The 1120905-nt window shown below is 39.3% G+C and overlaps 8 protein-coding genes and 1 pseudogene across 8 annotated transcripts; 5 read left to right on the forward strand and 4 right to left on the reverse strand.

Annotated features, from left to right (window-relative positions):
* The first annotated feature begins 46277 nt into the window (after positions 1 to 46277).
* On the forward strand, positions 46278 to 106599 carry SLF1 (SMC5-SMC6 complex localization factor 1). Its single transcript, XM_052644084.1, has 20 exons — positions 46278 to 46391; positions 46548 to 46623; positions 47737 to 47977; positions 52919 to 53081; positions 58549 to 58692; positions 61402 to 61548; positions 62395 to 62532; positions 63948 to 64070; positions 65674 to 65727; positions 67537 to 67695; positions 68548 to 68711; positions 75653 to 75784; positions 76402 to 76567; positions 91976 to 92123; positions 98739 to 98884; positions 99792 to 99955; positions 100742 to 100875; positions 102794 to 102886; positions 103290 to 103472; positions 106118 to 106599. The coding sequence occupies exons 1-20, from the start codon at positions 46278 to 46280 to the stop codon at positions 106597 to 106599; spliced, it is 3171 nt and encodes a 1056-aa protein (XP_052500044.1).
* An 11916-nt stretch (positions 106600 to 118515) lies between these two features.
* On the reverse strand, positions 118516 to 675597 carry MCTP1 (multiple C2 and transmembrane domain containing 1). The gene is made up of 23 exons (XM_052642765.1): positions 674872 to 675597; positions 419838 to 419952; positions 373620 to 373762; positions 365679 to 365758; positions 360776 to 360881; positions 352267 to 352305; positions 342997 to 343056; positions 337339 to 337416; positions 331035 to 331205; positions 328390 to 328520; positions 310288 to 310474; positions 305078 to 305171; positions 283038 to 283140; positions 281186 to 281288; positions 280747 to 280935; positions 280291 to 280365; positions 277962 to 278081; positions 216156 to 216275; positions 195617 to 195670; positions 134006 to 134115; positions 130465 to 130574; positions 120095 to 120192; positions 118516 to 118587 (listed from the first exon to the last, which is right to left on the reverse strand). The coding sequence occupies exons 1-23, from the start codon at positions 675595 to 675597 to the stop codon at positions 118516 to 118518; spliced, it is 3084 nt and encodes a 1027-aa protein (XP_052498725.1).
* Positions 675598 to 761273: 85676 nt separating this feature from the next.
* Positions 761274 to 761828, reverse strand: LOC128051073 (mitochondrial import inner membrane translocase subunit Tim17-A-like; annotated as a pseudogene).
* A 16847-nt stretch (positions 761829 to 778675) lies between these two features.
* Positions 778676 to 830311, forward strand: FAM81B (family with sequence similarity 81 member B). The gene is made up of 10 exons (XM_052644357.1): positions 778676 to 778706; positions 779131 to 779234; positions 782128 to 782192; positions 796528 to 796771; positions 803303 to 803421; positions 812186 to 812315; positions 817236 to 817342; positions 826862 to 826997; positions 828508 to 828703; positions 830178 to 830311. Exons 1-10 carry the CDS (start codon positions 778697 to 778699, stop codon positions 830309 to 830311), a joined length of 1245 nt encoding a protein of 414 aa, XP_052500317.1. The 5' UTR covers positions 778676 to 778696.
* A 19695-nt stretch (positions 830312 to 850006) lies between these two features.
* Positions 850007 to 951764, reverse strand: SKIC3 (SKI3 subunit of superkiller complex). Its single transcript, XM_052643318.1, has 42 exons — positions 951725 to 951764; positions 944801 to 944871; positions 939621 to 939711; positions 936238 to 936381; positions 933985 to 934076; positions 933523 to 933598; positions 932858 to 932998; positions 929328 to 929426; positions 929110 to 929218; positions 920101 to 920241; positions 919196 to 919297; positions 918224 to 918363; positions 916190 to 916276; positions 916003 to 916106; positions 915116 to 915242; positions 914440 to 914619; positions 914008 to 914132; positions 912851 to 913104; positions 911404 to 911506; positions 909055 to 909231; positions 908827 to 908971; positions 908579 to 908657; positions 908435 to 908496; positions 908271 to 908327; positions 906107 to 906175; positions 901513 to 901587; positions 900759 to 900900; positions 898960 to 899053; positions 895416 to 895493; positions 893206 to 893330; positions 891981 to 892104; positions 886480 to 886698; positions 885507 to 885579; positions 882360 to 882413; positions 882067 to 882178; positions 878175 to 878303; positions 873416 to 873537; positions 871230 to 871388; positions 863242 to 863394; positions 854108 to 854238; positions 851937 to 852060; positions 850007 to 850279 (listed from the first exon to the last, which is right to left on the reverse strand). Exons 3-42 carry the CDS (start codon positions 939708 to 939710, stop codon positions 850205 to 850207), a joined length of 4692 nt encoding a protein of 1563 aa, XP_052499278.1. The 5' UTR covers position 939711; positions 944801 to 944871; positions 951725 to 951764; the 3' UTR covers positions 850007 to 850204.
* A 274-nt stretch (positions 951765 to 952038) lies between these two features.
* On the forward strand, positions 952039 to 1006816 carry ARSK (arylsulfatase family member K). The gene is made up of 8 exons (XM_052644025.1): positions 952039 to 952176; positions 960105 to 960234; positions 963770 to 963929; positions 984430 to 984712; positions 990256 to 990427; positions 994487 to 994711; positions 1004049 to 1004273; positions 1006509 to 1006816. Exons 1-8 carry the CDS (start codon positions 952039 to 952041, stop codon positions 1006796 to 1006798), a joined length of 1623 nt encoding a protein of 540 aa, XP_052499985.1. The 3' UTR covers positions 1006799 to 1006816.
* Positions 1006817 to 1024498: 17682 nt separating this feature from the next.
* GPR150 (G protein-coupled receptor 150) lies at positions 1024499 to 1025833 on the forward strand. Its single transcript, XM_052644400.1, has one exon. The coding sequence runs from the start codon at positions 1024499 to 1024501 to the stop codon at positions 1025831 to 1025833; it is 1335 nt and encodes a 444-aa protein (XP_052500360.1).
* Positions 1025834 to 1052735: 26902 nt separating this feature from the next.
* On the forward strand, positions 1052736 to 1063455 carry RFESD (Rieske Fe-S domain containing). Its single transcript, XM_052643865.1, has 4 exons — positions 1052736 to 1052850; positions 1060788 to 1060966; positions 1061072 to 1061106; positions 1063061 to 1063455. Exons 2-4 carry the CDS (start codon positions 1060789 to 1060791, stop codon positions 1063322 to 1063324), a joined length of 477 nt encoding a protein of 158 aa, XP_052499825.1. The 5' UTR covers positions 1052736 to 1052850; position 1060788; the 3' UTR covers positions 1063325 to 1063455.
* Positions 1063456 to 1065552: 2097 nt separating this feature from the next.
* On the reverse strand, positions 1065553 to 1092445 carry SPATA9 (spermatogenesis associated 9). Its single transcript, XM_052643864.1, has 5 exons — positions 1092385 to 1092445; positions 1092146 to 1092234; positions 1081020 to 1081247; positions 1070511 to 1070606; positions 1065553 to 1065840 (listed from the first exon to the last, which is right to left on the reverse strand). The coding sequence occupies exons 1-5, from the start codon at positions 1092443 to 1092445 to the stop codon at positions 1065553 to 1065555; spliced, it is 762 nt and encodes a 253-aa protein (XP_052499824.1).
* Between the last annotated feature and the right edge of the window lie 28460 nt (positions 1092446 to 1120905).

Genomic DNA, 1120905 nt, shown 5'->3' on the forward strand with positions numbered 1-1120905 from the left:
TCAAGAAACTGTCAACATTGGTAATATTGCTTACCTGAAAAAATCTAAGTGTGCACAGGTAAAAGAAAATGTAAACCCAAAGGGAAATGTGGGGTACAGAATCAGGTAAAGAAAGAGAAAGAGGCAGTAACTAAAATAATAATAACCACTACAATTCAGTTCAGTTCAGTCGCTCAGCCGTGTCCGACTCTTTGCGACCCCATGAATCGCAGCACGCCAGGCCTCCCTGTTCATCGCCATCTCCCGGAGTTCACTCAGACTCATGTCCATCGAGTCCGTGATGCCATCCAGCCATCTCATCCTCTGTCGTCCCCTTCTCCTCCTGCCCCCAATCCCTCCCAGCATCAGAGTCTTTTCCAATGAGTCAACTCTTCGCATGAGGTGGCCAAGGTACAACAAATTGTTCTTGAAAAATGGGTTTATAATCTACTAAAAAAATAACTATGAAGAAACATGGCAATGCAGAATGGCATCGCCAGTTCAATGGACATGAGTCTGAGCAAACTCTAGGAGATTGTGAAGGACAGGGAAGCTTGGCGTGCTGCAGTCCATGGGGTCACAAAAGGTCGGAAACGACTGAGTAACTGAACACAGAAAATCCTGAAAAGAACAGACGAGAGCAGGACCCAAGAAGATGTGGTATGTATATACAATGGAATGTTACTCAGCCATAAACAGAATGAAATAATGCCATTTTCAGGAACATGGATGGACCTAGAGATTCTCATATTAAGTCAAAGAAAAATAATCAAATCGGTTACACGTGGAATCTAAAAAAATGATACAAATGAAGTTCTGCACAAAAACAAAAATAGATTAACAGAATTTGAAAACAAATTTACAGCTACCAAAGGGGAAAGGTCGAGGTAAGGGAGGAACAAATTAGCAGTTTGGGATTAACATATACACACTACTACTATATATAAAACAGAGTACTAGGAAAGGTAGCATGGGTGCCCCATAGAAAAATCTGCCTCATTCTGGCTTCAGCAGACTTCCAGCATAATCATAGTTACCCACCTATTCACTCTAAAGCAAACTGTACCATTAAATTGGTGCCATCCAAATGTAGTTTCTAGGCAGCTTTTGGATTTGCTTCTTTGTAATATGAATGCACAGCCAAGGACTATCAGGCATTTGAAGAAAATTGTTTTGCTTTGTGTTCATATCTGAAACCAATATAAAACAAAAATGTGCCCCAAAAGAAGATGGAGGTGAGTCAAACCTTAGAGCTAGACAAAATTGAAAGACACAACCATTTTAGTCACCCAGTCACCCATAAATAGACCAAAGGAAGATAACAATTTGAGGAGTATTGATATCTGGTAAGAAAACTAGGACCCTGTTGTATTCTAGCCGAGAGGTGCTCTTATCGATATCAACCACAATTCAATGAGTACAGAGGTTCTTCCAGAGTGGAGGAGATTACCAGAACTTTGCAGAGGTCAGAGGGGGCTCAGTGGTCCTTGAGTGGTGAGTAATGCCAGCCTTCTGCAGTGTTTCACTGGAAGTGATGGCCTTACAACAGGGAGCAAGCACAGAGAGTCAACAGCTCTATTAATCCAAGTTATGTTCACCTTTGGGGCAAGCACATTCTTGACTATGACTAACAGTATGTCCAATGGAGGCCTGAGAGGAACAAAGCTACCCGCACATTGCTGAGGCTGAACAATCACAGCACAGAGGAAATGTGAAAGAGTTCAGTAGAAACCAAAGTGGGGAGCACTTGAAAACAATATAAATTTTAAATGTGTTCCTCTATCAATACAGAGATTCATGAGCAGATGACAGATAACTTACTGACTTAAAGTGTTTGTGCACGTTCACTGTCTGGCCATCAGCTTATCATTTAAGCTTCACAGAGATAGACAGGCAAGTCCCAGAAATCCAAATGTAAAACTAATTACAAGAATCTCAAAAAGAAATAAAGAAAAAGTACATAAGTGGCTACCTATCACAAGGGAAATAGATGTCACTGATTTAATTTAGCCAAATTACTAAACAAAAAAACAAGCAAATAAAGCAGTAACAGGGAGAAAAAAAAACCAAAACTCAAGAATCCAGAGTTGCCACAATATATGATCTAAAATACCTACTCTTCAACAAGATATTGCGAGATATGTAAGGAGGGAAAAAGTGGCCAATAGAAATTGGGTATCTCTAGATATTGAATTTAAACAGTCTTTAAAGCAGAATTATAAACACAGTCAATGAACTTCAAAGGTGACCACACTTAAAAAAAACAAAACGAAAGTAAAGCAATGATGAACAAAAAAATGAAATTCTCAATAATGAGAAAAAATGTTGGAAAACAACTAAGTGGAAATTGTAGACTTGAAAAGTATATTAAGTGAAAATTCACTTTAGGAACTTGACAACACATTCAAGATGACCTAAAGGATTAGTGAATTTAAGAGTGCTGTGCTTAGTGGCTCAGTCACATTCGACTCTGCGAACAAATGGGCTGTAGTCTTCCAGGCTCCTCTGTCCATGGGGGACTCTCCAGGCAAGAATACTGGAGTGGGTTGACATGCCCTCTCCAGGGGATCTCCTGAATACAGGGATCAAACCCAGGTCCCCTGCGCTGCAGGAGGATTCTTTACTGTCTGAGCCACCAGGGAAGCCCAAGAATACTGGAGTGGATAGCCTATCCCTTCGCCAGGGGATCTTTCTAAGCCAGCAATCAAACCTGGGCCTCCTGAATTTCAAGCGGATTCTTTACCAGCTGAGCTACCAAGGAAGACAAGTGGATTTAAAATCAGTTCAGCCAGTTGCTCAGTTGTGTCTGACTCTTTGCGACCCCATGGACTGTAGCACGCCAAGCCTCCCTGTCCATCACCAAATCCCAGAGCTTGCTCAAACTCATGATAGAGTCGGTGATGCCATCCAACCATCTCATCCTCTGTCATCTACTTCTCCTCCTAACTTCAATCTTTCCCAGTGAGTAAGTTCTTCACATCAGGTGGCCAAAGTATTGGAATTTCAGCTTCAGTATCAGTCCTTCCAATGAACACTCAGGACTGATCTCCTTTAGGAGGAACTGGTTGGATCTCCTTGCAGTTCAAGGGACTCTCAAGAGTCTTCTCCAAAACCACAGTTCAAAAGCATCAATTCTTGGGCGCTCAGCTTTCTTTATGGTCAAATTCTCACATCCATACGTGACTACTGGAAAAACCATAGGTTTGACCAGACACACTTTTGACAGCAAAGTAATGTCTCTGCTTTTAAATATGCTGTCTAGGTTGGTCATAGCTTTTCTTCTAAGGAGCAAGAGTCTTTTAATTTTATGGCTGCAGTCACCATCTTCAGTGATTTTGGAGCCCAATAAAATAAAGTCTCTCACTGTTTCCACTGTTTCCCCATCTATTTACCATGAAGCAATAGGACTGGATCCCATGATCTTCATTTTTTGAATGCTGAATCTTAAGCCAACGTCTTCACTCTCCTCTTTCACTTTCTTCAAGAGGTTCTTTAGATCTTCTTCACTTTCTGCCATAAGGGTGGTATCATTTCCGTATCTGAGGTTATTGATGTTTCTCCCAGCAATATTGATTCCAGCTTGTGCTTCATCCAGCCCAGTGTTTCTCATGATGTACTCTGCATATAAGTTAAATAAGCAGGGTGACAATATACAGCCTTGACGTACTCCTTTCCTGATTTGGAACCAGTCTGTTATTCCATGTCCGGTTCTAACTGTTGCTTCTTGACCTGCATACCAATTTCTCAGGAGGCAGGTCAGGTAGTCTGGTATTCCCACCTCTTTAAGAATTTTCCACAGTTTGTTGTGATCCACACAGTCAAAGGCTTTGGCGACGTCAATAAAACAGAAGTAGATGTTTTTCTGGAACTCGCTTGCTTTCTCGATGATCCAACGGATGTTGGCAGTTTGATCTCTGGTTCCTTTGCCTTGTCTAAATCCAACTTGAACATCTGAAAGTTCACAGTTCACGTACTGTTGAAGCCTGGCTTGGAGAATTTTGAGCATTACTTTGCTAGCGTGTGAGATGAGTGCAATTGTTTGGTAGTTTGAACATTCTTTGGCATTGCCTTTCTTAGAGATTGGAATGAAAGCTGACCTTTTCCAGTCCTGTGGCCAGTGCTGAGCTTTCCAAATTTGCTGGTATATTGAATGCAGCACTTTGACAGCATCATTGTTTAGGATTTGAAACAGCTCAGCTAGAATTCCATCACCTCCACTAGCTTTGTTTATAGTGATGCTTCCTCTGGCCAACTTGACTTCGCATTTCAATATGAATTTAAAATAGATGCATATAAATAGAACAAAGAGAAAAAATAGTTTTTAAAGAATGAGCAAAGACTCAGACATTTTGGATAATCATAACCATATTAAAAAGCATGTAATGAGTATCTCAGAAAAAAATAGAGACACAAAAAGAAAAAATATATATGAAAAAATAAAGGATAAAAAACATACCAAATTTGTAAAAACATTCATGTACTTACTCATCAAAAGCTCAACAGATCCCACGCAGGACAAATGTAAAGAGATGGATATTCAGACATAATCAAACCACTGATGAACAAACAGAAAATCTAAAAGCAGCAAGGGAAAAGTAAATGCTCACATATATGTGAACATTCATGAAACAATGGAGGCCAGAAGTCAGTGAAATGAGAAATTCAAAACGCTGAAAGAAAAAACTGTCCACTAAGTATCCTATATTGAGAATAACTACCTTTAAATTGAAGGCAAAATTGAGCCATCACTTTAAAACTGAAGATAAAATAAAGATTGAGAATTTGTTGCTAACAGACCTGTACAAGAAAATATTAAGGGAAATCCTTCAAATTGAAAGGAAATGACATCAGATGGTAACCTAAATCCAGAGTAATAAACAGAGTTCCAGAAATGGCAAAATGTGGGCTAATAGACTCTCTAAAACGTTACCTCATTTCTTTTAACTGAACTCTTTAAAAGACATAAATTGCATAAAGCAATAACTATAATAATGCACTGTATATTTTAAAACATGTAGAGATGTAATACACAGGATAATAATAGAAATGGGAAAAAGGAATAAAACTATGCTGAAACAAAATTTCTCTATTTTATGAAAATACAGTTGATATTAAATGCTTAAGCTTGTTCTGGTAAATTAAGATGTAGGTTATTTTTCTCTAGTGCAAACATTAAGAAAATAACTTTTTTAAAGGTAAAGTTTCACTAGAAATTAAAATATGACTATATTAAAAATATGAATCTAATATAAAAGAAGGCAACAAAGGTAGAGGAAAGAAATAAGAAAGATGAGTCATATAAAAACAAAGTAATATGGAAAATGCAAACTGATCACATCCACAAATACATTAAATGTTAAAGGTCTAAACACCTCAATTAAAAGGCAGACATTGTTAGACTAGGTAAAAAAGGAAGATGCAACCACGTGTCATCTGTAACAGACATATTTTTTACTCAAAGAGAATAAATAAATTAAAAGTTAAGAGATGGAAAAGATAAGCCATGCAAACAGTAAACATTAGAATTGGAGCTACTAAAATTAGACAAAACAAGCTTCAAGAAATAGTATCTGAGAAAAATGGATATAAAAGGGTCAATACATTAGAAAGATACTATATTTACAAATATATATGCATCCAAAGGGCTTTCCTGGTGGCTCAGCAGTAAAGAATCAGCCTGCACTACAGGAGCCGCAGGAGCCGTAGGTTCTATCCCTGGGTAGGGAAGAGCCCCTGGAGGAGAGCATGGCAATCCACTGCAGTACTCTTGCCTGGAGGATCCCATGGACAGAGGAGTCTGGAAGGCAACAGTCCACATGGTTGCAAGGAATCAGACACGACTGAAGTGACTTAGCATGCATGCACCTAAAACAGCACCTCAAAATCAATGGAGCAAAACATGAGAGAATTCAAAGAAAAAATTTGAGACTATTTGAGAATTATAATTATATACCTAAATCCTCTGCACTAAGTAATTGATGGAATTAAACAGAATATCAGCAAAAGTACAGAAGATCTGAATACTATCAATCTATGTAATCTAATTTCTACATATAGACTACTCCACTTAATCATGGCAGGATACACATTTTTTCCCAAAGGTCAATTTTTTTTCCCAAAATAGATCATATTCCAGGTCATAAAAAGTACGAATAAATTTCATAGTAACAAGATCATAAAATGTTGTTCTATAAGTGCAACAGAATTAAATCAGAAATCAATAGCATTAAAAAAAATCTTAGAAAACTCCTAATATTTGAAAATTAAAGAACATTTAAATAACAAGTCAAAAGGGAATCACAGAAGATCTTAGAAAGTATTGTTCTCTAAATTATAGTGGAAACATAATGTATCACATTTTATGAGACACACAAAAAGCTGTAGAAGGAATCTATAGCTTTAAACACATATCAAAAAAGAAGGGACTTCCCTAGTGGTAAAAGGGTTAAAATCTACCTGCCAATGCAGGGGACATGGGTCTGATCCCTGGTGCAAGAAGACTCCACATGTCAAAGGGCAACAAAGGCTGCAAGCCACAACTATTGACCCCTGCATGCCCTAGAGCCTGTGCTCAGCAACAAAAGAGGCCACCGTAATGAGAAGCCTGCAGGGCAACTAGAGAGTAGCCCCACTTGCCACAATTAGCCAAAAATAAACAAATAAACAAACACAAAGAAAGGTCTCCACCAAGCAGCTTCAGATTCAGTTTCAGGGGACTTCCCTGGTGGTCCAGTGGCTAAGATTCTGCGCTACAAATGCCGGGGGGCGGGGGTAGGGGGTGGCGCCCAGGTTCGATCCTTGATCAGGGAACTAGATCCCCACATGCTGCAGCTAAAGCACCTGCATACCACAAAGAAGATTCAGTGCAGTCAAAAAAAAAAAAAAAAGATTCAGTCTTAGAACACTAGAAGAAGAAGAACAAATCACATGCAAAGTAGGAAGAAGGGCAACATAAAGATTACAGCAGAAATAAGTGATACAGAAAAGAGAAAAGCAATAGCCAACAAAAGTCAAAATTGATTTTTTAAAATGTTAACAAAACTGCAAATACTTAGCTAGATTGAGCAAGAAAAAAAGAAAAGCAGCACAAATCACCAAAATAATGAATGAAAAAGATAGCACTACTGGTCACACAGAAACGGAAAAGGTTATAAAACAACACAATGAACAACCTTATGCCAAAAAAGTAGACATACAGATGAAAGGGACACATATTTAGAAAGACATAAATGACCAAAACCGAATTAAGAAATGTAGAAATTGAGCAGATCTAAAACAAGTAGAGACTGAATCAGTAATTTAAAATCTTCCCACAAGGAAAAGCAAAGATCCGAGGTCTTCACTGGTGAATTCTACGAAATAAAAAAATAAAATAATACCAACATTTCACAAACTCATTTAAAAAACAGAGGAAACAAACTTTTCTCATTCTATGATGATAGTGTTACCATAAAAACAAAGTCAAACAAACACATCAGAAGAAAATGAAACTGCAGACTAAATAATTATATTAAAAAAGAAATCTAAAATCAATATCATAACTTTCAACTGTAAGAATCCAGAAAAAGAAGAGAAAGCTAAACCTAAAGCAAGGAGAAGGAAGAAAATAACAGAGGTTAAATTAGAAATAAATAAAAAGAGAACAGAAAAAATACAGAAAATCAATGAAACTAAAGATTATTTGAAAAGATGAACAGAACTGATGAAGCGTTAGCTAGACTCACAGACAAATACACACATACTGTACAAATAGACAAAAAACAGAGGCAAGATTGAAATTACTAATATTAGGAATGAAAGGAGGAACACTACTTCTAAAGTTATAGAAATAAAGAGATTATAAGGGGATATAATAAACAGTGTTCATTATTACATTTTATAACCTAGTTGAAATAGACAAATCCTAAAAAGACATGAAGCTCTGAAATGACTGGGGACTAAAAAATATGAAAAGGTCTGTAAGAAGAAAGCAGATTGAATTAATAATCAAAATACTTTCTCACAAAGATAAGCACACATCAGATGGTTTAACTGGTGAATCTTCCAAATATTAATATTTCCTGGTAGCTCAGCTGGTAAAGAATCTGCCTTCAATGCAAGAGACCCCAGTAAAATTCCTGCGTTAGGAAGATTCCCTGGAGAAGGCAACGGGTACCCACTCCATTATTGTGGCCTAGAGAATTCCATGGACAGTGGAGGCTGGTGGGCTACAGTCCATGGGATCCCAAAGAGCTGGACAGGACAGAGTGACTTTCACTCACTTCACAAATCCTCCCAAAAACAGAAGAGAAGGGAGCACTTTCAACTCATGCTCTACGGCCAGCATTACCTTGATACTAAAACCAGACAAACCCACTACAAGAATACAAAACTATAGACCAATATTCCTTATGAATATATAGATTAAAATAGTTGGCAAAATATTAACAAATTCAATGCAGTAACATATAAAAGTACTTTATACCGTGGCTAAGCACTATAAGCGCGACGGCTGCGAGGGACCGTGCAGAAGCATGGCCGAGAGGAGCTACCCCTCGCCCAAGCCCAGGGGCAGCGGGCGGGAGGAGCTATCCCACGCCCGAGCTCAGGGGCGGCGGCCAAGAGAAGCAACCCCACATCAAAGGAGCAGTGGCTGCGCGGGCGCAGGAGGCCCGAGAGGAGCTACTCCACGTTCAAGGTCAGGAGGGGTGGCCATGAGAAGATACCCCTCGTCCAAAGAAAGAAGCAGTGGCTACACTTTGCTGGAGCAGCCGTGAAGAGATACCCCACATCCCAGGTAAGAGAAACCCAAATAAGACAGTAGGTGTTGCGAGAGGGCATCAGAAGACAGACACACTGAAACCATAATCACAGAAAACTAGCCAGTCTAACCACAAGGACCACAGCCTTGTCTAACACAATGAAACTAAGCCATGCCATGTGCAGCCACCCAAGACTGGCAGGTCATGGTGGAGAGGTCTGACAGAATGTGGTCCACTGGCAAACCACTTCAGTATTCTTGCCTTGAGAACCCCATGAACTGTATGAAAAGGCAAAATGATAGGACACTGAAAGAGGAACTCCCCAGGTCAGTAGGTGCCCAATATGCTACTGGAGATCACTGGAGAAATAACTCCAGAAATAATGAAGGGATGGAGCCAAAGCAAAAACAATACCCAGCTGTCGATGTGACTGGTGATAGAAGCAAGGTATTGCATAGGAACCTGGAATGTTAGGTCCATGAATCAAGGCAAATTTGAAGTGGTCAAACAGGAGATGGCAAGGGTGAACGTCGACATTCTAGGAATCAGCGAACTAAAATGGACTGGAATGGGTGAATTTAACTCAGATGACCATTATATCTACTACTGTGGGCAGGAATCCCTCATAAGAAATGGAGTAGCCATCATGGTCAACAAAAGAGTCTGAAATGCAGTACTTGGATGCAATCTCAAAAACGACAGAATGATCTCTGCTCGTTTCCAAGGCAAACCATTCAATATCACAGTTATCCAAGTCTATGCCCCAACCAGAAATGCTGAAGAAGCTGACGGTGAACGGTTCTATGAAGACCTACAAGACCTTTTAGAACTAACAACCAAAAAAGATGTCCTTTTCATTTTAGGGGACTGGGATGCAAAAGTAGAAGTCAAGAAACACCTCGAGTAACAGGCAAATTTGGCCTTGGAATACAGAATGAAGCAGGGCAAAGGCTAATAGAGTTTTGCCATGAGAACACACTGGTCATAGCAAACACCCTCTTCCAACAACACAAGAGAAGACTCTACACATGGACATCACCAGACGGTCAACACCAAAATCAGATTGATTATATTCTTTGCAGCCCAAGATGGAGAAGCTCTATACAGTTAGCAAAAACAAGACCAGGAGCTGACTGTGGCTCAGATTATCAACTCCTTATTGCCATATTCAGACTTAAATTGAAGAAAGCAGGGAAAACCACTAGACCATTCAGGTATGACCAAATCAAATCCCTTATGATTATATAGTGGAAGTAAGAAATAGATTTAAGGGACTAGATCTAATAGATAGAGTGACTGATGAACTATGGAATGAGGTTCATGACATTGTACAGGAGAGAGAGATCAAGACCATCCCCATGAAAAGAAATACAAAAAAGCAAAATGGCTGTCTGAGGAGGCCTTACAAATAGCTGTGAAAAGAAGAGAACTGAAAAGCAAAGGAGAAAAGGAAAGATATAAGCATCTGAATGCAGAGTTTCAAAGAATAGGAAGAAGAGATAAGAAAGCCTTCCTCAGCGATCAATGCAAAGAAATAGAGGATAACAACAGAATGGGAAAGACTAGAGATCTCTTCAAGAAAATTAGAGATACCAAGGGAACATTTCATGCAAAGATGGGCTTGAGAGAAATGGTATGGACCTAACAGAAGCAGAAGATGTTAAGAAAAGGTGGCAAGAATACACAGAAGAACTGTACAAAAAAGATCTTCAAGACCAAGATAATCATGATGGTGTGATCACTCACCTAGAGCCAGACATCCTGGAATGTGAAGTCAAGTGGGCCTTAGAAAGCATCACTACAAACAAAGCTAGTGGAGGTGATGGAATTCCAGTTGAGCTATCTCAAATCCTGAAAGATGACGCTGTGAAAGTGCTGCACTCAATATGCCAGCAAATTTGGAAAACTCAGCAGTGGCCTCAGGACTGGAAAAGGTCAGTTTTCATTCTAATCCCAAAGAAAGGCAATGCCAAAGAATGCTCAAACTACCGCACAATTGCACTCATCTCACACGCTAGCAAAGTTATGCTCAAAATTCTCCACACCAGGCTTCAAAAGTACATGAACAGTGAACTTCCAGATGTTCAAGTTGGTTTTAGAAAAGGCAGAGGAACCAGAGCTCAAACTGCCAACATCCGTCGGATCATCGAGAAAGCAAGCGAGTTCCAGAAAAACATCTACTTCTGCTTTAATGACGATGTCAAAGCCTTTGACTGTGTGGATCACAACAAACTGTGGGAAATTCTGAAAGAGATGGGAATACCAGGCCACCCACCCTGCCTCCTGAGAAATCTGTATTCAGGTCAAGAAGCAAAGTTAGAACTAGACATGGAATGACAGACTGGTTCCAAATCAGGAAAGCAGTACGTCAAGGCTATACATTGTCACCCTGCTTATTTAACTTATATGCAGAGTACATCATGAGAAATGCTGAACTGGATGAAGCACAAGCTGGAATCAAAATTGCTGGGAGAAATATCAATAACCTGAGATATGTAGATGGCACCACTCTTACGGTAGAAAATGTAGAACTAAAGAGCCTCTTGATGAACGTTTCAAAAGAGAGAGTGAAAACGTTGGCTTAAAACTCAACATTCAGAAAACGAAGATCATGGCATCCAGTCATCACTTCATAGCAAATAGATGTGGAAACAATGGAAATAGTGACACACTTTACTTTGGGGGGGCTCCAAAATCACTGCAGATGGTGACTGCAGCCATGAAATTAAAAGATGCTTGCTCCTTGGAAGAAAAGTTACAATCAACCTAGACAGCATATTGAAAAGCAGAGACATTACTTTGCCAACAAAATTCCATCCAGTTAAAGTTATAGTTTTTCCAGTAGTCATGTATGGTTGCAAGAGTTGGACTATAAAGAAAGCTGTGCGCCAAAGAATTGATGCTTTCGAACTGTGGTGTTGGAGAAGAGTCTTGAGAGTCCCTTGGACTGCAAGGAGTTCCAACCAGTCCATCCTAAAGGAAATCAGTCCTGAATATTCTTTGAAAGGACTGATGCTGAAACTCCAATACTTTGGCCATCTGATGAGAAGAACTGACTCATTGAAAAGACTCTGATGCTGGGAAAGATTGAAGGCCGGAGGAGATGGGGACGACAAGAGGATGAGATGGTTGGATGGCATCACCAACTCAATGGACATGAGTTGGAGTAAGCTCTGGGAGTTGGTGATGAACAGGGAATTCTGGCATACTGAAGTCCATGAGGTCAGTAAGAGTCGGACACGACTGAGCGAATGAACATAATTGAACTGAAGTGGCATTTATCCCAAGAACGTAAGGCTGAATTAACACACTGGAAAAGAACCAATGTAATATACCTCATTAACAGAACATAGGACAAAAACTACATTATGACCTAAAATAGATACAGAGAGGAATGTGTTAAAATCCAACACTCGGGGGGGTTCAGGATTGGGAACTCATGTACACCCGTGGCGGATTCATGTCAATGTATGGCAAAACCAATACAGTATTGTAAAACAAAATAAAGTAAAAATAAAAATTTTAAATAGAAAAAAAAAATCCAACACTCTTTGATGATAAAAACACTCAACAAATTAGGAGTAGAAGGGAATTTCATGAACTTGATAAAAGACATCAACAAAAACCCCACAGCTGACTTTGTACTTAATGGGGAAAAACTGAAAGCTCTTCCCTGAAGATCAGCAATAAGACAAGTGTGCCCATTTTTTACCACTTCTATTTAACACTGATTGGGCTAGAGGTTCTAACCAGTATTATTAGGCAAGAAAAGTAAATAAAAGGCATCCAGACTGGAAAGAAGGAGAACTATCTCTACTTATAGATGACATGATCTTGTATGTAGGAAATTGTAAGAAATTCTAAAATAAACCAAAGGTACTTCCCTGTCGGTCCAGTGGTTAAGAATCCACCTGTCCATGCAGGGGACATGGATTCAAAACCTGGTCCAAGAAGATTCCGCACGCCTTGGTACAACTAAGCCTGTCAGCTACAACTAATGAAGCCCACACGCACCAGAGGTGGTGCTCTGCAACAAGAGAGCCACCACAAGGAGCAGCCCATGCTCTGCAACCAGAGAACAGTCCCTGCTTGGTGCAACTACAGAAAGCCCTCACACAGCAACGAAAACTCAGTACCGCCAAAAATAAAATAAAATAAAACCTTTAAAGAAAACTCCAAAACTACTGGAGCTAATAAAGGTATTCAACAAAGGTTGCACAAGATTAACAAACAGAAACAAATTATATTTTTCTGGGCTAGCACTTAATTTTAAAATTAGGAAACAAATTCCACTTACAATGACATCAAATAGAAAAAAAAAAATTAGGAAAACAGTTAACTAAAGAAGTGCAAGACCTATCCACTGAAAAATGCAAAACATCACTGGAAGAGACTGGATTAGATTTAAATACATGAAAGGTCCATCGTTTATGGATTGAAAATTTTAATATTATTAAATTGGCAATACTTCCCAAATTACTCTACAGATTCAGTACAATCTCTATCAAAATGCCAGCTGTCTATTTTGCAGATACTAACAAACAGATCATAAAATTCATGCTGGATATACAAGGGACAGCCAAAAAATCTTGAAAAAGAAGAATATTGTTAGAGAACTCACGTTTCTGACTTTCTAAACTTACTACAGAGCTACAGTAATCAAGATTGTGTGATAGGATAAGCATAAAGAGAGATGTAATCAATGGAATAGAACCAAGAGTCCAAAAATAAATCCATAGAATGTTCAATTGATTTTTGATGAGGATTTCAAGAAAATTCAATAGAAAAAGATTAGTCTTTTCAAGAAAAGTTGCTGAGACAACTGAATACCAGCATGTAAAAGAGTGAAGTCAAATTCATCAAAAGATATACAAAAATTAACTCAAAATCAAAGACCTAAACACCTGTACAATTTTTAGAGGAAATCATGGGTATAAAATCAAAAATATCTGTGCTTCAAATGACAAGATCAATAAAGTGAAAAGACAACCTACAAAGAGTGGGAGAAAATATTAGCAAATCAAATATCTGATAAAGAGATTAGTATCCCATAATCTATAAAGCACTACTATAGCTTAAGAATAAAATGACAAGCATTTCCCTTCAAAAATGACAAAGGATTTGAATAGCCATGTCCAGAAGAGATAGACATATGTCCAGTAAGTACAAAGAATGATGCTGAGCGCGACCCAGATAATCATGATGGTGTGGTCACTCATCTAGAGCCAGACATCCTGGAATGTGAAGTCAAGTGAGCCTTAGAAAGCACCACTAATAGAAAGCATCACTACGAACAAAGCTAGTGGAGGTGATGGAATTCCAGTGGAGCTGTTTCAAATCCTGGAAGATGATGCTGTGAAAGTGCTGAACTCAATATGCCAGCAAATTTGGAAAACTCAGCAGTGGCCACAAGACTGGAAAAGGTCAGTTTTCACTCCAATCCCAAAGAAAGGCAATGCCAAAGAATGCTCAAACTACCGCACAATTGCACTCATCTCACACGCTAGGAAAGTAATGCTCAAAATTCTCCAAGCCAGGCTTCAGCAATACGTGAACCGTGAGCTCCCTGATGTTCAAGCTGGTTTTAGAAAAGGCAGAGGAACCAGAGATCAAATTGACAACATCCACTGGATCATGGAAAAAGCAAGAGAGTTCCAGAAAAAAATCTATTTCTGCTTTATTGACTATGCCAAAGCCTTTGACTGTGTGGATCACAATGAACTGTGGAAAATTCTGACAGAGATGGGAATACCAGACCACCTAACCTGCCTCTTGAGAAATCTGTATGCAGGTCAAGAAGCAACAGTTAGAACCCAACATGGAACAACAGACTGGTTCCAAATAGAAAAGGAGTATGTCAAGGCTGTATATTGTCACCCTGCTTAATTAACTTCTATGCAGAGTACATCATGAGAAACGCTGGACTGGAAGAAACACAAGCTGGAATCAAGATTGCCAGGAGAAATATCAATAACCTCAGATATGCAGATGACACCACCCTTATGGCAGAAAGTGAAGAGGAGCTAAAAAGCCTCTTGATGAAAGTGAAAGAGGAGAGTGAAAAAGTTGGCTTAAAGCTCAACATTCAGAAAACGAAGATCATGGCATCTGGTCCCATCACTTCATGGGAAATAGATGGGGAAACAGTGGAAACAGTGTCAGACTTTATTTTTGGGGGCTCCAAAATCACTGCAGATGGTGACTGCAGCCATGAAATTAAAAGACGCTTACTCCTTGGAAGAAAAGTTATGACCAACCTAGATAGCATAGCATATTCAAAAGCAGAGACATTACTTTGCCGACTAAGGTCGGTCTAGTCAAGGCTATGGTTTTTCCTTTGGTCATGTATGGATGTGAGAGTTGGACTACGAAGAAGGCTGAGCGCCAAAGAATTGATGCTTTTGAACTGTGGTGTTGGAGAAGACTCTTGAGAGTCCGTTGGACTGCAAGGAGATCCAACCAGTCCATTCTGAAGGAGATCAGCCCTGGGATTTCTTTGGAAGGAATGACGCTAAAGCTGAAACTCCAGTACTTTGGCCACCTCATGTGAAGAGTTGACTCATTGGAAAAGACTTTGATGCTGGAGGGATTTGGGGCAGGAGAAGGGGACGACAGAGGATGAGATGGCTGGATGGCATCACGGACTCGATGGACATGAGTCTGAGTGAACTCCAGGAGTTGGTGATGGAGAGGGAGGCCTGGTGTGCTGCGATTCATGGGGTCGCAAAGAGTCGGACACAACTGAGCAACTGAACTGAACTGAACTGAAGCATCATTAATTATTAGATAAACATAAATTGGGACCACAAGAGGTAACACTTCGTAGCTCAGTAGAACAGCTAAAATCAAGACAGACAGTTAACATGAGTTGGAGAGAACGTGGAAAAACTGAAACCATCATATACTGCCAATGAGATTGTAAAGGTCCCTCCTCCACCCTTCTCAATGGGGTATTTTCCCTTGCATTTTGCAATTACTTTTGTGATCTCTCTCACTAGACAGAGGCATCTGAAGACTAGAATTAGGTCTCTTTTCCTCACTTGAGTATATCAGTTGTAGGGCAGCTGTCATTCTGTGCTATCTGCAGTCATTGATTTCTTTACCTCTCTCAACCACTGGGGGCTTCCCTGGTGGCACAGTGGTAAAGAATCTGCCTGCCAATGCAGGTGATGCAGATTTGATCCCTGTGTTAGGAAGATCCCCTGGAGAAGGAAATGGCAACCTGCTCCAGTATTCTTGCCTGGTAAATCCCACAGACAGAGAAGTCTGGAGGGCAACAATCCATGGGTTGCAAAGGAGTTGGACATGACTTAGACTAAACAACAACTCAACCACTCAACTAGAATCGTCTCAAGACAGAGACTGTGCTTTCTTTATTTTTGAGTCCTAGCACCCAGCCTGGGCTTCCCAAGTGTCTCAGCAATAAAGAATCTGCCTGCCATGCAGGAGACGAAGGAGACACAGGTTCAGTCTCTAGGTCAGGAAGATCCTTCAGAGGAGGAAATGGCAACCGACTCCAGTCTTCAATGCCTGGAGAATCCCATGGACAGAGGTAGCATGGTGGGTTACAGTCCATTGGGTTGCAGAGTTGGACACAACTGAGCAACTAAGCAACAACAAAGTACCTAGCACAGCAGTTGATACACAGAAAGTACAAGAGAAAACGTTAAATAAGAGATTACTAAGCATTGATGCTTTTGAACTGTGGTGTTGGAGAAGACTCTTGAGAGTCCCTTGGACTGCATGGAGATCCAACCAGTCTATTCTGAAGGAGATCAGCCCTGGGTGTTCTGTGGAAGGAATGATGCTAAAGCTGAAACTCCAGTAGCTTGGCCACCTCATGCAAAGAGTTGACTCATTGGAAAAGACTCTGATGCTGGGAGGGACTGGGGGCAGGAGGAGAAGGGGACAACAGAGGATGAGATGGCTGGATGGCATCACGGACTCGATGGACATGAGTCTGAGTGAACTCCAGGAGTTGGTGATGGAGAGGGAGGCCTGGTGTGCTGCGATTCATGGGGTTGCAGAGTCGGACACGACTGAGTGACTCAACTGAACTGAACTGAACTGAAGCATGGTATACAGATCCCTGGTGGGGCCCAATATTCTTCCAGAGGGTTTACAAGACAAAAACTATTTTCATAGTAATAAGACATTATAAACCATTTCACTATGTTGACATTTGTACTAAATGCAAAAGCAAGCATGCCTAAACACAAATTATAATCCCCAAGTTGTATTAGTTGTACTCATTTTCTGTTGCTACTGTAGTAAGTTGTCACAAATTTATTGTTTTAAAACCCCACAAAGTTACTTTCTTACAACTTTTCCAGGTTAAAGACCATTTGAGTTTATCACTAGACTAAAACCATATGGTCAGCAAAGCTGCATTCCTTTCTTGGGGCTCTGACGACTCCCGTTTCCTTGCATTTTCTTAGCTTCTAAAGGCTGCTCTCATTCCTCGGCTGGTGGCCCACTTTCCCCATTTTCTAGTAGATATGTGAGTACTTTTCATATTTCATCACTTGGAATCACTCTTCACCTCCTTCTTTTAGGGCTTCCCTGGTTGCTCAGACAGTAAAGAATTCGCCTGCAATGCAAGAGACCGAGGTTCAACCCCTGGATTGGGAAGATTCCCTAGAGAAGGGAATGGCCACCCACTCCAGTATTCTTGCCAGGAGAATCCTATGGACAGAGGAGTCTGGTGGGCTACAGTCCATGGGTTGCAAAGAGTCAGACACGACTGAAGTGACTAGGACTTTCACTTTTGCTGTTCTTTCACTTTTGAGAACAGTTGTGATTACACTGTACCCATTTGCTACTGATTTGATAATCTTGCTATTTTAAAGTAAACTGATCAGCAACTTAAAGTCCCCTCTGCTATTCACAAGTTCTAGGGATTATAATCGGAGAAGGCAATGGCACTCCACTCCAGTACTCTTGCCTGGAAAATCCATGGACGGAGGAGCCTGGTGGGCTGCAGTCCATGGGGTAGCTAAGAGTTAGACATGACTGAGCGACTTCACTTTCACTTTTTACTTTCATGCATTGGAGAAGGAAATGGCAACCCACTCCACTGTTCTTGCCTGGAGAATCCGAGGGACGGGAAAGCCTGGTGGGCTGCTGTCTATGGGGTTGCACAGGGTCGCACACGACTGAAGCGACTTAGCAGCAGCAGCAGCAGGGATTATAATATAGGCATTTCTAGAGGGTCAACACTATAGTCAAATTTTTCACCATCACAGAGTAAAAAATAACAGTAGGTTCACTTAATAATGTCCTTGATGAGGTACTAAAAATTAGTAAAATTGTGTGAATACACCACACAACTTCTCAAAATTAATCAAATTGACTGTCATTTCAAGAAAAGTATTAGACGGTATTTGTTAACGTTGAATTCCAAGGACAGAGGAGCCTGGCAGGCTACAGTCCATGGGGTTGCAAAGAGTCAGACATGACTGAGAGATTAACACACTGACATTTGTTGCCAAGGAAACAATAAGAACTTTCAAAGCAAAAACAAAATCCTGGAAAATTTTAAACTCTCAGTTGGACAGTTTTGCAATATTGTACGATTTTCCTGAGGAGATTGCTGGTGATTTGTTGATATTGTATAGCTCAGTTCAGTCACTCAGTCATGTCTGTTTTTGACCCCATGGAGTGCAGCACGTTGATACTGAAAGCTCAGCTTCTCTGGACACTGGAGCTGAATAAAATCTCAGAGACAGAGTTTTGGGTAAGGTAAAAAAGGATAGCTTTATTACTTTGCTGGGCAATGGAGGTCACAGTGGGCTAATGCCAAGATAGTGAGAAGTTTTACAGCAACTGTTCAAAGAGGGAGTGATCAGCTCCCTGCACATTCTCATCATAGGTAGTGTTGAGGTAAATAGGAATCCACATCATCAAACTTCAGGTCCAAATGGATGGTAGTCTATATGCTGTGGGAGGCATAGCACCATTTATCGTTAACTTCTCCCACTGGAGGGGGTTTCAGTATCTGTAAAACATCTCAAAGATATTGCTGTGTGTATCCACTGATGGGGAAACAGGAACTTGCCCCACGGCTGCTCTTGACCATTTCTTTCTCCCTGGTCTCACATCCCTCCTTTCCCTAATTAACACTGCTTGAATCTGCCCACTGGAACTCAGGGTAGGTCATGGAGGCTGAAGGAAGGCTGTTTCCTATAATCAAAGAAATGGTGGACACAAAAGGGCTTTTGCCTAGAAGCCCTACAGGGCCCTGCTCAGTATCATCATATGAGTATATAACGATTTGGAAGTCAAGCATACCTCAGTGAATCAGTACTTTCCACGTGGCCCATGCATTATGGAACAAAAGCCTGTGTTTGTAAAAGATTCATTCAAAGTGCAAGATAGACTAAGGGATTTTAAAGTAAGAGTATAAAAGTTTCACTGACATGACTTCAGATTCTACATTGCAATTAAACTTTAAGAAACTACTGATAGACAAAGAATAGGATAGTTAACACAGGTAGTTGTAGAAGTCTCAGTAGAGGATTATAGATAGTGAGGGAAACTTAGGGAACTTTGGGAGACCACTGTAAGTTAATGACTGCTCCGAAAAGCTATCAAAGGTCATGGAACAAAGCAGGCTTGCTTAACTGTGAAGCCATAAATAAAAGCATGTGATAGGACCCAGGTAATTAGGTGCAAGAAACATGTTACCACCTTTTTACTGATTTAAACAAGTACTTTGACAGTCCTAGGGTCAAACACTTTCCTGCAGGATACAAAGGAGGAGCTAGTGGTATAAGCCTGACATCTACTCAAGAATAAGGCAGATGATCTTTCCCCCTCCCCCACTTTCCTTTGATTACAAAAATGTATCCCGGTTAATCCTCGGGCCAGAGCCCCCTGCCTGCTTGCACAAGCATCCAAATTAATAAATCTATTTCTTGCTTATCAGTTTGCCTCTCACATAATTCCTTCTGCACTAAGACACACAACTCTGGGAGATAATGATGAACAGGGAAGCCAGGGGTGCTGCAGTCATGGGGTCACAAAGAATCAGACAGGACTGAGCAACTGAACAACAGACACAAAGAATCTGACCTTCAAGAAGTCCAGACACCAGGTAAGTGATTCTAATTAAAAAACTGTTGGTTCAAGTCCCAATCTGAGCTACAGGGTTTCGCTACCACTTGTTAAGTTTTGGTGTAAGATCAAAGAAAAATATTCACAGTTATCTCAAAAGATCATTAAATACTCCTCTTTTTGCAACTGTATCTATATAAGGTTACATTTTGTTTACTCACTTCAACCAAATCAACATATCACAAGAGAACAAAGAAGCAGATCTGAGATTTCAGTACCATTCTATGAAGTCAGATATTAAAGAGACTGCCACAGTTCCACTATAATTTTTGTTTTGAAAAATAGTTATTTTAAATGCCATTTACATTAACATGTACTGACTTTATTATTGAAATAATCATTTCTTAAAATACTCAATCTTAACTTATAATAAATATTAAAATATAATGACATACATACAAACTCTTTGAAGTCATCAGAAATTTTTAACAGTGTAAAGGACTCTTGAAACCGAAAGTGTGAGAACTGCTGAGTCAGAATAAATGAGAAAGCCGCAGAAAGATCATGCCAGGTAAAGTTAATCAAAAGAATAAGCATACATACGACCCAGCAATCCCACTGCTGGGCATACACACCAAGGAAACCAGAATTGAAAGAGATATGTACCCCACCGTTCATTGCAGCACTGTTTACAATAGCTAGGACATGGAGGCAACCTAGATATCCATCAGCAGATGAATAGATAAGGAAGTTGTGGTACATATCCACAATGGAATATTACTCAGCTATAAAAAGGAACACATTTGAGCCAGTTCTAACACATTTGAGGTGGATGAAACTGGAGCCTATTATACAGAGTGAAATAAATCAGAAAGAGAAACACCAATACAGTGTATTAACACATATATATGGAATTTATAAAGACGGTAACGATATCCTATATGCAAGGCAGCAAAAGAGACACAAGTATAAAGAACAGACTTTTGGACTATGTGGGAGAAGGCAAGGGTGGGGTGATTTGAGGGAATAACACTGAAACATGTATATTACCATATGTGAAATAGATGACTAGTGCAAGTTCAAGGCATGAAGCAGGGTACTCAAAGCCAGTGCTCTGGGACAACCCAGGAGGATGGGGTCGGGAGGGAGGTGGGTGGGGGGACACATGTGCACCCATGGCTGATTCATGTAGATGGATGGCAAAAGCCACCACAATATTGTAAAGTAACTTATCCTCCAATTAGAAACAGAATGAGCATAGACAGCCTCAACAATAACAGGGTACATAAGGCAACAGAGAAACAGAGCCTAGGAGGAGGACTCCATTCACAAACTCTTTCCCAGTCAAATCTCCAAAGAGCAGAGGACTAAACTATCCACAGGGGGAAGCTAAATCGCCCACAGACATTCTTGCGGGCAGATACTGCAGGGGTAAAAAACTTTTCCCTTCTTCTGTTTAGGTTTTTTTTGGCTGGTCTAATAATTAAATTGAAGCCCGATTAACGAGAGAAAATTTTAATTCTGTATGTTGCACAAGAACTCCATAAAAATATGAGTCCAAGGGCAGGTCAAGAAGTTGAAGTTTATATGCCATACTGAGCTAAGGGCCTGGAGCTTCAAAGGGGAGGAGGTAATTCATAAGCTGATAAGAGTATCTGCATTGCCACACAGATAGATCATTCACATAAAAGTTATCTGTGGTAGTAGCTCCCTTTCTGGAACTGGTTCTGGATCTAAATACTTTTAGGAAGTTAAGGGAGGAGGTAAAAGTTTCTCCTGAGTCTGTTGATTCTTAATTACCTTCAGCTCAAAACGATTCACATGCCACAGTGGTACATTTTGGGTCAGCCTATTCTGTTCCCTTTCAGAATGAGTATTTTCTAGAAAGGGAAAGAATGATATATTTTTAAAAAAATTATACAGGCATAAATTATCACATGATTATGGACAAAACTTATATTTTTAAAATGACAGTATTTGGTGAGCTGAAATCTAAAAAGCTAAGAAAATGGGTAAACGATGTCATGACAATGAAGTAAGAAAAATATTCACTAGTTATTAGCAAAAATTCAGGCTTTGCCGATATAATACCCCTCAAAAGGAACTCCTTTCACTCTTCAGTTTCAATTAGGGAAACTCTACATATAAACTGTTAAAATTAGCTGTTTCCCATAGGGAAAATAAACAGTAAATTCAGGGGATGAGGCATGGGGGCTGACTGCTAAAAAACAACTGCAGCTATTCATCCTCCCTGACACTCAATGGCCACAGTCAGAGAAAAGCTCTTCTCAGTAAATCTTAGCAAAGAAATAATGAGAGTAACAGAAAAAGACAATCATATCAACCAACTGGAAAACAGAGTAACCATGTGGCCTAAGTAGTGTAATCAAGAAGTCTTTTCTTGGATTCGTGATACAAAAGAACCCTAAATTTAGATTCTTAAGACCTAGCTTCCAGTTCAAGTCACATGTTTCCTGAGTTATCTGGGCAGGCTAAATCACCTCTTTAATCCTCATTTCCTCCTATAAAGATAAGAAAATTAGACTAAGCCCCTTGCTTTTAAAATTTAAATCCTTTGGTTCACAGTAACAAACACACTTAATACCTAAATCCTAAAGCCACACATAAAAGATACAAAACTGTAGACTGCTGCTGCTGCTGCTAAGTCGCTTCAGTCGTGTCTCTCTGTGCGACCCCATAGACGGCAGCCCACCAGGCTTCCTCATCCCTGGGATTCTCCAGGCAAGAACACTGGAGTGGGTTGCCATTTCCTTCTCCAACGCATGAAAGTGAAAAGTGAAAGTGAAGTCGCTCAGTCGTGTCCGACTCTCAGCGACCCCATGGACTGCAGCCTCCAGGCTCCTCCGCCCATGGATTTTCCAGGCAAGAGTACTGGAGTGGGGTGCCATTGACTAGTATTCACCAATTGATGGGTCATGACCTGCCACGTACAGAGTGCTGAATCGATTGATGGCTACGTTTCCTCAGTAAAAACAACGAAAGAGGAAAGAGGTAAGGGGATGGAGACAGACAAAAATATAATACTTTGATCTGTTTGACCAAAGAGATACATTTGGTGATATGTATGCCTATGTGTGTGCGTGTGTGCACTCAGTCATGCCCAACTCTTTGACCGCATGGACTGTAGCCTGCCAGACTCCTCTGTCCACGGAATTTTTCAAGCAAGAATATGGGGGTAGGTTGCCATTTCTTCCTCCAGTGGAACTTCCTGACCCAGGAGTCAAAACCAAGTCTCTTGTGTCTCCTGCACGGACAGGTGGATTCTTTACCACTGTGCCACCTGGGGAGTGGAAGTAAACATTTTTCCTCTATCTTCTAGATTCTTTTGGCAGATGCAGTCATCAAATCAACATATGGCTGATTTATATGGACTGTAGCCCACCAGGCTCCTTTGTCCATAGAATTCTTCAGGCAAGAATACAGGAGTGGGTAGCCATTCCCTTCTCCAGGGGATCTTCCCAACTCAGAGATCAAACAACAGAGGAAGTAAGAATACATAAAAAACTATTAAAAAAAAAAAAAGGTTTTAACGACCTGGATAACCATGATGGTGTGGTCACTCACCTAGAGCCAAACATTCTGGAGTGTGAAGTCAAGAGGGCCTTAGGAAGCATTACTACAAATAAAGCTAGTGGAGGTAATGGAATTCCAACTGAACTATTTCAAATTCCAAATGATGATGTGGTTAAAGTGCTGCACTCAATATGTCACTCAAATTTGTAAAACCAGCAGTGATCACAGGACTGGAAAAGGTCAGTTTTCATTCCAATCTCAATGGGCAATGCCAAACAATGTTCAAACACCATACAATTTCACTTATTTCACATGCTAAGCATAATATTCAAAATCCTTTAAAGCTGCAGCAGTACATGAACCAAGAACCTCCAGAGAAACAAGCTAGATTTAGAAAAAGTAGAGGAATCAGAAATCAAATTGCCAACATTTGTAGGATCATAGAAAAAGCAAGGGAATTTCAGAAAAGCAGCTGCTTCATTAACTACACAAATGCCTTTGTGTAGATCACAACAAACTGTGGAAAATTCTTAAAAGAGATGGGGATATCAGACCACCTTACCTGTCTCCTCAGAAACCTGTATGCAAATCAAGAAGGAACATTCAGGACTGGACGTGGGACAATGAACTGGTTCAAAACTGGGGAAGGAGTATGTCAAGGCTGTATATTGTCACCCTGCTTATTTAACTTATATGCAGAGTACATCATGTAAAATGCCAGGCTAGATTAATCACAAGCTGGAATCAAGATTGCCAGAAGAAGTATCAACAACATCAGATATGCAGGTGATACCACTCTCAGGGCAGAAAGTGAAGAGGAACTAAAGAGCCTCATGATAAGGTGAAAGAAAAGAGTGAAAAAGCTGGCTTAAAGTTCAACATTCAAAAAATGAAGATCATGGCATCCTGTCCCATCACTTCATGGCAAACAGAAGAGGAAAAAATGCAAACAGTGACAGATTTTATCTTCTTGGACTCCAAAATTGCTGCTGACAGTGACTGCAGCCACGAAATTCAAAGACATTTGGCCCTTGGAAGGAAAGAGAGCATATTAAAAAGCAGAAACATCACTTTGCCAACAAAGGTCCATGTAGTCAAAGCTACAGTTTTTCCTATAGTCATGTAAAGATGTGAGAGCTGGTCCATAAAGAAGGCTGAGCATGGAAGAATTTATGCTTTTGAACTGTGGTACTGGAGAACTCAAGAATTCCTTGGACAGCAAGGGGATCAAGCCAGTCAGTCCTAAAGAAAACTAAGCCTGAATATTCATTAGAAGGTCTGATGCTGAAGCTGAACCTCCGATACCCTGGCCACCTGATGTGAAGAGCCGTCTTTGGAAAAGATGCTGATGCTGGGAAAGATTGAGGGCAAGAGGAAAAGAGGGCAACAGAGGATGAGATGGTCGGATAGCATCACCAGTTCAATAGACATGAGCTTGAGCAAACTCTAGGACAGTGAAGCCTGGTGTGCTGCAGTCCATGGGGTCACAAAGAGTCAGACACGACTGGGAGACTAAAGGACAACAAAGCAGATTAGCTTCCCAGGTGGTGCGGTGGTAAAGAGTCCACTTGCCAATGCAGGAGACGGGTTTGATCCCTGGGTTGGGAAGATCCCCTGGAGGAGGAAATGGCAACCCACCCCAATATTCTTGCCTGAAAAATTCTATGGACAGAGGAGCCTGGCAGGTTACAGTCCATGGGGTCACAGAGTCGGACACGACTGAGCAACTGAGCACATACACACAAGGCAGATTACCAGGAGGAAAACAAATTTCACCGCATACACACAGGAGCGCCATAAGACTATGAGACCCAAAGGCAAGCCAGACAGCTGAAGTTTATATGCCACTCTTAGCCGAGAAGGATTGGGGCCTGGAGTATCCTGTGAGGAGGTTTAATCACAGGACACTAAGAGCAGATATTTAGTAACCTGTCATTTGCCCTGCCATACATATCAGTCATTCAGGTAAAAATTATCTCTAGTAATAATAGCTTGTTTCCTGGTACTAATCTTGGATGTCCTCGGCCAGTTGCTTGAAGCAGGACTTCGGTTCTCAGCCGGAGACCGATGTTAGATCACAGCAGTGAGAGCACCAAATCCACACCCGTAGGCCAGAAGTCAGTGACAAGGCCTTGGCCCTTTTGCTTTGCTGAAGAAGAATTCCCACAAAGTAGGGAAACGAGTATTTATTAGGTGGAAAAAAAGAGCACAGGATGTGTGGATAGACACATGTGAATAGAGTTGCTGAGTGACGCCCGCAGGGCAGTTTGAATTACTTTTGTTTTTTCGGCTGTGCTGAGTCTTTGTTGCTGCTTTCTCCGGTTGCAGTGAGCAGGTGCTCCTCTCTAGGTGCAACGTGTGTGGGTTTCTCATTGTGGTGGCTTCTTTTGCTGAGAAGCACTGGTTCCATGCGTGGGCTTCAGTAGCTGCAGTGCACGGTGATGGACAGGGAGGCCTGGCGTGCTGCAGTCCATGGGGTTGCAAAGAGTCGGACACGGCTGAGTGACTGAACTGATGGGCTCAGTAGTTGTGGCTCCTGGGCTCTGGAGCACAGGCTCAATAGCTGCAGAGCATGGGCTTAGCTGCTCTGTGGCATGTGTGATCTTCCCGGACCAAAGATCAAACCTGTGTACCGTACATTTCTAGGAGGATTCTTGGATTACTTTTATTGGGCATTTCTTCTGGTTTTGTTTGGCCAATCATTTTGATTTGCCTGGTTCTGAACTGTACTTACTACATCTCAGGATCCTCCCATCTGTGCATACACATCTCTTAATCAAGACAGACTCTACTGAAAGAGCCCATAGATAGTGGCATTACTTAGCATCACTCCCCTTTCGACCTACACGCAGCCTTTCTGCATGAGTGTAGCTGGGGAGGTCTCCTCACTTCCAGAATGAGGAATATGTGGTGCAGGCAGGGTTCAGCCTCCTCTCTCAACTGTCCTGCTAGTCTCATCTTGAAGTATCAGTCCACAGTGGACAAATCTCCAATTGCTTGACCCTGGGAAGCCCGTCTACCTCCTGGCTCAGTATAGGCTCCCTAGTGAAATTCTTTTAGGTAGTTAAGGGAAAGGTAAAAGTTTTTCTTGAGTCTGCTGGATCTCGATTGCCTTTGGCTCAAAACACTCCAAATGCCAAAGGGGCCTTTTTTGGGGTCACATATTTTTTGCTTCCCTTCACTAAGAAAGGAGATGAACATTCAAGTTTAGGTCGATATCACACTATGGGTAGTAACATTAATCAGCCCTTGAAGATTGTTACATTTATTGGCTATCTGAGTTTAGAAATTTAGACAGTTTGTGTTTAATCACCTGATGTCAAAAAATCAGTTGCTTAGCTAATGTTAACTCTTTCCAGCTGTAATTTGGAACAGATCTATTGATTCCTCAATGGTTCTCTGGTGAACAAAACTAGATATAAGGAGTCGTTAGTCTAAGAACATGTGCCTCAAATGTTAATGTCAATGTTTGGCAGCAGGGACTGTATTTCTCAAGGGAGGTGTGGACAGGCAGTAAAATTTAAAGAGTTGAGATTTAAACACACTAGTCAGTTACAGCATGTGACTATGATCAATTATTTTTGCTAATAACTAAAACAGCAGACACAGGGGCGACACAGGAGTCCTCTAAGGGATGACTTTGGCTCTTGGATTCCCCATGACCTGGTGAAGCTTTTTTAGGACAGTGCGAGCTCTGAGATTCTTCTCACCCTCCTTTCTTCTCTCCCCGTCTCTGGCACAGGTTGTCAGACCTCTACTGAAGCCTGAAGGTTCTTCCCTCCTCCTCTTGCTCCCTCTCCTTTATCCTTCACAGGCAGTTTCCCCCACACGTCTCTTGCACATCTATTCCCTTCTTTGTATCTGCTTCTCTGGGAATCTGAGCAAACAAAGCACCTGTCTTGTCACCATGTTAAACTCTAGGCATCATTATTTCATTTAGTCTTCACAAAAGCCCTTAAAAGACACTATTACTGTTCCCATTTTATAAATAAAGAAACAGAGTAGAAAAGTAACTCCCAGCATGATGCAACTAGTGACAGAGCTGGGATTTGAACTCAAACGTGTTTAATTTCACGGAGCTGCAGACCTTATTTTAAAGCAATTAGATTTTATTAAATAATGCCAAAAAGTAGGCAGATTCCTAAAAAAAATTTTCTGATGGCTCTATGTGCTTTCACACATGACCACATTTAATCCTAATAAATCCATGAAGTTGAAACTACCATTTTACAGATGAAATTGGGGACCCAAGAATTTAAGTAACTCTTTCAAGATCATCTTGTGTAAGTTCATAAGTTTGAGCCCACACAGGTCTTCTCTGAATTCAGCTGTTTCACATTATACTGATCTGCTGAACTAATCAAATGATAATTGTGTCCTTTTTTAGTTTTAGACAACTTGCCTTGAGAACTTTATTCAGCAAAGAATCCCCCAAATGATTTAAACAGCTATATATGTTCATTCTCTCTTTACGAGTGTTTGTGTGTAAGTGTAATATATGTTATAGATTAAATACTAGCAATTAAGGATATTTCTTGAGCTGCCTCTAATCTATTTGTATTTTAACCAAAATTTACAGGGAAATAGCTGAAGCACTGTTTCAAAAACCTGCCTCCAATAACACATTAGCAGCTGAGGCTGGAAAGCAGCATTCTCTGCCTATTTTCTGAGGCTTTTTAATATAATTTAATCAAATTATGCTGATTTTTGCTTTCGCTTCCTGACTCAGCTGCAGCCTTTTAGTTTACCACGCAAAAAGTTCCCTTAACTAGAGTCACCTGATCATGTGAGTCAGCAGTCTGCAGACTCACCACTTCTAATGACCAAACGCTGGTGTTTTACCCTCCTTTGAAAGGATACAGCCTAGCAGTAGTGCCCTGACTCGGATGTTGAGCAGCCAGGCAGCGACTCAGCCATATTCAGACCCTGTAAGGGAGATGGTTGGTTTTGTCTGCTTTGTTTTTTGTCCTCTGTTTCTATAGAGAAGGCATTGTGGAAGGACATGGAGCAGAGAGGAGTGATTTTGGGGAACCCAGGCTCAGGCAGGTCCGGAATGCTAGGCAAATCCAAATATGACCACACCATGGGTGGTAGTCAGCTGGGAGCGGGGGAAGGGTGAGGGGTTCTGGAGCTCCTCCTGGGCAGAGGAAAGCCCAGGGTCCCCCTACTCAGTCCACCCTGTGACTTTAGATGGGGAAACCCAGGCTCAAAGTTGGGTAAGGGGTTGGGCTTCATTCATAGCTCAGTAGGTAAAGAATCTACCTGCCATGCAGGAGACCAAGGTTCGATTCCTGGGCCGGGAAGATCCCCTGGAGAAGGAAATGGCAACCCACTCCAGTACTCTTGCCTGGAGAGTTCCATGGACAGAATGGCCTGGCAGGCTATAATCCATGGGGTCGCAATAGTTGGACATGACTTAGCGACTAAACCACCTGACTAAACCACCACCACAGACATTAGGAAGGGACAGGAGGCAGGGAGGATACAGGAAAGTGGGGTGGGAAAACCTCCTAGCTCTAGATGGTACCCCTCTCCTCCACTCCCAGAAGCCTGCTGCCATCACACCTGAGTGCCAGTGCCAGCATCCATACCGTTAAAAGCAATACCCCTGTAGAGAGACCCTCACCCAGTCAGAACTGTGTGTCTGTGGACCAGTCCCCATTTGAGCCCCTTAAGGTGGAGGCCCAGAACTGGGACACGTGACTCCTCAGAGCCCTTTCCTACCTCTGAGCCAACCTGAGTGGCCAGTCACAGCTCACTGTTCACTAGGATGGAGAGAGGTACTCTCAAGTCAGGAGGGGATTTGGCTGAAGTTGGCGTTCAGTAAGTAGGTGCTTGGCTGGGTCTGGAATGGGATTATTGTGCAATTTTTCTTTCGTGTGTGTGTGTGGGGGGGCTTATTTGTATACTCTTACATTTCTATAACAAATGGGTATAATTTCCATAAAAATCAAATGCTAACCCCATGCTCCACCCCACCCTGGTTATGCACAAAAACCATTGCTCATGGTGGAAAGTCTAACATCTTTAATAGGACCACAGTTACCCACAGCTTGCGCTGAACTCAGCTTTTTCACCTTTTATTATTAGCCTTCAATCCATCCCACAGATCTAATACGTACCCATTAATCTTTTCTGGTACCTTTGCATCCTCCAATGCCAAAATCGCCATCCTTTAAGGCCCAAACTCAGCATTACCTTTTTCAATAAAATCTTTCCTCATCTTTCCTACTGAAAGCAAAACTTCCTTTCTGTGTTCCCAATTGTTTTGCTGTTCAATAATTGTATGTAAATTGTTGGTCATATAATAGATATTTGTAGGTATAACCTGCTCTTTCTTAGTGGACTGCAACTGAAGATTCTTCATCTATGGCTAACCTATAAAGTATTTTTACATCCACCCATCTTTTACCCTTAAAAGACTGGGGGGAAGGGAAGAGAATCAATATATATTTAATGCCAACTGTCTGTCAGGTAGGGCTTCCCTGGTGGTTCAGTGGTAAAGAATCCACCTGCCAATGCAGGAGACACAAGTTTGTTGCCTGGGTCAGGAAGATCCAGTGGAGAAGGAAACGGTAACCCACTCCAGTATTCTTGCCTGGGAAATCCCACGGACAGAGGAGCCTGGCGGGCTACAGTCCAAGGGGTCACAAAGAGTCAGACATGACTTAGTGACTGAACAGTGGCATGTGTCAGGCTCAGGCAGGGTGTTTGAAGATACCTCAACCCAGAAAGCATTCTTCTATGTCCATTTTATGTTAGATTAAAAAAAAAACTGAGCTCACAAAGAATCAGTAACTTATCAGGGTCATGAACGAGCAAATGCATGCCTGAGATTGTTAACTCTAGTCTTATTCTTTCCATTACAAAAGCATAATTATACATCTACCAAAATACAAAGGGTTGGATTAAATGATGTAATTTACATCATTTACATATAAAATATAATAAATTTACATTCATTATATGTAAAACTCCACTCAAGAAAATTTCCTAGCATGTTAGAATAATACTCGGGAGGATTTTTGAGCCGGAAAAGACTTTAAACACCATTTAATCCAACCGTTATAGATGAGAGATATGCTCAGAGGAATAAATTTCCCTGTGTTTAGACCTAGTTAGTAGATGAACGAGGACTAAAATCAGTTGGAGGCAGTATAGCGAAGTGGTTAATACTATGGTCCTTGGAATCAGCATTGGTTTAAATCACAGCTCTGGCACTTAATGACTGTGTGTAACCTACGAAGATTTACAAAGCTTATCTTTGTTTTCTCAATCCTAAAAGAATGATAAAGCCCTACAGTGCTGTGAGAATTATATGTAACACTGCACAGCAGAAAGTAAGCAATAACAAATACTAGGTGTTTTCTCTTCTCCTGTCTCACTGTCCACTCTTCTTTGCAGGATAGATATTGCCTTTCGTGGATGGGTTGTGGAGTGGACATTACATTCCAGGGTCAAAGTGAGTAACGATTAAATGTGCATTTATTTATCTGGTAAGAGTCCCTTTAAAAAAATACATGTACAAATACTTCTCTGTGGATAAATAACTTTTAAAAAGTTCATTCAATAAACATCTATTGAGCCCATAGTACATGCCAGATGCTAAGTATGAAATGAACAAAACAGATAAAATCTCAACCTTCATAAGCACTGAAATTTGGTGGGGAAAAAAATCACTGAGATCTACCTGTGGGATGCGCAAAGCAAATAACATTCACAGAGAAGTCAATATGATGTAATGGGCATTAGCGTTTGAAATGAGCTGTACACATATACTTGTGTCTTTTTGTAAAACCAGTTATTCTTTAGAATTAAGTTCTAGGTCATTTCTAGTACTGGTCATTTCAACTAGATTTTGGTAAATTCCTTGAAAATTAAGCTATTCTATTTCTTTACATACAGTAGACTATTGGAAAGGGCAGGTTTAGTTAAGCACACTTGAAAACATATGCTAATCACCATCTGTTTCAGGGTTACCTGAGTGGAAAAGAATAGTTTCCTAAGAGCCAGTAAATAGTAATTCCTTTCTGGGCATCACAAAGTTCAGTTTTATGAATCTGTGCTCATTTATTCATTTTCTCTCCTTCTACATATACACACAAATAGAAGCTGATACTCTGGTCTTAGAGTCACTAATAATACACTGATGGTCTCTAGATTGCTTGTATTTGAGTAAGGACAATAAAACTGGCTAAGGATAAATACAAAAAAAGAACATGGATTACTCATATGTCAAAATTATTTGTAGGGATTCTTTAAATCCCTAACACGTTCCTTAATCCTTAACACATTAAGGAATTGATTCCTTAACTCCTTAAATCTCTTATATTCAAGTTTTGCTATCCATTTGACTTTGGAATGTGATATACTATCCAATTTTACTGGAGAGTGAAAAGAATTATTTTGTTATTTATGAAAGGAAGTAGAGAGCATAGCAAAAAGAGCCCAAGCTTGGAGTTTCCCTGAAACTGGGTTCAAATCTTAACTGCCATTTAATTGTATAACTTCTAATAACATCTGAATCTCAGTATAAAATGTTTGCAAAATGGAGATAATACAATTCTCCTTGTAGAACTGTAGAAAGTTTAAATAAAATGATAAATGTAAAGTACCTGGCAGATAGCAGCTATTTGTGGCTAATGTTAGTGGCTGGCTATATTAATTTGAAAAGAGGTCACAAATCAAGAGCAATGATTTAAAAAAACAAAACACTGCCTATCTGACAACTAGTTCTTATATAAAAACAAGGTACCTTTCTTAAATTATTTATAATCCTTGCAACTGAAGAAACAAGGAAAAACCACAAGATTCAATAAAAATGAAAAAATTGGGACTAAATGAGGTTACAAAAGTTCGAATTGTTGGTCAACTAGGAGATAACATGCTTCCATTACTCTCAAAAGATAACAAAACATTTGCCTGATGCATCAGGGTCCTTGAATTGAACATAGTGCATTTTTCTTTATGGTAATTATCACTAGAACTCCATGTAGAAGTGACTGGGTGTAAAAAAAAAAAAAAAAGCAGGTGCTTATGGAACACGTGATTGTTTCAGTGAAAGGTGGTAAGTGAAAACTACTTAAAACCTGAACAAACTGCAGGACTCAAGAAAGCGAAGTCACCAAAAAGAGCTTCTCTCATCACATTTTTAAAATCTCCAACTACATGGGCATATTTCCTCACATTATCTTTTCATCGGAAGCAAATTCTGCTCAACATCCATCTAAAATTCTCCTGAAGGTTTCATTAGGAAGCCTGGAAGAATGCAGAGGCACTCCTTTCTGAAAGAACATCTATTCCTGACTACTCCTTTCCAAAAGGTAAAAATGTGTATCTAGAACCCACGCATGAAATTTTGAGCTTGTTCTCCTATCTCAATTAGCTCATGGAACAAAGACCATTCTCACCCAATTCAAACCGCGGCGGAATCACTGAGTTCTCAATCAGGAACGATCCCCAACCCGACCCCCTCATCTCACTTCCAGAAATAGAAAAGGTGAGCTCTTCAGCCAGCTGCTTGTCTCCGGCATTGCACCCCAAAATGACAGAAACCATACTCGGGAAAAAGATGGTAAAGCAGCTCTCGAAAATCAAAGGTGACCAACACCCTGCCTGTGGGAGAGTGTGGACACTCCTTGACCACCTCTACAGAGACTCTCCTAAACGAGGTCGCAGTAGACGATGTCTTCGGTCTTACCCAGGGGTACCTGGGGACCCGAGGTCGAGTTCCGAGCTGGAGACAGAAACTGTGAACTGCGAAGATGGTAAAGTCGGAATCTCAAGGCCTTGTCCTGCAGCACAGAGGGTCAAGAGCTAACGGGTTTGGATGGGGATTCCGAGTTCAACCCTTTCCCGCTTAACTTCTCGGTCAGATCAAGATGCTGCACGGAGTCTCGGGTGGACGGAAATGCCAGGTCCAGGAGGCAACCAGAAAAAAAAATAAAATAACTCACAGTCTCCCAGCCTTCGGCGCGAAGCTAGCAGGAGCTTGGCCCGCGAGTCCGGATCCAGCCGGGGAACCTGCTTGGAAGACCCTGACGACAGCTCATGAGCGTCACTAACAACCACCCGGAAGTGACACAATCGCTTCCGGGGCCGCGGAGCGCGCGGCGGGAAATTATTTCCCAGAGCCCGGATTCGTGAAGCCACTGGTGCCGCAGCGGTAGTCTTCGTCCCGCCTGTCAGGGGCCGCCCCGCGGAGGCAGCAGCCCCAGAAATCCCGGCCGGGAAGGTAAAGGACTTCAGCCCCGAAGACGCTGTATTCACCCTGACTGTGTGAGGGTGTTTCCTCCTCAAGTCTCGGCGGCGTCCGGGCTGTGAGGCTGTGGGAAGGCGCCGGGGCGAGGGAGCGGCGACCGCGCTTGCCTCTGGCGCTTCCCGCGGCCGCGGCTTGTCCGCGTCGGCTGGTTTGTGCGGCGGCGGGCAACGGGCCCCCCGGCGCCTCTGCTTGTGCGGGGGGCTGAAGCGGCTTCCCTTGCCTTCCGTTTGCGCAGCTAGTTCTCCTGCCGGGAAGGCGCTAGGCCACTCGGCGTCTCTCGTTTCCATAGAACCGCCTGGGACGCGTCTCCCCGAGTCCCGGCTTCTTGGCTGCTTTTCCATAACTTAGCGCCAGTGCAGGTGGTTGGGAATTCCCTCAGGCGCACCTTCCTATGAAGAGGCAAATGCCGTCATTTATTTATTGTTTTTTCCTTCTTCCTGGTAGAATTTTAAACAAATCCCAAATGGTTCAAGAACGTCTCTCTGCGGCTTCTGTAGGCCTTGAAATACGCACATACACACTCACACGTTTCCCTAAAGAAGGGGGGGTTAGGGCGGGCTGTTTCTGGGGATTATGGTATCTCTGCTGTTTGAAGGCAGGGACCAAGGCAAAGGGATTATCCTGGGATTCCCCCCCCACCCCCCCAAAGCCTCTCTGATTAAATATTGACAGAAAACTTGTTATGTTTTGAGTACTTCCTCTCAAGATTTGACCCGGAAATCAGATGAAACTTGACTTTGGAAGCGTCAAGCTCTTTTGTACGAATGAATATCCTATACCAGAAAAGAACAGAACAGTTATCGTTGAGACACAGGAATGAAAATTTAAACCTGATTTCCAGTGTAGGTGTGACAGGCTTTTGTGTCTTGTAAACTGTTGGGGGTTTCTATTATTACATTATGCCTCATTTCCTAGAAGTACCTATTGATGTGCAAGGTATTTGACTAACCCGTCCTGCAGGTGTTTGCTGCTGCTGCTGCTAAGTCGCTTCAGTCGTGTCCGACTCTGCGACCCCATAGACGGCAGCCCACCAGGCTCCCCCATCCCTGGGATTCTCCAGGCTAGAACACTGGAGTGGGTTGCCATGTCCTTCTCCAATGCATGAAAGTGAAAAGTGAAAGTGAAGTCGCTCAGTCGTGTCCGACTCAGCGACCCCATGAACTGCAGCCCACCAGGCTCCTCCATCTACGGGATTTTTCCAGGCAAGAGTACTGGAGTGGGGTGCCATGTTTAGGTGGATTTTTATAAGGGAATTACCTTGATTATGTCTAAGTTAAGTCCGTGTTAATTTAAATGAACTGGGATATTTTAAGTACTTAAATATATAAATTTTTATTGTGAAGATAGCCTTCAGTAGTGCAAAATATGCTACTTCTGTTTTCTAAGTAGATTTTTGCATTATTGACTGAGGTTTAATTATATCATTTAACATTTTCTTGCTTCCTTAAAGCAGAAAGCATAAATCATGTAAAACGGTCTTTGAAAAGGTGGTCAGATGTGAGTTTTTTCATAGTCAAGATTCAGAACTCTGAAGATTTCCACTAATGGCCAAAAACGTTTTTAAGAAAACCAATAGTATAACTAACTAGACAGTGTTTGCCTGGTTTTACTCGAAATACACTATTTCAGGGAAACATTTTAAAAATAAAATCAATAATTCCATATAGGCTCTGAAAAAACAACACTTTATCAAAAATGTAAAGTAGAACAGTATGTTATTATTTGACTCTCCTTAAATATGCTAATAGGAAATAATGTGCTCTAAAATTTACTATGTACTATTTCTTACCTTTTAAAGCCCCTTACTGCTTAAAAGTAAAATGCTCCTGAGACTTTTAAATTCACTTACTTCTTACTTTCTTGATACCAGAATTACTTTGAAATAAACTGTTTTGTTTTTGATGGAGGAGAAAAGCCCGTATGAATTAGTCTAGTGAATCATTAATACCAAATCCACTTTGAGAGGAAAATAATGAAAACTTTTCATAAGAAAAAACTGGCACTCTTTGGATTGTTCCTAAAAATGCTTTGAAATTTTAGACACTGATACTATTTTTCTGAAATTAAATTGTAATTAGTTTAGATATTTTCAGTGATAACAACTAAATGTCTCCTCACCCTCACAGTAGATTCCTTATCTTGTGAGGTTTCTCTTTTCCTCTCTGAACGTAGGTTGCTTTGTAAAATTATAATGTTAAAAGTATCCAACCAGATTCTGAAATTAAAGTCAAAGTGTATTGTAGAAAAGGCATATAGTTTTTGCAGACGCAGACTTAGATTTTGAATCTTGTTTTCTCCATTTTCTAGCGTGTACCCTTGAGCTACTTTTTAGTCTGTCAGGTTCCCCATTCTCATCTGTACAAGAACTATAAATAGCACTTTAATTTTTAAGAAGGAAATGAATATTTATGAAGTAAACAAACACCAGAATCCTGCTACGTCAATCTTAAACTGTTTATTCCTATTAAGTAATACAAAGTTCCTAGAATACTAAAGCAGGTGTGACTTCATACCCCATGGCTAACCAATGTCTTCTGTCCATCTTTTATCCCTCAGCATCTCTTTCATTCACCTGGCTTCCCTTAAGGCCCCTTTATCCCTAAAATTAGCATCTCTAGTCCAACCTATGCCTTATATAGTGCCCAAATAGATTGGATATCTCCCCTGAGTCCTCATTTCGTCCTCGCCACAGTCACTTGGCTGCTACTTCATTTCTTCCTTGTACTGCTAGATCAGTCATCAAAGAGACTATATGACTGCTTCTCTCCCAAACAGTGTCATTGCGGTAAGGATATCCTTGAAGTCTCACCATTGGTGACCTTAGTCAAATAATTAATTTACTCACTCACTCACGGCCCTAATCTTTGAAGGATGGGACAGGAAAAGATACTGTAGCTTTAAAAGAAAAAAAAATTGTAATGCTCAGGTGAATTAGATTAAGCCAAAAAGCCTAATATGGCTCCTAGGCCAAGAGGCTGCAGAATTCCTAAACTCCATTTGATGTTATAGCATTCAGCCAAACGGGATTTTACTCTCACAGTATGAGTTCTGTTATTTGGGTATTCCTTTTGTAGTGTTGGTTAAACTGAGATCCAGCACTTTGACTTTTCTTAACTTGAGTATTATTTACTTTGCCAGTTAAATGCTTTGGATCCCTGATCTTTGAAGGATGGAACAGGAAAAGATACTGTAGCTTTTTTAAAAAAAAATATTTTTCTTTCTAAAGCCTAGCTGACTTATATTAAGCCAAAGGCCTGATTTGGGTTCTAGGCCAAGCGTGCATGTACATGTGTGCTCAATTGTGTCCCAACTCTTTGTGACCTGATAAACTATAGCCTGCCAGACTTCTCTGTCCATGGAATTTTCCAGGCAGGAATACTGGAGTGGGATGCCATTTTTTCCTCCAAATCTTCCCGACCCAGGGATCAAACCTGTATCTCCTGCATTGGTAGGCAGATTCTTTACCACTGAGCCACCTTTGAAACCTCAGAGGGGAAGAGGGTGCAGAATTCCTAAATGTCTCTTGACTTTAATAGCATTTGGAGCCAAACAGGATCTTACTCAAACAAAGTGAGTTCTGTGATTTGTGTATTCCTTTTGTAGTGTTGATTAAATTGACTTCAGTTTTAGTAGTATTTACTTTCCCAATTAAATGCTTTTAGATAAGAGAAGTCATGAAAATCTTTTAAAACTCTTTAATTCAAAGCAGCAATATGGATTGGGTTTAAGGCTTAGTATGTCCATCAAAAGAAGGAAATTTTAATGGTGATTTTCCTTAGGTTTAAAATCAAAATAGTTCACTGAAGTAGCAAACATTAAGAAACTACTAGTTTTCAACCATTGCCTTAAAACGGCAAAATATTCAGTAGTGTAGAAAGAGACCATCATATAAAAGATACAGACTATATAAACTTTCGTTTTTTAATATTTTTTTACACACATCCATAAAACCTTCAAGTCAGATCCCTCCCCTGTCCCCAAATATTAACAGTGGTATTACAGAGTGAAGGAAATTAAAGATTTTAACCTTCCTATATACTTTGTAGTATTTTTAAAATGTTCTATCACCATGTGTTAATTAAATTAAAACATAAATCAGTAAGTTATTTTGAGGGAAATATTCTTAAATACAAACGTAAACTTTTTAATAAATACTTTATTTATCTTAGTTAATAGCATACAGTTTTTAAGATGCATTATGTTCTCATAGTTCTATAATAATCTGTGTCTGATCATAAAAGAAATTGTAATGCAGAGTAGAGAAGGTTTATCCTTATTTTCCAATCCCAGACCTCTTTAAGCAATCTTGCACTTCGTTTTGGCATACTTTTCTCTTTCACCTAATGGTTACACCCCCGCTCTTACATACTCTTTCCCATACGATACCTTTCTATTCATATCGCTATTCTTGCCTCTGTTTCTTTGAGTTCTCTTAACATGTTCTATTTCGTATTCTTCAAAGGTGTTCTAGCTATGTATCATATTGTAAAGAATTCATAGACCTAAAAAGTTAGTATACTGTCCTTAATTATGATGAGTGCGATAGGTTAATTTGCATTTTTAACTGGCACCAACTGCAGAGGAATGTCAGGCATCAAGGATAGGCCCATGTGGGAGATATTTTGGGAAAGTCCACACCACAGGGACAGTTGCTTGTTCTTTGTAAATGCCAGCTCTGTTTGAATTCATTATTTCCTTAGTTGTGTGTATTATATGATTCAGGGTAAGCAACTAGATTGCTTTTTCATTATTGCAAAAGTTAAGAGCATCTTCTTTAACTGAAAATCTCATGTATATTTTTAAACTTTTTGATGGTAAAGATAATGCATGTAACTTAAAAATGAATGCTGTGGGGTTTTTTGTTTGTTTTTCTTTTCCTGTTATTGTGTTAGGGTAGTATCTTTTGTGTGAATACATCAAAGATTACCCCCTACAAGTTCTAGAAAAATATCTAATTTCTGGAAATACTACTGGAACAATTATATCGCAGTTTATTTACCTTATTTCCTGAGGGAAGACTTCTAGCAGTTAGCTCTTCATTCTCTGTATCCCAGAACCTATTACCAGCGCAAAACTTCACTTTGAATTATCTGGGTAATTGATAGGTATTAACACCAGTTTTGTATAGTACTTTCTTTGGGTTCACTGGTATATCAGGCTATTATTTATTGTTTTTTTTTTTTTTTTTACTCCTGTAGGGTCATAGGAAGAGACATTAAGCCACTGATTTTTTAAGTATAAACAAATATATAATATCTGTGTATGTCTATGTCTATTCCTGCAAATATAGATAACTATCTTCCCTTGTAACTATATGACTTAGACCTGTGGTTATTAGTTTGTCATATGATGTGGTAAGAAGGATTGCTAAATGTATTGTAAATTCTGTTCAAGTAGATCATTTTATTATAGGACTTGATTAGATTAGATTAATGGAATTTGTTCTTTTAAAAAAAAAACTGCTAGTTATTGTGTGCCATCACTGCGATTTGAGATTCTTTGGAAGTTTAGCTAATAGCCCAGTTTTTCTGATAAACTTGTTAATTTCCTATGTTCTGATTTGTTTTTTAACACTTATATTTTCGTGCACTTTGAATCAAGAAGTCTAACTTCTTCACCTGTGTTTTTTATTCACTTTTCCTCTTTGCTTGTTTAATATCAGTTTCATTTTCATTGTTTTTCAAAGGAAAGAAGTTGCTTTAAAAAGGTTTTCTTGATTTCTACCACTGAGCACAGTTGGTCCTGTTTTCCTTTTACTGTGGACTCTTGCTTTGATAGAAAATGCTGTTAAATATCCAAGGCAGCTGTATTTATTTCATCATAAGGACAGTATGATTTAGGATGAAAACTTTGCATTATATACAACTCTAATAAGTCCAAATCATAATTTGTACATCAATCTAAGATATGTTAAAATGGCATGTTGTTAATAATAAACATTCAAATTGTGAAATAGCTGTTCCTAACTTGATATAAAAGAGGAACATAATGATAGATTTTTTTTTCCTTATATTTCTTCATAACGTATTTAGTTCTCAGGAAGCAGAAAAATACAATTTAAGATACTATTTATTGAAAACAGTTTTTTTTCTGTTCTGTTTTTTGACAGCACTGGGTCTTCATTTCTGTGTGCAGGCTTTCTCTAGTTGCAGAGACTGGGGGCGACTCTCTAGTTGCAGTGCATAGGGTTCTCACTGCAGTGGCTCCTCTTGTTGTGGAGTACCGGCCCTGGGCGCATGGGCTTAGTTGCCCTGCAGCATGTGGGATCTTTCAGGATCAGGGATCAAACCAGCGTTCCTGCATTGCAAGGCAGACGCTTAGCCCCTGGACAACCAGGGAAGCCCCTAAAATAACCTTTAAATCAGACTTCTTGGGAGCATACAGTGATGTTGTTGTTTTCTGTGTTTTCCTGTTACTTAATAGTAGTTTCTCTATATGGGCATTTTATTTTCTTAATTTTCTTTTTTCTTCTTCCAAGTTATTGGTTCGTTGGTAGGTTGGTTGCACTGGCTTTTCACTGCATGGGCTTTCTCTAGTTGCAGCGAGCAGGGGCTATCCCCTCGTGGTGCCTGCGCTTCTCACTGCGGTGGCTTCTCTTGTGGGGCACAGATTCTAGGGGACAGGGGCTTTGGTAGATGTGACACATGGACTTAGTTGCCCAACAGCATGTGGAATCTTCTTGAACAAGGGAATGAACCCACGTTGCCTGCATGGGCAGGCAGATTCTCAGCCACTGGACCACCAGGGAAGTCCAAGCACTTAAAAATAGCCAGACAGGAAAGGTTTTAAAGGCTACTCAAACTTCCCTTCTTTGGCAGCATTTTTCTTGAAATACCTACTAAATTGTTTTTCAGACTCTTAAATACGTAAATAAAATACAAGTAGTAGCTGAAATGAATATGGTTAAAACACTTGTATTCCTCTGATGAAAATGACTTTCAGGAACTATAAAAACAATTAGATTGCCTTTTCCGTTAGAATACGAAGGTGGTATTCACAGATGCGTTTCCGTGTTTCTGAAAAGACCTATTATTTTCTCTAGGAAATTTTCTTAAAGGCTTTGTCATTCTCTGAAATTAGTGATAGTGGTTTTTCTCCCGGGTTTTGGTTGTATGCCTTATAATTCCCATGTGGCTTTGTATGTTACTATGTGTTCTGCATTAGACTAAATCATGATTTCTAGCAGCAGCATGTTTTTGTAAAGTTTTTGAATACCATTGATACTTCAGTTCAGTCGCTCGGTCGTGTCCAACTCTTTGCAACCCCATGAACCGCAGCACGCCAGGCCTCCCTGTCCATCAGCGACTCCCGGAGTTTACCCAAACTCATGTCCAAGTTGTTGAAGACACTTTGTGTATGTTCTTTATCTTGGCTTTTAGGATTTTCAGGGATTAATACCTAATATCCCTTTCCCTCCTTTGGAGCCAAAAGGGGAATACAAATCAGATAGGTTTAGGCCAAAGAATCGCCCTTTTTATGGAACAAAAATTAGTTTAGAGAAGTTGGATTTGATGTGCAACTCCAGTGTGTTTCTTATTACATAACCTCTGAATTGATTTACACACTGCATATAAATATGCATAATGTATCAGGCAAAGTGTATTTAGTCAACACTCTCAAGTAACTTTCCTCCTAAAGTAAGGAGTGATGAGGGGTAGAGAGAAACAAGCAGTGCTATTTCCCTACCAGAAGTTTTACTCTTATTTAACCCCGATTAATTCTTTAAATTCTTTATAGTGAGACTTTATTTCAGTTTCTACTCTAAAATGAATCTCAACCTATAAGTGAATACATATTTGTGCATAGTTCACACATATTTAATATAAATATATATATATATATATATAAAACATTTAACCTTTGAAAACAGAATTCCTATAAGGAACATTTTTTATTTCATCAGTTGTCTATTACTAGTCTTGGTAAAAATTGTTACTAAAATATTTAAACTTCAGTTGTCTTGAAAGAAGTTAACTGCTGCTGCCCAACCTGTGATTGCCCAACCTGTGGTGTTAAGTGAATATTAATCCAGGCTAATGGTGACAAAATTGTTAGAGAAATGAAAAATCACCCTCATTTCTCTAATCCCTGCTTTCCTCATTTGTAATGAGAAACTGGGTTTTGTCCAAGTTGATCTAAATCTAAAATACTAACCTCATGTAAACAAATTCAGTTCAGTCACTCAGTCATGTCCGACTCTGTGACCCCATGAATCGCAGCATGCCAGGCCTCCCTGTCCATCACCAACTCCCGGAGTTCACTCAGACTCAGTCCATCAGGTCAGTGATGCCATCCAGCCATCTCATCCTCTGTCGTCCCCTTCTCCTCCTGCCCCCAATCCCTCCCAGCATCAGAGTCTTTTCCAATGAGTCAGCTCTTTGCATGAGGTGGCCAAAGTACTGGAGTTTCAGCTTTAGCATCATTCCTTCCAAAGAAATCCCAGGGCTGATCTCCTTCAGAATGGACTGGTTGGATCTCCTTGCAGTCCAAGGGACTCTCAAGAGTCTTCTCCAACACCACAGTTCAAAAGCATCAATTCTTCGGTGCTCAGCCTTCTTCACAGTCCAACTTTCACATCCATACCTGACCACAGGAAAAACCATAGCCTTGACTAGATGGACCTTAGTTGGCAAAGTAATGTCTCTGCTTTTGAATATGCTGTCTAGGTTGGTCATAACTTTTCTTCCAAGGAGTAAGCATCTTTTAATTTCATGGCTGCAGTCATCTGCAGTGATTTTGGAGCCCAAAAAAATAAAGTCTGACACTGTTTCCCCATCTATTTGCCATGAAGTGATGGGACCAGATGCCATGATCTTTGTTTTCTGAATGTTGAGCTTTAAGTCAACTTTTTCACTCTCCTCTTTCACTTTCATCAAGAGGCTTTTTAGTTCCTCTTCACTTTCTGCCATAAGGGTGGTGTCATCTGCATATCTGAGGTTATTGATATTTCTTCTGGCAATCTTGATTCCAGCTTGGGTTTCTTCCAGTCCAGCGTTTCTCATGATGTACTCTGCATATAAGTTAAATAAGCAGGGTTCCAGTATACAGCCTTGACATACTTCTTTTCCTATTTGGAACTGGTCTGTTGTTCCATGTCCAGTTCTCACTGTCGGTTCCTGATCTGCATACAGATTTCTCAAGAGGCAGGTCAGGTGTTCTAGTATGCCCATCTCTCTCAGAATTTTCCACAGTTTGTTGTGATCCACACAGTCAAAGGCTTTGGCATAGTCAATAAAGCAGAAATGGATGTTTTTCTGAAACTCTTGTTTTTTCGATGATCCAGCAGATGTTGGCAATTTGATCTCTGGTTCCTCTGCCTTTTCTAAAACCAGCTTGAACATCTGGAAGTTCACAGTTCACATATTGCTAAAGCCTGGCTTGGAGAATTTTGACCATTACTTCACTAGCGTGTGAGATGAGTGCAATTGTGCGGTAGTTTGACATTCGTTGGCATTACCTTTCTTTGGGATTGGAATGAAAACTGACCTTTTCCAGTCCTGTGGCCACTGCTGAGTTTTCCAAATTTGCTGGGATATTGAGTGCAGCACTTTCACAGCATCATCTTTCAGGATTTGAAACAGCTCGACTGGAATTCCATCACCTCCACTAGCTTTGTTTGTAGTGATGCTTTCTAAGGCCCACTTGACTTCCCATTCCAGGATGTCTGGCTCTAGATTAGTGATCACACCATCGTGATTATCTTGGTCGTGAAACTCTTTTTTGTACAGTTCTTCCGTGTATTCTTGCCACCTCTTCTTAATATCTTCTGCTTCTCTTAGTTCCCTACCATTTCTGTCCTTTATTGAGCCCATCTTTGCATGAAATGTTCCCTTGGTATCTCTAATTTTCTTGAAGTGATCTCTAGTCTTTCCCATTCTGTTGTTTTCCTCTATTTAACAACTATTACTCTAACTAGGAATGTTGTAAATTTTCTTTTTCTTGACCAACAAACATGCCACCTCAAATACAAAGTACATTTTGCTGCTGCTGCTGCTGCTAAGTCGCTTCAGTCATGTCCGACTCTGTGCGACCTCATAGACGGCAGCCCACCAGGCTGCCCCGTCCCTGGGATTCTCCAGGCAAGAACACTGGAGTGGGTTGCCATTTCCTTCTCCAGTGCATGAAAGTGAAAAGTGAAAGTGAAGTTGCTCACTCGTGTCCGACTGTTCGTGACCCCATGGACTGTAGCCTACCAGGCTCCTCCGTCAGTGAGATTTTCCAGCAAGAGTACTGGAGTGGGGTGCCATCACCTTCATTTAAATATAAATTAATGACTGCATCAAAATAAATTTGAAACTATATAATTTTGTTCAGTCTACTTTGTAGGTGATGAAAGTAACATGTACACAGGTAAGAAATCTAGTTAGGAATACTTTAGTATGTGTGTATGTGCTCAGTGGCTCAGTCATGTCCGACTCTTTGCATGGACTGTAGCCCCTGGGACTCCGCTGTCCATGGAATCTTCCAGGCAAGAATACTGGAGTGGGTTGCCATTTCCTCCTCCTGGGGATCTTCTTGACCCAGGGATTAAACCCATGTCTCTTGCATCAGCAGGTGGTTTCTTTAACCGCTGTGCCACTTGGGAAGCCCACGTTCCCATATACCTACTATAACGTTTGATGTAAATACTGTGGTACCGTAAGTTTAAGTTCTCCATTGACTTATTTATACATACTGTTCAGTATCTGTCCACAAACACTGAAAATTGGTATGAGATCTGTGTGTCATTGTCCACAAGTGTCCAGTCATTCTTCAGTTGCTCAGTCTTGTCTAGTTAGTGACGCCATGGACGGCAGCATGCCAGGCTTCTCCTCAGTATCTCCTGGAGTTTGCTAAACTCATGTCCATTGAATAAGTGATGCCATCCAGCCATCCCATCCACTGTCATCCCCTTCTCGTCCTGCCCTCAGTCTTTCCCAGCATCAAGGTCTTTTCCAATGAATCAGCTCTTCACATCAGGTGACCAAAGTATTGCAGCTTCAGCATCAGTCTTTCCAATGAATATTCAGGACTGATCTCCTTCAGAATGGACTGGTTGGATCTCATTGCAGTCCAAGGGACTCTCAAGAGTCTTCAACACCACACAGTTCAAAAGCTTTAATTCTTTGGCACTCAGCCTTTTTATGGTCCAACTCTCAAAGCCGTACATGACTACTGAAAAAGCCATAGGTTTGACTGTATGGGCCTTTGTCTGCCAAATGATGTGTCTGCTCTTTAATATGCTAAGTTTTCTGATAGCTTTTCTTCCAAGGAGCAAGTGTCTTTAATTTCATGGCTGTAGTCACTGTCCACAGTAAGTTTGGAGTCTAAGAAAATAAAGTCTGTCACTGTTTCCTATTTTTCACTTTCTATTTACCATGACGTGATGGGACCAGATGCCATGATCTTCGTTTTTTGAAGGTTGAGTTTTAAGCCAGCATTTTTACTCTCTGCTTTTACCTTCATCAAGAGGCTCTTTAGTTTTTCTCTGCTATCTGCCATTCGGATGGTGTCATTTGCATATCTAAGGTTATTGATATTTCTCCCAGCAATCTTCATTCTAGTTCTGTTTCATCCAGCGCGGTATGGGCTGGATCATTTTGAATGATGTACCCTGCATATAAGTTAAATAAGCAGGGTGACAACACATAGCCTTGATACACTCCTTTCCCAGTTTTGAACCAGTTCCATGTCTGGTTCTAACTGTTGGTTCTTGACCTGCATACAGGTTTCTCAGGAGCCAGATAAGGTGATCTGATATTCCCATCTCTTTAAGAATTTTCCACAGTTTGTTGTGGTCCACACGGTCAAAGGCTTTGGCACAGTCAGTAAAGCAGAAATAGATGGTAGATGTTTTTCTGGAATTCTGCTTTTTCTATGATCCAGTGGTGTTTGCGATTTGATCTCTGGTTCGTCTGCCTTTTCTAAATCCAGCTTGTACATCTGGCAACTCTCCGTTTACATATTGTTGAAGCCTAGCTTGAAGGATTTTGAGCATAACCTTGCTAGCATGTGAAATGAGTACAGTTGTGTGGCAGTTGGAGCATTCTTTGACATTGCTCTTCTTTGGGATTGGAATGAAAACTGACCTTTTCCAGTCCTGTGGCCACTGCTGAGTTTTCCAGATTTGCTGGCAAATTGAGTGTAGCACTTTCACAGCATCATCTTTTAGGATTTGAAATAGCTTAGCTGGAATTCCATCACCTCTACCAGCTTTGTTGTAATGCTTCCGAAGGCCCACTTGACTTCACTCTGTAAGATGTCTGGCTTTAGGTGAGTGATCACACCATCGTGGTTATCCAGGTCATTAAGACCTTTTTTGTACAGTTCTTCTGCATATTCTTGCCACCTCTTCTTAATATCTTCTGCTTCTGTTAGGTCCATACCTTTTCTATCTTAGCAAAAACAATAGTTTAAAATGAAGCTACTATTATGATGAAATTTTAAAAGTATTTGTCTTTTTCTGAAGAATTATGCTCATCAGTGTGTTGTAGTGGCAGGTAAATCTTTCAGTGTGCAGACCATAAAACAAATCATTTTATTTACAGCCACATTTTGATAAGGTCATGTTTAAAACTAATTTCTATTGCACATTAGCATTTGAACATTGGTATTTACAGTTAAGCCTTATATCTTAAGTAGTTTTTATTTTTATCACTCATAGTTAAAAAATAATGTCAACTGTATGAATAACATGTTTAACATATGTTGTCTTCTTTATATATTAGATGGAAGATGGTGCCCCAAAGCATATTATCCAGATGACAGGATTTAAGGTAGAAGAAAAAGAAGCTTTAGGCAAATTGCTTTTAAAACTGGATTGCACTTTTATCAAGAGTGAGGTGAGTACAGTTCAAGGTATAGTTGAAGAATAACTAAAATTAAAGTACTGGCCTAAAAATGATAAAATGCCCCCTTGAATTGTAAGGATAGACAAAATATGTTAAAAAGGAAATCTTACCTTAATAGCATTTTTTTGTGTGGATTTTTCTTTGCAGAAATACAAAAATTGTACACATCTAATAGCTGAACGCTTATGTAAGAGTGAGAAATTTTTAGCGGCTTGTGCAGCGGGTGAGTTAACTACCTTCCCCTCACTTTTGAAATAAAAAATCCTCCTGGAGAAGAAAAAATGCTTTAATCTCTGGAAAGATAGTTGGTTTACTGTATCAAATATAAATGTGGTTCTTTCTGATATTTTTCTGAAAATATTTGATGTATTAGGTTTGCTTTGATTTTCTGAATAACACTTGAAAAGGTATTGAAGAGGCAGAAATATTTACTTCACCTAGTGTAAGTGCTTTATATAAGAAAAAAATATTTTTTAACAGAAAGGTTTGGTACAAAATACCTTTTAAAAAAAAGCTTTTGTTGAAGCCTCAGCTATTCTCAGTCAAGTTTCTTTCCTTTGGTCTATCATGGAAGAGTTTCTGTTTTTGTTCTCTTGCTCTGCTTCCCCTCCCATCCATCCTGTGAAGCATCGATCATTCTGTTTTACTAAGATTTTAAATTTTCTGAACCTTTATTAGGGCTTAATCTCCTCTCTGCTTGTTACCATTGATGTTCCTTTTATAGTTTGCTCTACTGTGATTGATTTGGTGTATCATTAGTCCACTTGCTTTTTTTTTTCCTCCCTTCAATATTTGACTCAGGTGAATTTACTGGGTTTTTTTTAGTAATTTACCAGAAAAACATTTGGATTCATTATTATCTCCACAGATGAAAACATATATTTTATCTGCTATTTAAAAAGATCATTGATGCCTAGATAAAGAAACTACAGAATATTATTAAATATCCTTGAAAATTCATTGTTTTATAAAGTATAATAATGCTGTAAACATTATTGTAAAAACTTTTAGCATGGGAGAAAGAATATAAACCTCATTCAAATTGATAAGCAATAATAGTCATAATTCAATATATTTTATTAATCCTTCACTTTATATTTTACACAGTAACAGAATTACAATTATTTATCATAAGAAAGATTACATACAATGTTCAGTGATGTTGTAGGTCTTTCATTATCAGAAAATGTAGGAAAACATAATTCAAAGATAACATTGGCAGTGCAGAAAAAGGCGTGTTGAAACAGGGCAAATTTTATTTGTTATTTGGTCTTTATTTTTTCCCATTTATCAGAACCAAAATTTTTTTGTGACTAACAGTTCATTTGCTTTCTAGGAAAGTGGGTACTAACTAAGGACTACATAATTCATAGTGCCCAAAGTGGCAGATGGCTTGATGAAACAACTTACGAATGGGGATATAAAATTGAAAAAGACTCCCATTATTCACCTCAAATGCAATCTGCACCTAAAAGATGGAGAGAAGAACTGAAACGCACTGGTGCTCCTGGAGCCTTCCATAGATGGAAAGTTGTCCTCCTTGTTAGAGCTGATAAGCGAAGTGACTCACTTGTAAGGTGAGATCTCATAAAAGCTGAAGCAGTGAATGTGAAAACAATTTTGGTTTTTTAAAATTATTGCTGTTCAGTTGCTCAATTGTGTCTGACTCTGCGACCACATGGACTACAGCAGGCCAGGCTTCCTTGTCCTAGAGTTTGCTCTTCAAACTCATCTGCATTAAGTCGGTAATGCCATCCAACCATCTCAGCCTCTGTCATCCCCTTCTCCTGCCCTCAGTCTTTTCCAGTGAGTTGGCTCTTCACATCAGGTGGCCAAAGTATTGGAGCTTCAGAATCAGTCCTTCTAATGAATATTCAGGATTGATTTCCTATAGGATTGACTGGTTTGATCTCCCTGCAGTCCAAGGGACTCTCAAGAGTCTTCTCCAACACCACAGTTGGAAAGCATCATTTCTTTGGCACTCAGCCTTGTTTATGATTCACCTCTCAAATCCATACGTGGCTACTGGAAAAAACAGTAGATAGACTTTGTCAGCAAAGTGATGTCTCTGCTTTTTGATATGCTATCTAGGTTTCTCATAGCTTTTCTTCCAAGGAGCAAGCGTCTTTTAATTTCATGGCTATAATCACTGTCTGCAGTGATTTTGCAGCCCAAGTAAATAGTCTATTATTGTTTCCATTCTCCCTGTTTATTTGCCATGAAGTGATGGGACCACATCCCATGATCTTCATTTTTTGAATGCTGAGTTTTAAGCCAGCTTTTTCACTCTCCTTTTTCATCAGGAGACTGTTTAGTTCCTCTTTTTACTTTCTGCGATTAGGGTGGTGTCATCTGCATATCTGAGGTTATAGATACTTCTCCCAGCAATCTTGATTCCAGCTTGAGTTTCATCCAGCCCGGCATTACTCATGATGTACTCTGCATATAAGTTAAATAAGCAGGGTGACAATATATAGCCTTGACCTACTCTCTTCCCAGTTTTGAACCAATCTGTTGTTCCATGTCTGGTTCTAACTCCTGCTTCTTACCTGAATACAGGTTTCTCAGGAGGCTGGTAAGGTGGACTGGTATTCCCATCTCTTTAAGAATTTTCCACAGTTTGTTGTGATCTATACAGTCAAAGGCTTTAGCATAGTCAATGAATCAAAGATAGATGTTTTCCTGGAATTCTCTTTTTCTATGATTCAACTGATGTTCGTAGTTTTTTCTCTGATTCCTCTGTCTTTTCTAAATCCAGCTTGTACATCTGGTAGTTCAAGTACTCGGTTCAAGTACTACTAAAGCCTAGCTTGGAGAATTTTGAGCATAACTTTGCTAGCATGTGAAATGAGTACAACTGTGTGGCAGTTTGAACATTCTTTGTAGTTGGAATGAAAACCTTTTCTGGTCCTGTGGCCACTGCTGAGTTTTCCAAATTTGCTGCCATATTGAGCACTTTCACAGCATCATCTTTTAGGATTTGAAATAGCTTAGCTCGAATTCCATCACCTCTGCTAGCTTTGTTCATAGTAATGTTTCCTAAGGCCCACTTGACTTTACACTGTAGGATGTTTGGCTCTAGGTGAGTAATCACAGCTTCATGATTATCTGGGTCATTAAGACCATTTTTTGTATAGTTTCTGTGTATTCCTGCCAGCTCTTCTTAATATCTTCTGCTTCTGTTAGGTCTGTATACCTTTTGCATTTCTTTGTAGTAATTTTTTTGTATTTCTTTGCAGTTACTCATTAATTCCAAAAAGAACCATGGTGATTTACTTGTTGATTGCCTGGTTAAGCCATTCTGCTCATTTAAGTTAAGCCATTCTGCTCATTTAAGTATTATGTGTCTAATGGAACAGAATCTACTTTATAGCATTGCATTATTCTCAGGATCTCTGTTTTATTTCTGTGTTATTTCTAGGCCAACTCAAATAAAAAATTGTTTTTAATTAGGAGATATTTGTTTTCAGTTGTGAAGCACTTAACAGATTTTTGTAAGTGAAGTATTACATTACACAAAGGGTTTTTTCTAAGTTTATGTACTGTCTTCATGGTTTATACTGTTTCTCTCATCATTTCGTTTCTTTTTATATTTTGTATCATATTTTAAGACTTCTTATTTAGTAGAGTGTGTTTCAAGACTGCTGTGACTTTTTTGCAGGAAGGGGTAGTCTGAGGGCTTTTTGTTATTTTTACTGAAGTGTAATGTATAGACTGTAAAATGCAAAATTTTTTAGTGTACATTTGATGAGTTTGGACAAATTTATGCTCCTATGTTACCATACTACAATCAAGATCTCTAAATTTTACATCATCCAAAAATATTCGCTTGTCCTTTTATACATTTAATTATATGTATCCTTCCCCTGTTGCTTCTTACTCATTTCTTGGCTGGAGGATAAGGGATGGTGTGTTTTTGTCCATTGGATAAGCTTTAGTCTTAAGCATTCTTCTTGGTCTCAGGTTGAGATAACACCTATTGTTTCTGTCTCAATGAAGCCATGACAGCCAAATTCTCCCTTATATGGTAGGCAGTAAAAGAAAAATTCCACATCTCCCACAGCTTTAGGTGTCTGCTTTGTATAAGTGCAGGGACCTAGGCCCAAGTGGCATTCCTGCCCCCTCTCCAGGGACAGGTGGCTTTTGCTTCTGTCCTTTATCCAGTCTATTCTGGGCTGCACAGCAGGAGGCTTTCCTACCCCTTTCCCAAAGGCAGATGCGTTTTAACTTCCACTCTTCCAAAAACCAGTGCATCTTTTCCTGGGTTCTGAAGTCAAAAAACTTTATCTTACCCAGATGGCTTCAGGCTTCTGCTTCATAAGAGATGGAGCCAGGGAAGTGGTTCTGGTTTTATGTCTATTTCTTATTGTCAAGCAGTCCCCACTGGCCCACCTTCACTACCATCGGGGATTCCCGCTATTACTTGCTCCTGATCTTTTTCAGGAATCCTTAATAGAGGCTGGGGGCAAAGAGCTTGCAACTGAGGGGACATCCTTTCATGTGTCAGGGATTCTCAGTTATTCTAAACTGTCGTACTACCTACACTTGGCTTTAAATTTATTTAAATATTACCAGACTCTTACTTGCATTTATGGTGGCTACTTCTGTCCTATGCTCTGGCAAAAGTAAAATAGTTTGGGCATCCAGTCTTTTCACAAAGGTGCTGAGTGCTCCTTTGGAAATTAAGTTTCTTAATTGGCTTATTATCTCAGTTCTCTGAGTTCATGAAAAGTTATACTTTTGTAGATTATTTGACTTTTTGTTATTGTAAGGTCGTAGCAGTATTCTTTTGTAGCTTTCTAAATCCTCAGCAGTAATGAACTTTAATGAAACTTTTGGGTATGTGTCTGTGTCTTTTGAGCCTAAATGTAAAATGTATTTCTTAATATAGATCAAAGTTAAACTTTTTCAAAAGGTAAATTTTTAGAAGAAGGTTGGCAACTTTAGCTCCATTTTTTGTGGTTCAGAATGGTTTTTTTGGAGGTATGTTGCTTTTTGAGGTGAAATACTCTCTTAGACTTCTTCCTTTTCTGGCTTATAGAGGTGACTTTTACTTAGGAAATAAACTTAGTATTCTTGATTCTTAAAAATTTCCCCATATCAAAAATGGATAAATAGAGAAAATAGCATGATTTCTTTTTTTTTTTTTTTTTTTTTTTTTTTTTTTAATTTTAAAATCTTTAATTCTTACATGTGTTCCCAAACATGAACCCCCCTCCCACCTCCCTCCCCATAACATCTCTGTGGGTCATCCCCATGCACCAGCCCCAAGCATGCTGTATCCTGCGTCAGACATAGACTAGCGATTCAATTCTTACATGATAGTATACATGATAGAATGCCACTCTCCCATATCATCCCACCCTCTCCCTCTCCCTCTGAGTCCAAAAGTCCGTTATAGACAGCTGCGTCTTTTTCCTGTCTTGCATACAGGGTCGTCATTGCCATCTTTCTAAATTCCGTATATATGTGTTAGTATACTGTATTGGTGTTTTTCTTTCTGGCTTACTTCACTCTGTATAATCGGCTCCAGTTTCGTCCATCTCATCAGAACTGATTCAAATGAATTCTTTTTAACGGCTGAGTAATACTCCATTGTGTATATGTACCACAGCTTTCTTATCCATTCATCTGCTGATGGACATCTAGGTTGTTTCCATGTCCTGGCTATTATAAACAGTGCTGCGATGAACATTGGGGTACATGTGTCTCTTTCAATTCTGGTTTCCTCGGTGTGTATGCCCAGCAGTGGGATTGCTGGGTCATAAGGGAGTTCTATTTGCAATTTTTTAAGGAATCTCCACACTGTTCTCCATAGTGGCTGTACTAGTTTGCATTCCCACCAACAGTGTAGGAGGGTTCCCTTTTCTCCACACCCTCTCCAGCATTTATTGCTTGCAGATTTTTGGATCGCAGCCATTCTGACTGGTGTGAAGTGGTACCTCATTGTGGTTTTGATTTGCATTTCTCTGATAATGAGTGATGTTGAGCATCTTTTCATGTGTTTGTTAGCCATCCGTATGTCTTCTTTGGAGATGTGTCTATTTAGTTCTTTGGCCCATAGGCAAAACACTCTCAGACATAAATCACAGCAGGATCCTCTATGATCCACCCCCCAGAATTCTGGAAATAAAAGCAAAAATAAACAAATGGGATCTAATTAAAATTAAAAGCTTCTGCACAACAAAGGAAAATATCAGCAAGGTGAAAAGACAGCCTTCTGAATGGGAGAAAATAATAGCAAATGAAGCAACTGACAAACAACTAATCTCAAAAATATACAAGCAACTTATGCAGCTCAATTCCAGAAAAATAGCATGATTTCTTAAGCATCTGTTCTGAAAAACTTAACAGTTTAGGGAGTCATTGCAATAATTATTCTTCATGGTACTCAAATAGACCAAATAAGTTAATTCCTTTCCGAAAGTTCTGCACCTACTCCTGGGAAGTAATTGATTTAGATAATTTGGCTAAATGTTTTATTTTTAATACACTTTTCTATACTGTTTACATTTTAGAGTTTTGGAGGCTGGAAAAGCAAATGTTTTTTTACCAAAAAATTCACCAACAGGAATAACTCATGTGATTGCCAGTAATGCAAGAATCAAGGCTGAACAAGAAAAAGATGACTTTAAGGCTCCGTTCTATCCAATTCAGTATCTAGAAGATTTTCTTTTAGAGGTAAGTTTTTTTTTTTTTTTTAAGCATTTTTAAATGTTTATTTTATGAAATTGATACAGTGTATATATAAAATCAAATTATGTTCTGAGTTTTGAAAATATGATTAGAATTAAAATGATATTTTTAAGGCAATTACTCTGAATTTTTTAAATATTTGAAAATACTTCTGATAAAGCTAAAGGGAGCTTGCTTACTACATTTAAAATTTGTCTTATCCAGAGTCTCTATTTTTGTTTTCAGTGCTTTGGTGATGTTTATTATAAAATAATATTAAGCATTTTGAATCAGTATAAGTAAAACATCAGTGGGCTATAGTATCATGTGAGAATTCTTCATGTATTCTCCCACTGGAAAAGAGAAAGCTGTTTCTAAGAATTCAGAAATATTTTCCTATCCTCTTCCTCCACCAGCATCTCCCCACTTGCTACACATACTACTCCTTAAGTTGTCTGAATGGAAATAACCCTAGAAGAATTGCTGTGAAAGTAAGCACAGAAAAAAATTTTAGAAGGTTCACTCAGGATGGAAGAGAACCTGCAGTATGTCTAAAAATTGAATCTTGGTCTTCTAGGGAAAATTAGCTCCTTCAGTGTTTCCTATTTCAATAGATAGTATACAACCTTTTATTTAATAATTTATATTAGAAACTTGGGAATCACTCTTGGAACCTTCCTTTCCTTTTTTCCCCATGTCTTGTCAGCTACCAAACCCTATTGATTTTATTCTGAATACGTCTTGAATAAACTGCTTCTCTGCTGTGCTAACATCATGTTCGGTTCATCCTCCTGTCCCTGTGCTGGAATCAACTCCTTTTTACTCTCCCTGTTCTGCTGCTTTGCTGCTACTCTTGCTAATTTCCTAATAACTCTCACCTTTTCTTGCTCTAGTCCACTCAGCTTCATTCAGAGGGAACAGCTAAAATGCTCTTTCTAAAATAGTTCTGATGCTGTCACTTTCCCACTTAAACTTCTCCACTGGCTTCCTGTTGCCATAGGATAAAGTTGTAAACCTCTAACATGGCTTTAAGTTCCCACAGGGTTCCTGTCACTCCTGCCTTTGCAACTATAACCTGCTCTACTTTTTCCTATGCTTGCTATACTGTAACTGCCTTCTCCCAATGTCTTAAACAGGTTAAGCTACTTCCTACCTCAGTATCTTCTGCAAAGCTGTTTTCTCTTCCTAAAAAGCTCCTTTCCACTCACTCCTCTCTCAGTCCCTGTGCTTGCCTACTTTCTGCTCATCATCCAATTTGCAGTTATAATGTTGCCTCTTCAAGAAAGCCTCCCTGGCCTTCTTATTAAGATAGCTAGGTCCACCTATAATGTGTTCTAACATCATTAATTTGCTTTATAGTACTCATCACAATTGGAATTAATTAATTGGCTGGTTACCTGGTTAATGTCTTTTCCCCCATCTGTTAGTAAACCAAAAGCACTGTGTCCTCAAAGATAATGTCTGTCTTTTCCATAGTTATATCTGAATCATTTTTGCATAAGCCTGGCACATGAATTCTCATTTTATATCTATATTTGTTGGATTAATAGAGAAATTATGAATGACCCTGAGTATTCCAAGAGTAGATGTAATATATCATTCTGTAATTACCTTTCCCTACTGAGTAGCAGCAGTGTGGATTGGAAATTTAACCTTAGTTCAGAGGATGGATCTGCTTGGACTGTGGATAATCTCATTGTCCTTGACAGTGCTTGGTCTAGGAATGGGCATGTCAACCAGTTCTAATTCATGGGACATACAGAGAGGTATGTAAGAGCTTCTGGGAAGTTTCTTTTTCATTCTGAAAAAAGCCTCTGGCAGCCTGGCGTCTACTAGATGTGAAGTGGAAAAATTGCTATTCTTTGACCATGAGAAGTAGCCTTAGGATGAAATCAATCCTGTAGACAGCAGAGTTTAGAGACAGAATGTAGACTCCCTTAGAGATACTTGAGGTGCTGGATTAGTCAGCCCTGAAGCCTGACTTAGCACTGGACCATATTGCCATTCTGTGAGGTTGGAATTTCCATGCTGTTTACGTTACTTTGAATTGGTTTTCTGTTAATGGTAGCTAAAAGCATCCTATCTGATGTATCTACACAGTTTAAAGGTAGTGTTAACTGTCAACAGAATGAGAACCATTCTTAACTAAATTAGAAAAAGTGTCTAAATTCCCCTTTTTCTATAGAAAGAAATGAATTAAATGTAATAACGTGCTTTTTCTATCATCTTATTTTGCAGTAGTCCGACTACAGTCACATTCAACTGCTGAAGTACTAGAGGGCAGCAATAGTGTATCAAGCAAACTTAAAGACAGTCTCTAACTTATATTTGTTTTAGCATACATTTTTTTTATAAACTCTGAAATAGACAGCTGGGAGTTAGTTCATAACCATTCATAACCTCTTTGGCATAGAATGTAATACAGTCCTCATTAGATGGATTCTGAAGTGCCCTCTAAGAAGGGTTGCCGTATAAAATGACTGAGCTAAAAGTAACAATTAAGCAGTTGTTTAAAAGAAATAGTTTTGTTTAATCTCCTTAACTTTCTGTAAAGTCACTTAGTAACAGAATCAGGAGTTATTTAGTCCAAGTTTATAGATACCTATTAAAGACTTTTGCTTACCAGGCTCTCTTCTGTGCACTGTGGAAAATGAAAAAGACCACCTGCCAGACTGTGAAAACAGAACATTGCAAAAACAGAATGTGGAAACTGTTAATTACAGTTTAGTGTGTATTGTGCATTGGGAAAATCACATGCAAGGTGTAGAGATACAGAAAAGTCAGTGACTAATGAATCTCAGTTGTTTGGCCCAAGGAAGATTCACAAAAAGGAGAGGATCCTTAGGAATAGTCAAAATTTCTTTTGATTTTCAGCCTAAGAAATAAGATGAACTACAGAAAGCTCTTATGGAAATACAGTAGTAATAATTGAAAAAAATACACACTTTTTGTTCCAGATCAACTAATTGTTGGCCTAGATTTGTAACTTATTAATTCTTTAACAATAGTAAAGTCATTTATTCTGTGATGGCATTTCTTCCTTTATATGTAAAAGCCGATACTTACCTTACTTTGGCTGTTACGAAAATTATTATAACTGTTACTCTAGGCCATTGATTACTATGTGCCAGGCACTATACTAAGCACTTTTTACACTTAGTCTTATTTTAAACCATATGTTCCTATGTGGTATGTATTATGGCCCCATTTTATGGTTAGTGAAGTATAATTGAGTTGAATAATTTTCCCATGATCTTACAACTATCATATCAGACCAAAAATGTAAGAGCAAGCACTTAAAAAATTTTAAGACTGCTCTCCTTAAGTCTCCCCTTTTCTTATTTTGAGTATTAATAGCGTTCCTTGATACTTACCTGGTCTCTTTCTGGGTAGTTAAAAATAGTTAATGTTTTAAAGATTACTATACACTAGTAGTCATTCTTGGGTTATGAGATCCAGCTTAAGAATCTGAGGATACATACTAGTTAAAAACCATGTAGAACACTGGGAATTCCCTGGTGGTCTAGTGGTTAGGACTCAGCACTTCCAGGGGCCCTGGGTTCAATCCCTGGCCAGGGAACTAAGATCCCACAAGCCACAGGATGTGGCAAAAAAATAAATAAATAAAAAACAAAAAAGAAACATGTAGAGCACAGGGCACTTAAAAGGTGCTTGTTCTGATTACTTGACCTCTCTGGCTCTCCATCCAGTCTTGTGAATTCATTGAAGTTGTATGAGAACTTATATGGCTTAATCAAAGAAAAGCCTTATCTATTGGAGATCAAATCATAGCCATACCTGCTTTAAAATAGAAAACAAAGCTAAGTATGCGAATCAGAACCCAAGGCAGCTATCATTGCCACACTGTTTTGCCCTGTTTTAGATAGTAAAATAATTTACTGAATTGGTAAGCTTTTGCTCGTCTGTTTGGGAAATACATTATACTATATGAATAAAATTAGACATGGCCGTCTTTTCCCAGATCATATAGGAGACAGATACCTAACACAGTGCCTGGTGTATAGTTGGCACTAAAATATTCATAAAATAAAGAATAAGGAATATTTGCAGATAAATAATGCCCATATTTTTCACAAGAGTAGCCCTTTGGAGAACATATTAGTGGCTTGGAGATAATTATATGTTGATGTTTAGCACTGTAGAAAATAAATTATTTTCTAAAATTTCACATTTGGTGTTATTTAAAATGTCATAGTTTATCAGGTTCTGATTTTTAACGATTTAACTTAAATAGGATACTTTACTTATACATTTTAATACACAGATCAGTATATAGCATTTGAAACGGATGTTTAAATATACTTTGAAAACAGTATGTTCTTCCCTAGTTGCTAACGATAATGGTATGTTCTTCTGCATATGTGTTCTAGATAACTGGAATCTAATTGTGATCAGTGCATCCTATATTTTAGACATTCTTTGATGATCTAAGCCTGAGGATCTGTCCTTGTTATCAACAGTGTGAAATTTGAAGCCAGAAACTCAGTTTATACCCATTACAGTTGTCCTTAATGGAAATTATACATTCAGACTAATACCTTGATTCTAGGAGCAGGAAAGAAGGAAAGTCTTCATTTTTCTTAGTTTTCCGTTTCACTTTCCTGAGTAACTGAAGAAATGTAATTAGCTACTCTTAGGGATTGTTCTCTGGTGGCAGGAGTGCAGGCTGCCAAAGTACCCTCACATCCATATAGGAAGCCCAGAACAAGTGAAAGGGAACCAGATATCACACCACAGGCCTTAGCACATTTTGGCTATTTCATAATTGCTCCCTAGGAGGACAGTGATTCTCCAGTCTCTGTGTAAAGATAGTCAGTCTCTGAATATCCTTGCATAAGTACTTGAATTCATCTTTATTCTCAATTCTTCATGTTACTAAACTTCTAGAATTATATGTATAAGTACACATGCAACTTTTAAAAAAATTATTATTAGGTAGTTATAATATCAGTTTATATTTCTTAGCAAGAGAAATACATTTGAGATAGAGTTTGGTGAAGATAATTGCTTATTAATATTCAAGTAAATAAGAGCTGTGAGTTCAGCTATTCTGTTTTCTTTGTGTGATAGATTTGCAAATAAGTCTTATTAGTAAAAAGCTGAAAAATACTGTAGATTATTTCTCTGATTCAGAAAATTTTGAAATAGATTGTAACTTGGTACGGGATTACATAAAATATTTTTGTGATTATTTATAAAAAGAGTTGCCTGTTACTAGACTAACAAAACATTAGCTTTTCTTGAGATACATTTTAACTGCTACTTTATTCAGGACCTTTGTCGTAATTATTTTTTTTCCCTTCAAGGAATTTATTAGTGTTTAATAAACTTTGATTTAGGTGCATTTTTTCTACTGACCTCTAAAATATTTTGCAATCAAAAAATTGGATATCACATATAATGTTGAAATTATACTTCATTGGTTGCCCAAACCATTTTTACATCCATACAGAAAGAAATTCATAATGATGAAGATTCCCAAACTAATTCTACTTGGAAGAACCATAGCAGTCAAGAAAAAAGCAATGATTTCCGGGAAAATATGGGATTTCTTGAAATGAAAGGTACCTTAAAAGAGACCATGTGCAGAACACAGGTAACATTTTGTCATCCAAAAGAACAAAAATTTTCTATATTTCTGATTTTTCTTTCAAAATTGTAGGAGAGGTGTTATTTGGTGGAAAAACACTGATTTTGGCATCACAGAGCTGGTATCGGAACCCAAATCTGATTTTCAGTCTATAATTTGAACATACTAAGTCTATAATTTGAACATAGATACTGTCCTATGTCTGTTTTGAAGCTCTTATTGAAGTAATACATATGTACATACAGAAATTCAGTTTCTAATACATAGCATGTTCTCAACACATGATAATTACGTAAAACAACTCTATATGTTGAATGTAATGTGTGTCTTACGAAGGAGTCAGCAATATATGTATTGGTCTAAAATTATGGTCTAAATTCAGGTATTTTACTGCATATAGATCAGGTTTTCTTCAGTGGCATAAGGGACTTCTACTTTAATTAAATATGGAAAACAAAAACATGAAGGATTCTGAACTTGAAGCAATAAAAAGTACCTTCAGAAAGTGTATATGTGGCTCTCAACTAAAACTTTTCAGATAGCAGAAGCAACTAAAACAGTCTAAACTATTTTGTAATGTGATTAGAAAGAAATTAAAATTTGTTTTTACTGCATCTGTCAAGTTTTTTCCTTGAGAATTATAGGAACAATTTGGAACTTCCGCAACTAAATAGTACCTTACCAAATCGTATGTGGAGAGAGTAAATAAAATACTCCAAGAGCTTAAAATATTTTTGCAATTGTTTTTGGCTTTTTCAAAATACAGTTGTTGGGAGGAATATAAATTGGTACACCCACTGTAGAAAATAGTATGGCAGTTTCTCAGAAAAACTAAAACTGGAACTACCATTTGACTAAGCAGTTTCATTCCTGGGTACATATTAGGGAAAAAAAGAAACTGCCGTGATGTGAAAGCAACCTAAGTGTTCATTAACAAATGAATGGATTAAGAAGATGAGATATATATATATATATATATATAAATATATGTGTGTGTATTTATACACATATATAGTGAAATACTACTTAGTTAAAAAAAATGAAAGTTTGCCATTTGCAACAACATTGATGGAGTTGGATTCCCAGGTGGTGCTAGTGGTAATGAACCCACCTGCCAAAGCAGGAGATACAAGAGTTGTGGGTTTGATCCCTGGGTTGAGAAGGTCCCCTGGAGGAAGACATGGCAACCCATTCCAGTATTCTTGCCTGGAGAATCCCAGGGACAGAAGAGCCTGGCAGGCTACGGCCCATAAGGTGGCAGAGAGTCAGCCACAACTGAAGTGACTTAGCACACACAGATGGACTTGGAGGGTGTTACACTAGTAAAGTAAGTCAGAGAAAGACAAATGCAGTATAATTTATATTTGGAATCTAAAAGATAAAGCAAACTAGTGAATAATACAAAAACAAAATGGACTCACGGATATGGAGAACAAACTAGAGGTTACCAGCACAGAGAGGGAATGGTGATGGCAGGAGAGTGCAGTATAGGGGTAGGGGAGTGAGAGGTACACACCATTACACGTGAAGTAAGCTGCAAGGATATATTGTACAACACAGGGAATATAGCCAGCATTTTATAATAAGTATAAGTCGAGTATAACCTTTGAAAATTGTGACTCACAGTGTTGTACACCTATAACTTATATAATATTGTACATCAGCTATATCTCAATTTTAAAAAGTAAAAAGAATATATCTGTAAATATCTTGTTCTTTTTAGAACTCAGAAGAATGTATTATCAAATTCAGGTAGCAATTTCTATTTTTTTGAATAAGTTTCTTTGTATAAAGAATAAATAATATAGTTTGCAGTACTTTTTATCTTGTTTAATGGTTGAGAAAATCTCCTACAGAAGGGAATGGCTACCCACTTCTTGCCTGGAGGATTCCATGGACATAGATAAGAGTCTGGTGGGCTACAGTCCATGGGATCACAGGGTTGAACTCTACTGAGCAACTAACACACACACACACACACACACACAGACACACACACACAGACACACAGACACACACACACAGACACACACACACACACACACGATATAATAATACTGATTTTTATAGGGTTTCCCAGGTGGCGCTAGTGGTAAAGAACCTGCCTGCCAATGCAAAAGACGTAAGTTTGTGGGTTCAGTCCCTGAGGGAAGAAGATCCCCTGAAGAAGGGAGTGGCAACCCAACCCAGTATTTTTGCCTAGAGAATCTCCGTGGATAAAGGAGCCTGTGGGCTACAGTCCACAGGGTCGCAGAGTCAGACACCACCAAAGTGATTGAGCACAATGTTATCATCTCTATTTCCTATACAGAGGTTTTCTGAGATGTTTAATTTGATATGCCTAAATAATGGGAAAACTCTATTCGATATCCAGCGTATTTCACAAATATTTGGAAATTAATGAAGATAACCAAATCTGCTTTGATTAAGCATATGGCAACTTTTTTAAAAAGCAGAGATTCCAAGAAAGATAAAGTTAACAAAATACCTAAATTAAATATATGTGCAAACACTTTGAGAACTAAATATCTGTATTTTTCTGCTTCATCATAGTATAGCTAAAATGTAACATAATGCATAATACTCTGTTTAATCTTATGTATATGTTTTATAAAACCTGTTTTTCTGAGTGAGATTTTTGTTTTGACTTGCATTGGTTGTATTGAGGCTTTACTTAATCTATGCTGTAACTAAAGTATTTTTATGAACATGCAGAAAGAAATGAAAAATCATGATGAAGATGTTACTATTAGTTCTATTTTGACTGAACATCAGAGCAAAGAAAAATTCAGAGATTCTAGGAAAAATTTGAAATTTGTGAAAATGAGAAATGCCTTAGGAAGGCATATTTACGGAAATCAGGTAAGACCTTCCCAGTTAAAAGTTATCTATATTTTATACTCTTTTCTAATATTGTCATTTATGAAGTTGTTTCTTCTGAACTGTGTGTATATGTGTTGATAAAGGATTTGTGTACAGTTTTTGAAAGAGTAAAATGGTGCATATATGTTAAGAAATAGAGCATTCCCAACTTTTGAACATCGTGCTGTGTGTCATTTCCAAACCATGTCCGTTTTTCTTCCTCTTACCCATGATGGGTAACGTCTGTGTTGGAATTTGTTTTAATTATTTTCTTGTTTTTCATTATAGTTTTACTACCTACCAATATGTTATTTTCCCTCCCAATAAGTTTGCCTGTTAATGAACTTTTTGTAGTTCATGGTATTTGGAATCTTCTGTGACTTGCTTTTTTGCTGGTGCATATATTTCACTGTTTCACAATTATACTTTTTATCCATTTAACTATTGATAGGTATTTGGGTTTGTTTTTGTTTGTTTTTGATGGATTGTTTGGTTTTTTAATTATGAGCATTTCTGTTATGAGCACTATGAACATTTTCTTATTGATTCTTGGTGTACATGTTCAAGAGTTCCTCTAGCCTAGGATATATGCCTGAGAGAATTCTAGGTCATAAGAACTGTACGTGTTGAACTCTACTAAGTAATGACAACTAAGTAATGATCTACTAAGCTTTCCAAAATACTTTACTAATGTATACCCACTCCAACAGTAGTTGAAGTTTCCTATTGTATTTAACTATTTTTTAATGTGTTTTAAGTCCGACTCATCTTGAATTTATTTGGATTTAGTAATGTACATCATTCATGTTGAGATTTGTTTAATTTTGATCTAAATATATGTGGAAGGAAATTAAGAAAAAAGATGAAGATATTCAAAGGATTTATACTTTGAGGAAAAAACGCAAAAAAGAGAAAGAAAGAGATTCCAGGAAGGACATTGAACATGACAGGAGTACCTTAAGAAAGCACATTTATAGAGATCAGGTAAAATTTTGTAAGCTAAGCTAAAAAAAGAAGTTTTAATTTTCTCTGGTTCTTCCTTAATATCACCTTTACATGTAATCTGACATTTGTGATTGCTTGCTGTGTCAAATGTAACCTGTACATCTTACAGAAAGAATTTTCTCATTTTTTTCTAGTATAATATTCATAATTTTATAATTAGCTTTGGTTCACAATGAAAGTATTTTTACGTGTGTACAGAAATCATTTGAATTAATGATCAAGATGCTCAAATATGTTTTATTTTTCCTGACAAAAAGGAAAAGAAAGGTTCTGGGAAAAGAGGGTAAAATTTTTAAAATGGAAAACACATGGTATGTAGTTGGAGTAATACATTCTAATCTAAATTTTAGTTTATCTTGTTCATCCCTGGTATGGTATAGACCATTATTAATAAGATAGCTTGTCTTTCTAAAAATGTTTATTTTATTCATTCATTTACTTTTGGCTGTGCTGGATCTTTGTTGCTGCGTGGGCTCTTCTCTAGTTGCAGCAAGCAAGGGCTGTTCTCTAGTTGCGGTGTGTGGGTTTCTCATTACAGTGGCTTCTCTTGTTGCAGAGCACTGGCTCTAGGGTGTGCAGGCGTCAGTTAGTTGTGGCACATGGACTCAGGAGTTGCGGCTCCTGGCCTCTGGACAGGCTCAGTATTTGTGGTGCAGGGGCTTCCTTGCTCTGTGACATGCGGAATCTCCCCAGATCAGAGATAGAATCATTGTCTCCTGCAGGTGGATTCTTTACCACTGAGCTACCAGGGAAGCCCCGCTATCTTTTCTTTTAAATGAGATCCTTCTTGAGCTAATTTTTCTAGAGTATAACTTTGTTTTACCATATAAACCATAGCATGTTTACATGTATTCAGAAGGATCTTCAGAAAAATGATAAAAGTAAATAAACAATCATGTTCTGTGGTTTGAATGCTCGGTCATGTCTGACTTTTGCGACCCTGTGAACTGTAGCCTGCCCGGCTCCTCTGTCCATGGTATTCTCCAGGCAAGAATACTGGAGTGGGTTGCCATTTCCTACTCCAGGGATCAAACCCACATCTCCTGCATTGGCAGGCGGATTCTTCACCACTGTGCCACCTGGGAAGCCCCATTTTTGTGGGAACATGACAACAAAAATATGAGAGGTTTCAGAAAAGATTTGGAATAGGTTAAAAGGAAAATGCGTAAGGAAGGGAACATGTAAATATCAGGTAAAACTTTCCAATTAAAACATACTGTTTTTAATTTTTTTTAATTTTGTTGTGTAATCTTTTTCTAATATGGTTGTAAGGATCTTTGCTGTGATTAACACTGCGTGAATGTGTTCTGGTGTTATGTTGTCCATTGTGATACTTAGCATTTGTGTTAGCACTCTTTGGTACATTGTCTAAAGTAGTTCTTATATGTATACAGAAAGAAAGGAAGAATTCCATTTTTGCTTGTCATGCCAAAGAATCAAAAACCAAGGATATCAGGACAGATGTGGATATTGTTGACCTAAAGAATGCCTTAAGGAAACACATATATAGAGCTCAGGTAGAATTTGGCTTTGTGTAGTTTTCTTGTCATTCTGCAGTGTTACCAATATGTAATAATAATAATAATAACAATAATGAGTCATTTTATTATATTTAATATGTCTTAACATAATTTTCTTAGTTCATTAATTTTTGTAAATAGTAATTATTGTGTTTGAACAATGAGTAAGAAAATGTAAATTGATGAATTCTCTGCTGTTTATAACTCAGTGATGTCATGGATAAATTAGGAGTTTTCTAAACCTATGTTGTTGGTGTTTCTCAGTTTAGCCTCAGTTTGAGGAAAACTTTGAGGCACCCTGGGTTTGGGAGAAGGGCTTTTTCAGGGTCCTTGCCATGCCCCAAGTAATGGGGTATCCCTAATGATGTGGGATCACCATCTCTTCTCCCCATCTTCAGAGTAAAGGACTTTTTTCCCCCTGCCTTTATTCAGCAGGTTATTGGTTTTCATCGGTGTCCTGAGGGTATATAACGGCATGTGCTGCCTTGACCACAGCAGCCACTCTCTTTCACATTTCAGCCTTCACCACCTGGGAGACTGACTTCAGTCTCCCATCCTGTCCCCTTTTCTTTCCCTGAGTACACAGTGAGGTCCATGGAGGAGATCATGCCATTGAGTGCAAATGCCCCTCGTTTTATTGATTCCCAAGGGTTTTGTTCTCTCACTCTGTCCCACACTTGGCCATTAGCAAGTGGCAACAAATTTAAGCTGAAATTTTCTTACCTACTGTATTGTAGTCCTCCTCTTCCTACTCACTGTCTCAGATAAATCAGTACTCATGTCCTTGGAGGCTCCTGTCTTTCTTCATATTTCTGTTTAGTTGGTTGCACTAAGACCTCTGCTGTCAGAAGGGTTCAGGTAAAATTAGGATTTCATAAATTTTCCAGCTTTTTATTGTTTGTAATGTGGGAACGCCTCTCCTTCCAGCTTTCTATACCCTAAGTGGAAGCCAGATGTCTATCATTGTTTTCATTTGTATTCCTTGTATTAGTAGCAAGATGGAGCATATTCTATGCCTTCACTTGCCACTTGTGTATTTTTTCCTCTGCCAGTTGCTTGTTGGTATTCTTTTCTGTATTTTTCCAGTAGGTGGTTTTATACCGTTGCTTCTAGAACTCTTGATGTAATCAGGGTGTTCTCTCTTTTCATGTTTGTTGCAAGTATTTTTCCAGTATAATTTTTTAAACAAATACAAACTTAGTGATATTTGACAACAATAGAGGAAGATTTTACCTGTGATTATGTATCAAACACGACTACATTTTTTTCCTATGTATTGTACAAAATGCTCTCTCCGTTTATATTTCTAATAATTCAAATACTAAGGACAGTGGACCTCTTCAGGTCTTGCAAGTGAATATGACCTTATTTTTTAATCTCTTTTATATTAGAAAGGGGGAAAAAAGAAACTGTTCATACTCAAGAGAGTGGCATGTCCCTAAAATGGTAGAGGTCACTAGTAAACATGAGAATCAGATCAGTTACATCTATTAATGTCTTCCTGAATCTGTTTTGTACGTTTGGCCAAGGTTTTAAACTTTGTAAGTTGAAGTGTATTTTTCAACCTAAAAATGTTTAATTAACGATCTCTGTTTTGTAGGCTGTAAGATACCGCGGCATTAGAATAGATAAACAACCAGCCTACAATGTTGAGGTAAGAGATTTGGTGTAAGATGGTAATGGGGACAAAAAGAAGCTTTGCTAAGTCACTTCAGTTGTGTCCTACTCTGTGCGACCCCATAGACGGCAGCCCACCAGGCTCCCGCATTCCTGGGATTCTCCAGGCAAGAACACTGGAGTGGGTTGCCATTTCCTTCTCCAATGCATAAAAATGAAAGTGAAGTCGCTCAGTCGTGTCCGACTCTTAGAGACCCCCTGGACTGCAGCCTACCAGGCTCCTCCACCCATGGGATTTTCCAGGCAAGAGTACTGGAGTGGGGTGCCATTGCCTTCTCCGAAAGAAGCTTTACATTTTATTATTCTTAGTGTTTTTTGTTTGTTTGTTTTGGCTGTGCTGGGTCTTCATCGCTACACAGGCTTTTCTCCACTGTTGGTGAGCCAGGGCTCCTCTTGCTGCAGTGCTCAGCTTGCTCCTTGCTGTGCCTTCTCTTGTTACGGAGCTCGGGCTCTAGGGCCCGGGCTCAGTGGTTAACGGCACATGGGCCACATGTCACCCGCAGCATGTGGAATCTTCCCAGATTAAGGAAGATCTTTACTGTGTCTCCTGTATTGGCAGGTGGATTCTTTACCTCTGAGCCATCAGGGAATCCCCTATTTTTAGGGTTTTGTTTTTTTTTTTATGTAAAGAAATGTGCTGTCAGCAAGACAAAGATTCCTATCAGATTTGAAATGTAGTTTCTCTTCATCAGATATGAAAAAAAAGTAGTATTCTATCAAAGCTCAAAAATAATTCTATACAATAATAAAAATTGATAAGAATTAAAAACTTGTGCACATCACAGGTGAGTTGTGTATCTCTATTCATACATTTCGTAGCTTTCATAATTACTACTTAGATTAAATTTTCAGTATAATATTTATGAGTATATTATTTTCTTTGTATTCTTCATTCCTTCAAAATTGACTTCTTTATTCTATTTAGTCTTTCACAGTATTCTTGATTCTCAGCTAGTTCAAAGTAGTCACTTTTATTGTTAAAAATATTTGATCAAGGAGGATGTATTTTGTGGAACTCTTAGAGTTATGTTAATGTGCCTCTTTAGAGTGATTTTATGTTACAGCAATTGTTACTTTTTGCAACTATTGATTGTACTTGATGACGTCTTAATATTCAGTATATGTTAATAGACACAGTTTGCTTATAAGTTTAAAAGAACACCAAAAAGTAATTTTGCACCTAAATTAGAGCTGTGTATATATGCACTAACGTGTGTAAATAGACAGCCAATGGGAATTTGCTGTATGACTCTGGGAACTCAAACTGAAGCTCTGTAATAACTTAGAGGGGTGGAAATGGGAGGAAGGTGGGAGGGAAATTCAAGAGAAAAGGGACATATGTAAACATATGGTTAATTCATGTTGATGTGTGACAGAAATCAAACCAGTATTGTAAAGCAGTCATCAATCAATTAAAAATAAATATTTTTTAATTAAAAAAAAGAACTATGTTTAGTTGTACTTCTAACTGAAGTCTCATTATCAGCCAGACTTTGCAAATGCGTTTTGAAGTTTTCTTTAGAGGTAATGTTTCCCCATACTATTCAATGTGACAAAGTCTAGTAAATAGAACAATTAACAATGTATATATTTTGCAGTACAATTTTATTGTTGTAAAACACATTCATATAAATCATTCTTTTTGAACCACATAACAACCTAGTGAGGTAGTGAGACCAGAGATTGTTCATTGTACAGATGAGGAAATTCAGGCTCCTTACTAATTCAAAATTTCATGTCAGGATTTTCCTCTTCCTTTTGAGTCATAGCATCTTTCCTTATGTAGGTTAAAAATGCTGAATTTCCACGAGGAATATTAAATTTAATTGAAAGCCTCATAGAAGGACAGTTTTTTAAAGAAGCAATTGAGGAACTTTCCTCTTTGCAAGCACATTATATCCCTCCTGTTTACCTTCTCCATGCTCTTCTAGAAAACATTCTACAGGTAAGAGCAGTCTTATGTATTTATGGTCTTTCAAAGAATGTTAAAATGCAAATTTTCTCCTTTTTTGCATATTTATAGTTATTTTTGTATGTTTATATTATTATGTATATATTATTTTTTCTTCCTTATTTGTTTCCCTCATTTTAATGAGAAATGAGATACCCATTTATTACTATTTCTTTTGCTTTTAAAGTCTATACTTCTGTTTTAATATTTTTCTCAGAATTTTTTTCTGTGGCAGTAATGTAAAAATCAAATTTCAGAGATCTAGAAGGTCATTTAGTAAGTTACTCAGTACATTGGTAATCACTTTTATTCATAGTATATGTAGATACTGAATTTACTCTTTAAACTGTGAAAACCAATGAAAACACCTTTTCAAAGGTAGATTTCTAGTTATATTCTTTATCAAGGTACCAATTTGAAGAAAAAACAGGTTTAAGCTGTGTCAGACTAACGTTGGTGATAAGTCAGAATGTTGCATGTAAAGTTTCTTTAGTTGATTTCAAGTCACATTTGGGGACTCAATCTCAGTATAATCATGAGAAGTAAAATGGGCTTTCATACAAATCCATTTCATATAAGTTTCAAGAAGGTTCACTAACTCTCATATAAATTAGTCCCAAGAGCTGAGATTATCTAATATGTAGATGCATGTTTAGAGTATGCCTCTCTCTCAGTTGCAGTATTCAGTTAGCTAAACATAATACTTCCACCTGTTCTCCTTTGTCCAAACACATATTTTTGCCAAGAAAGTTAGATCTGGGTTATTAGAGTTTTAAACTAAGTTAGCTGGAAAAACTGTACTTTTAGCCATCTTGTTTTCTTTCTTTCTTTGTTTTTAAATAATAGGATAACATAGATACGTTTTCTGGTCGATACTTTCATATATGGTCAGCTCTTCTTCACCTTCACCCTCCTTGGAAGTCCCCAGCCATGTCAACATATTACTTAGAGTTGTTTCAGTGTCCAACCTGTATGAAAGGGACATGGTCTCTAATAGAAGTGCTTATCAGGTAAGGAATTTCACATGCAAGGGTGCTGAATTTCATATAGTCAGCTTCTCCTATGTATTTTTTAGATACTGATAAAATAAATATGTTTCTTTTTAGAAAAAGTTATTTTTGTGTGTGTGATGTTTGTGTGTTGTGTTTAACACAAAGGCTAAATTGGTCATGTTTGTCAATCATTTTATTTTTAAAAATGTTTAATAAATATATGAAATGGACTTACAGGAATGCTAAATCATTCTTTGTTTTCTTTTTAACAAAATAAATTTGAACTTTGTTGTAAAAAGTAAGAAAATTAATTTATTGGATATGAACATTATCAAATTTTGGTCATTATCAGTATAAACATTTGTAACTGTGTACAGTATCTGTTTTAGTGTTTCTCTTATATTTTTTCAGCTAGGAGTTTGAATTTTGAAACTGAACTTAATGTTTCCTAAATATGTCATCTTTTCCATGCCTCTGCACATGCTGTCATCTGCCTGAATCCTTCCTTTGTCTTACATATGTTAATCTTTTCAGAAATCGATCTATTTCTGCTGGTTTCTCTCAGAGCTAATCGATTTTTCCATTTTTTCTGATAGCTGTCTGTATCTGATAGCCCTCCTTTGTCTGGGAAGTACTTTGTTTTTATCCAAATGTTTGATTTTAGCAGGAGTTCATAGTAGTAAGAGAAAGGTTACTTGACTAGCCAGGCAAAGGCTAGATGCTTGGTTACTTCTTTGAGATCATAAGGATTTACCTACCCTCTTGGTTGTATTATATTTAACGCAAGCTAATTGGCTAGCTAGCATGCATTTATTTATTCTTTAAAAAAAAAAAAGTTATTGAGTAGTTACTGGAAACCAGGCACTGTGCTATGTTTCAAGGCGTAAAAAGATAAAATCATAATTCCTGTACCTTTTTTCTTAGCTTCTGCACTTTTGAAGATATGAGCACAATTCTAACAAAGTACTGTCTCAGCACAGGTGTAGGAAGTGAGGATATATGGTTTACTTATTTGCCATTCTTCCTAATTTTCAACTCTGTTTCTTCCTTCGTTGTCATCACATTTATTTAAAAGCCTTCATTGCTTTTATGTAAACTGTTGCACTGCCAACCTTGTTGATCTTGATTCTACTTTTTTCCTTTTATCTTCCAAAGTACCCCAGTATAGTCTTTCCATAGTGGTTTTATCATTTCCCAGATAAAAGTCCTTCATTAAGACATACATCACCTATAGAAAACATTTAAAATTCCTTCGCAAAACATGTAAGACCCTCCATAATTTAGCCCTGTGTGTGTCTTCATTCTTACCTTCATCTTTTTCCCAAGTGTACCCAGTGACTGAACACTTTTTCATTTCTTTTTTAAAAATTTTATATATGTATGTATTTTTGACCATGCTGGGTCTTTGTTGCTGCCTGGGCTTTTCTCGAGTTGCACCAAGCAGGGGCTCCTCTTGTCGTGGAGCATGGACTTCGGGGCATGCAGGCTTTGGTAGTTGTGGCTCCTGGACTCTTCTAGATCACAGGCTCTCTAGTTGTGGCTCACATGCTTAGTTGCTCCATGGCATGCCGGATCGTCCCCAAATAAGGGATTGAACCCATGTCTCCTGCATTGGCAGGCGGATTCTTTATCACCACACCACCAGGGAAGCCCCTTTTTCATTTCTTGACCTTTTGCTCTTAGATTTTCTCTGCCTTCTATAAACCTATATTCCTGCCACCCAGTAAATACCTGACCAGTCCTAATTATCCTTAGAGTGCAGATCAAATGCCACTTCCTATTGCTTGCCCTTATCTGAAGTTTCTTATTTAAATCAGCCTCTGGCTTTTTTTTTTGTTTTTAATTCTATATTGTTGTAATATTAGTTTGTAACATTATGTAAGTTGCATCAGTTCAGTTCAGTCGCTCAGTCGTGTCCGACTCTTTGTGACCCCGTGAATCGCAGCACGCCAGGCCTCCCTGTCCATCACCAGCTCCCGGAGTTCACCCAGACCGACGTCCATCGAGTCAGTGATGCCATCCAGCCATCTCATCCTCTGTCGTCCCCTTCTCCTCCTGCCCCCAATCCCTCCCAGCATCAGAGCCTTTTCCAATGAGTCAACTCTTCACATGAGGTGGCCAAAGTACTGGAGTTTCAGCTTTAGCATCATTCCTTCCAAAGAAATCCCAGGGCTGATCTCCTTCAGAATGGACTGGCTGGATCTCCTTGCAGTCCAAGGGACTCTCAAGAGTCTTCTCCATCACCACAGTTCAAAAGCATCAATTCTTCGGCTCTCAGCTTTCTTCACAGTCCAACTCTCACATCCATACATGACCACAGGAAAAACCATAGCCTTGACGAGACGGACCTTAGTTGACAAAGTAATGTCTCTGCTTTTGAATATGCTATCTAGGTTGGTCATAACTTTTCTTCCAAGGAGTAAGTGTCTTTTAATTTCATGGCTGCAGTGATTTTGGAGCCCCCAAAAATAAAGTCTGACACTGTTTCCACTGTTTCCCCATCTATTTGCCATGAAGTGATGGGACCGGATGGCATGATCTTTGTTTTCTGAATGTTGAGCTTTAAGCCAGCTTTTTCACTCTCCTCTTTCACTTTCATCAGGAGGCTTTTTAGTTCCTCTTCACTTTCTGCCATAAGGGTGGTGTCATCTGCCTATCTGAGGTTATTGATACTTCTCCCGGCAACCTTGATTCCAGCTTGTGTAAGTTGCATATGAACATTATATTTCTGCTTTTGTGTACCTGCAGTATCCTCACCACAAAAACTGAGTTTTCTTCTGTTACTGTACAGTTGATCTCCTTCTCTCCACCCACCCCCAACCCTTTCCCCTCTGGTAACCGCTACTCTGTTTCTATCTGTGTGCCTGTTTAGGTTTGGTCTAATTTGCTCATTTATTTTGATCATTTGTTTTTTATATTCCACAATCATAGGGTATATGTCTTTCTCTGACTTGTTTCACTTAATAGCTCAAAGGCTATCCATGTTGTCACAAATGGCAAGATTTTTCTTTTCTGAGTAGTAGTCTATTATGTGTGTGTGTGTGTTAATGTGTGTTATCTCGTTATTCATTTGTTGATGGGCTCTTAAGGTTATTTCCATATTTTGGCTAGTGTAAAATATTGTTGCAATAAACAAAGGGTGTGTATATCTTTTCGAATTAGTGTTTTCATATTCTTTGTATAAATGCCCAGAAGTCAGATGAAAGAAAGTGAAGTTGCTCAGTCGTGTCTGACTCTTTGCAACCCCATGGACTGTAGCCTACCAGGCTCCTCCCTCTATGGGATTCTCCAGGCAAAAGTACTGGAGTGGGTTGCCATTTCCTTCTCCAGGGGATCTTCCTGACCCAGGGATCGAACCTGGGTCTCCTGAATTCCAGGCAGACGCTTTAACCTCTGAGTCACTAGGGAAGCCCCAGAAGTGGGATAGCTGGATCTTAATGGTAGTTCTATTCTTAATTTTCTTCTTAATATATATATTATATTCAAGTACAGGTGACTTGCAGTGTCTCAGGTGCACAGCAAGGTACTTCACTTACACATAGTGGTGGTGGTGTTCCATCACTCAGTCGTGTCCAACTCTTTGCGACCCCATGGACTGCAGCACAGCAGGCTGCCCTGTCCATCACCATCTCCTGGAATTTGCACAAACTCATGTCCATTGAGTTGATGATGCTTTCCAACCATCTCATCCTCTGTCGTCCCTTTCTCCTCCTGCCTTCAATCTTTCCCAGCATCAGGGTCTTTTCCAGTGAGTTGGCTCTTCACATCAGGTAGCCAAAGTATTGGAGCTTTAGCTTCAACAACAGTCCCTCCAATGAATATTCAGGGTTGATTTCCCTTAGGATTGACTGGTTTGATTTCCTTGCTGTCCAAGGGACTCTCAAGAATCTTCTCCAACACCACAGTTCAAAACCATCAATTCTTTGGCGCTTAGCCTTCTTTATGGTCTAGCTCTAACATCCATACATGGCTGTTGGAAAAACATAGCTTTGACTAGGTAGACCTTTGTTGGCAAACTGATGTGTTGGCTGTTTAATACTCTGTCTAGCTTTTCATAGCTTTTCTTCCAGGGAGCAAGTGTCTTTTAATTGCATGGTTGTGGTTACTATCCACAGTGATTTTGAGCCCAAGAAAATAAAGTCTGTCACTGTTTCTTTTTCTGTCACTTTTCCCATCTATTTGCCATGAAGTAATGGGACTGGATACCATGATCTTAGTTTTTGAATGTTGAGTTTTAAGCCAGCTTTGTCACTCTCTTCTTTCACCTTCATCAAGAGGCTCCTTAATTCCTCTTCACTTTCTGCCATAAGGGTGGTGTTATCTGCATATCTGAGGTTATTGGTATTTCTCCTAGCAATCTTGATTCCAGCTTGTGCTTCATCCAGCCCGGCATTTCACATGATGTACTCTTCATATAAGTTAAATAAACAGGGTGAATATACAGCTTTGATGTACTCCTTTTCCAATTTGGAACCAGTCTGTTGTTCCATGTCCAGTTCTAACTGTTGCTTCTTGACCTGCATACAGATTTCTTAGGAGGCAGGTAAGGTTGTCTGGTATTCCCGTCTCTTGTTAAGAATTTTCCACAGTTTGTTGTGATCCACGGAGTCAAAGGCTTTAGCATAGTCAATGAAGCAGAAATAGCTGTTTTTCAGGAATTCCCTTGCTTTTTCTGTGATGCAGCAGATGTTAGCAATTTGATCTCTGGTTCCTCTCCCTTTTTTAAGTCCATGTTGTATATTTGGAATTTCTCAGTTTATGTACTACTGAAGCCTAGATTGAAGGATTTTTGAGCATTAACTTGCTAACATGTGAAATGAGTGCAGTTATTTGGTAGTTCAAACATTCTTTGGCATTCCGCATCTAAAAGAAGTTATCCATATACACATACATTATTTTTGAGATTATTTTCCATTATAGTTTATTATAAGATGTTGATTATAGTTCCCTGGGCTATCTAGTAAACCTTCGTTGCTTATTGCATATCTATTTTTTATTAGAAATATAGTATTCCTACTAAGTCAAACAAGTGAAATCAAAATTTCAAATTTTTTAGCCAGGGAAAAATTCAGAAGTTTGCTAAAATATATATATATTATATTATACATACTTTATATATATATATGTATACAGAGACTTTTCTACTACACTTGATAAATTCTTGAGAAAGTGTCAAAAAAGAAGAGACAGACAAATTGGAAAACATAAACTAAATGAAATGGAAGCCCTGGATATGAAATAGAAGTGAAACAAACTAGATGAAAGTAAACAATCCTCATATAATCCAGTTGTTTTTAAACATGGCTGCTCATTAGAAACATATCTGGAGCTCTGGAGGAAAAAAGCAATACCTGGGGATTTGTACTTTTCAAAAAATTCCAAGATTATTCTGATATGGATCTGGATTTTAAAAAGTGATTACAGGTTTTTCTATTAAATGATAGTTTTGGTGATATAGAATTCTATTATTTTCTGTTGACCAATCATAAATACAGTAGTATTAAGTCAGTGTAATAGTTATGTAATCACAGTAGTAAATGATGTTTATCAGTTTTCACAATCAATAGGCAAAAAATAAGATAGTTACAGCTGCATGCCATAATAGAAACATGATTAGCCTTGAGGGATCTCCATACTGATTTACATTCCCTCCAACAGTGTATGTAAGCAACCTCTGAATTTCAGAAGAGTAGATGCTCAGTGTTAAAACATCTCTCTCCTCAGTGCTTATATCTGGAACATAATAAATGCTTAATAAGATTTGAATGAATTAATTGATGCTACTGAAAATGGATTTCAGACAGCTTAAAAGTAGACTTTTTAATAAACAGATACCAGATCTAATTACGAAATAATTGAGTCTGTTGGGAGTCTAGCGGAAGGTGCCTAGGAAAGTGGTGGGAATGTAAATGAGCTGGATGATATTAGTCTACTTCTGAGTGTATTTTTGAAATATTTCATAATATATGTTTATATAAGAAGAAAAAAGATAATATTGTATCTGTCTCTGGCAGTTTTCAGGTAGAGTTAAATAACTATGGTCAAGGAGGACCTTTTAGACTAGATTGGAGTATCAAATGGTTTATTAAATTTAATAGCTGTTAAGGGCCCACCTACTCTGTTAGTGTGGTATTCTAAAGGAGATGGAAAGAATGGAGACAGAGGTACAGAGGTGCAAGTACACTGTTGGTATAATAATGAAGTTGGAAGAAAATTGTAATAAATATTGTTGCCTGAACTCTTAGTCCTAGAGTTCTGGTTTATCTTGGTTCTCTTTTTAAAAATACTGTAGAACTGTGCTTCCAACTCTGAAGCCACTAGCCACATGTGACTATATTTAAATTTAATTAAGATTAAATAAAATTTCAACACCTCAGTTCTACACAAGCCACATTTCAAATGTTCAGTGGAACATATCCATCATCACAGAAAGTTCTGTTGGGTAGAACTGCTGCAGAAGATGGAAAGAAAATAAATACTGAATTTTTAAAACTAAACAAATAGCTCTAAATAACCTTCATTTTACTAAATAATGAATAAGAAAATAATCCTGAGTAAGAGGAGGATTATGGAGAATATTATAAATTGAGTGTAGCTAATTGAGAATGTGGCTGATCGTCTGAATCAATGAATTAATGAAATTCACAGCTCTTTTGTTTTTCAGTGAAATAAAGAATACAAAGGGAGACTGCCAGCTGGTGGTTAAACATTACAGTCATTGTAAAATAGGGAAATTAGATCTCTGCTGTTGAAAAATTAACTGCATGGGATATTTGACAGGGTCTAATATTTAAAGGAAGAAAATATATTATTAATAAAATTTTGCTTAATTTGCTTTACATTTTGTGGGAGCAAACTTTATTAAAATTTCAATGATTTTCTGAAAAGCGAAATAATTTGCTCACAAATTACTCAGTGAGTTGTTACATGTTATAGATTGTTGGGTTCATGTTTTCCAGGTCTTGCCTTTTCAATGAAAGTTTTTGTCATCAAATTTCAGAAAATATTATTGGCTCTAAGGTACTCCACCTAACACTGCTTAAATTTTTCTTTAATTTGATTGAAAGTGAGGTCCAACATCTGAGTCAAAAGTAAGTTTTAATCACCAAAAATATATATCTTTTCTATATGTTGTTTTATGTGCCATTTTTCTAATTATTTACATATACATTTCTTTAAAAACCACCTTGTTTTCTAGTTTAAAGCAGATTTATGTTTAAAATATACGTCTAGATTCAGTCCTTCAGTAGCGGTAAAGGTTTATATTTTATGTTTCCTTAGTTCACATTTTTATTTTTCACTGACTTACACATTTGGATAAAGATTGTTTTTATTTTTCAGAATCTGTATACTTTTGAATTCTTTAGTAATTGAAAGCCTAAGTAAAAAGCTATACCAGGTTTTAACACTGGCTATAATATCTGTAAGCTTTGCACATGCTCTAAAACCTGCAGTTACATTAATGTGTACTCATTGGAGATTATGTTGAAATGGGGCCATTTAAAAAATTTTCTCCTGAATTTTAACTCGATATTATGATCCTTATATATGATGATTTTTCTATATTTAGAAATTGCTAGAATTTTTTGTTTTATGGCAAGATATTATGCCTAATAACTGTGATGATCAATTTAGCAGCTCTTACACCTAGTAACTGTAATAGTTAAATTGGCATAAAGATAATGCTTTTCATTTGTCTTTTTATTAGGTTGTATGACTGGTCAGATTCTCAGAGTCTGAAAATAAAAGGAAAGGCAGTTCCTCTTGAAATCTTTTGGTCAGGAAATGAGACCTCTGGGCTTTTGACCAAACCTGTAAATATGCTTTTGGAGTGGACTGTATATTCTCACAAGGAAAAATGCAAGTCTAATGATGTAAGTAGGATTAATTTACAAATGAACATTGGCCTTTGGAAAAAAGTACTTCTTTGACATATGCATCTTTTTTCTTCCCTTTATATTTTGACTTACTTGGAAAAAAATAATATGTACCCAAATATATCATTGTTTTCTATTTTGTTTATCTAATTTTAAAGTAAAAGATTCTTGGTGGCTGGTTTCATCATTCCTAATTTGGTGGTAGTGCCATATTCACATTTGAAGAATTACTTGGATATTACTGCTAAGAAATCTACAGTTATTATCATTCTAGATTTTAGATTTTTAGATATTTCAATTTTTAAGGAACTTTTGATTTTAAAAATTGAGCAAATCCATACAACTTTTTCATGAGCTACTAATAAGAAGTTCTGATTGTTTTTAAAACCAGCTTTCTGGATGTTAAGAGTTATTTTGTGAACCATTTCTTCATAAATAGGTTTTGCTTATCATTTGAAATTTAGCATAAAGTGCTGTTAGTACATTTATCTGAAGGGTAACTGGGAAAATTGAATGCAGAAAATACGTAAAGTGCATAGCAACATTCTGCTCCATGTTTTAGGTGCATAATGTTAGTCATTTTTCTTTTCAAAATGATCTTTTGGGGACTTCATTGTAAACTTTTCTGTATTATATCATTATTTCAATTCATTTTTTAAAATCCCTTTCTTTTACTTTCTCTTCTGTCTTCTTGAATGTTTACATCTTACGTTTTTTAGTCTTTATTTCTAGTAGGTATACTTAATATAAATGTCCTTTTGAGTACAACTTGAGATTGCTCCTTCAAGTTTTGATCCTTTAATGTAGGGTGCTCTTACTGATTATTTCAAAGTGTTTTTTATTGTCAATTATGAATTCCCCTTTGATCAAAGAAATATTTCTAAAGAGTGTTTTAAAACTTCTAAATGGATGGCTTTTTGTTGTTAGTGCGTTTTGTCTGTGCTTTCATTATTAATATCTAATAGTAACTTAAAGCTTAAAAATAAGCTCTATATGATTTCTGCTTTCTGAAATTAACCCAACTTTCATTTTGACATCATATAAGATTCAGTTCAGTTCAGTTCAATCACTCAGTTGTGTCCGACCCTTTGTGACCCCATGAATTGCAGCACACCAGGCCTCCCTGTCCATCACCAACCCCTGGAGTTCACTCAGACTCCTGTGCATCGAGTTGGTGATGCCATCCAGCCATCTCATCCTTGGTCGTCCCCTTCTCCTCCTGCCCCCAGTGCCTCCCAGCATCAGGGTCTTCTCCAGTGAGTCAACTCTTTGCATGAGGTGGCCAAAGTATTGGAGTTTCAGCTTTAGCATCATTCCTTCCAAAGAAATCCCAGGGCTGATCTCCTTCAGAATGGACTGGTTGGATCTCCTTGCAGTCCAAGGGACTCTCAAGAGTCTTCTCCAATACCACAGTTCAAAAGCATCAATTCTTCGGTGCTCAGCTTTCTTCACAGTCCAGCTCTCACATCCATACATGACCACAGGAAAAACCATAGCCTTGACGAGACGGACCTTAGTCGACAAAGTAATGTCTCTGCTTTTGAATATGCTATCTAGGTTGGTCATAACTTTCCTTCCAAGGAGTAAGCGTCTTTTAGTTTCATGGCTGCAATCACAATCTGCAGTGATTTTTGGTACCCCAAAAAATAAAGCCTGACACAGTTTCCTCTCTTTCCCCACTGATTTCCCATGAAGTGATGGGACCAGATGCCATGATCTTAGTTTTCTAAATGTTAATTAGAGGCCAAAATGTGTCTTCTCCGTTATTCTACATCTTTCCCTAACACCCGTTAGCTCAAGCTTAAATGTTTTAATCAACTTTTAAGACTCCCTCAGGAGTTTGTTCTTTTTTTCTTTTTTTAATAGTTCATGCTTTATATATAGTAATGCCTTCTTGTTACTCATGAATGATATATAATCATAGCTGATGGTTAGGTAGTAGTTTCTTTGGGGATAGTAAACCAGGTAGATGGAGTGGAGATCTCTGGTATTTAAGTTCAGTTTAGTTCAGTCACTCAGTCGTGTCCAACTCCTTGCGACCCCATGGACTACAGCATGCCCGGCCTCCCTGTCCATCACCAACTCCAAGAGTTTACTCATACTCATGTCCATCATGTCAGAGATGCCATCCAGACATTTCATCCTCTTGTCATCTGTCCCCTTCTCCTTCCACCTTCAATCTCTCCCAGCATCAAGGTCTTTTCCAAGGAGTCAGTTCTTTGCATCAGATGGCCAAAGTATTGGAGCTTCAGCATCAGTCCTTCCAGTGAATATTCAGGACTGATTTTCTTTAGGATGGACTGGTTGGATCTCCTTGCTATCCAAGGGACTCTCAAGAGTCTTCTTCAACACAACAGTTCAAAAGCATCAATTCTTCGGCACTCAGCTTTCTTTATAATTCACTTCTCACATCCATACATGACTACTGGAAAAACCATAGCCTTGACTAGATGGACCTTTGTTGGTAAAGTAATGTCTCTGCTTTTAAATATGCTGTCTAGATTGGTCACGGCTTTTCTTCCAAGGAGCAAGCATCTTTTAATTTCATGGCTGCAATCACCATCTGCAGTGATTTTGGAGCCCGAAAAAATAAAGTCTCTTACTTTATTGTTTCCCCATCTATTTCCCATGAAGTGATGGGACTGGATGCCATAATTTTAGTTTTCTGATTGTTAAGTTTAAGCCAACTTTTTCACTCTCCTCTTTCACTTTCATCAAGAGGCTTTTTAGTTCCTCTTCATTTTCTTCCAGAAGGATGGTGTCATCTGCGTATCTGAGGTTATTGATATTTATTCCAGCAATCTTGATTCCAGCTTGTTTTTCATCCAGCCTGGCATTTTACATGATGTACACTGCGTATGACTTAAATAAACAGGGTGACAATATACAGCCTTGACATACTCCTTTCCCGATTTGGAACCAGTCCTTTTTTCCATGTCTGATTCTAATTGTTGCTTCTTGACCTGCATACAGATTTCTCAGGAGGCAGGTGAGGTGGTCTGATATTCCCATCTCTTTAAGAATTTTCCACAGTTTGTTGGGATCCACAGAGTCAAAGGCTTTGCAGCCATAAATAAAGTCTCTTCTAGCTTAAGAAAAATTCTTATATAGTTCCTCTTCTAATTAATTTTTCCTGATCCATTTTCTCTCTTTTGCTTTTTAAGTTCCAGTTGAACACATGTTACACCTCTTCTTTGTATCCTCTGTGTTTTTACCCTCTTGTATATATTTTCCATTTTTTTCTACACTCAGTGTGTTTTGGATAGCATTTTCATCCAATTTCTAGTACACTAGTCTGGAAGAAGCACAAGCTGGAATCAGCATTGCCGGGACAAATATCAATAACCTCAGATATGCAGATGACACCACCCTTATGGCAGAAAGAGAGGAAAACTAAAGAGCCTTTTGATGAAAGTGAAAGAGGACAGTGAAAAGTTGGCTTAAAGTTCAACATTCAGAAAACATAGATCATGGCATCTGGTGCCATCACTTCATGGGAAATAGATGGGGAAACAGTGGAAACTGTTTCAGACTTTATTTTTTTGGGCTCCTAAATCACTGCAGATGGTGACTGCAGCCATGAAATTAAAAAGACGCTTTCTCCTTGGAAGGAAAGTTATGACCAACCTAGATAGCATATTCAAAAGCAGTGACATTACTTTGCCAACAAAGGTCTGTCTAGTCAAGGCTATGGTTTTTCCTATGGTCATGTATGTATGTGAGAGTTGGACTGTGAAGAAAGCTGAACACTGAAGACTTGATGCTTTTGAGCTGTGGTGTTGGAGAAGACTCTTGAGAGTCCCTTGGACTGCAAGATTGCCGGGAGAAATATCAATAATGTCAGATATGCAGATGACACCCCCCTTACGGCAGAAAGTGATGGGGAACTAAAAAGCCTTTTGATGAAAGTGAAAGGGGAGAGTGAAAAAGTTGACTTCAAGCTCAACATTCAGAAAACGAAGATCATGGCATCTGGTCCCATCACCTCATGGGAAATAGATGGGGAAACAGTGGAAACAGTGTCAGACTATTTTTGGTGGCTCCAAAATCACTGCAGCCATGAAATTAAAAGACACTTACTCCTTTTAAGAAAAGTTATGACCAACCTAGATAGCATATTCAAAAGCAGAAACATTACTTTGCCGACTAAGGTCCGTCTAGTCAAGGCTATGGTTTTTCCTGTGGTCATGTATGGATGTGAGAGTTGGATTGTGAAGAAGGCTGAGCGCCGAAGAATTGATGCTTTTGAAATGTGGTATTGGAGAAGACTCTTGAGAGTCCCTTGGACTACAAGGAAATCCAACCAGTCCATTATGAAGATTAGTTCTGGGTGTTCATTTGAAGGACTGATGCTAAAGCTGAAACTCCAGTACTTTGGCCACCTCATGTGAAGAGTTGACTCATTGGAAAAGGCTCTGATGCTGGGAGGGATTGGGGGCAGGAGGAGAAGGGGACGACAGAGAATGAGATGGCTGGATGCCATCACCGAGTGGATGGACATGAGTTTGAGTGAACTCTGGGAGTTGGTGATGGACAGGGAGGCCTGGCGTGCTGCGACTCATGGCGTCCCAAAGAGTCGAACACGCCTCAGCGACTGAACTGAACTGAACAAGATAAACATGGCAATTGCATTTTTAAGTTTTGTACTTTTTCCAATTTTAGACTTTTTAACTTCCAAATTACTATGGTATATGTTTATGGTTTCTGGTTCCCTACAAAGTTTTCAAGGTTTTCTTTTTTCTTTGAACATGGTTATAATAGTTATTTCACAGTCTATGTCTGATTATTCCATATTTGACATTTTTGTGAGTCTGTTTCTATTTCTTGTTTCTGCTGTTTTATTGTCTTTTATATTCTCTTGCAAACTAGGTATGCTTGACGGTTTGATGTAAATGGCATGTAAAAAATTACTTTGTAGAAACAGTTCATGGCAAAGACACTGACTATTTTCTTGTAGGGAGAATTTTTGTTGCTGGTTTTAAGGGTTCCTGCATAGTCTGTGTGAAGCACAAGGCTACAGATAAAGGTAGTTTTGCTTCTGCTTCGTGCTTACTTTCAGATTGCAGCCCTGCAGGGTGCCAGCATATTGGGCATTAGGCCTTGGGCCATGACTTTTATACTCTCTTCTCTCCTAGGCTCCAAAACCATACTTCTGTGTGTCAGCTCTTTCTCTGGGGTCAGCAGATGGCCTTAGGGCAAAGTCAGCTAGCTTTGAGGCATCACTTGGTTTTTACCTTCTCCTGGATCCTGGCTGAGCAGTTTCTCTTAACTTTACAGAAGATGTTTTACATATTCAACATTTTAAGTTTTCTTTTGTAAGACAGTTTATCTGAATTATGGTAGGCCTCCATTATCAGAAACAGAAGCCCTTATTGATTTTTAAAGATTCTAATTAGGGAGTTTCTGATGCATTCTTTAAAGAAAAAATTCTTTTCATGGTTTTTGTTTGCTTTTCCAATTTGAATTAAAAAGGGAGGATTGTTTCTGGGTATAACTACACTTCTAAGCTGAAAATGATAAAATCCTGATTAATTATCATTGCCTTTGTTTTCTACTGATTAGACAATAGAATCATTAAGTATAGAAAATATTTTCTTATTTATGCAGAAATGCATAAATAAGAAAAAAACATTTCCCTTTTATCCATTATATAAATGAAAATTTCATTTATAATTGAAAACAATAATAAAAGTGATGTTTCCACAATTTTCCTAAATCACCAAAGGACTCCCACAGTTAAGAATTTACTCAGCAAATACTAATGTAAATAGTAACGAATTTATACATATTTAACCTGAAGATTTTTGTTCAGATTTATAAGTAAATTAAATATATCTGCAAAGCAGTGTACAAGAAATTGTAGCATCAGTTGTAGTATGAGAACTGGTTTTGAGCTTTGCAAATTAATATTTAACATTTGTATTGCTTAACTTCATATAAGCTGGGTTTTTTTTATTGTGGTACTTTATGTGTTAGAATTCATTATTGTACTTAATTAAATCTTTTTGGCAGTTTCCAATTTCATGAATTCCATGCATGTTCACAGGCATCATTTTCTGTACTGTAAAGCATTTGTATCTTGATTTGCTTAGTTGAAGCATTCAATTTAAGTCATTAGCTAAACAGAAGTCCTCAGTTTATGCTAATATTGTTTTGTCATAATGTCAGTCAGAAAGTATTGCAGAGTGACACAGTGGCAATGGATTTCATTGTCATAATCTCAGAAAGCTTGGGCTTTCCTTGGCAGAGCAGAGGTGGGATGTGTCAAGGTTATAGAGGAGGTACACATTTTACTAAGCTTAGTGGTTAGTCCTGCTTCTCTTTGTGATGTCCTTAAATGCTGTTTAATTATAACCATATAGTTACTGGTAGAAATGGAAACTAGTTTGTATTTAAAAATAAAGAAATTGAGGTTGAAGAGTATAAATAACTTATTCAAGATGTCACTGCTTCTTAGGGCAAAACCTTGACTAGCAGCCAATACTTTCTCTCATTTCACTTGCCACTGTTCAAAATAGGAAGAGGCACAGTATATAGTTAATATTTGCCTCTTTCTGCCAGAGGTACTAGAGGAGCAGTTTGTCATCTGTTGCTGTGGGATATTGTAGAAAGCCCTAATCCGGGAGTCAGAAGGCCAACATTCAGATTTGTTCTGCATATTATACACTGGTCAATTTTGGGGAGATTGCCAAGTTTATAACCTGGAGATCACTTGCACTGGTAGATAATAGAGAACTGTATTGACAGAATGTCTTCTAAAAGACTTGGACGTATTAGAAGGGAGTACCAAGGTAAATCTGTCACATCTGTGAGTTAAATTTTTGATTTCTTTAAATCTTAGGTTATTTGTGCTGTACTCTTTCAGCTTTAGTAAACATTTCAGTATTCCAAGAAAGCTTTTCTTGTTTTATGAATTTTTTTTTTTGCCTTTCTCCCTCTAACCTACCCCAAAGCGTATCTATTCTCTGTGCTAGAAATAGCATTGTTCGCTTACAGTGAGCATAATCCATAGCACAGTGGCCTATGGTTATAGTGAGCGTCATGGTTAAGAAAATAGTGTAAAAGGATCCAAGAACCTGATTTGAAAGTATATTTTTCTATGAAAATTTTCTGTGATGGATATGTGATAGCTGTTTTAGCCATTGATACACAAATAGAATAACTTTGGCACGAATTTTTCCCACCATGGTAAAGGAACCACAGTCTTTCCTTGAAAATACTGCAAGATGGGCCGATCTCGATTTTTTTTTTTTTAATTTTTCTTTTTAAGATTTATTTTGTTTTTGGAAGCGCTGAATCTTTGTCGTGAGGGCTTTCTCTAGTTGAGGCTAGCGGGGGCTACTCTGTAGTTTCGGTACGTGGGCTTCTCATTGCAGTGGCTTCTCTTGTTTCTGAGCAGGAACTCGAGGGCGTGTAAGCTTCAATAGTTGTGGCTCCTGGCACTAGAGCACAGGCTCTACATTTGTGATGCATGGGCTTAGTTGCTCCGAGGCATGTGGTGTCCTTCTGGACCAGGGATCCGACTGGTGTCCCCTGCACTGCAAGGAGGACTCTTCATCACTGGACCCCCAGGGGAGCCCTGTCTCTGTTGAATAACAATAATTTGAAGGTGAATTGAATAGTAAGCAATACTGATACTCATCTGTGGTGTCAGGCACACGTGTACATTTATTTGCATAAGGAAAGTCTCAGCTGGTTGGTTTTGTGTTATTTTCACGTGACGGAGTGCTGGATTATGGTGGTGTTGTTGTTCAGTTGCTAAGACATGTCTGACTCTTTGCAACCCCATGGAATGTAGTATGCCACGTTTCCCTGTCCTTCATTATCTCCCAGGGTTTGCTCAGACTCATGTCAATTGAGTTGATGATGCCATCCAACCCTCCCATCCTCTGTTGCCCCCGTTTTCTCCAACCCTCAATCTTCTCCAGCATCAGAGACTTTTCCAATGAGTCGACTCTTCCCATCAGGTGATCAAAGTATTGGAGCTTCAGCTTCTGCATCAGTTCTTCCAGTGAATATTTAGGGTTGATTTCCTTCAGGATTGATGGGTTTGATATCCTTGCTGACTAAGGGACTCGCAAGAGTCTTCTCCAGCACCACAGTTCAAAAGCATCAATTCTTCAGTGCTCATCCTTCTTTATGGTCCAACTCTCACATCCATACATAACTACTAGAAAAGCCAGAGTTTTAACTATATGGACCTTTGTCACCAAAGTGAGTCTGCTTTTCAGTATGCTGTCTAGGTTTCTCATAGCTTTTCTTCCAAAGAGCAAGCATCTTTTAATGTCATCGCTGTAGTCACCATCTGCAATGATTTTGGAGCCCAAGAAAATAAAGTTTCCATTTTATCCCCATCTATTTGACAGGAAAAAGCAAGAGAGTTCCGGAAAAACATCTGTTTCTGCTTTTTTGACTATGTATAATGAATTTATACATATTTAACCTGAAGATTTTTGTTCAGATTTATAAGTAAATTAAATATATCTGCAAAGCAGTGTACAAGAAATTGTTGACTGTGTGGATCACAATAAACTGTGGAAAATTCTCAAAGAGATAGGAATACCAGACCACCTGACCTGCCTCTTGAGAAACCTATATGCAGGTCAGGAAGCAACAGTTAGAACTGAACATGGAACAACAGACTGTTTCCAAATAGGAAAAGGAGTCCGGCAAGGCTGTATATTGTCACCCTGCTTATTTAACTTCCATGCAGAGTACATCATGAGAAATGCTGGGCTGGAAGAAGCACAAGCTGGAATCAAGATTGCCCGGAGAAATATCAATAACCTTAGATATGCAGATGACACCACCCTTGTGGCAGAAAGAGAAGAGGAGCTAAAAAGCCTCTTGATGAAAGTGAAAGAGGAGAGTGAATGAGTTGGCTTAAAGTTCAACATTCAGAAAACGAAGATCATGGCATCCGGTTCCATCACTTCATGGGAAATAGATGGGGAAACAGTGGAAATAGTGTCAGACTTTATTTTTTTGGGCCCCAAAATCACTGCAGATGGTGACTGCAGCCATGAAATTAAAAGACACTCCTTGGAAGGAAAGTTATAACCAAACTACATAGCATATTCAAAAGCAGAGACATTACTTTCCTGACTAAGGTCTGTCTAGTCAAGGCTATGGTTTTTCCAGTAGTCATGTATGGATGTGAGAGTTGGACTGTGAAGAAAGCTGAGTGCCGAAGAATTGCTGCTTTTGAACTGTGGTATTGGAGAAGACTCTTGAGAGCCCCTTGGACTGCAAGGAGATCCAACCAGTCCATTCTGAAGGAGATCAGCCCTGGGATTTCTTTGGAAGGAATGATGCTAAAGCTGAAACTCCAGTACTTTGGCCACCTCATGCAAAGAGCTGACTCATTGGAAAAGACTCTGGTGCTGGGAGGGATTGGGGGCAGGAGAAGAAGGGGACAACAGAGGATGAGATGGCTGGATGGCATCACTGACTCGATGGACGTGGGTCTGGGTGAACTCTGGGAGTTGGTGATGGACAGGGAGGCCTGGTGTGCTGCGATTCATGGGGTCGCAAAGAGTTGGACACGACTGAGTGACTGAACTGAACCGATTTGTCAGGAAGTGATGGGACCACATGCCATGATGTTCGTCTTTTGAATGCCGAGTTTTAAGCCAGCTTTGTCACTCTCCTCTTTCACATTCTTCAAGAGGCTCTTTAGTTCCTCTTTGCTTTTTTCTACCAAGGTGATGTCATCTCATTTTTGAGGTCATTGATATTTCTCCTGGCAATCTTGATTACAGCTTGAGCTTCAAGCTTCATCTAGTCCAGCATTTCTCATGATGTACTCTGCATATAAGTTAAATGAGCAAGGTGACAATGTATAGCTTTGATATACTCCTTTCCTAATTTTCAACCAGTCTGTGTTCCATGTCTGGTTCTAACTGTTGCTTTTTGACCTGCATACAGATTTCTCAGGAGGCATGTAAGGTAGTTTGATATTCCCATCTCTATTAGAATTTTTCACAGTTTGTTGTGAATTTCCCTTGCTTTTTCTGTGATCCAACAGGTGTTGGAAATTTGATCTCTGCTTCCTCTGCCTTTTCTATATCCAGCTTGTACATCTGTAAGTTCTCAGTTTATGTACTGCTAAAGCCTGGCTTGGAGAATTTTGAACATTACCTTACTAGCATATGAAATGACAGAAATTGTGCGTTAATTTGAACATTCTTTGCCATTGCCCTTCTTTGGGATTGGAATAAAACTGACCTTTTCTAGTCCTGCGGCCACTGATGAGTTTTCCAAATTTGCTGGCATATTAAGTGTAACACTTTAACAGCATCATCTTTCAGGATTTGAAATAGCTCAACTGGAATTCCATCACCTCCACTAACTTTGTTCGTAGTAATGCTTCCTAAGGCCCACTTCACTGCACATTCCAGGATGTCTGACTGTAGGTAAGTGACCACACCATTGTGGTTGTCCAGGTCATTAAAATCCTTTTTATATAGTTCTTCTATGTATTCTTACCACCTCTTCTTAACATCTTTGGCTTCTCTTAGGTCCATATCATTTCTGTCCTTTATTGAGCCCATCGTTGCATGAAATGTTCCCTTGGTATTTCTAATTTTCTTGAAGAGATCTCTAGTCTTTCCCATTCTATTCTTTTCCTCTATTACTTTGCACTGATCACTGTGGAAGGCTTTCTTATCTCTCCTTGCTGTTCTTTGGAACTCTGCATTCAAATGGGTATATCTTTCCTTTTCTCCTTTGCCTTTTCCTTCTCTTCTTTTCTTAGCTATTTGTAAGGCCTCCTCAGACAACCATTTTGCTTTTTTGCATTTCTTTTTCTTGGGTATGGTCTTCATCACTGCCTCCTGTACAGTGTCACGAACCTCTGTCCACAGTTCTTCAAGCACTCTTTCTTTCAGATCTAATACCCTGAATCTGTTTGTCACTTCCACTGTATAATCATAAGGGGTTTGATTTAGTTCATACCATAATGGTCTGGTGGTTTTCCCTACTTTATTCAATTTCAGTCTGAATTTGGCAATAAGGAGTTATGGTCTGAGCCACAGTCAGCTCCCATTCTTGTTTTTGCTGACTGCTTAGAGCTTCTCCCATCTTTACCTGCAGAGAATATAATCAGTCTGGTTTTGGTATTGACCATCTGGTGGTGTCCATGTGTAGAGTCATCCCTTGTGTTGTTGGAAGAGGGTGTTTACTATAACCAGTGCATTCTCTTAGCAAAACTCTGTTAGCCTTTGCCCTGCTTCATTTTGTACTCCAAGGCCAAACTTGCCGGTTTCTCCAGGTATCTCTTGATTTCCTACTTTTGCATTCCAGTCACCTATAATGGAACGGACATCGTTTTTTGGTGTTAGTTCTAGAAGGTCTTGTAGGTCATCATAGAACTAACTGTTCAGCTTCTTTGGCATTAGTAGTTGGGGCATAGACTTGGATTACTATGATGTTGAATGGATTACCTTGAAAACCAACAGAGATCATTCTGTCAGTTTGAGATTGCACCCAAGTACTGCATTTCAGACTCTTGTTGACTCTGAGGGCTACCTCATTTCTTCAAAGGGCTTCTTGCCCATGGTAGTAGATAAAATGGTAATCTTAGTTAAATTCGCCCATTTCAGTCCATTTTAGTTCAATTGCTAAAATGTCGATGTTCACTCTTGCCATCTCCTATTTGACCACTTCCAATTAACCTTGATTCATCGATCTAACATTCCAGGTTCCTATGCGATATTGCTCTTTACAGCATCAGATTTTACTTTGACCACCAGACACATCCACAACCAAGCATTGTTTCCTCTTTGGCTCAAGAGTCTTCATTCCTTCTGGAGCTGTTTCTCTGCTTTTCTCCAGTAGCATATTGGACACCTGCCGACCAGGGGCTTCATCTTTCAGTGTTAGGATTTTGGTTTATATGAAGCTTAATTCTTTGGGCTGACCTCGTCTTTCACATCTGGAGTCTGAGGACCAGGGAGCTGAAGTAACCCTGATTGAAATAGGGGAATACTTTGAAAAATCAAATGGAACAGTCTCATGCTTTCTTCCTGAGTAGTCTCATTGCTAAAAGTCAGATATACGCATATGTTGGAAGGAATATTCTGTGGTATGAATCTAGGCATGATCAGTTTGCTAGTTTAAATAGAGATTTTCATTGTCCCATTTTATGTTCTCTTCATAAATTGAACCATGAGACGTAACATTGCTCAGTGATCATCTACATTTGGGCTTTGCACAGAACAGAGTTGGCTTCCTGCAAAACTCACTGAAGACTGTCTAAGACCCAGTACTTACAAGAGCCATTTAGAGTCAGCTTCAAGGCTTATCACAGTTAGAGTCTGAGGGAGGTGTGGGCACGTCCACGGCCTGGTGGGAACGGCCAGTCCTACTGCTCACTCCCCATGTCACACAACCACAGCTGCAGGGTTTAAACCCAGCTCTCTAATGAAGCAGAAGAAGGAGCCCTGCTCTTGCCCACTCGTGAATCCTGACCTTGCAGAATCAGGGTATGGTCACGGTTCTGTATTTTGGCCCCTGATCATGTCAGAAGAAGGGCAGTGCTTCCCTAATCATGCAGCTTAGAATTCCTTTGGTCTCAATCTTCAGAGTTTGTCCCTCACCTTCTGATGTCCAGCCCTGCCTGAATACCATGTGCTGCCCAACAGCATCATGGTAGGGCAGAAGGGGACCTATGTACCTGCTAAGGATCCTATCTGTGGATTTTCCCTCAATAAACACTTTTTTTTTAGTGGGTCTGATGTATGTGCTGCTTGACCATTTGTCCTTGTTTGTACAGCAACCCCAAAATAGCACTTCAATTCTGAAATCATTTAACTAAAAACTTCTTATGATAGGAATGATGTGGTATATACTCATAAGAACCTTGTCTTTGAGGGCAGGAAAAATAAATCCTGTAGTCACTGAGGGTTCAAAGTCCTAAGTGCTGGATATTTCTGACACTAATCTTATATCAGGTATAATATGGTGGCAGAACATAGCAGTTATAGTCTATTTGGGTATCATAACATTTATTAAAACCTTTTCACATGCTTTCTACCCAACTGTTAATTTAGTGATTTTTTTCATGCATCCAACATGCCTAGACAGCAAATACCAAAACTACAGGAATTTTAACTAGTTTAATGTCATTGTGAAAAAGTGTGTCTGTTTAAATCAGAGGTGTTTAAAAATATCATTTTCACACCTCTTCATCTTCATAGTTTATGGATTAGAAAGATGTTTTTAAACACTAGTGTAAAACATTATTATAAGTAAATTTTGTATGCCTTGTTATATTTCTTATAGTAGTTCAATAATGTTAATATAGAAATGGTAATATAAAGCAATGTTTAAACTTGATATCTGTAAGTTAGATATGGTATTTGATATAAGCTAGTGGAGGTGATGGAATTCCAGTTGAGCTGTTTCAAATCCTGGAAGATGATGCTGTGAAAGTGCTGCACTCAATATGCCAGCAAATTTGGAAAACTCAGCAGTGGCCACAGGACTGGAAAAGGTCAGTTTTCATTCCAATTCCAAAGAAAGGCAATGCCAAAGAATGCTCAAACAACCACATAATTGCACTCATCTCACACGCTAGTAAAGTAATGCTCAAGATTCTCCAAGCCAGGCTTCAGCAATACGTGAACCGTGAACTTCCAGATGTTCAAGCTGGTTTTATAAAAGGCAGAGGAGACTGAGATCAAATTGCCAACATCTGCTGGATCATGGAAAAAGCAAGAGAGTTCCAGAAAAACATCTATTTCTACTTTATTGACTATACCAAAGCCTTTGACTATGTGGATCACAATAAACTGTGGAAAATTCTGAAAGAGATGGGAATACCAGAACACCTGACCTACCTCTTGAGAAACCTATATGCAGGTCAGGAAGCAACAGTTAGAACTGAACATGGAACAACAGACTGGTTCCAAATAGGGAAAGGAGTCCGGCAAGGCTGTATATTGTCACCCTGCTTATTTAACTTCTATGCAGAGTACATCATGAGAAATGCTGGGCTGGAAGAAGCACAAGCTGGAATCAAGATTGCCGGGAGAAATAACAATAACCTCAGATATGCAGATGACACCACCCTTATGGCAGAAAGGAGAAGAGAAGCTAAAAAGCCTGTTGATGAAAGTGAAAGAGGAGAGTGAATGAGTTGGCTTAAAGCTCAACATTCAGAAAATGAAGATCATGGCATCCGGTCCCGTCACTTCATGGGAAATAGATGGGGAAACAGTGGAAACAGTGTCAGACTTTGTTTTGGGAGGCTCCAAAATCACTGCAGATGGTGACTGCAGCCATGCAATTAAAAGACACTTGCTCCTTGGAAGAAGGAAAGTTATGACCAACCTAGATGGCATATTGAGAAGCAGAGATGTTACTTTGCCAACAAAGGTCTATCTAGTCAAGGCAATGGTTTTTCCCATAGTCATGTATGGATGTGAGAGTTGGACTGTGAAGAAAGCTGAGCACTGAAGAATTGATGCTTTTGAACTGTGGTATTGGAGAGGACTCTTGAGAGTCCCTTGGACTGCAAGAAAATCCAACCAGTCCATTCTAAAGGAGATCAGTCCTGGGTGTTCTTTGGAAGGAATGATGCTAAAGCTGAAACTCCAGTATTTTGGCCACCTCATGCGAAGTGTTGACTCATTGGAAAAGACTGATGCTGGGAGGAATTGAGGGCAGGAGGAGAAGGGGACTACAGAGGATGATATGGCGGGATGGCATCACTGACTTGATGGATGTGAGTTTGAGTGAACTCTGGGAGTTGGTGATGGACAGGGAGGACTGGCGTGCTGTGATTCATGGGGTCTCAGAGTCAGACACGACTGAGCGACTGAACTGAATAACTTATATTTAATCAGCCAATTTTTTTTTTTTTTAATAACAAAGTACACTCTTACTGTAGCTTGTATTCATTGTGTTTTTGAAGTCTTTTCCTTTGAAAGGCCATTTAGGGAAATGTAAAGGTTGATTTTATATATAAACAGTAGAGGTGACTAAATTTCTCTCTTTTTTATAGTCATATGTTCTTGTTAACAGAAATCCACAGAAGCCTAATACTTCTTCATTGTTTTAATAGAATTATTGCCCGTCTAAAGCACTGGTTACAATTGGATGAAGTTATTTTAAAAGTTTGTTTCAAGCTATCCATATATGAGAGCTGTAAATGTTATTAACTATTTTGTTGTATAGATATAGATTTAGATGTAAATATAGATCAGGGGAGGAAGGAAGGAAAAAAGGAGATGGAAAGAATGAAAAGAGGGAGTTAATTTGCTTGAGTTCTTGAGAATAACTTTTTAGCATTAGCATGCCCCATTTTTTAAAATAGCAATATTTTGCCTCAGCAAGTATTCAAAATAATAGAAATGATACCTTTCAGTATGTTTTAGTAATATTTTCCTATCTTCATGTTAGGTCTTCAGACATGAACTAGCTTACTTATTGACTGGAATTCTTGGAGCAGCAGCAGATTATTGGATTGTCCTTGGTCTTAGCATGGGCAGAAACGTGGTGCGACACATGTCTGATGACTTCGGAAGCTATGTCTCCCTTTCGTGTGATGGTGAGTATGTCTGTGTTGCATGAGTCTTACTCAAACACATCGTGATTTTATAAAACTTGATATTACAGAATGGAAAATAGTACCTGGAAATAAAGTATTATATATTTGTAGATAATATGAATCATTTTTTCTTAATTCTACAACTAAAAATTTAAACTACCTCATAAAAGTAAATATTTAAACAGATTTAAAATCAATTTATTTTAGATTTACCTTTTTTTTGTTGTTTGGTGTTTTAGAATCTCATGTGGTAAAAACTATTTTTAATACATTTAATACTTCTAATCATTCAACTGGGAAGCATTATCTCTCTGTGATGTTATCTGTGCCATATGAACAGTTTCCTGGTCTCATCCTGCATGAATACTTAACATTATTAAAAATGAAAATCATTAGGTCAGAATACTTCCTGTGGTATAGAAAGCCAGTTGTATTAACTTGAGCTTATATTACTGGTTAAAACATTTCCCCCATGTACATGATACTGTATAGTTTTTCTTATTATAACAAAAAGCTGCCACTGCTTCTTTTCCATTGAGTCTGATGATCTAACGAATTAGCATGGATGAAACAAATAAAAGTAATATGTATGTATAATTTTGTCACTCTTCCTCCTCCCTGTATTATCTGATTTTAAAGTTCCCCCTAAAGTAATAGGAATATTATTTAAGCAATATGATGACAGAACTCATTTTCACGTGCTTACTTTATGTTTTGTATGTATGTGTATTAGTAGGTCAATCATGTGTGACTCTTTACGACACCAGGGACTGTAGCCCACCCTTCTCTGTTCATGGAATTCTCCAGGCAAGAATACTGGAGTGGGTAGCCATTCCCTTTAAAGGGGATCTTCCCAACCCAGGGATTGAACTCTGGACTCGGGCATTGCAGATGAATTCTTTACTGTCTGAGGCACCAGAGAAGCCCATGAAGGTTGTTCCTAGCTCTTTTGGGTCTCCAGAGTTAAGCCAGGCTTCTGTAAGACTTTTTTACATTCTTTTTTATTATTCTTTTTTTTTTTCATATAGTTGACATATAGCATTACCTTAGTTTCAGGTATACTACATTGTTGGACGTTTGTATATGTTAAGAAATGATCACCACTACTATAAATCTAGTAACCATCTGCCCCCATACAAAGCTAGTATAATGTTATCCACACTAGATATGTTCTTACTCTTCAAAGCCAGAGGAGTGCCTTATGATCCGTTTCCTTCCTCTCTCCCTTTCTCTCTTCTTTCCTAAATTTCTAAAATGAACATTTTAAACCAAGTGAACTGTTATAGCTTTCAAATATAAAAGGTGATTTTGATATACGTAAAAATATTTTAGACTGCTAAGTAAGTATTCTCTTTTGTTGCACATGTGTTTCATTGCATCTTAGTTTTATATAAAAGAAAAAGTTCTTGAATATGCTGTCAATCACTTTAATACTTCGAACAGAGATTCTAGAATAGGAATCCAGGCTGTAACTGGGTTCAGGATTTATTCAATGATGCCCTCTGCAAAGAGAGGTCTCTCTTTATACCACTGAAGTTAGAAGATTTTTATCTAAAGCATTTTATCTTCTTTTTTTCTTTCTTTTTCATTGAGCTGAGGGGTGATTACTGTTCCTTTTGTGAAGTAGCTGTCCTTTGTTCCATGACTTTTTAACATTTCTTAGCTCAAATTCAATCTTCCTTCAGAATCCTCTCTTATCATTTCTTTCCCACCATTCCTACTAGGTAGTGTGTGGGGGGGGGGGGGTTGGTTTTTTTTCTTCTTTCCATTTTAGAAACAGAATTCTGGCATTATTTGCTAGCATGGGAACTAAACATTCAGCTAAAAGGATTCTCTGTTTTCATTCCATAATGAAACTTGTTTGAGTTGGAGGATTAGCAGTGCCTTTACAGATTATCAGTATATTTATATGCATTGTTTCCAGTGTGTATTGGTTACCTCTAGGGAGATACAACTTATCTTACAGTTTAACCAAATGCATGAAATAATGAACCTTGTATTAACAGAATTCTGCTGCGTGTTATGAATCAACTTTAATGCTTTCCATACTCATAATCAAATGTCCCTTAACTTTAAAGCAAGCATTGTTACCCACTGTTACTACCAGTTTTCACAAGACAAATTTAAACCTAACATATCTGAGCCAGTAACTGACTTCAGCTGAAATTAAACTTTAATGTTACCATTGTAATCCTGTGAACAGACTGATTACTTTGCTCTCAGTTATGTTTGATCACTAATATTTAAAACTACAAGAGATTAAATTGTATTCCTGTTTGAAGTGTGTGTTTAAGCCTTTCCTTCCCCTTCTCAAAGCACACCCAGTTGGTTTCTTAGGCTTCCAATTAAGCCATAGATAGGCAGTTTTAAAAACATATATATCTAAAAATGGTTTAAATTAATATCTCCTAAATTTTTGTTACTACATGTTGATTTTAAGCCTTTGTCAGGAGAGAAAAGTAAATGATTGATCCTTAAGAGCAGTAGCTTTTCTACAACTAATACGTGAAACTAAATTGTTTATTATAGAGCTTGTAGAATAATACACTTAATCCCTACAAGTGAATCTGGGTATTCTAATAATGTCCTTTTGGTCAATATTTTGATGGAGAATCATTTCCTTGTTCAGTTGCTAAGTCATGTCTAACTCTTTGCCACTCCATAGACTGCAGCACGCCAGGCTTCCCTGTCCTCCGCTATCTCCCGGTGTTTGCTCAAATTCATGTCCATTGAGTCAGTGGTGCTATATAGCCATCTCATCCTCTGCCTCCCCCTTCTTTTGCCTTCAGTCTTTCCCAGCATCAGGGTCTTTTCCAATGAGTCAACTCTGCCCACCAGGTGGCCAAAGTATTGGAGCTTCAGGATTAGTCCTTCTAGTCAATGTTCATGGTTGATCTTTAGAATTGACTGGTTTGATCTCCTTGGTATCCAGGAGACTCTCAAGAGCCTTTTCTAGCACCACAACTCAAAAGCATCAGTTCTTCAGTACTCTGCCTCATTTATGGTCCAACACTCACATCTCTACATGATTACTGGAGAAACCATCGCTTTGACTATATGGGCCTTTTTTGGCAAAATGATGTCTTTGCTTTTTAATACACAATCTAGGTTTGTCACAGCTTTCCTTTCAAGGAGCAAACATGTTTTAATTTCATGATACAGTCAGCATCCACAATGATTTTGGAACCCAAGAAAATAAAGTCTGTCACTGTTTACATTGTTGTACCATCTATTTGCCATGAAGTGATGAGACTGGATGCCATGATCTTAGTTTTCTGAATGTTGAGTTTTAAGCCAACTTTTTACTCTCCTTTTTCACTTTCATCAAGAGGCTCTTTAGTTCTTCACTTTCTGCCATAAGGGTGGTGTCATCTGCATATCTGAGGTTATTGATATTTCTCCCGGCAATCTTGATTCCAGCTTTTGATTACATAGCCTGACATTTCCCTTGATGTACTCTGCATTCAAGTTAAATAAGCAGAGCAGCAATATGCAGCCTTGTCATACTCCTTCTCGGTCTTGAACCAGTCAGTTGTTCCATGTCCAGTTCAAACTGTTGCTTCTTGACCTGTATACAGGCTTCTCAGGAGACAGGTAAGGTGGTCTCGTATTGCCATCTTTTTAAGAATTTTCCACAGTTTGCTATGATCCATACAGTCAAAGGCCTTCCGCATAGTCAGTGAAGCAGACATTTTTTCCTGGAACTCCATTGCTTTCTCCATGATTCAGTCAATGTTGTCAATTTGATCTCTGGTTCCTCTGCCTTTTCTAAATCCAGTTTGTACATTTGGAAGTTCTCAGTTCACGTATTTTGAAGCCTAGTTTGAAGGATTTAGAGCATTACCTTGCTAGCATGTGAAGTGAGTGCGATTGTGCAGTGGTTTGAACATTCTTTGGCATTGCCCTTCTTTGGGATTGGAATGAAAATTGACCTTTTCCAGTCTTGTGGCCACTGCTGAGTTTTCCAAATTTGCTGACACATTGAGTATGGCACAGCATCATCTTTTAGAATTTAAAATAGCTCAGCTAGAATTCTGTCACCTCAACTAGCTTTGTTCATAGTAATGCTTCCTAAGACCCACTTGACTTCACACTCCAGGATGTCCAGCTCTGGGTGAGTGACCACACCATCGTGGCTGTCTGGGTCATTAAGACATTTTTTGTATAGTTCTTCTGTGTATTCTTGCTACCTCTTCTTAATTTTTTTGCTTCTGTTAGGTCCTTTCCATTTCTGCCCTTTATACCTGCCCATCCTTGCATGAAATGTTCCCTTGATATCTCCAGTTTTCTTGAAGAGATCTATAGTCTTTCCCATTCTATTGTTCTCCTCTGTTGCCGCCTTATCTCTCCTTCCTGTCATCTTGAATTGTTTTTCCCTTCTGTTGTTTCCTCAGCTATTTTGTAATGCCTCTTCAGACAAGCACTTTGTCTTTTTGCATTTCTTTTTCTCTGGGATGGTTTTGGTTACTGACTCCTGTACAGTGTTGCAAACCTCCATACTTCAGGCACTCTGTCTACCATATCTAATCCCTTGAATCTACTTGTCACCTCCACTGTAATATCTTAAGGGATCTGATTGAGGACATAACTGAAAGGCTAGTGGTTTTCCCCACTTTCTTCAATTTAAGCCTGAATTTTGTGATAAGGAACTCATGATCTGAGTCACAGTCAGCTCTAGGTCTTTTCATGTTTTGTTGTTGTTTTTTTTTTCCCTAACTTGCCCCACTTGAGGTCTCCTTTCCCCATGTCTTAGGGTTGTATTCCTTCTTCCTTTTTGTTTTCGCCTTTGGAGGGAAAGGTTGGTGAGTGGTTTGTATTGATTTCTTGTTAGGGGTGACTTGTGCCTGCATTCTCATTTCAGGGAGCTTAGCCTGTCCCCCTGGAGCCCTGGGGTCTTCTGCTATCGTCTAGAGGTTGCTTTGTAGGAGTTGTTCCATATCTTCGTGAGTTTTTGATGTATTTGTACGGAAGCTGGCGATCTCCCATCTTACTCCTCCACTGTCTTCTTCCATGTCCACAGTCAGCCCTAGGTCTTGTTTTTGCTACTGTATAGAGTTTCCCCATCTTCAGCTGCAAAGGACCTAATCAATCTGATTTCCGTATTGACTATCTGTTGATGTCCATGGGTAGAGTTGTCTCTTGGGTTGTTGGAAAAGGGTGTTTACTATGACCCTGTGTTCTCTTGACAAAACTCTTACCCTTTGCCCTGCTTCATTTTGTACTCCAAGGCCAAAGTTGCCTATCACTCGAGTTATCTCTTGATTTCCTACTTTTGCATTCTAGTTGCCTGTGATGAAAAGGACATCTCTTTTTGACGTAAGTTCTAGAAAATGTTGTAGGTCTTCATAGAACCTACAGCTTCCGCTTCTTCAGCATCAGTGGTTGGGGCATAGACTTGGATTAATTACTGTGATGTTGGATGGTTTGTCCCAGAAATGGGATTAGTACTTTGTTCTATCGTTTTTGAGGTTTCACCCATGTACTGCTTTTCAGATTCTTTTGTTGACTATGAGGGCTACTCCATTTTTTTCTAATGGATTCTTGCCCATAGTCGTAGATATAATGGTCATCTGAATTAAATTTGCCTGTTCCCATCCATTTTAGTTCATGGATGCCTAAGATGTCGATTTTCAATCTTGCTATCTCCTGCTTGGCCATGTCCAATTTACATTGATTCATGGACGTAATATTCCAGGTTCCTATCCAATATTGTTTTTTATTGCATCGGATTTTACTTCCACCACCAGACACATCTATAACTGACCATTGTTTCTGCTTTGGCCCAGTCACTTCATTCTTTTTGGAGCTATTAGTAATTGCCCTCTGCTCTTCTTTAGTAGCATATTGGACCCCTTCCCACCTGCGGGGCTCATCTTCTGGTGTCATGTCTTTTTGACTTTTCATACTGTTCATGGGGTTCTCATAGCAAGAGTACTGGAGTGGTTGCTATTTCCTCCTCCATTGGACCATGTTTCTCACTCTTCGCTGTGACCTATCCATCTTGGGTGACCCTGCATGGCATGGCCCATGGCCTCATTTAGTTAAGCCCCTTCTCCAGGACCAGGCTGTGATCCATGAAAGGGTGTCTTACATTGCTTCTCTTCTTTATCTTTCATCCTTCTCTGCAGTGATAGGATTTGTGGATGTGGTTGGAGGAAAAAATGTCATCCTATCAGCTCAAGACTAATCAATGCAAATTAAATGTGCCTACTTAAAAACCAAGTTCTGGTTTTCTATACACAGCCTAGTTGTGCGAATAGATCTTTAACATTAATTGGAAAGTATACTGATAAAAACCCATGTCTAACTGTCTATTCATATATCATCTCTCCATTCATGTGTATATACATAAAATTTATAGCCTTTTATTTAAAATAGTAAAAAGTAATGGTTGTTTCAAATGTGAGAACATATGCCATTAAAAAAAAAAAATTTCTCTTGAAGACCAAGGAATAGGAATATTATCTATTTTTCATGGTTTAAAATTTTGTGGGTGAATCTTACTGGTGTAGAAATCATCATTTGAATGAATAAAGTCCATGGAGGAAATAGTCTATAGAAAGAAATTATATAGTGTATAGCAATAACTATATTTACTTCTTTTGTTTTCTATAGACTTTTCTTCACAGGACTTAGAGATTTTTATTTCTTCCTTTTCCTCCTCCTGGCTTCAAATGTTTGTTGCAGAGGCAGTCTTTAAAAAGTTGTGTTTACAGAATTCCATTAGTATTTCTTCTGAGCCACTTTCTCTTCAGAAAATGGTAAGCACCACTCTATTTTAGTTCTTTTAATTTTTAAGAAGTAAATTTATACATTCGTTTTTAAATATTCTTAGTTATTCTGATAATTGTACAGAGCATATTAATCATCTTTCAAATATATATAAAAGCAGGTAGTTTTCTACCTCAAAATCTAATAAAATTTTAATTACTTGAGAATAATTAAGAATTGATAACAGAAAATTTATATAAGAATCTTTGTATCACTTGCCACAGTACCTAATATTGTTATTTTGGAAAGACTGTGATCCAAAAAAAATTCTACATAGTATTTAATGGTATTTAAAAAGTAAAGTTTGCAAATGACTCCAAAGTTACACACATATAAAGAGTTTTATCTCGGCTATCTTTAGCTATTATTGATATTTATTATTTCCAGCAGTTTCTTCAACAAATGAGAAATATACTTGTTAATAATTGGTCAGGTTGGGGAAATACTGTTTGCAACAATCCTTGTCTTTAATGACTTTTGCACTCCTTATTCCGTTTATTCCAGATTTCTTTTCTGTTAAAGGAAGGCATTACCAAGATGGAAATGACAAAATGCCAGTTGTATGTAAACCATAAATACTAAAAATTGGCAAATTAATTGTAAAAAGTTGGGCATGAAACTCATCTAAAGAGCTTTCCTAAATGAACATCAAATTTGAGTTTGAAAAAAATTATTTTTAAGAAAGTAATTTTCTTCTTGTGTATGTCATATTGACATAATAACATGGAACTAGCAGCTTTCTTAATATTTTAGCATGTTCAAATGACATAGGGAGGCAACCATATTGATGAAATGAAAATACAACTACATTTAATGGTGAAATGAATCAGGTAATTTCTGTTAACTGTTTCCAGGTTTTTGTAGTTGAGAAAGCAATATAGTATTATTTTGCAACAGGTATATTCCTACTTGCCAGCTTTGGGGAAAACTGGTGTGCGTGGGACTAGAAAGATGCAGAAACCAAAGCAAATTGGACCACGGCCTTGCTTTGAATCTCAGAGGGCCTTAATAATGCTGAATGGTGCTAAACAGAAGCAAGGTGAAGGGCTGCCAGAGATACCGTAAGTGATGCTGTATACCAGCCCGGCTTTGTTTTCAAGTACAGCTCTTCTTAGGCATTTCTTGAACCGTGTGGTTGTCTGAGATGTCTGAATTATGCTGAGAAGCAGAAAACTCAGTTTTAGACCTATGAGTGCACATGATCAACATTTTCGCTTTCTTTAATTCAAATGTTCATGCTTTCTTTCTATTAAAAAAATAAATTCTTTTCTAAAAGAAGTAAAACTCTTCATCAAAATATTGTTCCACACAATTTTTTTCCCTGTAATTTAAATTACTACTTATGTATAGTAAAGACAGGAGTTCAGAATGCATGGTCATGTGAGATACTCTGAATTGTTTTAATAGCCTTCCCAAATGAGAAACCTCTCAAAGTATGCCATGCAAAATTCAGAAAACCTGAAATCTTTGGGAAGAAGAGGATAGGATTAGAATATGAAAATAAGAATGGGAAGTAGGGGCCTGAATTTTGATCTTATTAGCATTTTGCTTTAGTCTCTCTGCCAAATATGGTTTACTTGGTCTCAACTTCTTTATGACATTCAGTATTCATAAACTTTTTGGTGGTCAGTTGGAGGTGCAAAGTTAATACAATGAAAATTAATGCATTAAAATCTGTTCCTATACAGTTGAAATAAATATAAAAATAGAAAGCAGTAAATATTTGAATGAATAATGGTTTTTAAACTAAAAGAATGCTAGATTTTTTTTTTTTAACTCACCATATAATTTGTGCTGCCATGCTTTGGTGAGAAACAAGCTTTCCTTATGTCTTTCTTTCTTTTCAGAGAACTGAATCTTGCTAAATGTTCCTCATCATTAAAAAGATTGAAAAAGAAGTCAGAAGGAGAATCGTCGTGTTCCAAGGAGAATTGCCCCTCTTTAGTTACAAAGATAAATTTTCACAAGACTAATTTAAAAGGTATTCCAAATATTTAAATTAATTTATGCTAGGAACTTTGTGTGGTTGTAGTCAGCATTTGCAAGTTTTATACACTGGCCTTGATGAATACTTCACCTTAAATATTGGACAAGGTCCAAGAAAATACCTTCTTGGAGAGCATATTATTTTTTGAACTGCCATTTATACAAAAAAATGTTTAATACCTGGTGTAATAGAGTATTCCTCCGTTTTCTCCACCTGCCTTTTCAAATATTAAACACTGTGTAGCTCATGTTGAGCTCATTCCAGACTTGCCTGCCTTACTTTTCTATTCCACCTCAACCTGTGCTGCTTAAGATCAGTGTCTTGTGATTTGAAAGTATAATTCAGTCTTCATCTCTTTCAGTTCTAGACATTTTGTGAACAAAGAATGAGAAGTAGGCTATGTTACATAGCTGTGTTAAGCATATGGACTCTTTTCTTCCAGGCATTGAGCCCAGACTATGAAATGTGCTTGGCTTTTGGTTCTAACTATACTGGAACCTCAGTACCTAAAGGGATGGAGTAACAAGAATAGCGTTGTAATAATTCACTCCAGCACTTCTTTAACTTAGGTGCCCTTTTAACTCAAAATTATGATACCTTCCAAGAGTCTATATCCAACCAAAGTAAATTGCTAAGTCTCTTGTCTATGACCTATATTATGTTTTTAATACAAATGTTATCATTATGGTATCAAGCTTTCATAATATTTCTACATGGCATAAGTTCATAATAGCATATCACAAATGTAAAACAACTGCCCGTTTGCCTCAAAATATGAAAAATGTATTAAATGTGAACTTAGATATTAACTTCACAAAGGTGTCCTTTTTCTTTGTTTATTGTGTCAGAAAATAAAATGAATATGAATGACTTTAGGCTGAACAGCAGAAGGAACTGGGAGGGAGGAAGAGAACTGAGAAATAGTAGAGGAAAACTTCAAAAGCTTTTCCCTGCCTTTAAAAGAAATGTTTTAGTAGAAGTTGTAGAAATAATCTGTAAAAACTGAACGCTGGGAAAATGTGCTGCTTAGTATCTTATAGCAAGAAAGAGTTTGATTCAGTATGTATTTCATTTTCAAAGCAATCAGTTAATATTTTTTTAATCCCCCTTACATCAAATCATTACTTGTATCTTATTAATCTTGTTTACAACAGAGAGGAATATAGACAGTTTTAAGCCGCAGACACTAATTGCACACCACCACCACCACCCTGAGAAAGACTTTATCATTCTATTTTTCATTCTTGTTCAGCTTTAAATGGTACCAAGGATTTTTTTTTTGCATGTGTGTGCGTGCATGCATGTGTGTGTGTGTGTGTTTATATTAAGATTCCCCCATTTCTCCGTCTCTGTGCTGCTGTAGCCAAGCCAGACAGCCTATTGAGAAGCAGCAAACCATCTGTTAATGGATTTGAAGTTCTGAATTACACTTGAGTGTGTAGAGGCACTCGTGCTTAGCCAGAAACATTCATTTGAATTAAGCTATCAATGCTATATAAAAAAGAGCCATACATTTAACGTAGGTTCATGAATAAATTTAAGAGAGGGCAATTGCACTCTAAACTTTTATTGCTGTAAAACCCAGTATTTTTGGTGTTCTCTGATCATTTGGGGGTTTTATAGCAGGATTGAAGCCTTAAACCTTGAACTACGAGGAGACAATGCCTGTGTTAAACCTTTTGCAGAATTTCATTGCTGAATTGCTGACAGAGAGGCTCTATAAAGAGGGTGGGGTTCCCTCCCCCATCTTTTTTTTTTTTCCCTAATGTGAAAGATGTTTAAACCAGTCAAAAGGAAACTCAATAAATAATTTTCTGGCATGGGGCCAGATCTCCTAGTTCATGCCCTTTGATTATTTTCTTTAGTTGATATCTTGTCTTCTCTGGAATAATCTATTAATTTTTTATGGCAGGAGAAACAGCCCTCCATAGAGCTTGCATAAATAACCAAGTGGAGAGATTGATTCTTCTTCTCTCTACGCCAGGAATAGACATCAATGTTAAAGGTAAGTTCTAAATCTTTGTTGTTTAATTCAGTGTTTTATATTTGTGATATTAAATAGTTTAATTTCATCATTACTAAAAATCACTTAAGTATATTTACCTAACATCTTCAAAGTATTGTTGTTAGCAAAACCAGGAAATTCATCACATACTGATGTAGAAGAGTACACAGTCATTTTTGGCATCTATATTGTGACATACCCCACCATCAACATTTTAAAATAGTTTGTCTTTTATTTTTTACAAATAGAAATATTATAGCCCTAGGCATTTATATCAAAGCATTCTGTTTGTATATAAGGCACTTTTATGAAGTCACACTGATAAGGGAAGTAGAATTTCAGTACTTCACTACCGAAAGTCGTACTTTTGCCGTTTAAAAATTTGCCTTGATTTCTAATTTAGACAATGCTGGCTGGACGCCTTTGCATGAAGCTTGTAACTATGGCAACACAGTGTGTGTCCAGGAAATTTTGCAACGTTGTCCAGAGGTAGATCTGCTCACTCAAGTGGACGGGGTGACTCCTTTGCATGATGCGCTGTCAAACGGACATGTAGAAATTGGCAAGCTGCTGCTCCAGCATGGGGGTGAGTGCATTTATGCTAAGCCGGTTATGATAAATTATCCAGTTTTTTTGATGAATCCCTCAGAGGTAGAAAGCATTTTATATTTTAAGATCTATAAGGAAAGATGCCTTTATTACATTTTAATGAAAAGTAAACATGAAAAATCTGCTAGCATATAAGCACCTTTTATTTAGTAAGGATAAAAGCCTTTTGATAAAACAATTTATTTCTTGTGTCATAAAATTAAACCTGTTTACCTTTGTTTTGAGAATATATTTTGAATTGGGTATGTTGGTTTTTACTGTTAATCCTTTTACTTAAAAGTATGTACTGTCTATAAACCAGCTATTTCTGAAAGCTTATTAATAAGTATATGTAAATCTTCATTTGTGAGTACTTGGATATTTCATTCTTACTTCACTTCCTGTATATAACTGCTAATGTGATTCTTCTTTTTCTTTAATGAGTCATTTCTTTACATACTACAAAAAAAGATATCCTAGAATACCTTTTCTTCATTCACATTTTATAGTCAATTAAGTAGGAGAATTGCCAAATGGTGATAACTGTTGTGTAGGGGTTTGTGATGGAAGTAACTTGAGCTCAGTATTCATCTACTGCTTTTTCTGCTGATTTCTTTTCTGATCTCTGCTTTCCAAACCCTTCCCGAGCCCCCCAGTTCAGTGATATTCTTCTTATATCTGAACTGAATAATATAAATTTTATATCAAAATATTCAAAACTGATTTGGAAAAACTGTTTTAAAAGGAAAAACAAAGGAAAAGTGATTATAAGCTTATAATGCAGATTTGTATAAATTTCCTGTTACTTTTATTTGCATTAAAAATACTATTGTACTATTTGTCCAGTAACTAAAGCTGTTTGATTCTGGATGAAAATAAATAGTATATTTTATTTAGATATCTCTTTACTATAAGCTATATCTAGCTCTCATTTGTCTAAGGAAGGCTCTATCTATATCATGGTAGTTTGGTGTATTTGGTTATTTATAGTCTTCTCCTGCCCCCTAAAGGCCTTTGTGTGTCTCTTTTACTTATACCATTTCATAATCAATATATTTTTCAGTTCTTAACACTTTTTTTAGTATTATATGGTTACAGAACCATACTGTTCTATCTTTGAAGTGTTTTATTTTTCTGCTTAACCATGAATGTGGCATACCAAGCCAGTATTTGGCTTTGCTTCACATGGTCTAAGTGATATAAAACCTTTGTCGCATTAAGTCCAGTTTTTCAGAAGAAGAAGGCATTATATCAACCATTGTGAATTGTTTTAGGACCTTTGGTGAAGAATAGTACACAAATGAGTTCTTTATCCTAAGAGAGGGATATCTACTTGTACTTGGATTGGCAATCATATAGACTTGTCTTTGCCTTAGTTATAATCTGAGTTTGGACCTATTGAATGGTTTGATATGATCACTATAGAAACTATGTTATCTCTTTGTTGTGAGTTGCTTAGTCTTTCTTGAGAGCAATAATTTTAAAAATTTATTTATGTTTTTAAAAACTTTGTTTACTTGTGGTATCTTGGGGTCGAGTCAGATTCATCATGAAGAGATTAAGCAGCTGTGATCTGATGAGATCTGTGTTGTAAGATAGAATCTTCTGATTAGGTCTGCTAGTACTCAAACCTTTACATTCCTTGTAACATTTGTATGGCAAGTAAAGTAAAGTCACTCAGTCGTGTCCGACTCTTTGCGACCCCGTGGAGTACAGCCCACCAGGCTCCTCAGTCCATGGTAATCTCCAGGCAAGAATACTGGAGTGGGTTGCCATTTCCTTCTCCAGAGGATCTTCCCTACCCAGGGATCAAACCCGGGTCTCCCGCATTGGAGGCAGATGCTTTAATTACAGAACTTGATTGGCAGAGGTACAAAGTACTCCTGTTCTTTACAGTGTGACCAAATACTGAGTCACTGTTATTTTGCCCCTCCCATATCATCTTTTACTACCCAGGGGATAAATTCTGTCTTCAGTACTTTGTAAGTTGAGCCACCAGGGAAGTCTTAAGTAGATGGTTAGATGGGTTTAACTAGCATAGGTAAAATGAAATCTGAGTTTGTCCCAGAGCATTTAATATTTACTTTTTGTGAATCAGTTACCTTTACTAAAAATTGAACATAAGCAAGGGTAATGGAAAATGTGTTCTGTCTCTGGGCAAAGTTTTGCAGTCTGCGCTGCTGCTATCACCAATTAGCAATGGAAGGGGGCGGCAGTACTTTTTCCTCTTGGTGGTATTAGGAAATATCTTTAAGACTCTCATACAGAATTTAAGATAAATGTATTTTGTTAATTTCCCCAGGAACACTGATATTGTTATTTCAAGATGACAATTTATAAAGTTTTATCAAAGTTTTATATATATGTGTGTATATATAAAAAACACCATATATGTTATTTATTGAACTAAGGCATATACTTTTAGGCAAACCTTGTTAGGCAATTGGCTAGGTGTTTTTTTTCCCCCTAAAGCACCTTTATTAGGCAGTTAGTATATATAGCTAGGTAATTACATCAATATGAATTACTGCAAAATATGACTGTAAACTGAGCCCTGGGTGGCTTTGGGAAAAAAAGAGAAAATACGGCTGTTAAGCTGCCAAAATGTTTTACACTTAACATTTTGCATTTTCTTTTTCACAGGCCCAGTGCTTCTACAGCAGAGGAACTCTAAGGGGGAATTGCCCTTGGATTATGTGGTATCATCTCAAATCAAGGAAGAACTATTTGCTATCACAAAAATAGAAGATACAGTGGAGAACTTTCATGCACAAGCAGAAAAACATTTTTACCACCAGCAGCTTGAATTTGGCTCATTTTTACTTAGTAGGATGTTACTAAATTTTTGTTCAATTTTTGGTTTGTCTTCAGAGTCCTTCTTAGCTTTCAAAGGATTAACTCATCTAAGTGAGCTGCTTATAGCTTGTCAGAATTATAAGGAAACCACTAGTGCTCATACTGACTGGTTATTGGATCTTTATGCTAGAAATATAAAGACATTGCAGAAGCTCCCAAATACTCTGAAGGAACTGCCTGAGAATGTAAAAGTGTGTCCTGGAGTACACACTGAGGCCTTATTGGTGACATTGGAAGTAATGTGTAGGTCGGTCACAGAGATTTCATGATGATGCCAAAAAATAGGGGTCAGCTTTCTAAACCTGCTCAGCTTGCTTTGTCATCTATTAGAGACTTCGTCGCTTATTAACCCATGTTAATTGCATTTATTTATTGACAGAATTTGCAACCTTGCTAATTTTAAAAGCACTTAAAGAACTTATGCAAAGTTGTAGTATAGGCTTCTTTTTCCAGTGTGTAGAATTTAACTCTAAAAAATACTTTTGTTTGGAATACATTGCTTTTATTAATCTTTATTATTTTTTGGTTTAAAAGTTATTTATTTACATTGTACATGTAAAAAATTTTAATTTAAATATTTTTTTAAATCAAAATGTAATGTTCTCTATTTTAGGTGTTTGGGGTCTTAGAATCATGATGAGACTATTTATGCAAATATGCACCTATAAACATGTAGCTTCCTGTTTCTTCTCTGTAGGCTGTTGGAATAAAATACTCATTTTAGTTTTACGTGTTTCTAAAATAAACATTTCAGAGCTCACAATAATATATTCTTTTGGTTTTTAAATGTAATAAACGTGCAAATTTGATAATTTGATCCCTTGATCTATTTTATTTTAGCATTTCCTATACAAAGTGTATTTCTACTCCATGTAACCACTCTTCTCTAAGTAAAATAATCTGTTTTATAATGTTTTAATTATTAAGATCATAAATGGCAACAAAGTAATGGATTTGAGATTATCTAAAATCTTAACGGTCCAGTATGAATTTACAGAGTAGTAACGTTTCATTTTGCAGTTTTTCCTAACACTGATTTATAGTAAAACTAAAAAAGAGTATGGATAATAATTACTTTTGAAATTGGAGTTGCTTCACTAGTGGGAATAAGTTACATTGTGATACAGCTGGAAAAAAACCATTAGAACTTCTATTTAGATTTTATGTAACTAAAGTGATGATCTCACAACAGTTATTATAATCTGTTAAAGAAGCACTCTTTAGTTTTATTTTGGAAATAGATATTTTAGCAGGATACAAATGCTGAGAGTTTTATTACTAGGTTTATAGTCTTAAGCTGAAAATTGCTACATTAGTATATCACCTCTGAATAAAAATCAAGTTTTTTTTCTACATTTTAAAATCAGTAATTTCTTACACCTACTGAAAAAAATAGTTTTTAGTTAGCCTTCAGATGTGACACAGAACTGCCAAAATATCAGAGAAAACATGATGTAGCAGAGACTAAGGCACATTATAATGCTTTTAGAGTGAAGTGCTTCCCCAGATGATGCGAAAGAAGTTTCTGACTCTGAAGAACAGTGACTTTGCATCACTTACTTGTGAAGGCATGTGGAATAACATTTGCTTGATAAATGAATATAAACTTAAAAATATAGACTTTGACATCAGACAGACATAGTTTCAAGTTCTTGTGTAATTTCTTATTAATTAAGCAAGTTCCTTTCTGAATTTTGGTTGTTAAACCTGTCATATGGAAATAACACCAGGTATCTTGGTCATGATAGAATTACTAGCCTATCACCTTATATGGTACTTAATGTTACTTTGTATTTTATTATTTTAACTCCTCTTTTTAGCTACAACAAATCATTTAGATAGTAATTTATTAAGTTGCTAATAATTCTAAGTTAATGAGATAATCACCATCATGAGTTAGGGTTTTGTGCTGCTAAGAAAAAGTAGTTTTCTAAATTAAATGTTCACAAGAAATATTCATTTAGTTGCAGTTAGTATTAATATTTCATAACTGTTCTGTCTGCCAATTTCTACAAGTCATGTTGACATGAAATATTTAACACTAAACTGCCAGGTCTCTGCCTCAAGAAGGTATCATTGCACTTTGTACTTCTTTAGAAGTATAACTTGGCAAATAGATTACAGTGTTTTGTGGCCTAGTTAATAATACTGGTAAATATATATGAATTTAAGCCTGCAGTAATAAACTGTATTTTCCATATTACCTCTTAAATGTTTTGTTTTAGAAAACATAATTGCCTCAAATTTATTTTAGATATAAAGAAAGTGGAAATTTTAATAGAAAAAATTTATAGACTTTCTGACCCCTGACTTTTCACTTTTAGGTATTTCAAAGTTGCAGCAGCCGAATAGAAAGCTGAGTAACATTATTCTTCATTGTACTCTGCCGGATTTCATATCATAGTTCAATGGAGTTGTTTTAAAAAAAAAAAAAAAAAAGCCTATGAAAGCCTTTATTACAATATAAATAAAGCTTGGAAGGAGATTTCTGAGCTGTTAAGATTCAGCTTTCTCAATGCATAATCCCCACAGGTATTTGGAATATAACAGATTTTAGAATATTCACCGTCAGCTTTTTAGGAAGGGACTATGAAGTTATCTAGCTTATTCTTAATTTTCCTATGCATAATAAATTGTCCAAGTATATACCTTTTTCTGTCATTTCATCAACTCCAAAATAACCAGAAAGACACTTGTCCTCATTAAATCAAATGCTAAATTAATCAGTATTTTGAATTCATAGTTTCTTAAACACCTACTGTGTACCAGGTGGTATGCTTGACAGGGGCCGACTACAATACCAGAGGGAAAGCTTACATTCTAGGAAGGTAAGTCCAGTTTACTGTCTTCTGTATAGCCTGTTGAAGAAAATTAACTTCTTAAATTTGCAGTAATTGGTATTCTCTTTTCATTTTTAAATGTGAACATTACAAGGGTCTGATCGCTTAATCCTTTAATGAGTATTACGACTTTACCAATTTTAGAGCGAATAGAATGTGGTGTTTGCTTTTGCAATATTAGTGAAACCCAGTACTCATTCCCCTAGGTAAACGCAAATGCATTAATGCTAGGATACTTAATTTAAACACTAAGAAATGTTTGCCACTTTTGTTTATTCTTTTATAGAAAGTTAAATTAATACCTTTGCATGAAGAAATTATTGGGGAATGTGTAATCCATATGCATTTACACACCTTTCCAGTTAAGTGATGAACTTGATGAGAGCCTGTCACTGTTGCTCCTTAATCAGTAGGAAGGGGTCATCTTTGAGTGACGTGAGGCACTCTCTCCCTCAGGCGCTTATCAAGTAGCCTCCACACGAGTCGCACCTCTTGCTGACGTGGAGCTTGCAAACTTCAGAATGATAATTGTTTTTATAGCAAATGTGGATTGAGTCAGTGGTGGCATTATTGGAATTAAACACTGTGCCTGGTGATATCAAAACTGAAGACATTGAATAGTTAACTCTTTCTTGGAAATCAAATTATGCTGTCAAAAAATTCACTTTGTAGGTTAAAAGGAATTGTGGTAGGATGATACACTTTGATATTTCCTCTGATTCAGAGGACTATTAGACTATAAATTAGAAAAGACTGTGGTATTGTTAGGTTTTAAGCATATATCTTTTAGGGTACTACAAATCCCAATAAATGAAGACCTTTTAAAGGAAACAAGATAGTTTTAACACTGTTGATTGTTAGATGTTCAAAAAAGTTCTCTTAAGTAAATCCTAATCTTTGAGAATATCCAAAATATATTTAATTCATGTTTCCCAGTTTGTAAAAGTACCAAGCAGCTTTTTCTCCAAGACACATGAATTTATGTGAATTTCTCATGGGAGGGGAAACATTCTATCAAATTATTTTTAAAAGAGGATATTTTCCAATCAATCAATGGTCAGTTATTATAAAACCAATATCCTAATAAGTATTTACTATTTTTATATATTGGTAATGTGTAATATTGCTGTGAACATAGGCTAAAAAAATTAAGTTCCTTATTCAAATGTCTATAAAGAGCTGTCTTCAATTAGAAATGAAACATTTTCTCCAGATTTTGGCTTTCTTTTTACCATGGTCCCCAAGTCTTTTCAGACTATTGAACCCAGATTTGGTAAATCTAATCTCCTTCCTTTCAGAAGTATCTAAATTAGATCAAGTGAACATTAATGCATAATGGGCATTAAACATTAATAGAGAATGACTATGTTGGAACATATGATTTAGTTTTACCAAAGAATGGAAGTTTTTATGTTAAGGGCTTAGGACTTCCAGCAGGTAAGCTGCATTGAGCTGAAAGTCTGGAACCCAGCTTTGAATTTACACCTATTATACTATCATTTATCTTAATAGCAGATGAACTAAAATTTTCAATGACTTTACATTCTTCTGTCCTCAAATGAAATAGTCATGTTGAAAAAAAATCATTAATCTTAAAGTGGTGACAGATAAAAAGAATTTAGTTTGTTGTCAATACTTCTCAACTTAAAGGTTAGGTCAGCCATGGCTTTTGTCATGACACTGATAAATTTTTCTAATGACCAGAATGGTTTGATCTGTAATAGCTTTTTGTTTTTGTTTTAAGGAATATATGCCTTGGTTATCTGACTTCATCCTAAAAATGGATTTTTTTCCTCCTGTTTTGAATTGTTTCTATTTTTACAACACAAAGATAGAATTATACAGCAGTGGGTAAAATTTGATGATAATAAAATATGCATTTTAAAGATCTTTATTGAAAACTTAGAAGAATTGTAAAGATGAAAAGTTGGCAAAGGGATAAGTAGGGAAATGTTTGGGAATCATTGTGGTTTAAAGAGGGTAAAGATTTCTAGATGATGTTTAATATATTGAGAATGTAGTGAAGGTATAAAGTCAGAAAAAAGGGCAGACAGATCTCCTAATCTCAGGAATAAACTGTAAATTTTGAATAATGTTCAGAAAACCAAGGATCAAGAGTGTGATGAGTCTTTTAGTTAAAAATTCAGTCAAAAATAAATAATAAAAATACTAATTTAAGTTCATACAGAGGATATAAACTTGAGAGGTTAAAACCATTTATAAAAAGTGGTTTAACTTGTTCCTGATAACTCCTTTTTCTGAACTAATTTTAGTCCTTTTAAAAAAAAAAATAGAAACTACTTAAATGTTGTTTTTAAATTATTTCCTCTAAGTAAAATCACAGAGGGGAAAAGATTGTAAGCAAGTCATCATTGCTAATAGTGGTTATATTTATTGAGAGAATTTTGAATATTTCTTTTTCACTTCTCCAAGTTTCCCTGTAACATGATTTATATTTGTCTGTAATACTAGTAGCCAGTGTATTTTTTTAAGTAATGCTCCTAATATAAATAAGAATCAGTCTTGAAATTTTTCTAAAGTGGTCTTATTTAAATTAGCATCTACTGAATTTTTTTAATATAAAGTGCATTTTTTAAATATGCCACTTTTCTTCAAGGTAAGGATATAATTAAGCTTCGTATCACCTAACGTAGATCTCAGTACTCTCGGACTATATGCCCTTCCTTTGAAAGTAAATCTGTCTTATTTTACTGATATGCTGCTTCTGTCTTCTATTGAGCGTCTTCAAAGCAGTAGCCTTACCATGTTGAGTGGAGTCTTTACTGTTGAGAAGGATTCCTGAATTGCTAAAGATTAAACATCATTTAATAATACCTTGTGGAGTCATGTTACCATATCTTCTTTATTAGCCTTTTCTGATTTTAGTTACTTGTTCTGATTTTTTTTTTCCAGATTCTACACCAAAAAGCAGGGAAAAGCTGTAAGATTAAATGATGGCTAAATTTATCAAAGGTTGTACCTTTAATTGGGCTTCCCAAGTGGCTCAGATGGTAAAAGAATTCACCTACAATGCAGAAGATGCAGGAGACGCAGGTTCCATTCCTGGGTCGGGAAGATTCCCTGGTGGAGGAGATGGCAACCCGCTCCAGTATTCTTGCCTGGGTAATCCATGGACAGAGGAGCCTGGCGGGCTCCAGTCTGGGGTCGCAAAGACTTGGACACAACTGAGCACGTATGCACAAATCTTTAGTTTCTTTAAAGGGAATTCAGTACTGTGTGATTAAATTGATAATTGTTGTCTTTTACTATCATAGATCTGGAAGAAGTTCCCTTCTAAATACATACTATTTACAACATAAATTCAGATGTAAGCAGTCAGTTGTCTACTGAGAGATTTCTGAAAATGTCTTGCCACAAAAGCATGTTATTTTTCATCTCTTCTGTGAGGGTGAGGAAAATGACTTCTCGTAAGCTACTGTTTTAAGCAGTGCAATTCAAAATACAGTATTTTAACTACATTGTATACCTACATCATAATTATAGTACACTGGGGAGTATCACATCACTGTCTTTTTGGGTACATTTCTCGCCTGCTTGTGTTGTCGTCACAGTCATTGGGAGATCCAAGGACATGTGTGTTCTCTGTACTAGCATCATAGTGCCGCAGGAATGGTATGTACATGGTAATTCACACTATAAAAGTTAGTATGCTTGATTCCTGGTTAAATTGTCAAGTGCTGGACGTTCTGTGATATCCTCCCAAAATTTTTTCTCTATTATATCTGAAAATGCTTTTTTTTCATCCTATAGGGAAATTTTAAAAGTAATGTTCAGTAATTTCAAACAAAATGGAATACCACATTGATTGATTGATTTTTAATAAAACTATTAATACTACTTTACACGTACATAGTATTTTACTTTTCTGGGTGGGTTACCATGTGCTTCAGAGACCTTCCTGTGGTTTACCCAGTCTCTGTATTAGTGAAATCTGAAGTTTGCAAGAGTTCCAGGACAAAGCTAAGGGGTAGGTATACTATTGTGTAAGGTTGGAGAGTTTATTAGTTCTTGACATCAATAAATTGTTTTCCATGGTTTCACTATGACATGTTACACACAGATTTTGACTTTAAAAGTGTCATAATCAGTACCAGAAGAAGAATGTTTTGAGAAAAAGATACAGAGTTTAGTTAGAAGCTTTCCAGGTTTCTGAGTGACTTTACCTAAGAAGATCCCTGAACTTGGAACAAATCTTGGCATCTCCTCTGCCTCACCTCTCTGCTAAGGTCCAGCTGTCTCTATAGTTAGTCTTGACTGTTGTCTCAAATGTGTTTCTAGTAGGCAGGAGTGGTTGGGGCCACGGCTGCACCTTTCTCTATGCATTTAGCATTTCCCCTAAATTTACCATTTGAACTCCCGGCAAAATAAAATGCCTCAAGTTGACTTGTGTCATTTGAAGTTTGCTTTGTCCAAAACAAGCTTCCCTCATGGCTCAGATGGTAAAGAATCTGCCTGCAAGCTTGAAGCCTGGGTTCGATCCCTTTGTTGGGAAGATCCCCTGGAGGAGGGCATGGCAACCCACTCCAGTATTCTTGCTTGGAGAAAAGAGGCAAGCTAGCTAGAATACTAGCTGAGCCTAGTATGACCATCTTGCCTCACTAGTAGCAGGAACAACCTCACTTAGCCAGGTCTCCTCAGATCCATTTATTTATTTCTGAAAAAATAAGAGGTGGTTGGTGTTTAAGAATAAGCAGTGGCTCAGACAGTAAGGCGTCTGTCTACAATGCACGAGACCTGGGTTTGAGCCCTGGGTCAGGAAGATTCCCTGGAGAAGGAAATGGCAACCGACTCCAGTACTCTTGCCTGGAAAATCCCATGGATGGAGGAGCTTGGTGCAGGCTACTGTCCATGGGGTCGCAAAGAGTCAGGCATGACTGAGCGACTTCACTTTCACTTTCATCGATTCTCAGGTTGGTCATTCTTTTTCACTTTTGAAAGACCATTGAAGAATCTATAGCAGGGGACAGTTATGTTGCAATTTTATTTTTGCTACAAACTGAAAACACTTTGGCACAGCTACTTAACCTATTTCTGTTTTCCTTAATACAAATAGAGCTTTCGACTTAATCTAGTAACATTGAATAGAGGAAAGCAAAAGAGCAGTGCCATTTTGTTAACTTTTTTTAAGTGGAGTCATATAATTTTTCAGTGATATTTGGAGACACAACTATCATATACATAAAAAAAAGAAAAAATCTGTCTACAAAAATACTGCTTATACATGCGATAGAACACTTTTTGTTGTTGCAAATTCAGCATATGAAGAAATAGCCCAATAAATGGAAACTTGAAACTAATAACATATTTGATTCTTCTCCACCCACCTTTGTGGGAGAGTGATACTTAACCCTTGATCCCTTTGGAAAAGCACAGATAGAATTATTAAATTCCATCAAACCTTTCATAGTATTGTTAGTTTATAGAGCATATGACCACTTTGGACATTTAACAGTTTTTATCTGCACAGTATTCTTACATGATGAGAAATTTTCCTTGATATTTCTTAATTCTCAGAGATTCAACTGGGATGAGTCTTATGACATGACTGCCGCTGTACAAATGTAGAAAGAAACTTAGGCAGAAGAGGAACAGTTTCAACAAAAAAATACAGGATGTTTTATATTTTTTCTTTCAGTGAGTTATACCAGTCATCCTGGAAGGAGAATTATAATCCAAAGGAGTGACAGTACTGTAAGTATTCATTTCATTATTTTTTATGTTGCTTTAATTCATACTTGACCAAGCAGTTAGAAAAGGCTGATTCTAGATACATTGATGAAACACATAAATAGGTATCTGTACACAAATACACAGTCATAGTTTAAAGCCCCAAATTTAACCCTTAATTTGATAATACCTGAGGCTTTTGCAAGAAATATGATGATGGCTCTCGTATATTTCTGGAGCAGTAACTGTCTTTTATATTTTGGTTTATTTTTAATGCTAATTACAAAACTCAAAAATAAACATTTAAATATATTTAACAAGTATATATGGAGAAGGCAATGGCACCCCACTCCAGTACTCTTGCCTGGAAAATCCCATGAACGGAGGAGCCTGGTAGGCTGCAGTCCATGAGGTCGCTAAGAGTCGGACACGACTGAGTGACTTCACTTTCACTTCTCACTTTCATGCCTTGGAGAAGGAAATGGAAACCCACTCCAGTGTTCTTGCCTGGAGAATCCCAGAGATGGGGGCGCCTGGTGGGCTGCCGTCTACAGGGTCGCACAGAGTCAGACACGACTGAAGTGCCTTAGCAGCAGCAGCAGCAACAGCAACAAGTATATAAACTGAAATTAAAGCCTTTGAATAAGACCTGTTAACATAGAAGTAGACAGCTTTCAGCATTGTAGATATTTGGATATTGAGATCAAAATGGGAACCTGGTCCCTGGATAACAGAACTTACTACTAAATTTTTCACTTTTGAATAACACAGTAAGGTTCCATAAAAGATACTTTCAGAAACTAATACAATGAGATTCTCTAAGAGATACTTTCAGAATAATCACTTGGGTTAAAATTTGTTCTCACTGTATTTTAGCTCTGGATTTGATTTTAATATTTTCACTGGTTTGACCATTGCCTATGACAGAGGAAGTTGTATAGTTGGTACTGAATAAAAATAACACAGAGCAGAGTCACTTAAAGAATCTTTCATTTCAGATTATCCTAGTGCATAGGTTCACAATTAATTTGGAATCCCGACAGCATCTAGCAGTTTGAATGTGTGGAACAGTACCAAAATGAACAAGTACCACATTCTTTGTATAAATGGAAAAATCTTATGTATTTCTTATAAATTACCACAGTTAGTGGTGATAATAGTAGTTTGGATAATGAATGACTTTCAATAAATTTACTCACTAAAAGATCCTGAGGAATATATAGTTTTATATATATATATATATATATATATATAATAGTTCATGTGACTACTGTATATCGCAGTCCAAATAGGTGTTAGAATGACATCCAGGCTCTTAAGATATCTTAAAATATTTACATGTTTACAAATCTCTCAAAACCAAATCAGGTTAAGCAGCTTTAAAAAGGCAGAATTGGGGAGAAGGGGAAAGAAGTGGTTAAAATTCTATTAGTCACAGCCTCTTGCTTCCAGTCTGTGAGTGTGGTAGTTTCTGAAAGCAGTGACGATTCCTCCGAATATCACTTTCATGCCTCAAGATAGTTCTTAATTCCTCCAACAGCATCACTGGATACTTACCCCTCCAGAAGTATTGGGTTTTATTTAACAACAGTCGAGGTTTCAGGAAAACCGTGTTTTTTTGTTTTTCCTTCCCCAAGCCAAACCAGAGTTTCTTTAAGTATCATTTATATGAGAACAAACACATAATCTTCCATCATTCCTCTCTCAACACCAAAAAGAAGTACTGATTATTCTTAGAAAAGATTATTTTTTATTTAATGCAGTGAATAGTCAACATTACCAGTGAACCAAACATCTGAAATTTGATAGAATAAAACAGAGAAATCAGTCATCTGTTAATGGTTACTATCCACAGCTGAGGTGGTAGAATATCAGGGTTGTACACTTTGAGTAGACAATGTCAGCACACAAAGTATAATCAAAAGTTACTTCAAACAGATTATACTATCAGTAAACTTTCTATAATAACAGCTTCATGGAGAATAATGTCTTAGCAACAAATAATGATGGTATGCGGACGTAAACATGTCATTATAAACATGATGCACTAAATAGCACATACTGAGGTCAAGGCCTTTCTGTAGAAAGGGAATTTAACATTCTTTTAAGCATAGTGTAATAAACAGATCAAAATAGTTCTATCATAAGAAACAGTATTTAACAACATAGCTTTAAAATAAAAATGCTTTAAAAATCAACTTTGGGATTAAATTTATTTTTAAAGTATCTTCTTTTAGAATGAAATATATATTTCTTGCTCTAGCTTTTCTGCATTTTTCCAGCATAACCCTCACCTTCACCCTATCCCAGTCCATTATTAATAAAGTAGTACAAAACACCTGTCTGCAGCAATTTCAACCAAGCTTAGTCCCCTACCAAGTCAGGGAAGTAAGACATCCTCACCAAGTTTTCTCTCTAGAGGTATACTCCCTTGATAGATCAGGAAGTTAGGTATAAAAACTACATGAGAGTCTTGGGAATGCAGTTTTTAAGTATAGATTCTATGGTAATAGTGAAACATTTTTAAAGGCAAACTTTCCCCTCCCCATAAGCAGTTTATTTTACAAAATAGGTTTTCATGCATTCTCATTGTCAAGAATGATTATTTTTTTCTAAAAATGAATGTAATGAGACACTGGCATATCACTTAGTACACTGCATTCTCCTCTACATTAAAATTCACACTAATAACAAAAATCATAAATGCATTAAAACATTTCAATAACCTAATGAGAAAGTACATACATTTTTTTTTCTGTGAAATACTTGAGTATTAAATATTTTTAAATGCACAGAGGCATAATCTGACATCAAAGCAATGTGAATTTAATTTGCTAGATTTTTGACAACTGAACTGGGTTGCTAATTTGTTGACTTCGTACAAATTAATAGTGGTTGGTATAAAAATCCTTATAGGCAATCATTTATAAACATGGCAGTATTTTTTGTATCGTCTTGTAGACATTTTAAAGTTTTAGATGGAATGATAGAAGATTTGGAAATTTTCTTTGTAGGATATCAGTGTATGGAAAATTCTCTTGTTGAGGTGACTATACTTTCATTCACTAGCTTGAAATCAGCCTAGTCATAGCTAAATAATGTGCACAGGAATGAATATCAGGATCTGAACCTATGAAAGTTGAAATGCATCTGTTCCATTATTTAAGTTCTGGGATTCCCTCCCTCCCTTTTGAAATGTATAAAACATAGAAAACTGTAATGGATTATTTTTCAGATAAAAAATAGTCACATTAAAAAAAAAACTTTAAATTCAAATTGACATTTACATTTTATGTAGATTTAATCAGAGCACAGCTGAGCATTTAATCTAATATTCTAGTTTTTCCACTTGTAATTAGAGAAGTATGTATCTCCCAGTGTTAACCATTCTTACATTTGTTGTTCCAGTGTTATATTATTATCCACAGCTAGCAAGGCTTTCAGGCAGCAATAGCTAAACCTTTATCAAATTGTTTCTGTACAATGGAAGTATATTTTCAAAGACATACGCCTTTGTACACTATTTACAAATTCTCTCAATCATGATAAAAAGGCAAAATAAATAAAAAACAGAAAGAAAGGAAGTGCTGCTGAGGCTGAAGTCTTTTTCTTTTATCCTCCCACACAGATGCTGGTCTCCCCAGTGCTGGGAGCTGGCTAGCCAAGATTGTTTTTCTTCCTTTTACATGGGCTATGAGAAGGATCTGGTTTCAGTTCTTGGTATTGCACCTGTTTAAACAGAGTTCAGAGAAAGGCTGGTCAGGTGGCCACTTTCTGGCAAAGGAAGGAAAAGCAAAGGAATTGAGAGACTGTGCTTGGGGGAAAAGTGCTCACTCTGGAAGCTGTACGAGACCTGCAGCTGGGATGCAGAAAACAACGGAAGGACAGGGCAAGAGTCAAGGGAAATCTTGCCAGAAACTAGACGAGAGCCCTGATAGGAACTTTGCTGACAGGCCAGGATCTCCACTACCCATACACATATGAACCATCTCCATCTATTTGCAGGGCCGAATAATGGTTCTTTGCAATTTATTATGTGCTTGTTTAATATAAGCTTCATCTCCATCCAGCCCACCTTCGGGTCAGATACCAAATCAAAGACTCAGCAGAAGCAAAGGAAAAAGGTACTGTTGCAACCCAGCTTCAAGTTTGAATAAAAACATTTCTCATTTTACTCTGAAAATATTTAATGATTAACGGGCACTAGTTAACCTCAAAGGATTAAGATATGCCCCCATTTTAAAAAATCAGTTACTTTTGTATGGCTGAGTCAATCTGCTGTGCACCAGAAACTATCACAACGTTGTTAATTGTCTGTATTCCAATATAAAATAAAAAGTTTTAGAAAAAAATCAGTTACTGTCCCCCCCACCCCTTTATTTATCTCTAAAATAGCCATCTTTAAAACTCACCTAATTCATGCAGTTTATTTAGGGAAGTGTTTTTCTCAGTGTCTGCTGGCACACTTTGCTTTCATCATCTAATATTCCTAATTCCTCCTTCAGGTAATGGTGACTTCCCTTCACAAACTCCAGCTGAATCTTCCTTGGAGGACTGCTCTCCCTCCCTGACACCCGGTAGGCTCTGTATGCAGTGCTCTCTCTATAAGCTTCTTGTTGGATAACACCTCAACTGGACTAATCCCTGGGTGGCAAAATCTTCTACAGGCTTTATTAACTTTACCTGGCTCTTCTAAGACCTTCAAAATTAAATGGATATGAACGTGAAAACCCAGTGCCATACTACATTAAAAATGATAAAGGATTAAGAAATATTGGAGGTTTATCTCCAGACCATTGCAGTAAAATCACGTGAATATTTTGGTTTCCCAGTGCATATAAAAGTTCTGTTTATGATGTATGGAAGTCTATTAAGTATGCAACAGCATTACATCTATAAAAGCAATACCTTAATTTAAAAGTGTTTCATTGCTGAAAAAAAAAAAATGCTAAGGATCATCTGAACCTTCAGTAAGCATTAATCTTTTTACAACAGTAACATCAATGATTACAGGCCACCATAACAAATACAATAATGAAAAAGTTTGAAACATTTCAAGAATTACCAAAATGTGACACACAGACCCACAGTGAGCAAATACTGTTGGAAAAATGGTACCAATGGACTTGCTCAATACAGGGTGGCCACAGACCTTCAATTAGTAAAAAAGCAAATATTTTCTGAAGCCCAATAAAATGAATTATGCCTACAGTAATAGTTAATAAAATCTACATACCACTTGCACATCTGAAGGGACTCTGGAAAGGAAATCGAGTAGTTCATTGTTATCAATTGCATACGGATTCCGAAGCTTTTTTGTGAATTTATTGATTCCTGAAAAAGTGACAGATCAAATATTACTGAAACCTATACAGTTTGGAGTCTGAAGGTACATTTCTGGCAAAAAAGTATTGTTGGTGATTTGAAGATCTAGGTTAAGCTGCCTTGATTTTCAGCCTTGACTGACTGAACCAGAAAACCCAGTCTTCTCCCTCCCTTTTCTCCCTTCCTTCCACCTTCCAACTCAGTGGCTGCTCTGTTTTTCTCTTTGTGCTTCAGTGGCTTCTTCCCAGCAGGAAAGGCTTTCTGTTTGGGAAACAAAGGGCACAAGCAGTGACCTATCTTGTCTTTCCCCTCAAATACTTAGAAGCTTTGTTGTAGTTTTTCATCTATGATAAAACTTATCTACCCTACATTTTGGATTGGGATTAAGGAGAGAAATCTGACTTACTGGTTCCCCATTTTCAACAGAGACGCTTTTGGTGGGGTTTTTTTTTTCCCCCAGTGGTGGGGAAGTGTTCCTGTTACGCAAATAAATGTTCAAAAATGCATGACCTGGTATTTTGTTTTTTTAATTTTAAACTGACCTGGAATTAGAAAAGGTTTACCAACCAGCTTTTTAAAAAAAAAACATAAAAAGCTTTGAAGATGGCGACGCATAAGCATCGTAAACCCACCAACGCGGGATTTCTAGCTGCATATGGAGCTGCCTCTGAGAATAACCTGAAAACTGGCTGAGTGCTGTCTACACACCAACAAGAGAAGGCCCGCACTGAAGCAGGTAGGAGAGGCAGGGGCACAGTCTCACCATAAACTCCACTCCTAGCCTGACAACCCATGGTCAGGAGGGAGCTCTCTCTGAGGAGTGAGGGTTTGAACCTCCACATCAGGCTTCCTTGACTCTTAAGAATTGTACCTAGAGGGAGAAGCCCCCAAAACATCAAGCTTTTTTTCCTTCTAGTTTTGAGAAATAATTGACATATATCACTGTATAAGTTTTAAGGTGTACAACATGATGGTCTCATGTACACATAGAGTGAAATGATTATCCCAATAGGTTTAGTTCATATCCATCATCTCATATGTTGATAGATAACAGAATTTTTGTCTTTTTCTATAAGTTGGGGGGAGTGGTCTTTTGCTTTTTTCCCTCCCAATTTCACATATAAATGAAATCATATAGTTGTTTTTCTCTGACTTATTTCATTCAGCATAATGCCTTCAAATCCATTCATGTTGTCACAGATGGTAGGATTTCCTCGTCTTTTTATGGCTGAATAATATTTCATCATATACCGCTTCTTCATTCATCCGCCAGTAGATACTTAAGTTGTTTCCATGAATCAGTTATTGTAAATAATGCTTCTGTGAACATGGGGGTGCAGATATCTTTTGGGGTTGGTCTTTGTGTTGCCCTTGGATAAATTCCCAGAAGTGTAATTCCTGGATCATATGGTAGTTCTATGTTTTTATTTTTAAGGCATCTCCATACTGTTTTCTGTAGTAGCTGTACCACCTTACATTCCCACCAACAGTGTATAAGGGTTCCCTTTTCTCTTCTTTTTAATAATGGCCATTCTAACAGCTATGAGATGCTATCTCATTGTGGTTTTAATTTGCATTTCCCTAGTGGCTAGGGTTATTGAGCATCTTTTCATGGACCTGCTGGCCATTCATACATATCTTTGGGAATATGTTTGTTCAGGTCCTTTGTCCATTTTTATGATGATTATTTTGCTCTTGGGTTATATGGGGCCTTTATTGGATATTAGCCCCTTATTATACATACGGTTTGCTAGTATTTTTTTTCCCATTCTGTAGATAGTCTTTTCACTTTGTTGATGGTTTCTTTTGCAATGCAGAGGCTTTTTGGCTTTATAGAGTCCCACTTGTTTGTTTTTAATTTTGTTGATTGTACTTTAGATGTGATTTGCAAAAACTGTTACCAAGATCCATGTCAGGGAACTTCTTAAAAAATGTTTTCTGCCAGAAGTTTCATTGTTTTAGGTCTTACAGTCCATTTCAAGTTATTATTTTTGATTAGTGTAACATAGGAGTCAAGTTTAATTTTTTACATGTGATTGTCCAGTTTTCCCAGCCCCATCTATTGAAAGGACTGTCTTTTCTCATTGAGTATTCTTGGCTCCCTGGTTAGATATATGCTTGGGATTTTTCTGGGCTCTCAATTTTTGTCTCAAAACACATAGCTTTGAAAACCAACTTGCGTGTTCAGGCTTACCCACTCCAGGACCCAGCATGGAAATAGCTGATCCAGGGGCAACCAGACCTTTTGTGGGAAAGGATCATTTGCTTGCCTCCAAGGTCTGAATGGAAGTCATTCAGGGAAGACATCTGATGTGAAACGTTCAGGAGCCTGCCTACTTGGGGGACAGAGACTGGCAGCCATCTTTTTTCTTTTCTTTCCTGGCAGGAACCATCTTTCCCCAGCTACCTCACTCCAGCCAGTTGGTACCGTCTTCATGCCCACCCTCTGCCATGCTCCAGAGCACCAGCATCTCCTTGAGGGGAGCTGTTACACATCTGGTGCCCGAGGTTTTATGTCTATGAGGCAGTTCAAGATGGCAGCCTAGGACAATCATGAATTCACCTCTTGGAGAGAATCTTACCATAACCCCAGGCCCAGTGCAGCTACCCACCATCAGGAGGAAGCTCACAAACCCAGAGCTTCTCTCAGAGTAGCCAAGAGAGAAGTAGCTTTTGTATACCATGTAAGGCACCTCAGCTTTTAAGACCTTCACCTGAGAGATGAGCCCTCAAGGCACCTGGCTTTCAAAACGAACAGGCTTGCAGCCATGGGACCCAGAAGCCTGTAGTGAAAGGAAAATGGCTCCTAAAGAGCTCATGAGTACTCACTCATCGCAGGACCCAGCACAGAAGCGCAACTCTCTGAAAGATGCCCAGGTTCAGTGTGAAGAAAGTCCATCAACTAATCTTCAGGTGTTGGCCAGAGAGGCAGGGACCTGCTGGGATACTCTCTGGGGATGGAAGCTGGTGAGTCCCATCTCTGAGCTCTGCCTGCACTGCACTTCAGAACACCAGTATCTCCTGGAGGGGAACTTTTACATCTGTCTTGTGTCCTGGGTTTTGTGGCTGCCACCCAGGGGGATACCCCTTGAGTGTTTGTTTGGCTCTGGAGGCTATGGGACTTGTATTCCTGGGTCTGTGGAACTGTGACATTTGGAGAGACAGTTCTTGGCAGACGACCATTCCCAGGGAACCAGACAGCAGACTGAGACACACTCCCAGTCTAAGAATGGGGCTATTTGCTTGTCCGGGAGCTTTGGCCTGAGTGGCAGGATTACTGTCTGGCTTGCTTAGAGGAGCCTATGGAAGGGCTGTCAGGAAACAGTGGAGGCTGGAGGATGCAGTCGTTGCCTTCTCCAGCCGGCCAGCAGCTCCCAGAGCCTTGTCTGGTGCCCCAGTGTTTGCAACTGCTCTCAGGAGGCACCCCTACATTGCCTAGTTCTGGTGGCCAGAGGGCCTGATGTTTGCAGGTTCTAAAGGACTATGACCAATGGAGAAAAGAGTTCTGACACCCTCAGGGCACAGCAAAAAGTATAGACAAAGGAGCTTAGTCTCTCTGTGAAACAGGTCTGTAAGCTTATGGCTGCAGCCTGAGGGGCAGGCTTCTAATTAAACACACATCTAAGAGCTGACTGTGAACCCTTCCAGACACCTCAGAGGGGCATTCTTACACATGTCTGGTGCCCCAGTTTTTGCAGCTGCCACCCAGGGGATACCCCTCAACCACCTGACTCTGGAGGTCAGGGGAGCTGGTGTGCATGGGTCCGCTAGAACTGTAACACTCAAGAGACAGGTCTCAGCAAGCTGCCCCCACCAGGGCACTGCACAAACGGGAGACTGAAACGCACCCGCAGTGTTTCTATGAAAGAATCCTACGTGCTTGTTCTGGAGCTTTGGCCTGAGGCACCACTTTCAGCTTTGGTACACATCTGAAGGCCTGTGGAGGGACTCTCAGGGAGCAGAGGCCAGGGGGTGCTGTCATTGCCACTCTCCCTCACCACAGCTCATCAGTTATCTCCCAGAAAGGAGCTTACAAACTCACCCAAAGCCCCAATTTTTGTGACTGTCACCCAGGGGACACCTCCAGATCCTCTGGCAGCCAGCTGGGCCTACATTTGCAGCCCCACTGTATGTATTTGCTTTAAAAGCTGCAGCCCAAAGGGCTGACTTTCAGTGAGCCTGAGTCTAGGTGCTGACTGAGCACCTCCTGTTCGAGACACCCACAGGTCTTGGCACATCCTCAACTACTGAGAGCTAAGGTAAAGTTGGATAATAAGGTTCATCTTCTACACAAGACCACTACTTCCAGGCTGGGAGAGGTGGCTCTTTCATCTAATGCATAGGACCCTACATAGAGCTTCAAGCAAAATGAGGGACATGTTTCAAATGGAAGAACAGGATAAACCTCAGGGGGAAAAGTCCTTAATGAAACAGATGTTATTTACCTGATAAGGAGTTCAAAGTCATGCTCATAAATATGCTCACCAAATTCAGAATAGTATGGATGAACACAGTGAGAACGTCAATGAAGAAATAACAGATGAAGTACCAAATAGAAGACACAGAGCTGAAGCATAAAATAATACACTAGAGGGATTCAACAGCAAGCTAGATGAAAAAGAATACAAAGGATCAGTGAAACATACTAACGTTTGCACTATAGGGAGTCATAGACAAGGAGAGAAAAGAGGGCAGGAAATGTGTTTTAAGAAATAGTGGCTGACAACTTCCCTAATCTGGGGAAGGAAACACGTACAGATCCAGGAAGCCTGGGGAGTTCCAAATAAGAGAAACCCAAAGAGATCCCCATCAAGCCATATAATTAAAATATGAAAAGTTAAAGACAGGTATAATAAAAGCATCAAGAGACTTAACAACTTGTCATATACAAGAGAATCTCCAGAAGACTGGCAGATTTTTGAGGAGAAACTTCACAGACCTGAAAGGAAAAGAAAAAAACTTCCAAACAAGAATACTCTACTAAGTTAAGCTATCCTTCAGAACTGAAAAATTGTTTTCCAGACAAGCAAAAGCCAAGAGTTTATCATCACTAAACTGGCCTTATGACAGATGTCAAAGAGATTTCTTTAAGCCAAAAATCTGCTATAAGTAGCAAGAAAACACATGAACGTGCAAATGTCACTAATAAAGGTAAATACATAATAAAATGTAGTGGATTAATCATTTATAAAACTATTATGACGATTAAACAATATAGTAAAATTATAATAGTTAAGTTACACACAGCATACTAATTTAAAGAAGGTAAAATGTAACATATGAAACATGGGAAACAGTAAAAAATCTAGAACTTTCAAATGCATTCAAACTTGTTTTTATAAGTAAGCCTCACAGTAATCATATAGCAAAAGATATACAGAGCAATAATTACTTTAAATGAACTAAATTTTCCAATCCAAATACATAGAGTGGCTGAGTGAATTAAAAAAACAAGCCTCTTCTATATGCTGCCTTTGAGAGATGAAGTCAGATGTGAGGACACATGAGACTAAACGTCAAGGGATGAAAAAAAAATATTCCATGCAAATGGAAATCCAAAGAAAGCAAGGGAAGCTATCACTTACATAAGACAGACTTTAAAACAATCCAAATTGGAAAGGAAGAAGTAAAACTGTCGCTGTTTGCAGATGACATGGCTTTATATATAGAAAATCCAAAACACTCCATCAAAAAACTGTAAGAACTAATAAATGAATTCAGTAAAGTTTCAGGATACAAAAGCAATGTATAAAATGCTATTGCATTTCTATATACTACAGTGTACTACCAGAGAAATAAATAACAAATTTAATCAAGAAAGTGAAAGACCTATACACTGAAAATTGCAGGACACTGATGAAAGAGACTGAAGACCAAACAAATAAATGAGAAAGTATTCCCTGCTCAACGATTATAAGAGTTAATATTGTTAAATGTTCATACTACCCATAGCCATCTACAACTTCAGTACAATTCCTTTCAAAATTCCAGTGGCATATTTTAATAGAAACAATCCCACAATTTGTATGGAACCACAAAAGTCCCCCAAATGGCCAAAGCAATACTAAAAAAGAATAAATCTGGAGCTCTCACACTCCCTGCTTTCAAACTATATTACAATCCTCTCATAACTAAACAGTATGGTATTGGCATAAAAACATGACATGGATCAGTGGAACAAGATAGCCCAGAAATAAACCCATGCATATATGGTCAATTGTTTACAACAAAGGAGCCAAGGATATACAATGGGGACAGTCTCCTCAATAAATTGATGTTGGGAAAATTGGATTGGCACAGCAAAAGAATGAAGCTGGACTATTATATCATTTATAAAAATTATTCAAAATGGACTGAAACCTGAATGAGAGACCTGAAACCATGAAACTCCTAGGAGAAAACATAGGTGGTAACAGAGTAAACAAGTGGGACTGCATCAAGTTAAAAAGCCCAGCAAAGGAAGCCAACAAAATGAAAAGGAACCTACAGAATGGGAGAAAATATTTGCAAATCCTATATCTGATAAGGGGGTAATAGGTAAAATACATTAAAAACATACACAGCTGAATAGTCAAAAACTACAAACCAATTAAAAACTAGGCAAAGGATATGAATAGATGTTTTTCCAAAGAAGACAGATAGCCAACAGGTACATGAGATGCTCAATATTACCAATCATTAGGAAAAGCAAAATACAAACCACAATGAGATCCCACTTCACACCTATCAGAATGACTGTATCATCAAAAAGACAATAAATAACAATTGTTGGTGAAAATCTAGAGAAAAGGGAACCCTTGTGCACTGTTGGAAGAAATGTAAACTGGTGCAACCACTATGGAAAATACTTTGGCCACCTGATACAAAGAGCTGACTAACTGGAAAAGACCCTGATGCTGGGAAACATTGAAGGTAGGTAGGAGGAGAAGGGGATGATAAAGGACTAGATGGTTGGATGGCATCATGGACTCAGTGGACATGAGTTTGAGCAAACTCGGGGAGATGGTGAAGGACAGGGAGGCCTGGTGTGCTGCTGTCCATGGGGTCCCTAGAGTTGGACAGGACTGAGCGACTGAACAACAGCTGTGGAATAAAGTATGGAGGTTCCTCGAAAAATCAAAAATAGAACTACTACTATAATCCTATAATCTTACTTCTGGGTATCTATCTGAAGAAAACAAAAACACTAATTTAAAAATACATGTGCACCCCCATGTTCATTCAGCATATTTATAATAGCCAAGACATGAGAACAATCTAAGTGTCTGTTCATGGGTGAACAGATAAAGCTGTGGTGTACATATGCACAATGGAAGATTATTGAGCCATTAAAAAAAATAATAAATGGCAATTAGAAATCTTGCCATTTGTGATAACAAGGATTGACCTCAAGGGCATTCATTATGCTAAGTGAAATAAGTCAGACAAAGACAAATACTGTAAGATTCCACTTACATGTGGAATCCTTAAAATACAAACAGAAACAAAGCTCATAGATACAGGAAACAGATTTATGGTTACAGAGGTGGGCAAGTGGGAAGTGGGTGAGGGAGTCAATAGGTACAAACTTCCCGTTATAAAACGTCCCGGGAGGCTTCCCTGGTGGTCTAGTGGTAAAGAGTCCACCTGCCAATGCAGGAGACGTGGGTTCGATCCCTGATCCAGGAAGGTCTCATATGCTGCAGAGCAGCTAAGCCCAAGCACCACAACTATTGAGCCTGTTCTCTAGAGCCCGCGCTCCGCAACTAGAGATTGGCCCCCACCTGCCACAACTCGAGAAAAGCCCGCACAGCCCCAAAGTTCCAGCACAGCACAAAAAAGAATTTTTAAACGTCAAGGGAATATAACATCCAGCATGGCGACTATAGTTAATAATGCTGCAATACACATTTGAAGGTTGCTAGGAGAGTAGATCTTCATCACACGGAAAAAAAGTGTTTCCATTTCTCTATCTCTGGCATTGAAATTTTTAGAAGCCAATTTTCCTTTTAAATTACAAGGAATTTAAATTTAATGCTTGCAAAAGATGCTTCTGTGATTGACTGACTTGGATCACTTCTTGGATTAGAACGGCCAAGACCCATTAAAATGAGGCATATCTACCCAAGCTAAATTATCCAACAGTGAACCCTTTGCACTACCTGAAGAGCAAATATGGATGAGGAGCAGATACAGGTGAATTTGGAGCTAGTATACAAAAAAAAAACCTTGATGAGGTAGAAATGTCAAAATAATGTATAAAACTAGAGTTATCTGTTCTTCATATTCTATGGTATAATGCAGAATTTCAATTGGATCAGTCTACTGTGTTAAATTTATATGGGACTTAATAAATTACCAAGCATATTCACATAAATGTAAACAAAGAGCTTTTTGTGAAATCAACAGACTGGGTCACAAACCAGAGCATCTGGGCTCTTCTTCAGGGATTTCGGCAGAATAAGCTAATGCAATTATGATTTGGTCTCTGTCTCCCCATGTGAGACCCATGTCTTAAATTTTTGTTTAATATTTCAGCAATCACCTACCACTAAAGGAATACTGTTCTTTGTTTTATTTTATTTGATGAAACAAGAGACCCAAACACATTCTCTGAAAATTACGTTTAAGACAGCTTGCCAGTGAGGCCACCCCAGGTTATACAACCAGATGTCTGCCGTGGGCTCCACTTTCTGACAGCCTGGGGAAGAGAAACCAGAAGTTCCCCACCTATCACAACTGAGATGGCAGGTCTGACCTGGGTAGGTTAGAGGTAATAAACTGCCACACCTAATGCCCTACCCTAATGCCTTCAATAAAACAACATCTGTTTTAAATATCAGAGGAAGGAATGAAAGAACATACAATCCGATCCCAAGAACATAGGGAAATACCTCTTCCCTTGGATAATGAAAGCACTCTTCTGTTTCTTTAGATTATAGGAATTAAGACAAGAAAACCTAATCACCCTTCCCTTCACCCTCCACTCCCTACCCAAGATGTAAAGGTAATGATGGTGATAAAAAGGGCAAGCGGCTTGCTCAAGATATGACAAGACAGCCAAAAAGAAGAGTGAGATTCAAGGATTTTAAGACAGGGGGGCCTGGAGACATCAGACCCTTTTCCATTTTATTCCAGCATATTTCTTTAAAAGCCTTGATAGGAAAAAACCAAAACTTTCCTTTTCATCTTTATGCTTTCAGTAAGTCCCATGTTTTCTGAAGTTAAAACCCATTTGGCTCTCTGCATTTTGTATAAGTTTAGTAATCTCGGGTGTATACAGGCCAGGGGCAAGTAGAGCATTCTACTCCTACCCAGTCTCATTTATATATATATATATCTCATTAATGTAGTTTTATACGTTCATCAGTCTCAGAGACTGAAAATTGAGTTTTCCAATCAAAAGAATTTTGTTGGCTGAGGAAAACAAACTCCAAACTATGAAGAGTGCTCTAAGTACCACCTTAAATAGAGTCTAAAGTGAAGTCGCTCAGTTGTGTCTGACTCTTTGCAACCCCATGGACTGTAGCCCACCAGGATGCTCCGTCATGGGATTCTCCAGGCAAGAATACTGGAGTGGGTTGCCATTTCCTTCTCCAGGGGATCTTCCCGCCCCAGGGATCAAACCCAGGTCTCCCGCATTGCAGGCAGACACTTTACCATCTGAGCCACCAGGGAAGCCATGAATAGAGTCTAGGTACATAGGAACTGTCAGCATGCAGCATAATTGCAGTAAAAATTAGGACAGCCCCTCCCCAGATAGCACCTTGAAAGTGGGTTTTTACAGAAGCATTCTTGTTGGGTACACACAGAGCAGAAGTTTTTGTTCCCGAGCAGCCTTCCGATGCCAAAGACCCTCTTCCTGTTTCCTAGGGGTGACCTCTTAAACATGCAGCCGTATATAGGACCATGTTTACGGACACCTCCACAAGATAAAGTACCACAGCACAGAAGCATATTGTCCTAAGTGCACCATATAGATCGCAATGCCTGTGTTTACGTGTAAGTGGTGAAAATAAATCAGTGCTATCTAGACAAAGCTACACTTTGATGTATGGAGAATCTGCACCACTACATGTTTATAGTATGATGGAGCCTATGGTGCCAGATAAGAGAAATGCATTTTGCAGGTAGACCTAAATCTTCAGACTGTTGTGATTTTAAACTGACCTGTCTCTTTTCATCATAGAATAGCTTCATGACCATAAATACAGGGAGCTACTGACAGTATAACTCATCCCTTAAAAATAGTTTGTTCTTAACAGCTATGACAGTTTTTTTTTTTAAAGAGGCTTTACTTACCCCAGACAAGGACAATGTATCTCAGCGGAATGAAGTACAGGATGACTGTGAACGCACAGAGGGCTACAATGGCCAGCCAGCTTAAGAATGGGACGGTCCAGTTGAAAGTACTGAATGAGAAATCAACACATCAGCAATCTGAGCACTTCACACGTTTCTCAAAGATGAAAACGAAGGTGATTCAAACTCTGGACTGCAGATCTAGTAAAGACTTATTTCTTTGGGGAAGAGATGCCAATGGTCATGGGCTTTCCTGAATACAGGACCCAGGTAAGGGTTGTTGACACCAACCCCCTCCACATTGGCTGAGGTGACTTCAGGGTGTAGTCGTCGTACTACTTGGGCGACTTCTAAGGGTTTAAAAATCTTTTTCTACTTCTAAAACTAGTACTCAATCTTGTTTTCTCCAACTTCTGATAGAGGAGAATGCCCCTACCATTCTTTATTCTGTGAACTCTCACATAGGATTACCCACAGTGGAAATAAAATATTGCCAGCAGTTGTCTGTAGACCTAAATCTTAACACTGTTGTGGAAATCCTCAGAACTTCAGAAACCCTTAGAAAAATACTTTCCACTTCAGCTATGTTTCAGATGGAACTAGAAGTCAGCAAGGGGAAATTTTGTAAAAACTTGGTTCCCATCATTGCCCTCCTCCCAGCAGTACATAGATAATTAGAAAGTAAAGTCAACACATTATCTGCTGTTCTCCCTGCATTGTTTCAGCAAAGGAGAACATGGCACATTTGAAGACTAGAAAGGAAGTTTAAGCTGGAAAAGGGTGGGCTTTTGATAATGTAGAGGGTTAGAGCCAGAGATGGAAGCAAGACTTGAGTATTGACAGGGATAAAACATCAGAACAAAGAACAAAAGTGGGATCAACGAACAGAAGGAGAAGTTACAAAATAGTACCAAGAAGATGGGAAAGACTTCAGTGGGACAAAAAGAAAGGAAAAATCATGACAGAAGGCAAACAGAACACGGAAAGAACAGATATTTTCAGGCTTTTTGTGTAGAACATCCATAGTAAGTCTCTGATAGTTTTTAAGAGAGAGTGACAAAATTATAAACAGACTCACTGTGTGGAGCCTTCGAGGTCAGGTATATGAACCGTGTCTCCATTTACAGGCATACTACTGCCTCAGTGCTCGGCCTCCAAGGAGGAACTAATGTATGTTTGAGTGACTCTTTAGCATAATTTAATGAAAACAACCAAAATAAGTAGCAAATCTGTGTTCAAAGCCTAGATTCTGTTATGTGACTTCAGGTGGTCGACCTCTTTGAGCATCAGCTTTCCTGGTATAAAAATGAGGACAGCTTTTCTTGTATCCAGAAAGACTGGTAGTGATGGCAGTATGTTTACGTGAATCAAGGTGATGTTATTTAGAGCCATTAAGCTCTAGAAGTACTGTTCAGCACTTCTTAGCAGTGAGAAGGGCTCCAAAGACACTTGGAGAAAATATTGAAATTGTACATGATATGGATAACTGTCAGTGTTCATTTCTTCTAATTTCCTAGTAATGGATGCTCCGTTCACTTGGACTGGGTTTTTCCAGAGAAGTCTGTAGTCCAATAAAGGATGTTTGTCACGAGATTTTCTCATGTACTACCCTTCAGCCTAATACGTATTCCTAATACAGAGTTATTCCTTAACTCTGTGGCATATGACTTGCTTTTTGTCTTTCTCTAGGTCACATCTCCTAATTTTTTTTCCCCCCAATAAAAAAGCCACAGTTGGATCCAACCAGGTTGTCTTATTTTTAGTAACTCTTGGGGTCTGGCTTTTCTGTTGCGTTTTTTTATGTCCTATGGCCAGAGTGAGCGTCCTGTAATTGCCACCAGGTAAAGGAGCATGCCTTCCTTCCTCACTGACACCTGTAGTCCCCTTGCTTCTGCCCGCTGTGGAGAGAACAGAAGGCTGAGGGTCTGTGCGCTCTCCCGTGGTTGAGCTCAGAGCCATCCGTCACACCATCCTCACGCGGAAAACCCTCCTCCTGGGCAGCCTCACTAAAGTGCTCCCTGTGTTCTTATTCCTCTTGGAAGGATAAATGGCAATGAACACCAGTGTAGCTAATGTCAGAGGAAAAAAAGACCACCCTTTTTATTTCCACAGTGTATCATGGAATCTAAATCTAGAATGTGATCCTATACCATTCCCCCCCAACCTCCCCCCCCAAGAGATGCTATTGAAGAAAGTTCTGGGAGGATTATTTCATAACAAGATGTAATTATGGAGACTTCCATTTTGTACTTAAAGATTGCATCTAAATCTGGTTTCTAGATAGATCCATTTTATCCAATGTGACTCCAGGGGAGTTTGTCTCATTTTAGTAGTCCAAAGATGATTATGCATAAGAGAGGGTTCCTACAAGACTCACTAAATACTATGCTATGTTCTTGTACCTCAGCCTATACCTCTATTTCTGTCTACCCCTTAGAAAGTTCGACCAAATCCAGTTTTCCCCAAGGAAGTCTGATACTGAATGTTGCTTAAAAGTCCCATTTGGGAGTCAGAGGGAGGCTGTTGTGTCTAATGTGAGAAAGTGGAAACTCAGCACCTATGCATATGTGGAAATGTATTAAAAATTATACAAAATAAAATGCATTATGCCTTGAAACATGAAAGGCACCAGATGAACGACCCACACCTTTAGTTTAAATAATTTACTCCTTTCAATTTCTGTGTATGCCCAAGCATCCAAGTCTGCTGCACACTTTTGGTTATGAATAATAAACGATGAATAGAGATATGAAACTAGAAACATACAGGCTTATCCAGGTATAAAGCACCCCTTCTTGAACAGACCATTTAGAAATCAATATGCAGGCCAATTTTCATGTAGTTTAGTGGCATGAGCCCTTAGTATACTTTTTACTGATTATTAATTATAAATCTGCCTTACCATTTTTATAATTAGTTGTTTTAAAATATAAGTATATAAGATAAAGTAAAATGCAAATTATGTTTCTTAATTTTTTGTTCTCCGTGAATCTCTGATTCTTAACTTTTAAATTATAAAAATTGTTTATTTTCTAAATGACAAAGTATTAGTTTATTTCATCTATAATTATGATCTCAGCTAGTTAGAATTGAAAGACTATTTTCCAGGGTGCTATTTATAATATTTTTTTAATTTAACTTTATTGATGAAACTAACTTGACCAATAATAAAATGCAGGTGTGTCTTGATTACCTGAAATCCTCATTTAACTCGTTTTTTTTTTTTTTCCTATTGCAATTTCATATTCTAAGAACAAAGTCTCGCTGTGAAAATGTGCTAAAATTTAGGACGGTGTTATTTTTTTCAAAGCTACAAGTATGACTTCTTTCCAACCAGTATGTTCTAAATTTCAAGGAGGAAATTGACAGAACTTTCATAAAACCAAAGACTGGCAGAAACAAAGTAAATAATGATGAAACTGAGCAATAGATCACCCAGACGGAGTGTCCCCTGCCAGAAAGAATGTGGCATTTCACCCTCTGAGAAACAAATGGACACTGTCCCCCAGAAAGCCAGGGCTCGCATGTCAGCATCACTCACTTCTTTATCCTTTCGCCAAAGGAAGCCACTTCATCTAGGATGTTCTGGACACTGATACATACCTCCTGGATGGCATAAATTTTATTTATAAATCCCTTTTTTTCACTGTCCTAAAACAATAAAAAAGAGAGATTCTATGTGAGTAAAGGTATCTATATCCTTCAGGGCTTGGATTCTTTTCATTGTCAACACGTACATTCTTAAATGAACTTCATTTTTCCATGGATATAAGTGGATGCGTGCAGCCCATGAAAATTTTAGATAAGAAGGGAGGTGGACCAGGAAGAGCACTCAGCATTGTAGACCTGTGTCAGGGTACAGGTGGCTGCAAAGCACAAGACTCAGATTCTGTGGCTCTTGCCCTGATGAACAGAAACATTTCAGCAGGCGGACAGGAAGCGTGAAGTGGTAAGAGGGAGATCAGGTCTCAGAATGACCAAATCTGGAATCTCTGCTGACCCTGGGCCCACCATGACACAATACTTAGCAGACCCAGTTTTCTGGCCTGCCACCCACAGACCTAACTTTGGTCTTGGCTCCAGATTATTTTAATAGCAGGGAATGCCGGGTGTAAATAAGAAAACCTGTGAGCAATGAAAATTGCACACACAAAAATGTTTTTTTTAATTAAAAATAATAAAATCAACTGAAATCCAGTAAGTGGACACTTCTAGACAGCGCCTTAGGGACAGCAAAATACATAGCCTGGTCCCTGTCTTAAGAATAGAGCTTCCACTTCATGCTCTATTAGTCAGGGTTCTAACTAAACATTTTCCCCCTATTTGTATTTAATTCTTCCTTTTAAAACTTGTGTTGGCCCTAAGCTGTGTGCTCCAGCGAATGGGTGATTAGTCAGGGTTTTAACTAAACATTTTCCCTCTATTTGTATTTAATTCCTCATCTTAAAACTTGTGCTGGACGTAGGCAAAGCTGGTGTGTGCTCCAGCAAATGGGTGCGGATTCAGCATAAAGCACCCAAAGAGTGGTGTGAACCTAGGGGGTAATGTGCACGTTTTGTAATTTCAGACCCAGCGGAAGAAATAATGGTGGCCTTTCATGATAGAAAATTCTGCTTAGTAGCCTGGCACCAAAGGCACTTGCCTAGGCTGTTTGGTGGAGACCATCCAACCCATGACTCCATTTCTCCATGCCAGCTTGAATCTCTGTGGAAATGTAGATCCAATTTCATTACTTTTAACTTCTTCTGAACACTTGCACACTGCCAGAACACTTGAGACCTCATGTGGCAGTCAGTGCTTGCTGGAAGCAGCCAGGAAACCAGAATAATAATGTCGTCATGTTGCACATTTACATACTGACTTTCATTTTAGCAGAGTCTAAAGCACTTTGCACTGTGAACACTTGGCTGGGGCTGGCATCCTGCCACCTTGGAAAGTGAGGGCAAGTGAATGACAGGTGTGTGGGCAGCCTCCGAGGACAACAGGGTACAGTGGGACTGGGGATGTGGATGCCAGTTTTATAACATGATCTTTAGATACCAGTTACTTAGAGCCTTCACTTTAAATTTAATTCCCACAGGAGATACTGCCTACATGATTCATCTCACTTATGCCAAACGGACTGTCAGGCAATGAGGTAGATGAAATGCTTGAGGCTCAAAGTTTAGAGAACAATGACACACTCTTGGAGTCCCCACTGTCTTCAAAAGTTGCCCTTCACTTGTCATTACAAACACGGGTGCATCAATTTTTGGTCTTTTTTCCCCCTCCCCAGGAATAAAACAAAATGCATTCATTTCACCTATGCAGTTGTACATTTTAGAATAAAATGGACAATCAGTGGCTCCTTGTTCCTTTTATAATTGCAGAATTGGTCTGCTCTAATAATCTCCACGGCCTTCAGTGTTCTCCATCAAGCACCAGCTAAGTTCATTTACATCTATGAAGTAATGTGTTCTTACAAAATATTTTTCTATATCCAGAATAAATCAAGTTGAAGATGAAGCATGCTGGTTATACAATGAAAGTTTACTGAGAATAAACTCTAACCAGTCTGAAATTATGAGGTGAAGAATATTTCTTTCACAATAGCAATAAAATGTATAAGGTACTTAGCCATACCTTAACAAGAAATGCACAGAATCTTTATTAAGAAATCAGAGATAATAAATTTCTGCAATGGAAGACTAAATATTAAAAGAATGTATTCTTTTAGTTGAACATAAAGGTTTAATTTTGCAATTTCAACCAAATCCTAATGTGTTTGGTGTAAAGTAAAATGGGGAGAATTTGATGAAGTATTTTTAAAATTTGTTTGGAAGAGTACCTATAGCTAAGCAATGTTTGCAGAAGAGAAATAATGAGAAAGCATTTATTGTACCAGATATTTAAGTAATTAAAATATGAAAGATAAGCATTAAAAGAGGAATTGTATGATAAAGCACCATCATAAATCTATCATAAAGAAGAAAATATTATGTTACTGGGTAATTGCTTTAACTATTTGGGGAAAATTATATTAAATCATGCCTTAATAGATTCTCAAACATATTTGAGATAGCTCAAATCTACCTCAGCATCTGTCTCAAACTAAAGTATCCCAAATATACATTAAATTAATTTAAAAGAAAATAACTAAAAAAGAATTATAAAAGCAGAAGAAAAGATAGGTAAGTTATTTACTGACCTTGGAATAGGAAAGAACTTTCTAAACATACAAGCAGTAAAGAAAATCACAAAGAAAAATAATTAGTAGCAAAAGTTACATAAAATCTTATATCAAAAGTTATAAATTTAAAAGGCTAAGTGGGAAAAAAATTTGAAAAATATGACAAATGAAGGGATGGGATTTCCAGTATATTCAACAAACATCTGAAGCAGTTTTCATGGCAGTTTTTTTTTTTTATAGTAACAAAAACAAAAATCATTAACATGTTGGGTATATAATTATGTTAATACAAATGATAGACTATTAGGAAATCAAAAAGTACTGCTTAAAAGAGTGAAAATACTTATGATCTACTAGAAATTTAAAAGAATGGGAAGTAAATGTGATATACAGCATAATCCTAACATTTTTGAAATGGGTAGGATGGAAAACTGATGAAGGGAATATGTCAGAATATTAAAGGTAAAATGGATATTTGCCTTCCTCATGCCTTCCTATAATATTCAAATTCTTTGCAATCAATATACTTTTATAACCAGAATAGTTCCCAGATTTTCTATAACATCACTATAAAAGTAATAGGGATAGAAGACATAAATGAATCAGCACTCACTGGACATGATTTTATACGGTTTATGTGTTTTTTCCTTAATTTATTTTTTTGTATTCTAAATTATTTTTAGAAAGAAGTAGAATGTAAACAGACACTCATTAAGCACCATAAAGTGCTCTTCACGTAGCTCATTTAGTCCTCACCACCACCCTACAATGTATTTTTCCCTACTTTACAGAAGAGAAAACAGGCTCACGGAAAATGACAGCACTTGGAATTAGGACTACAACTAGCCAACTCAGAGTCTATTCTCTGCATGATATACTGTGACCTTCTCATTCTACCCAAGAAGATTTCAGTTCCCACACAGGATCCCTGTGAGGATAAACAAGAAGAAAAGACTTGCAAAGATTTGGAAACTTATTATTGTAAACACCATGATCAGCAAGAAAATGAAATCTAGAATCTTGATTCAAAAATGGAAATTGGAAGGTTGTTAGAAACCACCAGATTTAACATTAATAATGTAGTGTGCAAATATAAAATATGAGCCCTTCATTAATAAGATGTGTCATTTTAGGCATCTACAAAGACTATTTTTAGTAGATACTTTAAATCCAAGTACTAATGTTGAGTATTGGCTAAAGAGTTTTAAAAAACCTCATTTAAAATTTCTTTCTTCTGCATACCCATCCTTGTCACCCCTCACCACCAAAATTCAAAGTAAAAAAGTCTGGAGTGTTGGCAAATTTTGAAAAGGAAATGCTTTGGGATAAAATTTTTTATTTTAAAATCTTTCATCAAATTCTATATTCCTCCACTGAGGTCTCCAACCAATGAAGTAATTACTCTTTATATACAGTATATGACCCAAAACTGCAATGGGTAATGGAATTGCTCTGTGTTGCTTTCCAATATTTCACACTTTTTTCATTAATGTTCAGTACTTTATTAGTAGAGAATAAATTGATACATTACTTTTATTGTCATTTTTACTTTCCTTTATAAACCAGCCTGAATGGAAAAAAATATCATAGGGTACTGAATCATTGAAAAGCTTGGAAATGACACTATTGTTTCCTTTTTTTTAAATGCATTATTAAGGTTTCTTTTCAAGATGTAAAAAGAAACTTACCTGTAAAATAGAACTATAACTGTAAATCTGAAAACATGTGAGATGTATATTATCCAGTTTTTTTTCTAAATTCCATATGATTTTTAAAATTTAGTTATTTTCAGTAGTCCACAAAATATCAATAACTGCACACCTGAAATATAGTGACTCTTTCATATTCACCTATTTTACTATCACGTATCCCATTAGAAAATGAACTGGATTTTTCCAAATAACTCTCTGGTCCCTAGCTGTGAGATATTGAGGAAACTCAAGACCTAAGGAATCAGTATGTGCTGCCAGTCACAGATTCTGTTCCAAAAGAGAACAGGAAGCCAAGGTGATGGGTGTCAGGGGTTGTGTGTTCTGTGGGGGTGGGTTCCTTGTGCACCCAGCTGCATCTTGCCACAGTCAGTCACACCAAAGAGGTCACTGTCAGTCCTGTTCATGTCAGAGAAAATGAATCTGTTGGACACCTGTGCTGTGTTCAACATAGCAGGCATGTAGAATGTGTTGCTCAAAATATTGATGTTATAAAATTCAACTTATTTCACTTTCTAGGGTGAGAGCTTGTCTGAAGAGTGTAAGAGGGGAGTGCTATAAAGTGTCATATCAGGATGAGCACAAAACAGAACTGTCGTAGGAAACCAGAGCATATGTTCACTTTATGATCTTCTGGAGGAGGCATGCAGATTTTGGTTTTCCTTTGAAGTCCTGCTAGGTAACCTCGCAAAAGGTGAGCAGTAAGACTTATATTTTCTATGATACATAATCGTGATAGTTTACTGTTGACTACAGCTCTTCTGTGAGCAAACATAGCACCAAGTATACAACTGTGTTTGGAATATGTTTATGTTTTATGTGATTTATTTTTTATGCTAAAGATGGTTTTAGTGTACAGCTTTTTTAGTTCACTCAGTAAAATGCCCTGCAAAACTGACTTCCTCTCAGATCTATACTTCTAACCTAAGGAAATGTTAGACATGACGTATAGGTTGAATAAAGGCACATAAAGTGGCAAAATGTTTTCTTTGTGGCAATATTCCTTCTTTTTTTCAGGCATAGAAACCTACCTTGCAGCCTTAAATCTAGAATACTGAAATTCTTATCGAAATCAACAACTCAGGGACTCTTGACTACTGAATCTCACCTCAGTGTCTTATTCAGTTTTTATGATATCAAATCTTACCCAGGTTACTGGGTGCTGTGGCTCTTTTTCCAATATTCGCCTTGAAAATAGGAACCCTCCACTGAAATATTAAAAGTGTCCCAGGTATGGTTAAGGTCAAGAAGACAGATGGGGGGGCCTTCCCTGGTAAAGAATCCTGCCAGTGCAGGAGAAACGGGTTTGATCCCTGATCCGAGAAGATCCCACATGTTGTGGAGCAACTAAGCCGACACACCACAGCTGCTGAGAGTGTGCTCTAGAGCCCAGGAGCCACAAATACTGAAGCCCAGGGCCTGGAGACCGTGCTCTGCAGCAAGAGAAGCCACCACGATGAGCAGCCTGCACACCACACTAGAGAGCAGCCCCCACTCGCCGCAACCAGAGAGAAGTCTGCAGCAACGAAGACCCAGCACAGCCGAAAATAATACAGAATTAAAAGGAAAATAAAGTCTGTTTTGTCTGAAGTAAGTATTGCTACCCCAGTGTTTTTTTTTAAAAAAAAGACAGATGGACACCATTTAAGACAGTATATTTTCTTTTAAAAAGTAAGAAGTATTGTTACCCCATTGTTTAAAAAAAAAAAAAAGATGGACACCATTTAAGACAGAATATTTTCTTTTATAAAAGTAAAACAGTTCTCAAAAATATTTATGTTTCATGGTCATAAAGAGGACTAAGTTAAATAAGCCACATAGAGCTCTTAGTACAATATCTGGTGCAAATAACTGTCCCGTAGCAGTAGTATAGCAGTAAAACTTGGCATACAGTTCCTTATCAAGACAATTCAAATTATTTTTATCTATTTTTGTTCCTCTGAAACAAAATTTTGAAATATTAGAACTCCTCAATATATCTAGAGGAAGGCAGGGCAACCCACTCCAATGTTCTTGCCTGGAGAATCCCATGGACAGAGGAGCCTGGTGGGTGACAGTCCACAGGGTCGCAAAGAGTTGGACACGACCGAAGCGACTTGAGTATGCCTCAACTAGTGAAACTTCTTATGCATGTTTAGTCGTGCCCCAGATGACTTCGTGTCAGCTTGTCAGATTCCATTTTAGAGAGTGATATTGGTTTCTTTATAATGTCACATTGAGGTTTTTTCCCCCCTCCTTCTGCTGACTTTACATGTTTTCTTTTTTTTCCCCCCAGAATGAACATTTACCTGGTCTTAATTTTTTTTGCTTCCTCTATTTAGTATACTTCGCTTTTCAGTACTCATTTTCTACAGTACAATTTTTAATCACATTTAGTTGTTCCTCACCCCATTAACATTTTGCATGTAACTTTAAAGGTGATTGCAAAATAACAAAAATTTGGAAAGCGCTATCCCTTGGGCCAAGCAATGAAAATGGGCATTTAAAAATGGCAGCTGGCACTCTTAAAGGTTGTGATGAAAGCCAGGAAAGAAGGAACAGAAGAAAACAAGGGCAAAGAAAGGGAGGGAGAAAAAAAGAGGGAAGGCAAGAAGGAAGAAGAGAAAAGGAAAAGGACGAAACAGCAGAAAGAGGAGACTGAAGGAAAGAGAAAGGAAATAGGGGAGAGGAAAACTTGAAGAAGGGACACCCCACGGGACAGGAGGATGAGGAGCAGATAAAGAGCCTGGGGGTGAATATGAGGAAGTGAAGGTGAATATTCTTGAAGATGACTTGAAGTCAGGCAAAAACGAAATCGTTGACTACCCACCTTAAGTTCTAATTTTTTATTATTTGTAAAAAGGCTATACATAAAATGTTATATTTCCATTAAATATAAATGTAGATAAACCTTATAGAAAGTCCCCAGGGGGCACAGATGAATCTGCTCTTGGGAGGGAGAGTTCCCTGGAGCCCAGTTTCTTGCTACTCAAAACCCTCATCATGTAGACCTCAAGGGATTTGCCAGTCTCCCTCTAACCATTTAAGAAAATTCCTTGTAACTGTCCAGTTAGTTCATGTAATCGCTTGAAAGATTACGGCTATATATCAATGTCAAAACCTTTGACTAATCTCCTTGCCAGCAGGCAGGAAGTACACTTTCCAGGGGGCGGTCCTATAGATGATGCCATCTCAGGGCGCTCTGTCCCAGGAGAAGCTCTGCTTTCAGATGGACTCTCGAGGGAAAGGGCCACAAGGCCTGGCTCCAGGCTGACCTTGATAGAAGCCACAGCAGAAGCCCCAAGGCTGCTGTTCCCAAGCAACCAGACAGGAAAATCAGTGACAAAGGAAACCTTCACCCAGGACAGTCCAAGTGCTGAGATAAGAATTCTGCAAAGTCAAAATGCACGCATTGTAGAAAGGTCTAGAAAATGTGAAAGCACACTCAGGATTATGGTAGCCTAAGACAAGTCACTGCCTGTCCTTAGGACCCTTTGAAAAAAAAAAAAGTTAGGTATGTCCTAAAAAAGTCCCTTCTGGTGATGATTAGCCAGTTTACAGAGGAGATAGCAAGGGTGTAAACTAGCCTCTGCCCCCCGGGGCTATTTGGCTGATTCATTTGAGGACAACTTTTATTTGAGGACATGGCCAGGAATAGAGTTTCTCCTGCACTTTCTGTGGGTCCAGTACTGTCAGCCTGAGTAGGGAGCAGAAGCCTGGGCTTGCTTCTGAATCTGAACAGCAATGCCAGGAGAGTTCTTCTTTATCCCAGTTTCTAATGAAAAAGTTGTGTGTACATGTGTGTTTAAAAGCCTCTTTCGAAATCATTTGTTTCATTTCCAGATGTGTTTTAAAATCTGACTGGAGTCCAAATCCACAGCTTTGGGGGGCAACTGAGTTTAGGGAAGGTTGTAAACCTTCTAGACAGCCACAGTCTTCAGTCGCTCAGCCACATCTGACTCTTTGCGACCCCATGGACTGCAGCACACCAGGCCTCCCGTCCATCACCAACTCCTCGAATTTACTCAAACTCATGTCCATTGACTCGGTGATGCCATCCAGCCATCTCATCCTCTGTTGTCCCTACTCTAGATTTCTGACTAACTGGCTCTTTGGTTAACCCTAGTTCAGGTTGTGCTTCCATTATGGCCTTAACTGTGTGATTTTGAGCAATTTACTTATCTTCATCTGTAAAATGGGGATAATTATGGAGCCTCCCTCCTTGATGGTTATAAAATTGAGTTTAAACTATTTAAAGCATTTACCGCAAATGTCTAGAACACAGAAAGTGCTCAGTACATACTAGCCATTAATGTTACTTAACAGTTTGAAGAGACTGAAAAGGAAGCACTGACAAACTTTTAAATGATAAATTTTATTAAATATTCATAAAGATGAGAATTTTCTCCTCCTAATTTGTGATACTATGTTTATACAATTTCATTGTCATTAAATACAATCAGGTTATCTCTGATTGTATCATTTTACATAAGCATGTATTGATTTACATGATCTTTGCAACAGTCACACAAGGGTGAAGGGTGGTATTATTCTCATTCCCTACATGAGCAAACCAAAGACCAGATGCCTTTCATCCAACTCAAACTTCTACCCCCATCTGTGCTCACTCTCGTTTGGTGCCCCCAGCCATATCTGTCCTCGTCTGAGATACGAGATTTGAAAAATGAGGAGTTAATTCATCTCTTTCCAGTATTCCCTGCCTGCTGAAAGCTGCACACTCTCTAAGGCTGAAGTCAGTCATACTCAGCAAAGCATACACCTTTTTCTCATGTGATTTTTATCTGTCAGCACTTATGCAGGTAACACTTCCCATTAGAATCAGTGGTTTTTTTCTTCAGCGAGCCTCATGGAGGAATCAGAGCCAGGATTTATTATTTTATCTTAAACAGCACAAGCTTTGCTGCCAATCTACTTACTAAAAAAGTAGTTTTTAAAAAAGATTCCTTTTACTAACTATACAAAAAAAAAAGCATATACATGAAGGTATGGGACCCTGGAAGATGTTTTCTTGAATAGGTTTGTTGGAAATTGTTCACCTTGTATAGGACTTTATTAAGCATTTTTAACTTATCTTCTCACTTGGATGGCAGGGGCAGGTGGTTTCCCCATTTTATGGATAAGGAAAGGGAGGCTTGGAGAAGTTAGGGTCTCATTACTCTAGTTAGAGTTCCTGGGATTCCAGGTCTCATGACTGAAACTGGACTCCTTTCAGGTCACTGTCAAAAAGCCACCAAGTAACATATGGTATTTCTTCACTACATTGTTTTAGATATTTAAACTTGGCTCTTCCCAAAAACTAATCTTGAGTTTAATCAAATTGTGTGAGCAAAGAATCATATTAGTGTTATGAAAGCAACACTCTCTGTGACATCTCCAAGACCAAGTAAGGATTACTTTGTGAAATCCGGAGGCTATTTTTCATTACAAATATTTTACAAGACAAACTTGTACCTTTCTAAAAAAAAAAAAACACATCTGTTGTAAATTACTCCCTTAGTGAAAGAGAGAGAATCGCCCTCCTTTCTTCCCATCAGAGCTTAAAAGAGATTTGTTGACATATTCTAAGGCCGGCATAGACGAAACAGCACAGGAAAGAGGAGGCGGTCAGCAGGACCAGGGCTTGGCTTTGCCTAAACTAATTCCACATGCCCCATGAACCATTAGCTGTTTTTTATTTCCTGCTCTAAAGATCTGTAGTGAAAATAATCTGGGGTAGGGAAAAGCTGCATTTATTTTTTTTTCCCCCAACAAGATGCTGTGTTAGCAAATAGAACATATGAGCCACCTTCAGCAAAGCAAGGTCTTTAATAATCCATTTTTCAAACACTACTGGTATTTCCTTTCCAAACAGAGATGGACTGCGACTGGAATCAATTTCATCATTTGTACGGTTACAATTGCCAAGTTTCTGGAAATAATTGCCATTTAAATACTGGATAATATTTTTTTATATGAAGCCAACAACAGTTTTATTGCTATTTAATTTCTGTGATTTGTTTATTTGCTGTAAGTTTTCAGGGTTCTGAGAACACGATGTTTGGGGATAGAGAAAGGTCTTAAGAACAATGGGAAAACGCAATGTTAAAATCATGTTGATGGCCTGACCTGACTTGAATCCGCCAGACGAGGAAGATCAGCATTAGGAAAAAATAATTTGTTCCACCATTTGGGGCTTTTCTTCCCAAGTTTCCCTATAAACTGGATAATCTAATATGTGTGCTCAGTCATTCCGTCGTGTCCGACTCTTTGCGACCCCTTGGACTGTAGCCCACCAGGCTCCTCTGTCCATGGGGATTCCCCAGGCAAGAGGACTGGAGTGTGTTGCCATGCCTTCCTCCAGGGGATCTTCCCGACCCACAGATTGAACCCAGGTCTCTCCCACATTTCAGGCAGATTCTTTACTAGCTGAGCCACCAGCGAAGCTTATAATCTAATATAATCCACCATTTCAGACCTGGCCATAATGTAGCAGTTGAGAACAAAATTGAGAACTTAATTGTGCACATTAAGAAGATAATAGGGCTCTTCAATGAAATTCAACAAAACAGAGGCAACGTAGGTACAAATAAAGGGCCTGCTGAATTTGAAGGGAACTGGCCCATCTTTCTTTATCGATGCCATATGTAGCACGTCCCTGAAAAACAACTTTGTGCTTTGACGGGATGCTGCTGATATATGAGGTGGGCCTACCCCCTAAACCCCTTTCTTACTGCAGACTAAATCACAAAAACAGGCTCATCCTGAAATCAACCTGGAAGAAAACAACAAAGGCCCACTCTATCACACTGATAGCAGCTCCTGGGCCTGTCCTAATCAGCAGATGGCCACTGTGGGCTTGAATCCTGCTGTGCGTTTTACAGCCATGCAAACTTGTACAATTTACTCAGCCTCTCAGGTACTCAGTTTCCCCACCAGTAAGAGATAATGTCTACCTGAACATTGATATGGGAACAGAAAGAAATCATGTACATAAAGCCACTGGTGCATTAGTAGATATTATATATGGATTAGTTTCCTTCTCCTCACTAATTTTCCTTCTTCCCAAGGGGAAACATTTTCTTCTTCTTCTTTTTTTTTTTTTTTTTTGCCTAATTTCCCTTTCTCTTATTGTCTTTTTTCTTTTCTGAGTTTTAGAAGCCGGCTGATCATTATTAACTTCATTCCCAGGGGCACTAGTGGTAAACAACTCTCCGTCAATGCAGGAGACAGGAGAGACTTAGGTTCAATCCCTGGGTCAGGAAGATCCCCTGGAGAAGGGCCTGGCAACCCACTCCAGTATTCTTGCCTGGAAAATCCCAAGGACAGAGTCCCCCGGGCAGGCTACAATCCATAGTGTCACAAAGAATCAGACACGACTGAAGCAACTTACACACACACATTTGAGCAGTATTCTGTTTAGCCAAATCTCAGTCCATTTCCTCTATGCATTCATTCAGTAAATACTTACTGAATACCAACTACATGTAAGACACTATTCAAAACTCTGGGCAAATGGTAATAAGCAAGATAGCAACAAACAAACGTAGGTGAATGAAGAAAAAAATTGCAGAAAGTGAAAAAGGTAATGAACAGAGTCAAAACAGGTGCTTGGGCTGGAGAGTGACTCAGAGGTCTGAGAGGGCTGCTTTGGGGACAGACTTCATCCCTGAGACCCACTTAGGTCGGGAAGATAGAAACTCCTCCGGGCATTTCAGACACAGAATTTCACTCAGAGAAGCAGCTGCACTGAGAATAAGAATGTGACAGACATCAGTGAAGCAGGAAGCCACTCCCAGAGCGAGGGGGCGTCATGGGGCCAGATGCCAGACCACGTGGATGGACCAGGCCAAGAGCTGGAGCCGTGGTCTCCACTGCTTGGCGGTACTCGGGATTATGGAGGAGAGGATGGCTCTGGAAGATGTCTCCAAAGGTGGTGTTGGGGACAGTGGGGAGGAACAAAGAGGAAAACACAGAAAGAAGGAAATTCTCCCGTTTTCTTCCTTCTCCCCTCCTTTCAGGACCTCCCATCAGCCAAGTCCCCCCAAGCCATTGTCAAGAGAGCTGGAAAAGCTGGTGTGTGGGAGAAGGGGTAGGGGGAGACTGATCTGGAAGCCAAAGGCTGACCACTAGAACACGCCGGGAACTCACCAGGGAAAGAGCGGGGGAACCAGGACAGACAATGCACAAGTGCTAAGGAGAAACAAAGTGAATTCCTCTGAGGAAACAAAGGATGCCCACCGCAGGGAGCCAGGTGGAGAGCGGAGCGGAGCAAGAAGGTATCAGAGAAGCAGGCCAGGCCACACATGGCAAATAAAGCAAAGTGAGCAGCGGTGATTTTATTCCAGGCCTGATGGGAAGCCATGGGAGAGTTTCAGGCAAAAAAAAAAAAAAAAAAAAAGATCTAATTTACATTTTAAAAAGACCATTCAGGCACGATGGAGACCAAGAGACCATCCCCTTCGGTCCACCAGGGGATGAAAGCTTAGACCCAGGTAGGCATATTCAGGATGTTTTGCAAATAAAGTCGTCATAGACATGATACTAGATTGGATCTGCGAGATAAGAAAAAGAGAAAGAATTGCCTATATTCTTGGTTGAGGGACATGGTAAATGAGGCTGTTTTTGTTTTGTTTTGTTTATTGAACTAGAGAAGAGTAGAGGAATAGCAAAAACTTAGGGGAGAAAGGAGATGTAGGGATGCATTTGGGCTGCAAAAAATATGCCTGTTAGATATTCAGGAGGTGACAGCAACAGCCGGATGGAGGTATGAGCCAGAGCTGGAGACACAGATTTGGAAGTCCGTGGCATGTGGAAGGCCCACAGAGTCCTGGGAATAAGAATCACCCAGGGACAAGACGGAGTCCCAGGCACAACAAAATGTGGCTGTCAGGCAGACCAGGAGGAGCCAGCAAAAGAGGCGGAAAAAGACTGAAGTAGAAGAAAAATGAGGAAGAGGCATCTCAGAAGGTAATGGCAGGTGTGTCGAGGAGGAGGGAGGGGTAATCTCTCTGAAACTCTGCTTCAGCAAGGTCAAGGAGCCCCTGTCCGTGGGTTTTTCACCAAATGGAGTTTACTGACAAAAGCAATTTCGGTTCAGCGGTGGGGACAGAAGCTTGGGGTGGACGGACTGGGCAACGAGTGAAAAGCAGACACGTTGCAAACAACTCTCTCAGAAAGTCTGGTTGTAAAGGGGTGCTAAAAAATGGGGACAGGACTAGCAAGTATATGCATGGGGTCAAAGAGGGATTTTGGTTTTTTTAAGATGGGAAATGCAGGCTTACTCAAACGGTGATCTGCATTTTAGCAAGATCCCTGGGTGATGCACACGCAAGGTAAAGTCTGAGAAGTGCTCTGCTACCCTGTGGGCTGCCCTGGTGGCTCAGCTGGTAAAGAATCTGCCTGCGATGTGGGAGACCTGGGTTCGATCCCTGGGTTGGGAAGGTCCCCTGGAGAAGGGAAAGGCTACCCACTGCAGTATTCTGGCCTGGAGAATTCCATGGACTGTATAGTCCATGGGGTTGCAAAGAGTCAGACACGACTGAGCGACTTTCACTTCACTTCACTGCTACCATGCATTACTTGCTCTAGGAATGATACAGTGCAGAGGCGAAAGGGATGCTGCAGAAAAGGGGGTACCTACTGCAGGGGTGACGTGTGGGAAGGGACAGGACAAAGCCCCTATGGAGGGAAGGGCAGAGATACCTCCCCACCTGTGATGGGAGGGAAGGTAAGACTGTCGTACACAGGAGGCAGGTCTGAGATTCTGGCCTGAGACTTTGGTGGAAGAAAGACATGACGATGCGGGGGTTCCTAATTGCTTCTGTTTTCTCAACCGTGTGTGTGCGGGTGTGCTAAGTTGCTTCAGTCATGTCTGACTGTGTGACCCCGTGGACTGTAGCCCGCCAGGCTCCTCTGTCCATGGGATTCTCCAGGCAAGAATACTGGAGTGGGTTGCCATGCCCTGCTCCAGGGGATCTTCCCGACCCAGGGATTGAACCCACGTCTCTTACATCTACCTGCACTGGCAAGCAGGTTCCTTACCACTGTGGCCACTTGGGAAGCCCTTTCTCAACAATACAAGTAGAAAAGTCATTCGCTCAGAGTGAGCTGGAGCAGGGCCTTGGTAGAGGAAGCTGGTGGCAAGGCAGTGGGTGTGAAAGTGTCTTTTCACCAGGAAATACACTATCTTTCTCAGGTCTGTTCACAGGCCCTGTTGGGTGATTTATTTGAGCTCTGCATCGTTCTCCTTGCTATTGATTTTGCACTTCTGTCTCTTTCACTGCCTTCATAAAATAAGAATTTTATCCATCTAGCCTAGCCAGTCTTTCATTTAACCCCTTTTCATGAACCTTGAAATGACGTCATGTTACTGTTAAAACGTCTCAACTCGAATTTTGTTTAATAGCCACAATTTGCTCCTCTAAGGAAAATAACAGTCTTTTCTTTGCGATCGACTCCCCAGCAGAATTGGCGATTGAGCCTGTGCTTGAGCTAACCTGGTGCAGAAGAACAGAAAGACAGGGCTCTGTTTTTTTCTTTCTTTCCCATCAATTCCTGCTCTTTATTCCTGGCTCTCTTGATTTCTTAGGAGACCAAAGACAGATCTTGACTAAGTAACTAAACAAAACAATCTAGAATTTGGCCAGATCACAGGTAATGAAGGTATGTTTCATTATTCTGGTGGCTCAGCTGGTAAAGAATCTGCCTGCAAAGCGAGAGACCTGGGTTCGATCCATGGGTTGGGAAGATCCCCTGGCGAAGGGAAAGGCTACCCACTCCAGTATTCTGGCCTGGAGAACTCTATGGGGTCGCAAAGAGTCAGACATGACTAAGCAACTTTCACTTTCACTTTCATTATTCTGGTGGGAAGGCAGGAGCTCAGGCTCTAATGTGAATACCCCCATCAGATTTATATTTGCTGCTCCAAGGAGGAGAACTGGTTGATTTTCAGATGCATTTGCTGATCACAGTAAAGGGGAAAAAAAGATTACCATTGTCCCACCCTGTTCTAGTTTTAGTAAAGTGCATTGTACTTGGTCTGACTCTTGAAGTAAACATCTCTCAAGTCTATATTCTGATTGGGCCTTCTACCGCCAATCCTCTTTGTGCCAGAGAGTGAGTGAAAGTTGCTCAGTCACGCCTGACTCTTTGCCACCCATGGCCTGTAGCCCACCAAACTTCTCTGTCCACGGAATTCTCCAGGCCAGAATACTGGAGTGGGTAGGAGCGTTTCCTTCTCCAGGGGATCTTCCTCACCCAGGGATCGAACCCAAGTCTCCCACCTTGCAGGCGGATTCTTTACCATCTGAACCACCAGGGAAGCCCTGGTGTCAGAGATGCCAACATCAAGAAGGATGAGGAGGGGGGTGCTCCCTGCTTGGCCAGTAGCTAAGACTTCATGCTCCCAATGCAGAGGGCCCAGGTTCAATCCCTGGTCAGGGAACTAAATCCCACATGCTACAACTAAGAGCCGGTGCAGCCAGTACATAAATATTTTAAAAAAAGAAGAAGAGTGAGGAATTGTTTTCCATAGAAGCTGAAAGAATTGGGGATGGCACAGGCCCTGCACGCAGGTGGTGACCCAGAGGCCAGTTTTAAAGCCATACCTGCTAGAAGGAAGGACTCACTGCACATCTCACGAAGGTGCCCCTGCTTGCTGTCTGTGAGTTACACGCCTCCCATCCTCGAGCTCCATCCTTTCCTGCTAGCCCCCTGTTCCCATGTGTTTCAGAAGGGAGTTAGAAATACATATTTACCACCATTCAGGAACCTCTATAATAAAATCATAAACACTTTGAGTTCTGGATCACAGCTAATATTAGCAACTCAAGCCAAATACCACACACACACAAATTGCATGAGAACTTGACCAACATAAAACCAAACACCTATTTTAAAAACGTATCAAGAAAACCCCAGTAGCAAGGAGGCAGGATACAGTGCAGCTGCAAGAGGGTGTGATCTACTTCTAGAACTTTTCTCTGCGTACTTTTCCCAGGAGGACAAAGAAGACTATTTCAGGGATACCTTCTCTCAGGTGACTAAATCACCACGCTTAGAGGGATTTAAGATTGTTCTTAAATCTAATATAGCAAAGTCTTACAGTAAATATAGTAAAGACTTACATATATATAGTAAAAGTAGATATATAGTATATATATATATAGTAAATATAGTAAAGACATATAAATTAGTAAATATAGTGAATATATATAGTAAATATATATTTTTTATATAGTATATATATTTTTTGTATATAGTAAATACATATGTGGATGTAAAATTATACCCCACTCCAGTACTCTTGCCTGGAGAATCCCATGGGCGGAAGAGCCTGGTAGGCTGCAGTCCATGGGGTCGCTAAGAGTCGAACATGACTGAGTGACTTCACTTTCACTTTTCACTTTCATGCATTGGAGAAGGAAATGGCAACCCGCTCCAGTGTTCTTGCCTGGAGAATCCCAGGGATGGGGGAGCCTGGTGGGCTGCCGTCTATGGGGTCGCACAGAGTCAGACACGACTGAAGTGACTTAGTAGTAGTAGTAGTAAATACAGTAAAGATTTACATATATGTCTAATATAATAAATTAACTCTGAATTTGTAAAATATTTCACCTCCTCTCGGTATACAGTAAGTTCTCAAAAATACTATCACTATTATTTTTATTACTATCATTGAATGTTAGAAGATAGATTACAATAAATGTTGCTTCTCCTACCCAGCTTTTGGTGTTTCTACGATATCAGGTACACTGTTGATGTTGTTCAGTTGCTCAGTCATGTCCTACTCTTTGCCACCCCATGGATTGCAACATGCCAGGCTTCCCTGCCCTCCACTATGTCCCGGATATCAGATATGTATAAATGTTTAAATTCCCATGTTTATGAATGCACTCTGATTGTAAGCATGAAAGTTACAACAATCTGCTCTTCCTCAAACACACTGTGCAGAGTTGATAGAAATTATTTTTAACCTTCTGGTTTGTGTGGCTTTTTGGCACATCTACCAGTATTAAGAATTAGATATTTCATCTGAGCCAGACTGCTGCTATGCTGAAATACAAATAGAAGTATCACTCTCCAGGCAGATTGTTAGCTGGGGCAAAGACATTATAAATTGACATTTTAAAAGAAGAATTTCTATTATTCACTTTATTAGTTCAAATCCAAAGTTTTCCTTCTAATTTCTGCATTGTTTTTCTGTTTCTAAGGATCATTTAAATACTTTTCTTTAGGAAATGGGCATTTATTTATTTCCTCTAGCTTAGCAAAGATAATGGGAAATATCAATTAAAAATATAAGGCAGTGATGCCAGGAATCAAGGTAAGGTCATTTTGTGCAAGAGAAAACCAGTGGCACACATCCTGTGAGTTTCATCAGTATGAGGGTGAAGTAAGTCCTCAGTGACTGCCTTTAAGAAACATGGTTTAAGAAAACTGTTTTTAATAGTGCTTATTGCTATGGTTTTTTTCCTGCCAGGATAAAATATTCATCCATCTAAATGGTTTGTGTATTTCTCCTTAGTAGCTTATTAGCTTAATTGAGAAAGTTAATCAACATTTTAGTCATTTAAAGAACTTGGCAGGCAGGACACGTAAGAGATGCAGGTTCAATCCCTGGTTCAGGAAAATCTCCTGGAGAAGGGCATGACAACCCACCCCAGTATTCTTGCCTGGAGAATCCCATGGACAGATGAGCCTGGTGGGCTACAATCCATAGGGTTGCAATGAGTCAGACACATCTGAAGCGACTTAGCACACAAAAATTTAGTCATATCATTCAGATAGGATATTGTCTTTATATATTGAAGTCTTTTACTGTTGAAATTTAAGGTTTAATTTTACATAATTAATTATAGACTAATTTTACCTATTCCAAATATAGGAATTTGGTTTCACAAATCAATCATGCTCACCAGTTTTGTTATTTAAATATGCTTATTGTGTTTAGATGTATTTAACATTAAGTAGGGGCTTCCCTGGTGACTGAGTGGAAAAGAATCTGCCTGCTAATGCAGGAGATACTGTTTGATCCCTGATCAGGGAAGATCCCACATGCCGGGGAGCAACCAAGCTTATGTGCCACAGTACTGTGCTCTGGAGCCTGGGAGCCACAGCTACTGAGCCCATGTGATACAAGGGCTGAAGCCCACACGCCCTAGAGCCCGCATCCACAGCAAGAGAAGCCGCTGCAGTGAGAAGCCTCTGCACCGCAACTGCAGAGTCACCCCCGCTCGCTGCAACCGGAGGAAAGTCCACGCAGCAACGACGATCCAGCACAGCCAAAACTAAGTAAAAACTAATTGGAAAACATACTGGAAAACCATTCTGTGAAATTAGTATCCAAAAAAATATGTTTTTTTAAACAGTTGAAATCAGACAGCAAGGAGGAACAATGTTTCATTAAAAGTCCTGTTTTATCTTATATGCAGGGATTACATGAATGATGAGGAGTTTCTCAGGACTAGAAGGTGGACATCAAAAGGTGGGTGGCTTTAGGCAAACATCCAGAACCCATACTAATGTAATAAGTTCTCCAGGGTCCTCAGGCACAGCAATACAATCAATAGAGGATTTCCATCTTCTTCCCTTAGAACAAAATCCTGGAGGCCACAGAGAGGGTCTGTGTGTTTGGTATCAGCACGTGCTAGGGGTTAGCCACTGTGGTCTTAGGATGGTCACAGCTCCTCAGGCGGCACTCCCTCTCCATATTAATAAAACGGGATGATCTGCATCTTAAAGGATCATAAGTATGATTAAGTAAAATGTTTGCTTAAAAAATTAGTCACTAGGCTCGATCCCTGGGTTGGGAAGATCTGGAGAAGGAAATGGCAACCCACTCCAATATTCTTGCCTGGGAAATCCTATGGACAGAGGAGCCTGGAGGGCTACAGTCCATGGGATCACAAAAAAGTCGGACACCACTTGGTGACTAAAGAAGAAAAACCAACTTTTAGTCCTTCATTCACACCCAGTTCACAGGCATGGATGTGGGAGAAGCAGAGAGGGAGGGAAGCGCCCCTGAGGGTCTTCTACATGCCAGGTCCTGGGCTAAACTCTCCACTTGCATTAGAAATACACTCTGCAAACAACCCTGCAAAGACCATACTATTAGCCTCATTTTGCAGATGGAGAAATATAATCTTAGAAAGATCACAGAATATGCAAGGTACTGCTTGGGGACCAGAACCTAGAGCTGTCTGTAGTCAAAAACAAGGAAAACACAAAAATCAGGTTTAATGTTACAGAAAAGATCTCAGTGTAAACATAACTCTGTTTCATCAAATAACTCTAATCCTTGTTCTGTGGTCCCTCCTAAGTGCAGAGTGATATTGCAATTAGCATTCAAATTATCCCCTCATGTACCTCCAATACTCACTAAATGTACCAGCTGCCACCTACATACCACCACCATCCTTTCCAGAATTTCTGTAAGCACTGCTGATCAAATGCAAACACTCACTAGTACTCATTAAAATAGCTATTCATTCTATACATAGGCATGACATGAAAAACATGAATTTTTTTTTTAGGATGCAGTCTTACAACACTTAATGTCCCTCTTTCCAATCATAAAAACAGTACATGTTCATTATGTAAAATTTGGAAAATAAAAACACGTACAAAAGAAAGCAAACACCTATGGTAAACATTAACATTTTAGAGAATATTCTTCTAGTCTCTTTTCTGTTTATTAATCTTTTCATGATTATTAATCATGTGTTTATTATGTGTCAAACATTTGTGTCAGATGCTAAGGATTCAATGAACAAGACAGACGATCCGAAACCCTGATATTTAACAAATAAATTTGTTGCATTTTACAAAGATGTATCGTGTGAACACTTATGCACATATTTCATGCTTTTAATGTCTAAATGCTGAACATTTCATTGATTAATCTCTCTATATTTTATAAATAATGATATAAAAAACATCTTTGTATGTAAGTGTTTCGTATATCTTTTATGATTTCCTTAAGCTAAAGTCCTAGAACTTGAAATGCAGGAATGAAGGATATACATGTATCTAAAAGTTTTTAAACTAAAAAATGAATTTTTTTAAAAATAGATAATATATGTTTAAGTGCATGGAAAAGCCTCTCTTTTGCTCCCTGGCTCCCAGTCAATTTGCTTCCTTTTCTGTAAGGAACTAATGTTATCAATTTCTTATACACTTTCCCAGATATTATTCTAAGTAAATATATATAGTCATGAGTATATGTGTATATGTGTTCTTTCCTTTTCTTTTCTTAAGGCACAAATAGTGCCATATTTTAAACTTTGCGATGCCCTTGTTTCTTACTTAACTATAGATTATACCTATGTCTAATTATATAGATATATGGTTGTTCCCTATCAGTGCTAAAAAAAAAATCCCCATACTTACAGCTGAAATAATAGTCCATTATATTGATGCACTACAACTTTTAAAAATCAGCTTTCCCTTAATGGATATTTAGGTTCTTTACCAATATTTTGGTATTACAAAAAAGTAGAAGCAAAGAATGTTGCTGTTGACTCGCTAAGTCATGTCCAACCCTTTTGTGACCCCATGAGCTGTGGTCTGCTGGGCTCCTCTGTCCACAGTATTTCCCAGGCAAGAATACTGGAGAGGGTTGCCATCCCCTTCTCCAGGGGATCATCCTGAACCAAGGCTTGAACCCGTGCCTCCTGCACTGCAGGCGGATTCTTTACCACTGAGCCACCGGGGAAGCCCCAGAGAATACCTTGTGTATAGGATAATTTCACACATAGATACATATATCCGTAGGATAAACTTCTGGAAGCACAATTGTTTTGGCCACAGGATTTGTGTTTTTGTAATGCTGATAGCTACTGCCAAATTGCCTTCCAAAAGAGACTGCACTGTTCCCACTCCCACCAGGAAGACATGCAGGTGCCCGGGTCCTTGCCAGGCTGCACCAGACACATGCCTCTGCTCTCCCCTGTATTTTCAAGAGTATTTGGAGGCCCAGACTGCTTGCTGTGGCAGCTCCAGGGGGTCAGTTTGTACACTTTTAATCAAGTATTTGTCTACATTTTGTATTAAACATGAAGTGATACTCAAACTTCAGTTTGTATTAAATGATGATCATTGTGAATTATAAGATGATTGAGCACGTAATACATGCTAGACAAGAGGATAGTTTTCCTCTGGCTATAGAAATGGCCAAATCCATAGACTATTTTATAATATCGAAGGGTCATGAATAATTTCTAAACCCCTAGTAGATGAAGTAGAATTTTTCTTGTTAAATGGCAATTTCCACCAAAATGGCTATTCTGAAAGAGATTTTAATAGTATTTATACATTACGTCCAAGGTATCTAACAGGTAGGCTTCCCTGTAGCACAGATGTTAAAGAATCTGCCTGCAATACAGGAGACCTGAGTTCGATCCCTGGGTTGGAAGGGTCCCTGGGAGGAGGGCATGGCAACCCACTCCAGTATTCTTACCTGGAGAATCCTGTGGACAGAGGAGCCTGGGAGCCTACAGTCGATGGGGTCTCAAAGAGCTGGACACGACTGAGCAACTCACTGCTATTACGTCCAAGGTATCTAACATTGGAAGTATGTTCAGATAAATGTCTCTCTTTTACTACTTTGGATAGGTATTCAAGCAGAAAAATTCAGCATGGTAGTACAGACAGGAAACACAGCATCAGGAGAAATAACAGGCTATTTACCCAGACAGCCCTCGGTTTGGACCATCGTTGGGTAACTGTTTGTCCTTGTGTACCTGACTTATCCCATCTGGGCTTCAGCTTTTTAAAATCTATACTATATTATCGATAATACTTGATTACTGGAAATATTAATGCCAAATACAAATTACTGAACACGACGACTACCACTACACTTACGATATTGCTAGGGAAGCACTGCCCCAAATCCAAATATTCTATCCCATTGTAAGATGTGTTCCCACGTTTATTTAGATTGCTGCTGCTGCGTCGCTTCTGTGTGACCCCATAGACGGCAGCCCACCCGGCTCCCCCATCCCTGGGATTCTCCAGGCAAGAACACTGGAGTGGGTTGCCATTTCCTTCTCCAATGAATGAAAATGAAAAGTGAAAGTGAAGTCACTCAGTCGTGTCCGACTCTTCGCAACCCCATGGACTGCAGCCCACCAGGCTCCACCATCCATGGGATTTTCCAGGCAAAAGTACTGGAGTGGGGTGCCATCACCTTCTCCTTATATAGATTAAATATAAGCAATATAAATATAGGCTAATTCTGAGAATTTAGCCTAACCCAAATCATAATATTGCTGAGTTAATCTAGAAAGATTAATACCAAAGTGCCAGGCCTCTTATACACACACACATGAAAATTCTGCATGAATTTCTGAATCATTTTTGTACGATAAGAGAGGTAAGCTCTGATTGCCAAAAATACACTATACGGTTGTACCTGATTTACTGAGATCAGGTGGGAAAGACACTATATTATTTTTTTGACTAGCAGAAAAAGTTCATTAACTCACTGAAGGTCTGCTATGTTCGGCACCATACCAGGCACTGGAATAGAATGCAAAGCCCAGCAAACGTGGGTCTTACCTTCCTGGTGCTTACAGTCAGAGAAGACACTGTGAGGAAGACAGTGGAGTTAAGACAGCACATTCAGGGAGCTTCCTGGTGCTCGCAGAAGCATTGGCAGATACGAGTATTACCTAACACATCACTGCAAACAGCCAAGTAGAAGAAACAGGCTCTCACCTGGATCAGTCAGCTCCAATATTAGAATGTAGCACAATTTCCAATCTCTAAGCACCCAAACGGTTTGATGTCATTTATTACCAAAGATACGTGTCACTACTTGAAGACTAAATAAGGAAGCTTCTGGAGTGGGTACTAAATAGGAAAAATTAAAATAAAATAGGGAATCCTATAGGAGTTTTACTCGGATAGCTCTAATTTTTGCAACACAGGTTCTGATGTGTTTGAAATAATTACCACTGAGTAATATTTCAGTTTCCTGTACCTATTAATAACTAGCTCCATAAGTTATTAAGTCATATTTCACAAAAAGAAAATCTAACTTAATAAGAGCTGGAATTTTCAAAACGCACTAAACCCCTTTCACCAGAAGAGAAGCAAAGAGCTAATCTAAAGCCACAAATAAGGCACGTTCCCCACCTAGCGGCACCTTCAGGAAACAGCAGGTACGTTACACTTGGTGTGTTCTAATTTAACTCATGGAACACATCAGAGGTGTTAGAGATAACTCCTATTTTCTAGATAATTTCTCTTGTTTTAGCCCCTAGCAATTCAACAGAATAACCTCTCTTTTTATTCCTCCTCAAATCTCTACTTCAATGTCTACACTCAATTGCCCTTACTTCTGCTGGCATTGGGGTACTAGACAACCCTGACTGGACTGTCCAGTGCCTCTCAAACACTGCCATTTAGATCATTCCTTCACTTAGGGAACAGAATATATATATATATATATATATTTTTTTTTTTTTTTTTTGCAACATATCCTGTTGAAGCACTTGGGGCTGTTAGGAAGTGCTTTTTTCTGAATTTGCTCGGCAAGCTGAATTCAGCTATGACCACTCTGGGTGTGCGTCACCCTTCCCAGTCTGTCCCCAGACTGAACTCCCCACCTGGAACTCCCCTCACCCCAAATCCACCTAGGGAACGGCTACCCACTCCCTGAGACGCACGCAGTTCAAAGCCCACTGCTTGTAAGAAGACTTCCCTGACAACTGCAGTTCATTTATGTCTTTCTGTGATGAATCTTAAGAATAATGATGGTCTGCAGCCCGAGATTCACCCTTGACTTGTTTTTTTCTGCCCTTTCATCAGGGTCCATTGTGTCTGTAGACTCATAGATGGTTTCTCTGCTAATGAGGGCAACACCCTACTGGCAGCAATTCTTCGTGCATGTTTTTAAATATTCCCTCTCCACTGGACCCAGCCAAGTGAAAAACAGACTCAATAAATATTGAAGGGCTCTTTGCTCCAATCCTTAATAGTATTTCATTAGTCTGATCTTTGAGCCTACAGGTGACTCCGAGGTGTGGCTTCTGACCACCCCATCATCTTTCTCTAGTTAAAACACAGATGGTCTTCTCAGCAGCATCAGGAGCCTTCATGTCAATACATTTGCATATTCACTTGGGAAGACAACTGGCATGATGTTTCCTGGTAATTTAAGCCAAGAGAAGAGTTCTTCTTGGATAACCTGGGCATTTAAGGTGAAAGTTAGGGTTAATATTGGCAAGGATCTGTCTCATCTATTCATTTCACTTTGTATTAGCAGGTCAGCTGTAAATGATTTATGAAAACCTTTCAAAGGTCACTATCCATCCTTAAAATACATCAATCTTTAGCAGCAACCTTCTCCTTTAAGGAAAGAAACTTACCGTTTCACAAACCCGTTAGACAAGAATGTGGTTGATCAACAGGAAAGAGGATTCATGAAATCAACGTTTATTCCCCTGATATCACCTGAAGCAAGTCAGCAGGCTTCTGGTTCTGATTAAAACTACTGCAACAACTGATGGCTCTACAGGAACACTTTGTCCTTAAATTAATTTAAATATATCCTGGAATAACAAAAGGTATTGAACTTTGCCACCTGTGCCTTCAAGGGCACCACATTCTAATAGGGAGATGGGTTGGTCTTAATAAAATGGATAATCCAGGGAGTAGATATCCAGCCCACGCAAACCTCCATTTTAACCCCGTGGTTATAAGCATATAACAAGATCTTAATGCTCTTTAATTTGGAATAAGGTTTAAGACAGTTTTAAATACATTTTTATAAGGCTCAAATCTCTTCATTACATGAAGTGCTACAGCAATTACTTGCCAGACACAATATTTTCTTGAATCATACACATATTGAATATATATATATATACATTGCAAAAATAAAATTCATGTTGACTTATCATTCCTAAAATAACTTTCTCTACTCATATCCATTTATCTCTAGACAAACAGTCATTGCAAATACGATTTGCCAAGGATGTGAATTTGTGTATCTACAGCCTGCATATTCTGACAATAAAAAAGTAGAAAAATCGACTTACACGCCTTCAGTTATCTTTTTGAATTTGATTTTTTAGATATAAATAACCAAACTCTCTCAGTGTAAGCCTGACACTGATAATGAATATGTTTCAGATGGCAACAGGAAAACAGACTAGTGCTGCAATTAAATGCAAATGTTTGGAGTGCATGCAGTATTAAAGTCGAGTTTAAGACACTGAATGAGAAAATTCAGAAGTTAAGTGACTCAAAAGAAATAACTTAAACCGGCTGAGTCAGGTTTTCCCAGTAAACTAGCTGCCCCTTGGGATTAAATCTGCCGCAGTTTCAAGTGGCAGAAAATCTGTCTGTAGGATTTCATAATTTTAATACAAATGGAGACGTTTACTCCTGATGCCTTAGCCATTCTTATGTAAAATACGCAGGGCTTCCGTGAGAGGCCCAGCCTTTGTTTATCTTGTCAGTCAGTCCTTATTTCCTGAGTACCCACTGTGTGCAGGGTGTCCTGAATCAGGCATTTGAAGGTACAGTGGACTTTTGTACCCTTGAGGAGCTAAAGAGTCCCTACAAGAAAATGCTTCCAAAACACTAGAGAATCCTCAGTGTACTCATTCTGGGGGGAGTGATTCTGAAGAAGGTTGGATGAATCTAAGAAGACTTCCCAGAGAAGGTGGGGACACAGGATGCAGAAACATACAAGTTGCTGTTGGAGGATGAGACAATGTGAAGATTAAAGCTGAGGATCTATATCAAGGAGAACTGAGGTTACTGGAAGCTGGTGGGAAGTTGCCGGGAGCTTCAGCAACCAGGGGCTCCTGTTCAGCCATCTTGGTACCATCTCTTTCCCCCTGAAGTATAACATAGTAACTACTCATTTTCAGCCTACGCATAGAGTGGCAGAACTCTGAGAAGCAAATTAATTAGTCTTACACGACTCTGTTGCCAAAACTTATGATTTCAGGTATTCACAGAAAATACTCGGCTTCCATTATGTACTCCCAGGAGTGATTCTTGTAAATCAAAATCTTAAAAATAAAAGATCCCTTCACCATAGAAATATAAGGTGAAATGCTGGTTTATGTATTTCTAATTGTACTTTGCTTCCTAAACCAAAGTATGAGAGAAAACATAAAGAGACACTCTGGTTTTAAACATTCAAATATTTGTATCTGCTTTTGGTAAAAAGAAAAGAAAGAAAACGACTGTATTTCTGTGAGAGTTGGACTATAAAGAAAGTTGAGTGCCAAAGAATTGATGCTTTTGAACTGTGGTGTTAGAGAAGACTCTTGAGAGTCCCTTGGACTTCAAGGAGATCCAACCAGTCCATCCTAAAGGAGATCAGCCCTGAATATTCACTGGAAGGACTGATGTTGAAGCTGAAACTACAATACTTTGACCACCTGATGTGAAGAACCGGCTCCTTAGAAAAGACCCTGATGCTGGGAAAGATTGAGGGCAGGAGGAGAAGGGGATGACAGAGGATGAGATGGTTGGATGGCATCACTGACTCGATGGACATGAGTTTGAGTAAATTCCAGGAGTTGGTGATGGACAGGGAGGCCTGGCGTGCTGCAGTCCATGGGGTCGCAAAGAGTTGGACACGACGGAACGACTGAACTGCAATGAACTGAATGATGGTGTTAAATTCAAGACAGTGTCTGATATGAAAACAATGCTGCTGTTGCTGCTGCTAAGTCGCTTCAGTCATGTCCGACACTGTGCGACCCCATAGATGGCAGCCCATCCAGCTCCACCGTCCCTGGGATTCTCCAGGCAAGAACACTGGAGCGTGTTGCCATTACCTTCTCCAATGCATGAAAGTGAAAAGTGAAAGTGAAGTCACTCAGTCGTGTCCGACTTTTCGCGACCCCATGGACTGCAGCCTACCAGGTTCCTCCGTCCATGGGATTTTCCAGGCAAGAGTACTGGAGTGGGATGCCACTGCCTTCTCTGAAAACAATGCTAATTAAAGAAAAATAATGCAAGCTCCAGACTCAGATCTGGACGGCTACTTTGGAGGCTGTGCTAATGCCACTATGGGGCTGTCGGTAGGGCGGGGGTATCCTACCTACCCTATGACAGCAGAGGGGCAAATGCTTGCCTAGCTGGTAGAATTCCACTCTGTGATTTATTACCTGTGACCCTGCATGAATTTCTTAACCTCTCTCAGCCTCAGTTTCCTCTTATGTAAAACCTGGGTTAATAGCAGTATTCATTGTTACAGTTGTTATAAATATCACATACAAAAATCCAAAAAAATGTTTATCCCACGGCTCAGTCTGCAGCCACATTCCATAAATGTTAGATGTTAGTTAGCTTATTTTACTTCCAGAATGTTTAAATGGCATCACATAAGCTGCATAGTTTAAGAACAAAATCTAGAGTGTCATCAAGGTGATAAAATATTAGGGTGCAACTCCTAAAAAGTGGGAAACCAAGAAGAAATGACTCTATCACGCTTTTACTATTGCCCAACAACAGAAGACAGAAGGAAGGACATGTCTTTGTTGTTGTTATTAACTTTAAGTCCTTCTACTGGTTCTTGAGAGTCCCTTGGACTGCAAGAAGATCCAACCAGTCCATTCTAAAGGAGATCAGTCCTGGGTGTTCATTGGAAGGACTGATGCTGAAGCTGAAACTCCAATACTTTGGCCACCTCATGCGAAGAGTTGACTCACTGGAAAAGACTCTGATGCTGGGAGGGATTGTGGGCAGGAGGAGAAGGGGACAACAGAGGATGAGATTGGCTGGATGGCATCACCAACTCGATGGACATGAGTTTGGGTAGACTCCGGGAGTTGGTGATGGACAGGGAGGCCTGGCATGCTGCGATTCGGGGGCGAAGAGTCAGACACGACTGAACGACTGAACTGAACTGAACTGGTTTTTAATTTCCTGGGTTTGGTGATACCAAGAAAACGGAGCACCCTGGTTTGTTTTGGTCAGTGCAGTCAGAGTTGAGTCCTGAACTGTGGCTGCTGACAGATCAAACACGCAAGCCCAGCACAGGGTCTCCTGGTGGCCTACAGAGGCAAAGAGACGCACGGGCTAATGATCTCAATTACTGCCTCTTAAAATCACTTCTGAAGAAGAAAGAAGGAACTGCTGAAGCTTCTTGGTTCTGCCCCAAACGCAACAACAAGATCTCCCCTTTGAAGAACTGCAATGTTAAATTTTTAACTGCAAGGAAATATCAAGAAAAATGCTGTATTAACCTATCAATACCACTGATTAACCTTGAGGAAGTAGTGTCTATGTCCCTTCATGTCAGACTAAAGCTTCAGTTTAGATCGTCTTTATAGCTACTGTGTATGTGCTTCAGGCAAATAATTCTGAAAATGTATTGAACATGTATTATCCACCAGACTTTCTGCTGAGTGTGAGCTATACAAAGATGAATAATACCTAGTCCCCGCTCACAAGAGAAGAGGCTAGTAAACAAATTCTTTGGATCCTATCTGATCAATTCTACATTGGAGGAGTAGAGAGGTGGGGAGATGGCCGACTAAAGGAAGCAGAGAAGACTTCATAGAGAAACAAAATGATTTATCATCTATGATTGAGAACAATCAGCAACAAACACCTAATGAAAATCTAATGAAAACATCAGTGTAATCCAATTTTTTAAAAAAATCTGCTTTGTCACTTCAATTTTTTTTTTATTTACAAATAGAATTGACTATACTCAAATTAACTCCAAATCTCTAGTTGGGGAAATATTAAGTATTGGGCTTATTAGGAAACTTGCAAACTTACTTATATTCAATTCAGTAAAAAGATAATTGAGGGCCTACAATATGCCACGTACTGATTTCATGCTAGGAAGACAGAGAGAAATAAAGGACAGAGCTTGCAGTCTCAGGAAGATGAAATGAGATAAGGGAGAATTTGAAAAATGCTTTATAACAGGTGCCAATGAGTTGCTCTCAGGGACACAAACTCAAATGCCTCACAGACCAGGCGGGGTGAGAATACAGGCCTTATGCAGAGGAGTGCCCAGCTCCCTGGGATCATGGCCACATGGAACCCTGACTCAGTATTGCAGAACTTTCTGTTTTTCAAGAAGAGCTCAGATTCACATTGTTCCTATGAGATCTCCAGATTTCCGAAGAATGCTTTTATAATACTGTCCACAGCTGAATTTGTAGCCTCTGTGCCTCCTAGCCATGCCAGGAACAATTACGGTGGATGATGAGATCACAGAGGCTAGGGGCTTCAGCAATGTATTCAAGGAAGCAAGATGAGAGCTGTTTCCTAAGAGATACATAGGCTTTAGAATTTGGACCAGCAGAGATGGCCTGGAGGGCCCTCCAGCCATCCTAGGAAGAGAGAGCAAAGGTTTGGATGCTGGAAGGAGGCAAAAAGGTAATGCCGTCTGGTTTAGGTGGAACAGAGTACATGCCAGAGGGAAGAGAGAATGAACTCCAGAATGGTAGACAGTGGCCCAGGCTCTGGAGCTCTATGAATGCCACCCTAGGGAGGGCTAGACTTTACATCAGGGGAAATGAGGAGACAATAAAGTTTTGAGCAAGGGATCCAAATCAAATGAGAGTGGTCCTATATGATGTGTCCATCTAATTAGAATTTACTTTGAACTTGCTACGTGCCATGCACTCCGTTCGGTTCTGAGGATGCAGTAATGAATGAAGCCATTCATTCATTCAAAACAAACAAAGTCACTGTTCCATGACCCTAAATGCTAGAGGCAATAGGAAACAGACATGAAGTGAAATGCAAGTTTCTCAGTTGTGTCGGACTCTTTGCGACCCCATGGACTATACAGTCCATGGAATTCTCCAGGCCAGAATACTGGAGTGGGTAGCCGTTCCCTTCTCAGGGGATCTTCCTAACCCAGTGATCGAACCCAGGTCTCCTGCATTGCAGATGGATTCTTTACCAGCTGAGCCAAAAGGGAAGCAGACATGGGTTACATTACAGAAGTCTGGGGTTGAGGGGACTAGTTGTTGGGCCACTGCTAGTTCCAATGATAGGTTAATGAGGGCCTGATTTAAGGCAGTGCTAGCAAGGTGATTGAGGAGCTCAATCAAGAGACGGTAAGGAGAGAGAAGCAATGGAAGCGGCTGGTGGGATGGCATTAGCAGAAACAAAGATGCTAAGAGGAGACACCAGTTTGTTGGCAAAAATGGTGAGCTGACTCCATCCTAGTAGTTTTGGTAAATGGCGCACTGGTCTGTTAACAGCTCCATCACTGGAGCATCTTGGCCAAGTGATCATTTCTGAAGCAGTTAGGGTTTCTGACCAAAAGGTAATTTTTAATTGGATTACATCCAGAGATTTGATGCCAAGACTAAACCTATGTTCAGCTCATTTCCCAAAACACACTAGCAAAGACAGAACCTGAACACAAAGCATTTCCTATTAGATAACCAGTTGGCTATAAGATGATGGAAAACAAGAAAAGACTCCAGAGCAATTCCTATGATACATTCCCAGCTACATGGAATAAAAATGCTCTCCAGCTGCGTCTCATCCTTGTGGGTTTCCTTCTGCTGTAGCCTGGGTACAGCAAGGTCCAAGAGGGAGTAGAGTCGTGGAACCCTCATCTAGTATGTTATAACAGACCTATTTGGGAAAAAGGTTAGCTCCTTTATGGGTGAATTGCTCCTAAACAGGAAGGTGGTCAGTAAGTAAGGCCTTGTGTTAATTTACGTCACTTACTTCCCCCCTTCCCAGACTGAAGGCAGAACCCATATTCTACTCATTTTCCTATATCCTTTACACAGTAGGCCCTTAATAAGTGTTGTTAAATAAATGGAAAATATTATAAATGTTCTTTTGGAGTGCATATAAAACGAAGCTTTTTAAGTAGCTATAAAAAGAAAAAAGCAAACTCATTTCACATTTGTGCATTCACTACCATTCCACTTTAAACACACTAAGTAAAGCAGGCTTAAGTGAAGTTCCAGAAAGAGATATAAGAACAAATATAAACAACAAACATAAAACATTCTTATAATTGTAACAACAATGCAGACAAAACTGAAATTCATCTCTAAATGAAGTTAATTTCCTATTTCTTTATCCTCTAATGCATTCTGTACCATAAAGATAGACAAATTATTCTAGAAAAACTCATTCTCTCAGGTTCAGAAATCTTCAGTGGATCACAAGGCACAGAAAAACTTTCCACACTCCTCACTCCAGGGCTTAACATGCTATATAACCTGGCCCTAACCAATCCTCCTAGCTCTGTCCCTCATAACTCTTCTATCAGAATATTTCACTCCAGCCAACTTTTTCTACTCACTGCCTCTCCATGGCTCCTAAGCAGTCTGTTCCCCTTGACCTTGAATACATTCAAATCCTCTCTTGGCTTGTCTGAATCAGACGTAGCCTATGAAGGTTGGCTCAAGTATCGAGTTGCTATTTAGATAACATGAGTTTCCAGTATTCTGTAGGTTGGAAATACAGTTTGTCTACAGAATATCTTCTGCCCATGTTGGGTTCTGTTACTCCAGGCTTCCGAGAATCACTTGAATAACTGATCACATTTCCTTCCATGCAACATCTTACTCAGCAGAGCACTATAATAGCAATGATTCCTTCCATAATAAGAAACTGATTTCTCAAATTCTGACAGTGATTAGACTGACCATGCAATTAATGATTTCAGTAGATTACATTTCCTAAATAGGAACTGTATTAAAAACTATCATTTGATCCTTAACAATCTTATGAGGTACTATTTTTATGCCCATTTTGCTGATGAGGAAACAGAGGAAATAAATAGTTCCTAATCCAGGAATCAATAAATATATATTTTTTTGTAAAAAGCTAAAGAGTAAAATATTTTTGATTTTAGAGGACACCCAGTTTCTGCTGCAACTGCTTAACTCTGCCACTGTCATATGAAAGCAGCTGTTGACACTAAGTAAACAAATGGATGCAGCTATGTTCCAATAAAACTTTATTTATATTAAAAAAAAAAAAAGACAATGGGCTGGGTTTGGCCCTTCAACTTTCGTTGGCTAACTTCTGCTATAGTCTGAATAGCCCATTTATATATTAGTCCAGGAGAGGTAAAGCCATCGTTTCAGACTGCACCAGAGGTGGGCCTGGAATCCAGATCTTCTGATCAGTTCTTCAGTGGTCTTTAATACTAACTGAATTGGGACCATTATTCCATGATAAACTGAGCTTTAGAAACTAAGGCAGATCTGATACTATCGACAAATTAGATAATTTTGACCTAGATTATTAGACCCAAGGTGGATTTTATTCCATCTTCTGGATCTTCCAAAGGTAAATGGACTTTTAAATTTAGTTACTTGCTTATCATGCAGAGAAAAGCATTTCCCACACCAAACACACCACAACTGTATAGTTAAGACTTTTAGTGCTTGTTAAAAAGTAGGATTTGGTGGTTTTGGAACTACAGAAACATTGTCAGGACAGTAGTCCCTTGACAAGACTTTCTGGCGTGGTTCTGAGTACACATAGCTTCTTGCCAAGGCTGAAACCTGGCCACCTATTTTACCAGGGGACACTCTGACATGGTTAGAAGGGGTCAGGATACCCTTTGTGGCTACGAGACCAAACCACGATTGCTTGACCTCCTTAGCCCCATGCTGGCTCTAAAATATTTAGTTCTGCATTGTTGATTCAAATCTTTGACAGGAAATAAAATTTCTGTGTGGAAAGCTGTTATTCTGTGACCTTTGTTCCTTCTATTAATAGCCTGGGAATGTCATGGAAAATACATTTAACATTCCCTTGCACATCCACTTCATGAGCACTGTTTGCAGTAAAGTTTATCAATCATTGTCTTAGGACACCTTGATGATACAAACAGGAGAATCTCTCAAGGAGAATTTCCTGGAGCCAGAAGTATGGTAACATGATATTTTAAGCTCACTGTTGGGCCCACAAACTAATCAGAAAATGAGAGAAATAAACTGTATCTAATACACTTTACTCTTCTGAGTAAAGACAAGATGCTGTTACCTTGACTGTTCATAGTAGACTAACCACTGGAATACTGGCCAGCCTCTTTAGGAGCACTCAACACAACCAGAGGCTGGAAGAGGAGCTGACTCTAGAAGGTCAAGAAATACAGCTCTTTCATGCCTCTCCTCTAATTGTGGTTCCAGAGCGCTCTTGTCCTTGACTTATGCCATGACCTGGGGTGGTATTTTGATTCTGAGCATCCATGTCTTATTAGGTTATGCACATCATATTTAAATATTTAGATCAACTACGGAAGAAGTTCAGAATCCTCACCAGTCTATATAACTTTTGCCTGCCCAATCTATTGTTAATGAGACTAAGGGAAAAAAATTTTCTTTGAAATACATAGAAGTATTTGCTGGGGATGATTGAGCACAAGATACCTGCAGTAGTATCTTACTAGTTGGCACTACCTAGAACTTAAGATATATGCAGCCTTGTGCCCTGAAGCCAGCTCTTGAAGAATGGAAGACATTTAAAACACATTATCAAAGCAGTGGAAAAAGAGTTCGTTTCCTCAAATTTCAGAATCTATAACTATTGTGTCAAAGTAAATAAGAAAATGGTAAGTGATCTTCTGCCATGTATCCTGGGGCCAAGAACTATAAATATATCTTATCAATGCTGTGCAGTAAACACCATTATTATATCCATTATACAGAAGAGGAAACTGAGGCTATAGAGAAGTTAAACAATTTAGTCAAGGTGGTGTAAATGAGGAAGATGGGATCTAAACTGGAGAGGTCTGACTCTACCCAGAACCTGAATGAACTTTTACTCTAAACGTGTATTATCAGCTTGTAAAATCTATATCCTTCAGTAGAGAACTTGCTGAGTGAGAGACAGAGAGACTTGCTGAATGAGAGATGGTATGTTTCAGTCCCACTGTCCCTGGATCACTGCTTACCTATTATAGAGCACAACCCACCTTGTGTTACTGTCCACAAATGTGCTCTGTGCAGTCACAAAGGGAGATACCAACAGGAACCCGTGATCAGATGTTAACATTACTATTTCCTAACAGTTACCAAAGTCTGCACCTTGCTTTCAGAATGTTACTGAAGTGCTGCTGCTGCTAAGTCGCTTCAGTTGTGTCCGACTCTGTGCAACCCCATAGACGGCAGCCCACCAGGCTCCCCTGTCCCTGGGATTCTCCAGGCAAGAACACTGGAGTGGGGTGCCATTTCCTTCTCCAATGCATGAAAGTGAAAAGTGAAAGTGAAGTCACTCTGTTGTGTCTGACTCTAGCAACCCCATGGACTGCAGGCTACCAGGCTCCTCCGTCGGAAGTAATAAGTTCCTAATGGTTCAAGGCATATATTTTGGGAATAGAAAAACACTTGATTTTTATAGTCATTCTCTCCCTTCATTATTTTAGACTCATGAACCTCCTGGACCTTTGTCACAATCATTAAGGCCATGCATAAATATTCTGGCTCTCTTTCTTTTAGGACTGCCCTTCTCCAGCGTCTGGAAGTGACTTGCTTTGTCCAGTGAAAGATATGCAGAAGTGATCTCTGTTGCCTCTATGAAGAAGCTTGAAGAGCCAGGGAATGCTTTGCCATCTTTATCCTTCAGATTTGGTAACAGGAAATATTCCAAACAGTGGCTACCCAAGGTGAGGACACAGTGGAAGTAGGGAGCAAAGCTCCCTGGATGCATTTGATATGAAAGAAAGAAAGCATTATAAGCAAGAAATTATCCAGCAAGACTTGGAATCATTACCGCAGCAAAACCTATCCTATCCTGACTGGCCTACTCTTACAGAAAATACTCACGCCTAATCTAAAGCCGTGACACAGTGACTATGGCAGAAGAAGGAGACTGGACTTCTGACTATAGTGAAGGTCATCAAGGCTGCCAGCTAACAGGAAACATCCAGGCCCTTCCAAAAGGACTAAAGACAGCAGAACAGAAAGAAAAAGTCCTCATGCCCAGGACTGAAACCCAGTCAGGATTTCTCTGGAAGCAGAAATGTGAAATTTCCAATTCCTACAATTGACCCAAGCGGTCAGTAGCACCACAGAAGCCTCATATATTCCCATATGCCCTTGGACCTCAGTGAGCACACCATAAAAGCACTGAGGAGTTTTTAAACTAAAAATCAGCCAGTTTCTGTGGTGGTTCTGAAGCAGCCACTCGGAAGCACACTATTTTAACTTTCCTGACAGACATGATCCGTCAGTAGACCAACCAGTGGCTTTTCTCTCTCCCTTTTCTCCTTTTCAGTAATCATCAAAAAGAGCTAGGGGTTAGGGGTTAGGGGTTGTGAGTTAGGGGTTTAAACAGAAAGAAATTGAAATCCATGACAGTGATGACTTAATAATATTGCAAATTATAGTTTTTAGTTCAGGTAATTTAGCATACCAAATCACAGCTTAATTTCCTTCTGCAGAGCCCAGGCGTGTAAGATAGTGTACCAGAGAAAGGGGCACAGTGGTGTGGAAGAAGAGGGTGAAGATGAGAGTGAGGGAAAAAAAATGTTTAAGACCCTCCAATACAGGTGCCCTTGAAAGACTAATAAAAACATGTGTGAGAGGCCCATGGCCCTCATCTCTGGGAGGCCAGGGGGCGTCCTGGCTTCCTTTTATTCAGGTGCCAGCTTCTCCTGCCTGGTGGAACGTGGAGTGCCCAGAAGGAATGCAAAAGGGTGCAGAGCCCTGCTGGCTGTGAAAGGAAAGAACGACTTTGAATGTGTCAGCCGAGCCAGCCGCCATCGAATGGCGTGTGTCCTTGAGCACGCTCCACACAAATCCTCCTGAAGGAACCTGCGGGTGGGGGCTGCATCACTCAATGATTTGTCTTAGGTTCTAGGACCAACCTTCTAGAAATACACCGCTCTTCAGTCTGCACTCACCACACAAAAAATTCAAAACAGCTTTCTCAGGTATGTCGATTCATTCACCCGGCTGAAGCAGTGTCTGTGTGTTTGGCCAGAGAACTGGGGAAGAATTCTTCTGACTGAATTTTATCCCCAAATGACAACCTGAGTTCCAGTCTTGACAGGGTAGTGAGGGTAAGCCCTGGGAGCTAGCCTGGGAAATTTTAGTTGTTCAAGCCTGTCAGTGTCACCAAGCCAGACTGCAGCCCATCAGCTGGACCAAATGTTCACCGGAGGATCTTGAAGTCGTTACGTCCCTTTGCATGGAGCTGAGTTCAGAGTTCAGGGGTCAGATAACTAGGCTGGGTTTGTGTGTGTTGAAACGAAAGTTCTCAAACTCTAGGATGCCAAAGAATCACCTCAGTAAAAAAAATTCCTATGTCCCACCATATCCTCTCTGAATTAAAACCTCTTGAAATCGGGCGAAGCAATTGATTTTAACATGGTTCCTAGATTACTTCAAGAAAGACTAGAGTCTTTTTTTTTCTAATCTTCTCACATTTACCTGAGTAGAAAAAAGAAAGTGTAACCCTTCGTAAACATAAACGTCACAAACACAAACATACCTGAGAAAACAAAGCTCAATCCAAAGAACTCATGTGAGTGAGAAATCATATTCTATCATTCAAACCAAGACACTTCTGAAACTGAAATTAGGGACTATCAATAATTATAGCAGGATAACAGGTGTAAACTGGGACTCTGCTAGGCAAACCAGGACTCATGCTTACCTGAGTTGTAAGACTAATCTAGGCAGAAAAAAATTGATTAAGATTTAGGTCACTAACCCAACAGAAGCTCTCATCCAAGCCTCAAAGCTTAGCAGTCTCTGCAAATATTTTAATAGGGCCCTAAAGCCAGAGAATCCGGTTCAGAGGCTCACACTGGTTTAGGCAAGCAGGATGAACTCTTAGATCCCAATACCCTGGCTGGGAAGAGACCGGCAGAAACCGTGACCTGCCAGTGGAAGGATGCTCTCAGCAGTGACATGCATCCCCAGCAACAGTCTCATGACATGAAAAGGATTGGTTCTCAAAGGCAGAGAAGAGAAGAAACAAACCAGGCATTACTCTATACCAATATCCATCTGACACTTTTAGGAAACACCTTTCCCCGGTTTTTAGTTCTGTTCTCATACAGTCTCTACAAACCACCTAACAATTACTGTCATGTGACTTTTCTACTGGTTTCTTCCTAGAGGAACTACTGCAATATACTTGTAAGATAAAGGAAGAGTGGGCCGTGCATTTTCATTAAACAATATAGATAAAGCAATCAGTGTACAGAGGATGCTTTAGAAGTGCAAAATAGTGAAATGAGAAAGTACGTTTTCCTAGGAAATTTCATTTATTTCTCTGGCTTTAATAATGATCGTGGCCTACAGCTGCCTTTTGCAAATAATTACAACGAATCTGAAAATAAATACAATGGAAGTAGAAATTGCAATACTTACTTCCAGATATTACTTTCATTTTTAAACTCAAAATACTGTATTCATTCAACTATGCATGTCTTCGTGAACAAAACTCTACTCAAAGCCTAGCAATCACTGCAAATACTGTAATAGTGCCCTAAAAACTCTACTCTTGGCTCTGTGAGTAAACTCCCTAATATTGGAACTTCCTTCTTAAAATGTGAAGACCAAAGAAAGTATATATGCAGAAGAATCTGAATCTTCATAAAATAACTTTTCTTCTAGAAAGTACACTAAGGGTAACTCTGCCTCTTCTGTGTATGGTTGCCTGTACCTGGAATGGAAGGAAAGCATAATTGGTGTGCTGACCCCGGGCAGTATCTGAGGAAACACTGAAATAATTACTAAATATTTGTATTAAGGAGGTATGGTGATAGTTACAGGAGAAGGAAAAGGGAAGGAAAGGAAAAGAGAACTCTTTCTTGGATGATTATAAAATACATCTTATCTACCTGAGAGAGTTAAAGTGCATTGGCTATGATTTTCAAAAACTGGTCTTAATTACCCTTGAGATCAGAATTCCATAGGAGGTAAATATGTTTTTAGATAGTTTTCTAAAATATGTATAATTTACTCAAGGAAAAAAGGACTGTGTCCTCTGGAGCCAATCTAGCCTCACAGGTAAATACAAATTTAAGTAGATTTCTAAGAAGTATATTATGTACAGTGGCTGACAGCGTGGAACGTCCATGAAGAAGCTGGGAAGGTCTGTCAGTTAAGTACATAATAAAAATGTATTGGAAAAATAGTCCATTTTCTCAGTGGACTATAATTGGCTATGCATAGTAAAAAAGTCTTATTTTTAAAAATGTATTCTGCATCCACAGACTTTTAAATCTCAATACTGTGTTATTTTTAAAACTCAGAATGGTAAGCAATATTAGTCAGAGTGACAGAAGAACTGCCTGGTGGATGTCGTTCTATAATTTACAACTCTCTCTGACATCTTTTTCTTCTTCTTTTTCTTTTAAAACAGACTCCATCTGAAGCCATAGGTGAAGAGTTAAAGAAGATGGAGAACAAAATTCAGCTGTCCTTACTCAACTGATTGACGCTTTCAGGAGTGTCAACGTCCATTTAACTTTAAATATATATCCTCTTTTATTATCTAGGAAGAGTCTTCTATTATAAACAGAGACAGAAACAGAGAAAGGGAGAGAGGGAGAAAGGAGAGAAAGAAAGGGAGGCAGGGAGAGAGGAAGGGCGGGAAGGAGATAGTGGAGAGGGAGAGAATTTTTCAGTATCTAGAGTAGAAACATTTATCTTGTTCTGTCATTTATTCCTTCGTCTGTGAGGGACACCTTCTCTAGCCTACTCATTAACAGACTTCACCCTTCTGGCTCTTCACCATTCTACCAGCTCATCCGCTTGGTTTAACTTCGCTTGTCTCCTCTCCCTGCAGCCTAGATGGACTTCAGTGTCCTTGTGCCCTTTTTGTGTTTTCCTGTTTCTGTACAGATCATTCTGGGCTGTTGAGCTGCAATCTCTTTTGCTTTGGCTGCTGTAGACTCTCCCGTTCTGCAGGTAGCCCTGGCTGAGCCTTCAGTTACTGGACCATCTCTTCACTTTGTGTTGACCGGCCATCACATTCCTCCCAAGTGTCCTTTCAGTCTTTTTCCTTTTTCCAGAACCTTCCATCCCAACTCTCAACTTGTAATAGCTGACTATTTCTCCCACTTTCTTGAGAGAACCAATTTCACATGTGCTTCCCCAGTCCTCACCCTTTCACTCAGGAACTCCCCCATGGAACTTCATCCCTTCTTCCCTGCATCCATATCCATCACCTCTTGGCCCTTTTGTCTTCTATCTCTGGAATCCCACCTTCTCCAGTGATTCCTTCTAAAATATGGAGGGCTTCCCTGGTGACTCAGAGGTTACAGCATCTGCCTGGAATGCAGGAGACCCGGGTTCACTCCCTGGGTCGGGAAGATCCCCTGGAGAGGGAAATGGCACCCCACTCCAGTACTCTTGCCTGGAGAATCCCATGGACAGAGGAGCCTGGTAGGCTACAGTCCATGGGGTCGCAAAAAGTCGGACATGACTGAGCAACTTCACTTTCTTTCTTTCTCCACTACTCAAGCAAACCCCAAGTTCTCACCCACTTTGTTAAGTTCCTGTCCTATCTCCTGTTATCCTTTCAGAGTCAAACTATTCTGAAGGGCGGTTCATACAAGCTGCTGCCAATATGCCCTCAGCTTTCTGCTCCCACCACTCTAGGGAGACTATGAGCACCAAGGTCATGACTAACATAATCACCAATGTGCATGACTTTTTTTTTCCTAGTTCTCGTCTTCCATTAGCATCTGCCATATTTAATTCAAGTAGCTTGTTTCTCACAACTCTTGGCTTCCATGACAAGGATCCTTCGGCTCCCCTCCTACCACTCATTGTTTCCACACACGCACACAGAATGGAAGGGGGAAAAAAGATGAGTGTCAAAGGAGGAGAACAAGTGCATTAGTATATTTTCCAAAGTGGAGCTCAATATTGGCTCAAGAGTCAACTGGCTAGGGTGGGAAGAGAAGATTCCAGCTGGGACTTAAACGATGGGCAGGTCCTGAACAAGCAGGAAGGGCATTTCATGTAGATAGCAAGGCAGGGCATGTCAAGAGAATCCAAGCAGAAGGAACAAAATCAAGAGTAGTACAACCACAGAATCTACAGAAAATTTATTACAGATTAGACACAGAAAACCACCAAAGATAACTCGAGTTTTTGGGTCTTCATGGGCAAAATAATTATGCTACTGGTAGAAATCCACAGACTCCAAAAGGAAGCTATTTTTAGAGGAAGAACACAAGTTCAGATTGAAATACCCTGCGTTTGGGGTTAAAATGGAACAACTTTCAATGTCTTAGAAAGAGGCAGCAGACTTGGGACAAAAGGCAAAACCAGAGATTTTTAGCTCCTTGAGGGAGTTAGGTCTCATTTCTCTTTTTATCCCTCAGAGCACCTAGCATGGTGCTTTCAACATTCCAAGAACATAATACTTGTTACATGGACAAATGAGTAAGTGAATGGAAGTAAAAATTGTGTCATTATCTTCCCTGTTGTTGTTTAGTCACTGAGTCATGTCCGACTCCTTGTGATCCCTGGCCTGCAGCCTGTGAGGCTCCTCTGTCCATGGGATTTCCCAGGCATGAATATGGGAGCGGGTTGCCATTTCCTTCTCCTATCTTCCCTGGGGTGACAGTTAACATTGTGGGCATAGATCAGTTCTCTAAGGAAGAACAAGTTTAGGAGTATCCCAAACTGGAGACAAAAGACAAAAATTGAAGAGTTTGAGTAAACAAAAAACCACACGTGCGTGGGGAAATAGAAGGGGGATCCTAAATGGTGGTTCAAAGGGCACTGGGATAAATGCACCCAAAAAGTGGAAGCTCAAGTGAGGTTAGCGATGTCTTCAGGGAACTAGTTTAGTCAAGAGTTACACATGGAAGCCACAAAGGAAAGAAAAAAGACCGAACAAAAGACGGGAGTAAATGGAGGCCTGAGATGAAAGGTGAATGAAGGGGTGGATGTTTTCCTTACAATGTGCAAGGATGGGCTGCACAGAGTAAACCTTTGTCATAGGTATGCAAATAATGAAGCGCACTCATACATGAATATGTGGATGAATGAACTGAACGAATCATTCATATTAAATGTGAAAAATACGTCTGGATTGCTTTTTCTTTGTCAGAAAAATTTCACCTTCATTTCTGTGCTGTGAGTGTGTAAACAGATGCGAATGGACTCACAGGTGACAAAGGTGGTCAAAACTTGTAGGATAAAAAACTTATCTCTTTCTAACATCTTCCTCTTTTTCCTGTTGTTATGGGGAGAAGACTCGCACAGAAAGTTGGATCACTGTGCATGAGGCTGTGGGAAGGGGATTATTTATGAGTAAATATAAGGAATTTTGATTTCCATATCAGTTGTTTTAGTATAAACTATAACCTCTCCAAGTGGCTCCCATCTGGATAGTTTCTTTTATTAAAACTAATTGTTCTGTATGTTTGGAAAATGCACAATTTTATCTTCATGTAGAAAGGCCTGTATAATGTCTTTATACCATAAAAAGCAAACATGACTTACAGAAACAGAAAAAAAACACCTGAAGTCAATAAGCATCTATTTACTTTTCCCCATCTAAATGAGAAACAGATATCAAGAAAATATTTTAGCTCTGGGTTTGCCTTTTTTAACACTATGAAATTCATGCTGAGTGGAGAAAACTCATGCCTGATACGTTCAACTTATAGTACATTTCAAGGTGAATTACTAAATCCTCAAAACCTGACCTTCTAATGAAGGCACTGATGCAAGCAGAGTTGGTGAAGAAAACTACAAAGATATAAAAATGCATAGATATATGACCAGCTAGGGACAAATTTTGATGGAATTATCACCAGATCTCTCCAGACAAGGCATATCTATCAAACATGCCTACCCTAAGCTTTGATTCCATTAATTCCCCGAGAAAAGACATCAGGTAGAGTTCTGGATACCAGGTGTGTAAACACTAAGAGATTCTGATATTACGATATCTTTCACATAGAAACCCGAACACAACCCAACCAGATGCAGAAGCGAGTTTCCGCTGGGAATGCTACCTACCCTTTTACTACTGGTATCATTATTTAAACGTTTAATGTAGGAGAAACTGAAGGCCAAAAAAGAACACGCCTGCACTTAATTTCAAGTGACAGCTAATACAGTGCATTAAAGGTGTAATACTATACACATGGTAGTTATATATAAATAGTAACGTTAAAAGGGGTTACAACATCCCTAAGACATCCTAAGTCTAAAACACTTAAAAAGCACATTTGCAGTACAACTTATCTTAAATTATTTTAATTGGTTTCAAGAAGACTTCAGATTAGTAATGGGCTTTGACTTTTCCTGATTATAAAAGAGAAACACAGATGAATGCTTTTTAGGCAGCCTAATATCATTTCCAGGTAGACTACCACATAACCTGTCTTACTTAAATGCCATTAACTAGCAACAAATGTAATTTTCACGTAAGTGTTTTATGTAAATTTTGTTTGCCTAAAGTTTTTAGTTCTCTTAATAAATATAGCTTAGGCAAAATGTCTTTTTTTTTTTGGTTCTTTCCTTGCATTCATTATACAGGAACTTTTTCGAAGAGAAAGGGGGAGAAAAAGGCAGATTGACAGAGCTTGAATACTTAGGAAACATTTTACCATAGAGCGTCTTTTTTTTTTTTAATAGTATGAAAAATAATCCAGTTACAGTCTTTAGCTCGATTACTTACAAATAAATTATCTGAAAAAAAAAATCAAGTAAATCTGTCAGTTGTGGAAGTTTATTTTTCCATGTGTTATCTAGAGATAAGCCAGCCTGTACTATTAGATTTCCACTGACATAATTGTGCATGAATTCTGATCTGATTTGGTATTACATGGTGCAAAAGGTGACACATTTTCTCTAATATACCCCATTAGAAAGGAAAGAAATTGCCAAAGTATGAAATCTGAGGACCTTGATTCAGAAACTATGTGACTTTGAGGTCAACTCAGTGGAAGAAAAGAACTTGTTCAACTATCCCAGGCACTGAAGGTTGTGACAAGCAAATCTAATACCCACGGTAGTTACTCTTGTTGGATAATCCATAAAATCTTACATTATCAGACTGCAACAGCTGTATATTAGTTTATCTTGTTGCCTTGTATGTCTTCAAAATATTCAAGTGTGGAATCACAGAGAATACAGATGCTGTTCCCATTTCTAAATCATTGTTGATCAGAAGACTCAGCTAAGACACCAGAACTGAGAAATAGCATGCGTGTGTATAACGTGCTGAATATATATTTTACATAAGGCTACCTTACTACGACAGAGAAATATTAGCTCCAAGGATCTTGGAAAAGAGTTCTGACCGAGTTACTCAGAGTTCTTACAACACAAGTTTGAGAGATATAAGCGATCTTTGAAATCCTATGAGAAATGACCTTGAACAAATTAGTAAAATACCAGATGTGATCTGTTGGCAATTTCAAATTACATTTTCTAAAAAGTAGAAACCCTTATGTTTTAAGAAGGAAATGTTGTGCAACCTCTTTTCCTCACTTGACTTTTTCTTTTTGGCAGCCAGTCAGAGTAAGTAAAGCCTGACTTCCAGAACACAGGACTGGCATTCTGTCTTCCTTTGGTAGAGGACAATGAATGTCCATTACAACTTAAATAGGAATTTTAAAAGGATTCTTTACAACTTCCTTCCTACTCGGCAGCCCCCGCGCCCCCCACAAATTAGTTTCAAAGGAGAGCTTAGGTAGAAGATGAAATTTTTGGACTGCATTATCTCTGGGCAGAGCAAAAGAAGAGATATTTAGCGAGCCCTTTGAGATTTCAGTGGAGAAGTCAAGAATGACAATTTAGTCAGTTCTTTGTTGCTTCTCATTTCATAAATCGAACACAAAAAGTGAAATAAAAATAAATATTAATAGCGTGATAAAATTTAGATATACCTGGCACATGGAAAGTGCTAGTTTGTTTAATTTTTGAGATAACCTAATCCAGCACTATGTCTGGATAAGACTTAAACAGTCTCTTCATATTCCTGAAGCCTACAGGACACCTCTTAGAAGCTCCTGCTCTTTGGAAACTGTGGCTGATTTATTTTTGAAAGATAGCCACACAACACATCTTATCCCTTAGCTTCTTATCCAATAACCTTGACGCTCCTGTTGAAGAGGTGGAATCAAATTCACCTTCTTCTTGAATCTGGGCTGGCTTTACAGACTAGCTTGATGCGTATGGCAGAAGTGACATTCTTGTACTTCCAACACCTGGATCTCTTGAAACGATCAATTTTGAATTTTCTCAGAACCAAGCTGCCACGTTAAGAGAAACCTGCAAGAACCTCTAATCACCTGACCGAGCCGCCTTGAAGGTGACCACAGGCATGTGGCTGGAACCACATGAGAAATTCAGGCAAGAACAGCCCAGGTGAGCCCAGTTAGGCCACTGCATGGTGAAGACATGGACAATCATTGCTTTAGGGCACTACTTTTTTTTTTTTTTTTTGAGGGGGAGGGTGTGCGGTAAGACTGTTATGCAGAAAAGGGGAGGCTTTGAGGCAACAGACTAGAGTTTGAAGTTTGGTTGTTTCCCTTCTTTTGTGACCTTCAGTGAGTTACTTTATGTCTCAGAGGTTTTGGTTTTCATCGAAAAATACTGACGACAGTAGCTGCTTCTCAACTGACCCATATTCTTCCAGCATCATACTCTCTTAGTGACTCTTAGAGCAAGGCCAGAATAAACATGGTTGCTCTATACATTTTTGCTCTGAACCAACTTTTGAGGCGTTAAAAATCTTTGGTTTCCCTTCACATTCATGTTCTTTGCTTCCACATTGGATCTGGGCGTCCCGATTGGAAGGACACCGAATGAGTAAAAGACACTGTTGCCATCATTTGTCCAAAGCTCGGTCTACTTTCTCAAGACCTAGCATGCCGAAGAGGGCTGGACAGGCCCACAGGACACCTTCCCTGTGTATACTGGAGCCAACAGGCTCTGGCTGTGCAGAATCACATTCCAAGTGGGCTGTGCAGAATCGCATTCCAAGTCGTCTCTAGGCGGGTCAGCAGGTTTAGACACAACAGGAAAACGAATGAGAGAATTTGTTTTCTCATCTCTGTTTCTTCACCATCCGGCAAGCTACCTAATTCCTAGTCTTAGCTTCCTCTCTATTAGACAAGTAAACTGGTTTTTAGGCTCAACTACTTTTCTAATTTAGTCACATTATCTGGTTTCTAATCTTAGCTGTTTCCTCATCATGATAATGGTACTTGCTCAGCCAATACACAATCATAGAGAAATTAACTAACGTAAGGAAGGGGAGGTTCTCTGAAACACTGAAGTGTTCCACAGATGTAAGGATGCTGCAGGTAGGCAGCTCCCAGTTATCTAAAACCCCCAATATTCCCTTACTCTGTTGTTGTTCCGTCGCTAAGCTGTGTCCGACTCTGCGACCCATGGGCTGCAGCATGCCAGGCTTCCCTGTCCTTCACTGTCTCCCGGAGTTTGCTAAAACTCAGGTTCATTGAGTAGGCAATGCCATCCAACCATCTCATCCCCTGTCGCCCCCTTCTCTCCTCTTGGCCTCAATCTTTCCCAACCTCAGGGTCTTTTCCAAAGAGCTGGCTCTTTGCATCAGATCTTACTCTAGCCACATAAATTTTTTCAATAATCATATTACAGAGATAGATAAATATATCTCTCAAATTTCTTTCTATTGTCACTATTACCATGTAGGTACAAGATTGCCATTATTTTACTGCTGGGGCTACTGTGGAACCTTCCAGCCCACCTCCCTTCAAGGTTCATCTCCTTCTTATGCCATCCTCTTCCCTGTTGCCAAAGTTTCCTTCATAAAGCACAAATTTCAAGACGACAGTTTCTTATTTTAGAACTGCCTTTGATTCTTCATTGCTTGGAGAATAGACTTCAAATTCCTTAGATGATGGCAAAAAACAGAGAGTGAAAAAGTTGGCATAAAACAACATTCATAAAACTAAGATCGCGGCATCCAGTCTCATCACTTCATGGCAAGCAGAAAGGGAAAAAGTGGAAAGAGTGACAGATTTTATTTTCTTGGGTTCCAAAATCACTGTGGATGGTGACTGCAGTCATGAAATTAAAAGACTCTTGCTCCTTGGAAGGAAATCCATGACAAATCTAGACAGCATATAAAAAAGCAGAGACATCACTTGGCCAACAAAAGTCCGTATAGTCAAAGCTCTGGTTTTTCCAGTAGTCATGTACGGGTGTGAGAGTTGGACCATAAAGAAGGCTGCGCACCAAAGAACTGATGCTTTCGAACAGTGGTGTTGGAGAAGACTCTTGAGAGTTCCTTGGACTGCAAAGAGATCAACCCAGTCAATCCTAAAGGAAATTAACCCTGAAAATTCATCGGAAGGACTGATGCTGAAGCTCCAATACTTTGGTCGCCTGATGCAAAGAGCTGACACATTGGAAAATACCCTGAAACTGGGAAAGATTGAGAGCGGGAGGAGAAGGGGGCGACAGGGGATGAGATGGTTGGATGGCATCACCGACTCAATGGACATGAGTTTGAGAAAACTCTGGTAGGCAGGGAAGGACAGGGAAGCCTGGAGTCCTGTGGTCCAGGGGGTTGCAAAGAGTCGGACACAATTCAAAACTGAATAACACAAGCCTTCGCAACCCTAAATTTCCTTGACCAGGACACTTTCCTCCACTTTGCTCCTGTGGCTTCATACATTACTTGACTTTCACACCACATATCCTCGTGTATCCTTCAAGACCCAAACCCAATGCCATTTCTTCTGTGCAACATTTGCCGACAGTCCTATGAATATGGTCATCCTCCTGTTTTGCCCACCCAGATTCTGTTCACTACTTTGCTATGACATTTTTCTCACTGTATTACAGTTATTAGCTTACATCACCAAGGGTCCCATCAGACAACGACTCCTGAAAGGCCTGAACTGTGTCATATTTATCTTTGTCTACCTAGTGGCTTGTCCTTCAATATATGTTTATGGTAAATAAAAAAGTATCAGTTTTCAATATGAGAGACACAAGAGCAAATTAGTTCATCCTATATCTGAGACTGGACTTCAAAGGGTGGGGCTAGGTTTCTGGATTTGGGAAGAAAATAACATTTTAATACTTCCTTTCTAAGACTTTGCTCTTCAGATAATATGAAGACACTGATTCACATAGAGGATATGGCATGGAATGCTGTACCTATCAGCCTAGACTAAATCATGTGTTTGCAGTGAAAAAAGGACCTCAAAATCACAGATACCTATAAAAACAAAGGCTTATTTTTTGCTCAAAATTCATGATCATATGGGCTGGCTCCATGTCATCTTTACTCCAGAATTCAGGCTAAAGGGGCTTCCCTGATGGCTCAGAGGGTAAAGAATCTGCCTGTAAGGCCAGAGACCCAGGTTTGATCCCTGGGTCAAGAAGATCCCCTGGAGGAGGGCATGGCAACCCAATCTAGTATTCTTGCCTGGAGAATCCCATGGACAGAGGAGCCCGGTGGGCCACAGCCCATGGGGTCGCAAAGAGTCAGACACGACTGAGCAACTAATACACACACACCATGTCATCTCTACTCCAGAATTCAGGCTGAAGGAAGTCCTTCTACATGGAAAGTTCCAGTTGCATTTCAGAAGGATAGAGAGAGGGCAGAGCCAAAGGACAGCTCTTGAGCCTTCTTGTTGGGAAGTGGCATGGGTCAGCCAAAGAGAGGTCCATGGCCCAGCCTAAGATCAGTCGGCAGGAAAGGGCAGCACAGAAGGCATTTTGCCATCGATGCTACAGGAGGTGAAGAGACAGCTGGCATCGTCACTACTGTGTTAAGGCCTCTAGAACATTTCCTATTGACAGGAATCTAAGGAGACTCACCCTGCTAACGTGATTATAGCCATAGGCATATACCTTTGTTTACTTTGAGTTTGGCTACAGCTGGAAAACTACAAAGAAAAAAAAGTACCACGTAACTTTTATATCTATTAATTTTATATTAATTATGGAGTGCAGGGTAACACAAAAGGGGCAGTATTTCTTGTGTGACAAGACTCCGGCCCATGGAATCACTGAACCAACAAAACTGAAGAAGTACCTAAAGCTGCCTGCTCTAAAAATCTATATGACATTGTGGATCTTTCTCTTTATATGAAAATATCTTGATTTTTACAAACTGGAACTTTACCTGGCTTTGGATATCCCCCAAGACAAAAAGACTCACGTTCAAACATTTTTTTGAGTTCATCATAAGACCAAGAAAAATAACCCACTCCCTGGCCACTGAAATATTTTGGTTAAGCAACATGTTTCCTGAGGTTGTGTTCTCATCAAATGCTGTTGCCACAGCAGATTTTCTGACCTCTCTTTAATATTTCCTCTTTTGCATATATTAATAACTTAATGACAATATATACCTCTATTTCCATAGCCAACTTCTGTGGGCAAGTTATCACAATCAAGGAAGAATTCCTACATTGTGAACTCCTTATAGAACCTGTGTCTTTAATATGGTGAAGGATTTCTTTGCCAAACAAACTTTCAGGCGGAATAAAGATCTTGGCACCCTGCACTCAGATGGAGCATCTGTGATGCTAGGCAACACATCTGGTTCTGCTGCTTTGGTGAAGAAACAGACTCCTCATCTCAACATGCAGTGGTGTCAGCCCATGTCAACGACTCTGCCAGTGATCATGAAAAAACTGTGTCTATTTCTATGAACGTTATCAACCTCCTGAGAGCCAGGGCTGACACACTGCTATTTCAAGAAGTCTTGTCAAGAAATGAGAGTAGAAGAGTCAATTCAGGGCTGCAAAACAAAGTTAACTAGCTTTCCAGAGGACCTGTCTTCAAATGTTTGGTTGACCTTCAAATGCAAATTCCACTTTTTTTTTGAGGCCAAAGAAATCCAACTATTAGAGTAACGCAACAGGGAAGAGTCCAGGCAGTTCACTTTCGGTTCAGTCGCTCAGTCGTGTCTGACTCTTTGTGACCCCGTGGACTGCAGCACGCCAGACTTCCCTGTCCATCACCAACTCCCAGTTTACTCAAACTCCACTGAGTCCAGTGGACAAACTCCAAATGTCCATTGAGTCAGTGATGCCATCTAACTATCTCATCCTCTGTTGTACTTGATGGATATTCTTGCCAAGTTACCTAGGTCAATCTTTTCATTTAAATTTTTGTCAGCTCACCTGCCACTCTGGAAGAGCACGTGGGAGGCAATATGTGTGTGTCTACTTGCTAGGTCGCTCAATTGAGTCTGACTCTGCAACCCCACAGACTGTAGCCCTGCCAAGCTCCTCTGTCCATGGGATTTCCTAGGCAAGGATACTTGAGTGGGTTCCCATTTCCTTCTCCTGAGGATCTTTCCATCCCAGGGATCGAACCTGTGTCTCTTGCGTCTCCTGCATTGGCAAGTGGATTCTTTAACACTGCACCGTGGAAGGCAGACAGCTACCTAAGGAGTTCAAGGCTGGAGAAGGGCTTCCGCAAGCTAGAATGCGTAACAAAGCTTTCCAATTTGTTTACAGGTAGGAACCGATAGGCAGCTGGAGTCCTTAGATAACCCTTTCAAAGCTAATCCTGCCTCGGATGACCTTAACATGCAACCATGAATATTTGATCCTTTAAAAAAAAATGACAAAGCATTAACGATGCAGACTTTTCAAAACATGAACTCAACAAGAATTTTGGAGAACTCTAGGAATCTCACTATGTCTAACCCTCATCTAATAAAGCCACAGCAGCTCCCATTTTATTTGTTACTGTTTTGTTCTGCCAAGTGAGTATTTCAAGAACTTATTGCCATGAAACTGAAAAGTCATAGTCAAACAGATGTCAAAAATAACAAGCCTATTGCTGTGTCAAAAAAACCACTCCATAATTTCAATATCAAAGCCAAACATCAGCATTCTAGTAGAATCTTACTTTTGAGCTGAATTAAACTTTATTTTTACTTGAAAAATTTGCATATATCTCAGGTGTTTGAGGAAAATAGGCATTAATGTCAAGAGAAATGTGGTGAGAGCAACAGAGATAAGACTTTAGAAAGATACTTTATAGTCTCTGGAAAATAATTCCATTTCTGTTGCAAAAAGAAAATGGCACAAAAAGTTATTTACATATGTGTTTCTGTGTTTTCTTCTGGGGAGAAAATCCACAGCTGTCTTCAGATTCTGAAAGGGTCTGTGACCTAAATAAAGCTAGTATCCTGTGTCCCCCTGCTTTGTGGAATGAAACATTTTAAGAAATAGAATGAATGTTGTGAGGAAGTGGATTTCCTTTGTTGAAAAATGAAGTTAACCATGGTTTGGTGCTCCACTCACCAATGAAGAATAATAATAATACTTTCCTAAATAGGAAAGTAACCCACTGTACTAGAGATGTGTTCTAACTCACTCTCGATTTGGACAAGCTTTCTGAAATAAAAATTAAGGCAATCTGAATAAAAACATTTGTTTTGTTAGATTCTGCTTTTAGTTTCCACATTAAATGAAAAATCATATAGCCATATTTATATAGCACAGTAGGACTAAGACAATAAGGAAAACTTAGGAGCTCAGATTTAGGGCTTTTTGAGAAGTATAGAAAATGAAGTTTGAAGTGTTAGCTCCTATTGCTGCTGTAACAAATTATCTTAAACCTAGTGGCTTAAACAATGTAAGCTTATTACCTTACAATTCTGCAGTCCAGACGTTGAAAATGGGTCTCACTGGGCTAAAATCAGGATGTGGGCAAGGCCACATTTCTTTCTGGAGTGTCTAGGGGCCTTTCTAGTTTCTAAACGCTGCCCACATTCCTTGGGTTATGGCCCCTTCCTCCACCTTCAAAGCCAGTATAGCTGCTTACCTCCCTGCCCCGCCCACCCCTCTGCACTCCCGCTCGGTGTATGCTTGATTCCAGCCGGTGCTCCAGCCGTGCCTGTGTGTCTCCACGGCGGCGTGTCTTCTGTGGCTGCTGCTTCACCATGGTCTTTGAACTTCCTGTGCTTGTTGAGCCTGGGGTTCAGGGCACGTACTTTCTTGGGCAGCAGATCCTGGGGCTTATGGAACTTCCTGAGGTTTTCTTCCTGAGTCTGGTTAATGACGGTGAGAATAAGGGCAGTGAACTCGTGGACAGTGCAGATCTTGGAGAGCTCGAATCACGTGTCGCCTGTCACTTTGGCGATGTACAGCTGGGAGAGCTCCCGCTTCAGGTGGTCCAGATGATTCAGCAGCTCTTCCTTCTCGCTGGGAAGGTTCTGAGCATTGCTTCTGGCCATAGTTGCACAGAGGCTGCCAGCTGCTACCCACCCTGAGGGTCTCTGCCACTTTTTAGGACACTTGTTATGTTGGGCCCACTCAGATAATCCAGGATTAGCTCCCTATTGCAAAGTGAGCTGATTAGCAACCTTCATTCCATCTGCCACTTAATGCCTCTTTACAATGTAGTGTAACATATTCTCAGGTTTTAGGGATTAGCAGGGACCTCTTAGGGGGCTATTATTCTGTCTACCACATCGCCCCTCAGCTGGTATGATGGGAAAGAGCTGAAAGTGAAAGAGAAGAGTGAGAAGAAAAGGAGACAGAGGTGTAAATAGCCCCTTGCTAGCTGGGATGGTATGTTTCCTGATTGTGCTACTACAGACCATCCCTGAGATCATTCGCATCTATACTCTGATTCTTTCCCCCCCTGGAAAACATTAAGGAAGAGTAAAGATGCGATATTGGAAACCTGAGTGTTTAGCCCTGGCTCTACCACTGACTGTCTACATCACCTTTGGCGATTCACTGAAGTTTGTATTAGAAGCATAGCTTCCTCTTTAAAACTAGGAGAGGCAGGGAGGGGATGCACTGGGATGTGCTGAGTGTCAGGGGCTCAAAGGAAGGGAGCTCTCATGAAACTGCAGGGGTTCCAGCGGCCTGCAAGGGAGTCCTGGGATGAGAAACACCTGGGTGCCCCTGGTGCTAGAGGGCCCTAATCCCAGACTCCTGCTAAGGACTCTGGTCCATGCCCTCTATCAAACAAAGCTCAGGCATCATGAACACCTCCCCTGATGCCCTGGCCAGGGTCACCTTGGCATGGAGCCTGGCTCCAGGGGCCAGCTGGATGTGCTGGATGGACTCTGACCCAAGGGCTGTGCAAAGAGGCAGCCCCTGAGAAGGCCCACGGGGTGGGGGGTGTTGGTGAACCACAAGTGCATAGCCAGAAAGCCTCCGACCTTCCAGGAGACGGAGGCCCAGGGCAACAAGGCAGCCTTCTTTCACCTGTCTTGGGTATCCTCCAGTTTCAATCTTGCTATGATTCTAGTTGGAAGGAGAGCCTGTTCCTACTGACTCGAGGTCACGTGTCTATCTGCTCAGTGGGTCCAGGCACCAAAAGGAAGAATGGGTCCTTTCTCACTTATTGCTGATTTTATTCTTATTTGCTCTTCTCCCCAGGAGGAAGCAACAAGGGTAAAGAGCTCATTGGGCTCTCTGCATTCTTAACCATTCCTCATAGCAGAGGTGAATCAGATAATAAGCAACTGGAGCATACTGTGTGTGTGAGAGTGTGTGTGTGTGCACGCACACATGTGCATGTGTGCACTCAGTCATGTCCGACTCTTTGCGACCCCATGGACCATAGCCTGCCAGGCTCCTCTGTCCATGGAATTCTCCAGGCAAGAATACTGGAGTGGGTTGCCATTTCCTCCTTCAGGGGATCTTCCTGACCCAAGGATTGAACCTGAACATATTGTATTAAGACTATAAAATATATCTCAGTTTATACTCTGGTCTAAGATGTTTCCTATCATCTTTGAAAGGCTATGTCCAGGCAGGCAGGATTTCCTAATTTGTTTGCTGCAAGGTAGTTATATCAGGTTGTAGCAAAGCAAGGAATGCAGAAACTGCTCCCTTTCTGCTTTAGAGCATGGGTGGGACTAGATGGTTGTATTAGGCAGAATTCTAAGATGGCTGTCCAGATTCCTACCTCCTGATGTATATGTCCTATATAATCCCCTGCCTTTGTTTGTGAGAGGGATTTGGGAATATGATGGGATAGTCATTGTCATGATTAGGTTACGTTACAGTTGACTTTTAAAAGGGAGAGTATCTTTGGTGGGCCTGACGTTATCAGGCGACCCCTTAAAGCAACAGGGCTCTTGAAGAAACGTACTTGAAGTACGAAGGAGACTTGACATAGGGAGATTCTCCACTGACGGATATCAAGATGGGTGGGGCCACGGCAAGTAGACACTAGGAGCAGAGAGCCAGCAAGAAAGCAAGGCTTCAGTCCCCTCACTGCCAAGAACTGAATTCTACCAACAAATTAAATGAGCTTGAAAGTGGATTTTTCTGCAGAGCCTCTAAGCAAGAATTCAGCTTGACTGAAACTTTGAATGTGAGACTGGGCAGAGAACCCAGTTGAGCCATACCTGGACTTCTGATCTACTGAACTGAGAGCTAATAAATGGTTGTAGCCAGAAATAAACTCACACACCTATGGTCAATTAACCGACAACAATAGAGGCAAGAACATACAATAGAGAATAGATAATCTCTTCAATAAGTGCTGGGGAAACTGGACAGCTACTGCAAAAGAATGGAATGAGAACAGTCTCTAACACCATACACAAAACTACATTCGAAATAGATCAAAGACCTAAATGTAAGGCCAGACACTATAAAACTATTAGAAGAAAACACAGGCAGAAAACTCTTTGACATAAATTGCAACAATATCATTTTTGAGCCACTTCCTAGAATAATGAAAATAAAAACAAAATAAACAAGTAAGAGCTAATTAAATCTAAAAGCTTCTGCACAGCAAAGGAAACCATTAACAAAATGAAAAGACAACACACAAAATGGGAGAAAATATTTGCAAACGAAGCAACTGACAATGGATTAATCTCCAAAATATAGAAACAGCTCATGTAGCTCTATGTCAAAAAACCAAACAGTTCAATAAAACAAATAGGCAGAAGATCTAAATAGACACTCCTCCAAAGAAGACATACAGATGGCCAAAAAGCACACGAAAAGACACTCAGCATCACTAAGCACCAGAGAAATGCAGATCAAAACTACAGTGAAGTATTCCCTCACTCTGGTTAGAATGGTCATCATCAAAAAGTCTAAAAACAGTAAATGCTGGAGAGCGTGTGGAGAAAAGGGAACCCTCCTACACTGCCGGTGGGAATGTAAACTGGCACAACCGCTATGGACAACAGTATGGAAGTTTCTTAAAAAAACTTAAAATAGAACTATTATATGATCCAGCAGGCTTACTTCTGGGCATACATCCAGAGAAAACCATAATCTGAAAGGATGTTCACTGCAGTACTATTTACAACAGCCAAGACATGGAAGCAACCTAAACGTCCATTGACAGAGGAGTGGATAAGGGAGATGTTTCCATGTATATAATGTAATATTGCTCATCCATTAAAAAAATGAAATCTGCCATTTGCAGCAACATGGATGGACCTGGAGATTGTCATACTAAGTGAAGGAAATCAAAAACAAGTATCATATGAAAGCACTCATATGTGGAATCTAATTTTAAAAGATACAAATGAACATATTTATAAAATAGAAACAGACTTACAGATATCCAAAACAAACTTGCCAAAGGGGAAACAAGGAGGACAGGGATAAATCAGGAGCTTGGGATGAATACACACACACACACACACACACACACACACACACACAATCTGTGTATAAAGTAGATAACTCACATGTTATCTACCTCATACACATGTGATGTGATGAGTTGGACCATAAAGAAAGCTGAGCACTGAATAATTGATGCTTTTGAACTGTGGTGTTGGAGAAGACTCTTGAGTCCCTTGGACTGCAAGGAGATCCAACCAGTTAATCCTAAAGGAAATTAGTCCCAAATATTCATTGGAAGGACTGATGCTGAAGCTGAAACTCAAATACTTTGGTCACCTGATGCAAACTGACTCATTGGAAAAGACTCTGGTGCTGGGAGGGATTGGGGGCAGGAAGAGAAGGGGATGATAGAGGATGAGATGGTTGGATGGCATCACCGACTCGATGGACATGGGTTTGAACAAGTTCTGGGAGTTGGTGACGGACAGGGAGTCCTGGTGTGCCACAGTCCATGGGGTCGCAAAGAATTGGACACAACTGAGCAACTGAACTGAACTAACTCACAAGGACCTACTTTTAGCACAGGGAACTATACTCAATATTCTGTGATAATCTATATGAGAAAAGAATCTAAAAAGGAATGAATATATGTTTATGTATAACTGAACCATTCTGCTCTACACCTGAAACTAACACATTATAAATTAACTATACTCCAATACAAGGCTGTATATTGTCACCCTGCTTATTTAACTTATATGCAGAGTACATCATGAGAAACGCTGGGCTGGAGGAAGCACAAGCTGGAATCAGGATTGCTGGGAGGAATATCAATAACCTCAGATATGCAGATGACACCACCCTTATGGCAGAAAGTGAAGAAGATCTAAAGAGGCTCTTGATGCAAGTGAAAGGGGAGACTGAAAAAGTTGGCTTAAAACTCAACATTCAGAAAACGAAGATCATGGCATCTGGTCCCATCACTTCATGGGAAATAGATGGGGAAACAGTGGAGACAGTGGCTGACTTCAATATTCTGGGCTCCAAAGTCACTGCAGATGGTGATTGCAGCCATGAAATTAAAAGACGCTTGCTTACTCCCTGGAAGGAAAGTTATGACCAACCTAGATAGCATATTAAAAAGCAGAGACATTACTTTGCCAACAAAGGTCCATCTAGTCAAGGCTATGGTTTTTCCAGTGGTCATGTATGGATGTGAGAGTTGGTTTAGAAAGAAAGCTGAGTGCCAAAGAATTGATGCTTTTGAACTGTGGTGTTGGAGAAGACTCTTGAGAGTCCCTTGGACTGCAAGGAGATCCAACCAGTCCATCCTAAAGGAGATCAGTCCTGGGTGTTCATTGGACGGACTGATGTTGAGGCTGAAACTCCAATACTTTGGCCCCCTCATGCAAAGAGTTGACTCATTGGAAAAGACTCTGATGCTGGGAGGGATTAGGGGCAGGAGGAGAAGGGGACGACAGAGGATGAGATGGTTGGATGGTATCATTGACTCGATGGACATGGGTTTGGGTAAACTCCAGGAGTTGGTGATGGACAGAGAGGCCTGGTGTGCTGAGGTTCATGGGGTCGCAAAGACACGACTGAGAGACTGAACTGAACTGATACTCCAATAAAATTCAGTTCAGTTCAGTTCAGTAGCTCAGTCGTGTCCGACTCTTTGTGACCCCATGATCACAGCACGCCAGGCCTCCCTGTCCATCACCATCTCCCGGAGTTCACTCAGACTCACGTCCATCAAGTCCATCATGCCATCCAGCCATCTCATCCTCTGTCGTCCCCTTCTCCTCCTGCCCCCAATCTCTCCCAGCATCAGGGTCTTTTCCAATGAGTCAACTCTTCGCATGAAGTGGCCAAAGTACTGGAGTTTCAGCTTTAGCATCATTCCTTCCAAAGAAATCCCAGGGCTGATCTCCTTCAGAATGGACTGGTTGGATCTCCTTGCAGTCCAAGGGACCCTCAAGAGTCTTCTCCAACACCACAGTTCAAACGCATCAATTCTTCGGTGCTCAGCCTTCTTCACAGTCCAACTCTCACATCCATACATGACCACAGGAAAAACCATAGCCTTGACTAGACGGACCTTAGTCGGCAAAGTAATGTCTCTGCTTTTGAATATACTATCTAGGTTGGTCATAACTTTTCTTCCAAGGAGTAAGTGTCTTTTAATTTCATGGCTACAGTCACCATCTGCAGTGATTTTGGACCCCCCAAAAATAAAGTCTGACACTGTTTCTACTGTTTCCCCATCTATTTCCCATTAAAATATTAAAAAAACCAGAAATCTTATTTTAATATTTTACAATGGACTATTGCTAGCCTTAGTAAATAAATATTTTAAAATGTTTAAAAAGCCTCTAAGTTTGTGATAATTTGGTATGAAGCAATAATACTAACAATACTAATAATACCACTAATAACATACTACTAATAAATTTTAAAAATAGTAAATAAAATTAACAATACATACACATAAAATACTAATAATACCAATAAGCTAATACAATGGTATTTCAGTTAAACATAAAATAGGATTTTTTTTTTGTCTCCTGTTTTCCTGCCTTTCTCCAAAGCTTTGATCTGTTTTCCTACCATGAAGTTATTTCACTGACTATAACTAGAAAATGCCGTTTTGTCTGATTACAATCTTGTCTCATACCACCTATCAGAGTTATCTCTTCCCTTCCCCCTCACGGTTGATTTGAGATGCAGAGATGTAGTCATCTTGGGTATGTTATATACATGTAGGGCTGCAGAATCAAGCCAGAAAACACAGATTTTGAGAATTAAAGCAAACAATCTGTGTTTTGAAGTAACTCAGATATGTTTCCTTCATACATCTAGTTATCTTGAAACACAGTAACCTTGACATCATGGCTGAAGAAAAAAAGAGAAGCAATGTAAGCACACACGTCTGAACATTTAAATATCTTTTATCGATAAACATTTTTAGAATGCCATGCATTTGGTTGGATCTGTGCATTTCCTGAGGAAAACCTGCAGTCTATCTTCTGCTTCCTGATACTGCAGGTGGATCCCATTACAAGGGTAGGAGACACCACAGAAACCATGCCTAAACTTTTAAAGCTACAAAACAGAAAGCTGGTCTTCATTAATTAGATGTCAGGACTATGCAGACCGACCACTGTATTACTATGCATAACATGGTGAAAAGCCCGATTATATAGTTTGTTGATAGTTCCATGTAGGTAATTTATCTAAGCCTTATTTGCTAAGATATTCTATTAACCACAAAGGCAGGATTTGGTATCAGGTAAGAAAATCACACTGTGACTTTGTGGCTGATGGCTGAAAGAATGCCTTACCACAGAGGGAACTAGGAATGCAATATGGTGTCTTTCTAACTTTCAATTCAAGAAAATTTCCACCCCCCAGTATAGCTTAATCTGGTGCTACCACACAAGGCAGATATAAGTGGAAATATTACCAAGTCAGTGGTTCATAACTGAGACTCACCATTGCAAACCCATATTCACTGCCTCTGTGAAAACCATGGAATTGGATTAAGAGAGAGGCCATGTAATTTTAGATTTAAGCAAATGTGGACAATGGATTCTAGAATGAAGGATAAATCTGAGCATCACAAACCCTCATCTGAATAATGATTAGCTGCTTTAATAAAAAGGAAGAGCTCACACACAAAAAACCTCAAAGTCCATAATGTGGAAAAATCTCAGGATCTGGGAATCTAGGTAAATCATGATTTTTTGCCTTTACCAATTTTACCCAAAGTCTTCCCAGGTGCTCAAGGCAGCACTAAAGAAAAGCTATCACGAAACTATTATGTTAGGCCATTATCATCTTTGCCTCAATCTCTTATACCTGTGTCTATGCCAGCTATATAATTATGATGAGGGAAAACACTCCAAGCTCAAAAGAAGTGAACAACTTTGGTTTCTGCTCACACGGACCTTGTCAAGTAGCCAGTGACTTGTCCTTTCATTGTGAGTGACTAATATCAATGCTGGCTCTAAAGAAAGACACTTTTCATAATCGTCCAACAATCTGCTAAGTGAAAACATATGGATGGGCTTAGGCGAAGCCTGCCAGGGGTCTTTGTTGAATGGAAAACAGGTGCTTTCATTCTGTGCCACGTAATACCCCATTTACCCCCAAGTCCAAAGGTTACAGGACTAATAGCTGCCTTGTGGTAATCAACGAAAGCCAACACACTAGCCCCGGTGAAACATCTGGGACATATTTTACATACTTGCAACATATGCTTCAGGTTCAATTAAAGTGAGGCTTTGGCACATTTATTAATCTTTTTTACTTTTATCCTATAAGAGGACCCACTGACCTGACCCCACTATTATACCATATGAAAAAACAGAGAAATAATGAGAGTTAGAGGTCAGTACCTGCTCATATGGCAAAAAAACACATTTGTTTTCTCATGAAACTCCATTACGCGTGACTCTATACACAAACTTTAAATAGAGGAACCAATGAATTTTTCAAAGTAGGAAATTACCCTTCTCCCACTCAGACACTCTGATAGCCAAGACTTACAACATTTACCACTGCGAGAATCAGCCGAGATATAGAAGCTGGTAAATAGAAACTTGAAGTATCCTTTCATATTTTCATTTATCATAGTAAAAACTTTATATTTTCAGAATACACTCTAAGATTCTTCCCTCTATTATTCAAGTCCCTAAAAGTCTATTGTAAATTATTACATTTGAGATTTTCTTTTTGTTCAGATATGGTTTTTATATTATCAATTGTGTTATGAGTGAATAAAAGCAAAACCCTCTTATATATCACTCAAATAAAGGGGCGGATTTATGAAAATCAGCTCACAATCCTTTCATATGGAAAACACCACTGTTTTTTGGCATCCTATGCAGAATAGAGGTGAATTCATAGAGTTATTTAAGCACTCACTTTAGTAAACATTAGTAAACTTCAGTCAACTTTAGCAAACCAGATCTGAAAATGTGTTAGAACCAAGGTGTCAATTCCAGACAATCAAACACCGCATAACAACAGATGCCACTCCTGCGATTTGAGTTGTCTTCCACCATGACACCTTCTACTTGATATCTGTTTTGGTAAGCTGGTAACCAGGTACGCTACTGGTTTTCCACAAACATCTTCTCTATTAAAAAAATGACCACAAAGGGAGATTAGTGTATAGGATATCGACAAAGCGGCTACAAAAATATAGGTTGACTTCAAGCAGGGGCATTGAAGTACCAGACTTCACTAAGGGTTTCCATTTATGAACATTTCTTGGGAGACACTTGCTGCTAGGATGGATCTTTATGGTGGCTTTAATAATAAAGCAGCAACAAGCAAGGGAAAAATGGCCATAAATGGATGGCAGCTCAGTGTTTATCAGCAGAGGAATGATGATTCAGAGCTGGCGTGCTGAGTTAAAATACAAGCTCTCTACAGCTCCACAACTGACCTTAACAATAAATCATATCATTTATTGCTGGGAGTGTATGCTCATGTTATTCAACATTAGAAACAAGCACATATGTGTTTTTGCAGAAAGGAGATTTTTGTTAATGCTTGAGGATGTTGCTAATGACTAAATGATATCCAAAAGAAACATTTTACATAAAAGCGCTATCAGTTTTAAAATGTTTGAAATAGCAGAAGGGAGAAAGAATGTACTTGGAGAAAGAAGGTACATGTGTGTGCTTCTGTATGCATGTCTATTTTCCTTCTAGCATTGATTGAATATTAGGGAAAAAATCATTCAGGAAGTTCACTAATCACTGCGATTATTTTTTTTTGACATTTCCAATGCTTGCTTCCAGTACACAGATTCTTACACTGGGATATAAGTGTACATCTCTAGTGGAATCAAAGGTCAAGGGCATAAATTAAGATACACTGTTTTTCTCCTTCCTTCAAAAAATTTCAGTGCTTTACTAGAACAGAAGTCAGACAGAGTCAGTGTAGGTCAAAAATCAGGCTTTATACGCCGAACAATGTGGTCAAAACGAATGCTCATTCTCACCCCTCCTCCCAATCTCACCCTAAGACTTTTTAGGTTTTAGATGAAGAAATGCCCAAAGATGACGCTATAAACCATCATCAGTAGTCTCCGCAACATAGAAAGCTGTCCTCCTGACTCCAGGCACTGCTGCAGCAGGGCAAAGTCATTCTGGTTTCTCTCTCTACTTGTCCCCTCTCCCCAGGGGACAACCAATTCAAGCTGTCCCAGAAACCAGCTGTTATTTACTGTGGTCACCATCCGCAAGCCAACCAGCAATTGACACATGAGCCTCTCTGCACATACTTTTCAGACCAAGGAACCGTAGGGCTGTTTCCAAGCCTAGACCAGGGGCAGTGAGCATTGGGATTATTTAAATGCCCTCCAGAGCCCTGTGTACACGTGTTCATTTGCTGAGCAATTCTTGGAAAATTACAGATGACGATATCCATGTTTAACACACAGAGGCTGCTACTTTTTCACTTCTCTCTTCCCCCAAAGTATAGCCTGATTTGTAATACTCGAGATAGGACAAATTTTTGCCCTTCAAAAACAGTTGTCACTGCCGTTATCTTCGTGAGAGCTATCAAGTTCCAGACAAGCTGAATTATTATTATTATTATTATTATTTTTTGTTCCTGGCAGAAAAATATTTGACCCAGCTCTGGACAAAAGCGAAGACGATTTATAGCCCTCTCTGCCTCTTTGCAACACGCAGTGGCATTGTTAGGATGATAAACAGCACTGTCCAATTTTCTGGACTCAAAACACTTCAACTCCTTTTTTAACTGTCTGTGAAAACAGCGTCATGTCTAAATTTCCCCGTCCCCAGGTACCCGAGTGCTGGGAAAGATAATTACCTTGTCATCTTTGTCATCATCTTCTTCCTCGTCCTCCAACATGTCCTCCACGACCTGCAGACAGAAACAGAAGTCGTTTTCCTGCTTTTTAAGAGAGACCATTTTGTTCTGTCATTTTGAACCTTTTGGAAATGAAAACTTTATTAACATTTGAAACAGAGGCACTGAGAGGGAATCTTTGATCTGGAGGCAGGGATTAGGAAAATGCTATGCATTTAATTGATGAGCGCCAGGGACCTGAGTCCCCAGTCAGGGGAACCCTATTCGTGTGAAATGTTCTGTGATGACTTAAAGAATTGGAACTATGCATAAGGTACACCAACACTAATTTGAAGGATGCTTTAAATCAGGAGATTTCTTTTCTTTTTTTTTTTTTTCCACCTATTCCACTGTCTGTATTAATTAGGCACTTTAAATTTGGAGCTAGATAACCAAGCAGACTACAGCTCTGCTGTTTCTAATTTACTTGTCACCAAACCCTAAGATAAAAAATTGTCAGTTCATTGATTCATGCTAGTGATCTATGGCATAAAACTAACAATATCTTTCATGGCTCCAATCTGAATTCTGATGTATAAATGTCAACTCTTGACTATCTCTGAATTACCTGTTCCTTTTGTGGACTACTTGAAACTCTAATGTTTATTCTCTGCGATTTTACATGTGGATTATGTTATGAGAATGGACATTACTATTGAAAGAAAATAAGAAATTCATTCAATAACCAAGCGTGTATAATATGTATATATCGCCCATAAGGACAGACATGCATACATATATTTTTTAATGGCTCCTGGTTTATCTTCTTCAGCAGAATGAAATAGTCATTTTGGATTTGCTAAATAATTTCCTTTGCCTGGATCAATATATAACTGCAGGCATTACAAATGAGACTTCACCTCATTTCAGGTGTTTTAGTATGTTTTTATATACACACACTTCATGGAAACCAAAAATTTTCCAACTTTGAAGGGAGTTATTGTTCAGCTATGTGCCAACTTATGACTGTATTTATGCCATTTAATATAACTTTTAATTCTTGTGGTGCTTTTATGTTTTTATCCAGTATCTTTATCTCTGAATAAATTCAATAAAATCATGGTCATCAAATATTCTTAAACCTTTCTCCAAAGCTCATAACTTTAGAAGACAGAGGTAGCTAACTCTTCTTTCACGTGGCTTTATGATAGACACAGGAATATGCTATGAATGAAAATTTCAATAATGAAGAATATTAAACAGAGAGTTACATAGACTGAAGTAACATATCAGGACCCTCAGGTAGTCCAATAATTTTTCTCAAATATTTTAAAAGCATCCACTTATTTAAAATAAGAGCCCAAACACAAACTTCTAGTTCTCATGAACTAAAATATAATGAAAAGCATTTGACAAACTGAGAAATTGTTCCTAATTTACTATCATACTTTATATTTTCTATTAAATGGCCTTTCATTTGGACACTCAGCGTTTCAAAAGAACCAGAGTAACACAATGTGCTGTTTCCAGTATCGGGGAAGAGTTTACACTTATTTTGGCAACATCTAAAGCAATTCAACCTCAGCAAGAATGAAGGACTCTTGACATTCTAACTATACTCAGTCACTCCTTAAGCATTTATTACAAATGCTCTTGTCCAAGGCATATGGTACTAGTGATTGTGGAAATACAAAGATGGATAACACAGATACTTCATTTCAGCCCTCAAGAGGCTTATAATCCAATAGAATTTAAATGGGGGATATGACATAGCCTTTCATGTTTCCTTTTAATTTCCTGAAAATTTGAAGCATGAATATTGTACACACATCAGCAACAACAGTGACAATGTGTAACTGAGGTGCTGTATCCCAGGCTATTCCAAACTGGGTCCTTTGTGAGGGAGGTTGATACAGGAAAAGCAGTCACAGTATTTCAGTACATTATGTTGCATCAAAAGAATCCACCAAACACCAAGTAGCTAAACTAGAATTCAAACTCAGGTTGTGGGATAGCAGAGCCAGCTCTTAAACTCTGCCCAGTTCAAAAACCAAAAAAATTTAAAAAAAAAAAGGGTGGGGATGAAAAGGAAAACAAGAGAAGGACTGATCTAACCCTTACATGACCTTTTTAATGATCATAATTTTGTAGCTCTAATAAAATGATGTTTCAAATGTTAGGTTTATATTAAGTAATTTTTAAAGGTTGGTCATTACCTATTTTTTAAAAAACTATGTATATTGAGGTATATAATATGATTATTTGATGTATATCAGATTAAGTAATTTTCCCCTAAAATTACCCATATAGTCATATATGAAATATGAAATTAATATACTTTTATTCTTGTACATAAAAAATCAAACAATATTTTAGATAGTTATTGTTAAGACTGTATTATATGTCTCTCCTCTTCAGTAATGATCATATCACACTACAGATGCAAGCAAGGCAAAATGGTGTCAGATTGGGCCTGCTGCTGCTGCTGCTAAGTTGCTTCAGTCGTGTCCGACTCTGTGTGACCCCACAGACAGCAGCCCACAAGGCTCCCCCATCCCTGGGATTCTCCAGGAAAGAACACTGGAGTGGGTTGCCATTTCCTCTCCAATGCATGAAAGTGAAAAGTGAAAGGGAAGTCGCTCAGTCATGTCCGACTCTTCGCGACCCCAGGGACTGCAGCCCACCAGGCTCCTCCATCCATAAGATTTTCCAGGCAAGAGTACTGGAATGGGGTGCCATTGCCTTCTCCACAGATTGGGCCTAGCAGTTTGTAATAAGTGTTCAAGAAATATTTGCTGATAGACTGAACAGAGAAATACATAATCTATGCTTCATATCTTTGAACAACTGGTAGAAGGCCTGTCATTAATTTCATAGAACTCAACCAGCTCACCTGCAAAGACATCGAATCAATGATGCAGATTAATAAAAGCAAATATTCAAAGTGTATTCAAAGATTTGCCAGGCAAGAGAAAGCATGGGTATTTAACTATTATTTCAAGATTTGGAGTTCTCCAATATCTTCAAGTTAATTTTCCAAAATTAAAAATATTATTGAACCAGGAAACAAACCAAGAACTTAATTTACACATTTCACAAGTCAGCTGCAGACCTTATGTTCAAGAACACCTCAAAAGAGGTCTACAGAATCAGACCCTTCATTTGCAAAACCCAAACAGTTCCCACCCTGCACAAGTGGGTAATTGGCTACGCACAATTGCTCCACAAATGTGCAGCCAGAACCACCCAACACAACCATTTGCTTTTACATTTGGCAGCAAAGTGCTGTGTTCAAGAGAGCCCGTTGTGTTGTGTTGCAGCCCCCAAGTGACGGCTTTTCCCCTCCTCCAGTGATATTTTAATGTTACAACATAAACATCTACAAGTGAGGATGTATAATACAGATGGTTCCTAGGGATGCCTTTTAAGTGGCTTCAGAATGTATACCACTATTATACTTTGCTCAGATGATGCTTACTTAAGGTGCCTTGGAAAATGAAGATGATCATAGTACCTACCCCACAGCATTGATTAGGTATCCAGTGAGATAATGTATTAATATTTAAAGTGCTCAGCACAATACCTATACCAAAGTACTTAAAAAATGTGTATGACTAATAAAAATAGAAAAGACATCCAGTTAGTAATACTTTAACATTAATTTTTGGAAATTAAATGATGCATTTATTTTCCTGGACAAAAACATTCAGGGTTGTGAATGACACATATAATTCTGATTCATATTTCACTGACACTAAGAAATGCATAAAGGGGCACAGGTAGAGCTGTGGATAAAGATTCCCGATTAAATGATAATGGTTTCACAACTCACTTTCAGGCTTTAACAGTCCAACGAAACGGATGACTTTGACGGCAAGTATCTCAGAAGCTAGACTGTGCTCTAAGACAAGAGCCTTGGCCAAATGTAATGAATACAGAAACTGCAAACTGAGCTTTTAAAAACAAACTGTATATATCACTGAAGTGCATTTAATGATTGCACAAAACTGCAAAGTTTCCCAGAGAACTCAAGTAACACCTACTATTTAGAAAGAGAGGGCTGGAGTTTAACACTTAACTAAGGAAAACAAATAAAGAAGTCCGGTCTCAAATTCCAGTTCTTTCCTCTGCAAATAAAACCACGTAAGGACTACATAGTTTTGTTTTCATGTATACAAAGTCCAGTTGCCCAAAGAGTTGTCAGCAATAATTTAATAGCAACACATCTGTAGGATTTCCTTGAGAAAAAAAAAGAAGAGTGACAAAAAAGGCATGTGTTAGAAAAGATACATTTTTGCAAAGTTGGGGTTTTTTCCTCTTTTCTTGAGGGAGGCTACCTCAGATTGGCTCTAGAATTCTTTTTTCCAAATTATACTTTCTGATACCTTGCTTGAAAGCAAGTAGTATTAATCAAACAAAGGAAGGGCACTAGGGAAATCAGAAAGATGTAATGCAAGCAGTTAAAAGTGACATGACCTTCTGTAATGTCGCTCGTCACAGACTTATATGCCACACAGTGGAGGAAGGTCTTGAAAGAAACTGATTCTTGGTACTATTCCTTGAACGTAATACTAATAAAGATGACATTTTAAAAAACACATGTAGACAGGCCCAAATGCAGCATTCTAGCTACCTGACAGCCAAAGGATAAGCAGATCACACTATTTTTAAAAGCATAATATTTCTTCTTTCATAGTCCATATTTGCTGAACATTTGTCATTAACATATAACACATAACATGTGGCTGTTTATTGTAAAAAAGCCATTTTCAAAATGGAGCAACACAGTATCTGTGGAACCTATATATTTTATACAGCTGTATAGATGCTCTATTAATATTATGACTTTTAATGATAATTTGATACAACTAAATACTTTATAATTTGCAAGGAAATAAAATTTTATTTGGCTGAAGATGTTAAAAATGATGCTGGTAATCTGAATAAAGGTGGGATAACTATGTTTAGAATTATTCCACTAGACAAAGACATATAAGTTGGGGGGGACCAGCAAGAAAAAAAAAAGATAACGAAACAGTGGAAGGATGAGGGAAAGTAGATTCAGGTAAACTTCATTATTAAAATCATCACAAGACAGTGGATCCTAAGCACTGCTTTTAAATATTAATTCAGGTTGCATGGTATAAAGCTAAAATGATTTTTAAAAGAAGGCGATAAAATGTCCACCAACAATTCTTAAAACACGTTGTACTATAATTTTGTCTAGGCTAAAGTCTGCCACTGATTTATATCTCTTTAAACAACAGCAACGAATCTTGGTTATATTACCTTTGTAAGATAAGTATTGAGTACCACAGAGTCAAAAACCCTGGAATGCCAAAGCTGACACAAACCAGTTTCTTTTGTATGTTTACTTTTCCCCTCAGAAGTAATCCTTGAATTAAATGGATGTTTTGCTATGTTCAGAATGAAGAGTTGCACAATTCAAATTGCCTTACTCTAAACGGTCTATAAAAAAGCAACACATTTAAATTAAAGAAGAAATCACTGCTGCCCAGATGTGCAACTGTGATGTTAAAAAATTAAACAAATTGTCACAAAAGAAAGACATTTCCTATTTAATTTCATAGTCATAGAACATCCAAATGTGTACAGATGCTTATATTTGGGTACATTACAAACTAAATGCTTATTTCCACCCTAGAGATATGGAGGAATTTGGGTAGAGCAGTTTGTTTCAACATGGTCTAGAGTTCATTTACATCATTTCACGGGTACATAAACCAAGCAGAACATGCATTTGTGTGCCAATGGATGTATTACATGTGCAAATATCACATGAAATTATTGAAAGTCTATGAGTTGAGAAGATGCATATAACCGCTCAGATTATTTCAGATCACTTAAAAGCACCGGAGGTTGGGCTGAAGACGTTCTTGGTCAATAAGATCATTACAGGTGCGTTTGCACTCCCATTTTCACCACAAGACACCTGTACCTCTCAAGATTTCTGAGAAGGAACTTTTGCAAAATGAATGGCGCAATTAAACTGTACGTATAATTTACTCCACATCTGAAGGAATAATACAACCCATAAACAGGTCTGGAATATACTGTTTCATCCAGCCTATCTCAAAAGCAACTGCATGTGTGATGGCTGCTTAGTTTGATTCACGCTATTAAGGATTTGACCTTGGAGTATTTCAGCTACAGTAGTCATCAAGATAACTGAATCACTAGATGTAATAATAATTAGTGTGATAGGCTTGCCAGTGAAGCTGAATATATTGCGATACAAAAGAAGGCAGACTAAAAAGAAAAGCATTATTACTTACTGCTAAAAGACTTCCTGATTTTTACAGAGACACTCAAATACAATTATTTCTTCTTGCAGAATGCATTTCCCTGGCTCATTCTGGGAAGTGCCATGCTGTAATTTAGTCTGATTCTTAATAGGAAATGTGGCTTTAATGTGGCTATCAGATGACTTTTGATGCATGCCACTGATTACATACAGCCTGTATTCTGCATCATCAACAACAGCATTCTTATTTGCAGTATAATATGCTTTGCTGTAGGGTGCAAGGACAGTAAATTTACTTTACTGGCCAGCAGTATGTAATCTTTTAGTTTTTAAGTGTCAGCTTAATATGCAGAAAAACCCTTCCATTCAGAAATGCTAAATACAGTATAAATTCTATAATCAGTATAAGCATCTTAAATGAATTTCTTTTCATATTTCCTTCTTGGTATTCTTAAATGTTCATTCTTATGCTTACACAAAGCACTGTGAACAGATTTCTAGTGTTTATTTGAACTATGTCTCCATCTAAAGGCTTCACAATGTAATGTATTTTTGCTTGCAGGGAAAATTCTAATCTCAGCATCTTTAGGATATTGCATATTAATTTGATTGAGTAGGGAAAAATAGGTCAACTATTAACCTGCAATGTGCTTTTTAAAAATTAATGCTTTCCTGAAGCAAAATTTTTCAGGTTAAAAATTATACAAAAAAAAAAAAAAAAACTGAATTGTTTAACCTGTTTTCTTCAAATGAAATGAAAAACTAGCTAGTCTTATTAGTAATCTATTTTATGAAAATTTAATATTTTCAAAGCAAAACATTTTTGTTTATTAATAATAGATGGATTGGAAATCAAAAAGAAAATTATGTGCTTTAGCATCTCTCTATAAAACCAAATTTCCATTCCAGAAACCCAGATTTGTAACCAAAAAAGGCACAATTGTACATTTTTCAGATTTTAGAAGCAACCTTAGGAATTTTTAAATACACTTAATAAAGAGACCACATAATCTATTTAAAACATTTTCTGCAAAGCAGAAAGATGGAGCTGCTATGATGTCCAATCTTTTCAGGTATATGCAGGAGCATTAGAGATGCAATTGGCAAGAAGTTCTTTACAGGTAAGTGTATAGTTTAGCAGATATAAGGGGAATGCTACACTTTGGGAAGATTAGGTTCCTTTAAAGAATAGAATTTGAAAACAAAACAAAAAATTTATCTTGGCGATTAATATGAGCAAACTTTGGAACCATACTGCTCTGTTAGGTTTGATTAACTTAAAAAATTCACTGCTACTGCCTATTTTAAGCACTATAATTGGGAGTAGTAGAGGAGGTGAGGAGAAAAGGTGGACATTTGAAGAGAAAAACATTCTGATGCTAATTTGATTTTTCTTTTTCTGTTTTTCCCCTCTTTGTGCCTAGAATATTTTGAGGCCTGAAGACATTACGTCAGAAAGTCTAACTTTTAAAATGGAGCATATTGTGAATGTCAAAAAAATCAGTCAGAAAACTTCAGCGTTTTCCTTGTATCTCTTTTCTACAAATAATAGTGATAAAATATTTTTTATCTTTTTGTAAAGAGTAATCACTTCACAAAAGACAGCCCATGTGGGTTTAGACCTGCATTGGAACTGGAAAGAATGTCTGTGGTGAATTGTAGCACAAAAGCCTGAATGAAAAGAATGTTCGTGAAACCTCACACCAAACCTCCGTAACCGTTTTATCATGAGCTTCCCACAATATAATACAAGAGCTCTATATTCTAGGAAAACCTTGCCTGGTCCACTTATCATTTCGGCTTTATGTAGTGTACTGTGAGATTGCTAAATTAGTGCATAATGTATTTATAATATTTATAGTACCAACATTTAGTTAAATAACCTTTATGTAAGATTTATGTTGATTTTTTTTATTTCTCATTTAATGGCGAATTATGAAGAGCATGTTTCATAAAGATAATTCTCCATTTAAATTCATCAGTCCATTAAATATTAAAATTATGTTTCTGATGCAATCGAGAACAAATTTGTCCAGCTTCAGTGATTATTTGCACTCATAAAAATTAGGCTTGATTAATAAAATTTAAATGCTTGATTAAGTTGACATTTTCATGTTCTGTTCTGATTTATTAAAATTAGTCCCTGTGCCTAGGCCTGGTATGCTAGTGGGCTTACCTTTCTCCTTCTCTTAGTCGACATCCAGAGTGAGGCTGTTAGGAAAGAATATTTTGCTTTTGGACTCAGTGATGATTTCAGGGAAATGCCCTGTTCTTTGCTCACAGTGCAGCTGGCCTTTGTCTTTATGCACTGTGTGTGGTGGAGATTTGGATTACAATAATCAAAGATAATGTTCCTTTCAAAAATCTATGGATAGGATCTGTAAAATGACATGCATTTTTGGTATTTTTGTAAAATTCCATTTTAAAGAAACTTTTATCTACAGGAGATCATTTATATTTCCTCATTAGCCTTTTTGGTTGATAAAAATACAGTTTTTATTTTTGTGGGCCTTGCATATACATAGCAGGGGGATTATAAACAAATCTTTCTGCGGCAATGTCACTGTCTTTGTCCACAAGTTCAGAATCAGGAAGGAGAACGGCCATGGGAAACCGTTCTCGTCAAAAGGCCTTACTAGGGAACTCTTGAAGAAATGGGTTACCTCCACTATATTTATGTTCAGTCGCTCAGTCGTGTCCAGCTCTTTGCAACCCCATGAACTGTAGCCCGCCAGGCTCCTCTGTCCCTGGGATTTTCCAGGCAAGAATACTGGAGTGGGTTGCCATTTCCATCTCCAGGGGATCTGCCGGACGTAGAGACTAAACCTACATCTCCTACACTGCCGAGTGGGTTCTTTAACATTGAGCCACCCAGGAAGCCCTCCCTTAGGTTACTCACTTCTATACCCGCACCAGCTTGCGCTATCTTAAATATAGTCAGGTGTCTAATTATCATTTATTGAGCACTCACTATATACTTAACACAGTGGACTGTCTCTTTAATCCTCACAAGATCTCAACAAAGGTAAGTATTATTTCCATTTCACTGGTGAGGAAACTGAGACGTAGGGAAAGGAATAAATTCATACAGCTAACAGATGGAAGGTCTGAAATGTAATACCCTCTCTTCATAATTTCTAAGTTTGGACCCTTAACCTCTACCAGCTATAAAGGGGCAGTGGCAACATTCTATTTTAAGATGTTTCTGCTGTTGCCCATGGGAGTGTAACCTATCTGGAAACTATGTTTAGGTGAACTGTCTTTCATTTAAGCATGTTGCCAGAATATCATTATTTTAAAAAATAAGTGATATGGTATTTTCTTTTTCTTGTATGATGAAATAAATTCAATAACAACATGACAGAAAATGCCCTTGAACGTGTCTTTCGGTTTGGTTACCTACAGGTGTTATTCCAATTCTATGAACATAAAGGTTTTAAAATTACATGCTCTTAATAAGCTTATCTCATGCAATACTAAAAAAATAATGAATACAAAACTCTCAGGGTTATTGGGCTCCTAATAATTGTTCTGCCTTATAAACATTTTCCACAAGCAGATAAAAAGACATGTCATTGGTTTCTACTTTTAGTTTGATAATTTAACAAACTTGTCATTTCTTGTCACCTTTCTGAACTAGGAACAATTATTCTCTGCAAATATCACATGAAACCTTCTGCCAACACCACCCCACCCCACAGGGCATGATACAAACAGTCATGGGGTTATGAGTCAGCCAGAAGGTGCTTCTGTGAATCCTATATCTTATCTCCCTCACCATACTGTGTCAAGGAGTTTTGGCTACCTACAAAGATGAGTGTATAGAATAATTTAGAAAGAACCCACAGGATATCACAAGAAATAGATGGGAAAAACATATCCATCCTGAGAAGTGACACCCAAACTGTGGATTTTCTTTCTTGTCCTCTCCTAAGTCCCATTCTTCAATTACAGAAATGACAAAATTGTAGGGGCAAACCTTTGGGAAAGGGAACAGAAATAATAAAACCATTTGGTTGACAAAGGGGTTGATGCTTGGCCTGGACACTTTGAAAAACCATTTAGATGGTAATTCTTTGGATCCATAGGAGACTTTGGGGTGACTTTAGGAAGTTGATTTTCTAATGAGTTCCTGGGAATCCAGGAATCAGCTGAGCTTCAAATAACAGAAATCCAGCCATTTATAAGGGTGAGATCTTCAGGTTTTCTTTGGGGTCACTGAGACAATTCATTTGGTGGAAAAAGAGCTGGGTTTTAGGGCAGAAATCCTTGATAGGAATGAAGAGAAGTATCTTTTTATCTTGTTACATTCTTATATGCATCTCTGGGGAGTCCGAGCAAGGTGGGAGTGATTCAAGAAATGAGGGGGGGCTACAGTATGAGAGTTGACTGCCAGTGTCCTCCAAGGTAGCTACCGCTAACTTTAAATTCTAAGCATCTCTCTTGAGTCCTAACAGAACTAAAACAAAAGAAGTCTGCCTTCTAGAGAGGAGACTCTTTAGTAAATTGATTTTTAAGAATAGAACTGTTTTCCTTTACATCTCTTGCTATGTGAACTGACACATCACGGTCAGGTAGCCCTCACCTTCTACCATTCTAGAGTTTTACCTTTCCACTTTGAAGGTGAGCTGCAGTTTGAGAATAGAGTAAAAAAGACAGACAATACACTGAATAATTAAAAGCAAACATGGAGCTACTGAGTAAAAAGGACAGACTAAAGGTCCGTCTAGTCAAGGCTATGGTTTTTCCTGTGGTCATGTATGGATGTGAGAGTTGGACTGTGAAGAAGGCTGAGCACCGAAGAATTGATGCTTTTGAACGGTGTTGTTGGAGAAGACTCTTGAGAGTCCCTTGGACTGCATGGAGATCCAACCAGTCCATTCTGAAGGAGATCAGTCCTGGGATTTCTTTGGAAGGAATGATGCTAAAGCTGAAACTCCAGTACTTTGGCCACCTCATGCGAAGAGTTGACCCATTGGAAAAGACTCTGATGCTCCGAGGGAATGGGGGCAGGAGGAAAAGGGGACGACAGAGGATGAGATGGCTGGATGGCATCACTGACTCAATGGATGTGAGTCTGAGTGAACTCTGGGAGTTGGTAATGGACAGGGAGGCCTGGCGTGCTGCGATTCATGGGGTCGCAAAGAGTTGGACACGACTGAGTGGCTGAACTGAACTGAACTGAAAGGTGGAATAAGAGCTGTGGCCACAAATGTATAGACCTTTTCTTTATCTATGCAGGACATACACACAGATCTGGGATAATCTAAATGTCTCTTGGCTGCACGCATCTGCATTTCATATACAGACCTCCATTACTGCAACGGTCATAGCCACGGATTCCATTTAGTTGTTTGTTTCCCTCACTAGACCACAAAATGGGCAAGGACCAGGTCTTTTTTTTCTTCTCTCTCTCCCCCTTTCTTTTATTTTTATTGAAGTATAATTGATATCCTAGGACTGGCTGTTAATCACCTTTGAACAACCTGCTAGCACAGTGTCTGCAAAAGTTCAGTGCATTTTTGTTGAATGAAAATTATGAAAATTAGACAAGTTTTGATGTGGAAAAAAGACTGAACTAAAATACATAGTATTCATTCACTAGATCTTTTTTGAGCAACGACTGTGCTGCTGTGACTTGCTCTGTGCTGGGATTAGATGCACAAATGGAAGATACCATTAGAACAATCTGGAGCAGGTGAAGAAGACCCCAAGTGAGGTTTTATTATTATTATTATTATTATTATAGAGTGAGAGGAAAACAGGAAATCAGAGTGTTTGGTGGTAGGGATGGGTTGATGGGGGCCAGGGGTGTGCAAGAATGGGTAGGAAGGCAGAGATGGCTCTCACGGGGAAATGATGAAGATAATTGGTGGTTATCCAGGCACATACATATAAAAATATTAAAAGCTTAGTGAGTGGCACGTTAGTATTAACTCCCCCAAATATTCAAAATATGTATACTCTGACCCAGAAATTCTCCTTCGAGGACTTTTCCAAAGGACATGCTCAGAGATCTGTTTAGGATTTTTATTCACAGCATTCTTTGAGATGGCAGAAACACTGGAAATAAACATTTCCAAAATGAGTGCCTAATTGAGAAAAAAATAAAGTATTCATGGCAAAAACTATTTAGTTATTAAAAATCCTGTTATTTTCCAGCAATTTGAGGGAATCTCAAAGTAGGTGTGCTAACAGTGTCTTTAATGTGATCCAATTTTTGTAAAAAACAAAATATATATGACAAGCAAGAAATACATCTTATATTCATAAACCTATTTTTTAAAGAAAAGAGTAGAAGCTATAGAGAGAGTATGTCAACTATTTGGAAAGTATTGATACAAATATACTCGGTTCCAGATACTGCTGTTGTGGGCCACGGCCACCCAGCCACACTGGGTCGTTCTCTCTCAAGACCATGGACCCCATTTCCATCCTTCCATGCTGCCCTCCCCACATGGCCGAAGAGCCCTCCTTGAACCTGCTCCTCCGCTGTGCTCTGGGGCCTGGACCTGAACATACCTAGGCTGCCATCGGCTCATCAGCACCAACAGGGTCCCCTCTAAGCTCATGGAGGAGCTGGAGAGCAGCCCTGGAGTGAGTTGATCCCCAGAGAGCCAGGCCCTTGCGAGGGAGTGCTCCCATCTCTCTGCAGGCCTTCTGAGCTCAACTCCTTCAATGTCTGGCTCCCGAAGGAAGGACTTCAAAGGTTCCAGCCACCTGTCCTGGCATGGTGCCCCAGGTCACGCCAGTTTTGGCCCACTGCACATCGGCTCTGGTGCCCACGGGGCTCCCAGGCACAGCGGGAGCACCTCCACTAAGTCTGAGTGAACACGCCTCCCTGGGCCATGACGTCTGTCCCACCCACAAACACTCACTGCCTGTGCAGAAGCCAGTGCCTTACCTTAGGCCCCTATACAAAGAGAGACGCATCCTTCCTTCCTTCTTCAACTTCTGTTGTGTTATCTGGACCAAGCCCTTGCCCTCCCCAGGCCTGAGGAATGGGTGTGTTGCAGGAGAGACTGAGAACACAATTGGGTTCCCGCCCTGCTGTGCTGTGTGAGTGTTTGCCCATGGTACAGACTCTCTGAGCCTCGTTCTCCTGCTCTCCCAAGTGGTGAATGGTTCCTTTTTAGATGAGAGATGAGAAAAGAGCATTCCCCACTTGTGCCCACTACATCTATCTTTTTGCTCATGAAGCACTCTATTCTCAAAAACAAACACACACACACAAATGATCCTGATGGAATATAGGGGAGATAAAACTGCAGCTATGGTTTGGGTGCTACTCTGGTGTTGCCAAGGGGACGACAGAAGATGAGATGGTTGGATGGCATCAACGACATGATGGACATGAGTCTGAGTGGACTCTGGGAGTTGGTGATGGACAGGGAGGCCTGGCGTGCTGCAGTCCATGGGGTCACAAAAAGTCAGACACAACTGAGCGACTGAACTGAACTGGTGGCTCAGAAGTAAAGAATCCACCTGCAATGCAGGAGACACTGGTTTGATCGCTGGGTCAGGAAGATCCCCCTGCAGGAGGAAATGGCAATTCACTCCAGTATTCTTGCCTGGAAAATTCCACGGACAGAAGAGACTGGCAGATTGTAGTCCACGGTGTTGCGAAAGAGTCGGACACAACTTAGCAACTAAACCGCCACAACAAATGGTTTGGGCGGGGTGTACACGTGAGGAATCTTTCTTTGACAGCCTTGAAGATATTATGGAAAGATAAAAGTAGCAGAGGGAGAAAAATCAGCGTTTTGTTTTAGAATTATCACCTTCCTACAAGTCTTGAGGTAAGAAAACAAGCTGTGATTTTGGGGAAAGTTGCCAGAAAAATACAAGTCATCCAGTGAAATTGGAATTTCAGATAAATAATGAATATTATTTTTGTATAAATATCTCCTGTTGTTTATCTGCAATCCCGATTTAACTGGGCATCTGTATTTTTATTGGCTCAATCTGGCAACCCTAAATTGGGAACAATTTCAGAGGCCTTCAGAGGTTGGAGTTTTGAGGAAACTTTGCAAAGTAGAAGGGCGTGGTCATCTACTGGGAGGGAGGAGATACAGAGTCGGGGGAGCATTTGAGAAGAGTGGGAAAAATGTGCAGATCCTGCTGGGGGTGTGTCCAGAGCCTGTGAGGTGATGGTCATCAGGGTACAGGGCACCAGTCTGGACAGTGAGTGATCATCTGGCATATCTAAGTGGTTGTGCTTAGGGGTCATAAGCGATGACATTTTTTACTGACACGCGATTGGTGGTTGGTTTCTTTCTGCTTGTGATTGTGCTGGAAAACTAGAGGTCTGATACTTTGCACAATCCTCCTCACGTTTTTGCAAGCTGGTGACCTTCTTAAAAATTTGAGAAAATTGTTGAACTAAGTAGGAAAAAGAAAAGAGTGATCATCTATTTTTAGATGTGTTTACAGGCTGCATGACTCAGTGCTGCTTCTGTTAAGAGCAAGTACACGGTCTTTCTGGTACTGAGATGCAAACGCAGGAGGCTCTGATCCACACTACTTTCTGTCAATGATAAAGTCCTCATTTAAGTACCAAGGGTCTGACCACACACCCCGGTGCTTTTTCTATGGAGTGCGCTCCTCTTAGCTCAGCTCTGGCCAGTCTGTTTAGATCCTGTTCGGAATATTTCTCATATTCAATGGTCTGCTTCTTCAAATATTCCACCCTGGACTTCTTTGGAGCTGAGAGTACTGGCTGAGAAAATAATAAATGAGTTTGATTTATAGGAAGCCAGGTCAAACAGTCAGACGTCTCTTTGGTGGTTTGTATCTGGTGGATGATTCCCAGTTGTCCAATCAACAGCACTTATGGTAGCAAAGAAAATGCTCTCCTTACAAGCTTTATTTCTAGACATCAATGTTCTGGGCCTAATTGGAATAGACCCAACAACAACAAATATATTCAGTGCTCTTCTAAAGAGGAAAAGAAGCGTGGAGGGCTTTGCCATGTGGTGGAACTAACAAAACATTTCAGTATTTACTGAAGTATTTTAGTAGACGGGCTGGGGCTCAACTTGTATCACAGTGAGACCATCAGTTAGAGAATGATTTCATTGATCTAGCCTACTCTTCAGTCTTTTAAAGTCTCCATTGATTAGGCAACTGAGGTTGTTCTGTGGGAGGCCTATCTTGACAGTCAAAGTGAATGCTCTCTTAGAATGTAATTAAAACATACTGCTTGAAGAATGTTTGAATATCACAGACATTCAGAGACTTTCTTCACGAATGTGAAGGATTATTATCTCTGATTTACTCTCCCCATACTCATCTGGGTGGAGGAAGGTACTCCTCCAGGTCATGAAGTTGTTTGTTTTTTTTTAAACGAATGAGGTCACCTGGAGTCAAATATGTGACCAGTACCCATTGTTGAGAGGTCACCAGGTACCTCACAGGAAGGAATTTGGGGATGCCTAGGAGTCTCTGTAAGGCTCCAGACGCTTCGAAAGTGATGGCTTGGTTAAAGGCATGCCCGAACGTGCACCACAGAGATAACCTGAGTTTTCAGGACAGGGCAGAGCTGGGCTCAAGTCCCATTTACTCTATGGAGATCCTCTTTGAGTTTGAATTTCCCCATTCATAAAATGAAGATACAATCATTTAGAATCATCTACATGACATTGTTATTATAAAGAATTCAAAGAGACCAGGCTTCTAAAAGGGTTTAACAGGATATTTGATAAATCCAAAGGCTGAATAGGTACCTGCTCCTCTCCTGAATGAGAGGTGAGGAGGAGATGGGGGTGGAGGGGGGGAAATGAGGGTTTTCAAACAATCTGTCTGCTCAAAGGTAGAGTTCCTCCTACTGACTGTTCTGAAATGCAATGGAGAAATGTGCTTAAAAGGTACTCAGGAAGACCTAGAATAGACCAAACAATAGCTCTAAGAGGAAATTTAATGGACTGGAGGTAAGGAGTGCAAACTTCAGAAAGACTGGCAGATCCTAATTCCCTCTCTGGCACTTTCGGGTTAACCATGTGCCTTTGGAACTGTTTAATCTCTCTACCCTGTTTCCCTGTATGTAAGGTAGTAATAATAATATTTGTCTCTGCGTGAGTATAACAGAGCTCTGGTTTGCTTGGCCAACCCATTTCTTATATCTTGAGATTTGATTTCCTCTCTCTCAAGGAAGGGTTCTTGTAGCCATGCTTGAAAGAAACTGCTTAACACAGTGCCCAGGGTGTGATGAAGAACTGGTAATTTTTAAATCCAAAGTAAAGACCACTTCTTGGCATGTACTTCTACAAAATCTCAGTTTATAGTAACTGTAATACGGACAGTTGGTACCAGCCTAATGGGCAGTGCAGGGGCGATTTCCCCTGGTTCTGGAGTGATGGCTCAAACCAAGAGAAGTATGATAGCCCTATCTTTATATCCCGTTCATGCCAGAGACATCTCTGAATGAAGTGTATATTAAACAGTTTCCTCTGGAAAAGTCTAGCAATTCTTATGCTAGAAAGTTTAATGTCATGGTCTGAGTATAGATAGATTTAGATACAGAATTGCTTATTTTTAATAAGTCTGACTGAGAGACAATGGAGGCAAAAGACCATTGCTAACCATAGCTCTTTCTCGAGTGCAACTCTAAGTCTATATCATTGGAATGGCTGTTTCTTTATCCTTTCCTCAACAAGTACTGCTCATTAAATGCCACAAAACTTACTTGGCAAGGATTAGATCTCATTTTTTTCATTAAAGTAAAACAGACACCATGGTGAGGAAAAAGTAGGGGATTTAAGTTCCTGTGATCCTAAGTCTCCAAAATGGAAGTGGTCTCCCTAATAAAACAATAGACAAAGAAATCCTTTCCTATTTTAGTATTAATCTCAACTCTCCATTAATATTTTGAAGACAGAATTTTTACCCATCTATATACTTTTTAATCTTTTACACTATTCATTTCCTTTTCTCTCTCTCATGTCATGGAAATATTATCTCCTTTTTGCTCTTTGCCACACAAACTTGAGGTTCATTTTGCTTTGTTTTTCTTCTATAATTTTCATCCTAGTTGGATTTTCTCAGGTGAATAACGTGCAGAAGATTTTTTTTGTGTGCCTGACAGAATATTCCCCTCCACCCCTACATCCCCTTCTCCTAAAACAGAAAGTTTCCTGGTTTAGAATCAGCCAACAGTATGATTTATGCACTTTAGAGATTCCCTCAAGTTTTCACACATGCTGAAAAATTCTGCATTGTTTTGGGGAAAGCAATAGGGATTTAGGACAAAGTACCATTCTTTCAATGCTTTCCACTATGCAGTAGATAAGTAGTCTTTAGGCACAGCATGGCCACCCCTACGAACACTTTCCCTTAATTTACATACATATGAATGTGAATATAGACATATGTGTACATATATGTGTATGAATATATATGTACATACACGTGTGTATGTAATCTATAACCACCAAAGTATAATCCAGGTTTCTTTTCAAAAGGAGCAACCAGTTCAAATGCACAGCTGGGTATGGCAGAAAACACATAATTAGACAAATTGGATTGAAGAGTTACGTAAGGTCTCAACTGAGCCAGTGAATGAGAAGCTGAATGAAACGTTGTGATTGCTGCTCCGGTGCCTAGAAAGAACAGAATATGTGGATATGTGTGTTTTGGGCAAATAAAAGGCAATTACTGGGAGTTATGGAGCGCAGTTGGCATTCCATGCAAAGTTAGACTAAAGAACGTTTCACAGTGGGCTGTGCTGGGGAAGAAAATGTTGTCCATGGCTAAAAGGGAGATACTGTCAGAGATGTGCCAACAAGGAAAGACGTGTAATTACCATATTGGAGTTATATTTTGGGGGGGAAAGAGCAGCAGAAAAATTTGCATGATACATAACTTTTCAATAGGCTTATAAAAATTCTCAGAGAATTTGAAGTAAAAGGGGTTACTTTATATATCTTTACTTTCCCTCTAAAAGTAGACCTTTCCAGCCAAGACTGGTATATTTTGAAGAAAACAGCAAGCAAAGTCTACAGTTTCAGAATTTTTTTTTAAAACTGAGAATAGTCAAACCAATGACTAAATATTGAAGATAAGCCCCCTCATAGGATTAAGAAGCTGAAATGAAATCACCACTTTTTCTTATTTACAAACATTATTATTTGCAAATTTGTCTCAAGGCAACTGAATGAAAAGTAGATTTTCTTCTCTCTCAACAATTTCCCAGAAATAAATGGAACAAAAAAGCAATTGCCTAAAAGAGTACTATGTTCTTAAAGAAAACATTCTGGATTAATTGACAAAAGTACCTATTAGTCCCCATGACACCATGTGGGACTTGTCTCTCAGTGTGCAAGTTAAATATATATATCTACAAAATCCTTGCCAATAATAATAATAACTTCTTGTCTGTTGACGCTGTCTAACCATTAAAATCTCTCAGAGAAATCTCATGTTTGGTTTGATAAACTTTACAAAAAAAGTTTGAACATTTCTAACTTACAAAACACACGCTAGAGATGGAAGCAAGTACAAAGATGAATAGTTCGCCACTTCAAATTTATAACCTCATGAGAGAGACAGAAATATATACAAATAGTATAGGGAAATAAACGTGGTTGTTGTTGGCAACTCTGCCATCTATTTGGTAGTTGTGTATCTGGATTTTTCTTTTACTTTGATGTTAAAGAAAATTATTTCAAAAACTATATATTTTTCTTTTGTAACCATTTAAAGTATACCGTGCTTGAGTTATTTAAAAGGAAAATTCTTTTATGTCATAAGTATGTCTGTGCAAACATTATGATGCTAACTATACTATGTACTACTTTATAATAAAGTAATATTAGTTCAGCTCAGTCGCTCAGTCATGTCTGACTCTGTGACCCCATGAATCGCAGCACGCCAGGCCTCCCTGTCCATCACCAGCTCCCGGAGTTCACTCAGACTCACGTCCATCGAGTCGGTGATGCCATCCAGCCATCTCATCCTCTGTCATCCCCTTCTCCTCCTGCCCTCAATCCCTCCCAGCATCAGAGTCTTTTCCAATGAGTCAACTCTTCGCATGAGGTGGCCAAAGTACTGGAGTTCAGCTTGAGCATCATTCCTTCCAAAAAACACCCAGGGCTGATCTCCTTTAGAATGGACGGGTTGGATCTCCTTGCAGTCCAAGGGACTCTCAAGAGTCTTCTCCAACACCACAGTTCAAAAGCATCAATTCTTTTGGTGCTCAGCTTTCTTCACAGGGTCAGAACTTTCCTTCCAAGGAGGAAGCGTCTTTTAATTTCATGGCTGCAGTCACCATCTACTAAATTTATGATCAAATAGGTCTGTTTCTTGCATCATTATGGGCACAATAGTTGGCAAAAGTCTTGATTAGAAGTCAAATAGAGGCTTTTAATGGCAAATAAGAAAAGAATCGATGCAATCTGATGTGGACTAATAGCTACCAAATAGATTCTCATGTTTGAAAAACCCTTAAATTACTCTCAACAGCTGTACATTATTATAAAACTTTAAATGTTCTAGATGGATAAGACACTTGTGTTTGTTTATTTATGAGGAGGTTTTGGAAGCTGTTCAGTTTGGTTGGGGTGTAGTGACTGAGATAATCTAAGGAAATGAAGGCTGGTGGGAGAATTACAAACATGATTATAACATGGCTAGCTTCTGCTTCTCAATCTAAAACACTTTGAGAGATAAAAAGTCATCTCACACATTCTAAAAATTTTCAAAAATGTCAAAGAGCACAGGTGAGTTCAGTATAACTTTCCCTAGGTTAAACAAAAGGTCTTGATCCATAAACCAGTATCCTAATATACCCCTGACACAGATATTTGCTGTTGTTCAATGAATGAACATTGAATTAAGGTACTTTTTGCACTTATCTAGGCCAACAACCATCAAGTTTTCCTTCCCTCCAATGGCGGACCACAGAGAAATGTCTTGTATGAAATACATTCACTTGGTCTGACCAAATAGATAATTTTGCAATATTGTATCTTAACTCAGGATTCATTGAGACATAAACACAACTAAGGAGAATAAAAAGAAATAATCACTTGGAATAAACAATTTATACTTACAAATCATAACTCATTCTTCAGCATATTCTCAACTTTAGTTCCTACCAAAATGAGTAATGTTAAAAATAGGCAAATACTTTACATTGTGTTAGAACCAAAGAGTTGTTAGTTTAGAACTGGGAAAACTTTCTGTCAAACTTGAGTATTTATAGACAGAATTTCTGGTGTGCAAAACCAAATGCACTGTTGATCTTGCCAGGGAGACTGAGAACAAAAACACGTACAAATAAGAAAGTAAGAGGCTTACTGTATCGCGTTGCCTGTTATCTTTCCCTGATATTATCAAGAAGTAGTTCCATGTCAGCAGTAACAACAAAACCAGTGGTATCATGTAGAGCTCAAAGTTCCAGACGACAAAGAGAAAGAGCTGGAGGAGAGAGAAGGGCAAAGAAAAGGATGAGTCAACTTTGAATTTCATTAAATGGACTCGCTTATCCATACTGCATTTCCAAAACAAAAACACGCAACTAAATTTGCAGAACAGAAAGATTTATTTATCTTGAAAACAAAGCCTTGAGAACTTGTTAGGCATTTTTCCTAAAAGGACAACTGACCCCTGGAAAATCATGAAGACTTTCACTTTGTCGAATTTCTCTGAAGGAAAACTGATATTATCACATTGTCAGTGGGGCAATTTTAATTTTTCTCCTCCAGTGAAATTATTGTTAGACTGGATGAAATCAAGTTTGAAAAAAAAAGTCAGCAAAATGAGCTTCACTACATTGTCAGAAATAAACGGTAAATCTGCCTTAATGATAAAGGATGAATCACCGTTTAATATCAGGGGTTTTAAAAAAAATTCTCACTTGGATAATACAACTTAACAAGCATAATAGGCAGATGAAAATACCACATCTACACCAAGAGAGTCCTCAAGATTTCACATGATGAATAGAAGCACTGCTCCCAGCAAGTGTAAAAACATTCAGCCTTACCATAGAAATCAAACGGCTATTTTAAAAACGGAGTAATTTTGTCAAAGAGAAATTTTAAATGTCTACTTTAATTATCTTTTAAAACTACCTACTTGTCTAAGTATGTAAATTGTTTTTTAAACAGTAAGAAGGATGCAAGATTAGAGACTCACTTGGGCTGGCAGAAGAAACCACTTTAAGAGCAATTGTCTGGTGAAATAACCAGCAATGGATATAAAGTGTGACTCACTCTCATTCCCCACCAGACTCTTATAACCCTGCACAGACCATCTAAATTCTCTGGGTCTGTGGCCCCTGCTGCCAAATTAAGGTAGTTGAAGTCAGAAGGTATTTGAGAGCTACATTCCACCCCTAAAGGTAACTAGTCCTCTAACCTCTGGCATGGTACGTCTCTTCCTTTTGGTTTCGTCTGTAAAATGGGAATCCTGAGTGTCCCCCTGAAAGGTTGTGAGAATTAACAGTTGAAATGTGTTTCAGGTTTAACACACTGGGTGCTCAGTAAGTGCTCAAAAAAATGACTGTGTAAACGATATCAATATTTTACAAAACTGATGAAATTAACTGTTTATCAACTGAGGCCCTTAGGAAATACATATTCTAATAGTGAAAGCTAGAAAGTATCTGTCTGCTAAGATTTAGCTGAACCAGAGTATAACTGGGAATTTGAGCCGGCTGGTGGGGGTCATGCTGATATCTTGCATTTGACAGATCAGAAGAGCAAGGAGCAGTGCCCTAAGAACCTTCACATCAAGTACAGCAGCACGGGCTGTTCACAGCTTTCTTAACAAACCTCAGAGAAGCCCACAGCCTATTCAAACTGCAGAGAAAAGAAACCTGTATAGAGTGGCAGAGGGACCCCTGGCCCATGGGCCAGAAGGCAGATTCTGGGCCTTAGAAAGTCACCCTGCTCAGTGTGTTCAGTTCTCAACAGAACTCTGCAGACCTGATCACCACTAACATCCCTTCTTTAATATTTTAAATGACATTACTGTACCATCAGGGTTTGTTGTTTTTTTTTAATGTGACATTAAAGTTTGAAGACTGTATGTTTTATTGGATTCTTTTATATTCATAACCCACATGGACACCAAAAAGCATAAATAATGGTTTAGTAACCCAAGAAATGAATTTTGGACAGAATTACATGGTAACTATAGATTCAAGTTCCTGAATAAGAAAAATCTCAAATATGTTAATGCATGAAACATGAGCCATATCTTCTCTTTCACCAGGGAAGTATAAAGATTTCCAGAAAAGGAAAATATTTCCATTTAATTTTTGAAATATATGTAATATATTTAAAGATGACACAAATTATAACTGATGGCTATGATTATTCTATTAAAATGTATCTTAAAAATGTACTTTATTCAGGAAGTGATTTAAGGCAAATTTGACAGACATCAACACATATAAAAGAGAGAGTTATTTTTGGCTAGGATTCGTATTAATTCTTTGCATATTTATTAGTAAAATTTAGACAATCACTAAAATATAAGCTCTTTAAAGATAGGGACTTTTCCTTTTAGCTCACATTTTATCCCCAGAGCCTAGAATGGTGCTTTCCATTTATTTGCATTTCAATTTCTTTCATCAGTATCTTGTAGTTTTTAGTGATAGGTATTTTACCTTAATTAAACTTATTACTAAATATTTTATTCTTTTTGATGCAGCTGTAATGGGATTGTTTTCTTAATTCCTGGCTCTGATAGTACATAGTGCATTGAACTGCAATACATTTTTATGTGTTGACTTTGTGTCATGCAATTTTACTGAATTCATTTATTGTAACAATTTTTTTTGAGGAGTCTTTAGGGTTTTCTATATATAAAACCATGTCATCCACAAATAGTGACAGTTCTACTTATTTCTTCCAATATGGATGACTTTTCTTTTTCTTGCTTAATTACTCTTGGTAGGACTTGTAACACTTTGTAAAATAAACCCAGCAAAGTAGGCATCCTAGTCTTGTTCCTGATCCTAGAGGAAAAAGATTTCAGCTTTTCACTGTTGAGTATGTTAGCTGTGGGCCTATCTTATGTGGCCTTTATCATGTTGAGGCATGTTGCATCTATACTCACTTTGTTGAGAGTTCTTTTTATCATATATGGATACTGAATTTTGTCAGATGCTTTTTTTTGCATCTATTGAGATGATCATATGCATTTTAGCCTTTATTTTATTAATGTTTTATATCCTGTTGGTTGATGATTTATGGATACCGAAGCAGCCTTGCACCCCTGGAATAAACCCCACTTAATCATAGTACATGATCTTTTTAATGTATTGCTGGATTCAGTTTGCTAATATTTTGTTGAGAATTTTTGCATCTGTGTTCATCAAGGAAACTGGCCTTGTAATTGTCTCTTCTTTTGGGAAAGGAAAGTTCCTTCAATAAATGTTGTTGGGAAAGCTGAACAGTCACAGGCGAAAGAATAAAACCAGACTATCTTACACCATATGCAAAAATCAACTCAAATCAAATTAAAAACTTGAATGTTAAGATCTATAACCATAAAACTCCTAGAAGAAAACATAGGCAGTAAGCTCCTTGACACTGATCTTCGGTATGATTTTTTTGGATCTGACTTCTAAAACAAAGGCAACAAAAGCAAAAATAAACAGGTAGGACTACATCAAACTAAGAAGCCCAGCAAAGGAGACAACAAATCGTCAACAAAATGAACAGCCAATCGGCTGACTGCAGAAAATATTTGTAAATTATTAACACACATTTGATAAGGGGTTAATGTTCAAAAATTCATATAACTCAACAGACCAAAACCAAGCAAACTGATTAAAAAATGGGCAGAGGATCTGAATGGACATTTTTCCAAAAGAGACATACAGAGGGTCAACAGGCACACGAAAAGATGCTAATCATCAGGGAAATGCACATCAAACCCATACTGAGATATCACCTCACATCTGTTAGAATGGCTATTATAAAAAACACAAGAAATAGGAAGTGTTGGTAAGAATGTGAAGAAAAGGGATCCTTTATGCTCTATTAGTGGGAATGCAAACTGGTACAGCCACTGGGGAAAACAGTATGGAAGTTCCTCAAAAAATTAAAACACGTCTACCATATGATCTAGTAATTCACTTCTGGGTATTTATGTGAAGAAAATGAAAATACTAACTCAAGAAGATATATGCACCCTCATGTTTATTGCAGCATTATTTACAACAGCCAAGACATGGAAATAACCTAAGTGTTCATCAATGGATGAATGGATACAGATGTTATGTAAACAATAGAATACTATTCGACCAATAAAAGAATGGAATTCTGCCATTTGCAACAACCAAGATGGACCCAGAGGGTGTTATGCTAAGTGAATCATGTTAGTGAAATGAAACAGATAAAGAAAAACACCCTATGATCTCACATTTATGTGGCATCTAAAGACAAAACAGATTAAAAAACAGGGACTTTGCTGGCAGTTCAGTGGTTAAGAGTCCATGCTTTTACCGCAGGAAGCACAAGTCCAATCTCTGGTTGAAATACTAAAATTCTACATGCCCTATGGTGCAGCCAAAAAAAAAAAAAATCAGGGGGGAAACAAAGAAACCAGATGAACAAAAAAGTAACAAAAAAAAACCCAGATCAGTAGTTGCCAAAAGTGAGGGAGCTGGGTGAAATGGGTTAAGGATGTCAGAAGGTACAAAATTCCAGTTATAAAATGACAGGCCATGGGAATATTGTGGATAGCATGGTGACTATAGTCAATAATACTGTAGTGCATATTTGAAAGTCACTACAAGAATAAATCTTATAAGTCCTCATCATAAAAAACAAACTTATAACTATGTATGGTGAAGGATGGTAACTAGATTTACTGTGGGGATCATTTCACAATATATACAAATATTGAATCATTATGTCGAATCCTTGACAATAATATAACATTATAGGTCAATCAAACATCAATTTTAAAAAAGAGCATGAACACAGATTAACAATAAAAGGTATTTATTGAACGTCTAGGTGCTATATAATACTAGGTGTTCAAAATTAGGATAAGACACAGTCTCTGGATTCATATTGCTAAGAATCAGTAAGAAAAAAGCAATTATTCTCTATAGTACTAGTGACGATACCAGTTCTTGTTAATGGTGATGATCCTCTAAGAAAGAGAACCCTCAAAGCAAGAAAGGGCCTTTTAGCATATTCTCTCCACACTGAAGCTATTTAATTTTTTTCTCCATGGAGCCCACCTGCACTAAGATGGGATCCTTTCCTTTTTCCTATAAAAAACCCAACCACTCCTGAATGGGTCTTCAATGTCTCATGAGGGCAGCAGAAAAAGAAAGCAGCTCAGCGAAACATGGAGGCTAAGACAATGCAGGATCTGTCCTTGGTCCTGACCACACTTTTTCATAGATTTGGGTAAAAAGAGAGAGAGAGAGAATGTACTAAAATGACACACACACACACAAATCACTGACACATCCACAGAGCATAAATATAAACCAAAAATGCCTAGAATTTTCCCAACCCATATATCCAGAAACACTTCACGCCTGCATGGGACATGGAAAGAGGATCTGATGATTATAGAATTTCTCCAGGTTAAAAACTAGGGCTTCCCTGATAGCTCAGTTGGTAAAGAATCCACCTGCAAGGCAGGGAACCCTGGCTCAATCCCTGGGTTGGGAAGATCCCGAGAAGGGAACGGCTACCCACTCCAGTATTCTGGCCTGGAGAATTCCATGGGCTGTATAGTCCATGGGGTCACAAAGAGTTTGACAGGACTGAACAACTTTCACTTTCCAGGTTAAACTAGGTTATAAGGACTTCTACACATTTGTGCAGTGTTTAATTTCCCTTGATTTCATCACCGTGTATGACATCTTTTCCTAATTTTTCCTCTCTGTCACAGTCTCCTTGACTTTTCTCCTCTCTCCTTCCAACACTTTTAATAAGGAAACTTGGGCGATCTATATATGACTTTCATAAAATCCATGACTCCATTCAAAATAAAACATTTCAGTCCTACATTTGTTTGCCTTGTTCATTAGAAATGAAAACTGCTCCAAGAACTTGCTGGTTTTCTTTCTCAAGTAACTAGATGGCTGTGATTTACAATTAAAATTCTATATCACAAAATCTCCACGGGACATTAGTCAAATGGTACTAAGTACATACAACCTTTTTCATTAGAAAAAGGATATTGTGAGTTTTGCACATTATTTTGGATAGTAGAAGCTCTTTGTTAATCTTCCTTGGACTGTTAGCCATGACCGTGGGAATCCCTCAAAAAACTGCTGTAGTGTGGTGCCCAAGAAAGAGCACGGGTGTGTGAACTAGGCCCACGTTTGTATCAAAGTTCACTAGTCCTTAACTAAGTGACTTTAGGTTAGTCACTAGAATATTCCTAGTTTTATCTTCTGAAAAATGGAAACTACACTGTTTACAGATTTGAGATGGAATTAGCCTAGTGCTTAGACCTACAAGATGCCCAGTAAGCATTAGTTATTATTACAAGCAGGAATATATTTGGCTCATACTACACGTAACATTTTTGATGCTCTTGTAGCTCATCACTGTTCCTATACCACTTTAGCATCCATAGAATGAATTCAAGCAAAAGAGCTATGTTTAGAAAGCTAAGTCATCTACCATAGAAGAGATGATGAAGTGAGTGCGATTTTCAGTATTTTTATAGTTAACTTATAGTGATTTGATGCAGTAATGACCCCAATTTGTTGAAGTCTCCCTGTATTCAGGCCTTTTGAAATACTCTCCCACGATGACACTGAGCTTAGACATAGGACTTGTTTTGGCCAAGGGAAGAGTTGCAAAAATGCTGAACAGAGGCTTAAAAAGTACTTGCTCCCTGGGTTTCCCCCTCTGCTGTCTTCAAACCCTGAGCCACCATGTCAAGAAGCATAGGCTAGTCTGCTGAATGAGAGACATGTGACGCAGTTGTCTCCATTGCCCCAGGATCCAGAAGTATCCAGAGGCAGAGGTGCCTAACTGCTCAGAAGCTGACCACAGATACATAACTGAGCCTGGAGGAGAACAAAATAAATATTCAGCTGAACTGATCTGGCTTGTTCATCTACAGAATCATCACTAAACGAATGGCCGTTCCTTCACACCACCAATGGAGTGGTTATACAGCAAATGTCAGCTGATGTATGTTCTCTCCATGGAGATAATGTGATATAATAAAACATGGTCTGAACCAGGAGCCTGGAGAAGTGGTCTTAGATCTAGTTCTGCTATTTGATCATCATAAGACCCTGGGCAGGTCAGTTTTTCTTTTATTTTAGTCTATCACCTACAAAATGAAGATGGTAATACCTACTTCACAAGTTGCCTGTGGGCAACAAGTGATGTAATACATGTAAAAATGCTTATTACAAAGTAGTGTATTAATGTATGTACTATCAATTTATGCTTTCCATATTTAAAATTATTTCTGAAAAATTAAAGAGACTTTATAAAATAATACTCCAAGGTAAGTCAAGATGATAATTGTTCTCTGAGCAGTTATAGAAGGTGGGTGGTGTTTCTAAGAGGGATTTCTGTGTGGTCTGGAAAGGAAGAGTTTGCTGGAAGGAAGTCATAAGTATTAAACTTAGGAAGGGTTGCAATGAATTTTTTTTTTTTTTACTAGTAATCAGAGTAAGAAAAATCTAGATTTTTATGGAGACTCAGTAGTGCTGGTAAATGACATTAGCACACATTATAGATTTTGTGAAGTCTTGAATTGAAAAAATTAAGTTTTAAAATGTTAACAATTTTTTAACAACCTCATGCCCTTAGATATAAAAGTATCTTGTTCTGAACAATCAATCTTATGAATGTCAATTCCTGTCCACAACTTTTTAGCTTTTAAATCCAGATACCTTTTAGCTAAATCAGTGTTATCTTGCCTATGATTTTTATCACTAACATCACAAAACACAATCCTTCAATATCTCTTTGGGCCACTTCACTTTCACTTTCACCTTAAGAGCAACCTACATTTTAATCATAAGTATTCCAAATGGCTCTTTTGAAAATCTGAAAGGAAAATGACATAATTTGTCCTAACAAGTATCATATCACACTGCATAAAGTGAACTTTAGAGGGCAAGTCCCACATGACAGGCCTGGAAGGCTGAGACTATTTTCATTTTACAAAGGAGAAAACTGAGGACGAGAAGGCTGAGACTTGTCCAAGGACATCCTCCACTGAGTGGCAGAGTCGGCTGACTCCCAATCCAGTGTGATTTTCCCACAATGCTCCACTGCCTCTAAGGTAAAGGATCTCACAGTGAATGTCGATGCTCTGAAGGTATCAATTATTTAGGGACTGATTATTCAATTTGTAGACTTTATTTCTCCTGCTTCCTCTTGCTCTGGGATAACCACTTTCGCAATAGTGCAGAGAAATGGAATATCACTTTTAGGTGCTCTGGTAACAGTTTGGCATGGCAAAGAGGTCAAATACTAATGGTCAGAATGAGTTTTGTGGAGCCGATTTTATTATTCCTTATCGTCACTGTCTGAATAATCAAAGTCAGCTATTCAGAAGGTTCTTATTAAATGGGGTTTTCCTCTGTCCAAAATGTTTAGAAGAGGTTAGCAAGGTGGCTGTAAAGGCAAAGACTGGAAAATGAATGAGCCAATTACATTTTACAGACAAAAAAAAAAAAAGGAAAAAAAAAAGCCTTACTTTTTCACATAAAGATTAAACAAATAAAAAGACCCTTTCTACTCAGAAGCTAATGAAGGTGGACCAGGGCTTTTCACTTACATTTAAATAAGGCAAATTATATGAAGTAGAGTGTATGATTCAAAATATTCAGGTTTTACAGCAACACCATTTCTTAGGAGGCACAAGATGTCTGATTTCTCTTTCTTTGAGCCTAGGGTTTTAAGAGTCCCTGGCAGGACTGGGCCATCCACCTCGTCCCATCCATTGATGCTCGCATTGAAGTGCAGTGGAAGATGCCTGCATTCAAGGATCATTCACTGCAGCACAGGAGAGTATCTCTGGGGGAGCGCGCTTCAAAAAAAAATCATTTAAGTTGGAATATTGAATATCCTATTCTTCTGCAAACTACAGTATATTTTAAAAAAGAAATCTCATCCAAAATGATTAACACTTCCTACTGTTCAGGAAAAAAAGCCTGCCCTTTCAGACTAACAGCTGTGAGTCATTAGTTCTCCAGTGATGAGATGTGTTTGATGAGTATTTTTCTTTCTAATTAAGAAATGAGATTCTCTATTTGACTGTCTCTTCAGAAAGAAGTGAAGAGAAAATGCTCTGCCTACATGGAAAGGCCATCTCCTACAAAACAATTAATTATTTCATGGCTCTTTTAGAAAATCCTTTTCCTCCTTAATTTCAATTCATTTTTTTTCTTAAACTTAACACATTTGCGACCCTCACAGTATTAACCCATTTCCACCCAACCTGCACCATCTCATGTTTTCCTGTTTCATCATGCAAAAATGTCTATCTCAGATGAAACAGAATAAGGAAATGTATCAAAAGTACACACAGGCTTATGCTGACAGCATTTGGTGTGAGAATATTTGCTGATGTGAGAGGCCTCAGATTAGAAAGATAATAAATGTAGAAGGTTTGCCTTTTGAAGAATTAGGCAATGCTTTAAACAAACAAACAAAAAAACTGCAAGGGGCCTAGCCACATATAAAAACTGATTTTGATGATTAATCCTTATAAGGAAACTATTTTACGTCTACCATGAAGACTGTTTTAAAGAGAAAAACAAGTGGATATAAAGTGGAACCAAAACCATTTGTCTTTTCTTTTTTGAAAAAGCCATCAGCAAGGTTATAAAATTCCTAAATTAAAAATATGATCTGTTTTTAAAAATTAAAAACCGTTCCTAAGAACAGTAGGGAGCAAATGAAAGCACTATTTGCCAATCAGTCCCATCAGTTGCCTCCTTTAAATCCTTTTTGGCACAAAGAAAGAAAGGGGAGGAAGGGGAGAGGTTGCCACCTCTCCCACCAAGGCACATCTAGAAAAACGTGGGGGTGTTTTTATTTATCACAATGACTTGGGTGATAATAAAGGTAATACCAACATTTGTTGGGTGGGGCGTGGGTGTGAAATACTGTGAAATATGTGGGACAGTTCTCCCCAATAAAATTTCCTCTCCCCAGTGCTAACAATACTCCTCTTTGAGAAACATTGCCAGTTCTCACATAGACACCAGGCTATTCCACAACTAACTTAGAAAAAAAGAACCAGGTTTGTACATATGCACTCAAAGGTGCACGTAAGAAGGCTAGGTGTATTTCCTAGATGATGGCACGAAGGTAGCAGAGAAAACAAAATGTGCTCATTCAGACGGATTTGCACTAGACTGTTTCTCTCCATCATTAATATTCACTACTTCTTTAAAAAAAATCTGTCTAAAGAAGAACCGGGTGTGGGGAAACATTCTGCCCACCTACTCTCCCCTGGATTAAATTAGGCTCTACACAGCATCAGGGACTTTGGAACTTCATCTTCTGGGAAAGGGGTGGTCTTGACGCCTTGATTTCAACAGCCAGATGGTATCACCACTTGTTCTCAGGTCTTTATTTCTGGTTGATTCCACTAAAACTTTTGGTACCACCTCCATCAACAGAGGAGAGAAGATAGGCAATTGTGAACCTGATTAATTCCCAGCCTCACAATAGCCTTTTGAAGGTAGTTTCTAAGTAGGACACATTGCTCTCTTGAAGAGAAGCTCTGCTTTATTTGGACAATTTTTGAAAATAAGTTGGTGATAACCTTAAACCCAGTGGATTGCTGCACCTTGTTTCACTGTTTCCTAGGGTTCTTGCCACACTGACCCAGGGAACCTGATCGGCTCATATACTTGCTTATACCCAGTGGTTTTTCTCCCCCCTCCAATCAGAATGAGAACCAAGATGATTGCCTCTACTGCTTTCTTTTTGAATAGTTACAACCAGATACCAAACTGTTAAGGCCTGTTGTGTATGTGCTGGGGCAGGGTAAGGTGGGGAGTGGTTATGTGTTTAAAGGAAAAAAGTCAAAGTGTACTCTACCAAATGATCACTTATATTGATTAGGCAAAATATGTGAAGAGAACCATCTGTCTCTGTTGTTCTGGTGACAGAATGAGATATATGGTCAGGAGTAGAAAAAAATTATATATTGGTTGATTTATTGGCAAAGCTTTGAATTGAATCTACATACAATGTGCCTGCATGCATGCTCAGTTGTGTCCAACTCTTTGTGACCCCAAGGTCTGTTGCCCACCAGGCAAGAATACTAGAGTGGGTTGCCATTTCCTCCTCCAGGAATCTTCCCTACCCAAGGATCAAACCCACATCTCTTGCATCCCCTGCACTGGCAGCTGAATTCTTTACCGCTGAGCCATTGGTGAAACCCACAACTTACTACATTTGTTTACTGATGGTGTTAAAAAATCACTGTTTGTTCAGATTTACTTAGATCACTTATAAATACATATCAGAAAGTTCCAGTTCTTCACTTTGTGAAACTGTACACAGGGTTTTGGAAGTTGCTGCCTGAAACTTTAAAGTCTACCACCTTAGTACATCCGGGCCTTTTTGAAAATCATAGCTTGGCTTCATCTATTAAAGAAACAAGCATGACAACAAGCTAGGACTCATCTGAAGCTGTCTTACTTATGACTCACAGAAATACCTGCTGAAGAATCTCTGCAACAAAATGGACCAAAACAAGCTCAAAGATGGTGCTATCAACTAATCACAGCAGAATGCACCCTACTCGCCTTGATGGAGATATTATATCAACAGAATCTGCCAGCCAAAAGGCTTGGGAAGTATTTATTTATTTAGATTTTTTTTTCTTTTTCAGTTTACAAGTTGTACCACTACTTCATGTCATTTTTTTTCTTTATCAAAGTCAGAGATGAAAGGCTCTGGCTTTGCTTTGAGAACACTGACAACTCCAAAATGTAAAGCCCAGAGTGTGTCCAACTAGAGCATCGCATCAACCACACATGAATAACTGATAAGCAATCCCAGCAATGTTGTGAGTTTCATGTTGGTTAAAGTTTGGATGTAGAATGAAAGTGACAAATGCTTACACATGCCTGGAGAATGTTGATTCTCCGAGATGCCTTTCATTGGAAATTAGTACTTTACCTAGTAGTTATAACACTTACCACAGAACCAAGCACAGTTATGTTTTTGAGTTTAATAGCTTCATCATTCACAGAAGTTCTGCTTATTCAAAAACAGGTTGCATGTAAAGTTGTCCTTGCAGATTACTTGTCAACACATATTTATCATTATAAATGACCAAATACGAACAATAAAGAGGAACTGACGAACTGGTATTACCTGGTCCATGAGGAGGTTGCTGTTCTCAAGTAACAGTTGCTCTTAAAAAATACTTAAGGTACGTCAAAAAACATAGAATAAATAAGGTTATTAAGCTCACTGAAGCTTGTCTTTTCCTAGAATCCCATTTCTCCAGAATCCAACAGGTTTTGAAGGGACTTGTGGAATTTTCCAGGCAAGAATACTGGAATGGGTTGCCATTTCCTTCTCCAGGGGATATTCCTGACCCAGGGATTGAACCCAGATCTCCAGCACTGCAGGTGGATTCTTTACCATCTGACCCACCAAGGAAGCCCTATTAAGACTATCTGACTAGTGTAGGTAAAGAACACTTCATGCTTGAATTACTTTCTAATTAAAAAAAAGGGGGGGGTGATTTAAATGTTGTTTGTCAATTCGTTTCTGTTTTCCTTTTACTTGTTTCTAGTGCCAATGAAAAAGTCCTATTTTTCTATGATATGCAAGTCATTATAGAATGTTCTAGTCGCCCTTTCTGTCTTTTAACTTCTTACACTATTATTTAATAAAACTATTGGGTTAAATGTGATAGTTAGGGATACTGTCCTACAAATGTGCCATTTTAATGTATTTTCTAGGGCTTTGGAAATGTTGTAAATGTTAAAGCATATTAGAGATAGTTATCTTTTCAAGTTTTAAAGAAGTTACTCTATTATCATTACTATTTTTGAAGCAGGTTCTTGATCAGCTTCCCTCTTTGTGTGTGTAAATGCAGCATGTAGAGAGACAAATCTGATACAATGTTTGCTGATGTACCAAATGTAAATTTTTCCCTAAGCTTGAAATCTGGCTCTCAAGCTCTCTCCATCATGAACAGGTACAATATTTAGGGCAACAGCTGGCACTTCAGTTGCTCATGGGGGGAAAACTCCCTCTGTTCCATAAGACATGCCAGAAAATAAGTATACCCAGCAGCTATCTAACAAGCCAAACACATGTTAGTGAAGTCTGCAATACCAGTTACTTTAAAAATTAGTCCTGTGGTCTTCATACTCCACCTATCTCACGGAAGAGAAACAGAAACTCCGTGGAAAAAGAGCAGATGATCAATCATGGGTAACTGCTTTTTCATCTAGTAGCTGATATGCAGAGGGTTGTTCTCTGCCAAGTTTGGGGATGTTTGGTACCATTCTGATTTTTTTCCACTCAAATCATCTCCCTCACACTTATCCAACTTGCCATGATTATCTGTCCTGGGCTACTGATTTCTGATCTTTCTTTTTAATCCCTCATGACATAACCTCGCTGTAACTGCAGCTTATTTTTTATCCAGATTTAATATCTTCATTTCCATCTTAAAATCGTAGAGCCAAAGTCAGAAAGCGTGTTTTTAAATGTTCACCCTCATAAATAGATTTAAGACCTAATAATATCATATATTTCAGCAATCTTACCAGTTTCTGAAACTTCATCTCCCATTCTGTCTTATAATTTTCTAATTTTCTCCTTCACTGGTCTCTCCCCCCTCTCCGATCCCTCTGTTCTGGAAAAACTTCAAGAGTTATGTTTAGCAGCTCTAGCTATGTCTGAACATTTCTGTTTGCAATTCAAATAATCATCTCAGGCTGATTTTAACAGCCTCTTTTACTCCACTCCATCTTTTACCCTTGCTGTGTAATGTTTACTAATGAATGTCTTTCTCCCATTTCTTAACAGATCTAAGTGGTCTAGTTACCACACGGGAAGCCTAGAGGTTTGAACACTAAGTATACATTTCTCTTGGCTATTTTCCACACCCCTAAACATTCTCTTCAATTGCAATAGGGCTTGTGTTTCAATGGTAACAGAAGTTATCAGAGAACACTAGTTTAGACAGCAAGCAAGCCGCACTCCAACTGTTCAAACAGCCTGACTTTTACAGTAAAAGGAAAGGCCCTGGGCCAAGACCACTGAGATGAGCAGGTATTTTTAGTTCACTTGTAGGCCAGCTCTAATGTAATTCTGAAATGTTTTCTTCAAACCAAACCCAACTTTTTCAGGGCTGTCCAAATCTGTTTTCTTTTATAGCAAGTACAAATTCTTGGAGCAAGGGAAGCATGAGTATCATTTGCAATGCTGCTGCATGTCTGTGGTGTTGATGCTCGATGGCTCAAATTAGTCCGCAAAACAGATGAGCGCATTGTAATTAGCTCTTGTCAAACTGTTAGAAATACAAAAACCATTTCCACTGTAATAAAAATTATGAAAAAGAAAAATCTCTCTTATCATTTGCAGCCAAAATAGTTCCTGAAATGTCTGGTAGTTTAGGATTCCAGAGTTCTAAAAGAAGGCCATTTCATTTTCAGAAAAGCTTTCATTTCATTGACATGGGGAGACTCACATGTATCATCTTTCAGGCATGTTCTGTAGTTATATTTGATGGGGTTTTCAACCTCATTTCTAAAAATGACCTGTCATGAGTGGACACATTTTGTTGGGCCACAAAGCACTAACACACGATTCTCAACAAGCAGAAACTTTTGTGTTTTTTTAATCAAGATTTTTTGAACTTTTTCTATCAGTGTGCTATTGTCAGTTTCATCAAATAACTAAATACTGCTTTTTGTTTAAACAAAGGAGGACATTCAGAGGTCATAACTATAGGTTCAGATGGGACAGCTTTGATGTTAAACTCTCATGCGATGATCATTAGTTTATTTTTTTATATGTTTCTTGCTGACAAATTCCTGGAATATTCATTGATAGGACAGTAACATAAAAGACAGTTTTACTTAACTTTTAAGTTATTCACAAGCTTCAGGAGGGTTCTGGAACTATAACGCCCTCTCAAAGAAAAATATGATCTATTAACAGGTGGATGTTTCAGAAAGTAAACTTAAACTAAAGCAAAAGATAGTATAGTTTGAGATTAGGTCAGACAAAACAAAAAACAAAAAAACTGTACCTGTCTACTCACCTTCAGAACTTTCCCAAAGATATCTTCAGGTATACTTGTGGGAATGAGCAGGGTGATAATTAATTAATTTCATCTATCTTTAAAAGTAATAAAATGACCATGTCCAAAAGTTAGCAAAAAATTGATCATAATGCTAAAACCGTAAAACATCTAGAAGAGGGGCTTCCCTGGTGGCTCAGTGGTAAAGAATCTACCTGTCAGTGCAGGAGACACAGGTTCGATCCCTGGTGCAGGAAGATCTCACATGCTGTAGAGCAAGCAAACCTGGGCACCACAACTTCTGGGCTCTAGAGCTTGGGAAGTGCAACTACTGAGCTCCTGTGCCACAACTCCTGGAGCCAAGGTGCTTAGAGGCCCAGGCTTCCTAACAAGAAAAGCCACCACCGTGGGAAGCCTGGGCAACGCAACTGGAGAATAGCCCCTGCCTGCAGAGTGAGAAAGACCCAGCACAGCCAGAAACACACACTAGACATAATTTTTTTTAAAAAAGGAAAGAGGAACCTTAAAAAAAAAAATCTAGAAGAAAATATACGAGAAAAGAGTTGGGCTGGGTAAGGAACTCATATGTATAACACTAAAAAACAAGACCTAAATATATATTTAAAAATTAGACTTCATGAAAGTTGAAAATTTGGTGCTTCAAAAGACACTATGAAGAAACTGAAAAGACTAACCACAGATTTGGAGAAAAAACTGCAAATAATTTATCTGATAAAAGACTTGTATCCAGAGTATATAAAGACATTTAAGGCTAAATTAAAAAAAAACCAATTAAAAAATAGACAAAAGATTTGAATAGACATTTCACCAGGGCAAACACACGCATGTCTAATAAGCCTATGAAGTTCAACATTGTCAGTCACTAGGGAAATGTAAATTAAACCATAAGGAGATACTGCTTCACACCCACTAGAATGGCTATAATCAAGGCAGAAAGTAGTAAATTGTGAAGACATAGAGGAACTGGAATGCTCACACATTGCTGGTGAGCATGTAAAATGGTACAGTCACTTTGGAAAACAGTTTGGTAGTTTCAAGGGTAAATGCACATAAACTTAAACATACAAACCAACAATTCCACTCCTAATTATCTACCTAACAGAAATGAAAGCATGTGCCCACGTAAAGTCTTATACATGAATGCTCATCTACAGCAGCATTATTTATGCTGCCCCCAACTGCAAACAACCCAACTGTTTGTCAATGGGTGAACGGATAATCAAAATGTACTATATCCATACAATGGTATGCTACATCAATAAAAAGAAGGCACTCCTGACACATTCTGTCATGGACTCAGAATCACCGTGCTAAATGAAAGAAGTCAGACGTAGAGGACTATGTTTAAGTGATTTCACTCATGTGTAATGTCTAGGCAAATCACTAGAGACAGAAAACAGGCCAGTGGTTGCTAAGGGCTGATGGTGCGGATGATTGTAGTTGACGTGTGTATGTGCGTTAGTTGCTCAGCCATGTCCGACTCTGTGACCCCATGAATTGCAGCCTGCCAGGCTTCTCTGTCCATGAGATTCTCCAGGCAAGAATACTGGAGTGGGTTGCCATCCCCTTCTCCAGGGGATCTTCCTGACCAGGGACTGAACCCTGGTCTCCTGCATTGCAGGCAGATTCTTTATCATTTCAGCTACAGTAGGGAAGTCCTTATAATTGACAAGAGGGGTTGTACAACTATAAATTTACTGATAATCAGGGAATTGTACACTTAAAATGGGTAAATTTTATGGTTTATAAATTATACTTCAGTAAAGTTGTTTAAAATAAAAACTGATAATTTTGGTGGCGGTAATTCCAATCCAAAGAACAGAGAGAAACTAGGCCAAGGCAATGAATGATCATAGATTTTGGATGTAGTTTGCCAATCTGCTCAAAATATTTAAAATGCTAGTTGATGACACCATCTACATGATGGTTCTTCTAACAGTTGCTGCTCCTTTGAGTTCAGAGAAGTTCCACAAAGGCTATTAAGAAACAGCTAAAGCAAGTATCAACATCAATCATAGCTAATTATAATCAGAAAAGCAACATCCTAGAGGTAGGTGATGAAACATGTAATAAAATGCTTGCAATACTAATGTGAGACTATTATTACAATGAGTTTTAAATTTCCAGGATAAAATGTGATCCATTTTGAAACGAACATACTGAATTCCTTACCCTGTGAATAAAGAATGGCACAAAGTATGAACAAAAAATGCTAAGGAAAACTCAGTCTGAGAAGATAGGGGAAAAAGGAAGGAAGGAAGGACTGCTTAGAGCAACAGGCTGGAAGGAAAAAAAAATCAGATAGATAGAGCAAAACAGAATCAAACCTTCGTATAGGAAAATGAGGATAGAGCTAAAAGGTCATCTTCCCATTTTGCCCACAAGAAAGCTCTCTGGTACTGCATAAATATGACCATGTTTTCTTCCTTTGCAGTCATGCTGAGGAGCTCTTTGAATTTGGGTCCAGAGACCTCGGTGTTCATTTGAATTCTTCAGTGATGTCTATTACCAAGTTATCTACAGTACCAGCTATCAGGAAATAAAACTTTTCCATCCACCAACGTAGCAAGAAAACGTTAGGAGGGATTTATTTTTCTGGTCAGCAGCTCCCTTTGGTTGGTTGGGTTTGTTTTTCTCGGTATACTGCATCAAGCAAGTAGAAAGGAAAACTGCTGAACCCAGCAGGAAGAGTGAAATAAATCTGAAAACCGCTTCCAACTGTTTCCATTCCCGTACTTTGAAAACTCTAGGCTAATCCTGTATCTTCCTAGACTGCTGCATACATGTCTCGGATTATTATTATTTTTTTCCTGCAATAAAGCTTACTACGAGTGTTTGTAAGTTAACTAAATTAGAGCAGGCATGAAGAAGCAGGTGAGCCCTGGCAGATTTCCCATTGTTTTCACAGGCATTTTCTCTATCAGTTGCTGCAATCTACACTGCCTCCCTGTTCTGCCGTCGGTGCCGCAGAGCTATTCTATCTCCGGGGGCGGCAGGTGCGGCTTTGTCCTCCAAGTGCAGGACATGGGGCCAAATACAGCTCACCTTTCATCGTTCATGTTGTGGCAACATCGCGCTTCTTTCATTGACGCTGTTGCCTTTCAGACATGTTTGACCACACTTGGTGCTGAAGTGTTCATCACCTTTCTCGCTCTAATAAAGAGACTGACTTAGTGGCAACTCTGGGTTCAGTGTTTGCTGGTGTAATAAGTGAGAGTGACATGCGTCCTCTTCTCTAGTTCCTTTATGATCTAGAGCAGGCAGGGAAAGGTGCATGGCTTCTAAACATTACCTGGAAAAGAGCACCTCTACTGCAAATCACAGCAACAGTAAATGGATTGGGGTTGGAGTCAAAGAGAAGGCAATATACCCCCTAAAAACAAAACCCAGGGCATGGAATTTTCTGGATTGTCTATATAGCTTTGTTTTTTTCTTTTATGATTAACCTATGCAAAATAGAGTGTGACTGGGGGCAGAACCTAAGAGGGAAAACTGTGAAAGATAAAATAAAAAGGGCTATAAAAATCTTTTCTATGAGTTCTGCTGCTAAACAATTAAGCCTTTCTCTATTGAGAAACTTATGGATAATGAGAGCCCCGGATCAGCTAAAAAATTTCAGTGTTAAGGATAAAATAAGTTATGCATAAATACATTTACTAAGTTATATCATAAAATGTTTGTGTATATGGATATAACAGATATATATATATAAATGTATAATCTATACTGTATCTGTATCTATCTATACTTTTATTCATCCATCCCATGGAAAGTATGTAACTATAAATATTAAGTGATTATTTATGGGACCCTCCCCCTAACTCTAGAATGTAAGTATCAATTCAATTATAATGTGAAAGTTCATTCAGTTCAGTTCACTCAGTTGTGTCCGACTCTTTGCGGACACAACTGAGTTCATTAAATGCTGCTAATTATATAGTTTATCTCACTTCTAAGGAAAAATTTTACATGAGATATATATTAACACAGTACTGTTAATATATTAAGGAACTTTATTATTTTGAAAGCTCAGTTGGAATTGAAAATGAAACCAGCTTTAAATAATTTTAATTAGGTAAAATTATTACTATGGAGGAATAATTATATCTAAGCATTTCTAAACCCCAAGGGACCATTTAACTTTTCACCTTTATAATTTTTAATGAGTTTTCTTCCCATATTACAGATAGGAAAATTGAGTTTAGGGTGGAAGAAGTCTTTTCTATAGCATGTGTATTGGCCATCATTTTTAACATCTACTTTACTATCTTATTTCCAGAAATAAAGTGGTAAAATTGGAAGGCTTTTAAATAATTTTTGTAGCCTCTCTTCAAGATCACATGAAAAGATCATAAATATACAGAAATATATTTTAAAGCTTGTTAAATGTAAAAGAATATTCCTATATAATTTAAAGTCATTGTTTTATTAATCTGCTTTTAGAACTTCCTTCCCATTTTAAGATCCATTTAAAAGACTGTGTTAAAGATAAAGGTGTCAAAGATACGAAAATGTTCTTGATAATCAGTACTGGAAATGTGTAACAGAGAAATCCTATACCTTGCTGAAAACCTCTTATCTTCTCACATTGTCAAGACTCACCCAGTGCTTCAGCACAACTAAAATATGCCTGGCCTATCACACAGGAGCAGCTGAAATTTCCTAGATCATAACCTTTCAACTCCGTCACCTTTTGGACAATTACACGGGTCCTAGTCCCCACGCACTCGTGACCTAAAAAAGCAGTGCTGGGTTTCGTTTGCTTGCTTTTGTTTTGTTTTGTTTGGTTGCTGCTTTTGCTGTTGTTTCTTTGGTTTTACTTCAACCTCAATTACTGGTAAATTTTATTGCATGAGGCTGACTTGATCTACAATATAAGAAAGTCAGTGTGGGGAGGGAACATGGAAGAGCACCATGCCACACCCCAAATCAGCTTATCAGTTTATTACTTACATGTAGTAGTTCCTAGTCTCATAACTGTTAGTTCAACTATATGCTGATGACTGTCTCTTTAAGGAATTACTGGGTCACCCTTCCTTGTGGACACCTCTTGCTTCTTGATTCAATGCCCTGAACTTGTGCAAACCCTCTAACACTCTCAGTTGATGGTTTCGGACTCTGCCTCTGGCTGCAGAGAGAGGGACATTTGACTCAAACCTGGTCAGTGATTGGTTCAAGGATAGGCCAATCAGAACAAGTGAGACTCAACTCTGGGTCTTTGAGCCTATTGAGAAAAAGAGAGTCTATTTTTTCCCTAAACAAAAACTAGAAGCATGGAGACCTGGTGGGGGTGGGAGGTGGGGTGTGTGTGAATTGCCCCTCAGGGGAAATCCTGCCCAAGATCAATGAAGATGAAGCCAAGAGATACCAAGAAGCTGAGCTCTGATTGAATCACTTAAGCCCCCAAATCCAGATATGTCTAGAAGCATAATTTGGCCTCTCACACATACATATACAAAAGAGGAGAGGAAGGGCAATTCAAACATTTTGATGAAATCCTTACAGCTTTTGAACAATGTAGAATTCACCCACCACTCCTGGCTCCCACCAGACTGATCTAAGTAGAATCTCTGGCAGTGGGGGCCTAGAATCTAACATTTTCATTATTCCCTCAATGTTTCTGGTGATCACCTACCTTAGGGAACTACTCTGGGCATTTATCAAAACTTCTCACTCCTTTCCCAACACCATCAACAGGCCAGATGAAGCTCGCCTAATGCCTCAGAGGCTTCGCAGAGAACTGCAAAATAAAGCAGGCTGAGGACCAGAGTAATTCTCTTTGTGATAGCTGTAATGCCATTGCCACTCCTTTGCTCCTCCAGTCAAGAGAAGAGACTGCAATTATGTGGAATAGATTTTAATGAAGGGAGGTCTCCATTCTTCCTTCTTCTCAACAGCTTCCTGATAAAGTACTCTCCTGGGCGTGTGTTCTGGAAATTGTGGGATTTACTTTTTTGTTATCTGTTTGACTAGGACTGGTGAGAAAAGTAGGATGGCAAGCTAGAATACACTTTGAAAGGGAACACCCAAATTCAATTTTTCTCATTGTTTTAGAAAATTCAGGTAATCTGCTTGGAAGGAACTGTAACAAGTTTGTCTGTTAGATCTTAGAACTCAGGTAAGGACTGATTTGGGGGACCTAGCTTCCTGAGGTGTGAATGGAGAGTGAGATCTCCGTTGAGTGTCTAGGCTTCTTTTCCCCCATTTTATAAAGCAAGAGAAATTACTCCAAGTGTACCCTCCTGGGTTCCTGATGCGCTTCCAATAACACTCTTCTCACAGTCCAGTCGTTTAGGGAGGCTGAGCCTGACAAACGCTTCAGAGTGGACTTCCTGCCTTCAGATTTGCTTACCGGTGGTTTCAATTCCTGCAGACCTGTCCATCTGGCCAGCTCGAAGGGTGGGCAATAGGCCCAGGATGGCCATTCTACTGAAAAGAGTGCGTGCATGCAGAGTTGCATTAGTCATGTCCGATGCTTTGCGACCCTGTGGACTGTAGCCCGCCAGCCTCCTCTGTCCCTGGGGTTCTTGAGGCAGGAATACAGGAGTGGGTTGCCATGCCCTCCTCTAGGGGATCTTCCCGATCCAGGGGTCAGACCCGTGTCTCCTGCACTGCATGCGGATTCTTCACCACTGAGCCACCAGGGAAGCCCCACTAAAAAGAAGGACTTAATATAATTATTATAAAAATGATCAATCTTTTTACATCACTGGACATTCTGGGCTAGTTTTCCCCATGAAAACTTGCAAGTCCACCTTCTCAGGCTGACATTTTGTCTAAAAAGCAGACAGATTCTAGGCACAGCATTCTATCAACTGACAACTGAACCTTTTTGGAAACTGACTTTGAACCACATGCTCTCAGATGGCTCACGCTGAGATTTTTCAAAATGGACAGGAATTCACTATGAACGAGCTGCATGAGGTCGTCTGGGTCTCCAACAATTAGTGGTCCTATGGACCTGTCCCTTTGTGCCATTTTGAGTTGGGTTTTACAGGCAAGTTGTCCTAATGGAAAGGAATTTCCAATGAGATGAAACAGGATGTGTTCTACTCTCTTTCACACCAGCTCTCACTTTCTTCTTTTTAACTCACACCTTAGCACCTTGTTATCTCCTGATTGAGCTAGATGCAGAGCGGGGAAGACAGAGAGAAAAAGCGTCTCCTAAAGTATTGATGTCACGGTGTTATTGTCACAAAATAGGCGTGAGTTTAAAAAACAAAGAGCCTAGTATTTACTTAGTATTGAAAAAAATGGTGTTAAGATGAATCATCCTAAAACCCGAATAATTACTCCTGGCAGGTGCTCTGTAACACTTAGCTCACTTACAGCTAACCCCTCTGAGCAGGAGTCCATCACCTAAGGGTCGAAAGTTTTGGCTGAAGACTCACAGGAAGTGAAGAGGTAAGCTCTTCCACGGGTGCTCTAATGGAACTTCCTTATGTCTATGGCACTCTAACATTTTTGCAGGCTAAAATAATCACAGTCATGCTCTTTGGCATAGAATTTTGAGGTTTGTGAGAAAAATCTTGTCCCATTCTCAGCCCATGTCCATGTGGAGGCGAGGTGGCATTTTACAGACGTATGTTTTGGTTAGGCTTCTCAACTTTTAAAAGAGTTGTCAACTATATTCCCATCTCAGCTGAGGCTTAAAGCATGGTCTGTCCCTAATTGGCAACAGAATATTTGCACTCCAAGTACTTGTCAAAAGAGGATAACACTGAATGCTTGCTGCCCAGTGCCTATCAAAAATCAGTCATGAGAAATCGTATTTATGGAAGGTTGCCTGAAGGACATATATTCCCTTTTAGATATTCTAAGTTTTAGTTTTGGATCTAGCCAAACCACTTGAGAGTAACATACTTAAATGCCATGGCTATGCCACTTCAAAATGATACTTATCGTTTGTGGTCATGTGCCTAGCGCTGAACTAGGTGCTTTCCAAACACTGCTAATAATCTTTAAAATAACTGTGCAAAGCAGGGGTTAATATCTGGAAAACAATCCTAGCACCATCAAATCGCTTGCTCAAGACCACCCACCAAGTAAAACGGTAGAAACACAATTCAAACCAAAGTCTGTCTGGCTCCAAATTTCATGCCCTATATACAGAGCTGGTGTTGTTTTACTGAATTGCATTTTGGTGTTACAGCAGCCCCTATTGAAGGAAAGTATAAAAAAGAATTCTATGAAGTACAGCATTGTATTTAACTCTGGAGATTTTGTTCACATTATACATTGTCAGCGTGATGGAGGCTCTTGAATGAGAATTTCTGAGGTCTTAGTACCAGAAATAGTTGGGCTTATACTGAATAAATAGGCTTCATATAAAATATTAAGAAGATTGTGAATCATGTCACTGGTAGTTTGCCCCTTAATCTACTTTCTGGGAAGCCCAGATTCCAAGTTTTGACTTTCCTCTGTCTGGGACTTGAGCTATGAATTTTATGTGCCACCAGCATTATTGGAGAAGGAAATGGCAACTCACTCCAGTGTTCTTGCCTGGAGAATCCCAGGGATGGGGGAGCCTGGTGGGCTGCCGTCTATAGGGTCGCACAGAGTCGGACACGACTGAAGCGACTTAGCAGCAGCAGCAGCATTATTTTATTTACCCTCCCACTTTCTGATCATCAGTGTGATTCCTTTACTTACACATTAACTTGCTATGCTATGTGTAGCTTTATAATTCACTTCCATTATCTCCCCAGAATGAGACAGAATATAATCAAACCCAAATAAAAAAGTTGGTACCTATTGAACATTTATTCTCAGGACCTGTGCTAACTGGCATATTTTCTTTTTTAGTCCTTATAGCAATTGTGAAATAGATTACATTATTAGCCTCAGTTTGCAGATGAGGAAAATCAGGCTCAGAGAAGTTAAGTAAAATGCCCAAAGTCACACAGCAGAGCTAAATTTCTGCCTGACTCCATAATCTGAACTACTAATTACTACGCTATATCTCTTCAGCTCCAAATTATGGTCAGTTAAGAACAGATGGACACAGTAGAATGGGAACAAAATGATATGTGAGAGAAAGGAAAAAGAAACGATGGGGGAAAAGATCCCCTAAAGAGAAGAAAGGGAGCAAGCAAAAATAGATAAAAAGTCAGGGAGAGAAAAGGAATGAAAAGCAACAGAGAAGAGGAAGACCATGGGACAGAGATGCAATATGTTCACGACTGGGCCTCTGAAGTGTATCATCACAGGAACTCTCAGAAAGACTTTTTCTTGACCTTTCAGCCACTAGTGTTATCAACACCCAAATGCCTGCTCTTCACTATAAACTTCTGTATCTCTTCTGAAGCACTCCTTTGGCCAAGTGTTTGCTCCCCTCTATCGTTATTTAGCCCATTTTGTGTTTCTGCTCTCAACCCAAGTGGACTCCATCACTTGGTGGAGAATTCGACCATACTCTTTACAACACTAACTTAGCAGAAGCAGCATTCATGATGCTTTATAACGCTGATTTCCAGTAAAGAGCCTGGTGGTTTGTTTTTTTTTTTCAGTCCAAGTAAACTTGTCTGTTGCCACACACAGAAATAAACAAAAGATTTAAGCATACACACATACAAACAAAGCCGAAACCAAACTCCTTTGTTTTTCTGACCCTAGGCCAAGAAAACATCACATTTTAGTGTCCTTCCACAGCCAAGGATATAAAAGGTGAATGCGGAAAGCAAATCACTCTTGAGAGGTACAGCTATTTACATGGGGTCATATACATCAGAATAAGTTATCCCTGGAATATGAATTAATAATGAACTCTCTGAAACACTTTAAAAGTAGACCTTGCTGTATTAGGAAACAGCTTCCATGTTTTACTTTCAAATTTAAGATGTATTTTAAAATGAAGATTTCTCTTTCCTATGAAATTTTAATGGATCTGCTATAGATTAAGGAATGGTATGGGTTTTAAAAGTTCACATTAAAACCACCTAGGTGTCTGTGAATTTACCAGTCGGTAATACCTTCAAGATTTAATATATAGCATACTGATAGTCTCTGAGAGAATTAGGCTATGAAACTGCTGATTTCTGTAGGTCCAACTTGGATCGACATTCTAAAAATGAGAATTTGGGGTTAATTTTTTAGATCAAATCTAGGTCTTTGTTCAGCTGGTTCCTTGTGGAAGAAATATGTAAAGAGGGGTACACATTCCTCATGCTTCTACATGGAAACACAGCCTCCCTGTCACAGTCTTGGCATGTCTCCCTAGTATCTTCTCCATGCGAGAGATTTCTAAACACAGACAAGCTGGGTCATTTTAAAACTGCATTGACTCTTATTAACAAGCTGCAAGGAACTACAGGACAGTGAAGCTAATGCTGGAATTGTCCCAGGCTTAGCCCCAAATCCACCAGCCATGAAGTGGGCCACCCTGGGCAAACCACAGCCCGATGGGTTGTAACAGATTGTTGTGAAGATGAGGTATGTGAACATGCTCTGTAGATGGTAAAACAGGAACCAATTAAAGATAATTAGGTCCAGATTCTGGTCCATATCTAGATACAGATAAAGACTTTAGATTTTCATTCTGCTGCTGCCAATTAGCTAACATTTATTGAGTGCTGTTAAGATTATGCCAGGACACATGGTGCCATAGACTTCTGATAAGAGTCGGCTACTGAAGGGCAGGGTCATATTAGGAACTCAACACCAGTGTTAGTAAGACAGTGAGCATGGCCAGCAGACTGCAGATGGAGAATTCAGTTGGTAAGTGAGAACGCCGAGAAAAATTCTAACTACTATAGTATTACAGGTTAATATAGTTTAGAGTTGGTGACACTAAGTCAAGGATAGTCTTGACAAGGCAAAATGGACCTTCATATTATATTCCAGTTCATTCCATTTTTTTCATTACTTGGTATCTAGTAAGAGCCTCCAAACCACTGGTGTAAGCTCCCAACTTGCAACAAATTATAAAGCATTTGGTTTTTTGTGAAAGCGAAATTTGCTCAGTGGGGTCTGAATATTTGTGACCCGTGGACTGTCGATGGAATTCTCCAGGCCAGAATACTGGAGTGGGTAGCCGTTCCTGTCTCCAGGGGATCTTCCCAACCCAGGGATCGAACTCAGGTCTCCCGCATTGTGGGCAGATTCTTTACCAGCTGAGCCACAAGGGAAGCCCAAGAATACTGGAGTGGGTAGCCGTTCCTGTCTCCAGGGGATCTTCCCAACCCAGGGATCGAACCCAGGTCTCCTGCATTGCAGGCGGATTCTTCAACAGCTGAGCCACAAGGGAAGTCCAGGAATACTAGAGTGGGTAACCTATTCCTTCTCCAGGGGATCTTCCCCACCCAGGAACTGAACCGAAGATTCCTGCATTGCAAGCGGATTCTTTACCAACTGAGCTATCAGGGAAGCTGATAGCTTCCTTGTTTTTTGTGATCATATGCAAATAAAAATATGTTAAAAAAAGCTTTTATAACACTCTTGGTTAGTTTTTAAACACCCAAATTTAGTGCCAGAAATAACTTTTGAATGTCCTTTAAAGACACACTGAAAACTTTCTTCTCACAGCTGACAGACACCTGGCATTTTAGCCTCCAAGCATGGTACTCCATCTCATCTACAGGATCCATTTTTAGGAGTCAAAGGTGATTAAAGAAGGATCCTTTGTGTGATGTAATTCACCTAAGCTCACCTAATTCACTGAGTGTTCTTTTAAATGCTCTTTAAAAATTAAATGCAGATTAAGATTTTTAAGAATGTAAAAGCCTGCAATGGTTTCATGGGAAGGATATACACATTTTCTGGTGGCAAAATTCAGGCATTCATTTCTTTCAAATAATAAAAAAGATTAGAAGAAATGTGTTAGTGCCAGTGATATTCAAACTAGAGAGAAAGGAAGAAAGAAAAAGTCCTGGAACACTTGTATGGGGTCTTTTACTGATCAAGTAGTGGCCTAGGACAATTTCTTTAATGAACTTGCTGATGTTTGATTAGGGTATTAAAGTGAGTGAAGTGAAAGTGAAGTCGCTCAGTCGTGTCTGACTCTTTGCGACCCCATGGACTGTAGCCTACCAGGTTCCTCCATCCAAGGGATTTTCCAGGCAAGAATACTGGAGTGGGTTGCCATTTCCTTCTCCAGGAGATCTTCTCAACCCAGGGATTGAACCCGGGTCTCCTGCATTGTAGGCGGACGCCTTACCGTCTGAGCCACCAGGGAAGTCAAAGATTTCTTTAAAAACAGGGCATTCCCAGTGGTTCTAGTTTGAGTTCATTATTTAGGAACTGTTTCAGGGAAACAAAAGGCCTGCATCTCTTTACACATATGTTTGGGAGCTATTTTATAAGGTGGTCCCCTTTTTGCATAAGCTATTCCTTTTAAACTGGGAGTTATTTTATAAGGTGGTCCCCTTTTTGCATAAACTGTTTCTTTTAAACTAGATTCAAATAGGAGACTGTGAAGCCACTCAGAGGAGAGAGGAAAGTTATCCAGTTCCGCCACAGCTTCCCTCATGTAGGGAAGAAAGCCTGCAAGGAATCACCACACCCTTGCCAAGAGTTAGGGAGCCATTCCTTCCCCAGCGTTCAGAGCTTCAGTTCTACCCAAGACTATTTCTTCTGGGGAAAAGATGTCTGTGATTTCTTTGATGGACAACTTAAACGTTTAGATCTCCTTCTAGAGATGGCTTTGGAAAGAAAGTCCATCTGGCCTTTTTGACTCTCAGTCCACACTTCCTGCAGCTTCTTCCCCCAGTCATTTGGACATAGGTTCTTTTCTCTTGCTTTCGGTTATCTGAAAATACACACACACACACACACACACACACTCCCCTTTGAATGACTTCATGACAAGTGGTCTGAGTCTGAACACTACCTTAAATTTCAGCTGCCCTGTTGGCTCCTGTATTTACAGCATCTGAATTTATCGTGGGCCCTTGTAGTGCAATTTTTGACACATCATTAAGCTCCCTTTTCATTGGGAGCCTAAGGGCATATTCAGGCTTACTGCGAAGAGCGAGCCTAAATAACGGTTAAAACACGTGTCATGAGCTGCAAGGGGCTTGTTTGCCAGCAGGGCAAACAGATCACTGCAGCTCTAGCAATGCCCTACAACAGGGTGGGTAGATATAATGAGATAACCACACACCACAAGTGAGTTGTTCATCTTTGTTTTCAAGCATCTAAGAACACAGTTATCTCAGTAGGCTGGTGCACCCTGGAGAGTTATAAATATCTTTCAGAAGGTAAAGAAAGCTAGTCAAAGAAAACACCCAAAAATATAAGCAAAAGGAGAGCTCCGAGCAATTTGTTTTAAAAGCAAAATTTCAGCTATACCAGAAGTTACTGAATCAGGCTGATAAGTTCTGTGTGCCTTTTTTGGGCAATATGCTTTATTTTAATTGCATGCAGATTTATTCTAATGTTATGATGTTAATCAACCTGTGTAGCTATAATAAAATAAAGGCAATGTCAACACCTCATCAACTAATCACACTGCTTCCTTCCATCTTAGATACTGTATCCTCCCTACCCAACAACAAAGTACTATAAAAATTATTTATACAAATAAACTATTATTTAAAGACTGAAAAGGTATAATAAATTATGCGTAATATGGCCCAATTATGTGGTAATTTCTTTGTTTTAATTATTTGTACAGTTTTAATGAAGGGGTTGCTAGAAGGTGGAACCATTTTTATATTTAATGGAAAAAACAAATTTGTTTTTAAGAATGAAAACAAAGATAATTAGCTCTTAAATTAGAGGCATACTAATATATGCATGTTCCTAAATTATTACCAGGATTATTACTTTGTTTGTGCTATCAAAACTTTTCTTTTCTGGAGCTCTGCTGTTGGCGATTCCAGTTATTTTTCCCATTTCTGTTAAATGTATTAATATCTCGCTGTTCATCAAGTGCCAAAATAAAGGTTAAAAAAGTTCCCAAGATTATCTACAGAAGAAAAATTGGGGTGGGTGATGACAACTATGATCTTTCAAGATGCAGTTTCGAATGCATAATAACTTAAGAAAGTGAGAAAAAAAATAGATTTATCAAGAAAAGAGAGAACTATCCTAAATTCAACACGGCAAATCAGCAAATTTCTTCAGGGAAAGACATCAAATTTGAAAGGCATCAATACTTTTCTGCTGTCACCAAACTGTTATTTATGCTCATGTGCCAGCTGGATTTGTGTATGTGCGTGCATAATCTTTTTCTCACCACTGATGTCATCATTAAAGCTGTGCAAGATTTTTGATTTTTGCTTTGCACAATCTTCAGGGGAGACTTGGACATCATGGTGAAAAGTTTGTGACAAGTTCGTAAAAGTAAGAAATGCAGGCTTTTATGGCAGTGAAAATTTAACCACTGCAAAACAGAGGAAGCTCTCCTGACTATATTATTTAGTCTTTCCAATTGCCATTAAGGAAGCCACTCAGAACAACTGCTGATAAAGAAGTAGGTAACTATTGTTTTTTTGTTTTTTTTTTTTTAGTCAGGGGAAAGAAAGACATTTGGTATCACCCATGTAACACTCCTCAGAACTAGCCATTTTGAATTTTAAGCATATTCTAGAATTTTTTCAAGACAGATTTTTTTACAACATGCAGAAAGATACTGACCACTAGACATCTGTTTCTCTAGGCATAAACTAGTACTGCTTTTTATGGCTGTAAGCCTTATTTATGAAGTTTATAAAGGCTTCGGGACATGAAGACATTTAGGAACTTTTGTTCACAAAATCTCAAGGCTGCAATGCACTGATTATCAGACTAGCAGACAACAGACAGGGTCACTATGAGGAGGAGACACCCATGGCAGGCCAGAGGTAGCTGGTTTTGGAGTGGAGATTCCAGGTTGACCAGGTGACCACCTGGATAGGATATGGAGGATGGAGCCAGGGGGTCCCTTCCCACAGCCTCAACATGGTTTCACTCAACCTTCGCTTCTGACTGGACTGACAGTTCCTTCAGTCAGGAAACATATTCTTCTGTCTAACTCTTTTTCAGCAATGTTTTGGTTTCTCTGGAAACAATCTAACCCAAAATAACCTATCCCCAAACAGCGCTTCGCTGGGACACCTAGTGACTGGATTAGGCAATAGTGTACCGTTACCACACGCTGTCTGTCTCAGTTTAGTGGGCAGTTAAGAATGCATAGATTTGAGGGTTTGTTTGAGTGCTGAGGAGGGGATTTTTGACAGGGAAGTAAACTGATTTTTACCGAGTGTCTCTTAGAGGAGTAGCTCAGTCAACAGATCTTGTTCTTAGGTGTTCTTCCTTTATTTGCAGAGAACCCTGCAAGGTAGGTATGAGTTTCTCCATTCTGACCAAGGAGCTAACTGAACACCTGAAAAGTTAGCTAACCTGTCCAATGCAGAAAATATAACACAAAGGAGTGAGTTATAACGGCCTGCGTGTGAAGCCTGGCTCTGTCCTACAGTTCTGTGGCAATGGGCAAGAGACATCACCTTTCTGGGTTTTGTCCTCACCTAAGGGGTTGTTGAGGAGAAGGCGATGGCACCCCACTCCAGTACTCTTGCCTGGAAAACCCCATGGATGGAGGAGCCTGGTAGGCTACAGTCCATGGGGTCGCGAAGAGTCGGACATGACTGAGCGACTTCACTTTCACTTTTCACTTTCATGCATTGGAGAAGGAAATGGCAACCCACTCCAGTGTTCTTGCCTGCAGAATCCCAGGGATGGGGGGGCCTGGTGGCCTGCTGTCTATGGGGTCGCACAGAGTCAGACACGGCTGAAGTGACTTAGCAGCAGCAGCAGCAGCAAGGGGTTGTTGTCTGTCAAGAGCAGGGATTCTCTCTGTGGATACCAATCTGATGGTTGCCTGACCAAGGTCACTTCTGTTAAGGCTGCCAACTCCTCGGGATTTTCTATGACCATGACATCATCATTAACACTGTCAGCTGAGTCTGATTCGCATCCAGGCTGTCTTACTTTAAACCTCTTGCTCTTTCCTCACTATAGTTCTTCCAACTGGATTATAGGAAGAAAGAATGAAAGAATAAACCCATCTGTACATCTGCAGTATGTCTCTGAGAGGTACCCAAGGTATACAGATCAGGAACTGGTCCTCAAAGGCTTACTATCCAGCTGGGGAGAGAAGATACACACACAGAACTGATTTAATACAGAAAACATGATATCATGTTGTGAAGGAGCTGAATGAACAGTAAAGACAGAAAGCACTTGAGGAGTTGAGGGGTTTTCATTACTGTTCATTCCTCCAGTCTCCTGTGATTTCCTGGTTATCGTGACCGTTGGACTCAACTCAGGTTCTTTATAAAGACACTTAGGGTTGAGACTTAATGCTGGAAGGTTTATACTAAGAAATTCCTTTTCCCTGGTGATTTTATGATTTTGCCATCTGAGCCTTTGTCTTTGGAGCAGATTTAAAAGACCCCCTGAATTACTCATGGTTTGGTCCTAAGCGGCAAGCTTAGTTGCTTATGTAACATACACTGGAGCTGATAAAATTTAATTTCCCATTTATTATATCTTTGCATCTCTTGAACAAAAGGACATGGTATTATTGGATCCTGCTGTATGCTTTAAAAATCATGGACTTATAAATGAGGGTCATTTGCATCCCAGGAAGCAAAGAGGTTTTGAATGGAAATACGCTTCACTGTATATCGGGCTCTCAGTAATGCTGATCTTATACTGCCTTTTTACCCTAAAAGCACAGCTTCTTGTGGAAAAGCTGACTTCTCAACTCTTTCCAGGAAGATTCTATGGCTTTAACCGAAGTGAAAATGAGTCACACTGTCCACAGAGGGGTGAGCATAGCACTGTGCTTAAGAACAGAGCTAGTCCGTTTTGGGCAGGAGATCTTCTTCTTAGCAGCCATGGATCTCTGGGTAAGTTACACTTCACTTCTCTGGCCCTCAGTCTCTTCATCTGTATGCACAGTAAGGATGCGGAGTAATTACCTGAGGAGAGTGTTATGATTATTAAATGAGTTACTATTTATCAAGTCCTTAGGACAAAGCCTGGCACAGGGTAAGCACAACGTAAGGATGGGTGAAGTGAGTAAGAGCTGAGCTGGCTTGCACATTTCTGGAGCTAGTTCTCTCAGCAGCTCTCTGGTCAGAGGGATTCAAAAGCAAATATCGGCAGTCTAAAGTGCTTGGGTTTGAGTGTGCAGAAGTGGGCACTGGTTTATGGAGCAGCCATTGCTTAAAGTAGCATGAGTCTCGATAAGGCCCCCAAATCAGAGGGATCTTCATGCTCACATAAGAGGAAAGTATTCATCGGTTTATTTAATATGAGTTTACGCTTGCAAGGAGTCAGAGAGGCAGACATCCTGAGACAGAACTCTTGGACAGGACTTTTGGCAAATGATATTGAGACATTCCTTCACATAGCTCTATTTGATTTAAGGCCGTGATTTGTTAACTGGGTCATCTGTAACACATATCCCTTCCTTTTTTTGGAAATACACCTGTTTCTGGGATTTGATTTGGCTCCTAATTCAAGCAGACCTCCAAGTGCTCTGAAACAAAATCAACCTAAAATTATACACTTATCTAGAGTTACATTTAGGCCATATGGTTTAAGTTGTCCAAATGTCACAGAAGTAACAGCAGCAGCCATCATCATGCTTTACACTTACCCAGCATCTTTCCTGCCAGAATATTATGTAAGTTATAAAAGTTTCATTAAGATGGAGGCGTTAACCCTAATTCCAAAAGGACAGTCACTGCTGTGTTTCAGTTTAGCTCTGTCCCCTGGTGAATCACTATGTGAGAATTTCTCAAAGTCCATAAGAGTTTCAAGACAATGTTCTTATAACTGATAATGTCTCAACTATGACCTCTTATGATATGGAAAACAGGCAGCAAGCACGTACAACCCAGACCTTTTTCTTGGGTCTCTGAGAGGACTCAACTACATTTTAGACTCACTGCATTAGAGTCAGAGGACAATGGCCCTGAAGCCTTTTCCAGAAACTTCTGTGAAATGCACTGGAAACTTCTGGGCAGTGAGGACATCTCAGTGCATCATCTAAAATCATCATCCATCTGAACTCGAAATTCTCTAGAAGAGGACCAGATCTGTCTCTCAGCATCCAGCACCTTGGCAGCTACATAGCAGGTACTCAGTAAACAAATGTTGAATGGACAAATCAATGTATTAAATGCACGCTTGGCCTGTCGCAACAACCAGAGGGTTTTACAGGATCTATTTGGAGTAAACGTGATGGATGTAGGCAGAGGAAGGCAGTAAGATGAGGCTGGACAAGGGAAATGATACAGCATTGATGGGGGCAGGATGGACTGGTGTGACCAAAGGGGTCCTGAGAGCTGTTAGTGGTGAATTCTCTAAGTAGTCTGGTGTGACTCAAGACAAAAATCCATCCCGATTTTGCCTAGAATTAGTCCCGTGGTGTTGAATGTCTTCAGAAACACCTAGGCTGGAATACTGTGAAGATCTATGCTCACCTGCTCATCAACCAACTGACCAATCAACGAACTGACTAGCTGAGCCATGAACCAGGTGCTAGGACACAGACATGAAGACTCCTCAGATGAGATCTTGCAGTCTGTACACTACGAAATGCAAGAACTCAAAATTCAACTTCTTAAAAAATATTTCGCCCCCATACAGATACAATACTTGGCTATCATCCCCAAGTTGAAGTCACCACATCTGATTATCCAGGAAGTTTTCTAACCAACTGTAACCATGCCTTGGGTCAATATCTCATTAGCACCAGATCCTACCTTCCCCGCTAACCCAGAATAGAAAGACATTAAGCTAATATGTATTATTTCCCCCCACAGTTGAGTTTTCACACTGGAATACTAAAATGTACCAGAGTTTACACAGCAGCTTTCTGATGGGAGGCAGAGGTAAGGCTAAACAAGAGAGGAAACTTGTGTGTGTGTGTGTGTAAGGAAGATATAAAATAATCTTGAAAATGTTTCATAATAGAATGGCTATCATCTTCATTCAAAAATAATGTGAAGATACAGAAAAATTTCTTGTCCCTTTCATGCTGGGTAGCCCAAGCCTCCTTGTGATGGATGTTCACTCTGCTCTACTGGCGATGAGGTATCTGGAAAGCCATGAGGCACAAACCCAACAAGGAGTTTGAAATCAGGGCTCCAGCACTTTCCAACTCTGTGATATCAGACAAATCTCTCTTTCAGAGCTTTGATTTCCTTTTGCATGAAGTGCTAAAATAACAGCACTTTCCTTAAAAGACAATTATAAAAATCACATGATGACATTTGCACACCGCCAGGCAGATAATATATGCTCAATAAATATTCATTCTCCTTAATTGAAAGAAACTAATTCACACATCACATTCCAGTACTTTCTATACCCTCGATCCAGTGTTTAATTATGTCCTCTGGTAATAATTAGAGGCCTAGAGTAATGACCTCAGGCTAAGCACTAGAAATATGGCTACATCCGACCCCCACAGGGGACACAAAATCAAGGCCTTTGAATCAACTTCAAATCACCATAAATGAATCCCATACACTAAAACTGGGTTGGGTTCACAGTGATATCCATACTAAATGCAAATAATGTAGGTAGGGAAAATCCCCCATTCCTTGACTTTCAAGGGGATTTTTTTTTAATTAATTTATTTAATTGGAGGCTAATTACTTTACAATATTGTAGTGGTTTTGCCATACAGTCACATGAACCAGCCATGGGTGTACATGTGTTCCCCATCCTGAACCCCCCTCCCACCTCCCTCCCCATCCCATCCCTCTGGGTCATCCCAGTGCACCAGCCCTGAGCACCCTGTCTCATGCCACTGAACCTGGACTGGCGATCTGTTTCACATATGGTAATATACATGTTTCAATGCTATTCTCTCAAATCATCCCACCCTCACCTTCTCCCACAGAGTCCAAAAGACTCTTGTATACATCGGTGTCTCTTCTGCTGTCTCGCATACAGGGTTATCGTTACCGTCTTTCTAAATTCCACATATATGCGTTAGTATACTGTATTGGTGTTTTTCTTTCTGGCTTACTTCACTCTGTACAATAGGTTCCAGTTTCATCCACCTCATTAGACAAGGGGATTCTTGGAGCCATCTAAGTAAGTCTGATAGTGGAAGAAACAATGATGAGAGAACCTTCTTTAAGAGTGCAAATGACATTCATAGGAAAACATAACAAAATTAGGAAGTCTGAGATATACAGAGGAAGACAGTGGTGACAAATAGCATCATCATCTCTTTCTCATTGTGCTGAGTCGCTTCAGTTGTGTCTGACTCTTTGCAACCCCATGGACTGTAGCCCGCCAGGTTCCTCTGTCCATGGGATTCTCCAGGCAAGAATACTGGGGTGGGTTGCCATTTCCTCCTCCACGGGATCTTCCCAACCCAGGGATCAAGCCTTAGTTGTAACAATAGGGGCCTGGGAAAGTGGGTGTGAGAGAAAAGCTGTGCTTAGAGTTTCCAAGGGAAGAGCCTGTAATGCAGGAAGAGATTTTGACCCTCCTAGAACCATTTGATTGGAGCTTTTCATCTCTTGGGCTGCTCTTGATTTCTTAAGGCTCTCAGCCTTTCCATGTAATTCCTGTGTTTTCCCTTTCTTTCTAATTTGGGTTGGGAGAGGGAAACACCTGAATAGATCAGGGCTTACCAGCCATGAGCTATGAGCACATGATTTAAACTCACTGGACAAAGTTTCCATTTCTGAACTAGGAGTACTATTACAAGCATTAAGTACTCTTGTTAGAACAAAATAGTGTAATTGCAATATAATCTAGATAGCAATGCCTCCTAATTTCGAGAAAGGCAGTATTACTTATCCAAAAGTTGCATCTGAATATTAAATAAGATATGTTGACAGAGCATCTGTGTTCCTTTGAGATGGATTTGTGTGTGTTGGGGGTGGGGTGCAAGGGTTGTTAATAAAGAGTCTACCCTTAGGTTTGGCCATTTCAGATAAAACATCTAAGTCCTTGGAACAGAGCAAATGTTTAGTATGGGAAGCATCTTTAAAACCGGAGTGCCACAGGAGAGAGAAAAGGGTAGAGCTGTCTACCTGGCATGCATCCTAGACCTAAAGGAGAGATCTAGATGGCTCTTCCTTTGTCCCTCTGAGGTTGCCAGCCCAGTTCACCAGGATGGAAGACAGGGGGGTTCAAGGACACATGCCTGGGGGGGAAAATAAAATAATTGCAAAGAAAGTACTTAAGAGGTCGGCAACCTCAGACAGAGTACAACGGTGGCAGAAGGTAGCAAGTGGTAAATCCAAGGTCAATCACAAAGACTGGCACTTAGACTGGAAATGCTCTTAGGATGCTAACTTTTCCCCATTAAAACAGCTGAAAAACAAAGCTGATTTCCTATGCTATTGCTAGTCCTCATTTCATAGGGGCACAACTCCCACCCCTAATGTTGTGGAATTACATTCAGTATAGATCTGTTTATCATTTCTCCTACCCCATCTATTTTTCAGCAGCTGATTAGTCTCCCTGGGAGGTAGGCGCCTCTCTGATCAAGAGCGGCTTCACTCTTTCCCATCCTCACACGTGCATCCCAATATCCACATCACTTATAATAAATGTGCTTATATGTACATACATAAGCACATTTGTATGCATATATGTTCCCAACACTGTATTCAAAGACACATTCCAAATGGAGGCCTATATGCATTCACATACATACAGGAATCCAGCTGGATTCCCAGAGGGAAGCGTGGAACACATTGTTAAAATGTCTGTCATCCATGTAAGAGAAGCAGAAATGAGCTGGGCATTAAATTTGCATACAGCCCGGAGCACAGAGGTTCCTGTGTGTGTACCGTTCTCCTGTTCTTGATGATGGGCATATCTGACAGAAAGATTCTGTCAGGATTAGCTCAGGAAAAACACCCCCAAGGAGATAATTTGAAGACATACTGAGAATTTGCCTCAATACATGAAAATAAACATGAAATCCTCAGCACTCTCTGCGCATTGAGAAGTTTCCACCAACACCCCGCTGCACACCGGGGGATAATCTGCTGGAGCTAATTAACACACAGTCGTACACAGCACTGTTAGAAGTGGTTGCCACTTAGGATTGATTTAGTTGCTGCAGTGCTTAAAAGAGACTTGAGAAGGTTTTTGTGTAAATGTGGGAGGAAAGAAGAGGAAATAAAAGTGTATAAACAGCTAAAAAATTAAAAGGTGCTAAGATCCTTTTTCTTCTCCCCCTCCCTGAAGACATTAGGGAAACTTATTGAGAAACTATTAGTATTCCTGTAAAGAAAGACTTTTACTTGATTTTACGTTTGCTTCTACATCAAAATCACACACACACACACTCACTGCAGAGTCTACAAAATGCAGCTATGAGAAAGGGCACTTTTACTTCATAAGCAAACAAGCTCTTTGTGAAATGCTAACATATGGATTGTGTCATTTAAAATACAGCAGTCTTTTATCTCCATGTCTACTTCACACTTTATCCATCTGAAATACATAGATTTCCAGCAAAATTATTAATTAGTAGTCTGTCTTGGGAAAAGTCATCAAGGAATAAAAAGGAACAAACAATCCCTTCTTATCAAACTATCTTTGTGATAGAATAAGAATAGAACAAATCTAACTACTTTAAAGTCTTCTTCCTCAAAGCGTGTATCATGGATGGTGTCTATGACGAAACAATCTCTCTGATAAACACGGCTATGAATTATCACAACTCCGAGTTAACATAGGTTTCAGCAACCTGCTTTTTATTACTGAAATACCATGGAAGTAATATTAAAAAGACCATTAGTGTAAATCCCATCAAGTTAGGCCTTATGAAAATTTAGAGTTGCAATTGACTTTTTGCTCTGATCAAAAGGTTTACCAAAGAAAATTATAATTACATAAAAAGGATTTCAAGGAAGAGAACCAGTACTTTCAATTGGAAAACCTGCTTTTTATTTTAGCTATATCATTTGCATCCAAAATAGCTAGAAATCATTCTTGACTCGGGGTAGTTACATTTGGCTATATTTTACTTTCTGTTAGTTGAGATATGGCTTATTAAGAACAATCACACCTACATTTGGCTATATTTTACTTTCTGTTAGTTGAGATATGGCTTATTAAGAACAATCAAACCTACATGAAAAACTGTAAAATATATTTTTTCCATAGGTCTAGACTGACCTACAAAATAAAATTCAACAAAACACATTAACATTGAGTATCTGCTAGGTACTAAGCCCTCTATCACATCCTCAGTAGAATAAAGAAACAAACACAATCTCTTCTCCCTCCTTTAGAGGTTCAACCCAGGAGGGAAGACAGACACATTCAAAACCAACTGGAGAATGGCAAGTCAGTTCATCTTGAGAATCAATTTGAAATAGTTGGTGCTCTTTAGTAACTTGGAATGTTTTGTTGAGATACAACAGGAATACTTGTGCTGTGATCAATTTATATTGTCTGCCCATAGAGGGCATAAGAAATATAGAACATAAGCAATATCTCTGACAACTCTGGCCTAAAAGATGGAATGTAAGGGAGGGATTAGATTATATGGAAGAAATCAGGTTTGGATGGTTACTGGGGTTTTATTTTCAGTATTTTTAAGAAAGCTGAGTGCTGAAGAATTGATGCTTTTGAACTGTGGTGTTGGAGAAGACTCTTGAGAGTCCTTTGGACTGCAAGGAGATCAAACTGGTCCATCCTAAAGGAAATCAGTCCTGAATATTCATTGGAAGGACTGTTGCTAAAGCTGAAACTCCAATATTTTGGCCACCTGATGTGAAGAACAGACTGACTGGAAAAGACCCTGATGCTGGGAAAGATTGAAGGAGGCAGGAGAAGGGGATGTCAGGGGATGAGATGGTTGGATGGCATCACCAACTCAATGGACATGAGTTTGAGCAAGCTCCAGGAGTTGGCGATGGACAGGGAGGCCTGGCATGCTGCAGTCCATGGGGTCGCAAAGAGCTGGACACAACTGAGCAACTAAACTTAACCAAAAAAAAAAAGGGGGGGGGGCGTTTTGGAGCCATTAATCGCATCTCCTTATATGAATTTCAGAGTGGCTTATGCAGAAAATAAAAACATGAATAGAATATTCGAATGTAAAACTCGAGGTACAAAAGTTTACTAGTGCCATAAATACAAACTGAGACGTTGCTTTGAACTGGACACAATACTGGAGAGGAAGTCATGGGTGCTGGAATTTGTAAGGTGGGACCAGCATATCTGAATGAAGGAAACAGGCCAAAATTATTAGGTAAAGAGGAAGGTTGTGTTCTTGCAAAAATAGGATTTTTTTTTCCTGAGTCTCCAAATATTAACAAAAATATTAGCTGGAAACAGCTTCTTATTCTACTCTCTAGATACAATAGATTCCACATACCAAAGAGGACTAGGAAAGGTCACCCTCCTCCTATGTTTCCCCTCATTTTGCTTCTTGGATGTTTCCCCAATAACACTGTCATCAGGCGACATCAAATACTGACCAGCCTTTCCTTCATCATTCTTTAAAGGAAGGTGTAGGAGAGAGGAAACTTTAGAAATATTTCAACAAACAAGTGAACTTATTTGTATTCATTTCGTTAATTTACTTCTAACGCGACACTCATCTACTCAAAGAGCACTAAAACTTGAAGGATGCCACTTCGAGAGCTGGCCTTTCCTTCTGGGTCAAAGATGGCAGGAGGCATGGGAAGAGAGAGAAAGATTGAAGAATATCAGAATATCAGTCTCAATGATATCCTGCCAGCTCCCCAACTGGCAGTTGCAGAAACATTTTCTGAACCTCCTTCACTCACAGGTTTTACTTTATATTGATGATTTTCAAAAACAATATTTGCCATTATTTCCCCTCCTGCTGCAGCAGTTTCTGGTTTCTTTCCTTGGTCTTTTGAAATGATGTCTCTTGTCTTCTTTTGATTTAATTCTTCCTTTTCTATTATATATATATATATCCTTTATTATATATCCTTCTATGGAAGGAACCCAGCTGGGTTTTCTATTCTGACTTAATGTTAGAGTAACCTGAGAATAGCTGGGTTTCACTCATCATACCTGGCCCCTATCCAAGACCAGTTAAATCAGAATCATTTAAGGGCAGAAGGGGTGGGTGGAGGGGTGGGGGTATGTGTGTGTGGGGGTGTGTGGGTGTGTGTGGGTGTGTAGGTGTGTGTGTGTGGGGGGGTGGGTGTGTAGGTGGGTGTGGGTGTGTGTGGGTGTGTGGGTGTATGTGTGTGTGTGGGGCGTGTGTGTGTGTGTGTGTGTGTAGGGGTGTGTGTGTGGGGGGCGTGTGTGTGTGTGTGTGTGTGTAGGTGGGTGTGGGGGTGTGTGTGGGTGTGTGTGGGTGTATTCCACATCATGAACATCTAGTAGACTGGATTACAGCAGACCAGTGGTTCTCAAGGTGTGGTCCCTGGACCAGTATCATCATTTGCAAACTTGTTAAAAATGCAAACCTTTGAACCTCAGCTCCATCCTTCTACATCAGAGACCCCAGGATCAGGGTCCAGATTGCTGTGTCTTTAAGATCTTCCCAGATGATTCTGAAACATGCTAAAATTTGAAAGCCTATGTGCTAGATCACTGATAATTCTGGTATCTAAGTTCACACCTCATGTAAAACTGTGCTTCCTGATCAGGATCACTCAAGAACTCTACCCTTGGCCTGCTGAGGTTTGCAACCTGATTTTTAATCAGATCCTGAGTGATGTGTGTGTAGATCAGAGGCTGAGAAGCAACGTTCTAAAAACTAATTCAAGCTTGTATTCACAGAGTTGACTCTTATGATTATATTAATAAATATAATACTTAGTCATTTCTCAACAATGGAAGCCATTCTTCAACTATTAAAAAGGAATCAAAGTTTTTTTCTCTATGTGGTGCCAGCCTTGAACCTTTTTCCTTTTTTTAAATTGAAATATAGCTGATTTACAACGTTGTATTAGTTTCAAGTGTATGGCAAAGTGATTCAGTTATAAATTAATACATACATATAATGGCATCCCATGCCAATATTCTTGCCTGGAAATTTCCATGGACAGAGGAACCTAGGGGGCTATAGTCCATGGGGTTTCAAAGAGTTCAACACAACTGAGTGAGCACACGTGCATATACCCATATCCATATATATCTGCTCACACACACAAATAAACACTCATATACAGATAAGATTCTTTCCCCATATGGGTTTTTAAAAAAATGTTGGGTGTAGTTCCCTGTGGTCCTTACCGGTTATCTATTTTAAATATAGTATTGTGTATACGTTACTCTGACTCTTTTTCTATCTTCTGTTTCTGTTCTAAGGGTATTTTCACATCTCCTGAAAAAATGAAGAACTAAAAGGTCAAAATTTCTTTGTATGTAATTTGTTGCTTTTTCCCTAAAAAGAAAAAAAAAAAAAAAAGATCAAAATCCCTAATGTGTTCCCCTTAGTTCTGAGATGTGTATCCATTTAATTCCTCTGGAAACTGGATCTCTGGGGTTTGACAAAGAAAAGAGATGGAGTCTTTGCTTTGTGTCTTCTCCCACGCATGGGGAAGAAACTCTGGGTATAAAAAAAAAAATCTTTATTGGTGTATGAAGAGAAAGGAATGTGTGTATTTGTATATATATTGAGGTGGGTAAATTAGACAGAGGAAAATGTCCTTTCCACCAAGTCAAGTTCGTCACCTCTTAGGGTCAAGCTCTGGAGTGAGGATGCCCCAGATTCCTCTGTAACAGAGGGAGCTCTGTTGCTTGCTGTGATTATTCTAAGACTATGAGAACCAGTGTAATGGCAAAAGATCACAAACCCACCTGTTCAAGCACCTGTTTTTTTTGACTCTTCTATTTTCATCTGAATCTTCAGCCTCATTTAGCTCAGATAAGAACTGATCCCTTGAAACTGCAGGTCCTTTTATCTATTTGGTATCCTAGCCTAAGCTTTGATTGGGGAGGAGTAGTCAGCAGGTGGAGAAAAGGGCTGTCAGATGATCTGCTTGTAGGTAACAGAACATTTCCAGAGTTAAAAAGCGTATACTAGAAAATAATGACTTAATACTGTATCTGAACCTGATTAAAACCAATGTGCAAATCAACTACACTTAATAAAGGAATCCATTATTGTATCTTTTTTCAAATGTATTTTTTTTATTGAAGTATAGTTGATGTATAAAGTTAGTTTCTGGCGTACAGCAAAGTAACTCAGTTGTACATATATATATATATATAATCTTTAACACTCTTTTGCATTAGGCTGATTGCAGGATATTGAAGATAGCTAACTGTGCTGTGCAGTAGGACCTTGTGGTTTATCTATCCTCTATATAATAGTTTATATCTGCTAACCCCATCTTGTAATCAGAAAGTCTTAGAAAAATAAAGGATTCAAAATAAAATGTATAGTGTTAAGAAATGAAGAAGCCTCCCTATCATATTAAAGTCAGTTTTCTTGCCCCAGTTTCACCAGCCTGTTCAAAACTTCTTAGCTACTCAAGTGACTTCTTTCTTAGCTTGTCTGCCCACACCCAGCTGTGAGGTTACCCTCTGAGAAAAGCGACTTCTCTATTTAACCACTCAAGATGTGAATATCTGTTGTGAACCAGATGCAGAGCTAACAACCACAGATCCAGGAATCAAAGGCTACTCCTCACAAACAATACACTCTCCTTGTTCCTGAAACCACACTCAGTAACCTCTGCAAGTATTACAGAAAGTAGGTATGCCAGGTCCAAAAGGCAATTGCAGCCATACGTTTCTGATAACTGGATTAATTTCAAACCTTAGTGGAAGTTTTATGAACAAAGGTGGTAATTGATGACATACAGTTTTTAGGACTATGGAGCAGTTTTTGCAAAATAAGATGCACTGTATTGCCAATTTGGTCAACAGCTGAAACTTAAAACACTCGGATTTTGAAATATGCTGATATATGTGAATCATGTGACAAAGGTTGGTTTCTCTCTTACCTAAGCATAATATTCCATTTTAGGAAATATAATCATTCAGAAATAATTTGTTCAAAAAATGTTAAAGTGTTAGTCGTTCAGTTGTGTCTGACTCTATGTGACGCCAGGGACTGTAGCCCACCAGCCTCCTCTGTCCAAGGGATTCTCCAGGTAAGAATACTGGAGTGGGTTGCCATGCCCTCCTACAGATGATCTTCCCAACCCAGGGACTGAAGCCCTGTCTCCTGCATTGCAGGCAGACTCTTTACTGACTGAGCCACCATCCCTGAAATAAACCAAGTTCCATTCTCTAAAACCCAATGAGTTCCTTGAAAGGAATATACGTAGAAATGAGGGTTTATAAATTTTTGTTAACTCCACAAAAAATCATGGAATTAAACATTCACAGGTGTGACATTTCAAAATTCCCTAAATTTAAACTATATTAATAAGATCTTAGTGTAATTACAATCCGTTCTTCTCAAATATGACTTTAACAAAACATAAGTGTTTTCACAGTCAGGTCCTAACCAGTCTGGAATCCCAGTGTGGAACAGAGCCTGGACACTGAGCCGGTGCTCAGTCAATGTGAGGAAGGAAGCAACGAAGGAATGAAAGCAGTTCAAAATTGGGCACATATATCTATGAGCGGGAAAAAAGTATTTTTCCTGAAATAAATTAAAAGTTATACTTCTAAAAGCATCATGTACTGTTTTCAACCCATGAATTAGAAGTAAAGGTACATTGTGGTATGGAACACATGCTCTGCAACTGTTTGAATTAATACACTGCTGTTAATTATTCCAAAACACAGCTGAGAAAAAAGGGAAGGAACTGATACTTCTTCATATTTAAAAAAATATGCACATAGCAGCACTTGGTAGTATTTTTGTAAAAATAAGAAGCCACAAGAATAATGCCAGCCCTTCTGGGTTTTAACTGTTCTTAATTGAAATAAGATTAAACAGGTCTAAACTGACAAATGTTTCCAATCGCCTCATTGCATGTGAGACTTCAGAACTTTTTTTTTTTGGTCATCTTTGCTACATAGGTGATAAAATATTATTCTATATTTTAGATAATGGCGGATTTCTTTTTTATCTGAAGGGCTGTATGAGAAACAAAGCATTACGTTTCAGACAAGAGGCCTCACACTTTGACGTTATCCACCCAACCATTTGGCTGGCTCCCACCTACACGGGGTCACAATGCAAAGTAAAGTCACCTCTGAGCATTTTTGTGAACTTCAAGGCCAAACAACTGCATAAATAATCTGCAGGCCACAGACCATCATCAAAGTCTGGAATTTATGCAAATAACTCTGCTTACATTGAACAGATCTGTAAGGCTGTAAGCTTCTCCAGCCTAAATAAATGGTAATGGAGAGCTTTAGTGGTACAAGATTGCTCTCTACAGGCCAAACTGCAGAATGACATACAAGACAATTGGAGTGGTGGGGAACAGAGATAAACAATGTTTTATCAGGCGTTTACTGACGAGTAGATAACCCTCATTCTTCATGCACAGGTTTCATAACACACATTGGGATATGTATGGATAGTTTTTGATCTAAAACTACACTCCAGTTTTAGAGTTCCCTATTATTTCCTACTTATTTTCTTCTAGAGGTTTATCTTCTGAAAAATGTAAATTACTTTTCTGCTGGGAAAAAGTTCTGTTTCAATAATGTATTCTAATACCTCTGAATGTATACTGAAGCTCTACAGTCTACAGAATTCCACAGGGAATCTATATTGATAAATTCAATTGTTTTGGGTAGAGCGATCAATCACAAAATTTGGAATTAGTTTCCATGATTTGAACATATCTCATGAGGAGAAGGGACAGTTTACATTATTGATGTAAGATGTTATGGAAAACCCAAACAAACTTGTGAACAACCCAATACTTTCCCCCAGACTTTATACAGCTTTCAAAATCCATTGGTCAAAACTATCTACTTTAAATATTTAGAGTGATTTAAAGGGCATGTATATTTCAAACTGCATTTCTTCTTTAAGAAAATATCAAATACTTTGGTTTATAATAAAGCTCAGCTGGAATAACAATAACAATAAAGTAATCTGATTTTTCACTGGAAAAATATCAAATTAATACTGAATTTTGGTAATTTATATAGCAAGTCACATTTTCTGAAATATGGAGAGTGATGTTTAAAATGCAGATCCAGTGGGATAGGTGAGGGAGGCTCAAGAGGGAGGGAATATATATATAGTTATGACTGCTTTGCATTGTTGTATGATAGAAACCAACAAAACATTGTAAAGCAATTATTGTCCAATTAGAAAATATAAAAGAAAAACAAAATATAAAAGGGATAGTCAGGAAAAAAAATAAAATGCAGATCTTCAATACTGTAAGACAAGTTATTAGAAATGCATTTTCCCTGCAACCATAGAGAAATTCCAACTCTAAAGAGAGTAGGTTTCAAAACTGAATAATATATTATGGTTAAAACACATCAACAATCTGTCACACCATATGTACAAATAAACATACCCCACTATCACCGCACACACCATAAACGAGGCCAACGAAACATCTGAAAAGGTAGAGCAAATTCTTCCTATACTGTTACAGACGCTAAATAACACTGTCAACATTTTCTAAGAGATGCATAAAGGAAAAGCTATCATTTTTAACACTGCTATTTATATAGTTCAAACATTCTGCTTGGCCATCTGATAAAGATGTTCCACACATCCTCAATTTTAAAAAACACAATTTAGAGCATATTCAGGTTGAGGAAGGAAGACTATTCTTCATAATTGGATTTTGGTATTAAATAATAAAATTTTAATTATAATATATCTTTGGCATATTTAGAAGTGATAATCTTAGTTGAAATTCTAATAATGAGAGTTCAGCTATAACAAAATCACCTAAGAAAAGGCATTGTGATAGTAATGAGTGTGCTAGTTTATCCTGATTTATAGCCAACTGTATATTGGTCAGCATCTCCCCCCAACTAAAATATGAATTTTAAGCAATTAGATGATGTAATAAATGTGTGTAATAGAACCTATAACTTTAAAGGTGGAAGTGATGAGGACATTAACATACAGGTGTTTTTTTTCCCCACTATTAGTGTCTCCTGAAGAGTAAATGTTTTATATATGGTATTTAATTGTATATAATCATAATATAATTATGTAATGATGAAATGATCTCAATTTTATTTTAATTAAGTATATAATCTTTTTATTAGAAATAGTTCTCTATAATTAAATTGTTCAGGAGAAATTTTAGTAAAGATTGAAGATGAACCATGTAATTTCTAAAAGCAGATTCATAACAAGTTTTCTGTGAAATTAAAATTTAATTCAGCTAACCATATTAGTCCTCAGTAAATTGGGTTGTTACTTTTCCAACTGATTTATACTTTGTCAGTCAGTATAATTGTGAACAGAATTAGTGAATATGTTCAGGTTGTGTGAGAGAATTATTAATTAAGGGTAAGAAAAAGTTTTTAATATTGCCCTGTTAGGCAAAATGGATTTCAAAGGCCGTATTATTATTTACCTGGGGCAAATAAATTCATATGTAGAACTCTAATTCTATCATAACATATTTATTAACCATAATACTGGATAAGAATTTTCCATTGTGCTTATGAAGGTTTTAGGAACAAAAATATAAGGCTGAATAATAAAAATTGTATTATGGTGGACACTTTTCCTAAGGCTATCTATCAAAATCAACTGAAATTATTGATCACAAGAAGAAGTATCATTATTCTGTTGTTATAATCGCAATGCACATAGCAAGGTAGCTTTTCCTTTTTTTTTTTTTAACAGTGTTTGTGTATTGTTTTAATGTGGATTTTGTATTGGGAAAATTGCTTATATATGCAACAAAATATTTTCTCTCTGCAGAAATTTGACATTTTTTCTTATTTATGTATATTCATTGTTCTCATGCTAAACATGAATAAATTCTAAAACTAAATTCACATTATCAATATGAATTCTAGACCTATCAGGCCTCCTTCTAGCAAGGAATGTTACTTTTATCTTTGTTACTTTCTCTGCAAAACTTATTGGTAACATACTTTCAGAAAATGCCAGCCAATAAACTACACTAAAATAATTTTCTTTATAAAAGCACAGTGATCTTTGGCATCGTTCACTATTTTCAAAGCCATAAAAGAACAGATAACAAATATATGACTCACAAATTATCAATTATGAAAAATAATCTGGTTCAGAAAGCTGCACTAATGCAAAAAGATGGATCACTTGTCACAAACCAATAAAGGCTATTGTTTGTGAATCCAATATTTGATTTTATCATTTATGTTGGGCAACTTAAAATGATTTTTAAACCACATTACTTTTTGAAAAAAAATTGTTATAAAGGTGAACATGGGGGTTGTGGGGAGAAGAAACCAGATGTGTAATCTGTCATCCTTGAAACAATTTACCATCTTACATTGAGTCCAGCATACAAGTCTAAATCGCAAAGACCTGGTCAGGAAGGATGGATGCATTAGAAAGAACACTTCTGTATTCCAGAAAATGGACAGAAGCAGAAGTCCAGTAGACTTTGAGTCTATCCTTTTCATGTGCCTTTCCACTGGCTGAACATCTGCAGCTCTGATGTTTCATTATGCAGGGACATTTAAACTCTATGTTTCTTAAGTGAAGTGTTGTTTATTACATTCCTGCTTTTGTTTATTTTGTATTACACAGAGGGAAGCACAATGAGGATCCCAAGCTTAGAAAACCTTTATGATTGATTCTTTTCACATTCATAATTTTATAATGATGGAAGAGGTACAATTCTTTCCAACCAAGAAGAGCATCTGTGTGAGTTGCTGGGGCCAGAAATGTCCTGTATGGTGCTATCCAAGGGCCACTCGAATTCCCTCCCTGCTCTCTGATAACTCAGTTACAACATTTTACCCCTGCTTGTAAGTAAGGGCTTGGATGTCTAAGCACATCAGAAATACTTTCCATAAGGCCAGTGATAAAACGCACATATGTTATCTGGGGGTGACCCATTCCCTCTCCTAGACAATAGGCTTGATCATCAGATGATACACGACACGGTGAATTTCAGGGACACGATAATGCCAGACACAGGCAGACGGTAGCAGGGACCATAATGCAGATAATGGGGAGTGATGTCAGGATAATGATGTGCCTGGATGGGTATCTGATGGGGAGAACGGAAAATGGTGAAAGAAGGGGTGGATTTAAGGGTAAAAAGATTGTCACATCCTAGAGACATTATCGTACAGTGGGCCTTTCCAGCAGACATCTCCTTTCCCTACTCAGTGAAAACCACTGGAAATTCTGAAATACACAGAAAAAGGAAGAACTCAAGGGCCTAATTATATATGCCAAAACATAGAAACATAAGAAAAATAAAGTATTAAACCCTGGCTTACCCTTCTAATAGTTTGTTTGAGGTGGGGGTCATGAATGCTCTTGGATATATTCTTAGTTGGACACAAAAAAAGAAGTGAAAATGAGGTTGGGGGATGGACATAATTGAGTAACTGTTCAATTATGGCAACTGCTAGCTAATGAAGACCTATTACAACTAAGTTTTTAATAGAAAATGTGCTAATTGACTAGGTTGGAGCTCAGAACGAGCATATGGCTAAGATGTTTGATTACCTAGTCTGGTTCCATGACAGTGATCAACTCTAACACTGTATAAAGGAGAGTTTCTATGACAACTACTGAGCTTGCTGACTAAGGTGTGGGTGACCAGCCTGAGGGGTGAGATATTCTAAATCACGCATCTTGCATTAGTCTGCACACTTGTGTGACCTGGGGGTTCACCGGCCCAGGTGTGTTTTGTCTTGTCCCTTACTCAAAATATCCATCTTGTTCTCAGTGTTGACAAAGCTTAAATCAGCCTCTTATGTGAAGAATATTGCATGCTATTTGTTTTTTAATTTTATTTTAAAATTTATTTATTTTTTATGCTATAAATCTAATCTGCTTATAAAAGTGAAAAGTCAACACACCACCTAGGTCTGAGTCTAGCGTTCAACCTCAGTCAGGAGTGATTATAATGATTTCTGAAGTTTCTAGGGGGTAGGGGGCCAGTCTCAAAGTCAAAGTCAGCCTGTACAGCAACTTTCAGGAAAGGGCAACTTCATCATCCATAATTTTAGACAAAAACTTTCTTTTCCAGAGTCATTCTAAACTAAAATTCAAAACAGGTGCTTGATGCTAAGGCTGTAACCAAAATATTCCCCCTCTATAACCTGCAACTCTGATAAGACTTCCCTCGGAAATATAGTGGTTACATAGCCCTTGTATGGCTTTAACAAACCCCTATTTTCTTCCTTCTGCACCATACAATGTGCAGTCTATTTGCACCCATTCAGGACTAAATTACAGATAAAGTTACAGCAAATTTGTTTTCTCAAAAAAGCAGTCAGCCCTAATATCCCTTGAGTAATAAAAGCCTCGTCTTTCATTCAGAACTAGAACTGGCATAATTTTCTCCAAGAAACAAACTCTACTTCCTGTGACAATGGGCCTGTTCTTAAAATCTGAATGGGATACAGCTCAATTTGCAGGTGTTCAGGTATAAAGGTAAAAGGGCATTTGACCCCCCAACTGGCAATTGTTGCTGTGGTAGGTAACTTCGGTTTCCTAGTTATATCATTCTACTAGATAAGCTGCCAGAGTTTTCAGCCCTGAATTACAGAGGCAGGCTCAAGTGAATCAATAATTTACACAGATATATCTCACTCATTCTGATGGTATAAAGATACATACTAACAGTCTGCTGCAACCACGGAACAAAGCCAGAGAGACATTATTTAAAAAGAAAGAGAGAAAAAGAAACCCATTTATCCATGTGAGCAAAAACATTATGTAATAATGACCTCATGGCTTATTAATTTTATTTTTTCAACTGTTTTAACAAATATTGTGATGAGGTAAATAAACTCTTTATGAATCTCAATAAGGTTGCTCTGGTGAACTTTAAGCTAACAGTTCAAACTTTCAGATTGACTTTAAAATAGGATGATGTTAAACACAGCAATATAATGCAAATCACTTGAAAAGATTTGTGCACCTAAGAAGTTTAGGGTAACTAGCTTAACTAAATCCCTCCAATATTTTATTACTGAATTTCAGTATAAAATTACTTTTTAAAAGAAGAGAATCAAATACATTTAGGGACTGTTCTCTAAGACTATTGTTAATATAGCCTTATGCTGTTAATTATTACCTGGGGAAAATTACACAGTGTTTTACTCACTAATACTATGACATTTTTATTAACTCATAATCCCTGTGCTAACAGTGGTACATTAAACAAGTTATAATTAAGAGGGCTGCAAATATTAAAAATGCCTACTTTAAAATTCTTCAATCATGTTAAAGGGAATCCGAGTTCCTCTTAAGGAAAGCAGTACCCAAACCAGTGTGGTTATAATATAAATTAATAATCAATAGCCTAGACAGCTTGAATAATATTTTCATAAGTTCTTGTTTTCTTGTCCTTAAGGATGAAGGGAACCCATGGTCTAAAAACATGTTAAAAATCTCTCCTAGCAACTTTAATTATAAAAAGTGAATGTTTCTTGACAGATCTGAAAATTTATTTGAGGACAAGATGCATTAGAAGTTGGTGCCTTGCCCATTCTTTTTTAGTTCAAGGCTGGACATACGTCTAGCTGGGACACACGAACCGATTATGTTCAGAGTTGCTTTAGGAAGACTGTGCAAAGTTAATCAGGGCAATAGATTCAATGAGAAGGAGGGTCGCAAATAGAGATAATACTCAGGTACCCTAATTTCCTCCACATGGAGAAAGGATCTTTTCCTTTCTTTTCCAAGGGACCCTCCCACCCCCACCCCTGCTCTGGGGAATAGGGTAGACGCTAAAAGTCTGAAAGCAAGGAAGTGCATGTAGGAGGAAAAAAGAATAGAAAAAAAGCGAGAGAGATCAACTCGTGGTCTCTACCTAGAGTCCTTCAGCCTTTCTGCGTGATACTCTGGGGCTGCCAGTTAACATTTCTAGCCTTCCAAGAAAATGTAACTAGTCCCTTAAAAGTGGAGAGAGGAAGGAGGAAAAATGGAGTGCCCCATTTCTGACAGTCAAAAGGGAGAGGAGAGAAATGTTCCCACACTGATCTCATTAAGATGACGAGAATAATGAGTGTGAATCTTATGTATGAATCTCACAGTAGATAGAGGAGGGCATAAATGTATCCCACATTCACCCTTTTATGAAGCCTGATATACTACATTTATTCTTAGCTTCATCTGATACTACTGTTGGGGGTTTCGGTTACAATATTACAGCTTTAACTTCCAGTTTTGCTGCTAAAGTCATCTGAGTCAGTCATTCAACACAGCTTTATTGAGTGTGCATGAAAACGGGGAAGATCTGTTAATGGAACTGAAATGCATCTCAAGCAGAACAGCCTGAATTTATCTCCTGTCACTGGTTCTAGTGACGGATTAAAAATACTGAAAAAATGGCATTTTTCATTTTATGATCTAGTTTTTTCCTAGTTCCTTAAACTTAGGTTAAACATTCTAGTCTATTAGAAATTGAACTTGGGTATTATTATGCTTCCCACATACTTTTGGAGGAGGAGCTGTGCATTTTTAGCAAATACCCATGAGAAATTTTTCCTTGCGATATATCTTCCTTTCTTAGGTCCAGTACAGGATATGTTCAAATAATGATTTTAAGTTAAATCATTTTTTAAAGACTGATACAAATTTTGAAGATTACATAGCTCTCAGGAACAAAACCCTGTATTGTTGAGGTCCTGTATGTTATTCAAGCCTAAATGATCCAAGATCCCTCATACTTAAGAACTTCAAAGCATTTCATATAGATGATTTAATTTAGCTTTCTTCACTTGAGTAACTACAATAGCAATAAATTGGTGGACCAACTTTATAGCAAACTATACCTCACATAATTTATATAACAAGTGGGCAACACCCTACAAATTCTATGAATAACAGTATCTTAAAATATGCCCAGATTATTATTAATTCAGTACTTCCAACACTTTGTAAAGGAATATAATATTTCATTTTATTGCTTAATTATATGCTAGAAGAATTTTGAATCTATGTTATTTTAAAGGAAATTTAGGATTGGAGCAAACCAATGAAATTAAATCACCACTTTTCCTAGGTAATTCACAATACGTACACTTTTTTTCCTGGCATTTATTTAGTCTAATGGAAATTCGGGCATGGACAGGTTGATCTCCTACCATTAAATCGATATGGATCAATATAGATGGTTTAAACTGTTTAAGCAACTCACGATATAGTATATGTTTAAAATCTGGGAAGTATAGTCTTAAAGAGTCTACATTTACTTTTGGGAATGAGTAATTTATACTACTTAGAGGCCAAATGACATTTCTTTGCTTGTCTAAAATGCACCTCCCTCAAATACACAGTGAACTTTTTGTATTCTCTATTACTATACACACATCTCTGCAGTGTTTGGGGGAGCTGTAATGTGATGTGATCGCAACTAGTAGAGAAGTATATCAAAAGACAAAATATGCACTTATTACATGAACTGCAGGAATAATACTAAGCAAAGCAAGGAAAGATTTACTATTTTGAGTGGGCAATTCCAGCCCTTTCAGGTCAACACATTTCTTAATAAGACATACCAAGAATTTGGAGCCTAATTTTACACTTTTAGAACTCTACAGAACAATGTCTCACACTTGGTTTTCCTTAATTAAGGACAACAACTTACAAACTTCATGATAAAGATTCTCTCTTTCTCATTCTCTTCCTTTCTCTCTTCTCAATGCTGCTGTCTTTGAAACATTCATTACCAACAATTGGGGGAGGAGAGTAAATGCCTCAGTAAGTCGCTTTCCCTTGTAACACTTTAATTTCCTCCACCATAAAATTATCTCTAAGCTCCCTTCTAACCATAACACTCTATGACTTCATTGCCACACTTAAAAGCCTATACAGTCTCCACTTCTGTGGGTCCCTTACCTTTGCCATGAGGAAGATGGTCTATCTGAAGCTAGGATTGGGGTGGGTGTGGTTCTCGGCGTTTTCAACACCAAGCCGTGACGGCACTCTAATCTACTTCCTACATACGACATTTCCATTCTACAGCTAGTACTCTAGGACTGACAGGCTCTGGGAATGGTTCTCTGTCATTACTTATGACATTAGACATCACAATGATTTGTGGCCCCCAAATTGTCACTACAGGGCAATGTGTCCCAGGGTCAAAGGAACTGTCTTACAAAACAGATGCATCTTGCCTGGAGGTTTTTGAGTCTATATGAAAAAATAAAAAGTTTTAATTACACATCAACCAAGATAGGACTTAGAAATAAAACTGTGGTAGGAGGCTCATATTCTGAGAATCGAAAAAATGAAGGAAATAGTGCACATCCAGACCAACAGAACCTAGGTTAAAGGTCTCTCCTAAAAATACCAGCCTCCTGGTTGGGGCATGTAATAGTCTCATGCAATGGAAGAACCAAGATCTATATACAATAATTTAAACAAATCCAGGTAAGTTTTCAACATTTCTACCTAACTAGAGAAAGAGACCTCAGCTTTCTGAACTTCCACATTTATATTTTATTTTTCTCCTTCACTCATATCACTTCAAAATATATAATAACACCTCTTTTATACAACCTCAGTATAATAATTTGTAGGTAACTCATGGACTACTTGCAACTTTAGCAATCTCTTATTTTAAATTAAATCCAAAGGATTTCTCTGATTGACTAAGGAAAACAGTACTTAATTCACCAACATTTTATAATAAAATTGGATGATATATTCTTGTTTCAAACACGTAAGCATTGCCTGAAGTCGGCTTGGCAGAAACTCTAGAAATTGCTAACTATGGAAAATGCAGTAGAATTATTTTTATATAGCTAAGTGGGATATAAAACATCATATGTTTACTTATTATTGACAAATTACAACAGTAAAAGTTGTTTGATTCCTATGAGGAACTGAGTGATCAGCCATGCAGAATAGCCAGTAGAACATGTATCCTCACTGTTTAAAATGACTTTTCTATTCCACAACCCCTTTGCCTTCCCTTCCCGTGAAGATCTGATAGGTAATCAAGTCTAATGAAGTGTTCTTTTTATATCTCTGACATAATGATATCCATTTAGGAATATAAAGATTATCTATTAGTCATAAATATAGTACAATGTATGGACAAAACCCATCTAACCCTCATAATGATGGAGATATTACTTAGCCCAGAATTAACGTTCACCTCACTTCTCCTTTTCAGGGAAGCACTACAATGCACCCTTGGAACTGGTGTAGAGCAGAAAGCTCCCATATGGGGTTTCATAGGGAGAAAATGTAATTCTTCAGTCTCTATGAAGCCAGACAAAACTTCTCCTTTCATTGGACTCCAATATAGTCAATAATTTTGTGTAAACATCACAAATTCTCTTTCCTCAGACTGATTATCTATGGGAATCATTTGCATTGTATGCAAACTACAGAAATTCTAAACTAGACTTTACCACCAAGAGCATGAATGTAAACATAGTTAAACTCACATTAAACCTCCTCTAGAGCATTGCATTCTCAATGGGGTTGAGATGGCACCCAAGGGGGCAAAAATTGGTTCTTAGGGGACAGCACAGAGAATCTTGCATATCACAGTGATTTGTGGCCCCCAAAGCTCAACACTCCCTGAGAAAATCTTATTTCTTAGTATTTCATTTCTCTCATTAAATTAAATGAAAAGCTTCTCCTTAGGGGAGTGAATATGGAAAACTGTCGAGAAATGCTGATTTAAAACAAAAGAAAAGCCAAGTTTTGTCTGTAAAATCCTTTTCCTCATCCTTAAAATCAGGGTTGCCTTTCATTTTTACCCAAATATCTGTTTACACTTTGATGTGATTTCCGTCTTTCCTTGTGAGCTCCTCTCTGAATTTCTCTTCATTACTTCTCTTTGAGCCAGTGGCTGATGACTGGTACAAATGCGAGAAATGGTCACTCTTTCATCTTCAGTGTTACTGATCTCTAATGTTACCACTTGCTGAGGGTCAGATCTCTGTCATCAGAGCAAAATAGTGGATGCAGTGCAGAGTCCTAACTCACAGACCTACCATGGCAAGAGTGATCCTACATCTCTATTCATTCTACCTGTAATGTTAAAACATGGTAAAATGATGGCAAGGAAGGGGGCAATGAAAATCTTTCTTAACAGCATTTCAGGTTAGCTTCTCACTTGTTAAATTAACTCGAATACACCATAATTCTAAGCTATATCTTCATAACTGGTCAAAATAGAAAAATCAGACAATAGAAAGCATCCTACTCCTTACTTCTTAATATTTATCCCATACAAAAGGGCATGAAAACATTTGGAGAATTAAGTCACTGTCTAAAGTATGGTAATGACTGCATTTCTGTGGCAATGTACAATCTTTCAGAAGAGCTATTATTCTTAGTTTACAAAATTTTACTAAAATAAATTTCATAATTATTCATTTACACTTTCTCTTTTGCAAAACATTTGACAGAATATTATTTTGGAAAGAACTATGCCTTGCTATGTTGCTTAGAATGTGTGTCCCCAACAATTTAAATTGAAGCTGGAGGGTGGAAACTTCTTCGGAGAATAAGAATATTGGTTTAGGAATCTGAGGACAGACAGTGAAACATCTCTAATTTCATTATTTTGTCATTTTTAATCCTTAGTCAACTTAATCATAAAATCTGGACCATGCAACATATTTTTTAAGGATCACATAAAGATTCTGAGGCTGCAACTACAAGATATGTAATGCAAGAAGGCTGCCTGGTGTCATCCCAACTTTCATTGCACATACCAGTAAGATTCACGAGGAGGCTAATTCCTAGATTCAGTATGGTATTATTGTTATGCTGGTGATACTTGAGCTTTATGTTTGATTATAATACAGTGCAACTGCACTGTACTTGAAAAAAAAGTGAAACAATTTCATTTTCTTCAAGTCACCCACAGAATGTCCCCAGATGATAACATCTGACAACTTTCTGCTTTAGAGAACAAAGAAAGGAGAGTAGAAATGATAGAAAAGGTTTGCGATGTGTTTTAAGAATTAAATTCCTCTTGTAAATACAAAATAAAACCTAAGAGGAATTAGCTTTTTGAACTGTAGTAGATTCTACATCTTATGTGATTACCTACCTCCAAAGAGCAGGAGGCCCTTTCACTGACATCTATTAAAATAAACAAAAAAGGGGCACTGGCACCGTTTAAAGAAAGTTAGGTGCTGATTTGAGGAAGTGCTACATTGGTATATGTAATAGCCACAAAAATAAAACAAAAGAATTATACATTTAAATAGATCTACAAAGTGAACTAGAGCAGCATCCTCAAGGATTAGAGAAATCTAGTTAAAATGCTTTGTCCTATTAATATTTGATTTTAGCTAATTGTGATCAGTCCTAAAATTCAACTCACTTCAAAAATCTGGTCTCTGCTAGAATTTATATGCGATGCTTTTGAAAGGCATCACTTTAAAAAAACCTACTTTTTTCATTAGCTAATGCTTGAAAACAGTTTCCTTCCATGGAATCTAGATAAATTTTGGAAAAACGTATACTTTGAACACCAACTTGAAGTGCCAGCATGTTCATATGAATTGGGTACGCAGTCTACTCACTGAAAAGTGTAGTACTAGAAGTTTCTAAGTGTCAATGGTCTCTGATGTTGTAATAGGAATTTTAGGCAACTTTGGAGATATACAGTCTTCGAAAGCAATGAAATTCTGTACAGGCTTTCTCTTTCTCACACATTTATGAAGGAAATGCTTAATGTACCTTTAAAATTTATATAAACTAAATCAGAAGTATTGTTTATAAACTTGGTAAGTACTTACATCAGGGGAAAGCATACATAAAGAAGGGTTGGCAAAAGGTCTTGGAAGTTTAAATTTACATAATTCTAGGAAAATTCAAGAATATATGGATAGGACCATCAGTTACAGATCATTTTACTTTAGTACTTATTTCTATGGTTTTTAGGGGTCCTTCTGTTTTGCTGTTTCGGGGAGAAAACAAAAATTATGTCTGGAACATTTCCAATTTTTCTGCTAGCACTAAAAAAAAAAAAATTGTAGCAACAACAAAAGCGTCTATAAAAATCATTTGAAAATTGCTACAGACCTGAAGCATAATTTTGTTGGTGTGGTATTATTGATGCCTCTTAAATTATTGAAACTGGAAATTTCTGTTGAAATTCAAAGTTGTTACCTCCCATACAGCCAGTACAATCACTCTCTATTGCTCAGTGAAGGCTAAGACTTGAATCTGAACTACGGGAGATCTGGACGTGTCTTTGTTTTCACATTAATATTTCTTCTTAAGTGATGCTCCCTTTCCAGTCCCTGAACATGAAGGCCACTTAAAATGTCCTTATTGTTTGTAATAACTTTTAGAAAAATCCATATGCTGTTTAATAGCAGCAGGCTTTCTACACAGGAAGTGCTCGATATGGTTTCCTGGGGAGCCTATTGTCTTCCAGTCCTTGTATACCAGCCACATAGCCCTTGCAAGTTCAGTTCCTCCTTTGCTTGTGCTTCCTCCATTTTATTTTATTTCATTTTTTTATCATTTGGCTACAGAGAGCTGCCTCATGCCATTCTTTGCATACATCATCTCTGGTTTTTCTCTTTTGCTGCATAATGGCCCCGCTTTGCTCAGAGTCGCTGCTGTCCCAAGTGTGATCCTTTACTAAAACAGGGATTGAATGAAGGTGGAGCTCAAATTATCTGGGAGCAAAGGAAAACCAGGCATTTGAAAAGGACCCAGAAAGGAACGAGTAATGAACCAGAGTGGCCTCAGTGAATTGCTCTAGAGGGAATTCTCAGTTTTGACACAAAAGGAATGCCTGGATACCAAGACAAACCTAAGGGGGGGAAATCTCAGTAGGAAGCCTGCCTCGTCCGGCTGGTCAGCCTGGAGGGGTGAAGCCAGTAGCTCTGCAGATAGGAAGAGAAACACATGTATTTTATGAGTAATGGTTGAGCATTCAAACATGCCGTTTTGGAACACAAGGTACTTTGAGGAGTTGACATCCCTTCATATTTCATGTTCATTGTCCCTCTAAGTAAAATATGTGTCTCCCTTTAGTTATTCTGTTAGGAATCGTGCTTTAAAAGCAGGAGGACATTTTTGATAATGCACATCTTAAACTTTTCATTAAACTACCAAATTTAAATTCTACCTTTTTGTGCACTCTGACATTTTTGTCTGGCATTTTCATTAATTTTGCGACATACATAAATGTAGCTGAAATGTTAACTGATCAATACTTTGTCTCTCTCATGTAGCACTAGCGCTCCGTTCCCTAAGGACCACACAGCAGAACAGAAATTAAATGTGTAAAATATCAAATGTTAATGTTAAACACAGCGGCACTTACTGTATAACGACAGAAAAGGCTAAAACAATTCCAAATGGACAGATGGTACCACAAATTATCTACAATCCCATTTAAAGATTAAAGTTTGTCCTGTAAAATAATTCTCTGACGCACACTGAAGTGTGTCCTTTTACTGATAGCTCAGTTGTCCAATTATTTTTGTGCTCATTACAGTGAGAAATGACAGTACTGAAAAAGAGAATGAGCACTCTTTTTTTCCCCCCATGTTGCATCCACTGACATCCACAAGAACACACATGTCTGGTCAAGAGCCTGATGAAAATTAAACCCAACTGATGAGACATTTACACGTCTACAATAGATGATTCCCAAAGACAAGCGTCCCTGCCTTCCACATCACATACGTATGGGTTTGCTCTTAAGCATACAATATTCGTAGTAAAATTTAAAAACCTAATTCATGGCACACAACAACAAGGACATTCCCAGGCACATGCCTGCTTATATTTCATCCATCACCTTCCAGGCTGATTTCTATTTCTCATAGTGTCAGCCGGCTTTGAACCTGCCACAGAACACACAAGTAGCACAAAAAGAGAGCAGGGCAGCTCTTCCCCTGCATTGCTCCTGCTCTCCACTCTAACTGACATCAGGACAAAAATGACTGTTTTTCTGTTTAAATTTCACTACTCTACATTTACTTTTGGATGCTAACTTAGAAAAGAAAAAGAAAACAGGATAGAAAAAAAGGCACTTAAACATTATAAAGTTTACTGATCTGGGCCTAAAACCAAGCAGCATAATGGTACTAACGCATGTGCTCCATGAGGCAGCTGCATTTATGAAAAAGTGGGCCAAGTGGAACCAATATTATAATAATAGACCCGTGATCCATCAACAGGGAATGATGGGAACAATATGTTTGTAACAATGGGGTGCTGCTCATAGCCTCTCCTAATGGAAAGCAGTTCTTTTCAATAAACTGGCCTAAAAAGGCTCTGGTTATGCAATAAGATCTTTGAAACATTTCATTTTTAAGTACATCATTTAATATCTAGAAGATGAATAAAAATCCTACCACGGTGTTTTCTTTTTTCCTGAATCGTTATGATGTTAAGATTACAAGGTACATATTTTAAAAGCTCTTTTGGAAAGGAAATAATATCTGTGTGGCTTTGGGCAAGGTACTTAACTTTTCCGTGCCTCAGCTTCTTCCTCTGCAAATCAGGAAAATAACAGTATCTACTTCAAATAAGGTTGCTGGGAATATTTAATTTACTAATGCACAAAAGGCACTTTCATGCTGTAGTGCCTGGAAAAGTGTTTCGGCACATAAATTTGTGATAGATATTAGTTGTCATTATATAAGGGTTTTTTATATTAGAATTTAATCTGAGGTTAAAAGAGATGATGGATGGAGGATTATGAAATAATTTAGAATTCCAATATAAGGTCTAGGAAAAATTACTAAAAGGTATTAAGCTAAGCCTATCATCATTTAATCACTAGCTTTATTAGAGCAAACTCTTATCTATACGGCATCATTGAACAAAGTTTCTCCACATTAGAAAAATATTTCAGACTGACTGGATCATTGATTGGTCTACTGATTTAGACAGTTATTTACACCGGGAGCCTACTAAGGGGCTAGATCCTCTGCAGGTGATGCTGGAGTCCCAGGAGAAAAAGGCAGGGCCCCCATTCTCCTGGAACTCCTAGTTCAGGTCCAGATCAATGAAGCTGGTTGTTGTTATTTGCTGTTTTAATGACATTCAACAGACTGAAATCCAGTGCTTCTTTTTTTCAATGAAACCGTTAATAATATTGCTTCTTCTCAAAATTCCTGATAACATGTATTCACATTGTAGTTTGGGGCCTGTTTTTTCTCCATGGGTGTCAGGAGCCCCTTTTCCTATCTTTATTATGGCCTCCCTGCCCCTCCTTGCTGAAAACGTCTTGCATTCAGCTTGTTTCGCAGGATCGAGTCTGTTAGAAACTGACCACCAGCTGAAAGAGAGACCGCTACCTTTCTTTCCCAGTGAATTTCGACTCCCGTACAGTGAAATTACTCAAGTACTGTGTAGCTAAGTTTCTCAGAATTTCACTGGCTGATATACATATTTTTTCAATCAGTAGGAAATTGTGAGGAAAGTCGACCATCTTGGATTCATTGTACAGGAGAGACCTCTAGAAGCCAGGTGAAGATTGTGAAGACTTACATACACACTGTAATGCTGAAATATCCAAAATGAAGGTTCCTGAACAAATGATATAATATACGGGTTTCTCTGTTTGCAAATGCCATAAATAGCTATGAAACAAAGGGGAGAAACAAAGATGGCAGATGACACTCTCGGTAGAATATTACTGTGTCTGCTATACGGCCCCCTAGAATCTGGACGTAATGGCATAAAATACACATATAAACTCAACATCATTTTTTTTTTCCCCTCACTAACATTAAAGTGCCTCTATGATGCTGAAAAACAACAACAAAGTTTGCTTAACAGTACTCCAATGTATTTATCATGAGAAAGAGCTAAATAAAAGGATATTGAGAGAGGCAGATTTTCTTTTCTAAAACTTAATGATGATGCCAGTCGCTTTCTTTAAGGAGACAACAACATGTCTATGGGAAGCAGGCTGCCTAACTTTCTGGTAACTCACAACACAAAGGGACGTACACACTCTTTGTTCCATGTGCTCAGACATTAATGAAAGTCCAGCACAAGGCCTGAGAGGAGGACAGGGCTCAAAGTATTGAACTGATGTGCCTACACTCATTTGAATGGTAATTCTAAAATGTTGACTTGTTACTATAATTAAAGCTCTTCTTGTAAGCCCCCAAGATAAAGTCATAGTCCGTGAAATCCGCAAATATAAGGACACATAAGGGTACTCATATTCTAACAAGTATGACAATAAAATGAAAGATTTCAAAAGGACGACTCCACTTAAACTTCAGACTGAAATCCTGAATACGCAAAAATAATGTGAGAGCAGAAAAATCTCAGCTGAAGCTCAGAGGAAAGAATTCTTTCTGAATTTCCAGCTTTGCAAGTTGGTTTCATCAGCAATTTTTAAATAACCAAAGTAAAAGGCCACTGGATGAATGTTGTCAGAGGACTCTGGAACTATCAAATTTCTCACTTGTACCTTTTTAAAAACTGGAAATCTCAGAAATAATAAAGCATTCATCCACTTCCAATCGTGATTCACATATTAAAGTATTACAACTAGCATTCTACTGCCAAAGATTTTCTTATTTTGAAAAGATATCCATAGGATAAATACAATTAAAATGAGGATGGTCAAGATTCTTAATTTTTTTTTTTTTTTTTAACACTGAGGACTTTTCTTGGCCCTGCTATTGGGCTTTGGGATTATGCAACATGTAAAATTTTACTTTTTAACTGTCACAGAGAAAATTGCACATTGGCTGAGATGTCTTGTATTCCGGAAATCTGAGGCGGGGAGCGGGGATGTATTCTTGGACTCAGACCTTGAACATCCATCAGGTTCCTGCCCACGGCAAATCTGCCCAGTCAAATCTCAAAATAGAAGTTAAAAATGGCCACATCGACATAACTGTAACTAGAGCCGCAGAAACATGCAGCTATGATTACCGAATTTAATGAATAACAATGTAAGTAATACAGTATGATCATACCACAAAAGCAGCGAGGCTCCTTGGGGGTGAATCCCAGTCAAAGCAACTATTAACATAGTATGCAGCATTTACGAGCACCATGACACAACGCTTCGTTCTGATAAAGTTCCTTAGCAGCAGCTGTAAAGGAAGATGAAAGCCACTATTAGAATTTGCAAGACTAAAATCTATCAGATATGCTACAAAATTCTTCAAGTTTAGTGTGACTTAATATGAATTCAGAAAGTTAATAAAGTTGTAAGAATATACCAAGCAATTTGGCTCACAACTTAGAGGGAGAGAGGTATATCTGGAGAAGGTGGAAAGAACAAAATTACAACAGCAATTTCTAAGTTAAGTATATTTGCATAAAGAGTAATATCATGCAAGTTGAGTTACCTCTGTTCAAAAGAAAAAAAAAAATTCCAACGGATCAAAAACATTTTTTTTGACACTTAAAATGCTGAGAACTTTAAATATATTTAAAATTTCTGAAATCCTGTGCTTTTAAAATTCTTTAAATGCTTTCATTTCAAGATATTTCAAAGTGAAATTGCTAACTTGAGATGTTTTTATTGAGGAGCTTAGAAAAAACCTGTCAAGTATTGCTTTATTATAGAAAAAGGAATATTTTATCACCATTTCAGTAGGATTTCCCTTTCTTCCTATCATATTTCATTCCTCTTCTCTCTTTTCCCTCTTCCTCTCTCTCCTTCCCACAATAAATTTTACCCACATTTCTCATTACTTTTTCCTAATTTTTGATTTAGGGAAAAATGTATGGTAACCAAGTACTTTACAAAATATTTTCTTAAAAAAGGTATATGACAAGCTATTACATATAAATTATGCTACAAGAATATATTGTACAACACAAGAAATATAGCCAATATTTTATAGTAATGACAAATTGAACAAATCTTTAAAAATTGTGACTCACTACACTGTACACCTGTAACAGAATATTGTGCATCAATTACACCTCAATAAAAAAAGGGACAAAAAATAAACTGTAGATATGGAACAAGATTAAGAGGTATATGGGAATTTATATAATTAAAAAATTTAAAACTAAGGCATGGCTACAGCTGTAAGACAAACAGCCCATATACTAGATACAGATTCAAAAAATTACATAGTTATGTTAATAATTAGAGTAATTATGTCTGCAGGTTAATATTTTGCTACTTACAAGTATATTTCAAGGCTAATCTGGTATTTTCAAGAAGTAGCTATGTAAAGTTAACTGGGCTTATATGGAAAACATCTGCCTATATATGTACATATAGAAGCACGTACATACACAGCAGTTTAAACCAGTTAAAATTTCTTTCTGGCAAAGTAAAAAGTGTCCCTATTTGTTTCCTTCTTGGCCCCTACTCACCTTTAAGAGTTTTACTATTTTTAAATATAACTGTGGAAAAATGTAATCTGTATTTCCATTCAGATAGATATTTCATTTGTACCTCATGCACCGTCTTTAAACAATTAAAGATTCCACTGTTTTTGGTGAAGTGATTGGAATAAAAACAAAGTAGTTTTGGTCTTCTAATAGCACAGAAAATTATTAAATATTTTAACACACACAGATGAGTTCTGTAAACTGTAGAGTCTCAGATGTATTTTATTTTCGATGTGTTAATTGAAAGTAAACAACTTTTAAAAGGGGAAACTTAGTGCTCTTTTCTTCACTTGATATCAAATCAAATTTTAAGCTACAAGTCTAATTACAAGATATCAAGTCTAAAATTCCTTCCTGATAGGAAAATCAGGGTTCTTGATTTTCTATTTCCTGAGCTAAAAATGCCAATAAAAGTTCACTTCTAAAAGATCATAGTCAAAGTCTAATTAACAGGAGGGTCTCCCTTAAAAGATGGAGCCCCCTCTCTCGTGGATTAGAGGGAAGAGCTATACACTGGGCTTGCTTTACACACACCTGCATCATACCTGTGGGTGGTCTGGACGTATATTTGAACCTCAGCTTTTGGTGTTCTCATTTACACATTCCATGGCAATCAAATTGTATTTTATGTTCAAAATGATCATTCTTTTGCAAACGAATGAATACATATCCATTCTATGCAGAGCCTACAGTATCCCCTTTCCTTTCTGACCACCCCCATTCAACTTATTAGTTTGGTATTGTCCTTGTTTGATCTTTCAAGGAAAAGAAGGGAAGAGAGAAAAAGAAAGAAGAAAAGAAAGAGCCATTTCACATCAGTAGATGATCAAACATTCCATAGTCTTTCCCCACCCGCCCCACACCTCCAAAGTTTATTTGAATTTACATAGATGTTTTACAGATAAAATCAGGTCTTCCCAGAGGGATTCATCTTTCCTCGCTGTTTACCTGTTTAGAGAGTCTGTTTTCCTCTTCAATGTACTTCTGTTCTTTGGGTATTAATGTTCGTAAGCTGGCTTTCACCTATACATCAACATATGTGTCTGTTATGGATGAATATATTACAAATGTTTACAAGTTTTTCACGCAGTTCAATTTGCAATCATTGCTAAAGTTTCAAAGTCCTGGCTGCGGTTCCCATAAAATATAAATGTATACAGTGGCGCATGCATGCGCTTTCCATTTCTGATGCCGGCAGGCAGTAGCCACAGCACAGCCGCAGCGGCAGCCGCCAACTATAACAGAAAGTGTGGGTGTGCCAGGCAGTGGCAGAAGCGTATTCTCCAGGAGACATCAAGGTTTAGAGAAAATGAGGGATGACAGAAATTCTCTACAAATCAGGAACAAAAGCTTTCATGAAACTGAACTCTTTAGCAGTACAAAAAAGCCAAAGTTAAGACTTACAGCATTAAAAATCACATCTATTTCAAGATAGATGACCCCCTTTGTTGGCCCTGTCAGCTGCTTGTTTTTCAAGACGTAGGCTTTCTGTTCACCATTTTGAATCTGCGGGAAAAGGACATGACAGCCGTCTGTCTCGCGGTCTCCACTGAATACACTCCCTCGGTGACCTTTGACCCCCAGCTGCTGAAACTGACAGAGAACCCAAAACAACTGTGGCAATTCTGACAAGTACCTGTTCATTACCAGGATCGAGTCTGTCAGGAAAAATTAACTATCATGGGATTCAACATGGCCGTGAATTGAGTATGTTAAAATTTTTAGTGTTCTTATTACAGACCTTGGTTGAGAAATGACAGATATAGAGCTGAGGGTTTGTTTTTTTTTTTTTTTTCTTGAGCAAAAGCAACACAGAGCTGTGTGTCATGTGAATAAAACTTACGGACAGCAAGGGTATAGCAACTTTGCCCAGAAAGTCAGCACTTCGATCCCGATCTTCATCATAAACTGTCACTTCAAGAACTGAATGGATATCTTTAATGTTGCTGCAAAATAAATATATGTAAGGGGAAAAAAAAAAGACTTCATCAGTGGGGAACAAGAACACAAATGCTTTTGAAAATTTAGATAGCTCCAGCTGATTTGATGTATATGTGTTTTATGTATGCTATTTGCATATACGTGTACATAGGGCAGATTGGTGTCTGACAGAATTTCCCACAATGCATCTTAGTAGACAGCAGTGATGGTTCTATTATCTGGAATTTTGAATACAATTTTAATTTTAAGTTATAATTTTTCAATAAAATATAACTTCCATCTGGATGGCCACAGAATAAATCACTGTTTAAAAAAAACACCCATCAATAAGTGGCACTGATTTTTTTAGGCTTTTTCTTCTTCTCATTATTACAATAATTTCTATCTTCTTCTAACTCCCACATAAAACACCACCAGGTTTGATTTCAGCAAGAGTCACAGTATATTTTGTACCATTTGTCTTTTTTTTAATAATTTTTATCCACAGCTCTCATCAAAATGCTAACTTATTTCTGTTAAGTTTATAGTAAAAATTAACTACACAGAATACAGAATGGAGAAAATGTAACATTGATAGCTATTGTACCACCCTAGGATTTAGAAATTAAGTAGTGCTCCATTATGTTCCAAAGACAACATATGCTAATAAACAACTGTGCAAGCTCTTCATATTTTTGTTTCTAGAAAAATAAGCCCCAATTGTTGACAGCATTTATTCTTTGATCAAACTGTTTACCAAGAAAACATGAATTAAGAAAAAACAAAAAATGAATATATTCATTACTGAAAGACTGCAGCCACATGTGAGAAGAGGCTTTATCAGAACACAATCAATTAATGGCTTTGATAATAATCAAACCTATTCATTCAATTATGCATTCCAGAGAAAAACACTCTCTACAACCTTCTTAGGAGTGCAAGTCTCCTGACCAGGCTTTCATCTCTTATAAAAATGTGAAATTCCTTAAAGATAAATTGGTCAGATAATTAAATCTGATTAGTTACTGGATCTTAAGCAAGGACATTATAAGAAATTAATGAGGAATTTAGCAGTTTCTCATATACAAAAAAATAAAACTATGTTAGAAAACTTTTAAGAAGTACTTCTATTCGGAGAATTTTCCTTTGTTCAGAGTTCATTTCTAAAGCCCAGCTTAAAAAAAAAAATCCACAAATTTAGGAGATACTACAGAGTAGCATTGGCAGCTTTTACAGTGAATGACTGGAAAGATTTACAAACTTTTTAAAACAAAAAGAAAATTAACTCAAAGGGTTTTTTCTTCTTTGGGGAGGCGGGGGGGTAAGTAGGACAGTACTTAATATTCTTATTGTGCTAAAATGCAACAAACCAAAACTAAAGCATCTGCTGAATCTGAGACTGGATTGTTTGCTGATTTGAGCAATGGAACAAATAGAGCTTTGTCCTCCTTGGTGTCAATGCGATTGGGGAGAATTTCAATAGAAAGTATAAAAGGAAGAAGCAGTATGGCAATTCAGTTAATGGGAGCAAAATCCTTAGTCAAAAAATGCACAGCTTAAAAAAAATATCTGTATAAACACACACAAAAATGGCATACCCTTTCCCCAGGTTTCACTCTCAGGAAGGTAATACAATTATGCAATTCATTGTTGCTGGCAAAGGCAGGCCAGATGCGCTGAACTGGTAATCAGTTAAGAAAAAACACACAAAAATCTCGAAAATAAATATCATTTAGCATCATTCTTGAAGCAAGCTCAAGGTAACGACTACTTACAATGTGAAGACTTTGTTCCACTCAGGGTTCAGATTTTTGTAGACAGTATGTGTTAGCAGCCTATCATTGTTCAGCTCAACCACACAAAACGGGTCACTTTTACCTACAAGAAATATGGGGGGCCAGTTTTAGTATAAATAGCACCCAAAGCTATCAGTATCGTGACCACGACCACATCTCTTTTCTAAAAAGTTTTACAGAAAACAGAAAGTACAATTTTAAAAGTTAAACAAACAAACAAACAAACATTAATATAGAGTTAGATGTAACAGGGTGATGTTAACAGTTGTGATTCAGAGCAATTTAGAACTTGAAAAAAGTTTTAAAGCGCTAATTTATATAGCTACTTTAATTTGCAAATTTTGTTTTTACAAAAATAATGTAACTGCCAATAATGAGGGCAAATGCAATATGTGCCCATCCCTAAATCAGGTTTTATTTAATTTAATGATCATTTGAAAAGTTCAACCCCTTCACTTTACATGCATAAAGTTGCATGTATTTTCCAACTCATCTGAGTCACTAGGAACTTGTAATAGAAATTCCTAAACAAGTTTATTTTGGGAAAACTGCTATTTTGCAGAACTACAATATTTTAATCCGACTTGCGATTCTCTTATGAAATATCTATGGCATCACAAAAAGGTAAATTAGACCCTCTGAGGCAGAAAAAAATTCTGCCATTTGAAACTTAACCTCAACAAACCAATCTGCATGCTAAAGAGATGTATTTTTTCTGTCCACAGAGAGTAAAGGATTTGGAAGTTATCACATGTTTACAGCCACTCTGCGCAACCATAGTCAAACCTCATCTATTCAGTAATTATATCTTGTGATGTCCTCAATATTTTTGTAATGTCATGTCCTATATTATAAGAACCTGTAAAGTCAGAGGCTCTATGGGGGCAGTATTAATGATATTAGTGCAGCATGTAATTTGTTTGATACCTTATACAAATGACAATGAAATCAATATTTAGACAAAGCTGTCCAGAGGTCATATCTTTTAAACGACAATATTGATTTAGACTACATAAGAGGTTAATGTGCATATTATTAACTTTAATGATAAAGAATAATTGTTTTAAATGCATTGTGAATTGTAGTCACAGTAGTTTACACTTCTGTGAAAGCTTAAATATCATTGAAGATTTTCCTATTAAAATTTAATAGGAAAGAATTCATTAGCTAGCAAGGACAGATAAGCTATGTATTCCCACAAAGCAGTGTATTTACTTTCCATATTGTAATATTTAAAATGAGCTGTATAAACTTTGACTTACCTTTAATTTAACTTTGACTTACCTTTTAATTTACCTCTTTATTAATTTTACATTATAAAAGAGATTTAATATGTGTGTGTGTTAGTTTGGTGGCCTCATATAGCCCAGGATAACTGCATAATTTAACATTATGGTAGTCTTTTCAATTTTTGGTCTTGGGATTAATTTTCAATAAAGAATAGAGAACTGAAAGTCTTTCAGGTCTGGTGAAAATTTCACCCTTGATTTAGGATCTGTGTTTTTTTTCCCCCACATTCTTCACTCCTCTCCTTCTACCTGCTACCAACCTCATTCGTAACTCATACGTGCCATGAAAGATAGTGTTCAAAAACATTTTGTTCATTAATTCATCTTACAGTAGGTTTTATCTGCCACATCAACTTTATTTTGTCCCAGAGAATTTAGGTAAAAGCATGAAAAGTGGATTAGTTTTCAAAACCTTCGTTGCTCTTAAGACTCATATTGAACATTGTCTTTCCACCTAGCTGTGCTGGAACAAAAGAACACAGCGCATAAGCTACAACCTCAACTAGCTTATAAAGGGTTTGGAGAGATAAAATATATCTATATATAACAAGCAGAGAGAATATTAAAGCCATATTTATGACAGAAACTATGGCAAAGCAAGAACTACTTTACTTTCACTTTAGATGAAATGATAAACTTCAAAAACACTTAAAAGACAAGTATAACTCTCACATTTCCTTGGACTTCCTTGTACTTTTTCTTATGCACATGTACATCCATATTAATCTTAACCAGTAAAAATAAGTACAAAAAAAATCACTTCTTGGTATTTTTGTTCCCTTATTTTCACCTGCTATACTCCAATTGTTAATACTATTCTATTTCAATTACCTTGGTTTTACTTGCCCTCCAGTGATCAACAATGTGTGATAGATTCAGTCGAAACTGTACCACTTCTCCAATAACAAGACACAAGAACAAACTCTAGAGACTGAAATCTGTGCTGAAAAAATTCACTTTAAACTTCTAGGAACAGAGGATGAAAATGTTGACTTTTTTTTCCACAGGAAATTATATTCAGTTGTGTAAGCAAAGAGTCGGACTCTACTGGGCAACTGAACAGCAACAATAAGACTGAATATAATACTTTCAACCAACCCCATGGAAAGTCTCCCAAATCATCACCTTTGTTACTACATCCTTATTTGCTGACAAAAGAAGACCTAGGTCAGTGGCTGGCCAAAGGATTAGAAAGAAACAAAATCTGTGCTTACTGTTGAATATTATCCATATTCTGCTAAGAAACGAATGTATTCATCAAACCCTATGTCTATGAGGTAGTTGCAATCCATATTTTCTGGCTATTTAGTTGATTATTTCTCAAAACCATTTTAGGGAAAACCAGTATTAGCCATCTATCACATTACTTAACCCCTCAGTTACTCTTTTCTATTAGAATAAAGTTGTTAAAGAACTAGAGACATTTCTACACCAAAAACAGTGCAAGAGCCTCCTAAAGCCACTTTTCAGTCATTTTGCTATTTAAACTTCCAGTTGGCATACCATCAATGGCAAAGACATTCTCCTATCAGCACCTATCTTATAACTTGATTTATACTGATTTTTCCCATTCTGAAATCTATTATTCTTACACTTAAGTGAAGTCGCTCAGTTGTGTCCGACTCTTTGCGATCCCATGGACTGTAGTCTACCAGGCTTCTCTGTCCGTGGGATTCTCCAGGCAAGAGTACTGGAGTGGGTTGCCATTTCCTTCTCCAGGGGAGCTTCCTGACCCAGGGATCGAACCCAGCTCTCCTGCATTGCAGGCAGACGCTTTACCCTCTGAGCCACCTACGGTCATATTAAAGATTGTGATCAGTGACAGGAACGAATCCATGTAAAGTCTATTTTCATTTTTCCAAAACCTTTTTCTCAAATTTAACCCACTTTCGATGCCTTTTCAGTATCTATTAAAATCCATATTATATGGTATGTGTGTGTGGTCAGTTGCTTCAGTTGTGTCCGACTCTTTGCAACTCCATGCACTGTAGCCCACCAGGCTCCTCCGTCCATGAGATTCTCCAGGCAAGAATACTGGAGTGGGTTGCCATGCCCTCCTCCAGGGGATCTTCCCAACCCCGGGATCAAACCTGTGACTCTTACATCTAACCTGCATTGCAGGTGGGTTCTTTACCACTGTGCCACCTGGGAAGCTCATCATATAGTAGGCCATATAGTTTTTCATCTCCAGTCTCAAGGTCCTTAAAGTTCTTTACTTGAGTTATATCACACCTTTTGTGTCCTCATATATTCTAAGTACTTCCAGAGCTGAGGGCATGGCATTAAAGTCCAATGTGAAAGGCCAGTGGTCTGGGAGGAAGGGCCTAAACTTTGGAGGCAGAGCAAGCTGTGACTGAATACTCACTATGGGACTCTGGGCCAGTTCCCAAACCCCTTCAACAGTGACAGTAATGGTCCCTTGTAGATAATAGCTAGAATATAAGTAGTAAAATGTCTGGTATACTAGCAAGGGCCTCAATAAAATATAGCAATAATAAGGGCAATAATAATACCAATAAGGGCAATTACAATACTTACTGCAATCATTGCGGACATTTTCCGAGTTATTATATAAGCCCAACACAATGTTTTCATTTATTTGCTCAAAAATTTTTATGATTCCTCTATGAGAAAGATGCTTTTACTCTTTCTATTTTACAGAGAGGAAGCTGAGGCTGGGTGATTATATAACTCTCCAGGTTATACAGGCTGTAGTAAAACTGTCATTCAAACTCAAGTCTATCTGACATTTAGAGCCCTTGATCTATCCCCTTAGTTGCTCAGTCATATCTGACTCTTTATGACTCCATGGACTGTAGCCTGCCAGGCTCTTCTGTGTATGGGATTCTCCAGGCAAGAATACTAGAGTGGGTTGCCATTTCCTTCTCCAGGGGAGCTTCCTGACATAGGGATCGCATCCAGGTCTCCTGAATTACAGGCAGATCCTTTACCATCTGAGCCATCAGGGAAGCCTCAACTGTGCCATGCCATATCTCAGTATTTAGTGAGTCACACCCATGGAAAGGCTGGGTAATGTCTTGTCTGTAGATTCATTTATTCAACAAATGCTTATCGCTTACCATATACCAGGCATCTTCTATGTGCTGAGGACATAGACATGCACAAAACAACTTAAAAAACTGCTGAACGTGCAGAGTTTGCATTGGAGAAGAAAGACAATGGATAAGAACATGTTAGCGTATTTTAAGAAAGTGAGAGTATTTTAGAAAGGGCTAAGTACTGTAGAAAAAAATTAAGTTGAGAAGATCAGAGAGGAGGTAAGGAGTGCTGCTATATATGCACAGTTTTAAAAGGGACAGCCAGAGGGGGTCTCAGTGAGAAAGCAACAAGTGGGCAAAGAAATGAAAGCGGCAAGAGAGTGACCCTTGGCCAGAGAAATGACTGTGCCTGGGGTTTCCAGGAATCTCCAGAAAGCTAGTCTGGGAAAGAGTAGTAGATAACACAGCCAGAGAGGAATGGGGAGGGTGGCCGGTCTCTGGAGGAGTTTGCTTTCATTCTAAGTGCTAGGGAAAGGTTTTGGAAGGATCTCGGTTGAGATGCAATGGGATCTGATGGCTGCCATTTGTAAAATAAGGTAGAGAGAGGGCAATGAAGGAGATAAGGAGAAGAGTTAGTTAAGAGGATATTACAATAAACCAGGTGATATCAAGCGATCAGACTCTGGATATATGTTGATGGGAGAACCAACAGAATTTGCAGATATCAATATTGAACAATCTGTTATGCCTGATATTATTATTTGGAAATGGAAAACAATCTATTGTGCTTAGCCAAGTCAGTCTCTTTTGGGAAGGACAAGAAGTATTCAACAAAGTGCTCTGACTAGCTATTTCTAGACTTCAGAAGAGGAACATTTAGGCAAGGCCATTTTATCTTTAGCTTTCATTCATCTTTTCTTTCTAAAAAGTTATGTTTTTACAGTTATCAGTGTGGATGCCAACATGAGGTCTTTACACACTATGTTATTTTTGACTAATTTAGAAAGTATCTTTCTGCCACTGCATGATTCAAGGGCAATTAAAAATTAACAGCAATTGCAACCAAAATAAGAGTAAACATTCAATATTAAATACCATGAGCTTACTACTAGAAAGCCCGCACGACAGTTTTGTTTTAAAGAAGTGGCTACACATAGTTGATGTACTTATCTGGTTTGCTAAATGATGCTTTAAATGACTGGCTTTTCAGTTCCTAAATTTTGCCATCTTGATTAGATGCCATTTAAACAAACAAAAACAATCACAGAAATACCAGTGATGGACCTAACCATTCATTATCTGCTTAATTATTCCTTCTTTTCATGCTTTTATCATTCTGGTTAGACCCTGTGATGTGCTGCTCTGCTTGCTGAGGGTATGGAGGAGAGACACTGACTACAGGAGGCAGGGTTGATGTCTGCAGAGTGCGCTGTAGTTCACAAAGCTCTAGAGAGCGAGGCACCCACTCCGGTGTTCTTGCCTGGAGAATCCCAGGGACAGGGGAGTCTGATGGGCTGCCATCTATGGGGTCGCACAGAGTCGGACACGACTGAAGCGACTTAGCAGCAGCAGCAGCAGAGAGCAAGGCAGAACTGGCTCCTGTTATCGTTTTATTTGATACCATCAGGCTAAGAGGGCAAGAAATGAAGGCAGCATCCAAAGTTGCAGTGAATTTTGTTTCCAGCCATTTGGGGCTATTGGAAGAGCATGCGTGTGTGGGAACAAAGATCACGTAATCTCTTGTTCCCCTCTTACTCATTCTTATCGGAAGACTACAGCAGACTGGTGGGTACCAACGGGCTCTCCCTCAGCTTTCACTATTTTAGATAAAAAGTGCCCATCCCTCTCCTTTCCAGTGCAGGAAACTGGAGATTTTCGTTTGGATGCAAGACAGAAATTGCAGCAGTGCTGGATGAGGATGGGGCAGTGGGGTTGACTGTATTACCCACCATGACAGCTAGAAGAGAATCTTCACCTTCTTCGAGAGCATGACCATTTTCCATGTCGACAATTTCTAGAGAGTTGCAGGAATACATTTTGAAGCTATTCATTACTTATTGAGTGTCTGCTTGTCTCTCCCCAGAATTCTAAGTATGATTGAGGCATAGTCCAAAAACCTAAGACAGCTCTAAAAAATGAGCATTAATCTAAAATAAAACAAATGGGTTAAAGTAGCCCTTAGTCCATTTTTTTTTTTTAAAAGACACGGTCCAGCTCTCAAAACACACACAATTTAGTAGGCACAATAGACACATAAATACACAACAATGCAGGGTTGTGAGTGCTGTAATAAAGATGAGTAAAGAGTGCAAAGGAAGTATATCATTCTCTAAGTTTAGAACAGGAAGGGGAAAAGAAAGTGAAGACTTTTTCCCAATGGAGATGACTCTGGTGATCTATGATAATTACACCTCTGTCACCAGCGATTTTAGAAGTGAAGGACTTTAAGATTTGTGCTAAGGAATATTTAGTTTAAATCTATTTGTATATCCCTTTAATAGGGTCTCTGTAACACAAAACCTAGATCTATATTATATAGCAATTATAATATGGGAGTGGGTTGCCATTTCCTGTTTCAGGGGTTCTTCCTCACTCAGGGATCAAACCCATATCTCTTGGGTCTCCTGCATTGGCAGGTGGCTTCTTTACCACCGGGCCACCTGGGAAGCTCATTAGATAGATACTTACAAATATTATGTTAGGACTGATGCATTTCTCCATAATCTGGTTTAATACTAAGGGCTATCTTTTTTTTTTTTCCTATGAAATTTTATAGGGAAGAAAATCTCCCAAGAAAATTGAAATTAGGAGACTATTTCACCTTGACTCATAAGAATAAACCTGTAACAGATTTTGAAGCATCTACTGTATTACTTCAGCTCTTCTTATGGTGGAAAGGCATTCCTATAACCATAAAAATAAATGTCAGAAAAGTCTCCAATGGGCATCTCTTCTGGCAATCTTCAAAGCGGCAGTCAGGATTAAACAGGGTGCACTGACTGGCTAATTCTCTCTCACCCCTAGCCCTGGCTCTCTGAGGTCACCACACTGACATATTTACAAAGAACTGTGGGAAAGTCAGCACCACCCCTGTTTTGTGGGCAAGCAGATGACTCTAGTTCATGCAGACAAGTGGTTTGAGCATTGAGGCCACTCAAGAGATACTGAATGATATTCCCGCTCCCAGAATAGAAGGTCAGTCCCAATCCATCAGTGGTGGGGTTTGTCCAAGGTCGTTTGGCTGCTGACAAGGAGCACCGTTTGCTGGGTGTGATATGTTATAAAAACGTGTGTGTGTGGAGGCTCTGTGACCCCCTCTTTGTTGGCATGTCTGTGAAAACACAGAGGCTTTTAGTAGCACTGAAAGCAATTCATACCCACAAGGGTCTTTTATTTGGGGCTACCTGGCCCAAATCAAGCTCATTGGTTTAACTTCCTCAGTTGCCACAACTTGAAATGGTTATAATTAATCTTAAAAAATTATAATCAAGGTTGCCATCTTTCTATAAACTGGAATTAAATCCTAGCATATAACAAGGTTATAGTTGAGGGAATGCCACAGGGTCTACCAAAATAAAGAGCAGCCTACACTGGAGACATCTTCCAATCCTCTCCTTATCACTGGAGGTGAGGCTTTGGCCTTAGCTTTTTTCATTGACTGCCCTCAATATACTTTAAACATCTGGTTGGTATAATTACATTAGCTGACACTCTTCACTAGGTTCCCACTGGGTCTGGCTCTGCACTGGGTAATAATAATAGGGCTTCTTTTTTCTTAGTTAAGGCATGAAGTAGGTGTCATAGTGGCAGAAAAAATGGGCCCTCTAATTTTGTGGTTCTTGGTCCAGTAGGTTTTTCCTCACAGTGAAGATTTTGTAATGCCCTCCTCTCACTATTCTGAAATATAATAAGACTAACCTGTAAGTTATTTCAACATTTAATATGATGCTTTAATGCTATTATTCAGAGGATCTAATAGAAAGTTGTATACAATTAAGTCATACATTTATTTATTTAACAAACTTTTATTGTTAAAAGATTTATCCAACAAATATTTATTGAGTATCTACTCTTTGCCGGGTCATGAAGGAACTGGTTACCCACTCCAGTATTCTTGCCTGGAGAATCACATGGACAGAGAAGCCTGGCGGGCTAGAATCCATGGGGTCACAAAGGGCTGGACACAACTGACTGATTCCCAGACAGATGAAAAACAAAATAAGGTCTCTGCTCACCTGGAGCCTGCTTGCAGTGGGGAGCGAGGAGAAAGAGGATGAATACCGAACATAATTAATAAGTAGATTATATTGTATGCTAGAGTGATGTATGTTAACAGAAAACGGAAAAGATAGAGCAAGACAAGGGGCTTGAAGAGTGTGGGGAAGGTCACAGTTTATATATTTAATTATGGTGTCTGGAGTAGACCTCATGGATAAGAGAAGCCTAAGCAAAGGACTGAAGGAAGTGAAGAAGTAGCTAAGTGGATATCAGGAAAAAAGTGCTCCAGGCAGTGGGGGGAGCCACAGGAAAAGTCTGGTGTCCTCTGGGACTCTGATAGTGGGGCACAGTGAGCAATGGGAAGAATAAACAGGTCAGAGATGTAACAGGAACCAGGCCATGAAGTACCTTGGAGGTAATTCTAAGGTCTTTGGTGTTATGTGGCAGCCATCAATAAGACTTGAGTAAAGAATATGTATTTAAGGGTGCAATCTAGAGTCAGATAATCATGAAACAGAGTTTAAAGCTATCTTAGTGTCTATATTTAGTCAGGTAGGACATGGGACAATTTTCGCTATTTATGTCTAGTTGTCTAATAGTGTCACTATATATTACTGTCTAATTTTTAAAAAGACAATTAGTATCCCCAACACCCAATACAAATAGTGCTCCCCAATCACTGTGGCAACTTAATTCCCCTACAGATGTCTAAAATACTGAGGGGGGAATACTGCCATCTCCCAACTGAGAATCATTTCCCCACAGCAACAGTTTTTAAACATTTTGGTTTTAGGAACTCAAAGGTTATTGAGGATCTCAAAGAGCTTTTTTTGTGTGTGTGTGAGTGGGTTATATCTATCAAAATTTACCATTTTAGAAATTAAAATTGAGAACATGTTAAGACACACTGTGTTCTTGGGCTGAAAAAATTAAAATGACCATACTACCCAAGGCAAGCTACATTTTCAATATAATCGTTGCCAAAAATACTAAAGACGTTTTTCACGGAACTAAAACAAATAATTTTAAAATAAGAATGGAACAAAAGAGCCTGAATAGCCAAGACATTCTTGGGAAAGAACAGCCCTGAAAGGAGTCATGCTCCCTGACTGCAGACTATATTACAAAGCCACAGTAATCAAAACAGTATGGCAGTGGCACGGAAGCAGACAGCAGATGAATGGGACAGAATACGGAGCCCAGGAATAAACTCAGTTACTCATGGTCACTTAATCTATGACAAAGCAAGCAAAAATATACAATGGAGAAAAGCCAGTCTTGAAGAGTGCTGGGAAAACTGGACAGCTACGTGTACAATGAGATTAGAACATTTCCTCACACCATATGCAAAAATAAATGCAAAATGGATTACAGACCTAAATGTAAGGCTGAAAACTCCTAGAGGAAAACATAGGCAGAACAGTGTTTGACATAAATCACAGCAATATTGTTTTTTGGATCTGTCTTCTAAAGCCAGGAAGTAAAAGAAAAAATAAACAAATCGGACCTAATTAAACTTCATTTCTTTGGCACTGCAAAGGAAACCATTGACTAAAAGTCAACCTGCAGAATGGAAGAAAATATTTGCAAATGATATGACTATTAAGAAGTTAATATCTAAGATATATTATCATCTCATACAACTTAATATTAAAAAAAACCTGATTAAAAATGAACAGGATATCTGAATAGACATTTTTCCAAAGAGGAAAGGCAGATGGCCAATAGGCACCTGAAAAGATGGCCAACCCTGCCAATCATCAGGGAAATACAAATCAAAACCATACTTACATACTACTTCACACAGGTCATCATTTCTGTAATCAGATGTAGAGGAACGTAATCAGGATGTGGAGGAAAAAGAACTCTCATATACTGTTGTTTGGAATTTAAACTGGTACAGTCAGGACTCTACCAGTGGCCCAGTGGTTAAATTTCCCTAAATCTCAATACAGGAGACCTGGGTTCAATCCCTAGTCAGGGAGCTAGATCCAGCTTGCCACAACTCAGACCTGGTGCAGCAAAATAAACAAGCAAACTGGCATAGCCATTCTGGAAAATGATATGGAGGTTTCTCAAAAAAACTGAAAAAAAACTTTTCCCTATGACCCAGCTATTCCACTGCAGGTAATATATCTGAAAAAAATCAAACCTCAAATTTGAAAAGATACATGTATCTCCATGTTTATGGTAGCATTATTGAAAATTGCCAAGATAGAGCAGCAAACTAAGTGTCCATCAACAGATGAATGGATAAAGGAGATGTGTTACACAATGGAATGTGGTATACTATTTGGCCACAAAAAGGGGAATTTTTACTATTTGCAGCAATATGAATAAACTTGGAACATATTATGCTAAGGGAAATAAGTCAGAGAAAAAAAATACTATATGATACCACACATGAAATATAAAAAATATAGCAAATTAGTGACTATAACAAAAAAGAAATAGATTCACAGATACAAAGAATAGATTAGTGTTTAGCAGCAATGAGAGGGAAGGGGGCAGGGGCAATGTAGAGATAGAGATATAAGGTATCATGTATAAAATAAGCTACAATGATGTATAACACAGGGGATACGGCCAATATTTTAGAATAATTATAAATGGAGCATAACCTTTAAAAACTGTGAATCACTATACTGTACACCCGTGGACTGCAAGGAGATCCAACCAGTCAATCTTCAGGGAGATCAGTCCTGAATACTCATTGGAAGGACTGATGCTGAAACGGAAACTCCAATACTTTGGCTACCTGATGCGAAGAGCTGACTCAGTGGAAAAGACCCTGATGCTGGGAAAGATTGAAGGCAGGAGGAGAAGGGGACAACAGAGGATGAGAGGATGAGATGGTTGGATGGCATCACCAACTCAATGGACATGAATTTGAGTAAACTCTGGGAGTTGGTGATGGACAGGGAGGCCTGGCGTGCTGCAGTCCATGGGGTTGCAAAGACTGAGTGAGTGACTGAGTGACATGACTGAGTGACTGAACTGATGTTGTACACCTATAAACTATATACTATTATATTACATCAACTATACTTGAATTAAACAATAAGAGATATTCATTTGGAAATAACAATAATAAATTCATGACATGTTAACATTCAGTTCAGTACAGTTCAGTCACTCAGTCGTGTCTGACTCTTTGCGACCCCATCAACTGCAGCACGCCAGGCCTCTCTGTCCATCACCAACTCCCAGAGTCCACCCAACCTCATGTCCATTGAGGTTGGTGATGTCATCCAACCATCTGATCCTGTCATCCTTTTCTCCTCCTGCCCTCAATCTTTCCCAGCATCAGGGTCTTGAGTCAGCTGTTTGCATCAGGTGACCAGAGTATTGGAGTTTCAGCTTCAGCATCAGTCTTTCCAATGAACACCCAGGACTGATCTCCTTTAGGATGGACTGGTTGGATCTCCTTGTAGTCCAAGGGACTAATATTAACATTAGAGTGATCAAACATTATGCAGCCTTTGAAAAACTCTATTGTACACTCACGAGAGAATGACAGTAAAAAAAAAAAAAGCAAATAACATCTCAGTATTATTTATAAAAGAGTTTTGACTTCATAAATCCCTAAATGGGTCTTGGGAATTCCTAGAGGTCCCTGAGCTACACTTTGAGAACCATGACTAAGAGCAACAGAAATAAAGTTTAATGTATATATGAGTTTATTTCCCTTGGGGTCTAGTGCTGTGCCAAGTCACTTCAGTCATGTCTGACTCTTTTCGACTCCACGGACTGTAGCCCGCCAGGCTCCTCTGCCCATGGGATTCTCCAGGCAAGAGTACTGGAGTGGGTTGCCATTTCCTCCTCCAGGGGTTCTTCCCAATGCAGAGATCAAACCTGAGTCTCCACATTGCAGGCAGATTCTTTACTATCTGAGCCACCAAGGAAGCTCAAATGAAAGTTGTTCAGCTGTGCCCGATTCTTTGCGACCCCATGGGCTACAGAGTCCATGGAATTCTCCAGGCCAAAATACTAGAGTGGGTAGCTGTTCCCTTCTACAGGGGATCTTCCCAACCCAGGGATCGGACTCAGGTCTCCCGCATTGCAGGCAGATTCTTTACCAGCTGAGCTGCCAGGGAAGCCCAGGGATCTAGAATTAGATGCAAAAGAATATTTATAGTATCCTGTATCACTAGGTGCATTCTTGAGTGCTAGAAGTGAACCGTCTTGGTATATGCTGGGGAACCCAAAATTCATGATAGAAGAATGGGAAACAAGACAGATAGGAAACTGGAAAATAAAGGCAAAGGAGACTCTGGGCTTTATAAAATGAGGAGAGGCAGTAGAGAAGTTATGTCTAAACCTTTAAGAGTTTAAATAAATTATGGCAAAAACATTTATAGACTTTATTTTCAATTAACATTTAACAAGAAACTGCACGTATCTGACTTGCTCTTAGAGTAGAAACACAAAAGTTGTTTGGCCTAAAATAAATGTAAAAATATATCATGAACTCCTCTGTTTTTACAAGTCCTTATAGACACTTTAGGGCCTTCAGTAACTATATATTCAATTAAATTCTGCACAGAAAAGTATGGGGTTTCAGATGATTATCTGAATAATTCACATAAGTGAATTAACCAGCTGGAGAGGTCTTTTGCAATGGAATAAAATTCTTTAGATTTAAAAAATTAAAAATCATATTAGGTGATTAAATCTTTTTATATGTTTTAGGCGATAACACTGAAAATTGCCACCTGTCAGGCCTTTGTCTTTAGAATGATATCTTTCTTTTTATTTCTCATCTGCATAATATCTACTCATTCAAGGGTCTGCTTCTCATCTTGGCACCTACTGCAGGATCTCAGATTCTGAAGGCCCAGGAGATAAAACTTAGAGTCCAAGTTCAAAAGCTCATCTAGGACTTGAAGCCCCCCCTGCAACCAGGTGGTCATACCGACCTGGCATCAATGGCTCCAGTGACAGGGAATCACCACTTGCACAGGAATATTCTGATTCATTTTTTGTCAATTATAAATTAGGGGGGATGCTTCTTTGCATTTTGTCTCTCTGGAGCTTTTGTCTAAATTTAAATGAAATAAGGGGTGAAAAAGAGGGAAGGCAGCTGTCACTGAGATGATGTGACTCGTGCTTGTCACCTGCCCTCTTGCACTGGAGAGTGTGGATGGCTTGCTGAGCATCTATTCTATTCCTAGTGTGTCTCTTCCGGAAAACAGAGAAGCCACAAAGGCCGAAGTGGCATTTCCGGACTTCTTTGCAAGCTGGGGTTGCAGATGTGATTCGGGCCGCATCGATCAGAGGTATCTGCCTGAGATCTGACACTAGAGCTCAGTTCTCCGAGAGGGTGAACTGCTCACAGAGCCAGCAGGAGAGGCGTACGCTGCCGTCACAGCGCCTTCCCCACAGGCTCACGTGGCAGGAGCCTGCAACATCTTGGCTCTTTCATGTAGCTCTGGTATTAACTCCTGGAAATCAGACTTAGAACTTGTTTTCTTAGGCCCTTCCTGCCTCCAAAGATTCTGTGATCCACTAAAAACTCTATAATAAATCCCTTTCTGATGAAATGTGCTAGAAGGAAGTTTGCTCTCTGGATTGAACCTTGGTCTTTATTATTCTTACCAACCCCTAACAACACCCTCCCCGTGACAGGCTTTTGGATAACTGACCGAAAAATCATTTCAACATCTTCCTTTCTCTAGTACAAGCTGGTGGGTTCAGTGACTAGATCTGGACTGGCATCCTTGCCCTGCCATTTATGAGCTGGAGTGTGTATATGTGTGTGCGTGCATGCGTGTGCGTGTGTGTGTGCGTGTGTGTGTGTGTGTTGATCTGGACAAGTTATTTAAACTTCCACACCTCTGTTTTCTATTTTGTAAAGGGAAGATAACAACAATACCTAATTAGGTTGTTGTGAGATTAATTGCGATAATCCTTATATCAGGCTTAGGGTAGTGTCTGACACGTGATAAGGGCTCAATAAACGTTAGTTGCTATGATTACTGTCATTATCATTTTCATTGAGCTAGCTTCAATGGCCTTGATTTTAAAACACCAGATACCGAGGATGTATTCTGGTTAGCTTGTCAATGTCCTTCTTTAAAGAGTAGCTTCCAAAACTGAATTCCCACCCCAGGATGTCTGATGAACCCAGAAGGGAGTATCATTTCAATATTCTCCTCTGATTGAATGTAACAAAACTCATGTATGTATAATTCACTCTCATGGAGATTAAGTTTGATTCAAACTCAAAGACTTTATTTTCTACTGTTAAATCAAGAAATCACTGCTTTTTACACAGGCAAGCCTTTTGATTTATAATTTTTAATGTTCATTTTGCAGAACTAAGTCTATTATTTAAGTTTGCTGATTATATATATACGTATAAATTGTACATTATATATAGTATATATGTATACAAATAGCATACATATTGGTCTGATATATAATGAGTTAATTATGCTTCTAGCAAGTTTGATAAAGAAGCAGTCAATTATCTCCTCAAAGTCAATAGTCACTATGTTGCACAGGTTAGACAAGGGACAGAGTGCTGCATTCCTCTGCGTGGCATTTCCCACTGCCATCAATCCTTTAATATAATCACCCTTTGGGGTGGATCATTTAGTCATTTCTGAGTCTAACCACACTATCATGTCATCCAAATATCCCCGCAGTACGATTTTATTTCAAAAGCCTAGTTAAATCCAGATCTTCTCTGCAGTATTTCCCTAATTCACTGTTCTAGAACATTCATTTCTTATTTACACACCTATATCATAATGCAACAAAATATATAGAATAGTTTAATTTTAAACAATGATTTAAATGATGATTGTTAAAATTTAAACAATTTTAAACGATGATTCTAACATCGAAAGCATTTCTTCAAGCACTGGGTAAAACCCTGGAGCTGGCCTTCCAAATCAAATCAGCAATTCTCTATTTCTTTACTCAAAGGATCATTTTGTAATCTTACTTCTACAGAACTCAATTAATTATTTTATAGTATTTCTCTTCCCCTCATTTCCCACTGCTAGTGGGACCACCACTTTTTCAGCCCATAGTCCTTCACCTCTAGAGCATATCAAACCCAATGATTAATCTCTTTTGTCATCCCACCTATTCTTCCAGAGCAGTATCTTCTAGCCATGTGACCAGCATATGAATCACACATGATTTCTGCAATTTCCTGTAAAACACTAGTTCAGACTCAGGTCTCACCTGCCCTTATGCTAAATTATCATTTTAATTACTCTCCTTACAAATATTATCAACTGTTTGTTTTTAGAAGAACACTTTCGCATTTCTATAATTAGAATATGATTTAGCTTTTTAAAAAATAAAGTTACCAAAGGATGCAACATTTATTTCTATGTGCAATATGGTGTCAGAAAGTATACTATCTGCTTAAAAGTCTTCTACAATCTTCTTTATTTAAAGCCAAATAGAAACATTAAGTTAGAAAAGAAATAGAGCATTCTTGGGAACTTTATGATACATTTTGTGTAAAATTTTGATTTTATGTTTCAAGAAATATAGTTTTAAGATTTTAAGATACTGAGAGTTTAAAAATTAAGAATGATATTCACAAATAACTCCCACCCCACCCCCCCATGGGTAAATTATTTTACCCTTGATAATTCACAAATATAAAGGAACTCTGTTGCATTTTGTATATAATACTTTCAATGGAACTATGTCGAGTTTAAAGGACATCTATTTTCTCTTCTTCAGTGATAGGTTTTAAATAGTGATCATAAATTCTAAGGCTGCATTTATCAGATATCATCAATGTTATTAAATGCGATGATGTCTATGAAAGGCCTATGCTATTAAAAATTCAAACTGCTACAATCCTATAAAAGAAACAGCAGAGCTACTCCTATTCTAGTAGAGCTACCATATTTGGGGGGCCACTCAAGCAACAATGGCTTCCATCTTATGCAATTTGCTTGAGTAACCCACAAAAGTTAATTTTTTAAAAGGATAATATCTTGGATGCATATGTGCTTGGCATTTAGTATATCAATCTTTCAAAGACCAGACTTGCCTTTTTCTGTACAGCTAGCTTTTCATTTTCTTTCTCTGAATAGACCCATAATGTTCAGGGAAAATACCAAGACTAATAAATCCAAATCTCTGTATAAAATATACCTTCATGACACACTCAAGCTGGAAATCACAGGAACCAATAAAAATGCAGGCAGCCTACTGATAATGAGGTCAGAAATACAAATAAATTTACTTTTAATGAAGACTGGAGGCACAGTAATCAAAGTGTTAAAATTCATTTCATGCATATCTCATTTGCTTCTTAGCTGATATTTACCACGCAATCTGTGAGAAAGTAGAGGCCTAAGAAGCTCCAGATAAATGGCTCAATTAATTGTACAGAGGTTGACTTCTTTGAGCTGAGCTGGAGCTGTGAGCTCTTTATTAAAAGCACTATTCTGTAGCCCATAACCTTGTTCCTTGACTCCTCTCTGGTTTCCAATTTAAACAAGTCCCCATGCGGCCTGCTCTAAAGGGCTTTGTCTCCCTGTCATTGTTAAGAGAGCTGAGGCATCCTGGAAGTGTGAAATCAGACCTCATGAGTTGAACGGTTCCCCAGGGAACGCCGGACTGCGCAGAAGGTCAAAGTCATGGGCCGGACCATCTAAAAGTGTCTGATCGCCGGTCTGTGACACAGCAAGTTGGGGGTGGTGGTGAGGAGGTGGGGGGGTGGGTAGGGCTAGACTGAAGAGGACTGAAATTGAACACATCTTAATTAAAGCCCACAGACAGCAAAACAAAATGTTTTCTAGGCAGCCTGTCAAACGGGGCTTAAATTTAGCTCTGCTAATGAATCTGAGCTGCTAACTGTTATTTCTTAAGATAATAAGACTCTCACGGAAGCTGATAAAAAAACTGTAGCATGTCTTTTTCTGCTGTTTTGTTACTTAAATATTTTCCAACAATGAAGACAGTTTTCCTAAAGAAAAACATGGGAAAAGTCTATGCAAATAAAGGGGTAGTAAACATCTCTCTTAATAACTAGTAGGTTTCCAGACTCCGGGGGCTGGTGAGTCGCAAGTCTTGATGTGCAGCCTTGTTCCGGAAAAAGATATGCTCATTTAGTGGGACTGTTTCAATGACAGCTCTGTTAATTGTAAAATTCTCTCCCTCTCTTCCTTTTTTTTCTTGCTTTCCCTCTATTGTTTCCTGAAAGAGATGTGCATTAATTTGAGAGATCAGTTCACCTGGAGTGAAGAAGTTTTATATGAGTGTACCTTTTAATACAGTGAAAAGGCAGAGCATCTTTTGAAAGGGTTTCACAGTTCTCCCATATCAATGTTTCTGAAACTGAGTGCCTGGTATCCCTGGGGAGGCTGTGACCTCTTCCTCAGGAGCTCAAAAAAACAACCCAAGGGAAAATGAAGAGGAGGGGCTGAGGAGAAGAACCCTTTTCTTTTTCTTCTTTAAGAACTTGAAAGAACCAAGAGGCCAGGTCTAAATACTCTGCAAAGAAAGCCTCACTCAATATAGAAGACTTTAAATGTTCAGCTGAAAGCAAAAATTAGGCCCCATCTAAAGAAGAATAATGAGAAGCTAGGAAAGACAAATTCCAACATACAGTGAACTGTTTCCCACCACCACCAAAAAAAAAAAAAAATTTCCCCCCTCATTGGTCTTTCTCTCCACACAATCTGTCCAGCTTCAACGAACACTTGATTTAGCAGTAGAATCTCCCCCAGTGAACACAGGGCCAGATAGTCGGAAGATTTTGCTCTGATGGTCCAGAGAGACATTAACCTTTTCACTGGTTCCTTGAAAGGTAAGTAAGTTGTACCACGCAGTATTTTTCAGTGAATTGAACTTTTTCCCTCCTTAGGAATTTCACTGACCAACTTTGAAAACCAGAGTGCCACTTTCTCAGGCTGTGAAAGGCTGCCCACAATTTGACTGAAATTTCAGTCCACTCCTGTGCCTCGTTCAATGCATGTGTATGTGTGGGAGTTGTAAATGGGGGCCTTAACCACCAGAGTTAATCTCTTTTTTAAATCTGTATTAACCTTAATGACTTGAAGTGCACTGTCCAACACTGGGCCATTGAGACCGAAGAAAAAACGACCCTCAACTATCAACAGTTTATTAGGGGCTTAACTGAAGTGACCTACTGTAGTAGCCTTCAGCTGAACAAGGCTATAGGCTTTTTGTGGAAAGGAGAAGAATTGAGGGTTTCATTAAAAAGTAATTTGTGCTTTATACTCACTCATTCAAAGAGAGTCTCAATTGCTCTTTATTCACACAGAGTTAATACAGTATCACAATGTTTCTCAATGAATGTGTTGTAACAAAAGAAAAATTTTACATTTTGAAAGGAAAAAACTCTTTGTAACTGCAGTAAGATTGATGGCTACTTAAAAGATTATAGAATCTCTTTTCTAGTGCTCATGCTAAATGATGAAATATTGTAATTAAAATTTTTTTGCTTAAACTGTGGATGCTTCACTTGATATTCTGGTCATTAAACCTATTTTAAGAATTGAGTGAAGTTGGTCAAATATAAGTTTGTGTTGTTGGACTTGTCTGGAAAGGTGTTTGGAAACCAACCAAGTATCTTATGGCAACAGCCCCGTTTATATCAGCTCAAAAGTATTTTTTGCTTCACACAGAGAGCTATCAGTGATTTAAAATCTCCCCTCTCCATCCACAACAGTCCTAAACGGATGCTAATTTGAGCGTTTGTAGACAGCACCACTGATTCTCTTCCCTTTCCTCAAACTGTTGCTAAGTATCTTGTAGAGCCTATGATTATCCACCGAGATGCACAACATATTTTTAAAGTTCTACTTTGAAAAAGCAGGAGATAAAGTATACAAAGAGCTTATTTGTGCCCCAAATTTCATGCTAAAGACCAAGAAGGATCAGTATATATTTATACATATGTATTTATAGGTAAGTATGCATTTATCCTTTGCAGAAGTAAAGACTTTAAAAAAAAAAAATTGGCAGAATATTCAGACATCTGACTTGAATATATGGTCCTCGGTTTTGGCCACCATCACAAATGTCACAAAGACCACAAAAGGCCCAAGAGTGAGCGAGGTCAAAGACTGAATTATCCTCTTGCCCCTGAATAGTTCAACATCTCTCTTGTTCAATTCAGAGCACATTAGATTATAAGGTCAGTGTGGAATGAGGAATCATTAGATTTATATCCCTAAAACTGGAAGGAAAAAATGGAGAATCTGTTATTTAGTATTCTCCAAATTAAAGTCCATTTTATCAGAACAAAATTATGTCTCACTGAATCCCTAGGGAAAAGGCAATTGCTATTCACACTAATTTACATAGAACCATTATGAAAGAAATATACCTATTTTCTCCAGCTTCAAGAGAACATGTACTTTAACTTGCATAGTGGCATATAGGCCATTTGGGTTAAAGTAATTGGCATATTCATGAAGTTTCAAAAGCAATGACAGCTTCTCTCCAAGAGACACAAACAGATAATTACATTTAACTTGTGTAATGGGCAGGTATCTAAACTTCTGAAGTAAATGGGATTTGAATTTTTGTATAAGAAATTATTGTACCCACTATAAATATCCAGGGATAGTTCTTAATACGTTGATGCTAGTGGTTAGGAGCCTGCCTGCCAGTGCAGGAGACATAAATAGACCTGAGTTCGATCCCTGGTTCAGGAAGATCCCCTGGAGAAGGAAATGGCAACCCACTCCAATAGTCTTGCCTGGAGAATCCCATGGACAGAGGAGCCTGGTGGGCTACAGTCCATGGGGCCGCCAAGAGTCGGACACGACTGAAGCGACTGGCATGCACTCACAAACACATGATACCCTCTGACATACTTTTAATTTTAGTCTTTATCTTCAGATGCTTTTAGCCCAACAGAGGGTGCTCCCCTTCACTGCAGAAAATACTCAAGAAAAGTGAAGATGCCTCCTGTGATGGTAAGTGTCATTGCCATGAATTTCTGAATCTATCTGCTGCTGGGAATCAAAGGCTGGCCAGAGCCTCTGTAGTGTAAAAGCAGCATTGAATTCCTCTTCTGGTCTTTAAGTTCATGTTCAAAGTGAACAAAAAAGAACAGACCAGTTAGTCAACCACTCATGTTGACTGTTGGTTCCAATAATGAGAGCTCATAATAAATAAAAACATTTTGTCCAGATTGATTTGGTTACAATCACACATGAAATAAAATAGAACGTGAATAAACTTGACATTCACTAATTGTTTAGTACAAGAAGTCAAGTCAGTATAGGTGCAAAAAAATTACAGTCTTCTCTCCCACTATTTTCAGGTATGCCTATCTGGAAACTATATCTGACAGTTGTTATTGTCTGCTTGGTTAAAAATGAGTTGATAATATCTTCCAAAAAGAAACTGTAAAGTCCTAGCATTTTTACTTTTATCAAACAATAAACAGTCACTCAATACTATGCAAATATTAAAAAATTTAAAATATTGTCATTTTGGAATAGACATCTGCTATTTTAGTTTTAAGACATGTGATCTTTTAATTAGATTTTGATTCTGTTCCATTAATTAAGGGCAGCAGTGACCAAATAATGAGCTTGCAAGCCCTCATTTGGTAGGAAAAGTATATTTCTCCATTTCAAATAACTTAGCTACCCTTTGAGGGTCAACTTGCTGGCCATTCACAGTGGTAAGCATATCTCTACAAATTATAAGTGGATACTTTCAGGAACAGGGAAGTTTGCACAAAAATTGGTCAAGTCAACCCTATTTATTGTCCATCTTGAGATGGACAATTTAAGGAATCGTATAAATACCTCCCAAATCCTATGAAATTACACAGTAAGTAAATGCTCACATAGCTGCAAATTCAAAACAATAATTCTGGAAAGTAATGAAATAATTAACATGTTATAGAAACAGCAGTATCCAAATCAGGAAGCTTTAAGATATCATATTGATTTTGGCATTTTTACAGGCCTGTTTCTTGAAAAAAAGAGTTTAGAACAATGTAGATGTTTAGTTTAGATCGAGAATTATCTCTGAGATGTACTAGGGAATTTGGACAGCTAAAGAATTGGATCGGCAACACAGATACCAAAAGTTCATTCCAAGTAATTGAGTGTTATGTATCTAAATTTTTCAGCAAACTATGTAAGAGATTTCATGCATGTTTGAATTATCAGTGTTGATGCTACAATACCACCTGAGGGAAGCTGATACTGTTTTAAGAAAAGAAGATACATCACTACTACCCAGAGACACCAAAATGACAAAACCTGAAAGAAATATAACCACTATATTGACTAAACCTTGGAGAAGGCAACAATTCAAAAGCTGTTTTCCTTTTTACTGTTCATTTTTTATTATGTTACCTTTCTTTTAAACAGTGGAGACAGTATAAAAATCAGGTGGAGAGCAAATCTTTGTAAGATCAACACACTTTACAATTTACTTTGATTATTCAGTCAGATGAAATGAAAAGTTCCATCATCAAACTATAGACCTGGCATGCTGCTTGATACACAGGCCAAAGGAAAATGGCATCGTTTCTTACCTGTGACGTCAGCAGCCATTAACCCTTCTGCTCTGATGACTTTCACTTGGAGGAAGCCCACATCTTTCAGGTTGTGAAATATCCGCAATGGGCTCTGAAACACCCCAAAGTCAGTATTAGAAAAGAAAGGTCCTAAAACACCTCTAGGAGTGCTCTGAGAAAATACCAAGTGCTATGGTTGATCTCAGGATGCTGCTGAAATGATCCAAGGGATATTTGTGTTTCTTCAATAAGGATGCCCTTTTCTGCCATCATGAATGTGTACCCATACACACATACATTTGTGTGGATAATTATTGCTATGTAAGTAGATTTTTTTTAAGGGTAAAAAAAATACAACAACATTGCTTCTCCATAAGTAATTAGCAGTAGATAGTGAACAATCAATTATAAAATATGACATGCCTGCTTTCTTCCATCCGTCTCCTTTACCAAAGCACTCCAAGAAATCTTTCATCTATAGGTATGATGGTCTGGAGACTCGTGATTCTTAATAGGAATCTTAGATTGTTGGTTAAGTAACAAACACACTTAAGGCTTTGAGAGTAAGAAAGACAACATTAAATTAATTATTTTTCTACTATATTTTCTCCTTGGTGAACTTTGGAAACTGTAGGTGCTAGATGAGGGTTAAAGACTGTTTTCTAATATTTAATTCAAAAGATTTAAATATTAGAAAATACCACACACACTTTTACTTTCAGGTAAAAGACATATATAATCTTTTAAAATAAATCAGGGTGATTACTAAAAATAAATTCAAAAGTGATGGATAATCTTTTCTTAAATTTGTAAATTTATCTGTCATTGTAGTAGGTGTAAAAGTATAGAAATTTTGATAGAAGAATCAGACTCAAATGCTAAAACCAATTTAATTCCATGAATTAATAATGGTAGAGTATGAATAAGTGTAATACCTAAAGGAACTAAAAGAGGGGATACAAGAAAATAATTCAAAACTCTCATGAACATAAGCAGAGAGTAAAATCAACCAATAGTATATGATACACATTTGTTCTGGAGAAGGAAATGGCAACCCTCTTCAGTATTCTTGCCTGGAAAATTCCATGGATAAAGAAACCTGGCGGGCTACAGTTCATAGGGTCGCAAACAGTTGGACATGATTGAATGACAGGACACACACATTTGTTTATTTGCACTTCAATGCAATTTTCTCATGACAAAATCAGTATTTTTATTCAGTAAATCAAAGGCACTGCTTTATTGTAATCTTTAATATGTTTTAAAACTGGAAAGCATAACACAGTTTCACATAATAAAGTTATCTATTAAAATGTTACTAAAGATTATTCCCATCTTTGTGTTGAGAACGTGAGAATACTGAGAAGCACATGCTTACCACAATATTAAATTTATCAACCCTGTATGACTAGTCATTGTTTAGACTGAAGCTTTGACCTTGGTACACTGAGAGGAGGAAACACAGATAGATGTGTAATCTCATAGCCTAACTTTGTTAAAAAAAAAACAAAACAAAACAAAAAAAAAAGCAGAGTGTTTAGCACAAGGATTAACTCCTAATCTTTTATTGTTTTTAAACAGCTGTTTATCACCCAAACTGTGTTTAAGCTACCCAGATGACAGGGTTTAATAAAAATGCACTTCTCTCTCCATTTAAATTCCTGTAAATTGATGGTTTAAGAGTGGAAACATTAGACCGAATGTTATAATTCAGAGATCTGTAGACTTGTCTTCCTAAGGTGGTAATGGTCAGGTGTGGGAAGCTGCTTCTTATCTCAGAGCTTACTGACTGTTAAGGACCAGGTAAGTCTCCTAATCTAACCATGGAGAGGAGTTTTATCAAAAAGGTTTCTGTCCTTTAATTTTTAGGAACAATTTAGACCTTTTCATTGTGACTGAAGCAGGTATCTGCAGTCCGAGAATCATTTTTATACTAGTAAACTCACTGCAGAGTCACACTGCTGCTGGTGCTTTAGCTCCAAAGTTCTGTTTTCCATGCAGAGGGGTAATTATTTGAAGGTTTCATTTTCTCCTGTCAGCTGACAGTCATTTATGGCAAATTTCAACTGTTTAGGCCAGCAACACATGGATTATAATAAGGACTCCAAGGGGGAGAAAATAAAAAAAAGAAGGAAAACACGTAAATGTATCAGTTAAAAAATATAACTTTAAGGAATACTTCATCAAGAGGTATTCTGGCCTTGTTATTTACGGTTCTTTTAGAGGGCCTCTAAACCAGGATGGATTCTGAAGCCAGAAATTTCCATAGCAGAGGAATCTATGATTTGCTGTGAATCCTTTCAGCCCTCAATAGATGGGAAAAGATTGAAATGCTCTGGAGAGGAGTCCTCTTTATTTTTTTAATGAAAGGCTGTATAATATATTTTCTCTATGGCTGCAGCAGCTGTCAGGAGAGCATCTCAGTTCAGCTCTATTACGGGAGAGGCAACACCCCATCCTATGGCATCGGGATGCTCTGAGGGGCCAGCGCTGATTGACAGCTTGTCACCGTGACGTCTTATTCCATCTCTGTTATGGAGAAAATTAATGTCACACCACCAGCCTTATGACTCGCTGTCATCTTAGAACCGCTCACCTTTTATCAATGCTCTAAATAACATTTCAAGCCCATCGTCTCACGGTGGACAATCCGGTCAAGGGACATTAAATCAGATGACTGTGAAATGTCATAATAAAAATGGAATGCTAACAACTTCTTCTCTAAACTAGCTCCTCTGGTTTTTAAACTGTGACAAGGGGGAGCAAGGGTTCAGCATCCCCGTTCTGAAAAGGTCATACAATCGCTCTTGGTCTACTACCCATTACTATCCGCCCCCTATTGACCTTCCCTGCTTTCCTCCCTCCAAAAAGGAGGGGAAAATAAAAAAAAATGGAATTAGCCATCTTTTTAGAATGTGGTGATCAAATAGTGGCTCACAGTAATGTCTTTAATTTGTGGGGCTTCAATGCTTCACAATGAACCACCGAATGACAGCAAGGGAGAACCTTCTCAGGGTTGTTTCATGCAAGAGTGGGGGCAAACCACTTACTTTCCTCACCACAACCAGTGCCAACTCAAATTCTTAGGTTTAACCTAACCTTAAAAAAATACGCAAAGTTCTCACCGGAAAACTTACGGATAACTCTCCAAATAAACTCTTTCATATGTTTCTCCAAAACAAGTGATATTTCAGACATCATACAGTATTCATTCACTTTATAATCTATCTAATAAAAAGGAAACACTCTGAAACACTAAAATGTAGGTGTTTGTCCTTGTATTGCTATGAGCAATCATAATAACATGTGCTGTATTATGTACACGAGCTTCTTAGCAAGTATGATTTTAAAGGGAGATTTAGGCTTATCTTGAAATTCAGGGCTAAAAAGTGTATATTTAAAGTTGGCTCACTTTTTAGTATGTTGAACATAATATAATTTGAGAATTAGCTGGGACATCCACATAATATTTTACATTTTATTGACATAATAGCTAATATTTGAAAGAAGGTATGGAAATAAATATTCAAATTCTCAGTGGAAATACCCGATTTGAGGAATTTCATGTAGCAAAATAAGGGGAAAAAATCAATAGTAATTGGATAATTTCTAATTACCAAGCCCATTGTATGATACTAACATATGGGACTGTATCAAATATTAATCTATCAAATACAGTATTATAATATCTAGAATCATTTTTATGTTAATATGTGAATTACTTTCTTTACAATTGTTTTAATTCATGAGGCTCACTTTAGGGAATAGGAGAATATGTCTTGGTGGGTACCAAAATGTGAAATAGTTTTCACAACTGCAATTATATATTCGAAGATGTCATACAATACCTTAGGCTCTTAGGTGTTTTAAAAATATATACTATTTAGCCTTGCTAAGTCACCTCTATGAAGCTGTTTATGATAACACCGTTGGTGGGTGAGTTGTACAAGCATTAGCAGACAGCTGATTCGGTGCAGATAGCCAGAATAAATTTGCTGAAGTGCACATCCTGCTAATCTGTTTGAAGAATATTGTAGAGCATTAGTACCAGCACTTCACGTTATCTGCACAGCCTGATAAGGTACATCTTTATTAAATTCAGTTATTGGAAGGATGTCAGTCAGCAAACAGGAATATTTTAAAATCTAAAAAAAAATTAGGCAGTTCTTTGTTAGTCAGAGCTCAGTTTCACGACTGAGAGTCTAGAGGAGCCTTCTAAACACCTGGCAGCATTGTACAATACAAGCTTTGTAATTTTAAGTGGAAAAGCGGTTTTTTTTTTTTTCTTCCAGCTTCATGGGTACTGAGACATTCACTTCTTCAAAGGGTCGCTGAGAGAGAACGATGGAGTAAGAGCTCCCCTCTCTGTTGATTCACGAAAACTACAGGGCGGGAAGCGCATGCTGTGAGGAAGCTGGGAAAGAGACTCGGTTGTCACGCTTGCGCTTGGTAAAATTTGAGAAGGGTACTTGGTGACTCATTCTGCCACCCTGTTACTCTACATCTAATCCAAAGGTAAAGAAGCTTCCTTTTAATTATAGTTCTCTCTCCATAATTTCAAAGTTAAAAGGATGAAGTGAGGCTGAAAAAGAAAATGATTTCTGTAAATATCCTCTAGTTATCAAAAGTCTGTTAGGTGCTCAGTCATGTCTGATTCTTTGCAACCCCATGGACTGTAACCTGCCAGGCGCTTCTGTTCCTGGGACTCTCCAGGCAAGAGTACTGGAGTGGGTTGCCATTTCCTTCTCCATGGGATCTTCTGGACCCAGGGATCGAACTCGGGTCTCCGGCATCACAAGCAGATTCTTTACCATTTGAGCCGCCAGGGAAGCCCCTAGTTATCCAGCTACGAGCTAAAAAGTTAAGTGCCATTAACTCCATTTCAAATGTGTAAAGACAACGAGATTCTAATTCCAATGACAAATAATCAGTGAACTCGCTTTATAGCAGTCTTGTGTAAACTTGACTTTCCATCACGGAAGTTTGCCCTGTGTGATGAGACTCTAGAACTGGCGCTGAAAGAGACTCGAGAAAACACCAGGGATCTAGATACCCTCGGGTAACCCAAGTGCTTCCGCAAAGATCTGCATGGTATTTGCACCTGCCCTGCCTTCTGCTGATTCGTCTGTCAGACAGCTTTTGCAGATGTATTCCTGCCACTCCACGTAAATTATTTACAACCTCATCTAGTCACCCCTGACCCTGAGGGAGGAGGGTTACATACGTACATATCGCTTCAGTATTTCCTGGCGTTCTTTCTGGTCCTCCAGGGAGTTGACGGAGAGGTCAGAGATGCTGACAGTGGCCGAAGCTGTCAGGGTGACCAGCAATACCAGGTGCCCTTCCCCTTCTTCCAGCTGCAACTCCAGCTTGTGTGTCTGCTCCCTACTGAGAGCCGACAGGTCAATCTGGCACCTAAAAACAAATGTTTTGAATTAGCAAGAGGCTTAAAGAATTTTTTTTTGGCCACATCAAACAGTGGAGGTGCAGGCTGCTCAGAGCTATGTGAAAAATAAATCAATGGAAATACCATTTGAACCACTGGAAGCATGTTCCTTTCATGTCAGCTGACTTCACAGAATTCAGACTCTGATTATTTTAGTAACTAATTGCTTATTTCTTGTAAGAGGCAAGAAGTGTGCTTATCTGATTTGATTACTACCCATTGTCACCACATTTATAAATCAGCAAGGGCTTTCAACCCCAAGATGGTCCAGATGAGTGAGGCCTTGCTTGTGGAAAGACTAACAGGAGCTGTCTAAACTACCAAGAGTCTGAACTTGTGTTACACTCTAAAAAACATAGGTGTTTTGCAGTTGTTCATAAATGCTATTAAGAGTGAATAGATCATCACTATGATGATGTCAGATGTTTTACATTTTTAAAACCATGTCAGTTTATTCACAGAACACTATATGAATCTAAATTAACAGATCCTCTGAGGACATTATAGCTCACGTGTTATAGCTCAAAGTTTCAAGAGAAACTTTGTAATAACGTGGTAGCCCATGCTCAGCATGCCACCCTCTCAGAGTTGAACAAATTCTTTTCATAAAAATGTCAATTGATTTGGAAGAGAAAGATACTGTGGTGACCATAGGCCAATAAACTGAGACAAAGGGGGCAGACATGAGTAAAAGACATTTAAAACAGGAAATAGCCAATGAAAAGAATAAATATGGGAATGTCATAAACAGAGTGATCAGCTATCAGCTCAGTTCAGTTCAGTCACTCAGTCGTGTCTGACTCTTTGCGACCCCATGAATCGCAGCACACCAGGCCTCCCTGTCCATCACCAACTCCCGGAGTTCACTCAGACTCACGTCCATCGAGTCCGTGATGCCATCCAGCCATCTCATCCTCGGTCGTCCCCTTCTCCTGCCCCCAATCCCTCCCAGCATCGGAGTCTTTTCCAATGAGTCAACTCTTCACATGAGGTGGCCAAAGTACTGGAGTTTCAGCTTTAGCATCATTCCTTCCAAAGAAATCCCAGGGCTGATCTCCTTGCAGTCCAAGGGACTCTCAAGACTCTTCTCCAACACCACAGTTCAAAAGCATCAATTCTTTGACACTCAGCTTTCTTCACAGTCCAACTCTCACATCCATACACAGCTATCAGGGAAGATTAAATTTTTGCCCCTTCTTATTCTCCACTCTATTTATTGTTTATTATTTTGCTTTTAAGTTAAACTTTTATGAATAGGGCATCAAACCTGATGGTTGAGCTCAAACACCTCTTTAGTGTGAGTGATTTTAGAAACAGAATCAAAGTTTCACATTTACACGTTTTATTTTTGCCTATCAGAAATGACACGAAAGACATCCAGACTAGAAACATTTGGGAAGAAGAGGAATATAGACACAAGAAATTAAGAAGAAAAGAAACCTCCTGGTCAGTGACTGAGAATCTGTATGCGCTAGATGCTAACTATCAAGAAAGCAGGATATTCGGGTCTGTATCAAGTCTGGAAAAAGGATGTATATCAAGTAACCTCATTGTTTCAGCAAACACAACAACATCCATTTCGAAATACTCCCATGCTGTCTCCTTAAATTCTAAATGACAAAAAACCACATGAAATACCTTATTTAATATTCACATTTTAATTGGAATTAGTTCCTAATAATACTTGGAACAAATTGAGAGTTAAAAATGCAACAGTGAAAGACAGCTAATCAAATGTATTTTCTAATAAAAAGGAAAAACATAAATTTGATTTTCTACAGATCTTTCCAGCATCTGGCACAGTGCCTAACCTACAATTTATTGAATGTGAATGAATCTTTGGATAAGATTGAGAGTATGACACTGGAGAATTGAACAGAGATTACAGTTCAGATGGTACTTTCTGCTGGATACAGTTGGGACAAGAAGGGTCTTTCACTCACTTTTATCTATTTCCAGTCCTGATCATGCCCTATTCCTTTGTATAATGCTGCATTTCTCTTAACTTGGAAGCTTTCTGAAGGATTTCCTTCCATGCCTATTACCATTTTTTGTTATTGTTATTGTTTAGCCACGAACTCATGTCTGACTCTTTTGTGACTCCATGGACTGTAGCGAGCCAGGCTCCTCTGTCCTGGGATTTGCCGGGCAAGAATGTTGGATTGGGTTGCCGTTTCCTTCTCCAGGGGATCTTCCTGACGCAGGAATTGAAACTGTGTCTCCTGCATTGGCAGGTGGATTTTTTCTTTTTTAAATCACTGATGCACCTGGGAAGCTGGTCATTTAGATGTTGTCCTCCTCCTGATTTACATTAGAGTCACTGCATTTAATTCTTTAGAGTTAGGGAAGGTGTTCTAAAGATGATCTGGTCTAAGAAATGCAAATTGGCAACTTTCAGATCAAACCAGGTCGATGGATTTGCTGTTTTTATTGTGCTAAAAGAGTTTTGAATTTAAATAAGCTTAAATACAAATGCCCTCTTCATTACAGCTGGACTATTTCACTTAATTCTGTACCTGGTTCCAATTATATCAATACACCATTTATATCAATAGGTATAATGATTTGTGATCCTCAAAGTTGCCTTAATTTACCAGTGAGGAAACCTAGGGCCAGAGAAGCTACCTCAATTAATGGACATGCACAGTTACTAGCAGAGCCAGACCTGAACCTGGGATTCTGGAATCCAAGATCTAGGACTTTTCCTTAACCGATCTGTCATTATTATAATTTTTCATCCTGGAGGAAGTTTGTGCTGTGTGAGGTGGTTCTTATTGGGTAATATCTGGATTTGTTTCAAAATGGAAAAATTATCTGTTTTCAAGTGCAGAAGTATGTTATTTTTATGCTTTAAAAAATATGTATGAACAAGGGAAGAAGGCTGCAATTGTTCTTATAAATTAATAAATGAAGAAAAACTTACAAATTTAATTTTTAAAGTTATGGAACTAATAAAATTTAAATTATCATTATACATTTGTAGGGAGGATTATACCTTTCTGTTGCAACTAGATTTTCAATATTGGGTAGATTTGTATAAATAGTCTAGGCCCTGTCCTATATTTAATGTTTCAGAATTTTGACTTCAATCATTTTAATATAGAAAATAACTATTTATACAACTATTTTGATAAAAGAGTAAGTGAATTCAAGACATATTTTGCTAGTTGAGGTTACTCAGTTCTCCTATTCATTTAAAAACTCTGCTCAAGAGCATTCTTCAGATGCCTTTTAAAACAAAATGTCACCAATAACAAAGCAAAATTATCTTGCTAACTTGAGATAATGTCATCATTACAGCATCATTGATATCTGCATTAAATGGGTATCAAATCAAATTATTGCTGGAATGCAGTGGAGAAAAACCTTTTGCTATCACTTTGTAGTTATTGAATACATGCGTACAAAGGTGGAACTTCTGCAACATAATATATTGTAAAGTGAATTCAGTACTAACTAACATTTATGGGCCAGTACTGTACAAAAAAGATCTTCACGACCCAGATAATCACAATGGTGTGATCACTCATCTAGAGCCAGACATCCTGGAATGGGAAGTCAAGTGGGCCTTAGAAAGCATCACTACAAACAAAGCTAGTGGAGGTGATGGCATTCCAGTTGAGCTATTTCAAATCCTGAAAGATGATGCTGTGAAAGTGCTGCACTCAATATGCCAGCAAATTTGGAAAACTCAGCAGTGGCCACAGGACTGGAAAAGGTCAGTTTTCATTCCAATCCCAAAGAAAGGCAATGCCAAAGAATGCTCAAACTACCACACAATTGCACTCATCTCACATGCTAGTAAAGTAATGCTCAAAATTCTCCAAGCCAGGCTTCAGCAATACATGAACCGTGAACTTCCAGATGTTCAAGCTGGTTTTGGAAAAAGCAGAGGAACCAGAGATCAAATTGCCAACATCCACTGGATCATGAGAAAAGCAAGAGAGTTTCAGAAAAACATCTATTTCTGCTTTATTGACTATGCCAAAGCCTTTGACTGTGTGGATCACAATAAACTGTGGACAATTCTGAAAGAGATGGGAATACCAGACCACCTGACCTGCCTCTTGAGAAACCTATATGCAGGTCAGGAAGCAACAGTTAGAACTGGACATGGAACAACAGATTGGTTCCAAATAGGAAAAAGAGTACGTCAAGACTGCATATCGTCACCCTGCTTTTTTAACTTACATGCAGAGTACATCATGAGAAACACTGGGCTGGAAGAAGCACAAGCTGGAGTCAAGATTGCTGGGAGAAATATCAATCACCTCAGATATGCAGATGACACCACCCTTATGGCAGAAAGTGAAGAGGAACTAAAAAGCCTCTTGATGAAAGTGAAAGTGGAGAGTGAAAAAGCTGGCTTAAAGCTCAACATTCAGAAAACAAAGATCATGGCATCTGGTCCCATCACTTCATGGCAAATAGATGGGGAAACAGTGGAAACAGTGTCAGACTTTATTTTTGGGGGCTCCAAAATCACTGCAGATGGTGATTGCAGCCATGAAATAAAAAGATGCTTACTCCTTGGAAGAAAAGTTATGACCAACCTAGATAGTATATTCAAAAGCAGAGACATTACTTTGCCAACTAAGGTCTGTCTAGTCAAGGCTATGGTTTTCCCTGTGGTCATGTATGGATGTGAGAGTTGGACTGTGAAGAAGGCTGAGTGCTGAAGAATTGATGCTTTTGAACTGTGGTGTTGGAGAAGACTCTTGAGAGTCCCTTGAACTGCAAGGAGATCCAACCAGTCCATTCTGAGGGAGATCAGCCCTGGGATTTCTTTGGAAGGACTGATGCTAAAGCTGAAACTCCAGTACTTTGGCCATCTCATGCAAAGAGTTGACTCACTGGAAAAGACTTTGATGCTGGGAGGGATTGGGGGCAGGAGCAGAAGGGGACGACAGAGGATGAGATGGCTGGATGGCATCACAGACTCGATGGACGTGAGTCTGAGTGAACTCCGGGAGTTGGTGATGGACAGGGAGGCCTGGCGTGCTGCGATTCATGGGGTCGCAAAGAGTCAGACATGACTGAGCTACTAAACTATGACTTAAATGTTTGTGTGGTGTCCAAAATTCATATGTTGAACGCTAGTGCCCAGTGTGATCATATTAAGAGGTGAGGAGCTTGGGAAGTGATTAGCTCATGAGGGTGGAGCCCTCATGAATGGGATTAGTGCCCTTATAAAAGAGGTACCAGAGAGATCTCTCATCCTTGATCACGTGAGGACACAGAGGAAAACAGCAGGTTATAAACCAGGAAACCAGATGGAAAATTTGATGCTGTCTTGATCTTGAATGTAGATCAACCCCTAGACCTGGGAGAAATAACTTCCATTGAATATAAGATATCCAGTCTATGGCATTTCCTTCAGTTCAGTTCAGTTCAGTCACTCAGTCGTGTCTGACTCTTTGCCCAAAAGACAGATTCACCTGTGTTTGGCTTGCCTGTACTATTATGTCCTCAACAAAGGAAGGATTTGCTGTAGTTTGGTTACAGAAATACTCAGTGGTCATACAGATGGCTCAGAATAAGCAAAAGTTGTTGGTTTTATATTGTTAAGAATGTGAAAATGCAAAATTTTAAAGTACTGAAGCAAATTCATGAAATCCCCAAATACATATACTGGGAAAAGAGCCCAAGATTGGGCATCAGATTCCTTTTGTTCTAGCCCTCCATCTATTGCTAATTAGTTGTATGACCTTTCCTTAGAGAACTTATCCTCTTGAATTCTAGTTTTCTTATCTGTGCTACGAGGTAATTGAACTAGATGAACTTCAAGTTCTCAAAAACCTCAGATTCCACAGTTTGTTACAACTCTATCCATATTTACAGTTGTTTACATCTTCCTTTGGGCTGGATGATTCATAAGCTGGAATCAAGACTGCTGGGAGAAATATTAACAACCTCAGATATGCAGATGATACCACTCTAATTGTAGAAAAGTGAAGAGAAACTAAAAAACCTCTTGATATGGGTGAAAGAGGAGAGTGAAAAAACTGGCTTAAAACTCAACATTCAAAAAACTAAGATCATGGCATCCAGTCCCATCACTTCATGGCAAATAGAAGGGGAAAAAGTGGAAGAAGTGACAAACTTTATTTTCTTGGGTTCCAGAATCACCGTAAATGGTGACTGCAGCCAAGAAATTAAAAGACACTTGCTCCTTGGAAGGAAAGCTATGACAAACTTAGCTATTAAAAAGCAGAGACATCGCTTTGCTGACAAAGGTAGGTATAGTCAAAGCTGTTTTTTCTAGTAGTCATGTATGCATGTGAGAGTTGGACCATAAAGAAGGCTGAGCAGTGAAGAATTGATGCTTTTGAATTGTGGTGCTAGAGAAGACTCTGGAGAGTCCCTTGGACTGCAAGGAGATCAAACCAGTCAATCTTAAAGGAAATCAACCCTGATTTCCATTCCTTGGAAGGACTGATGCTGAAGCTGAAACTCCAAAACTTTGGCCACCTGATACAGAGAGCCAACACATTGGAAAAGGCCCTGATACTGGGAAAGACTGAAGGCAGGAGGAGAAGGAGGTGACAGAGCATGAGATTGTTGGATAACATCACTGACTCAATGGACATGTGTTTGAGCAAACCCTGGGGATACAGTGAAGGACAGGGAAGCCTAGCATGCTGCAGCTTATGGGGTCACAAAGAGTTGGACCTGACTTAGCAACTAAACAGCAACAACAACAACAACATATCTTTCTTTTTTGTAATTCCACACATCAAAAAACGTACGAGAACAAATTCATCTTCCAGGTAATGAAATTTTATTCCTCAGATGTATTATGCCTCCACCCCACCAAAGAAAAAAGTCTGAATGGTGATGTAAGAATCTAATCTCACTTCAAATTGGCTTCTAAGGAGCATGGGTTGGGGCTTGCATCCTAGTCACCATGGATGGAGGAAGGGTGAAAAATGGGGTGTGGATTCTCCCCTTTGGTTCAAAGAACAGTTCCTCTCACATCTTGTTTTATATCTGGGTTCTACATGGAACTCCTGGATGGGTCCTCAGCTGCCGGATTTGTCTTAGCTTTGATTTTGACTGGGTCTTTCCAAGGGGCTGTTCCTCATCCTCCGACTATGACCAGTTAACTGGGTGTGAGGTCTTTCACCTAGGACTGGCCTCGGACGGTCAAAACTTTCACTTGCCCAAATGGGGTGAGTGCGCCCCTTGGCTGCCACTGTGCACTTTGGCCCAAATGCCACATGCCCCAAATTTCTGACTTCTAAGGCCACTTCTGCCCTTGGATGAAAAGCTGCACTAAGAAGTATGTATGGGATCTGGCTTCCTGGTCAACCACTAAAGAAACCAGATGAAACCACGTAGACGTTTTCTACTGATGGGGTGAACTTAGATCAATGGCATAGGAGATGGGAAGGTAACTCCCCACAACTTTCCCTCTCTCACAAACCATTCCAAAAGCAGGATTCTCCATCTTGCCTGCCTGTGTGCATGTGGTCAAGGGCACACAGCTGCTGAGTAACCATGGGGTCTCTGAAACTCTGGGAACATGGCCAGCCCAGTAACACATCACTGTGTGTGACTCTCTAATCTTCTCTGCATCATATTCTCTCTCTCTCTCACCCTCAGTGCCTGGGATTGTACCTCCCATTTAAGCACCAACACCTCATCACTGCTTCAAGCTCTGTGTCCTAGGGAACCTGTGAGTGAAGTCGCTCAGTCATGTCCAACTCTTTGCAACCCCATGGACTGTTGCCTACCAGGCTCCGCCGTCCATGGAATTTTCCAGGCAAGAGTATTGGACTGAGTTGCCATTTCCTTTTCCAGGGGATCTTCCCGACCCAGGAATCAAACTTGGGTCTCCTGCATTGCAGGCAGATGCTTTACCATCTGAGCCACCAGGGAAGCCATAGGGAACCCGGCCTAATGCAAACACCATTAACACGATTCAATCCTGACAGTTACAGATATCCAAGAAGCAAATCTGGCCATGTCCCACTCCTGGCCTCTCACCATCTATGAAAGTTCTTTAGTAAGGCAATGGGATCCTCCACAACCTACTGTCAGCTAGGGTGTTTACTTGTTGATTTACACTTGCTATTTCAGTAATTCCTGATTGTCTGTAATTCTCCCACCATCCATGCTAAGGCTCACCTGCTTCCTTGTGTTCTGTCGTGAAGGAAGCAACCCCATCTACCTGAGATGATGTATCTACCTATCTTTGCTTGGCTAATTTTTAACTAATTCTCATGGCAATAACCAGCAGTTGTCTTTTTCTGTCCATCTCTTGGTACACCTCAAGGGCAGGCACCTAGTACAACACCTGGAATACAGTTGGTGCTCTGGAAGAGGAGGAGATGGAGTTTCAGAGAGGCCAAAATTCTACCCATTTTGATAGTGGCAGAGTCAGAATCAGCATGCAGTTTTGCTCATGCTACCATTTCTATATTGTCTTCCTAGAAAGTGGATTGATTTCTTTCCAGCACCCATTTATTAACTATTTATTTATATTAACTGCATTATGCATCAGGTTTCTGTTAAATTTGAGGGATTCAACCCTTTGTAAGCCTTGTGATTTCTCACATCCTTACTTGCAGAACTACCACAGACCCAGTGTGTTGCTGAGTGAAGTTATTTGGCTTCAGAGTTTGTCAGGGATTCAGAACATTAGAGTTTTAATAAAGCTGAATTATTCATTAGCATTGTGATATTAAGCAAGTCACTTAAAGTTTTTATGCATCAGCTTTCCTCATTTATGCCTTCTCTTTGCATACAGAAACAATAGATGAAAAACTACTGTGAAAAGATGAAAATGCTATGTAAACACTATATAGTTTTATTATCTCATATGCCTTAGTTTGATATTGAACAATTTTAGAATTTACTGTCAGAACCGAACTCAACTCATCAGTCAATTAATTATCAATAGAAGAATCGAAAGAGACTCAAACTGAAAGAGATATGAGTGCTACTTTCTTCATTCCACAAATGGGAAATTGAGGCTCAGAAAAATTAAGTAATGGTGTTTAAAGACCTCAAAATGGGAAATTGAGGCTCAGGGAAATTAAGTGATGGTTTTAAGACCTCAAACCCCATTTCCTGATTTCCATATCAAAGCTTGAAATTCTTTGCTCTTTATAAAAACTATACGCACTTACTTGGCCATGTGAAAGGAATACATCACATTTATTTGGTGACATTTTCCCCTAAGTTCAAGGAGAAAATGTTCAGTATTCTTATCACTTTTTTCTTACCACCTTTCCATCTGCCATGCCTAAACCAGTCACCAACCCAGATAAAAGTTTTGTGATTAGCACCAGTGATGTACATGTGAGGTGCAGGAAGCAAATGTTAGGCCTGTTTGGATGCATTTATGTATTTTTTAGTTTAAAAATAAGACAGAAAATTAAAAAATAAAACTAGGATTCGAGCTTCATAAATATTTTATACCTGCATTCATATTGGTGGCTTGTGCATCATGTCACATGCGACCGGCAAGTATCTCGAGTGACAGGCAGGAGCCGCATGACAGAGGAGCTGACAGTGACCCCTGAACTTGTCGACTGGCTTCCACTGAACCGCAGTCCATATGATATGTGCCCAGGGAGGTGGGTTTATAGATGATGGCATCTAGCTTTAACTGAACCAATTCTCACAAAATGGACAATGGCTTTAAAAGATACCAGTCAATTAGGAAGTTGGGATTAACATATACACACTGCTGCGGTTGCTGCTGCTAAGTCGCTTCAGTCGTGTCCGACTCTGCGTGACCCCATAGATGGCAGCCCACCAGGCTCCCCCGTCCCTGGGATTCTCCAGGCAAGAACACTGGAGTGGGTTGCCATTTCCTTCTCCAGTGCATGAAAGTGAAAAGCGAAAGTGAAGTCACTCAGTCATGTCCGACTCTTCATGACCTGATGGACTGCAGCCTACCAGGCTCCTCTGCCCATGGGAGTTTCCAGGCAAGAGCACTGGAGTGGGGTGCCATTGCCTTCTCCATATACACACTACTATATATAAAATAGGTAATCCACAAGGATGTACTGCACAGCACAGGGAACTTACTCAGTACTCTGTAATAACCATTATGGGAAAAGAATATGAAAAAGAAAGACATATGTATAACTGAATCATTTTGCTGTACACCTGGAACTAACACGACATTGTAAATCAACTATACTCCAATACAACAAAAATGAAAACAATAAAAGATCCCTGTAAAGAAACTGTGGGTTGAAGATTATGCTAACTGGACAAGCATAAGTGAACAGAATGATGGACAAGAACACCCAGAGTTGACACATTTCCTTCTCGCCCAGCTCTGTGTCAGCTACATTCTGATTCTGATTTACAAACCGGGGGTGTGGCATAATCAGGTCTAACAAGAATTCTGCCAAAATCAGCTTTAAATTATCAGGAAGAATATCTGCAACAGAAATTTATATCTCCTCTAACAAGGAACTTCTAAGTGTGTATTGTGCCCTGAAGTACTAGCTCATGATATGACGAAGCCATCGAGATAAGAGAACATTTAAAAACAAAGCCTCTATCCTTCAATAAAAAAATCAATTAATTAAAAAACAAAATAAAACAAAATCAAAGCCTCGGGACAGGAAGACAAGCTTCTATAGGATTTCTTTTGTGGGGGAGAATTTCTAAAAACACAGTTTACATAATTTGGACCAAATTTATCGATAAAATTAGGGAACTTTTTGAGGTTTATTGTTTGAGAACTACTTACACTGGTAAAACAAATAACATGTAAGATCTCATATTATAAATCAATATGATAGATAACTCTTCAGAATCTTTGCATTTTAAAGAATTCAACAGGTAACTACTAAAAGTTTTCAAGTTTCACGATGATGCAGGTCCACGCCACCTGACATTACTAAAGCTAACGCAATTACTGCTTTTCTATTGTCAGCAGTTGTCACTGTCCAGCTGTCTTTGGGGAGATGGATTTATCAGAGGATACTTCTATTAATACAAACTTGAGAGGTTCCCCTTCATTGCCTAGAAGGTAAGCTGCTTAACATACCCACAGTGGTGCATGGAAACAGTCTTTGGAAACTTTGTTTATCATATCTAAAATACTGCAGTGAGTATAAACTTTCTGAGAAAGTCCTCAGAAGAAAAAATAGTAAGTCATGAAAGAAAATGGATTGAAATCTTAATATATTTGACTTGAGTTTACGACAAACCAAGACAAGAATCAATGACGCTCCATTCTTTATCGAAACATTACCTATCTCCCAAACGAAATATTTCACTCAGTCCCTAGCAAGGAAAATGGTGAAACACAATGATTCCATTAAAAATTCTCTTCAGTTTAGAGTTTTCTGAATAGTTATCTTGTGCTTTCAAATTAATAATAAAGCAGAGATTGCTTCTAATCTGATTTAGGTAGGAAGTAGAATAATCACTGTAGTATTTATATCACAAATAAGAATCACTGCAAATCAGAACCTATAGTGTCAAACGCTCACATGCAATGTCCTTCAATTAAGAAACATTAACTTGGTTAATATACAAAGTCAAAGGCTGTTGCCTCATTTTCCACACTGTACCTAGAGAGACGTATGTGTATGCCTACTCATTCCACATTCTCTTTCCTTTGGCATTAAATTACAGAGCCACAGATTTATTTTTATGGTCATAGCACTTGAAAGCATTTTTCTTCACCCAGAACTTGCCCATTCGGAAATAACTTTTTTTCTTATATATTAATAAGAAAAATTGTGTTAAAATATAACTTCCTACTGAAGTTTGCATCTGTAGCACTCTGTTGCCATGGGCAGTATCATTGTCTTGGTCCTGATAACAATCCAGCAAATAAAGTTAGGAGCAATCCACCAACCGAAAATATATGGGCACCAAATCAATGCCGCTTTAAAGATAAACAAGCATTTTGCACACTAATAAATAATGCTATAAATCTTGCTATATTGGATTGCAAATAACTCTGACCGAATGAAATTGCTTAACATGGGATTTACGTTTTCTGCACATTCATAAAAACAACTTGTTTTCTGACAGCACTCATTCTTAGCAATTTACCACAGCTGTCAGCAGCCAATTTGTTCAGATTACTGCTCTGCATAAAAGTGTAACAATCATGAGGATTTATTAGCTGATTATCGTAAAGGTGGCAGTCCTTCTTGCCTGCCAAAATGCAGGTGATCAGAAAGTTAAATAATTACTCGCAGATTAGCATTATTTCACCTTCACTTGAAATCTGTAGTTCCGCGACAGGTAAAATTTGTTGTTCAAACTTGCAGTATGGTGCACACATCCAAGTGGGTTTACTGCCCACCTGGTATTTTATCAAGCACTTGACAATGGCTCCAGAAGATACTGAATATGAGACCACAGTGAAAGGGGCATGGATTCTAGAGTCAGGAATCCTGGATTTCAGTCTCAGATAAGTTGCCTCAAATTCATACTAGCTGAGCAGTTGCTAAACCATTTGGCTATACCTCAAAAACACCTCACTTTTTGCACCTGCAAAATTGGTAAAATATGAACCACCCTTGTTTTACCCTAATATTGAGCTAAAGTACATAATAATTCCCCTTACAGTGTAAAACATTATTATTGTTGTTGTTTCTTTCCATTTATAGTAAATTTAATTTTTTTGGTAAAATTTAACAACCAGATAGCATTAACTCATTAGATATTATGATAAAAAATTATAAATATCTTTGTAAATGGATAGGCATTTTTTTCAAATGCAACCAGTCAGTGTTTTTCAAGTACAAAGATTACTCAGACACTTTAACACTTTAATTCATTAATTCTCCCTTTTGAATTATATACAAATCTTTCTTAATTATACTGAAACTCTATACTTTCCACTAAGACATGTAGTTCTAACTGCTGTTGCCTTAACATCTGTTGTCAAATTCTATCTATATTTATTTAGAGAAGGAAGAGCCATAATTCCAGCATTCAATCAAGCCTCAGGTGTATAAAGTTAAATCTAGCAGATACTTCTTAAGCACCTATTATTTGCCATATGCTTTTCTAGGTATTGAGGATGCCACGATGAACAACACGACTCAAAAATTCCCTCCCTCATGAAGCTCACGTTCTACTGATGGGAAGTAAATGATAAAATGGGCAAAATGCATAGTGTGTCCAATGGTGACAGACCTTGATGCAGAGAACAAAGCAGGAAAAAGGAAATGGGACGTCAAGGAAAAGAAGTTTCATTTTTACATAGAGTTGGGATGGCTGCCTCGCTGGTATCACACTTGTGCACAGATCTAAAGTAGGTGAAGAAGCTAGACAGGTGGACACGTGGAGATGGAGGGAAAGGTCCTGAGGTGGGAAGATGTCTGATGTACTTGAGAAGGAGCAAAAAGGATCCTTAAAAACAGTTAATAGACATCAATGGAACAGCATTACCCTCCACAGCCAACTTTAAATTTATTCGCCAGCTACCAGCCAACTCCCAGAAGTCTCTAACTTCTAAGTGAATAGAGACACATCTTAATTATTTCCACATACACACACACACACACACAAACACACAAAAATAATATGTGACATGATAGAGGCACCAACTATAGCTACAATGGCAACTGTATTACAATATATACATGTATTAAATCAACATGTTGTACACCTTCAATTTACATGTTTCATGTAAAATATATTTCAATAAATTAATTAAAAATAATTTAATATAGACATAGAATGTTGCAACAGTACTTGCAAAAGAACACAGAAGACCACGATGACACTTTTGCTCCTGTTATTTTAATCTTAGAACTCAAATGTAATTAGAAGGTAAGTCAGTTCTCTTCTAAACTATTCTAGGATCAAGGAATTCTATTATGATCAGCATTATTTCGACTGTTACCACACAACCTTCACATAAACACATGCCAGTCTACTTGCCTTCTACTTTGATCTAGTAATATATTGTTTTTCAGCAGCAGGATGTGTGTAAAGTACAATTTAGTAAGCATAAAGTGAGTGATCAAGACCTTCAGCTGCTTTCTGGCCATCAACTAGATTGAAAATAATGGTATTTGCCACAGTCATTTCCTTTTTCTGCCATAGGCATCTTTGTTTAATTATCAGAGTATACAATGTCCATCTTTGATTATCCCAGATTCAACAATAATTCCCTTTACTATGCAAAAGGATTCAAACTGATACTCAAAAGTGGTCCTAAGAGTCTGTCTGTCTACCTGCGCTCTGTTTACTGTAAAAATTCTTGGCTCAAATTGCTTTCATAGGGAATTATATTTGATAAATGACCAAATGTGAATTTCTTTAGTGAAGCTGATGCCAGATAGTGTTAGTCGCTCAGTTGTGTCCAACTCCTTTGTGACCCCATGGACTGTAGCCCACCAGGCTCCTCTGTCCATGGAGTTCTCCAGGCAAGAATACTGGGGTGGGTTGCCATTCCCTTCTCCAGGGGATCTTTCCAACAAAAATGTAACTGGAAATAAAAGTAAGTCATTCAAAATGAATGAGAGTTTCAAAAATCCTTTTAATTCTTTAAAGGTACTATTTTGACTCTCCATCTAAGTCAGTTTTAATCTAACCAAGATACTGGGAAGCAGAGCACACAGTTGTGTCCATCCAAGCAATAAGGGTGCTGGAGTAGGTCTCCTTGATCCTGCTTGTAAAGTTCTCCTGTGTAATAGCCATGGGCATAAGGAAGTCATCCAACAACCCATGCAGAGCCCAAGCCAGAAACGATATGCAAGAAGGTCCGTCTAGTCAAGGCTATGGTTTTCCAGTGGTCATGTATGGATGTGAGAGTTGGACTATAAAGAAAGCTGAATGCAGAAGAATTGATGCTTTTGAACTGTGGTGTTGGAGAAGACTCTTGAGAGTCCCTTGGACTGCAAGGAGATCCAACCAGTCCATCCTAAAGGAGATCAGTTCTGTGTATTCATTGAAAGGACTGATGTTGAAGCTGAAACTCCAATACTTTGGCCACCTCATGTGAAGAGCTGACTCATTTGAAAAGACCCTGATGCTGGGAAAGATTAAAGGCAGGAGGAGAAGGGGACAACAGGATGAGATGGTTGGATGGCATCATGGACTCAATGGACATGAGTTTGGGTGGACTCCGGGAGTTGGTGATGGACAGGTAGGCCTGGCGTGCTGTGATTCATGGGGCCGCAAAGAGTTGGACATGACTGAGTGACTGAACTGAACTGAAGCACTTTCAACAACTTAAAAACAATAAGGGTGGGATACACTTCAAACTAGACAACTAGTTTATTAGAAAAGGATATGGCCCTGGATGGAAGAGAGGCACGGGAGGTATGTGGTAAGGCATATGGAGCTTCCAAGCCCTCTCGGGGCACACCAGTCCCCCAGCACCTGCGAGGACTTGCACATGTTCCCCAACCTAGAAACTCCAAAAATGGATTTCTTCTCTTTTTCCACTCTTCATGAGACCTTCTTAGCTCCCTAGTTGTCTAGAGCAATCACTATAATCTTCGGAGTGCCATTTATCACTGTTCTCTCAAAAACTGCCAAAACAGGAACAAACCCATAGAAACAAGATGAAGTGGGATACACAGGTTTACCTCTCTGCCAAACATTTCTTAAAATAACTAGGCCTGCCCTTGAAGAATCCGTAATATTATCAAGTGAGGAAAAGGGAAAAGTCAGTGAAAATGAGCGGAGAGGACTTTCCCAGTGGTACAGTGGATAAGATTCTACCTGCCAATGCAGGGGACATGGTTTGATCCCTGATCTTGGGAGATTCCACATTCCACAGGGCAACTAAGCCCGCACACTGCAAGTACTCAAGCCCATGCGCCTACAGCCTGTGCTCTGACACAAGAGAATCCTCTGCAATCAGAAGCCCACGCGCTGCAATAAAAAGGAGCTCCCACTCCCTGGAGCTAGAGAAAGCCCGCACGCAGCAATGAAGACCCAGCACAACCAACAATTTAAAAAATGGGCTTAGAAATTTTCATCATTTCCAAATTTGGAGATTCCTCTCAAAGAAAGAAGAGTGGTTAAAGGGGTAAATGTTATCATGGAAAAAAAAATGGAAAATAGGATAAGAAGGACTTCATGGAGTGTGGACCCAGAAGTACAAGAAGCCAGTACATTTTATGATTTATGTCATGATTTTACTCATATAAGAAAATTCGAATACAAAGCAATGAGATTGAGGTAGTGAGTTACACATGGCAGTCATTCTGATGGTCATTGAATAGAGCTAATGTTGCTAAAAATTATGAAAATGAATGAATTATTCAAGGAATAGCTAGAAGAGTATCTACTCAAAATAGCTCATAGCATATTGAGGGAAAAAGAAACAGACGTATTCATAATAAAATATATTCTGTGTATGAACAGATCTTTAGTGTTACTTAAGCTTTCCCTTTCCCTTTTCACTTTCATGCATTGGAGAAGGAAATGGCAACCCACTCCAGTGTTCTTGCCTAGAGAATCCCAGGGACAGGGGAGCCTGGTGGGCTGCTGTCTGTGGGGTCGCACAGAGTTGGACACGACTGAAGCGACTTAGCAGCAGCAGCAGCAGCAGCAGCAAGCTAGTGGTACAGCCCAGAGAGAACTAGATAAAACATTAAGAAGAGGGAAAAAAACATGCAGTAAAGGCTTGTCATTTAAAAAGGGTTGAAATGTAACATGGCATAAGATTAGTGGTGTTTTTCTAGTTCCATTTGTAAGTAAAATATTAAAGGTTAACTGAAGCTTATCTTTGACCTCTCATCCTGTAATCCTATGAAGAAAACTATTGTTTAAAACATATTTCTTAGAATAGGAAAAAGACAAAAAGATACATACGTTGGGTTGGATTCCTGTGTTTTGCTCCCCTAGTGTAAAATCCTCTTTATTATTACTAGTATGTGTGCCTTTCTTCAGGTTGTATGTTTAGAGACCTGGAAACCACGTGAACTACAATGAAGGAAGAAGTTTTTAAACTAACAAGTTCTTCTGTACACTGTGTTTTATCTCAGTATTGACATTTCAATATGTTTTGCTATAAAGACACATATATGTAACTACTGAAAATACAAAAATAGGTGTAAAAGTAAGAAAACAATCATAGAATTCAAACAGTTTTTCAAAATAAGCTTGTCGTGATGCTGAAGCTGAAGCTCCAATACTTTGGCCACCTGATGGGAAGAGCTGACTCGTTGGAAGAGACCCCGATGCTGGGAAAGGTTGAAGGCGGGAGGAGAAGAGGACGACAGAGGATGAGATGGTTGGATGGCATCACCGACTCAACAGACATGAGTTTGAGTAAGCTCCGGGAGTTGGTGATGGACAGGGAGGCCTGGTGTGCTGCGGTCCATGGGGTCACAAGAGTTAGACGTGACTGAACTGAACTGTGCAGAGATGTCATCCAAGCCTCAGAATATTCTTTTCTTCACGGCATTATCAGATTAACATGGATCTGCCTCACCTACACACTTCCTTTACTAACACTTGAACTCCTGGGAGATTTGTGAACTCCTAGGAGATTATCAAGATTCTCTACTTTGCAGGGAGCTGGATGAAACAACACATTTTACGGTCACAATATGCTTTATGAAAAGCGATATTATCTCTGATTACTTTGCACACTATGAATATGCTCTTTGTTCCTTTTAAGCATTGTATATCAAAGGAGATTCCTCTTTCTCAACTCCTGTAATGTTAATGCACAATGTCCCCAACATAGGGAGAAAATTCCTGGATATCAAATTCAAGTAGCCTGTCCATCAACTGGTCAAAACTGCCACCTACTGGTCAGTCTTCAAAATCTATTTTTCAGTTCACCCAAGCCTTGCTTTCCCATGGTAAGATCCCTTGCTTCGAAACAGTGAAGATCAGTTATAATACCAGACTTAGACTAAATTTTTTTTAAAAAACTTACCCTCTCTAGGATGAATCAAAAATACCAAGTTGCACAAACCTGCCAATAAAGTCGTCCCTTTTCCCAGCATCTTTGTCCCAGGCAGTGATATCAATGATCCCTCCTCTTTCTTCATAGAGATGAAAATCAAATTGTTCCCTCCACTGAGGATTCAGTGTTTTGGGCATAATCTGGAAAAACCAAAATGTCATTACTATCTCATCAGTATCAGTCTTAAAAAATGCAACCTGAGACATAAATCAAACTTTAGGTACTACCTAGAAAAGCATGTGAGATTTGAATGAGAGCTTCCAGAAATGACGGACAATAGATGTCAGCATTTTTGCTGCATATGCTCTGAAAGAACTCAAAAAGACATGTCCTAAAGACCAAGAGGCACCTTCTCCTCATCATGAACAATAGATGAGAGACACAAATTATATAGAAAGGGCAAACAGTCTCTAAGTGAAGTAGCTCACTCAGATAACAGCACTTGTTTTACATAACCAGCTAATGCATGAAGATATAACTCAAAGCCTGTGATCTTATAGAAAAGGGAGATGAGCATTTCGAGAGTTTCTTCCCCCTCCACCCCCCCTTACTTCTATCTTACATAGAATTCAAACAGAATGGTGAAGAAAATGGACAACGAAGTTCTGTAGGAGGGGGGAAAAGTAAGTTTTTGGTGGCCAGGCAAACTTTTACCTTAGAATGACAACACTGATGTATCATCCCCATTTTATACATGGAGAAACCAAGACCTGAAGTTTAAGTGAGGCCACAGTCATTAAGTTTTAATAGCTAGATTATAACTCAAGTCTTTGATTAGAGTTTCAGATCTCTTGCCCTAAAGCGCTATGCCAAAAATGCTTGTGAATTAATATGAGCATGTGTGTGTGTGTGTGTAATCTCCATGTTGCATACACAAGAAGGATATCAGATGTGCAATTTTGTACCTTCAAGTATTTAGATAAGACAGCTGGAGGAATCAATGAATAAAGTGACCCAATACTGATGTGTTTTAAATTTCACTCCTCATTGGGCTGCACAACATTCATTCATATTTGTTTCTCTATTCTTTCTTTTTAGCAGGAGGGCCTGTAGTGGTCTTTTCTCTTTTTAATGTATGAGAGACAGATCTTCAGATGTAAAGACTTTGAAAGCAATGAAGTATGTTATGTGCAGAGGTAATGCAAATGAATCACAATTTTTAAAGTTCATAATCTGAAATTAATCTGCAATACATCATGGGAAGAAAGAGCAGAGAGAGACACGTGTCCATAGCTGGGTTTCATATTTCACACCTAAAGAGCAGAACTATAAAAATAAGTAATGTTTTAAGCCTATCAGAACATGGAAATAATGTTAATTGATAAAGGACAAGATGAAAGTGGTCATAGGTATCATTTTAGGGAATCAGTACTTTCTTTAGAGTGTTATTATTAAGCCCAATGCAGAAAAAAACAGATGACACTGGATGGATACTATGATAATTCAAATGTCTCATAACTGGGTTCAGATGAACTCCTGCAGTGTTTGGGGGAGTGGACTGTTTTACTTGTTTGGCCCAAAAAAGCCTAGGCTTTCAGTTTATTAGGATTGTGTTCTCCATATGATTTCCTATAGGTCAGAAGTGATGTCTTCCCCTTCAGTGGGAACACTCAACAAATCACTCTGTGGTATTTCTAACTGTCTACATCACTGATGAGAAGTCCCTGGGCCAAAAGGAACCTGGGCAGGCTGTTGATGAAACATTCACAAAAATTGTATGTAAAGGTGAAGATATTCCCAAAGGCGAAAGTGATTTTTAATACAAGATGGACGTAATCAATTATCCCAAGCTATCAATGCATACTAGCTGGAGAAGCTGATCATTCAAGAGGTTGTGTTTAGATATAACCCAGATAAATGTAACTGTCACATATAGACAACTATGACCTTCACTAATTATTACTACTTCTGTTAATAATGAGTATTTAATATGTTATTAATAATAATATGTGTTATTACACAAAGTGTTTACTCTTCCCCTTCCTTCAGCTACTACAATTGATTATTTATTTGGGCAAAGCAATATTTTAAACCCTGTACATACTTGACATATAGTATCCCATCTTCTCAATAACTTTATTAGGTAGGCAGTATTTTCCTTCTCATTCTCACAGATGAGGAAATGGGAGTATGGAAAGGCAAAGTAACTTGGCTGTAGTGGCAGCAGAAGCTTGGCCCTTTGATTTCTGAATAAAGTTTTAAAACCCTGCAATCTTCATCAATGTAAGTCAGTTTGAATAAAATGGTTCAGAGTACTGAGTGCTGCATGAAGATTCTTACTGCACGTCAGATGATGCTGTTTGTAGTTAGTGTGCTAGTATCAGACGCAGCCAACACTCTCTGAGCATTTTATGCTCCAGGCATTGACTTGGGCTTGCTCCAGCCTTTTTTTTTTTTTTTCCCCAAAAGATAGTTTCTAGTATTATTCTGTGTGATAGATGAAGAAATTGAGACAGAGAGAAACAGTTTACCAAAGGTCACATAGAACAAAAAGAAATGCAATACAATTGCTGATCCTGTTTCCTGACATAATGTTCAAATGTGGTTCTGTAAAGCATTAAAAAGTGCCCAGTGTTCTCATGTCTCAAAGAATGTGGCTATTAACCAACCACTGCCTTCCAAGCACTGACGGGAACACAAAAGAGATAGGTCACCTTGCTCTTGTACTTTTGATGCCCAAGTCGGAACTTCACATAGGGGTCACTCAACCCGTTTGAATCCATCGCCTTGAGGTCTCGCCCTTCAATCAATGTGATGCTGACGATTCCTCTCCACAGGTGTGATTTTCTGTGTACGTCTGACAGACGTAAACTTTGAGTCTGGAACTTGTGGTGAAGGAAAACAGAATTAGCTTATTGTGCTTTAAACCAAAACACCACATTTGGCATGACCCTTTCCTCTGTTGCTATAGTTTTTCAAAAATAAAAAATAGGCAGTTACAGGCTTTTGAAATTAAAAATAATTAATAGATTATTAATTATTTAATAATTATATAATCAATACTGATGAAACGATCATCTCATAAATTTAAGGTTGCTGTGTAAAAGAGATGTGTACTCAAAATAAAGTTTAGTTTTCAACTCAGAATTACAAGCAGATGCTTGAAGACTATTGAAGAATATTTGCACGTGTCAAATATGCTTGTGTTTAAATATGTACAAATATATAAATATAAAAGGCCTCACCCACACTGTGATATGTAATTTTTAATTGGAGGCAGTTTTTTTCTGTCTCAGCCGCTTCAAAGTTTTCATTATTACAAATCATAATAAACACAGCTAGCAATTGTCAGTAATGATTTTTAAAATCTTTTTCTCATCTTACAAAAGGATTTTACAGGTGGTTTTTAGTTCTAAGATTAGTTTTAAGTTCTATTCAAGCAATTTAGAAGCTTTTTTATTTCTACAAGAGAAAATAACTGAGTTTCAGCTCACTAAAAAACTAAGGTATAATAGAACAGAATAAACTCAATATTCCTCCTAAGATGTCTTGCTTATGCCTGAAACTTTTCTTACAAAATTTTAAAATTACTTATGTGATTTATATTGGCAGGTATATGTTTCTGGATTTATTTATCACTTTAGTATTTGAACACTTTCTTTAATAATTTTCAGTTGCTCAGTTCTAAGACAATATTCAAATCAGTGGACAAATTCAAAATTTTTAAAAATCAGCAAATCTAAAAATGGCCACATAATCTCTTTGAACTAAACAGCATATAAAACAAACCAGAAAAAGTAGCTAAAATATTAAAGACCTTTTCAATCTGGATTCAAAACCAAGAAGTCTCATAAAAATTGCTATATTTTTCATGTTGTTAAGCACATTTTCTTCACTTATAGTCATTTCATGAAGAAATTCAATGTTTCTTCCAATCTCAAAGTACTACACTAAATTATGGATTATCTCTATTTCTGGTCTAATTCCTTCTACATTAAAGTTATAGTCTATTTTTTATAATTCCCCCTCTCACTCTGAATTCTTACTTTTTTCCTATACCACAGCAATGCCATAGCCATTTTTATCTATCATCAAAAGTCATGCATTTTAGGATGCTTATTGGGAAAATGAAAACTACATTCTTCAAAAGATAATACTTTTAATATTTGAACATTTCCATGGAAATCTTTCTAAATCACATTGTACCAGTAAAGTTTGAACAACTCTGCCTTATTAATATCAATGCAAGGCTTTGCCTACACATCCCTCACCTCCATGAGCCCAGGAGCAATGTCACCTGTGTTCTGAAGAGAAATCGAGGTTACATGGAGCACCTGTACCTTCCACAGGACTCCATAGTCCACCTCAGTGAAGCCCCTCTGCTCCCATCTGATTTACCCATAGGGTTACCTCATCGATTTTCTTTGAACCAAGGATTTCTCAGATTAAAATAATTGTTCAGAATTCACTGCACCAAATAATCTTCAAGTTTTCTTTTATTCTATGATTTCATGCTACTTATTTTATATAGTGCAGCAATCGATTTCAGTATCTGTCTGCCTGTCTGTCTACCTATCTATCTATCTATTTCTGCTGCTACTGAGACCACAGCAGACTCTAAAGAATCAAGTTGTCAACTCGGGGACTGAAATTTTTGTTAAGCAGTATTAGTAGCAAAGAAGGAAACAAACTTTTGGCAAGTAAGAAGAAACAGTTATCTTAGCAAAGACCAAGCAGTTAAAAACTATTTATTTATATAGAGCTTCAGAATTTGAAAGTGCATATATATACATTATATACTTTGGTTTCCACTAAGAGTCTATGAAGCAGAAAGGCAAGTACGGCTATTTTCATTTTACTGATGAGGGATTTGAGGCTCAGAGTGGTTGGCCTAATAAATGATGGATATGTGACTAGAGCCAGTATTTCTGACCTTTATTTCTGAGCTTCTTCCAATATTTGTCATTAGGGCAGAGACTCTCCCCAAGGTTTAAAAGTAATCATGATTTAAATATAGTTACTAATTGGTGCTCTCCAGTAAAGGTGAGTTGATTACATTTGAAACAACATTCCAGTCTATGTTTTCCTACATGGCTAATACATGACATCGCCTTCTACTTCTCTGCCGTATAAGCACATGTATTCATACTTACAATGTTCCAGCTTGCAGATGGATATTCTTAGGACATTTTGTACACACTCTAGCAGCACAAGTCATACGCTGCGGTCGTCAAATAACAGTTGGGTACAATCCAGGTTACAAAGCAACTCTGGTTAGCAATGTTAAGTTAGGTTCTTAAATGGTACTATGTCTGAAACACTTTCTTGCATGCTCCTCTTGACATGAGAACACGAATCTTTTAAGATGAAAAGGAATGCTTTCCATAGAATTCTTCATGCTTTCAGAAAAACAGAATCAACTTCATGGAGGCTTTACCTAGTGCCACTGCTGCAAAATCACTTCAGTTGTGTCCGACTCTGTGCGACCCCAGAGACAGCAGCCCACCAGGCTCCACCGTCCCTGGGATTCTCCAGGCAAGAACACTGGAGTGGGTTGCCATTTCCTTCTCCAATGCATGAAAGTGAAAAGTGAAAGTGAAGTCGCTCAGTCGTGTCCGACCCTTAGTGACCCCATGGACTGCAGCCTTCCAGGCTCCTCCATCCATGGGATTTTCCAGGCAAGAGTACTGGAGTGGGGTGCCATTGCCTTCTCCATAGTGCCACTAGTTGTTAGCAAATGCACTTCTATAACCTGGAGGAACATTCCCAAAATGACTTGAGAAGCTAAGGGATAGAGGAGGGAGACAATTTCTTAACAAAAACGGGGCTAATGAATGTGCAAATTAAAGCGACCTGTATAAAAAGCTAAAAGGAAAACAAAGGGGGAAGGTCTAAAGACATACTAACCTAATATCATTTTTAAAGTGATTTTTTTCAATATTTATTTTGTTAAATGGTTATTTTCTAAATAGAGACTTTGTAATTTAGCTGTGATTTGACTAACTGCATAGTCATAAAGGGGCTTCCCTCATAGCTCAGTCAGTAAAGAGTCTGCCTGCAACGCAGGAGACCCGGCTTTGATTCCTGGGTCAGGAAGATTTCCTGGAGCAGGAAATGGCAACCCACTCCAGTAACCTTGCCTGGAGAATCCCACGGACAAAGGAGCCTGGCGGGCAACAGTCCATGAGGTTGCAAGAGTTGGGCCTGACTAAGCAACTATGCACACAGAGTCACACAACAGGTAAATATTTAGCCTATATTTGCATAATAGGAACTTGAAATAAAATTACAAGGTAAAGAGGGAAGATATAAACTTAGGCTTTGTTGTTGTTCAGTCGCTCAGTCATGTCTGACTCTTTGTGACCCCATAGACTGCAGCACACCAGGCTTCCCTGTTCCTTCACCATCTCCCGGAGCTTGCTCAAACTCATGTCCATTGAGTCAGTGATACCATCCAACCATCTCATCCTCTGTCATCCCCTTCTCCTCCTGCTTTCAGTCTTTCCCAGCAACAGGGTCTTTTTCAATGAGTCAGCTCTTTTCATCAGGTGGTCAAAGTATTGGAGCTTTAGCATTAGTCCTTCCAAAGAATATTCAGTATTGATTTCCTTTAGGATTGACTGGTTTGATTTCCTTGCAGTCCAAGGGACTCTCACAAGTCTTCTCCAACACCACAGTTCAAAAGTATCAGTTCTTTGGCACTCAGCCTTCTTTATGGTCTAACTTTCACATGCATACATGATTCCTGGAAAAATCATGGCTTTGACTATACAGAACTTTGTTGGCATGTATTAAAATGTCTCTGCTTTTTACTACGCTATCTAGGTTTGTCATTGCTTTTCTTCCAAGGAGCAAGTGTCTTTAAATTTTATGGCTGCATTGACCATCTGTAGTGATTTTGGAGCCCATGAAAATAAAGTTTGTCACTGTTTCCATTATTTCCACATCTATTTGCCACAAAGTGATGGGACTGGATGTCATGATCTTATTTTTTGAAAGTTGAGCTTTAAGCCAGCTTTTTCACTCTACTCTTTCACCTTCATCAAGAGGCTCTTTAGTTCTTGTTCACTTTCTGCCATAAGGGTGGTGTCATCTGTGTATCTGAGGTTACTGATATTTCTCCCAGCAATCTTGATTCCAGCTTGTGCTTCATCCAGCACGGCATTTCTCATGATGTACTCTGCATAAAAGTTAAATAAGCAGGGTGACAATATACAGCCTTGATGTACTCCTTTCCCAATACCAAACCAGTCCATTGTTCCATGTCCAGTTCTAATTGTTGCTTCTTGACCTGCATACAGGTTTCTCAGGAGGCAGGTGAGAGCTCTGGTATTCCCACCTCTTTAAGAATTTAAACTTAGGCTACTAGTAGGAAAAGAGACAAGGGCTTAGCACAAGTGGCTACTTGCATCATCCTAGCAATTTCTGACTATGTGACTTGGGCACATTCCTCCCTCTCTGGACCTCAGTTTTCTTACCTATGGATTCTAGACAGTACACCAGGCCCTGATGGACTAAGAGCACCACTCTCTGTGTGTCTGATGGGGGTGGTCAGGGGGGTGTGCTGGGGGCCTGAATGGTAAAAAGTCATTCCATAAACAAAGGTTTTATCCACTTAAGACAGTTTTGTTGACTTTTTACATCAAAGTTTCAGGGGAACTTTGTTCACTGGGGAACAACTGGAAAGCTACAACTAAAACAAGCAAAATTTTTAAAAGCAGTAGCTTTAATACTCCCCGTGGTAGCCTCTGAATCATTTGCTTCTCTGTTTTAAGCTTCCTTCTTCCATACAGCAAAGTTCTCCAAGTGTGGTCCACAGACCAATGGCATCAGTGTCACCCAGGTGTTAGAAACTCAGATTCCTTAGTTCCTTCCCAGAACAATGGAGCCATCAGCTCTGGGGGTGAGGCCCATTGCTCTGGTGTAACCAGTCCTCACTGGAGGGGTTCTGATGCACACTGAAGTATGAGAACAGCCCCCTCCCATTTTAAAAGTTCCAAGGTACATGTGCATTGGGATTCTCCTATATTCTAACAACTACTATTCATTACTATAATTGCAGACATCCATTCTCTGACATGGATGCTATAAATGCTAACTGAAGTCCTTCTTTAGTCCTGCTTCTAAAATCACCGATTAGGAAAGCACATTGGTCTGGATATTTGGAGCATTTAAAGAGAAAAGTGGGAGGTCCCTGAGAAATTATATGGTTCATTTATTACTTCCTTTGCTAATGATTGTTCTAATAGGATATATCTAAATAATACATACTAACTGAATGATTGATAACCAGTCAACCAAAAATTACTCATTGAGCACCTAAAGGACAAGGAATGTTAAATACATCTAAGAAACCTCTCAGTAAAACCAACATATTACAGTGGGTTCTTATCATCTAAGATAATGTTTTCAACTACATCCTTATTGAAATAGGACTCTATTAGAGGAGGGAAAGCAAAAAGGAAGGAAGAACAAAAAGGAAAACCAACCCAGCTTTGAAGCAAAGCACCAGTTCCATAAAAGGAAGACGTACTCTTTGAACCTTTAAAGCAGTCATGCCAAAGATTTTGTGGGCAATTTGTTGAAATCACCAGCCCTGATCCTCTTGGATGTGATTCAGTTCTTTTGGGCAGCGCTTCATGTGTTTTTCCTACATACGCACCATGTGATTCTTCTGTACAATGAAGTTGGAGATCCATTCTTATAAGGAATATCCATCCAAGTTCATATTTAATAAAGAATATCAAGATACCAGGTGACAATGTAAATTTCAAAGTCTAAAGTAATTAGTCAATGACATGTAAGTAAGCTTTTAGAATTAGCGAGCTGGCATTTAAACAGAGTATTAGTTTATGTACATTATGCCTTGAAAACGAATTCAAGATTTCCACCCCTTTTCATACACATAAAAGATGCTAGGATAGGGGATGGTTTTAGAAGAGTAAATCAGCCATGAGAGTTCACAGCTCATGCAAGCTCAGAAGAAAAGAAAAAAATGAACAAACTGGTTGAACTTACTTGTGCATTTTGGTAATGAGCACTCTGAAGCTCTGCTTTGCAGAAGCCCAGGACAGGAAGAGCAGGCCTGCCACATGTCTGGGTGGAAATGAACGATCAGAGCCACAGGGGAAATCCTTGGGCAACTCTCAACACCTCATGTCAATCAGAGTTTAGCATCACTCCAGCAAAAAATCATTAGAAAGAAATATGTATTTGCATCTCAAGTCACGGTCAGAAAATGTCTCCTAGCACAATGAAGACAAATGCCAGGGTAACAACAGTTTCCAGCCACCATTTTCTTTAGTAACATTACGCTGTAATGGTCAAGGAAATAAAGGAGGGATTATATGGTGATAGATCCCGCTTGAGTGGTTTCAGGGTTTTGTTGACAGGTATAGCAGAGAAAAGAAGTAGAGCAGGAGAAGTCATAGAAAAAATAATTTCCCCAAGTCTGTTGGCCTCAAATTTTCGGAGACTTTTTCCAATGTCAAAATGGTGATAAAGTTCCAGGAGAATAAATGTTGCATGGACACACAATAACTATGATCATAGTAACTGTATCCCACGTGTGAATCTCTTTTAATATTTAAAGAGATATTTCTAAAGTAAGAGAAATTTTGCCCCACGTAACTCTATTTTGCTGTCTTTGCTGCTAAAAAAAACAAACCCAAAGTTCCCTTCACTACCAAGACCAATTCCAACAAGAGGTGGATAGAAAAGATAGAGCTGAACAAGAAAAAATGGAAAGAAATTATCATGGCGGAGCTAAAAGTTTCTGTTAAATGAATTCTAGAGCAGCTGGATAGTATTATGATGAGAGTCATCAGCTTTACTAATATCAACAAGGAGGACTGAATTAGGTTAGTTCACACAAAGAAATCAAGATGTACTGAGCAGCTATTAAGTGCTGGAGTTTTCACAATCAACTGTTTTTCATGACAAGTGTTTTTAAGGTACAGAAACTGAGGAATAGAGAAGATAAATACCCTGCCGCTGCTGCTGCTGGTAAGTCGCTTTAGTCGTGTCCGACTCTGTGTGACCCCATAAACGACAGCCTACCAGGCAAGAATACTGGAGTGGGTTGCCATTTCCTTCTCCAATGCATGAAATTGAAAAGTGAAAGTGAAGTCACTCAGTTGTGTCCGACTCTTCACGACCTCATGGACTGCAGGCTACCAGGCTCCTCCGTCCATGGGAGTTTCCAGGCAAGAGTACTGGAGTGGGGTGCCATTGCCTTCTCCAGATAAATACCCTACCTAATGCCAAATGACTAAAGATTGGCAAAGCAGAGATTTTAATTTGGAATTGCTGATAATTAATTTTTTATTTTTCCCACTACATCTCAATTTTTGGACAGAGTCTAATAAGTTCAACACAAAAATGCATTTAGTTTGTATAGGATTTATTGAAACACTTTGACTTATATTTAGATGAAATACATCCTTGGGTATAGGTTATTAAGAAGGGCTAATCGAGGGCTTAAATAAAGAAAAAAATTTCAAGAGGTGATACCTCTAGCATATGTTAAGTAAAAGCAGTGGAGAGTTAGCTGCACTCCATCACAAATTATAGCCTCATTAAAAAGGCAGTGAAGTTGTGGAGTTTTGCATATAAATTAAGACTATCTCTAAATTCTAATTTTCATGAATAAAGTTTACTAAATCTGTTCCTTAAAAAATTGGATCACTAATAATAAATTCCTATTATTCTAGATCCTGATTAAAACAGAGAAGCAAACCAAAAAAAGTCTATTTAGACTTAACATGTGGCTAAAGGGACACTCAGTTGTACCAACCTGCTCCCTGTTGTGTGCAAATAATCCTTGGCTTTGGTTATCCTGGATTTTTTTTTTAACCTGTGTGAAACCTAATCTTTCTAAATGAGACCCAGATACTATGAAACTGGAGTGAAAGACATAGCCTGTGTCCTTACAATGGTTGTGTGTGGAGACAGCCCTTGCCTCTATTTTCAGCACAGAGGTGCACATGACTTTATTTAATCAAATGATCCACAAGATACTACAAAGAAGAGATAATGACAGCCTGGAATGACTGTTTTGTGCTGCAAAGCTTGGAGCGTGGAGCAATTATGAGCTCACCCCAGGCACAGGCACTTTCTATCTTTCCCTTTTCCTGCTGAGTTTATTCCAGTGAATTGCACCTGGATGATGAAGCCCAACAAGTGGATTTGTTCTATGGTCCATCCACCCTCTCAAAGCAGGATTGCCTTTACAGAAAACCCTCCCAGCACTTTGTCCAGTCTGGTCTGAAGTGTCTCATCTAATAATAAAGCTTCGATCCCTTTTTTTCTTAGAAGATGATTCACTGGTGCTATAATCCTTTGAGAGATTCATTGGTTTTTATCCGTAAACTTTCCTTCCTATGTCTATTGCTTCTTGATTCAATTTATGTTGTCAGGAAGGTATTTCTGTTTACTTCAGATGTTTTAACTACCCTCTCTAAACTTAACTGTGTCCCCCTGCCCCAAAAAATGATCTTAAGCTTTTACTGTGTTTGCTCAAAATATATACAAATAGAAGCATCATGTAAGTTGTAACCTTGTAGGTTTGCTAAAGTAATCTATAAATTTCTTTTCAGTGGTATGGGAAAGAAATAATGAGTCTTGTATTTGATTTAGAGAGACAGTTTTTTGAGGTTTTTAACTAAAAGTTCATTTTTTTTCCTGAGGGGCTCATTATTATCATACCTATTGATAGAAATAATACCTGAACTTTTCCTGGGTATGCCATATATTGAGTTGTTCAGGATGTAAGCACTTTTTGCACAGGATCACATTCTTGTTTTACAAAGCAAATACCTCAATACTACTTCTCCTTGGTCTGCAGGGTTTTCCTTCAACCAAACTCTTGTTTGACCCTACATTTAGCTCTCTGATTAACTCTGAATTGTTCTGTATTCTATGCACTTTTTTTATTCATTTCATATTATGATCCATTTCACCATTTTTTTATATGAGGCATCTTGGCATAGCCCAGCCTTCTCCATTTAAACAATATTAAAATCTCTCTTTAATTCACTGTAATACTCTGATAAGATGGATTGTTCAATTAGCTCTCAGTCATCAGAATCTAAATGTCTAGTCAGTGGAAATAACTGGAAAGAAACTTAAATGTACTAAATATTTGAAAGAACTTCACTGAATTACCATCCTTTAATGGGAAGTTAAATGTCTTTAATGAAATCCTGACTTAGAGCAATCCAATTGGTTTCACATATTTTTATTCCTTTCATGAGAAACTTGGTAATTGCCATACCCATTGCTTAATGTTTTGTGTGCTCAGATACCACGTTTTGATAAATTATAAATGACAGGCTTTTGGAAAAATTAGAATATCACCGTATCACTTCACTATTTTCTCTCCATTATTCTGCTCTCGAGGAAATTAAGATATAGCATGTAGCTATGACATTGTTGAGCCAGTTCTCAGCAGGATTCAGCTTCACTCAGTGTAATTCAGGTACCATCTCCTGGACAAAGTATGAATCCTTACATAATAAATAAGCTGACAATTTTTTTCATATCACTTCCTTTTTAACTCCCAAAGCACACATACACTCTCATATAAGATTTTATCTGAGCTGTTTAGGATTCCTGCATGTCTGAAAATATGGCAAACCTCTTTTTCATACACATCTCTTTCAAAAGTTCATCAGAATACAATCATTGCTTGCACAAAGAGCAATGAGGTCAGTTATAAGAGTGATCTTTGAATGAGAATATGAAAGATCACACTCACTCAAAGCAGACTTGGTCACTGATTTTGTAAAATGGAACCTCAAACACAGCAACATCATAGCCCTCAAACACATCCATCCCTTCGTGGATCAAGGATCTGCATAGAAAAAGGGTCACATAACGCAAGAAGCGTTTGAAAGGCTGTCAGTGGAGATTAACCAAGGGGCAGCTCTATTTATGTGCTGAATCTCTATTCATCAGCCCCAAAAGAACTCTGCTGCTTTAAGGCTTCACCAAAACATTTATTTCTCTGACATTCAGAAGGAGAGAAATATTTGTCCTGATCATACCATTTAGGCACTTCAGGGCAATGGCCCCATGTCTCTGAGCCTTAGTTTGCTCACTGTTAACATAAATGACACCTAAAGGTTCTGCTTTTATGACTCCGTTTGTTTGTAGCTCAGTGTATGCTCAGAAAAAAGACAGTAGATCACTGTACTGCAGATATTAAAAAGTTATCTTTTAAATTTGCATATTTGATATTCTAAAATCAGACAGATTAAGAGATGAGAAAGGTTAATGAAGAATACTTAGAGATGGATACAACCAAATGGAAAGTACTGATAAGTAGAAGGCTAATTTGGAAGTAGAAAGTGAAAATAAGATGCTGAGAAAGTCATTTGAAAGGGAAACCCAGAGAAAGCAGTGCTTACAGAGTTGGTCCTGCGGCACGTCTTCCTAATGATCATTCAGAACAAACACTGAACACCCCTGAATTCTGTTTTCCTGGCAAAGGTATAAACTGTATGAATTCACCATAACTGTGGGTCTTAGGAAAAAGGAGAAAAAATTTGCCGAAAGCTATTTTCCATTTAAGGTAATGCGGTAATTCTAAAAACAGTCACTCTGTGTCTTCATGGATAATGCATGAACATACAAGAGGAAACATTATTATTTTGCCAGCAATACAGAATAACATCAGTGAAGGCAGTCATCAGTAGACTGAAAGGAAATGAAGAAGCTATAATAATTAAAATAAGCTCATGCAAATACAAGACTGAAAAAAGAAGTGTGTGGGGAGGAGGCAGAAGATAAACAGGTATTGGCTTTACTTGCTCACTGGTCAGGTCACTGTATGACTTAATCTAGGACCTGCCCGTCTGCTTCACAGAGACATGGCAACAAATCTTAAAACTGTGAAAGGAGAAACGCAGCGTTCAGTCATGAGCAGGTTTAAGAACCAAGAAAAGAAAATGGCAAAGTCCTGCAAGAGTAGCATTTTCACTGCAATATCTATTGCTAGGTAATCACATACCAAGTATGAATTTTCCAAGAGGGAAACTCTTGAAGCCATAAGTGCATTAGTAATAAGCTGTGCCTTGTACAATGCAGAATTATAACAGAGAAAAAGGATGACAGAGCTCATTATGTTTAAGTCATGAAAGCGTAAATAATGTTAAATGGCAACAGCATTAAAAAAAATTCTTCGTGGAATTTTTTTATTAATTTAAATCAAAAGCAGAGTTGCTGTTTTCTAATTCATAGGGTTTTCTTTCCAAAGAAAGAACACTCATCATCTAGTGTGTATATAGTACAAGATCACTGTAATAGAATTATTTCCCCCAAATAGATGGAAGATTTTTTAAGAAGGGGAAAAGCATCTTTATCAACTCTCTAGACAATGCCGCATATTCCTGAAAGATCTGTGGGCCTCTAATTGTTAAGGATTTGGGACAAATCTGGGCCCCCATTGACTTCAAAGCAATATGTTAAACATATGAAGCTCTTAGTTTTCACAAGTGAAGAATAAGAGAGCCACCTAAATGACAGAATAAGAGTTAATAAAAAAGGCAAATGAATACATCTCTCTTTAAAATAGTCTATTTTAAAAAGTGAATTTCTTAATTCACATTGAACTTCCAAATTACTATAATCAGAACCAAAAGTCAAGAATACTAATATAAAGGATTTAGACGTTACCCTCCAAAAGAAAGACTTCACAGAGAAATAAGATCCAAGCACTTCGTTTTCTGAGAGTTCCTAAAAATAAACAAATATTTAGCTAAATTTTGAGATGTTTTGAGCATACTTGATTAACTCATCAAAATTCAGACAAGTAAAAACATTAAAATGATATATCCTAAAGACACTTTGGATGTTTATGGACTGTAAGTTTTCCTCTTTTGAATAAATCACATTTTTAAAATTTTAATTAAACTGTCTTGCTCTTATCTAATCCAATGGTAGTAAAGCTTAGAAAGGATTATTTTTGTAATTTTAAAAGAATCTACTTACCTCTTTATTAGTAGTTTATTAATGCATCTGAGTCTAACATTTTATTTTAGAAAGTAGAACTGTTTAAACATATTTTAAAATTCAGAAATAAATCCGATACTATCTGTTCCTCTTAACAAGGTAATTTAATGTCACAAACTGCCAGAGCATTTTAAAATAACAATAACACAAATCTTATTTATAAACATGTACTTAGTCAAATTTGTCTTAATTCCTTACTAAAATTTCCATAGTTTAACAATATAACATTTAGTATATATAATATAAATTACTTAGTTAATTGGAACTTCCCTAAAATGATTTTAAAAATAAATGAATACTATGAAAGATGACTATTTAGCTGGAAACAAGGCAACGGATTCATATTGGACATTTTATTGCTGAATTATCAGGCTTTTATAAAGTGAAACCAATTTTGACTTTAGGAAATCAAGAACACAATTCCTCACTTTTAAAGAGACCATCTAACTTGCACACATCCTTTAAACTTTGATGTTTAGCATCCTGTCTCTGGGTGACAGTTATAGTAAAATTATGGGAAACTGATGACAGTTATGGGAAAGCATCAACCTTTGACACCAACGTAGAGAAAGCAGTTTTGTAATTTATTTGATTATTCCACAATTTTATGTTAGCATGATTACCTAAGATGGTAGGGTCCAGGACCTCACATGATACCTGATTATGCATAGAAGGTGCTCAATAAATATTTGATCGACCATCAGTCACTTGGAATTCCATTTGCTCAAGAATATATATTCCTTTCCAAGGAATATAATATATATTCCTTTCCAAGGAATATAATATATATTCCTTTCCAAGGAATATAATTCCTTGATCCTTCCAAGAAATTATGTCAGAAAGCAATAATGAACTAACATACTTTAAGGTGTGCAGCAATCTGAATAATATAAGTTTAACTAGAATTGTATCAGAGATCATCTATGCACTCTACCTGTGCTTTTTACATGAAATCTATTTCTTATGAAACCAATTACATTTCCCTAAGTTACTTGTACCTGGTTTGGTTAGGTAGCATAGTAATTGAGAGGTCATCAGGAAATAGTCATGAGTTTAAGACACGGTTTGACCATCACTACAGAGTTACACGACTGAGCAACTTCACTTGTACTTGTGCAGAGTTACACATTATTTACATTTATAGCACTGGTTCTCAACTGCCACATTTAGTAAACTGTCATATCAGTTTCTAGAAAAGTCCTTACAAAATACACTTTTGGTTGAACATTGGAGCACAAACCTTAGATGAAATGATTGCAGTCTTCTTTGATGCTATTGTATTGTTTACGTCAAAAAAATCCTTATTGTAGCTTCTGGAAAAGAAGCATATTTTCCTATTCTACTGCCAGTTCTTTTTTCCCCTTGATTCCCAACTCTCTTTTAATTAAGCAGCATGCTAAACAAAATGTGGATAAATTTTAAAATATCATATTAAAGAAATTATTTCTCGAAGCTCCTGACAAAAATCATTTCTCCAGAGTCAATAACAAGTTATTCAGCTAACACTGAGTTTTTTCTTAATGCAAAATGTGTTAAGGTGACTTAGATCAATGTGAAAGTCTTGGCTCTAGACTCAACAGTCACAGCAACTAAGACAACCATTTAGCACTTAAAAACCTTGTTACTTCATTTAAAGTTTAGGTGGTCTAGTGTTAGTCACTCAGTCGTGTCTGACTCTTTGTGACCCTATGGACTGTGGCCCACCAGGCTCCTCTGTCCAGGGGATTCTCCAGGCAAGACTACTGGAGTGAGTAACCATTCCCTTCAGGGGATCTTCCCAACACAGAGATCAAACGTGACTCTCCTGTATTGCAGGCAGATTCTTTACCATCTGAGCCACCAGGGAAGCACTTAGGCGGATTTTTACCAGCTGAACCGCAAGGGAAGCCCAAGTATACTGGAGTGGGTAGCCTATCCCTTCTCCAGCAGATCTTCCCAACCCAGGAATTGAACCAGGGTCTCCTGCATTGCAGGCAGATTCTTTACCAACTGAGCTATGAGGGAAGCCTAAGTGGTCTAAGGTGACCTAATACTGAAACTGCACCAATTCCTGCTCTCTGTTCTTCCCCAGATGAACGTCAGGGACAATGACCTAATTATGTGATTAGTATGCAAAGAGCAAAATGAGATTGATGAGTTGGTGGGGGTAGGGAGGGATTTTTATGGTTGAGAACTTAGGTTTCTCTGTTAAAATTTGAGAAACAAAATACTCATCACATTTGGATCCACTGAAGTCCCCGGGCTGTGCTTTTTATGTCATGTTTAATTACTTCTGTCATTATTAACCAACTAAAATTTATATTTGATTTTACAACCTACATTCTCATGTAAATTTAGGTCTTTGTGTATTTCAAATAAAACAAGTTAATTTTCCTGTGGACCCTTACACCATTTATAGCTCTGATGAATATAAAATTAACAGTAGATTAGCCAAGACCTTCTTTTCACTAGAATTTTTAATAATAATAACAACAAAAAACAATAATAATGAAACACCTGTTTTATGATAATAAACAGAAAGTGGTGATTTTATTGTGGAGGGCAGGAAAACTGGAATAAACTCATTATGAATTCCAGAGAAGACTTGTCTTAAATCTTAATTATAGATATTTAGTTACACTTCAGTCTCTGCCAAGACAAGACTTTAGTAAGTGAAGGAAAGTTCCACTTTAAAAATGCTAAAATTATAAAATAACAACAAAAGGAAATAGAACAAAACCCATAGGTGTCAAGCAGATAAAAGGAAAGTTATTGAAGTTATTCTGAATGATGAACTGTTGAACTATTTCTGTTGAGTTTTTGAATTTATTAAAGAAGCAAGATCCGTTGGTAATATCTTTTTTAAATCTACTTTGTTTGCCTCCAAAAAACCCAATGCATACTAAGAAAGTTTCTCCTCAAAGATAAAAAATTCTATTATTAATCTAAAAGTTAATGAGATTTTAATTTAAACAATCTAGAAGATGGATTCTTTTTCTCAGAGAAATAAAACTAAATGCTCAATTTCTCCCCAACAAATGAATATGATGATGCTTCATATTAAAGTATGAAACTATTTATATATATTAAATGTTAAATAGTAACATATTTATATGTATACAAGTATATATAAATATTTCTATTTATCTCTATACAAGATAAATCATAGGAAGATTTAATGACTTTGCCATCAGACAAGCAAGAATAGCCACTGAACTCATTAAAAGTGATATCTTTTATTGGCCTTAAATTATAGAGGCTTTTATACACATTGCATGTTATTTTAGTTCAGTAATTCTATGATACTCAAAACATTCACAGTAGATTGGAAGTTTTGAAGTATGAGATTCCGATGTAACAGTCAAGTCAGGTAGCATTGTTATTACACAGCATGTTTTTATAGGTGCATAATTTCCTCTTACCTCCTTGCCCACTTCTCGGGCATTTAAGAGGTGAGAAACGAGTAAGTGCCTAAGTAAATAATTTTCATAGACTTTCCTAGTCACACTGCAACCTAGCTACCAAAGCTCTGATTCTCAGATGCCTCCATCAAGTTGACTCAGCCCGTCGACATGTCAGTGAGTGCAGGAATGTGAAGTAAGCAGAGCGCACACTGAAACACTCTTTTCTTGGTTCTTCAAATAGATGTTCATATCATTTCTACTCATTGAACATAAATATAATCCCTCTGTAATGCCCATCGTCCTTTTAAATATTGTTGAAGGGAAAGAGGCAATGTCAGCTCCCCAGGGGACCTGTTCCATAGCGGAAGCTTGGTACTGCTTTGTCTTTTATTCTTTTTAGAAATTTTACCTGGAGTCTTTCTCGTACATGTGTTTGTGTGTGTCTATATATATATATATATATATATATATGTATACAACATATACATATCTATATAAATACATGCATTGTCAGCCAGGGCTTGTCAACCAGTCCTTAAAAAATTATGATTTAATTTCATTGTAGACATTTTGGGGGCTTTAAATGCAACAAATCTCCTCCCAGTCACACTCTACATACACACACACACACACACACATCTATCTGTATCTAACATATACATGTTAGATGATATACATTATATGTTCACACATGAATCTTTGAGTTAAAAGGCCATGTAATCTGTGAATGAAACTTCATCATCCTGGAGTCAAGCTATGTCAGTTCCCTCTTTTTGATCAGTCCAGAAAGGGTCCAGAAAGCTCATTCGGTAGCACACATTAGCAATGTGAAAGCCAATCTATGATCCCACAATCAAACATCTTAGAGCGAGCACACAGGCGTCATGGAATCCACTTTCTCCTTAAGATTACATTTTGGCATTTCACTTTGTGCCAGCTCATCCAGATTCTCCCCAAAGGACTCCCAACATTTAAAAAATTCAACATGAGGGGTCAAATAAATGTAATGCTCTTGTTACAGCAAATCCCTGTAGTTATGAATTACAATACATAAAAATGTATGATATTTTATACCTCTGGGAAAACATTGCCAGAAATAGCAAGAAAAAAAAATCATCTCAATATAAAATTTAATTGCAGCTCCATGTATTTTGAGGCAATAACCTAATATTTACTGGCATTATGATATCTCTATTTTAAATAAACTTATTATGAATTTTAGGAGTATAATTAATTCAGATAAAAATATAGTCTTTTATAATACAAATGTTCATGCAATTTGCCTTTTGTTTATTGTTGAATTGCAGACTCTTAGAAGTCTTAATTATGAGGTTGAAATAGAAATTCCACATAAGAAAAATTTGGGAGTAGAGATAGTAGAAGAGTAAGAATTTTTAAAAGAATTTTATATTTCCTTCAAAAACATGTCAGCATTTCATTTTTTCAAAGACATATACATAATCATTAGAAATGAGACACCAAAGAAAAGCCATTTTGGTCATTCACAGTTGAGAAAGTGAAAAATCATTAAAGTTTTCATTTTTGCAACTTTTAAAAGATCACCCTCTATTTATTATCCAGATATGAGGTCTTTATAAAAAGGACATGGTAATTGTTAAATAATGACTTTTTTTCCCTACCATGTCTGACTGACTGTGTGAGATACTTAAAAATGTGTTAATCTGTTTCTCTACCATTTTTTAAATTAAAGCACTTAGAGGTTTTCACTGATGCATTTTTAATGTGTCATCCAAGGTGTCAGGTTTAACTACGCCCTGCAGACTTACAGAGTTGAAAGTGTTCTCTAGTTTAAATTAACAATATCCTTGCCAAAAGTCTTATTATAAATTGCCTCATTCAACCAGTGAATAAAGTGTTTTATAGTTCATTAAAATTATGCTAAGTGATTAAAATAAAATCTTTATAAAAAAGATATTACTAAAAAATAAGCTATCAAGTAACAAGATATGCTAATGAGACATCATCACATAGTCATATTATTCAAAGGATGAACTCTTCTTAAAACAATTTTAAACTGTTATTGTTGAGAACAGAATTTGCAATGTGTGTATCTTTATATCACAATGGTTATTTCTCCTAGAATTAAAGTGATTTATTGAAAGCATATAAGTTCATTATTACTCTCACTGATAAACGTATTCTTCTATGTTAAAACACACACAGACACACAATGTACTATAAAATCATTTCTGCTTGCCATTTGATGGAGACAATTATTTCATTATTGATTTTCTATTTTTTTGTTTGACCCCACAAAATGAATTCACAAAATTCATATACACCTTCTCTTCTGTGCTCATGAAGCTTTCTTGTTGAATAATTTAGCCTTAGAATAAATTATCAATGATAAGCTTCTTCTAAAGAATAAAACATTACAATAACTCAAAGCATCACTATTTCTCTGCCAAAACGCATCTTGTCACCTACATAGAAAACTTTGGCCAGGATAATTATCCAGTTGCCCAAGTTTAGGGAGTTATCGATCCCTTTCTTCTTAAAATAATATTTTCCTACAAAAGCTTAGTGTGGGCAGAATTAGAAATGTGCACAGTGGAAAGTATGCCTTGTGGAAAAACCAGGAGTGTATTACAGGATACTACTATCCTCAGAAAAGGAAATACTATGGAATTCATAATTGTTTAATGGTTAATATACAGTTCAAATATAACACATATTTTACCACTCTTCCTTTCCGGAGGTAAGTTTAGGCATAGTTTTTCCCTACTCGTTATTAGATGGTAATACATATATTCCAAATAATATCTAAGTCTGTCCTGAACTATAATTACAAATTCTCTGTCCTCAAGTCGGCTCTTTACCTCTCTTGCTTTCATTAGTAAATACAGCCCCACATTGCGTGAGTTTCACAAATAATGAGATGTCTATTGAAAGAATCTGCCATTGGCAAGACAATGAAAATGAGCAGATATTTAAGTAATGAGAAATTCCCTGAGCTGATGAACGTATACACTGAGGAGATGTGCATATTAAAAAAATAACAATGTCATTTTAGCTCTTCCTCACCTCGCTTCCATGGTTATATCATTTCTGAAAATAAAAAGAAAATAAGCAAAGGAGAACTCCATATTGGAGAAAATATCTAACAACATTATCTGACTATATGTAAGTCTTCGCCACAAAGTGTATAATTCTCCGATCTTATCTTCACCAAGGGGGCTTAAAAACAGACTGAACCCTGTCTATAAAAACAGACCTCAGTCCCATAAACCAAGATTCCAAAGAAGAAAATGACCTGTTTATATGAAAAATTCCCCTTTGAATTTGAGTACAGTTATATCACATGTAAAAATACCTGTATTCAAGAGTCATCCAAATAAATTACATCCTCTTTCCAAAAATTAAGGAGGAAAAATCTTTACTTACACAGGAATCTTTACAGGGAAAACACTGAAATCCTTAGAAAAGGGATGCATTTCCACAACACGGTAACACACATAACAACAACACAGTACAGTCATTTGTCCCCTCGTTTCTCAGGAAGGACTTTACTTGAACATCATCCTTGCTCCTTCCATGCCCGGAGGAAAGAACTGGGGGAAGCAGTCACCTCGTGTGTTAAGGAGAGCGGAGGAGGTGGTAACTGAAATTTCACACTTTTCCTGGATTTTCAATTTAACACTCTGCTCTTGTAACACTAAGATGACTATGGCACATATTTTAAGGGACAGTGACAATTTGAATGAATTATCAGGTATTCAGTATGTTCTCATAGGAAAAAATACCAAATGATTTTCTTCTACTCAGCATTCACTGTCCCCATTAAATTTTATAAAACTGAAAATCCCTCAGGCTAAAAACCCCAAAGCTATATTATTATATACACTAAAAATAATCTACCAAGTACCCCAATGAGTGCAGTTAGATACAGGGAGTTCTGTATCATCAGTGTCAAGCTAGAAAATATACCAGTTTGAATGTACAATTGGATTGTTAATGCTTAAAAACTCTAAGAAATTTAGATACGAAAATAGTAAAGAATAGATGTTTATTATTTTTTGTGGATCAAAATAATGTATTTATGTTGGCTTAATTTATCCTTAAAACTAAATTTAAATATTAATTAAACAAACTATTTAAAGAAGAATCTTTGTTCTTTTATATTACAATGAAATAGATTATTCCTTCTAGTTAATACTCAAAACTATATAATATCTTGCTCTAGCATTATATCTTAACTACAACTGGAAGAGAGATATTGCTATGTATTAATGGATTACAATGTTTTTACACAGATACAGTATAATGTAGACACAGAATGAAGAAAGTCAAGTTACATGAATTTTAAAACATATATATCTTTAATATAATACTAATTTTGAAGTATAATTACAAAGAAAAAAGTGTAATACAAATATGAACAGTGCAAAGATTTCCTTAAGATTTTTGAAATTTTATTTTGGCCAGGAGAAAACCTAGTGAACACTAGGTGAGAAATATTCAGCAAGTTTCCTTAATAAATGTTTTTAGTTTTATTAAAATGATAAAGGTGATTTTTAACGTGGACCTGACCTTTTTATGATCCAAATTATCTTTTGGCTGCTAATTCTACAATAACCGGGAAGAAAGTTTTCACAGTAAGAAATTCTGGTTAAAGCAAATTATGACATTACCATAAATAATCATGTTGCTATAAGTATTTTCTTAATTCACAATAATGAAAGTGACAAAATTAAAGGAAAATTTAAATAATAGCATGATTCAATCAGAATGGAAGAAAAAAGATCGTTATGTTCCAGGGTCTAAAAAAATTAGTCACTATTCAAAAGGAGTACCGATTTTGTAAAATAGAAATTTGAGCAAAAATGATCTTTACAAATAAAATTCTTTGGATTTATTCCAAGGAGTAGTCATACAAAAGTTGGTTTCATCTTGCTATTTATTTGTGTACAAAAGTGGTACCACCACTGAACAAATTAGAAGCTTAGAATAGATCTTTTATATTTTACAAGTTATAGGAAGAGCCAGGGCTTGGTAACTTATAAGAACTATAAACTCCTCTCGCTCCCACATGCCATTTATTTCTTGAAGTGAGAGGAGAAGCAATGACAGAAAACTGTTCTCATTATGCACTTCAAAGATGAAGCAATAAAGGGATTTTTGAGTTTAGAAAACCTCAGACTTGGTTTTCAGTGAAAGAAACCAGTAGATATCATGGATATTCCTCCTCTCTGGAGTGGTCCCTACCCTAGCACCATTATTTTAAACCTGATCTGGAGCAAAGGCATTTTCTAGACCCTGTGGTGCCCAGAACAGAAACCAGATGCTGAGAATGATGCTCAAAAGTGACCCAAGATTAGCAAGAGGATGGTTTGGATGTGATTGATCAGAGTGATTTCTATTTGCTGAAAAAGCATCACATGATTGGCTTAAAGTTCATGGGGAAAAAAAGAAAAAAGTGAAGGGTGATGAAATTCTGAGGTGTAGTTTGAAGAGGTATGAGAGAGCCTGGGAAAGCAGCTGATAGTTCTTCTCAATGAGAAAAGCTGAAAGATCACATGCTAAGCATTACCTTACTTGATCTTTTCCAACTCTTCCTCATTAGCATTGTCTGTAAATGAAATAAAGCATTTTCATTATCTTATCACTCAAGCACAGGTCAGGGCAGCCAATTGTTTTTTGGAGGGAGCTTAACATTTAAACAGCAAATGGTTTCCAGCAACAATTACACAAGACAAAAATTGTTTTTTCTGGTACACACAGCTAGAAGAAGCACCTTTAACATTCAAGCAGTCTTTCTGGTAAGAGTTCATTTGCTTTATCCTTTTGTACAAAGGAATGGGACAGTATATTTTAAGTAGAATGGAAAATTTGAAATATCTTATTGACAGGAAAAAAATGCACTGTATCTCCCAGTTAGCAATTGTTCCTTTTGGTAGTGGAGGCTGAGGATGTATCATGACTTTACTGGGTATATAATAATTTTCCTCTTTAAACACATTCAAAGTCTGGTGCAGTGATGGCGTCTTAGATTTGTGTCTGCTTCCAGTTAGTCTGTAATTACATCAGGGTTTTCAAATGCTTTCAACTGAGAAAGAGTGCTGCGTATTGTGATGGTTATTAGTGGATCTTCCTGCTAAATGTTTAGCCACTTCAGATCCTTTAACGTTTTTTCATGTCATAGTAAGAGGTGTTATGACTTCAAGTTTTCATTAAGTTTCATGGAAATTCGTGATGAGTGCCCAAGATCATTGGTCTCTCGCATAAAGTAACTCATAAAAATACAATGACTTTTAATTTCCTCTCCATTTAAAAAGAAAAATTCTCGATGAACATTGAGGTATTAACTTCTGGATAACCTCCTTACCCTTGGCTTTATCATTACCTTTAAGGCAGATGCAGTAGGGACTAGGGAATATTTGGAGCAAAGAATACAGTTAATAGAAATGTTAGCTGTATTTGTATATCAAGGAAGAGCACTGGTGTCTTTTAAGAACTCTATCTCCTTCAGCAAAATTCACTGTAAAGCAAGACCATTTCAGAAACTACTCACAAGTTACAAAAATACAAAAAGGGAAAGATTTAAATTACAAAAATACAAAAAGGGAAAGATTTTAATATAAGATTAAGTCATTTAGAAGGCAACCTTTGGCTTAAACCAAGACAAAGGAATTCTGTAGAAGTTCTAGCATAGGAAATGAGAAAAATCATAAAATTGTCAAAGATAAGGATATATTCCTCTTTCACGTAGACAGTGGTTTATGGATTATATTCTCTCTATATACACTCTGAGTTAAATATTAACCAAAATATGGAAGACAAATAAATTTCCCAAGTTTACAATAGTTCCCTATTTTTTTCAAATGGAGTAATGAACTGCAAAGTATTATATTTGTTCTAATTACTAATGTCCAAATTATTCTGAAGCAACAAACTCCACCATTGGGTTGTGGAGATGGATGTTTAATAGATGTTTGTTGCTGATGACAAATGAGTTATTGTCTGGGTCATCAGCACCACGATCATCACCACCACCACCACCACCACATTCTCCTCACCATTAAAGTCAATTGAACGTGAAATACTTTCGTGGAATGCCAAGTTTATCAAAACTGTCTCAGTTAGGAGTCATACTATACATGTTCAACTTTCTCAGAAAGAGTTTCAATGAACAAAGAATGGTAATTCCTAGGGACAAGTTCTTGAGTCAAATCAGGTGAGAATAATTAACATAAGTAAATAAAAAACTAAAATTTCTTACCTCGTGGCCATTTGTCATCATCAACTAGTCTCTAAGAATCTTACAAAGTTCCATTTTGTAAGAAATGCTGTCCTATGAAAAAATGGCTAAGAACACGAGAAGAGTTGAACCTCAGGGCAACACTCAGTGTTACACAGATTCACTACTCCTGGCAAGGCTACATGCCCTGACTCATAAGCACTGTGTGCAATTAACCTTTTATATGTAAAGCTAACTACAGGTTTGGTATTTTACAAAGTCAGTTTTACCAATAAGCTGCATGGTATTATTTTTCAGATTGGGATACTGATACAAACAAAAGGCGATTAATTTCCCCAAGTGTAAATAGAAAGATTGGGCAGTTACAGGGACTAATTCCTTATTTTCTGATTCAATCTCTAGAGTTCAATTATAAATCTAATGACTCTCAAAATGGCCCTGGATTTTATAAGAAAATTTCTGCTTCTTGAGCCAATCCAACCAGCTAACCAATGGGTTTAAGTATCTCAGTCCCAATTCTTTTTTATTTTTTAGATGGTTGGGTGAAGGTAGATTCAATAAAACTGAAAACAGCAGAAACGTTTTTAAAAAAGTGAATTTAACAGACATACTATCAATATTAACATTGTTACCTTCGCTAACTGTGAGACATGTTAGAGAAGAAAGATTGGGGAATGTTAAAGATAGGAGATGAAGCAAATTCTAGAAAAATAAAATTTAGTTTTTGCTCTTTGATCTTAACTTCAGCTGAGAAACATATGAATTTGTTTTTGAAAGTGCCATTATCTAATATTATAGTACAATTCAAACTCTTTATTAGCAACTCAACCTCTTTGAAGCCCAATAAAAGGTGTAAGTACATTAAAATATGACTCTGAGAGTTGCAGAATCTTTTGTGTTTTCAGAAGTTTCCCATTCTCAACCCATTTTTTGTTTTTATCTTTTGTTGCAGTGATTTTTTTAAGGCAATTACATGGCTATTATAGATATAAAAAAATCATGAAATGGCTAGATATTATGTTACCTACATATTATAAAACACATGTATTGTATGTTTATAGACGGATTTTCCCCAAATGGTAGGTTATGAAATAATTCAGAAAATTTTCAAAAATAAACTACCAAGAAAAATAAATTCACTAAAGATCAACTAAGGTTAATTCATATGTTTCTTAAAATTTTCTACTTTTTAGCTTTAGCCAATCTGTAGGTCTATGTTATCTAAGAGTGTGTAACACAAATTAACTCACTTTTATTCCACAAATTCGCCAATGAAGAAAGTTGTGGATTGAACTCTGCTAGAAAAAGAGCCAGAAAGAACTCAAACACACAATCAGACCAAAATACCATATACAGGACACACATGTATGTCCTGCATTCAAAACAGAATGACAGTTGTGCCATGCAAGTCATAAGCATGCCCCCAGGAAGACTTTGGTTTTTCACACACACAACACTGACAATTAAAACACACACACACACACACACACATACACATATATATATGTGTGTGTGTATATATATATATACACACACACGAACATATACACAAACATACATATATGTATCTGTTCACAACTGGGATTTTTTACAAAAGAATCATGACTCAATGGAGAAGATTTTAACATAAGTAACCATGAAATACTTTTGTTATGACTCATGTTTATTTCTTAATTAGCTATAATTAGATATTGCATGTTTGACAGGCTTTAGTAAATACAGTAGGCTGATAAGGTTTTCAACTTGTTCTTCATTTTTACTGAGTTCCAGAAGGAGAACTGTTCTCACAAGAAGAAATTTCTCCTGTTCACACAAGGAGAAATCATCGCAACCACGTGATTCATGAAACGTAATGTCAGTATTAATAGTGTATTAAACACGGGCATGATAATTGATTTAGAACTCTGAGCACTTTGTGATGCTAAGTCCTCTGTTTTCAGTTACTCATTTCTTCCCACTTTTGATAGGATTTTAATATTAATGTTCTATTTCCTGATGGTTAGGATTTATTTGTCAATGGCTCTTGAAACTCATACTATCCATTCTCCATGTGAATCCATATAAAATATTTAGGTAAGTTTTATAAACACAGGCATAAGGATAAACATGTGCTTTTTGAACTAAGGCTTGAGTTCCAAAAGCTTAAAATAGATCATTTCTGAGCTAATAATCAAAGAGAACAGAACTCATAATTTTGCTGTGAGAAGGTCAATGCAAAATCATCCTCTATTCCTTCCCTATGCATCATTCTGAATATTAAATGGAATTATGAAGCATTTAGTAAACTGATTCTGGTTTGCTGCATTGTGCATTTGAATTTCTCTAAATAAGATCTATTGTTAGGTAATTTGTGAAAGTTCAGCATGTCATTTTCATTGCAGCAATACAATATATATTTCAGGCATATTAAATATTTAATTTGAAGGTACACTGGATAATTGAGTTGCTTTTAACCAAGAAATTTCTAATGTATTCCAGGTAAACATATTTAGCCAATGCTAGGCATGTTACCAAATGAAGAAAATACAGTGATGTGCTTCTAATTCACTGTCATCATTAGAAATCTCGAGACGAGCAGTGTAGATTGATTTTAATCAGATTATCATTAATATAAAATTTAAGAGTTCCAAAGAAACATTAAATCATTATTTCCAATATTGTTTGTGACAACCTCAGGGATTTGAATATTGAAGGAAGAAACTTAAAATACTTTCCCTTGAACCTTTGAGGCATTCTATCAAATCCTCCTTGAGATTCATCTATAGCCTACTGAAAATCAACCAGGTACAGAGAGCTGGACTAGGTCCTAAGAGGACTCATCGTAAGAAAGGTAAGCAGAAACAGTAATTTTAAATATCTGTTAATACTTATAAATTATTATTTCTTAAACCAGGAGGGACAGACTATAGGATGGAGGCAAGGTGAAGTACAGTATGAAGAAGTATATTTTAGGTAGGAAAAGGCATGCTGGAGAAAGCTTGGACTTGAGAGGAGGTGAGCTGTGTAGGAGTTTATATTTTGCTGGGACAAAGGTTACAAGTGAGGGAATGTGTGTTCCCTTGTTGGAGACGATTAAAGCCTTCCTCAGGAGTTTCCATTTCCGTGTTAGAGAAATAGCCAGGGGTCACTGAACACTTAAAAGAAGAATAAAGAAGGAGTTAGCATCATGTATATAGGTGGCCAATAAGTGGTTTTATTCAACAGATGCCTACAAATGACATTTATTCAGAGGTTCAAAATCTCCCAACTAGGGTCGCTTACCAATTTTAGAGACAGTAATTAATAAACAGCTCTAGAACTTCTCTATATAGACTAAAATATACAAAAGGGGGGAAGTACTAATTCATGTGTCTTTGACAGAAATTTTCATCATGCAAAGCATATGCACAGAAGCTGCAAGCCCAGTCTAGGAATCAGACTAGCCAGGATATTGGAGATCCTAACAGAATTTCCTATAGGGGACCTTTCATGCTTCCTCCCCTGCCCCTAACCCAGCTGCTTCTCAATAACCAACTCCAAGCTCCCAGCTATCGGTCCATCTACAAGGAGGACCAGGTCCTCCAGGTCTCCCTTCTCTCTGCTTCTCGGGTATTGCTGAGGTCAAGAGGGGCTTTACCAGCCAGAGGCCGTCTGTGTCTTTTCTGAGGCACTGGGTGCTGATAAGCCACTTGCTTTTCTGGTGCAGAGGACAGAGCATCCAAAATGGGAAGGGAAAAAAGACATTGGTTTTCAGTTGCTGCAGCAGAAACAATCTAGTGCTATTTGGAGGTATAAAGTAAGGCAACAAATGAAAAATACTTGGCGGGAAAAGATTTCTTCCAAAAAACTAAGTTAGCAAAAGAGATCTGAATCAAGAAAATGGCATGAAGATTTCAGGAAGAATTCTTCATGTTAAGGGTGAATGTGGCTGGACAGATACAATAAGGAGAAAGGAAAATGAAGAAAAGATACTTAACAATACCAGGTTTCTGATATGTTAACAGTTTTGTATGCCCTACCTGCTTCCTTTCCTATTCATGTTTGATAAACCACTGATGATAAGTAACCAGGCACTGTCATATTCTAAAATGATTTTTCCTAATTAGAAAGAAATGGTGCCTAAATATGTTTGAGCAGCAATGGAGATGGAAGGATTTTTACAAGAATTGTTGAAGAAAAACTAATTTCTGAAACTACTCCATCTGTGCTATATTTCTGAGTAATTTAGAACAATTCAGCTGCTTCATCATAAAGTCTCTTGATACCAATTTGATCCCTTAAACCCTTAGTCTGATGTTCGAGTATTTACTAAATATTCTTTTAATGTAGAAAATCAGCAGACCCTTCATCATGAAGTCACCCAAATAACTAAAACAGTTGTATATATTTGGATCCTCAGTAATACTGCAAGTTTCGATGTTCTGGGGACACCTAAGATCTCAGGCATTTGGGTATTTTCATTTATGAAGTGTTGTCTTTCATTGAAGTAACAAAGCATCACCAAACAAGAATATTCTGTCACCAAGTTTTGTTGATTTCACCTGATAGATAAACTTTTTCATTTCCTTCCTTCTCTATGTAGGACAACTCTAATCCAAATCTCCATCATTTCCCACCAGAATTTTTAAAACAGCTTCCTAGTTGGTCTCCAAACATCCATTCTTACTCTTTCGTCTCTTTTCTACAGTGTAGCTACACAACAAAAGGCAAATACAATTATGCCACTTCCCATTTACAGACTTCTCAATGGCTCCCCGTTGCTCTTTGGGGAAAGATCACGGATTTTAACGTGGCTAACAGTCCTAACGCAGTCTGGGTGCCTCCCTTTCACTGTCATCATTCACTAGGATCTCCCACAGTCTGCTTCCACCCTTCTCTAAGCTCCAATACTCTTTCAGTTCTTGGAGTGCAGCTTGGTTTCCCTAGCTGTAGAGCCTTAGCCTGTGCTATTTCTTCTGCTTCAAATACCTCCTCTGTTTCTGTTTGTTTCCTTGTTTTTTGCTTTTATCAACTCCTATTTGCACTTCAGACCTCGTGTCTCATTTGACTTCTTTAGAGAATGCTGTTCCCATGACTAGAACAAATTCACCTCTATTTTCTCTACAGAAGCACGTCACTTCTCTTTCACGGCACTTAAAACAGCTGTCATTTTACATTTCCTTCTGGGATCATTTGATTTCTGAGCTCTCCACTGCATTTCAGTTCTACTGAATCCTAACGGTCTAGCATGTTGTCGCTGTTTTAGTTGCTAAGTTGTGCCTGACTCTTTAGCAACCCCACGGGCTGTAGTCTGCCAGGCTTCTCTGTCCGTGGGATTTCCCAGGCAAGAACACTGGAAGGGGTTGCCATTTCCTTTTCCAGGAGATCTTTCCAACCCAGGGATCAAACCTGTGTCTCCTGCATTGGCAGGCAGATTCTTTATCACTGAGCCAGCAGGGAGGCTCAAGGGTCTAGCATAGGATTTAGCTCGTAGTAGGCTCCTGATGAATACCAGGTTAATTTGAATAAAGGAATAAACTAATACTTATACTTTATTCCTGTGTATGGACTAGCCAGATAAACTCCTTGGTTTATACTGGGTGAAATATTATATTCTGAATTGGTGACTTTCAAAATGATGAGCTTTTATTTCTAAATGTTCGCTGTGAAAAAACGTCACCTACCCTTTCATTTGCCCGCACGAGACTATGCCTATGAAGATACATACATTCTTTCACCATGCTAAGTTCTCAATGTAGCTATTATTAGATAGCAATTGTTCAAAAAGAAAATTTTCTTCTTCACTGAATAAAGGATAAAGACTTAAATCATACTTAACAAATATTATATATGAATAGGTGTGCTCATTGTTTAATTTTTAGAAAGGATAGAGGAAAGTACACTGCAAAAGGTGAGTTTCTCAATGAGTTTAAAACACTTCCTCATCTGAAACTGTAACTCACTGTATTTACTTACAATCTAGGGGAAAATGCCACTAATATTAATACCTTTCCAGCAGAAAACATATACCAACTTTAATCATGCAACATTTTAAGACAGCAATACACACATTGCTGAAAAAATTTTTTAATTTGCCTAAAAATTATTGAATATGTCTACTCTTAAAATGCGTTACAATCAGAATTAATGAGAATAGCTCTTAGTACATGAAAGTACCCTGAGTCTAATACATAATCTTTGGTAAATTGCGGCAGAAAGTTTACTGGCAAGCATATCGATGCAGGTCAAACCTGCTTATATATATATTTTTTACCGTCACTTCAACAGTGCTGGGGTTTCTGTATCTCTTGTCAGTTTCTCATAGTAGCATGGTGTGCAAGGAAGTACAGACAGCCAAGGCTAGAAAATTGGTACTGCCAATATTGGAAGCCCACCAAGAAGATGAAAAGTACTCACTTATCATTCATCAAACAAATACCAGAAAGCAGCATTTCTATTGTAATTTCACCTCATTTTCCTTGTTATGGTACATTTGACAGTACAATCAAAACAGTAGGGTCTGGATTTCTCTAGGTGGAATTCAAAATATTCAGTTCACCAGTAAATATAATCCCTGAGTGAATACTACTGTTCGCTACAATATAACATGTCTGAAGTTGGAAAATAAAATTATGGTAAAAGATGCAAATGTGTCTCTTATTTACAGTAAGAGGTCCTGACCTAGAGAACAGAATAAGAAATTTGAATTCAAAAGACACGATACACCTAGACTGCTGATACACAAGATACCCATAGAAACAAAGAAAAGGCCAGACTTTCTTACGCTGCTTCTCTTTAATATTATCTCTGTGTTCAGAGAAGGCTCACAACATTCAAACAAGTGGGAGCAAGGAAGCTACAACCAGACTCTGCGGGAACTTACCACGTGTTCTCCTTCTTTAGGGGTAAGGACGACTGAGAGCAAAATGATTCCAAGATCATGGTCAGGATAATGGGGATCTTTCAGTGTTAAGGTCACATCCGTGGGCCTATGATATAAAATGTTAAGATATTGAGCATGCAGGAAACCAGCAGCAAAAGGCAATCTACTGAATGAGAAAAGATAGTTGCAAATGGTAACATCCAATAAGGGTTTAATACTCAAAATGTGTAAAGAACTCATATAATTGAATATCAAAAAACCCCAAGCAATTGGATTTAAAAATGGGCAGAGGACCTAAATAGACATGTCTGCAAGAAGGGACATGCACATGGCCAACAGACACATAAAACAATGCTCAAAAATCACTAATTATTAGGGAAATACAAATCAAAATACAATGAGATATCACTTCACACCTGTCAGAATGGCAATTACCAAAGAAGCAACAAATAACTGTTGGGGAGATTGTCAAGGGAAAGAAACACTTGTACACTGTTAGTGGAAATTTAAATTGGTGAGGCCACTATGGAAAATGGTATGGAGATTCCACAAATAATTATAAATAGAACTACCAGATGATCAAGCAGTTCCACTCCTGCCTGGGTATCTATCCAAAGAAAAGAAAAATGCTAATTGGAAGAGATACAGGTACCCCTATGTTTATTGCAGCATTGTTCACAATAGCCAAGGTATGGAAGCAACCAAAGTCTCCACCAACAGATGAATGGATGAATAAGATGTGGTATGCACACACAAAGGAATGCTACTTGGCCATAACAATAACAAAATCTTGCCATTTGCAACAGTATGGATGCACTCGGAGGGCATTAAGCTAAGTGAAATAAGTCACACAAAGACAAATACTACATGATTTCAGTTACATGCTGAATCTAAAACAAAGCAAAACAAATGAACAAACAAAACAAAACAGAAAGAGTCACAGATACACAGAACAAATGGTTGCCGGAAGCGAGGGAGCAGGGGAACAGATCAAATAGACCAAGGGGATTAAGATACATAAACTTCCAGTCATTAAATAAATACAGGGGATGTAATGTACAGCATAGAAAATATACTCAGCAATGTTGTAATCACTTGGTATGATGAAAGATGGTTACTACGTTTATTGGAATCATTTTGTAATGCCTATAAATGTCAAACCACAATGTTGTATACCTGAAACCTATATTGTATGTCAACTATGCTTCAATTAAAAAAATATATATATATAATATTTAAAAGGTTGTAAACAGTCATTAAATGAATAAGCCAAAGTATATCTTATATCAACAATTTATTATTTTTAAGAAGAAAATAATTTTGCCTTCCTTTAATTTCCTGGTATAGTTTTTGGTATTAAAATACCATCAACATATTAAGTTATCCAATAAAATCATGGGCCAAATGGATAACTGGATTCACACACCTAAGTTTCAGTCCTTCATGGGGTTCTAAAATGTCATGGAGTTATTGGAAAGGCCAAGAAAGTACAAGAAGGAAGTACTGAGAAAACTGTAAGGTACATCTCTATGAGCTCTTAAACACACAGAAAGCAATAGTAGCTATTTTCTACAAATTTGAGTCCAACAACTAAATGAGGGTCATTTATTGACCTCTACCTTCCTTTTAGTTCTTCAGAATTTTTTTTTAAACCAGGAGTATGATTTTTTAAAATTTATTTTTAATTGAAGGATAACTGCTTTACACGTTGTGTTGGTTTCTGCCGTACAACAACGTGAATCAGCTCTAAGTATATGTATATTCCCTCCCTTTTGAGCCTTCGTCCTACCCCCACCCACCCCACCCTTCTAGGTAGAGTATAATTAAAGTAAACAGATGAGTGGGAGAGGAGGAAAATATATAGTTTGCCCGATATACATTATAAACATACTTTAAAACAATGAATAGTGGTGGTTTAGTCGCTAAGATGTGTCTGACCCTTGTGACCCCATGGATTGTAGCCCGCCAGGCTTCTCTGTCCATGGGATTCTCCAGGCAAGAATAATGGATTGGCCACTTCCTTCTCCAGGAGATCTTCCCGACCCAGGGATTGAACCCAGGTCTCCTGCACTGCAGGCAGATTGTTTACTGACTGAGCTACTAATAACTAAAATAATGCTTCTATTTTTGGCTGTTTAAACCTATGCCTAAATACTGTTTAGGTTCAGAAATTCAAGGAAACCAACACTTAAAAGAGGTGATCAATACTCAGAAGGCTTCAGAATTAGAAAAGTATCTCTGCGAAAGAGATTATGAATTACTGGATATTACCCATAATAACTTTTGGAAAATAATGCAAAACATACCTTCAACTGACAATGTATAGGTAATATCTTGTTTCCATATTTTAATTAATACTGAAAAAAAGGGTTCATGTCCTCCATAAACCTAAGTGACTATAGAACATTTAGCATCAAACTTGAATCTTGAAATGCTGGCAAATTAAGAATGTTCCTTTGGTTGTTCAATCATTTATTCATTCAACTCACAAAACAGGAAATGAACACTGTACTAGGTTCTGGGTAAATATCAGAGGTTAAGACCAAATATAAGCTACTTGTCTTCATGGAGCTTAAGTTTTAGTGAATGATACAGCCAGATTCTAGTCTTGGGGAAAGGGCTTGATGGGAAAGGCGGTCCAAACAAAAACTTCCAATCCTGACTGCACTTCAGAATCAACTAGGAAGCTTTTAAAAAGAGCATGATTCTGAACTCTACCCATGATGACTCTGGTTCTGTAGATCCAGCCTGGAGTCTGGAAATCTATATATTTACAAATGTGCCCAAGCAATTTGGGGGAACCACAGCTACTTTCCAATGCTAAGATTTTACAATCCTAGGCTACTCTTTCACATGATTCTTAATTCACTGATTCAAGGAATGATGCTGTGAGAAATTTGGATGGTTTTTTGATGTTAGAGGTTTTAACTGAAGCATAAGGAACCAAGCAAACAGTTAATATACATAAATTATAAGAGCTGTGATGCAAATTGTTCCAACATTAATTTTAGTTATAACTAATCATGGTTTGAGAGTAACAACTTGATCCTTTTAACAAATGCACATTCATCACTATATTATATATGTGTATAATACATATTTGTACATACACACATATTATATACACATATGTATACACACATGTCTTTACATGGGGTTACAATTTTATTTGGATCATTTTCCTATAATAATGATTACATTAAAAAATTAACCGCAAAATCTTAATTACATTTCTATAATGATTACATGATAAAGATTTAAGAATATTTGCAATTGCTTTATGATGATTATCGTTTTCTTCAAAAACAATGGCACCCCACTCCAGTACTCTTGCCTGGAAAGTCCCATGGATGGAGGAGCCTGGTAGGCTGCAATCCATGGGATCGCTAAGAGTTGGACGCAACTGAGCGAGTTCACTTTCACTTTTCAAAAACAATACCTTAATGCATTATACAGCAGCCTAAGTATTTATTTGGCTGCTATTGCTATCCATCTGCCTATACCCAAAAGCTGCTGATTTATGTACACAGAATGCAATGACATACATGAATATGTGATGTTTTTAAAGTGGTAACGTAATGTTTAATTTGTTGGGAGGGGAAGGAATAGTCCACTAAATGCATAAAATAATGAATGTGGCAAAGTAAACATCAAATGCTTGTGTATAATCTTTGAATTTCTTTTTTAACCATCCCCATTTATTTCTAGTTAAAATATTTTTCAGCAATAATTTATATTTAAGAGCAAAAAAGAGAAGATTTTGCTTTATGTTAGTAATTTGCAGATCATTATTCAGGGTCTAGGGAGAAAATAACTGTGGCTTTTGGAGAGGAGTAGCACAGCCCATTCTAGCTGGAGGTGTTTCATGATAATTGACCACATACAACACCTCCAAGGACAGGCATGGGGAGGCGGAGAGCCAGCCACCACTCTGAGTAAATTGAGTAATGGCCTGCGCTAGATTCTGGGGTAGAATGAAGGACATGTAGGAAGTAAGGAAAAGGCTGATCTTTTGTTCAGTGTGAGGCACAAATGACATTGAAAGACCAATTAGCTGCCATCATGCTCAGACTGTAACACATAAGGGTTCTACTATTTATTTCATTTACATGTAAAGTACAAAGTAGTGATCTGGCCCACTGCTCTGCTTTCCTGCTTTCCACTATTCCTCCTATATGATATATACGATCATCTAAAACATCTCTAAAACCACTAAAGATGAGTTCACAGCTTCCTTTGCAACCCATTTCAACACTACTTTAGACCTTTGAAAATCTACTTTTTCTTCTGTGGTGGTGTTTTAGTCTCTAGATTGTGTCTGAGTCTTGCGACCCCATGGACTGTAGCCCACCAGGGTCCTCTGCCCATGGGATTCTCCAGGCAAGATACTGGAGTGGGTTACCATTTCCTTCTCCAGGGGATCTTCCCAACCCAGGAATCAAACCTAGGTCTCCTGCACTGCAGGCAGATGTTTTACCGATGGAGCTAGGACACGTGGTATATTAATCAATACCAATCAATATCAAATGGTAGCTTCATTTTTAAATTAATGATTATGATTAACATGTATAATCTTCTTCACACCTCACTACAACCACACCAGCAATGTGAGAGCAAAGAATGTGTCAGTCTAGATTCCTGGTTCTCGGCACATTCTGGAAAACAAAGTAGGTGTCTTAAGAATTTTTTTGCTGAATAGTTGTTGCCAATGAGATAGTGTGGGAAGATGCTATTATTTCCACTGAGTAAGTGAGAAAGATATACTTGACAAAGGCTGGCTAGCATGAAGACTCACAACCATGCTTGACAGAACAGCAACTAGAACCCAGATCTGTTGACATTTTCTGTTGCAAAGGTCTAGCTTCACAACAAGGTATAGTGATTACAACAGTGCAAAAGTTACCTGTTTAACTCCAATTGTGTGAGATCCAGAAAGGCTGAGCCCATAAAGTCATCCTGCAGTCCAAAGTCATAGTCAAACACCTAGGGAGCCAAAGACACAGACATTATTATGAACAATTCTAGTCTAAGCCTTAAATGAAAACACCTTCATTATAAAATAGTTTTTCTATGTCACCAAAGTCAATACAATTTCCTCAGATTTATTTCTAAAATTTTGTTTTTATGTTTTGAAATGCTAAGGTCTCACAAAACATTAAAACATTAAATTCCATTTAATTTTGTAACTAAATAACTGATTTAAAATAAAATAGTATTTTACAGAAGAAGAATAACAAAATCAAATAAAATATAGTAAATTTTCAAAAATGTGGGAACCACAGGATAAGAATATTTACTCCTCATTATAGAAGGTGTATTAGTGTTACTGAAAGGTAAACTGAGTTGGTATGAATTCAACAAATATGTCTTTCATAATGGGCTGTAGGTGATGAAGACAGGACTCCAATTTCTGTATTTTTTTCAGGTCATTGAAGACATATTCTCTGACATTCTAGGACAACATTGTTTTAAACATATACAGTAAGTAAACACTAAGATATTATGACTATAGCACTTTATAAATTTATACTATGCTTAAATTTTTATTGATACAAGCAATTATTCAGGGATAATATTAATGTATCTAATAACAATAAATAGAAAAAGAAAAGGTTGTATTTCTTCTGTCAAAATCATGTGTCTCTTTTGTACCTTTCATGGTTCACGTTCATACTATGATGAACAAGACAAGCAATGTGCTTAACCTTCTGGATCCTACGTTTCACATCTGGGAGTGTCAATAAAAACCTGAATAGATATGTTGAGTTCTTCCAGGAGCACCATGGAGACAAAAGCATAAGGGAGTATGTTGGGAGCTGATACTTTATATGGGAGTCCAGGAAGGCCTCTCGGAGGAAGTGTGTTTGTGTAGAGCCTGCAATGATGAGAAGGATTAAGCAACTAGAATGGGAAGTGATTAGCATGTTCAAGAATCAGCCAGTAGCCAGCGGGGCTGAAGCAAATTGAGAAAGATGGAGGCTGGAGGGAAGATGGGCAGAGAACGCAGAGCTAGATCAGACAGGGCCATTTTCAAAGAACTCTAAATAAATGAGAGCTGGCTAATTTCCATCCATTTAAACATTTTCCTGGGCTTCCCTGGTGGCTCAGATGGTAAAGAATCTGCCTGCAATGCAGGAGACCCAGGTCTGATCCCTGAAGAAGGAAAGGCAACCCACCCCAGTATCCTTGCCTGGAGAATCCCATGGACAGAAGAGCCTGGTGGGCTACAGTTCATGGGGTTGCAGAGTCAGGCATGACTGAGCAACTAACACACACAAACATTTTCTTACTCACAAAATTCCTCAGCCAACATTGATTAAATACTTATTATGTGCCAGACAATGTGCGAGGCACTCAGTAAACTGTGGTGAATTGTCAATGCTTATAGTTTAGTGAGAGAGACAGATGATATTTAAGGAAGTGCCTAGGTGTTACAATCACTAATTTTAATAACTGTTGTAAAGACAAGAACAGGGTACAAAATAGGAAAAAAAGTACATTGGAGATCAGGGAAAGCTTTGAAGACTGAAAAAATGCTGGTAGATGAAGTTTAGAGCTGTGTGCCTGACCTTTTCAAATGGAAAATCACTGTATTGCACACTATAAATGAGCATGAACATGTAAGTCTGCTCTTAAAAGGATGAGCCAGACCACTGCACTCTCCAGGCTTTGAGGATCCACTGGTCAGCGCTGTTCTGCCCAATTCCTGACACACTAGCTAGAAAGCTCTAGGCAGAGGAATAGTATATACAGAAATCCTGCATCAGCTACTTTTTCTTTCCCTCTAGTAATATATGTATACCGCAATTCAAACAAACTTAACGTGTAGAACATTGATATTTAAACAAAAAATACATACTTTGCATTACAAAGGGATTCTCAAATTGGAAGAGTCACAAGGGATTTATTTAAGTTATAAGCTCCTCTAATGCCTTTTAAATTATTCAATTTATAGTCATTTGATTTACATACAACCTTTCAGGAGTACATTTGTTGTAGAAAGCGCAGCACTCCCTCAATAAATATTCTCCTTGATCAATTACACTTCTGAGCTTTAGCCATCCGCTCAGTGGCATATCTTATGCAACTGACACCTTGGTATGTGCAAACGGCTGCAGTAGTTTATTTTACAACATAAAATTTACACCAAAATTAGAGAAATCTCTCTTGTGCAATCTCTTCTAATTGTATCAGCCTAAGGATTAAAATCCTGGGGAGACTACAGCAACCTATAACCCATGAGAACACCTGGGGAACATCTACACATATAATGTGGAAAGCTGCGAATCCAGTGACTTGATCAGTATAGACAGCTCAGATGGGTGATTCAACATTCAAACTCTGTTTAGTCTCATGGGGAGGGTCTATTCAACCATCCTAATGCTAGATGTTTACATTAGTTCTCAATTCCTATTAATCAGCAAAGGCATTAACATGGGGAAGAATGCAAACACCAGAATCCATTCGTTAATGAAACGGTTAGCAATGAAATTTGCAGACAAGCTCTACAAAGTATTTGTCAGTTTATGTCAGTTTATTGCTCTAGGTGAAATGTCAGAAAATACAGAGCATAGGAGAGAGATGAAATAAGAAAATTACTCCCAATGCAATAAGCACAGTTAATGACGGTTAATGTTTATCCAACATTTACCATGTATAAGGCACTGCCTTAAACACATCATATAGATTTTTATTAATAAATTTCACTCTTTACAACTCAGTGTAAAAAGCATTGCTTCCATTTGTCAGATAAGGAATCCAAAGCTTCAAATATTTATTTTAATTGCCCCCAAATGCCAGGACTAGGAAGAAGTCGGAGTCACCTCTTGTAATGGATTTCAGACACAGAACATCTTTAAATTGAACAAATATAATTTGGGCACCCACTCTGGGTAAAGCACTGGGAATTCAAATGTGAACAGTTTATAAGGGATCCTTGCTTTCACAGACCCTCTGCTCCATGAGTTGGAAACATTAGGTAATACTAGGTAGAAGCTGATTGGGACTGAGTAACACCTCTCTTCATTCTCAAGCGAGTTCAGAACAAGAAATGCTTTATTCTGATCAATGAGTTTATTTATCATCTTGATTCAATTGTTTTCTATGGAAACTGGATTAGGAAATGCATCGGTTAAAATGTTTTTGGGTACAAGTAACAGAAAACTCAACTCACACTGGCTTCAATAGCAATGGCAGTGTATTAGCGTAAATGAATGAAATGTTGATAGGTAATTATGACTTCAGGGGAGTTTATATTCAGGGTAGTTCAAATGATTCATACATTGATTCATTCATTTACTTGGAAAACATTTGATGGGCACCTGCAATGTGCCAAATACTGCTTAAGGCACTAGAAATACAGCAGTGAAGAAAATAAAAGGAGGGATCCTTAATATACGATGGGCTGCAGACAATAAAAACTGTGTTAGGTGGTGGGAAGTGCCACAGAGAAAAATACTGGAGGGAACAGGAGTGACGGGAACTATTTTATGTAAGATGCTTAGAAAGACAGTGAGAGAGAGTGGCATGTGAGTGAAGCGAGAAGACATAATGGGAATAGGAAACGGAAAGGTACTCAGCTCACATAGGTACCCAGGTACCCTTGGCCCAAGATAGAAGATGCTACCCATACAAGTACGTCTATGATGCATTTCACACCTAGGCAGTTTCAAAACAACCATTTCACTATAAAAGAATAATTAAACTTCAAGTCATAAAACTGACATTATAAGATAAATAAAACCTAACTGTGGCCATTGCAACTGGTTATCTCTAATGGAAAACGGAAGCTATGCTGCTTAATTGCTGGGAGGACTTCAGCAAACCCTTCATCTCTGGGAGCCTCATTTACCTGTAAAATGGAGGTGAGAAGAGTTACTCACAGGGTTATTGAAAGGATTACATGAGACAATGTAGGTCTGGCAATTAGCACTGCTGCTGCTGCTGCTGCTGCGTCACTTCAGTCCTGTCCAACTCTGTGTGACCCCATAGACGGCAGCCCACCAGGCTCACCCATCCCTGGGATTCTCCAGGCAGGAACACTGGAGTGGGCTGCCATTTCTTCCTCCAATGCATGAAAGTGAAAAGTGAAAGTGAAGTCGCTCAGTTGTGTCCGACTCTTAGTGACCCCATGGACTGCAGCCCACCGGGCTCCTCCGCCCATGGGACTTTCCAGGCAAGAGTATTGTGCTCTGTAAATGGTAGTTAGTAATATGATGAAGCTGTGACTGCAGATTCCATCTTTCTAAGACTCAATAACTTCACATGGTCTTTATCCATAAGTTAAAAACAAAACACCTCACCTGCCTCTTGAGAAATCTGTATGCAGGTCAGGAAGCAACAGTTAGAACTGGACATGGAACAACAGACTGGTTCCAAATAGGAAAAGGAGTACGTTAAGGCTGTATATTGTCACCCTGCTTATTTAACTTATATGCAGAGTACATCACGAGAAACGCTGGGCTGGAGGAAGCACAAGCTGGAATCAAGATTGCCGGGAGAAATACCAATAACCTCAGATATGCAGATGACACCACCCTTATGGCAGAAAGTGAAGAACTAAAGAGGCTCTTGATGAAAGTGAAAGAGGAGAGTGAAAAAGTTGGCTTAAAGCTCAACATTCAGAAAACGAAGATCATGGCATCTGGTCCCATCACTTCATGGCAGATAGATGGGGAAACAGTAGAAACAATGGCTGACTCTCTTTTTCTGGGCTCCAAAATCACTGCAGATGGTGACTGCAGCCATGAAATTAAAAGATGCTTACTCCTTGGAAGGAAAGTTATGACCAACCTAGACAGCATCTTAAAAAGCAGAGACATTACTTTGCCAACAAAGGTCCATCTAGTGAAGGCTATGGTTTTTCCAGTGGTCATGTATGGATGTGAGAGTTGGACTATAAAGAAAGCTGAGCGCCGAAGAATTGATGCTTTTGAACTGTGGTGTTGGAGAAGACTCTTGAGAGTCCCTTGGACTGCAAGGAGATCCAACCAGTCCATCCTAAGGGAGATCAGTCCTGGGTGTTCATTGGAAGGACTGATGTTGAAGCTGAAACTCCAGTCCTTTGGCCATCTGACGCAAAGAGCTGACTCATTGGAAAAGACCCTGATGCTGGGAAAGATTGAGGGCAGAAGGAGAAGGGGATGACAGAGGCTGAGATGGTTGGATGGCATCATCGACTCGATGGACATGGGTTTGGGTGGACTCCGGGAGTTGGTGATGGACAGGGTGGCCTGGCGTGCTGCGGTTCATGGGGTCGCAAAGAGTCGGACACGACTGAGAGACTGAACTGAACAGCCATGTTTTTCTTTACTATTTACTTTTTGTCTAAAACAATTGAGATTCTTGATTCATGCACTTAGGAAATATTTTTGAACCATTCAAGACAAAGCATGTAAGATAATACAAACATCTAACTCTGAAATAATTTTGTTTGGGTCCTCTACTGTTTATGGTTGTGAAATATTTCCATTCCAACTATTCAGGTGTTTCCATTCAAATGTCTAGAAAAGTGTCTCCCTCCTCAAACATTACATCACAGAAACAGAATACATTTTGTTTCTATACAAAGAAATACATTTTTAGACCCTCTGCTCCATGAGTTGGAAACATTAGGTAATATTAGATAGCAGCTGATTGGGACTGAGTAATACCCCTTTTCATTCTCAAGTGAGTTCAGAACAAGAAATGCCTTATTCTGATCAAGTTTATTTATCTATACATTTAAAATTTTAAATTCTATTGATACAGTTTAAATTTATTTATCTATACATTTAAATATTCTATACATAGCAATACATTTTCAGAAACAGAAGCATGGACTCCAACTCAGAGGTCCTGAATCTGAACCTTTAGGGGAGGGACTTAGATCCCTAGATTCTTTAAAATTTTAGGGATAATTCTTATGTACAGTCAGGATTGAAGGTCACTGGTTTATGACACGACATTCTTTTAGGGCCCTTAAAACTTACTAAGAAATAATTTGGGACAAGACAGTTATATGGTCCTTAGCTTGATCCATGCTTTGAGCTGTGCTGTGCTCAAAGTGGTAAAAACACAAACAGCCCTTGCGTTTTCTCTCCCAGCTTCTTTGCTCCCAGCGCGTCATTAACCAGGCCTTGTGGTCTCTAAGCAGTGTCACTGTGTCTATTTTCAGCACGTATATGTATATATTCTTGCTTTCTCAAGCCAAAATTTTTTGCCACCAATTTTTCTGTGTACTTCAGATTTTTGTTTGCTTTTGAGCCTATCATAATATTCATTTTGAAATACACATTCAACATCTGGATTTCTACATAAATGAATCCTCGTTCTCGAACACAAAGGAACCGCAGAGGGACTAAGCCTTATTTAATGTAATGCCTGGCTGCTCATTTGCGACCCTTTTAAAGAGTGGCGCTCCACATGGTTCCGTCGTAGGGGAATTTCCCATTAAACAGACAGGTCCTAGAAATTAATCCCTTTCTTCCATAACTTTTCTTTTAAGGGACATTAAACGAGATGCCAGCAATCTGGTGCTTTCCTTATTAACTCTGCTCTCCTTTCTTATCCATTTCCTTTATGGTTACAGATGCTCTAACTTATTTCTTCTAAACTTCCCTACAAAAAAAAACTTCCTTACATCCCACTTCTCTTTTCCAAAATTTCTTTTTGATCCCTTATCCCAGCTATGTATTGTAAGGGTATTTTTCTCATGTAGACATTTCTTTCTCTCTAACATTTCTGACCATCGAGGTCTTCCCTTCAGTGGGGGGAGCGTTGGCCATGAATACGCAGGTCATCATATATTGATTGCTAAAAGAGAGTAAACTAATTCTGTGCAACAGATTTCCTTTAACCAACGTCCACTTGAGACAGTTTCTTATGCAAATACAGGTTTATTTCTTATGCAAATATAGGTCTGTTCGCCCCATAATGACTTCTAGAAATTTATTAACTCTATACTTGGAGATTCTCTTGTCATCGACTTTAAACACTGCCCTGCTAGAATTTTAATAGCATCTTGATTCTTTTTCCCTGTTTGTGGAAAAGAGAAATGACTGGAATCAACACAAGTGAAGATGTGAGGGGGAGAAGGCAGTGCAGAGATTGTTGAAGAAGGGCTCCTGTGAGATTTGGGGTTAGTGTGAGAAAAAGGTGGGGCACGTGATGTGGTCAAAGTAGAAAAAGGTTTGGCCACTGGATGGATAGTCAGAACATAGGAGCCAAAAAGAAAATAAGTATCCAGAGATATGAATTAAAGGGAAGTCAGTTATTTTTTCCTTATTTGAAAGTAAAATGAGGAATTACGGTTAACTCTTTCCATAAATTCTTCTTTCTCTTTTTTCAAAACTACATCAAATGAGAGGAAATACTCTTTTTTTTCATCTTTGCTAATGCAATAGAGACAGGCGTTTTTCTCCCTCTATTATCTTTAACTTCCTCACCTTCCAAGTAAAGCATTTTGTTTGCAGCCAGGAATGGTAGACCCCTGATGTTAAAATAATTCTTAAACACAAAGACTGTGTTCTGTGCAAGATCTTATTCTTGCTCTATTACATGAAGACTTGTTTTTATATGTTCCCAAAGTGTGTTAAATTCATTAACTGCACCAAGCAGCAGGAGATGAACTTCATAGTCCTCCTAAAAATGACTGGAAATAGAACTGTCTGGAAGAAAAGTGCTCCCATGAGCTCCTCCTGGTGAATATAGCTCATTTTATCTCATCACCAACAGATTAGAATTGAGTATAGCAGAATATATCTCTGGTGGAAAAACTTATCAGACAGAGAGGCATGATTAAAAAAACATTAAATGAGAGTTTCTGCATCAGATTACATTAGTAAAAAACAAATAAATTGCTCACCTTTATATATAATGGTTCCCTAAGATGATCAACAAGAAGGCAAGCTTTCTCCTCCCACACAGGATTGAGGTTCTTGTGTATTATTTTACTTCTAAAAACTTCTTTTCTTCCAATTTTAAACTTCACGTATGGATCACTAGTCCCTGTTAAAGAGACACAGATCAATCCATGTTAATTGTGCTTTTCTACAGTAGCAAGGCAATAGCTCATCTAAATACCGCAAAGTAGTTAAAGGAATAAAATTTAAATAAAGCTTATCAAATGGGAAATAAAGATTAAGTGTGTTTTCCTAAATGTCCCCTTAAATATTGAAGTGACAGTAAAGATTAATAAATACTATTATTATTATATTTTCTGATCTTAATATTGTAAGCCTGTCCTGGTATGTAAAAACTCCATTGCATGCTTCTTAGATTAATTTAATTTAAATCATAGAGATTAATCTGACGTTTCATCTGGTCAACTATAAAAAAGATGGTCTATGATTTCAGCTGACTTAACTAGTTTTAGACTTATAAATGCTGCTAAAAATTTATACTAGACTAATTGGCTTCCCTGGTAGCTCAGACAGTAAAGCGTCCGCCTACAATGCGGGAGACCTGGGTTTGATCCCTGGGTTGGTAAGATCTCCTGGAGAAGGAAATGGTAACCCACTTCGGTACTCTTGCCTGGAAAATCCCATGGACTAAGGAGCCTGGTAGGCTACAGTCCATGGGGTCATAAAGAGTCCAACACAACTGAGTGACTTCACTTCACTTCAATGGGTTTAGGAAAAGGTGAGTCTTAAATTGGGCTTCAATTTTATCCTTGGTCCCATATTCTCTCTTGTTCATAAGTTTCAAGTTTAGAATATTAGGGAAGGATGGAGGTCTCACAGGAAAGCCGCAGGATGTAGGAGACAAATGATTATTAAATCATCTTGAAACTTCATATTATCCCTTAACACTTCCTGAGCTCCCTCTAAAGATAAAGGAAGGGGCGTCACATAAGCTGCCCATGGGTATACAACAAGCAAGAGATGGAGTCAGGATTACAACCAAGGTTGTCTGATTCTAACATCAGTGCTTTTTTTTTGCTTCATCTGCAAGAGGGAAGGGCCTATATATACTTTCATATGTATTTATACCATTTCTCATTTTGACTGATGAATGAGGCCAATCTCATCTAATGAGTCTATGCTGTTATTAAGGATTCCTAGAAAAGGTAAATCAGGAACATCACCAAGGAAACCATTACAGTGACAATCTTCATCCTCAGGAAATAATTCTTTACACAAGATCTGTCTCCCTTAGAATAAAATCCTGTTTCATTCTTTCTGTTTTGTCCAGCCTGAAACTATAGTTGATAACTATGGTCTACATAATTTAAGGAAAAATATGAGTGGGGCTCAGAAAATCATAAACTACTATGCAAGTGTTAGGTATGACAGTTATGATATTGATATACTTAAATCACCTTGGATAAGGAAATGGCAACCCACTCCAGTATTCTTGCCTGAAAATCCCACAGAGGAGCCTGGTGGGTTAGCCCATGGAGTCACAAAGAGTCAGACATGACTTAAGCAACTAAATAACAACATACTTAAAACTGCCAAACTATATTCCTCCTCAACACTCTACTCACCTCCATGACACGTAAATATCTATGCTAAATATAAAGACTGCCTTATGGAATTTGGTTTTTCTTATATAATCATTTGGGGGCTCCCTCAAAATTCTCCACATCCCCCATACAAATATAAGGCCTTGTTTTTGTATGCCTAGACCTGGGTTCAATAGAACAATGATCCCAATTTCCCATTTTGAAATTCCCATTTTGACAGCAAGATAGATTAAAAAAAAATGTTTTTAATGTAAATACAGGCCTAATAGTAATGTGTCACAATGCATCCTTTAAGGGAGTCAGTGTGACCACAGTGTTTAATATGGCTGACCCATGGTGATGTATGGCAGAAATCCAACCCAATATTGTAATTATGCTTCAATTAAAAATAAATAAATTAAGGGGAAAAAATGGTTATTTTTTTAACACAGCGATTTCCAGCCTAGAAAAGGTAAATCAGGAACATCACCAAGGAAACCATTACGGTGACAATCTTCATCCTCAGGAAATAAATCTTTATACAAGATCTGTCTCCCTTAGAATAAAATCTTGTTTCATTCTTTCTGTTTTGTCCAACCTGAAACTATAGTTGATAACTATGGTCTACATGATTTAAAGAAAAATATGAGTGGGGCTCCAGGCTGAGCACCCTGGGGATTGGAAGAGTTATAGCATATAATTTGAGGGATATTAACACCCCTGCATCCATCTGAATTTTCTCAGCCATGCTCTAGATCAAGTTATTGCCTTTGACAATCACCTGTGCAACTACTACCAGTTACTAGAATATAATAAGCTCTGTAAGATCACAGCCATTTGTAACACTGGTTTTTAAACCTCCAGCGCTTAAGTACAAGCTCAGACATATTGTTGGTCGTCATCAATATGTGGTGAGCAGCTGGATGACTTGGTGTGGGTGGCAGACCCCTCCTCCTACTGACTTTGGTCACCTCCACTTGGATACCTCACAGACATCCCCGTGTTAGCACTTTAATGGGCCTTGACCCTCTCCTGCTCAGGGTGCCCCTCCCTCAGGCTTTATCATGGGGGTTAAGGGCTCCACTATTTGACATTTCCTCCAGCAAGACACTGAGAAATCATTCTCCATACCTCATTCTCCATCCAGGATCACCACCAAGTCCAATTAATTCTCCTCCAAAATATACCACGAATCTGTCTTCTGTGTCTCCATCCTCGATAAGCTACCACAATTTCCTTGCTATGCAGCTGTAATAACTCCCCAACTGGGCTCTCCATGCTTCTGGGTCCTCCATGAACTCTCTGTACTTTGGCCAGACTGACCTTTTAAAAATGCAGATTTAATTTCCTCCCTTCTTTGCTTAACACATCTCAACACCTTTCAACCACACCTATAATAAAACCTCAAATCTCTAACCTGGCATACAGAACTTACCATCCTTTCAACTTCATTTTTGGCCTCCACTCTGTTCCAGCCGTCCTCTTGCTAGAAGTTCTTCTCTGCTTCCAGTCTTAGCATCTTCCAACCAGCTTCTCTGCTTAAAAAGCCCCTCCTTCCTATTCTCTTCCCCCTCTTGTTTTGCCTGATAGACACTTACTATCTTTCAGGTCTTAGAGAAAAAATATAATTTGCTAAAGGATGTTTTGCTCAACATCCCAATCAGAAACAGGTTTCTTTGTTATCTTCTCCTGGCATTTGTTCTCTTGTGTAGTAGTACTAATCATTATGCTACTTATGGGTTAATAACTCTGTATGCAGGTCAGGAAGCAACAGTTAGAACTGGACATGGAACAACAGATTGGTTCCAAATAGGAAAAGGAGTACATCAAGGCTGTATATTGTTATCCGCCTTATTTAACTTATATGCAGAGTACATCATGAGAAACGCTGGGCTGGATGAAACACAAGCTGGAATCAAGATTGCTGGGAGAAATATCAATAACCTCAGATATGCAGATGACACCACCCTTATGGCAGAAAGTGAAGAAAAACTAAAGAGGCTCTTGATGAAGGTGAAACAGGAGAGTAAAAATGTTGGCTTAAAGTTCAACAGTCAGAAAACTAAGATCATGGCATCTGGTCCCATCACTTCATGGCAAATAGATGGGGAAACAGTGGCTGACTTTATTTTTCTGGGCTCCAAAATCACTGCAGATGGTGACTGCAGCCATGAAATTAAAAGATGCTTACTCCTTGGAAGGAAAGTTATGACCAACTTAGATAGCATATTAAAAAGCAGAGACATTACTTTGGCAAGAAAGGTCCATCTAATCAAGGCTATGGCTTTTCCAGTGTTCATGTATGGGTGTGAAAGTTGGACTATAAAGAAAGCTGAGCACTGAAGAATTGATGCTTTTGAAGTGTGGTGTTGGAGAAGACTCTTGAGAGTCTCTTGGACTGCAAGGAGATCCAACCAGTCCGTCCTAGAGGAGATCAGTCCTGGGTGTTTATTGGAAGGACTGATGTTGAAGCTGAAACTCCAATCCTTTGGCCACCTGACGCGAAGAGGTGACTCATTGGAAAAGACCCCAGTGCTAGGAAATATTGAGGGCAGGAGGAGAAGGGGACGACAGAGGCTGAGATGGTTGGATGGCATCACTGACTCAATGAACATGGGTTTGGGTGGACTCCGGGAGTTGGTGATGGACAGGGAGGCCTGGTGTGCTGTGGTTCATGGGGTCACAAAAAGTCGGACACAACTGAGTGACTGAACTGAACTGACTGGATTATTGTAGGAATTTTTCCATTGGCTATAACCCACATGAGGGGAGGACTCTGTCCCAGCACAGGACACAGTGTCTGGGATGGAGCAGGCACTCAGGAAGGATTTGTTCAATGAATGAGTAAATGAATAACTATAGAGCTTCCAGTGTACAGAGTACTGTTCAGTACTTCCTCATGATGACCCTGTGAAGTTGGTGAAAGCATGTTACCCACTTAGACTGCAGGTGAGAAACAATTTGGGATTCAGCGTGACTTGCACCAAATCACATAAGAAGCTAGCAAGTAACAGGATGAAAGGCAAATCTAGACTTTAGACGCTAAGTCCAGTGTTCTCCCTACTCAACTTTTTAGGAAACCTGAACATCCATATTTCCCTTAACTCTAAAACACCATCATAGAATTAATATGTAACAATGTTGAATAAGCATTTATATTCTATGAATAGTACTAACATTGACAAGTAGTAGCTTATTGGTCTATAAAACTGGCATCTAAAACTCATACTTGTTTTAATCCCCCTAAGGTCTCTGGGAGTCTGCTGTCTCCACCCTAGACATAAGAAAACTTTTGGAAAGGTTGTACCAGGTTGGATTTGAAATCGGGAGCCCAGTCCACTCAAAGCTTTTCCTGTAACTTGATCACAAACCATTCACTGCCTTCATGATACAACAATCTTATATTTCTCTGGTCCAAAAAAGTATGAATAAGCCTTATACAAGGAAACTTATTTTAAGGAAGTTGGCCTTGTGGTTCTCAACTGTTAATGATATTAGTATCTCACACTATTTTATTTAGCTATTATGTAAACAACTGACATAGCGGATGATTCAGCACAGAAGCCTATATACTCACAACTAAATCTTTTTCAGACGTAATCTGTTTCTTACTGCTCGCTGGAAACATTTTCCTCAACCACTGTCTATGCTGTCAAAATCCCCTTAGAGCTAGGGACAACCAGTTTCTAGAATCCTGCAGGTCTTGAGGGCAGAACTTAAATTACAAAAGAGAATCTAGATGACTCCAGTTATTGAACACTTACTATGTCAAAGATAACATACTCACCTCACAAGTGTAAGGTGAGTATGTTATCTGGTTGATAGCCGTAGAAACCACAACGTGGAACAAGTAGATTCCCCCAAAGTCACACAGCTAGGATGCTGGGGCTTGACCTTCACTGTTACATTAGGCCACTTCCTAACATTTTCCATGCTTGGTATAACATCCGTGATGCCGCTTGAGGCAGTAAATATCCAACGGCCTGAAGAAATAATTTAGATAGCAAGAGTAGGTCTAAGGGTGAAGGTTTAGGGACAGATTTTTGAGTCTATGATGGGCACAAAGATCTCAGGGATTGGCACAAGACAGACAGAAAGGCTGTTTTAAGGGACTCTGAAAAGATGTTATGATGGTGAAATATTTCATAAATGTGTGGCTTTGGCCACAGGATAACTTGGATATTAAAAAGTAGAGATATTACTTTGCCAACATAGGTCCATCTAGTCAAGGCTATGTTTTTTCCAGTGGTCATGTATGGATGTGAGAGTTGGACTGTGAAGAAAGCTGAGCACTGAAGAATTGATGCTTTTGAACTGTGGTGTTGGTGAAGACTCTTGAGAGTCCCTTGGACTGCAAGGAGATCCACCAGTCCATCCTAAAGGAGATCAGTCCTGGGTGTTCATTGGAAGGACTGATGTTGAAGCTGAAACTCCAATACTTTGGCCACCTCATGAGAAGAGCTGACTCATTGGAAAAGCCCCTGATGCTGGGAAAGATTGAAGGCAGGAGAAGGGGACAACAGAAGATGAGATGGTTGGATGGCATCACCGACTCAGTGGACAAACTCTGGCAGTTGGTGATGGACAGGGAGGCCTGGCGTGCTGCGGTTCATGGGGTTGCAAAGAGTCAGACACGACTGAGCAACTGAACTGAACTGAACTTAGATTGGAGACGGTAAATATATTAGCAAAGCTCAGAGTCATAAGTATAGGAAAACAGCTCTGGGTGTAGAACAAATGGTGAGTCAGTTACCTGACTTTCCCCGCTGTATTTTGACTCCACAGAATAAAATCTGCGACACTGCTCCTTTTCCAGCCATCATTCAGAGGCTTCTGGGTGCCTCTATTAAAATTCAATAATTTTTAATAGTCAAATTCCTTAAGAAATTTCTCATTGTTTAATTTGTCATTGTAACTGAGGGGACCTTCAGTAACATAAGAGTCCTTAATTTCAAGTGCAAGACCTTCAGCCTGTCATTCCAACACAGAACTGGGGACATCATTCTTTCAATTTAGCTTCAGTAAGAGAGCTGCACCTAATGCTCTAATCTTTTATGCTAGAAGGTAATCAGTTTATTACCTGGTAGTATTAACAGATGTTATTTGTATTTTAAGAAAGAATTCTGTGGTCAAGCATATTTGGAAAATGCTGGTTTGAAACAAAATTAAAGAGATTACTTTTCTATAGCTTTTTTTTTTTAGAATTATTATTATCATTTTTGACTGGTATGGTTTATAAGATCTAAGTTCTCTGACTAGGGATTGAACCCGGGTCCTCAGCAGTTAAAAGCAGAGGGGATATGACAGGTGGCATTTACCAGGCTTCTTTGACCATAGAGTCTAGTCTTCTTGAGTGTATCTTTCAGGAATAATAATCCCTGATCTCTCCTTGGGAAATGCTTCCTTATTACATTTCATATATGAGGAAGTTTCACATGTTTTGAGGGTTCTTTATTGTAATAAACTTCCCAGCGAACTGAAGTCATTTTATTATAATAAAGCTCCCAGTAAACCCAAGCCATTAACTTGTGTTTAATCCTTAATAAATATATTAACACACACACCCAATGAGGGATTTAGTTTGTTGGTTCAAAAAACTCAGACATTAAATTCAAGCGCCAGTACTGTTTTGTTGCAATATTGCACTCAACCACAAGGTGGCACCAACAGTCGTCAAATTACTGGGAAGCCTGTGGTTCTGCTCTTCAAAGGTATCACTACGGCACCCTTAGTGGCTCGCAGGCATTTTCCAGCAACTTGCACTTTGTTATTATAAGTTGGACTGTGATCCTCATTACAATCTTTTTTATGGTGATAATACAATGGAAACAGGGTAAACAAATACAGGAGAAGAATCTAAGAAGTGTTAACCCTACAATTCAAATTTTATGATTATTAATACCATATTCAAGAAAAACCTTTCACGCATTCATTTAATCACATAGCATTAACTTCAGAAAATTTTATTTTAAAGTATTATTATTTTATCTTATAACTTTAAATTCTAAGCTTTAAAAGGTCTAGAGTATTTTAGACCTAGAGAATTTTAATTGTATACATCTGAACCCTAGGATCAAATTGTTTGAAAAAGAGGAATTAGATGGTTTGTATAATGTTCTCTCATAGAGTAAATAAAAACATGTCCCTCAGCTACGGTTTTTATTTTGTTTTTGAATCAGGACGTCTATGTGGCCCTTCAATATTTTGTGTGATTATTTAGCCTATACTGTAGTTTAAGTCCAACATAGAACTAAACCTGATCTGAATGGGCCCCTTTTTGTGTAGCAGTAAACACAGCATACACACGGTGGCAGGCTTCCTTTCCCTAAAACTGTAAACAGCCATCTAGGAATGAGTCTCTTGTTTTTCATTTTCAGAATAAATGAGCCTCCTGGTTCACAAGTTTAAATCAGTCTTATCCCAAACCTAGTGTGTAATGAAACAGAAACAGCTCTTCCTGTTTTGGGGGCTATAGTTATGCAGTAATGCCTACTTCAAATAAAAAACAATGTGAAATCAAAACTCTGTCTTTATAAGAAAGGAGAAAGGGAAGGAGGAGGAAGATGAAGAAAAAGAAGAAAAAAGACAAAAGAAAAAAAGAGAAGTGAATATAAATACTGCGTGTGAACAGTTAAAAAGAATTCAAATTTATGGTGGATCTTCCTGAAGGTATCCAATCTTTCAACAAACATATAAAGCTAGCTACTTCTTGTTGACCAAATACAACAGAAAAAAATATCTTTACTATAACAACATCCTTCACACTTGAAAGAGACCTGCAAAAATAGAGATGTTCCAAGTGTACTCAGAGCTATAAATTATATTTTTATACAAATTTATTTTTACTAGTGATTTAAAAATCTTCAAGACATACCTCATTTACATATTAAAATTATTCCTTAAGCTCATTCTTTCTTCATTTTTTTTTTATCTTTAGAGATTTGCAATGCTCTACCATGGAAACATTCTATAAGGCTAAATAATTTTATTAAAATTAAAATGCAAAAAGTTTATAATCACATCTGGCTTAATATTATTAAAATAACATTTTTACATAATGAAGAATGACTATTCCAGTGATTTTTAAATTGTTAATGAAGTTACCATGATACAGAATATGAGTGAATGAAAACTAATACAGTGACAAAATGCAGTATGCTGCTGCTGCTGCTGCTAAGTTGCTTCAGTCGTGTCCGACTCTGTGCGACCCCAGAGATGGCAGCCCACCAGGCTCCCCCGTCCCTGGGATTCTCCAGGCAGGAACACTGGAGTGGGTTGCCATTGCCTTCTCCAATGCATGAAAGTGAAAAGTGAAGGTGAAGTCGCTCAGTGGTGTCCGACTCCTACCGACCCCATGGACTGCAGTATAGAACTGGACTAAGTCAATTTATTTTTTTGACGGGGAGCAGGCACTTCCAGACACAGCATAAAAAGAAGGTGTAAGTGACAGAATAGACTGTGATTTTTATGAATAATTTTGGGGCTTATTTATCTTTTATAAATGCAGAGTTCTGAATATTTAAGAAAAAAAATGATATATGATGGATTGGGGGTAAATATGGCTCACCCAAGTTCCCCTTCACACATGGCATAAATTATCGGTGGAACCTACTATTTCCTGGTAACTTCTAAAAGTTTAGGTAAACTAAAGCAGGGAAGGGAAGTGGTTACTTACATTTTTTCACAGTGATTTAGACAAGTACTGCTTTAATTTTGAATATGAATTATTTGCAAATTAATCTACGGCATAAGAGCAACTGCAATGAGAAGAGGGTTCTGGATGTCATAGTCATCCTGTGCAAAGGGCTCTACTCCTCCCACCCCAGGAGCTCCCTCTGTGATCAGTGATCAAGGCACAGATTGTGGAGACACAAATATATTTCTCATCATTTAAGCATGTTGTTTATTCTAAGAGAAACAATTTACTCTGGAATTCTTCTAGAATATGTTATTATGTTTTTACAGCCATTCTAACCAAACAAGAACAAATAGCATTTCAAAAAATTTAAGCATTTAACTTTCCTTAAAAAATTTAAGCATTTCCTTTTCTCACTATACCCTAAATAGCTGCATTCTCCTCAATCCTTTTCTTCTGGCTATCAATACTTTCCTGAGGCCATTGCCTAGAGTGTCACTAGTAACTCTTTCTGCTTGCATACATTTTGTATTGTGTCATTTTATGTATTACAACTGGAATGTGTTAGTCACTAGTCACTTAAATTTTTTTTTTAAGTCGGGGGAGTATTGCTTTACAATGTTGTGTTGGTTTCTGCCATACAACAACGTGAATCAGCCGTGAGTACATTTATGTCCCCTCCCTCTTGAACCTTCCTCCCACCTCCACCCCATCCCACTCCTCTTGGTTGTCAGAGAGAACCAGGTTGAGCTCCATGTGTTATACTAGCAACTTTTAATCACCGGTTTCAACGCATTTCTGGATTTCCCTCATAGCTCAGTTGGTAAAGAATTTGCCTACAATGCAGGAGAAGTGAAGTGAAGTGAAGTCACTCAGTCGTGTCCAACTCTTTGCGACCCCATGGACTGTAGCCTACCAGGCTTCTCAGTCCATGGGATTTTCCAGGCAAGAATACTGGAGTGGGTTACCATTTCCTTCTCCAGGGTATCTTCCCAACCCAGGGATCGAACCCGGGTCTCTCGCATTGGAGGCAGGCGCTTTAACCTCTAAACCACCAGGGAAGCAGAAGACCCTGATTCAATTCCTGGGCCAGGAAGATCTCCTGGAGAAGGGATAGGCTACCTACCCATTCCTGTATTCTTGGGCTTCCCTTGTGGCTCAGCTGGTAAAGAATCCGCCCGCAATGGGGGAGACCTGGGTTTGATCACTGGTTTGGGAAGATCCCCTGTAGAAGGGAAAGGCTACCCACTCCAATATTCTGGCCTGGAGAATTCCATGGACTGTATAGTCTGACTCCTTGCGACTGGACTGTATAGTCCATGGGGTTGCAAAGAGTTAGACACTACTGAATGACTTCAAAATGAGGGGATTTCTCAGCTTTCTCTGGGGAAAGTCAATGAACAAGATTTCACTTGCATGCTCTCAACAGAGAATGAACCATTCCATATAAGTGCAATTTTCAGGAAACTAAAAATTACTGTGTCAAACACCAGGACCAGTTTTAATTAATAAGTTTGAAGGTATTATTTCCAAATTTATCATATTTTCTTCCTCTTGGGTAAATGATAAATACAAATTTTTTAAATGGGAAAGGGCATCATTTGCTGACTATATGTATCTGGGAAATTATCATCAAGGCTCTAGGAAAACAAAGTTAAATCTTTGTTCTTAAATGTGGTTCTTAAAATATAGCAAATTAAAAGTGATTTGGCATGTAAAGAATCTGATTTCCCCAGTTATGGCATGGAGGAGAGTATCTGCCAACCAGAAGCATACACCTTGGACTATTACATGGATGATAAATAAACTTCGATTACATATGAACCATTAAATACTTTGGGCATATATCTGTAAAAGCAGTTCAGCCTATCCTATCAAAGATAACTAAATCTTATGAATGCTAATTAAAATTCCACTTGCAACCACAGTTTAGACTATGTCACCTAATAAATGTTCCAAAGCCCTCTGATTTTAGTTCTTAAAATATCTCTTGAAATCATCTCTGCTACCACTGCCTCATCATTCCTTATCTAGATGTTCTAAGACCTTCTTACTTGATCTGTCTGTGGTGGTGGTGTGTGTTCTCAGTCGTGTCCAACTCTTTGAGACCCCATGGACCATAACCTGCCAGGCTCCTCTGTCCATGGAATTTTCCAGGCAAGAATACTGGAATGGGTTGCCATTTCCTACTCCAGGGGATCTTCCTGACCCAGGGATCAAATCCATGTCTCCCAAGTCTCCTGAGTTAGCAGGCAGATTCTTCACCACTTTGATTGCCTTCTTCCCTTCACATCTATCCTCTGAATGCTGCCAGAGTTCTCTGTTAAATATGAATTGAGTGCTCGATTCTTCTTCACTCCATCTTCTGCGTCCACCAACACTGCTGTGGGTAACTCAGGCTCTAGAACTCTGGCTCAGGGTCAGCATTCAAAGCCTCTCCTAGTCCAAGAGATTTTGCACACGAGTTTGTGTATTTTTATTATCTTAAACACTCACCATGGAGCCTTCTGATCCTAATGTGGCTTCTGTGGCAGACTGAACCCCTACATCCATTTCTACTCTTTTTCATTTTAGCAATAGTCTCCGTGAGTTTAACAGGACACGTGATTATTTTACTAGAGAATCCCTTATTTTCCAAGCAATGGTATGGCTGTATGACCAAGTCCTCAAGATATGTGAAGTGATATATGCAACTTCATGATTTTTTTTTTTTTGGTAAATTTGCTGAGTATATGCTTCCTATAGATTTTGTTTAAAATTTTTAAACCATTTTTAAAAACTGAAGTATAGTTAAGTTACAGTGTTGCTTAGTGTCAGGTATACAGCAAAGTGATTCAGTTATACATCTACATACATATATATGTACACAGTTTTTCAGCTTATTTTCCATTATAGGTTATTACAAGATACTAAACACAGTACCTTGTACTATATAGTAGGCCCTTGTTGTTTACCTATTTTATATATAGTAGTGTGTACACACTAATCTCAAACGCCTAATTTCTGTCTTGCCACAACCTAATATTCCCTTTAGTAACAATAAATTTGTTTTCTTAGACTGTGAGTCTATTTCTGTTTCATACATAAGTTCACCTGTATCATTTTTTAAGATTCTACATATAAGTGATATCATTTGATATTTTTCTTTGTGTGCCTTACTTCACTTCGTATGAAGTCTTTCTATATTGCTGCAAATGCCATATTTCATTCTTCCTGGCTGAGTAGTAGTCCATTGGATATATGTATGACATCTGTATGCCTTCTTTGGAGAACTCTATTTACGTCTTATGCCTGTTTTTTGATTGGGTTGTTTATTTGATATTGAGCTGTATGCAGAAGCTTTCAGCTTTTTACCACTGAGTATGATGTTAGCTGTGGGTTTGTCATATACAGCCTTCATCGTGTTAAGGTATGTTCCCTCTTGGTTCACTCTCTGAAGAGTTTTTATCATAAATGGATGTTGAATTTTATCAAAAGCTTTTTCTGCACCTACTGAGATAATTATATGGTTTTTATTCTTCAATCTGTTAAGGTGGTGTATCACACTGATTGATTTGCAGATATTGAAAAATCCTTGCATCCCTGGGATAAATCCCACTTGATAATGGTGTATGATCCTTTTAATGTATTGTTGGAGTCAATTTGCTAGTATTTTGTTTAGGAATTTTGCATTTATATTTATCAGTGATTTTGGCCTGTACTTTTTTTTTTTTTTTTGGTCTGGTTTAGGTATCAGGGTAATGGTAGCCTCAAAGTATGAGTTCAAAGGTATTCCTTCCTCTGTAATTTTTTGGAATATTTTGAGAAGGATAGGGTGTTAGCACTTCTCTAAATGTTTGGTAGAGTTCACCTGTGAAGCCATCTGGTCCTGGACTTTCCAAATAGATTTTTCTTATAGAAAAGCATTTTTCTTATTAGAATGACTGGCTGACTTTGTACAGCCAATCTATCTTGGTTGAATTCCATTCAATTAAGTTTCATAAGACTAGGTGGTATGAACCAGATTTTCCTACAATGTGGCCATTCCTGGGCACTGGGATTTCTCACTTACCAAATGGAAGACAGTATCTAGTAAAGTAAAAAATGAGCTGAGGTAGGAGGGAACTAAATTTTTTGAATACTTACTATGTGCCTGGGGTTTTTCATATAATATTTTACTGAGTTACAACTGTAGCCCCGTGAGGTAGGTTAAACCAGCACAGCAGATGCATCCAATAAATATTTGTTCAATCGATGAACACATTAATATTCTTAGGACTATACTTTATACTTAGTACTTTACTATATAGATTTGTAAACTGGTTCAGAGAGATTAGGCTGCTTGCCCTAGTCATGAGGCTAGTAAGTGACACCTCCAGAATCCAGTCAAGATCTATTTGATTCTAGATTCCAAGTGTACTACTCCACGCGTGCTTGTGTGCTCAGCTGTGTCCAAGTCTTTGCGACCCCACGGGCTGTAGCCCTCCAGGCTCCTCTGTCCATGGGATTCTCCAGGCAAGAATACTAGAATGGGTTGCCATTTCTTACTCCGGGGGATCTTCCTGACCCAGGGATTGAACCCACATCTCCTGCATAATCCTAACCAATCAACTGACCTATCTCATGTACTGCAAACTGTCACTTCTGAGCTCAGCCCACCTGTAAGGTGCCCCAGTTAGAAACTGGATTCCACAGTAGCAAGCTGTGGATCTCAGTGAACTTGGCAATCATGAATTCTGAACTATCAGTGTAGTAGTTGGACCAGCATGAGGGAGTCTGACTGGGGAGATAATTTCTTTATTTTCTCTTATCTCCATGAGACAGAAATCTCATGAGGGGAGAGACTTGTTATGCATCCCAGAATCTACTACAGATCAGGTACTCAATTAATCAATAAATATTCACTGACTGTATGAATACAAGCTTTTACATACATGCATTACTATTGACATATTTGCTAAGCTGGGCACTTATTCCAATGCCTGAACCTGGAGTTCTCTGCAAAAGAATTAAATTGTTCAATGGTGCTCCATAGAAAAATCTAATTAAATAGTATAAAATCATTTAATATATTTTTGAAGGGGAGGAAGACACAGGATCACTCTATCCTTAACAGAGGTGTTTGGTGAAGTATAGGGTAGTGGCTGAGAGCCCAAAGTCCAAGTTAGAAAGTCTGGGTTCTAATCTCAGCTCTAGCACTCAAGGAGTTTTATGAACTTAGACACGTTATTCAACTTGAAAGGTGGATTTTTTTTTTTACCACATGCCACCTGGGAAGGCCCTAGAGGAGAATGGAGAACCTCATTAAGGTCATTGTGAGAGTTTAACTACATAATACATATAAAGTACTTAGCATGGTTCCTGGCACAAAATAAACATTCAATAACTATTAGCAATTACTCTTGCTCTTAATCTTATTCAACATGAAGACAGGCTAATATAATTACACCACAATTGAAATTTGAATCAACATAATTAAATTGAAACAAAGAACTACAATTCATCAAAATAGGTACCAAGCCCTTGATTTTCCATGTTGAATAATTCATTTCAGTTGAGAAAACAGTTGCTATTTAGCTACCTCCCTTAACCATTTAAGAATACATGGATATATAACAGAAAAGTAATGTTTCAGGATATTTCTTCCTCCTAATTATGCAGAGATGGCAATTCTACTGGATTTGTTAAATCAAGAAAAAAATCCTATAAATAATAATAATCATCACATAAATAAGCCTGTGTATAAGGAAGGACCATAAAATCTGACATTAAAACGACTGGAGTCCACAGAACCCATCCACTAAAAAAGTTATTAGTATTGTAAAAAGAAAGTGAAATCCTCTTCATCAATCAAAACTAAGTAATAACAATGAAAAGAGTTTTATGACTCCTGTTGATTGATTACTATCATTAACTGAACCAATTTCAAGACAATTACATTACAGTATGACTAAAATGTATCACAAATGCATGGTACTTGAATAACCTATCCCTGAGCATACCCACACATTCAATTCGAGAAAAAGAAAAGTTAATGGTCTCTTCTTTTCCTCCTTGCTCTAATCTTCCCCACTCCAACTCTTTCTCCAAAATCTTATGCCTAGAGATTTTTTTCTGAAACAAAATCTTGATGTTACTCCCTTGCTTTAAGTTCTTCATTGCTCTCACTGGTTTCAGAATAAAGTTCTACCAAGACAAACAGATAGATCTTTGCTAGTTGCTCCACACTCATCTTTGACCAGATCTCTATTCTACAGCACATCTTGGCAGCACCTCAAACTCACAGCTTCTCTCCAGAGTCTGGGCCCCTCTTCCTCTCTTTCCCCTGCCCAGAACGACTTTTTCTGTCACCCCTAGTTCTCTTTCAGTGCCAAGTTCAAGCTCACTGCTGCTTAGACATCTTCTTTGATCCATCCCATGGACATTATTAGGCCCTTCTTACATGCTCCCTAACATGCTTTGCAAATAGCACTTGTCACATCGAGACCAGATTTAATTTCTGATCCCTGATGTCTGGGGCAACCTCCAAGTTATTCTGTGTGATCAGGAAATGTTGGTTGACTGAAAATACTCCTGTATAACTTAATGAATGAATTTGTATTATCTCTTCAAATTGAAATGAAGGTTCATATTATCTCAACCACCGCCCCCCCCCACCTCCCGCAAAACTAACAAGAAAACCAGTATTTATGTTATACATCTTTCCTCCTTTCCCCCTCCCATTCTTATTCACTGTGGATGGTATCACTGATGCAATGGACACGAACTTGGGCAAATTCCAAGAGATGGTGAGGGACAGGGAGGCCTGGAGGGCTGCAGTCTGTGGGCTCATGAAGAGTCAGACATGACTGGGCAACTGAACAACAACAATTCACTGTGATTCTAATAACCTTATTTGAATTTCCTTCTCTGAATCTGAAATATATAAACTTTAATATCACAAAAGCACTGAGATATCATTTCTGCAATAGTACACGTTTTCCCATTGCCACTTGCCCAAATTACGGTATGCGACCTTCATTGTAATCCCTCAAAATGGCCGTGTGTGTTTTATTTTACAAAATGCTTTCAGAAAATCTCAGTTTAATAGCAAAAAATGGGCAGAAGACCTAAATAGATGTTTCTCCAAAGAAGAAATACAGGTGGCCAACAAGCACATGAAAAGATGGTCAACATCACTAATTATTAGAGAAATGCAAATTAAAACTACAGTGAGGTATCACCTTACACTGGTCAGAATGGCTATCATCAAAAACAAATCTACAAACAATAAATGCTGGAGAAGGTGCAGAGAAAAGGGAATGCTCTCACATTGTTGGTGGGAACGTGGATTGGTGCAGCCACTATGGAAAATGGTGTGATGGTTCCTTAAAAAGCTAGAATTAGAACTACTATATGACCCAGCCATCCCACTCCTGGGTATATACCTGAAGAAAACCGTAATTCTAGAAGATACATGCTCTCCAGTGTTTATTGCAGTAGTGCTTACAATAGCTAGAACATGGAAGCAACCTAAATGTCCATTAACAGAGGAATGGATAAAGAAGATATGGCACACACACACACACACACAATGGAATATTACTCAGCCATTAAAAGGAATGGAATTGTACCATTTGCAGAGACATCTATGGACCTAGAGATTGCCATACAGAGTGAAGTGAGTCACAAAGGAAAAAAAAAACCCCAATATATATTTAATGCATATATGTGGAATCTGGACAGATAGTTCAGATGAACCTATTTCCACAGCATAAATACAGACACAAAAGTAGAAAAACAAACTTATGCACACCAAGGGGGAAAAGAGGAGGTTGGAGGAATTGGGAGACTGGGATTGGCATGTACACACCTATGTGTAAAACAGATAACTAACGAGAACCTACTGTGTACCACAGGGAACTCCACTCAATGCTCTGGGAGATCTATTTCGGAAGGAAGTCCACAAAACAGGGGATATATGTATACCAATGGCTGATTCACATTGTTGTATGGCAGACTCTAACACAGCATTGTTAAGCAACTATACTCGAATAAAAATTTTTAAAAAATAAAATCCAGTTTGTAAACTATCTCAGCAAAGGATCAATAGTTTATTCAAATAATGATTTGAAGAATTAATACTAAAACTAAAATTCTAAGGACTTATATTAGTCACAGGGATTCTCAGGTGACCTTGTGGTAACGAGCCCAACTGTCAATGCAGGAGACGTAGGAGACTTGGGTTCGATCCCTGTGTTGGAAAGATCCCCTGCAGGAGGACATGGTAACCCACTCCAGTGTTCTTGCCTAGAGAATCCCCATGAACAGAGGAGCCTGGTGGGCTACGGTCCAGAGGGTCGCAAAAAGCTGGACACAACTGAAGCGACTTAGCACACAGCAGTGCCATTTAAAACAGTCTTCACCGGTATGTTCTGGATAGATTATTTCTACTGTTTTAGTTGTTTTGCCTATTTTAGGTAATAATAGTGACAAAATGAAAAAAGTCATATTATGGATGTTGTTCATTTTCCCATTCAGCAGCGTTTTCCTTTCAAAACTAAGTGATGATTGACTACTGCTGCTGCTAAGTCACTTCAGTCGTGTCCGACTCTGTGGCCCCACAGAGGGCAGCCCTGCAGGCTCCCCCGTCCCTGGGATTTTCCAGGCAAGAACACTGGAGTGGGTTGCCATTTCCTTCTCCAATGCATGCATGCATGCAAAGTCTCTTCAGTCGTGTCTGACTCTGTGTGACCCCATGGACGGCAGCCCACCAGGCTCCTCTGCCCACAGAATTCTCTAGGCAAGAATACTGGAGTGGGTTGCCATTTCCTTCTCCAGATGATTGAATAGTCTTGCAGAAACATAGTCTTAGAACTGGAAGAGACCTCATCCAATCCATCATTGAATAGAAGGATTCCAGCTACAAAAGTAACAGAGGACAGATGGCCATGTAGATGGACTACAGTTTGAATACTTCCAACTCAGCATTTCAAAATTAAATTCAGTATTTGTTTGACATATACGTTGTGTGATGTAATATTTTATTTTGGACTGGTCTGCCACAAAGTGTATGTTATAGAGCTAAAATGTCTCTTCGGATCTTCAGAGCTATAACAAAATAGCTAGTCCCTGTTTCACGAACATCCCTTTCAAATACTTGGAGTCCTTAATACATTTAGTCATTGGCACAGTGATATATCTGAGGTCATTAAAAGGAAGATGCAATACGGTGACTTCTTGTCAAATGTTTCTCAATGAGAGAAATTTTAAAGTAAAAGATTTATTTCTGTTCAAAATGCAAGTTTAAAATTCATATCCTCAGATTATTAATTAAAGGCTTTTCTTCAATTATCATATTATTTGATGTAGTCAATTGTTACATATATTTTATCAGCAAGTATAAAAGATAAGCAAAGCCAAATGTTAACACCTACCATGTAACTAAAATACTTGAGGAACAATGAAAAAAAGCTTCACCCCTTATTCTAAAAACAGTTAATAAGTATTTAATGTGACAAGTGACTTCAAAACTTGCAATTATCCTGCTAAAGTGTGTCGTCACCGATAGAAGCAGAGATGGCAGCTACAGGAGAGTAGTGGGTGTTGTGAGTCCTTGTTCCATCTTAAACACACCATTGCCTTCAATGCTTTGGCTGCTGCTGCTGCTAAGTCGTGTCAGTCCTGTCCGACTCTGTGTGACCCCATAGACGGCAGCCCACCAGGCTCTCCCATCCCTGCGATTCTCCAGGCAAGAACACTGGAGTGGGTTGCCATTTCTTTCTCCAATGCATGAAAGTGAAAAGTGAAAGTGAAGTTGCTCAGTCGTGTCCAACTCTTGATGCTCTGGCAGGGACTTTGGCAACCTCATGCGAAGAGTTGACTCATTGGAAAAGACTGATGCTGGGAGGGATTGGGGGCAGGAGGAGAAGGGGACGACTGAGGATGAGATGGCTGGATGGCATCAGTGACTCGATGGACGCCAGTCTGAGTGAACTCCTGGAGTTGGTGATGGACAGAGAGGCCTGGCATGCTGCGATTCATGGAGTCACAAAGAGTTGGACATGACTGAGCGACTGAACTGAACTCAACTGAACTGAGGGACTGGAAAAAGTCCACGGTCTGCATTGGTAAGTTGAACAAAAACTGGAGAACCAACTCAGGCACTGATTCTCCCAATGACCCACTCTTTCTTGCTTTCTGTTTCCCTGCCAACATTGTTACTTTTTCCATTTCTATTAACATTCTGTTCCTTTGTCAAGGAAGACAGGGCTCTTTCTTAATGCAAGACTTGTGTTAGTTTTCAGAGTAAACGAATCATCCAGCTTACATACATTGCCTTTTCTGAAATATATTTGTGCATAAATTCAACCATATTTGCTGTAGGTCTGTGATGGGCTTCCCTGATAGCTCAGTTGGTAATGAATCCACCTGCAATGCAGGAGAGCCCGGTTCAATTCCTGGGTTGGGAAGATCTGTTGGAGAAGGGATAGGCTACCCACTCCAATATTCTTGGGCTTCCCTTGTGACTCAGGTGATAAAGAATCCACCTGCAATGTGGGAGGCCTGGGTTCGATCCCTGGGTTGGGAAGATTCCCCGGAGAAGGGAAAGGCTACCCACTCCAGGATCCTGGCCTGGAGAATTCCCATAGTCCATGGGGTTGCAGAGAGTCGGACACGACTGAGCAACTTTCACTTTCACATGATTCAACCAGATCATAAAATAAAGTCCCTTACTCCCAAGCAGCTTTGGTCACAATGGAGGGAGACAGGCAAGGAGCCAATAAAGAGATAACATAGCATGTAATGATAGATGCGGGAACCACGATGACAGTCGAAGGGAGATGCTGTTTCATAGAGGAGATGGAGGAGAAGCCTCATCAACACAATAGGGTAAAGCAATTATCTTCCAATTAAAAATAAAGTAATTTAAAAAAATATGGAAAAAACAGACCTGAACCAATAAGGGAGCATATCAGGGAGAGGCCCTGAAGAAATCTAGTGTGGATAAAGTGGAGTGATCTGGAAAGAGAGGAGTGGGAAAGGAAACGAGAACTTGGGGGAACATGGAGCATGTGGGACTCTACAGATCTTGGTAAGGACGGGGATTTTTTTTCAAGTGAGTTAAAGCAGAAGAACAAAGGAATCAATAGATAAAAATATTTTAAGACTGCCTTGTATCAGGTCAAGTGGTCAGCCTTTTATTAGGGAATATACCAACTTAAAAACAGAATATACTTCAAGGGCCAATTATAAAAGGGCAAGTACAGTGTTTTCTTAAACTACTCGAAGCAATTTCTAAATTTAAGACTAACTGGTCTGAAAACTGTTGACAAAGTCAACCTAAAGGTTAATACTGCATGCACAAAGTATATGAACTTTTACATTCATCTTTATATCTACACTACATCCTCTGAAATTTAGATTTATGAACTATATATTACAATATAGCTGTTTTTAGAATCTTTTATGACTCATGTTAATGTCAATATTGTCTTGAAAGTAGTATAGTAACATCAAATGAGATTTGCCAATGCACAATCATCACTAAAATATCATATTTAAAGCAATGAAAATTTATGAAATATTTATGGCTTGCCCAACACATAATGAGCTAGCTGTTGTTGGGAGCTGGTGGTAAATGTCTCCCCTACTGTGGTAGGCAGAATTCTAAAATGTACCCACAAGATTTCTTATCTTAATCCCTGGGCTGTGAATATGATAACATATGTCTGTGATTACTACTGCTTATATGAAAAAGGGACTTTCAGATGTAATTAAGATTACTAATCCACTGATTTCAAATTCATCAAAAGGGAGATTATGAGGGCGGACTTAACCTAATCTCCTTTCAAAGCACAGGAGTTTTGCTACCTAGTTGCAAAAAGGAAAATTAGATTTGAAGTATGAGGGGGATTTTGGTCCCTGTTTAGGAACTTCCCTAGTGGCTCAGATGGTAAATAGTCTGCCTGAGATGAGGGAGACCTGGGTACGATTCCTAGGTCAGGAAGATACCCTGGAGGAGGGCATGACAACCCACTCCAGTACTCTTGCCTGGGAAATCCTATGGACAGAGGAGCCTGGCAGGCTATAGTCCATGGGATCACAAAGAGTCAGACATGACTGAAAGACTGACATTTAAATTTGCTTCCTGTTGGTAGCTCGAAGATGGAGGGAGTCACAAGGAAAGAGCCTAACACTGGCCGCTAGGAGTTCAAAGAATCCCCTGGCTGGCAGACAGCAAGAAAACATGGACTTCAGACCTTTAGCTGCAAGGAACTGAATTTTGTCAATACCAAGAAAGAACTTGGAAGAGGACCCTGAGCTCCAGTTTTGAATGTTAATCCCAGCTGATACCTTAACTTTGACCTTGTGAGATTCTGAGCAGAGAACCCAGTTAGACCATGCCCAGGTTCCTGACCTACCCACAATCTATAATCCACCTATTAAACAGATGTTGTTTTAAGTTGCTAAACTCATGGAAATTAGTTAGAAAGCAACAGAAAAATAATAAGTCTACCTTGAAGAACATATTTATGATGTAGTTTGAGAAATTTTTAAAAGCTAGAAGGAAATTAGTTTAACATAATAAAATACTTTCTTATAAAGGGTATCAATGTATTGCCTAAAGGGCTGACTAAGCTACTGTGACAAAGATAAAAAAATACAGTGGATTAAATTAAGGAAATTCATTTCATCCACAGAAAACCATGTAGGGAAAGGTAACTCAGAGGTTTAAGGGTCTGCCTGCAATGCAGGAGACCTGGGTTCGATCCCTGGGTCGGGAAGATGCCCTGGAGAAAGAAATGGAAACCCACTCCAGTATCACTGCCTGGAGAACCTCATGGACGGAGGATCCTGGTAGGCTGTAGTTCACGGGGTCGCAAAGAATCGGACACGACTGAGCAACTTCACTCACTCACTTACTCAAAGGTAATCCTAAACTAATAGAACAATTCCACCATTCTCAGTGTATGGCTTCTGACCCTTGGTCCTAGACAGCTACTCTTTTTTTTTTCCTCCAGCTTTACTGAGATATAATTGACATACAGTATTATGTAGGTTTAAGGTACACAACATGGTTTGACATATGCACATATTGTGAGAATGACTGTCACAATAAGGTTAGTTAACACATCTGCCACCTCACATAGTTTGTGTGTGTGTGGTGAGGACAATTATATTCTCGAAAAACTTTCAAGTATGCAAAACAACATCATTAACCACAGTCACCATGCTGTGCAGTAGACCACCAGTACTCGGTAATCTTATAACTGGAAGTTTGTATCCCTTGATCCTCATCACCCACTTCTTCAATCTCCCAGCCTCTGCCAACTGCCAATCTATTCTCTAGTTTCTGAGTTATGATTTTTAGGTTTCACATACTAGTGAAATTATATAGTATTCAAGACAACTCTTGTTCTCCTCATCTCCCAACTGGAAGGAAGATAGAAGAGCTCTAGAGAAACATTTGTGTGTGAAATACCATGGACAGAGGAGCTTGGTCCATGGGTCGTAAAAGAGTCGGACAAGACTCATCAACTAACAAAAACAAGAAGTTGCACCCCCCAAGTAGCACATATTGCTTCTGCTTACATCTTACTGGCCAAAACTTAGAACTTAGCTGCCAGTGAGGTTAGTAAGTTGCCAAATCTAGCTGAGAAAACTTATGTCTATCTAAAGTATGGAGCTATAGGAAGAAAGACGTAGGGGAAGGATACTGGTGGACAATAAGCAGTCTCTGCCACAATCAAACGATGATCTGGGGAAGTGAGTCAGATATCCACTTCATCCAGACGCTTCCCAGCTAGACCTAAATCTATTTTCTATATTCCAGATTTAAAGCAAAAGAAGAGTAATTCCTCTTTTAAGTAACAGTCTTCCAAATATTTAAGCCAGGTTGCCAGCATCCTCCATACATTTGAAGACTTATTTCTCTCAGATCCCTCTCTTACTCTTCTCTAGTTATCATTTCTTATGATCTTAAATTCTCTGGACTAATTTTTGCTTGTTAAGAAATCCTTTAAAATATAGCCTTTAGCAAAGAACACAATCCTCAGTGAAAGACTCTTGCCTAGCAACTTGAGTTTTCCAAGAGGACAAGTATGTATACATAAAATGGAATATTATTCAGACTTAAAATAAAAAGATATAATGCCGTCCTTGTCCCTTTAAGTGTTTCAACCCACCAGTGAACCAATGGATGAATCTGGAAGTCATTAAACTAAATGAAATACGATAGACACAGAATGACAAATCGTTCATGATGTCACTTATACAGTTCATCTAAAAATGTCAAACTCATAGTAACAGTAGAATGTTGGTTACCAGGTACTAGGGGTGGGGCAAATGGAAAGATGTTTGTCAAAGGATATAAACTGTCAGTTATAAGGTACAGAAGTTCTAGAGACCTAATGTATAGCATGATGATTATAACATACTAATAATATATTAGTACATTATGCTATACATAATAAATAATATTGTAATACGTTAAAAATTATGCATCATTTACTTGAAATTTGCTAAGAGAGTAGATTTCAAAGGCTCTCACTATAAAATAAAAGGATAACTATATGAGGTGATGGATATGCTAATTAGCCTGTTTGGGGTAATCGTTCTACTATATATATATATATATATATATATACATATATATATATACATATCTATATATCAAAAGATCACATTGTTTCACCTCTACTTCAGTTAAAAACACATTACATTATATACTTTAAATACATAAGATTTTCATCAATTATACTTCAGTAAAGATGGGAAAAATAATGTTTTATGGAAAACAAGCAAATCTTAGTGATCTTAAAAGGCAAATCCAACAAACTAATTTGATCAAACAATCAAAAATTGGAGAAAAAAGTACATAAGTTATAAATGTAATGAAGTACCTTCTCTAGTGATTGAGCAATACCTCCTCTTTCCTTAATAACACAGGCCAGTGAAATAGACTATGTCAATATGTGATTGACATATATGGTCAATATAGGATATCGGTATTAAATTGATAATTGAATATGTTGTTGCTGTTCAGTCACTAAGTCGTGTCTGACTTTTTTGCAACATCATGGACTGTAGCATGGCAGGATTTCCCATCCTTCACTCTCTCCTGGAGTTTACTCAAACTCATAGTAATTGAGTATGTTGATAATTAAATATGAATGCCCACTTAAATGAGACAAATGATTTGAAGCCCCAGGCATTAATGTTTTCAATTTCTGTTTTATTAGAAATGAGATCTATTTGTTATTTTTTCTCCTCTTTAAATTTTCACATCTACCATCCCTATTTGGGAGTGTCATGTGGAGATCAAAGGCCTTGCCCTAAGGACTGGCCACAATGCTACCACCATCAACATATCATATATGTACACATTCTCCTATTTCTGGAGCTTCTTTTCATCTAAAAATTGAAATTCCAAACCCATGTAGTACTCTAATTTTTCATTGATTTGTGATTGAGATAGTTACTTAAATTCTTCCTACTGAAATCTCAAAACATGTGCTGAGTGTTCTGGCTTTTTCTGGCTCTATAGCCAGAATGAAGTTCTAGAAGTATGAAAAATTAAAATGTTAGAAATGCAGGATGTGACTATCATCACTTTTATTTTTTTCCCTGGCACAGCTAGATAAATAGTCTTCTCTTATTTATTGTCTCAACTTTTACTTCCCCACTTCTCTCTTGTTTTCCAGGTTTTGTAGCAAAGCATCTACTTTGGCGTGTGTCATCATGGGCCTCTGCGAAACTTCAGTTCTATCATCATCATCTGTTTTACTAATGACGTAGCAAAAGGTGGTGGTTACTTCTTCCCTGATGACCAGTAGTTCAAAGTTCAAAACACCACAGAACCTTCTCCAGGATAGATCACATCCTGGGCCATAAATCTAGCCTTGGTAAATTCAAAAAAATTGAAATCATTCCAAGCATCTTTTCTGACCACAATGCAGTAAGATTATATCTCAATTACAGGAGAAAAACTATTAAAAATTGCAACATATGGAGGTTGAACAACACACTTCTGAATAACCAACAAATCACAGAAGAAATCAAAGAAGAAATCAAAATATGCATAGAAATGAATGAAAATGAAAACACAACAACCCAAAACCTGTGGGACACTGTAAAAGCAGTGATAAGGGGAAGGTTCATAGCAATACAGGCATACCTCAAGAAACAAGAAAAAAGTCAAATAAATAACCTAACTCTACACCTAAAGCAACTAGAAAAGGAAGAAATGAAGAACCCCAGGGTTAGTAGAAGGAAAGAAATCTTAAAAATTAGGGCAGAAATAAATGCAAAAGAAACAAAAGAGACCATAGCAAAAATCAACAAAGCCAAAAGCTGGTTCTTTGAGAGGATAAATAAAATTGACAAACCATTAGCCAGACTCATCAAGAAAGAAAGGGAGAAAAATCAAATCAATAACATTAGAAGTGAAAATGGAGAGATCACAACAGACAACACAGAAATACAAAGGATCATAAGAGACTACTATCAGCAGTTATATGCCAATAAAATAGACAACGTGGAAGAAATGGACAAATTCTTACAAAAGTACAACTTTCCAAAACTGAACCAGGAAGAAATGGATTATCTTAACAGACCCATCACAAGCACGAAAATTGAAACTGTAATCAGAAATCTTCCAGCAAACAAAAGCCCAGGTCCAGACGGCTTCACAGCTGAATTCTACCAAAAATTTCGAGAAGAGCTAACACCTATCCTACTCAAACTCTCTCAGAAGATTGCAAGGGAGGTGAACTTCAAAACTCATTCTATGAGGCCACCATCACCCTAATACCAAAACCTGACAAAGATGCCACACAAAAAAGAAAACTACAGGTCAATATCACTGATGAACATAGATGCAAAAATCCTTAACAAAATTCTAGCAATCAGAATCCAACAACATATTAAAAAGATCATACATCATGACCAAGTGGGCTTTATCCCAGGGATGCAAGGATTCTTCAATATCTGCAAATCAATCAATGTAATATACCACATTAACAACTTGAAAAATAAATGCCATATGATCATCTCAATAAACGCAGAGAAAGCCTTTGACAAAATTCAACATCCATTTATGATAAAAACTCTCCAGAAAGCAGGAATAGAAGGAACATACTTCAACATAATAAAAGCTATATATGACAAACCCACACCAAACATTATCCCCAATGGTGAAAAATGGAAAGCTTTTCCGCTAAAGTCAGGAACAAGACAAGGGTGCCCACTTTCAGCACTACTATTCAACATAGTTCTGGAAGTTTTGGCCACAGCAATCAGAGCAGAAAAAGAAATAAAAGGAATCCAAATTGGAAAAGAAGAAGTAATACTCTCACTGTTGTAGATGACATGATCCTCTACATAGAAAACCCTAAAGATTCCACCAGAAAATTACTGCTACTGCTGCTAAGTCACTTCAGTCGTGTCTGACTCTGTGCGACCCCATAGACGGCAGCCCACCAGGCTCCCCCGTCCCTGGGATTCTCCAGGCAAGAACACTGGAGTGGGTTGCCATTTCCTTCTTCAATGCATGAAAGTGAAAAGTGAAGGTGAAGTCACTCAGTTGTGTCCACCTCTTAGCGAACCCATGGACTGCAGCCTACCAGGCTCCTCTGCCCATGGGATTTTCCAGGCAAGAGTACTGGAGTGGGGTGCCATTGCCTTCTCTGCCAGAAAATTACTAGAGAAAGTTGCATAATACAAAATCAACCCACAGAAATCCCTTGCATTCCTATACACTAATAATGAGAAAACAGAAAGAGAAATTAAGGAAACAATTTCATTCACCATTGCAATGAAAAGAATAAAATACTTGGGAATATATCTACCTAAAGAAACAAAAGACCTATATATAGAAAACTATAAAACATTGGTGAAAGAAATCAAAGAGGACACTAATAGATGGAGAAATATACCATGTTCATGGATCAGAAGAATCAAGATAGTGAAAATGAGTATACTACCCAAAGCAATCTACAGATTCAATGCAATCCCTATCAAGCTACCAGCGGTATTTTTCACAGAGCTAGAACAAATAATTTCACAATTTGTATGGAAATACAAAAAACCTCAAATAGCCAAAGCAATCTTGAGAAAAAAGAATGGAACTGGAGGAATAAACCTGCCTGACTTCAGGCTCTACTACAAAGCCACAGTCATCAAGACAGTATGGTACTGGCACAAAGACAGACATATAGATCAGTGGAACAAAATAGAAAGCCCAGAGATAAATCCACGCACCTATGGACAACTTATCTTTGACAAAAGAGGCAAGAATATACAATGGAGAAAAGACAATCTCTTTAACAAGTGGTGCTGGGAAAACTGGTCAACCACTTGTAAAAGAATGAAACTAGAACACTTTCTAACACCATACACAAAAATAATCTCGAAATGGATTAAAGATCTAGACTTAAGACCAGAAACTATAAAACTCCTAGAGGAGAACATAGGCAAAACACTCCCCGACATACATCACAGCAGGATCCTCTATGATCCACCTCCCAGAATACTGGAAGTAAAAGCAAAAATAAACAGATGGGACCTAATTAAACTTAAAAGCTTCTGCACAACAAAGGAAACTATAAGCAAGATGAAAAGACAGCCTTCAGAATGGGAGAAAATAATAGCAAATGAAACAACTGACAAAGAATTAATCTCAAAACTATACAAGCAACTCCTGCAGCTCAATTCAAGAAAAATAAAATGACTGAATTAATAAATGGGCCAAAGAACTAACCAGACATTTCTCCAAAGAAGACATACAGATGGTTAACAAACACATGAAAAGATGCTCAACATCACTTATTAACAGACAAATGCAAATCAAAACCTCAATGAGGTACCATTTCACACCAGTCAGAATGGCTGCTATACAAACGTTTACAAGCAATAAATGCTGGAGAGGGTGTGGAGAAAGGGGAACCCTCTTACACTGTTGGTGGGAATGCAAACTAGTACAGCCACTATGGAGAACAGTGTGGAGATTCCTTAAAAAACTGGAAACAGAACTACCTTATGACCCAGCAATTCCACTGCTGGGCATACACACTGAGGAAACCAGAATTGAAAGAGACACATGTACCCCAATGTTCATCGCAGCACTGTTTATAATAGCCAGGACATGGAAGCAACCTAGATGTCCATCAGCAGATGAATGGATAAGAAAGCTGTGGTACATACACACAATGGAGTATTACTCGGCCATTAAAAAGAATACATTTGAACCAGTTCTAATGAGGTGGATGAAACTGGAGCCTATTATGCGAAGTGAAGTAAGCCAGAAAGAAAAACACCAATACAGTATACTAATGCATATATATGGAATTTAGAATGATGCTAACGATAACACTGTATGTGAGACAGCAAAAGAGACACAGATGTATAGAACAGGCTTTTGGACTCTGTGGGAGATGAAGAGGGTGGGATGATTTGGGAGAATGGCATTGAAACATGTATAATATCACATGTGAAATGAATCACCAGTCCAGGTTCGATGCAGGATACAGGATGCTTGGGGCTGGTGCACTGGGATGACCCAGAGGGATGGGATGAGGAAGGAGGTGGGAGGGGGATTCAGGATTGGGAACACGTGTACACCCATGGTGGATTCATATTGATGTGTGGCAAAACCAATAGAATATTGTAGAATAATTAACCTCCAATTAAAATAAATAAATTTATATTAAAAAAGTTCAAAACACCTTAGCACAGTGCTTAGATTCATTTGTGGTTGTACTTTTATTAATATAGTTAATATTAATAGAATATTAATATAGTTAATCTATTACCTGCTTACTATGCACCAGGAATGATTTTGGTCCCTTTACATGTTTCAACCCACTAACACTTCAAAATGATTTCTCACTATAGTGTGTCATTATTTTATACTACTAGCTCAAATGGAAAAGAATCTGCCTGCAATGCAGGAGACCAGGGTTTGATCCCTGGGTCAGGAAGATCCTCTGGAGAAGGGAATGACAATTCACTCCAGTATTTTTACCTGGAGAATTTCATGGACAGAGAAACCTGGCTGGCTGCAATTCATGGGGTTCCAAAGAGTTGGACACAACTGAGTGACTAACACATACATGCATTCTCTAATTGATAGTTATGATTATTATTGATACCACTGTCATTTGTGTTACTCCCAACTCAGGAATTTGCAGGGCTTCTGTGTTGCAGAACTCCAGGTGTGAAGGGTGCTTCCTCGAACTGGCAACCTGCCAGGTATTGTACAGACCAGCTGCTCAGCCTAGCACTGTGGGATTTGATTTTCTAACATTTGTACACTTCATGCTTTTATGCATTCTTTTTCATATCCCTGGTTTTCTAGGCAGTTCCTCTGACCTGTGTTAAAGTCCAACTCTGGAAAACGCAATATTTACAGTCTTTTTTTTTTTTTTAAAGAGAATACAAATTGAAAGTAGAGTCTGTCTTAGGTTGGCACAGGGAATCATATTTCAGGGGCAAAACAACACAGTAGAGGTCTTTTAATGATGGCATAATGCGGGCTATACCTTGGGACTCCTCCAGATAACCACCAGCAGCACCTGCATAACCTGAACACATGACAAGTATAAATAGAAAGCAGCAGTACCCTCAGTCACTTGTGTTTAGGATGTAGTGCAGTATTTTTTGATAAGTCAAATGCATGATTCCAAGAAAGGCCCAAAGCTTTCAGTGTTACACAGATCACTTAAGAGAGTTTCCAAATTTTATGGGCTGACTCTGTTTGCTTTAGACTTTCACCTTTAAGTATATTCTCATTATGGAAGTATGCAGAAATCATAAAGTCCAAACAGCTCACTTCCTCTTTGCCCCGGTCTGACACAGTAATCCCATACAGTGTAACAAGGCTCAGGATTATCTGACATCTGTAGACACTACAAAGTGATCACCGCAGTCTAACTAATATCCATCACCATACAGTTGACCCCCTTCTCCCATCTCCCATGCCTCTCGTCACCTGCTTCCTCTCTGGTAATCAGTAATCCTTTCTCTGTACCTTTTGTTTATTTTGCTTTTTTAGATTTCACAGATGAGTGAAATCATTTCATGCTTCCATGCTGCATCTGGCTTACGTAACTCAGCATAACACCAAACCTTTGCTGGAGCAGATGCTGTTGGTGCCCGGTCATCTCCTGCCTGCAGTCAGTTTTCCTAAACACCAAAGACATTTGACCTCTATCTCTTCCTCAAGCATTTATGGTTTTAGGAGCATGTTTGGCCTGTGTATGTGCCAGGCCACAGGTGCTGGAACTTGGGAGCAGGCCTTAGCAAATGGCAAGTTAGGATTGTCAAATAAATAGCCTATTTTCTCGGCTTCTCACTGAAACTTGTCGTGGGCATCCATACTATGTTCCAGAGGTCCCTAAAGGTAACCTGCTGCTTCGTCCAGCTTCTACTGGCCTCCTTCCTTCCCTGTTTCATCTTCACCCTTCCTGCTGTGTTCTCAGATTATTTCACAGAGAAGCACAAATCCCTGTCTTAGGCTATGCTTCCGGGGACCCCAACCTAAAGCACAAGGTCTTTCTTCTATTACAGCCTGCTATGAAGATATGCAAGTAAATTGACGGAAGTCTGAGAATTTTTAAATTTGAATGTACTTTCTTTTGAAAAACAATTTCTTTCAGTTATACTTGTAATTTATACTCAGAGTCTTCTTTAGTACAAAACCAAGCTTTGTTCATTCTTTTCTAAATTTAATGAGGAGCTGTTCCTCGATAATTTTGTCAAGAGATAATATATTCTCAAAACTCGAGAAAATTTAGAAAAGCACAGTTATACAACTTTGCAGTCATTGGCTCTCATTGCCTTTTGTTGCAAAACTGTACTCTTTCAAAATTTGAAACAACCCATTTTCCCACATCTGGAAGATGTTTGTGAATGACAAATTGGTCATTCTTTAACAGGGAAGAAAAATTCACTTTCAACTCTAATTGTAAAAATCTTGACACATTCACAGTGGACAGCATCCATCCATGCTTAACAGAAAGGTAAAACAAATAACTAGGGCATAATAAATGATGAACTATAGGCTATAGAGATGAGTGCCTCCTTTTTCCCAGAACCATTCTCTTTCTTTTCTTTTCTGGTTGTGCCACATGGCTTGTGGGATCTTACTTCCCTGACCAGTGATTGAACCTATGCCCTAGCACTGGAATTGTCAAGCCTCAGCCATTGGACTGTCAAGCACCTCTCTTTTCATTCTAAGGTTGACAGGTGTCAGGCTGCACCCCAAAGGTGCCTTACATCCGCCTAGCCTTGAGACTGAAAAGGAGCCAGGAGTCCATGAAAGAGACATTACAGAGAAGCAGAGAGTGGGTTGAATTGAGAGAGTAGCACTGAAACATAGACATTACCACGTGTAAAACAGATAAGACAGTGGGAGTTTGCTGTGTGATGTTCTGTGATAACCTACAGGGTTGGGATGGGGTAGGAAGGAAATTCAAGAAGGAGGGGACATATGTATACCTATGGCTGATTCATGTTGACATATGACAGAAACTAACACAACATTATAAAGCAATTATCCTCAGACATTTTGTTAAAAAGACACATTAGTGGTTTAATGGATAGGGTGTGTTGCAAGCCTGAAAGCAAGATCCTGGAGCAACACACCAGCATGTACAGTTTTTACAGTGAGATGGGAGGGAGAGGGAGGTTACCAGTTAAAGGGGGATTTGATGTTACATCAGCTCATCAATTCATCAGTCACCAGGGAAACCAGCAGAGGTGCACACCCCTCAGTGACCCTTTGATAAACTATCATAGTGGAGCCCTTCAGATCTGAAGATTAGCACAATCACTAGCTGGGCCTGTGGGCAAGCAGGTAGGCAGTTATGACTGAACTCTATGATTAAGGGAAGGACGGTCAAAGGCTTTGACTGTGTGGATCACAACAAACTGCAGAAAATTCTGCAAGAGATGGGAATACCAGACCAACTGTCCTGTCTCTTGAGAAATCTGTCAGGAAGCAACAGTTAGCACTGGACATGGAACAAAAGACTGGTTCCAAATAGGAAAAGGATCGTGTCAAGGCTGTATATTGTCACCCAGCTTATTTAACTTATGTGCAGAGTACATCATGAGAAACATTGGGCTGGATGAAGCACAAGCTGGAATCAAGATTGCCATGAGAAATATCAATATCCTCAGATATGCAGATGACACCACCCTCATGGAAGAAAGTGAAGAGGAACTAAAGAGCCTCTTGATAAAGGTAAAAAAGGAGAGTGAAAAAGTTGGCTTAAAGCTCAACATTCAGAAAACTAAGATCATGGCATCCGGTCCCATCACTTCATGGCAAATAGATGGGGAAACAGTGGAAACAGTGGCTGACTTTATTTTTCTGGGCTCAACTCACTGCAGATGGCGACTGCAGCCATGAAATTAAAAAATGCTTACTCCTTGGAAGGAAAGTTATGACCAACCTAGACAGCATATTAAAAAGCAGAGAGATTACTTTGCCAACAACTGAGTGACTGAACTGAACTGAAATTTACTCTAATTATACCTCAATAAAATTAGAGTGAAAAAATGACATAAAATCATTTTTTAAGAGGTTTAGGTATAATAGAGAACTTGTAGCTTAGAAAGAAAACTGGTCATTAAGTACCAGGACTGTTCTCATACAAGGTAATAAAAACTTAATGCTTTGTGCATAGACGGAAGGTTTTGCCTCATCCAAACTGAATGCATACTTTCAAAAGAGTCTGCTTTTACTGTGATGTTGTGTATTTTATGACCACGGTCATTTATTTAAAAAAATAAGCAAACAGAAAGAATGGTAAGGGTCTGTCATGTCCGTCGTGTTGCTGTTGTTTAGTCGCTCAGTCGTGTCCAATTCTTTTTGACCCCACGGACTCCCGCCAGGCTCCTCTGTCTATGGGATTTCCAAGGCAAGAATACTGTCATGTCTAGACAATCTAAAATCACTAAACTATTTATTGTTTTTTCTCTGTTATGGCTGCTATAAAGTGTTGTCACTTTGACTGGAAACAGAAAAGGTTGTAGCTACTTCTCATCCATGAGCACTTGTGTGCTCTGGTTTTTCATTTCTTCCAAGGTCAGGCCCTAAATGTGGACTAGCAAATCTGACAGGGTATTTTATATCCAAAGCAATGTTTATGCTGCTTTAACAGCTGCTGCTGCTAAGTCACTTCAGTCGTGTTCAACTCTGTGTGACCCCATAGACAGCAGCCCACCAGGCTCCCCTGTCCCTGGGTTTCTCCAGGCAAGAACACTGGAGTGGGTTGCCATTTTCTTCTCCAATGCATGAAAGCGGAAAGTGAAAGTGAAGTCGCTCAGTCGTGTCTGACTCTTAGCATCCCCATGGACTGCAGCGTTCCAGGCTCCTCCATCCATGGGATTTTCCAGGCAAGAGTACTGGAGTGGGGTGCCATTAACACCAAAGGCTTGAAATCATCTCACCTTGAAACCCTTCTTGTGGCACTAGAGTAAGGAGGGGCCAACTGATACAATTAGATACAACATGAATGCCCTGTGTTTTATTAATGTTCTCAATGCTGGCCCCAGGGTGGGGAAAGCTTTTTCCCCTTCTTCCTGAGAATATGACCTTTGGTTAACTCTTTATGTCCTTATAACCCTCAGTAGATAGTATGTCAACTATGTTGCTAAGCAACACAAGGTAAAAAGGATGCCCTGGTTGGTAAATTTCATCTGGCCTGGGAGAAGTAGAAACATCTGTTAGGAAGCCATATCTTTGGGATTTCCAAATGTAATAATTCTTGTAACTGAGCAGGTCCCTGGAAACTATGCTTATGAAGCAGTTATAAGAGATTCTAGCTCCTATGAGAAAGAGGCTTTGATATCATAGAGGCTCCCACATTTGTTCAATGTCATCTTATCTTTTTCCATCTGCATAGTGTTACCTAGTAGCTAAGGTAAAGAACTCCTGGGTGACTGCAGGGGCTGCTGCAGGTACAGCAGGAAGGGACAGCTGAGACTGTCCTGCTGCTGAGCCGTGGTTCCTGCCCTGTATACTCCTGAAGCGCTGTCAAGTGTGGCCTGGATGGTCTTGTCAGTCTGATGTTCAGCTGAATGTAGGGGGTCAAAATGGGCACGCTGCGGCTGCTGCTATTAAGTTACTTCAGTCGTGTCTGGCTCTGTGCGACCCCATAGATGGCAGCCCACCAGGCTCTGCCATCCCTGGGATTCTCTAGGCAAGAACACGAGTGGGTTGCCATTTCCTTCTCCAATGCATGAAAGTGAAAAGGGAAAGTGAAGTCGCTCAGTCGTATACGACTCTGCGACCCCATGGACTGCAGCCTACCAGGCTCCTCTGTCCATGGGGTTTTCCAGGCAAGAGCACTGGAGTGGGTTGCCACTGCCTTCTCCCAAAATAGGCATAGAATATTCTTTTTGGACAGAGGAGCCTGGTGGGTGACAGTCCATTGGTTTGCAAAGAGTTGGACATGACTTAGAAACTACACACAATATAATTCTTTTGGGGGATAGGAAAAATTTTTCAAAACAAAAAAAGAAAAGCTTGGCCTACCCAAGGTCAGTTTTATACCCATAAAGTATTAGTTTTGACATGATATTATAGACCCTGTTGGGGTGAGGGGAAGCAAGTTCACACTCATACACTCGGGATGACACAATGGTTGTCAATAAATTGACTTTGAGGAAGAATTTTATTTGCAGTTTTAAAATGCTTTTATCAATTGGACATGATTTTGGTGTACACTCTATAGTACTGACTGCACAGCACTGGATATTTACCAAAGCCTTCACTGTCCATAATATATTTTCCCTTTGGGTAATCATCACCTGATTACCTGTTGCCCAAAGCTTATGTGATCATTTCCAATAGGAGATTTTACTCTCTTTCATTCTGGTATGATTGGTTTTTATAATAAATTAACTAGAAGCATTCTGTCTACCATCAACACATGGCCTCTGTTTCCCCCTCTTGCTTGCCTACAGATTTCTGCTTAAGCTAAAGATTAGACATGTGTTTTGGAAAAATTAGAAGAAAAGGAAAAGGCAGAGGAACCAGAGATCAAATTGCCAATATCTGATGGATCATCAAAAAAGCAAGAGAATATCAGTAAAACATCTACTTCTGATTTGTTCATTATGCCAAAGTCTTTGACTATGTAGATCACCACAAACTGTGGAAAGTTCTTAAAGAGATGGGAATACCAGACCAACTTACTTGCCTCCTGAGAAATCTGTACACTGGTCAAGAAGCAACAGTTAGAACTGGACAATTTAGAACAACAGACTGGTTCCAAATTGGGAAAGGAGTACGTCAAGGCTGTATATTGTCACCCTGCTTATTTAACTTACATGCAGAGTACATCATGAGAAATGCTGGGCTGGATGAAGCACAAGCTGGAATCAAGATTGCCGGGAGAAATATCAATCACATCAGATACACAGATGACATCACTCTTATGGTTGAAAGCGAAGAACTAAAGAACGTCTTGTTGAAAGTGAAAGAGGAGAGTGAAAAAGCTGGCTTAAAGGTCAAGATTCAGAAAACTAAGATCATGGCATCCGGTCCCATCACTTCATGGCAAATAGATGGGGAAACAATGGAAACAGTGACAGACTTTATTTTCTGGACTCCAAAATCACTGCAGATAGTGACTGCAGTATCTGTGAAATTAAATTAAATTTCATTCTTTTCGTGAAATTAAAAGACACTTTCTCCTTGGTAGAAAAGCTATGATCAACCTAGGCAGCATAATAAAAAGCAGAGACATTACTTTGCCAACAAGATCCATCTAGTCAAAGCTATGGCTTTTCCTGTAGTCATGTATGGATGTGAGAGTTGGACTACAAAGAAATACTTGACTAACTGATCCAGGGCACTTTGAAAGTTAAAATTTCCAAGACTATTTTGGTCCCAAACCAGATAACTTCGTGAAAGTAGACTGCTAACCCAAGATCAACAGAAAAAGAAATAGTACCTTGTAAAAGCAAAAAGAAACATCCAACTGTAGTTATTTGCTTTAGAATATTGTTGCCATTATTTTTAATGATATTTTATGATAAGCACTAATAAAGCCCAGTAGAACTTTTCACTGTATCTCTAATTCCAAATTTAGAAGACTAATTTAGCGCTAACTAGAATGAATGCTGGCTCTTAAAATAATCTTAATTAATGAACCTATAACCTTATATAGGTTTGACTATATCAAATAGTTGTACCAAAAATGTATACCCATTCTTATTTGCTAAATGGTGCCAACAACCTTTCAAAATTTATGAAAAAGGTAATTTTGCATGCTTCATATGATCTAATTTCAGAGAACACATAATTAAGTTCCTGAACTTATATTCTGTCTATAAGCACAATACACTGAAAACCACGAACCCATAAATTCTCCTTTATCCTTACATCGAGGAGAATATCCTTTAAGAAATCTAAATATGGAACACTATGTACACAAGTTAATTAACCTCAAGTGAATTTAAGGACACTGTTTCTAATATTGGAACTCAGAGATGTACTTTTAAAATGAGTTAAGCTTAAAATCATCCTTTGTTACAGATGCTGAATTAAATTATACTTATTATAAATTGAATTCATCTATAAATAATAAAATCATATTTCAAATAAAAACCCACCAGTGGCAAAGTCTATGCAGATTCTGAAGAAAATATGATATGTATCGATTGGCCTTGTCTATCAACTCCTGAGAACAGTGTCAGGCATTGTACACAATTCCTTTCGTGGGCCTTTTTAGTTTTCATGGCAATGTGGTTTTTTGTAAAGGTTAAATAAAAATGGGTTCTTCTTCCAATCTAGAAATAATTAGGCAAAGCAAATTTTTAATCATAATAGCAGGAGACATTGCACCTTTAAAAGTGAACCTAATGTTGCCAGGTGTGATATGACAGCATTTCATATGTGGAAACATCTTTGGAATTTCTTCAGAAAACTGATATAGGGTTTGCTCTATGGCTTAAGGAGTTCTGGATTTACATTCACTAAAAGATGGCATCTTTTGGCAAACTGTGGGAATTTTGAAGAAAGGAATACCTCCATGTATGCAGTGCTGCAGAGAGCCTAGGGAACAGCCACCAGGTTCTTTGCCTCTGGCTCAGAATAAAGGAAGTGCTAAGACTAACATAGGACTGCCTTGCTGATCCAGTAGTTAAGAATCCATCTGCCAAGGTAGGGGACATGGCTGTGGTCCCTAGTCCAGGAAGATTCCATGTGCCTCAGGGCAACTAAGCTTATGCTCTACAACTACTGAGCACAGGCCCTAGAGCCTGCACAATCAGAGAAAGCCCATGAGCAGCAACGAAGACCCAGAACAGCCCCAAATAAGACATTTATTTAAAAAAGACCAGTATAAAGAGATTTCCAGCAAAAAGATATAGTCTAGGAGTCATTCACAAAATCTCAAGGTAGAAGTTAATTCTGAAGTTTTAGTAATTATATAGCTCTAGTTATATTAACATGAAACAAGGGAATCTTTGTGTGTCAATGAGTGGTTTTTTTGCACCTATGAAAACAAGACAAACACAATAGAATATATGTGTTCTGCCGAAGCAAATGCTATAAATGTGTATATGCACACAGTGGATATATACTATAATATGTGTATATATATAAATTTAGAGGCTTAAGATCATAGTGAAAAAGCTATCAATAAAACTGAGTCACGATCATTAAAAATAATTCCCAATGGTAGGAAACTGGTGGAAGCTATAACATTAACATCTTTGCTTCTGCTTGTGCCTATATTGAGTAAAACAAGCCTATAGTTGATTCCACCATTTGTAAGAAATGCAAAAATTGATTGACTAGCAACACATACAATTCATAACTTCAGCAGAGAAGTGCAACATGACAGACCTTTTCTTGATCAAAATAGCTTGTTTAAAGACTATGTAAACCTAAAGAAGGGGCTGCCAAGAAAAGTATCTCAGAGTCGCTCAGATACACACCTTTCTCTGATGATATAAACTGCAATTTCCTTCTGGGAAAAAACAGGAACACTCATGATGCTAAAATTTATGATCAACTTTAACGGGATTAAGATTTTTTTCTAGAACACACAAGTACATATTATGTCTCTAAAATCAGGACCCTTGTGACAGTTAAATGAGATAATATTAGCAATTATGGAAGTCAAAGGGGGAAAAAACAGAACTGCCCCCAGGCAAGCCCGGATATATGGCAATCTGACCGTAAAAGATATTCGCAAGGGTCCAAACCAAAGAGAACCCTAAACACCAAGCAGTGAACGAATGTGTGGGGTGGAAGCCGCTCTAATGGCCAGTCCTATTTAGATTATACATATATGTACACATTAAACATTACTCCTGATATACAATACATATTAGAAACATTACTATGCTTATCCACTCAGTGAATACATCTCTAAAAGTTTTCATAAGTCACACTCTAATAATAAAATTGCTGGCAGATTCTCCAACCTGAAAAGGGCTATTTTTACACTTAGAATATGCTTCATTTTTATCAAGACAATTTTCGAAACAGAAAAAAAAAAGCTTTCTAATTTACTGTCTCAGATCTGGCTTTCTTAAAACCTATATTAAGTTCTCAATTAGTGAGGCTTTCCCAAATAGTGAGAAAACTGAAGCTTGTCAGGGGACGAGCTTTCAATCCTTTCCCATCTATCAGGTTTCTAAAGTTCTTACTCCAATCTTAAAACTGTTCTCAGAACACATGGAAACTTTCCTTTCCCACTGACACATCAGAGTCACAGTGCAGACTGTAGGGGTTTCAGTGTGGAATGAATGAAATTCTCTAACTCAATGCAAGGATTTTGAACACTGCTATAAATAGAATCACAATAAACAAGGTCATGTGGATCGCTTTTTTATTTTTTAAACGTGTTCCTGGTATTTGAAGAGAAGAATTGTCCTCTGTAGTGAGCTGACCTGTGTGTAGGTGTGTGTACGCCCAGTCACTTCAGCTGTGTCTGACGTTTTGTGACCCCACGGACTGTAGCCCACCAGGCTTCTCTGTCTGTGGGATTCTCCAGGCAAGAATACTGGACTGGGTTGCCATGCCCTCCTCCAGGGAATTGGCCTGGGTCCTCCCAAAGAATGTGTCCAAGTCCTAACTCCCTGTACCTATGAACCTTATTCAGAAATGGGCTTTTTCATCAAATGTCTCTAGAGTTCAGCCAGATATTTCTAACCTTTGAACAATCAAAACTTCTCAAAGCCTCAGGGAACTGAAATGATTTATGAACGTTCAAAGGTGCTAAACTTTTCACAGTTGTTCTTGCAAAAACTGTCTACATTTTCTTGTATTACCATACTGATTTTGACCCCCAAATAATTTATTTCCAAAACAAGAAATGAGCTTTCTGCAGATAAAATTAACTTAAGGAATTTGAGATGAGATCATCCTGGATTTAGGGTGTGCCCTAAAACCCAATGACTGCTATCCTTATGAAATAAAGAGGAGGGAAGTTTGAGGCAGGAAAACAGAAGAGGATGCCATGTAGAGATGGAAGCAAAGATTGGAGTGACGCTGCCCTAAGTCAAGGAATGCCTGGGGCCACCAGAAGCTGTAAGAGGCAAGGAAGAATTCTTTGCAAGAGTCTTTGGAAGGACTATTTCCTACCACAACTTTGATTTCTTTGATTCTCAGACTCCAAACTGAAAGAAGAAACTTCTGTAGTTTTAAGCCACCAAGTTTTGGGTAACATGTTAAGGCAGCCCTGGGACATGAATGCAGCCTCCACAGTACAAATTACAAGGACTTAAATTATAGAGAATGTGCTTTCACCAGGCATGTCTACACAGATTGCTCTTACTTTTCTAACAACATAAACAATCTTGTCAAGACAAGACTTTCAAAATGTGATAGATGATAATACAGTCCTGAAAAGACAAACCTAATTAAAATATAAATGGCATTTTGAAAAATAACTAGGCATGACAATTGCCAAAGGGCTGCTAGAGAAAACAAGCAACTTTGTTAAACTGGAACTTCAAATAAAGAATAAATAATTTTTCATATAAGAATACTCCAAGTAGTGTATTATTTCTTTTTCACTGAATAAATTTGACATGCAAAATTGTATAAGCTTAAGATGTACAGCATGTTACTTTGTGAAGTCGCTCAGTCGTGTCCAACTCTTTGCGACCCCGTAGACTGTAACCTACCAAACTCCTCCATCCATGGGATTCTCCAGGCAAGAATACTGGAGTGGGTTGCCATTTCCTTCTCCACTGATATATTTACATATTGTATAATAATATGTTTATCATTATGATGATATTTATCACATAATTATAGTACAATGTTATTGTCTATATTTATTATACTGTGGATTAGATTCATGAGATTTATTTACATTAAAAGATAATGGATTATTTGAAATTCAAATTTAAGCATCATGTTGGGACTTCCCTGTGGTCCAGTGGCTAAGACTCCATGCTCTCAATGCAGGAGGCATGGGTTTGATCCCTGGTCTGGGGACTATCCTTGTGGCTTAGCTGGTAAAGAATCCACCTGCAATACAGGAGACCTGGGTTCGATTCCTGGGTTGGGAAGATCCCCTGGAGAAAGGAAAGGTTACCCACTCCAGTATTCTGGCCTGGAGAATTCCATGGACTAAACAGTCCATGGAATCACAAAGAGTCAGACACGAGTGAGTGACTTTTATGTTCACGTTCTGGGAACTAAGGTCTCACATACCATACTGTATGTGCCAACCAGGAGAGAAAAAAAAAAAAAACCCAAGGCATCATGTATTTTTGTTTGTGAAGTCTAGAACCCTGTAGTTGCAAAGAGAGACTGCACATTTCACTCAGTCACAAAGCTAATAAAATGTGGCGACTGGCTTTGAAATTATGTATGACAGACTCTCCAAGGTCATGTGCTTTCTAGTCCATGAGGCTGTTAAAGCCGGTATAATAAAATGTAGGAAAAAGTAGTAGCACTCCCCAGAGCTATCTGGTTGTTCTGTAAAACAGGTTATAAAAATGGAAGAAGGACGGCCAGTTACGACTGCCCAGTGCCTGCTATCTATAAAAATTCTGTATAAAGTTCAAACAATCTTCTAGTCCCCAAGGGGATGGCTGAAATGAGTTTTCCCTTCCATTATTTAGTGCAAGGCTGACAGGGGACATGGAAGACACAGGCATTTGGGTTTTGCTGGGCAGTAGGTGAGGGCGTCAATGTAACAAATAACAAGAGAGTGCAATTTCTGCTGATTTTAACAGTTACACAAATATTTTTGCCTATAGTCACATTTCCCCCAAATCCACAAGGTGCCCAGCCATCATTTAGTCTTAAAATTGCAATAATTTTTTGAACTCCCTCACCCAATTTATCTCAGATGCTATTTGACATTCCCTGAACCTAGATAGCATATTGAAAAGCAGAGACATTACTTTGCCAACAAAGGTCCATCTAGTCACAGCTATGGTTTTTCCAGTGGTCATGTATGGATGTGAGAGTTGGACTGTGAAGAAAGCTGAGCACTTTTGAACTGTGGTGTTGGAGAAGACTCTTTTTTTTTTTTTTTCATGTTGTTCCTTTTTTATTTTTTTTAAAAATATAAATTTATTTATTTTAATTGGAGGTTAATTATACCTGTGGAGAAGACTCTTGAGAGTCCCTTGGACTGCAAGGAGATCCAACCAGTCCATTCTAAAGGAGATCAGCCCTGGGTGTTCTTTGGAAGGACTGATGTTGAAGCTGAAACTCCAATACTTTGGCCACCTCATGCGAAGAGTTGACTCATTGAAAAACACCCTGATGCTGGGAGGGATTGGGGGCAGGAGAAGGGGACGACAGAGGATGAGACGACTGGATGGCATCACTGACTCAATGGATGTGAGTTTGAGTGAATTCAGGGAGTTGGTGATGGACAGGGAGGCCTGGCATGTTGCAATTCATGGGGTCACAGAGTTGGACATGACTGAGTGACTGAACTGAACTGAACCAGCAGCTCTGTTGCTTCTCATTTTCCTTTCCTTCTCCTGTTCCACATTCATAATCCCAAAACTATACTCCCACAAGACCATAGTGTTTCCCTGCTTGTTTTCTCACTGTGAACTACCCATCTCCATCTAATTATCATATATACATGTCCCAATGCTATCTATCCAATCATATGTTTAACATCATCTGTTATTTACAGGTGAATCTATGATGTTTTAGTCAATCCCAAACTTAACTCAGGTTGTGTCCTCTGTTTATGTATCTCCTCTCATATCTACCAAATAAAAACTTCATAAATGTCAGGCAAGTGAGTAAGACAGTGAAGCTGGGATAGAGTTTGCATTTTAAACACTTTGGGATAGTCTTCACTTCTGTAAAGTAGTATTTTCTCTCCCTTATTTCTTTGGAACATGGTCATCTCATTTTTTCTTTAAGAAGTTCCTATTTTTGACAGAGATGTCTATAGAGAATAATTTGCTACTACAAGAAAGACAGTGGTACACACATGATGCCATCTAGACTCACAGCTGTGAACACGTGAATGGTGGGACAAGATGGTGCATGCCTTGCCCAAAGGACAGCTGCTAAGTAGCTCAGATTACTGGCGTCGTATGTTGCCAGAGTTTGCGTGATGTTTCCTGTGGATGACACCGACTTTATGCATTGCTGACAAGAATGCCACAGACAGGATGTATCTTTCTCAACGCATCATATCAGGAGGTGCATTATGTCTGTTGGTCTCATTACTGCTGATGTTAACTTTGCACTTGGTTAAAAGGATGGCTTCCAAGTTTTTCTACTGTAAAGTAACTTTTCCCCTTTGTAATTCATACATATCTTGTGGGAGAAATACTCTGGAATGATGCAAATGGCCAGTTTCTCATCATAATCTTGCATATACAGTTGGTAGCTCAGCTGTAAAGAATCCACCTGCCAATGTAGGAGGCTTGGGTTCAATCCCTGGGTCTCAGAGATCCCCTGGAGAAGGAAATGGCAACCCACTCCAGTATTCTTGCCTGGGAAATCCCATGGACAGAGGAGCCTGGCAGACTACAGTCCATGGGGTCATGAAGAGTCAGACATGACTAAGAGTCTAAATAACAGTTTTAGCATCAGTGGATGATTATTGCCTATAATAATTATTGCAGTGATGCTTGTCGGAAGGTGATCTATTCCTATTTTCACATCTACATTTGTTCATTAGAATTCCACCATAAGGAAAAGCTTTACCTTATCCCACACTTATTTATTTATTCAATCACGTATTTATCAATTATGTATCAATGATACACAGTTATCTATGAGCTCATAGACACATATATTATTCTATGTGTTATAATTTATTATTACCACTATTTATTTTGTTGCTGAAATGTACTGGCTTTGATCATCAGGAACGCCTTTAAGTTGGCTCCTATTTCGTTTTGACTTTCTGCCATCCATTTTTGAGTACTTTATTTTTTGGCACTGCAAAATGTCCTAGGCTTGTCTCGTACTTTCCCTGCCCTAGATCTGCAATCAACCATTTCACCAGGAGCCCTGCTTACATTTATGGGGGAACTGTATTTAGAAACCAAGATCTGGGCCAAAAAGTATACAGATTTCCACTTTGTCATTACACCTTTGTGATGGCTTCTAGGTCTTCTCAGCGGAGAGATTATACACACCCCTATCCATCTTAATTCCTATCTGTATATATAAGAAGCCATAAGCTCCTGCTGCTACCTTTCTAACACAGCAAGGTACATTCTAGCTTTCTCCCATTCCATGTATATAACTTCTTTCTCCAACAGCAAGAAATCTGGCTCTTTCATCTACAATATATTTACTTAGTTGTTCATTCCTAGTATATTCAGTTAGTAGGTTCAGAATTGATAATCATGCTTTGAAGCACGTTAGTTATACCTAGTTCTTCTTGTCTTGAGTTTTACAGTGTATAATCCAAACATGGTTTTACTTAGTCACTTAGATTAGTTGTTTTATTTCCCATCCCCCTGAGGTGTGGTTATGGTTAAATATCAACCAGGATGTGGGAATCTATCATCAATCCATCCATCCATCCACCCATCTCCTCATTCATTTCTTTTTGTAATACTGTTGTTGTTAAAGAGTTAGAATCATGTAAGAAAGTTCATTGAAGAAAATGTCAGTAAACTTCTTCCTTACCCTTTTTACCCCATTCCTATCCTACATTCCAAACACCTATTCTTACAGATATTATGTGTGTTATCAGTCTCATTCATTTCTGGATTTTACTTCTGATATTTCTTTTTGAAGAAATGAACAGCTAATGCATAATCCCTTATACTTCATTCTTACGTAAATTTCATACTGTTGCTATTAGCACTTTGACTTTTCACTTAATAATGAATCCAGTAACTCCATATCAGTTCCTAGAGATTTTTCTTATTTATTTTACAGTTGTATATTATTTCATCCTGCAAATGTACTAAGGGTTATTTAACCATCTCTTCTATTCATGGGGATTTTGTAACTCCAAAAAATTTGCAATAAATAATTATGCACTTATGTATTTAATATTATTGGGAGGACATATCAAGGTCTAAAATTTTGATCACCTGATGCCTGGTTCAATTTCATTTTAGGTCAAATGATGTAATGTAATTAAAATTGCTCTGAAGACTAAAAAATGATTTATAGATACATAGTGAAATACTATGTTAATAGCAATATTTTTTTCCTCCAAGCTAACTGTAACTTCTTTTGAGACCAGCGTATCAATTCCATAAATATTTGTCTTCAGCTGCTAAAAGAGAAAAAACTAAAAGTGTTCATTGCTCAGTCATGTCCAACTGTTTGCAACCTAATGGACCATAGCCCACCAACCAGATGGTTACTTATGAAAATTTCCTCATGTTTAAATTCTAGCTTTTCTAATCATACCTTCATTCATTAATAATATTCTGACATTTACTAGTTTTTACTTAAATCTATTATTTGTATCATTTCTAATCTTAAAAACCCCACTGCTACATTAATCATTTTCTCTATTTTATGTTTGTAGAGATAGGAGGGGCTTCCTTGGTGACTCAGATGGTAAAGAGACTGCCTGCAAATGCAGGAGACCTGGGGTCAATCCCTTGGTTGGGAAGATCCCCTGGAGAAGGGCATGGCAACTCACTCCAGTATTCTTGCCTGGAGAATCCCCATGGACAGAGGAGGCTGGCGGGCTACAGTCCATGGGGTTGCAGGGAGTCAGACATGACTGACTGGCTGTGATCTTGTTTGCTTCCTTTCACTTCCTAAGTGAGGTTGTCGATTAGGGTAGGAGAAGAAAAAACGAGATCCTGTGATGCCAGGAGCACTCAGGGTTATCTGACAAGGAGTTAGAGGCTAAGGGACTCTCCTCCTTCTCAGTGGGAGGAGTTAAATTCAAACTCAGTTTCCTTTAGGCCATCGGGGCCTTCAGATCTCCACATCTGGAAGCTTAAAACATGCAAAAGATGCTAGAAAGTCTGTTTAGGGTCTACCTTTTGTCTTGTCCCAAAGGTTCAAGGAATAATTAATGTACTCCAAGCTAGTTCATCAGGAGGTGGCCTTGGGATATGCAATCCAGGAACTAAAGAGTATTTGCCTTGTCTTCCTGTTCATCATGGCCTACAAAATTCTGTTAATCCACCATGGGATTTTTGCCAGGTCCAGGAAAATTTAAGAAAATCCCATGTTGGGAATCTCCAAAGTTTTGGTGAGATGTTAGTCCTAGTTTGTGCAGTTTTATGAGATTCAATGGAGCAAATCTATGCAGCAAAGAATTTCTGGTGTGTGAAAGGTGAATTCCAATATGGCTTCAAATGTGTGCCTCATCTACTCAACTGATTCTGTCACTAATTATTCATAATTCAGGGTCTAACTTGTCAGCAATGTGACAGGGACCTCACTGTCTGAGTCCAGAGTTTTCAAACTTGTATCATAACCTCTTCCTCCACGGTCACAGGCATCAGACATTTTGAGCCACATCATTGAACCCAGACTTCTAAAATTCATAGTACAGTTGATCCTTTTAAACTTAAGAAACCACAAGGAAAACAAAGTTTGTCAAAAATACAGAGGATAAGCTTCCAGGTGACACTGTTCTTACCTCCTCGATCTCGGGCAGCTAAACTTTGACCCCTTCTTAATGTGATGTCCAATTGGTACATTCCGGGCTCAGCCAAAGGGACATCTGCATTACTGGTGCCAGCAGTATTTATTTTCTGAAAAGCAAGAAAGATATAAAAAAATTAAATTTATTATGTCTATTTTCTCCTGTGAGGGACATGTATAGCTAAGTGCAAACTTTAAAAAACAGTCAATATAATAAATCATCTTGTGAATTCACCCAGTAGTATCATCACCCAGTTCTCTGAAGGTTTCGAAATTCATGAAATTCTTTAGACTCAAAAGTAAGACACAGCAGTTACAGAAATTCTTATTTTGACTCAGATTAGAACAACAAGTATAATGTGAAAAACATTCCCCATGGAAAGCCCCACATAATTCAACCAAGGAAGACTAACATAGAAATAGTGTCTGAAGTAAAGATACAGTCAGTGATGAATGGAGAATAAAGGCGTGCAAGAGCGGCTGACTTCCACAAAACTGAGCTGAAAATGAAAATGATTTATTCAGGTTACTTTGTTGATTCATTTATCCACGCAAAGGAACTCATCCTGATGGATTACACATGTCTATTTTAGCCCCAACATAAAATATGATATAATTATATAGAAATAAATTTACCCAGCATTTTGACAGTACTTGCAAGAAATAAATTCTCAATAGGGCTAAGTTCCTAATGCTGCTTTCTATGGAATAAAAGTGTACAAGCCATTTTTAGAACAAAAAAAATCTCTGCAAGGCTACCTCTATAGAATTTCTTTAGCAACAATATACTAGGCATTGAGTAACAAATGCACTTGCAAGAGGAATAACATGAGACATTAAAACAACGTAAGAGAAACATATAGTAAAAACTGTAGAGATCACATTTTATACTTTCTGACATGTTGAGTACAGTAGGAAAATTTACTTTTCTTTACATGTTTGAGGTGATTGGAAATTCTTATTATTTTTCCAATTCCAAAATAAACATACTTAAAAAAAAACTTTTGAAACTGAATTTTATTGTCACATTTATAAAAGTTGTTAAAATATTAAAATACCACCACCTGATTCAAATGCACACTTTGCCCCACGCATGCATGCTCAGTCACAGACTTCTCTGATTAAATCTTTATTGGTTTCTAACTATCAAGAAATTAGGATAGGGTTGAGATCTGACCTGAGGAAATAATATGCTCACACAAATGAAATAAAATATTAATAAACTTAAATTAAAAATGGGATAGAAATTTAAGTCTTAGAGTATTAATTCCCAATTCCACTGAGAACAACAAGTTAACTCACTTAAGGAAATCAAATGTCCTATAATATAAGAATATTTAAAAGTATTTTTTTATACCCAATAGGAGTCCTCCTCAAGGTTCAACAGTATATTCATCTTCTAAATATTGCTTTTATAACCCAAAATAAAAAACAATATATATAAATATACTTCTGTAAATATAAGTATACAGAAGTATATATATATATATATACTAATTAAGTATGACTAATTAAGTATGACTAATTAAGTACTGACTTCTGGAATGATGAAAGTGAAAGTGTCAGTCAGTCAGTTGTGTCCGACTCTTTGAGACCCCATGAACTATATAACCCACCAGGCTCCTCTGTCCTTGGAATCCTCCAAGCAAGAATACTGGAGTGGGTTGCCATTCCCTTCTCCAGGGGATCTTCCCAACCCAGGGATCGAACCCAGGTCTTCTGTGCTGTAGGAAGATTCTTTAACATCAGAACCATTCAAATGATATGCATGGATACGTTAAAATATTATATACAATTCTGGCTTTTAGATTTCAGTTTTTGTGTGAACAAAGTATTATATTTTGCTCATTATTTCACAATTTATTGAACTTAGAAATATCATGGGCACTTTTAAAATCAGTATATTGAGGTCTAGCTAGTTTTTTTTTTTTTTTTTGAGATACCTACTTTTCCACAGTGCACAAAAGCTATAATTTCAATTATTTTACTAATGAACATATGAGTTGGCTTCAGTATTTGCCACTACAAGAACTTGCGCTTTTATTTTTCTTATAGGATGCATTTTTCCAAAAAGATTTAAATAGTTCATACTCCTACCAAAAGTGCACGAGTGCCTATTTCCTATACCCTAGTCAGCACTAAATGTTACCAACTTTCAAGTTTTGTGGGTAAAAATATTATCTTTCTTCAAAACACATTTCCAGCACTATGGTAAAGTGTCTTGAATCTAGCATAAATGGCAAGAGTGATAGCTCTTCATTGGACCACACAGAAGATGCCCACTTGGAAAGAGGAAGCCAACCGATGCCTTCTGACTGCCTTTTCAAAGAACAGTTTGTATGTGGGTTTAACTAATAAGCAAGATTTAAATTAAAATCCAGCAAACATGTAAAGTATTATGTTCTGAGTCTTTCTTGAGGCTCTATTATATATACTGTTTCAAAATAAATGCACTACCAAATATTAAATGTAGTTACTTTCTAAAAAATGGGATAAAGTCTATAGGAAAGTAGAAACTTTCTACCCACCCTGCAAACTCTTCTAGTATTTTTACTTTCAAGGCAGAAAAGTTTGAATTCTCAGATATCTGTGTATTTTTGTAGATTTCATTGCTCTATTAAGTGTTTCTTGGACTTTAGAGTGAATAATTTATAGAGTGCTTGGTTTAACATTTTAAAATGCTTATTACACTACATGGGAAAATTAAGGACCTTGTGCAGCCATGAAATAAAAAGACGCTTACTCCTTGGAAGAAGTTATGACCAACCTAGACAGCAAAGAAAGGCAATGCCAAAGAATGCTCAAACTACCACACAATTGCACTCATCTCACATGCTAGTAAACTAATGCTCAAAATTCTCCAAGCCAGGCTTCAGCAATACGTGAACCATGAACTCCCTGATGTTCAAGCTGGTTTTAGCAAAGGTAGAGGAACCAGAGATCAAATTGCCAACATCCGCTGGATCATGGAAAAAGCAAGAGAGTTCCAGAAAAACATCTATTTCTGCTTTATTGACTATGCCAAAGCCTTTGACTGTGTGGATCACAATAAACTGTGGAAAATTCTGAAAGAGATGGGAATGCCAGACCACCTGACCTGCCTCTTGAGAAACCTATATGCAGGTCAGGAAGCAACAGTTAGAACTGGACATGGAACAACAGACTGGTTCCAAATAGGAAAAGGAGTACGTCAAGACTGTATATTGTCACCCTGCTTTTTTAACTTATATGCAGAGTACATCATGAGAAATGCTGGGCTGCAAGAAGCACAAGCTGGAGTCAAGATTGCCGGGAGAAATATCAATAACCTCAGATATGCAGATGACACCACCTTTATGGCAGAAAGTGAAGAGGAACTAAAAAGCCTCTGGATGAAAGTGAAAGAGGAGAGCGAAAAAGTTGGCTTAAAGCTCAACATTCGGAAAACGAAGATCATGGCATCTGGTCCCATCACTTCATGGCAAATAGATGGGGAAACAGTGGAAACAGTGTCAGACTTTATTTTTGGGGGCTCCAAAATCACTGCAGATGGTGATTGCAGCCATGAAATTAAAAGACGCTTACTCCTTGGAAGAAAAGTTATGACCAACCTAGATAGCATATTGAAAAGCAGAGACATTACTTAGCCAACAAAGGTCCATCTAGTCAAGGCTATGGTTTTTCCTGTAGTCATGTATGGATGTGAGAGTTGGACTGTGAAGAAAGCTGAGCGCCGAAGAATTGATGCTTTTGAACTGTGGTGTTGGAGAAGACTCTTGAGAGTCCCTTGGACTGCAAGGAGATCCAACCAGTCCATTCTAAAGGAGATCAGCCCTGGGATTTCTTTGGAGGGAATGATGCTGAAGCTGAAACTCCAGTACTTTGACCACCTCATGCGAAGAGTTGACTCATTGGAAAAGACTCTGATGCTGGGAGGGATTGGAGGCAGGAGGAGAAGGGGACGACAGAGGATGAGATGGCTGGATGGCATCACTGACTCGATGGATGTGAGTCCGAGTGAACTCCTGGAGTTGGTGATGGACAGGGAGGCCTGGTGTGCTGCGATTCATGGGGTCACAAAGAGTCGGACATGACTGAGCGACTGAACTGACTGACTAACTGAGACAGCATATTAAAAAGCAGAGACATTACTTTGCCAACAAAGATTTGTCTAGTCAAGGCTATAGTTTTTCTAGTCGTCATGTATGGATGTGAGAGTTGGACTATAAAGAAACCTGAGTACTGAAGAATTAATGCTTTTGAAATGTGGTGTTGGAGAAGACTCTTGAGAGTCCGTTGGACTGCAAGGAGGTCCAACCATCCTAAAGGAAATCAGTCCTGAATGTTCATTGGAAGGACTGATGTTGAAGCTGAAACTCCAATATTTTGGCCACCTGATGTGGAGAGCTGACTCATTGGAAAAGACCCTGATATTGGGAAAGATTGAAGGCGAGAGGAGAAGGGGATCATGGAGGATGAGATGGTTGGATGGCATCACTGACTCAGTGGACATGAGTTTGGGTAAGCTCCGGGAGTTGGTGATGGACAGGGAGGCCTGGTGTGCTGCAGTCCATGGGGTCACAAAGAGCTGGACACGACTGAGCCACTGAACTGAACTGAAAGGTAATTTAATTACACTAGGTTCTCCAGTTTTGCTGTTTGAAAATTTAATACCTAGTTAAGAGACAACTTCACTGGATTTATATTTATTGGCTTTTAAAAACCTGAATAATATTCAATTCTTTGTGTGTGTATTTACAGATCACGTTTTTTCTCTATCCCTTTCTCTTATGACAGAAATTTAGGTTATTTTCATATTTTGGCTACTGTGAATAATGCTGTAATAAAGGTGGTAGTGCAGATATCTCTCCAGGAAATTGATTTCATTTCCTTCAGATGTATCCACCTTCCCCATCTTGTTCTCCATGTACTCCTGCCCAGTCTTGAAGGACCATTTCATGCAGTTCAGTTCAGTCGCTCAGTCGTGTCCGACTCTTTGCGACCCCATGAACAGCAGCACGCCAGGCCTCCCTGTCCATCACCAACTCTCGGAGTTCACTCAGACTCATGCCCATTGAGTCGGTGATGCCATCCAGCCATCTCATCCTCTGTAGCCCCTCTTCTCCTCCTGCCCTCAATCTTTCCCAGCATCAGGGTCTTTTCAAATGAGTCAGCTCTCCACACCAGGTGGCCAAAGTATTGGAGTTTCAGCTTCAACATCAGTCCCTCCAATGACCATTTCATTAACACTTTATATATCTCTGATTCATGATCATATTAACACTCTGTTCTCTGTTTTAAAAGTTTAAGGATCTGAGCACAAAGTGGGATGGAGACTATGAGGATAGAAGATGTCTTTAAGGTTGCGAGGGCCAGCTGAGTAGACACATACCTGGAGCTCTGTGACAAATCTGGCTGCTCCGTGGGTACTTTGGCCTCTCTCCTCTCCTGCGTCCATGGATGGCATCTAATCTGTTTCGGCACCTTTAGTCAAGAGACTCCTTCTCAATACACTGCTCTAAGCCAAAATTAACGATTGATTACCATTACACTCAAACCATGTCCACTCAAGAGGTAGGATTAAAGACAGACTATAATATAATGGAGTCATTAAGTCACTGGGAGAGCAGGCAAGAAAGCCCAGTTATTATGGGAAAAGAATCTGAGGCAGCTTCATAGCAATGACAATAGAGCAGTTTGAAAACAGGAGTAAGACTTGACAAAGAAAGATCTAGGAGAAGGGAGGATGGGAATATCAACGCGAGCCCAACACTGAGTAGTCACAAGAGGGTGCCTCAGTGGATCTGTGAGAAATAAGGTAGAAAGGAAGACTGATGTTCAGTCATGCCAGCCTGAGTGGAGTTTCCAACTATGGGCAACAGGAAACTCTCACGGGCTCTTGAAGAGCGAAGCAACACAGCCAGGACTCACTGAACAAACATTTACTGCCTGTCTTCCACATTTCCTGCTCTGGATAACGTGACTAGATTTCAGAGAGGAACAAAACTCGGCCTTTCCTCTATGTAAGTTGGATGAGAGTAGAGAAACCCTGTGGATACCAGAATTATTTTAAAGGTTTTACGACAGTTTAAGTCACAAGGGCTTGATCTAGTCAGTGGTAATGGAAATAAAAGATGACTTTGAGAGATATAGAAGAGGGTCAGTCAACCGAATTGTCAACTGACAAGATGGAGGAGATACGGGAAAAAGACAGATGAGTCACATAGAAGTTTGAGCTGAGCTGCTGGGAGACTGGTAGTGTCAGGAAGAGAGAGCAGAAAAGAGAGGAGTAGCAGGTTCCAGGCCACCTCTGGTTCAACCTGTAAGGATACCCCCATTCCTGGAAAAAAGAAAGTCAAGAACTTGACAGATCTAGAGATATGTCTCCCCTCAGGCTCACTGAAATGGTACCAAGAGGAAAACTGGGTTATGGAGGGATATTAGAAATACAGTTTTTATGGGTATAAAGCATCTTTTTCAAATATATAAGTTCTCAAATATAAGGACATATTAGGAAGGATGTGTCTGAAGTACCAGGCACATACACAGCTCTAAAATTTTTTTAAGATTTAACATGTATCTATTACAGGAAATTCAAATATTCCCTCCCTCTCACTAAACTGCCATGTCCCACATTTAGATGGATGTTGCTATTTTTTAACCACTTTATCGAGGTGTGATTGATATGTCAAAGCCGTACATATGTAATTTATACAACTCCATGCGTTTGGGAATAGGTAGACATCTGTGAAACCATCACCACTATCAAGGCCAAAAAACCACATCCATCCCCTTCCAGAGGTTCCTCCCACCTTTTTATTGTTCTGATTATTATTTGTATGTATATGTGAGTGTATATCTATGTATGTGGTAAGAACACTTAACATGAAATCTACCGTCTTAGAATGTTTTAAGTGTGCAATACAGTACTGTTACTTATGGATAATATGATACAGGGTAGCTCTCCAGGCCTTATTCATCCTGCAGTGAAATTCTGTTCACTTTGACCATTACCTCCCCATTCTCTCTTCCTTCCCTAGTCCCTGCCAACCACCATTCTCCTCTCTGCTTCTATGAGTTTTACTATTTTAGATTTTATATATCAGGGAAGGTGCCCAGAACAGGCTATTCGAAGGTAGGTCTCAGAAGTGCTCAGTAATTCAGGACGGATAGGACCCCACTCAGGGTGTCGTGGACCCCCCTGCATAAGATAGGTAGGGTGAGAAGGAGTGGGAAGTGTTTTAAGGGTTGAAAGAAACCGACGGGTTGAAAGAAACCCCCCCCTTAGTGAAGGGTAGATGGGTTGAAAGAAACCCCCCTTGGCAAAGCTAAAAACCTTGACAAGGCAGCCTTCTCTATAAGACTTAATTTTCTGACACGGGTAACAGTGAGTCAAAAGAACGACAACTCTTTATAGAACTAACTTTGCAACTGTTAAACAAAAGAGAAATTAAAGTTAAAAAGGCTAGTGTTCAATTCCTTTTTTAAATTCGTACAGAGCAATGTCCTTGGTTTCCAGAAAAGGACACTGTTAATTTAGATACTTTGATAAAGGTAGGGAAACAGCTAAAAACTTATTATACTTTGCATGAGCCAGAAAAAGTTCCTGTAGATGCTTTTGCTCTGTGGAATATGATTAGAAATGTTCTGGAGCCCCGTCATGAGGCTGTTAGATAGCCTATGGGAGAGGCTATAGCGGTGGATGGTAGTGGGTCTCCACATTCTAGGCAGATCATATTTTCTGCCATTGACAAACAAAAGGAGGGAGACTGTGCTCTACCTCCCGAGGAAGGAAAGGGCTTACAGGACGCTGCGGCCGGGCACCCTGGTGAGCCCCCTCCCCCTCTACACAAACCTTTTAAAAAATTTATCCACCGTTTTCTGATTTAAGACGACCACCGACCACCACCACCTCTGCTTGCCTCCAAAGCCTCCCAGAACATTGCCTAAGGTTGAAAAAGACAGGGAGAATTTTTTTAAACAAAGGAGCTTTTAAAACAGCCTGTTCCTTGCAGAAAACCCACTCGGGGGGACTCACCCAAGCAAAAAAAAGAAAAAGAAAAAAGAAAGGAAAATAATCGTAATAAAAAGGATTCTACAAATAAAAAATGTTTATCTTACGGCCAAATGGGGCATTTTTGCCAGCAATGTCCTGCTAAATGGAGACAACAAGCCACGACACTCATTCCCAGGTAGCTCAGGACTAGACCTCAGCTCCACCGCCACAACAATATTAACCGGATATGCTGGAGTGGCTGGCCCCCTGCCTGAGGGCATTGTAGGGCTTGTGCTAGGGCCTAGCTTGCTTTCTTTTCAAGGAATTTTGGTGGTGCCTGGTGTAATAGAGATTCTGATTATACTGAAGAAATTAAAGTTTTGATCTCGCCACCTACTAAAACTGTGCAAAATTAATAAAGGTTAAAGAATAACACAGCTTTTGCTTTTACCTTATTATCAGACAAGAAAAACCTTGACTTCTCAAGCTAGGGGCCCCAGAGGATTTGGATCTAGTGATCAAGCTTTTTGGGTGCAGGAAATTACAGCTTCTAGGCCTTTAAAAGATTTTTTAATTCAAGGTAATGAAATGGCAGGGCTGTTAGAAACTAGAGCAGATGTCTCTTGCATTGCTGGGAAAGACTGGCCCAGCTTCTGGCCCACACATACTACTGAAAATGAGTTGGTGGGATTAGAGAAAGTGGTATGCAGGATGGGGGTGCTGTAGAGGAAAAGGTGAGGGAGAGTTTAGAATCTTGGAGAGTAGTGAGTTCCCCATTGCTGGAGGTATTCAAGCGGGCATCAGTGGCCTACATATGTGGTGCAAGTTTCTTGTCTTGAGACTTTATTAGCTTTCCATGTAAACCAAGTTATTCAGCCTCTTTTCTCCACTAATTTTCCTACAACACTATTGTTTCCTAATCTCTCTTTTCTAATTAAATAGTCCTTTCTAAGACGCCGACTCCGTCCCCTCTTCGAATCCCCTGGATCCACCGGGGCTGGACCCCGGCAAGGGAAGTTATACAGTATTTGTCTTTCTGCGACTGACTTTTTTCACTGGGCTTAATGCTTTCTGGGTTTCCCAGGTGGCCCTCGTGGTAAAGAATCCACCAGCCAATGCAGGTGACGCATGAGAAGTGACTTCACTATCTGGGTTGGGAAGATCCTTTGGAGGAGCAAATGGCGACTCACTTCAGTATTCTTGCCTAGAAAAACCCACTGAGGAGGCTGGTGGGCTATAGTCCACGGGGTCGCAAAGAGTCGGACACGACTGAGCGCACATACAATGTTCTCCAGGTCCATTCACGTTGTTGCAAATGGCAGATTTTCCTCCTTTTGTAAGGTTGGATAATATTCCACTGTACATGTATACCAAAGTTTTTTTATCCAACAATGGACATCTTGGCTGTTTTCATATCTTGGATATTGTGAATAATGCTGCAATAAACATCTCTTTAAGGTTCTGATTTAAATTCCTTTGTATAAGTACCCAGAAGTGGGGCTGTTGAATCACATAAAACCATAAAAGACCCCAAATATCCAAAGCAACCTTAAGAAAGAAGAACAGAGCTGGAGTCATCACACTTTCTGATTTCAAACTATACTCCATAGCTGTAGTGACTGAAGCAGGATCACACCACCCAAAATACCAGACAAACAGATCTATGGAACAGAATAAAAAACCCAGAAATAAACCCACACACATACAGTCAACTAACCCTCTATAAGGGCATCAAAAATACAAAGTAGGGAAAGGACAGCATCTTAAATAAAAGATGTTGGTAATTCTATATATCCACATACAGACGAATGTAATAAAGCCCTTATCTTATACCAAATGCAAAAATCAACTCAAAATGGATTAATAACAGTGCAAGATCTGAAGTTATAAATTTTCAAGAAGAAAATATAGGAAAAAAGCTCCTTGACAATGGTCTTGGTAATAATTTTGGATATGACCTGAAAAACTCAGGCATTAAAAGCAGGAACAGACAAGTGGGACAACATCAACTTAAAAAGCTTCTGCCTAGCAAAGGAAACAACAAAAAGAAAAGACAGCCTATGGAGTGAGAAAAAATATTTGTAAACCATGTACCTGGTAAGGAGTTAATACACAAAAGGAACTCATACGATTCAATAGCAAAAAAAAAAAAATAAAAATAAAAATGAGCAAGGTCCGTCTAGTCAAGGCTATGGTTTTTCCAGTGGTCATATATGGATGTGAGAGTTGGACTATAAAGAAAACTGAGAGCCAAAGAATTGATGCTTTTGCACTGTGGTGTTGGAGAAGACTCTTGAGAGTCCCTTGAACTGCAAGGAGATCCAACCAGTCCATCTTAAAGGATATGAGTCCTGGGTGTTCATTGGAAGGACTGATGCTGAAGCTGAAACTCCAACACTTTGGCCACCTGATGCAAAGAGCTGACTCATTGGAAAGACTCTGATGCTGAGAAAGACTGAGTGCAGGAGGAGAAAGGGACGACAGAAGGTGAGATGGTTGGATGGCATCACTGACTTAATGGGCAGTTTGGGTAAACTCCGGGAGTTGGTGATGGACAGGGAGGTTTGGCGTGCTGTGGTTCATGGGGTTGCAAAGAGTTAGACACGACTGAGTGAATGAAATGAACTGAACTGAACTGAAGGATCTGACTAGATATTTCTCCAAAGAAGACATATGAATGCCCAACAGGAACATGAAAAGTTGTTCAACATCACTAATTATCAGGGACCTGAAAAACAAAACTATGTCTGTTAGAAAGGCTACTATGAAAGAAAAATAACCCTTGTATACTTTTGGTGGGAATGTAAAAGAAGTAAGCTTAAATTTTAAAATCTGGAGTTCTAGGCTGTGAAAGTGCTGTACTCAATATGCCAGCAAATTTGGAAAACTCAGCAGTGGCCACAGGACTGGAAAAGGTCAGTTTTCATTCCAATCCCAAAGAAAGGCAATGCCAAAGAATGCTCAAACTACCGCACAATTGCATTCATCTCACATGCTAGTAAACTAATGCTCAAAATTCTCCAAGCCAGGCTTCAGCAATACGTGAACCATGAACTTCCAGATGTTCAAGCTGGTTTTAGAAGAGGCAGAGGAACCAGAGATCAAATAGCCAACATCCGCTGGATCATGGAAAAAGCAAGAGAGTTCCAGAAAAACATCTATTTCTGCTTTATTGACTATGCCAAAGCCTTTGACTGTGTGGATCACAATAAACTGTGGAAAATTCTGAAAGAGATGGGAATACAAGACCACCTGACCTGCCTCTTGAGAAATCTGTATGCAGGTCAGGAAGCAACCATTAGAACTGGACATGGAACAACAGACTGGTTCCAAATAGGAAAAGGAGTACATCAAGGCTGTATATTGTCACCCTGCTTATTTAACTTCTATGCAGAGTACATCATGAGAAACGCTGGACTGGAAGAAGCACAAGCTGGACTGAGAGATTGCCAGGAGAAATATCAATAACCTCAGATATGCAGATGACACCACCCTTATGGCAGAAAGTGAAGAGGAACTAAAAAGCTTCTTGATGAAAGTGAAAGAGGAGAGTGAAAAAGTTGTCAAAAGCTCAACATTCAGAAAACGAAGATCATGGCATCCAGTCCCATCACTTCATGGCAAATAGATGGGGAAACAGTGGAAACAGTGTCAGACTTTATTTTTGGGGGCTCCAAAATCACTGCAGATGGTGATTGTAGCCATGAAATTTAAAGACGCTTACTCCTTGGAAGAAAAGTTATGACCAACCTAGACAGCATATTCAAAAGCAGAGACATTACTTTGCCAACAAAGGTCTGTCTAGTCAAGGCTATGGTTCTTCCAGTAGTCATGTATGGATGTGAGAGTTGGACTGTGAAGAAGGCTGAGCGCCGAAGAATTGATGCTTTAGAACTGTGGTGTTGGAGAAGACTCTTGAGAGTCCCTTGGACTGCAGGGAGATCCAACCAGTCCATTCTGAAGGAGATCAACCCTGGGATTTCTTTGGAAGGAATGATGCTAAAGCTGAAACTCCAGTACTTTGGCCACATCATGCAAAGAGTTGACTCATTGGAAAAGACTCTGATGCTGGGAGGGATTGGGGGCAGGAGGAGAAGGGGACGACAGAGGATGAGATGGCTGGATGGCTTCACTGCCTTCATGGACGTGAGTCTGAGTGAACTCCTGGAGTTGGTGATGGACAGGGAGGCCTGGTGTGCTGCGATTCATGGGGTCGCAAAGAATCTGACACAACTGAGCGACTGAACTGAACCGAACTGAGGCACACTTGAAGGTTTAGGAAGTTTCTACAATAATCCTCAATTTAAGTTTTGGGACTGTTGAAGCCAAAAAGCAGATGCAATATCTGAAACTGAAAACTACAACATAAGGAAAAATGTGTAGCGTCAGGTCACTTGTAGGAAAGTCAAAACGAGACTGGAAGAGAGGGACCCTGAGAATGTGAAAGAAGCACCCGCACCTTCTACTCCATCAAGGCACTGTTTCTAAAAATCTCTCCCTCTAGTGTTCCTGGCTTGCTTCAACTAGAACAGTTACCATGCATGTGATGTCAAATTTCCTCATACCAAACCGTTCTTTCCCTTATTTTATATGAACTAGTGGTTCTCAACCTCAAGGGCTTTGAGTAAGCACCCAGAAACTTTGAGGGGGTGGGACTCAGCTATCAATATTTTTCTTACAGTAAGTAAAGTAAAGTAGCTTAGTTGTGGCCGACTCTTTGCGACCCCATGGACTGTAGCCTATCAGACTCTTCCATCCATGGGATTTTCCAGGCAAGAGTGCTGGAGTAGATTGCCATTTCCTTCTCCAGGGGATCTTCCCGACCCAGGAATCGAAGCCGGGTCTCCTGCATTGCAGGCAGATGCTTTACCATCTGAGCCACCAGGGAAGCTCTATCCTCTGATTCTTTCAGTTAGCACCCTAGCTTGACCCATTGTGCCATTGTGCCAGTTCTAAAAGCATATCTTTGAAGAAGTTTATATACAAAGAATTTCCAGACTTTTAAAATTTGTATCATGAAACACTTGCGGAATATATGTAGGAATCCACAAAGGGTCACTGTGACTTTGAGTTCTGCTGCTTATAAGACCTTTTCCCTAACAGAAGAAAGCTTCCACCAGAAGATAGAATGGTACTGATGAATTCAAAGGGGGGTTACTATATTAGCTGGGGGTGGTTGATCCTTATTATCAAGAGGAAATAGTTATTGCAGCAGTGGGCAGAAAAGGAGAAGTATGTCTGCATTTGGGGAGATTTTCTTGGGTGTTCCTAGTACCGCCATGCCCACTGGACTGTAGATTGGTTAAGCTGTTTCAGGCTTAGTGTAGCTCTTTGTGAAAGTGAGTAAAGTCGCTCAGTCGTGTCCAACTCTTTGCGACCCCATGGACTGTAGCCTACCAGGCTCCTCTGTCCATGGGATTTTCCAAGCAATAGTACTGGAGTGGATTGCCATTTCCTTCTCCAGGGGATCTTCCCAACCCAGGGATCAAACCCAGGTCTCCCACATTGTAGACAGATGGTTTACCATCTAAGCCACCTTTGTCTATCCACAAAATCCACTTCATGAAAGTAGAAAAGTTCATGAAAGCTTTGCCATTTTTGACTTCTAAAATTTAAGAACCTTATTAAGGATATCAAGAGGTATCCTCGAAGACTTCTACTTAGTTATTACCAGTTTCTACTGTGGAAAAAGGGACTTCAAAATGGAGTTGGTATTGCCAAAGAGCTATTTAAAATGGAGCCAAGAGACCATTAAGGAAGCAGGGTTTAAGCCTGCCCTCACTGGGTAGAAGGATAAACTTTTAAACTGCTCCAAACCACAAATATTCCAGGGATATTGCGAGAAAACCTGCAACTTGTCATAAAACCAGACTTCTACCTCCCTCTTGTGATAGCCTTTAGCAACCAAATATGTATAGATAAGAACAGCTTCAGCTTGCCAGCACCAATCATAGTTCTTTCAAAACAACTTTCACAACCTTCACACACCTAAAGTTGGCCTTTATAAAACTCCACCCTTCCTCTCCTCCTTGGAACACATTTTTTACTCCTACTCGAATCTGTGTCTCCCAAATTAAATTCTAAGACCCCCAATAAAGCCTTTATCTCCTTGCAGCTCTGCTGTGATGAATCTTGTTCAACACTACTTAGTCATCTCTCCTAGTTTCTATGACATTAGCAAAATTCTCACAGTGAAATCACCATTAAATGGAAATAAAATGTTTTCAAAATTTAATTTGTCAAAAACAGAATTCAGAAGTCGCTGGAATATTCAAAGTTCAGTGAAGCTCAAGGATTCACTTGTCAAGGGGACATTATAATTAGTTAGAGTTCAACTCAGCAACTTCAGAACGCGAACCCACATAGAATGAGGAAAATCTGGGCCAACCAGTGGGCATCCTCCACTAAAGATGCTGCTCAGAGGCTCTGTATCCACAGCCCCACCTAACGGGACAGCTTATGCTTGAGTCTATGTACACTGAACTTCCTTGTCCCTGTTCACAGCTGATTAGAGCTGGAGACCTAAACTAGAGGCAGACAATGAATAGGCTGGTCAGTGATAGGTGGTTAGTCAGCAAAATTGTTATTAGGCAAAGGCTGTTTGGGCCAAGCTCAGAGAGAAGTTGAAAGTGCCTGCTAAAGTTACTTGGGAGACGATCAAGAGACTGGAGAGGTCATGAAGGCCTACAGATGACCCCAAATTAGAAAACAGGTGCTATAACTATGATGAAGTATGGGGTGGAAAAAATAGAGGGTAGAATATAACCTCATAGGAGGACATTCAGACAGATCAACTAACCAAAGCGCAGTATGCCAACAGCTGGGCAGGAGAGTAAAAGATCCAGAAACTCCCACTGCCGAAGGCCCAGAGCAGCTGGGAGGCCAGGGCAGGCTGCTCTGGACTCTTCTATCTCTCTCTCTGACGCCCAGTCACCCTCTCAACTCCCATGGGGAGAGACAGCTGAAGTGAGCCCTTGGCTCTGACAATAGAATAGAATGCGAAAAGAAAAGAGCAACAAGAATGAGCAAAAGAAGCAGAGAAACGAGAAAGCAGCAATTAACACGGGAAATCCATGCACTGCCAGAGAGCAATGCTATGGGAGAGAGTAGACGGCAGAGAGGCTGCAGAGAGACAGAAATGGTCCCGTGCCTTCCAATTCTCCCTCCCCGGTACCCTGCAGTGATCATGGATGTTCACATACAGATGCCCCTGTGACGCCAGCTCCCCTCCCAGACAGAGCTCCAACAAGGGCATCGCCCTGCAGTTACCAAGCGAGGAAAACTTAGTGTTTCCAGAACATTTTCAACAAGAACTGGGGGAAAGGCTTACGGTAAAGGTAACCACATAATCTATCATTCCAAATGGGACACTTTGAAAGAGCAAAAGGGAGTGCCTCTACCGACTGTAAGGCATGAAGAGGCATAAACAAAACTGTCCCAGGTAAACTGCAATATGTGCCAACAGTACCTAACAAGTTAGTGTTCAGGCAACCAGAAAGATCAACTAAGCAGAAAAGGCTGTTCCTCTGGTTTGTTTTTGTTTTGGCTTTTTTTTTTTTTTAATTTAAATTTATTTATTTTCATTGGCGGCTAATTACTTTACAATATTGTGTTGGTTCTGCCATACATCAACATGAATCCGCCACGGGTGTACACATGTTCCTCATCCTCAATCCCCCTCCCACCTCCCTCCCCATACCATCCTTCTGGGTCATTCCAGTGCACCAGCCCCGAGCATCCTGTATCCTGCATCGAACCTGGACTGGCGATTCGTTTCATATATGATATATGCATGTTTCAGTGCCATTCCCCCAAACTGTCCCACCCTCTCCCTCTCCACAGAGTCCAAAAGACTGTTCTATACATCTGTGTCTCTTTTGCTGTCTCACATACAGGGTTATCGTTACCATCTTTCTAAATTCCATATATATGCATTAGTATACTGTATTGGTCTTTTTCTTTCTGGCTTACTTCACTCTGTATAATAGGCTCCAGTTTCATCCACCTCATTAGGACTGATTCAAATGTATTCTTTTTAATGGCTGAGTAATATTCCATTGTGTATATGTACCACAGCTTTCTTATCCATTCATCTGCTGATAAACACCTAGGTTGCTTCCATGTCCTGGCTATTATAAACAGTGCTGTGATGAACATTGGGGTACACATGTCTCTTTCAATTCTGGTTTCCTAGGTGTGTATGCCCAGCAGTGGGATTGCTGGGTCATAAGGCAGTTCTATTTCCAGTTTTTTAAGGAATCTCCTCACTGTTCTCCATAGTGGCTGTACTAGTTTGGATTCCCACCAACAGTGTAAGAGGGTTCCCCTTTATCCACACCCTCTCCAGCATTTATTGCTTGTAAACTTTTGTATAGCAGCCATTCTGACTGGCATGAAATGGTACCTCTCTGGTTTGTTTTTGAACTGAACTACAACCCTGGGTTTAATTCTGTGATTTTGATTTTGTAATAGCCCAAATCAAACCCAATGAACTTATAAATTTTCAATGCCCTCTAAATAGCAGTATTTCACTCTCCTGAAAAAGTATGAAACTCAGTCCTCCCCAAGCATCTTTGCTGGGACTCCCACAACACTGGTTACTCACCCTTGACTTGTCTGCTAATTATTTCTCTGCAGCATCGCTGCATTGCCATGGATGGCCTTTCCACCTACACATACAGGATATAAAATAATTGGAACCAAAGGAAAGCAAATAAAATTCCTTTTTCCAACCCTCTTGTATAGACCACTCCTTTTGTAATTCGACCTTGTAACCAACTTTTGTGTAACAAGAGGCAAATTCTGATGATGAAAGGGCAGGCTTGATAACAACTATTTAATTTCAGCCAAAGATACTTACTCTTTTGCATCTTTTTTTCCCCTTTAATCTTTAAAATGGGATAAAATTCCATGCAAAGGACTGTTTTGATTATGAGATAAAATATGTAAAAACACTTTGCAAATTATTTGAATATATGTAGCTATTGGGGGCAGGTGATGAAAAGAACGATCATAAAATAGAGGAAAGATGACAGGAATCAGAACACAAAGTCTTGTATCTAAGACCTGGTTATATTATTAAGGTGCTCTGAGGCAGAGGGAAAATTTGTTGAGGTCTATGACCCTAATTTTCTTCTTCCTAAAAAAATAAAATAAAAAGAGACTGTGAAAATTAAAAAAAAATCATGTAACTTAATGTAAAGAGGATTTTTCTTTATTTTTTAAAAGAATAATATATATTATGTGTGTATGGAGCTTCCCAGGTGGCACTGGTGGTAAAGAACCTGCCTGCCAAAGCAGGAGATGGAAGAGAGGAGGGTTCGATCCCTGGGTTGGGAAGATCCTCTGGAGGAGGGCACGGCAACCCACTCCAATCCTCTTGCCTGGCGAATCCCATGGACAGAGGAGTCTGGTGGGCTGCAGTCCCTGGGGTCACAAAGACTCAGATGTGACTGAAGTGACTGAGCACACCCAGCACAGAGATTAGAAAGCAGATTCTGCTTGGTTTGCCTCTTCCACTTTCAGTACTATGATACTAATTAATGACTGTTACCGTTACGATTTCAGCAAAATAATGTTTGTGAGACCTGAGAGCAAGACAGATTTTATTTGTACTAACTCTTCTGACCTTCTGTCATTTGGTGAATTCCCAAGCATGCTCTTTCTTCCCCCCCTAAAAAACCAAATTACATTAAAAAAGTGCAGGATTACCTGTTTTGTTTTTTTTTTTTTAAACTCAAAAAGAAAAGACTTGTCACAAAAAGGCATAATATACCAGCTTGCTATGAGTTCTTGTGCCAATAAGTATTAAAATAGATTAGGCCAGTTCTATTATTTCCAAAATTGGGGCATATGCAGAGGAAAACATTTCCTTTTCGAGGATTTGAACTTTTGAGATTCTAACAATCTCAGAGAGAGAAGCTAGTGTAACAGATGTTACACTGATACTAAACATTTGGGACTTTGCTCAAAAATACTTTTGAGTGTTTACATGTAGTCCCATCTATAAATCTTGCAACACACAGATCCATAGCCTCACTGGCTTTTATGATTAAACAAAAATGCCTTCTTATCAGACTTAAATGCATATACCTCCTTCCTTTGGAATAATTTCACAACTTTTACTTTTTTCTGTGAATTACAAGTACTTTTGAGTTCCTTTATCAGAACTCTATTAAACCAATGAATCAAAGTAAGGTTTTAGTGTTTCTATCAGGTATCAACTTTGTTTGAATGTCCTATTGTTCCTTCTGGTAAAATAACATAGGTATCTTGAAAAAGCTCTAGATAGCATGAACTCTATTACTTCTTTGATTCTAACATTTGATTTTCTTGAAAGAAAACCATGGTGATAGTAACTTGTCTAAAAAAAAAAATTAGCAAACTTTAGTAATTAATCTCCACCTCCCCACAATACCCCAAATACCCAAAGTTCACCTCATCTTCATTCAGGATTTAATTTATCCACTCACTCACTATTTTTTTCATCCCCTTCTGGATCCCCAGCACCAAGTGAATGTTATAGAGAACAAAGAAAGATGTTTGAACATATTCTTTTCCTTCAAAGACTCTCATGGAGACAGTGTTGCACTTAAAGTTTAAATGCTAACATAGGAAAACAAGAGAAGAGGTGTTTCATGGCAGAAAAATGAGCAGCCCTCTATTTCTTTGACCTGCTGCTCCTCCTTTCTGCTCTACATGTGGGTTTGAGGTATAAATCTAGCACCAATGATACTTGGACCCAAGCAGGCAATGGTGAAGTCCTAACAATTATATTTTGAACATGTTTCTTTGGTCAACTCCTTCTACTGCTCTAGTCTACACCAAAATTATCTTTTGAGTAGCCGACTGCAATCACCTCCTGCCTGCTCTCAGACTCTGATCTCTTCTGCTCACTGATCCACTTAAGATGGTCCCTGTGGACTGTGTCTAACCACGTGAGCAAATGCTTAGGAAAAAACAGTGACATAAAAAATATAATGCAAAACTATGTACACAGTGAAATTAACTAGGCTAAATATACCTATATAGTGGGGAAAAGGGAAGGAAATATAACAACGCATAAGCGGGCTAGTCTGTGGATGAGATTAAAGGTAATTTTAGTTTCCTCCTATTTTTCAGAAATTTTCAAACTTTCTACAAATGGATGGTACGTACTGTTCTAATAATTAAGAATTAAAAAGAAAAATAATACTATTCTCTGGTGCTTTTACTCTTTGAAAACAGTGTTAAGGATTCTATGGAATGGAGTTTTATAAATTTGCTCTGATAAACACCTTCACACTGGGCAAAGCACATCAATGTACCACTCTCATTTACATATGAGTTCAATATGAAACTCACTCGTGAATTTTCCTCTTAAACAATCTCATGGCAACAGGTGCACAGCTGTGGCTGAAACAGGATCTTGTGCACTCACTTGTGCAAATAGCATGTTATTGCTCACAGGTATAACCGAAGCACAAACATGGAACCGCCTCAGAACGTGGCACAACGTAGCCTTCCGTGAAAACTGTGATTTCCTTTAATTATTTACTATCTTTGAAAACCCTGCAGAAAAAGAGTTTTCAAGCTACAAAATAAATAACACCATATTGGATTATAATACAGTGAATTATATGATATTGGATTCAAGGTATATTATATTATATTGGATTCAAGGTATATGATGAATATACATGATTCCATACTGATATAAGTAAATGATTTGTATAAATAAATAGATAAATCAATGAGGAAGAATGGCTAAGTCTACAGTACAGAAGAATTCAAAATAATTCACGTAAGTACTGCTCCTAAGGATGTCAATCACCACCTCTTAAGTGTGGGGCATTCACAGTGAGCTTCTTCCAAATAGTACAGTTTAGAGAAACCCAGCCAATACTATCTCAACCAGGGGATCAAGGTTAAAATCACTGCTGATAAACCATATGAACAGTATGCTCCTTTAATGGCTTGCAATGAGAATGGTACTCTACCTCTGTGGTCTTCCTTCAAAGCACATAACCTCTGTCTGGCCATGAGAAAAACATCAGAAAAACTCAAACTGAAAGACATTCTATAAAATATCTGACCCACAGAACTCAAAACTGTCAAGGTCATCAACAACCAAAAAAGCCTGAAAAACGGACACAGTCATGAGAAGCCTCAGGAGACACGAAAGCTAAATAAAACGTGGCATCCTGGATGTGATCCAGGAACATAAAGGATTTTACGTGAAAATAAAGGTCTGAATAAAGGATGGCCTTTAGCTCATATTAATGGATCAATATTGGTTCATTAGTTGTGACAAAGGTACCATAACAATGTCAGACGTTAACAACAGGGAAAGTTAGGTGTGAGGTATACGAAAATTCTTTCTAGCTTCATAATTTTTTTGTAAACCTAAAATAGCTTCATAATTTTTTTGCAAACCTAAAACGATTCTAAAACAATAAGCTTAATTTTAAAAAAGCTTCCATACAGCTAATTCTTTTGTGTAGATAACCTAGTGTTTGATGGGGGCAACCCTTCTAATTTGGTCTTTGCTTAGTAAGTATAATGATACATTTCAAAGAAGGCATGTCAGTGACTGATTCACCTAACCCACCTCAGCAGCAGCCCTTTGCCCTTCTCTCATTTCACAGGTAATTGGGGGTGATGCATTTAAGGGATACTGTTACACATTAATTATGTTCAATAAAAATAATTTCAGAGTAGAGCCTCTGCAAATATTTTAACCACAGGTAACTGAGAAGGATGTTCCCAATTACCACACATTAGGCTCTAAGTCACAAGACTTGGGTTTTTCTTCTTTTGCCTCCATAAAACTAACTATACTTCCAGCAAATAACCTATTCTCTTTGACCCTCAAGCTCTCATCTGTAGAAAGAGGAGGTTGATCTATATCACTTCCAAATTTCCTTCTTGCTTTCAGAAGACAGCAGACTCCAGTCAATTTAAAAAAAAAATATGGCTCTGTCACTCAGAGGCTTAGGTTCTCACCTTAAAAAGTGGGGATAAAAATGGTTCCTACCTGATAGAGTGGTTGTGGAGATTATTTAAATAAACAATTACTAATATGTACAAAACACTTAGTTGAACATGTAATATTTCAATCCTGCCTTTGTGTGCTTAAAATGAGAGCCTGATTACAGATAAGGACATAAACTAGATAACGTAAAAAACAGATTCGTACCTAAAATAGTTGAGGCTTTAAGATGCACTCACAAAGGAAGTGCTTTACAGGAGAAAAGTCTGAGAAGTTGTAGGAAGTCATGTGTCAGGGATAAATACTGAGGTTGCTCTGTTTTCACAGACCTTCAGAATCCTTTGCCCATGAATTGGAATGCTCTCCCTTGAGTACAGGTTGGTGAGGAAAGCATGTCATTCTCAGTTATTCTTACCAACAGTGGGTGAGAGGGCTGTGGGCCGAGGCCTGAATAATAAAGATGAGGAATCAAAAACACACTTCTGTTTCCTTTTGAAATGTGCTTTTACATTTGCTTGTGAGATTTACAATTCTAAAATGTCACACCACAGGAGGACTGTTAATTTTATTTACTCAGTACACAAGTCTGTCATAGAGAAAGATAACGTTATAAGGGTTTTCCATAAATAAATAAAAACTATTGGATTAATACATGTTAGAGCAGGATCTACTATGGATAAACTGCAGATCCTAGAAATCATCCAGAGTTGAATATAATAGCTTAGAATATAATAGCTAAACATAATGAAAATTATAAGCTTAAATTATTCAATTAACTGATACTCTTCAAGCATTCCGAATGTTAGACCAAAGCGTACAACAGCTTGCTTTTTCAGTACTATTTGCAAAAAAGTAGTAAACTGCCAAAAACATGATCTCTATCATATGAATGGATAATAATGATGTTAGATATTATTTCTAATTTTTTTTAAAAACTTCCTTACAGCTTAGCATTAAGCCAATGATCTAAAATTGCCGAAAGTTTCTCAGTAGTATTCAGCATAGGGAATCTCTGACTTATTACAGAATTATACACTATTCATGTTGGCAGGAGACTTATGTGTTTTTGCTTTGTTTGGTTTTCCTGAAATTACACTGCTTTTCACAGCAATTTTAACAAGCTTTGGGGCTATGAGTGTTCCCTGAGCCCACCCAGGGACACAGATAACTTCCTGCTGGGCAATGATGGCCCTCTCCGCGGGACCTGGGCTTCCCTGGTGGCTCAGTAGTAAAGAATCCATCTGCCAGTGCAGGAGACACAGGAGATTTGGGTTTGATCCTTGGGTTGGGAATATCCCCCTGGAGAAGGAAATGGCAACCCACTCCAGCATTCTTGCCCGGAAAATCCCATGGACAGAGGAGCCTGATGGGCTACAGTCCATGGGGTCCCAAAGAGTCAGACAGGACTGAGCACAAGCATGAACATGAAGTGTTCTCTGAACCTACCCAGGGACACAAATAACTTCCTGTCTAGGTCAGGGACAGTCGTCTTCACGGTGCCTAGATAACAGTGATCACAATGGTGAAATATACTGATCACCTTTCAAGTAGGTGTTTCTAGCCTTCCCCTTCCTAATAGCTCTCAATTTCCTCTTGATAACCAGCGGGTTGTGGGAAGCTGACTTGCTTCTCGGTTCAGGGGTGAAGAATGTCCAGCCAGTTCAACCTCCAGACTACAGTGACTGGCTCAGTCACTGGGTGGGAATGTGACCTAAGCTCTTCCAATCAAGGTAAGTCTTTGGCTTAGTTTGAGAATACTGGAAAAGCTATTCCTCCTGGATGAGAATAAGGAAACATGTAGCCAGCTGTGGGAGCACTGGCAGCCATCTTGGGGTCATGAGGGGAATTAAACTGAGATAAAGCTAATAATGGGGAAGGCCAGATGGAGACACAGAAATACAGCCGATTCTTATGACTTGATTTGACCACTGAGATGGCCTCTAGATTTTCCAGATATGTGAGTCAATAAATTCCCTTTAGTATTTTAGTCAGTTTGAGTTGTGTTTTTTATTAATTGCAAGAAAAGCATCACAATTGATGAAATAGCTAACACTGATGGATGGAACACAAGCATTGTTTCATTTATTTTGCACAAAATCTAAGAAATAATTAGTCTTTTAATCCTAGTAATACAAATGTGGAGACTGAGGATCAGAGAGGTTGAATGAGTTGCTTCAGCTATGAAAAAGTAGTAGATTCAAACTATCTTTCTAGCATAAAAAGTTCATACTCAACCACTACGCTAATGCTTTGCTCCAAGATTAAAAAAAAATCAGAAAGCGAACTAGACGTCTGAAACTCTAAGTATATTTTAACTTCTTGGGCTCTAATTACATAATTTTCCTTAGCTAAAAGTTCACATCAAAAGGAAAGGATTGGATGTGGTTAAGGAAAAAGTAAATTTCTAATAGCAAGGATTTCTAAAGCACAGATTCAGAATCTTTCTCATGGAAAAGATATTTTTCTCTCCCTCCTATTACTTAAGCATTTATGAGTCAATTTGAAGTGCTTCTGATTAAATCTCTTTGTGTCATTAATTAAATGCTGCTGCTGCTGCTGCTAAGTCACTTCAGTCGCGTCCGACCCTGTGCTACCCCATAGACAGCAGCCCACCCTATTTGAGGACAAAGGGCTTACTCAATGTACATAAAAATCAAGAGTTTATAACTAGCAAATGGAATGCAACAACACATACTGCCTTGATATCACTTCATGTAGTACAGAAATAATATATAACTATCTTCATCCAGAAGTACAAAAAAAACTTTCCCAAGGAAGTAGAATATTTAAATTATAAAATTATTTATGCTAATGATTAAAATATACTCTTCATTTTACAGTGTACAGAAAACTGTTGTTCATAGTTTAAAGCTCTTTTATATCTTCACACTTTTGGCTAAATGTGTCCCCTGCTTCTAGTTCTTTGTGGAAATAGAGTTCTTCACTTGTGAACTCACCATCTCACTTTCCATAGGAATTCTAGTTCAAATTGCCAAAGTATGAAGACCAAAGCTCCTTTCTTGGGTTCTGAATCTCACTGCCTCATCAACTAAGATATCAGCCCAGCTAACTGTTGTTTCGGTGCAATACTCTGAGCAGTCCCTAGTTATGAATAATTGGTATATCCACACATATCTTCATAGCCTGCAGCCTGTTGTTCCAAAGCCATTCAGGAAGACTTTGTTGACACAACCAAATCAAAGAGGCATTAAGCCCATTTACTGGGCTAATTAATGAATGCATTATTAACTCACTGTCAGGTATGCCCCATACAAAGGGGATGCCTTCTTCCCTCCTCCAAAAATGCTGTGCATACCTCTGCACCCCCTGGATCCACTCACAAGTCAGCTCTTAAGCTCATTGCTCTCCTGGCCCAGCCCAGCCAGCAAGGTCTCCGCTTTCTTGAGGCCCATGTGTCCTGTTTCCCATCCCTACTTGGACTCGCAAGCCCATGATTTGTTGCAACCAGAGGCTGCTCCCAACAAGCCCTCTTCCTTCTTTTTTCTTCTGCAGTTGTGGAGAAGAGGGGCAAATTAAGCCTGAAAACGCTACAGATTTGCGGTGGGAATCACAAATACTTGTACCTTCCACATTGACTGTCATACATATTTTAAACCGTTTGCCACTCAGATTAAAATACACACTTTCGTGCTTTGTTTTCATGCCTTTAATTACTAGAGAGACTGTCTTTCACGTCTACTAGCCATCTGTATTTTTTTGAGACCTGCCTGTGCATATCCTCGATTCATTTTATGTTTTAATTGGCTAGTATGTGCTTTTTGTAAATTATGGAGATGAGTAAGGGCTGCCTGTTAAAGGACACGGCTTGAGTGGATGGAGCCAGGAACCAGGGAGCAACCCCTCAGAGGGACTCTGATTCTAGCTCTGCCTGCTACACACCGTGCACTCATGGGTTTTGGCATTCCTGGGGAGAAAAATGCGGTGGAGAGGCATGGATTTCCTGTTCTTCTCCGCACATAAGTGGAATGAGTCATGGAGGGCTATTTCCATCCAAGTATCAATTCTTTGTTGTTATCAGTGTGTGTGCTAAGTCACTTCAGTCATGTCTGACTCATTGCAACCCCATGGACTGTACCCCACCAGGCTCCTCTGTCCATGGGATTCTCCAGGCAAGAAAACCGGAGTGGATCACCATGCCCTCTTCCAGGGGATCTTCCTGATGCAGGGATCAAACCTGCATCTCCCATGTCTCCTGCATTGGCATGCAGGTTCTTTACCACTAATGCCAACTAGTGCGGCCTGGGAAGGCCCTGGTATGGTATAAGACCAAATTACTGAGTGAGGTTCAGGCTCAGAACTGAAGTCCAGGTGACAGAGAAAGGGACTCTTGGGTGAGAAGAGTAAAAGCAATGAAATCAATTTCTTTCCACTCATAGAATCCAGCAGGCACGCTACTATGTGCTGCCCCAGGGGAAAAGTCAGGATTGATGGCCTGGCTACTTCTGCCTTTCCAGCAGGCAGCAGAGAAAAGGCAGCTCTCGCAGGAACACAGAGGACTGTCTTTTCTCTACATATGTTGGTGTGCCCCACCAACATATAGATCCAGGCATTTCAGCCTTCTTCATGTTTATGTCACCCTGATCCCGGTTGAGTACGTCAATTCCGAAAGCTTTAGGGGTTCGGACTCTTCTGAGTTTCAGGCCCACGTAGCCAACCACTTACTCAACATTTCTATTTGGATGCCTCATAGGCAACTCAAGCTTAACATCTCCAAAACTCATCTCTAGACTGTCCCATGTTGACCTGTCCCCATCACAACTCCTCTATCTCTAACGTGAAACAGTCCAGCAGCCTTCTAGTGAGATTCCTCTTTTCACTCATGCCTCCTTACAATTTAGTTTCCCATTAAAGTGATCATCAAATATAGAAATGACCATGTCACTCTTCTGCCTTAGGCTTGTCAGTGGATTCCCATGCACTGACTCATCATGGCTTATCAGGCCTTATAGTCCTCACCACCAACCTCTCCAATTTCAACTCTGGCCACCACGATCCACACCCCCCTCCCCCACCCTTATTACATGCTAGCTATACTAGCCCTGCACGCATGCCTTTCTTGAAAGTGCTAAGCTCTTGTCCACGAAGGGTGTTACACAAGCTGCCACTTCTGCTTATAACATTCTTCCCCACGTTGTTCATTTGCATGACATGCTCCTTCTCATCCTGGAGGTGTCAGCTCATGCTACCTCCTCAGAGAAGCCTTCCTTGACTACTCATTGAAAAAATTCTCCATCTGTTTTTCTTTACCATAGTAAACTGCCTTTTTTTTTTTTTTTTAATATAACGTTGACATTTCTACTCGGATGCCGCATAGGCAATTCAAACTTACCATCTCCAAAACTGATCTTTCAACTGTCTCACTTTGACCTGCCCCCATCCTTCAACTCAGGCTAAACATCCTCCATCCATTTGGTTGCTTGGCATCCAAATGTGATACATGCGGTGGTGTTGGAGAAGACTCTTGAGAGTCCCTTGGATTGCAAGGAGATCCAACCAGTCCATCTTAAAGGAAATCAGTCTTGAATATTCATTGGAAGGACTGATGCTAAAGCTGAAACTCCAATACTTTGGCCATCTGATGTGAAGAACTGACTCATTTGAAAAGACCCTGACGCTGGGAAGGATTGAAGGCAGGAGGAGAAGGGGACGACAGAGGATGAGATGATTGGATGGCATCACCAACTCAATGCACTTGGGTTTGAGCAAGCTGTGGGAGTTGATGATGGACAGGGAAGCCTGGCATGCAGCAGTCTATGGGGTTGCAAAGAGTTGGACATGACTGAGTGACTGAACTGAACTTGGAAATATTTTGTGAGTTGACCCAATTTTAGTGGATTTTATGTCTGTGTGATATACCATCATAACTCCTGCTTTTAGCACAGTATTTGGCACAAAGGCTCTCTATAAACAGCTGCTGTTTGAATGAAGAATAGTTCCTAGTGTCAGTTACGTTAGAGGTTAGCCCTCAGTAAGAGGAGAATACATAGTTTTAGGAGGGAATAGGCCTCAGCATTTGGTGGAATGTCTCAGGAGTTAATGAAATGAAGCTTGTGTCATATGTCAGTCGGCATCATCAGTGGAAGGGGTCTGTGGACAGTGGTTGATTGTGATACAAATGAGATTCAAAGGCTATGGTGGCCTCATCATTGAATATGGAGTTTGCATTTAATATGCAAACACATATCTGACATCCAATACATGGTTACATGGCAATTTTAGATACTTAATGTTCTCAAAATATCCCAGGATGAAAGTGCTCATTCTGTATTTTAGAAACAGTATAATATAGTGGGTAAGAATACAGCTCTGTGAGTGACCTGACTCCTTGAGTTGAAACGCTGGCTCTGACATTCTCCAGCTGTGGGATCCTGGGCAAGTGGCTTGACCTTTTCATATCTGTTTCCTTCCTGTGAAACGGGGATCATGCCTCATTAAGTGTAAGATTTTGATGAGTTAATAATTGTTCAGTGCTTATAATAGCGTCAGGGACATAGGAAATGCTATATAAATGTTAGACACTAGTGTTATAGTTCGATATTCCATGGATCCAACCACATGAGGCTAGGCGATTCATGAAAATGTGCGCACACATAGAGGTGCTGTAATTTTATGTGCTATTATTACTTTGAAAAGAATTTGTTTGAAAGGCTCATTAGCCATGCATGCAATTCTTTCAAAGATGTACAGACACCTTGAATAAAGCTGTGGTCAACTAAATGAATGTGAAATCTATATCAGCTCTGACAGCCAATTTCATGATTTGATGGCCCTTCAATTCCTCTAGAGATAGAGCTCTTAGAAAGAAATGTTCCTATTACATTAACTTTTATCTTGGACGTTACTTCATTATGCTAATAGGCTCCCTATTGATCAACTCTATTCTACATTCTTCCCAAGCCTCAGGAAGAAATGCTAAAATATGCAAGGACTAAAGAATAAATGAATCTGAGCAGCAGCTAAATACTATTTCACCACTTTCAAATTAAAAGTCAATTATGAGTGTTCTAAGGGATAATTAGGAGTTCACAGACAGGATCACATCCTAGGAGATGCTCCTAGGAGAAACCGTCCCAAGCATCCCGACTATAACCATCTCTCTCCCACTGTCTCCTCTCCATGCAGTCAGTTACCTCCACCTGTGTTTCTTATGTCATACTTCTGTTATCATCTCACTGTATTTTAACTCATGTATTTTAACCACACATTCCTATTTACCCTTCTGGACTGTGAATTCCTAAATACCAGACCCAGGACTGACTCATCTTTGCAGGTACCCTAATGAGGGTTTATCAAATTGATTTGAAGTTCCTGAAAGACCACATTTGTGTTTAAGTATTTGGCACTAAGACAGCATTTCAAATAGCATTCCTGCTAGAAGATAAGTTCTTTGAGAGCCATGATTTGGAGCTATGTGATTCACTCCAGTATGCATGGAGAACAGTGTCTGACTCAATAAACATTAAGGGAGGGAATAGAGGAGATGCCTAGAGCTTAAGTGCTCTTATGGTTCCTGTATCAGAACAGGACTGAGAATTAGCCAGAGTTTGCAACAACAATACAGAAAAAGATGATGAACGCATTTATTTTTCCCGTGTACTAGCCTCCACTCTACTCTGCAGATCACCCATAAAAAGTCTCACCCCAAGACAGGCAAAGGCTATGAGAATTCAAATTTACCAAGTGTTTCATTTAATACTCTTGTTGAGGGTTACTTAAAACAATGTTTAGTTTATTTAAGCTCCAAAGACTGGATGGGGTTCCTAGGCCTTAAAAATCCCTAAGCACCAGCTTGGAACCAGGGCTCCATGACATTGTCTTTGCAGCTGTAGAGGTGACTGACACAGGAGACGTGAAGTTCTCCTTGCTGAAAACTTAGGATTTGCTTGTTGAAAGGAAACTAATTTGTGCACCATGTCGCTTCTGTTGGAGATCTTGTTGCCGTTTTTACTTTTATATTAATTGAAGTGAAGAGAACATTAAAAAGCAGTATTGATTGGTGCCCACAAGAGAGATTTTCATTCTTCAGAAAAGAAATCTCTGTGGCTGCAAAGTGACCCCTGAGCCTGTCCCACCATGGGCCTCTGTGACACCTGTCCATTCAAGTGCCTCAAGCAAGCCTGGTTAAATGACACATAGGGCACCACATGGGCACCATAGGACAAACTCACATGGCTCCCTGGGAGCAGTGAGCACTTCTCCTTGGCATGGCCAATTTATTCTGGGAAAGTCAAGGTTTGGGAGGAGGTGTTGGTTCTCCAGGCTCCTAACTGTTAGCATATGGCATGTCATGACTTCTTGGCCACTACTGAAATTTTATGTCAACTGCATTAATAAAATGAAAAACTTAAGTAATATTGTCCTTTTAATAAAAAAAGATAGTTGTTCTTTTTGACTCAATAATTTACTGTAGGTTTTGAAGAATAAAGAAAATAAAAGGCCATCACCATTGTGTTCTCCTCTCCTCATATAAAAACACTGAACCTACGAAATGAACAACAGTGGCATTTTTGTAGTCAAGAAATTCATGGGTAATATTTCTGAGAAACTGAATTCTGATTACCAGAAATCCTGCTCACCCTCTCTCTACTCTACTTTCTCCCATCCCCTGCCTCTCTCTTCCATCCATCCGTCCATCCATCCATGCATCCATCCACCCACTAGGGAATGGATTCACAAACATGGATTAAGACATGGCTCCCAGTTATTAGGAAACTCACAAATTTTGTGTCACGTGTAACATAATGAGATATTTAGCAGAAAAGTTATTAAATCAAAATATATTCAAAAGAAGTTTTTTGATAATGAATACATTTAAAATATGTTAAGTATAAAGAGCTTATCACATTTGTGCTTGAATAACTCAAACCAGTTAACATAACTGCAGCATAATTGCTTTTCCTCTCTTCCCAGTACATCAGAGAAAGGAACAGAATTTGTTGCTTTGAAAAAAATGGATTATTTAGAAGCCAGAATGTGAGTAATTTACTGATGTACTTTTAATCTTTGTCAGCCATTAGTTTTAATTGCTCCCATAAACTAAAGATGGCAAAGAAAAAGCATAACATATGGTTTATATGCAGTTTTTTAGAAGAAAAATATTGACTGGCTTAATGTTTACTAGAATCTACATCCCATTGAAGAAAAGACACATCATTATAATAACAAATCCTTTGTCACTGGGATTAATTTCATAAAGAATTTATGTCCACTGTTGTTGTGCTGAGAATACCAAATAATCATGATAGATGTTGTTACAGACTGTAGTCAAAATGTCACTTACCTCCCCTGAGGGAAGATAAGAAGCTACTAAAATAGATAAATCATTGTCAGAAATTAGAGTTCTCCATTGCCCAACAACATATTAATTTCCCATTTACTAAGCAACTAAGGTAACACCAAAGAAATAGTTGGGAAGAAGATGCTTAAGTACCAGACTTTCTGGTTTCAAGATGAAGCTCATGGGTGCTGCATGGCTGCTCGCTGAAGGCCTGAAGGGCCCAATTCAGAGTTTCCTCAGCTGAGGAGAGTATTTGTTGTAACAAATTACAAGAACTGATAGAGTTCTGCAATGTTCTTCACTATCAGCAAAGAGAAGGAGATTTGAGAGAGGAAGAGCGATAAAGGATCAATGATGTCATCTTCCTCCTTGCAGAAAAGAGGAAGTCAAATTTTAGAGCAGAGAACGCTTAATGGGTGGTTGCTTGGGTCTACTTTCAAAGAACTTTATTCTAGACACTGGTAAAGAGATATGTATAACCATGAAGTCACACTAATGGAAAATCTGTGTGTGTACAGGGACATACTGAGTTCTAAAAGGCACTGGTTATCAACAAAAGTTTACTGTATAGCATAGTGAAATACAGCCAATATCTTGTAAAGCCTATAACAGAAAATAATCTGAAAAAAATATACGTGTATATGTATAACTGAATCATCTTGTTGTGCACCTGAAACATTGTAAATCAACTATACCTCAATAAAATATAAATATTAAGAAAAAAATAAATAAAAGGCAGTGGTGGCAAAGTTCAAGTTTTGGCATTAACCATTCTCTTCTCATACCTCTAATTTCTTTAATGGTGTCATCTTTAATAAAATAATGATATATCTGAATCCTCAGAATCTTACTTTCCATGCCAAACTCAAGTGTGAGGAGCTCAGTGTTGATATAAACATTAGCTCATTTCTTGGAAAAATAAATAAATGCCAACAAGGCACTTCTGGGGTTAGCACTTTCCATTAAGTTTCATAACACCTGTTTCCTAAGAAACAACATTCTCACCCAAGGAAAACAACTTCATAGTTGGTGCCAAAACTCTTTTGAGGTTTGAATTATTGCCCACTAATAAAAGCAAAGTTTACTGAAGCAGATACCTCAGATGAATAAATAAAATTTTGGAATTATCATGAAAGCTAAAAACTTACTATAAAATCATTTAAATAAATGAAATAAAACCACACGAGGAAAAGAAAGAAGGATAAAATTGCAGCCAGAGGGACAAAAACTAAAAAAGACTAAAATGCAGAATGACCACTCATTGCCTAGCTCAGAATTTCTCTGCCAGCATTCCTTTAATCATCAGAAAGAGGCTACAGAGGGAATATATCCACAAACTCACAGATGACGTCATACTCAGTGGTGAAAAGCTGAAAGCATTCCCTCTAACATCAGGAACAAGACAATGAAATGATGCCAACTTTCACTACTTTGATTCAACACAGTTTGGGGAGTCCTAGCCACAGCAATCAGAGGAGAAAAATATTAATAAATAAAAGGTATTCAAACTGGAGAGGATGAAGTAGAACTGTCACTGTTTTCAGATGACAAGTACAATACATATAAAACCCTACAGATGCTACCAGAAAACCCGAGCTCATGAATGAATTCAGTAAAGTTGTAGGGTACAAACTTAATATACAGAAACTGGCTCCATTTCTGTACATTAACAAGAAAATATAAAAAAAGAGAAATTAAGGAAACAAACCCATTTGCAATTGTATCAAAAATAACAAAATATCTAGGACTAAACCTACCTGAGGAGGTAAAAGACCTATACTCTGAAGACTATGGTCTTCCGTGGTGACTCAGATGGTAAAGTGGCTGCCTACAATGCGGGAGACCCAGGTTCAGTCCCTGGGTTGGGAAGATCTCCTGGAGAAGGACATGGCAACCCACTCTAGTATTCTTGCCTGGAAAATCCCATAGACAGAGGAACCTGATAGGCTACAGCCCATGGGGCTGCAGAATTGGGCATGACTGAGCAACTTCATTCACTCACACCCTAAAGACTATAAGTCACCAATGAAAGAAACTGAAGTCAACATAAACAGATGGAAAGATATACTCTGTTCTTGATAGAAGTATCAGTGTTGTTAAAATGACCATATTACCAAGGCAATCTACACATTCAGTGCAATTCCTATCAAATCATCACTGGCATTTTCCATAGAATTAGAACAAAAATATTTAAAATTTGTATGGACATACAAGAGACCCTTGTCTTGAGAAAGAAGATTGGAGCTGGAGGAATCAAACTCCCAATGTCAGACTATACTACAAAGCTACAGTAATCAAAATAGTCTGGCAATGGCACAAAAGAGATACACAGATTAACGGAACAGGGTAGAGAGCCCAGAAATAAACTAATGCATCTATAGTCAATTAATCTATGACAAAGGAGGCAAGAAAATAAGGGAGATAATATAGTCTCTTCAATAAGAAAACTGAGAAAACTGGACAGCACATGTAGAAGAATGAAATTAGAACATTCTCTAATGCAATATACAAAAATGAGCTCAAAATGGGTTAAAGACATAAATGTAAGGCTGGATCCCATAAAACTCTTAGAAGCATAGCCAGAACACTCTCTGACATAAATTGCAGCAATATTTTTTAGATCTGTCTCCTAGAATAGTGAAAATAAAAGCTAAGGTAAGCAAATAGGGTCTAATTAAACTTAAAAGCTTTTGCATAGCAAAAGAAACCATAAAAAAGTCAACCTACAGAAGGAAAGAAAATATTTTGCAAAGAACATAGCCAGCAAGGGTTAATTTCTAAAATATAATACAAGGAGCTCACATAGCTCAGTAAAAAAAATAAAAATAAATAGGCAGAAGAACTAAATAGACTTTCTGCAAAGAAGACATACAGATGTTCAATAGGCATAAGAAAAGATGTTCAACATCACTAACTGATAGAGAAATATAAATCAAAACTAATCAAAACTATGATGAGGTATCACCTCACACTGGTCAGAATGGCTATCATTAAAAAGTCGACAAATAATAAGTGCTAGAGAAGGTATGGAGAAAATGTTGATGGGGATGTTAACTGGTGCAGCACTATGGAGAACAGCAGCTATGATTTTTCCAGTAGTCATGTACGGATGTGAGAGTTGGATCATAAGGAACGCTGAGTGTCAGAGAATTGATGCTTTTGAACTGTGGTGTTCGAGAAGACTCTTGAGAGTCCCTTGGACTGCAAGGAGATCAAACCAGTCAATCCTAAAGGAAATCAACCCTCAATATTCATTGGACGGACTGATGCTGAAGCTGAAGCTCCAATACTTTGGCTACCTGATAACAAAGAGCCGACTCACTGGAAAAGACAGAGGATGAGATGGTTGAATGGCATCATCAACTCAGTGGACATGAGTTTGAGCAAACTCCAGGAGATAGTGAAGGACAGGGAAGTCTGATGAGTTGCAGTCCATGGGGTCACAAAGAGTAGGATACAACTTAGCAACTGAACAAAACAACACGGTCCTGTAAACCCACTCCTGGACACATATGCAGAGAAAATCATAATTTGAAAAGATACATGCACCCCAGTGTTCACTTTAGCACTGTTTACAATAGCCAAGACATAGAAGCAACCGAAGTGTCTATAAACAGAGGAATGGATAAAGAAGATGTGGTACCTATATGCAATAGAATATTACTTAGCCATAGAAAGAATGAAATAATGCCAATTACTGCAACATGAATGAATCTAGAGATTATCATACAAGTGAAGGCAGAAAAAGACAAATATCATATGATATTACTTACATATGGAATCTATAAAAATGATATCAATGAACTTATTTACAAAACAGAAACAGACTCACAGAATTCAAAAACAGACTTATGATTACCAAAGGGGAAAGGTGGGAAAGGGATAAATTGGGAATTTGGCATTAACAGATGTACACTACTATGTATAAAATAGGTAAACAACCAGGATCTACTGTATAGCACAGGGCACTGTATTTAATATCCTGTAATAAGCTATACTGGAAAAGAATCTGAAAAATAACATATATATATGTATATATACATATACACACACACATATACATATATATAACTAAATAACTTAGCTATAAAAGACGCTTACTCTTTGGAAGGAAAGTTATGACCAACCTAGATAGCACATTCAAAAGCAGAGACATTACTGCCAACAAAGGTCCGTCTAGTCAAGGATATGGTTTTTCCTGTGGTCATGTATGGATGTGAGAGTTGGACTGTGAAGAAGGCTGAGTGCTGAAGAATTGATGCTTTTGAACTGTGGTGTTGGAGAAGACTCTTGAGAGTCCCTTGGACTGCAAGGAGATCCAACCAGTCCATTCTGAAGGAGATCAGCCCTGGGTGTTCATTGGAAGGACTGATGCTGAAGCTGAAACTCCAGTACTTTGGCCACCTCATGTGAAAAGTTGACTCATTGGAAAAGACTCTGATGCTGGGAGGGATTGGGGGCAGGAGAAGGGGATGACAGAGGATGAGATGGCTGGATGGCATCACTGACTCGATGGACGTGAGTTTGAGTGAACTCTGGGAGTTGGTGATGGACAGGGAGGCCTGGTGTGCTGCAATTCATGGGGTTGCAAAGAGTCAGACACGACTGAGCGACTGAACTGACTGACTGACTAAAGACTGAAACTAACACAGCATTGTAAACCAACTATACTTTAATAAAATTATTTTGAAAAAAAAAAATCACCAGAACTTCCTCCTTAGTTGATCAGAATCTTAAGGTCTCCAGCCTTAAGTCTGTCTATGAAGATTCATGTGCGAGCCCCTGGTCTCAGCCATCTTCTACCCTTGACCAAGTGGCTTATTATACTTTAAGCAGAAATATGATAAAATATGCATATGAGAAATTTTATGTCTCTATGCATTATCAAAAAAGTACAAGTAAATTTTGTCTGAAGTTTTGGGAAAGTAGGTTGGTTAATCCTATCATTTTGAAATAAGATTCAGAATTTTTTGAGTAAGTCTTAATATTAAGAGTTCAATAAGATTTTAAACAGATATTTCCCAAAATGCGGTCCCCTAAACCTTCCTCAGCTTGTTACCACAGCAAGGGTTCTACCTTAGATTTCCACCCAAGTGCAAGGGTTCCACCTTAGGGCTACTGAGTCATTTGGACTCTTGGGAAATGGGAGCTAAGAATTTGCCCAGAGAGATTTCTATACATTCTAAAATTCTGAGATTTGAAATAGTTTTTACAGTGTTTTGGTGGTTAGCTAAAACCAGACATTCTCCTGCCACTCTTTTCTATATTTTTACAAACTGGATTCTTGTTTTCCAGTCACCAGTCAAAAAGTTACCATCTTAAGACTGAAAGCTGCCATCCTATAGCGATTCTAAGAACCCACTGCTTCTAGCTGCATCAGGGGGTAGGAGGGGTCCCAGAAGAGAGGACTGTGGCTCTTATGAAAGGGGTAGCCAGGAATTAAATGAGCAATGAAACAAAGGAAGCACTATGTGAAATTTTTGCTTAGGGCTCCTACGTTTATGATACTGAGTGATAAGTGTTTTAATGTGCAATTCTAAACAGAAAATTTCAATAAGCTTGTTTTTCCAAAGAAGACAGAAGTGGCTGTCCAGCTAAACTCAATTTTTAATATTAGGAAAAAATCCTGGGATTTTAACTCAATCTTCCCATGCAACATCTAAATGAAAAGAAAGAAATATCTCAACTATGAAAAGCATTTTACAGTTTTCTTTACCTCAAAAATTTACTACAGCAAGTAAAACAGGAAAAAGAATTATGTACTACACTAAAATGATTCTACTCATTCTTCAAAAAGCAATAGATCTATCTTTAGCACAAAACAATATTTTCATAAATGTTCCATATTTTCACATGTAAATCAGGGAAGTAACACAACACTTTGGAAAAGTGCAGAGCAAAGTTTGAAGCAACGGAATTACTTCCAGATATTAGAAACCCATGAAGCATAAGCTCTTTTCATGAGTTTACATAAGCACATCTCCACCCTCCTTAAATGAGAATGACAAGCCACTCAGTCCCTATAAAACCGTACACTCCAGGATAGACATTAATTCAAGGCTTTATTGTATTTATGATTGTGCTACTCACATACAAACATAAAGAAGAAAAAGAAAACAAAGATAGTGCTAAGTCATGTCCAACTCTTGCGACCAGACCCCAGGCTCCTCTGTCCAGGGGATTCAAGAATACTGGAGTGGTTTGCTCCTTCTCCAGGTGTCACATACAAATATAAAGCTGTAACTAAACATGCATCCTGAGCTTCTGGGCTCTTTTAGAGTAGTAGCGAGGAGTGCAATCACTGCCATTCATCGTCTCTGTTTCCTGCTTCTCTGGTCTCCCTTCTCTGGTGCTCAGGAATCACCCCATGACCAACTCAAGTGCAGGCTGGGATTCATACTCTGCGGTGAGGTCTAGGTTCCCAGGTTGTTCACAGACCACACTGTGAGAAGCAAGATGCTAATCTATGCTCTGTGCGTCAGAAAGGAAAGGAGAAGTGGAGAAATTAAAGGAAACACAGAAGGAAGGGAAGAAGTGTTTACTGAGTTACCTAGTAAGTGTCAAGCAGAGGGAGATGGACTTTGATTCACAAATTCCAACACAATCCTTTCTGACTGATGTCATGCCCAAGTGCAGCCTCCACAAGTCAAAAGACAGAGAAAAATTCATGGAGACAGTCAAACATTCACAAAAAGTTTGAAGCTGAAAAGCAGAATCTTGAAGGGAAGATAGAAGGAATGTATTAAGAAGAAACTTGAATTTAAGACTAAAATGATACTAGGCAGTGAATAAAAATCAGTTGTCTTTTTCCATGATTAAACGTTCCGAACTTGCCTCCCCGTCACCAATATATATATATATATATAACTGAATCACTGTGCTGTTCATCTGAAACTAACATAATATTTCAAGTCAACCATACTTCAGTTAAAGAAAAAATCTTAAAAAAGAATCATCCAGTACGTTTGGTAAAGTGAAGCCCTCAGTCTTCATACCGAACTGCTGAATCACTCCAGGTTGATTCTGATCATTTTCTTAGTCTATGAGATCAGGAAATACTGGGTTTTTATTTTGTTTGGCTCTTAGGAATTCTGAATATTTAAACCTCAAAGTGGTCTTATTCTTCTGCAATGTGCCGGAGGAATAAAATAGGCTGGAATAGAATAAAGGAGAACAGTGAGGCTCCCACAGCCCCAGGGGCCTGTCCAAGACCACTCAATTCCTTTTAGAGGAACCAAGACTTGCTTTCTTGTCTCCAGAAGCCAAACTCAGCATAGCATAACCATAAAATTAAACAAAGTCATTTTAAAACAGAACAATAATCAGGAAGATTATCTCGAAATTTTTTTAAAAGAACAAATGATTTTATTTAGCAATCATTATTCTGTGCAGAACACAGTGTTAAATCCTGCAGAAAATCTAAAAATGGATAAAACAAAAATCTCTCCAGTTCTTAGATTTGTGAGAGATGTAGTCAAGATTCTGGTACCCACAAAGCCCCTGGCCCCTGCCCACTGTTCACTCCTTCCCACTTTAGAGGATGATGCCTGGGTCAGACTAATTTTTGATGCACCATGCTTTATCAAAGGGGAAGTCCCCCAATACCACCCCAGTTGCTGACTACCAAATTTCCACTGTATGGAAGATAATTATTAATGGAGGCAAATAAGGAGAGATATACACTCTCAAAGTTGGAAGATAAGAGGGAAAACATAAATTTACAGTGTATTTTTATTGCTGTGTACTTGATAAACATTATGGATCCATATGTATTTCTTTTGGTGCATCTTAATGGGTTGTTCACTACAGAGAAAGCAATCCACGGGTACTCAGCGGGGTTTCTTTCCTGCTGATTTGGAAAATTAAGTTTTCTAATGAACTGTCTCCTATTTTGTGGATATTTTTATTTACTGGATTCTCCCTTTTTTTTTTTTTTTATAATAGTTCCTCTTCTGGGCTAATCAAGATTATTAATACTTACTTTCTATAGCATATGTATAGACATTTATTTGTTCATTCCCACATTCAACAAAATAAAGTTTTCAACAACCCAGGAGGACTGAAGTTCAAGGGAAATGTTTGGTAGTAATAATAATACACACTTACTATATACCATGCACTTCTATAATCGTTTTGTAAATATTGACCGATTTAATCTTTATAAACTACCTTGTAAAGAAACAGACAAAAGGAGAGTTCAGAGAACACACCCAAGTCATATAACTGCAAGTTGGTACTTGAGCTCAGACAGCTTGATTGAAAACACATATCACAGGCAGTATCGGTCATGCCTTAGGAGCATGCCTTTTGCATATTTCTAAGAAGCACTGTGGTGTGATGCAAAAGGAACTGGCCTTGGAGTCTGATAGCTGCAGGTTTAAATCTTGTCTCTGCTACATGCTAGTTGTATCCCCTTAGGCAAGTTACTTAAAATCACTAGACTTCAGTTTCCTCACTTGTAAGGCAGGATCAATAGTATCTACTGGGCAGGGTTTGGGAGATAACTAGAAGCAATGTATGAAAAGAAACTAGGACAGTGCCTGGCATATAAAAAATGAGTAAGTAGTAGCTATTATCACTGTCTAAAAAGAAAATCAATATATTGATGACAAGGTTAATATGTTACTAATTTTTAATGCAATACAAATTATGTGTGATGGAAACAAAAATAAATGTCTATGTGAGTATTTGTTCATATATTAAACACACTACATATTTCATGGTGTATATTTGACCTCAATCAAAATATAAAAGTCAGTGTTATACAACAAAAGAGTGGGTGTCAACTGTTCATGACTTGGAATATTATATAAAATTATGAATGAATTAATTTTTTGATAACTTGAGTTTTCACATATTCAGTGTTCCAGCGGAAGGAAATCATTCTTAATACATACACCTGAAAAATACTTATACTTAAAATCTCATTAATGTATTTTCACATTCTCTCATTGTAGGATGAAATTTTTACAGATGTACAGGTAGAAATATTTAAGGAAAAGGCTCTGGGGAAAATCAGATCATGGTTGGTAAATTAGCAGTGATTTGTAGCTATATTTCAGGGTTTCTTACTTAAGATTTTAAAGTATATAATCTAGCTAAAATGTGAGTTATCAAAATGACATTTCAAAATATCAAAATGGACATAATTTTCCTACTTAAGTGAGTTATCAAGTATTAATTCATATTATGGGTATAATTTTTTTCTTAGCATTTAGTCTATTTATTCCTTAATAGTAAGTGGGGTAATTAAGTCCAAGCAGAATGGCCATCATCAGAGAGTCTATAAATAATAAGTGCTAGAGAGGGTATGGAGAAAAACAAACTCTCCTACACTGTTGGTGGGAATGTAAATTGGTATAGCCACTATGGAGAACGGTATGGAAGTTCCTTAAAAAATGAAAAATAGAGCTACCATATGATCCTGCAATCCTACTGCTGGACATATATCTGGAGAAAACTCTAATTGAAAAATATATATGAACCCAATGCTCACTGAAAGGGTTCACTGAACCCCAACGTTTACAATAGAGGCATGGAAGCAACCTAAGTGTCCATCAACAGATGAATGGAAACAAAATATGTAGGATATACATACCATGGGGTATTATTCGGCTGTTAAGAGTGAAATAATGCTATTTGCAGCAACATGGACCTAGACATTACCATACTAAGTGAAGCAGACAAAGAAAAATACTATATTATATCATAAATATCACATATGATATCATACATATCATATGATATCACATATTGCTTATATATGCAATCTAAAAAGATACAAATGAACTTATTTACAAAACAGAAATAAAACCACAAACAAAGAAATAATTTATGGTTACCCAAGAAGAAAGGAGAGGGAGGGGTAAATTAGGAATTTTGGATTAACATATACACATTCCTATATATAAAAGAGATAATCAACAGGGACCTAAGCAATTTTTATAGCTTTTAGTTTGCTGTCTGTGTTCTAATAGAATGAATTACCTTTAGCTCTTTTCTCTTATTCTGTGAAATCTCTTCTGAATAATTCAAATACATAAATTATTTATGGTCAATTCTTAGAAAATAATAGAATTAAAAATAATATTACAATTTTAAAGAAAAATTGCTGAAGGAAAATACATTCTTGCTATAGTCTAATCTGTTGCATTGTTCAGATTTTACTTTTAAAGATTTTCATGAAATACAAAACATTTAAACATTTTCTGTATTTTCACATTATTGAATTTTTGCTAATCCCATGAGTCAAGATCAGTACTTCAAGGAAGAATTCTAATGTGAAGGGAAAACAATGAATAATTGAATTCCAGGCCCAGATCTGTACTGCACACTCTGTGCATGACATTTGGTAACTCAATCTTTTTGGACCTTTTTATTTTCTTCAATAGAATAGGACTCTCAAGACTTCCTTTGACCACCTTACAGCTGTTATGGAGTTCAAATGATATATAGTTTGTGAAAGTACTTTGGAAACTATTAAGCCTTATGCAAACTTAAAATACAGCTTCCCCAATGGCTCAGTGGTAAAGAATCTGCCTGAAATGCAGGAGACTTGCAGAAGATGTGGGTTCGATCCCTGGGTTAGGAAGATCCTTTGCAGAAAGACATGGCAACCAGCTTCAGTATTCTTGCCTGGGAAATCCAATGGACAGAGGAGCCTGGCGGACTATAGTCGACAGGGTCACAAAGAGTCGGTCACAACTGAGAGACTGAACGACACCAAACTTGCAATGTTGTTGTTCAGTCGCTCCAGTCGGGTCCAGCTCTTGGAGACTCCATGGACTGCAGCATGCCAGGCTTCTCTGTCCTTCACTACCTTCCAGAGTTTGCTGAAATGCAGGTCCATTGAGTCAATGATGCCATCCCACCATCTCGTCCTCTGCTGCCTCCTTCTCCTCCTGCCTCAATCTTTCCCAGCATCAGGGGCTTTTCCAATGAGTCGGCTCTTTGCATCAGGTGGCCAAAGTATCAGAGCTTCAGCATCAGTCCTTCCATTGACTATTCAGGACTGATTTCCTTTAGTTTTAATTGGTTGGATCTCCTTGCTGACCAAGGGACTCTCAAGAGTCTTCTCCAGCACCACAGTTCTAAAGCATTAATTTTCAGCACTCAGCCTTCTTTATGGCCCAACTCTCATATCCATACAAAACTACTGGAAAAACCATAGCTTTGATTATATGGACCTTTGTCAGCAAAGTGATATATCTGCTTTTTAATTATACATAGATTTCAATAAAAATAAAAGGAAGTGTGGAGATAAAAGATTTCCATGTAGATAACACTGTGGGAATGTTCCCTTCTCTCTTCATGCCTGTTGTGGTTGCAGAGCTTTCTGCCACTAGGGACAAAGTAGCCCTCCTTTTACATCAAACCAGGGATGAGTCCAAACACTAAAGAGTTTCTCTGACACTCTTTTCTTTCAAAATGTGTAGTTCTTTGACCCCAGTCTGGTCCAGTCAGCTCCCATCCCAGGCCCTTGGGTCCAGCATCACCATTTTCCAAGAGCTCAGAAACATGCTTGCCACCATACGCATTTAAGAGCTGAGTTAAGATTATTCTCTGGAAAGTTGCAGATATCTCCACTGAGCCCATTCTCTGTCCGAAGTTTTATTATTGGAACTTTGTCTGCAGCAGATCAAAGTGGAAAATAGAAGGCAGAAAGTGTTGATGTGGAAGGCGGTGATAGTAGTCAAGGGATGGGGTGCGGGACAGGCCACCATTGTGTAAGAAGAACACTATTCCTCATCGGCTTTCTTTTATCACTTGGAAGAAGATCCCTCACCCTTTCTTAAAAGGCAAGGGAGAAGGAAATTTAGAGCTTTTTCTATTGTGTGAACCCAAGATACACAGAAATCCTAATCAAAGGCAACAAATTGAGGATGGTGGAAAAGGAAGTATGTAGCTCAACCCTCAGATCTTTGTTGAGACAGAAAAGAGACGTCAGTTTGGAAATAAGAAGTGCACCTTGCAGGTCACATTTGGCTATTCTCTGCTTACGCTTAACCAGCTCTTTAGCTCCTCTGTCTCTCGAGCATCAGCCACATTCTTCTCCCATCTCTCACATCTGTCTCTTTGGAACATCTGTTCCAGGTTCCTGAAGCTGGACGGGTGCCTAATCTGCCTGCTACCAAAGGGAAGTGAAGGAGGCAAGGACCTGTCCCATGCAGCAGGGCAGCTCCAGCATCCTGGGTGACCAGCTTCTGCAGACCTGTGAGACCCTCAGTAGCTTACTTTTAATAATCGGTGGGTTAAGCAGATCTCTGGGTTTCCAGTTTCTAGGAAGTTGGTCTTTATTTATAAAATTATTTTTGTTGGAAAATGCACCCCAATTGCTAATAAACAGCCTTGCAAAGCACAATTAACTGTTAAACTCTGAAAGATGAAAAAAAGAAACACAAACCACAACAAAACCAACTGTCACATCTGCAGGTGTGTCAAAGCTTAGCAATAAAGAAAGAATTAATAGGAGTCTTTCTTCCTTTTTGCAACAATTGAAAAGGTAACTGCCCTCTGTTGGTAGCTTATGGGTCTATCCAAAATGACTTTTTTCTATGCAGAATTCCAGATGATATATTTAAAGAAGAATCTATCCTTAACCAGTTCTCATTTCTGGACTTTTAATTCCAGGAAAAGGTCACAAAGGACATTGATCACCTGGCAGCTCCACTGGGAAATGACAGACCATGCCAGTCATACAAGATGGGTTGATATAAATACAGCCACACTGATTCTCCAACATCTTTCTTTTACCCTTTTATGCCAAATATAGAAAAAGAAAAGACTAAAAAAGTGTGTGCTGATGAACCAAAGGGAGAATAACTAGATGAAACACATAAATAAGGGAAAAACCATCAGACTCATAAGAATTCTTGCAAATGGAAGTAGGTAGAAGATTGCCTTGGTCTGATTTTATGCATGGCCTTTCTGATCTCAGTGCATTTCCAATGTATTTCCATCAGTCTTCACAAATCCTCTTCAAGGTTGTTTTTAATAACTAATGTTTACTGAGCACTTTCTTTGTGGAAAGCACTGTGCCAGATTCTTGGCATTCACTGTCTTATTTGAAACTCATGATAGCACCAGGAGGCTGTCTTATGGCAATCATTGTTGGACACACAAGGACACTGAATTATACAGAGGCGAACATGATTATTTGTACTAAGTAGCTTCAGTCGTGTCCAACTCTTTGAGACTCTATGGACTGTAGCCTACCAGCCTCCTCTGTCCATGGGATTTCCCAGGCAAGAATACTGGAGTGGGTTGCCATACTCCTCTCCAGGGGATCTTTCCAACCCAGAGATCAAACCTGCATCTGTTGCTTCATCTCCTGCATTGGCAGGCAGGTTCTTTACAACTAGCGCTATCTGGACATGATTAAGCAGTTGCAACTAAGGGGCTGTAAGTTGGGCTATAATTGCAGGTGAACTCCAGAGCCTGTGTACTTCCTCACTCTACTCACTTTTTGTTTTCTAATAAAGAACCTGAGGTTCAGAGAGGTTACGTTATTTTCCCAGCTAGTAGTTAAGAACTTCATATGGGAAGCAAAGCAATCAACAGACTAGAGATTGTGATTCAAGAATGACCCTTTCCACCAATTTAATCAGTGAGTGGGATCTGGTCACAGTATTTACAAAGTATTACAATAACTGTTTTTTTTTTTCAGTCTCTGACATATTTAGAGTATTGAAAACTTTACTCAAGCAGGATTTTAGATTATTCATGAGTGAACTTTATGTTTTTCATTGAAGAGTACATATGTTGGTGGCAAAAAAGCAGATGCTGGGAAAACCCATCACAGTTAATGCCTTGATGTATTGCGGCTTATTTGGGTCCATAATTTATCCTGACTTTCAGCTCTTGGTTGGTAGTATATCTTCAAGTTCAGAGTAGTGTGCACTCCAGTTGAAGCTACAAGAAAAGAGCTTCAGAGTTCCCTCTTCATACTAAAATTCAGCTTCCTTTATTAACAAGGAATCGGATAAGCAGCAAGAACAAGACCAAGAGGCTGGTATTTTGAACCCACCTAAGAGTTCCCTCAGCATAAGATGGGTCAGAAAAAGCCTGAACAGTCCCCACAGATTTTTCTGGCATTTGCATGATTTAATTTCAGTATCTACAAATTCTTTCTAAGCCAGAAAAATCCATCCAAATTCAAATAGACATGCACAAATATATTCTAATCTGCACTGCAAATCATGGTGATTGTCAGGACAATGTATTTATTATTATTTCTGAGTCTAAGAATTAATCTTTGGAAAAAAATTTTCCTTGCATAATTTTCAAGACAATTTTCCCCCAACATACATAGAGAAATAGGCTTGCCCAGTGGCTCAGTGGTAAAGAATCTGCCTGCCAAGCAGGAGATGCGAGTAGACGTGGGTTCAGTCACAGGATTGGGAAGATCCCCTGGAGAAGGAACAGGCAATCTATTCCAGTATTCTTGCCAGGATAATCCCATGGATGGAGGAGCCTGGAAGGCTACAGTCCATGGAGTTGCAAAGACTTGGACATGACTGAGTGACTAGGCACACATGTACGCACACAGAGAAATGGACACCACATTCACAGATGAATAAAGAGGATGCATGTGTGGAAGACCACTTCAGGACAGCCAAGGATCCAACCTTCAAACACCAGCTCAGGGATCTTCCAATTTCCATTTCTGTTTTTATTTCCCTTTCTCTGTACCATCCCTCCTGCGAACTCTTTCTATTACAGCAAACATGTCAGTGGTGCTGATGTGGCTGTTCATTCTTTTAAAGAAGACTAAGCTGCAAGATTCTCACCTCTCTCCCAAAGTAAAAGATTATACTAGCAGAGAAATAAATTCCAGAAGAAGCCTCACTTTTGGAAATAGGCCACAAGGAAATGTTCATTTAGTCTGTATTTCTTAAGAGACAATAAAAAAGAATTTTTGATGCAGGATGTTCACTCCTGACTGCTTCATGTTTGATCATAGAATGTTTACCCCTGGAATCCTCTAATGGATAATCCACAAAAGGTTGTTATCTCAGATCAGTTATAACAAGGTAAATAACCACACAGCCAAGCTACCCCAGCAAGCTCCATTTTCCAATGGGAATTAGGGAGATGGAGATGCAGGGAAGACTGATAGCAATAAAACATCACAACTAATCAAACTGTGTAAACATCAGCTTTAGTACCAAATGTACTTTGAATATGGACGATTCATACAACTCATGCCTTAAGGTTTGATTGTTGGAAATACAGACTCCCAAACAATTCTTTATTATATGCAATTATTTATATGTAATCTACATACTATGAGGTTAACCAAATTATTCACAACAAATGAATCAATAGTGATAGTTTTTATATAAAAATAACTGCAACTCAAATCAAAACTAAAATGAGATATCACCTCACACCAGTCAGAATGGCCCTCTTCAAACAGTCTACAAACAATAAATGCTGGAAAGGGTGTGGAGAAAAGGGAACACTCTTGCACTGTTGATGGGAATGTAAGTTGATACATTCCCACATGGAAGATGGTATGGAGATTGCTTAAAAAACTAGGAATAAAACCACCGTATGACACAGCAATCCCACTCCTAGGTAGATACTCCAGGGAAACCAAAATTGAGAGAGACACGTGTATTCCATTGTTCATCTCAGCACTATTTACAATAGCTAGAACATGGAGGCAACCTAGATGTCCACTGACAGATGAATGGATAAAGAAGTTGTGGTACATATACACAATGGAATACTGCTCGGCCATAGAAAGGAAGACATTTGAGTCCGTTCTAATGAGGTGGATGAACCTAGAACCTATTATACAGAGTGAAGTGAGTCAGAAAGAGAAAGATAAATACTGTATTCTACCACATATATATGGAATCTAGAAAAATGGTACTGAAGAATTTATTTACAGGGTAACAATGGAGAAAGAGACATAGAGGACAGACTTATGGACATGGGAGAGGGGAGGAGAGGGTGAGATGTATGGAAGGAGTAACATGGAAACTTATATTGCCATATGTAAAATAGATAGCCAACAGGAATTTGCTGTGTGGCTCAGGAAACTCAAACAGGGGCTCTGCATCAACCTAGAGGGGTGGGATGTGGAGGGAGAGGAGAGGGAGGTTCAAAAGGGGGGGATATATGTATACCTATGGCTGATTCACATTGAGGTTTGACAGAAAACAGCAAAATTCTGTAAAGCAATTATTCTTCCATAAAAAATAAATAAATTAAAAAAAACTGCAACTGACAGACACAATCAACTAAAAATGGCACTAATGCTACACTGCTAAACAATCCTTAATCCAGGAATCTGAAGATTCTGACTATGTGTGTACACAATAGGGGCTACAAAATGTTGCCAGTTGTGGTGTGACAACGGGGCTTCCTAGGACTCTACTGATACAGCATCCTCAGAATCTTTACCATGTTACTTTTACTAACAAACACTAATTTTTAGTAATCAATAAACCACTCAGTGGGTTACTAGTAAATACCCCATATGGAACATAAAACCGAACACCATGTGACCCTAAGAACAAATACAGTAACTCAGCATTTTAGACAAGTTCTCAGTCCATGAGGAGAATGTGTGAGGCCCACCATGGATTCAGTGAATTCTATTCAGAGAAACTTTGAGTTAGAGACATTTACACAGGCCCATAAGCACACTAGTAAGATGTATAAGAATGGAATATGAAACCACCCACAGAATTTTTCTTTAAAGAATGACCGGACACTTAATAAACCAACAACCATCTCATAAGAAATTTTACAGAGTTAAAAGAGTTGAGTAAAACATTCAATCACTTTGTTAATGGTGAGATGTTTATGAAGTTGAGTATGACTATCTCAAAAAGGATTTTAAGAGCTGCCAATTAAATTGCTGTCCAATAGAGAGTTAACAGTTTTTCAATCCTGATCCAACTCGTCTAGCATACATCTATGAATACTGAGACATTTTTCTGCTCAAAAATTTTTAGTGCTTTTGCATTTCCCGCAAAATAAGAAGACACAGAAAACTGGCCAATTCAATTGAAATTTATATAAAATGGCCTTCTTATACCTGAAATATTTTAAAAATTCAAGAACTAGAAAACTTGAACATATATAAGAAATATTGTCAATAATTAAAATCTTCCTCTATCTAAAAACAGTTTTCATATAATACAGATTATACCAGCATGTAAAAAATGATCAACCTTTTGATGTTAATAACGTAATAGCAAAACATGACAAGGCAGTTGCAAGAAAGAAAAAAACAAAGTCAACTTCACTCACAAACATATATGTAAAAATTCCAAACAACATAATATCAAACTAAATCCAGCAATGTATATTAATGATAAAACATTATGACCAAGATGGGCTTTTTCTATGAATTCAAAAGTGGGGTACTATCAGAAAATCAATTTGCATAATTTACCAATTAGCAAATTAAAGATAAAATTCATATGATCATCTCAGAAGATATAGGAAAAACATTTGATAAAATTTAATAGCTATTAATTTTAAAAATCCTAGGAAGTCAGCAATGGAAATCTAATATGATAAAATGATAACACATATTATTGTTATTTACAGTAAAACAGTAAATCTTTCCTTTCAGATTGTGAAAGAAACACAGCACCCACTTCCATCACTTCAGTTCAGTGTTTTACCAGAAGTCCTGACAAGAGCAGTAAAGATGAAAAGAAAATGTAAAATAAATGATTTGGAAAGGAAGAAATAAAATTGATATTATTCATAGATCTTTCTCTATAAAAAATTCAAAAGGAACTACAAAAATATATAAAAATTAGTACCTTGCTGAAAATAAATTTTGTATATTTTACTATTAACCTATGAAATATATTCACATATATTTTTAAATATTTCAAATATTCATTATTACATTAAGCTAGACAATTTATTTCTTAACCTCAATTTAAAACATAAATCCTTAAATTAATTCAGTCTTTCAATAAGATCTTTGTTTTTTGATATGGAAAAAGAAGTAATTATTCTATTCTATTAAATTTATTATCCTATTCAAATCAAGTTAAAATGAATAATAAATTCAGCAAGACTAGAATGCAAACTGAGCCACATATGACTTTAAGTTTCACAAAGACAGAGATAATGTCTTGGGTAGGTTCCCTCTAAAAAATACTCAACCAGAGAAAACAGATTTAATTCACAGCAAGGGGTCTAGGTGAGGAGAGGGGAGAAAGAGACTGTTGACAGACGAGGGCAATAAACATCTAATTCTAAGGGAGAGTAAGCATAGGAATCTGGCCACAGTTACTTTTAGAAAGGAAAATAAAAGAAAACACAGAACCAGGAAAGTCTAGTTTAATACGTCAACATCCTCAGTGGCTGATGGCAGGTGCAGAGGCTCTAGCAGCTCTGTGGCTGAGTTTTCTGTGGCATCTCATACTCTGAGGACACGTAGTGAATGGTAAATACACCAAGTCTCCAACTGCCTGGTGGGTCAGGGTCTTTCTATTTCATTCACTTCCATTTCTTTTGCTGTTCCCAGCAGCTTTCTTGATGTCAGTTTACATTAGTATGGTTTTCACAACTGGGTAAAAAAAACAAAGTTTCTATGCTTAATTACTGTATGTTGTCACCCTGCTTATTTAACTTATATGCAGAGCACATCATGAGAAACGCTGGGCTGGAAGAAGCACAAGCTGGAATCAAGATTGCTGGGAGAAATATCAATAACCTCAGATATGCAGATGACACCACCCTTATGGCAGAAAGTGAAGAAGAACTAAAGAGCCTCTTGATGAAAGTGAAAGAGGAGACTGAAAAAGTTGGCTTAAAGCTCAACATTCAGAAAATGAAGATCATGGCATCTGGTCCCATCACTTCATGGCAGATAGATGGGGAAACAGTGGAAACAGTGTCAGGCTTTTTTTTTTTTGGCTCCAAAATCACCGAAGATGGTGATTGCAGCCATGAAATTAAAAGATGCTTACTCCTTGGAAGAAAAGTTATGACCAACCTAGATAGCATATTAAAAAGCAGAGATATTACTTTGCCAACAAAGGTCCATCTAGTCAAGGCTATAATTTTTCCATTGGTGATGTATGGATGTGAGAATTGGACTGTGAAGAAAGCTGAGCACCGAAGAACTGATGCTTTTGAACTGTGATGTTGGAGAAGACTCTTGAGAGTCCTTTGGACTCCAAGGAGATCCAACCAGTCCATCCTAAAAGAGATCAGTCCTGGGTATTCATTGGAAGGACTGATGCTGAAGCTGAAACTCCAGTACTTTGGCCACCTCATGCGAAGAGTTGACTCATTGGAAAATACCCTGATGCTGGGAGGGATTGGGGGCAGGAGGAGAAGGGGACAACAGAGGATGAGATGGCTGGATGGCATCACTGACTCGATGGACATGAGTTTGGGTAAACTCTGGGAGTTGGTGATGGACAGGGAGGCCTGGCGTGCTGCAGTTCATGGGGTCACAAAGAGTCGGACACAACTGAGCGACTGAACTGAACTGTACTGATGCCCAATTAAACACTGAGCTAACAAACACTGGTAGTCATTTCTATGTTGAAATTTATGATGACTGTATTTAGATGACCTTTCCAATTTTATAATATATGGTCTGCAAATGGAACTGCAAGCATTTTAATATATAACTGCAACCATTATAATATTTGCACATAAGAACATTTTTAAATATCAATAATAACTTTTATAGCCAAGAGCGAATTAGACTTAGGAGATCGTGAGAGACTAGCAGGTAACTTTCCTTTCTTTTCCTCTTTTTTTTTTTTCCTCCTCAGAAAGACTGTGAAACAACAGAACAGTCTGTGCTACATACATAATTAAGACAGATGTTCTCAATCTTAATTTTCATAGCTAATTTTGACAGCCAAAGAAATGCACTTGTCTTTTGTAGAGTCACCCATTTTCTCTCAAATGTGTCCTATTTTTCTCCTCGCCCACTCTGATTGCTCAGAAAGAGAGGGGTGGTGGGATGGAAACTACGAATGCAGTAGCGAGAGCTCTGCCATGTTCTTGGTAGGTCACTGACTAGAAACAGATATAACAGAAACTGACCATAAAAATCATTTAAAAGTCCACATAGCATAAGCATTTTTATGCATTCCTCACTCTGCAGATCGGTTTTCACTGACTTTGTGAGGTCTTCCATGACGGAAGCCAAGTTGATCACAGTAAACAATAAAGGACTGGCTAACACAGACCTTCCTTTAGTAAACTCAGGCTTAAAGGTATAGACTTATTTTTTTTTATAAACAGAATAAAATACAAGGAAACATGCTACATTTTGACCACACAGCCATGTGCTTTACCTGCCAGGGCAGAATCTGGTGTGCATGCCTTTGTCTGCATCTGGAAATAGGAAGCCCAAGCAAGAAGAGCAAAGGCAGCCTTTCTGCAAATGTCCTCAGCTTGACACCCCCTGCCTCTGGGTTCCTCCCTATCAGGGCTGTCTCAGACAGAAAAACAGAAGACTAACGCTTCCTGTAAGTGGTCCCAGGAGCCTTAAAACCGCAGACCTCACACACCACAGAGCCAGGAAGGAACTGTCTTTCTGTTCTCTGCGGTGGAGTCTGTCCTTTTTCACATCCAAGTCCAAGCATGCTCTAATCGCATCTAAGCTGCCTTCTCACACATCTGCCAACACCTCAGCCACGAAAGGCCCACTGGGTCTGTAGTCACAGCCAGCTGCTCTCGTGATATTCTGAATCCCAGCCGTGTGGCTCTCCTGAGAAGAGAACAGGTGCTGGAAAGACGCTGGAGACGTGCCGGCTCTCTGCTGCTGTAGCGCCCAGCCCTTGAGGACTCTGGGCAGCAAGGCCTGCTCCAGCCTCCTCTAGGTCCTTTCTCCTGCTACAAGGACTCCAGTCCTGCAGCGCAGATGAGGGAATCTCTTTAGGGAGTGCCAAACCTCCCAGCATCCCCAGTACCTCTAGTTCCTTCACTCCTACTCTTGGATCCTTGCGCAGCTAATTCAAATCCAGTCCTTTCAAGCCCACTCTAGCGGATGACGGTATCTTTTTCTTTGGGTGAATCCACTGTGGTCTGATCCCAATCTAAGCACTGCTACTGTCCCCTCATACCACCAGACCTTACCCATTATGCACAGGGTTTTGGGCACGTGCATAGCTGGGTCATCAAGGGAAGGCTGGGTAAGAGAGAGAAGAAGGGCAGGTCTGGATTGTGGCTTGGTGAACTCATGCCACAAGAGTCCCATCCCCCAAGGAGTGAATGTAGAAGTAGAACCACAAAGTCGAGGGAGGGACGAGAGAGCTCATTCTCGTGGTAACCATGCAAATGTGGACTTAATTGGAAGGGAATGACCTGGTGAGGTGCTTTGGAGGCTGGAGGGACAACAGGTTGACATTCTTCATTGGGAGCACAGCAATGTCTTGGGTTCAGGGGAAGTCCTGTGGGGTGCCCGGGGCCCCAGGAAATTATTCTCAAGGGGAGGAGACAGAGAACTACTGGCAAACTGAATGGACAGGAATGCAGGGGAAGAGAGAGGGCAGGGTGCTCATGTGCAGAGAAATATTGAACAAAGATTTGTACAGAAATTCACACAGAGGACATGCCCAGTGGAGGCTAGTTGGAAAGGTGGTGGGGCCAAGCTGGGCCACAGATACCCCTGGGTTTCCCTACCACTCTCCAAAGCCGGAACTGATGGTAGCACATTGTGGCCCACTAGCTGGGCTCTGAAGGACAGTGTGGTTTGACAGGAGACACCTCCTCACTGATGAGGAGATAGAGTAGATCCGAATCTCCTGGGCAGCTTTTGTAACAAATACAGTGCTGGGTACCTTACCTGGTTTTCTCTAAACCTCACAAACTTAAAACTCACACCAACCAGGACACCCACATCAGAAAGTCTACTAACAATAAATGCTGGAGAGGGTGTGGGAAAAAAAGGGAACCCTCCTCCACTGTTGGTGGCAATGTACACTGGTACACTGTAAAATGGAGAACAGTATGGCGTATGTAAATTCCTTAAAAAAAACTAAAAATAGAGCTACCATATGATCCAGCAATCCCATACCTGGGCATATATCCAGAGAAAACCACGGTTCAAAAGGATACATGCATTCCAATGTTCATTGCAGCACTGTTCACAATAGCCAGGACACAGAAGCAACCTAAATGTTCGCTGACACATGAACGGATAAAGAAGATGTGGCACAAATATACAATGGAAAATCACTCAGCCACTAAAAGAATCAAATAATGCCATTTGCAGCAACAGGGTTGGACCTGGGGACTCTCATACTAAGTGAAGTAAGTCAGACAAGTATCACATGCTGTTGCTTATGTGTAGAATCTAAAGAAAATTATACAAATGAAATTACTTATAAACTGGAAACAGACTCCCAGACTGAGAAAAACTGATGGCCACCAGAGGAAAAAGGTGGAAGGGATAAATTTGGAGTTTGGGGTTGACATATATACCCTTTTATATTTAAAATAGATAACCAACAATATTCTGCAACAACATAAATGGGAAAAGAATGTGAATAAGAAGAGATATATGTGTGCCTATAACTGAATCACTTTGCCGTATACCTGAAACTAACACATACTCTAATATAAAGTGAAAATTTTAAAAAGATCACGGGAAACCAAAATTAAATCTACACATCTCTTGACTCAGCTTAAAAGTCGTTTTCTCAGAGTCAACTTCCCCGAGCCCACAATTTAAATTAACTTCCCTTATTACACCCTATCATCATCTGCTTTATCTAATGTCACTCAGTACTGCTGATAATTTGATGCTCATGAGAATGATTAAAACCTCTTGTTGGCATACACCGTGTTCATTTGTATCTGCTAAATGTGTCCCCACCGTACCTGGCACAAAGGCTCTCAAAAAACAATTTCCCCCTCTTGAATGAATGGAGAGGAATGCACTGAGATAACCAGTGAACTGCACGTGACTACTGAGGCCCCCCTCGGGTGGAAAGTTTCACCTTATGGGATCATGGTCACTGAACAGGTCAATGGCCTAAAAATCAGAATGACCTATAATCACATAACTGAGACCATCTTAAATAAAACTTACTAGATTTTTACTGAAACCTGGCAGTCCCATGAAAGGTCAACTTTATATTTTGCTTCTCTGCTGAACTTCTGAGAAAACAGGATGGGTAGAAGAAATATGTACTTGTGAAAGTTCATGTATTTGTACTCTCTCCTGGTATTTTTATACAGAAAACTGCTAGTGACATTTTAATAGGTTCATGAGAAAAACAAATCTTCCTTTAGTGTAAAAAAGTTTAACGGGTATATGCGTTTCTTAATGATTGGATTTCTCAGGACTCTAATGTGAGACTGTTCGTTATAATTCCCCTTCCCTTCTCCCTCTGTGTGTGTGTATGTGTGTGTGTTGGTGCTAAGCATATTTTAGCTTTGGCTCTGAAGGCACCAGTGGACCCCATTCTCCTCACCCCACCTAGAAACAGTTGGACTAGTTTCTCTTCTGTTCCAGTAAAATCAGTACGAAGAAGCATCCCGTCAGTCCTGCAGCACAGGACTATCCTCCTAACCCTAGTTCACTTAAATCCTGAACAAAACAAGTTCCATAAGGCTGAGGAAATATAAACAGGAGCTTGTAAACAAGATTGCAATCAATCACTCTCCCGCCAGATTCACCCTGCATAGTACAGGCGTTTTTCAATTTTTGCCCAAGACGGTCTCACATGAATTGATTGCTCCACAGATGGCTAGACTGGGGTGTAGGCTTGAATAATGATAATGTGAAAAGCCTCAGGCTTTGTGGGACTACCAGCAGCACGAGGGGGCCCACCTTACCCTCCATATCTGACCTACATTAGCTCGTTCCAAATAAGGCATTTTCATTCTCATTTTTGGAGGAGGAAACTCAAGCCCAGAGATGTCAAACAGTGTTTTCAAAGTCACCTACCACGTGGGGAGGAATAGATTTGAACCCAGGTCTTCCAGCTCCAAGTCTGTCCACTCTCCACCTGTTTCCATGGGATGTATTGGGAAGCCTCTCTCAAGCCTGGTGCCACCTGCCCTTTCTGCTCCTTGTTATAGTTCATCATAATACCCTCAGATCACATCACAGCTCACTGGTCCAGCTATCCTATACAGCTGAGCTTCTCAGGAAGCTCACCACGCCCCACACCAGGGAGCCTTTTAATTCTCTCTTATCCTTGGGCAAAGGAGGGGTCAAGCCCACACGGTGGCACTTGCCGAAGGTATTCTTTGACCAAGAGGCAACAGACTCTCAGTTTCCTCACTGCATTCGCTTTCTCTTCATCCACCCTCCTGGTTCAACTGCTCTCTGCTGCTGAGGCTTGGTTGCCTCGTCAGCCACACCCCTTTCCACCCCAGACTCCAAAGACACTTTTAAAACAACAGCAGTTTCCTGAACTCTTATGTTGAGTGGTACCTCTACACCTGCGCTCTTATCCACCTGGAAAACACCAATACCCCCTGCTCAATGTAGCCTAAAGGGGCATTTCTGTGAAATTTTCTCCATCTCCCACTTCAACGGTTTATTACTCTCTGCCCTGAGCCTCTGTCCTTTCGTCATCAAACCCGCTCAGAGAAACAGCACCTTGGGTATTATTGAACAGTATTATTGAACGAAGTTAAAAATCTCAAAGTCAAAATTATTCTTACGTTCCGTCTTGAGCTCATGTTATGAGAGGCTGTCATCCAATTCCTTCACTTCATGGCAAATAGATGGGGAAAAAGTGGAAACAGTGACAGATTTTATTTTCCTGGGTTCTGAAATCACTGCAGATAGTGACTGCAGCCATAAAATTAGAAGAAACTTGTTCCCTGGAAGAAAAATTATGGCAAATCTAGACAGCATATTAAAAGGAAGAGAAATTACTTTTCTGACAAAGGTCTGTATAGTCAAAGCTATGGCTTTTTCAATAATCATGTACAGATGTGAGAACTGGACCACAATGAAGGCTGAGCACCAAAGAATTGATGCCTTCAAACTGTGGTGCTACTCTTGAGAGTTCCTTGGACACTAAGGAGATCAAACCAGTCAATCCCAAGGGAAATCAACCCTGAATATTCATTAGAAGGACTGATGCCACTTGATGAGAAGAACCAACTCATTGGAAAAGACCCTAATGCTGGGAAAGATTGAACGCAGGAGGAGAAGGGGACAACAGAGGATGAGATGGTTGGATGGCGTCACTGACTCAAGGGACGTGAGTTTGAGCAAGCTCCGGGAGTTGGTGATGCACAGGCAAGCCTGGTGTGCTGCAGTCCATGGGGTTGCAAAGAGTCGGACAAGACTTAGCAACTGACAAACAAAAACAGGGACAGAGACCCCCAAGGGAACGGTAAATTGACATTTCCCAAACCACCCTCTCCAGGACATATAGTCGGTGAGAAAAATGTCTATTTTGTGTTTCCCAAGTGTGTTTCATAATGTTAATAGGTCATATTTTTAAAATGGATTTATTTGGGAAATATTGGGTTAAGGAATATTAAATAACCACCATGCCCAGTTTTCAAGCTTTTGATGCTTTTTTTTTTTTTTGCCTCCAGTGTGAATATTCAGAGGCGGAAAACAATCTGCCGTTTTTCCCAAAGTTACTTGATTACGGAATGCTGATTTCATAGAACTAGTGTTTTGAAGAATATTCTGGAAAAAGTCTCTCTTCCTCACTCGCCAATGCAGCTGCAAATAAGAAGCCAAATCAAGCACAGACTTTGCTGGTTCATATCTAAAAGAAAGAGAGTGAACCAGATTATCTGGTGCTGTCTGTACCTGGGCCATCTCCTAAGAGAATCTTCCACCTGGAGAGGTAGAGCACCCTGTGCCTTGACCGCCTCTGCCTGGGTGGGGCCGCCCAGCTTCTGCAGGAGCCACGCAAAGAGGCAATGGGGCTGGGAACTTGCAGCTCATCATTACTTTGATGACAAAAGTACAGTTATTAGTAAGGAGCATTGTTCAATAATTGTTCCCATTTATTTGGTTGAATGATTTGAAGTGATGTGTATGTTGTTTCCTAATACAATAATTCCCATTTATGGAGTTTTCTGTCAGTTTGATGTAAGAGTTTGTGTTGAGGTTCTGGAAAGTCGGAGGGGGTGGAAAATCTAACCAGTTTTAGATGTGCAAGAGTGGTTAAATGTGGGCCCACCTCTGTAATTACAAGTGCATCTTCATGGCCAAGTGCATAGAACAAAGGTAAGCGTACAGGTGTTAGGAAAAGTTTCTATGGAGAAACTGTGGGTTAAAAAAATTACCCTTCCAAAAATATGGTAAAAAAATGTGTGCAGCCAAAAGGAAACTGGGGCAAACTTAAGTTGATTTATGCTGTGCACAATTAAAATTCTAGTATGAAATGAAAGGGCTTCCCTCATAGCTCAGTTGGTAAAGAATCCGCCTGCAATGCTGGAGACCTGGTTCGATTCCTGGGTCAGGAAGATCCACTTGAAAAGGGATAGGCTACCCATTCCAGTATTCTTGGGCTTCCCTTTGTGGCTCAGCTGGTAAAGAATCTGCCTGCAATGCAGGAGACCTGGGTTTGATCCCTGGTTGGGGAAGATCCCCTAGAGAAGGGAAAGACTACCCACTCCAGTATTCTGGCCTGGACAATTCCATGGACTGTTAAGTCCATGGGGTCGCAAAGAGTCGGACATGACTGAGCGACTTAAAGATGAAGTGAAAATCCAATGCAGCATTTGAATACTGAGATCAGAAAATGATGCTCTCAGTGACTAATAGAGTAAAAAGACTGCATTGCTGCAGTGAGAAACCCAGGTTCAGCTTGACTCTGTTATGAGTTGGGTGTATATAATCTTGGAAAAGTCATTTAATTTACTCGTGCCAGAATATTCTTCATTCAAAAATATAAGGAGTTGAGCTAGTCTATCTTAAGGCACCTTCTAATTCTAGAAGGTGTCGATATGAATTACATGCTGCTCAGGTAAAGGAAGAAACCAGAAATTTTACCGCTGGCACACTATGTTGAACTTATTTGACTTATTAAATTAAATAATATAGTACTTTTTAGATAAAACTGCTATTTAGCTTTTCATTAACTTTGACCTTAATTTTTGTTAAAATACTTCAATTAAAATAGTAAAATGCAATAGCAGTCTTTCATGAAAACACACAAAAAATAACAGACATGATGAGGAAGATCTCAGAGTACAATTAGATACGGATTTTAATGTAGCAAATAATAGTTTTAAGACATTGTACATGTACATATGAAAGTCACTCAGTCATGTCCAACTCTTTGCGATGGAATTCTCCAGGCCAGAATACTGAGTGGGTAGCCTTCCCTTTCTCCAGGGGATCTTCCCAACCCAGGGAGGGAACCCAGGTCTCCCACATTGCAGGCAGATTCTTTACCAGCTGAGCCACATGGGAAGCCCTTTAAGACATTAGTTGATTTCTTAAAAAGTCATATTAGTGTCTGTTATATAAAAATCACCCATATGGGACCTCTACTCTCTGCATCACCATGAACAAAACCCATGGGTCCCACCAGGACCCATGAACAAAACTATTTTTCTAAAACATTTGCTTCTCTCATCTCGATTTCCATATATTTTTTACCCTATTTAGTTTCACTTGTTCAAATATTTTTACAGGAAAATTTTGTATTTTTTACTCCCTTGGAAAAGTTGAAACAATAACCACCTTAGTACTGTTTCTTGAAAGTGACCTAAGAAGTCATATTACCTGTTGATATTACTGACTTCCTGGTAGTAATCTGGATATCTTTGGAACTGCAACATAAAAAATGAAAAGAATACATTAAAAAGAAAAAGTTCCTCGTCTTTGGAAAATGTGAGTGAGGCTACAAGGTGAATCCTTCATTTGAAGGATGTTGAAACCGAGGGCCAGACTCTGTCATGTAAAAGGCAGGTCCACTGTTGAGCAGGGTAACCCTTGCCACTGATTGCTGACATGGAACATACTATTTATAAGCAACATGGTTCTTGAGAAAACAGTGAGCCACAGGACTCAAATGAAATTCAAATAACACAAGACACCTGGACACAAAATATTAGCACATCTTTGAAGAGTGAACATGTGCTATGGTGTTTAGGACCAGGGAAAATAATATTTATCCAATAATTTCTTGCTGATTGGGATTTTTTTCTTTTTTGTGTGTTTTGTTTTTAATGACTGCTTTGGGTCAAGGATAAATGTGTAATTTTTGCAATGGAGTTGCTCCCATTGTCTAAAACTTGTATATATTTTATTTTTGAACAGATGTTTTTACAGGAATGTTTTCTCTGTGTTTTCCCCACTTGAAAACTTGAAACAATAATGACCTTAATACTTTTTCTCAAAATCTGCAACATTTCCTAACACAAGGCCTTAGTCACCATTTTCATTTTGGAAACCATCCCTTAAAATTGACTGATTATGCCAAACAAACTTTGGTTCCCAGACCTCTTATTTGAGCTCTCTAATGAAATTTTGTGGAAAAAGAAAGTTTCAGTTCTAAGACTGAAAGAAGTCTATATTTTAAAATTATTTTAAAAAATACCTTTCCTTCCTTTGATATGCTGCTTCAATTGTTTTTTCTGAATTTTTATTGTCTTCCACAATAAATTTTAAAATAGTCAAATTCTGACAATTCCCATTAATTTGGCTGTTCACACTTATTTTGACCTTTTAATTTTATTATTTCTCTCTATGTACATGTATAACACTTGTCAATTATGTATGTGTATATCTGTATCAATTTAGCTTTTGAATTAAGGAAGTAAACCAACTATGGTTCCATAGTGTAATTAAAGAATCTCTAACATGATTTCGTGGGAAAAGCTGGTAGCAAGAAATGATTTATAGATATGTCAGTTTTATATTGAAAACCATCAGATGATGAAGTATGAGATAAACTGAACTAAATGCTTTTACATTTAACATTTCATTCCCTTGTGCTCACAAGTTCAATAATAGGCTGATCCCAATTCAGTCTAGGTACATGAGTCATGACTCGGAGCAGATCTGGATGTGCCCATTCATTCTCACTGTCCATCCATCCATTCATCCATCCATCCAGCTGGCCAGCCAGCTTGCTAGGCATCCTTCCTGAGGGTTCGCAGTGTGCTAAGCTCTGTGCTAGCACTGAGGGTACAAAACATCCTGGAGCAAGTTCTTGTCTTTGAGACTTAAGGAGACATGAGGGTTTGAAAATTACCCAAGAGAACGTAAAGTAATAGAGCCATTACGGAAGACAGTATGGAGAGTCCTTTAAAAACTAGAAATAAAACTACCACACAACCCAGCAACTCCACTACTAGGCATGTACCCCGAGGAAACCAAAATTGAAAAAGACACAGGTACCCTAATGTTCAGTGCAGCACTATTTACAATAGCTAGGACATGGAAGCAACCTGGATGCCTGTCGACAGATGAATGGATAAAGAAGCTGCGGTACATAAAGACAATGGACTATTACTCAGCCGTAAAATGGAACACATAGGAGTCAGTTCGCAGGAGGTGGATGATCATACAGATAAAGAAAGTCATAAAGAGAAAAACAAATATCATATATTAAAGTATATATATGGAATCTAGAAATATGGTACTGATGAACTGTTGCACGGAAGCAACGGAGACACAGACATAGAGAACAGTCTTATGGACATGGGGTTGGGAGAGGCAAGGGTGGGATGAATGGAGAGAGTAGCATGGAGACATATACACTACCATATGTAAAACAGATGCCAGTGGGAATTTGCTGTATGACTCAGGGAACCCAAACCAGGGCTCTGTGACAACCTAGATGGGTGGGAAGGGGCTGGAGGTGGGAAGGAGGTTCAAGAGGGAGGGGCCACCTGTGTACCTATGACTGATTCACAGTGATGATGGCAGAAACCAATGCAATATTGTAAAGTAATTATCCTTCAATTAAAAATAAATTTTTTAAAAAGAAAATTACCCAAGAATTTCAAGCATAATTTGTGGAGTCTTTGGAGAAGACAGATCAAAATGGATGTAATCACATAATGGACCTAAAATCCTTCTACTATTCATTCAATATGCTCCTTCCCACAAATAACTTTTATCAGGAATTCTTAGAGTTGACAAAGAAAAGGGGACATGACATTAATTCTCCCTCAAAACATACAAATTTCCAGAAGCTTTCCTAGGACTGCTGACAATGTGTGCATTGAAAGTTGTTTCTCTCTCAAAAATATGAAATCTTTTCACATCATCCAAGACTAGGCCCCCTAGAAGGACTGGTTATGTCTGTTCATTCCCGATGCATTTTGCTTTATTACTAGCCTCATTCTCTATGAATTCCCAAATAACTTCAGCTTGTTTCTGGTTCATAAAGGCCTGGGTTTCACCACAAGTGAGAATGCTAGAGTCATCAAAATAATTAAATGTAGTAACATTTAAAAGATTTCTTTTCCTTTCTGTAGTACTTAATAGCAGTCACTTCATATTACTGGGATCAAGGTAATCTAACTGGAGGCAGCATAGAACATAAAGAATCTTGGCTCTGAAGCCTGACTACCTAGGTTCAACTCTGATCATTATAATACCATTTGGGTGATTGTTGGGATAAGTCACCTAATTTATATTTCAGTTTCTTCTCCTGTGAAAGGGAACAATAATAATAGTGCCCAAATCCCATAAGGTATTTTTAAGAAATAAATTAAGACAGTTCATTAAAATGTATTACAGAGACTGACTTACATGTTAGCCATTATTGCTATTTTCATCTTAGAAACTCTTGTGGAGAGCAGAATTTGGAATTTGTTTTGTTACATTTGGGTATGCAGTAAATTGCCATGAGGGAATATTACTAATCCATCCCACTAGTGAAATGACTCAAGTAAAAGGAGACCAAATGACTAATTTGAGTACCTCAATGAATTAAGATGGAATTAAAACCCAATAGATCATCTCTGAAGCTTTTCTACTTGGGTATCTCTCAAGGGGGTGTTCATTACCAACCTTGGCACTTACAGTCTTCCCTGGTAGCACAGCTGGTAAGGAATCCACCTGCAATGCAGGAGACCTTGGTTCAATTCCTGGGTCAAGAAGATCCCTTGGAGAAGGGATAGACTATCCACTCTAGTATTCATGGGCTTTCCTAGTGGCTCAGATGGTAAAGAATCTGCCTCCAATGCAGGAGGCCTGGATTTGATCCCTGGGTTGGGAAGATCCCCTGAAAGAGGACAGGGAAACCCGCTCCAGAGTTCTTACCTGGAGAATCCCCAAGGACAGAGGAGCCTGGCAGTCTCCATTGGGTCACAAAGAATCGGACATGACCGAGCAACTAAGCACAGCACTCAGTACTTAACGACAATGGTACCTCTATGGACTCTCTGACCTGAAAGGGCTTCACCCACCTTGATGTTCATAGGGTGAGTAACCAGTATTTACACAGTACCTATAGGGTGTGTGGGATTGTCATCTAGCATGGACATGTTTTGTCAACTTTCTAGATAAGAAAACAAAATCAAAAAAAGACACGGGCTTCCTGGTCAACTACTGCTTCTCCTACTACCCACCCTACAGCCCAGAACTCTGTCCCTCAGATCACACCCAATCTCACCACACTTATGTTCAGTGAAGTTTTTAAACTATTCATTTCATCAGTTCAGTTCAGTCGCTCTGTCATGTCTGACTCTTTGCAATCCCATGGATTGCAACATGCCAGGCCTCCCTGTCCATCACCAACTCCTGGAGTTCACTCAAACTCATGTCCATTGAGTCGGTGACGCCATGCAACCATCTCATCCTCTGCTGTCCCCTTCTCCTCCTGCCTTCAATCTTTCCCAGCATCAAGGTCTTTTCAAATCAGTTTTCTTTTATCTCCTACCAGTTATAGATTTATGCAGTTCTTAGAATCAAGGTACACTTGAATTTTATTACAAAGCAGAGCTAGAATCTGTTCATTAGATTGCATGATGTTAAATTCCACTTATTTATTGAAGGTATAAATTAGAACACAGGAAATGAAGATTATAGTATATACTTTTCATGAGAGGCACATTTTTTTATTAAAGGAAATGGTGACCCTATTTTGAACTCTTAGGAATTAGATATAAACTTTATTAATACCACCAACACAAGAAACCTTTTAATTAACCTGTCTTTCAATTTTAGTGTTAAGAGGCTTTAAAGAAAAATTTTCTTTATGACTCTAATTTGTTCATTAGCATAAGATATATGTCATTAACTTTTATAATTATGAAAAGTCATTGTTCTCCCATCTCATCTCTCTGAAAAATAGTGTTCCATAAATATAAAATAGCCAGATCAATTCTAACAAAAATGAATGGAAATTCATTTGTTTTTTTTTTTTAATTTTCCTGACACGACTGAGTGACTGAACTGAACTGAACTGAATCTCTTTTTAAGGGTAACCTTTGGAAGAATCTCTTTTTTTCTAGCCACTTTCAACAAGCATCAAAACAATCTACCATACTATCTGAAGTTTTAAAAGCTACAAAATCAACCCCCCATTCATTTCACATGTTTACTTTTATGATTCAACTCTCCAGAGAAGAGCTTGGACAGTTCTACTGTGGCAATAGCTAAGAGATTGCAAGAGTCAGATGCTATAGTTTGATTTTCACTCCACAAATTTGTGCTCTATTAAACTAGATCCAATGAGAATTCTCAGCCCACAAAACTTGTAGACAGGGCAATATGTCTTCTGTGAAACTTTCTGCAAGGATATAGTTTCTTATAAGGATGTGCATCAATGCTGCAAATAGTATTAATCTTTATAAACACCCAGAAAAACTCTTAACAGCAGGAAACAGCTAATCTTGTGATCAATTTCTAGCTAACTGAGGAGACAAAAAGATCCAACTTTAGGTACTAGCTGAGCGAAGTCAGTCACTTTCCTTAAGCATTCTGGACCTTAATTCCCTTCTTTCTGAAGTAAGAAGATAAACACATCTAAGTTCACCTCCAAATATCTATATAATTATGTATATCTTATTCCGTGATAATGATATTTTCAAGCTCTGTCGAGTTCACAAGTGCTTTCTCACAAAGTCTCATGTGATTTTTCAGAAGTAGATGTGACCCTCATAACAGATTTTCAGAAGTAGGCAGGAGAGCGATCACTATTTATTTTTCCTGGTGAATGTGCTGCTTTTGCAATCCAGTAGGATTCACTAGAGACTCTAAGATGTAAAGCATAACCCAGAAAGATTTAGTTTTCAGGAGTCAGAAAAAGTACTCCATAAAATAATTTCTTCCTACTCTAGTTTCTCACCCTGAACCCTTCAGACAAAGCTTTACTTAAAAGAAATATATTTTAAAATTTTATGTTATGTGCTTCTGCTAATGTAGCCCCTAATTGGGTGTTGATTTTAGGTTAAAGATAAGATGTAATTGCCACTTGGTAAGTATCTTTTGAGTGAGGATGAGTTTTCTCTAGCTATTTGAAATTTTCGAACAGCACTAAGGCTTGGGTAAAATTAGGCTTTTATTTTTATTTTTGAAGCTTACCTTTGCATACTATTTTTATATAAGCTAGAAGTTCACAAGTAAAATAGTTTACAAAATAAGAGAAAAAGGAGACCCTCACTTCTGAAAATAAATGGTCTGAATCCAGAGTGGAATTCTGAGTATCTCTGATATCTTGTCAGTGCTTTTCCTTCAAGAAGACACAAAAACAATTCCACAGAAACATATATAAAACATTACAGTCAAAGAAAGTTATACAACAGATGTGATACTATCTCTTTGCAATAATTCTGTAAGGTTGATAAATTTGTCCCAACCATGCTCCCAATTATTCTTTGTCTCAAAGGTCAAGGAATTTCCTAAATAACTGAAATCTGAAAGACTTATTTTTGCCATTATATCTAACCTCTCTCTGACCTCACTCCCCACCAGAACCATTATGAGAGGTGAGAAATAGAGACGGTGCCCTATTTGGCCTATTCACTCTCTTCCTCTCTCTCTGCCCATTACCCACACTCCTCTTGGATGTGCAAAGAAGCAGGAAAACAGCCAAAGGATGAGGAAAACAGAAAGGAAGGAGGAGAAGCAATCTAATCAGGTAATTACCAGTTGGCTGTACAATGTCATTAAAACTAAGTCTACATTTGTAACAGAGCATATTATCAAAACTTGAGTTTTACAGCATTTTATCAGCCTGAGTTTTCATTCACAGTAACAGTTTGGATGGCCATTATAATCCAGATTCAAGAACTGGAAACAGTGTCAATTGTAATAAGATACACTTTTGTCTTGATGTAGATTACTACATTCTATCGCTTTATTGACATTTCCTAATTCACACATAGCATAAGGAAAAAGTCTCAAGGAGAATACTTAACAGAATAGCCCCACCCTTGTCCAGGCATAAAAGCAGAGTTTTCTATATACCAAACATCAGATTGTTCTATTTATAACCTCTTGCGTTCTCATCTTTTGGGATATGTGCCTTTTCACTATGCAAGGTCTCCAAAGCTCAGAGTGCTAAGTCATTTTGTTTGAAGTTTTCCTTTTCTAATTCAGAATACTGCCTTTAAATATTTGGAAGCTAAACTAATTTTAATTTCCCCTTCACAGAAGAGGAAAATTTCATGCCTTCACTTCAGCCGTTGTAAAACATGTTATTAAACGTATATATCTAATGGAAAATAACCTCCAAGTTGTAGTTAGAGTCTAGCAATTTTGTAGTGGGCATAATTTTGAATAGAAAATGAAATAATCTCTAAGCATGACAGTGGGTCAATTAAGAAGAAAAAGTATTCTAATACCAACTGACACTAAAGATAGAAAATCCCTCCAATTCATCAACATCTCACAAATTCACAGCTGTAGCTCTCACAATCAAATTAACCTTTTCTACTTCAGAAGAATTCAAATGCCTTAAATATGACTATCCAGAGTGATATGATACCAGATACACCTTTAGCTCTGATTTGATACCATTTCTTTAATCAATAAAAAACCAAGACAACATTCCTGTTTTCCACTCCCACCTTTCCTCAGCAATCTTCAAGAATTTCAAAAGCAAACCTCTTGTCCACTTCTCTATTCCACAGATTTCTCCATCCATACAATGTATATATGAGTGTCTCCAACAACAGCTCAGGAAACAGGCTTATGATAATAAACTCATATAAAATTTGAAACAAACAGATGAGAAGTCTAAAAATGATGGCCTTTCACTTAAATAAAAAGTCAAAGCAAGAGACACTACTTTTCAACTTTCTAAAAATCAGTAAGACCACTTTTTTTGTAATGGAGAAATACAGTTATTGAGTTATCATTATTTTAAATAAAATCCAAATATAATCATAGGAATTTTATGCATTTACATTTTACCTTTAACCAAGATGACAGGGTAGCAAGAAGAAAAACAATGATTCTGGTACTACTTAATCCTTAAAAACAATATAAAGCTACTACAATGTTTTCACATCTCAGGCACTATATTGATCATAAAAAACTATCATGCAAGCAATATCAATCTATTAAGTATCTCATAAGTGGGCTGTACCATAAATTCAAAATTATTTGCACAAGAATCTCCAAGCCACCTTTAAAATCCTGCGAGAAGGCATTTTCTGAGGCATGATCACATACTCTAACAGCCACGTTAATTCAAGGCTGCCACAAAACAGTGAGTAAATCAAAATACAACACTTACCTTATTATAAATAACTGGCAAATTACAGGCACCTTTCAGCTTGCAGCTATACAGCATAGTTGATTAGAAATAAACTAAACATCTTTCACTCCAGTGACAGAACTGCATCTTCAGACTTGGCTTTCGTTACTGAATCCCAGCAAGAGAGGCTGTACTCCTCTCAGGGCTAGTAGCAGCCTCTTTGCAGAGAACACTTGCTGCTCTGAACAGCAGAGACTTCGAATGAAAGTAAGAGGCACCCGTGATGTTTAAATACCGCTGCTTCACAGTCACAGGATATGACTCAACTCTCTCTCAAACCAGTAGGGATAGAGTTTCCCCCCGCCAAACTGTTAGATTACATAACAAACGTCACATTGGGGGGTCTCAAATGTTTACAAACTAAAACTGAAAATTTTCACCTGCTAAATCAGATGTGCGTTTTCAAAATCATCAACTTCTTCCCTATGGCACAAACCACAAATGGACATTTGAATAACAGCATGGCTCAGAGAAAAACAACCCTGCTTACTCTCGGCAATGAATTCATGTAATGTTATTAAATGTGTGTGAACTCGCCAACATCGATCTGACAGGGATATAAAAAGAGTTTCACTAACATCTCATCAGTGCAAACAGTATAGGATCAAACTCTTACTTTAATAGTCAAGAAGTGGTAATTCCACAGAACACAATAGAATCTTCTTCACCAAGTAGGGAATGGAAATAGATCTTTGTGGCTTGCTATCTGATTCCCACAGAAATCCTGTCCTACGCTGTCATTACCTTGTACTGCTAGCTCTGCCTACCTCTCCAACTCAGAGTCTTCCTTTATCTTTTTCTCAAACGTTTCCACAGGAACATGACGAATGAGAGAACTGCTCTGGCAACTGCAGCAGTGTCCTCTGCTTTCCCCACCATCCAATATGTCTTAACTCTCAGCTGTATTAAATTTGATCACATGTTGAATTATTATATTTGGACATTTCAGTCAGTAAATATTATAGACTTAGATCCTTGGAAGAGAGTCTACTACATAAATTCAACTGCCATCAGCAAGAACAAAAAGAGGAAAACATGCATATCAATAATAGCAAGTAGAGCAGGACTGTTCAATAGAAAGATAAACTGAGTCACATATGCAATTTTAAACATTTTCATCATATTATAAAAGGGAAAAGCAACAGGTAAACTTCATTTTGATAATGTTTATCCTAATATATCTAAAATACCATCATTTTAATCTATAATCAATATAAAATTAGTTACTTTACAATTTCTGTAGTAGCCTTGAGGAACTAGTGTATATTTTACATTTAGAGTACATTTTAATCTCAATTAGCTATATTTGCGTACTCAGTAGCTAACACATGGCTGCTGCTGCTCCTGCTAAGTCACTTCAGTCGTGTCCGACTCTGTGCAACCCCATAGACGGCAGCCCACCAGGCTCCCGTGTCCCTGGGATTCTCCAGGCAAGAACACTGGAGTGGGTTGCCATTTCCTTCTCCAATGCATGAAAGTGAAAAGTGAAAGTGAAGTCGCTCAGTTGTGTCCAACTTTGCGAGCCCATGGACTGCAGCCCAGCAGGCTCCCCTGTCCATAGGATTTTCCAGGCAAGAGTACTGGAGTGGGGTGCCATCACCTTCTCCGAACACATGGCTAGTGGCTACCATATTGCATAACATAGGTCTAGAATGTGGGGTTCATTCTTAGTCCTCAGGTTGCAGTTCAAATGTTGTCTCTTCGGGGAAGCCTTCCTTTACCACCTTACCTGAAATGACCTTCACCAGTTACTTTTCATCTCATGTTCTTTATATTTCCTTCATGGTAAATCACAACATGGAATTTTCATCTTTGTTTATTTCCTTATTGATAGTCTGTGGCCCCTAACAAGAATGAAAGAAACGCGAAAGCAGGGACCTTGTTGTAGTCAGTATTTTATTCCCAGCCCCTGGGACGGTGACCAGTCCATAGCAGAATTTAATAAACATTGTTTAGTAAATGAATAAATAAAATATAGAACCTGTACTAAGGGTTGGCAAATAATAGAATATTAACAAATGTGTTTTAAGACTAGGAACCTATCATGTCATTGATACGATCTATCATTATCACTGAATATTTAGCAAACACATTCAGTAACACTTTCCTGAACTGAAAAACAATCTCTCTTTCATAGTGTTAATGATCCTTAATCTATAATGTGTTTTCTTTTCACATACAATATTAAATATAAATAATAGACTTATTTCATTACTCTGGCAAAGATTTGGAATGATTCTTATAAGAATCCTCTGGTCCTATGACATAAATCTGGATACCATTAGTAAGTCTATCTTCTACTCACAAAAACATAAAAAAAAAACCACTATCTATGAGACATTTGTAGTGACAATTATATATTTGTCTGAGCAGCACACATACCTCCTTCTATTATCATAATCCTGATTTTTATCTAGCAAACCACCCATTCCACCCTCCCTCTCAATCCGTGTGGTTTATACTATGCTGGCCCAGCCCCACAAATGGGCAGGTGATGCAGGCTTGAATGATCGGTATAAATTATCCACAAAACTACAGTGACAGGGTCAAGAATGGACACAGGACCCAAGCTGGTGAAGCAAGAGCCAACCCCTGCACTTCTGCTGATATTGACAGAGAGGCTATAAAGTCAATAGAATGTAAGTGTGGAACTGCTGGTTGACATATTGGCTACCACACAAAGTAAGGTTGTCTGAAAATGAGGCCACCCAAGAAAAATAACAAAGATGAGAAGAGAAAATTCTGGACAATGTTACTGTAGTTCCTAGATCTTGCCATTCATTAAAGCACATTTGCCCTTTATGGTAATGATGGATATACTGGAATATTCACTGCAGAATTTTTTGTAGTAGTAAAAAACCAGAAACTTTGCAATAGGCCATGAAGAGTTGAAGTGTTAAATAATGAGTTAACTATACTAAGGAACACTATATAGCTATTTTTTTTTTGAATGCTATCTAGATGCACTGACATGCTAAGCTCCCTAAAATACATTCAATGGAAATAACATGTTTCAGAAAAATACATTATCCCAGTTATGGGTACATAAATTTTTATATACAAAGTCATAGAAAAGGACCAGGATGACTGCACACCAACTGTGGACAAATGGTTATGTCTAGGAAAAGAGATTTGAAATAAGAGAGTGACTGGGGGAGGACAAGGAGAAGGCCAGTCATTTCACTTGGTTTATTACCTATTGCATGAATCTCATAAAATGAAAGTGAATTTGTATACCCCTTAGGCAAACTGAAAAGGACATGCTACTCTTTAAAATGAAATGTTTGATATTTTATATTTCTCTACTGTACTACATTTTTCTCACTCTAAATGGACTACTCTTACTTTTTTTAAAGCAAAGTAACAGAAATGAGAGTGCTTTTCTCTACCACTCTCTCCATTCTTCATCAGTCCAAACTTATGCATTATCTAATTTTTCAGTGTGGCTAGAAGATATGTCAAGAGAGAGACAACGAGAGGGCAGAGAGAGACAGGAACCCACAGCAAGCTACAGGAGGCCCTCCAGTGTACCTTCTAAGATCAGCTAAGGTCTTTGATTTTTTTTTTTTCTCTTGGCCTCCTGAAAGTTCTTTTATTGACTTCATAAAAATATAGCTTCAATTTATTCAACTGTCAACATATTGACAGCCAAATATTCATAATAATATGTTTTACATTAATTTAGTTAGTCTTGGATCGATGTAAATAAACTGGCCTATTATTTGCTCAGTGAAAGGCTTCTGGCCTCTGAATTGGGCAGAACTGCTTTCCTAGCTGGGGCTTCTCTGGTGGCTGAGATGGTAAAGAATCTGGCTGCAATGTGGAAGACCCAGGTTTGATCCCTGGGTTGGGAAGATCCCCTGAGAAGGGAAATGGCTACCCACTCCAGTATAAAATCTAAATCTTGGTTGTTTGTTTGTTTTTTTCTGGCTCGATTAAGTCCTCAAAAATCTTCACATTATCTTAGGTACCACCCATGCTTTTGTATTCCCCTGGATTTCCACAGTATTCCTTCCTTAAAAATCACACAGCTAATGGTACTCAGTCTGAGACAGAAGTCAGGCCCTTTTCAAGTTTAGTAAAGCTAACCAGGATTGGAATTTACATAGTGCTGACACACTGACGTGTTTGCCAGGCAGTGAGTATACTGCTCTATTTTATTCTCAAAGCCTACTTATCCTGATAACTTAAACCTCCTACAGAGTCTGTTGACTCTCTTGAAAACCTTAACATAATGCAAAATTTGCTTCAGATTTCCTGGAAGAAATAAAACATTTCAGATACAATTAAAGCCACCATATGCTCCTGCCTACCCCATTTCCTCCTTAGGTAAATACTCTATAGGATTATCTTTTATCATACCCATGCATCTTTTTATATTTCCATTAAACATGTGTTTATCCATAAATAAGATACTTGTTTGCATATTTTAAGCTACACAAAATTGTAGCATGACATGTAGATGCTTCAATTTTTAGTTTTATTTTTTTGCTTAGCATTATCTTGAAGTTATATGTATTAATAGTTCTACACAGTGTAATCTTTTTAATTGCTCTATAGCATTCCAATTCATAGAACCATTCCCCTATTGGTAGACTTAGGTTATCTCTAATTTATTGCTACTATTTTTCTTAATTTTTAAAATGATTTCATGTGGGATCTTAGTTCCTCAACCAGAGGTCATTACTTGCACCCCCTGCTTTGGAGGCACAGAGTCCCAACCACTGGTCCCAACTATAGGGACCAAGGAAGTCCCTATTGCTACTATTAAGCTACTTTAATTCTCGAACATGTGCAAGAGGTGGACAGGATTGTAATAAGAGGGGACAGAACCGTAGAGTCATTGGATATGCACAGCTGCACCTTTACTGGAAACTGTCAAACTGCATCCCAACATAATTAGACAATTTACAATTCAGCCAGCAATGTACAAGAGTCTTTCTTACTCTAGATTCCTACTGTCTCCACAGTACTGATATTCCAGACTCTGACATTTTGGTCATTTGTTTGTGATGGGTATAGAATCTCAGCATTTTAATTTTGGTTTCTCTAATTACTGCTAAAGTTGAGTATCTGATCTAATTATTATTTGCCTCTTCCCTAACAGGTTGTTTTTCTTCTTCTTACTTTTGGGTGGTCTTCATATACTACAGTTCAACTTCTTTGTCAATTATATGAACTACAGAAATCATTTCTCAGGGTGTAGCTTGTTTTATCATTGTTTATAATACTTTTAGTGGTTTATTATTTTTAATTTTTATGTTTTTTTTATTTTTTTTAGTTATTTATCTATATTTCTTGAGTCAAAAGAATGGTGAATATTCAGCCATTCTTCCTGAAGCACTCTCAACAATAATGTCAGAATGCACATCTAAAAGGGATCTGAGAAGAACTCCTATTTCCAATGAGTTCAGTTCATCAATTACTGAGTATCTGCTATGTGCCCCACACTGGTTAGAGAGACCATACTTGAAGTAATCTTTAAGAGAGAACACACTTGAAGTAATCCTTATAATCAAGAAATAGGAAGTCTAATTGAGGAGAAAAACTTTTAAGTAAATGATGATGATGAAATGGAGAAATAACCATGTGCTAGAGATTGTAGTAATTCATTATTTAATTTAGGAGCAGTTTAATTAAGATGGAGTAAATGTTAGTATAAGAGATCTATACAAGATGCTATGAAGCAGAGAGAAAAGAATATGTTATTACCTTACACCCTAAGGATTATTCAAAATACCAAGTAGTTAAATTTGTAGTAGTATAGACCTGTGAGATATAGGAAGATCTACAACTGACATTTCTCTTTTCTCAAGCAAATCTATTTTCCCAAATAGATCACTCATAAATTAATTCTATTTAGAAGATTAAGAGGAATTAAGGGGCAGGTTATTCATTGGGAAAAGAAATATACTTCCTTGGGAAAGCTAATTTCTTTTCACAATCAATAATCCAATTATATAATGACATTTTCCTGAATTCATCAGAGACAGCAAAAAGCCTGCGGTTCTTAAGAATCATAACAAAGGGCAAAGCTTCCTGTATTTGATTATTAATAATTTGTAATATTGAAGCTAAAAATAATCTCTTATTTCTTAAAGAAATTCCATCATAAATACATCTGTAAACCAAGCATCCATATTTATCACTTTTGTAAATACAATGTTTCTATTATTTTTCTTTCAATGCACATAATATCTAGAGCATTTTAAAAGGTATAGAATATGACAGTAGTTAATTTCTTCACCCAGGAGGAAGAAAGGACTCTTGATCTAGAAACAGAGAAGGGGGGCAGGCAGCATCACCTATTTCCTGTGGAAAGATTAAGGGTATCCACTTTCTTGAAGCTATGAGCTTTACACTTGAGTCTTCTATCACTGTTACCTCTAGGACTTACAAACTCAAACGTGTTTGCAATTAGTTATTTGGGGGGCCGACATTAAAATGAATCTGGAAATGAGAAAATAAGACTACCATTTGAGAATAAACCTTTGAAATAAAAATGCAGAATGTCAGAGCACATAAGTAAGAAAGGCAAGTTTAACTGTCAGAACGATACAAATTCAAATGCTTCGAGGCATGCACATTACCAGTCGGGAATGCGAGTCAATGTCATGGACCTGGTAGGGACCTGGAAGAAGGGACTGAAAGGCAGCACCAAAGCCTCACCCACAGGGGACCGTCTCTAAGAGGCTCCAGAGAATTGACCTCATGTGGGAAGGGTCCAGGAAGGATAGAGGAAGGGTCCAGGAAGGATAGATCTCTGGATTTTTCAAATATTTTTTCCAATTTTTTAAGTTACGTGAATACTCCTGAATTTTAAATCTTCATCTTTATATAGTATGAGACAAACTAAAGCTTTTGAAGGCCAGATGTGCCAGTCTCGGATTTTCAGATATGACCATGCTCTAAACTGATTCTGCCAATAGGAAGACAGTCCAGACCAAGAAACAGGTACAAAGCAACCTCAGAAGCAAGCATAGTCCATGATCACTCAAATGCTCAGGGAAAACCCTCAGGGAAAGGGTGCTCTGGGCTAGTGGCATGCCCCTTTTTATTATAAATCTGCCTTTAATTCCATTAAACCTATGAGTCTGAGAACCAGCTGTCTTCTGACTCCATGTGCTACTTTCCATCACGTTACTTTCTGATTAGAATCTGGTATCCTGTTTACATGACTTCAGGGAGAACATGCTGGAAAGCTGAGGGACCTGAGGATCTACGCAGCAGCTATGTCTCCCAATATAAAAGTTAGTAAGTTGGCAGTCTGGTTAGAGAGGTGGCCTGTCTCCAGGCACAAAGAGCACTTGGGTGGGAACACGAGCTACCACACCCCAGCGGTTTCACTTCTCGTTGTAAAGGGAAGCATTGTCATTCTCGTTCTGTGCATCAATCATATGAGCTTTGTTAATAGAAGCCCAGCTCTAGGGGACAGATGAGCTCCAGAACTGCTGACAGCTCTGGTTTCTGGGCCCATAAGGTCTTGGGCCAGACCATGGAGAGTGGAAAACACCCTAAGACAAGTCCGCCCTGCAAGGCCTCATGGGAGCTTAAGTATTTATCTTACAACCACCCTTACCCTCACTCTGCCCCCATTGCCACACCTTTCAGAGAATCCCTATCTGGTCCTATGAAGGTCCAGAAATGACCTAGGAGTGTGAAGCGGAGAATCAAAGAGAAAAAACCCAAGAACACAGACAGAATATGCACAGAAATGATAACACTTATTTGTAATCATCGGTGCTAGGAAACAGATATTGCGCTATGTGCTTGCTAAAGAACCATCCTGTTTAATCCTCAGAAACTCTGAGAAGCTAATACTATCTTCAGCAATTATTTTACAAGGGAGGAAACAGAGGCTTAAGGAAGTTAAGCAACCTGACCGCATTCACACAGGTAACAAGTAGTGGAGTTGGGATTAGAATCCACACCCTTAAACACTGCACTCTGTGGCCTGTATACTTCATTGTTTTTCACATCAAACATGCACTATGTACTTATATGCTGGGCACCATTCTAAGTACTTTACCAATACTAACTAATTTCTTTCTGAAAATAACAGTGTGAAGCGGGCACAAAAATACTCCTGTTCTGATATGGACACTGAGGCAAAGAGAAGTTAAGTAACCTGCCCAAGATTATACAGCTAGTAGGTGGCTGTATAACCAGGATTCAAACACAGGCAGCCTCGCTCCAGAGTCCATGCTTTCAGTCTTGTGGTACTTTTACAATGTTCCCTTGGAAGAAATGATGAAGATTTCAATTTCAAATGTTAATTTCTATACTACTGTAAGTGCAATTTTTCAGAAGGATAGGTATAAAAACAAGGTTAAAAAATTGATGCCATATCATTTCTCTTTATTATATACCATATAGAAAAACTGTAATTCTTCTATATCTGAGAATTATGAAGCAAGTAACCACCATAAAATACTACAGGCCTAGATACAATTATTCTTAGGAGACATATCCAAGGAGGGTGACAAATTTAATTCTACACTTTTCCCCCCTCACTATGCAGAAGAAATTAAAGGAATAATTTTTATTTCTGCATTTATAAATCCTGGGAAGTAAAGATAGGAATACCTTTGAGAAATCTTAGATGAGCAAATATTCCAGAGTTTAATTTAAAGGTCATTTTTTTCTTAGATATTGAACAAGTTTAATTTCAGAATAAAAGTGCATTGAATATAATGAAATTGATGTGGATACATCCTACTTGAAACCAAACTTTCTGTTAAACTTAAAATGGAAGTTTCAAATTCATAAATTGCTGACTTTTATTAAAAATAATACTTCGGAATTGATTTGATAAAAATAACATCTTCTGACTCATGCAGGAAATGTGAAGGAAACTCTTTTATTTAAGTGGTGAGAAAAGGCCTTCATTGGTTCCTATAACAGTCCAATTTAGACCCTCTTAGACAGAGTCTAAAATGTTATTTCAATCCTGAATTCAGAAGATCTGCTTAAGTGTGAGATCTGTTTCATTCCCCTATGGTCTTTACTGTTTGATTAAGTTAATAAACTCGTTCCAGAACCTGTCATCTTGAGAGACACAGCATTCTTCTGAACCAGCTCATAAAACTGGCACTCAACAAAAAGAAACAGTACCTACAAAGCTTTCTTTATTTCAGTTCTCTACTCTCTGCAACACTCCATCTTAACTTACACAATTCATGTAGTCTGGTCATCAAAGCATAGCTTACTCCCCTAATATTACTGCTTGTCTAGGTTTATGCCTCAGAATTCTTAACACACCCCACACTCAGGCCCCTCACCTGGGGCCCCTTCATATTTCTCTTTCATTCTGTTTCTACTGCCATTCTTTCTTGCACTGTCTCCATTTGATAAAACAATTTTAGGAATTTCAAGGTAATTTTTGAGGCAAGATTCCATGGTTGTTCAAAGAGCAGGTTTTAAAAATCTGAGTACTCTATCAGGGCAGCACCAGGGAATTCCCCAGCCTCCACAGCTAGCCAGCCAAGCACCCAGCCCTTCCCACCAGCAAGTCAGAACCAGCCCAGGACTATGCACTCCAGGGCTGCAGAGCTGGATGCACTGGGATCTGGCCCTGTTTACCAGCAGGTAAGCAGCCACTGCATGCAGCAGCTTTCACAGCCAACCAGGCTGAGGGCCAGCCCTGCCTGCCTGCACACCAACAGCAGTCATCCCTGACACAACAGAAGGGCCCACGCAGCCCATATAGGCAGCACCCCTAACACATATAGATCTGGTGAGAGAGGGGAATGTGCAACCAGACTACATCTCCTACGTAAGGCCACTTCTCCAGGATCAGGAAATATAAGTGACCTATTTAATACATAGAGACAAGTCAGAGGATAAACCAGAGAATCAATCAAAATGATGACAGAGGAATATGTTCCAAAGGAAGTACCAAGACAAAACCTCAGGGGGGAAAAAAAAAAAAACCAAGGTGGAGATAAGCCACTTATTTCATGAAGAGTTCCAGGGAATAATAATAGAGATTCTCAATAAACTGGAAGATATGATAAGATTAACATAAAGTTAAAAAGTATAAAGAAGGTCTGAACAGATGAAGAATACAACAACAAATGAAAAATACACCACAAGGAATCAACAGTAGGTTAGATGATAGAAAGCAATGGATCAGCGAACTGGAAGACCAGGTAGAGAAAATCACCCAAGTTAAACGCAAGCAAAAGGCAAAGGAGAAAAGGAAAGATATATCCATCTGAATGAAGAGTTCCAAAGAATAGTAAGGAGAGATAAGAAAGCCTTCCTCAGTGATCAATGCAAAGAAATAGAGGAAAACAAGAGAATGGGAAAGACTAGAGATCTCTTCAAGAAAATTAGAGATACCAAAGGAATACTTCATGCAAAGATGGGCACAATTAAGGACAGAATTGGTATGGACCTAACAGAAGCAGAAGATATTAAGAAGAGGTGGCACGAATACACAGAACATTACAGAAAAGATCTTCATGACCCAGATAAATCATGATGGTGTGATCACTCACCTAGAGACAGACATCTTGGAATGTGAAATCAAGTGGGCCTTAGAAAGCATCACTACGAACAAAGCTAGTGGAGGTGATGGAATTCCAGTTGAGCTATTTCAGACCCTGAAAGATGATGCTGTGAAAGTGTTGTACTCAATATGCCAGCAAATTTGGAAAACTCAGCAGTGGCCACAGAACTGGAAAAGGTCAGTTTTCATTCCAATCCCAAAGAAAGGCAATGGCAAAGAATACTCAAACTATCATACAATTGTACTTGTTTCACACACTAGCAAAGTAATGCTCAAAATTTTCCAAGCTAGGCTTCAACAGTACATGAACTAAGAACTTCGAGATGTTCAATCTAGATTTAAAAGAGGCAGAGGAACCAGAGATCAAATTGCCAACATCTGTTGGATAATAGAAAAAGCAAGAGAGTTCCAGAAAAACATCTATTTCTGCTTTATTGACTGTGGCAAAGCCTTTGACTGTGTGGATCACAACAAACTGTGCAAAATTCTTCAAGAGATGGGAATAACAGACCACCTTACCTGCTTCCTGAGAAACCTGTATGCAGATCAAGAAGCAACAGTTAGAACCAGACATGGAACAATAGACTGGTTCCAAATTGGGAAAGGAATATGTCAAGGCTGTATATTGTTACCCTGCTTTTTTAACTTAGATGCAGAGTACATCCTGCGAAAAGCCTAGCTGGATGAAACACAAGCTGGAATCAAGATTGCTGGGAGAAATATTAATAACCTCAGTTATGCAGATGACATCACCCTTATAGCAGAAAGTGAAGAGGAGCTAAAGAGCTTCTTGATGAAAGTGAAAGAGGAGAGTGAAAAAGCTGGCTTAAAACTCAACATTCAGAAAACAAAGATCATGGCATCTGGTCCCATCACTTCATGGCAAATAGATGGGGAAACAATGAAAACAGTGAGAGACTATTTGGAGGGGCCCCAAAATCACTGCAGATGGTGACTGCAGCCATAAAAGTGAAAGACACTTGCTTCTTGGAAGAAAAGCTATGACAAACCTGGACAGCATATTCAAAAGCAGAGACATTACTTTGCCAAAAACAGTCTGTCTAGTCAAAGCTATGGTTTTTCCAGTAGTCATGTATGGATGTAAAAGTTGGGCCATAAAGAAGGCTGAGTCCTGAAGAATTGATGCTTTTGAACTGTGGTGATGGAGAAGACTCTTGAATAGTAACTTGGAAGCAAGGAGTCAAAGCGGTCCATCCAAAAGGAGATCAGTCCTGGATATTCATTGGAAGGACTGATGCTGAAGCTGACACTCCAATACTTTGGCCACCTGCTGCAGAGAGTCAACTCATTAGAAAAGACCCTAAAGCTGATTGAGGGCAGGAGAAGAAGGGAACAGAGGACAAGATGGTTGGATGGCATCACCATGAGTTTGAGTTTGAGAAAGCTCTGGAAGATGGTAAAGGACAGGGAATCCTGGCATGCTGCAGTCCATGGATTCTCAGAGTCAGACACAACAGAGTGACTGAGCAACAACAACAAACAGAAAAAAAAATTTTTTTTAATGCAGATACTTTGCAATACCACTGGCCCAACATCAAGTATACTAAGGTTTATCTTCTCAGAAGGAGTAGAGAAAGAAGGAAAGGAGCAAAGAACTTACATAAAGAAATAATAGCTGAGAACCTCCCTAACTAGGGAAAGGAAACACACCTCTAGGAGGCATGGGGTCCCAAATAAGATGAACCCAAGGAAGGTCACACCAAGAAAACTTACAATATTAATGGCAAAAATTAAAGACAAGGAGAGAATCTTAAAAACTGGAAAAGGAAAGCAACTAGTTACATGCAAGAGAATTTCCATAAGACATTCAGCTGACTTTTTAGCAGGAACTTTCCAGGCCAGAGGAAGTGACTGTATCAAAGTGATGAAAGGGAAAAAAATCTACAACAAAGAAAACTCCACCTGGCAAGGTTATCATTCAGACCTGGAGGAGATATAAATAGTTTCATAAACAAGCAAAAGCTAAAAGAGTTTAGCACCAGTAAATCAGGTATGCAAGAAATGTTAAGGGGACTTCTCTAAGCAGAAAAGATCACAACTAGAAATATAAAAATCACAAAAGGTAAAATATTATTGGTAAAAGCAAACATGCAGTACAGGTAGTTGATTAACTGGTTAAAAAACAAAACTAAAATCATCTATATCCACAATTAGTAATTAAGGAATACATAAAACAAAAAGATGCAAAATATGATGTCAAAAACATTAAATATGGGGGTGATGAGTAAAAATGCAGGTTGTTTGAATGAGTTTGAACTTAAGAGATCATCAACTTAAGCAATCATTTATATACAGAGACTGATATATATGAACTTAATGGTAACCACAGTCTAAAAATCTAGAATAGACACAAACAAACAAATATAAAGGAATTCAAATATAACACTGAAGACAGTTATTAAATCAGAAGTGAAGAAAGCAAAAGAAGAACAAAAGAATAAAAACAGAACTACAAAACACCCAGAAAATAATTAATAAATGGCACTGAAAATATATACCCATCAATAAATATATACCCATCAATAAATACTTTCAATGTAAATAGACTAAATGCTCCATTCAAAAGACATAAAGTGGCTGAATGGGTAAAAATACAAAACCCAAGTACACGCTGCTATATGAGACTCACCTCCAATCTAAAGATACACAGACTGAAAGTGAGGGAATGAAAAAGTGTCTCTTAAGCAAATGGGAATGAAAGGAAATCTGGGATATTAATACCAACATCAGACAAAACAGACTTTAAAACAAACACTGTGACAAAAGACAAAGGAGGACACTACATTATGATCAAGGGATCAATCCAAGAAGAAGATGTAACAACTGTAAATGTATGTGCAGCCAACATAGGAGCACCTCAATACATAAAGCAAATATTAACAGGTATAAAGGGAGAAACTGACAGTAACACAGTATTAGGGAACTTTAATATCTCATATCAATGGACAGGAAGTCATATATCGTCCAGACAGAAAGTCAACAAGCAAACACTGACTTTAAATAACACATCAAATCATATGGACTTAATAGAAATATATTTACATTTCTTGCAAAGGCAGCAGAATATGTACTCTTTTCAAATGCACATGGAAAATTCTCTAGGATAGGTCACATGCTAGGACATGAAACAAGTCTCAATAAATTTAAGAAGACTGAAATTATATCAAGCATCTTTTACAATCACAAAATATGAGACTAGAACAAGAAAAAAAAACTGCAAATAACACAAACAATTGAAGGCTAAACAATATGCTACTAAACAACGAAAGGGTCATTGAATAAATTAAAGAGAAAATAAAAAAAAATATCTAATGACAAATGAAAATGAAAACACAATGGTCTAAAATCTATGGAATGCAGCAAAAACAGTTCTAACAGGGAAGTTTACAGTGATATAAAAATATTAAATAAACAATCTAAACTTACACTTAAATAAACTAGAAAAGGAAGAACAAAAGCCAAAGTTAGCAGAAGGAAAGAAATCATAAAGATAATAGCAGAAATAGAGTAAAAAAATAGAAAAGATCAATGAATCTAAGAACTGGTTCTTTGAAAAGATAAGCAAAATTGGTAAATCTTAGGCCAAATTCATGCAGATAAAGAGAAATAAAATCAGAAATGAAAGAAGAAAAGTTACAACTAACACCACAGAAACAGAGGAATCATAAGAGATTGCTATGAATGATGACACACCAACAAAATGGAAACCTATTAGAAATGGATAAATTCCTAGAAATGTACAGTCTCCCAAGACTGAATCAAAAAGAAAGAGGAAATATGAAGAGATCAATTGTCAGTAATAAAACTGAATCAATTGAATCAGCAGTAAAAAGAACTCCCAACAAAAAGAATCCAGGACAGATGGCTTCACAGGTGAGTTCTACCAAACATTTTTTTGTGTGTGGGTGTGTGTGTTAACACCTAGCTTTCTCAAACTATTGCAAAAATTGAAGAAGAAAGAATACTTCTACAAAGCTAGCATTACTCTGATTCCAAAAGCAGACAAACACACACACACAAAGAGCTGGACAAGACAGCTGCCAGCAGTAGGAATATACTGTAATGAAGAAAATTTAATGAAGAACCTGGCAGCATAAGCCTAGCTAAGTTTCTTAATTGCTGTGGGGTGGTTACTACTACATGCGTCTTGCTTTCTCCTCTTTAGATGTGTCTATAGCAGTTTATCTATGTCTGTCTTGCTATTGAAAATTGTCTATAGTGGGGAGCAGGGGTAATGCGGAAATGTTGGTCAAAGCACACAAAGTTTCACTTGTACAAGATAAATAAGTTCTGGGAATCTAGTGTACAGCATAGTAACTATAGTTTCTAATACTATAATGTATATTTGAAATTTGCTTAGAAAGTAAATCTTAAATCTTCTCACCACATGCAAGACAAGTAACTATATGAAGTGACTGATGTGTTAATTAGTTTGATTGTGATATCATTTTAAATGTATACATGCATCAAAATATCATATTGTACACCATTAAATACATATAATTTCTATTTGTCAATCACACATCGATAAACTCAAAAAAAGAGAAGAGAGTAGAAAATGGTGGAGCAGACAGCTTGTCTTTTATGTTCACAGTTCCTTACATTAAGAGCTGTGCTAAAAGAACTGCACTGAAGCAGTCTAACCTTCACCAGGACCTTAAATGACGAATAACTTGCGGGTGTTTAGATTTGAGGGTCTTGGGGAAGAAGAGTATATTTAGCATGTGAAGACGATGTGAGTTGTAGGTGTATGGTAGATTACAGAAGATTGTATTAAAACCTCCCTTTACACATGCTTTTCTCACAATGTCACTGACACGCCTCCCATTAGCAGGTGATGAGAGATTCCTTGACCTTGAGCAAGACTGTGACTACAGCAGATGTGATGCCGTGTGACTTCTGAGAGTAGGTCACAAAAGCTGGTAAGGGACCATCTGGTTCTCTCCTGGGCTTGTTCTTAGAATCCAGTCACCATATCACAGGAAGGGCAAGTACCCCATACAGACGCCCATATGGAGAAAAACTAGGGCTATAGCTGCAGCTGAGCTTCCTGTCAATGGCCAGCACCAACTTTCCAGATGTTTGAATAAACCATCCTGAAAGAAGGTCCTCTAGTCCTCAGTTAAGTGATATGCTTGGCAGAAACATTTTGATCTTACCAAGCCCTGCCCAACGTACGCACTGATGAACAAAATACATGGCTGATGCTGTCTTCAGTCTTTAAGCTTTGGGGTAGTGGTATACATAAAACTACAACTGGGGTGGCCTCTTACTGTTTTCCTTGCCTGCTGTCTTCTATTCCTGCTCATCCCATATGAATTTTCTACAAGATAAAGCTGATCAAGTTATACCCCAGAACTTTTATCTTTTTTTCCAATTTGATCTCTATGCCACTAAACTGTAATCCCCTCAAGATCATGAATAGTTTCTTAACTTTATAAAAACATTAAATAATTACCAAGTAAATCAATAAATGAAATATTTTATTCCTGGAACTTTAATAGACTCTATAAAGGAGTCTTGACTCCTAAGGTAAATTATGCAACACTGAATTACCAAATTAAAAATACCGATATCCCCTTAATAAACTGAAGGAAAAAATTTAAAGAATTCACTTTTGAATGTTAAAATAGTTTGTACGTATAAACTGAGAAACATCCCTGATACAAATAAATTGAGACTGAGAAGATATAGTGTGAAAAATCACTACACATTTCTTCATAAGCAGATGATACATGATTTTGCCTAAACCTTAATAATCTGATTTTAATAAGTACTGAACTATAAATTCAAACACAGTTCTGCTTTATCATATAAAATATGGAATTATAAGCAGTTCTCAACATCTCAAGTATAACATTTGCCTGGCCATTTTTAAGAATTTCTAAATTTTTCATTAATACTATACACTAGACATATTTTTTCTAAATATTTCTTTATTCTTTTAATAATACACAACCACACAACCACTCCCAAGTTATCTGAAAAAAAAATTCTTGGTATTAGCACTTTTTTTTTTTTGCTTTCCCTCTTACTGATTAGTTCTTATCAAGCAGACTACTTTTTATTTTATTATTTATGTTAGGTTTTTATAATGCATTTCCTCCAAGGAGTTCAAGATGTTTGGCATACAGAGGTGATTTTGTTTCTCTCTGTTTGGTTTGATGAACACCTTCCAGGCATTGCAAGAGCCAAGAACACCATCAAAGTTAGGAGGAAAAGACCACAGAGCAAGGGACAGAACAACAAGGTCAGAAGTGAAGTGCCCAGCTGGGTTATTTGTAGAGCAGTGAGAACTCAGGGAATTGTGAAAATAACTGCATCCAAACCACTTTCAACTTTATAGTGCTACCCTTGGGCAAAGAAGGTACCCTGATCTCTCATCTTTACTCTTCATTTTTTTAATATAAACTTATTTTAATTGGAGGTTAATTACTTTACAATATTGTATTGGTTTTGCCATACATCAACATGAATCCGCCACAGGTATACACATGTTCCCCATCCTGGACCCCCCTCCTTCCTCCCGCCCCGTACCATCCCTCTGGGTCATCTCAGTGCACCAGCATCCAGTATCATGCATTGAACATGGGCTGGCGACTCGTTTCATATATGATATTATACATGTTTCAATGCCATTCTCCCAAATCATCCCACCCTCTCCCTCTCCCACAGAGTCCAAAAGACTGTTCTATACATCTGTGTCTCTTTGGCTGTCTCGCATACAGGGTTATTGTTACCATCTTTCGAAATTCCATATATATGCGTTAGTATACTGTATTGGTCTTTTTCTTTCTGGCTTACTTCACTCTGCACAACAGGTTCCGGTTTCCTCCTCCTGTGTATATGTACTGCCTGTCACAGACTTGTATCAAGATAACTGATCAGAAAGTAAGCAGTAGCCCCTGCTCTTGGTACATTATGCTGGGTTGGGGTTGCCTGAGACCAATGACCCTATTTGACTTTCCCTATATTTAACCTCAGTGAAGAAATTAATTGATATATCACATCAGTGGAGTGGTGGGGGAGTGGTGACAGTGGATTTGCAATAAAGGGAGGCACAGAGTTCTATGGGTTCCTTGCCCTGAAAATTTGACAAGGACTCCAAGGCAAAGATGGTCACACTTAAAGAAGGGGAACCTCAGACACTCTGAATGGGGACTAAGAGTGAGAACCAAGCTGATGTAAGGCCAGTGAAGACATACACACAGACACATTTAAAAACGTGACATCTTCTGGCAGAACAAAATGAGAAAAGAATATGCCAGTGTTCCATCTGTGCCACACAAGAGTCAATATTTCCACTGTGGATGCTGTGACTTCTTGAGAGAAATTGTTTACAGGAGGGAAAAAAGTAAATTATGTCAACAGCTTCTTGAAGAGGACACTGATGACCATTAGAGCTGGTGGACGCCAACCAACCTTTTCATTCTTGAGTAGGCTAAAAAGAAATTCTCAACTGTTTGTTCAGTTAGGTTCAGTTACACATTTACAAAAGGAATAAACCTCTCACAACCAAGACAGCGTCAGTTGGTACCAACAGAGAAACTTCTAAGAGGAATCAATACAGGCTACATCAGCTTCTGCCCTGCTGAGAGCCTTAGAAGTAGAGAAGGAAAAGGAAGACAGATGCCAGAGGGCAGGTGAAGCAAGAAAGGGAAGAGAGAAGGAGAAAAGCAAAGAAGAGCTGGTTCAAAACTTACTTGAGAAAATGTGCCTGCTTTAAAAGAGTTTCCATAAATGGAAGAAGCTCTCATTCTTGCAGCATGCTAAAGCACAGAAGCTTTTAGCATCTTTGGAAGCTACATGAAAATGGGAGCAGAACTTCGGGAACAAAAGCGAAACACCATACAAGGCCTGAAATATCTTTTCTTACAAAGGGTGGGATTTTAATTGTTAAGTCTTTTCGTAAATATTGAATAGGGCAGAGAATGAATCAGTTGAATTTTCAAGATAGCTTTCAACCCATCAATGAATATCACATTAAAAATATATGTTTATACAATATTGTTCTAAATGGCTCTACCGGGAGCCCCTGCTACACAGCTGAGTGATTCCATCATGATTTTCCTTTTTCATAGTGTTTAGATGCAATGTGCATTATAATTGTTCAAACATACCTATGTAGTAGGAATGAGGGTTTATTATTTTTGATAATTTATAAGGGTAATCAATGATTATAAGGGTAATCAATGTTTATTTTTACATATTGGGACGTTCCTGAAAAATATAAAGGTTGCCTATAATGCCAACCCTTACAAGTAACTAATGTTAACACATTATGTCCTTAAATATTTATTGAGTACCTCCTTTGTGCCAGTCCTGTACTAGTGAGAAGAGACAGAAAATAGACCTTTAAGAGAAGAAATAATATTGAATACTAAAAATATGAAGAAAGTAAAATAGGCTAATGTGATAGTGAGTGACTGAGAAGAGAGGGAAGAGCTTGAGTTGGCAGAGAAGGATCAGTCACTTCAACAAGGTAAGCCTTGAGCAGAAAGCTAATCGGTGAGAAGGAAGCAGATATGTCAAGATCTAGGAGAAGACTGTCTGCAGAACACAGATCAGCAAAAACAAAAGCCTATTTCTGCCTATTTTTACACATGAGGTGTGGAAAGCAGGCTCAGGTATATCAGGGGTGTTGGAATTAACCAGACCGGGAATTTAAAGCAACTATGACTGATTTGCTTTGGGATCTAATGGGGGAAGTAGACAACATGCAAGAACAGATGGGTAATGTACGCAGAGAGATAGAAATTCTAAACAAAAAGAATCAAAAAGAAATGCCAGAGATCAAAAACAGAGTGACAGAAATGAAAGCCTTTGATGTGCTCATTAGTGGACTGGACATGGTGAAGAAATCCTTTCTGAGCTTAAGGCTATGTCAATAGAAGCTTCCAAAACTGAAAAGGAAAGAGGAAAAAAATTGAAAACAAGCAGAACAGAATATCCAAGAACTGTGGGACAACTGCAAAGTGTACCTACCGACAGTGTAATTGGAATACCAAAAGGAGAAGAGAAAAAGGAACAGAAGAAATAATGGAAGCAACCATGACTAAGAATTTCCCCAGATTAATGTCAGACACCAAACCACAGATCCAGGGAGCCAACAAGATGGATGAAAAAAAAAATACAGAAGGTATGACAGAAATTCTTTAAAAGAATAATAAACAAAATGTCTATATCTGATATATTTGTTTTAAAAAGTTTTATATCCTGAAGCAAAATCCACTTATTTCAAAATTGATAGTCTCTTTTCCTGTCAAGATGTAAAATTGCATAAACAAGGGAAAAAAGCATCTTATTTCTTTTTGGCTCAATCAGGGAAAGACATACAAATACTGGAGTGGGGTGCCAGTTCCTTCTCCAATTCACGAAAGTGAAAAGTGAAAGTGAAGTTGCTCAGTTGTGTCCGACTCCTAGCGACCCCATGGACTGCAGCCTACCAGGCTCCGCCATCCATGGGATTTTCCAGGCAAGAGTACTGGAGTGGGGTGCCATAGCCTTCTCCAAAGACATACAAAGTCCACTCTTAATCAAAGTAACAATCTTCCTATATTTATGTTTTGTGGTCAATACAGGAAACATAATGGGGATTCTGAACCAGAACCAGCAGTGTGAGTGATTCACTTGCCCCTATCAAGAATGAAGTCCATTTATCAGGTTGATGGTGACCATGGGTGGCAGGCAGCGAGTGTGCCTGAGGCAGGGCACAGAGGAGGCAGAAGTACCCCCGGCAGTGAGAAAACCAGATTCAATCAGATTGAAGCTTCAGCAGGTGAGCCTACTCTCTGGGAAATGCCTTCTGCTGTAGGGGCATCAAAAGAGAGGATGAAAGTAGAGAACCTGCGTTACACTTGAGCAGGCTAAAGAGTTGGTTAAACTAAGGAAACCCAGTCAAAGACTAGGTACACGCTTCAGTGGTTCCTAACTTCAGGTGACTGGTATTTTTTCAACAATTTAACAACTTTAAATTGGATTTGAACATTAAAAAATTAATTTTTAGGTAAGAATATAAATAAAGCAATATTATTCAGTTATTACTATATATTCCATCACAGTTAGTGAAAGATTATTGGTATTCACGTAATAATTGACAGGAAATTCTTTAAAGGTCAATTAATCTTTTCCAATAAATTAAAAAACATTCATAATATGAAATAAGGATAGCATACTGATATGCTATTCAGCATAATGAACATCTCAGTATAATGAAAACAGACTCCTGTGAATATTCACTGAAATTCTATTCTGCTAAAGCAAAACCTTACTTTCCAATCATTTTAATTAGTACAATTTCTCCAGGCATTCAGGAAATGACAACACAAGTCAAAGTCAGCAGGAAGTACTATCTCAGGAGTAAGAGGGTCCCAGACAACGGGCAAGTCCATCTCGTATTTGTACACCAAGAGGAGAAAGAGCAGGGTATGCTGTCAGGGTTCAGAGTTGTGGGTATCACTCTACTTCTCCTGGTGGCTGCCTACAATGCGGGAGACCCAGGTTCAATCCCTGGGTTGGGAAAATTCTCTGGAGAAGGAAATGGCAACCCACTCCAGTACTCCTGCCTGGAAAATCCCATGGACAGAGGAGCGTGGTAGGCTACGGACCATGAGGTCGCAAAGACTCAGACACAACTGAGTGACTTCACTTTTCTACTTCTCCTGACTGCATGGACATAAGACATACTTTAACTCAGTGTGAACGCACTGTGTTAAATGAAGAATGGACTTTCTCATGGAACTTGGGGTTATTATTCAGTTCAGTTCATTTCCGTTCAGTCACTCAGTTGTGTCCAACTCTTGCAGCCCCATGAATCGCAGCATGCCAGGCCTCCCTGTCCATCACCAACTCCCAGAGTTCACTCAAACTCATGTCCATCGAGCCGGTGATGCCATCCAGCCGTCTCATCCAGGACTCATTTGTCTTGTCTTGGATGCTTCCACCACCAGGATGGAGGCCTGGGAGCACTGCTGAGGGCAAGTCTAGTCACTGTGTCTTTAAAGAGCTATCACCAGGAATGGCAGGAATGAATGTTAGGCTAAACAGAACTTGGCCAAAGAGGTCCATTCTAGCATGATTCATCTTTAAGAGGAAAATAATTCTGTCTCAATGGACATAATATCCAGGGCAAAAATGATGCTTAAGCTTTTAATATTCTCACACTGAGGAGAGGAAATATATTTCTTTCCCTACCATATCCTACAAGATTAGAGGTCTAAAACTCCATGCGAAGGCTAAAATCTTCTAAGGAGTCCCTAAAATAACCAGGTCTACCAGGAGCATATAGCTCATTGGAAGGAGGGTAACCTAGTAAAATTTACAGTGCATTTTGCATTTGTAGCCTGTTGTCAACTGCTACCATTCTTTTTTTTGAAACATTTCCCTGACATGGTGATCATCGGCAGGCATCTTTCTGAGGAGCCATCACTCCCCATTCTAAGGACATATGATCTGGGTGGAGCGGACTACAGTGGGGCTGTCCTTGAGCTAGGCCTGGCCAGAATACACTGTCCCCCTGGGCAAAGTGATGGTTTCAGGGAGAAGTGGCCATCTAAGCCAGACCACTGAGACCCAGAGGGTCAGACCTGGGACTTGTGCTAAAGCTCTCTACAGAGATGCTTTCTCCCAGCTGTAAGGGCGATGTGAGTCTGAAACTGCTGGAGATCCCTTTTGCCTCTGCACTCAGGGAACCTGCCAATGTAGAGAATGGCAGAGTCCAGGGCAGACAGACAGAGGGAGAAGAACAGCATGCTCACAACACTTGTGGAGATCTCGGATCCCATCAATTCTGGAGTCCTGAACATCTCAGATACTTGAGCCAATAAATCCCTATTTGGTTCATGCTGACTTTTTCAATCGCTCGAAAACCAGGAAATCCTGACTTACTTGCCTGCATTTCTATTCACTCCCAACACTGATTGAGGATCTTCTGAGGGCCAGGCCCCTGTTCTAGGTGCTAGCGCTACAAAAATGAATTAAGCATAGTTGCTAATTTTATGGGAATTCTGTGTTTGGCAGTAAACTCCAGATTTAAAGGTTCTACATAGGTTGTTGCTGCTGTTCAGTCACTAAGCTGTGTCCGACTTTTTGTGACCCCATGGACTGTAGCCCTCCAAGCTCTGCTTTGTCCGTTGGGTTTCCCAGGTGACAATACTGGAGTGGGTTGCCATTTCCCTCTCCAGGAGATCTTCCTGGATCAGGGATCAAACGTGTGTCTCCTATGTTGGCAAGCAGATTCTTTACTACTGAGCCACAAGGGAAGCCCCCACATAGGTTAGCAGGTCATATGCTATTTTGAAAGCACAGACCATGGATATTTGTACTGACCCTAACTCACTGGAGACAGTTAATTTGAAGGGCAAAGAATGGGAATAATACCCAACTGACAAGCATGCTTTAAAAAACATAAAATTGGTAGTACATTTTTACAGACTAATAAAGAATAAAATTATACTTGAGAAGCACTCTATGAGAAGCAGAATATCATTTAAAAACAGTATTCTAGAACACAATAGTAAATGCTTTATTCAAAGCTTATTGTACCAAATATAATAATGTAGAAAAAACTTATGCTAAATTTAGTTGAGTGTTAACTATGATGGAGATGGAACAAATGAACTCAGAGGGCATGAAATGGGCACAGAATAACCTAGGAGTTCATTTACAGAGTTTTGTATTTAAAGCAGTTTACTTTGATACCATTAATCAATACTCATTTTCAACCTAAAAATACACGAAGAAAGAGATTATCTTCCCAAGTTAACATTTACTCAGTTCATTCTATGAATCAGGTACTCTGGAGAACACAGCATTGAAATGCTTCAGGGCATTTTCTTTTAATAAATGAAAATTAGCACTTCCTCATAAGAACATAAAGCTAGATGAGAACTTTGTGTATGTGTTAGTTGCTCAGTCATGTCCAACTCTTTGTGATCCCACAGACTGTATAGCCCACCAGGCTCCTCTGTCCATGGGAAGAATACTGGAGTGGGTTGCCATTTCCCTCTCCAGGGGATCTTCCTGACCCTGGGACTGAATCCAGGTCTCCGGCACTGCAAGCAGATTCTTTACCATCTTGAGCCACCAGGGAATCCCTGATGAGAACTTTAAGCTGGGTCAAAAAAGAGACCTTTCCCAAAGTTCTCATATTGGTATCATTCCTCATTTATAAATAAAAGTAACACTTTATTTAAAAGTTTAAGTAGGTAATAATAAAAAGATGAAACAGAATTATTATATAACCTTTATAGAAATAAATCTGGTAGAATACAAAGGTTGTCAGACACAGCAAACCCTAAGTAAAAGTAAGAAGTAAGTAACTGTGAAGTTTGGTTTGGGCTTCCAGGTACACTAGTGGTAAAGAACCCACCTGCCCATGCAGGAGAAGTAAAAGATACGAGTTTGATCCCTGGGTTGGGAAGGTGTCCTGGAGGAGGGCATGACAACCCACTTCAGGATTCTTGCCTGGAGAATCCCCATGGACAGAGGAGCCTGGCGGGCTATAGTCTATGGGGTTGCAAAGAGTTGGATATGACTGAAACGACAGCACACACAAGTGAAGTTTGGTTCTAGCCCTCACTTTTCCTAGCTCTTTGTTATTCCATTATTCACGTGTCACATGCCCCTCATCTCCATAAATCTAGGAAGTTCTCTAAATTCTCTTCTTTTGTATTTCTCTTCTTTTGTCCAAGTACTGATCATTCACAGTTCTTAATCAGGTAAGAATGATATGCTGATATATAGCTTGAAAAACAATTTTCTTTAGGAGGGATAGGGCTAGGAAAATGTCAATGTTCAGTCTATTTAGTTTCACTGTTCAGAGGCCATAGGACTTGGTTATATCAAAAGGGAATCTGGGGATCACTTTTCAATAGATGGTCAAGTCAAGGTAAAGGCATCAGCCACACCAATCTGGGTTCGCACTATAGTTAAGAAAGACAAGACTTCTGTGCTCTGCATTCCTCTATTTCCATACATCAGGGTTTATCTTTGTTTCTTTTATCTCCTAGTAATGATTTCTTTTAAAAGAGCCTTACCTGAGCTGTCCTGAAGAAATGGGATTTTACCACACTTCCTTAAAGTGCTCTTCATTCCAGGCACAGTTAAGGGAGCAGCCAGCCTGACTCTGAAGCCCACAAGGAGAACCAGATAGAAACTAAAAACCTTTGCTAAAAAGTCAGAGCATCTACCTCTGCCAAGTCCCAGGCCTTGACACAGCTTATTAACTGCCCTAGAGCAACCTCACAAAAGAATTCATGGCAAGGTGTTAATGGTTAATAACAAGCTTAATGTGTTATGGCTCAAACACAAGCCAGCAATATATTTTAAAAGTGCAAAGCAAAGGGGATGGAATATTACACTGGAATCTCAAAGATCTAGGCAGCTTACAAAGTTTCTAGGCCATCCCAGCAGCCCTCAAATCAATTCCATAACAGTGATCCCACTTATCGTAAAGAAAAATGGGCCTTGCTAACAAATGGTAAATCACTCACACCAAGATACCTTTTCCTTTTGTAGCATCTCATCCTGTTTCTTACGTATCATAATATCCACCGATACATGTAATAAGGCTCCTCATGCCAGGAGGATGCTAATAAACATTTGTCAGTGTGTCTGACATGGGTTAAACGAAATCCAGAAGAATCAACACAGTCTTGAAAGGAGGAAAATCCAAGGAAAATATTAATAGAATCAATAGACAGCTATCTATTGCTCAAGTATCTACTCTATGACAGATGCTATTTTTATTTTGGTAAAAACAATACTATGTCATTTTAAAAAAATCACAAAAGAAAAGTGCTGTTAAATAGAGGTAAAAAGTATTTTCACTGAAAAACTAGTTGATACCTGGCACATGAAGGTTACCTAATAGGGGCAACTTCAGTATATACATATACACCATTAGTCTGAACTAGTCAACAAGAAGTCTGAGGTCAACGACATTTTCTTTAGAAAGCACAGCTGCTCTCTTAGACTATCCAGAATTCAGGGATGTTCATGTTCAACACAATTGATCTTGACCACTTAGGTTTTCCCCTAAGACCAAAAAACCTCTACATTTTCCAATATAGGAGGATGTACTCTTTAAGCAAAAGAAAGACAGAATATCAATGGAAGAACAAGACTAATGCAAACTAGAGTTGATTCAAAATGCAGAGAGGCACAGTGAAACTCTAAAAGTCCCCAAAACTGGCAGACAACTATAAAATCATCATTAAATTTCTTTAGATTTTAAATATTTTTTTCTCTGAATATAAATCCTCGAAAGATGGCTAATTTTTTGCTCACCAACAAAGTGCTTGATATGCTAACAATATTCTCTTTACTGTTAACTTTTCAGGCTATTTCTTATTTAATGAACTATTTAGAATGTGAATTCTGTTCCTTTAAACTCCAATCTTCTAACTCTAGATTGCTCAAAAAAAAATGTAGTGCCAGGAAGAGTCAGAGCTGGATTGACAGGTCCAAGTCTAATTTTACAGATGAAAATCGTGAGGACTTGCCTAGGGTTACATGGAGGCAGAAAATAAGATCAGAACACAAACATACTTATTTTAGTAAGGGAGCTATTTCTCATACACTCACCTTAAGTCTCTGAGTCCAATAGTTTCTAGTCATGACATTCTAGGGGAGGTTAGTATCTCCATCAGAAGAAAATTTCCTTACAGCCATGCTTCTCCATCTCAAATGTTTGCAGACAAGCAAAACAAGTCAAAAGTACTTTTGCATAAATTCCCATTTCCTTTTAGAAGGGATATGCAAAATTAAAAAAAAGAACAGTAAATAGGTTTACCGGATTCATAAAATCATATAATAAAACAGTCATAGATTGCTTAAGTAAACCACTAATCCATGTGTGGTTGACTGGTGAGTGCTTTTACCATTACATCCTAGGAATCTCTTTCAAGAAATTCTTACAGTCAGTGGATGAGCATGAAATATTTTCGTCAAAGCAAACACAACTTTCCAAAACAGATTACAACGGGAAGTTTCACTGCCCCTTCTCTAATCTGGTGTGATCAACTCTCAGTGTGCAGAATCAGTTTACTCTCTAACAAAATTTGTGTACACTTTTGCCAAAGGACAGACCTTGTGGATCCAGCAAACTTGCCCACTCTTTTTTGGTGTGTTTTCCTTGAAAGCAGCTGCCCACTGAGTGACATTTCCCACCAATTTCTGGATCTCGATGAGTCCATAAGACTGGTCCATAAGTCCATAAGACTGGTTCTCACCAGAGGAATGTCATAAAGGCAAGAGACATGTGTTACTAGACAAGGTGGATGAAAAAACGCTGTGTTTTTTCTTTTCCTTTATGTTTTCCTTTCCGCCTGAACACAGAGGACTCTAAGACCCCTAGTAAATAGTATAGCTTCAGCATGAAAGATTCCTGGATTCCAGGAAAGCTTCAGAAACACACACATTAAAAGTTATATGAGAAAAAAAGTGACTGTGTTAAGCCACTGAAATGCTTGAGTTTTTTTGTAGCCACTAGCAAAGCCCTAAGTGACCATAGGCATTACTGACTCAATGGACGTAAGTCTAAGCAAACTCTGGGAGATAGTGAAGCACAGGGAAGCCTGGCATGCTGCAGTCCATGGGGTCACAGAGTTGGACATGACTTAGAGACTAAACAACAAAAACCACCATAGGCAAAGTAGACATCCAGAGAGTAGTAGCTGTATCTTTCTATGTCATAAACATGAGGCATAGAGTATTATTAATTTTATTATTAAACTTCTCCGTTGTCTAGCCAGCTCCCAAGATCGCCGTCACTGGCTAGGCTAAATTCAGCCAAAATCAGAATTTCTTATAATCAATAGCAAGGAGAGATAAGAAAGCCTTCTTAAGTGAACAATGCAAAGAAATAGAGGGAAACAATAGAATGGGAAAGACTACAACAAAGAGATCACACCAGACAATCCTAAAGGAAATCAACCCTCAATATTCATTGGAAGGACTAATGTTGAAGTTGAAGCTCCAATACTATGGCCACCTGGGGCAAGAGCTGACTCACTGGAAAAAGACCCTGATGCTGGGAAAGATTGAAGGCAGGAGGAGCAGGGATGACAGAGATGGTTGGATGGCATCATCAATTCAATGGACATGAGTTTGAGCAAATTCTGGGAGATAGTGAAGGACAGGGAAGCCTGGAGTGCTGCAGTTCATGGGGTGACAAAGAGTCAGACACGACATAGTGACTGAACAACATCAGCATTTAAGGACTCTTTATTATACTAAAACAATAGGTGAAAAGATTTATTGTAATAGCAACTGCCTAGAGACTTCTGCCAGTTGCATCTATCTAAATTTTTGAAGTCCAAGGATATTTCCTCGAGACTCTGTCTTATGATCTCAACAAAACAACCCCTCTTTCCAGTAGTAGAAACCATGTGAGAGGGCTTATTATTTTTAAGAGGAAAAGGGAAGCATCACCTCCTGGTGCTGAATGTAACGGAGTCCTTTTCAGACACTTCACAATCTGCAATAAACATGCTCAGATGTCTAATGTTCTGCCTAAAATTAAATTTGTGCTTTCTTTTTAATTAAAAAAATGCATAAAGTATAAGTCTCCAACTGCCAATCAATCTTTGTTCAAATAATGACAAATTCTAATGGAAATGTTTGTCCCCTATTTTGCATCCGTTTTTTACAAGAACTAGAGAAAATGGTGCCTATGTAAAGGAAAAGTAGATGAGTTACTGATTCTGATCTAGATTAGGGAAATGGACCCTCGAAGGTCTGTCTCTTTTTGTGGCATCCTGAAAAACAAAGGATAAATGGGAAGTACTGAGTCCCACAATGTTTCTATCACAGCTTGTGGAAGACAGCAAGACCAAGTCCGTGATTTTCTCCTTTCATACCAAGTCAGTTGAGTTTATGGTTGGTTAATCTGTGGTGTTTTGCTCACATAGCTCACATTCTCAAACCTTTAAGCAATGTCACCTCTTTTAATGTCAAGCTACACTCAAGTAGCAGAGTGAGATTATCCAGAAAGAATTTTGATATATACAAACATTTTTACTGAAAACCATATATACAAAAAAGACTATTGTCTTGGGAAAGGGTCTGTTTCAACTGAGTTGCACATGAGAAGTCAGTTGAATTATGTTTCCAATAAATGAATCGACTGTCTAATGAACTACCTGGGTTGTTAATTTTCAATCAATTTTGTAGGAGTACTTTCTCTATGAAGTTCTCCTTATCTTCCTCTGGTGGATGAAATGTTTCTCTATCTTTGATGGCACTGATATTACTCTCTAATTTGTTTTTCTAGCTATTTGCACCTGGCTTACATATTCTAATTGATTCCCTAGTGGCTCAGACAGTAAAAAGTCTGTCTGCAATGCAAGAGACCCAGATTCGATCCCTGGGTTGGGAAAATCCCCTGGAGAAGGACATGGGAACCCACTCCAGTATTGTTGCCTGGAAAATGTCATAGATGGAGGAGCCTGGTGGGCTACAGTCCATGGGATCGCAAAGAGTCAGACATGACTGAGCGACTTTACTTTACATATTCCAATAGACCTAAGCTCTGAGGAATCATCCACTTCTGCTTTATCTTTATCTTTCCTGCACTTTGGTACCTAATATAGCTCCAGGCATGTAGAAAGAACACAAATATTTTAAAAGCAGCCACACTGGAGTTTTGCCTGTGAAGTGAAGTGAAGTCGCTCAGTCATGTCCGACTCTTTGGGACCCTGTGGACTGTGTCCATGGGATTTTCCAGGCAAGAGTACTGGAGTGGGTTGCCATTTCCTTCTCCAGGGGATCTTCCTGACCCAGGGATCAAACCTGGGTCTCCTGCATTGTAGCCAGATGCTTTACCGCTTTACCGTCTGAGTCACCAGGGCTCATGTCCACATGTCAGTAGAGGTAAGGGTACCTTTTCTGTACCTGGTATACAAAGCAGCCATAATGAAGATGCTGCTGGACATTTTCTCAAAAACTAAACACTTCCCTCTCTGAATAATGCCAGGAAGTGACATGTGTTAGTTGCTCAGTCGTGTCTGGCACTTTGGGACACCATGGACTGTAGCCCACCAGGCTCCTCTGTTCATGGAATTCTCCAGCCATGAATACTGGAGTGGGTAGCCATTCCCTTCTCCAGGGGATCTTCTCGAACCACAGATCAAACCTGGGTCTCCTGCATTGCAGGCAGATTCTTTACTGTCTGAGTGACCAGGGAACACCAGAATAATGCCAGAGGTAAGTTCTCGAGTTAACTTCAGTGGGGCTGCACCTAGAATAAATGCTCAAACACTAGCATTTTAAAACTATATAGATTTCATCATCTTATTAAACAGTGTGCTTAAAATACCCCACAGTACTTCATGTTCAACATCAAGTGACATTTGAAAGTTAGCATATTATATTTTTTAAATGCTAGTTATAGTCATCACACCATAGTCTAAAAGCAATTATGATTGGGAATAAGCTTTAAAATATTTTAAAATTTTTATTTGGAGGTTCAAAAAAAAAAAAAAACTAGCAACCATCACTTCATGGCAAATAGATGGGGAAACAGTAGCTGACTTTATTTTTGGGGGGCTTCAAAATCACTGCAGATGGTGACTGCAGCCATGAAATTAAAAGACGCTTACTCCTTGGAAGGAAAGTTATGACCAACCTAGATAGCATATTCAAAAGCAGAGACATTACTTTGCCAACAAAGGTCCATCTAGTGAAGGCTATGGTTTTTCCAGTGGTCATGTGTGGATGTAAGAGTTGGACTATAAAGAAAGCTGAGCGCTGAAGAATTGATGCTTTTGAACTGAGGTGTTGGAGAAGACTCTTGAGAGTCCCTTGGACTGCAAGGAGATCCAACTAGTCCATCCTAAAGGAGATCAGTCCTGAGTGTTCATTGGAAGGACTGATGCTGAAGCTGAAACTCCAATCCTTTGGCCACCTGATGCGAAGAGCTGACTCATTGGAAAAGACCCTGGTGCTGGGGGGGATTGAAGGCAGGAGGAGAAGGGGACAACAGAGGATGAGATGGTTGGATGGCATCACTGACTCAATGGGCATGAGTTTAGGTAAACTCTGGGACAGGGAGTCTTGGCGTGCTGCAGTCCATGGGGTCACAAAGAGTCAGACATGACTGAGCAACTGAACTGAACTGAACCTCATTTATTCACTATAATTCCAGCTTGTCACTTGTTTCAAGAAAAATCAGAGAAGAATAATCTAATCTAATAGAAGATAATTATTTTGTGTCATACCATTATTTATTGTGCAATTAATAGAAAATTGTCAGTTGTCAGATGCCAATAAGTATAAGAAACATTTTAGCTTCTGAAATCTTAAAATGTGAAATAAAAGTTCATCTCAGAGTCAATAAAATGAGATACTTATCTGAGAACATGCAGGATGCAATAAGTATATTATAGAAATATAAGAAGAATGAAATACTTGTTAGAACTGAAAATTTTCTTATGAGTCCATTTACTGCCCTAATATCATTTACTTATGTAATTATGGTATAAAATTTTTAAAGTATACTCAAAACTTAAGTGATTTACATTGATTTTCATGTTAATGTAAACTCAGTGATCAAAAGAGTATGGTATTATATGTCCATAGAAATTAGTAGTCCTGGTTCCGTCCAGGAAGAGCTAGGTAATAGATCACAGTATGAGAAAGAGAATTTTCACTGGATCATTCAGTAGCTTTTAAACAAAGGGCCATGTAGATATGTCAACTATGCAAATTTTTAAAAAAATATTAAAATAATAATAAAAATTGGGAGAATATAATGTATGAAGAGTTTGGTTTTTCTAATTCACTGGTTTAGGGGAAAAAAAACTGCAAATAAGATTCACAAAGCTTAGGCTCACTGCAGGCTTCACCAAAGCATACTTGTCACTGAGGAGCCATCATAAGTATATTTCAGAAAAGGACATACTTCTTTAAGAGATGACATCCATCCTGAGGTATGTAAGAAAAACACCTACCTGTTTGCACGAGCAATATGTGTTTCTGCCTCTCACTGAAGACATCATTGGGCTTTTTCAATGGAAGCAGAATTCACCATTCAGAAGTAGAGTATACTTTTGGTTTCCAAGAAAGCATTTGGATTATAAGAAGATCGGAGTTTTTAGATAAAATCACATAGCAATTTACTGAACTTTCTGGAAAGTTCTTGGATGTCTGAATCCCTAAGGAAGAAAAGGTTTCTAAGGGTCATGTAGATGAATTTAAGAGTAACATCCTATTTGTGTACCCAACCTGGGGTTTCAGGGATGCCACAAAAGCCCCAGGCTTTATCCATCCATCAGTTACCCACTGTAGTGGAGCTGAGAATCCTATTTCAATGATGGTTTAAGATGATTTTTTTACTTTTGAGTTTTTGTCAAATTGCCTCCAGCTGACTGGCATTCTCTGCTTTAGAAAGTTTTCAGATTTGAACCACAGGTGGAGGTGGAGGATAAAGATGAGAGAATTGACAGATATGTGTGGGAAAGCACATGCCATCTGTCAGACTGTCTTTATAAAATGGGGAAAGGCACTTTTCAAAATGGGAAGGTCTGATTCAACAACATATGGATTAAACAAAGGACTCAAAATGATGCTTTAAAAGATTCTTATCACCTTAAAAGCTACTCTCAGCTTGTGCTTCCCAACCATCTTCTAATATTTTGCTGTGATGCTGTTGTGGCTAAGTGTCTATTTTTCACAGCATGTAACGAAGAAGGCAATGGCAATCCACTCCAGTACTCTTGCCTGGAAAACCCCATGGACAGAGGAGCCTGGTAGGCTGCAGTCCATGGGGTCGCTAGGAGTCAGACACAACTGAGCAACTTCACTTTCACTTCTCACTTTCATGCATTGGAGAAGGAAATGGCAACCCACTCCAGTGTTCTTGCCTGGAGAATCCCAGGGACAGGGGAGCCTGGTGGGCTGCCATCTATGGGATTGCACAGAGTCGGACACGACTGAAGTGACTTAGCAGCAGCAGCAGCAGCATGTAACTGGCTAGAAAATGTACAACAGAAAGCCAGGTCCTGTGCTACAGATGCTAGGTCTCTTTCCAGAACACATCCATATCCTTTCAGCACCTATCCAAAAATTGACCACAGGAATCCCATATAGCACCCCAAAGAGGATCTGGTTCCATCTGCACTGAGTATAGTTATGCTCTTTCGATGGCCTCCCTGTCATTAATTGAAACATGAAAGACTTTTAGGGAGGGGATTTTTGCAGGGCTGGATAGAGGGAGGAACCAAGAGTTTTGTCTTGGCCAATGTTACCTTTGAGATCCAATCAGAAATCAAAGTAGAGATGCTGCGTAGGCCACTGACTCTGTGAGTCTGGAGCTCATGGGAGATGACCAGTCTAGAGATGTACATTTCAGTCAGCAGCATAGAGATGGTATTTTAGGCTATGAACCCAGGGCATGAGTGAAGAAATGGCATAGGACAGAGCTCTAGGTATCAGTATCCTTGAAGGGCTGATGGAGGAAGAGAAGACAGCAAGTGAGATGAAAAAAAAAAAAAAAAAAAAAGGCCAGGAAAGCAAGAAGTTAAAATTAGTTAATTAAAACAAAAAACACTTTAGAGTACACAGAGGTCTACAGATGAAGTGGTTTATGTAGAAGGACGTTGTCAAGCATGCTAAGTGCTGGTAAGATGGGAAACAAGGGCACTGATAAAAGAATATTGTTGAGTTTAGAGAAGAAATTCTGAACCACACTGCCCAGGTTCAAATCCTGGCCCTACCACTTACCAAACTTCATAAAGTTAGTTAACTTTCCAGTGTCCTTCTTTGCAAACTGGGTATATGGTAGTAACCACCTTATCCAGGTAGTTGTGAGAATTAAGTGAGTTAATATTGGGTTGACCAGAAAGTTCATTTGGATTTTTCCATAACATTTAACAGAAAAACCTGAAAGAACTCTTTGGCTAATCCAGGATATATTAAGCACTTAGAATAGTGCCTGATGCATAGTAAGCTTTACAGATGTGCTAGTATTATCATCATTTTATTTAGCTTTTTAAAGATGTTGACCCTGATAAAAGCCTTTTTAGAAGAGTAATGAAAGAATGAAAATCTACTTGAACTGGGTTGATAACATATGAAACGAAGAAAAAAATAAAGCAAAAAGGAACACTTTTAAGTGTCGAGGTAATGGAGGAGTGGCTGAAGGATAACTTCAGTCAAAAAAGGGGGGATTTTTTGCTCCTTTAATTATAAATGAGCAGTATTAATACATATTTTGTTGCCCCATGGGAATTACCCACTAAAAAAGAAAATTCCAGAAGCAGGTCAGAAAAGAAATTGCAAGAGTTGAGACTCTGAGCAGTGAATCCAAGGTTGAAATGTATTTATTTTCTCTGTGTGTGAAGAAATGATCAAATGGAAGAGACTGCTGGATATTTGATAAGAACAAAAACTTTTGTCTCAGAGGAGGCAACTTAATTAGAGAAAAGAAGGAAGATGGCTTGGCTGTACTGAATGTCTATTCCAAATTTGTAATAAATAAATTTATATCAAGTCCAGTCAGCATTATTCCAAACTATCCTTTTCACGAGCACTTCTGGTGCTTCATAAAAGGAAAATATATAATATATTTCTCCTGTGTTTGCTCCATATTAGATAGCTCTATTTAATATAACTGGTTAAAAATTTACTGTTAACTTAAGAATCTGATTATCTCTTTACCACATAAGGAGTTACACAACAAATATAAATATTTTATTATTGAATTAGAACTTTTCATATGAGTACATGGAATTTCCCAAAGAGGATAATTATTTTTTGAAGAAAATTCACATTAGAGCCATATCCATTCTGAGAATGTATTTCAGTGCCCCAGCAGTGAATGTCTTTGAAACAATGGGTTCTGAAATGCAGTACTTGCTTGTTTGAATCTGAGGAAGATTCCAGAACTACTTTCTGATAAGTTTTCTCTTAAAAATGATCCTAAAGTATCAATATCTGCAATCTTTTCTCCTTCCATAACTATCATTTATGACTCATAAGCCAAAAATAGAGCTTTACCCTCCTAGTCTTTATAGGAAAGCAAACACATAATTTCTATTTCTATTTACACATTATATTATTAACATTTCCCACAAATACACAATCCTGCAAGCCTGGATTCTGTAATGACTAAACCACTTAGTCAACTATTCAATAAAACCTAAAGAGTTGTTAAAGACCTTAAAGGTATGTATCCCAATATTCTCTGTCTCTTCTCACATTACTTCATGACTTTCATCTTTTGCATGTCTTTTGATTTTGTTTTCTTAGAACTTAAAAGTGCTTTTATTACAAAGATACCACTACACCTGTGTGCGTGTACCCAGTCGCTCAGTCGTGTCCAGCTCTTTGCAACCCTATGGACTGTAGCCTACCAGGCTCCTCTGTCCATAGGATTTTGGGGACAAGAATACTGCAGTGGGTTGTCATTTTCTCCTTCAGGGGATCTTCCCAGTCCAGGGACTGAATCCATGTCTCTATGTCTCCTGCATTGGCAAGTGGATTCTTTACCACTGAGCCACCTGGAAAGCTCCACCACCTCACCGAGAACAGGTTCAAGTTAAACCATAAGATCTTTCTTTGAATATCCTACAGCAACCAAGAATCAGAATGCACTGAAATTTTCTCCTTAAAAAGCAAAATATTTTAAAAGGTCAAGAATTTTCTTTAACAATGAAATTGGACACACATTAAACACTAGAATGTGCATGCTTTGCATGGAAGGGAGGGGAATAATGTCCATCAATTATTAGAATATTAGTCCATTGGGCAACTCCTTGTAACTCCCAATCTGATCACTTACTTAATTGGTAGTTATCTCTTTAGGGTATTCAAAAGGCTCAAGTATTGTTATGGACCGACTTGTGTCCTCCCAAAATTAACATGTTTAAGCCCTAACCTCCAATGTGATGGCATTTGAAAATGGGGTCTTCAGGTAGGCAATTAGGGTTAAATGAAATAGCAAGGGCGGTGCTCTAATTAGAAGGGATTGATGTCCTTAAGTAAGGCAGTAAAGACACACCAGAGAGCTCTCTCTTTCTCTGCATATGCACAGAAGAAAAACCTTGTGAAAACATAGCAAGAAAGCAACTATCTACAACCAAGGAAGAAAGCTCACACCAGAAAGCAACTGTGATGGCAACTTGACCTTGAATTACTAGCCTCCATAGCTATGAGAAAATAAATTTATGTTATTCATGTTTGTTATGATAGCCCAAACAGACTAATGCAAGCATATATTTGTTTCCTTCCAGATATGTCAATAGCCTAATTTGCTTTGATAGAACAATTTTAAATATATATTGTTGCATAGAGAATAGAGCAATAATATGATCACGGTCTATCTCTCTGCTATTAGACAATTAACCTCAGTTGTCACCTGAGTCTCAGCACCTTTGCCCCTGATGACTCCCATGTTTGGAACTTATGGCCCCAGATCTTTACCTGGCTGTCTCCTTGTCTTAGGTATCAGTTCAAACATCACCAATTCAGTGAGGCTTTCTCTGGCCATCTAAGTTTCTTCCCACACCACCACACAAGGACATAATAAAATTAGACTGTCCTGTCTTATTCCTAACATTCATTACAACCTAAATGTTTTTCAATTGTTCATGTTTTTCTTAACAAAACATTATGAACCCCACAAGGACAGGGATTCTGTGCTACTGACTGGTGTATTTCTAGGGTTTAAATAGCGACACATTACGTATTCAATAAATACTCAGTGAATAAATAAATAAACTTAACTATACACATAAGCTATACTTGCCTTGAAATTAAGTGTTCATAACTTATCAGGTCTGGAAAATCTGTTTCAATTCACCCCTTTCGCATTGACCTAATCCATGCCTACCAAATGTCTAACCATCCAACAAGATCTCCAACTCCAGATTACTCCAAACAATAAATCTCCTTCAGTTCTATATCTGTAAGTTCACTGAACATCCCAAATCCCAGGATAAAAATAACCCAGACTGGACCTCAAAGCAGTAGACGTATATGATGTAAGCACAAAGATGGGGCATGATGTCTGGGGGGAAACAGAGCTACAAGATCCCACTGGGACCTAAAGCAGGAGGCAGGAAGTGAAACAGACGAGGCTGCAGAGAAGGGCTGCACACGGTGGTGGGGGCTCTCGCACATCTTGTTACTCAGGGCTTGGACTCATCCAGGTGATGAGGGACAAACATTGGGGCAGTTTTAAGCAGGAAAATGATGCAATTAGATACACCTTTGCAACAGTTCACTCTGGTCTCTATGCAGGGGTTGGTCTAAAGAGGAAAAGGCTGAAGGCTGGGAGGCCAGATAAGAAGTGTGGTTGACCGTGAGCACCCTGCAGCTGTCTGAAGCTTCAGGAGCTCATCAAAACAGCTAGTTACACCGTTCAAACCACAAGAGTAGAGGAGAACTTTGGAAAATATTCTGGGAGTTCTTCAAACTATTCTTAACCGTTAAAGGTAGAGAGCTGCTGTATGACCAGCAATTTCCTTCTTAGGAAAATCTACTCAAAAGAAAGGAAAACATGTAACCAGCCCCAAACTGATACATAAAGTTTCACAGCTGCATTAATCAACTGGTGAATGGATGACATGTGTTATAGCCATACAATGAGATATCACTGAGCAAATAAAGTATGAATAGATGCTACAACATGGACGAACCTCGAAAACATTACGCTAAATGAAAACAAGCCAGTTATAAAGGACCACATATTACAGAATTCCATTTATATGAAATATCCAGGGGAGGAAAAGCTATAGAGGCAGAGAATGGATGAGTGGTTGCCTAGGACTGGGCAGAGTGGGGTAGGAGAGAAAGGATGGAGAGATTGGGAGCGGGTAGTGATAGTTAAGTGGCACAGGATTGCTCGGGGGCTAATGGAAATGTTCTAACATTGATTGTGTGATGAATGTACAACTCTGAATACATTTAAAGCCACTGAATTGTATACTTTAAATGGGTGAGTTATACAGTATGGGAATTATATCTCAATAGAGCTATTTGAAAAGAAAGACAGTAAGAGTCCCTCCAACAACAGTAAAAGCATCATAAAGTGGTCCAACAGTGACCACTAGGGGAACGCCAACATGTAAGTACCAGGTGGAGGAATGAGGAAAACTCCCCAAACAGACAGAAAAAAAGCTCAGAAACATTTAAAAATGGACAGCTTAAGGAGTAAAATCTGCTTTTAAAAAGAGATGTGTTTATTCTATAGGGGTAGGAGATTACACGTATATTTGTGAAATACTACCAGGAAAATAAAGTGTCCAATTTTCTCAAAAGATCAAAGACAGACTCTCTACTAAACCTTGCAGAATTAAAATAAATACTGATACCAGCTCAGAAATCTTTCACAAGAGAGGGACAGCCCTGGGAAAGAAAGCAGAAGTTATTTGCCTAGTATTTTTCAGCTCCCGGCTTGCAGCATGTCTTTATCTGATACAAGTTTCCGAGTTTTCATCAAGTGTATCCGATCAGTGTAACTCAACACACTATCTGTCTAAAGAGTGTTGTCCTGGAAGCTGCACCACAATTGGTCTTCACTTATCCTCTCTCAGGACCAGTGGACTCACCTATCAAATAAGGGGCACAAAGCATACAAGGGTCTTCAACCTTTCTGTGAGGAAACTTTTTTTTCCCTTCCAAAACTATGAAGCAAGTGAGGAAGGAAGAGATGCTGATGGCAAAGCCGTATGCAAAGCACAGGTGCTTCACTGACACCGAGAAGAGATTTTATGGTACAAGGAAGTACAAGGAAGTAGAATTTGAGCGAACAAAGTAGTCACTCAATAAATTATTCAGTTCAGTGGCTCAGTTGCGTCCGACTATTTGTGACCCCATGGACTGCAGCACACCAGGCCTCCCTGTCCATCACCAACTCCCCGAGTTCACTCAAACTCATGCCCATTGAGTCGGTGATGCCATCCAACCATCTCATCCTCTGTCGTCCTCTTCTCCTCCTGCCCTCAATCTTTCCCTGCATCAGGATCTTTTCCAATGAGTCGGCTCTTCCCATCAGGTGGACAAAGTATTGGAGCTTCAGCTTCAGCATCAGTCCTTCCAATGAACATTCAGGACTGATTTCCTTTATGATGGACTGGTTGGATCTCCTTGCTGTCCAAGGGACTCTCAACTCTTCTCCAACACCACAGTTCAAAGGCATCAATTCTTAGGTGCTCAGCTATCTTTATAATCCAACTCTGTCATCCATACATGACTATTGGAAAAACCATAGCCTTGACTAGATGGACCTTTGTTGGCAAAGTAATGTCTCTGCTTTTTAATATGCTGTATAGGTTGGTTATAACTTTTCTTCCAAGGAGTAAGCGTCTTGTAATTTTAATGTAATACGTTATTACATTCTCTCTAAATTTGTCTGAGGAAAATCTCAGGCTCATTGTGCTGTTCTGTTTAGTTTTAACTGAAATTATTCTTTCAAAGCTCAGAAACTGGAGACTTAACTCTATATTCAACATAGTCTGGCAGAAGGTGGGTGGTCAAAGTCAGTATCGATTATTTCCCTTTGTGCTACTGAAATGCTCTCCTGCTCTTCAGGGATAAGAGAGCTGCAAGCAGAGCTGCTTCTCCAGATCCTGATGTTGTCAGAGTCACCTCTGGAAACAAGGAAGGAAACCCCGCCTTTCTCACACTACTTCTGTGGAACTCTCAGACCTAAGATGCTGTATACAGAAGCAAGCAAGAAAGGGCAAGGCCCAGCATGTCAGAAGACAGGATTATTAGCGCAGCCAGGCTGAGCTCCAGGAAACGTGACTCAAGGGACTGGGGTTTGAGCCAGCAGGCCTGGTTCTGTTCACCAGGCTAGGTTTTGATGCCAAGGACTTTTCCTTTACTCACCAGCTCATGAAATGTTGACAGCTGCTGGTATATTCCCAGAGTTAGACAAACTAGTGGCCAAGGTTGCGGCCATGAAATGGAACTTAGGGTAAGGACTTCAAATAGGATTGAGCTTTTTAATAATAAAGAGAAATGTAAAGAGTAAACCCCATTATTTACAATGATTTAGGTCTCACTTTTTGTTTTCTAATGTTAGGTACACTGATCTGGGTAGATGACCAACCCCTTTACTCTGCTCTACTTTTTATTTTTTGCCATACTAGTTATCACATTCGACACACTGCAGTTTACATATTTCATTTCATTTACTTTTAGCTTTCTGCTACACTATACTAAAATGTAAATTCTTTGAGGGCAGAAGTATCTGCCTATTTAATTCATTGATGTTCTGAGACACCTAGAATTAAGTTGGTCCCAAAGCAGATGTTCAATAAACAGAGTGAAGAAATGAATGAGGACATGAGTTTCAATAAATGGTGTAAACTGATATTTATAAACACGCATTCCAGAATGCATAGTTACATAAGTGCATTATTTCTTAAAATAACCACCCTAAGGAGTTCTAACCTTATTCTAGTTATACTGTTACTCAAAAACTGAGAGTTTCTTAAAGCTTTGGTTATGAACCACATAAATATTTGTCTGCTGCCATATATCTTATTTTTCAATATAATTATTATTTTTCACTGTGACCGTCTATCTTCTTTATCAAACTTTGTTCCAAATGACTCCTAGTTCTTTTCCCAAGTTAAACAATTTCATAGAGAATTAGCAAAAATTTCTCCTGCACGATCACCAGATTGAACAAATAGCACCCCAGGAACATCCTATAATGTTATTAATATCAGTACAGACTGCATATAACATTTTGGACTGGACATATGACTCTTGCTTCTCCGAGAAATTTAGATAATTGCCTTTGACAGCGTGTTTGTTCTTTTATATCTACGTTTTTCACCATCTCTTGCTCATTTAATTAAATTGTGAAAATTAAATACTCTGAGCTGGGTAGGACATCAGGTACCACAAGAAGCCACCATGAAAAATTAGCAAACTGACACTTCATAAGGTTTTTCAAGGGACTACCTTTTGCAAACATTTTTTCCCACAGAATACAAAAGTATTCTGTGCTTGATGGAGAAAACTTAGAAGACGCATAACAGAACAGAAAAGTATACAGGAAATGAGCATGAGGTTGGCCTAATGGCCACAGCTTTATCTCAGTCCCCACTCTTTTGCTCTCTGCACACCAGGCATGCCAGCCTTCTTCAGATCACTCTGCTCACTCTGCTCACTCTGGTTCCTGCCACCTGGACACTTTGCGAACACCTCCTCCTCTGCCAGGTTTGGCGTCCTCCAGGGGCCCTCGCTTTATCTGGCAGCACCATCTCACCCAGCAGACCCCAGCTGTGACACCGCTTTCTCGGGGGAGGCTCTTATCGCTTCCAGGTCCCTTGGATTTTGGCTCTGTACCACTGGTTGCCTCAGATGGTCATAACTGAGATGTCTGGTGCACGCTTGTCTCCAGTCACCTAAGCAACAAGGGGGCAGGGGGCTGCAGCTGTTTCACTCACCATGGTGCTTCCTGCTAAGCCCAGAGCCAACAGGTGCTCAATAAATGTGTTCACCCATCGTGCATGCAGTTCTTGGGTGATGAACACCTGAGAGAAACCAGATGAGGTGCTGGCAAAACTGGAGATGACTGTTTGTGGATACTGACCAAGTTCTTGCACTCAAAAGAAAACCATCACATCTCACTATCTAGATTCTCTCTGGAAGTCCAGAGCAGACTCGAGCATATGTACTAAGTTTTTGTTTTCGTTTTTTAACAGGAGACAATATAAGAAATGTTCATTAGGATAGTATTTTTGTGACTTTTGCAGAAACAATAGTCAAAAATTTATTGTCTGCAACCAAGGCCCAGGTAGCACATTTCTTCTACAGAAAATAAAAAGCTTTGTTCTTTGTGTGCTCCTTACTAGAATAAGAACTGTTTAAACACAAAATGTTTCCGCTTTTTGGCCACCAAGAAAGTCATCCTGAGGTTGAGCTCCTGATTAGTACTCTCTGCTTCTACTTTCACCTGTTTCTCTTATCCCTCTAATTGATTATTCTACTGTTGTGATTAATTACCTTGAGTCTGCATGTTATAATACTATAAAACTCTTCAAACCTATTCTGTAAATAAGTGAGATTATAAATAATAATTAAATACTAGAAAATTATTTTTCCAAAGTTGGGCATTTTAATTATTTCAAGTTTATGCTTTTTGAAACTATATTTGTCATAATATCTTGAGTCATTAAATATTCCACTAAAAGTATTTGAATATTTAACTTAGCCTGAATTCTAATGTCTGTATAGTCTCATATGTTACAGGCGAGATTGCTTATAAAATAGTATCATACAGTACATATCAGCATTGTTGTGTAACAAGCCTTTCCAACTGAGTAGTTTAAAACAATCACATTACTAGCTCAGAATTCAGTGGACTGGTAATTGGGTTGGGTTCAACTAGGCAGTTATTTTGCTGGACTCACTCAAGCAGCTACAATCAGACAACTCTGGACTGGATAGTCCAAGGTGGTCTCACATATATATCGGAGCTTACTAACGGCTGGGCCACAGGACTGCCTACTGCCTTGCCAGGACTTCTTCAAATAGCCCTGGGTTCCAAAGGAAGCAAGAGCTCAATTGCTTTACAAGCCTCGGCTTGTAGCACTTTGCTAATATCCTTATGGTCAAAGCAAATCACACGGTCAAGTTCAATATCAGAGGGCACACTGATACAGGGAGCTATGATTAACTGGAGGCTATCATAGTAACAACTTACTACAGAATATAACAGATTAATTAAAATTATCTTTCTTCTCAGTTTTCAAAATACCAGTGCAGCTACTATTCTTGACTAAATAGTATGCAAACTCTGGAAAGCAATTGTGGTTTATCACAACCTCTATGCTACACTGCTTTTCTAGAGTCTGATTCACTTTTGTCTTATGGCAAAGAAATATCCTTTTTTTGTCAAGTTAGAAAAAAAGTCAGACTCGGACACTGAGGCATGTGAAAATCAATACTTCATTAGATCATCATAGTTCCAGTACCAGTGCAGAGAAACAAAATTGAAGAAGACATTTATGTTTTCAGAACAAATATGGAAGCAGTTTTTATAACTTTGGAAAAACAGAATAATTAATAATATATATTCTCAACTTCTCAGTCAGGGAGCAGAAGTTCCAACAGATCACAAAAAAGAAAGAAAAAAATATATAGTACGGTGGTAAACTAAGGATATTAATGACAACTATGATTGAATTTTAAAAGTCCTGTGAAATAAACAAGTTTCCAAGTCAAATGAAACCTTATTAGGCTAAGGTTATTGAATTGTATTGAAATCTGATTTTCCTCTTCTATATCACACAAACCTCCAACCCTCCAAGTACACTAAAACATTTGATTCTCTCACATATACAAGTCCTAATTACGATTACGATTCTATGCCTTGACATCCATTCCCTCTCTTTTCGATCTCATCTTTTCCTTTCTGAAGAGCCAGAGAAATGTCACGCCCTGTGTGACCGTCCCCAGGCTGAGACAGTGGGCAGAAGCTGACTTCTATGTTCCCACAGGGCTGGAGGTCCTTTGTCCTCCTGGACAGTTCGTGTTACCCTGTGAGCCGTTTTCTGGGGGTTGACTCTACCCACTCAGAACGAGCCTGGGTCAGAGAACTCAGATTCATGACAAGGTATCAACTCACGTAGCAACTTAACTGAAGACAGAAGGATGAACTGAGATGAGGCAGGGAAGCCCAGAGAAGCAAGAAAATGGGCCCTCTCCTTTGGGGTCGGCCCACCCTCCCGCCTTGAGGGTGTGCTATCCGCTATCCGCTGTAAAGAAAAAAAGAAAAGAAAACGAGAAGCTGATGAGAAAAGAAGAAAGTTAGGGAGGAAGAAAATCAAGGAGGGGGAAAGCAGAGAAGGAAGTTGGGGAAGAAGGCAGGGAGGAGAAGAGGGAGACATGAAGAAAAGTAGCAGTATTAGCTCATGAAGAGCTTACAATGCACCGAGCTCCAGGTTTTACATGTATTATCTTTTTTAATGTTTACAATAGTCTTTAAGGTAAATACTATTATTATCCCTATTTTGTGGATGAAGAAACAGATGCATACTGATATTGAGTACCTCATCCAGAATCTCACAGTTAAAGGCAGAGCAAAAGAATTAATAAAGCTCTGCTGCTGCTGCTAAGTCGCTTCAGTCGTGTCCGACTCTGTGCGACCCCATAGGTGGCAGCCCACCAGGCTCCCCCATCCCTGGGATTCTCCAGGCAAGAACACTGGAGTGGGTTGCCATTTCCTTCTCCAATGCATGAAAGTGAAAAGTGAAAGTGAAAGTGAAGTCGCTCAGTCATGTCTGACTCTTCATGACCTCATGGACTGCAGCCCACCAGGCTCCTCCATCCATGGGATTTTCTAGGCAAATGTACTGGAGTGGGGTGCCATCGCCTTCTCCAAATAAAGCTCTAGACAACCTCAAGTCAGAGTAACAGCTGCTAAGCCTTCTTGATTCGTGCTGAGGCACCCTTAAATCAACAGAGTAACTTGTGCATGGAACTGTCCCCTGATCAATTTTGTCAAGACCAAATGGGGAAAAATTTTATTTTGCAAAGACTGTTTGTGAGGCATGTTCCTCCTACTCTCCAAACCATCTAGATTTTTAAATGCAATCAACAAAGCAATTATAAGCTAAGGATTTGACTTACTCATTCTTAGAGGGTAGCAGAAATTCTTCCTTGAATTTCTTCAGTACCACACCCCAGCGTACCTTCCGAGATGTTAGAAGAACACAGCTCTATGAAATCTAATACTGTATTTCTTGCTGGCTAGCTGTTGAAGACTTGCTCCCTGCAAGAGAAGGCAAGGAGTACTGCACAGGAGAGGGATAACTAGCGATGAAGAGGACAGACTCTGCAATTGCTCAAGCCTTACTTCAACTATCACTATGTGACATATAAAGTGTATTAGATTGTTTAAGCCTAGTTTTGTCATCAACAACATGATAGTCCTGAATGAGAGGAGGGATCCAGATGGTGAAATAAGAGGACGTATGGCTCATCTACCCCCACAAACACATCAAAAATATATTTACATGCCAGGTACCCTAGCTCAAGCCAAGCAAATGCCCTGACTCCACCCACCCACATCACAGTGAAGCATTGGATACGGAGCAGTCACAACTGGGGAAAGGACTCAACCTGGGAAGACCGAAGCAAGTTATTCCTCTAGGGGAGCCTGGGTGGGGTAGCAGTAGCAGCAGTGGGCATTGCTGATGCCTGTTTAACAGTGACCCCAAAAGCAGCCCAGATCTCTGACCACAGCCACTCTACCACAGGTCACCTCTCAACACATACCAAGAGTCCACATGGACCCTGTGGAGCAGTTTCAACACTGGCAAGGATGGGAGAACCAGAGGTTGAGATTGGCTGTGAGGGACAAAAGGAACTTGCAACCAAGGCAACATCAGAGTGGAGCAGTCGGAACTTTCAGAGGCAACACATCAGACCTCTGTCTGTGCCTGGGTCCCACTGCTTCAGCACGCCCCGGCTCTGCTGCGAGGGGCTCCGTGCAGGGAAAGGGAGAAAAGCAGACTGAAAACAGAGCCAGCTTGGCCTGACCCTCAAGTTTCTGCTCCAGCAACTTGGGATCGGACTCCACCGCCTAAAAGGTAGTGACGGTCACAGGGCAGAGAGGAAGCTCTGTCTCACACCAGCTCTAACCCCTCCACCTCCAGCCTCACCCTCTGCTAAGATGACAGCTGCCAGCATATCCTGAAGAAAGATGCGATGTTAGCCTACATGAAGTCCTGTGAGCCTACATGAAGTCCAGCTCTCCTACCAAAGGCGCTGGGAGCATTCGGTCTGTAGAGGATGATCAAACCTAAGAACATGCCTTCAAGAGCCGATAGGTAACTGTTTTACCTAAATTCATAAAGGCAGAAAAATTTAAACAAAATGAAAAGAGAGAGGAACTCTCAACTGAAAGAATTAGAGAAAGCCCCAGAAAACAAAACAACTGATGGGATAAATAAATAATTCAAAACATTGGTAATAAAAATATTAACTGAATTACGGAAGAGAACTGATGTAGACAGTAAACACTTTAAAAAGGAACTGGAAAATTAAAAAAAGAATCTGAAATGAAGAATTCAATACCTTAAATGAAAAATATACTAGAGCCATAAATAGCAGACTAAGTGATACAGAAGAACATAAAGTGATCTGGAACAAATAATGGAAATCACCCAATCAGAACAGCAAAATGGAAATCAAAGTTAAAAATCTGAAAGCAATTTAAGATATCTCTGGGATAACATTAATTGTACCAACACTCATGTTATAGGGATCACAGAAAGAGAAGACAGAGCAAAGGGGATCAATAATATATTTGAGGTAATTATGGCTGAAAACTTTCCAAATTTTAAGAAGGAATAGATTTCCAGGTACAGGAAGCATAGAAGGTCCTAAACAGACCCATACCAAGAAATATCATAATTAACATGGCAAAAGTTAAAGAGAGAACTCTAAAGGCAGCAAATAAAAAGCAGAGTCATATACAAGGGAATCCCCATAAGGTTATCAGCTTATTTCTCTGCAGAAATTTTGTAAGCCAGAAAGGAGAGCCATGATATATTCAAAGTAATGAAAGGGAAAAATCTGCAATCTGGGACACTCTACCCAGCAAGATTATCATAGAATAGAAGAGATAAAGAACTTCCCAGACATGCAGAAACTAAAAGAGCTTATCTATACTAAGTGAGTGAAGTCGCTCCGTCGTGTCCTACTCTTTGCGACCCCGTGGACTGTAGCCTACCAGGCTCCTCCATCCATGGGATTCTCCAGGCAAGAATACTGGAGTGGGTTCCCACTAAAAGGGTCTTCTCCAAGTGAAAGAATAGGAATCGAAAGGAAAGGGGAAATCCCCCTAGGAAACACAAGTATAGGGTAAAGAATGAGCATCAACTCATTAAAGATTAAAAGACAAAGAACTATAAATGCAATTATAACCACAATAAACAATTACAGGATAAACATGACGATATAACATATGACATCAAAAAAAAACTGTTGGAGAGGGGAGTAAAAATGTACATTTTAAGAATGTGTTTGAACTTAAATGACAACCAGTTTAAAACAAGCATTAATAGATAAACAGCTTAGCATATAGGAAACCCAAAGATAACCACAAATCAAAAAAAAACTAAAATAGCTACACAAATATAAAAAGAAAGGATCACAAGGATATTACTAAAGAAAACAAACAAGGGAAGAAACAAAAAAGAAATGAACATAGCAAAACTATAAAAATGACCAGAAAACAAGTAATGGCAATGAGTACATACCAATCAATAATTGTTTCAAATGTCAAAGGACTAAATGCTCCAATCAAAAAACACAGGGTATCTGTTCAGATAAAACAAGTAAGACCCTTCTGTTTGAAAGTGAAAGTCACTCAGTCGTGTCCAACTCTTTGAGACCCCATGGACTGTAGCCTGCCAGGACTGCTAAGGATTGTCCGTGGAATTCTCCAGGGAAGAATACTGGATTGGCTAGCTGTTCCCTTCTCCAGGGGATCTTCCCAACCCAGGGACTGAACCCAGGCCTTCCACATTGCAGGCAGATTCTTTACGATCTGAGCCACCAGGGAAGCCCAAGAATACTGGAGTGCATAGCCTATCCCTTCTCCAGGGGATCTTCCTGACCCAGGAATCGATCCGGGGTCTCCTGCATTGCAGCTGGATTCTTTACCAGCTGAGCTTGCCTGCAAAGGCTGACTTAGAACTAAAGGCACAAACAGACTGTAAGTGAGGAGACAAAGGTATTTCTTGCAAACAGAAACAAGAAAGTGAGCTAGCAATACTCACATTATACAAAACAGACTTTAAAACAAGACTTATAACAAAAGACAAAGAAAGGCATTTTTAATGACAAAGAGGACCAATACAAAAAGAAGATATTACACTCATTAACATATATGCACCCAATACAGGAGCATCTAAATATATAAAGCAAATACTAACAGACAAAAAAAAAAAACAAACATGGAGCATAAACAGCATGCCAAAAAAAAAGAGTCCATGAAGAAATTAAACAAGAAATCAGAAAATACTTCGAGACAAAAGAAAATGGAAACATAGAACTCCAAAATCTATGAAATGCAGCAAAAGCAGTCCTAAGAGGGGAGGTTATAGTGATACAGGCCTTGCTGAGAAACTAAAAGTCTCAAACAGCCTAGCCTAAAAGAATTAGGAAAAAATGGACAAACAAAGCTCAAAGTCATCAGAAGGAAGGATATAAACAAAGATGAGAGAAGATATAAAAAAGAAATTTAAAAAAAACCCAAAGGAATAGATCAATGAAACCAAGACTTTGGTGGGGTTTTTTTGAAAAGATAACAAAATTGATAAACTTTTAGCCAGGTTCACTAAGAAGAAAAGAGAGGACTCAAAACAAAATAAGAAATGAAAAATAACAACCAATACCACAGAGAACCAATAAATCTTAAGAGAATGCTATGAACAGTTATGCGCCAATAAAAGGCAACCCTCTTACACTGTTGGTGGGAATCTAAATAGGTACAGTCACAACAAAAAACAGTATGGAAACTCCTCAAAATCTAAACAGATAACTACCATACAATCCAGCAATTCTACTCCTGGGTATATATCTGGAAAAAATTACAACGCTAATTTGAAAAGATACATGCAGCCCAATATTCACAGCAGCACTTATTTACAATGGCCAAGATATGGAAGCAACCCGAGTGTCCATCAACAGACAAATGGATGAAGAAATTGTGATATATAAAAATGGGATATTAGTCATAAAAACCAATAAAATTCTGCCATTTGCAACAATGTGGATGGACCCACAGGGTATTATGCTTCGTAAAGTAGGTCAGAGAAAGACAAATACTATATGATATCACTTACATGTGTAATCTACCATGTATGAAAACAAATGTATAGAAAAAAACAGAAATAGACTCACAGGGAAAAAAAATCAGCGGTTGAAGTGAGGAGAAGACGAGAAAAGGGGCAAATTAGGCATATGGGATTAGCAATACAAACTATTCCAAATAGATAAGCAATAAAGATATACTATAAAGCACAGGGATTAGAGCATTATCTTGAAATAATTTTTAACAGAGCATAATCTATTAAAACAAACACTGAATCACTATGCTGTACACTTGAAACTAATATTACAAATCAGATAAATTAAAAAATAACATATTCCCTAACTCCTAGAGCTGCTGTGAAGATTATATGAGAAAATGCTTATAAAACACATCTAATACATAGAAAGCGCTTAATAAATGTCATCAGCAAATAGTATCAGTTCAGTTCAGTCGCTCAGCTGTGTCTGACTCTTTGTGACCCCATGGACTACATGCAGCACGCCAGGCTTCCCTGTCCATCACCAGAGCTTGCTCAAACTCTGAATCCATTGAATCAGTGATGCCATCCAATCATCTCACCAAACAGTATATCCCCATACAAAAGTTCCATGCAATTTCTTTAAGATGCTCATTCAAGGAAAAGCTTTGCCTCTCCTGAAGAGTTGACACAGTTTTGTTTTCATGGACACCTAACTTTGTTTTGGGCCATTACTAAGATCGTGACCAAAATTTCACCTCAACTTTAGCAGCCTGTGGAATTCTGCTGTTTGCTGATCTTTTGTCTAACATTGCTTTCCACTCCATCTATATTTTCCTTCTTCCTGATTGTTTGCATTGACATATTCATTACTGTAAGCTGCTTCAAAATTTGTGGAATAAAGAAAAATAACAAATGAATAAATAATTTTTTTTATGTCTGCTAACCCCCAGGAAAGAGTATTCCTTTCAAGTCAGGAAAGCATAGGTTCCCTCTAAACTGAATTTGATCATTGCCAAGCAACATGTTTTTTAAAAGATGTTCACTGAATTAATACATGAATATTGAATTATAGGGAATACGATACTTAATGAAAGCCCTACAAAAACATTACAATTCTAGTTCTAGATAACAATCATGCTAGTTCAAGTATTATTTCAAGTTTATTTTTTAATTAGCAGTGTTCTTTCCCATTTCTGGCCATCTTTCATAATAATTTCAATTAATATCTCTATCTCATTCTCCCAGGGAAAGAGCTGTGTTTGTTTGCTAGTGAACAGGCCATGATTACGTACCAAAATGCATTCATAGACTTTCCAGTTATAGCCCTATTAGAAGGACAATGCTTTGGGAACTGGTTAGGAATGCAGAGAGTATTAAAACCAGTTGTGTCATTTTTCAGAAGAGAAAATAAGGCCCAGAAGGACTATATGCTATGAAGATAGTGGCAGCAGAGTTGACCAGGAACACAGGTTTCTCAAGCCTCATCCAGGTTCTTAATATACTCACCTATAACCCCCTAGAAGAGCAAGGATCATAATGACAGAACTCTAAATTAATACATATACAGAGAAAGAATCATCCGTTCTTTCATTTTGTTTCCTTTCTAATGCATCTTATATACAAACAACAAACTATTTAAATAGAAATTCCATGGAACTCATGTGTTGGTCTGGCTGAGCCTCTGAAAAATTTAGGGAAAGGTATGCTAACAAAAGGAACAGTCAGCCTTCTCACCTCTCTGCTCACAAAACAAGTGTCCCCTCCTCATAGAGACCTGCTCTGACAGTCCATAGAAGCAGCTGTCCCTTTGGCTGCCAATCCCTTACCAGCTGTTGCTCATCCTATCACCCTTTGGGGTCCTTATCACAACGGACAATTATCTGTATTTTCACTTCTGTTTCTGGACTGGTACTGCCTCTAGAATACAAAAAGTAGGCCTAGCTCATTAGCTGGACTGGTCATTTCTCATTAGTTACCTGTAACATATCTAGACAAAGTGATGTATATTATGCTTTATATACAAAATAATATAATGTATCTACAGTCTCACCAGTTATTGCCATTGGATTCTTTTCTGAAGTGTTGATCAGAGTTTTCATTCATATCTACTCTTACGTTTATATGTATATGTATTTTAAGAGTTGTTTGTAGTGTGATATATAAATTATAGTTTAAATTTGCAAAAAACTTGGAACTTGTTCAGAAGCTTTAGAATTATTCTTTCAATACTCATATTAGTCTAACATCAATTAAGAAATATAAATGATTTAATACACCCACCAAAAAAGTTAGAGCTTTCTGTCAAAGCCTGAAATATGAATGCCGAGAATAGAAGAATTAATGCATGCATGCTAATAGCCAGAAACATTTGCTGCTCAAAACAAAGAAGATTGAACTAAATTATATTATTCTAAATGTCTTTGTAATCTAGGAAGCTTTATGAGACTATACCCAACAAGAGGAAACAGGATTAGAGATTTACAGATATTTGCATGATGTGCTTTCTGGCAAATGCAAATTTCTTAAGGAAATAAAAAGATCTAAAAATTGCATCATGTCAAATGAAAATGAGTGCAGGTTGAAAGCAAGATTTGCCTATTGCAGTATCTTTGCCTCTCACTCTTGGAACAAGGGAGCTTCTTTTCTCTTTTTTTCCCCCCAAACTATTTTAGTCAAAGGAATTTTAAAAGGAGTCTTAAAATCAACCTTATTAAAATATTAAAAAGTTAATGCAAAACGGTATTTCGAGCTTGATACTAGATAAGAAAAATTCATGCCACTCACAGAAAACTCAGTTTCTAGACCAAATGTTACTACTTGTAGTTACTTATGTAGGTACAAGGGTCTAAAGCGAGATGACTACTGATCCACAGAGGCTGTCTCTCTATGGGAAACATGAAGTGATATTAACCCCGCTCCCTAACAAATTGTGAGCTCCTTAAAGGTGAAAATCATCTTTAATTTCTGTCTTAATATCCAGCACATAATCTGAGACCTAGCAAGCTTAACAAATCATTACACTGTACACCTGATCCTAATATCATGTAAAGAATGGTTGAATAATAAGTGCATAAAGGAATAGAGAAGGCAGTGGCACCCCACTCCAGTACTATTGCCTGGAAAATCCCATGGATGGAGGAGCCTGGTAGGCTGCAGTCCATGGGGTCTCGAAGAGTCGGACACGACTGAGTGACTTCACTTTCACTTTTCACTTTCATGCATTGGAGAAGGAAATGGCAACCCACTTCAGTGTTTTTGCCTGGAGAATCCCAGGGACGGGGGAGCCTGGTGGGCTGCCGTTTATGGGGTCGCACAGAGTTGGACACGACTGAAGCGACTTAGCAGCAGCAGCAGACAAATTTCAAAGTTTAAGCTCTGATTAAAAATAAGATGATCCAGAGAACAACGGGCAAATTTTTAAAATGACAATTAAATTTTTAAAAGGAATTTAACTGTCATCTTGCCCACCTCCTCTTCAATACAATCCCTTCACCAAGAGCTAAATCAGTTGTCACTTCCACCTGACCTCCTGCCTTTTTCTGCCCTTCTTGCTCCCAGATGCAGCTCTGACTTAGACTTAGAGAAAATGTCTCATTTCTAGAGAAGATAGATAGCTTTCTACTTTGGGAGAGCAATCACACACTCCTTCAAAAACTGATCTTTGCAAAAATTGTGCTTTGAGTAACCTGTTCCATTAACTCCAGTCCCAAAGTGCCATCTGCAGACTGGAACTTCGCCACACGATAGACAAGGTGTTTTAGGCCCATTAGTAACAGAAAAAAAAATTAACGAATGCAATTGATTCTTCTATTACTTCTCCATACTCCAAAGGAAACCTTAAGAAGACAAAAGGAATCTTTCCTCAAACACAAAATTATACTATGCAGAAACTTTCAAAACAGACTAGTATTTTAAAGATTTAAAATCTTCAAAGGGTAAAAATGTTGATTTTTTTTTTCACTACTCTGAGAAACAGTTGTCACAAGAAACATTTGGACTATTGTTTTGCTTTAAGAACAATTTAATGAGCATGTACTAGAAAAGACTATGGATAGTATGGATCCCTTTGACCAGAATGGAGGTGTTTTTCAACAGAGGAAGCACAAAACAAACCCCAGAGACTTGTGTCTTTCCTCATCAAGAGCAACATTCAATGCTCTTCACACAGGGCAGAGTGGTTTACCCATGCTTTCTCTTTCCTAAAAATCTTAAAAAGGGGATTGCAGTCAGTTGAAACTTGTTATGCTGCAATTTACTCAGGCTCACTAACATGGTGGCATCTTAACAAAATCTCGGTTTCTTTCCTGTTAAGGTAGAATTTATCAGAAAGTTAACGTGTGCCTTTGTTATGGACATTTAAGAGAATTTGAACAAACAAATATAAATTATCTAAAGACTGCAATGGTGATAGGCTGGTTACTCAAGAAAGCAATCTTTTTTAAAAGAAGTTTTGATACTCACCAATTACTTAGTCACTATGCAAATTGAATCAAGAGTATCTGTCTTAGTTGGCAACACCCCTCCAGTCTAGCACTAATTCACTTGTCTGGGGGACCCTCAGATCCCAGCTCGGTTTAGATCACTGCTGCTAGTGTGCAAGGACCTCAGAGTTTGGCCATTTTGGGGAAACCAAAGACCCATAATGTCTTGATTGGTATCAGAAACCCAATTTGTCAAAAGAGAGTGGCTTTATATACCAGCATCAGATAATCCTGTTTCTGCCCATCCATGTTGCCATCTCGATTCTCTCCTTTCTCTTTCCTTCCCTTCCTTCCTTCTTATTTTTGGTGTTCTAGTGCTCAGTTCAGTTAAGTTCAGTCCAGTTCAGTCGCTCAGTCGTGTCTGACTCTTTCTGACCCCATGAATTGCAGCTAGCTTTCATATAAAAATATAATTTTTACCTTTGCTTAAATGAGAGCATTGATTAGAGCAAGTCAGACACTATGTTAGGCAGTAAGATGCCTGCCAAAATGTATTCCTTTAGAGATGTTATTGGTGAAGACACCTTAAGAAAAACTACCTGAATAAGCACAATAAGACTTTAATTAATGCTAGTTTACTTTTTCAACAAAGCACCATAGACATTTTTTTTTATGACACACTTTAAAAAGACCTCAGCAGATGAGCTACTATGAAATAAAGGATATAAAACTTCATTCCTTTTGAAATATATTAAAAATTAATTTTTTCATTGTTGGCTCAGATTGACTTGCCATTAGAACTCTTCTCATTTTCTTAAAGTAGATAATTGTCTAAAATTTCTAATGCAGGTCTTGAGAAGTCCATACACATAGTTACCTTCAGTTATTAGGGGGTTTAACACACATACTTTTAGCTTGGTCATTGTCTCCAGAAAGACACTGTGTTCTTCTAATTGGCAAGTCTCCAGTTAGCAGGAATCATAGCTTATCTCTATTGTTAGGACTAATTTGAACTGCCTGCCAAGAAATAAAGCTAACAGGAAAAATAATAACTTTCAAAAATAGAACCTCTGCTTATAATTAGGCATCTTACTTGAGGTTTCTACACAAGGAGCAACTCCCCAGCATGTGTGGATGTTTCATTCCTGTTTAGGCCCTATGTCACATTTCCTTGCAGACACATGTGTTCAAAGTCTTCAGTTCCCGGAAAATCAAAAATTATACTAGTTTTTCCCATTATTGTAGTCACTGTGGGTAAAGAAAAAAATAATACCATAAGCAGGGATTGTGAAACAAGGGCATAGCTATGGAAAGTTATAAATTTAACTTCTGTTTAATGAAAGAAGTGAACAAAAGCCTGTTTCCAAGTCAAAATTCAGAGTCCATCAGCATAGAACCAAGAGGAATGAAAAGAGCTCACTGGGCTCTAACCAGTGATCGCTCTGGACCTCTCACCGTGGGTCCAGTGTGTGGACACCTCGATTGTCCATTTACATAAAATGACCTTTATTTTTATTTTATGTTTTCTTTTTTTTTATTTTTATTTTTTTTTAATTTTAAAATCTTTAATTCTTACATGTGTTCCCAAACATGAACCCCCCTCCCACCTCCCTCCCCATAACATCTCTGTGGGTCATCCCCATGCACCAGCCCCAAGCATGCTGTATCCTGCGTCAGACATAGACTGGCGATTCAATTCTTACATGATAGTATACATGACAGAATGCCATTCTCCCAAATCATCCCACCCTCTCCCTCTCCCTCTGAGTCCAAAAGTCCGTTATACACAGCTGTGTCTTTTTTCCTGTCTTGCATACAGGGTCGTCATTGCCATCTTAGGGAGAAGAGCCAAGGGCACTTTAAGAAACAAGAACTATGGTGCTGAAAGTCACGTAGTGACTCAAGCCAGTGAAGAAAATGCTGCAAGTGATGATAGACACGAAAGAGAAATATAAACACTCCAGGGGAAATAACAGGTGTTATGTTTCCTAGTGACAAGGAAACTAAAACTCTAAAAGGAAAGAACAGAAATCCCCCAAAGTAACAAAAACCAGCGGTTACTGAGAAACACCCTCTTCACCCTGACTCCTGTTCCACAGGATGCCCACTCACCATGATGCTGGCGCGCGCTTGGCAGACACAAAGGAGCACAATGCAGCTCCGGGCTCTTTATCAAATTATTCGTGGAAAATCTCACAGGCACCTCCTCAACAATGGGCTCACAGGTTTTAACAAAAATGTTTCCCTATTTTACAGGCCCCAAACTGGCCCAAATCTCTACAAATAACATGTTCAGCTGTAAAGCTGTCAAATGAACTGTTCTAGATAAATAACTTTCTAGAAAACAGAGCCACAATACCCTAATAAAAGGAATGCTTTTCAGATGGTAAAGTATCTACTTGCAATGCAGGAGGCCCAAGTTCAGTCCCTGGATGGGAAAGATCCCTGGAGAAGGGAATGACTACCCGCTCCAGTATTCTTGCCTGGAGAATTCCATGGACGGAGGGGCCTGGAGGGCTAACAGTCCATGGCGTCACGAAGAGTTGAACACGACTGAGTGGAGAAGGCGATGGCACCCCACTCCAGTACCCTTGCCTGGAAAACCCCATGGACGGAGGAGCCACGACTGAGTGGCTTCACTTTCACTTCTTACTTTCATGCATTGGAGAAGGAAATGGCAACTCACTCCAGTGTTCTTGCCCGGAGAATCCCAGGGGCGGGAGAGCCTGGTGGGCTGCCGTCTATGGGGTTGCACAGAGTCAGACTCAACTGAAGCGACTTAGCAGCCGTAGCAGCAGAGTGACTAACGTGTCCATTTTCACTTTTTAATATTTTAACCATTTTTTGATAAAAGCTTTCTAAAATATAGTATCCTTTCTCCACAATTAAGTATATAATCTAATAATGCCAATCAAGCTTTTGTTGATGGCTAGAATGTTATAAGCATTTTAATTTTATGAGCTGATGCATCAATTATGCAATTTGTTTCCCTTTCTTCTTGACAATGGACTAAAATTCATGCTGTCATGGAGCTATCCTCTCACAGAACAATTGTCCTCAACTGCTGGTTCTGATCACCTTTGGAGAAAGAGAAATAAATTTTGCACTATGGAATCCAAAATTGAGAATCAATGAGCTATGTGTGAGGCCTAGTAGTGCAAACTTAGACTTTAGAAGAGAGATTTCCTCATTAGCAGTCTCATCCAACTAATTTTGGATTAAAACAGAGCCAATGTTAATAACAATAACAAAATACAGTTTATGAATAAATTGAATATCTTCCTACTGTGAAATAGGGTTATCATACCATTTTCTAATACCACCAAAATATTAGAATTAGACTTAGCATTTCTTCTCAGAGAGTAAAAAGAGTCATCAAGTTCCACTGACTTTCTGTTTCATGTGTCTAAAGGCTGTAATGTCTAAAAATTATACTGTGGGGAGAATACATTTTTTAAATATAATACTATTGTATTAAGCTTATTATTATCAGGTGATTACTTCTGAAAGGGCCATTATTTTGGAGCTCCACGAAAGAGAAGGACCTAATAGTTAAACATAGCCCATTACTGGCACTATCCTGGCCTCTCACTAATGCTATAGCTCCATGTCATCCCATCTCCTCACTCACCCACCATCCCCTCTGACTCAGCTATTAGGATTCAAAGATCCTACCATTTGCCACGTATTCTAACTTTCAGACAAAATCTTTCTTTCCCCAGACCAGCAGTGGTTTCTCGCCTGGCATTTCCTCTGTGCTTCATCCTTTGACTCAGTGCCTCCAACCAGGGAGGCCAGCACTCCTGGGATATCCCCTGCCTACTGTTTTTTTGTTCTCGCTCACACGTACAAACGGGTATGCAACATCATAGGGTTTTCCTCCCTAGACAACCAGCAGCTTCAAATATCAACACTTGTTTAGGTCTTTCCTGATGAATATTCTAGGCTATAGCCAAAGATAAAACTTTGCCATTCATCTTTCCTTTAAACAGTATGGGGGGAAAAAGCTTTAGATTATGAATGCAATTAACACCAGTTTGTAAAATCTAAAAGTCATTTAATATAGTCTAAACAGTAACAAAAGAAGAACTGAACCAAAGCCTAAAAATAATGTCACTTGCTCTCCACCACTTAAGTAAGATGCAATGGGAATTTTAAAATGAGAGATAATTTGGATTTATTCCTAATTTAAACCCAATTGAAACACCAGGATCATTCCAAATTCTATTCCACTATTTTTGCATCCTCAAATTAGGCATGCAATGAAAATGAGCTTGGGCAAGAAGCCTCAGGAACATCAGACTGAAAACCAAAAGCCAGAGAAATGTATTCTATGTGTAGGGCACAAGATTTCTCTTATACGCTAGGCCTTAACTGTCAACTCTTCTTTTTTTGGAGTTTCATCAGAAAGTATATGGATAATATCTATAATAATTCCCTATTTAAAAACTAAGGAATGTTACTGGATATGGAGAAAAATCCTAGCTCTACGAAGTAGATATATTTGAATCCAGGAAGTGACTCCGTTATTTGTATAGCTTCATTAATGAGGATTGTATTCAAATTTCCTTCCTTTGTTGTATACTTTTGGTAAATATTTCTTGCAGGGCAAGGTAACAGGGGAGCTATAACATTTGGCTTCATGTTTTATTTATGGTCCTATGTTTGCGTGAAGTTTGCCAAAGGGAAAACAACATTTCATGTTAACTGATTTGATACATTAGGAACACATGCCCACATAGGTTTTGTGCGGGTTGGCTCAGCTGCCTAACAATACCTGCTAAGGGTACCAAATACATGAACTTAGTTCCAAGTAATCTTTCTTTTACAGCAGGATACATACCTCTCTATTCCCATCTCTTAAAGGGAAGATGGACACACAACCCTAGGGATGTGGGCATGTGGTATTGTAAATGCATCATGTCCACCGAGGGGAAACAAAACCACACCACTTAACCAACAACAAACATGGCAGTCATTAAGGGCTTCCCAGGTGGCTCAGCGGTAAAGAATCTGCCAGCAATGCAGGAGATACGGGTTCGATCCCTGGGTCAGGAAGATTCCCTGGAGAGGGGAATGGCAACTCACTCCAGTATTCCTGCCTGGGAAATCGCATGGGCAGAAGAGCCTGGCAGGTTACAGCCCATGGGGTCACAGAGTGAGACACGACTTAGCGACTAAAAACAACAACACTGGTAATCATTGTATGCATACAAAAAGGTTGATGAATCTAAACTGAATCCTGGCCAGTTCAGCCAGCTCAGCTGTCTACACACACAGCCATGCCCCAGACAGCAGGTTCAAGCTCTGTGGTACCGATATTTGCCCATCTGACCCTCAGAGATCTGTACGCAGTGACAGAGGTGGAGAGTGAAATCAGAGAAAATGATTGCAAGCATTCAAGTCTCCACAGAAGTCTGAAATTTCAGTGTAATGGCAACAGACAGATGAAGTTTGAAAGTAATGAAAAATACGTCCCTGAATCTGCCCTGTGGTTCTCTCTCTGAGGAGTGATCAAGAGGTAGTGAGCCAAAATATTTTCCCTTAAAGAGGAAACAGAGTGCTCTCCATTGCCAGGAAAGGCTGCAGGATTCTGAAGAAGTCTCATTAGGAACAGTCTTTGTTTTTTAGTTTAGCTTTTCTTTTTTTTCCTCTCCAAAGAGAATGAGTAATTAAAGGCCTTTGAATTACTCATGCTCGTTTTTCTAAAACCAAAGATTTTTTTTTATTGTTCTTCTAAATAAATTAAGGAACTATATTTTTATCTCTCAAATCCGAAAATCATGCTTGAAACAAATGCTGAGTACTTTTTAATGCTGAAAGAAGCATTCCCTTCTGATAAAATACATTTTAATCCTCAGAATCTGATATAACATGATAATGCCCACAGAAACCTTTGAATTGTTGGTGATTGTGGGGCTGTTGTTTTGCTGTATTGGTCATGTATTACTGCTGATCTTGTCACCCTGGGTCACTCACCCACCAACAGATATTTAACACACTGTGTATTCCCTCAAGGGTGAATTAGCTGCATGCCCAGGGCTCAGCTGTTTCATGCTAATAGCTATTAAGTGAGCTTCTTTCTATGAAAGAATTAGAGCAGCTAATAAAAATTAGAGCTCACAAAATAGAGCACCCAGAATACTGGAAAAAATTTTAACTATGATGTACCTTTCACAATAGAAAGAAACTTGCAAGGTTTAGGGTAATGCAAAGAGCATAGCACACTCACACAACAAAATGAAGCTTTCATGCCAACAGAAATCTGAGGCCAGGGAACCATTCCCAAATTGTGAACACATTTCTACTAGATGTTAACTCCCTTGGTATTCGCATCCTATTTGTGAAATAAAGGAATAGAATTAGATGAACTGTAAGTCCCATTTCAGCTATAAAATTTTAACATCCAACATAATGAATGAGACAGCTGCCACCCCATTCACATATTAATTAAGAATTTTTTAGCTTCCATAAGTTAACCTCCTCAAAATGAAATGATACAGGATCCTAACTACAAACTAGGACTGGGAGTCTGTGTAATTATGGCAAACAACTTATTCAATTCTGCAGCTAAGATTTTGTAATACTGCCCCAAATTCCTACATAGAACAAAGATTTTCAATGAGTGAAACAATAAAGCAAGCTAATGGAAATTAGGCCACCTAAAACATTGGAAAATTAACTTTAGTATGATGTACCCTTCATAGTATTCAATAGCAGACTTGATTTTGTAAAAGTGAAAAGTGTAACCATAGTAAATAAATTTTGTGAAAATTTTGTTCATTCCATGGTTTATCAGGGTTGGTTAAAGTGGAAAATATGATGAGTTGTATGTCTTATAGAGAACATGGGGATTGTCACAATTTAGCTATTATGCTGGGTATTGATGTTTTTTGTAAACTGAAACTACAAGTTTGCATAGTTTTATGGTTAATACACCCAATGAATATGAACAGAAACAAAACAGATGGCATTAGGAATATAAACACAGCAATGATTACTAGTGAAATCAAAATTTCCTTCTAATCCTTTGCTTTAAAGAAAAATACTAGCTAATGAGTTCTACTCGTATCACGCAATGTACATAGAAGAATGATTAGAAAAGTGAGAAATAATTGCCTTATTAGAATATAAAGATACAGGTGAGAAGATGTTAAGCTGACATTAAAGGCATATTGTAGAGAGACATGTCACAAGAAGGAAAAAGTAGGAAAGAGTGAACATATAATTTGTGGAAAATGGGGCTTAGCACATTCCTATATTCTAAAAAAGGTTTTTGGCAAAATTGTTGAATCCTCATTTATTTAATCCCTTTGGGTACAAAATTCCTTCAAGGATGCAACTTTTGAATCTAAACAGTATGTATATAATTATTTTGCTTCATCACAGTTAATAAAAGAGGGAAACCAAGGTGGAAACAGTAAGATTTTTTGCATGCTGACACTCTGATCTTTAAAAATGTTTAAACCTGAGCCACCCAAATGGAGCCTGTAACAAAGACAAGAAGGCACTTGACTGGCGCTCAAGTTTAGGATGTTGATCATATTCCAAGATAGCAACCTACAAACAAGATGGCTGGAACCCATTAAACTGCACGGCCCTCAAAGCCGTGGAAGGAGACCTAAACTGCACGCTAACTGTCAAAGTGTGAGTTGGTCAGTCATGTACGACTCTGTGACTCCATGGACGCTAGCCAGCCAGTTCCTCTGTCCATGGGATTTTCCAGGCAGGAATACTGGAGTGGGTTGCCATTCCCTTCTCCAAGGAATCTTCCTGACCCAGGGATCAAACCCTGGGTCTCCCGCATTGGAGGCAAATATTTTATGGTCCAAGCCACAAAGGAAGCCCAGAATTATGAGATGACCCCCAAATTCCCACCCCCTGGTGTTCACAGCCTGGAAAATCCCTCTCCCTTCAGTGCAGGGAGACCTGTGAAGATGAGAGCATAGTCTCTCCTTTGCTTAGGCTCTACTGTCGGACAAAAAGGTAATGCCACGGTCACTCCATTGCTCGTATTACACTACGTGGGTCTCCTTATAGCAGACCAGACAGTGTTTTCTCTGGCTGACTTTGAAGACCTAAACCTCACAATATTGCCAACTGGTGAGGCCTTGAAGTGTCCTTTGGGAGCTGAGGGCAACTCCTGGCTGACAGCCAACAAGACAAAAGGGTCCTCACTCTTGCGGCCACGAGGAACTGGATTCTGCCGGTAACCTCACTGGACCTGGCAGAGCTCCCCAAGCTTCAAGCAGAAGCAGAGTGCAGCCAACATCTTGATACAGGTGGTGAGATTCTGAGCAGAGGACCCAGAGAAAAGGCAGCCTGATTCCAGACCCACAGAAACTGTGAGATAATAAAATCGTGTCATTTTAAGATGCTAAATCAATGATAATTTAGTACACACAGAGAAAAAATTCGTGTCATTTTAAGATGCTAAATCAATGATAATTTAGTACACACAGAGCAAACTAATGACCAATTTGGCTGTCCATGATACATTTCAGGGTCAACAAAGACATCTCAGAAGTGATGATCTGGACTGCAAATTCAATTAGAGTTATTCTGAAACAAACACCCAAATCACTTTGGAAACGTCTTCTATACAATTAAGTTTTAATTTATGCAGTAACCCCCATCTCCATCTGTGCTGTGCTGAGTCACTCAGTCATGTCTGACTCTTTGCAACCCCATGGACTGTAGCCTACCAGGTTCCTCTCTCCATGGGGATTCTCCAGGCAAGAATTCTGGAATAGGTTGACATGCCCTCCTCCAGGGGATCTTCCCAACCCAGGGATTGAATCCAGGTCTCCTGCATTACAGGCGGATTCTTCACCATCTGAGCCACCAGAGAAGCCCAAGAATACTGGAGTGGGTCACCGATCCCTTCTCCAGGGGAACTTCCTGACCCAGGAATCAAACTGGGATCTCCTGCATTGTAGGCAGGTTCTTTACCAGCTGAGCTACCAGGAAGCCCGTTTCTCCATCTACCGTAACTCATACCAGTCTTGTTCACAAACACTATTTCCTTAGCATGCAATATTCTATGCTTTTTTTTTTTTAACTCTCATGTGCTTTCTTTGCAGACACTCTGATAATGATTCTAAAGATAATGAACAAAGAGAAATAGACTAAATGACTCCCTAAAGAACACATTCCTACTGAGATTCCAAAGTGAGCAATCTAGGCTTATGCCAATATCTGTGTATTTACTGTAAATATCTTTGCCTCCTTCTGTGCTGTACTTAGACACTCGGTCATGTCCGACTCTTGCGACCCCATAGACTGAAGCCCACCAGGCTCCTCAATCCATGGGATCCTCCAGGCAAGAATACTGGAGTGAGTTGCCATGCCCTCCTCCAGGGGATCTTCCCAACCCAGGGATCAAATCCAGGTCTCCTGCACTGCAGGCAGATTCTTTACTGTCTGAGCCATCAGGGAAGCCTGCCTCTTTCTGTAATTAACTGGAAATATTTGTATAAAAATATGGAGGTTTTTATATTCATGTCAACTAAAGCTACAGACCAATTTTAAAATTAAATATTTCAGCACACTGATTTGTCAGTAAAACATAATTTCCCCAATATCTGATATACAAGTGAAACTTTATTTATTTACACTTTATCCTACATTCATGCCTAGCCCTTTGAACAGACAGGGCAGTCAAGGTCACTGTGAAGTATGATTTGAGGAATAACAAAAAATTTCATCCCAAAGCTCTCACAATACCTTAATAAGGTAACCAATATTGTTATCATTAAGATTTACTCTGTACCTCAAATATTTTTTTCAAAGAATGTATGAGAAAATTCTAAATAAGTAAGCAGAAATACACACACACACACACACACACACACACACACACACACACACACACATGAGAGTTTCACCTTGGGGGCTTAAAATTGTCTCAAGAAAGCCTAAGTGTGTTAGTCACTCAGTTGTGTCTGACTTTTTGTTATCCCATGAACTGTATATAGCCTTCCAGGCTCCTCTGTCCATGGAATTCTCCAGGCAAGAATACTGGAGGGGGTTACCATTCCCTTCTCCAGGGGATCTTCCTGTCCTAGGTATCGAACCCTAGTCTCCTGCATTGGAAGCAGATTCTTTACAAACTGAACCACCAGGGAAGGGTTAAGAAAGCCTATGGAAATCCAAATACATTTTAAACTGCTGCATTCTAGAATATACTATTCAGTTCAGTTCAGTTGCTCAGTCATGTCCGACTCTTTGAGACCCCATGAACTGCAGCACGCCAGGCCTCCCTGTCCATCACCAACTCCCAGAGTTCACTCAGACTCATGTCCATCAAGTCCGTGATGCCATCCAGCCATCTCATCCTCGGTCGTCCCCTTCTCCTCCTGCCCCGAATCCCTCCCAGCATCAAAGTCTTTTCCAATGAGTCAACTCTTCGCCTGAGGTGGCCAGAGTACTGGAGTTTCAGCTTTAGCATCATTCCCTCCAAAGAAATCCCAGGGCTGATCTTCTTCAGAATGGACTGGTTGGATCTCCCTGCAGTCCAAGGGACTCTCAAGAGTCTTCTCCAACACCACAGTTCAAAAGCATCAATTCTTTGGCGCTCAGCCTCCTTCACAGTCCAACTCTCACATCCATACATGACTACTGGAAAAACCATAGCCTTGACTAGACAGACCTTAGTCGGCAGAGTAATGTCTCTGCTTTTTAATGTGCTATCTAGGTTGCTCATAATCTTTCTTCCAAGGAGTAAGCGTCTTTTAATTTCATGGCTGCAATCACCATCTGCAGTGATTTTGGAGCCCCAAAACATAAAGTCTGACACTGTTTCCACTGTTTCCCCGTCTATTTCCCATGAAGTGATGGGACCAGATGCCATGATCTTCGTTCTCTGAATGTTGAGCTTTAAGCCAACTTTTTCACTCTCCTTTTTTACTTTCATCAAGAGGCTTTTTAGCTCCTCTTCACTTTCTGCCATAAGGGTGGTGTCATCTGCATATCTGAGGTTATTGATATTTCTCCTGGCAATCTTGATTCCAGCTTGTGCTTCTTCCAGCCCAGCATTTCTCATGATGTACTCTGCATACTATTAGGTTGGTGCAAATGTAATTGCAGTTTCAGATCGTGACTGTTAAATCATTATAACTAGGCTCAAACATATCTTTAATAATCACAATAGAAACCATTACAATCAACACATTTTTGCCAACAAAAAATAAGTTTGTTTATTCCTGTAGCATAAAAATCCATATTTTGGGATTCAATGAACTCTTGGAAAGAATTTTATGCCTCCTGTTGGTTGTGGAAGCATTTTCCCTTCAAAAAGTTGTTGAGATGCTTGAAGAAATGACAGTCAGTTGACAAGGGGTCAAGTGGACATGGTGAAGTGCTGCTTGTGTGACATTAGATCTAGAGTTGTCAGGGAGAAGAATTGGGCCCCTTCTGTTGACCAATGTCAGCTGCTGTAGGCTTTGCAGTTTGGGGTGTATCTCATCAATTTGCTGAGATGTAATGGTTTAAAATGTAATGGTTTCACTGGGATTCAGAAAGCTACAGTGGATCAGACACGCAGCAGACCACCACACCGTGACCAGGACGTTTTTGGGGGGCAAGTCTGGCCTTGGGAAGTGCTCTGGAGCATCTTCTTGGTCCAACCACTGAGTTGATCATCACCAGTTGTCATATAAAATCCACTTTCTATCACGTCACAATCCGATCAAGAAATGGTTTGTGTTGTTGCACAGAATAAGAAATGACAACACTTCAAAATGAACAATTTTTAAAATTTTTCATTCAGCTCATGAGGCACCCACTTATTGAGCTTTTTCACCTTTCCAATTTGCCTCAAATCCCAAATGACTGTAGAACGGCCAACATTGAGTTCTTGGGCAACTTCTTGTGTAGTTGTAAGAGGATCAGGTCTTTTTTTGTTTTTTTGTTTTTTAAATCTTTTATTTTTTTAGATTTTATTTATTTACTTTAAATATAAATTTATTTATTTTAATTGGAGGCTAATTACTTTACAATATTGTATTGGTTTTGCCATACATTAACATGAATCTGCCATGGGTGTACATGTGTTCCCCATCCTGAACCCCCCTCCCACCTCCCTCCCCATACCATCCCTCTGGGTCATCCCAGTGCACCAGCCCCAAGAATCCTGTATCATGCATCAAACCTGGACTGGCGATTCATTTCATATATGATAATATACATGTTTCAATGCCATTCTCCCAAATCATCCCGCCCTGTCCCTCTCCCACAGAGTCCAAAAGTCTGTTCTATACATCTGTGTCTCTTTTGCTGTCTCACATACAGGGTTATTGTTACCATCTTTCTAAATTCCATCTATATGTGTTATTATACTGTATTGGTGTTTTTCTTTTTGGCTTACTTCACTCTGTATAATAGGCTCCAGTTTCATCCACTTCATTAGAACTGATTTAAATGTATTCTTTTTAATGGCTGAGTAATACTCCATTGTGTATATGTACCACGGCTTTCCGATCCATTCATCTGCTGATGGACATCTAGGTTGCTTCCATGTCCTGGCTATTGTAAACAGAGCTGTGATGATCCTGGGGTACACGTGTCTCTTTCAATTCTGGTTTCTTTGGTGTGTATGCCCAGCAGTGGGATTGCTGGGTCTTATGGTAGTTCTATTTCCAGTTTTTAAAGGAATCTCCACACTGTTCTGCATAGTGGCTGTACTAGTTTGGATCAGCTTCTAAGATTACTCTCAGTTGTTCATTGTCAACTTCTGATGACCAGCCATTGTACCATATTTTCACAGTTTTCGTCTCCTTTGCAAAACTTCTTCAACCACCACTGCACTATATGTTCATTAGCAGTTCCTGGACCAAATGTGCTATTGATGTTACGAGTTGTCAACACAGCTTCAGGACACATTTTGAACTGGAGTAAGAAATTACTCAAATTTGCTTTTTGTCTAACATCATTTCCCTAAGTCTAGAATAAATACAAAATAAACAGCAAGAAATAAGTCATTAGCAAAAAATATAAAGTGACAAATGTGCATTAAAATGATACATAACATAACCATAAATAAACATAACATTAAATAAATGTAACATTTATTTAAGGATGTATTCCAATATCAAAAGGCAAAGTTCAACAAGGCAAAACCCCAACTACTTTTGCACCAACCTAATAATTGGCTGTCTTTTCTCTTTTGACAGAAGCTTCTGCCGTACAAGGCCCTGGAGACACGCTGAAGGCAGTGAACATTAGGAGGCCCTATAGAGAAGCTGAATACTTCATGAATTTACTTGCACTGATTCTAGATATACATGTGATATTGAAATTTAATTTTCTAGTTGATATTATTTTGGTAGAGAAATTCAACTGTCCATATAGGAACCTGAGTTTGCCCACAGTCAGTGGTACAGATGGGGCTAGAGCAGGCAAGAGATTTGCACTTACCTTATTTTTCAAATCAAGGAATAACAACCAAACATATCATTGAAAATATTAGAGAAAAGGTTTAAGATTCCTAGTTATAAATAAGTAGATAATGCACAAAGTCACATGCAATCATGGCCTATTCTAGCTTCTCAGTTTTTGAATCAAAAATATGATTATATAGATCAAAGATCAGCCAACTACTGATCATGACCAACTTAGCCAGCTGCAGCTACTGTGAATAAAATTTTATTGAAACACAACTACACCCTTTTCTTTTATGTGTTAAGGCTCCTTCCTGGTACAGTGACAACACTGTACAGTCATGACAAGCTGCATGGCTGGCAAAGCCTATTTCTTTAGAAAAATGATTTGCCAACCCTTGTTTCTAGTCTATCAAAAATCAGTATTTAGTCTGAATTTATATTAGTAGAACTATAACACCATAAAGAAAGTATACATGACCCTCTCTAAAGTTCTCGGTTAAGTAAATAAATGGCATTGGCAGGAAGTGTGTATGACCAAAATACTATATATTAATATATATTTAGACTGGCTAGTGACTAATAGACCCATATAACATGAAGGGTGACAGCATCTTACTCTTTTGTAAGCATTCATAAAATGGGCAAATAAATTCTCTTGGTATTTTTGGCCCTTACAGCTCATTCATTTATTGCAAACCCCATCTTGATATTATAGTTACAAAACATTTTTTCATGAATTTAACTTTTTGTAGACCTCTGTGTAATACAATACTGCATAAAACTTTTATAACCCTCTGTATACAAACTAACTGTAGAACCTGGCCGAGATAGAAAATTGAGTAGATAATGAAAAGAAAAATGCTGTGATAGCTTTTGTAATTATAGGATATGTTCTTACAATAAATATTAAACCTAGCAATAATGACACGATTTTAAGAGATATAGAGAATAAAAAGTAGTCAAGTTAAAGCACGTCTATTCCTAGAATGTTTCTTAAGGCATATAATTTAAATGGCATATGCAATTTCAGATAAACTAAAAAGCAACTGGTTAAAACTTGAATATTTCTTTATGGTGCAGAATTTGAGCTCCTAATTAGTATTTATGTATACTCCTGAGGTGATTATTTTTTGAAAACATGTTTGATATAAGCAGCCATCCCAGTCTATGACAATGTGGAAATAGAATGACATCATGTCTAGAGAAAAATTCAAGTCAAGTTATCTGATTTTTATGAAAAGTTGTCAACTTTACAAAAGAGTGTGTCTGTTCATCTGGTATAAAAAATCTAAACCATAATATCATGTCTCCAAATATGTCTCAGAGAGCTCATCCAATAACTTTAAAATTCAAATACTCAAATTTCACATATCCTATCTGAATACTGTAATATTTGAGAGTTTCAAGGGGCCATGATAATAGCTTCCCTAGCTTCTTTGAGCTCTTTTCATTTGTTTATTCAATCATTCATTCATATGTCTAAATCTTATAAACTTTCTGATGTCCTACTACATATCAGGTACATTAGCTGGACAATCACCATGCACGATAGCTGACCAAAAACAGAAAGCCATATTTTATTTCCAACAAGCATTTGCCAAGGGCCCATGTCCCTTGGACTGCAAGGAGTTTTAATCAGTCCATCCTAAAGGAGATCAGTCCTTGGTGTTCATTGGAAGGACTGATGTTGAAGCTCAATCTCCAATACTTTGGCCACCTGATGTGAAGGGCTGATTCATTTGAAAAGACCCTGATGCTGGGAAAGATTGTGGGCAGGAGGAGAAGGGGACGACAGAGATAGTTGGATGGCATCACCGACTCAATGGACATCAGTTTGGGTAGACTCTGGGAGCTGGTGATGGACAGGGAGCCCTGACATGCTGCAGTTCATGGGATTGCAAAGAGTTGGACACAACTGAGTGACTGAACTGAAGTGAATATAACATATACTTTATGCACTGTGCTAAGATCTAAGAATAAAGAGATAACTAAATGGAACAATGGTGTAAAACATCGGTATGCACCGGATATTCCTGGGGATTTCAAAATATACAGAGGCTTAGGTTCCATCTTGATCCAGTGGATCAGGATTTCTGGTAGTAGGACCCATAACTGAATTTTTGCAAATTCAACTGTTGATCATTAGGCACACTGAAGTTTGAGAGTCATTTGTTTGGAAGATGTACTATAGAGCACATAGATAAGGAAAGTCCCATGATTAAAATGGAAATACCAGGAAAGAAGCATCAAGTTCTACCTGAAAAGGTCAGAAAGAACTCTTGAAGAAACAGAATCTTCAAGATGTCTTACCAAATGAGAAATTCACCAAGAAGATAAACAGAGATAATTCATGTGCAAGAGGTAATCCATTTAGAAATGAATGACGTCATGAGAACAGCATGCCATGTGTTGGGAACTGCAAATTGCTAAACAGATGCTAAATAGTTGGAGGGTGTGCATGGGAAATACAGAAATCAGATTGATTATATTCTTTGCAGCCAAAAGTAAGAACCTCTATACAGTCAGCAAAAACAACACTGGGAGCTGACTGTGGCTCAGATCATGACCTCCTTATTGCCAAATTCAGACTTAAATTGAAGAAAGTAGGGAAAACCACTAGACCATTCAGGTATGACCTAAATCAAATCCCTTATGATTATACACTGGAAATGACAAATAGATTCAAGGGATTAGATCTGATAGACAGAGGGCCTGAAGCACAATGGACAGAGGTTTGTGACATTGTACAGGAGGCAGTGATCAAGACCATCCCCAAGAAAATAAATGCAAAAGGCAAAATGGTTGTCTGAGGAGGCCTTACAAATAGCTGTGAAAAGAAGATAAATGAAAGGCAAAGGAAAAAAGGAAAGATATACCTATTTGAATGGAGAGTTCCAAAGAATAGCAAGGAGAGATAAGAAAGCTTTCCTCAGTGATCAATGCAAAGAAATAGAGGAAAACAATAGAATGGGAAAGACTAGAGATCTCTTCAAGAAAATTAGACATACCAAGGGAACATTTCATGCAAAGATGGGCACAATAAAGGACAGAAATGATATGGACCTAACAGAAGCAGAAGATATTAAGAAGAGGTGGCAAGTATACACAGAAGAACTATACAAAAAAGGTCTTCATGACCCAGATAACGACAATGGTGTGATCACTTACTTAGAACCAGATATAATAGAATGCAAATTCAAGTGGGCCTTAGGAAGCATCACTACGAACAAAGCTAGTAGAGGTGATGGAATTCCAGTTGAGCTATTTCAAATCCTAAAAGATAATGCTATGAAAGTGCTCCACTCAATATGCCAGCAAATTTGGAAAACAGCAATGTCCACAAGACTGGAAAAGGTCAGTTTTCATTCCAATCCCCAAAAAAAGGCAATGATAAAAAATGCTCAAACTTCTGCACAATTGCACTCATCTCACACGCTAGGAAAGTAATGCTTAAAATTCTCTAATCCAGGCTTCAACAGTATGTGAACCGTGAACTTCCAGATGTTCAAGCTGGATTTAGAAAAGGCAGAGGAACCAGAGATCACATTGCCAACATCTGTTGGATCATCAAAAAAGCAAGAGAGTTCCAGAAAAACATCTGCTTTACTGACTATGCAAAAGACTTTGACTGTGTGGATCACAATAAACTGTGGAAATCCTGAGAGAGATGGGAATACCAGATCACCTGACCTGCCTCCTGAAAAATCTGTATGCAAGTCAAGAAGCAACAGCTAGAACTGGACATGGAACAACAGACTGGTTCCAAATAGGAAAAGGAGTACATCAAGGCTGTATATTGTCACCTTGCTTATTTAACTTATACAGAGTACATCATGAGAAATTCTGGGCTGATGAAGCACAAGCTGGAATCAAGATTGCTGGGAGAAATATCAATAACCTCAGATATGCAGATGACATCACCCTTATGGCAGAAAGTAAAGAAGAACTAGAGAGCCTCTTGATGAAAGTGAAAGAGGAGAGTGAAAAAGTTGGCTTAAAGCTCAACATTCAGAAAACTAAGATCATGGCATCTGGTCCCATCACTTCATGGCAAATAGATGGGGAAAATGTGGAAACAGTGCTGACTTTATTTTTCTGGGCTCCAAAATCACTAGAGATGGTGACTGCAGCCATGAAATTAAGAGATGCTTGCTCCTCAAAAGAAAGCTATGACCAACCTAGACAGCATATTAAAAAGCATAGACGTTACTTTGCCCACAAAGGTCCATCTAGTCAAAGCTATGATTTTTCCAGTAGACATGTATGGATATGAGAGTTGGACTATGGGAAAGCTGAGCCCTGAAGAAGTGATGTTTTTCAAATGTCATGTTGGAGAAGGCTCTTGAGAGTCCCTTGGACAGCAAGGAGATTCAACCAATTCACACTAAAAGAAATCAGTCCTGAATATTCATTGGAAGGACTGATGTTGAAGCTGAAACTCCAATACTTTGGCCACCTGATGTGAAGAACCGACTCACTGGAAAAGACCCTGATGCAGGGAAAGACTGAAGACAGGAGAAGGGGATGACAGAGGATGAGACGGCTGGATGGCATCACCGACTCAATGGACATGAGTTTGAGTAAGCTCTGGGAGTTACCTAGGGACAGGGAAGCCTGGCATGCTGCAGTCCATGGGGTCACCAAAAGCTGGACATGACTGAGCAATTGAACTGAACTGTTCATGGGAAAATTCCAGGAGAAGAATTTGGAAAGGTAAGCAGAAGAAGTCAGGCCATAAAGGACTATGCATGTTTTATTAAAAGTTTTGATACTGTCTTGTGGGCCATAATGAGTTATCCAAGTTTTATAATCAAGTAGGTGATATTATTAAGACATATTAAAACTAGTAAGGTAGAATTAGATGAAGACAGCAGGGAGAAATACTACCCTGGGTAAGAAATGATGAGAACCTGGACTAAAATAGTGGTGTCATGGGGAAAATAAAGGAAAAATAAAATAGACTTTTAGAAAGTAGTAATGATACGTTTAGGATATAAAATAAATCGTGAAGAGAGAATTAGTGGTTTCTAATTTGAAAGACTGGCTAGATCATGCACATATTGGAAACAGTAATACAAGTTAAGATTTATACAACATGAGCCATGTTCTAGGACTGTCCTGAGAACTTTGTCCATTCAATTTCCATTCACCACTACGAGACAGGTATTATGCCAATTTTAGAGATTAAGAAACTGAAGCACAGGAAGGTTGACTTCCTTGCCCAAGATCATTAAGTAGGTAGTGGCAAAGTCAGGATTTGAACCCAGGCAGCCTGGTCTCATGGCCAATGCTCTTTATTGCTCTGCTGTCTCCTAAATGTAGATAATGAGGAGAAGCATAGGGGAATGTACAAATTAGAGTGGATTTATATGAAAGACACTGTGGTCTGCATGAGCTTCTCGTTGAAATACCATGTGGGCGGCTGAAAGTGTGGATCTGGAAGTCAACAGAGCAGCAGTCTCTAGGCATTTAGAACTCGAAGTCATTTAGTATGTAGATAGTTTGACACTATTAGTGTAAAGGAGATCCCTAGAAACACATGTGAAATGAGAAGAGAAGCAGCCTAAGAATACAATTAACAATATTTTAGAGGCAGACAATGTTTTCAATTAATGTTATAGTTAGTCATCTGTAGATTTTGGTCTACTTATCTATTAATTCCATTACAAATGGCATTTCTTTTCTTTGAGAGAAGTCTCCTTCTTCATTTATCAGAACTTACAAAAATTATATTTTTGAAAAAGAAATGAAATAATTATTTGACACGGTTTTTTTCTTTTTAACACTTCTCTGTTAACCAAAAATTATAGGAGAGCAAAGTTATGCGGGTAGGGGATGCTCTTAAATGAAGACAAAGCAATATGACTTCCTCTTTCATATTATTTATGGTATATGAAGAGAGTTGGGCCATAAAGAAAGCTGAGCACTGAAGAATTGATGTCTTTGAACTGTGGTATTGGAGAAGACTCTTGAGAGTCCCTTGGACTGCGAGGAGATTCAACCAGTCCATCCTAAAGGAGATCAGTCCTGAATATTCACTGGAAGGACTGATGCTGAAGCTGAAACTGCAATACTTTGGCCACCTGATGCAAAGAGCTGACTAATTGGAAAAGATCCTGTTGCTCAGAAAGATTGAAGGAGGGAAGAGAAGGGGATGACAGAGGATGAGATGGTTGGATGTCATCACCGACTCGATGGACATGGGTTTGAGTAAACTCCAGGAGATGGTAATGGACAGGGAGGCCTGGCGTGCTGCAGTCCATGGGGTTGCAAAGAGTCGGACATGACTAAGTGACTGAACTGAGCTTATGAACAAACAGTCAAATTACCACATATGCAGTTAAATCTATGGACTATATTGTATCAGAAAAATTTTATCAAGCTATTCTTTAAGGGTTATTCCAATAAGACTCACCGTATAGCTCTGAGACATTTCAGCCAAAATATTACAGGAATGCCATGATCGAATGTGCAACTGTGAAAGCTGCACACACATCATTTCAGTGGCAAGGAAAATTCTAGATTACTTTCATTTCTCCCAGCTTCAATAATAGCCTACTTCATTCTGTACCAATGAGATTCCATGTCACGATCACCATTAATCTGTCAAGTATGAGCATTACTTAACTTCATGCTTTTCCCTGAAGATTTATATACAAACCTGACAGCATCATTTAGCACCATTTTCTGGCTCTTCTCAGCCAAGGAACAATATTGGCAGGAATGAGGATTAAATACTAAGTCACACCTTAAAGCAGGTCTAAACCAGAAAGCAGTATTAGAAATATTCTTACTCTTTGAACAAGCCCATGTGATCCAGATCTTCAGAATCTTAATTTTATTGACCATTAAAATATATGTATGAATTCTTTTAAATTTCTACATCAAAATTTTTTTTCTTTGCATATGAATCTCTCCAAAGTAGACTCCTATAATTACTCTTTTACCCAAAAATATCTTAACTTTGTCTTTATGTTTAGAGTTAATGATTTACTATAGTGAAGGAGAAAGAATCAGAAAAGCCCAAGTTTGTGCCAGTGCTGGCACGGTTCCTGTCACCCAGCCAAGGATCAATAACTATTGAATGAATATGGCCTCAGTTGCCAAAAGTTAGATAAACTGTGACCTTTGGGTTAGACAGACAATATTTGTTAAGTGCCCTGTAATCCCAATATACATATATATACGCTTCCTGGTTAGCATTAATAATAAAAATCTACCCTTTATTATGAAAGCATTTTAAATATTCTTTTGGTTCATTTCTGCTGAGAAAAATCCTTTCATTGGGGATTTTTGTTTCAAATGAAAGAGAAAAAAATAAAACATTAACCAATAAGACATTATCATTTTATAGAGAGGGAGAGAGTCAACTCCTAGGTAGGTTGATAAGAAGTCCAGGGTCCCCAAGGAGGAGAGAGAAGTCTGGAATTGTCAAGGAGGAGGAAAGGACAAACATCTTTTTTTTCCTCTACATTCCTTAGTCTTAGTCACAAAATACAGGGGTTTTTCCCTTTAAAACCAGAATTGATGATTACACAGCAAACAACTCAGTCTAAACTCTGTACTAGCAATTCTATAACAACAATGTATCCTGCTTGAGGACAGTTTCTCCTTCCTGAAAACCTTCTGACTAATCCTGATATCTTAAAATGTGTAGCATGGGAGTGGGTCTGGTAGGATCTTTCTATTGTGAAGTTCTAACCCTGTTATCCAGTCCATCCTAAAGGAGATCAGTCCTGGGTGTTCATTGGAAGGACTGATGTTGAAGCTGAAACTCCAATATTTTGGTCACCTGATGCAAAGAGTTGACTCATTTGAAAAGACCCTGATGCTGGGAAAGATTGAAGGCGGGAGGAGAAGGGGATGACAGAGGATGAGATGGTTGGATGGCGTCACTGACTCAATGGACATGAGTTTGAGTATACTCCGGGAGTTGGTCATGGACAGGGAAGCCTGGTGTGCTGTGGTCCATGGGGTTGCAAGGAGTCGGACCGGACACAGTTGAGCGACTGGACTGAATTGAATCCTGTTATCTTAAAATGTAACTTGTGGGAGTGGGTCTGGTAAAATTTTCACAAACTTGAGACATTCTTTTGATTCATTGTAAAAACTAATTTTAAAAGTATATAATTCCCTTGCCCACACTAGCGAGGGGGCCACTCTCTGTCCCCTTTCTGATGTCTGTGTCAGAACCTTTCTCTGTCCCTTTTTCACTTTGCTACACAAAAGCTCTTGAGTGCTCAAGCCTGGTCCCTGGTCCCAAAGCTAAATCTTCTTCAGAGATCACAAATCCAACATCGTTCACCATAAGCTATCAAGGGGAAGAGTACTGCCCTCTGTAGTATAGGTGTTGGACAATGCTATATATCCGTTAGGGTATAAACCACAAAAATGTCTTCAAATATTTTTATTTGCTACTCTCATTGACAGATGCGTCATATCATAGAAGTTCTACTTTTATATTCTTCAAGCAATTAAACTGAAGTATCATCCTCTTAAAGATGAAACAGAATTTTGTCTTTTCATTCTCCAAATTTGCTTCCATTATAGGAACTTCTCTGTAGGAGAAAGTGATAACATAGAAAAGGCATATGGCTGCAATTTGTAGAACTAATTAGCTGTGCTGTCTTGGGGCATATTCATAACTTTTCTGGGCCTCTGTTCTCTCTCTGTTAAAAAGTGGGGGGTATTTAATTAAGTGGTAGTAGAGAATCACTACTTCTCTTAAAATCTGTCACATTAATTATCTCATGCTTTTATTTTGGAAAGGCATTTTTCTTATAGCTTTTCTAGTTTAAGTTAAAGGGCTTTAAATTAAAATACTATAATGTCAATCAGCTGTATTTCCTCTAATTGGGAGCTATTTGAAATTCTTTGTATCTATGAAGCATCACTCCTGCATCTGAGTTCATATATTCTATGACTTTATAGGCAGGCAAAAAAGGATTCAGCCCTTGTATACAGTGGTGGTGTTCCTGAGCTCTGCATAATTTTCTTTGAAAATACACTGAGCTTTTCCCCTTTCTCTCCATGAAAAGACTATGAAATTACTGTTAGAATTACCTGTTTCCATTTAAAAAAAAAAATACAACCTTAGAATTGATACTTTCACACTGAGGTGTTGGAGAAGACTCTTGAGAGTCCCTTGGACTGCAAAGAGACCCAACTAGTCCATCCTAAAGGAAATCAACCCTGAATATTCATTGGAAGGAGTGATGCTGATGTGGAAGCTCCAGTACTTTGGCCACCTGATGTGAAGAGCTGACTCATTTGAAAAGACCCTGATGCTGGGAAAGATGGAGGGCAAGAGAAGAAGGCAACAAAGGATGAGATGGTTGGATGGCATCACTGACTCAATGGGCCTAAGTTTGAGCAAACTCAGGGAGATAATGAAGGACAGTGAAGCCTGGCGTGCTGCAGTCCATGGAGTTGCAAAAAGTCAGACATGACTTAGTGACTGAACAACAACTCTTTATATAAAATATTTAAACCACCCTTCCTTCCTTCCACTTTTCAGTCTTACTCATTTTCAGGACAGGTTTAACAAGCAGCCCCTTAGCACATTCTCACTTTAGACTGTCTGTAACAGTAAATATCTTGGGATTTTAAACTCTGCAATTCATCATGGAAAGAGAAATTAAAGAAAACATTTGCTCAGAAACAAATCCCTTCCAAAATAAAATGCTACAACAAATTAATTATCTAAACATATTTATGTCACCTACTCTGTAATTTGCTTACTCATAATTCTAGGGTTATCAGATAAAATACAAGATGCCTAGTTAAATTTGATTTCAGATGAATAGTGAATAAGTTTTAGTATAATTATGTGTGCAATGTTTGGAACATATTTATGGTGAAATACATTCTTATACTAAGTGATTAATATTTTAAGAATATTTGCTATTTATCTAAAATACAAATTTAACTGATATTCTATCTTTTTATTTGGTAAATCTGGCAACCCTTAACTCTTCATTGTAAAAGGAATTACTGAGTGTGATCACAGCTGCTGAACATACACTCCAGTGACCTAACTCAACAGAAATCTGTGTCTTGCTCTCTAGTGTGAATGGGCCCAGTTGGCAGGTAGCTTTTCTCTAAATGGTCTTTTAGGGACCCAAGTTCCTCTCATAGTGTGGTTCAGCTAGTCCAAGGCCTACATCCACTAACAGAAGGATCAAGAAGGATGTACAAGGTAGACTCACTTCTCAACTGCCTTGACTCAGAAGTGACATAATTTGCACCCACAAATTATTGGTGAGAAGCAGTCATATGGCCCCATTTAGATTACTCACAGGCTGAGAAATTTAATCCCTCACTGGGTAATGACTTGCCAGAGTCACCTCTACATAATGAGAGAGAGAGAGATGACATTTTGGCGAAAAGTTAGTTATTTGTGCCTCAGCTTAGAACAAGTTACCTTATGCCATTTTACTTTGTACTTTGGAAAGAAAAACCACTGAAGATACTTGGGACCTCCCTCGTTGTATTAGTGGTATACATCCTGTGATATTTAGTAAACAGTAGAGATGAAGTTGATCTAATCGATGGTTTTGTGTAGAACTGTTTTTCCTGACACTGTAAAAAATATGCTATTATATCTATGTCAGTCTACATCAAGGATCTGTCATAAGAATCCACAAGATAATGGATGTGCACTGCTTTGAGGAATTCAAATACCAGTCACAGATCAAATCATAACACATGTTATAGCGGGAGACCTCTCGGGGGATCTAGCTGTCTGGGGCAAAGGTCACCAGCAAGGTCTCCTATAGTCTGGCATGTTACCCTTACCTATTAGTCCTGAAAACTGCTTGAAACTCAACCACAGAAATTAACCAAGACTTATGGGTCTTGATCTGTGAGTCCCCATTTTTTCAGCTCTGAGAATGATTCAGTTCCTTCCTTGCTTGCTCTTGTCTGCTCTGAAAGGAAGCAAAGGCTTACAGTTTTGTACTTTTTGATCCCGTGTCTCTGTCCATCTTTAATCCTGATCCATTCTCTCTGGCATCCGCAGTAGGTCCAGAATTTTGCAGGTGACCTGCTGTTAGGTCTGCCTCATTTTAAAAACTTGTAATGACCACAGTAACACCCCTTTTCTTGTAACTGGGCCGCTGGCCCAAGTTTCTGTGACCCTATGTTACCATTTCACTTACCGGCTTCAGTTTCTGAGGGTACTGATATTAAATCTGTGGCCACTACTGTTAGGCTGCATCCTCTAAGTTAAGCCTTTATGAAAGAATTCTCCTGACATATCAGAAGTGACACAAGGCTACTTCTTGCTTTTCCTGTCCTAACAATGAGCTTCAGTCCTATATGGAAGTGAAAATTGCTCAGACTGCTTGAGACCTGGCTTTCCACACCCTTTCTCCCAAGGAGAAAATGGAATCAGGGTGTCTGTCTATCTTTCTCTATGCCATTCAAAGGAATTTCTCATTTTTCTTCCTTCCTAAGAGCTTTCAATGCTCCAAGTAGATGAGCCTTCTCTATAAGTATTTAAGTTTTCAAGTTACAACATTCCTCCCCCATAGCAATGTAATCAAAATTCAAGTTAAGTGCATTTTCCATGAAAACTCTTAAGAGCTAGATCTTTAAACAATCCACTGCCCCTTAGCTAGAGTCTTACCTCTCTCCTAAAACGCAGCTCATAATTCATGCTCCTTGGAAGACTTCTTCCTATATGGGAAGCTTCCCTGAGGATTCTACTCTATCTAACCACCGTAACAGTAGGAAGGCCTCCCTGACCTTCTTCACAGGCATAGATGAATTACCACGTTCCTCATCATCAAACATTTGTTTGGTGCCTGTAGGGTATCTGCTACTACATGAGGTGCTGCACGGAGTTACCAAGATGGAAAATTTGCCTTTAGTTAGTGGTGCCTCATTCATCACACACAGATAATATTTATGTATGAACATATTTGCTGAATGAATAAGGAAAAGTATGGGATCTCTTGTGCTGTTGTGTGCTATTTCCATGTTTTAAGGCCAGTGACCTTTTGCTCATGGGTAGGGGCAGTATTAGGGCTTCCCATGAGGCACAGTGGTATATAATCTGTCTGTCAATGCAGGAGATGGAAGAGATATGAGTTTGATCCCTCAGTCGGGGCAGTGTTATTACTGTAGGGCAAATCTCCAAGAGCTCATGGGTACAAAGGACTCTGAGAGACCACAGTAAAACAGTCTCAGAGTCTAACAATAAAAAGCATATATATTCATTGAACATGTTCCCATTTTACACACTCACAATAATTTGTACATATTATAAACCACATAATAAAAAATAATTCAGCTTTTTTTTAGGAAAGAAAATTGGTTTGGAGGGTATTTTGATTACATAATTCGTTCAACATTGCAGCTTATTTACTTGGAATTGCTGACAACAAATAAAACTATTATGTAATATGGAAAACAGACAATGTTATTACTTTAGTAATAACTATATCAGTTCAGTTCAGTCGCTCAGTCATGTCCCACTCTTTGCAATCCCATGAGCTGCAGCACGCCAGGCCTCCCTGTCCATCACCAACTCCTGGAGTTCACTCAAGCTCACGTCCATTGAGTTGGTGATGCCATCCAGCCATCTCATCCTCTGTCAGCCCCTTCTCTTCCTACCCCCAATCCCCCCCAGCATCAGAGTCTTTTCAAATGAGTCAGCTCTTCACATGGGGTGGCCCAAGTATTGGAGTTTCAGCTTCAACATCAGTTCTTCCAATGAACACCCAGGACTGATCTCCTTTAGGGGTGAACTGGCTGGATCTCCTTACAGTCCAAGGGACTCTCAAGAGTCTTCTCCAACACCACAGTTCAAAAGCATCAATTCTTTGGCTCTCAGCTTTCTTTATAGTCCAACTCTCACATCCATACATGACTACTGGAAAAACCATAGCCTTGACTAGACTGACCTTTGTTGGCAAGTAACTATATCATGCACCCTTAAAATACAGTTTTTGACTGACTGAGGTTGGGATCAATGAGGCCACAAGGGATTTCAATTGATTTGATCTCAGCTATTCCCTGGACAGCAAGAGAATAACTGAGTAGAGTTGTTAACCAATACCTGTATTGAAAATGCAAGAATTATATTACATTACAACAGATGTGGCCATTTTAAGCAATGAATTACTGTTTAATCACTAAGATTAAAATATTGTAGCCAGGGGGAAATGTTTATGACAGAATGGAACAAAGACAGGAAGCTGGCATCCTAGGACTAAAGGGAGTGACTCCAAAAGATCTGCCTCAAGTATGACCATCATCCAGATAGTCAGTGTTTATAGCAGAAAGCTCAAATTGTTTATCTAGGTACTCAACACACACTGCACTCTGACCCCAGCAATCATATCTAGTCTCAGTTTCACTTTCTCCTCTTTCGCTACATGACCACATAATTGACCTACAGAAAACTTTAACAGAGGTTAATCTCACACACATCTAAGCCAGAGCCATCTAATCAGCATTTTAGGGCTTAGCTCTTAAATACAAACACATTAACAAGGCTCATCACATATTTAGAGAAAGCCACCAACATGAAGAGACCCAAATAAACAAGCCGTGAAAGGAGGTCAGGGTAAATAGAGCTCATGTAGAGAACAGAATACTAAAAAAAAAAAAAAACCAAAAAACAACACTCATTGAGTTAATTTCCTCAGAGAAAGATAAGAAACAAAAAACGATACTGTTATAAAGAAACAATCAGAGAATAAGAAGGAACAACTGGAAATGAAAAATAAAACAACCAAAATTAAAAATAAACTAGTCAAAGATCCGTAGGGTAAAGCCATGGAAGTTTCCAGTAAGTAGAACCAAGTAGATGGCTAGATGGACTACAGGAGAAATAAATTAAGAGAATTAACGGCTGAATCAAGAAGGCCCAATAGTTAACTCATCAGTTCAATGAGGGTAATGTTTCTTTGCTATAATCTCTCGCACAAAGTGACAATACATGGCACAGAGTGGCTACTTAATAACTATATTTGTTGAATGAGTAAATGAAAGTCCCCAAAAAGCAGAGAGCTAGTGATGAAAATGAAAGAAGGAAACAGAATATCCCCAAAGCTGAAGAACAGTCATCATATGAAATAGTCATGCATCACGTGGAATAGCACAACTATTTTAAAAGCTCACATCAGCGCTCAATATCATGAAATTTCAGAATCAAGGATAAAGATCCTAAAGCCAAGAGCAAAACCAGGCCAATTATAAAGAATATTAGAATTTCTTCTCAAAGAAATACTAGAAGCCAGAAGACAAAATTATAATGCCTTCAAATTTTAAGGGAAAACCATTTCTTAGCCCAGAACTTTCAGGGCAAAGATATTCTCGTATGTAAAATGTAACAGAAAATTTCTGTCTCCAATACTTTTTCTCAGAAAACTATTGGAGGATATATTTCACCAAAGAAAAGAGTAAACCAAGAAAGAGACTCACATAGACTCTCTGAAATGGTATTCAATACAAGAGAGATGCAACTGGAATCCAAGGATGACAGTGAAAAATAGTCCCTAGATGACAGTGGTTCAGCAAACCCAAAGAACCATTAGACAGATGGAAGCCAGGGGATAGAGTTCCAGCAGGAAAGTCTCCAAGGGAAGAAAAAAATGGGAGCTACAGTAGACAAGTTCAGCTATGTGGAAAATTACAGTTATTGGAGAATATGGAAATATCTAGCATAGCACAGATTCAAAGAAAACCAATGATTTTTTTTTTTTTAATTTCAAGAAAACAAGTTATACATGAAGGGAAATTTATCACGGATCAGTTGTGAAATATATTTACACAGTCATAAAATGAAAAGCATTGATGATGCAGTTAAGGAAAATTTAACCAAAGTATATTGGGAGAATACATAGAAGAAGCAAGAGCTAAAACCCTCATTTTAGGTCTAGAGAAAGGAGGGAAGCTATGGAGTACACTAAGAAAGATAGATCTACAATTTTTCATTCTAAGCTGTCTTATCACTGGCCTTTTAATCTACAAAAATAGATTACTTTCATCAGAATGTTTAAAGCTAACATATCTTTCTTTTATAAGTGCTATAATGCAATTAACTGACTGGCAACTCACATTTTAAAATAATATTTAATCACTGAATTTGGTATCTATTGGATTAGAAAGTTCATTGAATTTAGTCAGAAACGGTTCAGCAGAGCAATTTCAAAATAGTGGTTTGTTCCTAGATATAGCCATCTGAAAAAGTACCAGTGTGATAAGCAATAGCAGCACACACCATGTCGAAGTTTGGCATGGTAACCTGCTTAACAGTCTTCTGTCTGGAGCCCTGGTTTCATCTGGTGGTTTGAATTCTGGTTTCATCATTTACTAGCAACGTGGATGTGGCCTTAGGCAAGTGACTTACCTTACTCAATTCATATGTAAAGTGAGGACAGTTTTGGTTCCTGCTTGACCAATTTGGAAAACTCAGCAGTGGCCACAGGACTGGTAAAGGTCAACTTTCATTCCAATCCCAAAGAAAGAAAGTGAAGTCCTTCAGTTGTTTCCGACTCTTTGCAACCCCGTGGACTGTAACCTACCAGGCAGGCTTCTCCATCCATGGGATTCTCCAGGCAAGAGTACTGGAGTGGGTTGCCATTTCCTTCTCCAGATGATCTACGTGACCCAGGGATTGAATCCAGATCTCCCACATTGCAGGAAGATGCTTTACCATCTGAGCCACCAGGGAAGCCCAATACCAAAGAAAGGAAATGCCAAAAAATGCTCAAAAAACTGCACAATTGCATTCATCTCACATGCTAGCAAAGTATTGCTCAAAATTCTCCAAGTCAGGCTTCAACAATACATGAACCCTGAACTTCCAGATGTTCCAGCTGGATTTAGAAAAGGCAGAGGAACCAGAGATCACGTTGCCAACATCTGTTGGATCATCAAAAAAGCAAGAGTTCCAGAAAAACATCTACTTCTGCTTTATTGATTATGCCAAAGCCTTTCACTGTGTGGATCACAACAAACTGTGGAAAATTCTTAAAGAGATGGGAATACCAGACCACCTATCCTGCCTCCTGAGAAATCTGTATGCAGGTCAAGAAGCTACAGTTAGAACTGGACATGGAACGACTGATTCCAGATCAGGAAAGGAGTATGTCAAAGCTGTATATTGTATATTGCTTATTTAACTTATATGCAGAGTATACCATGAGAAATTCTGGGCTGGATGAAACACAAGCTGGAATCAAGATTGCTGGGGAAAATATCAATAACCTCAGATATGCAGATGACACCACCCTTATGGCAGAAAGCAAAGAAGAACTAAAGAGCCTCTTGATGAAAGTGAAAGAGGTGGCTTAAAACTCAATATTCAGAAAACTAAGATCATGGCATCTGGTCCTATCACTTCATGGCAAATAGATGGGGAAACAATGGAAACAGTGAGGGACTTTGTATTCTTGGGCTCCAAAATCACTGCAGATGGTGACTGCAGCCATGAAATTAAAAGATGCCTGCTCCTTGGAAGAAAAGTTATGACCAACCTAGACAACATATTAAAAAGCAGAGACATTACTTTGCCAACAAAGGTCTGTCTAGCTATGGTTTTTCCAGTAGTCATTATGGATGTGAGAGTTGGAATATAAAGAAAGCTGAGCCCAGAAGAATTGATGCTTTTGAACTGAGGTGTTGGAGAAGACTCTTGAGAGTCCCTGGAGTCCAAGGGAGATCAAGCAAGTAAATCCTAAAGGAAATCAGTCCTGAATATTCATTGGAAAGACTGATGCTGATGCTGAAACTCCAATACTCTGGCTACCTGATGCGAAGAACTGATTCATTGGAAAAGACCCTGATGCTGGGAAAGATTGAAGGTGGGAGGAGAATGGGATGACAGAGGATGAGATGGATGGATGGCATCACCAACTCAATGGACATAAGTTTGAGCAGGCTCCAGGAGTTGGTGATGGACAGGGAGGCCTGGCGTGCTGCGGTTCACGAGGTTGCAAAGAATCAGACACCAGTGAGTGACTGAACTGTACTGAACCAACAAAGTTGTGTAGAATCTGTGAATTATTTCATGGGAAGCACTAAGAATAGAGTTAGCATCAAGTAGGCACTCAATAAATTGCTACCATTTTTTAATCATTCTAAAATACTTCAAAAACAAAAAGAAGAAGCTACAAACCAACAGGATATTTACTAAGTTCATGCACACAATTTCTTCGGTTACTAGAAAGCTCTCTATATTTCTCTACTCCCACAGCATTAGCCATATCTTGCATTTTTCCCTTTTTTCCCTTATGTTGTCTCCCTGTCTTCTTTATTCCAATATTTATCATCATGTTGTGATAACTAGTAAATTTAGCTAAATGAGGAGAAAAAGACATAAGATCCATGCTTAAGAAATTTTTTAAAAAGTTAATACCACCAAAGAAAATAATACAGGAAAACACTTGCTATTCAAACAGAGTGGGGAAAATAGAATTAAATTCACATTGTGTTTTTAAATCAGTTTCCTTTAAAATTATGAGTGAAAATTTTCCTGTGAGACTGTAAATCATTCATCAGTGTTGAATACAAGCACTTGGTACCTCTCCAGCTCTTAATGCCTTCCTAAACTGACATGATTCATCATTGCCAGGTGAGTTTTAAACTAAGAGGGATAGCTTTGAACACTCACTGCCCTTCAGCAGAGAAAACATGCAGGAAATGGCACAAAAAGCTTTAAGCCAATCTCCTGTCCTGTTCTTATACTCAGTTTCTTTTCATTCAGTGTGGCTGCTTAGTGCCTGTTCAACAAATACTGGTTTATTTCTCCACGAAGCTATAGCTCTAGTTGAGGAGAAAACGGAAGATTTCAAACTGGGGGTACATGGAAGAAACTAGAAGAATCTCCAAAGGAATACTCTCTTTTTCACCATACAAAAAATCCCCTGACTCCTGTATCACAAAAAAATCTACCTTCAAAACAAATTCCCTGTATGTGAGACAGCAAAAGAGACCCAGATGTATAGAACAGTCTTTTGGACTCTGTGGGAGAGGGAGAGGGTGGGATGATTTGGGAGAATGGCATTGAAACATGTATAATATCATATATGAAACGAATCACCAGTCCAGGTTCAATGCATGATACTGCATGCTTGGGGCTGGTGCACTGAGATGGGGTATGGGGAGGGAGGAGAGAGGGGGGTTCAGGATGGGGAACACATGTATATCTGTGGCAGATACATGTTGATGTATGGCAAAACCAATACAATACTGTAAAGTAATTAACCTCCAATTAAAATAAATAAATTTATATTTAAAAAATAAAAAATACATATATAAAAAACAAATTCCAAAGAATTCTAACGGATGCTTTTTGCTTAACACTACTTGAAATAGCTTCTGGGTAAGTCCATACTTTCAGTACAATTGCATTTTAAGTGCAAGGGGAAATGCCTTCTTGTGACCACATTTCCTCCACATAAATAAGGTATCCTCAGGACAGCCTCAGAGGCCATGCTCTTGCCTACCTGGAGGAATGATGTTGGTCTATATTTCCTCTCTGTACAGGAGGGGTGAATCTTATTTACACACCTTACTGTGTCCTTGAAAAATCAAATGAGCTAACTGATGAGGAAGGACTTAGAAACTCTTTTTTTTTTTGCCAACTGACAAAATTTATATTTTTAACAAATATTTGTTAAGCATGCCCATCACTATACTAGGTCTGGGGCATATAACAATGAGCAATGAAAAGCCCTTGTCTCCACCGCTGCTGCTGCGAAGTCACTTCAGTCGTGTCCGACTCTGTGTGACCCCATAGACGGCAGCTCACCAGGCTCCCCCATCCCACTGAACTTTCATTAAAACAAAAGATGTGTGTGTGCATGCTCTGTCACTCAGTCAAGTCTGACTCTTTGTGACCCTATGGACTGTAGCCCACTAGGCTCCTCTGTCCGTGGGATTCTCCAGACAGGAATACTGGAGTGGGTTGCCATTTCCTCTTCCTCCAGGGGAACTTCCAAACCAAGATATTGAAGCCACGTCTCCAGCACCTCCTGCAGTGGCAGGCAGATTCTTCACCACTGAGCCAGCTGGGAAGTCACAATACATATAATGCTTGTATATGATATACATACAGTACATATGTCAGCCAGAAAAATAGAACCCAAAAGGTGTGTGTGTGTGTGTATGTGTGTGTGGAGGGGGGGTCTGTGTGTGTATACAGTGTGTGTACATGGTGTGCATGAAGTGTGCATGTGTGTGTAAGGAAATGGCTCATGTAATTGTGGAGATTAAATTGTGGCAAGTCCAAAATCTGATCCAGTAAGTTAGCACACTGAAGACTCAAGAGAAGAACTGCAGAAGTCACCATGAGCTGTAGACTGGAGAGGCAGCCGTGAAGTCAGTATTTTAATCACATGTATTACACTGAAGCAATGGGAATATGAACCAGGCTGTGAGGGTCTGGTGTTAGTTTGCTAACCTGTGGTAACTAAATTCGTGCACACGAACATAATATTCTGAAGTGAAAAACACATACATAAACTCTTCTTAGACCCCATTTTTCTTTTTTCCCTTTGTTAGGTAGTTAGAATAGGAAAAATGAGTCCAAAATGGCAGTGGCTAAAAGACAGAGAAGGGAAAAGCCCGCAAAAATAGAACAAAGGAAAGTCCAAGAACCGGAGTGAGGACTTCAGGTAAAACAAACTGCCCTCCTGGCTAGCCCAATTTACATAGGGCAAGCTCAGGGGATGGAGAAAAAAACATATAAAAAGAGGAGCCAAAATTGAACTAGGGGCTTCTCTTTGGGTCAGCCCACCCTCAGGCCTCAAGGATGTATTTTCCTTTGCTTGCCAAATAAAACTGAGCTGTAACACTGGTCCGACCAACGCTTCAAATTTTTGCTGCAGCGAGACAGAACCAAGGAAATTACAAATTCCCCTGATACCTTTTATAAAAAAATCTCACTGAAGAGGTGGTTAATATTTGCTGTCTCCATCTCCTCACCATCCTGTACATCCTCAGACTTCCCAGGTGGGCTTTAGGTTCTGTTACTCTGCCAAGACATGCCTGGTTAATACTATACATTCAGTGGTTAATTAGTCCACATCACCTGACCATTTAGGAGCATTTTGACAAAACTGGCCAATTCCTCTTTCTTGAACCACTATGAAAAATTTGTCTCTGAGCATTATGTCTTTTGGTCTTCCAAATGCCTCAGTGGCTACCCTTCTGTAATCTGTTTTGCTGGATTTCTTCTATTTCACAAGGTATAGTCTGTAACCATCTCTTCCTCTCCAGTTACTACCTATATGATCTCATTCAGTTTGGGGTTTTAAGTAACACCTGTATATCAATGATTTCCAAGTTTGTATCTCTGACCACCATCTCTTCCTTGATTTCTAAACAGGTGGCAATAGGCATTTCAACCTCAGTCTAAAAGAGAACTTTATATTCTCCATCCCTATCTGTTTCCTCATCTTCCCCATCTGTGCATGTGATGCCCTCAACTGCTCCAGCCGAAAATTTAGGAATAACCTTTAATCCCTGTCTTTTCTTCAAGCTGCCACCCAATCCAGTAACAAGTCTGCTCCATTCTGTCTTCAGAATATTAATAAATCTGGGAGCTGACCTCTTCTCCCATATCCACTGCTGAGACCCTCATCAAAACCATAATTTTCTCCCACCTGAACTGCTGTAAGAGCTTCCCAGTGGGTCTTCTTGCTCCACCATAGCTGCCCTGTGATCATTTTTTACTTCAGCTGCCAGAATGATCTAAGAATGCAGTAAAACTGTATCAGACCTCTGCATAGAACCTTCTGGTGACTCTCCATCATACAAAGTGTAGGTCCAAACTCCCTACCACAGTCTACATAAGGCCTTATATGATCTCTTCTCTGACCTACACTCTGTTCTTTTAACACTCAGCTACATTCCTGCCTCAGGGATGATGCATTTGCTATTCTTTCCACACATTTTCCTCCTTCTGACCTTAGCAATACACTATTCATTCACTTCACTCAGTCCTCTTTGCTCAAAAGTTAGCTTCTCAAGAGGACTTCCATAATTATGGAAAATAGCACCTCTTACTCACACTCAGTATCTCCATTCCCTCTTCATTTTATTTCACAGCAATCATCAGACATCGTGACACTGTACTATAGACACACACACACACACAAAGGCAGTCCTCATTTTGCACAATTCTCATGTGTATGGGTTTCAGTGACCATGGTTTAGTTAAAAACACCAGTTTCTCACTGACATAGTTCACACTTCAGTTACCATGATAGATTAACTCTAGTAACTGTATAAAACACAATTTTGCAGCCAGCTCTTCAGTTCCCAAATCACAGTGTAAAACACATGGGCATCATGATCAGTATCTAATCACATCACTTTTTTATGTCTGTTGGTGACTGCTCACTGTGTATCTGCTAATCAATTCATTTACAGAGAGCAAAGAATGAACTTTTAATGCCTCCTTGTCTCCCGTTGATAAACCCATAGGACATCTTACAGAAATGTACAAGTGAAAGAGAGAATGGGCTAATGAAAATGAAAATGTATTTTAAAAAAATGGTATCACTGGAAGTGAAATTTGAATCAAATATAAGTGAGATTATAGAAGAAATATCTGACTGTGGAAATGCTGACTCAGCCACCATTAGAGAAACTCTAGGTGGGCAGCTAGAAGAACTCAATGAAGTATACCTAGTGACCAGTTGTGATGGAAAGGGTGAAAATGTCCCAGAAGTCACACTTGCCAAAAACTTTCCCTTGAAATCACTCTCAGATGGCATTGAAGGCATTAAGGATAAAACATTGGAAGCTGATCCAAACTTAGAAAAGAGTATGACAATTTGTCAAGATAAAAGAAGCTGCTCCCTCTGTATCATAGGTTATACAATGAGAAGAAAGTGGGAAGCACTGCTCAATACTCCCGACATATTCTTTTTTTGAGGAAAAAAAAAACCAAACTTTAATTCTGAACATTTCTAAAGCTTGCAAGTTTGCAAGGGTATAAGATTACCTCCCAGAAATCCATCACATTTCTAACACTGAATCTGCAGAAACTCAAATGAAACCATAATACTAATTGGAATCACTTCAAAAAATGAAATAAGTATAAAAATAACAAATCATATATGGTATCCTATGCTAAAAATTGCAAACTGCTGAGAAACCAAAACAAAGACAAATGGAGAGATACACTTTGTTCATGGATTGGAAAACTAAATTAACTAAAACTGTTAATTTTCCCCAAATTGATATATAGGTTTATTCCTATCAAAATTCCCATCAAAATCCCACCTCTGTAGACACAGACAAGCTTACTCTAACATACAAATTGTAAGGCGTGGGCCCTAGGATAGCTAAAGAAAGTGAAACTGAAAGTGAAGTCGCTCAGTTGTGTCCGACTTTTTGCAACCCCATGGACTATAGCCCATCAGACTCCTCTGTCCATGGGATTCTCCAGGCAAGAGTACTGGAGTGGGTTCCTTCTCCAGGGGATCTTCCCGACCCAGGGATCGAACCCAGGTCTCCCACATTGTACGCAGACACTTTAACCTCTGAGCTACCAGGGAAGTAGGATAGCTAAAACAATTGTGATAAGAATAAAGTGGAGAGAAAAATAACCGATACTAAGGCTTACTACGTAGGTACAGTAATCTAGTTAGCATGCTATTGGTGGAACAGACAACAAAGCAATGGCAGAGAACCCAGAAACAGACCCACGAAACACACTAACAGATTTTTAACAAAGATGCAAATGAAATTCAATGGAAGAAGGATAGTCACTTCAAAAGTAAAAACAGTGCTAGGTCAATGGGACATTTTTAGGCAAAAGAAAAAGAAAAAAAACATGAAATAAATCTTAAACACCATATACAAAAAAAATTACTGAAAGTGGACCACAGATCAAACAAAATGCAAAAACATAAAGACTTTAGGAAAAATGATACATCTTAGAAACAAACCATGGGAAAAAAATCTTCTTTGATATGTAAGACTAAGCAAGTAGGTCTCAAATGACACCAAAAACATGATCCATACAAGGAAAAACTGAAAAAATGAACTTATTCAAAATGAAAAACTTTTGCTCTGTTCAAGACCTGTATAAGATGATGAAAGACAAGCTGAGAATAGGAAAAAATATTTGCAAACTTCCTACCTAATAAAGAAAAGACTAGTATGTGGAAAATATGCAGAATTCTTAAAACTGAATAGGAAAGAAGCAGACAATTCAAACAGAAAATGGGCAAAAGACTTGAAGAGATATTGTATCAAAACATGTATGCAAATAGCAAATAAGCACATGAAAAGATGTGCAGCTTCACTAGCCATTAAAGAAACAAATTAAAACCAGAATGAGATACCTCTAAGAATGGCTAAAAACAGTGACAACATCAAGTGCTGAGGAAGGTGTAGAGAAACTGCGTCATTCATACACTGCTGCTGGAAATGTAAAATGGTACAGACACTCTGGAAAATAGTTGTCTTAGTTTCTTTAAACTAAACATACTATTATTGTGCATGTGTGTGTGTGTGTGTGTTGTGTGTGTGTTCAGTTGTGTCTGACTCTTTGCAATCCCAAGGACTGTAGCCTGCCAGGCTCCTCTGTCCACAGAATTTTCCAGGCAAGAATTCTAGAGTGGGTTTCCATTTCCTCCTGTGAGGAAATCTTCCCATTCCAGGGACTGAATCTTTGTCTCTTGTGTCTCTTGCATTGGCAGGTGGATTCTTCACCTCTGCGCCACCTGGAAGGCTCACACTATTACCATATGACCAGCAACTGTGCTCCTGGGCAATTTATGCTGGATAAACGAAAATGCATGCTTACCCAAAACCTGTATGCTGATGTTCATGACAGCTTTGTATATAATATCCAAAACCTGAAACAATCTTCAATGGTTAGAAACCATTGGTAGATGGAAAATCTGGGCAAATTTCAAGGGAATTATGCTGAGTTAAAAATTCTAATCTCTAAAGTTACACATTGCATGACTCCATTTTTATTCAGTTCAGTTCAATTCAGTCACTCAGACATGTCCATCCAACTCTTTGCAAGCCCATGGACTACAGCACGCCAGGCTTCCCTGTCCATCACCAACTTCCAGAGCTTGCTCAAACTCATGTCCATCGAGTCAGTGATGGCATCCAACCATCTCATCCTCTGTCGTTCCCTTCTTTATTACATTCTTGAAATTATAAAACTACACAGATGGAGATTATACTAATGACTTCCATGGATAAGGAATGGGAGAGATGCCTGTGGTTATAAAAGGACAATATGATAGACCTCTGTGGTAAAAGAACTGTTCTAAATCTAACTACAGTGACAGATAAACAAAACTACACATGGGATAAAAATGCCTAAAATTAAACACACACACACACACACACACACAGATGAATAAAACTGAAAAATCTGAGTAAGATCAGTGGACTATATCAATGTCAGTTTCCTGGTAATGATAATATACCATAATTTTGCAAAATGTTACCACTGGACAAAACTGAATACAAGGTACATGGAATCTCTCCGCATTACTTCTTAAAACTGCATGTGAAATCTATAATTACCTCAAAATAAAAAGTTTTACTAAAACAAAAGTCTCATATACACAGTCTTATACGGCATTATTTACATAAGTCTCAGACTAGGAATAACCCAACGTTATTGGAGAAACAATCTGTAGTGCGTATGTATTACTTGCTCTGTCATATCCAACTCTTTGTGATTACATGGACTGTAGCCCGCGAGGCTCCTTTGTCCATAGGAATCTCAAAGTAAGAATACTGGAGTGGGTTGCCATTTCCCTCTCCAGGGGATCTGCCCAACCCAGGGACCGAACCTGCGTCTCCTGTATTGCAGGAGGATTCTTTGCCATCTGAGCCACCAGGGAAGCCAATTACTGTAGTACAGTGGCACAATGTGTACAGGCTTCCCAGACGGCACAGTGGTAAAGAATCTGCCTGCCAGATTCTTAAGAGACGTAGTTTCAGTCCCTGGGTTGGGAAGATCCCCTGGAGTAGGAAATGGCAACTCGCTCCAGTATTCTTGCTTGGAAAATTCCATGGACAGAGGAGCCTGGTGGGCCACAGTCCATGGGGTCACAAAGAGTCAGACACAACAGAGCACAACGCAAGGAAATCCTACTCAGAAATAAGAACGGATAAACTCGCTATTCATGTAGCACCACAGATAATCTCACAGACATTTTGAATGGAAGTATTCAGCATTTCATTCATAGAAAATTCTATAACAAACAAAACTAATCTATGATGACAAAAATTAGATCAGTGACTCCCTGGGTGAAAGAGGGAAGTGGGGTGATTACAAAGGGACATGAGGGGACTTTCTAGGATGATGGAAATAGCTTAGATCTCAGTTAGGATGGGGGGTTCATGGTGCACACATCTGTCAAAGCCCAGACTGTACCCTTAATATCTGTGCTTTTTATTGCATGTAAGTTATACCTCAATAACCTATTTTTCTTAAATGTCTGCATGGTTGTAGGCTTAAAGGGCAGAGTAACACCAGCCAAGGAAATAGAGAAGGCACACTGTTACAGTAGCCAAGGCATGGAAACCACCTGAGTGTCCATCAATGGACAAAGAGATCAAGAAAACATGTGTGCACACATACACACACACAGCCCCACAGAGAGAGGATCATTATTTAGGCATAAAAGAGAAAGGAATCCTGCCTTTTGCAACAACATGGATGGATCCTGGGGGCACTATGGTAAGTGAAAGAGGTCAGACAAAGACAGACATGATCTCACTTGTATATGGATCTAACTTTGGAACTGATAGAAACAGAGAATTGACGAGTGGTTACTGGGGGTCAAGGGATGGGAGAAATGCAAGATGTTGGTCAGAGGGTACAAACTCTGTTATAAGATTTGTTGTTGGGATCCAATCACAGTGGGTGACTACATTTAACAACACTGAAAAATTCTGTAAGACTAGAGCTTTAATGTTCTCATAAACAACAGTAACATGGTAATTATGGGAGGTAAAGGCTATCTACGTTAACTGACCTTATCGCAGTTTATATTTTGCAATGTATATATGTTTATCAAATCAGGATAAACCTTAAAATTACACGGTACATGTCAATAATCTCAATGAAGCTAGGGGAAAAAAGAAAGCCTTGAATTAAGTGAAAGATAAAACTTCTCTTTTCTATTACAAGACCTCTCCACACCATAGTGTGTGTGGAGAATAAGGAATCCAGAAACTCACACTTTGGTGAAATACAGTTGATGATGATGTAATGTGCATAGGCTATAATTTGGATTTCTCCACATAGGTATAAGATTTTAATAAACAAATAAACCTGTCAGTTCAGGAAATAACTAACTTATCATGTCTGCCCTGACTGTGCACTTTTGATTACAAAGCACTTCCACAGAATCAAATAGACTGGGAGGTTAAATGACATGGAAATTAATGATTGGTGCCCTTAATATCCATGCTTGCCAAGAGAGATATAGACATATATTCCAGAGAAAAGTAAGCTTCATCTTCTAAGCTCTCACCCTGTTATTAACAGCCTTCAAGTACCTCAATTTTGCTGTGTGGGATGCTAAAGTGGAATGTGATTCTCACACAAGAAGCCAGCAGCAAACTACAGCCTGGAAGGACAATCTGGAAAGGATACAATCAGCTTTCCACCATTATTGTCTTCCAGAACCACCACTGAATTTTGATGTCCAGACATTTAGAATCTCTGATTAGCCTACAGAGAAGTCAATTCTAAGCAATCACATCTTTATCTTAATTTAAAAAAAAAAAGAAATCAAGACATGAGAAAAAGATGTCTGAGGTACTAAATATAAAGACAGAATTCAATTATTCTGGAGTCAGTTATCTAGTCCGGAGAACCAGTACTGCACTGTCAAAAACATTATATCAAAATTGGTAAAGTCACTCTGGAGAACAGTATGGAGGTTCTTTAAGAAACTAAAAATAGAGCTACCATGCAAACTAGCAATCCCACTCCTGGGCAAGTATCCAGAGGAAAAAAAACATAGCTTGAAAGGATACAAACAAACCAATGCTCATTGCAGCCCTGTTTGCAACAGCCAAGACATGGACACAACCTAAATGTCCATCCACAGATGAATGAAATGAATAAAGATGTGGTTTATATAAACAATGGGATATTATGCAGCCATTAAAAAGAATGAGAAAGCTATTTGCAACAACATGGATGCAACTAGAGGTTATCATACTAAGTGAAATAAGTCCGAGCAGCACAGACACGATATCACTTATATGCTTAATCTTTTTAAAAGTGACACAAATGAACTTATTTACAAAATAGAAACAGACTCACAGACTTAAAGAAACTTATTGTTTACTGTAGGGGAAAGCTAGGTGTGGAGGGACAGATTGCGAATTTAGGATTGACATGTACACACTGCTATATATAAAATAGATAACCAACAAGGAACTACCGTAGAGCACAAGCAATGCTGTTCAATATTCTGTAATAACCTAAATGGGATAAGAATTTGAAAAAGAATACCTGAACCACTTTGCTATACATCTGAGACATAACATTGCTAATCAACTATGCTTCATTATAAAACAAAATTTTAAAAAAATACACCAATCTATTCATGTTTTTTTTGTTATTGTTGGTTTTTTTTTTTTTCCTGAACCTTTAGGGGCTTTTCTGGTGGCTCAGTGGTAAAGCGTCCTCCTGCCAATGCAGGAGACACCAGTTCAATTCCTGGGTTAGGAAGATCCCCTGGAGGAGGAAATGGCAACCCACTCCAGTATTCTTGTCTGGGAAATCCCACGGGCAGAGGAGCCTGGTGGGCTCTTTTCCATGGGGTTGCAAGAGTTGGGCATGACTAAAGAACAACAAACCTCTTTAGACACATATACCACACACACTGATTTTTTAATTTTCTCCTGTGCAAAACTAGGAGCAAATCAACTAACCATTAACTTTGGATATTGAACCCAGGGAAGAGTTGAGCTGTTCAAACCTGAAATACATGTCACTTACCAGCTTCCTGCTTCCCAGTTTCCTTACTGGAAAAACAGATAAAATTAATTCCTTCTCTACTGAGACTATTTGAAGAATCAAATAAATGAATGAACAGACTTAAGACCCAAAACATGTTTCATAGTTTAAGTGTGAATGCTATTTGATGTATATTTGAGAAAAAATTTGACAGAAGAGATAGATTTACTATACAGATAATTGATAAAGTTTGAAGATTAACTTTCATTTTGCTGGCATGCGCAACCAAAAATAAATGAAATTCCTCTGTTAGACTACAATTCTGAAACCTGCAAAACTCTAAGAGAGTTGAAAAATTAACTTATATATCTGGTTTTGGAGTATGATAATGGCGTGAAACCAGCATCAGTCAAACACAAGGGAAAGTCTAGTACAGATAAATAATGTACAGCTAGTAATAAATTCTTCCAACTTTGTGACAAGCTATTTGATTCTGAAGATCAAAGTACCTAATAGGAATAAATACAAATGGTTAAGGCAATGTTCTCTATCCTTTTCATTTCACTTGTCATAATGAAACTCCAGTACTTTGGCCACCTCATGTGAAGAGTTGACTCACTGGAAAAGACTCTGATACTGGGAGTGATTGGGGGCAGGAGGAAAAGCTGATGACAGAAGATGAGATGTCTGGAATGGCATTACCGACGCGATGGACGTGAGTTTGAGTGAACCCCGGGAGATGGTGATGGATAGGGAGGCTTGGTGTGCTGCGATTCATGGGGTCGCAAAGAGTCGGACACGACTGAGTGACTGAACTGAATTGAATGAAAACATAAATTCTATTCATCATGATATATTAAAATATGCCAGGGTTCACATTAAAAATACTTGTGTTTAGATTAAAAGTTAACTTAAATAGAATAAAGCTTCTTTTCTAAAGAAACTTTTAAATACCTTTAGGTTTCAAACAGAAAGTTTAATAACAATAATGAAATACAAGCATATAAGGCAATCTATATTTACATTACTTTCCAACACATATGAATCTGTAAAGAAGACAATTAATCTAGGAAGTCATCTACTAGAGTCTTCATCATTTCACCAAAAGAAAAAATTTGTTTTTCTTTTCTACTGCTACACCTTCTTATTCATCCCATGCCTCTCAGTTTTGAGTCCCTATAAATTGCTTTCCTTTGCTTCATTTTTTCAAACATGTTGTTACAAGTGCATTATTATAGTGAATAATCCATTTGTCTTCCCCTCCTATTGAATAGAAATATTTTCCTAGTCTAAAATTTTTGAGAGACCCATGCTTTGGAAATCAAATTCCAAATAGCTTTGGTGAAGGTATAGATCTTCATTCTCTACACAAATTATAAACATTAAAATCAATTTATTTTTCTTCAAAGTTACTTCCCAATTGTTGAGTAAACTATTTACTATGCAACAAGTCAGAATACTGTCTACACAGCCAATATTCAAAAAATCAGATACCCTCAAAATTTTCTCTTTTTTCTTTATGGCAAAATTTTCCCTATCCCCAACACCCTGTTGCTACCCAAAACTGTGTGCACAGAGAGAATATGTTCAGGGGATGAAAAAGCTCTTCACATTAGCCTAAGCAAAGCAATTAAAAATATAAATTTAGCATAACAGACATATGTTTTGTGTAAGTCTTTTCCAATGTGTGATAAATCATGTTTGTAAATTCTCATTCAAATATAATACACTAAGAATTTGACTTTTTTTTTCCTTTATGATACTGAGAATATATAACTCAAACTATTTCCATTTGTTCCTGGTTTCCAAGAAGCTAAGGGTCAAATAAATCAGTTGCTCATGACATAACTATATTGGCATCTTTTTGAAAAAACCTGCTCCTTTTTCTTTTCCAAGTTTATGCAAAGTTGCTTCAGTTGTGTCCAACTCTGTGCAGCCCTATGAACTGAAGCCCACCAGGCTCCTCTGTCCATGGGATTCTCTGGGCAAGAATACTGGAGTAGGTTGCCATACCTTCCTCCAGGGGATCTTCCCAAGCCAGGGAATCAGGTCCACGTCTCTTATGTTTAACCTGCATTGGCAGGCAGGTTCTTTACCATTAGAACCACCTGGGAAATTCAGAGTATTGTCTAGTAGAAAACATTAGTCTTATTATGCATATGTTATTTATTGCAATCCTTTGCAAACCTCTTTGAGAGAACTGGTAGGATACAATTTAAGTGTAAATACGTATACATATATTTGTATATGTATATTAAAAGATGGAGGGCTAAGTTCTGATTTTAGTAAATATTAACAGAAGAAAAGTTATGACCAACCTAGATAGCATATTGAAAAGCAGAGACATTACTTTGCCAACAAAGGTCCGTCTAGTCAAGGCTATGGTTTTTCTAGTGGTCATGTATGGATGTGAGAGTTGGACTGTGAAGAAGGCTGAGCACCGAAGAATTGATGCTTTTGAACTGTGGTGATGGAGAAGACTCTTGAGAGTCCCTTGGACTGCAAGGAGATCCAACCAGTCCATTCTAAAAGAGATCAGCCCTGGGATTTCTTTGGAAGGAATGATGCTGAAGCTGAAACTCCAGTACTTTGGCCACCTCATGCGAAGAGTTGACTCATTGGAAAAGACTCTGATGCTGGGAGGGATTCGGGGCAGGAGGAGAAGGGGATGACAGAGGATGAGATGTCTGGATGGCATCACGGACTCAATGGACGTGAGTCTGAGTGAACTCCGGGAATTGGTGATGGACAGGGAGGCCTGGTGTGCCGCGATTCATGGGGTCACAAAGAGTCGGACACGACTGAGTGACTGAACTGAACTGAACAAAACATAAAAGGTGTATAGCCTATATTAGGGCAGTCTAACCACTCAGTGGTGACCCTATAGAAATGCTTACACAGGTGGGCACATTGAAACACATGCAGGGAGGTTTGTGTCCAAGCAGCAGTGTACATAGTAATAAGAGAAAACCTGGAAGCAACATAAATGACCATCCACCTGACAATAGATAAATAGAGATCTGTGGAGCAGTTAGAAACAAGGTAAATATTTATGGATTAACACAGTTAAGACTTCCAAGACATGTTAGTGAGAAAAATCAAGTTATGGAATATGAGTAGTAAGATAATAATTATGTAGAAATATCACACATTCACACCCAGTCATATATGTATTTATGTGGGGGTCTGTCTCCTTCTCAACCTGTGTACACACACACACACACACACACACACACACACACACACACACACGGCTTCCTTGGTAGCTCAGATAGTAAAGAATCTGCCTGCAGTGAGGGAGACCTGGGTTCGATCCCTGAGTTGGAAGATCCCCTGGAGGAGGGAAAGGCTACCCACTCCAGTATTCTTGCCTGGAGAATCCCATGGACAGAGGAGTCTGGTGGGCTATGGTCCATGCGGTCGCAAAGAGTCAGACACAACTGAGCCACTTTCATTTTCACACACACGCACACATATATATTTAGTGCCTAGCGACCAGAGTTGAGGGAAATATTCAAAAGGTACCTTATCTTTCTCTCTTTATTTACTTTATTGCTGTAAAAATAATTTCTGTATTACTTGTAGAATTAAAAGTTTTTAAAAATATTTTCAATAAAGAAAAACAAAATATACTTTCAATTTGTCATAAAAATCTACTATATTCCATTTTTAACCAACTTGTTAAAGTTGCTGCTGCTGCTGCTGAGTCACTTTAGTCATGTCCAACTCTGTGCGACCCCAGAGACGGCAGCCCACCAGGGTCCCCTGTCCTGGGATTCTCCAGGCAAGAACACTGGAGTGGGTGAAGTTACTAGCCTGTAATTTTTAGAGATTTCCCCTCTCTTAAAACCTTTTTGTTTTTTCAAACTTATATGTCTCAGGCTTATATCTTGACAGAATTCAGATTTACAGGTCTCCAAGCATGGTTGGGAACTCAGTGGGACAAGACACACTCTCTTCCTTTACCTAGCACCACAAAATGGATGTGTAATAAATATTCAAGAACAAAGGAATGAGCTAACCAACGGATAAATGACAATTGTAAAGGTTATACTTGTGATATCCAGCACTGTTCAGGATTGAAAATCTCACAATTTTCAGAGAGCAATTAAGAGAATATTCAAGAAAAAAACTAATATCTTTTATTCCAGGCAATATTGCTATATCAGTCTTATTAATGATGCTAAGTATTTATCTCCAGAAGCGAATTAAGACTCATATCAGAACTTCCATCCTTCTCCAGCTCTGGATATAAAGTCATTACTTTTTTCTGTCAGTTTTTTTTTTTAACACAAGTAGTATTTAATTAACATAAAATGACTGTTCAGGGATATATTCTAAACCCTCAATAGCCACTAAGTATATTAAGTATAATTTTTTTTAATTCAGCCACTCTTTCAAATTTATTTTGTTTAAATAAAGCTATTGAATCCTTCACTGAACTTACTATACACCTTTTGCTACTCCAAGTTCGGTTCTAAGACCACCAAGATCAGCATATCATGCAAGTTCATTAAATCTCAGGTACCACCCAAGACCTACTGAATCAAAATCCTCAAGATTCTTCAGTGATTCATATACACATTAAAGCTGGTGAAGCACTGCCATATACTACTCTTTTGTTACTAAGTCAACTTTTTAAATTATAGAGATAAGACATGTATATGTTTTTAAAAATATTAAAGGACCCTATAAACAAAACCACATTATAAGAAAACTACAGGCCAACAGGTCTCGTGAACATAACTACAAAAGTCCTCAATGAAGTATTACAAATAGAACAACATGTTTAAAAAAAATTATACACCATGATGCTATGGTCTAAATGTATATACATTCTCAAAATATACATGTTGGACTCCTAATGCCCAGTGTGACACTATTAGCAGGTGGGGCCTTTGGGTGCTTACGTCATGAGGGCCGACCCCTAGTGAACGGGATTATTCTGTTGTAAAAGAAATCCCGTAGAGCTCCCTAGCTCCCTCAGACATCTGCAACTTAAAAGAGGGCCCTCGCCTGACCATGGCAAAGTCAAAGTCGCTCAGTCGTGTCCAACTCTTTGAGACCCCGTGGATATACCCCAGATATCAACTGTCTAGTTCCCAGAACTGTGAGAAATAAATTTCAGCTATGTATAAGTTTCCTAGCATGTGATATTTCATATGGCAGCCTCAACAAACTAAGACAACAACCAGTGTATACAAAGTTGGTTGAACATTCAAAAATCAACTAATATAATCCATCATATCAACAGAATTTTTTATATCACATGATTATATCAATAGACACAGTAAAAGCATTTGACAAAACCCAACAATATCTATGATAAAAATCCTCAGTAAACCACAAATAGAAGGGAACTTTCCCAACTAATTATAAAAAACCTACAAAAACTTACACTAAAATATCCTACTTAATGGTGAGAAACTGAAAGCTTCCCGACTAAGATCACGTACAAGACAAAGATGCCCCCTCTTACCACTTCTTTTCAACTGCCCACTGGAAGACCTTGCTAATAGAACGAGGCAAGTAAAAGGTATGCAGATTGAAAAGGAAGAAATAAAACTATATTTATTTGCAAACATGGTTATCTATTTATAACAGAAAGAGCCAAAAGAATCAATTTTTAAAATTAAGTGATTGCACCATGGTTTCAGGATATATGATTAACATACAAATGTCAATTGCTTTCTTCTATAAGAACGAGGAATAAGTGGAATTTGCAATGAAAAGCGCAATGCCATTTACATTAACACCGTCTAAAATAAAATACTAAGGTACAAATATGTGTAAGAGCTATATGAGAAAAAATACAAGACTGATGAATAAAATCAAAGAATAACTAAATAAATGGAGAAATATTTCATGCTCATGGATAGGAAGACTCAATATTGTTAAAATGCCAGTTCTTCCAAAATTCACCTATAAATTTAATGCAGTCCCAATCACAATCCCAGAAAATTACTTTGTAGATATTGACAAATTGATTCTGAAGTTTATATGGAGAAGCAAAAGATTCAGACTAACCAACACAATATTGAAGGAAAAGAACAAAATTGGAAGACTGATGCTACTCAACTTCAAGACTTATAAAGCTACAGTAATCAAGGTAATGTGATATTGGTGAAAGAATATACAAATAGATTAATAGAACAGAATAGAGAACCCCAAAATAGAATCACATGTATTTAGTCAATTGATCTTTGACAAAGGAGAAAAGGCAATACAATGGACAGAGATAATCTTTTCAACAAATGGTGCTGGAACATGGACATCCACGTGCAAAAAAAAAGCAAAAAAGAATCTAGACACAGACTTTATACCATTAATGAAAATAACTCAAAATGCATTATAGACTAAATGTAAAATGCAAAACTTTAAAACTCCCAGAAGATAACAATGGAAAAATCCAAGTAACCTTACATAGGGTGATACTTTTTTAGATAAAACACCAAAGGCACAATCCATGAAAGAAATAATTGATAAGCTGGATTCCATTAAAGTTTCAAACTTCTGCTCTTCAAAAGACAATGTCAAGACAGTAAGAAGACAAGCTACAGACTGGAAGAAAACATTTTCAAAAACAACATCTGATAAAGAGTATTATCCAAAATATATAAAGAACTCCTAAAATGGAAAAGAAAGCAAATAACATTTAAAAATATGCCAAAGACCTTAACAGACTCCTCACCCAAGAAGATATACAGATGGAAAACAAGCAAACAAGGGAAATTCAAATTTAAACAACAACCAGATATCAGATACATCTATTAAGATGGCCAAAATCTGGAACACTGATGCCACCATGTTTTGGCAAGGATGCAGAACAAGAGGAATTTCCATACATTGCTGGTAGGAATGTAAAACAGTACAGCCACTTAGGAAGGTAGTTGGGCAGTTTCTTACAAAACTAAACCCTCCTACCATAAAATCCAGCAATCATGATTCTTGGTATTTACCCAAAAGAGCTGAAAACTTAACTCCACACAAAAACCTGTACACAGATGTTTGCTGCTGCTGCTGCTAAGTCGCTTCAGTCGTGTCCGACTCTGTGTGACCCCATAGATGGCAGCCCACCGGGCTCCCCCATCCCTGGGATCCTCCAGGCAAGAATACTGGAGTGGGTTGCCATTTCTTTCTCCAATGCATGAAAGTGAAAAGTCAAAGTGAAGTTGCTCAGTCGTGTCTGACTCTTAGCGACCCCATGGACTGCAGCCTACCAGGCTCCTCCATCCATGGGATTTTCCAGGCAAGAGTACTGGAGAGGGGTGGTTTACAGCAGCTTTATTCATAACTGACAGATCATTGACACAACCAAGATGCCCTTCAGTAGATGAGCTGATAAACTGTGGCACATCCAGAGAGTGGATGGAAGCTGGAAGATAATAGAATATTATTTCATTAAAATATTATTTTATGCTAAAATTATATGAGCTATCAAGCCACGAAAAGACATGGAGGAACTTTAAATGCCTGTTACTAAGGAAAAAAGCCAATCTGAAAAGGGTACATACTCTAGAATTCCAACTATTTGATAACTGCAAGATATAAGAGCTCTGGAGAGAGTAAGTGGTTGCCAGGGGTTGGAAGGGATGAATATGTGGCACACACAGGATTTTTAGGGCAGTGAAAATACTCTGTATAGTGTAATGATGGATACATGTCATCACACATATTCCAAATTCACAGATCTTACACCACCAAGTGTGACCCCTCCATGCAGACTACCAGCTATGGACTTTGAGAGATTATGATGTGTCAACGTGGGTTTGCCAAGCTTATCATACAACCACTCTGGTGAGGGATGTTAATGGAGGAATCTCGGCAGAGGTTGGGTAGGGAGTACAAGTATTTTCTGTTTTTCCAAAGCTCACTTTATGCCGCTTGTCTTTTATGAGAGATCTACATTAGTACTTGTTTTCATTAACTGAAAGAAACTCAAAAGAGGATTTTTGCTTTTACCAAAAAAAGCCGAAAGGCAAAATTAGCACCCAGCCTTTATATTGTAGCGAGATGTTACAAAGGCAGCTGGTACCTTGAGCAACAGAAGTGGCACCTCCAAGCTCCTTCCCTGAGAACTACGTCGCATTTCAACATCAAGCCATCACAGCTCTGAACAATGTCTGTGAACATCTGGATTTTATCTTGATTTACTTTGTGCATCCATCAGGAACATGTGTCCTAAGGTAACAATTTCTTTGGAAGGGTTTCATGGGAACGCTCTACTTCTAGGTAGTGGGGGAAACTTGTATACAGAAAATCTCTGCACCTTCCACTCAAATTTGCTGTGAACCTAAAGTCAGTCTTTTTTTAAAGAGGTGCAAAAGGGAAGTAAATGAAAATAAAGAGTGTTCTCCCCACCATCTACTCCAGTTTCAATTCCCAGAAACCATGAATATGAAGTTTCTTTATTGCTGTTATTTTTTTCCCTATTATTTTCTGATATTTAGTTGAAGATATTGCTATTTTGTGATCTAGCATCTAGAATTAGGATAAAAAAACTAATTTGTATTTCTAACATTGCTATGTAAATAAAACATTTATTTTCACTGGCAACTTTTCAGATTTTCTCTTATTCTTGGAGGAATGGGATTTCCCCTAGAAAAATTCAAATTATGTTCTCCTAGGATGTTTTTCATTTATTTTACTTGAGGTACTTACCAGACTTTTTCAAAATTAAGAATTAACCTTTCTCAAACCTGAATAAATTTTTCTCTACTTTGTCTTTGATTATTTCCTGTGTTTCACTGCCCCTTTTCTCTGCTTTGGAATCCTGAGCTAATGTTCAGTTAGCACCAATTCTAACTGAATAGCTTTCATTTGATAAGTCTATGCCTAGGCCATATCAGTGGTTAAATATCTTGAATGGTACCTCCAACTAGATTTATTCTGTGTGTCCTTAAAGACTTGCATTCTCTATTGTCCATTTCTGTGGTATGTTTCTATGATGAACAAAAGAGTGGCCCTCAAAGGATATGGCCATATCGAATTTCAGAATATGACCTTATATGGCAAAAAGGCCTTTGAAGATGTAATTAAAGAGCACTAGATAGGACCACCTTGGATTACGATAAGCCCTAAGTAGTTAGAAGAGGAGAGAAATACATGCACTGACACACAGTGTGTCCTGACCCGCAGATTGTAATGATAGATCGACAAGCCAGGGAACGCCAAGGATCACGACCAGGCACCACGCTGAGAGAGAAGCATGGAGCAGATCTTCCCTCAAAGTCTTCAGTCCTGCTGATACCTTGATTTTGTACTTCTAGCCTCCAGAACTGCAAGAATATAAATTCAGTTGTTTTAGCACTGGACACACTGAGCGACTTCACTTTCACTTTTCACTTTCGTGCATTAGAGAAGGAAATGGCAACCCACTCCAGTGTTCTTGCCTGGAGAATCCCAGGGACGGGGGAGTCTGGTGGGCTGCTGTCTATGGGGTTGCACGGAGTTGGACATGACTGATGTGACTTAGCAGCAGCAGCAGCACCACCAAGAAATTAACACAGTTTCCTTCACTGTACCTTTCAGATTCTTACTTTATTTTTAACTACAAGCATCTTGTGATTTAGTCAACTCAAACTTTATTAAAATTTATCACTATACACAATTTCCAAGATTATATTCTTAAATTTTATTGTTCATTTTACCATGTTTGCCTTAATTTAGGGGTGCAAAAAAGAATCTTCCTAAAGATATCAACTTAAAAATTTTAATTTCTATTTTGTTATTTTGGGGTCTGAAATCATCTCTATCTTTTTGCCATTTCATATTGTTCAATAGTACATGAACTGTGAACATCCAGATGTTCAAGCTGAATTTACAAAAAGCAGTCTCCAGAGATCAAATTGCCAACATCTGTTGGATCATCAAAAAAGCAAGAGAGTTCCAAAGAAACATCTACTTCTGCTTTATTGACTATGCTAAAGCCTTTGATTGTGTGGATCACAACAAACTGTGCAAAATTCTTCAGGAGACAGGAATACCAGACCACCTTACCTGCCTCCTGAGAAACCTGTATGCAGGCCAAAAAGCAACAGTTAGAACCAGACATGGAACAACAGACTGGTTCCAAATAGGAAAAGGAGTACATCAAGGCTATGTATTGTCACCCTGCTTATTTAACTTATACACAGAGTATATCATGAGAAATTCTAGGCTGGATGAAGCACAAACTGGAATCAAGATTGCTGGGAGAAATATCAATAACCTCAGGTATACAGATGATGCTGCCCTTGTGGCAGAAAGTGAAGAGGAACTAAAGAGCCTCTTGGTGAAAGTGAAAGAGGAGAGTGAAAAAGTTGGCATAAAACTCAACATTCAAAAAACTAAGATCATGGCATCCAGTCCCATAACTTCATGGCAAATAGATGGAGAAACAATGGAAACAGTGACAGACTTTATTTTGGGGGGCTTCAAAATCACTGCAGATGGTGACTGCAGCCATGAAATTAAAAGACGTTTGCTCCTTGGAAGAAAAGCTATGACCAACCTAGATAGCATATTAAAAAGCAGAGACATTACTTTGCCGACAAAGGTCCATCTAGTCAAAGCTATGGTTTCTCCAGTAGTCATGTATGGATGTTAGAGTTGAACTATAAAGAAAGCTGGGCACTGAAGAACTGATGCTTTTGTGGTATTGGAGAAGATTCTTGAGAGTTCCTTGGACTTCAAGGAGATCCAACCAGTCCATCCTAAAGGAGATCAGTCCTGGATATACATTGGAAGGACTGATGCTGAAGCTGAAACTCCAATACTTTGGCCACCTGATGCGAAGAGTTGACTCATTAGAAAAGACCCTGCTGCTGGGAAAGATTGAAGGGAGGAAGAAAAGGGGACGACAGAGGATGAGATGGTTGAATGGCATCACTGACTCGATGGACATGGGTTTGAGTAAACTCCAGGAGTTGGTGATGGACAGGGAAGCCTGGCATGCTGCAGTCCATGGGGTTGCAAAGAATAGGACACAACTGAGCAACTGAACTGAACTGAGTCATCTTTATTTGTTCATCTTTCATTTTGCTGGTTTTTCCTAAACGTCTGATAATATCTTACATCTATTTATCTTTATGAATCACAGACTACACTTGGTATAAATAACAGGCTTAGATTTCTTCTATGATTGCAAAAGTCCATTTTCCCAGTTTGCCTCCCCTTTGTATGTGTATGTATGTCTGACACGTGTGTACATGTGTTGGGACAAAAGGAAGCTGACACATGTACTGAGGCTGCCATCTTGAACTAAAACTCTGTATCAACTACTTCATATGATATTATTTTAACTTCTCTAATACAATGAATTCCTGCAGAACAGGGATTGCTTTTATTCATACCTCCTATAGAAATTACTATAAATGAACATTTAATTAATTGTATAAACTAATTGGCTAGTTAGTAAGTAAATACGTGAAAGAAAGCCAGCAAAACAAGCTAAAACCTAATTTGCTCAAGAGGAGGAAAAACTCAATGCTTCCACTATTTCAAAAGAAAAGTGAATTGTGACTTAATGTATATATAAGTAAAAGTCATTGATCTTGAGCTCTCAGTTAATGTGCCATTTTAATGAAAAATTCATTTCACTGGATCAGATAGCTCACAACCTCTTTTCTATTGCAGGATATTCAATACTTATCATTTTAGATCTTTCATATTCAGGACACATTTTTATTAGATTTTTGTAAATGCATGGATTATTAACTATGCAGACAGATGTGCATCAATTTGTACCTTGAAAATGTATTCCTGTTTATGCAAATTCACTGTACGAGCTTTCTGCCTGAAAATCAGTCCCATGGCAGGCTAAGTGGAATGATCTGTGGGGGCTGTGTTCTTAATGCCCTGAATTAATAATCGGATATTTTCCAAATTAGAAAAGGCTTTTTAAAAGTGACTCAAAGTCATTTGTTTCCATTCTTGTAGGACTTACAACCCTAAAGCCAGAAGAGGAAAAAGGGAAATGATCAGCTCTGTTGAGTGGAGACATTTAAGCTGGTCTTAGAAAATACAAGGGTATTCACCAGGTAAGAGAGAAAAGAAAGGGTATTCCAAGCAGAGAAAGCAAAGAATCCCTCAACAAACTAAGATGAAAAGGGAACATCTTTGCCATGGTGAAAGGCTATGGAAAACCCATAGCCAGCATCATACTTAATGGTGAAAGACAATACTGTCCCCTGAGATTAGGAACAAGCAAGAATGTCTTCTTCACTTCTATTCAACATTCCATTGGAGCTTCTTTCCAGGACAACTAACAAGAAAATAAAATCATCCAGATTGGAAAGGAAGAAGCAAAACAATCTGAATTTCCAGATGACATAATCTTGAATACACAAAACCCTAATGAACTCACTACCAAACTATTTGAATTAATAAATTTAGCAAGGTTTCAAGATACAAAATTAATACACAAAAAATCAATTGTATATAAAGTAGCAACGAGCAAACTGAAAATGCAATAAAACAATTCCATTTACAGTAGCATCAAGTTTTTAAATTTAGGAATTAATTTTCATATTAAGAAGACTTCAATGAATGGAAAAATATCCACATTCATGGATCAGAAGCTTTAATATTGTTAAAATGTAATACTCCCCAACTTATTTATAGATTCAATACTATTTGTATCAGAGTCCCAGTTAGCATCTTTGCAAAAATTGATAAGCTAACCTTAAAATTAATGTGGAATTTCAAAGAAATCAGAATATCCAAAACAATTTTGAGAAAAAGAAACAAAGTACTCACACTTCCTAATTTCAAAACTTTACTACAAGATACAGTCATCAAGATAGTGTGATACTATTATGACAACAGAAATTAAGATGAATGGAATAGTCTAGAGATAAACCTGGCAATTATGATCTGTTAATTTTTTATGAGAGTGCCAAAAAATTTAAAAAGGGGGGAAAATAGTCCATTCAGTAAATGGTGCTGAGACAACTAGATATCCACTTACAAAAGAATGCAATTTTACCCCTACCTCACAAAATTATAATTTTTTGATAGGTAAGAAGTGGATTTATTCAGAGAGAAACACACTCAACAGATAGAGTATGGGCCATTGCAGAGGGCGACAGCAGCAGCTTCAAATTCTTAAATATAAAAGCTAGAACCATGAAACTCCTAGAAGAAAACATAGGTGTAAATATTCATGACCTAATATTAGGGATGGTTTCTTAGATAGAACATTAAAAGCATAAGCAATGAAAGAAAAAAATAATTGTACTTTAAATTTAAATTATTTGTGTTTCCAAAGATACCATCATAAAAGTAACAAGATATTCCCACAGAATAGGAGAAATATTCACAAATTGTATGTTTGATACAGGACTTGTGTCTAGAATACATGAAAAACTCTTACAATTCAATAATAAAAACTAATAAAAAGACAAATGGGCCAATGAGAAACAAGTAAACGATCTAACAGACATTTCTTTAAAGAAGATACACAAATGGCCAATAAGCACATGAAAAGAAACTCAACACTATATTTACCAGGAAAATGCAAATCAAAACCACTAGTAATTTCCCACCACCAAAATGACTATAATCAAGAAGACAGATAATAACAAGTGTTGGCAATGATGCAGAGAAACTGGAATCCATAAACTACCTGTGGGAATGCAAAAGAGTGTATCAAGTTTGGGTAATAATCCAGGAATTCCTTGAAAGTTTAAACATAGAGTTTACCATATGACCCAGCAATTCCACTCCTAGTTTTATACCCAAGAGAAATGAGAACATGAGAATAAATGAACACACGTGTTCACAAAATCATTATTCATAACAGCCAAAAAGTGAAAATCCCATTAATTAATAAATCAGTAAATGTGGTAAATTCATATACAGTAATGTTATTTGGCAATAAAAATAAATGAAGCACTGATATATGCTAAAACATGGATGAACCTTGAAAATGTCATGCTCAGTGAAAGAAGTCAGACACAAAAGACTACATATTGTATAATTCCATTTGTATAAAATGACCTGTTAACAACAGGAAAATCTATACTGACAGAAAGTAGACGAGTGGTTGCCTAGGACTTAGGAGACTGGAAAGAAATCGATCAGTTCAGTTCAGTTCAGTCACTCAGTCGTGTCCGACTCTTTGTGACCCCATGAATCACAGCACGCCAGGCCTCCCTGTCCATCACCAACTCCCGGAGTTCACTCAGACTCACGTCCATCGAGTCCATGATGCCATCCAGCCATCTCATCCTCGGTCATCCCCTTCTCCTCCTGCCCCCAATCCCTCCCAGCATCAGAGTCTTTTCCAATGAGTCAACTCTTCGCATCAGGTGGCCAAAGTACTGGAGTTTCAGCTTTAGCATCATTCCCTCCAAAGAAATCCCAGGGCTCATCTCCTTCAGAATGGACTGGTTGGATCTCCTTGCAGTCCAAGGGACCCTCAAGAGTCTTCTCCAACACCACATTTCAAAAGCATCAATTCTTCGGTGCTCAGCCTTCTTCACAGTCCAACTCTCACATCCATACATGACCACTGGAAAAACCATAGCCTTGACTAGATGGACCTTAGTCAGCAAAGTAATGTCTCTGCTATTGATAGTGAGTGATAAATGGATATGAAATTTATTTGGGGTGGGGTGATGAAAATGTTCCCAAATTGTGATGACAGCTGGACAATTCTACGAGTATACTGAAATCACTGAACTGTACATTTAAAATGAGTGAATTTTATGGCATGTGAATTATATCTCAATGAAGCAGTCTTATAACAGTTCATACCTGTTATAAGTTGTATTATAATTTCTTTTCTTTAAAAAAAAATTTACAGCCTGGATAGGAGAGGAGCTTGGGGGAGAATGGATACATGTACATGTATGGCTGAGTCCCTTTGCTATTCACCCGAAACTAGCTCATCATTGTTAATTGGCTATACCTCAATACAAAATGGGTTTCCCTGGTGGCTCGGATGGTAAAGAATCTGCTTGAAATGTAGGAGACTCAGGTTCAATTCCTGGCTCAGGAAGATCCTCTGGAAAAAGAAATAGCTACCCATTCCAGTAGTGGCTGCAGTAGTGATTGCAACAATGAAATTAAAAGACGCTTACTCCTTGGAAGGAAAGTTATGACCAATGTAGACAGCATATTAAAAAGCAGAGACACTACCTCGCCAACTAAGGTCCGTGTAGTCAAGGCTATGGTTTTTCCAGTGGTCATGTATGGATGTGAGAGTTGGACTATAAAGAAAGCTGAATGCCAAACAATTGATGCTTTTGAACTGTGGTGTTGGAGAAGACTCTTGAGATTCCCTTGGACTGTAAGGAGATACAACCAGTCCATCCTAAAGGAGATCATTCCTGGGTGTTCATTGGAAGGACTGATGTTGAAGCTGAAACTCCAATACTTTGGCCACCTGATGTGAAGAGCTGACTCATTTGAAAAGACCCTGATGCTGGGAAAGATTGAAGGCAGGAAGAGAAGGGGACAACAGAGGATGAGATGGTTGGATGGCATCACTGACTCAATGGACATGGGTTTGGGTAGACTCCAGGAGTTGGTGATGGACAGGGAGGCCTGGCATGCTGCGGTTCATGGGGTTGCAAAGAGTCAGACACAACTGAGTGACTGAACTGAACTGAAAAATGTCTCCAAACATTACTAAGACTCATCAATGCCTACACCTTAACTCATGTTAGGCCACCTCACCACCAACCTTGGAATGTTCCCACCCCAGTCCTAATTATCTTTCAAGGTCTTGTTTAGACATTATTCCCTCTAGGAACCTTCTACTAATATCAGCTCTACTCCAAAGTCTCAATCAAAATTAATGCTATATTTCTTAACAGTTCTATTTTGTTTTACCTCTCTTATCCATTTTATACGTACTTACTCGTACTACAAGCAACAAAAATAGTCATTTTCCCCTGCTAAATCACTATCTCCCATTTTTTTAATTACCCACAGCTCTTAGCATATAAATGCCTCACAAGTGTTTATGGAATTGTGGCATCATCAAGTGAAAAGCATTTAAAGTAAAAAAATAAAGTGTATTACACTAACAGTATATAATATACAGCATAAAATTAACTTTTAGCCCCCCCCCAAACTGTACTTTTTACCTTTCTTGCCAGATACCATGCCTATTGTAGAAGTTATAAAGAAGTAAGCATATTTAATAAAAATTCTTAAGATTATAGAAATCTTAACTCTTAAGATTAAGATTATAGTTAATAAACAATAAAATTGCTTCATCTCTTTCATTTTTTTTTTTATTATAGCACACACATGCACAAAAAGACATAGCCATCTTTGTTCTAGTTTTAGATCCTCAAATAATCACAATGAACTCTATAAGGAATACATGAGGTCGAGGGAGTAGCTTGAGGGGGTAAAAGAAAATCAGCAGGATGCTGTTTCTATTTAAAGTTCCTAACTATGGCCCTCAGCTCTGATCAGTAGAAATTAGAAGTCTGACTCCCTTTGCTCAATTTCCCTCAATGACTTGCAACTTCTGTGTGCTATGGTCTATTTTCCAGACCTACTATTTTCACGGACCCTGTATATGTGAATTTAAATTTTTTCATTTTTGCCACTTTGATGCTGCAAAATACTAAGGATTTTTTCAAAGAATAAAATGAGGTTAAAAAAAGAAAAGTCCTGCTAAGCTGACTTCTCCCTTTCCCAAAAGAGCACAAGAAAATATCTTAGCAGTGGCTGAAAATGAGAGAGCATAAAGATTCAAACAAGAACATCCTGTCCTTTAAATGCTTGACTTTCAAATGTAGATAAATTTAATTTATGCCAGTTTGATGGAAGGACTAACTGCCATTAGTTTGTGGCCATTGGAGAATCAAAACCCTCTGTTTTATCAAATTATAAAGTACTACCATACAAAAATTGAAAAAAAAATCATGCTAATTCCCTTATTAAAAAATCAAATTTATGAATTTCTGAGATATCACTGGCATTAATTCCATAAATTTCCTTTCAGTCATTGAGCACCTCAATTACGTCTACTAATTACTCACCAGAGAAAAACTCTCCAATTAAGTAATTTACATTTGATTATCTATTGTAATTTCACAGCAGAGTTTTCTGTGAATTGCACAGAGTTCATAGGTTTGGGATTATCTTCACTTTTAAAATTTTGTCAGAAAAATAATATGTTACTCATATACTTGCCCACTTTCCAAATAACATATGACATAAACATAAAATAGCATGAAATAACAAAGTGTTATATAATGATTTTCTCACATATAATAATTCAAGTCTTCACATGGGAAACCAACCTCATTTTCCTATTAAAAAGAAATCTAAATATACTTAGCCTTATCATTCATAAATTTCTCTCAATGCCAATAACTAGAATATCTGCTCTGTAATATAAAAATAGATTTTCTTGGTGCATAATTAATTCTCTCAACAAAACACAGTAAGTTTTTCAGAATTATTTCAGAACACTTAATGAAACTAAAGACAATAAAAATGATAAAACAGAGTGAAAACAAGTGAAACAACATATTACTTCATATATTACTTCTAAGGGAAATAATCATCACACAATAATTTATGTCTAATAAATTACAATAAATCTTAATAAAATAGCTGAGACTCTCCAATAAAGTTCTTATAAGTTTTAAGAGCATACTACTTAATACAAATGAGTAATGTGATTTACCTGTTACTACTAAAAAAAAAAAAAGATTTATAATAGTACAGACTAGGAGAGAAATTTGATCTCTCCCAAGAGAAGATAAGTGTCCTCTCTTCTCGAAGCAAACAGACAAAACAAACTACTAATTCCTATAACTAAATAATTCATTCACATTACACACAAAGGGATATTACATATATCCATCCATTGATACAAAGTTAGAACTCCTATGACATAAAACTAATTATCAACAGTTAAGCCCTTTAGGATACAGGCAATATACTGGATTCACAAATAAAATGCTGGAACTACAACCTGAGAACCACTTGTAATATAGGGTTGATGATTCTTATAAAGCCACCATGCTTGCTAGTGTTCTCTAACAATAATTTTCAAGCGTTCAGCTTTTCAGAAATTCACTCTTTCTCTGCCTCTCTTTGAAAAAAGATATACTTGGAAAACAAAAAATAAATTCAATATAATTTAAAACATATGTACACAGACACAGGAATAAGTCCTCCTAATGGATATTTCTTTTCTGATTCCACAGTCACCTGAGTGAATTTTCACTAAGAAGTTTAGAGTTCACACTAATTAAACTACCAAGGACCACTTCGCTATGCTTTTATCTAAGGTTTCCTAGGACACTTGTGGGATTGGTCAGAGGCTGGGCATGAAGTGCCTAAAACAAAGCCTGATTTATCGAAGACACTCAATGCACCAGGATTCGGCATCTCTCATTAGCAAAACAAGCAAAGCACAACAGGAGGAGGGAAAAATAAAAGGATTTTATCACTAATTCCCCATCTCCCTGAACTGCACCTCGAGGTGCTCTCCACCCTAGGTCCTTCACTCTGCCTCATTTCTTGTTCTTCTCCCCCAAAATAAAATTTCTCCAGTGTGTTAAAAGGTAAAATGCTGGAGGTTTGCATCCACTCACCCTTCTCTTTATAATGTCACCTTTCCAAGGCCCCTGATTCAGACATGGGACTAGGTTAGCATAGACAATAATCAGACCCTCCAAGGAAAGATCTTCAAAATTAATCAGAATTCAAAACAAGTCCTTTCCTTCTAAATACCTTTACTCCTATTAGAGAGGACTTCCACAAGATCAAACTACACCAAGTAAAATTATATGACTCTGAGGCTGGCATTTCTTTTAACACATGCTGTGGTCTCCTGACCTTCATTCTTCATCTCAGGCAGCTGCTGAAACAGCTGTGGTGGCTATACATTCTCCAGTCATCAGCACTTGCTCTATAGCATCCCTGGATTCTCTCTGATGAACCACTTAAGGTCAAGTTGGACTCATTAGGTAATTCTCATCCAACAAATCAAGGAGGTGAGTGTAATATCTGTGGCAAGACCAGAAGTGTCACAACAGGGAAAAAGGATGTGAAAGTGAAAGTCGCTCAGTCGTGTCTGACTCTTGGCGACTCCATGGACTACAGAGTCCATGGAATTCTCCAGGCCAGAATACAGGAGTGGGTAGCCTAGCCTTTCTCCAGTGGATCCTCCCGACCCAGGAATCAAACTGGGGTCTCCTGCACTGCAAGCAGATTCTTTACCAACTGAGCTATCAGGGTAGCTTCTAACTACGGATTTGTGGATTTTACTAAACAGACTTCTGTAGAACCTTCTGATTTTCCCATTAAAACTGTGGAAAATCCACTTATATCCTTCTTATCCTATATTATTAGAATTTCTACAATTGGATGAATTGTGATAATTAATTGGACTAGTACCTAATAATAGATTAAGATATTCTGCATTAATTCAGAAATGACACAGACTTTCATTTTTAAAAATATTTCACTATCAACTTTACAATTTTCAAAAATGAGTAATGGTGTTTACCATGTAAGAATAAAATGGTTGGAATGTGGTTGCTCCAATTTTTATACTGTCATATAAAAGATATAATGTGTTAATAGTGCCTTCCTTTCCAATGCAATATCATCCCTCCAATTGGTATATAAATGACTATTATCTAAGTATATTTCTGTCCTTATTAGGCATAACTGATAACAAGGAGGAGAAACCCATACATACCAGTCTAAGGGACACTGTAGATATTCATGGAAAGAAAAGTGATATCAAGCCAAACCTGACAACTGGAAACTTTGATGTCTTTGGAATGATGATCTCTTACCATTTGCTTCTCCTTATACTTTGTCACCATGCAAAACAGCTTCCTCTGCTTATTCCTGGTTTATGGCCTCTCCTCCCTTTGATCACTTGGACCTGGTTGTCAATGACTCCATTTCCACATGACCTGGTAGTTTTATCTCTGAGAGGAGCTAAATTATTAAGACTCTCAAAAACCTTTAGCTTAAATTATCAAGAGCAAATACATTTGGCCCAACTCATCTGCTTTGAAAGAGCTTCCTCTATGAAAAAAGACATGTCTTGAGGAACCAACATGGCAGCTTTGGCCTGACCCTTCAATAGGAGCTATGGGCCATTCCCGGTAGTCCTGGTGAGGAGGGCATAATTCAGTGTAATTTGATTCTGCAAATGTATGAGTACTTCCTATGGTTCTTGGAAGGAAATGATATGTAAATTACCCTAAAACCAGAAAATTCAAGGTAGCCTCAAAAATGGTAGCCAATTGAATTTAAAAATGCATATTAAATAGATATTGACAGAGGCTACATTTAGATAGGAATTGTTTTTTCGTTTTCAGATTTTAAGGATTAGAGCTTCACCTGGACTATTGCTTCTCCATAATCCTATGTACAACAAATCAGATCTGAATATCTGACTTAGTTCTCTCCATCCATTCTTTTTAGAGAAACAGCTACAAGAATTTCCAAACATCTCAGGTCAAGCATGTCTAATTTCCTAATAGACTCTTTGCCCATAATCATAACCATACTCATGTGTATTATAATCATTTCTATCTTGGGGCTTCTATCCCTTCTTTCCTTCTGCTAGGAGTTTCTATCCCCACTTTTTTCTCAAAATTATTAAACTTCAAGACTTATCTTTAAGTCTCACCATCTCCCTTATATCCTCCTTGATTAATCCAATTAACTGATATATTTCTCAATTGTTAAACATCATGCAAATGGAAATACAGAAAAATGAATAGATCTGAGAATTACGTGAGGTGACATTAATGATGAGTATTTGTAGCAGGCTAATTTTTTATCTCTTCCATCTTCCTTCTTAAGAGAGTATCAATTTGGAGAGTGAAGCATAGTGATGTTCTCATAGAGAAAACAATAACCAGCTTCTCTGGTAGAGAAAACATACTGTGAAATGTAATTCTGGCCAATGAGACAGACTGAACAGTTGAAAAGTGTTGAGTAAACTCATGCTGACTTAGCTTTTGTCCTCCCTTTTCTTCTGCCTAGAATATGGATGTGATGTTGGAGATGGAGCATCTATCTTGTAACCACAAGAAGACCACAAAGAAAATGGCAAAAGATTCAGACTATAGACACTGAAATCCTTGAGTCAGCAACCATCTATCTCCTCATTAATTTTTTAAATGTCTAAGGCACTGTTTTATTGGGCTGGCCAAAACATTCATTTGGGCTTTCCGTAAGAAGGTATGAAAAACCCAAACAAATTTTTTGGACATCACATACTGGAGGTGTGGGGAGGGATGAGACTGTTTCTGTTTTATGGAGAAAGCCCTTCTTACTTAAACATCTGTTAGAATAGAGTAGGCAAAGAATTGACTCACTTGAAAAGACCCTGATGCTGGGAAAGATTGAAGGCAGGAGGAGAAAGGGACGACAGAGGATGAGATGATTGGATGGCATCACCGACTCAATGGACATGAATTTGAGTGAACTCCAGGAGTTGGTGAAGGACAGGGAGGCCTGGCGTGCTGCAGTCCATGGGGTCGCAAAGAGTCGGACACGACTGAGCGACTGAACTGAACTGAAGTCAGCAAAAACTACCTGCATCTTCCCCTAAGTTAGTGAAGCTATTTTGAATGTTCTGTTTATTTTCAGTGTGATTTTCTTAGAGAGCTGAGGAAGGGCAACTCAGATGCTAATCAACTAGTTTCTCCACCGTTACACTTGCACTTAAATAGGGTTTCTACACTGGAATTCAAAGTCAAAGCTCAGGAGTGCTTTTACATAGCCTTCCAGGAATATCAGCTATCATTTGATAAAAACAAAGGAAAGCAAGAAGTTCAAAGCAATGGAACAGAGTCTTTGGTAATAATTAAAATTGCCTCAGATTTAATTTAGTTCTCTGAATAAGAGAACCAATCCCCGCACTGGTGCTGATTTTTCAAGGATAATTGAAGGATCCTTTGAAAAATATTTGAGGCAAATGGCAGGGATAATCCACCGTTAGCTTGTTGCCAAGGTCTCTATTCAGGTCTGACCCAGCAGCAGTTTGGGGGCATATTAGTCCCAACTTCATCCAATCAACAGTGACCATCCTCAATACCCCAAATTTGAACTTCTATATGCTTACAATATTTATTCATAAATAAAGGAGGTCATACACTGAGAGTTCCTCAACACCTTGAATACTTGACTAATATTAGCCTGTGTGCACTTCTAATATCTTAGGAGTCAAAAAACAAAACAAAACACAAACAAAAACCTTTATATAATTGAAGAGAAAAAATTGGGGAATGATTCAATATTTTCTTGATTTCTTTGAAATTCAATATTTTAAATAAATTACTATATTTAATTTGATAGATTATATATAATTTAATATAATTAATACAGTTCTCAATTTGATAAAACAAGAGTTTACCTTCTTTGATTTAAATGGAAACAAATTACTGATAAATTAACTCTTTAATCTTTGTTTGGCATTTGTTATAAACATTTTTTTCCATAGTACTCTAAGGGAGCCTATGATGGCGATACCTTTTCCAGTTATAATTATATATACTAACTGTAATCTAAAAAAAGAGCTGTGACTTTGTCAATGCCCTTATGTCAATGTCCTTCCTATTCATAGATGTCTCTGTAAGGTTGTTCCGGCATAATTGGAGACACCACTAGGTTGCCAGGAATTCTCACTATGATTTGTCCATAGGAAGTCTGGGCTTGGCTCCAAGGAACTAGAGCTGGGAAAGTCATTCCCCTACTTCCCAGAGATTTACTAAGAAACTACCCCATCCTGTAGGCTGTCCTTTTTCCACAGCTACCCATAATGATAATATTTTCTTGGCATTATTCCTCGGATACTGCGTTCTACTGGCATTTCTCCAGCTCAGAGGAGAGTGAGACTCCCAGTCCTAACAGGAACCTGCGGGGACGGCCCTACAGAGACATCTACATGAGTTTCTCCTAAGGCATTTAGAGGAAAATCCAGCAGATGTCAAAACACCCTCCATCATCAGAGCACTTCCCAAAGCAGCCATTTACAGAAGACACGGGTTACACACACTGGAAAGTGAGACAGCAAATTGTAATTTCTTGTTATAAATCTGCTGTCAGACCAAAGTAAGAAACTGCAGAGGTGTGTTAAGCTGATGGATAATCTGGCAGCAAGCAAACATATACTTACTGTCTTTTCAGTCTAAACTGTGTAACTGTTCCCTCTTGTCTTACATGCCAAGCTTTTCAAAGGCTTTATCCCTAAATTGCTATCATTAGTAAGTACAGGAGGGCAGCCAGTATCATCTCTCCTCAAGCTATCTCTGGAAGAAAAAGACAGCATAAAAGAGAGGAATTCAACTCTTTGCAGTTAGCATTTTTATTGAGTACCCGAAGGGTACATGACTAGCAGATGCCTAGCTTATATACATACAGCCCCAGTGGAATCCATGATTGAAGGCATGCACAGTAAAACTTTCAAAAGATAAATTCACTTTCACGTAAGGCCACAGATATATGCTCACTGCTGCCATCTCAAACTTTAAAGGACACTTACTATTCATACATTCTAGCACATTCATATTTCCTAGTATTGTTTCCAAATATACCTAGCACACTCTCTATAAATAGCTTTTCTTTCCTGGAATTTACCATTGACATTACTTTTTCAATTTGCTCTCAGAGTTTAAGATTTTTCTGCCCCTAGAGGATGTCAAAATTTATCATGGCTAAATTTAAAAGGATAATGGAACAGCTATACCCCCTTCTCAAAGCACTTTACATAATCACATTGAGGGTCAGTCAAATTAACAAATGGAATTTGGTGGTTCCACACTAACGACAGACAACTCTATATTTGCTCTGATAAGATAAAGGGGAGCCTTATTAGCACAGCTGGTCTTGACCACAACTACTTTGCTCCAACAAATGGAACATAAAACCATAATCTTTGTTATTAAAGTCTCATGACATCATATAATCTGCACTGTGATTCATTTCTATGGGGATAATGGAGAGTTAACAGAGGAGTTCATAAATATTGACCCTGAAGAAGTTCTGACGTTTGGTATATAACACCAGAGGTAAGCTTTTACATAGAAACCTAGAAAAGCACTTATACTATACTAAATAACATTAGTAAAATAAAATATCTTTTGAATTAACCACCTTTACTGAAGTGGTTTTAATCAGGCAATATTTAGATAATTGATGTGACCTGATTATATAGTGGAGGCCTCAGAGAACATTTTGGGGTTGAAATCAAACTCACTCTCAAGCCGGAACACGAACTCAAAGAATATCCAGGACCTTGGACCTTCTCATGTTATGTCTGCTGGCTTGCTTACTCCTCGGATCCTGCAAGAATTGTAGCAACTGCTCAAGACACTGAGGCCTGGAGAAGTTCTGCCTATGGACAAGGTCAAGATGCATTCCAAGGCTGGACTTTAGACAAAGGGACCCAATTGATATCAGAAGAAATCAAGGACCCTAAGGAGTTTCTAGTCCTCACACTAAGTTACACTGGACAGGGGTAGCAATGAGTGAAGAGCTGAGAGAGAATAAAAAGAAGTAGAGATTGCATGCGTGGTAGAACAAGTTGGAAGGAATAGGCCATACTTGATGATAAATCCACAGGGACAGGAATTTGTGTGTTTTCTTTAGTGTTGCATATCCAGTTTGGGGCCACATAATAAGCTGAATGAATAAATGAGTGACTGGGTTGATTAGATTATTGGATCATGTTCTTTGTTGGTTCTCTAATCCATGACTTCACAAAGCATGGTTCAGGATATCATTTTAAGTGATAATGGTACCTTATTAACCCTAATTCAGAGATTTAAAAAGTTTCCCCTTTTCAATTTTCTCATAACACAGAGAAAAACATCAGTGTGATGTTCAGTTCAGTTGCTCAGTCATGCCCGACTCTTTGCGACCCCATGAATCGCAGCACGCCAGGCCTCCCTGTCCATCACCAACTCCCGGAGTTCACTCAGACTCACGTCCATCGAGTCAGTGATGCCATCCAGTCATCTCATCCTCTGTCGGCCCCTTCTCCTCCTGCCCCCAATCCCTCCCAGCATCAGAGTCTTTTCCAGTGAGTCAACTCTTCGCATCAGGTGGCCAAAGTACTGGAGTTTCAGCTTCAGCATCATTCCTTCCAAAGAAATCCCAGGGCTGATCTCCTTCAGAATGGACTGGTTGGATCTCTTTGCAGTCCAAGGACTCTCAAGAGTCTTCTCCAATACCACAGTTCAAAAGCATCAATTCTTTGGTGCTCAGGCTTCTTCACAGTCCAATTCTCTCATCCATACATGACCACAGGAAAAACCATAGCCTTGACTAGACGGACCTTAGTCAGCAAAGTATATCTCTTTATTGCTGTTTTAATAGGACATAGATGTTCTCAGGCACTGAGTGCCAGATAGCATCACTAGCTAGCAGTATAGCCATCTTTCATTTTTCATCCTAATAATTATTATAGTAACCATCTGTTTTATGAGTTTTTTATGATTTGTGGTGTTAATATAATATTTTCTTTAAAAATAATTGAAGTCCTCAAATTGCATTGATGTAAAAGTAAAACATTAGGTAAATAATGAAGGTCACAAGTATACAAGGCAAAAATGAGAGGATGATACTCAAATCAACTAAATTTGGGAGGCTGTGTTCTAATTGCCTTGTGTCTTTCAGGCCTTTGGTCTTATTGCTGTTCTAATATGTGGAGACTTAATATGAGCTTCAGATGACCCTCACAGGTGAGCTGTAGGCCTAGACCACTGCCTTGCCCAGCACACATAGCAACCTGAGAAAATAGCCCATCAACAAATCCACACATATTCTTCAGTCTTTTAGAGAGCAGCTTAGATGCAAATACAAAACTCCACTTTCCAAAATCTGCCATAAAGATCTTATTTTTATTGAGAGAGATATCTGTAACTGTCCTTTCATATTTATTCATTTGACTTTCTACTATTATACTAAGCTAATTTATAAATAAATAGTTAATAAATGAGTTTAAGAAATGAGAGAAAACATCTCTTTAGAAGACAAATATCAGCTAGAAATCCTGGTGAACAGCAGAAACTCTTTTGGATGATCATAACTTTAATCCTGCGCTGGCAGGCATATTCTTTACCACTGAGCTGCCAGGGAAGCCGCATAACTTTAATTCCATGTTAAATAACTGATAGATCTCAAACTTGTTTCAGCAACAGCCTGCATTATCTGAATTGGGAGACCAAAGTTTTTGAACTAACTTGCAAAGGTGGTATGAGTTGGTAACCAATGACATTTATTTTTGCCATTCAAAACTATGGATAAAAAGGGGCTTAACTAGAGTTAAAGTTCCTTATGCATTTGCTAATGGTTATACCACTAGAGCAGAGAAGGCAATGGCAACCCACTCCAGTACTCTTGCCTGGAAAATCCCATGGACGGAGGAGCCTGGTAGGCCGCAGTCCATGGGGTCGCAAAGAGTTGGACAGGACCAAGCGACTTCCCTTTCACTTTTCACTTACATGCATTGGAGAAGGAAATGGCAACCCACTCCAGTGTTCTTGCCTGAAGAATCCCAGGGACGGGGGACCCTGGTGAGCTGCCGTCTATGGGGTCGCACAGAGTCGGACACGACTGAAGCGACTTAGCAGCAGCAGCAGCATACCACCAGAGAGTTAATAAAAGCACTGATTAACTGCAGAAGAGACATTGTTTCCTATGCTTAACCAAGTAAAACCTGACTGCCACAGAACACTATTAAAAAACAAAATAATAAAATCTACACATTCAGTAAAGAAAACAGATCCTCATTTTCTCCATTTTAACAAAGGATTCCTTGGTTGGCAGGCCTTTAGAAACATGCATAAACACTGATGCTACTATAATTTAAAAGGAAGAGAGGCAATATGGAGAATTTTTTATCATCCTTAATAATTCATTTTACCTGATTCTTTTGTGTCTCTGTCTTCCTCTAGTTTTATTGGCTTTTTGCTACTTCACAGTAATTAAGACTTAGATGTTGGGACCAAGAGGGAACTGGAAGAAAAGTAAAACTTACTCATCAATCTAACCCAATCACTCCCACCTCTCAGCTCATCATACAACCATCAGAAGCTACTGCAACAATTTCCTTAATGGCTCAGAGCAACAAGAACACCTAATAACAGACACTCGTAAACTCTACTAATAGAATCACTGAAATGTTCCCTTCTATCTAAACTAAGGCATACTACTGTTGAAATGCTTTCTGTGAAATTCTTTACCTCACAGGGGTGTTATTGTTAGATACAATAACTTTATAAATATACTTTGAATTTCCTGGAAAAGTGACATGTAAATAAAGCATTATTGCCATAACATCTCCCTTAATGATTTAGAAGAGGCAGTAAATAGCAAGTTGATGGATTCACAGATGGTACTAAATTGAGAAGTGTTACAAACATCAGTAAATGCAAGAAAAATTATGCAAAAGAGACCTAACATGATTTAAATACAAGCAAAACATTTTCAACTTTATAGGGAAAGAAAATGACATTTTTTAGCATGTTCAAAATACAGGGTCCAGCGTAGCTGCTACAGCCAACAAGGACAGACATTCCAGCCAGAGCCATGCTCAAGTCGTCAAAATCGACTAACACGCCACCCTGCCTTGAAGAGGGGCTAGCCGCCACATAAAGTTTGTAACAGACAGGGTGAGGGGACCTATGGTTTCACTAGAAACTGCCAATGAGAAGTTCAGGTTTGCATGTTTATAACTTTGAAAAAATACAAAGTTCCATTTAGGAAGCTTATCCCAAGTAAATGTGTTTCAGTCTAAGCATTTTTATAAGCCTAAATTTGTCTCCCATTTAGGCAGAGCCATCTGGGCAGATTTTGCATATGGACCAAAACAGAAATAATGTGCAGTGCTTGGGGTTGCAGGTGGCTTTGATCTGGTCCCCTACTTCCCACTGTGACTAATAGGGTACATCTGAGACATGTGGTTAGAAATGCCATCTGCGGTTGTGGTGATAGAATAAAGCAGACACTGATGACACCACCACCAGGCTTCCACCGGCTATGCTCCAACCTATGCCTTCTGGAAAATTCAGGCCCACTTTTAGGAGACCCTGGTTCAATTCCTGGGTCGGGAAGATCCGCTGGAGAAGGGATAGGCTACCCACTCCAGTATTCTTGGGCTTCCCTGGTGGCTCAGCTGGTAAAGAATCTGCCTGCAATGCGGGAGACCTGGGTTTGATCCCTGGGTTGCGAAGATCCCCTGGAGAAGGGAAAGGCCACCCACTCCTGTATTCTGACCTGGAGAATCCCATGGGCTGTATAGTCCATTGGGTCACAAAGAGTCGGACACGACTGAGTGACTTACACTTTTCACTTTAATATCAAAACATTTTAATGTCAGAATCAATGTATTCCCCCTTGGCTTCTAGGACACTTGGTGGTGGTTTCATTTGTTCAGGTGTTAGACAATAGTTGCTGGATATAAAGCCTTCATGAACTTGACACAGGCGCTCTGTGGTTTTTCAGGAGTCGGGGCCAGCCACCTGTTCTACCAAACTGAATTCTCTGATCACTGAGGTCTGACACATGAGGTCTTCTGGTAAGAGCAGTGCTCAATGCTGTGTGGATCTGAGTACGTGCCATTGAACTTTATTATCCTGAGGAATTTATTTTACACAGAAAATCATCTCACAAGTGATCAAAAAGAAAAATAATTTGGTGTATCTGTCAAGGTATTTGGACCCTAAAAAGGGAATCTAAATCCCGTCACTGAAAATATGGTGATGAGACCCAACAGTTTATTTCTCTCCATCAAAAAATAAAGAGATTAGAGGTGATCGAGCCAGGTCTTCTACGACATCTCGTGATGTCAGACACCCAGCTTCCATCCACTTTGCGGCTCTGCCATCTTTAGCAGGCAGTCTCTGTCTCACAGTCCAAGGTGGGTCCTTGACTCTAACTCTCCAACTTGCAGCCCACTGAGAGCTAGCTGTATGCCCAGGTCTTCATCTTGCTGCAAATTGACTGGAAAATAAGGTCTTTACTCCAGGCATCCACGCGGCAAGTCAAAATGAGAAGTTCTAGTATACCTATTACTGAATAAGAAAGAAAACAGATTCTGAGGGATGACCAGTTTAAATTAGGAACTGTATTTTATAACCTAACTTAGCAGAAACGTCTTTGGCTAAAGGTGTATTTCTACATAGCTGGCTGACAGAGTGACATCATTTCTTTAAGGGTGCAGGTGGTATCATCTTAAAGCAACAGTTTCCTTTTTCATGGGTCAATGAACAAAGGAAAAAAGGTTTTTGAAGTGGCTTCAGTAATATTCGGGAAGACTGGAGGTGCTATAGAACCAAAGATCCCTCTTGAAATAACTGAGCCTGGTGGGTTATCACGATATTGATAATGATACAACAGTAAAGCTGACGGTGACGTCAATGATGAGTCAAACTAGAAAACATCAGCACCGAAGAGTTTGTCTCTGGACACCTAGCCTGCAGCAGCAACTAGGGCCCTCTAGGTGGTTGTAGGTTCCGTTGAATCCTGCATTAATCTACTTTGAAGCTCACTCTGTGATGAGAGAAGAAAAGCATTATAATGTGAAGGTCACTTTATAGAACTGTGGACTCCATTTGCAAAATAAAAAAACAGAAAAAAAGAATCATATTTTAACATTCAAACCTTAGTCATTTTAAAGATTCTTTTAACATTCGGTTCGGTTCAGTCGCTCAGTTGTATCCGACTCTTTTTTATCCCATGGACTGCAGTACGCCAGGCCTCCCTGTTCCTCCCCAACTCCTGCAGCCTACTCAAACTCATGTCCATTGAGTCGGTGATGCCATCCAATCATCTCATCCTCTGTCATTTCCTTCTCCTCCCGCCTTCAATCTTTCCCAGCATCAGGGTCTATTCCAATGAGTCAGTTCTTCGCATCAGGGGGCCAAAGACTTTTAATATTAGTCTTTGGTTAACAAAATAAACATGGATTCTCAACTATTTAACACAGTTTTTTCTTTGTGCTTGGTATCTGAACAAAATTTCCTAGTTTTTCTCAACCTTTAAAAGGATTCTGCTTCATGGTTTTACATTGTGTTGAATCACTGGGATTTCTTTGTTTACATCATTATACAATGCAAAGAGAAAAGGAAAATTTATGAGATGATAAAAGGTAAATTGAAGCTTTCCTTTTTTCTACTAAGGTCTTTACTTATAAAGGCAGGATTTTAGGACTAGTTTAAAAATCATCACTTTAGTAAGGGTCATTTTAAATATTTTTGTCACAGCAAACAGTTTTATGTATCCCTCTTCACATTTTAAAAGTATGCAATTAATACACATTCACTGTGGTTTTTAATACATCCCATCACATGACCAACTATTATTTATTTAACTCTTCTTTAAAGGGGAGTGAACCAGGTATTTTTGCTTTTCAAGTGGCTCATTATTGGGTAAAATTGTTAACCAAGGACATTAATAACTGTATTAGTTACTATTTTAATTGGTGATAATCCCACAAGTCTCTGTTGCACATTTCTGAAAAAAAATATTGCACTAATAAAAAGTCTAAATTCAGAAAAAAGTAACTAACTAGCAGGCTTATGTGAAAGGAATGCCAAACATTACACCACTCAGAAGAAATGTTCTTCAAGTATAACAGAAAATTACAATTCCTCTCCAAAATTAACTTGAGCCTAACTCCAAAGTTCACATCTGAGGTCTCTAAACCATTTCCTTTACTTTGCCTAAAATCCATGTATTTGTAAATCTTTAAAGATCCTATCAAATGTTTATGACTTGAATAGAAACATTTTTCTGTCTCTCTAAGTTTTTTTATAGCAAACAATGAGGCTAATTGAAAATATTTCTAAGAAATATATCTAAATTGCAGGAAATCATGTGCAAACTTCAGGAAATACAATACAAATAGAGGAACCTCTGGGCTTTAACAACATGAGAAATGCAACAACTCTGGTGAATTAAGTTAGCATCAGCTACCAGAAAGAGCACGTCATGGAATTTCCCTCTCCAATCACAGTGGACCCCAGAATAACCACGTACCTTCTGGGCTGTAAGAGGCGAGCTGCCCTTACCTGTGGTAAGTAGACACAGCAGCTCCTCATACCCCTGAGAGATGGGGAGTTAGTCTTACAGACATCTTCCTGATAAAACCAAAAGAACTTTCGAGATCCATTCTTGACTTGTCAAGTTCTATGGAACTATTTAGATCCAACTATTAGCAAACAATGCGTAACGCTCTGAAGCATCCAAAGACTTAGTCCACTCCATTTTCTCTGCATCTGAACAATTGTCTAAAATCAATTCCAACAAAGGAGTCAAGGACCTCGAAGCAACTCAACTTTAGAAACACAATGAGCACACAGATTGACCTAAATGAAGGCATGAACCTTTACTCTTCTTCTCAGAATTTGGAGGAATTAAATGCATTTTTCTTAATCCTTTATCCAGAGTTACTCTTTCTCACGTCCAAGGAGGAGGCCTCCTTCACCCTGAAAAGCAATGATTGCATTTAAAAAGGTGGGCAACTTCCAAACAATGGTCTATAACTTATCATTGTGCGTTTCAGTGCTCAGAGAAATCAACTTTATTAACAACTATCACTTATGCTAATTCTCTTACAGACTTGTGTACATTGTGTGCGTGTGCACACTCACACACACACGCACACACAACTCCCTCCTCCTGCACAGCTCAGGGACAGTAAAAAGTCAATGGTTCAAAGACCGAAAATTCTGTGTCTCCAGATGCTCACCTAAATACAGGATATAAGGTTTTTCCCTTCTTCCTACGTAACAGGAGCCAGCAAAGAGTACAACCTTTGACTTCAGTTTTAATTCTCTTTCTGTGCAACTTTGGGCAGAAGGCTTAACCTCTCTGATCTTCTACCTCCCTAGCCTTAAAATCAGACTAACGCCTAACTCACATGCGTGTGATAAGGACTAAATGCAGTACCTTCAGAAGCCTATCACACTGGGCCAAGCAAATAACATGACTTCATTGACACACTTCACGTGTGACGATTCTCTGCACCACTGTAAACTCTGGGGTGAACATTCTTCTGAACATTTAGAAGGAAACTGAGCAACCAAATTAAACAGAGAGTTGAAGTTAAACTACTAAATCATGTCATCTGTTCTTTTTTCCCCAGAATCTATTTGAAAAACAAACCACACAGGCATTTCAAAAGTGACCAACACTTACGAAGCAAAAGCAAAGCTGTCAACTCACTCATTATGGATAGAGAAACAGAATATTTTGTAGGCCTTGAACAACAGGGTCTTTAGCAATCCAGACAAAAATTCTTCCTGTTCAAGCCCCCTATCAGAGAAAAAAGTAGCTGGAAATTTCTCTTTCCCTAGGAGTGGCCCTTAACCCAGTACCCAAGGGGCTGTGGAGGACGGTCACACCAGTTCCGTTGCCCTGATCTGAACACCTCCAGGGTGTGGCCTGTGCTGTCTCCAGGGCCCACCTGCAAGACTGAGCCAGCTGCCCTCTGCGACTTCGTTTGGTATCACGTCCTTGCTGGGCTTGCTTCCTTTCTGGCCCTGCACTCCCAGCCTTCTACTCACTTTTCTGAGCAAACTTCCTAATAAGTCACATTCATAAGAATGAGTCCTCTCAAGGTCAGCTTCAAGAGAACCCAATCTAAGATATGCAGCCATCCTGGGACACTTCTGAGCTAAAACAGGGGGCAGTGCCCATTCACTCAGAAAGTGAAAGTCACTCAGTTGTGTTGATTCTTTGTGACCCCATGGACCATACAGTCCATGGAATTCTCCAGGCCAGAATACTGGAGTGGTAATCAGTGATTTTCCTCCAATTCAATTAGGCAGTTCTCCTGTTTCCCTTTCTGTAGTATATAGCTGGCAGTTGGCAATACATTTGACTCTTTGTGACCCCATGGACTATACAGTCCATGGAATTCTCCAGGCCAGAATACTGGAATGGGTAGCCTTTCCCTTCTCCAGGGGATCTTCCCAACCCAGGGATCGAACCCAGGTCTCCCGCATTGCAGGCAGATTTTTTACCAGCTGAGCCCCAAGGGAAGCCCATTCATTCAAGGGTATGGTGATAACTAGAGAGAGAGATGAAGGATCCATAGAGAGACAACTGACAGGCCGCTGTCCTCGCTGACACGTGTAGGACCCATGAATGACCCATGCCTGCATTTACTCTGTCCAGGCATTAATCCATTTAATCTCACAACAAATTCATGAGCAGTGGATACTGTTATTATATCTACTTTAAGACCAAAAGAGGTTAGATGACTTGCCCAACTATACCTAGCTAATAAGTAGCAGACCTGGAATTCACACTATCAAGAGTGCACACTTCTACCCTCTGTGTCATTCAGCCTCTTGGAGAAGTTACATCAACTTGGCCACAGGATGGAAAATAGATACTATTCAGCAATTTTCAGGATTAGTAGTATTTTACAGGTGAGAAACTCATGAACAAGAATAGCTAAGCTACAGTTTTAATTTTATTTTAATGCATCTTAACAAATTTGCATCCTAAAATTAATTACAAGCCCATGAGTATGACTTCCCTTTTAACTGTATGCCAATTTTCCAAATCAATTTTTAATTTTTGTTTTCAAGATACATACCTGTTTCTTAATTTTCTACTATGTTAAATGACCAAAGCCACTTAATCTTGATTTTAACTTATTAAATTTTTAAATAAATATTAATTTATTAAAATTACATACACTTCCTGAATTAATTAAAAGCATTAATACACAATTTAAGTTCCCAATAAAATTTTGTAACATTGTATGTACTATAATAGGCAATACTTGACATTCTGGGTCAGAAGTTTTCAGTTCAGTAAATATTATAATGCACTCCCTTATCTCAAAGGTATCTTTGAGTTTTTTTTTTTATTCTGTTAACCAGTGACCTTTTAGCTGAAAGAAAATAACTTTTTTCTGAAAATGCTTTGGTAATAAAATGTCATGAAGTAAAGAGTCTAGATACACCACAAATATCCTACGTCGTCATAATAAACGTCTAGGCAGATACCACCTCATATTGCCTTAGAAGAAACTCACAATGTTATGACACAGGAGAGCATGACTTTTAGGTCTAAATAGCATACCACATGCATATGTCAGCCCTCTGGCTAGAATCACCCTGAAGAAGTAGATGGCATAAATCCAATCCTTCCTCTTCCTATACTCATTTGTCAGGAATCACAAAGAAATACATTGATTAAAAAGAGAAGAAAAAAATATAAAAAATACCAAAGACAAACCTGTAAGGCATAGTTGTGTGCAACGCTAAACTTTATTACGATGGTTCCAAATCCAAGGAGGGTAGCATGCCCCTTTGGGTGCATCTGGAGGTCATATGGGAGAGTTATGATTTTGTGAGTGTGTGTGTATAACTTTACTACAGATTGCTTTTTTATTTCTCCTTTATAATACAGTGTGCATAATATTAATATTTTAAAACTATAAAATTTAACAGTAAATGCCATTAAAAATTGTTTGCTGTTAAAAAAAAAAGCAGGCATTTTCTAACAGAATTGAGAACCACCACTTCATAACAACAGAAAAGATTCCATAAAAATGGTTAATTTCTACAGAATATTGGATGGAATCTTAGTGGCATCATCCAAGGACATCTGTCTGGTGTATCAGTTCTCTTATAACACCCCCAGTCACGTGCCCTCTTCCTGATCACCTCTTAAGTTCAAATGTTTAAAGAGAAAAGTACAAGTCTTTAACGTCTCAATGGAAAAGATGTGAAATTACTTCTTTCAGCTTCCTCCTTGACATGTATGAATAAGAACACACATCAGAACATGCTCCTGAATTGGTGGTGAACATATTAAAAGGTCTCTGCTGGAAACAGAATATACATTAAAATATGAATATCAAACCAGTCAACTACAGAGGGTTGTTTTTTTTCTTAGCTTAAGAGAAGAATTTTTCCTTGTTTCTCAGATAAATGTACAGAAATAGCTTGAAGGCATCTCATACCAGTTGACTCACATAGCTTTTACATGGCAATGTTGCCTCCACATCCTATGTTAATAATAACTGACAACTTATTTGTTATTGGACTGCAAGGAGATCCAACCAGTCCATCCTAAAGGAAATCAGTCCTGAATATTCATTGGAAAGACTGATGCTGAGCTGAAACTCCAATACTTTGGCCACCTGATACGAATAGCTGCCTCTTGGAAAAGACCCTGATGCTGAGAAAGATTGAAGACGGGAGGAGAAGGGGGTGACAGAGGATGGGATGGTTGGATGGCATCAACGACTCGATGGACATGAGTTTGAGCAAGTTTCAGGAGATAGTGAAGGACAGGGAAGCCTGGCAAGATGCATCCATGGGGTCACAAAGAGTCAGTCACGAATGAACAAATGAACAACAACAATTTTAAAAGATCCTTATTGGATATATGTATATGTGTAACAGATTCACTGTGCTGTATGGCAGAAACTAACACAATATTGTAAATCCATTGTACTCCAATAAAAAGTAATTTAAAAATAAAAGATCCTTATATTATAAAAACATGGCAGTTAAAAGATTATTTACTACTTGACACAGGCACACCTTCGCACATACACACGTGCATGCACACACACTCATACATATATACCAATTTACCAATACTATTATTTAGGTCCAAGTTCAAGTGAGACCAATACTTCATCCTTTCACTTCACTTTAGATTCCACCGAGAGTCCACAGTACTTGCTGCTGCATTCCATTCTGTTCTCTTCTCTAAATATGTGCCTTTGCTCTGTCCTGGGGTTTTGTTGCATTTCTCTTTTGTCTATGGGAACCCCCCTCTCCATTCTCCCCCAGTCTGGCACCCTCAACTCCTTTCTCCCACTTCTTTCCACCCTCTCTCTTCTTGTCCCCCCCTTTTCCTTGACCATCATCTGGACCCGAGGCATTGTTAACCTGTTTGCTCTTATTTCTGTCTTTAGGAAAGTATGTATATTCAAGTGGACTATCAGAGCTATGCCATTATTTAAGTTATTTAACTAAAAGAAAACCTCCTCTCTTGAACAAATATTCCCGCCCACCAATGCAACACTACAGAATATCTCGTGGGCTGTCACAGTAGTGCCTGCAGCATGGAGACTCTGTGTAACGTACACGGGACTTGACTTTCTTGAAGTGACTTTTAGCCAGTGACCTCTAAATGTTTTCTGTAGTTACTCTTCCTGTTAGCTAATCTCTTCCTCACCATGTACCACACCCTCAAAAACGTTTCTTTTAACTCAACCATGAGGCCTCCTTACTCTGCTTTCCATGAGGATTTTGCTAAGTTTTAAGGATTTGGGATTTTTTTAACTGACCAATTATGTAAATAATCATTGTGAAGGAAAATTTAATGGCCCTTCAAATCCCACATATTCAAAATCATTGTAATAACTTGCTTTTAAAGGGCAATTTCATTTTAAACTATGCTGATTTAAAGATGAATTTGAAGCAAAGAAAGAAATTAATTAGAGGAAATTTTTCATATGAGGTCATCAAGAAAGGACACTTCATTTTCTGAGGCACTTGACAAAATGAGTAAGCAAGTCTGGACAAAAGCTGGACTACAGAATGCAATGCAATTGTAGGCCTTTCAAAAAATAAGAGGCTAAATAACTATAAAGAGAGAAGTTCTGGATTACAGGTCTTTAAGATCCCCTCTAGTCTTTTTCTGCCTCTTGAACAAAGAGACCAGTCAAGCCCTCCAAGCCTGAGACCACAGGACAGGACTTCATGAATTTCTTTAGTTTTAGAAGAAAACAAAGAAACTAGTTGCTCAAATTCTGGTGAAACTGGTGAATTCAAGCTCAGATTTGAGTCTGCCCATGTTTCATAAGGCTAGTCTGCTATGTTATTGTGACACCACTAAATTTACCCAAGCTCTAATAGTAAAGCAGAGTAGAGACAATGGCTTTATTTTTATACAATAAACTCTTAGAGATATGCTCTTAATAATGGTTATATTAGTAAAGGAAAAGTGTGTTATGTGATAGATGTTCTACTTAGGTATATACAGATGGCTCAAAGCATTTTTCTATGAGCGTTCAGAGATTCACTCTCCTCTTCCTAGGTGGAGCCCAGGACAAGCGCAGAACTTTAACAGCCTTCAGAATTCAGAAATGGAAAAGCAAAAAGGGAAAAAGGAGACACTAACTACTAAAGCCTTCAGGAAGAAATGGATGCCCAGAATAGCTCTTTACTTAGTAAGTATATTGAATCTGCCAAAACCCTTCCCACAAAGAAAACTCAGGGCCCAGACGACTTCACTGGCAAGTTCTATCAAACATTAAAGAAGAAATAATACGAATTCTACAGAATTCTTCCCAAAAAAATTGAGGAGGAGATACTTCCCAACTGATTCTAAAAGCCAGCATTTTCCTGGTATTAAACCAGATGAAGACATTCCAAAAAAGAAAAAAGGAAAGAAACTACAAACCAATGTGTCTCATGAGCATAGATGCAAATTTTAAAACAAAATTTTAGCATATCAAATCCAACAGCATATATCAAGTGTAGTTCTCCCAGGAATGCAAAGTTGGTTTAACACTTCTTAAAAGCAAACAATGTAATTCACAATAATAGCAAACTCAAAAGGAAAATCCATATGATAATTTCAATGGCTGTCCTAAAAAGCATTTGAGAAAAATCCAACATTCATTCCCAATAAGAAAATAAAAAGAAATTCTCTCAACTTAATAAAGGGCATGGAAGGAAGGAAAGAAGGATGGGTATTACAGCTAACACCATAATGATGAAAGGCTAAATGCTTTCCCCTAAGATCAGGAATAAGACAAAGATGTTCACTCATCACTTTTATGTAGTACCTTGCTAGAAGTTCAGGTCAGCACAAGGAAAGAAAAGACATCTAAAGTGGAGAGGAGGAATTAAAACTGTCTTTATTTACCCATGACATAATTGTCTACAGAGAAAATCCAATGAATTTACCAAAAAAGTTATATGAATTTAGCAAGCTTTTAGGACACAGCATCAGTGTACAAAAATCTATCATGATCTTCACATATCTGCAACAAACAATAGGAAACTGAATTTTAGAGAAAAACATTATAAATAGTGGCCATATAAATACGATAAAAGATGAGCAAAATTTCAATACTGAAAGTTGCAAAACAATGCTGAGAGAAATTACAACTCTGAACTAACAGACACCCTGAGTTCATGTGTTGGAAGATTCACTGTTGTTAAGAAGTCAATTCTCCCCAAATTGGTCTAGAGGCTACACAACCCAATCAAAATCCCAGCAGAACCTTTTTGTAGAAACTGACAAAGTAAATCTAAAATTTACATAAAAATACAAGGGACCTAGAACAGTCCATATAATTTGGAAAAAGAAGAAAAAAGTTAAAGACTAAAGCTGATTTCAAGACATTATAAATTTACCAAACTCAAGATAGTAGAGCACTGGTGTAAAATAGAGAAGTAGATCAATGGAATAAAATAGAGAAATAAACCCACACCTACAAGGAAAGAAAATACACAAGGAGGAAAAGGTAATTCAGTGAGGAAAGTATAATTTTTCAATAGTGTGGCAACAACTCGATATCCTATGTAAAACAATGAACTTCAATTTATGCCTCACAATATTCAAAAAGTGAACCAGAAATGAATCATAGGCCTAAATGTAGAATCTAAAACTACCCGAAGAAAATACAGGATAAAATCTTTGTGAACTTGAGTCAGGCAAAGACTTCTTAAATGCAACAAAGACATGATACATAAAATGTTTTTAACTTAATGCATTAGGCCTATCAAAATGAAAACCTCCACTCTTTGAAAAACAATGTGAAAAGAATGAAAAAAAAAGAAAAAAATTACATACTGGGGGCAACTATTTGCAATTCATATATCTGATCAAGGACTTGAATCCAGAATAAAAGACTCATCAAACTCAGTGATTACTTTTTAATCTAATTTTTTAAAGTGGGCAAAAGTTTTGAACAGACATTTTACCAAAAAAAAAAAGAAAAAGGATAGTACATAAGCATACATAAAGATGCTCAACACCATTAGTCTTTAGAGAAATGCAAATTAAAACCACAAGGGTTTTAATAGATGTGTAGTGGGGGATAGTAGAGGACTGAGGAGCCTGATGTACTGCAGTCCATAGGGTTGCAAAGAGCTAGACATGGCTTAATGACTTAACAGCAAAAAAAAATAGGTCCTAGAGTGCTTTACAGCTGTGAGGAATCTTGTTCTGCTTTTCCATTTTTCATTCAGGGTTGAAAGTGAAAGTCCACGACATAGAGCTGTGACCATACCACCTGCTGGCGAGGACGCCAAGGAGCTGAGACTCTCACACATTGCTGGTGGGAGTGTAAACTGGTAAAATTACTCTGGAAAACAGTTTGACCATTTCTTAAAAAGTGAAACACCTGCTTACCACGTGACCTGACCATTTCACACTCAGGTATTTAAACAAGAGCAGTGAAAGTTTATGTCTCTTCAAAGATGTGTGATCTGAATGTCCACAGTAGCCTTACTTATAATAACCAAAATCTGGACACAACCCAATGTCCATCAACAAGTGAAGAAACAAACAAGCTGCTGTATATCCATACAATAAAATACTATTTGTAATAAAAAGAAAGAAAGAACTGATAACCTGCAACAGGGATGAATCTCAAATAATCATGCTGAGTGAAAGAAGCCAGAATAAGAAAAGTCAAGAGAGAAAAAGAAAAGAAAAAAAAAAGTGTCTTCCTAAAAAACAAGACAGGGGGAAAACTACTAGGTATCATTCTAGAGTATTCACTATAAATTCAAACAGTTCTACCACACATCCTTATTTTATATAAACATGCCAAATAAGGCCATTGGTTTTCTAGTATCACCCACCCTCCCATCCCTGATTAAGGGCTTCCCTTGTGGCTCAGCTGGTAAAGAATCTGCCTGCAATGCAGGACTTGGGTTCAATCCCTGGGTTGGGAAGATCCCCTGGAGAAGGGAACGGCAGCCCACTCCAACATTCTGGCTTGGAGAATTCCATGGACTAGACAGTCCATGGGGTCACAAAGAGTCAGACAGGACTGAGCGACTTTCACTTTCAACCCTGAATAAAAAATGGAAAAGCAGAACATGATTCCTCACAGCTGTAAAGCACTCTAGGATCCTTTTTTTATGCTGTTAAGTTACTAAGCCACACCCAGCTCTTTGTAACCCCATGGACTACAGTACATCAGGCTCCTCAGTCCTCCACTATCTCCCAGAGCTTGCTGACATTCAAGGCCATCAAATCCAGAGTCTAACCCAGAGTTAACAGATCGTAGTTACTACTTGACCAACACACCCCTGTACATTCTCCAGACCCTGGAAATGTGCAGGTGATCACTTACCACTTATACTGCAATAGAAATTTGACTCAGATTTGGATCAACATATTAACTTTTCCTTTATATGCATTTTTGCTCCCTTTCTAAGGCTTCTAATTTCAAGAGTTTTGATTTTATTCGCAAGGACAGCTGTGGTCATGTCAGCAAGTTCTGTACTCAATTTGTGAGCTGTATCGGAATTTTATGTGGAGTTTGTTTAACATGTAGTTACAAGGCTCTTGTGCAGATGTACTGCAGTAGGTTGAATTTTAAGGTGCCCTCCATGGTATCAATCTGATTTACTCCCATGATTATGTCATGCTACATGACAAAAGGGATTTTGCACATGTAATTAAGGTTACTACTCAGGTAACTTGAATATGAAGAGATTATCCGGGGGAGTTTAAGCTAATCCCAGAAGCCCTTTAAAAACAGAGTTTCTCTGGCTCTTGCAGAAGAGAAGTCATGGAGATTTGGGTATGAGAGAGGTTCTCTGCCACTGAGATGAAGGGCGCCATGTGACAAGGACCTGTGAGCAGGCTTTAGGGACTGAGAACAGTCACTGGTCAACAGCTGGACATGGGGTCCTCAGTCCAACAGCCACGAAGGAGTCAATTCTACCAACAGCTGGAAGGAGTTTGGAAGCAGACTGTTCCCTTTAGCCTTCAGCTAACAGCCCAGTCTAGCTGACACCTCAATTTCAACCTTGTCAGATCCTAAGTTAAAAACCCAGTTGAACCTACCAAAATTACTTTTGACTACAAAATTGTGAAATAATAAAATGGTATTGTTTTATACTGCTAAGTTTGATAATTTTTTCCACAGCAATAGAAAATGAATACACCTTCTGAATCACATCTCTGGAAAGTGGTGCACAAAAGTTTATATTTAACAAGCTCCCAATTCTTTTTTATGCAGAGTAACATTTAAGTCCGATTGAACTAGAAGAATGTGATCACAGAAATGAAACAGATGTTTCTGAACTTGTCTTTCAAAGCTCGAGAGGCCAAACCCATTTAAAATTTGAATACTGTTTTCAGTTAATTCCTTGATGATGACATTTCTCCCCATCACCGTGATGAAGGAAACACTTAAGATCATTTAATCCATCTTCCAGCCCCTGATCAAGGCTGCACTATATTCTGGTCAAAATCCATTATTTTTATTTTCAGAAGATCTTTAGTAAATAGACTCACTCTCAAAAATATGATCCAGTGCACTACATCACTTTCCTATCTGCACATTCTACCTTAGAGGAACTCGAAATTCTCTTTAATGTCATTTAAGTCAATCTTGTCTTGCAGGATCTTAGAAAAGATAGTTAACAGTTGGTCATGTTCCCTTTATAAATATGTTATGTCCTTTATTTCCTATGTGCACTGTTGAGTAGTGATGTGCCCCTTCTGAAGTCAACTGTGATTGGTCCAGATTGAGGCTATATACTATCTCCACTGATAATCATATAAAAGGTGGGCATGCAATCCAGTTCTGAGCAAAAAGACCTAGAATAAGGCCACTGGAATGATCGCTGGGAGGATTTTCCTCCTTGGTAAAAAGGGAAATGTATGAAAATATTTATCACTTGTTCCCTACTGAAAATCACAAACAAAATTATACAGATGCCAAATCCGTGTGGTACTCATATCAGAACTCCTTTCCCCAATCTTTGCTGCACATCCTCCTCAGAAAGCTTGGACCACATTAATATAACAGAAATAATTCTGCATATAACACCTCCAGAAACACAAGATAACTGAAACTGCTGGAGTCATCTGACGTCATGATGATCTAGAGGGAAATATGAAGAGCACCTTAGTCCTTAATGATTGATGAGCTGCCGAACGGACCCTGGAATCTCAAAGTGCCCCATTAAATGAGATTTAAAACCTCCTTCCTACTGAAGCCATTTTTAGTTGGTGTTTGATGCTTCCTTATAACCAGTGTAGTCTAACTCACTTTCATATAACTTAACATCCCCAGAAAACTGACGGACATACTTAATATACAGGAGTTACCTTCAGTCCCGCTTTTTGACCTGTTCCTCAAATGCGAAATCCCCCAGATCCTCTAAGGATCAGCAAGGTGGCCCTCGCCAGGTTAAGACATCAGGCGTGGGTAGTCTCGAGGAAGTAGTGACTGCACCTCTCTCGTAAAATTTCCCCAGAACCAGCAGGCACCAGTGCTGGGTTCAGACTCAAATTCCCCAGAAACGCTTTCTGAAGGTGAATTCAAAGTAGACCATTAAGGACACAGCAAGTTGGAGCAAACCTGAACTCCACCCAGAAGAGAACAAGGTGGATAGGATGAACCCCAACCCAGGGAGTAAAGGAATTGCTTCAGCACCTCTAGGCTAGGCGTGACCAAGGCAGAGAACTGACTACCAAGCCCCTTGTTGACTGTTCCCTGACGACCCAAGAAGATGTTCCCAGCTGACCCAAGAAGATGTTCCCAGAGCTGCTTCACAGCAGGAAAACCAGATTTCCAAGGAAGAGAAAGGTTCCACATTTTTTTTTTTTTTGGCAAACAAACTTCGGTGAACACAAGAGGAGAATACACAACATCAGCATGCAGTAAATATGAATTCTTTTATTCATGAATAAAATGTGATGAGAAAATTTTGTAACTAAAATACTTGGTATTCTTTTCACAATTTACATTTTTCCTGGCCTCAGCCTCTCTTTACTCTGTGAAGCATTTAGAGGGATTTGCAGAGACTAGAGGGAAGGTGGACCTGAGAGGCATTAATATGATTGGCTCAGTGGCAAACTGCAAATAGCCTAAGACAACGGCATTTACTTTGGTGAACTTGCCACGATCTGGAGCCTTGTTCTCGACTCTGCCTGCTCAGAATCAGATTCTTTTGGCACACCACACCTACAAATCCTGAGCTGATGTAAAGAGCTCATAGTTTCATTGAGTTAGACAAGAAAATCTAATTTTCTCTTCAAGAAAATTAGAGATACCAAGGGAACATTTCATGCAAAGATGGGCACAATAAAGGACAGAAATGGTATAGACCTAACAGAAGCAGCAGATATTAAGAAGAGGTGGCAAGAATACACAGAAGAACTATACAAAAGAGATCTTCATGACTCAGATAATCACGATGGTGTGATCACTCACCTAGAGCCAGACATCCTGGAATGTGAAGCCAAGTGGGCCTTAGGAAGCATTACTACAAACAAAACTAGTGGAGGTGATGGAATTCCAGTTGAGTTATTTCCAGTCTTAAAAGATGATGCTGTCAAAGTGTTGCACTTAATATCCAAATTTGGAAAACTCAGAGTGGCCACAGGACTGGAAAAGGTCAGTTTTCATTCCAATCCCAAAGAAAGGCAATGCCAAAGAATGTTCAAACTACTGCACAATTGCACTCATCTCACACACTAGCAAAGTAATACTCAAAATTCTCCAAGCCTGGCTTCAACAATACATGAAACCTGAACTTCCAGATGTTCAAGCTGGTTTTAGGAAAGGCAGAGGAACCAGAGATCAAATTGTCAACATCCGCTGGATCATTGAAAAAGCAATAGAGTTCCAGAAAAACATCTATTTCTGCTTCTTGACTATGCCAAAGCCTCTGACTGTGTGGATCACTAGAAACTATGGAAAATTCTGAAAGAGATGGAAATACCAGACCACCTGACCTGCCTCTTGAGACACCTATATGCAGGTCAGGAAGCAACAGTTAGAACTGGACATGGAACAACAGACTGGTTCCAAATAGGAAAAGGAGTCTGGCAAGGCTGTATATTGTCACCTTGCTTATTTAACTTATATGCAGAGTACATCATGAGAAATCTGGGCTGGATGAAGCACAAGCTGGAATCAATATTGCCGGAAGAAATATCAATAACCTCAGATAAGGAAATGACACCACCCTTATGGCAGAAAGTGAAGAGGAACTAAAGAGCCTCTTGATGAAAGTGAAAGAGGAGAGTGAAAAAGCTGGCTTAAAGCTCAGCATTCAGAAAACTAAGATCATGGCATCTGGTCTCATCACTTCATGGCAAATAGATGGGGAAACAATGGAAACAGTGTCAGACTTTATTTTTGGGGGCTCCAAAATCACTGCAGATGGTGACTGCAGCCATGAAATTAAAAGATGCTTACTCCTTGGAAGGAAAATTATGACCAACTTAGACAGCATATTAAAAAAGCAGAGATATAACTTTGCCGACTAAGGTCCATCAAGTCAAGGCTATGATTTGTCCACTAGTTATGTATGGATGTGAGAGTTGGACTATAAGGAAAACTGAGCACTGAAGAATTGATGCTTTTGGACTGTGGTGTTGGAGAAGACTCTTGAGAGTCCCTTGGACTGCAAGGAGATCCAACAAGTCCCATCCTAAAGGAAATCGGTCCTGAATATTCATTAGAAGGACTGATGTTGAAGCTGAAACTCCAATACTTTGGCCACCTGATGTGAAGAGCTGACTCCTTGGAAAAGACCCTGATGCTGGGAAAGATTGAAGGCGGGAGGGGGAGGGGATGACAGAGGATGAGATGGTTCGATGGCATCACTGACTCAATGGACATGAGTTTGAGCAAGCTCTGGAAGTTGGTGATGGATAGGGAAGCCTGGTGTGCTGTAGTCCATGGGGTTGCAAAGAGTCGGACACGACTGAGCGACTGAACTGAACTGATGTGAAGAGCACAACTGACACATGGCTATCAATATCCACCTAGATACAATCAATACATTTCCTATTACAGGCACATCTACAAAAGACCAAATAATAAACCAAATGTGGTTGCACAGGCATGAAACCCAAACAAAGATAATTCACTGATGACTCAGAATTTTACAGGAACAAACATCCATCACGTGGATGAGAAAGTCACAAGAGTGGAAGTTTCCATGCCAGCCTTCTTGAGCAGTTCTTGGGCAGCCCATCCAAAATTTCTTCTCAGATTCTCCCCTATACCCTATGTAGGTTTCTGTCTGATCAACCATCTGCCATCTGACTGGCAAATTATTAACCTTTAAATATATTACTTCTTCAGTTAGTTTATAGTTAAGACTCACCAAATCTGGAAGAACCATTCTGGTATTTCTCTCTGCTCTGTGTTGATTTTATACTTTCCTCTGGGAGCCAAGCCTGTCTCCAAGTTGTCTGCATAATACTTGGTTACCCCCTGGGCACCTCCTAAATATCACCCGGAAAAAAAAACCCAAAATACTACATGTACCAGTGGCAGAGGAGAAGGGGATGACAGAGGATGAGATGGCTGGATAACATCACTGATTCAGTGGACATGAGTTTGAGCAAACTCCGGCAGATAGGAAAGGACAGGGAAGCCTGGCATGCTGCAGTCCATGGGGTTACGAGGAGTCAGACATGACTGAGCGACTACCAGTAACAGCCAAATGGATGTGGTACTCACAGTGGGATTCCTCTGCTTAACCCATGCTCCAGCATCAGCCTCGGAGAAGCTGGACCACACATGCAGATGAACAGAAGAAAACGACTCAAACCCGATCTTTGCAACAGAACATGCAACAAGGAACTCTGGAACCATCCACGGCCACCATGCCCCTGACCTCACCCCTATGTCCTTTCAGTTAGTCCTTGAAAATATTCCCACCCCCATCCAGCTACGGTAGTCATGTCATCCTCCCTGCCAACACCAGCGCACACAGGTGAGTATACCGCAGATGCGTGTACTCAAAGTCTTGCTCAGTATAACCTCAACTCCCTTGTCTTCTCTGGGAGAGAAATTCATACAATCCTATTTGATTTCAGTTTACATGCAGCAATGACGAGACTTTCCATCTCTGGGCACATCACGAAAGCTCTTTGGCTATACCGGTACATGCACCTGGATACCTAAATGTACCTCCCTTCCCCTCAAAACAATAGGCTTTCTCAACAAAGGAAAAAAAAATATGTCTCAGCTTCACTGTAACCCGGACCTAAGATGTGATCTCCTGAAAGGAATATTAAATAAGCCATTGAGCCCTCCAGTGGCAAAATTATGAAAATGTTATGATGCACCCTGGAGGACTCTCCTAAAGACTGGTGGAAACAGAACAAAGTGAAGTCAGTTCGTAGGCTTGAGGTTTTCAAGTTCCTGGACTTTCTGTAAGCATAGTGAGTCCAGTGGACAACGGTAACCATTGTCCAAGCATTCCATTTGCAGGAAAAATCTCTTCCAGGTCATGTCCATAATAGAAAAACCCTCACAAATGTATTTACTGTGCCCTAAGACATTTATTTTCACAGCTGTAGGTTTCAATAAAGAGCTTAGTTAAAGCTGTTGTCCCAAACATGTCTGATGAGTTTATGTCTGGATTTGAATTATAAGACAGGAAAATCAATCATAAAATACCAATGGTAGTCACTCCTAGAGGTCTGTAGTCAAAACCAAATATTTCGATTCAGGAAAACTATCTGGCTTGGGCTAAAGATCTTCAGTTAATTTCCTAATAATAATTATTATCTCTTGTCATTGGCACTTCCCTGCATTGAGGGACATTGATGACTGGTTACATGTTGTCTTTTGATGATGTTTGGTGGTTGGTCAAGACAGATGACCTCTTCTCCTGTGAGGCTCCTAACATTTGATTGTACCACCCTATCTTCCTCTTCATTGTAGTCATTAAGCCAGGAACCCAAAGAATTGAATATTTTAATCACAGGCTTAGAGTCTTATCTCCATCTGATTATTTCATCCATTCAATTACACACTAATTCACAACCCATCCACTAAATATTTATTGGGTGCTGTAAGTTTCTACCCTCCTGAAGTATAGACTCTTCATGGGGTGAAGACTCCAAGAGTGTAGACTCATTTAATCAAATATTTACAAACAAGTTACAAGAAGGAAAATCACCAAGAGCCTTGAGAATACAGAACCCAACATAGTCTGAGAAACAGGAAAGATCTTTTTTTGAGAAACTGGCATTGAAAAGATATGAAAGAGCAGGAGGAGTTAATTAGGCAAAGATGAGTAACAAGGAGAAGGGCATTTCATGAAAGATGAGCAGCCACCCCAGCTCCTCCATGTCCCCAGCACACCCAGAAAGAAAGGTTAATCATTCAGTCGTGTCCGAATCTCTGCAACCACATGGACAGTAGCCTACCAAGCTCCTCCGTCCACGGGATTTTTCAGGCAAGAATACTGGGGTGGGTTGCCATTTCCTTCTCCAGAGGATCTTCCCAACCCCCAGGGATCGAACCCGGGTCTCCCACATTGCAGGCAGATAGATGCTTTACATTTTAGCCACCAGGGAAGTCCACATGCACCCACGTCAGGGCCTTTGCTCCAGCCATTCCCTCTGGCCTGCCCTACTCTTCCCCTGGATATCTGCATGGCTGAAGCCCTCACACCCTTCACATCATTGTTCCAATCTCATTTCTTCAATGAAGCCCACCCTGTCCACCCAATTTGAAATGAAAACCCTTTCCCTAAACCCTAGCATTCTGCATGCCCCTGTTGTTGTTGAATCACCAAGTCCTGTCTGACTCTTCTGCAACCCCATGAACTATGCAGCCCACCAGGCTTCTCTGTCCATGGAATTCTCCCTGCAAGAACGCTGGAGTATGTTACCATTTCCTCCTCTGGGGGATCTTCTTGACCCAGTGATCGAACCACATCTCTCGCATTGGCAAGGGGGAGTCTTTACCATCGGAGCCACCAGGGAAGCCCCCGGCATGCCCTCAACACACTCTGCTTTTCTTTCCACTGTGTCACTCATCAGCTCCTAACATTCTGCTGCTCACCTCATATGATCGCATCTACTCCCTTCATTTCATCCACCACCCACTTGTGGGTGGATCTCAAAACCACAGCTCCCTCAGAGTATACCTGATCACCTCAGAAAGACTTAGACACAGGTACCCAGATCCCTGCTAGCTCAGCCTCTTTAATAGCTCATTGGCATCAAAGCCCAAAGTCAGGCTTCCTGCACCACAGGCTTCACCACCCCCTGCATTCATGTCTCTAGCCACACCAGAGTTCACGTGGTTCCTCCACTACAAAGCTTAGGCAGCTCCTTAGAAGCCCCTCTGGCATCTCAGATCCAGTGAGCGTCAGACTTACTGACTCTCCCTCTTAAACATTTCTTACCTGCACCAGTGTCTCAATCTGGTTCCCCTTATCTTGTCCCTTCACTATCCCAGAAGCATCTGAAATTCTACCAAGTCCAACTGCCAGGAGCCAGTGTGAAGAATTCCACCCGTGACAAGTCATGTGGCAGAGCTCTGATGGCAAGGCTAATCAGACGTGAGGTTTTTCCCCTGGAATTTCCTGAGCATCCACCCCCCAAAAAATAAGAATCTGCCTGCTTTTCCACTCTTCTGATATTCTCTGGAAAAAGTCAAATCAGGGCTTTAGTCTTCTGCATTTGAAAGGGATGTTTCAGTTAAACCCCCTCTGATAGCTCTCTATCTTGCCTAACAGGTTCCCCCAGACCTCTTACAGTTTGTGAATTGCCTACAGCCCTCCAACCGCGAGAGGCACAGAGCTCAAAGCATCTTAAGATACAGAGCCTTTTCTAAGAGCTAAAAATCATACCGGTGACGGGTTTTCACTGTTGACTCAATGATTGCCGCCAGGCCTCCATATTCTTTATCTTTTAGGCACCTGGGAGGATATTAATCAATGTAAACGGGATATGGAAAAAGATATATAGTAGTTTTGATGTTAGCAACACTAGACTTTTGAGTTAATTACTTTTCTTTGTTATATATCACTGCACTCCTCTTGTGTCCTTGCTATGTAAGAATTTAACTTTATTTAGTGCTTTCTGAGAGTGGCACCAGACTTTGGGAAGATCAACACAAATAAGTCTTCTGGTTGACAAACCCTTATCAGAAAAAAGGCTGTGAAATGTTAATTGGCCTTTTTGGCCAGAAGATGATGTAAATCACCTAAGACTTGTGTATACAACTAGGTATGCAGAGAGAAAAGCCTGGTTTTGATAAGAGTCTGGGCAGCTAACGCTGCATAACTTTGTGTTACCCATTGATCTCCATATTTTATCAAAAGTATAAAAGGCCTTCTGAACAATAGAGGACAGGGTAGTCGCTGGACTGGTTTCCCCCATGTCTCCTCTCTAATTTCTGGCTGAATTCCCATCTGCGGCATGGAGGCTCACCATGTCTACTTACTTGTCCCAGCTTTTAAGATCCATGCGAGGGGGAGCCCAAGGCAGGGCACCCCCCGATATTCAAGAGGACGCCGGTGGCCTAACATAGATGGTGCAAGCTCCTTGTCTGGAACTTCATTGGCTTCCCACGTAAACCAAGTTATTCAGCCTTCTTTCTCCACTTAATTTTCCTACTACACTATTTCCTCCTAATCTAATCTTATATTAATAAATAAATAAGTTTTCCTCACCAACGCCGTCCCCGCTTTGAATTCCCTGGATCCACCAGGGCTGGACCCCGGCACAACATCTACATTACTGCCACTCAAATCACCATAGAATGATACAGTTTTCAGCTAGCTCAGTTCAGTTCAGTTGCTCAGTCGTGTCCAACTCTTTGCAACCCCATGGACTACAGCATGCCAGGCCTCCCTGTCCATCACCAACTCCTGAGTTTACTCAAACTCATGTCCATCGAGTCGGTGATGCCATCCAGCCATCTTATCCTCTGTCGTCCCCTTCTCCTTCTGTCTTCAATCTTTCCCAGCATCAAGGTCTTTTCCAATGAATCAGTTCTTCACATCAGGTGGCCAAAGTATTGGACTTTCAGCTTCAACATCAGTCCTTCCAATGAATATTCAGGACTGCTTTCCTTTAGGATGGACTGATTCAGCTAGTTGCTCCTTTCCTTAAAAATCTTCAGAAGAAAAAGCTTGAACTGTTAACGCCTCCATGACCTAGTTTCTCCCCAGTCTCACCAACCTCACTCCCTGTAATTAAAAGTCAACATTCAGACCTGAGCCTTAAGGGAGTTAGCCTTAAACATCATACCTTGTGTACATACGAGACGCTGCATAGGGCAGATATGATGCTACTCTGTGTCCACACACAAGTTCAGCAATGACAGAACCAGCATTAAGGTGGGCTCTCCAAAGGCCCAGAGCTGATAGCAGGTTCGGGCTGAGCATCAAGATCAAGGCTGAATTTCAACACATCCCCATTCTCGAGACTATAATTTTCAGTCTATTTCTCTCTCTCTGCTACCACACTATGGATCCCTGGAGGGTGGATGCTCTAGAGTAGCTACCTAGGATAGTGTTTGACAAATAGTGAATATTCCCCAAAAAGTGCTTTAATATTCAATAAACTGGCCTATGAAATCAGTGCAGGCTCAGTTTTGGGAGATATCTGTTTGCTGCAGGTACCTAGGCAGACTCAAATTCAGTCATGTATCCTGAATTCTTAGCAGCATACCATTTTACACTTAATCAAAACAATCCTCTACCTTTAGAATCTCTCATCATTGTTTTATTATGCACATTTGTTTTCATACTTATAGCTTATATTCTAACCAGTTAAATCCTGGTATTTCCTTCTTTGTTGTGTATACACACACACACACACACACACACACACACACACACACACACACACTTGCTCTTTTCTTCCTGTTAAGGAGCACATGTTAGAAAACTAATAGGATGTTTCATTGTATAAATTTTATTTATTGTATTTTATTTGAAACCAACCAGATACTTCAGTTTTTTTTTTTTCCTTTTTTGGGGCATTTTGTTCTTATTTACAGATTCTTGATCAGGATTCACAAAACCAAGGAGGTGCTATAATATTACACATTTTCTAACTGTCAAATGATACAAATGTTAACAGTTTGAAAAATCAAAATGGTTATATTTCCCATGAACTGCAAAATGTAAAATACAGTTTCACAGTCGCACCTTAGGAAAGAATTTTAAATTTTACTGTACCATCTTTGAGCTGTAATTAACCATTTTTATGAAACTTTATATAAGGTGCTGCTCTGGGCATTGCCAACAATTAAGAAAAATGAACTAGCCAGATATCTATGACATATTATCCTCCTTCCTGTTTAATAAACCCTCTCCATATGAGAGCTATGCTGAAAACACAAACATCAGCCTTTCTTTGTGCTGGTAAAGATCTTTCTCAGCTCTCAAGATGACACATGTCCAGGACAAGGTGGTATTTACAATGCAGTTTCTCACGGTCTCCAAAATAAGGACAGCACCACCACGTTTAGAACATTTATTGACAAAAGCCTGCAGAGGAAGGTAACTATAGAACCCACTTCCTCATTCCTTTATCACACAGCAGTCTAAGAACACCTAGATTTGGAGACATCTGTGAATTCTCAACAGTCAGAAGTCTTAAAAAAGAGGCCTGGTGACCTGACCCACCAGGCCTACGCTACAATCCGGGCATCTCCCTGCTCCAGCTTGCATAGACACAAGCCAGGGTTTTAGGGAGGAACAAAAGCATCTCAGAGGACATGCCAGTCTTGCATTAGGCCATTATCAATTTCATAACCTTCATGCCGCTTTAGTAGGCCCAGGTTCTCCCTCAGAACACAGAACCTTGGCAACTGCTGAGGTTATTTTCCCCCAGTTTAAATTCCCAAGAAAATTTAAATCCTTCACATTTTAGCAGCTGTAAAACTCCACGTACACTGGCATGACAGCCTATTTCTACCTGGCAGCAACAGTCATCAAACACCTACCTGCTACTGTATAGAAATGAGTCATTTCCTTGCTCCGGGGGAGATTTAAAGCCCAACTCTGCAAGGCAGAATAGTTTGAAGAGCTAGAAAGTTACATGCTTACCAAAAAAGGAAACGCTGAGCCATAGTCTCTCACTGACTGAAAATAGGCAGAGAAAATAAAAATACAAATGGAGCGTAGGGTTTAATGAACATCAACACCTTTATGAATCAAAACGCCTATGCAAAAAGGCTTAGTGAGGAAAAAGTCCTCAAAAAAATGCCTGTAACAGTGCATTAAATTTAGCAGCCCTTATCATTGAAAATGCAACTCAGTGGCAATTTTCAATTAAGAAATGAATGGATTCATCTCTAACCAACAAAACCTAGATTTATTTTCTAATTTACTACCTCATGCTTTATTTACTCTCCCTTTTGTGTTTTCCACTTACTTCTGGTGAGGCATTAATGAATAAAAGGAAAAGCAAGCGAGAGACGCACAGTGCAGACCCAGTCACTTAGAGATTTCACTGGGATTCTGAAAATTTTCTAATGGCTGGCATCTTTTAAAAGTCGCCTTGTTTTTTTTTAAACACAGAATTCTTAAATTATTGAACTATGAGAAGCAGTAAGAGAGTATTCTACTGAGGCAGTAATAAATTTTCCAATTCTGGCCTTACATGTAATAGTGCCAAACTGGAAATAACAGAAGTGTGCACTAACAGATATATGGATGAACAAATTGAAGCATAACTCTACAATGGAACACCATTTGGCATTAAAAAGTAGTAAAACATTAATACCTGAAACATGGATAAATCCCAAAATAATTACACTGATTGAAAAAATACAGCTCCCCAGAAAAAATACATCCTGTATGATCTCGGGCTTCCCTGGTGGCTCAGAGGTTAAAGCATCTGCCTGCAATGTGGGAGACCTGGGTTCTATTCCTGAGTCGGGAAGATCCCCTGGAGAAGGAAATGGCAACACACTCCAGTATTCCTGCCTGGAGAATCCCATGGACAGAGGAGCCTGGTGGGCTATAGTCCACAGGGTCTCAGAGAGTCGGACACGACTGAGCGACTTCACTTTTGCAAACAATCTATAATTACATAAGTTAGACCAGTGGTAGCCTAGTGAAGGGGAGGGAGGAAAGGAAAGGGGTTAAAAAGTAGCATAGGAAACGTTCTGGATCCAAAAGACATTTTTTATTTGTTATCATGAAGATTTTTACATATTTAAAACTCAAACTATACACTTTTGACAAGTGAAATTTATGACAACGCTACAATAAAGCTGTTTTTAATAAAAACTGTCTGCTCATAACATGTCACTCCCCCAAAGAAGTCACTGCAGTTCCTGTCAAAATTAGAATTTCTGGGGGTTTCAGTTCAAGATGACGAGAGGACCCTGGACTGACCTTCCACAACACACTGAATCTATAGCTGTGTATCGAACAACTTTCTCAGGATAAAAATTATTAAAAACTAGCTGAGCAAGTACCATACATTGGATAAAGGAGAGAAGGCCTGCGTCAAAGTGGGTAGGAGAGAATGGGACACAATGTGGCCGTAAAATATGAGAACAAGGGAAATACAGCTTTATTAGACTTTGACCTCTTGATGATGTAGCAACGAGGGAATGTGAAAGTAATTAATAAAGAAGTCACAAAAAATCCCCAATCATAAGAAAAGATGCGAGTGGCTTAAAACAGAAAAAGAAAGGAACTGTGAAAGAGGAAAAATATAAGAGGCTACCATTTTCAAACCCAGAACAACAGATGGCACACATCTCTGGTCCTGGTAAGAGGGGAAACAAGAAGTGTTTTTTGTTGTTTGTTTGCTTTTACTTTTGTGTGCTTCTCCACATGTATTTACACACTTGCACATGTAGAGGTGCAAACTTGGGAAGTGGGGCTTACAATCACCAGGGAGGTGGGCCGTGAAGGGAGAAGTTGTAGAAAGAGCACAGGACCGCTAACGCTCTTACAGTGGAAAAGGGGAGTGCAAAAGTTGGAGGTCCTGGAAGGAAAACGCAACTGAAGTGCAGAGAATGTTGGGTGGTGGTTGTTCAGCCACCAAGTCGTGTCCAAGTCTTTTGCAACCCCACGGACTATAGCCTGCCAGGTTGCCCTGTCCACAGGACTTCCCAGGCAAGAATACAGGAATGGGTTGCCATTTTCTTCCCCAGGGGATCTTCCTGACCCAGTGATCAAACTCACATCTCTTGCTTGGCAGGCGGATTGTTTACCACTGAGCCACCTGGAAAGTCCCAGAGAATATAGGGAGGAGCCCGAAAATCAGGCCTCCTCTCTGCTGAAAATTACTACCTTTTTTAAAAACAAAATTTTTGTTTGTAAAATATTTCTTATCATACATATACTCTACTAAAACTTTTATCTGTCTATTGTATCAGAATATTATTAAGAGATAGGATAACTGCTTGCCTGGTATAATTTGAAGAGCTCCCTCTAACCACAAGAATTTAATAACTCCATTCAAAAAAATAAAAGGGACAATGTATGGCATGCTCCAGTTTAACTTTAATTGAAATTTAACCAAGATACAATTGAACAATGTACTGTCAACATAGATGGTATATTAAGTAGCCCTCTTATATTAACCTTCCACAGTGATTCTTTGTCTTCGCTCTTTCTCAATGAAAAATGCTTGACAAAAGTTACTAAAGAAATGACCTGGAATCCAGAATTACTAAAATTGCAAAACATAATACTGGCTTGATATGTTAAACCTCAAGGAAATGTAGAAATTATTAAAGGAAACTTATGCCAACCAAAAAAAAAAAAAAGAAATGACCAAATTGACATATATCCTTTTATAATTATAGGACACATCATTAGAATAAAGGTTTAAGTAATATGTATAAGAAATATCTAAGTCCAAACTAAAGTACAAAGACAAGATAAATACAAATATAAAGGTTCTGGAAAGAAAACATCTCTTTTCACTGCATATGAAGCACTGTGCTGGAGACACAGGAACTGTAAATTTGCTGTTTGAAAGCATAATCCAGCATCTTAATAGCAGTCAGCCTATTGTTCAGTCTGTAATTTTCATGGTTGATAAATATAGTCTAAGCCACAAAATACTTATTATTATATTAACTTTTTCTTGAACCAGCAATAAATTCCTAGTTTTTATTAACTCAAGTCAGACAATTTTACTACTCTTGCTACACAACCAGTCAATAAAAATGTCAGTAACTTAGTCTTCTAAAACATAGACTACGGAAGCATTTCATTTATAATAAACCAGCAGAGCTTCAAATCTCTCTCTTCCCTGCTGAATTTCTAAAAAATCAATCTTATATTCAAGATCCTAAATTTCCCACGCATCATATTTCTCTATGATCACCTGTAAAGCCAACCAGAAATGATGCTACTGACAGCGATAACTGTAGCAGCAAACGTGTATTGAGGGCTTACTCTGCGCCAAGCTCTATCCTAAGGGCTCTACATGATTTTAACCCTCAAAGCAACTCTATGAGATAATTAGTATAATTATCCAGTTTCTAGATGAGAATATGAAGAAGAGGGTGATTAAATTACTTGTCTAAGGTCACACAGCTAGTAACTGAGGGAGCCAGAATTTCAAGCCATAAAGACAGGTTTCAGATGATGCAACTTAATTACAAGTTTAACTGTTAATGAAGTATTTTGTCCTTTCTAATCATCTATAAATGACACCTTTCAGTATTCTCAAATAACTTAACACTGACTCTTCTATATAAACTGTGTTGAGTCTTATGGGGCCATAATGAAATGTAGACATGAATACTATATCAAGAGGCTTAAAATAAAACGAGACAAGACAAAGAAATACTAAAATACTTAGAGTTTAAGACAGTAAAAAATATATTTCAAAAACCACTGCATATATTAATTTCTAAGTTAATTATCAAAAATATGCCCTAGAAATTTAGAGGCAGGAGAGAGAATTTCAAGATATGGGCTCTAGTTCTGACACCTCACTCACCAGCCCTGTGATTTAATCAAGTCTGTTAGTTTCTGAGAGAATTGTTATAATAATTTGTATAACACTTTCAAATCATATTGATATGAACTTTTTTCAAATGATGGATTACAATCTATTAGTGAGTCATGAAATCAATGAAAGGGATCAAAATCATCAATTTCATAAAAAATGAAATGTAATGAAAAATATCAGAAGTTGTCTTAGTAAGTTTCTTGGGTTTTAAACCATATGTGTGTATTTGGGTGTGTATACGGAATTTTACAGATGTAAAATATATTTCTTAACATGGACATGGTCATGAAAGTTTGAAAGCCATAGTTATATTCTAAACTGATAGGGGTTTCAGGAGATTATAAACATTAGAAGTTCTTATTCCTATAAAGATCTTAAAGGCCAAGAAATAGCTTTCTCTACACTGTGAACTCCAGGAATGGTTACCTTGTCTTCCTAAATAATATCTGAACTCTCAGCACTTACACAGTCCTGACAACAAAGCTGGTTTTCAATACATGACGGAGAGTTCTATGGATAAATGGAAACATTTAGGAATTTAAAATTTACCTAAACTTTAAAGAATTGATAGTACTTGGATATTTTTTTCAAAAGAACATGGAATTCGTTCTTTCACTTCTTGACCGTGTACTAGGGATGGAGGGACCCAGAACAAAGAGCTTTCTATTCAGAGGAGGGAAAGAATAAATTGAATGACACTGCTAAGCCATGATGGTCCTCCCAGTTTAGTGATTCCACCTCCAGCCATGTGAATAATAGGAAGATGATAGGTACTGAAGTTTGAATCTAGAAAAATGCACCAAGGACACTGAGAAGAGCTGAAGTTAACCCTTTTCTTAGAAAATATAAAATCAGAGAGTTAAGATTCATGCTTCCTATTTTAAATAGGAGTAGAGAGGGGCTTCCCTGGTGGCTCAGGTGGTAGGTTAGACATTTCCTAAAAAGCAGAAGGTTGGAGAACCAGAAATTTAAAACTGAGGTTAATTCCCTTAGCATCTTACTGCAACCTACCTTTAAGGACTGGGTACTGGAACTACTTAAAAATTCTTCCAGAGAAATCAGTGAATCACTGCCCTCTCTAAGAAGCCTGTGCAACCCAGTACTGAAGCAGGAAAAAGTTCAGTCATAAACCAGTACAAGGGAAGGTGGTTTATCTGTGGCTCAAGGGACTGATGCCTAATCAGAAGCACTGTGTGTTAAGGTGGGATCAAGATGGTAGAGTAGGAAGACCCTGCACTCATCTCTTCCCATAACAAAACCAAAGCTACGACCACATACAGAACAACTCTCTGAAAACAGACTGAAGACTAGAAGAACAGCTCTTCTACAATTAAGGATATAAAGGGGAAAAAAAAACCATTAAGACATGTAGGAGGAAAAAAGAAGGAATCTAGTCATGACCCACACTCCCAGTGGGTGATCCAAAAGAAGAAAGGGATATCACAAACTCAGAGGTCCTCCCTAAGGAACAAGAGGTATGGGCCTCACACTGGGCACCTTTCCACTCACCCCCTGCAAGGCAGCAGCTTCTGATGGGAGAAGCTCTAACTCCAGCAACCTGCCAAGGTGGCAGCTTTTGACTCACCTCAGGAGAAGCCCTCAGCCATGCTTGCTTCTGTTCCAGTCCTCCCTCCAAAGTCACTGGGCACACACAGTCTACATAGGGACATTCCTACATATGGATACAGCTTTAGACCAGGAGAGGTAACTGTTCTGTCTAATTCATAGAGACAAACACAGAAAGTTAAGCAAGATTAGAAGACAGGAACATGTCCTAAATGAAAGAATAAGATGAAACCCCAGAAAAAGATAAACAACAAAAAAGAAAACAAAACAAACCTAATTTAATGGAGATGAGTATTTTACCTGAAAAAGAGTTCAAAGCAACAGTCACAAAAATACTAACTCAGGCAAAGAGAAACACAGTAAGAACTTCAACAACAACAAAAAATAGAAAACATAAAAATAATGAATCAGAGATAAAGAAACAATGCATGCATGCTCAGTCGTGTCCGATTCTTTGTAACCCCATGGAACTGTAGCCCGCCAGACTCCTCTGTCCATGGAAGTTTCCAGGCAAAGAATGTTAGAGTGGGTTGCCATTTCCTACTGCAGGGGATCTTCCCAACACAGGGATCAAAACTGTGTCTCCTGCATTGGCAGGAAGATTCTTTATCACTGCACCACCTAGGATAATAACTGAAATGAAAAATACACTAGAGGGAATTAATACCGGCAGTCCACAAGACTGGATAAGCAACCAGGAAGACAGAACAGTGGAAATGATCCAATCAGAACTGCAAAAAGAAAAAAGGATTTTTTAAAAAATAAGGATATTTTAAGGGACTGTTAGAACAACATCAAGCATACTAAGACTCATGTTATAGTGGTCCCAGAAAGAGAAGATAAATAGAAAATGATAGAAAAGACATTTGATAAAATAATAGATGAAAACTTCCCTAATTCAGGAAAGAAATATTCCAGGTCCAGGAAACAGAGAGTCCCAAACAACAGAACCCAAAGGGATTCAAACAAGACATACCATAATTAAAATGGCAAAAGTTAGAGAGAATTCTAAAGGCAACAAAAGAAAAAACAAAGACATACAATGGAACCCCCACAAGGCTATAAACTGAATTTTCAGCAAAAACAATGCAGACCAGTAGGCAGTGACTTCATATACTTAAAATGCTGAAAGAGAAAATCTACAGCTAAAGATACTCTACCTGGCAAGGTTATCATTCAGAACTGAAGGAGATGTAGCTTCACTATAAGCACAAACTAAAAGAGTTTATTACCATTAAATCAGCCTTACAAGAAATGTTAAAGGATTGTCTTCAAGAAAAAATAAAAGATCATAAAAAGAAGAAAATATATAGAGGAAAAAAAAATTTCACTGGTAAAGGCAAATATACATTTAAACCCACTTAATTTTTAAGATCAACCACTTAAAAAGCTAGCAAAAAGATTAAAGGACAAAAGATGTAAAACCAACAAAAGCTACAATATGTAGTTTAGAGATGCACAAAAGATATAAAACACAATATACAACCATAAAATTTAGGTAGGAATTTTAAAATGTACAGCTGTTAGACTGTGTTTGAATTTAACTAATAGTTAAAAAGAAACATATATAGATATAGCTATATAAAGAGGGAGATACATATAGATGAATCTATCTCACAGTAACCACAAACCAAAATCCTACAATAGAAATACAAAAAAAAAAACAAACAAAGAAAAAGAAACCCAAATATAACACTACAGGAAATCATCAAACCACAAAGGAAGGGACTAAAAGAAGAAGAAAGAACTATAAAACCAACCAGGAAACAAGTAACAAAATGGCATTAAGTTCATACCTATCAATAATCACGTTAAACGTAAATGGACAGAAAGGCTTAATCAGAAAGCACAGTGGCTGAATGGACAAAATAACAAAGACCCATTTATAGGCTGCCTACAAGAGACTCACTTCAGCTATAAACACATAAAAACTGAAAGTGAAGGGATGGAAAAAAGATTCCATGCAAATAAAAATAAAAAGGTAGGATAGAAATACTTAAATAAGACAAATATACTTCAAGGCAAAAACTATAGCAAAGACAAAGCAGAGCATAAAAATAAAGGGGTCAATCCAACAAGAGGATGTAACATTTGTAAACGATACGCATCTAACAAAGGAGCATCTAAGCATACACAAGCAAATATTAACAGACATAAAGAGAGAAGCTGACAGTAATTCAGTAACAGTAGGGGACTCTAAGACCCCACTTACAGCAATGGATAGATCATCCAGACAGAAACACAGCAAGGAAACACTGGACTTAAATAACACATCACACTGCATGGGCTTAAGATAGCTGTAAAACCTTTCATTAAAAACAGTAGACTACACATCTTTTTCAAGTGCATATGGAACATTCACCAGGATACATCACACATAAGAGCGAAAAACAAGTCTCAGTAAATTTAAGAATACTGAAACCATACTGATACACTCATAACAGTGTGAAATTAGAAACCAATTATGGAAAGAAAACTGGCAAAGACAAATACGTGGGGACTAAAAAAACACTACTAAAAAACAATGGATCATTAAATAAATAAAAGAGGAAGTATAAAATACCTTGAATGAAATGAAAACAGAAACCTAACTTTCCAAAATTTATGGGATGAAGAAGCAGCAGTTCTAAGAGGGAATTTTATACAAATACAGGCCTACCTCAAGAAACAAGAAAAATCTCAAATGAACAACCTAACTTTATACAGAAAGGAATTGGAAAGAGAACAAAGCCCAAGTTAACAGAAGGAAGGAATAATAAAGATAAGAGCAGAAATAAATGAAATAGAAGGGAAAAAAGACTGATGAAACAAAGGTCTGCTTTTCTGAAAAAAATAAAAGAAAAATGGCCAACCTTCAGTCAGACTCATCAAGAAAAATGGAGAAAGGGACCAAATTAAGAAAATTAAAAGTGAAAGAGAAGTTACAACTGATATCACAGAAACACAATCATAAAAGAGTATCATGAACAGCTGCATGTTAACAAATCAGACAACTTACAAGAAGTAAAGTCTTATAAACATACAATCTTCTAAGACTGAATCATAAAGATACAGAAAATCTGAATAAACCCATTACTAGAAATGAAACTGAATCATTAATCAAAACTCTCAAGAAAAAAAGAGTCCAGGACCAGATGGTATCTAGTTATCTTTAATGACACCAGATGGTATCACAGGGGAATTCTACCAAACATTTAAAAATTTTTATTGGAGTCTACTAAACATTTAAAGAAGAGTTAATACCAAAATTCTCAAGTGAGTCCAAAAAATTGAGGAGGAGGATGTACTTCTAAACTCATTCTGTGAAGTTGCCATTACTCTGATTCAAAACCAGGCGAAAACATCACAATATAAGAAATTTACAGGCCAATCTCTCCAAGGAACATAGATGCAAAAGTCCTCGACAAAATATTACCAAAATAAATTCAACAATGTATTAAAAAGATCATACATCAAGATCACATGGGATTTATTTCAGGGAGGCAAGGATAATTAAACATCCACAAATAAATTGATGTGATATACCACATTAACAAAATGAAGGATAAAATTACATGATCATATTGATATATGTTCAAAAAGCTTTTTAAAAAATATGACATTCATTCATAATAAAAATTCTTAACAAAATGGGTATGGGGGAGCAAACCTCAATATAATAAGGGCCATTTATGAGACACCCAGAACTAACACTATACTCAATAGTGAAAAGCTGAAAGCTTTTGCTCTAAGAACAGCAACAAGATGATAAGGCCCACTCTCACTTTTATTCAACCCAGTACTGAAAGTCTTTGCTATAGTAATCAGACAAGAGAGATAAAAGGCATCCAAATTTGGAAGGGAATAAGTAAAACTGTCACTGTTTGCAAATGACATGATATTACATAGAGAAAACCTTAAAGACTCCAACACAAAACTATGAGAACTCATGAATCTTTATCATAAATCTTTATCATTCTTTACCATAAAGAATGAAACACCTAGGAATAAATTTCACTAAAACGGTGAAAGACCTGTATTCTAAAAAATGTTAAGATCCTGATGAAAAACATTAAAGATAACACAAATAATGGAAGGATATTCTGTGTACACAGACTGGAAGAATTATTACTAAAATGTCCATACTACCCAAACCAATTATAGATTCAATGTAATCCCTGTCAAAACTCTAAAGATGTTTTCCACTGAACTAGAATAATCCTAAACCTGTATGGAAACACAAAAGACATCAAGTAGTCAAAGCAATCTTGAGAAAAAAGAACAAAACTGGAAACACCATGCTCCCTGACATCAGACTATACTACAAGGCAATAGTAATCAAAACAGTATGGTATTGGCACAAAAAAAAAAAAAAATAGACACAAAGATCAATGAAACAGAATAGGGAGCCCAGAAATAAACTCATGCATGTATTAATTAATCTATGACAAAGGAGGTAAGAATATGTACTGGGGAACAACAATTTCTTTAATTATAAATGATGTTGGGAAAACTGGATAACTACAGGTAAAAGAATGAAAATCTTTTTTTCTAACCGTACTTTAAAAACTCAAAATGGATTAAAGATTTAAATGTAAGACCTGAAACCATAAAACTTGTAGGAAAAAATGTGAAGTACACTCTTTGAAATCAGTCTTAGCAATTTTTTTTAAGATTTGTCTTCTCAGGCAAAGTCATCAGAAGCAAAAATAAATAAATGGGTCCACAGCAAACCGAAACAGTTTTTCACAGCAAAGGGAGCCATCAACAAAACAAAAAGGCAACCTACTGAATGGGAGAAGATATTTGCAAATGATACATCTGATAAAGGGTTACTATCCAAACTATATAAAGAATTTATTCAACTAAATACCCAAAAAACAATCTGATTTAAAAATGGGCAGAAGAACTGAAGGCACGTTTCTAAAGGAAGCACGCAGATAGCCAACAGTTTACACAAAAAGATACTCAACATTACTAATCATCAGGGAAATACAGATCAAAATCACAATGAGATATTATCTCACATCTGTCAGAATGACTATCACCGAAAAGACAAGAAATGACAAGTTTTGGTGATGATGTGGAAAAAAGGAAACTCTCATACAATCCATTCTTGGGTATTTATCGAAAGAAAATGAAACACTAATTCAAAAAGTTATACGCACCCAAATGTTTATTTCAGCATTACTTACAACAGCCAAGGAAAGGAAGCAACCCAAGTATCCATCAACAGATGAGAAGGTAAAGGTGTTGTGTGTGTTCACATACACACAATGGAATATTACTCAGTCATAAAAAAGAATGCAGTCTTGCCATTTTTGACAACATGGACGGACTTGGAGGGTATTATGCTAGTGAAAAAAAGTCAGACAGAGAAGACAAATGCTGTGTTTTCACTTATATATGGAATCTACAAAACAAAACCAAATATAACAAAACCAAAATAGACTCACAGATTTGCAGAACAAGTTTGTGGTTACCAGAGGGAAGGAGACGGGAAGTGCGCAAAATAGGAGAAGAAAAGAGGTTCCCAACTACCAGCTGTAAAATAATTGGGTCACAGGGATATAATGTGTAGGGCACAGCACAATATAGGGCTGGTCCTGGGCCGTCTGCTGGCAGGTTCATTCCTTACCCTCCCCTTACTCAGCTCAGGCTTCTGCTGGCTGCAAGTCAGCTTATGTCCTACTGGGTTCAGCCAATAGAGGGGAATTGGAGGGAGAAGCCAGAATGGCTTTCCTCTGACTTCTCTGCCTCTCAAGGAGGCTCTGGGCAGAGTTACATGTCTCCCGTGGCTTCACCGTGGCACCGGCCTCCCTGGGAGATCCCAACCACAAGGCTCCAATCACCTTCTCACTTCGTCCTGACTGCTTACTCCTGCAAAACTCTGGCTTGCCTTGTGGTCCCCTGTTCAGCTTCTCAGCTTTGCCATCACCTGTGAAGCCAGTTCCCTACATTATGTTCCCTCTGCTTCAAATACTCAAAGAGTGGTTTGTGCTTTCCTTATTAGACCTTGACTAATATTACTCATCAGAAATAGGACTAAAAAGGGGAGGTTAAAAAAAACACAACTGTATTACTGTGATTGTAATAAGTTAATTTCTGGACCTAGAGTTTATCACACGAATTGAAGTTTAGTCAGACAGAGAAAGATAAATATATCACTTATATGTGGAATGTAAGTAAATAGCACAAATGAACTTATTTACAGACAGAAACAGTTACAGACATAGAAAACAGTTGGGAGAATGGGATTACCAGGTGCATACCACCATATACAAAACAGATAAGCAACCAGGATTTACCATATAGCACAGGGAACTATTTTCAATTCCTTATAACTTACTACAATGGAAAATAATAAAAAAGCATATAGAAATATACATATATATTCATAATTCAATCACTTTGCTGTATATTTGAAACTAACAGTACTGTAAATCAACTATACTTCAATCAAAAATAATGTGATTTCTTAATCAAATGAATAACTAAATAACTTCTTTAAAAATAACTTAATAGCTTCATCCTTCTTTCACTATGCGAATCACTAGAGCTAGGGGGACTCATAGTGTGATATGCATGCTACTGTGGGTATGCAAAATGATTTTAGGAGATACACAGACAATCTCCTTTTCCCAAATTTAATAATTATGGATATATTTTATATGTTTTATAAATATATTTTATGCGTTGAAGCTACAGCTTTGTTGTACTACAGCTACTTTATGTGAAAGTTAGGCCATTGATTTGGGAAACAGCTTGAACGTATTAGCTAAGGAGGAGTCAAAGATCCTTCAGTTCAGTTCAGTTCAGTCGCTCAGTCGTGTCCGACTCTTTGCGACCCCATGAATCACAGCACACCAGGCCTCCCTGTCTATCACCAACTCCCGGAGTTCACCCAGACTCATGTCCATCAAGTCCGTGATGCCATCCAGCCATCTCATCCTCGGTCATCCCCTTCTCCTCCTGCCCCCAATCCCTCCCAGCATCAGAGTCTTTTCCAATGAGTCAACTCTTCGCATGAGGTGGCCAAAGTACTGGAGTTTCAGCTTTAGCATCATTCCTTTCACAGAAATCCCAGGGCTGATCTCTTTCAGAATGGATTGGTTGGATCCTTCAGAAAAGTACAAAAAATTAATTGGCTCTTATTCCCTATCCCTCATCATTGCTTCGTCAAAGTTAACATTACCTGGGAGAGAAAGAAGCTGTGTAGAGGGAAAAAATCACACTCACAGGAATGTTTGGAATTCACTCATTTAAAAGTCACAACCCTGGAACTGTTACACTTATTCATTCAATATTTAGTGAATTTCGATTGCACGCCAGACACTTTCTGACATTCTGGGAAAATATTGAGTACAGATCCACACCCTCGTGAAAGAAAAAGAGAGAGATGGGTAATCAAATCATCTCACTGCGACGACACTGCAGTTGTGAACAAGCAACGAAGCAGAGCATGTACAGGAGAACGCTGGGGATTTGAGCAAGTCAAGAAGACCAGGCCCGGCTTCTCTGAGGATGAGCTGAGAGCAGGCCAATGAGCAGGCGTTATCTAAATGTCCCCACATGAGAAACAACACGGCAGGGAGAGGGGTAAGGAAAAACTAAAGTAGGAGCAACATGGCTCAATAGGAGGGAGCAGAAAGACCAATCAAGGCTGTCAAGCAGGGTCCACAGCCATGCGGGACACTTCAGCCATATGTATGGTGCAACGAACCCGGACTTGGGCAAACTCTGGGAGATAAGGAGGCACAGGGAGGCCAGGCGTGCTGCAGTCTGTGGGGTCACAAAGAGTCAGACACGACTGGGCAACTAAACAACAGCATTAAATATTGCACAGCAGGATGTAGATATGACTGTAACCACGAGTTACTGAAGGTTAAGAAACCCTAACATCAGAAGCAATAACCTTCTTGAATCATTTCAATACTGCTAAGGATGTTTCACAATCTTGCTGTTTGCTGGGAAATTTCCATCATTACATTAACTGTCCTCAAATTCTCCTCAAAACAGATGCTGATAACAGCTTCTGGTTCAATTCCTAGTATATATAATGAGAATTTGTACGACGTAAGAGCCCAGATAGCATATTCAAAAGCAGAGACATTACTTTGCCAACTAAGGTCTGTCTAGTCAAGGCTATGGTTGTTCCTGTGGTCGTGTATGGATGTGAAAGTTGGACTGTGAAGAAGGCTGAGCGCCAAAGAATTGATGCTTTTGAACTGTGGTGTTGGAGAAGACTCTTGAGAGTCCCTTGGACTGCAAGGAGATCCAACCAGTCCATTCTGAAGGAGATCAACCCTGGAATTTCTTTGGAGGGAACGATGCTGAAGCTGAAACTCCAGTACTTTGGCCACCTCATGTGAAGAGTTGACTCATTGGAAAAGACTCTCTGATGCTGGGAAGGATTGGGGGCAGTAGGAGAAAGGGACGACCGAGGATGAGATGGCTGGATGGCATCACGGACTCGATGGACATGAGTCTGAGTGAACTCCGGGAGATGGTGATGGACAGGGAGGCCTGGTGTGCTGCGATTCATGGGGTCGCAAAGAGTCAGACACGACTGAGCGACTGAACTGAACTGAAGAGCTTAATGATTACTACAAGTACAGTCCAGACCTGTCTCATTTTATTTAAAAAAAAATAATTTATTGTTAAGAAAGTACTAGCTACTATTTTCCCCCTAATAGCAAGGAATATGATTCATGACCCATAAAAAAAAGAGAAAAGTATGAAAAAACAAAAACCTTACAACACTTTGATAAATGAACTGCTGACATTCAGTATCTTTGCTTTTTCTATGAACTTATATTTACAACTTGTAAATACAATTCATCTCACATATCCAAGATAACATTATTATAAATTTCAGTTCAGTTGCTCAGTCATGTCCAACTCTTTGCGACCCCATGAACTGCAGCACGCCAGGCCTCCCTGTCCATCGCCAACTCCCAGAGTTTACTCATGTCCATTGAGTCACTGATGCCATCCAACCATCTCATCCTCTCTCATCCCCTTCTCCTCCTGCCTTCAATCTTTCCCAGCATCCGGGTCTCTTCAAATAAGTCAGTTCTTCAGATCAGGTGGCCAAAGTATTGGAGTTTCAACTTCAGCATCAGTCCTTCCAGTGAATATTCAGATCTGATTCCCTTAAGGATGGACTGGTTGGATCTCCTTGCTGTCCAAGGGATTCTCAAGAGTCTTCTCCAACACCACAGTTTTAAATTTCAGATTATATTAAACACTGTTCTATGCCATTAAAAAGTGCTTCCCAAAAGCAATGAACACACTTGAATGTCCAAATCTGGGTTTCTAACACCATTCTCCAATAAAAGGAATAAGGAATTCTTGGAGAAATAGCAATTCCTAGCACTATTCCTAGCACTAGGACAGGAAACATACAAGATAAGCCTAGAGATTCCTATAGTAAAGAAATCAAGAAGTGCTCAAGAAAAACAGACCCAATGACCGGAGCCTGTCAAAGGGTCACAGGGGTCAACTGGAAAGAGCTCTCAGCTGCGAAAGCTGAAATGATCCTGAGTGAAAAAGAAAGAAGTATTGAGTTATAATGCAAAGTTTAATATGAAGATCCATAAATCCATATTGATATGGATAAATATGGATATGACTGAATAAATAAATAATGGGGAGACTAGACAAATCTGCACTGAATTTCTGATAGTTTATGTAAATATTCCACCCTCAAAGAAATGGAGCATAACTTTCCATTCCTTCAGTATAAGTGGTACATAGCTAGCTTCTGCTAAAGAGCACAGCTTGAAAAGGTGCAGGGAGGCTGGGGAGTGTGAAGAACTTGACAGAGGAGAAAGAAGCCTGCCAAACACCACCTCAGCCCAGTGACCGACGTCCACAGAAACTGTGACCAGTCACGCCGACAGAATACACCCTTGCCAAGATGAGGAAAGTATTAGACAAATCGCGACATAGCAACATTTTATAAAATACTGACCAGTACACCTCAAGTTCATCAAGGTCATCAAAAACAGGGAAAATTTGCAAAGCTGTCACAGCCAATAGCAGCTTAACGAGACAGGACTAAGTAAGTGATGTCCTAGATGGGATCCTGTAACCAAAAAAATGACCTTAGGTAAAAACTAAGGAGATCTGAATGAAGTATGGACTTCAGACAAAAACATACTTGTGTCCGTTCACGAACTGTAACAAATCTACCACAGTAATGTAAGATGTTAATAATAGGGGAAGGTGGATGCTGAGTATATGGGAACTCTCTGTACTACTATTGCAACTTTTCTATAAATCTCTAACTGTTCTAAAAATAAAGTTGATTTTTAATGCCTACCAAAAAATGTCTTGAAAACCCTTTAAATGACTCCATAATGCTCCAATGAGTTTACTGTTCAAGCATTTCCCTATTGTTGAAAATCTGAACCACTGCTAATTGTTCCCTGTTAAAAGTAACAGAGTGATGGACAACTCTATGTACATATTTGATTAATACTTTTTATTACGTCCTAACAGTAGATTCCTGGAAGTTCAATCTGCTTTTTAAAAAGTCAACGCAGTGGCTTTAACCACAACAGTCGTTAAAAGCATCAGAAGTCACACTAAACTGCAACTTCTCTGAAGTCCCATTCCTCTAAACAGAAAGGAAAACATCCAGAATTTGCATTCAACTCTCAGCCTTATTCACTGATTCATATATTCATTCAACAAACATCTGAATACGTGGTTCAGTGGTAAAGAATTCACCTGCAATACAGGGAAGATCCCCTGGTCAGAGAAGCCTGTCCATGGGGTTGCAAAAGAGTCAGACACAACTTCACACCTAAACAGCAATAAGATGCTATGCACCAGGCAAATGTATAACACTATTAGGGAAGACATTCAACCACCTTAAGACCTTATACTCTGGTACATAATAAACGAAAACCTAATTCACAGAATTCTTACATTTGACAGCTAAAAACAATGTCCTGATCTTTATAACCAGATAGTATATGAACAGTAAGTTTATACTAATATGTACTTTACACTAGTTATTCACAGCACTTGAACCTTCAGGACACAATGTGACTATAAAAAAGATTCCTCCCATATTTTTATATGGTGAATTTTTTTAGAAAAAATACTTATTTAAAAACTTAACTATTTTAATCTATAATAAATGATTTGGGGTAGTATCTTCAATCTCCGTTTAACTTTACTGCCCTCTAGTGCCATCTCCTCTGGCACTTGTGTGTTTCTTTATCCTTCCATAGATGTTATCTTAAGTCTCAGTGTTACCTCTCCAGCAAAACTTCTCGATTGTCTCCAAAATTTACCACTGTTTCCATGACATCTACTTGTTTGTTCCTAAAACTTAAAAGATCACTAGGAAATTCGACAGTGATGTCTGTCCAATTGACTTCCCTGGAAATACTCTCTGCAATACAGAGATGCCTGCAGACGGTTTATGAGGATCAGGGGAGTGCCCAGGGAGATACACGTGTAAGGAAGCAAGGGGGCAGGATTGAGCAGAGCGAGAAGGTGACCCACGATTTGGCTTTAATGCATCCTGGAGCTGGAACTGCAGAGATGTCCCGGGTCGGGCCTTTAAATCCCCTCATCACGCAGTCACGGGTTCCAAGCGGCCCACTGAAGGGGGAAGTCCCCTGTGGGAAGAGGGCAATGCCAGGTGAGAGACACAGTCAAGAGGCCATCAGAGTACTGCCTTCGCTGCCCAGGGATGGACATATCACTAAAGGAAGTGATTAGGGAGGACCAAAGTTTCCACCACAGATCCGTCTTCATTAAGTCCTGTCCGCTCTCACCAGTGGATTTTGGGAGGATTTAGGTCTTAAAAATGAACTTCACAATCTTTAGACACATTTTTCAATCAAGGAGACATCTGAGAGCACACAGTTCATTTCAGATGTGAAAGAAAGAAAGGAAGTGAAGTTGCTCAGTCGTGTCCAACTCTTTGCGACCCCGTAGACTGTAGCCCGCCAGGCTCCTCTGTCCATGGGATTCTCCAGGCAAGAATACTGGAGTGGGTTGCCATTTCCTTCCCCAGAGGATCTACCCGACCCAGGGATCGAACCCAGGTCTCCTGCATTGCAGGCAGACATTTTAACCTCTGAGCCAGAGGGATTTATTATTTCAGATGTGAAAGGGCTGAGGAATTTAGGCACTCCTATATGCAGGTCAGGAAGTAACAGTTAGAACTGGACATGGAACAACAGACTGGTTCCAAATAGGATAAGGAGTACGTCAAGGCTATATATTGTTACCCTGCCTATTTAACTTCTATGCAGAGTACATCATGAGAAATGCTGGACTGGAAGAAACACAAGCTGGAATCAAGATTGCCGGGAGAAATATCAATAACCTCAGATATGCAGATGACACCACCCTTATGGCAGAAAGTGAAAAGGAACTAAAAAGCCTCTTGATGAAAGTGAAAGAGGAGAGTGAAAAAGTTGGCTTAAAGCTCAACATTCAGAAAATGAAGATCATGGCATCCGGTCCCATCACTTCATGGGAAATAGATGGGGAAACAGTGCAAACAGTGTCAGACTTTATTTTTGGGGGCTCCAAAATCATTGCAGATGGTGACTGTAGCCATGAAATTAAAAGACGCTTACTCCTTGGAAGAAAAGTTATGACCAACCTAGATAGCATATTCAAAAGCAGAGACATTACTTTGACGACTAAGGTCCGTCTAGTCAAGGCTATGTTTTTTCCAGTAGTCATGTATGGATGCGAGAGTTGGATTGTGAAGAAGGCTGAGCACCGAAGAATTGATGCTTTTGAACTGTGGTGCTGGAGAAGACTCTTGAGAGTCCCTTGGATTGCAAGGAGATCCAACCAGTCCATTCTGAAGGAGATCAGCCCTGGGATTTCTTTGGAAGAAATGATGCTAAAGCTGAAACTCCAATACTTCGGCCACCTCATGAGAAGAGTTGACTCATTGGAAATGACTCTGATGCTAGGAGGGATTGGGGTCAGGAGGAGAAGGGGACAACAGAGGATGAGATGGCTGGACGGCATCACTGACTCAAGGGACGTGAGTCTGAGTGAACTCCGGGAGATGGTGATGGACAGGGAGGCCTGGCGAGCTGCGATTCATGGGGTCACAAAGAGTCAGACACAACTGAGCAACTGAACTGAACTGAACTGAACATGCCTAGGGAGGCACTCTGTAAGATACCTTTAAATGGTACCAAAAGCATCACTAGTTTTAAACATCACACTAACTTTTAGGAAGTGAAAGGAAATTAGACAAAAATTTCAATATAAATAATATAAAAAGACCAAAAATGAAATAAAGATGCCTAAATCAGTTCCCAGGACAAAAATCTAAGAATGGTCTATGTGGATAGCTATGTGCTTAGAAAGATTAGAAATCACTTTAGAATATCTATATTTGAGAAACTGATTATTTCTGTGTAACCTTGAAAAAAAAATCCCTCTAAACCTATAAATATGGTTGTGGGATAAACCATATTTTTATTCTTCTCAGGAGAATAAAAAGTAGCTTAAGAGAAAAACTGATGATTTTACTAACAGAAGTCCACATCAGTTTTCCTAGGATGGGTTCATTTGTTTGTTACAGGTTTTATATAATTGTTCTGAATTGGAAAACTTAAAACATGTCAACTAAATCTTTTCTTTCAGAACAGAGCTTTAGATTTATGAAATGTTTTATTTGAAAAAGTTCAGTTCAGTACCACACCGATTAAAGTGAAGTCGCTCAGTCATGTCCGACTCTTTGCAACCCCATGGATAGTAGCCTGTCATGCTCCTCTGTCCATGGTTTTCCAAGCAAGAATACTGGAGTGGGTTGCCATTTCCTTCTCTAGCAGATCTCCCCGACCCAAGGATCGAACCTGGGTCTCCTGCATTGCAGGCGACTCTTTACCATCTGAACCATCAGGGAAGCCCACCATACAGATTTAGGAAATTAATAGAGATATGCTGAATTTTTTACAAGCTGACAGCTAATAGGCTATTTAAGATATTATTTTTATAAAATAAATGAGCAAGCCAATCAATAAATGTCAGAAAATTTAAAAATAAAATTCACTATGTCATAGCATACAATCTACCCCTGATTATCCTCCTAGTACTCTAAAAATTAAAGGTTTTCCTTCACTTAATATAAAAACAATGTTAATTATTCAATTTGATTTCACATTTGTGGAATATCTACTATGTGTAAGGCAAATATTGATGTTAAGCAGAGGAAGTGACCCAAAGTGACCTTATCTGAGACATTCTACTTAAGACATGGTGAAGGGAAATTTACAAGTACAAGAAGGCTGACCATTTTGAAAATACTATCAGTAGAGTGCAAGGAACCTCTGGCTTCCTAAACTGGTGAGGTTCCAAAAGTTCATTAGAAAGCAGTTTACCACCTTCATTTGCCCAGGAAAGCAATGTCATAAATGGAGGCTGGTTGCCAAATGGGTCCTCCTAACACGGCAATAGAATATCCACCCCACGTTCTAGGAGCAAGAAGTTATGATGGACGGAGAACGCTGTAGCTTCCCAGGCCCTTGCCACATCCAGAGCCCTACTGCAGTCAAGTCCTGGATCAAAGAGAATCTTCAGTTTGCATTCCTCCTTCCCATGCACTCCACTCAAAGCTCCACTATTTTCTAGCCTCTCAGTGCCTAAGACTGAGTTCTGTAGTACCCACCCAGTTCCAGGTCACTGCCACAAATTTTACAGATCAAGCTAATTCACTCCCACCCCACCAATTCCACCTTTTATCCAAACCTTACAGTTTTTCTATCCAGGAGAAAAGACTCTAACTGAACTAACTCATGCTAATGTGTAAATGATCATGCCTTAAGGCGCCAAAGACACTGGGTAACTTTTAAAAAAAATACTTGCTAAGCCAAGTACAGAGAAATAATAGAGTAACAGCAGTAATGGCAGGGGGTAGGGGTGGGTATGAGAGAATAATGAATATATACTGAGGATCTACAATGCCAGGAACTGACACTGGTTCACTGGACCCTCTAAACAGCACCAGTGGGTAGGTATATTATTCCCCTAGCTTTACAGAAGAAAAATGTGGGGTTTGAAGAGCTGAGTATCTTCCACAGCTCAGTGGAAGTCCTGGTCCTCTCTCTGCCTTGGCAAAGTCAACCAGTGTGGTCTCTGGCCCAGGGGCAGGCAGCTCACTTAAACCATTCTTTCTTATACTATTTTTTTCCTCTTCCTTTGTACTCAAACCACAGATCCCCTAAAAGCAAAGTGGCTTTTTTTCCCCCCATTAGTATGATAGCAGGGACAATACGAAAGACAAAGGCAGCACTGGCTGAATACTACTAAAGCATGTTTTTATAAATGAAACTGCTTCATAGTGGAGTGTGGATCAGGAACTGTTTATATTCTAGGTTCTGATAAATGGAGGAAAGGATATTATTTTAACTTCTTCAGTGTATTCATCACCCAAGTATCAGTATGTATCTATGTAACGCATATGTTATAGGTCCTTTCCCCAAAATTCTACAACTCAATAAATAAGACACCCTTTAGGTTAATTCAGGTGCTATCATTTGTAGCACGGTTGACTTTAAAACTAGTCATCTCATTATTATAGTTTTACATAGTACAATTCATTCAAGAAAGCAGGCATAAAAAAAAAAAGAACCTACTTAATATACACTTTCATTCTGTACTCTATGCTCCTTTTATCTTAAAAATACAGGGGAAAAAAAAAAGTCTCCCCCTGCAGAAATGGAGGGGACCCTGCGTACCAAGCCAGGGACTGGGTCCAGCTGCTCGCAGATTTTCTGGATGGCTGATCACTCATCTTCCCAACTGCTGATTATTGACTGCACCCATGTGGACACGGGAACTTTTTGCCTGATCATACCAACCTGATTGCCTTTAAGGACCCACCTCCTTCCCCCTCTCAGTCCACATTATTTAGGCTGGATGTCCTCAAGTCCTGGGCTCCAAGGATACACACATGAGCTGGCTAAGCCCCCTCACCTCCTGGCCACAGTAGGCAGAGTGAGGATCCAAATCATTCCCGTGAGACTCACCCCCAAGAACTGTGAGGAGGATGGATACAAGAGCTGCTGGGGTCACCAGGTAGAGAGGCCCTACCTGAGGGAGAAGCTGCCCACGGTCAAGCACTTCTGAGGGAAGAGCAGAAAGAAGGACAGAAGGGCAGAGACAGCGCTCTGATGGCATTGCCTCTGAGGTTCTGATCCAGGCTGCCCTGGGGTTCTGCCAGGTATGAGAGTAAAGACACTCTCCCTTGAAGCCATATCCAGGAGGAGGTGAGCTCCGTCACAAGGCAGGAGTCCCCGATGCCCATGCTCCATCTGCCCCACTAGACACCTCCATTCCTACCCAGCTCTCCTCAGACTATGGCGAGGGGAACCACAGTGCCCAAGCCTGGCCCATCCGGCAGGACCACAGAGCCAGCAGCAGCAGCCACGTCTCCTGGCTCCCGGTCCACCAGCCACCAGTTCTCCAAGTCTTCACATTCCACCCCCTGCCCGCCTTCCTTCCCAAAGGCCGCTTGCCCCAAGCGGACAGTCTTCCAGACAAGGAGCTCTGAGTCTGACCTGTGGGTGGCTGGTTGACTTTAAAGAGAGCAGAAAGGAAAAGAAAGAAAGTGAAGTCACTCGGTTGTGTCCGACTCTTTGCGACCCCATGGACTGTAGCCCAACAGGCTCCCCGGGCCATGGGATTTTCCAGGCCAGAATACTGGAGTGGGCTGCCATTTCCTTCTCCAGGGGACCTTCCCAACCCAGGGATCGAACCCAGGTCTCTCGCACTGCAGGCAGACGTTTTACCATCTGAGCCAGCAGGGAAGACCTTAAAGGAAGTAACCGTGCTTCAGTTTGTCAAGGTCCAGAGCATGCAGCAGATCCACGTCCCTTGGAATCACGCACTTCGCAGGGTCAAGAATCGCCCTCTCACTTGAACAAAGCTCTTTCTTCAAAATGACTCTACACAGCACTTTCTACCTTTTTTTTTAGCACATTAGACAGCCATGGAGTCATTGAGAGAAAATGAGCAGAGAGAGCTGACGGGACAAGTCTACTGACGCTTCCGTTCAGTTCAGTTGCTCAGTCGTGTCCGACTCTTTGTGACCCCATGGACTACAGCACGCCAGGCCTCCCTGTCCATCACCAACTCCCAGAGTTTACTCAACCTCCTGTCCATTGAGTCGGTGATGCCACTGACGCTACTGCTGGTGCAAATCACAAAGACTGTCCTGACAGCTGCTACAAGGAGGTAATTAAACCTCTGTGTTTATCTCCTGAGCAAAGGAATTCCCATGGTTTTATTTCCTTAAACAGTGATAGCCAGTAGTGACATTTATCTTCTGTATATATTTACTCTCTCCCCAACTAAGAGGGAAAGTCTCTGGAGGGTGGGGGCCTGAGTCCCCAGAATCTAGAACAGAGCCCTGTGAGTGTAGCAAATAATCAGCAACCACCGTCCAGTGAGAAGGAGAATCAGAGGAAGCCTCTATTTCATATCACACTCTCTGGTAATAGAATCTTACTTCTCAGTGGTTCAGTCCCAAAGGAGAGTCTCCAAGCAAGGGAGACTTCCAGAAAACAACACCCAATGTTAACCCTGGTCATGACCCAGTTAGGGCTCTAACTGTACACCGGCCTCTTCAGGAAACGCTGCAGGGCACGACTGACTTCTTATTTCTGGGCATGTCTGCACTTCTCCCCTAGGAGGCCAGTCTAAACCTTTTTCCTTTTAAGAATCCATCTATGTCCCCTGCAAGGTTCTGAAATAAATAAATAAACAAGGTCATGGCTGAAAATTCAGAGATGTGAGTTTTTACTTTTTGTCGTGCTATTAGGCCATCTTATTTCCTGAGCCTTATCACTGAGTCTTCCCTTTATCCCAAGGGTAATAATAATTGAGGGCTCTGGAGACCATGGACTGGAAATTATGGACCTCCTTGCTCGAAGGTGAAGTGTGTGTACCACTGTGTTTCTCTATGAAGAGAAGGCCACAACTTGCAGTCGCTTTTTGGAAAGGTTTTATGATCCCCTAACACAATGAGAATTAACGTTAAATTCCTTTGTTGTCTAACAGTGCTAACTTGGTCATGACTCCAGTAAAATGCTACATAAAGAACAACAAGAAAAAGAAACCACATGACATTTTTCCATTATGACAGGTGAAGAATATGCAAGTTCTTGATACTCTTGAGTTGGGTATGGCTTATATAATTGAAAGTTTTTACTAGATGCCATTTCTTATGCCAGACGGCAGTAATGCTTGGGTGCTCGGGGAAGCCCATGTTGCCGAGGGTGGGTCATGACAGTGGTTGGCTGGCGACATCAAAGAACAGACTGGGAGGCCTGGCTTGGGTGGGGCTTAGTCCAGTGTCTGAGCACTCACACTGGTGGACATGCTAGATCTGTGTCTTAAGCTTTCAGAGGGGCAGGCTGGCTGCCTTATGCTGCCGTGTCAGCTTTGATTCAACTTTGAAAGACAACAGTCTTGCTAAGGAAGTCTTCGATTTCCTTTCTTTTCCTGCGCTAACATTCTCTATATAATAAGTGGTGAGTTTTTACATACTTTAAACCTTCCTTCCTGCTTAGGCACTACTGCAAATCTGTTTCACAAATGTGGGTATTGGCTATATGTGACAATATTGATCTTAAAAAGTATATAGGAAACCGAAATTTAAATCTCCTTCACAGTGTTCAATAAGCAATCTTTCTAATTGCCCCATGATTATGTTAACAAATACAGAGTTTGAAATGAACACTTCCTCACAGAACTGCTTTCCAAAGTCCATGCTTTCCCCACTCGGACATCAGGGAAGAAATCGGAAGCTCATAAAAACTATGTTCTCCATAAATTACAGCTGGAGCACCTGGGTCACCAGGTTTCCTCTCATTTTCATCCCTGCCTCGGCTCTGAGACGTGCCATCAAAACAGAATCTCTCCCCTGAGTACTGACAGGAGCAGGTCAGACTGCATTTCCTACTTCTGTTTACCTTCGAACAGCACTCAATTAAAATAAGGAAAAGTGAAATATTGTCTTTTTCCAGAGGGGAAAATATTTTCACCCACTTGCTGTTTCTATTTATTATAGACATTAAAAAAAATACCATTATCTAATAGTAGAGAAAGGTAGTCCCAACGCACTTCTCTGCTGCTGCTGCTGCTGCTGCTAAGTCGCTTCAGTCAGGTCCAACCCTTCGCGGCCCCAGGGACTGCAGCCCACCAGGCTCCTCCATCCATAGGATTTTCCAGGCAAGGGTACTGGAGTGGGGTGCCATTGCCTTCAACGCACTTCTCTAGCACTTTACAAAACAACTCTGAGAGCCACGTGGTCTCACACACAGCAGCAAAGCAAAGACTCATGTCAAGAACTTTCCCAAAGGTGGTTCTCTTCATGGCCAAGCATCCAGGCTCTTAACACTGCTTCAGAACTTAAAGTCCCAAATCTCCACATGGGCAAAAGACCCTGTATAACCCAGCCCCTGCCAACCACTCCAGACCCATCCTCCCTTGCTTTCCCTCTTACTAACCAAATTCTAACTGCCCACACAATCTTCCTCTAAGCTCCTTCTGCTGTGGTTTCCTCCGCCCTTAACTATCCACCACCTCCCTTATTTCCTCTCCTCAGGAACCCGGCCAACTTCTGTTCATTCTTTGCATTTCATCTGACTCTATGTCACTTCTTCAGGAAAGTCTTCCTGCCTCTCTCCTTCCTGCATCCTGCATGATTAGGTTGGGACCTCTTGCAATTCATTCTTGTAGTTCAATGTATCTCTATACTCCTCTGAATGTGTTATCACAACTGCAATTGATAATTATGTGTGTATTTTTTTAACTTAATGAAAGTTTCTCCTACTAGATCATAAGGTCTATAAGAACTGATCTTTCATTGAGGTATTAAAAGATACTATGTCTACCACAGAGTAAATATTTTATAAATATGTGAGGAAGGGAGAGAGAAAAAGAGGAGGGATGAGTTACCAAATTCATGGGTATTGGATTGGAAGGAGACCTTTCAGCAACACGTGTATATTTGGGGCTGGTTCATTACCTAGAACATTCTAACCAGATCTTTCCCCTATTCCAAGACACCTGGAAAGAACTGCACGACAAGCAGATGGAGCAGCTCTTCAGGGTTGAGGAAAACCATGAACCTGGGAATTAGAGATTTGGAGCCAGTCACTTGGGACAAAATCCCAGCTCTGCCACTCACCAGCTGTGCGACCTCAAGCAACTCCCCACTCTTTCTGGGCCTCCATTGATCCATCTATGATACATGAGACTAAGAATTTGTGTTCCTTCCTGTCACAAAGATTATGAAGTAACATCTGTGAACCAGTAACAGGCCCAAGACTAAGATTTTACTGCTGTTATTGCCATTAATCAAGAAACATTAAAAGTTTTCTCAATATCACTGGATGTACCATAAGGCAAGAACTATCTTGCCTTTTCCTTATTTAAGGCATACAGCCCACTAGGTAGATTCACAAATGACTAGATGCTCTGAGAACAATTTGTTTTCCTGTCCAGAGATCCTAACACTTAGACTGGCTGCAGGATGCACAGCTTTATTTTCACAGGAGTTTAACAACATGATTGAAGGCAAGAGACACGTACAGAACGCACAAGATCTGATCTGAAATATATTCACTTATGAGCTCTTGGAACTGAGCCCACAAATAAACTAACCCACGCCTACTCCTTGTATCTTTTTAGATTCTTTTCTCCGACTAATAACTGGCACATCCCTCCAGCTGTCCCTCCAAAGCAATACTGAGATTTGACTCATTGATAGGACTGTTGCTGAAGGAATGGCAGACTCAACCACGAATCACTGGTCTGGGCATGTCTTGTACCTGGCACTGGGGCTCTGATGTGGCCTGACTACTGGTAGAGCAGTGGGTACCCTGGAACCTACAACCCTAGCAGAAATCAGCTGCCTGTTAACCAGCTCTGCCATTTAATAAGCATGGACAGAATCAGGACTGCAGGCAAATTTCTTAAAAATCCTCTAAGAATTTCCCATACATAAAACACAACTACACCATATGCCTACTTCACAAACGATGCCGTGATAAAGAACCTGCCTGCCAACACAGGAGACACAAGAGACTCAGCTTCGATTCGAGATGGGAAGATCCCCTGGAGAAGGAAATGGCAACCCACTCCAGTATTCTTGCCTGGAACAGAGGAGCCTGGCAGGCTACAGCCCATGGGGTCGCGAAGAGTTGGACACGACTAAGCAGCTGAAAGTGAGCACACACATAGCATATACCTTTATATATTTATATAGTTATATTAAATAAATGCATATATAACAATATATTCTGTCAAAATCGCTGTGAGATTTAAAGTGAAATAATGCACGTAGTCTGCAACATTTAGCTGACACTGTGCAAAGAATGTCCAGCAGAGAGATCCACTTTGTCTCCTTCTGCTACTCCCATGCTGTTCATGAAATAATAGCAGTAACGACAGAAAGGAAATGAAGCTCTAGAATATAGAAAATACATAATTATAAGGGCCTTGTAAATGATGTTCCTCAGGATAATATCAATAACAGAAGTCACAATGATTTAGAGTGGGGACCCTGCTGAGGAAGAATTTTTTCAAGTAGGACCAACATTTAAAAGTTGCCATGAAATTAAAAGACGTTTACTCCTTGGAAGGAAAGTTATGACCAACCTAGATAGCATATTCAAAAGCAGAGACATTACTTTGCCAAGAAAGGTCCATCTAGTCAAGGCTGTGGTTTTTCCAGTGGTCGTGTATGGTTGTGAGAGTTGGATGGTGAAGAAAGCTGAGCACCAAAGAATTGATGCTTTTGAACTGTGGTGTTGGAGAAGACTCTTGAGAGTCTGGTTGCAAGAAGATCCAACCAGTCCATTCTAAAGGAGATCAGTCCTGGGATTTCTTTGGAAGGAATGATGCTGAAGCTGAAACTCCACTACTTTGGCCACCTCATGCGAAGAGTTGACTCATTGGCAAAGACCCTAATGCTGGGAAGGATTGGGGGCAGGAGGAGAAAGGGAACAACAGAGGATGAGATGGCTGGATGGCATCACTGACTCAATGGACGTGGGTTTGGGTGGACTCCAGGAGTTGGTGATGGACAGGGAGGCCTGGTGTGCTGCGATTCATGGGGTCACAAAAGGTTGGACACGACTGAGCAACTGAACTGAACTGAACTGAGAAATACCTTTCTCTATCAATCAAAGAAGTCTTAGAGGGCTTCCCACCAGTAAGAAGGAAGTGATAGATCAGGATTATGCCTGACACTAACGTAATCTGTCACACTAAATTTGTCTTCTTACCTTCACTTGTTATGAGATATTAGAAAAATGGGTAGGAAACAGCAGAGGCAAAGGAGAGCTGTAATGTCAGTACTGAGATGAGGAAGAAGAGGAGGATTTAACACTTCAATCCCAACTTCCACCTGGAGCTGTTTTCCTAATCTAGACTTCTCAGGCATGTGTGCATGCTACATCACTTCAGTCATTTCTGTCTCTTTGCAACCCCATGGACTGTGGCCCACCAGGCTCCTCTGTCCATGGGCTTCTCCAGGCACAGATACTGGAGTGGGTTGCCATGCCCTCCTCCAGGGGATCTTCCAGACCCAAGGATCAAACCTGCCTCTCTTACACCTCCTGGATTCCCAGGTAGGTTCTTTACCATTAGTGCCACCACAAACAGCCTTCCTTTGCAGGGCTTAAGGGCCAGGTGACTTGAATCCAAATTACATTGATGTGTGACTGTGAACAAGTCACTTAATCTCTCGTGACGCAGTTTATTCGTCCAGAAAATGCAAATGATAATAAACTTACTTTGGAAAGTACTGTAGTAAACAAATAAGTTAATACATAAAGAGCACTTAGAACAGTGCCCAAACATAACAAATGCTCTGTATGTTGTTCTTAATACTAGTTATAAAGTGTCAAACAAACCCAAGGAAAAAGAGATCAGATTTGTGGTTACCAGAGAGGGCAGGGAGGAGGGGGAAATGGATGAAGGCAGTCAAAAGGTACAAACTTCCAGTTTAAGATAAACAAGTACTGCTGCTGCAGCTAAGTCGCTTCAGTCGTGTCCGACTCTGTGTGACGCCATAGATGGCAGCCCACCAGGCTCCCCCATCCCTGGGATTCTCCAGGCAAGAACACTGGAGTGGGTTGCCATTTCCTTCTCAAATGCATGAAAGTGAAAAATGAAAGGGAAGTCGCCCAGTCGTGCCTGACTCCTAGCGACCCCATGGACTGCTGCCCACCAGGCTCCTCCGTCCATGAGATTCTCCAGGCAAGAGTACTGGAGTGGGGTGCCATCGTTCTCCAAAACAAGTACTAAGGATGGAATAGACGTGATAAATACAATTAACACTGCAGCACAGTATATCTGAAACTTGTGATAACGTTAAACCCTAGGAGTTCTCTTCTTAAGAAATTGTTTAAATTTCTTTTTTAAAATTAATTATTTTAATTGGAGGCTAATTACTTTTCAATATTGTGGTGGTTTTTGCCATACACTGACATGAGTCAGCCACGGGTGTACATGTGCCCCGATCCCGAGCCCCCTCCCACCTCCCTCCCTAGCCCATCCCTCAGGGTTGTCCCAGTGCCTGGCTTTGAGTGCCTGTTTCATGCATTGAACTTGGACTGGTCATCTTTCACATATGGTGATATTCATGTTTCAATGCTGTTCTATCAAATCATGCCACCCTCACCTTCTCCCACTGAGTCCAAAAGTCTGTTCTCTATATCTGTGTCTCTTTTGCTGTTTCACATATAGGGTCATCATTACCATCTTTCCAAATTCCATATATACGTGTAAATATACTGTACTGGTATTTTTCTTTCTGATTGACTTCACTGTATATGAGATGATGGATGTTCATTAAACTTATGATGATTACTTCCTGGCGTACCTAAATCATTATGCTGTACAACTTAAACCTATACGGTGCTATACATCAATTATACCTCAATTAAACTGGAAGAAAAATAAAACAAAATAATAATAAAATAGGGGTAAGAGGCCCTGGGAACTGGTTGGCCTCAGGTTAAAGGTGAGATGGTACAATTTAGCCAAGAGAGCCCAGCTCAGGGTGGTCATAGGAGGACCACCGTCACCATGTTCAGGGTCACATAATGCAACTTCAGAAGGCGGAATGTGCATTGTGATTTAACAAAATCAATTCAAAGGCAGGGGAGTGAAGGTCAAGCCCTATCACAATAGATACTACCAAAAAAAGGTCACAGACGCTCACGCAAAACAAGTCCACACAAACCTAGTGCAAAGTTCTAGCATCAAATACAAACACAATTTGTGTAGTTGCTTGAAATTCAAGTTAGACTTCAACTCCTAGAAAGAAAAAAAAAAAACTAGATTTTAAAATATGAACCAGGCACTTACAAAATACACCACTCAAAATGCCATCCAGATATAATTAAGAGGATTATGTTATAAAAAGAGTCATTGAGAATCACTAGCAACATTAACAAAAAATAAAATATCCTTTAAGCAGTCAACACAAACAAAAGCTCTGCTGTCCCAGATCTATTTGTTCCTAATTTAATTATTCTCCAACTCTCTTTTACAGGTGATTTCAAAAAACGAGCTTTCTGTGATTATGAGAATACATCTTTATGACCCTAAAGGTTACCATTCTTCTCTAATTAAAAGATGAACTGTATCAATAAAGTAGCTCACCAAGTTGCTGCCCCCCACCTTTTTTTTTTAATCTCTGAGGATCACTTTGTGAGAATAAAGCCAAGCCAAGCTTGAAAATACTAATGATAAATCTTAGGTATTGTGAGATCTAGGTTTCAAAAGATTAAGGAAATAATTCAGTGACCTCTCTTCCATGGTGGCTGTAAATAAGATGGATATTTACAGAAGAAAGATTATTCTATCGAAGAAAAGGCATTCCTTATACAATTAAGTTCAATAGAAGATAACTCATCCCCTTTGTAGAACACCAGGCGTGTCTGACTCTTACGACCCCAAGGACTGTAGCCTGCCAGGCTCCTCTGTCCATGGGATTTTCTAGGCAGAAATACCGAAGTGTGTTGCCATTCCCTTCTCCAGGGGATCTTCCTGACCCAGGGATCAAACCAGAGTCTCCTGCTTGGCAGGTGGATTCTTTACCACTGAACCACCTGAGAAGCCCAGTAAACCACAACTGTCTGCCAGTTGTCTTCTTTTTTCCTTTGGTTGAGCTGGTTATTGTACACCTGCTGCTAAGTCGCTTCAGTCGTGTCCAACTCTGTGCGACCCCATAGACGGCAGCCCACCAGCCTCCCCCTTCCCTGGGATTCTCCAGGCAAGAACACTGGAGTGGGTTGCCATTTCCTTCTCCAATGCAAGACAGTGAAAAGTGAAAGTGAAGTCGCTCAGTCGTGTCCGATTCTTCGAGACCCCATGGACCAGCCTACCAGACTCCTCCATCCATGGAATTTTCCAGGCAAGAACACTGGAGTGGGTTGCCATTTCCTTCTCCAATGCAAGACAGTGAAAAGTGAAAGTGAAGTCACTCAGTCGTGTCCGATTCTTCGAGACCCCATGGACCAGCCTACCAGACTCCTCCATCCATGGAATTTTCCAGGCAAGAACACTGGAGTGGGTTGCCATTTCCTTCTCCAATGCAAGACAGTGAAAAGTGAAAGTGAAGTCACTCAGTCGTGTCCGATTCTTCGAGACCCCATGGACCAGCCTACCAGACTCCTCCATCCATGGAATTTTCCAGGCAAGAGTACTGGAGTGGGGTGCCATTGCCTTCTCCATTGTACACCTACTCATACTAAATGAACTTAGACCATTCATAAAGACTGTGTTATCACTGAACCTTAGTATCAACAGATTAACTTCAGTGGAAGAATTCTAGAGTTCCTCTGCTTATCTTTGACTCCAGGGGAAAATATAATGTATGTGAAAGGGTAGATATGTGTATAAACCATACTAGGTGAAGGCATATGTAGGTGTGTGTGTGTGTGTGTACACAACGTGTGTCAGAGTAACACAAAATAAATAAAAAAAAAAACCTATAGGAACCAATCATTTAAACTTCACTGTGGAAAAAAAAATATTATTAAAAAAAAATGCTTGACTTTATTTTCTCTGCTCAGTTCCCAGAAGGACAAGTGAAATAGCTGAAAGGCAAATAGCAGGAGGGCAGTGAATGAAGAGACAAGACCCAAATAATATACCACCTGGTTAGTTCTGTAACAGAGATACACAGATGCAAGATGTACAAAGACCCATGCACAGCAAAGTACATACAGATCTTCCTCATATTCTAGCATCTACCCAAGGAGAAAAATGCTGGAGCTGGAGGAAATGAAAATGTCAGGTAGAAAGGAATAGATTAAGAAAATTTTACAAACCCCTATCTTCCTTGAAAAGAGGCAGAGAGAGTAGGGCATCTTGGAAATTGACGATGTGGTTCTCCCTCCCATCTTTGCCTGTTCCCCTCATTCTCACTTAGCTGACTCCCTATGAGCAGGGCAGGAAGTCAAAAAAGCAGCAGCCTGAGGAGATCCAACCAGTTCATCCTAAAGCAAATCAGTCCTGAATATTCATGGGAAGGACTGATGCTGAAACTCCAATACTTTGGCCACCTGATGCGAAGAGCTGACTCACTGGAAAAGACCCTGATGCTGGGAAAGATTGAAGGCAGGAGGAGAAGGGGATGACAGAGGATGAGATGGTTGGATGGCATCACTGACTCAAGGGACATGACTTTGAGTAAGCTCCAGGAGTTGGTGATGGACAGGGAGGCCTGACGTGCTGCAGTCCATGGGGCAGCAAAGAGTCGGACACAACTGAGTGACTGAACTGAACTGAACTGAGGCTAATGTAAATACAAGCTACCTACGGGCCAAAGGGAGCAGAGAGGTACTAGGGGGATGGCCAAAGTGCTGAAGTCAGTGTTGGTTTGCTTGAAACCACTGAGTTGACATAGCACATACATGAGGCCAGTGAGAACCAGGAGAGGTCCCAACCTCAGGAGGACCGCATCCCTGCCCCTCACCTCCAGTGTCCTTCTGAAAGTTGAGAGAGGCATAGAAAGGAGAGAGAGGCGCAGTTCATGACTGCCCTCAGAGACAGTGGGGCACACAGATCTAGAGTGTTCCCACCTCCAGGGAGCTTTGGCAACAGCTTTTTAATGACACAGAACTCGTCTCCAAAATCTATTTCAATTGCAAAAGAGATTTTGGAAAACACTCAGACTTCTAGTTTGGTATGGAAAATATCATTCAAAAACAACTATAGAAATGTTGAATTTTTCTTTCATCAAAAGCTATTTTACATTTCAATAAAAGAACAGGAGTCAAATATGGCTTAAAGGTCCAGATAGAATATCGTTTCTATTCTGAGAGAATATCAAGTTGCAATTTTCAGAAACTGACCATGTATTCACACCTGGGTCAACTTTGCGTCCGACAGAGAATGCACATCACAACATTTGAGGCATGATGCCTTAAGACAGAAAAATGCCAACAAAGCCCTTCAATTCCGAAACCTTGCATTATATATTCCCCCAAATATTTAATCACTTTTACATCCGGCACCATAAAAATCTGTATAACAAAAATATGTAGGGGGTTTTTATTTTATCTGTTTTTTTTTTAAACACAAACATATGTCTTGTCCTTTCATTTGTTTCATTAACACTCACTGTTTTCAGTACCTAATACTGCAGAGAAAATAACTATTTTACTCAAGAAGAATCCAAAATAACTATCAAGAATATGAGCTTTTACATTAAAAAGAATGAAATAATGCCATTTGCAGCAACATGGATGGGCCTAGAGTTTATAACAGTAAGTGAAGTTAAGCCAGAAAGACAAATAATGTACCACTTATATGTGGAATCTAAAATATGACACCAGTAAACTTATCTATGAAACAGAAAAAGACTCACAGACATAGAGAACAGGCTTGCAGTTCCCAAGGAAGGGCGGGGGGGATGGATTGAAAGATGTTAGCAGAAGCAATCTGGTATATATAGAATGGATAAACAGCAAGGTCCTACTGTATACCACAGGAAATAATATTCAATATCCTGTGATAAATCATAATGGAAAATATGAAAAAGAGCATACATATAACTGAATCCGTTTTACAGCAGAAATTAACACAGCATTATAAATCAGTTCAGTTCAGTTGCTCAGTCATGTCCGACTATTTGGGACCCCATGGACTGCACGCTAGGCCTCCCTGTCCATTTTTTAAAACTGCAATTAAAAGAAAAAAATTTTTAAGACCAAGTTATTACAGTAAATAAGTGACAACTGGGCACCCAAGGGCCCAGCACCCTCAACCATGTTGCATACATGCAAATTCAGAATCCAACCTTCCCTCTCCCTCCCAAAGGAAAATACCTTTTAGTAAAAGCATTTCGAACCAGAACCAGAAAAAATCAAAAACGTAAGGAAGGAATGTGCTATGATTTATTCCTTTCACTCTACCTTTTCCCAAAGGTCCAAATGCATCACTGGTCTTAAAAATCTGTCCATGTCCTCCTCCCCAGGGTCAGTCACCTGCCAACTTCAGGCTCTAATGGACTGTCCTGGCCTCCGACTTCATCCTTCCAAGATTCAAGTCTCCCTGTTCAAATGCCTCTGGGCCCCTAGCTACACTCGCTCCTCAACCCTCAGAGTTCCCACACCTTCATCTGCACCTTCATTTCCCAATATCCCCTCCTCCAAACACCCTAGGCTCCAGTCCCACTACTGACACCCCATTTCCTGAATTCACAGGGCACATGTTCGCCTGGGAGCACCCTCAAATCACTGCCACCCAGCCCGCTCCTTACTTGCCTCCACACCCACACCATCTCTTCCGCAGACACTACCATTTCCCTGCTCTCTGGGCCCAGCCCCACCACCCCTGTCTTTAAGGACTGCATCCATCAGTTAACCCATCTTCTCCTTTAACTTCAACCTCTCCCTCTCTATCTCCACTGGAAGCAAAACCAACAGCCTGCCCACAAGCCCCTCCCAGCAGAGTCCTTGTGCTCTCAGCACCACTTTCTTTTACCCCTGGCAAGAGCCAAACTGCTTGACCTGCCTCCCTGTCCCCCCTCCTCTTTCCACGCACCCCTCCACCTGTTGCATTCCATCTTCCATCCCACCACTTCTGATGGTGCTATTCTGTGAAATGTTATCGATACCCACTGTAACCAGGTAACATTCTCCTGGCGCTAGGAAGGCAGAGGCAAAGTCAAACGTGAACCCTCTGAATCAGAAGTTCAAGCTGATAGCTAAATTCAGCCCAGAGATATATTTTATTTGATCTAAAAAAAAATGAACTATTTGCCAAAAATGCGAGATTCTGGAGATGTCACACAAAAATCTGGATTACTTTGGCTTCTGTTAAAGAACTGAGAAACTCTGGCTGCACTACTTCTTTCACCGAATGATAATGATCAGCTGGAGGGAGAAGTAGCTGCCCCTGGAATGGAGCCCTTGGCTCCTTCCTTCACTCACTGCCCGCCCCAGCAAACCTGCTTTGCTCATTTACTTTGATGGCCCCGTGGGTAATGGAGTTTGAACACATGCTCTAGATCACTGCTGTCCAATAAAATAAAAGTGTGTCACACACACAACTGAAAATTTTCCAGCAGCCACACTTTTTAAATGAAAAGAAATGGGTAAAATTAACTTCAATGATATATTTTATTTAATCCAATATAGCCACGTTACTATTTTCAACACACAAGTGATATAAGAAATTAGTAGTAAGATATTTTACCTCCTTTTCTTTGAGCTGAGGCTTCAAAAATCTGGTGTGCACATTACACTTTCCACACATCTCAACATGAACTAGCCACTTCTCCAGTGCTCAGTAGCCAAGTGTCTTTGCCATATGGGACGGCGCAGCTCCAGATGCTTAGTTTCTGTGGTTGGTATTGTTTAGTCGTTAAGCTGTGTCTGACTCGTTTGCAACCCCATGGACTGTAGCCCACCAGGCTCCTCTGTCCATAGGATTTCCCAGGCAAGAATACTGGACTCGGTTGCCATTTCCTTTTCCAGGGGATCTTCCAAAACCAGGGACTGAACCCACGTCTCCTGCACTGTAGGCGGATTCTTTACCACCGAGCCACTGGGAATGGCTTAGTGGTTAGTTACAAAAATTGCCTTGCAATCAGAAATAGAGAAAATGTTAAGGAGAAAGAGAAAACAAGCAGGGCTAAGGAAAAGGGGGGATGATGTCAAGGAGCAGGCAGGGTGAGAGTTAGAAAACAGAAGAGTAAGCAGGGACACAGAGACAATGAATGAACAGCCCTGGTTCAGTCCTCCAAGGGAAGAAACACCCCTGATAGGCAAAAGCCGTTGACAGGCAATGCTGATGTTCTGAGGAGGCTTTGGTGTTCTAAAAATATGCTGAACATCAGACAGGTGGTCACTATGAAAAGCAACTGGCAGACCGTCTGAACCCCAGTTCACACGCTTGGCACCTCAAGAGGCAGCAGAATGAGCCAGGCTAACGAGGGCAGGATTCTTGATCAAGACGGGATTTTTAATCTAGTTAAAGTACGTGGAGCTGAGGAGAAGTGCAATGAAGCAGGCAGCAAAGCGATCCTGAGCTAACATCCAAGGGGAGGTCAAGACTCAGAGATCATGAGGCAGGACATGTCAACAGGCGTCAGTGATCCAGACGTGGGGGTGTAATTTTAGAGGCCAGACGCAGAGACTGGGGCCCAAAACAGATAGCTGGGGTCAGAGACCAGCAGCAAGAAACACATCCCCGAGCCAGAAACCTCAGAAGCAGACACCGCTCCCCCTTCCCCACGTGAGCACGCTATAGTGGTCATATGCTCCCTTGTGCCCTCAGATAGGAACCAGAATTAAAGCACAGGCTGAGAAAAGCCAGTTCAGCAGCTGAGAGAAGAGGGGAGTGTCAAATGTTTGCCAGGCATAAAAGGACTTAGAAACAAGAAAGCAAGAAGAACATCTTTCTGCAACCATAAAGTGATTTTGAAACTTCTCCGAGAGAACTTATCTCTGAACAGCTCCAACCCGTCCATTCATCCCTTCATTAATTCAGCAACAGTTTAAAACGGTAATAAACGGTAATGGTATAAATAACTTTATAAAACGGTAATCCATTTTACAATGTTGATTCCATAGGTCCACTGTCCTAGGGCTTGCCAAATTCTACTCCAGCAGCGCAAAATAAGGTGAGATTGCTAACACTGAAGGGGCCTCTCTAAATAAAATCCATAGGATTAGGAGGCTTGCCTTGATCCTAAAATGTCCAGAGTCCCATCTATCATGTGCCATAATTTTTAAGATTGGCTAGGTCCAAAGAGAATGGGAAATAAGGCTGATGCAAAATATCTCAAAAGAGATTTCATAGGAAAACTGTTCTCTCAAGAACATAATATGTGAGACTTCTAAATCTCATTATAATGAAAATGAAGTTTTCATGTTGCTTGCATTCAGACTAATATTAAACACGAATATTTGGAGACACTGGGGAAATTGTGGCCTGCTATTTTGCTGGAAAAAAATTTCTAAGAAACTGGTATACATTGGAAAGTGAAAGTGAAAGTGAAGTCGTTCAGTCGTGTCCGACCCTTTGTGACCCGTGGACAGTAGCCCACCAAGTTCCTCCATCCATGGGATTCTCCAGGCAAGAATACTGGAGTGGGTTGCCATTTCCTTCTCCAGGGGATCTTCCCGACCCAGGGATCAAATCCAGGTCTTCCACATTGCAGGCAGATGCTTTAACCTCTGCACCACCAGGGAAGCCCCCAGTATACATTGAAGGGGGAAATATATTTGCATACATTCTTGAATTGTTAAGGTTTAGTAATTACTTTTCACACCTGGATTTATAAAAAAACAATGTAAACTAGAAGAAAACGTTGATAATGGCAAAGACATCAAGATAGCACATAAAGCTCACCATGCAGGCAAAATTACAATAAGTTCAATGGTAGCAATAAAATCCACAAATAAAGACAGTAAAGTTTATTTGACAAGTGAAAAAAATGACTTGAGGAAGAGTGCCTCATGCTTTTCAATAATTAACTTTATAGGAAGATAAAGTGAAAGTGAAGTTGATCAGTCATGTCCGATTCTTTGCGACCCCATGGACACCAGGCTCCTCCATCCGTGGGATTTTCTAGGAAAGAGTACTGGAGTGGGTTGCCATTTCCTTCTCCAGGGAACTTTCTGACCCAGGGATCGAACCCAGGTCTCCCACATTGTACACAGACGCTTTACCATCTGAGCCACAAGGGAAGTCAAGCTTATCATAAATAGGTATGCTTTGCACTGTATTTTCATGGAAACAAGCAAGATTACCTAAAGCAAGTTAAAACAGTATCTATTTCATTCACAAAAAACAACCCCCTCCCCCCAAAAAGCGAGTATTCAAACAATGGCCCTCAGATATCAAGAAAAGGTTCTATTTAGGATGCTTGGTTTATTGAGGCAGGGAAATGTATAGCTTTTAGTAAGTTTTCCAGGAAAATTAATAAGTCAAAGCAAAAAATTTCACATCAAAAAATTAATTTTTGCTACTCTAAAACAGATGTCTGCTACAAAGCTGTAAATAACTATGATTTAACTTAAAAATCCATTACCCTAACTTCTGAATCTGCAGATTTTGTCAACGCTTCCAATGTTATCTACACATACTTTTTACTCGTCAGCAGTCTAGAGTTGGCCAACATTTTGATAATTGATATAAGTGAAAAAATCATACTACATGTTTCCTTGTGCCGAATATATATTATTAACCTTTAATTTTGTGAAATCATCCCCTATTTCCAAATGATGGAGCAACAGAAAACAAGAGGGAATATTTGTCCTATTTTCCTTATGAACCTGTTACTTCTACTTTATCCCTCAAAGTATTTATTCACTTTTTCATGATAGGGTGCACATATTTGCCAAAAGTTATAGAAGATTTTTTTCATTACTATATAAAGAAGCTGTGATGTCACCAGTTCTGCCTGGATTAATTTTAGGCTACTTTTGCCACCACTGCAAGGAAAATAATTTACATCAAAGGACCAGCAAAGCCCCTGTTGATTTTTTTCAGCACCCATTTACTTGCAATGGTGGCAGCGGCAAAACTTTAATAAACCATCCAAAAATAATAACAGCACACAACTGCTAGTCTTTATTGAGACAGGTTTCAAGCCCATCTCAATTAACATATACCTGCTAACACTTGCATTTATAAATACAAGAGCCGTGTGTGTATGTGTGTGTGTTAGTCACTCAGACGTGTCAGACTCTTTGCAAGCCCCATGCACTGTAGCCTGCCAGGCTCCTCTGTCCATGGGATTCTCTAAGCAAGAATACTGGAGTGGATAGGATTCCTTTCTCCAGGGAATCTTCCCAACCCAGGGGTCAAACCCTGGTCTCCTCCATTGTAGGCAGATTCTTCACCGTCTGAGTCATCAGGGAAGTCCACAAGATCCATAGCTCTACACAAATTCACCAGATACACCTGATATTGAAGGTTACAGGAGACAATTCCACTCCAGAGAAAAACTATCATTCCATCTAGCCCTTTCTCTGGAATAACTTGATGATGCCAATATTTTTCAAGAATGCAATCACACATTGATTGAACTGTACATCCTGCTCCAAAACGTCCTGAGATCTCACCCTCACTCTTACTTTGAAAAAGCTTTGGACAAGTTTCCAACACTCCTTCTAGGAGCTTATTTTTTAGATTATTTGGGGGATTTTAGTAGTTTTAATTATTTACATTACTTTTTAAAATTTGTGCCTTTCCCAAGTCTGCTGCTGCTAAGTCACTTCAATTGTGTCCGACTGTGTGTGACCCCATAGACAGCAGCCCACCAGGCTCCCCCATCCCTGGGATTCTCCAAGCAAGAACACTGGAGTGGGTTGCCATTTCCTTCTAAGTTATGCTATTTTAAGTAAGATTAAACACCTGAAAAATAGATAGCAAAAATTACACAAATCACATTTTTTAAACTTTTTGATACAGACTTTCTTTAAAAGATCAGATAATTAATAAAGCCAGATTTACTTCATGTCTAGACTTACTCTTAGAAAGTACCTTCCACTTTTTATTGGAGCTTTCCTATGTAATTGAGAAACATTATCACAAGGAACAGGTATTCTTCCTACTGTGTTTTGAAACATTCCTATCCTGAAACATTTCATACCCTGAATATTTTACTCATTTTATTCAAAATAATTTTTACTCCTCTATGAAAGCAATTTTAACAAAATGAATTTGAAAAAAAATAAAGGATTAGCATTCACAAACACTGCAAACTTTTGTTAAAACACTTAAAAAATGCAACATATTCATGCCTCACTCTTTAACGGACTTTCTGATTCCAGCGAAGTATAATTTTAGTAACTCATCAAGACAGAATACATAAAATTGGCACATTTTTGATATGCACACAAATTGAGAACGCATCTTTCCCAACTGTGTTGCAGAAAATGAAATGCATCTGGCATGACAATATGGCCCAGCGCGTGAACTAGAATCAGTGGGAAGAAAGGGGTTTCTTTTTTCTTTTTTTCAAAGCAGAACCTTTTAAATAATGCACATGCTCCAATAGCAAGGCATTATTAAGTCTGCTAAACTGTTTCAAAGGTATATTTGACTTAAACACACACACACACACACACACAAGCAAGTGGGCTGGCAGGGGCAAAGGAGGTAGACTGGTTTGTTCAGTTGTAATAATCATACAGCAGGGACTTCCAAATCTCTTTCCCAAGCAGTCCAAAATGATTTTTTTGCTTTTGCACCATATCTCCACCCAGTCTCAGCGTATGAGCACATATGCTGTTGGGGCCTCGTGCTGGGCTGGGGGGTGGAAAGGTGGGGAGAGTGTTGAAGAACATGGCTAATGCCAGGAGCAAGCAGAGAAAGAGAAAATTTGAGTAACCTGCTTTTTTGCAATGAATTTTTTTTTTTTTTTAAGAGAAGGGGCTTTTTCCCTAGGCAATCTGAAGATGGATTTAAGGCTTTTAGCATCTTGTCTTTTATGTGTTCCCATCTGTGCTTATGAACTGTGAATAAAACTGAAATCTGCATGTGCGACAAGCTCCCTCCCCATGCCCAAGCATCTTCAGTGAGGAGGTGCAGGGAGAGAAAGGAAAGATCCCTGAGTTGGGCTGGAAGCCCGGGAGGGTGCTGCAGAGTTACACCTATTCCTGGACACCTTAAGGAGTCCTCTTCCAGCTCGAGGTTCCAGCTCCATTACTTCCTTCTCTCTAGAGGGGTGAGCCAGGTTCCTAGAGTTGGGCAAAGAGGCATTTAGGAGACAGGAATCCTCTCTGTGCATTAGTGAAAGAAAGCTGCTAAAAACTGGATGTGGGACTCATAACAGAAAACTGTCCACTTCTCAGGGCACAAGGCTTCATAAGCAGCAGATGCAGTCAATCAACAATTAAGCCTCAAGGCCTATCTTCCTGCCCACACTCCACCTATCACCTACTCTTTGAAAGATGGTTTGGCCTTTGTATTCCTCCTATGACTTCACTGACATTCTGGTTCTTTATAATGAAAAGCTTCTTTAGAACTATAATTTGTAAATGTGATGTAAAAGATACGCAACGATGCATTACAGAGAACAAAGAACAAATTAATTCAGCTAATCAATCATAGAACAGATTCTAGGAAACTGGAATGTATTAATAGGCAAACTTACAAGTATTAGTCAACAGCACTGAAGTTATCTCAGAGACATACAAAGTTCTAAAAGTGGTCAAACGTAGCTGTCATGATGGAAAAACATTTTAGAGAATGACAAAACTTCTTTCTGTCATATGTTAACGATGTGACCTTGGAAAGATTCTTTAATTTCTTTGAGCATTTATTTCCTAGGAAATCAAGAAAGATTCTTTAATTTCTTTAAGCATTGATTTCCTAGGAAATCAAGCAAGAACTTCTATCATGTAGGGCAGTTGTGAGGATTATATCATGCAAGTGCCTAGAATTTTATGAAGACACAGGTAATAATGTTTGCTTCATATTCTCTCAAATAGGTTTTTTGGTCTTTTGTATAGAATGTTCATATTTAAATAGCAGTATTTTTCAAATAAAGGTTGATAGCACCTGAAAACATTTTGATAAAAATGAATATAGAGATTAATTCTGAATTCCTTTCTATTGCTATGAAAATATCTTGGTTCATTGAACTGCAAAATTATTTAGTAAGTTAACACTTACAGAAATATGGTGTCTTTTTAAATGTTTTGATCATAAAAGTTAATAAAAACAAATGTAAACAAGTATCCCAGCTCTAAAATTCTTATACATTAGGCTCACGTACATACTCAAAAATAAATAATTTTAAAATATATAGTATTCATCTACACTGAATTTAAAGCATCTTTGTAAAACCACCTCATTTTGGAACCAGAATTAGGAGTTCTATTCAATTCTCTTTCAAGACGAAAAGGAAAGGTAGGTTCATATAGGCTTTTTGTCACTACTATCTCTGTCTCCTCCTCTGAGAATAACTGGAACCTTGTTCTAAACCATCAGGTGTTTTCTAGAGCATCAGTAACATCAGATTATTGCAAGCAATTGTGTTTATGAAACAACAAAACATACTAGTGTTCTGGTTGACTTTCTGATTATACTAATACATTAGCCAGTAAACTGTGAAAACTTTCAACTGAAAGTCCATCTATTCCCATATCTTACCCTTCAAAGCATGGCCTTATGTTTTTTTGTGACCCAGCTTCTAATCTAATTAAAGTTTTACTGTACATATTACTAACCTAACTAATCAGAGTCAAGATAATGAGAATCAATATAAGATGTGCAGAATGCAACTTTGAAAATACTTGCTAGCATGACCACGATTTGATAAACATTTACAAAAGAACACCGCCTCTACAAAACCGTACAAAACCAAGGGAGTAAAAGCCACAGCTCAGTGGAACATTTTACAGATTTTTACTTGTCTATTGCCTGATCGAAGAGTCAACATGGTGTACAAAGCAGCCTAAGCTGAACGTAACTACTTCAGATGACTATAACACAGAAAAAGCCTGGCAAAACCAATGCAGTATTGTAAAGTAAAATAAAGTTTAAAAAAAGAAAAAGCCATAGGAACATCCGTATGACTAACTCGGAAGAGACACCCTGTCCACTTGTTAGACAGCGATCCACTCGCAGCAGGAAGTTTTGAGAAGGGAGGGTGGTTTCCCCAAGACGTGACCTCACGTTTGCCAGCAATTCGCCTCTTCGCATTTCTACTTTTCCCTGAAAGTGTGTTGGGAGTGCTTGCTTTTTCTTGGACAAGATGAGACTTAGCTAGACAGTCCTTTTAGGGGCTCTCCAAAAAGTACGCATTTTACGTCTAACCTTATTCCTCTCCTATTGTGCTGTGCTTAGTCGCTCAGTCCTGTCCAACTCTTTGCGACCCCATGGACTGTGGCCCGCCAGGCTCCTCTGTCCATGCGATTTCCCAGGCAACAATGTTGGAGTGGGTTGCCATTTCCTTCCCCAGGGTCCTCTCCTATTGGGCTACCATTAATACGTCCACTTTCGTCGGCAGCTGAGAAAGCGACCCAAACAAGCTTCTAGCAATAGGTGCTCTTTCTGTCTAAAGTCAAGTCAGAGGGCAAGTCAGAACTTTTCCCTCTCTCTGTTTGATCTGCAGCACCCCTACCCGGCCCCTCCCGGGCCCTCCCGGGGTCCCGATTGCCCCCCGCTGGAGGCGTGGCCCCGCGCGCCCTGGCTCGGGCCGCGCCCACCTGTCACTCACCCCGCGGCTGCCGAGCTCCGGGCCCTTCTCCGGGGTCCGCGGCTCCGCGGGGCTCTGGGCTGGCTCAGCGCGAGGCGGCAGCGGCGGCGGCTCCAGCAGCTGCTCCAAGCAGGCGGTGCCCGGCAGCGAGGAACTCTTCTGATGGCACAAGTGCGCCGCGGTGCCCCGACGCCGCGCGCCCTCATCCCGGGCGCGGTCCCCCCTCGGGGGCGGCTGGGGCGAGGAGGACAGCGAGGATGAGGCGGAGGACGAAGAGGGAGCCGAGTCTGGGGAGCGTCCGCCGGGAGGAGTCGCTCCAGCGGCGGCGGCGGCCCCCGGCCCCTTCCCCACGGGAAGCAGATGCCCGCGGATCCGGCGGCGCAGCGTGGACCCCGGCTCGGCCCGGCCGGTGCCGCCGGGCTCCAGAGGCTCCGGCGACGAGCAGCACAGGTTGGGCTGCGAGGAGGAGAAGACGCGGTCCAGCACTTGCTTCCGTTTCTTGAAGCCGCTCCAGCGGCTGCCCGCGCCACCCAAGCCGGCCGGGGCATCCCGCCGGCCCCCGGGGGGCGGCGGGGAGGGCGACGGGGTGTCCGCAGTGCGGCGCTCAGGGCCCCCCGCGCGCGCGGCCCCGCCGCCCTTGCTCTTGCCCACCCCCAGCTGCAGGTTCTTCCAGAACCGGGCCTGAAACGAGGACGCCGCCGCCGCCGCCGGCTCGGGCGAGCCCGCCGCGGCTGCCCGGGGCTCCATCCTCCACCCCGCGCTCCTCCTCTGCCCTCCTCCTCCTCCTTCTCCGCCCTCTCGGGCTGCGCCTCCTCCCGGAGCCCCGCGGCGGCGGCGGCGGGCGCAGCAGCACCAGCCGGGAGTGACCGGCGGCTTCGGGCCAGCGCGGGGGCAAGTCGCCCTCGCCGCCGAGGTTCTCCCGCCGCTGGACTCCGGCGGCGCCGCCGCCTCCTCGCGCACCGGCGGGGGTGGGCTGGCGCTACGGCCAGACCGCGGCCGCCGCAAAGTTTGTGGTTCCGAGCGCCGGGGCTCCAGGCCACTGGAGTCCCCCCTCCGCCCGCCCCCAGGCCGCGCCCTGGCCCCCTCTCCTTGCCGGCTCCGGACTCGCGGAGCGAAGCGCGCTCGGCCGTGCTCTCCCAGCCGCCGCGCCAGGGGACCCCGCAGCCGACGCCCTCCGGGCAGCACCTGTCAGCGGCGGGGGCGGCTGCCTCGGAACGGGGCGTGCGGGCGACTCACGCGACAGGGAGTCCTCGGCACGCCCGGGACCGTTCTCCAGCTCCCGGGTGGGAGGGCGAGCGAGGCGAGAGCCGGGCGGAGTTGGTTAGGGACCCGAGCCAGCTTGCTCCTCGGGAGCCGGCCGCGGTTAGGTACCCACGCAGCTAGCTCTGGGCCGGCAGCGAGACGCGCCCTCCGACCATCTCGGTCCGTTCGATGCAGCGAGCCAGGGTGGAAATCATGCGCCTTCCCTGGGTCCTGCGGAGCAGCCAGTGTCCACACCGAGAGGTGAACCCGCCCGAGTCCTGAGGCTGAACGCCACTGCCTCCGCCCCGCTGCGCGCCCTGGGTCCAGGACCAGAGTTTGATTTCTTCTGCCTTGATTTCATCCCCATCCTCCCCTCCCCGCTCTTTGCTCGTGCCCTTAGTTTCTCCTGCAGACAGGGTCTAGAGGTTTCCGGGAGTCTGACAACAAAGCAAGTCCTAAAGTTGCAGGGAGTTTACCCGTGTCCCAAGACGAGGAGGATGCGCACTGCCTCTCATCCCATTCCAAACGTAGAGTATCTTATTCTTTTCACTCAAGTGCGTTTTTCCTTTCGTCACTTACAAAGCAAATGAGAAAGGCTCCTGCAGCCTTGGTTTCTCCCCAAATCTACTGCTCCAAGGGTCTTCTGAATCTCCTGAGAGAGTAGATGACACAGGATCCCTTCCGCACCACAAAATGCAGGAAACTCACAAGAGCCCTGGCACCGTACGTAATGCCTAATTCCAGTCTCCTCTGGCTAGCAGTATGCCCTGGGTGTGCCACTCACCGCTTTAAGGTTTTTCTTTTTCTATTTGCTTACCTTTATAACAAATATTTATTGAGCACCTACTATATGTCAAGCAATATGATAGGCTCCGAGGATGCAGCTGTGAACAAGGCCAACAGGGCTCCACCCTCATGCAGCCTATCTTCCAGTGGGAGAATCAAACAGAATTTCTAATAGTGAAGAGTCCCACGGAGAAAATAAAACAGGGTACCATAACAAAGTGGCTGTGGAGGTGGGGTTGCCAGATTAATTGCAGGACACCCAATGAAATTTGAATTTCAAATAAATGATGTACAAATAATGTTTGAGTATGCGCATGTCCCAAACATTGCATACGACTTACTAAAAGACTATTTGTTGTTTATCTGAAATTCCCTGTTTTGTATTTTTATTTTCTACATCTAACAACCCCTTACAGAAGGTGTTTTTCTTGTTGTTGTTGTTTTGAGGTTATGTGTACATCTGAGAAGCTAAATTTTGAGTTGAGGTTTAATGAGGACAAAGAGCAGTCATTGAAAGATCTGATTACAGAGCATTCCAGGCAGAAGGAACAGCAGGTGCAAAGGCCCCAAGGCAGGAAGCAGCTTGGCTTGGCATGGCATGTTCAAGGACAGATGGAACTGCTGCAAATAACGTGGAATAAGGTGGATAAGAGATGAAAGGAGTAAGTGAGCAGAGGCCTGGTGGGGTGGCTCCTACAGCCGTAGTAAGAGACTGAGCCTCCTGTAAGTGGAATGGGAAGCCATCTGAGGGTTTTAAGCATGAGTGATGAGATAATACTAATGCCCGCCTTGCAAGGCTGTTCTAAGGATAAAGTGAAAAAGGACTTCACTCAATGCCTGAGGCTTTTCCACACGAGAGAGTCACACCGAAAATACCATAACCATAAAAAATTACCTCAGTATAGAGCTACTGTGATAGCTCGGAAGAGGAACTATTTTATCCAGAAGTCTTCCCTGCAACATAGGAAAAAATATTCTAATACTAGTTTTTCTAGGATGTCGTTAATGAAAGCACAGAGAAAATAAGTAAAGAAATAAAGGATTCTCCATGTCTGTGTCTCTATTTCTGCCCTGTAAATAGATTCATCTGTACCATTTTTCTAGCTTATATATATATATATATATATATATATATGCATTAAGAAACGATATTTGTATTTCTGTTTCTGACTTCACTCTGTATGACAGACTCTAGGTCCATCCATATCACGACAAATGATCCAACTTCTTTCCTTTTATGGCTAAGTGATATTCTGTTGTGTAACAGAGATGTAAATGTAGAGAACGAATGTATGGATCCAAGCAGAGAAGGGGAGCGCGGGACGAACTGGGAGAGTGGCATTGACACATGTACACTGCCACGTGTACAGTAGATGGCTAGGGGGAGGCTGCTGTGCAGCACAGGGAGCTCAGCTCGGTGCTCTGTGATGACCTACGGGGGTGGAATGGGGAGGGGGAGGCTCTAGACGCAGGGATATACGTCTGCATGTGGCTGATTCGCTTTGATGTTCAGCAGAAACTAACACAACACTGTAAAGCAATTATACTCCAATAATAAAGAATTACCATAGCAAATTTAGAAGAAATGATAATCACTTCTTACCAAAGCTCTAAAAATAAGTCAAGTTTGTCATATTTACTGACATGGGGCCATGGACTCATAGTGATGACTACAGTCTTATAATCATGTAGTCTTTTAATGACGTGTTTGACTTTTGTAGCTTTATGTTTTCATTTTTCTCTTTTACCTAGTTTTGCCTTGAACTCATTAACTCACTTCAGAACCTGAAATCTACAATCCCAGATAACACTCATCCATCAAGGAGAGTTCATTTCTGGAACTTGAAAGAAGACAAGTAACTTTTCTTAAATATCTAAAGTGGATTAGAAATTGAGAGGCTGCCCTACAAACTGTGCATTACATAAAATTGCACTGAATATGGCCTTTGCCATCAAAGGCCTTATTATATTTAAGATACTATTTTAAAAAAAAAACTATACAACACAAGGGGACAGTGAATCCCCCCTTGATCACTGAGGGAATACAGAGGAGTGAAGAATCACTTGTGGCTTGACTGAAGGAAGATTTGTTGGAGTCATCATCTGAGCTAAGATCTATAGCAGGTGACAGAGTACACTAAGAAGATAGATTTGCCACCAGCAAAAAGAAAGCAAGACTAATGGCATATAGCAAGACTTCAGTAAATGTTAGCTTTTCTTTCGTTACAGTTTATTAGCCATCTAAATATTTATAGAGTATCTATTGCTTGAATGAATATGAAATTAATATATGCATCACACATCGATATATAAGAGGTTGGGAAGGTGATGGATAAGGTAATATTTGAGTAGAAGCTCAAAGGAAGTGAGGGAGGGAACCTAATGGTAAATCTAAGGGCAAATTTTTCCAGGAAGAGGGAGCATTAAGTGCAAACAGACTGAGGCAGGGACACGCTCTGCTTGAGGAACAGCAAGAAAGACAAAATAGCTGGAACAGAGAGCGAGAGGGAAATGGAAGGAGAAACTATGGCAGAGATGGCTAAAGGCCACATGCAGAGGATTCTGTGGTCAACAGTGAGGACTTTGGGTTTAGGAGGATGGGAAGTCACTGGGCGCTTGGGTAGAGTTATCTGTGATCCAAGTTGCATTTTAAAAGACTCTCTCTGGCCCCTATGTTGACAATAAAGCGCAGAAGGGAGGGGGTAGGAACAGACTTTAGACAGGTCCTATTACTATAAATACATATGGGACAGTGGTGTCTTTGACAGAGGTGGTAGGTGAGAAGTGGTGCAAGTGGGAAAATTCTAGTTACAGGATGTTTTGAAGATAGAACTGAGACGACTAACCACAGTTTGAAAGTGGGATACTTGTGCATAACGCTAAGTGGTTTGTGTCCCTTACCCTATGCAATCATCACAGCAACCCCATGTTATAGACGAAGGAACCAAGTATGAGGCATACTAAGTGATCTTACAAGGTCACGCATTGAGTAATTAGCAGATCCCCGGTCTACAAGGTTCCAAAGCCACAGAACTTGTTTAATTTTAAATGAATGCATAAATAAATAGAATGAAATAATTGAAACAGTCCTCAGGAGACACATGGATCCATGTCCTGACCTTGGGTGAGCAGCAAGACCATCTCGGGCAGAACCACAGCTTCCACTTGATGAGATCAAGGATATAAATGCAAGCCCACAAACAACGTGTCTGGGACTAATTAAGTTAAAGGGCAACTAAATGGCACTTATGGAGCCCTCTTGTCAGTGGGGCCCTGGCTCCTCTCCCAGCTCCTGGCATTGGCCCAGATGCCTGCAAGCCCTCATTTCCTCTCTCAGTCTCTGAAATGGGGACAGTGATATCTATTGGCCAGACCCACCTTACAGTGAACTGGTTAAAAGCCAAATGGAGGTAGCATTTTTAATGAGGAATGCCTGTCAGCAAGAGTGAAGTTATCACCACTTTGGAACTGAAACCAAGAAAAGATACCAGACTGATGTTCCTCCTCACATGGAAAAACCCTGCTGTGTGGAAAGAAGCTCTTTGAACCCTTCCAAACCAAGGACCCAGTTGTCACAATTCACACGTTGAGATGAGTGCTGACTGCACAGTCAACTCAACAAACTTCTGGTTCACGTGTAAACAAGTTTTTGCCTTTTTCTTCCTTGAAAGTTTTCTCAAAGTTCTCAAAGGTGGTTTAATATTAAGTAACTTCAGAGGAGCTGTTTCTTTTTTATACTATTTAACCTACGCCACTTTTTATTTTCTTCTTAACCAGTGTGGTTTAAAAAAATTCTAGAATCCTAGACCAAAAGTCCTGAATACTCATTGGAAGGACTGATGATGAAGCTGAAACTCTAATACTTTGGCCACCTGATATGAATAACTGACTCATTTGAAAAGACCCTAGTGCTGGGAAAGATTGAGGGCGGGAGAAGAAGGGGATTACAGAGGATGAGATGGTTGGCTGGCATCATCGACTCAATGGACATAAGTCTGAGTAAACTCTGGGAGTTGGTGATGGACAGGGAGGCCTGGTGTGCTGCAGTCCATGGGGTCACAAAGAGTCAGACATGACTGAGAAACTGAACTGAACTGAGACAAAAAGATATTCTGAAATTTCTATGTGGGAAGGACATAGGATTGTCTATGAGGTGTGAATTAGAGTAGGGGGACTTGAAGCTGTATTTACATAATTTTTAAAAACTCAACTGTCCATATAAAAGAAGGGACAAAAGGGGTTGACTGGAGATCTGGAGGAACCCAAAGCCTCCACTCCCTGTCTCTCGATGCTGGTGCTGCACAAAGTCAGAAGACGTTGGCATTGGCCTGGCATCACATGTGAGGGCTCTGTCACCACAGGTGGCATGTGGACCTCAATTTTTCACAAGTAAAGTGAACAGAAAAGGACTACTTTCCCTCTCAGGTCTCCTCCAGCTTAAAAATTATATACGCTTCTGAAACAAATCTCCAGTGTAAGATTAAAATCCATCTATTCATTCCTGGTCTGATTTCCTACTTTCAGTGGTGATACAAAGGCAGGTGCTACTGGGTGGGTATGGAAATAACTTCCTTTGACAGATGCAAAGTATTATATGGGGCCTGGATCAACAGCAAGTTCATATTGTGCAGCAGGGGGAACCATGTTCAATATCCTGTAATAAACTGTAATGGAAAGAATGTGAAAAAGTACATATGTATATATGTACACTCAGATATATGTATCTGAATCATTTTACTGTAAACCAGAAACTAACACAACATTGTATATCAACTATCAGTTCAGTTCAGTCGCTCAGTTGTGTCCAACTGACCCCATGGACTGCAGCACGCCAGGCCTCCCTGTCCATCACCAACTCCTAGAGTTTACCCAAACTCATGTCCATTGAGTCGGTGATGCCATCCAACCACCTCATCCTCTATTGTCCCCTTCTCCTCCTGCCTTCAATCTTTCCCAGAATCAGGGTCTTTTCAAATGAGTCAGCTCTTTGCATCAGGTGGCCAAAGCATTGGAGTTTCAGCTTCATCATCAGTCCTTTCAATGAACATTCATGTCTATTTTCCTTTAGGATGGACTGGTTGGATCTCCTTGCTATCCAAGGGACTCTCAAGATCTCAAGAGTCTTCTCCAACACCACAGTTCAAAAGCGCCAGTTCTTCAGTGCTCAGCTTTCTTTATAGTCCAACTCTCACATCCATATATGACTACTAGAAAAACCACAACCTTGACTAGATAGACCATTGCTGGCAAAGTAATGTCTCTGCTTTTTAATATGCTGTCTAGGTTGGTCATAACTTTCCTTCCAAGGAGTAAGCGTCTTCTAATTTCATGGGTACCGTCACCATCTGCAGTGATTTTGGAGCCCAAAAACACATCAAATCAACTATACTTCAGTCATACCCTGTTGCAGAAGCTGTTAGGGCCCCTGTCCTCTCGCAAGCCTCAGAACACAGGTGGAGTATCTGATTTCTCCATCTGAAGGCTGTTTTCCAATTCACATCCCTCCTCCCACCAAGTGCCTGGAACACCCCTCAACCAATGAGTGCTGGCATTGATGTGCGGGTATTTCAGTAACTCAGAGGCAGGGACTCTCTACTTCTCCCAGTGCCCTCGGTGCTGGCTGCCTTGATGACATGCCCCATCTCAGCTTTCTCTCATTCCTGTCTCACATGGCCCCTCCCCAGCTGCTGGTCCCTGAGCCTCTTCAACAAACAGCTTGCATCTGAATCCTTGTGGCTAAATCTGAAGGGACCGAAACTAAGGCAACTTATAGAGACATTTCAAACTCTGGCTAACTTTCCCAGCTCAGGCACCCTATGAGAATAAAAGTAACTTCCTCCAGCAAGATTCCTTAGGGTCATACAATTCTTTTATGGAGGACTATAAAGACAAAATTTATCCCAGAGCCTGTGGTCTACCCACTGAAAGTAAAACTCCTTGAGAACCAGACTGTTCATCTATGATTGACCTCCTTGATATTGTCCAATGACCTCCTACAGTAGACAATAGGGTAGACTTCTCAGCATTCATTACACCCTGGAAAATTATTCTCAGCTGATCATGGTCATTCTATGCTTTTTTTTCCAGACCTGTAACCAATCCTGGAAACTGTAAGAGTGTATTATATGAGATTGAATTCAACTGTGAGTAACACACAGACCTTTAACAGAGGTCTGAAGGGCATCATCCACACCTAGTATGCCATTCCTTCTCTTTGATTTCTTCTCTCTTGTTGCTCCACCACACATGCCTACCATCCCCACAATCACTGCATGCTCCAAGATTGTCAACGGAGCTTCAGTCATGAGATGCAGGTTCAATCCCTGGGTCAGCAAGATCCCCTGGAGGAGGGCATGGCAACCCACTCCAGTATTCTTGCCCAGAGAATCCCATGGACAGCGGAGCCTGCTGGGCTACAGTCTGTGGGGTCGCAAAGAGTCAGACACGACTGAAGGAACTAAGCATGCATGCCTGTGATCACATTGAGCCCACCTGGGTAACCCAGGATAATGCCCCTATGTTATGGTCAGTCTACTAGAACACTTAATTATGTCTACAAAGTCCCTCCCTCCCTGTACCTATACTAACAGTTAGCTGAATAACTAGGGACGGGATTCTTGAGGAGATACGTTTGAAATCGTGCTTACCACTGGTTTCCTAGAGCCCAAAGCATCCTAATTGACATATCCTCATTGTAGACCAGAAAAAGAGGTTACAAGATTGCCTCATTCACCATAGGCTATGAAACCCAGAAGAACTGGCTCAGTTATAACAAAGTGACAGTATTAAGGAACCTGCTGGCAGTCCAGTGGTTGAGACTTTGCCTTCCAGTGCAGTGGATGTAGGTTTGATCCCTGGTGGGGGCCTAAGATCGCATATGCCCCTTGGCCAAAAAAAACAAAACAACAAACAAAAACCCAGAAAAAAATATTGTAACAAAAACGGACTTTTGGACTCAGAGGGAGAGGGAGAGGGTGGGATGATATGGGAGAATGGCATTCTATCATGTATACTATCATGTAAGAACTGAATCGCTAGTCTATGTCTGACGCAGGATACAGCATGCTTGGGGCTGGTGCATGGGGATGACCCACAGAGATGTTATGGGGAGGGATGTGGGAGGGGGGTTCATGTTTGGGAACACATGTAAGAATTAAAGATTTTAAAATTAAAAAAATAAAAAACTTAAAAAAAAAAAAAAAACAAATTCGATAGATTTTTAAAATGGCCCACATCAAAAAAAAAATCTTAAAGTAACAGAATTAAGATGAACATTCATTAATGATAAGAACACTAAGACAGTGGCTACACAACACAGACCTTTTCTCTTTGCTATGTTATTTTGAATCTGGCCCTTGTGCTAAGTAGACACATACTTCTCCCCTCTATTTTCTCCTAACATAATGCCTTCCAGGTTGCAATCATTTTTTTAGTTTATTTCAAATCCAATTCTCTAACTCACACATTCTTTTTCCAAGTGAGATAAAATGGTTATTTAAGAAATATACATTATTGATTTCAAACCAGTGCCTGAAAACTTAACTGTCTTCCTGGCAAGCCCTGTTTTAAAATTTCCTGCCTAGAAAATGCACAGGCAAAAACTACACAGATGAAATTCTTGTGTGGTTTTATTCTGAGATGACCTTCTCTCTGAATCCCATAAGGGGAAATAGGAAAATGGAAAGAAAGATAGAATAACTAAATGTCGATAAACATCCTTAGAAAAATGAAATCAAGTACAATCTCTTTTATGAAGAAATTACCTTAAATGAAACTATCTGCTAAAATAGGCGTCTAAGACCCCGATTTGTAGCCTGTTAGTCCATCCAGCATGTCTGCTCTTAATCTTGAGTTCTACCATCATCTACAGCTAAATTCTGGTCATGTGTCGATAATTATATGAGATTACCTGGTGGCTCAGCAGTAAAGAATGCACTTGAGTGCAGGAGACACAGGTTCGATCCCTGGGTTGGGAAGATCCCCTGGAGGAGGGCATGGGAACCCACTCCAGTATTCTTGCCTGAAGAACCCCATGGACAGAGGAGCCTGGTGGGCTACAGTCCATGGGGTCGCAAAGAGTCAGACATGACGGAAGTGAATTAGCATGCAGCACATACAGATATAAGTTCCCTTTCGACTGAACACCTAAGAAATCAACATAGGAGAGGAGTCGGCCCAGGTCTCATATAAAGTCAGCGGTGGGGCCAGTGAGGTCTTTGCAGGTAGCAACAATTTTTTAGGGGAACTTAGGGATAAGCCATCATTACTCCACACCACTCCCAGTATTTGTGGACCTATTTCTCATTCAGTTCTACAATTCAGCAGACTGGATCGCTCCACAAGGTAAGCACTCCAAGTTCAGGAACTGTCCATCTCCGTCAGGATGTAACAGACGACAGCCTGAACTCCAAAGACATCAGGTCTGACTTTGCACTGACTTGGCTCCGGATGAACAGCAGTGCTCGAGTACTTTGTGCTTTCCCCCCAGCCTTAGGTTAAGAAACCAAATTGAGGTAGAAAAATTGCTGCCCAAAATAAACAAAATGGTATTCACCATTTACAGGGGCTGTTGTCTATAAATAGGACCTCTGAGCAATAATGAGGTTGGCTATATGGCAAGAGGTCTAGGGACCTGTATGGACAGTTTCTCATTGCAAACAGCCGTGAGCTGGGATCAAAAATCAGTCCTGCTAACTTTTGTGCAAATAGGAAGAAAAATACAGTTCCTTTATATTTTCTGTCATATGTCTGGTTTCCCTTTAGAGTGATGCCACTCAACCAGAGGTTAATGAAGAAAAAGTACCAAAACATTCAACCCAACTTTTACAATCATCAGGATTCAATCCTTTAGACAATCTCTTTATAAAATGCCATATGTAAAATAGATAGCCAGTGCAAATTAATGCATGAAGCTGGGCACCCAAAGTCAGTGCTCTGGGACAACCCAGAGGGATAGGGTAGGGAGGGCGGTGGGAGGGGGATTCAGGAACGGGGGACACATGTATACCTGTGGCCGATTCATGTTGATGTATGACAAAAACTATCACAATATTGTAAAGGAATTATCCTCCAACTATAATTAATTAATTTTTTTTTTTTTTTAAAGAAAATGCCTACAGTCTTCTTGGGACAAAATGACTGTCTCTCAGGGAGCCTTCTCTTCCAGCTCTTCCTAAGAAGGCATCTTGAGTGAACGTAGAAAAAAATGTGGTTTTCCAAATCTTCATGAAAGCAGGAGAGAGTAAGGGTCTGAGGGTGGTGTCATCTGCCTCTTCTTTTCTGGGGGAGATGCCCCTTGTCTACCGGGTCCGCCTGCTAACAATTGTAACCAAGTCTGTACTTACACAATCTGTCTTCTCCCACCATAGTCAGAGCCCAGAGAAGCTCCCAGATGACTCAGTCTGCCCTTGGCTCTCACTGGCCGGGGCCCTTGACATCTATCTGTCACTTCCCTTACCAGCCTGGGCCCAGCTATCCATACTAAGCCTTTGCTGGGAGTACATCTAGGTGCACTGGCTCTCAACTCAGTATCCCGACATAAAAAATAAGATGTGCTCAAAAAAAACCAATAGATGCTTTTGAACTGTGGTGCTGGAGAAGACTCTTGAGAGTCCCTTGGAATGCAAAGAGATCAAACCAGTCACTCCTAAAGGAAATCAACCTTGAATATTCATTGGAAGAACTGATGCTGAAGCTGAAGCTCCAATACTCTGGCCACTTGATGTGAAGAACCGACTCATTGGAAAAGACCCTGATGCTGGAAAAGATTGAAGGCGGGAGGAGAAGAGGGTGGCAGAGGATGAGATGGTTGGATGGCATCACCGACTCGATGGACATGAGTTTGAGTAAGCTCAGGGAGATAGTGAAGGACAGAGAGGCCTGGTGTGCTGCAGTCCATGGGGGTGCAAGGAGTCAGACACGACTGAGCGACTGAACAACAGGAAAGCTGAGCATCAGGGCCTTCTGCCAGCTGCAGAGTGCCACCTAGTTTCTGTTACTGTGGCTGCTCCCTAAACTGGTTTGTAACAGCTCTGTTCTCTGATAGTAAATAGCTGGAACTCTTATTCTTCTCTCTCTCTCTCCCTCTTTATCAATCCATCTCCCCTGCCTTTCCTTCATCCCCTTAGACTGGCCTTTGGTTCCCACACAGGATAGGCCTACCAGTCAGGGTTACAGCAGGAAATAGTTCAGTTCAGTCACTCAGTGCTGTCTTTGAGACCCCATGGAGTGCACCGTGCCAGGCCTCCCTGTCCATCAACTCCACGAGTTTACTCAAACTCATGTCCACTGAGTCGGAAATTCCATCCAACCATCTCATCCCCTTCTCCTCCTGCCTTCAATCTTTCCCAGCATCAGGGTCTTTTCAAATGAGTCAGTTCTTTGCGTGAGATGGCCAAAGTATTGGAGTTTCAGCTTCAGCATCAGTCCTTCCAATGAATATTCAGGACTGATTTCCTCTAGGATGGACTGGTTGGATCTCGTTGCAGTCCAAGGGACTCTCCAGAATCTTCTCCAATACCACAGTTCAAAAGCATCAATTCTTCAGTGCTCAGCTTTCTTTATAGTCCAACTCTCACATCCATGCATGACCACTGGAAACCCCATAGCCTTGACTAGATGGACCTTTGTTGGCAAAGTAATGCCTCTGCTTTTTAATATGCTGTCTAGGTTGGTCATAACTTTCCTTCCAAGGAGTAAGCGTCTTTTAATTTCATGGCTGCAGTCACCATTTGCCGTTATTTTGGAGCCCCCAAAATAAAGTCTGACACTGTTTCCACTGTTTCCCCATCTATTTGCCATGAAGTGATGGGATCAGATGCCATGATCTTAGTTTTCTGAATGTTGAATTTTAAGCAAATTTTAAATTGAATAAATACAATTATTTTCAAACACATGGCAAGACAGTGCAGTAGCTCTCAGATTGTAGTCAGGAGACCTGAGATCCTTTCACATAAAGGCTATTTTCCCAGTAATTGGTTCTAAGATATCTTGTGCCTTTTCCAATCTCAGCCTCCCACTCCTGTCCAGTGGGGTTTCTCAGAGGCTATATAACACATGACATTTACAACAAAGAACATCATAAACAAAGTAAATGGCAAAAAAGAACAAATATGGGCAAACATTTGTAAAATATATGATAGGAAGGAGGTTAAAAGGCAGAAATTATGAAGAACTCCTTAAAATGGTAAGAAAAAGACAAACAACCCAACAGAAAAACAGGCAAAAGATATAAACAGGAAATTCACAGAAGAAAAATATTTACAGCAAAAAGAAAAAGTGCAAACTTAGACCCTACTAAGATGCAGTTTTTAAAATGTTATTACAGAGATGAGTAAAATATAAATGTGCTTGAGTGTGTCAGATTTGGTATGTGTGCAGGAAATGAATATCATGGTCATTACTAACAGCAGTGTGAACTGTTAACAGCCATTTCAGAGGTCAATTTGTATGCATTATTTAAACACATAATTGATGACTCAGGAATTCTATTTCTTAGTATCGCCACTCCCCAAACTCTGCATATAGACCAAGAGATATGTATAATAGTATTGCAAGCACTGTTAGAAATAGCAATAATGATTATAAATTACCAGAAGAAGGGAGGATGGGATATGAAAGCCCTTCAACACAGTAATGATTATATAAATTGTGATTTATCCACACTATGAAATTCTATGCAGCAGACAAAAGATAAAAAGAAAGGGATAGATCAATACATTTACATGAGAAAGATCACCAAAGCATTGTTGAGTCAAAAATAGCAAGTTGTAAATTTATATTTATGCTATGATAGTATATTTATGTTTATAATAAACTCACAATTAGAAATCAGTATTACAGTATATTTAACAAATCATAAATCACAACATGTTTAGAGTCATCTTCACAGTGGAAAAATAGTTTGATAATAGGAAATTTATTAAAATGGTGCATGCATGCTCAGTTATGTCTGACTATTTGTGACCCCATGGACTATGACCCACCAGATTCCTCTGTCCACAGAATTTTCCAGGCAAGAACACTAGAATGGGTTGTCATTTCCTCCTCCAGGAGATCTTCCTGACCCAGGGATCGAACCCGTGTCTCCTGTGTCCCCTGCCTTGGCAGGTGGATTCTTTACCACTGTGCCACCTGGGAACCTATTAAAATATTATACCCTATTAATTTGGTCAAATGAGATTGAATAATACTTAGAAAGTATGTAATTAAATTCAACATTATTTTCCAATTTAAAAATCTTAGTGAAAGAGATAGGTAATTTTTTTAATGTATTTATTTTTAATCGAAGGATAATTGCTTTACAATATTGCGTTGGTTTCTGCCAAACATCAACATGAATCAGCCACAGGCACACCTCTGTCCCTTCCCTCTTAAATCTCCCTCCCGCCTCCCTCCCCATCCCCCTCTAGGTTGTTACAGAGCCCCGGGTTGAGTTTCCTGAGTCATACACCAAATACCCACTGGCATCTATTTTGCTGCGATTCACGGGGTCGCAAAGAGTCGGACAGGACTGAGCAACTGAACTGAATGTAAGTTTCCATGTTACTCTCTCCGTACTTCCCACCCTCTCCTTCCTCACCCTCCTTCCATGTCCGTAAGTCTGTTCTCTATGTCGCTGTCTCCGTTACTGCCCTACAAAGAATTTCAACAGTACCGAGATGAGTAACTTTTAATGTGATATAATGATGTAGACAGAAGCCCCAAAGCTAGCAAAAATCTTTCAAACCAAAGCAATAATAGAGGCAATTTTGTGTAAGCCAAGAATAAGGCAAGGATTCTAAACAAGGGCACAGCTACTTAAAAGTGTTTTGCAAGAGTGAGCCAATGCATTTAAATAAGAAAATGAAATAAGATGTGTAAGTATTGGAAAGTACGAGGTAAATTTTCCATTACTTATAGGTGATATCATTGTGAGTTTAAAAAACTGAAGGGAAAAAACATAAAAACACCAAGAAAAGCCAGTAAAGGAATAAGTACAAAATCAATCTTTTTAAAAATAATAACCAAAAAATAAAAACCAAGTGAACAAAATAAGATAAACCCAAGAGTTATATGAAGAAAACTTTACAACTTTATTGCAGGACATGAAAGAAGATGTGAATAAAAGGAAAACACCTAAGTGTGGAGAGTTACTATTGATTAGTGGTAATTTCTGCTTGATGAATCCATGAAAACCAATGTGATCTCTCAGTCACAAAACTGAGAATTTTTAAAACATGACTAAATAGTTGTAAAGTTCATTTGGAAGACTAAACATGTTCTAAGAGTAAAGAAAAATAAATCTGTAAAAGAAGAGTTTTGCATGGAAATGAGTCACTTTGGAAATCAAAAGTCATTATAAAGTTATAGCAATTTTAAATTTAAAACATTGGTTCAGGAATAGCCACAACTGGTCAGTGTTCAGAATGAGGTCTAGAAATAAATGCAAGAACCTGCAGGTATTTAGATTTTCATAGGGTGCTGCTTCAAAATCAATAGCAAAAGATTAAACATTAATATTCAGTTGAGATAAATAGCTAAGCCTATGAAGACAAAGATGTATTCCTACCCCATTTCTTTCACCCAAGTAAATTTCCTATAACTCAACTGTTAATTAAATGTTAAAATAATTGACAATATCAAAGCATATCAGGTTGAATAAATGAAAAGAAGAACCCCAGTGGATCAATCATTCCATGGACACAGACATTTTTGTCTGTTTTGTTCACTAATATATGGCGCCTGACACACAATAAATGTAGAGTAAATATGTTTGATAAATGCATGGACCAAAAAAATTACTAAAGATATATAACTATAGAAGAAAACATGACTTTTGAAAAATCTTTGAATTAGGAAGATCTTTCTCACTATAATAGGAAATCAACAAATACTTGGGGGTTTAAAAAGATTGATAAGCCTGGTCAAATGAAGAATAAACTTGTCCACTCAATAAGAATGCTCATATAGAAAGATTTGTCTTTGAGAGGCAAAACATAAACTTTTTCAATTTTCAAAATGAATTTGCTGATTAATACTAAAACACCAACTCAACTGGAAAAAATGAGCAGAAATTCAGCTTAACTGTTACTTGATATCAATAATCTATCAACCCCATAATACTGAAATATTAGTGCCTCTGTGCTAACAATCAGAATTCTAGCAATTAATGAAACAGAACAGACATTTCCCTTATGGAGCCAATAACCTCATTTTCTAGTTACATCATTTATATCTGGTCTTTGGTTTTCTCTCTTTAAAATGAGAAGAGCAATGCCCACCTCCTAGATTATTCTGAACATTAAAAGAGGTAATGAACATGAAAGTATTTAGTGTCTGGAAAATAATAAGCACTCAGGAAATATTTGCTGACTATAAAGTGTGTGCATTCACATCTGACTTCACTAGCCTGAGTTTTTAGTGGAAATAGTGCAACTGTTTGGAAAATAAATAATAGGTAGATGCTGCCTTACTCACCTCAGACTGCTATAACAAAATACAATAGATTGGGTGAGTTAAACAGACTTTTTTTTTTTTTTCTCATAGTCTTAGAGGCTGGGAGGTCCAGGATCAAAGTGCTGGTAGATTGTATTCCTTGAAAGAGCTCTCTTCCTGGTTTTCAGATGGCCACCTTCTTGCTACCTTCTTGAACTGACTGGTTCCAGATTAGGAAAGGAGTGAAAATGCTGCAGTCAATATGCTAGCAAATCTGGAAAACTCAGAAGTGGCCACAGGACTGGAAAAGGTCAGTTTTCATTCCAATCCCAAAGAAAGGCAATGCTAAAGAATGTTCAAACTACCACACGATTGCACTCATCTCACATGCTAGCAAAGTAATGTTCAAAATTCTCCAAGCCAGGCTTCAATAGTACATGAACCGTGAACTTTCAGATGTTCAAGCTGGATTTTGAAAAGGCAGAGGAATCAGAAATCAAATTGCCAACATCTGCTAGATCATTGAAAAAGCAAGAGCGTTCCAGAAAAACATCCTTTTTTGCTTTATTGACTATGATCACTACAAACTGTGGAAAATTCTTAAAGAGATGGGAATATCAGACAACCTTACCTGCCTCCTGAGAAATCTGTATGCAGGTCAAGAAGCACAGGTCTAGTTAGAACTGGACATGGTACAAAAGACTGGTTCAAAATTGGGAAAGGAGTACGTTAAGGCTGTATATTATCACCCCGCTTATTTAACTCATATGCAGAGTACATCAAGTGAAATGCCAGGCTGGATGAAGCACAAGCTGGAATCAAGATTTCTGGGAGAAATATCAATAACTTAAGATATGCAGATGACACCACCCTCATGGCAGAAAGCGAAGAAGAACTAAAGAGCCTCTTGATGAAAGTGAAAGAGCAGAGTGAAAAAGTTGGTTTAAAACTTAGCATTCAGAAAACGAAGATCATGGCATCCAGTCCCACCACTTCATGGCAAATAGATGGGGAAACAATGGAAACAGTGAGGGACTTTATATTTTCGGGCTCCAAAATCACTGTAGATGGTGATTGCAACCAAGAAATTAAAATATGCTTGCTCCTTGGAAGAAAAGTTATAACCAAACTAGACAGCATATTAAAAAGCAGAGACATTACTTTGCCAACAAAGGTCTGTCTAGTCAAAGCTATGGTTTTTCCAGTAGTCATGTATGGATGTGAGAGTTGGACTGTAAAGAAAGCTGAGTGCCAAAGAATTGATGCTTTTGAACTGTGGTGTTGGTGAAGACTCTTGAGAGTCACTTGGACTGCAAGGATATCTAGCCAGTCAATCTTAAAGGAAATCAGTCCTGAATATTCATTGGAAAGACTGATGCTGAAGCTGAAACTCTAGTACTTTGGCCACCTGATGCAAAGAACTGACTCCTTGGAAAAGACCCTGATGTTGGGAAAGGTTGAAGGTGGGAGGAGAAGGAGATAGAGGATGAGATGTTGGATGGCATCACTGACTCTATGAACATGAATTTGAGTAGGTTCTGGGAGTTGGTGATGGACAGGGAAGCCTGGCGTGCTGCAGTCCATGGGGTCGCAAAGAGTAGGATATAACTGAGCAACTGAACTGACTGACGTGAAGGCTATATATTGTCACCCTGCTTATTTCATTCATACGGAGAGTACATCATGCAAAATGCCGGGCTGGATAAATCACAACTGGAATCAAGATTGCCATGAGAAATATCAACATCTTCAGATATGCAGATGATACTACTCTATTAGCAGAAAGTGAAGAGAAACTAAAGTATCTTGATGAGCATGAAACCAGAGAGTGAAAAAGCTGCCTTGAAATTCAACATTCAAAAAACTAAGATCATGGCATCTGGTCCCATCACTTCACGGCAAATAAAAGGGGAAAAAGTAGAAGCAGTGACAGATTTTATTTTCTCGGTCTCCAAAATCACTGCAGACATGAAATTAAAAGATACTTACTCCTTGGAGGAAAACCCGACAAACCTAGACAGTGTATTAAGAAGCAGAGACATCACTTTGTTCACAAAGATCAGGATAGTCAAGGGTATGATTTTTCCAATGTACGAATGTGAAAGTTGGAGGCTCTCACACCCATAAAGAAGGCTGAGCACCAAAGAATTCATGTTTTCAAACTGTAGTGCTGGAGAAGACTCCTGAGAGTCCCTTGAACTGCAAGGAGATCAAACCAATTAATCCTAAAGGAAATCAACCCTGAATATTCATTGCAAGGACTGATGCTGAAGTTCCAATACTTTGGCCACCAGATACAAAGAGCCAACTCATTGGAAAAGACCCTGATGCTGAGAAAGATTGAGGGCAGGAGGAGAAGAGGGTGACAGAAAATGAGATGGTTAGATAGCATCACCAACTCAATGGACATGAATTTGAGCAAACTCTAGGAGATAGTACAGGACAGAGGAGTCTGGTGTGCTGCAGTCCATTGGTTCATGGAGAATCGGACACAACTGAGTGACTGAACAATAACAACCTTCTTGCTGGGTCTTTACAAGGCAGAGAGACAGTTCTGGTCTCTCCTCTTCTTTTAAAGATACTAATCTCATTATGATGACCTCACCCTCAAGACCTCATCTGAAACTAACTACTTCCCAAAGGCCCAACCCCAAACACCATCACATGGGGAGCAAGGATTTCAACATATAAATTTGGGAAAGGACGCATTCAATCCATTACAGATAACAATATATATATATATTCACTACATGAGAGGATATTACTCCCCCTAAACATCAATCAAGATAGTAATATTATTTTATTTGAGTAAATTTGTTAGCAATCCTGTGAACAAAGCTTAGTTTTGATATGTCAAATTGGCATATGTCATCACAAAAACAAAAAGCTCTTGGGATGTGTTTGGATTCGCTAGTTATTGCTAGGCTCCTATCTTGGGATTTCCAGCTTGAATATCTAAATGAAAGATGACAGAATTGGTATTACAATTCATACAAATATTGACTAACCTTTGGCTTTAAAATATTTATTTTAAGTGTATTTTTAACAATCTTTGGTTATGATACTGTACAAACAATTTGGAAGCAACTATTTTTCATTGGTTTACTCAACTAAATTAAGCTGAAGTACAAAGAGATGAAATCAGTAAGAAGGAAGAAATAGGGAAGAACTGATCACACTTACATTGAACTCATATGAGGACAGAAAAGATAATTATTTTTCTACCCATATTATTCATATATAAAGGTTGTAAAGGCATCCAGTTTGGAAATCACTTGGTCAGCTTGAACTAGAGATGACTCTGCTATTTCACTGTAGTTGACATGGTGAAGAGGGATCATACTTTATCTCAGGCAAGGCTTTTTTTTTTTTTTGGTGTTTTTAGATTACTCTGTGATTTATTCTGATAGTAAATTGGAAAATTAAGAAAATCAAGTGACAACAGTAAGTTTTAAAACAATAACCTCAATTTTAAAGTCAAAAATGTAATAAAAGGACCTGATTTTTCAATTCAGCACATACATCAGGAGCATTTCCACGTTAAAGAGAACTGTCCTAGGTGCTGCTGCTGCTGCTACTGCTGCTAAGTCACTTCAGTCGTGTCTGACTCTGTGCAATCCCGTGGACTGCAGCCTACCAGGCTCCTCCGTCCATGGGATTTTCCAGGCAAGAGTACTGGAGTGGGTTGCCATTGCCTTCTCCTGTGGATACAAAGATGAATCATGCCTGATCTATGCCATGGCAGAGCATATATTCAAAGAGGGAGCCGTGACATGTGCACAAATAATTATTAAATAATAAAGAATGATCTATGTCCCTCAAAAGATGCTTTTGGAATAGAGGAGGGAGAAAATTTGTGGTTGGCAGGTGGGGGAGGTGACATGGGTCAGGAGTTTCTGTGACCAAGTGGCATTTGAGCTAAGCCTTGAAAAATAAATAAGACTTTGTCTGACAGGGGGAGATAGGGAGCAGGAATGCCAAAGGGAGGGAAGAGTGTAAGTGCAATGCTAAAAAGTCAGATTGTGTACAAAAATCACCAAATGGTCTAGTTTGCCCAGTTTACTCGGCCAAATACGGCGGCCTGGTGCTCTATATTAGGCAGGCGCAGTATATCACCATACTCTATTTATGTAGCATGTCAAACTTTATACTAGTAATGGAGAGTCATGAAAAATTATATTTTTAGCTTCTAGAGAGGTTCCTCTAAGAGTGTATGGGACAAGAACAAAACTGGAACCTGGGAGGAGAGTTTTGGATTATACTGGCAAGAGGGTAAGTCACAATGACCTTGGAGCCTCGGGTTAAAAAGAATCTTGAAACCCAGGGCAAGCGGCACATAGGAGGGAAAGTAACACATATTGAAATGTTATGTTCTCCATGCTTTATATACGAGCATTTGTAATCCTCACAAGAATCCTAGGAGGTAAGGAATATTATCCTCCTTAACCGAGGGTAAGAGAGATTAAATAACTTGCTAACTAGATGTGTCTGATTTGAAAGCGTGTATTCTTTCTAAAGTATATTTCTGCCTTCTCGTAAAATGGACAGGACTTACTAACGGATTGATGTGAGGGAACAAGAAAGAGAGAGGAGTGAAAAATGACTCCGTGGCTTTGATCATGAGCTATCGAGCGGATGTTGTTGCCACCAACAAAAACAAAACACCCTAGAGAAAGAATTCATTTAGGCGGAAGATGACAGTCAAGGTGTGAAACACTGTGAATCTGAATTAATTCAAAATTTTAGTTAATACATATTGTATCTGATTTTCTGCCACTCTAAGTTTTGTTCACTCACTCTGATCAGGCTTGCATCCTGCTACTGCGCCAAAACTGTTCATGTGAAGGTCACCAATGACTGCCTCGTTATTAAATCCAGTGATCAATTCTCTGACCTCATCCTACATTACCAGCAGCATTGACCCAGCTGTACTGTCTCTCTGCCTTGATGATTTTTTTCCCACTTACTTTCTAAGCCCTCATGTTCTCTTGCTTCCCCGCCTCTGCCTCACAGATAACCTTCTCCGTCTCCTTCACTGGTCCCCCCTCTTCTCCCCAAACTTGTAATGTTGGCACGCCCTAGGGGGGTCAGTCCTTGGACCTTTTGTTTTCTCCATCCAAGCTCATCCTCTTGGTGACCTCATCCAGGGTCACCGCTTTAAATACTCATTTACATTTCCAGTCCAGAGTCACTGCCAAATCCCAGACAACTCCTGTAATCCAACATCCTACCCAACATCTCCACCTGAACATCAGGTAGATGCCTCAAATATAACATATGTGCCTCTGATCTCCTGACCTTCCTTCATCAAACCTGCTTTAGATGCGTCCTTCCCAATCTCAACGGATGGCAGCTCCAGCCTTCTAGGGGCTTATGCTAAACATATCTACCACGTCAGAGAATTCTAAGGGCTCCATCTTCAAAATACATACACAACCTGCCCACCTTAAGCACTCCGCTCCTGTCATTCTGGCCTAAGCTTTGCTCTGATTACTACAGCAGCTTCACAAGTGACTTCCCAAAGCTACCCTTACCGCCATGCAGCCTAATCTCAGCGCAGTAGCCAGAATGATCCTTTAAACACTTAAACATCATATTGCCATTCTCCACTTAAAAATCTACAGTAGTTCCCCATTTCACAAACTGTAAAAGCCAAATCCCTGATGAGGGCTGGCCAGACCCCAATCTGACTTCTCATTTCCTCTCTGACCTTCTCTCCTACCACATTTCTTGACTATACGAGGCTCACTTATGCATTAAGGTCTTTGCAGCAGCTATTCTTCTGCCCAAAATGCTTTTCCCCCAAGAAATGCAGAGCTCACGCCTTCACATCCTTTAAGATTTTCCTAAATGTTTCTCCCCCTCAAGGTCAACCGTGAGCACCCTATAAAAAGTGCAACCAGCACGTCCGTCACCACCTCTGTTAACAATACTCTTGATTCCCTTTATTCTGTTCTCTGCTATTCTCTTCTTTTTCATGGTGCGTCTCACATAAAATCTAATTTTCATATTTTAGAAAGTAGCATAACCACATTTACTTAAGAATGTGTTCCAATATCAAATCACGAAGTTCAACAATGCAAAATCAAAATTATTGGTTTCTTGTCTGTCTTCTGCCACTGAAAAGTAAGGTCTGTGAGGGTGGGTAACTTTTTTTTCTTCACTGATGTATCCCAAGCACCTAGAACATTGCCTCACACCTAATAAGTACTCAATAAATATCTACTGAATAAATGAGGTGCCTAGCAAACAGAGAGAAATTTAATTCAAGACATATGGACTGTTCATGATTCTGAGTAGCTTTAGAGCTCAGGGAGAAAAATTAGAAATGTTTTGGGTTGGCCAAAACATTCAACCCCAAATCAACTTGTTGGCCAACCCAATATTTGAGAGTCTTCAGAATAATTCTATTGGCTGAAATTGTGGAAATGTATGTATTACCGTGGAAACCAATGAAAGCAAAAGGAAGGCACCTACAGACACAGCTTGGGTGGAGAGGGGAAAAAGGAGCCAGAAAAGGACAGATAAGGAGCTCAGAATCACGAGCACCCCACTTCACAGACCGGATTTCCCAGGAAGAAAGGCAGGGATCAACAGGGCTAAGTGCTGCAAAGATGAGAGGAGGGCAAAACCCAAGCAATGGTAAGTGGGTTTGATGACTACACTTCAAAAGTTACTCTGAGCTTAAGAACAACAGATAACAGTTAAGCAATTATCTCATTAAAAAGCTTCCTGATGCTGTTATAAAAATAGTCAGTGGAATCAAGAAAAGATTTTATTTGCTATGCTAGTAATAAAACCAAACATACATAAGAAACATTTTATGACATAAGCAATATTTATTAAATATTAAGCAATCAAATAGATGGGGAAACAGTGGAAACAGTATCAGACTTCATTTTTTTGGGCTCCAAAATCACTGCAGATGGTGATTGCAGCCATGAAATTAAAAGATGCTTACTCCCTGGAAGGAAAGTTATGACCAATCTAGGCAGCATATTCAAAAGCAGAGACATTACTTTGCCGACTAAGGTCCGTCTAGTCAAGGCTGTGGTTTTTCCAGTGGTCATGTATGGATGTGAGAGTTGGACTGTGAAGAAAGCTGATGATTTTGAACTGTGGTGTTGGAGAAGACTCTTGAGAGTCCCTTGGACTGCAAGGAGATCCAACCAGTCCATTCTGAAGGAGATCAGCCCTGGGTGTGCTTTGGAAAGAATGATGCTAAACCTGAAACTCCAGTACTTTGGCCACCTCATGTGAAGAGTTGACTCACTGGAAAAGACTCTGATGCTGGGAGGGATTGAGGGCAGGAGAAGGGGACGACTGAGCTGGATGGCATCACTGACTCGATGGACGTGAGTCTGAGTGAACTCCGGGAGTTGGTGATGGACAGGGAGGCCTGGTGTGCTGTGATTCATGGGGTCGCAAAGAGTCGGACATGACGGAGTGACTGAACTGAACTGAAGCAATCAAAAACATTTTTTAAAAATTTCACTTCAGCTCAACTTCTTCGCACTGAGAGGTAGACAGGAGGGTCGTACTTGGACTTGAAAAACCTGAGTGTGAGTCCAGGTTCTGCCCCTTTGGGGCACTTCAACTCTCTAGTCTGTTTTCTTCTCGGTCAAATAGATTTAATAATATTTGCCTAATGTGCCTCACAGGATTACTGGGGAAAACAGATGCAACAACATAAGACAAGACACACACTACACATCTTTTCATTCCAGAGCCAATATAATCTCCAGGCAGCATGCTGTGTTAAGAGATACTAGTTCACTCGGCCCAGTACTCCATAACCACCTAGAGATGTAGGTTGGAGGGTGGGGTGAGAGGGACGTTCAAGAGGGAGGGATAAATGTATACTTATGGCTGATTCACGCTGTTGTACAGCAGAACCAACACAACATTGTAAAGCAATTATCACCCAGTGAAAAATAAAATTAAAAAAAAAGAAAAGAAATACTAGTTCTTCAGCTCAGCTCTGGCTTGACCGTGACATTGGATATTATAGATACCCACTGATGTACTTATAAAAACGTAAATACCTGTCTTGTTTATCTCATTTGATTCTCCTATGGATCTAATGAAATGGTATATAAAAGTGCTTTGCCAACTTTAAAATACTTTTTATTTGTGAAAAAAATTCTGGAGATTCTCTGTATTTAAGACTCTGGGAAGAGTGGTTCTCAAACTTCTGTGTGCACAGATATTACCTGAGGTGACTGGTAACATTGCAGATTCCAAGGACCCCTCCCCAGAAACTCCCAGTCAGTGATGCTGAGGGAGGCCTAGGACTCTGCATCAGGAACAAGCCCCGAGGTGACTCTGTTACCCACCATCCACATGTCATAAGGCAAAGCAGGGCAAGACTGGGAGTGCTCAGGAGGCATAAGAAACATGGGCAAAAAGAAGGTGGAGCACCTCAGTCATTCCTACTAATGGAGGTCTGGAGGCATGGGAAGTTCAGTTCAATTCAGTTCAGTCGTGTCTGACTATTTGTGACCCCATGGACTGTAGCACGCCAGGCTTCCCTGTCTGCTGGGAAGGGGAGGGATGGCGTCGGCATCTTTGGAAAAATACATATTTAATTACAGATATAGAGAGAGATTAGAAATGGACAGTGTAGTAGGAGATAGTGTAGTGGAGAAAAGGAGGCTGAATCCAGATGGGAATTCAGCCAGAGAAACGGGAGCAAGAGAGAAGTGACATGGGGGAATCAGTCTTTCTGGAAACTGATCCAATTTCTTTATGTTTGGGTTTGCTTATATACCTTTTGTTACACATAGGGATGAATACAGAGTCACGTGGGAGTCAGCAGTCCTGACCTTTATCAAAATCAGATGCTTCACATAAAAAGGTCTTAGGGATTTTATGATCCTTTCTTTCTGATAACCAAAAACTTATTTTTTCCAAGGGTGATTTTTCTTAAACCAGGCACCACTCTCCAAATAAAGTTACATTTCTATAGGATGAGGGTGTAGTGAGTTACAATCAAGAAAGGAATTTATTTAACCCAAGGTAACATGATTAATCTTAAAGGTTAATACTTATTTCTCCTATATGCTTAAAGGTTAATGCTTATTTCTCCTATATGCTAGTTATTTTCATTACAAGGGCAGGGAATATGGAGATTTAGCAGCAAACATCAACCCAACAAATGAAAATCCTTTCACCAATGTTCCCCTTAAGATCTATTTAGATTTAAGATAGTGATAAAGTTACATTTTTACATAGCAAGGACACAGTGATTTATAACAAAGTACAGTGATCTATTACAAAAGAGAAAATCCATTAACTCAAAAAGTCTAGTATTGCTAACATCAAAAACTACTATATTTCCTTTTCTATATTCCAAATACATTGATTAATATATTCCCAGGTGCCTAAGGATATGGAGGCCTGGTGGCAATCATTGACTCAACAAGAAAAAGCCCTATGCTAATCAAGACTCTCAAAATACTCCAAAACTCTCTGTGCTGTTCATGGTTGAGAGGTAGTAAACAATCATGTAAACAGTGGATAATCCTGTCACACAAGCTAGTCTGTCAGCAGAGAGGTTTGACCTAAGACTCCCTTGTCCCACCCAGGGCAGGGAATTAGCAGCAATTATTGACACAACAAATGAAAAACCCTTCACCAATATAATTCCTAACCAACCCACTATACTAATAATTTCCAACTCCCCAAAAGAATTTGCCTTTAGTAAGTATAAAACATCTCGTGCCTCTCAGGTTGGGAGGCTGTAAACAATCACATGTGGCCAGACGAACCTATACAGGCGGGCTAGATAACCTTCAGAGGAGTCCATAAGCTGAAACACTCTTGTCACACCCAGGAATTTTTATTGACTTGGAGCTGCAAGTTAACTCATTTTCCAAGAGAAATGGTTATGGGCGAGAGCCCCCCGTAAAGTCAGAGGTGTAGGTGAGAGCATAAAACAGACTCTGGTTTGGGGGTAGATGCTCAGGAACAGGGGGTTTCCTGAGGCTTGATCACGCCTTTGTGTATGCCAAGCCTCCTTCCTCATGACCTTTGCCATGGGCAGAGTTCCTCACGCTGGCCCCCGGCACCTGTCCATCACCAACTCCCGGAGTTTACTCAAACTCATATCCATGGAGTCAGTGATGCCATCCAAACATCTCATCCTCTGTCATCCCCTTCTCCTCCTGCTCTCAATCTTTCCCAGCCTCAGGGTCTTTTCAAATGAGTCAGTTCTTCGCATCAGGTGGCCAAGGTATTGGAGTTTCAGCTTCAGCATCAGTCCTTCAAATGAATATTCAGGACTGATTTCCTTTAGGATGGACTGGTTGGATCTCATTGCAGTCCAAGGGGTTGTCCAGAGTCTTCTCCAACACCACAGTTCAAAAGCATCAATTCTTCGGCACTCAGCTTTCTTTGTAGCCCAACTCTCACAGTATGAAGAAGACGCTTGTGAAAGGGTGGGTTTATTCTGAATCCCTGGGCCTCACTGTTGACCCTCCTGGAGAAGAATGGTGTTTCCCCCTAAGTGTCAGTCACTCTGTCGTGTCCGACTCTTTGTGACCCCATGGATTGTAGCCCACCAGGCTCCTCTGTCTATGGCACTTCTCCAGGCAAGAATACTGGAGTGGGTTGCCATGCCCTTCTCCAGGGAATCTTTCCAACTCAGGGATCAAACCCCATCTCCAGCATTGCAAGCAACCTCTTTACCATCAGGGGCCATCAGGGAAGCCCCTTTCCACCTAACCAGTCAAGAAAGCTTTGGAGGCTCTTTTTTTGTAACTGTTAAGAGTTTGCTCAGAACACAGACAACTAATACCACTGATCATTTTATAACAGATACTTGAACATGAATGAACAGATCTGTATAATGAGATATGGAATAGCTTTAAACCAAAATAGCCTCTCCCAGTCTTTGATGTCAAGATTACCAGGTAAGAAAACAGAAGATCAATGTAGAAACAAGCATGTAATTCTTTCCTGCAGGGCACAAGGGTAATCTCTCTTGCTACAGCTAAGCCTTTTGCTTCATGGGATGACCGACACCAGTTCAAAAGGAGCTAACTACCTTGTCCTTAACTGACTGGTTTCACAGAGCTGAGACCTGACCTGGCAATAATTGCCATTTTCACCTGCAAAAATCCCCTTTCTGCCATTAAGCTATAACATATTTTATGGACAGTACCCTTTCCATAATTTATCTGGAACCACATTATAGTTGTACATAGCAATAGAAAGACATTGATAGTTGCTAAAATAAAAACAATTAATGAAATAAACCCATGTAGAGTTAAAAAAGAAAATGTCCATAGTCCCTTGCACTGAAGAATTTCTCAATGTTAAAATTCGTTGAATAGTTTTCACCTCCTTTGAAATATTTCTTGCATTTTATTTACCATAAATCATCAAGAAATTTAAAATGCACTTCAGGGGAGATAAATAAGCCTTTCTATCATAAGCATATGCATTCCACAAACTTTTGCTCTAACATCTTCTAGTTCAATTTTGTAAGTGTGTGATAGCTTCCCCTTGAGAAATAGGCCCCTAAAATGAAACTGTACTTTTAACCTTCACATTTTTTTCTGCAATACTATTTTACCAGTTCATATCCATGTTTTATAATTTGAAACAGGATCTCTTCTTTCTAAAGGAGCACAAAGAAGCATTTGATTTTCCCTTGCTGAAGATCTATACATGGTAGTTCTACTTTTTTGAACATCATGAAAAAATGTTCAAGTACATAATTCAAGATTAAATGACAGATATTTTTAATACTGATGATCATTATTCTTTTCACCAAATCTGTGCAACACAGCTGTGCTTTACCATGAGATGGAGGAAGATGGCTAAGCAAATAATGATATATAACCAGTGAAATACAGCATTTTCATTAAAGTTATAAGTATGTAAAATATGCTGATAGTTTAAATGGAAATACTATACAAAATGCTGCTCATTTTCAAAGTAGCTACAAATATAATGTACAGGCTATTTTATTTTATTTATTTATTTTATTTATTTATTTATTTTTTTTTAATTTTAAAATCTTTAATTCTTACATGTGTTCCCAAACATGAACCCCCCTCCCACCTCCCTCCCCATAACATCTCTGTGGGTCATCCCCATGCACCAGCCCCAAGCATGCTGTATCCTGCGTCAGACATAGACTAGCGATTCAATTCTTACATGATAGTATACATGATAGAATGCCATTCTCCCATATCATCCCACCCTCTCCCTCTCCCTCTGAGTCCAAAAGTCCATTATACACAGCTGTGTCTTTTTTCCTGTCTTGCATACAGGGTCGTCATTGCCATCTTTCTAAATTCCATATATATGTGTTAGTATACTGTATTGGTGTTTTTCTTTCTGGCTTACTTCACTCTGTATAATCGGCTCCAGTTTCATCCATCTCATCAGAACTGATTCAAATGAATTCTTTTTAACGGCTGAGTAATACTCCATTGTGTATATGTACCACAGCTTTCTTATCCATTCATCTGCTGATGGACATCTAGGTTGTTTCCATGTCCTGGCTATTATAAACAGTGCTGCGATGAACATTGGGGTACATGTGTCTCTTTCAATTCTGGTTTCCTCGGTGTGTATGCCCAGCGGGCTGCAGTGCTTTGTAAGAATCGGGCAGGAACGCCCCATGCGCAACCAGGCTATTTTAAATTATTACAGTTTATTTATTAAAACTCTGCTTTCATCAGAAAAAAAATTTGTCACTTTGAAGAATATATAGCACATACTTTGCCAACTAAGGTCCGTCTAGTCAAGGCTATGGTTTTTCCAGTGGTCATGAATGGATGTGAGAGTTGGACTGTGAAGAAGGCTGAGCACCGAAGAATTGATGCTTTTGAACTGTGGTGTTGGAGAAGACTCTTGAGAGTCCCTTGGGCTGCAAGGAGATCCAACCAGTCCATTCTGAAGGAGATCAGCCCTGGGATTTCTTTGGAAGGAATGATGCTAAAGCTGAAACTCCAGTACTTTGGCCACTTTATGCGAAGAGTTGACTCACTGGAAAAGACTCTGATGCTGGGAGGGATTGGGGGCAGGAGGAGAAGGGGACGACCGAGGATGAGATGGCTGGATGGCATCACTGACTCGATGGACATGAGTCTGAGTGAACTCCAGGAGTTGGTGATGGACAGGGAGGCCTGGCGTGCTGTGATTCATGGGGGCATAAAGGGTCAGACACGACTGAGCAACTGAACTGAACTGAACTGAAAAGATAATATAACATGCTTTTTTGGACAGTACCCTTTCCGTAATTTATCTGGAACTGTGTTATAGTTGTAGTTATAGTCTCTTATAACTGAAAGTTAATGAGAGGATTAAGTACTAGGGCTGTAATGTATAACATGATGACTGTAGTTAATACTGCTGTATAATACATGCAAAAGTTGGTAAAAGAGCAAATCCTAAGAGTTCTCATCACAAGGAAACAAGTTTTTCCCTTTTTTTGCTTTTTCTTTCTATTGTATCAATATGAAGTAATGGATGCTGATTAAACTTATTATGGTAATCATTTCACAATATACATGAGTCAAAACATTATGCTGTACATCTTAAACCTATACAGTGATATATGTCAATTATATCTCAATAAAACTGGAAAAGTATAAATTAGAAGAGATTTTAAAAGTAAACTAAAGTACAACTATGTGAAACATACAGCTCTAAGCTGATGAAGTTAAAAAGTTAATTTAGTGAAATATGAAATTTTATGTTCCATGAGTTGTGTTCTTCTGTGAAGTCAAGTGTATGATAAAAATTTCCAGCTCTAGTTCATGGAAAATGCCCTAAATAGCTATATGAAAGAAGCTGTCTCTCTGAGAGAGAAGATGTGTTCTGTGTTCATAAGACTAGTTTCTGGAGTATATTATTTGAATATCAGAAGACTAAGGACCAGTGTAATTCTCTGGACTGTGGTGTCTTGAGTATAAGTTCCATTAATATAAATCAACAAACATGGAAACCTAGTCTATGTAAGACATTGTTCCCATCTCCCTTCTACCAAAAACAAAAAAACACCCTTAATAATGATTAGTGTCTGTTTCACACTTTGGGGATAATTGTTCCCCCTTTGCTGAAACAAGCTTTTCCTGATTCCAACAAAGCACAGCACATTTAGAGGTAAATTACAATTGCCTAAGCAAATCACATTAAGGGCTAAATTTATCTGAATAATACCAGACAGCTAACAGAAAATAAATGTTTCCAGCTCTTAAGAACTAGCCTTCTCAATACCTCAGCAAAGTATTTTAACCCAATGAAGGGGTTCCAGAGAAGTGAGACTAAAATATATATCATCACAATCCTAGCATTTATTCCATACTAATCCCATTTCAGTCAAGTTAAGTCCGAGAAGAAAATGATTCAAAGTTTCTAATATATTTACCGGTCAAAGTTGCCTTTGGTTTGTTTCTTGCCTTTAATAAATTAGCTTCATTTTTCCCTTAAAGAAGTCAGCTCAGCTTATGAGAGGCCTGAGGAGAGATTGGAAGCCGTGAATAAGTTCAGCGTCTTCCACAGAAATGCTTCTGATGCCAGGGAAGCAACAAAGAAAGGAGAGCAGCAGGGTTGAGGGTGCAAACAAGGACTTCAGAGAGACAGGGATCCTGGTCAAGGATGACCCCGGTCAGCCAGCGGTCCACTGGCCTCACACAAAGGGGCCTAGTCTACCTGGTGATCAGCCCCAACCGGGGTCCCTGTAGTTCTCTATCGGATCATACAAACACCAGAGGAGAATTAATCCACTGATACCACTCTCAGGCATCTTCTTGAATACCAGCTTGTAGACCATTTTTCTCTGCTTGAGTTCTCTGGATGTTTTTCAGGAAAAAAGTAGACTATCTTCTTTTTCTTTTCTTTATCCTTTGGGCATTTTGGTTTTTCTTCCAACAGGATTAATACCCATTCTTTCCACAAAATTCAAAATACATGGTGTTTCAGTGCAGTTCAGTTGCTCAGTCGTGTCTGACTCTTTGTGACCCCATGAACCCAGCACACCAGGCCTCCCTGTCCATCACCAGCTCCCGGAGCCTACCCAAACTCATGTCCATTGAGTCGGTGATGCCATCCAACCATCTCATCCTCTGTCATCCCCTTCTCCTCCTGCCCTCAATCTTATACTGTACTTAATATGAACAATGCTCGTGAGAGATCCATGGTTTAATTTCTGGCCTTTGTCTTAAAGGGCAGGTCTAATTCACTATTATTGCTTTAAATTTTACAATTAAAAAAATTCTGTTAGACTTTAAGCTCCAGGAAATTCAGGGCCATGCCCACTTTGTTCACCACAGCACAGGCATCACTCAGCAGAGTATTGATAGAATAGTGGCTCAACACTTAGATTCTTGAGTCAGGCTACCTGGTTCAAACACTATGTTTACCACTATGAACTTATGATCTTCGAACAAGTTAGAGAAGTTCTCTGGGGATCAGTTTCCTCATTAGCAAAATTGGGATAATGATGATTTAGTGTCTATCTCAAAGAACTGCTGCAAAGACAATGAGATAATCCATGCAAAGCATTTTTCACAGGGCCTGTGACAAATATTTAACAAATAATAACTATAATAAAAATTCATTATATGCTGGATATTAACATAATATTTAAAAGGGCTTGAATGGGGCTGTTTGGTCTTCTTTGTCGCAAATAAACTAGGCTGATACTGCAAATATACTTCGGAGTATACTAATTGACTTGCTACATTTCTAACACAGCATCATATTGGGTTCTGGTATATGGACTATAATCCTCTTTTCCTTGATCTTCATTAAATGAAGAATATGAAACACTGACATAAGCCACTTTTTCTGATACCTGTTTTGCCAACTTTTTATGGCTTTATAATGCATGATGTGTCAGGAAGATGAAGTTTACACACATCACACTGATTCATGAGTTCTCTGAGTAGTTTTCTAATTCTTTGGAACTATTTTAAGTATTTCTTCTATGAAAACTGCATTTATCCTCGAGTAAAATTGAATTTACATTTTGGAGTATTTTTGAGTCATAAATATTATATCTTAGGGGTTTCTTTTCTTTTCCTTTTAACTTTTAAGTGGACTTCTATGAGGAACCATCCTGTAGGAAGTGGATGCCTTGGAGAGAGTTCCTCATGCCTTGGCTCTTTCCTCACCACAGTGGTCATAGTGGCTGGTTTCCTTGTCCTGGTGCTCACAGCATCCTGGTCTCCTTTTAACTATTCGCTGATTTTTTTTTCTTAGTTGCTTCAATGTTTGCAGCAACCAGAACAAATCTTCACTAGGTTTCTCTACATTTGATAAATTTTTTTAATATAAATTTATTTATTTTAATTGGAGGTTAATTACTTTACAATATTGTATTTGTTTTGCCATACATAAACATGAATCCGCCACAGGTATACACGTGTTTCCCATCCTGAACCCCCCTCCCACCTCCCTCCCTGTACCATCCCTCTAGGTCATCCCAGTGCACCAGCCCCAAGCATCCAGTATCATGCATCAAACCTGGACTGGTGATTCATTTCATATATGATATTATACATGTTTCAATGCCATTCTCCCAAATCATCCCACCCTCTTCATCTCCCACAGAGTCCAAAAGCCTGTTCTATACATCTGTGTCTCTTTTGCTGTCTTGCATACAGGGTTATTATTACCATGTTTCTAAATTCCATATATATGTGTTAGTATACTGTATTGGTGTTTTTCTTTCTGGCTTACTTCACTCTGTATAATAGGCTCCAGTTTCATCCACCTCATTAGAACTGATTCAACTATATTCTTTTTAATGGCTGAGTTATACTCCATTGTGTATATGTACCACAGCTTTCTTATCCATTCATCTGCTGATGGACATCTAGGTTGCTTCCATGTCCTGGCTATTATAAACAGTGTTGTGATGAGCACTGGGGTACACGTGTCTCTTTCAATTCTGGTTTCCTTGGTGTGTATGCCCAGCAGTGGGATTGCTGGGTCATAAGGCAGTTCTATTTCCAGTTTTTTAAAGAATCTCCACACTGTTCTCCATAGTGGCTGTACTAGTTTGCATTCCCACCAACAGTGTAAGAGGGTTCCCTTTTCTCCACACCCTCTCCAGCATTTATTGCTTGTAGACTTTTAGATCTCAGCCATTCTGACTGGCATGAAATGGTACCTCATCGTGGTTTTGATTTGCATTTCTCTGATGAGTGATGTTGAGCATCTTTTCATGTGTTTGTTAGCCATCTGTATATCTTCTTTGGAGAAATGTCTATGACCCACCTCCCAGAATATTGGAAATAAAAGCAAAAATAAACAAATGGGACCTAATTAAACTTAAAAGCTTCTGCACAACAAAGGAAACTATAAGCAAGGTGAAAAGACAGCCTTCAGAATGGGAGAAAATAATAGCAAATGAAGCAACTGACAAACAACTAATCTCAAAAATATACAAGCAACTCCTGCAGCTTAATTCCAGAAAAATAAACAACCCAATCAAAAAATGGGCCAAAGAACATTTGATAAATTTAAAGGATTTTCATGAGGGAAGTAACACATCTGTTTATATCATTGCCAATGACTAGATGCTGAGGCATTTTTGGCTCTCTTTTCTTTTCACTGTATTTTCTGTTATTGCTTTCTTGTTTTGATATTTGTCTATTATGGCTTCACTTGCACAAGTAACAAACCACCCCATTCTCTAGCATTGACTATGAAATTGACAGTCTCCATTTCCACTTGAAACAGGAGGAAGTTGCCCATAAAAATGAAAAATCATTTGACTAAAATAGGATTCCTGTCATTATAAAAGGAGATATAAAATATGTATAGCTAAATGTTTCCTGTTATTTCAGCTGAACATTAAAGTCTACTGGACTACAGAGTGTGTTCTCTTTAAGCAACAACAGGGATTTTTTTTTTTTTTAATACGATTATACTTAATGGTGTTTCCACTTTTATCATCTCCAAATAGCTTCAGAAAATATTCTCATCTCTTCACCCATAAAATCAGTGCCACAGTCTCCACTTTGAACATTTCACTTCTGATTTTGAGGTCTAAACCAGAATTGAGGTAGCTATGAAATTTCCCCCACCCTCAACCATGCGTATCCAAAGAAAAACAACAAGTAAGGAAACCGGTGTCAGGAGACCTGGTCTTCACCTCAATTCTTGAAACAACCATCTCTATGGTCATTAACCTCTCTGGGTCTCAGTTTTCACAACTGCAGAATGAGAGAATTGGACTCAATCCTCTCTGAGCACCACCCCTCTAGCTATAAAAATCCATAGCACTAAAATAATTTTATCAGCAAATTGACTGAAGCAACTTCATTACAGACTCAGTCCCAAGTCAGTCTCTGCCTAGACATTAGGAAGACTTTGTCTGATCAGGCTGTGGGGAGGGAGTAGAAGATTGGAGACTTAAGAAAAAAGACTGAAGTGACTACATTTACTTGCAAGCAAGTACATTTACATTTAGTATCTGAAACAAACTGAGATAGGCAGGATGCACTGATTATCGGTCCAACTTCTCTACCTTGACAGTAGATTTGAGTGCTGGGACAGTCTCCGAGGTCAGATCCCTCCCATGGGTCATGATACCTTGATTAAGGGCTTTCTAGGTGGCCCCAGTGATAAAGAACCCACATGCCAATGCAGCACACATAAGAGACACAGGCGTGATCCCTAGGTTGGGAAGATGCCCTGGAGGAGGGCAGGGCAACCCACTTCAGTATTCTTGCCAGAAAAATCCCATGGACAGAGGAGTTTGGTGGGCTTAAGTCCATGGTTTGCAAAGAGTCAGACACGACTGGAACAACTTAGCACACAAACACACCTTAAGTCAAGTCATGAAATTAAGCTTCAGTCTTACGCCCCCTGCTATTGCATCTCACTTTCTGAGACTCACAACTATTCCACTCACTGAGCATTGAAAGCGTTAGTTGTGTCTGACTCTTTGCAACCCCATGGACTATACCCCACTAGGCTCATTTGTCCATGGTATTCTCCAGGCATGAATACTGGAATAGGTTACCAGTCCATTCTCCGAGGGATCTTCCTGACCCAGGAATTGAACCTGTGTCTCCTGCATTGCAGGCAGATTCTTTACCATCTGAGCCACCAGGGAAGCCCCACTGAGCAATACCTACAGCTTATTTTGGTAACTAAATGCAGTCTCTCCTGTTCAAATGCAAACATCCAAAGGTGAGAGTGTATTCAGGTTTTCCTCAGGGCACATGAATTTACAGACCATTTCCTCAGACAACATTTTGATGAGAAAAGAGAAGAGTATTTTACTATAACGGGTTAAAAAGTGGGTAACCAAGAGGGTGGAAGGCAAAGGAAACTGGCACTAAACCCAGATGTTCAGTTCACAGCAGATCTGCATAGGAACCATGGTGGTACGAGGTACTGTTCTGCCAAGAAAAGAACAGCCTAAAACCTGCCTTGGAGGAGGGTGAGAATCCATGTTTAACCAAAGAGGGTTGGCAATAAGGCTGGGCAAGAAAAGTACTGAGGAGCTAAAATCTTATTATCTATCATTATGACATGCTTTTTAACTTATATGCAGAAACTTATATGCTTATATGCATCATGAGCAATGCTGGGTGGGAAGAAGCACAAGCTGGAATCAAGACTGCCAGGAGAAATATCAATAACCTCAGATATGCAGATGACACCACTCTTATGGCAGAGACTGAAGAACTAGATAGCCTCTTGATGAAAGTGAAAGAGGAGAGTGAAAAAGTTGGCTTAAAGCTCAACATTCAGAAAACTAAGATCATGGCATCTGGTCCCATTACCTCATGGCAAATAGATGGGAAACAGTGGAAACAGTGTCAGACTTTATTTTTTTGGGGCTCCAAAATCACTGCAGATGGTGACTGCAGCCATGAAATTAAAAGACGCTTGCTCCTTGGAAGAAAAGTTATGACCAACCTAGACAGCACATTAAAAAGCAGAGACATTACTTTGCCAGCAAAGGTCGGCCTAGTCAAAGCTATGGTTTCTCCAGTAGTCATGTATGGATGTGAGAGTTGGACTGTGAAGAAAGCTGAGCACTGAAGAATTGATGCTTTTGAACTGTGGTGTTGGAGAAGACTCTTGAGAGTCCCTTGGACTGCAAGAAGATCCAACCAATCCATCCTAAAGGAGATCAGTCCTGGATGTTCATTGGAAGTGAAAATGTAACAGGCAGGAAGGCCAGGGGTCTCCAAAGGGAGGAAATAGCCTGCAAGTGTCAGACATTTTTATCTCTCTTAAGTGGCAGGAAGAAACAAACTAGCGATATTTTTTCCTTCTCTATACAAATTTAAAAGGAGGTTCCTGAAAATTTCCTTAAAATTCTGTGTTGCCATGATACCTGGTTTCACCTGAAGTTAACTATTCTCAGACCTAGAGATAACCAATGCCTTTTTCTTATGGAAATGTCTATCTTAAGCTATGCTAATGTACTATACATTTACCCCAAACTTTGTCCTCAAGTCCATTCGCCTTTTGGCTCAGAACCTACTTGACAAACCAGTATTTATACTCGGATATTGTTCCTCTAATCTATGTAAATGAAACTATTTGTATGGTGATCTGCCCTTCTTCAAGATTCAAGTTAATCATTTTATGGCCCAAGATGAACCATTTGGTGCCAAGATTATCACAAAATACATCTTATGGGTGAGAGGCCTGGTGCCATTCTGAGTTTTAAGACATTATTTTCTTTCATTAACAGACTGCTAGTGACTGTATATGGAGAAGACAATGGCACCCCACTCCAGTACTCTTGCCTGGCAAACCCCATAGACAGAGGAGCCTGGTGGGCTGTAGTCCATGGGGTCGCTAGGAGTCGGACATGACTGAGTGACTTCACTTTCACTTTTCACTTTCATGCATTGGAGAAGGAAATGGCAACCCACTCCAGTGTTCCTGCCGGGAGAATCCCAGGGACGGGGGAGCCTGGTGGGCTGCCATCTATGGGGTCGCACAGAGTCAGACACGACTGAAGCGACTTAGCAGCAGTAGCAGCAGTGACTATATAACATCCAGCTAAAGACTAGCAGGGGGTACTCTTTCTGCCCCCTTCTGATGCCTATGTCAGAGCTTTCTCTATCTCCTTTATACTTTAATAAAACTTTATTACACAAAAGCTCTGAGCAATTAAGCCTCGTCTCTGGACCCGGATTGAATTCTCCTCTGGGGGCCAAGAATCCCGGCATCGTGATTCAACAACCTTTCAGAAGGACTGATGTTGAAGCTGAAACTCCAACACTTTGGCCATGAGCTGACTCATTTGAAAAGACTCTGATTCTGGGAAAGATTGAGGGCAGAAGGAGAAGGGGACGACAGAGTATGAGATGGTTGGATGGCATCACTGACTCAATGGACATAAGTTTGGATAAACTCTGAGAGTTGGTGATGGACAGGGAGGCCTGGTGTGCTATGGTTCATGGAGTCACAGAGTCGGACATGATTGAGTGACTGAACTGAACTGATGACAGTGTGAGGGGTGGAAATTTGCCAAATAATTCTAAATTCCAATGCATTTCTTGATTTTAACTACTTTAGACTTTCAACTATTTTAAAGGCTATAATCTTTCTAAGCCTATTAGTAGGGTGATCATAAAATTTATCAACCCAGTGGGGACACTTTCAAGAATGAAAAGTGAAAGTGAAAAGCCAAGTCACTCCGTCATGTCTGACTCTTTGCAACCCCATGGACTGTAGCCTACCAGGCTCCTCCATCCATGGGATTCTCCAGGCAAGAGTACTGGAGTGGGTTGCCATTTCCTTCTCCAAGCGATCTTCCCAACCCAGGGATCAAACCTGGGTCTCCTGAATTCCAGGCAGACACTTTAATCTCTGAGCTACCTTTAACAGCACCAGGACATGTGTTAACCACAACTGTCTCAGGAAAATCAGATGTACGGTCACTCACAGTGATTCTCCTATGTTCTTGGATGGGGTATTCTATATAAAGTAACTTTTCCACTATGATCCAAGTCATTAACATTCACTTCACCCTGTTGAAATGCAGTGACGCCCAGGGATTTAAAGTGTACCACTACACAAATGAACCCCACACTCTAGTCAGCAACAGAATTACCAGAGGGCTTATTAGATTCCTAAGCTCCACCCTCAGAGTTTCTGATTTAGTAATTCTGGAGCTGGACCTGAGTATTTTTATTTCTAAATTTCCAAGTGATCCTGATGCTGCTGGCCCAAGGACCACACTTTGAGAAACACACACTCTACCCTGTGATCTCAGATAGCTGTGCCTTTCTTAGTTCTTGTGCCTGCATTTTGCAGTCCTTCAGCATCTGGTCCCAGCTGTCCCTCCCCCAACTTGATTGTCTGCTGGTATAACCTGTTACTAATGAGCTGTCTTCTAATTCCTTTTATTTCTTTGAAGGGTGCTTTTTCTGATTTCCTGTTGATTAAGAAAATAAATATGCAAGTTTGTTAGCATGCTCAGTTGATCAGTTTTGTCCGATTCCTTGTGACCTTTGGACTTTAGCCTGCCAGTCTCGTCTATCCCTGGAATATTTTTCAGGCAAGAATACTGGAGTGAGTTGCCATTTCCTCCTCCAGGGGATCTTCCCGATCCAGGGATCTAATCTGCATCTCCTGCACTGTAGGCCGATTCTTTACCACTAAGCCATTGGGAAAGCCTACGTTTATTAGAACCCTCTTTAAAATAAGTGCACAAGTAGGTTCATTTTTCAACCATTTCTTCATTCAACCAACACATATTTGAGTTTTCTCCAGGTTATCACTCAGAATAAAGGCCTGAGCTACATCTATTTTGGCTATTCACATACCTTGCTTGGTTTATTTTGTCTCCCAGCAGAGCTCCAAAGAAGTATTTTTTCCACACAAATGCAGAATAAGTGAGGGATAACTATAATAGTCATTTAAAGAACATGTAACTTAAAGGATATCTATTAAAATTTTTTAAATGGTTAGATGATATTGCTACAGAGATATTACTACATAACCTTGCTTTACAGAGAGACTGTCATTGATTTTTCACGAAGATTTGTTTAGCAAAGTCTTTATGAAAATATGCTTTCCCTGGTGGCTCAGAGGTTAAAGCGTCTGCCTGGAATGCAGGAGACTGGGGTTTGATCCCTGGGTCGGGAAGATCCCCTGAAGAAGGAAATGGCACCCCACTCCAGTACTCTTGCCTGGAGAATCCCATGGAGGGAGGAGCCTGGTAGGTTATAGTCCATGAGGTCACAAAGAGTCGGACACAACTGAGCAACTTCACTTTCACTTTATGAAAATATGACAATAACTCATTATGTCCAAGTCATATTTGTCGTCAACTCTACTCTTATGAAATTATCGTTATCCATACAACACTACCATCAAGTCACCCAATCCTCCTCGTCCACCCACGGCATATTGCAGCATCAGTTCATGTTTAACTGAGACATAGGGATTCTGCTAGAAATAGAACAGAGCAAACTCAGCTTTTAAGTAGTCCTTTGTCAGAGACAGCAAATCTGCTTTTAGCTAATAAATCCACTTTTAGCTAATCTGAGAACTTTGTGGCTGGGAAGCTATAATTATTTCTTTAGTTTTTCATTGCCCTCCAACAGAAATTCCTTGACACCAGGAAGTCGTTCTAATGAAAACTGATGTGGGAGTGATGTGTAAAAGAGCAAGAACTCTCACCAGCTGTGGGCGAAGAGAGTCCTCCATGTTGGGTCCTTTCCAGTCTAGGACACCAAGACAGAGTCAGGGGCTGTCCAGCTGAACCTCCTGCCCTTCATCCTGTGCTAAAACTGTCAGCACCGTGCAGGGCAATGAGCAAGTAGGAGGGAACTGGACTCTAGGGTCAGGCAGAGCTAGACTTAAGATTCTTCTCTGTCACTCACTAATGTGATAAAATCCCCAAGCTTCCCACTTCCTAGAATTGTCCTTTACTTGATCTAAACAAAATGAATCATAGCCTGAGAGAGGCCCAGGACCTTACTCAATATTTCTGAGGATTTTAGGAGGAGAGACATTTACGTTCCCACTCTTTCTTGCTCTGAATCCTTGCTCCAAATTCAACTCTCCATCCCCACTTCTATCTTCTCTTCGGTAACGCTCCCCTTTCTCTTCCTCACTCCACTCTAAACATGGGCACACAACCAGCACTTCCAACACAAGACCCTTTAGTGAAACAAGGTTTGACTAAGTTCTGACTGCAAACAAGAATAATCCAACACAACACAAAAAAAGGAGGGGAGTGCTTTGAATTCTATTCTTCGGGGGCCTCCCTGGTGGTTCAGACCACAAGACCTGGGTTCGATCCCTGGGTTGGGAAGACCCTCTAGAGAATCTAATGGCTACTCACTTTAGTATTCTTGCCTTGGTGAATCCCATGGACAGCCTGGTGGGACGCAGTCCACGGGGGTCACAAAGAGTTGGACATGACTGAGGAACTAACACCTGGAATTCAATACAGATCTCACTGTCCCTAAAAATGCCTTGACCATTTAGAATCAGACAGTCTTTCTTTTCCAGGTTCTGACTTTCTACCAGGTGTCTGGCCACACTCAGTCTCCAAGCCCTCTTTCCATTCTCTCCATTCCTCTGTCTTTCAGAAATCCTGTCCTCCTCTCAAGTCACTAGTGTGCAATCTAAACATTTCAGCTACTTGCTTATGCAGAGCCATTTGGTTTCTCAAACTCCATCTTTGACTGGTTGTTGGGTCCTTTAAATATTTAAAAACAAGCTCTCTACTGCTGAAATTAATTAAACTGCTATCCTAGAATGTTAATGCAATAACCACAGTCATCATTCAAATAGCAAGTTTTCCCTTTATGTGACAGAGTAGCCACAGGAGTGTGTACAAGCCAATTAATTCACGAGTCTTAGCTTACTTATCTGCTTCATTTGGTTGTTATAAAGATAAAATGTAAAAGCCCAGCATAACATTTGCCAAATGGTAGCTGCTGATATTATGAAGCATCATAAATTTCCATTGGAAAGGGTGATTAATAACAGTACCACTTAAGTAGTATTTGCCAACACACAGCTGGTAGCTGACATGCCAGACTAAAGCTGAGACCACACTCTGACACAAGGGACATCATTTCCTGATCCCCTGGACGCCATGTTCTTTTTTTTTTTTTTTTTTTTTTTAGAAAATACATAGTTAGGAATATTAGGCAAATCATCTCATCCAAGAAATAAAAATATCACTAACACATCCCAACAGCAAGGGATGGTATTCTCTCTTGCTTCTGTTGTTTATGTCTTTCTCTCGCAAGGGAGAGTGGAGCTGGACAGAGGCCCAGCTACGTGCTACATGCGTCGGCAATCCACTGCCTGCTATGTATCTGCTCTTAGACTGCAGTGCAACGTTACAAGCATTTTAATCTCCCAATGAAACAATGAGTTGGTCTATAGATAATCTTCAAATTATTTCAGTCAACAGATGAGTTAATGTCAATAAACTGAGTTAATGTCAACAGAAAAGTCAAATTTAAGGCAAATATTGGACTATAAAGAAAGATGAGCACCAAAGAATTGATGCTTTTGAACTGTGGTGTTGGAGAAGACTCTGGAGAGTCCCTTGGACTGCAAGGAGATCCAACCAGTCCATCCTAAAAGAGATCAGTCCTGGGTGTTCATTGGAAGAACTGATGCTGAAGCTGAAACTCCAATACTTTGGCCACCTGATGCAAAGAACTGACTCATTGGAAAAGACCCTGATGCTGGGAAATATTGAAGGCAGGAGGAGAAGGGGATGACAGAGGATGAGATGGTTGGATGGCATCACTGACTCAATGGACATGAGTTTGAGTAAACTCTAGGAGTTGGTGATGGACAGGGAGGCCTGGCGTGCTGCAGTCCATGGGGTCGCAAAGAGTCATACACGACTAAGCAACTGAACGGAACTGAATTGAAACTTCAATCAGGTCCCATCAGTCTAATCCTTGTTCCCAGGTTATTCTCACATCAAAATGATGCAAGGCTTTCCCTGGGCAAAAATCCATCTTTTTCTCTCTCTTTCCCATCACCTTTCCCAAGTTCCAAAATGATTCCTACTCTCAAAGACCTTCCTTTGTACCATAACCAAAGCCCTCACTTACAAAGCAAGTGGCCTCAGTACTTCTGACTTCATAGTACATGTATTGAGCACCAGCAATGTGCCAGGTTCCCTGCTACATGCTTTATATGCATAATTTAAATTACTTTCACAGAAACACAATGATATAGATATTATAACCACTTTATACACAGAAAACTGATACTCAAGGACCGTAAGGTACTTGGACACGGCCACACGGTCAGTAAGTGAATAACCAGGATTCAAATCCAGGTCTGTCAGACGTCAAGACTCATGCTTTTCACCACAAAATTCTCTGTGTGCAAGACCATCAACCATCAACTCAGAAAAGATTTCTAATTAGACTCAAAGAGCTCTAGAGTTTTTGGTGTAGAAATGCTCACTGTCTAAAATACTTTAAAATGTATTTATCTTTATCAAACTGGGCACAGTGTGACATTCTTATGGAAGACAGAAATAGTCCACAATTTTTGGCTAATTGGATAAATTATATGGTGCAATTTGGTAATACATGAGCAATTCATATGTTTAGAGCCCTAGAAACTGCCTCAACAGTCGAGTAATTCCCAGCCCTTGTTCCTTCCAGTTCAGCCTACATCATGGCGCCCTTGATTGTTCAAATGGTCAATTCTCATTATGGCATCTCTTTTCTTAAAAACTATCCTTTACCCTCTGAAGTACCTCTGCTTAGCTTTCAAGTCCTTGTACACTCAGGCCCCAGTGTAATGTTTCTGCTTCATCTTCCACCCACCCTCACACCTAGTGGTCCCCCTGTCAAGCAGAAGTACTCAAGCCATCCCTCACATGCCCCAAGCCTCTGCTCAACAATTTTAAAAGTCCCAGTTCAGAGTGGAAGTGAGCGACAGAAATTTACTTTAGTGAGATACCATTTCACATCTACTAGGACTGCTCTACACAAAAGTATGGAAAAGAACAAGTGATGATAAGATATAGAGAAACTGGAAACTTCATGCATTGCTCATGAGAAGGTAAAATGGTACAGACACTATGGCTTCTCAAACAGTTAAACATACAGCTATCATGCTGCTACTGCTGCTGCTAAGTGGCTTCAGTCGTGTCCGACTCTGTGCAACCCCATAGACAGCAGCCCACTAGGCTCCTCTGTCCCCGGGATTCTCCAGGCAAGAGTATGGAGTAGGTTGCCATTTCCTTCTCCAATGCATGAAAGTGAAAAGTGAAAGTGAATTTGCTCAGTCATCCAACTCTTAGCGACTCCATGGACTGCAGCCCACCAGTCTCCTCCGTCCATGGGATTCTCCAGGCAAGAGTACTGGAGTGGGTTGCCATTGCCTTCTCCTACAACTACCATATGACTCAGCAATTCCACTCTCAACCATATATATAAATACAAAAGTGTTGAAAGGAGGGACTTGAACAGATATCTGCATGCCAATGCTCACAGCAACATTATTCACAACAGCCAAAAGGTGGAAGCAAACCAAACGCCCATTAGTAGATGAACAGAGAACGCAAATGTGGTATAGCTACACAATGCAATATTGTTCAGCCATGAGACGGGATGAAAATTTGATTTTTGCTATACTATGAATGGACTTCAAAAAGATCATGCTTACTGAATAAGCCAGACACAAAAAGCCACCTATTTTATAATTTCACTTACATGAAATATCCAAAATAGGCAGATCAATAGAACAAGATTAGTGATTGCCAAAGACTAGGATGAGGGGTATCAAGCATGATTGCTTAATGAGGAGGGAGTTTCCTTTTGAGATGAAGGAAATGTTCTAGAACTTGATAGTGCTGATGGTCACACAACAATGTAAATGTACTAAATAGCAGTGAATTGTACACTTTACAATGGTTTAAATGACAAATTTTGTTACTTTTATCACAATAAAACTTTTAAAAGTTTATTGAAATGACTCGGAAAAACTGCTCCATTTATTCAGTAACTCATTTATTCAGAATGCTTGCCTTGAGGAGAAAGGGATCTCAAGTCTAATGTAGTAATTGTTATATGAAATTGATTTTTTAAAAAAGCCAGTGTCAAAGAACTAGGTCCCTTTGTTTTGTTATTAAAACTCCAGGCATAACGACTGACATGGTACACAGCTGTTAAATGGTAATATTAATATTTCAAGAAAATTTATCAAATTGGTCAAGGTGAAGCAGATTCAAATCAATTCAATAAACAATCATCCATGAGAAATATCCAAAGGGTCTTTAAAGTTTTACATCAATATTCTTGAGAAGCTCCATGAAGTGAATCTGGGGCCCAACCCCACCATTTCAGACATTCATCCATTGCCACCAATTATCTATTAATCAGGGGTAAAGAATGAAAGACACTTTGCAGTCAATGCAAATTCAAAGAGAAGGACAGTCTTGATAAAGTCTCACTTTTTTTTGGCAACCAAGCAGAAAAATTGTTCAGCAAAGCAAATCCATTTCACCAGTTTCTGTAAAAATGGATTTCCCTTTCAGACAGCTTAAATGAACAAACATGATCAAATGAGAAAATGTGCATTTCTCCTACCATTCAGGGCAATGCTCTGCATAAAATCTGCAGTAATTTCAGTTTCAGCCATTTATTAGGAAATAAGACATTATTCCTGGAGTCATTAGAGACCGTCAGTTGGAATAGAGCTGCCAGGAAAAACACTGTACAATTTAATGTCTGGCACTCTTTTACTTTTTTTTTTTTTCTGATGGTTATTGCTTTTTGAATACCAGTTCTGACTCTAGGGCCTTTCAAATTTATTCTCTCAAATATTATTATCTGAAGCTCTGGTGCAAGGCGGGACAGAGCATATATATATTGCATGGTAGAAATAGCAGTGGATTTTGAAGATGGAAGATTCAGATTAAAATCCTTCCTCTGCTTCTTCCTAACTGGGGAAAAAAGTCCCTTAAACTTTGTCCTTCGTCATCCCCGTTTGCAAAACAGGAACAATGAAATAATCTGCCCCACCTGCTTCACAAGATTGCTCTGAAGATTTAAGTGGGATGGTGGCCGTGAAAGTAAATTGTAAGGGGTGATGTTGACAGCAGTGGTGATGTTAATGGCAGTGATGCTGATGAAGAAGGCAGAGCACCATGGCCCCTGACTCACGGAAATGACAATCTGCTAAGACATTCGCATTCCACTAAGAGCACAGATTCCACTTATCTTGTCCTCATTCCAGGCTGAGACATTCTCCTCCTCAAATAAACAAATGGTAACTTACTAGAGGAAAAGTGGGGTGAAGTTTACCTTGTGGCTAATAGTTAACAAAGAATTAAAACACAAAGTTGAAGTATTCATCTATGTTCGTATTTAATTCTAACTGCTTCTACTAAAAAAGGGATCCTCCCTTCGGTTAATAATAATCATTTGAAATTTCTTCTCATTAGGAATAGTTTTTAATATGCTACCCATGTAAAAACTTTCATGAAAAGTGAAGTTCAAAAATAAAGACCAACTCATCTTACATAGTGTTTGGCATTGCTCCCTCATCCACTATAGGTCTGAAACTTCTACCATTAGACATTCATGCAGGGTAGTCTTTCTCAAAGACAAGAAATTTATGCAGTCTCTTTGCCCATGATGTTCTTTTATAGAAATGGATTCTAAAGAAATATTTCTAAATGTCCATCATAGTTTAGATGTAAAGAGTTTAACACATGTTGTCTACAATATCATAAAATTGGAAATAACCAAAATGTTCAACAGGTATATGGTCATAAACTCCAAGATTTCTAGGATTCAAAGGAGTTGTTTTCTTTTTCTTCATAAACTTCAGCATTACATACAGTAACCTATCCATTGATTTCATCACAATAAAATACACAAAAAGTTTTATTTTATGAAAACAGATTGGTGGTCATTTCGATTGCTATAATGAATTCACTAAATGCATGGATTTAGTTCCCTCCTGAAACCCCACTAAAATGACAGTAAAGGGAATGTTTTAAGGCATAAACCTACTCTAACAAAGGACAAACAGGGATGCAGCAACAGCCACCAACTTTTGGAAGCTGGAAAGCATATGGATCACTGACAACAGACTTCACTGACTTGAGGAAGCTGAGATCTAAATAGTCAGGGGGAAACCCAAAAAGGAACCAGATTTACATCACAGATTCTCCCAAAGGCTATTGAATTAACAGCAAGAGGCACCTCTGGAATAGAAGGGGATCAGCAAGAGAAAGGCAGCCTGCACGTCTGCTTAATAACCTAGGAAGGAGGTTTAAGAGGAAAGGAACAGATGTATACCTATGGCTGATTCATGTTGATGTATGGGAGAAACAAATACAACATTGTAAAGCAATTATTCTCCATTTTAAAATAAATCAGAGGGTTTCCCTGGTAGCTCAGACAGTAAAGAATCTCCCTCCATGCAAGAGACTGGGGTTCAGTCCCTGGGTTGGGAAGATTCTCCTGGAGAAGGAAATGGTTACCCACTCCAGTATTCTTGCCCGGAGAATCCCATGGACAGAGGAGTGTAGTAGGCTATAGGCCATGGGGTCGCAAAGAGTCGGACATGACTGAGCAACTAACACTTTCTTTCCTAAATAAAGTTTTTTTTTAAACGAAGAAGCTAGGGCTCCTGGTCTTCCTTTTCCCCACAGGCCAGCTTCTCCTCCTCTCACAAACCAGCAGAAGGCAACACAGAACCCACCCAGCAAATGGAGAATCACAAGATCCTGACGACAGGGAGAGAGACACAGTCCTGAAGACATGGACACTAGCCTCTAAGTTCCAGGAGGGCGCAGAATGTCACCTGCTTTATTGACAACAATTTCTTTTTTTTAATTTTATTTATTTATTTTAGTTGGAGGCTAATTACTTTGCAATAGTGTAGTGGCTTTTATCATACATTGACATGAATCAGCCATGGGTGTACATGTGTATTGACAACCATTTCTATCACATGTGCCTGTACCTTTGGCACATAGGAGGTAAATATTTGTTGAACGTACCATCTGAGTCCCAGACATACATTATCTCCTGGCTCCTCAATTATATGGATCAATAAACTTCCTTTCATGGGTAAGCCATTGGAGTCAGGTTTCTGTCATTTCCAACCAAGGTTGTGATATATCTGAGATATCACTCTTCTAAATAAATCTACCCTTCTCAAAAATCCAAACCCCCTAAAATATGTATTCCCTAGCTACTCCTTCCCTAGCAAAGCCCATACTCATGAAGTCATATAATATTCCACTTGCCCTTGTGATTGGCAAAGTAAATCAAAGTGCAGTTGTCTGTGACTTAAAATTAGAAATCATAGCTCTTTGTTCGGAGAAGGCAATGGCACCCCACTCCAGTACTCTTGCCTGGAAAATTCCATGTATGGAGGAGCTTGGTGGGCTGCAGTCCATGGGGTCGCTCACAGTCAGACATGACTGAGCAACTTCACTTTCACTTTTCACTTTCATGCATTGGAGAAGGAAATGGCAACCCACTCCAGTGTTCTTGCCTGGAGAATCCCAGGCACAGGGGAGCCTGGTGGGCTGCCGTCTATGGGGTCACACAGAGTCGGACACGACTGAAGTGACTCAGCAGTAGCAGTAGCAGCTCTTTGTTACCTGGGTGTTCAGTTCAGTTCAGTTCAGTCACTCAGTCATGTCCGACTATTTGCGACCCCATGAATCGCAGCACGCCAGGCCTCCCTGTCCATCACCAACTCCTGGAGCTCACTCAGACTCATGTCCATCGAGTCAGTGATGCCATCCAGCTGTCTCATCCTCTGTCGGCCCCTTCTCCTCCTGCCCCCAATCCCTCCCAGCATCAGAGTCTTCTCCAATGAGTCAACTCTTCGCATGAGGTGGCCAAAGTACTGGAGTTTCAGCTTCAGCATCAGTCCTTCCAAAGAAATCCCAGGGCTGATTTCCTTCAAAATGGACTGGTTGGATCTCCTTGCAGTCCAAGGGACTCTCAAGAGTCTTCTCCAACACCACAGTTCAAAAGCATCTGGGTGTTACTTACAACTAAATTTAAACACTCACTCTTTTCATAGTTTCTTCCCTTATCATTGCTGAACTGATACTCTTGGAAGCTTAAAGAAAAAATCTTATCCAGAGTTGATTTTATTTTGACACTATTGCCAATAACGAGACAGCAAAGACTGTGTCTGAATGCCTGGCTCTGTAGAGACAAAGGGCTGGAGGGTTCTTCAGAACCAGGATGGGGGGGATCAGAAGCCACCTGTGTTTGTTAACTGCCCTCACCCAAAGGAAAAGTAGACTTCCTCTGATCCTCATGACAAGAAATAGTTTCACAACTTGGACCAAGGAATCTGAGGAAGTTAGGCCCCTACACTCCCATTCCTTCAATGATTACATTGCAAAGTCTTCACTCGCCGGTCCTTGAGACAGACATTCCTGGGTTGCAAAACTGGCAAAAGGCTTTTCGAAAGATTTATTTCTCAAAGAGGCAGAGAAAGGATTTACAATGACAAATTTTCTGAGGGAAATGCTCTCGGAAATGTGAGGTTGGGGCCCTGAGTCAGGAAGAAGTCTGTCCAAAGTTCTGTGAAGCTAAAGGGCACTGTGAAGCCATCTTAATCAAGATCTGGAAGAAGCAAACTGCCATTTTTTATGATTCACAAAACATCTGTCAGAGTGTTGTCATTTCACTGGATTTCAATAACAACCTTTCATTTTATTTATTCATGAAAAATTTGTAAGCAGAGTTAGCCTCACACCAGCAAATGAACTTCTGTTCCCCTGTCCGATGCCCATTGGTCTTCTTGGGACACAGTGAAATCCACACTGAATAGACTGTACACTTTCATCCTATGTGATCTCCCACAGAAATCACCCTTGAGTTCAAACACTGGTGTTACAACCCAAGCAGAGTCATTTGAGGATGTTATGAACACAGGGGGAAGATTCAGTGATGGGAATCAGCCATTCAGAACCCCCTCAAGGGGGAAAGTGTTCTTTAAAGTAAAAGTGTTAGTCATGAAATCATGTCTGAGTCTTTGAGACCCCACAGACTGTGGCCCACCAGGCTCCTCTGTCCATGGAATTCTCTAGGCAAGAACACTGGAGTGGGTTGCCATTTCCTTCAAGGGGGAGGCTAATGAAGTGCAAAAGCCGTATCACAGAAGAAGTAGAGTTAAGAAGTTGAAGGAAAAAATCTTACTCTTCTCCCAATCTATCCAAGTCCCCCTTAGTTTCCTGTCCTTTTTAGCAGACCCCTTGATCAACTTAGTCTCATTACAGCTTCCTTAATTCACTTGCCTCAGGGTCCCTCTACCTTATTCCTACCTTGGTGTTGTTCAGTCACTCAGTCATGACCAACTCTCGGCGACCCCATGGACTACAGCATGTCAGGCTTCCCAGTCCTTCACTATCTCCCAGACGTTGCTCAGATTCCTGTTCATTGAGTTGGTGAAACTATCTAACCATCCTACCCTGCTGCTGCTGCTGCTGCTAAGTCGCTTTAGTTGTGTCCGACTCTGTCCAACCCCATAGACGGCAGCCCACCAGGCTCCCCCATCTCTGGGATTCTCCAGGCAAGAATACTGGGATGGGTTGCCACTTCCTTCTCCAATGCATGAAAGTGAAAAGTGAAAGTGAAGTCACTCAGTTGTGCCCAACTTCGCGACCCCATGGACTGCAGCCTACGAGGCTCCTCCATCCTTGGGATTTTCCAGGCAAGAGTACTGGAGTGGGTTGCCATTGCCTCCTCTGAACCATCCTACCCTATCCATGCCTAAATTTGGATCAATTCAACCGTTTACTTTCTCTACGAATACTGCTACAAAGTTGAGTACTGTTGGAGAAATCTCACAACTTCATCTACTGGCAGAATTACATATGTAAAATTTCTGTGGACAGAAAAATGCCCCCTACAAAGATACTCATGTCCCAGGAGCCTGTGAATATGCTTATGAACCTGTGAATATGTGATCTCATATGGCAAAAGGGACTTTGCAGGTATGATTAAGTTTGTGTTAGTTGCTCAGTCGTGTCTGACTCTTCGCTGCCCCATGAGCTGTAGCCCACCAGGCGCCTCTGTCCATGGAGTTCTCCAGGCAGGAATGCTGGAGTGGGTAGTCATTCCCTTCTCCAGGGGATCTTCCTGACCCAGGTATTGAACCCAGGTCTCCTGCATTGCAGATGGATTCTTTATCATCTGAGCCACCAGGGAAGCCTGTGTGTTTAAGTTAAGGGTCTTGCAATTTGGAGATTATCCAAGAGGGCCCAAGGGACAATCAAAAGAAAAGATGTACCAATGGAAGCAGAGAGATGGACTGATGCACTCTGAAGATGGAGGAAAGGGCTGTGAGCCAAATGATACAGGCGTCCTCTAGAAGCTGGAAAGAGCAAGGACACAAATTCTCCCCTGGATGCTCCAGAAGCACAACCCTGCAGATACTTTAATTCTACTCCCAAAAGACTCACTGCAGGTTTCTGATGCCCTGAACTGTAACATAATAAATAGATGGCTTTCCCAGGTAGTTGCCAGAGACAGCAGAAGGGCAGATGGATCTCAATGGTTGATGCCATTTCCTGCTCACCCAGTGGTATCGTGATCAAGGAGATACTGCTAAGCCACAAGCTGGCATTTGTGTGCTGTGAGGGCATCAGCATTTCTGGCAATTTTTACAGAAATAAGGGCAGAGCATTCAAGGTATGCTGCCCCACAAGACCAAGAGAGACTAGGCTCCCTGGACCACCTGGAGGTGTTTGATGGGATCCTGCTGCCCTCAAGGTTATACATCTGAAGTCTATGTGAAAATCTGCCCACCTGGGGTACCAGTGAGGTTGGCTGAAAGTACCAGTCAGTGACAGCCACCCTGAAGGAGAAGAGAAAGGGGAAGGCCAGGGTCCATTAGGGAAGAAAAAATGGAAACAAGATGAAAAGAACATGGAAAGAAAATCAACGAATATGCCGAGGTCCTCAAGAACCATGGACTCCCAGCCTGAGCTCAATAAACTGGTCAAGCTTCATGGTTGGCCTGACCTCCCCTTCCTCCATCGGTGCCCTGGATGTGGGGATCCAGGGGCAGCCATCCAGGCCACAGCCAGGCTGGGGCTTAGGAAGCTGGGGGTCCAGAAGGGACCTCAATCACTGTTTCTGCTTAAGAAAGGCCTTTCTTTTAAAAATTTACTTTAAACAGCTCTAACAGTTGTGCAGACAAAACTTGTCTATGATCCACAAGTTCATGACGGAGTATTTAAAAATCAACAGCAGGAACAACTTGAGCTCCAATTTTTGCACAGTAAGCTGGAAAAACTAACTGGAAGAGAACCCTGCCTTGTGAATGAGGCATCTGTTTCAACTTCCCACGTGGTCAGATATTCTCTGTAGCTGTTAGAGTGTGAGAGACACTGGTGGGGTGGTACGAGCCTGGTGTCGCATAGAGGTATTTATGGATGGAGACACGGAAGACATGCAACCCAGGGGCTACAGGCATTGCCCTTGATCCTTACCAGTACTTTGAGACCCAGAAATGAATCAGTTATGAACAATGAATAAATGAATCTGTGTCGTTTTAAGGCCACCAAGTTTGTAGTCATGGGTTACAGTGACAGTAGGCAACTAATGCAGTTTCCAACTTCAGGGGAGTCTCCAAACTCAGAAACAGCCACAGGAAACTTGCTCAGAATTTCTCAGATTTACCTTTAGTGATCTCATCTCCTCCTCCCTCTTTCAAAAGGTAATCTTTCTGCAGGCTCAGTTCCCGTCACTCACTCTTCACTCTTTCTTCCTTTAGTCTACAGACAACCCCAGGTTAAGCTCAATCTCTTTTCTTAAGGTAACTCTTCAAGTTTTGGCCCTGTCTCTTTGCTTTTTTAGTTCATAGTTTTTGAGAACAGTCTACACGTGGCCACATTTAAGGCTTTAGTTAAACCGGCTAAAGGGTATAATAAAGGTGAATCAGAGGCAAGAACGTATGTGAGAGTGGGACAGGGAGAATTGGGGAGGGAGGTCCATTTTTTAAACAAGATCCAGTTGCCAGGATAAGTAAGTGAAGATGGGTACATGCCAAGAAGTTGGAGAAGCTGCAGGGAGAGGATAAATCTGTATGGAGAAATACACGGTACAGGTTGGGTCAAAGTCCGGAGAAGCCATAGAGAGGGCATTCTGTCCAGCTAAGTCAGCAGGGGATGCAAAATTGTCTCCTCTGTAATTCAGTTGTACATGACTGCCATTGTTCCATGGACAGACAGGCCACTCTCTCACAGCAGAACCTGGTTTCCCCAGCCTTACTGCTCAGGAGTGAGAGTTGCATGCCTCTACTGAATGGACAACACTCCTACTTACATAGTTAAATGTTTAGATGCCCACAACAAATCAACGTTTCTAGATAAAATAACATTGAGGTAACATTGCCAAGTTAATTCCTGAAATAGGAAATGGCAACGCCACTCCAGTATTCTTCCCTGGAAAACTCCATGGACAAAGGAGCCTGGTGGGGTTGCAAAGAGTCAGACAGGACTGGGTGGCTGAGCACACACACACCCAGTTAATTACTTCACATGATTTTTCTTTTAAGGCATGTTCACTCTGCCTATGTCACTCTGTGCAATAACCAAAAATCTGTAAATCAGGTTTCCCAAAATGATAAATTCTGACATTTGTGCATTCCACTAATAGGATGAAATTGTTAACAGCATGTCCTTCGGAATAAGACTATGTGGTTTGCAGTCAAGTCCCCCAAGCCAGAAACAAAAATCCATGTCTTAATGCTGGAAATCATGAAGATGTTATCTTATGGAGCAAAGGGAAATTAAAGCTGCAGATGGAATTAAGATTGCTAATGCGTTGACCTTAAAATAGGGATATTTTCCTGGGTATGCAAGAAGGCAATGTTATCACAAGGGCCTTTAAAAGTATACAAAGGAGGCAAGGGGGGAGGTGAGAGGGATGCAATGTGAGAAGGACTCAAATTGCCTTTGCTGATCTTGAAGTTGCAGGAAAGGGACCAGGAGCCAAGGAAGGCAGGCAGCCTCTAGCAGCCGGAAAAGGCAAGGAAACAGATTCTTCCCTGGAGGCTCCAGAGAGGAGTGCAGCCCTGCTGACACCTTGATTTTAGTCCAGTGAGGCCCTTGTCAGACTCTTAACCTATAGGAATATAACGAATTTGTGCTAAATTTGTGGCAATTCGTTTTGGCAGCCAGAGAAAACTAACACTGACTACACAGTTCAAATCCTGACAATCATTTATCACTGGTGGGAGTTAGGAAGTGTTAATTAATTTTTCTCTCCCTATTTATCTGTATAAATGAGATTAATAATACCATCTACTTAAGGATTAAATGAGATAATACATATACATTCTAGAATAACCCGACACATAGTAAATGCTCAAAAGATGTCAAATATTGCTATCGTTGTTTTGTATTTACCTTTCTGTTTGCTTTTTATCATAAGATATCACCTGAAAACCATGCTTCAAATAATGTTTTTCCTACTTCCATTTAAATAGCACAAGAAAAATGCCCACTAAATGTCTAAGAGTCTTAAGATTCTGAATTGCGTGGATTAACGTCCTTAGGATGTTGTTTTCAGCTGTGAATATATAACTCATCTTGCTTGTTTCTAACCTGCTAGAACAAGCTGTGCTAACACCGTATTTTAAAAGCACTTTCTTACTTCTTGAGGACTTAATTACAATGCTGCTGGTTGACAAGTTTGCATTTCAAGTCAAGACCTTGAAATAAACACAGTCATTTCAGTTCTTGATACAACTGAGTGAAAGTACATTCTCTGATTAGCTTGTTGGCTTAGGGGTGCACCATCAAAATGGGATAAATTTAGCCATACTCGCCAATGACCTGAGACTCATTACAGATTTTGAAACCTTCTGAACTTTTCATTCTTTTTAAAGTATATCATGTTTGATATATTTGGTGTGTTTACAGTACATCTAGCCATTTTATTTGAGAAATGTAATAAGTGTTTTCAGTATTTGATTAACTTAATTTATATTTTCATAGGGGAAAATCTTTGTTAGAATCATAAAACATAAAATCCTTCTATTTTTAATAAATTCTGGGATCCCCTAAGAGATAGCAACCCTAAACAAAATCTATCTTCATGCATCAAAGCATAAAAAAGAGCTGGTCTTGCATTAGTCTAAACAGTCCCACCCTTATACTCTCAACTGTGAGTAATAACAGAAAGCTCTTTTATTATGACTGACAACAATATACATAGAAAATACTTCATAGCATTGTGTAGAAAAGAAGTATTAGCTATGCACCACGTCTTTGTTAATTTCAATGGTAGCGAAAGAATGGATTGAGCTTCCTGGGTTGCCATTCAGCCACTGATCTATTCATTCTCTCAACAAATATTTACTAAGCTCGTGCAAGGTCCCAGGAATTATGAAATTCCCTCAAAAGCTAAATCACATGTTGTTTTAGGCATATTTGTGGTTACATTTACTAAGTTGATTTTAAAACTCACAGAATTCAGAATAGAGCTGCCTCTAAAAGAGACAGAGATGGGATGGGCAAGGAATATTCAGGTAGTCCCAAAAATATGGTAGTCCCAACCTCCTGCTGTTGGAGGTCCAAAATGAATGGTAGGTCCTCAGGTATTCATTCTATTATTATTTTTATAACATACATCTACTCTACTTATGTTCTTTTCATGTATCAATTTTTTTTTGAAAAGAAAAAACCAATTTCTGCCTTGTGTGGTCACTTAACTATTTCTTATATCTTGCACTGTAAACATAGCCTCTCACTTTTCCATATTTAAGAGTCTGTCACCTCATTTTAGGGAAAAAAAATCAAACTATATGTGCTTAAATTTTAAAAAATTCTTAATTAAAGAGCATTATGAACTCACATGTGATTGCCTATCTTGAATTCAAAAGCTCAAGGATGATCACCTTCTAATGAGAAGAGCAATGGCTACACCTCATGTCCAATGCAGGGCTGAATAGCTGAAAGGTGTTTCTAGACCCATTTCTACCACTAAGCTCATTGTGTGATCTTACGCAAGTAACAAGATATTCTGTGGGATTTTTTTTTTAATTTATCAGTGTCAAAATGTTTGCACATATAACCTGGGTTTTTAAAATATATTTACAAGTATGAAAGCATTTTGAAAAGTTAAGAGCTACATTAAAGAATACTATGATGAGCAGTTGTTATTACAAGTATGTGAATTTAATAAACATTTGTAAGAGTTTTGTACCTGTGTAAAAGTCACCCAGTTGTGTCTGACTCTTCGTGACCCCATGGGCTGTAGCCCACCAGGCTCCTCTGTCCATGGAATTCTCCAGGTAAGAATATTGGAGTGGGTAACCATTCCCTTCTCCAGGGGATCTTCCCAATCCAGGGATCAAACCCAGGTCTCCTGCATTGCAGGTGGATGCTGTGCCATCTGAATGATCAGGGAAGCCCTATAATCCAATACAAGTAATAAGATGCAAGAGCCCAGTGTGGCTGAAAGAAGGCAGATTCATAGCCAGATGAGCTTGGGTTCAAACTTTGGCTCTGTTCATTATTGGCTGTGTCTTCTCTGTCAAGTAAGTTCATTCTTTTGAACTCTTGTTTCTTCACCTGTAAACTGGGATATTAATACTAGCCTCATACAATAATCCTACTACTCTGCTGGTGGGAAGAGAAGCTGGTACAGTTTCTGAGGAGAGATACACAGCAACATCTATCACATGAAGCAACGTATTCTTTGAACAAGCAGTTCCAATGAATGAAATTTATCACACAGTTTCACACAATTCTGAAATGACATCATATGCATGGTTGTTCAATATGGGATAGTACAGAGGTTTAGAAATAAACAAAACACACAGAAGTCACGCACTGGATCAAAAATGCACATCCATACCAAACAAAATTATAGAGCAATAAACCTAAATGGGAAGGAAATCTAAGAAAGAAAAGATATATGTGCACATATAACTGGCTCACTTTGCTGTACAGCAGAGACACACTGTAAAGCAACTACACACCAATAAAAATTAATTTTGAAAATATAATGAGGAACTTTCTATGTACTTATGTGGAATGATCCCACAACAATTTGTTCAGTGAAAAACCAAGATACAAAAAGTATGTAACATACCACGATTTGTATGTGTCTGTTTAAAGAAAAATACAGTTTTAATATGCAAAAAATATTTCTATAAGGACACACAAGGATCACATCACTTTGGTAACCTCTAAAGAGAGAAATTAGGAGACTGGAGGATGGAGGTGGGAGGGAGACTCTCAGTGTACCCTTCTCTACTTTTCCCATTTTGAACCATCAAACATACTGCCTATTCGAGAAAGAATGGATGGATAGGTGGATGGATGGATAACAATATCTTGCATAAATTAAGTTTTGCAAAACTCTTAGCTTTCATTCTTCACTCCTCCTTATCTAATCCCTACCTACCTAAACCATTTTAAAAATAAATGTACACATTTTAACTCTTTAATGCTTTCTTCAGTAATTTCATATATTCAGTTCCCTAGTTTTAAAAAAATAAACAGTAAATCTTCCAGTCAAAAATTATATATATTTCTCCATGGCATCAATTCCAGAAAATGAAATATAGAATACTGTAGCTTTCAGCAGATTCTGATTCTTAAAAAAAAAAAAAAATTTCAAACCCAAAGTGAACTCAAGTACATTAGAAACGAGAGAACAGGCTCAGGATACCTCTGTCCCTCCCAAAAGGGAACAAGGTGAACTCTTACTGTCAAATCCGAGCCATGTCATTGTGGGAATTCAGCCGCCTCTCCCACCTGACCTTTACAGCCACTCTTAAGTTGCGAAAAGAAATTCCCTGATGGAAGTGCCAACAAGCAAGGAAATGTTCCAGGAAAGGGATGAGGCCAACAAAGCTACAAATCCAATACCCCAAAAGGTTGGGAGGACAGATGAAGTAATTTGATTTTATTATATTTCCAATTTCTATTCCAATTTTTCTTTATGAGTAAAGCCATCTCCCTTCACGTACAACTCACCATCCTTCAACTCTTTTATCACCCAGACCACTTTTAGAATTCTTTTTTTGCAGTCTTAAGATACTGGAATAGGTTTGAACCCAGCTGGTATTTTCTATTTCAGTTCTCAGATTACCTGTCTCCTGAGTACCTTTCCATCTTTATAAGTGTTGGTTCTTTAAAAAAAAAAAAAAATAGATTGAGATATCACTGCTATTTTCCCTTGACTTCATTTACCACATCTCTCATGCCCTTGTAGCTGAAGAAAAATTTAACCATAAAGATATAGAGATGTACATGACATGGGGACATGAAAAAAGTAAATAACAACCCAAGACAAGGATGCTGAAGGAAAAGCAGAGGAGTCCCGCTCTAAGAGTCAACAAATGGAGAGAAGAGTGGGTGCTGTGGGCCCAGAAGAGGGGTCCTCCGGGCCTGGGCAGGCTTCCTGCTGGGCACTGAAAGGACAAGGCATATGCCACAGCAGGATAATGGGCACGTCGGGTAATGTAGTGAAGAGGTTAGGACATCGCCATTGGGAACGACAATGTGAGTAAAGGGTTAGAGAATGGAAAACCGAAATCACGTTTGACCAGGAGCTGTCAGCTTCAAGCAATATTTCCAAAGTGTGGACCATGGCGCCTGGGAAGTATTAAATAATTCTAGTTGAGACCAGGAAACTAATTTTCTATTTTAACCATTAAAAAACCACACACTTAAGGAGATGCCAGACGTACTGAAATAAGCAAGGGAAAATTCTGAAAGAGATGGGAATGACAGACCACCTGACCTGCCTCTTGAGAAACCTATATGCAGGTCAGGAAGCAACAGTTAGAACTGGACATGGAACAACAGACTGATTCCAAATAGGAAAAGGATTACGTCAAGGCTGTATATTGTCACCCTGCTTATTTAACTTCTATGCAGAGTACATCATGAGAAATGCTAGGCTGGATGAAGCACAAGCTGGAATCAAGATTGCCGGGAGAAATATCAATAACCTCAGATAAGGAAATGACACCACCCTTATGGCAGAAAGTGAAGAGGAACTCAAAAGCCTCTTGATGAAAGTAAAAGAGGAGAGTGAAAAAGTTGGCTTAAAGCTCAACATTCAGAAAACGAAGATCATGGCATCTGGTCCCATCACTTCATGGGAAATAGATGGGGAAACAGTAGAAACAGTGTCAGACTTTATTTTGGGGGGCTCCAAAATCACTGCAGATGGTGACTGCAGTAATTAAAAGATGCTTACTCCTTGGAAGAAAAGTTATGACCAACCTAGATAGTATATTCAAAAGCAGAGACGTTACTTTGCCGACTAAGGTCCATCTAGTCAAGGCTATGGTTTTTCCAGTGGTCATGTATGGATGTGAGAGTTGGACTGTGAAGAAGGCTGAGCACCGAAGAATTGATGCCTTTGAACTGTGGTGCTGGAGAAGACTCTTGAGAGTCCCTTGGACTGCAAGGAGATCCAACCAGTCCATTCTGAAGGAGATCAGCCCTGGGATTTCTTTGGAAGGAATGATGCTAAAGCTGAAACTCCAGTACTTTGGCCACCTCATGCGAAGAGTTGACTCACTGGAAAAGACTCTGATGCTGGGAGGGATTGGGGGCAGGAGGAGAAGGAGACGACCCAGGATGAGATGGCTGGATGGCATCACTGACTCGATGGACGTGAGTCTGAGTGAACTCTGGGAGTTGGTGATGGACAGGGAGGCCTGGTGTGCTGCGATTCATGGGGTCGCAAAGAGTCAGACACGACTGAGCGACTGGACTGAACTGAACTGAACTGAAGCCAGGCCCTGCACCAAGCCTGCCTTCTGCAGTCAGCACTGCATCACACCCTGGGGCCCTCAGGAGTCCGCTGGAGCCCCTAAGTGAAAGTGAAAGTCACTCAGTCGTGTCCAACTCTTTGTGACCCCATGGACTATATAGTCCTTGGAATTCTCCAGGTCAGAATACTGGAGTGGGTAGCCTTTCCCTTCTCCAGGGGATCTTCCCAACCCAGGGATCAAACCCAGGTCTCCTGCCTTGCCGGCGGATTCTTTACCAGCTAAGCCACAGGGGAAGCCCAAGCACCTGTGTAAATCCAAGGACCAAGGACACTGCGGTGGAGTGCAGCCATAAAAGAATCTTAGGACCAGAGCAGCCACTGCACTTCACTCCCCCCATTCCCGAGGCTCACCCACATGTCCCTCCCCTGCTCTGCGGAGGAGGAGGCCAGGTGGGGCCTGCCACCCACACTGAAGACACGGGCCCGTGAAGGTGCAGCTGGGCCCCAGCGACACCCCAAGCGACTCACGGTAGTAAACTTATCTCAGTTTTAAAAGTGAGTCATTGTTGGGGGCGTGCCGGGAACTGTAAGGAATCATTTATAACTGCAAGTCAACAGGGCCAAGAAGATATTAGCAGTCTAGAGCAGGCCTCACAAAGTATCACACGCTGAGTGACTTCAGACAGAATTGTCTGCTCTCTCAGTTCTGGAAACTAGAATCTCAACAAGCAGGTTGCCGGCAAGGCGGATTCCTTCTGAGGGCCGGGAAGGAGAGAGCAAAGCACAGGGGAGCCTGGCGGGCTGCAGTCCACAGGGTCGCAAAGGGTTGAACACGACTGAGCGACAATCACAAGAACAACAACTTGTTTTCTTATTTATAACATAAAGAAATTGAACTCTATTAGTGCTTACCACGACAGTTTCAAACAACGAAAGGAGACATGACAAGTCTTGAAACTGAATTTTGCCAAATGGGGCAGGCATTGGCTGATTTGTCACTAATCCTGCCTCATCTTCCTCCTGAGCACGCAGCTAACCTGTATCTATTTTCCAGCTACATTTGTTGTTATGTTCGGCCCCACGGTGAGTTCTAACCAATGAAACAGGAATGGAAGGCAGGCATGGTCAATAAAAACCTGCCTCCTGAGATCTTCCTGCTCTGTCTACATTTGCCAGCTGCATGGAGAACATTCGGGGATCTAGATGAGAGCAGAGCCACAAGAAGAAAAGAGGCTGGATCCCTGAGTGAACATGAGTAAGTTCTTCCCATCGTCAGATTTTACTTGTGGAAGACAAGAAATATATTGGGTTAATCCATTGATATTTGGGAATTACAGCAGCCTATATACCAAGTAAGGATGTTTTTAAAAATCATCTACTATCACAAAGAAAGGATATCTTAACACCAAAATTGTAGGAAGCATTCAATCTGAGGAACAGGATCAGTTGTTCAGATTGAAAAGGTAGCTCTCCGGAAAATTCATTGCCTTAAGCCTGATTTTTCTCATTTCACCTTGAATGAGTGAAAACTTCATTATTGGCAGTCACTGATCCGAGAACCAATGCTGAAGTTCTAGGCCAGATGACTCTCCACTCAGTCAGAACTCAAGTAACAGGCTGAATTCCCTTGCCCATAGAAAGCTGTCAAGAAGTAGCCTGTCTCCATCTGTGTTGCTTTGTTTCTTGCAGGCTTGGTTCTCACGTGGGCTATCGTGAGCATCGGCCCAGGGAGAAGAAAAACCTGTTGCTTCCTGAAAAGTCTCAGGATCAGTCCTGATCGGACCAACTTGCATCACGCGCATGTGAGCTGTCAACCCCATAGAATGCAGGCCGCCTGGCTCCTCCATTCATGGGATTTCCCAGGCAAGAATCCTGGAGCAGGTTGCCATTTCCTCCTCTGGAGATCTTCCCAAACCCAGGGATCAAACCTGCATCTCCTGTGTCTCCTGCATCGTCAGGCAGGTTCTTTACCACTGCACTGCCCAACCAAACACTGCAGCCAGGAGAACAGGATGTGTGTGTGTGGCCAGGCCTGGGTCACATTGAGAGCTGGTTCCTCAAGGAAAATGTGTGCATTTTGCTACCCAAAGATAGGGGAGTCAAAACAGCAGACACCTACTACAACTTCCAATGCCTCTCCAGCTCTGAAATCCTGTTTGCGACTGGGGCAATCTGCCGTGAAGAAGCTTAGAGATTACCGCTGTAGCCTAGGGTATTGTATTCCTCCCAGCTGGACAGCAACAGAAGACCTTAAACAAGAATTCTGCCCAGCTTTTCAGCGGCATGAAAGTAAAACATGAGAGAAGCATTGGTCTTTCAGTGAAGCACTGTGAAGATCAAGGGGAAATAAAAACTACTCAAGCAGGCAACATATTTCAAATAAAATGTATTCTCATCCTTACCAAGGCAGATGCGGATGCCAAATTCTTGGGCGAAGGCAGGCTTTTTAATTTAAAATGTGAACTCTGTTTTTTATTGAGTGTAACAACAAAGGAGGTAAATTTGGGATAATTAAAAACTTAGTTGCCCCATCTATCATCATGTTTTTATATGCTGTTGGTGCCATTCCATGCAAGAAAGGATTCAAAATAAAGACATCCAGTACCCAGTATTATCAAGGTCACATAATTTATTCTTCTCCTAAAATGTACTGCCCTCCCTCCTTTTGAACCTGGGGATTCTGAGTGTAATTAAATGTGCTTTTACTTTACCTAGATCAGTACAAAATTTCAGGCATTCAGTTGTGCCCTTATTTTGGTTCCTTTCATTCTAATTACATCGGAGACTGGATTTATTTTTCTATTTCCAATAATCTAGTGTAGTCTCATAAAATGCAACCCAGCATATATCTTTCAGAAATAATCGGACTCTGAAGAACCTTCAAACTTAGCGCACATAAAAACTACAATATTATTCTCTGTTCCCCAGTGTTTTTCAGACTATTTTTCTTTTCATCTCTGCTATCATTAATCCACTCAAGAACCCTTCAGTATGAATTCTCTAGTACAGGGACCTCTACTCAGTACTCTGTAATGGCCTATCTGGGAAAATAATCTAAAAAAAAGAATGGCTATATGTATTGGTATTACTGATTCACTTTGCTGTACATCTGAAACTAACACAACATTATAAATCAACTTTATTCCAATATAAACCTTAAAAAAAAAAAAGGAATTCTCAACATAGTAATGGAATTGTTTCTTTTCTTTCTGTCCTTGTTTTTCTCACTCAGGGAAATGTGAAGGCTAACTCCTATCTTTGTTGTGACAAGGCCATTTCTGCTCTGAATTGCTGTGTAACAGTGTACTCTCATTTTTTTTCCTTTCAAAAAGGGGAAGAAAAAATGTATAGTCCCGCACATCCACTTGCTATCTCTAATGTATCCTAATGCAGGAATCAAGTTCTGTTTTGGAAATAAAACATTCACAATTATTAAGATGAAGATCAAATGTAAAGATAAAATTGAGCTTTTCCTCCCATCCAAGCACTAACCAGGCCCAACCAACCCTGCTTAGCTTCTGAGACCAGACGAGATCATGCACATTCAGGGTGGTACAGTCATAGACAAAACTGATTTTTTTCTAAACAGATGCAACAACTTTAAAGTATTGTCAACCATGAAGACATAGTCAACCATTCATTCTTTTAACAAACATTTACTGACTCCCTGAATGTGCTGGTCATTATGGTCTAGGGGTCAAGGACACAGCACTAAGTCACACACAAGATCCTGCCCTCTTCCTCACCAACATCACATTTCAGAGAAGGAGGCAGGAAATAAACACTCAACAACAAAATGTCACATTGTGAGAAACAAAGCGGGTAAAGAAGTAGACTAGTCAAGGCTCTGGTTTTTCCTGTGGTCATGTATGGATGTGAGAGCTGGACTGTGAAGAAGGCTGAGTGCCGAAGAATTGATGCTTTTGAACTGTGGTGTTGGAGAAGACTCTTGAGAGTCCCTTGGACTGCAAGGAGATCCAACCAGTCCATCCTAAAGGAGATCAGTCCTGGGTGTTCATTGGAAGGACTGATGCTGAAGCTGAAACTCCAATACTTTGGCCACCTCATGCAAAGAGTTGACTCATTGGAAAAGACTCTGATGCTGGGAGGGACTGGGGGCAGGAGGAGAAGGGGACAACAGAGGATGAGATGGCTGGATGGCATCACTGACTCGATGGAAATGAGTTTGAGTAAACACAGGGAGTTGGTGGTGGACAGGGAGGCCTGGTGTGCTGCAGTCCATGGGGTCGCAAAGAGTTGGACACAACTGAGTGACTGAACTGAACTGAACTGAAAGAAGTAGACAGTGACCAGAACACCTACAGAAGTCTTCTCTGAGGACATAGCAAGTGCAGTGAGCCCTAGGCAAGGAGTAAAAGTCAACCACACTGCTGAAGGATATGCAGACACCTTGCAGGCAGAGGGAACACATGTGCACAAATCTAGAGCCTGGGAAGGTTCACCAAGGTTGGAGGACAGTAAGGAGGCCAGTGCAGCTGGATCATATCTTCACTCACCTTACTGATCACCAGTAAATCCAACTTAGAGATATTATTGCTGGAGTCTAAAGCACCATTTTAATTTCCTGGGACATTGTTTTTTCTTATGCAGTTAGGTAGCTTTGGATTTTCTGAATGAGTCTGTCTTCAACACTAGAGAAGTCTATTGAGAGTCAATGCATTGAAAGCTTCAGTTACCACTCTGGTGGTCAGAAAGAGTTAATACACCTTCCAAAATGTCCAATTTACTGCCAAGAAATCCTGTCTACCCTGCAAGAATCTGGCTGGGTATTTGTAGCCATCTGGAATTTAAAATAAAACTGATTGTGCAGAACCGATAAGTATTTTTAAAACATAACACAACCAACACAGGTTTTAAACGCACACATCCGTTGAACTAAGCTGTCCTCATCTTTGCCTTTTAGCGTCCAGGCTTTAAAAACATTTCATACCACCTAACAAAATGTCATGTGAAAAGGACGGAAAGAGCAGGGTTTGACTGTCTCTTTTGAGGTCAGCAGGATCCCAGTGTCTGTTCCATCTGTTTCCTGTAAGCACTCAGGGCCAATTAGGACTCAGCAGATCTGAAGAGGACAAAATGCTGAGTGCTGCCCCAGCTCTGTGGCAACTGGGAGAGGAGGCTGCCTCAACAAGGAATGGGGTAACCAAACAGAGAATGGACAATGACATCAGGACGTCTTGAGTAGAAATTCTAGGCTGCCACCGACTGGCATTAAGACTTTAGTCCTTACGTAACTTACCTAACATCTCCAAGCTTCATTTTTAGCAACTGTAGAAAACAATAACAACTAGTCATTTGATTTGTAGTAGAGAATTAAGTATAAGAGTGTGTATAAAGTGCCTGGCATGCAGTAGTTGTTCAGCAATAGCAGGTGTCATGTTCATTAGTTTTAATAATAAACTTCATTTTTCAGGTGAGCAGAGGAACACCCACTAAGCCATTCCCATTCCCATAGAGAGATGGCAGGACTTGAGGATATATAGGTCATAGCCTACCCAGACCACCTTGTACCAGCTCAGTTCCTATCCTGTCCCTTGTATCTAAGGCCAGGAACCTCAGAAGGACCATGGGGCTGGGGCTCCCACTACTGTGGGGGTCTCAGATTTAGACATGTTAGGTAATTGCCTTGCAGGATGATTCAAGAACGACCTGCTCGCTGCCCTGTGCCTTCTCTCCAAGGATCTCCTGGATTCCCAAGTGGAAGAAAAAGTAGTTGATAGCTACTTCCCTTCCCCCATCAATTCCAAGATAGCTCTGTTAAAACCCTCCTTGTGGCTCAGCTGGTAAAGAATCCGCCTGCAATATGGGAGATCTGGGTTCCATCCCTGGCTTGGGAAGATCCCCTGGAGAAGGGAAAGTCTACCCACTCCAGTATTCTGACCTGAAGAATCCCATGGACTAGGGTCATAAAGAGTCACACACAACTGAGCAACTTTCACTTTCTGGGGTATCCAGCAATCTCACACTTTTAAAGAATAAAAAATACAGTAGCTGCAATGGCACCCCACTCCAGTACTCTTGCCTGGAAAATCCCATTGGCAGAGGAGTCTGGTAGGCTGCAGTCCAGGGGGTCATGAAGAGTCAGACACGACTGAGTGACTTCACTTTCACTTTTCACTTTCATGCATTGGAGAAGGAAATGGCAACCCACTCCAGTGCTCCTGCCTGGAGAATCCCAGGGATGGGGAGCCTGGTAGGCTGCCATCTATGGGGTCGCACAGAGTCGGACACAACTGAAGCAGCTTAGCAGCAGCAGCAGCAGCTCCTCACACACTATAAAGGCCTGGGATGTCCTGTCCTAGATACAGTGATAAACACTTGAAATGTACAAATGATTTCAGACACTCATCACTTGATGGTGCTATCTGCTGTTCAAAATGTAGCAGTAACAGCCAACCAACTTTATTTAAAACAAACAAAAAAAAAGGTTTCTTTAAATCAAAACAAACTCTATTAAAATGCCAAATTTTTTTCGGAGAAAGAACCCAGGACTTGAAGCATTACTTTAGAACAAGAACACAGAGAAAAATAATCCTGAGCTTTCTGAAGCTCCTCCTTTGTGCTCATACTTCTCGGATGAGGCCTGAAGATGGACTTCTAGAGGCTTGGATCCCAGCACTGTACCAACGGGCTCTGCCTTCAGATCTAGCTGCCTCCTCTTGGAGGTGAGAACACCAACAGGAAGTCTCAAGTCCCGGCTGTCTTCCAACCACTATCTCCTGTTGGCCTGCATCTCAAGCCTTTAGCCCCAGTTAAAGGCCTCTCCAAGCCTCTCTGGAAAGGCATCCCCAGCAGAACCTCTCAAGGGAGTGTCCCTGAGCCATAGAAACTGCAGATAGTCCAGGCCCAACGGCTGCCAGAGCTTCTTTCTCCCTCTGACCTCACCTCCTGCTAGCCTGTTCCTTCCTCCTCTCCCTCAGCCCTCCTGTCTTTTCCACAACCTGGTAGTGGCTGCCTCGAGTCTGAGCATCAGCTGTTCTTTCTAAATCGGAGGGCTTTTCCCTAGAAAGTTCTATACTTTGCAGGGCCCAGGGAAACATGTAAAGGGAGGCAGAGGTTCTCGTTCAAAACTTATTGAGCATTTAAAGATGGCAACAGCAGCACTTACTGAGCATTTAAAGATGGCGACAGCAGCGCTTTCCACCGAGCTTGGGACCCTTCTAAGCTTGGAGACACGGAGCAAATCCACAAAGGCTGGCCCTACGTTTTCTTCCAAGCTTCAGCATCATCGTCATCGAGGTCAGCATTTCTAGTTTTTCCCTTTCAGTTTCTTGTTTATTTTCTTTGTAGCACACATATCGCGAGTGTAGACATTCATTCATTAGCTTACATTTTTGGATCTATCCCCCTACCCAACAACAAATCCCTTTTTAAATCATAAGCTGGGCTCTAACCCTGGCCACAGTTGGATGCTCAGTGTCTAGAACTGTGTCTGGCTTATGCAGACACCAATTCCCTGGTGGCTCAGATGGTAAAAGTGTCTGCCTACAATGCGGGAGACCCAGATTTGATCCGTGGGTCAGAAAGACCCTCTGGAGAAGGAAATGGCAACCCACTGCAGTGTTCTTGCCTGGAAAATCCCATGGATGGAGGAGCCTGGTGGGCTACAGTCCATGGGGTTGCAAAGAGTTGTACACGAGGCCTCCCTGTCCATCACCAACTCCCGGAGTTTACTCAAACTTTTGTCCACCACATCAGTGATGCCATCCAACCATCTCATCCTCTGTCATCCCCTTCTCCTCCCACCTTCAATCTTTCCCAGCATCAGGGTTTTTTCAAATGAGTCAGTTCTTTGCATCAGGTGGCCAAAGTATTGGAGCTTCAGCCTCAACATCAGTCCTTCCAATGAATGCTCAAGACTGATCTCCTTTAGGATAGACTGGTTGGATCTCCTTACAGCCCAAGGGACTCTCAAGAGTCTTCTCCAACACCACAGTTCTAAGGCATCAATTCATCAACACTCAGCTTTCTTTATAGTCCAACTCTCACATCCATACATGACTACTGGAAAAACCATAGCCTTGACTAGACGGACCTTTGTTGGCAATGTAATGTCTCTGATTTTTAATATAGACACCCAATAAAACATTGGTATTTTACCTGGATGGATTGCCTTATACTCTGTTTTCTGCTTGAAGTTGCTTTTAACATTGAAATCGTCAGCATATTAAAAAAAGAATTAACTTCAGATGTGTCAGAGAGAAAGTAGGAACCTGGGAGAATAATTATGCCGGAGTTGAGTCAACTGTAGCACTGTTCTCTCGTTTCCTCTTCTTTCCCCAGATACGCCTTGCCTTCTAGACTCATTCAATTCCTGTTACGATTTCTGATCTGCCCAAACTACTACTTCTTTTTTTTTTTTTTTTTTTTTGGTATAAAGGAAACAACCTAGTCGCTCTGCAAAGCATATGTAGAAAAGAAGATGGATGTTGTGACGTCCCCGTGGGAGAAGTGAGTGAGGCGATATCCTGACACCACCTGGTGTGCACGACAGCACAAGGCTGACACTACCCACACTGAGTCAGCACAAACCTCCCCCTACCAGGGGTGCAAGGGTATCCCCAGTAAGACGGCCTGCACCTCAGATGCCAGAGGCAAGCGGAGTTTCCAGGCAGTCCCCAGTTCTACAGATTTGGGCTAGCTGGAAAAAAAAGAAGTCAGGTCTCCAGTAGGTTTGAAGTGGCTTGAGAGCAGAAAAAAGGGAGACTAGCCTGGGTTCTTATTGTGCTCGGGGGTTGGGGACGGGGCGAGGGCTTCTGTGGTTTGAGTCTTCCACAAGTGCCAAAGGAGGGAACCACAGGCTTTCTTACCTGCTTGTCGGGGTCTGGAGTACAATGGGAAGAGGGAGGGTGAGGTTTAAAAGCTATCAGTATACACACCGAGGAAACCAGAATTGAAAAAGACATGTGTACCCCAATGTTCATCTCAGCACAGTTTATAATAGCCAGGACATGGAAGCAACCTAGATGTCCATCAGCAGAAGAATGGATAAGAAAGCTGTGGTACATATACACAATGAAATATTACTCAGCTATTAAAAAGAATACATTTGAATCAGTTCTAATGAGGTGGATGAAACTGGAGCCGATTATACAGAGTGAAGTAAGCCAGAAAGAAAAACACCAATACAGTATGCTGCTGCTGCTGCTGCTAAGTCGCTTCAGTCATGTCCAACTCTGTGTGACCCCATAGACGGCAGCCCACCAGGCTCCCCCGTCCCTGGGATTCTCCAGACAAGAACACTGGAGTGGGTTGCCATTTCCTTCTTCAATGCATGAAAAAGAAAGTGAAAGTGAAGCCGCTCAGTTGTGTCCGACTCTTAGCGACCCCATGGACTGCAGCCTACCAGGCTCCTCACTAACACATATATATGGAATTTAGAAAGATGGTAATGATAACCCTGTATGCGAGACAGCAAAAGAGACACAGATGTAAAGAATAGACTTTTGGACTCTGTGGGAGAGGGAGAGGGTGGGAAGATTTGGGAGAATGGCATTGAAACGTGTACTATCATGTAAGAAACGAATCGCTAGTCTAGGTTCGATACAGGATGCAGGATGCTTGGGGCTGGTGCACTGGGATGACCCAGAGAGATGATATGGGGAGGGTGGTGGGAGAGGGGTTCAGGGTTGGGAACTCATGTACACCTGTGATGGATTCATGTCAATGTATGGCAAAACCAATACAGTATTGTAAAGTAAAAAAATAAAAATAAATAAAAATAAAAATAGAAAAAAAAAGCTATCAGTAGTCCAACATGGAAAAATAGAGTCAGATTCCTACCGACATATACGAAAATAGACAAGTCTGCACCACAATCCCCCATGGACACATCACGGAGCTTCAAAACTTATCACGTAATTTTCTGCTTCTTCTAAACTGTCTCCTCCTTTCAAACCCCCATAAGATGATTTTGAAATAAACCCTAAGCATCAAACCATTTTGTCTGTAAATAATTTACTACATAGCTCCAAAATACTGACTTTCCTTTTCAAATATAACTACAATTCCATCAAAAGATGTAAAAAATTAATAGTAATCCCCTAATACCATCAAATATTCATTCTGTGTTCATATTTCCACAAATGGCATACAAATATTATTTTTTAAGATTCTTTTGTAAGTATTTGGATACAAAGAACATAATTACAATTAGTTAATATGACTTTTACACCTGTAATAATTTACAGCTCCCAACAAATCTAATTATTTTTTCCCTTGAAATTTTATTGCTGAAGAAACCAGTTGTTTGTCTTATAGAGTTTCTCTGGGTTCAGCCGTTTGTATCCTCAAAGTGTCTTTCTAAAATGTTCTTGTCTCTTTTTTTCCCTACAAATTGATAGAAGCCTAATCTCATTCGGATCGATTTCTTTTTTTTTTTTTTTTTTTTTTTTGAGCAAGACAACTTCATCAGAGTTGCTGTGTGCTTCCATTAGGAGGAATATGATATCTGGTTGCTTTTTTTTCTTGTGATGTTAGGAACCACTGATAGTCGGCTCACAGGTCTATTAATTCTTTGATTGTGAAATAATAGTTTGCTAATTCTATCATTCCTTCTTGATTAGTTAATTAAGTTTTATAAGGAGTGACTTCTCTTTATCAACCACTTGGTTACTCTGAGATATGGTTCATGTAGGAAAAATACAATAAATGCATGATTCTTTCCCTGCATTTATCATTATTTAGAATGCCCTTGTGTCCTAGAAAGGCAATCTCTGACTTTATTGGAAACTTTTTTAAAATATTGTTTTGAACTGATGGATTTTAATGTATTTGATTTTATTATTCTCATTCGTTACCAAATTTTCCAACTTAAACCAGTAAAGATCAGTTCAGGGTTGCTCTTAATTTGACACAACTTCAATAGTGAGAGCTTTCTTGTTTGTTGTGTCAAAGCTAATTTTGAGTGCTTTCTTGAAGCAGGTTATTTCTCTAAGACATTCCTGTTGCTTCAAAGGGAATTGGTACCTCAATATCACGGTTTAAAACTATTCATTGCTGTTAGGTTCATTGTAGAACTGTTTTATGTTCCCTTTTTTTGCATTCCCATTCTTATTTCAGATTGAGGGTTTTTAAAAAATTTTTAGCTCCCATCTTTATTAATTTCAAATAGATGGGGAAACAGTGGCTGACTTTATTTTGGGGAGCTCCAAAATCACTGCAGATGGTGATTGCAGCCATGAAATTAAAAGATGCTTACTCCTTGGAAGGAAAGTTATGGCCAACCTAGGCAGCATATTAAAAAGCAGAGACATTACTTTGTCAACAAAAGTCCGTCTAGTCAAGGGTATGGTTTTTCCAGTAGTCATATATGGATGTGAGAGTTGGACCTTAAAGAAAGCTGAGCACTGAAGAATTGATGCTTTTGAACTGCAGTGTTGGAGAAGACTCTTGAGAGTCCCTTGGACTGAAAGGAGATTCAACCAGTCAATCCTAAAGGAAAGCAGTCCTGAAATTCACTGGAAGGACTGATGTTGAAGCCGAAACTCCAATACTTTGGCCACCTGATGCGAAGGTCTGACTCGCTGGAAAAGACCCTGGTGCTGGGAAAGGTTGAGCGCAGGAGGAGAGGGACGACGGAGGATGAGATGGTTGGAGGGCATCACCGACTCAATGGACATGAGTTTGAGTAAACTCCGGGAGCTCACGATGGACAGGGAGGCCTGGTGTGCTGTGTTTCATGGGGTCACAAAGAGTCAGACATGACTGAGTGACTGAACTGAACTGAACTGATTAATTTCATAGCTTTAACTATATTTTAATGTCCTTTCAGTGGTTACTAGAGGTCATAACAACAATCTTTGACTTAGCAAAGCCTAACATAAAAGAGTATATTATCTCCTTGCAGATGATGCAAGGACCTTACAACAATTTGATTTCATTTACCCCTTCTCTTACTTAAATCATCTTATATAATTTAATACTTTATGGATTTTATTTATATGTTTATATATACTATTTTTTCATAGTCAATATTCACTGAGATTTACCCTTTTCAGTGCTCATCATTTCTTTCTGCATCTCTAAGCTTTTGGGGGATCTTGATCTTTTTCAACTTGAATAACCCCATTTCTTTTAGTGCAGTTCTTTTGATGATGAATTCTGTCAGTTTTTACTCATCTGAAAAAGTCTTTATCATATTTTCATTTTCCCTATGTTGAAAATTATTTTCTTTCAGTAATTTGGAAAATACTATTCAGCCTTCTGAAATTCATTGTTTTCTAATTTTTATCTTTTTACTCAGGCTACTTTAAAAAAACATTTTTATCTTCCTGATTTCTTTTCATCAGTTTTACTATGATGTCTCTAGGTATGATTTTCTTTGTATTTACCTCACTTGAGGTTTGTTTGTAATGCTTCTCACACAAATGCTTGATGTCTTTCATCAGCTTTGGAAAAATCTTTAGCTATCATCTCTTCAAATATTTCTTCTGCCCTTTTTCTCTTGCCTCTGTAATTTCAACAAAATACATATTACTTTTTTCTGTATTTTTTGTGCCTTTCATTTTTTTCAGTATTTCCAACCTTTTGTTCCTCTGTGCTTCATTCTAGATATCTTCTTCTGACTAATTACTCTGCTTATTAATTCTACCTTCAGTGGTACCTGATCTGTTAAGTGTGAACTTTGAAACATTAATTTTAGGTATTATTAATATATTCCTCATTTCTTTTCATTTCCAATTCTTTGCAAAAGTTTCAGATCCTGTCTTTTATTTCCTTAATGAAATTATGCATATAGTTTTGAATTCTATTATGTAGCTTACCTGTGGATCTGTTTCTGTTTATAGTAACAGTTACACCATCTACTTTCTCATATGCTTTTTCTTGTTGAGTGCTAGGTACTGTGGTTGAAAATAATAGATGTAACTTGAGCCCCATGATGATGCTATCTTCTGCTAAAGAAGATTTACCAGTACTTCTAGTAGGGACCACAAACACTACAATTCCGGATTTGCTTAACAAAATAAGGGATTGAAATTATTTGAAGCTGGGATTCAGTACCTGAGAAGACCAATTTCTATACACTTTTACTTGGGTGGTAGTGGATGCCAATTTAACATCTAGAAGTTTATCAGAGACCCCCTTCCTTCCTTCTATTCCCCCATCCCCCAGCCATGTGAGTCTGTTGAAATATCTGCTCAGCTTTATAGGTTTTCAACCAACATTTCTGGATTTGACAAATACCACCATGGGAAATGCAACCCCAAATTCTGAGCTGACTTTTCTGGGATTACCCGTCCTAAATCTTCACCCTACAATGCTTTGCAGATTTGCTGGCTCTATGATGCCTTCAAAAAGATTATTTTCTCCCAAAATTTTCATTGTTGTTAATTAGAATGTTGGTCCAAATTACCTACTCTGCCTTTATTAGAAGCCAAAGGCTGTTTATGGTTTTAGATTACTAGCATAGTTAAGGGAAAGGTTAACTAAAGATATTCTTTCTGTGAAAAAAGAGACTATTCAAAAGCTTTATATCTGAAAAACTAGTGGTATATGGAATGATTTTAAGTGACAAAGGGACTTAATTTTAATAGTTATGTATTAATTATTCTGATTAACTTTTCTTTGTGGAAAGTAAAAAATGAGTTTATTTAAAGAAAAATATTAGTGACACAATGAACTATCAGCAAAAGAAATTAAATAAACAATCCCATTTATAATCACATCAAAAAGAAAAATTACCTAGGAATAAATCTAAGGACAAAAAAGACCTCTACTCAGAAAACTATAAGATACTGATGAAAGAAATTGAAAATAACACAAACAGATAAAAAAAATACATCACATTCATGGACTGGAAGAATTACTATTGTCAAAATAACCATACTACCCAAGGCAATCTACAGATTCAAGGCAATCCTTTATAAAATACCAAGGGCCTTTTTCACAGAACTAGAACAAATAATTTTAAATTTTATAGAGAAACATAAAAGACCTCAAATGGCCAAGACAATCTCGAGAACGCAAGACAGAGTTAGAAATACCATGCTCTCTGACGTCAGGCTACAGTATAAAGTTACAGCAGCCAAAACTATATGGCACTGGCAGAAACACAGACACATAGATTGATGGAATCTATGAATAGAGAGACTGGAAACAGACCTATGCACTTATGGGCAATTAATCTATGACAAAGAAGGCAAGAGTATACAATAGAGAAAATAGTTTTTTTTAATAGTGGTGCTGGAAAACTGACAGTTATATGTTTTAAAAAAATGAAATTAGAACGTTTTCTGACACTGTACACACACAAAAAAAACTCAAAATGGAACACCAGAACCATAAAATTAGAAGAAAGTATAGGCAGAACACTTTTTGATGTAACAATAATTTTTTTGACCTGTCTCCTGAGGCAAAGGATACAAAAGCAAAAATAAACAAATGAGACCTACTTAAAAGCTTCTGCACAACAAAGGAAACCACCAATAAAATGAAAAGCTCAGTTCAGTTCAGTCTCTCAGTCGTGTCTGACTCTTTTCAACCCCATGAACCACAGCACGCCAGGCCTCCCTGTTCATCACCAACTCCCGGAGTCCACCCAAACCCATGTCCATTGAGTCAGTGATGTCATCCAACTGTCTCATCCTCTGTCATCCAACCATCTCATCCTCTGTCATCCCCTTCTCCTCCTGCCCTCAATCTTTCCCAGCATCAGGGTTTTTTCCAATGAGTCAGCTCTTTGCATCAGGTGGCCAAAGTATTGCAGTTTCAGCTTCAGCATCAGTCCTTCCAAAGAAATCCCAGGGCTGATCTCCTTCAGAATGGACTGGTTGGATCTCCTTGCAGCCCAAGGGACTCTCAAGAGTCTTCTCCAACACTGCAGTTCAAAAGCATCAGTTCTTCTGCACTCAGCTTTCTTTATAGTCCAACTCTCACATCCATACATGACTACTGGATAAACCATAACCTTGACTAGATGGACCTTTGTTGGCAAAGTAATGTCTCTGCTTTTTAATATGCTGTCTAGGTTGGTCATAACTTTCCTTCTAAGGAGTAAGCGTCTTTTAATTTCATGGCTGCAATCACTATCTGCAGTGATTTGGAGCCCCCCAAAATAAAGTCAGCCACCCACTGAATAGGAAGAAGATATTTCCAAATAACATGACCAATAAGGGATTAATATCCAAAATATATAAACAGCTCAATATCAAAAAAGCAAACAATCCAATTAAAATACAAGCAGAAGATTTGAATAGACATTTTTCCAAATAAAATGTACAGGTGTCCAGCAGAATCATGAAAAGATGCGAATCATCAGAGAAATAAATGTAAATGAAAATCACAGTGAGATATCACCTAACACCTTTCAAAATGATTATCATCAAAAAGACCACAAATAACAAATGCTGGCAAGAATGTGGAGAAAAGGGGACCCTTGTACACTGTTGGAAGGAAGGTAAATTGGTATAGCCTCTGTGGAAAATAGTATGGATGTTTCTCAAAAACTCAAAATAGATCTACTCTATGATCCAGCAGTTACACTCCTGGATATATATTTGAACAAATTAAAAATACTATTTGGAAAGATACATGCAACACAATGCTAACAGCAGCACTATTTATGACAACCAAGATATGGAAGCAACCTAAGTGTCTGTAAATAGATGAATGGAGGAAGAAGTGATATATGTACATATGAAAGTGAAAGCGAAAGTCACTCAGTCATGTCCGACTTTTTGTGACCCCGTGGACTATACAGTCCATGGAATGCTCCAGGTCAGAATACTGGCGTGGGTAGTTGTTCCCTTCTCCAGGGGATTGAACCCAGGTCTTTTGCATTGCAGGCAGATTCTTTACCAGCTGAGTCACCAGCTGAGTCACACACATATATATATAGAGAGAGAGAGAGAAAGTACGCGTGAGAGAGAGGGTGGGGGGCAGGCAGGCAATGAAATACTGCTGCTGCTGCTAAGTCACCTCAGTTGTGTCCGACTCTGTGTGACCCCATAGACGGCAGCCCACCAGGCTCCCCCGTCCCTGGGATTCTCCAGGCAAGAACACTGGAGTGGGTTGCCATTTCCTTCTCCTATGCATGAAAGTGAAAAGTGAAAGTGAAGTCGCTCAGTCGTGTCCGACCCTCAGTGACCCCATGGACTGCAGCCTTCCAGGCTCTTCCATCCATGAGAGTTTCCAGGCAAGAGTACTGGAGTGGGGTGCCATTGCCTTCTCTGAATACTAGTCAGCCATAAAAAAGAAGGAAATTTTGCTGTTTGCAATACCATGGATGGACCTAGAGGGTATTATGCTTAGTGAAATAAGTCAGCAGGAGGAAGAAAAATGATGTATGCTATCACTTAAATGTAGAATCTAAAAACTAAAATGAACAAACATAACAAAATGAAGAGAGACTTACAGATACAGAGAATAAACTAATGGGAGAGCCAAGAGAGGAGGAGTAAGATAGAGGCATGGGATTAAAAGATACAAACTACATGGATAAAATAAATAAACTACAGGGATATAATATATAGCACAGAGAATATAGCCAATATTTTACAATAACTTTAAATGGAGTATAATCTATAAAAATTTTGAATCACTATGTTGTACACCTGAAACTAATATAATATTGAAAATCAACTATACCTTAATTTAAAAATAAATAAGCACTAACAAAAGCAAAGATGGTAGCTTAATGTGCCAGAAATCATTGATATCTTTCACAAGTAAGTGTAGTTTAAAGAAACTGAATTGTTTAAAAATGATGATAGGGAACATAGATAAGTGGGAGACATACTCCTTTTTTTTGACTTTATTCAAAATATAAATAAGAAAATCTTGAGCCCTAGCTTGAAGCCAGCTAACATTCTTTAAACTACATTAAATAAACATGTCTGCCTATCATGATTCATTTCTCCAAGTCATATAGCTAAACACTTTGTATAGGAAATGAATACTTTAGGAATTGTTATTTATTTAAATATATTAGTTCACAGATATATGCCTTATAAAGACAAGTGTGACTGAGTATTCCTTACAAGGATCAATATCACTGATTCATCCTAAGATGTCCACCAAAATAACGCACACCATTCTGTAAGGTCCTCCCTCCCAGGGGATGACACAACAAAAGATGGGCAACATTCTGCCGGGCCTTAAGAAATGGCTTCCACCATTTCATTTGGAAGGGTCCCAGTTCCTTTCTTCCTATTTTACTTCTAGAGTGTTTTCCCCAACTTTCAGACTGCTCAGCAATCAAATTTTGCTTGATTATTATGATAGTGTTTTTGTCTTCCGAGGTTTGCCTGCAAAAATCACCTCTTTCCCATCCTCCATGGATTCCTAGTTGGGTTACCAATCACTATGGCCTGGGTTCCCTAGGTGCATTAGCTTCCCATTGCTGCTGCAACAAATCACTACAAACAGTGGCCCGAGCAATACACATTATCCTCCTACAGTGCTAGATGTCAGAAATATTCAAATCAAGATGTCACAAGACTGCACTCCTTCTGGAGACTGCAGGGGAGAATTCATTTCCTTGCTTATTCTGGCTTCTAGAGTCTGAACTCATGAGCCCATGGCCATAGCCTCCATCTTCAAAGAACCAAAGTCTCTTCCAAACTCTCTTTCGCTCTGACCTTGATTTCCATCATCACACCAGCTTCTCTTTGACTCTGATCCTTTAGTCTTCTTCTTTATAAGGGATCTGGTGACTACACTGAGCCCACCAAAATAACCCAGGATACTTTCCTCATCTAAAAATCCTTGACTCCAAATCCAAATCACATCTGCATAGTCCCTTTAGGATTTTACGGTAACATATTCACAGAGCCCAGGGATTCAGTCTATTACACTGGACCAGGCCAAGTACCAACAGCCCTGGCCACAAAGCTTTTTCAAAAATGAGCATACAGCTCAATAAGAGAATTAAAGAATTGCCTAAATGGCAACCCACTCCAGTGTTCTTGCCTGGAGAATCCCAGGGACGGGGGAGCCTGGTGGGCTGCCGTCTATGGGGTAGCACAGAGTTAGACACGACTGAAGCAACTTAGCAGCAAGGTTGATGTGTGGATGTTGAGAAATTTAATCTCTTTCTACCAGTACTGTTTATCTAAGACACTATCAATGTACAGCTTTTCTGACACATGGAAAGAGACTGAAACACATTCAAATTAGTCTGGAAATTTCAGAAGCAAGAAGTGAATGGGAGTGTGAGAGAGGATGGGGTGGGCCAGACCCGTAGTGATATCCCTCAACATTCCTTATCAAGTAGATTCTGAAATAGTTTTTCCACCCACAGATAGCTCAGTACCATGGTTCATTCCTTTTTTTTTATTAAGGTAATTTGAATTTTTTTCTTACTAATAAAATTGTTTATCTGTCAACTGATCTCTAATCTCTAGATCAGATGCCAAGTCAGTATATTTCCCTGGCCTAACTAATCATAGGGAAAACACTGGATGAGACACAGGATGTGATGACATCACCAACACAATGGACATGAGCTAAGAGCAAACTCTGGGAGATAGGGAATGACAGGGAAGCCTGGTGTGCTGCAGTCCATGGGGTCACAAAGAGTCAGACGTGACTTAGCAACTGAACAGCAACAACAAGGGAAAATATTTTGTACTTGAGATTTTTGTAGTCAGAGTTTCTGCTGCTTTTCTCCACATGAGAAAAAAAGAAAAAGGAAAAGAATAGCTACATGTGGCATTTCTCCAATGAGAATATAACTTCACTTTCCCTCCTTATGTCAAAGTTCTCTTCATGTGCACACTTCTTTACCAATTAATAGCCTTTGTGTTTTTAGCCTTCATTTCTTCCCAGAAGGATGCATTTATTCTGCAAACTGAGTTGAGATATTGGCTACAAGGATCTTAACTGATTTCCTAAAAGAATTGTATTCTTTGCAGAAAATAGAATTCTGAACAAAATTTGAACATGGATTTTTTTTAAGACATCTAAGTTGCTGTCATAAGATGCAATTTTTTTCTTCATTTGGGAATTTTCTTCACAGAATAGCTGACCCAGTGGAGAAATAAATATGTTTGGGTCAGTTAACTACGGAATTTCCCAGGTGGTGCAGTGGTAAAGAATCCACCTCCCAAAGCAGGAGATGCAGGAGTCGCGGGTTTGACCCTGGGTTGGGAAGATCCCCTGGAGAAGGAAATGGCAACCCGCTCCAATATTCCTGCCAGGAAAAATCCCATGGACAGAGGAGCCTGGTGGGTCACAAAAAGTCAGCCATGACTGACTGAATGAGCACATCCATGCACGCACGTTAACTACATAGGTTGTGAGCCACACCCCACCCCAACACACACACACACACACACACACACACAAACACACATTTTAAATTGTTAGCATTCTATATCCTCAGTCACATTTCTAATTTAGGATTACATTTTACTTGTGATTTCTCAGGGTCATTATGTAATCAGCTCAGTACGTCTACTTCAAACTTTTAAGCAACTTAAGGCTGCCAGGAGGTCCAATCTGGCTTTCTGTGGTGGCTTGGGTACTGCCCAGCCCAAACAACAAGTCACTGGCACCAGTGATTTGGGCTTTGTTGCCAGCATGTTTGCTGTTAGTCAACAACATTTTTGTCTGACTTCTGCTAAAATTAACTTCACTTGGAATACAGTCTTTCTGTTTCATCAGTATAATTACTGGCCCTAGAATGCCTCCCCAAAGCTGTTGTTTATAATGATTCATGTAGCAGAAAATATACAACTTGGTTCTTGAGAGTCAAGCAATGACAATTCAATCCTGGAGCTGAAAAAGTATAAAAAGGATCCGTATGTAAACCCAGTGGTACAGAAAATTTCTTTAAGAGAATAATTTTGGGGGAAAGAAATAAACACGCACATGCACACACATCCCTGCACTTTAAAGCATTTTTTATTCTAAAAACCTATAAACGGTATCTATTTGGTAGCTCATCTCAGTCAGGTTAATTATAAACTAGGTAAATAATGTGCAAGGGAAAATTAAGGGATCCTTCTTGCATTATTTAGGGAGTAATGATGCTTCTCCAATTGCTTTCTCTGTCTTGGGGATTGATGTTTCATCACTACCGCTGCATTCCTTTAGTGGCAAGGCTGGATATGGCTAAATGCAATACCTGGGGAGGGTTAGCACTCAAACCTCATCTTGTTCTGTATAGAGGATGGGCAGGTGTTTAAGCACCAAGTTCAACTGGCAGCAATAGTTCTGAAGTCTGCCTGCATGCTGAAATCCCACCTATGAAGCTGAAATCACAGCAGAGAGGGCTGTACCTTAGACCAGTTGAACCAGAGTCTCATGGATGTGGCCTGGACATCAGGAACTTTTGAAGTTCAAGTGTCCCATGTAACTTCTAAAGTGGGACAATGATTATTAAGCTAGAGGGTTTAGGTGTGAGGAAGAGATGGAGAAGGCAGGAGGCCAGGTATAGAGTGTGAAGAGGGCACCCTGAAAAACTCCACCCGGGAGGAAAGGAATGAAAGAGGGCTGGACAGACATGTGCTGTGCTTGGCCGCTCAGTCCTGTCTGACTCTGTGTGACCCCATGGACTGTAGCCCGCCAGGCTTCTCTGTCCATGGGGATTCTCCAGGCAAGAATACTGGAGTGGGTTGCCATGCCCTCCTCCAGGGGATCTCCCCAACCCAGGGATCGAACCCAGGCCTCCCACATTGCAGGCGGATTCTTTACCATCTGAACCACCAGGGAACCCTGGACAGAAATGAGGGAGATATTTTCCTTACTCGAAACATCCCTGCTGCCCATACCCCTGCATGTACACACTCCAGGTCTGACTCCCTCTTGTTGCTGGGGATGGGAGATGTAACCCAGGTGTTGCCACTTGGAGCCTGCACACTCCAAAGTAGTGACTGGTTTGAAAGTGAAAAGTCACTCACTCAGTTGTGTCCGACTCTTTGCAACTCCATGGACTATACAGTCCATGGAATTCTCCAGGCCACAATACTGGAGTGGATAGCCTTCTTTCCTTTCTCCAGGGGATCTTTCCAACCCAGAGATTGAACCCAGGTCTCCTGTATTGCAGGCGGATTCTTTACCAGCTGAGCCACCAGGGAAGTCCCATTAGTTTGAGGTGGATCAAACTGGGCCAATCAGAACCCATATTCTTCAGATCCAGAACTGGTACTGGAATTGTTGAGAAAGAAGCTCTTTCCACCAAGACTGCTAAACTGATGAAATCAAAGTACAGACCTGCTAGTAGTCATCTGACCAAACAAGGGGAGAAGCTGCCAACTAGAGGAAGCAGAACCAGGATCGAATGAGCCCATCCTAAGGACATCCCATGACCACTGGGTCTTGCCTCGATATAATCTAGAATGTAGAGTTGTGGGAGCTAATTAGTTCTTTTGCTTGAGTCACTGTGAGTTGAATTTTCTGTAAATTACAACAAAGAGAGTAGATACATGTAAATATATAACTGAATCACTTTGCTGTACACCTGAAACTAACTCAACGTTGTTAATCATCCACACCCCACTGTAAAATAAAAATAAAACAGTAAAGTTTTTCTTGTTGGAAAAAAACTTACAGCGAAGAGAATTCCAAGTTCTAGACAAGTGGTGAAGCCCATATGAGGCAAGGGAATCCTCTGGGTCTCAGGGTGAGATCTAATACTGTCCCTACCCTTGAGGTAAATTTGCTTGAATGAATAGGGGTAAAGGTTACTCTAAGCTATGGAAAAGAAATTGAGATGTTCACTGTGTTTGAAGGGCTATTTTAGTTGTAAATAAATATCACAAAGAAGAATATGCCTTTAATTATTTTCCTCCTTTTTTTTCTTATTGAGTTCATTTGAGCTAGAGCAATGACACCACCCATTATCTACCACTTAATCTCCAACGGTAAATGAACCTCCCAAGAAAAACTAGTTAACAGTTTGCAACTTTAGGAAAGAACAGTTTTCTGCAACAGACATTCTAATAAACTGGTTTCTATGTATATCATAGTCTCGTCTAGAACTTACAACGATTCTTGAAACTACTCAAGTCAGTATCTCAAGATGCTAGGAAAACTGAAGGTCCTTCATAGTAAACAGATTCAAATATACACTTTTATGAGACACAGAATACATCTCTTTATACAGATGAGATATAGAATAAGCTTATATTTAAGTTTTAAACTAACTGTTCTGAAAATATTTGTCACTTTCACTTTAGCCAAGATGCAATAGTTGATTCAAGACTTATATTTTCATATCTCATGTATCAACCGACTCTCATTCTTTCCTGGTTCTTTATAAACAATTTCTAATTACAACTGTAATTCCATCAAATTTGCTTATACTTTTCAACCAAAACTGGCTGAAATAAAATAGGGCTTACAATTTTCCAAGTCTGTACCAATCTTGTGTTTCCTGTGTGAGGCAAGTAACATGTAGGATAGGTTTTCAGGATAAGACCTCAGAGTGGAGGGGTGACCTTAGGACCAAGGTCCACAAAGTCCTAGGCACAAGTCCAAACTATGACATGCAGGTGCCCGGGTCAGACTCATCATCTGGCCTCCCCGCTCCTTCTAACCAATATTCCTTAAGTTTGCTCAAAATTTCAGTTCAGTTCAGTTGCTCAGTCATGTCCAGCACTTTGCGACCCCATGAACCGCAGCATGCCAGGCCTCCCTGTCCATCACCAACTCCCAGAGTCCACCCAAAGTCATCTCCATTGAGTTGGTGATGCCATCTAACCATCTCATCCTCTGTCATCCCCTTCTCCTCCTGCCCTCAATCTTTCCCAGCATTGGGGTCTTTTCAAATGAGTCAGCCCTTCACATAAGGGGGCCAAAGTATTGGAGTTTCAGCTTCAACATCAGTCCTTCCAATGAACACTGACTGATCTCCTTTAGGATGGACTGGTTGGATCTCCTTGCAGTCCAAGGGACTCTCAAGAGTCTTCTCCAACACCACAGTTCAAAAGCATCAATTCTTCAGTGCTCCACTTTCTTTATAGTCCAACTCTCACATCCATACATGACTCCTGGAAAAGTAGATTTGTTCAAAATTTACTGATGTGTGAACTGCCAGCAAGCAGTGTTCGCTTGCTGCTTGGTCTACTGGTGAGGGTGTCATTTTAATTTCCACTTGAGGGCAGTGCTTCAGCAGGAGTGGGACCAGTTCATGTTTCAGTCATTATGTAAGAGGTCACGTGTGGACTCTTGATGTAACCGGTGCCATACTCCTGACTTATCCGGGCTATATCTCAATATACCTTAAAACCTCCTGACTTGACTGACCTGCCTTTGGCTTTTCATCCCTGGTTTGGAGCAGGCCCTTGCTTACACTGGATCCTAGTACAGGAGTTGCTACTGTCCCTGTAGGACTCCACCGCCTGAGACAGGATGTTCTGCCATTAACCCAAAAGGAGCCCACAGGCCATCTTCATTCCTTCTCATCCTGACATGTGCCTTTTATTCCATCCCATAGACTCAATAAGATCACGGCAAGCAGTCAGCCCATCTCTCACCCTGAACCTCCCCTAGGTACAGCCAGACACCAGTCTATCGTGTCCTCCTCGTCAAAGGCGATGCATAATCATATTTTCCATGTGATCCCAGGAACCCTTAAAAACCCTTCCTGCGGGAGAAGTGCCCTCACACACGCACACACACACAAACCTTGTCCCCTTGAAGCATCCGTTTCCAAGGAAATCCTTCTCACAAATTCTTCTTGATCCCCAACAAATGGACCCATTTTTACCCTTGAGGTGGATGAGATGTGTTAGAATCACATAACTGAATTTAGGATTTTAACTTGGAAATTCCTATGGGATGCTCTGCTTCGCAGGTCATAGCGTTATCTGAAATCTATCTCCAGAGGGTTCAGCCAAAACTTCCATTTTAATTTCCTGTTCCCAGCAAGGACATATAGCTAGCTTTACATAGCAACACCAAAGCCTCATAAAGTCATCTGGACAAAAAAATTAGAAGGTTCTTTACCAAGCACATGTAGAACAACAACCCTTCTTCTGTCTCCCTCGGAGAACAGCCAGGTCACGACCACCTTGTGCTCTATTTCTCATTTCTAAGGTTACATGCCTTTTTGGGGAAAGCTTGCCAAACAGCATTACCTTGACTCATTCTAAACACAAAACCACCTTGGCTGCCTGAAATAGCTCCCTCTTTGATCAACCATAATAGAGTCAGATTCCATCTCCCAAAGAACGCTCCATGTGCTGCAGATTGAACAGTCGTGAAAGCTCAGTCCAGCAGAATTTATTTACACATAAAGATAAGTTACCTTTCAGCTCTAGGGTTTGGTAACCTAAACTATGAATCTTGACATTTGCGTCTTCTAAGAAACAGAAACAGAACAGATAAATCCATTGTCTGACATTATTTGAGGCATGGATTTTCTAAATACTGATTGAGGCAATAATTTTAAATTGCAAAAATATTGTAAAAATTGTAAATGTACTGTAAAAATCTAGCACCTATAAAAATAATGAATGTTTATCTCTTTAAGAATCAATACTGACCAGGATACAGAACAGTGCTTTAAAAGGCACTTGAGTCCCACTATATAAATTGTCCATAATTAACATCAGGTAAAGGAGATCAACTCTGGGATTTCTTTGGAAGGAATGTTGCTGAAGCTAAAACTCCAGTACTTTGGCCACCTCATGCGAAGAGTTGACTCATTGGAAAAGACTTTGATGCTGGGAGGGATTGGGGGCAGAAGAAGGGGACGACAGATGAGATGGCTGGATGGCATCAGTGACTCAATGGACGTGAATCTGAGTGAACTCTGGGAGTTGATGATGGACAGGGAGGCCTGGCGTGCTTCGATTCATGGGGTCGCAAAGAGTCAGACATGACTGAGCGACTGAACTGAACTGAAACATCAGTTCAAACATTTTTCTGTACCAAAAAACACACACATACACACACACACAAATATAAAGTTAGCTAGTTTAAGTAGCTAGATAGAAAAATGAAGAGCACTATCCCACTCTTTCTTTTAAAAATAAGCATAAAATCTAATGTAACATCAAATACTTCCATGATTCTTTCTAAGCACCAGGTATTTTACCCTCCATTTCATTTACTTGTGGAAATATCAGAGCTCTGATTTGTCTCTAAGGAGAAAAAACACACAAACAGCAATCTCCTTCAGGGAGTGAAGAGAAGGAGCCAGATGAGAAATCCAAGATGGATTTCTGAAATTTTCAGAAGAGCCCTGGCAGATCCTGGAGCAGACGGAGACCACGGGAGACTGAGAGCCGAGAATGGTTGGAAACAGGAGGAAGTTTGTTGGTTTGTTAGCTTGAACATGGAGAAAGTACAAAGAGATTTGACTTCTCACGCTCCATTTGCCAACTTTTGAGTTGTGGTCTTGTTTTACTGATTGTTTTACTTATATGAAAGATAAGATTTTGTCAGTGACTATCCATGGCCCTATTTTCAGCAGAAAACATTTGCCCGATGCTCCATCAGGCTTTGGAGACACAGAGATGAATCCAAGACCAGCTGTGTACTCAAGATATTTCCAGTTCCACGGAAGAAGCAGCTCATCACTGAACAACAACAGTGAGAGGTTGGCAAGTTCCAAGGTTAATCACTCACAGAGGGTTAACAGGACGACAACAATAGCAACAGGGAAGAGTCTTGGGCTGAGTCCCTCTAGGCAGATGGAGTGGCGTGTGCAAGACATATAGGAAATGATAATACATGATTTACTTCTGGAATGGGAACTGGTTCCACAGGCAGAGAAGGCTGCTTGGTCAACATCCCTGCTTGAGTTTGCCGACTCTCATGTACATGCCTATGCTGCTGCTGCTGCTAAGTTGCGTCAGTCATGTCCAACTCTGTGCAACCCCATAGATGGCAGCCCACCAGGCTCCCCTGTCCCTGGGATTCTCCAGGCAAGAACACTGGAGTGGGTTGCCATTTCCTTCTCCAATGCATGAAAGTGAAAAGTGAAAGTGAAGTCGCTCAGTCATGTCCGACTCTTCGCAACCCCATGGACTGCAGCCTACCAGCCTCCTCCGTCCATGCCTATAGATGCCATCAATTCTGTAAGCTGAGTGACAAGACGGGAAACGTCTGTGAGTGCTTACCCAGGTACCCATCAAGTAACTGTGACATCCTGAGCCCATCTTGCTATTTCGGTTAAATGTGTGCCACAGAGAAAACCATCTCACTTTCTCATCTAATTCTGCAAAGAAATTGCATGCCTTCTGTGTGCAGGATTTTCTAGTCAACCGAAAACAATCTACTCTCTTCCTCAGCCACCGTTAGACCTAGGCCATTAATCGCTTCATTGGCTCCTACTTGGAGCATCCAAAGGAGCAATGCTTTCATTGTTTTCATGGGAAATTTTCAAATCAAATGGGCCTTGAAGATATCCTTGCATAATCTTTAGAACACTTTTCTAAGAATTCTGGAAAGGGGGCAAAAAAAACAAAAATCCAAAATCCTTACAAGAAATGCCTTTCCCTAGCCAGGTTATTTTCTTCAGGTTGGTTCAGCAACACCTGGAACTTGTTCAAAAGGTAATTTCTCCAGTCCCACGCCTGCCCTCAACTGACTGAGTCAGGACCCCCCTGGGCCTGGGAGGAGTGTCACTGTTCTAAAAGGCTCAGGTGATTCTGATCCCGGCTCAAGTTGTACAACCATGTTTCTAGAGATATAAGTAAGGCGTGGAAAAACCCACAAACCTACACATGTTCTCATATAAGACTTCCAGTTTTGTTACAAAAATGTTTATCATTTAAATGTACTTCTTGGTATCGTTGCACAAACCCCTTATACTGACAATATCTTACTTCAGGCAGTCACAGCCACAGAGTCACCAGAGAGATGCCTGAAGGGTCTTCTGTCTCCTCCAAACCTCTTCATTTTTTTTTTTTTTTAAAGGCAATTTCCAGACTTTTTTTTTTTTTTAATTTTACTGTCTGACTAACAGAACAAAACCAGGCAGAGAAGTCCTCCTGGAAATGATGGTCATGCTTCATTGCTGTTTGGCTTTTAGTCCTTCATTCCTAAGGATTTGTTGTATTTCCTTTTATAAAAACTTTAAGCATTTATTTTGATCACAAATGCAATCCAAGTGAGAATAAATGAATTTATTATCTTTTAAGACCTCCCCCTATGCATGCATGCTAAGTCACTTCAGTGGTGTCTGACTCTGTGTGACCCCTTAGTCCACCAGACTCCTCTGTCCATGGAATTCTCCAGGCAAGAATACTGGAGTGAGTTACCATTTCCTCTTCCAGGGGATTTTCCCAACCCAGAGGCCAAACCCGTGTCTCTTATGTCTCCTGCATTGGCAGGCAGGTTCTTTACTGCTAGCACCGCCTGGGAAGTACCCATGTTCCTTTAAATAGAAAACGGTGCTAAATGTCTTCTGGGAAAGTTCTGTTGGAATTGTTGATAGTCTCCCAAAGATGAGGATGGTGACTGGGCTGAAGGCAACTGGGAAGGATCTGCAGCAAACAGAAGACCATTTGGAAACTGTGCTGAAGCAACTCTTATCAACAAGATAGCAGCTCATTCAGCTAGAGCTCAGAGAATGCCGCCCATCAACACGGACCCAACCACAGTCACCGGGCCGTTTCCTGCTGCGAGAACAGCTCCTTAAAGGCACTACTTGGGGTGGAGTTCCAGGGACCTTCTTTCCCTCTGATTTGAACCATACTGCAGTCAGTCATGGAGAACAGACCTCCCCAACCTGCAAAGCTAGCTCCCAACTGAGGAGCTCTGGTTTTAAGAGCAGTCAAACTTCCTCATGGTCTGAGGTTAACTCCCACCAGAAAACTGCAAAAACCTTTGAACGCTTGAAAGGTTACCACCACCCATGGCGCCTACTGTAAAGGCCCTACCACAGTCATCCTCAAAGTGCCAGGGTCAGGGCTCACGCCCATGCTCTTCCATCTTGACTCTGCGGCCCCGAGATGCCAGGCCCAAGCCTCTCCTCTATTGATGGGAAGACTGCGGTCCAGGGAGGCCAGGGAACTTGTCCAAGGATAGGCCCAGAGCTGATCAGCAGAGGACAAGTCCAGTCTCCAGATTGAACACAAAATGCAAGGTCTGTGCACATATATTAACATACCTGCACGAATATGTCCAGTTCCTCTAGCAAAACCCAGGGATTCAAAGAATGGAATGGATCATAGTGAAAACAGTTCTATGACATTTGTTTACTATGACTTTATCTTTATTCTGTTCATCTACTGCCTGGACATAAACACACACAGTCTCACTTATCCTTAACTTGTCAGGATCTTCAGTTCTCTTTTTTTAACTAATAATTATCAAAGATTATAACTGTACAATACTGAGAGGTATAGAACAAAATACAATTATTGGAGGACAATTGCTCTACAATACTCTGCCACAATATTTTTCTTAATGGCAAAGTAATACACATCTATTAAAATTGGGTTACGAAGACAAAAATCAACTGTAATTATACCATGAGATAAGTGCCATTAACATGTCCGTGCTGCATATATGTATAAATATGTGTGTACAGAAAATATTTATACAGAATAGTGTGTGCTGTGCTGTGCTTAGTCACTCAGTTGTGTCCAACCCTTTGCGACCCCATGGTTGCGACCCACCCCTCCCCCCCCCCACCCCCCCACCCTGTAACCCACCAGGCTTCTCTGTCCATGGGATTCTCCAGGCAGAACACTGGAGTGGGCTGCCATGCCCTCCTCCAGGGGATCTTCCCAACCCAGAGACTGAACCCAGGTCTCCCACATTCCAGGTGGATTCTTTACCATCTGAGCCACTAGGGCAGCCCATAGAACAGTATACATACATGTAAAGAGAAAGAATATACATATGGAATGTATCTATGTGGATTGTATAATCCATAGAATTTATATCTTGGGGTTTTTTTTCACTTAACATTTCTTTAGTGAACAAAATCACTATTTTAGGGATTCATTTGTATTTCATCAGAACCCATTTTTAAAATTTTCTTACTTTTTTACATTTGTTTCCAGTGTTCTGCTCTTGTAAATAGGAAGGAGGAGAATATGAAGTTTCAATAAAAGGCAGGAAAGCAGCACTGTGTAAGCAGGTCAACATGGAGCGCCAAAGGACTCTTGGCAGCTGGAGGGATGCTGGACCCCTGTCGAGATACCAAGATGGGCAGGAGGGATATTCTTGGGGATGTGGAAATCTCTAAGGAAAACTGACCACCCACAAGTGTTCCTGGGCATAGTCCTGCATACAGATATGGCAACTCCAGAAAGAATACATAGGCTCATCCAAGACCAACACGTCTCTCACCTCCCTGTGTTGCATAACTCATAGAGACAAACTGCTCTTCCAGAAGACTTCAGCCAAGAGCTCATTTATTTGGAAAGGACAATCAACAGTCAATTCAATTAAGACAAATCTTCAGAGAATTCTTGAGAGATAGTATACCCTTTTTCTTTTTACGATACTGTTTTAGTTTCAGGTATACAGCAAAGTGATTTGTTTTCGTTCTCTTGTTTCCAGACTATTTTCCATTACAGGTTGTTATAGATACTGAATATAGTTCCCTGTGCTGTACAGAGAATCCTTGCTGCTTATCTATTTTATATATAATGGTGTATATCTGTTAATCCCATACTCCTAATTTATCCCTCTCCCCATACACCTTTTTTCTAAATATTCTTAATGAAGGCCTATTGTTTCCACTCATCTGAATAAAGCCCCCTCTTTTTTTTGACTCAGTGCAAAAACTTGTTCTCAGATAGTGATGGATGACCTATTTATACCATATTAAAATGAAAGTATATTGCTTCTAGCCTAAAAGGCTATGTTTAGGCTGCTCAGCTGAAACGTCTTCTAGTTATAAAATATTTATAAAGTAATTTTCCCATGTTTTGCCCTTTCAACAAGTTTTCCATCATAAGGATAGTGTTTGGGTAGGAACTACTTTTCAACCATTTTCACAAGTAAATCTTTTCTTAATGGGACCTTACTCAACCTGATGATAATTTCATCCAAATTTTAGCAAATCTTTCAACACTTCTGTTTTGAGTGATTTTTTTTAATTCAAATATCATTCTGATCTTCAAAGCACTACTTTAATTTTCATATTTGCCTTTTTAACTCTTTTCTTGTTTATAGCATTTCTAAGACTGGTCTCATTTTAGACTTTGGATTTAAAGTGAAATGAAAGTGTTAGTTGTTCAGTCGTGTCTGACTCTTTGCGACCCCATGGACTGTAGCCCACCAGGCTCCTCCATCTATGGAATTTTCTGGGCAAGAATATTGGAGTGGGTTGCCATTCCCTTCTCCAAGGGATCTTCCCAACCCAGGGATCAAACTCCAGTCTCCTGCATGGCAGAGACATTCTTTACCAGCTGAGCCACCAGGAATTTTAAATGTCTTTTCAAAGAGAAGATTAACAAAGATGCAACCTTGCAGAGCTCCAGTGAATTGAGACAATGGTTCTTTTCTGAAAGGCCACATATTCCAACCATAGACACCAATGACCTCTAAAAGAATGTCAGGAAAATTCCCTTCTGAGCTTTTCACTGGGATTTTTCTCAGAAAGAAATTTTCTGAAGCAGTATTTCTGGAAGTATGTTCTCTAATTTCCTTAGGATGATAATAATTGCTTCTCAATTGAAAATAAAATGAGATTACCTGGTTACATGACTTTTAGAAATACTAAAATTAAACAAAGTTAAGCAGTTCCACCTGCTAAGGTACATACTGAAGAAGGAGCAAAAGGAAACTGTTTTTTAAACTTACTTGACCATGAACTCTCTTCTTAAGGAAAAATGATTAAATGTCTCAGTGAAGAATTTGAAGCCACCGATGCTTCCAAAGTAAATCATCTCTATCTCCATGTCCTGGCCCAGTTACCTACACAGCTTCTTACTGACTGTTGTTCAGATTCTGCTACCTCTTCAGGTCTGTATCCTCCATGGATTTCCATCAACAAGTACTCACCCTACATATTGGAAAGCCTTTTCTATAGTGAAAGAAGGTAACTGTTTTATTTTCTAATTCCTGCAAAAGGACAGGTAGCTGCCCCTTGCATGTTCCATGACACTATTTATCTCTTCATACATTTCCTCCGGGTGTCTTTTCTACATGTACAGAAGATCCAACCAGTCCATCCTAAAGGAGATCAATCCTGAGTGTTTGTTGGAAGGACTGATGTTGAAGCTGACACTCCAATACTTTGGCCACCTGATGCAAAGAGCTGACTCATCTGAAAAGACCCTGATGCTGGGAAAGACTGAGGGCAGATGGAGAAGGGGACAACAGGGGATGAGATGGTTGGATGGCATCACCGACTCAATGAACATGAGTTTGGGTGGACTCTGGGAGTTGGTGATGGACAGAGAGGGCTGGTGTGCCGCGACTGAACTGAACTGACACTTATTTTGAGTTAACATCAATGGAGTTTTTTACCTACAGAATTTAATTGCCTCGCCCATCATCATTTTCAAATAATGATGACTTCTTCCAATAGGAACTATGGAAAAGTTAAATGAACAGCCAGCATCCTCCCATGGCAGAGGAGAAATCTACTCCACAAAAAGACCTCTACTACCTCATATTTCTAACCCCTGCACCTCATATTTCTAATCCCTTTCTCTGTCTCCTGAACCAGAATGCAGGTTTGCTGGCTTCCTGAATAGTGTGATCTAGAACCTCAACAGTAACAGCTTTGTCCTCCTTTCTCTGAGTCAAGGGATCCTGGAATCTAAAATGAGAGAAAAGTATGTCTCCTACGTAAACCATGCTTTTCTGATTTGCTTCCGTTGTTCCTCCCTTGCCCTGCCCTGGATAGAAATATTGTGTCCGAGACAGCATCACTTCCTGCAAGGTCCTAACCACCAGCCAGCATCAGATTCCACAGGACTCCAGGGTGACTGAGATTCCCCAGGACTAGAGACCTTCCCTGCAAAAGTCAGGAAAATCCTGGACAAACTGAGGTTGGTCACTCTGGTCTCAGATTAACCATGTCAACAGCAGTCTTTCCTGGTAAGGGCATGGAGTCCGGGCAGCAGAACCTCCTTTCATGAGATTCTCACTCCAAAGCTCTTGCCTCTAGGGAACTGGTAACCAGCTGGAGCCAGGCCAAGACAATGACCCATAGGGAGTCTGGCTCCTCACTCCCTCTCTCCTCCCCTTCGACATCCCCAGCTTCCCACTGAAGCCTCCTCTTACCATCACTATGTTCTTCAAGGCTTGATCACAGAATGCCCTGTCTTTATTTTTTATTTCCTGTATCATGCCTTATTGACATTTCATCCTAGTTAAGAGAGTCACCTAGAGACTTCATCCCCCTGGAGTCTGAACAGAACCGGCAGAATCAGATGCCCCCTGAGGACAACTGGCACATCCATCTCCTTGCAATGATACCAATGGCCTTTCTACCTGGTTGATATCTGTGACCAGTTGGGTTCATAAACCTTCCTGGTCTAGTGCAGTCCTTCCAGAATTATCTGGTTGACTCAGAGCTTCCTGAATCCACCTTTCCCCATTTACACAGAGAAATACCTAGCCGCGTTCTTTCTTTCAAGAGTGAATACAGAAGAGAGAAAACTGAAGGCACACGTATGTCAGCTTCACCCTCTTCATTTCTTTCTCCCTTACAATAGGTGTCTCAGGCTAGAAGCAGTAATAGGTTCACACTGCAAGAGCATGATTCCAAGAGGACAAGTCACGGTTCCTCAGTCAATGAGACAGTCTTAAAAGTTAATGAAAGTCGCCACAAGGAAAATGGATCTGGGTTCACATTCCAAGGGCTACTTCTCCTGTTCCCCATGGCGTGTGGGATCTTAGTTCCCCGAGTGGAGATCACACCTGCATTGGAAGGCAGATTCTTAGCCATTGGACCACCAGGGAAGTCCTGAGGCAAGAAAGATGGGTTTATATGAAAAGAAGTGATATACTGAAGCTCTTCCATGAAGACTTGAATCTACACTTTCACTCATTTATATTAACACTTCAAGCCGTGTTCAAATGATCTGTAATTAAATTGCTCTGTGTTCTCACTTTAAGAGCTCTTTGGTTACTTGGAACACTTTCATCCCATAAAACTTGAAAGTCTGAAGTAGGGATTTTTTCCAAAGATGTTTGACAGCATTCTAAGGAGTCACCCAGCATCTCATGGATTTTGTTGTCTGCTTTGCCTTTCACGATTTTGCTTCATCCTAAGACTGGAGTCATTACCCCTGACAAAATTCGGTGTTTGTACCAAAGTAAATCGTGCGAAATCCTCAGGGCTTACTTCTTGATCCTCCCTTGTGTCCAGCTTTTTCCTACATCTGTGCTCAGATCTGTTTCACAAGTATAGCTCAATCACAAAACCCTGACTGCTCACAGGTTTCCAAAGACAGACAAACAAAAATACTATTCTTTCCAAGCATTTAGTGAACCTAGTAACAGTTGAAGATTTGCAGTCAAAAGAGGGGTCGCCTAAAGCCCTAAACGGTTCACTCCCTGTAAGCGATGCTGTCTCCTCCCTCCCACACGCATCTCGCAATTCTCTTCCCTCCGGGAGTAAACGTCCTCACTGGCTGCCTTCACAGTGGGTCTTCCCTGCCTCTCTGAAGCCAGGCCACTAGTGGACAGGCCCCCCAGTGGAGAATGGAGGCATTTTTCTTTAATAAGTGCTTGGCTCTATCTTAAGACATACTCACCACACCCAGTCTGGGAGGGGACCTCTGCAGAGACTGAGGCCTGGGGAGAGGCAACGCCATCCTCAGCCCTCTCACCAGCTGTGGAAGCACTCCTGGCCCTTCCACTGTGGTGGTGTCCTGTCCGAGGAGATGGTAAAGAGGACTTTGCTGACAAAGGGCTGTCTAGTCTAAGCTGTGGTTTTTCCAGTAGTCATGTATAGATGTGAGAGCTGGACCATAACGAAGTCTGGGAGCCAAAGAACTGATGCTTTCATACTGTGGTGCTGGACAAGACTCTTGAGAGTTCCTTGGATAACAAGGAGATCCAACCAGGCCATCCTAAAGGAAATCAGTCCTGAATATTCATTGGAAGGACTGATGCTGAAGCTCCAATACTTTGGCTTCCAGATGTGAAGAGCTGACTCATTTGAAAAGACCCTGATGCTGGGAAAGATTGAGGTCAGGAAGAGAAGGGGACAACAGAGGATGAGATGGTTGGATGGCATCACTGACTCAATGGACATGAGTTTGAGCAAACTCTGGGAGATGGTGAAGGACCAGGAAGCCTGGCGTGCTGCAGTCCACGGGGTCGCAGAGTTGGACACAACTTAGTGACAACAACAACAAACTCCAAATTCACTATTTGGATGACTTTCTACAGTCTCCATCACCTGGTCAGTGCTGTGGTTATACATTTTCAGTGCTATCAGGTAAATATCTCGTTCTCTTTCAATTTGTACACATGGAGAAATTGCATTATTAAACAGTTTCATTACTTAAATGTACAGTTGTATTTATTTCTAGAACACAGTAGGCAAGGAATTACCCACTGAAATTCCCAAAGATTTTGCTGAAGAAAATGTAAAAAAGTAAATACATACTCTGTGTGTGTGTGTGTGTGTGTGTGTGTGTGTGTGTGCGTGCGTGTGTTCAGTTGCAAAGTCATGTCTGACTCTTTGCAACCCCGTGGACTGTAACCTGCCAGGCTCCTCTGTCCATGGGATTGCCCAGGCAAGAATACTCGAGTGGGTTGCCATTTTCTTTCTCCAGTGGTTATTCCAGACCCAGGGATCGAACCAAATAAGCCCCAAATACGTACTAGACCTTCGTAAATAAATCCATTCCTCCAACTTCCTTCAAAGTAGTTGAAGACTTTCCTCATAACTATCTTCAATATCCTTCTTCAATTTTATTTACACCATAACCATTAGTATTGAGACTTGAGGTTTTTAAAGAGAGTTTACAGGAACTTCCCTGGCGGTCCAGTGGTTAAGACTCTGTGCTCCTAATACAGGGGCACAGGTTCAACCCCTGGTCAGGGAACTAAGATCCCCATGAGCCACAGCAAAACCAAAAATGAACAAACAAACAAAAAAAAGGAATTTACCAAAAAAAAAGTTACCCAAAACTTCAATCCCATCCACCCCCATAAGAGAGTGCATGCAACAAATTTGAATTGCATTTCTGAGTCCATGTGATTGGCCCACTGCAGTGAACACTACTCTGCTCCTCAGCTTTGGCTAAAGCCAGAGTGACTGGACGCTCTAAGGGACTTAGTGACAGCGAATGAAGAGTGCACGTGAACACCAGCTCTGTGGCTTTCAGCATGAACCAAGATGGAAAGAAGGGTCTCCCTGACAACACAAAGCTGTCCAAATGTTGGGGAATGAGGATAAGAAATTACCCACTTGAGCCGTTTCATAGCCTAAATTTCACTGTTTCTAACCAAGAGCAATTTAGAGTTAGATGCATGATGAAGTCACTTCTTTAAAAAATAATTTAGTCACCAGCATAATTAAAATAAATGACAGAATAAAGCCATAATGAAATTTAGCCCCAAATTGCCTTTAGAGAGACTATAACAAGCAACTGGAGAGTCGCCTGGTTCAGAAATAATGGTGTTTGTTTTATTAACTGGTACGTATTGTTCTGCCTGACCTATGTTTGACACAGTAATAAGAAAGGGAGTGGAGAGAGATAAATATGGACAGAGCATGGAACTCTGTCTCCATGACATCAAGTCAAGAACTGCCTCTTTCTCCGTCTTTCACCATCATCTGGAAGAGGCTTATGGAAGAACCAAGCCAATCTCAACTTCTGTACACAGCTCTGATGACTCTGATGACATTTCCTTGAGTGACATCTTGTTCCCTGCAGAGCCACTTTGGCCTCTCCATTACTTTCGAGTCCATAAGTGGCCCCATAGAATAAATCATCTGAAATCTACAAGTCATCACAGATGGGAGAGAGGTGAAGTCTACAGTGATAAGCACCAATGTCTTCGTGGAAAATCTTTAAAACTCACTGAAATAGAAGTGCTTTTGTCTACAAATATTATTTGTACGTAGTTTACCATTATAAAGAGCATCCATTTTAGTAGATAGTCAATAATATTGTGACAACTTGATATGGTGGCAGATGGTAACTGGACTTACTGTGGTGCTTATCCCATAATGCATAAAAATATTAAATCAGTATATTGTATACCTAAAACTAATAGAACAATGTCTGTCAAGTATAACTTAGTAAAAAAAAAAAATGCACCCACTTTAAGCATACAGCTCAATATAGTTTGATAGATGCTATACACCAAGGAAATCAGCATAATCAAAAGAGAAAATTTCTACCATTCCAGAAAGCTCCCTTGTGCCCTTCCCTGTAAATGCCCACTGGAAGTATTTTTTAAGTCATAAAACATCTATTTGAACATTTTAAAGTTGAGGTAGTATAAAAAAGAATCTGTTCACTTGCCAGAAACAACATTCAGATCTTCAATTCTAACATAAAATCAGATAACACTTCTCTAAGTATAGTGGTAACACCAACTAGCTACTAATGAGAAGACATTGCCACAGAGCTCTCAAACCTGGCTAACATTTGAAGTTTAACATTCCCCCCCTCCAAAAATCTGAGTAGGAAAGAGGCGTTTTAATCTACTTGACATTTTCTGAAGATACATAGATCTCCTACCAAGGCTACATGGTAGGTAGTTCACAAGAGTGAGAGGGCTGAGGGAAGGAAGAAGCGAAAATGAAAAGGAAAAAAACGACTTCACTTGAAAAATATATTATTTATGCACTTTTGTTGTAGAAGTGTATATGCATAAATATGGAAATTGACTTTAAAATATAAGAAATAACTACAGAGACTCCTCAATTCTTAAAAAAATGTTAGAAGTCTCCTAGTGAATCCTCTTCAAGACATTTCTTATTTTTGCTGTCAGATCAAATAATGCTGTCTTCCATCTTAAAAAATAAACATGGACTAAAGTCTGAAACAAATTATTGACTGATGGAAATTGAGTCTGAGACCTAGAGTGAAAAGTGCTTTCTCATCCTGAAGCTGAATATTCTGCCCTGAAAGTGCCTCCCTGTCGGCTTCTCTAGGGATCAATAGCGGGATCAGACAGGAACCTTCTCTGCTGCTTTCTAAGAGACGTGGGAATTGAACAAGTCAGGAACTCAACCGCAATTCCTCATCTCAAATCCCACACCCAGCTCTGGCTGGTGGAAGCTGTGAAGGCATTCTGGAATTAGCATTTCTCTCATCTTGGACAATTGAGACAGATACCAATTTTTAGTTATTTTAGCACTGTGATGAACATGTTTATAAGTTTTCTTCTATATTTTTGGAAAGTTCCCCAGAATATATTTTAAGATGTACAAATTCTACATTTGGGTGTAGAAATTGTATGTCTCCTGTTACACATTTGCAATTTGCCTTGCAAAAATAAAATTTTTTCAGGGCAGTTTGGCAACGTGTATCAAGATTCTCACAAATATCCCTACCCTTTGATCAATTATTTTCTTAGAGAACAGAGGTATATGAAATGATTTTATATAAAATTTTATCACTGTATTATTACCATTATCCAAAAAGTTGGCCACAACCTAAATATGCAAAAATGAAGAAGCAGTTAAATAGAATTATTGTTAGCCAATTATTAAAATCCTATTTTTAAAAATATGTAATAACAGGTAAAATATCAAAATATAGCATACCATTAAGACTAAATGGAGAAGTTAGCATATAAAATTATACATATGATATGATCTTCAATACACAAACACACACACATACACACACACAATACACACAAACACATACATGTATATGTTCATAGAAAAAAGGCTAAAAGCCCATCAAAGTATATAATGATTATTTCAATAATAATTTCAGAGAAGGTAACTGTATGAGTGCTGCTTAGCTGCCCAGCACCCTTGCTTTCCTCTATAATTGCACTCACCATGCTTCATCTTAAATGCCTATGCCTATGGACCTTGCCTTTTAGAATATCAGAGAACTTTTTTATGTTTTACTCATTGATATATATCTAGAAAAGAACTTAGAAATCACCCAATAAATGTTTGAATGCTTTTGTGCCTGACAAAGTAAATGAGTAATTGAATGATTGAATGAATTCAGCAGAAAGCCTCAAGTATCTTAAACACAAGATGACTGGCAAGGGGCAGAAGAGACACCATAAAGAAGGGCAGGAGCAGAAAAGGACAAAGATCTATAGAGACTTCAAAGATGAGCAGTTTGGCAAGACAGAAAGAGCACAGACTTCAGTCAGCCACATTGCTGTATGACTTTCAGAAAGTTCCTCAACTTGTACCTATATAATGGGACATTGTGCTCATTAAGTTGTTAGGAGAATTAACTGAACTATAAATATAGAAATTCACATACACCATGCCCTGCACATGGTAGGTATTCAGTAAATGTTTTCTCATCCCCTAAGGTTCCAGTTTGGACTATTTATTTTTATGCCTATGAAAAGCTCACCACAAATTTCTAGGGGGAAAAAAAAGTGTACTGGACAAAATTATTTTCACTTTAACTTTTAAAAAGATAGCCAAGCTAGAAGAAGGGCAAAGGGAAGATGCCCAAATCCTTGCAAGGTGCCGTAAGAAGATGCGACTGTGCAGCACACGCTGAGGGAATGGGCCCCAGAGGTAAGCTTTGCACAGAACAGAACCTCATATATTTTAATGGTGGGACATAAAGGTATTCCCAGAACAAGGAAAAACTTCCCTCATGAATTTCATTACCCTCTCTACTGATAAGACCAACACATACAATATTAAATTCTATCCTAGAGCCATTTGGCTAAATGTGTAGACGTCTAGGGCCAAAAATACAGTCATTGATTTGGGGATTAGAATCTATTTATATGCTTTTCAAACAGATAATTCTGTTCACCTTGAAGCTCTGATGCTGGCGTGGGGCTGGAAGGTTGGGGACACTGGTCTCACCACATGACAAAAACAGGCTCCTGGAGGTCATTAGAGCGGCAGGCCCTGTACCTGGAGAGCTGACACCCTCGGGATGTGGAACTCAGGTTTTTGAAAACAGGCTGCTGAATGCAGGAGGCGCATGCACCTGGCAGAGCAAGAAGCATCCTTTCAGCAAAATAGATTTTTACAGAGAAATGAGGGAAATAAGTCATGCGACCAGAGCAGCAAGAATAAATATCCCTGTGCCCAGTCTCCCAGAGATTCTGTAAACTGATTTAACAATGAGCACGAGCTTTGCTTGCCTCCACAGAGACTCACGGTCCCTGGATCTGGTAGCAACATAGGAACTTGCCACTCCGATTGTTATTGTTTTGTCATTATCAGCCACAGTAGTTTTCTTTAAGTCATTGTGTTTTGTTTGTCCTGGACCCTGTTTGCACATGTGAAAACATGTGGCAGACTCTATACAAAGATGAATTCACGTCTCCAGAGTGTTATTTTTTTTCCCTTGGCATTTTATTCCATTGCGAATTACCAAAGTTGATATATTTTAATGCACTGCACTTCTTAATTTGGTGAGTCAATTGACTTGGCTGGCATTAGCCAAAGCCAGGTACAGGTTGTGGGGGTTGGAGGCAGGAAACACAGCGGAGGGAGGTGGGAATTCACCTTAGCAGCTGGACTGCAATTAGGTATCTGGGGAGAAGCTGTTTGTTCAGAGGTGGGGGAGACAGAAGTGGTAACAGGGAACCAGAGAAGGGACAAAGAGAGACTCGCTGAGAGGCGGGAGGATACTTATCAAGGTATAAACAGCAGATAAGCTTGATGGAAATTGCCTGTTGGCATCTGAGGGGAGACTGCTGGTAAGGTGTGGTTCAGGCTTGCAGGAGGTGCAGATGGTAATTAGGACCAGAGGAAGTTGTTTCGAAAGGAGAAAACTCCTCCAGCACCACTGCAGAGGAGGAAAAAATCCACATAGACACAGAATCTAAGATGCTGATGGATGGATAGCAGACTGGCAGGCAGGTAGACAGTTGATAGTTTACAGGAATATAGTAACAATTTGAGAAATACTGAGGAGGCTCCCCAACCAAAAGTAGGCTCCTTGTAGGTTTCACAGGAATGGATGCCACCTTTAGAAACTACATTCTTTGAGTTGTTCAGTGTGTGGTCCTTGGGTTTCTAATCAACACAAGCTTCTTTGAAACCTGTGAGGGTGTGAACTCCTCCCAGGAGTCTACAATTTAAGAGGCTCTCCAGGCAAGCTTTATACACACTGATGTATAACACCTGGACTTAGGCATTGTCCCTTGTTGGATGCGAAGGCCATACTGAACTGATTAGACTCTTTCTAAGAGAAAAACTGGCTGAAAGTCAGGCAGGAAGAGGACAGGACAAGAAATGTTCAGTGATGGAGAGAGAGAGACCTTTCCTCTCAAGTATCAATAGGGACCTAGACAGTAAGAGCCGCTGGAGGTGTCCATGGGGCTATTGGAGGGGCAGGGGGGTGGTGGGGGGAGGCAAGAGAAGAGTCAGACTCTGCAGTTGCCACTCAGACCTTAGGGACCTCCAGTCTGTGCATTTTGCAAAGTTCAGGTAAGATGCCAGCTCCTCTACAACTCATACCACATTCATCCGCTGCCACCTGTATTTCTGAACTCCTTGGCAGAATTTTGTCCACACGTGTTCATGGACTTTGTGTATTCATTTATTTAACATACACTCATTGAGCACTTACCATGGGCCAGATACTATTCTAGACACCGAGGCAGAGCAGCGAACAAACGAGATAAAATTTTCTGCCCTCAGGAGCTAAGAATCTAGCAGAGGAAACAATTAGTAAGAAAAGTAAGTGCAAATTAGATAGACACATGCTAAAGAGAGGAATATAGCAGAAAATGGGAAGAGTGTGTATATAAGAGGAAACGATAAGTTTTAGAGAGTCAGGGAAGGCCTCTTTAGAAAAGTGATATTTGAATTAAGACCAGCAAAAATTCAAGGGAGTGAGCAGAGGTCCTCAGGTCCACAGAGATCTCTCCAGAAAAGAGGGCCTGAGGGCAGTTAGGACAACAGACGAGAGGTGACTTAAAAGGAAAAGGAAGTCAGGAGGACATTTCCAACAACCACTGGCTACTGCGGCCTAGCGCTGGTTGAGTCCAGTTCTGCAGAGGACACAGCACTCTGCAGACACCCTGAGTTGGGACGGCCAGTGGCCCACAGACACTCGTGGGTGAGTCAGAAATAGGCACATTTTTCTCACGACTTTTCCTTGACTTTCACTTGTGAGAAAGTTGGACTAGTATACTTACCTTATTAGAAGATCTTTTCTTGACATCTGCCTGAAAATTCGTAAGGCAACAGATTGAAACTTTTGCTATGCCTAACAAACATGAAAATCTACATCGGTATTCTATGAATTTGGGGGGGGCGCGGTGCTCCAAAATCACTGCAGATGGTGACTGAAGCCATGAAATTAAAAGACGCTTACTCCTTGGCAGGAAAGTTATGACCAATTTAGACAGCATATTAAAAAGCAGAGACATTACTTTGTCAACAAAGGTCCATCTAGTCAAGGCTATGGTTTTTCCAGTGGTCATGTATGGATGTCAGAGTTGGACTATAAAGAAAGCTGAGTGCTGAAGAATTGATGCTTTTGACCTGTGGTGTTGGAGAAGATTCTTGAGAGTCCCTTGGACTGTAAGGAAATCCAACCAGTCCATCTTAAAGGAGATCAGTCCTGGGTGTTCATTGTAAGGACTGATATTGAAGCTGAAACTCCAATACTTTGGCCACTTGATACGAAGAGCTGACTCATTGGAAAAGACCCTGATGTTGGTAAAGATTGAAGGCGGGAGGAGAAGGGGATGACAGAGGATAAGATGGTTGGATGGCATCACCGACTCAATGGACATGAGTTTGGGTAAGCTCTGGGAGTTGGTGATGGACAGGGAGGCCTGGCATGCTGCAGTTCTTGGGGTCGCAAAGAGTCAGACACGACTGAGTGACTGAACTGAACTGAATTGCGTGAATGGTGCCCCCTAGGGTTTTTAAGTACGCAATAGCACACGGCAGTTCTGTCTTCATTGACCTCATCTCAAGATTATTTCTTTATGCCTACATTTAAAGTAATAATCAGAGCTTCCCTGGTGGTTCAAGTGGTAAAGAGGCTGCCTGCCAAAGCAGGGGACATGGATTTAATCACTGATCCAGGAAGATCCCACATGGCCTGGAGCAACTAAGCCCATGGGCCACAATTACTGAGTCCATGTGCTGCAATGACTGAAGGCCATGCCCCCAGAGCCTGTGCTCTGCAAGGGAAGCCACTGCAATGAGAAGCCCATGAACCTCAGTGAGACAGGAGCCCAGCTCGCTGCAGCTAGAGAAAAGCCCACACAGCAATGAAGACCCAGGATGGCCAAAAATAAATGAGTAAATAAAATTATATTTTAAAATTTGTCTTCTATCTGCTTCCCTGATAGCTCAGTTGCTAAAGAATCTGCCTGCAATACAGGAGACCCCGGTTTGATTCCTGGGTCAGAAGATCCCCTGGAGAAGGGATAGGCTATGCACTCCAGTATTCTTGGGTTTCCCTGGTGGCTCAGACAGTAAAGACTCTGCCTGCAATGTGGGAGACCTGGGTTCGATCCCTGGGTTGGGAAGATCCCCGGGGAATGGAAAGGCTACCCACTCCAGTATTCTGGCCTGGAGAATTCCATAGACTGTATATTCCATGGGGTCGCAAAGAGTCGGACACGATGGAGAGACTTTCACTTATGCATATTAAAAAATAATACCAGAACATAATGTCATTTTTAAGTTTTTAAGGTGGAAATGGAACATCACTGGCTTCTTTGCTTCAGGCTATATTCTTGGTAGCCCTAGATAAGGAGGCATTGTTGAACATCACTGACTTCTGAGAAGGATTTTCCTACACATTTGGGCAGGCAGGAATTCAATGGTACATATATTTTACGTGCACTGTTCTATTAAAAGACAAGCAGCAATTTAGAGAACAGACGAGTTAGACTCTCATTTGGGGCCTATTTTTCTAGCAAATCCTGTGGATTTGCTGAATTTAAAGAGAGAAAGAGTTGTAAGAAGTTGTTTACCAAGGTCAAATCCAGTCTTCCTCTCATACAGACTCTCATTTCTTGGATAATTGCCACCTTGAGAAATAATCACTAATAGCTGCCTTTTAGTGGAGCCCCTGCCTGGCACTCGGCTGAGTACTTCAAGTGTATCACTGCACTGAATCCTCTCAACCACCTTATGAAATCAATATTATTAGCTCCCCTTACAGATGAGAAAACTAAGGCCTGAAGAAGGGAGGTAATTTTGCCCAAAGTAAATAGCCAGTAGATTGAGAAGTCAGGGTTCTAACCTTTAACACGATAACCACCTGCTCTGTCACTGGTGTGCCAGTCTCACTTGGCACTCTATAAAAATGATAAGTGGCATCACCAGCACTTTAGACTGCTTGCAGACCGTGAAATATTATGTCTCTAAGCTTTAAGGACTTAGCACTAGAAGGTACACTAGGGAAGCCAAAATCATGCATGTTTTTATCTATGGGATCAAAATTTGTCACTTAGTATTCTGAACGTCATGCATGCCCACAGAGCAAGGCAAACCAGCACCCTCATGTGAAAAGCGACTCAGCCAGTAACATCACTTCTGTATATGAGGGCCAAGTGGTATTAGCAAAATATGCAAATTCTAATTTTAAACGTCAGGCAAATACCTCAGAGCTAAAACAATCCACATCTTTTTGAAACAAGCCAAACAACCAAACAAAGCCTGTCTACCCACCCACCTGTCACTGTAGCATTCTTTGTAATACTCCACCTAGTGGCCTGGAGGAGTTCAGTTCAGTTCAGTCACTCAGTCATGACTGACTCTTTGCGACCCCATGGACTGCAGCACCCCAGGCTTCCCTATTCATCACCAACTTCTGGAATTTACTCAAACTCATGTCCATCGAGTTGGTGACACAATCCAACCATCTCATCCTCTACTGACCCTTTCTCCTCCTGCCCTCGATCTTTCCCAACAGCATCAGGGTCTTTTCCAATGAGTCAGTTCTTTCCATCAGGTGGCCAAAGTATTGGAGTTTCAGCTTCAGCATCAGTCCTTCCAAAGACTATTCAGGACTGATCTCCTTTAGGATGGACTGGTTGGATCTCCTTGCAGCCAAGGGACTCTCAAGAGTCTTCTCCAACACCGCAGTTCAAAAGCATTAATTCTTTGGTGCTCAGCTTCCATTATAGTCCAACTTTCACATCTATACACAACTAGTGGAAAAACCATAGCTTTGACTAGATGGACCTTTGTTGGCAAAGTAATGTCTCTGCTTTTTAATATGCTTTCTAGGGTGGTCATAGCTTTTCTTCCAAGGAGCAAGCGTCTTTTAATTTCATGGTTGTAGTTACCATCTGCAATGACTTTGGAGCCCAAGAAGAGTTAGCTGCCTTAACTAGCATACTTGGGGGAAAAGATTCGGGAGTAGGGCAGCATCTCGTTTCTTTGTTTAATCTGATGGAAACTGGTCTCTTCTCAAACTTTGAAGGGGAAATGAGCAGAAGGGTGTGAAATATTGGTCTAAAAATAACCACTTCCCACCGATTGAGACAAAGAGGTGGGGAGGATCTAGCGATTTTTACTACAAGGAGCATTAAGGAAAACACCTGAAGCCCCTAAACCCAGCACCTAAAGTGTGGGGACCCCCAACCCCATCGACATCACAGTTCCTTCCTGCAGTCACAATGCCGCTGGGCCACCCAGCAAGATGCCCCAGAAACATGAGGACTTTGGCCAGGATGCAATCAAATTTCCTTAGTACTTTGGCTTTCAGAGAGAGAAAATAAAAACCTCTGTTCCCTTTCCAAAAAATGAAGTCAGGAAATCAAGTGTCATGAGTTCAGGTATTTATCTCATGGATTACTCAAGGACTCTACATGTCTCATTCTTGGCTAGCTTACTTATATTTCTTTTTACATACAAACAAGGTAATAAAGCCTGAAGTAGGTACTCAGAAGGCTTCGGCACAATGGGGTGAGGAATCATTGCCTATTATCAGTCTGACCTAGATGAATGCCTCTTAGCAGTTTCCCGACTGTCTCATGGCAGTATCCGAGGTGATAAGCTGTTCTGTAGGTGTGATGCGGACCTGGGGGAGAACTGGGGAGGAGAGGAAGGAGGGAAAGACGTGTGAAACAATGGGAAGCCTCCCTTTAATTTCACTGTATGTTCAGAAACTGCCCTCAATTGAAAAATAAACAATTGCCACCACTGCAAAAACTTCATTTGCAGTAGTTCCTGATCTGATTCAGCATTCTGGTTGCCTAGAGACTGATGTAAACAAAAGTGCCTCCCCGACTGCCGCTGCCAAGGAACAGCCAGAAGAACCTGATGGCCCCCTTCCTGGCTCAGCCAGTGAGCAAGAAAAGAAAGCAAGTACTCTTAGATATTCATATTAAAAATAGGATATTTTGTTCAGCTTCTTTAAAGCTTAATGTTGCTTAGAGAGATCTCAGGAGTCCAGGAAGAGTTGCTTTCCTTTTCACTCTCTTACCTTTCCTGTTTGTTCTGCTTTGAAAAAATGACTGAGGCCAGCACAAGCTGCAAAGAAAAGTGATCTCGATTTGTCAGTTCATTCACTGGACTGACTTTTAATATGGGGAGCTAGAAATTTGATCATTATTTATTTTTGTGAAGAATTAAAAGGAACTCAAAGTGTGGATGTTATCTCTAACAAAAAAGAAAATAACTAAATAAAATTTTTATTGTTATGTACTTGTCATATCTTCCCCATTAATTTTTTAAAAAACACTCTAATAAGCAGCGTTTTCAGACTTTGCTTTATAATTCTGACTAGCGGACACAGCCTCTTGTGATGGGAAGAGGACTGGAAAGCTAGCATAATGTCAAGCAATGACTTTTGGTATCTACTGGCTGTACCGCATATTGGTTGCATGACTCAGTTACTTAAAAACTCTCTGCCTCCTCTTATGTGAAATGGGCTGATTAGGCCTATCCTAAGATGTGGAGCTTGAATGAGCCTCTAAGGCAAAGGCAGGCAGGAAGGACTCGGCTTGACCGTTATCACCACCTGCATGATGCTGAGTAAGTTCCTTGCTTCTCTGATCCTCGGATTTCTCACCTATAAAAATAATCATCTTAAATTCTTTCTCTAATAAAGAAGGATTTCAGTTACTTAAGGTAACTATTGTTATCCGTAAGTTAATGATTCTCACTTCACAGAGCTGTTTCAAGAATGAAATTACATCATATATGTGATCATATTTTATAGTCCATTCTATATTGTAAAGCATTATTACTAAACAAATGAAAACTAATACTTCTAAACGTCCTGTGATAATCACAGTTGTTTATGAGGCAATTTTGATATAATTATGCTTAGTTTGTAGGAATAGCTGACTCCTATATTCAATTCAATCCAGTGGGATAGCTGACTCCTATATTCAATTAGCAAAAATATAAAACCTTAGTCTTAAATACCTAAAAAAGTGCACAAAGAGTAAATAGATTATGCCCCAATGTTAACAGCTTTTGCTCTAGGATTGTTTTTTTCTGTATCTTTTACTTTTTCTATATTTTTCCAAATTTCCCTGAATTGTCAAGTTTAACATTTATTACTTTAAAAGTATGTGACTTGCAGGTATGCTTTTAAGAGAATGCTACTTATTGTCTTCCAAAGCAAAACTTAAAAATGAGCAAAATAAAACTGATTTAAAAAATTAGTAGATAAAACAGATATATATCCAACTGCTTTACTTCAAAAGAAGAAAGGAAGACAATAGCCCAGTTAGTCATTGTCCTTAGACGCAATGTGCATCGCACTCTTTCTTTCCACAAGTGCTCACAAAAGACTAGGAGGTGCCGAACATACAAGGCCAGGGACCAGCCCACAGACAAGCTCCCACATGCTGGGCTGCAGCTGTGGAGGGGTGAGAAGGAAAGAGCTGGCATTAAGCAGATGGGGAGCCCATGGCACAGCACTGTTCCAGCCGGAATCCAGAGTGAAAACACAAACCAGGGCAGAAGACCAATCCCGTTCTCCAAGGAGCTGGGATGGTTTCCATACCACAGACATCTGTGTGCTCAGGGCATTAGTATAAGAAACCCATTCTCTAGCAAAGACCTGCCTTTGGAGCACCAGACTCATGGTGAACTCCACTCAACATTGGGCAGAGAGGGACTGAAGCACAATTAAATGGCTCACTGGCTCCATCTGCACAGCCTCAAGCTTTTTCTGGTCCCTTCCACTGAGTGGGCTGGCCAGGAGAGCCTGTTGTCAGGTGTTGTTCTATATTAGCCTCCTTGAAAACAAACTTACCTTTTTTTTTTAGGTTTTATTGGAGGAGAGAGGTTTTCAAATAAGTTTCTTTAGCCCTAAATTAAGAAGTAAGATGTGGTTATTCTTAAGGCATTTGCAAAAAGAATGATTTCTGTCGTGGGTTTTAACATACTCTGCTCACCATTCCAGTCATTAATAACATAAACCAAGAAAAAATACCCTAGGAACATATTTTATTTAAGTTTTTAACTGGAATACAACTCATACTCTCCAGATTGAATCCAGTTTAGTGACAGGCTATTAAAATGAAGGTAAATTCATTTTTTCTTTTAATTTTAAAAAATAAAAGAACATTAATATTTAAAACATTTTCAATATAAGCAAAATAGTAAGTACATTTGGTAACCTCTTTCCTCCTAGAAATGCTACAAAATTAAATGAATTTTCATGCAGATGTAGAACTTTCTAGTATCATTTTATTGAATTAGTAGTGTCCATACAGCCAATTATGTTTAACATTAGAAATTATGTACATATCTGTGCTCTATACTTTCATTTTCATTGACTATAAGACTCTGACAAACAGATTTCTTAGAAAACAAAATTATTTGAATAGACAAGTTTTCTAGATTTTGGCTTTGTCTTTTAAAATTAGCTGATTCTCATTGGAATTTACCAGGTCAGGAATAATTCACTCTATGAAGACATCTTTAGTAACCCAGACAGTAATTGTTTGCTATTTCATTAAAATACCATCTAAGAATAATCTATGGTTTTGACTTTTCCAGAAAGTTTTTCTTGACTATGGTACCAAATATATGAAATGCAACTGTCCAGAATTTTCCCAGAACTTGATTTGGGTTTTAGCCTCTAGCGGTACAAAGGGAGCATGTGCAAGATTAACTGAGCTAATGATCTGTGACCTATAGCATCGATTTTGTTTTAAATTAAAACATCATAAGATGGATAAGATTTCCCTATAAAGAAGCTAACAATACATTGTAAACTCATGACCTTTGTTTCAGGTAAGATTTTCTCCGGCCAAAATGTCAACCAAGAATTCTACAGATCTAGTTGAATATGTTGACAAGTAAGTCTGAATTACAACAGTTTTAACTATGGTTGATGATTACATTAGAAATTAAAGGGACTGAATGAGATCTTTGAGTTTATCTAAACTAGTTCTCTGCTTTCAGAAGGACCACATTAAACCATGTCAGGAAAGCGAACATCCCTTATTCCTCTCTGATTGACAAAACATGCCAGTTTTACTACTTCCTCTTTAAATAGCCCCTACAGTTTCATATAGATAACACAACAAAGGCAATGAAAGACATACGACAAGATAAGATATACTTAACTGTGACTTTCAAAATAAATCAAATGAATATGTTAACATTTCAAGATTAAAAACTCAGGAAATTTTGAAATATATTAAATCAATCATCAGAACATTTTTGTTTCTGCTATTTACAGTGCCACACCTGAATCTCATCCAGGGAAGGTCTACAGAGAGGGGCAACTCTGGGGACTTGGAAATATACAATTAATACATGCACATTGTCCAAAAGATCTTAGTTTGGACAAGTCAGTATCACAGGACAATGCATATTAGTTTGAGTTTCCATTTGAGTATGTCACAGAGGGATGTGATCTGATGCCCCCATTAAAGTTTTCAGGACAATTGGGATTTAGTGTCAGGCCTTCCAATAATTCTCTGCATGACCTCATGCTTAGTCCCCTGTGTCCCTGGGCTTGTTCTCTCATTTGCCAAATAAAGAGGTTGAACTAGAAACTCTAAGACCCACTCACTGTACCTTTAAAGTAATTCTGATCCTAAAAAATACATCATGACCACAGGTGGGAAAAAAATGATTGAACAAATTAAATGATTCCACACGAAAAGTAAAAATACTGGATTTTCGTTTTTAAATTACTTTTAACCATGAAGTCAATAAAACCTTAAAAATTACTAATATTACAGCGGCTTCCCAGGTGCCACAGTAGTAAAGAAATCACCTGCCAATGCAGGAGATGCAAGAGACACAGGTTCGATCCTTGGATAGGGAAGATCCCCTGGAGGAGGAAATGGCAACCCACTCCAGTATCCTTGCCTGGAAAGTTCCACGGACAGAGGAGCCTGGTGGGCTACAGTCCATGGGGTTGCAAAGAGTTGGACGTGACTGAGCATGCATGCATGCCACAAATATTCCAGAATGTTCACCATTAAGAATTTCCCTGTTTCTTAGTCAACTGCATTTAATGCATTCCAAGCAGATCAAGCACAGTATTTCAGCCCTTCTTCTCATGCTACCCCTAATTCGTATTTGTTTATGGGATAATGAGGCTATAATTTAGAGACAATGAAACCAAACAAGAGGAAAGGGTGTTTTTTTAATGTTTAAAAATAAGACATGTGGATAGATGGCATTTTTCCTTCGTTAAGGACAATGAAGGTGGCATGCACAAAAATAATGATCATATTGGCTATATTAGCTAACCCTGCCATCCAAGGAGAACACAGAGACCTAGTCCCATCTGACCCTCCACAAATAGAGAATAGAAATCATTCTTCTGTCAAATTCCAATGTGAACCCAAGTGCATTTCATTAGCTCAGGCTGGTGACTTACATCATAGAAGATGGGAGAAAATCCCTGGAAGATGGCAACAAACTTGAAATCCAAAGAAATTTTTGCCATTTCCTGGATTCCAGAGAAAGCAAAATTGAAACACAGGGAAAGATGGACTCAATGATTCAAAGCCAAAGCATGATGACCTCAGGATTCATTTCTACCTTGATCTCCCCCACATCCCTTCTCTTGCTGCCTAAGTCATACACTAAGAGCCTTCAATGTACCACCTGAGATGGCTGGTTTTCTTTTGGTCTCTCTCCTCTAATCTCCCAAAGCAGGCTGCAAACTCCCTAAAGGCAGGGACTCTCTGGCCTCAATACTTTTCGATACACCTACCACAGCCTATCATGATGCATAGAATTTCGATTCCTACAGAGCTGCAGTTGACAGAAGTAATGGAGAATAATGGTGGAGCAATTGAATCTTTAGGGCTCTGCTTAGAGCAGCAGATTTCTGACTAACTGGAAAAGCAAGATGACATTTGGGCATTTCAATCATAAACACAATAATTTTAAAAATAACTTCCTCCTTCAAGTGATAGTATGCACTGAGTGGTAACAAAGGTATTGATATGCAAGCGGAGTACTCACATAAGTACAAAACTCATTAAACAGTCTGAATATATGTTACATATTCTCAGAGGTTCTGCCTTATAAATCTATGTGGGCATATTTATAGGTAATACTAAAAACAACTGAAAAGAGTGAAAAAAAGAAATCCAGCAGCAAGAGGGATAAACGCCTATTCTATGAACGGAGTTTGGCTACAGAAAAGCACATTAAAAAGGCAGGCAGCCCGAGCGTGTACACGGCTCTTCTCAGCCTCAGGCAGTTGGAGCGACACCCACACACTATTAGTGCTTGCTAAATGTTAGGTCGTATTAATAATCCATGTAGCAGGGGGAGGCGGAATGCTTGCAATCATTTCTAGGACAATTATGGTGACATTATATTAAAGGCAGTAAATAATTCTGATTTCCCCATGTGTTTATAGGTTCGCAACGAACAGACATCCACTGATTTCATGATAGTGCAGTCAACGCTCATTTAGGTTTAATTAAGCAAAGAAGCACCAACACCTTTTTCTTCTGCTGGTAGAAGGAGCATTGCATGGTGGCCAGGCACCAGCTCTTGAATCTGCCAGTAATCAGCTATGTGACCTTAACAAAGTGAAAATGTCTTTTCTCCAGGCAGTCTCTGCCTCCTCCATAAAATGGAGTGGGGTTTTAAGTGCCTGAGTCCCAAGGGCTGTCTCAGTTCTAGGTAAGATCCAGAAATCATTTCTAGAATGCAGATTAGAGTTACCACTATTTGCTATTTCTCAACTCTGCCCACAAGTTACACTCCTAAGCACTCTTTTATATAATGAAGTAAGTGGTTAAGATTTAAGAGCATACATTATTCCCCACAGGATTTCATCTGGAGTGGAAAACAAATTCTGCTCATAAATTACTTTTTCATTTTCTTCAATTGAATCTCCTGAAAAAACAAACAGGTATCTTGCCACAAAATCAAATTACTCTTAAGGTCTCTTCTATCCCTTAGGTTCCTGCAAAAACTGGTTATAGCCATTTATTCACCTAGCAAATATTTACTGATTATATATATTTACTGACTATATACTACATGGCAGGCCCTTGAACAGTCTTCAGTGAACAGAACAAAGACACTGCCCTCATGGAACATTTGTTCTAGGAAGAGGAACAGATTCACACTGTTAGATGATCTGGCCAGGGTAGGCCTTGTGAGAAGTTAGCATTTGAGCAAAAACCAGGAGATGAGGGAGTGCGCCACATGGACATACAGGGGAAAGCAAATTTGCTAAGGCTGGAACATTCCTGCGGTGTATCAGAAACAGAACAGGGGCAGAGAGGGCTGGAATAAAAAGAAGGGGGGTATAAACCTGAACTGTGATGCTCTCTGGGCCAAAGAAATGAAGTTGTTTTGTACTGAGGAGTTGTCCAGGCTGAGCTATAGCCAATATGTATCTCAGAGATGCTCTCAGGAGTACATTTGGGGATGATGGAGGTCTGGGTGACAGCCAAAGAATGGTATTTAAAATTTGGATACATAAAACTCTCAGTGAGCCAAATGGGCAAAATAATAAATGATTAATGAGCTCTACTTATAAGTCAAATAGGACATTCGGGGCCTGGAATATAGTCATATTCAACGCTTCTTCCTAAGACTGTGGCAGACATTTTATTATACCATGATGCATCACTCTCGTTGCCACACGAAGACAGATATTTCACATCAGGATACACAAGAAAGGAAGACAAAAAACACTGTTGGCTGAGTGTTTCATGGGGTAGGTCATGTTAGGTTGGAGATCTCTTGGGTTTTATTTGGCAGTATCATATCCATCTTTGAGGGCAACTAGCTCTCAGGTGGGAGAAGGTAATGGCACCCCACTCCAGTACTCTTGCCTGGAAAATCCCATGGATGGAGGAGCCTGGTGCACTGCAGTCCATGGGGTCGCGAAGAGTCAGACATGACTGAGCAACTTCACTTTCACTCTTCCCTTTCATGCACTGGAGAAGGAAATGGCAACCCAATCCAGTGTTCTTGCCTGGAGAATCCCAGGGACGGGGGAGCCTGGTGGGCTGTCGTCTATGGGGTCGCACAGGGTCAGACACGACTGAAGCGACTTAGCAGCAGCAGCAGCAGCAGCAGCTCTCAGGTGAGAAAGCTCAAAATAGTCTGCATAGCTTATGAAAAAAAAGATATACAGGACACTATGGGTTGTGAGAAAGTTGTTTATTATGTGGCAGAACCCTCTCACCCTGCACAGGTCTCTGGCCCCACTGACCATACGCAGTGTTAACGTTTCCGGCTCTTAAGTGAAGTCGCTCAGTCATGTTCAACCCTTTGTGACCCCATGGACTGCAGCCTGCCATGCTCCTCCATCTGTGGAATTTTCCAGGCAAGAATACTGGAGTGGGTTGCCATTTCTTTCTCCAGGGTATCTTCCTGACCTAGGGATCGAACCTGGGTCTTCCTCATTGTGGGCAGACAGACACTTTACCATCTGAGCCACCAGAGTAAGCTTCCGGGTCTCACTCTGTGTTAATTATCTATTGAATCTTCACAGTAACTCTAAGAGGTGGAGAGTGTTGCTGTTTTAAAGATGAAGTCACTGCGGTTCAGAGGAGTCAAGTACTTGCCCACAGTCACACAACGCAACGACAGACCAAGATTCTAACACAGAAATCTGTGTCTCCATGATCTCAAAGCCTATTTCCCTAACCACTTGGATATCCACACCCTCTGCTGGCTATCTTTTCAACACACACACACCCTGGGACATCTTAGAATCCTGGGACATCTTTGCCTCTAGTCTGTCCCTTGCAGTGTGGAAGACGTGAATGCAGCTATATCTGATCTTCCTCCATGGAGTCCATCCATGGGGTTTCAGCTGCCTGGATTCACGTCTTAGCTGAGCCTGGGAGGCACTGCTGTCAGCCACAGTGCAGTCTGTTATTCTCTCTCTGGCATCATCTCCCTGAGCACTCCCACCCCCGTGATGGGCAAGACTCCGGCTACGGGTGGACACAGCCACAGGAAATGGGCATTACCCACAACACTCCCATGTCAATCAAGGCAGAACTGCCCACACGAAGCTCACTCCCTCCCATCCCAGGAGGCTCCCTGAATTCTCACCACACCCAAGAGCTAGTGTGAGAACTGAGCTGAGGTCAGACAAAGGCCAGCCTTGGTTCTCTAGAGCAGAGAGCATGTCCCTCCAACCCCTGGACCACAGAGAGGATCCTTAGGACTCCAAGGAGAGATATGAGCCAAGCACAGGAAAGATAACTGGGGTGAAAAATTGCATAACGTTGGAAGCAATCTAAATATATATATATACACACATATATATGCAAAGAATATAATTATACATATGCAAGCTATATATAACATCATATAGAAACATATATATCTTGACTATATACTTATATATGAAGAATATACATGTGTAAATATGTATGCCAATTAAATATATATATAGCTTTATATCTACAAATACATATATTTGAGTATATATATACACGTATATTTATATTTCAGAGGAATAAATATATCTTATCTGAGAATAACTCAGGGATTTATATATATATTTAATTTATATATATAAATTATATATATATAAATATAAATATAACAGAGAAAAGTTCTAATTGGTCTAAATAAAGCTGCTGAGATGTAGGTAAAAGAGTGAAAGGGGCAGGCTAATATTTCTTGGCTGGATTACTGATAATCTCTAAGCTTTAGTTTCCACCTAAACTGAGAAAAATTTTACTTATACCAAGGACTTGTTGCAAGGATGAGATGAATGGATGTTTGTGAAAGTGTTCTGTTGACTATAAGCATTATAGAGAAATCGAACCATGGGATAATAAATTCCTTACATTTCTCTTGGGCTAGAAACTAGCCTCAAATAATTTAGCATTTGTATCAGATTCCTAGGGCTGCAACAACACAGTACCACAAACAGCAGACGTTTTGCCTCACAATTCCAGGAGTTAGAAGTATGAAATCAAGGCGTCGGCAGGTTGATTCCTTCTAAGGGCTCTGGGGAGACAGTTCTGAAAGAAATTCGCCTCTCAGCTTCTGGTGACAGCCAGCAATCCCTGGTGCCCCTTGCTTCACAGACGCACAGCTCCAGTCTCGGCCTCCGTCTTTACATGGTCTCCTCCTGTGTCTCCGCCTTCACACGGCTGTCTTCTTATAAAGACATCAGTCAAGCTGCCTTAGGCACCCACCAACCCCCATGAGTGTGACTAGTCACATCTGCCATGACCTTCAAGGTCACGTTCTGTGGTGCTAGGAGTTAGAACATCAACATATCTTTTCCCATAACACCATCTAATCATTAATAATTATCATAATAAGAACACACGTGTGACCCTTGTAGACATTACAAAGCACTTTAGATACATTAGGGCTTCGCTCATAGCTCAGTCGGAGAAGGCATTGGCACCCCACTCCAGTACTCTTGCCTGGAAAATCCCATGGGTGGAGGAGCCTGGTGGGCTGCAGTCCATGGGGTCGCTAAGAGTCAGACACGACTGAGCAACTTCACTTTCACTTTTCACTTTCATGCATTGGAGAAGGAAACGGCAACCCAGTCCAGTGTTCTTGACTGGAGAATCCCAGGGATGGGGGTGCCTGGCGGGCTGCCTTCTATGGGGTTGCATAAAGTCAGACATGACTGAAGTGACTTAGCATCAGTAGCAGTAGCATAGCTCAGTTGGTAAAAAATCCACCTGCAATGCAGGAGACTCTGGTTTGATTCCTGAAGATCAAACCAGGAAGATCTGCTGGAGAAGGGATAGGCTACCCCCTATCCCTTATGGGGTATTCTTGGGCTCCCCTGTGGCTCAGCTGGTAAAGAATTCGCCTGCAATGCGGGAGACCTGGGTTTGATCCCTGGGTTGGGAAGATCCCCTGGAGAAGGGAAAGGCTACCCACTCCAGTATTCTGGCCTGGAGAATTAGTCCATGGGGTTGCAAAGAGTCGGACATGACTGAGCGACTTGCACTTTAGATACATTAGGTAAATTGATCAACTTCAGCCAACTCAGGAGGGCAGGAGTCATCTCCCTAGGACAAATAAAGGGGTTCTCTTCTGGACAGCTTATTAGGGGTGAAGGATATTAAGTGGCAGAGGCAGAACTTGAACCCCCAGTCTTCCCACTTCACATAGAGTCTTATTTCCCCTAGAGATTCACATAAATAGCACACAAATCCCAACAGTAGCAAGGTAATGCGGGCCAGGGTTTCAAGAGCACCACAAAACGCTGTAAGAACTCCAGGTACCATCAAAACAACTCGCTGCTGCAGTCCATGTGTTCCCCTGTGTCACCCAGATGTCCACCAAGCCCCCATCCACACAGAGACTCAGGAACACCTGCCCGCCTGAATGTCTCCACCAGAAAGCCAATCACTGCAGGTAACTTACGAAGTCTGTAATTTACTGAAAATGTTATTGAGCATAGGGAGTTTGCCTCATACTACGTAACTTGAATCTGGGAAAACTCCAGAGCCAGTCTCTTTCTCCAGCTTCTTCTCAGAGGCATCACTGTTTAGAGTCCTTTCTTTTCCTGGTTCCTCCATGCAGGCCAGTCTTGACCCAACCCCACTGGGCTACTTCTTCCTGTTATGGATGATTTAAAATTGAAATTGCCTCCCTCACTCACCTCCTGCTTTCAGCCCTGTGTGTAAAACTCAGCAAAGGAGGCTTCAAGAGCCACCAAAACCATCTGAAAGGGCAACGGTCAGGAACAAGCAACTGGGAAATGATAGAAAATACATTCTCAATCCCATCGCTCCATGCACATACTCATGGATTATTTTTGTGACGCAGCAAAGTATTCTCTGAAATGTCACTTTATTTCACTATTGTTTGCCAGACTGTATGCACTGAGAATATACTTAGGCATAGAATAAATCTCACAGAAATGAAAATTCTCTTCAGCTATGCCCCTTTGTGTTCTAGAAAGGAGTTTCAATTTTCCAATTTCTGTCTCTTGAATGTTACAGGTTGCTGAAATGGTTTTCCAAATCTCCTAAGTAAATTTAGTGCTCTAGTCACAAGAACAGGACAGGCAGAGACATGAAAGTCACTATGTACCAATGCATCTGCCAGCAACAGCACAGCTGGTGTAAGTCACACGAACCATGGAGAAATAGAACTCAGAGTTTGCAGAAAATCTGTTCAGACTCAGTTGTCAGCTACATAATCAATGATCTATGTAAAGTCCAAATATCCCTCTGAAAAGGCCCCCTAGGAATACGTCCTCCTGTGGTTAGAAACTCCATCTGTGCTAGTCTGGAATATTCAGTTCTATCTTTCCTTTCACAGTTAAATTTAGATACAGAAGTCTCACTGCTATGATATACTAATAAAGCAGTGAATTTTTCAAATTCAGGGTAACCACATCTTGTTACTAGTGAAAAGCCTCAGTTTTTAAACTTTCAGATGATCTGATGTTCTGAAAAACAGTGTTACCAGGAATCTCTCTTAGAAGACAGAATGTTCATGTGTTGGATGTTACTCCAGTCATTGGTTTATGAAAGTCATTTGGAAAGCAATATTCTATGTCCTTATGGCAGAAAAATAGGAAATATATATTTAAGCTCTCTTTACCTGATAGGGATCACACAAGTAGAGCTAAACAGAGCATCATTTGGTGCTTCAGGTTGCCATTCCCTTCTCCAGGGGAATCTTCCTGACCCAGGGATCGAACCCAGGTCTCCCACATTGCAGGCAGATGCTTTACTGTCTGAGCCACCAGGGAAGCCCATTAAACATCATTAGCAAATGATAATAATAATATTCCAATATATATCTCACTGTATCTCATAGTATGAGATTTACTATATCTCAGGCATGGAAAGAAATTTCAAAAAGGAACATTCTCCACTAAACCATAAAATAAGCTTTAAAAATAAATATTAAGAATGAAAAGAAAACAAGTAACTACAGTTCATCATGTATATGCCACTTAAAGTTCCATGGCTGCAGGCAAGCACATTCACACAGCAGTGGTGCTGCCCTGCAAGGCTTCCCTCCACGCGCCAAAGAGCAGCAATATTGAGGCCAATCTGGAAGGCAGAACCGCAGACTGGCATCTGAGCAGAGGTGGCAGTCCTGTTCCACTGGCCCCTCTCCTGTCTTAGGTCTGTTTCCTCAGACATAATCCAGTGGATAGAATGGCCTTTCTGGAGACACTCCTGACACCAGCTGACAGTACATCCAAAGAGTGGGGGCACACAGGCCCCTGGTGAGCCTGGACTGTAGAGCAGTCATAAGCACTGGTCTCACCCCCCTCCCCACCACCACCAGACCAGTCTTAAATAAGTCAGCGATGCTCAGTCACTAGAATATATTCATCTAAGTGTTTATTTAAAATACAAATTCTTTGTAAAGTTTTTAAGCTACAGTGGCTTCATTTTTTATTTCTTTTTTTTTGTCTGTGCCTTGAAGCATGTGGGATGTTAGTTCCCTGACCAGGGATTGAACCTAAATCCCCTGCGATGGAAGCATGGCATCTTAACCACTGGACCACCAGGGAAATCCCTAAAATACATATTCTTGTTCTTCCACTCACCCTCAAAATTATGAATTAAAAGGTCTATCATGGTGCCAAGGCATCTTCAATTTAGCATCTTCCTTTCCTTCATGACCCCTATAAAAAGTTTCTTTGCAAGAAATACTGAATCAGACTAATTTCCTTGAGGAACAGAACCTTTATTTATTATATATGGACCAGAGTAGACATTTAGTAATATTGACTGACATATTTCTATTTCAATTGACATTTTTATTGGTAAGTTACTAGATATAGAGACCGTGCTTTCAGCTACACATTAAAACTCCAACCAAAATGGCTTATATGTAAGGACATTGATTAGTTCACATTAAAAATCTAGAATTCAGTTAATTTGGAGGCCTAACAACATCATCAAGTGCCCAAGTGTTTTCAGTTCTTCTTCCCAGCCATCCTTTTTCCCCTCATGATCACAAGATGGCTTCAGCAGGTCCAGGCATCCCACACAGACATGATTACATCCAGGAAAGAAAAGGGAAGTTTCTTTCTGGGTATCTCTTCTTATCTCTAAGGGCTTCCCTAGTAGCTCCATTGGTAAAGAATCTGCCTGCAATGCAGGAGACCCAGGTTTCATCCCAGGGTCAGGAAAATTCCCTGGAGAAGGAAATGGCACTCCAGTATTCTTGCCTGGAGAATTCCAAGGACAGAAAGAGGAACCTGGTGGGCTACAGTCCATGGGATCGCAAAGAGCTGGACATAATCTTTTAGGATAATCTCTTCTTAAAGGCAAGCAACCTTACTCAGAAAGGTTCCCCTTTGCATCTCATTGGCCAGTATTGCTTCACATGGTCCTCCCTAAACCAATGGCATCTCAGCCCAGAATAACGGGGCAACCAAGATTAGCTTGTGCCCCTGCCCCCGACCCTGAAGGACCTAGGGGTCAGGAGGATGAACCAAATCAGGCAGAAGCAGGGATGGCTACTAGGAAGGTAACCAACAGTGTCTGCCATACTGAGAACATCTAAGAGAAAACAAATTCTAAACGTTGACGGGAATACAGCATGATTTACAAAGGTCTATATAGAAACCCCACCAACTATACAGTCCAGAGAATTCTCCAGGCCAGAATACAGGAGTGGGCAGCCTTTCCCTTCTCCAGGGGATCTTCCCAACCCAGGGATCGAACCCAGGTCTCCCGCATTGCAGGTGGATTCTTTACCAGCTGAGCCACCAGGGAAGCCCAGAACAGAAGAACGGGGATGAAATACTCTTTCACTGGCAAATCCAGGCTGCAGGTTGTCAGGAGAACAGAAAGAAGCACCAGCTCAAAGAAAACAAGGACTAGCGCTGCAGTCCACTGCTAGGCTATGCGCCACCGTCCACAGGGCCAGACACCCCCTTCTCCTCTGCCTGTGACTCATCAGTCCCAGCCAGGGTACCAGGGTAGCACTGTCAGCTCCCCGGGGGGGGGGGGGGGGGGGGGGGTGTTAAAGGAATGGGTTTTCTATGTACGAGGTTCCATCTGGTAATTTTCCAGAAAAACATTTTTGAGCCAAATGAGTGCTGGATGGAATCTGACTGATGAAACTCTAGGCTGAGTCATCTCTGCTCCTCAGACATGCAGGTGATAGGAGAGCTGAATCTCACCCAGACCAACGCTAAATATTTCATACTGCTCAGGAAAGCAAACTGTACACCTTGAGGCTCTAACAACTTGCAGCTTTGTACGACCTTTTTTTTTTTCCCTCCAATTTTCTAACAACGGAGCCTTAAGGAAACAGTCCAGCTAGACAGACCAGTCAGTCAACAAATAGTTTATTGGCCACCTACTATGTGTCAGGCACTCTCCTCAGCATTGGGGACACTGTGGAGAACAAGTCAGACAAAATGCCTGCCTTCAGGGAACTTCCAGTCTCGTGATGCAGGGCAGAAAATACACACAAACAAGTGAATTAGATGATATCAGGTAATGACAGATGTTATGAAGACGATGAAATGGGCTATTACGATAGAAAGTGACTGAGAGGGAGGTTTGTCTGAGGAGGGGGCGCTGAAGCTGTGCCTAAAGAATGGGGAGCAGGCAACCATGAAGAGACTGTAGGGAAGGGCTTTCCCAGTGGAAGGAATAGCAAGTGCCAAGGCTCTTAGCTAAGAACTGCCTGGCCTGCCTGAGGAACAGAAAGAAGGCCTGCGTCACTGAGTAAGGGTGAACGGAGAGACGAGTGGGAGGAGATGAGGCTGGGAAGGGGAAAAAAAGATTTTATTCCCAGAGAACGGATGAGCCTTCAGAGGGTTTTCAGGAGGCAAGCTCTATCTTCACATTTTAGAACGACTACTCTTAGCCGTTGTGTGGAAGACGCATTCTTTGTTAGGAGGCAAAAGTAGAGATAATGGCGGCCATGACCGAGAGAAGGAGAAAGAACTATAGAGAGAGAGGATATGAAGCCTGAGGACACTTCTGCATGGCATTTCTGTCACTCCATGAGGCCACATCAGGAGCATTAATTAAGGTGTGTCCTCTGCTGCTGTTTTTTATCTCTTAGAATGACAGGAATGTATGGGAGTAGAGGTTAGCATTTGATTTTGGAGAGAGACAAGAGATTTTAATTCTGACTCTTCACATTTCCGAGTTGCATGACTGCTCCTGCGTCTGTCTGGTAGATGTTCTCAGTCTTCTCTCCCAAAGCACTAATTTATTCTTCAGCTACCTCCTGTCTGTCATAGTTGTTCCACCTTTTTTGTTTCTTTACCTATTTTCATATCTAATATATCTACTTGTTTTCTTGTTTTCTTTTTTCATTTTGCTAATATCTTCCCATATCTTCACTTTTAATATTTTTATTTACTGTTTAAAAAATGTTCTTATTGTGTGAAAGTGAAAGTCACTCAGTTGTGTCTGACTCTTTGTGACCCCATGGACTGTAGCCCACCAGGCGCCTCTGTCCATGGAATTCTCCAGGCCACAATACTGGAGTGGGTAGCTGTTCCCTTTTCCAGGGCATCTTCCCAACCGAGGGATCAAACCCAGGTCTCCCACATTGCAAGCAGATTGTTTACTGTCTGAGCCACCAGGGAAGCCCAAGAATACTGGAGTGGGCAGCCTATCCCTTTTCTGGTGGATCGTCCCGACCCAGGAATCAAACCTGGGTCTCCTGCATTGCAGGAAGATTCTTTACCAGCTGAGCTACGAGGGAAGCCCTCTTATTGCGTATGACTTAGTAATTCTCTTTTGTAGGAATCTATAATCCAGGAGTCCTGGAGGAGGGCATGGCAACCCACTCCAATATTCTTGCCTGGAGAATTCCCATGGACAGAGGAGCCTGGCAGGTTGCAGTCCCTGGGGTCACAAAGATTTGGACATGCCTGAGTCACTAAGCACTGCACATAATCTAGTAGGTTGTTTGTTGGCTAATTGGTTTTTTGAGACTGTGCTCCTCAAAGTTGTGATATTTTGGCTTGTGGGTCCATTTTTCCCTGAAGATTTCAGCCAAATCCTGTTCACCAATGAAGTCTTGGCAGCTCCAGTGAGCTTGGGAGGTGGGGTGTGCGTGAGTGCCAGACTAAAACCATCATCAGCCACCCCCTATCCCACAGAATAACTGCTCCCACCAGGTCTTCTCCTCTTGCTCCTAAAAAAGAGGCAACATTGGAAGAGCAGTTGCTTTCCCATCCCTGGAACATGTAGATGTAGTGAGATCTTACATTACTTGAAAATGTTTTGGCTTTGCCTTCTTTTCAGAGCTAATCTAGGAAAACTACTGTATAGGAGAAGAAGCTCTTCGCAAGATTTCTAGGGATCTGGAAACTTTCCCCCCTTAATACTAAGAGTATTTGATTGGGGTATAATTAATATGCATTAAAAATATGCAAAGTCTATATCTCGGTGGATTTTGACAAATACAGTTAACCATGTAACAGCCACTCAAATCAAAATATAGGACATTCTGGAAGCATTCTGATATTTCCAAGAAACCAGCTAGATGACTGTAACAGGGTGGTGGTCTTTGAATGACCAAAAATTTCCTGGTACTCCATTTGTCAAGAGGTGGATCCTCACTCACTTTGAATATAGGTACAACTTAGTGACTTGCTTCTAGGGAATGAGCTCAAGCAAAAGATACAAGGTACGACTACAGAGACTAGGTCACAAAAATAAGCAAAGAAAATTAAATAAAGAAAAATACACAACAAAAGTAACTTGTTCTCCAAAATGTTTATCTGTGAAGGGAAGGAGTAATTTGCTCATGCCAGTAGGAGTTATTGGGATTTTATGTGTTTCTTTATCCTAATAACTAACTAGCCCTAGTCTTTGTATTTTTTCTTTTCTAATTCATTTTTTTCTTTTCCTTTTTGTTGAACTTCTGACTCTTTTATTAATCTTTGCCTTTGACCTATCATTTCTCCCCACAATTAGAAAGCAGCTCACTTCTCAATAATAGGATCATCAGGCTTTAAATTTATATGGATCCAATTTGTCTTGTTAGAATAGCGGGTAAAATGTAGAACAATTCCTGCTTGAAAAACATGGAAAATGGATGATACAAGATCAAGGCTTAAGTCAGACCCAGTTCTCCGATGAGGCATAAACCAAGATTCTTACCATGCAGGGTTTAAAGTCCTGCCAAACTTCTCCTCTCAGGGGAGAATATGCAGGAGTCCAAGGGCAGCTGCAAGCTCTGGTTCTGGCTCCTCTAACTCACCCTTGTAAAGTCCCGGTGTTGTTTCCTTTTCTGGACCAGGGGTCATTCTTTTCTTCCTGCCATTCCAAACACCCAGAGAAGTCAGCTAGAAGACAGACTCAACAACCAGGACCGCACCATAGCTTTCCTCCTTGAGCAAGCCTTCCGCATCAAGGAGGACATCTCTGCCTGCCTTCAGGGGACCCATGGCTTTCGCAAGGAGGAGTCGCTTGCCAGGAAGCTCCTGGAAAACCACATCCAGACCATCACCAGCATCGTCAAAAAACTCAGCCAGAACATTGAGGTAGTTCTTTATTTCCCATGTGTTGGCACCATTGCTTGACCAAGATTATCAACCGTCAGGGGCAGTTTTCACCTAGAGAAATGAGTCCCTATTATTAAGCTTAAATGATTACCATTTAGTTACCTCAGAGGGAAACAGTCAATATTTTAACTGCTCGTGTCATTCAACTTCTACTTTTAGTAGAAGCAAATTCTGTTCAAAAATTGTTGAATGTCTCTTTGTGACAGCAAAGACAACTGTTTAACATTAAATGTCAGACGTTGTGCTAAGGTGCTCATTTTAGTCTAACTTTCTAAGAGTCTATGAATGTGATCATTTCAAATAGAGGTTTTCATAAGGTAGTTGCAATGACCGTTCATAGACACATCACATGTGACCCCCCGAATCTCTGTGACCCCATCTCCCGCACCTCTCTCCTTCACTCTGGCTACACTGTGCTCCCAGCACTTCCTAGAACACCCCAAACATGCTCCAGCCTCAGGGCCTTTGCACTTGCTATGAACTCGGGATGGATCATCTTCTCCTAGACACTTCTGTGAAGGATTCTTCATTCCCGTCAGGTCCCTTGTCAGAGAACATTTCCTTGACAGGCCAATAGTCACAATCTCCCTTAAATCCCACCCTATTTTTATCCATAGTGCTTATCACAAACCACCATGGTCTAAACTTACTTATTGTGTTTCCGCTCCTAAGATATAATCTTTGTGAGGGCAGAGACTTCATTTTGTTCACTGCCAAATCCCACACCAAACCTATGACAATGAATGAGAGGTCATCAGTGACCTGTCAATATTTCCTGAACAGAATGAATGATGTTTAAGGTATTAAAGGAAAAATAGTATTTCTGATCAAAAGAGAAAATGATTGTGTTAAATCAAGATGAGCAGATTCTTACCACAGATCTTTCAGAGTTTTTAATGTACCAGTGAGAATGATGAATCTCAGATAGCAACTTTCAGGCAGAAGTTCCAGAGAAAAAACTTAAAAAATCTGGCCTTATATGTGTGGAATTTTGAGAATTGACAACAGTGCCCTCACACAATACATGCCCTTTTCTCCTATTAGATAGAATAGTGAATTAGACAAAAACCATGAGATTGACCCAGAAATGACTTACTCATGACTTTGTATTTAATCCTAAGGATATCTGTTAATTTATTTTCTATCTGTAGACCCCATAATGCATTTGAGGGAATGTGAAAAGTTAAAAAATCTTGGTGAGCTGTTAAAAGGCACTTTATTGGTATTTAGTACATCCTGAATTGTCGGCAGTGCCTAAAGAGGCAATGTTACTTCTCAAGGTGGCCAAAGCTGTTTCCAGGACAATGAACTGTCATGAAAGTAAGAAGAGATACGTGATTCAGTGCCATTGAGATGATGAGAAAATCAAGCATAGCACAGGCACTAAAAGAAGATCCTAATTCAGGAGTCAAAGCGAAAGTGAAGTTGCTCAGTCGTGTCTGACTCTTTGTGACTCCATAGACTGTAGCCCACCAGGCTCCTCCTCCCATGGAATTTTCCAGGCAAGAATACTGGAGTGGGTTGCCATTTCCTTCTCCAGGCGATCTTCCTGACCCAGCGATTGAACCCAGGTATCCTGCTTTGCAGCAGGAGCTTTACTGTCTGAGCCATGGGGATTGACAATTTAGAAGTCAAAACTCCTTGGTAATTGAAGAATAACAGCATTCTCAGAATTATCAAAAAGGTTTCTAGAATGTTCTATATTTTTATTTCAGTGGTTGTTAGTCATTTATATTTGTCAAAATCTATCTAGAAATATGCTTTGATTTATATATTTTAATACATATTAATTATATTCCAATAAAATACTCTTAGCATTAAGGGGGAAAACATTTCTAAATACTATAAATCTTGCTAAAAGTTTCTTTTCCAATCTTTGATTAGCTCTGAAAAAAGACAAAGCCAAAACTTTTTTCCAAATACTATAAAATCTCAAAATGTTTGCAGTCCTGTTAAGGGTTGGGCATATAGAAGAAAAGTGACAAGGACTGGTCTGATTGTGCAGACAACTGAATTAGGAAATATTTAAAGGTTGTAGATGGGCTTGCTCTTGGGAGAAAAGCTATGACAAACCTAGACAGCGTATTAAAAAGTGGAGACATTACTTTGCTGACAAAGGTCCAAATAGTCAAAGCTATGGTTTTTCCAGTAGTCATGTATTGATGTGAGAACTGGACCATAAAGAAAGCTGAGTGCTAAAGAATTGATGCTCTTGAACCGTGGTGTTGGAGAATATTCTTGAGAGTCCCTTGGACTGCAAGGAGATTAAACCAGTCAATTCTAAAGGAAATAAGTCCTGAATATTGATTGGAAGAACTGATGCTGAAGCTGAAGCTCCAGATACTTTGACCATCTGATGCAAAGAGTAGACCCATTGGAAAAGACCCTGATGCTGGGAAAGAATGAAGGCAGGAGGAGAGGGGATGACAGAGGATGAGATGGCTGGATGGCATCACTGACTCAATAAACATGAGTCTGAGCAAGCTCCAGGAGATAGTGAAGGACAGGGAAGCCTGGCATGCTGCAGTCCACGGGGTGGCAAAGAGTCAGATACAACTGTAGCAATTTAGCACAGCACACAGCACAAATGTTGTAGATATGAAGTTAAAACATTATGAAGAAGAAACTACTAAACTACCTTTAGTAAATAACTAAGACTATAAAGTAATAAATATTTAGATAAATGGTTGCTGTTCAAGTATTTTTTAAAAACCTAGTAAGTCAGCCCATTTTTAAATCAGCCAGCAAGATAGAAGCAAGTATGAGCAGAAGTTTGTCTTGGGTTTTTAAAAGAAATGAAAAAAAACTTGTTTAATTAACCATAATTGTAGCAGTTCAGTTGCTTATTCCTTTTTAAAGTCAAAATATTTCTTTCTTAAGCTGGCAGCTCATTAAAGATTGAAAATCAATTTATTTTTAATTTAGGAAAAGAGAGTTTCATGAACAACATGGCTTTATTGTGTTTTTTCCCCAAGTTACATTAATAAAAGCAACACTTGTTTATTGTAGTTATTTGCAAGTTTAGGAAATAAATTTAAAACCTAGGGAAAATTTCTCATAATTTCACCACTAAATGACAGTTGCTACAAGCACCCAGATGCATCCGCCTCTGGTCTTTCCAGGCATTCCCTTTAGGAAGCTGAGACTATTGTTTGTAAGCATACCTTTAATATAAAGTTATATCATAAACTCTTTCATAGGTCATTAAAAGTTCTTTGTATGGTGCATAAATCATGGTTAGATTATTTATTCTCTTAATATTTAAATGTCTTTGTGCATAGATGTATCTACCTTTGTATTATTTCTATTGTATATGTTTTTAGAAATGGAATTACTGGGGTAAGAACACTGTAAAAACTCTTGACACTTATTGCCAAATTGTTTTCTAGAATGCTTATATCTATGAATACTCCCATTAGCCTTATACAAGAGTTCCATTAGCTTCCATTAGCTTTTTTCACTATACCTCTGACAGCAATGAGAGTTACTGTTTTTAATCACTGCTGATTTGATGGGATAGAAATGACACCTTTCTTTCTCTTCTTTTCACCTTTTAAAAACAACTATAACAGTTTACATTTTCTCTGCTGATATTCTGTTAATATCTTTTGCAGATTTAGTGCTTTTTAGTTCTTATTTATGGGTTTTTTTAATTAAAACTAATAAGCAGGGATGCTTTGGTAAGTGTTTAAAAATCAGCAGTTTTTTTTCTGGGGGATAAAATACCTGGTTTATAGCATTTGCCTATTTCTATGGTGTAAATACATTCACTGTGATTGATTTCAAAAACCAACTGATGGGAGCTTTCCTAGTGGCTCAGTGGTAAAGAATCTGCCAGCCAGTTCAGGAGACATGTGTTTGATTCCTGATTGGGAAGATCCCACATGCCGCGGAGCAACTGAGCCCATGCACCCCAACAATTGAGCCCGTGCTCTAAAGCCCAGGATCCACTAGTGAGCCCTCGTGCTGCAATGATGAAGCTCACAAGCCCTAGAGCCATGCTGCAAAACAAGGAAGGCACTGCCATGAGAAGCCAGAGAGCAGCACCCCGCTTGCCGCAACTAGAGGAAGCCTGTCTATAGCCATGAAGACCCAGCACCGCCAACAATGAAGTAAAAATAGATAAAATTAAGAAACCAGTTGATGTTACTAAACAAAAAGATGGGAAGAGACATACATACGCCATCGGCTCTCAAGAATAGGTGTATCCTGATTGCAACACGCAGTGGAAACCCTCGGCGGTAACACTTGTTACAAATGTTCTCCCAGTTTGTTGTTTATATCTTAATTTTATTTATAATGAATTTTTTAAACTTTTATGTAAGGTTTAATATTCCAATATTTTGCTTTTTGATGTCCCGCATTACTTTTAAGAATAGAAATTTCAGAGATGAAATAATCTCCTCCATTATCTGTCAGTTTTATGGCTTAACTTTTTAAATATTTTAAATCTATTTTTTTCTAACATCTATATATATTCATGTATGATGTGAGGTATAGATCTAAACTGATTGTTTTCTGAGTGCAGGCATGCTTGCTGAGTCGCTTCAGTCGTGTCCGACTCTTTGCCATCCTACGGACGTAATCTGCCAGGCTCCTCTGTTCATGGGATTCTCCAGGCAAGAACACTGGAGTGGGTTGCCATGCCCTCCTCCAGGGGATCTTCCTGACCCAGGGATCAAACCTAAGTTTCTTAGGACTTCTGCATTGGCAGGCGGGCTCTTTACCACTAGCACCACCTGGGAAGCCCTGTTTTCTGAATAAGTAACCAGAAATCTTTACAGCGTATGTGATATTCCTTCCTCACTGACTTTGAGTCTGATATATGGCACATTTCTTTCTTACATTTACCAAGATCTTCACTAAATTGCAATGACCAATTTAGCTAGGCACAGTTATTTAGCTGCACTCATTTCAAAACGCTTTACTATTTCATAGGGCAAGTTCTCTTTTATCACTATTCTTTACCAAAACAAAGTAAAACAACACCTACTGTTAGAATCTGAATGTTTGTATCCCCACCAAAATTCATATGTGAAATCCTAATGTCCAACGTGATGGTATTAGGAGGGACTTGGGTCATGAAAGTGGAGTTCTCAAAAAGTGGATTAGTGCCCTCATAAAAGAGACCTCACAGTGCTCCCTGGCCCCTTCCCCTATATGAAGATGAAGCAAGAAGTCAGCAGTCTGCAGCCCAGAAGAGGGCTTTCCCTAGAACCCAACCATGCAGGCACCCTAAATCTTGGACTTCCAGCTTCCAGAACTGTGAGAAATAGATCCCTGTTGTCATATAAGCTTCTTAGTCTGCGGTTTTTTGTCATGGTGGCCTGAATGAACTAAACACCTATAGGTATGCAAAAATAAACAAGCCAAAACACAAAAACAAAAAATAACCTCTAACTAGTATTCCTGACACTTGTATGTCTTCAGCTAAAGCTATATTTGCTCTTGGCTTGTCTCAATCTGCCAGTTTGCAAACGGGCAAGATTCTGTACATAGTCTTTGAAATTTTCATAATTCATTTCCTATAAAAACCCTTCTTTTCCTCAAAACATTCATAATCATAAATTTAACATGGTTCAGACCTTGGTAACATCTAGTAACTAACCTTTTTTGTTCCCCTAAATCACAAAGTTGTCTGTGCTTCAGAAAGTCTGTTCTCTCAACACTTTTCTGAATAAATATATATTACATTTTATATGTCTTAACTTTACATTGGTATTTGTTTGAATATCAACCGGGATATAATTTTCTTCTATGGACAAGCAAAACAACTTATTTTTTATGTATGAGTGCCAAAAACTAAAGCCCACTGTTTGGAGGACCACCAAGCTGGTGGAATAGGGTAGTCAGATTCATTTCAAAACACTAAGACATAATGAGGACATGACGATGGATACTCAAGGCAAAATCTGAATACATTCAAGCCATAAATTTCTCATGTTCTCTAAAAAAAATCTAAAACAATAAACCTTTTCCACACCATGTAAGTGAAACAGTTTTATTCAGATTTGCTCATTAGTTGTATTAGCCTCGTTGCAGTTCCAGCTGAACCTATAAAGGGCCTTGCTTAATCCCATATGAAAGGTCCCTTTTTCTAAACTTGACTACCAATTATGAAAAAGGTGTTTGTGAAAAGTTTTAATGTCAAGGATGGTCACGTCCACACAGCACAGTAACTAAGTTTGGCTTGACCCATATGGTATTTATAAAGAATTTAAATAAAATGTCAATATTTTCAAATTCGGTAATTTAACATAAAATCTGGATTTCCAGCTTCTGTTGAGACACTGTTGAACCATCATGCCCACCTGGCAACTGTCAGCAGGACTCAAGCCATCACTGCCTCCCTCAGATATAGCAGGGATGGCATCCAACCCAAGACTCTCACTCATTTGCACTATCAGCCTAAGAAGGGAAATGCACTCAGTTTGTAACCTCTACTTTAAATGATATTTTCTTATCATGTGTGATGGGAAATTAATGGGAACTTTAACTCAAATATTGCAGATGATAGAAGAACAAATAAAAGCTCGGGATCTGGTGGCCACAGGAACGAATTTCGCAGTACAGGACCTCAGCAACAAACACCTTCAAGGAGTTGGAGATCTTCGAGGAAGAGTAGCCAGGTGAGAAGAAACGTTAACTAATGCTTAGCAGTCAGTTTTGGCCACTGAATTCTCATCCCTAAAGAAGTTCTATATTGTAGAAAACAGAATACTGTCTTTAAGCTAAATGGTAAGATAGTAACTGAGAAAGTGTATCATGAAATTTGAAAGTCTCATGGTGCCTGTGAGATCCAAGGGTTCTATAAAGAACCTCTTATACAGGATGCCTAGTTTGGTTTCATCTGCAAATGACAAGTCTTGTCTTTGCAGCCCTCAGCTGTCCAAATGCCAACATCTATATACAAAGACATGCCCTTAAAACTGCATATAGAATCCCTGATGTCTCAAATTTTAATGATTTAAACATTTAAGATATAGAAGAATTCCATATAAAAGCCTAGCAAAAGGGATTTAATGGTCAAGAGAATAAAATTTTGAATGATATTTTTTTGTATGAGACTGAAAAAATTCATGGTGCACAGCTCAGCAAAAATCTGGAGGCATTGACCACGGCAGGACCATTCTGGTTGACACATCAGAGATGACCTATGAGTGGCTGACCGTGGACACCTTTCCTTCTGTCTGTCTCCCACCAGCACCTCATTCCTCTCTCCAGAAACACCCCCACTTTCATCTCATTAATCTGCTCTGCATAATCGGGTGATTAATGCCTAAGACAAACCTCTCCTAGGGCATCCGTCCATTGAATTCAACAAAAAATGTAAACACTCACCAATGCCAGGCAGTGTTCTACAGTTCAGGGGTTCAGCAACATGATCGTCTTCCTATAACTTCACAGTCTACCTGGGAAAACATAAGCAATAAGGTGAGTGCTGTAATGAAAGCCTGCGGTGCCGCAGGAATATGCCAATCAGATTGGGGCATAAAATGGCTTCCTGGAGGAGGTGACACTTGAGGTGAGTTTTGAAAGACTGTAGCAGTTAACCAGCCAGGGATAGGAAACGTACTTCACATAGGAGGAATGATGTGTGCAAAGGAACTGTGGGATAAGTTACTGTGACATGTTCAGGGCTTCATTGGGAGAAGGCTATTTTAGTTGTGGTATTTAGGGAGAGATGGGAGATCGGGAGATGAAGCTAGAGAAATGATCCAGAGTTGGATGATGAGGGATCTTTGGTCAAAGTAAAAAGTTTGAACTTTATGTAAAAGGTTATAAATAGCCATAGGACGATTTTAAGTAAGGGGATGACATTCACTAACCTTTTGGTAGTAGCTGAATTGGTGGAGTACAGAAATAATATATGAAGATGAAAAGAAGCCTATTGAAGCAATCAAGGTGAGAAGTTTTAGTTTAGGGGTCTAAACTAAAACTTTGCCATGCCAAGTCCAGAGCAGGTAACAGACATGAGGAAAACAGAATCTACAAAATTCGTATGTGTGTGTGTTTGTGTGAATGTGTGTACACACATAGGTACAAATATACACACATATACAAGGTTATGTGTATATATACTTTATACTTCTAAAATACATAAAATTATATATACTTTTATATAACATTTGATAAATAGAATTTTTACAATATTTGGGTAAATGAAGCAAGATAATAAAACAACCCACCGCTCTCCTTAGATGCGCCATGATTTTACAAAGAAGATAAGCACCAAAATCTCTTGAATCAAACTGGGAATCTGGTTCAATTTGGTGGTGCACTGATAACACTATTCCAGGCAAGAATACAGGAGTGGGTTGCCATGTCCTCCTCCAGGGGATCTTCCTGACGCAGGGATCAAACCCCCATGTCTTACATCTCCTGCATTGGGAGACAGATTCTTTACCACTAGCGCCACCTGGGAAGCCCCTGGTTTTTGTAGATTCCACATATAAATAAGATCATGCAACTTTTTGTTCTTCCTGTGTCTAGCATATTTCACTTGGCATAATGTCCTGCAGATTTATACATGTTGTCACAAATGGCAAAGTCTCCTCCTTCTTTGAGGCTAAAAATTTTGTGACTCCATGTATATCAGTGGAGTCCGGTATTCTTGCTTGGAGAATCCCATGGACAGAGGAACCTGGTGGGTACATAGGGTCACAAAGAGACAGACAAGACTGAGACACACACACACACACACACACACACACACACACAACCTTATTTCCGAATCTTGTTTATTGTGAATACCGCTGCAGTTAACATGAGAGGATATGTTTCTTCCATGTATTCATTTCATTTCCTCTGGATACATATCCAGTAGGGGGATTTCCAGAAGACAGTTCTATCTTTAACTTTTCAGAGAGTCTCCATACTATGTTATATAATGGCTATACCAATTTACACTCCTGCTAACAGTGTGGAAGGATTCCCTTCTCTCCACATCTGCACCAATACTTTGTATAATACTCATCTTAACAGGTATGAGGTGACATCTCATGGCTTTGATTGGCATTTCCCCAATGATTCGTAATACAGAGCTCCTTTTCATGTACCTGTTGGCCATCTGTCTCTTATCTTTGGACAAACATCTAGTCAGGGTTTTGCCCATTTTTAAAACCATGTGACCATTTAAGACTACTTGTTTTCCTGTGGTTCCCAAGAGACTTACAGAGGCGCTTCCCCAGCTCTAGAGTTAGGTGATTTGGGAGCCAGTTTCTTGGATAGCAGCTAGACACACTTCACTCCCCAGGGAGAATCTGGGATTTGGTGGTTCCCTCCCAGCTGTAAGGTGCTGAACCAGGGATGGGGTGTGTGGCATGAGTATATCTCAATTTTTTTGACCCTTTTTGATGTGGGTATTTTCTCAGTTGCCTGATGTGTAGGAATCTCTAAACCAGCTTCTAGATTTTTCCCAGAGGGATTGGATCTGAATTTTGCTGTTTGTTTGGTGCATCTGAGGGATGAGGGAAAAATCAAGAGCCTCCTAGTCCTCTGTCTTGCTCTCTGATCACTAACTTACCTCCTCTTTAATGTGAAGCAGTGATTTTAGGAAAAGGTCTTATTTTTTCTTAAAATGTCTCCCTTTTATGATAATTTCTTGAATCTAGTGATTTAAAACAGAATCTGGCTAAAAGCCAGGAGATTTAAATTCACTCTTCCTCTTTTTCCTTTCCATATTTTTGCAGGCAAGTGACCCATGGACCAGCTGAGGCAGAATAATTACTTTCCTTCAACATATGTTGACCTTAATTCCAATTAGCATCTTGGCATAAGGGTGAACTAAGTTGATTATTTTAACATAAGTCCTAGCAAACGTTTTACTGCTTCATGAATCAAACTCAATATTTGGTAACAACTATGTACTTTTGAATTTTATACCTTATTTCCCTCTCCAATATAGTGGCAGTTTAAAAGCAAGTACTTCCAATGAGATGATGTTCTCAAAGTTGTCTGCCCAATTTTGATATCTTGTACTCTATTTGATCGGAGAATGCAATGGCAACCTACTCCAGTACTCTTGCCTGGAAAATCCCATGGATGGAGGAGCCTGGTAGGCTGCAGTCCATGGGGTCACACAGAGTCAGACACGACTGAGCAACTTCACTTTCAGTTTTCACTTTCATGCACTGGAGAAGGAAATGGCAACCCACTCTAGTGTTCTTGCCTGGAGAATCCCAGGGACGGGGGAGCCTGATGGGCTGCCGTCTATGGGGTCACACAGAGTCGGATATGACTGAAGCGACTTACCAGCAGCAGCAGCACTCTATTTGATAGATGAGCCTTGTATGCAAAAAAGAAAAAGGCCAGCATGTGAAGAGCAGCCATACAGCCATGTATGATGGCTCTAAAGCAGCCAGAGCAGACCAACCCTCCATCCATATTTGACTATTTGGGACCCTATGAAATTAAAAGACACTTACTCCTTGGAAGGAAAGTTATGACCAACCTAGACAGCATATTCAAAAGCAGAGACATTACTTTGCCAACAAAGGTCTGTCTAGTCAAGGCTATGGTTTTTCCAGTGGTCCTGTATGGATGTGAGAGTTGGACTGTGAAGAAAGCTGAACGCTGAAGAAGTGATACTTCTGAACTGTGGTGTTGGAGAAGACTCTTGAGTGCCATGGACTGCAAGGAGATCCAACCAGTTTATTCTAAAGGAGATCAGTCCTGGGTGTTCTTTGGAGGGAATGATGCTAAAGCTGAAACTCCAGTACTTTGGCCACCTCATGCGAAGAGTTGACTCATTGGAAAAGACTCTGATGCTGGGAGGGACTGGGGGCAGGAGGAAAAGGGGATGACAGAGGATGAGATGGCTGGATGGCATCACCGACTCAATGGACATGAGTCTGAGTGAACTCCGGGAGTTGGTGATGGACAGGGAGGCCTGGCGTGCTGCAATTCATGGGGTCGCAAAGAGTCGGACTCCTGGTTTCCAAGAATTCGTGAAAAGCAAAAGAAAAAGATTGCTGGTTGAACTGTCACACATAATTTTGCTTCTTCCAAAAGCCTAAGTAAAAAAATATTTTTCTCTTTAAAATGTAAGCCCACAAAGACAGGGAACATCAGCCTAGCAACTCTGGAACCTGGAAGGCACACACGTGGAAACTGATTTAGCAGAAGAAATGAGACTGATTTTCAAGCCCTGGAATAAGCCGAGGAAGACCTGGTTTCATCCCCACGGAATTCTCACAGGCTTAGGGGTGGGCTGCACCAGGCACCTCTGAGTGTGGGTGAAGGTGGGCACTTGCCTCCAGGGAGAGGAACCAAGAGACACAGGGAGAGATGGAGCCAGGAATCACTGTGGTGTGTTCTTAGCCTTCTCATTATTACTGACTTTCAAACTACAAACATGTTTTACTTTGATAAGCGATAAAAAGGTTTTCCCCAAAATAGAGATTATCAGCTAACAAAAGGAAATAGATAAACCAGAATTGTTCAGGGATAGGAGAAAGAAAAAAATTAAATATTACAGAGATTCAATCTACTTTAGAAGCCACCCCCCCAAAAGAATACATACAACTGAAAACAAATTATTTCTTAAAAAACCTGAGCAAGTCAGACAAAACAAAGAGAAAATGTTTTTTCATATAAAAATGGTTATGCAGAAATGATGTATAGGGCAGAAAACAGAGACTCCATTCAGCAGAGAACTGAGAGGAGCTCTGAAAGAAGAAGAACAAATTCTTCAGAAGAAAAAAAAATATGGATATAAGAGAAGAAAGATTTCTTGAAACAGAGATTAGAATCTATAGATCAAAGGGGAAATCTGCAACACCAGAAAAATTTCTATGAGAGCAATTAAACCAAGATATCCTGGTTTGAAGTCACTGATTATCAAAAAGAAAGGATCACTAGAAGAAAGCAAAGCAAAAAAGAATCGTTGGACATCTAGGTAGACTAAACAGATCCCATTAAGAAAAGAAAAAACTTAGTCATCGCAGACTTGTCCACGTCAAACACTGTCAGGTGAGAAGGGAGAAATGTCTATCCTGTTCTGAACAAAAGAAAAGTGACTCAATAATGTTTTCTTAACCAAATTACCTTTCAAGTAGAACAGAAAAGACAGGTATTCTCAAGCGTTCAAGAATGTAAACAGTCCAATGCTCACGGCCCCTTTGTTTGAACTCCAGATGACAAAATCTGGCCAGTCAAGGAATAAATCAAAATAAGGATCTCAGATAAGAAATTATAGTTTTAAAACACTGGGACTGCCCTGGTGGTCCAGCGGCTAAGATTCCACACTCCTCCCAGTGCAGAGAGCCTGGGTTCAATCCCTGGTCAGAGAACGAGATCCCACATAGCACAACTAGGGGTTCGTGTGCCTCAGCGAGAATCAAGGATCCTGTGTCCTGTGCCTGGGACTCAGCGCAGCCAAATAAATGCATACATTTTAAAATGACTGTCTAATAGAGTCTAAATACAGAATGACGGTTAAAGAGAGGGAACTCCAGCGGCAGAACACACTGTACATGTTTAATCTGATATTTTTAAAACAGAAAAACATTAACAAAAACTGTTGGAAGAGCAAGTATGTAAACATTTTCTCATTTTTTTTCCCTTTGGCATAGGGTCAACGGAGAATGAAGTTGAATTGTAGTTGTAAAAAGTACAATGATTCCAATCTATGATAGCTTTTTATAACTTCATTTTTAGAAATATCTCTTGTAGTAGGGGTGTGTGTGTATGTATATATACACACACATACACATACACCTGAAGTTCAGCAATTGCTTCATTTTTCACTACAGTTACCTTTCCTTAGGTTAAATTAAATTAAAATTCAATGTAATGTTTTTAACTAAAACTCATACATATAATCTGAATATTCTAAAATTATTTTATTTCTTCCTATCTCCATGTGTCTATATATGATGTGTATACATATTATAATGGTGAGTGAAATAATAACCAAATGTTAACAATGATTATTTCTGAAAAGTGGGATTTGAGATGATGTTAACACTCTCCTTTGTTCTTTTTTTGTATTGTGTGTAATTTTTTTATAACAGGAATTTGTTATTTTAATAGAAACAATAAAATCACTTCAAAGGAGAGAAAGAGAAACTTCTTTTAAAATATGGAGTACAGCCTTGAAAAACCATTAATCTTTGATCTCAGGGTGGAGTTAGGCTAGTTGGGTAGGAATGGGATGGGGTGAAAATAATTAGATGATAACTCTCAAGCTGAGGAAATAAATAAAACTGCTGATCTTGTGTGGGTGCTTCCTCCATGCCAGGTACTGGCTAAATGCTCTGCATTCATTATCTCCTTTTATCCTTAAATAACCCTATGCAGGACCACTCTTCAGGACAATCACTTCTGGTTTGGAAGGCTGAGCATACAACATTCCAGGAGACACTGTTCACATTACCCCCATGTGTCTGGCACACCCTGGAGTTTTGCAGGGGACAAACTCTGCAGCTACATGCAGGACCGCAGCATTGGTACCCACTTTTCTCAGATAGGACTTCCCTGGTGGCTCATATGGTAAAGCATCTGCCTACAATTCAGGAGACCCGGGTTCAGTCCCGGGGTTGGGAAGATCTCCTGGAGAAGGAAATGGTAACCCACTCCAGTATTCTTGCCTGGAAAATCCCATGGACGGAGGAACCTGGTGGGCTATAGTCCATGGGGTCGCAAAGAGTGGGACACGACTGAGTGGCTTCACTTTCACTTTTCTCAGATAAGGAAAACTGAAACTCACAGACATTAAGAGAATTGTCCCAGCTTACAAACCTGGGAAGCAGTAGAAGCCAGACTCACAGCCTGATCTACCTGACTAAATCCTGAACCACGAACCTACAACACACAAACCAGTGGTCCCTGAGCAGGTAGCAGGTGGGCTGGGTGAGAGGTGGCTGGCAGTGGTGATAGCAGCAACTATTTCCCTGTGTGTGCTAAGTCGCTTTAATCGTGTCCGACTCTGTGTGACCCCATGGACTGTAGCCTGCCTGGTTCCTCTGTCCACGGGATTCTCCAGACAAGAATACTGGAGCGGGTAGCCATGCCCTCCTCCAAGGGGGTCTTCCCGACCCAGGGATTGGAACCCCCCTCTCTTATGTCTCCTGCATTGGCAGGCAGGTTCTTTACCATTCATGCCACCTGGGAAGCCCATTTCCTTATAGCCTTTGATTCCCGTGTAGCCTTTGGGTATCTCAATGTGGACTAACATAAGAATATTCTAACCAACAGTGAGGTTGTTCTGACAATAACAGTTTATATACACAAATGTGTAAAATGACTTTTGGCCGTGACTTAGGTGCTTCCAGTTAGAATCAGATTAATCCCTGACTTTTCCTCCTGGCAGTCTGCCCACCCCTCACCCATGATCTGGTGTCCTTTCAAGAGGTTTCTCAAGAGGTTAGCTCACCTTTAGCTCAAATTTGACACCAAAATTAAGAAAAAGAAATTCATTTTTGGATCCTAAAGAAAATGTTGGCAGCCACAGAGCAATGTTTATAGCACTTATCGTGACAGTATGAAAATATAGTTTCTAATAGATGTTATTTGATGACAGTCAAAACGGTTACTTGATAAAAGGACAAACTTCAAAGTGATGTCTGGTAACTCATTTATTAATACACGAAACACAACCCTACAGGGCTTTCTGTCCTACCCTCCACACAGGTATGAGTGCACTGAAACTGATAATACAGTAAGTAACCTGCTCTCTCCTACGGGAGGCCTTGAGTGGAGTAGTGGGTGGGATTCCCTGACATCCTGGGAAGATGGTTAATCTGGATTTCAATGCCATTTCACTAGGGTTCCTCCCTGAAAATGCCAAATGCCCCCTTATGCACCAAAGCCTCATACACGTCTTAGTGTGGATTCTTTTTGTCCTAAGACAACACTTAACTGAGGCCACTTAAGGAGCAGGGGTTTTCACTGGGGCTAAGAGAAAAGATGCTGTCTTTTGAAGATGGGTTGGGAACCTCTGGTAGGCTGGGACACTTTATCTAACCAAAGGGGAATTGATGATCTGGGAGCCAAGAAAAGAGGGCTAAAGGGAAGAAAGAGGATTCAGAACACAATATAGAAGAGGAAAAAGCTTTAATTTCGCCTAACAGTAGGCACCAGGGAGCATGCCCCAAACATCAAAATCTACTGGAACTCCTATAACTGAGTTAATATATCGTATGGCTGAAAATCTTTATCCAGCGAGTTTTCCCCAATGTCTTCATCTGTTCCAACTGAGTGCTTTAATTTGGGCCAGTGTTTCATTCAGGAAAAAAGAGGAAGATGAGGGAGATTTCTGTATATGCCCCTACATCTGCCAAGTCACCATTCAAAGAACTTTAGAACTCTTGCCATCAAATGAATGCATAGATTCAACTATAGTGTTAAAAATGTTATCGATCTCACATCTAATTTTCATCTTGCCACTAGATGTGATTCCAGCATCATGAAGCTTTCTGGAGATATTCACTTCATCAGAAATGAGCACCAGCAACTTGAAAAAACAATTCAGGAGATGATGTCTTCCTTACAAACTGTTTCTAAGAACTTGGATATGAAGGTAACTGAAAAAATTTTGAAACTCTTATGTACTACTGCTAGAAGTAAGGGCTTCTCAGATGGCGCTAGTGGTAAAGAACTGGCCTACCAACTCAGGAGACGTAAGAGATGTGGGTTCAATCCTTGGGATGGGAAGATCCCCTAGGGAAGGAAATGGCAACCCATTGCAGTGTTCCTGCCTGGAGAATCCCACGGACAGAGGAGTCTGGCAGGCTATGGTCCATAGGGTCACAAATGAAGTGACTTAGCATGCATGCATGCCAGAAGTAAGATCATTATGAATTACCAAAATGCTCAAGCAGCAGTTACTCAAAAGAACTCTTTTCCTCCAAAGGGTTTAAGTATAGCTCATGACTTAATGAGTGTCTTGAGGAGCCTGGTGGGCCACAGTCCACAGGGTCACAAAGAATCGGACAGGACTGAGAGACTAACACTTGCACATTTTCTTATGTTCCAAAACAGCCACTCATTGGAAGCATATGCTACCTGATTCTAAGGTTGCCATCATTTCCTTACTTTCTAGGTTCTTCTCTCTTTTCTTCTTCTTCTTTTTTTTTTTTTTGGCCTTGCCATGTGGTATGTGGAATCTTAGTTCCCCGACCAGGGATTGAATCCTATTCTTGGACTGTCAGGGAAGGCCCACCGGGTCCAACTGGAGAGAACAAGCAAAGGAATTTTCCATAGAAGATATTTCTATTAAAGGTTCAGCATAAACCTGAGTTCATCACATTACGTCCTAGCAATGGGTTATGTTTCTTACAAAACAATACACAAGTCCTTTGGCCTGGATTTTAAAGACCATCTCTACACTGGCCCCTGCGTATCTCTATAGCTCACCCTCATGCTTCCTGGCTCAGCCTTTATACCAGTGACGCTGAACCAGCTGTAGTTCCCTCACTCCAGAATACAACACTGCCTCCGTGTTCTCTCTGCTGATTTTGCCTGAAATGTTTAAAGAATCCACCTGCAATGCAGGAGACCTGGGTTGGGAAGATCCCCTGGAGGAGGGCATGGAAACCCACTCCAGTACTCTTGCCTGGAGAATCCCATGGACAGAGGAGCCTGGCGGCCTCCAGACCGTGGGGTGGCAAAGAGGCAGACATGACTGAGCAACTAAGCACAGCACAGCGCTTTCACCTTCACAGGCACTGGTTTAATGAAAAGAGCCAATGCAAGCTCTTCGATGCCCTACTTTGTCATGTGCCTTGTGTGAGAGAAACACATCTCCTCTGAAGGCATTTGGGCAGAACAAAGTGGAAAGCCTTTGGAAACTGGGGGAGGTGGAAGCCTGGTGCTTGATTATTTGTTCACGGGAGTCCGTTTACAGAAAGCAGAAGGTACAGAGGGGGCACAAAGCTTACAGCAGCCCCAGCGGGCTGGTCCATCTCCCTACAAACCCACCTAAGCAGTCCTAATGGTTTGGGGGTTGATTATCTTAGTTTTTCAAGGTGATCATATCAACAACAAATCATAACAGCTTTATCTCTAGTTTTCTGATTACTTAAGGCTTTGACCAGAACTTCCAGAACATTGTTACACAAAAGTGGTCAAAGAAGGCAGCTTATGTAGCTCCTGATTACACTGGAAATGTCTTTGCTGTTGGCTATTGGTTTGATTTATTCTTAATTATATTAAGAAAGTACCCATCAATTCCTACTTTACTTAAATTTTATTAGAACTGAACATTTAACTTTATAAAATGCCTTTTGGACATTAACAAATGCCTAATTCAGCATGATTGGTTTTTTGTTTTGGGGTTTTTGTTGTTAGCTTATTTTTTTGGCCTTCTAATGGGCTACATCAAAGCATTTCCCAATGCTGAAACATTCTGGCATTTCTGTAATGAAAACTGTACAGTCTTGGTAACAACTCAGTATTTAATTTTGCATCTAACCTCAAAGGTTATATTAGATTCTAGTTTCTCTCTCCTTAGTTTTTTTAAGGTAATACATACATGATTCAAAATCAAATCTATATGAGAAAATACACCTTGAGAATTTCCACTTCCATAGCTGTCCCCAGTAATCACACCCATTCATGCTACTCACAGGGAACCACTTTTATTAGCCTATTATGAATCCTTTCCATATGCTTTTACAGGTAGTTCAGTTCAGCTCAGTCGTGTCCGACTCTTCGCGACACCATGAACCGCAGCACGCCAGGCCTCCCTGTCCATCACCAACTCCCGGAGTCTACCCAAACCCATGTCCATTGAGTCGGTGATGCCATCCAACCATCTCATCCTCTGTCGTCCCCTTCTTCTCCTGCCCTCAATCTTTCCCAGCATCAGGGTCTTTTCAAATAAGTCAGCTCTTCGCATCAGGTGGCCAAAGTATTGGAGTTTTAGCTTCAACATCAGTCCTTCCAATGAACACCCAGGACTTTACAGGTAGAAGCAAATACAAATTCATATTCTTATTTCCTTTTTACACAAAAGATAGCATATTATAAGTGTATGACTATGCACCTGTTTTTTTCTAAACAAACATATCCTAGAGGCCCATCCTATCAGTACCTGGAGGGCTTCCTCATTCTTTTTCACAACCGTGTACTCTTCCTCTGTGTATAATAGCTCATTTACTCAGTCTCTCATGGATCAACATTTGGATTCTTTTCACTGATTTGCTCTTTCAAACAATGCTACGGTGTGTAACCTTGCACTTACGTCATTTTGTATGTCTGTAGAATAAATACCCAGAAGTGGGATTGTGGGCTCAAAGGTACTGTGCTTGTTCTCTTGAAAGATCTTGCTCTCTGCAGAGTTTTTACCATATTGCACACCCACCAGCAATATATAATATGTCCTATATCCCCATTGCCTCACCACTGAGTGTTGTTTGACTTTTGAATTTACCTTTCTTAAAGGAAAAGACATCTCTGTTTTAATTAGCCTTTATTACGTTTTCATTTATTTAAGAGCTAGTTGTATTTCTTTTCCAGTGAGCTACCTGTTCATATCTTTTATCCACTTCTCTATTGGGCTATTGTCCTCTTTCTTTTCAATTTCCAGGAGCTCTTTATACATTAGCGAGGTGAGTTGATTCCCTATAGTGTGAGCTGCAAATACATTTTCCCAGTTTTTCACATCTCTTTCAACTTTTGGTTTGCACATGGTCTCTATTTATAGCTGAATTTATCAGTCTTCTTTTTACGTGTGTATGTGGCTTCTGAGATTTGAAGTCACAGAGCTTCCTCACACAAAGGCTTGAAAGAATTGCTTATATTTTCTTCTAACACTTTCAGGGCTTTATTTATATTCAAATTCTTGATCCGTTTTGGAATCTTTTTCTAAAATAGGATTGCCTTCATTATCATTTTAATTATTGAGACCTTGTAGTGTTTTTAATATCTGATAGGGCTAGTCTCTCCACTGTTGCTTTTTTCCCTTTTCCTAGTGATAACTGCTTTTGCAAATGATTTTAAGATTAGCCTGTCTAGGTCCAGCAAGTAAACTGACAGATAACGCTGCTTTAATTTTAATTGAAACCATGTAAAATTAAAAAATTAACTTTCGAACTGACATAGTCATAATGCTGTGTGTTTTATCCAAGAACATAGGGTACTTTCCATTTGCTCCATTTTGCTTTTATATCCTTCAGGAGTGGTTTCAAATTTTCCTGATGTAGATTTGTTTATCTTAAATATATGTTGAGACTTCATCATTTTTTTTAGTTAATTGTTATGGGGCTTTTATTATATCTTCTAACTACTTTTAGTTGTGTATTATAAAGGCTGTATTAATTTTATACTTCATGAATTGTCTTCTTGATTATAGTAATTTTTCATTTGGTCTTTGGTTTTTCCAGACACACAATAAAATGATTTGTAAGTAAAAATCATTTGGTCTCACCTTTTTCCATTTCCATATATATAATTTGTTTCCTCTTAGTGTTTTGAATAATAACTCTGGTACAATATTAAATAATAATGCAGAGACAGAGGGCATCCTGGTCTTGTTCCTGACTTTAACAGAAATGTTCCCAGTGTTTCCCCTCTGATGGAAGAAATAAACTTTCTCAGTAAATCTGTTTCTTGATGACTCAGACTGTAAACAATCTGCCTGCAGTTCAGGACACCCAGGTTCAATCCCTGGGTCAGGAAGATCCCCTGGAGAAGGAAATGGCTACCCACTCCAGTATTCTTGCCTGGAGAATCCCATGGAGAGAGGAGCCTGGCAGGCTACAGTTCACAGGGTTGCAAAGAGTTGGACACAACTGAGCGACTAACACAGCAGCATTCCTACTTTACTAAGGTTTTGCAAATCAAGAAAGTTTATAAAAGTAAATGCCCTGTGATATAAAGGACAGCATAATGACTATAGTTCACAATTCCAAGTTGCATATTTGAAAGTTGCTAAGAGAGCAGATCCTATGTTTAAAATGTCCTAAGTTATTTCACTTGGAATTTATTTGTGCTCATGTCAGAATTCTACCTAGAAATTCCCAAGGCCTGATCTTAGACCACTCAGGTGTTTGCTTTGCAGAGCCCAATTGTGCACTGCAGCATTTATTCAATAGCATTTGGTGAGCCTGTACCATTGGTCATCTAATGTGTCCTGAGGATATAGTGGTGATAAAAGATAAGAGTGGCTTATATTGTAACTGGGGAGACAAAGAAAAGCAACAATCAAACCAACAAACTGATAAACCAATGTCAATAGCATGCTTTTGTTATATCATTAGATGGTTTCTTATCAAAAAGATTATTATAGACAGCAGAATGGAACATGCCCCCATTGTTCTTTCCCTGAAGGTAGTGCTATAACTGTTGAATCATTCCTTTGACAAAAATCATTTTCAAATGCAAGCATGCTTTAGGCTCAAGTCTTTATTCTGGGCTCCTTTAGGAATAAAGTATAATGAATGTAAGTGCTAGTGGTTTTGTTCACACACAAAAAGGCTCCCTTTTGTACTTTCATTAGGTAATGCAGCTCTTAGAAAAGATAGAGGCTTCCAGTTCTGAGCAAATCTCAAGTTTAAAGATGGTCCAGGGGGATTATCGCCACGAAATGAACCTTTTGGAGTTCAAGTAAGTGAATGGGAGATTTTTAATTCTGTTTAATGCATTCCAAAGGGTTTTGCCTAATGAAAGCATTAGCACTAAATAAAATCCTATTCCAGGAATTTGAACCTGGCCAAGAAATAAAGCAACACAGTGATGCGCAGATAATATTTTATACTAGAGGGATTCATACCATATTTTAATAGAAGAAATATGCATATTAATTTTCCATTCTCATTTGCATAATATCTCAACTGAAATGACACTTTCTGATAAGAGTACAATTTTAACTTATCAATTGTACACTAAAATGCCTGAATGTAAAACACAATTGAACATACATAGATTCCATGAAGTTATCAAATAATTTTTTTAAGTTTGATTCATTAGCTCTTCCTTTAAGATTTCTTCTAAGACCCTCTGCTTGCTTCTTTTCAGTATCCCTATTTGAATACTATTTGTAATCCCACATTACACCGAGTTCTCCTCTGTACAATGGAGAAAGCAATAAAGGAGACAAGACTCCCCATTCAAATTATTGACCTCCTTATCCTCAACTCCTTTCTTATTTAAATAACCACCATTTCCTGGCATCATAGTACCAGCAAAGGAAATTCTAGGTACTTAGATGGTACCACCTTGGGGTTGAGTCACTCAGTCCGGTCTGACTCCGTGAACCCATTGACTGCAGCATGCCAGGCTGCCCTGTCCTTCTGTATCTCCCAGAGTTTGCTCAAGCTTATGTCCATCGAGTCAGTGATGTCATCCAACCATCTTGTCCTCTGTCATCTCTTTCTGTTCCTGCCCTCAGTCTTTGCCAGCATCAGGGTCTTTTCCAGTGACTCAGCTCTTCACATTAGGTGGCCAAAGTATTGAAGCTTTAGCATCAGTCCTTCCAGTGAATATTCTGAGTTAATTTCTTTTAGGATTGACTGGTTTGATCTTCTAGCTGTCCAAGGGACTCTCAAGAGTCTTCTCCAGCACCTTCATTAGGGTCCAACTCTCATATCCATACATGACTACTGGAAAAACCATAGCTTTCATTATATGGACCTTGGTCGGCAAAGTGATGTCTCTGCTTTTTAATATGGTATCTAGGTTTGTCACAGCTTTTCTTCCAAGAAGCAAGTGTCTTTTAATTTCATAGCTGCAGTCACTGTACGGAATGATTTTGGAGCTCAAGAAAATAAAGTCTGTCACTGTTTCCATTGTTTCCCCATCTATTTGCCATGAAGTGATGGGACTGAATGCCATAATCTTCATTTTTTGAATGTTGAGTTTTAAGCCAGCTTTTTCACTCTCTTTCACCTTCATCAAGAGGCTTTGCCCCTTCTATTCTTGTTCTTTCTCCTCTCTGTCCCACATCACTTCAGTTTAATGTCTTGGTCAAATCATAATCATGAATATACTTTCTCTCCATTCTCCTCCATCTCTACCATATTTCATCAAATCTAAGTGCCACCAACTATAAAATGTACCAGTATATTCTTGTACCTCTAAGACTTGAAGCTAACAACTGAACAGTGTATGCTAAGTCACCTAAGTCATGTCCGACTCTATAACTCTACAGACTGTAGTCTGCCAGGCTCCTCTGTCCATGGGATTCTCTAGGCAAGAATACTGGAGTGGGTTGCCATTTCCTTCTCCAGAACATCTTCCCAGACTCATGGCTCAAAATTGGGTATCGCACATTGCAGGCAGATTCTTTACCATCTGAACCACCAGCGGTCATCAGTAAAACTCAGAGAGAAATAGGTGTCTTCGGTAAACAGAAAATACCTACTTTCTTCATTCTCTAAAAATTCTTGTCTAGGTTCTTAAATTCTAGCACAATGAGCGTGCTCAGTAAATATCTATGTCATGTTTGATCTAATCCCTTTAGTTTAGAATTAGGATAAAGTGTCCATAGGAGAAATAGAAAAGTAAACTGTTTCTAGAAGTACAGTTTAACGATGGATTTTATTTGGGGAGAAAAGGAACTTCTTATCTGGAGTGGAAGACTGGCTTAAAGCAGTCAAGAATATTAATAAACTGAAAAGAGGGGGAAAGTAAATGTTTGAGATCTAGGGATGACTGCTTCACTCATGGTGTTGCCTGCTTTTCCCACCTTCAGTCCTGCGGGAAATCGGCTTATAGACGAATCATCTAAATAGTTAAATCTGAATCTGGACACTTTTGTAATAGTATAAACTGGAATCCTTTCCCATTTGAAATAATGAAGTCTTAAAATTTCATTAGTATTACAGTACTTCATAGTTTATAAGCCAGATTTTTCCCCAGGCAAATTCTTATTAGTCTATAATTCAATTACGCAATAGACTTATTTAAAATTTCTCCACTTATTTTTTAAATTAAAAAGTAGTATGTATCATTGTAACAAATAAAATAAGGTAAAGATAAAAATAGAGGTCACCATTCAGGCTTCCTAATGTAACCAGTGTGAACACCAGGAATGTATTTTTCCTCCCTTTCCCCCTTGTTGATACAAATATGTAGCAGAAAATGGAGATTTTATATATATACTATATGTGTTTAGCATAGATTATATATGAGAGAACATGGGTTTTTAAAATAAATCCTATATGCATTACTCAATAACTTTTTTTTTTCAGTATATGTTGGTATCTCTCTAAATCAGTGAATATTATTCTAGCATTATTTTCACAGCTGCACATTTTAACTTACAGATATGCCATAAATAATTCAACTAACTGATAAATAGACCTTTTCCAGTTCATACAAACAAAAATTATTGTATGTGCATCCTTAAATTTCCTTAGATATAGGTACTTTTATTCCTATAGACAAAATTCCTAGGTCAGAGTTTATGTTTGTATTAATTTCTATAAATTTATTTCTAAAAATGTTGTAGCAATTTACTCATACCAGCAATGCCTGAGAAGGACCATTCTTATTTCTGTGCATTCTTATTCTTATTTCTGTGCATTCTTATTCACACTGAGTATTCTTTTTAATATTTGCCAATTAAAGGGTGAAAAATAGCATCTCTTTCTTTCATTTGCATTCCCTTCACCCTTTGAATTTCTGTGAATTGCCCATTTTTTACCATTTATTTTCAACACTTTCTTATCTACTAGTAGGATTCCTTCACATTAGGGATATTAACCCTTTGAGCTATATATTACAAAGTATTCTGTTCAAAGAGAAAGTGAAGCGGGTAAGGCTTTTTTTTTCAATCAGAGCACTTCTCAAAGCAAAGTGGGTGGAGTATAGTATTTGCTTTACTTTTTTAAGAAAAAAGAAAACTGTTTCTGAACAAAGAGACTAAAAGCTTTTAATAACATTAAAGGGGAAGTTTAACTGGCAATTTTTCTCATTTAGAAATTTTAACAAATTCAAGTTTGATGGTAGACGGAACATATTTTATTAATACATTGAACTTAAAAGCCAGAATATTGTCTGGGAGTTTTCTAGTGAGTTCTGTGCTTTGGCACAGAAGTAATCATTTGATGACAAAGGATCATTTCATCTGGACCTCTGCACTGAGCCTCCTCTTTCCAGAAGGGCCTTAGTCAGATGGTCAGCTAAGAAGTGTCCTCAGCCAACAACCGGGTGCTTACAGAGCAAGTCTCAGGCATCAGGAACTGCGGCTGCCCTTCAACAAGCGGCGAGCAGAGGCAGCACGCCCTCGATAGCTCTTGCTGCTGCTGCTCTTCAGTTGATAGTGAATTAGAAGAAAAAGCATTTGGCCAATGAAGCAAATGCCTAGAGTCAAGTCTTACTACACAGCTTTGAAGGTGCTGCCACGGTAGAAAACAAATCAGAGCAAGGACCTGTCTCATTCGTCTTCGTATCCTCAGCACCCAGCACATTTAGGTACAAATAGAAATAGAAACCGGTGAACGAAGGAATGTGTTGAGCATCTATAATACTTAAGCTGTGCTTTGGAAAATCTAAAGATACAATCATGACCATAGACAGTAGGGGAGAAAACACACAAATAAGTAAAAAGCTCATTAACAGGTAAAGTGAAAGTTGAGATATTGAATGAAATATATCAGTAGGCAGAAATAATAAATATTCATTGTCGTGTATAAACGCCTACCAATCACTAAGGGCTTCCCAGGTGGTTCACATGGTAAAGAATCTGCCTGCCAAGGAGACGTCGCTTCGATCCCTGAGTTGGGAAGATCCCCTGGAGAAGGAAATGGCAACCCACTCCAGTATTCTTGCCTGGGAAAATCCCATGGACAGAGCAGCCTGGCGGGCTACAGTCCATGTGGTCATAAAGAGTTGGACGCAACTTAGTGACTAAACCACCACCACCCGCCCCCACCCCCCCCCACCCCCCACCATTCACTAACTGCTCATGCAGCTCATGTGCACTCAGCTCTGCCAGCTGGGCCTCATCTTCATTTCAAACACAAGGTAACTCATAGTCGTGGAGATAAAATAATTTGCCCAAAGTCACACAGTAAGAAAGTGTCTGACTCCAAATCTCAGGCTATTTGTATCAATCTGTGATGCTTCCATCTCATAACTTCACATATTATAGTAAACTAACTGTGCTATGACCAACCTAGACAACATTTTAAAAAGCAGAGACATTACTCTGCCAACAAAGGACCGTCTAGTCAAAGCTATGGTTTTCCTGGTAGTCATGTATAGATGTGAGAGTTGGACTATGAAGAAAGCTGAGCGCCGAAGAATTGGTGCTTTTGAACTGTGGTGTTGGAGAAGACTCTTGAGAGTCCCTTGGACTACAAGGAGATCCAACCAGTCCATCCTAAAGGAGATCAGTCCTGAATATTCATTGGAAAGACTGATGTTGAAGCTGAAACTCCAATACTTTGGCCACCTGATTCAAAGAACTGACTGATTAGAAAAGACCCTGATGCTGGGAAAGATTGAGGGCAGGAGGAGAAGGGGATGAAAGAGGATGAGATGGTTAGATGGCATCACTGACTCAATGGACATGACTTTGAGCAAGCTCTAGGAGTTGGACAGGGAGGCCTGGCATGTTGCAGTCCATGGGGTTGCAGAGTCATATGTGACTGAGCAACTGAACTGAACTGTGCTACTGAAATTTAGGAAAGGGAATGATCAGGTGCTCAAAACTGATGGTCTGAGCCTATGAAGATACTGGAATTTAAACTCAAGGACAATTTGTAAGAAACAATAAACAGAAGTCTTTCTATCAGAGTGAAGCTGAAATTTCTTTTTAACTAGTGTCACTCATTAAAAACCATAGAACGCTGAGAAGAAATTAATTTGAGGTTATTGGTATAAAGGGCTTCCCCTGTGGTTGAGCTGGTAAAGAATCCACATGCTATGCAGGAGACCTGGGTTCACTCCTTGGGTCAGGAAGATCCCCTGGAGAAGGGGAAGGCTACCCACTCCAGTGTTCTAGCCTGGAGAATTCCATGGACTGTATAGTCCATGGGGTCGCAAAGAGTTGGACATAACTAAGCGACTTTCATTCACTCACTATTGGTATAAATTTAGTTCAGAAGTTTCTTGAAATTTATTTCTTGTTTGTGACATGAAACTTAGATTCTTAGACTCAATCTCTAAAGAAACAATAGTACCTAATCTAAAGGACTTATTCAGATACAAAAAATGAAAACATCTTCTGTGTTTATAACCCACCAAACAGCACTAAATTTTTCTATATTCTCACGTAGTTAAAGCTACCATCTGAATTCTCAAAAGCCTGGTAATAGTAACAGCTTTCAAGAATTCAAAATATTTATGTCTTCTAAAATAGTTCATTCAACAGATTGTTGGATGCAAGACCACTGGGTTTGAGACATGAGAGAGCTGGTAAAACTCGCCCAGGATGGAGCTAATTCCTCATTTATGTATGTCATATGCAGGGAGGTCACTGGGATATTTGTTCCAAGCTCCACTCTCTGACCTCACCATTCACTCTCACCACAGCCATGGGTTTCCCAGGTGGTTCAGTGGTTAAGAATCTGCCTGCCAACACTGGAGACACAGGAGGTGAAGTTTCGATCCCTGAGTTGGGAAATCCCTTGGAGGAGGAAATGGCAGCCTACTCCAGTATTCTTGCCAGGATAATCCCATGGACAGAGGAGCCTAGCAGGCTACACTTCATGGGGTCACCAAGACTCAGATGTGAGGGAGCACGCCTATGCACACGCATGCACACACACCCACCCCTCTCTACACTGGGCTCTCGTGGTGTCTAGGGAGCCCCATTAAATTTTCTTTTGCTCTTTTGTGACTTTCTCCCTTATAATTGCCTTTGGTGTGCATTTTAACCTGATTCTATCAGTGTGAAAAAATGTTCAAAATCAGCCTTTATCTCATGTTTGTGCTAGTGAGGTCTCTGGCTGTAATTTAAAAGTCTGATTTATGATTTAAGGAAAAGGAAAGAAAAAGTTACCTATCACTCCGTCTGTCTATCTACCTACTCACCTATGTAACTACATCTGATCAAAATACTCCCATAACCAGTGATGTGGAGAATTTGAGAACTAAAGTGTGTCATCTAAGATAAATTCATCCTATTGAGATTATACCTGTATGTTCTATAATTAACAGAACAATAATTCTTATATGGCAAATCATGTCCATTATGTTACGGAAAAGTCAAAAGAAAGGAAAACACTTATATAAACCACTATTTTTATCCTTTTTACCTTTCAAGGAGAATGCTTTTAAATAATGCCTTTCTATTTTAATAAGCTAACAATAGACAGGATCTGACCTCTGTTACCAGGAAAGTGAGTTTCCAGTTACAGGCAAAACCTTGTGATAAGAAGATCATAAAAAGTAATTCATTCTTTATGGTTTATTTTAATTTCAGAATTTCAATTACTGCCATGTCCTTCCAGAGATATTACCTAGGTACATTTAATGGCTCCTTGATTTTCAGAGGGATTTTAATATTTTATTACTGATGAGAGCAAATGTTCTCATTTATTTACACAGTGAAGGTGAGAACTGAAGGACGGATTCTTGATGGTAAAGCTATCTTATTTATCTGGGGATATACTCTCCCACTTAACCACCACAATTAATCCTTTCACGAGAGAGAAGGGAAGATGAAAATCAAAGATTAGGTCTCTAAGTAGCTTGACATGTCTATGATTTGCTATTTGTTAACAGCCCTAATAAAATGTATTCAATGAGAAAGGATAAATCATTTATTCAGCCTCTGCTTAACTGAGCATTTCTATATCCCAGGCATGGTTCACAGCCATGAACAAAGCAAAGCCCTTGCCTTCACTTTCTAGTGGAGAAGAGCTACATATTATGCATCATGTGATGATGAGCATTTTGAAGAAAAATAAAGAAGGGTAAAGGAATAGGGAGTGTCAAGAAAATTTTCTGTGATAAGGTTGTGCTTGAATATAAATATAAATGAAATTAGGGCAGGGGCCATGGTATATTCTCAGGAAGAGTGTTCCAGACAGAGGCAGCAGTTGGCTAAACAGGGATTGTCCACCTATCCACTGGGGGGCTAATTTATCTGAGATCCAACATCTGTCATTAGCCAGCAGCACAAGTATTTAAAAAGCAAGCTTAAACTAAGAACAGGAAGAATAATCAACTTCATCTTCTTCACTATTGAGAAACTTACCCACATCAAGGATAAGTTTAAATGCTGATGCTTTCTATGTGAAAAATATTCCTCTCTGTATCAAAAAGCATTAATTCAGAAGGGTGGAGACCAGAATTTAGCTATTACACTACAACAAATAGAAGTACTGAAAAAGTAACTCCCTTTTCCATTTCTGGATTTCATCATCCAAATCTGAGTTTCTCAACCTTGGCACTATTAGCATTTTGGAAGGATAATTCTTTGTTATGAGGCTGCCCTGTTCACAGTAGGATGTTTACCCACCATGGCTCAGTAGCACCTCCCATTCGTAACAACCAAAAACGTCTCCAGACATTGCTAACTGACCCTGAGTCTACATAAAAATGGAAATGACCTACTATCATCTTTTCCAACTGATAGTCCAAACACTTTTTCAGGAAAGCTAAAGAAGCATGCAATACGGTACACATCTAGCATGCCTTAGGCAATTTCCAGTGATAAATGTCACACACCAAATTAGCTGCATGTAACTTTTCCTGAAACCATTAGAGCAACTATTATTTCAAGTAACCCCACAGTTTAAGGTAGTCTGAATATTTTCAATAACAAATGACATGCCCTTTTCCTGCGATCTAATATTTAGCCTAAACAGAATTTGAACGTGACATCTTATCATAAGCAAATCACAAGCAGAAAACATCTTCAGAAACCACTCCCCAGGCCCCATCACCCCTCTTAATTATTTCAGATGAGGACTCCCCTCTCAAACTCTCAGCCACTCTGCAGTGAATTTTCAAACTGATGTACATGATTCCAGTCCTTTTAATTTTAGCAAATGTTGGGAGATAGTGAAGGCAGTGAATCCTGGTGTGCTACAGTCCATGGAGTTGCAAAGAGTCGGACATGACTTAGGGGCTGAACAGCATCAACAATGACATCTACTTCTGTTTAAATCCTTCATTCTGTTATTTAACAGTCCTATTGTGCATTGACTTGATGTGAGCAGTTCCTTCCTGCACACTTCTTGATGTTTCTGATTTTGCCCCACTTGAGTGACTCAGCATCTCTCTAAATCCACCCCCCACCCCCGCAAAAAATAAAGAATCCACTCAGAGATCCATTGGTGACATGCAGGGACTTCACTGAAGGTTTGCCGGAAGCAGAGATGATCACCGAGGAGCATCTCCCTTGGACACTCGGCTTCCCAAAGTCCTTTCGGTCTCTCTCCCTTCTCCCTTCCCCGTTTCTCCTTCTGACTGTCCTCTCTCGCCCAGCACCTCCTCAGCTTCACAGTGAGCCTAGCAGAAAAAAGATTTGGCCAACTACTGCCCTTCGCCAGTCTGCCCATAGCTAAGAATGGCTTTTACACTTTCTAATCATTTTTTAAAGGAAAAGGTATACTTCGTGACATCACATGAAATTTAAATATCAGTGTACATAAAGTGTCATTAGATGATAGCCACCTCATTTGCTCATCATTTATTTGAAAAAAAAAGCCTATAATTTGTATCATGTGGGGCTGCTTTCCCACTGGGCGGGCAGACAAATGGTTGCAAGGGAGACCGCATGGCCTGAAAAGCCTGAAGTATTTACTATGTAACCTTTTAGAGAAAAGGTGGTCTGCTAACCTCTGCTGCTGCTAAGTCGCCTCAGTCGTGTCCAACTCTGTGCGACCCCATAGACGACAGCTAACCTCTACCATAGACTAATACCATGCTATACTAACACCAAGTGACTTGTTGAAGTAATTCTTCTGCGCACACACACTATGGCCTGGGTACTGACAGGAGATGGCACAGACCTTTCTGCGTGTGTGTGTGTACGTGTGTTTCAGGCTGTGCAAAGGGGTGCTGTCGGCAGGGACCCAGTGTGTGCTCCCTTACCCACCCCCCATCACCCCTAAGTGTTTGCTGGGCACATGGACCGTCATCATCAAAAAATGCAGAGTTTCAATAAATGTTGGTTTTATGCATAAATTTACTTATTAAAATAGAACAAACTACTTTCCCCCCCAGATTTAATTCCCTTTCATTGAATCTGTATGAGGAAATGGAGAACCATCAAAAACGGACAGAAAACCAGGTCATCAAATATGAACAAGAGCAGCTCAGCCGTGCAAACCAGTGTCTGGCCCTCCTGCAGGAGAAGCTGGTAAGGGCTCTGTTATCCCCTGTCTAGATGTGAGCGGTGAGTCTGGGTCTCGAGAGCCACGCTTGAAACCTCACAGTAACCTTCAGCGCCTCAGTAACTGACTTTTTAGCACTGGAATAGGAGTCCAGAGGCCTGCCTGCTAACTCCCCAATTCTGTGCACTCCCACACCTCCTGGTATCTCTCCCTGTACCAGAATAACACAAAGAGAGCTTTTTAGAGTACAGATTCCTGGTCCCAACCCAGAGCTGAAGCATCAGACCCTCCAGAGCCTTCCCTGGGGATCTGCTCCGGGATAAGCTCCTTGGGTGATGCTCAGATATGATAAAACCTGAAAACTGCCTTAAACAAGTCGTTTTTACCTCTCTGGAGAGCCACTGGTAGATCAGAGGAGGTTTTTTTCAAAACTCCTTCTCCAGGGCAGACCTTGTAGAGACACCCCCAAGCTTCGGGGTGAGGCGACAGGCACATATAGGAAATCCATCGCAGGCTCGCTTCTCCAACCAGCAATGCCGGCCACGCTGCTGAGCCCGGATGGGAGAGTTGCACGGCCAACCCTGCAGGTGATTCAAATAAGACGATTCTGGAACTTCAGGAGAGCGGCTTTCGGCAGCTCGGGAAAGGACGCTCCCGTTACTCAACCTGAGCTTGTTGACATGGATGGAGGCAGGAGTCCCAGAAAGGGAGGTCAACGTTACAGCTTTATCACTGATACGGCTGTTGAAGGACGTGTGGTCCGACCTGCAGCCAAGCAGGCCCCCTGGTTCTGCTCCGGGTTTAGGCAAGACTCCTCCACCGGTTCTAGGCGGCACTAGGTGAGAACCCGGTCATCTGCGGGCAGAAGGCGCCGATCACAAGGGAGAGAGAATGGAACCCACCGCATTTCTCTCTTCCCTGCAGGGGAGTGAAGAGGAGCAAAGAAGCTCGTTTGTCTCAGGCTGCCTCTGCAGCCCCACCCTGCTGCATGTTAGAATCACCTGAGCTTGTAAATGCCATCAACTCCTGGGTTCAACACAGCCCCATTAAATCAGAATTGTGTGTAGGGGTAGGGTGGGGTTGAGGGGAAGGATAATGGGCCAGGTGATTCTAATAGAAAGCAGAGATGGAGAGCCACTGTTCTGCCTGAAGCCTGTCCACATGGAGATAGGAAGCTCAGGGAATAAGAACCTCTAATACTTAGGAGAATGTCCCAGGAGCTCAAGTGAAGCAGGATGTAAAATGCCTTCCTTGGCAACACTTCTTTAAATGCTACAATGCCTATTCCTCCAGGCATTTCACAAGGACCACAGCCCTTTCTCTTCTCCCATAGCCTGTAGAATTTCAGAAACTGCAAATGAACAAGGCCAAATCAAGGAATTAACTTACGCTTGTGAATAGCTTTAGATCTAAGGGAACCTGGTTTGGAAACTCATGTTTATCACAGGAAAGCAAACTTGTTAAAACGCATTCTCTAAGATAAAATTCAAATCCACAAAGGTTTTCAGCAGTTTTATCACATGACCTATTTTGTAGGATATGTCTGAAAAAAACATGGAAGAAAAATTACTGAAGCTTTCAACCAAGTTAGAGAATTTCATTAACACAGAGAAGTATGAAGCAGATTTAAACAAAATAAAGCATACAGAAAATAAACTGTCCAAGAAGATGAGCCAACTGGAAAAGCACATCTGGGATGAATTAGAGAAAATGCAGGATGAATACCAATCAGGTGAGCAGGTACCTTTAACTGAGTCAAGAACATCAGCCCTTTCTTATCCAATCCTTTAGGGTTTTCTACTTTAAGCTAATGGCCAGGGAGCAATCTTGTCATTAGTCAGGTGACATCCTGTGTATTTCATCTGACTTTCCTAAATAACCCATAGAATGTCGGCATATCACCGGAGGGAAGGTAAATATGCAAATTTAGCTTCTCATTCATAGGTTGCAGGGTCACAAGTTGCCATTGCTGTGAGATTTATTTTTCAGTCTTTAAGATCATAGAATCATAACATTGTCAGACCTGGAAAATCCTCAGAGATCATCAAGACCTGACTTGTGGTTATATCATGAAATTAAGAGTCTAGGTCAGATGTCCCCCATTGAACTGCAGGTAATGAGCCTGGACAGTTGTCAAACTGGAGACCTGACCTTTAGAAGTCAAGAGAGAGAAATGAGTGAGCAGAGTCCAGCATAATGACTGCTTTTCTTCTTAAGGAGGCTAATGGCAGCAGTGTCAAGCTGAGCTAACATCAAAGAGGATTAATTTGAAAGGCTCATCTAATTTGTCATAAGGAAGGATGCGGGGATAGGTGTAGCAGAGCAGCCATCTGCCTCGAGCCACAATTTTGAGAATTACCAGGAATCAGAATGTTCCTGTATGAGAGGCAACCCCAATGTAGCTGACCCAACTTTTAGGGCTCTGCTTGCTATTGACCCATTAAAGATGGAATTTACTCATTCTGTTAGTACAATCCCAGTATGAACTGAAGAGTAATTTGTAATCTATGTGTTTCTGTGTTTTACCAAGTGAGAGCTTAACAAATGGGGACTCCCAATTAATGGCTTGCTTTTATGCCTTTAACAAAAATGTGTTGAGAAATGACTATGTGAAAGCCTCCAGTGAATAAGCAATGGGCTGTACCCTAAGAATCTTGTAGGCTGTGGTCCTGAGTGGCTGGATTTTGGTATAACAGAGACACAAAGTGCTGGGGGCAGGCGTGGGGGAGCAGCTGGCAAGGGACCATTCCTTAAGTCCTTCAAACAGGCTGCTTTCAGAGAAGGTTTAAAATCTCATCTGTGGCCTTTACCTTCAATTTTGTAACAAGAATAAAAAAGAGATCATCCAAATTTCTTGTCCAAGTGGACAGAAAGAAAATATTTTCAATTTCTCTCTTGATATATAGAATTATTTCATTATGCAATCTATTGGGGATGGAGAGGAAGGACAAGAATTGAAATTTCACAATGAAGCCAGATACTAGTTGAAACATGGTTGCGAATGCATTCTGATGACATTATAAGAAAGAGATTATTATACATTTTTAGACCATTTTTAGACTGGTCTTAATGGAATTTAATATGCTTTGAATTAAACAATGATTGATTGTGGCAGGACTGCTGACTAGTAACTTTTGTTAAAATTTTTTTTAAAGAGCCAATGCTTTGTTTAGCTTCAATATACCTATTTTCATATCCTCTTCCAGGATTTAAATCAATTCATGACTCTCTCAACTCCCTCCAACGAATACAGAAAACAAAGATGGATTTAGAAAAATATAAAGTACAGAAAGACCTAAAGAAATTGCAGCGTAAGATAGCGGAACTCCAGGAATCATAAACTTTCCAGTCATCGTCTTTTTCACCAGCCAGTGGAGTGGTTTCCTGGGAGAAGTTTGGGAAAAAAATTTGTTTGAGATGTTTACTGCTTCTATTTCTTGTCACCTTTCTAAGCTGATGAATGTACCAGAAAACCCAATAAAGCAGGGGATTTTATGATGTCTTGATATTAGAGAAAAAGGGAATTTCTTTCCATACATACCTTTATATTTTTATCTGTCCACAAATCTGCATGTTATTCCTATAGGCCTGGTGAAGTAGGCCTGCTGTAATATATTAAAGAATGGCGGAAACTGTGGAAAATTGGAGACAACTTACTTGTCTGAAAAGAATAGCAACTATGCAGTTCCAGTCCATTATTTACATGCATATAATCCATTATTGTCCAAAGTTTTATTTTCCAAAAAAACCAGAAATCTGGTTTTACATGAAACCATTTATAAGCATTAGCAACTAGTTCTTAAACTATGAGGGAAATATCTCTGGGGCAGATACAGCCAAGTGAACTGTCAGACTGCAACTTCTAATGCAGAGGTTTTAATTTTCAAACAGTCCCAATATTTATACCAAGTCTAACTTCTGTGTATTTAAAATACTGATTCCTCATACTCAATATGTATCCGAATTATGAGCAAGGAAGAGTTAACCATCTAAAAGAATATAACAGTTTCCATGAAAAACATCCAACATAATTTTGTCCTGGTGCTAAATTTAAAAGCACTGCAAAAAATATGAATTAGTTTCCCATAAAATTAAACTATCTCTAACTTTTGTAGACATAAATGTGAAATGGAAAACCTGATATTGGGCAGGAAAATCAGGAAAAATAAAAACAAACTATTCATGTTTTGTACTATGTAGAGAACTGCATACTCTTACATTATTGGGGAGTCTACAAATTGGTACAATAATTTAAGGGGTAATTTGGAAACATCTATTAACATTTTAAAGTGTATATAGCCTTTGACCCTGGAATTCTACTGCTAGATACTCATATTACAGCAGGAAAAAAACTTCCGAAATATGGAAAGATATATGAATAAGGATGCTCATTATAGCACTGTTTCTTATAGAAAAAATGAAAACTACCCAATCAAAAGGAACTGATTGACTAAATTAATATCACCACCAACAAAAAAAGTGCTATCTAGCCCTTAAAAAGAACACAGAAAGAAATCCAAGATACTTTGTTAGGTAAATAAAGCAAATTGCAAAGCTATATGAATGTGATCCCACCTGTGTCAAAAAGTCCTAAAATAAAATACACATACAGTATACAAAAAAAGTAAGAATTTACAGCAGACTAGCAGAATTATGAAAATTTTTGTTTTCTACACTAAGTGGTTATTAATGCTTTTATAGTATTATAATAGCTGTTACCAGTAAAGGTGTTTTAAAAAAATAACCACAACAACAAACACACGAGGAGGCTAACAGAGTCACTCTTTGTAACTAACCAAATAAGTGGTTGTAGGAAAAGTTAAGTTAGAACTTCACACAGATTAACAGGCAAGCCAGATCCACATTTTACTGTACACATTTAGCAGCAAAAACAATGACAACGTACAGCAAATAGAAAAAAAAAAGTTGATGCATTTTTTTTCCTTGTAAGCAAAAATGCTCTAACTTGTAACTGAAATAATAGGGCAAGATCAAGCTAAAAGCTTTCCTAGAACGGGTCTTCTGTATTGGCCTTGACAGGGTAGAACCACGTGGAGCTGAATGTAATGCAATCGAGTAGGGATTCAAAGGATCCTCTGCTAGGATTCTTCACCGGGCACCCCAAGTTGGGGTGTTCAGAGGTTTGCAGATACTAGATGGCCTGAAAACTATGCCTTATGAGAAGGTGGATCACATTTAGTAGGGCCCTGATGCTGGGAAAGATTGAAGGCAGGAGGAGAAGGGGATGACAGAGGACGAGATGGTTGGATGGCATCAGCGACTCTATGGACGTGAGTTTGAGCAAGCTCTGGGAGTTGGTAATGGACACAGAAGCCTGGCATGCTGCAGTCCATGGGGTTGCAAAGAGCTGGACACGACTGAGTGACTGAACTGAACTGAAAGCCTATACAGCTTTAATTTGCTGTTGATGTCCTGTCCTGATGAGTGGGCTCAGTATTGGAGGAATATTCCTGAAAGCCATTGCTACCTCAGGATAGCAGCAACTTAACTCCAAACAGAAGTGACTGTGAACAACATACACATCACCCTCTGACCCCAACATATCCCCTCGTTCAGCTCAGTTCAGTTCAGTCACTCAGTTGTGTCTGACTCTTTGTGACCCCATGAACTGCAGCACACCAGGCCTCCCTGTCCATCACCAACTCCCAGAGCTTCCTCAAACTCATGTCCATCGAGTCGGTGATACCATCCAACCATCTCATCCTCTGTCATCCCCTTCTTCTCCCAGCCTCAATTCTTCCCAGCATCAGGGTCTTTTCCAATGAGTCAGTTCTTCACGTCAGGTGGCCAAAGTATTGGAGTTTCCACTTCAGCATCAGTCCTTCCAATGAATATTCAGGACTGATTTCCTTTAGGATGGACTGGTTGGATCTCCTTGCAGTCCAAGGCACTCTCAAGAGTTTTCTCCAACCCCACACTTCAAAAGCATCCATTCTTCAGTGTTCAGCTTTCTTTATAATTGAACTCTCACATCCATACGTGACTACTGGAAAAACCATAGCTTTGACTAGATGGACCTTTGTCAGCAAAGTACTATCTCTGCATTTTAATATGCTGTCTAGGTTGATCATAACTTTTCTTCCAAGGAGCAAGCGTCTTTTAATCTCATGGCTGCAGTCACCATCTGCAGTGATTTTGGAGCCCCCCAAAATAGTCTCTCTTTGTTTCCATTGTTTCCCCATCTATTTGCAGTGAAGTAATGGGACCAGATGCCATGATCTTGGTTTTCTGAATGTTGAGTTTTAACATATCCCCCACTCAACTTTATTTTAGCTGGTTCCGAAGATGTCCATGGCCACTCCAGGGGCATCTGGCATCAGCAGAAGTGGAAGTGGAAAGAGTGGTATGAATCAATGGACTCATTGTAGTTAAAATGTGAATTTTACAAAAACCTAGTAAACACGTTGGTAAAGCTCATGTAAGTGAGGGGCCCTGGAGCTCAAGAGTCAGCATTTCACAGTAGCTTCAACTCTGCTCTGGGAGCCAATGAAGCCCCGGGTTTCCCTCCTTCTGCATTTATTTTGCCACGGGCCCCAAAAGATAACAAAAACGAACAATCCCCTTAAGAAGCTCAATATATGGCACTTTATTCTTTATCAAACACCAACTCTTAATCCTCTGGAAAATGTCAGACTTCTCTCCACAAATACAGGAGAATGTTTGTTCAAAGCATTTTGCTTCCCTATAGAATATGAAGGGCTTCCCTGGTGGCTTAGAGGGTAGAGCATCTGCCTGCAATGCAGGAGACCCGGGTTCGATCCCTGGGTCGGGAAGATCCCCTGGAGAAGGAAATGGCACCCCACTCCAGTACTCTTGCCTGGAAAATCCCATGGACAGAGGAGCCTGGTAGGCTGCAGTCCATGGGGTCGCAAAGAGTCAGACACGACTGAGTGATAACACCTATAGAAAATGAAGGACAAATCCTGCACCTCATGTTACTCAAGTATCTTCCTTCTCAGCCCCACTATAAGGTGGATATACTCACACCTGAGTGCCAGGACAACAATAAAGCTCAAGGTCAAAGAAAGAGCATCCCCAGAGTGCTGTGGACACCATCAACTCTCTCCTCTTCTGCAGAGGAGCTCACTTCTATGGTGTCACCAATAATACCAGCAAGAAGCATTCAAAACTACCAAGAAGGAGAAACTTGATCCATAATATATATGTGTTTACCTTATAAGTGGAGTCTCCAAACTTTTGTGAGGGAGTACTTGTGTGCTAGGCACTGGGGACACAACACAGAAAAAAATAAAAATGGACTCTGCTCTTAGGGAACTTACAGTCTAGTGGAAAAGACCAACAATCAAACCTGCAAATACTTGAGCAAAGGAGGGGTATGGTGGAAGCACATGGGAGAGGCATTGAGCATAAACATAGGGAATCAGACACAGGGGTCTACCAGAAGGGAGATCTAAACTGAGACCTCTAAAGTATAAACAGATGTTAGTTAGCCAAGGAAAACGGGCTTGATTGGTAGAGGTGGGGGTCAGGCAGAGGGAAAGTGAAAGTCGCTCAGGCGTGTCCGACTCTTTGCAAGCCCATTGACTATACAGTCCATGGAATTCTCCAGGCCAGAATACTGGAGTGGGTAACCATTCCCTTCTCCAGGGGATCTTCCCAACCCAGGGATCAAACCCAGGTCTCCTGCATTGCAGGCAGATTCCTTACCAGCTGAGCCACCAGGGAAGTGCAAGAATACTGGAGTGGGTAGCCTATCCCTTCTCCAGGGGATCTTCCTGACCCAGGAATCAAACTGGGGTCTCCTGCATTGCAGGTGATTCTTTACCAGCCGGGCCACCAGGGAAGCCTTAGGCAGAAGGTGCAGCCTAAGCAAAGGCCTGGAGGCCAACAAATGCGACCCAGGCCAGGACCTGAAGAAGTTCAGCACAGTCACAACCTAAAGTGTGGCTGGAGGTCGGGGAGGGCTGGGGGAGGCAAGCAGGGAAGAGAAAGTTGAAGAAGTCAGTGGAGTTAGGCGTCTGATCACAAAGGGCCGTATAACTCATGTTGAGGAACTTGGGCCCTGTCTTCAAACAAAGTCCTTTGAAGGATTTTGCATAGCAGAGTGACATGAGATTTGCATTTTAGTGAAACCCCTCTGGCTGTAGAGTACAGACTAAAGGCACAGTGGGAGAAACAAATTTGGGTGAAAAGTAGGGAGATAGTGCAGGAGAGGGACACTGCTGAGCTCAGCTTTAAATTAACTGATTCCTTGAAGATATGATGAGCTGCCCCAAGGGCTTCCCTGATAGCTCAGTTCGTAAAGAATCCACCTGCAAAGCAGGAGACCCCAGTTCAACTCCTGGGTCAGGAAGATCCCCTGGAGAAGGGACAGGCTACCCACTCCAGTATTCTTGGGCTTCCCTTGTGGGTCAACTGGTAAAGCATCCACCTGCAATGCAGGAGACCTGGGTTTGATCCCTGGGTTGGGAAGATGCCCTGAAGGATTCTGGCCTGGAGAATTCCATGGACTGTAAAGTCCGTGGGGTCACAAAGAGTCGGACACGACTTTCACTTTCATTTGAGATGTCCCAAAGGAGGTGTCCAGTGGTCAATGAGATGTAAGGACCTGGAGCTTGAGACAAAGAGTGGAACTGAGGAATTAGCACAGAAATGGTTAGTGAAGATATGAGTGAGGAAGGAAGAGATTGCCTAGTCTTGGGAGGGAGGGGTGGGCGTGGGAGACATGAAGATAACGTGAGAAACACAGGGAAGAACCCAAGAACACCTAACACTTAAGGAACAGGCAGAAGAGGAAGCTTGGTGAGTGTGGGGAGCCAGCAGTGAGGTAGAGAGGAAGCATTATAGTCTTGAGGGTTTCGATCTTCCCTGGGAGTTCCTGCTAGCAGATGGCGCCAACCATCGACTTGGGAGTTCTACCAGCAATGCTTCAGATCAGATCTCTCCTTGTCAATGAGGTCCCTGTCCTACGATGTAAATAGAAAGTTGGATGTATCGCACAACTCAGTAGAGAAAGGTTATAAATGCTTTCCCAACTGCCCTTCCATATAAAATAAATGTGCTGCATCCTATCAGACGCAGAGAGGGGGGTGAACCCTCCCAGATAGAGGAAGGATTATTGCCAGGAAAAAAACAAGAGGCTGTTTCGGCCCCTACGCAGCTCGGCATTTCCCTCTTCAGGAGATTCGAGTCACACACGTTTGTGGTGAAGTTCTGCGGTTTAAGACCTTCCCTTTATTATACAGTCATGAAACTTTCTAACTCCAGAGACTAAATTTCCATAACCCCAGGTTCCTCGGTAGAGTTTTTCTTACCTCGTTTTCAGATGATATTTATGAGATGTGAGGTAAAAATGATTGGTGTGCTCAGCAGGATGTCATAAACCAGGCCCTCCTTTACAATCCACAGAGATGGAAACGGAGAAAACAAAACAAAACAAAAATCCAAACTCCTAATGCTGGGAAGTCTTGAGGGATCCTGAGGTCTGACACACCTGAGTTTAAAAGCGGCGCCATACTCACCGTATGTGCAATTTCGGCTATGTTCTCTAACTTTGGAGTCAGTTCACCCATCTTAACATGGGAACAATACCACTAAGACTAAAAAGAAAAGAAACTGAGCCGTTACCAGGTATCAGAGACAGTTCCAAGCACTTTACCTGGATGGACTCATTTAATCCTCCACACAGATGTGTGTTACTGAGGCACAGAGAGATGAAGCAATTTATGTTAAGTATCAAGTGCTAACTATCAAGTGCTGCCAGTATGAAGTCGAGCCAGAATTTGAACTCATCAGTGCAGAGAATTTGCTCTTAAACATTCTGCTATATTGTTTCTCTAAATATGTGTCTGATCCATTGTAGGTATTACACCTGATAAAAGTACTGATTAATAATAATAAACAGAGTTTTAGATCTTTACGAAAAAAAAAACAAGTTCCATAGTACTCATTTATGCAACTCTGGACTGAATCGGTGTTGTTCAAAAAGGTCCCTGTACTGTGTATTTTGCTTGTGTTCCATCACTTCAGTCATGTCAGACTCTTCTGCGGCCCCATGGGCAGTAGCCTGCCTGGCTCCTCTGTCCATGGGGTTTTCCAGGCAGGAATACTGGGGTGGGTTGCCATGCCCTCCTCCAGGAGATCTTCCTGACCCAGGAATCAAACTCGCGCCTCCTGCATCACTGGTGGATTCTTTACCACTGAGCCACCGGTGAAACCCAGAGCCATACTCTGTGGATATTGGTTTGCAAGAAACCTAGCAGTGGGCCAAAGCAGTAAGAAGTGCAAACTATAGATTTCTCCTGGAACAAAATTATACTGAGGAAGTTCCTCAACTTTAAAAGCACTTATTTTTTCTGGGGACAGAGGCTAACAGCTATGGAAACATTTTGGACTCTGACTAGAGGCGGGTAAGGTGCTGGTGCCAGTGAGCTGTGAAGCGTATTTCCTCTAGAAGTTCTGGCCATTGAAAGCAAACACAAGAGCTATAAATGCCAGGTTGAAGTCATTAGTATCCAACTAACAGATGCTTCTCCAAAAAATGGTATGTACTACATTCAAAAGAGGGACATTCAGGGTTGGGCTTCAAGTGCACAAGACCTACAGGGAAGCATGGGAATGACCTACTGCTGCTGCTGCTAAGTCGCTTCAGTCGTGTCCAACTCTGTGCGACCCCATAGACAGCAGCCTACCAGGCTCCCCCGTCCCTGGGATTCTCCAGGCAAGAACACTGGAGTGGGTTGCCATTTCCTTCTTCAGTGCATGAAAGTGAAAAGTGAAAGTGAAGTCGCTCAGTCGTGTCCGACTCTTCGCAACCCCATGGACTGCAGCCTACCAGGCTCCTCCGCCCATGGGATTTTCCAGGCAAGAGTACTGGAGTGGGGTGCCAGTGCCTTCTCCTACTACAGTCCAAAACCACTCCTAAACCAAGGAACCTACCTAGTCTTTATTCTTAAATTCCATTGCTTAGCACTTAAAGGCTTTTACATATTCACAACAGCACAGTCTTCACAACACAAAAGTCCTCAAAAAGAACAAACACACACCCATGAACCTTCATGGATACTTCTCTGCAAGGACTGATTGATAACTAAGGAGAGCAAGACTTTTCAAAGCCAAGGAGGTGCTAGGCACCTAAGACATAGGAGGGTCAAAAGAAAGTTGATGGGAGAGAGGTTAGAAGTCAAAGAGAAAGCCAAGGGCTGGCATCTGGGATGTTATCAAAGATAAACTGAAATAATTAGCTGACTGCTGGCCTCAGTTTCTATGAAGTTCAAAATCTGGCAAGAGTGGAGTATCCCTTATCATTGCCTAAGTTTGTTTGCATGTGAAGCTTGAGAAAAAATAAACTTGCAAAGTTAGTCCTTTGGAAGAGGTCCCCTTCCTCCTAAGGTTCTTCCTAGAATTCAGACAGTGGTAGCAGGTAAATGATAGCATCAAAATAGACTCTGGAAGGATAACTCAGTCACAAAGACAAACACCTCCGCTTATTTACATATCTTTGTGATGACAGCAAATTATTAACAAAATGTGACAATAATATTGGAAATGGTCTTGGAAGCCAGATTCTGTTTGCCTAAGATTATAGACAACTTCAGAAGAGTGAATCACTTGTGCTCTCTCTCTGTAAGACAAGGTTAACATTTACTGTAAAAAATTATGTGAGAATAAAATGAGGTGGCTGTATAAAGTGCTTGGTACATAGTAGGCATTCATTCCACTCCTGAAAGTAAGTCCCGGACAGCTCAGGCTCTTGCAGTAGAGACTACTGCCCCATAGACACAAGAAGTCCCTCTGCTGAAGTCAGTGGTACAGGACCAGATCCCCTGCTATGCCAGACCTTACTTGGGCTTTCTTAGACGCTACCTGATGTGTATACAACCTTATTGCTGCCGACATATTTCTCAGTGTTCACAGCTATCCACCACTGCCTAACTTCGGGTCAAGGGAGTTAATAGGTCATTCTCAATAATAGTTCTTTGACAGAAAAGTCACCCAACCACATACAGAGCACTAGCTCCAAGGCAATATAGGGCTGACCTCAGGCAATTTTGACATATATTTGTTTCCACTTTATTGAAGCTGCTTTATGACACTATACATTTGATTGCTCAGCAGTGATTTTCTCTTTAATCTTTCTACACAAACTTCTGCTCCATCTGGCTTTTCTCATATGCCTAGAGATGCTTGTGTCTCAAACATAAGAGAAATCAACACTGCCAGGAAAGTACAAAAGCAAAAAAAAAAAAAAAAAAAAAAAAATCCCACATAACTCACTCTGCCAACATATAATCTGCAGTTGTCTTTTTTCCATACCACCTGACTTCTTTACAGGCTAATTTCCAAACTTCTAAAAGCAGAAATATTTTTAACATCGAAACAATTTAGGGCCTCCCTAGTGGTCAAGAATCCACCTGCTAATGCAGGATGCATGGGTTTGACCCCTGGTGGGGAAGATCTCACATGCTGCAGAGCAACCAAGCCCAGGTGCCACAACTACTGAGCCCACGCACAGCAACTACTGAAGTCCTCCTGCCTAGAGCCTCTGCTCCACGACAAGAGAGGACGGCACAAGGAGAAGTCCACGTGCTGAGCAAAGAGGAGCTGCCACTCACTGCCAACGCAGGAGCAAAGACCCAGCACAGCCAAATATAGATCAATAAAAGGAAAAAATAAACTATTTCTACACTATTTCCCCTTTCTTGAGCTATTAAATTGGACAAGACAATTAAGATTAAAACTTTTAAACCAGGCGTGGTGGTTTTCCAAAATAACTCCCGATCTCCTGATACTAAACTATGCAGCATTTTTTTCCCCACAGAGATTAAAGCAATGACCACATTTCATATGATGAAAGGGAAGGAAAGAGATTAAAAAGGCAGAGTTGTAGGCACTCAAGTTATTTAAGCCATCTGGGAGTCAGATGGACAACATGCATATTCTACTTAATGGGGCTCCATTGGAATACAGAATGAAGCAGGGAAAAGGCTAACAGTTTTGCCAAGAGAACGCACTGGTCATAGCAAACAGCCCATTCCAACAACAAAAGAGAACTCTACACATGGACATCACAAGATGGTCAATACCAAAATAAGACTGATTATATTTTTTGCAGCCAAAGATGGAGACGCTCTATACAGTCAGCAAAAACAGCACCAGGAGCTGACTGTGGTTCAGATCATGACCTCCTTATTGCAAAATTGAGACTTTAGTTGAAGAAAGTAGGGAAAACCACTAGACCATTCAGGTATGGTCTAAATCAAATCCCTTATGATTATACAGTGGAAGTGACAAATAGATTCAAGGGATTAGATTTGATAGACAGAGCGCCTGAAGAACTATGGATGGGGGTTCGTGAGATTGTACAGGAGGCAGTGGTCAAGACCATCCTCAAGAAGAAAAAAAATGCAAAAAGGCAAAATGGCTGTCTGAGAGGCCTTTCAAATAGCTGAGATAAGAGAAGCAAAAGGCAAAGGGGAAAAAGATATATCCATCTGAATGCAGAGTTGCAAAGAACAGCAAGGAGAGATAAGAAAGCCTTCCTCAGTGATCAATGCAAAAAATAGAGGAAAACAATAGAATGGGAAAGACTAGAGATCTCTTCAAGAAAATTACAGATAGCAAGTGAACATTTCATGCAAAGATGGCCACAATAAAGGACAGAAATAGTATGGACCTAACAGAAGCAGAAGATATGAAGAACAGGTGGCAAGAATACACAGAACTATATAAAAGAGATCTTAATGACCCAGACAACTTGATGGCTTAACACTCAACATTCAAGAAACGAAGATCATGGCATCCAGTCTCATCACTTCACGGCAAACAGCTGGGGAAACAATGGAAACAGTGACAGACTTCATTTTCTTGGGCTCCAAATTCACTGCACATAGTGACTGTGGCCATGAAATTAAAAGAAGCTTGCTCCTTGGAAGAAAAGCTATGACCAACCTATATAGCATATTAAAAAGCAGAAACATTTCTTTGCTGACAAAGGTCTGTCTAGTCAAAGCTATGGTTTTTCCAGTAGTCATGTATGGATGTGAGAGCTGAGCACCGAAAATTGATGCTTTTGAACTGTGGTGTTGGAAAAGACTCTTGAGAGTCCCTTGGACTTCAAGGAGATCCAACCAGTCCGTTTCCTAAAGAAAATCAGTCCTGAATATTCATTGGAAGGACTGATGCTGAAGCTGAAACTCCAATACTTTGGCCACCTCATGCGAAGAACTGACTCATTGGAAAAGACACTGATGCTGGGAAAGATTGAAGGCAGGAAGAGGAAGGGATGACAGAAGATGAGATGGTTGGATGGCATCACCGACTTGATGGACATGAGTTTGAGCAAGCTCTGGGGGTTGGTGATGGACAGGGAAGCCTGGTGTGCTGCAGTCCATGGGGTCGCTAACAGCTGGACACAACTGACTGAGCTATTTAACTGAACTGAATCACGATGGTGTGATCACTCACCTAGAGCCAGACATCCTGGAATGTGAAGTCAAGTGGGCCTTAGGGAGCATTACTATGAACAAAGCTAGTGGAGGTGATGGAATTCCAGCTGAGTTATTCCAAATCCTCAAAGATGATGCTGTTGATGTGCTGCACTCAATATGCCAGCAAACTTGGAAAACTCAGCAGTGGCCACAGGACTAGAAAAGGTGAGTTTTCATTCCAAGCCCTAAGAAAGGCAATGCCAAAGAATGCTCAAACTACCACACAATTGCACTCATTTCACATGCTAGTAAAGTAATGCTGAAAATTCTCCAAGAGAGGCTTCAATAGTACATGAACCATGAACTTCCAGATATTCAAGCTGGATTTAGAAAAGGCAGAGGAAACAGAGATCAAATTGCCAACATCCATTGGATCATAGAAAAAACAAGAGTTACAGAAAAATATCCACTTCTTCCTTGTTGACTACACTAAAGCCTTTGACAGTGTGGATCACAACAAACTGTGGAAAACTCTTCAACAGATGGGAATACCAGATCACCTTACTTGCCTCCTGAGAAATCTTTATGCAGCTCAAGAAGCAACAGTTAGCAAAGGACATGGAACAATGGACTGGTTCCAAATTGGGAAAGGAATGTCAAGGCTGTATATTGTCACCCTACTTATTTAACTTATATGTAGAGTACATCATGTGAAATGCCAGGCTGGATGAAGCACAACCTGGAATCAAGATTGTGGGGAGAAATATCAATAACCTCAGATATGCAGATGACACCACCCTTATGGCAAAAAGCAAAGAGGAACTAAAGAGCCTCTTGATGAAAGTGAGAGAGTAAAAAGGCTGGCTTAAAACTCAACATTCAAAAAACGAAGATCATAGCATCTGGTCTCATCAATTCATGGCAAATAGATGGGGAGACAATGGAAACAGTGATAGACTATTTTCTTGGGCTCCAAAACCACTGCAGATGGTGACTACAGCAATGAAATTAAAAGATGCTTGCTCCTTCGAAGAAAAGTTATGACCAACCTAAACAGCATATTAAAAAGCAGAGACATTACTTTGCCAATAAAGGTCCGTCTAGTCAAGGCTATGGTTTTTCCAGTAGTCATGTGTGGATGTGAGATGGACTATAAAGAAAGCTGAGCACTGAAGAACTGATGCTTTTGAACTGTGATGTTGGAGAAGACTCTTGAGAGCCCCTTGGACTGCAAGGAGATCCAACCAGTCCATCCTAAAGGAAATCAGTCCTGAATACTCATTGGAAGGACTGATTCTGAAGCTGAAACTCCAATACTTTGGCCACCTGACGTGAAGAACCGACTCATTAGAAAAGACCCTGATGCTGGGGAAGACTGAAGGCCGGAAGAGAACAGGATGACAGAGGACGAGACGGTTGGATGGCATCGACTCAATGGACATGAGTTTGAGCAAGCTCCGGGGGTTGGTGATAAGACAGGGAAACCTCATGTGCTGCAGTCCATGGGGCTGCAAAGAGTTGGACGTAACTGAGGGACTGAACAATAGATAAGAATACAGTATAACCTTTTTCGCCTGCACACACAATTCCAGTCAAGTATTTATGGAGACTGGCTTCCATTAAGTCATTTTCAAAGTAAAGGTCTACTCGTGTACCTAGAACTGATTACCCACGTTCCTACAGTGAGGGTCTCTGAGAAGGGCTTCTACCCTAAGGTCTGTGAGCACTGGTGGGGGGAAGGGGCGGGCAGGGCAGGGCTGCTAACTGAAAACCAGCTGCTGCTTTGCATGAGCTGCATTAGTCAGTTTACATCAGCGTTTTGCTTTAGCTCACTTTGCACTTGGAAAACTTTGGTAGCCTTAGAATAATGGAATGCTTCCATTAGAAATCTAGCTCAAGGCCCTGATTTCCCACATTCACATTAAAAATTAAAAGGTCAGGGACTTGTTGGTGGTCCAGTGGTGAAGGCTCCACAGTTCCAGGGCAGGGGTTGTGGGGTCGATCCTTGGACCAGGGAACTAAGATCCCACATGCCAAGTGATGTGGCCAAAAAGAGAAATAAAACATCACTTATTGCTTAAAAATAAATAAATAAAATGTACAACTGAAGTTTTTACATCACATGACCAGCCAAAAGTATTTCACTTCCCAAGGTCTGGAAGTAGAATATATAAAGCATTCTCTCAGACTTTCACCTTAAAAATAACAATAATAACAAAAACTATCGCATGGAATGAATAAGACTGGGTTAGGAAGTTCTGTGGATCTTTTTGGTGCTGAACTATGACATAAGCCTTATAGGTTGTAAAATAGTTGGAACTAATGTACAGAGCTAATTTTTTTTATACTTTATTTCCTGCTGAATTCTGTGAAGTTTCAATTATCGAACATAAACTCACACAAACATGAGATTTAATGTTTCAGATTGCAAGGTAATATGTAATGTAGCGTTTGTAAAATACTCATATCAACTGGTGGTGTTTTGATTTGCATAATTTGTTAAAATGACTTCATTTTTAACATCCATTGATGTAGATTAATAATCTAGGTTCAGATTTAAAGACTGATGGGAAAACGGCACATGTATACTTTTGCAAGTTTTAGGAGTTTGCTATGTTTTAAAAAGAGTAATTTAACTTCAGGGGTTTTTAGGAAATGGGTTTTCTCACAATCCATTGCTGGCAATTGGCAGTTCTAGTAACACTGGCACAGAGCATTAACTGTACACCTTAACAGTGAGGTGAGTAACTCTGAATAAAGTTTTAGAGAAATTAAAATAAAAAGACTTATCCAGGCACATCCCCATTCAACACTGAAACTGAGTTTGAAACATATCACTTAGGTTTTGTGAGTATAATCCAGTGTAGTTTCTTTTAAAGAGAATTAAGCAAAGCATAATATGTAATCAGCTAAGTCGGTGATACTGTGTTGTAAGGAGACTCTTGAGAGAGAATAGTTCAGACATTTATTACAGAAATAAACAGCCACATAGTCCTAAGGGCCAAGTACTTTTCACAGTAACCATTTTTAATAACTCATTATCTTGTATCTGATGACCCCCTTTTTGGCAACAATTTAGAGGATGATTCTCAACTGCAGTGATCTGGTGAAATAGATTCAAAGGTACAAGTATTCATTTTAACAGCAATCACAGTGAGCAATGTACTGATTTTCTACTGCTACCCTAACAAACTACCACAAACTTGGCGGCTGAAAAATATAAATTAATTATCTTACAGTTCTGTAAGTCAGAAGTCCATCATGGGTCTCCCCAGGCTATGATCAAAGTACCAGCCGGGCCGCATCCCTTTCGGGAACCCGGCAGGACAGCGTGTCCTGCCTTCTCCAGTTCCTGGAGGCTGCCCTTATTAATGTGCCTAGCAGCCCCTTCTTCCATCTTCACAGCCGGCAATACTGAATCTCTCTGACCTCCCACTAGCACATCCCTCTGACAGGCTGTCTACTTTTAAGAACTCTTATGAGTAAACTGGATTCACCCAGACAATCTAGGATAATCTCCCCATCTCAAGGTCCACAACCTTAAGTCATATCTGCAACATATTCACAAATTTCAGGGGTTGGGACACAGACACCTTAGGGGGCCATTATTCTGCTACCACAAACAGAAATAATAACAAGATAAGCATTTTTTCATTACTTCTCTTCTCTCCAGAATAAATATAACAAGTAGTTTTGTCATAGGGATTATTATATTGGTTTTGCCATACATTAACATGCTATTTTTAAATTTCGCAGTGTTGTGAAGAAATTTAAAAATAGCATGTTGATGTATGGCCAAACCAATCCAATACTGTAATGTAATTAGACTCCAATTAAACTGAATAAATTTAAATTTAAAAAAATAATAAAAATAGCATTTATAAAAAAATTAAAGAGTTGTATAAGGGTATTTGTTCAGGTAATCAGAATTTAAAATAAATACTGTTATTCAAAAAGTTCCTAATCATCCATAGAGAGGAAAAACCCATTATTATATAGTATGTGGACAGCTAGACACTATAAGTGGTCTTTAGGTCCAATAGGCCTAAATGATTACATTTTCTAAACCAAAAGTTATGTGTATACTGTAAATAAAGGTATTTTCTGGCTTTTTACTTTCGTTGACGTCGTCCAGTCACTCAGTTGTGTCCGACTCTTTGTGACCCCATGGACTGCAGCATGCCAGGCCTCCCTGTCCTTCACCATCTCCCAGAGTTTGCTCAAACTCATGTCCACCGAGTCAGTGATGCCATCCAACTGTGTCATTCTCTGCCATCCCCTTCTCCTGCCTTCAATCTTTCCCAGCATCAGGGTCTTTTCTAATGAATCAGGGTCTTTTCTAATGAAACAGCTCTTTGCATCAGGTGGCTAAAATATTGGAGCTTCAGCTTCAGCATCAGTCTTTCCAACAAATATTCAGGACTTATTTCCTTTAGGATGGACTGGTTGGATCTCCTTGCAGTCCAAGGGACACTCAAGAGTCTTCAACACAACAGTTCGAAAGCACCAGTTCTTTGGTCCTCAGCCTTCCTTATGGACTTTCTAGTTTATCTGTATAAAAAGTACCAGGTGGCTCGGTAGTAAAGAACCCACTTGCCAATGCAGCGGACACAGGAGACACGGGTTTGATCCCTGGGTCAGGAAGATCCCCTTGAGAAGAGAATGGCTATCCACTTCAGTATTCTTGCCTGGAAAATCCCATAGAGAGGAGCCTGGCAGCCTACAGTCTGTAGGGTCACAAAGAGCTAGACACGACTGAGCAGAGACTAGCACCCATGCAAAATAAACATGTATCACCTAAACATGAACAGATCACTCTACCTGAATCTGATGCACAATGTATCTTTCTAAAGCAAAAAAGACAAAAACAAAGGCAAAACAAAAATCCTCTCCTGCAAATTGAAGGTCAGTTTATAATCAGCAGCTGAAGGCTATGTCATAACAAGCATTTTGGGAGTCTGAGTTTTCTATCCAATAAAACTAAAGTGGGAAAAAGGAAGACCTGTCCAGAGACAAGGGTCAACTTTGTCAAAACAAAGTTTCCACATTTTTTAATGCACAAAAATTAAAATGAATCTGTAAGACACACTGATTCATAAATAAAATATGCTTCATTTTTGTGTTCCAATAAAATTTCCCTGAAGCAGATAACTAATTTTCTGTAGAGAAACCAAATATGTTATCTTTTCATATTTGTATATGACTTAATACTAAATATTTACCTAACTAAAGTTTCATACCAGTTTAAATAACCACAGCTATTAATTCCTATAATATACAACATGAGTATTTTTGACCAATCCTGTTTTGTTTAGTCTCAGATTAAATGAAGCTTGTCAACTCATTTTGTAAAGTGAAAAAGGAGCAGAGTAATTTAAAACTAAGGTTTTTTTTTTAAAATAAACTAAGGTTGTGTTTTTTTAACACAAGGGGCACTTTAAGAAATATGACAAGTGATCCCAAACAAACAGACTGTGCTCCAAAAGTTTACTCATAAGCTAAAATGACTTTCCAGCCAGAAATGACTATCAGATGCCAAGCTAGGCTACATGTATCTAATCAATAATAATTATTAATCAAGTTGACTAATTGTTAATAATAGCAAATGGTAAGAATTCACAGAAAATGCACTATACTTCTCAGTGATAAAAATAATGAAACACTTATTATGAATGCTAAATATTGATATGTCAGGAAATGATTTTAATGTACTCTAATCAAACTTACATATAAACTCTGAAAAGAAATTTCGGCCACTTCTTAGAATCAGGTAACACTGATTCACCTCACAGTTTCTCTGCTTTAAGTATGCTGTTTAGCATCACTCTTCTTTACCAACTTGGATTAAATAACTATGTTTAAAACACAGGTCTGGCATGAAGTCAGTTCTATAAATTATATGGTTAGGAATGACTGAGGCTCACAGTAACTGAGGAGCAATTTGAAGAGAAGGCAACAAGTAGAGAGGGTGAATATACAGCAATGCAAAAAGAGAGAGAGAATTACATGAGAATAGTATTAACTACAGTACTTTCTAATCTTATTTTCTAAAAAATCTGGGCTTGAAGTTCCTGGAGGCCAGAACTAGGCAGTGGAGTCAAAAGTTTACTCCTTGATTACAGTCTTGGAGCAAAAGTTAGCCAAGTCCACAGCGTAGGTGAAAGTGACCTTGTGAAGCAGTACCAGCCCAGAAAGCAAGTGGAGAACAAGAACTGACTCGTGACCAGTGCTGCAGTGAACACTGGGGTACATGTGTCTCTTTCAATTCTGATTTCCTCGGTGTGTATGCCCAGCAGTGGGACTGCTGAGATATATGGCAGTTCATTTCAAGCTTTTTAAGGAATCTCCACACTGTTCTCCATAGTGGCTGTACTAGTTTGCATTCCCACCAACAGCATAGGAGGGTTCCCTTTTCTCTACATCCTCTCCAGCAGTTACTGTTTGTAGACTTTTTGATAGCAGCCATTCCGACTGGCATGAGATGGTACCTCATTGTGGTTTTGATTTGCATTTCTCTGATAATGAGTGATGTTGAGCATCTTTTCATGTGTTAGCCATCTGTATTATCTGTATGTGTCTGCATGTCACACTGTTTACAATAGCCAGGACATGGAAGCAACCTTGATGTCCATCAGCAGATGAATGGATAAGAAAGCTGTGGTACATGTACACAATGGAATATTACTCAGCTATTCGAAGAATGCACTTGAATCAGTTCTCATGAGGTGGATGAAACTGGAGCCTATGATACAGAGTGAAGTCAGTCAGAAAAAAGAAAAAAACACCAATACAGTATATTAAGACATATATATGGAATTTAGAAAGATGGTAATGATGATCCCATATGCAAGACAGCACAAGAGACAAAGATTTAAAGAACAGACTTTTGGACTCTGTGGGAGAAGGCGAAGGTGGAATGATTTGGGAGAATAGCACTGAAACGTATATTATATGTGAAACAGATCGCCAGGCCAGGTTTGATGCATGAGACAGGGTGCTCAGGGCTGGTGCACTGGCATGACCCTGAGGGATGGGACGGGGAGTGGGAGGGGAGTTCGGGATGAGGGACACATGAACACCCATGGCTGACGCAGGTCAATGTATGGCAAAACCACTACAACATTGTAAAATAATTAGCCTCCAAAAAAAAAAAAGAACTGACTCGTAAACGTGTAAGCAGACAGATGAGTCCACTGTGGGAGTGAAGGCTAACACGCCCTCGAGGAAGCAGGAGGGTGTGGGCATGGGCTGCGTGGGCAGCCTCTTTAGCACAGCCTTGCCAAGTCTGACGACCAGGCTGTTAAAAGCACAAATCGGTTTGACAGCTGTGAGGACAGGAAGACATGGGCACAGAATGGCAAGTGCTTAGCCTTATGAAAGAAAGAAGTAAAGGGCAGGGTCATCATTGCATTAATCCAGTGGTTCACAAGCATCAATGGCCCAAGATTAGAATTTCTTAGCCATGCCTTTAAAATGCCAAGTCCTAGCCCCCATCGTTAAAGATTCAGATTGAATAGGTCTCAATGATGATAATATTCAGCCAAATACAGGCATTCAAAAGATTAACCTTTGGAGTAAAATTTAATTACAGAATATTATCAATTTGTACTATCTCACAAAGTAACACTGTGGAGCTTATGGTTCAGAAAAGCTACATATATAAATTATACCACCTATTTTCACACAATAAATAATTTATGTAAATAGATGAAACACTTTAAAACCAAAGATCCAAAGCAAGTGACATACAGCTTCTTCAAACTAATATAAAAGGCTTTTTGAAAAAATAAAATAAGACACTATACTTTCAAGTCTTTAAATTTGAAATTCTGAAATTATATCTGAATTGATACTATAAAGAAAACAAGACACCATTTTTGTTTTTATTTAAGAAAAGTTCATCTTTTTAGCATAAATGAAGGAATTGCATGATCGATTAAATATTGTCAGCATTATTTTTGAAAAATGTTCGTCCATTTTTTAAATGTAGCCTTACACTTTAGTGTTTTGAATTCTATAAACATACCCATTAGCAGTCTGTGTTGTGCTTAGTCACTCAGTCATGTCCGACTCTTTAAAGCCCCATGGAGGGTGGCCCACCAGGCTCCTCTGTCCATGGGGATTCTCCAGGCAAGAATACTGGAGTGGGCTGCCATGCCCTCCTCTAGAGGATCTTCCCAACCCAGGGATCAAACCCAGGTCTCCCACATTGCAGGCAGATTCTTTATTGTCTGAACAACCAAGGAAGCCCAATTAGCAGTCTAGGACTCACCTAACATTTATATTATACTTCTTCAATAGAACCCAAGATGAAGCACTAGTAAAACAGATTATAAGACTACCTGGATATTGGATGAATTGGTCTGCTGAACTCTAGAATTCACAGGAGGAATTAAAACTTTTAATTTATTTCTTAACAAATAAAATTCTGTACTGTGCTAATCTCATTTTGCATATAATTTAGCAAATGGCTATTAAGGCTTTATTGTAAGGGATTACCAAAAAAAAGTCCTATTGTGCACCATGCAAGATACAGAAGATAATGATTCACAAATAACTAATGAACAACTAAGGGAATCACGGTTTTTTTTTCATTATAGACTTCTCAAAATCAAAAAATGTTTTCAAATTAAAGTTATATTAAGAGTTTATGGAAAATTACATCCCTAGCTTAAGAACTTAAAGGTCTTTCGATTTTAAAAAGGAATGGATGATTATAACTATAGCTTTTTAAAATGTTGCTTTGGGGAAAAGTCTTGATTCTTTGTTTCATTCTTTCTAATAGATTTTTCTTTTCCTGCTTACTATAAAATAAAGCACTGTTACTGTGAGGACAATTTCTGATTCAGTTCCAATGCTCTTGTGTCTCCGTGAGTTTTGGCATTGTTTACCAGCACCTGTGGGAAATCACAGACAGGAACATTAGTATTCTCTTAAGCCAAAGGGCAGTGGGCAACACCAAACTATACAAGAAGATCTGACTCTGTGCAACCTTTCAGTCATTTTTGCTGAAATAAATTTCAAAGCTAACATCACATAAGCACTATTTATTCAAATACTCAACAGTAGAGATGTCAACATGCTGATTGTTACCACTGACAGTGGTGCATAAAGTTAAAGGTTTTGATTGGAGGCTTTTGTTTACAACACTGTCACCTCTAAACCCATACCCCAAAGACCATTTTATGCACAGGGCTGTCCAAATGACACTGCTCTGCTTTAAAACCAGAGCTTAAGATCAAGCAGTGAGGTTCTAAGTTCCATTAAGAACCTTTCCATAATTTTCACCAATTCCACAAACTAGAAGCTTTGATTTCTGTTGCTCATTTGATTACTAACACGTTTTTCAGTTGTTCATTTTCAAACACTGAGAAGGTCTCTGAAATGTTGCTCTATTAGCAAGCTAACAAGTTAGCCTGCCACAGTTTCACAAACACTGCCAGAAGACATGGGACATGTCGGTCAGAGACAAATGTCTTCATCATTCAGGGTGTAGCAAACAACATGAGTATCATTATATCTGCATCCATTCCCTTCACCCTCTAAGTCTCACAGGGGTGAGGTGGAATGGGTGCACATGGCATCCCCCACACACAGTGAGTTGCATGACAAGAGGGGAACCCTGAGCCTAGGACACTTGACTCTTTTATAACTGGCAGTAAACATGCCTACTCTGTGCTCTAGGGAGACACTTATCTCTTCTCCCAAGGCTGTGAATGTTTAAAAAAAAAAAAAAAAGCTTCTCATTAGTTTTCATTGTGTTTTTAAAACTGTTGGCTGAAGTTGTAAGAATTTAGACCCAATACATGTCTTACATACTCTATCTTTTTAAAAAGAATCCACACACACAGCTGACCCTTAAACAGCATGTGGATTGGGGATGAAGACCCTCTATATGCTCAAAAATTCACATACAACTTATAGTCAGCCACCTACGTAGGCCCTTGGTATCCGTAGATTCAACTAATCAAGGATCATGGAGTACTGTAGTAATTACTACTGAAAAAAATTTGAGTATAAGAGGAATCACACCATTTAAATATGCGTTCTTCGAGAGTCAACTGTATATGCTTACATGTTTAGAAACCAGAGCCATTCCATGAGACCTGGAGCAGAAACTGCCATGTGCATTTTATAGCAGACACCAAGAAGCAAACTGTTCCAAAGACAATACGAACATCCCATTAACTTCTGCTACTTCCAAACCCCTCTACTGCCTTCTCTGCATTGGTTGTAAGAAATACTACAACCAGAACCCAGAACCTTCGTCTATCTTTTCTTATGCTACCGAGCACTTCAGAAGAGTGTATTTCCTACATGTTAAATTGGTGGTGACAACTAGCGGTGATGACACCTGAGGTATTATTTGGCAATGTCTAGAAGACATTTTCAGCTGCTGTAAGCTGGGTGGAGGCACTGCTACTGGCATCCAGTGGTTAGGGATGCTGGTTAGGCAACCTAACCACTGGATGCAAAGCACAGGACAAAGCAACACTCAGCTCTCATACAGCAAAGGTCCACAATGAAATATTTTTAATAAAATCAGGGTCTTACATCAATGAGCTCGTAGTCATTTTTGGCATGTAAGTGTCTCAGAAGGTACCAACGTGCTGTTGAAACAATAGATTTGGGATACCCAGGCTGATACACAACTCTCTCCAAAAGTCGCCGTGTCTCTCTAGGAAAAAGATACTCACTTTTAGTCCAAAGCATATAAATTAAGATACTTCATCTACTAGTCTCACACACACGTATCTTTCTCATTCTTCTGCAGATGATGTGCTGATTACTTTATAAATTTTTTATACATGTAACAAAAAGGGTAATAATGGTTAACATTTATGAAGTATTTATTATGTGCTATGCAGTAGTATGCCAAATGTTTTACACATATGGTCACACTTAACATTTACAACCTTGTAAGGCTGGTTGCTGCTATTACTCTCATTTTGCAGACAAATCAGGCCCTTTCCAAAAAAAATGGGAAAATGACTCGTTTTATGAGCACTTCTGACTGCTCTATTTCTAATCCTCCTTGAAAGCAGGCAGAAAATAAATGATACAAAGATAATGTGCACTGGAACAATTAGAAATATTTAACATCTACAATAGAGGCTAAGTGTACAATATCAGGCTTTTAGCATATGCTTTCATGTATTAAACCTGTATAGTATGTGACCTTATGTAATAACAGGCTGATTTAGAGTTGTGTTCTAATTTCTCCTTTCCAATTTTACTAATATTTATGACTCCAAAGACTTATGTATGGGTAGAAATAACACAAATTGTGGTAACTTCAGAACTGCTGAACAAGAAGATTTTGTAAGTAGCAACTGGTTAGCAGGAGGAGCTAAAGAACTTGTGCTTAAGATGTGTTTACATAGGAATCAAAAGTAAAGCAGTATGTTTATTTGAGCTGATTTTGGTTGCTGCTCACAGAGATTACAGGGGGCTGGGGGTTAAGGCTCTCTAAGTCAGGAGATCCAACCAGTCCATCCTAAAGGAAATCAGTCCTGAATATTCATTGGAAGGACTGATGCTGAAGCTGAAACTCCAACACTCTGGCCACCTGGTGTGAACAACTGACTCATCTGAAAAGACCCTGATTCTGGCAAAGACTGAAGGCAGGAGAAGAAGGGGAGGACAGAGGACAAGATGGCTGGATAGCATCACCAATTCAATGGACGTGAGTCTGAGTAAACTCCACGAGTTGGCGATGGACAGGTAGGCCTGGCGTGCTGCAGTCCATGGGGTCGCAGAGAGTCGGACACGACTAAGCAACCGAACTGAACTGAACTGAGGTGATATACACTGAGCTTTGGCAGAAAGAGTTCATTAAGAACTTCAAATTATAGCCTAAAACATTTCTTGGTGAAATTCGTCATGTAAAAAAATGGCAAAATAAATACATAACAGAAATGAAGATGGGACTGCTATATTAGTCATAGGTCTTTAACTCTTCCTTCACTCCTATTTCGTGGTGCTGATGTGACCTTTGCCACATATTTGTGTGTTAAGCTCTATGCCTACAATACCTAATTCTGTTCCAGTAATATATGTGCCTAAACTACTGTTTTACTTTATATTTGCTTTATATTATGTGTGATATCCATTAGACTAGATATTATTCTCAGAATTTCAAAATATTCTTGCCTGTTTTTTCATCCATATAACACTTAAGTGATTTTCTTCAAATTTATTTCTGACCTCATCCCCCACCTTCCAAAGAAAAGATTGCTAAAATTTCTACATTTAATACTGTGAAGCTTCTGGATTTTCTAGGTATTAAAAGCCACATTGTTTATAATGTCTCTGCCTTTTCAATATTTATTACTTTTTTCATAGCTTATTGTGCTCTGCAAGAACTTATGTCAATCTAGCTTTGAACTTAAGCCTTTTGGATTTTGCTTGTTACTAGAATCTACATTTACACTGTCGTCTCATCCTAAAACACTTAAGACCAAAAATACCAAGGCCTTCTTCATTTGAAAGGCTATCATGCAAATCTCTCATATTCTTTTTATCTGTGTACCAAATTATTATTTTTTTAATTGTAAGACTTTATTTTCTTCCTTATTGGGTTACTAGAATCAGCCTTTCCAAAGCAGAAATATATATATGAATAACATCAAAATTTGTTAAATTCATTCTAAACTTTTGTCTCCCAGAAGGAGTGAAAGTGAAGAAACATTTTAAGAAAAAAAATGAACAAAGATTCTTTATACCTTGCTCCCATTTTGCGTTTGAATTGTAACAAAGCTTGTAAAAGGACAGCCAGTGGACAAAAGCAAAGTTTCAGGGCCTCAGCTGTAGCTTCTTGAACCAAGGATGGCCAGTGATCATTGGAAACATTAGCCTATAAAAATAAACACAAATATTAAATCATTGCGCTCATTTAACATGCTAGGAAGGTAATGCTCAAAATCCTTCAAGCTAGGCTTCAGCAGTACACCCAGAACTTCCAGAAGTAAAAGCTTGGTTTAGAAAAGGCCAGCGATCAAACAGCCACCATCTGCTGGATCACAGAGAAAGCAAGGGAATTCCAGAAAAACATTGACTTCTGCTTCATTGACGAAAGTTTTGACTGTGTGGATCACAACAAACTATGGGAAATTGTTAAAGAGATGGGAATACTAGACCACCTTACCTGCCTTCTGAGAAACCTGTATGCAGGTCAAGAAGCATCAGTTACAACTGGACATGCAGCAATGGACTGGTTCAAAATTGGGAAAGGAGTACATCAAGGCTGTATATTGTCACCCTGCTTATTAACTTATATGCAGAGCACATTATGCGAAATTCCAGACTAGATGAGTCACAAACTAGAATCAAAATTGACAGGAGAATTATCAATAACCTCAGATATGCCGATGACACCACCCTTATGGTAGAAAGCAAAGAGGAACCAAAGAGCCTCTTTATGAAGGTGAAAAAGGAGAGTGAAAAAGCTGGCTTAAAACTCAACATTCAAAAAACTAAGATCATAGCATCCAGTCTCATCATTTCAAGGCAAACAGATGGGGTAAAAGTAGAAACAGGGACAGATTTTATTTTCTTGGGCTCCAAAATCCCTGTGGATGGTGACTGCAGTAATGAAATTCAAAGACACTTGCTCCTTGAAAGGAAAGCTATCACAAACCTAGATAGCGTATTAAAGAGCAGAGACATTACTTTGCCAACAAAGGTCCGTATAATCACAATTATGGTTTTCCCGGTAGTCATGTATGGATGCGAGGGCCGGACCATAAAGAAGGCTAAGTTCCAAAGAATGGATGCTTTCAAATTGTGGGGCTGGAGAAGACTCTTGAGAGTCCCTTGGACAGCAAGGAGATCAAATCAGTCAATCCTAAAGGAAATCAACCCTGGATATTCATTGGAAGGACTGATGCTGAAGCTCCAATATTTTGGCCACCTGATGTGAAGAGCTGACTTACTGGAGAAGGCCCTGATGCTGGGAAAGACTGAGGGCAGGAGAAGAATGGGGCGACAGAGGATGATAAGGTTGGATGGCATCACCAACTCAATGGACATGAGTTTGAGCAAACTCCAGGAGGTAATGAAGGACAGGGATGCAGAGTTACACATGACTTAGAGATTAAACAGCATTAAATCATTAGACATTTGACATGTTTACTTTAAAAAATGCAATCAGCTGTTACTTGTTGAGTGTCCAAGTTGCCATTTAACGCAGTAGGGAATGAAATTCTACAAAATTATTAAGAACTGATTCCTGACCTTAGGGAACTACAAAACAAGGCTGACAGGGATTAAGGAAGGATTCAAAAAGGAGATACCATTTTTAAAACACTAAAATATTTGCTAAAAGAAAACACACTATTCTATGGGTGAATGAAATCTATCAATTACTAAGCTCCTGCTCTACCAAATATACAAAACTTAATTCTTTAACTGGTAATGATAAAGTTTCACATTTCAAAAATTATCTAAGGAGAGAAGAAAGCCAAAAGTGAATATGTTAATAAAATCCCAATATAGGAAAAAAGTGCAAAGCCAGTTAGAGATAAATAAATCTGAGGGAGATGGGTATACCAGACCACCTGACCTGCCTCTTGAGAAACCTATATGCAGGTCAGGAAGTGACAGTCAGAACTGGACATGGAACAACAGACTGGTTCCAAATAGGAAAAGGAGAACGTCAAGGCTGTACATTGTCACCCTGCTTATTTAACTTATATGCAGAGTACATCATGAGAAACGCTGGGCTGGAGGAAGCACAAGCTGGAATCAAGATTGCCAGGAGAAATATCAATAACCTCAGATATGAAGATGACACCACCCTTATGGCAGAGAGTGAAGAGGAACTAAAAAGCCTCTTGATGAAAGTGAAAGAGTAGAGTGAAAAAGTTGGCTTAAAACTCAAGATTCAGAAAACTAAGATCATGGCATCCGGTCCCATCACTTCATGGCAAATGGATGGGAAACAGTGGAAACAGTGGTTGACTTTATTTTTTGGGGACACCAAAATCACTGCAGATGGTGACTGAAGCCATGAAATTAAAAGACGCTTACTCCTTGGAAGGAAAGTTATGACCAACCTAGACAGCATATTAAAAAGCAGAGACATCACTTCGTCAACAAAGGTCCGTCTAGTCAAGGCTGTGGTTTTTCCAGTGGTCACGTATGGATGTGGGAGTTGGACTATAAAGAAAGCTGAGAGCCAAAGAATTGATGCTTTTGAACTGTGGTGTTGGAGAAGACTCTTGAGAGTCCCTTGGACTGCAAGGAGATCCGACTAGTCCATCCTGAAGGAGATCAGTCCTGGGTGTTCATTGGAAGGACTGATGTTGAAGCTGAAACTCCAATACTTTGGCCACCTGATGCAAAGAGCTGACTCATTTGAAAAAACCTTGATGTTGGGAAAGATTGAGGGCAGGAGGAGAAGGGGACGACAGAGGATGAGATGGTTAGATGGCATCACGGACTCAAGGGACATGGGTTTAGGTGGACTCCAGGAGTTGGTGATGGACAGGGAGGCCTGGCGTGCTGCGGTTCATGGGGTCGCAAAGAGTGAGACACGACTGAGTGACTGAACTGAACTGAAATCAAAGTCAACAACTTAGAAAATTTTATTCAGAATTTCATTATATGGGAAAAAATGATAAGATTACTTCAGGTGCAAAGTTTAGTTTCTTATAGTATGTACTGAGTACAAAAATAACATAGATAAGTATTCCTTAAGAAATAGTAACTAAAAATAAAATGGTGAACACTCTACTGATTTTACAAGAAGAAAAAAAAGCATTTAAAATCTTTTGTTAAAAACCTCAAACTGTAACCAAGATTTCCTAATTACAGGTGTCTAGAATACACATTTTAATAAAGTCAATATAATAAGTGAATACATTGTTGTAGTTCAGTCACCCAATCACATCCGACTTTTTGCGACCCCACACACTGCAGTTCCTTTCAAATATTCTTTTCAAATATAGAGCAATGAACTCTGAGTTCAGTACAGCCAACAGTAATTTGTGTAATTAAGGAAGAGGAAGTCACAGTGATAATGAATTTTAAAATAGAGACCAGAGGTTGTGAGACATACTCCATAAACATGGGAGCAATGACAACTTGCTCCCATCTGGCAAAGAATGTAAGGCAAAGCCCATACTAATAAAATTATTCCTAGTACATTTATTTTAAGCCAATAGTACAAAACTCTCACTGGGTGGTTTTACAATGGACTATCTAAATCCCAAGAATTCATATAAAGTATTTTGTAAAGTTACTGCATGTATGGGTTGGCCAAAAAATTCGTTTGAGTTTTTTTATGTTATGAAAAAATCCAAATGAACTTTTGGGTCAACCCAATATTATTATATAATATTTTCTATATGTGCATACTGTGCGTGCTTAGTTGCTCAGTTGTCTGACTCTTTTTGAGACCCTATGGATTGTGGCCCACCAGGCTCCTCTGTCCGTGGGTTTTCCCAGCAAGGATACTGGAGTGGGTTGCCATTTCCTTCTCCAGGGGATCTTCCTGACTCAGGGATTGAACCTGTATCTCCTGCACTGGCAGGCAGATTCTTTACTGCTAAATAACTAGGGAAGCCCTTCTATATGTAACCAGTATACTAAACAATGTGCTTGGAACAAACTTTAAAAAATATATACATAGATTTATTTCCTTGCACCAGGTCTTAATTGCCGCATGCAGGATCTCTGATCTTGAGTTCTGGCATGTGAACTCTTAGTTGCAGTGTGTGGCATCTAGTTCTCTGACCAGGAATGCAACCCAGATCCCCTGCTGTGGGGGCATGAAGTCTTTGCCACCGGACCACTTACTTATGTTTCCCATTATGGTTTTAAACTTATTATATGAGGGAGACTTTTCCTTATACAATAAGGATGTAAATTACAGTAAGTCCCATGACTCTGAAGAACTATACACAGAAAAAGTGAAAGTGATAGTGAAGTCACTCAGTTGTGTCCAACTCTTTTCGACCCCATGGACTGGCTCCTCTGTCCATGAGATACACAGAAAAACTATACAAAAAAGGTCTTAATGACCCAGATAACCACGATGGTTTGACCATTCACCTAGAGCCAGACATTGTGGAGTGTGAAGTCAAGTGGGCCTTAGGAAGCATCACAAGGAACAAAGCTAGTGGAGGTGATGGAATTCCAGCTGAGATATTTCAAATCCTCAAAGATGATGCTGTGAAAGTGCTACACGCAATGTACCAGCAAATTTGGAAAATCAGCAATGGCTACAGGACTGGAAATGGTCAGTTTTTATTCCAATCTCAAAGACAGGCAATGCCAAAGAATGTTCAAACTACCACACAACTGCACTTGTTTCACACGCTAACAAAGTAATGTTGAAAATTCTCCAGAGAGGCTTCAACAGTATGTGAACCAAGAACTTCCAGATGTTCAAGCTGGATTTAGAAAAGGCAGAGGAACCAGAGATCAAATTGCTGACATCCACTGGGTCATAGAAAAAGCAAGAGAATTACAGAAAAATCTCCACTTCTGCTTCACTGACTACACTAAAGCTTTTGACCGTGTGGATCACAACAAACTGTGGAAAATTCTTGAAGAGATGGGAATACCAGATCACCTTACCTGTCTCCTGAGAAATTTGTATGCAGGTCAAGAAGCAACAGTTAGAACCGGACATGGAACAATGGACTGGGGTTCCAATTTGGGAAAAGAGTACATCAAGGCTATATATTGTCACCCTGATTATTTAACTTATATGCAGAGTACATCATGCGAAATGCCAGACTGGATGAAGTGCAAGCGAGAATCAAGATTTCGGGGAGAAATATCAATAACCTCAGATATGCAGATGACACCACCCTTATGGCAGAAAGCAAAGAGGAACTAAAGAGCCTCTTGATTAAAGTGAAGGAGAGTGAAAAAGCTGGCTTAAAGCTCAAAACTCAAAAAATGAAGATCATGGCATCTAGTCCCATCACTTCATGGCAAATAGATGGGGAAACAATGGAAAGAGTGACAGACTTCATTGACTTGGGCTCCAAAATAACTGCAGATGGTGACTGCAGCTATGAAATTAAAAGATGCTTGCTCCTTGGAAGAAATGCTATGACAAACCTAGACAGCATGCTAAAAAGCAGAGACATTACTTTGCCAACAAAGGTCTGTCTGGTCAAAGCTATGGTTTTTCCAGGAGTTGGTCCAGAGTTGGACCATAAAGAAGGCTGGGTGCCGAAGAATTAATGATTTGAACTGTGGTGTTGGAGAAGACTCTTGAGAGTCCCTTGGACTGCAAGGAGATCCAACCAGTCCATCCTAAAGGCAATCAGTCCTGAATATTCATTGGAAGGACTGATGCTGAAGCTGAAGCTCTAATACTGTGGCCACCTGATGCGAAGAACTGACTCACTGGAAAACACCCTGATGCTGTGAAAGACTGAAGGCAGGAGAAGGGGACAACAGAGGATGAGATGGTTGGATGGCATCACCAACTCGATGGACATGAGTTTAAGCAAGCTCCGGGAGATGGTACAGGACAGGGATGCCTGGCATGCTGCAGTTCATGGGGTCACAAAGAGTTGGACACGACCGAGTGACTGAACAAGAAACATGACTCTGACATCCATTCAGAGTCTTAATTAGAAAGTTCTTTTCTTTTCAAAACTTCAACCTTCATACAAAGATAATACTTACACCTTACTCCCATCTCCTCAGCTCCTAGCTAGGGTGTGCTTACATGCAGCAGCACATGGCTTGTTCCTCTGCCCAGCACTCCCACCTTTTCTTGCTAATTGTAGTTTCCAGCCTCAACTGAAACATCAGAAGTTTGGTGGGTGTCATTGTAAGGTGAGGGGTTCCCTGGTGGCTCAGATGGTGAAGAATCTGCCTGCAATGCAGGAGAGCAGGGTTCAATCCCTGGGTTGGGAAGATCCCCTGGAGAAGCAAACGGCAACCCACTCCAGTATTCTTGCCTAGAGAATTCCATGGACAGAGGAGACTGGAAGGCTATAATGCATGGGATCACAAAGAGTTGACACGACTGAGCGACTTTAAGAGTTCCTTCTCAATTGTAAGGTGATGTCTGATTCCTTAGGCCTGATAGACACTTAAAGATCTTTGTCTCTTCATCTGGATTTTCATCAGAGACTCCCAGCTTTGTGGGTAGTCTTACTGCAGAACCGGCTTTGAAATCTGTGGGGCTCAATGCAAAATATAAAACATGCAGGGCTCTTTGTTAAAAAATGATTAAACATGTCAACACGGTGACTACAGAGCACTAAATCCAGTAGGAGGCCTGTGCACAGGACAGGACGCACAATTCCACTAAGCTGGGTGAATGGACTCTGTTCCACTTCCTCTCTTCACATGCTCTGGCAATCTGGAGACGTCCAGCTTCCTTTCTGCTGAGATTCCATCACTCCTCTAGGCGGCTCCGCATGTCAGGACCTAAGATAATTGCAATGCCAGTCTCAGGCGGCATCACCCATTCCTGGATCAAATGAACTCCAGGAGTGCTGCCCACCTCACACTGCAGCAACTCTTTAGTAAGATGGAGGGCATCTTGTAGCCAAACGTGCATTCCTAACTACCTCTGGGATTCACCCACTGCTGACCACTCTCTCCCAGAAGCAGGCAGTCACTTTCCAAACAATGACCAACTCTCTTCCCAGCAGGTGGAAGCTGCAGCTTTCAAGGCACACATCAGACACCTGTCCATATGCTTCTGGACACGTGCCTGCAGGACCTCTGAGGCCACACATCACAGCCTCCCTCTCTCTGGCAGCACCGCCTTTCTTGCCTCGGGGGCACCTGTGTGTGTGTGGAAATGTGCCAGGGAGATGACAGGGGAGGCAACAGCTTTCTCCAGGAAGATTTCTTCACAGTCCTCCAACTCTACTCTCCTAATCTTTGTACAGCTTCCTTATGGGTTAAGTCTTCTACCTGCTTCAGAAATCTGTATCTTGATTTGCTATCTCTCTTTGGAATCTAAGATATTTAATATCTTAGCAGAACCTTTCACTTTAATAATCTATTCATATATTATCACACATAAAACAGCCTAATTTTCATATACACATCCTCCATACACTGCCAGCTATTTACCAGAGAAATACGGCATCTCCTTACAATAACTGCTGGGTATCAAATCTTATAACAAGCAAATCAAATGTGAACAGCGCTTTGAAGTTTACAAAGGCATTTGTGTTACTTCATTTGATATTCCTAACAACCCTAGGCAAAGTAGTTATTACCATCTCCACTATTACCAAAAAAGTTAGGAGGGGAGTTCTAGACAGCTTAATTGGCTGAAGTTTTCACAGGCAGAACCACAGCTCCTAGAGAAAACACTGTTTGTGGTGGCAGAGTGGTGGGGGGATGGAGGCAGGTATACACAGGTATTACTAAACTGTAATCCAGACTCGTCATCTGAAAAATAGGATTCTTATGAATATTAATGAAGTTAATACATATAAAGCGCAAGACCAGAACCTGGCACAGGCTAAGTGTTCTGTATGTTTGCTATTACTATTGCTATTTTTATTTTATTCCAGGTCAGATTTAATTTCCTAGCATGAAGAACAAACAAAAAAACACATCACTACATAATTCTTATTAACGAACAAATTAATAAGTTAGACTAAAAGGGCTAAAAAAGAGTAAAAGGGCTAAGACAAAAAATAAGTTAGACTTCTCCACACATTCAGGAACAGTTATAAATGCCACATGTTGCTTCCACAGAGATTTTTGTTAAATGTAAATATGGGACAAACAAAACAACATCTTCAGTGGCCCACAATTACCATTAACCACCATTTCTTTACAGCCAAATTATCTCAAATTTGACCACCACTATTACCTGCCCATTCATACAAAACTACTGGTGGAAGAGCTCCTATGTGTTAAGCAGAGCATAAAGCAAAACACAAGAAGAACAAAACATGGCCCCAACCTAAGGAGCTCTGAAATGTGCTCCACAGTAATAGCACCAAAGCTAAACACACTTCCCAAAGCTTGTATTTTTTTGCTAAAATGCCCAGTGAAAGCAAGTAAATAAGTTGGCAATGGACTACTATGGCATAAGCAACAGTTCATTCAGTCCTGTCTAGGAAAATTTAATTAAAAAAAAAAATGACATTTTATCTTTTAATCACAGAAGTAATATGCATATGATAAAAAATTAAAACACTAGCAAAGGACAGAAAATGAAAAATTCTCCTCCACTATTCCTTAAAGACCCCCTAATACCATTCTCCAAAGTAACTGTCAGTAAGTTTCTTTTGTATCTTTCCATATCTATGTGTCTTTTAACATGCACAAGTACACAGTGTCTTTACAGATAAACATTCTCGAAACTATATACTACACATACATACACTCAAGTAGGATATCATATACACTTTTCTGGAGTTTGCTCCTCCAGACACCCACTTAAATATTTACCTTGAAGAGTTTATAAGACCTCTAGATTAATACACCTAACTTGGTATCAGAAAATATATCAAGTCAAAAATTATTAGGAATCCCTCTTACAGAACATCAAATGGAACTGAGAAATGACTGAAATGCTAATTATTGGCATCTTTTTCACTAACGGGTAGCTGGGTTAATTCTAACTTAAGTCACCAAGAAACAAAAATGTATATTCTGTCATAATTTAACTTTTTAAGTTGCAATCTTTTTTTTTCCTCCTAAATGATGGCAATGACCTGCTAGAGTCTATGAGTTTATGTTATGTTACTTTATGCCCATCAAGATCCCAAACACAAAGTCTACGAGGAGCCCACAGTAGAAGGTGATGAAATGTTAGGAACTGAATGGAATATCACTATGTAAAAAGCTTTTATCTTAAAGAAAAATAGAAGAAGCAGTTTTCCACATCATAACTATAACGAGATCTTACCATGCAGACTTCCAATGCAAGCAGTGCTAGCCTCAGCAAGCTCGAGAGCTTCCCACTCCAGCTGCCCTGCTGGGATGCTACCTGCAGGCTCTTCCTGTAACACATCTCTGCAGCACCCATCATTCCTTGGGACTGATATATGTGTGCCAGCCACTGAGGAGTAGCAAGAGAAAAGGACGCAAAAGACTTTAGTTTACTGCAGAGTCTACTTCCAACAAATTCAATAAATGTTGGAGTTAAAACTTTTAATTTAATTATTGATGAATTTTGTGCCCCCAAAACAAAAATCATACATTAAGAAAGGGGACAGCCCCATATAACCCAGCAATCCCACGACGGCATATACCCTGAGGAAACTGTAATTCAAAACAACACGTGTACTCCAATGCTCACTGCAGCACTATCAGTATCCAGGACATGGAAGCAACCTAGGTGTCTATCAGCAGATGAATGGATAAAGAAGTTGTGGTACATGTTGGTACATGTGGTGATGGACTATTACTAAGCCATAAAAGGGAAGGAATTTGAGTCAGTTCTAGTGAGGTGGATGAACCTACAGTCTGTTAGAGTAAAATAAGTCAGAAAGAGAGAAATAAATATTGTGGAATTGAGAAAAATGGTACTGTTGAACCAATGTGCAGGGCAGGAATAGAGAACAGACTTATGAACATGGTGGGGCAGAGGGAAGGAGAGTGGGATGAACTGAGAAAGTAGCATTGCAACATATTTATTACCATATGTAAACTAGATAGCTAGTGGGAAGTTGCTATGTAACACAGGAAGCTCAACCTGGTGCTCTGCGACGACCTAGAAGGCTGGGATGAGTTGGGAAGTGGGAGGGAGGTTCAAGAGACAGAGGACATATGTATTGCCATCTTGCCCATTCCATTAGCAACAGCATACTGGCTACATCTAGTCTGAAGTCTTAAAAAGTCTCTCAGGATAGCAAGTCAGGAACAAAATCAAAACACACAATGATTGTTCATATGTGACAGATACATCATGTAAACACTAACCAAAAGTTCACATAACTGTATTAATTCCCAACAAAGTAGACTTCAAGACAAGAGATGTTAAGAGATAAACTGGGCTATTTCATAATGATGAAAGAGTCAGTCAAAGGAAGATATACATTTGCATATCCCAATCACATAGAATTTATGAAGCAAAAATATAAATTTAAGAAGAAATAGACAAATCCAGAATCTAAATCAGAGATTTCAACACACCTATCTCAGCAATGATAACAGACAAAAAAATAAATAAATAAGTAAATAAGGATATAGAAGATTTAAACAAAATTAACCAGCTTGACTTAAACAACGTTTAAGAAACTGAGATACTCTGTACAAATTTCTTGCAACTCACAAATGCTAAGGAAACAAGAAATCTTAAAAGTCCTATATATATTAAAGAAATTTAACATGGAATTTAAAAAGATACAAACTTTCCCATAAAGAAAATTCTTGGTCTGAATAGCTTCAATAGTGAATTCTTCCAAACATTAAGGAAATAAATGTCCTTACATTTATTTTTATAATTGTATACAATAATTTCTATATAATAATTTATATGTAATAATTAATAATAAATATATTACTGTATACTAATTATTTATTATGTTTATTTATTATTATAACACAAACTCTTTCAGAAAAATAAAGAAAAATGGAATAATAACAGAGATAGCAAAACCTACCAATGACCTTATAAGACTGAAAAATTACAGGACAATCTCTCTCATGAATATAGGTATACACATTGTAAACAAACATTTAACAAGCTGATTCTACCAATATATGAAAGGAACAATACATCAGGACCAAGCAGGGCTTCTTCTAAGAACGAAAGGTTGGTTTAACATTTGAAAATCCATGCAATCTATCATATTAACAGAATAAAGAAAAAGAACCATTCTCATAGATGGGCCCCCAAAATCTACTCATTCATGATAAAAAACAAATCTGTCTTGACAAACTCAGAAAAGGATCTCCTTAATCTGAAAGATAAATTGGACAGCCATTCTAGAATCTATTGCATGCATTAATGCTGAGTTGCTTCAGCGGTGTCCAACTCTTTGCAATCCTATGGACTGTGGCCCACCAGGCTCCTCTGTCCATGGGATTCTCCAGGCGAGAACACTGGAATGGGTTGCCAGGCCCCTCTCCAGGGGATCTTCCCAACCCCAGGATCAAACCTGCATCTCTTACAACTTGTGCATTGGCAAGCAGGTTCTTTACCGCTAGCACCACCTGGGAAGCCCTTAGAATCTGTTAAATGCCTATAAAAACTTAGAGCAAATATTGTAGCTGAAATTATAAATGTTTTCTATCTGAGGTAGAGAATAAGACCAGTATGTTCCCTTATCACCATTTCTGTTTAACATTGTATTCGAAACTCTAAACAGTGCAATGAGTCAAGAAAATTTTTAACTTAAAATTATTAGAAAGAAAAAATAAAAATTATTCACAAAGGAAATATTGGTGTATACAGAAAACCCAAAACCATTTCAAAAGAATAAGTCAGCAAGGCTGCCAGAAGGTCAAAATATAAAAATCAACTGTATTTCTATGATCTTTTTAAAATTTTAAAACACTGCTGAGAGAAATTTAGAACTTAAATAATAAGGACTATAACAGCTCAGTTGGTAAAGAATCCACTTGCAATACAGGAGACCTGGCTTCGATCCCTGGGTTGGGAAGATCCCCTGGAGAAGGAAATGGCAACCCACTCTAGTATTCTTGCCTGGAGAATCCCATGGACAGAAGAGCCTGGCAGGCTGCAGTCCATGGGGTCGCAGGAGTCAGACACGAATTAGCGACTAAACCACCACCCCCATAACACATTTATGAACAGAGAAACTCAATAGTAATACTTCATTAATTTTCCCAAATTAAACTATAGATTTATTTAAACTACAAATTTATTATTTATTATTTATTTAAACTATAGATTGAAATTCCAATCTAGACCTCAGTTGGACTTCTGTTTGGCGGGGAGAGTAAGGGTAACTGACAATTTACAGGTAAATGCAAAAGACCTAAAATGATTGAGAGAAACTTGAAGGAAACAAAAAAGTTGGAGGTCTTAATATTTCCTTCATACATCAAAACAAACTATAAAGCTATAAGCAATAATAAACAAATAAATCATAGAAAAAGGAGAAAAAGAATAAAGAGCCCTAAAAACCAAACATACCCAGTCACCTGATTTATAACAAAAGTATCATGACAATTCAGTGGAGGATATAATGGTCTTTTCAAAGGATGGTACTAGGACAATTACATATCCATATGGGAAAAAAATGAAACTTGACCCTGCAACACTCACAAAAATTAATCCAGGATGGATCATAGACCTGTATATGAAAGACAGAACAACAGTTTCTAAAGAAAAACAGAAAAAAATCTTCATGAACTAAAGTAGAACACCCCAGTAAAACATTAACCATTAAAAAATAATAAATTGGACTTCACTGAGATTAAGACCTACTCATCAAAAAATAACATTACGAAAATATTTGCAATACAGATATCCAAAAATGTGCTTGTAGCGAGAAAATATAATGAATTTCAACAATTCAGCAAGATAACAGCCCATTAAAAACTATAGTAAAGAAACGGTACTTTAAAAATAAGATATTCAAAGATCCAATAAACATATGAGAAGTGGCTCAACAGCATTTTTCATTAGGCAAATTCCACTTAGCTACCAGGGGCTTCCTTGGTAACTCAGCTGGGAAGAATCCACTTGCAATGCAGAAGACCCTGGTTCAATTCCTTGGTCAGAAGAACCACTGGAGAAGGGATAGGCTACCCACTCCAGTATTCTTGGGATTCCCTGGTGGCTCAGATGGTAAAGAATCCACCCAGAATGCAGGAGATCTGGGTTTGATCCCTGGGTTGGGAAGATGCCCTGGAGGAGGACATGGCAACCCACTCCAGGATTCTTGCCTGGAGAATCCCCATGGACAGAGGAGCCTGGCAGACTACCATCCACAGGGTCACAAAGAGTTGGACACAACTGAGTGACTAAGCACACAAATTGCACTTAAAACCACTATATGATACTATTAATATTACCTACCTATCCACTGAAAAGGGAAAATAATAATCACCATCTAGCGGCAATGGCACCCCACTCCAATACTCTTGCCTGGAAAATCCCATGGATGGAGGAGCCTGGTGGGCTGCCGTCTATGGGGTCGCACAGAGTTGGACACAACTAAAGCGACTTAGCAGCAGCAGCAGCAGCAGCAATATCAGCAATTGGAAGGCTTATAATTTGCAGGTGGAAACATAAATTGACAACCCATTTTAAAAAAACACTGGACAGGATCTACTAAAGTGAATACATTTTCACTATGAAAAGAAAAAGCAAAAGTGCTAGTAGCTCAGTCGTCTGACTCTCTACGATCCTGTGGACTATAGCCTGCCAGGCTTCTCTGTTCATGAAATTATCACCCAACAAAAGGCATATCCCAGCAGCATTATAACAGCTGAAACCTGGAAACCCAGTTGACCTATGAACAACATGGATGTATCTTACAGTCAGCCTCTGTATTCATGGCTGCAAGGACTGACCCAACCACGGACTATTGAAAAATAGCCATGTATAACTGGACTCATGCAGTTCAGACCCATGCTGTTCAAGGGTCAACTGTAATCCAAATGTCTATCAACAGTAAAAGGGATATCTTACAGTATATTATTCATAAAAATAAGTGAAAAAAACTATGGCTACATGAAACAACTAAATGAACTTCATGGACATGATGTTGAATGAAAGTAACCACATACAAAAAGATATTCCATATATATCAAGTTTAAAAACAGGCAAAATTAGACAGAAGTGATATGTCATAATAGTGGTTCTGCTGCCTCCTTCTTTTGACATAGGGGGAGTCACAAAGGGAGAGGCATGGGGGAAGCTGCTAAGTTGCAGGAAGTCACAGAAATTATGATGCCCAAAGATGACAGAGGGCCAAACAGGATAGCAGGTCAGATCTTAAATTGTTTGCAATTATGGAGAAGTGGTAGCCAGGAGACCATGAACTGGAACTATTTCAATTTGGAACAGAAACCTCATCTGAGGTTTCAATTTTGTTTGAATCTAGCACAGGAAATAGTGGAGGACAGATAAGCCTGGCATGCTACAGTCCATGGGGTTGCAAGGAGTCGGACCCAACTTAGTGACTGAACAACAAAGCACAGACTCTGAGGACAGCAGTTCATGAGCCATTAGATGCAATTGTTATAGGGAGAGTTTGGCCATGGAATGTGGCATATTCTATAAAGCAGACACAGAAGTCTAATAGTGTGGAGGTGAAGAGTATGTAAAGCAAGGACTGTACTTAAAACCAATTAGTGATCTTCAGCATGATCTTATTTCAACTATGTACCATTGCTTATATGGTACTTCCATTAAACTGTTGCAGTGAATATTTACTGATATTTTTTTAAAGACTTCTACAGTAATTTTATTATCTAAAATTCCTCTCTCATGTTTCAGATGAAGACTCTGGAGCTGAAGTGGGTGTACCTGGACTAAAATCACATAACCAGTTAGTAGTAGATTCAAGTTGAAAACTTTTTGTTAGCAATTTGTGTTAATACCAGGAACCATGTCCAATCTTTCGGCAGTAGAATACACATAAATGAAGACTCTGCAGATGCAGTTATACACCCGGCCTTCACGCAAGATACGCTAATTCCAAGATGGTAGTATAATTGAGGTGCCTATTCAGTAGGGATGTCGGCCGAATTTTGTTTCTAGAATCCTATTCTTATTGCCTTTTATGGTTTCCTGCAGGGGCTTCATATGTACAGGATTTAATGGCCAGTTAGAAATACCCAACCTTAATTCCAAGGTGTCTTCAGTCCTGTACTGCTAGAGAAAAAGGCTAACACCACACTTATCAAAGTAAAGTGAAGTCACTCAGTCCTGTCCAACTCCTTGCAACCCCATGGACTATAGCCTACCAGGCTCCTCTGTCCATGGGATTTTACAGGCAAGAGTACTGGAGTGGGTTGCCATTTCCTTCTCCAGGGGATCTTCCCAACCCAGGGATTGAACCTGGGTCTCCCACATTGTAGGCAGACGCTTTACTGTCTGAGCCACCAGGGATATGTTTATCATGCCTTGCAATATTCCTTTTTTCTCTAAAATCATACATGATTGTGAAACTAACACATTTCTGGGCCAGATTAATTCAGAAACCAAGAAAATTTGCCTTCAATTGTCAACAGAAGAAAACATCAGAGCATCTTAAGATATAACCTGACATTTGCTCAATATTCCACTATATTTAAAGCTAAGTTCTTTCAAACCTTGGTGAGCTTAAATATTTTAAAAGCATAAAGGTAAGGTATAAAGTAGTGGCAATGAATTCTAACAAATAATCACATGGCTCTCTGTCCTTATCTTTAGTTTATCCTGACAATCATTCTTTCTAGAATTAACTTATATGGGCTTCCCTGGTGGCTCAGCAGTAAAGAAGCTACATGCCAGTGCAGGAGATGCTGGTTTGATCCCTGGGTCGGGAAGATGCCACAGAGAAGGAAATGGCAACCTACACCAGTGTTCTTGCCTGGGAAATCCCACATACAGAGGAGACTAGCAGGATACAGTTCATGGGGTCACAAAAGGGTTGGATACACTTAGCAACTAAACAACAATGGAGGAGGCCACTATGTTGCAGGAACTACTCTATACCTTGATACGCGTGTGTTCAGTCGCTAAGTTGTGTCAACTCTTTGTGACCCTACTGACCGTATCCTGCCTGGCTCCTCTGTCCATGGGATTTCCCAGGCAAGAATACTAGAGTGAGTTGTCATTTCCTTCTCCAGGGATCTTCCCAACCCAGAAATCAAACCTGAGCCTCCTGCATCTCCTCCATTGGCAGATTCTTTACCACTGAGCCACCTGCGAAATCCCTACATCTTGATATAAGTGGCGGTTAAAAGTACTTACATATATAGTAAGATTTTTACATTCTATTCTTTGTGAATTATATCACGGTATAAAAGAAAACACATATGCTATCTCTTAAGACTTTACTTACTGCATAATTTATCCTTTAATTTTTCCCTTTTAGTTTGACAAAGTGTTTTTTCCCTTGATAAAGAACATGAGATCATCAATATCCAGTTGACCTTAGAATTAAAGTATGTTAAGTCTCATATGGCAAATTTACTCTGAGAGGGGAAAAAAGCGCCATTTTTCTTCAAGAATTAGAGTAAAAAGGAAGCTTAATGTGCATAATCCAACTATTTTACACCATTAGATAATCTTTTTAAGCAGGACATCGAAACGTTCATAGAACAAAAGATCAAATGAAGAACTGTAGTAAAACAAACTTCTGTAAAACCTGTGTCCCTTTGATACTGTCTTGGGGCACAGAAAGAACTGTAACAAGTTGAGTAATATATATGCTTTTTGTATTTTAGTATCAATGAGAATAAAGTAGGTAGTGATCATTATGTACTTGTCATTGTGGTAAGCAGAGCCAGCTAAAAGGGCTGACAGCTCAGGGATTCAGGCATCAATCCTGAAAATAACTATTTCTGAAGGCACTGAAAACCCATTAGAATCTTAGATACAGGTTACCTGCAGAGGAGCTAAGGAAAAGCTACACACATCGCCTCTAAAGGGAGAGTTAAGCACCACTACGGCAAGCACTTAGCTCTCTTCTATCAACTCCTTATAAAAGACATTATTTCAACACCGTTTTAAATGGAAAGGTTTATAACCAGCGATTTTAAACTCTTTAAAGCCATGCAGCAGCAGATCCTTAATGAATAATCAACTTCTTTAGTTTCTCTAACTATTGTGGTTAATGAGAGATATTAACCACATATTAACTACTGTGTGAAAATGAGAGACACAGTGGGTTTAAAGGCAAGGCAAAAATGAGGCACACCCTTGACCTCACTGAACATCAGAGAGCATTTTCATTCAGGACTCACATAACAAAAGAGAAAATTTACCTGCCAAGCTGGAACAGAGGTTGAGTTGGACATGACTGTTTTTTGCAGCTCGTCGAGTACAGTATCTGGGAGAGGTTTTCGTGACTCCAGGAGTGGTTTACACTGAACTTGTCTCAAGAGTAAGATAACAGCTGGTTGATCAGGGTTACTTTTTAAATTCTAAAAATCAAACCCCAAACAGAAATTCGTGAAACAGGTTCTGAAATGTTAAATGTAAAAGGCAATTAAGCTATTCTCCATACTGGAAAAAAAAAAACAACCCTGAATTTAACCTTATTAAAAAATAACAGCAAAAGTAAAAAAAAGAACACTGATCATCTTGGGAATATCAAACTCTATACTTAAATAAACTCTAAAATCAGTAATACTACTACTGTAGTTTATAAATTGTCACTTTTAGATTTAGTATGTCCCTTTCACTTGGTTTATTCTTAGCTGATAGCCTGAAAAATTTAGGGTCTGCATATAAATAGCTGAACTAAGAAAATATAAAATTAACAGTGAAGGCTAGTATTACCCCTTATTTGGAAGAAACTGTGTTATGTAAGAGGGGCTTCCCTGGTGACTCAGAAGTAAAGAGTCCGCCTGCAATGCCAGAGATTCAGGAGACACGTGTTTGATCCCTGGGTCAGAAAGGTCCCCTGGAGGAGGGCATGGCAACCTACTCCAGTATTCTTGCCTGGAGAATCCCATGGACAGAGAAGCCTGGCGGGCTATAATCCACAGGGTTGCAAAGAGCTGGACATGACTGAAGCAACTGAGCATGCACATACTATGTAAGAAGGAAAGAGCTATAATTTTTTTCCTTTCTCAACATCTTAATAAAGATACACATTGTCCTTCCTCCAGGAACAGACTTCTTATACATATTTCCCTAAGCCATTTATTTATACCTTAAAACATATACATACAGACATAAAAGAATTATATGTATATGTATATATACTTATAAATGTATGTATTGTTTATATGTATATATGTATTATAATTATATATACAATATGCAATATGTATCCACAATATACACATACAAGAAGTTAAGGCTAGTTCTCCAAGCAAGTCCTTCCACTATTGTTTTAGACATATCTTTCTTTATTGTCTGTCTCTCAATAATCTAATTCTTTATCTTCTATTAGGTCATAGTTCTAAATGTCCTTATTTCTGAAAGGTATGTGATTGCTTTCTTCTAAGTAAGAGATTGGAACCTTAAAATGACGAGGAAAGGTTCATACTCTCTGTCAGAGAGAGTAAGAAGCAACTGCCAATTTACACTCACTAAACATTCATTGTATTATACTGAACTGTCCTGAACCTAGATGGAATTTCTTAAATAAAAGAGATAATGTATGATTCTGCTTTTCAAAGAATTCAAGGACCAAAGGGATCTTCAAAGATCCATTCCTCTCTCTCTGTAAAATTCATAGTGATCTTTCAAAAAACATTTCTAAAAAACAACACAACCTCCCGGGTAAATATTTATGGGGGGAAAAAAAAAAAGGTGTTTTCAGGAAAAGTGATGTCTAAAACTCTCCTTATTCATTAAGTTATTTTTGAGTAGGTTTATAAAACTGATTTGTTCATTCAATAAATATTTATTGAGCCTCTACTATGGGTCAGGCAAAGTCTAAGAATTTACTCACAGAGACTACAATCCAGGTAGGTAAAAACTGATTACTCAATAATTTCAGTCACCCACTTAACAGTCCCCACAGTCATTCTATATGGTTCAGAACTTTGGGAAAATGCAGGGATGCTGGAAAACATAGCATTCTAAAGAGAGTAACTAGAAATCAAAGGAAAATACTACTTCCATAAGAAATACCCCAAATAAATTCAACTTTGAGTCTCAAGAGTCAGACACATGTGAGCTTAAACAGCAAGTCTATCAATTTCTACCTGTGAACTCTTATGCAAATTAGTTACACTCTTTAAGCCTTAGTTTTCTCTTTTGTATAAATGGGGATAATAATATATACCTAAATTACAGGATTGTTGTGAAGGTCAAATACAAACTGCTAAATGTATTAACTAGCCTATAGTAAATACTCAGTTAATGCTGGGTATTATCTTCATTATCATCACCACCACCATCACAACCAAATGCTCTCTAAATAATGTGCACTCTATTTTTGAAGTTATTTTCCAAGTAGGATAAGAATTCATGAATCTCAATTCCATAAAAATACCTTTGTGCAGAGGGCTTCAGCTTCAGATATTCTTCCTGTGTCTATTAGACCAGTGACAGCTTGAGAGAGAGACCACCTTTCAAGAGACTGGTTGTAATTTTCAAAGAATTCTTTGTCTTTAACTACAATAAAACAAGTCAATGTTGAAACTTTTTTCTGCAGTTTATAATGTGGTCTCTGAGAAGTAATTATTAAGTATGACAATTAAACTTACCATACAATACAACTTTTACACATACCACTGAAATATCACAGAGTATCTCAACATGAGACAGGTTTCTAAAAAGTTTCATAGCAGGAATATTTGTGGCTGAATAACTTAAGACTTTTTATATTTGTGACTTACATTAAAAAAAATCAGTCTTCAGTAAAACTGAAAATAATTCAATGAGAAAAGTAAAGATTTACTGCAGTATAATTGACATGATAAACTGCACACATTCAAACTATAAATCTGATAACTTTTGACATAAGCATCCATCTATGAACTATCACGACTATCAAGATAATAAATGCACCCACCATCATGAATAGCTTGCTCCTACTCCTTGGTAATCCTTCCTGTCCCCAACCCACCTCTCCTCTTTCCCTCTGTCCCCAATCACTCATTATTTTTACTCACAATAGATCAGTGTGCATTATCTGAAATTTCATATAAATGAAATCATAAAGTATAAACTCTTTGGCATGTTTCATAGTGTTTAACATGGTAAATTTCATACATTCATTTTCAAATACTGAAGCAGCCTTGCATTCTTAGACTAAATCCCACTTGATCATCATGTAGTACTATCTTTTTTGTGTGTTACTGGGTTTGAATTGTGAAAGTTTTGTTATAAATGTCTGCATCTGTAGTTCCGTAGTTTGCTTGTAATGCCTTTCTCTAGTTTCAGTATTTATGTAATGCTGACCTCATAGCTTGGATTGCAAGGAGATCCAACCAGCCCATTCTAAAGGAGATCAGCCCTGGGCGTTCTTTGGAAGGAATGATGCTAAAGCTGAAACTCCAGTACTTTGGCCATCTCATGCGAGGAGTTGACTCATTGGAAAAGACTTTGATGCTGGGAGGGATTGGGGGCAGGAGGAAAAGGGGATGACAGAGGATGAGATGGCTGGATGGCATCACCGACTCAATGGATCTGAGTCTGAGTGAACTCCAGGAGTTGGTGACGGACAGGGAGGCCTGGCGTGCTGCGATTCATGGGGTTGCAAAGAGTCGGACATGACTGAGCGACTGAACTGAACTGACCTCATAGCAGAAGTTAGGAAATGCCACCTTTTCAATTTTCTGGAAGAGTCTGTATAGAGCTGGTATTATTTTTTACTTCAATGTTTGGCAGAATTCTATCTGGCCCTGGAGTTTTCTATATAAGAAGATTTTTAACTATAAATTCAGTCTCTTTAACAGATATAAAGCTATTCAGTTTATTTCTTCTTAAGTGAGCTGTCTCTTAAGGAATTTATCCATTTCATCAACATTGCCAAATTTAGGGGCATAAAATTGTTCTTATGATTCTCTTATGAGCCTTTTTGGGCTTCTCTTGTGGCTCAGTTGGTAAAAGAATCCACCTGCTATGCGGGAGACCTGGGTTCAATCCCTGGGTTGGCAAGATCCCCTGGAGAAGGGAAAGGCTACCCACTCCAGTATTCTGGCCTGGAGAATTCCGTGAACTACAGTCCATAGGGTCACAAAGAGTCAGACACAACTAAGCCACTTTCACTTTCATTATGAGCCTTTTAATAGCTATAGAGATGCATCCTCTCTCATTCCTGACAATTTTTTCCTGATGCCTGGCTAGAGGTTTATCAATTTCATTGACCTTCTCAAAGAACTAGGTTTTGCTTTTGTTGATTTTCTGTTTTCTATTTCACAGATCTCTACTCTTTATTTTCTTTTATTCTGCTTACTTTGGTTTAATTTCCCTTTCTTTTTTCTACTTTCTCAAGGGAGAAGTTGAGATCATCAATTTGAGGCCCTTCTTATATCCTGAAGTAGACATTTAATGCTACAATTTTCTTATAAGCAGTACTTTAGTATCACAGAATTTTATATATTGATTTTTTACTTTCAAAATACTTTCAGTTCAAAATATTTTCTAATTTCCCTCCTGCTTCATTCTTTGACCTGGATTATTTGGAAGTCTATTAAATTTTTGAATATTTGAGAATTTTCCAGATTTATTGTTATTGATTTTTAAATTAATTCAACTGTATTAAGACAACATACTCTGTATGATTTTAATTTTTTAAATTTATTTAGATTTGCTTAATGGCTCATAATATGATGTAGTGGTGAAAGTTGCTCAGTCATGTCTGACTCTGCAAACCCATGGACTACTATATAGTCCCTGGAATTCTCCAGGCCAGAATACTGGAGTGGGTAGCCATTTCCTTCTCCAGGGGATCTTCCCAACCCAGGGATCGAACCTAGGTCTCCAGCATTGCAGGTGGATTCTTTACTGGCTGAGCCACCAGGGGAGCCCCCATAATGTGATATACAAACAGTCTGTGTATACTTGACAAAAATACACCTTCTGCTCTTGTTAGGAGTACTTTCCTGTAAATGACAACTGGGTCAAGCTGGTTGATATTGTTCAAGCTTTTACTGTATCTTTACTAATTTCCTGTCCAATTTTTCTAACAATTATCAAGACTGTTGAATCTCTGTAATTATGAATTTGTTGATCTCTCTTTTCAGTTCTACAAGTTTATTTCAGTTCCGTAAGTGTATTTTTCCATAATTTTTCATTTTTTCTACCTATTTTATTGGGAAAAACCACATAGATCTTATGTGTTTTGAAGGTTTGTTACTTGGTGCCTAAACTGTCCTCTTGATAAACTGATTCCAATGTGAAATGTCCCTCCTTATTACTGGAAATATTATGTGCCCTGAAACCTTAGCGTGTTTGAAATTTCTCTTTTCTTAAATATTTATTTACTTACTTGGCTGTGCTGGGTCTTAGTTGAGGCACTCCAGCTTTCTTCTGATCAGTACTGGCATAGAGTGCCTTTTCAGTTCAGCTCAGTTCAGTCGCTCAGTCATGTCCCACTCTTTGCGACCCCATGAATTGCAGCATGCCAGGCCTCCCTGTCCATCACCAACTCCCGGAGTTCACCCAAACTCATGTGCATTGAGTCGGTGATGCCATCCAGCCATCTCATCCTCTGTTATCCCCTTCTCCTCCTGCCCCCAATCCCTCCCAGCATCAGAGTCTTTTCCAATGAGTCAACTCTTCACATGAGGTGGCCAAAGTATTGGAGTTTCAGCCTCAGCATCAGTCCTTCCAATGAACAGCCAGGACTGGTCTCCTTTAGGATGGACTGGTTGGATCTCCTTGAAGTCCAAGGGACTCGCAAGAGTCTTTTACCATTCTCTAATTTGTTAGATAATTTTTGTCTTTTTTTTTAATCTTTTTTTAAATAGATATATAGCTGATTTACAATGTTTCAGGTATACAAAGAAGTGATTCAGTTATACATATCTACATATGTGTGTGTATATACAGACACACGAATATATATATAAAAAATATATATATTCTTTTTCAGATTCTTTTTCATTATAGGTTATTACAAGTTATTAAAGGGTTTCCCTGGTGGCTCAGTGGTAAAGAATCTGCCTGCGATGCAGAAGATGCAGGAGACCCACATTCGAGCCCTGGGTGGGGAAGATCCCCCAGAGGAGGGCATGGCAACCAACCCACTCCAGTATTCTTGCCTGCAGAGTCCCATGGACAGAGGAGCTCAGTGGGCTACAGTCCATAGGGTCGCCAAAGGTCAGACACGACTGAAGTGACTGAGCACTCACGCACAAGATATTAAATATAGCTGACCTGTGTTATACGGCAGGTCCTTATCTATTTTATATAAGGCAGGTGCTTGTTGCCTATCTCTTACAGATATTTTATAGATAGCACGAGATTACTTTTGTCTTAAAATATAGGTCTATATTTTGCTATGTTTCCTTTAAGCAGTAAAAGCTCTTGCTTTTTTATCCAACCTGTCAATCTGCCTTTTAACTGGGGTACTTAGACCATTTATACCTAACTTGATTATTGATTTGGTTGGGTTTGACTCTGTTGTGCTGTTGTTCTCTCTTTAGTCAATGTTCTCCTTTCTTCCTTTCTTGGATTACTTTTTATACCCCATTTTTTTCTACTTCGGTGGCTTATTGCAAACTTATAACTCTATTATTTTTAGTGTCTACTTAAGAGTTGTGCATCAGTGAATTTTGATATCTGAGGGAGGTCACAGAACAAATCCCCCATGAATACTTACAGATGACTGTAATATTTTACCACTTATAGTATAAAATCTTTACAACAAAATACTTCCATTTTCTCCTCCTGGCCTCTGTGCTATTGTCGGATGTGCTTCAAACAGCTAATTACATGCTAAAGAGATTTCTACCTGTATCTTTTGTGGATCTGTTTCTACTGACTGATTTTTCTCCTCATCATGGGTGGTATTTTTCCGCTTGTTTGCATGCTTATCAAGTCTTATCTGGATACCAGACATTGTGAATTTTACCTTGCCTAATGCTGGATATTTCTGTTCCTATAATCTTCTTAAGCTTTGTTCTGAATGCAGATAAACTCCTTAAAAATGATTTGACCATTTTGTCTTGTTTTTAAGCTTTGTTAGATGAGAATATAATAGCCTTTCATGCAGGGCTAATTCTGCCTATTAGCTTTTGGCAATATCCTCCTGAATACTTTATCTTGAATGTATCATGTATTAAATGCTTTTTCAAACTTACTTGAAGCAGAAACAGCAGATAACAGTGCCAAGTATAAATCCATCCTCTTTGGCTGAGTGCCGCTCACTAGAGCCAGTATATCATCGGCATGACAAGCTGCCATCAGCCCAGCCCAGACAGCAGGATCACCTAGACATAAGAAATACAATTAGGAGCCTTGTCGATATCAACATGCTGCTGAAAACCTACCAAAACTGAAAGTAAGAGTTTATAAACACCAAAAAATAAAAAAATGGTATCTAAAAAGTTCTATTTTCTGAAAGAAAAACTAACTCATAAGACACAATCCTATATTCATCCTTCAAGTTTTGCCGTTTTTTCCAAACACATCAGAGGATAAGAAATATCCAATTAAACTCTTCTTCCACTGCTGGTTACATGAGCGGTGCCTAGAGTACTATGCTGTTGTAGAAAGGTTAATTACAGTCACATTCATTGAATTTCAAGGACAAGTCTCAGTTGTGTTCATCACTTTGTCCCTATACTAAAGGCTCAGTCATAGGAAAAGCAAGGTAACACAATTTCTCAGTTCTTAAGAAAAGTTTGAAGCAAAGGAAAACCTCAAGACAACTCCATTTTACCTATGTTCTAACAGCCAAACATGAAAGTCACTTTATCATTCCAAGTGAATCAATTTTGATTATATATCCCTTCATTTATTTGATCTTTTTTTCCTTCCTTCACACCTTGAGAGCAGCTTCAGGGCGGTGAGTTGAGAGGTAATAAAACAGATTATGAGTACAGACTCTTTTCAAGAGTTAACTGTGAAAACAGAAAGCTGAACTCAGATTTGGAATTTAGGTTTTTTAATTTGGTCTTTTATTTCACAAATAATACTTTACAGGTTAATATTTTCAGTCCGTTTGCCCTTAAAGAAAAAATGGATAATTTTAAAATCCTACAAGAGGTTCCAGTTAACAATACAGTCATTTAAATATACTCCTTAGCTCTAGATTTTAATTTTTTCTTATCTAACTGCCCCATCCAACATATACCTTCCATCAAATGTCTGAAGTAGATCTATTTCATTTATAGATTATATAAGAATCATTAGAAATGTTATGCAGACCAAACATTTTCACAAAAAATTAAGTAGTTACCTTGATATTACAAAATAGCTTCTGCCCAGATAATGACTACCTTATTTTAAATATCATAGAACATAATTAAATCCAGAATAAGAAAATGGGGACCATTTCCTAGAATTTATGATGCGATCTGCATACTGTATAATGAAAGGCACATGACTGAGTCTTAGGCCTGGGTTTTAGGTCTAACAATGCCACTAATTAACTGTGCAGCCACTTTTCCTTTGGAACACATACTTTTATAAAACAAGGCATCTAAATTAAATGACAGTTCAGGTGCCCTCAGGCGTAATATTCTGTAATTTCAACTGAAGTGGACTCAATTTCTATATTTCTAAGATTAAATGAACAACTCATTTAAGGATCTTATAGTACTATATAGTTTAGATTTTAGGGGAAGGGATAGATATTAGCTGGAAGCAATTTCTCTTGACATAAATAGTTCAGAAGAATTGTTGTCTTTTCTTCTAGAAATAATCAGCAACTCAAATTCCTTATGAAACAAAGTGATAATTATTATATACAAATATGTATACATATACACACATATATACATATATTATACTAGAAATCTAGAGTTTTTCATATACTTGGCTAAACATATCTTTTAATATCACAGAATCATTAATCTAACAGACATTGGATTTCTTTCCATTCAACTCTAAATTCTTGGGATTACATTTAAATTTCTATAAAGATTCCTTGGAGTACCATCTACCAAAACTTTGTTTAAAAAAAATGGGCCAAAGAACTAAATAGACATTTCTCCAAAGAAGACATATGGATGGCTAACAAACACATGAAAAGATGCTCAACATCACTCAGAGAATGCTCAACATTATCAGAGAAATGCAAATCAAGACCACAATGAGGTACCATTTCACACCAGTCAGAATGGCTGCGATCCAGAAGTCTACAAGCAACAAATGCTGGAGAGGGTGTGGAGAAAAGGGAACCCTCTTACACTGTTGGTGGGAATGCAAACTAGTACAGCCACTGTGGAGAATAGTGTGGAGATTCCTTAAAAAATTGCAAATAGAACTGCCTTATGACCCAGCAATCCCACTGCTGGGCATACACACCAAGGAAACCAGAATTGAAAGAGACACGTGTACCCCAATGTTCATTGCAGCACTGTTTATAATAGCCAGGACATGGAAGCAACCTAGATGTCCATCAGCAGATGAATGGATAAGAAAGCTGTGGTACATATACACAAGGGAGTATTACTCGCCCATTAAAAAGAATACATTTGAATCAGTTCTAATGAGATGGATGAAACTGGAGCCGATTATACAGAGTGAAGTAAGCCAGAAAGAAAAACACCAATACAGTATACTAACACATATATATGGAATTTAGAAAGATGGTAACGAAAACCCTGTATGCGAGACAGCAAAAGAGACACAGATGTATAGAACAAACTTTTGGACTCTGTGGGAGAGGGAGAGGGTGGGATGATTTGGGAGAATGGTATTGAAACATGTATACTATCATGTAAGAAACAAATGGCCAGTCTATGTTCGATACAGGATACAGGATGCTTAGGGCTGGTGCGCAGGGATGATCCAGAGAGATGATATGGGGAGGTAGGTGGGAGGGGGGTTCAGGATTGGGAACTCATGTACACCCGTGGCTGATTCATGTCAATGTATGGCAAAACCAATACAGTATTTGTAAAGTAAAATAATTAAAAAAAGAAAAAAAAAAAAAAAACACTTTGTTAAACTAAAGATCAACAGAGCCTAGGTACACAGCCACTACACATAACTATAATTACATTCACTTTCCTGGGCAATCTCACCTTTCTTAAGTGTATTTCACTTACATAATCAAAGACTTACATCAATCATTCTAGATCCACAGTAAGAATTCTTGAGAGCAATTCTATACCTAATAACTTGCTTGAGAACACTTAAAAATCAGACACTTACCTAACATGTAACATAGACAAAACCAAATATTTAGGTTTCTTTTTATTCTATTTCAAAAATGAAAGAAATAAGAAACAAAGACAGGTCTGTCTACTTGTTTTATAAAATAATCTTTGAAATTAGTTACAAGCTTTATAATTCATTGTGAAGATGACATCAAATCTGTTCTTTGTACAATGTTTCCCCATAGTCCTGGCCAAAAGCAATAGTATTCTGATCAAACAACTGTTTGAAGTGCTCTGGTGGAATATACTGTTTAAAGCTATGTTTTATATTAAAAGCAGTATTTTGTAAAAATATACCCCATAACCCTACTTTGCCAGACTTTCCAGTTATCTAAAGCATTTTTCCAATAGTAGTAATGGAAGAATGCTGATGCCATTTATAGCAATTCCTCGGGCCTTTGTTGATCAATAGTACACATACAATTCTGGTTAGAACTGAGAAGAGGTTAGTTCAGGTGAGGTCAGCACCCTGTCAGTTCTAACAGTTATAACAGAATACATATCTCCAGTCTTCAAGAAACTACACATAAAGGTAACTAAACATGTTTATTAAATAATTTAGTAACTATAGATAAACCTGATTAAACCTGACTGATGGGAAAACAGACATAAAACTACTTCTTGAAAGTATATAATTCAGATTTTCAATAATGGTTAATGACCTATCTTTAAAGAGATATTCCTCTGAGCCTACTTCAATAACTAATTATCTCTCAAGTATCAGTAGCTGAATGCAGATAATCAAATAATATGCAAGATCTTAAAATATTTTAAAATTCTCTCATTTTATAAAAGTACAAACTTTGCTTCACAAATGCAAGATGGACAGAATCCTATGCAATGAAATGGATTATATTATATTCACCTGGAGAAAGGAGAGCTGCCTTCTGAATGGTCCTTAGTGCAGTATTTTTCTTATCTTCTGCTGAATTGCTTCCCATAGCCAACTGATTTACTGCAGTGTACAGTAATGCCTTCTACATAAGAGAAAAGAAGAGTGTTAACCATTTCTCTTTACAGCTCCTTGACTTTCAAAGTGATGAAAAATAGTACTATACTGAATATGATGTGACCCCTGAGCTTAAGAAAAAAAATTACTCTTTCACCAATAATATTATTTAACAAGTAAAACACTCCCCTGAATTGGGGCAAACTAACCTTTCCATGATTTGAGTCCAGAATATGAGCCACATTTCCTGCCACTGCACCTCCCTATAATAGCAAACAAATGATTACTTAGATAAATGCATAAACTTTCATGAAAAAGTAAAACTTAAGACTGATAAAATCTTTACATTAAATCATTTGAAAGGTTCGGTTTTATCACATTTATATTAACTTTTCAACTTCCTGAGAAAGTCAAAGTGTTAGTCCCTCAGTCGTATCCAACTCTTTGTGACCCCATGGACTGTAGCCCGCCAGGCTCCTCTGTTCATGGGATTCTCTAGGCAAGAATACTGGAGTGGGTTGCCATTTCCTTTTCCAGAGGATCTTTCTGACCCAGGGATCAAACCCAGGTCTCCCTCATTGCAGGCAGACTTTTTACCCACTGAGCCACCAGCAAAACCTTTAAGCTCCCCAAGCACCAACTTAATACCACTGTTTCAAAAAACCAGTTTAATATTTTTATAAAAGAAAATCTTTTCTTCTATGAGAATTTGAAATCAGCTCTTTTACAATTTTCATTAAAGGTCCAACAATTACATGATTTCACAGTGGTAACAAACAAACATACAATTTTCTAACAATATACAAGACTGTGAAACAAAGATTCAGTGAAGATTCCACAAAACTTATTTTAAGATAAACTAATATAACTTTATTCCGAGAAAATACAATATTTTTAAAACATCTATAGACCCTAGCAAAATAGGTAATTAAAGTTCAAAGCATCATGAAACTCATCACTGCCTCAATAATCTACTCAATACTAAAAATAAGGAAAATCTATGCAGCATCCTAGGTTTCATAAAGTTGGCTTGAAATTCTTAATTTTTAAAAATTCAATTAGATGTTTCACCTGGTAAAGAAAGTAAGTTGTAAGAATGATCTCATTTTAAATTAGAAGGACAGGGAGGCCTGGCATGCTGTGATTCATGAGGTCGCAAAGAGTCGGATACGACTGAGCAACTGAACTGAACTGAACTGATACTTCATTTTACATCATTAAGTATATCACACTTAATGATGTAAATAAGTATATAAGACTTTCCTGGTGGCTCAGGTGGTTAAGCGTCTGTCTACAATGTGGGAGACCTGGGTTCGATCCCTGGGTCGGGAAGATCCCCTGGAGAAAGAAATGGCAATCCACTCCAGTATTATTGCCTGGAAAATCCCATGGACAGAGGAGGCTGGTAGGCTACAGACCATGGGGTCACAAAGAGTCGGACATGACTGAGTGACTTTACCTTACTTTAAGTATATCACAAATATTTTTAAAACCATATTTAGCAAATAAAGCTAAAAATAAACTTTTAAAAAACATGTCAATATAAAACAAATAGAAGACGAGTTAAAAAAAAAAAAGATTCACGACTAAGGTCTGAAATGATTCATCACCGCAACTACTAACTGTGATTTTGCTCAAGTTATTGAATATTTATGTCTCAAGTACTCTGCTCTACAAAACGAACTTAATTCCAGCTACTTCATAATGCTTTTGAGATTCATAATGCTTTTGAGATTAAATGACAAGACAGATAAAAATGCCAAGCACAGTAGTTGGCATATAAATGCTTCATTCGAGTCTAATAATGATGGTCTTTCAGGTTCTTGGAACAAAACATTCACTGAAAATAACAAACTGTAGGATAAAACTTTGCTACTCAAAGTGTGGCCTGTATACCAGCAGAACTGACGTTCTCTGGGAGGCTGTCAGAAATGCAGAATATCAGGTCTACCAAATTAGGTATAAACAAAATTATGGGGTACTTTCATTTCACATTAATATTTAATAAGCATAAGAAGCATGTATTCTTAAAAGCACTGGCTAGCTGACAAGGTATTAAGGACTTTTCAAGCCAAAACTAAAAGGGAAAACTGAAATCCACAGAGGTATAAGTCAAGGAAGTCAGTTTGCAGTTCCTAAAAAATTTTAATTTTCAGTTTGAAGGACTTGTGGGTGAGAAATTAGAGCCCAGGACTCACACAAGGAGCAAGTATATAGGAAACCTGCACCAAAATACGCTGAGATTCCCCCACTCCTGGCCAAGGAGCTACACACTCAGATTTAAGGTGAATCAGAACTAAACCAGAATTCAAATGACCCTGAAAACCCAGGTACACAGTAGCCTGTATGGTCCAGAAAACTCATGCTATAAACCTTCTTTAAGGTGGTTCCAGATTGGTGGAGCTCCCAAGTACTGGCATTAGAAAGTACAACTTCTTTCTATAGAAAGGTACCTTAATACTAGGCCTCAAATTATTTCCACCAACAATCTTCAAGTTTACACAGTCAATCAACAAACAAGGCCAGTATGAAAACCAATAGAAACAACAAACAAAAACAGACGTACACAGACTTCAGATACTGGAATTACTACATGTATTAAGTATTCAAAACATAGTAGCTACTACTATAATGTTTACTAACTAGTTATGTAAAGTATAAAAGGCCATATTAACCATAGAAATTAACAAAATACTTTATTGACTCTTGAAAATACCTTGCTGTTATGAACTAACAGCAGTGAAAATCCCTTTTATGGAACATCAATGACTTCATATTTAGCCTTACATTTTTAGACATAAGCATTGTTCTAGTTGTTACTTTCTTATCTTTAAGAAACTTAAATAAAATTATTTGGGGGTATTCTGAAACACAATAGCAATGCTTCCGAACTATGAGCTGCGCTTAGTCGATCAGTTGTGTCCAACTCTTCAAGACCCCATGGACTGTAGCCTGCCAGGCTCCTCTATCTGTGGGATTCTCCAGGCAAGAATACTGGAGTGGGTGGCCCTACCCTCCTCCAGGGGATCTTCCCCACCCAGGGATCAAACCCAGGTCTCCCGAATTACAGGCGGAGTCTTTACTGTCTTGAGCCACGAGGGAAGCCCAACTTAATCTATACATATTCAAAAAAGTCCACCTCCTTCTTTGTATATTCCATAACACCCCAGCAGCACAATAGTACATGGAAGAAACTCAGCGTACTACTTGCTGAGTAACTAAGGAATAACTTCATTAAATAAAAGAACTCCCTCACTGTATTAATTATTTTCCAGAATGATAACAGCAATACTTTAAAACTACATATTACAAAATGAGCTACTTTACCTTTGGTCAGAAGTTAGAATGCTACTCACCTTTGCATTTCGTTGAGTATACTGGGCAACCACTCGGGACAACAGGGACCAAAGAGCAGGATCAGCTGGGTTACTGTAACAATCATCAAAAGCAGAGGGCTTAGAGATGGGAGTTACTTTGTCAACATTTTATTTAGTACCTGAGTTAAAAATCTTTTAAACATCTAAAACAAGTTCAAATTAATTGTCCACATGTGGTTGGAAGTGTCTGAATTTTTAGAAAGAATATTTTATCTCTTTATTAAAATAAGAAAGAAAAATCAGCAATGTGATGAATATAGAGCCATGAGATCCAATCAGGGAAGTTTAAAGAAATTTAATATGTCACATTCAAAGAAAACACAGAGATCAGAATTTTAGAAGGAAAATAAAGTACAGATATAACACTTTTCTGTTGAAAATAAAACAAATAACCACTATGACTAATGATAACAGCTTTCTACTTTCCAAATTTTGAATATATTAATGAATTTTGAGTGGCCAAAAAATTCCCAAAACCATTAAACTGAACAGTATCAACAAACTGACAATATCACCAACTTGAGAGTTTGTAAGGATTTTCATACTAAAAAAGATTTGGGCCTTAATCTGAATAAAGGAAAATTTTCTGTTCTTTTTTTATCAACTGAATTTTGTATTTAAATCACTAGACATGAAAAAATTGTCAATTACTTGGTCCTATATACAGTTTCATAATACCACAACCTGGTTTCCAAATATACACAATTTCCTCATTATATAATCGTAATTGGGAAGATTCCCTGGAGGAGGGTATGGCAACCCACTCCAGTATTCTTGCCCAGAGAATCCCATGGACAGATGAGCCTGGTGGGCTACAGTCCATGGGGTCGCAAAGAGTCAGACATGACTGAAGTGACTTAGCACGCACGCAAATAATCTTAATAAGGTCTAAATAGCAAAGACAATCTCATCAAGGACAACTGGACCCCAAGTTCACAAGAACAGAATTTACCTGTGAACAGCCTTGGCTGCTTGTCTCTGTACTGCCACACTGCGGCCTTGCAGGGCATAGATGGCTGAAGTAAGCAGGCTCCTCTGATAATCACTGTTCTGTTTGCTATGCTTCAGTAACTCATTAAGCGCAGCCTTTGACAGTGTAGCATCCTGCATTGCCAATCCGAGAGCACACAGGGCTTGAAGGCTTTCCATTGTTGGTTCCTTTAAGATAGAGCTGTAAACATATTTTTAATTGCCTATTAGCAGTGAGTACAATAGCCTGTAGCTATTAGAACACACTGAACAATAGAAAAAACAGTGTATTTATAGAGTCACCAGACTATGGCCCAGCTCTGTGATAAACATAAACCTAAGTTCCATGGTTTCTAGGAACTGTAACTTCCCTGAATTTCTGAAGCAGTTAGAAGGTACCAAGGGCCTTCATAGAGCATCAGTAGCCAAATTTCTTTTGTGGTCATTTTATCTACGTTTAGAAACAAATACACAGCACAGTCTCACAGTTCTAGGTAGATACACAGCACAGTCTCACAGTTCTAGGTAGATAATTAAAATAATTTTGCTAAAATCTTTTGGTTTCAGTAAAATCCTAAAAGGCATGAATAATAAAGAAAAATCCTTAATCTAAGATCCAATTTTTATCATTTGCAAAAACATTCTGTCTTACTGCTCTGTGGTATTTGAAACCAGACCTAGTATATATAAGTACAAATACAACCTATATCCACCATATTCCAAGTGAGCATATTTATAATTGAAGGAGAATTTAAATTGAGTATGTAAGCATCCAATTTTTTTTCTCCTCAACTGTGAAATTTTATGAAGGTAAAAGTTACTAATGTTAGGAATCCTTATTAATTTAAATGAAGAAAACAAGCTCTTTATAAACTTAATAGAACTTCTAATAATAACTGTGAATGTGTACTGTAACAAAACAAAGGAATTTTGAAAAATCTGTTAAACAAAATTCATTAAAATATAATAGAAATACTTATAACATTACAAAATATCACATACCTACCACTATGTCTTTCTATTGTTGGGGTGGGAGGATAAATTGTTTGGAATCTGACTTTGACAAACAGATACAAAATCATGAATTTTCATGGGCAGCTCTGGATTAAACTTAAAGAATCTACAGGAACTTTTTACCATAAAGGTTACTGGAGGCATCCGAATATGGAATAGTATCATTTAGTAAGTCATTTCCATCAATACAAATAACCCAAACTGTAAGTTGGACATCAAGGAGATCAAACCAGCCAATCTTGAAGGAAATCAGTCCTGAATATTCATTAGAAGGACTGATGCTGAAGCCGAAGCTCCAATACTTTGCTACCTGATGCAAAGAGCCGACTCAATGGAAAAGACCCTGATGCTGGCAAAGATTGAAGGTGGGAGGAGAAGGGGACAATAGAGGATGAGATGGTTGGATGGTGTCACTGATGCAGTGGGCATGAACATGGGCAAACTCTGGGAGATGGTGAGGGATGGAGAGGACTGGTGTGCTGCAGTCCATGGGGTCGCTAAGAACCAAACTCAACTAGGCGACTGAACAACAACTAACATCAAAAGAAGACATTCTAATCTGTGTCTTGGTTCAAAAGGGAAAACCCCTACCTACTCTAATATTTATTAATATACAAAATCTAAATTATTACTGGAATTAATACATCCCGTTAGGCTCACATGTGCTGAATGCACAGTACCTGCAAGCTGCCCTGTACAACGTGATATGGACTTTACATGTAATTATTTATATCATAAATTCTATGATGCTGGTAATCAGATTTTTTTCCCCTTATATATTGAATTTATGCCTATTCCCCTTAAGCACCTAGGACACTGCTTAGTTCCCAACATATGAATGCCAAACAAGATCAATAAAGAACTGGAATCCTAATTTTTCACAGAATGTCAGAGAACAGAATCCAAGGGGCAAGAAAGGGAGCAGTTTGAAAGATGACAGAGAACCAAAAAGAAAGAAACACAGATCATATAAACTACTTAGTCGGGGATTCAGTAACACAAAAAAGGAGGTAAAGGCCTTCTCTCACAAGAGAATGAGAAAAGAATAAGATAATATTCTATTATTTTTCTCTACTTCCTCCAATGTTCAAAATGGTTTTGGTTACTGTTTTAAATAGTAACCCAATATTAATCTGAGTGAAAGTCAGTAAGTCATGTCCAGCTCTTTGTGACCCCATGGACTGTACACTCCATGGAATTCTCCGGGCCAAAATACTGGAGTGGGTACCCATTCCCTTCTCCAGGGGATCTTCTCAACCCAGGGTTCAAAGCCAGGTCTTCCGCATTACAGGTGGATTCTTTACCAACTGAGCCACCAGGGAAGCCCAGATTAATCTAATCATATCTAATTTTGGGTTACTTTTGCTCTTGATAATTTGCAGCAATATATTAGCATCTATGATTCTTTGGGGGGCTTCCCAAGTGGCATCAGTGGTAAAGAACATGTTTGCTAATGCAGGAGACATAAGAGATGCAGGTTCAATCCCTGGGTCGTACAGATCCCCTGGAGGAAGGCATGGCAACCCACTGCAGTATTCTTGCCTGGAGAATCCCATGGACAGAGGAGACTGGCAAGCTACAGTCCATGGGGTCCGAAGAGTTGGACATGACTGAAGCAACTTAGAACACACATAATTCTTTTTCCCAAGCTATTTGCAAATTTGGATCTTCTGAACATGAGTGTATTCATGTAATGTGACAAGATTTTTAAAATTCTGACTGGTTTTCTCAAAATAGCTAAGAGAAGGAGAATGAATTGCTATTACTTTAATCAGGATAAGACAAAAGTATCACAATGAATAAACAAAAACAAAGCTTATCCTATAAGAAGTCATCTTGACCTAGTTACCATCTAATCATTGTCCTCCTATCTTTATAGGGGAGCATAATTTGGTGATGCATGAAAGCACTTTTTTGGTTTTCACAACTAATGAAGAAAGCAATTAGTGTGATGGGAAAGAGAGATGTGATCTTCCTACAAGGGATGGAAAATTTCTGTACTATAAAGATCTGTTCAAAAAAAAAAAAAAAAAAGCATCAATTCTTTGGTGCTCAGCCTTCTTCACAGTCCAACTCTCACATCCATGCATGACCACAGGAAAAACCATAGCCTTGACTAGATGGACCTTAGTCGGCAAAGTAATGTCTCTGCTTTTGAATATACTATCTAGGTTGGTCATAACTTTTCTTCCAAGGAGTAAGTGTCTTTTAATTCCATGGCTGCAGTCACCATCTGCAGTGATTTGGGAGCCCAAAAAAATAAAGTCTGACACTGTTTCCACTGTTTCCCCATCTATTTCCCATGAAGTGATGGGACCAGATGCCATGATCTTCGTTTTCTGAATGTTGAGCTTTAAGCCAACTTTTTCACTCTCCACTTTCACTTTCATCAGGAGGTTTTTTAGTTCCTCTTCACTTTCTGCCATAAGGGTGGTGTCATCTGCATATCTGAGGTTATTGATATTTCTCCCGGAAATCTTGATTCCAGCTTATGTTTCTTCCAGTCCAGCATTTCTCATGATGTACTCTGCATAGAAGTTAAATAAGCAGGGTGACAATATACAGCCTTGACGTACTCCTTTTCCTATTTGGAACCAGTCTGTTGTTCCATGGCCAGCTCTAACTGTTGCTTCCTGGCCTGCATACAGATTTCTCGAGGCAGGTCAGGTGGTCTGGTATTCCCATCTCTTTCAGAATTGTCCACAGGGTATTGTGATCCACACAATCAAAGGCTTTGGCATAGTCAATAAAGCAGAGATAGATGTTTTTCTGGAACTCTCCTGCTTTTTCCATGATCCAGTGGATGTTGGCAATTTGATCTCTGGTTCCTCTGCCTTTTCTAAAACCAGCTTGAACATCAGGGAGCTCACGGTTCACGTATTGCTGAAGCCTGGCTTGGAGAATTTTGAGCATTACTTTACTAGCATGTGAGATGAGTGCAATTGTGCGGTAGTTTGAGCATTCTTTTGCATTGTCTTTCTTTGGAATTGGAATGAAAACTGACCTGTTCCAGTCCTGTGGCCACTGTTAAGTTTTCCAAATTTGCTGGCATATTGAGTGCAGCACTTTCACAGCATCAATTTTCAGGATTTGAAACAGCTCAACTGGAATTCCATCACCTCCACTAGCTTTGTTCGTAATGATGCTTTCTAAGGCCCACTTGACTTCACATTCCAAGATGTCTGGCTCTAGATTAGTGATCACATCATCATGATTATCTGTGTCATGAAGATCTTTTTTGTACAGTTCTTCCATGTATTCTTGCCACCTCTTCTTAATATCTTCTGCTTCTGTTAGGTCCATACCATTTCTGTCCTTTATCGAACCCATCTTTGCATGAAATGTTCCCTTGGTATCTCTAATTTTCTTAAAGAGATCTCTAGTCTTTCCCATTCTGTTCTTTTCCTCTAGGCTATGGTTTTTCCTGTGGTCATACATGGATGTGAGAGTTCGACTGTGAAGAAGGCTGAGCACCGAAGAATGGATGCTTTTGAACTGTGGTGTTAGAGAAGACTCTTGAGAGTCCCTTGGACTGCAAGGAGATCTAACCAGTCCATTCTGAAGGAGATCAGCCCTGGGATTTCTTTGGAAGGAATGATGCTAAAGCTGAAGCTCCAGTACTTCGGCCACCTCATGCAAAGAGTTGACTCATTGGAAAAGACTCTGATGCTGGGAGGGAATGGGGGCAGGAGGAGAAGGGTACGACTGAGGATGAGATGGCTGGATGGCATCACGGACTCGATGGATGTGAGTGTGAGTGAACTCCGGGAATTGGTGATGGACAGGGAGGCCTGGCATGCTGCGATTCATGGGGTCGCAAAGAGTCGGACACAACTGAGCAACTGAACTGAACTGAACTGACTGATGAAGATTTGTACCACTAAAAACACCAACAGAGCACTCACTGATAACCACTGGCCAATAGAATACATTACTCATCTACTGCTTTTTAAGGAATTAAGGTTAATGTTCTCAAAAAAATTTTCAAAAAGTACCTTATAAACAACCACATATATCAGAAACTACTACTTTATTAAATTATCTCCAAAATACAGAAATAGTTACAAGTTATACTGGTATATATACTTTCTTTAGACTTAACTTTAAATTAACTTTATCAGGTTAATCTGAAAAGGGAAGAGAAAAAAATCTCTTTAGGAACCCACTGGGCTGAAAACAAGCCAGTTATGACTGCCTTCATTAAAATTTTATAATCCTAAGAGAACAGCTGATCAATTACTGTTTTAAAAAAATAAATAATATACACAGAGTACAGAATGGTTTTCAAGAACTGAATGAATTCAGAATTAAGAATGAAGCCATGATCTCTAGCTAACCAGGTGAGTCTGATCCCTTCTGTTCACCAAAAAGTTCCTAAAACATTAAGAAATTCATCTTATGTTGCTTCCAATTTTAACCCAATATTGTTAAGTATCTGGTCATTTGAGTGTTGATGTTGACTATACATACCATTTGAATAGCAATGTCTTGGCTACGTCCATTTTTCCTTGTTTATACTCCGCTATTGCCAGAGCCGTCAAGATATGAGCTTTGTCTTGCTCTGATTCAACAATAGCCAAGGCTCTCTCATACGCTGTTACACAGAATTGGAAACAAAAACAAAACAATATAAAAGCAATCCTGAATGACAAATGATGAGATTTTTCCTTTCCTAATCCTATTTTTTAAAACAGTCTAACTAAAATTACATCTTCTTATGTCCTTGATCTCCAGTGAACAGAATAAACATTTATAATAATCTAACTTGGTTTAACTGTTCCAAGGTGATTCTGGGAATATCATTAAGATTATCATGTGATTCCTCAATTCTCATCTTTAGATAGTCTGAGTCACTATCTTCAAAAGAAGTGGAGGCCTACAAGCATTGAGATATCACCCAAATTTCCATGAAGAAACAAGCAACTCCATTAAACAGTTCTTACAATGAGCTGCACACACACATAGGCTGGGCCCATACCTGGGAAAATGCACTCAAGGAGCATTTTTGGAGAAACCAAAATATTAATGTATTATCACAAACAATGTTTGAGCTCTTGGTTTACAAGAAAAGTACACAGAAACACTGTGGAGTAGTAAATACTTGCTTTCAGTGAAAGTGAAAGTCGCTCAGCTGTGTCTGACTCTTTGCAACCCCATGGACTGTATAGTCCATGGAATTTTCCAGGCCAGAATACTGGAGTGGGTAGCCTTTCCCCTCTCCAGGGCATCTTCCCAACCCAGGAATCGAACCCAGGTCTCCTGTATTGCAGGCGGATTCTTTACTAGCTGAGCCACTAGAGAAGCCCAAGAAAACTGGAGTGGGTAGCCTATCCCTACTTCAGGGGATCTTCCTGACCTAGAAGTCGAATCGGGGTCTCCTGCATCGCAGGTGGATTCTTTACCAACTGAGCTATCAGGGAAGGCCATTTGTGATCTTGGGTCTCAGTTTCCTCATCTAAATAATAAAGGTCACATTCAGTTCATAATACTGCTAGAAGAACTATTCATCATCATGTACTAAATGAAGGAACAGATAAAAAGTACCTATTATATCTCTTGTCAGATTTTTTAATAAACACTACAGTCCCGACCAACATCTTAGTATTACACCTTTCTGTGTATAAGCAAATTATGATTCAAATTCTCAGCTCTGGAAAAGCAGGATGTATCCTTAAGCTTTACACAACATACTTACCTTTGCTGCTCTCCTTATACAGACCCTTCATAAATAAAGCTAATGCGAAACCTATGATGTCTTCTAACTCCTCAAGGGGTGTTGACTTAAAAGCCTGGATAGCTTTATCATATTCACCAATGGAACTAAGAAGCAAAACATAACTTACTTTTAATATCAAAAATCATTTTGGCTTATATCATCAAAATACAGAAATATAATTATACTAAGGTTCTTTTAACAACTTAGCCTACTTCATCTCTCAGTGTTAAAGCTGCAGAAAAGACTTACATTAAAATAGAAGGCATACCACTTATTTCAAATAGGATATACCAGAGGGATTTACTTCACACTTTGCTTCTTTTAAATTATATGTGAAAATGAACAGCTCTGCTGAACTACAACTGCTTTTTTTTTTAATAAACTTGAATTAAACTCTTAAGTTATAAAAATAATTTCCAGTTGACCTTTACAATAATTTTTGAGCTTAATACATTAGCTAAAAATTACCCTGTGACCATGAGTTTAGCATCTTTGAAAAGCTTAGCAAGTTATAATCAAGCCCAGCCTTTGCGTAAACTGCACATCCATTTTTTTTGAAGGGCATATAGATATACTAAAATTCCACAAAATCAAACATTATTTTCTCTGTATTTAATATGAATTAAAGTAAAAACTGCAACATATAATACTAAAGTAGAATGCCTTTTAATAACAACAACAACAAAAAACCTTTTATTTAAAAATAAAGAGATGTCTCCACCACCTGGAACAGACACACTGTACCTTTGAGACTCTTATTTCTGGTATGTATCACTATATTCAGAAGCTTGCTTCTATTTTTAACCTGTTTTTGGAAATCTTTTTAATCTTGGAAGAGTGGCTCGGAGTTAAAAATATGGGCAATATTTGCTTCTAAAATTAATTTATGAAGGTAAAAGAATTTAAAAATCAAACGCAAATTTTGACAAATATTTAATGAAGGGAAGCAGACTACCTTAGATGTTTATGGATACACACGTGTATTTTTTAAAGTATTTTTTTAATGAACACTATCTTCAAACATTTGATTACTTTTGTAGAGAAAAGACTGGAGGACACAAGGGCTTCAACTTTATTTGTAACTTTTTTTCTTTTTAAGGAAACCTGAAACCTATCAACAGAATTTTAAGATCTATTCTATCTGAAGGGTAACTAACTATTCACCAAATTATGCTCCATACTCTATTACTGTATTTTGCATGTTTAATATATTTCACAATAAAAACAAGCTAAAAAGAAATCAGATGACCTATTTTTAATGGGAGGTATAAATTTTCTTCTAAAATAGTTACATCATATGAAACATCTATGTAAAGCAAACAGATACTTTGTTCCATACAGCTTCTAAAGAACAACAAAATCTTGGAAGTGACAGTTCTATCAACTTCTAAACACAGTTTAAAGGAATTAAAAGGAAAAACAATTAAAACAGGGAAATTTTTCTATCTACGGATACCAGATATGATTCAGTTACACGGTTATAAAAGAACTGACTACCTCTGATTTTTACTGTGTAGCTCCTTAAAAAGATGTAGGTACTAATACCAAAATACCAAACTATAGGTCTAATAAATAAAGTGTTTCAAACAGGAACATTCAATTTTGGGGGCAGCTCTCAATTTGAGGTGTGTCTCCTCAACTTGAGCCCAAAACCATCCTCCCATTAACACTCCTATTGTCCAGACCTAGTTCTATCCTCTGAAACAACTGGTTTCCTACCTTTTTAAAAAATCTTTTTTGAAGTCAGAAGTCACTGAGAATCTAAAGAAAATTATATTGCTCTCTCGCCATCCTCAAAATGCACACACAAAAATTTTTGTGTACTATCTCAAAAGGGTTTCTGGACCCTTAATCCCACTCCCAGTTTAAGAACAGACATCAAATCAGAATAAATCGAATCCACTTTCAATTAACTAGCCTTCTGCTATCAGAAAGAGTAACTGCCTCTTCTGTCTAGCTCACAACCCTCAGTTCTGAAGCTGCTCCTCCCAAAGGACACTGAGGCTGGGACTGGAAACTGTCAACACAGCTTGGGACGGTAGGAGTGATGCGCCCTGGGCAGATGTCATCACTGTGCTCATTCACACTCGTCCCGCTCTTCTGGAGACCGGACATCACTCAATAGCTCCACAGCCTTCACCAGAAAAACCCAACAGATTCACAAAATCAATGGGGAAAAATATGCTTACCATAACAATCTGCCATAATTTCTTACTGTAACATAATAAGCATCTCGGTCTTCTGCAGTCTGTAACAACAAAATTGCCCTTTAAAAAAAGGACAAAACATTTAAAATTATCTATGTGCAATAGCATTCTTTCACTCTTCCTCCTTAACAACCTATGGATTTTTGTTTTCATTCAATTATTTAACTAGTTCCATAATAGCTTATTTATATTTTATTAAATTGGTACCACAAAAGCACTTAATAGATTTTAGACTGTTAAGAAAATAATAAAGTGGCCTCTTGATATGTGAAATCACTTATCATACTTGAGTTTTAAATATTCCAAAAAATTTAATCCAAACGTGGGAAACAATAGTGTCAGTGTTTTAAAGTTTTGACACGTTTGAAGTACATGGAATTTGATGTACACAGTACACTCTTAAAACTATTTATATACTAGCAGTTCGAGGTAGGGACTTAGGAAATTGAGTGCTTTCATGTGCCTTTACGCGTTACATACAGAACGACACTCAGGCAACCCTGAATTCAGAGAAGGGAATGAGTCATCAGGAGTCCTGAGAGGTTTAGAATAGTACAACATGCTGACAGCCCATCTACGTTCTCATGCCTGGTCTCCTCTGGGCAAGCAGGAAAGTGTCTCAACAACTAAAGGAGTTGGATATTTAATAATACTTTTTTTTCTTCTGTTTTTCTGTTTAAAGATTAGCCAGGGAGAAATACCCAAGAAAAGCTTTTAACGCCTTTGATATTACATGAAAAACAAGGCGGCTGCTGCTGCTAAGTCGCTCAGTCGTGTCCGATTCTATGCGACCCCATAGACAGCAGCCCACCAGGCTCCCCCGTCCCTGGGATTCTTCAGGCAAGAACACTGGAGTGGGTTGCCATTTCCTTCTCCAATTCATGAAAGTGAGAAGTGAAAGTGAAGTTGCTCAGTCGTGTCCAACTCTTAGCAACCCCATGGACTGCAGCCTACCAGGCTCCTCCGGCCATGGGATTCTCCAGGCAAGAGTACTGGAGTGGGCTGCCAGTGCCTTCTCTGGAAAAACAAGGCAGTATTATAGAAATAGTAATAGTAAACTACCTGTCAGAGTAAAAACTCTACCTGCAGTTATATTAATACCTAATTTGTAATTTCAAGTCACAAACACTTGTTTAAGGCAGAAAACAAAGAGTGGTAATAAGTCAAGAATAAGTGGTGTATATCCAGGTGACTGTGAAGTGGAGTGAAAGTCACTCAGTCGTGTCCGACTCTTTGTGATCCCATGGACTATACAGTCCATGGCATTCTCCAGGCCAGAATACTGGAATGTAGCCTTTCTCTTCTCCAGAGGATCTTCCCAACCCAGGGATTGAATCCAGGCCTCCCACACTGCAAACATATTCTTTAACAACTGAGCCACAAGGGAAGCCCAAGAATACTGGAGTGGGTAGCTTATCCCTTCTCTAGTGGGTTTTCCTGACCCAAGAATCTAACAGGGGTCTCCTGCATTGCAGGCGGATTCTTTACCAACTGAGCTATCAGGGAAGCCTAGGTGACTGTGGAGTTGCAATTTTAGGCAAAGGTATAATCAGAGTTAGACTCGCAATATTTGTGATTAAAACGTATACCAGGAAAAGGAGCAAGCATTCTAAAGCTGCCTAGTTTCTCTGTTTTGGCTTCCCTTGTGGCTCTGATGGTAAAGAATCCACCTGCAATGCAGGAGACCCAGGTTCGATCCCTGGGTGGGGAAGATCCCCTGGAGAAGGGAATGGTTACTCCTCCACTTATGAGGGGCTTCCCAGGCAGCACTGGTGGTAAAGAACCGGCCTGTCAATGCAGGAGACCTAATAAGATGAGGGTTCCATCCCTAGGTCAGGAAAATACCCTAGAGAAGGGCATGGCAACCCCCTCCAGTATTCCTGCCAGGAGAATCCCATGGACAGAGGAGCCTGGTGGGCTTTGGTCCATAGGATGGCAAAGAGTTGGACATGACTGAAGTGACGTAGCATTGCATATTTTTCTGTTTAAAATCCTGTTTGTTGTATTCTATCAAATTTCTACAGTTTCTTTATTGGTAACTTTACTGTAGTGGTCAAAGAAATAGCATTGTGGGTTTTCATACACCTCTCCCCGACACATACGACTCCCCTCCACAGACACATGCTTCCTCCACACACATACACACCTCCCCCCCAACACACACGCATCCCCACACACACACACACGCCTCCCCCCACCACACAGACACACGCCTCCCAACACACACACACCTCCCCCCCACACACACGCCTCTCCCCTATATACGCCTCTCCCCCCCACACGCCTCTCCCCCACACACACGCCTCTCCCCCCAACACACACCTCTTTCCCACACACCCCCCCACACCACTCTCGCCCAAACACACACACCTCCCCACACACACCTCTCCCCACACATACCTCCCCACACAAACATCTCCCCCACACACACCTCCCCGCACACACACCTTCCCACACACACCTGGCAAAATAACTACAGCTTTCAGTACCATCTAGTGACCACTTCTGTGAACTACAGAGAGAGCTACACAAGGACGGCAAAGCATCTGGGATACCTTGATTATTTTTTATCTGACAGGTTTCTATTGATTTAGGGCAATGATGTACCACAGAAGTTAGGCATTCAGGTTTTTGTTTAACTTTTCATCTAGTACCCATGAGATCAGTAGTGATTTTCTCATTCACAGATCAGTGAATTTGCAGCGAAGGAAAACCTCAGGTTGATTTCATTTCCCATCACTCTCCAGGGTGGTCGTCTCCCCCGCGCACACTGTCCTGGTTTCCCCAATGTCAAGGCCGCTCCTGCTTCAGAACACTTGCTCCTGCTGTTCCCTCTGCCTGGAATGCTCTCTCCCTGAGGACCAAGTGACTTATGGCCAACTTCAACTAGGCCAGACCTCAACTGCCTGCTCAGGAAACCTACCTCTTATCCCTATCTCAAATTCACTGCCCCTCCACTGTCTGGCCTTTTACTCTTCTCTGATTTCCTTTCTTAGCAATTGTTACTATCACAGATGTCTATTAGCTTACCATGTACCTCACCCCCACCAGAACTCCATGAGAACTGAGCCTACGTTTGTTTTAATTCACTGCTAAATTGCCAGGCCAAGGACACTGCATGACACACAGCAGCAGTTCAACAAATATTTACTGCATGAATAAACACTATGTAGTCAACATTAAAATGATTTAAACAAACACATACTTTCTTTTCATTTCTGAAATCTCACTTCTTATCTGAATAAACACATGTATTTAATAAAGCAAGACAAACTATAAATGAACAGATTTTTCTAAAACAAATCTGAGAAGGTTTTTTGTTTGGTTTTATTTTTTTTCTTCTCTCTCAGGTTGAGCAACAGAAACCAAAACACAGTTGAAAATTTAGAACTGTATTTTTTCACCTTCAAAATGTAGTAATAATAAATAATGAAAGGTCAGGAAAGGAATCAGAACATTTTGAAAATGAGGCTCTATTGGCCAACTGACCGAGAAGGACCACGTTTAAATTTAAGGGAGCCTTTACCTTTGGTACGCATTTGCTGCTTCCTTCTTCAGCTGGAGATGTTCATTTAAGTAACCCAACATTGTGAAAGCTGGAGCATAATTCTGAATTCTCTCTGGAAATCCAAAAACATCTTTTCTCAATATGTATGTAATGGTTGTATTTGTAAAAACTTTACTTTTGTTTTCAAGTTTTTTGATACTTTAAACAGTAGATTATTTCCTGAGGTCACATGCATTGCTAAGAATAGAAGTTGAGTTTATCTTAACTATAAAATACCAGTAATCATTCTATAACTCTTTTAAATTATTGAATATCTATAGTTATACGTGGCTTCTATTCATGTTTCAAAGTTTAAATACATTTTTATTCCCAAAGGTATAACAATTTAAAATCAGAGCTCATGTTAAAACTAGTCATCTAAATTATAAGGAAATTCAGTTCTTTGGCTAATCACATAAACCTTCCTTGATTAGATTTAGCAACAATTTATCTTGATGGTTCTTTTCCAGTTTCTATGCACTTTTTTTCAAAAAAAAAAAAAATCAGTGTTGTGCACTAGAAAGAGAAGATGATTTGGGCACTTTCAATGCAGTATCTTGAAATTCTAATGTCAAAAAACATCAAAAAACTATAAAGGAAGTATACAAAGGAAAAAGAAATGCACCTGAATTATCAACTACTTAACTTGTGCTGGGAAATCTCTTATTGAACTGTTTAACAAAGTGGAGCACAATCCCATCTTTTGTGATAGTTAGGTTCACAGTATAAGATGAAAATCACACAAAGTGATTCTTGAAAAATTTTTAAGTCATCTCACAAGGAGAAGGTAACCAAACTGAGTCAAAGTGAATGAGGAAATTCAGGCCCTTCATCCACACTGACACTGAAGCCAACAGTCAGCAACAAATGAAATCTCCATTTTTCTTATCCCCGCTTTCTCTCCTTTCTGCTTCTAAATTAATATACTTCTTGGCCAAGCACATATAGTTGACTTTGCTAAAGGAGTATATGACACAGCTCCCTCAGAGACTCAAAAACCTAGCTATGTACAACTGTCAGAAAAAGTTCATTGTTCTAGGCATCTGAATTTTGCAGAAAGCTAAATGTTTCAGTTCAGTTCAGTCGCTCAGTCGTGTCTGACTTTTTGTGACCCCGTGGACTGCAGCACACCAGGCCTCCCTGTCCATCATCAACTCCCGGAGTTTACTCAAACTCACGTCCATTGAGTCGGTGACGCCATCCAACCATCTCACCCTCTGTCACCCCCTTCTCCTCCTGCCTTCAATCTTTCCCAGCATCAGGGTCTTTTCAAGTGAGTCAGTTCTTTGTGTCAGGTGGCCAAAGTTTTGGAGTTTCAGCTTCAGCATCAGCTTACCTCTATGTAAAATCCTTCACAAATGTTTCCCATTCTGTAAGGAATCCTTCACAAATGTTTCCCATTCTGTAAGGAATCCTATCAGTAAAATCTCTGATCCTACATTTTCTCAGTAAGGCTCTAGGAAGTATTCATTCAAGTCACTCATTTGGGGACACTGCATAACACGTTAATGTCTTAAAGTGCTGACATTTACAAACGAATCGCCTTCTCCTCAAATGCCCCAGGCTCAGTGCAGGCAGAGTATTACCAGCCTGCAGATTACAATGATGCTGCATTTCTCTTCTGGTTTTCAGTTTACCTGACTTCTTCATACTTGTTCATGGGGAGAAAAGGGAAAATTCATGTCTTAAGAACTAATATTTAATTTGGAATTAACTTTAAATTCTTTAAATTAACTCAACAATTATTCATTTATCTTGGTATATAACAGGTGCCGTACCCACGTATTTACTCAAGACCACTTGTGCTGCTGGAATTGCATTCATCTGGAGGATGTTATACCGGTACAGCTCTGTGTCTCTGTTGCTCTTATCTTGCAATGTTGTACAGACCCAATACGCATAACCTATTGCTCCCTCAGTCTGTAAAAAAAGCCAAAGTTAACAAGCAGACACAGAGTAATAAATCTGCCAAGAAAAATTAAGAAACAAAACAACGTACTTCGATACAGTAAATATCGTCTCTTCGTCTTCTAAGTCAGCTATTAGGTGCCTTTAAATAAAAGGTCACTATGATACAACACAACTAAGAATATATTTAAATCACTTGCCTCAAACCTAAATAGAGGAAATAAGTGGGATAAATAAAGAGGAGAAAACAGAGTCCCTCCTGATGGTTTGGTATGATTCTCAGCATCATTCCCATAGGTCAAACAAATAATGACCAATCAAAAGATTTCTAAATGCCTTCATAAATAATCTAAAAATGTCAACCAAGTCTAGTGTTTATCTCAGTTTATTTTTTTTTGAGTCTGTTTCTATTCTGCATGACTACTGCCTCTATTAGACCCCAAAGTCATTTCTTCATCAGTGCTTGAAGTTCTTTAACGAGAGTTTATCCATTTTTCAAGAAAGAAGAAAGAGTAGAGATAACTGCTATCATCAGCATCTGACATCACCACGTATTCGTTTTCTCAACAAGGGTAGTTAAAAGATTATTCATTAATGAATCCTGAAGAACACTCAAATTCTTACGTGCATACTGAGTTCTGTAGTGTGCCTGAAGAGATCCATGGTGTCATAACTTCCAACTGTCTCTGCAATTAGAGCCTATAAAAGGAAAAAGGAGGGTCTTAATATGTTCAAAAGGAATACTACTACTACTAATAATAATAATAAATGAGTTTTTGGAGGAACCAAAGGTTTTTCTAACTGTGCTTAAAAGCAAAGTTAATTTCTTTTTCAATCTTGACTACCATATTCCATGGCTCAGAGGACCAGAATGACTTGTTACATGAGCGTTTAAGCTGATAGACACTTGAAGAACTCCACTGCAATCAGGTAGTGGTGGAATAAGCCACATGAAATTCCTCAGAATTCTGATAAAGCTATGCTACCTTCTCCCTTCACTACCCAGCGTGCCCCCGCACTGGCCCATCTATACATACAGGTACTTGGTTAATCACAGGGTCACCTCAGATTCAGCTGGAAAGCTTTTTAAAAAGGAGATCTCACCCCTAGAAATCTAGCTTCCATAGATCTGGGTAGAGTCTCAACACGTTTATTTTTAACACTGCCTCAGGATTTCAAATAGTAAGACTTCATTATAGTTAAAATTAATTTCAAGCTCATCTATCTTTTATAAGAAAGCAGGGTTTTTTTTTTAATTATCATGCACTACTAATCAAGAAATTAATATTAAGCTTCACTCTATCATCATCATTTTAATTAAGTCTACTAGTTACCTCCTAAAACAAATTATTTGTAAGGCCAAAAATAATTTAAAGATTTAAAAAAAAAAATACTTAAGTGACTCTGAGGAGCACCTAAGATCCACTGACCTCCATCAGTGCTACTCAGAGTTAAGTCCCTGGACCAGCAGCATTGTCCTCACTTGGGAGTAGTTAGAAATGAAAATTCTCGGGCCCCCAGGGCCCAAAACCTTACACAGAGATTACTGTGTAATGCCACTGTTCTCAAATGCTACCACAGCTAATGGGAACAGGAGTTTGCCTTTTCTAACTCTGGGAGCTTCACCCAATTAACTAGAATCAGACCCAAAAGCCAAAGTACAATAGAAGATACCTAATCACTGACTATGTATCACTGATATGAATGAATGTAAAATTAAAGATATATATGCATCAAAGTACTCAAAATGTTTACCTCACGCTTTTCCTTGGATTTTGAGTTTTAGTAAAATGAGGCACAATAAAGGGCATAAATGGTATGGACCTAACAGAAGCAGACAAAATGTGGTCCACCGGAGAAGGGAATGGCAAACCACTTCAGTATTCTTGCCTTGAGAACCCCATGAACAGTATGAAAAGGCAAAGAGATAGGACACTGAAAGATGAACTCCCCAGGTCAGTAGCTGCCCAATATGCTACTGGAGATCAGCGGAGAAATAACTCCAGAAAGAATGAAGGCATGGAGGCAAAGCAAAAACAACACCCAGTTGTGGGTGACAAAAGCAAAGTCCGATGCTGTAAAGAGCAATATTGCATAGGAACCTGGAATGTCAGATCCATGAATCAAGGCAAATTGGAAGTGGTCAAACAGGAGGTGGCAAGAGTGAACGTCGACATTCTAGGAATCAGTGAACTAAAATGGACTGGAATGGGTGAATTCAACTCAGATGACCATTATATCTACTACTGCAGGCAGGAATCCCTTAGAAGAAATGGAGTAGCCATCGTAGTCAACAAGAGTCCAAATTGCGGTACTTGGATGCAATCTCAAAAACAACAGAATGATCTCTGTTTGTGTCCAAGGCAAACCATTCAATATCATGATAATCCAAGTCTATGCCTCAACCAGTACTGCTGAAAAAGCTGAAGTTGAAGAGTTCTATAAAGACCTACAAGACCTTGTAGAACTAACACCCAAAAAAGATGTCCTTTTCATTACAGGGGACTGGAATGCAAAAACAGGAAATCAAGAAACACCTGGAGTAACAGGCAAATTTGGCCATGGAGTAGAAAATGAAGCAGGGCAAAGGCTAATAGATTTGCCAAGAGAACGCACTGGTCATAGCAAATACCCTCTTCCAACAACACAAGAGAGGCCTCTACACATGGACATCACCAGATGGTCAACACTGAAATCAGACTGATTACATTCTTTGCAGCCAAAGATGGAGAAGCTCTATACAGTCAGCAAAAACAAGACCGGGAACTGACTGTGGCTTAGATCATGACCTCCTTATTGCCAAATTCAGGCTTAAATTGAAGAAGGTAGGGAAAACCACTAGTTCACTCAGGTATGACCTAAATCAAATCCCTTACAATTATACAGTGGAAGTGAGAAATAGATTTAAGGGACTAGGTCTGATAAGAGTGTCTGATGAACTATGGATGGGGATTCATACATCGTACAGGAGACAGGGATCAAGACCATCCCCATGGAAAAGAAATGCAAAAAAGCAAAATGGCTGTCTGGGGAGGCCTTACAAATAGCTGTGAAGAGAAGAGAAGAGAAAAGCAAAGGAGAAAAGGAAAGATATAAGCATCTGAATATAGACTTCCAAAGACTATCAAGGAGAGATAAGAAAGCCTTCCTCAGCAATCAATGCAAAGAAATAGAGGAAAACAACAGAATGGGAAAGACTAGAAATCTCTTCAGGAAAATTAGAGATATCAAGGGAACATTTCATGCAAAGATGGGCTCAATAAAGGACAGAAATGGACCTAACAGAAGCAGATGATATTAAGAAGAGGTGGCAAGAATACACAGAAGAACTATACAAAAAAGATCTTCATGACCAAGATAATTATGATGGGGTCATCACTCACCTAGAGCCAGACATCCTGGAATCTGAAGTCCAGTGGGCCTTAGGAAGCATCACTATGAACAAAGCTAGTGCAGGCAACAGAATTCCAGTTGAGCTATTTGAAATCATAAAAGATGATGCTGCGAAAGTGCTGCACTCAATATGCCAGCAAATTTGGAAAACTCAGCAGTGGCCACAGGACTGGAAAAGGTCAGTTTTCATTCCAATCCCAAAGAAAGGCAATGCCAAAGAACGCTCAAACTACTGCACAATTGCACTCATCTCACATGCTAGTAAAGTAATGCCCAAAATTCTCCAAGCCAGGCTTCAGCAATATGTGAACCATGAATTTCCTGATGTTCAAGCTGGATTTAGAAAAGGCAGAGGAACCAGAGATCAAATTGCCAACATCACTGGATCTTTGAAAAAGCAAGAGAGTTCCAGAAAAATACCTATTTCTGCTTTATTAACTATGCCATAACCTTTAACTGTGTGGATCACAATAAACTGTGGAAAATTCTGAAAGAGATGGGAATACCAGACCACCTGACCTGCCTCTTGAGAAACCTATATGCAGGTCAGGAAGTGACAGTCAGAACTGGACATGGAACAACCGACTGGTTCCAAATAGGAAAAGGAGTACATCAAGGCTGTATATTGTCACCCTGCTTATTTAACTTATATGCAGAGTAGATCATGAGAAACGCTGGGCTGGAAGAAACACAAGCTGGAAACAAGATTGCCGGGAGAAATATCAATAATCTCAGATATGCAGATGACACCACCCTTATGGCAGAAAGTGAAGAAGAACTAAAGAGCATCTTGATGAAAGTGAAACAGTTGGCTTAAAGCTCAACATTCAGAAAACGAAGATCATGGCATCTGGTCCCATCACTTCATGGCAAATAGATGGGGAAACAGTAGAAACAGTGGCTGACTCTTTTTGGGGGCTCCAAAATCACTGTAGATGGTGAATGCAGCCATGAAATTAAAAGATGCTTACTCCTTGGAAGGAAAGTTATGACCAACCTAGACAGTATATTAAAAAGCAGAGACATTACTTTCCCACAAAGGTCCAAGGCTATGGTTTTTCCAGTAGTCATGTATGGATATGAGAGTTGGACTAAAAAGAAAGCTGAGCGCCAAAGAATCGATACTTTGAACTGTGGTGTTAGAGAAGACTCTTGAGAGTCCCCTGGACTGCAAGGAGATCCAACCAGTCCATCCTAAAGGAGATCAGTCAGTCCTGAATATTCACTGGAAGGACTGATGCTGAAGCTGGAACTCCAACACTTTGGTCACCTGATGCGAAGAGCTGACTCATTTGGAAAGACCCTGATGCTAGGAAAGACTGAAGGCGGGAGGAAAAGAGGACAAGAGATGGTTGGATGGCATCACTGACTCAATGGAGATGAGTCTGAGTAAACTCCGGGATTTGGTGATGGACAGGCCGGTCTGGTGTGCTGCAGTCCATGGGGTCGCGAATAGTCAGACATAAATGAGCGACTGAACTGTACTGAACTGAATCACTGATTACTGATTTTCTACTACGGGTGATGCTCCCACTATTCTCTGAACTGAAAGACACAAAACCCAGGAGGCCACTCAGACCAATCCCCTTCTTCTCCAGGTGTGAAAAGTGAAATCCAGCAGTTGATAAGTTAAAACAATTAGTCCATGACAGACTCAGACTAGTAACTTGATTCCTATTTGGCAGTACAAAAATCTAAACTTTTGGGGTCCATGGGGTTGCAAAGAGTTGGACATGGCTAAGCGACTGAACTGAACTGATACCACTTTCTATTAATAGGTTATTTGTATCACAGGTTATTAATAACTATATGTTATGTATCTTACTTGTCCAATCCAGCACATTAAATAAGATGGATCAAGGGATTGAGCCATTTTGAAAGCTTCATGAGCTTGCTAGGAAAAAAAGACAAAAAAATAGTCAGTTTATAAATCTAATATTAAATCGCTTATATTAAAAAAGCATAAGAGAGTAAGAAAAATCAGACTTGTAAACATAAATAGAAATGAAACCGTGAACTAAAACTTCACTGTTTAAGCACAATTTGCACGTGTATGTGCAGCAACACTTAAAACAATGTCTTAAATACCTAGTCCAAAAAGAGTTCTGGAGGCTTCCCAGGTGGCTCAGTGGTAAAGCATCTGGATGCCAATGCAAGAGACATGGGTTTGATCCCTGGGTCAGGAAGATCCCCTGGAGAAGGAAATGGCAACCCAGTCCAGTATTCTTGTCTGGAGAATTACATGGACAGAGGAGTCTGGCACTCTGCAGTCCATGGGGTTGTAAAGACTTGGACACAATTCAGCGACTGAGCATGTGCAAAAGAGTTCTGGATACAACAGATTTCTCTACAGGCTTGGGAATTCTGGTCCTCAATGAAAGGGCACCGCAGGTGTCTACCTCTTGGTCTGCAAAATTTTCAGTCCTTCACCCAGCTATTTGCTAATCCACAGGTTTAACGGAGGGCCTCCCAGGTGGCTTAGACGGTAAAGCGTCTGCCTGCAGTGCAGGAGGCCTAGATTCAATCTAGGGGTTGGGAAGATCCCCTAGAGAAGGAAATGGCAACCCACTGCAGTATTCCTGGTTGGAGAATCCTGTGGACAGAGGAGCCTGGAGGGCTACAGTCCATGGGTCACAAAGACTCAGACATGACTGAGCAACTACCACAACACAGGTTTAATGGAAATACTTAGAGAAGACTGTATCTATTCCCCTTGCCTTAACTGGGAACATAAAACTATTAATAACAACCAGTACGGTCTGAGAACTGCTAGTGGGTGAAAAGGAATGGCTAACATAAATCTGCACTAAACATTTAGGAAACTTTCAAGATACCCCACTTAGACACTTTAAATCACGTTTTTTTTTTTTTCTTTTTTCTGCTATGAAGAATAGCTTATAATAGCTTTACACTGTTTTCCCAATAATCTCTGCATGGCTGATATTGTCTTTTCTTCCTTACGAGAACGTAGGCTCACAGGCAACACTACCATAAAACCACAGTCATAGCTTATTAACTAAGACTTGGCTTCGCTTAAATTTTTTAAAAATATTTTCACATATTTTAAGATCCAAATTAGTATTTTTCTTCACTTTATTTTCAGTCTTCCAAAGCAGTCTTTGCAGAGACTTCATGTATCCCTGAGAATATCACTGAGCTATTTTTAAAGGATGATATTCAATATACTGGCTGAAACACAAAACAGTATAGACTGCTATTATCTACAGATCCAGTAGAGCCCATGGAATTCTCTAGGCCAGAACACTGGAGTGGGTAGCCTTTCCCTTCTCCAGGGGATCTTCTCAATGTGGGGATCAAACCCAGGCCTCCCACACTGCAGGCAGATTCTTTACCAGTTGAGCCACCAGGGAAGCCCAAGAACACTGGACTGAATCCCTTCTCAAGCGGATCTTCCTGACCCAGGAATCAAACCAAGGTCTCCTGCATTGCAGGTGGATTCTTTACCACCTGAGGAGAAAACAAGACCCACAAACAGGCTCCCCATTACTGTAGCTCCAATTCTCTAACATACAACTGTTCGAGTATGACAAAGTACACCGAACATATAAAGGGATTAATATCTGTTAAAAGCGAATCTAAATCACCAAAGCAAGGGTTAAATTTAAGTTTCTAAAGAGTACTAATCATTGCCCTTACTTCATCATCCCACCCCTAAGACATGTATGAAAGATAAAAAGAAAAACACCCAAATAATTCATAATAAAATTGTTTAATCTCTAAATGAAAATACAACGTAATTATAAAACCAGAAATTTCTGGGGACATGGAAAGGAAAACAAATCTTACACGTTCAATGTTCAATATAGTAAAGTAAATGCTATCCAACATCTAGCATATCAGCGAGAACGCTAGATAGATTAACAACGTGCAAAGTATTTCTCCACAAGAAGCTTAGTTATTATGAAGAGATCATACATAGAAAACGTTCTTTACTTACAAAACAACAAAGCAGACAATACAGTATTTACCTCAATTTTTTCATTTGCAAGGTATAACACTCCCAAGTTGGTCCATGCAACAGCATTCTAAAAAACAAATAAAATTAGGTCCCTTGTCTACACAGCAGTCTCAGAAAATTATTAACAGTACATTTCGATGTTCTTTTTCATAGACAGAGACACAGAACACTCACAATTTGTTCTGACTGGATTGATTTGATGAAACAGTGCTGAGCAAGGGCATAATTTCCAATACCTGAAAAATACAGACTTTGATAAAACTGAACTTTATTGTCTAAAACAATCTAAAAATATTTAAGTGTTAACTCAATTCTTACCACTATAACAGGAAACTACACCAAGAGCATTCCAGTATAAGTGATTATTACTGTCAAGTCTCACAGCTTTTTTCAGACACTGAAAAGTAAAATTAGATACATTTCATTTCTCGGAATATCAGTATTTATATACAGATAACTGTGAGTTTATGTGAAAACACTCTAGTATTTACTTTATTAAAAGCATCTTTCAGAAAAGACCTTAGTTTTTTAAAAAAAAGTTTATAAAAAATTTCTCAAAATCATACATGCATAGATTTCTCCAACAACTCTTGAAGGTCATCTGTGTTGCTGCCTGTGTCTGCTAGATGTTGTGCTTGGCGATAATAATTAATTCCAAGGTCACACCACGTATTAGACGTAGACATCAGTTTTAATGCACGACCGTAACATCTATGGAAATATAAAAGTGAATGTTATGTTTTGTTATGACGTTCTAATTTGAATGTCATCAAATGACCATCTTTGTAAATTACCTTCCTCCAAGATGGAGGAGCTCATTTTTCTTTAATACTTGTTTTCCTTCTTTCTGACCTAGAAGGACTCCTAAGACACTGACATTCACTTTAGATGGTGAGACAGCAGACAGACTGGTACAAGCGTCCCCAACTAGCTTCCAAAGGCAAGACACATCAGCCCGATGCTGCAGAGCCCTAAAAAAAAGAAACTGTGATGCTTAAAAATTATTACCAAAAAGTATGGCATTTATCTCCCTCACTACTACATACAATTAAAACAGGAAAGTGTACATATATACAGTCTTTAGTTCCTTAATTAAATGCAGGAAATGCTTTACTGAATTTACTAACATCTATATCTTCTTACCTCCTTTTTAAGAAGAAAGGAAGAGGGGAAGGAGAAGGAATTGTTTTGAGTGACAGAAACTGTGCAAACATTTCTTTGGTATTTGTTATCATTTTTCTTAGAAGCAGCAGAAATCCCATAAATAAATCAATAAATTATCCAGGACCATTAAAATTTACCTTTAATACTGGATCTTTTAAATTTGCTTTCTGTGTTTGTCTATTTAAACAAAAACCAAACCATTAAAGTCAGTAAATCTCTCTTAGTTGATTATCATAAACTTAGGTTTTGGTTGATTGACCTCAAATTTAAAAAAAAAGAACTAGCAAATGTATAACATAGCAAATATATTTGGTGATCCAAAGGAGTTTTACTTTCTGAGTTCAAGGATACCAAAAATCTAAATATGAAAGTGTGAAAAATCCCTATTTATTGAAGGAAGTAAGACTCAGTGGACAAGCTCAAAAAATAAATAAAAATATTAACTATGGTAGCAAAGGGCACTTCTTTTTAGAATGAGAAAATCTCTGCTATTCATTCTCTTCACTTTTCTCAAAATCTTATAAATAAAACATAGCAATTGCATAATTAAGCCAAGTCTTGGTAATCAGCCATCACAAACAGCTATGTTGCTGGCAGATGGACAAGCAGATGGAACATTGTTCATAGCCTTTTCTACTCATGGAGTCCAGCCAAAAATCATTTTCCAATGTCTTTCTGAGAAACAAGATAAATTATTGAAGTCATCACTAAAAGCCCAACGTGAGGATCGGGAGGAAGGGCAATACTATTTGTAGCTCCTTTGCCTAAGTGTCTTAGAGCAGTTTTAAAAATTGACAGCAGGAAAGGTGAAAACAGAGAGGAAAAAAAGAAGAGAATCACTGGCAGTTTTAACAACCCAAACTCTTATCTCCTTTTAAGTTCAGTAAAAAATAAAATATCTGTAAAGTAAAATAACTTCTATTGCCCTTACACAAGAATTGAAGTCATGTGAACATTCAAGTATAGAAGTAAATACAAACTTGGGGCTATCACTTTAAAAGTTCTATATAACTGCTTGTAATTAGTTGTGAGTGCTACATGGTATCCAGAACAAAATTCTCCACTCAGAAAGGCAGTATTTGGAGCTGAAGCATCATCAATCAAAGGCTCACATTTACCCTTAAGTGCTAGTTCAAACAAATTACACCCTGTTCACAATACCATTCTCTATGGAAAGAGTTTTAAGTGTTATGAAAGACTTGAAAAGAAAGTACACAAATCAGAGGGAGAAAAAAGAGTGAAGCTTTTACTTCAAATGTGGTTCATATTCAAAGCAAATCAATTCAAGAGCAAGGAAATCAATCAGACAGAGGAGAAGGCAAGTAGGAAAAGAAGGGAAGTGAAGCACAATAAAGATGTTTAAGAGCAAAAAAATTAATTCTGCATCTAACTTGTGTACCTTTTATAGCCATCTATCACAAATAACATTCCACTTAAATAATGAATATAGTTTCATAAAATAACCAGAGTTGCTGAAACATTTTCTGTCTTCTTTCTTGTTATTAGATACCACTTTTTTTCCTACACAAATTCTCTCCAGGAACAATCAGACTGCTACTTCACCTTTAGTCCTACCCATAAGTCTAACACAGGCTCTAACTACTGACTGTAAGGCCAGTTGTACACCTAAAATGCCATTTACCAACCAGTTCCAATTAGATACTTGTACCTCTAGGTCTCCTGAAAGAGAACATGAACACAGTGGTACCCAAGCTGCTACTCCACTAGCTACTTCTTCCTTCCCACTCTTCTCTACGCATCCAGCATTCCAGCTGCGAAAAGCAAGAAACTATATCTGTTCCCCAGCGCAAAATCAATACAATAGGTATGTTGCAGAATTAATTGGTTAGTCTGTCATTCTTTATGTTTGCGATTCTGAATAATGACTGCTATAGATAATAGGATAAACAGAGAATGATTTTATAATTTGACTTTATTATAATACCAAAAAAACAAACACAATAAATAATAATACTAACCGAGTAAAATATTCCAGTGCTTTCTCTATGTAGTCTACAGCTTTCCCATCAAGATAATCGACCAGAGCTGCTTTTGCCAACAGGAGGTGGCATTCACCCAAACCTAAAATCAGGTAAGTTTGTAGTTGTTAAAATATGTAAAAGAAACACTGAAAATGAACATCAAATAAATTTATTAGTATAATATTACAGACAAAATTTAATGGTATTTTATAAACAGTATCTTTAAGCATGGTCTTGCATACATTTATTGAAGAATTCAAATGGCAGGGTTCTGTTGGAGTAAACATGTATCAAAAGATAATATCTACGAAACCTACGAATTCTCATGATTTTCAACAAATTACTTACCTCTTAAAATCTTATCTTTGAAAATGGGGATATTACTTCATAAATACCTAATATGGTGCTACCTGCTATCACATTATTATCATCTGGTGTCGTGAAACAAGATTTGATCTCTCTACATTCAAAATATTCATTGGGCTTCCCTTGTGGCTCGACTGGTAAAGAATCCACCTGCAATGCAGGAGACCTGGGTTCAATCCCTTGGTTGGGAAGATCCCATGGAGAAGGGAAAGGCTACTCACTCCAGTATTCTTGGCCTGGAGAATTCCATGGACTGTACAGTCCATGGGGTTGCAAAGAGTCGGACATGACTGAGTGATTTTCACGTTCATACTATAAAAATTAAAAGAAATAGCAATTTCCTAAATTGCCTAGTAAACATTTAATAAGTGTGAATTCTCCTTCTGTTAAGGAATTTCATAAAATATTTTTTAAAGGGTTTCATGGTCTAAGTTACATGTCACTTATGACATACAACACTTCTGAATTAAACTCCCCACTGATTCTTTAAAAAGGAAAAAGAAATGGAGGAAAGCAAATACAGTGAACTCCAGTGCTTTTTTTAATGGTTAGAAATAATCATTTAAAAAGTAATAAAATATGGGTGGTGGTGTTTTACTTTAAATTACAAAAATAAGAAGGAATAGATACCTATAAAGGAACTAAAATTAATTTAGATAATTACAAACAATGAAAGTTGCCTCTAAAGTTCAAAAATTGAAAAAAATGAGGTTCTATAACTTACAAAGTAACTAAAACCTTTTAAGATATTCTGAGGATATAGTGAATTAATTATCAAAATACAAGAGTAGGAAAATTCCTGTTTTAGAGATCTAATTTTTAGATCCAGTACCTATCATGCTATTTATCTAAAAGCTGTATCTCTATCACACTACCATTTATTAACTGTCACAAGACAAAATCTGACCTTTCTAGATTCAGACCTATGTAACAACCTATCCTATAAAATGTTCTTACTGAACACATGTGATTGACTAAAGAAGTTCTTTTCAAGTTACTCAATACATTTAGAAATTTATTCAAGGATTTTATACTTTGGCATCACAAAAAGTCAAAGGAGCTATTAAAAAGGAATTACCTTTCAGAGCAGGCACATAATCTTCTTTCTTTTTAATGATCAGCTGGTACTGAGCTACCGCCTCTTTGTATTTGCCGAGGGTTTGCTGTATTGCCGCCACCTTGAACACACTGTATGTGGATTCTGGGTTCAGCTCGCTGGCTTTTGTGAAGGATTTCAAGGCTGTCGTATAGCCACCTCTGCTTAAATATGCCTCTCCTAATGACTCCCAACAATTGAAGTCCTTTGGGTCTGCCCTTAATGCTGCCTGTAAACTAAGAATTTCAAGAAAGAGTAGCAGAAGTGAAAGGGATAAAACTACTTCCACACCTGAAAGGAAAATACAAAGTAATTTAACTGAATCACACATATCCATGGTTTCCCTTATGAATAAAAGGGAAAACCCATATTTATTTAAAGCAGGTATACCTGTTCCTTTTATGATGTGAATTTTCTAATAGTAAGAAATGTTATTGTAGTTTTGGAATGAATGATAATAAAATTTTTTTGAAGAAATGCCCACCAAAATTTCTTTTCCTTGACTGTGTGGGAGAACTCCAATTTCCTATCCTACCAGAACAGGTATACACCTGAACATCGCAGTCTATAAGCCCTCACCAAGAAATATGAGAGTTGAAAAATGGGAATAACAGGCATACTTTTAATTTCAGATCAAATTCCATATCCATGAAAATTTTAAATGCCTGTATTCTAGGTATTAACATAAATCAGAAACAACTTTGATTCAAATACATTTTCTTTACACGGTTCAAGCCAAACTACTAAAAATGAGCTGCCCCAAATGCCCTTCAAGCTACTAATCTCTCTCCTGCCCCAAAACAATGCTTGTAGGTACAAGAAAAACAAAGATACTGACCTTGGCTTATTATCACTCCTTAAATTTATACTAAGAACCTACTATATACATGATACTATTAAGACTTTACTTGACTGGACGTCTCTCTCTCTTCTTAACATGAGGACATCAGTTAATTCAGTTTTGTAATTCCAGTGCATGCAGATAGTAACAGCCAATAAACCATAAATAAATTCTGCTACTTCTTCAAGTAAAATACAATCTGGTGGGTGGCAACTTGTCAGTTCATTTTGGATACCAATGGAGTTTAATTTAAGGAAACATGAGGCTAACAGAAGTTAAATATAGAAAGGCGCCTTACTCAGCCACTGCTTGGGAATGCTGACCAACTTTCAGATAGTACAGGCCTCGCCTGAGCCAGGCCCACTTTGCCGTCCCAGCACTTGCCTTCTGAGTGACTGTTGTCAGGATAGCTAAGGCAGTTTCCTAACAAAAAGAAAAGACTAATATTAGAGATATTAAATATTATAAAAAATACTGAACATTTATGTAAACAGATATATTTTCATTTACCACTTCTGATTTTTTAAACTGGTATATACTGAACCACACTTTCAACATTAAGCAACTCAATATCTGCCAATAAAAATTTACTCAATTTATAAGCAGTGGCACAAATACTTCTATAGCATCTAAAAATAAAAAGTAACTTTCAAATACACATATAAAAATATTTCTACTTCTATACTCAGAATAAAATAAAAGACAAAAGTGTTTAAATTATTAGACATACCATCTCTTCAAGCTCGACACTTAAGTCAACTGCTGCAGCTCCAGATTCAGCATCGGTGTCATCTAATTCAAAAGCTTTCCTATAACATCCACGGGCCCGATTTTTATCACCTACTACATCTTTGTAATAATGACCTAAATAGGAGAAAACTTTGCCCATGTATGGATCCAGTTTGGCAGCCTTTGAAAAAAAAATGATAATTACAGAATATTAAAGTTTGTTAGGATGGGTCCCTTTAAAAACACACACACACAAATACACAGATTAAAGAAAAAAATTAAATATACAATATGCCAAAACATCCTTTAACATAAGATTTAAAGCAGACATGAAAGCTAGCCATCACTACTTACAGAAAAGTAAGCATAAAAATATTATTTCTTTGCTTTAAAAAATGTGAAATTGAGTTATTATTTCATCAATTTGACTTTATGAATCAAGAAAGGGATGCAAAACTTGTAGATGTTACACACCTAAAATATATGTTAAACATGGAGAAGTATGTAAGACTCATATGCTGATAAAAGCAGAGGAGAATTACCTAAAAGCAATATTGTTTTCCAAGGTTTTCTTTCAGTAAAGAGTAATCTTAAGTACCTAACTTATTTGATTATCAATATTTATGATTTTATAATGAATTCATTTCAACTAAGAACTAAATAATAGAATGTGTTACCTTTAAAAAGTGGGTAAGAGCCTTTGTTTTATCTTTTCTTGTTTCTTCACCCATGGACCAGTATGTTAACCCAAGTTGGTAATGATATTCAGCAACTTCAGCATCTTTTTCAAGAGCTTGCTGAAAACTAAGTCACAAAAGGGAAGGATGCCATATTTAGATAGGGAGGTGGGTAGGTAGATAGATTGAAACAATTAGGAGACCCCTAACTGGACCACTAAAAGTTTGAGTGATTCAGGATGTCAAACTAGAAACAAGCTGTGGCTTCCTCTGTGGCTCAGTCGGTAAAGAACCCGCTGCAGTGCAAGAAACCCAGGTTTGATCCCTGGGTCCACAAGATCCTCTGGAGAAGAGAATGGCTATCCACTCCAGAATTCTTGCCTGAAAAATTCAATGGACAGAGGAGCCTGGTGGGCTACAGTCCATGGGGCCGCGATGAGTCAGACATGACTTAAGCAATTAATACTGGGACTTAGGATTTAAACCATAAAGAAAAAAAAAAAAAGACTTAAAGAAGAACTTAAAACCAAACAGTTACACATACTTATTGAACATTATGATTAGCTAATGAGATTTCAAAAATCCACCATGAAATTTTCCATAGTTACTGTGCTATATAAAAAAAATACATTTTTTAAAAATAGTAAAGCTTACAAAGAGCAAATTTATGCAAAACTAGATCTTTATCTGGACATGAATTTGAGCAAACTCCAGAAGAGAGTGGAGAAAAGAGGAGCCAACAAGCCACGGGATGACAGAGTTGGACACAGCTTAGCAACAACAAAAACAACAATGAAAATCTTTATCAAATTCCTTCGGTTCGAATTTTCCAGAAATAATAAATTAAGACATGTCTAGATTTATGAGCAATCTAAATATATCCTCACCATTTTTCTGCTTGTAGATAGTCCTTTTTGGTAAAATGAATCAAAGCCTCCAGGGCATGTGCTTCAGTTAGGTCAGGGTAAGAAGAGAGAAGGTCTTCCATAATCTATAAAGTATATATCTATCAATCCCATATCCAGACAAAAATAATTTTTAACTTAAAAATTCAGCTTAAATGAAAACACCAACCTTCGAAGCTTCATCTAATGAGCCCTTGTTCAGATAGGCCAAGCCTTTGAGAACCAAAAGTCCTGGTATATTATTTGCATCAGAAACCTAGAAAATAATTTAAAGAATTGCTATAAATCTCCCACAACACAGTGCAGCAGAGTTTGCTTTATGATCAAAGTATAAAGACTCAGATAGAGGTCCTGATTTCTATCACTATTAACACTTTCATTCTTTGTAATCTTTTCATTAAAGAAAATTTCAAATATATCAAAGTTAGAGAATAGCATAATAAACACACATCTACTTATCATTCAGTTTCAAAATTATTAACTCAAAGCCAATCTTTTACCATCTGTCTTTCTACTCATTTCATCAAACTCCTGCTTAGATTACCCCCAAATTATAAATTTTCACTTCACAGTTCAGTATCTATATCTAATAAATAAATTTATTTTTAATAACATAATACACTACCATCATAAACACATATGCAAAACCAATAATACATCCTTAACATCAAATAATTAGCCAGTGTTCAAATTTATCATTTGTCTCATAAAATACTTAAACAATTTGTTTTAATCAAATCTAAATAAGGGGCATACATTTCAACTGGTTGATATATGTCTCTTAAGTCTCTTTTAATTTATAGACTTCTCTTCCATCTCTTTTTTTTCCTCCCTTACTATCGAAAATACAGGCCACTGTCATCATTTCTCCGAGTCTGGCATTTGATGAATATATTCTCATGGTACTGACATGTTACCTGATCCCCTGTATCTTGTATAAATCAGTAGGTCTAGAAGTTTGATCTGATTAGGTTTGATGCTCTGGCAAGAATACCTCGTGTGTACCTGCACCAGGTTACGTCTAGTTGTCTTTTTTCTCATGATGTTTTAATCCATTTCAGACTGTAAAATAGTGATTTCCTGATTTTATCATTCCTTCTTTCCTTACTCAGTGGCATAATTTAACAAAGAGAAGATTCTTCTCTCATTATCTATTTGATTATTCTGAGGAACAGTTCATAAAGGACACAAAGGGTACTTTTTTCATTCTAACTGCTTCCTTAGCATCCTTCAAAGATGCACTTTATTGAGGATGCTTCATTGATTTTTTTGGTATCAACATTAACGTAAGGATTTAAATATAAATGATGTCTTTTCATCTACTGCAGTTACTAGTTCCCAAAGCATCCCCTCTTTAGTCTGCAAAAATCAATGCATGCTAGCTCCTGAACCCTTTGGAGATAATTCTAATAACCATTTATAATTTCTTTGATTTCTTGCATTATAAGATGTTCTGGGCTCTTCTTGTACATTTTCTGTCTCAGACTTGGATTCCACCAGTTCTTCCAAAAACTCATCTTTTCTTTTTTGTAAAAAAAAAAAACAAACAACCATGGAAAGACCTTTCCGAAGCATCCACACAAAACACACTGTTGATGAAGACAAGAAGACAAGTAGAAACAAGAAAATAAGATACTAGGTCTTGAAGGATTCTGACAGCTGTTCTAATTTTAAAGAAATACTATGAAATGCAAAGCCCTCAGAAATATACAAAACAAGGACTTTTTTTACAAAAATTAAAAATTCTGCAATATACTGGGTGATATAATTTCAATTTTACAAAAAAATTGCCTTTATCTGAAAAATATCTTTAAAGGCATCATGAAACTACTAGTGTCTTTAATAATTCTTGTCAATAATCTATGAAATATTATCTGAAGGGCAAAATTTAGAATTTCAAATTAATAATAATCAAGTAGTGATAACCCCAGAGGGCAAAAAGTGAAAAGGAGGATAAAAGCGAGAATAAGAAAGAAACTGCATCATAAGAAAAACATTGTAAGCACTTAACCAAGAAGCAAACAAATAACTTGAGGAGTTTCCAAGTGTGTAAATAACTTACAGAAGTGCAGATTTAGTGAATTCATACCTCTAACACAAAATTTTTCTAAGTAACTATTTGTGGCAAGGAGAGAATGGCTGATGCCCAGTTGACCAGAAACTAAATATTAATAATGAAGGGAAAATTCAATGATAAGACTACCTGATCAAGAGTATGAATTGCTTCCTCTGAAGATTCATAATCTGAGAGTTTAATCAAAGCCTCTGCTTTCAAACGAAGACAAAGATTCTTCTGATGCAGACTGCCACCAGACACACCAAGATTATCTATATTCTTCAGAGCTGACAAAAGGAAAGAGAGCTGAATGAAGACAACCAAAACACTTCACTTTTATTTTTAACGGTAACATAACAAACTACAGGTACAGTAAGAATAAACTGTTGAAATAACATACATGAAGAACAATTCAAAGCTAAATAAAAATTCTTCCCTGAACTCTTTATGAAAATACCTGAATTTAAAACAGATCAAAATTTAAAACCTCTATCTTCACATAACATATAATAAAACTGAACAACCTGAAACAAAACAATGGCTGTCTATATTTGCTAAATAACAGAGGTTAACCCTTAGCCAAAGCATCTATCACAAAAACAGCCCATTAAAGTTAAGGGAAGGGTAAAGAAGCTAAATTAGGACAAACCTTGGTAAATTATTTCTCAGCTGCAGAAGTAAGGTCACCAACTAGGTCAAGAGCAGTGAATCGCTTTCATGATTTCTGACACCCACATCTGACCCATGTGAACATATTCAAATAAGCTCAAAGATACCTTTCCTTGTCTTATTATCTACATTAGAGGAATCAAGAAGCTACACTGGAGTGAAGGTTGTAGAACACACAAGAAACTTCCCTATTACATGGAGCATCACCACACAAGCCTAAATTGACTTTATCAAAATTCCAACTATAGGTAACCTTGGAAAAATACTCACTGTCGGTTTAAAAATAAATATAATAGTAGACATGCATACAGACTTGATGGGCTTTTTTTTACTCTCCCCAATAAAATTTAAATTAGCTGTCAACTCAGAATACAAAATAAAGCACCATCATCATTCTTCCTTAAGACAAGAAGCAGCAGGGTTGGCCACCCTTAAAGATGTCAGGAATACCTTGATTGCATGAAAGAACAGCTTCCTTAGGTTTATGCATTCTGACTTGGGCTTCTGCCAGATGATACCATCCAGCTGTGCAGAGGGGGCTTTCCTTTATCCCTAAGAAGATAACAGCAATCACAAAGTCCAAGGTTTCCATTACTACTGAGGTGAACAGCCCCACCACCCACTCCCAAATCAGTATCCTCCCCTCTCCCTTGTCACCCATATCTGACTGTTTAGTCACAAAGTCACACTGATTCCATGCCCGTCACTTCACTTGGGATCTCCATCATCCATCCCAGATCAGTGCAAGTGCTTGCCCTCTACTCAAATTCATTCTCTACACTGTAGCCAGAATATTTCTAAAAATACATATGGGATTATGAAACCCCTATACTTAAGACCTTCCAATGGTTCCCAGTTGGATAACACACAAACTCCTTAGCAAGGTTTACAAGGCCCCTTTCCAGCCTCAATTGTTCTCAGACTTCCTTTTCCAATCTCCCTGAGTGCCACGAATGCCAGCTCTTCTCTCATCTAAGCCTATCTCAACTCTCAGCCCGCAGCACCCTCCCTACCGCCAGGCTTTCTATCTGTCACTCAGATCTCAATCTGAATGAAAGTTCATCCAGAAACATCATACTGGGCAAGACTAAATTAAAGCCTCCTAAGGATGGAGACATTATCTTTATTTTACAGATAAAAACAATAAGACACAAAGAGTTTAATGAACTTTCCTAAGGTCTTGAAATGTGTGAATGGCAGAGTTGGAATTCAAACTTAAGCAGACTTCAGAATATGTATGTACATTTTTTTGCTTCTATCCTAAATATATATATTCCTTAAAGAAAGGCCCAAAGATAAATAACTGCTGACTAACACCTATACCTCATGTTATACACTGCACACCATACACTTACCTTCTGTTAAGTTCCTAACAGCATCTTCGTACTTTTTGTCTTGTAATGCTTTAATGCCTAAACCTATGAGACCTGCGCCACTTTGGGGATCCATTTCCACTAGTCTACAACAATATTGTTCTCCCTCATCAGTAAGACTTCCTGGAATTAAAAGAAAAAGTTATTAGCATACATATACCAATATGTGCCAAAACCTATGCACCATAAATCGTTTTAAGATTTAAGTTTTTGAAAACTTAAATCTCAAAAGCTGTCTTCTACATACACCTCCACATTCTGATTCCAGGAATTCAAAACTTAAATAGATCAACGAATCTAGAAAATATTAACATTTCATTTTTAAAAAATCATGTTCCTTCTTCTTCTTAAATACCAGAAGTAGAAACCACTTTAGTCACAGCAGTATCAGTAAACCAAACCTGCTGTCATACTCAAGGTTTCAAACAAGAAACCTATGGCTACTTGTCATAATGCTAAGACTCAGCCACCGCTTGACACCAGGTCTCCCTTTTCTACTCAGCAGTAACAATTTTGGTTGTTAGATGAAGGAATTCTTGTCAAAGGACAGAACCTTCGCGAATTTCTCCTTGGACAACAATGTGCTGCCAGAGACTGACACCCACGGTGCCAGATGCAGTGGACTCATCCAGCGCATGGTACCCTGTACAAAGACTGAGTCACATTCTCAGGCTGACAAGCTCAGCACTACATTTTTGCATTCTTTCAAAACTTCCTTTTCCTATGTAAGTTAACAGTTAAGCTTACGTAGTATTCATTCAATGTCTGCATTTTGAATTTATTTTGGTAAAAAAATTAGCTTAGAAAACACTGTAGGTTCTGTTATGTTTCCATTTTCTCAAACCACAATCAATCTCAAGATTCCTGTTCCCAGGAAAGCAGAAAAACAGGTGGAAAAGATGGCTTCTGTTTTGAGAATAAACTGTGAATACCATTCACCACTTTAATAAATTGTTTAATCACATAAGAAAATTCTTAAAAAGTAATTTAGACAGTAATTTACAACTTGAAGCAATAAACAAGGGAATAAATAAAAACAGGTTAACTGAAAAAAGACCTGATGCTTATGTATCTATGTAAAGCAGACAGTCACAAACCACATATGGAACCACTGTTTCAGCAACAGATATTAAAGGTGGATTCTTTGCATGATACCATTCAGCTTACATATTTACACAAAAATTTCAAAACCAAACATACAACAATGCATAATCCTTAAATAATATTTTACATATTAACTTAGAAGTCCAAGTTAGCGCCAAAGATTCACAGAATTCATAATGGCTAAAGAATGAAAACTTCAATACTGTTTGGTGAAACGTGAGAATCAACTGGAAGAAATATTACTTTGGTTAATAAGCCAGAAAAAAGAAGCCTGCTTCTAGACAAGAATTCTCCTTCTGTCAACACGTTCTACCGCTTCTATAAATATGAATTCCAAGAATAGACATGCCTAGTTTCATACACCCTACATCCTCCAAAAGCAAACCACTGGGGTCCCGCCCTCTATTTTATCCAGTGCTATTGTCTAAACTAGATATCAGAATAACCTAGAGGACTTTTTATTTATTTTTTAATATAAATTCATTTATTTTAATTGGAGGTTAATTACTTTACAATATTGTATTGGTTTTGCCATACATCAACATGAATCCGCCACAGGTATACACGTATTCCCCATTCTGAAGCCCCCTCCCACTTCCCTCCCCGTATCATCCCTCTGGGTTGTCCCAGTGCACCAGCCCCAAGCATCCAGTATTATGCATCAAGCCTGGACTGGCGATTCATTTCATATATGATATTATACGTTTCAATGCCATTCTCCCAAATCATCCCACCCTCTCCCTCTCCCACAGAGTCCAAAAGCCTGTTCTATACATCTGTGTCTCTTTTGCTGTCTCGCATACAAGGTTATCCTTACCATCTTTCTAAATTCCATATATATGCATTAGTATACTGTATTGGTGTTTTTCTTTCTGGCTTACTTCACTCTGTATATTAGGCTCCAGTTTCATCCACCTCATTAGAACTGATTCAAATGTATTCTTTTTAATGGCTGAGTAATACTCCATTGTGTATATGTACCACAGCTTTCTTATCCATTCATCTGCTGATGGACGTCTAGGTTGCTTCCATGTCCTGGCTATTATAAACAGTGCTGCAATGAACATTGGGGTTCAAGTGTCTCTTTCAATTCTGGTTTCCTCGGTGTGTATGCCCAGCAGTGGGATTGCTGGGTCATAAGGCAGTTCTATTTGCAGTTTTTTAACGAATCTCCACACTGTTCTCCACTGTACTAGTCTGCATTCCCACCAACAGTGCAGGAGGGTTCCCTTTTCTCCACACCGTCTCCAGCATTTATTGCTTGTAGACTTTTGGATCGCAGCCATTCTGACTGGTGTGAAATGGTACCTCACTGTGGTTTCGATTTGCATTTCTCTGATAATGAGTGATGTTGAGCATCTTTTCATGTGTTTGTTAGCCATCCGTATGTCTTCTTTGGAGAAATGTCTATTTAGTTAATTGGCCCATTTTTTGATTGGGTTGTTTATTTTTCTGGAATTGAGCTGCATAAGTTGCTTGTATATTTTTGAGATTAGTTGTTTGTCAGTTGCTTCATTTGCTATTATTTTCTCCCATTCCGAAGGCTGTTTTTTCACCTTTAGTTTTCTTTGTTGTGCAGAAGCTTTTAGGTTTAATTAGGTCCCATTTGTTTATTTTTGCTTTTATTTCCAATATTCTGGGAGGTGGGTCATAGAGGATCCTGCTGTGATTTATGTCGGACAGTGTTTTGCCTATGTTCTCCTCTAGGAGTTTTATAGTTTCTGGTCTTTCATTTAGATCTTTAATCCATTTTGAGTTTATTTTTGTGTATGGTGTTAGAAAGTGTTCTAGTTTCATTCTTTTACAAGTGGTTGACCAGTTTTCCCAGCACCACTTCTTAAAGAGATTGTCTTTAATCCATTGTATATTCTTGCCTCCTTTGTCAAAGATAAGGTGTCCATAGGTGCATGGATTTATCTCTGGGCTTTCTATTTTGTTCCAATGATCTATATTTCTGTCTTTGTGCCAGTACCATACTGTCTTGACGACTGTGGCTTTGTAGTAGAGCCTGAAGTCAGGCAGGTTGATTCCTCCAGTTCCATAGAGGACTTTTTAAAACCAAAAATGCTGAGCTCCACTCCCAAAGTTTCTGATTCAGTTAGGTCTGCTATTAGTCCTGAGAATCTGCATTTCTAACAAGTTCTCAGGTGATACTGATACTCCTGGTCCAGAGGTCATACTTTAAGAACCACCAGTCTACAGTATTTGCCAATACCATATGCCAACTGTATTATTAGCTTTATGACAGGTATACCCTGCCTTTGCTGTCTCTGTAACTACACAGTCATTTCTGAAAGATAGGGACTAGCACGGTATCTTGCACATGGCAGACATTCATTAAATATTGTAATGATCTTTTAAAAATACCATTATGGGGCTTTACTAGTGGCTCAGCAGTGAGGAATCCCCCTGCCAGTGCAAGAGACATGAGTTCAGTCCTTGAGCCAGGAAGATCCCATGTGCTGCAGAGCAGAAGGCCCATGAGTCACAACTACTGAGCCTCTGCTCTAGAGCCTGGGAGATGCAACCACTAAGCCCATATGCCACAGCTGCTGAAGCCCAGGTGTCCTGGGGCCCACACTACACAACAGGAGACACCACCACAACAAGAGGCCCTCACACCGCGGCTGGGAAGTGGTCCCCACTCGGTGCAACCAGAGAAAAGCCCACACAGCAGTGAAAACCCAGCACAGCTAAAAGGAAAAACTTTTAAAAATTAATACCGTAATAACAGATGTCCCAAAAGGCTGACTCTATGAATAGGTAAATGGCTGAGAATTACTATGGAAAATTAAAAACAGTCACCATTCTAAAAATAAAATGGGTACTAAAATTTTATCTTCAATTTCTACTCAACTGAGTCAAAACTCTCTTACTCCCTAAAAACACAATTCATGACAGGCTATCCTGGCTATTAACACTGCCCTGATTACAGAAAACACACCTAGGATGAAAAGAAGACAAGCCAGTCAGGCATCTTTCCAACGATCATCCATCTACACTGAGGGTAAGCAAAGTGTGACTAGTAGATGAAAACAGTTTCCAAAAGTCCAGGAACAACACGAAAACCTTTTAAAACAAGGCGAATTTTTCTAACATACTCCCTTTGTTAACATCTGGGAGCACAATTATAGAAACAAAATGAGATTTGAGGAAACTATATTCATGTCAAGCCCTTAAGAACATACTCTCTACATATGGTCAAGTGGCACTTAGAGGATTTCTCTATAGTGTTCACAAAAACCATCAACAGTAATAACAACACTAGTGATCCTGTGTAAAGAGACAAGGAATATTCCAGCTTCAACTCTCAATCCACTTCTCCATACTAATTCTTATTGAAAATACTACCTATACAAATGTTGAAGACAAAACCAGAAAGTAAACAGATTTCATTAATCTGAATAGAAAATCATTTACTTATCTGCTCTTTTTAACATTTAAAAGATTCCAAGATTCCAGATTCAGTGACTTTAAAACAGTTTGGCAATATTACCTTTATTTATCAATAAGGCAAGTAAGAGGCACTTCCCTAGCGGCCCAATGGTTAAGACTGTGCTCCCAATGCAGGAGACCCGGGTTCGATCCCTGGTCAGGGAACTAGATCCCACATGCCACAACTAAAGATCACAAACATTGCAACAAAGACCCCACACAGCCAAATAAAAAAATAAACAGGGCAAGCGAGACATGGAGCTGATAAAAGATGTTCTGAAAAGGTTCAGAGCAGGTGCTAAGTAATAGCTATAAGAATTCTGTCTCCTAAAGTTTATCACAAAAAAAGAGGTGTTTTTTTTTTTAAATAACCTAGCTTGGAAGGGAGAAAAACAGCATGTACTCATTTCTTTATTTCCACCTGGATTTTCTAATATTTCTAGAACACAAAATCTTAAACTCTTTTCTGTTTGAAGAACCGAGTCTTTTTTATCTTCCCCCATTTCAGCAATAAAGCAAAACAAGATAAATCAAAAAAGGTCATTTAGCATGAAGTAACATTTCATCAGGTGACAACTGTGAAAGCTATTCACTTGATATGTGAAACTTGATAAACGGAGTCATTTTGAAAACACATCAAGCCTCAACATGCAAAGGAGGACAAAAGAGAACGGAATCTATTTGTCCTCAGTGGAAAAGAACCCAGTGATTAACTGCTGTTGAAGCAGCAAATTCTGCAGGCACTGAAGTACTCTGGGGGAGGATAGATCAGCCTTTAGGAGGCCTTCCAGATTTTCAAAAGTTCTTAATATACAGAAAGTTCGGATTCAAGGAGCAATGAAAATATAAAAAAGAAAGAAACCATTAAGCATAATTTCCTACTGTCCTGCCTTAACTATTCAGCTCTCACCCCAGAATAATGCTACACCTTCTGTATCTAACGTGTCCAAGTCTGCACTGGTCCATTCCTCAAACCATCACAACTAACATTCCAGCAGGGAAAGAAGCTGTCCCACGTGGATAAATATCCACCAACCCACGCCCCTTTGCCAGGATATAGATCTCTCCTTCAATTCTGCAAATTGCTGCTGCTACTGCTGCTACGTCGCTTCAGTTGTGTCTGACTTTGTGCAACCCCACAGACGGCAACCCACGAGGCTCCCTCGTCCCTGGGATTCTCCAGGCAAGAACACTAGAGTGGGTTGCCATTCCCTTCTCCAATGCATGAAAGTGAAAAGTGAAAGTGAAGTCACTCAGTCGTGTCTGACTCTTAGCGACCCCATGGACTGCGCCCACCAGGCTCCTCCGTCCATGGGATTTTCCAGGCAAGAGTGCTGGAGTGGGGTGCCATTGCAAATTACCCATCCTCAAAACCTCTTTGAGAATGATTTTTTTTTCACATAAACCAATACCCTCTCTAATCAAACAGCATAACCCCTTTGCTATCTCTTTACTAAAATACTTTGTCAAGTATTGAATTTATAGGCAAAAGTCTGCACACTACTTTTTTCTTTGTCTGGTTTTGTTTTTTAGTTCATTTTTAATTGAAGGATAAGTGCTTTACATGCAAACTACTTGTTGATCCCACTTCTACAATTTTGTAGGCTTTTGGGGATATGAAGGCATATTTACTTGAAAAATTCACATTACAGGGTTGTATGTGCCTATTAAGAAAATGTTTAATTAGTTTCCAAAAGGAAATGCCAGAGCATCTTCATGTGAGCAGGTCAAGAATGAGGGAATGGCACGAGCCATTAATAGCTGAACAGGAACAGAAACAAAAGGGTGAACTCCAGCCATGAGTTTATCAATCACAACTATAATCGCAGAAAAATGGCTGAAGGATGGATACCAGGGGCTACACGATAAAGAAAACCAGTCCGCTTATCTTGGGAACACACTGGCCTCAAGTTAAAATTTGAAGAAACTGAGTGATTTAGAACTATGCTTCCTATTAGAGGAAAACAAAACAAAATAAAAAACCACACATATAAGCTCTAAGCATGCTTCTTGTACTGAAAGTCTCTCAGCAGGCATCCTCCTCCTTGACTGCAAGGCATTGTCCATAATGTCAACTAGCTCTTTCTTCTTGAAACTCTCCTTCCAGATGGCACCACTGCAATTCCCCTTCTCCTCTAGAAGTCTATTATCCCCTTCTCACGCTTCCTCCTCCCCTCCCTTAACTGAAGTCTGTCCCTGGATTGCTTCCCTTTATACCTGCTCACCACTTCTTCCTATTCTTTTCCCATCATGTGTTCTAAGTTTCAATTCACTCACTTTGATTAAAAAAGACAGCCCTACTAGAGGCCTCTTAATCATAAAGCTAGTTGCTCAATCTCTCAAAACTGATCCCCCTTGTGAAATGCTTTCCTTGCCTTTTGTCTTGCTTTTTATCGAGGTCCCCCACCTTCCTCTCTGACCTCTTCACTTCTCTGTCCTCCATTTCCTTCTTTCCCCTCTTCCTCCCTTTCCACACAAGGCACATTATACATGTTTCTGCTCTTCAGGCATCCTCTGAAGTTGTCCATTCCATTCCCTTCCACCTACATGCAAATGGTGTCCAAGTCTTAAAACTAGCCTTTGTACTGATCTCTCGTGAGCAAACCCTGACGAGCGTTCCCCTCTGAACACCCGTTAACACCTCCTCTCAACAACTTACCTTTGTACAAACCATCATTCCATATTAGTGCAACTTTTCAGGAAAGCCCCAAATTAAAATTGATTTCTCCCTCCCTTCACCTCTAAAAAAATCTCTATTTTCTTCATTCACCTGTTACTTTCAGTTGCTATCATATTCCCAGTTCATTCGTTCCTATAGTTCATTTGTTCTTAGTATTACTTATTCTATCCAACCTAGTCTATCTTCTGTACAATATATCCAGCATACCATGTTAAAGACTTTATACTTCATAAAGCTACTCTACGACACTTTTGTGCTTCCCACGTGGCACTAGCGGTAAAGAATCCGCCTGCCAATGCAGGAGATACAAGAGATGCATGTTCGATCCCTAGGTCAGGAAGATCCCCTGGAGGAAATGGCAACCCACTCCAATATTCTTGCCTGAAAAATTCCCCGGACAGAGGAGTCTGGCAGGATACAGTCCAAGGGGTCACAAAGAATCGGCCACAACTGAGCACGCAAAACACTTACAACATCTGCTTTTCTCAAGTTAGAGCAAAGTGCTCTTCCACATCTATCTTGGACTCAGTTAAAGTAAGGAGAAGGGGATCCATTTACTGCTCACCGCAGAAAAATCAAAGACTGAAGGTAAGGGTTCAGGATTTCAACTCAGGCACGAGAGGGGAAAAAGTACAAGTTGGACTTAGAAGGGGAAGCCAGAGTAGGCAGAGTCAAGATTGGTGTAATAAGATTTCTGTAACAGGAATTTTCCCTCAATTATCCTTAGCGGTAATTTTCGACCATTTTTCAATTATGGAATATGTGATGGTCAGTAACAAAGCATTCCCAAATATATACTCATTCAGCAACAAAGTGAAAAAACTTAGCTTAGGAAAGCTCTGCACCAACTCACAATCACTATCACACTGGTACTGGTACTGTTAATTCCATCCCAAAGACTGACTTCGATGAACTTTATTTGTGTCAGGTGAATACAGATACGGACAGGAGTGATATTCAAGTTATTTTTAAAGCACCTATTCAGCACAGACCCTGGCAAAAAAGGACAGCAGCTGCTGTGAAAACCAATATGGTCAACATCCTGTAAACTGACAGGCACAGACACCTACAGCTGCAAGTTGTGGCAACTCCCAGCAGGCTAGCCATCATCACCTCTTTCTCTTCCCCCAGAGAAAGCACACCATGAAGCAAAAGCACTGAGCACACACTAAGACACACTCTCTGACTTGAATTCTGCTGTTTTATTGAAAAAGCAGATCTTCCACAAACTTCATTACTTTATCATATTTAACAATGTACTTGTGGACACTGACATACGATATAACATCAACACTGAGAATGCTTATCATTAACAAAATCTTCTGCAGGACATTCACAGCCCTATGTAATACAGTCTAAACTACTTAACCAAAACAGATCTTAGTTAGTCTTTCTACTACAGCAAATAAAACTATTCTACTATTCCCCCAAACTGCACCTAGCTCCATACCTCTGCTCATGCCATGGGGACTATCTTTCACTTCCTCCTGTTCATCTAATTTCTATGGAAAATTCAAGACCTCCAATTCCCACCTTCCAAAAGAACTTACTAATCAACAATGAACTCAGTGGCTCACAATTCCCTGAGTCACTATACTTTCCTGTATTTCTTAGCCTTTTCATGTGCATAAAGACTAAGTATCATACCTCCTCTCATGTCCAGAAATACTGAAACAATACCTTACATGTGACAGGCAATAAAGCAATTTTTGATTGACAGCAACATTACTCTCACAACTCTAGGACACACAATATAATAGAGAAGAAATTACCTGATTCAATTAAATGTAAACAAAGCACTTCTAGTGGATATTGTACAGTGGGATAGATGTTTATCATTCCTTCACAGGCCTTCTTCAACCTAGCAGTCTCATGAGGAAACTTGAAAATAAAAAAAGAAAAAGAAACTGAGTAGCAGTAAAATATATTTATGAATACTTCCCTAATTAGAATAGAAAAGTCATATTAGAGATTTTAAAAATCAACTTACTTTGGATAAACACTGAATGAAATGTTTATAAAGCACTTGGTGATCTTCACTAGGAATCTTATCTGATAAGCCCAGTGCATTCTCAAAAGCAGTTAAAAGCTGAAACAGAAACAAAAAAGCTATCATCTGTAGTTTACTTAAGTGACAAATGTAACAAATAGTTGAACACAGAAGACTCGCTTATACAAAGGACACCCTCAATTAGTAACGGAAGATATGTTTATTGTCTGGCCCTGACAATTTCAATGAGGGGGAAAAATGTATAAGCTTGGAATACATTCCAACTCCAACTGGCCAACAGACTGCACTGAACAAATAAGGGACAACTATAAATTGCTTAACAACATTAATGAAACATTCTCATAAGTGCTTGCTGCTCTCTACTAAGTAGTTAAGAGGTGTAGTCTCATAGGTCAGTGTAGCTTCTATTGCTCAGATCACTTTTAAAACATCCCTTCTGAAATCACCAATACAGTCTTTGGAACATCTTCATAATAGCAAATCTTCAATCTCAAAAACAAAATGTTTCTGAAGTCATACTTTTGGTAAAAGAAAATCAGAGATATGACTGAACTATAATGAGATCATTTTTTTATACAGTACTATTAACTGACTTTGAAGAAAATTCCAAAAGAAGCCTTCTAAATGTTTCCTCAGCAAATACAGCAATACCTGAATACAAAAGGCAAGCACTTTTAAAGAGTACCATTTATTTGGTTACGTAAGTTACGCATTTTTCAAAATGAATTTCCATGACTGTATAATGAAAATTCATAATATAGTTCACCATCTCAAATTCTCTTTGTAAAGAATGATATAAAGTCTGTATAAATAAATAAAATTTTACTGCTCTGATAAAGTTAATGATTTTGAAGAAAATAAAAAAAGAAGCCTAACAAAGTCAAGCATGCACAACAGGTTCAAAAACATAGTTAAGAAATTAATCCATATGTAAAATATATGACAAATTTTTTCTCTGAACACAAATGAAGCAGAGTATCACTAGCATTCAGGGTGAAAATAACTGCCCCCCAATACTTTTTTCCTATTTTTAACAGCTAGAAATTAATTCTTAAAATGATAAATATAATTAATTCTCTTTCATGAAGTAGTACAGTGGATTTTTTTTAAATTTTACTTATTTCAGCATGCCTCTGATACCTATACTATTTTAAAGAAATAATGAAGTCAAACATGAAGATGTGTTTTAAGAGAAATCAATAAATCACCTAATTTTGTCACCATTCAATTTCTTTCTACAAGTGAATCTATATACCAGTAAATTAATATATACAACAGAGATAAGATAGTCCCTTCAACAAGTGGTGCTGGGAAAACTGGACAGCTATGTGCAAAAAAATGAAATTAGAATACTTCCTACACCATACACCAAAATAAACTCAAAAGGGATTAAAGACCTTAACATAAGACCAGAAACTATAAAACTCTTAGAGGAAAACATAGGCAGAAGACTCTCTGACATAAACCACAGCAAAATCCTTTATGACCCAACTCCTAGAGTAATGGAAATAAAAATAAACAAATGGAATTTAAGTAAACTTAAAAGCTTTTGCACAGCAAAGGAAACTATAAACAAGGTGAAAAAACAACCCTCAGAATGTGAGAAAATAATAGCAAATAAAACAACTGACAAAGGATTAATTCTCCAATATACAAATTAATGAAAATCTTATTCTCATATTTTCATTCGTAGCACTTAGGACATTGCCTGACATACAGTAATAGTTTCCCCATACTTTCTGATTAAAGGAACAAATGAGTGAGTGAACAAATGAAGAAATGCACTTCCAATCTTGCATAAAATCCATAATTGTTAACATTTTAAAGTTCTATTCAATTTAACAAGTGTACATTGAGTGCTTATTTACTATAATAAGAAATTAAGTTTACCTTTAAACTTATAAAAAATAGAATGATGAAAATATTTTTCATTTACAGTTCAAAATCAATGGTTTTTTAATAGTCTTTTAAAAATTGTTTTCAATTACTTGCAAAGCTGCAGTTTAAAAAGGAATACTGCTAGGAATAAGTAATTTAAATACTAAATATAAACACTTTAAATATAATAGTCTACTACTGACAAGGGATTAATCTCCAAAATACATTTAATACAAACACTTTATGCAGCTCAATAACAACAACAAAAAGAAAAACCAAATAATCCCAGCAAAAACTGAGTGCAAGATCTAAACAGACATTCCTCCAAAGAAGACATACAAAGAAGATGGCCAAGAGGCACATGAAAAGATGTTCAGCATCACTAATTATTAGAAAAATGTAAACCAAAACTACAATGAGGTATCACCTCACACTGGTCAGAACAGTCATCATCTAAAAGCCTACAAACAATAAACGCTGGAGATGGGGGTGGAGGAAAAGAAACCTTCCTACACTGTTGGTGGGAACATAAAATGGTACAACCACATGGAAAACAGCATGGAGGTTCCTTAAAAAACTAAATACAGAACTATCATGTGATCCAGCAATCCCACTCCTGGGCATGTATCTGGACAAAACCATAATGCAAAAAGACACATGCACCCCAACACTCAATGCAGCACCATTTACAATAGCCAAGACACAGAAGCAACCTAAACGTCTATCGACAGAGGCGCGGACAAAGAAGATGCAGGCATACACACAATGATCTATCACGCAGCCATAAAAAGAATGAAATAACCCCATCTGCAACCACACGGACAGACCCAGAGATCGTCGTACTGAGGACAGTCAAGTCAGACGCAGAAAGACAAATGTCATATGATATCACTTACATGCTGAATCTATTAAAAAATGGTACAGAAGAAGAGACAGATGTAGAAAACAACCGTACAGTTACCAGGGGGAAATGCAGCAGGGGAGGGATAAACTGGGAAACTGGGATCGGCATATACACAGTACTATATACAAAATATGTAACTAATAAGGACCTGCTGTATCTAGCACAGGGAACTCTACTGAATACTCTTTAATGACCTATATGGGAAAAGAATCTAAACAGAGTAGATATATGGATATGAACAACTGATTCACTTTGCTGTACACCTGAAATGAACACAACACTGTAAACCAGTTAATACTTCAATAAAAATTAAATACATAAATAAATAAAATGCTCTAATTGTTAAACCTGAAAGCAATTTAGTACTCTTAGTTCAGAAATATGAAGAAACATACCTTTAAGGTACAACTTTTTAGAAACAGCAGTTATGTAAAAGTCAATTTCACTGTTTCTTCTTCACAGTTATTAAGTAACTGATACAGTGTGAATTCTTGTGAATACAAGGACGTAAAATTTTGATACCCTGAATACCACTTCCACTCTGTCCAGACTTAGTCTGAAACTGTAGGCCTGTAATTCTTACTTTATCAGGAAGAGCCTCTATGAATTTAAAATATCTAGTCTGACATACGGTGTTTTTCTGTATTACATCATGTTTTCATTTTCTAAATTCAACTGAATGATCAATTTTCGTGATACAAACTGTGGGGAGTACATGGCTCAGTACCAATTGCTGGGTCTCATTATTCTGATCCTCAGCGCACTCAGCCAGCAACTGAGTCAATTTCCTCCACAGCTGATGAAGCTCCTGGTTGTCTGCACCTTCTTCCTGTCGTGTCTTTATCAATTTGTGCCATGTTCGGGCCACCTATCAAGGAGATTTTAAATGGTTACTATATCTAAAATACTGAAACGCTAGTAAAAACATTTAAATCTACAAATAAAAACATTTTTATTTACTAATACATAAAAATTGCAAAAGCAGAGAGCTCCATCTATTATGAATTCCATTAAAAAAAAACAGGATGATTGGGCAAACCCACACAGTCCTTATATGAGAAGTATGACTGAGACACCAGAGTACATGCAGGAATGACTGCATGCCCCAGTCCTCACAACTTACAGCATCAGCAGTGGGACACCACAAACGAGTCACTGAATTCTACAGATGATACACTTTTACTTATTTGATTTATCCTTGCCCAGTTTCAAAAAAGTTTGGAAGTTATGATACCTGAATTCCAATTTACAGTTTTCAAAGCACTGTACCATATGTTTTGATGCCGTACCATATGTTAATTTTTTAAATGTTTCCTTAAGCTAAATGAACGCTTCCTTTTAGTAATGGTTTTATTAAAAGAAATTTACTACCCAAGCAAATCATTAACCAACCTCTACGTGTTTCTTTTCTTGGTAATACAGATCCACCAGTTTCTTACAGACATCACACCACTTCTGTTTGTCAACACTTAGAATAGAAAAAGAGGATTTTGAATCTGATTAATGAAAAAAACTGAGGACTTAAGACACAAAAATTAAAATATCCCCAAAATAATACTACTGGAACATATCCTCTATCACACTACAACAAAATTTCATAAAATGAGCCTCTCATAAAAAAGAAAGGTTTAAAAAACATTATCTTCTATTATATTGACTAAAAATAATATCAAAGTTCTCAAATTAGTCAACCCCCCTACTATTACTGTTTCTATCACAAGTAAGAGATTCTGTAACAATAGTTTGAAAGAAAAATGATTTCCAATTCCCAGTAAATGTCTTCTATATAATTTTAATCAGTTTTTTCTACTTCAAGCGGTTAAAGAAACGAGCCTTTCCCCACACACTGATTACCTTTCATACAGATCCAGGAGTTTTTGGTAAACACCAGGTAAGTCATCCTTAGCATTTATATGATTACATTTCTCATACAAACTTGCTAACCCCTAAAAGAGGAAACAGCAGTGATTACTCTTCCAAAGACATCTAGTGTGCTCACATTTATTTTGCTAAGTAAAGTGACAATCTACTGTAAAGATTATTTATGATAGAGATTATTATAGTTTACAGATGAAATAAAACACCTGAGATTTGCCTCCAAATAACTGGAGGCAGGAGGGAGTGGGTGCAAGTACAGATGGAATAACACTGGCCATGAGCAGGTTTTTATTGAAACTGGATGATGGGTGCTGGGAGCCAGCACGGGAAATCCCACCCATGACAAAGTCATGTGAAGGAGACCTGATAAGCAAGGCTTCAGGACTCGAGGGACTCCCTGGGCCATCTCACCCATGAACCAAGGCTTCAGGACTCGAAAGACCCCTGGACCTGCTCGAGCATCTACCCCAAAACCAGAATCTGTCTGTCTTACTATTTTACGCCTTTCACCAACTCTTCTGACATTAACAGGGGGCTGTCCCTGACCACCTTTCTCTGGAAAAAGTTAACTTAGGGCTTTAGCTAATAAGTCTCCTGGACATGACAGGAGTGTTTCAATTCAAACCCCTCTGATGGCTTTCTAGCTTGCCTGACAGGTTTATCCAGACTCTTTCAGTTATGCATATGATTATTCACAGCCTCCCAACTGTGAAAGGCACAGAAAGCCTAAAAATATAGAACCTTTCACAGAGTTAAAAACTATTAGAACAGTGCTAGTGTAGGATTTCACTGTTGAGCCAATGCTTGCTGCCAAGTTCCCATATCCCTTATCCATTGTGCACCTGGGAGTGCATTAGTTAACATAGTTGGAATTTAAGAAAAACAAGCAGTAACCTTGGAATTAACCACATCAGACCTCTGAGCTAATTGGTTTTCTTTGTTGTAACTCACTGCACCTTTGCTCCGTGAGAAATGTAACTCTGTTTATTACTTTTTGAGGTTGACATAGATTAGAAATATAAAGAAAAAAACACTTCTTTTCAAGGGAAAATAAGTTTTCTGGTTGAGCAGCCTTGATCAAAAGAGGGCCATAAAATGTTCACAGGCCTCCAAGGCCAGAAGATAATATACACAACATTGTTTATGGGAAAAGTATGCAAAAAAAAATCCTGGTTTCGATAAGGGCAAAACTGCTGGAGTGTTTGGGCTGATTCTGCATGACCTTGCATCTTTCATTTCCCTCTGTGTACAAGTCAAAGTATAAAAGTCTCTTTTGAAAATAAAGTTACAGGCCTCGCAAACCGAAGCTTGGTCACCCCGTGTCATTCATTCATTCATTCATTCATTTGCCAACATCATCCATCCTGAGGGTATCCCTGGACTCTGCTGAGGCTGGACCCCAACAAATGGCCAGAGTGGTTCATTTCATCATTCTCTTTACTTTTGAAAATGTATTTCACACAAAAAATACTTTTTTAATAACTGCTATGCAATTTTAACCCCTAAGGTGTTACCACACGACACTATTTCCACATGGTCAAAAGAAAGAAATCCAAGGACTCTGTGGAAATTATCATTTTTGCTTCAAATAAAGATAGATATCCTAAACCAATCAGTACACAATAAAAGCTGGCATCAGAGAGATGTTACCAGACAACCTACTCATGTTCTTGTTCATGTGAACCTGAGACAAACAGGTTCATGTTCTCCAGAGTCTTCTACCTCCTATTAATCACAGTTTCTAAGATGTGATTGAGACACGAAACAAAGTCATTAAACATGAAAAGCTGGAGAAGCCAAGTAAAAAACAGAGACCATTAAATAAGAAAAAAGAATGTAACTCATATTTATAGATACAGAATTTCAAATTCTTTCATATTATTTTTTAAAAAACACATTAATATACCATCTTTTCCCTCAGATAAGCATAAAGAATATTCTTGATAAGTCTCTCATATGTATACATAATTAAGTTGGAGATTTATATAATCATGTTTCAATTTCTGTCCTAACATTTGCAAATAATCCTTTGGATTAGATGTTAAATAGTAGCAAACAGCATGCTTGGCACCAACTAACTTTCAAGTTTACGAGATCAATAAATTTAATTTCTTCTCTCTTACACTGGGTAAATGGAGATCACAATGCTTATTGTAAAGCTGTCACCTGTATTTTGTAAAAAGTTCTTTCCTATAACATAGTTCAAAAAAAAAAAGAATGTCTACATACCTGCCAAGCTAGTAGCTGATCTGGCTCTAATTCAGCAGCTTTCTTGTAGGCACCTTGGGCCTGATCAGGCTGTTCTAGCTCGGCTGCAGCAACGCCAATAAAAACCCAGGCATTATAGTTATTCTTCTCTTGTTTTAACACTGTCTGGTTGAAAAAATTAAAAGAGACGGTTGTTACGTTTTAGAAACTTGTGGACAAACAACAATCAAAGACAGTCTACCTAACAGTCAGGAAATCTGGATCTACCACTAACTTGGTGATCTTAGAATACCACTCAGCCTCTCTGGTCCCCAGTTCCCTCAAGGAGAGGGGGAGTTGGACTGGACCAGTGACTGCAGGGGGCCTGAAACATGAGGCATGTTTTACAGAGATGCCCAAGTAATCCTTGTGCCTCAGCCAAATGCCTCCCTCTGCCCCTTGAGAATAACACTAAGTATAAAAAGCACAATTAAGACTATTCTTACCACCCTCTACGGCACACTGCTACTAGTCACTTACAAAACTACTTTCCATATTGTACCCAACTCCCTTATCCAACTCCTGTATTTTCTTTCCCCTACGATAGCATCTCCCCATATTAAACAGATAGATATTTTCATTGAAATTATATGCTAAGAAAGTATTTTGACTCCAATGTGACTGCAGCAAATATGTTCAAAAGAAATAGTGCCGATGAATGTTTAAACAACACCTGTCAACTAGAACAAAAACTATACAGAGAGCTACTGCTTACAGAAGTAACAACCACTCACTAAGGTAAAACAGTTTGAAATGGAAAGTAAAGACGTTCCAGTGAAAGGAACACAAAACTACCAGCTAAAATGAAATTAGCTCTTAAGGTTTCACATATTCTAGAGAAAAAGAACACTTCTGAGTTGAAGCAGGCAGATTATTAGTCTTATGTGCAGCCACGTGACACTTCTAGCAATGTCACCAATATACAGCTCAAGCTCCATTCTATCCCATAATGCTACCTCCCAAAAAACCAGCACCCATGAGGTAAGCACCAAAGCTAAGCTCCAAACTCTGAAGTCTTATTAACGTTTGTGTTCCCAACACCAAGGGCAATGACTGGCATACAACTGTGGAGCAAACAATAAACGCCATAGTCAACCCACAGTCAATAAGGACCTGCTGTCTGCCTAGTCACCGGGTTTTTCAAGATTGGAAACAGACTTTTTAAAGAAATGATTATAACAGTGCAGTGAAAGCAGGTATGGAATTCTGAGAGAGGGAAAATAGTACCTGACTCCCAACTCCATCCGAACAAGTCAGACAAGGCTGCCTAAAGGCATGCTTATACTGAGTTACAGGCACACCAGCAGAGGAGGTGATAAATCAGACCAGACACAGCAAATACACTAAGGAGCAACTTCTCTTAAATTTCAACATTCTAGGTTACTACATATTAAGTCGTCACACATTTGCCACTGATTAGTTCCCCATCTTTGGCTTTCCAGCTGAGTCTCAGGTACAAATTATAAACTGCTTGGTGGAATTCATATGTGAATCAGAAAGAAGACGGCTGTGGTACTTCTGTATGTATTAACAGAAACAGATTCACATGTGTATTAGATCAGTCTAGTGCTGAAGGAAACAACCCCTCCCAGCACCCCCGCCACCTCCTCCTCCTTACCATGAGTCTGAACAGCCTGTCCACCTTCTTCTGTATGAGGGTTAGTTCTGCCATGGCCTCCACCCTTGCTGGGCTCACTAGAAACCTAACCTCTCAAGGGCATCCTTCACCCCTTAAGACTCTCATTCTATGCTGCTATCTATTTCCCCCAGGCTTCCTCAGTTCTCTCCCTCCCACTGTCCTGAACTCTTTAGTGCAACCACTGAAAACTCCCAATCTGAACAGCCAAGGTCCCTATGCTCAATCTTTCTTTGAAGTGCACCAAGTTCTGTCGCAATGAAACTGGGCTGTGGCTGTGGCCCTACAGATCTTACAGGCTGCAGCTGATTTCTTTTCACGTTCTTCCCACGTATCACAGGCCAGGAGCTAAGACAAGGGTTTCCATTGCTCACACTTGTCACTTGTAATATATTCTTCTTCTGCTACCCCTCCTCCTTCAAAAACCCCAGCACCTCTGAAGATCAAACCACCAGCTATACTCTAGAAAATATCCTTCTTGTTGCTACCATACCAACCTCCTAGGAATCCCCTTTCCTTCAGTGAAAATAGGGTATTCCTCCTCTCCACTTCAATCCCAGTAATCATTCTATCAATCATGCAGACAACCCAATGAACGTCAAGGCCTCTCAGTCACTTATCCTCAGTACTCAGCCATCCAAAACCTGGGTTTCCAGCATGTACGTCTCCTAGCCTCCCGATTCAATTACCGCAATGGTGACAATTCTTTAACCTCTATTATGACCAACTTTTGCTTAATCTCACCTCCTTCCAACTATCACCCTACTTCTCAATTCTCATCTCTCATGTCCCAGCTTACACCATATTACACATCACTGTCATCACTCCCTTGCAAACATCCTCAACTCCTTTGCCTCTCTTTCCCCTCAGCTTTCTTACTACCTATATATTGAATTCATCACGTCCATCTCCAAGCCTGAGAAGGGTGACATGAAGGAAGAAACTACACAGCTGAATACACTGATTTCACTTTAATGCCATGAAATTTTCAAAAGGACATTGACTAGAGTCTGGTAATCCTGCTAATCCTTACTAATAAATTTCCTCTCTCACAGCGAATGACAACTATATCATACCTTCTTTTGTCTCAAGCCTCCTATACAAGTCCTCTTTCAGCCTCAGCTTATACCTAAGAAGACAGGAGCCATCAGAGGAGGACATTTATCTTCCCACCACCACCACCCAATCTACAAACCTGTTGGCTACGGATCTGTATCTATCTTCCCGCCTGTTTAGACAGAAGAAGTGTCAAAGGCCCTCCTCTCAAGCTCTGGACCCCATCCTCACTCACCCTCCCAGGGACTGCTCTCCTACTGCCAGCCTGCATCTCTCCTGCACCTTCAGTTCCTCCTTCTGGACGCGAACATTTCCATCAGCACAGAAAGGAGCTTCAGAATCCTAATGCTCACAACCACACACCAAGCGGATTCTCCCGTTGACATACCATTAAAGAAGGAAAACTAAGATACAATAGTGTTCCACAGTACAACCCATCAAAAGACAGCTAAGAGACATTCAGGTTTGGGGAACTTGGCTTTGACAAGTTACCAATAGAGAGAAAAACAAAAGTAAGTGGCAGAAGTAACTTATCCTGGCACAACCACATTAATGGTTCTACTAACAGACCTGACCACTTTCATTGTATTCAGACAGAAATGATTCACATATTACAAATGAGTGATGCTTACAGCTGTTTCTGTCCTGGAAGGAAAAAAAATATATTAGTTACCTTACAATGTTTCAAAGCTTCTTTGTATTCTTTGTTTCTGATTGCATCTCTAGCACTTTTCAGAGCAGTCTTTACTTCCTTGCTGGACATTCTGTCAAAACAAAAAGCCTGTTTATACTTAAGTAAAGGCAAAGGACTATTCAAGAGGACGATATACTAATTTCAGCCTGAATGAAACTACAATGATACCTGCCTAACTGTAACAGTCCCAACAAATTGAACAAACTTAACCTCTTAAAAAGGGACGCGTAATTCCTTCCACATGGAGCACTCTTTCCTCTTAAAATAAACATATTTTTTTATGTTTAAAAAACAGAAAGTCAGATCATCCCTTCAGATTTTTACTCAAACGTCACTTCCTCAATGAAACCTTCCCTGGCCACACTATTTAAAATTTTAACACTTTCTTCTTCCAATTCCCAACCACTCAATATTCCCTAACTATCTCTTTAACACTGCATTTATTTCTCTTCAAAGCACTTAACACCATCTAATATATTATATACTTATTCATTTACTATCTGTTTCCCAACCTCACCAGAATATAAGCCCCATGTAGGCAGGGACTTTTAATCTGTTGTTGTCGGGTTGTTGCTGTTGCTTAACTGCTGCATCCTCAATAGCTAGTATCTGACAAACCGTATATATTAACAAACATTTGCTGAAATTGCATTGTATTTGAATTATATGCATTCTCTGTATAGTAGGCTAAAACACAGATGATCTTATGGGCCAGGACCCAAAGCACACACCACTCTCAATAGAGTTCTACACAAAGCAAATACTAAAATCCAAGTCACAGAGTAAAAACATTAACACAAATAAATTTCAGTAACTATGACGTAAGTTTAAGAAAGCATTCTGTTTTGAATGCATTTTGTTAGTTTCTATAAAATATAAATCAGGATTTTAACTTTTTTCACAGTAAGGATTTCTTTAGGATGACAGTAGTCTAGTATTCCCTGTAACATAGTATTCTTTGAAGAGAAGTAAACATAATGTTTATACTTAAATAAAGGCAAGGAATATTCAAGAAGACTGTATACTAATTTCAGCCATAGATACTTCAATTTGTAGACAAAATATTCACTGAAGATACATTAGTGTAATCTTAAATAAACTAACTTATTTTAAGATGTCACAACTTATTCCATTTACCAGTAAACCAGTCAAATTCAATCACAACTTGTCTTGAAAAAAGAAACATTTGTATTTTTTTTGCCAACTCTATTGAACTCTAACCTCAAGAATGTAAAACAAAGCTATGTACATATTAGGTCATTGTAGATCACTGATGCTCAAGGCAGCAAAATGAACAAAGAAGATGGCTCACTGACTTGGTAGCTGACAGTTCTTTACATCCAAACAGGCTGAGGCACAAGTATAAGATGAAAGAAATTTAAGAAGCCAGAGAATTTAAAAAAAAAAAATCCTTTTGACTTAAAGAAGTTTAGATTCGAATAATACAAAAATTAAAATATCAAAATATCAATTTATCTATGGCCAAAACGAGATTTCCTAAATAGACAGAAAAGGGATTTTTTGCCTAGTTACAATTAGACAATTAAAGCAACATATTTCATATGCTCTTCTTTTGGACACTGCTCTGTTACCTGAAATGATATTGGCATAAATTTACAGATGTAAAACATCAGAAGGATTTTTATACAATCTGCAAATCCTGCTTGAAGCAACCAAGTCTGTATGCTGATGCAACATTCTATTTCTCACACCTAAGTTATCTTTGGTAGATAAACCTGCAGACTGAAAGAAGAGAATGACAGTGATGATGACAACTAATCTGGACCGACAGGGATAAAGAGAGACATCCAAGAAGAAAAAAAAATCAAGAGATACCCAAGTTAAAATCAAGATAAGACCAAGCAAAAGCAAACAGAAGAATGCAACTTTTCCAGGACAAAGATCACCATCTTTTCTATCACCCAAGATACAAGTAAAAGCACTTCTGAACAAAGCAGAACCAAGCAGCACTAACAAAGCGTGCAGCTCCCAAGCTATACACTGCCTTTGACAGAAGACACAGAAAGGCAGGCGTCTGCTCTGGAGAATACGATCCCAATCCAGAGAAAGACCTCGGGCATATGAGTCACTGAAGAATCAAATTCTAAACTAAGGCTAATGAGTGTAAGTGCAATACGAGTGTAGAAGACAGAAGTGTGATGTGAAGTAATCAACAGCTACGATGTAGAGAAAGGAGCTGACAATGGAGGGAAGAAGGACAATTACTCCAGCCAGAGGCATTGCATTAGCAAAGTTGGAGAGAGAGGAATGAGTGTGGAACGTGTAGGCAACAATAAGGAAGCCAGGCTGAATGGAAGAAGGACTTGCTGAAGAACAGAAGAAAATTAGGCTGGGTAGATAGAGCACCGGTTTACATAAGACTTTGAAAACGAGACAGATAAATCTGGACTTAAATGGAGCAGCCAACATGGAGCTGTCAAATGCCTTGAAGTGGGTTATTTTTAAAGACCATATGAGACAAATTCTGTTCTTCTCTTGGTTGCCAATTCAAATGTTCAATACCCTTCTATAACCTGACATGTCTTCACAGGTAATTACATCTACTCTTGCTGTACAAAAAAGGTCTTAATGACCCGGATAACCATGATAGTGTGATAACTCACCGAGAGCCAGACATCCTAGAGTATGAAGTCAAGTGGGGCTTAGGAAGAAGCATCACCACGAACAAAGTTAGTGGAAGTGATGGAATTCTAGTTGAGCTATTTCAAATCCTAAAAGATGATGCTGTGAAAGTGCTGCACTCACTATGCCAGCAAATTTGGAAAATTCAGCAGTGGCCATAGGACTGGAAAAGGTCAGTTTTCATTCCAATCCCAAAGAAAAGCAATGCCAAAGAATGTTCAAACTATCGCACAGTTGCACTCATTTCACATACTAGCAAAGTAATGCTCAAAATGCTCCAAGCCAGGCTTCAGCAATACGTGAACCATGAACTTCCAGATGTTCAAGCTTGATTTAGAAAATGCAGAGGAAACAGAGATCAAATTGCCAAAATCTGTTGGATCACAGAAAAAACAAGGAAATTCCAGAAAAACATCTACTTCAGCTTCACTGACAACGCTAAATCCTTTGTGTGGATCACAACAAACAACGGAAAATTCCTAAAGAGATGGGAATACCAGACCACCTTATCTGCCTCCTGAGAAACCTGTAGGCAGGTCAAGAAGCATCAGTTACAACTGGACATGCAACAATGGTTCCAAACATGCAACTGGTTCCAAACTGGGAAAGGAGTACATCAAGGCTATATATTGTCAACCTGCTTATTGAACTTACATGCAAAGTACATCATGCGAAATGCCAGGCTGGATGAAGCTCAAGCTGGAATCAAGATTGCCGGGAGAAATATCAATAACCTCAGATATGCAGATAATACCACCCTTATGGCAGAAAGTGAAGAGGAACTAAAGAGCCTATTGATGAAGGTAAAAGAGGAGAGTGAAAAAGCTGGCTTAAAACTCAACATTCAGAAAATGAAGATCATGGCATCTGGTCCCATCACTTTGTGGCAAATGATGGGGCAACAATGGAGACAGTGACAGACTTTATTTTCTTGAGCTCCAAAATCACTATGGGCAGTGACTGCAGCCATGAAATTCAAAGACTCCTGGTCCTTGGAAGAAAACCCATGATGAATCTAGACAGTGTTTTCAAAAGCACAGACATCACTTTGCTGACAAAGGTCTAGTCAAGGCTATGGTTTTTCCAGTAGTCATGTATGGATGTGAGAGTTGGACCATGGAGAAGGCTGAGCGCTGAAGAATTGATGCTTTCAAACTGTGGTGTTGGAGAAGACTCTTGGACAGCAAGATCAAACTAGCCAATCCTAAAGGAAATCAATCCTGAATATTCACTGGAAGGACTGAGGCTGAAGTTCAAGCTCCAATATTTTGGCCACCTGATGCGAAGAGCTGACTAATTGGAAAAGACCCGGATGCTGGGAAAGACTGAGGGCAGGAGGAGAAGGGGACGACAGAGGATGAGATGGTTGGATGGCATCATCGACTCAAAGGACATGAGTCTGTGCAAACTCTGGGAGACAGTGAAAGACCAGGAAGCCTGGTGTGCTGCAGTCCATGGGGTCACAAAGTGCTGGACACAACTGAGCGACTGAACAACAAACTTGCTGCAGTGGAATCCTCTGTTCTCCTCCGATCCCTTGTTCATTTGATTTGGCATTTAGCATAACAAGCTAGCACCTACACCTTCTCTCTTCACCAAAATCTAATGCATATATATAAATAAATATTAGTTTCAGGGGATTATATTTTTCTGAAAGACAAAATAATCTGCCTTTCTAGCCCTCTTTCTAGCCCTGAAAATGTCTTTCTCTTTAGGAAGTGTTACGGAGAACGAAGAGGCTCATTCACTCATTTTCTTCACAAAGCTTTATAGAGCACTAATCATCTACCCATTTCGCAGAGTAAAAATCTGCTACTCACAAGGATTCCACATAACCTCATATTCCTCTGTTTGGGATACTTCCCTCTATTTCAAGCATTTCCAACACTTCAAAGAAAACCCCAGCCCTTTTACAAGTGTCTTTAATATTCTTCCATAGCCCCACAAAATTTATCCTTATACCTCTCCTCCCATTTTTTATCCTCAATCTCAATGATAAGAAAAGTGTATATTTAGCACATTCTCACTCAGTGAAGGGTGTTTTGTTTTGTTTTTTTTACTACCACTAAAAGGGTTTTGATTCAATGTATCAAGCATAAAAAGCAACAACTGCACCTAATAAAAAGTTACAAAGTGACAACCATGCCAAAAGACAATGATACACCTCAAAACTAACATTTAGATGACAGGTACATGAACTGATATGTCCTCCACACCCCAGCTAAAGCTATGGAAATTGAAGCCACATTCAGCAGTGCCAGATACAAACATTCCACAACGCAAAAATAAGAAGGAAAAAAAAAAATAGTAGCGATAACAACAATGGAAGTTAATTACAAAAAAGCAAAAAAATGACACCTTTAAATCTAATTGCAAAAGTCTAAAGGTGCTTTGTGATGACCTATAATCTGGGATGATAACCCACACCATTTAACCTTCCTTCTCAAAAGAATTGGTAATATCAGTCATTAAGTAAAAGTGGAGTCTACCTATGATTTAGCACTCTAGACACTTACCTTTTACCTATAATCACAAACTATCTTCTTTGTTACCTGAGTTTCAGATTGTTCCTTAAATGTTTATCCATCTAGATTAAGTAAAACACAAGATAGTTAGGCACATAAAAAAGGTAACATACACCACCCAAAACATGTTGAATTTTTTAACACATCAGATTCAGGTTCAATTTTCATAATTTATAATTTAAAACATGAGAAATAATTACGTACAATTTTCCAATTTCTTTCTTTCCCAAAAAGATCTTAATTATAATCTCCAAATTTCTGAATTGGTCTAAACTGTGTCCCCATGGCCTCAAGATGATAAAAGAAACTTCCATAAGCAATCACATTTAGAAAAAATTACAGAAACTCAAAACACACTGACTTCAATGTAAAAAACTGAGGCAGAAGAGAGTATTATCTACTTCTACACTTTGTTTTAAATCTAGAACAATTACGGGCACTTGTGTGTGGGTTAGTCGCTCAGTCGTGCCTGACTCTTTGCAACCCCATGGACTGCAGCCCGCCAGGCTCCTCTGTCCATGGGATTCTCCAGGCAAGGACACCGGAGTGGGTTGCCATTTCCTTCTCCATTAAGGGCACTTAGTTACTCCCAATTTGCAACCTAATTACACTGAAGTGAATCTTGTTCTAAGCCACATAAAGAATTCTAAATGTGAAAAAAAAAGCTGCCCACATCAGGCAACTAGTTTGTAAATTTAATTAAACAGACCAAACTTTTTTTAGATATTAATAATAATAATCCATCTAACTCGCCATCTGAAATACTAACACAAATTCTACATGACTACAAATTCTAAGTATCTTTTGATACTATCTCTGGAATGGATTCTGTCAAACAAAATTAACCCAGAATGCTTCCTGGAGAGAATAGAGGTGGTTTTAAAACACGGAATAAAGGAGAAAAAAAAAATGCTTCTCCAGAACTAGGAAATGAACAAAACTTAGGTGAAGCAGGTGGAGGTGAATAAGAAATAGTAAGTTTGATAAACCATGCACTAGTGATAAACCTATTTAAATAGAAGGGTTAGTTCCACAGAAGAGGGTCATACTGGTAAGAAAAAGTATCGTGATCCTCACAATGTCTAGCAAAGTAAAATAAAAGTTAAACAAGAAGGGGGGAGGTAAAATAAATGTTAAACCCTGACTCTCCATGTCACTAACTTCCTTAAGCCCCTATTCAGCTACAAATGATTACCCTCCTCACTCAACTTGATCTTACTGATTAACTCAGTCATTCCAACTCTGTTCTCAGAAAATACCCAACAGTTTGTCAGCCCCTTCATTCTGCCACATGCACCAAGTCAACAAAGACAGATCTGGATTCAAGCCTCCACAGATCCTGGGCACCTTACTTCACGTCCAAGTCTATTTCCTCACTGGTAAAGTGAGGACATCACTTACCTGCTATGCACATAGATGGAGTAGCCAACACAGTATCTGCGAGTTCTGCAGGCCTTAGCCCTTACCACCCTCTCAATCAACTTCACCACTTTCCTCCCATTCCTAACTCACAGTGGTTATTCTACACTTTTAATACACATTTAAAACTCCCAATCCTATCTTCCTTGATCCCTCAAGAAGTAACCTTCTTGTCTATGTTCCTCAAAAAATGGCTACCACCAAACACAAGTATCCTCTTTAAATTAGTTACTACCCAAATACTAAAGACTACAGCTTGACAAATGCTTTATGTTCTGGAGCAGAAAATGGCAACCCACTCCAGTATCTTGACTGGAAAATTCCATTGACAGAGGAGCCTGGCGGGCTGCAGTCCTTGGGCTCTCAAAGAGTCAGACATGGGCATGCATGTATGTTCTAAACAAATGTATTGTCTCTCAGGTAAAAAAAAATCCCTATATAAAGGTAACGTATTTTTGGAGTTCCTTATGTATCCAATATCTATCAAGTATTATGACCTTTCAGCTTCCAAACTCTACTCAACTACAGTTTGTTTTTAGTTTCCCTACACTCAAAATGCAGTAATTTTCAATTAGCTAAAGTGAGAATGTAAGAATCCCCTTTTCAGTGTTACCTTATATTTCCTTTTTCCACCATTCCCCAACGCTTTTCACCTCTCCATCTTTACTTTTCCCATTCAGCCTATTCATATTTGCCTCTGTCTACTCAAATGTTATGTGTAATTCAAGGCCAAATTCAAGTGTCAAGCATAAAGTCTTTTCAGACAAATCTCACACAGGTCTGAACTTATAACATTTCACTGTCTAGACTAACATTTCCACAAATATATTTGGAACATTAACATGCTTAAAGATGTTACCATATCTAGCAGTTTTGTGAATACTGCACACTATGTATCACTTTTTTAAAGTCACGGTGCATTTTAAAGGCTCTGAGAAGTTCTACAGTAAAGACCCAAATACAGTTTAACCTAGAAACTCTGAAACTTATATTACCATGGAACATTTATTTCAATGAACAGCAACTAACATTGTGAAATACACTAGCATTCTCCAAAGTACCATTTGGGATTTTCTGGTTTGGGGCTTTGTTTGGCAGCTAACTGTACTTTTTTATATCTTTTACACAGTTATTAAATTTACAGGTGTGTGTGTATCTCCCACAACTAGAGTATAAGTTCCTTAGGAACAAAGACTTTCCTATTCTCCCTTTTATTTCCCAGTGTCTGGTACACCTCAGATAGTCAATAAATAGTCACAGAATCACAGCAGGTGAAGGCAATACTGAATTTATTCCACATAGTCACTAACTGCACACTTAGCAATGTGTGCTTTTCTTAGGGCAGAATACAGTGCTGCTGGTATGCTGGACACTAAAAGACTATGAAGAACCAAAACCTACACCCAGACTTTAAAGTGAACAATTTTCTGAACTGCAAAGTTCAGTATTTCAGGAAAGCAATTAGCCCTTAATATAGGATCTTTAACTGATGACTTAAACATACACATAACGGAGCCCTTCCCTCGGTGCAACACACTATACACACACAGGTACACACAGAGAGATGTGCACACAGAGTGGTATACACACACAACTCAAAAGTACCTTTTCTGATATGGTAAGTTGCTGCTGCTGCTGCTAAGTCGCTTCAGTCGTGTCTGACTCTGTGCGACCCCATAGATGGCAGACCACCAGGCTCCGCTGTCCCTGGGATTCTCCAGGCAAGAACACTGGAGTGGATTGCCATTTCCTTCTCCACGTCCCTGGGATTCTCCAGGCAAGAACACTGGAGTGGATTGCCATTTCCTTCTCCAATGCATGAAAGTGAAAAGTGAAAGTGAAGTCGCTCAGTCAGGTCAGACTCTTAGCGACCCCATGGACTGCAGCCCACCAGGCTTCTCTGTTCATGGGATTTTTCAGGCAAAAGTACTGGAGTGGGGTGCCATTGCCTCATGATGATGTGATCACTAATCTAGAGCCAGACATCTTGGAATGGGAAGTCAAGTGGGCTTTAGAAAGCACCACTACGAACAAAGCTAGTGGAGGTGATGGAATTCCAGTTGAGCTGTTTCAAATCCTGAAAGATGATGCTGTGAAAGTGCTGCACTCAATATGCCAGCAAATTTGGAAAACTCAGCAGTGGCCACAGGACTGGAAAAGGTCAGTTTTCATTCCAATTCCAAAGAAAGGCAATGCAAAAGAATGCTCAAACTACCGCACAATTGTACTCATCTCACATGCTAGTAAAGTAATGCTCAAAATTCTCCAAGCCAGGCTTCAGCAATACATGAACCATGAACTTTCTGATGTTCAAGCTGGTTTTAGAAAAGACAGAGGAACCAGAGATCAAATTGCCAACATCTGCTGGATCATGGAAAAAGGAATAGAGTTCCAGAAAACATCTATTTCTGCTTTATTGACTATGCCAAAGCCTTTGACTGTGTGGATCACAATAAACTGTGGAAAATTCTGAAAAAGATAGGAATACCAGACCACCTGACCTGCCTCTTGAGAAATCTGTATGCAGGTCAGGAAGCAACAGTTAGAACTGGACATGGAACAACAGACTGGTTCCAAATAGGAAAAGGAGTACGTCAAGGCTGTTTATTGTCACCCTGCTTATTTACCTTATATGCAGAGTACATCATGAGAAACGCTGGACTGGAAGAAACACAAGCTGGAATCAAGATTGCCGGGAGAAATGTCAATAACCTCAGATATGCAGATGACACCACCCTTATGGCAGAAAGTGAAGAGGAGCTAAAATGCCTCTTGATGAAAGTGAAAGAGCAGAGCGAAAAAGCTGGCTTAAAGCTCAACATTCAGAAAACGAAGATCATGGCACCTGGTCCCATCACTTCATGGGAAATAGATGGGGAAACAGTGGAAACAGTGTCAGACTTTGTTTTTTTGGGCTCCAAAATCACTGCAGATGGTGACTGCAGCCAGGAAATTAAAAGACACTTACTCTTTGGAAGAAAAGTTATGACCAACCTAGACAGTATATTCAAAAGCAGAGACATTACTTTGCCGACTAAGGTCCGTCTAGTCAAGGCTATGGTTTTTCCTGTGGTCATGCATGGATGTGAGAGTTGGACTGTGAAGAAGGCTGAGCGCCGAAGAACTGATGCTTTTGAACTGTGGTGTTGGAGAAGACTCTTGAGAGTCCCTTGGACTGCAAGGAGATCCAACCAGTCCATTCTGAAGGAGATCAGCCCTGGGATTTCTTTGGAAGGAATGATGCTAAAGCTGAAATTTCCAGTACTTTGGCCACCTCATGCGAAGAGCTGACTCATTGGAAAAGACTCTGATGCTGGGAGGGACTGGGGGCAGGAGAAGGGGATGACCCAGGATGAGATGGCTGGATGGCATCACGGACTCAATGGACGTGAGTGTGAGTGAACTCCGGGAGATGGTGATGGATAGGGACGCCTGGCGTGCTGCGATTCATGGGTTCGCAAAGAGTCGGAGACGACTGAGTAACTGAATTGAACTGAACTGAACTGATATGGTAAGTTACTGGCTATCAAATATGCTTTATGTCCAGAATAGAGTGTTCAAAAACAAACTGAAGTTATAAGATAATTACCCAAAGGAACTGGGAAGGCCTGGGCAGGGGGGAAACCTGGGGGGAAGGTGAGAAGGGTAGCTGAAAAGGAGCGATTACTCATGTAAAAGTGAAGATAACTGGACTAATGAATGGTCAAAGGTATACAGAGACTGACTTCAGCTCAAAACACGAGCTTTTAATAATTACACCAATAAAAATATGGAATGGGCTCCTCGAAGAAGTGTGCTTCCCATCCCTGGAGATGAAAAGGCACAGACTGCACAATCCACCTGGGAGGGATCCTGTAGACAAACCGAATGTCGGAGGAGAAGGAAGACGAGAAGCCTCTTAGAGTCTTGCAGAGCTATGTATCCTATCCAGGGCCCTAAAATATCCATCTTGCTCCAAACTACTATAGCACCTGCTCCCACTAACACTGCCAAAGTGAGAGCCAGGAAGAAAAAGATGTGATTCACTCACCCTGACCGGCAACTCTGAATATACGTCCTGAGAAAACAAGGCCACAGAGAGTAGAGAGTTCACAAAATCAATACTATCCCACAGATAAAGTTAAATATATTTTTAATGACTCTAAATGTCAGTCAACATGGTTTCTCTGACAAAATGTGCTCTATATTCCAAATTAACGCAAAACAAATATTTGAAACAGATCCTGCTTGTGAGGGAGCCTATGTGTATTACCTCTCAGGCTGTACTATTATTTCAGTTTTTCCCTAGGGTGTAAGCTCTCTAGGGTCAGGGACTATTGTTTCTGTATCTGTCTGCTCCCACAGATGTTTAGCATGCTGCCTGCCTAACAGCGCTGCTTCACTAACTAACGTAGATTAGTTAGTGTTCATGGGAATGCCGTGACATCCTACAGTTAATTAGAGACAGCAACGCAATGAGTCAGGGCAGACTACTCAAATTCAAGTCCTACTCAGACTGATTCCCTCTGTAACCTTGGGCAAGTCATTCAACTTGTCCAAGTCTCAGCTTTCCTAGCTGAAAAAATGGTGAAAGTGGGGATAACAGAAAATACTCGACATAAAAGTACTTGGCACACAACAGGTGCTCGACAAATGCCTAGTATAATGCTCAGCGCATAATAAGCGCCCTGCGAGTATTAAATAAGTAAAGTCTGTGTCTTTCTGTAATTATTTTCTGCAAAAAGCACTGTCGGATATTAGTATGAAAAGCTGATTTCACAGAAAGAAATACTACAACTCTTCCTTTTTCGTATCAAAAGATTAAAGCGACTAATGTGATGCACAAATTATACACCTGAAACTATAATAACCACATCAGGAACTTGGCTCTGGGACCAGAAATCTACTCCCTCCCCCCCACCCCCCAGATTTCTCCAAAGGAGTTCAACAGTCAAGAGAACCAGAGATATTTTAAAAACCACTGCAGTGGAACAATGGTATTCTGAAGCTACGTCGGTTATTCGAACAAGCCACACAGCCCAGCCTTTCTTCCTCTGAGGGCCCGTCCAGCTCTTCTCTCCTTCACACTCTGGAGGCAAAGGGCGCCTCAGCTCATCCTCACCCCAAAAGCTGAAACTTGTCTTAGTAGGCCGCAACCCTCACCCCTCCGGAGCGCATCACTGCACGGGAAATGCGGGGAACAGGACAAGGCAGGCTGGAAATACTCTTCGGGAGAAGGTGTTCGAGGCGCCTCACGGGACCCGCGTCCCGCATGAGGCGGTCCAGACAGACAGACAGACGCCCCAAAAGGAACCGCCCGGTTCAGCTTCAGTGACAGACGGGCTGCCACCTCACCGTCTCCCGGTCTCGCCTGACACTTTGCCAGGCTCGCCCGGCGCCAAACTGGCAGCCCCCGGCACCCTATCCTTTCTCGTTCTAGATAACAATTCCACAGGCCGACAGGCTTCAACTTCTGCAAAAAACGACAGCAACCAAAAACAAAAAAAAAAAACCCACCTGGGGAACGAGATGCTCCTCTACTACAAAACGCCCAAGCTCAAGGCACAGCGCATGCGCATTTCACCCCACAGGCATCGATCACGTGACTGGAAGTGGCCGGGGGTGGTTTAGTTCGCTCGGTATTTGATTAAAAGGTCTTAACGAGAGTTGCGAAAGCGGTGCTCCTCCTGTGCGCATGCGCTCGCCTCGAGCCTCATGGGAGTTGTAGTTCTGTAGGTGAAAGCAATCCCCGCCCTCTTCCCCCGAGGAACTTCCTAGAGGGAGGGGGAGGGGGGTTCAGCGCCCGGAGGCCAGGCTCCCAGTAAGCAGAGATGCTGCTGCTGTGGGTGTCGGTGGTTGCAGCCTCGGCGCTGGCAGCACCAGCTCCCGGGGCAGGTGGGCAGAGGCGGGGAGCAGTTCAGGCTTGGCCCGATGCTCCTAACGTGGTGCTAGTCGTGAGTGATTCCTTCGTAAGTATGGAAAGGCAGGGGAGGGGGCGCCCTGCTGCACAGCCGCGGTTGGCCCAGCCCTTCCCCTGCTTGCAGGCTTCGGGGAGCAGAATCTGAGAATTTTAAGCACGTTTTGTCCTGATGTAAAGCAAGAAATGCATTTTACCTTGACGCCCCGTACAGACCTACGTGCACCACATAGATATGCATGTAACATACATAAAAACAAACTTTAGTAAATGCACTCCGATTCGCATCTTAACAAATTTTTTTTTCTTTGCTGGCCCATTAAATTACTAACAAACTTTCAGTCCATATCCCCGCTTGATTCACTTCTGGGGAAAAATAACATTCTGCATCAACGTAAAAGCCTGTTAGCTTTCCAGCGATCAACGTACTTTTATTACCCAGTTGTCTGATAATCCTGTTAGTGCTGATTTATATTCATTAGTTGACATAATTTGACCATTCGCCCATATTCCGGATAAACTGTATGCCTGTATGTGTTGTTGTTGTTTAATCCCAGACTTAAACATTTTTTGTAACTTTCCCAAGCCATCAACTAAAAAGAATACAAATATTAACATTATCTGATATTTTTAGTATTATCCATGATATTAAAACTACTGCTTGGACAAATGTTTGCTTACTAACTATAATATTAGTTTATTATGACAGGGTGTCACTGTGGTCAGATAGATTGTTGGTGTTACGTATGTCTGGCAGCAAAGAGCACTTTTAATCATTACGTTGTATTGCCTTCCTCATAAAATAACCCAGGATGATTAAAGTTACATAATCTGGATATACCCCTAGAATTTATTGAGATTATTACTTAAAGTAATCTTTATGATTATCTAAATTTAGGATCCTAACAGGCAATCTTGGAGAGTTACAAGAATGAGTTTATTATCAGTGCCCTTGAGATTAAAGGGAAAGGAAGGAAGCAGGATCGGGCAAAAAGAGAACTGACTGTTGCCACTGTCCCAGTGGAGGCCTCAGCTGATCTTGGGCGTAGTTCTCAAACCAGTATAATGCTTCAGAACTGTTTCCAGTTTGGGGGAGGAGACCAGGCCTTTCATATTGGATGGCCATTATTTGTGGAATGCACCCAGAATGGGGCACCATTTGGAGCAAGACAAACTACCATCAGCAGAGGCAATCTTTCACTCGAAAGGGAATCTGCGTGTGTTATGTCACAATATCCTAGAAACTTCCGAAGATGACTGAAATATTTGGGGTTTGTTTGTTTTTAGTATAGTATAAGCACATAGATTTTTCTGTATGTGTGTATGTAAATTTTGATGCAGATTAATATCTCTTATGAATATAGAAGAAAAGGTCCGGAAAATACTAGCAAGTCAAATTCAGATATATATAGAAAGGGTTATATAACGTGACTAAATGTGATTTATCCCTAAATGTAAGGTGGGTTTAATGTCTGAAACTAGTCAATGTGATAGACCATGTTAATTGAATAAAGGACAAAAAACAGGTGATCATTTCAATAGATGCAGACAGAGCATCTGACAGAATTCAATAACCCTTCATGATAAAAGCACTCAACCAAGTAGAAATAGAATTTTTTCAACCTGATTAAGAACATCTGCAGAAAATCCACAGTTAATTGTTATAGTTAACTATAAAAGACTGAATGTTTTCTCCCAAAGACCAAGAACAAGACAAAGCTGTCTGTTCTTACTGTGTTTATTCAGCAGTTAAGCTGGCAGTTTTCTAGGAAGGGAGTTAGACAAGAAAATGAAATAGAAGTCATCTAGATTGGAAAGGAAAAATGTCTCTATTTGCAGATAACATAACCTTGTATAAAGAAAATCCTAGGGAATCTACTGCAAAATGTTTAGAACTAATAAGTTAGTCTACATGGCTGTAGGATGTAAGATCAATATATAAAAATCAATTGTATTTTTATACCCTTGATTGATGAACAAACTAAAAATTAAGAAAATAATTCTATTTAAAATAGTATTCAAAATATAAAATACTTAGGATTAAATATAACCAAAGAAGTTCAATTCTTATACTGAACTATAAGAAAAACTATAAAATATTGTTGAAAGAAATTAATGAACATCTAGATAAACATCTTATGTTTATGAAATTGATTTAATATTGTTAATATAGTAATAATCATCAAATTTATCTACAAATTCTATGCAGTCTCTTCAGAAATCACTATGACATTTTTGTAGAAACAGAAAAAAGCCATCCTGAAATTCATATGGAAATTCAAGGGACCCAGAATACCCAAGGCAGTCTTGTAAAAGAACAACAAAATTGGAGGACTTAAACTTTCTAACTTCAAAACTTACCTTCACTTCAAAACTATAGCAATCAAGATAGTGTGTCACCAGTATAAAGATAGACATATAAATCAATGGAATAGAATTGAAAGTAGAGAAATAAACTCTCAAATTCTCATTTGATTTTTCAGTTAAGGTGCAAAGACCATTTAATGGGGAAAGAATAGTGTTTTCAACAGATAATGCTGGGAATACTGATTATCCACATGCAAAATATCTCACTCCATTTTTAAAAAGTAGCTCAAAGTGAACTGATGAATTAAACATAGAAGCTAAAACTATTAAATCCGTAGAAAAAAACATGGGGGCAAATAAATCTGTGACTTTGGATTAGGTAGTTTACATGCATGCTAAGTCGCTTCAGTCATGTCTGACTCTTTGCAACCCCATGGACTGTAGCCTGCCAGGCTTCTCTGCCCATGGGATTCTCCAGGCAGTGGGTTGCCATTTCCTGCTCCAGGGATCTTCCTGACTCAGGGATCGAACCCGAGTCTCTTATGTCTCCTGCATTGGCAGGCCAGTTCTTTACCACACACACCACCTGGCAAGCCCTTAGGTAGTTTAAAAGTGGGCCAAAGATCTGAACAGGCAGTTCTCCAAAGAAGATATGCAAATAGTCAATAAACATATGAAAAGATACTCAATATTGTTAATCATTACGGAAATGCAAATCAAAACCACAATGAGACACCAGTTCACACCCACAAAGATGACTAAAGTCAGAAACAACACTAGAGCCAGGAGAATACGAAAGAAATGCAACCTTCATGTGCTGCTGGTGGGAAGGTAAAACGGTGCAGCCACTTTTGAAAATGATCTAGCAGTTCCAAAAATGTTAAACATGAGTTTAACATTGATCCAGCAATTCCACTTCAAGGTATATACCCAAAAGAAATAAAAAACATATGTCCACACAAAAACTTGTACATAAATATTAATACTTCCAAAAAGTGAAAAAATATATATATCAGGTGATAAATGGGCAAATAAAATTTAGTAATATTTTTCAACAATAAAAAAGAAATGCAGTATCGATACATGCTGCAACGTGGATTAACTTAAAGTCATTACGCTAAGTGAAAGAAGCTACTCAGAAGGGACGACATACTATATGATTCCATTTGTCCAAAGAAAGCAAATCTACAGAGACAGAAATTAGAGACAAACCAACAATTACCTAGATTCAGGAGAACAGGAGGATTAGCGGGTGACAGTTAAGGAATGCTAGGTTTCTTTTGGACATGAGAATGTTCTAAAATCGATTGTGATGATGCTTACACAATTCTCTAAATATACTAAAAAACCGCTGAATTGTATAAATTAAATGGGTTAGTTGTATGATGTGTGAATTATATCTTAATAAACCCATTTTTTAAAAGAGAAAATAAATACTTCAACCTGACTCTTAAAGGTGTAAAGGCGTAAGCATCCTCTCTGCCTCCCTCCTTCACCCCTGAACCTGTGCTGTTTGTAGTTTTCATGAGGTTTCTGGAGTGCTATACACAGGACTGTGTAGCAGTGTCTAGTGAGGCTCTCATTCAGTCTGATGAACAGATCTGAAAAGAATGCTCTAAACAGTCTTGCTTGATAATAAATCCGACAGTTGAGATTACTATTATATTCTTTCATTAGCTTGATGTCTTGAAATCTAAACTTCACTGGTTTTCCCTGGCCCAGAATAAGGAGTTGTATACCAAGTCATGAATATTCATTGGAAGGACTGATGCTGAAGCTAAAGCTCCAATACTTTGTCCACCTGATGCAAAGAACTGACTCATTGAAAAAGACCCTGATGCTGGGAAAGATTGAAGGTGGAAGAAGGGGATGACAGAGGATGAGATGGTTGGATGGCGTCACTGACTAGATGGACATGAGTTTGAGCAAGCTCCAGAAGTTGGTGATGGACAGGGAAGCCTGGTGTGCTGCAGTCCATGGGGTCGCAAAGAGATACGACTGAGCAACTGAACTGAACTGGACCAAGTCATGGCTTTAGATGGAGCAATCCAGATCACAGAATTATATCTACCAAAAAGCTTATCCATCCCAAAGAGGGAAATGCCTGCCTCCCAGGAGAGTCAAGAATAATAGCAGAATTCAAAAACTAAGGCAAAAGGCAAATGGTATCATTTCTGGCACTTTTATGCAGAAAACCAATTCAGTTCAATTCAGATCAGTCACTCAGTTGTGTCCTACTCTTTGTGACCCCGTGGACTGCAGCGCACCAGGCTTCCCAGACCATCACCAACTCCTGGAGCTTGCTCAAACTCATGTCCATCAAGTCGGTGATGCCATCCAGCCATCTCATCCTCTGTCATCCCCTTCTCCTCCTGCCTTCAGTCTTTCCAAGCATCAGGGTCAGTTCTTCTCATCAGGTGGCCAAAGTACTGAAGTTTCAGCTTCAGCATCAGTCTTTCCAATGAAAATTCAGGACTGATTTCCTTTAGAATGGGCTGGTTGGATCTCCCTGCAGTCCAAGGGACTCTCAAGAGTCTTCTCCAACACCACAGTTCAAAAGTATCAATTCTTTGGTGCTCAGAAAGCCAATTAGTGGGTCTCTTTTTCTTTTTTAAATGCCTAGTTTTAGGGTACTCTATTTGTTTAAACAGTAGGAATGGCCTTAGGAAAACTAAAATGGGCTATTATTAAATTATAAAAGTTATTCTGAAAACCACTCTGTAAGATTTTCTCTCTCCCAACTAAAATGTGCTAGAACTGTACTTAGACCTATGGCTGACTGTTCATTGTGAACTACAGTACCACGCTATGGGAAACTTACTCTCTCTGTGGTTTTCATCAGCTAACCATGTTAAGATCCATTTCAGTTCAGATTGAATTACTATGTGAACCACCTCCCATCGATACCATGAGCAGTGGTACCACTTTAGCCTCTTTTTTAAAGTATTTGCTAATGTGTAAAAACTACATGAAGTTAAAAAGCCAAAACTTCTAGAAATGTTCAATATCTTCTCTGATAATATAGTTTTGATCTTCATTTAAAGTATTAGTATGCTTTTGACATTGAGAATATGTGTAGCATAATTTAAATATGTTCTCAGAACCTAGTCTAGTCAAATATAAATCATTCCATTGATGCACATAATCCAGGTTTATTAAGTTTTACAAAAATGCAATGTTGAATTTTGAACATATTGAATTTGTCTTTTGTAAATTATACAGCTCTGAATTAAAGACTTGTTTCATTTCACTCACTGAATATTTATTGAGTGCCTTTATATCATAGGCAGTCATCTTTACACGGGCCACCTTTTTTACATATTCTGTGCTAGAAACTTACCGAAGTGAGGTAGTTATCCCCTCCTCCATTGGCCATCTTTGCTATTCTGCTCTTTAAAGATACCTGCTTTCTAGCCTGCTTTCCATGAAATGAGTCAAGAAATTGCTAACATGAATTACAGACACACTGCTGTATCCATTCAGTGGTCATTACACCCGTCTGAAACTAGCCTGCAGGACTTGGAGTCCAAGCCTCACTGTCAGAATTGTATGGCATCCCAGTGCTTCTGCTACAAGACCTCCTGCTCCACCCCTCCAAAAGGATGAGCCTGGGTGGCTGGGCTGTCTAGAATCCAGCCAGTGGCCACAAATGTTTATCATCCCCCATGTCCAAAAGACTGGAGGAATGAGACCTGTAGGCATTTGGGTTTTATCAAGATAAGTTTCCGAGAGTTTGAATTTATGGATTTAGTGAAATTCTTACAAGGGTAGAGTGTGCACTTTTGTCTTGGGCTCCCTTGCTCGTCATTCAGGAAATCAGGAGTTGCTTGCTTAGTATTCAGTGATTACTTCTGCTAGAAGTGGTATTTATTTCAACATATAAGCATGCTCTAACTTTCCCCATCTTTTAAAAAAAACCTGACCTTAATCCCACATTTCTCCTGTATCTAACCCTCTATTAGCTAACAGCCATCCCATTTTTTTTGTTTTGTTTTTCTTTGCAAAAAAACTACTTAGAAGTGGTTTCTTCACCTGCCATCTCACCTCCCATTCACTCTTCCCTTTCTGTTTTAGGTGTCCATTCTTACATCTCCATTGGAAATGCTCCTGTCAGCGTCACCAGCCACCAATTCCAATGTGCATTTTCTGACCTTGTTTACACACCCTCCCAACACAGCTATTCCCTCTCTCTTGACACACTGTCCTCTCAGCTTTCATGAGACTCAGTCTCCTGATATCTTCCTCCCTCACTAGTCATTCTTTCTCAGTTTCCCCCTCTGCCTTCTCTTCTTACCTGGGACTCCTCAGGGCTTCTTTCTTTCTTCTCTTTTCTCTCTCCCCCTAAAAGATTTCACTGTCTCACAGTTTTCAATGCCATGAATATGTTAAAGCCTTGTTTCACCAGGAAAGACTTCTCTGAGCTCCAGATTCCTATCTGTACCCTAATTTATATCTCCATTTGGAAATCTCAGACATCTCAAAGATGTAGGTATGTCCTGTATTTTGGATTCACTCACTTTTAAACTGTATTTTATTTACAAAACTACATTGAAAACATACAATAGATATAACTCCAGGACTGGAACATTCTTTTTTCTCTCTCGTTTGCTCTTTACCAAGAAGAGTTCTTCAATTCCCAATTCAATTCCAAAATAGGTATCTCCAACCTAAACATCTCTCCAGTCTTCCGGCTCATTTCTCCAGCTGCCTAGTTGTTATCTCCACTTAAGTCCTGCAGGCGTCTCTACTTTATTTAAATGGGTGACCCTCCTCACTCTTTAGCTCCACTTACCAGAGAAGGCTTCCCTGTTCACTCTTGTCAAGAAGGTTTCCTTTGTTATTCTGTATCTTTAGATTTTTTTCAAGGCCATATCACAGTAATGGTATTGTAATTATTCTTGGTTTATTCTTGGTTTCCCTGATGCTGGAAAAGATTGAAGGCAGGAAGAAAAGGGGACGACAGAGGATGAGATGGCTGGATGGCATCACTGACTCAATGGACGAGTTTGGGTAAACTCCAGGCTTTGGTGATGGACAGGGAAGCCTGGCGTGCTGCAGTCCATGGGTCGCAAAGAGTCGGACCGAACTGAGTGACTGAACTAAACTGATGTTTTTTGCCTCTCCTACTAGACTATAAGCTTCATGAGGCCAGGGACTCTCTTTTTATTCACCATTGTATCTCCGGATCTTTTATAGTGCCTGGCACATACCAAATACTCAACAAACATTGGTTCAGTCAGTCCATCCAACTTTCCATTAATTTCTTTCATTTATTTTCTGTATTCAAATGGATCCAAGTCTCACACAACATGAATCTGCACTATTATGAGCCAGAGAATGGTAACACTTTCTCTACTTGTTTTCATTATTTGAAGGTTCTTAGGATCATATTGAAGTTTTTTGCTACTTGTGAATTTTTTTAAATATTTATTTATTTGGCTGTACCGTGTCTTAGTTGCACCAGACAAACTCTTAGTTGTGGCATGTGGGATCTAGTTCCTAGCACAGGCATCAAACCTGGGCCCTCTGCATTGGGAGTATGGAGTCTTAGCCTCTGGACCACCAGGGAAGTCCTAACTACTTGTGAATTTTATGGTTAAAATTAAAGAAAATTATTTTCTTCTTTTGCAATGTAATCAATGCTTCATAAACAATTAAATTTCTTTATTCCAGGATGGAAGGCTAACATTTTATCCAGGAAATCAGGTAGTGAAACTTCCTTTTATCAGCTTCATGAAAGCACATGGCACTTCCTTTCTAAATGCCTACACAAACTCTCCAATCTGCTGTCCATCGCGTGCAGGTACGAACATGCTTGATTTTACTGGAAGTAGCCCCACCCTAAAAATGTGTTCACACTTTAAAAGATTATACTCCAAAATAGGATAGTAAATCATATTTGGCATGTAATAAAAAAATTTGAATATATGTGAGGTGTGTTTTAGGATACGTAATGGGTATTGGGGGTTTCCCTCGTGTCTCAGCAGTAAAGAATCAGCCTTCTAATGCAGAAAACGTGAGTTTGATCCCTGGCTTGGGAAGATTTCCTGGTGAAGGAAAAGGCAGCCCCTCCGGTATTCTTGCCTGGGAAATCACATGGACAGAGGAGCATGCAACTCCATGGGGTTGCAAAGAGTCAGGCGTGAGTTAGTGACTAAACAACAACATTGGGTATTGGGCTTTTTTAAGAGTAGAAATTTTATCACCTAAAATGGTGTTTAGTTCAAGTATTATTGTTTCGTTTCCTTATGACTGGTGACTAAGAATCTCAACTCTTCAGGCAAATTTGGAAATGCTTATATTTCCTAGAGGAGTTCCATTTAAATTTTTCAGTAAGAGATAAGTAGTTGGGAGGGAACTGTAAAGTATACTAAGGAACTGAACTGAAGGAGTGTTAGTCACTCAGTCGTGTCTGACTCTGTGACCACATGGACTGTAGCCTACCAGGTTCCTCTGTCCTTGGGATTCTCCAGACCAGAGTCCTGGAGTAGGTTGCCATTCCCTTTTCCAGGGGATCTTCCCAACCTGGGGATCGAAGCCAGGTCTCCTGTATTGCAGGCAGATTCTTTAGCATCTGAGCTACAGAGTAGTAAAACTTCTCAGGTATACCTGGAATTTTCTGTATTATTGCAGATTAGATATTTTTTCCTTCAGTCTCAATTCACTTCTATCCCAAATCTGTTTACTTTTATTATAGTAATTTAGGACATACGCAGTTTTAATAGGAAAATATCAGTGATATCAAGTCATGACTAACTGAAAAATAGAGGAAATTGACATTTTTATAAAGTCTGTTCTCTGATAGAGTTGTCTTTCTCTTCCACTTTATGACGCTTTGCACTGGAACTCATAAATAGCACCCAGTGGTTTTCGTTTGTCCGTTAAGTTCCTGACATCATATTCTTTGTGATGTGAGCCACACGTTTTTATTTTGTGACTACATTTTCAGCACTACCAACTATATAATCACTGATGATTAAAAGAAACCTAAAGTATATTATAAATGATGTTTCCATGATGAAGGACCAGGTGTATTACAAACACTTTTGTTCATTTCTTGTTCTTTATTGAGCAAGTGGAATGAGAAATGTACTAGGGTGAGGTGAGGACTGGGTTCTGGTCCTCAATGGACCATGTCAGGAGCATCCCTCAGTTTCCTAATCACAGAATGCTGTATCCGCTGTGTCCCTCGCAGGGTTGTTCTTAGCATCAAGTGAGATAATGGATTTTAAAAGTGCTCAAGGAACTCTAAAGATTTCAGAAATGTGATACTTTTCCTGGAAGAAGTATATTTTGAACAGTTTGAGCAAAGAGAAGGGAATAATCGTAATAAAAACTCACATTATTTATTGCATTCTTACTGTGTGCCTGGCCATATTCTAATTGCCTTGCATGTCTTAATTTATATAATTATCCACATTGTCACAAAGTGGAAATTGTTGTTATAAACATTTTGCAGATGAAAACTAAAGTACTGGAAGGTTATAACTTATCAAAGGTCTAGCAGTGTTGGGATTCAATGCCAGGTGATACCCTATTCCACTTCTCATAAAGAAAGCATTTTGTAAAAAAAATAATAATAATAAAAATTAAAAAATTAAAAAATTTTAAAAAATAAAAAAAGAAAGCATTTTGTTAGACGAGAAAAGGATTCAACCCTACTACATGTGTACACAGAAAAAGGAAAAGGTTTTTTTTTTTTCCTGCTTTACTGAGAAATAATTGACATAAAGCACTGTGTTAGTTTAAGGTATACACCATATTCTAGAGAGAGTAAGAACATTTTCATGAGCTGAATCAGTCAGATTAGGTTTATGTGCACCGTGCAACACTTCTAGCAATATACAGTCATAATGCTCCCTCCCACAAAACCAGCAACAATGAGGCAAAGCTAAGCTCCAAACACTGGGGCCTTACTAACGCTTGTGTCCCCAGGACCAAGGTCAATGACTGGGACATAGCTGCAGAGCCAGTGATTTTTAAAAAAGAACAAACTAAGCCCAAAGTTAGTAGAAGAAAGAAAACAAAGATCAAAGTGGAAATAATAGCTGCAGAGCCAGTGATTTTTAAAAAAGAACAAACTAAGCCCAAAGTTAGTAGAAGAAAGAAAACAAAGATCAAAGTGGAAATAAATGAAGTAGAGACTAAAAGCACAACAGAAAAAATAATAAAACTAAGTTCTTTTTTTTTTTAATAAAATGGACAAATCCTTAGCTATACTTTCCAAAAAAAAAAAAGGACTCAGAAATTAAAGAGGAGACATTACGACTGATACCACAGCAAGGTATTTATAGCTATGACCTTCCCTCTTAGAAATGCTTTCTGCTGCATGCCATTTGTGTTGCTATGCTGTATTTCCATTTTCATTTGTCTCGAAATAGTTTTTTCTCTTTTCTTCTTTGGCCTATTGGTTGTTTAGGAGCATGTTGCTTAATCTCCACATATTTGTGAGTTTTCCAGTTTTCTTCTTGTGATTGATTCTAGTTTCATATCATTGTGGTCAGAAAAGATGCTTGATTGATTTTTAAATTTCTTAAATTCTTGAGAATTTAAGTCTTGGTAAATTTAATTACTAAGTCTTGTTGTATGACCTAACATATGATATTCCTGGAGAATATTTCATTTGCACTTGAAAAGAATGTACTTTCTGTGTGTTTGGATGGAATGTTCTGAAAAGGTTAAGTCCATCTGTTCTAACAGGTAGTCTAGTGTTTCCTTTTTGATTTTCTGTCTGAAAGATCTATTTGCTGTTGAAAGTGGGGTATTGAAGTCCCCTAGTATTTGTGTCTATTTCTCCCTTTACTCCTGTTAATATTTGGGAAAAGATTTATTGACTAAACAATCATAGCTGTAGAAAATAAGAGAGAAGACAACTAAAAATTACACTTAAAAAGTACACTTAACTTTTTTGTGGTAAGCCGGTAACAAGACAAGAAACAAGGAAAATCCTTGGGAATTTTGGGGAAATGAGATCTGTACTTCATTTGACCAGCGTGGAAAGTTGACCAATACATACATAGTGATTATTTTTATGATTGAAAGAAACTCAAGTAAGATAGGCTTTATATTTAATTCCATCTATTTGCCTTAAACAACCTGACCTGTAAGCCTTAGAGATTCACCTGTAAAGTGGAAATAGGAACTCATTTCAGTTTTCCCCTTAATAAAACGAGGTAACAATCAAAAATGTTAGGTAAAACCCCTAATGCAGGTTTATCTTATTGCAGAGCCTGAACTCTAAACTAATAATCTCTTTTCTCTCTTGGTATAATTGTCTCAGTCATTAAAATAAATTGTTAAGCCTTGTTTACACTGATCCCATTTTTTTTTTCCACCAGCCATGTGGAGTGGGCTCTTCACTCACTTAACAGAATCTTGGAATAACTTTAAGGGCTTAGATCCAAATTACACGACATGGATGGATGTCATGGAGAAGCATGGCTACAGAATACAAAAATTTGGAAAACTGGACTACACTTCAGGACATCACTCCATCAGGTAAAAAATAAAATCAAAGTGATTCTCTGGCGGAGAATGAATATGTATGCATATGACTGATAGCCTTTGCCGTCTACCTTAAACTATCTTTACATTGCTGATCAGCTATACATGAATCTAAAATAAACAGTTTTTAAAAATGGTTTTCATAGACAGCCCACCACTGTAATACATACATACAGTCCCTTTTTGACTTCTTTTATTTCTCTACAAAGCTGAAAGTAAATCTGTTAATCTCTGCTGCTGCTACTGCTGCTAAGTCGCTTCAGTCGTGTCCGACTCTGTGCGACCCCAGAGATGGCAGCCCACCAGGCTCCCCTGTCCCTGGGATTCTCTTGTGTTAATTTGGCTAAACCTTTAGCTTTCTTTAACCTTCTTAAAATATTGAAATTACTTATATGCTAGTAATTTTGTTTTCCTTAAACATTAAAGGTCTCTAAAATTGTGTAGTCCATGAGTTATTTTGATTTATATATAAAATGACTGCTTTATTTACTTTAAAATTTGTTTCATAGACTATAATCTTCTTGTTACTTGCTTTTGTCGGTTCTCTCCAACTTTAGTTTTCCACTGTAATTTGTTTCTTTCATTTTACTCAGTCCTCAAAATTAGGCAACCAAGCATAGGGGGTAAGAGTAGAAATCTAGAATCAGATTGCCTACTTTTGAATCCTAGTTTCTTGGTTTACTACTAACCAGCAGTATAATCTTAGGGCTATTATTTAAGCTAACGTCTTTAAATTTAAGTAATTTTTAAAATAAAATTTAAATATTAAATAATGTTATTTAAATTTCCTTGTTGTAAATACTAAATGAAATAGTATGTGCTCATTTCGTGGAGTTTTACCAGTTTCTCTTTAAAATCCTTCTACTTTTTAGAAAGTAAGGTTAATCCAAAGTCAGATACACCCATTCATATTATCCTATTTGAAATGGTTGTTTTGTTTTTCTTGTTTTCCTCAGTCAGTCCAATAATGAAAAAGAATCTAAGATTGAATGCCATGTACTCCGCATCACTATCGCTCTCTGTGTGAGATGGTTAAACTCTGATCTAAATGTTGTTCCTCAGTGGGATAATCATTCTCGGAGCGCACAGACCCTGTTCCTCCTTGTAGTGCTTTATTCCCACTGCCACCATAGTGCCTGTACATTGTAGGTACACAGTAAATGCTTTGGTTAATGAATAAGTGAATGGAATAAAAAGTTATACCTTATTATTTGATAAACAATGATATTCTATTTTACCTAGGGTTAAAATCAATAAAAGGAAAAGAGCCACTTAAACATTGATATTTGGGAAATCAAAGATGGTTTTCAGTGTAATAATTGCTTATAGCATATTTTCATTTACTGATCCTCTCACCAGAGCTTCAGTTCAGTTCAGTTCAGTCTCTCAGTCGTGTCCAACTCTGCAACCCCATGAATCGCAGCACACCAGGCCTCCCTGTCTATCACCAACTCCTGGAGTTCACTCAAACTCACGTCCATCGAGTCAGTGATGCCATCAGCCATCTCATCCTCTGTAGTCCCCTTCTCCTCCTGCCCCTAATCCCTCCCAGCATCAGAGTCTTTTCCAATGAGTCAACTCTTCGCATGAAGTGGCCAAAGTACTGGAGTTTCAGCTTTAGCATCAGTGCTTCCAAAGAAATCCCAGGGCTGATCTCCTTCAGAATGGACTGGTTGGATCTCCTTGCAGTCCAAGGGACTCTCAAGAGTCTTCTCCAACACCACAGTTCAAAAGCATCAATTCTTTGGCACTCAGCTTTCTTCACAGTCCAACTCTCACATCCATACATGACCACTGGAAAAACCATAGCCTTGACTAGATGGACCTTTGTTGGCAAAGTGATGTGTCTGCTTTTTAATATGCTATCTAGGTTCAGTTGAGTTCAGTTCAGTTGCTCAGTCATGTGCGACCCTGCGACCCTTAGGAAACTTAAATAAACTGTCAAGACTGTTTGCATTCCTGCTGTGTGTGCCCACATACGGCACTTGACTGGCACATAGGCCAAGGTTGCTGTGACTGGCATGTCTGCATGAGTTGCAGCACAGCATCTTTCAGATTTTTCTGTGCAAGTTTAAAGATGGATTTCAGGGGGGGAAAGGTCTCTTATGTTGATGTTTGGTAGAAAGCAACACAGTACTGTGAAGCAATTATGCTTCAGTTAAAAATAAATTTTAAAAAAAAGGTCTCTCACTACTCAACATCATAAATAGGTGCATTCAGTGTTTTCTGATAGACTGACTCTCAAAATTAGTTTTTATAACATTGTGCTACCTTTACCACTAAGGGTTAAGATCCACTTAACAGTAGTATTTCTGTTTTTTTAGAATCAACAAAATCAAAGAAAATGTTAATTTGGAAGTGTATAGAATTAGAAGGTCTTGAGTAATTGATTTTTATAGATATTTTAAAAACTAGATTTCTAAGATCAGCACATTAAAGAAGGTAAACATTAAGTAACATTCCTTAAAATACTAAGACTAAGATGATCCTTACTAAAGTTACAAGGGTAAAATTATGTATGGAACACCCATTCAGAAAATACCTGTTAACCCACCTACAGAGTCCCAGATGCTATTTTTAAGTGGTGGGAATACTGTAGTGATCAAAACACAAAAATCTGTAACCTCATGGAACTTATATATACTCTAGTGGCAAATTTAAGCAAATCAGGAGCAAATATAAGCAAACTGCTGTCTTATCTCTCCTAGCTAAAAGTTTAAAACCTAAAATCAGATGCCCTGGCACTTCATCTTACTCCTCTTGTTCTCATCTCACTGCATAAATGTTCTCAATTCATGTGTCTTAATGTGTTTCTGAAACCTGTCACAACAGGCCATACTTAATCCCTTCAGACAAATGAAGAACTAGAAGCCTACTTCCCAAATGAGAGAATTGCTATGGCAAACTTTTTAGCTTGAGTTTCTTGACAAGCGGCAAAGGGCGGCAAACCATGGGCTGCTCTCGCATCTTCTTGTTCCCTTGGCCTCCAGACCAGAAGCACAGGCTTTCTAACTAGAACCTCCTAAGTAGCCAAGAGGCAAGCAGCAGAACTCAAACAGCAACCACAGGGTCCCTTTCAATTCTGCAGCCCAATGAATAAGTCTGTGTTTATCTCATCCTTTTCTACTTTTATTTTAACTGTATAATCTAAGATCCTACGTGGGGCTTCCCAGGTGGCTCAGTGGTAAAGAATCTGCCTGCCAATGTCAGAGACCTGGATTTGATCCCAGGTCAGGAAGGTCTCCTGGATAAGGAAATGGCAACCCACTCCCATATTCTTGCCTGAAAAATCCCATGGACAGAGGAGCCTGGTAGGCTACAGTCCATGGGGTTGCAGAGTCGGACACAACTTAGGAACTAACAAATAACAACAGGATCCTACATGCCTGAGATCAGATTTATCCATACTAAAGAGGAGTGTATTTTATTCTTTTCCTTATAATGGAAAAGATATCCATTCCTCTGGTCATTTTAGAAGATTTTTAGAACCCCACAGCTACATACCTTGTTGTTTTTTTAAGAAATTCAGGATCTAAAACAGTTTGCATTATTCTGAGTACACTCCCAGAATGACTGCTGATAGTGAAAAAGCATAATAATGACTGCTATTATTTTATTTTATTGCTCCAGAACCCTCGCTTCTGATAACTAGCAAGTTCTGGCTGAAGTAGCTACTGGGGCTATCTTCAGAATGCTGTCTACCATAACTCCTATGTCAGTTTCTTGGCATACCAGTGATAGTTCTAAGTCTATAATTTCATTACGATTCTTGGATTTTTTCCCATTTATTACTCAAGTTTAAGGTACTATGTGTAGCTGCCCTCAGTGAAGTGTATCTCCCCCTTTTGCCAGTGCTGACCATTCGTGGAATTTATTCCAATCTACTTTTCGAAGAACCTGAAGATATCTAATAAGGTGGAGATTTCACTTTTTAATTTAACATTAGCATTAGCCAGATATGACCTGGCTAAAGTGACTTATGGTTTAAAACATGAGATTTTTTTTTAAGTCTAAAAAAATTACAGTATAGGACAAAATATGGTGAGTTCTGTTTAAAGGAAGAAGCATACACATCCAGATTTTTTTTCAAGGGATGGGAGAAAAAGCTGTAAAGTGCTCCATTTTGTCTATTCTAAGGTGCACAATTTTTTTTTTCCCACAATTTAACATCTCTGAATTTGCAATGCATCTTACAACTGATGACTACACAATTCTGTTATAGTCTTCTTGGTAGTGTTTTCTCTTCATAGTATATATTTTTCAAAAGAGTACATTTCATATGAATAGCCTTTTAGATTTGATAAACTTGCAGAAGTAGAACATCAATAGGCTTAGGTGGAGGACAGGAAGAAGACTTCTGAACAAATGCAACCAAATAGGAAACTGAAAACCTTTTGGAAGACACTGGATAAACCCAAATTCCTGTTTATGGTTTCCTAAGGGAACCATGAAAGGTAAAACTTTAATATGTGAGAAGGACTTGAGCAACAAGCTGAGGCACTGGCAGAAAACAGCCTGCCTGTTTCATCAGAGAAGCTGAATATGAGAATCTCCATAAGATTTTTGTTCTGTAAAAAAATAATAATAATAACCTTGGAGTAGTTCTGTTCTATTCTTTTCATCCTTGAACATATTTCCTGCCCTCTGATCAAGTCCCATGGTGATTTTAGATCAGTTTTTCGGAGTTCATGTAATTACTTGATTGATCCAACTTGTCTCCTTTGACAGTTTCACTTGTTTTCTAAGTAGTCTTTCTATCCTGCCAGTTGGCTCTTTCACTGACTACATCCTATTGCAGTTAGCCTTGAAGAATCTGGGTCTTTTTCTAGTATGATGCCAGAATGCAGAATTTCAAAAGTAAGGTATTAAAATAGAAAAAGCAAGATACTTACTCTATAAGGAATATATTAAAAATTTAACTCATCCTACAGTTTCTAAAGAGGAATATTAAAATGTCTGGAAGTATATAGGTAAATCTGCACTCTTAATATTAAAAATAAAGTAACAACCACAGTATCTACTGTATTCTTTTGACTAAAGCAAGAGAAGAATGTGTTTTTAAAAAATTATTTGCAAAAATATTGCTCAAGCAGATGAGGAATTAAAAGTTGGTATCTGTCAACACAGGAAGAATAAAACTCATTAATGGCAGACAAAAGAACTAAAAAAAAACTGAGATCTAATTTAGTCTAAGGGCAAATATTATAAACCAGAATAATACCTTGTTTTCATCATGACAATCCTTAGTTATTAAGTAGTTAGGAAGCAAAACACAGTGCTAACCCAAATTATTAGCTGTATCAGGGAGTTTCTGTGTTTTTTAAAGAAGCTAAGCTGCAGAAAATTCAGCTTTCTAAAATGACTGGCTCCACATGACCCCCACAGAACTAATTTTATAATCAGTGGCAAAGGATATTTATTTACTTCTGTCATATGCTTTTATAAAACATTTAGAAGAAATGTGTTTATTTTCAAATATTATTTATTATTTTCATTATTTCATTCAGTTCAGTTCAGTCACTCAGTTATGTCCAACTCTTTGAGACCCCATGAATCACAGCACGCCAGGCCTCCCTGTCCATCACCAACTCCAGGAGTTCACTCAGACTCATATCCATCGACTCGGTGATGCCATCCAGCCATGTCATCCTCTGTCATGCCCTTCTCCTCCTGCTCCCAATCCCTCCCTCAGGGTCTTTTCCAATGAGTCAACTCTTCTCATTAGGTGGTCAAAGTACTGGAGTTTCAGCTTCAGCATCATTCCCTCCAATGAAATTCCAGGGTTGATCTCCTTCAGAAGGGACTGGTTGGATCTCCTTGCAGTCCAAGGCACTCTCAAGACTCTTCTCCAACACCACAGTTCAAAAGCATCAATTCTTTGGCGCTCAGCTTTCTTCACAGTCCAACTCTCACATCCATACATGACCACTGGAAAAACCAAAGCCTTGACTAAACAGGCCTTTGTTGGCAAAGTAATGTCTCTGCTTTTGAATATACTATCTAGGTTGGTCATAACTTTCCTTCCAAGGAGTAAGCGTCTTTTAATTTCATGGCTGCAATGACCATCTGCAGTGATTTTGGAGCCCAAAAAAATAAAATCTGACACTATGTCCACTGTTTCCCCATCTATTTCCCATGAAGTGATGGGACCAGATGCCATGATCTTCGTTTTCTGAATGTTGAGTTTAAAGCCAACTTTTTCACTCTCCTCTTTCACTTTCATCAAGAGGCTCTTTAGTTCCTCTTCACTTTCTGCCATAAGGGTGGCATCATCTGCATATCTGAGGTTATTGATATTTCTCCCGGCAATCTTGATTCCAGCTTGTGCTTCATCCAGCCCAGCATTTCTCATGATGTACTCTGCATATAAGTTAAATGAGCAGGGTAACAATATACAGCTTTGACGTACTCCTTTTCCTATTTGGAACCAGTCTGTTGTTCCATGTCCAGTTCTAACTGTTGCTTCCTGACCTGCATAGAGGTGGTCTGGTATTCCCATCTCTTGTTTATTGTGATCCACACAGTCAAAGGCTTTGGTGTAGTCAATAAAGCAGAAATAGATGTTTTTCTGGAACTCTCTTTTTCGATGATCCAGCGTATGTTGGCAATTTGATCTCTGGTTCCTCTGCCTTTTCTAAAACCAGCTTGAACATCTGGAAGTTCATGGTTCACGTACTGCTGAAGCCTGGCTTGGAGAATTTTGAGCATTACTTTACTAGCGTGTGAGATGAGTGCAATTGTGCAGTAGTTTGAGCATTCTTTGGCACTGCCTTTCTTTGGGATTAGGATAAAAACTGACCTTTTCCAGTCCTGTGGCCACTGCTGGGTTTTCCAAATTTGCTGGCATATTGAGTGCAACACTTTCACAGCATCATCTTTTAGGATTTGAAATAGCTCAGCTAGAATTCCATCACCTCCACTAGCTTTGTTCGTAGTGATGCTTTCTAAGGCCCACTTGACTTCAGATTCCAGGATGTCTGGCTCTAGGTGAGTGATCACACCATCGTGATTATCTGGGTCATGAAGCTCTTTTTTGTACAGTTCTTCTGTGTATTCTTGCCACCTCTTCTTAATATCTTCTGCTTCTGTTAGGTCCAGACCATTTCTGTCCTTTATCGAGCCCATCTTTGCATGAAATGTTCCCTTGGTATCTCTAATTTTCTTGAAGAGATCTCTAGTCTTTCCCATTCTGCTGTTTTCCTCTATTTCTTTGCATTGATCGCTGAGGAACACTTTCCTATCTCTCCTTGATATTCTTTGGAACTCTGCATTCAGATGCTTATATCTTTCCTTTTCTCCTTTGCTTTTTCTCTTCTTTTCACAGCTATTTGTAAGGCCTCCCCAGACAGCCATTCTGCTTTTATGCATTTCTTTCCCATGTACTGATCCCTGTACCTTTTCCAGGTACTGATCCCTGTCTCCTGTTCAATGTCACAAACTTCCATCCATAGTTCATCAGGCACTCTGTCCATCAGATCTAGTCCCTTAAATCTATTTTTCACTTCCACTGTTTAATCATAAGGGATTTGATTTAGGTCATTCCTGAATGGTCTAGTGGTTTTCCCCACTTTCTTCAATTTAAGTCTGAATCCGGCAATAAGGAATTCATGATCTGAGCCACAGTCAGCTCCTGGTCTTGTTTTTGCTGACTGTATAGAGCTTATTTCATTAAAAGTACCCAAATCTTAAGTGTCAAATACTTAATATGTGTTTTAAAAATTAATGAGTAGGGAATTCATTAAATAAGCTGAGGTAGATATATACACAGTAAAACATTAGAAAGCAATTAAAAACTGGTAGAGAATACCTAATGGCATTTGACACAAAAGTATTCCAAAAACATATAATTTAATTTAAAAATTATGAAACAGTATGTTGCATGTCCTTTTTTGAAATATATATTGTACATACACACGCTAGATAAAACTGGGAAGGTGCATGCCAAAATACTACAGTGGTTGTCCCTCTGTAGTAGAATTAGTGATTTTTATTTGCTTTTTGTTAATCAGTTTTTTTTCCTAAATTTCCTAATGAACTTTTAAAAAAAATTATTGCAGAAAGAGATCTGAGAGAAAGAAGATTATGGGAATTTAATAAATTCTCTCAAACCTGATTGAGAAATATCCTACCATGACCTTATAGAGAGATCTGGCTTGGAAAGTTGGAAGAATTAGAGGATGCATTTAGACTTTTAGAACTGGCCTGAAAATAAACCAAAAAATGACTGTTTCAAGGACAATTTTTTATGATCAAAGCTTGGAGATATTTGAATTTTGAGAGAATCACAACAGATATTATTTATCTTTGTAAAATTCACAAAGTAATAAAGAGTTGTGGTTAATAAAGGCCAAAGTGAGAAAGCTGAATATTGAGAAACTGAATATTTAGCATATGAAATATCCATGTTTGAATTACTAAAAATTAAAATTTCTTTATTTGCAAAAAAAAAAAAACCTTCAAGCAGCAATTCCTGTAATGTGTTTCAGTCTGAGATCACTTGTAGCTTTTTTCTATAAGAATTCTCAGAATTCTCATTGTTATATGCAGTACTTTTTTTTTTTTTTTTGCATATACAAGCTCCAATTAGAATCTAGTCTTTTCAAGATCTGAAAGTATGCCTTTGAGAGAACAGTATGTCCAGTCCTTCCCCTGACATCTCTTATAGGCTCTTAAAAGTACCTTTTGCACTAGAGAAAATGTCAATCCTATTTTGTAATAGTTTTGTAAAGTTATTTATAGGCATCAAGCCTCATAAGAAGTGGAGGATTACGACAGCAAAACTGTCTCAGAATATCTACACAAAGTTGCCGGATCCTCCAAAGTTTAGTGCCTATTTCTATATTGAGCTTGACTGTTGTTTCTATAAATTGATTTTTTAAGCAGTTTTGGATATATATATATATATATATATATGTAGATGCAAAGATAAAAATACTGATCCATTTTAAAGTATAAAACTATGAACTTTTGAAACTTCCCTGGTGATCCTATGTCTTTGTCACTCTCTCAAGATTCAGAATCCCAGGACCTGAGTGTCATACGGGCAACCTAAATCACTAGCTCACTCCCCAGGTGCCTGGGGTCATAGCCGGAGGGCTTATCACTCACACTCAGCTTCTGTAATGGACAATGGCATTTCCCCTTTCATTAGAATGCATATAATAGGAAATTCTGCCCCCACAAGGGCAGGTGGTTTGGAAAACACATCACAGCAACAACTTGGCTGTCTTGGTATACCATATCCAGTAACTCACTGAGCTAATCTGCCAAGTTTTAGTTACCTAAGAGATTTTAAATAATTCCCACGGTGATGTCATTCATACCCCCATTACCATGAAAGTTACCCAGTTTAAATGAATTTCTTTGATCAGAGTGACCTAGAGAATAATGATAATAATGATTAAGCTCTTCCTAACTTCTAGGCACTGCGTTAGGTTTAAGATAAAATATTTCCAAAAAGTCACTGTGTATCTTCATAGACTTGGTAAATCATATATTCAGAAACATAGATTGAAGATTTGCAAACAGGTTAATTATGCAGTGGAAAGGAATTTGGGTTATCAGCCTAAGAACAGGACTGTAGTTACACTGATCTCAAGAGATGGAATGAATGAATGTGTTAGTCACTCAGTCGTGTCTGACTCTGTGAACCTATGGACTGTAGCCCACCAGAATTCTGTGGAATTCTCCAGGAAAGAATACTGGAGTGGGTTGCCATTTCCTTCTCCAGGGAATCTTCCTGACCCATGGATTGAACCCAGGCGTTCTGCATTGCAGGCGGACTCTTTACTGTCTGAGCTACCAGGGAAGCTTCAAAAGCTTTAAGGACCTCAGTAAGCAGGAGTCAGGAGAACTTTATCCTGGTTCTCTGTTGTTAACTTCTGACTTATTTGTCTCCTCAGCTCTGGGTCTTTTCTCAGCTACATCACTTCCTGCTAGAACTCTGACCTGCACGATGCTTTTTGACTCAAGCTCCATCTCCTTTTAGTGACTTTCTCAACCTCATAGCTGCATTCTAGAGAATCACCAGTTACCTGTTTTTCTTTCCAAATTTAAATTCTATAAATAAGGATGATGGGCTCAACACATGTTTTATCCCAGATTCCATCATAATCACTGACCAGGTTAAGGACCCAAGGGTCTGGTCCTCAGGTCAGGTGCCCACCCCTGGCCAGTCAACAAGATAGGAGAAACCTTAAATCCTACACAGCGTAATCATCTGGGTCACCTCTTCAGCAAGGGTTGTGGACATGGTAACATGTTCAATGCAGAGACTACTTAGTTAATTATTAATGAAAGATTTACTGGGGGATAATCCACCCACTTTATCTTTCATATATGATGACATTTTATCCAGGTTGTATTTTCTGTATAATACTGAAAAGCAACGGCTTACAAAAAATTTTAAATGTTAGGCACTTAAGTTGAGATGTTAAATTACTCTAAAAGTGTAATGAAAATCTTCTCCTTATCTGATGTAAGTAGTCAATGTGATCTAAACCATTAGAGGTGTAATCAAAACCAAACTATTTTATCCCAGTTGCTTTTTCCGCAAGGTAGCAAATCATCTTTTAATTTTTTGAAGTATAATAGTAGAAGGAGTTTATCCTTGAGTAGATATGAGGTGGTAGTATTATTTTGATTGCTAAAGGAGTTACCTCAAGTTCCAGCCTAGCACAATGCCTTTCACATGGTAGACATTCAGTAACTATTTCTTGAATTAAATCAAAAAGCCTGCCTTTATTTAAAACCAAACTGCAGCAAATATTCTGTTAAGGGCTACAGTCACCGTCACCTAGGAATTCAAAGTTCTAAAAATTGATGCTTCCACGGTGCTGAATTCACTAACAGACTAGAAAATGGTTACAAAGAAGTTCACAACCTCAAGTTCATGAAACCCGAGTACCCACCCCCACATCAAGAGAAACAAACCTTTTGTTTGAAATTTATTTACTATCATACAATTGTATAATAATGTATAATTGCATAAATGTATTTACAATAAATATATAATAAAATAACACAGAATTAACAACTATTATTATTCATTCAACTAAAACAGACTGTTTTGTGAGTAATCATGAATATATGCAAAGATAGATGACAGCCTTGTGAGTCCCTTTTAAAAAAAGTGGTGTGTTTCTCAACTTTGAGAGAAGAACAGTTAAAAGGAATGAATATGAATTCCATTTTCTCTCACTGAATTTATTAGGTTGATAGTGAAATTTGCAAGGACATGATTCAGAATTGTAATTTTTCCATGCAAGAGACTTATTTGAGATACATTAGCTGTTAATGTCCTGTTAAGAACAATGATTCTTTGTTTATGTGAGAGAAAGCGATCCATTTCCATATAATTCTTAAAGTCTAAGACACTTTAATTATTTAGTAATCTTAGGAAGCTGAAGGTTTATGCCTAGGCTCCTAATTCATTTTGAAAGAAAACTGTTATGTTCTCATCAATTTTAATGTGTGATATTTTTTCAAAGGTTATTGTTGCTATGTAAATTCACCCAGTGCTACCTGTGGGCTGACTGTATCCAATACTGCAGTGGCAGAATTTGGCACATTGGCACAGAAAACCCACACAGCAATGGCATAGATACAGAGTTATGCAATAATTATTTGCTAATATGTTAGTTTTATTTTCCATCCATATTAGGAGATTTTGCTGTTAAAAAGAATTAATAAAATTGCTGATCATTGGACAGTGCATTTAGCCATCACCTTGTTTTTTGGAATAGATCCAGTTCTTATTCATGGGCTACTATGGAAACTATTTTAATTATCTCATCTAAAAATTGAGGCTCTTAAGCATAAAAATTCGTACACTGTTATGTGGAGCAGTGCATCTCAAAATGTGACATACGTGCAGGTCCACTGGGCATCTCATTAAATGCCCTTTCCAGTTCAGTGGGTCTGGGATGGGGCTCAAAACTCTGCTTATTTAACAAGGTGATGCTGATGCTGCTTGAAGTAGCAAAGATGTAAGGAACTGGACCTCAGAGGGAGGTAGACCAGGTATAATCAATTGTGAATGCCTTTATCAGAAACACGTGGTTACTTTTGTATCCCTTTGAGAAGCCTCACTTGCATTTCCTCAAAGAGGTAAAATAAACTTTGGACCACTTAGGAGGGGTGCTTGGTATATATGTGCAAAATGACGCATTGAAGCCTAAGTTTATAAAGAATGGTTTCCTTTGAGATAGGTGTACTCCACCTATCTCCCGCGTGAGGCTTCGTTACAGTGGTCTCTACTACTGTACACCCAGGAGAGTGAAAAACAGCAAAAAAAAAAAAAGTCTTACTATCATTATGATAATAGTTTTGACCTCGTGGACCTCCTGAAAGCTCCTGGGGGACCTCCCAGAGATGGCTGGGCCACACCCTAAGAAATGCTGGCATGGAGGAAACTGTACATTGTATGTTTGTGCCTATTTTCAATTTCAGTTCAGTTCAGTTGCTCAGTCGTGTCCGACTCTTTGCGACCCCATGAACCGCAGCATGCCAGGCCTCCCTGTCCATCACCAACTCCCAGAGTCCACCCAGACCCATGTCCATTGAGTCGGTGATGCCATCCAACCATCTCATCCTCTGTCGTCCCCTTCTCCTCCTGCCCTCAATCTTTCCCAGCATCAGGGTCTTTTCAAATGAGTCAGCTCATCAGGTGGCCAAAGTAAGACTGTAAATTTATAATGAGAAGAGTCAGTGAATCAGTCTCTAAACCAGGGATCTCCAAGCTCCCCCAGTACCTCCTGTCAGATCAGCGGCAGCATGAGATTAGAAATAACATGCAAAATGTAATGTGCTTGAATCATCCTGAAACCATTCCCCTGCCCCCACCCCTGGTCTCTATAAAAACTGTCTTCTGTGAAATCAGTCCCTGGTGCCAAAAAAAGCTTAGGGACCACTGATCTAAACCACAGGTAGTTTTCATTCCTCACCATAAATACAAGCCTTTTTATTATTATTATTATTGTCCTGATTGAAAATGCACTCTTAATATTCCAGACAAAGTACACAGAAATGGAATGAAAAGAAATTTGTCCCAAATACCCCCAGTGACCAACTAATTAGAAAGTTTTCTATTTCGAGGAGGTTATAGCAAGTCATGGAGAGTAGGAGGTCAGGGGAGGCAACGCTGAACAGTAAGACAAAGCAGGTCTAAGCACATGGTCAAAAGATAATGCTTCCTGGTACAATAGTTTGACCCGGTTAAAGAGGGATGAAAACATTGGTTGTTTATTAGAGAAAATTATAACTTTAAGAGTTATCTTTCTGTCACAGTGAAAAAGTGAAAGTCGCATCAACTCTTTGCAACCCCATGGACTCTACAGTCCATGGAATTCACCAGGCCAGAATACTAGAGTGGGTCGCCTTTCCCTTCTCCAGGGGATCTTCCCAACCCAGGGATTGAACCTAAGTCTCCTGCATCGCAGGCGGATTCTTCACCAGCTGAGCCACCAGGGAAGCCCAAGAATACTGGAATGGGTAGCCTATCCCTTCTCCAGTGGATCTTCCCGACCCAGGAATCAAACCGGGGTCTCCTGCATTGCAGGCAGAGTCTTTACCTACTGAGCTCTGAGGTACTGATGGCAATTCTGTCACAGTAATTGCTGTCAATGATGTGGTTGTATATTCACATTGTCTTTCCCTATTTTCCTCATTAGTATTACTTGTCAAGGGAACTTTGGGCTGGGAAAAGGGACTCTGAACTGAAAAGTGCAGCTCCTGGAGCACCTACTGCTTATACTACATCCGAGTAACAAGGGCCCAGGCTGGCCCAGGGAGCAGTGAGAGCAGAACAGTGAATCAACACTGATTATCACTGTTAGTATGTACTGGGCTTCCCTGGTGGCTCAGCGGTGAAGAATCCACCTGCAGTGTAGGAGCTGCAGGAGGCAACGGGTTCAATCCCTGGGCCGAGAAGATTCCCCTGGAGAAGGAAATGGCAACCCACTCCAGTATTCTTGCCTGGGAAATCCCATGGACAGAGGAGACTGGTGGGCTACAGTTTATAGGGTCGCAAGGAGTTGGATGCAACTGCAGTGACTTAGCATACACACATGCATTAATATGTATTGAATGTATAAAAAGTGCTAAATTTTTTTAAGTTATAAAAAAGTTGTTACTTTATACTTAGGCACAATGCTTGAACATGGGTCAACTAATCAATCAAAGTATTACCCTCTTGATCAGCTAGGTTACTCAGGAGTCTTGGGATAGCCAGAGAGAGGCAAAAGGGAAAATTGGGAGAGAGGAACCTTTACCTTCAGCCATAATCCTGTCTCTGCTGCCCTAGTAATGATGAAAGCATTTGTTATACTCCACTTCCAGCAGTTACAGGAATCATGCCAAAAGCCCACACACTCAGAAACAGACAAAAGAAGATGCCACTAAGATAGGAGGGTAAATCACATGTTATTTAGAAAAAATGGCAAAAATGGAGCTAAGTTTGAAATTAGTTGTAATAGTAAGACTGGGCCAAAATTAAGTTGATATAAGCCTTTTTATCCTTAAGGGGACCAACTTGGGCCAAAAAGAACCTCAGAAACAAAGAACTATTAAAAGAAAAAAAAAAAGGAAAGGGGCATAACTTTGCCAGAAAGATTAAATGAAATCACACTTACTCATTGCTGTGGCAAAAGATGGTAATCTGAGTTCAATATAGCCATCTTTCAAGCACAATCTTTCCTTGAGACGTTCTAGGCCCACTCATGACTGCATTGTAAGGTCGACTGAGGAGGCTGGTTAGCCCAACCAGAGCAACAGTCTATACCTGTGTCAATCCAGAGCCTACTAAAGGCTCTGATCACCATTCAGGGCTCTGCCCCCAACTACAGAGTGTCCTAAAACGTAGCTCAACTCCGCAAGTTGCAGGCTTAGTATGCAAGACGGCCCCGCTACCCCACTTCAGACGTAAATCACGTGTCCAGGTTTGCCACCCATGCTTGTGACTTGACCAACTGTGAAATCAGAGGGTCCCATGACCTCTCCCTTGCGTTAATGTGCTACAGTGGCTCACAGAACTCAGAGAAACATTTTACTTACCAGATTACCAGTTTATTATGAACCAGTGAAGTTGTTCAGTCATGTCCGACTCTGCACTTTCATGGACCGTAGCCTACCAGCCTCCTCCATCCATGGAATTTTCCAGGCAAGAGTACTGGAGTGGGTTGCCATTTCATTCTCCAGGGGATCTTTCCAACCCAGGGATTGAACCCAGGTCTCCCGCGTTGCAGGCAGATGCTTTACCGTCTGAGCCACCAGGGAAGCCCGGCTTATTATAAAAGGATATAATTCAGAAACAGCCAAATGTAAAAGATGCCTGGGGAAAGGACATAATGCTTTCATGCCTTCTTCTAAGCCCACCCCTCTCCCACCCCTCCCTCAACCCTCTCATTTCTTGGATTTTATAGGGAGGTGTGTGTGTGTGCTAAGTCACTTCGGTCATGTCCAACTCTTTGCGATGCTATGGACTGTGGCCTGCCAGCCTCCTCTGTCCATGGGATTCTCTTACCAAAATGGGGGTTGCCATACCCTCCTGCAGGGGATCTTCCTAGCCCAGGGACTAAACCGGTGTCTCTTACATCTCCTGCATTGACAAGCAGGTTCTTTACCCCAGTGCCACCTGGGAAGCCCTTATAGGGAGACATAGATTAGATCACTGACCACTGGTGATTGAAATCAATTGCGATTCCCTCTCCAATCTCCTCCCTCCTTGGAGGTCAGAGGCAGGCAATAGGACTAAAAATGTCAACCCTCTAATCTCTTTGTTGTTTAGGGCATCCAGGCCGCAACCCAGGTGAGGTGCAAAAGTAACCCCATTAACATAACAGAAGACACTTTGGTTGCTTTCATCTCTTAGAATATTCTGAGGATTTTAGGAAATTGTATCAGAATCCATGATGGAAATCAAATATATACTTTTCATTATAAATCACAATATCACACTGGACAACTAATTAGGTTGCATTAGAAGGTTTCCTGTAATTTCCTTGTTCCCTGTAATCATTTCTCAGCCATTTGTTCCCATATAATACCCCTTGGTTGAAAAGAAAGCACTTTGGTTCCTAAACATCTTTTATGAATCTCAGTGAGCTATTTCTGCTTACCACAAAATCGTAGAGCTCTACCACAAGTATTGCTGGTGTGATAAACCCCTAGCATCCCACTCTTCTGCAATAATAATGATCACACAGGGTTTTCTCATTCAGCAATGATATAAACGAAAGATTGAGAAACTGTTACATTGTTTGGTAGTGTGATAACTTTTACCATACTTACTGTTTTAGGGATTTCCATTTGCTATACCGAATTAACTAAAATCTCTTAGATGTAATTCTGCTGAGATTCTGGTTTTCATTACTTTTATCAAACTATATTGAATATCTGCTTCCCTGTTGGCTCAGTAATAAAGAATCCACCTGCCAGGGCAGGAGACATGAGTTCAGTCCCTGGGTAGGGAAGATCCCCTGGAGAAGGAAATGGCAATCCTCTAGCATGGAGAATTTCGTAGACTGAGGAGCCTGGCGGGCTACAGTCCATGGGGTCACAAAGAGTTGGACATGACTGAGTGACTAAGCATGATACTGAGTATCTGCTGTGAAAAATTATGTTTTTATTACGGTTGCTTAAACTTTTTTATCTATCTTCAAGAGGCAGATAAAAGTTCTATTTAGCTCACCTATAAACCATTAGCTACTTTGTGTGATTTGAAATTTCCATTATGTGGAGTATTATGTTTTAATATTAAATGTCTTTATTTCTATGTTGGTGTTTGAATTTTTTAAGCTCTTTTCTTAATTGATAAGGTATTTCAGAGGTGTTTGCCTTAACAAAAACTTATAAAAAACAGGCTTCTTAGAAATTGCTTCCTGAACAGTTATGCCATTCAATATCACAGTAATCCAGGTCTATGCCCAAACAACTAACACTGAAGAAGCTGAAGTTGAACGGTTCTATGATGACCTATAAGACCTTCTAGAAATAATACCCAAATAAGATGTCCTTTTCATCATAGGGGACTGGAATGCAAAAGTAGGAAGTCAAGAGATACTTGGAGTAACAGGCAAATCTGACCTTGGAGAACAGAATGAAGCAGGGCAAAGGCCAAAAGAATTTTGCCAAGAGAACAACTGGTCATAGCAAACACCCTCTTCCAACAACATAAGAAAAGACTCTACACATGGACATCCCCAGATAATCAATACTAAAATCAGACTGATTATATTTTTTGCAGCCAAAGATGGAGACTCTCTATACAATCAGCAAAAACAAGACCGGGAGCTGACTGTGGCTCAGATCATTAACTCCTTATTGCCAAATTCAGACTTAAATTGAAGAAAGTAGGGAAAACCATTAGACTCTTCAGGAATGACCTATATCAAATCCCTTATGATTATACAATGGAAGTGAGAAATAGATTCAAGGGATTAGATCTGATAGACAGAGTGCCTGAAGAACTATGGATGGAGGTTCGTGACGTTGTATAGGAGGCAGTGATCAAGACCATCCCCAAGAAAAAGAAATGCAAAAAAGCAGAATGGTTGTCTGAGGAGGCCTTACAAATAGCTGAGGAAAGAAGAGAAGCTAAAGGCAAAGGAGAAAAGGAAAGATATAAGCATCTGAATGCAGAGTTCCAAAGAATATCAAGGAGAGATAAGAAAGTCTTCCCAGTGATCAGTGCAAAGAAATAGAGGAAAACAATAGAATGGGAAAGACTGGAGATCTCTTCAAGAAAATCAGAGATACCAAGGGAACATTTCATGCAAAGATGGGCTCAATAAAGGACAGAAATGGTATGGACCTAACAGGAGCAGAAGAGGTGGCAAGAATACACAGAAGAACTATACAAAAAAGATCTTACCAGATAACCACGATGGTATGATCACTCACCTAGAGCCAGACATCCTGGAATGTGAAGTCAGGTGGGCCTTAGGAAGCATCACTATGAACAAAGCTAGTGGAGGTGATGGAATTGCAGTTGAGCTATTTCAAATCCTAAATGATGATGCTGTGAAGAGCTGCACTCAATATGCCAGCAAATTTGGAAAACTCAGCAGTGGCCACAGGACTGGAAAAGGTCAGTTTTCATTCCAATCCCAAAGAAAGGCAATGCCAAAGAACGCTCAAACTACCACACAATTGCACTCATCTCACACGCTAGTAAAGTAATGCTCAAAATTCTCCAAGCCAGACTTCAGCAGTATGTGAACTGCAAACATACAGATATTCAAGCTGGTTTTAGAAAAGGCAGAGGAACCAGAGATTAAATTGCCTACATCTGCTGGATCATCAAACAGCAAGAGAATTCCAGAGAAATATCTACATCTGCTTTATTGACTACACCAAAGCCTTTGTGTGGATCACAATAAACTGTGGAAAATTCTGAAAGAGAGGGGAATACCAGACCACCTGACCTGCCTCCTGAGAAATCTGTATGCAGGTCAAGAAGCAACAGTTAGAACTGGACGTGGAACAACAGACTGGTTCCAAATTGGGAAAGGAGTACGTCAAGGCTGTACATTGTCACCCTGCTTATTTAACTTATATGCAGTGTATATCATGAGAAATGCTGGGCTGGATGAAGCACAAGCTGGAATCAAGATTGCCGGGAGAAATATCAATAACCTCAGATATGCAGATGACACCACCTTTATGGCAGAAAGTGAAGAAGAACTAAAGAGCCTCTTGATGAAAGTGAAAGAGGAGAGTGAAAAACTTGACTTAAAACTCAACATTCAAAAAACTAAGATCATGGCAGCCAGTCCCATCACTTCATGGCAAATTGATGGGAAAACAAACAATGGAAACAGTGAGAGACTTTATTTTGAGGGGCTCCAAAATCACTGCAGATGGTGACAGCAGCCATGAAATGAAAAGACACTTGCTCCTTGGAAGGAAAGCTTTGAAAAAGCAGAGACATTACTTTACCAACAAAGGTCCATCTAGTCAAAGCTATAGTTTTTCCAGTAGTCATGTAAGGATGTGAGAGTTGGACCATAAGGAAAGCTGAGCACCGAAGAATTGATGCTTTTAAACTGTGGTGTTGGAGAAGACTCTTGAGAATCCCTTGGACTGTAAGGAGATCCAACCAGTCCATCCTGAAGGAGATCAGTCCTGAGTGTTCATTGGAATGATTGATGTTAAAGCTGAAACTCCATTACTTTGGCCACCTGATGCAAAGAAACCTACTCATTGGAAAAGACCCTGATGCTGGGAAAGATTGAAAGCAGGAGGAAAAGGGGATGACAGAGGATGAGATGATTGGATGGCATCACCGACTCGATGGAGATGAGTTTGAGGAAACTCCAGGAGTTGGTGATGGACAGGGAAGCCTGGCGTGCTGTGGTCCATGGGGTCCCAAAGAGTCAGACACGACTGAGTGACTGAACTGAACTGAAACAGTTATGCCAACTAACAGTATATATTGATTGAGAAAAAGTAGTAGTACTACTACTTACTTATCAAGTGATAAGATAAAATATTTGAAGAAATTTAATTGATTGTAACGTTTAGCTTTTAAATTACCAGCTAAAGAAAGCATGTCTAGTTTATCATGGACAAGGAATCTGCATGACATTTTAGCTTAGTTAGCTTTGTTGTTGTTTAGTTGCTGAATCATGTCAGACACTTTGCGACCCCATGGACTGTAGCCCCCCAGCTCCTCTGTCCACGGGATTCTCCAGGCAAGAATACTGGAGTGGGCTGCCATTTCCTTCTCCATAGTTAGCTTTAGTCATATTCAAAACTGTTCTCATAATAAGAAAAGGTAGGGCTGGAAACAATGTAGAACCTGAGAGTTGAGAAACACTTAAGGTACCCGTGGGAGGGAAGAATTTTTTAAATATAAGGATTTGGTGATAGGAGGAAATTATAGCAGCTTTGGTTAGAAATACTACCTCTCTTATTCTAACAAGAAAAAAATGTTAAAATTCAGAAGCAATACTAGGAGTTTGAAGTATTTTGTTATTTTACTAAATATTATGTTAGGAGAAAAAGTAACCTTCATAAATAATCTGTCTTAGTTTTGAAGAACATATAAGGTAATATTTGATTCTTGTTATTTTTTTCTTGGTTTTTGAATTTGGAGTACTCAGCATCTTTCTTAATGAGACCTCATACAATCAGTCCGAACATTTACATGACCAAGTCTAAAAATTATTTTCTGTATTGCTCTCTTATATTTATGCTTGCTGCTGCTGCTGCTGCTAAGTCGCTTCAGTCATGTCCGACTCTGTGCGACCCCATAGAAGGCAGCCCACCAGGCTCCCCCATCCCTGGGATTCTCCAGGCAAGAACACTGGAGTGGGTTGCCATTTCCTTCTCCAGTGCATGAAAGTGAAAAGTGAAAGGGAATTTGCTCAGTAGTGTCCGACTCTTCGCGACCCCATGGACTGCAGCCCACCAGGCTCCTCCATCCATGGGATTTTCCAGGCAAGAGTACTTAGTTTCCAGAACTTTTTAAACTTGTCCTCTTTTGGCCCCTCAGCAATCGTGTGGAAGCCTGGACAAGAGATGTTGCTTTCTTACTCAGACAGGAAGGCAGGCCTATGGTTAATCTTGCCCCTAAAAAGACTAAAGTAAGAGTGATGGAAGCGGACTGGAAGAATACAGACAGAGCAGTAAACTGGTTAAGAAAGGAGGCAAGTAATTCCACTCAACCATTTGTTCTGTATTTGGGATTAAATTTACCGCACCCGTATCCTTCACCATCTTCAGGAGAAAATTTTGGATCTTCAACTTTTCACACATCTCTTTATTGGCTTAAAAAGGTAGGTGTATTCTGTGTGTCCTCACAAGCATAAGCTAACATTTTATCTATATGTTATTGTTACTTGCCCCCTGTTTCTTTTATTATCATTTTAAAGAAAATTTTGAAAATTGTATAATCACCTTGAATCTAACTTGACAAAAACTAAAGGGACCATTTTACAAAAGTGGAATGTGTTAAAACTCAGAAATTGCTTCTAAGTTGAATACATTGAGTATAATATGTCTGTTATATGCATTGCCTATATATGTTTAAAAGACATTCTCTAAGAAGTCCAGGCAGTCTTCACTTTGCACAGCTAAGGAGCGTAATAATGACTGTGCAAGCTGAAATTGTACAAAGAGATCTTAATAGTCAATTGGGGAAATGACCATTTTTCTAGGACACTAAAAAACATTTGTCAAAACATTTAAAACCCTTCTTTTGGATTATAAATGTATAGGGAAATGACAAAATAGTAAAACTGATGTTTTTAATGCACTGCAATTGAAAACACTGGAAACATTAAGAATTAAAATGTTTTTGTTTTTGTAAAAAATCCAGATCAAGAGTAGGTTGAACAGTGCTTGCCTTCCCATTGTGTACCTTGAGATATAGAGCAAGCATCTTCTCTGTTTCTCGGGAATTTGTCATATTTCTTTCTAAATCTGGGTCACCCTCCACATTTGCACTTTCATATTTCGGAGAGTTCCTTTAATGTGCAGATTTCTGCTAGTGTCACTTCCTCAAGGTCACGTTCATCCTTTTCTCCATAGACACCTTCCTCATTGATGTCAATTTTCACTGAATTCCTCTGGCTGTGTATCTTGCGTGCACTGAACGGTGGCAGAGTCAGCATTTCCAGCAATTTTGTCTATAACTCCAGTTAATGTTTGATTAGAATTCCACTTCCAGTGTTATTGCTTATCTCTTACTATATATCCATCTTTATTGACCAATTTCCTCTTTTGATTATCCATTTTAGTGTCACACGGATGTATCAGTGGGAGGCAACGAAGCAGGCCAGCTACATACTTTGCAGTCTGTCTATGTACGGAATAAAGATGTGCAGTAACCAATCGTTGATAAAGGAAATGACACGATTAATCACTGATACACAGATGGAATCTACATCGTGACTTGTAGACTAAAGAACGAGCAGCATATGAATGTGAAAGTTTCTTCTTTATGAGGCAACTCACAGTTAATACACCTTTGGTAATGATGCTGCTGCTTCTGCTGCTAAGTCGCTTCAGTCGTGTCCGACTCTTAGCGACCCCATGGACGGCAGCCTACCAGGCTCCTCCGTCCATGGGATTTGCCAGGCAAGAGCACTGGAGTGGGGTAACATTGCCTTCTCCGTGGTAATGATGACAAATTGATATTATAATAGAGTAGTCAAATTGGAGTCAGGCATACAAACTGGAGTCAAGCAGCCATTGATCTGGTCTCAGACATGTCTCTGCACCACTGAAAACTTGAACCGTCTTTGAACTGTATACTAGACACTACCAGCCATAATCAGAACAACACGGGCCAGCTGCAGCCTTCTGCTCCCAAGGTCTCCCCTTGTAACTATGCAATCATTTCAAACCCCAAACAACCTAAGCATCCTTATTGCTCACCAAATCCAATTACAATTCTTGATAAACAACTCATGTAACTGACCGTGGCCTTGCAGGTTTTTGCCTTTATATGCCTCTCCCATTTTGTAATCCTGTGAAACTCTGGAAAGTGCAAGCCCCAAATAAACACATTTTTATTTCAATCAGGTCTCCATTTCTGAAATTTTGGTTCACAGTAGCTGAAATTTGAACCCTGCTATAGGGGAACTGATATTATTAATATTTAAACTGTGGTAGCTAATATATGTGCATACCTGAGTTATGCAAAGTAAGGACTGCCTGCCTTTTGAAATGTGTCATGTTAAATCAAATTTAAGTTACTTTAAAACCTCTATCCAGAAACTATGTAGTGCATCCTATTTTAAAGGAAATAATGTCTAAGTTTGTGTCTTCTTAAAAAGTTCCAGCTGGCTCTATGTTGAAAAACTTGTCAGGAGTCAGTACTAGCCTAATGAAATGAGTCAAATAGTTTTTAAGTAAACAGTTAAGTATATATTTGAATTTTTTAAAGCGATCTGACTAGAAGATATATATGACTTCAGTCTAGTCTAATGATTTTTCACCCAAACTGTAAGCATTTACATATATTAAAAAGTTGTATTTGTTCTTAACAAATATTTGGCTATCTCACTAGATACTGGCATTTTTACTAGTGAACTACTGGAGAAAAGAGCTTGGATTCTTAGGTTATTGATTCTGAAGTTTGGAATTGATCACACAGCTATAGTAAAGTGATTGGCACTTTTTATGGATTAGAATACTGTCTAATATAGCTCATGTTTTTCACTGATACATATAATTTTTTTTTAACTGCTAAAAAATTACTTTAAACAGGTTGGAGGTAGGGATATGGCTTCATTCTGCTGTATCTCAATCACACCTGGCAGTTTTGCTTACCTAATTCTGTTTCTGAAATAAGCAACGTCAAAACAGACAAGAGTCAGGAATGTGCCAATGTCTCCAACATTTCCAGGCGCTCCCTGATAGCAGCCCTTCTTCCTTCTTCATCACTGAGCTTTCTCTCCCTGATTTTCCCACCATTAGGTGGGCCAGTTCCTTTCTCTGAACTGACACAGGGGGTCATCAATCATATGTACCCAAAGTCTTCAGTCTTAAGACTGATTTTAGAAGAGGGTACAGGGCTGTTCACCCTGACACCACCTCCTTGGGGGACAGGAGTGAGAAAGTCACCCCTCCTCAGGAAGCAAGCAAGGCTGACCTAGAGAGCATGATGCTCTGTAAGTTCTGATCAGAATCAGACTACAAAAATTATCCTTCTGGTCTCAGAAAACCAGTCTAAAGTCAAGGTGATCAGCTTAAGTCAGGTTTAAACCGCTTATGAGTTTACCAATGGCTTTTTGTTGATGCTGATAACCACGATTCTTCCACTGAACTATCATACTACAATGACCTGTAACTTAAAAAATAGGAGAGGGATATTTAAGAATGGACTAATTTGTTTGTTTTTTTAAGATAATTCCACATAATGCTACCAGTGAGCTAATGATGGAATTCAGCTTGCCACCCCACAGGCCACACTCCAAAGCAAGCTGCCTTATAGAACTTTCCAACTGTGCAAGAATTTTGGAGTTAACTAGCAACAAGCCTGAAAATTTGGTTATGTATATAAGTACAAAGCTGGTTCATCAAATCCCTGTTCTGGCCCTGAACCAAATACATTTCAACTAAGCCATCATCTACCTCCTTCTTAACGTTTGTCAGACACTTGAATAGGTAATGTCCAGCCATTCCTTGGAGATGGTTCCCCTTTTCAGACCCTGGGTTGCTGAACTGCTCAGAAGCCTTGTGATTCTGGGCTCCATTGCTAGAGCCTTTACAACTTTCCAGAACCTCGATCTCTCCCTTTTCTTCACTCCTTTCACCCTCCATGGGTTCTGGGTTTTCCTCCAGGGAGTCTGCCATGGCCCTCCACAGTGGTAGTCTGGCCTCCCAGTGGAACAAGCTCTCCCAGGGCACTCTCCTGGGGGCCCCAAGTCACATCTTGGCTACTGCTGGACTTTTTGAAGGGGGACTTTTTCTCTTCCAAGGCTTCTGTGATGTTCTTGGGAGCTAGGGGAACCTCTCAGTTGTCTTACTGTCTCTTTTTTTCCTCCTTAAGTGAATCCAGGAGTTATCTCTATGGCTGTTAGAAGAAAAAGGCTAATTTCCTCCTTTTCATAGGGAACTCATTTATTCTGGACCTTCAGGTCGGTGAGAAGTTTTTTTCAATCCATGTCATCACACCACTATGCCTTTCGCTGTCTCAGAGCCCAGCAATGATGCTTGAGAGCTAGTTCTTTCATCACAGACTCCAGTACAACGAACTAATGGGCTTCCTTGGATTCTCTTATGTTCTTTACTTAATTGGTGGTAATGGTACTGTTACATCATCATAAAAACTCCAAGCCAAAGCCCATCTCATTGTCTGACCTTGGCAGAATTGAGTGTAAGTGACTGTAGGAACCCCTTATATGCAAAATTCTTCCTTCAGAGGAGCCAGGCAGCATTTCTTTCTCAGCATACAGTTATACCACCTTAACCTCTTTTAAAGTTGTAAACTGTCATGGATGATCCTTCTAACAAACTCTAATTCACTTCCTTCTGCTGCGATCTCTGTGATACCTCCTGTATTTACAGAACTTGGTGGGGGTCTTCAAAGATTCCAGGCATTTACTCCCTGAGAATAGATACAACTGAGGGCCAGGTCAGAGCCAAGGGGAACCTGGAAAAAACAGTCTCAGCCTTGATATTATGATGAACTCCTTGATCAAGCTGTTCCTGAAGTCCATGCTATTGCTGGATTTCTCAAATACATAAACCAGTAAACTTTCTTGTAAAGTCAATCTGGAATTGGATTTTCAGGTGCTTAATACCAGAAGCACACAAATTGATACAACTTCCAAAATAAAAGCTGCTCTTATTTTTGCAAACAAGGAAAACTTAAATATTCAACTACTTTAAAGGAGAAGATATTTTACCTTGACTTCCAACTGACTGGCAAAAAAGAGAGGGTTGCACATGCAAAAGTCACAGATTATCTCAGAGTCTTCCTTAAGAGCATCCATCAGGAGTGTCTTCGGTAGTACTTTTACCACCTTTATAAAATAAGATAAGTTATTCTATTCCACATTCTTCTTTGCATAGTTGAAGCACATATCATCTACTTCTGTTGCATGAAATACCAGCCATTTAAAGTTGTTCCAAGTAAAGGATAGATGCAGGATGCCCCAGTTCGGATGTCAGTTCGTCTTCAAGAGAGTACTTTTGTAGAGTCCTGATGACCGACCAGATCCTCTACCCAATGAATATAGTTGAGTCGCAAGGAAACTGAAGGAATTATTCTCTCCAGGAGAATATCAATAGAAAGTCCAAAATCTTCCCTTAGGAGAGTACAAGTCAGAGCTCTCACTGTTTTAGGGTCTTTAAGACTCAGTTTTCCATAAAGATTTATCTGAACGTACTGCTTAAAATCTGGATATTTGGTTGCCCGATATGCAAAGTCAGGAAGTTTGTCTTTGTATCTATTTCTTGCATACATTGATTTACTCAGAGCCACCTCTGAGGTCAAAGTTCCTGCCAGACAACTAGTCTATGGGGTTCTATAACTGCAGGGTCTTAAGCCACCTGCACTGGGAAGACTCTAGAAACGCAGATGTTACACTCCCGGTGTGCCGCCATCTTGGGCCTCCATTCAGCCTCCACACGTATAATCCCTAAAATAATTTCACAGCTGTCTTACCATGTATACAGATTGATATATTGATATTTGTTGTTAGTGGGAATATTAAAAATCTGTTCCTAATTTAGGTATTTGATTTGCTGTTTTTTTTACATAAGTCATAACCATTCTTTTCTGCTAACCTAATTAATGAAACATCTGGTGTATCTTACATTCTAGTTGGAAGGAAGGATTATTACAACTTGTTTTCTCCCCCTTTAGGTGTCCTATGATGCCATCAAAATCCCAAAGTGGTCACCTCTGTCAGAAATGCACCCTGTAGATTACTACTCTTCATATACCAAAAACTGCACTGGGAAGTTTACAGAAAAAGAAATTAAGAATATTAGAGCATTTTATTATGCTATGTGTGCTGAGACAGATGCTATGCTTGGTAAGTAATATAATTAAAATGCAGTTAGATGGGGAAAAAGTATAATATTTTTCCAACAAACTGTGATCATGCTGGCTAGTGACTTGTATGAATATCCTCAGGTAATTTCTTACAACAGTTGCTGAGATACTTCAGACTTAGAATTATAAGATTCCTGACACATATAAAAATTGGAAATTTGTATTAATAGAATAAAAGTCTTTTCTATTTTAATTATTCATAAATTCACAGATGCTTAGATTTGCTCATATATTTTTAAAAGGTCATAAAAAATTATCATCTGCTGGAAACAAGACATCTTACTGGATTTAATCAGGAATCAGTATTCAGCAAAATACAGTTAATGATAAGGCAACTTCAGTTCTAGGAGATGAAAGAGATTAGACATAGAGTCTTGTGAGTTCTCCCAGACTTGTAATAATTGCAAATCTTGTGACTTCTCCCAGACTTGTAATAATTGCAAAACACATCCATTCTCCCTCGGCCAGTGAGAGCAAGACTTAAACTGAAATCAGTTTCCCCATGTACATTATGGTCCAGAATTATATTAAATTTCCTTCCCTAACTCAGCTCGAAACCAAACCTGCCTCCATGAGATAACCATCAAGATAGTGTTTTACTTGTCCCCTTATAGAGTTATGGCAATTTCCCATTCAGATGTGGAAAAACCCTGGTTTAAAATATCTCCATTTTTAGGACAAATTATTTTTATAAAACCATATCATTTATTTTGCTGCACTTCAGAGTGGAGAATAATTATAATTAGTGAAGTGTGGGTAGCACTTCTTCTGAACAAAGTAAGCCTTGGAAATGAACAAATAAATGGCTATTTCTTAAAAAGCATTCACTCGGCAAAAATAAAAAGTATAAAAAAGAAAGCCAAAAAAGCCCTATGGATAAACTATAATAAAGCAAGTATAATAGGTTTTAAAAGTCCTAAGAACTTTCCAAGCACTCAATCTTAAATACAAATAAGATTTTAAGTGAATTTCTTCAATCCTAAATCCATACAGTTACTGAACTGTATTTCAATATTTTCTATTATTAATGAATATTCACTCATTTGCACCCTGTAATCACTTTTGAAAGTTTGCAGCTATCCATTCATCCAGATCAACAAAAGTGAAATATTATATATACATAAAATATTGCTGCAGGCAGTGTGGGAATATCTCTTTAAGTCTCTTAAGAGAAAAAAGATGCAACAGTTCACTTCATGTTACAAAATTTATGGAATATATTGTATCTCTTTGTTACATCTACACTAGTCTGGTCCCTGAATAGTATTTATTACTATTCACATTGGGCTTTCCAGGTGGCATTAGTGGCAAATAACATGCCTGTCAATGCAGGAGACACAAGAGACATGGGTTCAGTCCCTGGGTTGGGAAGATCTCCTGGAGGAGGGCATGGCAAAACTCCAGTTCTCCTCTTGCCTGGAGAATTCCATGCACAGAGGAGCCTGGCGGGCTGCAGTCCATGGGGTTGCAAAGAGTTGGACACAACGGAAGTGACTTAGCATGTACTGTTCACATTACTTTGGGCACTGGTAGTACTAAGCTGAATATTCTTAAGAAATTAAAAGCACTCTAATCTCTTACCCCACCTCAGGCCTTTATATTTGCTGCTCCTTCTGCCTGGGATTGGAGAAGGAAATGGCAACCCACTTCAGTATTCTTGCCTGGAGAATTCCATGGACAGAGGAGCCTGGCGGGCTATAGTCCATGAGGTCACAAAGAGTCGGCCATGACTGAGCATCTGAGCACTGCCTGGGACGCCCTTCCCTTTGCTTTTTTACATGGCTGGCTTTTTTTTTTTTTTTTTTTTTTTGGCCCCACAAAACTGTTTGCAGGATCTTAGTTTCCTGACCAGGGGCTGAACCCAGGTCCCTGGCAGTGGAAGTGTGGAGCCCTAAGCACTGGATCACCAGGGAGTTCCTTGAGTGTTCTCAATCTTTAGCTGTCAGCCCAGATATTACCTCCTCGGGGCTATCTTCCCAGCCACTCTAAATTAGTATAGCAGCTCCATCATCTTGCTTACTCTATTCCATATCATCTTGTTTGTTTACATCATAATCTTTAATGATTTTGTCTACTCACTTCTTTACTGTCCATTTCCCTTGAAGAATGTGGACTTCATGAGGTCAGGGACATTCCTTCTCATTCATCATTACATCCGAGGTGGCTAGCTTTGCATCCGTGGTGCCTGGCACATAAACAAAAAGTCAGTAAACATTTATGGAATGAGTATAAACACCAGCAGTTTTAACATGGTGTTGTAACTACAGCAGTATACAAGTTGTAGGGTCCTGGGGACAGAGGACTTCACTCTACCTGAAGGAACAGGGAGTGCTTCACCAGGGAGGTGATGCTTGAGCTGGGTCATAAAGGAAGAGTGGGGATTTGCCATGTAGACTGGAAGAAAGGGCATCCAACACAGAAGGCAGAGTGTATACAAAGGCAAGGAAGTCCAAGCTGATTATTATTACTTCAGGTAAAGCTTTAGGGGGTGGCTAGCTGAAGGTGCTAAACTTACACAAGAGTTAGACAGTGGGAAACTATGGAAAAGTTTTAAGCTGGGGTGACATGATCATATATTTTAGAAAGATTATTATGAAGGGGAAAAAGGAGTGGAGGCAAGCGAACCAATTAGGGAGCAAGTACAGTTGTCCAGTTGAAAGATTCTGATGGTCTGCACCCCATAAATAACTCCTCACAGACTGGGTCTCAGATCCAACTGGACCTCAGAATTGCCTATGGGTTGTTTTTTTTTTCTTTTTTTTTTAATAATACAGAGCCCTGAAGGCCAGATTCAGGAGCTGCCAAAATAGAAATGATGCTTCTCTCTAGACTTGGGTCTTACTGTGTTCTCTTAATTAAAATGATTAAGTTTCATGTCCCTTAGAGACAGGACTGGTCAGAGGAATTTTACTGTCCAAGAATATGCCAAATCACATTCATATATCGTCTGTACTGCTTCCAGCCTTTTTTTCAAAGGTGGGATTTCCATAAGGCTCAGCCAGCTTCATGGGCATGATCTAGTGATAGGGAATTTGAGAGAAAGGGTATCAGGAGGAGGAGTTCTCACCCCTTTTATCCCCTCCCGTTGGGCAGCAATTGTGGGTCGATGGTGACACCAGTCCTTTCCTGAGATGTGCACAGCACTCATACCCAAGTATGCCTTTCTTTTCTCATTCGAGTCCCTGGAGGTGATGTTTTCCCCTATTCCCTGACAGAAACACAGAAAGCAAGCCAGGGTGACCTCCAAATAAAGGAACTTATCCTTAGGTACTGCATTTTTTCCTTCCTCTCTTTCGTCCATTCACTGAGAAGCAAGCACATGAAATCTGGCCTAAGTTGTTTACTGAAGAACAGTAGATAATGTTCAGATGTTAAGAAACATCCTGACAAATTCTTAGTGGGTAGAATCATTATGAACTCATTCAGTTCAGTTCAGTCGCTCAGTCGTGTCCAACTCTTTGTGACCCCATGAATCGCAGCACGCCAGGCCTCCCTGTTCATCACCATCTCCCGGAGTTCACTCGGACTCACGTCCATCGAGTCCGTGATGCCATCCAGCCATCTCATCCTCTGTCGTCCCCTTCTCCTCCTGCCCCCAATCCCTCCCAGCATCAGAGTCTTTTCCAATGAGTCAACTCTTCTCATGAGGTGGCCAAAGTACTGGAGTTTCAGCTTTAGCATCATTCCTTCCAAACAAATCCCAGGGCTGATCTCCTTCAGAATGGACTGGTTGGATCTCCTTGCAGTCCAAGGGATTCTCAAGAGTCTTCTCCAACACCACAGTTCAAAAGCATCAATTCTTCAGCGCTCAGCTTTCTTCACAGTCCAACTCTCACATCCATACATGACCACAGGAAAAACCATAGCCTTGACTAGACGGACCTTAGTCGGCAAAGTAATGTCTCTGCTTTTGAATATGCTGTCTAGGTTGGTCATAACTTTTCTTCCAAGGAGTAAGCGTCTTTTAATTTCATGGCTGCAGTCACCATGAAAAAGTGAACTAAAGGCTGATTAAGATTTACTTTGATTTATATTGCAGGTGAAATTATCTTGGCTCTTCGCCAGTTAGGTCTTCTTCAGAAGACTGTCGTCATATACACCGCAGACCACGGGGAGCTGGCTATGGAGCACCGACAGTTTTATAAAATGAGTATGTACGAAGCTAGCTCCCATGTCCCACTCTTGATCATGGGGCCAGGAATTCAGGCCAACCTACAAGTATCAAGTGTGGTGTCTCTTGTGGATATTTACCCTACTATGCTTGGTAAGTAATGCCATTCTGTGAATATTTATTTGTAATAATGCTGGGAAATGAATAAACAAGATAGGTTAGGGGCCCCTGCAGACTTGTTCATAACTTTGAGCAGCTGATTTAACTGTGAGTCCAATCTATATCTGAAAAATGAGGATAATATTCCTCAGGTTCCTTTGGCCTTCACTTCCTCTAGTCCTTCTTCCTCCAAAAGATTCACAACCAGGATATGACAATAAAGTGAGCCACATAAGATATTCAGTTCTATAACTTTATAGATATGATTTGTGTATCATTTGATTCTCTACCATCCCCTACCTAAAATGTAGGCATTTCCCTTCTGGATTATTACATCTACATCTACTTTGAAACTACTAATTTTTCACAATGTTACATGTGTCCCTTAATGTTGATGCTATGTGCATATTTCTCCTCAGAACCTTTAGAATGTTCTATATGACTTATTTTACTAGCTTCTTAATGTCTATAAGCATAACCATAAGTCTCGAACAGCAACATTTGGATGTGGGTATTTAGCAATTTTTGTTAAAAATACTAGAATAAAGCCATCATAAATTTAGAAGTTATATGGAACTGTTAGTTTCTAATTTAGAGGAGACTTTAAATTCAATAGCATCAGATACTCTGTTCTAAGGCACCATCAATTGCACAAAGTACCATCAATTTATAAGTAGATTTTGGTGAAAGAAAAATGTAACATAGCATAAGATATATGTGTTTAATATGTATACATTAAAATGTGAAACAAACATATCTGGAAATTACATAAGAAAAATCTTATTATCTCCTTTTTTTCTGCTACAAAGTCTTCACCTTCATTTAATTAAAGACTGTTACAGGGTCTTAAATTTCTTTATTGTGCATTTAAATTAGTGCTGGGAATTCCCTGGTGGTCCAGTGGTTAGGATTCGGCACTCCCTGTCACTGCCAAGGTCCCAGGTTGAATCCTTGGCTGGGGAACTAAAATCCCGCAAGCCTCACGACCAAATTAAAAAAAAAAAAATCAGTGCCCTTCTTTTCTCTTTCAAATCACTTGCATATTTGACCACTTTTTTGTTGTTCTTTTGCCTGGTGTGTATTTTTAATCTCTTCAGTTTCTTACTCATCATTTGCTGGTTCCCTTTTGTCCCAAAGCAATTATCACACAGTCATATCTTTGCCACTTTCTGGCTCCATCAATTTCCAGGCAATACCTATTACTTTTCCTACTTCTGTTTTTCATTCAAAAATGGGTGTGTGTGATTATGTATATTTTAAGTGTCTCCCTTATTATCATCTTTATAGCTGTATGATGTAGCTATATGAATGATTCTTTACAGTGGCATTTCCTTAGTTCCCTCCCCTAGTTTTTTCTCATATGGAACTCTCCCCACCCAAATTTGCTGAACTTTTTACCCTTGATCTGCTTTCTTGAGGTACAGTGATCAGAACTGCAAAAGACAGTTAAAGGCTGGGATGATTCTTTCTCAGTTTTCCCTCAATGTATTTCATAGTGATATTTGGCATTTTGTCTTTTTTGACTTAGCAGCTAAATAGTCCAGTACCTGTAGAAAGCTGTCTGTGATGAGTTCTCATCTTGTTCTAGTCTTTCTATCACTTATGTGTTAGTTAATTAATAGGCACTGTTTAAATAATTTTTCTTTGAATATTGTTTTATATTTGCCTATAATGCAAATTTTCTCTACAATCTTGATACACCATTATCACTACTTGCCAACCTCATGAAGTTAAAAATCATCTGCAAACTGGAAGATTTCGTAATGTATGTATCTTAACAGCTTATTTAAGAAAATACTAAATAAAGTTGTTTGGAATGAGGGAATTGTCATTTATCCACCTAGGGGGACACCTTCCTATCCCTGCCTATTTTATGTTGCATGACAGTAAGCATTTCTTTAGCCAAACAAAACATTCCCAGAAACCCCTTTGCATTTCTTCCATACCCTTCTGGAAATTATGTTAAGTTCCCTGAAATTGTAAATTTTTAAAATAATTTGTCAGTTATTACAGTTTTTAAAAACTCATAGGTCTACGTAGGTTTTTGTTGCTTTTAACTTTGGTGTTTGTTAATAGACTCCTTCTGCATCACATTTCCCAGCAGAATATATTGTATTAACAGCATTTACATCATGTGTTGATTTGACCTGCCCAACTCAAGCAAGTAAAGCCAAAGATCAGTGTCTCTCCAGTTCTAAACAGGAAATTAACATCTTCAAGGCTTAATGTGTTTCATAACGAATATTTTTATTATGAAAAGGGAAAAAATTACAGTTATATGGTTGGCAGAGGAGAATGAAGAGAATATCTAGGCATGGAACTTTATATAAAACACTGAAGCATCCTATTAACCAGATGTTAATCAGAGATAAGGTAGAAACAAAAAGATGCAAGGGGGAGCCTTAGGGGACTTCCCTAGAGGTCCACTGGTTAAGACTCTGTGCTTCCACTGCAGGGGGTGAAGGTTTAATCCCTGGTCCGGGAATTAAGATCCCACACATGCCACACACATCAAGGCCAAAAAATAAAAAACAAGAACCTTTGCTGGAGCTGCGAAACAACATGTAACATTATTTATCTAAAATTAACCTTTTATAAGTGATAAAAGGTTAATATTAATAGAACTCTCACAAATCTATGAAAAGGAGACATACCCTATTAGCAAATTGACCAGAATATATAAACAAGCAATTCACAACAGAAGACATAGAAATGGCCAAGATATTTTTAGAGCTTCAAACTCAGTAGTCAGAAAAATATTAAAACAAGATACCATTTTTCTTTCACACATAGAGTTTGCAAAGATTCTTTTAAAAAGCAGAAATCTCATATTGGAAATATGCCTTCTCATGTTCTGCTGCTGGGAGTATAAACTGGCACAGATTTCCTGGAGGCAAATGTGGCATTATGTTCCAAATTGCTTAGAAATATGCATATATTTTGACCTAGAAAATTCCAATTTTAGGAATTAACCTATTCATTTCAGCTCAGTTGCTCAGTAGTGTCTGACTCTTTGAGACCCCATGAACCACAGCACACCAGGCCTCCCTGTCCATCACCAACTCCCAGAGTTTACCCGAACTCATGTCCATTGAGTCAGTAATGCCATCCAACTATCTCATCCTCTGTCATCCCCTTTTCCTCCTGCCTTTGATCTTTCCCAGCATCAGGGTCTTTTCCAATGAGTCAGTTCTTCACATCAGGTAGCCAAGGTATTGGAGTTTCAGCTTCAGCATCAGTCCTTCCAATGAATATTCAGGTGTGATTTCCTTTAGGATGGACTGGTTGGATCTCCTTGCACTCCAAAAGACTCTCAAGAGTCTTCTCCAACACCACAATTCAAAACCGTCAATTCTTTGGTGCCCAGCTTTCTTCATGGCCCAACTCTCACATCCATACAGGACTACTGGAAAAACCATAGCTTTGACTAGACAGACCTTTGTTGGCAAAGTAATGTCTCTACTTTTTAATATGCTGTCTAGGTTGGTCATAACTTTTCTTCCAAGGAACAAACATCTTAATTCCATGGCTGCAGTCATGACCTTCAGTGATTTTGGAGCCCCAAATATAAAGTCTCTCACTGTTTCCACTGTTTCCTCCTCTATTTCCCATGAAGTGATGGGACCAGATGCCATGATCTTAGTTTTCTGAATGTTGAGTTTTAAGCTAACTTTTTCACTTTCCTCTTTCATTTTCATCAAGAGTCTCTTTAGTTCTTCTTTGCTTTCTGCCATAAGGGTGGTGTCATCTGCATATCTGAGGTTATTGATATTTCTCCTGGCAACCTTGATTCCAGCTTGTGCTTCATCCAGTCCAGCATTTCTCATGATGTAATCTGCATATAAGTTAAATAAGCAGAGTGACAATATACAGCCTTGACATACTCCTTTTCCTGATTTGGAACCAGTCTGTTGTTCCATGTCCAAATTAACCTATAGATGCACACAAAGATTTGTCTCCATGGATAATATTACATTATATTAAAGAATTAGAAACAGTATGAATATCTAGTAGTGATGAACTGGGTAAAAAATAGTCAATTTTACTTTAAAAAGTGAAATGATAAATGACATGGCCCCCCTGTATTATTGAAAAGAAAACTGTAGGCTTTTAAATAAGTATATAAATAGTTTTTTGTTTTGGTGTGGCTTGTTGGTTATTGAGATAAAGTATCTACCTAATTTATTGTCCAAATCAGCACCTTTTTTTAGAGTAAAGGGATACTATTAACAATTAAACCAGATTAGCATAAACTGAATCTGTTGCCTTGTTTAAACAAACTTTCAAGTCAACAAAGCAACGATAATTCTGATGGTCTGGGTTTAATCTGATGTTTAATTCAGCCTTTTAAAATGAAAGTATTTAGAGTTTAAAGCTACTTTTAGTAGCGATTAATAACTCTAAATTTAGACCTGGGAGACAGTGTACTCCATCTAAGCTTAATAAACATACAGATTTTGATAAAGTGTCTATAAAAGACTTATTTTGTGATTCTTCCTAACCAGTTAGAAGCTTAAAACAGACATAATCTATTCTGAGACTTCCAAAGGTCCTTTCTATATTACCTTAGCGATACATAGCTGTATTGTTTTGTATGAATCCAAATTATACAGAATATGGGATTAAATTTCTCAGATCAAAACCTCAAGCCAGACTTCCTCTTCCCTTCCATTCTTTGAACGTTAGAAATACATAAAAGATGGTGACTCAAAAAACCTTAAGTAGAAAGATATTAAATAGGAAAGACCAATTGGTATTCCTATTTTAGTAAAGTACCTTACTATAAAAAAAAAAAAACCTGTTGAAATTTAAGATGGTACAATGTTTTTATTAAAAACATTGAATTTATGAACAATTTTTAAAGACACTTTGGACGAGTGATTATTTTCTATGAAATGATATTTGATGATAAGTTAGGAAGAGTTCTTTTAGTCTAAGTATCGTTGTAGGCCCTATCCCCTTGTCATTGTCTAGGACTGGCAGGAAAGTGCCATCTCTCTGAACAGGAATTCTTTATATTGTTATAAAGTTAATATCATTAATTCAGAGATTATGCTTTAAAAAGTACTCCCCAACCTGTGATAAACCATAATGGAAAAGAATATGAAAAAGAATGCGTACGTATATGTGTAAGAGAATCACTTTGCTATACAGTAGACATTAACACAACATTTTAAGTCAGCTATACTTCAATAAAATAGTTTTTTAAAATAATTACTCCCCAAAATATTTTCTTCTCTAATAATCTAGTATCAGCATCCTTTAGCTCAGTTAGAAATAATACCATTTTTAAATTAAAATTGTCTTGACATTCTCTTTTAAACTTATTTTCATGTGAATTTTTTTTCATTTAATAGTTGGCCTTTTTTTAAATACCTACCTACTTTTCACATAAAGGATAAATCCAGAATCTGTTTAAACTGTGAAAATGTAATTGTATAAAAATGCAGTTGTGTTTAAAAGAATGCTTCAATACTAATGATTTAAATTGCAAAACCTTCCTTGTTACAGGATCTTAGTGGAGGGTTGGGAGGGTCATTTTACATAGATTATTTTGTTTTTAATTGGCTGAAAAATGCTGTAAAGTTGAATAACTACAGGAGATCCAGACTGGTGGAGCAGTATTGAAGACTCCAGAGATCCTGGAGTCAGACTGCCTAAATTCAAATACCTCCTTCAGCATTTACCAACTGTATACCCTTGAGAAAGAAATTTAACATGTCTGGTCTTCAGTTTTCTTATCAATAAAATGAAAATAACAGTGACTGTTTCATAGCCTAGAACAATGACTGGGACGTGGTAAATGGTTAAATGTGAGATATTATTAACATTTGTCACTAAGCTGTGTCTGACTCTTTGTGACCCCAGGGACTGCAGCCCGCCAGGCTGCTGTGTCCATGGGATTCTCCAGATGAGAATTCTGGAGTGAGTTTGTCATTTCCTCCTCCTGGGGATCTTCCTGACCCAGGGATCAAACCCACATCTCCTGCATCTCCATGCAATAGTTACCATCTAAACCATGACATGATTCTGTTCAAAATCACTTAGAGTAAAATCCAGAATCTCTGATTAGACCTGTGAGTCCAACATGATTTCTTCCTCCCCGCAACTGATCTCAAACAACTTTACCCTCACGTACTCTGCTCCAGCCATGCTGGACTCCTTAGTATTTGGGGAGCAGATAGAATGAAGCGGATTCCTGCCTCAGTGTTTACAAGTGCTGTTCCCTGGGTGAATGCCCTTCCTCTCCACTTCCAGAGATCTGCTGGGCTCACCGCAGCCCTTTCTTCTCGGGTCTCTGTTTACGTCACCTAATCAGAGAGGCCTCGCCTGACCCTCCTGTATAACACAGTGCACACGCACATTCCTGCCATCACTCTCTAGCCCTCTTACCCTGCTTTATTTTTCTTCGTTGCACTGATTACCACCTAGCAGATTTATCTGTCTCCCCACATTAGAATGTAAGCTCTTAAAGTTTGAGAGAGCTTACCTGCTTTGTCCACTGTTGTTTCCCTACATCTGGAATAGCAACTAGCTTGTTAGATGAGTAAGAAATATATATATATACTTAAATGGACTCTTATCCCAGTTTAACACAAATAAACACAAGAGAATTATTTAAATTTTCTTTAGTCTAACAAGTTTTTTTAGGAAAATTAGGCTAAGATTAGATCTGAAATAAGGCATTTCTAAGTATTAAAGTTGATTAAGATGCTAAATACAGGAAACTCCCCAGTCATGGGTGTATGCCAGTTGGCCCCTGCTTTCAGGCTGTCTGCAAAGCCCTTCTCTCCCTTCCTCTGCCTCCCAGTGGTGTCGCTGACGGCTGACACACTGACCAGCCTGACCCAGCCTGTTCCTGGGCCACTTTCTTCTTACAGTGAAAGTGAGGTCACTCAGTCATGTCTGACTCTTTGCGACCCTATAGACTGTAGCCCCCTAGGCTCCTCCATCCATGGGATTTTCCAGGCAAGAATCCTGGAGTGGGTTGCCATTTCCTTCTCCACTTCTTACAGTAGACCTTACAGTAAGTAGCCTACTGTCTTGCAGCTCAACTAGTTTCATCTTGGGCCATCCTGTTCTTTTTTAAAATTATTATTATTTTTTTAATTATGTAAAAGTTTTGGCCTCCCTGGGTCTTCGTTGCTGTGCATGGGCCTTCTCTCATTGCAGCGAGCAAGGGCTACTCTCTAGTTGCAGTGAGCACATGGGTTTCTCATGGCCTTGGCTTCCCTTGTTGCAGCGAACAGACTCCAGAATGTGGGCTCGGTAGTTGTGGCACAGGGGCTCAGTTGCCACGTGGCACATGGACTCTTCCCCCACCCGGGAAGCAGTGCAGACCCGCTTACTGGCAGGCAGAGTTTTAACCATTGGACCTCCAGGGAAGTCCTGAGCTATCTTTTCTCTTGTGCATCTTTTGCATTTTCTCTCTTTAACATCTTTGCTCTTTCTTCTTCTTTTGTTATTAACCAGTTATCTCAAATATTTCTCTTCCTTTCTTTTACTTGTCATTCTTTCTCAAAAAAAGTCCCTGATGATGGATGGTTGGCAGAAGATTAGGACTTGTAATATGCCCCTTCCAAGGAAATGAAAGATGCAGTTTTTTTAACTAAGTTATAGTGGCTCAGACTACCATCTGAGCATCTGTCTGCAATGCAGGAGACCCAGGTTCAATCCCTGGGTTGGGAAGACCCCCCTAGAGAAAGAAATGGCAGCCCACTCCAGTATTCTTGCCTGGGAAATCCCATGGACCGCGGAGCTTGGTAGGCTCCCGTCCATGGGGTGGCAAAGAGTTGGACACGACTGAGCGACTTCACTTTCATATGTAAAACAGGTCCCGTTAGAAGATTTATATTAGAGGCCTTTGTCTACTTCCTTATTCTCTTTTAATTAATCTGTTTTGCCTCACATACCTTTATGTGTTGGCTCAGTTGCTCAGTTGTGGCCAACTCTTTGCAATCCTATGGACTGTGGCCTGCCAGGCTCCTCTGTCCCTGGAATTTTCCACCCAAGAATACTGGAGTGGCTTGCCATTTCCCTCTCCAGGAGATCTTCCCAACCCCAGGTTCGAACCTGGGTCTCCTGCATTGACAGGTGAATTCTTTACCACTGAGCCACCTGGGAAGCTCGCTTAAATATGTACAGTCAAGCTAAAATAATTTTATTATTCAATTTTGTTTCATTTCTAGCATTGCAGATATAGTACTTTCTATTTTTCATTGGAAATATAATTATTTCTAAATTAATGTTTCTAAAAACATAGAACATTGGAACCAGAGAAACTGTGGGGGAGGCAACTGCAGACTCCTTTTGGAACTATCCCAAGTCCCCAGCCATAATTAATGGTAATTTTTTTTTTCATGGCTTGCGAGATCTTAGTTTTCCTACCAGAGATTGAACTTGGGTTCATGGCAGTGAAATCACAAGAGCCCTAACCACTGGACTGCTGGCGAATTCCCTATTTTTCTATAGGAAAAAGATAGCTTGAATTCCAAGCAAATGCTTTTAAACCACTTTTAAAATATACTGCCTCTTTTTTAAGTTAGACATTTCTTATGCTTTGTTTTTTGTATCTATATTTGATAAGGAAAAAATAGATTATTTTTCTCTAAATCAGTATGATCCAGGATTTCCCAACACATGTTCTGCAAAATATTAGTCCCTCAAGATGCTACTTAGAAATAAACAGAAATTCTGTCATCAAATAACTTTGGGATACATGGCACACTATATACCTTGAAGATTTATGATACATATCAGCAATAAATTTACATCTACAATAAGCTTATTTAATTTTAACTATTGTTGGCAAACATATGTAACTACTAGACTCCTTTCTCATATACGTTTTGTTATTATTCTGTGGAACAAATCTGAGAGATACCTGTGATCTCTTAATGATTCAGAAATGAAGGACTCATGATATTAACTAATATTTATTGAGGGTTTTAAGTTATCAGATTTAAACCTAAAATAGATCTGTGAAATACAGGCACTGTTATTATTTCCCTTTTACAGATGAAGAAACTGAGGTTCAGAATGGTTAACAACATGCCCAAAGTCACAAGGCTGTGAAGTAAGCATTTGGGTCTAGGCAGTCTATTTACAAAATCTATATACAATCTCTAGTCTCTGTGACCTTTAATGGTGTCATTTATCAATGTTCAACGAATGAAAGAATGACTTACTTTAAAATCCTGTGTTATTTTGTGACTTCCCTGGCAACCCATGACTCCAATGCAGGGGCACAGGTTCCACCCCCTGGTCAGGGATCATCCCGCATGCTATGGGATGCAATTAAAAAAAAAATAGTCTTATTTTTGTCATGTAGATATTGCTGGAATTCCTCTGCCTCAGAACCTGAGCGGATACTCTCTGCTGCCATCATCGTCAGAAATGTTTAAGAATGAACAAAAATTTAAAAACCTACACCCACCCTGGATTCTGAGTGAATTTCATGGATGCAATGTAAATGCTTCCACCTACATGCTTCGAACTAACCAATGGAAGTATATAGCCTACTCTGATGGTGCTTCAGTATTACCTCAACTCTTCGGTAAGTTTTCTGATATTATTTTTTAGGTAGAGATTATTTTTAATGAGTTGACCTATACAGTATTTGCTCAAGGGAGCCAATAATCTTTGTTCAGATGGTTGGATGGCATCACCGACTCGATGGACATGAATTTGAGTAAGCTCCGGGAGTTGGTGATGGGCAGGGAAGCCCGGCGTGCTGCTGTCCATGGGATCGCAAAGAGTCTGACACGACTGAGCAACTGAACCAAATCTTTGTTAAAGTAAATAAATATCTGCAGTTTCTCACTCTGGGTCAGTTTACAAAATATTGCCCTGGAGAGAAGCTGCTTCTTTGAAAATCAGCATCTGAATGCCAAAGCAAGTGCCCTAAGGCTTTTGATCTGGGTCTCAAGACTGACAGGGCTGTATCCTCTGATCAAGGTGTCTTCTGATATTCATGGAGCGCCCTCTCATTGTACCCCGGATTCAGTTGTTCTGGAAGATTAACTCCTATCCTTTGGAGGCTGACATCCTACATGTATTATTTGATGTTCCCCTCAGCCCTGCATGGAGAAGGCAATGGCATTCCACTCCAGTACTCTTGCCTGGAAAATCCCATGGACGGAGGAGCCTGGTGGGCTGCAGTCCATGGGGTCGCGAAGAGTCGGACACAACTGAGCGACTTCACTTCACTTCAGCCCTGCAAGATGATGTGCTGTGTGCGCTGTCGCTTCAATTGTGTCTGACTCTTTGCAACCCATGCACTGTAACCCGCCAGGCGCCTCTGTCCAGGGGATTTTCCCAACAAGAATGCTGTAGTGGGTTACCATGAGCTCTTCCGGGGGATCTTCCCGACCCAGGAATTGAACCCCCATCTCCTGCGCAGCAGATGGATTCTTTACCTGCTGAGCCATTGGGGAATCCCCTCCAAGATGATATTATCATCCTTATTTTAAAGAGAAGACTAGGGTTCAGATACCTATGCAAAGTCTCATAGCTAAGAAGTGGAAAAGCTGGGGATTTCAACCCAGGTCTGACTCCAAAATCCATGCTCCTTCTCCCCTACAAAAACCTGGTAGAATCACTACTCTGAATTTGTTTTCAAGCAGCATTATTAGACCTATGGTTTTACTTTTCTTTGCCACCTTTTTGCACATAAAATGTGCTAAAGCTATTTTTAATATTCCTTTCTCCGTGAGTTTTTTCCCAGTTATAAATGCCAAAATTATTAATTCAAAATAATTCTTTAGAGGCTGAATTGATTGACCCGTCCTTAACTCTAAAAGGAGGAGATTCTTGGCTTCAAAAATGTACTTAAGTTTTCATTCTGTTGAGTAACGGGCATCTCTTGTTCATTCATTGTTTATGTTCTGCAAAAAGCAGATGTGACTATCAAAAGAATCAGTGGGGGAGCCTGCCTTTCCTGTATTCTCTAGGGTTTATTCACTGATTTCCCTGTCTCAGAGAGGTGCCATCTGAAATCACCCAGCAAAATCATGCGTGTCATCAGCAATCTTCTGGCTAATGCACTCAAATAAGCCTGTAGGGGTTATTTCCCTCACTGTGCACTCATTGTTCATTTACTGTCTCAGACAAATTGTCATAAGAGCTTCAATTTGCTATTTTTCCAACTAGGTTGGCATTCTAGTTATATCTTCTGTCTTCCTACATTGTAGTTCAAAGGAGTGTTTATGTTATCTGAAATGTTTATCATTATTTTCTCGATAGTAGTGATTGAGAGTTCTTATTTCCGTGATTATTTGCTCAAACAGTATCACTGAATGTAATTTTCAAAAATCCAAGCACGGGTTGCAAATGTATTTAAAAGCAAACAGAAAACCTAGGAGTAAGGGAAGTTGCAAGAACATGACTTGACTATATAAAGAATTCTACAGCTGGAACATTTGGGCCTGTTGAATGGAACAATATAAGCATTAACATATATTTTTTTTGCGCATCAAAGTAAGCAAAGCATCAAAAACAGAAAGAACTGAGGCTAAGCCAGCCTACTAGTTTGACTGTTTCTGCCATCTAAGAATAGATAAAGGGGAAAATGTGATAGTGGGATAATGATAAGAAGGAAGAGACATACATTTAGAAAGGTGTTTAACTTTTGGTATATTAAGTTTCCGTTTATACCATCCTTCAGCTTACTGCACTAAGAACTGAAAATAAACTATACTGCATTATCTGTTACAGAGTAATGACATTCTAAAAATGTTTTTTAAGCAGGTAACTGTTTTGATAGTTATTCAGTTTTTTTTTTTTCTTTCAGATCTTTCCTCAGATCCAGATGAATTAACAAATATTGCTGCAAAGTTTCCAGAAGTTACTTCTTCTTTGGATCAGAAGCTTCGTTCCATTATTAACTACCCTAAGGTTTCTGCTTCTGTCCACCAATACAATAAAGAGCAGTTTATCAAGTGGAAACAAAGTATAGGGCAAAACTATTCAAATGTCATAGCAAACCTTAGGTGGCACCAGGACTGGCTGAAAAAACCAAAGAAGTATGAAAATGCCATCGATCAGTGGCTTAAATCCCACTCTGATCCAAAAACAATTTGAACAAAAAAAAGAAAAAAATGTTTTAGAGCTATATAGAAATATGTTATAAAATCATGATTCATTATGCATTTTAAATGTCAGTTTTAATAATTACTGATTTTAAATTAAAGAATGTACTCTTTTAAAACAAGATACCAATTATTATAGAATAATATATTTTCAAAGTGATTACTATCAAGACCTTATTCTTACCAACTTCTAACAACTTAATGGGAGTATTAAAAGGATGGAAACAAATACTAGAACATAAAGTTGTGTTCCTCTGAATATTATGGAATATAGAATATTTTAACAATTATTAAAATTATTACTTATGAACCATAAAATAGTTATTTTTGAGTATCCGATGGTGTGTGATGAGTTATTTTTATGATTGGACATAGGTCATTTGGATGTATTTGATGGGAGAATTTGGAGTATTTTATGGGACACAGACCATGGATATGGCTGATTTTATTTTATTTTTTTAAATAGGCAAAATATATGGACAAGGTATAAATTTCAAAAAGATACTAGAGGGTTAACAATGAGTGTGAAGTCTCTTTTCTTTTCCAGTCCCTCAGCCATCTAGTTCCCCTTTTTGGAGACAACCACTGTAACCACCTTCCTCTGTATCCTTTGAGACACAGCACTCCCCCGCCCCCAACAAGCGGCAGCATACCATGCACAATGTTCCACACCTTGCTCTCTTTTTCTCCACTTTAACAAAGACAGCCTAGAAGTGAAATTGCTGGCGCAAGACTATATCTAGCAAAATTACTCTAGACACTACTATATTACCCCTACAAACGTTATACCAATTTATACTCTCACTAGAAACATGTGTCCTCACATTTATTGCCAATTGGGCAGATAAAAGATATCTTATTGTTTTTTTCCTTACTATGTGTAAAGTAGATCATATTTTCATATATTTAATAGCCATTGGAATTTTCTTTACTATGACCTTTTCTATTTCTATAGTTTCTGTTGGTTATTTGTCTTTTTTACTACATACTTTGGATATTAGCTCTCTGTCTGTTAGAGAAGCTGCAAATATCTTTTTCCTTTTCATAATTTGTATTTTGACTAGTGCCCTAGTGTTTGTTGACATGTAGAAATTGGTATTTTCATGCAATCCGATTTATGAATCCTTGCTTTTGTGGCTTTGGGGTTTTGTGTCATATTTAGAATGGCTTTTCCTACCTATCTTCATTTAGAGTTTTGTTTTTCACTCTTAGATTTTTAACCCATGGGAATGTATTACATATTAGAGATCTAACTTTAGCTTGATTCTTTTAAGATGACCACCCAATTGACCTCTTATTGAGAACAGTAATATTTATTCCATCGGTTAGAAAATGCCACTTTGCTATATAACAACTTTTACTGAATAAATGATCTTTTCCTCTATTGATCTGAAATGACATTTTTATTATATACAAGTCACACTGACATTTGGGTCCTTTCAAAACATTTCTTACTTTGCAGTGGACCATTCTGTTTTGTTCATAAATGGGGTAGGCACTATCTGTGGAGAAGGAAATGGCAACCCACTCCAGTGTTCTTGCCTGGAGAGTCCCAGGGATGGCAGAACCTGGTGGGCTGCCATCTATGGGGTCGCACAGAGTCGGACACGACTGAAGCGACTTAGCAGCAGCAGCAGCAGGCACTATCTGATAGGACTGTTTCCCGTGAATCAGTTTTCTTTTTCAGAATTGTCCGAGCTATTCTTGCTTATTTATTTTTCTCATATAAATCTAGAATCAACCTGTCTAGTTCCAAAAATGAAAAATCTTGGTAGTCTTTTTATGATATCATATTAAACATATAGTCTAAATTAGGGAAAACTGAATTTTTTTATGATATTCAGTTATTCTAAAGAATATAGTATACTTTCCCCTTTCTTTATATCACTCAATAGTATTCTAAGTTTTCTTCATGTAATCAGTTTCTTCATAAACATTTTTAGAAAGTAAGGACCTTTAAAAAAAATGCCACCTAGGCCTCATCCCTGTGCTTCCCAGGCAGCACCAGTGGTAAAGAACCTGCCTGCCAATGCAGGAGACATAAGAGACATGGGTTCAACCCCTGGGTCGGGAAGTTCCCCTGGAGAAGGACGTGGCAACCCACTCCAGTATTCTTGCGTGGAGAATCCCATGGCCAGAGGAACCTGGCTGGCTACAGTCCATGGGGCCACAAAGAGTCAGACATGACTGAAGTGGCTTAATTCAGACCCCATCCCACAGCAGTGGGATTAGGATTCCAGGGATGGCATCTGGGCAGTTTTGTTCTTGCTACTGTTGTGTCTGTTAAGCCGCCCAGCAGATGATCCTAATGTGTACCCAGAGGTGATTTTATTCCTACCTATTGTATCATTTGATGGTATTTTATCATCTGTGCTATTTTAAATAGATGCTTCTTCCATTGTATCTTCTAACCAGTTATTTATATATGCAAACTATATGTCTATATATTTACTTTATGCCAACAATACAATATATTTTTGTACCAGTAGTTTTCCAGTTGGTATCTTATATTCTTCAGGTAAAAAGTCTATCTGCAAATAACAATTTTACCTAACTTCCTTTTTTTTTAACCTAACTTCCCTTTTCAAACTGTCTTAGAAGTTTTTTCATGAGCCAGTTCATCTCATTTGTTTATTGTTCTTCAGTGAATTTGTATGAGCTTATCTTTGCATTTATGTATGAATTTCTCAGAAATAAATTTCACTTCAGATGTATTCTGAAGTAAAACTATTAAGAGAAAGATGTCAGTACTAGATTATTGAGGTTAAAATTAAAATATACAAATCTACCTCCTATCTCCTAACTGAACCTAAGGGATATAAAAATATCTAACGTGTAGTATATATGTTATTATAGGGAAAAATAAAGCAATAATAATAGAAATGTGATTCTGAAAACATGTGCATATAAAGGTAAATATAATCCACGTCATTCTATTCAAACCCTTTAAGATGCATTCATTGTTAGAATTTACCAAGCATCTACAATGTTTTAATCATATTCAACATAGCTTCTCTGGTGACTCAGTTGGTAAAGAATCTGCTTGCAGTGCAGGAAACTGCCTGCAATGCAGGAGACCCAAGTTCAATCCCTGGGTTGGGAAGATCCCAGAGAAGAAAATGCCAACGACTCCAGTATTCTTGCCTGGAAGATCCCACGGACAGAGGAACCTGATGAATTACATGGGGTCACAAGGGTCAGACACGACCTAGAGACTAAACCAGCACCACCAATGTAGAATCATAATTAGGTAAAATTACGTTTTAGGACTGTATCTAATCCAAAATGGTATCTTAACAACCAAGAAAGCAAAAAAAAAAAAAAAAAATGAAAGAACAACTTGCAAAACCAAGACAAATCATCTAATGCCAGAGTCTGAGAGGACCTGACTCTCATCAATAGCTGGATTGAGGACGATCTTCGGGCTTCATCTTTCACTCCCTCTTCCAGTCCACCACCATCTGTTGTTCGGAGTTTTGCAATAGCCTCCTATGAGGTCTCCCTGAGCCAGCCCTTGGCTGTCCTCGGTCTCTTCTCAACATAGGAGTCAGAGGGATTCTGTTAAGATAGAGCAGATCACCCTGATGGATACTCAAACCTTCCACTGGTTTCTCACTTTACTCTGTAAAAACCTGCCGGGGTCCAGCCCCAGTGGATCCAGGGTAATTTGAAGGGGAGACGGAATCCACGTCCTAGGAAAAAACTTATTTAAGTACAGATATATAGAGAGATTGGAAATGGATAGTGTAGTAGGAAATATTAGTGGAGAAAAAGAGGCTGAATAACTTGGTTTACGTGGGATACCAATACAATTCCAAGACAAGGAATTTGCACCATCTACATTGGGCCACTGGCGCCACTTGAATATCGGAAGGTGCCCCTCCTTGGGATCCTTCTCGCGTGGAACTTAAAAGCCGGGGCAAGTAAGTAGACGTGGCAAGCACCCACGCTCCAGATGGGAATTCAGCCAGAAAAATGGGGAGCAAGGAAGAAACGACACGGGGGAATCAGTCTTTCCAGAAACTGATCCGATTTCTTTATTTTTTAGGTTTGCTTATATACCTTTTGTTATACATAGGGATGAATACAGAGTCACATGGGAGTCAGCAGTCCTGACCTTTATCAAAATCAGGTGCTTCACATAAATGTATAAAAAAAGGTCTTAGGGGTTTTACATCATCTTCTGGCCATGAGGCCTGCTGACATTTTATGACCCTTTCTTTCTGATAACGGTCAGTTAACCAGAAAACTTATTTTTTCCAAGGGTGTTTTTTCTTAAACCAGGCGCCACCCTCTGAAGGTAGCAGATAAAGTTGCATTCCTATAGGGTGAGGGTGTAGTGGGTTACAACTAAGAAAGGAATTTATTTAACCCAAGATTAATATGATTAATCTTAAAGGTTAATACTTATTTCTCCTATATGCTAGTTATATTCATTATAAGGGCAGGGAATATGGAGATTTAGCAGCAAACATCAGCCCCACAAATGAAAACCCTTCACCAATGTTCCCCTTAAGATCTATTTAGTCTTAAGATAGTGATAAAGTTACATTTTTACATAGCAAAGACACAGTGACTTATAACAAAGTACAGTGATCTATAACAAAAGAGAAAATTCATTAACTCAAAAAGTCTAGTATTGCTAACATCAAAAACTACTATATTTCCTTTTCTATATTCCAAATACATTAATATATTCCCAGGTGCCTAAGGATATGGAGGCCTGGCGGCAATCATTGACTCAACAATGAGAAAGGCCCTATGCTAATTAAGATTTTCAAAATACTCCAAACTCTCTGTGCTGTTTATGGTTGAGAGGTAGTAAACAATCATGTGCATAGTGGCAGGAGTATGGATAATCCTGTCACACAAACTAGTCTGCCAGCAGAGAGGTTTGACCTGAGACACCCTTGTCACACCCAGGGCAAGGAATATGGAGACTTAGCGGCAGTTATTGGCATCACAAATGAAAAACCCTTTACCAATATAATTCCTAACCCACTATACTAATAATTTCTAACTTCCCCAAAAGAATCTACCTTTAGTAGGTCTAAAACATCTCGTGCCTCTCACGGTTGGGAGGCTGTAAACAATCACATGTGGCTGGACGAACCTGTACAGGCAGGCTAGATAACCTTCAGAGGAGTTCGTAAATTGAAACACTCATGTCACGCTCAGGAATTTTTATTAACTTGGAGCTGTAAGTTAACTCCTTCTCTGAAAGAGGTAATGGGGGTCAGCCACCCGAAAAGTCAGAGGTATAGGTGAGAGCATGAAACAGTAAAGTAGGCAAACTCTGGTTTTGCGGGTAGATGCTCAGGAACAGGGGGTTTCCTGAAGCTCGATCCTGCCTTTGCGTATGCTGAAGCCTCCTTCCTCATGACCTTTGCCATGGGTGGAGTTCCTCACGCTGGCTCCCCGCAACCTGTTGACTGAAAAAAAAAAAAAAAAAGCACAACGTAGAAGTTGAGAATTATATTTTATTGGTAGACTGGCTGAGGACCTAAGCCCAGCAAGCAGCCTCTCAGATAGCTCTGAGGGAGAGACTGCCCCAAAGAGGTAAGGGAAGAGCCAGGTTATATAGGAGTTTTTGCAACAAAAAAGCAGGCAGTAGAAATATCAAAAGACTATATTAATTAGAGAAAAACAGACATTCCAAGTCAATAAATTTAGCACTTGTCTATGTACTGCTGTTGTTCAGTTACTCAGCTGTGTCCAACTCTGCAACCCCACTGATTACAGCATGCCAGGCTTCCCTGTCCGTCACTGTCTCCCAGAGGTTGCTCAAACTCATGTCCATTGAATCGGTGATGCCATCCAACCATATCATCCTGTCACCCTCTTCTCCTGCCCTCAGTCTTTCCTAGCATCAGGGTCTTTGAAAATGAGTCAGTTCTTCATATCAGGTGGCCAAAGTATTGGAGCTTCCACTTCAGCATCAGTCCTTCCAACGAATATTCAGAGTTGATCTCCTTTAGGATGGACTGGTTTGATCTCCTTGCAGTCCAAGGTACTCTCAAGAGTCTTCTCTAGCATCACAATTTGAAAGCATCATTTCTTTGGCACTCAGCCTTCTTTACGGTCCAACTCTCACATCCAAACGTGACTACTGGAAAAACCATAGCTTTGACTATATGGACCTCTGTCAGGAAAGTGATGTCTCTGCTTTTTAATATGCTATCTAGGTTTGTCATAGCTTTTCTTCTAAGGAGCAAGCATCTTTTAATTTCATGGGTGCAGTCACCATCCCCATTATTTTGAAGCCCAAGAAAATAAAGTCTTTCACTGTTCCTACTTTTTCTCCATCCATTTGCCTTGAAATGATGTGACCAGATACCATGATCTTCATTTTTTGAATGCTGAGTTTTAAACCAGCTTTTTCACTCTCCTCTTTCACATTCATCAAGAGGCTCTTTTAATTTCTCTCTGTTTTCTGCCACTAGAGTAGTATCATCTGCATATCTGAGGTTGTTGATTTTTCTCCTGGCAACCTTGATTCTAGCTTGTGTGTCATCCAGCCCAGCATTTCGCATGATGTACTCCACATATAAATTAAATAAGGAGGGTTACAATATACAGCCTTGACATACTCCTTTCCCAACTTTGAACCAGTCTGTTGTTTCATGTTTGATTCTAACCATTGCTTCTTGACCTGCATACAGGTTTCTCAGGAGACAGGTGAGGTGGCCTATGTACGGGGAGATGCAAGAAACTGGGCTTAATGAAATCATTCCTTTGATACGTATTTGCACTATCTAGGGCCCGTATCCTATTTTTCTAGATCCTGAATACCTTCAGGGTGCACAGGGAGTGGGGGCCGCTGCAGTGGCTGATGGCCTGATGGTCATAACATCCTTTGTTTATTGATATGGCAGGTGACATTCTGAGTCACAAGCTCCAGTCATTACAGTGGCCTCAGTTCAGTTCAGTTCAGTTGCTCAAGTCATGTCTAACTCTTTGTGACCCCATGGACTGCAGCATGCCAGGCCTCCCTGTGCAACACCAACTCCCGGAGTTTACTCAGACTCCATCAAGTCGGTGATGCCATCCAACCGTCTCATCCTCCTTGGACCAGAAGCATCCACATCAATTGGAAGCTTTATATGTTTTTATTTCTCTTTGTAAAAAGGAAAAAAAAAAAAAGTATATCTGTATTCTTTCTACTGTTTGTGATTTTCCATTTCATAAAACGCAGGGGATCTTACTAAAAACTATTATAATTGATGAGGTTTGTTAAATAGCTGAGATGAGATTTGTTAAATAAATACAAAAGTCAATACCTATCTGTAAGAATGTTAATTATCTGTAAAAACAATCACTAGATAAAAATGGAAATTAGGAAAAATATTCCACTCACAATATGACATTCTATAACAGTTTAAAGTTTAACAGAAGGCATGAACCTAGATGAAAAAAATTATAAAGTTCTATTAAGTTTACAAACAAGATATGGACATGGAATGACAGCATGTTCTGGGGTAGTAGGATCTAATACTAAAATGCTCTTTTCCAGAATTAATGCATACATTTCACACAATGCAGCTTTTAATCCCAATAAGGTTTTTCTTTCATTGGACTAAATGACCTTAAGGTTTTCAAGGAACATTGAATGTCTGAAGTATCTAATAAATTATGGAGAGAGAATATTGAGATCGGATAATCCTTACTGGCTATTAAAGCATACTGTAAATCACTGAATCAAACTAGAATTTGGTGATGAGGGGCCATGAGCAAAAAAGAGAGAGAATTACAAAGTAGGTGAAAGAAGCTCAATGTGGAAAACAGATTGATCCCTTCTACACTGGTTAGATATTCTGGGTTTGTGTGTGTGATGCTTACAATTATATACATTAAACTCTCAGTAAAGATTTTTAGCCCCCTTTCTTCTCTTAATTTTAAAGTTAAAAACAGAATCTTAAATTCCTGGGTCAAAGAAATTAAAGTTATAGGCTACTTTTTAAATAATGAAAATGAGATAACTTAGAAGAACATGACACAACCAAAGCTATACTCAGCCTTAAACTTTTTATTATCAAGAGGAAATAAAAATAAATATTCAAGACATCAGAAAACAAAACAATCATAAATGTAACATTGATGGTAAAAGATTCAGTTCAGTTCAGTCGCTCAGTTGTGTCCGACTCTTTGCGACCCCATGAATCACAGCACGCCAGGCCTCCCTGTCCATCACCATCTCCTGGAGTTCACTCAAACTCACGTCCATTGAGTCAGTGATGCCATCCAGCCATCTCATCCTCTGTCATCCCCTTTTCCTCCTACCCACAATCCCTCCTAGCATCAGAGTCTTTTCCAATGAGTCACCTCTTCGCATGAGGTGGCCAAAGTACTGGAGTTTCAGCTTTAGCATCATTCCTTCAAAAATGTTGTAACATTGATGGTAAAAGATTGGTGTCCTTAAATAATGTCTGCTTCCACATAGGATGGGGCATATTGCTCCCACAGTAACAGAAACCAAAGAGAAAAGAAAAAAGCTAGATAATCTGCAAAATTAAAACTCTTTTGAGCCTCTCATAGGACATGGGAACTGAGAAGAGATGAGACACCCAAACTGTCCTACATTTCACAGAACATGGGAGGAAAAACTACCGCTGAAAGAACAGGTAAGAAAACAAACTATTTTGACAAACTCATCGGAGCCAAATAAGTGTGAAAATAACAGCAAAAACTAAGAGCTGCACATACAAGGGAGACCACCCCCCAGTAATGAGATTTCTTTTCACAGACCTCCACCAGCACTCATGAGAAAGATGGGGAGGAGGGCAGGGGAATAGACAGAGCCTCTTCAGTAGGACAGACATACACATGGGGAGGGGCTGCCTCTGGAGGAGAAGCATAAAACCCAGAACCTTCTCTCATACAAAGCAGAATTCATCTGCCACTGGGGCAAAAGAGGAAACCCTCTCAGCCCCAGTCCTCTGCAAAAGGTCAGCTATCACTGGGAAAGGAAAGACTGTAGCAAAAGGTCTCTGCGGCTGAGGGGAGGCACAGCCCCAGTCATGCCCAGGATCCTGCACTGAGAGAAACCCAGTATCTCTCGCGACAGGGGTATGGACAAGAAACTGGCTCTTTTGCACGTTATAAGACAAAGTTCAGCTGCCACAGGGGAATGTGACAGAAATGTGGATATGCCCCACTCTTGAGGCACCAGCCCCCATGGCCTACATAGACTGAAGCTAGAATAAGAGAATTTCTTTAAAAAATCAGCCTGCCCCCACAATGAACATCAGCACACTACTTCTGTTCAGTTCAGTTCAGCTGCTCAGTCATGTCCGACTCTTTGCGACCCCATGGACTGCAGCACATCAAGCCTCCCTGTCCATCACCAACTCCTGGAGTTAACTCAAACTCACGTGCATTGAGCCAGTGATGCCATCCAACCATCTCATCCTCTGCCGTCCCCTTCTCCTCCCGCCTCCAATCTTTCCCAGCATCAGGGTCTTTTCCAGTGAGTCAATTATTCCCATCAGGTGGCCAAAGTATTGGAGTTTCAGCTTCAGCATCAGTCCTTTCAGTGAATATTCAGGACTGATCTCCTTTAAGATGGACTGGTTGGATCTCCTTACAGTCCAAGAGACTCTCAAGAGTCTTCTCCAACACCACAGTTCAAAAGCATCAATTCTTCAGTGCTCAGCTTTCTTTATAGTCCAACTCTCACATCCATACATGACTACAGGAAAAACCATAGCTTTGACTAGATGGACTTTTGTTGGCAAAGTGATGTCCCTGCTTTTTACTATGCTGTCTAGGTGTCACTACTTCTGAGAGAAGGGTAAGAAACATGGAGAGAGAAACCCCCCATCTCGCCCCACATGGCCATGGTGTGCTGAAAGGTAGGGGTGAAGCAGGAACACTGAGAAAACACTTCGAGCATTCCAGACCTCACACTAAAGCAGAACAGCCCCAGGATGGAGGGGTCCAAAGTCTGTAGTAGAATAACAATAACTTCAGCAACATCAAAACCCCAACTTAGCTCAGCTACTGCCTATATTTAGTCAACCCCCACCCTAAGCCTGATGGCTGAAGAGGCATGCCCTTTGGAGTAAATACTATTTACCTCAGTAACTTATGTCTGGCATGTGGTCAAACTGACATGGCAAAGAAGCAAGAAAAAACCCATTCTGAAGACATAGTCAGAACCAGACTGAGAGATGGCCCAGAAATTGGATCTATGAGAAAAATGACTTGAAAATACTATGATTAATCTATTGAAGGATCTGGGGAGAAATGTTGGTAACATGCATGAACAGATAGGGAATTTCCGCAGCAAAATGGAAACTATTTTTTTAAAAAAGGAATAAAATTGATTTATCAGGAATGAAAAACATGCTATCATGGATGAAGAAGTCCTTCAAATAACTTAGCAACCACCTAAACACAAAGCATTGCACTCATCTCACACGCTAGTAAAGTAATGCTCAAAATTCTCCAAGCCAGGCTTCAGCAATACGTGAACTGTGAACTCTCTGATGTTCAAGCTGGTTTTAGAAAAGGCAGAGGAACCAGAGATCAAACTGCCAACATCCTCTGGATCATGGAAAAATCAAGAGAGTTCCAGAAAACCAACTATTTCTGCTTTATTGACTATGCCAAAGCCTTTGACTGTGTGGATCACAATAAACTGTGGAAAATTCTGAAAGAGATGGGAATACCACACCACCTGACCTGCCTCTTGAGAAATCTGTATGCAGGTCAGGAAGCAACAGTTAGAACTGGACATGGAACAACAGACTGGTTCCAAATAGGAAAAGGAGTACGTCAAGGCTGTATATTGTCACCCTGCTTATTTAACTTATATGCAGAGTACATCATGAGAAACGCTGGACTGGAAGAAACACAAGCTGGAATCAAGATTGCCAGGAGAAATATCAATAACCTCAGATATGCAGATGATACCACCCTTATGGCAGAGAGTGAAGAGGAACTAAAAAGCCTCTTGATGAAAGTGAAAGAGCAGAGTGAAAAGTTGGCTTAAAGGTCAACATTCAGAAAACGAAGATCATGGCATCTGGTCCCATCACTTCATGGCAAATAGATGGGGAAACAGTGGAAACAGTGTCAGACTTTATTTTGGGGGGCTCCAAAATCACTGCAGATGGTGACTGCAGCCATGAAATTAAAAGACGCTTACTCCTTGGAAGAAAAGTTATGACCAACCTAGATAGCATATTCAAAAGCAGAGACATTACTTTGCCGACTAAGGTCCGTCTAGTCAAGGCTATGGTTTTTCCAGTAGTCATGTATGGATGTGAGAGTTGGACTGTGAAGAAGGCTGAGTGCTGAGGAATTGATGCTTTTGAACTGTGGTGTTGGAGAAGACTCTTGAGAGTCCCTTGGACTGCAAGGAGATCCAACAAGTTCATTCTGAAGGAGATCAGCCCTGGGATTTGTTTGGAAGGAATGATGCTAAAGCTGAAACTCCAGTATTTTGGCCACCTCATGCGAAGAGTTGACTCATTGGAAAAGACTCTGATGCTGGGAGGGATTGGGGGCAGGAGAAGAAGGAGACGACAGAGGATGAGATGGCTGGATGGCATCACGGACTCGATGGACGCGAGTCTGAGTGAACTCTGGGAGTTGGTGATGGACAGGGAGGCCTGGCGTGCTGCGGTTCATGGGGTCACAAACAGTCAGACACGACTGAGCGACTGAACTGAACTGAAGCACAAAAAATTAGTAAACTTGAAAAAAAGAATTAGGAAACTTGAATACAGGCCAAAAGAAATTGTTCAGAATAAATTTCTGGATTTCATATGGTAACAAACTCCTCTGAGGAGACATTGGATAGGAAAAAAAGAAAAGAATGAAAAAAAGAAAGAAAAAATGAGGAAAAATAGAACAGAGCATCTAAGAACTGTGGGACAATATGAAAAGATATGAGTGCAATTGAAATAATAGAAGGTGAGTAGAGGGAAAATGTTACATGAAATAGAAAAGATAATCTCTGAGAGTTTTCCGAAACTAATGAAAGATAAAAAATCAACCTAAATGTTTACAGAAGCCCAAAAAGAATATAGACAAAAATACACATAAGCACATCCTACTCAAACTGCTGAAAAACAGACAAGGAGAAAAATCTTGGAGGCAACCAGAGAGGGAAAAAAAACATTCTGTACGAGGGAACAAAAATAAGAATTAAAGCAGATTTCTCATCAAAAACTGTGTAAACTAGTAGACAATGGTGCAGCCTCTTCAAAGACAAACTGTCATCCTAGAATTTTGTATACCTAGTAAAAATTTTTCAAAAATGAAGAAAAAGCTGAGAGAATTTGTTGCCAGCAGATCTGAACTATTTAGAAACATTAAAGGACCTTGTTTAAGCAGAAGGAATATGGCATCAATTGGATATCTGTATCTACACAAAGCAAGAAATAGAAACACTCATATATTACTGGTGGGAATATAAAGTGGTATACTCTGGAAAATGGTTTGGAATTTCCACAAAAAGTTAAACATAGAATTACCATATTACCCAGGAATTCCACCCCTGGGTGTTTATCCTGGAAAATGGAAGCAAGATGTTCACAGAAAAAGCTGTACACAAATATTCACACTAGTGTTGTGCACAATATTCAACAAGTGGAAACAATCCAACAACTGCTAAGAGATATATGGTTTTGTGTAGTTCAAAATGTATCGTCTGTACAATGGGATAATATTTAGCCATCAGCAGGAATCAAGTACTGTTACATGCTACAATATGGATGAACCTTGAAAACATGTTGGTAAGTGAAAAAAGCCAGACACAAAGACCACACACTATTATTACTGCATTTATAGGAAATGTCTAGAATAGACAACTCCATAGAGACAGAAAGTAGATTAGTGATTACCAGGAGATCTGAGATGAAGGCAGTGTGTGAAGGGTTTCTTTTGGGAGTGGTGAAAATGTTCTAGAATTAGATAGTACTTCGGACTGCAAGGAGATTCAACCAGTCCATTCTAAAGGAGATCAGTCCTGGGTGTTCTTTGGAAGGAATGATGCTAAAGCTGAAACTCCAGTACTATGGCCACCTCATGCGAAGAGTTGACTCATTGGAAAAGACTCTGATGCTGGGAGGGATTGGGGGCAGGAGGAGAAGGGGATGACAGAGGATGTGATGGCTGGATGGCATCACCGACTCGATGGACCTGAGTCTGAGTGAACTCTGGGAGTTGGTGATGGACAGGGAGGCCTGGCATGCTGCAATTCATGGGGTCACAAAGAGTTGGACACGACTGAGTGACTGACCTGAACTGATAGTTGCACAAACTTCTGAGTATGTAATACTAAAAAGCACCAAACTGTACACTTTTAAAAGCTGAATTTTATGATTTGTGAATTGTATCTGAAGTTTAAAATGATGAACTAACTGTGAAACATTATTTTTTCATCTAGGAGAATGACAAAAATTTAAAACAATAACTAGGCTCATTATTGCAAAGACTATGGGGAAGAAGTCTTAGGCATTAAAATACTATCCATTGCTTGTGCCTTCCGTCAAGGGCATTTCAGCACCATGTATTAAAATGCTTCAAAAATGCACATGCTTTGCCTTAGCAATTCCAATCCTAGGATTTTACCTTAAGGGAATAATTGAATATCTGTGCAAGGATGTATGTGAAGAGATGTTCTTCACAGAATTATTTATATAGTGAAAATTGGAAAACCTTTGTCCCAGAATAAGGGTTATTTAAATAATTGTAATTAACTTCATGTTAAACAGATAGTTATATCACATTTTTTATTGACTGCCATGGAAAACTGTCCAAATACAATGTTAACTAGAAAAAAAAGCATGATATAAAATACTGTATATAGTATGACATATTTCTGTAAATAAACAGACCTGGTCACTATAGTATCAAGGATATATATCTAAGTATTACATGTGGGTGATATTTAGTGATTGTTATTGTGTAATTTTATGCAATATGTGCTATTTATATAATAAAAATATTTTATTTTAAAAAGAGTATGCCAAGTTTAACATCACCAATATTAACAAACTAAAAAGACAAACTAAAGACAAACTAAAACCTCGTGCCCCAGAAACAATGCACTGATGACACAGTACTACACATGTATTATTTCAGCCCCAGAAGTCTAATCAAGATTTAATTTTATGGAAACAAATACAACTTTAGACATTCTGCAAAATATGTGTCATGGGCCCTTCAGACCCCTGTGTGTCATAAAATGAAAAAAGAAAGTCTGGGAAACTGTACTGGATTAATGACCACTAGAGCAATATTACAATCAAATATAATTCATGATTTTTGGCTGTGTCAAACACAGAGAATGAAAATAAACTCATTGCAAACCACATCTTTGTGAAATTCATCAGCGACAAAGAGAAGAATCAAGAAGATTCTAGAATGGAAAAACATCCAAACCAACAGTCAGAATGACTTTAGGCTTTTACACACAAACACTTAGAAGAGAGAAGGCAATTGAGAAATGCCATCAATATTTAGAAAGAAAATATTTTCACTATAAAATTGTAAACACATCTAAGTCATCAGCAAAGCATGAAGGTTAAAGGCAGAAATTTTCAGACAGGAGAGATCCCAAAAAGTTACCCTTTTTCAGGAAGCCACTGAGGGATGCTTTCTACCCAAGCAAAGAAATTAACCAATAAAGAAGAAAACACATGAAATTAGAAAGCAGGAGAACTAACCAAAGCTAAGTGAAAGGAGTCTCTAGGGTGATGGTGAAGGAGGTCCCCAGATGCATGTGGACCAGAAGGCAACCTGTCCAGATTGAATCCACGTGGCTCAAGTAACAGGTACATTGAGGGCTCTCTCTGCTCTCTCCTCAGCCTCTGTCCAGTCTTTTAACTTTATGACATATTGGATGCTGTGTTCTACCAAAGGGGAAGAAATCAAGGAAAAAGAAAGGAGATCCAAGAAACAAGAACTCCAACTGAAGAGAAAGGCAGAGAGTTTGTCCGATGACAATGAAGGGACATTTCTGGGATGATCATTAGGCAGCAGCCCTAGAGAGAAACCAGCCCACACTGGGAGGAAATGGAGGTCTTTGGTAAGAAGGTTTCCAAGAAAAAACGGGGAGGTGCTATATCATGTTATGAAGCTCACCTTGTGGAAATTATACACAAGGAACTAGCTTGTGAGGGAATCCTTAAGGTACAGGAAGACCTGCCTACTGGAATAAAGAAATTTAAGAAAAAGTAATTATTAATGTAAAGAGAAAATGATGATACTTATAGTACATGACAACATTCATTATTTTCATTTCAAAATAATGTGAAAACTGAATATAGACAGATCTAACCTAAAATTGCAATACTACTGTATTAACAGTATGGGAAAAGAGAAACCATGGGAAAAGGGTGTGAGAGCTAAATCTGTGTCCTTACCTAATGAGAAACCAACAGGTAATATCTAAAATCAATGAAGCAATAAGTAGTATTGTACATTTACTATTTAGAATTATTAAATTAAGTAAATGCCAGAACAGAAATAGAACTAAATTGGCTCCTCTCTAGAAGAAGGGAAGGAGACATGAGGCTGTGTGGATGGGAAGCTTCACATTGTTACCAGCCATCCAGTTCTAGCTGATTTTCCAACCACGTGTAGGCATTACTTTGAGAAGAATCTATGTTTTAAATTTTTCTTTAAAAGCTTTTAGCCATGCCACATGGCTTGCAGGATCTTAGTTCCCTGACCAGGGATCGAACCCAGGCCCTCGGCAGTGAAAGCGCAAAAGTCCTAACCACTGGACAACCAGGGAATTCCCTGAAGAATTTCCAGAAGAATTGGGTTTTTTAATATCAATGTTTTATCAGGTCTTAGCAAAGCTCTGTAAAATGTAATTTTTCTGGTAGAGTCTTGTTTTGATGTATGGAAGCATTTCAACAAATTTGAGACAAACTATAGAATTATCTTGAGAAATATTAAGGTGATATTGGCTAGAAGAATCACTGAGTTATGAGTATTGCTCAGAGACGGCTCCCTGGAAGAAGTGGTTCATAAGCCAAAATGATGTATGTGATACAGAGAGAGGCCATGGGCAAACTCCTCTGAGGGGAGAATGTGAAAATTAAACCAGGAGTTTCATTTCCCAAGGCTATCACCCTACCTCCGAAATGCTCCAACAGTAATGGCTATTCCTATACCTCCCCAGAGCTTCCCTGAGCTTTTCTGGATCATACTGGCATAGGAATAACAGGCATTTTTCCCCGTAGGTTGATGGATTTATAATCAAGGTAGAAACATTGCTCAAATTTTTCTGAAATGCATCACATAGCCATTAATTCATCAACTCAAAAAAAAAATTTTACTGATACCTACCACGTGTCAGGTCCAGTGATAGGTACTGGGGATATAATAAAAATGGCAAAGTTCTCTGGTCAAAGGACAATGGCTTGGGAAATGAAATTCCCACTGCAACTGGCAGAGACATCCGCTGCACCCACCAAACCCACCTATCCTGCACATCTCAGCCTGGGAATGTGAACCCCAACAGACACCCAGACCAGGAAGCACAGGAAGTGTACTTTCACCATAATTAATGTGGAGGGTGCATAAAAGACAAATTGATGCTTCCAACAGGAAAACTAAAATTTGTGAGGAGGTAGGGCTGAAATAAAAAGAGATAGCATTTAATCTAAACCACTTCCTGTGAGTTGGATGTCTTTTTAAAAAATTGGCCGCCTTATCATTTTCTTAGTCACCTTTTCTCTAGGCTTATTGGAGGCGTACTCACTCCTAGCAACCTCCCATCTGCTGAAAAACAGAATCAAGAGAATGAAGAGCCATGATGATACATCCAGCACTGAGTGAAAATATTAGGAGAAAAGCAATAAATGTACTACCCCATTTGCATAAAACCTATTAATGCCCTCTTCAGACTAACGACATGAATTTTATATCAAGGAGAACAGCTGTGATCTTCTGTTTCTAGTAATGCGGAGTATTTGAAACAACCTACAAACCACCGCTACTCCTAATTGCCAATCAGTACCCTTGACTTGAGCTCTCTCCAAATAAAACACTCTGGTTGTTGGCCAGAGGAAGATTTATCTGTTGGGCTCCTCGGCTCAAAACGCTGTTCGGTTTCTTGTGTTCCTGTTTTTCCCACGCTAGTGCAAATCCATTGCATTTCAAATCTTTCTCTTTTTATTTTAATCAAAACCAGTGCCTTTTCTACTTTTTTTCCGGCTGCCAATCTACCATTTTGAGGGATATAGCCTCAATCAGGACCTCAGGACCTTCCTCCCCAGTGTGCTGGTCCGGGTTAACGATGGCCGGGCAAAGCCACCTTCTGTCTGGCTGTTCGTTGTTCGGTCTCTAAGTCGTGTCTGGCTGAGTTCTACGTAAACAGCCAACGTGAGAGGTTCCTAGAGCCCAGGATTTTGCGACTCCCGCGAGGGCAGCGCGGGGCTGCGGCAGAGATTGGAAGGAGATCTACCCGGATTGGGAGGGGAGACGCGCAGAGGAAGGTGGAGAAGAGGGATCATGTGTGTTCCTCCAGTGTACAACCCCCATTTGAGTGACAAATGACGAGGACATCCTATAAAAACAACTAAGCGCCAAGCTGCCCGCATCCATCTCCCTCTTCGCGCGTGTGCGTTTTCAACTAACTTTGGGAACTCCGCGCAGCATCTCCTCCACCTCGGTTTCCCGCGCCCTGCCTGCTCTTTTCGGTACCTCCTCTTCCTCCAGGCAAAGGATGGAGGCTCCCTTCAGCCCCTCAACTCCGTCGCCGGCGCCCAACCTCTCCGTACCCATCTCGCTGGGCTGGGGTCTCAACCTGACTTCCGGACAGGGAGCCCCCGGACAAGGAGCGCCTGTCCCGGGACCCCCGCCTCCTCCGCCTCCGCCGCCGTCCGGGCCGCCCAGCCGCCGCGTCCGCCTGGTCTTCCTGGGGGTCATCCTGGTGGTGACGGTGGCCGGCAACGCCACGGTGCTGTGTCGCCTGTGCGGCGGCGGCGGCGGCGGGCCCTGGCCGGGTCCCAAGCGTCGCAAGATGGACTTCCTGCTGGTGCAGCTGGCCCTGGCCGACCTGTACGCGGGCGGGGGCACCGCGCTGTCGCAGCTGGCTTGGGAACTGCTGGGCGAGCCGCGCCGGGCCGCGGGCGACCTGGCGTGCCGCTGCGTGCACCTCCTGCGGGCGTCCGGCCGCGCCGCCTCGGCCCACCTCGTGGCGCTCATCGCCCTCGAGCGCCAGCGCGCCGTGCGCCGTCCGCAGGGCCCGCCGCTGCCGGCGCGCGCCCTCGCCGCCCTGGGCTGGCTGCTGGCGCTGCTGCTGGCGCTGCCCGCCGCCTTCGTGGTGCGCGGGGGCGCCCCCTCGCCGCCGCCGCCCGCCGCGCCCCCGCCCGCCCGCGCCTGGCCCGGGGAGCGCCGCTGCCACGACATCTTCGCGCCGCTGCCGCGCTGGCACCTGATGCTGTACGCGCTCTACGAGGCCTTGGCTGGCTTCGCGGCGCCGGCCGCGGTCATGAGCGTCGCGGGCGGCCGCCTCCTCCGCGCCTGGCGGCCGCGCCAGCCCCAGGCCCCATCGGCGGCTGCGGCACCCAGGTCAGCTAGTCCGGGCCAGGCCTCCGGGCCCAACGTGCTGCCGCGCGCCAAGGTGCAGAGCCTCAAGATGAGCCTAGTGCTGGCGCTGCTGTTCGTGGGGTGCCAGCTGCCCTACTTCGCCGCCCGGCTGGCAGCCACGTGGTCGTCTGGACCCGTGGGGGACTGGGAGACCGACGACCTGGCGGTTGCGCTGCGCCTCGTGGGGGTGGCCAACAGCGCCCTCGATCCCTTCGTCTACCTGTTCTTCCAGGCGGGCGGCTGTCGGCTCCGGCGGCGCCTGCGGAGGCGCCTGGGCGCGCTGTGCTGCCCGCCGGAAGGAGTCGAGGAGGACGAGGAGGGGGCTCGGGGCCACCAGGCTCTCCACCGCCACCGCTGGCCCCACCCGCATTATCACCACGCCCGGCGGGAGCAGGCCGAGCAGGGTTACCTGCGCCCACCGCCGCCGCGCCCCCGGCCGCCGCCCTGCTCCTGCGAAAGCGTCTTCTAGGCTGTTCGATGGCCGGGGACGGGTCATCTGTCGCTGCCCCGCCGCCTCCGCGCAACACGAGGCCGGCCGGGGTCTTTCTAGCTCACAGCCAGCAGGAGGGTCTCTGAGAGCCTCACCCTGAATCTGCCCCTGCCCTCCACTCCCCTATTGTAATTTTATGTATTGTTTACATTTTACACTCTTCCAGGTTTTCTCCTTTCCTTGTTACATGTCCCCCATTCGGAGACGAGAGAGTGACCCGCTGGGAATTTGAAAAATTGAAGTTAGAGTTATTTTTGCAGTTCTCTTTTGCTCCCATAGTCTTCTGGCTAAGATCACTGGTTTTAGCCAAAGTGCCGAGCTCTCATTCTTTCATGTGCGGCCCCTGTTTTCACTTATTTGGGATAGTGTTCAACTGTACCTTTGGGACCAGAGAAGGCGCCTCTAGTTCCGGGAGGAATAGCCTCACATTGTTCTCCCCGGAGAGCCTGAAAACTGTACCGGTGATTCTATCAGAAATGTAATCTTGCTGTCACTTCAGAGCCACAGAGTATTTGTGAAATAAAAACATTTCCCACCGAGCAATTAGGACTTAAAAAAAAAAAAAACACACATGGTACTGTGTTTTCTCAGAAAAAAAAAAAAATCAGTGTGGTCTTTATTTTTAGTCTAGCTTCCACTTCAGGAGAAAGCTGGGATTGTAGGAGGGAGACATAAAAGCTTCCCTTGGAACCTTTCAAAGACGCCCAGTTTCTGTAGGAAATGGTTCCTGTGTCCAGACCAGCCTCTACAGCTGCGATGCTGTGAACAGGTGGGGACTCTCAGCACAAAAACCCTAGCAGACTAGAGAAGGGAAGTACCTGGGTGCTGCACAGGGGAGAGGCTCAGTCCCAGGTGGAGCTTTACGGAGACTGGCAGCTGGAAAGAAAGCTGCAACCTCCCAATGCTGCATGGATATACAAAACTCTCTCTCTCTCTCTCTTTTTTCTTTTTCCCCCACAAAGGCAGTGTCTCCTAATGTGCACTGCTGAGGACAAAGTCAAGGAGCAGATTTAGTCAGTGACCTCCTCCTCCTAACTGTCCTTGGTTCTAGAGAGAAGTAACAGCACTGATGAACAAATATCCGTGTGTTTACCAGTGTCTTTCATCTGAGAATCTGCAAGCTTTCCATTACAGTGTTTCAGGTTCCTGCACAAATGCAGGACTAAGATTCAAAAAGAGGAAATGACTGGTGAAGTTCACTGGCAGAGCTAATGCTCTTTGAGGTCCTTCTTTGTTTTGATCACTGATGAATCTCACATTCTTAGACAGTATTTAATATATAGTATGCACCCAAAACACATTTGTTGATTAATCATCATATGAGTCAAGCATAGATAGACTGGAATAAAAGATTTACAAAAAGACATCTTCACTAAACTTGGCTTACCTCCCTCCAAAATTGTGTCCAAAAATGTTATAGAGTTACAGATTTTCCTTCCTTTCTTTAATCCTTCTTATCCTGCTGAGGCATGCAATGTACCAAGAACAAGACACCTAAAGAGAAAAGAACACAATTGTCTGCATGAACCTAAATCTGGGTTATAGCATTACTTTTATTCATTAATAAACACTTACTACTTATTTCGTGCCAAGCAACCTGCTCGGCATTGGAGATGCTAAGGTGAATAAGACACATCTTTCCCTCAAAGACTTTGTAATCATGCGTAGGAGACACTCTGAGAAGTGCAGCACAAATACAGTCAGATGGGATTTAACAGGGGTTCCAGGCAGGGTGTCAGGGCACTGAAGAACATCAGACAACTTTGACAGCCTGGGGGAAAGGGACATGGCCCATCAGATGTGCATACTAAGTTGCTTCAGTCCTGTCTGACTCTTTGTGATCCTATGGACTGCAGCCCACCAGGATCCTCTGAACATGGGATTCTCCAAGCAAGAATACTGGAGTGGGTTGCCATGCCCTCCTCCAGGGGATCTGCTTAACCCAGGGATCATTTCCTGCAGCCCCTGCATTGCAGGCACATTCTTTATCACGGAGCCACTGGGGAATACTGAAAGGTATTCTATGCAGTTAAAAAAGAACTAGCCACACAGGAACATACAGCTAAAATAAGTAAACAACACCTATTACATAATTTGAAGCGGAAAGTGTGTAGCAAACAGCCAGAAGTATAACTAAAACCACAACTGGCTATAAATCATTTTACTATAAATACAACAATCTAGCTCATTTGTGAAAGAGAAGATAGATTTGAAACATGTTTTATCTAAGCCACTTCCTAGGAAACACTAAAGGAAGTAGAAAATTTGAGGAGTTTCTCTCTCATTTCTGAAATGTTCTGACTCAATCAAAGGGAAGATATTAATAAAATACTAATAAAAATGAATAGTTTAATTAAGTGAAACATGTTTTGCAAAGTTGAGAGGCAATGTAACATAATGAAAAGAGCAGAGTCTTTGGAGCCTGAAGATTTGGAGTTGTTTCATCTCTATGACATAGTAGCTTGTGACTTTGGTCTGTTTGCTGAATATTTTTGAGTCTTAGTTTTCTCATCAATACAATGATATTTTCATTACCTTACTTCTTAGGACTCATGTATGTAAAATACTTGACTGATGGGTAGGGGGATTGTCCTGTCAGCTTGTCTCTTTAGATTCACCCTTGTATTCAATATACGACAGCTATTGTTATTCTCCAGCTCTGGGCTATGAGGAATAAAAGCCAGTCGAGTAATATTAGCTGAAAGGAAGCAAGAGATCTTGGAGAATCTATGTAAGATGAATGCACTCAATGGTGCTACACGGTAATAGAGAAATCAGGCCTTTCAGCAGGTAGTACGCTCACAGTAATTGTCAGCTGCCTTCCTTGAATCCATTTTTTCTTTTCTAGCAGTTCTCAGGTTCTTATTATCTATGCCTTTTATGAACAGTCATGTTTTGAGGGAAGCTAATTCCTCTCCCACTCTAAGACTGGGCCTTAATGAGTCTAAGCACTTCAAAATAAGTCCCCCCCACCCCCGCCCTTACCACCATGTCCTGCTCGGAAATGGTCATGTGATCCAGTTAAGATCAACGAGACTTGCTGGGAGGGTTGTTGAGGGACATCTAGGAAGGGGGTCCTTAACTCTTCTGAGAGAGCCATGGGCGCCAGCAAGCTCTCTCCATCTCTCTCCCACTGACACTAAATGAGGGAGCATGATGTGTGGCTGGCGGCTGACAGTCCACATCTCACCATGAGGGTCACCAGCGGTAAGATGAAGCCAATACTGGATACAGCAGGGTGACGAGATGAAAAGAACTTAAGATTCTTAATGACTTCACTGAGTTGTCATGTTAAACACCACTGAGGCACACCTACTGCAGGTCCCGGTAAATAAACCTATACATTTTCTTATTGCTCAAGGCAGTTGAACTAAATTTTCTGTTACTTGTAGCAGCAGGCAGCCTCTAAGTGAAGAAGTCAGGCAAGAAAAAGTATCTCATTTTATTCTCTTACTGCGTGTTCTTTATCAAAGAAATAGGAACATTCCAAGTGCAATTTTATGTAGTTCATTAGCCAGTAGATATTCAGGGACTCATATTGGGCATAGTGGGACAGATGGAAGAAAATCAAAGATGTAACTCTTGTATTTTAAAAATTTATATTCTATGAAGAACTATAATTTTTATGTTAAGAACTTTATTGAGATACCTCAACCTGTAACTATTAATGTTATAGAAAATTTACAAATTCTTGCCATTGGTAATTTTACTGATTTATTTGTTCATTCATTCATTTTGGTATTCACTAATGAAAGATCTATCTTGTGCAAGATACTGTATCACTTATCACAGACATATATGTCATTTAAAGTTTAGGTTTTGGGTGGGAACTTAGGCCAACTATTACTATATTTTCTTTGACCGGACCTGGAAGTGATGACCCTAAATGTGCTGAGGTAGGGCTTCCCAGGTGGCTCAAGTGGTAAAGAATCCACCTGCCAATGCAGGAGATATGAGTTTGATTCCTGGGTCCAGAAGATCGCCTGGAGTAAGAACCCACTCCAGTATTCTTGCCTGAGAAACTGCATGGACAGAGGAGCCTGGAGGGCTACAGTCCATGGGGTCTCAAAGAGTCAGACATAGCTGAGTGACTGAGTGTGCACACACACACACACATACACATTACTGTACATTGGCCCCCTAGAGAGTCACTCTTCTTGATATCCATCCCGTGTGTAATCTTTTCGCACAGAGTCTGGGTTTGGCCATGTGTCCTGCTTTGGCAATGGACATCAGCAGATGTTTCGCAGACAAGCTCTTGATAAGCATTTATGCATAGGGCTTGCTTTCTCAGAAAAGCTGCATTGAGACACCCATGCCATGAAACAGCCAAGAATGAAAGATCACAGGGAGAGTAAAAGCCAGCTACTCAGCCATTCTAATGGGGCCCAGTTCCAGCTAACTGCACTCATGTTAGTAAGCCCAGGGGAGAGCAAAGTGAGAGCTGCCATGCTAACCCACAGACTTGTGAGAAATAATAAATCATAGTGTTAGGGTGGTGTGCTTTGCAGCAATTGATAACTAAAACCCGGGCGGAGTAGTAAAGTGGTGTTGAATGCATTAAAAATGAAAGTCAAAAGGCCCAGATATCAGAAGACCTGGGTTCTAGTCTCCTACCACGTGTCAAATTCTGATATTCAACTGCTTACCATATAATCTGATGAGGCCTCACACAAGCTTGAAGTGAAAGAACCCCAAGCTCAGGGAACAGATTTAGAGCTCCAGCTCTAATCCCTTTTCCAAAAGGTGAAATCTTCTATGGCCAAACCCTGGCAGTTCTGGATATGGTTTTACTAAGCAAGGGACTATTGTCTGCCTTCAAAGTGCTCATAGATAAATAATGGGGACTGCAACAATAATAACAGCCAAAATTTATTAAGTAATCTCCATGAAGCTTGGCACTTTACAAGCATCAAGTTATTTAATCCTCATAACAACTAAAAAGAAAGTATCATAACGACCTTCAATTTACAGATAAGGAAATGGAGGCTAAAAAGGATAACATGCCCAGGATCAAAGAGCTAGTAAGTGGCAGAGCTGTGGGGGTTGGTTTGTTTGGGGTTTTTTCCCTCATCATCTGCACAGGTAATAGCCAAGAAGTTTATCTGAGCCTCAGACACAAGTCTTGCTTTACAGACTTACGTGCCTGTTAGAGACACAGCCTAGACATATACAAGTGGGGGACAGGGGTGATGGATGTGGGGTAAAAAAAATAGCTACCAAAAGAGAGAAATGTGTTTTAGAAAAAACACATTTCTCTGAAATATACAAGTGAAGAACTCACTCACTAGGCATGGAGGAGACTGCCAGCTCTTCACTAAAATCTATTCTCCCCTTCTTAAGTGGCTATCCTGCCAGAGACTCCATTTCCTAGACTCCCTTGCAGCTAGGTACAGCTATGTAACATGTTGTCAGCAATGCAACGTGAGCAAAAGTGACATGTGTGGCTTCCAGACTTGGGCCCTAGGACATAAGACTTGTGCTCCTCCATGCTCTCTTCCCTCTTCCTATTGGCTGGAAGACGAGGTGGCAGTCACATGAAGTGACAACGATCAGGTTCATCCATTTGAATGAGAACAACATCCTAGAGATTCCTTCAGGATCTTGTGGGGGCACAGACAACCTAAACTGGCCGCGGGATTATGTGAGAGAAATACATTTCTGTCTTCTTTAAGACACTGAACTGTTTATTATGGCAACTAATATTTTGAGCTTGTACTAAATTAGACAGCAATTAATATTTTGAGCTTGTACTAAATGAGACTAGGAGATGGTTTTGCTTGTCAGTTTTCTGTCCCCTAGGCCCTGTGTTTCCAGGGGAGTTTGGTGTGAATTTAAGCAGAACCAAGTCTAGAATGTGAAATCCTCAGAGATCTAAGACGTCTGAGCCAAGTCATGCCTGTGGGATACATCTTATATTTTCCCCAAAAGAAGTCCTTAACCTCAGGAAACACTTCTTTTTTTCTAATCTAACAGTTGAAAGTGTTAGAGAAACCTCATGTCTCTGGACATTAGTCCAGAAGCAGGAATCCACAATGCAGCAGGCCTTCTGGTTGCCCACGTTAACATTTCTTATTCTCTTTCCTTGCTAGAAGAATCTTGATTGTGTTCACAGGGCTAGAAATCATCTGAGTGCTTCCTCTTTACTTATATGTCTGATGCCTTGGCTGGGATAGTGAAAACTGGACTCATCAGGAACATCAACCAAAGTGCTTAATATTGCTGTCCATGTGGCTTTGGCTTTCCCATTGCATGATAGCCATAGAGTAGTCAAACTTCTCCTAAGGCAGCTCAAGTTTCCAAGAGCAAGTGTTCTAGTGAATAAGCCACATGGCTCTGCACAGTCTCGTCTCAAAAGTCTCACAGAAGCATATCATCTGTAATCTACTAGTCAAAGCGGCCCCAGGTTCAAAGGCAGAGAACAGAAACCCTACCTTCTAAGGAACGAGGTGTCAAAGAATTTTCAGTCATATTTTAAAACTGCCACACCATCCACCAAGATAATGGTATCCCTAGCTCTGGGATATATATCCAAGAGAACCACAGTAATTCCAGTCTTCCTACTAGTTGACTGGTTTTGGACAATGACACTAGAGGTAAGAGCTCCTGGGGGCTACTGGAAAGTCTGCTGTACTCTACCAATTCAAATGCTAATCTCATCCAGAAACATCCACACAGGCACACAAAGAAATGTTTAACCAAATATCTATGCAGTCACAAGAAACTATGAGGTCTCCTTATAAATTAATCCCTACTAAGAATCATCAATTATGCTTGCATATTTATTTGTTTTTCTTCCTTCAGTTCAGTTCAGTCACTCAGTCGTGTCCGACTTTGTGACCCCATGAATCGCAGCACGCCAGGCCTCCCTGTCCATCACCAACTCCCAGAGTTTACTCAGATTCATGTCCATCGAGTCAGTGATGTCATCCAGCCATCTCATCCTCTGTCATCCCCTTCTTCTCCTACCCCCAATCCCTCCCAGCATCAGAGACTTTTCCAATGAGTCAACTCTTCGCATGAGGTGGCCAAAGTACTGGAGTTTCAGCTTTAGCATCATTCCTTCCAAACAAATCCCAGGGTTGATCTCCTTCAGAATGACTGGTTGGATCTCCTTGCAGTCCAAGGGACTCTCAAGAGTCTTCTCCAACACCACACTTCAAAAGCATCAATTCTTCTTCACAGTCCAACTCTCAAATCCATACATGACTACTGGAAAAACTATAGCCTTGACTAGACGGACCTTAGTCGGCAAAGTAATGTCTCTGCTTTTGAATATGCTATCTAGGTTGGTCATAACTTTTCTTCCAAGGAGTAAGCGTCTTTTAATTTCATGGCTGCAGTCACCATCTGCAGTGATTTTGGAGCCCCCCAAAATAAAGTCTGACACTGTTTCCACTGTTTCCCCATCTATTTGCCATGAAGTGATGGGACCAGATGCCATGATCTTCGTTTTCTGAATGTTGACCTTTAAGCCAACTTTTTCACTCTGCTCTTTCACTTTCATCAAGAGGCTCTTTAGTTCCTCTTCACTTTCTGCCATAAGGGTGGTGTCATCTGCATATCTGAGGTTATTGATATTTCTCCTGGCAATCTTGATTCCAGCTTGTGTTTCTTCCAGCCCAGCGTTTCTCATGATGTACTCTGCATATAAGTTAAATAAGCAGGGTGACAATATACAGCCTTGACATACTCCTTTCCTATTTGGAACCAGTCTGTTGTTCCATGTCCAGTTCTAACTTTTTCTTCCGTAAGGTGCTCTAATAGGTCTATCACTTCTAATTCTTTAACCACGGAAGGATACAGACGATTGACAATTTAGCCTGTGCTATCATCATTGAGGTTACCCTAAGACAAAGAATTTGAGTAACACATACTGGATATTAAAGAATCATTGTGCAAGTTGTAACCTTCATTTCTCTGGGCAGTGAAGTCACACCACTGCTGGAGCGTTGGAATGGCCCCATTGTAAGTGATATAGCAAGCATTTCATCAGCTAGCTGGATGGACCTTTTAACACATATTTTGAAATTTTTACTCTTTACTGAGCATTTATCAGAGTATATTTTTAAAATGAGAGCCTGCCCGAGGCCAATGTGTCCAAGTGTACTTTGTGAAGCACCAGATGCTTCCATATTAATCTATTTTAAAGGAAAAAAGAGTTTCGTAGTTAAACGTTTGGAACACTAGGTTAAATAGGTTTCCCTCTTCTTTTTTTACATTTTTATTATAAAGTAGATAGAAAACTTGAAAAAGAACACAAAAGAACACCCACATATGCACCACTCAGATTCAATAGTTGTTAACATTTTGCTTTCTTTGCTTTGATACATATTTTTTGTTGTTGATTTTGAATAACTTGAGACTTAGTTGCAGACATTATGATATCATTACACCTCACCTTTGAATACTTAAATGTGCACCTCCTAAGACATTCTTGTATAACCTTAAAAGCATCATCAAAAAATTAACCGTAATTCCCTAGTATCACCTAATATCCAGTCCAGATTCAAAACTTCCCTTTTGCCCTCAATATACTTGAACAGATTTTTTTCTTTTGAAGCAAAATATAATTACATTTGATCATTATGTTTCTTTAGTCTTTTTTATCACTGCAGATGGTGATTGCAGCCATGAAAGTAAAAGGCACTTACTCCTTGGAAGAAAAGTTATGACCAACCTAGAGAGTATATTCAAAAGCAAAGACATTACTTTGCCAACAAAGGTCCGTCTAGTCAAGGCTATAGTTTTTCCAGTGGTCATGTATGGATGTGAGAGCTGGACTGTGAAGAAAGCTGAGCGCCGAAGAACTGATGCTTTTGAACTGTGGTGTTGGAGAAGAGTCTTGACAGTCCCTTGGACTGCAAGGAGATCCAACCAGTCCATTCTGAAGGAGATCAGCCTTGGGATTTCTTTGGAGGGAATGATACTAAAGCTGAAACTCCAGTACTTTGGCCATCTCATGCGAAGAGTTGACTCATTGGAAAAGACTCTGATGCTGGGAGGGATTGGGGGCAGGAGGAGAAGGGGATGACAGAGGATGAGATGGCTGGATGGCATCACTGACTCGATGGACGTGAGTCTGAGTGAACTCTGGGAGTTGGTGATGGACAGGGAGGCCTGGCGTGCTGTGATTCATGGGGTCGCAAAGAGTCAGACACGACTGAGCGACTGAACTGAACTGAACTGATTCTAAAATATTCCCACTGACCTGTAAAAAAAAAAAAAAAAAAAGATACTGTGCTTTTGAAGAGACCAAGCCAGTTGACTCACAAGATATCAAGCATTCTTAATTTTTCTGAGTATTTCCTCGTAATACCTTCTAATTTGTTCCTCTCTTCCCAACCAGGTTTCTTTACAGTGGTACCTTTCAGAGTCCTCAACATGTTAATGGGCACCTTTTCTGAGCCTCTGTAATCACAATATCTCTTTGTCTGGGATATGGCCCCACCAACACACACACACACACACTCACACACACTCACACACACACTCAGGCCTCCAGCAGTCACATCTGGACTTCATAACTCCATCTTCAGGGCTACTACATCAGAATTACCTCTTAAAAGACTAGGGCAGGTATGACAAGAAGTTACAGAAATTTTGACAGATTTAAGGAGGGGAAACTAGGAAAATTAGGGTGCATTAACGGTGAGTTTGAAAGAATTATAGTTGTTGTAGTGATTCAGTTCAGTCACTCAGTCGTGTCTGACTTTCGCAATCCCATTGACTGCAGCATGCCAGGCCTCCCAGCATCACCAACTCCCAGAGCTTACTCAAACTCATGTCCATTGAGTTGGTAAGGGCATCCAACTATCTCATCCTCTGTTGTCCCCTTCTCCTCCCACCTTCAATCTTTACCAGCATCAGGGTCTTTTCAAATGAGTCAGTTCTTCACATCAGGTGGCCAGAGTATTGGAGTTTCAGCTTCAGCATCAGTCCTTCCAATGAATATTCAGGACTGATTTCCTTTAGGATGGACTGGCTGGATCTCCTTGCAGTCCAAGGTACTCTCAAGACTCTTCTCCAACATCACAGTTCAAAAACATCAATTCTTCGGGGCTCAGTTTTCTTTATAGTCCAACTCTCACATCCATACATGACCACTGGAAAAACCATAGCCTTGACTAGATGGACTTTTGTTGGCAATGTAATGTCTCTGCATTTTAATATGCTGTCTAGGTTGGTCATAACTTTTCTTCCAATGAGTTACCATCTGCAGTGATTTTGGAGCCGCCCAAAATAAAATCTGTCACTGTTTCCATTGTTTCCCCATCTATTTCCCATGAAGTGATGGGACCAGATACCATGATCTTAAGTTTTCTGAATGTTGAGCTTTAAGCCAACTTTTTCACTCTCCTCTTTCATTTTCATCAAGAGACTCTTTAGTTCTTCTTTGCTTTCTGCCATAAGGGTGGTGTCATCTGCATATCTGAGGTTATTGATATTTCTCCCAGCAATCTTGATTCCAGCTTGTGCTTCCTCCAGCCTAGGGTTTCTCATGATGTACTTTGCATAAAAGTTAAATAAGCAGGGTGACGATATACAGCCTTTGCAGGCAGCCAGCACGAGGAGCCCACCCATGGCAAAGGTCATGAGGTTAAGGGACCCGACAGGCAAAGGTGAGTCGGGCCTTAAGGGAGCCTCGCTGGATCTGCTCGTGCATCTGCCCCCAAACCAGAGTCGGCCTACTTTACTGTGTTATGCTTTCCACCTACTCTTCTGACATTAACAGGGGGCTGTCCCCCCACCACCTTTTTCTGGAAAAAGTTAATTTAGAGCTTTTAGATAATAAGTCTCCTGGCCATAATAAGCATGTTTCAATCCCAAAACCCCTCTGATGGCTTTCTAGCCTGCCTACAGGACTCTTACAGCTGTGCATGTGATTTTTTACAGCCTCCTGACCCGAGAGGCACAGGAAGCTTAAAACATCCTAGGAATGTAGGGGCTTCCGAGAAGTCAAAATCATTAGAATAGGACTAATTAAGGGTTTCAGTTGTTGAGCCAATACTTGCTACCAAATTTTCGTATCTTTTATTTGTTGATATAGTCGGTATGTAGAAAACACAGGGAGTAGCCCTGGCATTATCAACATTAGATCTTTGAGTTAGGTACTTTCTTTGTTATAACCCACTGCACCTTTGTTCTACAGGAATGTAACTTTCTTTAGTACTTTGAGGGTGATGCAGATTAAAGAAAAAACACTTCAAGGGAAAAAGAGTTTTCTGGTTGATAGACATTTATCTAGGAAAAGAGCCATAAAAATGTTAACAGGCCCCCTGGCCAGAAGATGATGTAAAACCACCTAAGACCTTTTGTATATGGGAAGGTATGCAAAAAGAAAGCCTGGTCTCAATAAGGGTTAGGACTGCTGCCCCTACATAACTCTACATATTCCATTATTTCTTTATGTACAACTTGGGATATATAAGCTGCTTTTGAAAATAAAGTTGTGAGTCTGGCACTGATGCTTGGCTCCCCCATGTCATTCTTTTCTCCCTTTTCTGGCTGAATTCACATCTGGAGCACAGAGGCTCTCCGTGTCTACTTATTTGCCCTGGCTTCTAAGACCCAAGCGAGAGGGAGCCCAAGGCAGGGCACCCTCGGCTATCAAGTGGGCACTGGTGGCCTACGTAGATGGTGCAAGTTTCTTGTCTTGGAACTTTATTGGTCTCCTGTGTAAACCAAGTTGTTCAGCATCTTTTCTCCACTAATTTTTCCTACTACACTATTCCTTCCTAATCTCTATTTATTTCTCTGAGTAAATAAGTCTTTCCTCGCTGACTCTGTCCCCGCTTCGAATTCCCTGGATCCACCAGGGCTGGACCCCAGCAAGCCTTGACACACTCCTTTGCCTATTTGGAACCAGTCTGTTGTTCCATGTCCAGTTCTAACTGTTGCTTCCTGACCTGCATACAGATTTCTCAAGAGGCAGGTCAGGTGGTCTGGTATTCCCATCTCTTGAAGAATTTTTGACAGTTTTTGTGATCCACACAGTCAAAGGCTTTGGCTAGTCAATAAAGCAGAAATAAATGTTTTTCTGGAACTCTCTTGCTTTTTTGATTATCCAGTGAATGTTGGCAATTTGATCTCTGGTTCCTCTGCCTTTTCTAAATCCAGCTTGAATATCTGGAAGTTCACACTTAACATATTATTGAAGGCTGGCTTGGAGAATTTTGAGCATTACTTTATTATCATGTGAGATGAGTGCAATTGTGCGGTAGTTTGAGCATTCTTTGGCATTGCCTTTCTTTGGGATTGGAATGAAAACTGACCTTTTCCAGTTCTGCGACCACTGCTGAGTTTTCCAAATTTGCTGGTATATTGAGTGCAACACTTTCACAGAATCATCACTTAGGATTTGAAATAGCTCCACTGGAATTCCATCACCTCCACTAGCTTTGTTCGCAGTGATTCTTCCTAAGGCCCACTTGATTTCAGATTCCAGGATGCCTGGCTCTAGGTGAGTGATCACACCATCGTGATTATCTGGGTCATGAAGCTCTTTTTTGTACAGTTCTTCTGTGTATTCTTGCCACCTCTTCTTAATATCTTCTGCTTCTGTTAGGTCCATACCATTTCTGTCCTTTATGGAGCCCATCTTTGCATGCTATGTTCCCTTGGTATCTCTAATTTTCTTGAAGAGATCTTTAGTCTTTCCCATTCTATTGTTTTCCTCTATTACTTTGCCCTGATTGCTGAGGAAGGCTTTCCTATCTCTCCTTGTTATTCTTTGGAACTCTGCATTCAAATGGGTATATGTCAAATGGGTATATATTTCCTATTCTTTGCTTTTCGCTTCTCTTCTTTTCACAGCTATTTGTAAGGCCTCCTCAGACAGCCAGTTTGCTGTTTTTCATTTCTTTTTGTTGAGGATGATCTTGATCCCTGTCTCCCTGTCTCTTGATCCCTGATTCATGTACAATGTCACAAACCTCTGTCCATAGTTCATCAGGCAGTCAGTCTGTCAAATCTAATCCCTTGAATCTATTTCTCACTTCCACTGTATGATAGTAAGGGATTTGATTTAGGTCATCCTTGAATGGTCTAGTGGTTTTCCCTACTTTCTTCAATTTAAGTCTGAATTTGGCAATAAGGAGTTGATGATCTGAGCCACAGTCAGCTCCCAGTCTTGTTTTTGCTGACTGTATAGAGCTTCTCCATCTTTGGCTGCGAAGAATATAATCAATCTGATTTCGGTGTTGACCATCTGGTGATGTCCATGTGTAGAGTCTTCTCTTGTGTTATTGGAAGAGGCTGTTTGCTATGACCAGTGCATTCTCTTGGCAAAACTCTATTAGCCTTTGCCCTGCTTCATTCTGTACTCCAAGGTCAGATTTGCCTGTTACTCCGGTGTTTCTTGACTTCCTACTTTTGCATTCCAGTCCTCTATAATGAAAAGGACATCCTTTTTTGGGTGTCAGTTCTAGAAGGTCTTGTAGGTCTTCATAGAACCATTCAACTTCAGCTTCTTCAGCATTACTGATCGGGGCATAGACTTGGATTAGTATGACATTGAATGGTTTGCCTTGGAAACGAACAGAGATCATTCTGTCATTTTTTGAAATTGCATCCCAGTACTGCATTTCAGACTTCTTTGTTGACTGTGATGGCTACTCCATTTCTTCTAAGGGATTCCTGCCCACAGTAGTAGATATAATGGTCATCTAAGTTAAATTCATCCATTCCAGTCCATTTTAGTTTGCTGATTCCTAAAATGTTGACATTCACTCTTGCCATCTCCTGTTTCACCACTTCCAATTTGCCTTGATTCATGGACCTAACATTCCAGGTTCCTATGCAATATTGCTCTTTACAACGTCAGACATTGTTTCTATCACCAGTCATATCCACAATGGGGTGTTTTGGTTTTTTTTTTTTTTTGCTTTGGCTCCACCTCTTCATTCTTTCTGGAGTTATTTCTCCACTGATCTCCAGTAGCATATTGGGCACCTACCATCCTGGGGAGTTCATCTTTTTGAAGAACTATCTTTTTGCCTTTTCATACTGTTCATGGGTTCTCAAGGCAAGAATACTGAAGTGGTTTGCCCGTCCCTTCTCCAGTGGACCACATTTTGTCATAACTCTCCACAATGACCTGTCCATCTTGGGTGGCCCTACACAGCATGGTTCATAGTTTCATTGAGTTAGACAGGCTGTGGTCCAGTTGTAGCTGTAGATATTGGTAATGTCCACACCTTAAGGAAACAGGTAAGAGAAATGTGTTGAGTTAGAGCCCTAGAGAAGACACGACCAAGATGACACAAACAAAGATAAAGCCAGGCTGAACACAGCAGGGCAAGTACAGGTCTGGCTTATATGTTGATCTGATGGAAAGTTATTTCCTGTGGGGATCAGTCAACTAAAGAAAAGTTTGTTTTTGCACAGAGAATCATTATCTGTATGGACTCAGAAGAAAACAGTCTGGGCTAGAAAACAGAAGAAAGTAAAAGGAAGCAAGGAAGGCACTCAGTTTGGCACACACATGGCAAAGAGAAAGAAAGACGTTAATGTAAGAAGCAAGCTAAACTGTCAGAAAGTCAACCAAGCCTTCCTAGAAGGCATAGGGCACAGCAGAGGGGACTGAAGTACTGAAGACATATCCCACCATGCCAAGGCCAGGACCCTGCACACCTGAGGATGGCAGTGTCTTGAAAAGCAGATGGCAGAGGCAGTCTGGCTCCCAAAGGCCTGGGGAAGCCAGATTCAGAAGCAACAGTAGAGTCTGAAACGTGGGCAGGTGATACGCCAGGTGAAAAGAAGGTGAGAAATACTGGGTTATCATTCCTGGGAGCAAGTTGCATAAACCTAACCAATTCCCTAAGAAGAAAGGGTGAAGTCAGCCACTGTGTTCAAGACTTAAAATGTTGCTCACAAGTGATGTGGAGACCTTGACACTATACAGAGACCCCCTCCAAGCAGCATACACATGACAGGAACTGTGGGCTTGATGGAGTGTTAGTAGGGAACACACAGCCCCTAAGCTATGGGTCTCATGTGAAGGGATTTCAATTAGACTAACACTCTTGGACTCTCTCCCCTGTTGGAGTTGTGTGTGTGTGTGTGTGTGTGTGTGTGTGTGCATGCGCATGTGCACAGTCATGTCTGACTCTTTGCAACCCCATAGACTGTAGCCCACTAGGCTCCTGTGTCCATGGAATTTTCCAGGCAAGAATATTGGAGTGGGTTGCCATTTCCTTCTCCAGGGAATCTTCCTGACCCAGGGATAGAACCCACATTTCTTGCAGCTCCTACATTGGCAGGCGGATTCTTTACCACTAGTGCCACGTGGGAAGCCTGCTGGGGTTAGAAGGGCCAAACTGACAACAAACAAACAAACAAAAAACCTTTTCCATATCTGTGTTCTAAACCAATATTTTGGGAGAAAATGAAGTTCAGAGATGAAACCCTCTGATAAAGCCCAAAGATAACAAAATCCAAAGAATTAAAGTGCACATGTCAAAATGCCCTGCCCTTGTTTGAAAAAAATTAAAGACATCCTTGAATGTCAACTCCGTGTAGTCTCTTCTGGGGGTGTTCCTGAGCCAGAGAGAGCTGTATGTCCCTCAGCAGAGTCAGCTGCAGCTCCTTTCTCCCTGGAATAAGTCAGTTCTTTAAGACCTCTTTGGTTCTATCTGTTCAGTTCCCATATTTTGATGAGTCTCATTCTTTTAAAGAGTTTGAAGTGTTAAGAGGAAGCAGAATATTTTTGCAGCATGGCCCCTCACATACCTATCAAAATTAGGAAACAAAGAACTTCCTACCTATAGAATAATAGCTAAACAAAATGGTTTTCCCAGAATCAAGTACTTGGTGTCCTCAGAGATTTCCAGCAGAGACTTAGGATCCGAGAGAAGGAAAGATCTTGGTCTCAGCTTCCCAGACTGGTTGTCAGTTTGTCAATGTAGATGGTCCAACTGTGAAGGTAAACTCAACTGGGAAAAATCTTTTCATTAGAGGTTTACTTGGCATCATGTTTAAAAAGCCTCAGATGAGAGGAAGATCTGTCTATGCATTTATGCGGTTATCTGAGACAGAGGGAACTGAATCACTCCTGCCTTCCTGCAAGTTTAGAAATGTACAAAAGTACTATAGAGGCCTCAGTCTTCCTCTTGGCGATTAAAGATCTCTTCAAGGCACTTTCCACTCTGAGCCCTCCTACTGGATTGAGCAGGGCTTCTATCATGTCCTGGCACTCTCTTAGAACATACGTTTTCAGTCTTTTGCCTCAGCAGCTGTTTTCATTGACTTTGGCGAAGCAATCTGCTTCTAGGCAGGCTTTCTCCAGAGGCATCTTGACTCTGCATGGTGCAGACTGACTGAGCATGTGACATCCTACAGGAATCCAAGAAATCCCTTCATGCTTCCCTCTCTGGGCCAGAATGCAAAATGGAATTTAGAGCAGCCACGCAGCGCCACCTTACACATGCCTGTCATGGCCAATTTCCTGTTAAAAGCTCTTTGGTGGTCTTTAGCAGGTGAAGGGCCAGCTGCCTTCTAGATCAAATGCAGTTAAGGAGAGATCCACATCATAATTGGGTACACAAAATAATTAAAAATTAGGTATGAAAGTGAATATTTAGAGTTGGCAATAATCATAAAAATATAAAATTAAAACATGAAAATAGCAAACATTCATTAATCAATTGCCAGACATACCTCTAAAATACTTTCATCCTACATTTTCTGTCTACCTATTCTTTAGCCATTGCTTCACATTTTATGACAATATTTTCTATAAAAAAGGATAACTAAATCTTTCTTATAGTGTAGTTAATCTTAAAAAATTGTTTTAGTTTAAATATAGTTGACTTACAACATTATATTAGTTTCAGGTGTTCAGTTCAGTTCAGTTCAGTCACTCAGTCATGTCTGACTTTCTGCGACCCCATGAATCGTAGCACACCAGGCCTCTCTGTCCATCACCAATTCCCGGAGTTTACTCAAACTCACGTCCATCGAGTCAGTGATGTCATCCAGCCATCTCATCCTCTGTTGTCCCCTTCTCCTCCTGCCCCCAATCCCTCCCAGCATCAGAGTCTTTTCCAATGAGTCAAATCTTCGCATCAGGTGACCAAAGTACTGGAGTTTCAGTTTTAGCATCATTCCTTCCAAAGAACACCCAGGGCTGATCTCCTTCAGAATGGACTGGTTGGATCTCCTTGCAGTCCAAGGGACTCTCAAGAGTCTTCTCCAACACCACAGTTCAAAAGCATCAATTCTTTGGTGCTCAGCCTTCTTCACAGTCCAACTCTCAGGTGTACAACATAGTAATTCAAAATTTTTATAGATTATACTCCATTTAAAATCATTACAAAACATTGGCTGTATTTCCTGTGCTGTACAACTTATCCTTGTAGCTTATTTATTTTATACATAGTTATTTGTGCTTCCTAATCCCCTACCACCAACTTGGCTCTCTTCCCTTCCCTCTCTTCACTAGTAACCACTAGTTTGTTCTCTGTATCTGTGAACCTGTTTCTGTTTTGTTATATTCACTCATTGTTTTCTTCCACATATAAGAGATAACATACAGTATTTGTCTTCCTCTGCCATTTCACTAAGCATAATACCCTCTAGGTTCATCCATGTTGTTGCAAGACAATTTCATTCTTTTTTATGACCGAGTAGTATACCACGTGTGTGGAGTATACCATTCTTTATCCGTTCATCTGTCAATGGGACACTGGTTACTTCCATGTTTTGGCTATCGCAAATAACGCAATTATGAACACTGGCGGAGAGGCAATGACAAGCCACTCCAGTACTCTTGCTTAGAAAATCCCATGGATGGAGGAGCCTGGTGGGCTACAGTCCATAGCGTCGCAAAGAGTTGGACACGACTGAGAGACTTCACTTTCACTTTTCACTTTCATGCATTGGAGAAGGAAATGGCAACCCATTCCAGTGTTCTTGCTTGGAGAATCCCAGGGACGGGAGAGCTTGGTGAGCTGCCATCTATGGGGTTGCACAGAGTCGGACATGACTGAAGTGACTTAGCAGCAGCAGCAGCAGCAGCATGAACAATGGGATGCATGTATCTATTCAAATTAGTGTTTTCATTTTTCTTCAGATATATACCCGGGAGTGGAACTGCTAGATCATATGGTAATTCTATTTCTAGCTTTTTGAGGACGGAGAAGGTGATGGCATCCAACTCCAGTATTCCTGCCTGGAAAATCCCATGGATGGAGGAGCCTGATAGGCTGCAGTCCATGGGGTCGCTAAGAGTCCGATATGACTGAGCGACTTCACTTTCACTTTTTGCTTTCATGCATTGGAGAAGGAAATGGCAACCCACTCTAGTGTTCTTGCCTGGAGAATCCCAGGGATGGGGGAGCCTGGTGGGCTGCCGTCTGTGGGGTCGCACAGATTTGGACATGACTGAAGTGACTTAGCAGCAGCAGCAGCAGCTTTTTGAGGAACCTCCATGCTGTTTTCCATAATGGCTGCACCAGTTTGTATTTCTACCAACAGTGCACAAGGGTTCCCTTTTCTCCACATCTTCACCAACATTTGTTACTTGTAGACTTTCTGATGATAGCCATTCTGATAGGTATAAGGTGACAGTACACTGTGGTTCTGATTTGCATTAAGCATTTTTCAATTGACAGGAAGCATAAAACAGTTTGTAGTGCTAATGCAGGTTTGTATACTCATAGCAATTTTGATAAAGTCTGTTTCCTATGGTTCCCATCAAAAAAGGTGTATGGTGAAAATTCACAGTTTAAATGCCGTATTATTGAGCATATCCCCTGTGTACTCTGTCTGTGAGAAGAGAACCCTGTGCTGATGACAGAATTTTCCTTAGAGTAGTTTCTGGCTCTACCATTTCAAATCTAGTTTTTTCCTCCAGGACTCCCAAGTTTTCTGAGCCAGACAGTATAGCACATACTCACATTTCGATAGAACCTTACCCCTGACCTCCACGTCAGCAAATGAGAAGAGTCATCACAGTGGACAGTGAGAGCCATTTTGGGAGCCATTTCTACACTAGGACAACCAGCAAAAACATATCTATACACAGAATTGGGTGCAAATTATATAAATAGATCCCACGAAACCCATGTATTTCCAACTCAACTACCTCTTAGACAAATCCCTGAAATGCCTGAGTGATCGAAGGGAAAGAGACAATGGCCTCAATCCACTGAGATCACCTTACTTTTGTACATTTTTATAGAAGCATATGACCACTATTCCTTTCCCTCTTCTCTTTCCTTCCTGAACAGCTTATTCCTAAAGCCAGCAAGTAGGACAGCGCAGAGACATGCTGGCTGGCTGGAGGAGCAGGGTGATGCTTGGTGGCTCAGAGTGCCGTAGATAGCAACATGGTGGTGGAGGAGTCTCACTTGTGCTGAGAGAGAAGGGGGTGGATGGGAGGCCCTACAGTGGCTTAGAGCTCGGTCTCTCTGACATTCCTGCCACAAATGCATGAACTGAATCTAATCATGAGGAAACACCAGATAAACCTCAACTGAGAGACATTCCATAGAATAAATGTCAATGTCGTGAACATTAAGGGAAGCCTGGGGAACTACCCCAGACAAAGAAGCAAAGGAGACAGCATAACTAAACACAACATTGTAAAGCAACTACACTCCAAGAAAATTTTAAAAAACAGAGATACGACAACTAAGGCCAACTTGATTCTGAACTAGATTTGAGGGTTAGACAGGAGATTTGAGGGTTAGTAGTTTTACTTAGGTAGTGTTTACTTCCTGATTTTGAGGGCTGTGTTGTGGTTCTGTAGAAAAATACCATTTTTTGGAAGAAACACACTAAAGCACTAGGAGCTGATGGAGCATCAGATTGGCAGCATAACCTCAGTGGTTGTTGGGGGACAGAATTCCCAGTATTACTTTCCTGTAACTTTGTATGTCCAAATTACATTAAAATGATACAAAGGATGGCCATGTGAACACATTAGCAGGGTCTCTTAGGACCTTGGCAAGGGCCCACAAATGTGAGGGGATCTGAAGGTTAAGTTTCATGAACTTCACTGCCTCTAACTGCAGGCAATATTCTATCCATTGTTGTCTGAAAAGCCAAAGCAGCAAGACAGCTTTCCTATAATTTAGTCCTTATCTTAGGCAAGGATTTCTGAAGTCTCTGCGGCCTCCCTACCTCTGCTGAGACCCAATGCGGTGGAATGAATATGTTCTGAACAAGGTTCAAAGTCAAGGAGCAACAGTCTGCACTCTGAGGCCCAAATGACCTAAGGCCCTCTGGGTGGTGCATTTGCTGGGCCCACATAGCTCTATGCATATTTGCTAAGGCCACTATGTGTGTGTTAGTCACTCAGTCATGCCCGACTCATTAGACCCCATGGACTGTAGCCCACCAGGATCCTCTATCCATGAAATTCTCCAGGCAAGAATACTGGAGTGATTACCATTCCCTTCTCCAGGGGATCTTCCCGACCCAGGGATTGAACCCAGATCTCCTGCATTGCAGGCAGTCTCTTTAACATCTGAGTCACCAGGGAAGCCTCTTAAAAAAATATGGGACACTTCACAAATTTGCTAAGCCTGGCTTGGTACTTACGGCCAGTGTTTTGCTTGAGGCTCAGGGCAGACTATCTGATATTCAGTGACCAAACTCCTTTCTCCACCCACCACTTACAGCCGGCTTACATATCATTTGCTTCATGCCCAGGACTTGGCATCCTACCTGGAAGACAGAAGTCAGAAGTGAACAAGAAACCCTCTAATTTTTTCTTAAAATCACCACCCTTCACTCCCTTTTTGGTATGCTCAGCTCAGTCCCCTCCTCCTTTCTACAGACCTGTATGTCTGCAGAGTACAATCTCATCTGTCCTCTCAAGGAGGCACCTTGAAGGCAGAAGGCAGAAGTTTGGGTATGTAAATTAAATCCAGAAGACTGTGAGCAAAGTCCATTTGGCTGCACATTTAAGCCACTCCAATCTGCATGGTAAGTCACATGTCCGACTCTTTGCAACCTCATGGATGGTAGCCCTCCAGGCTTCTCTGTCCCTGGGATTTCCCAGGCAAGAATAGTGGAGTGGGTTGCCATTCCCTTCTCCAGTGGATCTTCCCAACTCAGGGATCAAACTCAGGTCTCCCACATTGCAGGAAGATTCTTAACTGACTGACTTACCACAGAAGCCCAAGAATACTGGAGTGAATAGCCTATCCCTTCCCAAGGGGATCTTCCCAAGCCAGGGACTGAACCAGGGTCTCCAGCATTGTAGGCAGATTCTTTACCAGCTGAGCTACCAAGGAAGCCCAGGTCATGGTTAGCATAAGGCATATTGTCTATACAGTTTAGGCACGGTGAGTCACCTTTGTTTCTTAGGGAAATTTTTACATCAGTGTAGGGGATGTTTACCAGCCAAGTTACCAGACACCAGCCAAGGACCAATCTTGCAAGCAGAGCTTTTTAAGGACAGTAGTCTCAGGTCAGATGTGTTAACTGTTCTGCACAGAAGGAGATGGGAGATCTCAAGTATGGTAGTTAAGTTTCTACCTTAAGCATGTCAATATAGAGTGCTGTCACTTACAGAGATGGAGGAGACAAAGGAAGCACAGATTTATGGGAGAATTTTAATATTTCAGTTTTGAACATATAAAATTGGAGACAACTGTATATGGGATATCAGGTTAAACTATGCTGTTGCAGTTGTAAACAACCTTAAAATGTCAGTGCCTTAACATAACAAAAGTTCACCTCTCACGTAAGTTACGTGTCTTTTACGGCTTGATGAGAGTGTGTTGGGGTGGTGACTGATGGAGACTCCACCATCTAGAAATTCAGTTGTTATATAAAAAGACACATCTGCTTTCCTATGCTTCGGTCTGGGAGTGACACTGCATTTTCACCCACAGCACACTGGCCGAAACTAGTCACACAGCCTCAACTGACTGTAAGTGGGGCTGGGCAATGTGGGCTAGGAGATGGGATGTTTGAAGGACACCACTGTTTCTGGCACAATATCCAGGTGGGAAAAGTATGCAGACATCCATAGAAATGAATGTTGTGTAAACTTTCATTTTGGAGTTGTAAGCAGATAGGTGGTATATAAAGTCATTGTCACTTTCTCACAATTGTAATCTCAATGGCCAAATACAGGTTGTGTTATCACCCTTTTCTGGTTTGAAGAAGCAAATTCAGATTGGTGGATACTCTTCAAACTTTCCTGTAGTGATACTGCTGCTGCTAAGTCGCTTCAGTTGTGTCCAACTCTGTGAGACCCCATAGACAGCAGCCCATCAGGCTCCCCCACCCCTGGGATTCTCCAGGCAAGAACACTGGAGTGGGTTGCCATTTCCTTCTCCAGTAGTGATACTAGCAACATACAAAGGTTCTCACTAGCTCGCAAAATGAACTTTGGTTATTACTGAAGACAGTTTTTGAACCTCTCAGAAGGAAAGGTTTGGTCTCAGAAAAACTTGCCTACAAACAGCTTGATCCTAAGAGCAAGAGTAGGTTAAGACCAGTGGTTAAGACCCTGTGTTTCCAATGCAAGGGGTGGGGTGGGGTGGGGAGCACCAGGTTCGATCCCTGGTCAGGGAACTGGATCCCATGTGCCACAACCAAGAGCCTGCATGGCCCAACTGAGGAAAAAAAGATCCTACATGCCACAATGCTGGGGAAGATTGAAGGCGGGAGAAGGGGACAACAGAGGATGAGATGGCTGGATGGCATCACCGACTCGATGGACATGAGTTTTAGTAAACTCCGGGAGTTGGTGATGGACAGGGAGGCCTGGCGTGCTGCAGTCCATGGGGTCGCAAAGTGTTGGACACAACTGAGCGACTGAACTGAACTGACATGCCACAATGAAGATGGAAGACCCAATGTGCCGCAAGTAAGACCTAGCACAGCCAAATAAATAAATTAATTTTTTAAAAAGAGCAGGGGGTTCACAAAGGTGGGAAGGGACATTTGAAAGTATTTATAGACAAAGATATGGAGGGGCAAGATCACAGAGAAATAGGTGTTTTTGGTGACTGGGAACAAAACTTTCCAGGGCTACCACTAGGTGTCACTAGTAGGAAAGGGAAGGCTGAAGAAACAACTGGAGGAAGGCACAGACATAAAAATTAGTTCCAAGGAGAGAAGTAGAATCTACCCTCAAATGTTCTCAGGTAGAACTTTGTGGAAGTGTTGCCCACACTGACTGGAACTGTTCTATTGCAACAAAAGGAAGGGGAGAGGGAGGGAGAGAAGGAGAAAGGAAGGAAAGGAGGGAGTGAGGAGAGGAAAAGGAAAATGACAGTAGGAATCATTAATTTTATTCTGAATGTAATGACTCTGGGGCTTCCCTGGTGGCTCAGATGGTAAAGTATCTGCCTGCAATGCAGGAGACCCAGGTTCGATCCCTGGATCGGGAAGATCCCCTGGAGAAGCGAATGGCGACCCACTCCAGTATTCTTGCCTGGAGAATTCCATGGACAGAGATGCCTGGTGGGCTATACTTTGTGGAGTCACAAAGAGACACAACTCAGAGACTAGCACATTTTCATAATGACTTTCAAATGGGCTTTATGGGTCCCTGCTGTTAGCTCATGCCCTGTGCCAGGTAGGCTGGGCACATAGCTTTGTGTGTGTCTCAGAAGTTGAGAGAGGTGGTTTATTCTGCCACCCACTATAGTTTTCCAAGCATTTCATATTTTCACATGACCAATCATATTAATACTTTAGGTAAAGGTATAAGAAACTTTTTCATGTCTTTCGCTTTTGTGTACCCATGAGTGATCTGCTGTGATCCCAACCCGACTACATATCTGCTGAGGTCTTCAATTAATTCAAAATCAGATTTAAGATCAGTGGATCTAAGATGTGGCTTATTTTAATGCCCCTGCGTGCACGCATGCATGCTTAGTTGCTTCAGTCACGTGCAACCCTTTTCAACTCCATGGATGGTAGTCCTCCAGGCTCCTCTGAAGTCCATGGGATTCTCCAGGCAAGAATACTGGAGTGGGTTGCCATTCCCTTCACCAGAGGATCTTCCAAACTCAAGAAATCAAACCCGTGGTTCTTACGTCTCCTGCATTGGCAGGTGGGTTCTTTACCACTAGCGCCACCTGGGAAGCTCCTTAATGCCTAAACTGTAACAAAGCAAAAAAGAACTTTTCATTAAAAGTTCTTATATGGTTCTTCAATGACTCAAGCTGAGTATTGCTAACACACTCCATGTGCTGGTAAAATAATCTGAGACAGTTAACAGATAATTTAAATTATAATAAGCCCAAATATATTTTATTATCACTTTGGTAAAGCATGAAGTTCCCTAGTGGTCCAGTGGCTAAGACTTTGCATTCCCAAAGCAGGGGGACCTCGTTTGATCCCTGGTCAGGGAACTAGCTCCCCAGTGCTTCCAGGGTATGGCCCCCTTAAAAAATAGCTAGGTACACAAATTCATTATTCTGAGCTTCTCAATCTTTTACACATTTTGGCTTATAGAGGGGAAAAAGGGCATTTATATGGCATACTGGGGTCAATGAACTAGGTCCTGGGGTTTCAGCTGCCCCTGACCCATTGGGCCTCTCTAGCATCTTCAATCAATATGTCAGCATGTTAAAAGCAGACTGTGGCTTTCAACCTTAAAGTTGCACTGGAATCACTGAGGAACTTAGAAAAAAATATGTTGATTCCCTCTCCTCCCATGACCCCTAGAGATTTACTTGATTGGTCTAGAATCATGACTCCCAGGTGACTAAAGTGTGACCAAAGAACCACTGTATTAGAAGATAGCCAGGGAAACTTTAAAAACCTATCAGACTCACACATGTACCCCAATATTCAGAGTAGTATGAATGTGAGAGCTGGACTATAAAGAAAACTGAGCACCGAAAAACTGATGCTTTTGAGCTGTGGTGTTGGAGAAGACTCTTGAGAGTCCCTTGGACTGCAAGGAGATCCAGCCAGTCCATCCTAAAGGAAACCAGTCCTGCATGTTCATTGGAAGGACTGATGTTGAAGCTGAAACTCCAATACTCTGGCCACCTCATGCGAAGAGCTGACTCATTTGAAAAGACACTGATGCTAGGAAAGACTGAAGGCAGGAGACGAAGGGGACAACAGAAGATGAGATGGTTGGATGGCATCACTGACTCAATGAACATGAGTTTGAGCCAGCTCCATGAGTTGGCGATGGACAGGAAGGCCTGGCGCGCTGTAGTCCATGGGGTTGCAGAGTCAGACACAACTGAGCGGCTGAACTGAGGACATGGAAGCAACCTAGATGTCCATCAACAGATGAATGGATAAAGAAGATGTGGTACACATATACAACGGAATATAAGCGATAAAAAAGAACAAATTTGAGTCAGTTCTAGTGAGAGGGATGAACCTAGAGCCTGTCATACTGAGTGAGGTAATTCAGAAAGAGAAAAAATAAATGTATTATATCAACGCATACATATGGAATTTAGAAAAATGATACTGACGAACCTATTCACAGGGAAGGAATGGAGACACAGGTATACAGAAGGGACTTATGGACACAGTGGAAGGAAAGACTGGGACAAAAGGAGAAAGTTACTCTGACATATGCACTAACATATGTAAAAGAGATAACTGGTGAAAATTTGCTATATAACACAGCAAGCCCAGCTTGACGCTCTGTGAAGACCTAGAGGGGTGGGAAGCGGGGATGGATGGGATGCTCAAGAACGTCGGCATATGCGTATAACATGGCTGATTTTTATAAAGCAGTTTTCCTCCAGTTAAAAAAATAAAAACCTATCAGACTCATCTAGCTTCCAACTTTGAACACATGCATGTGTGTGGGGTTTTTGTTGGTGTTTTTTCCTCACAGAAATATAAATAGAAAAAAACAAAGTTGCAAAGTTCAAAAGATGAGAGTGAAACCCATCTCCGCCCCCCCCCCAAGTTTAAAGACCCAATTTTTTAAGCTTATGTGCATATATCTACATTATTTGTATCTAGAGAAATAACTTTTATTTACCCCTAAAGAACGCATACTACACAGTATTCCATACTTTGTAACAAATTCATTCATTACATCATGAATCCTGCTGGTGAGTATGTGGTTAGAAAGTAATTCACATGTCTACATTGTATTTAACCACTTCCCAGCTGATGCTCGTTTGAGCTATTGTCACTTTTCTGGCAATAAACACCATTATACATTATATGCTGGAGAAGGCGATGGCACCCCACTCCAGTACTCTTGCCTGTAAAACCCCATGGGCGGAGGAGCCTGGTGGGCTGCAGTCCATGGGGTCGCTAAGAGTCAGACAGGACTGAGCGACTTCACTTTTCACTTTCATGCACTGGAGAAGGAAATGGCAACCCACCCCAATGTTCTTGCCTGGAGAATCCCAGAGACGGCGGAGCCTGGTGGCCTGCCGTCTCTGGAGTCGCACAGAGTCGGACACGACTGAAGCGACTTAGCAGCAGTAGCATACATTATATGCATCGTGATGAACTCTTATTAAATATTTTTGTGAGGTAAATTTCTGGAAGACAGACTCCGGGTGAGTTCAATAAACACCATTATACGCTGACTATATGCGTCATGACAAACTAAATATTTTATGAGGTAAATTTCTAGAAGACAGACCCTGAGTGAGTTCAATAAACACCATTATACATAGATTATACGCATCGTGACGAACTCTAGTAAATATTTTTATGAGGTAAATTTCTAGAAGGAAGACCCATGGGTGAGTTCAAAATCTAGATAAATATGATGAGCTCAGCAAACGTTTTAAAATGAAGTGGGGGAGCCCACGTCGGTAACACACACGATTGAGACGGTCAGTTCGGAGGTCCCGGCGGAGCGCGGCGAGCCGGCGGGCCGCGGTCAGGCAGGGTCAGCAGCCCGCCACGCCTCAGAGGCCGCCCCGGGGGCGGGCGCGCTCGGGTCACGTGGGCGGTGGCGCCCCGCCCCGCCCCGTCACGCGGAGCGCCACGCGGCCGCCGGCTTCCCTGGCCGGTTCAGTATCCTCACGCGGCGGCGCTGCGGCCGGGTCTCGCGGAGGTGGGGCAGGGACTCGGGGAAGGTAAGTTCTGTTCCCGGCGCGGGGCTGGGCGGCCTCTCGCGGGGCGGGGCTCGCGAGACTCGCCACTTCCGGCCGGGCGGCGGGCCCGGGGCTCGGGCTTCCGGTGGCGCCGGAGACTGGGGGTGGGTTCGCGGTTGCAGTGCTGCGTTTCCTCCTGGGTCTTCTGAGCGCTGCGGCCCCGCCGCCCTAGACGCTGCTCTCCTTAACCATGAACCCCCAGCGCAGGCTTCCGCCCGGGCACTGCGGGCCCATCGAGCTTGTTCACCGTCAAGGCTGGTCCTCACTCCGGACCTGCAGCTTCCGTTCAGTTCAGTTGCTCAGTCGTGTCCGACTCTTTGCGACCCCATGGACTGCAGCACGCCAGGCTTCCCCGTCCACCACCAACTCCTGGAGTTTACTCAAACTCATGTCCACTGAGTGGGTGATGCCATCCAACCATCTCATCCTCTGTCATCCCTTTCTCCCGCCTTCAATCTTTCCAGCATCAGGGTCTTTTCAAATGAGTCAGTTCTTTGCATGAGGTGGCCAAAGTATTGGAGTTTCAGCTTCAGCATCACTCCTTCCGATGACTATTCAGGGCTACTTTCCTTTAGGATGGACTGGTTGAATCTCCTTGCAGTCCAAGGGACTCTCAAGTCTTCAATACCACAGTTAAAAAGCATCAGTTCTGTGCTCAGCTTTCTTTATAGTCCAGCTCTCACATGCATACATGATTACCCGAAAAACCATAGCCTTGACTAGACGGACCTTTGTTGGCAAAGTAATGTCTCTGCTTTTTAACAGCTGTTTCCCTGGGCCATTTTTTAACAAGCTTCCCTGGCATTGGGCTTCCCTCTTAGCTCAGTTGGTAAAGAATCCACCTGCAATCCTCAGGAGACCCTGGTTCGTATTCCTGGGTCGGGAAGGTCCACTGGAGAAGAGATAGGCTACCCACGCCAGTATTCTTGGGCTTCCCGGGTGGCTCAGCAGGTAAAGAATCCGTCCACAGTGCGGGAGACCTGGGTTCGATTCCTGGGTTGCAAAGATCTCCTGGAGTAGAGAAAGGCTACCCACTCTAGTATTCCGGCCTGAAGAATTCTAAAGAATTGGAGAGGACTGAGCGACTTTCACTTTTCTTAGCATTTGTGCTCTGAAATGTATGAAACTTGCCCCAGGGTTGCCGCAGCCCCAGCCGTCTTGGGTATCCGACTCCTGAAGTCTGCAGGCAGAACGATCACCCATGTCTTGATAGCCATGCTCTGGTTGTCTTTTCGGTTCTTGAGCTTGGTGTTGACAACTGCAGGTTGTCTTGACTCAAACGTTGAACACAGCTTGAAGTCCTTGCCCACAGGCTGTCAGAGATGGCAGGACCCTTAAGAGATGACCGCCACGGTGATTGCAGAGTTTCCCACCCCCAGGACCTACCCTGGACACTTGACTGTCCTGAGACGTTTGTCCCTACCACTGCCCTTAGTGCAGGTCTGCGTTATAGCCACACACACTGCATCGCAGTGACATTAGCCGACTTCTTACAAGTCACGCAGAGCCGGGGGTTCAAACCCAGGTGAGTGCAGCTGCTACTGTAAGGTCTCTAATGTCGCAGACGACACCTGCGGATTCCAGGACTGGCTGCGCGACTCTTAAATTAATAGGGAAGATGGTGACTGTAGCCATGAAATTTTAAAAGACACTTGCTCCTTGGAAGAAAAGCTATGACCAACCTAGACAGCATATTATAAAGCAGAGACATTACTTTGCCAGCAAAGATCCATCTAATCAAGGCTATTGGCTTTTCCAGTGGTCATGTATGGATGTGAGAGCTGGACTATAAAGAAAGCTGAACACCAAAGAATTGATGCTTTTGAACTGGTGTTGGAGAAGACTCTTGAGAGTCCCTTGAACTGCAGGGAGATCCAACCAGTCCATCCTAAAGGAAATCAGTCCTGGGAATATTCATTGGAAGGACTGATGTTGAAGCTGAAACTCAAATACTCTCGCCACCTGATGCGAAGAACATACTCATTGGAAAAGACCCTGATGCTGGGAAAGATTGAAGGCAGGAGGAGAAGGGGAGGACAGAGGATGAGATGGTTGGATGGCATCACCAAAGTGATGGACATGAGTTTGAGTAAGCTCTGGGAGTTGGTGATGGACAGGGAGGCCTGGCGTGCTGCAGTCCATGGGGTCGCAGAGAAGGACACGACTGAGCGACTGAACTGAACTGATTTTGTTTCAAACATTTGTTGACACAAGTCTTGCACATTGGCTTTCCTAAATTAAAAAAAATTCAAGACCATCATCTAAGGATATATATATATGTGGAGTGTACACACAAACATCTTTGCAAAAAGGTTTTGTACCTTCAAGATAGTTTATATGCATGCCACCTATTTTTATAAATCCGTGGATGCTACTTAGATAAAATGGTAAGATTTATATATCAGTCTTCACAAAGTTTAGACATAAGACCTCAGTTTGAATCTTCACTGCGATTTTGTGAGTTTGGGCAAGCTTTTGTTAAAGTCCTTTACCCTTAGTTTCCTCATCTGGAAAATAGGCATTTTTTCCTGGGGATTAATGAATTCATATATGCAGAGTCCAAGCACTTGGCACTCACTAAAGGTAGCTAGTTTTATCTATTATTCTGCCAGACAAATCTAAAGCTATGGCATTTCTCATCTCTGAACCTAAAGTAAAGGTGTCACCTTGGAGTTTTGCATTCTGATAAGTGTAGATCAAGTCCCCAGACTCAGTAAAAGCAACTTTGTGCTTTTGTGCTCAAGAATAAGAAGAAATTCCTTTAATTTCACGTTTCTTTTGTCCCCACTGTCTTATAGAAACTTAAGTTATGCTGAAAAAGATTCCCTATGCCGGAAAGGTATCTAATAGAGACAGAGGATTCATTTAGCTAATTAGTAATTTTATGTGGTGTTAGCACCTTTAGAAACCTAATTTTAGGTACAGTCCAAAAAAATATCTCTTGAAGAGAACTGTGGAACAAAATGACTCAACATTTCTTTAAGCAGTTTTCTTCTAGCTCCAATACTGAGTAATGCAGTTTAAGTTTTCATTTCATTTTCTTACTTTAGGAGTCTACTATCTTAAAGCTGACTCAACACAGAGAAAATGTGTAGGAGCATATGAATAGTGCATCAAAGTAACAGTAATTAAAGTGAACACAGTGACTTGTATTGCTGTCTGAATGGACCGTGATATTCACATTATTTAATTGAGAATAATATGGGTGTTAATTATAGTCACCAGATATCATAAATATTACCACCTATGATGCTTGGAGGGAACAATTATTTGAAGGATGAGATAATACTTTTCTAAGCAAAATGCAAAACTGATCATATTTCTCTGAAACCTTTATCATTTAGCCCCAGCTTTCTCTGCTCATTTCTTATCAGCCCATGCAAAGTTCCCTACAATTTTCCTTGGTCGGGGGTGGGGGTGGGGATACCCTGCAAAGTCTCTAAGAGACTGAAACGAGAAAGGATAGTGTTTGGTTCTCATTTATTTGGGAGTTCAATAGAATTTAATTAACTTCTGATGCTAATCCATATCTCATGTATTTTGGTACTTGCTTGAATCTTGTATTTCTTTTCTATTTGTTGCCTGGAAAAAGAAAAGTAAGAGAACTATAGATTTATTTCTTCCTCTATGGCAAGTCTTGAAATAAGCTGTACAAAAATTTCAAATAATCTATTCATGATCTGTTTACGTATACATTCTCTGAGGACACAAAATACCATTTTATCCCTTTTCTTGGGTTTTGGATTATTTGTTACATAAAGTAGGATACCACTTATATTTGGGGGGAAAAAAGTAATTTTAAATATGAGTAAATGTAATACATTTATAAACACTTAAAATCTGTGTTTATCATCCCCTTGCTTTTCTTTGTAAATTTTCCCTATGTACATTTATCCACGAATAATACATTGTTTTGTTTTGCCCCTTTTGGCACTTTATAAAAATAGAAGCATACTCTGAATTCTTAAAATTTTTTTGTTTAAAGTTACATTTTTGACTAATCCAACTTGACAGCCATACATTTTCCACTGCTACACAATATTGCATTGAACGAGTGTAAAAATCATCCATTCTACTGTTGATAGATTTGACTTGTTTCCTATCTTTTGCTGTATAACCATTCTTGTGCATTTTTCCTGGTGTACTTGTGCGCACTTCTAGGGAATGTATCTGAAGTAGGATTATTGGGTCATGAATGTGTTCAGCTTTGCTAGGGAATGCTAGATTGTTGTACCTCTAATTGATGTCATCACTAACAGTTGCTCCATATCCTTGCCAATACTTGTTATTTTTTGCCAATCTGGTGGATGGAAAATAGAATCCTATTTTGACTTTGCTTTTTACTTTTTTTACATTTTCCTATTAATTAGGTTGAGCATCTTTACATGTGATTTCTGGCTATTCAGATTTCCTCATCTGTGAAATGTTGAAATGTTTGTGTCTTTTGCCCATTTTTATAATGGTTGCCTTTTTCACTTGTTTATAGGAATACTTCATGTTTTCTGAATCAGTCCTTTGTTAGTTATATGTGTTGCATATTCCATATATTTCTTTTTCTTCAGCCTATTCCCCCCTCCTCTTTTCAATTCATCTGTCTGTCCCCATTTTTCTTATCATTATTGCCCTTCTGTTCTGTCACAAAATGTGATAATGACTGCACATGCAGCAGTATGGAGGTAAATGTTACCATCTGAGTAGTTTGTATACTTTGGGCACCTGCCAAAATCAAGTAAAACCAGATAATGGTTTAGAAAAGTTCCAATCCAGCCTCTGGTCAAGCATGGCTAATCCAGAAAGTCTAAATATTGGATATTCTTCAGAAATTGTGTTAGACCTCATTCCCTATTGACACTGCCACTCCAAGTGATTCTGTTGAATTCTGTAGTTTGAAAACTTCCAAATTTATCTCTCTAGTGAGTCTCAATTCTAGTCTCATATATCTGACTTTTGACTTGATATCTCTTGAGTACCTCAGACTCACTCTGTACAAAATGTAACTAGTTCCTGATTTTTCCCTTCTTTCAAAATATCATTCCTTTCTCATCTGCCCAATCACAATCACAAACCACATAGTTGCACCAACCTAAAACCTGGGAGTTAAATGGCAGCCCACTCCAGTATTTTTGTCCTGAGAATCCCATGGACGGAAAAGCCTGGCGGCCTGCGGTCTGTGGGGTCGCAAAGAGTCGGAAACAACTGAAGTGACTTAGCACATCCTTCTTTATTTCTTTTCTGTAGCTCCTTCATTCCAGTTCATCAGCCCAAACTGAGTTTGTGCCTCACTCAATTTTCTTACGGGGCAGAGGCAGGAACTTTGAATTCAATGTATAAAGGAAAGCACTACACTAATCAAGTTTAGGAAATTACAGAGATGTCATATTTGTTCCCTGAAGTTTGCATTGTTAACCGTTGCTCTAATTATTAGGAGAAAAAGGAAATAAATACAGACATTCTTGGCAAAACAGGATATACAGTTTTACTTAGAAACTATCATAGAAAAAATAAAAATACCAACATAAAGGAGGCCCTCAGGAAAATCCTCTACATGGGGCCTGAAACCCCTGACAATGATATATCTTGATGTTTCTTTCTCATATGAAATTAATAGACCATGGCTATGTTCTTGAAGAAGGTCCTTTTGAAAGGGTTGGTTTCAAAGAAATAGGCTGAATATCTGTGCTAAGAAAAAAAAAATATTTAGAATACCTTACAGATTCTCTAAAATTTATATACTTCTATAAATTGAAGAGAAAGTCACTGTTTTGAATGCCCAAGTAAGACAGAAAAAAGTAATGACATTTTCTATGTGAATTAAGAAAATTAAAGGCATCCATTCACACTTCTCCTTCCTACTAGAATATGGTTATCTGGTTGATCTGTATGAACTGGCTTGTCTACACCAGGCAAAACCAACTTAGCCACCTTTTAACCAAGAGGTTCAAGACTATTCAGACTGTCGAAGAATCCTGTTGTTCATTCGTTAAGTCGTGTCTGACTCTGTGACCAGGCACGCCAGGCTTCTCTGTCCACCACTATCTCCTGGAGTTTGTGCAAACTTATGTTCATTGAATCAGTGATAACATCCAACCATTTCATCCTCTGTTGCCCCCTTCTCCTTTTGCCCTCAATTTCCCCCAGTATCAGGGTCTTTACCAGTGAGTCAGCTCTTCACATCAGGTGGCCAAAGTATTGGAGTTTCAGCTTCAGCATCAGTCCTTCCAATGAATATTCAGGACTGATTTCCTTTAGGATTGACTGGTTGGATCTCCTTGCAGTCCAAGGGACTCTCAAGAGTCTTCTCCAACACCACAGTTCAAAAGCATCAATTCTTTGGTGCTCAGCCTTCTTTATGGTCCAACTCTCAACATCCATACAAGACTTCTGGAAAAACCATAGCTTTGACTATACTGACCTTTGTTAACAAAGTGATGTCTCTACTTTAAAACACTGTCTAGGCTTGACATAGCTTTTCTTCCAAGGAGCAAGTGTCTTTTCATTTTGTGGTTGCAGTCACCAAGCACATTGATTTTGGAGCCCAAGAAAATGAAATCTGACACTGTTTCCACATTTTCCCCATCTATTTGCCATGAAGTGATGGGACCAGATACCACAATCTTAGTTTTTTGAATGTTGAGTTTTAAGCCAGCTTTTTGACTCTCCTCTTTCACCTTCATCAAGAAGCTCTTTAGTTCCTTTTCACTTTCTGCCATTAAAGTGGTATCACCTGCATATCTGAGGTTATTGTTATTTCTCCCTGTAATCTTGATTCCAGCTTGTGCTTCATCTAGCCCGACATTTCACATGATGTACTCTGCATATAAGTTAAATAAGCAGGGTGACAATATACAGCCTTTACATACTCCTTTCCCAATTTGTAACCAGTCCATTGTTCCATGTCTGGTTCTAACTGTTGCTTCTTGTCCTGCATACAGGTTCATTAGGAGGCAGGTCAGGTGGTCTGGTATTCCCATCTCTTTAAGAATATTCCACAGTTTGTTGTGATCCACAGAGTCAAAGGCTTTAGCATAGTCAATGAAACAGAAGTAGGTGTTTTTTTGGAATTCCCTAGCTTTTGATCTCTTGTTCCTCTGCCTTTTCTAAATCCAGCTTATACATCTGGAAGGTCTCAGTTCATGTACTGCTAAAGCCTAGCTTGAAGGATTTTGACCAAAATCTTGCTGGCATGGAAATGAGTGTCATTGTATAGTAATTTGAACATTCTTTGGCACTGCTTTTCTTTGGAATTAGAATGAAAACTGACCTTTTTCAGTTTTGTGGCCACTGCTGAGTTTTCCAGATTTGCTGGCATAATAAGTGCAGCACTTTAACAGCATTATGGTTTAAGATTTGAAGTAGCTTAGCTGGAATTTTGTCACCCTCACTAGCTTTGTTCGTAGTAATGCTTCCTAAGGCCCACTTGACTTCTCTCTTCGGGATGTCTGGCTCTAGGGGTCATTAAGAGCTTTTTTGTACAGTTCTTTTGTATTCTTGCCACTTCTTCTTAATCTCTTTTGCTTCTGTTAGGCCCTTGCCGAAGAAAACTACCTTCAACAAAAGCTAAAAACAACACTGATAATATGCAGGTGTTGTTTAGCATTGAATCTGAGAGGGAATAAAAGGATAGTGAGACTTTAGTATCTGTCCGGAGTTCTGAAATATCTACCTTAGGCAATGAAATGAATCAAATACAAGTCCAGCCTAAAGGTGGTCAGTCCTCTCTAATTTTGGCAAGCTTTAAGAATTCTTACAATCATGACTGACTATAATCCAGTATTTTTAAAAGCACCTCCATCAGTCTCAGGGAAATCAAACTTCTCTTATGATTATCTCTGTGAGTTAAGTGTAATGAAACTAGTGAAGACCACTTGCAATTTTTTTCTTTTTCTTTTTTGTTTGTGGTTTTGTTGTTGTTCCACTAGCATGGATCCTGATGGCTCTGAACAAGATCCTGAAATGAAGGAGCAATATGCTTCTGTCTATGTGGGTAGAGAAGAAGACATTAAAAGATCTGAAAGAATAACAGCTGTTGTCCATGACAGAGAAGTGGTAATTTTCTACCACAAAGGAGAATTTCATGCTATGGATATTCGCTGTTACCGTAAGATTTTATTTTTCATTTGTAAACCTTGTATTTATTTACTGTCCAGAAAGCTATTACAATTTCAGTTTTTAGTGACCAGATGTATGTTCAATTTCTTTGCAGACTCAGGAGGACCTTTACATTTGGGAGAAATAGAGGTATGTAAAAGTAAATCTGTTTTCAACAAATTCAGATGTTTCCTATTTATATTCCTACTATATTTACAGTCTCTATTCACAAACAATTTATATTTGGGTTTGAACTATATTTTCATGCTTTGAGTATAATTACTAATATTCTAGGAATTCACAACACTAACAATGTAAAGAAAACCATTTTACAGGTAAAGATGAGAAATATACATGTCTTCTGACCTAGCAAATATACTTTGAAAGATCTACTCTGCATATTATTGTACAAAAGTATATATATACACACTTACATATGTGCACATACTTCTTAAGTATATGCACGTATATAAGTATATATACACTTAAACATTTGTTAAGTACATACTTTAGTTCATTGTGGTATTATTCATTGTAATGAAAAATTGAAGGAAATTTAAATGTTCTAACAAGAGGAAACAGTTTAAATTAGGACTCGCCATGCTGTGGAATAGTATGCTGTGCTGTGCTTAGTTGCTCAGTCGTGTCCAACTGTTTGTGAGCCCATGGACTGTAGCCCACCAGGCTCCTCGGTCCATGGGGTTCTCCAGGCAAGAATTACTGGAGTGGGTTATTATGCCTTCCTCCAGGGGAGCTTCCTGATCCAAGGATTGAACCAGGGTCTCCCACACTGTGGGCAGATTCTTTACCAACCGAGCCACCAGGGAGGCCTGTGGAATAGTATACAGCTGGTAAGTTAATCCGGCATGAATGTCAACAGTATATTTTTGAGTGGAGAGAAGCAAGTCAAAGAATAATAGGTCTAAAGAGGTCCCATTTAAAAAAAATAATATTTACTTTTTATAATTCTACATAGTTTGAATTTTTCCAATGTGTATATATTACTTTTATGATATAATAAAAATATCAATATATATATTTTAAGAAAGAAAGAACACTTTGAAGGCTTAACTGAGGGAAGATGGGGGCACTGTTTTACATCCTTGCATTCCCAAGCTAGCTGCCTGATTTCTTCTTTTCTACCTCATGAAACTGATCTCTCTCTCCCTTCCCTGTCTCTGTGTCTCTGACTGGCACAAAGTATATGCTTAAATTTAGTGTTCCACTCTCTATACAACTCATATCTACCTACTTCCACACCTGTCCTCATGTTAAAAGATGTGTGCTTAAATTATGAATATGAACTTACGAGTTATGAAAATGTTTGCTGACAGTTCTGGCAGGGGAGGTGGTATGAAACAGCATTTCTGCACTTCTCGTGTGGAGATAAAAATGTCAGCACCTGGATGATAGAGTGGAAGAATTTCCCTCAGTTTCAGACCATCATGAGAGCTATAAAACCTTGCTGCTCAAAGTGTGGTTCACAGACCAACAACATTGGTGACACCCGGGAGTGTTTTGGAAATGCAAATACTGCAGCCTGTTCTAAGGACTACTGAACTTAAACAAGAGCTCAGTTTAAACAAGATCTAGGTGATTCCCATGTCCTTTAAATTTTTAGAAGCACTGCTTTAGGACAGCTAAAAGTTTGAAATGAACTACTTTGGATCATAAATTGCTCTTTAGTTAACATATGCACTTATGCCTTTAGTAACCTCTCTTGAAATTATATCTGAGGCTTACCATTCTTCCACCAGCTAGTGAAGATTCATTTAGAAGCACTTGAAGCTCTTGCCCCATTTCCGTCATAGAAGTGACATTAATATCTAACAGATAATAGCATACTGGGGTCACATGGGGTAGTTGCCTGGGCTGGTTATCTTCTGATAGAGCTCTAACACACTGGGTTTCTTATCAACTGCAGAAGAACTTGATGACTGCTAAGATTAGGTTCTGCCTTATGCTAAATAATTTGTAAATGGGAGGAAAAAAGAGAAGCCTGTTCTGCAGCCTGGTTCTTCTGCAGTAAATTCTTTTCTGAGTCTGAGATTTATTGTCAACATTGGAAATGTCATATTATAAAATCAATTATTTCTTTCCCCAGGAATTTGATGGACGAGCATGTATAGTTTGCCCCTGGCATAAGTATAAAATTACTTTGGAAACAGGAGAAGGACTGTATCAGTCTATAGATCCTAAAGACCCATCAGCAAAACCCATGTGGTGCTCCAAAGGGATAAAGCAAAGGATTCACACAGTGACAGTGGACAATGGGAATATTTATGTGACTCTTTCTAATAAGCCTTTTAAGTGTGACTCTGACTATTATGCTACTGGAATCTTCAAAGTAATTCCAAGTTCCTTCTGATAAAACTTCATGGCAATGAAAAATGTTGTGTATGTTTTGAAAGTATTTTTAGAATAACCTTGCTGAGTACCAAAGATGACTAACTTTTTCCAACACAAGCACATTTATCATCTTTAACAGTCATATTTATGAAAGGTTCCAAAGCACATGTACTTGGTGTGATATAAGGATCATCCTCGGGATCTATAGAATACTTTTCAGCCAATCCTCTGGATTGATTGGGACCTCAAGGTTATAGGTTTGAAATGTGCATTTGAAGAAGGATAAAAATAATTTGGAGTAACCAGAGTGAAGAAAAGGTTAAAAAAAATTAGATCTACAAAGAAAAATTTAGGGGGAAAATCCCTACTTGATATAGTAGACTTTATCATGGAAAAATTTTAATGTATACAAAGTGAAGGGAATAATAAACTCCCAGCACCCACCTTCAACAGTTATCAGCATTCTTCTAGTCTTGATTCATTTTTGCATGCATTCACCACCCCACCTATTGATGGTTACTACAATTTTTTATGGTAAAATTTAAACACATTAAAATACTTAAGTTTTAACTATTCAGTTTTTCCAAATATATAGCAGACCTTTTACACTTGAAAAATACTTCCCCAAATGGGATCAGTGTACATGCTGAATTTAGAAATAGGAAACAACTTGCCTGACATTGAAACCAAGTAAACTTGAGCTCAGTTTCTCTCAGGTCATGGTAGACAGTTTCAAAGTAATGAGGAGACAGTTGCTGCTAGCCATGAGGCATGTGAAATGTGTTCAGCAAGCCAAATGAAATTTCTAAATAACATTTTTAAAAAAATTTTATTTGTATAGAATTTTGCACATGTATGTACAACCAAGTGCCATATAAATGTCACAGAGAGCAGGATATAGGGCGTTGTTCCTCAGTCTTTTCTTCTGAGTTCGCAGGCCTGTGTTAAGTTAGTTCACCCTGCTTTTTCCATGCCAGTTAGTTATGGCCATCATCCTCTGGTTGCCTCGTGCCCACGCTGTATTATAAATCCCTGGGTACTGATCATCTAAAACTCAGCAGCACATGGTAGAATATAAGAATAAGTGGGACCAGAAAGAACTATGAGGAACAGATTATGAATTCAGAATGAGAAAAGCTTTTTGTCAATACTGGAACTTAGTCTCAAACCACAGTAATCTTCTTAGTGACACAGGGCTGAATTAAGCCTTAGTATTCTAAGGGGTCCACTTGGATCCTTTCTCTTGGCTATTGTAAAAATAATAAGTGAATAAAATAGGTATCATTAAGGCTGTGCTTATAGAGCCTTTTGCTATATATTATATTTTTTCTGATATATTGCTACATGCTACCCATATTCCAACACTTGCTTTCAATAGACTATCAATGAGCCAGGCCTGGTTTTTTTATAAATACTATTTACAGGAGCAGTTACCCACCAGGTACAAAAAATGTACCATCTCTGGAATGGGTACATCCCGGTCTATTATATCAGGCACTGATCCTCCAATGACTTAACTCATGTCCAGAATTGAAAATGCATGGAAGAAACCAAAGTACCTCCAGCAGGCAAAAACCATGACCCTGGTTTGTGGGACCAATCACAGAAGCATTTTTTCCTGAGGATCCAGTGGCAACAATGAGTAACATGGACTTGGTTTCTGGTTTTTAATTTGTTCCTCTAGATGGGGAAATAAAAATGTCATGCCACATCCCATTCTCATATACAGACATCTTCTCATCAGATTTATAAACAATATAAATTTACATCTATGAATTTCAAGTCTTTCATAACTTTATAGATGAGTTTTAAAACAACTAATAGGGAAACTCTAACTATGCAGCCTGTAGATAGAAAATATATATCCTTTTATTATCTCTGAAAAAGATATGTAGCATTTTAATAGGGAGGGTTTTTTCCCTCCAGATAAATAATCGGAAGGATACTCTAAAGTCTCTAATACAAACATAAATGTATTATAAACATGTCCATATTATAAACCATCACATAGAGTCTAACTTACCAAGGGGTACGTTTTCTTGTTCATTAAAAAATATCACATAGTCAACATTGATTCATTTTATTTTCCCTACCATGTAAATGCTTGAGAATGACATTTTATCAATAGTCCTCCCCCGCCCCCATTTTTTTTCAAAGCAGAGCAGTCAGAACGTAAAAACTAGTTTCCTAGTTATGTCATTAGATAATGCTTAAGCTCTGTTCAGTGATATTTAAGTTCAGATTTGCTCATTCATTCATTTCAGCTGATTGGTCAAACACAGAATGTAAAACCTGAATCTTATTACTCAACTTATTAGCAGGAAGTTTGGGGCGATCAGAAATACCGTCTGGCTTCTCTGGTAACGAACTGTAAGGTTTTGCTTTGATTTCACCTTCGGGAAACAGAGGCTCAGAAAGCACAGGCTCCGAAAAGGCATTTCTAAAATTTTCACTCTCCTCTCTGTTTTGCCTTATAGATTCTTCTTCTTGGAAAATTTTCATTGTCTTCTCCAGCACAGCATTAACACAGACTGTCTAATAATTTTTAAAAAGTTAAGGTTTCTTTTTTTATTATTGGAGTATAATTGCGTTATACTACTAAACTTAACAGATAAAAATCCAATAATGCAATAAAACATTTAACATAAAATCATTGATCTGTATCTTCTAACAAAGAGGTGCTTTTTTTCAGCTTCCTCTGGCACATGATAAACATGAGGAGGCTGATTCCTAATTATAAATATACCATAATCTAGAAGGAAAATTAAAACATAGTATGCTTTAATAAAAATATGCTTCAGATTTCTAATTCATGTTTTACATCTTTATTCTCTAATTAAATGAAACATTCCTTTATTCTCCTGACTTAATTAAACATCTTCTGAGAGATGGAATTTATCCTCAAACATGTTAATATCTCAAAGTAGGTTTTCTGTTTTTACTTTTTTCCCATATAGACTTTGCTTATACCAATTATGTTCCATTGGAAGGGCATAAACATTTTGGTAAGAATTTAGTAAATTAATGATTTAGAATCAATGATTTCTAAACAAACTTGTGATCCACTTTCCCTCAAAAATGCCATTCAGTACTTTAAGGGTGTCAGAACAAAACATAGATTAAAAAAAATAACTTCAAAAACTGAGACTCACTAAGAGCTGTATCTGTTAAACCTATAACTTTACTGATGGAAATGATGATGCCAAGCATTTAAGGCAAGCAACAAGAATAATAAAATCTATAAAATACGAGAACACCTAAACTAGCTTCTTTTACCAAAGCGATGATGCCTCCAAGGTGACATAATAGGCGACCAATGCTCAGATGTTCCTAAAGAGAGGAACAGAAAGGAGGGCAGGCCTTTCCTCCTGCCTCCTCTTTTCTTGCCTGTTTCCCACCTCAGAATGGGGACACCAGATGCTTCCCTTCACTTCCTGGCATTACCGTTACCGTCTGGCAATGTGACCCCTCTGACCAACGTAATAAAATTTGTCTGCTGGGGAGGAAGATCGGAAGGATTTGGGGGAAAGTGTTTCCTCCTATTTATATAGAAGAAAGACTGTCTTTTGCCTCTACTCTCTCCTCCTTGCTTTGGAGGTTGATACGGATGTAAGGCATGAGGATAAGGCAGCAAACCTAAGAACCAAAACCAACCAACAGGATAGTGGGAGAGAGAGATGGAGAGGCCCTGGGTGCGTGATGACGCTGTTAGATCCACTATACAAACCGGGAAACTGCCTGACTCTGGACTTCTAATTAAGTGAGATGTTTAAATATCTGTATTGATTAAGGTACTATCAGTACTATCAATCGATAGTATTAAGGTACTATCAATGCTACGTATATCTAAGTACACCCAAATCTAGAGTTATAAAATCTTGAGGTCCATCACTTCCAGCTACAGCTTTAACCATTTGTCACAACTATGATGGTTTTCTATGTACGCCATGCTATGAAAAGAAGGTTGGGGAGCCCTAACCTTTTTGATACATTTCTTCTTCCCTCACTTACAACATTTTATCTGTGCCTACCATAACCAATTTTGTCCAAGTCTCAGAAAATGCAAGATCTTGATTAAGGTCAGTATTTCTCCATCTTTGCTTATAACCTATACCCTACCTATCAACTTGTCTATCAATTATTGCCTGCCTCTTCAACCTCTCATTCTTGACTAGCTCCTCCCCTGCAACCTGTCACATACTAAAGTATAGTCTACCCTGAAATTTAAAAATTTAAAATCCCTATGGCCCTGTTTCCCTCTTGACTACTACACATTTTTCTTGATCAAACCAGGACATACATTCATGGTTTCCATTTTACCATCTCCTTTTCACTCTTTCTGCTAAAGCAGTACTCAAGATGATTAATTCCAACTTTCCTACTAGATCTAAGGGACACTTTTCAGATCTTCATTTTACTTGACTTTTTCTGCTTGTACGTGACTCTTAACCACTCACAACTTCCTCAGTCTAATTCCTTGACAGCGTTTCTCCTGCTTCTCTTATTATTGGTCCTCTGTCTCCTTCATGGATTTCTTCTTAGCTTATCTTAAAAGAAAGTGTTCTTCACATTTCTGTCAACTTTCTACTCTTCACTTGGCATGGTTCCACTCTCAGGGCATTAACTTCCAACATAGATGTTATTTGCTTTTAAAACCATAATTCTAGCCCTGACCTCTCCCAGGATTTGGATGAATATATCACAAATTATCAGAGGTCACCAAAAAAGTTGTTTCTATTCTTAGTTTATAGCATAAGTCATGTAGGATGATTTCAGAAGTCTTTGAAAAATTCAGGTAATTTTGGTTCTAATCTAGTTTGTTTTAGTTTCACCATAGCCATTTCATCCCACTCATTTTCTGCAGGATATTTGCATCAATCTTGTATGAGATTCACATTTAAGATACTGAACATTTCTCAAAATTTTAAAACATTTGCAAAATATTTGATAAATTAAGAGTTTTAAAAAATTGTAAATATGTTTAAAATGAGTTCTTTTACACTTTTTTTTTTTTTCTAAGTTGTCTTGGCTATTCTTTACCTTCGGCATTTCCTTGTAAATTTTAGAATAAACTAGTCAATGTACACATACACACCTGCTCAAATTTTAATTGGGATTGCACTGAATCTGTGGATTATTAGGAAAACTTATTAACCTTTATTTTTGTCTGTTTCAATGTGATCAAAAAAATAAATAGGTAAAAGACCTCTAACAAAAAAGCCATAAATTTACTAACAGAAAGAAGATCTAAATAAATAGAGAAGGAGAACCTGTTTTACCAGTTATGAAGACTTCATGTAAAGCGCCAGTAAGTAATACAGCATTGAGTTGGTATAAGAGTAGACAGATCAGTTGACTAGAACAAAGAGAATATAAACGGACCTACATATATAAGGACATTTAATTTATCTTAAAAGAGAGGTGTTCTGGGGCAATAGGAAAGGGGTTTACTTTTTTCCCTGATAAATTGAGTTGGATCAACTGGGCGTTCCTGGTGGCTCAGCTGGTAAAGAATCTGCCTGCAATGCAGGAGACTTGCGTTCAACCCCTGGGTTGGGAAGATCCCCTGGAGCAGGGAAAGGCTACCCACTCCAGTAATTCTTGCCTGGAGAATCCCATGGACAGAGGAGCCTAGCGGGCTGCAGTCCATGAGGCTGCCAAGAGTCGGACACAACGGAGCAACTAAGCACAGCACAGCACGATGAGATGCCCAAGGAGGAAAATTTGACCCTTGCCTCATACCAACTCCAGATGCATTATAAATCTAAAAGTGAAAGGCAAAATAACAAAGCTCCTAGGATATATCAGAGGGAGCAGTTTCATGACTAGGATGTAAGTCAAGATTCCCTAATTAAGACATAAAAAGCACTTAATATAAAGAAGACTAATAAAGGAGACGTCATTAAAATTAAGAACTTCTGTTTTAAAAGACACTCCTAAAAATGAAAAGCTAGTCACAGAGTAAAATAAATCTGCCCAAATTTAACTGAAAAAAGGGCTTGTTCCAATAATACAGTTAAAAGTACAAATTGATAATAAACCAAAGGACAACTCTAAGTAGGAAAATGAGAAGAGACTAACAGAAGTTAACAAAAGAGGATACCCAATTAATGTATAAAAAAGGTATTCAGTCTTAATAATCAATAAAATACAAATTAAAAACACAATATGATAGAACTACATACCCACAAAAGTGGCTATACCAGAAAAGATTGATAATACCAAATGTTAGTGATGATACAGCACAACTGGGATTCATAATCTGCTAGAATGAACTGTTAAAAGTATTTTGGAAAACTTTGGCAATATATACTAGAGACGAACATATGCAAAATCTACAGTCCAGACATTTCACCCCAAAACATATGTACAAGAACATTCACAGCAACCTATTCACAATAGCCAAAGTTCTAAATAGTCTAAAAGTTCAACAATAGAATAGATAGTTGTATATTTAATCAATGGAATACTCTACAGCACCAACAGGCAGCAAGCTGCTGCTATCGGCAACAAATGAATCTCACAATGATACTGTTGAGCAATTCAAGACCTACAGAAGAACACAGTATACAATTTCATTTACATACAAGTCAAAACTGACTATGCCATTAGAAGTCAAAATAGTGCTTGCCTTTCCAGAAGAGGCTAGTGATCATAAGGAGGCAGGAAAGAGGCTTCTAGAATGATAGTATACTGTTTTGTTTCTTGATCCATAAGATACATCAATTAATCGATTTTCTGATAATTCATCAAGCTGTGTACTTTTCTTTTTGTATGTGGTAATTTTTTTCAATTAAAAGTAAATACAAATGGCAATGAATTAAAAGAAAATAACTTTATACTTTATAAAAGTCTGTATATTTTTATCATACTTTTTAATGAACACTTTCGTAATTCAAAAAACGAAAGCTGAACTTTAACCAACCACAGCACAATGGCAGAAACAAAACTACCTGTAACCTAATGAAAGCCAAACCAAAATGTTTTGACCAAATAGTAATAAATTTTTTTAAAGGTAAAATAAGTTTTATTACTTAAGCAACTAAGTTTTTGGTGGATTGACCTGGCTCCTTAGAAATGTAATTTTTAATGTAAAATTATTTTGCTTAATAATAAAATAATATCTTGGTTTAAGAATAGACTATACAGTATTTCTTTACATAAAATAATTATATTTCCAGATTCTAATTACTTTCTTCACTTACCAAATAAATGAGTGCTGCATATGAAGCGCACATTATGCTAGTTAAAGCAGTCTTTGCTGGGAAAGAAATGATTTCAAACAAAGATCCCTTTCTGACCTGAAAAAACAAATGAGTTTTCTTATTAAAACAAAAGATTTTCAATGTTACCATGTTAAATCTTATGTTATTGTAAAATGAGAATTCAAATATTGATAGTCATCTACTTTAGATCTTAGTTTTCCCACACCTTGAAAATATAATGTCTTCCTCCTTTACAAAAAGATACTTTCTTTTGCTAATTAAAACCTATGACAAATCTATTAAAAAAATCTCCCATTTCCAAAATCTGATTTTTGGTTTTTTACGTTTACCAAGTGTGCTCACTAGGGGGTGCTGCTGTGCTTATTAGAAAAACAGTCTGTTGAAATTCATGTAGTCATCCTTTACTAAATTATTCACTTCTTCAATTAAGCAAACAGCAATGAAAATACCGGGCATTTCCTGGAGATTAATGACCTGCCTGGAAGTGTTAATCATGAGACTGCTGAAGGCCAGTATTAATCTTAGATGATCATTAAGCTTCAGCAAATACTCTGCACTCATATCCAGCATGCTTTTTGCAATGTAGAGGTTTACACTAATAAAGAATGTGTCTCTCAGATTTTTCTAGCTTCTAGAATGTGTCCCTGCCTCACCACAATATATTCAGTTTGAGGGAACTGTAACTCTTAGAGGCCACCTCTGTGGCTTTGAGCTATAAGGATATGAAATGATGACGGTAGGAAGAACATTCCCTTCCCCTTTATCAGTGAAGGGGCAGTTAGTCATACTTCTCTGGAGAGCCAAGTCACTCAGAGGCTTCAAAAACTCCCAGAAGGTATATGCTGTAAATATAAAATTATGCAAATGCACAATGAGTGAAGTGGCTCAGTCATGTTCAACTCTTTGCAACCCCATGAACTGTATGTAGCCTGCCAGGCTCCTCCGCCCATGGCATTTTCCAGGCACGAATACTGTAAAATTGCACACAAATGAAAATGGTATATATATATATATATATATATATATATGATCATTAAAAGGTTCAGTTTAGTTCAGTCGCTCAGTCGTGTCCAACTCTTTGCAACCCCATGGACTGCAGCATGCCAGGCCTCCCTGTCCATCACCAACTCCCGGAGTTTACTCAAACTCATGTCCATCAAGTCAGTGATGCCATCCAGCCATCTCATCCTCTGTCATCCCCTTTTCCTCCTGCCTTCAATCCTTCCCAGCATCAGGGTCTTTTCCAGTGAGTCAGTTCTTTGCATCAGGTGGCCAAAGTATTTGAGTTTCAGCTTCAACATCAGTCCTTCCAGTGAACATTCAGGACTGATCTCCTTTAGGATGGACTGGTTGGATTAAAAGGTTATAACACTGAAGAACTGAAACAGTGGTAGCAGAGTGGCTAGGTGAATTATGCTGTATCCACCCAGTAGTAACATTGCAGCCTTTTACATGGTGCTTCTGAAGAACAGGTGGTAGCATTTCATTGAGCAGACATTTGTATGGCCTGTATACCAGGTCCTGCTCTAAGTGCTTGTTGTACTGATTTTTTGCTTACTGCTGTCCCTGCTGCTGCTGCTGCTAAGTCACTTCAGTCTGAAGAACAAAGGTGTCCATCACAATCTCCCTTCTCCTCTCAAGTGATGTATGGAATGCTGAAGCCAAGAATACTATCTAGCCTAGTAGCTGAGAGATGGTGGGGTGAGGAGGGAGTGGCAAGTGGGGTTTTCCTTCTTACCCCCACCCTCAGGCCATGCCAGCTCCTACACACAGTAATAGGCAGGGGCAGTTTTAGCCCACTCTCTCCACAAGTCAGTCTGGAAAACTTCCCAGACTTCCTGGCTTTGGAGAGCACTTCCAGGAAACGAAGCTGCTGCTACTGTTTTACTCTTGCTGAAAGACTCGGATCGATAGCATGCCTTTGAGTCCCACTATTAGGCTACAGGAGACAAACTCTGTAAGGAGGGAGCAGACATTAGGAAGGAAATCAGATACATGCCAACAGAATGCCTCCTAGTAGAGTAAAATATTCATGAGTTTGTGAATATATGGATGTAGTGGAAGGTCCAATAATTGGTAGGTCATATACAATAAAAATAAAAATGGGGTCTGCGCACAGGAAAATTACTCTGTTTTTGTTTTGCTGCATCTTTCTTTTCAGATTTTTGTCCTTCACCTAAAAGTAATTAAAATGGATTAGTTTAGAAATAAATATGTATTTGATATATGTTATGCTTCTGAATGACAAATCTGTATATTGCCTGGGGGTAACTTTTTCACCATTTTAATGCTTTTAATAAATATTTGCTGTTACTATAATAAATCACCCCTGTAAAAATACATATCCTCCAAAATGTATGTGGCCACTGGCTAAGTAGCCATTTTTCCATTTTATGACTCACTTGCAATACATGTTTTTCATATTATAAACCACACTGTTTCATTTTGTGTTTGCTATGAGCAGGAATAGTATATGGCAAAAACTGAGATAAACAAACTGGAGAAATTTGGAAAAAGGGAGGCTTTGTCTAGACTGTCTTGGCTGGTTTCAAAAATTTTATCTTAACCTCGTTGTTACGTTTTTATTTTATTTGCATTTAAAAGTATTGTGATATCAATATTATATCCATATATTTCCTTTTTGAATTTGGTAATGTTAACATATACGATACATGGCTATTTCAACAGTAAAAACATTTAAGTTTTAAATTCCTCCCACATAATTTCATGTTCTACTTCTCTCGTATAATTTTGACTGCCTTGTCTTATAGAAGAAATATCTATTTTCAACTTATTTTCACTAACAATGAGATAAATCACACAAAAAAGCAGAATATAAGCTGCTTAGAAAATAGAGATCCACTTACTATGGATCTGAAGGTTGGAGAATTTATGTTGTCCCAAACCATCTTGATGAAATAAGAAGGGAGTTATAGGGGACACTCTAATTCAGTGATTCACAAATAAGTGTTGGAAGAAATACTGCTTTTACAGGTCCAGAAAAAAGTGTTTCCTATAAGTTTGGAAAAGCTACTTGATCATGAATTTGCTTAGCAACCCACAGTACTCATGAATGCAGGGAAGACTCCTAGCAATCCACAGGAAAGAAAGCTTTCTGACTTTGTTTATCCCAGTATTGAGGCTTCCCAGATAGCTCAGTGGTAAAGAATTCACTTGCAACGTAAGAGATGTGGATTTGATCCCTGGGTTAGGAAGATCCCCTGGGGGAGGAACAATGGCAACCCACTCCAGTATTCTTGCCTGGAAAATCCCATGGACGGAGGAGACTGGCAGGCTACAGTCCACGGGGTCGCGAAAGAGTGGAACATGAGTTAATGATTAAGCAACAACAGCATGCTGGTATTAACAGCCTGTGGAGCATTACCCTTGAATGAGCTCTTAATTGGGTGGTCCTATAAAAGCTCGAATCTCTCACCCTCTTGGCCAGCCTGCCAAAGTATGTCTTCAAGATTCTAATACTTCTGCTTTCTAGGAATTGTCCTTTCTCCCCCCAGCCCTCAGTCTTGAATTACACCACCCAAGATAGCCTCATGGCAAGCCCTTCAAGGAGCTAAAGAAGTTCCCAGTATTTGTGAGGTTTACAGTTTAAACCCCAAACTGGAGTCTACCTTGAAGGTCTGGGGGTGAGGAAGAAACTTTACTTAGGTAAGCGTCTGTGATTCTTCATCCTGAAAAAGGGAGCAACACTTCCCTGGGGTCCACTTATGGCACAGGCACTCCTGAGGCTAAGAGGTTAGTTTGCCCATTTCTGGACCACGCCACTCCAGAGAACGTGTACAAAGTAGAACCAAACGCCTCTAATGTCACTATACAGAAGATTCTACCATAGACAGAGCTTCTGGTCCTGTGGCCCTGCGCTGGGGTGCCAAAGTCAGCAACTATGTCTGGGAGCTGACGTGTCTTGGCTGAAGTCAGCCTCCAAGCTGACTATGTAGGTCACTGCAGCCTAGAGCAGCTGCAGGCCTCACTCGGGCAGGCAGCTTCCAAGGCTAAGCAGATGCAGCATTCTGTAAGTATTGCTGCTGGGCATACTGAAAATCACCAAGAAATTCTCAGTTTTCCATTCCTAAGGCCCCCTGCAGAAGAAGCAGGCATACATCACTAACCTCAGCCCTGCACAACAGGGAAAGGTTTGGGGAGCAGCCTGACAGCACCCACAGAGCCAGGTGCCAAGGAAGTGTCACAGCAAGATAGCCAGTTGGACAGGCCTGACCCCAACTCTCCACATTTGACTCCTTTTATTTTCACACACCACAGAGTTCCATCTTGACACAGGCAGCCTGACCATTCTTGAAGGAATTCAGGCTGGAGTCCACTCTGGGTAAGCTGAACCCTGTGATATGCCATTGACCTCTCGGCACAGTTGGGTACCATGGATACATTCCATTCACAGACCAACCCACTGACCTCCACTGCACCTCACACATTTGTCTGTTGTTCCTTGGATTCTCCAGGCCACTAAACTTCACTGCTCACACTTCTATGTCTATCCTCACTGAGACTTTCAGATTTGATATTTGCTTTCTTCCTTGCTACAACTTTGGTTCCTTTCAGTGGCAATTCCGAATCTCTGCCCTAGCTAATACACATTACCCAAGAAAAGCTTCCTCCTCACTCCTAACCCTCAAGGACCCCAGAAGCTCTGACCTGGGACTGTTCCCACTTGTCTCACTTCAGCCTTGTGGAACTACTTACATTTTCTACGTAAGTCATGCTCTTGCCTCAGCTTCTTAATATACATTGTCTACTTTCTCAAATGATTCTCCTACTACTTCACTGGGATAATTTCCCTTCCTCCCAGCCTCAGATCCAGTATCATCTTCTAGGAAGACTACACCGACTACTCTTAGGAATTATATCCCGCTTGTTGTTGCTTCCATAATCCACTCCGCACACTTCCATCATGCACTCAGTACACCCAGTGGTCACGGCTTACTTGCCCATCATCCCTATAGTCCACAGGACATTTATGAATCCATATTAAAAAGCAGAGACATTACTTTTCCAACAAAGGTCCATCTAGTCAAGGCTATGGTTTTTCCAGTAGTCATGTATGGATGTGAGAGCTGGACTATAAAGAAAGCTGAGTGCCAAAATATTGATGCTTTTGAACTGTGGTGTTGGAGAAGACTCTTGAGAGTCCCTTGGACTGCAAGGAGATCCAACCAGTCCATCCTAGAGGAGATCAGTCCTGGGTGTTCATTGGAAGGACTGATGTTGAAGCTGAAACTCCAATACGTTGGCCATCTGATGCGAAGGGCTGACTCATTTGAAAAGACCCTGATGCTGGGAAAGATTGAGGGCAGGAAAAGGGGATGACAGAGGATGAGCTGGTTGGATAGCATCACCGACTCAATGGACATGAGTTTGGGTAAACTGCAGGAGATGATGGACAGAGAGGTCTGGAGTGCTGGGGTTCATGGGGTCACAAAGAGTCGGACACAACTGAGCGACTGAACTGAACTGAGTACCCATACGTGATTTTACATGTCGTTTTCAGTAAATCTTCATTAAGTAAGTGAAGAAGGGTAGAATTACATTTCACTTCCAAAAAGAAAGTTAACCATCTTATAATCTGTAAAAGATATTAAGAAGTAAACCTGAAGGACACCTGGTTCCAGCAATGTGGCAGACTGAGCTCGTGGGGAACCTCTCACCAAAAAGAAAAAAAACACCCTATAAATTCCATATAAATCAAACTCCAAAAATGTAACACCAGACTAAGTTTACAGAACATGAAAGAGGAGGAGGAAGGAAGGGATAAATCTTTCCATGTCAGGAACTAAAAGCCAAGCAGTAAGTGTGTGATTTCATGTCTCAGGAATGACGATGTTACTGGATCCTGAAATAAGGACTGAGGGCTTGAGTTTTAATAAACAGAATGAAGATGAGACTTGGATGTGCATGAGGTGAGGTCAGGCCTTTGTAGAGCTGCAATGGAGAAGGCAATGGCACCCCACTCCAGTACTCTTGCCTGGAAAATCCCATGGGCGGAGGAGCCTGGTGGGCTGCAGTCCATGGGGTCGCTTAGGGTCGGACACAACTAAGTGACTTCACTTTCACTTTTCACTTTCATGCCTTGGAAAAGGGAATGGCAACCCACTCCAGTGTTCTTGCCTGGAGAATCCCAGGGATGGGGGAGCCTGGTGGGCTGCCATCTATGAGGTCACACAGAGTCGGACACGACTGAAGTGACTTAGCAGCAGCGGCAGCCAGACCAAAAAGGTGAGAAAGCAGGTCTCCACCAGGGACTGACCCCTCCTGAGCACAAGCAAAATTCTCTAGAGAAACTGTTGTATCCTCAAGGCCAGAAGGTATTTCTATTTTTAAAAAAGTCTTACTGAAGAAAAATTTTCAATTGAAATAAAATGAGTAGACACAACATAGATCACAATAGACAGAAGATTAGCAATCCCCCTAAATCTCAAAGAATAATCTTTAAAAAGATCATAAATAATATGTTTAAAATAAAAGTGGTTATTAAAGAGATGTAATTCTATAAAACGATGTTTTTTAAAAAGTAGAAATTTGGAGGGAAACACCAAATATTATAGAACTTCTAGAAATGATAAATATAATGTTTGAAACTTAAAGTACATTTAATAAGTAAAAGAGCATATTAGAGCTGGAGAGAGTTAGTTAACTGGAAGACAGATCAGAGGAAATTATTCCGATGTATCAAAAAGAGATAAAGGATAATACAAGAAAGGTAAATGGACATAAAGACTAAAATGAGAAGATTCAAAAGTGTGTTTAGTAGGCATTCTGGAACGAGATTAGAGAAAATGAGGAGGCAATATTTGAAGACACAATGGCTGAAAGTTTTCCAGAATTGAAATTATCCTCAGATAAGAATCACAAAGGCTTCCAAGAGTGTGTGTGCACATGCTAAGTCACTTCATTTGTGTCTGACTCTTTGTGACCCTGTGAATTGTAGCCCATCAAGCTCCTCTGTCCATGGGATTCTCCAGGCAAGAATATTGGAGTGGGTTGCCATGCCCTTTTCCAGGGGATTTTCCTGACCAAGGGATCGAACATGTCTCCTACACTGGCTGCTGATGCTGCTAAGTCGCTTCAGTCGTGTCCGACTCTGTGCGACCCCACAGATGGCAGCCCACCAGGCTCCCCAGTCCCTGGGATTCTCCAGGCAAGAACACTGGAGTGGGTGGCCATTTCCTTCTCCAATGCATGAAAGCGAAAAGTGAAAGTGAAGTCCCTCGGTCGTGTCAAGGCGGGCTCTTTACCACTAGCGCCATCTGGGAAGCATTTTGATAACAGCTAGTAAAATTGAAAGTGAAGTCGCTCAATCATGTCTGACTCTTTGTGACCCCCATGGACTGTAGCTTACCATGCTCCTGTATCCATGGGATTTTCCAGGCAAGAGTACTGGAGTGGGTTGCCATTTCCTTCTCCAGAGGATCTTCCTGACCCAGGGATCAAACTCAGATCTCCCACATTGTAGGCAGATGCTTTACCGTCTGAGCCACAAGGGGAGTTGAAGCTGTTCACCACTCACGACACAGCAGTCCTGGAGAAACGTCTCAACATACGGACACGGACTCAGTTACAGAGTGTTCACTGAAGCACTGTTCGCAATGTAAAAAATTTGGAAACTAAATTTGTCTTCCTGTCCAGTAACACATAAACTGTGGATTCTTTTTTCTTATAGGGACTTCCCTGGTGGCTCAGAGGTTAAAGCGTCTGCCTGCAATATGGGAGACCTGGGTTCAATCCCTGGGTCGGGAAGATCCCCTGGAGAAGGAAATGGCAACCCACTCCAGTACTCTTGCCTGGAAAATCCCATGGACAAAGAAGCCTGGTGGGCTACAGTCCACGGGGTTGCAAAGAGTCGGACACAACTAAGTGAGTGAAGTTACTGGTATACAGTAATAGATAAACTGTGGATTCTTTTTTCTTATAATGGAATACCACAAAGAAGTTAAAATAATAAACCACAATACCATAGCTGTGGGCTTCCTAAGTGGTGCTAGTGGTAAAGAATCCACCTGCCGATGCAGGAGATGCAAGAGACGCAAGTTAAATTCCTAGGTGGGGAAGAATTGGAAATGGCAATCCTCTCCAATATTCTTGCCTGAATAATTCCATAGACAGAGGAGCCTGGCAGGCTACATAAAGTCCATGGGGCTGTAAAGAGTCAGACATGACTGAGCGTCCAAGTGCACACACACACTCAGTTCTCCAGGCTTCCCAGGTGGCTCAGTGGTAAAGAATCCATTCAATATCGTTCTCATTATTGGATAGAAGAAAACCCCGATTCCACTGGAAACAGAAATTATTTTTCTGCCATTGAATTTTCGTGAGTATTGGGAGACAATCTCCATGAATGTCTCTCATTCCTGTACAGATTGGGTCTTCTGAGCAAAGGATATGGTTGAATAGCAAACAATTTTGGCAGCTAGAGAAGGTATGTTCCTTTGGAAAGGTCTAGAGATATACTTCTCAGGACATGACACAGGGCACTAACGAGAAAGCCTTTTCCTTCTGCTCCTGAGACATATGCTTCTCTCTCTCTCTCTCTTTCTCTGGGCAGATGAGCCAGCATTCCTATAAAAAGAGGAGTCTCTTGATTTCAAGGTTCCTCTCCATGATGGAGATATGGCAGACTAACTCACTACCTAGTAAATAAAGTCAAATCTCAGTTCCTTCATAGTTTAATTTAGCAAAGAGGAGGAGAAAAGGCTCTGAATAACAATAATGGACAGTGTCTTTAAACATTATTTCATAATAAATACAGAAATAGTCTGCAAAGAACAGTTCTTATATCAACTCTGTAGAAACTGTGGGTCTAACAATGCAAGGAAAGAGCAAGACAAAACATTAGATTCAGAAAGCTATTTCAGTGGGAATTTAATACAGTTCAGCTATGTTTCTTTTTGATGATCTAAAGATGCAGGAATAAGCCTGATAGTGCTTAGAAATCTGATGGTTAACAGAACAGAAACCATTCTTTACTTTCTCAAACATCAAGTATTATAAAGGAGCCTTTTATAAATGCTGTCTCAGGCAATTCACAGTTGAAATAGCTGATGCTTTCTGGAAATGTCAAAATCTTTGATCAAAGAGAGATTCCTATATAATAGTTTGTTTATTTTAACCACTCATCATACATTTTCTCATCTTCTCAAAACAACGCATTTTTGTTTGAGGGTTCATCCTTTCCCCTGCCTTAAGTGGTGTTGTCTGAATGGGGCTGCAACCCTACTCTAGGAATGAAGTAGTAGTCAATTCCTAGACCAAACAATGCACCCCATTTCCTCGGTTTAGAGGAAAGTCAATCTCTAAAAGTGCACCTCAGGACCTAGCCAGGAATGTTGGATCAAGGACTGTTATTATTTTCTGTTGTAATTGAACCTGGGAGGATGTAGCCCCTGAGAACAACTGCAAATCATCTTGTGACCATGAGGAGAAAGCCAGTCTAAGAATGGAGTCAACACAGAGAAAGCTGAACCAAAAGAGGAGTCAAAGAAAGAAAGAGGATCCTGAAGGTATTGTGTACTATATCCAGCTATGCCTGAAAGCTTCTCAACTCTGGGTTGTTTGACTATAAGAACTAATACATATCCTTTCTGGCTTAACTCTCATTTTAATAAAGGAATGTTTTGAATAATGCCCAGATTGAAAAACTCAAGAGTTGTGTGTCATAAAGTTTAGAAAAAAAGAAACTGGTCCAGAAAAACTTAGAGCTTTTTTGTCCTTAATAGAGTCTCAATAAAACAACACAGAACATGGAATTTGAAGCAGACCTGAACATTGACACATCTTATCAAAATGAGTTTACAGATAAAGATACTCATTATATCAAACAAAGATTATATTGGAGACAAAAGGATATAGGGGAAAGGACACAAAGCACAATCATTTTTAAGGCTTGTTGTAGAATTTCTTTAAGGTTTGACATAAGTGATAATTTGCATGCTTATAGGGGACAACAGAGGATGAGATGGTTGGATGGCATCACTGACTCAATGGACATGCTGCTGCTGCTGCTGCTGCTAAGTCGCTTCAGTCGTGTCTGACTCTGTGTGACCCCATACATGGCAGCCCACAATGGACATGAGTTTGAGTAAACTCCAGGAGTTGGTGATGGACAGGGAGGCCTGGCGTGCTGTGGTCCATGGGGTCCCAAAGAGTCGGACACGACTGAGCAACTGAAATGAACTAAACTGATTTAGGTTGAACCATTTGAAATCAAAAGTTTCATTTAGTCCAATCGAATAACAAGGGAGAAAAAAGTCTGCATTACTTCCTATTTCAGATTTATTTAAACCAGAGAACATACTATACTGAAAAAACAGTATACATATACATTCATTTCTCTCAGCCAATGGTTCTTGTTTTACATCTAGGACAGTCAAATGTGCTACATTTTCATTTTTCATACTGTGCAATTTCAGAATATTTCCTACAAAAATACCCACATCCTGAGCAAATGCAACGTTCACTTACCTGTACGTTATACAGGGGTTGCCTTGGTGCATTAACTTCCTTGAGCAAACGATGAGATATGGCCCTCAACTCTAAAAGTCTGCAAGCAAGCTGAGGCTGCAGAAGTTTGGCGACTGATTTGGAGGATCTGGAAATGTTGTTTAATCCTTGAATTAATGTTCCTCGGTTGATCTTGGCTAAAGCGATGGCCATTCTGATTTTGGATGGTTTCTGCATGGGTTCTCTTTTCTGGAAAAGAAGTCTTTGAAAAGTGACTGATGTGTGATTCTCCAGTGCATTATTTATTTATTAAAAAATTTTTTTAATTTGAAATATAGTTGATGTACCATAGTGTGGCAGTCTTGGGTGTGCTCCATAATTTGACATTTGCAAACAGTATGAAACAAACACCACAATAAGTCTAATAACCCTCTGTTCCCATATAAAGTTATTACAATATTGTTGATCATGTTCCTTGTGCTGTATATTGTGTCCTCATTACTTATTATATACCTGGAGATTTGTACCTCTTAATCCCCTTCATTTATTTCACTCACATTGCTCCCTTCTTCCATTCTGCCTGAAACCCCTGCAACCACCCATTTGTTTCCAGGACATTTTAAAAATCTTTAGGCAGAGACAAGTGCCACCTAACTGTACATTGTGCCTGATATTGAGTGTCCAATAATTATCTCCTACCCTCCATACAGCTCACGGATCCCATCCATGTATTTAACTAATTATATGAATATATGATTTTTTTCCTTAGGATGTGAAAGTGAAAGTCACTAGTCGTGTCCAACGTTGGGACACCATGGACTGTAGCCTGCCAGGCTCCTCTGTCCATGGAATTTTCCAGGCAAGAATACTGGAGTGGGTTGCCATTTCCAGAATTAACTTATGAACCTAAAGACAAAAACTTTTCATTTTTTCTCTGGATTTATTTATCTGTTTTTGCATTTTTTAAAAAGAGCTCTTTCAAAAGTAAATAATTCTTATTCAAATATCATTCAATGTTTGAATTTTTCAAACAATCCTTATTCAAAACTCTTATAAATATTTTCCCAGCTTACTTTAAAATTTCAAATGATAATATATAGCATATATACATAATGTACAATTTACTTGAAAAAAAATTTTTTTACTAGTTAAGGTGCAGAGCAAAGGAATGATGTTAATGAGCCCAGGTTCTTCCATCTTCCCATACACAGTAAAGTGCTAAATTTGTTAACTTGAGATGTCTGGTTTTCCTTTTTTTTTAATTAAATGAAAAGATCTTTAAATTCTACAGTGCTTTACAATTTATGGTATCATATAATCCCATAGTAACTCCTTTTCTATTTGTTAACCTTATGCTGCCCCTCCCCTTTTCCTTCTCCCCACTGGTAACCACTAGTTTGCTTCCTATATCTCTGAATCTGTTTCTTTCTTGTTTTATTCACTAGTTTGCTATATTTTTTAATATTTCACATATAAGTGATAAGAACAGTATTTGTCTTTCTCTGACTTATTTCACTTAGCCAAATGCCCTCCAAGTCCATCTCTGTTACTGCAAATGGCAAAATTTCATTTTTATGACCAAATAGTATTCCATTGTGTAACACATCTTTATCCATTCATCAGTTGATGGACATTTAGGTTGCTTCCATATCTTGGCAATTGTAAATAATGCTGCTATGAACACTGAGGCACAGGCATCTTTTTGAACTAGTGTTTTTAACTTTTTGGATGTATACTCAGGAGTTTAATTGCTGGGTCATATGGTAGTTCTATTTTTAGTTTTTGAGAAATTGCCATACTGTTTTCCACAGTGGCTGCCCCAGTTTACATTCCCAACAACAGTGTAGGAGGGTTCCTATTTCTCCACACCCTCAGTGACATTATTTACGTTCTTTTTGATGACAGCCATCCTGACAGGTGTGAGGTGATATCTCATTGTTGTTTCAATTTGTATTTTCCTGACGATTAGCAATGATGAACACCTTTTCATGTGCCTGATAGCAATCTGCATTTCCTCTTTAGAAAAATGTCTCTTCAGGTCTTCTGCCAATTTTTAAAATCAGATTGTTGACTTTTTAAATGTTAAATTTCATAAACTATTTATATATGTTGGATATTATCCCTTATCAGTCACATCATTTACAAGTATCTTTTCCCATTCAGTAGGTTGTCTTTTCCTTTTATCAATAGTTTCCTTTGCTGTGCAAAAGCTTTTAAGTTTAATTATGTCCCATTTGTTTATTTTTACTTTTGTTCCCTTTGCTTTAGGAGATGGATCCAAAAAAAATATTGCTGTAAATTATGTCAGCATGTTCTGCCTATGTTTTCCTCTAGGAATGTTATAGTATCCTCTTTTGCATTTGGGTAGCTAATCCATTTTGAGTTTATTTTTATACATGGTGTTAGAGAACACTAATTTCATTCTTATATAAGTAGCTGTCCAGTTTTCCTAGCACTGCTTATTGAAGAGACTGTCTTTTCTCTACTGTATATTCTTGCCTCCTTTGTCATAGATTAGTTAACCATAAGTGTGTGGGTTTATTTCTAGGCTCTTTATTCTGTTCCATTGACCTATGTGTCTATTTTTGTGCCAGGACCATACAGTTTTGGTTATTATAGCTTTGTAGTATAGTCTGAAGTCAGAGAACACGATTCTTCCCATTTGTTCTTCTTTCTCAGGAGTGTTTTGGCTATTTGGGGTCTTTTGTGTTTCCATATAAGTTTTAAAATTATTTGTTCTAGTTCTGTGAAAAAAAATTCCATTGGTATTTTGATAGGGATTATGTTGAATCTGTATGTTGCCTTGAGTGGTATGATCATTTTAATAATATTAATTCTTCCAATCCAAGAATATGGTATATCTCTCCATTTGTCTGTGTGTCTTCAATTTCTTTCATTACTGTCTTATAGTTTTCCAAGTACAGGTCTTTAACCTCCATAGGTAGGTTTATTCCTAGGTATTTTATCCTTTTTGATGCAATGGTAAATGGGATTGTTTCTTTAACTTCTCTTTCTGATGGTCTATTGTTAGTGTCTGGAAATGCAGCAATTTTTAAATATTAATTTTGTATCCTGCAGCTTTACTGAACTCATTGATGAGCTCAAGTAGTTTTCTGGTAGCATCTTTAGGATTCTCTATGTATAATATCATGTCAACTGCCAACAGTGACAGCTTTACTTCTTCCTTTCCAATTTGGATTCCTTTAATTTTTTTCTTCTCTGATACCTGTGGCTAGGACTTCCAAAACTATGTTGAATAAAAGTGGTGAGAGTCAATGGACATCCTTGTATATAATATATAGCATACATACATAATACAAAATGTACGATTTAAATTTTTAATGTTAAAATATAGTACACATACACTATGCATTGTATAGTTTAAAAGAAAAATAAAACAAAAGCCCTGTATACTAAACAAGCTCACAATACTTTCAGTTCTAAAAACCTCAAATCTTCTATGAACATTCTGACAGAAAACACTTCTGGCATTTCTAAAACACATGACATATAGCTCTCTGTTCTAGCAGAAAGTGAACCACAGGGAAGTGACTTACAATGTGGTTAGACCACATTCCAGGCAACAGACAAGTATAATTTCCATTACTCATTTAAGTAATTTTATGAGCTATTCTGGCTTTTCAGTATGTAACTTGGAGGAAAGAGTTGGTTAATAACAAAAAGAAGTGACTTTGAATCTCATTTATTTGTTGAGTCCAAATATCTAAGTTCAAAACAGCTTTTGGATTTTTTCATCTACAGTAAACATCATATTTGTTTAAGGGCTAACATGATGTATCTTTATTTCAAATGCCTCAACTTTTATCCTGTAGTCATAATTTTATTAGTGCTGTTTTTGACATCAAATTTCAGTACTTCTCTTACTCTTCAGCATTTGCCATTGGAGATAATCAAAAGCTGTTCTAGACTGTCAATGAAGACGTATTTCTGCAACATCTGGTGTCCTACTGTGGCTTAGTCTATTAACTTTGCCGAAAAGTCCCATTAGCCCACCTGTGGTCTCAATCCTCCTAGTCAACACAACAGTAGAGGATGGGCTAAGCTGTGGGCTGCTACAGTTGCTGTAATTCCAAGCCTCTTTAGAGCACAGCAATCCTTACAAGCAGTTATATGGTAGGTAGAACAAGCACAAAAAATACACGGGTGTGATCACTTGATATTATCTAAGCTGGCCGCAAGCACACCTTGAAGAGAAACCACATGGTCCTCAGTATCCAAAGTTCCTGCACAAACAGATTCAGTCTCTTGTGACCTCAGGCTCTGCTGCGCTGACTCTTCCTCCCAACTCCTCCTCAAGGCAGAGCAGCTGGAAAAAGTTTGGTTTTACTTCCCATCACAATTTACAGTTGTCCCTCGGTATCCCCGGTGGATTAGTTAGTTCTTGGACCCCCAAGCATCTCCAAATCCATGGATACTTAAGTCCTTTATATAAAACAGTATTTGCATATAACCTAGGCACATCCTCCTTTATACTTTAAATCATCTCTAGATTACTTATAAAGCCTCATATAATGTGTTATGTAAATAGTTGTCTGCAATCAGCAAACTTAAGTTTTGCTTCTTGGAACTTACTGGAGATTTTTTTCCTGAATATTTTCGATCAGAGGTTTGTTGAATCCCTGGTACTGAGAGCTGACTGTACTGTGTTTTCTCTCATTATAATTTATAATCAGATGGTGAGGGCCATATTGCCAGGTCAAACAGAAATGGGATATGTGCAGTCCCACCGTTACTGAAACCTTGTCTATGTGGTCATTAGTGTTTTAGGGACCTCCATTTTTCAGCTGCAAAATATTAACATTCTGCAGTTTCCCTGTCCTTATTTTGTCAGTTCTTTTACAAAATCGTGGTGATCTGTATTGGCCTGGATTCACTGACTTTGCATGTGTATTTTCATTAACCAGTCTTGATGCATCCTTCCAAAGATTACAATAGCCTGATCCATTCAACTTTTTCCTCTTTTACAAAATTGTCTAAGTTTTTATCTCTGTAGAAAAATAAGCCTATTTGTAATTGATAATCTACTAATCAAAACTCTCCTGTAAGGTTCATAAAATTTGTGTTGACCAAAAATACAGCCATTTATTACAAACAATATTTTAAAAAATTCAAGTGTGCATTATAGTAAAGCTTTATTGCACTTTTGGTTATCTTTCTCATTTTAGTCTCTTCCTGAGTTTATGGCATTTTCCAACAGACTCAGTCTCTTCCTAATTAATATCATCTTTGTTTCCTTTAATACTTAAATGGTTACAATTTGATGACTCTGCTTCCATTTTAAAATGCTTAAGGAAGGCATTTTGATACTTTCCTAGATAACTGAAAGAATGATTACTTTTAACAACAAAATGTTTCTGATCCCTTTTATTTTCCCTGCCACAAAACATGGAATCAATTTGTTCCCAAGAAGACTCTCATCATTGCTTTTAAGAACAGTATTAGAAACCAAATCTGGGCACAGGGGTGCATGTTGACTGGTTCTTAATGGCTCTGAGAATACAAAGTTGACAGCAGAGAAAAGGCTACTTATATTTCTTAAAATGCAGAAGGAGACATTCTTTAAAAAAAGAAAAGTCACCAGTTTATGCTGATGGTTCCAATTCACTCTTACTTTCAGTGAGTTACTTTTTAAATAAGTTCTAACAGAAAATTTTAAATAAAAGGTTCTTCCTCATTGAAGTACCAGCCTTTCCTTTTTGTCTGCTATCAAGGAAACGGCAACCCATTCCAGTACTCTTGCCTGGAAAATCCCACAGACGGAGGAACCTGGTAGGCTACAGTCCATGGGGTCACAAAGAGTTGGATACGACTGAACGACTTCACTTTCTTTTCAATTTTATGCTATGTATTTTCTTACCAAACCACATGTGTAAATTTAAATGTTGAACCCAAATTAAGAAGTCCTTATTTCTTTCTTTTCTTTTTAAAATTTTTTGACCCTCGGCCTAAACATCCTGGAATCTGTTGCAAAGTATGCACATTCAGATGATTCTTTTTGTCATCATCATCTGAGCATACCACCAAATGTCAGAAAAGAAAGACCAACTCCCAACCACCACCACCTCAGAGATAAACAAGGGACTTAGAGACCATTTACCAAAGAAACTCAGCATCAGTCAGATTGACTCACGGATTCTGCTCCCGATCTCACTATTTGAGCTCCATTCTTTGAAGACATACCCTGCTTTCCTCTCTTCTTTTTTCCAGAGTGGCGTCCATTTTTCTGTCATCAGCAGTGTTAATGCTGAACTCCAATTTCTAGTAACGCCGGCTTTTTACTACCCTACATCTCTGAAACCAATCTGTCAGCAAATCTTATTCAACTCTTTCTCTGAATAGTCCTAGAATTTGACCACTTCCCACCAGCCCCAGTACCAACAACTCATTCCATTAATGTTCACATGCCACTATCGTCTTTTCTCCAGACTTGAAAATTAGCTTCCTCCATGGACTCCCTGCTTCCACCCTCACCTACTTTCTTTCTGCTCCTCAACACATCAGCCAGAGAGATACAATTAAAACTTACATCAGACCCGATCTTGCTTTTCTACTCAAGCACATCAGTGGCCTCCTGATGTACTCAGTGCACACGCCTGAGGTCCTACAATGGTCTGCGAAGACTGCCTTTCCCTCACCTCCCTGGCCTCATCGTCTTTTTCTCTCCCTTGCCCTCTTTCATTACTTGTTGAGCTTGTTAAGCAGACCCCCATCTCAGGGACCCCGAACTAACGGTGCCATTCTAGTCCTCAAAGACACCAAGGTTTGCTCCCTCACTTCCTTCAAGTCGCAATTCAAGAATGACTTTTTCACTAAGACCCCCTTGGTCACCCTCCCTTACCCATCAACTGTTCTCCCATCCCACACTTACACTTCATACCCCTTCTCGGCTATGTTTTCTTCTCCTTAAGATCTATTATTAACAGAATGTGTAGTTTATTTTCCTTGTTTATTGTTCTTATACTTGACTAGGATATAAGTTTGGGGGTGTATTATTTTAGGATGTAAGTTTTATGGCAGCAGTGTTTTATAGCCATTTGGCTCACTGATGCTTCGCCAGTGCCTGGAATAGTGACTGTCAAGCAGTAGATGCTCTGTAAATATATTTATTCAAATGAATGAATGAAAAATATAACAAGTTAATGTTGAGAAACATTGGGAAAATATAGCAAATATTAAGTAAGAAACCATCTAGGAAGTTTTCAGTACACAATGTGCTCTGTAACTTTCCCAATAATTGATAGTGCCCCACAAAAAAACAAACAAAAAAAAACACCTCATCAAGGAGAAACATACAACTGAATTACAGAACACTCTAGCTACAGTTCTACTCTCATTATACTTAGAAACCCCAATATATACCAATACAAGCAATTTCCAGACATCACTGGTACATCCCCAGTGAAAGTGTGCCCCATGGGGTTAAAAATCCCACTCTGAAGATGTACCCCATAGGGTTAACAGAAACTGGTGACTAACAATTCCCGAGCTAGTCTTACAGAGGAGCAGGGAAGTACTTGTTTTTTTAAAAAAAAGACAAGACAAAACAAAACAAAACACTCTCTGCTTCACTGATCTGCCTTCACGGATCAAGCTTTCCTTAACTGTTTCTGCAAACTGTGTACCTTCCAAGTGTCACGTGGCTTAGACAAATATATCCCAAGACTTCTTTACTTGCCTCCTATAGATTCACACCTCTGACATATGGCTTGCTAGTAATGGTTGCTTCAGGAACATGGAGCTAATCTTTCCCAGTTCAAACTAGTCAAGATCACATGACCATTCAGGTGGGCCTGCTCGGGTGTGCAATGGGTAACTTTTTGACATCAAGGGGCCAAAAGCTGCACCCTCAGTTCATGCTAACACCAACATTTTCTCAACAGGTATCCCGTGAAGAAGCATATAACTCTGATATGCCTACAGACAGCAGACATTAGCTCAGCTTTTTCCTGCCTCCAAACACCTTCACCTGCACCTCTGACTACGCTATGCTTGCTCTTCACCATATGCATCCCAAGCCCCTTGCCTTCGGGGAGATGGATCTGAGATGTGCTCTGTCTCCTCACTTGGCTGCCTTATGAATAAACCCCTTCTTTGCTGCAAATTTCAGCATCTCAGCATTAGGCTTGCTGCACATTGAGCAAAGAAAATTGGTTTGGTCATACCAGCACTTTCCATACCACATGTTTAAAGAAAAAAAGAGAACAAAGCATAGAGTTCAGAAAAATGTACCTACAGCTGTAAAAATCCAGTTTTTGCATGGATTCTAATGTACTCTGTCTACAATCCTCAGTTTTGTAGTACACAGTTAAGTGCAAGATAATGACCAAAAAAAAGGGGGGTTATGTAACTACTTTTCATGAGTAAATTTGATCTTACTTACCATAAAAAATTTCTCTCATCCAAGTAAAGATTATTTGAACTAAAAAAATTTAATTCCCTAATTATAGCTGCATTTTTTATTTGTTCAAACTTAAAAGTTTAGTATTTTAAAGTCCTCATATAGAAATCACTTGCAATTTGCAAGTGTAAACCTTAAAAACTTACTTTTTACTAAAAGATGTGGATACTGAAGGTTTTGGGGTCTGGGCTAGTTGGAAGGGAGGGAGTGGACAATACAAGACCTCAGAGGCCAGAACCTCAAGCCAGAATTCTAAAATTAACTTTCCCCAGCCCTGGCGGTGGGGGGGTGGGGGGTGGGGGTGGGGTGGAAACAATGTCCTTAAAAATCTTTAGCCATGAAGAATTATTTAATAACCATTATTCTGGGTATATTCTTCTATAAAAATTCTACCATCACTCCCATCAAATTTTTTTTATTTTTTTTTTACCCCAGGCCAGCAACATGACTTTTTCCTAAATAGGTGCCTAAAAAAAATTTTTTTTTTCAATTTAAATACTAATCACAATATTTGGAGATTTAAAATACAGTCCAATTACTAAAGCCCTCTGAGTAGTCTTAAAATCAGGATCATCCTTTCAGGATGTTGGGGAACTACAAACAATACTAGAAATAAAATCTGCAACATATACAATCTGCCTTTTAACAATAACCTAGTTAAGGACAGAATGTTAGCCTTGTTTTCTGGATAATTTATATTTGGAGAGCAAATAACTTCAGTGTGCCACAGTATCCCCTCACTACTCAGGTTTCCTGCCAATCTCAGCAACATATTCTTCAGAGTAAATGGTAGAAAAAGAACAATGTGCTTTGAAAATCAGAAATCAAATAACTTTAACTATGTTCATATTCTTCTTTGCAAAGGTAGTGTGTGGTTCTTATAAGGAAATGACTTCAGTGAGTTGGAAATAGGAACTGAGAGTTCTTTGGGGATCAGAATATCAACCTGTTTCACCATAAAGCATGTTTATGGCTCCAGTGATAATGAGGCTATGCAGACGGTAGGAAGAGATGAAGGAAACTGTAAAAAAAGTTGCAGCTTTAATTAAATGAAACCCAGTTTCTCTAATGTTGGCAATGGTGGAGAAGCACAGCTTGGAAGGACAATAGGCCTTTCCAGGCCTAGGCTTCCTGGACTTTACCTTGACGTTTTCTCAATAACTACTGCCACTGCTCTGCTGGCCATAACCATTTTATCTCCTAGACCAAGCAGCTCTTTCCTTAATAATCCAGAGCATGGCCAAGAAAAGTCTCTCATGTCTCAAAATAATTTACACCAAGACTACAGGAATACAGATAAAAGGAAGCAATTTGTTACTATGACTAAAATATAGAATTACAAAGTCTGATTTGCCCACTAGAGCTTTAAGACTTATTTGACCCTGCTTAGCCAACCACCATCTAGATGCCATCTTACCACTGTGCATCCAGATACTTATATTTCAGTATCACTCCTTCCCAAAGTTAAGACCTAAGGGTGATGCCATTTATTCAAATTTACTTGACATTCTGGAAATATGCTATAACATTTCATACTTTTTTGGCATGACAGTACTTCCACTGGAATATTTTCCCCTGTTCCTACCCACTTACCTTATCCCTTTCTTCACCTTGAAAACCCCTATTCATCCTTTGAGACCCAGTTTAAGCATCTTTCCTCCATGAAGTCTTCTCTGACTGCTGTATGTAGACTCATTCTTTCCTCTAAATTGTATATGCCTCGTACCATATTTCATTGCAATTACTTGTTTATAACTCTGTATCCATTAGATTAAGCTCACTGATGAGGAATGCTGTCTTGTGTATTTCTGTATTCCTTCTTCCAGATCCAGGCAAAGTTTTTATAAAATGTCTAATGCCAGCTGTCTGAATGAATGGTTAAAGGTAGCTCTAACGCCTCTCCTTTGGAATGAAATATACAGACTTTGTGATTACTGTGTTACTCAAGAGTACTTTTTGGTTTACTTCCAGGTGTTATGTTCCTCACGTTGACATTGCCAAAAGCCTGATTTCTGGATAAGCAGGTTGTTACTGCACCATATAACTTTACAACATATTCTATTCTGACTGTGGCCAAAATGACTGAAACCATACTTCCAGTAAGAGTTGTGTACTTTTGAGTAAATTAGGTTACATGCGTCCCCTAAACAAATGTTACCTTTTCCTGACCAAATGTCTTTATGATTCTCTACCTAGCTCCTTCCACTCCCATATCTTATCTTAAGCCTTTTTTGGAACAGCTGTTTAAAACATATGCATATATACTTTGTTGAAATTGATGTCACTATTTTCTTGCCACATTAAAACACACACTCATGCCGTAGTTACCTCTCCAGTGATATCATTTTTACCAGTTATATTTCTTCATTATTACCACAGGTTTTAGTCAAAGTATACCTAGGTATTTTTATGAATTTTACATTAAGCAAATCTTAAGTAAACTAGGTTGTAACTGTAGCTATGAGAATGTTCTAGATTTCCAGTTTAATGGTACAGTGATTGTCCTTAAACTTAATCCCTCTATCTACGTCACTTCCTTGCCCAGTCTTTCTGTTTTCATAGACTCCTTCCAGTGAGTCAGAGTTGAAGTGGTGTTTTTCTGAGGTGAAAGGAATGTTTTCCTGAGTTTCAAATGCTGATCTCATAATCACAAATTCAATAATTGGTATAACACTAAAAATACAATCTACGTTTTACAATCCTTTTCAAAGTTATAAAATCACATTACCTGATTAGATTGTGATAATCTGAGGATGGTAGGGAATTCATCTTTAAACTCATCTATAAGGTCCATGATTACTTTCTGGATCCCCTCAACTAAGACAAAAAGAAATCAAGGGGTAAAAATAGGCTTAACTAAAAATCTCCTAGACATAATTCAAAAGAACACGGAAGGCTGCGTCCACCTTGGGGATTTAACTCCCGGTTTCCATACCCCCACCCCCTTCACAAGAATAGTCTGCATACTTCTTCCAGAAAAGTTCTTCAACACCTGCCCACATATCCACCCAACAGGTTTGATTGGCATGTTGAGTTCCTAGTTCACAGCAAGCTTGCAGGCCTGGGCACTGCCCATCCTCCTCTACCATTAGTGAGGGGTGAGGGTAGCCTTCTCACTCAGGGAAGCAAGCGAGGACAGAACCTGCAGTTCCGAATTCTTTGTTACTGCACAATGGGCCCCTAAGAACTTACTACAGCATCCTCTGAAATCACTCTGGGCCCAAGAGGAGGAAAAGTGTGTTCAGAGCCACAAAGGGAGGAGAAATGAGATTAAAAAATGAAGCACACCAAGGAGTTCTGCAATAGGGATTGAATTTTGTCTCAATTTCTGCAGTGATACTTCAATTATTGGATCATCTGAGAACAAAGCTCCCTTTGGAAAGAGTTAGCATATGCTTTAAAAGAAATGCTTCACCTTTGATGCCAAGTGAGAAAGAAACACCAGCAGTTAACTCAGAAAGAGACTTCTGCACGGGCTGTTTTCCCTTCACCCAAATGAGGATCACTAGGTCAGACCAAGGCAAAATCATGAAGTCTTTGGTTTGCCTTCTTTAAAGTCTCACCTTTCTGTTTCCTTCATCCTTGTCCCTTTAAGTACTTTCCCACTTCAGACAACCATTATTTTCCCCTTGTCAAAGCTGGAAAGAACTGCATGTCATGCAGACTTGATTATATTTTGGGCCTCCCAGGTGGAACCAGTGGTAAAGAACCCACCTGCCAATGAAGGTTGACTTAAAGAGATACGGATTCGATCCCTGAGTTGGGAAGATCCCCTAGAGGAGGGCATGGCAACCCACTCCTGTATTCTTGCCTGGAGAATCCCATGGACAGAGGAACCTGGCAGGCTACAGTCCACAGGGTCACAAAGAGATAATATTTTAGTGTGGATGAGCTAGTTGGTCAACTCAAATCCATTTTAATTTGAAGCCTTTATATTAAACTGTAGCTAGATGGGTTTTTTCAGCAAGCATAAAACTGACAGCTGGAGGTCTGTGTAAGGGAACTACCAGGAAAAGAGAAACGATCATCATAGGATCCTTCTAGCTTGTGATGCCTGCCAGATCCCCAGGTTTCACCCAGTCCTCGGTCCTCACCTCTCTGAGAACACTCTCCATCACAGCATAACCACCTCTCTGCCTCTGAACAGCACCTGCTTCCCTCCATCATAAAGCTGATGCTAAAGAGAACTATACCGTTACCATTTGGAAAGTGAAATCTACTGCCAGAAAGAAAATATTATTAGACAGTGATGAACACACGAACTTGGAGTCTACATGAAAATGAAACCCTTTATTTGCACTATTAAGACACCTGGCTATCAGAGTCTACCAGATAACACCCGTTAGGACCTGCTCTCTCTCGGTCATCTGTGTTCTCCACTCCCATCAGCTCCTGAATTCTTTTTTCCATCTACCATCCCCAATGTCCGAGCTCCCAATTGCTTCACCTAGTTTTCTTTTCATCCATTCTCACCCTCCTAGGCATCCAGTAAAAGTTTTAAAAATCTATAGGAAAACATATCATGTTAATATTTCCCATACTCCAAGCTTACCTGACTCTGTTGTTAGTTATGCTAATGAAATTCTTTTCATCTTTTCTTTCTTAGTGGCCTTCTCCCTGCAAAGGAAGCGATGGAAAAAGACAGGGTGATAAGTAAAAAAAAAAAAAAAAAAATCCCATCTTCCCTTACTTACATTTGTGACCATATCTGATAATATTTAATATTTGGGGCTTTATTTAATCATATTTTATGACTATATCCTTACATATATTACATTATTATAGACAAAGTTAGATGAAATTATTGTCAGTGGCTATCTTTAGTTATTTGTTGTTATTTACAACTCATGATTGAGTATTCCATACTTAAAAATTTGAATTACAATTTTGAGGTAGCTTGTATGTAAATAGGATGTTTGTAAATTGAATTATTTGAAATGTACTAAGGGAACTTTAGTCTTTAAAAGTATAATAACTAACCCTCGATAAATCCTCCTGTAAGGTAAAGAATCATCTTTTTTTTAGAGTGACTGCAGATGTTTAACTTTTAGTCTAACAATATCCTCTTTTTTATTGGAATATAGTTGCCTTACACTGCTGTGTCAGTTTCTACTATACATCAAAGTGAATCAGCCATATGTGTGTATACAGATCGCCTTTTCTAGATTCCTTTCCATTCAGGTCACTGCAGAACACCGAGTGGACTGCTCTGCGCTGTACAGTGGGCTCTGATTAATTATCTATTTCATGCACACTAGATATATATGTCGGTCTTGAGCTCCCAAATTATCCCATCACCACCCCCTTCCCTCATACAATGTCTGTGTCTTTATCTCTGTGTGTCTATTTCTGCTTTGCAAATAAGATTATCGATACCATTTTCCTAGATTCCACATGTATGTGTTAATATTGTGATATCTGTATGACATCTGGTTTTATCTCTTTGACTTACTTGAGTCTGTAAGACAGTCTCTCGGTCCATCCAATCGCTGTAAATGAGACAGTTTCACTCCTTTTTTGGCTGGGTAATATTCCACTGTATATCTGTACCACATACTCCTTATTGATCCCTCTGTCGATGGACATTTAGGTTGCTTCCATGTCCTGGCTATTATAAACAGTGCTGCAGTGAACACTGGAATCAGGTATAGTTTTGAATTATGGTTTTCTCTGGGCATATGCAGTTGCGGGGTTTCTGGATCATATGGCAGTCCCATTTTTACTTTTTAAAGGAACTTCCATACTGTTCTCCATATTGGCTATGTCAGTATCAGTCTACATCCCTACCAGTAATCATCTTTTTAACATGAAAAATAAATACCTCCTAATATCTTGTAAATACAGATTTTCAAAGGTATATATATACACACACACACACATACACACACACATTTTGTTTCTCCTTTAAAATGACTTAATAACTATTCTACAATTCCAGTTGAGTACCATTAATATGAAGTAGACCTGGAAAGCCTGATGGAAGTCTTCAGATAGTTACAGTAAAATGATAGCCCACACAGAAGACAGAATTAGCAACAATAGTATTGCCATGCAGTTTAGGAACTTCTGAGGTTGGTTAGATGATAGGAAACTGGGACGGTCAGATTTCCCATTGTCTGTTTCCCACATCACAATATAAACTTCATGAGCTCAGAGTCTTTGGTTGGCTCAAGTTTATATTTCCAATACGTGATAAATGCTTTTACAGTTTAAAAATATATATATATCCTTAATGGGGCTCCCCTGATGGCTTAGCAGGTAAAGAATCCTCCTGCAATTTGTTACTTATGTCTTGGGCAGGATGAAAATTTTAATCATTAACAAAGTCCGTGTTAATGATTGAATGCATGAGGGGGAGGTGGAATCTTCCAGAGGGACTGAGGGGCAGCGGCTTACTGTGAAGGACACAGGCCATGGAGTTTGAGCCTTTTGGAAGACTGAAGTCACGGGGGTCCAGAAACTGATGCCTACTTCCATTTCACTGGTATCAAAAAATATTTCAACTCTTACACCCTGGCAGGGAGAATGAATTGTGTGCTGGCCACATACAGAGGTATTGCTTTGACATTCTTAGACTTCAAGTTAAGGTCTAAAAAAACTCCAGCTGTAAAAGCAACATAAACAGATTGTGAACTGTATATTATCTGTTAAGTTCCCATGCTTGAAGAAGCTAATGTGAACTCACCATGTAATACTCAATTTGTATAATAAATTATGAAACTGGGGAAATAAAAGTCTGTGTGAGTCTGTGTGAGTCACTTAGTTGTGTCTGACTCTTTGTAACCCCATGGACATAGTCTGCAAGGCTCCTCTGCCCATGGAATTCTCCAGGCAAGTATACTGGGGTGGGTTGCCTTTCCCTTCTCCAGGGGATCTTCCTAATCCAGGGATTGATCTTCCCATTGCGGGGGGATTCCTTACCCTCTGAGCCACCAGGGAAGGCCTACCAAAGTCTTCATAGAGTCCATTAGCTGAAATATAAATGCAAAACACCTAAGATACATTACATACAAACAATGTTTATTAAACACCATAGGAAGAAAATGTGTTTTCTCCACCTATAAAGTACTACATTTTAACTGAGTTTCCCTTGATAGTGACAGAACCTAAATAATTAACTGAATTAATTCAAGATGAGCTCTGTAAGGAAACAGGTACACAGAACGCTTGTCTTTGATTTTCCTTTACACTTTTGTTGCTAAATAGTGCTGAGTAGATTAACTGCAGTCTATTATTCTACCTATATGAGAATAGAAAGTAAAAAGTGCACAAGTTCATGGATTTAGTACTGCTAAATACATGCTTAAGTGAAAACATACAAGGCAGTAAAGATCGAAAGACTATATATGTAAATTTTTTCAAATATTTACTTCTAAAAAGTAATCCCCAACTAAAAATTGAAAACAAATTGGAAAAAATTAGTTGTATATCAAATTGGTTACAAGACTTAGAAATGATTTGAGTGGCTTTATATTTTTAATTGAAGTATAGTTGATTTTCAATGTTTCAGTTATACAGTAAAATGATTCATATGTATGTGTGTGTGTATGTATGTTCTTTGTTCAGATTATTTTCCATTATAGGCTATTACAAGATATTGAATATAGTTCCCTGTACTATACAGTAAGACCCTTGTTTTTATTTATTGGGTTGACCAAAAAGTTCATACCAGTACAGAAAAACCTGAATGAAATTTCTGAGAAGCCCAATGTTTTATATATAGTAGTGTGTATTTGTTAATCTGAAATTCCTAATTTATCCCTTCCCTTCCTTTCCCCTTTGGTAACCATAAGTTTGTTTTTTATGTCTGTGAGTTTATTTCTGTTTTATAAATAAGTTTATTTGTACTATCACATATGAGGATTCCACATGTGTTATCACGTGATATGTGTTATCACATGACACGTGCCTTATTCTGTCTGGTTTACTCCCCTGAGTATGATGATCTCTAGGTCCCTCCATGTTGTCTCAAATGGCATCATTTCATTTTTCTGAGGGCTGAGTAATACCCCCCCCCTTTTTTTTTTGCTTGTGGAAAGACTTCTCATATTGGAGTGGGCTGCCATTCCCTTCTCCAGGGGATCTTTCCAACCCAGGGACTGAACCTGAGTCTCTGGCATCTCTTGCACTGCAGGTAGATTCTTTATCGTCTGAGCCACCAGGGAAGCCCTTTTCATATGTTATACTCTGATAAAGAACTTAAATGGAATTATGTGCAAATTAACATAAAATGATACCTCCATGCCTCTGGTATTGACAGGTTTGAACCTGTACTCCTTAAAGTAAAAGAAAGTGAAAGTGAAGTCGCTAAGTTGTGTCTGACTCTTTACGACTCTCACTCATAAAGTGAGACTTTATGAGTGAGCCTTTGTTGGCAAAGTAATCTCTCTGCTTTCTAATATGCTGTCTAGGTTGGTCATAACTTTCCTTCCAAGGAGTAAGTGTCTTTTATTTTTTTTAAATTTTTTTAGTTTTTATTTTTTTTAGTGTCTTTTAATTTCATGGCTGCAATCACCATCTGCAGTGATGAGCCACCAGGGAAGTAACTTAAGGAACAACCATAATCCTTGGAATGATTGCATTACTGATTTCTTGTCCCTAGTCCATTGGAAGCTTTTGTTTATAGGAACTCATAGGGCTCATTTTTGTTTTATTGAAATCCCATTTAGTTATAGATAATCAGGTGCTTCGGATGAACTGAAAATATATATCTGACTTTTGGGAAACTTCATAGGTTTCTTTATCATGTAAGTGATTATATAGGGATACATTAAAAAAAAAAGACAGTTTTTTTCCCTTCAACTTGAAATATTATCCCTGTATATTGCATGAATGAGAGATTTCCCATATTTCCATCAGAGTAATATACTTGCTTTAATTCTTAAGCATGAGTGAACATGATACAAAAATATATGCTGACTTACTTGTGAAAAATGCATTTAACACTATTTTAAATGTGTTTTAATTTATGAGACTTTACTTATTAAGAAATTGGTCATCATACTGAATGCTCTAATCTGGTGGTAAAGGTATTCTTAAGAATTTGCAAGTAGTTTAGATTTTCAAAACTGAATGAGAGAGAACACTGTATAACCATCCTGCTACTCCTTTAATGCAATACAGTAAAACTCTGAATTTAAAAAAAAAATCAAAGAACAAAGTAAAACATAATGTTAAACAGAATCGACAAGATATCATAAACTCATGATTTTTAAAAATACCTTTTTTCTAGCAGTACAGTTAGAAACACTGCCCTCCCCCCCCCCCCCCCCAGTAGAAAACAGCACATCTAACACTCAGATTCTAGGCTTTAAAATACCCCACCCTCCTACTAGGAACCAGGACTCTTTGAAGAAATAGCCGATAGCAGTCTGCATCAGCAGAAATACAAGATGAAGCAGGGTGATCTCAGGCCAGAAAGGAAGAAAGCTTTTTGAAGATTAATGGGGTCCTATTGCAAAGAGTCAGACACGACTGAGCGACTGAACTGAGCTGAACTGATGAGGAGGATAACAATAAACTGCAGAAAATTCTTAAAGAGATGGGAACACCAGACTACCTGACCTGCTTCTTGAGGAACCTGTATGCAGGTCAGGAAGCAACAGTTAGAACTGGACATGGAACAACAGACTGGTTCCAAACAGGAAAAGGAGTATGTCAAGGCTGTATATTGTCACCCTGCTTATTTAACTTCTATGCAGAGTACATCATGAGAAATGCTGGGCTGGAAGAAGCACAAGCTGGAATCAAGATTGTCAGGAGAAATATCAGTAACCTCAGATAGGCAGATGACACCACCCTTATGGCAGAAAGTGAAGAAGAACTCAAGAGCCTCTTGAAAGTGAAAGAGGAGAGTGAAAAAGTTGGCTTAAAGCTCAACATTCAGAAAACAAAGACCATGGCATCTGGTCCCATCACATCATGGCAAATAGATGGGGAAACAGTGGAAACAGTGGCTGACTTTATTTTTCTGGGCTCCAAAATCACTGCAGATGGTGACTGCAGCAATGAAATTAAAAGACACTTACTCCTTGGAAGGAAAGTTATGACCAACCTAGACAGCATATTAGAAAGCAGAGAGATTACTTTGCCAACAAAGGCCCATCTAGTCAAGGCTATTGGTTTTTCCAGTGGTCATGTATGGATGTGAGAGTTGGACTCTAAAGAAAGCTGAACACCAAAGAATTGATGCTTTTGAACTGTGGTGTTGGAGAAGACTCTTGAGAGTCCCTTGGACAGCAAGGAGATCCAACCAGTCCATCCTAAAGGAAATCAGTCCGAATATACATTGGAAGGACTGATGTTGAAGCTGAAACTCCAATACTTTGGCCACCTGATGCGAAGAGCTAACTCATTTGAAAAGACCCTTATGCTGGGAAAGATTGAGGGCTGGAGGAGAAGGGGATGACAGAGGATGAGACGGTTGGATGGCATCACCAACTCGATGGACATGAGTATGAATAAACTCTGGGAGTTGGTGATGGACAGGGAGGCCTGGCGTGCTGCAGTCCATGGGGTTGCAAAGAGTTGGACACACAGAGTCAGTTCAGTTCAGTCCAACTGAACTGAACTGAACTGATGAGGAGGACACAGAAGCCAGCTTAAGGGAATGACAAAGGCCTCTGTCATCATCATTTGGGCTTTACAAGGGAGGACTCAGGCCATGTGAATGCTCGGTGCTGCACTAATTGTAATATCAAGAAATCATGAACCACCCAAACATCCATTCTTCAACTAAAAAATTAATAAATAAATCATAACAGTTCCATTATGGTTAGTCTATAGCAGTAAACCTGAATGAATTATAGCTACATGCAATATCATGAATGAATGAATAGCAGTAATGCAGTGATTTTGAATGGGAAAAGCAAGATACAGAAAAAAAAAAGCCAAGCATGATTCCACTTATATGAAATTCAAAACCACTCAAAACTAAGCAATGTATTAGGCGTACACATACATGTGGTAAAACTATAGAGAAAAAAAACAAGGGAAGCATAAACATAAAATTCAGGATGGTGCTTATGACCTCTGAGGAAGGAAAGAAGAGATGGGATTGGACAAGGGCATACAAGGATTCCGAAGGTAATGGCAGTGTATATTTTCTAAAACTTAATCATGTGTACAGATGTCAAAGTATTACAATCTTTATCTCTTGCAGCAATTTATAAATGCATCTTCTCAATATTTAATACAAATAATGAAAGGAAATAACCCAATGAACAAACTGCTGTAACAACTTTGGTAAAAAAAATATCATTAAGGTTATTCCAGTAATAATGGTAAGGGTATGTCCTTTCAGTCATTAAATATTAAATAAACAACTATTATGTGATAGCATAGTGAATAAAATAGATGAAAACAGTTGCTCTACTGGAACTCACATACCGTGGAACAGAATCAAACAATTTGCTATCTTCTATGGACCAAAAAAAGCCATTTCTTTCATTGCAACTTGCTCAGATTTTGAAAGTAACTACATATAAGATAAAATATTCTTCTAATTGGAAAGATCTTATTTTAGCCTGAGAAAAGTTATGTTATAAATTTATGTTTTAGACTGAAATCTTTTCTTACAGCTCCCTCATCAAATCTGTAGACATAATTGCAAATAAGACTTTTTGAGAAGCTATGTATCATCTGATAGACATCTTCACCTTGGAAATAGGCAACCTAAAATTGAAACCTTTCAGGAAAAACAATATTAAACACATTTAAGTATCCACAGTCCACATATTTTTATGGCCTTTGGTTAGTCTCAGATTCATCTACTTCATGTTGTAATGTCTGCCAGGCATGACTAAAAATACAGACTTTGTATTTTGGTCCCTTCCCCTGTAGTCACAGAATGTACAGCTTAATTGCCTAGATGCTTAAGCAGATCTCCCTGGTCAAAGCAATAATATTCAAACAAGATGAAAAAGAAAAAATTGGTCATTCCATGTAATTCTACATAGGTATAAAAAAGAAAACTGTTCTGCACTAAAAATTAAAACACTAAAGGATGCATTCCACTCTTTCTTTGACCCAACACATCTACGGCAAGTTGATGACATTTCTTTAGAGCTGAGCCCAGACAAGATATAATTCACCATGTGCAAATTTATCTAAATTTGCCACAAGACAACATTGGTGTTCAGTCAGCACCAACTAATCCTCTTAAGTATATCTAAGGTAACTTGTACAAAAATAATTCTTACAAATTAAAAGTATAATAAATTGCCTATAGTCCTAACCTATGAAGACTATAGACAATAATTATAATAACAACACCCTTTATTTTAAAATGAAGTCCCCTTGACCATGACTTAAATTGCATCTGCCCAGTTTGTAGTTGGTGGCCTCCCTCATAGCTCAATTGGTAAAGAATCTGCCTGCAATGCAGGAGACCCGGGTTTGATTCCTGGGTTGGAAAGATCCGCTGGAGAAGGGATAGGCTACCCACTCCAGTATTCTTGGCCTTTCTTTGTGGCTCAGCTGGGAAAAAATACGCCTGCAATGCGGGAGACTTGGCTTCAATTCCTGGGTTGGGAAGCCCCCTGGAGAAGGAAATGGCAACCCACTCCGGAATTCTTGCCTGGAGAATCCCATGGACAGAGGAGCCTTGTGGGCTACAGCCCATGGGGTCACAAGAGTCAGACATGACTTAGTGACTAAACCATCACAGTCAGTTTGTAGTTAGTACTCAATTTTCACACAAACAAGTTGATAAAACCCCAAACTAAACATATCTAAGATGCATTATCTAGGCAGTTAAAAGATTGGAAAAGCAAGCTTTGTTTTTCTTTTAAAGGATGTAGTAAAGCCAGATTATTTCTTCAGATTCTATTTAAAGATAGAAAACAGAATGATTCTGTGGGCCATACGTAAGTTCTACTGTGTCTATCTGTGTGTGTGCTCAACTGCTCAGCTGTGTCAGACTCTTTGCAACCCCATATAATGTAGCCCTCCAGGTTTCTCTGTCCATGGAAATTTTCAGGCAAGAACGTTGGAGTGGGTGGCCATTTCCTACACCAGGGAGTCTTTCCAAGCCAAAATTGAACCTGCATCTCTTACAGCTCCTGCATTGGCAGGCGGATTCTTTATCTCTGTACCAGCTTGATGAATCAAGCTGTGAGGAATTTATTAAGTATCCCCACCGAGGAAGTGGCAGGGCAAAGACTCTTGTCTAGATTCTGTTTTCAAAATTTTGAATTCTCTTCAACATACTGCCTCTCTCAGTTGGAGTGAGTGACTTTCAAGAGCAGAAAGAAAAAGGAGACAATAACAATAGGAGGAATACTCCAAGATGGTCTAAGAAGTTTAGAAAAAGATTCATATGATCAGAAATTCTATTATGGACAGCTTTCACCTTTTCAATCAAAATCTGAGTACCCACTGAATACCAGGGACCTGGAACACAGAAATGAACAAGAGAAGTCCTTGTCGCAGGTAATAGAAAACAGTTTCAAAGACAATTACAATAACATTACAAAAGCAGTAACACAAAGTCTCTATGCAAGCATGAGAAAGGGTGTCAACTCTGGGAGGCCAAAGTCTGAAAAGCTTTTGTTTGGTAAACATGTCAGACACTGTGCAAGAAACTGGGGGCAGTGGTAAGTAAAACAGTGGGATCGCCGCTCTCATAGAGCTTGTATTACGGTAGGAGAAGACACAGCAAATGAATGAGGTCATCCCTTGCAGTAATAACTATACTATACTGTACTATAAGAAGTGAAACTGAGCCATGTATAAACGGAGATGACTAGGCCACCACTTTATGGAATGTCGACGAAGCACACCTGTGAGAAGAGAAAAACAACTAAGTCAAGGGCATACACCCCTTCATATAGTTATTGCTTCATCTCTGGGGCAAAATCAGTTAAATTTTTTTTTTTTTTTTTAAACTCAGCACCTTTATTCTGTAGGGCTTCCCTGATAGCTCAGTTGGTAAAGAATCCGCCTGCAATGCAGGAGACCCCAGTTCGATTCCTGGGTCGGGAATATCTGCTGGAGATGGGATAGGCTACCCACTCCAGTATTCTTGGCCTTTCTTTGTGGCTCAGCTGGTAAAAAATCCACCTGCAATGCGGGAGACCTGGGTTCCATTCCTAGGTTGGGAAGATCCCCTGCAGAAGGGAAGGCTACCCACTCCAGTGTTCTGGCCTGGAGAATTCCATGGACTGTACAGTCCATGGGGTCGCAAAGACTCGGACACAACTGAGCCACTTTTTCACTTTCAGCTTTATTCTGCTTAGAGTTTACCTACAGGCTCGTGGTGTAATTCTCCATAATTCATGCTGTCTTGGTTCAATTTTCATCTTTGCCCAGTATAAAGAAGAAAGATCCCTTTTTCTCTCCCTCATCAACAGGACCGCTCTCAGGGAGTTGTGGCTCCTGCACCCACCACGTTGAGCGCTGTCCTCACCTGGACCAGCTCTCCCAGAAGGGCAGGCTACACATGGGGCTGCGGGGCTCTGGGTGCCCCTCGACCACCTGCAGGTCAGGTGCCCAGTGGAGGCCAGCCACCCGCCTGGGGGTGCAGACACTACCGCAGCAGCCCTTCGGAGCCCTTGCTGGCCTCCTGGCTGCAGCCGTCGTTTCCACCGCAGCCCGGCTGCAAAGGGGCACCCCAATACCTGCCTGCCCCCACTTCTACGTCTGTAATGAGAGACCTGTGGGCTGGTTCCCGCAGCATGTGCCACGACGTGTGATGTCCACGCATCGGAGTGAAGCCAGGCCTGGGATGAGGAAACCTGGGACAGAGTCCAGTCGCCAGCTTCCAGGAGGTTCTAGAACCCCTGGAGTTGGGAGTTCCAGCCCTCAGGGTCTGTGCAAAGGTAGCCTGCCCAGAGCCGGATGTGGCACAGGCAGCTAGCAGAGGTTGTCTTGGCCTCTCCTCCAATACCTTATTCCTCCCCCAACTTTGCGTGCCCTTGAGGGCTGAGTTTGTAGAATTTTAGATTTTAGAATTCTGCCTAAAATCCCAGACATCCAGGCCCAGGTGTTTGGACCTGCCGGTGGAGAGGAGCAAATAGTGGTGAATGTGCCTGACTTCATTTGTGATGAAAACTGCAGGCCCAAGGTATAGGGGTCCTGCCAGACATCATTTCAAAGAAAAGGGACGATGGTTTTTAGGGAGAAAGCCTAGCAACAGTATCAGAAGAAAGATTTAATCCCCAAAGCTAACACCTTTTCACATTTTGTCAACTCAGTAATGTTAGGACCAAACTGGAGCCAGGACAGGCTCTAAGGGGCAGGCTAGGCCTGAGGTTTAGTCTCTAGACAAGCTGAGGCACTGGAAACTCCCACAGGCAGTGTAGCTCGACCTATCAGAAAAATCCCTGTAGCCCCCGGCCGCGCCAGACCCAAGCCAATCCGGATAGGGATGCGAGGTTTAATAGTCCCGCGCGCGCATACGGTTTAGCCAATCAGCTATGCTGTTACAGGAACAAAGAACCGTCTGTATAACCGTAGATGTGATTCAGAGCTAGGGGCTCTTGTCGGATTCCACTGTGCTGGATGAGACCTGGGCCCTAGCTCAAGCTAGCAATAAACCCCTTTATGCTTTTGCATTGCTGTGGACATCTTATTCTCTCAGTTTTGGGGACTCGGACTTCAGGCATAACAAGTAACCTTTATTTTTCAGACGTTTCTTCACCATCAATGCATTCCCACACCTAAAGTATCAAGTTTTTTTGTTAAATCACACCAATAATAATTTTGGAAAAATCATAAAAAACAATGTGGTAACATGATGTGATGTGAATATGGGAATCCTAAGATTAAAAGTCAAGAGACCCTGGGATATTAGTGTCAGGCCTGATCTGACCACCTGTAGGAACTACCGTCACTTAATCCCTCAGCTCAAATTTATTAATCAGTAAAGTGAAGGAGTTGAAATAGAGATCTTCAAAACTTTGTGTCTGACCTTAGCAACTGTCCTACATTATCACTGATAGTCATTACATATTTTGGTAACTGTAATTGTCCCAGGATCAAAGCCAAAAATTAGGGCACTTAGTGCAGGGAAATCAGGTGTGCTGCAGTCTATGGGGTCATAAAGAGTAGGACATGACTGAGCGACTGAACTTCACTATCTCCCAGACTTTGCTCAAACTCATGCCCATTGAGTCAGTGATGCCATCCAGCCATCTCATCCTCTGTCGTCCCCTTCTCCTCCCACCTTCAGTCTTTCCCAGCATCAGGGTCTTTTCCAGTGAGTCAGCTCTTGGTATCAGGTGGCCAAAGTACTGGAGCTTCAGCTTCAGCATCAGTCTTTCCAACAAATAATCAGGACTGATTTCCTTTAGGATGGACTGGTTTGATCTTGCAGTCCACAGGACTCTCAAGAGTCTTCTCCAACACCACAGTTCAAAAGTATCAGTTCTCTGGCACTCAGCTTTCTTTACAGTCCAGCTCTCACATCCATACATGACTACTGGAAAAACCAAAGCTTTGACTTTATGGACCTTTGTCAGTAAAGAGATGTCTCTGCTTTTTAATATGCTGTCCAGCTTTGTCATGGCTTTTCTTCCGAGAAGCAAGTGTCTTTTAATTTCATGGCTGCAGTCACCATCTGCAGTGATTCTGGAGCCCAGAAAAATAAAGTCTGTCACTGTTTCTATTGTTTCCCCATCTATTTGCCATGAAGTGATGGGACCAGATGCCACGATCTTAGGTTTTTGAATGTTGAGTTTTAAGCCAGTTTTTTTCAATCTCCTCTTTTACCTTCATCAAGAGGCTCTTTAGTTCTTCTTTGCTTTCTGCATAAGGGTGGTGTTATCTGATTACCCTCCATAATATTGGTGAGCCTCATCCAATGAATCGAAGGCCTTAATAGAACAAAGACTGACTTCCCCTAAGAAGGAAGTCTGCCAGCAAACGGCCTTTAGACTTGATATATGCTCTTCCCTAGGTCTCTAGTCTGCTGCCCTAACCTGAAGGTTTTGTTTTTATCAAGCCCTCCACAACTACATGATCCAATTCCTTAAAATAAACCTCTCTCTTTTATATACATAGAGTATTTTTTTATATGCATACACACACACTTACATACCCTGTTGTTTCTATTCCTCTGGCTAACCCCAGGGACGGAAACAAGCCCAGTGAGCCCTTGGAGAGACGCTGTAGGAGAAGCCAGGGAAGGGATATATCCTTTCTCATTCTGCTCCCTCTGATCTTCCCATTGACTAAATGCAACTAAAAGGCAGGAAGGAAAAGGAGCCTATGGATATAGTTAACACAAGCTAGGTTTCCAGCATACAGAGCAAGGTGGAGATGAGAGACGAGCAGGCCTTGGGCAAAGAAAGAGTTAAATTCATTAAAAAAAAAAAAAAAAAGCTTAGAAATCATTACCAAAAAATTCAGAAAAGTGGTCACCTTCTGAAGAGTGAGAAGGTAAGAATCCAGAAGGGATACATGGGTTGGGGGTATTTCCTTATTAGAATGTTGACTCAATGACTGTTTGTCTTATAGTTATCCATTAACTATACATGTATGTTTTGTACTTTTTATAGATTTCATAATTTAAAAGTTTAAAGAAGAAAACAATATTTAACCCTAAGAACTTTTATAATATATGAATTCTAACAGTCACAATCATTTTCCAGGCGAGCAAGTTTGTAGCACTTAAAATGAGTCTCTTTAAAACACTAGAAAATTTATTATAGACAGTATACCAGTCCTGACAAGTTAGAGAACTAAGTATCTTAGAACTCAAAACTTTTTTTAAAAAGTTGCTTCCAGCCAGAGGGGGAGGAAAGACTAGTACCTGGAGATTTGGACATGTTTATTAACAAATGCTGAGAGTAAAGAAGAGCAGAGAGGCAAACGGTGAAGACAGGAGAAGAAAAGGGACACAAGCAGTCCCTCCAGTGTCAAAAGGGGAAGCCCATACACCACCACAGCAACTAGCCTTGAGTAAGATAAAGGACATTTACTGCACTGGGACCGAAGGAGAAAGAAAAGGATGTATGTGGCTGCATGTAAATTTGTCAGCTTAGCAGTGGGAAGCTGAGACAGTTCCCCACCTGACGCTTCCGTTTTCTCCTGATGAAGAGGTGGTGGACAGTGAGAAGGCTTGGACCACTTTGGAGAACAACAGCATCAACTACGTTTGCCAGGCAGTACCGATGCCCGATTGACAAATGGAGACCATGAATTTGTAGCACCATTAATCTGCAGAGTTTTGTGGTTTTCTACAGTAAAATTTAGCCACCCAGAGACAGCAACAGGACAAAGAGAGAGAGGTGGGAGTTTGGTTTCTCTTGGATCTCAGAGAACAGAAATTCTTCAGGAGGATGGAGAAGTACTGGTCTGGTTCCCCTCCTCCACTCAGATTGGAATTCCACAAGGTAAACTGAAAACTTTCGGTACAAAGCAAAGTATGTGCAAACCCAGATGATCGAGATAAGGTATAGTTGGGCCGGTAGTAAGGATATCAGGAAACAGGGCATGTTGGGTTAAACTGGCTATAAAGTTTTTAAGAAGAATTTGCCCGAGAAATGCCCTTCTATTGAGTAGTGGGTGGTGATGGGGTCCAGATTGGCTCTGGAAGACTGCAAGTTTTTAGGTCACTCCTTGATATGAGAATCTAGAAGTACAAAATACAGGTGCATTATACACAGTTGTTTGCATACCTGTTCAGCAGGTTATCAAGTTCCTTTGAAGTATTTGTTAAGAAGCATACTTAGAAGGTGGCTGTGAATATAGTGCCTTTGAGAATTCCATGATTCTCAAGAGCTGACTCATCGGAAAAGACCTTGATGCTGGGAAAGATGGAAAGTAGGAGGAGAGGAGGGGGACAGAGGATGAGATGGTTAGATGGCATCACCAACTCAGTGGACATGAAGTTGGGCAGACTCTGAGATGGTGAGGGACAGGGCAGCCTGGTGCGCTGCACCCATGGGGTCGTGAAGAGTCGGACACAACTGAACGACTGAACGACAAAATTGTGAATGGCTACTGGATAATCTTCACAGCTAATCCCATCATGCAGACAGCTATCAGCCCTTTGGGCTTCCCTGGTGGCTCAGAAGGTAAAGAATCTGCCTGTAATGCAGGAGACCTGAATTCAACCCCTGGGTCGGGAAGATCCCCTAGAGGAGGGCATGACAACCCACTTCAGCATTCTTGCCTGGAGAATCCCATCGACAGAGGAGCCTGGAAGGCTACAGTCTATGGGGTCGCAAAGAGTTGGACATGACTGAGAGACTAACACTTTTACTTTCAAAGGGCTGAAACCTGTCAATCAGAAGATAGAACTTTAGAAAACCGATCAAGGCATACATTCACTTACTGCAGTTTGCTCTGGAAATAATGTCTCCATACACAATTTAATGCTGCCATAATTCTAATTAAAGTGTAAACTCCTTGGTATCAAAAGGTCCTGTACCTTAGGTGCTTTATAGATGTCTGTTGAACTCAGAAGGTAATGAAGGGCTTCCCATGTAGACTTACCTAAAGGGAAAAGAAAATGCTGGCCACATATCCTAGATTTCCAGGCCCATTGATAGTTAACCTTGTGATTATAAATGAATAAATAGTTTACACACTGGCCTCTTGTGCATTGGGTTAGCACAACCTTCAGCCCTTGCGTATGATGAACTCTGGACACTAACAAAATGAAGCTTCTGGGTTTGCAAAAACCAAGGAATGAGCCCTGGAAAATGTGACTCGACTGAGGCAATGTCATCCTGAGGCCAGCTTGAGCAACCCAGCTGGCCTCTCCCTGTGACATTTCTAGCATGGTGGTTTAGAACAGTGACTCTGTTTAAATCAATCTGTCCTCCTACAATGAAAAAACATCTTTGAGATCATGGTGGAGTCGTTGGCAAAACATTGCTGTAATCATCGTTAATGCAAGAGGACTAAGTAATTTATTAGAAATCACAGTGAGTTAATAAAAAGCACTGGCAGAAAATGCCTCCTAATTCTAGAGTCCAGCCTGGGGAGTTACAAATTGTGTACAGTTTGTGACTGTTCATGTGTAGCAACCTAGTAACAGACTGTTCCTTTTCAAGGCTACAGCTAGTGAGTACTAAAACATGTGTAACGAAACAAAACAAACTCTGCTTTTGTGTCTGCTTTGTATTTTTTATATTATGTGATACTTCACTGCTTCTTGCTTTATGCCAGGGTTGCACATTTCTGAATGTCTCATTCTTTTTGTTCAAAGAGCCATCGACCTTTCTCACAATTCTGAAGAGTGTGCCATAATGACCCATAAAAACAAGATCTTTCCCAATGTGGTAAACATTCCAATTACAAACACTGATTATTCTTTAGTTTCTGTTGACCCACAAAAATATAGTTTCTTAACTAACCAGTTCAAAAAAAAAAAATGTTGCTTTCTAGATTTCACTAGAGTTTTCTTGCCCCTCAGAGTGTCATAAATTCTCTTTAAGATTTCATAAATTCTCTTTAAGTCATAATGTAAACAAGGCCTATCCTTTCATTTTACCTGGTGCCAAGTAATTTAACTATTACCTTTATATTAAATCAACAACGATATACCATGGTTTAAGGACATGTGAGAAGACAAAAAAAAAAAAAAAAATCCTGGGCTTATGGTGGGCAACTTATGCAATTACCTTGGTGGCAGGTTAGGCATTGGGAATATTAAATACTTTACTCTACCTCTCATTTCAGGGATATTCAGTGGAAAATTTGAGAGGCTCTGCTTGCCACTGGGATTAATCCAGAACTGACTTTGCTTTTAGCTTCCCCTATTTATCACTTCACCACGGAGGGAGGTTTGAATGCCATTTAATGTAGATTGAATTGCCTGGTCTCACTCTAGTCTTAACTGGGAAGGAGCTTGTAACAGTAGAACATCTTGAGGAAGCATGGGAAACAAGCGCCTGCATTAGCAGAAACTGTGTTTGCCCTGTAGGAGTAGGAACCTATTGGTTGAAAAGGGGGTTGGATCTGGCTACAGCGGGGATGGGGTTGGGGGGAAAACTGGAAGTGCAGCTAGAGAGATGATGATAATCACACAAGTCCAGATGTTTTAATTTAAAGGTGAGAGGAGACAATACCCATCAATAATAATACTCCAGTCCCAGATTTAGACTTTTTAAATTGAAGGGGCTCTAAAAAAGGAGTGTGGAGAGCAATGCTAGTAAAAATGTGTCCACAGGGATCTCTGGAAAAAGTGACAGAAGCAGGAATCAAAGGAAGAGAAAATAATATCCTTCAGATAAGTTGAATGATCTGTTATAATGCCAAAAGGACTATTCCCCAAGAATACAAATTGCTGACTTAATGGTATTGTTGTTCACTGTAAAAAGTGTTTAATTGCAGACAGGGTCACAGACACAAAAGTGGAAAGTATAAAGCAAGTTTCTAGAAAAATAAGGATCAGGAGTCCTGCATGAGGGCAGAAGTCATGTTAAGCAGCTTGCGATAGCTGTTGAATGAAATAGGAGAACGCGTGAAAGCATGCTTGTGAAATGTTCCCATTAGGATGATGCCTAGTGGATGGCCTAGGCAGGGATGCACACACCTGAACAGATCAAATAAAAGGAGTACAAGAGATGAGGAAGACTGAGGGATTTACCACTGGAAACTGCATAACTTCTATTACAGTTACAACTGGAGACAGATGATAGGAATGCTGAAAACAACCTAGTTTTAAATATATTTCAGTTCTGCAAAAAGGAGGGCTAGCAACAAAATATTACACCATTCAAATTTAATATCCTATATTTCTGTAGGTCTACACATGGAAAATGTCACAAGATATCATGCATAAATAAATCACACAATCAATATGCTTGATTATGATATTTGCATATATTTTTTCCCCCAGGGCCAATAACAGAGCAGGCATAGTAAAGGCTAAAAACCCAGGTTTCTTTGAAGTTCAAACCTTTGTAAAGTGCTGGTAAGAAAGAGGCAATCCTGATTCCACGAAATATATGTTCTGGCATTTTTAAAGCAACATTTTAACTGAAAAACAGAACAATTGTTTGAAAAACATGATTGGGCACAATAACACAGGTGAATAGATATGTTCAAACACACAAATGAACATCTTAGACCTTTTCTGAAAGAGCTTACAGGAGTTGGCTTTTGTATATACGTGGTACAGATTCTCACTTCAGCTTCGCCAAACAGAATGAATGATATAGCAGCCTTGTAGTTCAGAAGAGATCCAAAAATTCAGAAGAAAACTGCTGACTGTTTCTCTGAGAAGAGTTATCCAGGTAATAAAAAGAGGAACATCAACTTTTCTCAGGACTGAGTGTATGGTTACTGACTCTGCTACCTGACTTTGCGTTACTTATGTGAAGTACTGCAAGCTCTGGTGGTTTAAAAAAAAGAAAAAGCTAATCTTGAATTCTGTGATTTTTGTGTAAATTTACAAATGTTTATCTTTCATTAGATTAGTTAATACAAGACAAATACATTTTTTACTGGGCTGGTTTCTAGGCAAGTAGGTCTGCGGTTTATCTGTGTTACCTTCTCCTATCTCGCCCTTACTTCCTCTCTCACAGCCGCCCTTGCAGCACCAGCTAGCCCAGCATCCTGTTCTGCTTCCTGGCAGACCAGGACTCCACTGCGATATCCTAAGCTTCCTCTCTAAGACACAGCCTCAGACGCCGACCAGTAGTCTCTGAATTTTTTGACTGAGCATCCTATTGTAAGAATTTTGAGTACACCCCCAATCTTTATAAATGACAAGCATCAGTTCAGTTCAGTCGCTCAGTCATGTCCAACTCTTTGCCACCCCATGAATTGCAGCACGCCTGGCCTCCCTGTCCATCACCAACTCCCGGAGTTCACCCAAACTCATGTCCATCGAGTCAGTGATGCCATCCAGCCATCTCATCCTCTGTCGTCCCCTTCTCCTCCTGCCCCCAATCCCTCCCAGCATCAGTCTTTTCCAATGAGTCAACTCTTTGCATGAGGTGGCCAAAGTACTGGAGTTTCAGTTTTAGCATATATTACTGTAAATATATTATGACCACAGTAAAACACATGGAAATGGAAAATTTTCAATAGATAAGGATAAAGTAAATCACATTTAAAAAACTTTTTTAAATGTATTACTAATAATACAAAATATACTTTTCTCTAGAATGTTATTGCCAACAAATCTTTTACAGAGAATAACAATTGAATATGCTTCATGAAAAAACTAAGATCATGGCATCCGGTCCCATCACTTGATGGCAGGTCAAAGGGGAAAAAGTGACAGATTATATTTTCTTGGGCTCCAAAATCACTGCAGATAGTGACTGCAGCCATGAAATTCAAAGACGCTTGCTCTTTGGAAGGAAAGCTAGGACAAACCTAGCCAGCATATTAAAAAGCAGAGACATCACTTTGCCAACAAAGCAAGGCAATCAAAGCTCTGGCTTTTCTAGTGGTCATGTATGGATGTGAGAGTTGGCCCATAAAGAAGGCTGAGCACTGCAGAATTGATGGTTTTGAACTGTGGTGTTGGAGAAGACTCTTGAGAGTCCCATGGACTGCAAGGAGATCAAACCAGTCCATCCTAAAGGAAATCAACCCTGAATATTCATTGGAAGGACTGATGCTGAAGCTCCAATACTCTGGCCACCTGATGCAAAGAGCCGACACAGTGGAAAAGACCCTGATGATGGGAAAGATTGAAAGCAAAAGGGGAAGGAACCAACAGAGGATGAGATGATTAGATAGCATCACTGACTCAACGGACAAGAATTTGAGCAAACTCTGGGAGTCAGTGGAGGACAGAGGAGCCTGGCGTGCTGCAGTCCATGAGGTTAAAAAGAGTCGGACACAACTTAGTGACTGAGCAACATTATCTTTTAAATTTTGTGATAGAGCAACACAGATGTCTGCTTTTATGTTCAGTTTATTTAAAGGCTCTCTGAAAAGAGCTCACAAAGATATGGGAATTTAAATGGAAGAATTTAGCTGGGTTGCTGAATCATACTTATATACTCCAGGAGATAGTGAAGGACAGGGAAGGCTTGCGTGCTGTAGTTCATGGGGTCGCAAAGAATCAGACATGACTTAGCGGCTGAACAACAACACCAATTTATTTTTCAGTCTTATCACTTATTATGCAAAGATTTTGGTTAAATCTGATGGATATATTTCCATCTTACCTAATGGTATTCAAATGGTTTAAAAAAACCTATAAGATAACCAGAGTTTTTATAGGTTACATGCATTTTCAATCACAAACACATAGTGGGTGAGGGGTTGCTAACTGGAGTTAGTTATCTAAGTTTGAATCACAGCTCCTGGAGTCTCACTCTTTGTGTAGCGGTGGGCAAGTAGATTAGCCTCTCTCTGCTATAATTTTCTCTTCTGTAAATTAGGATAGTAATAGAACCTACTTGATAGGGTTATTTAAAAATTTAAAAAGTCAATATTTATAAAGCACTTAATATATCTGGCATATGACGTGACATGTGTGTGTGCTTAGTCATGTCCGACTCTGCAACCCAATGGACTGCAGCCCACCAGGCTCCTCGGTTCGTGGAATTTTTCAGGCAAGAATACTGGAGTGGGTTGCCATTTCCTTCTCCAGGGAATCTTGCCTCCCCAGGAATCGAACCCGCATCTCCTGTGTCTTCTGCACTGGCAGGTAAATTCTTTGCCACTGAGCCACCTGGGAAGCCCCCTGTCTGGCATATACTAACTGTTAGTTAAGTATATTAAGAAATACAGAGAGAATTCTCATGCCCTGCTACTGGGAGTGTAATACTTAAAACCACGTTGAAAATCAGTTGGGTACTATCTACCGAAATTAGACACAGACTTACCCTGTGATCTAGCATATCCACCAAGATACTATATTTTAAAACGAGTCGTCTTCGGTGGCTTTGCTTGACAGTTTAGTTCAGTTCAGTTGCTCAGTCGTGTCTGACTCTTTGCAGCCCCAAGGACTGCAGCACGCCAGGCTTCCCTATCCATCACCAACTTCCGGAGTTTGCTCAAACTCATGTCCGTAAGTCGGTGATGCCATCCAACCATCTCATCCTCTGTTGTCCCCGTCTCCTCCTGCCTTCAATCTTTCCCAGCCCCAGGGTCTTTGCCAAGGAGTCAGCTCTTCACATTCGGCTTTGCTTGGAATAGGCCAAAACTAGAAATAACCCACACGTGCATCTAAAATGGAATGGATAGGGAAATAGTAATTTATATATCCACTGGATGCTATTCAGCAATAAAAAGGAATAATAGGGACAAACCACAGCTACAACAACATAAATAAATCTTACAAATGAAGATGAGCACAAGAACCAAGACACAAAAGGGTATACAGCGTGTATAGAGTATATATATAAGACTCAACGTATATACCCACTGCAGTGTTCTTGCCTGGAGAATCCCAGGGACGGGGGAGCCTGGGGCTGCCGTCTATGGGGCCACACAGAGTCAGACACGACTGAAGCGACTTAGCAGCAGCAGCAACAGCAACTTACATGAAGTTCAGTGACAAGAAAAGACAGAATGTCAGCTTAGGAATGCACGTATAGATAGTAAAACTGTAAGGAAAAATAAACAGTCATCACAAAAATCAGGCTCATGATTCTAAGAAAAAGAATAGAACTGTAACTGAGTAGGGGCGGCTGTGAGTAGGGGGCAGTGTGTGTGTGTGTTATGTGCACCCTTGATGAGTGCTGATAACGCTCCATTTTCTGGACCGGGAGATTGCTTAGGAATGCTTACTTTATAATTATTTATTAACTACATGCATCGGTATTATGCACTTTTCTGTATATGTTATATTTCACAGTGAAGAAGTATTTTTAAAAACTGCTATACAAGTTTGTTTTCACAATTAACCTTAGTTTCTGGCTCCAGCTTCTTTGCTGGGAAAACTGCTTATGAGAAATACCTCAAATGAATTCCATGTGGCTGCTCTCACTGGAAGCTTGGAATCCTTCCTTTTTTTAAACAGTTTTTTTTTTTTTTTTAAGTCTAAGTAACTCACTCACTTACAGAAGTTTTGCATAAAATAAAGTTTGTTTTTTTAAAGTCAATTGTTGAAAATACCATCGTAAGTTCTATTAGAGAAAGAATATCTTCTCTACTATAGCTTTCCTTTAGTGGCTCACAGAATTGTCATTTTAAAATGTATTTCATTACTGAAACATAATCTAGTAAATACCACACTGAAACAGAATCTATTCAACACCATAACATGAGACATATTGAAAACATCTGTGCTTTTTGTTTAACATTATAGTAAACTTCCCACATTGCGTAACATGTTCCAATACTTGTGTCTTTAGGTCTTTAGCAATGTTTTATATTCATATGCTCAAGGTATTTGCTATCAAAGGAATGCAGTTTCCTGCCCCCCCACCCCCCCCACCCCCCCACCCCCCGCCACCCCATTTGTGTTCCATGTGTTGCTGGGAATAACACTTATCTTCATAAGAAGAAAACTATTTTTCCAATGGTATGTTGCTTTTTGACTTTTTATTTTTAAGGAAGCTCAGAAAAGACTTCATAGCCTTTATAATTGGTGAATTTTCTTTAAAGTATTGCTTGAATCATTCATTCCTTAAACATTTTAGAAATATCATTGAGCTTTATCTTCAAGTTTGGATGTCCAGTTTTTAGTTCAGTTCAGTTCAGTTACTCAGTAGTGTCCGACTCTTTGCGACCCCATGGACTGCAGCATGCCAGGCCTCCCTGTCCATCACCAACTCCCAGAGTTTTCTCAAACTCATGTCTATTGAGTTGATGCCATCCAACCACCTCATCCTCTGTCCTCCCCTTCTCCTCCTGCCTTCAATCTTTCCCAGCATCAGGGTCTTTTTCAAATGAGTCAGTTCTTCACATCAGGTGGCCAAAGAGCTGGTTTCAGCTTCAGCATCAGTCCTTCCCATGAACACCCAGGACTGATTTCCTTTAGGATGGACTGGTTGGATCTCCTTGCAGCCCAAGGGACTCTCAAGAGTCTTCTCCAACACCACAGTTCAAAAACTGGACTTAAAAAGTCCAGTTTTTAAGTGATTAGCTAATTGTGATAGGGCTTCCCTGGTAGCTCAGTTGGTAAAGAATCGACCTCCAATGCAGGAGACTCCAGTTGGATTCCTGGGTCGGGAAGATCCTCTGGAGAAGGAATAGGCTACCCACTCCAGTATTCTTGGGCTTTTCTGGTGGTTCAGACAGTAAAGAATCTGCCTGCAATGCAGGAGACCTGGGTTCGATCCCTGGGTTGGGAAGATCCCCAGGAGAAGGGAATGGCTACCTACTCCAGTATTCTGGCCTGAAGAATTCCATGGACAGAGGAGCCTGGTGGGCTACAGTCCATGGGGGTCACAAAGAGTCAGACATGACTGAGTGACTTTCACTTTCACTCAGAACATTATCTATTAACTGTAATACATCCTTCAGGTGAAGATGTTAGCAAAAGTAAGTATAAATCCATACCTAAACCAGTTTTTTAAAATTTACTTTTAATTGGAGAATAATTCCTTCACAATGCTGTGTTGGTTTCTGCTGTACAATGTGAATCAGCCATCAGTAAACATACACCCCCTCCCTAGGTTGTCAGAGCACTGGGTGGAACTCCCTGTGGTACACAGCAACTTCCCACTACCTGTCTATTTTACACAGGATCATGTATCTACGTCAAGGCTACTCTCTCAGTTCGTCTTACCCTCTCCTTCCTCTGCCATGTCCACAGTCCATTCTCTAAGTCTGTTAAAACAGTTTTTTAATGATTATTGCCAACTGATTGTCAATCTGATTAGTCATTAGTTTTCCACCTTACAGTGTGACTCCCAGAGAGTGCCCGAAATGTCAGCTCAGTCCATTGTGTTTGCCCGTTCTTGCATTATTAACATTGTCTCCATTGATCCATGCTGCAATAGTTTACTTAAATGTCATCTATAAATCCATTTAGTCAGATACAGAAACTGCAACATGTGGCAATATGTAACCTATACATATGTTTATCGATGGCTGATTCATATTGATGTTTGGCAGAAACCAACACAATTCTGTAAAGCATTTATCCTTCAATTAAAAAACAATTTAAAAAAAGTGAACAAAGGAGAGAGTCCTCCCCTCTCCCACTGTGTGCTGTGATGCTCCCACCCTCTCCGCAGAACACCCTGAATGCCTGCCCACTTCAGGATCAAATCGGGGTGCCACCACCAACCCTCACATTAAATATCAGCGGAGCTTAATTTCTTTTCTTTTTTTGGGGGGGGGGGGTCAAAAATAAATGTTTGAAGATAAAAATTCAAATACCTTTTCTGGAATTTCAGGGGTCGATGCTGGCTCCCCACTTTGGAGATGCATCTTACACTCATATGCAGTTATATTTTATCTCAGGATAAGAACATCTATCTGAGTGAATATGAAATGATGGCATGCCAGCCAGGAAAACAAAAACATACTGTTAAGGCTGTAGGTCCTTCCTTACGTGTGTGTTCTGCAGTGACCTTGAGGTTAGAGGACATAAAATAATCCAATTTGTTATACCCTGGCAAAAGTGAAAACAAACAAACCCTTAATGCTACTAATGAGGGGAACTACAAATATATAAACCCAATAAAAATTGTACATACAAGAGAAATGACTATTTAAAAAGTAGTCTTTAAGATAATTATGTAAAAAAAACTTTAAGATATCAGGAAATGGACCATCAGTGATATTGTGTGGCTAGCTCCTGTAATAACTGACCCCAAAATGTCTGGTTTAATTCAAGAAAGATCTCTTTTCTCACTCATATCACAGTACAGTGCATGCCGTGAGGAGGCTCTGCTGTAACTAATCATTCAGAGACTCGGGTTGCTTCCAAACTGTAGGTCAAACACAGTAAAACACATGGCTTCAAGGTTGACCTGGCTTCATCCAGTTGGTAGATAGCCAGATGAAAAAACATGGAGATGGTACGCTCCTTAACTGCTCAGGAGGGATCATATTCCACTAGTGAGAACTAATCTCATGGCCCTATCTACATGCAAAAACTCTGGGACATATCCTTTCTCTATGGGGCCTGGAAGAGAAAATGAGTTTGGTGAGCATCCAGCTAGTCTTTGTCAAATAAACAGAGTTGGTCTAGGGATTCCACGTATCACCAAGCCTGACACTGGAAATCTCTTGGGAAGCTTCTACCACTCTCATTTCTGCCTGCTGTAATGAAGGCATCAGAACACCAGCACTAATTTTAGCTCTTGCTGTTCCCTGAATAAGCCATGATCATCCACATCTCTACATCTTTGCACGTGATTTGCATATAAGGTCTGTCCGTTCTTTCCAGTATTTCTAACCTCCCCTTCCTCCCAAGCTAGCAGGCTTCTCCTCCTCTTCTAAGACCTAAGACAGTGGTTACTTCCTGCATGTACTTCTCTCTGATGACAAAGAAGGCACAGATCTCTTCTTAACATTCACTGAACTTTATCTTTGTACTTTGTTCCTACCTCTATTACTGAATGCATAAGCCTACATGATAATTTTTAAGGAACAAGTACATTTTCAAAAGGATCAGATGCATCAATATTCACCACATAGAGAACATTAATAATAGATTTAGCTTCTCAAGAATAAGGACTGGGTCTTATGTATCTTAATACCTCCCATGCGTACCAGCACTGGCCCGGCTTACATAACTGAGGAAAACCTGACCGCTGTCTGCCACTTTCCAGCAACTTCCCAGCTTCCCAACCCTTCGTGCCCCTTTCCAGCAACGCTAACTCTCTCTCTGTCTCGTGGTAAAATGCACTAAACGCAACATTAACCATTGTCACCATTTAAAAATGCACATTACCACATGCACCTTGTTTGCAATAGTTCTTTTCACATTTTCATCTTACAAAACAGAAACGCTACACTCATTGAACTCCAAATTTTCCTCTTCCAGAAGCCCCCTTAAAACTAGCATTCTGCTTTCTAAGAGTCTAACTACCTGAGATATCTCATGTAAGTGGAATAATGCAGTCTTTGTCTTTCTATGACTAGCTTATTGCCCTCAAGATTCATTCATGTTGCAACATGTGACAGGATTTCCCTCTTTTCTTGAACAGAATACTATTTCTATGTATATACCACATTTTCTATATTCATTCAACCATTCCGGTGTCTTTGCTTTTGACTTGGGGTTACTGGTGGTGATTGATGACCCATGAGAAAAGATGATCTTGTACTATTTTGGGGTGCTTCTAGAGACTAAAAGAGAAACTATACTGGGTGCAAAGGGAAAACGATTTTTAAACATCAGTGCCTTACATAAAGAATGCCCCCCATTATACTCTATCTGAGCACGAGAAACTATTAAACCCCTTTCAACTGAGCAACCGGGGCCCACAATAAAAAGCTGCTCACATTCCAAACGCCTCTCACCCTAGGGTTTTAACTGCCCTACTCAGCACCTCCTGTTTCATAGCCTCAAAATAGTTCTGTTGAGAAAAGAAACAGCAAAATTTTAAAGCAGGGCAAAATAAATAAAGGGATAAACAAGAACTCTTTCAACACGGAGCACTTGCGAGAATTTTCATGTTTATGGAGAGGCAGAGCCCCAGAGTAAACTCTGGCTCCTCTTCGAATCCAATGGATTCCAGTGTTTACTTGCATCGAGGCAGTTTGAGGCCCTTTGGGGACACTCACAGCCTTTAGTTCAAGGCGTTATCATGAAAGAATCTAAAGTATCCTTGCATTAGCATGATCGTTATTTTTTCAGCTGGTCTGAGGAGCTATTATTAAACATGTAGCCATAATGCGTACCGAAAAATCCCCCACGTAAGCTCGCATTTGGTCTATAAACACGTTAAACAACCTCACGCGTAACGACTTCCTACAGCTATCACAATCAGAACCTCAACACTTAAACAAAACAAAACAAAATCCTTCGGCTTTTGGTCGAAAAAGATGCCAAATATAGCTTGAAGTAGTAAATAATCCTCCCGAGAAGCGACGTTCGGGAATTAATGGGTGCGTGAACAAAGAACCCTTTCTGCACCACGATGAATGTTGCCTTTCTTTTTTTTTTTCTCGCAAGTATGATTGTAGAAAACAGCTGTACTACATGTTGACAAATGACCAAGCGGCAGACTTGATAAAAACACTTTTGGTCAAGGCCAAGAAGGGGGGGAGAAAAAAAGGGGGGCTGCTGGAGCTGCCGGGGGCTGGATTCCCTGGCCTCCCTTACCCTTTTTTACCCCCTAGTCTTTAGGGAGCAGGGGCCGCAACCGCCCCATCACCACACCCCGCCCCCCACCCCCTTTCCCCGGCTCGGCTCCGGTTACAGCCTTTCGAGTTGAACAAACTTGCTGCAGGCGGATTGGTGACCGGGAGCTCTCGGGCCGGGGCGTCGTATTTATTAATTTATATTCCGCGGCGCCCCGCGCAGGCCGTTCCTTTGTATCCGGCCCGCCGCCGCCGCCGCTGCCCCGGCTCGGGGGGGAGCCTCAGCGGGCAGCGAGGCCCCCGCGTCCGCCCGAGGACACCCCCCTCTCCAAGGCCGGCACGTGCGGCTGCCGCCCGGCCCGCAGAGGGGGGCGGAGGCCCGGCCTTCCCCCACCCGCCGCTGAGCCAGAAGCAGGA

This window comes from Budorcas taxicolor, chromosome 7, assembly GCF_023091745.1.
Source record: "Budorcas taxicolor isolate Tak-1 chromosome 7, Takin1.1, whole genome shotgun sequence".
Classification (NCBI taxonomy): Eukaryota; Metazoa; Chordata; class Mammalia; order Artiodactyla; family Bovidae; genus Budorcas; species Budorcas taxicolor.

Coding starts and splice junctions, on each gene's coding strand:
- SLF1 (XM_052644084.1), top strand. CDS start 46,278: ATGGAAGATGGTGCCCCAAAGCATATTATCCAGATGACAGGATTTAAG. Junction 47,978..52,918: donor CGAAGTGACTCACTTGTAAG/GTGAGATCTCAT, acceptor TTTACATTTTAG/AGTTTTGGAGGCTGGAAAAG. Junction 58,693..61,401: donor AGACCATGTGCAGAACACAG/GTAACATTTTGT, acceptor ATGAACATGCAG/AAAGAAATGAAAAATCATGA.
- MCTP1 (XM_052642765.1), bottom strand. CDS start 675,597: ATGGAGCCCCGGGCAGCCGCGGCGGGCTCGCCCGAGCCGGCGGCGGCG. Junction 360,882..365,678: donor ACACAATTGGAGTTAAACAG/GTAACTTTTGCA, acceptor TTTATATCATAG/GCCCACGGATGTGACCTTAA. Junction 337,417..342,996: donor TGAAGTCTTTCTTTTGGAGG/GTAACGTCTAAA, acceptor ATTTCCACCCAG/ACATGTGGCAGGCCTGCTCT.
- FAM81B (XM_052644357.1), top strand. Junction 779,235..782,127: donor CCAGTGAGCAAGAAAAGAAA/GCAAGTACTCTT, acceptor CCTTTGTTTCAG/GTAAGATTTTCTCCGGCCAA. Junction 796,772..803,302: donor AACTCAGCCAGAACATTGAG/GTAGTTCTTTAT, acceptor CAAATATTGCAG/ATGATAGAAGAACAAATAAA.
- SKIC3 (XM_052643318.1), bottom strand. CDS start 939,710: ATGTCCAGCAAGGAAGTAAAGACTGCTCTGAAAAGTGCTAGAGATGCA. Junction 933,599..933,984: donor CTCCTGGATCTGTATGAAAG/GTAATCAGTGTG, acceptor TTCTATTCTAAG/TGTTGACAAACAGAAGTGGT. Junction 929,219..929,327: donor TCATTCAGTGTTTATCCAAA/GTAAGTTGATTT, acceptor TTTATTTTCAAG/TTTCCTCATGAGACTGCTAG.
- ARSK (XM_052644025.1), top strand. CDS start 952,039: ATGCTGCTGCTGTGGGTGTCGGTGGTTGCAGCCTCGGCGCTGGCAGCA. Junction 952,177..960,104: donor TAGTCGTGAGTGATTCCTTC/GTAAGTATGGAA, acceptor TCTTTATTCCAG/GATGGAAGGCTAACATTTTA. Junction 984,713..990,255: donor CTCTTTATTGGCTTAAAAAG/GTAGGTGTATTC, acceptor CTCCCCCTTTAG/GTGTCCTATGATGCCATCAA.
- GPR150 (XM_052644400.1), top strand. CDS start 1,024,499: ATGGAGGCTCCCTTCAGCCCCTCAACTCCGTCGCCGGCGCCCAACCTC.
- RFESD (XM_052643865.1), top strand. CDS start 1,060,789: ATGGATCCTGATGGCTCTGAACAAGATCCTGAAATGAAGGAGCAATAT. Junction 1,060,967..1,061,071: donor TATGGATATTCGCTGTTACC/GTAAGATTTTAT, acceptor ATTTCTTTGCAG/ACTCAGGAGGACCTTTACAT. Junction 1,061,107..1,063,060: donor TACATTTGGGAGAAATAGAG/GTATGTAAAAGT, acceptor TTCTTTCCCCAG/GAATTTGATGGACGAGCATG.
- SPATA9 (XM_052643864.1), bottom strand. CDS start 1,092,445: ATGCCAATCAAACCTGTTGGGTGGATATGTGGGCAGGTGTTGAAGAAC. Junction 1,081,248..1,092,145: donor GATTATCACAATCTAATCAG/GTAATGTGATTT, acceptor CTTCTTTTCCAG/AAAAGAGAACCCATGCAGAA. Junction 1,065,841..1,070,510: donor ATGCAGCACTCATTTATTTG/GTAAGTGAAGAA, acceptor AAAAATTATTAG/ACAGTCTGTGTTAATGCTGT.